The sequence below is a fragment of the Gorilla gorilla genome, chromosome 8, assembly GCF_029281585.2.
Source record: "Gorilla gorilla gorilla isolate KB3781 chromosome 8, NHGRI_mGorGor1-v2.1_pri, whole genome shotgun sequence".
Lineage (NCBI taxonomy): Eukaryota > Metazoa > Chordata > Mammalia > Primates > Hominidae > Gorilla > Gorilla gorilla.
The window spans coordinates 10,015,001-11,015,000 of record NC_073232.2 but is presented as its reverse complement, the minus strand read 5'-3'; the positions used below and the strand labels follow the sequence as shown (position 1 = coordinate 11,015,000).

General features: G+C 45.2%; 3 protein-coding genes and 2 long non-coding RNA genes across 17 annotated transcripts in view; 3 read left to right on the top strand and 2 right to left on the bottom strand.

Annotated features, from left to right (window-relative positions):
• The first annotated feature begins 345,362 nt into the window (after nt 1-345,362).
• On the top strand, nt 345,363-893,349 carry ADARB2 (adenosine deaminase RNA specific B2 (inactive)). 2 transcript variants are annotated; one of them, XM_004048984.5, is made up of 10 exons: nt 345,364-345,921; nt 698,819-698,905; nt 714,009-714,898; nt 805,007-805,121; nt 832,299-832,467; nt 836,439-836,590; nt 853,207-853,375; nt 870,207-870,388; nt 885,432-885,610; nt 887,102-893,349. In XM_004048984.5, the coding sequence occupies exons 1-10, from the start codon at nt 345,822-345,824 to the stop codon at nt 887,276-887,278; spliced, it is 2,220 nt and encodes a 739-aa protein (XP_004049032.5). In that variant the 5' UTR covers nt 345,364-345,821; the 3' UTR covers nt 887,279-893,349. The 2 variants fall into 2 exon arrangements, with proteins under 2 accessions (XP_055209729.2, XP_004049032.5); XM_055353754.2 differs by lacking the exon at nt 698,819-698,905 and having other exon boundaries at nt 345,363-345,921.
• LOC101132591 (uncharacterized) lies at nt 519,183-532,880 on the bottom strand. 3 transcript variants are annotated; one of them, XR_002007569.4, is made up of 3 exons: nt 532,693-532,880; nt 531,055-531,178; nt 519,183-522,646 (listed from the first exon to the last, which is right to left on the bottom strand). It is a non-coding gene; the product is annotated as an uncharacterized lncRNA (long non-coding RNA). The 3 variants fall into 3 exon arrangements; XR_008669182.2 differs by having other exon boundaries at nt 531,055-531,149; XR_008669183.2 differs by having other exon boundaries at nt 532,737-532,880.
• LOC134759188 (uncharacterized) lies at nt 561,078-567,094 on the top strand. The gene is given in 4 exon segments (XM_072844523.1): nt 561,078-561,186; nt 564,828-564,928; nt 565,046-565,268; nt 565,271-567,094. Coding segments are annotated over 4 exon segments (720 nt in total). The 3' UTR covers nt 565,558-567,094.
• LOC129525110 (uncharacterized) lies at nt 753,172-756,429 on the top strand. The gene is made up of 3 exons (XR_008669185.2): nt 753,172-753,422; nt 755,543-755,723; nt 756,347-756,429. It is a non-coding gene; the product is annotated as an uncharacterized lncRNA (long non-coding RNA).
• A 25,173-nt stretch (nt 893,350-918,522) lies between the features above and the next one.
• WDR37 (WD repeat domain 37) overlaps nt 918,523-1,000,000 on the bottom strand; it is a 100,029-nt gene continuing 18,551 nt past the window's right edge. For 2 of the 10 annotated variants that reach the window (XM_019034565.4, XM_019034564.3), the window contains exons 3-14: nt 996,751-996,847; nt 994,629-994,724; nt 994,264-994,328; nt 990,196-990,331; nt 988,376-988,447; nt 981,547-981,591; nt 979,141-979,217; nt 971,131-971,368; nt 969,700-969,841; nt 950,242-950,376; nt 949,591-949,705; nt 942,452-945,399 (exon numbers count right to left, since the gene is read on the bottom strand). In XM_019034565.4, the coding sequence (XP_018890110.1) occupies nt 945,268-945,399; nt 949,591-949,705; nt 950,242-950,376; nt 969,700-969,841; nt 971,131-971,368; nt 979,141-979,217; nt 981,547-981,591; nt 988,376-988,447; nt 990,196-990,331; nt 994,264-994,328; nt 994,629-994,724; nt 996,751-996,847 (1,350 nt within the window). In that variant the 3' untranslated portion in view covers nt 942,452-945,267. Of the gene's footprint in view, nt 920,269-942,451; nt 945,400-949,579; nt 949,706-950,241; nt 950,377-969,699; nt 969,842-971,130; nt 971,369-979,140; nt 979,218-981,546; nt 981,592-988,375; nt 988,448-990,195; nt 990,332-994,263; nt 994,329-994,628; nt 994,725-996,750; nt 996,848-1,000,000 lie in introns of those variants that run through there. The other 8 variants (XM_063709842.1, XM_019034566.4, XM_055353748.2 and 5 more) reach the window with 5 other exon arrangements.

Below are 1,000,000 nucleotides of genomic sequence, written 5' to 3'. Positions count from 1 at the left end.
TGAATTGAACTTTTTAATAGAAATAGTTGTTTGTTTCATGACTCAAATTTAAAACTAAAAATAATAAAATGTTATTGTCATAATGACACCAACTTAACACACATTTTAGAATGTAAAATTTCACATTGGGACAAGAAATAGATTAAATAAATATACAAAATTCCATAATGGAGCGATTTTTTACACATTCTTAAATTACTCTAAAGATAGTATGAAATCATTAATTTCATAATTATGAAGAACAAAATCTTCATATTTCATAATCTTTACACAACTTGCTCAAATTATACTTTGTATATAAATGTATAAATTGTGTTTTATATTTCTCCCCTTTTATTTGCTACATACAAATTGTACAGGTGGGTTTTAAAAAGGTTTAATTCACTAATTAACCAACATTTACAAATACATAGAAACTGATTTTATTTAGTCATTGTGCTACACATCCACACACACACACACGATGGCTTATGAAACCACTTGTAAATCCCCGCAAAAAGTTCCTGTGTTTCAAAATAGAAAAATTATAATGCACTTGCAATTTTCCTGTTATTAATTGACTAATGCAGCATTCAAATAATTTTCACTTTTTGTTCTATGAATATTTAGGTCTCTGCATCAGCTATTTTGCTCTGTTCCCCAGGCCAGGCTCAGGCATACACCCTTGTCCAGCTGCTTGTCATCTGCACGAGTGTTCTAGAATGACCTGCTCTGAGCTGATCCAGCTGGGCTGCCTGTGGTCTCTCCTGCGGCCCACTAACCAGAAGGAAGGGTTATCAGCAGAAGCAAGGCCCACAAGACAGCAAATGAAACCTGCAAGACAGCAAGCAGAAGAGAACGACCTCCAGGGGCCAGGCGGGGAAGTGACACAGAGACACTCAACCATTCTGTTGTCAAAGCAAGTTCAAGCCTGATTCACAGGTGAGAAAATAGAATCCCCCTTGGGACTGGAGGAGATGCTCCCATTGAAAAGGGTTCATCGATTATGGCTGTCAATGCGATTGATCCACTGTCACTCACCTCTGGCTTTAACTATTCAGTTTCTGTGTTGTAATCATATGCTTCCAAGACCTTCAAAAGTCCCATTTAATGACCATATCAGGATGAAGCTTCAAGATCCTACCATCACCATCAGCCACCTCTCTGGGTGACAGAACAAGCTGATCTTAGCAGTGGGTGATCTCTGTGGTGTAGTCACCTTGAACGTACAATGGTGAGACAGAATAACCACAATAAGGACCTCCACAGAAAGAAACACTAGCAAGGATGGAGCACAGAAGCACAGAGCAGTCACTGGTCTTTAGTATTTCTGAAATCCACAGGGCAAATGCTGGCACCTCCAGGAGAGAGCATTGCACTTTGATATGGGCCTCATTGACCCCCAGAGTCATTCCTCAGTCCACTGGTCTGCATGGTTCCTGGGTTCACACTCTGAGATGTCCTTTCTTCTCCATCACCTTATGTGGCATCTGGATTTCTGAAGAAAGGAGCCATGTCAGTGGCTGGGTATATTTCTCAGTCTGCCCCTACCCCAAGATAATCTGGAAGCCTGCAGATCTCTTTGTGTTTGGGGTAATTTCAGTGCCTTTTAGCCCATGCTGTTGTCCTTGGAGCCTGTGCAACTCCCATGAAAATCCTGCAGACTTCTTTGTATTTGATTCCATTTCAATCCACCAGAAAAAAGACAAACTCATAATTCATTTCTAGACAGACTTCTCTCTCTAGTCTTATCTGTGCTCCTTTGGCTGTGTCAGGCTTCTGGGGACTTCTCTTTGAAGTTTTTTTTGTGTGTGTAGCTGAAAGTGTCTATTAGGCACAGCCTCAAACCTGACAGAGCCCCTCACCAAGGGTCATGCTGCCACACCATTGATTCTGTCCATGCCCCCAGGCTATAGATTATTTTGAGAGTCTTTTGCTGGCTGGAGAGAGATGAAAGATCAGAAACGGCTTTATTTTCCATTCCCACGAGACCAGGCTCTCTCTATCCCCTCTAAATTCTCGTACAGACTGGGCAATGTTTTATTTCACTCATCTTTTTTACTTTTGAAAGCTTCCAATAAACAGCCGAGATCAGGTAGCTGGCACTTTCAATATTTTGGCTGGAGATCCCGTTGGTCACATCTGAAAGTTCATCAGGTACTTTGCAGGTGAGAGAATTGTGATCATTTCTCAGTCACCTCACGTGGTTCACATTTTTTTGGCCTCCAGGGACAATTTTCTCAGTATTTTTCCTCAACAATTTTCAATGATTTGTGCACAATTTTCTCACATCCCCATCTCCAGTCCAAAGGCCAGTGCTACACAGAAAAGGGTCTTGTTATGTCAGATCTAGGTTCTTTAGATCCAACCTCTGTATCCCTTTACTAAGGTCATGAGCCACAAGCCCTCACTAGCATAAACAATAAACATCCATGTTGTCTCACAAGTGTAGGAGTTGGGCTTTGTGACTCTGTCCCTCTGGGCTGGGAACAGCTGATATTAAAGGTCGTGTTTTACTTGTGAGCTTCAAAGAGCTTGAGACTTTGGACTCTGACTTCAGGTAATCAATCACCAAGAAATGCCACAGTGTCCCAGGTGAGCCGTGTCCACCTCCTCCCCCTCCTGCCTTTGCAACAAAGCAGCTTTGATTTTGCAGTCCGGGTGTTCAGGACTCCAGATGTTCCCTCTAACTATAGACCTCTCTCTGTTGTGTTTTCGTTGTTCACAAACACTCAATAGCCTTTGGTGAAACAGTACATTTTCTGAAGCAGTAAGCACATGGTAGAAATGAGTGAGTGATTAGGTACTAGCAGTAGTTAATTGTTAATGAATGAGGTAGGCTGACTGACAGCTGGTGGAAATGGATGATCACAAGATGAATTTGGGGACCTGGAGTCACTCTGATTATGGACTGAACTGTGAACTACAAAAATTCATCTTGAAGTCTTAACCCCTGTACTTCATAATGAGCCTGTATTTGGAGTTAGGGTCTTTATTTAAAAAAGTAATTATGTTAAAATGAGGTCATATGGGTGGGCCCTAATCCAATAGGACTTGTATTCTTGCAATAAAATGAGATTAGGACACAGACACACACAGAGGAAAGACCTCATGAAGACACAGAAGGAAGGGGGCCATGTGTAAGCCATGGAGAGAGGCCTCAGGAGGAACCGACTGTGCCCGAACCTCGACCCTGGATGTCCAGCCTCCAGAGTTGTGAGGACACACATTTCTGTTGTTGAAGGCTTATGGTAGGCTCATACGGCAACCCTAGAAAACTAATACACCCATGATGCTTAAGAAACATGAAGACAGAATATGTCGCTTGTCAGAGAAAATTTATGGCTAAAGTATTAAGCATATTTACATACTAAAATATGTAAATAAGTTACATGTGTGAACAGTTTACATGTTAAAATAAAATAGTATGGGCATGCTGGCTCATGCATGTAATCCCAGCACTTTGGGAGGCCAAGGCAGGAGGACTGCTTGAGGCCAGGAGTTTCAGACCAGCCTGGGGAACACAGCAAGACCCTGTCTGTACTAAATAAATAAATAAATAATAGACTTTGTAATCTCAACTGTGCTGTTGATTTTATAGAAATATCTGATGCTGATTAAATTATACAGTTTAAATATGTATAGTATAATGGCTTCAATTAGACTTCAATAATAGAGAAATAAAATGCATTTTATTTTGTATCGAAAACTAGTGATATAAAAACATATTTGTAAATTTTACATTTTTGCCTTTGAAACACACATTATGAAATAATATCACATCCTTATATAATATGCTTTCTTATGTTATAAATCTTCCTATTCCTTTATTTTCATATTTTTCACTCATATCATTTTTAGATTAGCTCTTGTTCACAACGTGTTCTATATTTTTCTTTTAATCATTTCTTTTGTTTTCGTTATTCTTTCCCTTTCTCTGAGTTGTAAAATTTCTCCATAAATGTTTTCTACTTTTTCAATGTTTCTACTGGCTGTTTCCATTTATGAGAAAAACATAATTAAACATGATTCAAGAAGTATGTAATAATTCAGACCAGCATCCTAACCCATCACGAGACTTTCAACAACATTTTAGCTTTTATTCTCCTATACCCACGACTCTATTAAACTTATGCAGACTTTTAGCTCTAAGTCATTGCTAATTTGTAATAAAATATTTGTTACAAAATTTAAGACTACATTCTTAATACTTTCTTTAGATTTAAATTATCATTTTCAATCTTTTCTAAATCTGGCACCAGAAGATACTCTTATCATTCGCATGGACATTCTTTATCCCGTCACTTTAGCCCGACTCTTCCACTTATATTCCCGATTCAGATTTTAATTTGACAGATTTCAGATGCTTATTTCACAAGTGTCTACTGTTCTGAAAGTGTTTCTTATTCCACACTTGTTTGAAAATGTCCTTTGTCCTGTGAAAACTATGAAGAATACTTTAACCTATTCTAAAATTCTAAGAGTACAATTCTGCAATCTCATAGTGGTACAAAAATGAGTTTACTCCCCGTAGCAATAACTATGTTCAATAATAATAAACACAAAATGTATATAGGACCTTATGTTTGCAAGTCATTGAACTAAAATCTTTACACTGATTCAACCTTCACAAGACTGTGGGGTTGATGTTGTTGTTATCAAAGTTAGTGTGTCTGATGCTAATGTCGTCATTTCCTGGCAGACAATTTATTTTCTCTATTTGGAAACTTTGGAAACTTATTGAATTCTTCATTTTTTAACTTAAGATCTTTACTAGCACGTGTGTATCTTTTTACTTTTTGAATCTCCCCTAGACTCAGTGATCCCTTTCGAGATGGAAAACTGAGTGTATTTTTATTTCAGGAGAATGTTCTTTTGTGACGTCTTTGATCACTCCCTCTTTATTATTCCTTTCTCATCTGGACTTCCTATGGAGAGTGGACAAGTGCTGGTTCTATTTTCTTTCATGGCTCGTAGGTTTTCTCTCATAATACTCATTTTATTAAAAAATTTTCTCTATGTCATAGACTAGTTTCCCAGCACAACCTCCTGAGTCACTGCATAAAGTCTCACTAGGGTCCTGTGTGAGTCAAAATATTCAGAGACTTGATATAGTTACTGTCGTCTTTGTTTCCAGTTATTCATGTTTCAGAGTTCTCCATTTTTTCAAAGTAGCTTCTTATAGTTTTAACAGTACCAATCCTTTTTATGCAATGGAAAATATGCATTCAAGGTTCTTCTTTATGGTTCATGTCAGTGGAGAAGACAAAATCGTTTGATCTCTCTCTCTCTAGATCTTCATTGACTTAAACATCCACTGGCTTTTCCCATGTGCTGGGACTCACAACAGAGACAGAGCAGGTGAGTCTGTGCCATGAGCAGGTGCGGGCCCATTCAACTGTGTGTGTCCCTCACTTGAGGGGCACTTGGGCAGAGGTCGGCCTGCGATCATAACCAGGAAGAGACGATTCTTCCTTGGGTTGGATGAGTAATAAACGAACCTGCAGGCCTGCTCTTTTGATGAAATAGACGGCCACTATGTTCACCATTTTCTCCTTGATATGGCAAGTGACTGAAGTCAGCTCTCTCTAGGAAATACGGTGGCGGCACCTGCGGGGCTGGCTACTCAGTGACTGCGGTACAGAGGACAGTGGCCCAGGCTGCAGAGCAAGCCGAGTCCCGGGAAGATCAGGGTGTCCCTGCTGCTCAGACTGTTGCGGGTGTCGTTTTCATTCCGGGACAATGGGGGCAGTGGAGACTGTTATGCTTCTCACTGCTCTTGACAACACCATCTCCAAAGCTCCAGGCACCTGGGAAGGTGGAAGTCCTATGTCATTGCTGGGGTGCCCTGGGGCCTGGCACATGGAGCTGGACATCCTAGAAGTCTGTCCCTCATACTGGATGCCGAGGGTTTTCCCTGCACAATGTTTTCCGCAGACTGTGTTCTCTCTCATTAGTGCAAGGAGCCCTGAGTGGAGGGTTTTGGGGGCTATTTGGTGGAGGACGGAAGCAATAAACAAGGTGCAAAAGGAACACTCATTTCTTCCTCTTCACAATTTTCCAATGATTCATCTTCTCCATTTGAACATCCTTGACAAAGCCGGAAGCACGGATTCTCATGAGCCAAGAACGTTTTCACTGATCATTGTTTCTTCAGGCCAGGTCACAGACACGCAAGCCCCCTCCAAAGTAGCCCTTAGCTGTTCCGGCTTCCCGAGTTCTAAACTCGAACACCTGGGGTTGCCTTCAAGGCCCGAGGCCAGGTGCCCTTGTCAGCCCGTTCAGAGTCCTGAGTCCTGGACCCACTAGGGAGATGCACAGCATTGGGCACAATTTCGGCAGGGCACAGAGGAAAACGTTCCCCTTGGGTAATTTCAAGGAAGAAGTTCAGCGGCAGGAATTGGGGGTGCAGGGTGGGGGCTGGTGCAGGGATGGGCTCTGCCACTGCTCCTCATCACACTGCACCTTAGCTGCTGCCTGGAAGTCACTTACTAACGAGAGGATGGTTCCATTCAGATATGCTTGCTGCTGCTGAAATGAATATATTTCATCTTTGGCTTGCATTACATAGAGTAGTTCTTAAATTATAGCACTAAACAAGGTGCTTCAACTTATTTCCATGAGTATTGAAATAGACGCTAAACATGGCAACTCATTGTGCATACTGTACAAACCTATTTTTATTTAATGTGGCAGTTTGTTAATATCACAGCTCCTGTAACTGCTAAGCACACAACCTAGAATTTCTCAAGCTTCAAGAACAATGGCGAGAATGGTACCAAGGATCTGTTTGCCCTCCTTTAAAGCAGGATTCTCTATGTTTTAGCCTGATCAACTTTCATACTTTCTCTGCAGAATTAGATAGTGCAAGACATTTGGAGATATCAGAAACCTAGGAGAAAATGTGCTTCAAACATAGATAGTAATATGATCGAGCTAGAAATTAGGAGTCCTGGTCTGCTGTATGTTGAGAAGCATGAGGCGAGACGCATGAAGCTGGCAGAAACAGCATGATTTCAAAATGTATGCTAAATACTAATTTGTGTCATGGATATTTTATCTCTTCTTTCTCTCCCTCCCCTTAATCTTTTCTCACAGCATGCTCAGGCAGAAGAAGATAATAATTAAGCCCATCTGCATTGCCTTTCACTGTCTTCGGGAATTTATGAAATGAGACAGAAGAATAAGCATCCAAAAAGCTCCATTCTGAACGTGGTATGATATTTACATCTTGTGAATATAAATAAAATTCACACTGCTGACCCTACTGCCCCAGTGCAGAGCTGTTAGTTTGCAATATCACACTGAGGTTGCACTGTGTCCGGGTGGCAGGATGGAGCTGGATGGGCGGTTCTGCTCAATGGAGCTGGATGGGCTATTCTGCTCAGTTGCAGGAATGTAACTCCCAGAGCTGGTGGTGCCCACTTTTATACAACAGAAAGAGGTACAGTTTCTATCTATCTCAGGGTATTGCCAGAGAGGCTGTGAAGATAAGAGGTTAGGAACTGTGAAAGTTTGGGTATCTCCATAGTATGTATGATCATTATGATTTGAATAATTCTAACCCTCTGAAATTAAAGACACCCAATGCTAGGCCTGGTGGCTGAAGCCTATAATCCCAGAACTCTGAGAAGTCAACCAGGAAGGATTGCTTAAGGCCAAGAGGTTGAGACTAGCCTGGGCAACATAGCAGGACCCTGTCTCTGCAAAACAAAACAAACAAACAAAAAATCATACATTTTTTAAAAATCACATTTTATGCAAGCTGCATATATCTTCCTTGATAAGTTATTTCTGTATAACAATTCAGTGTCAGGAAGGGGAATATCACACTCTGGGGACTGTTGTGGGGTGGAGGGAGGGGGGAGGGATAGCAATGGGAGATATACCTAATGCTAGATGATGAGTTAGTGGGTGCAGCGCACCAGCATGGCACATGTATACATATGTAACTAACCTGCACAATGTGCACATGTACCCTAAAACTTAAAGTATAATTTAAAAAAGACAAAAAAAACAATTCAGTGTCTACAAATGGAAATTTGCTTAATGACCTAAGTCTTACTAAATTGTCTTTGTCAGTGAAATAAAGGGAAAATATTAGGCGATGGACACACTGACCAAGGTTAGGCTTAGCTTTGAAATGTGAGCAAGAGCAACATAAACAGAAAACATTCATTAAGATTCAGGATATAGGATACCTGATACAGGAAACCCAAGTTCAGAATACAGGATTGGATTGTTGTTGCCATGATAGGTTTTGTTTGTTTGATTGTTTGTTTGTTTTTTCACAGTCCCTACTGGCCTTAGGCAGTAAACACACAACAGGTCAAAAACAACAATTTATCATATGTATTTAATTCTATTGTTTCCCAAATTTGACTGGAATAAACATAAAGAACACCAAAGGGATGCAATGATTGTGGTTTTAAGAGTAGGAATATGGGCTCTGGTAGACGAGCTATTTTGGCAAATTTGTATAAGATAGAAAATAGATAAGGTTTATCTAATAGATACATCAGAGAAGAAAGGACTCGTCTCAAACACAAATTCAAAGTGAGAGGAAGATATTCCTGGCAAAGCTCCCAATTTATTGTTTGGCGTTTAGAGAGGGCAGATGTGGGTATGGAGTCAAGGTGGTTACTTAATTAATTAATTAATGGCTATTTGCAGATGACCTGTAAGGTCCTCATGCAATTTCTTTCCTCAAGTTCAAGCCCAAGTTCCTGCACAAAGACAAATGATATCCCAAATCTTCCAGTTGATCTGCTGTGCTGGGCGATGTTTCCAGGGGGGAATGCAGCTGAGTGTGGCACCTGAGGGAGTCTCAACCAATTCAACAGCCCACTGTGCAGCCATGTTGAACTGAAGCTTAGCTATTCACTTCCCAGCCCATCTGCAAAGTGCTTCCCCAACGCTGCCCTATAGATTATAAACGTCTGATTTACCAGACTGTGGGTAGAAAAGGAAAATAAATATATCACCATTTTATATTAACCAAAAAAATTTGATTTTGACGTACAAATACACATCAATGAACATACATATGAGGCCCTATGAAAGAAAGTCATGAATAGGAACAATCACAACAGAAGCTGCTGGCCATCAGTACAGACAGTGGAGAACTGAAGAGCACAAAATCTACAAAATTCGCACATTTAATTTTCATTAAACACCTTATAGAACACTCGAGGGAAGCCAATTACAATACAAGAATAGGCTGTTCTAATAAAGGAACTATGCAGAGATTTTAAAAATCAGTCTTGTCATTTGAAGTATAATAATAAATTAGCCAGGCGTGGTGGCACACGCTTGTAGTCCCAGCTAATCAGGAGGCTGAGGCAGTAGAATTGCTTGAACCTGGGGGGCAGAGGTTGCAGTGAGCCAAGATCACGACACTGCACTCCAGCCTGGGTGACAGAGCGAAGCTCCATCTCAAAAAACAAAACAAAACAAGTCATTTGAAATATAATTATTACAATGTGAAAAAACCAATAGGATATTTATAGTACAAATCTAAAAACACTCAGAGAATTAGAATACAACAACAAATCTAGAAAAAAGGTGAGCAAGACAATTCATTCAGGCAAAGCCAATGATTCAAGACTGGTAATGTTCACTTTATAGGAGGGGCAGAAAGAAAGAGTGGAGACCATGCCACAGAGGATAAACTTTTATTTCAAATAAAAGCTGCACTGTTACAAGCTGAAGAAGGATGACTTTTCGTGCAGAAGGGTGCACAGAGCAACACAACCAGAATGGATGAGCTACCATGGAACGCAGTGATAGAGGGATGCTCTCAAGAGCTGCCCAGGAAGAAATGAAGAGCGGGTTCCCTTCAAAAGCCTCAGAAGTAGACCAGCCTTGGCCACTTTCGTTCTTAAAGGCAATGGAGTGTCATATCAATTTCAAAGGAAGGTACTTTTTAAGATCAAATCCCATATCAAACCAAATTATTGCTCAATAATAAACACAGTTTCAGACAAAGAAAAAGTGTCTTTCTAACCATCTTTCAAGAAAAAATAAATTCAGGGTGGTCCTTGGCAGAACTGAAACTCAATCTAATCAGGATGAAGATGTGAGGTTTAGGGGCAGGGGAGGGGAACATTCTTCCGGTGAGTGTGCCAACAATACTCAAACGCCAGTTACAAGTGCAGGTGAAAACCACATCTATAAAATAAAAACATGGCACAAAAGTGAGAGATTAAACGTGGACAATTGGATCCAATAAAAGAGTGTAATGAACACAAATATTTTTAACTTTGACAAGAAATTTTCTTTCATTTTAGCGTCACGAGAATTTGTTACGTATGTGACAAATAACATTCAGATAACTATAATACTGTTAATATTGCTTATTCAATTTTCGTGTTTAGAATCATCATACACATACATTGAATGGTTGGAACTTGCCTGTATGCCGCCATTTTGGGTAACAAAAGCAATGATGTGATTAAGTCTAACACGAAGCATAGAGAGGGAAATTAAAAAGTTGATTATGAAAGAGCATTTATGATTAAAGAGGTAACAAAGATAAAACTAAAAATAAGAAAATAACAAAAACATTTGGGAAAGAGAAAGTAAGACAGAGAAAAAATGATACATTGATCTTCTAGTCACAGCTGACTAAACAATCACGGTTGTGTAACAATGATGAAAACAATCACCATTTAGGGGATTGCTCCCGGGGGTGAGGAAATCAGCCTGAGGACTGAAAGGGAAAGACACAGCCCACGGCTTTCGATTTTCATTTAGAATCCAATTTTATTTAAAGAAGTAATTATGGCCAGGTGCAGCGGCTCATATCTGTAATCCCAGCGCTTTGGGAGGCTGAGGTGGGCGCATCAAGAGGTCAGGAGATCGAGACCATCCTGGCTAACATGGTGAAACCCCGTCTCTACTAAAAATACAAAAAAATTAGCCGGGCGTGGTGGCGGGTGCCTGTAGTCCCAGCTACTCAGGAAGCTGAGGCAGGAGAATGGCGTGAACCCGGGAGGCGCAGCTTTCAGTGAACCGAGATCGCGCCACTGCACTCCAGCGAGACTCCATCTCAAAAAAAAAAAAAAAAAAAAAAAAAGAAGCAATTACGAAAATAAGAAAACAACCCCCTGCCCACAGAGCCATAACCATGTGATTCTTCATATTCAAACTTCCTCTAGTATCTTCTATATCTAGAAAGTTTCCAAGACTTAAAAGGAGGGTTGATTTAAAAAAATAGTATCTGGGAACTTCTCTGAAAATCGTAATAAAACTGCACAGCCCTCCACTCTTCCTAACAATCAACAGCGGTCATATTAGGAAAAGTGATTTGAGGACCGTGAACCCACTTCCCAGAGAAACAAACCATGACTGGTAAAAGGAATTTTAAAAAAGTGTGCTTTAAAGTCTTTGGAAACATCCTACAGGAATATAGCAACTGAAAAGTGTCTCCTCAAGAAAGTCTGCCAGGTCTCTGTAGAGCTAAGAAGGGCGTGTGGCCCTCCCAGCCCTGCTCAGCAGGACACAGGTCCTCTCTGGGCGGCCGCAGGGTCAGGAGGAGGCTCCCTCTCCTCATAGTCTTTCGGGTCCTGGTGATTTTCTGGGAGGAGCAGGGCACCAGCTTCCTTACTCCCCTTGGCTGGATGTCCCTGAGCTAAGTCCCAGGCGACTTCCATCGCAGGATGCAGCTCTTTCCCTCAGCCAGCCCCGCTTTGTAGGGCAGAAGCTCCTCCCAGGCTGAGGGCTGAGCTTCCTAGGCAGGTGGCCCTGACCCAGCTTGCTGGTGGGTTTCACACTGATAGCAGCAAGCCCAGAAGACCAGAGATGGCTTTGACACCAGGCACCCAGCTTTTGAGGCAGGGCACCCCTGAGAGACAGTCCCCCTTGTCTTCACCCCATCCCAGATCCAAGTCAGTGGTTCAGATTTTGCCCAGGGAGAGGCAGGCAGTAAGAACCGAGGCTCCAGAACTCTCTGGGAGAGCTGACTGTATTTAGAACAGACAGTTGGAACGTTCAGGCCGGGCAGCATTCCCCATCACAATGGAGATGGTGGTGGCGAGCAATTAGGAGGGCACAGAGAACTCTGTGACAGCAGCAATGTCACCTTCAGGCCAGTTAATTCGCAAGGAGAACACGGTAAGGGGCTGAGCAGGGCTTTCCTGAGGTCAGAACACGTTCCAAGATCTGCCTCTGAGTGGGGTATCTTTGTGCTTATCCCACTTGGAGACTAGCAAGCTTCTTGGATGTGTGGATTAATGTTTGTCACCAAAGTTTGGAAGTGCACAGCCATTATTTCTGTGACTACTTTCTCCTATTTATTAATATTCTCAATAAAGAATATATATATTTATTAAGACACATATACCATATACATATATATTAATATATAGACAGAGACAAAAAAATTATCCAGAAAGAAACTAAGCCCATACTTCTTTTCAAACCATATCCTTTGTGAAATGTGTACCTTTATGTAAACCAGAATAAAGCATAAAATCTAAGAAAGTTTTAACAGCATCTAAGGAAATATGAGAAATAAGAATTCACCAGTATCATTTTGAGACAAACATCAATGCTTGTTAAACTTTTCTCAATTCAAGAATGAGAGAAGACAGCCATAATAAAGAGAATTCCAAAACTATTAAGTATAAAGTATTACGAGATAATACACCAAAAACAGCATCATGAAATACACCAAATCTGTTGCTCCGTGTTTACCCTGAGAACATTTTGACCACATCTCTTTACACTCTCAGAAGTAAGAAAGGTATTGTGGGCTTTTTTAAATAGGAAAGGATAAGTTAGCTACAAGAAACAGGTAGAGATGAAAAGAGAGTTGATTGTGTTAAGAAAAGAATGAGGAAAAAACGATAGAGCGTAAATCAAAATGACAATAGAAACTGAAAGGAGATTAATCCCTACTGCAGAAGCTCATATCAGTGTGATGTGAATAATGACAGTCATAACTTTTTTCTTTTACTAGAATGAAGCAAAGAAGGAATTTTAGAAATAAAACGTACATAATGAAAGAAAGCAAAAAACCCTAAAAAACAGACCTCCTTCTGAATGGTGGAGACTACATTCATAGGAAAGTTGGCCTCTCCCCAAGGCAAAATAAACGAGGAAGAAGAATGTGTGGACACACACACAAACACTCCATTAAATTGTGAAGATTATGTTTTATAAAGAAGTTTTCAACCAAAAAAATTGTTCTGTAAAAATGATGGTTTCATTGGTAAAATTGGGGTTAATTCTAGCAAATTTAAGATTCACAAAGTTATTTTGCACTGCAAGAATTTCTACTAAAAATGATTTGGAGCTAATAACCTTGGCATTACTGCAGAAGCTCTGTCTTTCCACACAGCAAGGCTTAGCTCATGTTGCACCTCCTCGATTCTCCTCACTACCGGATCACCAAAACGGTGCTTTTTAATATTTTCTTTAAAAATGTTGCACCCTTTATTAGGACACAGCACAAATCCACTCAAACCTAGCAGCTGTCCAGCATGCTGCAGCTTTTGTTCCATGCTAATTGGGGCTAGTTCCAGATGGGAGTATTAATTACTGATTTCAATTGCAGTCTTACTAATAGCAGTTCACATGATACAAATCTCATTCCCTAATTAAGTGACAGACCACAATATATTCAGTCCATGTTATGAAATTTTACTGTCTCCAGTAGAAGCCTGTATTACCAAACCAAAAGAGATACCTTTTCTTTACCTCTACTAATTAAAGACTTTGAGATAATTATCAAATCTCTAAAATTGGGCGGGGGTGGGGGCACTGTTTGGCTTAAAGATTTTCTACATTACTGCATGACAAGATACAGAATAAGATCTGCAGAATTACAAGGAAAATAATTTTGACCCCTAAATTATATAAGCAACTACATATGAGCAATGACATAACTCATAGCCTGATTTAAAATAACATAACGTCATACCCAAAATACCCTGACTTAATCCTTACATATTCTATGCATGTAACAGAATACCACATGTACCTCATAAATATGTATTATGTATATATAAAACAGAAGCAGTCCAGAAAAAATAACATTAATTCAGATATTCTAGGGCTTAACATGTGTGCTAAGCCTAGACTCACTCTGACCATTTAATCTGAAGTCATACTCTCGCTACACGAGGTATAAATTGGAAGACTATTGTTGTTCTTAATGTTTCTTTGTGAGTTGATTAGTTGATTTTCAGTGGCATTATTACATTAAATTATTGGTGGTGAACACTGTGAGAAATTTCTATGTAAGTTTAATAATAATTCTTATTGGCTGGGATCCGTTGCTGACGCCTGTAATCCCAGCACTTTGGGAGGCTGAGGCGGGCGGGTCATGAGGTCAGGAGATCGAGACCATCCTGGCTAACACAGTGAAACCCTGCCTCTACTAAAAATACAAAAAATTAGCCGGGTGTGGTGGCAGGTGCCTGTAGTCCCAAGCTACTCGGGAGGCTGAGGCAGGAGAATGGCGTGAACCTGGGAGGTGGAGGTTGTAGTGAGCCTAGATCACGCCACTGCACTCCAGCCTGGGAGACAGAGTGAGACTCCATCTCAAAATAAATAAATAAATAAATAAATAAATAAATAAATAAATAAATAAAATTATCATCAACCTCTTTGGAGGATCTGCTGTGATCAAATTGTGATGGAAAGCATTTGATGAAGATTAACTCATTTACTCTTCAAACCAACTCAATATGACCATATACATGCTTTCAAAAAAATTTTAAATTTACATGCATAATATCACTATCAATTTCACACTAAAGCAATGGAGGGAAATCACATATCTGCAGGCAGTAGATATTAGGAAGTATTAATATGAAAGTCTCTTAATAATTTTTAGAAAACAACTGCAATTTTATTTCTTACATTGAAAATTACAGCCATATAAATGTTAACAGATATCTATGATATTTAAATGCTGAGATATTACACTTGCAAAATGACTGGAGGAAAACAATAGTACAAAGAAAGACAATATGTCAGGTAAAAAATAAGCAAAATAGGAAGATATTAAAATATGAAATAAGTTTACAAATTATAGCCAGATATTTTTAGTATTACAATAAATGTAAACGAGATAAATAGACTTATTGAAGAATAAACACTCTAAAGTTATTTCTAAAAATTACATCCAACTAAATGGAGTATTGCATTTCTATATACTGCTAGCAATGAGCAAGTGGGAACTGAATTTAAAAACACACTGCAGTTACAATCACACAAAAATAAAATATCTAGGTATCAATCTAACAAAAGATAGAAACAGTTTATATGGGTTTGTACAGGTCAGCTGTCAAACGCAAAGGTAGATAGGGAAGCCAGAAGGGCAACAAAATTATCAGACACATATAGTGTATCCTTTCCCTTCCTTTCACTCAATATAAAGACCATACAATATTCCTCTTGGATTCGTTCTGATAATATGAAATTACTGAGTTTAAATCTATCATGCTAGTATTTTCTTTCTTTCTTTCTTCTTTCTTCTTTCTTTCTTTCTTTTTCTTTCTTTTTTTTTTTTTAACAGAGTTTCACTCATGTTGCCCAGGCTGGAGTGTAGTGGTGCAATCTTGGCTCACTGCAACCTCCACCTCCAGGGTTCAAGAAGCTCTTGCTTCAGTCTCCTGAGTAGCTGGGACTATAGGCACACACCACCACACCCAGCTAATATTTGTATTTTTAGTAGAGATGGGGTTTCACCACATTGATCAGGCTGGTCTCGAACTCCTGACCCCCTGTGATCCACCCTTCTTGGCCTCCCAAAGTGCTGGGATTACAGGCGTGAGCCACTGCACCCAGCCTGTATTTTCTTTCTATTGACATCATATTGTCAGTATTTCCTTTTCTTTTATTCCTTCCATTTTTGGATTAATTATTGTATTAATTTTAATTTTCTTCTCTCTATTGGCTTATTTGGTATATTTTGACTTTTTTTAGTGGTTACCTTGGCTATTACAATACATATTCTTGCTTCAGTAAAATCTAATGAAAAAAGTAGTATTCTTGCTGATACCAGAATAATTCAGTGACCACAGTACATTTCAACTACGTTTATTCTCTTCCTGGTTTTTGAACTATGGTGTTCATGTATTTTACTATATATGTTTATAACCCACAAAACATTATATTGTTGTTTTAAGTGGTCAATAGGTAAATATCCAATTCCATTAATTCACACATTTTCTTTTTCATAGATTTTTTATATTTTTCCATATATTCATGCATCCTCTTCTTGCTATCCAAGAACATTTTAGAGCTCTTGGAATAATGCACTAATGTGTTTTGTTTTGAGTAACTAATAAATTGAGTAACAATTTTTTCTATTTTACTTGCTTGCTTGCTTGCTTGAGGATGTTGTAATTTAGTCTTCAGTTTGAAAAATGTACCTACTTAGCAGCTATTTTCTTTTAGCTCCATACAGTTAAATTCTATAGTCTGGCTTCCACTTTTTTTGGCTTTTTTGTTTATTTGTTTGTTTCTATTTTTATTTTTTGAGACAGGATCTTTCTCTGTTACCCAGATTAGAGGGCAGTGGCATGATCGTAGCTCACTGAAGCCTCAACCTTCCCAGCTCTATCAATCCTCTTGCCTCAGCCTTCTGAGTAGCTGGGACTATAGGTGCACACCACCGTGCCTGGCTAATTTTCATTTGTTGTTATTGTTGCTTTTGGTAGAGATGGGGTTTTGCCACATTGTCCACCCTTTTGGTAAGAAGTAAGCTACCAGTCTTATTATACTGCTTTGAAAATGTAATGTATCTTTTCTCTGGTTACCTGATTTGGTTTGGCTGTGTCCCCACCCAAATCTCATCTTAAATTCCCATGTGCTGTGGGAAAGAACTAGTGCGAGGTAAATGAATCATGTGGGCAGGTCTTTCCCATGCTGTTCTTGTGATAGTGAATAAGTCTCATGAGATCTGATGGTATTGTAAGGGGGAGTTTGCCTACACAAGCTCTCTTTGCCTGCTGCCATCCATGTAAGACGTGACTTGCTCATCCTTGTCTTCCACCATGATTGTGAGGCCTCCCTAGCCACATGGAACTGTAAGTCCATTAAACCTCCTTATTGTGTAAATTGCCCAATCTCAGGTATGTCTTTATCAGCAGTCTGAAAATGAACTAATACAGTAAATTGGTACCAGTAGAGTGGGGTGCTGCTGAAAAGATACCTGAAAATGTGAAGGCAAATTTGGAACTGGATAACAGGCAGAGATTGGAACAGTTTGGGGGGTTCAGAAGAAGATACGAAAATGTGGGAAAGTTTGGAACTCCCTAGAGACAAGTTGAATGCTTTGACCAAAATGCTGATAATGATATGGACAATGAAATCCAGGCTGAGGTGATCTCAGATGGAGAATGAGGAACTTGTTGGGAACTGGAGCAAAGGTGACTCTTATTATGTTTTAGCAGAGACTGGCAGTGTTTGGCCCTTGCCCTAGGGATTTGTGGAACTTTGAAGTAAGAGGAATGATTTAGGTTATATGGTGGAAGAAATTTCTAAGCAGCAAAGCATTCAAGAGGTGACTTGGGTGCTGGTAAAGGCGTGCAGTTTTAAAAGAGAAACAGAACATAAAAGTTTGGAAACTTTACAGTCTGACAATGCAATAGAAAAGGAAATCCAATTTTCTGAGGAGAAATTCAAGCCAACTGCAGAAATTTGCATAAGTAACTAGGAGCCAAATATTAATCCCCAAGACAATGGGGAAATGTCTCCAGGGTATGTCAGAGACCTTTGGGACAGCCCCTTCCATTACAGGCCTGGAGGTTTACGAAGAAAAAATGGTTTTGTGGGCCAGGGAGTCCCTCTGCCATGTGCAGTCTAGGGACGAGATGATGCCCTGCCACCCAGCCACTCTAGCTGTGACTAAAGGGGGCCAAGGTACAGCTTATGATGTTGCTTCAGAGGGTGGAAGCCCCAAACCTTGGCAGCTTCTACAATGTGTTGAGCCTTCAGCTTCACAGAAGTCAAGAATTTAGGTTTGGGAACATTCACCTAGATTTCAGACGATGTATGGAAGTTTGCTGCAGGGGTGGGGGCCTCATGGGGAACAATTGCTAGGGCAGTGCAGAAGGGAAATGTGTGGTTGGAGCCCCCAAACAGAGTCCCTACTGGGGCACTGCCTACTGGAGCTGTGAGAAGAGGGCCACCATCCTCCAGAACCCAGAATGATAGATCCACTGACAGCTTGCTCCATGCATCTGGAAAAGCCACAGACACTCAAAGCCTGCCTGTAAAAGCAGCCAGGAGGGGATGCAAACCCCCTCCCTGAAAACCCTGCATACCCACAGGGGCAGAGCTGCCCAAGGCCATGGGAGCCCACCTCTTGCCTCAGCATGACCCAAATGTGAGACATGCAGTCAAAGGAGATCATTTTGGAGCTATAAGATTTGACTGCTCCACTGCATTTCAGACTTGCATGGTGCCTGTAGCCCCTTTGTTTTGGCCAATTTCTCCCATTTGGAACAGCTGTATTTACGGACATTGACCTGTACTCTTATTTTATCTAGGAAGTAACTAACGTGCTTTTGATTTTACAGGCTTATAGGCAGAAGGGACTTACCTCGTCTTGGATGAGACTTTGCACTTTGGACTGTGGACTTTTGAGTTAATGCTGAAATGAGTTAAGACTTTAGGAGACTGTTCGGAAGGCATAATTTGTTTTGAAATGTGAGGACATGAGATTTGGGAGGGGCAAGCATGGAATAATATGGTTTGGCCGTGTCCCCATCCAAATCTCATCTTGAATTCCAATGTGTTCTGGGAGGGACCCAGTGGGAGGTAATTGAATCGTGGTGGCAGGACTTCCCTGTGCTGTTCTAATGATAGTGAATAAGTCTCATGAGATCTGATGGTACCGTAAGGGAAAGTTTCTCTGCACAATCCCTCTGTTTTCCTTCTGCCATCCACGTAAGATGTGACTTGCTCCTCCTTGCCTTCCACCATGATTGTGAGGCCTCCTCAGCCACGTGGAACTGTAAGTCCATTAACTTTCTCTTGTAAATTGTCCAGTCTCCTCAGGTATGTCTTTATCAGCAGCATGAAAATGGACTAATAAATCACCTAAAGTTGTTTTATTTTTTATTTGCTTTTCAACAGTTTTACTACATATCTTCGTTCTCCCTCTCTCTTTCTCTCTCTCTCTCTCCCCATTTCTCTACTAGTGTAGTATATACACACAATATGAAGATTGAAAATTACAAAATTTATATTGTATTATTAATATTTTAGTCCTTAGTAAGCTAAGAGAAAAACTGCATTACTATAATTGTATGTAACAGTGCCATGAGAATATAATAAATTATAATATAATTGAGATAGTCCATCAAAGTCAGAACAAGGCAAGGATATGCACTCTTTTCAAAATATTGTGGAATAAGTCCTAGCCAAAAAATCACATAATGATAATTGTATGTATGCCTATTTTAAAGGAGAGATTATTTTTATTATTATAAAATACATTGATTTTCATTGATATTGTATTTGTTTCTCTTTTTTTTTCTTGTTGTTGTTGAGACAGAGTCTCACTCTGTCTCCACGCTTTTTATTATTAGAAAATACATTGGTTTTCATTGATATTGTATTTGTTTCTCTTTTTTCTTTCTTGTTGTTGAGACAGAGTCTCACTCTGTCTCCATGCAGTGGTTCTATCTTGGCTCACTGCAACCTCTGCCTCCTGGGTTTAAGCAATTCTCCTACCTCAGCCTCCAGGCTAGCTGGGACTACAGTCGTGCACCACCATGCCCAGCTAATGTTTTCCTATTTCAGTAGAGATGGGGTTTCACCATGTTGGCCAGGCTGCTCTCAAACTCCTGAGCTCAGGCAATCTGCCCACCTTGGCCTCCCAAAGTGCTGGGATTGCAGATGTGAGCCACCACGCTCAGCCGATTTTCATTGTTATTTTATTTCTGTTGTTCTGCAGTAATGTCAAGGTTGTCAGCTACAAATCATTTTCAGTATAAATTCCTGCAATGCAAAATAACTTTGTGAATCTTAAATTTGCTAGAATTATCCCCAAATAGCACCAGCTTCATGGTGCCTCCTCTTTAGAAGTCCGAGACCCGTCCCTGTGGAGTCCTCATCTGACCCCGTAAGATGCCCACTGGCCCTTTGCAGGTGTCTGGCCCCAGTCTTGGGAAAACACCTTAGACTTTCTACATTCTAATCATCCCAGCTTTTCCCCTTTCCTTTCACTCCCCTCGGACTCCTCTCTGAAGTCACTGTCTCTGTTTTAGCACAGTGTTTTAGTTTTGTCTTTTCAATCCCCAATACCCATGTATTCAATTGCCTAAATTGATTTTCTCAGTTAAAACATTTCTTCCTTGAGGAACAGCAATATAAAATGCCTAGTATGTTTCTGTTTGAATTATTCCTTCTACTGCTATGAAAGCTACTTTTTCCCTAACAATTTCGAATTGAGTATTTGTGAAATTTCTAAAACTTTTATTGCTTTTTTATTTTGCAAATTAATAATTATTCAATATTAATATTAAATCTAGTATTTTTTCAATTGATGTACTTGGATATTGTAAGCAGAAAATCAATTGTTCTTTAATAATAAAATAAAAATAATCTCTTATCTAAAATAGGCATGCATATAATTATTATTATTATTATTATTCAGAGATTTTTTGGCTAGGACTTCCTCCACAATATTTATTAAAAAAGGGTGCATATATTTGCCTTGCCCTGACTTTAATGGACTATCTCAATTATTTTATACTTAATAATATTTTCATGGCTCTGTTTCATATAATCAAGTTAATGTAGTTCTTCTCTTAGCTTACTAAGAATTAGAATTTATTTTATTATTAGGTTTCCAAATGTTGACCCATTTTTCCCTTCCTGGCACATGTTCTTATGTGTATGGTGATTTATTTGGCTATTATTTTACTTTGGATACTCCATGTTTTATTAGAACGTTACACATCCACACACACCACACACACACACGCACACATTTATTCACATCTGGGGGCACAGCATCCAATATGGGTATTAGAGCTTGGTAAACCAATTTTAAAAACCTGCAATGTTTCCCTCTCTGCATATTCTGCACAGGTATAAATAATTTAAGAATTATTTTTCCTTGAAATTGAGTACAATTTCTACATAAAATAATCTCAATTAAGGGTCAATTTGGGTTACAAGGTTTTAATACTTTTCAAATATTTTGATAATTTTTGATTTATCCAACATTTATAATTATATGTGAAGTAATATGGAAATGTTTTGAAAAAATGGTGTTCATTTTATTTAGATTTTCCAATATACTAATGTAATTTGTTCATAGGCACCTCTTCCAGTTTGAATTTTAAAATTTGTGGTTGTATCCCCCACTACATTACTATTAATATGTATTTATATTTTTGTATATTTCAAAATTGATTTCCAGAAAATTGTACATTTTTTCAAAGAAGAACATTATCTAAGTTCTTGTGTCAGATCCTTTTCTTATTTTAAGTATTTCTTATCTGTCATTTCTAAGTCTCTGTATTTTTCTTATATATAAAGGTTTCTAAAAATACTGTTATTAAAATAAAATCAGAGTATTGTTTGTTTTATTGCTTTTTTTTTCTTTTTTTTGAGACAGAGTCTCACTCTGTGGCCCAAGCTGGAGTGCAGTGGCATGATCTTAGCTCCACTGTGACCTCCATCTTTGAGGCTCAAGTGATTCCTGTGCCTCAGCCTCCCACGTAGCTGGCACTACAGGCACCCGCCACCATGCCTGGCTAATGTTTTGTATTTTAGTAGAGACGGGGTTTCACCATGTTGCCTAGGGTGGTCTTGAATTCCTGAGCTCAGGCAATCTGCCTGCCTCGGCCTCCCAAAGTGCTGGAATTGCAGGCATGAGCCACCACATCCAGCCTTTGTTCTTAATATATAATTAATTTAACCATGAGCAATGTGACTAGAGTTTTATTTTATACTTTCTTACTGGCCTAGTATTTAGCATATGTATAAAATTAAAATTGTCTTTTATTACTATGTAAAGTGTTTTGACCTTCAACATCATCAGTAATCCTTTTGTGTTTTGACATATACCATCCATACAATAAAAAAAACAAGGGGAAATGTTATAAAATCTATTGAGTTTATACATTAGAAAATCAATTTGTCTACATATAATAATGACTGTACTTCAACCCTACTAATATTTACTACTTTATTTTATTTTGTCTCCCATTTGCATTGTCCAGTATTTTCAAATCGAAGTTAAAATTTGTACTATAGAAAACATTTTGAAAAATTATATTTCCTGATTGTAATGGAAATGCTTCTAGCACAGTACTTTCAAACATTATTTCTTAAATCTCTGGTCCCTAGAGATGCTGCTTAAGAAAATATTCAGTGGTAAATACATATGGACTATTTCACACCGCCTTGTTTATTCTTTCTTTGATGTTTTCTTCTCTTTACTGATACCTGTCATTTTCCCTAGGGATTAGACTAATATACATTCAGTTTTCCCTAACTCCAATTCCACATCTCAAATGTTGATTCCTTTATCATTTGCATGAATGACTTATTCAATGCTTTGGATTTTCGATTTCTTGATCGGTTCATTTCTCCTGAAATTTTCCTTTTTATGTTGAGATATTATGCTGCAGAGTCTGCTGCTGTAACTCCGTAACGGCAGTTCAGCCATGAACGGCCTAAGAGCTGTCAATGTTTGTCGTTAAAGTGGAGGAATTCAGGGCAGGACCTGTCTCTGTTTCTTTCCTCTTATTGCCCCTCTCTTTGATTGAAATCCCTTCCCTACCCTCTCTGCTTTTGTTCTAAGGCCATAGTTTATCCTGGTTTTCAAACCTGGTTTCTCACTGGTGCAGCTCTGTCAATCACACTGCGTAAGCTCTGCCCTGCGTCCTGTTTTCTGAGTATTAGAGCCACCGCAGGACCACTCAATTCCTGGTGCTGCTGTGATTTGCAACCACACGGAGCCTGTTGACATCCTCCACATCCTCTCCTTTCTCAGCTTAGGAGGGTCTCTCTCTGGGTCTTCTGAACTCAATGTGACGAATGAGGACTATAAAATGGAAGGAACGGGGGCAATAATCTCATGGTATGTACGTGTATCTGTTTTTATAGGCCATGCTTTACAGTAGCTTTAAAAAATAAGTAGATCATTTTATCTAAAATATTACGGGCATGTTTATAATATTTAACCTCCTGTTTTTCAGAAAGTTATCATCGGGAATCCGAGTGCTGTTATGAGATGGTACAAGTGGCCAAACTTCACAGTAAAATATTCCTGTTCTTGAAAATAAATGTTAAGGAGTCTGCTTGAAATACTAATTATATTACTAAATCAACAGTCTTTTAAATAATTTGATGTTAAATATAGTTGACAAATTTTTTTTCAGCAATGGTGTCAAGTAGGTGCAACTCATCCTGAACCAAACTACTCTTAATTTACTAGGACTTGAAGCTTCAGTCCTACAGGGGGAAAGAAAAGTAAAACCAATGGTTTAGATGTGAAAGTTTAAATTCTAACTTGATTTTGGCTTCTTACTTACCTGATGGATTTTAAACTGTTTGGGAGATTCTGAGGTCTTCTAATATAAGTGCTTCAACTTATAGTTGGGACCTCACATCTATGTGTTATTTGTAACTTTTATTCGTTTGTTTATTTTGGCTGATATTTGTTTATTTATTGCTGCTATTAATTTATTTGTTCATTTTTGGTCTGGAATGAGTTTATCCATTGGGTATATTTTAAGTTACACAATAAATCAACTTTATTCCCATAGAAAAAAAAATCAACTGTGTAGGACAGAAATACCTGCTTGAGATTAACTACTATTTACCGTAATTCAAGCTCGTGGTCTCCTGCCAATCTTAGACCTCTCTCCGCTCCATCCCTGCGGCACTTTTTTGTTTTCCTACATGGCTTCGAGTTCTTATCTAGTTTATATATTTCCAAAATGCGGTCTTCTGATCAACAACGTGACGTGATTTGGGGTGTTTTAAAAGGTGAAGGTATATTTACCATAAAATTTCTTCTCCAAAGCTACCTTTTGGATCAAGGAGTAAAAAAAATCTACATATTAACAACTTCTCAGGTGGTGGTTACTTGCTTCATTTAATCACAAGTCCAGACCCTAATTAAACATTTGAACAAAATAAATAATTGAAAGTCTTCAGGATTTTCTAATTCATTTTCACTTAGGTTAGTTTATGCAGTTTTCAATACAGTCTCTTGATACCAATAGACTCGATGAGGTACAGATATTAGTAATAGTTTCTGCAGATAAGAAAACAAGGCCATATAGATGAATAGAATTGTCTAAGACCTCTCCACTACAGTCCTTTAAGATAAAGGCACACATATTCTTCAAACAAAAGTGTTGCATCTTTCCACCGTGAGGCAGTGCAGGAAATCAATGACCAAATGCAACTGAGGGGAAAACGTAGGTGGAGCCTCCTGTTCTGCTCCGCAGCTACCATCAGCACCTGCATAACTGCCTCTGCTGACACCCCAGGGGCTCCCTGCACCACGTTCACTGCTGGAGTCTGTGCATCTTCCCTGCGCAATGGATGTTAGCCCATTTTAAGATAATGAGAGGGAAGATTGGAGAAGAGGAGGAAATGGTTTGAGAATATATATGTAGCAAAGAACAGAGATGGTATCTAACCCTGGGATTGTTTGACTCCACAGTTCTTGCTCTCGACATTTATGTTTAAACTATAGAGATTCCTAAGTCGATAGTGTTCCAGTTCCTGCGGCTCACACATTAGGCAGCTGCACTCTCTGCCTAAAGTGTGTGGGGCTTTCCCTAGGCACTGACAAAAAAGCTCACAGGGTCACAGGGTGAAGACCCACAATAGTCTGTGTGCAAGCTGAGGAGCAAGGAAGCCAGTAGGTGGATCAGTCCAAGTCCCAAAACCCCAAAATTAGGGAAGCCAACAGTGCAGCCTTGTCTGTGGCTGAAGGCCCGAGAGCCCCTGGCAAATCACTAGCGTGAGTCCGAGAGTCCAAAAGCCGAAGAACTTGGAGCATGATGTTCTATAGCAGGAAGCATCCAGCACGGGAGAAAGATGAACGCCAGAAGACTCAGCAAGTCTGCTCTTCCATCTTCTCCTGCCTGCTTTATTCTAGCTGCACTGGCAGCTAGATGATACCCACCCAGATTGAGGTGGGTCTGCCTCTCCCAGTCCACTGACTCAAATGTTAATCTCCTTTGGACACACCCTCACAGACACACCCACCGTCAATACTTTGCATCCTTCAATCCAATCAAGTTGACACTCAGTGTTAACCACCACAAATGTAATAGTAATTGCAAAAGTAAGATGACGGCACAATTGTATAACCACGCCTGATCATAATCTGTAACCAATCAACTCGCTGTTTAGAGGTAGAGAAATTTAAGCTGAAGGTGTTGGGAAGAGCCATCCAGATTACCAAGATAAATCAATGGAAGTCATCAACGGCTCATTTAAGACATTTTATCATGTACAAAGCCACAAATTCTTCTATTTCAATGTTTCCAAGTTTTATGATTAAGATTGTATTTGTGTGTTTCCCAGCATTACAAAGGTGCAATTATCACTAATTTATATTGTATCTCTTTAAGGTGCATATCACGCTGCTTTGATACACAGGTACATTGTGAAATGATTGCTACAGTTACCTTTTACACGTGTCATAAAAACACCTAAAATCTACTCTCAGCAAATGTCCAGACCACAATATTATTAACTGTAGTCCTCACGCTGTACATTATGTTCCTAAAACATATTCATCCTACATAGTTTACATTTTCTATGCTTTGACATAGATCTGTGCTCAAACCCCAGCCCCAGCCCCTGGTAAGCACCATTCTACTCCCTGTTTCTACATATCTAAGTTTTATCTTTTGTTTTAGATTTCACACGTAAGTAAAATCATGCAGTACTTTTCCTTCTGTGTTGCTTTTTTTATTTAGAATACTGCCTTCCTTTGGTCTACCCAAAAATCACTACTTTGATAATAAGATATAATAATAATAATAAATATATCTGCACCTTCATTTTCATTGCAGCATTATTCGTAATAGGCAAGACGTGGTGCTTACCAAAGTGTCTGTTGGCAGATGAATGGATAAATAAATTGTGATATATATACATATACACACATATGTTTGCATAGCACACACACACACACAAACAATGGAATATAATTTAGCCCTAAAAACATCACTCTTGATAGTATTTTTACCCATATCATATGAGATGATACTATAAGAGACTAAATGAATTACCACATCACTGGTTCTACACTATCAAAGAGAGAGATTTTCCCTGAAATCAAAATATTAAACAGAATGTCAACTAACCAATATAATTGGGTACAAATGTTCCTGAAATCAGAGGGAATTCGGAACACAGATTTTTTGTTCTCCGACATTCTGAAATGGACAGGCATGATCCAGCATACAGCTGAGTTGACTCAAAAATAAAATCTGGGACAGAATAAAAAGGACTAAGATAAAACTCTACAGTGATTTGATTGTTTACAGAGATTTAAATTCTGAGAAGAGCCCAGTTCCTTCTAAAAGCAGATGTGATTTTAATCTAAATTCTTCTGTGCCCACAGAAGTGCTGTTTTCTTTCTTTTTTAAAAAATAATATATTTTATTTACCTAGCATGTCAAAAATAGTACCATTTTCATATGTGATCTAAGTATAAGTTTTCATGGACATAAGGAGGGGAACATCACACACCAGGGCCTGTCGGGGGGTGGGGGGCTAGGGGAGGGATAACATTAGGAGAAATATCTAATGTGGGTGACCTGTTCATAGGTGCAGCAAACCACCATGGCACGTGTATACCTATGTAACATACCTACACGTTCTGCACATGTACCTCAGAACTTAAAGTATAATCTTTTTTTTAAAAAAAGAAGTGCTGGCCGGGCGCGGTGGCTCACGCCTGTAATCCCAGCACTTTGGGAGGCCGAGGCGGGTGGATCACGAGGTCAGGAGATCGAGACCATCCTGGCTAACACGGTGAAACCCCGTCTCTACTAAAAATACTAAAAATTAGCCAGGCGTGGTGGCGTGCGCCTGTAGTCCCAGCTACTCGGGAGGCTGAGGCAGGAGAATGGCGTGAACCCAGGAGGCGGAGCTTGCAGTGAGCCGAGATCGCGCCACTGCACTCCAGCCTGGGCGACAGAGCGAGACTCCGTCTCAAAAATAAAAAATAAAAATAAAAAAAAATAAAAAAATAAAAAAAAGAAGTGCTGTTTTCTAATCTAATATTTTTTACTCTCTTCACAGAAAAAAAAAATAGAAGTAAAGTCCCTATATATTTCTTCATCAAATTAATTACATGGGCACGTGTTTTGGCTCCAAATGACTATAATTTTCTCTGCAATTTCTCTGAGTTTCTAAACTCTAATGGGAAGCAGTCTTTGTACTAGAGAAAAACTTCAAATTCCATAAATCGAGATGGAATAGCAGAATTGTTTGCTTTTGTATGGGTTTGTATATTTAATGAAGCTCTAGATAAGATAATGGGATTCACTTCTGATGCCCATTCAAAGATATTTCTGGGCCTTCCACCATCAGCCTGTTATGATTAATATACCTAAAGTCGACAGAGACACACACGTATAAAATAGTAAATGCTTAAACAAAAAATGTTATGTATAGCCATATAATTTAAATGTTCTGTTTTTGTCACCAAGAAAGAGGTCTAGGAGAATCTTCTGTGGCTAAATATTGGACAGAAGGCTTCTGAAAAATCCAGGGATTGCTGTCGGAAAGCAATTAAGCTGGTGAAATTACATTAGAGGGGAGCAGATGCCATATTCAAGCCAGTTCCCTATTTTTCATGCAGTTGGGGCTCGTGGGTCTTTTTTTTCCTAATAAACAAAAGATTGACAAACACCTGTCCTTTCCCTCAGCAGGTAAGGTGTTTATTAGAGGAGTAAAGGCAACATCATGAACAAGTGAGCTCTCCTCTTCATATTGTAAGTTAAGAGTAAAAAGAAAATCGAAGAATTTAGAATGTTTATCCCCTTTTAGATTGAACTTCACCAACAGCCTAGTGCGACTTTTACATGGTCTTTTAAAGTCCATTGTCCTTACAGAGGGGCGCCCACGTTGGCAACAAACCTTGTCTAGTGGCAACGACCGAGTTTTCTTATCTATTTGTGCTGTCTGTCAATCAAGCGAGCTATTTTTTTTTCTTCTTTGAGGCGATCAAAACATGACCAAAACACTATGCATAATTAGACAGAACCGTGGTTTAAATCATCACAGAAATCATATTTCTCTAATTTTCTCATGCGCTAAATCCACGGAGGTCAAAAGTTAAGTACTTTTTTAAATTTCAAATTTTATCATCAGCAGGGTCTTGAACTGTGTGTGCGTGTGTGCTTTTTACCTTGCCATATTTTAGCTTTTCAGATTTTTTTGCTCTTGTGCTTTATAGAAATGTGTCGATGACTTTACCTCCTCTTTGACAATTTAAAAATGTCTTTCTGTTTTCAATTTAAGGATTCATTTCACCATATGGTCTGTTTAGCCTGATAAACCCTCCTGCCCATTATGAAATAATTGTAGCTGTAGAGAACCCTCCGTATCTCTGTAGGTGAGATTATGCCAGTGTTTTCATGTGCACTGACCTCTTCTGCTACTCCAGGAATTTATCACCGAGCAGTCAATTTATTTTAAATCTGCAACCTGGTGTATAGGAACTACTTGTCATGATGTATGTAGCCCAACAGATCATTTTTGTTCAGAAATGTGACTGTCGTACTCAAATCCATTCTTCTGGGAAGCTGGAATCAGGCAAACGTCTATGTTCCTTATGGATGGTGTCGCAAATCAATGCAACGGCGTTCTCTCAGATTAACACAGAATTAAGCATAAACTATTTTTCAAGAGTCATATAGACCTTCAGAGCAACAATGCAGAAGGCAGATTTTAATGTTGGTGATGCGTAGTAACATTGTCGCACGCCACGATATTTTATTTTGGTGTGTGTTTAATTTCTAATAAAATTATTATGCCTCCCACATTACTAAATTTGAAATTCTCGTTGGATTTTGCTATCACTCATGTTCATTTCAATTTGGGCCATAAACATATGCCACCTAAAAAGTTGTAAAATGTTGCACATAGTGAGAAAAAAAAGCAATGAAAGGGCTTTTGGAAATGCTCTATTCCGCCAGCTACCTCACTCTGATCATCCAGGGATACCTTGTCTTCTTCTCTTCTCTCCCAGAAACGCACACGCCTTTCTCACCCTGCCATACACCATCTTTGTTCTGCCACCTGGCATAGCTCCACCATCCTGTCGACCAATCCTACCTGTTTCTTAGGGCCCAACTTTCTGATGGAGATAAATAGATCCATGAATTATAATTAGCCATTTGCTCATTTGCTTATTGAATACATATATCTCATCTCATGCACGGCAAAGCTTTCTCTAGGGGATGGGGTTCCTCAGCGATCACATGTTCTAATGTTTGGGAAAGAAGAAAATCTAAAAATAATGCATAAATAATATTTTATCTAAAATATTTTCTATTTTTACATCATTAAACAAAGTGATGAAACATAAATCAATATTTTCCAACTGACATAAAGGTTGGAAGATGACGAACAAGATGTTCTATCCCAGTTGGAGAAATAGCAACATCCTGTCTATGTTCTGGCCATTCTTGCCATGACTGTGATTTCTAATTAGTTGATTTATTGTTTGTTGTGGCATTTTTTAACTTAAACTTTAATACATCAATGGTTTCTGAGATTTGACCCAGAAACTCAAAATGTGCATTAAAAGGAAGCCATATTTTGCTGAGTATTTAGAATAAACATTACTGTACTTTAGTAGTAAACAAATACGTGGGATTAAAAAATTCATGTCTCCAAATCTGACTATTCTCAAGAAACCACAGGTATAGGAGGGGCACTTATGTTGATGTCTGAATGCATACATTCTTTGGTGGTTAACCAACCTCACTCACCATCCAGGGTCTGCATTCTGGTGAGACCCCCGCCACCCCAGGCCATGTCACATGCATATTTACGCCTACTGGATAAACAACATCCTGCTGTTTGTGTAAAAGAAAATGGCACAAAGAACTCAACCTCTAGTGAGGGTGACAGAGGCAAAGACAATATCAAAGATTTTAAGCAGCTGGTTGTCCTGTGCCCAAAAAGAGAGATGTTCCATAAATAAAATAATCAAATGTCAAATGACTCAGTACTGAATAGAGGTTAGTACGCTATATCCTTGCAGGACAAAGAAAAATGAGTACACAAAATGGTTACTTTTTATGATTAAAAATAAAGAGTCATGCAAAAAACAAGACCCTTTTGAAAGTGGAAAAGGCAGTTGAATGTGGGTTGCGAATCCATCAGAGAAACTGAGTAACAGATGGAGACGCGGCCAGGGCAAACCAGAAGCATATGCAGAATTTTCCTGTGATAAACTGCTTAAAAAAGAGCCACAAGCAATTATTGGTTGTTTGGAAATGGCAAGAAACACGTCTCTCCCTAAAGAATGCCTGTAACAATAGTAATAATAATTGTAACAATGTTAATAGCATGGGTAATAAGTGTAATAGTTGTCATGTGCCAGCCACTGTTCCAAGCTCTTCACAGAGAAAAATTCATTAAATAGTTCATGATTAGGAAAAGAGTTATAATTGTTTTTGCAGCTCTAAACATCCAGAAAAATTATAATTTTAATATATGCTGCTACCATCTGGCTGCAACCACCAATAGTACCGGACATCACAGCTACTCTTTGCTGACCTAGCCCATGTCAGGCACTGCGATTGTCTTTCTGTATGTCTTTCTTCACCAAATTCTTATGGCAGCACAATCTGATACAAACTGCACAGGAAATGATGTAGTATATTGTTGAACAATTACAGTAGAAAGGTATATTGGACATTTATAAATAATTCATACAATTAAGTCTTTATAAAATAATTGTGTATACAGACTACTTGCCACAAAGTCAAGTGCCCTGTTGATAATTTTCATAACACTCTCTGCATCTCCATAGTTCTTATCTGAATTGCAATCACTTAACTTTTCTTTGTTCAATTTATCTCCTACTCCATCTTTCTATGGACGCCGTATAAAAAGGGAGCATGTTTTCCTTGTCATCTTTGTATCACTAAAATCGAGCAGAGGCACGACACACTTTATACCATCTTAACCGTTCTTAAGTGCACAGATCAGCAGGGCACAGTACATTCCCCTCTCTGCACAGCAGAGCTTCAGATTCTTTTCATCCTGCACAACCAAAACTTGGCTTGCAGTAAACCATAATTCCCCCTATTTCCCCCAGGCCTTGGCAACCACCTCACTGCTTTCCATTTCTATGATTTTGACGACTTTAGGTGGTTTGTAGAGTGGGACCATATGCTATTTGCTCTTTTGTGGCTGGCTTTACTGCACTCAGCACAATATCCACCCATGTTGAAGTACATGACCAGATTGTTCTATTTTTTTGAGACTGAAAAATATTTCACTGTTAGGAGGCAGAGCTGGAAATATCAGCAATTCACTTAGGACTAACTATCATGGAGGGACCAGTCAGGAAATTAAGAGAAATCAGTTGGATATATGAACCTTGAGTACAGGGAAGAATCCAGGATGAACATATAATTTGGAGACTTATCAGCATTACACACTATTTATGATAGTAGGTGACTCCTCAAAAGAATGGGAGGAAAGAAAGAAGACAAGGAGTCTTGGGGCTGGATTTTGGCACAGTTTACCATTGAGAGGATGACGAGGAATTAATAAATCAGATTGAAAGGAGAAACCCGAGATGAAGGAGAGATAAACGAGAAGTGTGTAGTATCCTAGAATGTATATAGTTCCTAATACTTTGATATGGCGCACAGGCTTTGGGTAATTTACTATTTTTTAACTTATGTAAATATGTCAGTAGGATAACTTGCTATACTAAATTTGTTCAATCAAGAGTGTGTGTTATTAGGGTACCTGCCAAAATGTCCTATAAAGAGGGCACCATTTATAACCCCACTAATGATGGAAGAGAACGCATGTGTCCCTACCTGTGGAAAACACGATACAAAATAAAATGTTTTGATCTTGGCAAACTGGATTGTAAAAACAGGCAATATTTTCAGTTTATGTGTTTTAGAGACATTTTCTTTTTTTCTTCTTTAAGATTTTTAAGCTTCTCATTCATTCCTCTGTAGTGAGTTGAGTTATGCGCACAGTTGAATATATTGCCATGGAAGAACCTTCTATCTGTTAAGGAAACGAATCTTCTTTCTCTGAAGAATATTACAAATGTTTCTCTATAAGGTGTCACTTGTTTTTCCCTCTCTATGTGCACATATGTGTGTTTCTATGTTGAAATTCCAAATTTGTGTGCAGGCACATTTCACTGCCTTACCATTTATAGATTGTTTTTATCACATTAATATTAGGAAAAGGATTATTCTGCTTTTTACTTCCACTAAATGTATCGGGCCTTTTTTTTTTTTTACACCTTTCATCATCTTTGAACTTATTTTGGTATAAAGTATAAGTCTGAAATGTAAAATTTTACTTAATTTTGCCTTTAGCCACCAAATTGTACCAAATATTTACTGCATGATATTTTACCTGCTGATCTGCAGTGTTACTTTGACAAATCTACTCAGTTCCCTCCTTTATTTCATATTATATTAACACTTCCGGGACTTCCCTACGCATGGAGTCTACACATCTGGGTTTCCTTGCAGTTAGGTCCTGGTTGATAAGTTATGAACAGAAGTGATGTGTGTGATTTCTGGGATGAATCACTAAACTAAAGGATCACATTCCTATAACAATGGGTCAGATCTCTATATGATTCTGAGTCATATCCCTATATGATTCTGTCATAGTGCTATAACAATGGGTCATATCCCCATATGATTCTGAGTCATATCCCTATAGCAATGGGCTATATCCCTATATGATTCTGAGTCATATCCCTATATGATTCTGTCATAGCCCTATAACAATGGGTCATATCCCCATATGATTCTGAGTCATATCGCTATAGCAATGGGCTATATCCCTGTATGATTCTGAGTCATATCCCTATAACAATGGGCTATATCCCTATATGATTCTGGGCCATATCCCTATAACAATGGGCTATATCCCTATATGATTCTGGGCCATATCCCTATAACAATGGGCTATATCCCTATATGATTCTGAGTCATATCCCTATAACAATGGGCTATATCCCTATATGATTCTGAGTCATATCCCTATAACAATGGGCTATATCCCTGTAGGATTGTGAGTCATATCCCTATAACAATGGGCTATATCCCTATATGATTCTGAGTCATATCCCTATAACAATGGGCTATATCCCTGTATGATTGTGGGTCATATCCCTATAACAATGGGCTATATCCCTATATGATTCTGAGTCATATCCCTATAATAATGGGCTATATCCCTGTAGGATTCTGAGTCATATCCCTATAGCAATGGGCTATATCCCTATATGATTCTGAGTCATATCCCTATAACAATGGGCTATATCCCTGTAGGATTCTGAGTCATATCCCTATAGCAATGGGCTATATCCCTATATGATTCTGAGTCATATCCCTATAACAATGGGTCATATCCCTATATGATTCTGGGTCATATCTCTATAAGAAACAGTCACATCCCTATATGATTCTCGGTCATAACCCTACACGAATGGGTCATATTCCTATATGATTCTGGGTCATAACCCTACAAAAATAGGTCTTATCCCTAAAACAATCAGACATATTCCTATGTAATTCTGGGTAATAACCTTCTAATAATGGGGCATATCCCTATGACAATGGGTAATATCACTATAATAAAGGGGTATATGCCCATACAACAATGGGCCATATCCTTATGTTATTCTAGGCCATATTCCTATAACAATGGTTCGTATCTCTATACGATTCTGGGTCATATCTCTAAAACAATCAGTCATATCTCTATGTAATTCTGGGTAACAGCCTTATAATAATGGGTACTATCACTGTAATAAAGGTTCACATGCCTATATAATTCATGGTCATATCCCAATAACAATGGGTTGTCCCTATAAAAATGGGTGATATCCCCACATAATTATGGATCATATCCCTATAACAATGGGCTGTATCACTATATAATTCTGGGTTATATCCCTATAACAATGGTTTATATCCCTATAAGAATGGGCCATATCCCTATAACAATGTGCATACCTGTAACAATGGGTCATATCTCTGTAACAATGTATCCTATCACTGTATCAACATGTTGCATCCCTATAACCATGGGTTATATCCTTATAACAATGTGTATACCTGTAACAATGGGTCATATCTCTATAACAATGTATCCTATTCCTGTAACAACGTGTTGCCTCCCTATAACCATGGGTCATATCATTATAACATTGTGTATACCTGTAACACTGGGTCATATCTCCATAATAATGTATCCTATCCCTGTTACAGCATGTTGCATCTCTATAACCATGGGTCGTATCCCTATAACAATGTGCATACCTGTAACAGTGGGTCATATCTCTATAACAATGTATCCTATTCCTGTAACAACGTGTTGCATCCCTATAACCATGGGTCATATCCTTATAACGATGTGTCATATCCTTGTAACAATGTGTCATTTCCTTGTAACAATGTGTCATGTCCCTATAACAATGGGTCATATCCCTATATGATTTGGGGTCTTATCCTTATATCAGTGACTCATAGCCCTATACTATTCTGAGTCTATTTCCTACAACAAAGCTGCTTGCCCTCCTCTGGCCTCTCACCCCTTGGAAAACATACATGGTGACCATGCTCACTTTAAACAGAGGACAAAAGTCATTCATTAAGAGATGGCAAGGGAGTATGACAGAAGACCCTGGGCCAGATTACATCGGGGGATCAGAGATGGTGCCTGCTCTGAATGGCCCTTCTTCTGGGCTCTGAAGGGAAAAACGAAGTAAATGTATAGTGTTGAGGATTGAGGGATTTTGTATCCATATAATATGAGTATATATGCATATATATTAGCCTATACATAATGCATAAATCGGTATCTGAAAGTGTGGCATTGACATTACAAAACTTAAAATACATGTCATGTTAAGCCAGAATAGACAAAACTTTTACTCTAGAAAATTGATTATAATGGTTATGCCATATGAAACTTTTTTGTTTGTTTTTTTGTTTTGTTTCGTTTTTTGTTTTCTAATTGTAGCCTGCAAACCCTTGGAAGGCAGAATTCTTCTCTATTGAGCCTGCAGCACTGAGGGAGAGAGCAGAAAAATCAATCTACATTTTTGTTTTCACTGTCTGTGGCTGCTTAGCAATAAAATAGGTCAAGATTAACGCAAGAACTGCCCAGCAGGAAAACAGAGATGGAGTGGATTACTGTTTAGCAAAGGAATTTCTCTTAGCCCATGTCAGAAAATGAAAGCGAAGATTCTATACACCTAACGATTGTAACAAGGCCTTATACTTACTGTATTTCTAAGGAAGCACTTTTTAAAAAAATAGTTAGAATTATTTTATTTTATGGAAATAGGATTTATTGAATTTTTTGGATATTCAGCTTTTTATTTAAGTGTAGGGGTCATCTATTTTTCATTTATTCAAACCTCTCTGGTTTTTCTCTTTCTGATAATAGGAACTTTTTTTTTCCAATATAAAGTATAATGGTAGTTTGCACAGATTGAACTTCTTACATAAGCATGGAAATATGTATTTCTTTACATATTGTGTAAATTTTTGAACATATCAACATAAAATTGTTTATATAATATAATCTTATGTACAGCATCTGTAATACTATCATTTAAGGCTTACTTGTTTTTTCCTCTTGTTTTTTTTACTTAATCCATATAACTAGGAGCTCAAGAAAGTATATTATATTTTTGATATTTTTCTTCTCTTCTTGATGTGTTATTGATTCATCTCAATACATTAGTTATCTATGTTTATTGCTGGCAAAAATTGAGAAACATCAAATTAGAAAAAAAAAACCTCGCCTCTACACAGGACATCAGGAAGTAAAAACTGTTAACATATTTAGGTGTAAAAACGAGTAAGTGTTTATGTATGTAAAAAGATTTCATTACCACTAAATATATTGTATTGCCTAAATCTAAATTTAATAGCCACATAACATTTCATCTTATAAACATGTGAATTATTTAAACCTAACTTGGAGCAAAAGTTGTTAATAATGATTTTAAATAATGTCATGAAGAACAATCTCATAAAAAATATAGGTGAAATTAAAATTATTTTGCCGGGTTCCCAAAAATAATCCCATTTGAATTTGAATTGAAATGACATTTAAACTATAGTATAAAACTGAAAAGTATTCCCACACTTGCAGCATTAAATTTTCCCATCCTGAAGCATGGTACCTCTCTTTTATTAGAAATTTCTTTTATGTAGAACTCCTCAGTGCTTCATGTCAGCAAATTTCTTTTATTTCTTTTCTTTTACTAGAATTTAAGTAATTATTCTATTTATTTTACTGGCCAACATCATCAGTGTTGTTGATGGTAAGCTCCAGTCTCCCTTTCTCTCTCTCTCTCTCTCCATTCAATGACTATTCTTAGGAGCACCGTTAGTGAGCTCAGAAATAATTACAAGCTATATTATACTTTTTCCCCTAAATTTTAATGATATTACATCAATAGATACTGTAAGAGTATCTCTATGGCAATATTGTTGAAAGCGAAAATAATAAATGTCTTTAAAATTCATATATATGACTATATTTTTCTTTTTTAACCTTTTGTATTATTAGGAATTATATATAATATTGACCTATCTTTTAATTCCTGGTACTCTTGGTGTAAGAGTCACATATTCAAGGGTGTCGTGTAAATGTTTATAGGTGGATTTGGTTTTCCCAGACTTTATTTGGCAAATGATTCCCTGGATAATGGTTGAACAGTGCTGTAACAGAATAGGATCATCTCTGCATGTAACATGACAGGAAGTCACTAATTGATGACTTCCTGTCTAGTAGGAGTCTCTTAGATAATTATACATATGTAAATAATTATATTTGGGAAGTTCTACGAGAAAGAAGTGTGTGCAATGTGAGAAAAGAGCTTGGCCTTGGGCCGGGCGTGGCAGTTCACGCCTGTAATCCCAGCACTTTGGGAGGCCGAGGTGGGTGGATCACCTGAGGTCAGGAGTTTGGACCAGCTTGGCCAACATGGTGGAACCCTGTCTCTACTAAAAATACAAAAATTAGCTGCTGGTGGTGGCACGCGCCTGTAATCCCAGCTACTCGGGAGACTGAGGCAGGAGAATCACTTGAACCTGGGAGACAGGTTGCAGTGAGCCGAGATCGTGCCACTGCACTCCAGCCTGGGCAACTTGACTAGTTACTCTTCTTTCCTTACTGAGTTGATGTAATTTTAACTTGTTATTGATACTGAAGATTCTGGCTACGTATGATATCCTTCAACTTTGTTCCTGTTGTCTGTTATCAATTAACTAGTTTTGACAGGGATAAGTTATTACTCTTTCCTTCATTACTTATGCTTTTGTATCTTTGTCTAGAAATTCTTTTCAACTCTATGCCATAAATATATTTTTCTGAATTTCTTTAATATTCTTAAATTTTTGTAATTCTCATTATGTCTTCAATGCTGCTATAAAATGCATATAAATACATGAATAAATAATTTTTCTGCAACTCTCGAGATGTTCATATGATTATACTTATTTACTGTGACAATGTGGATTATCTCAATTGATTTTTAATTAATAAACCGATCTTGCACTTATGATCCAACTTGTCATGATGAGTTATCCTCTTTCCTGTGGTCGTATTACGTGTGTGAATTCTGCGCATGTTTTTGCATCTCTTTCATGAGTGAGATAAATTTCCTTTCCTCTGCTCCTCTTCAGAGGATCCAGCACGAGGAAGGAACCGGCCTTGTTAAAATCTGTCCAGACACCTCACCTGCTTTTTGTTTATTCACTCAGTGTATTTGTCTGAGATGGACTTTTTCCCCCACTGAAGTATTTGGTTCCATTGCCTGGTGAAGCCATCTGCACTTGGAAATTTTTGTGGAATTTCCCCCTCCCTTCTCATGAGCTAACTTTAAATTGCGGATTTAATTTTGTAAGTTGTTTTGCAATTTTCTAGTTTTTCTGATGTTAATTTTGCTAAGTCATACTTTGAAATGCCTTTTGAATAGAAATTGTTTTTAATGCACTTGCATCTAGTTTTTCAAATGTTCCATCTGTCGTCTTTTTAAAGACTCCACGTTTGGGTATTCTTTTCCCTTCTTGACATGGTGACCTTAGGCCTTCTCTATTTATGTTACCACTTTCTTTAAGCTTAATTCTATTTGAAAATCATTGTCTCTTCTCTTAGCAATCCAATATTACGTTGAAATCTTTATTACATTGAAAATAAATTTTATACCAAGTTTAAAGATTTTTTCAAATGTTGCAATGTTATAAAACTTTGTTTCTCTACTACAATCTCCCACACTGCTTATTATCTAAACCAGAGCTGCTCAGTAGCAATTTTCAGGATTATAGATTATTCTATAGATGCGCTGAACCCTGAAGTAGGAACTGGCCTCATATGACCATTGAGCCCTGGAAGTGGGGTAGGTGTCATTATTTTTTGAATTATTTCATTTTAATTTATTTACACAACTTTAAATAACCACAAGTAGCTAATGACCACTGTACTGAACTTTGGAGAATTCTCAAAAATCAAACATGTAAATAAAACATAATCAAACTAATTAACCAAAAGTTATTCATTTTGAATTTTAGACTATTGAGGTGACTCTTGAATTAGAATAATAAAATAAATTGCATAATACAAATATGTTTAGTTAGCATGGATAGAGAGACAAGTGTATGCTATTGTTTTCTAATATGTTAAACATTAATAATTTAAAAACCACCGACATAAAATTTTTGTTTCAATTCATTATTACATGAAGTGATATATCTTATTTATCAGGTAGAAACATATGTCTGAAGTAGAGACTTGCAGCTTGAAAAAAATATTTATCTGAGTCTTTTTGAAATTAAAATTTCTCAATCATTTTAATGAAAGTCTTTATCTCAAGTCCTGTCAATGTGAGAAAGGCTTTCATAAGACAAGTGGCGACGTGTGAATGGAGGTACACAGCCGTTGGCCTGTGAGACGCCACTTAAATCTCAGGTGTCCAAGGTGTTCTCTGGGCTCACCTGTGGACCACCTGCAGCCACCTTGCTTGGTGCCTGGAGGATGAGAGGCTGCTGCGTCTTCCCGCAGGCCCAGCCTCACCCTGGTGATCCATGAGGTGCCCTGCTCACACCACTGCCACCAACACCAAGCAGATCGTGCCACTGGGAAGAGGAATCTAGGTCATTAGAGGACAGTGTCAAGGGGGAAGGAGACCCCTTGAAGAGTGCTGGCTCTCACACCTCGCTGGTGAAGTGCAGTTGCCCTGGCAAGGGTCTTCGTCAAGTTACCGCATGAGCCAGATAACGTCTGCAGGAGAGGGAGGGCAGGGGCAGGACCCCCATGTGGAGCGCCCCAGCAAGGAGAGGCCAGGGCTGGTTCAGTTCCCTGGGGCCTCTCTGCTTCCCACATTAATAATATGAAGTTTGAGTTACTTAGTTTCTATAAAATCACATAATCAGCATAGAATGACCATTTTTTCTCTCTCTTCCTTTCAAATCGCTTCATAGCTGATCATGGGGCTTCTGTGTTCATGGCAAGCAACGCTCTCAAAGGATCGCCAGGTCAAGCTAAAACACAAACCATGGATTTTGGTTTCTTGCTTTTCTTCTTCAAATCTGTTGCTTTCCCCCTTATCCTTGTGTCTTGTGTTGCTTTAAAAATTATTTAGGATTTTGCAAATATAAAATAATTCAATAGTTTTTCTACACAGAGAAAATAAATTGCCTAAAGTAAAACGCATGAGAACCCATTTACAAAAGAAGCAAAATAAGGACCTCAGCTTGAATAATCTCACTGAACTATGCAAATGAACTGTGGAAAATATCATAAAATGTGGCTTTACTGGAATTTTTAAAATAATACTCAAGTGTCATGCAATGATTTAGTTCAGAAAGAGCAATTATTTTTAAGAGGACAATTCTCTCGAATTATATGTATTTTAAAAACAAGGACTTGTCCTGACAAGGCAAAGTAAAACAAGAAAACAAGGGAAAAAAAAACCCTAAAATAATATCGTTCTAAAACATGCATAAATAAATTGAATACAAATTATTTTAATATGTACAATCTCATCATTGTTGTTCTGTAGTGACTCACCTTCTGTATAAAACTTATCTTAAGCAGATTCTGCATTGTATATATAAAAGGAAACAGCACAAAACAGGACAGGACTTGAATTATTTAATAAATGTGACTAGAATATTATTTTTATGAAAAAATATGTACTAACACTATTCATCATATAATTCTAGGTGGGTTAAAGAGATAAAGGAAAAATCAAACCATAAAAAGAGAAGGAAATGTTGATTAATATTTATCTGATTTCTAGATGTGGAGAGCCTGCTGAGCTTAAATAAATGAAACCTGATTTCAACCATAGATTATTTCCCGTGACTGTCAGCTGCTCCGTAAAAACCCAGCTTGGAAACAGGGTGGCGGTGGGGGATCCCACCAGGAAGGAAAGGCTTGAGCAGCTCAGTTATTTCCATGTGAGGTCACAGCCCTGTCTCCTTTGTGATTTTAAAAAAAACAAGTAAAATAAAACTTCCATTAGGTACTATTTTAGCAAAGATTGGTTTTAAAAGATAGACAATTCAGTGAAAATAAGATTTTAGTATAAATTTTCCTAAATAAATATTGGCAAATATAATGGTGAAATCCCGTCAAGGGTTTCGAAACTGGCCAGGCGCAATGGCTCACGCCTGTAATCCCAGCAGTTTGGGAGGCTGAGGTAGGTGGATACCTGAGGTCAGGAGTTCGAGACCAGCTTGGCCAACATGGTGAAATCCTGTCTCTACTAAAAATACAAAAATGAGCTGGGCATGGTGGCACGTGCCTGTAGTCCCAGCTACTCAGGAGGCTGAGGCAGGAGAACCACTTGAACCCAGGAGGCGGAGGTTTAAATGAGCTGAGATCACGCCACTGCACTCCAGCTTGGGTGACACAGCAACACTCTGTCTCAAAAAGAAAAAAAAAAAAAAAGAGTTTCAAAACTCAATCGGCTTCTTTGTGGGATTTAGAGAGGTCTTCCTGGATCTAATAAACTACTTGAGCTAAATATGCTCATCTTGGGGCAGGACGTTCTCCTTCTGTAAGTCTCTAGAGGCCTTATATAGAATCCTTCAATATTTCTGAAAGTAACAGATGAGAGGTCAAATACACAGCAACTTCCTTTGCACTGAAGTTGCCACGGTAACTTTCTACCATGGGAAATTTGAGGAAGATTATTTTATTTGATGTCTTACTGTACATAATAAGCAAATACCAAAACAATGGTATTTAAATATCTTTTCTTTGGAGGGATAACATAAAGAATAAATGCCTCTTTTTCTTGAATTTCATAAAACAATGTCTACCACACTGGATATGGGTAGAGAAATGAAAAATGAAGAAAGAACTCACAGAACCTGAGCCGTGGAACTAGAAGAGGTGGTACCCTCCTGTCCCATGCTAGAATTTTGGCGCAAGGGTCCCTAAACCACACCTCTATGTGAGTACCAAGAGTGATCCTGAACAGTGTGAGCTGCTGGTTTAATTCAGCCCTCGTGACACCTTGTATCTCAACCTCTCCCTTTTCAGATGAAGAAGAAAGGCTGAGAGTCTGTCTTACCTTTGTTGCCAAGTGGGCTCCTGACTCTCAGAGCTCACAGGTGAGCCCACACCTGTCGAATTCCATAGCCCCAGCCCTGCCCCTCACCGCACAGCCATCCACTGCATGCTTTTCCTCCTAGGCTAGACAGGTGGGAACCACTGCCCGGACAGTCAACTGTTCCCCCTCCTGCTTTCCAGACAGTGCCCAGCCTTGGTTCGGCCGGCCACTGTCCCCTGTGGACACCATGCCAGCCTTCATCTCTTCACCTCTCCTTGAGTTGATGCAAGACCCTGAGTAGCTTCTCACTCTCTTCAGTCTCCATATAACTGTGCCCATCTACCTCATCAGCCAGTGCCCAGGTGGCATGAACTTGGATGACTTGTGTACGTATCATTAATGACTGGATTGTCTTACATCATCCCTAAATTATTCCAAGGAGCTTCTATTTGTCTTTCCATTAAGAAAATGACTGACCTGATGCCTATTTAGAGTTATTTTGTATACCTAACACAATGCCAAGCAAACTCTCACTGGGCACGTTTTCAAAGTGGATGTCATTGATCTTTGATGGTTGTGTCTTCCTCTGCCTTCCATCCACACATGCAGTGCCTCTGACTTCTCATGGCCTGGTTTGGCCCTGTTCTACCCTACAGAGTTTATTTCTGCTAAGTCTAAGGGTCCAGGGTCTCCTGAATTCTTGTACTACTCAAGCATAACCCTGGGCAGCTTCTGAGTCAAAAACACACTTTTCCCAACCTCCTTGTAGATAATCTAATTTCCTCATTCCATAGGTAATATCCCTTCTTTTCCCCTATTCCTTTTTAACTGTCGTCAACTGCAAAGGGTTTTCTGCATCTTTATTATCTACAAGATCTCACATTTGTGATGAGGAAAAGACTCACATTTTGCATCAGGTAATGTTTTTCGATTAATGTGCTCCTGCCTCCCTGAAGCTTCTGAGGCTTCAGCCCATTCCCGAATTCTAGCTGAAGAAGCATTTTGGTGCTCCATTTTGGTTTTAAAGCAATTCATTGCCTGCTCTAAAGCGCTATAAAATGTTAGTGGCATGAATTTGGTAACAGTGACCCAGGCAGCACGGCGAAGAATGGTGATGGAATTTGGGTAACACTGAATAAGAAAACAAAACTGATGTAACTTTAAAGTATTTAACATATCCTTGATACTCAATGAATATTTTATCTTTTCCTTGGGTGAAACTAATGAGGATAGTTACGCATGCTACCTGAGAACAAATATGTAACACATGTCTCCCTAACAAACATTTCCATTTAGAACTTTTAAGTATATGCACCGTGTGGTGCTAACCATAACTTTGCAGGAAATATTTACCGGTGATGCTATTTTTGAAAAAAATAATTGACATTATACTGGAAAACTTAAATAAAACAATTCAAATCTTATGTCATATATTAATTTCTAGCTCTGACTTTACTTCCTGTATTCAGTGGTATACTCTGAAATCTACAAATAAAATGCTTATGCTGTTTCTTTTTGACCTTCAGATATCTTTGCATAGAAGATACAGCCAAAACTCCTAAACATGAAATTCATAGTCACCATGGTAAATAATTTTTATAATTGCTTAGAATAACATAACTGTACAATAAATAAATAACTTAAGATTCAGCCAATTTTCAATGTAAATGAAATAACAGTTACTACAGGAATATTACACATTAGTGAGTTTGCAATTGTCTATACCCCTTGCCATTAATAATTATTATTACATTTATAGTATGCCCAAAAAGATACTGTTTATTAATGCAAAATATTAAAAATGAAAGAGGTTAAAGTTAGTCTGTTATATTAGATTTGATCATTTCAACCATAGTATTTTTCCCCAAATATTAAATCTACATCATATAATCTAGGCATCAACATGAACTTTACAAGAAATCTACTTACTCTTGTAAAGGTATATCACATATAATTGATTTTCACATTTAAGGATATATATTTAGTATATTTTAATATAAGCTATGTATATGGGTTCTGCGTTTGTGTATATACTGTTACCCTTCTGTATCCATGAGGAATTGGTTCCATGACACCCTGTGGATACAAAAATTCTCTAATGCTCAAGTCTCTGATATATAATGGTGTGGCGTTTGCATAAAACCTATGCACAGCCTCTCCTATACTTTAATTCACCTCTAGATTACTCATAATACCCAGGTAAAGAAGACTCAGGGTATCCCTGCTGTGATACTAATTTAAAATGCTGCATTGACCATTTGGGGCTCACCCAGTGTCTTCTGCAACTGCACAGCGTTATGGAGTCACATTCTCTGGACTCCTATTAGCTTTTCAAGATGCTGGAAAGTGTTGGGTTAGGAGCAGACAGAAGATTACACTGAGCATAAACTTGACTATCCTCTCTGCACAAGATAACATCCCCCAAGAATGCTGACCTTTCCAGAATCACTGTCCTCTCCTATAACTTGTTTGTAGTTGAATTATTTTTAAGAAAAATAAATTTATTGAACTGATACTCTGCTTTGAGCTCTCTCAGCTGTTTTAGACATGGCAGTCATCAAATAAATGTCATGGAACTCCGAGGCTGGCACTTAACAGAACAGACAAGGTGGCTGGCATTTACTTAAACATTTCCAATGGTACAAAGTGGGACTTTAGTGAGGCCATGAAAAGTCAAGTAACAATGGGAATGCTTAACTGAGTACAAAAAGCAAAGACACACATAGCTATATGACACAATTCTAATATTTAAGCATTTAAAATGATATTTAGAACATAAATAAATGATACATTTAATTCCAAGCCTTCTATAAAGACAAATTTAATTTGTACTCACTTGTTATTCTAATATTAAAACTCATCTAAAGAATGAAAAGTTGTAATAATACAGTTTACCATTATGCGATTAAAATCATAGTGCAAATAATTTGGAGTGCTATTTTACTGAAAGAGCCCCAGAGATGATTATAGGTTCCTCAGTCAATACAGTGACCATCTCAAACTGCATGACACTAACATATTAGCCAAAGTGCATTTATTACAGCTTTTTACCAACCCATGCAACTCTGATTTAAAGTCATGCATTCTAATGTGTTTTGACAAGTAAATTGCTTGCCTTTTTTCCATGATAGCCAACCATATAAATAATGCATGCGTGGTAATAGCTGGAGCAATAATGTAAAAGTCAACCATGAAGCACATGCAGCATGTTAATGATCAAGATGCCTTGGCCTCGTAAAAGTGAGCCACAGCCCAAAGAAAACCACACACCTGAGGCCGCACATCTTTCCACACTATGACTAAGCTCATAGCTTTACTTTTTTCTCTCTCCTCCACACCTCCCCAATTTAAGACCTGAATGCTTTTTCTTAAGAAATATCAAGATTCATGATACTGTTCTGACTTTTATGTAACACTTGATATTACTTGGAATTGTTTTCTGAATAACATTCAGAAACAGAAACCATGCAGAAACAACTTCAGTTGTTTCTAAAGCACGGAAAACCTTCTTGAAAATGATAATTAAGGTAATTGTACAGGAGATAATTTTATCTTAAGGGTTTTTTTTTAATTTTCCCTAGCAAATCTCCCACAGTGAGCATCTTCCTAGATACCAAACCAAAAAATGAAGCAAAATGGAAATTGTCAATAATTATTCTTCTAGAGATCCTGTTGGATAATTTATGGTGCATGTTTTTTCTTCCTTATAGACTCTACTTTTGTCTTCAGTTTCACATTCTGGGTCAAATATGAATTAAAATAACAACACACATATACATTCATGCTAACCATAGTGATTATCATCATCACCACCATCATCATTACCATTATCATCATCATCTTCATCACTATCACCATCATCACCACCATCATCACTGTCACCATCACCATCATTACCATCATCATCACCATCATCACTGTCACCATCACCCTCATCATCCTCATCACCATCAACATCATCATTGTCATCATCATCACCATGACTATCATCATAATCACATCACCATAATATCATCACCATCATCATTCTCATCATCACATAACCATCATTCACTATCATCCTCATCACCATCATCATCATCAACACCATCGTCATCACCCTCATCATCACTATCCCCATCAATATCATGTCACCATCATCATCAATACCATCATCATCACCACCATAATTATGATGATACACCCTCATTATCCTTATCTTCACAATCACCACCACCAGCATCATCATCATCATCATTATTGCTGGTACAAAAGGCAAATCTGTACAGACAGTCCCACACCTTTATTGCTACTCCCCTGTTTTGTAATAACTCTAGCCCCAATGAAAAATTATATTGCATTTGTCAAATCATTGTGGTCTCCCCTCTTCCCTTATTATTTATTAATCTTAGAATAGTCATGTAGAAATATTAATATCACCAAATTTTTCAGTATGCACAGTTAAGCAAGACCACATGTTTGAACTGCTCTTAGAGCAGAAAAGATGAGTGTCATTCCTAAGATAAAGGCATCCAGTGCACAGTCTGGCTCTTCTTCCATAGTTACAGCATACCCTAGTGTTATCTATTTTGATCTCTGAGACAAAAATGGGCATAGTCTGAATTCTGAGTTACAGTTTAGAAAGGCATTACTGAGGAGAACCACTGGACCTACAGGAGATTTTGTGTGAGTGAATAGTAAACTCAAACGTATTAAACTTGCAAGAGAAAAGTGTTTGTGTGCCCACATCCAAACTTCTTAAGTAAATTATGAGTAATCTTGTCACTTATGTCCCTATTAGTCAAGCATTATTTTACCTGTAGCAAAAGCCATCTTGACCTTGCTTTCAGAGGAGAGGCCACTCATTATTACAAGTAGTAGTTTATTTGGGAAAACCTAATTATTCCCATTTAATTTTTTATTCATAATTTCCTTTCTGTTATTGCAATTATCACAATCATTATTATTTTTTACTCTATCCCAAATAATATCTCAAACAAATCTATTAAGTATTTATTTGAAAGAAAGGGAAACTGAGATGCAATTATTTTGAATGACTAAGCAAATATCTTGCAGAAAGTTACATATAAAATGACATCTCCTGAGTTTTATTCATTTTTCAGAGCTCCTTGTCTACCATCTATGCTACCCAAACAATATGTTTGTCATGCTTTCCAGCATTTTAGACATCTGATTTTCATGTGTGGAAAAGAAAACCAGGAGACTTCTGGGTTCCCTTCCAGCATGTGAGGAAATGGGAAGTCATCCCTCCCATCCTCACAGCAAGAAAAGAGCCAGACAAGCTGAAAATTAATAACTCTTCTTAGATCTGTCAGAGAACTGAGGTCACAGTGCAAATGGCTGCCCCCACAATTGGAGAAAGAGACAGGTAGATACAGGGAATCCAAAGTTATTGGAGCAGAAGTCCAAGAGCAGAAACCTCCATGGGGCTTAGGGAGGAACGTTTAAACTGTAACTGATAAATTGCTGGAAGCTTAGTGGGGACAGATCTAAAAGGAAAAAAAAAAGAAAGAAATCAAACTTCAGAAAAAGAAGGGAGCCTGCACTTCCGTGAATTTGTTTTCCAGGAGTTCTACCGTGTTCAGGTTGAAGTTTGGAAAAAAAATTCCCTCATGTTTCTAGCAGGGATAGGGGAAAGTAGCCATTTTGGAATAAGCCAGAGCAGCTTCTTAACATGGTCGCCCCCAGGATAAACTATTTTAGCCTGGCCTATTGGGATTCTACGAAAGCCTTATCACCTGGGCAGAGGGCCACTCCTTACTCCGTTCCCCCAACCCTTCCTATCACACCTTAGGGTGAGGGGGAGAGGAAGCCTCTGTAAAGATCCCATCTCAGGGGCACCAGCTCACTGAAAGACTAAAACCTAATCATGGGTCCATTGAGCTCTTCTGTCTCAACACTCACACTTCACTACCATGTCACTAAGCCCCTGCAGCACTTTCTTTTATGCAGTCCACCATATCCAGCTTTCAACAAAAAATTACAAGGCATACTAAAAGGCAAAAAGCATAGTTAGAAGAAAGAGCACGAGTGTCAGAACCAATCTCAGATGTGGCAGGAATGGTGGAATTATCAGACTGGGAATTTAAAATGATTAAAATGCTGAAATTTCTAATGGAAAAAGTAGACGCAATGTGAGAACAGATGGTCAATGTAGGCACACAGATGGAAATTATAAGAAAAAGTAAAAGATGCAATGTTAGAAAGAAAAACATGGCAATAGAAATGAAGAATATCTTTTATGGGCTCAGTAGTAGATTAGACATGACTGAGAATAGAATCAGTGACTTGATGAAATGTCAATACAAACTTCCAAAACTGAAAAGCAGAGAAAAAACGACTGAAAAAATGGGTGAAATATGTGAGAATAAACTCTGATAGAACCTCAAGGAGAAATAGATGGATCCACAATTTTAGTTGAAGAATTCAACATCTATCTATCAGTAATAGATACATCAATTCAGGGGGCCAAAAATTAGTAATGACATACTTAAGCTGAACAGCATGATCAATCAACTTGATCTACTTGACATTTACAGAATATTTCACCCAATAAGAACAGAATACACATTGTTCTCAGGTTCACATGGATCATTTACCAAGATTAATCACCTTTTAGGTTATACAACACTCCTCAAAATTTCAAATCAATAGAAAATATAAAATGTATTCTCTCAAAAACCAAACTATTAAATGAGAAATCTATCATAGAAACCTGGAAAATCCCCTAACACTTGGAGATTAAAAAACAAAGTCCTAGGCCAGCACAGTGGCTCAGGCTCATAATCCCAACAATTTGGGAGGCCGAGGCAGGCAGATCATTTGAGGTCAGGAGTTCAATATCAGCCTGGCCAACATGGTGAAACCCCATCTCTACTAAAAATACAAAAATTAGCCTGATGTGGCGGTGCATGCTTGTAATCTCAGCTACTTGGGAGGCTGAGGCAGGAGAATTGTTTGAACCCAGGAGGTGGAGGTTGCAGTGAGCTGAGATCATACCACTGCACTCCAGCCTGGGCAACAGAGTGAGAGTCTTCCTTAAAAAAAAGAGAAAGGAAAGAATTAAAGAAAAACCCCAAAAACAAAAACCAAAGAAGTTGTAAATAACACACAGATTAAACAGGAAGTCTCAAAAGAAACTAAAAATATTTGGACTAAATGAAAATGAAGATAAAACCTATCAAAATATGTAAGATGCAGCAAAAGTAATGCTTAAAGAGAAATGTATAGTATTAAATGCATGTATTGGAAAAAATATCTAAAATTAGTCTAAACTTCCACTTTAAAAAACATAAAAAGTAGAGCAATTTAAATACAGAATAAGAAGAAAATAATAAAAATGAAATTAAAAATCAATGATATTGAAAGCATTAAGCAAATCAACAAAACCAAAATTTGTCTTTGAAATGATAAACAAAATTGATTAATCTCTAGCTAGGTTATCTTTAAAAAAGGAGAGAAGATACAAATTACTAATATCATAAATTAAATATGTACCAATATACTATTCCCATCATTATTAAATATATCATAAAGGAATATTTTTTTAAAAACTCTATGCACACAAATTTGATAACTTCGATAAAATTTGGACCAACTGATTGAAAGACATAATCTTCTAAAACTCACACAAGAAAAAAATGGACAATCTAAATATACTAAACACAATCTAAATAGTATCTGTTAAAGAGATTGACACAATAATGAGCATCCTACCAAAAAGGAAAGCTTCAGGCCCAGACGGGTTCATGGTGAATTCTACTAAACATTTAAAGAACAAATTATTCCAATTCTGTACAATGTTCTTTAGAGGCTAGAAGCAGAGGAAGTACATTTTAACTCATTCTGTGAGGACAGCATTAGTCTAATACAAAAAGTGGACAAAGACGTCACAAAAAAAGAAAACTACTGACAAATATCTCTTATGAGCATAGATGTAAAAATTCTTAACAGGATATTAACAAATGAGCATAAAACACTAAATTTTATATTAGTATAAAGACAATTACACACAACAACTAAATGGAGTTTATTGTAGGTATGCAATTCATCCTCAATATTCAAAAACTAACCTAATCCATCACATCAACAGGTTAAAAAAGAAAAATTAGGTGGTCATATCAATAGGTCAAAAAACCCATTTGATAAAACCCAATATCCATTCATGAAAAAAAAGTGCAGTTAATGAAAAGCAGAGAAAAACTTCCTAAATGTGATAAAGAATATCTGCAAAAAACCTGTAACTAACTCACACATAACGGTGACAAACTAGACATTTTTTCTGTAAAGCTCAGTAACAAGGCAAAGATGCTCTCTTTCATCATTTTTTCTACATTATTTAGGAAGTCCTAATGCGGCAAAACAAAAGAAAAAAACAGAAAAACAAACAAACAAACAAAAAAAGCAAAAAGAAATGAAAGGTATCCCAGATTGAGAAGGAAAAAATGAAACTGCCTTTTTTCACAAATGACATAATTGCCCACGTAGAAAATCACAAAGAATTAAGAATAAAACATCATGGAACAAACAAAGCTGCAAGATACAGGTTAATATACAAAAGCCAATCATTTTCCTATATATGTGCAATGAACAAGCAGAATGTAAAATTAAAAACACAATGCTATTTATATTAACACCTCCCAAAATGAAATACTTAGGTATAAATCCAACAAAATATGTCTAAGATCTATATAAGGAAAATTATAAAACTGTGACAAAAATCAAAAAGTACTAAATGAATGGAAGGGGTGTTTTAGGTGCATGGATAGGAAGACTCAATATTGTTAAGATGTTAGTTCCTCCTATCTTGGTCTATAGATTCAATGCAATCCCAATCAAAATCTAAGAAACTGGATGTCAACAAGCTAATTCTAAAGTTTACATGGAGGAGCAAAGATCCAGAATTGGCAACACAATATTGAAAAAGAGGAACAAAGTCAGAGAACTGATACCATTAAACTTCAAGGCAAACTCTAAAGCTTCAGCAATCAAGATGGTGCTATACTGGCAAAAGAAGAGATGGATAAAACCGTAGAACAGAATAGAGAGCCCGCAAATCAATTCACACAAATGTAGTCAATGAATATTGAAGAGACAGCAAGAAAATTCAAGAGAGCAAGGGTAGTCTTTTCAACAAATGGTGCCAGGAAAAGTGAGCATCAACATTCAAAAATATGAATCGAGACATAGATTTAATACCACCACATAAATTAAGTCAAAACAGATTGTAAGTCTAAATGTAAAAAAAAAAATGTAAAACTCCTAGAAGATAATATAAGAGAAAATCCAAATGACTTTGGGTTTGGTGACTTTCTTTTTTTTTTTTTTTTTTTGAGACGGAGTCTCGCTCTGTTGCGCAGGCTGGAGTGCAGTGGCATAATCTAGGCTCACTGCAACCTCCACCTCCTGGGTTCAAGCAATTCTTTGTCTCAGCCTCCCAAGTAGCTGGGATTATATGTGGCCACCACCACGCCCAGCTAATTTTTTGTATTTTTAGTAGAGATGGGGTTTTACCATCTTGGCCAGGCTGGTCTTGAACTCCTGACCTTGTGATCCACCCACCTCAGCCTCTCAAAGTGTTGGGATTACAGGCATGAGCCACCGTGCCCGGCCAGGTGATGACTTTTCTAATAGAACAACACTAAAGGAACATTCAGGAAGGAAAAAAAGTCGCATAAACTGGATTTAATTGAAATTAAAAACCTCTGATTTGAGAAAGGCACTGTCTAGAGAATGAGAAGAGGAGCCACAAATTGAGAGAAGGTGTTTGCAAATCACATATCTGATATAAAGACTTATCCAAACTATAAACAGAACCTTAAATCTCAACAATAAGAAAATGAACACCCAATTTTAAAATGGGCAAAACATCTCAACAGACCCTGCAGCACATGTGATATACAAATGACCAGCATACGTTAAGATGCTCCACATCTAAGTCATGAGGGAATTGCAGATTAAAATGAGACATCATTATGTGTATATTAGAATGAGGAAAGCCCAAAATACTGACAAAACCAAATGCTGACAAGGATGTGGTATAACAAGAACTGTCATTCATTGTTGCTGGAAATGAAAAATAGTATAGCCACTGAGGAAGACAGTTCAGCAGTTTCCTGCAAAACTAAACATACTCTAACCATGCATTCCATACACTCTTCACTATTTGTCAAAATGAGTTGAAAACTTATAATTTACAGAAAAACCTGTACAAAAGATGCTTATAACAGCTTTATTTGTCATTGCCAAAGGCTGTTATCAAGTAGGAGATGCTTCACTTGGTAAATGGCTGAACAAGCTGTGCTGTGTCCGTACAATGAGCTATGGAATCTGGGCTAAAAAGAAAGGAGTTATGAAGCCCTGAGAAGAGATGAAGGAATCTTAAATGCACATTGCTAAGTGAAAGAAGCCAGTCTCACCAAAAAGAAAGGAGTTATGAAGCCCTGAGAAGAGATGGAGGAAACTTAAATGCACATTGCTAAGTGAAAGAAGCCAGTCTGGATGGCTGCAAATTGTGTGATTCCAACTCTAAGACATTCTGGAAAAGGCAAAACTATAGAGACAAGAGAAAAGTCAGTGGTTGCCCGAGGCTGAGGGAGGGAGGAATGCATAGGTGGAATATAGGATTTTTCAGGGCAGTGAAACAACTTTTTATGATACTGCAAAGACAAATACATGTCATTATACATTTGTTCAAACCCATAGAATATACAACACCAGGATTAAACCCTGACGTAAACTATGGACTTTAGGTGATGACGCTGCATCATTATTGTTTCAAGGATTGTCACAACTGTACCTTTCTGGAGGGAGATGTTGATGGTAAGGGTGTGTGTGTGTGTATAGCTGGGAAGGGTGTATGTCAGAGCTCCCTGTACTTTCAATTATTCTGTGAACCTAACACTGCTGTAAAAAATTGAGGCTATTTTAAAAACAGAAGCTGAAGTACAAAGCTTCAGTAAGTCTAGCTGCTTTTTTGAACAATGAGCAAAACACACATTTATAATCATAATTAGACTATATTGATCTGATAGGAAAGCAATGCGTTTTGATAACAGCTGTTTTTCAGGACTAAAATCCCAATTTGATAAGTATCTGACTTTGATTTTTTTCTTGTTTTTCTTGCCTTTCTAGCATGAGTTATGTGTTAAAAGATCTAGCTTATGAGAGTGTAGTTTCTATCACTCTCACAGCATGCTATGCTACGTTACATAATGATACTGAGGCTAAATCTAGCTACAATCTGTTGTTTCAATAATAACAAAATGCATTAAGCAAATGGACTAAAATGGAATTATAGCTGCAGATGCTCAATTCTCATTTCTTTTTATTTTGCATCTTATTACAATATCAGGCTTCAGTGTTGGCCTCTGATCAGGTTGATCAACTAGTAATTATAAGTCTGTATTTAAATGTTAATATCTTTCTGCAAAGCAGTAAATGTCTAAGTTTCTCTATTTGACTCTTTGAAACATTCAGTAAGTAAACTAATTCATTACCTTATCAGCAAAATTCCCTACTGAATGATACTGTGTTTGGACTTACAAAATTATTCAAGTGCAAATTCACTTAAAAGAGATCTCTCATCTAATTTATTCAGCTAAAAATGTGGGCCATTTGTGCTTTATTCACACTGATACCCAGACATATGATGATGTATTTGTCTTTGGTAAATTGTTCCAAATAAAGTTAATATATGTTATCTGACATCCATCAGCTCAAAAGATATACAATGGCTCATACTCTGACTTGGGAGTATACGTCGTAGAATCAAGACACGGTGGTCAGGAGTAAAAATAGAATATGCCTTTCAATAGATTTTTGAGTAAATACCAAAAGGGATGAGATATCAAGTTTTGTTAAATAATTGTTGTTAAGTTTATTATATCAGATAATATTGAGAATTACAATAAAATTTTAAGTACATTACTGAATGGTTTAATCTTTAATTCATTGCTATTCTTTTTATTATTTTCTCAATATTTTGTAATATGAAAGTAACAGGTATAATAGAAATACAGTAGAAAAAATAAAATAAATTTATCATTTTAATGCACAGATATTTGATGAATATTACCCCATACTCATTTAAAGGTATAACAAAAATTGCATTTTATAAAAATAGAGCTACATTCTTTCATCACATAATTCGAAAGTATTAAATTTTAACTAGAAAATTTGCAATTCTTGGACAATGATACTGCCTCTCTTTTCGGTCTATTGTGAATAATGATGACTTTGTCAGCCCTGAATATGTCTCTCTACCTTCCTGGTTATTTCTGTAGGATAAATATCTAATTTAGACTCCAGGGAGTCCATTGAGCAGGTGTAGTTTATATATATATATATATATTTTTTTTTTTTATTTTAGTTCTAGGGTACATGTGCACATTGTGCAGGTTTGTTACATATGTATGCATGTGTCATGTTGGTGTGCTGCACCCATTAACTCATCATTTACTTTAGGTATATCTCCTAAGGCTATCCCTCCCCCACCCCGCCACCCCACAACAGGCCCCGGTGTGTGATGTTCCCCTTCCTGTGTCCAAGTGTTATCATTGTTCAATTCCCACCTATGAGTGAGAACATGCTGTGTTTGGTTTTTTGTCCTTGTGATAGTTTGCTGAGAATGATGGTTTCCAGCTTCATCCATGTCCCTACAAAGGACACGAACTCATCATTTTTTATGGCTGCATAGTATTCCATGGTGTATATGTGCCACATTTTCTTAATCCAGTCTATCATTGTTGGACATTTGGGTTGATTCCAAGTCTTTGCTTTTGTGAATAGTGCCACAATAAACATATGTGTGCATGTGTCTTTATAGCAGCATGATTTATAATCCTTTGGGTATATACCCAGTAATGGGATGGCTGGGTCAAATGGTATTTCTAGTTCTACATCCCTGGGGAATCACCACACTGACTTCCACAATGGTTGAATGGTTGGTGGTTACAGTCCCACCAACAGTGTAAAAGTGTTCCTATTTCTCCACATCCTCTCCAGAACCTGTTGTTTCCTGACTTTTTAATGATGACCATTCTGACTGGTGTGAGATGGTATCTCATTGTGCTTTTGATTTGCATTTCTCTGATGGTCAGTGATGATGAGCATTTTTTCATGTGTCTGTTGGCTGCACAAATGTCTTCTTTTGAGAAGTGTCTGCTCATATCCTTTGCCCACTTTTCGATGGGGTTGTTTGTTTGTTTTCTTGTAAATTTGTTTGAGTTCTTTGTAGGTTCTGGATATTAGCCCTTTGTCAGATGAGTAGATTGCAAAATTTTTTCCCATTCTGTAGGTTGCCTGTTCACCCTGATGGTAGTTTCTTTTGCTGTGCAGAAGCTCTTTAGTTTAATTAGATCCCATTTGTCAATTTTGGCTTTTGATGCCATTGCTTTTGGTGTTTTAGACATGAAGTCCTTGCCCATGCCTATGTTCTGAATGGTATTGCCTAGGTTTTCTTCTAGGGTTTTTATGGTTTTAGGTCTAACATGTAAGTCTTTAATCCATCTTGAATTAATTTTTGTATAAGGTGTAAGGAAGGGATCCAGTTTCAGCTTTCTGCATATGGCTAGCCAATTTTCCCAGCACCGTTTTTAACACTTCAATGTACATTGTTAAGTTGTTGCGGTGATTTTGTGGTGTATTAACCAGAACGGGCAATCGGGTCTCCTGGAACCCTTTCCCTGTGGGATTCTGGTTTAGGACGGGCCGCAGCAGAGGTGAAGGCATCTCCGGCAGCTACCGTGATGGGAGTCTGTAAGAGATGAACACAGAGCTCTGGTCGGTCTAGGGTCCGCTCTGCTCAGCCCTCAGCTCTTTTCTGAACTCGAGACCAGTTTACCAACAACCAGCCATAGGCTCCGTTCTCTCCACTGCCTGCACCCCACGTAGCCGTGGCCTGGCTTCCCGGATTTTCACAAGCTCCAAATGAACCCTGCATGCCTGTCCGTGGCTCAGGAAGACTGACGGGTGAGTCTCCTTTGACCTATGATGTCTATAGCCAAACCTTGTTTCCCCAAGCCCTCCCACCATCATCTGAGGTCTAATTGCTGTAATAATCCTGCACTTTCCAACACTCATGACTGTTCTGCACCCCCCATCAGTGGGTGTCAGACAGAGTAGCTGCAGCAACAAACACCTTACCTGTCCCTTGAGCCTGGGTTTGGGGCTAGGCAGAGTTCTGAAGGGGTAGAAACAAGAGTGCTAGAAGATTCAGGAAGAGCAGCCAGAAGGGGTCCTGAGAAGGTGGAGAGAGCCAACCCCAGCTGCCAGCATGCTCACATGTGGCCATGGGGAAGACAGAGCTGACTTAAGGGCCCCTGGATTGTGCCAAGGAGACATCCAGGCCAAATGTTGAAAGTGACAGCTGGTTCCTCTTAGCTTCTTAGGAGGAAGCACAAGAGGAGAAAATGTCTCAAAGATGCTACAGTTCACTTTCCAGGCAGAATTAGAGAAAAACAGTTTCAATACAAGACTTCTGGGCATAAAAACTATTTTTTTTTTCTCATTTCCATTCTTCTTAGCTTGTATGAAGCTCTCAATGTTAGAAATAACGTGAAGGCAAAGATCAAATCCAGAACTCCCCCACGGCATATGGCCTTGGTATTTAGACAGAGATCCCAGAACAGCTCTAAGGCCTTTGTGACAACCTTAACAAGGTGAAAGCTGGGTGGGGCTCTGTGTTCCATGCCAGTAATCCCAGCACTTTGGGAGGCCGAGGCGGGCAGATCACCTGAGATCAGGAGTTTGAGACCAACCTGGCCAACGTGGTGAAACCCCATCTCTACTAAAAATACAAAAATTAGCCAGGCATGATGGCACGTGCCTGTAATCCCAGCTACTTGGGAGGCTTAGGAGGGAGAATCACTTGAACCCAGGAGGAAGAGGTTGCAGTGAGCTGAGATCGTGCCACTGCACTCCAGCCTGGGTGACAGAGCAGGACTCCATCTCAAAAAAAAAAAAAGAAAGGTGAAAGCGGGGACTGTGTGCCCTCTCTCCTGGACAAAGGGTCTTGTAGGAATCTTTAGCAGAGAGAAAATTGCTATCTTAAAGAGAGGGATGCACCTGGTCTAAGAAAAAGCCAGTTTAAAATGAAAGGAGGAGTCTCGCCTCAACCTTCTATAGGCTGAGGAAGCCTCCAAGCTGCAAGAGACCCTTTCCTTCGAAAAAGGAAGAACGATGCAGACAATGGCTCCATTGACTGGTTTATTTCCTTAATAAGCAATTCGCTCTGATCTCACTCTTCATTCCACGCTGTGTACAGGGTGTGAGAATACAAAAATCCATATATTTACAATGCTTAGTAGCATAATGTACAGAGCACATATGTAGGCTAAGAAAAAATAGGATGCCACTTGGAAGAATAAAGTTGATTTCAAGTAAGAAAAAGAGTAATGTTGATTCCAAGTAACAATCAAAACTCACAGAAATCTTCTAGCTCACTTTTAAAATGCCCAAACTATTTTTGGAATGTGTATTTTCTGAGCTTTGGAACATTTATCACACCTCCTACACATCTGGGGTGAGCGATTAGTTTGAGATGAGTAGCAATGTACACTCACATAAATAGAGGTCCTCAAGCTTCGTTTTTAAAAGTGCTACTGTAATTTACAATGACATCATTCCAATTTTGACATCTTAATACGTCTCCATAGGTTTGCTTTGACAATGTTTTGTTATGTTTTGACACTGTTTGTAGTTTTATTCTAAAGCCTCGGAATTTTAATTCTTTGTTTCACATCAGAGGCACAATGGAAATCAATTAAAATTTCTCCTGCTTTTGGAATGGAGAGAAGTACCCTGAGACTTGACTGATGATTTTTACTTTACTGCCATGTGAGATAAGTATAATTCACATATATAACTCGAACAGATGTTTAGGGTTTTTAAAATTCCATTTACAAGTAACTAAAAGTTAAAGAAAATAATATTGCAATTTGGTTTCACTTCATGATTTAGGCTTGGAACAGGGAACTCTCAGAAGTTGGAACTTGGTGAATAATGATTTCTCTAATCATCCAAATATGTGTAAATGAACTCCCACTAATGGTCAAAGTACATTTTCACATGTGTTTAAAATTATCGTGTGCTCCACATAGAGTACTCAACATTGACCTAATCTTAGAAGCAGGTCGTCCAGCGCGATGGTGGCCACAGCCTTGAGACCACTGGCGGAGCAATGAAGATCCCTTTGTATGCAGTTACGTTTAAGATGCTTCAAATGGGCATCTTTCAGGGTTAAAACGGATTGAAAGAGTAATGACCAACTCCATGTGTCCTGATGACTAAGTCAATCCTTAAATCCAATCTACAAGGACCTTCCATCTCTGCAAAGTTTTCAAAGGGCCACACCTCACATTTGGAGTATGCTGTGTGTATTCAAAGGGCCACACCTCACATTTAGAGTATGCTGTGTGTATTCAAAGGGCCACACCTCACATTTGAAGTATGCTGTGTGTATTCAAAGGGCCACACCTCACATTTAGAGTATGCTGTGTGTATTCAACAGCTTTTCATGCTGTGGGCTTATATGTGCTGACTATAGGGTACCCTGCTCCTGTGAAACCATGGAAATAAAATCTATTGATAACTCACGATGTAGTCCATGTATTGTAGCTGTTCTGGCATCCACACCTTCTCTTATCTGGGCAAAATAATCCACACACATTTTTTTTTCAGTTCTCAGTGTGATGTGTGCATGTATGGGATGCCCTGGGGTCTCCTGCCTTTCCTAATGGATCTTCTCTGGACATGCCTTTACACCATCACATTTTAATGTTTAAAAATATCTCGTTATGATGGTTGATTGTATGTGTCAAGTTGATTGAGCTAAGAGACACCAAGATAGCTGGTGACTCATTGTTCTGGGTGTGTCTGTGCAGGTGTCTCCAGATGAATGAGATGAGAATTTGAACCCATAGGCTAGGTAGAGAGCATTTGTCTCCAGATGAGATGAGCGTTTGAACTCGTAGGCTGGGTAGAGAGCGGGTGCCTCCAAATGAGATGAGTGTTTGAACTCGTAGGCTGGGTAGAGAGCGGGTGCCTCCAGACGAGATGAGTGTTTGAACTCGTAGGCTGGGTAGAGAGCAGCTGTCTCCAGATGAGATGAGTATTTGAACCCGCAGGCTGGGTAGAGAGCAGGTGCCTGCAGATGAGATGAGCACTGGAACCCATAGTCTGGGTATAAATCAGCTGTCTCCAGATGAGATGAGCATTTGAACCCTTAGGCTGGGTAGACAGCAGCTGTCTCCAGATGAGATGAGCATCTGAACCCGTAGGCTGGGTAGAGCAGATCCACCCAGCAGGTGGGCAGCATCCAATCCACTGAGGGCCTGAGTCAAACAAACATGTGGAAAAGGGGAATTCTGTCTCTCCTCTGGAGCTGACGCACCTTCTCCTGCCCTGGGACACCTAAGCTCCCAGTCCTCAGGCCTCGGGAGTAGGACTGGGAGTCATGCCATGAGCTCTCCTGGCTCTCAGGCATCTGGACAGAGGCTGGATGACAGTTTGGCTTTCCTGGGCCTCCGGCTTGCAGAAGGCATACTGGGGGACTTTTCCATTTCCAAAACTGCTTGTGTCAACTCACATAAGACATCTCCTGTTACATATCTATTTATATCCTATTGGCTCTGTTTCTCTAGGGAACTCTGACTAATAATGTTATTAATAATTCTTTCTAGAAAATATTAAATATACTATTGACTCAACTCATGGTCCTGGACTGTCAAACCCATTATGAACACTTATTCTGCCAAATATCATGTGCACTATTTAAAAAAATATATGCTGTTTTACACAGGTTAAATCAACAGGACCTCCATTCTTCACACATCTGAAACATGGTTAAAGAGAAGGGGACCAGGCATGGTGGCTCTGCAGCATCTCAGGCTGCTGTGCTGGCCCCAGATGGACCTCGTCCTGCAGGGCCATTGCTCAGCAGCTGCCAAGCCACTGTAAGGAGTGGCCCCATCACCTGCAGTGCTCTATTTCACACCAAGTCTTTTCTCCACCATTTCTGAATAATGAGGCTTTTTCTTGTCTTTGGCTTTCATAGTACTGAATAGTTTAACTCACACACACATACACACACACACACACGATGTTAGAAACATCTGAAAAACTAAGTCTCAGCTGGGTAGGGTGGCTCACACCTGTAATCCCAGCACTTTGGGAGGCCGAGGTGCATGGATCACTTGAGGTCAGCAGTTCAAGACCAGCCTGGTCAACATGGTGAAACCCTGTTTCTACTGAAAATACAAAAATTAGCCAGGCATGGTGGTGCATGCCTGTAGTCCCAGCTACTCAGGAGGCTGAGGCAGGAGAATTGCTTGAACTCAGGAGGTGGAGGTTGCCGTGAGCTGAGATCTGGCCACTGCATTCTACTCTGGTGACAAACGAGACTTTGTCTCAAAAAATTAAATTAAATTAAATTTAAAAACTATGTTGCCCCTCCAAGCAGGAGGACATGGATACGTCCTAGATGCTACGGTCAAAATAAGTCCATGATGGCCATGTAAGGCCCGAGCATATTACATAGCATTTCTCTATCTCCTGAAGCCTCACACCATGCCTTCCACAAGTGAGACAGGGTCCCAAAGACATGTGGGTGAGCCCCACTGCAGGCTTTGCATAGCAGGTTCACTTACTGATTTTAATTATAAAGGTAACACACTATGGTTCCCCACCAGAGAACAATAAAAGAAATCCCAACACAGGAAGGTAATGTGGTCCCCGCATACCCACTCTGCCCCTTTAGAAGGAAGCCTGCCGACCGGGAGATTGTTTCTCCATCTGTTCATTTCCACGCATTCACACTTCTGTGTAATCATATGCGACCATGTAGTTTTCTCATGGAAGTAGATTTCAAGGCCTGTCTATGTCACACTTCTGTGTGATCATATGCGCTCTTGTAGTTTCTTTATGAATGTGAATTTCAAGGCTTGCCTATGTCACACTTCTTTTGTGATGAGGGGAGTGGTCGTTTTATATGTTTAAAAATAAGGGGTTCCCTGCTTGAAGGACTTTTTGGCAGCCAGGAGGCAGAAGTGTGACTGCAAAGTCAAATATGGTTATGCAATCCAAGATACTATTTTTAAAGGAATATATACTACTTAAGATATTTAAAAATTGAAGAAATTAATACTAATTTAAACTGGTTTATAGTCTTCCCTGGGTAAGCACAAAAAATGAATTTTGATTTCTAATTTTATGCTGTACTTCCATGTATTTGATTTCATAAAGCCACACCCTCATTAGAGATCTTGATACAAGTGCACCCCTAAGAACTTTCTCAAGTCAGATTACTGTTTGTATATACATGTGTTTGTGAATTTGTTTTATTCCAGATATTTGAATAATAGTTATTCATTTTCCCCGATCTACGTGTTTCTTCAGAACACATTTATGGGATATCCGGACTAAAGCAAGCCAAGTGCTAACCCTGTATTTTCTGAGCAGAAATATTTCCTACACCAAAAGAGATGTATCGTGACGATGTAAATTGTTCCTATTTGGAAAACACCAATCTGTGAAGGCACCATAAAAAATGTGGCTCCCTAGTTCTCACTTAATAAAGATGATACACACATATGTTGTTCAAGATGCGCCGATTGAAAAAGGGACCATTTCTGAAGCATTTAGACATATGGTTTCCTTTTTTTGTTGTTGTTGTTTCAAGAATAAATAATAATATTTAAGCTGGCAGACAGAGATACACTTCAGTTAGCCAATTGACCTGGAAACATAATCGGTAGTTGTGAAGTAGGTCTGAGGCTGGTGGTTGGAGGAATCCCTAGAGTAAGTTTTCAAACATACATTTTTCTGCCTCTGCGTTGGGCAGCTCTCAACATCACTTAACCCCTCACGAAAGAGGGAGACGTGAGCACCTGGAGAAGCACACAGAGGGAGGAAAGGGCGTAGAAAGACAGAGACAGGTGACACGATACCAGGTGGAAGTGACACTGGTGTTTTGCAGAAAAGACTGTATTGGAACCCCCTAGTTCTGTGCTCCCGGGGTTGACACTGGTTTTCCACTAAATTGCTACCAGTTTGAGGCAACAGCGATATTTTATTACCCAACTAAATATTTATTAATTGTTGACCTGAGCTCTATTTTTGCATTTTCCATGCTTCTAATTAGGTTTTGTATGTTTGTTTGTTTTCTCATGGAATGTCCTACATGCCTAGATTACAGTTCTGAGATAACAATATTTTATTTACAACTTTCTGAAGTAAGAGGAGAAGCAGTACTGTTTGTTTGCTGGGGCTTCCAGCACAAAATAGCACAGACCAGCGACTTAGAAAACAGACACTTATTCATTCACAGTCCTGGAGGCTGGAAGTGGGAGATGACGGTGTGGTCAGGGTGGTTCCTCCTGAGGCTTCTCTTCGTGGCCTGCAGCTGGGCCTCTTCCTCTCTGTGTCCTCACAGGGTCATCCCTCCATGCATGTCTGTGTTCTAATACTTCTGCTTATGGGGACACCAGGCAGAATGGATTAGAGCCACTATAATAGTCTCATTTAATTTGATTATCTCTTTAAAGGCTTTGTTTCCGTATAGAGTGACGTTTTGCAATATTGAACATTAGCACTTTGACGTGAATTTGGGGGTCACTCAACTAAGCCCACAGGAGCAACATATTTGGCATAGTAGCTTTGAGCGACTTCATCGTTCAACATCGACAGCAACCATTTCTTCCATCCCAGCTTCTTCAACAATGAGACCTTGCCCCTTTCCATGAAAGGTGGTTCCCTCCTTGAGTCCAGGTAGGCCTGGGACCTTTCCTCCCATAGCACATAGCAGAAGCAACGCGATGTGACTTTTGATGCTGGGTCACAAGAAGAATAGCAACGCTAGCTGACCTGAGCTACCGTCCGGGAAGTCCCTACACTTGTTGCCTGCCGCAAGGTGTGCAGAGCAGGCCAGGACATGAACAACCCCGGGGGATGTCCTGATGGATGGTGATGGGAGGAGCCCTGGGTGAACTTCCTGTTGGACGGTGATGGGAGGAGCCCCGGGGGACTTCCTGATGGACGGTGAGGGGAGGAGCCCTGGGGGACATCCCGATGGACAGTGATGGGAGGAGCCCTGGGTGAACGTCCTGATGGATGGTGATGGGAGGAGCCCCCTGTGAACATCCTGATGGATGGTGATGGGAGGAGCCCCGCATGGACATCTGATGGTTTGTGACAGGAGGAGCCCCTGGGGACATCCTGTTGGATGGTGACAGGAGGAGCCTTGGGGGACGTCCTGGTGACCCATAGTCTTGCTTCACCATGGCCAGGCTCCAGAAGTGTAAGTGAAAAGGAAAACTCACGTAATTCCAGCCCCCAAACCTTAGACAGAAGGCTTTGGCTTGGTCCCAGGTGGGGCAGAGCTAGAAGGGCCATGCGTGGGTGTTAATGAGAACCAGGGGGCCAGGGGATCCCCAAAGGCTCCAGCAAGGCCCTGGGGCTCCTTGCAAGGCTGGTGGCGAAGGCGGTGCTGGTGCTGGAGGAGGCTGACTCTCCTGGGGCCACATCAGGACACTGGCAGCGGCCCTCAGAGGGTACAGGGGCAATGATGATCAGGTTAGGAGACCGGGGCCGAGTGACAAGGGGCCACCGTGAGCTAAATAATGATCTATTCCATTTTCAGGCAGAATTTTCTAGAAATACAAATGAGCCAGGGTTTGCTTTGTCTAAAAATCAAACTATTTCTCATCCCCAGTCTCTGCCTCAAGGGAAAAAACTACCAGGGTGCACAGAACAAATCCTGGAAAATGGGGCCTCAGGTGAAGATGTGGGGAGGGTGTTCCTGGAAATCTACCCACATTCTCCCTCATGGATGCTTCTAGACAAGATCAGAGCCAGACAAGAGGCTGCATGTGCCTCCAACCCCTCCTCTAAAATTCAGGGCTTGCGGGAGTGTTGGGGTGCAGTGGCTCAGCTGTCCCCAGGAAGAAGGGAAGAGCTTGTCTGGAAGAGCCCAGCTCTGGATTTTGCCCACGGCAGCCCCTCGCTGTTCTACAAGACAAAGTTTTCAGGGAATCAGGGAAATGTGCCAGCATGGACAAACATGAACAGATGTTGTAAAAACCATAACTTCTTATAGGAGGAGGCAGCTGACAGGCAGAGCCATAAACCAGGCATTTCTCTCTCCCTTCCTTCCTTCCTTCCTTCCTTCCTTCCTTCCTTCCTTCCTTCCTTCCTTTCTTCCTTCTTCCTCCCTCCCTCCCTCCCTGTCTCTCTCTTTCTTTCCTTCTTTCTTTCTTTCTACTAAAAAAAAAAGAATGCCGTCCATGTGCAGAACATGCCCAGGACCAGATGGATTCACAGCTGAATTCTACCAGAAATAAAAAGAGGAGCTGGTACCATTCCTTCTGAAACTATTCCAAACCTTTGAAAAGGAAGAACTCTTCCCTAACTCATTTTATGAAGCCAGCATCATCCTGATACCAAAACCGGTAAGAGACACAACCAAAAAAGAAAACTTTAGGCCAATAACCCTAATGAACATCTATGTGAAAATCCTCAATAAAATACTGGCAAACTGAATCCAGCAGCACATCAAAAACTTATCGACCACGATCAAGTCAGCTTCATCCCTGGGATGCAAGGCTGGTTCAACATATGCAAATCAACAAGCATAATCTATGACATAAACAGAACTAACAGAAAAACCATAGAATTATGTCAACAGATGCAGAAAAGACCTTTGATAAAATTCAACATCCCTTCATGTTAAAAACCCTGAATAAACTAGGTATTGATGGAACATATCTCAAAATAATAAGAGCTATTTATGACAAATCCACAGCCAATATCATATTGAATGGGCAAAAGCTGGAAGCATCCCCTTTGAAAACCGTTACAAGACCAGGATGCCCTCTCTCATCACTCCTGTTCAACGTAGTATTGGCAGTTCTGGTTGGGCAATCAGACAAGAGAAAGAAATAAAAGGTATTCAAATAGGAAGAGAGGAAGTCAGATTGTCTCTATTTGCAGATGACATGATTTTATATTTAGAAAACCCCATCAACTCAGCCTAAAAACTCTTTAAACTGATAAGCAACTTCAACAAAGTGTCAGGATACAAAATCAATGTGCAAAAATCACAAGCATTCCTTTACACCAACAATAGACAAGCGGAGAGCCAAATCATGAATGAACTCCCATTCAAAATCGCCAAAAAGAGAATACAATGCCTAGGAATACAGCTAACAAGGGATATAAAGGACCTTTTCAAGGAGAACTAGAAACTACTTCTCAAGGAAATAAGAGAAGACACAAACAAATGGAAAAACATTCCATCCTCATGGATAAGAAAAATCAATATCATGAAAATAGTTATACTGCCCAAAGTAATTTATAGATTCAGTGTTATTGCCATCAAACTACCATTGACATTCTTCACAGAGTTAGAAAAAACTATTTTAAATTTCATAAGGAATCAAAGAGGACCCCATATAGCCAAAGAAATCCTAAGCAAAAAATACAAAGCTGGAGGCATCATACTACCTGACTTCAGGCATTTCTTAAGGAGGAGGAATGGGCCCTTGGAGGGTATCATCGGGTGTTGAGAATGGCTGTTTAGTCCAGTAAGTCTGAGGATGATCTGTAAGACATCAGCAACAATCAGATTGCAGCCGCTGTTTTCTTGGTCATAATTTTATGCAAATGGGTGCAAGCGACTCCCCAATCTCGCCCTGTTCTCCAGGTGAAAAGCCCAGGCACCTGCCTCAGAGGATGTTCAGGAGGTCAGCCCCAGAGCCGCTGGCTGCAAGGAAGGAGATGTTTACAGTCAGGCTCACCTATGAATATTCACCCCATGGGGCACTCCATCACACACAAGCCCCTACACATACATAGCACGCACAGCACACACATAAACACACAAACATATACAAAGATACACATACATGCACACAGACTCACATTCATATGCATACACACACCATACCACCCACACACACTAGACTACACATACACACACCACACTGCAAACACAACACATGCATATGTACACAGAAACTCACACACGTAAACATGCACATACATATACAAACACCCTACCAAATACACCACATACAGACAAATATAGACATATGCACACGTGCACACACAAACATACACTTGTATACAGATAACACATGCATACACACAGTGACAGAGGTTGCAGGAAGAAATGCAAAAAAATAAAAATAAAAGAAGAAAACACTTGGCTTTTTAAACAGATCAATAGCAGAACATTTCTGCATTCACAGCCTTCTGCCGATATTTCTGTCATGTCTGCTAAATATTTTGCATGAATGAATGAATGATTGTATTTTAAAAAAATTATCATGAGCTTTTTCAGATTCTACACAGCACAATCTCTTTGGGACCTGTAAAATGCAATTTGCATAGAAAAACAGTTTTTAATGTAAACATGATCTTCAGTGTTTCTTAAATTATATGTTTGAATATATTTTTCATGTTAAATTACACTTTATTCTGTTTTGAGGTTTCAGCACTGTGTTGGCCTTGTTAACTTGGCCGCTCTATGAGGTGTGAGTGCCTGTGAGGTGTACAGTGGCTGCTTTGCCCATGACAGGCTCCGCGTATGACAGAAACTCAAAGCATGTCAACACCAGCCTGCTTGTGTCCTGGTTCTGTGACGGGATTATCTTTTTTGTGTCCAAGAAGATGTGCAAATAATAATTCAGCAGTTTTAATGGTTTAGTATGACAATGCAATTATCCAGAGGCACAATTCAGCACAAGTCCATATTATTATCTATTTCGGTGTAATCGGTCAGCAAAACTTGACAGTTAGAATTACTGAGGGAAGTTGTGATAACTAGAATAATAATTCTTCAACATTATGCATCTTGGCATTGGTTTTGATATGTGCACCTGCCAACAATTACTTTTCAGCCTAGAGAAAAGCTTCACTCTAATTATATGATCTATGGTTTAGAGAGGGCTTTTTGCCATCCCTTCATCCCCTGTTAGACCAAACTGTTCTCAGATTCACAGGCAAAGGTCCATGCATCTGTATTTGCTTATAAGTTCAACTACAATTGACAGTTTGCAGAGCAAACTAACGCACACTAGGTACTCAAGACAGAATTACTAAACTGATTATTTAATTCCATTTTTATCCACTGTATTCTCGCCCTGCTCAACAATGTGCTTAGTTTATTATAATGCGGGGGAAATTATTTCAATACAAAACAACTCAACGTTGTTATAAAACCCTTGCTTTGGATTTCAGAATTTATTTTGTTCTCAGTCTCTGCATCTCTCCTCTGCACGTCATGGAGTGAACTCTGATTCCATCAGAACATACATCATTTTCCCAGTTCAGGAGGGTTATAAACAATCCTTCTATTACTAACCACTGAAAGTATCGGTGCTGTGTTTTCAGATGTTAGCCCAGGTGTTATTGCTGCCATGGTGTGTGGCGGTGGCGTCCTTTGAAGTAAGTACATCCTTCCTTTTTTTCAGCAGTTATTTTCTATCCTGATCCCATTAAATTTGCACGTATAATTTGTTAGACTATACTGGAAAGGAAAATCAACTACTATCTTCAATAGAACCCATTTCTACCATCAATGATCTCTGTATCTCAGAATATTCCAGGGACCTAGAGAGAGGCTAATGCCTACCAGCAGAGAATGCCATAGAAGTATATAAAACTTAAAGAGATCACTTAATTCTTAGCAGATAAAAGCAAGCATTTTGGTTGTTGGTTTTGGTATCAATCTAATTTTCTCTACACAGCAAATAGACGATCAGCTTCAGTGATCCCCTCCAGCCTTCACAATGTGACCCAACGAAGAGCAGGATCATAGGAGCACTTGCCGTGTGGGCCGGGTGCGGGGGCTTACGCCTGTAATCCCAGCACTTTGGAAGGCCGAGGTGCGTGGATCACTTGAGGTCAGGAGTTCAAGACCAGCCTGGCCAACGTGGAGAAACCCTGTCTCTACTAAAAATGCAACAATTATCTGTGCGTGGTGGCTGGTGCCTGTAATCCCAACACCTTGGGAGGCTGAAGCAGGAGAATCGCTTGAAACCGGGAGGCACAGATTGCAGTGAGACGAGATCCTGCCACGAGTGTACTCCAGCCTGGGCCACGGAGCAAGACCTGAGAAAGAAAGAAAGAGGGAAAGAAAGGAAAGAAGAAAGAGAAAGAAAGAAAGAAAGAAAGAAAGAAAGAAAGAAAGAAAGAAAGAAAGAAAGAAAGAAAGAGAGAGAGAGAGAGAGAAAGAGAGAGAAACAGAGAAAAGAAAGAAGGAAAAAGAAGAATGAGAGAGAGGGAGAGAAAGAAAGAAAGAAAAAAGAAAAGAAAAGAAAGAAGAAAGAAAGAAAGAGAAAGAAAGAAAAAGACTCGCTGCATAGAACCTGCCTCCCAGTGGAGATGCAGAGAAAGAAGGAACATTCGCTGGGTGGAGGCACCTTAAGAGAGGCTTCCTGAGTTCTTTCTTGAGGTAGAGAAGCGCTCTGGGGAGAAAGCATGCACTCACTAGTGCGCCGAGCAGAACCTCACCTGAATATGTAAAACATTGAAGAAGGAGAGCTTTAACAGGGCTATCGAAGCGTGAGTTAGGTGGATCTGAGAGACTAACGACTGGACCTTACTGGAAATACCGCTGGAAGCAGGGTCAGGACGGAGCCTGCAGGAAACGCGCCTGTATGGATGGGCTGAGTCACGATTTTCCCGCCTAGCATATATGCTCTTATATTTGCTCACTGGTTTAGAGTGAGTCTATTTGTAACAACAACAAAAACACTTTAAATAAACAGGACTCCTTTATTTATGAAGGACAGCTCTTTATTTACGAAGGACAGCTTTACTCAGAACATCTTGAATGATAAAATCCACAGGCAGTATGATTTCGTTTGGTAGTTAATGCTATTTTCTTTTACAACAAAATAGCTTGCCGGACTTTCTAAACAGCACGGTGTAAGAGGCATTTTGTCTCTGCCTCTCGTCATAATGATCACGGGGCACATGGCTGTAGGAAGGGCCATGCCCTGAAGACACAGGCAAAGTGCCTGTAAATAAACCCTGAGTGGGCAACATGAATGGCCGCAGACCAGACAAAATGAGAATCCAGTTAAACAAGTGCATGAAATATGCCCCTTAGTCCACCCAGCCTGCAACACAAAAGCGCAGAACAGGAAGCTTCTAAACCACAGACATTGACTTCCTTCCGTTCTGGAGGCCGGAAGTCTAAGATGGAGGGTCCCACAGATTCCGTGTCTGATAAGAACTGCTGTCTGGTTCACAGACGGTGCCTTCCTGCTGTGTCCTCATATGGTGGAAGGGCCAGGGAGTTCGGCAGGGCCTCCTATATGCAGACAGGAATTCCATTCACAGGGGATCTGCCTTCAGAGCCTAATCACCTTCCAAAGGCCCACCTCCTAATACACTGGTGTTGGGGGTGAGGACTTCAACATGGGAATTTGGGGGAGCACACACACTCAGATCACAGTAGGCCCCAACGATAAGAGAGTGTTCACCTGAGTTTAAACTGGGTTTATTAAAATTAAAAACCCAAAAGTCCTTTAAACCGGAGGCTGAACTACTAAACAAACACAAATAAGGTCTTACGCCGCTCCCATGCATTTCATACCAATAGAGACATCTGCCCATGACTCTTTCAAGAAATCCCTTATTTAGTGAGATATGAACTGGACTCCTGCGATTTTACAGAGCTTAACATGATCAAAATTAGCCCCATGGACTAAAATTGCATTTGCACTTTAAGGAACTCTCTGTTCATATGACTATACCGAAATATTACAAGCTACCATTTCCTGCTGTGCATTGATTTTGAAAAATCATTTTACTGTGCTAAAAATATACCTAATACGTATGTTCTAAAAAGGTCTTTTTCTACAGAAACATTGGCAAAATCATCTTCATTGTTCATGGATTGTTGCAGCAGATCCAACTGAAGGATACACCAACCACTTTAATCAGACACAAAGGAACAGGCTGTCCTCACCTGACCACGACCCACAACGACCAAACTTTAATCAGACACAAAGGAACAGGCTGTCACCTGACCACCACCCACAACGACCGAAGGGCAGGGTGAGTCCATTTAGAGTCTCGAGAATTTTAGACGTGCATTCACTTTAAATGTGAGATTATATTAATAGCAAAGTTTAAAAGTCACATTATACACAAAATTAATGAAATCATTAAATACCATAAATCTATTTTGAAAAATATTGCCTTATAAAGTAATTCTTATAGTTTTAATGAAAAATTATATAGCACTCTATTATTCATAAAGAACAATAAATATTATTTTTCCAGCAGAAATACAACTTAAAAATGGAATTCACACTTTTAAAACAGACCTTTAAATTCCATTTTACTTCGAGCCTACCAGTGTTTTCTGAAATGTGTCTAGAGTGCACCAGAAGTGTGATTTGAAGAGGACAAATGGTTTTCTAACTCCAGAGTGGTTAAAATATAATCTGGGTAAGTAAGGAGAAATGGAAGTGCCTAACGAATCCAACGTGTGAGAAAAGCTGGTGAAGACAATTCATGGGGGATTCGATGCTCTGTGTAAAACAGAGAAGGAAGAAAGCCATTTAGTCGTGAAGGAGGCCCTTCCCAAATACCAGCAAAGGCAGCCCAGGACAGGGACGCTGGCCAACCTCTGCTAGAATCACGTTGCTGCTAGATAATGCAATGCACAAATAAAGTAACAGATCCAATAATGCAAATTTTAAAAGGGAGAAATTATGTTTATTTGCAAGTAATATGAAGTGAGGGGGGAGCTATTGCTTAGAATAAGCCCATATTTCCAGCAGGGCTCAGGACCATGACCCCAGGCTGAGGACTGAGGTTAAAGTGCCACTTGCCACATGGGGCCTCCGGGGGGAGTCGGGAAGAAACCTGCACAAGGATGAGACCGTCCCCCAGCAGGACTCCAGGACTCCATCCCCAGGGCCATGGCCACCCCAGGGCCATGCATGCCCAGAAACACCCTCCATTCCCTGCAGGCAGGAACAGCAGGTGCAGCTCCTCTGCCTGCCAGCTTTGGGACCTCTAGGACTGACTGCTTCCTGTCTGGACACCAGTCCTGTAATGCTTTCATCCTTGCTGTCTGAGCCTGGCCAGTTCCTACTGCCATCTCAGACGGCCTGTGGTCTGGTCCTCAGCAAACCCCTCTGGGCCAACTTCTTCCCTCCTTGTATCCTCACAGGCACCCATTGCTGCCCCTGGCTGCCCCCTGCAGCCATGCTGTCTTCTCTTTCACATCCTCGGCCACTGGCCTGGGGTGAGACTGGGTCCTTTCTCCTCATGCTCGGCCTAGAAGCTTCTCCCTCTTTCCTGCCTGGAGCCTTGCTTTAAACCCATGTCAGCAGGTGACAGTGGTAGCTGCCTCTCTTGGGGTAAACAGACCTGACACGAGGTCAGGAGTGTCTGCAGCTTCTTTGGGAGCAGGAAAAACTTGGGCAGGGAGCAGAGAATGAAGACAGAAGTGGGACAGCAGATAGGAGCTCACAGGTGCGTTATCAAGTCACCTCCACTGTGTAGGGAGGAGATGCGTCCTCCAGGAAACTGAAACTGCAGGCTTCTTTCCTTTCAGGGACAGCTGTCACCTGAGTCCTGGTAGTGGTTACTGGAGGGCTGGGGGGAGATGGGGGACATGGCATGGTGTGTGTTGGGGGGTTCATTTCCTGCATTTCTGTCCAGGCTGAGATGCCCAAAAGTTCCCTGTGTTCTTGTACTGAGCATTCAGAAGAGTGGCCATTCCAACTTAAAAATAAAAGCATAAAACAGACAGTGACGACAAAACAGCCACCTGCGACTGCCATCCATCTGAAAGCCGCACTGAGCTCGAGTGGCCTCATTTCTGCTGACCCAAGGTGTTGCAAGGTCGGGGAGCTGGTTCTCCTCCTCCAGGGGTCTGAGCCCAGGCTGCCCTGCTTTTCCCCCAACCACCAGCTGTTATCAAAGGAAACAAAGCGAGGAGAGCAGGCGGAGAATCCCCCAGCTCACACACAGTGGAGGGCCCGCCTGAGAGTCCTGGTCAGCACCTGACAGTGGACAGCACCATCCAGGCTGCTCTGCTCAGCACCCATGCCCAGCCACAGGGGCCACGCTGCGCCTGCTCCAGCCCACTTGAGGGCCACCCCACGCACCTGGCTGTTCAGGGCCCTGGCCATGGTAGACACCCAGGCAGGGACACCGAGCCCCACCTGTGCTCACTCCGCAGTTCCATCTGTTTGCTTCTTAACCAGAACCTATTGTCCCTGGTCTTACAAAGCTTATCTTACCAGGCCCCTGACAGCCAGTGGAACCCTTCACTGCTGACAAGAGCCCAGGCCTCATGTCGGCACAGGGAACGTTCCGTCCACACCAAGTCAGGGAATGGGAGAGTCTTCACAGCTCTCTGCTTGGGGCCAGGAGCCTTCCCACTTCTGCCATTCGGGGCCACATTGTCATCACAGCCACCCGAATTTGGCCTCCCCAAAAATGTGTCCACACCATGATTTTTAAAAAGTAAAAATGTAGGATGATTTGGGCAAAGGGACAAGTGTGCAATCAGAAAGATCAATTCAGAGCTTTGTAAACAGCTGAGGAGAAAGATGGTCCCAGAATGTCTTTCTGGTTTATCTCAAGAAAACCATGTAAAAATTCCCAGTGGCAGGTTGCAGTTGTCGTAACCTCTTAATAAATCATATGATTACCTACCTCATTTTGCTTTGGTAACCACATGATTAAGTGTGCTAAAATTAAATGTTACCTTCCTTCTAATGCTGAAGTACTTCTGATTATTCTAATAATATGCAAATTGCATCTTTAGAACTCAAACTACATAATCACCTGAGTATTCCAGTAAGAATTCAACTTATTAATTATATTAAAATATATTCAATTAATTAAAGCCAGCTCATTGCAATTATAAACCTGCAAATAAAAAAAAACATAAACTTTCCTCAGAAAAATAAGTGATTGAAAAGAGAGACACTTTGGTTGCTTTTAAGTGTATTTATGAAGTCATTAAAATTCACAGATTGTTTCATACAGTGTCTCCCATGACCTCTTATTATGGACTGATTTGAATCAATTGGTAATGAAATGACTCGAACTTGTAATAGCAATTAAGAAATAGGGCTGAGCACGGTGGCTCATGCCTATAATCCCAGCTGTTTGAGAGGCCGAGGCAGGCAGATCACAAGGTCAAGAGATTGAGACCATGCTGGCCAACATGGTGAAATTCCATCTCTACTAAAAATACAAAAATTAGCTTGGTGTGGTGGCACATGCCTGTAGTCCCAGCTACTCGGGAGGTGGAGGCAGGAGAATGGCTTGAACCTGGGAGGCAGAGGTTGCAGTGAGCTAAGATTGTGCCATTGCACTCCAGCCTGGTGACAGAGTGTGAGACTCCGTCTCAAAAAAAAAAGAGAGAAAGAAATAGAACTTCCACCCACAATGCTTTCACACTGGTCGTCATCTTACGTCTGGGTCAGATGGGTGAAAGGATAAAAATCACCACTCAGCATCCAGAGCAGGGCATCTGATAGGTACTCCCACCAGGAAGAAGCAGGGCTCAGGAATTGGCTGGGTCACACTCAGAGGAACAGGCAGTCCTGGGAGGGCCTGGGAGAAACTTTGACACAACTTTTTGTAGTGTGTCAATATGTATCTGATATGGTTTGGCTGTGTCTCCACCAAAATCTCATCTTGAATTCCCATGTGTTATGGGAGAGACCCCAAGGGAGATGATTGAATCATGGGGGCAGGTCTTTCCCATGCTGTTCTCAGGGTAGTGAAGAAGTCTCATGAGATCTGATGGTTTTATAAAGAGGAGTTCCCTGCGCAATCTCTCTCTGTTTGCCTGCTGCCATCCATGTAAGACATGACTTGCTCCTTCTGGCCTTCCACCATGATTGTGAGGCCTCCCCAGCCATGTGGAACTGTGAGTCCATTAAGTCTCTTTCTTTTGTAAATTGCCCAGTCTTGGGTACGTCTTTGTCAGCAGCGTGAGAACAGACTAATACAGCACTTATTAGGAAGAAGCTCAAAGGTGTTCCAGTCTAGGAGGAACACAGGAACCCAGCAAGGGGTGTGCCTGGTTAGAGAACAAGCAAGTTCATCTAAATATAATAATTTAATGATTATTTTTCATTATCTGATCTAAACTTAGATAACCCCAAGTGTAACAGTGGAATGTGGTGGTTCTCTTCAAGGCCACTGTTCTAACTGTAAGAGAAGCAACAGCAGAAACAGCAGCTAATTATTATAGAGTACTTTAAAGCTTATAGCTGAGGATTCAATAGAAAAGAATTTATCAGTAGTTATATAAGTTAAATTTACTTGAAATAAAGCCTATAAGTTTTGCCTGTAGATGCAGATATTTAGAAAAGAGGCTCAGAAGCCTGCGCACTTCCTGAAGACCACCATCAGTTCAATAACAATATGGAGAAACCCAGATCATGCCAAGTCTGGTTTGGAAACAGAGGTGATTGTATAGCAGTAAAACACAGCCTACCTCAGAGGGTGCTCTTGTGAATGATAGAGAAACAAAAATGCGTGTTCCAAGGGGAAATGAAGCCGCTTGAGCTGTAGCAAAGCCCTTGCTCCTTGGAGCCATCTGTGGGGGTTAGGGTCACTCGAGTCTCCTCTCTGTGCTATTAGTTTATGTGTCCTGTGTAACTAGTGGAGAAGTGCTGTGCACTGGCCGACTGAAGGGAGGGTTAAGGGCAAGACATGAGCTATGCTAACAGAAGAGGACAGAGGACAATTGGCAACACTGGGCCATGGTCTTCTTCTGTATTGCTTCATATTTTGAATTTTTGGAGCACCTGATTTGGAAACTGTTGAGATAGTTTTTCCTTTGCTCCTAGAATTCCTAGTACAATAAAAGGCTAGACACTAGGTGAAGTATTTCAAATGTTTGAAGAAACTCTTAAAATAGCCATGTGACTTAAGCAGTCTCTCCATATCCACTTTACATTTGATGAAAATGAGGTTTAGAAAGATTAACTAAGTTGCCTAAATTAGCATCCCTAGAAAGTTGCAGAATCATAGTCCATGCCCACGTGTCTGCCCCTGAGAGCCCACACATTTCCCAGGGCTGCCATCAAGAAGCGCTGCAAGGTGGAGGGCTTGCACTCCCAGAAATTGATTTTCTCTGTGTTTTGGAGACTCAAAGTCCAAGATTGAGGTGTTTGGGAGCCAAGCTCCCTCCAAAGCCTCCAAGGGATGAGCCTCCTTGCCTCTTCCACACTCTGCTGTCCCTGGTATTCCTGGCTTGTGGTTGCACCCGTCCCGCCCAATGTCTGCCCTCATCTTTAGGTTGTGTTCCTTGTGTTCCTTCTGTTCCCCTGTGTGTCTTCACGTCTTCTTTCCTCCATGTGGTCTTTGTGTCTAAATTTCCCGTTTTCATAAGGACACCAGTCATATTGAATTACAGCCACCGTAACGAACCTGTTTTAACCTGATTTACCATGTAAATGCTCTATTTCCAAGTGAGGTCACACTCTGAGGTGCAGCGGTTAGGACTTCAAAATACTATTTTGGGGGATTCAATTCAATGCATAACACACCCACCAACTCATGCCCTTCCCATGTGAGAAACACACCTGCCCCTCCCAACATCCCCAAGATCTTCCTCATTCCAGTGTCTACTCAAAGTCTCAATCTTATTATTTAAATTATCCAAAGTGGTTATGAATGAGTGGCAGGGTATGATCTGTGCTGGGGCAAATATTTTTCCCATCTGTGAACCTGTGAAACCAGATGTCACATATTGGTTTCTGGGTCACTGGTGGGGCAGTGCAGGACAGGTCCCCACTCCAAAAAGAGGCATCAGAAGGAGAAAAGGGCCACAGGTTCCAAACACATCTGAAACGCAGCAGAGAAAAGCCCCTGAGATTTTAAGACTTGAGAACAACCCTCACTGTCCTGATGCTCTTGATGCGCTACCCTGAGCCTGCACAGGCTGGAAGCACAGCCTCCTGAAGCAGAGGAGGGAGTGGGTTCAACCCCGGTCCACACCCTCTGGGCCTGAAGTGGAGGCAGCAGCTTCGCCAGCCTCTGAACCACCCTTGAGGTCTTCCCTTTTCGTGAAGCATAGCATATGTTTGCAGCAAATTGCTCCATGAGCCCTGCCTAGGGAATCTTGACAATTGTCCAGCCACAATCTTGGTTTTCTCTCCAGAGTATATTTTCTGAGTTTTTGCAGGATGGGTAAACTGAGAATTTTCCAAATCTTCAAGTTCTGTTTTTGTTTTTGTTTTTTCTTTTTACAGAGTCTTGTTCTGTCACCAGGCTGATCTCGGCTCACCGCAACCTCCGCCTCCCAGGTTCAAGTAATTCTCCTGCCTCAGCCTCCCCAGTAGCTGGGACTACAGGCATGTGCCACCATGTCCAGCTAATTTTTGTATTTTTAGTAGAGATGGGGTTTCACCACGTTGGCCAGGATGGTCTTGATCTCTTGACCTTGTGATCCACCTGCCCCAGCCTCCCAAAGTTCTGGGATTACAGGCGTGAGCCACCGTGCCTGGCCCTGGTTTCCTTTTCCTTAGCAATCTTTTCTTCAATGTACTTTTTCCAACTCTCACATTTTGCTATGAGCAGCAAGAAGAAACCAGGCTCTTCCTTCAACATTTTGCTTAGAGATCTCCTCAGCTAAATATCCAAGTTTGTCCCCTACAGGTTATACTTTCCACACGACAAGACACAATTGCACCAACTTCTCTACCATGTTGTGACAAAGATCATCTCCTGCGTTTTCCAATAGCATGTTCCTATTTCCATCTGAGCCCTCCCCAGAATCACCTTTAACATCCATATGTCTACCAACTGTATCTTCAGAACAATTGAGTCTTCTTCTGACATAAATCTTAAAACTCTCTCTGCCTCTAACCGTTACCCAGTTCCAAAGCCACCCCGGCATTGTCAGGTATTGGTCACAGCACTTCCTTTCTCAGAACCAAAATCTCTCTTAGCCTGCTCAGGCTTCCAGAGCACAGGAACACACACCAGGGGACTTAAAGCCACAGAAACCCACTGTCGTAGAGTTGCGAGGTCTAGAAGTCCAAAATCAGAGTGTTGTCAGGGCCAACCTACACCTCGTGCTGTAAAGGGGGCCCTCCCTTGCCTCTTCCTCCTCCTGGTCACCCCAGGCATTCCTCACCCTGTTGACGGGTCCTAATCTCTGCCTCTGACTTCACGTGGATTCTTCCTGTGTGTGCATCTGTCTCCAAATGTCCCCATTTCATAAGGGCACTTCTTTAGGCATTTCATTAGGGCTCACCCTAGTGATTTCACTTTGAATTGTTTGCTTAAGATCACATTTTGAGGTAGTGGGGGTTAGGCTTTCTACATATCTGTTTTAGATAAAAATTCCAAATTCAGACAAAATTCAACCTATGACAAAGTCATGCTATTACTTGCTATTACATACTCGACCTATAACGAAGTTACACTATTAACTCACTACTACATACTCAGTATAACAAAGTCATGCTAATACTCACTACTACATACTCAGTATAACAAAGTCATGGTAATACTCACTACTACATACTTGGTATAACAAAGTCACGCTAATACTAACTACTACATACTCGGTATAACAAAGTCATGCTAATACTCACTACTACATACTTGACCTATGACAAAGTCACACTATTACCACTGCCCAACCAACCTATAACGCAGTCACACTATTACTCACTGCTACACACTCGACCTGTAAGAAAGTCATGGTATTACCGCTGCATATCCGACCTACAACAAAGTCACCCTATTACTCACTGCTGCATACTCAACCCCAGATTTACAATCGGAAGCCTCTGCTGGTGAAAATATGGAAGTCAATACTGAACATCCCTTTCTTTGCCATAAAACTGCCATCACACAGAAGAGAGAACTTACCAAGCAATACCAACATATTCATTCTCAATAAAAGTTTTATTTTTAATTTTTTTCAAACTATCTCAGCACCATTTGAAGTTTTATACTTTCACATCAGAAAAAGTCCTTAAATGCTTAAAGTCAGAATCATATTAGGTGACAACCTAACCTAACAGCATAATTGGAACTAAGTAAAACATCGTGATGCTCTAAACGTCATCAACCTATCAATACGCCATGCTCCTTTTGAGTAGTTCATACCCTGCAAGGATCTGGTGGGATGTTTTCTCAAGGAAGGAAATGTATCTGTCAGTTACAGATTCTCATTCGATGCAATAACCTTCTTTCTCAGGAACTTTCCTATGTTAATACAAGTGACATCACCATAGCGGTATTTCCCATTTCATTCTGAAATCAAAATAACTAGTACTATCGGTTTGAGCCAAAACATTAAGATTTTAACATCATGTCATCAAGAAACATGGATGGCGTCTATTTCCAGGCTGTTCTATTTGTTTAAGCCCTGTCATTTTGGTTTCCTTATTTTTTGTATGAACAAGAATCATTTTAATAGATCTGTTTTTCAAACTGAGCTGCTAGTTTCTGACTCCAGCAGCCATTCGTTTGTCATTTTCGAGTTCTGCCCTTATTCCACAGCCGCCCAGGCCCTGAGCAGTCAGTGCCAAGGGCCTGCTAAGACCTGCTTCAGTCTCTGTCCATTCTCCTGCCTGAAGTGAAATATGTAATGCATCTGCAGATTTTCTCTTCAGCTCCAGAGCACTCATTTACCATTTCACATCTTTTGTTAAATTTAGCAGTTAACAATAGCTGGGACATGGGCTAGTCTCATGGGAACATTCATTCCACAACTTCTGGAAATGTTGCTGAGACAGCTTTGGGCTGGACCCTTCGCCTCCCCTCGGCTGAGGAGAGCCAGCTCCCCGTCATGCCCACTCCCTGGGCAGCCCCTATGCCGACTCCCCCATGTGGGCCACATGCCCAGGTCTCCTCTCCTCAGAGGAAGACTTTGAGTTCCACGCCAGCTTGAGAGCTCCTCGAAGGAGGGTCTGGGCCTTTCTTGAGACTCCATCACTGTTCAGCTTCTCCCTCTACCCAATCCTGCTCCCTCGACTTCCCCGAAGACGTCCATCTTGAAGACGCTCCCAATAAACTCCTGGCAGGCAAACCCAAGTCTCAGGCCGGCCTCCCCAAAACTGTTTGGCGACGGTGCTTCTAAATCCTGGAAGTTTGGGTATGAGAGTGGAGGTGAATTAGCGATTGTGCGTGGCTTATTTTACAGATGAGGAATGAAAGTTACCATTTGGAGCATATGTCAGTCCTTTTAGCACTATTGATCTTGGCGAAATTAATTCTTGCTGCAATAACGATGGATGAGAAACTCCCATATAAGGAGCAAATAAAGCTACCTCTCATAAAACGAAGGGCATGCTGTTGGGAATAGTTGTATTAAGATAGAGATTGTCTAACAAAAGATGATGCGACCTCCTCACCCTCCAAATGCCTGCCTGCTTCTTCCATATATAAGAAGCCATGAATGCTGAGGTCTCATGGAATCCCTCACAGCCCTGCCATTGCAGGCAGCATCTTTTCAAATAGAATGAATTGTCAAACAGAACGCATTGACATGTTCAGCAGAGATAAAGATTTTCACTTAGTCATCGTGCTGCCACAAGTTCCTTTGAGTTTTCCTGGTTTATTGTTTTGTTATTTTGTTTTCTGTTTTGCATTGTTTTTTACAACACCAAAAAAGCAGGGTGTTCCCTTCCTCCATCTCATCAAATACAGGTGCTGTTACTGAAATTTTCTGCAGCATGTTTGTCAAATTCAGTATTGAATGAAAATGATTAAGAACAAGAAGAATAAAACATAAAATCTCACGTAGGATGAAAATCCATGGGAAAGAATTTTGCAGCAATAGTGTTGTAGCAAAGTTTTTATTTTTTAATTCAATGCACATTGTCATAAAGATTTGCATATGAGCAACAGGACAACCTTAGCTACGGAAGACGTGAGGCTTTGGTGCTGTGGCTGGGGGTGGTGAGCTTCCCCCTTGGGCTCCTCACATTCAGAATGTGGGTGCTGGGGTTGAGTATGGGTAGAAATTCTCCCCTATATTTACAGCCATCATTTATACAGACAGTGGTATCATTTGGGGCTATACTGCCCATATAAATGGCTATTGAAATTTAAGTTTATTTATTAATTATTTTTATTTATTTATTTATGTTTTTAAGATGGGGTCTCGCTCTGTCACCCAGGCTGGAGTGTAAGGGCACAGTCTTAGCTCACTGCAGCCTCTGCCTCCTGGGTTCAAGCAATTCTCCTGCCTCAGCTTCCCGAGTAGCTGGGATTACAGGTGCACGCTGCCACGCCTAGCTATTTTTTTTTTTTTTTTTTGTATTTTTAGTAGAGACAGGGTTTCGCCATGTTGGCCAGGTTGGTCTTGAACTCCTGACCTCAGGCGATCCACCTGCCTCGGCCTCCCAAAGTGCCGGGATTACAGACTTGTGCCACTGTGCTCAGCTGATTTTTGTATTTTTAGTAGAGACTGTTTTTCTACATGTTGGCCAGCGTGGTCTCGAACTCCTGACCTCAAGCGATCTGCCCACCCCCTTGGCTTCTCAAAGTGCTGGATTACAGGCGTGAGCCACCACATCCAGCCCAGTTATCTTCTTTCTATGCCCTCATTAGACCCCAATAAGACACAGTGCTGACTCATACAAAAATATAACATTTATACTTTCTTTAAATGATATTCAGAACAGCACATACATTTATCATATATGAACTATTAATATCAGAGAATCAAATACACCAGGATTAATACTCTAAGATGCACACATCCTTATATGCTAAATTGGTGAATTACTTTAAAAAAATTATATGTGTAGACAAGTTTATCAGCCTTTATATTTTTACCATTCTACTTCAAATCAGTGTGGAAAAGGGATTATTTATTAAATAACATTGAAACTTGTAAGTTGGGATATTGAAAATAAATATGAATTGGCATACCTTAGGGTAAGATAATTATCATAAACAACCTCCAAATCTCAGGATGTAACACAACAAGCAGGAGATATGAGCACGCTGGATCCACAGAGTCACTCAGGGATGGAGCCTGTTGGAGGCCCACCAAGTTAGGCCCCCAACAGCCCTGGAAGAACACATCAAGCCAGGAGGCTGGGAAGATGGGATTCTGCAGGAAATGTGGGACTCAAATCTGGAATTCTGACAGGTTGTCTTGTCTGTCTTCCTTTGAGGAGGCCTCAAACTCATGGCCCCAGTTTTACCCAGGGGCGACTAGCAAAGGCTGTTTGGTTCAGTAATGAGAAGCAAAATGCATTTAGGGTGCTGTGGATGTTAACACTTTTTCTGCTATGTGAGGGAAATATCTCACACCTGATATCAAATTACTTCCAGATGGAAGACAGGATTCCTGTAAAGTCATTAACATTACACTGCATTGATATTAGAAATTTTTAAACTAATATGAAGTTAGAAAAGAATGTTTGAAGACTGACAAAATATCCAGAAAGCAAGAAAGAATACTGAAAAATTCAACTACATAAAACTCAAATATTTTCACCTAGAAAAAAAGAAAAACACTTCAAGCAAAGTCGAAAAACAAATGGCAGCCTGAGATAAACAATTTGCAATGTACCCCTAGAGTAAGGATCAGGGGTGCAGAACTTGAAGAAGACTTTGAAGTCTAAAGTAGAGTTAATTTGATTTGCTAAGTTGTAGGTAAGAGTAACTTATGTCATATAAGAATCGTTAGCTCAAGTTATGATACAAATATTTAGATGTATGCTGTGTAGATTTTCATCTGTACTGCTGTGCTGAGCCTCATAAGCATGAGAACAGCAACACAAACTTTCAATAAAATGAACTTTATTGAGGGTTTGGGGAAGGATTATTGAATTAAAAATAAAAGTTTTTTTTTTTTTAAAGAAATGGTTCAGTGCAAAAGTAATTGCGGATTTTGCCATCACTCAATAGCAAAAACCACAATTACTTTTGCACCAATCTAATTTTTTTATATGGATGCAATTTTAATTACATTTAAAGTCTCTACCTACAGCTTGAAAAAGCTAAATATTTTATCTTAGCCATATTTTACCTAGAGCTGATGATTAGATGATTCTGCAAACTGAAATAGAAAAATTAAACTGAAACTGAATATTAAGCTTCAAATTGCACTCTAATTTTTAACCTCTAGTATGTTTGATACCTACATGAATAATACATCTCACCTCTATATTTTTATATGCATATAGTAATATGCATATTTTGGGCACACCATTCCCTCCTCCCTGATTGGAAAGGGAAAAAAAGTAAAATCTGTCAAAATCAAAATTTTCATACACTTTTAATAAATGTAGATCAAGATAACATTTTCTTCTATTGTTAAGACTTTTTATTTGCATTATATGTATATTAGTATCTAGAGATAAATAATTTTTAAAAAATCCATGCTTGTTTATCCCATTTCACAACCCTAGTTAGAAACCTGTGGTCCATGTCTTTATTTCAGCAAGTAGATGGTGAGAATTAGAGAGAATAGATCTCTGCTGATACTCTGTAATCTTTATGTTTATCTAAAAATTGTGAAGCCAAAGTCCTTAACCAGCATAGAATAACCTCTGACATTTTAAAGAGGGTTACATAAATATTGACAACCTCTTATGGCTTGTAACTAGAGTAATAAACTATTTCAGACATCACCAGCACCACCTGTACCTTGCTAATCCTTTTACTCCTTGTCTTGTACTATCTTTGGGGTTTTAGTTTGCTCTCTGATTGGTTTGTTCTGCTTCCATTCTTAAACTCCCAAAATCTTCTGTTAAAACAGGTCTTTGGTGAACCAATCTATGGAAATTCTTTACACTAAGTTTACTTCTTGATAATGTTCAATGCTCGCAGTTTCTGCAAAGCCCTGCTCCAGAGAAACAAGTTCAATGTTACTACGACGTATGCCAGACAGATTCCAGCACAGGGCTCTGCTTTAATATTCTGTGGGCCCTGTTTGAGAAAGGATGAGAAAGGAGGAATGTGATGACTCCAGTTTCTTATAGAAAGTTTTGAGGCTTGAAAATATGAATTATTTCTGGTCTGACTAGATCAGCTAGTGAAAACACATTTCTGGTCTCTTAGGACCAACTAGCCCATGTCCCAGGTATTGTTAACTGCTAAATTTAACAAAAGATGTGAAATGGTAAATGAATAAAATATTGATCAACAGCTTCCAGAGAAGACGCTTAATGATGTTTCACAGAGAATGCCAGAAAAATGCATGAGCACTCCCACTTAAAGGAGTGCTTGAAAGTCTGACTCTCATAGAAAAGCACTGTTATAATAACAAGGAAAAAATATCATCTTCTTTAGCACTATAGACTATGCAGAAGGCAAAAGACAGGGTGTTGGTCACTAGGGCAGTGAATGAGAAAAAAATCATTTAGGTCAAAGAGCGACAAAGCACCATGATAATTGCCCACTGCAATTTGGAAGGAAGATGCTGTATTTTGGGTTTAGTGAGAGAGGAAGAAAAAGAGTTTTAAATTTTCAGGCTGAGGCACTATTCACAATAGCTGAGATTTGGATGTCAACCAAGTGGCCATCAACAGATGAATGGATAAAGAAAATGGGGTACCTATACACAATGGAGTACTATTACTATGGTACCATGGTAATAGTACAGTATCGTACTCTAGTATTTACTGTAAAAAAGAATGAGATCCAGTCATTTGCAGCAACAACATGGAAACAACTGGAGATCATTATGTTAAGTGAAATAAGCCAGGCGCAGAAAGAGACACAGCACATGTTCTCACTTATTTGTGGAATCTAGAAATCAAAACCGTTGAACTCATGGACATAGAGAGTGGAAGGATGGTTACCAGAGGCTCGGAAGGGCAGTAGAGGACTTGGGAGGGGGGCGGGGTTGGGGGGCAGGTGGGGATGGTTAATTGGTACAAAAAAAATAGAAAAAATAAATAAGACTCACTATTGGCTGGCACAAAAGAGTGACTATAGCCAATAACAAGTTAGTTGTACCCACATTTTTAAATAACCTAAAAAGCATAATTGGATTGTTTGTAACTCAAAGGATAAATGCTTGGGGATGGACACCCCATTCTGTATGACATGATTATTCTGCCTGCACGCCTGCATCAAAGCATCCCATGTACCCCAGAAATATAGACACCTATTATGTACCCACAACAGTTTTAAGATTTTCTAAAATTAAAAAATAAATAAATTTGAGCCTAAGATTAAATGTGCTAATAATCAAATTTTGACTGAAATTTATTATAGTTGAACACTGACATGAAAATGTGTGCAAACAAATGCTGAAAAAAAGTAATACTACTTCAATGCCAATTGTTGAGTCCCTACAGCAGCTAAAATCATAACTTAGGGACCCATAACAAGCCTAAAGAATCTTAACAACACTTGAGTGAGGTGAAATAAAGAGAAATCATCAGGACCCTCGAAAATCCTATGGATTCCTTCAGACTTCCGCTTTCTATCAAGTGCTTGCAGTTCCATTTTGACATCTGTTTCATCACAAATATCAGTAAAATGCAAGAGCAGATGCTGGAAATTCCTGGGATTACTTTTCCCTGCAGCTGCTTCTCACATGGGGCACTCTACGTAAAATACTATGTTGTACAGAGTACAATAAAAATAGTATGAAGAGACTCTCTGCTGAAGTTGGAGTTTATTAAAACTGTTCTAAGTATCATAATTATCAAAACTTCAATCATAGTTTTCAATTGTTACCATTAGGTTGTAGTTAACAATGATAATAAATAATATTTATTTAATATAACAATATTTATATAATCATATTATATAAATAATAATATTTAATAAAATTAAATAATGAGCCCCAATAACCTAAGGTGACATAGCAAAAACTGATATATCCAATAAATCCCAAATAATTTTCATACTCTTAAAATTATACTTTCAACAACTGTGGTTTATAATTGCTAAGACTAAATATTACTTAACTTTTAGAGTTATGTTTAAAGCAAATTTTGATGTATACAAATATACTTTGCCCTCTGGGCAAAAAGCTACCTCTTTAAAGTAAAACATTTCTAATATTTTTAGGAATGTAGGGGTTCAAATGTTTCTGTGTTAGAAAGAAGTATATTCATATCCCATAGCAGACAATGCAGTTGAAACTACAAATAAAATTTAGCTAATAAGGAAGGCAAAACTATATTGAACGCAATTCTCTTTCTCCTGAATGTGTCACTCAATGGTGAAATATCATATTGAATTTTATAGGTCAACAAGCCAACCCTTCACTACTCAAACTTTTTCATGTAATTTAACAAAATGCATTTCAACCTGTCATAATTAAATGTTTTGTAATTAGCGCTACAAATAAGATGTCATTCTAAAGTGCACTTCTGTTAGCAAGATAATTACATTGCTATCAATAATAGTTTGGTGAACTAAGTTTTTGTTATTTTTTTTCTGACAGTGATTTGGGAGATTATTTTGATAGAAGTTTCCAGTGAAGGAAATAATATGTATTTTTTTCTAACATGACTTGTGTGTGCATGAGGTAAGTACCGGGCACTCAGGCTGAAAATAAATTTGCGTATCTCAAAAACATGCTTTGGATGTGTATCCAAAAATCATATATAGAAAAGATTTCTAAAACCAGGGCATGCTTGTCATTATTTGAGATGTGGGATCATCACATATCCTATTTCCAATATTTCAACTTCCTAGAGAGAAAGCATTTAAAATTTGCCACTGATCACTTGGAGCATTCAGTTCCATCACTGCAGATGCTCCTGATCTCTAAAACATCCCTCATTCCTGGACTCTGCAGCCCAGCCTGCTCACTCAATCGCTGCTCCCTGCAGGAAGAACAGTGTGCAGACGGCTCTCCTCACGATCATGCATAAGCACAGTTCCCCCAGGATGCCAGTGGCAGGGAAGAGCACTCACCACCTGGAGGACTGAGCCAGGCAGCCTGAACTGTGAGCCCCCGAGTGCGCTAGGCTGGGTGGGGTGTGAGAGCCTCCAGCTTCCAAAGCCTGGCCGGATCTCACCTGGGACAGGAGCAAGACCATCACCCTTCATCCGTGCAGTGTCCGTGAAGACCAGAGGGGACCTGAGAAAGCCCCTGGGCACCTCCAGCCTCGGAGCTCTTGGCATGTTTTCTGAGAATGCACCCTTCCTGTTTAATGCAGTCATCATTTTCTTTGACAAGATTTGCTTTTTTTTTTTTTTTTTTTGAGATTGATTCTCACTCTCTTGCCCAGGCTGGAGGGCAGTGGTGCAATCTCAGCTCACTGCAACCTCACCTCCCGGGTTCAAGTGATTCTCCTGTCTCAGCCTCCTGAGTAGCTGGAATTACAGGCGCCCACCACCACCGCACACCCAACTAATTTTTGTATTTTTAGTAGAAACAGGGTTTCACCATGTTGGGCAGGCTGGTTTCGAACTCCTGATCTCAAGTGATCCGTCTGCCTTGACCTCCCAAAGTGCTGCGATTACAGATGTGAGCCACCATGCCCGGTCTCTTTGAAAAGATTTCTATGTGAGCATCCTTCTGGTCTTCTAAGATACTACCTCACACACATAGTGAATCAAGTATGTGCTCAATAAATATTTGACAAATAGAAGAATCAGCAAAATTTCTCTTGAAGACTACTCTGATCTCAGAGTTGAGCTAAGCTTTGTGACAGTTTTAATGGCTTTAAATGTGATACCCTCAAGGAGTTAACAACGTATTTAAGAAGATGATTATAATACATGACACAAATGTGAATATAAGACAGCATGTAATTGAGTGCTAAATTGTGTGGAACATAGTCCATGTACTGTCAAAGTTGGAAGGAGACAAATTAGTGAGAACTGAAATAGTTGGGAAAGGCAATGCACAGAAGGAATTGAGCTATGTCTTTAAAAATAGGGTTTGGACAAATACTGTCAGAGGAAGATACCCTTAGCCCAGAAACAAAGAGGAAAACAAGAAAAGTTCACTCTTCCCACAAACTGATAAAGGGACTACTCTGCAGAAAATGCTGGTTCAGCCCCCAGGGGAAATTCAATGATAAGTCAAGAGAACTAAAAATAACTATCATGCACTGGCTGGTGGCTCAGAGTAAGACATGCTTTTAAGTGATTCACTAAGTTTATTTCATTCAGTTCTCACAAAACCACCTGAAGTAGGCACCATTATTATCTCATTTTAGAGACAGGAACTAAAGCATGATGACATCAAATTACTCAACATCATTGTGTTAGTCCATTTTCACACTGCTATGAAGAACTACCTAAGACTAGGTAATTTATAAAGGAAAGAGGTTTAATTGGCTCACAGTTTCACATGGCTGGGGAGGCCTCAGGAAACTTATAATCATGGTGGAAGGGGAAGCAAGGCACATCTTACGTGGCAGCAGGAGTGAGGGAGGAACTGCCAAACACTACTAAAGCATCAAACCTTGTGAGAACTCATTCACTATTACAAGAACAGCATCGGGGGAGACCACCTTCAAGATCCAATCACCTCCCACCAGGTCCCTCCCTCAACACACCTGGATTACAATTCGGGATGACATTTGGATGGGGACACAGAGTCAACCTGATCAGTCATTTAGCTAGGAGACTGTGGGGATGGATGTGAGTCCACACAAAAGCACAGGGTACATAAGGAGGAGGTTAGGGGCAGAGTCAAAGCAGAGGCCTAGAGTAAAAGTTTAGGGCAAAGGAGGAACGGGGGTGAATCCTGATGGGCGTTAGCAGAGGCTTCATGGATATGAACAGGGTCTCTTATGGATAAAGTTGCAGATCTCTAAACAGTTGAGAAAATCACTTAAGCAAATACTCATACAAAGAAAAGTACAGAATAAAAGAGCAATATACAATATATTTAACAAGCCTACATAGTATAATGTATAATAAAATATAACATATTACTATATAATTTTACTAACATAAGTATCTTAAAATAATGTAACGTGTAATGTAACAAGTCTATATGATATATAATATGCAATGTTCTATAATTATAGTGATATCAATTATATTAAATAAAATGCAATATGTGGATAATATAACTATATATGATCTATATTGTTATATGTTAAATAAGATATATAATCTAACAAGTCTATATAATTTATGATGTAATTTTCTATAATTATAGTGATATCAATTATATTAAATACAATGCAATATGTGAATAATATCACTACTCTATATAGGATCTACATCATTACATAATGATATTAAATAAGATATATAATCTAACAAGTCTACTGCCATGAAAACGATTCCTTGGTATTAAGTTCCTTTCAAATGCCAACATTTATGCTCATTTGCTGCATAACTGCGAGTGATTTGGCTTTGCATATTAGGTGAGAAATTACACAATTACAAAGATAATAGTCATGCCCTGGGATCCCAGCAAGCCAATGGCCCAGAGGACAACATGAAGCCCGGGCAGATAGCTGGCAAGTATTCCGGAGTTGGTTGTTAGCAGCTCACAGTTATGCTCTTCTGAAAATCACCACGGCCTAATGGGGGCCGTCTTGTTGGGGGAGTGCAGGAGACTGCACGCTCCTGGGGTGCCCACCGGTGGCTGCCAGAATATGGTATACAAGCCCAGGCTCCTGCTCCAAGGGGAAACAACCCACTCCTCCATGGCCAGAGATCCCACCCATCTCCCTGAAGAGTGCTCTGCTGCTCCCCGGCCCAGCCCCTGCCCCTCACTCCCATTCAGGCTCATCTAAGCATCCTCCCTCAACAAATCACCTGCACAAAAATAGCCCCCATCCGGCTCTGCTTCTAGGAAATCCATGCTAAGATCAAAGGACACTCAGGTAAGTGAGATAAACAAATAGCAAAGCTGCTCAACCCAGCACACACTCAAAACATGCATCACAGACCAGAAATGCCAAGGATTCAGGAAAAGAAGGAAATGGATTCACCTGTGATTTCTATGAGCAGAGCAATGACCAGAAGTGGGCTTTGAAATGTGCGAAGAGCTAGTGTAAGTGTGGAAAGGCCAGGAAGCGACTCCAGGAGCTTAGATGAATTGTGAACACCTGAACATGGCTTGAGGTCTCTCCTGGTCCAGCTGCAGTGACCATGTGTCTTCCCTGCTGGCTCTTGCTCTCCTCTGCGCCCAGAAGACCCACTTTAGATTCTGAACTGAGTTCACCTTCCTTTTTCCACAGTGCATTTGAGCACGCTCTGCTGCCTGGAACTCTGACCCCCATCTCAACTCAAACTGAAGACTCTGTGTGTGTGTGTGTGTGTGTGTGTGTGTGTGTGTGTGTGTGTGTGTGTATACATGCACCCATGTTTAATGCCTATATCCTGAGTTCCAAAGAGTCCAGGGTTATCCTTACACAGCAGCTACTACTTTTTGGAAGAAAAGACGGAAGTAAAAAAAAAAAGGGAGGATGGAAAATAGATTTATATGGAAGGGTAATCGGAGCAATATGAGGGAAGGATTAGATACGTAGACATTAAAGCAAGGAAGAGTAGACAGAGACTCCGTATAGAAATGTAGGAGGGACAGATGGCACTGGGACTGGATGGACACACATTGGCATTTATGTGAAACCCAGGCATTGGTTGGTTTGCACTTGCATTACTCAGGTATAATGAAGAAACTGTTAGACATCTACAGGCCACGAAGGCTCTGGGTTTGAAGAAACAAGGACAACTTACAAGCATTTCTTGCTGCAGTGCGTTGCTGCTGGTTTGTTTGCAGGCACACCAGTGGAGATCCTTTCTTCCCTGGAGGAATCTGTGGTCCCACAACTGCATGGTGGATGGAAATGCAGCCTATCTCTATTTATCTATCTATCTATCTATCTGTCTGTCTATCTATCTATCTATCTATCTATCTATCTATCTATCATCTATCTATCTATCTCTATCATCTGTGTGGAGGACTGTGTGGGGGTTGGTTCTGCTTTGTTTTTGTTTGTTTGTTTTGTTTTGTTTTGTTTTCATATTACTGAGCAATGCCAGTGGCATTTAGGACAAGAAACAGGGATCTAATGTCCCTCAGGGTGTGGGACCATCCCTCAAGATGAAGGGCCATCCAGCGAAAATGCCCATAGTCTTTCTTCCCACCTCAAGAAATATTGGGGTGGTGTCAGATATCAGGGCAGTTCTCCAGAATAAAGCAGCATCTCTGCAACAAAACAAGTCATTAAAAATGAAGAAGAACAGTCAATTTGTTGATAATAATTAAATCTGAATATGATTTTTCTTTATCTTTGCTGTTCTTGTAATACACTCTGCGGTGTTTATGAGCGGATGCAATGCTCTGCTCCACCGTGCCAGACACTAGGACACCCCTCCCGCGGCTGCCTACTGGCTGCGCCCTGTCGCTTAATGAGGACAAACTCTTCTGTTTTGATTTGAAGGCCGTGCATCTTATGCAACAGACAGACGAAGAAGTGATCATTTCAGATCTCTTAAATATGCCCCTTTAGGTTTTTGTTCAGCTGTTCAAGGGAACCATTAAGGATAATGACTGCTAAACCAGCAATTCTGAAATGGAATAATGACGTGTTTCATTTGTTTCTAAACAGTTTCGCTGTTTTTCCACTTTTTAGAAAGCTACGGCTCATCATGTCCCAACAATGACAAGACATTTTCCGAGTTATACATTCCGATGCTTCCCCTGCACAACCCCAGAAATGATTCTCATAAAGTGTGTGATAATCCCCACCGCAGACAGGCCTTTTGGAGGGAGTCAAGCTGCTGTGGGGCAACATGTTACAGATGAGTTCATGAGAAACACCCATGCATATGCGCTGAGCACACCGTGTCTCTTCATGCTATTACGCGCTCGTATTACAGGCTCGCCGTTCACAACTAAGCATATTTGGAAACAGCATGAATATGAAAGCTAGTTTGGAATTTTATTTTTTATTTACTTATTTATTTAATTTGAGACAAGGTCTCACTCTGTCTCCCAGGCTAGAGTGCAGTGGTGTGCGATCATAGCTCACTGCAGCCTCCACCTCTTGGGCTCAAGAGATCCTCCCACCTCAGTCTCCTTAGTAGCTGGGACAGAAGGCGTATACCACCATGTCTGGCTAATTTTTAAAATTTTTTGTAAAGATGGGAATTTCACTGTGTTGCCAAGGCTGGTCTCAAACTCCTGGCCACAAGTGATCCTCCCGTCTTAACCTCCCAAAGCACTGGGATTACAGGTGTGAGACACTGCGTGCTGTTTCAAATATTTGTATTTCTAATATCTGTAGCCTTTGAACTATGAGCTATTATTAAATATTACCTTATTATATAGCACTTAGCTTAGGATTCTTTTAGGCATATATATGTTTATCATCTCCATCATCTATCTATCTATCATCTATCTATTTTTCTATCTAGCTATCACTCTTTACCTATCATCTATCTCTATCATCTGTCTACCCATCTATCACTGTTTACCTATCATCTATCTAGCTATCACTATTTCCCTATCATATCTATTTATCTATCTATATCTATCTATTTATCTATCATCTATCTGTCTTATCCATCTATCATCTAGCTAGCTATCTCTGTTTACCTATCATATATCTCTATCATCTATCAACCTATCTTTATCTATAATCTATCACTATTTGCCTATGATCTATCTCTATCATCTAATCTATCACTACTTACCTATTATTCATATCTATCTATCATCACTAGTTACCTATCATCTATGTCTATCAATTATCTATCTATCATCTATCTATCACTGTTTACCTATCATCTATCACTATCATGTATCTAGCAAAGTAGCTATGACTATTTAGCTATCATCTATCTATCTATCTTTATTATCTCTCTCCTATCTATCTCTATCATCTGTCTATCACAATTTACCTATCATCTATCTATCTCTGTCATCTAGCTATGTATCTATCTATCTATCTATCACTGTTTACCTATCACCTATCCCTATCATCTGTCTATCTATGTAGCTATCTATGAATCTATCTATCACTATTTACCTATCCTCTATCATCATCATCTAGCAAGCTAGCTATTACTATTTAGCTATCAGCTATCTAATCTCTATCTATCTATCTATCATCTATAAGCCCTACATATTTCTTCTTTACATTACCTCCCCCTGCTTAGCAATGGAGCTCGAGATATGGCCCAGTCTAAATCTCTAAAAATAAACTAAAATAATTGGAACTATTACCCAGAAAATTTAGAACCTCAGTTTTCTAGTTTGTTTTGACTCTGTAAACTCAACTTGCAAATGTAATACTACTACATACTGTATGTAATACTACAGTGAAAAGCAGATTTATTTACCCCCCATAGTCTGCTACAATGGTTTTGTCCAGAGATGAGTGGCTGAAAGAGCTATTGAGAAAAAGTTTAAAGTATGTTCTGATAAGATCAAAATTCCACTGGGTGGTTTGTAAATCCTTTCTTCTAGTGCCATGCACAACGACCGCATTTAGATGCCTCTATGGCTGCCTATATTTAAATTCCTACTTCATATTCTTACTCAAAATGAAATTCTCTAAATCTTTGGGTACATTCATCAAAACATACATTATTGTTGTGGACTTTCCTTCAGAATATTCTTATGTTCTCATCTTAAGAACCTAAAATATTTTTGGTTTATGTAACAGGCACACTTTAAAATATAATTTATTATTTAAACAATATTAATGATAATTTTATAATTTTCAGCAGGACAATGTACTTCCCTAGGTGAGGAGAAAGAGTAGAGCCAACAGTAGTTATCTACTCTGCCTCTGAGCACACCTTGGAAATAAACCACCCATGAGAAGAAGTCCCCCTTCTGATGTGGGGGGTTTGGAAGAGACGCAGGGACAGTGTTCACAGTGGATGGAGAGAAGTAACTGCACCACGCAGTGGATGGGGCAAAGTAACTGCACCACGCCGGGAAGGAAGGAACTGCTGTGGACATGTTCTTCCTGTTGGGATGAGCCACCGCCAACTTGAACATTCATCGTCTATGGTGAAAGTAGACATTAATCATCAATAACTTGCCAAGTTCTCCCTCCAAATATATTCCAGACCCCAGTTGCCATAAACACCTTGTGGCCTCCTTCCTACACACAATGAGAATCCTGTATCTTGTTCCACATTTAGCCTTGGCCACCTACAGACACAGAAGCATACTGTTAGTTCAAATTTATTGTCTGTGGGCCAAGGCACCATGCACGTAATTAAATCAGTTTTTTAATACCTTAAAATCAAAAGGTAAGATATTTCAGACACTCAGTTATGAAATAGACTTTCTTAGAAAAAGGACATAATTCTCTTGAAATCTGCCCTTAGGTTTTCAGATATTAAATTGGAAGCTGGAATGAGAACACTCATTTGCAGGATTTCATGCAGGGATAATGAACTAACCCCCATCCTCTTATTCTTCTCTGTGCTGTTAGACAAACAGTTAATTTTTAAAAATCATATCCCCACCTTGCATTGGATTTTATCTTTCTCATTTCCTCATAAAAAACCTCCACATTTTGTTAATAATACCAGAAAGTCACTACTAATCAATTCCCAGAAATCTCCAGTGAGATTTGCCTGTTTCTACTCAATTTCTGAATTCTGCAATGCCCAGCCTGTCTCTCTAGAGAGTCTGACCTGGGCTTTCCTGGCCTTACGCAAGTGATGGAGCTCATGACTCCAGCCATGAACCCCTTCCCTGGACTCCTGTCTGATTTCTTCCACTTTATCTTGTTCAAAGGATGCAGTAGGCAAAGAGGCTAAAATGGACACTTTGTAACAGACACACTGGAATTCCAGTGACTGTCCTGCTCCTTCCCTCTTCAGCCCCCTTGAGAAACTTAGTTAACCTCTTTAAAAAACCAATTTCCTCAAATGGCAAAATAGGATGATGATAGTGACAGACACATAGATATTTCCTTCTGAGTTTATTTATTCCTGTTGTTTCCTAAGTGTGGATTTTCCTTAAGATTCAGTCTGATCCTTCCTGAACCTACCTTTCAGAACCTTCTGGAGAGCTTTGTAAATGCAAGCATCTTGGGGTTTTCAGCCATTACTGAATCAGAATCCCTCCAGATGGGGCTGAGATCCATGTTTGAAACCCGTTGCTTTAGCTGACGTGTCTCCTATTCATCCTTCCCGTCCCAGGGCTGTGACCGCTACCTCCATGGTGTGGCTCTGCACATTGGGGGTCCCACACACTGGGGGTCCCGCTCTCTCTGCCCCTGAACCAAATGCATCCTCAGGTCACACAGACCCTGCCTGTCTGCAGACTATTAGCACATATTTTCCTTTTCTGTCACATTTTATGTCAATTTGTTTAGCATAATATAATTCTATGCAATGTAATCTTCCAAGCATCCTGAAATAAAACCATGCCTCCCATATGCCTTCTAATTCTGGTAATAAAATTAATAGGAAGAATATGTTGATAAAACACACTTGCTTTTGTTAGAACCCAATCTATTTCTTTTTAATTGAGACAGGCCTTTACAACTTTAGCCTAGTTAGTGGGAAAGGCAGTAAAATAAATATAATATAGTGTCTAGTGGTAGTTTTAAACATGCTATCCATATCTGTACCTATCTATAAATGAAGCAAATTTTGATTCAGCCACTAGCTAAAAAACTGACTTTCATATGATTCTCTACAAATACCAAGACAGTCTCATAGCACCTTACTCTTTCTTGAGGGGTATTGATTTGTAGTCTCTTTGTCTATGTAATGAACTACTTCTGTCTGACCTCCAGAAATTCCTTTCAGTAACAGGAAAAGAGAACCTCATGAAAATAAAACAAAATAAAATGTTAAAAATGAACAACTCTACTAAACGATAATTTATTTTAAAGCAAAGATTAACTTTATCACTATTTATATACCCACATTTTCTGTGCTTAATACCTATGCAAATAACTGATAAGATGAATGAATGTGTAAATATTATTTCTAAATGAAACCCAAAGAACAAGTTTTATGTGACTATAATATCTTTATTAGCAAATTCATAGAAGTTGAGCACCATTATTCTTTTACTGTTTAGTAGAATGAAAGAACATATGTATTTCAATGATGTGGCTTCACCAGGTGAATCGAGGTATTTTGCCAAGTGCCTAATTTACAAGGAGTCAACAAGGGGAAAATAAGGTTGATGAAGAAACTGCGGTGGATTTATTAGAGCCAAGTCGGTGTACAACACGGTTGAGCGCAGGCTCTGGAGCCGGACTGAGTGGGTTCAAATCCCAATTCTGGTTTTCACTAGATGTAAGAGCTTGAACTAAATTCTTACCTTCCGCTTCTCGATTTTCTCATCCACAAAAAGGGAAAATGGGTCCTACCTCATGGGGCTGTTGAGAAGCTAAACACACGTCTGAAGCCCCTAGGTTGTTCTGGCATGAAGTCAGTGCTCTAGCCATTATTACCGATGTCGTCACCATCGTTGCATAAATGGTATTCCAGGGAATCCCAAAGCATAATAATACAGTATGACACCCAACAGGTGAGGTATAATTATTGGAGAGTACTCATGTGTTGTGATGCAGCCTCAATTACCACAGCCAAGTTTTACAAGTATTTCTTAAAAAAAAAAAAAAACTAAGGGAAGACATGTCCCCATTGTGAAAACTTATAAACAAACCTTATTTATTCCTTTCATGACAGCATAGACAGAAGAGGCCTTGCAATGAACAGATTCAAAATATCCCGTCAGTAAAGCCTCAGCTCCACCTCAGCGCCCTTGTCCCCACTGTGTCTTTGCCGTGCTGAACTTGACAGGGGTGGGTATCTAGGGCGTTCATTCATGAGAGGTCCCTCGCTTGACAGGGGTGGGCATCCAGGGCGTTCATTCATGAGAGGTCCCTCACTCTGTGTGCCGCATGGCTGTGAGAATCAGGGCCTCATGGAGCCATGTGGACCAAGTACCAGGGAATCTGATGTCAATGGCTACAAGAAGATGTTAAAAAAAAGAGTGTATGGGTTTTGAGGTGAGGAAGACATTCTTTTTTTCTCCCCAGAGCATTTCAGTGGAGCTGTAAGAACTAAATAAAGAGTGATCAGCATGGTTTCAGGTAAGTCTGGTGGTGGATGTGGACTCCATGAAGTGGGGAAGGTAAATGTAAGTACATAAGCTTGTAGAACTCATGATAGGTAAGCTTTACCCAAGATGGTAGAGGCATTAAAACTGTTTATAGTGCCGGATGCAGTGGCTCACGCCTGTAATCCCAGCACTTTGGGAGGTCGAGCCTCATGGATCACGAGGTCAGGAGTTCAAGACCATCCGTTTCTACTAAAAATACAAAAAATCAGCCAGGAATGGTGGTGGGCCCCTGTACTCCCAGCTACTCAGGAGGCTGAGACAAGAGAATGGCGTGAACCCGGGAGGCGGAGCTTGCAGTGAGCCGAGATCGCGCCACTGCACTCCAGCCTGGGCGACAGAGCGAGACTCTGTCTCAAAAAAAAAAAAAAAAAAAAAAAGCAAAAATAAACTGTTTATAGTCCTTGAAAAGTTAGTCCAAAAATTATAAAATAGAGGAAAAGAACCACAAGACTAACTGACTTCCAAGAGAAATAGCACAATGGATGAGTGAAGAACACTCCAGCCTGGGAGATAGAGTGGGACTCCGTTAAAAAAAAAAACTTTTATTGTAGTAAAATATACATAGCATAAAATTTACCATAGGTACTTTAAAAAATATTTTTATTGTAGTAAAATACACACAGCACAAAATTTGCCATTTTGACCAGCATAAGTGTACACTTCAGTGGCCTTAATTTCATTCACTATAGGCGCGGCCAACACCACCATCTATTTCCAAAATATTTTTATTGCCCCAGATGGAAATTCTGTTCCCACTAATCATTCATCTTCTGGCTGACTTTATTTCTCTGCGAACTTGTCTATTCCAGATATTTCATGGCAGTGTCTCATCTGTCCTTTTGTGTCCAGCTTATTTCACGTAGCATAATGTTTCCAAGCTTCACCATGCTGTGGTGTGTGTTAGAATGCCATCTCTTTCATGACTGAATAATATTCCATGGAGTATCCAGGCCACATTTTCTTTATCCATTCATCCATTGATGGACGTTTGGGTTCTATGCACCTTTTGGTTGTTGTGAATCATGCTGCAGTGTACTTTCACGTACAAGTATCTTTTTGAGTCTTGGTTGCCATTATTTTGGGGAATATGCCTAGTAATGAAACTCTTGTGTGATATGGTAGTTCTATGTTTAAATTTTTGAAACTTCTAAACTGTTTTCCGCAGCAGCTGTGCCATTTTACCTTCCCACCAGCAATCCATGGCCACAAATATTTCAGTAAGATTCCAGAAACAATGAAGAAAAACCATGAAGGAGAAACAGTAAAGGAAAAAGAAAAAAAGAAGATCATCATTTTCCACTTATCCTTCATCTATTTGTTTTTCCCTTGAGGTGTAAGAATTCTTCTTTGGAGTTGACAGATATAATCTAGAATCAGCTTTGTACCAGGAAACACAAACTTAGGGTGTTCACCTTCAGCATCTGTTCTTCTCTGTCTGATTCTATGTATACATACATGAACTCCATACAACATCATTTGAACACGCTACGGAGAGACACTTGGTTTTGTTCCAAGTTTCCTTCTCTATAAAGTGCAAATAATGCCTCCATTATTTCTCACAGGTATTATCAAGATTCTTATCCAGTCTTCCCTCAAACACACGATTTTCTTATCATTCCAACATCAAAGTGACTCTCAGAATCACATCAAGTTTTCTTAATTCCTTTCAGTTTCTTAGGCTACAAATATTTTAGTAAGAGTCTATAAACAGATGAGGTAAAAGGAAATAATCTCACACACTTTCTACTTGTCGTTGCTATCTGTCTTATGGGGTTAAGCTTTACTTTTGCATTGCATTTAATTCACGTACGCATTTCAACACACCCACCTCTCAGATCTGTCTAACTGTAAAATTCAGAAGGAAAACATAAGAAACCAGACTTCCATAGTCTTAGGAAGTAATTTATAAAGAGTATAGAAATAACATATGTGAAGTGAGTAATGTTGTCACAGGCACTAAGAAATAGGAATAATTATTTTTATTTTTTTCTTAGCTTGAATTTGTTAAATGACTGCTGCTACCTTATAGTGTTTATGCATTAATGTAGAGAAATACTTCCAACATGAACGGACTCAATCTCTGGGGCTTAACCTGTCCACATTTACAACTATAATATTGCCATGGATAATTGACATTTTATTGATGTAATTATTTATCATTGAAATATTTATATTGTTTAATTTCTGTAACAATTTAATAAAGTACTCTCTTTTTATCCTTGAGAAAACTGAGGCCCAGTTTGATCAATTTTGGATCAACTTCCCCAGCTTACATCATCTCTAGCATGTGACAAAACGTAGCCTGGAGCCCAGGGCTGGGGATTGGAATAGTTCCAGTGCACACATCCACGTATCTCTATGGAAGCTAGGAGATCACACATGGAAAACATAGCCTTGATCCCAGGGCTGGGGACTGGAGTTCCAGTGCACACATCCATGTGTCTCTATGGAAGCTAGGAGATCACACATGCAAAACATAGCCTGGATCCCAGGGCTGGGGACTGGAGTTCCAGTGCACATATCCATGTGTCTCTCTAGAAGGTTGGAGATTACACATGCAAAACACATTTCAAAGATTTTTGATTGAAAGGATATATTGTTGTAATGTATTGCTATTATTGTGAAAAACAAAAGAATGTCATTAAGATTCCTTTTTCCCCATTATATTAAGCCTTCATTAGAAACATTGTCAATCTTCAAAAGATAGTGTGGTGATTCCTCAAGGATCTAGAACTAGAAATACCATTTGACCCAGCAATCCCATTACTGGGTATATACCCAAAGGATTATAAATTATTCTACTATAAAGACACATGCACACGTATGTTTATTGTGGCACTGTTCACAATAGCAAAGACTTGGAACCAACCCAAATGCCCATCAATGATAGACTGGATATATACACCATGGAATACTATGCAGCTGTATAAAAGGATGAGTTCATGTCCTTTGCAGGGACATGGATGAAGCTGGAAACCATAATTCTCAGCAAACTAACACAAGAACAGAAAAAGCAAACACCTTGTGTTCTCACTCATAAATGGGAGTTGAACAATGAGAACACATGGACACAGGGAAAGGAACATCACACAATGAGGCCCATTGTGGGATGGGGGACTAGGGGAAGGGATAGAATTAGGAGAAATACCTAATGTAGATGACAGGTTGATGGGTGCAGCAAACCACCATGTCACGTGTATACCTATGTAACAAACCTGCACGTTCTGCACATGTATCCCAGAACTTAAAGTATAATAAAAAATGTATTTACCAATCAGTTGATGGATAGAGATTCTAAATTTGATCTTGATCACTACTTCTCAAAATACAGCTATTAGGTTGCTGCAAAAGTAATTGCAGTTTTTACCATTAAATAATTAAATAATGACAAAAAACACAATTATTTTTGCACTAGGCTAATAACCTTCTTTTGGGCAGAGCTTATCGGGATCATCGTTGATAAAGATAGAATTTTTCTTTCAAAATGGAAACGAAAATAGACACAAAAAATAAACTGGTGATATTCCACCACCTAGGAGTTCTGACCTTGTTCTTCGGCAACTACTGGCTAACTTAATTACAATTTTAAGATAAGAAAAACATTGAAGATATATATTTACTCTAAGACTAGAATAGATAAATTGGATGGCTTGTAAAGTGTCTCAAAAAAGGCAATGTTTACATTACATAATATAAAACGTAAATTAGATAAAATTTATGGTACTCTCTTCTTTATTAAATGAATTCTATTGTGCAGAATTTACTAATAATTGGTTTAAAGCAATATAATAATTGTAAAGTCGATGATAGTTTATGCTGTTAATAATGACTGTGAAGGTCTAGAAAGTGTTTGAAGTATACCTAGAATCATAAATAATTAGATTGAATTTGTGGAGAGAAGTGGAAGACCTTAGAGATTAAAGACCTGTGTTCTAATCTTTATTTTTCCACTTAACTGGAGGAATTATTATTCTGAATGAATTATTGATCTTATAAAGACCATTTTCTCATCTGTAAAATTAGAATGCCATGTAATTCTCCTGTGGAAATTAAATACTTTAATAACTGTAATACACTTAGCACAATGCCTGGCCATATACTTAGAACTCAGCACCTGCTGAAAGTTAAGTACTTATGAAGGGATGGCACACATTTCTTCCTGTATTTGCTAGTGCTCTCCTTTTCATTCTAACAGGCTAGAAAATCCATCCCATGAATTTTCCATAAAACAAAAATTTTTCATTAAAATAGGAGTATTCAGTGATAGATAAGTAAGTTAAGAGCTAATTGATTGACTTAATTTTTAGCCAGATGGACTGATGTTGTGTAGAAGTACCTTCCCATGTATCCACCCACAACACATTCTATCAAAATCCAGTATGACAAAGTACACCTTCTTCTTAACAGGCAATAAAACAGGAAGTAGGTGTTCTGGCTTATTCTTAAAGTTGTGGATTTGTAGCATCCAAAGAATCTTTAAAGTTCTGCAATTGGAAATGCATACCTCTCAACAATTAACCAGAATGCGCATGTTGTATCTAATTTTATGTCTCTCTCATGAATATGGATGAACCGTGAAGGATCACCAGCCATTGGAGGCAAACTTCCAGCAAGAAACGCAGAGATCCAAATAAAGAAGCAGAAAATAGCAGAACTAAGAGTAAAGGGAATGAATGTAGATGACAGAATAACACTTCAAAACTCTAATCCCCGCAGAATCAGAATACTTTGATAAAGGAAGCCAGAGAACAAACAAAAGGTCTTGGAAGTTAAAAATATGTTAGTGGGAATTTAAAGAAACAAATAAAGATTTGGAAGGTAGAGTTGGGGCCATATCCCAAAATCGAAGAAAACATTAAAGATGTAGCAAGGAGATGTTAAAACTATTTTAAAGAACTGAAAAGATCTATTTAATTAGTCTGGAAAATATAACTAATAATATTGGAGAAAGAAATAATAAAGAGAGGAAAGGGAATCACCAATGATATCAGATGAAAAATAATTAAAAAGATGGAGTCTATGGATTTTCAGATTTAATGTATTAAGGCAAATGCATTTAAAAACTACTTACACCAAGGGCATTATCATTATACCCAAATACTAGGGATTAAGCTGATAGAGAGTGAAAAGAAAAACAAAAACAAGACTTAATAAGCAAAAAAATTTGGAATAAGAATGACATCCAATTTCTTAACAATACTGTAATCTAGAAAGAAAATGCAAAAGGGGGTTCACAATTCTCAGGGCAGGTTATTCTCAAGTTAAAATTTTATGTCAGCAAACTAGTAACAAATTATTAAGTTAATATCTGTAATTAGAACCATGCCTGACATGAAACAAGGACTTTTTAGTGTTTGATAAATTAACAGAATTGACAAGTAAAGGAAGACTTCTTTATACATGAAAGGTATCAATAATTATCTTCCATTTCTTCTTCCACCAGAAGCAAATGTGGATCACAGAACGGAGGAGCAAATCAATAAGACGAAAGACATTGGATCCTGCAAGTGTTGGAGCTTACACAGAGACAAAAAGCATCCCAGGAAGACACAGAGGGCTGCAGGAAGTTCTGTGCCTCGGGACCAGAGAACGCTAGCAAACTGGAGCCAGGGGGTTCGCGTTCCCAGGAGTGTCTTCTCCTGAATGAGAGACTGGGAACTAACAGATTACCTTATCGTTTTCATCGTATTGAAAAACATTTAAAAATATAGATTCGTCTAAAATGCTGAGGTTTAATGGCAGATTTGTCTCATACACAAAATATGAGATAAAAGGAAAAAAAAGAAGCAATTAAAATATGCCAGGGAAAAAGGGGATCGACAATGCATAGTGGTACACAGTCACACTAATGTGAACGTCACGAAGGATTTAACCAAAACTTATGACACGGCTAACTTGGGAATATGGGAAAAGAAGTGATTGAAGTGTGTATGTTTAGGCAGGAGGAGGAATTCCAAGTGCTTCTGTCTTCTTCCACAGAATGGATTCTATAGCTGTGGTCTATGAGTGCCTCAGTACCTGACAGTATAAGCAAACCACTGAGAAATCTGGAAGTGTGTTTTGTGCCAAAAAAAGCACAAGTAAGACTTTTGAACGGCTTTGACTCTGGAGATCAGAGCAGGGTGTGGGAGTGACACGGAGGCAGCATGAGACAGCTTGCATCTGCAATAATAGTTCACTTTCAAAACTGTATTATGTTAACAGCCATATCATTTTTCTGTTTTTCAAAAATATTTTAAATATGCGTGGATAAAATTGTGTACAATAGTCAAACCTATGAGACACATGATTTTTGTATAATTCTCATCAAAATTCAATAAAATAAGTATTTAAATGCTTCACAGATGAGAAAATAGAATCCTGATTTCTAAATTATTTTCCCTGGGTCATTGACTTATAGCAAAAGTGGACCTTATATTGAGGTTTTAAAATATAAGAGACCCTGATATCTACGGAATGCTCAGTAACAATTAATGCATTTTTAAAAATACAAATACTTGTGTTTGTCAATTGTGTGAAGGACTTGGTTTAAGTCTTCAGCGTCTTTGCACATGATCTCTGAATCCATTACCACATCTGTAAAGTTAAGGTAATATAAAACTGCACTATCAACTGCAGAAGGATGGGCAGAGTGTAAAACGAGATTACCTATTTTTAAGCTAGTGCAAAAATTGAAACGTCATGTTCTGCCCTTGCCTGTGTGGTCATCCCATCCCCTCAAAGGTAGATGGGAAACTCGCTGCCATGCCCAAAACCTCCTTAAGGCAGTGGAAAGAGGCTTAAAAACCACAGACACATGTGAGGTTTCTATTTTCATCCATTTGGTCATGTATTGAATCAGCACTTGTTAAGTGTCTGAACACTGCTGGTGTGGCATCTCTACTGCCAGCACTGACAACTTTCCCAGGTCCCTCGGAAAACCTCTGAAATGAAGGCAGTAATGATTCTGTTTGGCATGTAGATATTTCTTCACCAGGTAAAACCCAGGAGCTCTGATGCTGGGCATTTACTGAGTAACAAATCTACAGCATTAGCAGTGTGCATTTCCTCCTGCATCCTGAAGTATCTTTGCTTATGAAAATCTGAAGACAAGAGGTATGGGTGCTTCTGACAGCAATCCCCTTTGCAGGCAAGTGAAGAATCCTGCACCTGCATGAACCCCATCTGCCTGCCTCTGCTCCAAAGCACCCGCTTCCCCCCATCCGCCTGGGCTCTGCTCCGAAGCTCCCACTTCTTCCCATCCACCTGGCCTCTGCTCCAAAGTGCCCGAGTCTTGTGAATTTACATTTAACATCCTTAGGAAGGATTTTCTCACATCTTGATGCATAATCCTGATCACAGGTCATTCACTTTTAAATTTTATTGTGCCAGGAACTTTTCTGAGCAATTTACTCATTTATCTTAACAACAATTTATCTTCACAATGATACTCTAAGGCAAACATTATATTATCATAAAGAAGAGAAAATTAAGACAAAACACAGATTAAGTAATAAACCCAAAGCAAGCTAGCTAGTAACTGGGGGAGGTAAGATTCAAATGCAAGTATCATAGCTCCAGACCCTGTGTTTCTGGATTGTATGCCTTAGAAATAAAGAATAGTTAAAAATGAGAGATTGGACAGCCTGTAAATATAAAGTTAAAAACATGCATTTATTATGCTGGAATTTGTGTGGGTCAGAAATCCAGGCACAGCTGAGATGGACCCAGGGTTCTTCACAGCTGTGGTAAGATGTAGACCAGGGCTGAGGTCTCATCTGAAGGTTTGCCTGGGGATGGACCTGTGGATAAGCAGATTGGTTGTTGGCAGGATGCAGCTGCTGCAGGCTGGGAACTGAGGGCCTTAATTCCTAGCGGCTCTTGGCTGGAGGCCATCCCCAGAGAGGATGTAAGGTGAGAAGGCAATAAAGAGGGTTGCTAGCAGCATGGAAACTGCAATTTTATGTGTTGCAATCTTACATAAACCATCACCTTTGCCATACTTGTCAGGAGCAGGCACAGATCCGACTTGAAGGGAGGGGTTGCAGAAGGGCATGAATTCCAGAGTGAGGCATCATCAAGGCCATGCAGAGGCCTTGCTGCCCAGCCCAAGCACCTCGTTTTGAGGATAATATGCTGAGGACTAATAAGTGAAGCCTAAAAAGATGCAGTTAGCTAATCTCAAATAGCCAAAGGTCTATGTCTCCTATTTATTTCAGAGTTGATTTTTTTTCTAATAGTTTAATGGGTTCCTCTTTCCAACTCTGCAAACTCTTGTGGGTGATCAAATGTTTTATGTGAAAGTAGCAAAACTAAGGTGGTAGTAGACATGTGAGTTTAAAAATAATAGGCTGGAGAAAACTTTCCTATAGCCCTCAGGGATTTCTCACACTCACACATGTAGACAGGACAGACATGTGATCCTGCCCTTGTGTACCAGGGTTTTTGTCGTTGTTGCTTGTTTTTTCTTTTTTCCCCATTGCAGCAGCTTTTTATAGGTGTCAGCCTCAAAGAGAGTTATTATATCTTCACTTGCTGGCCAGGCAAAATCATTTCAGTTACACCTCACAGTGTCTGCCTTACCTAAAACTTACTATATCTATGAGCTCATATAAGTGCACTTGCTGTAGAAGCACAGCTTGTACTCTTCAGCCCCACAAAAATGCAATCATGGCTTCAGGAAATAGATAGTTCTATGCATGTCAGCCTCTCCTTATATAATACTCGACCCCAGCAGGATTATTTCAAATACACACACAGAAACATTTATATGAAGAATTAGATGGGCTTGTTTCAACAATAAAATCTTTAATATGACAAGCAATTGATTACAGACGCATCCATTTAACTGTGCTCCATAATATTTGTCCTGAGGAAGGAGTGTGTGAATTCACCAAAAAGACAGAGCACAGCTGCCAGGAGTCTCCCAGAGATGTGATATGTCAGCCACCCTCCAGAACAGAAGGGCTACGCTTGTTGTTTTTATTAATGATCTTGTTACTTGAAATGAAACAAAATCACAAATACATAGACTTTCTAGGCTTAAAACAGGGCTGTGAGATTAGAGTATTATGGATTAATGTGCCCCTCTGGCTTATAAGAGCACAAGACCAAATCCAGTTAAAAAAGAGATAAGAGCAATCGTCCTCTGCTTGGGATAAACAAATCTGCTTCATCCATCTGGTGGGGCTCATATTAACACAAATCCCACCCAATGGGATTGGCCAATTTATTTCCAGTGATAAGAACAGCCCCACCTGATAGAAACCTGCTGGAAAAACATGCTGTCTTTTAGCCATATTCCTTCCACAAAGGAGCAGTACAGGGCATACAGTATAAAGACGGAAATGTTTAAAAGGGAAGAGGATGTTTAGAAACTCACCCAGTGCAGGAGAGGAGGGGAGGGTCATTTCAAAAGACGTCCTATAAATTTCAGATGTTTTTCTCACTCTGGGGTAAGTGATCGGAGATTGAATTGCTTCCTAGAGAGAAAATTCCGCTCTGAGCTTACTTCTCTTTTCATCTGCATTTATATTTATAAGAGGCATCAGAGTGCTGGGAAGAACTGAAGCATGGCTGAAAAGTTGAACAGATACTGTCTCCATATCACGGTTTAATACACTGATAAACCAACTATTGAATTCAGTCTCCATTCATAAGAAGAAGCTTGAGGAAGTGAGCACCTCGAACCTGCCCTGATTTTAGCATAACACACACTTAGGAGACTCCAGAAAGATGGCAGAGGAACTGCAGCCTCAGGAAGCCAACCAACCCCTGCTCATGAAATTTAACTACCTTCAAAGATGATCAAGCCTTGGCTGGGCAAGGTGGCTCACGCCTGTAATCCCAGCACTTTGGAAGGGCCAGGTGGGTGAATCACAAGGTCAGGAGTTCAAGACCAGCCTGGCCAACATGGTGAAACTCTATCTTTACTAAAAATACAAAATTAGCCTGGCATGATGGCGGGCACCTGTAATCCCAGCTATTCAGGAGGCTGAGGCAGGAGAATCGCTTGAACCTGGGAAGCGGAGGCTGCAGTGAGCCGAAATCATGCCACTGCACTCCAGCCTGGGTAATAGAGCAAGACTTCACCTCAAAAAAAAAAAAAAAAGATTATCAAGTCTCACGAAGCATAAAAATGGCATTAATACATGTATAATATGTTACTATATTGAATTAGGAATATTATTAGATTAATATGTACAAAAAGTGAAATGCAACTAATTTGACCCCTAAATTGTAGGATATTATTTTTTGATTAAAAAAATACCACCATGATCTACCTGATTCGTAAAATAATTTGTATTTTATTTTACTATAATTATTGTTTGCCTCCCCAATCACATCCAGAAACTGGCAAGAAGAAATGGTTTGTTCTTCATAATAGATAAAGATATATAATAATAATCGATTAATTGATTTATTAATGTATAGCATTTAGTGAATACCTATTGTTTGCCAATCACTGGTTTGACAATAGGCTTCAAATTCAGCAAGAGAAATCGAGTCTCTGATTTCATCCTGTTTATAGTAAAATATGGGCAGTGAAAAATAAACTAGAAATTAGAGTATAAACTCTACTGCAAGGAGTGTGTGTGTGCACACGTGTGCATGTGTGTGTGAGTGTATGTGTGTCTCTGCTTGCACATCTTTGAGTAGACTGAATTTGTTATATACGTGTGTGTGATTCTCTATTCAAATATTTGTGCACTTAATGAGATTATTTGACCATTAAGAACTAAGAACTTATTATTGTAATGTAGTAACTACAGAGATGTGAAATGATTTTTAAATGCATATGTCTTTCAAGTTACAAACTCAAGTATGCAAAACATAATTTTTATGCTGAATGTAATGTGTACATTAACTCCCATTCCCCTGATCTTGCAGATTTTAATCTTAATTAATTCAGAAATGTCTGAATCAATTTGTGGTTTTCCTAGTTTGGAATTACCATCCCAACTCACTTTTCCTCAGGCATACTACATTTTCCTCTAAAATTTATTTCTTTTTTCTAATCAACTCCTAATTAATTCAGCCCTAGGATGGAAAAAACTGATGGTCAGCTATATCAGGCATTTGACCCAAACTTTTGTGTTTTTTTGTTTGTTTGTTTGTTTATGACAAAAACTGTGATAGTGATAATTAAAAAACTAAGATTTTGAGGTTTTGAGACTCAATGGTCCTTTTTATCTCCAGCTCTCCTGAGAACTTCAAAATACAACTCTGAATCTCAAAAGATTACAAAGAATTCTTCATTTTGTTGTTCTGTGGCCGATTTCCTTCCTGCACCTGTGTATGGAAATAGGGCCAACTCGGAGAGCTGCACAGAATCACAATGACCAATGCAAACACGCTGGCCAACAACCCAAACGTGGTCCTTTCACCAACTCCATTTAAAGCAGTTGCCTACAAGTCCCAGAGAAGGAAGATAATGAATGAATCATGACATAAACAGAAAAGGGGATGCTTCTCCATTCGTAAAGTTGTGGAAGATTATTTGGTGGGTTTAGCGATGCTCATTACACATCACTCATTAGGAAGGCAATTGTGCAACTGGAGGAGCCAATGTATTATGATAGCTGGGGAGGCCGGGAATGGTGTCCCCTGCCTGTAACCTCAGCTACGTGGGATGCTGAGGTGAGAGGATTGCTTGAGCCTGGGAGATGGAGGCTGCACTGAGCCATGGTTGCACCACTGCACTGCAGCCTGGGTAACCCACTGAGGCCCTGTCTCAGAAAAGAAAAAATAAATAAACAACTGGAGTAAGTACTCTGTCCCCAGCAACACTTGCCTCTAGGTTTTGTGAGGCAGACTATCTGGAATTTCTTTTTTGACTGTTTCGGTATTTTCCAAGCTACGTATAGTCATTTTATAATACTTAGCCATTAAATATATCAAACATCGTTTCTTCCCTATCATCTTATGCTACAGAGTTAACATTACCTACTGAAACGACTTGGCTCTGTGTTTCCACCCAAATCTCATCTCAAATTGTAATCCCCCTATGCCTCAGAGGCACCTGGAGGGAGGTGATTAGATTATGGCACAGTTTCCCCGATGCTATTCTTATGATAGTGAGTGAGTTCTCAGGAGAACTAATGGTTTTAAAGTGTGGCACTCTCACTTCCACCATAGAAGACATGCCTTGCTTTCCCTTTGCCTTCCACCATGATTGGAAGTTTCCTGAGGCCTCCCAAGACATGTGGAACTGTGAGTCAGTTAAACCTCCCTTCTTTATACATTACTCAGAGAGTACATTTACAGCAGTGTGAGAACAAACTCATAAGCCTACTATCCTACTGCAATGCCTGGATTATTCTTCATCATGACCCCTTTTCATAAAAAAAAAACAGTTTTTGGAGGATCTAAGAAAATCCACAGGAAAGCAAAGTGATGAAGGTTTCACGCTGATGTAAAAGACAGTTCACATTTTATCTGACTTATTTTAGATGTATCTTTTTTTTAGCTAAACATTTGTGCACATCATCAGTTCTACATTTAGTTTAACCATGTAATTATAAAATATATCTCCACATAGAAAGCATTCACTCTGATTTGTCATGCTTTGTAATATGGGACATTTTAAATTGCATGTCTCCGTTGCTACCTTTTCCATTGCTTTACCTAGAATTAGTCACATGGTTAGCACACTAAAGCAGCATACCTTTCAGTAGCATATGTACTGGAAATAACCTTATTAATACTTGCATACAGGGTTTACATTAACCTCCAAGATAAAGACAAATACAGCAAATATGGGACATCAGACCTTATTCTAATGCCCAGACAAAGGTCCACCAGCTGGACAATTCACCTCTTAGTGGCTCCACATGTTTCTTAAACCAGATGCCAATTATCTTCTTAGTACTGGGCAGTGGGCAAGAAACATGGAAAAGGATGATTTTTTTTTAAAAAGTAACAATTGACTGACCCACTGATTTTACGTGATAGTCTACAAAAGAAACTTATTTAAAAAATAAATATAGAAAACATATAAAAGCACAATCTTGTGCATATGTTGTGTGTATGCCAGAGAGCAAGTTTTTACTAAATTTGTTCACACTGTATGCACTATTACATCACTGCAAGGTTTTCTGTTGGCACATTTTTCTTTTTCTTTTTGTTTTTTTTTCTTTGTAACCACAGAACATTCTACTATATAAACAGGGTTTTATTTTTGTTCCCTATTGGAGAATATTTTGTTCTTTCCCATACTGTAATGAATATTTTTTGTTTCTGTTTTCTGCTGCCTGAATCTCATCCCCAGAACTTTTATGAGATCTCGTTCTCAGATCTTACACCTGGCCGCCTTTTCGTCTCGTCTAGTCACCTTGAGCTGACCTCAGAGGTGCATTCTCATGAAAGTCCTTGCTGACCACCTAGCCTCTTAATCTCCAGTTCCCTGTTAGGTTTTTCTTCATAGCAATTTTCCTTATGAAAAATCACTGATGTTCATTTTTATAATGCTTTCCTAACTGGAATGGAGGCTTTATGGTTTTCTTATCATTACTCAATAAATGTTGTTTGGGTTTATGAAGAGCCTACCTGTGTACGGTTTAGGGCTGAGGGGCAGTGGTCTTAAAGCCGAAGTCACTAACAGCTACAGCTCTCTTCTAGGGTCCAAAAGCATTCATAATACTCAGTTCCAAAATGAGGCAAAGGTAGGCAATAGCATCAATAGTAGCTGATAATTCCTGAGGACTCACTGAGCCCAAGTCCTGGGCACAGAATCCTCACAGCAACAAATCAGCATGTATCTGCCATTATTCTTCCCCCACAGCAGACTGTACTCTACACATACAATGAAACTCATTTTCTAACCCACATTCTCATGTGTAATATGATCTTTCTAGACATCCGTCAAGATTTAGAGTTCGTTTTTTTTAATCTCCTTTAGCCTGTGGGAGTCCTACACTGATTTGGTGACTTAGAAGATGGTAGAAGTAACTTTGCCACTAAACTTCTAGAAGCCCCTGCCTCTTGGAAAGATTGGTCTAGGAATAATTCCTTTTGGAAGCCAGAAGCCATGGTGTGAGAAGAACAAGCTCTTCCAGGAGGCTGTGCTTTGAGTGATGGCTCGGATCACTTGTCTGAGAGAAGCTGTCGTGGATGCAAAACCAGTTAGGTCATCAGGTTGCTCCACCTCCAGCTGCCATCTGACTGCAACCACCGGAGCCCTCAGCAAAAACCACCCTGCTGAGCCCAGTCCACCCAAAGAACCACTGGTGGTAACAATAAACAGCTGTTTTAAACCACTGGGTTTTGGAGTGGCTTGTGGGTAACAATAGATAAGTGGAAAATAATTTGGTATTTTCAATGGGTGCTGTGAAAATGAAAACCAAGAACACGTGACACTGGCCTTAATTCCAGCAGGCAGGCAAGAAAGGGAAGACTTTGCAGAGGTTGGTGGTGGAGGTCTGCAGGACATGGGTGAAGTGGCTGTACGAGGCTGGAGAAGAAAGGGTTCAGAGTTCTCTGAAAGAGCAATTAGCAAACCTATATGTGGGCTGCAGTAATAACCGATAACAAGGGTATGCAATGAACATTCAAACCTGGCTAAGCTGCATCCAGGCAGAAGGTAGCGAGCATCACTAGGAGCATCACCAGAGTCTTCTCATGTCCCAAGACGCAATACAAAAAGTGGAAGCTTTGTGATGCACTGGTAAATATGCAGAACATCTCTATTTACAGGTGAGGAAACCAAGACTCAAACAGAAAACTGAACAGGTATTGATCATCCCCAATGTTAGGTTCTTGGCCAGGCATTTTTTCTCATTTAACTGCCTGGAGCAGCATGTAATTTTGTCCCCATGTAACACATGAAGAGCCATGTATGCCACAAGAAAGCGGAAGAACAAGGTCCACACATCCAGGTCCTTGGATTCAACCTGGTCTCACCGACTCCAAAACTGACATCATGATAAACTGTTGGGGGAGTGGGGAACCATAACCAGATCCTCTGCTGCTGAACACTGTTTCAGCCAGTGGGCTACTTTCCTGCAAATGCCAAGCAGACGCCTATACCTGCCTCTGCTGACTGTTGGAGTAGTGTACATATCACAATGGACCATGCAGTTCCTCAACCATTAACACCACACCACTTCTCAATGCAGAAATGCCAGCTAAAACCACCACACAGCCATTTCTCTGTGATTATAAGCAAAATTCTTGCAAAGTTTCCTATATATAAAATGTGTTTTACCATGGAGCTAGAATCCCATGTATAGGGAAAGGACTTTACTTTTCCCACCAGTTTCCTTTTATAGTGGAGAGGAGGAGGGTCTTATGCAGCAAATACCCTCTAAACCTCTTGCTCTGCCAAATACACTTCCTGGCCACTTGTTATATGAGACAGGTGTGCCTCCCTTCCAAGACCCCTGGCTCAGAGGACAAATGCGGTCACCCAGGGGGCAGGGTGGATGAGGTAATACCAGGTTGCGACAGGTCCACACGACTAGCTCGGTCAACGAGGCCACCTGCTGAAATGCAATCTGTGTATGACACTGTGCAATGTGCAGAAGGAACTTCCATGACTTCGTGGGCCTTAAGGAATGGAGCCATCGGAGGAAACCAACCGAACAAAGTGCTTGAACAATTCAGGTGATTAACAAATGCACTCGTTGAATATTTCTTGCACTCATGTATTCAAAAATATAGAGCGGGCACCTTGGACATATTTTTTTCTAAGTACTGAACTTAGCAAGGTAAGAGTCATATTTGACATGGGCAGAAGAGTTTCCAGGGAAAAGAGGTGCCTGGCCGGAACAGTTTCAAGAGGAAAATGGAGAAGAGAAACAAGAGATGGGAAGATGGGACAAAGTCTTTCAAGGAGTTTTGCTGTTAAGAAGGACAAAAGCCCGGGCAGTGCTGGAAGGTAATGTGAGGACAAGACGTTTCCATTGTAAAATGGTCAAAATTACAGCATGTGTGTACAGAGGAGAATGTGGGAGTGACAAGGAAGAAATGATGGGATAAGTCCTGGTCATGTCGTTGAGCAGGTGAGGCAACACAGGCTCTAGCACACCCAGAGGAGCTGGGTTTCTTAGGACACCGATTGTCCCAGGCCTCACAAAGTCAGTCAGAGACAGACGCAGGTGCAGTCAGATGGCAGATGTGTGTTGGGTGTTAGACATTATCTTGTAACAACTGGCCAGGAAAGAGGAGAGTGGGAGGCTGGGGCTGGTGACGGGAGACAGTGACAGCAGAACAATGTTGCTTATGCCCAGTCTACTCCATAATCTCATTTTGGTGGCTGTCGCTGCAGAAAATCCTGCTTCACAAAGACAGGATGTTGGAAATGGAAGGGTATGCGACGGTTTCTGGGAGTTAGGAGGTCAGACCAGGCAGAGGGGTAGTCTTGCAGGACAGCCCCAGGAAGCCGCATGCAATGTCGGGGAGGAGGAAAGAGGCGTTCTCGGCCCCCCTGGAGCATACACGGGAACGAGGCTTGGAGCTCAGTTAGGATGTTTGTAACTGGACTTGCACACCCCACCTGCCCCTTCTGGAAATCTGAGGCATAAAGACTCTCACAATACCCAGAGAGGTATGGACAGTTCTGTGCTATATCGGACATGCTATGTTGTCGGGGTAAAAATAAAATGGAGACAACATTTGTGCCCGTCGCTGGCATGCTGGACGATGAATTATGGCACAGCTAGGAAATCTCATGCAGGGCAGCCTTAAATGCATATGACCCAAATCTCATGCAGGGCAGCCTGATCATGATCAGGCAGCTCAGGACATCATAATAGGAAATGATAACCAAGGTTCATTACCATGTAAAGCAAAACAAAATACAAGGTGTCATAAATGTGTCTAGTATCTGACCAAATGTTTAAAGAGAAAGACACACACACACACACACACGTACACACACATAGATATACATAAAACATCCCCAGAATTACAGGTAAAAACTGATCAGAGTTGTTGCCTCTGAGATGGAAACTGAGGGACGTTAAGTAAGTGTGAGATGTTCCTCTACAGATAATGACAAAAAATAGGCATATTACTAGTCAAGTAAATTAAACATAAGAACTTAAGGTTTTATTTTGTTCTCTTTTTTTTCAAATGTCAAGTTGTCCTGGGCTGTGTCTGCAGACCCATGGGGTGTGATTGACACTCTAGACTTGCCATGATGGAACAGCTGAACCGCCATTGTAGACTGGCACCATGGAAGGCTCATTTCCACATTTGTGGAAATATCTTCCCCCACAGAATTGTAAACCCTTGGAGGAAAAATATAATACCTCTAAGATCCTCTGCCGGAAGTCGTTACCTTAATCTGCCTCTATGATCACAAAGGTTGATTACACAGAGCCTGACACCCTTGTGAGAGTTAACGTTCTGATTCCGTGTTCCTTTCCACTCCTTAAGCCCTCACATCATCAACATGCCGTAACAGTAAAAGTAAAAAACAATGCTTTTCATATAAGACCCAAAGAACTAGTGTGTCTTCAACTAGTCCATTACTTTTAGTTGTAGAAATTAAGCGACACAAGTTGAATAACACCTATTGAGTCCTGTTTTACTTACCTAATCACCACATCAGCTCGAATGGGTATTTACGCAATGGGGTTCACAGCACGGTGAGAATTGCTCACCTGTTATGTCCCTTACACGTCTGACCCCCTGCAGCCGACATACTAAGACATGGGCTGACGCTGAGCTGGCTCTGCATGTTTTCCTACCAAGTGTGATTCAAGATGCGATCGCATGCCAAGTGGACTGCTTCCAACTGAGCCAGCTAACACCGAGAGATGTGTTAAATTACTCTCATCCCTTGCCATCAATGGCTCTCAGGAAGTAGAAAGGACCTTGGGGATGACTCTTGGCAACTGTTTTAATAACTCTCCTATAGCTCCACTGATGTGTGGTCATTACAATTTTTATAGGAAGTGATTAAAGTGGAAGTGGGTTTTCTGAATAGATATGGGACTTATAAAATGCTGTCTTTTCTGAAAAGATACTTTGAAAACCTTTGCAAAATAATAATTTGACCCACAGGACATAGAAAAAGTGGCCAAGCTTCCCTCTGTACCGCCAAGAAAAGGGATGGGAAAGGAAGGAAGAGCTAGTGAGAATCTGAGATGGACTTCCTTTCTCTGAGGCTCTGGGATAACCCAGTGTTCCTTTAGGAAACAGAAGTGTCAACAGAAGAAATTGAAGCAGGAAAATTATGAACACAATGTCCAATAAATATGTAAATAAACACTGGGGATTGGGTTGAGAAATAGTCAGCTACTCAGCAATAGGTTTTTCAGAATTGGGGGTAGGACTTTCATTAGTAGCGCTTTAGAAACAATGCAAGTAGGTCTGAGGCAGAGATGGTAGCTTTTCTCGTCTTTGCTTTAAAAAAAGCTACTAGACCTTGGGCAGCTCTTCAGTACCTTTGGACACAGGTAGTGACCTGGGGAGAGGGAGTGGCTTGCGTTGATTGAAGCTCCGGCCTCGGATCTGAGCTCCCTGTCCGTATTCCTGCTCAGGCCACCTCCCATCTCACAAGTGAATTCATCTCTTGATGCTTCCCCTTTCTCCATTTATAAAATGAGAGTAATGGAAATACCTACTTCACAAGGCTGTCTTACGGTCGGAATAAACTAACATTTCCAAATATTAGTAAATGTGCTGGAAAATAGTAAATGCTATGCAAAAATGGCTTGTCAGTCTTGCTATTAATTGTGATACATACAATTATTTCCCTATAAAAGGGAAGGATAGCTGAGGTCTCTAGGTACAATGCAATTCAGAAATGTTACAATACTGAGCAGCCAATAAATGTTACATAGCAAATCTTCTGGAAATGCCAAATTATGAGAGAAATGATGTATACTGTTCCGCATGGCAGAGTAACTAGTCACTAAATATCAAACATTACTCTCCTTGAAACAAACCGTTACCCTAGTCCAAATGGAACCTCAGGCCCTGTTCTGAAATCCGCACATCTTTTGGTATCCATTAAGGAATCTATACTGCAACTGCTTAGTGGATTTTTGCATATTTATATAGTCTTATCAGTTCATAGATGCCTGGTGTAGCTTTTGACTCAGCATAATGCCAAGTTCAGGCTACAGTGGCTTACTGCAAAATTTTCAATGAGCTAAATATCCCCATGCATAAAACAATTAGATTTTGCATTGTTTAGAATGTACAACTCTTTGTATCTTTTGTCCAAATAAATCTGATACTATTTTGGTATATGATTCTTATCTTTAGTAAACCATTTAAAGGACATTTGGACATCCTTGTTTCTCCTGATTCATAGCACAGAAGCAGAATGTGCTGTTCTCCATAAACATGGAGAAAATTTATTCCCCACTGACCTGTCCACCGAAATCATGTCCTCGACGCAGCTGCACGCGGTTAGAATTGGATCCTCCCACCTCCCCCAAGAACACCCATCTCTTCTCATATTGTGGACATGGATTTATTTTCTTATGGAGTTGCATTAGAAAGAGATTTAATTATGAACATCTAAAAATGCACATTGTGAAATGCAGCTGAACGATCCCCAAAGACTTAAAGCAGGTGAAGTCCATGGACAACGTTGAAGAGTATGTCCCAGGGGATCCACTCCCCTGCTCCTTCCCATGCGGATGACATGCCTTGGCCACGTGAAAAGCACAACCCACATACCCCAGAGTTCCAGCTGAGAACAATGATTCAGACATCAGGGCATGACGAGCTTTTCGATAAAATCAGCTTACGGAGTTAAAAGACTGGCTTCTGACTGATCTCCTTAGGATATATTTAATCCAAAAGGAAAAGTCACCGGAGAGTGCCAGCAAACTACTTGGATAATAAGGAAGTTTTAAAAATAGAAAGGTGAGATCATATAGGGTAACAATCAGAGTTAGAGCTGGTCTAGTTTATGAGTTATTGCATATTCTTAATTCAGAAAGCCACAGACATATGGTTAAAGATAATGTGAATTTTCATGTGGGCCACCATCTTTCTTAATTTAGTAAAATCTCTGGTCACTCCCAGATTGAAGATAATAAAATACAACCTTATCTAAAAATGAAGCCGACTCCTTAAAATGAAAACATGTTCAGACAAGTTATTATACTTACAATTTCCCTGACTTCCCCCTGTAGCCAAAGGGATTTTACAACTTCTCTTTCAAATACATCTTTCCTGTATGACCTTCTGTCTTTCAAAAGTCACTTTCCTTTACAAACATATGTTCATCCATTTCTATCCTTCCTTCTTTTCCTCTTCTCTTCTTTAAATATTTTCCAATTTTCTTCAAACTATTCAGATTTTTTTGTGCATTTCATAATTCCTGCACTTCCCTAGGAACAAGGGTCTCTGAGATGTACTCAGTGATGTGTGTGTTTTCTGACATCTTCATTCGTACAGTAATTGGATGGACCCAATGGTGATCTGCAGGTTAACTTTGATGATTCTCCAAACCTTCTTTCAATGGCTCTGTATCCTTTTCTGTCCCACTCGTATTAATTTTGTTCTAATAATTTTTATAACAAAGAACTGACAGAATAGCAAACTGACCTTTTTTTTTTTTTTTTTTTTTTTTTTTTTTTTTTTTTTTTTTTGCTCTGCTCTATCTAGGCCTAGAAGAAAAAAAAATACAGCAGCTCTCAAATCCTCTTTTCCTATATCAAAGCTAATTTCCTTGCATTCCATTTTCCCAGACATCTGCTTCTCACTATATGACAACAGGAGAGAATAACCACTATTTTGGGGGGAATGTTTCTAAATGAAACGCTGAAAGAGGCAACTGGATTTTAGCTCTGTTCTTCACTGTGAGCCCTTGCTACTTAAGGTCGTCACTTTAACTCCTCTCTGCTGACCTAGAAGTGAGATTCCTCTGCTCTCAGCACCTCACAGATCCCTGGGAACAGCGCCAGGGGCTCCGACCCTGAGTAAAGTGAGTTTCTTCGCTGCGCTGCGTCCTCCACCATGCGCCCCAGCACCTTTGCTCAGGAGCTGTTAGAAGGAGCATCAACAACCCTCAAGCCAATGATAAGGGAGCTGAATGTCTTCCAAAATACCAACATCCTTGATTGACCTCTTCCAGAGAATTATCCCCAAAACCGTTCAGATTCATCCAGGAAGCAGGCAGAATGAGTCCTGTCTCCTATACTGTGCCCAAATTTCAAAGAATTTCTCCAAGCTTCATATCCATGCTGTGTTCACTAAGTGCACACATATGTACACACGTATGCACACACACGCACACATATGCACACACGTATGCACACAGACATACATACACACTCACTCTTTCCATTTACCCCACGGGCATTCTGAAGCCTCCTGCATTCCTCTCTGTGCTGTTTTAGGTTTCTTCTTGATGGACCTTCCATCCTGTGTTTTTACAGCTTTGGAAACCCTAAAAATTCCTACAATTTTTTTTTTTAACAAAATATTTTCTCTATTTTGCTCCTTAACTTGAAATCTTTCCCCCGGAGTATACACACGTCTTCCCCCAAAGCGCATTTCAGTTGTCATGCTTGCTGTCTCCCAGGCCTACATCCGTGGACCTTAGAGGGAGGAGAGTGCTTCCTTGGCTCCCAACACCACCTGTGAGTTCTTTGCAGATCTCCCGCTGAGATGCAGGCCCTGCAGCTCTAACGAACCCAGCATTCCCCACCGCATGTCCAGCGCTCATTAAAGATCTACTCCCCTGAACCCATCTTTCTGTTCGGTGGGTGCCCTCTTCATCCTTAAGGAGCCTTAGACTTTGCTGCACTTCAGGAGCTGGCCCTGGACCAGTGGCCACTCCACACCGAGCCGTCACCCTCGGCTCCTCTCCAGCAGCAGCCACGTCCTGCTCGCCAGGTTCCGACAGCAGCCTCTCGCGCGGCTGGGTTTTCCTTTACTTGTTTTATTTCTGTCATTCATCCATTGTCTCCGCAGTCATCTAGCAAAAACCGAAGTGGTTATTCCAGGCTGGGCATGGCCCCTCGGAGGCTTCCAAGCCCCACGCAGCGCGCGGCTGGGTCTCCTCGGGTGTCCTGGGGGCTTCGTCCTGCACGGCCCTCCTTTCAGGCGTTTTCTGGGTCTCCAGTCCGCCCCGCGTTGATACTGAATTATCTGCATTTTAAAAACCCACCTAACTTTTTCCTGTGGCCATTTACGCTGTCATCCTATATTCGAGCTTCATTTGTTAAATGAAGACGTGAGTGAATGGAGAGAAAGGAAATATCCCCAAACAATTCCAAAAAGCGCTGAAGAAATCTGTAAGTACGCAAAAAATAAGAAAAATGAAGAAAACTCTACTGGGGTTTGATTGACATTCCTGTAAAATGGACAGCGAAGCAAAATCTGTTCCACATGAAGATTATTTTTAAAGAAGAAATAACATAATTTATTCAAATATCTGTCCATTTGTTAGGTTAAAAAAGGGATCTTCTGTTTCAAATTACCACTTGTTAATGAGGTTGTATATATTTTACTTGCTTAAAGATCATTTTTACTTGCTCTAGGTGAATTATCTCCTTTATGCATTATGCCTATTATTTTAAAGTGAATTAAAAACTTTTATATAAATTTATATGCTCCAAAATCACTTATAAACGCCAGAAAATTACCTGCTCCTGGTAATTTCGTAATAGTCATCCCACAAATCTCCCTGAGTCTTGAAACTGAGCAAATCAATTCTTGGTTTGTCCATTCATTCAAGAACTGTCTGGCAGATACTACTTAAAGTTCTAAGCTTAGAGTATTTAAAAAAACACAGAGCAAATAACAATAAAAATGAATACAAGTCCTTTCCCTCACGGGGCTTACATTCCACGGTGGACAACCCTGTCTGTCGCATGTGGGGTTACGGGTGCCCTCATGTCACATCACGCGTGGAGAGCCGTGCTGCGGAGAAAACACACAGGCCAGGCCAGGGTAGACGCAGATGTTTCCCGAGTGTAGTCATGAAAGGCCGATCTATATGATGATGTCTAAGCAGACCCCTCACATGCAGGAGTAGGACATGGTGGCCCGGCAGAGAGCGCGGAGGGAGGAAACCCGGGAAGACAGGTCAGGAAACGCGGGGGCCCAAGGAGTCCCGTGAACTCAGCTGGGCTCGAGTGAGGTGGCAAGAAAGGAAAACTCAGTCACGTGTGCTTCGAGACGTGAGTGCGAGATGTCATGGGCATGAGTGGGGACCTGCCTTTCACAGGGGGGCGCGGAAAATAGCTTGTTTTCGTTTCTCCCTCAGTCATTCCTGTGACATTCAATATGTTAAGTCAGAACTTTCAGTTGGTCATTTTCTTAAAAAAATTACCCAACTGCTATTTTTTTCCAAATTCATTAGGAGAGTACACAGTATTTTATACTGATAAAAACACACACACAGCTCTCAAATGAAAACAAACAAGATATCCTTCCACAAGTAAATGGATAAACTATCCACAGCCCTTGCACAAAAAAGAATGCTCATCAGCAAAAAAATATGAACTATTGATTCATGCAGCATCATAGATAAAACAAGTGCGTTTTGCTGAGCAAAAGAAGTCATCGCCAAAAGCTACACACTCGCTTCCGCTGGTGAAATCTAAATGAGACAAATGGAGAAGGGGTTTGTTGCAAAGGTCAGCATGATAAAATTTTTAAACGATGGAATTTTTCCATTTCTCGATTATAGTGGGAAATTCGTGACTTTATATAATTATCAATACCCATAGAACTATATTCCAAGGTGAATAAATTTTACTGTATATAATATGATCAAAACTCAACAAGGCTATGAGGAATTCCAACATTGAATTAAAACTATAATGAATGAATTACCGGTGAAAAGCAGAACCAACTCTCGAGGTAGAAAAGAAAGAATGCAATGTTGGAAAACAATATTTTGACTGAATACTAAAGACAAAAAGCTAAAGACTAAAATAATTGAAGCAAAAAAGCTAAAGACAAAAAGAATGAAGCTAAATACAAAAGGAAATATGTGCAAACACTATTTGCTAATCAGTAAAATTAGTTTTGAAACTACTCTAGCATAAACTTGGGTTGAGCAGGTGAGTAACAATGGAAGTCACCAAGCTTAGAGTCAATTCACAGAGAGGAAGATGATCCCTAGATGAATCCTGTGGTTTTGGATTGAAATAGGAGAAATCAGTACAAACTCATAGTTAAAAATTATATATTACATATAATAATACACCTTACATATTATATGTAAATAATGTATTTTACCTATAAGCCTCAGCAAATATATGTATGTCAATATTTATATGTCCACATATGTTTATGCATATATATTTATTTTGGCTATTTAAAGACAGAAATACCTGTGCACCTGTGTGTCTATGTGGAGTCGCATGCACACTTTTGCTCTCTAACTCCACCCACTGGAATGGCCTGGAATCATGGCAGACGAGCAACAATGAGCACACCTCTTTCCAAGATCCTGGCTTTTTGCCTCTATTGGTTTCTTCAATAAGGGGACTCAGAATGCCTGGAGAAAGGGTGGAATTCAGGGCTGCACTGGAGAAACTAAAAGTGAACTTGGGTCATGCTGTCATGCCAAGAATAAGCTGTAAAAATGGCGGAGGATTTCTGCTCTCAGCTCTGACATGGACTGGAAGGCTGTCACTCCTATCCTGAACCCAAGAGAAAAACTAAACCTATTGAACATTGTTGCCCATTCCAGGACCCCCAAAAGGACAGGGGGCTACCCTGGATCTGGAGGGACAGGCCACGGCAGCTGACCTGAAGCCAGAGCCACAGAGCCACAAATTTGCCAGAATGCGTGGATGTTTTATGACAAATTTCTTGAGGTGGGTCATGGACTGACACAAAGATGAGGAGCGCGTGGGGCTGCAGTCTTAGAAGGACCCCACACTTCTGTGTGTTTGCACCCTGGAACCCCACTAGATTTTCATAGCGGACAGTCAAACAAATCACCTCACGTCTCTGCAAGGAGGAAGAAAAAAGCCTCTGTATTGAACACAGACCTGCTCCCCAGAGGAAATGCTTGGCCAGTGCCTTCCTGCCCAGACGGAAGGGCAGTTCTCCTCCTCCAGCAGCCAATTCCCAGCCCCTCCTCCAGCGTCCCTCTCTTACCTAAGAAAGCCAGGAGACACCTGAGCAGGTAACAGCTGGGGACACAGGCCCACTATAGACTTGGATTTGATCATAAGAGGATAGAACACATCATCTCCCCACCATCCTTGCCACCCCACTAGGTTCTGGTGAAATAACAGCAGGTCACAACTGAAACAGCTGCACAGCTCAAACTCTATTTGAGAAGGAGTTTGTAGGGAAACACAAAGACAGTAAGAGAGACAGAAACCTGTACACTAGAGAGGAGTTGGAAGCCCTGAAACCTACAGCTACAGAAAACATTAAGCACAGCCCAGTTTGCAGTAGATCCACATCACACTTCACACTGAAGCTTAGTTTCTATTACGTAACCCCATGTTGCCCAGATATGAACAATAAACCATGAGGCATCCTGAAGGCAAGGATCCTCCATAATCTGAAGAGACAAAACAAGCCTCACATCCAGACTCAGATAGGACACAGATTTGGGAATTATGAGACTGGACACTTAAAATAACTGTGATTGGTACATTATGGGCTCAAATGGAAGAAGTAAATGTCATGTAAGAACTTGTGTGTCATGTAAGCAGAGAGACAAAAGTTCTAAAAAGGGATCAAAATAAAATGCTAGAAATGAAAACACCAAAACAGAAATACAGAATGCCTTTTACGGGCTTATAATTAACTAGACATGACCAAGACAAAGATCAACAAGCTTGGAGAAACATCAATAGAAACTTCTGAAACAAAAAGAGGAAAATAAAACAGAACAAAATTTTCAAAAACTGTAGGGCGATCTCAAAAGACACAATATATGGATATTTAAAATACTAGAAGGAAGATAAAAAAATAAGAGAGAGGAGTAGAAGAAATATCTGCAGTAAAATGAGCAAGAATTTTTTAAAAATCTATGACAGACACCAAAACAGAGATTCAGTAAGTTTAGAGGACACCAAGCCAGATGAAAAACAAACAAAAAAGGCTACAGGTGGGCATAAAGTATTCAAGTCACCCCAAAACTACAGCCCAAGAGAAAAATCTGGAAAGTAGCCAAAGAAAAAAAGAAAAAAAAATGCCTCATCCATAAACGAAAAGAATAACAATCCCACCAGATGTCTTCACAGATTCCATGTAAGCTAGAAGAGTTAAATGAAGTATTTAAGTGTTGAAAGAAGGACACCACCGACCCAGAGTTCTATATCCAGAGAAATTGTCCTTCAGAATTGGAAGAGAACTGAAGACCTTTTCAGACAAAAAGTAAGGATATTAGCTGCAAGAAGCCCAGCCCTGTGAGAAATGCTGAAAAGTTCTTCAGAGCTAAAGAAAGTGATCAAGGCATGAAACTAAATGTATATAATTCTTACTTTATCTACTATTTAATTTTTTGTTCACAGTAATAAGAGTAACAATGTATTGTTTGATTACAGCATACAGATAAGTGAATTAAATCACAGCAAATTTATAAAGAAACAGAAGCAAGAGTTGGAAATATTCCCTTTTAAGGAGCCATCTGAAAGTGGACCCAGATTCCTATAAATGTATATTACAAACTTTAAGATAATCGATATTTTCTTCCTTAGAAAGAGGAGTTTATTTCTTAAGAGAAGAAATAATATTAAATTGTATGCAAAATTTAAATCAGAGAATGAAAAAATGAAGAGGAAGAAAAAATGAGTAAGTGCAATAAATACAAAATAATAAAATCATGATTGATATTAATATTAATGCAGTGCCATAAATATTTGCTTTAAATGTAAATGTTCTAACTATAGCAATTAAAGGCAATGATTTTTTTTTAAATTTTATTATTATTATACTTTAAGTTTTAGGGTACACGTGCACAATGTGCAGGTTAGTTACATATGTATACGTGTGCCATGTTGGTGTGCTGCACCCATTAACTCGTCATTTAACATTAAGTATATCTCCTAACGCTGTCCCTCCCCCCTCCCCTCACCCCACAACAGTTCCCAGTGTGTGATGTTCCCCTTCCTGTGTCCATGTGTTCTCATTGTTTGATTCCCACCTATGAGTGAGAACATGCAGTGTTTGGCTTTTTTGTCCTTGCGATAGTTTGCTGAGAATGATGGTTTCCAGTTTCATCCATGTCCCTACAAAGGAAAATGGATTTTAAACAACAACAAAAGGATAGTTTTCTATAGGAAACTCAATTTAAACATAAAGACACTAACACACTAAAATTAAAGGGATGAAGAAAGATATATCAATGCTAACAATAATCAAAACAAAGCTCAAACAACTTTAGTAATTCCATTCAAAACAGACTTCAGAGCAAGGAAAATTATCAGGGACAAAGATGGACATTACAGAGTAATAAAGTGGTTAATTCTCCAAGAAGTTATAACAATCTTTAACAAGCATGTCTTTAACAACAAAGTATCATAAAACAGGCAACCTAGTAGAACTGCAAGGAGAAACGAAAAATAACCAGTTACAGCTGGAGACTTCAACGCCTGCCTTTCAGGACTTGGTGGATCTAACAAGCAGAACATTAATAGAAATATAGTAATCTGAACAACAATGGGGATTAACTTGACCTATATGACACTTCTAGGCAGAAGATAGAACACTCCACTCAACAAATAGCAGAAAATACATTCTTCTTAAGGTCACCGGGAACATTTACCAAGACTGTGCACATTTTGGGCGATGAGACACACCTTAGCAAACTTGCAGAAAGAAAACAGACAAAATGCATTCTCAGACCACAATGAAATTACGCTATAAATCAATAACAACAAGATACTTGAACCACCCCCACAAATTCAAAATTAAAAAGCATATTTCTCACTGATGCATGTATCAAAAAAAAAGTCTGAAGAAAGTTTTAAAAACATTTTGAACTAAATAAAAGTCAAAACACAACTTTGTAATCAAATTTTATGGGATAAGGTAAAGTGATACCTACAAAGAAATACATGTATTAGAAAAGCATGATTAGAAACAAAAAGATCTGAAATCTAAGCTTGCACTTCAAGAAACTAGAGAAAAAACAATTAAAGCTTAAAATAACGAGAAGAAAAGAAAAAAATAAAAATCAGATTAGAAATCAATGAAACTGAAGCCAGGAAATTAATAGCAAAAATTAAGAAAACCAAAAGCAGGTTCTCTGAAATGATTTTTAAAATGATATACTTCTAACCTGGCTAACCAAGTAAAAGAAAAAAAATACTCAAATTACAAATGCCAGAATGAAAGAAGGGACATTACTACGAATGAACGATAAAAGGAAATAAAGGAATATTATGAATCGCCGTATGCCCACAAATTTAGCAACAAATAAAATGGATCAATTCCTAAAAAAAGGCAAACTGCCAAAACTCACACGAGGAGAACTGAATAAAATGAATGAGACTATATCTATTTCAGAAATTGAATCAATAAGCAATAACTTTCCAAAACAGAACACTACCACATATTTAAGAAAAAATGATACCAATTCTCTATGATATGTTCTGAAAAATAGGAACTGAAGAACACGTCCTAACTAATTTCATGAGTCCAGCATTACTCAAAAGTGAAAACCAGGTAAAGAGGTTGAAAGTGAGGAAAAATACAAACCAAAATCTATTATGAACATAGGTACGAAAGTCCTCAAACACAGTGACAGCAAATAAAACCCAACAATAAATAAAATGAATTACAAACCACAACCAAGTGAGACTCTTTTCCACATATGCAGGCACATTCCACACTTAAGACTCACTTAATGTGGCTTGCACAGTGGCTCACACCTGCAATCCCAGCACTTTGGGAGGCCAAGGCAGGAGGATCGCTTGAGGCCAGGAGTACAAGGCCAGCCTGGGCAACATGGTGAAACCCAGTCTCCAGAAAAAAAAAAAAAAATAGCTGGGTGCTGTGGTATGTGTCTGTAGCCCTAGTTACTCTGGAGGCTGATGTGGGAAGGTCGATGTGGGAGAATCGCTTGGGCCCAGGGGGCAGAAGTTGCAGTGAGCTGAGATCACACCACTGCACTCCAGCCTAGGAGACAGAGTAAGACTCTGGCTCAAAAACAAACAAACAATGAAACAAAAAACCTCACTTATTGTAATCCACCACATCAACAGGCTAAATAAGAAAAACTATACAATCATACCAATAAATGCAGAAAAAGCATTTGACAAAATTCAACACCCTGAATGAAATAACTCTGAGCAAACTAGAAACAGAGGGATACTTCATCAACTTGATGAAGAACAGCTACAAACACCTACAGCCAGCATTGCATCAGGAGCTGAGAAATGGACCATCTTCCCCTTATGACGGGGACCCAGGCAAAGGGGTTTCTTCATGTGGTTATTACTCAACATCCTACTGAACGTCCTGTCTAGGGCCGCAAGAAAAGAAAGCCATACACACTGTAAAAAAGAAATTAAACTGTATTTGTTCACAGATTATATGATGGTTTATGTAGGAACTCCCAAAGAACTGACCAAAACAATAACAATTCCTGGTCTAATAAATAATATAATAATGTTATAGGATACAAGGTTAACATACATAAGTCACTTGCTTTTCCATCTATCATCAATATGAGCAGTTGCAGTTTGAAATTAAAACCACAATATCAATTACAATAGCAGAAAAATGAGATAGACATGTATAAATCGAATGGATTATGTACAAGATCTGTATCTAAAAACTATAAAACTCTGATAGAAAACAATAAAGAAAATCTAAATAAATGGAGAGATACTCTATTTTCATGGACAGGAAGATTTTTTGTTAAGATGTCAGTTCTTCCATATTTGATGGATAGATTCAGTGCAATCTCAATCAAAGTCCAAGTGAGGTATTTTTTGGATATCATCAAACTGATTCTGAAGTTCACATAGAAAATCAAAAGGCCCATAATCGTGAACAGAATATTGAAGGAAAAGAACAAAGTCAGAGAAACAACACCACGCAACCAACTTTAAGACTTACAGTAAACCTGCAGTAATCAAGACAGCTTGGCATTGGTGAAAGAACAGACAAATTGACCAACAGAACAGAACTCAGAGCCCAGAAGTAAATCACGCTAACACAGTTAACAGCTCTTTGACAAAAGAGCAAAGAGCACAGGTAATTCAACAGAGAATGGTTCATCTTTCAACAAAATGGTCCTGGGAAAATTGAATGTTCATATGAGAAAAATGCAAAACTAGAACATTCATATTTCAAAATAATATCAAAATGTATTGTAGGCCTAAAAATAAAATACAGAACAATAAAACATTCAAAAGAAAACTTAACAGGGTATCCATAAGATCTTGCTTTGGTCATGAGTTTCTAGATCCAACACCAAAGGCGTGATCCACAAAAGAAAAAAAATGACAAACTGTCCTTTTCTAAAATCGTAAACTTCTGCTCAGTAAAAACACTGCCAAGAGAATGAAAAGACAAGCCACTGACTGGAAAAATATTTGTAAAACACATATCTGATAAAGGACTGGAATCCACACGATACAAACAGCAATCCAAACTGAGCAATAAGAAGACAAACAACTCAATTAAAAATGGGCAAAAGTTCTGAACAAACACCTCACTGGGGAGGATAAACAGATGGCAAATGAGCACAGAAAATGCAATCCACAGTATTTGTTTTCATGTCATTTCAAATTAAAATAAAAAAAACTCCATACCTACCGTCAGCTAAATCCAAAAACCTGTCAATAGGAAGTGATGGTTTCGGAACAGCAGGATACATTAGATTTCTTCTTTCAACTCCAAAAGTGGTGGTTTCTGTTTCACGGAATCATCCACTGGCTGCTCCTGTGTAGATCATATAAATTGGAGCTGCTGACCCAAGTCAGAATTGCCCTAAAGTTATGTATTTCTTTTTTTTTTTTTTATGAGATGGAGTTTTGCTCTTGTTGCCCAGGCTGTAGTGCAATGGCGCTATCTCAGGTCGTTGCAACCTCTGCCTCCAGGGTTCAAGCAATTCTCCTGTCTCAGCCTCCTGAGTAGCTGGTATTACAGGCGCACGCCCCCACTCCTGGCTAATTTTTGCATTTTTAGTAGAGACGGGGTTTCATCACACTGGTCAGGCTGGTCTCAAACTCCTGACCTGAGGTGATCCACCCACCTCGGCCTCCCAAAGTGCTGGGATTACAGGCGTGAGCCACCACGCCCAGCATAAAGTTATGTATTCATATAACAAACATGCCTTGCAGATTATCTTCCTAATGAATGTAATATTGGTAGAATATCACTATGTTAATTTCAAAACTTTATGAAAAAAATTCCTCTTAATAAATTATTTTGGCCTGTTTTATAGAAAAAATATATTTACATCTCCTAAACTCAGTACATTACTAACATGATGAAATGTGAGAAATATCTTGAGTTATATTAAAAATAAAATTGGCCGAACATTGCAATCATGCTTATACATTTGGAGAAGCTAGTTAAATGTCCACCAAGGATTATGTCTCTTGAATTTTGGTGATGCTGAGAGACCATGTTCTTGCACAACAAGCAACTGTTTGTTAGCAAAATATATGTTTTAAATGATTAAGAAGATATTTTAAGCATCTTAGCTCCTAACATAATTGCTGGTTATGTATGGCTGGTTTATTGAATTTCATTTATACCGTACGTCAGTCATTAGGGGTTTAGGTTTATATGCAATGTATCATAATTTCACATTTAAAATGATAGGAAAAAGCCCCTGAACATATTCATGCAGAATCTCACCTTTTCAGGAATAAATATTGGCTCTATAACAAAAAATACACTTTATGAGGACATAGCTGTACTATTGCTATCACTACTAATTTTTCACAGCTTGCAAAGGACAACTTATTTCTTTTCAGGTTCATTTTGTCTCAACACTGATTATTTCTAGTTGATCTTTTCAGTAAGGATATAAATATTCTGAATGTCCCAGATTAAAGTAAGAATCGTGGATTCACTTCCTCCCTCCCTGCCCAGTTCAAGTCAGGCCCACAGCTTAGCATTCCTTTCTCCTCCATATCAGATGTCTCGAATGCCTGTAATAAACATTTACCCTCTGGCAATGCCAGCTTCCGATTTCATTTCTTGCTCCAATTTTAGATGACGTTTATTGAGTTGCGTTATCTACAGAAAGGAGTAACTGTAGCAGGTATTCTTTTCAGAATATTTGCCCTGCCTTATTTCTAGAAATGGAAATCTTTCCTAATTGCTTTAAAAACCAACATAGCAGTTTCATTAACTTGAGTTTCACCTTCCCCTCTGTGATAATCCCACTTCAACACTCTGCATCAGACAGTGAATGCCCTCTCATTCTTATTCTCCAGTAAGATTCCAATTCAAAGCTGTTGGTTAAAAATGCCAACATATTTGGCTAGGGCTAGGAATTTAAAATTCAGACATCATCTCCTATTAGCATCATAGCTGGTCTGGGTAGCTCATCTCACCCCTCACATTCAGGCTGCACCGAGGCTTCTCGCCTACTCCTATCTTTGGCTGGGACACCTCTTCCTTCAGTGGCTCTTGTGTTCCAGCAACTCAGCCGCCCCCATGTACACCAGGACTCAACATTGTCCATCTAAAATTTATTTTTAATAACTCACCAGATTCCAAATTCATTGTACAAAATTATGATTGTCAGGTGATGTTTCTTTCAGGAGAATAAATGATAAAATTCAATAAATATGTATTAAGCAACAGTTCTGTTAATGTTCTGTTAATTGCCCTGAACACTAGAAAATAATTTCAGGGCGAGCTTTGCCCTTGAAGAGCTGACAGATTTAAAGGATCATTTTAGCGCATCATTTATATGCAGTTCTTAATAGAAACTAAAAAACACATTTGGAATCAGTCATTTTCAATGATGGCCAACCAGATGATTGAGAGAGTGTGCGAGCAGGATTGTTCTGAAAATGAAATCACCTGGGATGACCCAGACCGCATCCTCCTCTCCTCCCAGCAGCTCTGGTTTCTCCAGCACGTCGTCCTGCGACGCGCCATCTTATTCATCACCGTTTCACCCCAACTTTTTTTTTTTTTTTGAGAAGGAGTCTCACTCTGTCTCCCAGGCTGGAGTGCAGTGGTGTGATTTCAGCTCACTGCAACCTCCGCTTCCCAGGTTCAAGCAATTCTCCTGCCTCAGCCTCCCGAGTAGCTGGGATTACAGGCACATGCCGCCATGCCTAACTAATTTTGTATTTTTAGTAGAGAAGGGGTTTCACCATCTTGGCCAGGCTGGTCTTGATCTCCTGACCTCGAGATCCACCCGCCACGGCCTCCCAAAGTGCTGGGAGTACAGGCATGGGCCACTGAGCCCGGCCTCTCCCTTTCTTCCACTCGTTTACAGCAGTACAAAATGCGATTATTTTCCCAAAGTCTCGAACTCACTTCGCCCACTAACTAGGACCCTGGTTTTTGCTGTGCTGTGCAGGACGCCTCTCAGGGCCACCTGCACCTACTGTCTGCGGTTGGTCTCCCGAGTCACACTCCGTGAGCGTCATCTCCACCTAGCCCCTCTGCTGAGGTCACTCAGGCCTCCGCATCGCCATGTCCAAGGGGACATCCCGACCCTGACCTCCCTTGTCAGGGGGAATTTTACAGACAGTCCTTACGTCCTTCAGCGCTTCCTTCCTCCGTGTTCCAAGAGGCCACACGCGGCCCCTGCAGCCATCGCCTTGGCGGAGCCCACTCTCCTCCCGAGCCCCTTGACGTGGCCTAACCCGAGTGCCCGGGCTCCAGCCCCTTCTTTCCTCTGAACACGCCCTGCTTTCGTAACCGCATCCAGTCTCGAGGCTTTAAACAAACGCCAGGTGTCAGGGCCGCTGAGTAAGACAACAGGCCGCAAGGACGCAGCAGAGGACCCTCCGTCGATTTGCGATGGAGTGAGCCAGCGGTGAGGCCTGAAGGCCCCTGTTTTATTTTCCCCTCAGAGCAGAGGCAGGGGAGGGTGCTGGGTGTCAGCACAGAGCAGAGGGCCGGTCATGGAACTGGGGACGGAGCCCTAAGGACGGGGCCTGATTTTATGGCTCTGGGAGTCCCAGGGAGGGAGAGGAGACGTGCTGGGAAAGGACCCCCTGAGGAGGCCTCGGAGTGGAGGTGTTGGGCCAGGGGTGCAGATAGGGGGTGCGGATAAGGGGTGAAGATAGGAGTGCGGATGGGGGTGCGGATAAGGGGTGAAGGTAGGAGTGCGGATGGGGGTGCGGATAAGGGGTGCAGATAAGGGGTGAAGATAGGAGTGCGGATGGGGGTGCGGATAAGGGGTGCAGATAAGGGGTGAAGATAGGATTGCGGATGGGGGTGCGGATAAGGGGTGCAGATAAGGGGTGAAGATAGGAGTGCGGATGGGGGTGCAGATAAGGGGTGAAGATAGGAGTGCGGATGGGGGTGCGGATAAGGGGTGCAGATAAGGGGTGGAGATAGGATTGCGGATGGGGGTGCAGATAAGGGGTGCAGATAAGGGGTGAAGATAGGAGTGCGGATAGGGGGTGCGGATAAGCGGTGCAGATAAGAGGTGCGGATAACGGGTGTGGATAAGGGGTGCGGATAAGGGGTGCGGATAAGGCGCGAGGATAAGGCGCACGGATAAGGGGTGTGGTAAGGGGTGTGGACAAGGGGTGCGGATAGGAGGGCGGCTGCCAGCGGGCCTGATCCTTACCTGCCGGCTCCATCCGCGGTGGACCCGAGGGCTTGGCTGTGCCCCGAGTCTGTTGTGGGGACGGTAGCATCTCCAAGAAGTCTTCCAGGAAAAGCTTTGTCATCACACGGGGTTAGGGCTGAAAACCACACATAGGTTTTTAACCAACAGCCAGGCTTTTCATCCAGATATTGAAAGACTTCCCAGTCCATCCTTATATATCCAGGGGCCTGCTTGGTTCTTCATTCTGATGTGTCCTAGATACTCCAAGCTGAATGTGCTCAAAAATGAGACCCTGCTGCTCGAATCGGGTGCCCCTACCCTCCTCCCCATTCCAGTTGTTGATACGCCCATTCTTCCAATTGTTCAAGCCAACATCTTTGATGGCTTCAGAAAATTCATGAATTTTCTCTTGTTCCCTTAAGCATTCTCAATCCATCAGGACATCCTAGTTATTCAATATTTAAGCCTTTCCCATGATCATCTCAGTCCTCACCAACTGCACGGGTCCCCGATGCAGGTCACCACCTTCTTTTTATAAAAACTTCCAACACACATTGAAAACTTCTTAAACATGAGTCAAAGGAAATCTTTCAAACAGCCATAATTTAAAAATCATGTATGCAAAACTTATTCAGAGAAAAAGGTGGTACATTAAACTAATGTGTATAGCGATCCCTGACTGGCATAGGGCACGTTTTGCAATTGTGTAGTCGTTTGATTTCTTTTGCTATCTTGTTTTTTAAGCCTCGCCTAGATCATAAGTATTCCACATCTGTGCTTTCTCCAGAGGCTTTTTATTTGTACGTTGTACAAGCATTCTAATTTTTCCCCTCATCTTGAATAGCATGCTACCGTGGCTAACCGACTCATCAAGGTTAACCATTCTTCTTGCCACCTTCAAAAATTACATTCGTAGAGGAGCTGCACAACCAAGTCAGACACTGTGGGCAAATTTAATTAACTAAATGTCAGAGACCATAGTTGTTACAAATGACATAAAGGGAAAAAAACAGGCTAGGGCATAACCTTGAGAGACTTGTTATTGTTGCTGAGTGTTTTTAAAGGACTGTTCACTTGGGCATAATACTTTCAGTCCCAAGAGCGGTGAATAAAACCATGAATATTTCTATAAATAACAAATCACCTCAATTCTCCTATAATTATCTCATGTTGAGACAACATGAAAGGTTAACAAAAATGAGTGGGAAGCTTTCATTCTTTTTTTCTGCCTCTGATTTTGTCTGGAATGTGAAGTTGTGCATTTAGCTGATCCCATCTTCGGTGAGGTTGCTGGATCAGCTGCAGGCTAATCAGTGGCCACATCTGGAGGGCCTGCACACAGAGCAGCTGCTCTTGAAAGAGCTACAAATCGTTTTCACCTTCCTCGTCCAACAGAGCCATAGAGAGCTGGATTGCTCCCTGAGCTAGGAGGATATAAATATTTCCAACATCTTCCTCAATTGCCAAGCTCACCTTGACCTTGGTACTAAATATCTATGTGTGTTCCCATCTTGCTTTTGTGCTATGGCCACACCACGTGTTTCTCAACCATCCACAGGTTCTAGGCAGCATTGCCTATTGGATATAGCACAGGTCTCATGTCCATCTGCTACTACCCCAGCTCTAATAAAGAATATTTGCTGGAGGGTGTGAGCACTCCGTTCCAACTCCTACTCTAATTGTGTTGGATTACACCAGTCATATGAGACTTCCTCCTGGCCTTCCAAACTCTTGACCCACTCCAAACATCCAGATCTGTCTGCATCCTTCAACCTGGTCGAACAACAGAGCTTCAGTCAGGACTCCGGCTTATGGAATGAACACTTCTGGGTTATCGAACCTGAATTTCTTTCCTTATGGGTGGATGTCAACTATTATAAACTCAACCTTACCACATTTCCAGCATGGGACTTTATTATTTCAACTCTATTTCGACCAAAATAATACTTTAGAAATGCTGCAAAGTATAAGGTTTTGTCAAATTGTCACCATTTTATTTTTACATTTGCCTGCTGTTTTTACCACAACAACACTGCAACAAACACGAATGCTTTTAACTAAAAATATTTAGATTGTGCATTTCTTTCCGGGTTTTTACACACAACAATCCAATCAACATATGTCAACAGAAATCTATCATCATCTCTGTTATTTCTGACAGACTTCATGCCAGTGAAAGAGCACTGTGTAAAATGAAATGTTTAAAAAAACTCAGAGAATCCAACCTACTGCCTTCTACAACTGGGGAAGAGCTGTTCTTATTTAAGGAATTCATTGACTTCAGAAATATGCAACTAACATCTTAAGTTCCTCTTGTTCAGATGACTTCACCCATTCTTTATCAGCCAAGGTGAACAGAATCTAGGAATGGGGTGTTTCTTTCTGTCGGCTACACTCTAACATGACTCAGTGACAGCAAATACTAATATCTAACAATTTTGTGGCAGTGTTTTCCATGATATATTGTATCCTGACTGAATTCTCATGAAAGCCTCATGAATCCACATGTCTGCAGCCTCATTTTCAGAGCAGGGAGCTGAGGCACGGAGGTTGGGTGCCTGGCTGAAAGTCCTTCCATGAGTAAATGGTAGAACTAGGATTCCAGCCCCATCCTCTTGGCTCCAGAGCCACCTTCTCAGCCGTCACAACACACCTGTGCCAGACATGAGGCAGCCACGCTCTAGCAAAAGTTTAGATGTGCAACAAATAGAAAACAACACTGCTTCCTGTGGAACATCACTTACTTGGTCATAAGCAACAAGGAATGCCCCTTGCAAATCTTCCTGAGTTGTGTCATCTGCAAATATCAGGAAATCATCACTACAGCCGACGGAAGCAAAAAATGAGTCCATTTAGTTCAATTCAATAAGGCAGGGAATCGGGACAGATATTTAAGGACTAGCATTTACCTGATAATTTAATCACAAGGGAGCAAAAAAAATAATAAATTGGGATTTTCAAATAATAAAAGACACAGCTCTCTAATTATAAACATTTTTTAATATTAGTTGAAAAATTAAGGTTAATATTAGTTGAAAAATTAATATTGGTTGAAAAATTAATTAATTTTAATATTAGTTGAAAAATTAAATTAGTTGAAAAGTTAAGGTTTCTGAGCTAAATATTTACCAGAGAATATTAAAAGAGATTGAATTGTTTTAATCACAGAAGTGTCATATCTTCTTTGTAATAAATATAGAAAACTACAAAAACCAAATGGACTCTGTGTCTGCCTGCATATAGCACACAGTTTAGTGAATGCTTTTTAAATATTCCCAAGATAAACTCATCTATATAAATTTCATAACCTGTAAGTTCTTATTCTCCATCCTCAAATTTTTCTTGGAAAGGGTGAAGAACTTTCTATTGAAAAAGCAGAACTGGCATTCCTTAATGTGAACTACTCTAAGAATTCTAAGCTATTGCTTAAAAAATAACAGTGATAACTCTTATAACAATGTCTTCACTAACAAGTATCTGATTAAAACAAATAAAAAAAGAAGTAAAAGAGGGAAGGAAGGAAAACAGGAAGGATGAAGAAAGAAGAAAGAAAGGCAAAAAAGAAGTAATTGAAATTGCTTTTCAACTTGACTTTGGGAAAAGTAAATTTAGGAGAAAATAATCTAATAAGAAATAGCCAAACAACATTGTCTTTGGAAGTACAAAGTAGCCCCATGTCCCAAACCATTTTATAAACCATAATTTATATCTATTAGTGCAGAAATGTATAGAAAAAAATGCTATTAAAATGTGAACTCTAACTCCATTCAAATATCTAAAATATGCTTTATTTCAAATGTAAATGGATAAATAATTTTTGAATGATTTGTCAAAATATTGTATGGGACAAAACAGGTTTGAAGTTCAAGTAATAGAGAAATAGTCATAGTCAAAACATATATTTAATGCAGGAGTCTTGTTAATGACTCTTGCAAAAAAAACTAATCTATTTCTTCTACTTCACCACCTGTCATGGGGTAAATTGCATCCCTCCAAAGATGATATTGAGAAGTTCCAGCTCCCAGCACCTCAGGTGTGACCTTATTTGGAAACAGAGTCTTGGTAGTTGTGATGGGTTAAGTTGAGTTCATGTTGGAGCAGGGTGGGCCCCAAGCCAAGGTGCCTGGTGTCTCATAGAAAGACAGCCACAGAGGCTGGGTGTGGTGGCTCACGCCTGTAATCCCAGCACTTTGGGAGGCCGAGGTGGGTGGATCACAAGGTCAGGAGATCAAGACCATCCTGGCTAACATGGTGAAACCTCGTCTCTACTAAAAATACAAAAAATTAGCCAGGCATGGTGGCGGGCACCTGTAATCACAGCAACTCGGGAGGCTGAAGCAGGAGAATGGCGTGAACATGGGAGGCGGAGCTTGCAGTGAGCTGAGATCACACCACTGCACTCCAGCCTGGGTGACAGAGCAAGACTCTATCTCAAAAAAAAAAAAAAAAAGAGAAAAGAAAGAAAGACAGCCACAGAAAGTCAGAGACAGATGGGAAAGCCCCAGGTGACAATAAAACTCAGGTTGAAATTATACAACTGCAAACCAAGGAACTTCAAAGATGGCAAGAAAACCACCAGAACCTTGGGAGAGGCAAGGAAGGATTTCCCCAGCGTTTCAAAGGAAGGATGTCCCTGTGGACCCTTTGATGCTGGGCTTCTGCCTCAGAACTGGGACATGATACATTTCTGTGGTTTCAAGCCACCCAGTTTGTGATACTTTGTTACAGAGTCCTGATGTATCAGGATGTATCATCATGCAAATGAAGAAAAAGAGGAAAAGGGATTAATATTGATTAATTCTTTGGAGTGGACAAGGTTTCTTTATTGTTAGTTAATTAGTCTTGAAGACATTGCCTTCTACTTTGAAGCCATCTCTTTCTAATTCAGTCAGCTTACTTTTGTGATATATCTCTCTAGCAAAGGGGGAGCACCGGACAAAAATGTACTCTGCAAATTGTGCCTTCTTCACTGGTCTCATTTACTCCAGCTTCCTTCATTCCACCTGCCTAAGATAAGAACATTACGCAGAAATTCACCTGCTTTTGTAATGTCAACAGAGCAACTTATCGAAGAAGACACATCCTTGGAGAATTTTTCTCTCATTGACATGGGGGACTCCTCCACTTTCTTCTCAATTCCCAGATCTAATTGGTTCTTTCCATTTTTCTTCCCTGACCTCCTTCTTATCTAACCTTTGTCAATATTTTATCTATTTTAATGGAATCCTACTCTGCTAAGAGGTGGATTTCCCTGTTTCTGCTATCATGTGCCTCGGGATAGAAGAGGATAATTCCTATCCAGTCAGCAATGTATCGCCTAATAGAAGTCCATCCAGAAAATACGAATCCATGATGAAGGGAATTTAGAGAGAACAGCAGACAGGATTAAGGTTCCTGTGAGGTTGATTTATGAGACAATGATAGAGCAAACTAAACATTCACAGAAGGCTATCTTTTTAGACCAGTACACAATAAGTTAATAGAAATATGCTTTCATATAAAGTATGAAGGCTCTCTTAGTTCAGGTTCACCCCGAAAGTGGACACCCAGACAAAGATATGAGGTACGGCTTTTATTGGGAAGTGACCCTGGGACATCCTGGTAAAAGTTAGGGAGTTACTCAGGAAAGTAGAGACAGCCAGTATTGGCTTCAGTCCAAAGCCAGTATCCACTGTGAGTAAGTGGACCTCAGTCCAGGCTGGAGATCCACAGACTTCAGTTTGGACCCCTTGGCTGGGATCTGCCCACTCCGGGGCGTGTGGGAGCTGGGAGCATTATGCACCAGCTCCCTTCGGGTTAGGCTGTTAATTCTCAAGGGCTTCTGGCTTCTGCGCTGCACCTGGGCCCTGGCAGGTCAGGCTGCTGTACACTGTAACCATCGCTGAGGGGCCCAGGGTCTTCGGCGAGCACCCCACAGCCTGCTCCAAGAGCGCCAGCTCCTGAACCCTTTGTTGAGCAGAATTATCCTATAAAGCTTAATTGTCAAAGCCATTGTTTAAAAATAAGTCAGGGCACACAAGCATTACTCGTTAAAAGGTAGGTTAAACCGTTTTGAAATGTGTGAAATCCCTAAAGAGGCAACTCTGGGCAATTCCCACCAGGAAAACATGGAAAAACCCTGCAGTCCAAAACGTCCGTTAATTCAGAGCTTGACCTGGGATTGCTCATTTTATAAGTTGCTTCTCTTGGATCCCAAATCCTGGAAGCTGGCACTGGAAAAGCACCTGGGATTGATGTTTTTGCGTTTGTTTTATTGTCTCACTTGTTGTTCATCACTATTATACCCATAGTCAGTATTAAAGATTGTTTATTTATTTATTTACTTACTTATTTTTGAGATGGAGTCTCGCTGCAACACCCAGGCTGGAGTGCAGTGGCACAATCTTGGCTCATGGGAACCTCTACCTCCTAGGTTCAAGCGATTCTCCTGCCTCAGCCTCCTAAGTAGCTGGGATTGCAGGCATGTGCAATTTTTTTTTTTTTTTGTATTTTTTAGTAGAGACGGGGTTTCACCATATTGTACAGTCTGGTCTCAAATTCCTGACCTCAACTGATCCGCCTGCCTCGGCCTCTCAGAGTGCTGAGATTGCAGGCGTGAGCCACCGCGCCTGGCTTAAAGGTTGTTTATAAACGTCTTTACTTTGTAACCATTGAATCCACTTCCACTCCTCCTCTTCATGCCTCAGCTTCTGTGACTGACAGTCACCTGCACGCATCTGGATCCTGGGCCCTAGAAACATAACAGGTGGGCTTTGTTTTGGCCCACAGAGAATCCATAGATGTCTAGAGCTCCCCAATTTGTTTGGTGCTTAGAGCAAAGTAGGCTGCACTCTAATCTCTGTCCCTTGGGACTAAGCCCCACCCCCTTCTTACCTGCTCTCATTCCCTGGGGGCCGATTTCCTCCACATTCACCAAAAATAGCTAAGTGTTCCGTGAAACTGTGTCTACATTTTGGAGTTCTAAAGAAAAAAAAAAAAAAGGAAGCATGTATCCCTTGACAATCCCTATAGAGTAGATTTGAGAAAAGTCTGTGATCCTGGACACATACCCAGAAAACACACAGTCATCTGTCTATAGCTTACATTCTTCCCCCTTGACAGGCTTAGATGTTGAGTTCTTGCTCACTTAGCACAGTGGCTGGTGCAGAAAAAGTGATCAATAAGTATTGATTGATTGATTAATAAATGAACAAATAAGTGAATGAATGAATTCCCAACCAGCCAATAGGAAAATTTTAAAAGGCAAAAACGGAGAGGTTAGATGTGTCCAATTTTACTACTTTCCAACAATAGTAAATATGTGGTCAATTTGTTAATGATTCAAGAAAGGAGGAATAAAGAATGGCAGAAAAATCATACGTTTTTAGTACAGAAAGGATATGTGCTGGGTGAGGTACTGCTGAGAAGAAGGGGCAAGACAAGGATCACCGGGTGTGGGAGTGCTCCCCGGACAGAAGGCGTCAGGACAAGACAAGGAGCACCGGGTGTGGGAGTGCTCCCCCGACAGAAGGCGTCAGGGCAAGGCAAGGAGCACCGCGTGTGGGAGGGCTCCCGAGACAGAAGTCATCAAGACAAGGAGCACCGGGTATGGGAGTGCTCCCGCGACAGAAGGCGTCAGGCATAAGAACGGAATCACGGGCCAGTTGCAGTGGCTCACCGCTGTAATCCCAACACTTTGGGAGGCATAGGCAGGCAGATCACGAGGTCAGGAGTTCGAGACCAGCCTGGCCAACATGGTGAAACCCCGTCTCTACTAAAAATACAAAAATTAGCCAGGCATGGTGGCACATGCCTGTAGTCCCACCTACTTGGGAGGCTGAGGCAGGAGAATCGCCTGAACCTGGGAGGTGGAGGTTGTGGTCAGCCAAGATCCTACCACTGCACTCCAGCCTGGGTGACAGAGTGAGACTCCATCACACACACAGAAAAATAAAATAAAATAAATAAATAAACAAACAGAATCATATTGTTCTGTGGTGACTGAGACGAAGAGAGAGTTTTGTAAGCTGCTTGGGGAGGGGACTTCTGAATTAAAGGGGGGACCTGCAGGGAGCAAAGGGAGAAAAAGAGTAAATTATATGGCTAAAAACCACGGAAGTGGAGTTAAGCCCTTGTTTTGAAGGATTCCCTAACTTTCCCCTGGTCTCTTCCCTAGAGATATGATGTCTGTGGGGTTGGCCAAGCAGCCACTGGAAGCTGTAGTTTGGATGGTGGCTGTAGCGACCCTTGCAGAAAGGGCACAGACACAGGTTGACTCTGGCTGGGTTCATGCGTCACGTGCCTGAAATCTCCACCTTCTATGTCCTGACTACAGCCGCAGAATCCCCAGCCCCATCCCTCGGGAGACCACTAGGTTATCTTCACACGTAATGGGAAAACGGTGTGAGGTTTACCTAAGACAACAACAACAAAAACCTGGAATAAAGAAACAAATTCTGCCTTTTGAAAACATGCTTTACCATCTCGTCACACAAATACTTTACCCATAAATTATGGATATTGTTTTTCCTACACTCTCTTCACACAAGATGTATGAACATTTTAGAGCTATGTTAAAATGTGTTTGGATTTCCCAGGAAAAGTATGATTATTTACTTTTTCTCGTCTAATAATGTCTTCAATTTGTCAGTAGCATGTAGAGCAGCCAAGAAGAGGTACTTAAGTGTGTCAGCAAAGCAGAGTACATTTACACCCATTTAAAAACCTTTCGAGATACTAGCTCATGAAACAAAAGCAGCAGCAGGATTAAAGAATTAATTAAACTTTACAAATAGAGCTCCAAGTAGATGTGGAATGGCTGTGAGCATGAAAAACAGTATCTTCAGTACTCACTGGTTTCTAAGAAAAGTGAATTAACTACTTGAAGTGAAGAAGAAGGAATAATCTTGAAATGGGTGAAGAACAAAGAACTACGAGCTCTAAAAAGAAATGGGTAATTGCTACCGTGAGGTACTACACGTTTGAATATACAACACAAACGTAATTGCTACACAGAGTCAACATTGGCTGAAGCCAGAACTGTCCGTGTCCATCTTGTTTTGCATTTCTTTCCACCTTTTTGTGTATGATATTAATCTCTGCCTTCGTTAAACTTGGGGGAGTTCAATGATACCGAGTGTCCCCAGCTTTCCCTGAGGCAGTAGTTTGACCATGTGTTATTTTTGGTGACATAATGGCCGTGTTAATGACACGTGTGGAAAAGCCATTGGTCAGCAGACAGGAGTCGTCAGTGCCTCCAAGACTCACTGCTGCACAAGGCAGCGAATAAATATTTAATGAGACCCTTTTCCATTAAAAAAATAATGGATTACACTCAACTCTAAAGATCAACTTGAATTACTTCAGCAAAAGTCATCAACATTAGTCACAAGAGAAATGGACTCCTCGTCAGTGGTATAATAAACTTACGGTATTTGGAGATGAACATCCTTGTAACTTTGAGTCTGCTCATCTCCTACTATTCAGAAGGTTCAGCTAAAAATGGAACTTTTCCCGTGAGGCCTCCTGCTCCCCAGAGCCCATGTCCCAGGGAGAACTCGGAAAATCAACACGATGGACCCCTGGAGGGGGTCCGAGTGGACGATGTTGGGATGATCTTAACTATGCTTTGGTTAGTTGCTCATCACCTCTGATTAAATAAAATCAAAGTTTTCCTACATTCTGTTTTGCCACAGGTACAGGTACAGAGCAAACCTAAGCTGGTGTTGACCATAAATAGCATAAGCTGCCTCCATGCACTGCTAATGGGACACTCGACTGAATTCTTTGGAGCCTGGGAAGCTCTGGAGGCTGAGGCAGCGCTCACCATCGGGGCCTCGGCCTGCGTGAGGTGCCTACCTCCGAAGGTTCTAACTTTATGTGGATACGTCCAACCTTAAGGATCTGCCATGGGTGTCTTCTTGTTGGGGGAGGCATCTTGCCTCCTCTCTTGCACTCTCCAATCTCTGTGATCTAAAGGACACATCCTCAGTGGAGCCCTTCTGTCAACTGATAATTAATGCTACAGAGAAAGTGTTCACTGCTGGCCAAAAGGAACCAAATGCTATCGATTCACAAGCAGGAAAGTCAAAGATCCCGAACACCAACGTGTTAGGACTGGATGGGAAGAAAAGCTTGGCCTTCCTTATTTTTAGGCCTAAAGTCATAGCCATAAGGATCGTCATTCACTTACCAATCTCAATTTGCCTCCCCTCATTTTCTCTGCATGAAAGATGTTACTCTGGGGTTGGGGAGGAGAGCAGGGAGAAGCTGGTGCCGCGGAAGCCCTGGGAGAAACCGAGGAAAGCGCTGGGCGAGTCTCTCACCACGCTTTGTGCCTGTATTCCTACTGCGTTTACCAGCTACCTTTCCGCTCTTTGCAGAAGTGGCCATTTCACTTCAGAAGTGCATTTCAGGTTTTTCGGCTCCGCCACCGAGAGACATTTATTTATGTTGCCGTCGGCCCTTTTATGATGTGTGCTAGCACCTGGCAGGTGCTCGGCCTTCCGGAGGACGCGATGTTATGCTCCGATGTTACTCACTGCTATGACGGCTGTCATCAAGTGGGCGGTGGGGCTGACGCGAATATTTTTGAGGAAATGATTACTTCGAAGGTCTGTGCCTGAATCCTTCCCGTGGAGGGGGAAGAGAAGCTCCCAGGAGTGGGTGTTATGATGGGCCCTGAGTGTGCTGTGCACCCTGTGTTGTAAAGTAGACACCACAGGAAAAAATAAACTGGGCGAGAAACAGAAGGGGACTCAAGATTCAAACGCATACTTTCAGTTCTGTCCTCATTTGTATTGCTTTAAGCCAAAACATTAGATTTGTGTCATAAATGTACTAATAAAAAGATACCTGAATGCAGAAAGCAAAAATATGCCTGAATTCCAGAAGACTGGAATATGACTTGCAATTTTCTGAACTTACCAGTAAGCTTAGAGTTCCAAAACTGACAATACAACGGCCTTAGGACTGGCTTTAAAATGATCTAGTGATGGAACTTCGAACTCGATCCCTTACGAAGCCAGTTTTCTCCAGGTTCTTTGGGAAATGCCTGAATGGATTCAACATTCTAACAAAATTATTTGGGTTCATTGTGCAATTTACTTTCTAAGGAATGACTCTCAAAGCAAAATATTAGTATGAAGTTTATAAAAAATGAAGCTGTTCCTTTCTGCGGTTTTTCTGGAAGCAGGCCTCACTCACAGAAAATGACAGCATTCTCCGCGGAATTGATATTTACTGCCACTGTGTTCCGGGTCGCGTGGGGGTTTCCTGCCATCTGCCCACATAACTTGGCACCAGTCCCTTCGTTAACTTCATTTTTCAGTTACCCAATTTTATAAACAACTGTTTCCTGCTTGGGCCTCGATTGTCATACATGAGAAGACGGAGCCAACAGTGTAACGTATCATGATGCTGAGCCCCACAAACAAGTCTTTGTATTTTCTTGAATAAAAATGAACAAAATTATTACCCAAAGAATAATTTAAAATTGTAGATATTCAACCGAGTTTTTCTATTTCAAATTTTCCCTGTACCATGTATAATCACTGAGTTTTGGAAGCATAAAAATGAAAAATAATAAAACTATGTTTGACAGTTTTATTATTTTTCATTTTTATGCTTCCAAAACTCAATGCGTATAAATAGTATACAAATATGTTTATGTGACATGTTAAACAGAACAATAAGAAATAAAACTAATTATAGAATTAACATTTCAAACAGATTTAAAAATTTTTAGGAATTCAGGTGATTTTATTAAATCACCATTTCATGTGTGTGTTTCTATGGAATCTGCATTGAATAAATTAGGCAGTAATGATTATAATGGAATGCTATCAAGTCATTCTTTTAAGTATCACATTGTACTCACTGTAGACATTGGGTCAAAATGCAGAAGATTGTCTGAGTTTAGTTTTGTTTTCAGGCATTTAATCAATTTATCAATCCTATGTTGGTCATTAAATTATATGACTCTCAAACCACCAATTAAAAAAAGAAGATTGTTAGCTATATGAGGAGCTTGTTCACAGACACAATGATCGATAATGGATTCAAATGACTTAAATTTTTTGGAAAGCCATAATAAACTCAGGCTATTAATAGAAGAGCTCAAATGCAAAATGTGATGGGGCCCAACTCTGCTTCCCCTCCTTCTATCCAGGGGTTTCTGCTTGTATCATGTGTACCCTCATGATCCTGCAACAGATTTACCCTCTCTTTTCATCACTTATTTGTGTAGTATGTACAATCCGTAGTCATAGACAAATGCAGTTATTATTTATTATTATTATTTTTTGAGACAAGGGCTCACTCTGTTGCCCAGGCTAGAGTGCAGTGGTGTTGTCTTGGCTCACTGCAGCCTCACCCTCCCCATGCTCAGGTGATCCTCCCACCTCAGCCTCCCGAGTAGCTGGGACCACTGGTGTGTGCCACCATGCCTGGCTAATTTTTGTATTTTTTTGTAGAGATGGGGTCTTGCTATGTTGCCCAGGCTAGTCTTGGACTCCTGGGCTCAAGAGATCTGCCCACCTCAGCCTCCCAAAGTGCTGGGATTACAGGTGTGACCCACCACACCCTGCCAAATGCAATAATTTTATCAGGTGCTTTGGTATTCGTCTTGATTTTTCAGGGTCCAAATTTTGTTGCTTATCATTGCTGTGTGTTTTGAATAACCACCTTCTTAATGTCAGCGGATCCAGCCTATCCCATGATTACACATGGAGGTGGGGTCCATGAACACAGGAGGGGCTCCTCAAAGCAAAGACTATTCATTTAAAAAATAAGTACGGGGCAGACTTAGTGGCCCATGCTTTATAATCCCAGCACTTCGGGAGACTAAAGTGGATGGATCATTTGAGTCCAAGAATTTAAGACCAGCCTGGACAGCATGGTGAAACCCCATCTCTACTAAAAGTATATATATGTACAAAAATAAAATAAGTTTTAGAAAAGGGCAAATGGGTCTTGGGAAATTAGAATCCTTGCTTCTGTGTTTCTTCTTTACACATATCTGTTCTAATGGCTGCACCCCTATTGTGTTATTACCACCCTGACGAGTTCAAGTTATCATAATAGATACACAAAGATTATTTTACCTGTATTAATATTTGAATAAATAAATATGCATTTATGGGGCAAATTCAGATACTGTTTGCTTACAACACAAATATTTGACATGACTAGGAAATAAAACATTAAAGGCAATATATTCTAAATAGAAGATGATAATTATCATCTCTCTCTCTCTCCACACACACGTACATGCGCGCACACACACACACATGAAAAATCAAGAAGAATAAAAAAGAACATCCATGGGCACTGCTGGAGTTCTGCCCTGGGGGGATTTCCCTTGTCCGTTGTCCTTTGGGGACACCTCACAGGGGCTTGGTGCTGCCAGCATCCACTCCTGTGTGCTGCCTGCATGCCATGCAGAACCATCTGTAACTCAGGCCCAGGTCTTCTCTTCCTCTGTCAACGGATCCTAGGGATCTCCCCATGAGGCCACAGGTGCAGGCTTGGGGAAAGAAGGCAGTGCGGCCGCAGTGGGGCCCATGGGCTCTTCGGCCACTGCCTCGTGTGACTTACTTGTGTCTCCAGGACCTGCTCAGCACTGGTCACGCTCTGTTGCTTCTGTTTGAGGATGGAGGGTAGCTGTGCACACCCAGCGTTGTGGAGTGGCGGGTCAGCGTCCCCAGCTTATGCTGGGCAGCTCAGGTCACACAGCAACTAGGTGGTCCACGGTCAGGCGGCCAGCTTCTATTAAAACCCAGTAACAGGCCAACACTGAGCTGTCTCTCAACAGGAGAGTAGTCATCTGGGATGATGGCAAGGCCTTCCTCCAAAATCCTAAAGGCCTTCACTACAATTCAGCAAAGGCCCCATGCAGCATCCCTCTCTGCCACAGACACTTCAGGCTCCATTGGGTCTGCTGGATCACGTGGCCTAAGCAGCAGATCAAGCAGCAGATCAGCTTGCACGAAGCTGGATTTGCTACAGACTTTCTGATTGTTCTGGGCCCCAGAACGTACACACGCATGCACACACACACACACACACACGAAGAGAGGTCTAGGGAGACAAAGTCCTTCCTTCCCAGGAGAGCTCAGTCTGCACTCAAGAACTGCAGCTATTTAGAGAAGGGCACATTGTGAAGAATAATCTGCTTTGCTTGAAGTCCATGGATGCAAGTGTCAATCATATCACAAAATGTCTTCAAGGCCACGTCTAGACTGTTGTTGGACCAAATGGCTGGACACCATAGCTCAGCCCAGTTGATATATAAAATTAGCTGTCACACAAATCTAATTCAGAAATGCCAAAATTGGCCAGGCACAGTGGTTCATGCCTATAATCCCAGCACTTTGAGAGGCCAAGGTAGGCGGATCACTTGAGCTCCGGAGTTTGAGAGCAGCCTGGGCCATCTCTACAAAAAAGAAAAAAAAAATTGGAAATGGCTGTAGTGCATGCCTGTAGTCCCAGCTACATGGGAGGCTGAGGTGGGAGGATTACTTGAACCCAAGAGGTCGAGGCTTCACTGAACCATGATTGCACCACTGCACTCCAGCCTGGGCAACAGAGTGGGACCGTGTCTCAAAAATAAAGAAAGAAAGAAATGTAAAAATTAAGAGCAATGCATCAAATCCAGCTTAGAATTACTGTAGCGATGCAATGATGATTCAAGCTAAAAAGTGATTTTGTTACATTTCAATTAACAAACTAGAAATAAAATGACATAGTCACATCTTTAGATCAATAGATGCAGAGAAGAAAATGAGACACAAGTGGCATAGTCTAGTCTCCTCTGCCATATTTCAGCTGACCCACAAGCAGGTGCTGGAGCGCCTGAGGCCCGTCCAGCCTCAACCGCTGACCCTCCGCCTGGCACGCTGGGTAAGCTCTCGTTCTCTCAAGTCACTGGGCTTCAGTGCGGCTCCCTGTGCAGCACTATTTTAGTAGTAAATGATGGACACGTGGTGCTGTACGGAAAGAAGAGTCTCTTCACCTCTGACACAAAACGTAACAGAAAAATAAGTAACAGGCGGTCTTTAAATCTACCTGTGGATGTTAATAAAGTTAACAAAATAAAATATGTCCATGACATCAGGGTAGGTACAATTTATAAACAGAAGCCAAGGCATTAAGCATTTCCATTTATCAAAAGACAGTATTAAGAAAGTCAAATGTCAAGCCATAGCCTAGAAGATTTTTCAACACTTAGAATCAACAATGAATAGCATTCAAAATAGACAAAGTATTTTTACAGAGCAATACAAAGATAAATAACCCATTATAATGTAGGGGAAATTCATAAAGAGTACTGCACAAAAGACTGTTTTCAAGTGGCCAGTAAGTGTATATAAAAGTACTCAAACACACTATCCCTCAAAAAATGCAAATTAAATCTGCAGAGACATAACCAGCACACACCTGCCTCAGTGGATGAAAATGTAAGAACTGTAATATTAAACGTTGCCTGGAGATAAGTGCAGTGAAAGTTTCCTACTCACAAGAACACACAGCACTTACACGGTGAAAGATCACAAGAATACTCAGCACTCACACAGTGAAAGATGCTTTAATCTGGAAAAAAGAAGATGCATTTTTCAGCTGCATATATTTGCATTCTCATCCAATATTGCAGACTTGAACAAATCCATTTGGATAATTCTATTATCTCCTTCTTTCAGGCCCATCCCATTTTCAAGTCATTGGCCTCTAAACATATAATCCCAAATGAAGACAGATCAGAAATCAATGTTATTATACTTTTTTTTTTTTTTTTGAGATGAAGTTTCACTCTTGTTGCCCAGGCTTGAGCACAATGGTGCGATCTTGGCTCACTGCAACCTCCGCCTCCTGGGTTCCAGCAACTCTCCTGCCTCAGCCTCTGGAGTAGCTGGGATCACAGGCACGCGCCACCAAGCCCAGCTAATTTTTGTATTTTTAGTAAAGACGGGGTTTCACCGTGTTGACCAGGCTGGTCTTGAACTTCTGACCTCAGGTGATCCACTCACCTCGGCCTCCCAAAGTGCTGGGATTATAGGCGTGAGCCACCGTACCTGTCCCTATACTATGTTCCAAGTGTGAAAACAGGAGTGCAATATCGTGTCTTGTTTCTGAACTAAGCGTAGGGACGCAGCCTGGAAAAAGAAATAAAATTTAGTGGGTGGTCTGGAGAAATACACATAAAATAAAATAAAATCCGCTGCATATGGCTGTAGTGGTGGTTGGTGCCAGTAGCTGATTCATCTCCGTGGGCGCTCACGACCTGTTGAAGTGCGGCTCCGAGCTGGCTGCTTAATGAATATGTAAACCCCCGACCACGCACGCCTCGAAGCGGCAATAAAGAGGCCTCGGACAATCCGTGGACTAGAGCTCCAGCCCGCACTGGGTCTCAGGAAAACATATTTGCTGAGGTGCGTTAATCTCCCTACATAACTCCCCACAGTTTATAATTAGTACTGCCCTTGTATTCCACCTTACTGAGTGTTTTTGAAAGGCTTTTGAATTTAGGTTATGAGTTTTATGACGGGCATAATATTAAATGTGAACTACTGATACCCAGAGCTTCATGTGCATCACTGTCAGGGGATTTCACTCCTGTCTGCCTGGCGGGGCATTTTGCTGCCTGTAATAGAAGAGTTTTTGAAGAGATGCAAGTCTGCTGCAAAGTAACACTTCCTTTCTCTGTAATTAAAAATGGAGGGAATGCACAGCCATTTACTGCATCGGTGAGAACCCCCCCAGGCCCCAGTGGATCTGCGCAGTCGCCAGAAGTTCCGGGTGCACTCAGGGCCGCCATCCCTAGCTCATCATTTCACCCAGTACCCCCTCTCTGCACTCACTACAGCCCCAGCCCATCTTCCCCCTTAGCTGCGGTGTTCCTGCTTCCCTTTGGAGCAGTCAGATGAGACATCGCCCAGACCAGCAGCACTTCCAGGCCGCAGCCTTCCCCAGCACCCCGAGTTCCACCTTCCCAGGCAGCAGGGAGGGGCTGGCCCTGCTTCTCCGGAAAAACCCTTAGTCTTCTAGAGGGCGTTACCCGGCGGGCCTCTGGTTCCCCTACCCCACCAACTCTTCTAATATTATTCAGTTTCATTTTCCAGGTTTAATTCCATCCACTTTAAAAATGTTGCTATTCTTCCCTTCTTTAAAAACAAATGTGATTTCATTTCCCTGGTTAATTTTTACTTCTCCTATTCTCCTTCTTCTTCCCTCCCCCTGTTTCCCCCACTCTCCCTAGCTCCTTCTCTCTCTCCCTCTCTATGTGTCTCTCCTTCCCTCCCTCCTCCTCTCTCTACCCTCTCTTGCTCTCTCCCTCCCTCTTTCTCTCTCTTTCTCTCCTTTCTCTCTCTCTCTTCCACTCCTCCTCCCTCTCTCTTCTCCCCCTCTCCCTCCCTCCTTCTCTCCTTCTTTGTGCCCCAATCTCTCTCTCTCTCCTCCCTCTCTCCTCTTTGTCTCTCTCTTTCTCCTCCTCCCTCCCTGTCTACAGATAGCCATTCTATCCACCAGGCTTTCTGGGATCAAGGGGCAGTGAGGGAAGACAATTGCACTGTTAAAATTACTGAAATGAGGCCAGGCGCGGTGTCTCACACCTGTAATCCCACCCCTTTGGGAGGCCGAGGCAGACTGATCACTTGACGCCAGAAGTTCAATACCAGCCTGCCTAACAGGGTAAAACCCCATCTGCACCAAAAATACAAGAATTAGCTGGGCGTGGTGGCACATGCCTCTAATCCCAGCTACTTGGGAAGCTGAGGCACAGAGTCACCTGAACCTAGGAGGAAGAGGTTGCAGTGAACCAAGATTGCACCACTGCACTCCAGCCTGGGCGACAGAGCAAGACCCTGTCTCAAAAATAAATAAATAAATAAATAAATAGCTAAATAAATAAATAAATTTCCTTGAATGGATATTGGTATTTCATATACTATATACGTCACATGGTTGCTAACAGACTGGGTATTTTAATAAAAGAAGTAGTTAGCTTTTTTTTTCTCTTTAAATACATAGAGACTAACAGCGGGGACATTAACTATGGCAGTCTTCAAAGTCTTTCTTTTTTCTCATTACTACTTGCCATCTCATGTTACCGTTTTCTTAATATATCATTCATGTTCTGTTTTCCTATAATCCCCAAGACTACAGCCACATTTAAATAGTATATTTATATGTTGAACAGTATAGTAATACTGTTTAGACTAATCTTAAGAACTTTTTAAGTCTAAAAAAAGATCTTATTGAAAGCAGTTTAAGCCTCTCTGATGGCAATGTGTCTTTAAAGAACAGTTGAAAAGATGCCAAATATACAATATGCTGATAAGTAGGAAAGCTATAGTCACAAAAAGGCATATCTACTGGAAATATAAAGCATTTTACTGTAACAAAGAAAACTCATCTGGAAAATTATGCAGCAAACGACAGCAGTGATTACCTGTTGCTAAGGTGGAAAGCGGGTACAGACACCTTCAACCATCTCTGTGATCATTGTATGTTTATTAAAAAATGTGTAACTTTTATATTGACAAAAGGAGTAGAGATGATAAAACATTTAATTTATGTACATATAATGAACAGATATCTCAATCTTTCTCCTCTTCACCTTAAACACTCATGTTATTTTATTATTATTATTATTTGAGATGGAGTCTCGCTTTTCCACCCAGGCTGGAGTGCAGTGGCACGGTCTTGGCTCACTGGAACCTCTGCCTCCCAGGATTCAAGAGATTCTCCTGCCTCAGCCTCCCAATTAGCTGGGATTACAGGCATCCACCACCACGCCTGGCTAATTTTTGTATTTTTAGTAGAGAGGGGGCTTCACCATGTTGGCCAGGCTGGTCTCAAACTCTTGACCTCAAGAGATCCACCTGCCTTGGCCGCCCAAAGTACTGGGATTACAGGCGTGAGCCACCACACCTGGCCTGATTTTTAAAAAAATATATTTTTGTACTAAAAGAATGTCTATTATACTTTAAATAATATAAAGCAATTTATTTATACTTCATCATCTTATCACCAATCTTCAGTTCTATGTATAAAAATTTATGATTAGAAACTGTAGAAGCAGAAGTTTGAAGTATGTGACACAGGACAAAAGAAGGTGACACAGGACCTCACAGTTCACACATTTATGGCCTTTGCCCTCTTCTGAAAATTGTACATTTTCCAAAGATATTCAGAAAAAAAAATCTACATATAAACCACATATTACTGAATTATTTTCCCCATCAGTACTAATTTATGTGTATTATGCTGTCTGTTAGAATAAGAAATAGTGATTAATTATGACATCTCTCAGATTTAAATTCTTGCAAAATTTTCTACATGTTAGATGGTAATCAAACAAACAATTCTTTTAGAATTTAATGAAAATTTCCCCTCTTTCACATGGGTTTTTTTATTAGAAAGCAATACAGTGGAAGATTTCCACTTCAATACAGTGGAAGCTTACAATTATTTTATAGAGAAAATTGCATGCAGACTTGATTACTATAAGTCACAATACTTCAATATTTTAACAATTGAGTCCCAGAGTCAGGTAAACACCTTATGATATGGTAAAGGCACTTCTTTTCAAATAAAATCAGTGGTTGCCAGGAGACGCTGTGCTTGCTTAAAAAGAAACTCTAATCATATCTTCATTTTCATTAGGAATAAATGTTGTTAGTAGTTTCGTTAGTCATTCAAACAACCTCAAACCTGCGTTCAAATATTTCCTGGGCTTCTCCTTTCCTCCCCGCAGGGATGGCACTTCAAGTGCATATGCAGGACTTTTATTAGGTATTTAAAATGAGTAGCAGACTCTTATCCAGAGCCCATTTTTCCTTCATTCTAACAGGAAAGGAAAAAATAATAACTCTCAGTTCTAAGCAAGCAGCAAATGGCATAGTTCTTTCTCAGTGGGAACCATCCCCACTCCACGTGTGAAGGAAGTCGTGTGGGACTCTCCTCACCCTCTTTAGCCCAACCTCTGGACAATATCAATGTCGGCTTGGGTTGAACATTGTTTTCCCAGAATATGAGTCTGAGAGAATCACCAGCCTTCCTGGAAACTTGCACCTCACAACCTCCTTTACTGTATTTTGGGGCAAAGAGCATGAGACCAAGACAGGCTGTCCAGCCCTTTCTTCTCCACTAGCCAGATGTGGGGCAAAGCTGCCTTGCATTATAAGATTCAATGTTCGTATCTACAAATTAAAAATCACACCTCCACTACCGTGTTTGTTTAACTTGTAAATTGAATTATTTTGGAAATAATAGATAGTTGCCAAATCAAATTGTTATGGGATTACTGATTAAACAGACTTTTGTTTACTCCACAACCCTGAATCTCCCCATCCCCAGTAGATCCCAAAACACCAGTTTCAAAATGTTTAACATTTATACACCTTTCTGTTTTAAGTTGTTCTGGAAGTTGCCTCCATATATGGCAGTAAAGAGGAGAAACAAGTGGCTACTTTATGATTATCTGTTCAGTATTACAGGTGGTGGTTCCGTTAGTTCACACTGCCCACCACCTGTCTGCCTGTCTACCTTCTCGGTGCAATTCAACACCTGTCCATTAACTGGGTGATTTTTAAGGATCTATAGTTAAACTACTTTTGATTTTTCATCAGATTTGGAGTCCATATTTAGATTCTGCACTTTGTACAATAAGGATGTGAATGTGCCCCCACCTGTGTTTACCTCGTCTCTCTTTGTTGACTATATTTTTCAATGTTCGGTTTAGTAACATTTCCATTACACTCTTAAACATCACTCTCTCCTATTTTATCTGCCCGTTGATTCTAATTGACAATACAGGGCTTCATGGCATTATGTGTAAGTGTTGCTACAGACTAAGATAATGATTCAACAGTTTCCTAGGAGGAAATTTCTTTTCTTCGACAACTTCCTTAAATGCTTCTTGGCGTTCACATTGACATGATTTTAAAGAATGTCCTTGAATTCTCTGCTTTCGTCATATGACTGATTTCTTCCAACATTTCGTCACACTGTCTAGCCTCGAGAATTCTCCCTACACAGAGCTCTCCTTCCTGGGCCCTCCTCCGTTTGCTCTAATGGAAAGTACTGGGTCTGTGCCCACAGCTGTCAGCCTGCAATGTGCCCAGATCACTCCTCCATGCGGGATCCTCTTCTCCTCCCGTCCCAGGTTCCCTTTCTCTTGGCCTGGGCTTAGTGCCGCTTCCCAGGAGAATGACCTCAAACAATGCTTCCAGAGTATCTGCATGGGAGGATCAACCCGCCAGTGCTTGAATGTTTCCCAGTCTAGCCTGCCTTGGTAGACTCTGCTCTTCATATTTTAGATGAGGATATAAAAGTATCATAAGCATTTCCTGAAAACACTTTGATGAAGTTGTCTCATTTTATATAATAGTCCAATTTAACTTGTAGACGTGGAATACCAACGAGCACAATCTTCATTTCCAATGAAGAAATTAATGAGAAATGAGGATTTCCACCATCTTTACCTTATCATTTTAGTTCTACAAGCTCACAGTGTTGGGTAGATGGGTGTATTTTTAAAACACGCTGTTTAACACTTAGTAAGGCTTCCTCTTAGAACACGCATGCCTTTTATCACTAAGAGATCCCTTCTCCAATTTATTTGTTAATTTTCTCTCCTTCACTTTCTCTGTGTTCTCTTTCTTGAAATCCTATTAGTCAGATGTTGGACCCCTCACTTGGGTTCCTCTCTCTTAATGTTTTTCTCACATACTCTGAACCTTGTAATTTAGTTTCATATTTTGTGAGACTTCCATGGCCTTACTTTCCAAGCTTTTTTTTCTCAATTTCAGCAAACAGAATTGTCTTCTAAAAAAATCTTTACATTTTCTAATTATTTCTTATCCATAAAATCCAGTTCTTCTTTTATGGATAAAACATCTTCTTGAATTCTTCTAAGTTTAATTCTTCTAATTTAAGTCTAATTCTTCTAAGGTTTTCTTCCTTTGTTTCATTTAGAAATAGTTTTCTGTTTAACTGGAATTTTAAATTCAATGTTAAAGATTTTCCTTGCATGTACGTTTCTACTCGATCTTGCATTTATGTCTTATAACAGGAAGGTTTGTGATGAATGTGTGCATGCGGGTAAGTCATTTGGGAGCAGACCGTTTGGAGGAGGTGACACCACACTCCAGCTTGCAGCATAGTTCTAAGAGGTCAACGACTCCCATTAGCTTTCCTCCATGATTTGTTCTGGATACTTCTGTCCATATTTAAATAAATGTGCCTCCACTGTGTTGCTGAGGTGGGAATGATGGCTGTGAACGCTTTGTGGGTAGCCACATTATTTATGAATTTAGAACAGGGATGTAGACAGAAAGTCATATTGATATACGTTTAAATAACCCTTCTATTTTCACCCCGCGTCTCATTCCGCTGACAGTTTCAGAGCTCAGGGCCTCTGTGTCTTTGTTCTGCTGGAGGTCAGCTCCCATGTGCACGCCCTCTAGGCCTATATTTACCTGTAGTTTACTCCACTGTGCTATTCAAGGCGGGCACATTAACTTTCTTCAATTCAGAAATCTGTTGAAAAATTCTATATGCTGATGGTACCATGAGAGTTTGCAGGGTCGCAGTGAGTTTACCATGCCATTTCCTTTATAATTCATGTGGTATAATTTAAGTGGAATCAAAAGGAAACGAGGATATAAAGTTAGACGCTCTTACATTCTTTCCTGAATGGATATCCATGACCGAGTTTAGCAATCTGCTTCAGTGGTTAATCCAAATGAGAGGTTTCATAAGTAATGAAACCTCTTGAAAATGAAAGAAAATGAAAAATTTTCTTCCAAATAACAAATTGTTATTGAAAATATGTTCTGACACATGTTAAATCTTCTCTTTTGAGCCATTAGAAAAAACCCCTCCCCCCATTTATTTCTTGAGACAATTTCTTGCTCTGTCACCTACACTGGAGTGCAATGGTGCAATCGTGGCTCACTGTAGCCTCGGCCTCCTGGGCTCAAGCGATCCTCCCACCTCATTCTTCTGAGTGGCTGGGACCTCAGGTAAGCACCATCCCCAGCTGATTTTGAAAATTTTTGTAGAGATAGGGTCTACCTATATTTCCCAGGCTAATCTGGCACTCCTGAGCTCAAGTGATCCTCCAGGCTGGGCCTCCCAAAGTGCTGGGATTACAGGCGTGAGCCACTGCACCCATTCATAATACCTCTTTTAATATATCTAGAAATAAGCAAGAAAGGTGAACTGAGTTATACCATTTGAAGAAAAAGCCTGCTAATGAGACTGAAATGATAAAATTTAACTTTTAACATTTGTGTGTATACATATACACAAAACCGTGTATATAGCCAAATCACATATAGCTGTTCTGATTTCAATACAAGTGTTTTTGCTTATCACAATTGGTTTAGTCATTTATTCATGTTTCAAACATGAATTAAACTCATTATTTTTATCAACTGTACTAGGAGAATGGCATTCAAAGATGAACAAGAAACTCAGATTCTAGTTAACTTGGTTAATGTTTCTTCTTTTTTATAAATAGCCTTAAACAAACATCAGTTGCACAAGTATTTAATTTAAATCAATCAAACATAAGCATTCTGTTGTGCAACACAGTTTCTTCCATAGATTTATATAGGGTTGACTTTACTAGACTCTGAAAGCCCATGAGCACATTCTGTTACAGATTTATTCTTTCATTTATTTATTCATTTAATTTGCAATGCTTTGAACTTAATAAAAGCTCAATTATTGTGTGTTAGCTGAAAACACGGGGTTGGAAGGAGTATAAGACTTCATAATATAATTATATAACTCTTTATAATATTGCAGGCGATTCTTTAAAAATATTCTGCTTCTAAGGTTGTTCTTAATGTCCTCATGATCAAGTTGGTCTCTAGTTTGAGATTGGAATAGCAAATTAAAATAAAAAGTCTCACCTGGCAGAAAAGAAAAAAAAGAAGTAAAATATAGCATTCTGGTAGCATAAGAGGTCAGATTAATTATAAGATTGGCTAAACATCTAAAGTAGATTACGCCCCTGACAAGGACAAAAAAAAAAAAAAAAAAAAGAGGCAAGGAAGTGTATGCAGGCCAGGAAATTTCCAGAATGTAGGGCTCTGGCCCAGAAATTGCGCTGAGAGATTTTGAGCAGCCACGGTGGAGTGGAGAGAGTGCACCTTCACAGGGAGGATCATTTTCTGAAACGGAATATTTTGTACCATCTAAAAGTGTGCATCTCTTTATTCCCTAGAGAATATTATCGTGGCTCTAAGTAAATTGTTCGAGTTAGATGATAATTAAATATATTTTAGTTAATCTTGATTCAACATAAATGTTGGTAAGAAAGTTACTTTTTTTTCCTAAACAGCTTTTTATACAAAAAATTAAGTCCCTGCAAAGCTATTGTGTATGAAGCTCTCTGTAATGCACAATGAGTATCAAAGATCAAGACAAGGAAATGTCTCAGTAAATTTAATGTCTCAATAAATTTAATGTCCAGATACATATAAATTTGTTATACACAGATAAGGCTACAACTAAAGTAGTTGATTCTTAACTCAGCAAATTTGAACTTATAGATTTATAAAATTGGGCGTTTTATTTTTTATATTAAATAGACTTACATTAAAAATGATAACATTTACTACACGAAAATACCCAATCTCCATTACTCATTTGACTTAATAGCAAATAGTTTTAAATAGAAAATTGTTAACATAATCCTTGCCCATTTATATTTCTACTGTTTCCTTACAATTCTCTTTAACTTCCTTTTCAATTAGACAATATTTTTATCCTGGAAACTAATGAAGATTGCTTCAAGTTTTTATAAATATGAACGTGACCACCTTGGGACAGACACTCTAATGACTGAAACAAAGCAATACAAATGTGAATCTTCAGATTTCAAACTGAAACAAACCAAAACATTACTGAATTAAGAAAAAATATATATCAGGGGAATTTTAGAGGAACCCCATCAGTAAATAGAAGACAAAGCAAACACTGCTTCCAACTAAGACTGGTGGGCATGCATTCCCGAAGTTAGTATACAGAGTTTCAGGGAACCAAGCTCCAGAAAAACAACCACACTAGTAAAAATTATTTAATTATTATTATTTTTTTTTTTCTGAGACAGATTCTTGCTCTGTCACCCAGGCTGGAGTGCAATGGCGCAATGTCAGCTCACTGCAACCTCTTCCTCAAGCAATTCTCCTGCCTCAGCCTCCCAAGTAGCTAGAATTACAGGCAGGCACCACTGCGCCAAGCTAATTTTTGTATTTTTAATAGAGACAGGGTTTCACCATGTTGCCCAGGCTGGTCTTGAACTCTTGACCTCAGGTGATCCACCCGCCTCAGCCTCCCAAAGAGCTAAGATTACAGGAGTGAGCCACCGCGCCCGGCCTTAAAAAATTCTTAGGTGTCCAGAAATTATCCGAGTGTATGGCTAATAAAGAAACATCTATTGATGAAATTGGCTGCAGTTTGCAACAGCAGCAAGAATATGCTTCACTCTTCCCTGCAGCCCTCAGCTCAGTGAGGTGAGCCCCTCCTTGGGACTGCGCGCAGAGTAGATGGGACAGAACACACCCTGCAGAGCCTAAACAAGGGTCTGGTGCCTCCGTGGGAGGTTAGGTCTCCAGCCTTTCTCATCCCCCACAGCTCCGTGATGCAGAGGACAAGTTCCTCGAGAGTTTGGGGCTGCCTTGTCCCCCCAGGGCCCTCTCAGAGGACAGAGGCTCGACTCCAGGGAAGACAAGCCAGGAACATCGGAACTCAGGTCCCCTGCACCCTGGTGGGCCTGGATGATGGAGGTTGCACACAGAAATCCAAATTAGAAAACTGGAAGCTGCTTCACCTGGCCCATGCTCCGCCCGTAAAGCAGGTGTCACCTTGAGAGAAGCAGCCACCGTCCCTGCACCAGCTTGGGAGAAGTGGCTCAGAGATTTTGCCAGAAGCAGAGGCAGGCGGTGAGAACAGACAGACCCACAGCTCTCCCCAGAGGAACCAACGTTATTTGAAACGGGGTGTAGGGATTTCTCTCTGCAGGAAGTCAATTCAGACTCCTCGACAAAGCAGAGATTTTGTTTGTCATTGCAAGCCTATTTAGTAGTGTTTTTAAGAGATGAAATATATTAATTCCCAAGGGGAACCAACCATTTTGGCAAGTGCTACAAATAAAAACACATAAGAAAGTCTCAGCCCTCCAGCAATTTTTTAAACCTGACTGAAAGAACCATATCCATTAGAAAATAAATACAATGAAAAGAAGGCATGTATGTGATTGCTTCTATGCATTCATTGAGAAATACGGTGGGCGTCAGGAAGGGTGTCGGCCTGCACCCAGAGAGTAAGGGCATTTTAAACCTCAGAGCAGGGCAGGGCACAGGGAGTGTGGCAAGGGAGAGAGCAGACGGCCTAGAAGCCAATGAGGAATTTACACAAAGGACTCAGCCCAGTTCAGCCTGGTTTCTCACCAGCCAGCATCAGCCTTTTAAGGAGAAAGTAGTTATTTGCATGGAGATGTTAGAGAAAGAATTTAAATCTCAAGAGACAAAAAGGTATATACAACCAGTCAATTACATAATCTTGCTGCAATTTGTAATTTGAAGTTCAGAACTATACATATAAATAGGTCTTATTTTATGGTGCCCTCTGATTAAATATGAAAATAAAATATTCACTAACTGACCAATTGCTGTACTTAATTCTGAAAACTTGCCATCTTTGTTTTCGTGAGGTAGATGAGTCTTTTGTATACATGCATGGATTTTATTATACTCATAAATATGTTTCATGCATGTCTATGTAAAGGTGAGAAGAAAGATTTTATTAAATTCCTGTCTTAGCATAATCAGCTTGGTTGTTCAGTCTATATAGTGTTTTTTATACCTTAAAGTGATAACTTAATGCTTCTTCTATCACTGCGCTGGTCTCTGATAGATGAACAGGAAGACTGTGGTTCCCAACTATAGTAAATTTATGTTAGCAATGGAGCAGCAACATGTTGATCAAATGGAAAGCTGATTCAATCGTGTGTCTTGTGGGACTGGGAATAGGGGAAAATGCACTTTGACAACCAAAGCACATTTGTAAAAATCACTATGTTCATGTATAATTTTATTAAACAACAATGTCAAGCTGCTGAATTAAGAAGAGCTAACAGGTCATTGTCTGTAAAAACGCAGTTAGCAACCAGTGGCATTTAATAAGGTTGATTCTGCAGGTTATCTATCAGAGTCATAATTTTTTTTGTATAATTAGGGTAGGTCACATTTTATTCACTGTGTTAAAAATGACACTAACGTTGCCAAGTTGATGAATTTTGATGAAAGTGTTCAATGTACATGTGACTCATCAGTCTGAAGGCAAATCATTAAAATGTCATGCTCCCTAACATGAATTTTCCTTCAGGCAGTAACAAATTGGGGAAAGGGTGAGAATATGAGCTAGGTAACAGCTTTCACACACTGTCTTACTTTTCGTTTTAATTGTATAGCATTTATTGTGACTGATCAAATTATTTTGTTATCTCCTTAAACATGACAACTTTATGCAACTTCAATTTTGAAAACCGCATCGACACTGAGTTCCACGATGATGTAGTCTAAGAATTTGAATATATTCATTTGGTCTTAAAATTTGAACCTTGACATTTTCCTCAGTATTGGCAGCTCCCACGGTGTGTCTCTTTAATTAGTTCAATGCTTTGCTTGTACCAAAACACAGGACCAGGGCGTTCACCCAACTGTAATTACCCCTTGCAAATTGTCTTCCATAGAACCTGATGGAGAGTCTTTGCAAAATAATTTTTAGAAATGCATTTTTGTCATCTTCTTTACTATCCATCAATATAATTCATAGCTGTCATTTTAAAGCTTTAATTTCCTGGTGGGCATTGCATTATTGCACATCCAGGATAAAGGATTAGAAAAGGCTACATCCATTAACGGGAATGTTCTGGCAGATGCAAGTTTGCTTTTCAGTGCTTTGCTCACTAAGCTGATCTTGTTCAATCCCATGCCATCCAAAAGCTAATTTCCACACCCTCTTTCTCATGCCCATCCAGAAAGAGATGCAAGTGCTTAAAACAAGGAAATCATCTTAAGTGAATTTCCACATCATTTAACTTTTGACTGCTTCACTGTACTTGCAGTTTTCTCAAAATTGACAGGTAAAGAACTCAAAAAAAATAAAAACATATACCTAATGTATACATAACACATACAATCTCAATGTGCCTTTGGAGTTTTTTATAGCCCACTTTTCCTGACAGATTTATTTTCAAGTAGTGGAACCATTCTTATTTTTTTCCAAAAATTTCAAAAACATGCAACACAAAATTACACTGAGATTTGTGACAATATCTGAGGTCCCTATATAGAGGAAATAAAAAAAATTGAGAGAATAAGCACACACTTGTTTGGGAAGACGCTGTAGGGAGAAAGTTGTGGATGGAGCCCACTCGACTGCTTCTTACCCAGTTATTTATTCACTCCCATTTTCTGACTGCATCCAGGCAGTCTCTTGCCCTTATTTATGTAATATATACATAGACCCCAACCCCAGTCGTGATAGAAGAAGAGTCCCATATGCCTATAGATGGAGACCCACAGCAGGGATTTCACGATATTGAATGTAAAACATGCAGGAAAATGTTTTTTTAAAGTTGTGTGAGCTAGAAGAACAGCTGGATAAATCTAAAGGCTTGTCATGGTGCCTGTGTGTGGACTCCAAACACACAATGAGCAGCTGGCACGCACTAAGAGTGCCGGTGAGAAGCACGGGAGAAGGTCAGTGGAACTTATCAAGAAATATGATTAGGGAAAAAGATCAAAATGTGTTCAGCAGTCAAAAAAATTTCAAACAACGTAAGTCCACACAAGTCGAGAATAAATAAATGCCAAACTATATGCTGACAACTATATTATCAAAAGAAGTATGGTTTTAGGTGGAGAAAGGCAAATTTTGGTGAAAAACATTATAGAAAACATTTTGAAGGAAGTGACATTTGGGCTAGGGCTTAAAATGGATAGGAAGCACTTTATTTTTAATATATCACAAGCATATACTTACTAATGTAAATTTGGACTTTGCATTCTCAGCTTTTCTCCTTTTCAGAAATAATTGGAGTCATGTAACACTAAAAGACACATAAAACTAAGAAAGTTTAAAATTGTTCTCAGTTTCTACCCAATATTATAAACAATAACAGAGTTAGAAATATTGTTAAGGTATTGTCAAAACTAAAATTGCATTTATGATATTTTACGACATTCAGAGCTAAATAAATTGTATTTATTTGTTACAATGTGGATTAACCTAGGCACATTATGTTAAATGAAATAAGCCAGGCACAGAAGGACAAATACCCTCCTGCATGTGGATCTACAAAAGAACTCATAGAAGCAGAGAGCAGGGGTGGAGAATGGGGAGTTGTTGGTGGACGAGCACAAGCTTTCACTTCTGAGATGAATAAGTTCTGGGAATCTAACATACGGCATGGTGACTGTAGCTAACAACTCTGAATTATGTACTTGAAATTCACTTAAATGTCTTAACCACAAGGCAAGGCAAGGCAAAACAAAAAGGTAACCGGGTAAGGTGACAGTTGTGTTATTAACTACATTGATGATGGTGATCTTTTCACTATATCCATTACCATATATACACATAAAATCATGTCATAGATCTTAAAATCCTATAATTTTATTTCTCAATTATACCTCAATCAGTTTGGACTTTTTTTAGTTAAGAAAACTAATGGAGGTATAAAAGTTTAAAAGTAATCTTTATATTTCTAATTATATTCCAATAACTGATATATTTTACTTGGTTTATTCCTCTTACTGTGTATATTAGTTTTTTTATTTGTAATGGTTTCTCTTCATGTTGTAAAGATGACATTTGAGTATTAATAATGTGGTGTTACTCAAACAATCTGTATAATAAAAAGTACACAGAACATATTACCTTCTCCCACTATACCAGAATATCCATTAGGACTAAGACCATGTCCATACTTCACTTACCACCACATTCCATGTAACGAGCACAGGGCCTGTGCCCACAATTATACAGTCACCTGCTGGAGTGAAGTATTCTGAAAAGTTCTATGAAATTATGATAATCAAATTGTTCAACAAGTTGGAGAGTTACAGCAAATGAAACAGATAAAAATGTGGAGAACTGCTCCAGGGAATTGGAATCTAAAAATAAAAGTCAAATGTTAGAACTAAAAGTACAATAACAAAAATAAAGGCCCTGGTAATAATGTATTCAACAGTAGATGAGACAATGGTGAAAGGAAATTTGGGACAACAGAACATATTAGAGCTAAACACAGGAAATAAAGAATGGGTAAGAAGAAAGGAACAATAAAGATACATGGACATAATTGAAAAAGATCTAACATACATGCAAGTATCATACACAAGAAGAAAAACAAGTAAATGAGGCAGAAGTACTATTTGAAAAAAAATAGCTGGCGACTTTACAAAACCAAGGAACTTGATAGATTCTGCAATGCACAGTGTTCTGCAAATCTCCAATAGGATCAGTGCAAGGGAAACACGTGGGTGTAAAATAGATTGATGGAAAAAAAGCAGCAGCCAGAAAAAAAAGGAATAATAAAAAATGAATTTTAAGGGAGTATCATTAAAACTAAAACTTAATACTGAACAAAAATTTTGGAATCCAGAAGAAAATGAAAAGGCGTCTCAATGTCCTGAAAGAAAGTAATTACCAAACCAGAATCAATAACACCTTTCAAGAGTGAAAATGGAATAATGATTTTATGATGAAGAAAAACTCAGAATTTTTTTACCAGCAAACCTACACTAAGAGAAATACTAAAAGTAGATCTTCAAGCAGAAACAAAATGAGCTAAGAATTAAGATAAAATTATAGGAAAGAACAAAGATCAACAGTGAGGGTTATTATGTAACTACATAAAATTGACCACTGGCTAAATATTGACCTGCAAAATTAATATTATTAGTGGTCCTATGGTGTTTCAGTGCAGGGCAAAAAAAATGCAAAAGGTACAGGGTGGTAAGTTGAGATAAAGAATCACCATCTTCAGAAATGTTAAGAATATAAAATGAGATTCTGTATGAATCTAAATGTAAGATTCTGTAAGGTGAGATTCCATGTTAAAATTTTTGCTAAAATAGTAGAGTGAGTCCATAAGTAAAAAATTAATGAGAGAAAATAAATATTTGACTAAAATATACGAAAGATACAAATGCTCCCAGTATTATGAAATAAATATTTTGGTGGAAAAAACTATTTTAAAATTTTGCTCTGTAGAAATACCATTTGACCCAGCCATCCCATTACTGGGTATATACCCAAAGGACTATAAATCATGCTGCTATAAAGACACATGCACACGTATGTTTATTGCGGCATTATTCACAATAGCAAAGACTTGGAACCAACCCAAATGTCCAACAATGATAGACTGGATTAAGAAAATGTGGCACATATACACCATGGAACACTATGCAGCCATAAAAAATGATGAGTTCATGTCCTTTGTAGGGACATGGATTAAATTGGAAACCATCATTCTCAGTAAACTATCGCAAGAACAAAAAACCAAACACCGCATATTCTCACTCATAGGTGGGAATTGAACAATGAGATCACATGGACACAGGAAGGGGAATATCACACTCTGGGGACTGTTGTGGGGTGGGGGGAGGGGGGAGGGATAGCATTGGGAGATATACCTAATGCTAGATGACGAGTTAGTGGGTGCAGCGCACCAGCATGGCACATGTATACATATGTAACTAACCTGCACAATGTGCACATGTACCCTAAAACTTAAAAGTATAATAAAAAAAAAGAAAACAACAACAAAAAAAAATTTTGCTGAATTAAGTATTCTAACTAAGAATCAAGAGAGATCAAGAAAAGAAGAATAATGTTGCACATTATAAGACACAAAACTTAAATATAGGAGTTGGTAATGTTGACAGTAAAAACATAAGAAAAGGTATACCACAAAAACACTAACAAAAGAAATCTAGGTTACTTGTATGAACAGCATATAAAGAATAGTTCAATTAAAGAAGGATTACCTAAAACAAAAAGGGACACTTTATGATTAGTAGATGATTCACCAGGAGCTGTTATAACTTTAAATCTATATGTAGCCAATAACAAGGCTTCAAATATATACAGCAAAAATTGACAGAATTGAGAGGAGATATAAGCAAGTACACGATCATAGTAAGAGATTTTAACACTCATAATTCTAATAAAATAGGCAGGTGAATGTATCAGGGAGTATTCAGAAGTCACAAACAACTGAGACATACATTATTATGAGGTATATCTGAGCTATTTCTTAGAATTGACCATATCTTCAGTCATCAAACAATCAGAAAATCTCAGAAGATCGAAATTGTCAAGAATATATTGGACTAAAATGGAATTAAGGTGGATATTAATAACAGAAAGATAACTAGAAAATACTCAAGTGTATGGAAATAAAGACTACACTATTAAATAATTCATGAGCCACAAAAGAACATTACAGCAGAAAGAAGAAAATATTTAACTGAATAGTCATAAGTATAAGAAGAAATCAAAACATATGGGTTGCAGCTAAAAAGAAAGTTGAGGAGATTTTTCTTGAAAGCCTATTTTCCAAAATATACAAAAAAAAACTGAAAATCAAACTTCCAAATGATAAGGCTGTTAAAAAAAAAAAGAAAGAAAGAAAAACTAACAGAGTTAGAGGAAGAGAATAAAAATATCAGGGAAGGTTATTCTAATTTTGACAGTTATCCCAATGTTTAAGAAACAAACATTATCTCAAAGAGTTCATATAACAAAGTTAGATGACAGATTGTTGGGATTGTTTACCTGGGATATCAATGGATTCAACAGTGAATGATTTCGAGGAGGGAGTCATGGAAATGACAGATCATGCCATGATTTGTTTTCAGCCAGTAAGCACTGGTATGGCTTTTGTTTAACGTATTTCTGTACCACTTGGTAAATAGTTACTGAGGTCAGTGGTAAAATCATGAGCATATCTTCTGATCTATTTGATCTGAGATCACATAGACAGAATGATTGAACTACACATTCTTTGTAATATGTTCTAAACTGTAGTATTATTAGAATTATCAGTTTTATTATACTCATATTATTTAGTTGTTTCTACTACTCCTGGATAAAATATCTTTTTCATTGCTTTTAATATCCACATGGACAGCACTTGTGTAAGTACTCACTATGCAATGCATATATTTATAAATTGGAGAATCTTTAATAAAACATTAAGAAAAAATTTAGATCTTTAAAATGGCTTGGGGGAAAAGCAATGATATTAGTAACAAAAATAGTCTGGAAAATTTATGACATCATAGAAATCAGAATAGGCAGGACTATATTTTGTCTATAAGAATCAGTAAAATTGAACAAATATATTTCAAAACAATATGTCAGTGAAGTTGTACTGCTGGTGACATAATGTTGAAGGCAAATGGTGCTCAAAAGTTATATCAATAAAACCTAAAAGTGCTGATACTTAGATATTTCATCGGAATAGAATTGTATTTGATTTAAGGTACAGATTTTAATGGGCAAAATGTGCAATCATTAATGAAGAAATGATGTAAACAAATTAAATTTTTAATTAAAACACTATGCTTAAAAGCAAATTATTTTTTCAAGAGTGTTAAAAAAGCAAACAAATAACACAGAAACTAAGATGACAATTTTTAACCATATGTACTTAATAGTTAAAAATAACCATGCACTTTCAGACACTTATGATTTACTAAGTCGTGAAATCAATATTAATAGATATATATATGCTTTACCTGCTTTAAAAATAGGTATCTATTTTCATGAGAAAATTTACTTTTAAAAATCAACAATTAAGATAATGCATTTTCAATAATAATCTATGAATATTTACTTCTTATAAATAAATGTGCTTAAATAATTTCCTTAAAATGTAAAATTCAGACCTTAAGACAATTTCATTTTTTAATCTCATGGAACCAGAAGCATCAGCATATGAAATTATGTATCAAAGGTTTATTTGTGCTTTAAAGTTTCCATCTGGTAAAAAACTATCAGTGAAAAATTATTGGATTTTAGTAGACATCATATTATTAAATTTATAGAAAAAATATATGGTTTTAGTCAAAATCTTGGAAAAGTTTCTGAAGGTTTTATTTTGGCACTGATTTGCCACATGAAATTTTCTCTGACTGATACTATAAAAAATAAAATATTTTAAATGTTTTCTACTATATGCCAAATAATTTTCAGAAAAAATTAAACACCAAGGATTGAAACAATGAACAATGGAAGGAAATTTAAACAATGTACTGTGGAAGAAAATTTAAACTTTGTTGGTTAGCCTTGAGTCCAGAGGATATGAAACGGTTTGAAATTCTTATGGAATCTTATAAATTTACTCTGATGAAAGTTAGTGAACAAATAATAATCATTTTAAAATGTATTTACTAGAGTTATTTGGTTTTCATAAAATGCATCCTACCAGACACACCAATTTTGTTTCAAAAGAAATAGTTCAGTTGTTAAACCATGATTATTGATTTGTTGAAGATTCTATTTAATTAAATGAAGGAAACTGGCAAAGATATAGAAATCACAGAGAAATTAAGTCATATGATATAAAATAAAACAGAACATTTATTCTTTTCACAATTTATGAAATATGGAGACATTGACAAATGACATTAACAATGTTCTATGGATAAAAACTAAACAGAAATTAATAATAAGCTAACTATTTAAATTTTAAGATCTCCCATTAAATAGAAGAAGTAAGATCTAGAGTCTGGTAGCACAGTAAGGCAACTATAGTTAACAATAATTTATTACATTATCTCAAAATGACTAGACTAGAATATATGGGGAATGTTCCTAGCATAAAGAAATGACAAATGTTTGAGGTAATAGATGTTCGACTACCCAGATCTGATTGGTATACATTATATGTTTGTATCAAAATATCACATGTACCCCAATAAATATGTACAACTATAATGTATCCATAAAAATAAAAATAAAAAAATAAAAATATCTCATCATTGAATTTTTAAAAAATTGATCCATGACACAAACAGGTTTTATAATGTCAATGTTATTAGAAATACGAGGAAAATGTAATGTGATTTCTCTTAGATTCTCATAAGCTAAAACAGAATTCAACTCACACGTAATGCCTTGGACGTTGAACTACGTGGAAAGTAATGGAAAAGTTTGAAGTCACTACTCACGGCAGACCATGTGTCAGAAAGAATAGTTCAGCTAAAGATAACCAACCCAAATGCAATTTACAGGCAAAATTTGCTATTTTTCTTAAAAATATGCTAATTTTCTCAATAAATAGCAAATAACTGGAAATTATTAGAATGACTTGATCAAAAATTTTTTTTCTGAGACAGAGTCTCGATCTGTTGCCCAGGCTGGAGTGCAGTGGCAGGATCTCAGCTCACGGCAACCTCCGTCCCCCGGGTTCAAGTGATTCTCCTGATTCAGCCTCCCTAGTAGCTGGAATTATAGGCATTCACCACCACGCCTGGTTAATTTTTATATTTTTAGTAGTGATGGGGTTTCGTCATGTTGGCCAGGATGGTCTCAAACTCCTGGCGTCAAGCCAGCCTTGACCTCCCAAAGTGCTGTGATTACAGGTGTAAGCCACAGCGCCCAGCCTTGATCAATATTTTTAATACTACCACTTTTAAAATTCAGTAAACAGTTTTACTAATGATATAGATAGATGATAGATAAATATGTGGATAAACGGATAGATAGATGATAGATAGATAGATAGATAGATAGATAGATAGATAGATAATAGATAGACAGATAGATAGATAGATAGATAGATAGATAAAGAATAATTTTGGAAAAAGGAAATATCAGTTTTTGAAATGACTTTTTCTCAAAAAAATAAAGCCAAAGAGAAAAATAGATGAAGGTTAAGGGTAAGAATTATGTATTTGAAAAATAGTCCAGGGAAGCTATTAATACTAAAAGTATATCTTTTGATGTATTGATTACTTTGACAATGTTTACTTCTTTAAATTCTACCTGTGCTCCAAAGCTTTTATGGCCGCTAGAAAATAAATGGTATTTAGAAACACATATGTGAGCCTTTATAGGTTACACTGTGGCTGGCTAAATGGAAGTTAAATAATTATATGATGAATGTACCTTTAAAAATTATGTGGTCTGGAGGAAACAAAATGATGTCATGGCATGATAAATGGGCACTATCTGGAAAAGTTGGGGACAATTTCCTTGAAGACGTGAGACTGAAGCCCTTTCTTTCGTAAAAGTTAAAAAAGAAAAATACCTTTCATTTGTCATATTTTAGCATAAAATTATAAAAGCATATTAATTCATTGGAAAAAAAAACCCTTTCAGGCAAGGATTCAGAGGAAATGTTTTTAAACACGCATTTGTCTCCACCTGAGCGTGATTGATCAATGAAGTAGATGACGTTCTCAACTTGTTTCCTTACTCAACTGAACTCAGAAAGGGCGAGATGCCAGGGGCTATGTTTCAAGGCAGAGTGTGGTATCGAAAAGACCTGATCTAATTAAAAGTGGGGAAACCTGAAAATAAATAAATAGCCCAAATTTGAGCAATCTCATGTGGCTTTTGACATGAGCCCTGTAAAATGCAATGCACAAGACCAAAACAGATTCTCGTAGGAAGAAGCACATGCCTCAGCTACCCAGTAGGTAAGGTAAGATAAATCATTATTAATATGATCAAAGTACTTGTATTGACTAATCAAAGTGTTAGCCTTTTAATAAATCAAAACTAAATGTGACCATCTTTCAATTGTATGTCACCATTGAATTCCAAAGGGTCTCATGGCATCATGTGTGATTGTCTAGTAAACAGACTAAATGTTTGAGCATTAGTGAATCCAAGTCTAAGAGCTGCATTTCCCTGGGCACCTTCATTCAAGGAGCATCTCTCAGAGAACGTCGAAGCCAATAGGGAGGGAATTATGGGAAGATCATCGGGAGAAACTGGGGAGGGGATTATGGGAAGGTCATCCTGAGAAACTGTTCCCCCTGAATCCACCTGAGTCCAGTGGAGAGTGGGTTGGGAAGAATTTACCCCAGTTATAGGGTTCTTTCCCATGAGGAAATATATTCAAACACAATTTTAATAAAAGAAATAAAAATTAATTATCCTATAAAACAGCATAGATTCTCCAGAGTTTTGTACTTAAATATAATTAAGTATCCCAACTGAAAATAGCTCCGACTTATCTCAATTTTGAAGACTAATCTAGTTCACTATTCTGTGTCTCTGGATAGCTGTTAATTATGTTATTATTACTCTCATTAATATTAGCAGTGTTCGTATTATTTGAGTTTCCTCTTACCTTTTGTAAGAAGATGCATTTGTGTATTTTTTCTAGATAACAATAAAAGGATTTGTAGAAAATGACTTGTATAACACGACTCCTTCGGTATCCACAGCACATCATTCATTGGTGGTAACACACAGAGAAGGTCCATCCCCACTAAGTCTTACTGGGCCATCCTCATATCCTACTTTGGAAGCGAAAAATAGAATCTCATGATTGAAATGGTAGATCTGTCACATTTTGTAACATTCATGTATGTCCACTGTGAACCAGGGGCACAGTTTTCTCTTACTGTTGTTGTTTTACTAAACATCATCAAATATTCACAAATGTGAGAGAGAGGAAAGAGAGGGTGGGATATAGTATGATATATATAAAATATATATGACATTATATATATATATATGATAATGTGCCGATAAGTATGATATATGTTACATACCATGTATACATGCGACAATGCACTGCAGGTCTCCAGGAATTACCATGTGCAATATTCCTCAGGAGGCACCAGTCTCATAGTTCATATAAACAGCAACACCAGAGTTTATGCAATCTCCAGCTATATGGTTGCATGAAATTGTCCCAGTAATATGTAATGTAACATATAACATATGACTTATATAATGAAAAATACAAGGACCTCACCCTGAGGTGTACATGTGTTCATGAAAAGCTGCACCTCCTATTTGAGGAGGCAAAAAATTTCACCAGCTTTAAAAATCTTAATAACTTTAGCTAATCCAGTGCTGTTCTTTCACAAATTTATCAGCAGAAGACCTATCTCTATAGCAAATGCTATTCCTGCATCTCATGTGTGGTGAGTGGTGCTTGTTATGTGGTGAGTGGTGCTTGTTGTCTGATTTTTATAGCTCTATTATGATCAGTTTGAAATGTAGTTGTAGTTCTCAGGCCTTACAAATGCATGCAACTTGTAGTCAAAGAAAGAGTGATTTGAGGCATTGGGATATTACCCTGACCCACCCTTTATTAGATCATCTGATTTATATTCTGTTCCTGACTGTCATTGTTTTCTTCTACACAGAAAAAAAATAGGTTTTTATCCTGCTGCTCGAGCTTGTGAAGCAGGGTAAGTCAGCAAACAAAGTAAAATAAGCAAATGTGATAAACGACCCAAGGCTATGGAGAAAATCTTTTATTAGAGGCAGAGCTCACTCCCCACTCTCCAGTAGAGGCCACTGGTCCTCCTGAATTAATACCTGATAATATCCTCAGATTCATGGGTGAGGCCCCCAGGGCATGACAGAGCAAGATATATACTCTTAAAATACTTTCCACAGGACTTTTTCGAATCTGCTAAGTTACTAGGTTTTGGGTTTTACCTGAATATTCAGAGCTAACTATCTCCTGAGAACACTTGGAATACAAATGTCATGTGGACTAAAGAGAAAGAAACCAGGCCACGGGCAACTGAGGAGTGACTTGGGGACAATTGCAGAGATGTTTAAACAGAAAATGACTCAAGATCACCATGTCTTGTGCAAGGCATTCTTTGCTTCCAGTTTCCCATGAAGTATTCATTAAAATCTCCATACTCATACATGCATAGCAAATGTTCATGTATTTTGGGAGTTGTGGCAAAGTACTGAATATATTCTCACTAAATAAGGGCCCAAGGATTCCAGTTAATTAGCTGAGATTTGCTCCAATTAATTTGAATCTGTTCATTATCCCCTTTTACCATATAATCACGTCTCTTCTGATCTTTGCAAAACTCTCAGACAAAATTTCAAAAACAACAATGAAAACCAGAGACCATTGTCTTCCACCTCTATTATCAGAAAGTCGTTTCCATATCCATCCTTGTCCACCATGTGCAATGTCTGCCTACTGCCCTCTAAGAATCACTCCAATTCCTGTTGTCCACTCCTGGGTAAGGCATCCACCCATGACTAAGAGTAAAACTGTATACTCAGTAAAGAGACTGCATCTGGATACCAGAGTGAGGCCATCTCAAACTACCAGCATTTCACTTTCTTTTCTTTTTTTATGCTTCTCACATTTATTTTTTGTTTTATTTTATTTTATTATTATTATACTTTAAGTTTTAGGGTACATGTGCACAATGTGCAGGTTTGTTACATATGTATGTATACATGTGCCATGCTGGTGTGCTGCACCCATTAACTCATCATTTAGCATTAGGTATATCTCCTAATGCTATCCCTCCCCCCTCCCCCCACCCCACAACAGTCCCCGGTGTGTGATGAAGACACATGCACACATATGTTTATTGCGGCACTATTCACAATAGCAAAGACTTGGAACCAACCTAAATGTCCAACAACGATAGACTGGATTAAGAAAATGTGGCACATATACACCATGGAATACTGTGCAGCCATAAAAAAGGATGAATTCATGTCCTTTGTAGGGACATGGATGAAGGTAGAAACCATCATTCTCAGCAAACTATCACAAGGACTAAAAACCAAACACCGCATGTTCTCACTCATAGGTGGGAATTGAACAATGAGAACACATGGGCACAGGAAGGGGAACAGCATTTCACTTTCTTTCTGCATATCGTTTTAAACTCCATCAACTTCAGAGTTGTTGTAAGATTAATAGAAAATCAGGCAAATGGCCTGAGTGAGCTTGTCACTATACATTAAGTATGCAGTAACTAAGAAGTTCAATGATGGTGAGAATAATTATGATCACTGAGACATTCATGCTGATGGGGAGAATCACAAATGCTACCATATTTGAAAATTTCAGCATGATGTTTGTATTTAATGACAATTTCAAATACTAAAATTCTTTGACATTCAAAGAATGTTGCCAAAGGACAGAATAACAAGTGATTAGGCACCATTTGGAATAGGTCGATGAATAAATCTACGTTTCTTATTACATTGGGTAATGACTTTCTTTTCAGCCTTATGGGGAGAGACCAATAATATCAAGACTGATCTGAAAAACATGTGGGGTTAGATTTACTTCTGGTAGAATCATAAGGAAAATATCCTGGATCCTATACAAATCCAGATATTTGTATTTCTTCTCATAAAGAACAATTGCATTTGCAAAGCTTGAATTTGATTTTACCTTTTCTAATTATAGGAAAATCTTTGCTATCCTTGGACTTTATTTTTCCACTTGTCTAATGTAACCTGATGTCATCTGATTCTTAATAGTTCTTCCTCTGGTTTTTAAATTTGTTTTTCTAGAATGAGGAAGTACACTGGGCCTTTTAATGTGTTAATATTTCTTGTATTTCTGTTCTTAGAAATGTAAAGCCAACAAAATTTAGTACTTTTTTTTTTACATTGATGAGATATTTTATTTTTCTATTTTGCAATAAGGGCAGAATAGAAAGACACCGTTTTAAAATTATGCCTTGTTTAAAGTTTATTAATTTCTGTTGTGCAGCGGGGTGTTATCTGTCTCTGTGACTTTCAACATTTACTATTGGGGGGACATAGTGTGTTCAATAATGTGTTCGATTGAATTAGTTTTCTAGGCTTCAGGAATGTTTCCTTCTCTGTATTATATATTATTATATACGTATTATATATGTATAATATATATATTAACCTGTTAATCTTTCATTCCAGCAGTTAGGTTTTTGTATCACATTGGTTATAATGTGTTAAAGAAAGTGTGAGTAAAAAAAACTAAATTTTATTTTTAATGATATGTAGAAATGAGGAAAAGTGTTTCACCAAGTATTTTCCACGGCTCTCTCATGCAGGATAGACAGAGGTGGCGAGACTAGAATCTCATCTCCCAGTGCCCACTTTCCCTCTGTTATTTTCCTTCCTCTGCCTCCTTGGAGTCCTGAACTGTGGGATTCATGATCACTATCTGTCAAATTGCCTGTCGTTTCACATTTTCATCCCTGCCTCTTTAGTGCTCAGAATGGGCCAAGAACGGCCTGCTGCCAGCCACATTTTTCTAGGTGATTTATCAGGAATGGAGAGATCGGTGTTTACTTTGACATAACAAAACTTAATCAAAACATAAAAGAGTGTGTTCTGTGCACGCTGTGCACCATTTCCCACACTTTTTAGAAGCAGAAGATACCGGATCTACTCGGAAGACATGACCTACGTCCCCACAACGAATCACAAATGCTTCAGCCTTGCTTGAACATATACACTTTACCTACAGAAAAACATTAGATGTCAGCCGCGGAGAAAATGTATGTACATCCCACAGGAAATTCCATACTTAGCCAAACTGTAGCCATATTTTACTTTACCTCTCTTACTATGATTTTGTTAGACTTTTAATTATTTAACCATGTTTTTACTTGTTTATTCCCTGTTTCTCTAATATCCATAAACTTTTAGATGTCATAAATGTATTTTTTCTGATGGTTTGTTTTGGGGTTTGGGGGGTTTTGTTTGTTTTTTTGAGACAGGGTCTCTGTCACTTAGGCTAGACTGCCCACTGCAGCCTCAACCTCCCCGGGGCTGACGCCATCCTCCCGCCTCAGTCTCCCAAGTAACTGGGACTATAGGCGTGCGCCACCACATCTGCTAATTTTTATTTATTTACTTTTTTTTTTTGTAGAGACACGGTCTCACTACGTTGCCAGTTGCTTTCACACTCCTGGATCTAAGTGATCCTCCTGCTCCAGCCTCCCAAAGTTCTGGGATTACAGGCATGAGCCACCCTGCCTGGACAGACACCAGAGATGTATTTTTCATATGTTTACTTCGCAATATTTATTCCTTAAATTTTTAACAAATAAATAATCTACGAAATTGTTACTAGAGCTTTCTGGTTTCAATAATGCCATACAAGGCCCAACACACTGCAAAGGTTTAAAGCCATACAAAGGGTACGCTCTTCATCCTGCAAATCTCAAACAATACTTCTACAGCATCCATATTAATTTGGAAATTGAGGACAATACATCTCACATGCCCATATGATAAAGAATAATCTGTGATAAAAGATATTAGAAAAAATTCAGAACTAAAAATTTACTTACTATAAATTTTGATATGGAATTTTAAAAATAATTTATTGTTCTTTTTAGACTTAATGAGATGGATGCTTGCATAATTTACTTTTTAGAAGAAAGCACAAAGGATCAAATATTAGCAATAATAGTAGAAATCAAAGGAACAGCAAACAACATATAAATATGCTCTAGACAGGTCAACAAAACCTAGAATTAGCTTTTTAAAAAAATGTGTAATGTTGATAAGCCCCTGAGAACATCGATGGAGAAAAAAAGGCAGTGAAAATAACCAATATTAGAAATAACAAATATATATCATTACCACTTTCAAAGTTTTTAATGGAGAAATGTATATATATATAATGAGTATAGTGTAACTATATAATAATATAGAGTAAATATATAAATATATATTTCTATATAATATAAATATATAAATATATATTTCTATATAATATAAATATATAAATATATATTTCTATATAATATAAATATATAAATATAAATTTCTATATAATATAAATATATAAATATATATTTCTGTATAATATAAATATATAAATATATATTTCTGTATAATATAAATATATAAATATATATTTCTGTATAATATAAATATATAAATATATATTTCTGTATAATATAAATATATAAATATATATTTCTATATGATAGAAATATGTAAGGGAAAATATAATGCCCATGATTTTGAAGTACATATTAAATAGATTAATCCTCAAAAAACATACTTCACAAAGCCTGACCAAATAGATACAGAAATTTAAATCATCATAAAATTTGTAAATAAAATGAAACTATTATGAAAACTGCAGACCATAGAAACTATATTAGTGAATTTTACCAAATATTTAATGAGGGAATAATACCAATTTTTTACAAAATTTTTCAGACAACAGAGAATTATTAAATACACTCTAACCAATTTAACATGCCAGAAAAAAAAACTGACGCCAGATCTTGACAGAGAAGTGATAATAATAAAATACAGACCAAACTCATTCATGAATATAGATTCAAATATCCTTAAACAATGAAATTGATATAGTTAAAAAGTCATTCATAATTAATTTTAAAATAGCATTCTAAAAATCTAATTAAATACCCTTCATCTTAAGGAAAGGGTATATAGAAAATAATGGAATCATGATATTTGTTGGAGAAATGTTGAAATCTTTCTCACTGAATGAAGATGAGGATGCCTTCTCTGCTCACATTTATTCTGTACATTACTGAAGTGCTAACCCATTTAATAAAGGAAGAAAAAAATAATGAAGTCTATAAGCTTTTGCAAAAAGGAATAACACCCTCATTATCCAGTGCATATAATTCTGTATTAAAAGTCCAATAGAAGATACAGAAATGTTATTAAAAGTTTAATATGAAAATTATGAAATTTAAATACTATTACTAAAGAGAAACAAACGTTATAATAGATATTTGTCGGTTCTAACAGTTTTTTGGTGGAGTCTTTCGGGTTTTCTATATATTAGATCATGTCATCAGAAAACAGACAATTTAACTACTTCTTTTGGTCTTTGGATGCCTTTTATTTCCTTTTCTTGCCTGATTGCTCTGGCTAGCCCTTCCACTTTGATGCTGAATAGAAGTGTGTGTTTGGTGGAGGGCACCCTACCCTTGCTCTCGATGTTAGAGGGAAAGCTCTCAGCCCTTCACTATTGAGTGTGATCTGGCTGTGGGTCTGCCATGTGTCCCTCTGTGCCACATGTGTGCTGGGACATCGTGCTATACTGATGCTGAGAGATTGATCATGGAAGGTGCCGAGCAGAGGCCTCCAGGGTGCCCACCTCCTTCTTTCTTCCTTTCAGGGACTCCCCATGCTTCTGAGATGCTGCGATGTTTTAGCTGTAATTGGGAGGGCCCGGGAGGTACAGGGCCACACTGTCTTGGATTAACCGTGGGTGTGCCCAGCTCTGCCTTGTCTTAGAGAGAGTAAACCCTCTCAGACTCCACTGTTGCCTGAAATCAGCCTCAGGTCATGTGACAGAAGGGTCCAGAGCCCCTTCAGATGCTGCCAGGTCGGAAATGGGCCCTGGAATCTTCATGGCACCAAACTCAAGGGACCTGTGGTAAAGCCCTGGGAAACGGGAGTAAGGACTAAGCAGGGCCCCAGATCTCGCCTTGAAAAAAGCAAGACAGTCCGGGATTTAAGAAATGCTGGGACTGCTGTGGCCACTGTGCCCTCAATCTGGAAGGAAATCAAGATCCAAGAGAGAGGTTGGGTAGACCCGATCCTGGGGCGCACAAGCTGTGTCCAAAGCAGTGATGCTGCTCTGAGGCACCTTCCGCAGTGTCACCTTACAGACAGGAAGGTCATGGCTGGGGCGCAGCTCAGAGTCCAGTGGAGACCCGTCCATGTTAGTGCATAGGATTGATGACAGGCGCTTTCATCACTGGGAATGATCCATAAATATTGCTGGATAGCCAACTGGAAAGTAATCATTTGAATCATTACTTTATAACTTAAACCAAAGTAATTTTGATTTGAATAAGAAAGTATAACATAAATCAATAAAAATCATAAAAGAACTAGCATAAAATGTGATGGAATCTCAAAGTAGGAAATGTCTTCCTAAAGCTATGTCATAGTTGAGAAGAAATAAGTGAAAAGCTAGATCACACTCATGCATACACACACACACACACACACACACACCTTTACAACCAAAAAAAAAAAAAAGACACCAAATGAGTTCAAAGATCAATTACGAATTAGGAAAAAAAATGTAACTTTTATTATATCAAGAATTGTAGCTGTTGATCTATTGTAACATATATTGAAGTCCTAAAAATTAGTTGATACTCAAATTGTGTGTGTATATAAAAAACAGTGTTACACTATACATATTTTATAGAAAAGAAAACTCATTGTTTTTAAGCATATGAAAAGATGTCCAAATTCTCTTTTAATAATAGGAATAAAAATGAAAAGCCAATAGAGACACAATTTTTCACCTATTTGAGTGATAAAGATGACAGACAGACATATAGGCAGATAGATAGATGATAGATAGATAGATAGATAGATAGATAGATAGATAGATAGACAGATGAGTAGCTCAATAGGTTGATAGATCAATAGATTGATAAATAGAGATATCTAACTTAGGCAGAGAAAAACAGATTGTTTCATATATTGTCCATAAAGGATGTCAGAAGAACCCATTGGGAAGTAATTTGACAATATCTAGAAATGCATATATGCCAACAACTTTGATTCACTGATTTTATCCTTAGCGTTTTTCTATAGACACTCTCTACCTGTGTGAATAGGGTACTCACAATGGCATTGCAGCATTATTTTTGCTACCCCATGTAAAATAAGTACAAATTAAGTAAGCATCAAATAAATAAGTAGCTGTACAGACTTCTTCAGCTTCAGCTTCTTCAGCCTCCTACAAAATAAAAAATAAATCCAATCAGAGTCTTCATCATCATTATGCAATTTTTCTATCCAAAGGTGGTGGGGGGTGTTGAGCTCCGCATCTCTTTGCTGTTTCTTGTGAATGGACTATAATTGCATTCAAATTGACACCTTCAGAGTAAACATTTTTTTGCATGATTTAACTGTCTTTACTATCTGCGCAAAGTGTCTACACCCCAAAACAAAGTTCTGTGATTTTAAAAACGATTCATTATCCACAAGTTGTTGCTTAGGAAAAGAATCATTTGGAGGAAATTGCAGGTGTGCAGATTTGAATGGATGATCGCTCTGTTTTTGAATTAGTTCCTCTGTATGTGTGTGCACCTGTGCATGCGTGTGTGCACATGTGTGTGTCCGTGTGTGCATGTGTGTATGTGCATGTGCACATGCCTGTGCCTGTGTGCATGTGTGTGGTGCTTGTGTGCATGTGCCTGTGTGCGTGCCTGTGTGTGTGTGTGTATACACCCATATTCTTTAGTGCTTCAGCTTCCTCCTTCCCTTTTTGTGTGTCTACAGTATGGATATCAATGGTAGGCTTATTTCTCTGTCTTCTGGCAGTGGTCATAAGATTTAGATGGAGTGTCATGATTGTGGATAAAACTATACTGGCCTGACTCTGAATCCTTCTGTTGAAAACAGATCATCTTGGGTTATTATTTTTGAATTATACAGTGTGGAGTAGAGGAACTGAGTAGGAATGGCATTAGCTCACCCTTCGAAGTGTATGTAGAATGAGTTTGGAACGAGAAGTTGACTGGAGGAGAAATATCCATGAAGGCTTGTTTGCAATGCATCACTAGACATGTTGACACCTGAGGAAGCAAGGATTTTGGGGCCATCTGGAGTGCCATGTTTCCCTCCAGTACAGAGAGTCCTTCTTCTACCCCCAAAAGATGCTTTCTGATTCAAGAGATGCTTAAGTGGCTCAAGTGGTTGAATCATTTCCAAAATGTGAACATACACAAAAGAAATTGTTTGGATTGATTTTCTCAAGAGGCATGGGATTTTCACCCTAGTGCTCATGGACCACAGATGCCAATAACAGAAGGAATTGTCAATCATCGATCCAGTAAATAGTCATCAACTTCAAAATTTCAAATCATAAATCCCAACACATACCCATTTTTTACACACAGCTTTAATTAATTCAGAATTATTGTGTGAATGATGGTTTCAGATTTTCTACTTGAAATTCAGAGACATTGTTTAGAATCGGGAGAAAATAGAAGAAGAATAAGAGCTACCCATGGGCCATACTTAAGGGTCAATGCTATCCTCTATCAACTAGGAAAGATTTCTCTAGGAAAATCTCATCTTGCTGTCTGGCCATCTCTAGCCCATGCAGCTAACAGAGGCATGGTTTCCTTTGAGCAGAGCCTGGAGAGATCATGGGGAACTATTTCCACCAAAATCAACTTTTATCAGCCTTCTCCTATGCCAGAATATCTGCAAAAGCAAGCATTCCAGCTGTGTATGAAAGTCAGTTAAAATAGGAGTTTGATAGAGAATTCCATGCAGAACAGAAGTCCCCCCAACTGCATGTTAGTTTTCCACAGGTTCAGTTACCAGTGGTCAACTGTGGTTCTAAAATAGGTGAGTACAGTACAGGAAGATATTTTGAGAAAGAGAGAGAACACATTCATATCACTTTTGTAACAGTATATTCAGTATATTGCTATGATTGTTATGTTTTATTATTAGTTATTCTTGTTAATTTCTTACTGTGCTGAATTCATAAAATGAACATCATCATAGGTATGTATGGGTAGGAAAACACAGAACTAGTATTACTCAACTTTGAGACTTTTTATAAGGATACATTAATCTAGACCATGCAGTGCTGGTAAAGACTAGACAAATAGATCAGTGTGGTAGGATAGAGACCCCAGAAATGGGATCACATGAATATAGTCACCTGATCATTGACAAAGAAGCAAAGGCAACTCATTGGAGAAAAGAATCTTTTTGACAAATGGTGCTGGAACAACTGGACATCCACATGCCAAAAAAAAAAAAATGAACTGTAACATTTACCTTATATACGTTCACAAAAATTAACGCAGAATGGATACTAGAACTGAGTGTAAAATGCAAAAGTATGAATCCCCAAGAAGATAACATATGAAAATCTAAGTGACCCTGGATTTAGCAATGACTTTTTAGATACAACACTGAAAGTATGACCCATGAAAAAAAATAGTAAGCTGGACTTGGTTAAAATAAAAAATTTCTGTTCTGCAAAAGATACTGTTAAGGTAATGAAAAAATAAGCCACAGACTGAGAAAAAAATATTTTCAAGAGACATATCTCATGAAGGATTGGTATTCAAAATATACAAAGACCTTAAAATTCAACAATAAGAAAACAAACAATCCAATTAAGAAATGGGCAAAAGATATGAACAGACACTTCACCAAAGAAGATATAAAGATGAAAAGTAGGGCCATGAAAAAATGGAAAAACCCTATGTTACTAGGAATTGGCAAGTTCACAGTGAACTGCTACTATATACCTATTAGCATGAACAAAATGCAAAACGCTGACACCACCAAATGCTGGTGAGGATGTGGAGCAACAGGAATTCTCATTCATTGCTCGTGGAAATGGTGCAAAATGCAAAATGGTGCTGCCAGTGTGGAAGACAGTTTGACAGTTTCTTTAAAAACTAAACATACTCTTACCACGGAATTCAGCAGTTGTGTTTCTTGCTATTTATTCAAAAGAGTTAAAAACTTTTGTCTACACAAAAGCCTGCACACAGAAGTATATAACAGCTTTATTCATAATTGCCAAACTTTGGAAGAAACTAAGATGCCCTTCAGTGAGTGAATGGATAAATCAACTGTGCTCCATCCAGACAGTGGAATGTCATTCAACACTTAAAATAAATGAGCTATGAAGCCATGAAAAGACATGGAAGAAACTTAAATGTATGTTACTAAGAGAAAGAAGTCAATCTGAAAAGGCTACATCCTGTATAAACCCATCTATGTGACATTCTGAAACATGAAAAACAATGGAGATGGTGAAAAGATCAGTGGTTGAGGAAGGGAGGGAGGAACAGGGCATAGGGGATGTTTAGGGGAGTGAAACTACCCTGTATGATACTGTAATGGTGGACACATGTCATTACACATTTGTCTAAACGCATGTAATTTATAACACCAGGAGGAAATCCCAGCACAAATTATGGGTTTTGCATGATAATTATGTATCAGTGTAGTTTCATCAATTGTAACAAATGTACTGTTAAGATGTCTATGCTGCCTGGTGTACAATCAGTTACAGAGTTGCACTGCCATTGATCAAGCTATGGTGGAATAACAAAATTGTAGCATGCACAGCAACCCGTGGGGGAGATGCTGTTAATGAGGTCGCTTTTGCCTTGTGTTAGGAAGGGGTACATGCGAACGCTCTGTACTTCCCACTACGTTTTGCTGTAAACTTAACATTGTTGTAATAGAATCTGTATTAATCATAAAATGAGGATGTAAGAAAATATTTCTGGTTTAATTATAAATGGGTCAAATATTTTTAAATAATTATTTGTAATATGGATCAAAAATTTTAAATATCATTTCTTTCAGACTGCTCATTTTCTTTCTAGTCTGTTATCCAAAGCAAACAATCATGTATAGCAACATTTTTATAAATAAGAAAATATATTTTTAAAAATCCTTCAGTATTTAATAATTTATATCAATTAAATGATTATTACCTCCACACAGTGGAATATTATGTAGCTATAAAAATGCATTTTAGAAATAATTCAAACATTATAGGATGCTGTCACAATATAATATGAAGAGGAAAAAATACTATAAAACAGTTTGTATAATACAGAATTGTATGAATAACCATACGCAAATCATGTGCATTTATAATATATTTGAATGTATTTGTAATATATTTGAATGAATATATGGAATCAATCAGTTTTAAACTCCATATGCTTATTAATAAGGGGCATTGTCACGAGTAGTGACTATCTGTGATCAGTGTGACTCAGGCAGTAAAAAGAACTTAGCAAGACAGTTGTAGGTAAAGAAATGCAGATTTATTAGAGAAAGTAGGAAAATATGTTGCAAGAAAGCAATGGGCAAGTCAGCAAGAGAGGAGCTGGCTGCCAGGGGACAGAGACTTGCTGGGGATTTTATAGGATGGTGCTTGTGCTGGAGAGAGCCACGTGCAGTACTAATAACACCAAGGTTGCAGTGAGCTAACTGGCATTTTTCTATCAGCACAGGGTCTGGGGATAGCTGGGCCCAGGAAGATTGTGAGTTATTTGCATAGGAGGGCTGTGTGTCCTACACCGTGAAGAAAGGCAGGCTTACAGCATATCTGCTTCTGCTTTTTGCTTTCCCCATCTCCCCCCAGCCTGGCTCCTGTTCCCTTATTAGGACTCCACAGTCATGGCTGTTATTGATCTGCCATTTCTAACCATTGTATTGAGACCCTGATTCTTCTGCCCTGGTTTCTGGACTTTCCTTCCTTCCCCTCTGCCTTTGGCATCATTTGAGACTGGATTAAATGCTAGCTGTGCTTCCTCCCTTGCATGCACACCCAGAAGTTAACCAGCGGAGTGTCTTGGCTGACCTTCTCTCCCCATTTCTCCTCTGCATAATCCCGGGAGATCCTTCAGTGTTTCCCAAGTTCCCTGCATGTCAGTGGGCCACATAACTCACCTGCTGACCAGAAATATTTTGGGTGGCTTTGTCTCTTATATTTTTCTCTTGCAAGAAACTTCAAACACACTGACCATGTTTTGGCAAAATCCATTTGTATCACAGTTGACCATAATACAAATTTGTTTTCTTTGAATACTTCCTTATTGGGATGTATTCTGCAGTAATGCCAGAAAAAAAATGCATCAAATATTCTAGGATGCTCTGAGCTGTTTCCACTTCTTCAGCTACCATGGGTTATTTTATGTGCTTGTCATCCCTTGACTCTGCTACTGTTCACGAGCCCCACCTGTTCTTCAACTCACCAAAGCCTCAATATCTAAGACATAACTCTATTTGTTTGCTTTGTTTTTCTGCCTGATTAAAGTCATGTTTTACTTCCTCTGGTTCAAATTCCTCTGAGACATTACTTGATCACCCTCTGTTACTTTTTGTTCTTTGGGGATTTTTTGTTTGTTTGTTTTGTTTGTTTGTTTGTTTTTGAGATAGAGTTTCCGCTCTTGTCACCCAGGCTGGAGTGCAGTGGTGTGACCTCGGCTCACCATAACCTCTGCCTCCCGGGTTCAAGTGATTCTCCTGCCTCAGCCTCCTGAGTAGCTGAGATCACAGGCATGCACCACCACACCCAGCTAATTTTTCATATATTTAGTAGAGACCTGTCTCTACTCCCAACCTCAGGTGATCCACCCGCCTCGGCCTCCCAAAGTGCTGGGATTACAGGCATGAGCCACCATGCCTGGCCCGGGTTTTTTTAATTAGATCTACTTACTTTTTTTTATTATTATTATTTTTGGGGGTTTTTTTTCTTCTTTCATTAAGTCCAGGAAATGTGTTTTCACTCTCTCAACTACTCTCTCTTCATTTAAAAAAATCCCAATAAGATATATGCATTCCCTTTGCAGCTAATCCAAGGCATCTAATTTAAAATGCATTACTCTCAATTTGATATTGCATGTTTTTTAAATATAGAAATTACTTTTCAGGCTGGGTGCAGTGGCTCATGCCTGTAATCCCAGAACTTTGCAAGGCCAAACTGAGAGGATTCCTTGAGCCCAGGAGTTCCAGAGCAGCCTGGGTAACATAAGGAGACCCTGCCTCTACAAGAAAATATAATTAAATTTAAAAATTAATTAGCTGGGTGTGGTGGTGTGTGCCTGTGGTCCCAGCTACTTGAGAGGCTGAGGCAGGAGAATCACTTGGGCTTGAGAGGTCAAGGCTGCAGTGAGCTGTGATTGCACCACCGCACTGACAGAGGGTGAAACCGTCTCAAGAACAATTATTTTTCATAAAAATAGAGTTGATATGTAATCCCAGCACTTTGGGAGGCCAAGGCTGGTGGATCATGAGGTCAACAATTCGACACCAGCCTGGCCAATATGGTGAAACCCCATCTCTACTAAGAATACGAAAATTAGCCAGAGGTAGTGGCACGCACCTGTAGTCCCAGCTACTATGTAGGCTGAGGCAGAAAAATTGCTTGAACCCAGGAGGCAGAGGTTGCAGTGAGCCAAGATCGCCGCCACTGAACTCCAGCCTCGGTGACAGAGCCAGACGCTGTCTGAAAAAAAAAAAAAAAATAGAGTTCTTATGTTTCACATTTATCTCAAAAAAAAGTGACTATATCTTTAAGTGAGAACAATAGAACCAAAAATATGGACGTACACAACCATAAAGAAAAACACATTTTAATTGAAGGAGCAGACACCAGAAAAACAAAAGAAACTTACGCAAACTAGTTAGTGGGATAGCCTGACTGTTGATCTCTATCATTTCCTAAGCCCCCTACCCACGGAATGTTTGCTGCATGTTTAATAGACTGAATTATATAGAAAGACATCTTGAACTTTGATTACTATGAGAGCTGAAGGAAGTACCTACGATACAGTATCTTCTATTTTGACATGTCTATTACGGGGGCCTGGGACAGGGAAAGAGCTCACAATACTCTTTAAATACTCTCAGGCTTATTTCACTCATCATGGTGAGTATTAAATAAGATCACATTTAATTAAATAAAAAAGTGCTTGGTATGTGTGAAATGTACAATAAAACATGGATTAAATCATAAGCAAACCAATGCTGATGAGACTGAGAAACCCCATCTCTACTAAAAATACAAAAAATTAGCCGGGCGTGGTGGTGGGCACCTGTAGTCCCAGCTACTCAGAGGCTGAGGCAGGAGAATGGCGTGAACCCCGGATGGGGAGGTTGCAGTGAGCCGAGATCGCGCCACTGCACTCCAGCCTGGGAGACAGAGCGAGACTCAGTCTCAAAAAAAAAAAAAAAAAAAAAAAAAGACTGAGACTCTGCATAGATAAAAGGCTGGCAACGGAGACTTCCTGGAAGAAGCAGTGAACTCACACTTCCTCACCGATGTTGCTCTGTGAACAGCGTGCGGTCCTGGGGCTTGTTTCTGCCCCCACCATGTCGCTGCTTCGGATGCTGGGATTCCGTTATTCCACCATAACTTGATCAATGGCACTGCAGCTCTGTAACTGATTGTACATCAGACAGCATAGATATCTTTGATTAATCTCCTCCTGGTAGGTTTAAAAGACGAAAAAGCCCCTGAGGATTCCCGTTTGCTCTCCTTCTTTGCACAGATCAGAGACAAATAGTTCTTTCCTATGCTATTCTTGTCTTGTGTAAAGACGGTTTGTACAAGAAAGCCCCTGGTGTAAACAGTACTGAAACATTGTTCTAAAAGATTAAAGCCCCTCTAATGATCTGACCCCTGGAGGGTGTCTTCTTGCAGGCTGCATTGATGTAACTGTGCTGAGGCGGCGGGAAGTGATATCAGCACATGGAATGGAAAGTAAATAAAAAAGTAAAAACTGAGACAATCATAAAATCAGGTTTGCTCCAATCTTTTAATATAAATACAAAAGAATTATAGACAATTATAGACAATATATTAGAATCTATGCACATATATCTATATGTGTATATATACACATATTTACACACGTGTATATACACGTATAGATATACTTCTACATGCATGCATTCTAATTTTAGTTGATACATTAGGTATATGTAATTTATCAACTAAAATTAGAGATAAAATGCATAGGGTGTTTTTATTGGCTCTGAGGGCATATTGAGCTAGGTAAATGGGATATTACAAATAGGAAAAGCTAAAAGAAAAATAAATCAAAATATAGGTACAACGAAATAACAACACTGAAATTTGAAAACACTTCCCAGTTTATCACTTTAGGACTTGTAGGAACAGGATTATTTTCCCTGCTGCATCAGAAAGTTGTTCAATGTCAGCTTTTATTCCCCAGAAGGAAAATTTAGTCTGACTGTCACAATAATCTCTTTGGACCAGTGAATCATTTACAACTTAATTTAGCAAAGCGCTGCTTTTATTTCCCACCCAAGGTTGGTAAAGCAGACACATGTCTGAATCAGGCTGTGACCCCCTGAGCTGCCTTTGAATGCACTCACAATGATCCAAAGATTACAAATAAATCGAAAGATTACAAACAAATCGCTGCCCAAGACTGCACACTTCCGTCCAGCTGCTCTGCCTTGGAGTGGACAGGAGCCAGGGACAGTCAGTGACCACTTTGCAGATGTCTGTTCTATCATAAGAAGGGGTGCTCAGCTGACCTTTCAAATTAGTCTTTCTCATGGGAAAGTTAGAGTGGAGGAGGGTTCATATGAATAATCTTTTTAAAAATGTCCTTGCAGAATTTACTGAATCCTTGACAGAGTCCAACTCACTTAGTACAGCTTAACCCAAACTTGAGAATACTGCGAGGAGAAAACCACTCATTGCCACTCCTTGGCCCTGTTTGAAGGGCTGCATTTTTTTTCCGTAAATAAGCACACCATAAACCAGCATACCTTAAAGTGTTTTCCATTTTAAAATGCCGTTTGAAATGGGGTCCTGTGGACTGAAAAAAAAAGCAGGAAGCTTTGGATTTAACAAGGTATGAGAGATTTCTTCACCCCAGGGATTCCAGGATCCTGTAATATACTAATGAGCCTTACGATCTGCAGAACGGATAAATTAATGTGTGTGTGCTATAAACGGTTCAAGTGCTGCCTTTGGCTACTTCACGAGAGTCTTACGTGCTCAAAGTGGATTTAATTTGGATGTCAAATATTCAACTGTTATCCAAAACATAGTATTCGATCACTGGATATCTCATGGCCGGGTTCAAAGGCATTGACTTACTAGCAAGCCTTCGAATGCATCACGATCACCACCGGTTTGGATCAGTGTCTCCAACAACCCGGGGTGGGGATGATTTTCTTCCTCATTTTCTTCACTGTCACACTCACCACTGCATGGGTCATTACATTCCATGTGTCCTGTAAGTTCCTCTAGCTGGTCTGTCAAATCATTAGGATTTATCCCTAATATAGATCACCTTACAGATTTCCACCAAAATGTCAGGATGGGTTTTTAAATTTCTAGAACACATCCTGCTAAGGATGGTGGATACTATGGTGGATGCTATGGTGTATACTATGGTGTATAGTATGGTGTAAACTATGGTGTATACTATGGTGTATATTGTGGTGTATACTACCGTGCATACTATGGTGTATACTATGGTGTATACTACTGTGTATACTATGGTGTATACTATGGTGAGTACTATGTTGTCTACTACGGTGCATACTATGGTGTATACTATGGTGTATACTACGGTGTATACTACGGTGTGTACTACTGTGTATACTATGGTGTGTACTATGGTGTATACTATGGTGTATACTGTGATGTATACTGTATTGCATACTATGGTGTGTACTATGGTGTGTACTACAGTATATACTACTGTGTATACTATGGTGTACACTATGGTGAATACCATGGTATATACTATGATGTATACTGTGGTGTATACTACAGTGTATACTATGGTGTATTCTAGGGTGTGTACTACGGTGTATACTGTGGTGTATATTGTGGTGTATACTATGGTGTATACTACAGTGTATACTACGGTGTATACTATGGTGATTTTTTGTTTGTTTTTGATTTTTGCCACTTAGCAATAACTCCTATCAGTAAAAAGTCACAAAGATCAAGGAGCAATTTTTTTTTCAGATTTGCCTATAGTAGGATTAAATAGGAGAATTTTAAAGTACCACTTTTTGATTCTAGAGAGATCTTTGTCTTCACTCAGTTTCATAAACTATAGGGATAGCATCATTGTTTTTGACTGGTATTTTTATTTCACTTTTGCTGCTTGTGTTTATGTTTTAATCTTCCCATGTGTCATATATTGGGAGTTGATGGCAACATGGCCAGAACAGTAACTTTTAATCCCCAAGCCCATATCAGCCGTGCTTCCTACGACTGGCTAACGAAGATTGGTGAAACCATAGACTTTCCCGGTCACAGGATTCCTCCAGCCATGGAGGCTGTGGCCCTCTGAACAGCTTATCTGCTGTATGTTTCAAAATGCTTATTTTTTAATATTATTAATTAAATTAAGTATTAATTTTTTATTAAGTATATTGAAACATACAGCAGATAAGCTGTTCAGAGCTGCATCATTATAACAATGTCTTTCTTTTCTATATCCCCCAGCCTCCTGTATGCAAAGTCAAGAGAAAATACTAAGAGAAATGAAGAGAAAATAATAAAATTCAGTTTGAAAAAATCTCCATTGCGACTGCTGTAGCTGCACTTTGATTTCTGTTGCCATCGGCTCTGTCACGAGCCTCCAGCTCCATGACCTCCCTTGTCCTCACTCGTGTCCTCCAACATTAATTATTTTGCACTTTGTGAATGGTTCCTGCTGCCTCGGAGCCCAGGAGTTAATCATGGCACGAGGGAACTTGTGTTCACTCAGAGACTTTATATTACAGCACTAATTGTACAATTAGTCTGAGGTCAGGTGGGCAGAGGCGTCCCATGCAACCTCGTGCTGGGGAGAGGACATCCATCTCAGCCGGGCCAGGTGCCTCGCTGGCAGCCGCTCAGGGAGGGCACTAAACACGGCAAGCACAGCGAAAATAAGACCTGGATTGAAATCTCCATCTGCGATCTCTGGATGGGATGGGCAAAACATTGGTAAGGTGGGCACTTGCTGAGTGTTCAAGGGTAGGATTTAATAAAATATAAAATTCCAGAGGAATGTGGAGGAGAGGCACTGTAGGCTGCAGTCTTGAATCGTTACATGCAACGCGGTAAGTCAGGGAAGACGTGAAAAACATGTCCCTGTGTTTCTCCGAAAATTGTAAATATATGCAATTATGTTTCAGAAGATCTTGGAGCCCACAGGACAACATATATTGTATGTATAAATGGGATACACATGCATACACAGATACATATATGTATGTATATACACACATATATATAAAATTAACATTTCATATAAAATTAAGTTTAAAACAGGGAGTGGAATGCTACATTTAGATTAACTTTTAACATAAAAGAGTTCTAATTCTTTTGATATTTGGTGTGATTCTCTCAACATTATCTAGCCACTGGGGGCAGCCTTTCATAACCATCTAGGATAGTTGTGGTTCAGTGAGAATTCCAAGAGAAATGACTTAATAGGTACAATATACGTTATTTGGATGATGGATATCGTAAACGCCCTGACATCACCACTGTGCAATCTGTGCTTGCAACAAAATTGTACCTGTACCCCCTAAAATTATACAAACAACAATTTTAAAAAGATTTGTAAGGCATTCTAATCTATTCTATATCCACAAACATCATCATCATGTCTGAATATCCTGCATTGAGGACATGTGTACATAGAGATATGAGAAAATAGATCAAAAAGTGTAAGTATATTAATGAAAGCCACACTAGTACATTTTAAATGTAACAACTTCGAGGTAGTCTTACTTTCTAAGCCTCTGGTAAGGTCATTTCTGTGTTGGAGAGATATTTTGTTTAGGCTACAGCTGTATTTCATAGAACAGAAAGAAGCAATTCTGCATAATTAATGGATTAGAATAGAGAATTCTTGGGGGAAAGTCACAGGAGGGAGAGTGTTGGCAGTGAAGCTGAGTGCTGCACATGGGGACAGGAGGCCAATGATGGGCAAAGCAAGTCCTCCAAGGACAGCAGCACGCCTGAAGGAGCCTCCGTTGCCTGTGCAGCATCCTTTATAAAGCGCCTGCTCTGGTCCTCAGGTAATGTTGATATTCTATCCAAAAACCCTGCGTGTGTGGATCTACTTTTCTGGAGAAATGTGGGGAGGCGGAGTTCAAGAGGAGGGTGAGATAGCAACTCATGTCATACTCAAATGTGGCATTCCACCTAAGACTGCAATAAGCTGCAGAGCACCCTGGAACCAAGAGACGGGCTCGTCCCTATGGTGGTGACCAAAATGCAAGAAGAGAGAGGTCGAAGAGTAGCGATCAGAGAGTAGGTGCCAGGGACAGGCCAGCTGCTCTTCGATGTAAGTTCTAGCTGGGCACTCTGGCTCACTCCTGTAATCCCAGCACTTTGGGAGGCTGAGGGGGGTGGATCGCCTAAGGTCAGGAGTTCAAGACCAGCCTGGCCAACATGGTGAAACCCCGTCTCTACAAAAATACAAAAATTAGCTGGGTGTGGTGGCACATGCTTGTAATCGCAGCTACTTGGGAGGCTGAGGCAGGAGAATCTCTTGAACTCAGGAGGCAGAGGTTGCAGTGAGCCCAGATTGTGCCACTGCACTCCAGCCTGGATGACAGAGTGAGACTCCATCTCAAAAAAAAAGTTTCTACACTTACCTGCTATTTAAAACTCAAGAGGGGTACTTGACAGTGACATATTATTGGTAGACATGTGGCTAGTTGTTATTGGTTATTCCCTTTTTATTTAATAATTCTTTACAAATGTATTAAATTCTTTATTTCTGCTCAAGACACAGAAAGTTGAAATAAAGCATCACATTGCCATGACAACAGACACCACTCAAAGACCCTCCAGAGTGAGAAGGCCTCGATGCCCATCGGAGAGTGGAGGAGGCAGAGAAACCCAATGGGCCGGGAAGATGAGTCTCCTCCTTGGAAGAGGAGATGCTCAGCGACTTTTATCTTCACCGGAATCACAGATCAGGGAGGGAGCTGCCCTCCGTGGGGAAGGGGCAGGTAAGAACATGGCACCAGAATTTCCATGGACTTTAGGGCCAAGTACCTGCCAGAATGGTGGGTGAAAGCTGCGAGGAACCCCATGAAGGGTTGGCTTTCACCTGCCTGTCCTTATCGATGGGTCTCACCTTTATGCTCATAAAAAGCTTCAGGCAGAGCAGGGGGGCAGAGGACCCCAGGGCTGGTCCTGCTCAAGTCTGGGGGAAAGACTAAGACATTGAGAAGAACAAACAAAGACTCCTAGGCACTCACCTCCTCAAAAACTCTTCTCACACTGCTCTCAAATTATTAGCACCTCAGAGTGAATTGATTCTAGTTAGGAAAAATAAATCCCAGATTGAACTCAGCCACAGAGTAGATTGACCCAAGGCCCAGATTGGCCTCCTGACGCAAGAGGCATGGAGTTTTCTGGGTGTAAAAATGATGCATGTAATTACCTTCTGGATGTTTTACACAATATACCTGAAATCCAATAAAAAATTAGTTGATACTTGAAGAAGCAAGGAAATTTGACATCTACCAAGACAGGACTGAGCAAAACCCAGAGAAAGGCAAATGCAGGAATTCTAGATTGGGACTTAAATCAAAAACAACAAAAACCTATGGAAAATTATTCTAGTAAATGAGTACAAGAACTGCACAATAAATATAAACAGATTGGAAATTTAAGAATAGAAAGGGAAGTACAACAGGAAGGAAGGAAGGAAGGAAAGAAGGAAATGAGAGGAAACAGTATCCTTGAATGGGTTGTTGGGAAAATCTGATGTCAAAGGTCAAGCAGCAGAAGCAGAGGTAGTCATGGAGCTCTAACTGGGGTTGGATGTGTCTGTTACAGTAAATATTAAGCTTTATCCCCTATTCTTCCCCAGAGATTATATAATACATTTTTGAAATGGCAAATATTTCGAGAAACATACAAAATGTGGAGGAAAATATTATCTTTTTAAGAGATGAAAAAATGTAGAAAAAGATAAGATTTTGCAGAGAATATCTATCATTCAGCCCACCGTCATACAAACATTAAAATCCCACAACCTGAGAATAGAGGAAGAGGAGCGGAATCCACTGAGGGAGAGTGAGCAGGCTGAGAGCTGTGCTGAGGAGGGCGAGGAGAACCACAGCCCCTCCTGGGTGGGCAAGGGAGGATTGGGGAGCTGTCCGAGGAAAAGCTGTCAAATGACTGTTCATCTGCGTGATTGTTTCACCTCTTTTGTCAGTTCTTTGGGGAGAGAGTAAGTCATTCTGGGACAAAACTTAATCCTCAACAGGGAAAATATCATCTAATGAGCATTACAATGAAAGATGTACTAGGATAAATGTTGTATCCAACACCAAAAGGAAGGTCGATTACTGGCTATGGAAAGGTCAATATGGAAAGATCCTGAGGTGGGCTGGTTAGATGTAAACCCAGGCACACAGCCAGCCAATGGCAGCAGGGAAAATACAAGAAAAGTACACCCCATTATCCTTTATTCGATGCGTTCCTAGTAAACCATCCACCAAAAAAAAAAAAAGTGAGCTACTGATATGACTGATTTTAATCGATAAATTTTGATGAAATGGATTCAATTGAATAGATTATTTTATTATATAAAAATATATTGCATAAAATATAAAATGCACTCTGAGGGAATTAATCTGAGGGATTAATTCACAATCCCTGGTGTTTTTGATCTTTCAACATTTTAGGCCTACAAGTCAGTCCTGTAGTCAATCGGGAAATGAACAAGCTGATGGCCAGAGCATTCTTACTTAGTGACCACGGGAGGCCCTTCCCGCCTCCTCCCGGGCATATTATGCTATTCTGGCGTTTGTTTTGAGCCTTGTAAGGTAAGAAGTTAACTTGCTGGCCAGTAGCAGTGGCTCACGCCTGTAATCCCAGCACTTTGGGAGGTTAAGGTGGGCAGGTCACAAGGTCGGGAGATCAAGACCATCCTGGCTAACACGGTGAAACCCCGTCTCTACTAAAAATACAAAAAATTAGCTGGGCGTGGTGGCGGGCGACTGTAGTCCCAGCTAGTCAGGAGGCTGAGGCAGGAGAATGGCGTGAACCCGGGAGGCGGAGGTTGCAGTGAGCCGAGATTGCACCACTGCACTCTGGCCTGGGCGACAGAGCGAGACTCCGTCTCAAAAAAAAAAAAAAAAAAAAAAAAAAAGTTAACTTGCTAATAGAAAACCAAAAGAGGTCAGATTTGGACATTAATTAAATTAGCTTTAAGGTCGTATTGCTTTTTGTGCTAAAATTTACTCCTTTTTCTTATCCCATGCTATCCAAAACTATTCACTAGGGATGATTGTAAATAGCTCAAGATTCTAGCTTAAAAAACCCCACAAATATTAAAATGAAACCATATTTGATAGATATTGAAATGATAGCTTATTGCTTTATATTTACATATAATACAAGTTTAAGTCACAATTACCCATCTCAATGAATTTCTACATGTGTGTATACCAACGTAGGTACCGCCCTGATAGATTCAGAATATTTTTATCATCATTGCATTTTCTCTCATGCCTCTTTCTATCTATATATTCTCACACTCAATTCAAAGATCGGTTTTGCCTGTTCAAAAACTTTAAGTCTGTGAAATAATACAGGATAGACTCTTTTCCATCTGACTTCTTTTGCTTGGCATCCACTTTTCATGTCCTCTGTGTTGTATCAGAAGGTTGTTCTGCTCTATTGCAGATAGTACCCCATCATATGAATAAGACCATAATTTGGTTATTCATTCTCCTGCATTAGCAAGCCACATGTAGGGGAATGAAACTGGATCCTCATCTCTACCTTATACAAAAATTAACTCAAGGACCTAAATCTGAGACCTGAAACTATAAAAATTCTAGAAGATAACATTGGAAACTCCCTCCCAGACATTGGCTTAGGCAAGGATTTCATAACCAAGCACCCAAAAGCAAATGCAATAAAAGCAAAGATAAATATTTGGGACCTAATTAAACTAAAGAGCTTTTGCATGGCAAAAGGAATAGTCAGAAGAGTGAACAGACAACCCACAGAGTGGGAGAAAATCTTCACAATCTACACATCTGATGAAGGACTAATATACAGAATCTATAACAAACTCAAACAAATTAGCAAGATAAAGACGAGCAATCTTATCAAAAATTGAGCTAAGGACATGCAAAGACAATTCTCAAAAGAAGATATATAAGTGGCCAACAAACATATGAAAAAATGCTCAACATTACTAATGATCAGGGAAATGCAAATCAAAACTGCAATGCGATACCACCTTACTCCCACAAGAATGGCCATAATCAAAAAATCAGAAAATAATAGATGTTGGCATGGATGCAGTGAAAAGGGAACACTTCTACACTGCTGGTGGGAATGTAAAGTAGCACAGCCACTATGGAAAACAGTATGGATATTCCTTAAAGAACTAAAAGTAGAACTACCATTTGATCCAGCAATCCCATTCCTGGGTATCTACCCAGAGGAAAAGAAGTCATTATTTGAAAAAGATACTTGCACACACATGTTTATAGCAGCACAATTCTCAATTGCAAAAATGTGGAACCAACCCAACTGCCCATCAATCAACAAATGGATAAAGAAACTGTGTTATATATACACAATGGAATACTACTTAGCCATAAAAAGGAATGAATTAATCGCATTAACAGCAACCTAGATGGGATTGGAGAATATTATCCTAAGCAAAGTAATTCAGGAAGGGAAAACCAAATATTGTATGTTCTCACTCATGAGTAGGAGCTAAGCTATGAATATGCAAAGGCATAAGAATGATACAATGGATTTTAAGGACTTGGGGGGAAAGGGTAAGAAAGGAGTGAGGGATAAAAGACTACAAATTGGGTTCAATGCATACTGTTCAGGTGACAGGTGCACCAAAATCTCAAAAATCACCACTAAAGAACTTACTCATGTAACCAAACACCACCTGTTCCCCAAAAACCTGTAAAAATTAAAATTTGTTTACAAGTTTTTGTTTTTTATTTTAATTTTGTTTTTTTGATATTAATAAAAACATGCCTAGAGAATTCTTATAGTTTTTTTCATTTCTTTTCCCCCTGTAAGTAGGTAGTCTGGTAAGCAGGTACCTGGTAAGGTAAAGATTTTTTTTTATTACAGTTAGAAAAGAAATGAACATATTTTTTCATTGGGTCTCATGAACATATATGTTTAACTTTATTAGAAATTTATAGACAGTTTTCCAACAAAGTTGTATCATTTTACTCTTCAGGTAGCAATATTTGTAAGTTCCAGTTGATCTACATTTTTGCCAAGATTTATTATTAGTATTTTCAATCATTTTAATGTCACTCTGTAGTATAAAAATGGGAATATCTCATTGTGGTTTTAACTTGCAATTTTCTGATGACTAATGGTGTTGAGCACCTTTTATTTGCTTATTAGCCATTTATATGTCTATTTATGGGAGGTAACTTATTAAGTCTTTTCTCTATTTCCTATTTATTTGGTTATCTTTTAATTTATGTTTAAAGGGAATTCTTATTAAAGGGATTTCTTGGTTTTATTTTGAGATGGAGTTTTGCTCTTGAGGGATTTCTTTATATATATTATAGATGAAAGTCTTTTGACAGATATATACATATATAAAATATGTGTGGCTTCTCTTTCCAGTTCTTACAGTTTCTTTTGATAAGCAGGAATGTTCATTTGTGATGAAGCTCAATTTATCTTTCTTGCTATATGTTGCATGCTTTTCTTCTGTGCTGTTCATTCAAAAACTTGTGCCAATCTAAAACCTGTGAAAATACTATTTAGTGTTGTCTTCTACAATATTTATACTGTTAAATGTCTTAATTCCAATTTAAATTACTTATCTATGTGGTAGCAGTCAAAGTTAATTTTATTTGAAATCATATCTTTTCAGCAACAATTGATTGTGAGAACTTCCATTTGTTACTAAATTATGGCGGAGTCTTTGTTGGTAATCAAATGGCCAAATGAGCATGAATACATTTTTGGACTCCTCATTTGCTATATTGGTCTAATTTTCTAATGGTATACAAACAAGATACTCTATTATTGACTACAAATTTATGGTAAGTCATGAAATAAGACCGAGTGAGTCCTCCCATTCTTTTATTTTTACCTAAGCTTCTCTTGGCTATTCTGAGTGCTTTGAATTTCCATATAAAATTATAGACTCTGCTTGTCAATTTCTACGAAATAAAGCATCCTGGGACTTTTGTTTGGATTGCATGAAACCTGCAGATTAATTGGTAGAGAATAACAGCAATGCTGGGTCTTCCAATTCATGAACATTATATAACACTCAAATCTTTAAGATCTTTTAAATTTCCCTTTAGCTTTATTTTGCAGTCTTTTGTGTAATATATTTTAGTTGTTATTAAAGAGTTTTGAAAGTATTTAGTGTCTTTATGCTACTATAAATGCTTTTCTAAAAGACATTTTTCATTATTCATTGTTAATATGAGAAAATGCAATTGGTGTTTGTATCGTAAATTGATATCCTGAAACTTTGCTAAATTCACATTAATTCCAGTAGATTGCATTTTTTTGCATATCCAACTAAGCATCATGCAAATAGAAATTTTAATATTTATGATCTTTATTTATTTTTCTTGCCATATTGCATGGGCTAGAAACTTTTATCCCATACTGAAGCAAAGTAGTGAGAATGGACACTCATGCCCTATACCATAACTTGCAAGAAATTTAACTCTATCAAATCTTAGCTATAGATAACTCATGGATGTCACTTATCATATTGAAAAAGTAAGCTTCTCTTCCTTGTTTGTTGGTAGGTTTTATCTAAACAAATTTTGATTTTCTCAAGTGCCCTTTTTGCATCTATTGAGAACATCGTGCAGCTCTTATTTAAAAGTCCGTTAATATACAGGTTGAGGAATTTTCAAATGTTAAATTAAAATTACATTCTTTAGATAAACTTGCTCATAATGTGTAATTTTTAATATAGCTGGATTTGCTGATCTAAATTTTTATTAAGGATTATTGTATCTATGTTCATGAAAATATTGGCATGAACTTTGCTTTTATTGTTACATGTGTTTGTGATTTTTGGGTAATACCGGCCTCATTAAATGGATTGACTACTTCTTAAGTCTTCTATTTTCTGGAAAAGAATATGTAAAATGGTATTACATATCCTTTATTTATTCGACACTAATCATCAGTAAAGCCACTGGGACTAGAATATTCTTTAAGAAAATGATTTTAGTGATGACTGTAATTTATGATTTTATTTATTTACTAGATCTAGAACAAGTCATACTCCTTTTTTTTTTTTGACGGAGTCTTGATCTTGTCACCCAGGCTGGAGTGCAATGGCATGATCTCAGCTCACTGTAAACTCTACCTCCTGGGTTCAAGTGATTCTTCTGCCTCAGCCTCCTGAGTAGCTGGGGTTACATGTGCCCACCACCACACCCAGTAAATTTTTGTATTTTTAGTAGAGATAGGGTCTCACCATGTCGGCCAGGCTGGTCTCAAACTCCTGACCTCATGATCTGCCTGCCTCGGCCTCCCAAAGTGCATCATATTCCTTTTTTAAGTAATCTTTGGTGGTTTATTTTCTTGACAAAGCACTCCACCTACTAATTGGTAAGCTTACTATATAACTGATGTACTGTAAAAATATCTAAGTTTAAATCTACTATCTTGCTCTGAGCTTCCCTTTTGTCTCACGTGACCATTGCTTATTTTTCCCTATCTGCATAGGAATTAGTGGAAGGATTTTAAGATTCAATCTGACCTCCAAGATGGCGTAACAGGTGTATCTCTTTATTTTTCAGTGGTAGCACTTGGGTCTGCAGCATATCACTGTAACCGATCTCAGCGAACCTTCATGTGCAGTGTAGGTACATGTAAACACCATAGTTCCACTCCCCTACTACCATTTGGTTTTTGTTTTGCTGTCATGCACTTTAAATCTAGATTTGTTATAAATCCAACAATACATTTCTGTCATTTTTTACTAAAGAGTCAAAGATCGGTTAAAAACTTAAACAAGTGAGAAAATACGTCTTTGATACGTCTGCCTGTATTTACAATTTCTGGTGCTCTTCATTTCTTTCTGTTATACAAGTTTCCATCTGGTGTGATTTTTCTTCTGCATGAATAACTTATTTTAACATTTCTTGCAGAGCAGGGCTGCTGGCAACGTTTTCTCTCAGCTTCTGTTTGTCTGACAAAGACTATTTCTATTCACGTTTATAGCAGCTTTATTGAGGCATGATATATTTTAATAAAATTCTTCAAGTTTATAAATTGAGGTTGGGCACCATGTCCAGTCTTGTAATCGCCAGCACAGTCATAGCATAAGTGTTTGTCACCCCCAAATTTTCCTACCACTCCTTTGCAGTTAATCTCTCCCATGCTACCTGGTCTAAGCAATGACTTATTTGCTTTTTACCACTTTAGTGCTGCATTGTATGAAATTTAAGACTTTATGGACCTAAATTATACAAGATGTAATCTTTTATGTCTTGTCCTTTCACTCAGCATCACGCGTTTGAGAATCTCCCAGGTTGTTGCATGGATTAGCCGTCTGTGTCTCTTTTTGGCTGAATAGTATTCTGTTATGTAGATAAAACTGCAATGTATTCATCTCTATTGCTTTGATGGACTTTGGGTTTCTCTGCAAATGTTGACTATTTAAATAAAGCTTTTTATGAATATACAGATACAAGACTTTTGTCAAGGTACATTTTGATTTCTCTTGTTTTCATTTACTAATTGACCCATACAGTAAAAGTATGTTTAAGCTGAAAAGAAACTGCCAAATTATGTTCCAAAATGGCTCTACTACTTTGCCTTCAAAATAACAATCCACGTGATTTCCACTGCTGCTGCACACGTTCTGCCTGGAACTGTGTGCCCCGCTCTGCACAGTGCCTTCTCCTCTGGGCTGAGCGACACAGATAGAAGACCCACAGCTGCCAGGCTCTGAGCCCTGCCTCGTCCTCCGCTCTGTGGGGTCACTGCACTCCACTGAGCTCCAGAGTTTGCCTTGAGGTAGAAAACTGTCCCCAGACCAAGAACCAGCATGAATGTGGAACTCACCTCATTAGCCTCCTTTTTCTACAATAAATACCGTCCATCAAGTGATGACAGCATGGTACTGTCTTTGTCCAAAGTCTGAAAACAATCACTCCTTACATTTTTTTTTCCATTTTCCTGGTTGTTATGGGAGGAGCTCGTCTTGCAGCAGTCATTTCTTCATAGCTGGAAGCAGAAGTAGAAAGCCCCCTTGCATGCCTTTTAAAGTATTTAAAGTACAGGGGTGCATTCATAAGAGAGAGGCTGTTTTCTCCCAGTATGCATGGTGCTTCTGTATTAAGTGGTAAAACACACACACAAATACGACCAACACACACATCCCTTGCAGTGCAGCTTTCACAGCTCATGTGGAGAAGACTCCCAGGATCGTCTGTTCCAAGGGGCACAAGGGGCGCCACCCCACTGCTCTGACAGCTTGAGGGGGGCCAGTGTCAGCCACTGTAGCCTGGGAACATCTAAAATTATACATTTCAGGGATATCTACAGCTAGTAATGTCAGCAACATATACTGCCCTGTTTCAAAAATGACAGTAATAACACCAGAATGATAGCATTCAAAGGACAAGCCACGGAGAGGCTGAGGAAAAGTGAGTCCGTGTGGAAGGGGTTGTTGATAGACAGGTGAGATTCCCATTGTCAATGCTCTAAGTCAGGGTTTGCAGAATCTGGGAGTCAGACCTACTTAAACAAACAAACAAGCAAACAAGCAAACTTAGTTGTAAATATCTGCTCATACTTACAGTTACACTAGCAATAAACAGGTCATACCAGCAATAAACAGCAGACTTTATCCAACCATATTGATCTTATCTTTATGTAGATAAAGGTAGAAAAATATTGCATCATCAGTAAGAACTGGAACAAAATTAAAGTACCTGTTCATCACAAACGCTGAGCCTAACCTTACGAGTAAAACAATGAACACAGGCTCTGATGGGAATTCTGCCCAAGGAGAACTAGTATACTCATTTGTCAAATTCTGTATCTTGCATATCATCTATGTCAAAGGCATATTTATCCAAACAAATTCTAGAATTAAAGAAAAGAAATGCATTTCTCACCACATTACAAATTGAAAATATGACACATTTATTTCTGAGCAATAAGCTGTAAAAAAAGTAGCCTAAGAATGGGAATCGTGAGGTGACCCAGACCATTTTACTCTAAAGTTCTGTCTCTGACACAGGATATATTTTGCTGGTGGCAATGAAGTAGCATTTACGAGTCTGCACAGCCTCTGTCACATGTGTGCACGTTGGCTGGCGGTCAGCAGGGACAGTGGAGGCCCCAGCCCACAGGTTGTTTGTAATCAATCAGGCTGCCAGGTGGCTGCACTCCGGCACAGGCGTGAGCAAGCCCTGTGGGGCGAGCACCGTGCACGGCTGGGTTGAAACCACAAGGGCTCTTGTCTCATCAGCCGAAGCAAGCCGGAGGCCTGAGCCCTACCACAGGCGGGTTACTCTGAGATTGGTGTGATCCATGTGGGACCACACTGCGTCGATCGATTATCAACAGTTCACTCTCTGGCGTGACTAAGCTGCACCCCTCCCACATGCCCAGGGCTGTCACCCTACCCACAGCCCCCCGATGCCTCATCCTGCCATAGAATCCAGCCCAAAGTCCATTATCTCCTCATTCACATCATGTCCAGACATGACTCCTCAAAGTCAACCCCTAGTGATCCAGAAACCTTTGAGTGAGAATGTCAGTTTCTGTCTTTCACACACACAAAACACGCTGGTGTTCTGGGGACAGCATACGTGTGACAGGTGCGGCCACTGGGGACAGCATACGTGTGACAGGTGCGGCCACTGGGACCGTGAAGGAAGGCAAGGGGTGATGTAGTTCCTGTTCCGAAACACCTCTGAGATTCTGCCCAGGCAGCTGCCGTTTCCCTGTTAGCGGCGCTGGCCGTGCCCACATCAGGTCTCAGCTCTGCCCCTCGGGAGCCTCCCTTCAGACCGTCCTCTCTCAGAAGCCCTGGCGCTTCGGTCCTGCCGTGCCCTGCAAGGGGCTCCCTTCTCTGTTGCTCACTCCAGCTCTTGGTTTCACCCACTGGGCTCTTATCATCCTCCTCCAAGACACTCTTCCTTTTCCACAGAAACCTCTGGCTTTGCAGATAGGGCCTCCCTCACCTTGCTTCCTGCCTGTGGAAAACCGGAGGCCTCTTTGCCCTTTCATCCATCTCAGGCCCTCCTAGCACAACTTCATGTTACATTTTCATGCACAGCACTCTGAAAAGTGTCGTGAGCTTTTCATATATTGCAAGCTAGCCCTCTACGGTCAACCAAAGCCACACCCTCAAATGTTTTTCAGACATGTTTCTTTCTCAACCTCGCTTCCAGATACTTTGTGATTAAGCTTCTAAGAGGTGGCACTCCTTGATTCTTAGAAGCCCTTCCTTAGAGCTGAAGGGTCTTCTCTCTGTAGCACTTTAATCGTATCAGAAGTCCTAACAAACAGTCCTACCACCCCCTAGATGTAACCTTTGGCTCCGGGCCTCATGGCACATTGAGGACCTTTTACCAGCTGTGGATCCCATGGAGGAGAAGCAGGTTTGTTTTTCAAACTAGCAAGACCTGCCTACTGTAGATTCCTGCAAAATACTGCATCCAAGCTGAACAATCATTTCTTGAGTTCGCCTCCCTTTTTTTATGTCCTCTCGTAAATAGCAAAAAGGAACCAACTTACACTTTCAACATTTTGCCTGGAAATCACCTCCACAAGGTCCACACATTGATAGGACCCATTTTCTCTCACCCGAGAGACCGCTGAAGACATGCCAATTCTCTGGCTTCAACATAACATGGGCCAGCATTTTTCCAGTTTTTTGTGTAGTTTTCTAAACAACCTCCACTGAAAACCTGCTCATCCTTTTTCCAGTTCTTTTCCCCAGCCTCTGCTCTCTACCTCATCCCAAAGCCGACGTCACATGTTTTAGTTTGTTGTGTTGTTATTGCTGTTGTTTTCAGCCTTCCTCTTCCAGGTAGTGATTTTTCCATCCACGAGCTTCTAAGTAACAAACCACTTCCAAACTTCGTGGTTTAAAACAACAACCAGGTGTTCAATTGGGCTTGAGATGAGCTGGACAGTTTTTCTCAACAGGGATCATAAAGTGTCTGTGGTCACACTACAAAGTCTGTCAGGGCCCAGCCGGCCAAGGGAAATGTCACCAGGGACTGGGCAGCTCCTCTCCACCTAGTGTCTCTCTCCTCAGCAAGGCTGTCCCATCTTTCCCACAGGCTGGCAGAGATCCATGGACAACAGAATAAACTGTTAGAACTCCTGAGAACAAGACCCAGAGCCTCCAACAACGCCTCCACCACAATCAATTGGCAGAGGCAAGTCAAAGTCAAGCCCAGGTTCAAGGACTGGAGAAACTCCCAGTTCTTGCTGCTGGAGGTTGCAAAGCACCTGTCCATGTCTGTAGTCTGCACCCTTCTCCCACAACAAGTCCCTGAGCACAGGACTTGGGTTGGACGGGTTATGTATGAATAAGAAACAAAGATGTTGACAGAAATGGGAAAGAATGGCCTGTTTTGAGTTCCTTGTAGAAACCCCTTTGAATAGATGCTCGCAGATCTCTCCACATCTCTCTCACCACTTAGATTTTCTCCCTTCTTTCTTCCCACTCCCTCTTCTTGCAACACCACAGGTGGAAAACTTTTGAGGAATTGGCATAATCAACGTGGTAGAGCAAGAATACAAGTTTATAGGCATCTTGATTCTCACACTTGAATCCCTAAGAAAATCTCAACTGTGCCATCTATAGAAGAGTATCAGCCAGGTGTGGTGGCTCATGTCTGTAATTCCAACACTTTGGGATGCCAAGGCAGGAGGATCACTTGAGCTCAGGAGTTCGAGACCAGCCTGGGCAACATGGCTAAACCCCATCTCTACAAAAAAAAAAAAAAAAAAAAAAATACACATATATAGAAAATTAGCTGAGCATGGTGGTGTGTGCCTGTGGTCCCAGCTACTCGAGGCTGCAGTGAGTCATGATTGCATCACCACACTCCAGCCTGGACAACAAAGCCAGACCCAGTCTTGATAAATAAAAAAGAAAAAAAAAGAGTATTATGACTCAGGGCACAAGCGCATTTATTTTAAAATGGCATCTGTCCAAATACTGAAATGCTTTAAAATGTCATAGAACTTAAAGCAACACATCCTTCACTTGAAAATCAAAATGTATCTTCTTGTCCTAAGCAAATCCCTGCATGATGCTGGTGATTTTCCCCGAGTCAACTTCTATGAGATACTAAAACTTGACATTCTCGCCTCTGTTTGAATGAAGAGATTAAGGAAAGTGTTGCCTGGTAACAGAGTTAGCATGTTTAATGATGGCGTTGGAGACGTTCACACCTTGATATATTTATAGGAGGTATCCTGAATCAGGTGAAAGTATTAATTTGATGTTAAGATGGTTTTGTTTTCAATGGCTGTCAAAATTATAATGACAAACTTTACATGTTAGCTCACAAATAATAATGGCCTTTGGGACAAGCGAAGCTTCCAGGAATATTTTGGGCAGTTCAGTTGACAAGTGGGTAGCTCAGGATACAGGATAGCTGCTGACACATTCACATGAGCTGCGTGCTTCGTTTCTTCTTGTCTGTTTTTCCAGTGTTCATCATATATACATAGATATAGATATTGATATCTGTGTACATACATGTGTATAAAGACAGAGATATGTATGTGTGTATATAACTCTCTCTTTTGTTTCTACAACAACATCCTCTTCAACTCAGACTTTTTGGACAAAAATGATGTTTGACTTGAGTGCATTTCCAGCTTCCCACTGACATCACCAAGAGAAATGAACATCCATTATTGGCAACAGGGAGGAGCAAGCCCTAAGTATAGCCCCCAGTCTTTCCCCTCACACTCTTCTCTGATTTACAGTCCACAGTCATACTAATTTTTGTCACTGATCAGGTTGCAAAATGGTCTGGCTTTTACACATGCAACACTTTAAAAACTTGGACAGCTGAAGCCTTAAAAATACAGTGTAGCAATATGGCTTTTTTTTTTTTTTGTCAGGTCTCACTGTCTGCCAGGCTGGAGTGTAGTGGTGCAATCACAGCTGACTGCAGCCTCGATCTCCCAGACTCAAGTGATCCTCCTACCTCAGCCTCCCGAGTAACTGGGACTACAGGCATGGGCCACCATGTCCGCCTAATTTTTTTTCTTTTTTGTATTTTTCGTAGAGACAGATTTCACCATGTTTCCCAGGCTGGTCTTGAACTCCTGGGCTCAAGCAATCCTCCCACCTCAGCCTTTCAAAGTGCTGGGATTACAGGCATGAGTCACCGTGCCCTGATTTTTCTTTTTTTAGTTCACAGCATCAAAAATGCACCAGTTTGGTGACATAAAAAGGAAAAATGTAGAATGATTACATTAAATGTGACAGAAAATAAAAAGTAAAACTTCTCCCGTACATTTTACTGAATTATTTCTGCCTGGTCTTGCCAGGCTTATTAATCATTTGATTTTATGTAGCAAATGACTCAATGTTTAAATGGCAACGAATGCTTACTGGCATCTCACGATATGTCTGAAAACACCAAATTAACTAAATCGATGACAATAAAATGAAGAAAAGGAAGAGAAATAAGCCAGGCACAGAAAGACAAATGTTGTCTGATCTCAGTTATGTTTAGAACCTACAAAAGAGGAACTCACAGAAGCAGAGTAGAATTCCCATGACCAGGGCCAGGGCTGGGGTCTGCAGGGCAGGGTGAGACCTTGGTCCAAGGGTGCAAAGTTTCAGTTATACAGGAGGAATAGGTTTAGCGATTGATTGCACAGAATGGTGACTATCATTAATAATAATGCATTGTATATTTCAAAATTACTAAAACAGTAGATGTTAAATGTTTTTACCACAAAAAAATGATAAGTATTTGCGGTGATGTATTTGCTAAATAACTTGATTTAATTATTCTACAATGTAAACACATCGAAACATCGCATCTTATCCCATAAATATACTACAAACAATTAGCATCTACCAATTAAAAATTAAATTAAATTTAAATTTAAAAAATGATTCTAAAAGCCATATTTAAAAAATAAAAAAGAAGAGGATGCAATAATATTAAGATAAGGTAGAACGCTGAATCCCACGTTTATGTGAGTTTTACTTTGGAGAATTCATGCTTTATTCTATCTACATACAGTGCTGCTTCTGTTTCAATTCACAAAGTCTTGTGCTCTGAACCTGCCACCCCCCTCCCATGGCCCAGTGGGGTTTGCCGAGATTACTCCAGGCACGCCCACAGTTTTCCTCTGACCATCAACCTTGCAAGATAGCTGGTCATGCCTTGAGAGAGACTGTGTTGGAGGCACTGAGTGTATCTACCCTGGCCTCATAGGTCCTGGGTCATGACCTTAGTCTCATGACCTCCATGCCCCAAGCTGCTAACCTCAGTAACCACGGCATAACATAACACAATCATCCAGATCATTCCATCTTTAAATTCCAATTACATATAAATTACTTCCACTAAAAGATAACTGTTGCTATAATCTCCTTGCAGGTCTCTTAGAAAATAGATTTTAAAAATTTTTTTGTTGTTATCAGCAGCCCTTTATTTTGAAAGTGGATTATTTATTTTCTTTATAAAAGACCCTTTAGCATTGGCGTGCTCTCAGTGACAGTTAAATGTCTGTACCTTACTTCTGTACAGAAAATACAGAATCTCATTCAATATAACACAATGCTATATTTTTCCAGGAATGAAAAGGTATTTCTTAGACAATCATAGTTTCAGTTGATAATTTTTCCCATTAAAAGCTCCTCTTGTATGTATCTCAAACATTCTCTGCAGAAAAATAAATGGGTGCTTAAGAATGACAATCAACTGATAGTACAAATCATGTGATTTCAGAATTAACTTCAAACATTAGTTTGATATATTTCAGAAGCTAAAATAACCCTGAAGTAGTCAAGTTTAAAATAATTGTATAGAATTCATGGAGGGAATTTGAAATTCTAAAATATACAATTTCAGTTATAAGCCTTACATTTACTTCTTTATAAATTTTTTAATAGGCAGCAATTCGGTATTCACAAGGTGTCAGTTTTTCCCGGATTGATGGATAGATTTGGTGCAATCTCCATTAAAATTTCAGCAAGTTATTTTATTGACAACAATTCTGATTCTAAAGTTTATCTATAAATTTAAAAGATCCAGAAAAAACAAGCACAATACTGAAGGGAAAGAGCAAAGTCAGAGGACAGACGCTACCCAGCATGGAGGCTTACTATGAAGCGACAGGAATCAAGGCAGGGTGGCATTAGCAAGAGAGGGGGCACAAAGATGAATGGAGCAGAACAGAGAGCCCAGAAATAGACCCACACAAATATAGTCCATTGAACTCTGACAAAGGATCAACGGAATTCAGAGGAGGGCAGATGGTGTCTTCAACCAACGGTGCCGGAACACATAGCTATCCACCTGCAGAAATGAATTCTAGACTCAGACTATAGGTAATTTCACAAAAATTAACTCAAAGTATATCACGGAGCTATATGTAAAACACAAAACTCTAAAACTCCTAGAAGATAACATCGGAGAAGATCTAGGTAACCTTGGATTTGGGAATGACTTTTTAGACACAACACTAAAAATATATTCCATGAAAAAAATGATAACTTAGACTTTATTCAAATTTAAAAACTTATTCTGCAAAAGACACTAGTAAGATAACAAAAAGATAACTCAGAGACTGGGAGAAAGTATTTCCAAATTTAAAAACTGACAAATGACTGAGAACTCTTAAAACTTATCCATGAGGAAACAAAGTAACTCAATTAAAAAATGGGCAAAATATCTGAACAGACATCTAGTACCAAAAAATATATATAAATGGCATATAGGCATACAAAAAGATACTCCACATCATATGTCATCAAGGGAAATGCAAATTAAATGGCAATGAGATCCCACTGCATCCCTACTAGCATGGCCCAAATCCAAAACATTGACAACACCAAATGCTGACAAGGATGTGGAGCAACAGGAACTCTCAGTCGTTCTTAGTGAGAATGCAAAATGGGGCTGCTGCTTTGGAAGACAAATTGGCAGTTTCTTTAAAAACTTTTTGAAAAGTTGTGTTTTGCAAAACTTGTACCATATGATCCAGCCATCACTCTCCTTGGTATTTACTCAAATAAGTTACAAACGTATGTCCACACAGAAACCTGCACATGCCTGTTTACAGCAGCTTTATTCACAATTGCCCAAACTTGGAAGCAACCAAGGTGTCCTTCAGTGGGTGAAGGGACAAGCCGTGGAGCGTCCGGGCAATGCAGTGTTATTCGGTGCTAAAAAATGAGCTATCAAGCAATAAAAAGGCACAGAAAAATCTTAAATGCATATCACTAAGGGAAAGGATCCAATCTGAAAAGGCTACAGACATCACGATTCCGACTGTGGGACATTCTAGAAAAGGCAAAACTATGGAGACAGTAAAAAGATCAGGAGTTGGGGAAGAGGGATGAACAGGTGGAGTGCAGAGGATTTTTAGGGCAGGGAAATGACTCTGTGTGATGCCACAGTAGCGGGTACCTGTTATCCATTTGCCGAAACCCATAGAATGTACAACACTAGGTGCAAACCTCAATGGAACCATGGACTTTGGTGAACAATACTGTGTATTATCATTGCCCAATCAACAGAAACAAATGTACCACACTGAGGCAAGATGTTAGTAAGGGGAGAATGTTGGGAAGCGTTCATATGGGAACTTTCTACATATTTCTCTCAACTTTTCTGAAAACCAAAACTGCTATTTTTAAAAGGACAATAGATTAAAAGGAAAACAAAAAACTCAAATTGACAGCATCAATTTTTCATCTGAGCAGCTTCTGCCTATGAATTCTCAGGCTTCTTAACGTCCAAGTTCCCCACACTGCTCCCTCGCCACCAAGAGCATGGGCCCTTGGGAGGAGCCTCCGGGGGAGGAGGTGGGGAGCCCCTCTTTGGGGCTGCTGGGGCCCCCCAGAGCTGATGGTGGTGTCAGGCGGCCCTCTTTCCTCCATCCACTACCTCTGCTGCTGCATCTGAGACCAGCAGGTGGGTTGAGGGTTTCCCCAAAACATATTTTGGTTTGAGTCACACTTGTGTTGGGATCAGTGATTATTTAATTTCTTTGTTATTTCATCTTCTTCATGCCATTGAAGTTCCATTCATCATGAAATTTTCATCCAACTAAAGAGTGAGGGACTTTCACTTTGTCCTTAGCCCCATGAGCAAAGAAAGAGTTTATTAAATACCTTTGTACAGCTCTTATTTCATATTTCTACTATGTTTGCCTTCCTGGGAAAGGAAAGAGTCAGTGTTTGGTTTTAACCTGTTAAAATGTCTGTAAGTACGAGGGTCCTCAGATAAACCAAAGGCGGGCCAGAGGGGCTGGATCCAGAGGGCTTGAAGGGGGCTCCCTGCACCTGGCCCTACACTCAGCTCCCTCCTGTGTCTTCAAGTTACTTCTATTTCATAAATATAGACTGAGAAGAGGTGAGAAAAAAGACCAACAAACCCAACCACTCAAAGTTTGCTGAAAAAAAAAAAAGGTTCAACAGAAGTGTCCCTCTAAGGAGATGTCACAGCTGCTTGGACTTTAGCACCTGACTAATTGCTGTCTGGGTCCTGCTACCTCCTCTGTCCCCACCCCATGGGAGGCACCAACATGAAAGCACCGTGTGGGCGGGGAAGGGGACCGAGTCCATGAATAAGGAGCATGTTGCATTGGCTCTTTCAATGTCCTCTTTAACAGTCTTGACTGCAGCGACAACCGAAGTTAAAGGTTGTTATGGCTCGACACTATTTCCTCCCTAGTGGAAGTGCTGGTGACCTTCCACTGCTATAGCTCTGCTCAGCGTGGAATGGCCCAAGCTTATTCTGTGCCTGAAAAAACGCACCTCATCCATCACTAACCCATCACTGCTTCTGGGAGGAGCAAGTGCTGTTGCCTCAGAGTGTGCAAAGCAACTGGACACAGCTCCTGGAGAAGAGCAGTAAAAACAAGGTTTTTTTTGTCTGTATATTTTTTTAAAGAGGTGGCCTTTTTTCTTTTGAGTAATGTGTTTTTGGTCCTTTGTTTTATTCACAATGAGTGGTCACTTTTCAACTTTAAACATGTTAAGGATTTAGTTGTCTTCCTAAGAATTCCAAATGTAGTTGTCCTCCTGGGGATTTCAAATCGAGACCTCAGTTTACAGCTCTACTAAGAAACAGGTCACTCTTCTGTAAATCCAAATAAAAAGCATTTATGTTTTTCCTAGAATGCAAATTTTTATGTTTATAATTACTCCACAATTTCTAAAGAAAATGTATTTTGAAAAAGAAAGTTCTTAGCTACAAATTAGAGAACACAAAACGATGAACTTGGAACAGAAACACATGAATCCATCTTACGGCTCTGCCCACCCAGGCTCCATTCACCCGTGCTCACCATTCCTTGCAGGGCCTCACTGAGAAGATCTCCGCTCCTCTGCAGACAATCAGACTAGGAAGTTTGATACTATTATTGAAAATGTTCTGGCCGGGCACAGTGGCTGATGCCTGTAATCCCAGCACTTTGAGAGGCCAAGGCGGGCCTCCCAATCACGAGGGAATAGTGACCTCCTGATCACGAGGCCAGGAGTTCAAGACCAGCCTGACCAACATGGTGAAATCCGTCTCTACTAAAAATACAAAAGTTAGCCAGGTGTGGTGGCAGGCTCCTCTAATCCCAGCTACTCGGGAGGCTGAGGCAGGAGAACTGCTTGAACCCAAGCAGTGGAGGTTGCAGTGAGCTGAGATCATGCCACTGCACTCCAGCCTGGGCAACAGAGCAAGACTCTATCTCAAAAAGTAAAATAACATAATAAGATGTTCCTTTTGACAATTGTGCCCACAGAGGGGGCCTCCCTTAGAAACATTTTTGGGAGAGAACCGCTTTTTTCACCAGTCTAACAGCACCCCAGCACCGCATCTCCTGTGTCTACAGGGATCAGCCATCCAAACACAACTTCCTGTGAACCCACTCCTTTCTCCCAGAAGAAACGTCAGAGAGGGGCTTCAGCTCACACAGCCCGGACTGACAGAATCCCTCCTGTTCTGTCCTGGGTTTGTTTTCTCACCTGGACGCTGAGCTCCAAGGGGACAGAAGACTTCCCATTGATCCTAACATCCCACAGCCCTTTGGTCATTTCTAGGCTGATCCTGGCAGCCCCACAAAGGGCAGCCCGCTGGGGACGCCCCCTGCATGAGTGCAGAAACGTCACCTCAGCACGCACAGCACACGCCAGTTACCCACCTCACAGCTACAGCTTTTAGTTTCTTTCTGGGTGAGAGACTTAAGTGAACATTTTCCAGTACGTGTGTGTTTCAATGGATGTGGGAATCACTTCGCTTTTGTCACTGTGATCCAAAAAACGCAAATCAAAGTGTGGGTGGGTTTCATAATTTGCCAGTCAACATATGTTGAGTGGGCAAGTTAGTTGGAGTATTTGAAAACTTCAAATGAATATGCTTTCTTCTTCCTTCACCGTGTCCTTATCTATCTCTCCCTTCCTGACCCCTAACCCCTTTCTCTCTCCCTTTCCCTCTGTTTCTCCTTCTCTCTTTATCTTTCATTCTTTTTCTCTCCGCTCTCATCCCTCCCTCGTCTTTCCCTCCCTTTCTGTGTCTCATCCCTCCATGCCCTTATGTGCAGATCTAATTATTATAAATTGAGGAATACAGGTCCTCCTTTTAGGATCCCAGCTCCTGGAACCGCTTTCTCTCCCTCTCCCTCTCTTTCTCTTTCTCTCTCCCTCTCCCTCTCTTTCTCTTTCTCTCTTTTCCTCTTCCTCCCTTTCCTCTATCTTGCCCCTCTCTTCTCTCTCTCACATCACTCCATGCCCCATGTGCATATCTAATTAGTATAGACTGAGCAACACAGGTCCTGTTTTAGGATCCCAGCTCCTGGAGCCTTCCCTCTCTCTCTCTCTTTCTCTTTCTCTCTTTTCCTCTTCCTCCCTCTCCTCTCTCTTGCCCCTCTCTTCTCTCTCTCACATCACTCCATGCCCCATGTGCATATCTAATTAGTATAGACTGAGCAACACAGGTCCTGTTTTAGGATCCCAGCTCCTGGAGCCTTCCCTCTCTCTCTCTCTTTTCCTCTTCCTCCCTCTCCTCTCTCTTGCCCCTCTCTTCTCTCTCTCATCACTTGCACCCTATGTGCAGATCTAATTACTACAGACCGAGCAATTCAGATCCTGTTCTAGCAGCCCAGCTCCTGGATCCCACCATCGCTCAGCATGATAGCATGCAGGCTAGGGTGCCCACTGCCTTGAGCAGCCCAGCCCATCCATTATTTACCCTGGTTATCAACTGCAGACTCTAAAGTACTCTTGGCTTCTGAGCTGTAAATCATGAAGTGGAATAATATCTAGGCTGAAGGGGAAAAACAAATTGAGATCAATCCTACAAAGAGTACAAACTAATAACACTCGTTGTCTCTTTGGAGAATTGGAATGAGATGTTATCACAGGAGGTTGTTGACAACGTTATGACAACGCAATTTCCACCCTAACCTGGGGGCACTGTTCCCATGGGACAGAACTGAAGTTTCTTTCATTTACATGTGGGTCAAACACTCAATTGATTTTTAACTGTCCTTTTTATTGTTTTTCAATATAAAAGAAAACATCCAATTTTAGGGGATTGGTTCCCACAGGCAAGCTCTTCAGAGCATAAAATCACAGGGTTCAGCCCCAGTGGTGTGTTTCCTGCCTGCCCGTGCATCGGACTCTGCTAACATGTGGGCTGTGAGCAGGTGGTACAGGCCAGTGGGCGAAGATGCTGGGGGGAGCCCAGGACAGGGGTCAGCCAGGACCACTGAGGCTCTGCTATGAGCCTATCCCACGTGGACTCTCTCTGCCGCTTTCCCTGTCTTCTTTCCTGTGGAAAAGGCCCATTTGTTCACTCTCTGAGGTCAGGAGTGTGACGACTTTTCACAAGTCATCAGCCATTTGTACTGGAGTGAGAACTGTGTTTATCAGAATCACCCAGCTTGGGTGGGGTATTCTGGCTGGGGCCGAGGGAATAAGAAAGCATCCCTTGAGCAGTGGTCCTCAGCGATCCCCCCATGGCCCAGGGCGACCTGGAGATGCTTGTGACAGCCACAGATCCCTGGAGCAGATCCCTTGAGCAGTGGTCCTCAATGATCTCCCCACTGCTCAGGGCCACCTGGAGTTGCTCATGACAGCCACAGAGTCCTGGAGTAGTCACGGATCCCTTGAGCAGAGGCCCTCAATGATCTCCCCACTGCTCAGGGCCACCTGGAGATGCTCATGACAGCCACAGAGTCCTGGAGTAGTCACAGATCCCTTGAGCAGAGGCCCTCAATGATCTCCCCACTGCTCAGGGCCACCTGGAGTTGCTCATGACAGCCACAGAGTCCTGGAGTAGTCACGGATCCCTTGAGCAGAGGCCCTCAATGATCTCCCCACTGCTCAGGGCCACCTGGAGATGCTCATGACAGCCACAGAGTCCTGGAGTAGTCACGGATCCCTTGAGCAGAGGCCCTCAATGATCTCCCCACTGCTCAGGGCCACCTGGAGTTGCTCATGACAGCCACAGAGTCCTGGAGTAGTCACGGATCCCTTGAGCAGAGGCCCTCAATGATCTCCCCACTGCTCAGGGCCACCTGGAGTTGCTCATGACAGCCACAGAGCCCTGGAGTAGTCACGGATCCCTTGAGCAGAGGCCCTCAATGATCTCCCCACTGCTCAGGGCCACCTGGAGATGCTTATGACAGCCACAGAGTCCTGGAGTAGTCACGGATCCCTTGAGCAGTGGTCCTCAGTGATCCCCCCATGGCCCAGGACAACCTGGAGATGCTCATGACAGCCACAGATCCCTGGAGTAGTCACGGATCCCTTGAGCAGAGGTTCTGAACGATCCCCTCACTGTCCAGAGCCACCTGGAGACACTTGTTACATCCACAGAGTCCTGGGCTTCACGCCAGGAACTGTATCCATGAGCAAGATCTGATGGACTTAAAATACCCCCGAACGTCTTATTATTGATCCAAGATACTGTGTTCCCTTAAGTCATCAAAACCTAGTGGGGCCTTGTGCAGAAGCACGAGGAGATATCCACAGCACAGCCTGAAGTGGGAGGCACCCAGACCGAGGCAGAGGAATAGGGCTCAGGAAGCACAGCCACCGTGGGCCCCAGGATGATGGCCCACGCTCAACATCCACATCTCACATGGATGCAGGATCCACTCCGAATGGCGCTGAGATCTAGCACATGAGGACGAATGCAAGAATTCTTGGCATCATCAAAGCTGGAGATCAGGCATATCTGGGCTCTGGTGCTAGGCACGCTCTGCTGTCCACATTTGCTTCTCAGGCACTCCATACACCAGCCAGAGACTGGAGGAAAAGGGTCTCTGGGAAGGGCTGGTGAGTATTTGACAAACCCAGTTCCAGACACAAGCCCAGTGTCGACTCAGGTGCCCCAAATCGAGGATAGGGCAGACTAGAGACCGGAACCCCTCGGGGACTTTCAGAAGAGGATTGCAACATGGTAGTCCTGCGGGTGCACATGCTCACGGTGGGGATGACTGTTCGGATGGGAAGACTTCTTTTCTCTGACTTCTACCCGTTAAGAGCTGTATTCCTGGGGTGGCCTCTTCATTTTACCAGGATTAACTCGGGAAGGAATTTGACCTAAGTGCCTGCTCCTTGGTGACTGGGAGGAGGTGAGCCTGGGCCCCTGAGTCCTCTCTGCAGGTTGATTCTCACCATTAGTCCATAGAACGTTACTGTTTAATCTCATTTTCTTCTGCTGCCTTAACCAATCACCACCAACTTGTCAGCTTCAAACCGCAGAGCTTTATCGTCTCTCACTGTTCTATAGATTGGAAGTCAGTGTGGGCTCCGCTGTGTCCTCGGCACAGGATCTCATGGGCTGAGCTCAAGTCTCCTGCAGGGCTGCATTATTTACCAGAGATGCCAGGGAAGGAGGCGCTCCCCAGGGTGCTGGCTGAATTCAGTTCTTGTAGCAGTGGGACTGAGTCCCTGCCTCCTCTGGTCCATCCCATCCTCTGATTTGGGTATCCGTCTTCTCCTCCGTGTCCTCAGCCGGGTACTGCTCTCTCCAGTGTGTCCTGTCCTCTGATATGGGCACCATTTCCTCAGCCAGGACTGGTCTTTTCCTCTAGAGGCCCCCACATTCCCCACAAGTTTCCACGTGGCCCCTGCTGCAATGTCAGGTCAAGAGCCTCTCCCATGTGGACTCTCTGTGCCCCTTTCCCTGCCTTTGGCCCAGGGAAACTGTCTGCTTTCAAAGGCCCCTGTGGTTAAATAGGGCCCACCTGAATAACCCAAGACAATCTATTTTCAGGTTCCATAATCCTAAGGACAGCTGCAAAGACCCTTTTGCCACACAAGGCGACAGCACGTGCAGGTCGCAGGGACTGGGGTGATGTCGTCGGGCCTCCCACTTCCCACACCCTGCGGTGATGGACATGTCACTGCATGAGCCATACCTCCATCTCAGGAAGCATCTGTGGTTGGGCTGCAAGAGAGAAACATGCCCTGGTCTTTGAGAGGCCATCAGAGGATGGAGTCCAGGAATCTGGACAGTTGGCCTATGTGTCCGTGGATTCTACAAGAGCCATTGTCCATATTTCGACACGAACGGCATTAAAATATCTTGGGAGAAGTGGGTGCCTTGTGGAAATACTTGGAAATAATTGAGGAGGTGCAGATTGAGGTAGAAAAATTTTATGCCATCTGATTAAAGATGAATGCACCAAGAGGGACTTTGTTCTCCCAAGGATTGGGGACAGCCTGAGTTAAATTCCTGAAAATGTAAGTCGCATGTCCACTGTCAACAACAGTGGGTGTCTCTGCTGCTCCTGGTGAACAAAAATAAGGTGGCAAGGAGGAGCATTTTGGGTGGTCAGGTGGCACCTTGGTTGGCATTGGGATGAATTTCTATGAAAAGAAGAAAAGGTCATGTTCATTTACCAAAACTGATTTTTAATAGGAAAGGTAAAAATAAACTTATGTTTTCATTAGCATCTATCTTAAATGTCAAATGTCTCAAAAATCATCCCCTGACAAGAATACATTAGTGATACATAATAACTTAATGCATTCTAGAAACTCAGGACAAAGACCTTTGAGGAGAGACATTTCTGAGGATTTTGGTCTTGTTTTTATCACATTTGCTAAAAGTCTAGGATAAGAAGCTTGAGCTGACTAAATGCAAAAAGACCTCTCAGTATAGCAGGGAAAAGTAAAATGTAAATTGTGTAATTGCATATAGGGGATGAACTTTAAATGAATGGAAATTTTACCATGCTATGGTGTAGTATTTATGTACAGTGAAGTATTTATGTGCATGGTAATATTGATGCAGTATTCATGTACATTGTAGTATTTACATAGTAAGTACATTGTAATATTGATGGAGCATTTATGTAGTATTTATGTACATTGTAGCATTTATGTACATTGCAGTATTTATGTAGTATTTATGCACATTGCAGTATTTATGTGGTATTTATGTACATTGCAGTATTTATGTAGTATTCATGTACATTGCAGTATTTATTTAGTATTTATGTACACTGTACTATTTATGTACATTGCAGTATTTATGTAGTATTTACATACATTGCACTGTTTATGTAGTATTTATGTACACTGTAGTATTTATGTGCACTGCAGTATTTATGTACATTTTAGTATTTATTTATGTACATTGACAAAGGCTCTCTCCTCTACCAAACTTTAGTCTGGATCCTCTGTGTTCTTTTCTCCATGTGACCTTGACCTTGGACCTTCTTGTGTGTCCTTACTGAGCCCAGTTTTGGCAACAATTCTGCTAGGTCTGTGTAGGGAGAATCACCCTATTCTGGAAGCCTCCTCTTGATAATTTTTCATGCCCAGAGCCCACACTCTGCTTCTTGACTGTAAATCCCCACTTGTTCTTAGTGTGTTTGGAATTTAGTTTGATATTTTTCCCATTGCAATAGTCTACAATAAAGTCTTCCTTACCATTTTAACAACTGCCAGAGCTTTTTTTTTTTCATTTAAAAGCATTATATGGTGTGGATTTACATGCATATATTGCAGTTGGAATATTTCTTTATAAATAAAATGAAGTAGGCTGATTACAATGAATATTTTTTTCATTAAGCTGCTTTTAACTGCTTGTCCTTCACTAGAGAACTTTCAGAATTACAGGAGGTTATTAAATAATAGCCATGTTTGGACTTGATGTCATATAAGTCAAATCAATCTCATCTCACTTTTAGGAACAACCATTAAACTGAAAAGGAAACATTTATCTTTGCAAAAAGTCAAGCACCACATCCCATTCACTTTATGATACAGACACTGAATAAAGAGAGAAGTCAAAAAGTATTCTCTGAAATTATAGGTATATAATTTATGTAAGTGCATAATTATATATATATATGTTTATGTGCATGCATACATATTATATTTAGTTAGTTATATTGGTATTTCCCTATATCCACTGTTGAGGAATTTCAAACAAGAAATTTGGAAAGAGATGATACAAGAGAGGAAAAAATACTTTCTCATGAAACATTTTATTTTATTTACACATTTTTTGTTTGTAAAAATTTATGGGCTACATGTGCAATTTGGTTATATTGATGGATTATGTAGTGGATGGATTATTAAATAAACTAATCAATCTTCTACTAGAGTCCTAGCTAAAAGTAAAAATAGAAAAAAGCACTGGCACTTCCTACCACTTCATGGATGCAGAATGGCTCAGAGCATGAGTAACTCTTCAGCAAGCTACCCAGGCATCCTGGGGAGAGGAAGACCTGAGGAAGCCCCAAAGCAGACAGAAAAAAACAACAAAAACCTCAGAGAAAGAAGTGTATTTCCACATTCAACTGGCTTTGCATGCATCCAGGCAAGTGTGGATGTATTTTGGGAAGGGTTACTGTTAAAATTAGCTGGGTGAAATTGAAAAAATGCCAAAGGCGGAGTGGAAATTGGAGTTGAAAGTCTAACTAGTTCCTGAATCCACTGGACAAATGCGGGCAAGTTCCTGAAGTGTTCTGGGCTTGGTTCCTTATTTTCAAACCAGAGAAGATGAAGCCGCCTTCATATGGCCATCCTGGGAATTAAATGAAGTTGCGTGTGGAGAAACTCATCATGCACAGGGCTTGGATATAAAACGCTAAATAAACATCAGTGATTCAGTCTCTAAATCTTTACTTCCCTCTTCATTACCTGTCCGTATCATTGCACAGTCGTCCCACAATATCCATGAAGAACTGGTTCCAGGACCTCCCACAGATACCAAAACCCTCGGATGCTCAAGTCCCTTATTGAACATTATGGAGTATTTGCAGATAACCTACAAACATCCTCCCACATACTGTAAATCATTTCTAGATTATCTACGATATTGAATACAATGTAAGAGCTATGTAAAAAGTTGTCATATCATATAGTTTAGGAAATCATGACCAAAAACACATCTGTACATGTTCAGTACAGACTCAGTTTTTTTTTCCCAAACATTTTTGATTTGTGGTTAGTTGAAGCCACAGATATGGAGCCCATGAATATTGAAGGTCGACTGTACACAGACGAACCTCAGAGATATGATGGGTTTGGTTCCAGAACATCACAAGAAAGCAAACATCACAACAAAGCAGTCACATAATTTTTTTGGATTTCTTATGCATCTAAAAGTTATGTTTACACCATACCATAGTCTATTAAGTATGCAAGAACATTATGTCTAGAAAAAGTACATATCTTCACTAAAAAATACTTTATTGCCCCCAAAATGCTAAGGATCATCTGAGCCTTCACGAGCCATGATCACTCACTGGTGAAGGGTCCTGCCTCTACGGTGATGACAGCTGACTGAACAGGGTGGCAGTTACGAAGGGTGGTGTGGCTGTGGCAATTTCTTAAAATAAGACAGTGAAGTTAGGGGCATCAACTGACTCTTCCTTTCATGAGACATTTCCTGTGGCATGTGATGCTGTTGATATCCTTTTACCCACAGTAGGACTTCTTTCAAAATTGCAGTTGATCCTCTCTATCTCTGCTGCTTCTTTATCAACTAAGGGTATGTAATATTCTCAATCCTTTGTTCTCATTTCAACAATGTTTACAGCATCTTCACCAGGGGTACATTCCTACTCAAAAAACCACTTTCTTTCCTCATCCTTAAGAAGCAATTCTGTGTCCATTCAAGTTTCCTCATGAGATTGCAATTCAGTCCCATCTTCAGGCTCCACTTCTAATTCCAGTTCTCTTGCTATTTCCACCACTTCTGCAGTTATTCCCTCCACCAAAGTGTTCAATCCCTCACACTCATGTACGAGGGTTGAAAATTAGCTTCTTCAAAACTTCTGGTAATGTTGATATTTGGACCTTGTTCTATAAATAACTAGTGTTACTAATGGCACCTAGGAGAATTAGTCCTTTCCAGAAAGTTTTCAATTTACTTTGCCCAGATCCATCAGAGGACTCACTGTCTATGGCTACTATAGCCTTTTGAAATGTATTCCCCCCGCTTTTTTTTTTTTTTGAGACAGTCTCACTCTGTCTCCCAGGCTAGAGTGCAGTGGCGCAGTCTCAGCTCACTGCAACCTCCACTCCCGTATTCAAGCAATTCTCCTGCCTCAGTTGCCTGAGTAGCTGGAATTGCAGGTGCCCACCACCACGCCTGTCTAATTTTTGTATTGTTAGTAGAGATGGGGTTTCAACATATTGGTCAAGCTGGTCTTGAACTCCTGACCTCAGGTGATCCACCCACCTTGGCATCCCAATGTGCTGGGATTACATACATGAGCCACCACGCCCAGCCTGAAATGTATTTCTTAAATCATAAGACTTGAAAGTCAAAATGACCCCTTGATCCCTGGGCTGCAGAATGGAAGTTGTGTTACCAGGCACATGAATGCAAACAGCATTATCTCCTTGCATATCTCCATCAGGGCTCCTGGGTGACCAGGTGCCTTGTCAATGAGCAGTAACAATTTGAATGGAAGCTTTTTTCTGAGCAGTAGGTCTCAACAGTGGGCTTAAAATATTGGGTAAACCATGCTGTAAACAGATGTGCTGTCATCCAAACTTTGTTGTTCCATTTCTAGAGCACAGGCAGAGTAGATTTAGCATAATTCTTAAGGGCCCTATGACTTTCGGAGTCGTAAATAAATATTGGCTTCAAGTTAAAGTCACCAGCTATATTAGCCCCTAACAAGAGGGTCAGCCTGTCCTTTGAAGTTTTGAAGCAAGACATTGACTTCTCATCTCTAGCTCTGAAAGTTCGAGATGGCATTTTCTTTCCAATAGAAGGCTATTTCACCTACATTTAAAACCTGTTGTTTAGAGTAGCCAGTTTTATCAATGATCTTAGCTAGATCTTCTGGAGGACTTGCTGCAGCTTCTCCATCAGCCCATGCGGCTTCTGTTTGCACTTTTACATTACACTGTGGCTTCTTTCCTTCAACCTCACAGCTTCAAACTTCTCTTCTGCAGTTTCCTCACCTTTCTCAGCCTTTGCAGAATCGAAGAGAGTTACGGCCTTGCTCTGAATTAGGCTTCCACTTAAGGGAATGCTGTGGCTGGTTTGATCTTGTATCAGATCTCCATCTCAGCAATGAGGTTGTTTCACTTCTTATCATCTGTGTGTTCGCTGGTATAGTACTTCTAACTTCTTCAAGAACTTGTTCTTTGCATTGGCTGCTTGGCTGTTTGGCACAAGAGGCCTAGCTCTTGCTCTGTCTCAATTTTCAACATGCCTTCCTCACTAAGATTTATCATTTCTAGCTTTGCATTTAAAGGAAGAGAAGTGTAAATTTTTCTTTTACTTGTGCAGTTAGAGTTCATTGTAGGGTTACTGACTGGGGCCGACTTTTAATATTGTTGTATTTCAGGGAATAAGGAGGTCTGAAGAGACAGAGGAAGACGGGAGAACGGCGGTTCAGTGGAGCAGTCAGAAGACACATCTATCCATGGAGTTTGCCGCCTTCTATGGACATGGTCTGTGGTGCCCCAAAACAATTACAGCAGTGGCATCAAACATCACTGACCACAGAGCACTAAACCAGATATAATAATAATGAAAAACTTCAGAACATTGGGAGAATTATCAAAACGTGACATGGAGACCCGAAGTGAGCACACACTGTGCGAAAATGCCACTGATAAACTTGCACAACGCAGGGTTGCCATGAACCTTCAATTTGTAAGAAACACATGATCTGTGAAGTGCCGTGAAGTGAAGCCCCATAAATCAGGGTGTGTCCGTACTTGTCACATCGTCCTGATTGTCCAACCTTTTGCTGAATTCACCTCCTCAACATGAACGTTCATTTATGAGACAAAGACCACAACAGGGTCTTTCTCTGATATGAAACATCAAGGTCTTTATCCAGATTGAAAGACTTTGCTGGCATCACGGTGGGTGGAGGACCTGGGAAACTCCCCATCCAGATGGGATAGTGAGAGGCAGGGGATCTCTGGGGCCTCTGTGCTCCTGACAGCAACGATGTCCTTGGTGTGTCACTGCGGGGAAAAGCCTCAGCTGTTGGGTGGAGGGATCTGGGCCAATCCCAGCTTCTCTATTTAGTTTAATCTGGCCTTGGTCAAATTCCTGCACAGCTTCAAATCATCAGGTGTCTTCAAACTTTAGTTTCCTCATTTGTAAAATGGAGTTTATACAATTATTTGTCAGTATAAACATTAAATAGTGTAATTCAAGTCAAACTCCCTACACAATCAAAATTGTCAGTACAATGCATTAACTACGAGCAGAGCTATTGACTGATGATCTTGTGTAGACTGCCTTATGCCAGGTGCTTTCCACTATCTCACTGAGTTCCGACCATTCTTGAGACGGGCATTATCATCTCCATTGTAAAGGATGAAGAAAATGGAATACAGGACAATTAAGGCAAAAAAAAAATATCCCAATTTGCACAGCAGGAAATCACCTTGGATCCAATCCTGCCTCATCCCTGGTGCTGCTTGTTAAGTATTCTAGCTCTCTTAGGCCGGGCGCGGTGGCTCACGCCTGTAATCCCAGCACTTTGGGAGGCCGAGACGGGAGGATCATGAGGTCAGGAGATCAAGACCAGCCTGACTAACACAGCAAAACCCCGTCTCTACTAAAAACACACACACACAAAAAAAAAAAATTAGCCGGGCGCAGTGGCGGGTGCCTGTAGTCCCAGCTAACTTGGGAGGCTGAGGCAGGAGAATGGCGTGAACCCAGGAGGCGGAGCTTGCAGTGAGCCGAGATTGCGCCACTGTAGTCCAGCCTAGGGGACAGTGCGAGACTCCGTCTCAAAAAAAAAAAAAAAAAAAAGTATTCTAGCTCTCTGAACTTTGAGACGGTTGTATCAAAGCTCCTCACCATGTCTCAGTGCTTCCACCTATGAAATATGAGTAGACATGGGTTCTGTGCAGGCTGTGCCTCTGTCGAACTGTTTCCCAGGGTAAGGACAGGCAGGGAAGACATGGGCCAATGTGACCAGGACCTATTGAGCAGGTGGGGCTGCGCATTTCTGTGGCATCACAGGTGCAGTCCAGGAGTCCATGCTCCTCTTGCATAATACTCTGCCCTTGATCGAAGATGGACCACGTTGTTGTCTTTATTATTTACACCAATAAATGATGATCAATTATGCCCAGTTACTAATAATATACTGCTTATTTTGCAAACCTCTCTATGCTTAGTAATTAGTGGTTTAGAAGGAGTGAAGTTTCTACATAACATAAATAGTTTTTGTATTCCTAAAATAGTGTCTGTAGATTGTTCCTCCTTAGAAAGTGATTGGTGGCTGAAACTAAAATTTGATTATTTGAAGTAGATGTGATTTCTCAGGGCAGAGTTCTTTAGATTTAACTTCAGAAACCCTAGTAATTTGTTTTTATGAGTGCACCTCTGTTATAAATTTAGTCTTGAATTGTTTGTTCTAAAAAGCCAAATTCAGAAATGAAATTGAGCCTGCATGAGTCAGTTACAGGTAAATTGCAGTTTTCATGTAACTGAATCGTAATGCAATGAAACTCAGTAAAGGCATTAAACAGTTACAGGATAAACTAATCAGATAACTAATCCAATCATCCTAGCAAGGATTCAACAGTTAATATGATGGAGACACCTTATGTCATGATTAAATGTAGCAGGCCAAAAGAAAGTTATTAAATAGAAAACAACTAATTGCATGCAAAACAACCACCATTCCTGCTATGTTTAGAATATGTATTAATTTGTTAACTATTGATTAATACACACACAGACACACACAAAACTTTTTTACTTCTCCTTGTAAATCAAATGATTCAGACACCAATTGCATTACCTACAAAAAAAGCAAGAAGGCCTCATATTTTCGTGTGTACTTTGGTTTATCTTGCATAATTTATGTGTTCCTGGACAAGAACCATGAAGTATTCCTGCTGCTATGTGGGGGGAACAAGAAGCAACCACGTGAAAACAGAAGACGAAGCAAAGAGAAAGCCTCTTCTTTTGTTCAGCAACACTAAACATGAAACTATGGAGCTGTGCAAAAGTAGAGGCTACGGAATCAATGGAAACCAAGAGTGTACAGGATTCTGAAGTATACATGCCAAAGATCCAAATGAATCTTTTCACAGATAGCAATAGCCGTGCAGTCATGGCTTGTGCAATGCTGTCAAATATAACTCACTTTAAGTTGGTATTAAAGAAATGGATTCTGTACTGAAGAGGGAAGCAGGAGGGAAGCTGATATTCCAAGATCTTCCCAGCTGCTCACAGAGGTGTGTGAAACTATTACGCATCCTTTGAAGTGGAGGAGATTAAGGGAACGGCTCACTGTGGGGAAGAAATTTCTACTTGGAACAGAGGGCACAGAAGGACCCGCGAAGCTATTTGAGATAAGAAGGAAGGGAGTGGCAAAGGAACCTAAGACCCTCTATCTTTAAAAATAAAATTTTGTGGAATTTTTATTGTCCCATGGACTATATGTAAATACTATTTCTGAGAACTTTCTGATTCAATAATTGAATAAAATGACTCTGGCACCATGTGTCATCTGCCTCATGTTAATTCCAGTTATCTGCCATCCCCTCTTGGCTCAATCCACAATATTTATTGAACAACCCTCATCTGCATGGGACTGTGAAGGTGCCGTGCAGGGTGGAGATGAAGTGGCAAGGTGCCTCTCCTCTCAGTGAATTTCCATAATAACTGGAATGCCCTCTGCCACTCTCCAGCCAGGATCAGAAACAAGCGTGCAGTGCCTGCCTCTGAATAGAAATGGCAGGAAGCCAAACCCTCCCAGGGGGAGGTGACTGGGACGCTAGACCACATTTTTACAGGGCTTTTGGCTTCCCACAACCCTGTTTCCATACACACCGTTGTCTAAAAAGCAACAGTTAAGAAATGAAGAGTGCCATTGCTCAGTGTTTGCTGTTGACAAGGGATGGGATACGCAGCTGAAGCAGGCCAGGCTCATCACTAACCAGCTCATTAAACACTTTCTGGATGTGATACAATTCCACATGTTCTGCTGGGCAGGGGTGACATTTTACAAAGTCTGAGGTGTTTTGATTTGGAACATCTCAGCAGCCAAGTCAGGTGTTCTTCCCTGATTCAAGTTATCTCAATACAGCCAATAAATATGAGCCACAGTTGAGAGACAGGTAGGTCAATGGATATATATATGATAAAGAGATGAAGGATAGAGGCATAGATTGATACATAGATAGATAGACGATATCTAAATAGTAGACAGATAGATACATAGAGAGATGAAATAGATAGGTGTTAGGTAGATGGATAGACATTAGATTGCTTAGATGACACAGATGATAGATAAATAGATCATAGATAGCTACATAGATACATAGATGAGATAGATAAATAGATGTTAAGTAGATGGAAAGATGATAGATTAGATGGATGACAGATGAATAGATAGAAAATGATGGATAGATAGATGTTAGACTAGATAGATAGATAAATAGAAATGATAGATAATAGATGATTGATAGATTATAGATATATGGATAGAGATGATAGATAGATAGATGATAGGCGATAGATAGATAGATATGATAGACTTATAGGTTACAGATTAGAGAGAAGACAGATAAATGTGACATCCATAGCTTACATGTAGATCAGAGATTAGAATGATTCTTTCTTGTTTTTGAGGGTGAACTATCACTATACTGAAGATTCTAATTTTATCTGTAATATTTTACTTATTTTATTAAAATTGTAAGGCCAATATGACATAATATTAATAATTGTGGTTTCGGGGAGGGAGGCATTTGGCTGTTTATGGCATTATCTCTTTTTCTCCCCTTTTACAATTGTAGTTACCTACCATTTTACAATTTTTAAACAAATTTAATGATTTTCCCAATTTAACTTTTCACATCTGCTAGTGGTTAAGGTAGTTTCTTCTGCTGTACATAAAGGAAGAGCTTTTCCAGGAAGGACATTTGTAGAGAGCTTTCCTTCCCAGCCATATGAGTTTTCCACCAGAAAGCTCCCCGCTTCAAGCACTTTAGGAGGAAAAGTCTCCACGGCAGTGAGGGGTGTGGGAAAGGATAAAGAGGAAGCTCGGTTTCAGAGAAGCCACGGCCTCCACGTGTCTAGCATCTGATTGAAGTCTGGTCTGAGGCTGAGAGCACACCCATATAAATTCCTTAATTCTGTCTTGGAGGAAGGAGAGACCCCGAGAGGTGCCCGGCGCTGTCCTCTGGCCACTGGCTCATCAGCTTGTGGCATCGCCCGAGACCCCAGCCCGCCCCTCTGTGCCCTGACTGCACAGCTGTCTCTGCTGTGACCCTGCCCAAGAGACTGAGCAATAAACCAACTTGGACCTAGAAAGACGGTGCAGGAAATGGGCTTCAATTCACTAGAGTGCTTCAGAGCTTCCTGGATTTTACTGTTTTGAAAACGTTTGTTTAACATTGGCCCAGGGTACTAAGGCTGCAGGTGTCAATTTTATGAATCAGATAAATTCTCACTTGTTCACTGCAGTTGTAGACATTTTCCCCCACAGACGCTGCAGCTCTCAGCTTCATTAGTAAACACCAAACATTGGAGAATCAGGTTCTGCAGGAGGGTGGCCGAGTGCTTTCCCAACCGCAAGCCTCACACATGCACAGACACATTCATTATTGATGACACCAACCACCCTGGAATATGCAACGTGGCCTTTCTGTTTGATTGATTGTTTCATTTTGTTCAGATATGTGGCTGTTTCTAGGTGGCAGGGGATACTTCCATCAGAAAGGCAGAGCAATTGGGGTTCTGGAGTCAGACATGGCATCTGGAGTCACACTTGAAAAATAGGTGCCTCTGGCAACTAGCTTATGCCTCCCAGCCTCAGTTTTCTCACCTGCAAAATGAGTAGGGTAATATTCTCCACCACGCATGGTTATGTTCTCCTGCAAGTCCTTAGCATGGTGCCTGACATGTAGTAATAAAAATCCAATATGTGTTAACGTTTGGGCATCGCAGCAGCAAAAATGGTTGTGTAAGCAGTGGTCATGGCAGTGTTCTTTCTGTGTGTAACCGGGAGAACAAAATCACAAGGGAAGGAGCCTCTGGAGGGGCAGAGGGGAAGAGCTCCCAGGGGAAAACGCAGCATCATGCGAATGCTCTGTTCAGGCCGGGCAGCAGGGGGACTTGGACAGCAGGAAGCTGGGAGCTGGGGTCAAGCCCTGTGATAAACGAGTGTATTTACTCTTTTTGTTCACACACTAAACCACATATTTCCCGCTCAGATTGAGGCTTTCAAATGTGGCAACTCATTTCCCCTTAATAGGAAGGATAGAACACTATATTCAAGAAGTTAACGTTTCATCTTAAACCCTCAGATATTTCACAAACCTTTTCATTTCTTTTCTTTTCTGTTTTCAGACAGGGTCTCATTCTCTCCCCAAGGCTGGAGTGCAGTGGTGGGATCACAGCTCACTGCAGCCTCTAACTCCTGGGCTCAAGCCATCCTCCCACCTTAACCTCCCTAATAGCTGAGACTACAGATGTGTGCCACCACATCTGGCTAATTTTCATTTTTATTTTTTGTAGAGACAGGTCTTTCTATGTTGCCCAGGCTGCTCTTGAACTCCAGACCTCAAGCAATCCTGCCACCTTGGCCTCCCAATATTTTGGGATTACAGGCATGAGCCACTGCACCCAACCCCTTTCCTATTCATATCTCCTGGTGATCGGGGGGTTCCTACAGCATCAGCTTGTGTGTGGAAGCTTCCCATTGTAATATGATCAGCAAATGGACAGGAAGGAGGAAAGCCTCTATTTTGTGACTAAGCAGACATAATGAGGAATTCAAAACAGCAAGTTCTGAATTCATGGCAATGACTGGACAATCCCCCAACAAAATATGCTGTTGAGTTTCAGGGTCCACCTCTTTTCTCCTCCAAAACTGCTGTCTGTCTTACCTAAGCATTAAGATTTCAAAATGAGAAAGCACCTTTGGAAATGGCGGGAAAGCAAGCCACAGCCTGAGTGTGGGCTCACAGGCATTATGGTATAGGGGTGTGGGAAAGGATTTTGTTTTCCCACAACCTTTTGAAAAGAGGAGCGATAGTGACCTGGAATGCTTCCAGAATATGACACAACAGCTCAGTCTCTGAATGCAAGACCACATGAGATGAACAATATGAAAAAAAAATTAGAAATGTCAGGTGGAACATGACTCTTGATGTGACATATTCGAAAGACAGTCATGGAAATGGGAAACCAGCCCTGGTCTATGTGGCCGTGGAGCAGACTTGACCTGCACCCATGACGAAGACTCAGTCTGGCGTCTTCCTGGCTTGTGCTTTTTACTAAAATCCTGCTCGGCAGCTACACACAAGCATATTTGCCTATGCAGTGGCCCGAGAGACTGAGTTAATATGAAGAGACTGCACAGCCACAGCTATGCACTTTTAGAGAATAAGAGGACGAGAGGAGGCAGCTTATGTTAAAGCTTGCTGACTCTGAAAGGAAAATAAAAGTCCTCCTCACTCTTCTCTGCCTCTGATGGGGACAGCTGTCCTGTCTGTGCCCCTGGGAAGTTCGCTCACCTGGTGATGAATCTTACGCCACATCATTTCGTCTGAGGGAGAAAAGACTTGAGCCAGAATAATCCTTTCCTTCAATACAGAATATTAAGAATGGGGCAAGTAGAAGAACTTTTGAGTGAAGATGCCTCCTCTCTGAGACTGCAGAATTCTGGGGAGGGGGTTGAATAGAAAAACAAAGTGGCGCTGGGTACGAGCGTTCGGCTTGTAGAGCTCAGATGTGTCCACACACCTGTGTTTATAGGAATCTCTAGGAAGATGAACCACAGGCCTCATAAATATCTGTTCCATGGCGAACCAGCTATTCAGAGGAAGGTGTCATTAGGAGCAAGTTGCTAAACAGTGCTTGCATATGGTTAAGGCTGGGAAGCAGGATATGCCCTTTTTGTTACAAAGTAACTATTCCAAATGAAACAGCCACAGCCCTCTAAGACCCCACTGTCCTAGGTTAAATCATCAAAAATTCATTCAGTTTTCTCTTTTCCTTTTTTCCTAAAGGATTGTCGTATTCCACACTTACACAGAGGCCTTCCTTGGCCTGGTGTGCCGCCAATTTTTTTTTTCTTTTTTTAACAGTTAGCAGGGAGGTCATCCTTGTGGTGCCAACGATGGCATCCAGGGCTGTAATTTTTCCAAATTACTGGTTTTGTTTAGCAGAATGGAGTTGGCTATCCATAGCAATCCCTGACAGCATCGTGCGGTATGTTTAGACCTGCAAAGCAGTTAGGAGAATCTCAGAGGACACCCCACGCAGAGCTGATTTTCCTGTGAAAGCCAAGCCGGTATCTCAGAGCCATGCAATGGAGAAGAGCTTTCCAGCCTTCAGCTTTAAAACTCACTGGCATGTGTTTTTTTAGTTCACCTTGGAGGGCCGGGCTGTCCTCCCACCACAGGCACCTTGAGTGGGTCCTGAGCCGCTTGCCCCGTTGGCCCTGAAGCTCAGCTCTCTGGACAGGGGCACGCTGGCACCCACTCCCCCGGTGCTGTCAGGCCCTGGTGGACGTGAATGGCATTCACCTGCCACAGGCTGCCTCCTCTTCACAGACCAACTCGTCTTCACTCGTCAAATTCCTGCTAACACTTCGGGATCCAATTCAAATATTACCTATGTGATAAACTGATCCAAATTTTACCAAAGAAAAAGTCAATTGCTTATTTCCATTATATTTGATAAACATATCCCCATTAGCACATCCTTTTCTCGGGGTATTTATTTACGTTTCTGACTACGCTGTTTAGATGGTTGTTCCTCCAGCACAATTGCAAACTTTTACATCTGCCGCCGCCTGCCCTAAAGCTCCACACAATGCCTACATTTCAGGGTACAGGAAAGGTTTATAGTAAATTTTTGGATGCACCCCCTGGCTTAAATTGACTTTATGTCTGCGACGTTTTCAATGTGCCTGTGGTATCTTCTTTGAAATTAGGAATGGCATCTATGTCACGCATGTAGATTATACTCACATAGAAAATGCAACTGATGAAAATAATGTGAATTTCCTTGTTTTCCAAGAAGATGAACTCTGACAGGAAGGGCTTCCTTCAATTTATTTATTTATTTATTTATTTATTTATTTATCTATCTATCTAACTATCTATCTATTTTGGGAGACAGAGTCTCGCTCTGTCACCCAGGCTGGAGTGCAATGGCGCAATCTTGGCTCCTGAGTTCCTGCAACTCCACCTCCTGAGTTCAAGCAATTCTACTGCCTCAGCCTCCAAAGCAGTTGGGACTACAGGCACATGTCACCATGCCCGGCTGATTTTTTGTATTTAGTAGAGATGGGGTTTCACCATTTTGCCCAGGCTGGTCTCGATTTCCTCAGCTCAGGCAATCTGCCCACCTCAGCCTCCCAAAGTGCTAGGATTATAGGCATGAGCCACTGTGCTGGGCCCCTTCAAATTATTCATCTGTTTTTTATTTTTTTTTTCCTTGACTGAGGGCTGAAAATCTGCAGCATGCTAGCTGTGGGCATGTTCAGATATTCCACACACAAAAGTATATAAAAATTCATCAAGTGGAAGAGAGGACGTTTGGTCATGCTACCTAGGTGTGATTTCTTTCCTTTTTTCTTTTTTTAAATTTTACTTTAAATTCTGGGATACATGTGCAGAAAGTGCAGGTTTGTTACATGGTTTCTGATTGACATGCAGGGTCATTTTCACTCTTAGCACAAGGAATGGAATGGGCCAGGTTTCCACCCTGATTTTACCACATGCAGAAGTGACGGCAAGGGTTTAAAGGGACACGGCTTCCATTTGCTGATTACATTACAGCGGGAAGCTTCCATACCCAAGCTGATGCCATCAGAGCCCGCCACCAGGGAATATTAATAGAAGAAGGGGTGAGTGCGGGGGCTCATGCCTGTACTCCCAGAACATAGCACCTGGAACGTGGGTTCTGTGTTGTTGCCTCCTCAGCTCTGAGCAGCTCTGTCCAAATGAGAAGAAGGAAGAAAGGAGAAGTCACTCCAGTCTCCCACAAAGAATAGCAAGGGTAGGCTGAGCATTTATTTTGTTTTATTTTTCAAAGTTGCTGACATTAAAAAGGAGCACAGAAACATTTTTAAAACAAAAACCTAAGACAATTTCCTTGTGACTTTTTATTCTAACTCGCTTTCGGAAACATCTCTTGGTCAAGGTTCAGCCCCATTCTTGAAATCCTGTAATGTCTCTTTCAATACAGAGACTCACCGTCTCCGATATCTTCCTAGCTTATAACACAATCTCCTTCATAGAAGAAACCAACCAGCACTTGATACAAGAACAGAGAACGGTTCTGAGTACCGCAGTCATCATGGCTGGAGTTCCCCGTACTCATGTCCCGTCTAGTCCATAGCACATGAGAGGGCCACGGAGAGGGACGTCATTGTCACAGCACACCTGAGACGTGCCCAGTAAACATTCATCAGATTATGGAACTAATACATAAACTTGAATACCTGAGCAAAATCTACGTGACCCTTTTGATGCCACCCCTACCCAAACAAAGAAAAATGAGGAATTGTCCAGTAGAATTCTCCCCTCAAAAACTTCATTGCCGTTTTTCTTATCGTTCCATTGTTTGGGACAAAATAAAGGGCATTTACACAAATGTTATTCCAAAAGGTCCAATACAATAATGCCAGAAACAGCCATTACTCACTCAGTATCTTGTACGTGTGAGCCAGTGGCCAGGAACTTCAGGAATACTTCCTGGAACCTTCACAACAGCCTTTTACAGCAATCACTGGTGTGCTCCATCTCATAGCAGAGCAGGCTGGGGTCATCCGTCAGGTGAGGAGCTGAAATCCAAATCTGCCTATTGGTTTCAGTTTCTTGGACGCGTCCCAGGGAGTAAGGCTACCTGCAAGGCAGGCAGGCGGCACACTGGGAGACTGAAGGAGCGGTGTACCCCTGGGCCTCACATAGGCACTCTGCTGATGTCGCCCTGGGGCGGGGACGGCACTCACAGGGCTCACGGCCCCTGTGGCTTCACCGTCAGACAAAGTACGAATGGAGAGATACCTTTACAAAGGAGAGAGAGAGAGTGTGTGTGTGTGTGTGCGTGCGTGAGAGTTTTAATATAAGAAACACATTTTTGCGAGGTGGGGTGGTGGGGGGCAGCCCTTCTCTGATGCTGCCCAAGTTACAGTAACCATAATTGGTACACAAGGAAAACGCAGCACTCAAGTGTCAGGCCTGGCATCCTTAGCCACCATCTCTCTGACTGAACTGTGATCGCTGGCTCATTAAAAGCACTGTGTTTTACTTAGAGAGATTTGAGGTTATTCATAAATAATTCAGTGCTCCTGGGAGGGCAAAAACAATTGTGAGAACATTAAATTTCCATTAAACATACTAAATGCAAGCAGGCTCTCCAGTGATCTCTAGGGCACAGGATCCAGTACAGCATTCAGTTAGGTAACAAGAGAAAGCCCCCCGTACAGTGCATGCTAAATTGTTGTTTAAGATAAAAGTGAAAAATCAAAGAGTCCAAGACAGTTGAAAATGAATAAATCACAAACTTTGGTAAAAGACAATAGCTCGTGGAGAATATTTTATGCCAAAGGAATGTGAATAAATGTGAATAAAATTGAGTCAAGAGTGAAAGTCGAGTTACTCTTACTGGAATGTATGAGTAAAGCCTCTTATTTATTTATTTATTTTTTATTTTTATTTTTATTTTTTTGAGACGGAGTCTCGCTCTGTCACCCAGGCTGGAGTGCAGTGGCGCGATCTTGGCTCACTGCAATCTCTGCCTCCCGGGTTCAAGCGATTTTTCTTCCTCAGCCTCCCCAGTAGCTGGGACTACAGGCACCTGCCACCACGCCTGCCTAATTTTTGTATTTTTAGTAGAGAGGAGGTTTCACCATGTTGGCCAGAATGGTCTCAATCTCTTGACCTGCTGATCCACCCTCCTCAGCCTCCCAAAGTGCTGGGATTACAGATGTGAGCCACCGTGCCTGGTCAAGTCACTGTTTAAAATCCTATTCCGAAGGTATCTAAAATCCCAGGGAGCAGGAGGAGGTCAGCCCATCTATTCCTTTGCCCCTGCAGACAGTGCCAGCATCAGCCCAGGAAAATTTTTATCTATAAAATTAGAGAAGAGAGGTCTTACGGCCTCCCAGGGCGAGCACTGCTGTTATTAGCAGGGAGCAGAACCTGCAGCCCCATGTTCAGCTGCTCTTAATAGAATGATTCGTTCAGGCGTGGGAGGAGACAGAACAACGATCTTGCTTAAGCGGAGATAATATTGTACAGCTCATCTTACTAAAATATGACATTGGTAAAATATTTGAGGGTTGTCACTAAGTGCATATGACAATAACTGATATTTATTGAGTGCCAGAGAGTGTCACAACGGTATTGCGTGGCTCAACTCATTTCATCAAACTAGACGGCAAAGTGATTCTAGACAGTCGTGGCACCAGGCGACCTCACTGACTCCCACTGCAGGGATTCCTACTTGTTTTGCAATCCATTTACCACAGTAAGCTGAGAATTTTTATTTTCTCTCTAATCACCTTGTTAGATGAGTAATTGGCAAATGGTAAAATTCACCCAGGCTGGAATGCAATGGCACAATCTCAGCTCACTGCAACCTCCGCCCCCCCACCCCCCAGCCCCGGGTTCAAGCAATTCTCCTGCCTTAACCTCCCGAGTAGCTGGGATTACAGGAACCCACCACCACACCCAGCTAATTTTTTGTATTTTTAGTAGAGACGGGATTTCGCCATGTTGGCCAGGCTGGTCTCAAACGCCTGACCTCAAATGACCCACCCGCCTTAGCCTCCCAAAGTGCTAGGATCACAGGCGTGAGCCACCACACCCAGCTGGTAGTAGTTTTCAGCAAAGAATTTTTACACATATATTTTAGTTTTATCCCTAACAATTCCAAAGTTTTTATGTCATTGCTATTGTATTTTGTTAATTTTAATTTCCTAAAGTGCTAGGATTACAAGCACCCACCATGATGCCCGGCTAATTTTTGAATTTCTAGTAGAGATGGGGATTTTACCATGTTGCCCAGGCTGGTCTTGAACTGCTAACCCCAAGTGATCCACCTGTTTTGGCCTCCCGAAGAGCTGGTATTACAGATGTGAGCCACCACTCCTGGGCCCTTGTTTAACATATTGATATTGGGAACTACACTTACTTGTTTTCAAATGTCAAAACAGCCTTACATTCCTGGGATGAATTTCAATGAGTCATCCTACATTTTCTCATTTTGCTGGATTTCACTTCTCAAAATTGTGTTAGCTATTTTATTTGTCCCTGTGTATGTGGAGTATTGTTCTGTAGTATGTTTTTCCTGTAATGTCTTTGTATGGTTTTGCTTTCACAGTAGTTCTAGTCTCATCAAATAAGTTGGGAATGTGATCTGTCCTCTTTTATTTTTTGAAAGACATTGTGCTGAATTATGAGTATTTTTTTCATAAGTTATTTTGTAAATTTTATCAGGAAAAATATACAGGCCTGTAATTTTATTTCTTTAGTGAATTAATTATGATTTTGTTGATCTACTTCTTGGTTGAGATTGGAAACTTTCTTTTTAATCCCTCAAATATATTGCCTTACTTTTATTTTAATATCTCTTATGCTTTTATTACCACTAGAGTTTCTAATAAATCATTAATTTCATTCCTAATATTGGAAATTTGTGTATTTCATTTTTTTTCCTTAATCACACTAGTTAGAGTTTGAGAAATCTTATTCATCTTTTCAAAGGATTAGTTTTGGTGTCACTGATTTTCTCTACATTTTTCTGTTTTCTATTTTTTTTTATCTTTATCATTTTCCTTTCCACCTTCTTTGCATTTAATTAGCTTTTCTTTTTTTAGTTTCATAATCCTGGAACTTATATCATGGAATTGAAACTTTCTTTTCTTTTCTAATATAAACATTTTAAGGCTATAAAGTCTCCTCTAGGTACTGCTTTAGCTGCATCTTACCCAATTTTATGAATTCTACTACATTTTTATTCAATTATAATAAAGTATAAATTTTCTGGTATTTCTTCTTTGACCATTGTATGTAAAATACTGTTGTTTAATTTTCAAATAGCTGAATATTGTCAAGATACCTTTGTGTTCCTCAATTTTAATTTTAAATTAATTCTGGTGTGTTCAGAGAACACACTTAGTATTATTTCAGTGACTTTATACCTGTTAATATGTGTTTTATGGCCAGGAGTACAGTCTTGATCACTACTGTATGTGCACTAGAACATTATCCATACCCCTCTGCAGTTGGGTGCAGTAATCAGCAAATGTCAATAAGCTCAAGTTGGGGTGGCAGGGCTGTTCAGGGCTTCCGGACTCTCATTTCACTGTGTCTAATAATTCCATCAATTGATAAGAGAGGGGTGTTAAACACTCCAAAAACAAGTAGATGAATCCAACAATTTTGGATTTATCTATTTCCTTTTTCAGTTCTGTCAGATTTACCTTGAATCTTTGTTATTAGTTGCATAGACATTTAAGAATAACATTTTTTTCTACACGAATTAACTTCTTCAATATTATATGTGTCTCTTTATACCTGGTAATACTTCTCCTTAGGCAGTCTAATTTGATATTAATTAGCTACTTAAGCTTACTTTGGGATAGTGTTTGCTTAGCATTCTTTGAATTTGTCTTATAATTTTACGTCTTTATACTTAAAGAGGGTTTAAATAGACATCCTTTCACATCTTGCTTTTTATCTAAAGTGAGAATCTCTGTTAATATCATTTACATTTAATATAATTATTAACGTGGTTGTGTTAAATGCAGTAGTTCGTTAGTTGTTTTCCATTTCTCCATCTGTTCTTTATTCATTTTATCCTCTTTCTATGTATTGCCTTCTGTTAAATGAGTATTATTATTATTCCATTTTATTTTACTATTGGCTTATCAGCTGTGCTTTAAAATGTTTAATCTATTTATTTATTTATGTTATTTTATTTTTCTGAGACAAGGTCTTGCTCTGTCACCCAGGCTGGAGTGCAGTGGCATGATCACAGCTCACTACAGTCCCGACCTCCTGGGCTCAAGTCATCCTCTTGTCACTGCCTCCTGAGTAGCTGAGATCACAGGTGTGCACCACACCCAGCCAATTTTAGTCTAGTCTAGTCTAGTCTGTAGAGATGGGGTCTCAGTGTGTTGCCCAGAGTGGTCTCAAACTCCTGGGCTCAAGCGATCCTCCTGTCTCAGCCTCCCAAAGTGCTGGAATTACAGGTGTGAGCCACTGTGCCTGGCCTGAAATTTTTAATTTTTTCTAATATCTGCATGTGCACATTTGATTTAATTTATCAGAACATATCTGTGATTGTCATTAGACAAGTCAATTATCCCCATCACCTTCCCTGACATGCACGGTTATTTCAGTGCTCTATCACAGCCCCTAAGTGCTCCATGGGCCCCCTCTCAAGGCTGTTGTCACAGTTGCTATCTTATATACTTTTTTCTAAATGATGACTTGATGAATGCACCTTCTATGCTCCAAGAAGACAGGAGACAGATCTGTGCTATTCTATTTCCACATGCAGCATCAGGCACATGACAGTGTGTTAAGGCACTAGAGAGTAAATACTTACTGAATCAGAAAATAAGTCCATGAATAAATAAATAACTGGATTTTTCTCCAAATGTTTCATTCTACTTTGGGAACATATCCTTTCCACCACAAACCCTCCTCTGTTCCCTCTGTTGTCTAAACATCAATTAGAATCTTTGATCATCTACTTGGTACTAGGCCTATATTTCACTTCATCTCTTTTTTCTTTCTCTCCTCTTTTTTTTACATAAACACCACGTACACACACACATCCTTACACACTTACACATATCTTATCTAAGCTTTTAAAAATTAGTTCTTAATTTTAATAGTCTTCACATGCATAAGTACGTGACATATAATACAAATATATATGCAAACACGTAAATTTAATGTAATTTTCAAGCCCTTTCTGACATGAATATAAAACTGACAAGTGTGACTCAAGTGAGGGCTATATCAAAGTTCACATTTAGATGAAATACGCCTCTGCTTGGCTCCTCTTAACAAGTGTTTTAGCTTCTCGTGCCCAAATCAGGTCATGTATCAACAAAGAAAAATGGTTTCTGCCCTATAGTTATTTGAGAAATTGATTAGGAAAGTTAAAAGTCAGATTGGCGGTGCTAGACCTGAAAAGAGGTAGGAATTAATTAGCAGAGGGTCAAAGAAATCTGAATCCTGAAAATGCCCGTGGGATTAGGGCACCCGATTCGATTGTTATTTAGTCGACTTGAATATTAATTAGGAAATGTCCTTACATTTATGCTCCCTGTGAAACTTAGAAAACTGCCTTCTTTTCCGTCAGAAGATGAATTCGAAATTTATATTTCCTTTTCCTTTAACGATATTGACGTTCTTCTTGACTCTTATGTCGTCCCATTCCAGGGATTAAGGGGTGCAGCTCTCTCGACCCCTGCGAAGGGAAGCACGCCAATCTCCCGTTATGGACAGGGTGGGGCTGGATGCTCCTTCACCCCCGCCCCAGGCTCTGCTGCACGCTGTCCGTCCACGCAGCCCAGCCTGCTGAGGCCTCAGTGCTGCCGTTTTCCCGGTGCTTACTCTCGGGCACAGCAATCGATTTGGACAGTGAAGTGAGTCCCGTTGCAGGCATGGCTCGAGGGTTTCTAATAAAGGACCATAATGGAAACTATCCCCCTGGCTTGTCACCTGGGAAGTTAATAGGCCACCACCGCCCTGGCGGAGCCCCTTCCTTCACCGCTGGGGCCCATCTCCGCACGGTCCCTCGGGCCTGCAGGGGCCGCTATGCAGGTGCATGGCGATGTGTCGGCGCAGGGTGGGGAAGCAGGAACTTGGCCATTGAGCCAGAGAGAAATGGGAAAGGCGAGGACACGTGAGGGAGCGAGATATTAATACTTGAGAAGAAGGAGAATAAAGCCCAGGTGGCTCATGGGTTTGCCCACGGTTCCCTGTCTAACCCAACCTGACTCTTACCAGTGCCTGCCTGCAGGTGGGTGGCCTCAAAGGACAGGGCCCCCACCTGGACAGCGCGTCCAATGAGAGGACCTCATGGAAGACCCCTCTGCCTCCCTCTTCCAATGCTTAAATCCTTCCCACAACACTGGACTCTGCGGATGCCCGGCCTCTGCCTGTCCCCTGCACCCACAACTCAAAAAACCAAAGTACTGGAGATCAGCAGCTTCTTCTTATTGAGCCCAAAGCTGCCTCCTTTAAATTTCATACATTGGATTTAGCTGAATCCAGAGGTCACCCTTCATATTCCCCTTCATATTCCTGGAAAACTTGTTGTGCCTCTGACTCTCCGCCTCCCCAGGCTAGAATTTCAACAGTTACTCCAAGGACGTCCTATCATCCTCGCCACTGTTTTTTTTAAAAACCCCACTTCCCCTATGCCGTTATTAACGTGTGAGGTTCAAAACTACACAAACGTCTTCATATATTGTCCAAAAAGTCAGAATAAAGGGGAATATGCTTCTTCTCAAACCATGCTCTCAGAATTGCAGCTTTCGCCTTTACCTGGGGGCTCAGGTCGCGGCATCACGTCACACCCGGCAAGAAACAGGGTTGAATCTTCCTGTCTTTCCAAAAGAAAGCCAGAGACAAAGTTTTCATGTTTCCGGAAGCTTATGCTCAAAGGAGAGGAAGAAAATACCCCAAAATGAGAAGAACATTTTATTTTTATACTCATGTATTTGACTTTTTAAAAAAAGAAAGTTTCTTCAATTCTTAAAAGAACTAGATAACAAAATAATTCTTCAGAACTTCTTGGCCTAAATGCTATGATCAGGTTGTCTTTTCACTTTGGAAAGGATTTTTTTAAGCTGCATATCCAAATGCACATCTTGAGAAGTGACTTTTTTTTCTGTTGCTCATACATATTAATAGGAACTTCCATGGAATGCCACCGAACTATATCTTCGTTAAATCTGAGAAACAGAGAAATCCAAATTCTTGAATAGGTCATCATTTCAGGAAACATGAGTGGTGTCACATTTTGATGATTTAAATCATATGGGCTGGTAAAATCAATGTTCTTCCATTTCTCTGCATAATGTGCCCTCTACCACCCACCCAGCAATTGTATCAAGATGCAAACAGCCGTGATCGCTGAGTGACAGCCAGAGAGATTTTGCCTAGCGTAAGTTCTGGCATCACACACAATTGGCTGAGAATTGCAGCTCCACCACTTACAGGGAGTGTGAAATTGGGAAAATTACTTAACCACCCTAAGATGAGTTATCGTATGCAGCAGACACGGGTCATGGAAAGGGTGGTGGTGAGGATGCTGAGAGGTACCAGGGACCATCTCCTTCCCCGTGAGCAGCTACTCCTGTTTCCTGTCATGAAGACTATGGGTGGCATTCTCATGCTTCTCATCCAGAAAATAAGTTAGGAAAACCTGGGAAGTACGGAGGATGGTTTGTTAATTCCTGCGCTCCTCGATTTATACGCATAAGGCTATTGCCCATTCCTGCATGATTACCTTCGTTAAAAACACCTTCCTCTTGCTCTAATGAGACTCTAATTTGGGGAAAACAATCTAGAAGTAGAAGCCAGTGGAGCAAACACAGAGTGCAGCCTCTGCTCCACCTTGGCCACCAACCACGCAGCTCGGTGACCCAGAGCATCAGCCTTGCCTAGAGCTTGTCAGATGTTCTGATTCTCCAGCTCCAATGCAGACCCCCATGTTGAAATCCACAGTTTAACACGTTTCCCCAAGGAGTCACAGGCTCTGAGGAGCCCCGCTCGAGACCACCACAAGGCAAATGAGAAAGAGGATGAACACAGGCACCGTGTGGACTCACAGAACACAGGGCGACGTGAGTGAGACCCTGCTGAACCCCATAATTGCACACAGGAGGAATTCATCAAAACACAGAAGTTATTTTCTACAAATTCTAATTGTGGTGAGTCAGAACTGGATCTCAATATTGCATTATATTCATAATATCATTCTGTGTACCTTTCGAGCCACATGGAAAAAAGATCATAGAACCAAAACTAGAGGATAAGTAATTTTATTCACATCACTGTTGTTGAGTCGGATGGGACTTGCACCTGCCTTGTATGCCACAGTCTCTGTGCTGACACTCAGGATGTGTATAGAGAATGGTGCTGAGTGAATGAGGGAACCAGAGCTAAGTCACAGGAAATAAAGGAACGTTGTTACATGTGCAGATGAAATATTAGATTGTTTTCAGCTCATATGAATGATCTGGGGAAGACTTTGCTGGTAGCAAGAACATCGAGAGATTTTTTTGCAAACTGATTAATTGAACATTTAACAGCTTGTTTTCATGTACAGTTTACCCAATTTATATAAGCAATTACTGAATTTGCATGTACAAATGGATGCAGCTGCAAAGCCTAAGGTATTTTTTTATTAGATCTACTAAATTTGAATCAGAACATAGGTTTAAAAGTCTCATTTGACATAGCTGTTTCTGCTAATGACAAACAGAGACCAGCATCCTGTATTTGAAAAAAGGTTATTGAGAAGGTCAATTTTACCAAATGAACTAATAGGATTTGAAATGCATGAAATCTTGTTTTACAGTTAAAAGGCAACAATCACATCCTACCTTGATCAAGTTCTAACTCCTCAACTGTTTTAAGTTGGTTATTTAGAAACAAACCGGTGGAGTACAGGTAACCTACAGCAAAATGTGCTCACAGCAATGATGTTAATGCCTATTTCCGTTTATTACATCACATGGATGCCACTTTGTTTATCAAGCATTTTCCTCTTGATTTCTCAATGGAATATGAAGGATGGGTAAGACACTTCAGTGTGGTAGACAATTTTGTCAAAATTTGGCATGGTACATACCGAAATTTTTTTAGATTCTGTCTTCCCAATTTGCCTGCTTTCTTGTCTCTGGTACCTGTATTCTGAACCAAATAAATGTGGTTTCATATATAAATAAGGAAAGGTGTTATTTTAATTTCTGATTAATTTTAAGCAAAGAGAATTTCATGGTACATCTGTGTAGATACCTTCAAATTCTTGACAATATACTGAATATATCGGAGGGTTATTAGTAAATTCATGTTCCTGGGAGTTTTCTTCATGCTTTATATAGTAAATTAATTCGAGAAGAATCTGCTAGATGATGTTTAAAATCACTTGTACACAAAAGTTACTATTGTGATATTCATTTCAAGCTTTTCAAATCAGACAGAAGTGCTTGAACATTCCTATATTTTAAATTATGTTGGTGCACAGTAAGCTAAATAACTTGCAACTCCCTGGTTATACATCCAACAGGGTCTTTCAATCTCAGATATTTCCAACCTTTTTATCTTCATTAACCTAAATCAAAAAGAGTCGAGGTGACAATGAGAGATTGTTCAACCCATAAAACAAATCCAATAAATTTCAACTTGTTTGAGGCATTGCCACAGAACCTAAAATACCCTTATGAGAATTTATAACTATGATTTGTTCCCTCAAGCCTTCATGGATGTTCCATTTTATTGTTTCTCTTGATTTATAAACCACCTTGGACATTTTTGGCCATGGAGTCCTATTACCTTCCCTTTAGTGCTTCGTGAGTTTCAAGTTTTTCTGGGATGAAAGCATTTTATATTTAGTGGAATTCAGTGGGAATTTGTATAAATGGACTGATGAAACATCTCCAGACGGTATCAGTCTAAATGGTACAATACACTCAAGGCTAAATTGACTTAATTATGAAACCACATATATGTGTGCTTGTATCCCAGCTATTTACTCAGGTGTCAGGCATTAATGCAAGTTTCTCATTGACTACTGTTATTTTCCATAACAACAGATAAAAGGAGGTATGCCAGGTACTGTGCAAGTGGGTTTATGTGTGTTCCATTCACATAGCTTGCAACACAACCCTGTGATGTAGGTGTTATTGTTATCCCGACTCTGTAAATAAGAAGACGGTGGGGCCCAGGAGAAAGGACAAAACCTGTTCCAGCTCCCACATCCAGTCAATGGTTAATTGAAGATCTAATGAACAGGTTCCAGTAAATGGCATTGCAACCAATTTGCCTTGGATATGTAGCTGAAAACACTCAGAGATTACAGTCAGGAGAGCAGGGTTTGAGTCCAAATACTATCACTAACAAGGTTTTTGGGCTTGACTTCTGGTACTTACAGTTTCTCATACATTACTGTAAAAGTTGGGCTTTTTAACTGCTAAGCTATGCTCCCACCAAAACATTGTAGAGTCTAATGAAAACCATTAAATGTATTTTTCAAAGTTTCTTTGTGGCCTTTAGATTATCGTCCTGAATTTCAAATTCCAGTTTTAAACTATTTGGATTAAAATATGTAAGAGATCTGAAGCCCTCCGATTCCTCTGAAAATTGAGCTCCCTTCAAAATGTACACTCTAGATTTTATTTTTTGTAATCGAAATTTCCTCAGGTTCATTATTCACAGTTAAAACGCTCAATTGTGTTTGAAAGCACCATTACGGTACCTGGACCCAGGCCATTCACTTTAAAGCCTTCGCTTGCCCTCCCCACACCCCTGGGCAATAAATGCCCTCCCCACACCCCTGGGCACTAAGCACCGCATCCCCAGGCCCCAAGTGGCAGCGGTCAGCTGCTCAGGAGGGAGGACGCAAAACTGACCTCTTGACCCCTTAGGGGTAGCTCCTGGTCTTCTGCCGGCATGTTTCTGGGAACCACATCTCAACGTGTGTCTTTACGTCTTTCTAGCATGATTGCTTTCATCTGTTCATACCTGGTTTGGCATCACTGTTACTTTTTATAAAAGCAGGATTGTATTATTCTTAAATATTACTTTGTAATAGGGAATACATACAAGGGGAACTCACTTCAAAAGTGGAAATAAGCATCATAACCCACTGAAGCTGGAGTTTTTAATATATTGTATACCACTGTAGAGGTATCCTGTGTACACAGTGTGTGTACATATGTGTATCCATGTGTGCACATGTGTATGCATGTGTATGTGAGCACATGTGTGTGCATGTATGTGGGTCTTTGCAGGTGTATGCATGTATGTGGGTTTCTTATTATACTTTAAGTTCTAGGGTACATGTGCACAACGTGCAGGTTTGTTACATATGTATACATGTGCCATGTTGGTGTGCTGTACCCATTAACCCATCATTTACATTAGGTATATCTCCTTTGTGAGCATGTGTGTGCACACGTGTGTGCATATATGTGGGTCTTTGTGTGCATGTATGTGCCTGTCTGTATGTGCATGTGTGGGGGTCCTTGTATGGATGTGTGTGCACATGTGTGCATGTATGTGGGTCTTTGCATGTGTTTCATGTCTGTGTGTGCACACATGTGTGCATGTGTGGGGTCCTTGTGTGGATGTGTGTGCACGTGAGTGTGCTTGTGTGTGCCCATGTATGTGTACATGTATGCACATATGTATGCATGTGTGGGGATCCTTTTGTTGATGTGTTCCATTCTCAGCACTCTCCTTCTTGATTCTTTCCACTTATCCACATATTTTGCAAATTGTTTTATGCCAGTACCTGTAGACTTTCTGTATTCTTAATGGCTATATGGTAGTTACTTATTTTAGAAAAGCTTATTTAAAGTACAGAAATTCAAACGTGTGAAAATCATAAGTGCACACTAAGTTGACTTTACAAAGTGAACCTCTATCATCAGCTCCCAGGTCATAGCCAGTGCCCCCAGGCCCCTTTCTGTGGCTGCTTCTGCTCACTGACCCTAACAGAAACTAGCCACCCCATGGCTAACAGCACGGATTGTGGTTGCCTTTAAAACAGCTTTATACAAACGGACATATCCAGTATGCGTCCTCTCGAACTGGCTTCTCTTGCTCAGTGTTGTGGCTTTGAGGTTCACGCCAGGGAGTGCATGGCAGGACTTTGTTCATGCTGTCTGCGCACAGTGTGCATTGTGGAAAACGTGATACCTTTCCTGTTTGACGGACACTTAAATTCCTTTTAATGTTAAAATCTCATGACCATAAGAGAAAGTATCTTTCTTTTCCCGCTTGTACTTTGGGAAAATCTAAGAAAATGAATTTATTATTTTACTTTCATTTTTTATTTTTGAGATGAAGTTTCACTCTTGTTGCCCAGACTGGAGTGCAATGGCGCAATCTCTGCTTACTACAGCCTCCGCCTCCCAGGTTCAAGCAATTCTCCTGCCTCAGTCTCCCTAGTAGGTGGAATTATAGGCACACACCACCAAGCCCAGCTAATTTTTTTGTTGTTATTGTATTTTTAGTACAGACAGGGTTTCACCATGTTGGCCAGGCTACTCTTGAACTCCTAATCTCAGGTGATCTGCGTGCCTCCACCTCCCAAAGTGCTGGGGTTACAGGCATGAGCCACCATGTCTGGCCAGAAAATGAATTAGACCACACCTGGATCAAATCCCCACCCTCACACTACCATCTGTGGCTATGGTGAAGGGGTTCCCAAATGATGGTAGCTCCCATTTAAGCCAGATGGCCAAAGCAAACACTCACTTCCCTGAAGGAAGAGTAGCTGGCCCTTAAAGAAGAAAGACGTGATAGGTTGAAGAGCAATCTTAAATGTTCATTAAACATTTTATTTTACTGTTGACAATACTGTGTCACAGATATTTAAGGACAATTGCCTGGGTTTATTTTGGTCATTGGTTGAAAAGCTAAGATTAGAGTCCAGAGGTCTCCATGCTCCAGGACAAATGCATGTCTTCTTGAGGAAAATATTTCTAAGGGTTCTGATTTCCATGTGAGAAAATAAAATGTGTCTGATGCTTGGTGATTATATGTCACCTCAACTTCATCATCTCCTCACTTTGTAGAGCTGCATTAAAGAGACATATTAAAGTACCAAGTTCTTCACTTATTGACGACAGGACGCTCCTTGACATTTAATCATCTGAAACATTCATATTAAATGGAGTCATTGCTCTATCAGTTCATCTCTTTCATAAAATTATCAGTAGGAAACAGTTAATCAGTTTAATTCTGGATTCCGGTTGGCCAGCTTATAATTTTGTGAACATCTGTAGACCTTTTTGAAACATGAGAGCTCTTTTTTAACCACAAAACATTTTGTAATCCAACACATGAACTTCCCCTGATCATTCTTCAGCTAATAAGCCTGTGATTATCTGTTCTTTGTGTGAAGAGAACAGGAATGCAAAAACTCCTAGTGAAAAATGTGTCCTTTTGATGGGTTGACTCATGTCATGATCTTATTTTTAATGAGAGTATTTTTAAGAAGCTAAAAAAAGTCCCTAAATTTAGTACTATACCTCATATACATGAACATATCCATCTGGTTTATATGCAACCCTTGTCTTTGAAATGATCATTATTGGTTTTAAAACGCAGTTGAAGAGAAATATACAAAAAGCATCCTCATATATGAGATCTAGCTGCAAAACTCAAGAACCTAAATGTCTTAAAGGATGTATATAAAGACATGCTTGTGCAGAATTGCTTGAGGGAAAGCAGGGTGGGAAACAGCTCCTTTTGCACCTGAGTGTTCCAGTCCATCTATTTTATTCTGTCTTTTCTGTCCTATAACAATTAGATGCTCTGATCTAATGCTCCCTAATGTTCAGCCTTGCACCAAAGCCTGGTTTACAGATAGACTGTGACGTATATCTGCCAATCTAAATCTGTGTATCTATATATCTAAATCCAGATGTAGATAGATATAGATATATAGATACATAGATATAGATATATAGATATCAATATCCATTATGTATCTATAGATGTATCAATGTATCAATATCTATAGATATCTATATAGATATATCTAGATATGCCACATCTAAATATAGATATATAGATATCTATGTCCGCTATGCATCTATAGATGTATCAATGTATCAGTATCTATAGATATCTATATAGATATATCTACATATGTAGACGTATCTAGATATAGAGATAGATAGATGGATGATTGATCGATACATCGATACATACACACATACATACATACACAGATATATAGATACATAGATGTATAGATGGTGTAAATTTAGGTGTTCATGATAATTCCTTGATACCATCCGCATCTCCTACAATCTTTGGGAAATTAATTGATATCTCCCTTCTCCAATTTCCCCTCCCTGGAAAGCAGGAACGCAGCACTCTGCACTCAGGTTAAGGATGGAAATCATGAGACCTGCGGCAAAAAGTACATGATACATATTTAAAATATATCTTGTACTTGTGCTTGATACACGGATGCAGAAAAGGAATACTGGACTAGAAATTCCTAGTATTTTTCCTGGTATTTTTCCAGTGTACTCTGAATAATAAACACATTCTTCATGTTCTTCACTATGTACTTCAGATGCCAACCTCAAAAAAGGGAAAACAGGCCTGAAATGTACAATACTTAGAACCACTCAGCCTTCGGTGTGCATCAGACTTTGAACTGGGCATTGTTTCAAAACTAACCAAAATCTTACCAAGTATTGTGAAAAGTGGGATTGATCTATAAAAATTCACTGATATTGATCATTTTCATTGCAATTGAGTTTGATAATACCATTCCAAATCTTTTACGGAAGTCACTGTAAGAATGTTGCATGTCAACCACACGATAAATCATTTTCACAAACCCTCCTTTTCCTGTTGATTGGTTTTTCTCTCTCTGAAATATTCCATCAGAACTTTGTGTGCAGCACCTGGATCCTTTCAGCCTGGGCTGCAGCCATCTGGCTCCTGGAGGAAGCATCGCTGAAGACCCATGATGGCTTCAGGAGCTCCTAAAGGAGCCACTTTGGTTCATACTGAAGCCCAAAGCCCTTTATTAAACGTCCCCACCCCCATATCCTACTGTGTACCATATAACAATAAATAGTCCAACCCATCAAAGAATAGCTGGCCAGTATTTACCAGAGTGTGTTGGAACCCACTCATTCGAGCATTTCTTGTACCTACAGTGAGAAAAGCAAGGACTCATCAACACAATCAGAAACTCACAATTTCCTTCTGTTTAATAGTTTTGCAACCCTATTAGCATTATTTACTTTTTTAAAAAATTGTAAATCTTTGTTTTAATTTCTAAGTTGTAGTTCTACAGTGTAGCCTGTGGGCTTTAATAAGACAAGTAATTAACAACTGCAGGCCTTTTGTGTTCATATAGATATAAAAACATCTTCCACGCTGAGCGACATGAGAAGGAATCTGAAAGTCTTTGTTGATTCTAAAAGACCCTTCCCTGGTGAGAAATTCCCAGGTTCTTTGTTTTTCATTTTTATAACTGACACATAAAAATTGTCTATATTCAATCCATCATGTACAACGTTTCGAAATTTGTCTGCCTTGTGAAATGACTAAATTGAGCTAATTAACATATGTCACCTCATATTCTTATATGGTGAGAACACTTAAAATTACTCTTTTAGCAATTTTCAAACATATATTATATTGTTATTTTATTAGGGTTCTCTAGAGGGACAGAACTAATAGGATAGATGTATATATGGAAGGCAGCTTATTAAGAAGAGTTGACTCACAGGATCACTAGGTGAAGTCCCACAATAGTCTGTCTGCAAGTTGAGGAGCAAGGAGGCCAGTGATGGATCAGTCCAAGTCCCAAAACCTTTCCTGCACTAGGGAAGCCGACAGTGCAGCCGAGAGTCTGTGACCAAAGACCCGAGAGCCCCTGGTAAACCACTGATGTAAATTCAAGGTCCAAAAGCCGAAGAACTTGGAGTCTGAGGTTCTACAGCAGGAAGCATCCAGCACAGGAGAAAGATGCAGGCTGGAGACTCGCAAGTCTGCTCATTCCACCTTCTCCTGCCTGCTTTATTCTAGCCATGCTGGCAGCTGATTAGATGGTGCCCACCCAAATTAAAGGTGGGTCTGCGTCTCCCAGTCCACTGACTCAAATGTTAATCTCCTTTGGCAGCTCCCTCACAGACACATCCAGGATCAATACTTTGCATCCTTCAACCTAATCAAGTTGACACTTAATATTAACCATCACAGTTATCCACTAAGTCACCACGTTGTCCGATAGATCTTGAACCTGGAGGACATTGTGTTCTGTGCAGTAAGCCAGGCACAGAAAGATGAATATGCTGCACAGACTCACTTGTATGTGGAGGCTGAAGATGTTGAAGCTGTAGAAGTAGAGAAAGGAATGATTACCACCAGGGGCTGGGGCTGTGCGGTGGGGACATGTCGGTCAAGGGATACAAAATGTCAGTTAGATGGGAAGAGTACGTTATCAAATCTTTCTATACCTTCATTTCCTGGTCTCTAAAATTCATGGCACAGAATCCTGCCACGTGGCCAGCACATCTCAGGTGTTGGATGGACGTGGGCACCTCCATTGGCCAGTTCCTCTCTTCAGGTCCCTGGCCCTTGTCCCACAGCCTCAGGTGACAGCTGGTTCCATAACAGAGGTGCAGGTGGGAGAGGGGGCGGCAGGCGGGAAGCTGAGCTTCTCGCACCCCAGCCTGCCCTGTGGGGCCTCGGGATGGGTGCCCAGTTCTGGGGCTCGGTTGGCGTGGCCTCCTCCCTCTGCCGTGAGCCTGGGCAGGCAGGTCCGGGTAACCTCCACATCCTGTCTGCTTCGTCAGCCTCTTCCATCACCTGCGTAACCGAGGCTCTGCTGAGTCCTCCCAGACTGAGGGACGCAGAGTTGTTCTCCTCCCTTGCCCTCCTCCCCCATCCACCCACAGCACTCTGTCCAGTATTGAGCCATTTAAGCAGTGTTTAGAGAAGGCCCCAGATCCCTGGCCTCACCCAGGCTCGAGTCTCCACTGCCACTGCCTCCCAGGAGCCTCCAACCTCCTGACTCTCCTCCAGCCCTTGCTCCTGCCTCCCCTTCTCCACACCACTTCTTTGACATCCAGTTTCACACTGTCCATCTCTGTCTTTTAGTTCTTTCGTTTATTTTTGTCTTACTTATCAAAAGAGTTCCTAGAGGGTACAATTGCATCTTACATTATTTTTCAAAACTGCAACCCACACCTGAGTATAATATCACTGCTGACCAATATTTCAATATCCAGCAGCTTCTATTCTAATTGCTTTGTATCTTAGTAATAGCAACTATAGTGCCACACAGAGAAATGGCAGGGAAAGCATATGAGATCTTCCAGCTGTAAGAGACACTATAGATAATACTATTTAATTTTTTAAAGATGTGTATATAGAAAAATAGAAGTCAAGAGATGCCACTGGATTTATCTGACACAAAAGCTTAGGGGCAGCTTTCCAGCTTTCCAGCCCAGTAAGAATTTCAGTAAAAGAGGAATGCACCTAAGAATTTTATGACAAAGGTAGCCATTCAAAAGTAATTACGTTCAGTTACTTGTTTTTATTTTAAAAATATGTTATCTGTTGTTTAAATTACAGAAAAAACAGGCTTATAGGGTATTAAAATCAACTTAAAATTATATATTATTTCAAAATACCTGAATATCACACAAGCTTGGATAAATTATTCAGAAATAACTAGACAAATGTTGAGATAAGTGATGGTGTGACCTCTCTTCTGTTATTATTTTTAATTATCATCTTTTCAAGACAGAGATCCTGCTGTAGAGCATATATCTGGTTAATATGCTCCCATTCTCTTTGAAATGGTAATTACTGGGGGAAAGTTTTATAAAGAGAAATCAGAAAAACACAAAAACAGAATGATCTTCCCTCCTCGGGGCCCCGGCTGTGCGTGGCTTCAAGAGCACCCTCTGAGCCAAGGGAACGACTCCAGTTACACTGTGACCGACCAACTGGGCTGAATAGATCCAGTGCGCATTTCCAAGGTGATTCTGCAATTACAAGGTCCCCAGACCGAAGGGAGATTCTGGCATTTTTGAAGTTACAGTGGTCTCGGAAATACTGTTGAGGGTTTGTTCATTTGACATGCAGGTCAGTAAGATTCACTGTGTGCCAGGCACTGCCCTAGGCTCAGGAGAACTGTCCTAGAGGAACAGACGGGGAGAAGCGAGCAGGTTCCCTGGGACAGGGGCTGATCACCATGCCAGGCAGCCAGGCAGGGGCATGTTACACCCAGGTGTGCGCAGGTGGCCTCTTCCTCACGAAGGAGACCAAAGCAGCTTCAAGCGCGTGTCCTCCGCTGGCCAGAATCCTGTGCACGAAGAACAGCCCCTCTGGAGAAGCAAGGATTCACCCCAGGGATGTGTTTCTGCTTCAGATCCCAGAGTAAACAAAGGTGGGCTCTGGCCCCTCGGAACGCCTCCTCCAGCCCATCACTGGTGCAGCCACAAGGGTCAGCGTACACAGAAACCCACTGAATTGTTTAAAAAAAGAAAAAATAGAAAAGAAAAGGAGGCAGTTCCAGTCATATGGCTTCAAGTCAACAAACAAACACACGGACAGCCCCATCCCGGGCAGCGGGAAGCCCACCAGGCACCACCCTCTTCCCTCGGCTCAGTGACCATCCAGACCCTGACAGACATGTACATGTACTTATCAGGGGTGTTTCTTCCCTAGGCTAGAAATGAGGTCTGTCCCTCATGTTGCATTTTAGGATAAATGTCGAAAATATTAACTCGACAACAAGGAAAATGAGAGACAAGAGAAAACCCACCATGAATCAAGTCATTTAATTTCTATTCAGGACACCAAAGACCATGTAGCAGTGTGATGTGTATAAGACATGTTTAAATGTGGATAGAGGAAACCAGGATTCAGGCATTTGTGACATCCAGATATTATCACTCTGGTAGCTATGGGTCTCACTTCTTTATCAGCTGTTGCAATGAGAGCTCAGTGGAAACAATTATTGTCGGTGCTCAAAACAGACTTAACAGTTTGCAGATGATAGAATGCCAGCACACCAGGGTGTGATATAAACAATAAAAGGAATTTCCAGAAAATGCAAGGTAAACAGAAAAGTAAAAAAATATATTTCGGCCAGGCTTGGTGGCTCATGCCTGTAACCCCAGCACTTTGGGAGGCCGAAGTGGGCAGAGGTCGGGAGTTCGAGACCAGCCTGACCTGCATGGAGAAACCCCATCTCTACTAAAAATACAAACTTAGCCTGTTATGGTGGTGCGTGCCTGTCATCCCAGCTATTTGGGAGGCTGAGACAGGAGAACCACTTGAATCCGGGAGGCAGAGGTTGCGGTGAGCCGGGATCGCGCCATTGCACTCTAGCCTGGGCAACAAAAGCGAAGCTCTGTCTCAATCAATCAATCAATAATTTCATCCATACAGTTTGTAGGTCTACTTTACAGAAACGCTACAAAGGAAAGCCCTAGGAAAAAGAGCTAATGGAGAATATGAACTTAAACATTTTAAGGCATGGATACTGAGCAAATTGGACATACTAAAACCCATCACATGCCTCAGTTACACAATACACGTAAAGAAAGTAAGACACATATCGCGCCTCATATAATCGAGTGCAGCTAACAACTGGTTCTAGATTGTTCTGGTCACCATCTCCACACAGCTACCAAGGATGTGTTAAAAGCATCAGTCTTCCTTCCTTTCTCCTTGTACCACATCTTATTCAGAATCAAAACAAAAGGCCAAGGTCCCAATCCCCTTTCAGCAATTCTGAGTTCCTCAAGACCAAATAGTCAGAGTTGAAAGCTGAAACTTCCAGTATAACAGAAGGTGTTCTGGTCTGAAATGAGAGCTGCCTCTCACCTTTGTTCTTTTCACCTTTTCTCTGCTGTTCTGCACCCATAAACGATCACAGGGCAATGCCCAGACCCCGCGGGAGACTGTGTGTTCATGGTAATATGCAGAAAATTACGTGTTGTTGTTTTTTTTTTAGACAGGGTTTCCGGGCTTTTTTTTTTTTTTTTTAGACGGAGTTTCTTGTTGCCCAAGCTAGAGTGCAACAGCGCGATCTCAGCTCACCACCACCTCTGCCTCCCACGTTCAAGCAATTTTCCTGCCTCAGCCTCCCAAGTAACTGGGATTACAGGCATGCGCCATCACGCCAGGCTAATTTTGTATTTTTAGTAGAGATGTGGTCTCTCCATGTTGGGCAGGCTGATCTCAAACCCCTGACCTCATGTGATCCGCCCACCTCAGCCTCCCAAAGTGCTGGGATTAGAGAAGTGAGCCTTTTTTTTTTTTTTTTTTTTTTTTTTTTTTTTTTTTTGAGAGGGAGTTTCACTCTGTCGCCCAGGCTGAAGTGCAGTGGTACAATCTCGGCTCACCGCAACCTCCACCTCCCAGGTTTAAGTGATTCTACTGCCTCAGCCTCCCAAGTAGCTGGGATTACAGACACCCACCACCATGCCTGGATAATTTTTGTATTTTAGTAGAGACGGGGTTTCACCATGTTGGTCAGGCCAGTCTTGAACTCCTGACCTCAAATGATCTCCCCGCCTCAGCCTTCCAAAGTGCTGGGATTACAGGTGTGAGCCACCAGGCCCGGCCTTTTAAATGTATTTCTGAACATGATTTCTAGTTAGAAAACTTTGATTTCTAATTACCTTTCTGAAAGTCTGGGTAAGTTCAAGTTCTGAAACACACTTGGCCCCCTCTAGGTTTGGAAAGACCTGCCATTCCACTGGCCAGCCAAGCCCTGCAGAGGGGACCCCACCTCACTCCTGCGGAAGTCAGCTCTCACCACATTGGCACCTGGTCCCTCCAGCACCACAGCGTCCCTGCCCCAGGGTCTTTGCACTGCCCCATCCCTCTACTTGACAATGCCTCTCACTAGATCTCTGCATTAGATCGCTTCCTTGCCGTTTTCTGGACAACACTGAAATCTGCCTTTTCTAGGAAGGCCTCCCAGGACCATATTGCTGCAAACAGCAGGTCCTGCATGCCTGGCCTGCTTACCCACTTGCTTGTTTTCTCTTTCTCAAGAGTACTCATGGCTCCTTCTTCACACAATGGCTTTTTTGCTAATATTTTACTTATTTTGTCTTAGAGTAAATAGAAACTCCATGAGAAAAGGAGTTCTATGATGTCTGACCAATAGAAAAATTTAATAAACACCTGAATAAATTTCTGTGTGGAATATCTGTGTGTGTGTTCTCCTTGAATTTCTGGCAAATATTACATATGAGTACCAATTTCAGGTATTCTCAACTGAACTTTAAAGAAAAATGTGTTATTTTATGATTTGGATGAGCTAGCTAATGATGTTTCTTGCTAACTTTTACCTTTAGAGGTGAAAATTTGATTATCACTTCAGATATTTACTTGCCATAAAACGGAAAGCTGTAAAATTCCTACGGCTTTCATCTTTTGATTTTCTTTGAGGTGTTGTGTATTTTAAGCTGTAAAAGGCCTTTCATTCCTTTTAGGATTAAGAACTTTCTTTTGTTTCAACTTTTTTGAAATATACCTGACAAATAAAAGTCGCATATGTTGAAGGTACACTACTCAATGTGTTGCTATACTTTGTGAAACAGTCACTACGATCAAGTTAATTACCATTACTCACATAGTTACTGCGTGTGTGTGTGTGCGTGTGTGTGTGTGTGGTGAGAACAATTTCAACAGGTTATTTCTCTGTTGAATCTTTCAAATCTAATCCTTTGGAATTTTATTGACACATGAACAGAAAAATGTTTGCACGGTTCTTATTAAATATTTTAACTCCCCTCCCTTTTTAGCACAATTTGACAAATGTTTGCTGAACACTGCACTCAGGGGTGGAGATAAGGCAGGAGCGAATTTTACCTGTCTTCAAAGAACTTGCAGTCAAATGAGTGAGAAAATAAAAATATAGAATCACAACTTCTTATAGAAGTCAACAAAGAAAAATAAACTTCTTATAAAAATCACGAAGGCCATTAAGATCAAGAATTCTGGGTGTGTGGCTGGGGCCAGGAGCAGGGGGACGTTCCAGGATGAGAAGAAACCTACCTGCACTTGGCCCCTACCCAGCCTGGAGGTCAGAGACCACCCCTCCAAGGTGAGCCATGGCAAGAGCATCTCTCTAAATCCCACACCTGTATTCCTGCTGAGTTCTTTCTTGCCTAAGCTTTGGTTTTGAGGACCCTCAGGTATTTAGATGCCTTCATAGTGAAACCTGTTTTCTTGACCAAACTCCTGTGGAATTTAAGGAGGTCCCTGAAGCTGCAGGACAGGTGGGGTGCTGGGTGTGGATTATCTGGTTGCTGGTCTATCAGTTTGATACCCACATGTTTCTCCACCATGGTGTTGTCCACTGGGCTGGTGACATTAGGTTTGGGATCTCCCTGCCCATATCTGCAAGCTGGCTGCCACCAGTCCAGTGTCACCATTTCACAAGCACTGAGGTCTATTGATGGCATTTCTAGGGCCTCTGTCCCTCCGAAAATGGTGAGTAATTTTCTTATTCCAAGTGTCCCAATCCAGCCTCTTATGAAAAGCCAAAGCTCCACTTTTCACCCGTGGTGAAGCCAGTGGTTAAACCTCTGGCTCATCCAAGAGTCGCACATGTTGTTGAGCAAAGACGGTGCCAGCCAAGACAGTACCAACCTGTGTGCACCCTTTTGTAAGGCCGTGACACACTACAAATACTTCAAGCTTGTGTAAGTAACTATGACTATGCTTTGCATATGGTCTCCTCTATTCACACCAGAGGCAGACTTCTGTATCCCTTGCCTCGTGATTAGCTGGTTGAAAAGGTGCAGATCACACTGTACTTGCATGTGCATGTGTATGTGTGTATATGTGCAGCTGTTCATGAGTGCACTTGTGTGTGAGTTGTGTATTGCGCTTGTGTGCATGCATGTGCACATGTGCACATATGTGTGTTTATTTACTCACCGTATCTACTAACTTATGAGCTACTTGAAGCCTGGAGGAGACTTTTATATAAGGACCCCTTATATCTCTACACCAATACATGTTCATCAGGGACTATATCTGCCATTCAAGTAGTCCATGTTTGAAGCCATGGAAATCTCAACTCTGAGAATGGAAAGGAGGAAACTATAGCTGCAAGAAGGTTTATGAAGGAAACATCGAGTTGAGAAAATGTCATGTGGACCTTTGGTGAATAACTCAGGGATAAGAAATACTCAACGGGTAAAAAAATCCCACATTAACTAGTAAAAAATAGCCAAGGTAAGAAAAAATCAGTGAGAACACTGAGTAATGAAGGATCATTACAGAATTCAGTTCTCTGTGACCTTCTCAATATCCTAATTTTGGTGTCAGACATTAAAAATGATAGGGAAATGAGAAGTATCATGTATTTCTAAGACCATGAGATGATGATTGTGAGAGAATGCTAATAGTTAGGTCTAAAGTAATACAGTTCCATTTCTTGCAGCATGTCTTTTCTCTTGTAAACACTTACAGGTGGTGATTATCCTGCACCCTGGCTGTGCGGGCTGTAATTACCATGCCAACAGAGCACGTTATAGTAACGCACAGCACATCAGTCATGAAAGGAAGCCGTCGCTCCTCTCAAGTGCTCAAAATACCCTCTTGGAAAGCAAGAGAGTTTCCAGAAAATTGTTGACACCTATGCATATCAATTTTAACACATTTTCAGTTTTTTTAGATTTCAAATTCTTATCACCAATTGCAAAGTCAATTTTTACATATTAATCACAACTTTCAGTTAATTCATTGTACTCTTGTGATGTGTTTAAAGAAAAAAAAACTATTTTTATGGTATAAACAAAATTGTAACATAACTCCATTTAAAGTCCCTGGCACCCAGTTAGTGCCCTAATTATAATGCTTTTTATCCAAATATGAAAAAATTGTCTTATCTTTTATAGCAAACTAGAGACATCACTTTCTATTCTCTATTGAATTAATAGTACATTTGTTTCCTAAGAAATGTCTTCTTGTTTTCTTATGAGATTTCCAGTGGAAATCAAATCATCCCAATTTAATTTAAGATGGCACAAATTTACTTATTTCAAAGCTTTTCATTAAATGTTAATTGTCCAGGGATTATACAATGAAATGTGCCAGTTAGTATAGACACACTTAGATGTATGTCATATATAGCTCAGGATTATTTTCACTAAAAGAATATTTTGAATAATCTTTTTCACAACAGTTGTTTAGAGTAGGCAGGTCTGAGCTACTGTTTCTCAAATTTCCTTTTATCAGCCAAGACCAGGTTCGGAAAGCCCAATCCATGAGATGTGTGATCTCATACAGGAAAGATCCATTTCTTTTGCTCTAACCTTCATTTGTTCAAAAGGAGATTTCTATGCTAACTTTAAATCAGTTATGAATTTAATGACATAACAAAGGGTCTATTAAAGTATATGATGTGAACAACCGGGAAACATATTTATAAATAATTATTATTAATGACATTAATGATAAACTAATGCAATAGTCTAAATTACGTTAAAAATAATTTTTGTAAAACTGGAAGAAAACACACATAAAGTTAATAGTGATTAGAATAGTCTTACACTTAATTATTTTTTGTATATTCTTTTATTTCCCAGATATTTTAAATTAAACATGTTGGTTTTACAAAAAGAAAAACATAATAAACTGAACTGTGCCTGAGAAATATTCATTTTTTCTACTTTTTTTTAATCATAGAGCAACAGAAAAAGCAAAAGGCCTTATTTAGAGTGTGAATAATGAAGCTACAAAGATTCTTGCACATGTATTTCCGTGAACATGTTTTTAATAGAAAATTCGTTGATGTATCATTCACTTAGAATAAAATGCTCTCATTTAAAGTCCCAATCTATTGATTTTCAGAGGTGTGTGCTCCTGTGGAGTGGGCATCATGATTAATAAACAGATCTTCCGCATCACCCCCAAAGTTTTCTTACCGTCATTTGAAGTAGGTCCCTCCCTGCATCTTCAATCTCCAAGAACCATCTGGCCGTCCACCGTAGGAATATAACACAGTTTCAAGAACCATCTGGCCGTCCACTGTAGGAATATAACAGTTTTCTCACCCATTCATTCCCCAGTTGATAGGTGTATGTATTTGTTCCAATTTGGGGCTATTACGAATAAAATTTGTATGAACATGCATGTACAGGTTTTTGTATAAGCTTTTAAAAATTTTATTTTGCATAAATACCCATGAGTTGAATTGCTGGTTTTTTGTAAGTAGATGTTTAACTTTTTTATTTTCATGTGAAAATATTTTCCAGAGTGGCTGAATAGTGAGGGTTTCAGTTGCTCTATGCCCCCCCAACACTGCCATTGTCACCATTTTGATTTTACTTCTCCTAATGAGTGCATAGTGGTGTCTCACTGTGATTTTAATCTGCAATTCCAGAATGATTTCTGATTTGGGGAATTTTTAAGTGCTTTTTGACCATTCGTAGACCTTTCTTTTCTCTTGTTTAACTTTTATTTTAAGTTCGGGGGTACGTTTGCAGGTTTGTTACATGGGTAAATTGAGTGTCACTGGGGTTTGGTGTACAAATGGTTTTATCACCAAGGTAGTCAGCACGGGAACCTATAAGCAGTTTTCAAAGGATTTTATCGCCCAGGTAGTCAGCACAGGAACCAATAAGCAGTTTTCAAATAATTTTATTGCCCAGGTAGCCAGCATGGGAACCGATAAGCAGTTTTTCTAGCCTTGCCTTCCACCCTCCCTCCACCCTCAAGTATGCTCCGGCATCTATTTTTCCCTCTTTGTTTCTATGTGTACTCGATATTTAGCTCCCACTTCTAAGTAAGAATGTGTAGGATTTGGTTTTCTGTTCCTGCATTAATACACTTAGAATAATGACCTCTAGCTGCATCAGTATTGTTGCAAAAGATGTGATTTTGTTCTTTCTTATGGCTGTGTAGTATTCCATGGTATACATGTAGCACATTTCTTTATCCAGTCTACTACTGATGGCTGTGTAGTATTCCATGGTATACATGTACCACATTTCTTTATCCAGTCTACTACTGATGGGTATCTAGGTTAATTCCATGTCTTTGCTATTGCAAATAGTGTGAAGTGTCTTGTGTAGAATTTAGGGAAATTATGACAACATTTATTTTGCTCATTAATCATCAAATCAGTTAATTCTTAGCAGGGAGAGGTTATCTCAGCTGCCTGACACCACTGGAGTGGAACAGGCTGTGGACTGGGATCTTCTTGAGGCTCATTGTTTGGTGTTTGTGGTAGTTGAGGCTGGTGGTAGCTTCAAGCTCTTAGTGGGAACTGTTGGCTCTGATGCCTCCACACATGGCCTGAGCTTCCTCCCAACATGGAGGCTGGGTACAAAGGGCAGCTGTCCTGAGAGAGGAAGACCTGGCAGAGACATTTTGCTGTCTATGACTCAGTCTCACTTCTACCACCTTCTATCAGTCAAGGCAGCCAAAAAAGGACAGCCACTTTTCTATGAAAAGGGCAAGAGAATCAGCCTCTTGGTGGGGGAGCAGCACGATTCTGGAAGAGGACTGGAAGTATTGCTGTGGCCACATTAGAAAACACAATCCACCCCAGATGTTGCGGGAAGTCAGGGACCCCGAACAGAGGGACCTGCTGAAGGTGTGACAGAATATAAACTGTGAAGATTTCATGGACATTTGCTAGTTCTCTAAATTAATACTTTTATAATTTCTTACACCTGTCTTTACTGCAATCTCTGAACATAAATTGTGGTGTTGCCAGAAGTCAGAGACCCTGAATGGAGGGACCTGCTGAAGCCGTGACACCCAGGGATGTCCAAATCTGTTGCTCATTTTCACTGACTCGTTCTGTGGACATGTTTTTATCTGTGGTAGGAAATAGGAGTGAAATTATCAAGCAATTGGATTGATTTAACTGTATAAGAATTTGTCAAATTGCTTTCAAATAGTTTTGCCGTTTTTCAGTCCCCCAAGCAATGGACAGAGTTCCACTTTCTGAAAACATTGCCAGCGCTTGATGTGGGCAGTCTTTCCATTTCAGCCAGTCTAATGGATGTAAAGTGGTGTCTCCTGGTGGTTTTAATTCACAGTTTTCAGATAAACAGTGCTTAGGAGTGTCAAAGATTATTGCTCGTGTGACTGTCACATGTCACAGATACATTGTCTAAATGTAAACTCTGATGGAGTATGAGAAGTATACTTTTTAAGGGATCAACAACAGTGAAAGGAATGTGGAGAAAGTGAGTTAAGCAGAGGGAGAAGTTGAATTGAGGTGCAGGCTTGACAAGGTCTCAGTGGACCTAGCAGGGACTTCCAAAGTAAACATGGACAATAAGCTGTGTCCCCTTGAGCCTTGGATGGCCATGGCCTCAGGCAGGGCAGCTCCTCGCAGCTTGGCAAACCCGATGCCCAGGGGCTGCCCGCTAACCACTCTCCTAGAAAGTGGTGGCACGTCCTTCCTCAGGGAGTCCACACCAGTGTCTCCACATGGGCCGTGCCCCTGTCTCCATCACTCATGGCCATGCCAAGACCCTCTCTTGTAAATTTACATCTGCTGCCCAATGTCATTGGGTTGTTTGAATTTTCATCCCTCCCATGGGAATTCTTCATATATTCTGGATACAAATCCTGTATCAAATGTGTGTTTTACAAATATGTTCTCTGAATCTGTGATTTGACTTTTCATATTCTTATTATTATCTATTGAAAAAGGGATATTTTAAATATTTATTTCTTTTTTGTTTATTGCTTTTTGTGTAATATATAAGAAATAGTTGACCTCAAAGTCTCAAAAATATTCAATTTTTTATATACACTTTACATTTTCAGCTTTTACATTTAGGTCTGTTATCTGGTGGTGGGCAGAATAATGACCCCCAAAGATATCCACATCTTCATCTCCAGAACTCGTGAAGATATTACATTATCTTATGTGGCAAAAGGGACTTTGCAGGTGTCATTAAGTTAGGGCCTTGAGGTGGGAGGTGTTCCTGGATTTTCTAGGTGACTCCTCTGCAATCATGAGAGTCCTTGGGAGGGAAAGAGGAAGGCAGGGGCTCAGTCAGAGAGATGCGAGGAAGGAAGGATGTGGAGGTGGGAGTAACGTGACTGCTGGCTTTAGAAGAACCTGTCTGTTCCCATCAATTTGTTGATCATTAGATTACCTTGTAACCCTTTTAATGTTATAGAATCTGTTGTGATGCTCTCCATCTGTTTGAGGGGCAGCAAGGAAGTCAAGGCTTCTAGAGAAGATCATTGAAGAGAGAAGTCCCCAAGAAGCACCACTGGAGATAATGAAGACTGGCCTGTGTCAGGCCTGGGGCCCTGAGGGACTATGGCTTTCACTTCGGGTGTATTTGAGCAGAAAGTGGCATGTTCCTACATTAACTGGATCATGCTGATGGCTGTGGAGAGAAGAAAGCTGGGGGGGTGCAGGGTGATAAAAAGAGGAAGTAAATCTGAAACCAGCAGCTGCCATCAACCCAGGGAGGGATGCTTTGCCTCCGCCTAGACTGAACACAGGGTGAATAAGCAGCCGTTGAATACTGCAGGTTTGGAGGGCAAATTCAACAGCATATGCTAGCAGTTGAGCATGGGAACTAAGAAAAAGAGAAAAATCAAGAGTATGTGGGAGTTTTTGCTCAAAAAGTTGGAAGAACCAAATTGCCGTTTACAGACATGAAGAATTTGCAAGATCAAGCTTAGGTCTGTGGGTGGAGGAAAGATGAAGATGGATTTGGTGGTGGACGTCTTCAGTTCAGGAGGCCACTGATGAACCGAGTTGTACAGGTGTCAGGAGAATGGATGGAATCATCACAGAGCCGAGTGAGGAGAGAAATCCACGGAGGCTAGAAGACTGAGTGCTTATCAGAAGATGGAGAGGACGAGGACCCAGACTGGGAGAAAATGAGCACCAGTGGCGTGGAAGGGAAACCGAGAGAAGGAGGCTCCTGGAGTTCAGTGAAGAATGCCGTTGGGGGAGGGCCGTCAGTTCTGTCAAAGCTGCTGACCACTAAGCAAGTGGAGGGTCCCAGGCAGGAACACTGGGTTTACAAACATGGCAGATAACGGTGTTACTACTTGGGGGAAATATGTAAGCCACGTTACATATTTTGTTACCTTCAAATTTACTGTAATTTTGAAGTCTTGTAATAGTCATGGAGCATCCCTGTGGTTTTTTGAGTCATCAACCAAAGAGGAATCCTGTCTTCTCCATGGTAGAGTCCCCATTCCCTCCTCACTGTCAAGGCCTGGAAGCCCTAAGCCTGGATCATGTCCCGGAACGACGCATAACAGCTCTGGAATCTCCAGTGTTCCAGAATGACCTAGAAAAGATGAAAACCAAGCCAATCTCGAGTCACTAGGAGAACTTTCATATCTTAATAAAATCAACATGCTTCACAGGGAATAGTAAAAGAACATTTAACAGAGACGTGGAAGAAACCGTTTTGCACTAGAAATCGGGATCTGAGAAATTTGTTCTCAGCATGCTGAAGAGGGAATGCCTGCTCTCCATCACAGGTCCTAAGCTGTATTTTCTCTTTTGTATTCACAGGAGAAAGTCTTCTGGACATCAACACTCAAGATTTCTGGAACCGAGCCTACATATTGAAGATTCCAGGTTGTGTAACTATCATTATTCAGTGATGCTTTCACAACAGGACCAGGAGGTTGGCTTGATTTAAAATATCATATCTGCAGATGCATGGGCATTCTAATCATTATCACTAGATTAAAGATGAGAATCTCTAAAACTCTTCCACTTGCAGAAAAGTTGATCCCACCCTATTTTAATGTTAAGTCTCTATCAATGTAATGTTTATGAATGTAGATTGTTAAAGATCTTGTCTAGCTGACTTCCCTGGTCCAGCTTGTCTGCCTTTCCTCTCTGAGTACCTTGGTTGCCATTCAAATCTTAACTCAAATGCCACCTCTTCCACTTCTTGCTCCAGTCACCTGAGCAAGCTGTGGTTCTGACTTTAATCTCCACTCCCAGGGCAACAGCATCACCAACATGGTAATCATCATGTTTTGTTGGGTGATAAAACTGTTTGTATTCATGTATACAAATGCATATCTTAACTTCTGTGGTGCACAACAAACTGCTTCTGAGCAAAAATAAGTCTGACTTATTGATAGCTACTTCACAACTCTGGGCAATGTGCCTTGCATATAGGTGTTCCATAAAGTTATGCAAATTCCCTGGCCAGAAATATTATAGATATTACTAATTGCCAGCATCACAACTGAAGGTGAAGCTCAAGTTTGCTTATGAAAGGGAGAGAGAGATTGAAAACAAGAGAGAGAGATAGAGAGAGAGAGACTTGATGGTTATATTTAGCTGATGATGTGACAAAATAACAATTTCAGCTGGAATAGAGAAATTGACACAAAGCATTAAACAAAAGTGAAGATGAAATGATATGGAAGATGATGCTGATGAGAATAAAGTAAGAGATTCATTGCTGAAAGAGGCACCCTTTCAACTCAATTGATGGTTGGTGAGATCTAGATCGTAAGCATGAACAAATACCCTGCATGCAATAAAGAATTGGAGTTAGCAAGCCAGTACACTAACAAGCAGAGAAAAATTATGTGCAATGCTTGAGGGGATAATAGGATTCGAAAAGAGAAACTTATAAAGAGAAAGTGAATGAGGCGGTGAAGAGCTGTATAAAAATTTTATCTGGAATAGTTTAAGAGATAACTTTTGTATTTATGCAAGACAAAAAAATACTGCACTGTTAAGATGAAAAGTTATAAATAATGGCAAGGATTTGGTTTAAACTTTCAAAAGCACATTCATCTATCAAAATGTCTCTTTGGATTTGCATTTTGGGATCGGCATACTCTGACAGGGATGAGAGAAGAAACGGCTAAGTAAGAGGTGTGTGTCCTATTTAAGTCATCTCTTTAAGCCATCTCTTCCTGGAAAGAGGACAGAGACACACAGGGTCAGGGTTCTAGGGCAATAATAGACAATGGTGCTAAGATAGTTGTGCTAAAAGAAGACCAGAGATTACCAATTTCCCTTGGAGTCTGGACATTCCTTGATGTTTTTGGACTTTTAGTTGCTGGGAATTTCCACATCGCCCGGGACACCTAAGAGCGTGTAGAGCTCCCCTCCTTCTCCCCATGTCCCTCCCCTGCTGCACTGCCTGGCCAGTTGTCCACGGGAAACTGACACCCTCATCCTGTGTCATATTCTGGACATGCACAGTTTCACCCCCTTGGAACTAAAGCCAAGATTATTCTTTGCCACGTTGTTCCTTTTGTTTTTCAAGTTCTGATTCACCTTACATACACACCTGTCTGTCATTTGGAACCCCCCCCCCATGGGACATAGAAACTGATTGCATTATTTTCTCTTTAATGTGTTAAGAATCACCTCGAGATCACCTTTTTCCTATACCTGCTCCCTAGTGGAGCCAGTTCTGCACACAGATGTCAGCTTTTTCTGGGTTCGGGACAGGTGCAGCCCATTCCTGCTCAGGGCTCTAAGAAGCCTCAGCTGGTTAGATGTATCTATGGTGATGGCAGAAGATGGTCCTCTGCCATTCAGGACCATAAAGTTCAGAACCAGCTTGCTCCTTCTTAACAGGCATTTACTTTCGTGTTTATTGTGAGTTTTACACATGGCAAGTCTGTTTATAAGGGGTCTGATATGGTTTGGCTGTGTCCCCACCCAAATCTCATCTCAAATTGTAGCTGCCATAATCCCCACATGTCATGGAAGGGACATGGTGGGAGGTAATTGAATCATGGAGGTGGTTACCCTTATACTGTTCTCGTGACAGTGAGTTCTCATGAGATCTGATGGTTTTATAAGGGGCTTTTCCTCCCTTTCCTCTCATTCTTCTTTCTCTTTCTGCCATATGAAGAAGGACATGTTTGCTTCCCCTTACACCAAGATCATATGTTTCCTGAGGCCTCCCCAGCTGTGCAAAACTGAGTCAATTAAACATCTTTCTTTTATAAATTACCCAGCCTCAGGTATGTCCTTATAGCAGTGTGAGAACAAATGAATACAGGATCCATACGAATGTTGCATTTTATTTATCCAGAAAAGCGTATACAAATTCTTCTGTGTGTGAGACTGATTAGGTGATGGGGTAGGATGGGAAGACAGACACCTGTCACTCTGTCTTACACAGAGGAGCCTTCCATACGACATCTGGAGGATGATGGGCAGCCCCAAAATGTACTTGCTCCTTTTTTTCCTCAATTACATTCAATGGTGGTTTTTCTGTGTTGTTATTTTTACTGAGAGCCAGGATTTTTAGTTATTAATTTGGCCTAATTGTTTTTCTCTATTTTATCAATTCTTGCTCACATCTTCATTATATCCTTTCTTGTACCGTTTCATGAATGACACTCTACTCCAATTGAGTCCAGTCCATTCAATAAATTGGTCCTACCATGTGTTAGTTTCTTGCCACTGTGGCAAAAAGGTATGAAATGGGAGGCTTCAAACAAGAAATCTGTTCTCATCACAGCCCTGGAGGCCAGAAGTCCGAAGTTGAGGTTTCAGCACAGGTGCACTCACTCCGAAGGCCCCAAGATGGAAGTCTTCCTGTCTCTTCCAGCTTTTAGTGACTGCCGGCACTCCTTGGCTTGTGGCCACATGTCTCCAGTCTCTGTGGACACACATCTTCTCCTGTGTGTCTGCCCAAGCTCCCTCTGCCCTTGTCTTACAAGAATGCTTGTGAGGGTGTTCAGATAATCCAGGATGATGGCATCTCAAGATACTTCATTTTATTACATATGCAAAGACCCTTCTTTGTAAGTAAGGTAATATTTTAATGTTACATGAATTAGAAAGTGAAGATGGATAAATTCATCCCTTGGTATCCACAAGGGAATGGTTCCAGGATCCCCTATTGATATCAAAATTCACAGATGCTCAAGTGTCAGATATAAATGGTGCAATATTTGCATATAACCTATACATATCCTTGCATAAACTTTAAATAATCTATAGGTTACTTATAACACCTAATACAATGTAAATGATATGTAAATACTTGCTATGCTTTATCTTTATTTGTATTTTTATTGTTGATTTATTATTTTTATTGTTTTTAAAATATTTTCAACTAGCAACAGGTTGAATGTGTGGATGTGGAACTCAGGGATACTCAAGGATATAATTTGGAGGAGGTGATGGGGCATATCTTTTTTTAGTCTCCCACACAGACTATGTTTATGTAATTCCCTCTCTTGTTTACCAATATCTTTACTCATCTTCATTTTTGGAATCCTAGACCCATCATGTAGAGTTTATTTTTCTTGAAAAATATCCTCTGTTAGATGTTTTTATGTAAGTGGTTACTTCCATCAGATGGAAACATCCTTATTTTCCCATGCTATTGAGTAACAACCTCTCTGGGGATAGAGCTCCGGTGCCTTTTATCATCTATTTTTGTTTTCAGTCTTAGAACATCATTGTTTGGTATTGAGAAGTTGTAATACATGGTCTCAGTGTAATTTATTTTTATATGTCCTGTTTTGAGTTCCTTGTTAATCTAAAATTTGAAGAATGTATTTGTTCACACTTTCTGGAAAATGAATCATCTCTCCTCTTCCATCTTATCAACTTCCCTCTTCTGATACTTTTAATGGAAATTGGAGTCTATCATTGCATCCTTCACAATTCTTCATTTCTATTTGATATTTTCTATTTTGTCATCTCTAATCAATTCTGATAAATTTATAAAGCTCAATCACCCATTTAGTTCATTAATTCCTTCTTAAGATATATCAAATAATTGGATTTAATTGCCATATCTATGCTTTTAAATTTATAGATGCTCCACTTAATTTACAGAAATATCAATTTTCCCATTCTTCATACATCACAGCTTCTATTATTTGGTCGGTTTTAATCAACTCAACCGTATTTTTAGAATTGATCTTAATATTACTACTCTCTTACGTTTAGTTCTTGAGTGTCTAATTCCACTTTTTCTTGTGTTTTTTGACTTTGATTATCGTGTTGTCCCCACAAAAATCTATTTTCCAGTTTTATAATAAAAATAGAAAGCACAGTGTTTTCCTGTGTTTTCTATTTTTATTATAAGCACTTTTATGTTGATTTGTTTTTATTTAAAATCCCTTAAGTTTAGTTATTTTTTCAGCTTGTGTTATTTGCACACAAAGTTTGCTGTTTAAATTCCCACCCCAAACCAATGTGATATAAAAGTTCTAAATTCTGAATTATCATTTTAGGTTTTTTCTTCCACTTACAGCCCAAACAAAAACAGGCAGCTATCACTGATGTTCATATGTTTTTCAAGAGGTGTTCATATGGATGATGTAACATTTTTCTACTGTTCCTTTCCATAGGGGAAACTCATTTTATGATTTTTGTTTAATGCCATACACTCATTTCCAGCACTAATCTTCATGAAGATATTCAAACAAAAACTTACTAGGTTATCAAGACCGTTAATACATTTCCCCCAAGATGACCAGTGCATTTGCTCATGCAAAAGATATACCTGAATAAATAATGTCACGGAAATTTTCCAAATTATTTATAGACACCAAAGCGTAGATTCAGATTTAAGAATTACAATGAACAGCAATCAAAATTGATAAGTATCCACACACACTCACACAAATTAAACCTAGCAATACAAATTGTGAAAGGATATCTAGAACAAAATGGACTTCCTTTCATGTAGGTGCAAGTGTAAATTGGGAAATATATTTAAGAAAACAATTTGACATTAGCTAGTAGTGTTGAAGATGTACATATCTATGAGTCTGTGATTTAACTCATTGGTATTAGAGTACACCCTAAAGAGAGTCTTGAGCACGGGCCCAAAGAAACACGTATAAGAATGTTCAAATATCAGTGTTTGTAATAAAACTGAGGAAAATGACTATCAATAGAATAATAAATACATAAATGTTGATATATTCACACAATGGAATATTTTCTCACAATTAAAAATAAATGACATAACTATATGTGAAAACTAAACAAATAATTAGAAATATTATTAAAGAACAATAGTGAGTTTTTTAAAATTATTTTGCACATGTCCTAAACAAGTAAAACTATAAAACTTTGCTTCGTTGCACACACACACACACATACATACACACCTTTTAAGAGCAAGTAAATAGAAAATTGTGAAGTACGCAACTCCAAATTCTGTTTTTTTCATAAAAGCTGTGAAAACCTGGCAAAATTGTTAGATTCAACATTTTTAGAACTCAGGAAATGAACCAAAGGCTTGCAGCACCCTGGGGGACACTTTTTTAAGAAAAAAGAGCTTATTCTCAGAAGGAACAGCAAACTCCAGAGAGATTTGACTTACCCCAGTACCATTTCTCCCTCCCCAGTGTAATGGTAGTCATAAAAGTTAACAGCTCACATTCGCTGGAATTTGTATGTTGAAATCCTAACCACCAGTATTTCAGTGTGTAATCTTGAGGAGGAGCATCTTTACAGAGATAACCAAGTTAAAATGAGGTAACTGAGTGGATTTTAATCCAATATGACTGGCGTATTAGGAACATTTGGACACATAGGCATGTATACAGGAATGGAGACATGAGGCCATGTAGGAAGAAGACAGCCAGCTGCAAGCCAAGGAGAGAGGACTGGAGCAGATCCTGCCTTCAGAGCCCTAAGAAGGAACTAATGCTTCTGACACAGAGGTTTTGAACTTATGGTCTCCAGAGCTGTGTGACAATACATTTCTGTTGTTTAAACCATCCACTTTGTGGCACTTTGTTATAGTAGCCCTGGAAACCTACTAGAGAGGAGTTAAAAGAATCAAATGAAAATTCTCCAATTGGGAAGTACTGTAGCTGAAGTGAAAAATACACTACAGTATTTTTCTCAGTAGAAGATTTGCACAGGCAGAAGAAAGAATCCGTAAGCTTGAGGGTAGGTCAACTGAGATGACACAGTCTGAGGAATAAAAAGAAAAAATAGTTTTTTAAAATGTAGAGTTGTGTAGACCTGCAAGAGACCACGAATGTACAAGCATACACAAAATGGGCCTCAGAAAAAGAACAGAGAGAGAAAGAGGCACAGGTAATATTCAAAAAAATAATAACCACACTTTCCCTAATGTGAAGAAAAGTTTTAATCTACACATAAAAATGTTCAACGAACCTCAATCAGGATAAAATCAGGAGATCCAAACTAAGATATCTTAAAACTGAATTGTTGGAAGTCAAAGACAATCTTGAAAACAGTAGGAGGAAAACAACTTATAACACACAAGGGATGCTTGGCAAAATTAACAACACATTTCCCATCAGAAACAATTAAGTTCAGAAAGCAATGGGATGATATATTTAGTGTTGAAGAAAACACTGTCAACCAAGAATATTATTTCCAGAAAAGCTATGCCTTTAAAAATGAAAGAAAAATTAAGACGTTACCAGATAAACAAAAGCTCAGAATCTGTTGTTGTTAGTGCTAACTTACAAGGAATGCTAAAGGGAGTCCTTAAGGCTGAAACAGAAGGACAATCAACAATATCTCAAATCCACCTGAAATAATGAAGGACTCAGGGGGTGATAACCTTATAAGTAAAAATAAAAACAGTATAAGTGAGTTGTTTTGTTTACAACTCCTTCTTTATCTTATTTTTTAAAAATGATTGCATAAGACAATAATTATAAATCTAGGTTGATGGTAAAACACTATATAAAGAAGCTATTGTGAAAATCACAGCAAAAAGTATGGAGCAGAACTAGATATAAGCAAAATTTTTAATATTTTTGAGACTAAATTGGCATTAATTTAAACTGGATTGGTATAATTTAAGATATTTATTGTACTCTGCAGGACACCCACTATGAAAATAACTCAAAAAATATAGTAAAGGAAATGTTAAAGGAATTGAAATTGTACACTAGAAAATATTTATTTAATGCAAAAGAAAGCAATGATGGAGACAGTGAGGAAAAAAGGTATAAAACATATATAAAATAAATAGTTAAATGGCAGAAATCCTTACTTAACAGAAATTTCATTTAATGTAATTGACTAACTTCTACATGATAAAAGGCAGAGATTGTCAGAACATATTTTAAAAATTATCATACTATATGTTATATATAAGAGACTTATGTTAAATTCAAGGACACAAATGGATTGAAAGTAAAAGGATGTAATTTATGCAAATAGTAACCAAAAGAGAGCTGGGGTGGCTATACAAATATCAGTCAAAATAGACTTTAAATTAAGAATTGTTATAAAGGACAAAGAAGGACATTATATGTTTATAAAAGGGTTAATTCATCAAAAATATGTAACAATTATAAATCTGTATTCACCTAAAAAAAAGTACCAAACTGATGAAGCAAAAATTAACTTAATAACTTAAGTAAAAATTAAGCAACGATTAACTTGCTTCATCAGTTTGGTACATTATTTTCAGGTGAATAAGTATTTGTAATTGTTACATATTTTTAATGGATCAACCCTTTTATAAATATAATTTGAAAGAAGAAATACACATTTTACAAAAATAGAGATTTTAATAGTCCACTTTCAGTAATTGCTGGAGCTACTAGAGTGAAGATCAGTAAGAAAACAAGACTTGAATTATATACCAACTGGACATGGCATCTATAGAACACCCCATCTAACAATGGCAGAATACAAAATTTTTTCAAGAGTATATGGAACATTCTCCAGGGTAGGCCACATGTTAGTCCATAAAATATGTCTTAATAAGTTAAAAATGTAAAAATCAACATATGTTCTCTGACTTTAAAGGATCAAAATTAGAAAAAAATGGAATTCACAGATATCTGAAAACTAAATAACTTTTTATAAAACCAATAAAAATGGAGAATCACAAGAAAATAAGAAAATACATTAATATGAATGAAAATGAAAACAAAATATGCTACAATTTATGAGATATAATGAAAGCAGTGCTCAGATCAACATTTTTAACTGGAAATGTGAGCACTATGAAAGAAGAAAGATTGTTGATGTATAAACTAATCTTCCATTTTAAGGGGATAAAAAATAGAAGAGCAAACTAAACCCAAAGAAATAGGAAGGAAAGGAATAATAAATATTATCAGGACATAAAAGAATTAGACAATAGATAAAACAAGAGAGAAAAATCAATGAACCTCAATTTTGGTTCTTTAAAAATATAAACAAAATTGACAACACATTGGAATATTGACCAAGAATAAAAGACAAAAAGGTCAAATTACTAAATTAGAAGTGAAAGAAGATACATTACAATCAACCTTAAGGAAATAAAAAGGATTAATAGAACTACTATAAACAACCAATTGCCAACAAATTAGATAACTTAGATGAAATAAAAGGACTACCAAAACTGACACAAGAAGAAATGGAAAATCAGATTAGACCTACAACCCCTAATATATTAAATTAGTAATAAAAAAATCTACCCACAAAGAAAAATCCGTTTACAGTAGGTTTCTCTGATAAATTTTACTACATGCTTAATAATGAATTAATAGTAATTCTCTTCAAATTCTTCCAAAAAAGAGAAGAACTATTGTCCTTTGAAGAACAATAGTTTTTAATTTTGATTAAATTCAATTTATCATCTTCTGTTTCATTGCTTATGCTTTTGATGTCTAAGAAACTCTTGCCTAATTCAAATGCACAACAATTTACTCCTACAATTCTTGTAAGAGTTTAATAGCTTTATGTCATGTATTTAGCTCTTTGATTAATTTTATATTTGGTGTGAATCAGAGATCAAATTCATTCTCTTGCATATGGATATTCAGTTCCCAGAAACATGTGTTGAAAAGACAATTGCTTCCCCATAGGGTGGTCTTGACACCCTTTATTTCCATACTCTCCTTGCTGTCCCATTGGTCCATATATCTATCTTCATGTCAGTTCCACATTGTCCTGATTCCTATAGCTTTGTTGTAAGGTTTGAAATCAGGAAGCATAAATCCTTCAACTTTGTCTTCTCCTTCAAAAAGGTTTGGTTCATATTGGGCCATTGGAATTTTCATGCAAATTTAGTATCAGTTTGTCAATTTCTGTGCCAAAGACATCTGGGATCTTGATAGGATTATATTCAATCTGTAGATCAATTGGAATAGTATCCTACATTACCAACATTAAGATGTCCATTTCATGAATATGATATATCTTTTTATTTATCTAGATCTTTTTGAATTTCTTTCAACAATTTATCATTGTTTTAAGAGCATAAACATTCCATTTCTTTTGCTATAACTATTCCTAATTCAGTGCTATCGTAAGTAATTTTTTTCTTAATTTTAACTTTGAATTGTTCATGTCTAGTGCACAGAAATAGAAGTAATTTTTATATATTAATTTTGCATACTGCAACATTTCTGAAGTCGTTTAGCAGTTTTAATTATTTTAATAGATTTGTTAGAATTTACTATACACAATTATGTCATCTTCAGCTACATATGGTTTCACCTCTTCCTTTCCAATCTGGATGCCTGGTATTTCTTTTGCTTCCCTACTTGTCCCGGCCACATCTTCCAGTTTAATATTGAAAAGAAGTGAAAAGAGTGGAATCCTGCCTTGTTCCTTATTTTATTGAGACAACATTCAGCCTTTACCACTGAGTATGACATTGGCATTGAGAGTTTTATAGGTGACTTTTATCAGGTCCAGGAAGACCCCTTCCATTTTTATTTTGTTAACAATTTTTATCATGGAGAATGTTGGATTTAATTAAATGCTCTTTTTTATCTATTGAGATGATTATGTTTTGTTTATCCTTTATTCTATTGATATGGTATAGTTCATTAATTGATTTTAGGATGCTAATCCCATCTTTCTTTTATAGGTAAATCCCCCTTGGTCATGTTATATACTCCTTTTATAGGTAATGGTTGTTTTGTTTGCTACTACTTTGTGAAGAATTTTCTTATCTATGTTTTTAAGATATATTCATCTGTGGTTTGATTTTCTCACCATGTCTTTTGTCTGGATTTTGCTATTAGAGTAATATCAGCCTCATGGAATAAGTTGCAAAGTGTTTTCTATTTTTTTAAGTGTTTGAGAAAAATTGATGTTGATTATTAAGTGTTTGGTAAAATTTAACAATAAAGCTAACTAGGTCTTGGTTTGTTTTGGTGGGTAGTTTTGGGATTGCTCATTTAATCCTTTAATCTGTTTACTAGGCCCATTCAGATTATCTATTTCCTCTTGAGTAGTTTGAATAGTTTCTGTCTTGCTGGATGCTTGTCCGTCTCATCTAAGCCATCTAATGTGCTGTCATGCAGTTGTTCTTGGGTCAATGAACTTCCAACTTTTACACAGCTAGCCAATTATATACCTTATAACAATTATCTTACAATAATTTTTATTTCTATAGTATTGTCAGTAAGTCCCTCTTTCTTTTTTCCTTTGGGAAATGATTCTTCTTCCCTTTCTCTTTGGTCAGTCTAGCTAAAAATCCGTCAATTTTCTTCTTTTCAAATAACCAACTTTCAGTTTCATTGGCTTTCTCTGTGGCTTTTCTATTCTGTATTTCATTTAATTCTGCTCTAATATTTGTTATTTCCTTTCTTCTCATGGCTTTGTGTTTAGCTTGCTCTTCATTGACCTGATACCTTATTTTGAGATTAGATTGTCAATTAAAGATCTATCTGGCTTTCTTTATGTGTATATTTTCAGCCATAAATTTGTCTTTAAACACTGCGTTAGCTGCACCCCCATAATCTTTGTCATGTTGTGTCCTCATTTCATTAATTTTGAAGTATTTTAAAATGTATCTTGCAATTTCTTTTTTACTCGTTGGTTATTTAGGACTGTGTTAATATCCACATACATGTGAATTTTTCAAATTCCTTTCCATTGTTGATTTCTAATTTAACCCCTTTATGGTTAGAAAACATTATGTTTAAATTTTTTTAATTTTTTAAATGTATTAAGGCTTTTTTATGGTATATTATGGTCCAGGTGGTAAAATGCCCTATAGGCACTGGAGGATAATACCTATTCTCTATTGTTGGGTGGAATGTTCTATAGGTAGCTGTTAGGCGTAGTTCACAAGCAGTACGTTATTACAACTAATTAATCATTAAGGTCTTATATGTCCTGGGGGATATAATGGTTAAGGCTGACCCCAAAGTTTAAGGAATGAATAATCTAACTGGAGAAGTACACATGAGAAATTGATGTTCAATAAAATATAATATTTATGCTATAAATTATGGGTATAGAAAATAATTATTCTGAAGTGTCTGATACATTGAGAAATAGGATATTTGGAGCAGGGAAGATTCTAGGAGGAGTGGGGCTTGAGTCTTGGGCATGAAAGATGGGTAGGATTTGTCTGACATATAATCAAGGAAAGGACTAGGAATAAGCCATTCAAAATGACAGGGCTTAGAAACCATGTGGTTAGTATAAATCAAATTTGAGACATACAGACTAAAAGAGTCGACAACTCAATGGGAATAAAACATAAAATAATGAAGGAAGGGCAAGCAGATAATTTGGAAATCAGATGAGAATTATGTGAGAGTGATTGCTAATTCAATAATTTAATGAATCTGCACATCTAGTTACCACCTTTTGCTTTGTGGTACCAAATTTGTGTTCATATCTTTATTCTCATGCATTCATTTACATCTATTTGAATAATGCTCAATTTATTGCTTAAAACCTCTAAGGACAAATATTACCTACCTGACCTCCAAAGTTATCTGCTTTCAAGTAAAGCTATTATGAAACCCAAATCCCAATTTTTAGTCTGAGTGAATATCTATGTATTTTCTCATATTCCCTTAAATTCACTGACCCTGATTGTTAAATGGCTTTTTATGTTGAATCCTGGAAAACCACAAATAATCGATGCTTTTTGATGTGCATGCACTTTAATTTCATGTGGTTCAAATGATTAGCATATCCCTTTCCAGAAAATTCCAAAGCAGAAAGCCCAGAAATGTGTGGCTTTGCTAGGCACTGACATGGTCTCACACTATGTCAGTGACCCACTGGACAGGAGCTTGTGGAACCATTACCCAAGTGGACTGAGCCATTTCATTCTATAAAGGAAATAAAGCCCACGGAATCTCAAGCTTTCCTTTTCGTCTGCATGCCTTAATTTACATAACAAATTTGTTCCAAATTGTTCCTGTTTTGTCTCCTAACACAGCAGGCCCCTTATGGAGGCCTAATGAACACATTTAATGAACCCATAGTAATCCATTTTTAAAGGACAAACTGGATTGTAACTTAAAGAATCATTCCAAATATTTATTTACAAAATTAGATATGCATAGGTCCATGGTTGAATATATAGGTCTTATCTGTTTTGGACACATTCAATGTCTCTGAATAAAAATTAAAGTATTATTTTTCCCTTGATCTTGAATTTTTTACACTTGAAGTAAAGAAGGAAATCTGTTTTTTAAATGTTAGATTTATTACATTGTATCTGCACACATCTCTGTATGTATGTATAGATACATATAATTTTATAATGTCTTAGACTTCCTCCTATAGAATATAGCAAGAAATTTTCAATCTATAAATTTAAATGTGTGTGCACGGTGGTATTTCAATAAATATGTCATCAAAAATGGAACACTGAGATGAAAATACGGTGTTTTAATAAATGTTACAAACTCTTTTTTAAATGACAAGTTGGACAATTCACTGGGCCTATTCTTAATTTTCTATGTAGTGAAACTGATAATACCTTTCTAACATGCAGAATGATTATGATTATACTAGTATTAAAGACAAAACCTGAAAATCAGATTGTAAGTCATGCAAACCAGAGAAAAATGACTGTCTGCATATTTCCTCAAGGTTGTCTCATAACTAGAGACTGTTTTGTGTTTTTATTGTGGATATAGTTTGGTTGCAATTTCTTTTGCCACTCTAATTTCCATGACAATCTAAATATTTGTTTTGGAGTATTTTTGTAATTTAGGACCTCTAACTTTGAAAGGTTAACAGACTTCCAACTTTTACACTTCTTGTCAATAATAGAGCTGTGTCTAGAATTTAAGGGCCGTTTTCAAAGCCTCCCTCTTTTTTCTCCTCTCTTCTCTGCCTCTCTATCCCTCTCTGTGTGTTTCTCTCTCTGTCCCTCCCCTTCTATATAGAAATATAACTAATAGCATTAATTCATTTTATGTGTCAACTTGGCTGGGCGTGGCATGCCCAGATATTTAACCATGATTTTGGGGGTATCTGCGTGAAGGCTTCTGGACATGATTAACACTGGAATCCGCAGAGTGAGAAAATAAATTGCCCTGGCTAAGGTGGATGGTTCTCACCAAACCACTGAAGTCCTGCAGAGTAGAGAAAGTCTGCGTGATAAAGAACTCTCTCTCGGGCGGGCGCAGTGGCTCACACCTGTAATCCCAGCACTTTGGGAGGCCGAGGCGGGCAGATCACAAGGTCAGGAGATCGAGACCATCCTGGCTAACACGGTGAAACCTTGTCTCTACTAAAAATACAAAAAATTAGCCGGGCGTGGTGGCGGGCACCTGTAGTCCCAGCTCCTCGGGAGGCTGAGTCAGGAGAATGGCGTGAACCCGGGAGGCGGAGGTTGCGGTGAGCCGAGATCGCACCACTGCAGTCCAGCCTGGGGGACAGCGAGACTCCGTCTCAAAAAAAGAAAAAAAACTCTCTCTGCCTGAGTGTCTGAGCTGGGACACAGATCCACCTTGGCCTCAGACTGGACCTCACCGCAGTGGCTGTCCTGGGTCTCCAGCTCAGCCTCCAGCACACTGTGAGTCCGGTTCCTATCAAAAATCTCCTATTGCTTCTACTCCCTGGAACATCCAGACTAATATGCACATGTGTGTATATATTACCAACATACACATCTGAATATTCACATCACACCCCCCCACACACACACATACGCACACCACAGAGATTCTGGGAGTGGTTTCCGACAGCACCCTCCACTCCTTGCTGGCGTGAGAACCGTCTCTTGACGGCTGCTGTCTGTCAAGGGAGATCTGGGATGACTAAATGGGATGTGAAATTGTGTCACCCACGCCTAGAACATGAGACACGATGTTGGCTGGTTTCAGCTCTGCACCTTACACAGCATACATAGCTTGGAAATTAATCTTATACGTTTTCTTAAAAGGAAACCAGCAGTTGTGACACTCAGCTCTGCAGCAGTCTCCCCTCACGGCTGGCATACACCCTGCTTCGCGGCCTGATCCTGTCTCCGCACCGTGTTGCTAGGTGATTCTCAACACCGCTGGGTTTAGGGAAACATGTGGACACGCGCACGCACACACAGGCCTGCACGCGGCAGCACCTGGCCCAGGCTGGCACCTCACGCAGAAGTGAAGCCATGTGGACGCTCCACACTGTCCCCGCTAGTAACTCTGAAATATCTGCAGGAGTTATTTTAAGGGATTACATATAGAAACAGCAATAAGTTCAAATTGTCTTAATGAGAAAATATTTATTTCTATTAAAAATTGGAATTTTGAGGATACTTATTGCTTTATCATATTCCAAAAAACGTTTAATGCTGAATCTTTTAAAAATTTTCTTTACTTATTTTCTATAAACCTGATGCTTTTTCTTTTCCGTTGTCATCTACTTATTTTACTCATACTTCATAAGAAAAAATTTCTTATAGTGAATGATATTTAGTGTCCTTGAACATTAGAATTGATTTTTTAAAAATATTTACTAAAAGCATCTGTAAAATTCCTGTGCCAGACATAGTGAATGATATTTAGTGTCCTTGAACATTAGAATCGATTTTTTAAAAATATTTACTAAAAGCATCTGTAAAATTCCTGTGCCAGACATAGAGAATACGGTGAGAGAGAAGCCATCGTTCTTCCTGTCCAGAAAATTACAAATCTTTTCTTATTATGAATACTCATTCTTTGTCCACAATGAACGGGGCTTCATTTTATCTGATTTTTTGTAATTATATAATAACATATACTTACTGTAAAAAGTAGCAATAATAATAATAAAACGGTATGTCCCTTGTATCCATGGAAGATTCGTTCCAAGACCCCTGCGGATGCCTGAGATGGCAGCTTGCACCAAGACTTGTATGTATTATGTTTCCCTGTACTTACATATCTATGATAAAGTGTTGTCTATAAATTAAGCACAGTAAGAGATTAACAACGATAACTAATAAAAATAGATCAATGATAACAATATACTCCAATAAAAGTTATGTGAATGTGGTCTCTCTCTTTCAAAATATTTTATTGTGCCATAGTTTGGGTAGCCCACGGATAACTGAGTAACTGTGCATAAGAGGGATTACACTAGTAATAGGATAAAGTAAAACAACCTAACCCAAATGTCCAACAATGATAGACTGGATTAAGAAAATGTGGCACATATACACCATGGAATACTATGCAGCCATAAAAAATGATGAGTTCATGTCCTTTGTAGGGACATGGATGAAATTGGAAATCATCATTCTCAGTAAACTATCGCAAGAACAAAAAACCAAACACCGCATATTCTCACTCATAGGTAGGAATTGAACAATGAGATCACATGGACACAGGAAGGGGAACATCACACTCTGGGGACTGTTGTGGGGTGGGGGGAGGGGGGAGGGATAGCATTGGGAGATATACCTAATGCTAGATGACGAGTTAGTGGGTGCAGTGCACCAGCATGGCACATGTATACATATGTAACTAACCTGCACAATGTGCACATGTACCCTAAAACTTAAAGTATAATTTAAAAAAAGAAAGAAAGAAAATATTCATCTATAAATATCCCAGCTCTGCTGTGTTGGAGGCAATTCTGTGGCTCATGCCTGGCGCCCACACAGGGATGGGCAGTGGCATCGTTGGGTTCCCAGGACACTCACGGTTCTCTGGCGCGCGCTCCCGTCGCCCTGGCCTCCCCTAGCTGCTCTGACCTGTGTGCCTAGACGCCAATGCTGCGGCATGGGTCCCCCAAACCTTCCCCCGGAGCACCACGGAGAAACACACGCCAGGCGGACACGAGGCGCGGAGCGCACCGTTCATGTTTCAAACGTGATTGGAAATTTTTCACGTCACCTCCTACACAGCGAACTCTAATTTTAATGAGTAGAAATAACGCACCGGCTTGTTTGTTTTTATGATATGCATTCCCAGGAGTAGAATTGCTGGGTAAGAAAAGAGGTGTGCTCTTCACTCTCAAACTCTTTGCACAGTTTTCCTCTGTGCCTGGCTGTGGTTGCAGTGGCCCGGTGTGTGCTGCTGAACGTCCCTTTTGGTCCCTTTTACCAAGAACCACCATATCTGGAAATTCAAAATGTTCCCTTTCGTGGCTCTCTGATGCCTTTCCGGTCATCTTTTTGTGTGTTTCTTCTTTTCTTTGCCATCTTTCCTTCTCCCTTTGCCTCTGCTCCCAGCTTCTGGGGTAACCTTAGCAAGGGCAGACTTCCTTCCCAGAGGGGGTCACTGCCACATCCCTCATCTGCCACAGAGGGGGTCACTGCTGCACCTGTTATCTGCAGAGGCAGCTGGGAGGAGACAGAGACCCAGCCATGCTCCCTGTGCCATCTCTGTTGCTGGAGACCTCCAAGCTTGCCACCTCTCTCTGGCTACAGGGGCCCCCAGGCCAGCCCACCCACCTGTCCAGGCACAGGGCTCCTGGCCAACGCACCCAGGTTTCCATCTGAGCTGGCATTGGGTGTACCCAGCCTGGAGAGCCCCCCGCTGCCAGCCTGGGCCGTGCTCTGCTCGGGAAAGCTCATGGTGGGCGGCACGAGCTGAGAGAGAGTCCAAGGGTGGCACATGTGCAGGCCTGGGTCCTCCCCCATGAAGGCCACGCCCTGGCACTGTTACCTGTGGGACCCAGACCTGCACCTGCAGGATAGATTTTCTTCCTCTCTCTCACACTGAGGTCTGTGATAGAGGAGGTTCATTCTCCTGAGCCCCTGCCATCTGACATTGCCATCTGGCACTGCCATCTGACACTGTCGTCATCTCTGCCTGGGGTGAGGGTTAGAATTATTATTATTATTATTATTATTATTATTATGAGACAGGGTCTCACTCTACTGCCCATGCAGGAGTGCAGTGGCACCATCTCGGCTCACTGCAACCTCTGCCTCCTGAGTTCAAGCGATTCTCCTGCCTCAGCCTCCCAAGTAGCTGGGACTACAGGCGCCCGCCACCATGCCTGGCTGATTTTCTATTTTTAGTAGAGATGGGGTTTCACCATATTGGCCAGGATGGTCTCGAATTCCTGACCTCATGATCCGCCCGCCTCAGCCTCCCAAAGTGCTGGCATTACAGGTGTGAGCCACCGCGCCCGGCCAGAACTCTGTCTTAACTGCTGCCAAGATCTGGCTTTGGTGGCAGATATCTTATCTGTCAGAGAGGATTGCTTAGACCCTGGAAATATCCCATCAGCAACAATCTCATATGTGTCCAAATGAGGCAAGTAGCATGGAGAGAAAAGGCAAGTTCTGAAAAGGACGGGTGGCCACGTCACGCTATGTCATCACCTACCTGCGTCTCTGTGCTGCATTTGTAAGGAGTCCATCATCAACAGTTAATCCTTGAAACACCACTGAGACCAGGAAGAACCCTCAGAGGCAGTAAACCACATGAGCATCCCACTCTCCAAAACAACACTTGCAGGCAGAGGCTGGGCAGACTATTCTAATGACGGTGGAGGTGACAGGCTGTACCTCTCAGGGCTCACTTCAACTCTGCGTGGAGGGCAGGGCAAGTCAGGGCCCCGCAGGTTTCTTCTGGTCTCTGATTGTGAATCAAGGTAAGGATGTATCATAGAAACTAAGAACTGATATTTTTCAGGGTTTGCAGGTTCCAGAGTGCTTTCCTGTGAATTCACGTGATGTAGAAACGCAGCCGCTCTTGGAAGCCGGAACACTGAGTGTTGGAACCCACACCTGCAGCCACAGGGAAACTGAGTCCCGGATGCTGCAGCAGGGCTGGAGTAGGCCCAGTTCCCTCTCCGGGGGTCTTGATGGCCTGGCCTGTTTCTGGCTTAACTTGCCTTTGTCGTCTTGTGGCAGACAGAGCTTGACACATGGTGACCCTTGATGAGTGTGACGAAGGAGGAATGAAGGAGGGAAGAATTGAGTGAATGGACACGATAGGATAAACATCCACATGTGCGAGATTTTCATTCTCAGCGTCTCTACCCGGCCTGTCACCACGCCCTCTAGTCTCTCCCCAGAGGCAGAGCAGGCAGAGAGGTGTAAAATCACTGCATTCCTGACTTTCCTACACATGGATGGGGTCAAGGTAAAGATGCCAAGAGCTGTGCTGTGCCCTGGTTCTCCCAGTGCAACCAAAACACACTTCATCACAAACACGTGTGTTTTAACATCCCTTGAAGGGTGTGAGAACAACCTACTTATTGTCACTAAACCCCGAGGAAAACGATGGAAAGGGACTGGCTGTGGCAGCTGCCCATGATGGTGAATGTCTCCGACCCCTTCAAGTCAGTGTGTTTGTTCAGGTGGAAGTAGCAAGTCCATGACAGGGATTGTGTGATGACATCCTACTGAAAAGTAGATCTGTCTGGGGCCAGAAAGAGTTCCCTAAACTCCAAAGAGAAAATGCTATACCACACTGAAGCGGAGTAACAGAGGGCCTCAGGAAAACAGGTGAATGTTGGAAGAGGAGAGGCCCTTTTTAAAATTTAATCACAAATTGAAGTCATTCTTTTTTTTTTTTTTTTTTTTTTGGCTCTTGGGTTTGTTGTTTCCAAAAACGAAGTGCTCAACACACTTAGGAAGAAATGATGGGATATTTCCCACCTCATATTTTATGCAGATCTTCATCATTCCATATGTTGTTTGGCTTGTTTATGAAGTTTAAGAGTAACTATTTAGAAAAGTCCATGCCTAATGGGGCCTGAGGAAGCTGATGATGTTAGAGAGAAGTCCATATGTTTCTGCTCACAGATACATTATTCCAAGATATAGACGCTCCCTGTGTGTCACCTGCTCCTCCATAAATTAATTTCCTTATGCACCTCGGCCTTGGTTTTATATTAAAAATGGAAGATATTTGATCTCCTAAAAACGATAATTTATATTGAATATTACATTTGGTGATTCCATCCCATTTGAGGTTTGTTGCAAGAAAACGCTTATTTTTACCAATGTTTATCATTTGTAGACTAACCTAAGATATGATTTTTACAAGAAAATCCTGCTTGTTACATATTGACATAATTTCAAAAATATCTGTCTTGCTGTCTTTGTGCTTACCCCACACCAACAGTGCTCCTAAGGATGGTTAAATAAGCTAGGACTTCCTCTTCCTCCAGAGGCTCCTACATTTTAGAGTTGACAGCCTGGATACATGCTGAAGAAATGAAGGAAAGACCCATTTGTTCAGATTCATCATAAACAAGCCCGTGAGGCTGTGGGGGTGTCAGCTACCTCACCAGGGCCAGGCTGGGCTGAAGTCGTGGCCCGTTCAAAGGCATCACAGTGGAGCCCTGTTGTTTCTGTGGCTACAGAAGCAGGTCCTTTACAGGCTGAACTGTGACCTCCAAATTCACAGGCGAGGTGGTGCAGGAACGAACAGGTACAGCCTGGTGCCATGAGGGCCTGCGGTTTTAAAGGAAACAGAAGTGGCCCGGCCTGGATGCGCCAGTGAGGATCAAGGTGGGCCCACATGGCACATGGGATGCTGGGCAGGAGGATGGGGGAGAGGAAAACAGCCCCTGGAGAGGCGGGCAGCCAAGATCGCTGTGCCCTGAGGCTCTGGTCAGCCTGAGGGAAGAGGTGAAAGGCAGGGCTGAGAATGGGAGACGGTGCTGACAACGGGCTCACAGGTCTGGAAGCCCATATAGCAGGACCTCAAGAACTGAGGAGAATGGCCAGGCGTAGTGGCTCATGCGCGTAATCCCAACCAAAACTTCGGGCAACTGAGGCAGGCGGATCACCTGCGGTCAGGAGTTCGAGACCAGCCTGGCCAACATGGTGAAACCCTGCCTCTACTAAAAATACAAAAATTAGCTGGGTGTGGTAGAGCACACCTATAATCCCAGCTGAACCCAGAAGGCTGAGGTGGGAGAATCGCTTGAACCAAGGAGGTGGAGGTTGCAGTGAGCCGAGATCGCGCCATTGCACTCCAGCTTGGGTGACACAGCAAGACTCCGTCTCAAAAATAAAAAATAAAAAAAATGAGGAGAAATGTGAATGGAAAAAAGTGGTGGAGAGATGGGGGCATGGAGAGAAGACCCCGCTGCAGGGCCCTGGGCATGTAGCCTGAAGGACCTCTGATGACAGGGTGCTTGCTGAGAGTTGGTCAACATCGTTGTGTATTGCATCTCTGTGGTGTGTCTGTTGCAGAACTCTCATTGCTTTGTCTATATCCCTTCTCACCAGAAATCGAAGCCCTTTCCTTCTTTTATTTTCACCTTCTGCAAAGACATGTCCACTCTCCCTCGCTAAAGGGGCCCCTCTCCCGTGTGCCTGCCACCCTCCTTCCCTCTTTACCTCTCATCCCCTCTGCTGCCTCCCCTCCTCCCTGCGTGTGGGTCTATTCTGAGGGTTGGCATGCTTCAGGGAGCGCGCCACAGTGCACTTTCTATAGGAAGTGTTCCTTCGGGTGATCGAAGCCTCATGACCAGACTTGTCGCTTATTTACTTATTATTTTTGAGGCAGGGTCTCACTCTGTTACCCAGGCTGGAGTACTGCTTTTGTTCACAAATGACATTTCTCTATGTAGGAAGATGTTCTAGTTAATAATGTGTTTATTGTGGGTGTGCAGGTTAAAAATTCTGGTACTGCTATCCATTCCCCTGGAATTGAACAGCTAAGTAAATGGATGTTGGTGGCTGAGTAATAAATAGGTATAAATAAATAGCACGATCACAGCTCACCACAGTCTTTGCTTCCTGGTGCTCAAGTGATCCTCCCACCTCAAGCCTCCTGAGTAGCTGGGACCACAGGTGCACACCGCCTCACCCGGCTAATATTTGTGTTTTTTGTGTAGAGAGAGGTTTCACCAAGTTGCCCAGGCTGGTCCCGGGCTCAGGCAATCCACCCTCTTCAGCCTCCCAAAGTGTTGAGATTACAGGCATGAGCCCCCACGCCCAGCCTTGTCACATATTTAAGTGCTGGTAACATCTTTATTATTCTGTGGTCCTTTCAGTTGCCACAAAAAACACAACTTGAATTTAGCTTGTCCCTTGCCATCTAAATAATGGCCTCCCGATTACTCCTTTCTAGGGCAGTGGAAACCAAGCCTTAAAGCCCCACAGCCCCAGTCCCTACTTCTGAACACTCTCTCCAAGGTTCCCGGTAGCCCAGCTATGCCTGGCACTGATCACAGAGCCCAGAAGCACCTGCCTTGCAGTCACCCTTCCCTTCCAGACATCCCTGCTTTCCAAAGCTCATGTTGCCCACTTGGCATTCTCTCTCTTTGCCTTCTCTTGAGCAATGTGACATCACCCATGTTCCTTCTGGCCTCCTTATTTAACCTCACCATCTCTCTCTGTTGCTCTTTTCTTCTTCCTCTCTGTACAGCAATAAGTACATGCAACTTGTTTTATCATGCAAAGAAACATCCCTTTTCTCTGACACCTTGGGAGTCACCAATACCCAGGGTCTTACCTTGATCAGTGCTAAGGGTAGAAAATATTTTTCCAGTCATGATTTTATCTCCCTAAAATGTATTCTGATGCCTGTTGTGGAGCAAAACAATGTAGCCTCCCCATCACAAATAAGTGTGCAAGAGGGAGGCCAGTAAATAATGGCAAACATTCTTCATAGATCTCATTTTAAAATGCAATATGATTCTTAGTATTTGAATGGTGTCTACACTAAGCAAAAATAATGAAATTGAAAAACTCATTCTCTCAGATTTTCTGCACTCAAAATTCCAAACAATTAACTTGCATGCTCGCATGATTTCTTTACAGAATTGGTAGAATTACAACAGTTGCTCAGGTATCATATAGAGACACCATAAGACATTCATCTTGATTTCCTTTTTCCCTCAGGTACCATTTCCAAATAAATATATGCACTCTATAAAATCTCTGTCATAAATATAGACAGCTGACTCATAATGCTAACTAACAGGATTTCAGCTTTTTCTCCAAAAAATGTGCAAAGCAATTCGGTTCCAATCCAAGTGGAAAAAAAAAATCTGTAAAACTTGTATTTTTAGCAAGCATCTTATTGCACTATATAAGAATGCTGAGAAAAAGTGTAAACCCACACCTGTCATTGTAAATCAGAGGGCATGACACTGTCCTTTTCTTCTGCTGGGCACCATGGCTGTGATCATTCTACGCAAAGAATTCCTAAAATATCAGTTACTACCAATGAATCCATAAGCAATTACTGAGAATCTGCTCTCTACAAAGACATGCACTTGATACCCTGTGACAAAAAATGAGATACAAAGGATGGCTTTCACACAAAATCAAATAATGCATTGCAGTCCTGGGACTGCCACAGACAAACCCTCACTGGGGCTCTGAGGTTGTAAGTGGTGTGTAGCAGAGCTCCTTACAGAAACTCAGAGAAGAAAACTGAGATTTGGGTTCGTGGAGGAGGGAGAGTGTGTGTGTGCATGTACATGCAAGTGTGTGCGTGCATGCATATGTATGTTTGTGTAGATGTATACACACAGGTGTGTGTTCTGTATATGTATGTATGGATGTGTACATGCATGCATTTGTTCTGCATCTATGTGTATGTGTGTGCAGATGTGTACATGCATGTGTGAATGTGTGTGCACATGTGTACATGTGTGCGTGTTCTGCAGGCATGTGTATTTACAGATGTGTGTATGTGTATGCAGATGTGTACATACATGTGTATGCATGCATGCTTGTGCATGTGTGTGCAGATGTGTACATGCATGTGTGTGTATGTGGGTGTGTGTGTGCGGATGTGTACGTGTGTGTGTTCTGCAGGCACGTGTATGTGTGTGTGCATGCATGCTTGTGCATGTGTGTGCTGATGTGTACATGCATGTGTGTGTATGTGTGTATGTGTGTGCACATGTGTACATGTTTGTGTGTTCTGCAGGCATGTGTATTTACAGATGTGTGTATGTGTATGCAGATGTCTACATACATGTGTATGCATGCATGCTTATGCATGTGTGTGCAGATGTGTACATGCATGTGTGTGTTCTGCAGGCACATGTATGTGTGTGTGCATGCATGCTTGTGCATGTGTGTGCTGATGTGTACATGCATTTGTGTGTTCTGCATGCATGCTAGGACCAAATGTCTTTGAGAGAGAAATAATGCAAAATATGCACATTAGACAGGAAGCTGATAAAATGACATTTTACAAGGCAAGGTGTTTAAGGGGAATTTTACTTTACTTCTACCAGATGAGTGAGCTGTAAGAGTGATGTGGAATCGTTCTGTTTTAATATGTAGGGACCTCTGGCAAGGACCACAGCTGACATGCATAAGTCTGGTGGCCTGGCCTTGTGTCACCAGGTGAATGCCGCAGAATCAAGACAGGGCCATTGCTTGCTGTCCTGGAAGCGATTCGTCAGAGACTTTGTCTTTTCTTGATTGTTCACTCACAGTCCCCACGGCTCAACATGTGTCTGCCTCCATTCTTCTTTTGGAAGGCCAGTCTTCCTGGGGTCTTGATTCCTAATTCCGTGTGCTCCTAGGTGTGTGGCATTGGGGTCTTAGGTGTTTGGCTTCTCCTCATCTTCTTGTTCACATACTTGGTCTCTCTCAGGTCATCTCAGACACACATACACACACCTGCATCTCTGTATGGGGTGGCATTATAGTAGCCGCACCATCCTCTTCCTCCCTTCCTCCCTTCCTCCTTCCTCCCTTCCTCCCTCACATGACCCATGTGAAGAGACCCATGCCCGTCTCCTCACCCTTCCCTCACTCCCTTCTCAATGGGACCTTCCACTGTGAACCTTCCCAGGAGAAGGTTCCCAGTGACAACATGGACACTGCCCCTGCAGGTCCTCCCGCTTTCCAGTGACCACCCTGGATGTGCCCTGGAAGCCACAGGCCCCTCCTCCAGAACCTCCTCCCTTGGCCTCTCCAACACCAACTCTCCTCTCCGGCCTGTCCCTGGCCCTCCAGCACCTCCTTAGTCTCATTACAGACTTCATGTTCTCTTCCGTCTCTACATACTGACGTTTTCAAGGATTCTGTCATTTGAATCTTCCTGTCTCTGCCCAGTGGGATCTTACATAACAGACACTTAACCTCTCTGGGCCACAGTTTCCTCTTCTTTAAAACATATATGCTAATGGTATCTATCTCATAGTAAATATGATGATTAAATTGGTGAATGCTTATAAAGCACTTGCAGGTGTGTTTGACATCAGGAAATGCTAAGTTAATCTGTCTAACAGTATATCATACGCTACCCTGAAGGATCTCATCCCCTCATACTGATTGTTCCCAAAGCCTTATTTTCTCTAAATTCTAGATTACCTATTGGATAACTTCATTCCCTGTAAGCATATAAATAATAACACCAAAACTGAGCGAAGTAACACACACACGTACACAAACATACTTCCACCCTGTTTAATGCATCACTTTTTCACATTTCCCATCTTAAAGAAAAGCAATGTCACTCACCTAGTGCCACTCACTAAAAGAAATGTCTATTAATTCTAGTCTGAAGGAGTAAGTGTGATATCAAAGAAGGTAAGGAGTTTTCGGTAGATATAAAAGACAGTGGGGAAAACTGCCATAACTGGTGAAGAGTCAGCGATGGGGAGGGGCAAGGAGACGCCCAACAGAGAAACACACTCCCTGGTGGAATGTCACAATGTCCCCAAACCTCAGAGCTGAGAACGAGGACTGCCGTGGAGCAAGCTGGCTCACAAGGAATGAGTCCTAGTGAAGCGGTGACCGAGTCACTCCTCAGTGGACTTCGCTTAGTTGGTCTTGCTCTATGCAGCCTCTGCCATGGTAGGCCCTTTCCTGAGAGAATCAATTTGGGGGCATCAACAGACAAAGTAAAAATATAATAAAAATAATGAAAACAATATCTAACCAGAAACAGCTTGCTTATAACAAGATGTGTTTCCCTATGTTGCTCCCACAACTTCAGCCCCTTCCCGTTGAAATCTGCACACCTGCCTTCCCCCAAACTGACCACCAGAAGATAGAAGGAGCTGAGACCAGGCACCAGGGAGCGGGTCTGAGGGGTGGGGCTTCCCCAGGGCTGTGCTTGGGAAAGCTGCCCTCAAGCTGGCCACATCCTGAGTGCCCTGGCACCTGCCGCCTGCTGTGTCCCGTGTGAACGTTTCTGCAGAGAACTCTGGGGGGAACAGAGAAGGGCCGCAAAGCCTCACCTCTCCCCAAGGGGCTCTCCTCTGTGGTTGATTCCCTGCCTATACTTCGGATAGAAAATCTCTGTTTCCCGGGAAAACACCTAATTGTGCATTGCAGGTGAGAGGGGCCCTCCGTGGAACTGAAAGGCACCAGAGAGGGCCCATAGGAAAACCATATAATGGTCTCAATTGTTAACTTACTGGATACTTAATAGCTATGTTAGACATGGACCTATGAATGTAATTAGGTAACAGAAAAATCAGCAGCTCAAAAAATGAGAATCAAGTTTACTAAATGTATATGAAGCTGAAGCTCTATAATATAGTAATAGGATTCTGACACCATAGCTACAATACATGCTTAGGTTCATATGTTAGTTAAACAAATAAGCAAAGCACAAGAACAAGAATCACTGAAAAGAAGAAAATATAAAGTACAAGGAACTGCGATAAGCATTAACTCCAATACAATTCAGAATACAGGTCAAAGTAAGTGTTGGTGATGTGGTATATAAATGTCAATGCAGTGGTTTAAAACAGTCTTAAAATTAAAGATACTTGATGCAAAGTTAGAGATACTTAATTTCAAAACACAAAACTAAAATTAAAATAAACCTAAAATTAAAGGTCATTAAAAATAAATTTCTGCTATCTGTGGGCAGTGAGAGTAGAAGTAGCAGAGATATGGAAGGATGTTTATATCACTGCAAGCCAGAGAAATTATTCAATAAAAGGGAGGCTGATAAAGACATTAAGGTTTAAATGCATATATACAAACTTTAGAGGAATCCACTAGTACTATTCGTAATATGATATGGAAATCAATAATATTTCATCAATCAGTATTAGCACACAATCAAAAGAACAACAAAATGTGTAATAAAAAGAAAATGTAATGTATTGTGGCTAAAGTAATTTAGAGTATTTATGTTTTGACAAAAATTGTAAATGGATTATATTCTCCTGCTAAAAGAATCAGATTGATTTTTAAAACATCTTTCATTCACATACTTTTTCTGGCATGCATACATTTAAAACAACACAGTGTTGTTGAAAATAATGGAAAAGCTATGCTTTACTGGATTACTTTAAAAAATAAAAATAAAACTGTAATAAGAATATTGATAACTAAATTACAAAGAGGTGTGTGAATATGGGGGAGAGATTGAGGTATGTCAAAGGTAAGTCATAACAGAACAAAAAAAGTAGAGAAAAGAAACCATTTACCAGTAAATCTAATAATAAATAAGAAACTACTAATTATCAAAGCTTACATTCAATGAGTATATTTGAGTGTATATAGCAAGCAAGAATGAAACCAAGCTTGAAAAATCACTTCATGAAATCTTTAGCACATTTCTATGTTTTAGCTAAGATATGCACTACCAATTTTTCTATCTCAAAACAGAAAACTTGATCTCACAACAAACTACATTTAAATAATTATTTTCACCATAGGCAAAATGGAATTCAAGTGATCTATCTTTACCAAAAAACTTTCATTGTATGCTAGAAAAGAGTGATAGAGAAATGTTTAATTATAATTAATAATATTTAATTACATTTAATTATAAAGAGTTAGCACTTCATCTCTGACTTCAAGTATACAAATCTAAATATTTTCATTTTATTCACAGTAGATATAAAACCCACATATATCCAGTGTTGATACTGTAGGGTTTCATGTCACTGTGCAATTGGAGAAAACCAACATTAGGAATGGTTTCCAGGATGCCTCTTATAATTACATTGGGAACCTAACGCTGTATCCTGAGTGAAGAAATTATAATAACAAGATGTCATTAGAGAAACTCTTACCCCTATTTAATCAGGCAAGAAGCTTTCTCTGACTTGCCTCTCCTCACTGTCCACATGCAAGTTTCCCTCCACACATTGCTTCTTTCTTGTCTTTATTTCCTTGTTACCACCTGCATCTTTTTATTCTCTCTGCTCTCCTGTTCTTCTTCAGGTCAGATGAGCTCCCATTCCTACTGCCTTCTAAGGGATATGGCTTTCACGCTAGCCTTGGATTCTACTGATACCTACATCAGGTACTTGAGACTCTCAACATATTTTCAGTTTTAAAATGAATGCAAATAGTAAAAAACAACTCAAAGCTGGTGAGACATACCTTGGGGAAAATAACATTGGCCAGTTCCAAGAGAATGTTCCAGGGATTAAAAAGAACCAGGCCTGAGAAAATATCTTAAAAAGCCAACCCAGTGAGATAATTAGTTGCTGAGAAACTGGGCTAACTCACCCAGAATCCACTATTTGATATTTGATCATAATTATATCCAAATAAGATGTGGACCCAAGGAGATTTTGATGGAAACAAAAATAACCTATTTATAATTAAACGGGATTCTCGGTGATTCAGCAGTCAAAGGGCTAAGAAAGCCTGTGTTTTCTATTTGAATCATTTGAAAAGCTAATTGTGACTAATAATTCTGTAAGATCCCATCTGCATCACCGCCGCGTTGTGTAGGTGATGTGGCCACTGGGCCGCACCCCGACGTCTCCCACAGGACTGGAGGACCTATTCCCCCAGCTGGGGGTGCTCTGAGGGTCCTCAGCTGTCCACCACACCCCACAGGATCCCCCACATGGCACGACTCAGGACAAGTCTGAAGGCCGTTTGGGGGCACGGCTCCCGCTGCCCACCTTCTCCCTCTGCTCTCTCTCCTGCTTTCTTCTCTCCCTTCTCATTGACCTAATAACAATCTACCAGCTCTCCATTTTCAGACTCTGCTTTTCAGGGAACCTGCCAGCAAGAGTCATTCCTAGTGCAACACTTCGAAGTTGAGGATATTGAAAACTAACAACATTAAGAGATTTTTCTCAAGATCTCAGGGAAAAATATGGCAGAACTGCAGTTGAAACATTTATTGTTTGGGACTCCGTAAAACCGGTTCACTTCACACATACTCCATGTTGTGGGGACTGGTCTGGGCAGGAGTGAGCAGACGCCCCTGCACCCATGAGTGTGCATGTTTGTGTAGGGGAAGCCCAGATACTGCCTGTGCGTTGCTGATTGGAATTGCTCAGCCAGGATCCCTCTGCAAGGCCACACCAGGGCAATATGAGGAAAATGATGTCTTTCCGTGGGTTCTCCGTGCTTCTCCTCCTCCATTCTGTGATACTTCATTCTCCCTCCAAATATACTGTTTCCCAAGATCTGTGCGAGCCATGTCTTCTCTCTCATCTCTCACCAAGCTTCATCTATTTTCTGTCATTTCTGTCATAATTGACCACAGCTATGGTCTTATTGTTGGCTTATGGTATTTGGTTAACCAAATATCATAACTAAGTGGCTTATAAACAATGGAGACTTATTTTTCACAGTTGAGAAGGGTGGAACTCTGAGATCAGGGTGCCTGTAAGGTGAGGTTCTGGTGAGGGCTGTCTTCCAGCCTGCCTATGGCCAGTTTCTCACTGTGTCCTCACATGGTGGAGAAGAGCAAGAGAGCTCTCTCGTATAGGACACTTATTTATGAGCTCCCATATAAGGGATTGGATAAGGGAACTAATCCCATTCATGAGACTCCACCCTTGTGACCTGACCACTTCCTAAAGGCCCACCTCCTAATACTATCCATTGGAGGCTGGATTTCAACATACACATTTTGAGGGAACACAAACATGTGCTCCATAACAGTGACCATAGCTGGAGCCAATGCTAAATCCAACTAAAGTGGAAATATCCTTCGATGAATGTGTCACCCTATAGAGAGATGAATGTTGGGCAGTCATCCTGAAGATCTGACAGGTGAATATCAAGCAGTGTGAACAGGAAGTAGCTGGGAGAGACGACCCCTTTCCACCCTGTAGCAATGGGAGCTAAATGACACCACCCTTTGCCTTATCTAAAACACCATGTCTATAAGATCTCTGGGCTGGTCACCTTGGGATTGTAGCACCAGACGCACCCTCCACCCTTCCTCACTCTGTTTTCTGTCCAGGGCAGCTCAGTGTGTGAACAGCATCCAAGGCTCTCTGGCCATCTGCTTCTAATTGGGTTTGGTCACTGCAAAGACAAGCAGATAATTGGAAAAAGGAAGGGACGAAGTTTGGATATGGCTATGTCTAGCTTTCTTGGGTATCAAAGACTGGCTCTGTGCCTTAACAAACAGTCAGGGATCCGACGGGGGCAAGGGGGTGGGTAGGCCTCTCCATACAGTTCCCTGTCCCCAGATTCTGGTGGGCTCTCCTTCCTTCATCGTCATGCTGAGGATCAATTTGCCCTGTTCCCAGCCCCAGGTCACGGCAAGCACATGGCGGCTTCCCCACTCTACCACACTTATGTGAATTGCCTCTTGAGAATATTCTTCACATCATCTGAATGTGTCATTCTGCTTTCTGCCAGCTTCTTAAATACTACAGTCCACTACATGCTTTCAACCAGACAAAGGTTACTTCTCTGCAAAAAAAAGAAAACAAACAAAAAAAAAAACCACATGTAATGTTTTAGGCATCACTATTCTAAGAAAATGCATTTGCATTTGATTTTATCATTTGTATAGACAGACATTTGAAGTGAACAGTTTATGAGGTGCTTGCTGGCAGTGTGATTACATATCGTTATGTGACTTTTTAATTTGGGGATGAAGTTGAGCCAACTCTAAGCAGGTATCTATCTTTAGAAAGTAAGTTGACATTTAATTGTTAAATAGGAATTTTTCTCCCCAGGGTGCTCTTGTTAAAATACCAGTATCTTATTTTACAACATTACTAATGTTACTAAATTTAGCTTATCGTATTCTATGTGTTGGTTTTATTTTCCCAACCTCTAAATTAAAATGCAATTTTTTACTATATTTTGAATATTTAAAATATTGAGTGTTTCATAAAGGCTTCCTATCATTAAGAAGGAAGATGGGCTTCTGTCCTTTCATCATAAAAAAATAGTCTCACTGAGATCAGGAAGAAGACAAAGCTGTATCCTGTCACTTCTTTTATTTCAACGCTTACTAGAAATCTTAGCTAATACAGTAAGACAAAAAAGGAAGGAGATGCACACAAATTGGGAAGAAAAAATAAAACTTTGTTCACAGATTACATAATTTTAATGTGGGAAATCCCAAAGAATCAACAAAAATTGTAGCAAATAATTAAACTAATAATTGTAGCAAAAAATTGAACTAATAAGTTATTGGAGAATTTAAGGTCAATATACAAAAGCCAATCGCTTTTGTTTATACCAGCAATGAACAATTGGATTTGATTCAAAAAACACAATAGCGCTTACTCAGCACTTCAACAATGAAATACTTAAGTACAAATGTAGCAAAATTGTGTACAGTATCTGTATGAGGAAAACTAAATTTTGAAAACCCTGATTAAAAGAATCAAAGAAAAATCGAATAAATCGAGAGATATTCCATGTGCATAGAGAGAAAGCCTCAATATTATCAAGATATCAGTTCTTCCCCCATTTGATCAACACAATTCCCATCAAAATTTTAGCAAGTTATTTTGTGAATATGAACAAACTGAATATAATGTCTGTATGAAGAGGCCAAAACCCCAGGAGAGCCAGCACAATTTTGAAAGAGATAAAACAAAATTAGAGAACTAACACTACCTGACATCAAAGCTTACTATAAAGCTACAATACGCAAAACTGTGTTGTATTGGTTGACCTATACAAACATAGTCTTGACAAAGCATAAAGGCAACACAATGGGGACAAGATAGCATTTTCAGCAAACGATGCGAGAATAGCTGGACATTGACATGCAAAAACAAAAAAAAAAAAAAGAAAAGAAAAGAATCTAGACACATACCTACACCCTTCACAAAAATCAACTCAAAATTATTCATAGACCTAGATGCAAACTACAAAATTATAAAACTCCTAGAAGATAACATAGCAGAAAATTTAGATGGACTTGAATTTGGCTATAACTTTTTAGATACGACACCAAAGGCACAATCCATGAAAGAAATAATTGATTAGATGGACTTCATTGAAAATCACAATGTACAAAATACATCATTAAGAGAATAAGAAGACAAACCAGACTAGTAGAAAACCTTTGTGAAGCATATATTTGATAAAGAACTGGTATCTGAAATATATGGAGACTCTTAAAACTCTACGAGAAGAAAACAAACAAATCATTTAAAAATTGAGCAGATCCCTCACCAAATAAGATGTATGGAAGAAAGTAAGCATATGAAAAGATGTTCAATAGCATATGCCATTAGGAAATTACAAAGGAAAACCACAATTAGGTACCTCTAGACACCCAGAATGACCAAATTCCAAAGCACCAGCAAAATCAATTGCTGTTGAGGATGTGGAGAGGCAGAAACTCTCATTCTTTGTGTGTGGAAATGCAAAATGATACAGCCACTTTGGAAAACAATTTGGTGGTTTCTTAAATAATTAAACATGCACTTTCCATATGATCCAGTTACTGAGGATTAAAAGATAAAGGAGCATTATAAGCCAATATCACTCATTTAAAAAGGTAACAAAATACTAAAATATTGATAAAGTAAACTATCCTAATATTTTATGTGTGAATGTAATATTATATATAATACTTCATTACCAAATATGTATGTATGTGTGTATATATTCATATATACACATCATGTATATATACATCATACATATGTATACTTCACATATATAGTACATCATTATCAAATTATGTTTATACCAGGAATGCAAAGTTAGTTTGACATTGTCTGGGCTAAATACCATGCAATTTCTAATCCTTTCACTATATAGAATTTATTTCTCAACATGAAAAAAGTCTCAATTGATGTTTTTGTGAAAATATATTTACCTGGCGGGGTGCGGTGGCTCACGCCTGTAATCCCAGCACTTTGGGAGGCCGAGGTGTGTAGATCACAAGGTCAGGAGTTCGAGACCAGCCTGGCCAACATGGTGAAACCCCATCTCTACTAAAAATACAAAAATTAGCCGGGCGTGGTGGCACGCACCTGTAATCCCAGCTACTCCCGAAGCTGAGTCAGGAGAATCGCTTGAACCCAGGAGGTGGAGGTTACAGTGAGCTGAGATTGTGCCACTGCACTCCAGCCTGGGCAACAGAGAAAGACTCCATATCAAAATAATAATAACAATAATTTTATGTAAATATATATATACATGTATATATATTTACCTTCCCAGTTTCAATGCAGCCTTTTAATAATGTGTAGGAAGTGTATTTAATCATATTTTAAATAAATATGCAGAGAATCACAGCTATTGTAAATTTTCTGAAAATCTTACTGAGTGCCTATGAAGGGGCTGTGAGCTCATATGGTTTTCTTACTAAAAGAGGCATTTTGCATTCTGCTGAGAGCTCTCCACTCTGCCACTTATCCTGAAGGTGTTTCCATATTGTCTTTCATATTCATTATTTTTCCTTTGAATTGCATGAGTTCCAAGAACATGGAAAAGATGCTGAAGAAAAAGCTTGCCGCTCCCGGGCTGAGTGATCACCTCTCTACTCTGCAGCTGCCACAGGAGGTGGTGGTGGCTGCAGGGAAAGAGCAGCACATTCCCTGTCCTCAGCCCCCTGGCGCACCCCTGTCTATTCCTCCCTAACAGCTTTTTGGTGAGAAAACTTGTATGATGTGCTCTCTGTTGATCAGTCAGTTTGGCCTCAGCAGCTTGTCCTGCCTGAGGTTTATTGGGCAGGATGGCATTCCCATCTCTGTGGCGTGCATCAGTCACGATAAGGATAAGAGCTGCCCCTCTCAGGCAAGCAGGGTCTGCGGTCTGTTGCATAGCGTGGCACCCAAGGTGATGCACCCAGAACCCAGCACTGGACTCTGCTGCTGGAATGTTGGACATTCAGCAGTGGTAGGAGAGAGCCCATACTTTCAGAGCCACACACAGACTTCATCCCTTCACAGTGGTCAAAAGAGCCACTGTGTTTACTGGTCCACTGTGCAAGGGCTGGGAGCAGCTGTAGGAGAAGCAGGTGGCCATCCAGGACAGAGATCACTGTTTCCAGCTTAGGCATTGATGACCCTTCACGAGTTGGCATATATTCCTGAGTATCTCCCTACAAATAAAATGGAAAACCAAATGTACTGCTCAACTCGCCACCTGGAGGGCTTCCCTGCACCCGTGTTCTTTAGGGGCAATGCTGAGAGGGGCTGCAGTGCAGCTAAAGTCCACATCGGTCTAGGAGCAACGTATTGTATGAATTCTGTGAGTGTCACTCAAGTCCCTTTATGCTCTGCTGGCTGATGCTGGAAGCCTCCCATGAGGCCAGGTAGGAGCTGAGGATGAGGCGCATCAGGGCCAAAGAAGCAGGTGGCATGGGCATCTGGTCTACCTGATGATGTAACCAACTCTTTCCTTCCTGCCTGGTTCCCAAATGTGTCATGATCATCATCAAATGATGACGCATTATTGCTGCCTCCAGGAGCCGTAGGACATGAAGAGCCTCTAATACTGAGATCACAATTAATTCACATCTGTGTGGCCAGTTACGGATGCGGACCCGGTAGCAGCCAGTGGGCAGTGCTTTGTAAACAGAAAGTGTTCTCTGCCACTGAGGATAGTCCAGGCTCTGGGCATGTGCCTCTTCCTGGAACAGGGCTCGTGCTTTCCTCATCACGGGGTGCTAATAACTGAGGCAGTGGAGGTCATTCCCTCCAAATGACCAGTCTACAAATCTGCCTTGTAAAGTAACCCACAGCAGCAGTTTTCTTAATTCCCTCTGCTCCCTAGAAAACAGAGAATCAGGCAAAATGTGTGTGCTGAGATTTTTATCAAGTGCAATTCCAGCACAGTAAGACTAAGGGAAAGAAAGGAAGTGGGTCAAGAAAGAAAAAGAAAAAATATCTAAGATGCTAAAGGACAGAAGTAGAAGCACTCGGTAGTAACGGCCGGCGGCTCAGCCTTGCAGGCTGTCTTCAGACAGGTCTTGCTGGCCTCCCCAGCTCAGAACAGACCCTGGAGGGAGAAGTGGAGGGGATTTTTCTGCCACTCCCTTTTTGTTGCTCCTTGGTCAAAGGACACCACACAGGGTCCTAAGTCCCAGATTCTATTACACGGCTGCTCTCATTAACTGTAGGATGGTCAAATCCACCTGCCATGCCATGCTGAAGGAAGACGAGGATGAGGGAGCTAAATGACCACGGTTGCAGCTGAGCTGGGCTGGGTGGAGCTCACAGTGAATACCACTGCCGCCATGCCAAAGACTGTTCCGCATCCCCAGGAGGCTGAAACAGCCTGCAGTGTAGACATATGAGGCCACAGCGATGGCACCTCCATTAAACAAATGCCCAAGGTGCATGCCGCAGTTGGGAACAAGCTGTGAAAAGGATTAGGATTTGGATGCAGTAAAAATCATAACAATTTTATGAACATTATAAACCATTTTGAACCAATGTTCACTAGATACAGTTAATTCCACTAAGTAAATAAATCCCTTTCAACATTCCACCATATCGATTTGTATCTGGAATCCTATGAACAGAAAATAAAGGCAGAAGGATTTTAAAAACAAAAAGAACAAAGAGGGGAGGGATAAGCAATGAGTTTGCCATTGTGTGTCTACCATGTACAGTTATGGAGAGAATAGGACATTTCACATACCTTACCTCATTTTATTCTCATGTTAACTTCTGTGTTAGCATCACTGCGGGCATCATGAATGAAGAAGTTAGTGTTGATGAGATGAAGCCATATTCCCGAGGGGAGTTCCGCAGCTGCAGCAGAAACCATGCTCCTGGCTGCAGAGTCTGTCTGCCCTTGGATTGAGCCAACCAATTCTCTGAAATTTCAACACTCCGTCAGTCCTACCTAGCGTCGCTCCCCAAAGTAGTTTATTGTATACTACGTATAAGCATGGTACCATACTAAGTGATGTCTTTTTAAATCATTTCAAAATGGTATAAACTTGTCTAGTTTTAAAAAAGAAAAAGCACAGCCCTCTCATTGGCCAGACTTGGAGGAGACGTAGATAAAGCCAACTGCAGGTTTTGAGGAAGAGCTTCCTCTGGGGTGACGCAGCAGCTGTGAAATGTCATCGCAACCCCCTCTTTGAGTGGTAATTGCTTTCTTTCTAATAACACCCTAGAACTGCTTTGCTATTTCCACCTAGAAATTGGATACCTGATTGCTAAACTGCCTTTAACTCATGGCAACACCTAATCCCGAATTAATCCTCACTTCCGCTAATCCCCCCAAAGAGCAGCCAATTCAGAACGGATCCCTGGCTCCCCTAGGCCCGCAACTCATTTCCAGCTTATAACAGGTTCTTCCCCTCACCGTTTAGGCTCATGTGCTCTTCCCCCCGAGCTCCCCTTAGCTGCACCAGATCAAAAAATCAAACTACAGATTTTTCCTAGAGTTCACAGGGAAGTGAATGTGTATGTTTCATGCTTAAAACAGATGTTCATAGAGCCTAAAACAGGCCCAGGACTAACACACGTGGTCAAAAAATATTTGTTCAATTATCTTATCTCAATAGAAATTCTCATATCATTTTAAACCAAGCATACGATTTGATTTAAGCTGACCACCTGAGGCAGTTCTTTTGCATACACAGCGAACCCCTTTGTGACAAGAGTGCAATGGCTGCTGGACTTAAAATGCTACCACCTGGCTGCTTCTCAAAATTGCTGACTTCCAAGAAAAAAGTACTACAAAAGAAATGTGGTTACCAACAGTAATTCTTTCATATTTATTATCTTCTTTCTAACTCTATTATATGTACCTAAATAACTATATTGCATGGACTTAAATACAATTTGCATTAAAACTATACAACACTTTGCAAATTCTTTGAATCCTACATGCAAAGGAAAATCTGATCATTTCACAATAGCAAGGGATTCAAGAGAACGCATGGCCCAAACGCCCTCGTTATACAGGTAACATCAAAGAGACTCAGAATGGCTAAGCTGACAGGACAACCAGAACCAGGGCTACATACTATGCACCTGACCGCCAGTCAAGGGCCCTTTCTATTAATATATCCTAATATCTGACATTTAAAGATATAAAATGGTCATAAAGGTTGTTTCAGAATTTCATAAAAGGTAAAATCATATTATCTTGTTGACCATAGATTTTGAATTTAAAACTATGAGCATGTAGTTACTAATCATGATTTATCAAGAGCAGCATGTTTGATTAAGTTCTACACTGACAATATGTAGCTTCTGTTAAATAATTATCAAGAAGCATAATAAAAACATACGAATGATAGAAAATATTTTTTACTCTTGTTAATTGGAACTTTTCTTGCAATCAACCTATATATTGCATTGCCTGTAATTTTTTAGTGCAAGATTTTTATAACATATCTATTCTACAAGTATAATGAAATCACAACTGTAAAAACTGGTACGAAATAACAATAAAAGGTCATTTTAATTTTTGTTATTATTAGATTGCAAAACATATGTCTGCTTTCAGTGTAATCACTATGCAAAAAAAGGCTATTCATCTATTCAACTGCTATCTTGTTGAACCCAATTATGACTTAGTGAGGAGCTTTGTCATTTTTCAAGATATAAATTAATTTTTGAGCACAGATTAAATATTTTTAAAAATGAAAACTTGAAACAGATTGTGAAAGCTTATCATATAAAAGAATCTCAGTAGTACATCCCTGGCTATTCACAAAACATATTAATTTATATTTTATCTGCTGAGGATTTTTCTAAGGCTTAAGAGTGAAAACTGGTGCGTGAATTTCTCTATAACTTCCAAAAGGCAGCTTCATTTTTTAAATTCACCCTATTCAACACTTCATTTTGCCAAGCGCCTCTGTGAATGTGCTTCCCTCTAGATGTGTGCGTAGTCATTTCTTCGTCTTCTACTTTAAACTGCCCTCCTACGAGTGCGAAGCCGACAACCTCTGAAAGGAGGCTTCCTAGTCTCTGTGTGGCAAATCCACCCCACCTCTCCAGACTTACTTCCTTACAGTTCTCTTTAGCGCTAAACACACTGCACACATGCACATAAGCACATACACACGTGCACATGGAAACAAATATGAGTGCGTTGGCCAAGGTGCTCACACGGGTGCAAACACACACATGCAGAAACACGTGCGGACACATACATGGCTGCAAGCGCGTGTGTGTGTCCACAGGCATGGACACATACACACACCTGCATGTACGTGCACTCACACAGAGCCTGTCTTCACACTTATCAACACACAGCCCCCGGGCACCTGCCCGTGACTATCCCAGCTTCCTCTGCATCTGCACTGACCACGCAACCATCGTCTCCTTATGTTTAGCGCCGAAGTTGGCTCCTCCATTAAATGTGTTCCAACCCCTCAAATATCAAAAAAAGTGGCTCTCTGTTCTGGGTTCTAAGTCATTTTTTTAGATTCCTGTAATGTTTATGGGATAGATCTCAGCTCTTCCAGGGGAGGAATGACCATGCTGGAACAATATCAAGTGCAAGTCTATATCAAATATTAATTGTAAAAAGTATTATGTGATAGGTAGTTCCTCATATCTCCATTTTAAGTAAAGAAACTGGAACTTTGGAACATTTAAAAACCTTTTTTGTGCATTCATTGATAGGATTCATAGCCAAATGCACCCAAGTTCACCCCAGTGATTACAAAATACAGTTTGTTTTTGTATCTAAATAGTAGCCCCTTCAGAATATATTATCAGTTATTTCTGAAAGTTATTGGTGTTCTTACATGTGCCCATCACAAGGTGCCAACCACTGGTCAGTGCCCTCTGACCCTGAATTTTTGGAAACAAACCTCACCTCTGTCACAATTGTTTAAAAATAGGCAAACAGTCATTCAAGTGCAGAGTGTCCCCTGAATGATCCCAAGCCTGGCACCCTCCAGTGACAGGGCAGGGCTCATTCAGAGGAAGGACAGCAGGGGTCTCATAAACTGCAGAGCACACTGTGGTGGTCATTGCAAACTCCTATCGTCCACTATCAAGCTCAGCCGGAAGGATCCCAAAGTTGGCACTCTCCAGTGACAGGGCAGAGTTCATTCAGAAGGAGGAGAGCAGGGGTGTCATCAACTGCAGAGCACACTGTGGTGGTCTTTGCAAACTCCTGTCATCCACGCTCAAGCTCAGCAGGTGCACAGAGGCTGACAGGCAAACGTAAGAGCCACACGGGTTTTTCCATCCCCCCCGCAGCCCTCCTCCAGCTTAGGGCCTGAGCAGACTCAGGGAGGAGGGCAGGGGCCTCATCAACTGCAGAGCACACTGTGGTGGTCATCACAAACTCCTGTCATCCACGCTCAAGCTCAGCAGGTGCACAGAGGCTGACGGGCAAACACAAGATTCTTCCATCCCCCCCACCCCGCCCTCCTTTAGCTTAGGGCCCGAGCAGACTCACCTGCTCCATTAGTCATGGTGAGGCAATTGTGTTGGCCAGGGTTCTCCAGAGAAACAGAGCACCCTGTTAGACACACACACATGCACACGCACACACACAGACACACACACATCTGTGTAGGAACCGATTCACATGATCATGGGAGCTGGCAAATCCAAAACTGCAGAGCCAGCATCCCAGCAAAAAGGCTGCCAAGCAGGAGATGCTCTGACCTGGGGGAGGCCAGCCTTATTCCATGCAAACCTTCACCATCCAATGAGTCTCACTCGCGTTTGGGAGAGGGACCTGCTCTCCTCAACCTATTGATCCGAATGTTAATCTCACCCCAAAACACCCCCACAGAAACACCCAGAAGGACATCTGACCCAATATTTGGGCACCCTGTGGCCCAGTAATGCTGCACATAAAATGAACCCTCACAACACCCAATGCCCCGCCATCAGCACATGCTAAGGGCCAGATTGGTGCAGGGGTGCCCGTGAGGGCAGCATTGCAACAGACGGACTTCCAGCCTAAAATGCCCTTTTATAAAAGAAAGAAATTGCCACAAATGAAGAGACAAAACAAGCTCAAATGAGAAAAATATCACACTACAAATCCAAACCTCAGGCATTTCATTATATTCTGATCCGACATAACATTGTGCGGCTAAGGTTTTAAGTGTTAGGGTCTCACTGTTTAAAAAGCACTTCTAAAATGGCCATGCTGCCCAAAGTAAGTTATAGATTCAATGCTTTCCCTATCAAGCTACCACTGACTTTCTTCACAGAATTGGGAAAAAACTACTTTAAACTTTATATGGAACCAAAAAAGGGCCCGCATAGCCAAGACAATCCTATGCAAGAAAAAAAAAAAAAAAAGAAGCCGGAGGCATCATGCTACCTGATTTCAAACTATACTACAAGGCTACAGTAACAAAGACAGCATGATACTCGTACCAAAACAGATATATAGACCAATGGAACAGAACAGAGGCCTCAGAAATAACACCACACATCTACAACAATCTGATCTTTGACAAACCTGACACAAACAAGCAATGGGGAAAAATTTCCCTATTTAATAAATGGTGTTGGGAAAGCTGGCTGGCCATATGCAGAAAACTGAAACTGGACCCCTTCCTTATACCTCATACAAAAATCAACTCAAGATGGAGTAAAGACTTAAACGTAAGATCTAAAACCATAAAAATCCCAGAAGAAAACGTGGGCAATATCATTCAGGACACAGGCATAGGCAAAGACTTTATGTCTAAAACACCAAAAGCAATGGTAACAAAAGCCAAAATTGACAAATGGGGTCTAATTAAACTAAAGAGCTTCTGCACAGCAAAGGAAACTATCATCAGAGTGAATAGGCAACCTAGAGAATGGGAGAAAATTTTTGCAATCTATCCATCTGACAAAGGGCTAATATCCAGAATCTACAAATAAACAAATTCACAAGAGAAAAAACAAAACCATCAAAAAGTGGGCAAAGGATACGAACAGACAATTCTCAAAAGGAGAAATTTATGTAGCCAACAAACATATGAAAAAATGCTCATCATCACTGGTCATTAGAGAAATGCAAATCAAAACCACAATGAGATACCATCTCATGCCAGTTAGAATGGTGATCATTAAAAAGTCAGGAAACAACAGATACTGGAGAGGATGTGGAAAAATAGGAATGCTTTTACACTGTTGGTGGGAGTGTAAATTAGTTCAACCATTGTGGAAGACAGTGTGGCAATTCCTCAAGGATCTAGAACTAGAAATATCATTTGACCCAGCAATCCCATTACTGGGTATATACCCAAGGGATTATAAATTATTCTACTATAAAGACACATGCACACGTATGTTTATTGTGGCACTATTTACAATAACAAAGACTTGGAACCAACCCAAATGTCCATCAATGATAGAGTGGATAAAGAAAATGTGGCACATATACACCATGGAATACTACGCAGCCATAAAAAAGGATGAGTTCATGTCCTTTGCAGGAACATGGATGAAGCTGGAAACCTTCATTCTCAGCAAACTATCACAAGAACAGAAAACCAAACACTGCATATTCTCACTCATAAGTGGGAGTAGAACCACGAGAACACATAGACAGAGGGAGGGGAACATCACACACCAGGGTCTGTTGGGGGATGGGGAGCTAGGGGAGGGATAATATTAGGAGAAATACCTAATGTAGGTGACAGGTTGATGGGTGCAGCAAACCACCATGGCATGTGTATACCTATGTAACAAAACTGCACGTTCTGCACATGTATCCCAGAACTTAAAGGATAATAATTAAAAAAACACCTCTTCTTTGAACTGCTCATATAGGTCTTCTCAGCCTCTGCTCCCAACCTTAGATTCCCTTCAAAGAAAAACTTCTCTGAATCTTTATTTCTGACTTGCTTTATGTTTATTTTTTGCCTTTCTGGACATCGCAATTACCTGGGAAGTCAAGGACCTCCATGGCGCATGATGACACACACTTGTGCCCTGAGCCCCTGCATCCTGGGCAACTTGCTCTGAGAGCACAGGACCTCCTTAGCCCATGTGCCTTCCACAGCCGGCGTGGCCTGCTGGGATTACTCAGACAGGAGCACAGGTGCCTCCTGGAGAAGGAGCAGAATGAGCAGGTGTCGACATGATCTCACAGGTTTACAAAGTTCTGGTTAAATAAATAGATCTTGGTGACACAATGTTCCCTTCCTAAATATCTCTTTGGTAGATGCAATTTATAAACTGATTTTGTCGGTGAATCATTCTACACATTCAAAAATGGAATTGATGCTAACTTTTCCTTTTTGTAGCATGAAGAAAAATACCTACAGTGAGTCTTTGAATAAACTGTTAGATACAGGTAACCACTATCAAAGTGTTATTTTACATGTAGCCATTTACAGCCCTTAATTAAACAGCCAACATCCAAAGAACAAACTGAAATATTGGGTAAATATGGCAATATTATCCACTCTGAATAAATACACTTAAAACAGGCCCAATTGACCTCAATCTTAGTATAATTCTGCTAGGCAACTAAGCAAAGTAAGGCAAATTACATTGCCTTCTCCCTCCTCTCCCTCCTCTCTCTCTCTCTCTCTTTCTCTCTCTCCTTCTGTCTCTCTGTCATCCCACCAGCCACATCTCTCAGAAACAACCTCAATTAACCCAGAAAATTATTAGCTTCAAGAATTATAAAGAGTTAATAATCTTAATACAAAAGGGCTCACAAATAAAAAATAAAATATGAACACAAAATAGAAATAAATTAAAATATCTAAAGAAGAAAAAACTCAATAAATACATTAAGATGTGAACAATATCATGAATAAGCAATAAAATGCAAAAATATACCAGATACCAAAATTTATGTACCAAAAAGCATAAGCTATGTCTAATAAGAATGCTAAATCTTTTCAAAAGAATAGTGAAAAGAGAGTTATCACGCATTGCCTATGGGAATACAGGTGTTAGAATACCATAAATTCCCTTGCAATTGCCTATCAACATTTCTTTAAAATTCAGGTCCTTTTACTCAACATTTCTGTGATAAGAATCAATTTCGCCTTTACCTCCATAATCTGAAAGATTCAGGTGAAAGACATGTGTGCAAGTGTGTTCATGATGCCATCATTTATGAGGATGCAAATTAGAAACTGCCTACATGGCCAGGCGTGGAGGCTCACGCCTGTGATCCCAGCTACTTGGGAGGTTCAGGCACACGATCGCGACACTGCACCCCAGCCTGGGCAACAGAACAAGGCTCTGTCTAAAAAAAAAAAGAGAAGAAAATAAAATATAAGTCTGGCACAGTGGCTCACGCCTGTAATCCCAGCACTTTGGAAGGCCAAGGCGGGCGGATCACCTGAGATCAGAAGTTCCAGACTAGCCTGACAACACGGTGAAACCCCATTTCTATTAAAAATACAAAAATTAACCGGGCATGGTTGCACATGCCTGTAACTCCAGCTATTCGGGAGACTGAGGCAGGAGAATCGCTTGAACCCGGGAGGCGGAGATTGCAGTGAGCCGAGATTGCACCACTGCACTCCAGCCTGGGCGACAGAGCGAAACTCTGTCTCAAAAAAAAAAAAAAGAAAAAAGAAAAGAAAAGAAAAAAACCGCCTGCTTATGCAGCAGCAGAAGGGCACTGACCACAGTGGGAGGCATCCTTAGAACAGACGCTCTGGGACAGGCTTCTCACATTTGTCTCAGATGCCCTGATGTGCATCATGAATTTTCTTTTTTCTGAGAAGCAGATGAAATCGACTGTGACAGTCGTCTATACGTTTTGTTTCACCAAGATCTCTGCATCATTTCACCAACATACAGATTAGACTGTGGAAAGAAACACCAATGCTTCCTCCTGGCTTAAAGTCAGTCTGTCTGAAGACTATGTATGCTTTATATTTACCTTGCTGGTTAAGAGCTTTAAATTTTTTCACTAAAGTTTTGATATCATGGTGAAGATAGAGGTAGCGGGATAGACTAGAAAAATAAATCAGAATCTTAAAAGAGTCTTCTACATACCCCTTGAACCAATGATAAAAGAATTAGTATATTTTGTTATTTTTTCTTATTATAAAGCAAAAACAATATTTATGAATTATCTTTAATGTTTAAAGAATTTTTTTAAAAATGAAATGTCTTCCTCTAGTTTTCATTAAAAATAAGCACACAGCACTGCAGCTGCTGGCTTGCACATTGGTGATGAATTAATTAATAAACCTATATAACGTTGAGGAAAATAAGCTCTTCCTCTGAAATACTAATATTAATGTTGAAAACAAGTTTTCCCCTGCTAGCTAGCTTAAATATCTTTCCTTATCCCATTTGAAATATTTAGGAGAATCTCAAAGTGTTTGTGAATGGGCACAAACTACAAAATTTCATTTCTTAATTTATCTTCTCTATTTGGGGATAATTTTAAGCTCCTCATTTCCCCAACGTTCCACTGCTCAATCTCATCTCAGTGCCTTAAGGGAGCTGCATCTATACATGGCATCAGCAGGATATGTGCAGATGAGAAGGAGCCCATGTTGTTGGGACAATTTAAATTCAGAGGGACCGTCTCCATCACGGGGACCGTCCTGGTCCTGGAACTGTGATGTCCAAGGAACACCTGCCCACCTGGCTGTTCGGAGCCTCCTCTGGAGTCCATGTCTTCCGGGGCATACACCTGCCCACCTGGCTGTTCGGAGCCTCCTCTGGAGTCCATGTCTTCCGGGGCATACACCTGCCCACCTGACTGTTCTGAGTCTCCTCTGGAGTCAATATCTTCCTGGGGCATACACCTGCCCACCTGACTGTTCGGAGCCTCCTCTGGAGTCCATGTCTTCCGGGACATACACCTGCCCACCTGACTGTTCGGAGCCTCCTCTGGAGGCCATGTCTTCCGGGACATACGCCTGCCCACCTGACTGTTCAGAGCCTCCTCTGGAGTCTATGTCTTCCTGGGGCATACACCTGCCCATCTGGCTGTTTGGAGCCTCCTCTGGAGTCCATGTCTTCCTGGGCACCTGGCTGTTCGGAGCCTCCTCTGGAGTCCATGTCTTCCGGGGCATACACCTGCCCACCTGACTGTTCGGAGCCTCCTCTGGAGTCCATGTCTTCCGGGGCATTCACGTGGAATTTCAAGGTCATCGTACTTTGTGGCCAGGGCCATAGGTCCACCCGGAGGCTTTTTCTGGATATGTCCTTGTACCAGATCATGCAGTTTGTTCTGGAAGGAGTCTGTTGGCCAATCACTGGCAGTTTGTGTGTCCTCCTGCCGCAGGGCAGCACTCCCACCTTTCCCGCTGGACAAGCAAGCGTGCTGCACGGGGCCGGGGTTTGTGCCTGTGGTCCAGATCCACTCTGCCCTGCTCTGTGCCTCTGTTCTTCTCAATGTTCAGCCACTTGTGTTTCTGCCCACTATGGTTTTAGGTTTTTATGTGCACAGGATGGGAAGGGTCATGGCAGTCCAGAGTGGGCTTGGAAAATGCAACGTTCAGGTGCAAAAACAGGAGTACCTGTTCTCACTTAGGTCCATGGGCACAGGCCGGAGGATGCAGGCTTCACCAGGGACCTTGCCCTTCTCTATGCAGCACTTCCCTGCCCCCGTCACATCTCCCTAAAAGGGTTAAAACCAAACTGTGCCCGGACGACTTTGGGCAAATGTTCTCAATGTCTCCTGAGGGCTGCATCACGGGCCATGGTCACTCATATTTGGCTCAGAATAAATCTTTTCATATGTTTTAAAGAGTTTGACTCTCGCGTCCACACTAATATGCACTTTTTGCCAGTTTATATTAAAGGTGTTTTGTGATTTGAAGCTGTTGTAGGTATTGGTTATCTTTCCCTCTATTAGAATTCTTATTTATATAAAAGTGAAGAAAACAGTGAGATAAATCTCATAGGTCTATGACCCAGCGTCAACAAGGAGCAGCCATTCTGCCACCGCTGTGCAGTGGAGTCACTGTCAGCGGCATCATAAAGAGCTGTGGGTGTGGCTGGGTGCAGTAGCTTGCACCTGTAATCTCAGCACTTTGGGAAGCCAAGGCCGGCAAATCATTTGAGGTCGGGAGTTTGAGACCAGCCCGGCCACCCTGGTGAAATCCCCGTCTTTGCTAAAAATACAAAAATTAGGCAGGCGTGGTGACATGCACCTGTAGTCCCAGCTACTCGGCAGGCTGAGGCAAGAGAATCACTGGAACCCAGGAGTCAGAGGTTTCAGTGAGCCAAGATTGCACCACTGTACTCCAGCCTGAGCGACAGAGCGAGACAAAAAAATAAATACAAAATTAAAAAGTCGTAGGCCAGCTTCCCTCTGGTTATTCTTCCATCCCCTGTGTGTTCCTTGCTTTGCTTTCTCTTTGTGGCTCAGTCAATGACGCAACTGTGGTCACTGGACACAGACCTCGACCACATCTTGAATCCCCTGGTAAACTTTTGCATGAGGAAGAACATCAGACCGGGATGCAGAAGAGGATTCCTTCTAATGGCCCGTGGGCACTAGGAAGCCCATGCCTTCCTTGTTATTTAATTGTCTCCCTGCCTGGGGAGAGCCAGCACACAGCGAGACCCACTGGTGCTGCACGCGGATGGCACTGAAACGGAGCTTGCTCTTTTCTCTGACACGCAGCTCCCAGTAACATCACGATGGATCTGGCCTGATTAACCACTTACGAGATGTTGGAAAAATCACCCAACACATTTTTTTGTGCAAGATTCCTCTATTTGAACACTCTCAACTTCCCATTACCATGGAAACCATAAAGATTCAACTGTGAATTACAGTTTGAGATTTTTTCCTTGGCTGGTTGTGTATAATTAACTTTTGTCATATCATGTATTTTGATACTCCAGAGAGGGCTGCTGTAATACTAACAAGCCCAACTATACTCTATTTTAAAAGGTGGAAACCCCACAGTGGTGTCTAGGAGACATGGATTCTTGTTCTAACTTGACTACAGCTGCATGGATCAGAAAAGGGGAACGTTTGTTGGCCTAGCCATCCTCAGTCTCAGTGGTGGCTGCAGAGAAGTGGTTCAAGAATTATCTGAAGTCTGGCTGGGCACAGTGGATCATGCCTGTAATCCCAGCACTTTGGGAGGCCAAGGCAAGCAGATCACTTGAGGTCAGGAGTTTGAGACCAGCCTGGCAAACAATGGTGAAACTCCGTCTCTGCTAAAAATACAAAAATTAGCCAGGCCTGGTGGCACATGCCTGCAATCCCAGCTTGGGAGGCTGAGGCAGGAGAATGACTTGAACCTGGGAGATGGAGGTTGCAGCGAGCCAGGATTGTGCCACTGCACTCCAGCCTGGGCAACCAGCAAGACTTCGTCTCAAAAAAAAAAAAAGAAAGAAAGGAAACAAAATTATCTGAAGTTCTTTCCAACACAAAAATCCTGTGAATCAATAATTGCTGTAATTGTCTTCTCTCTCAGATTAAAAACACAAGCAATAGTAATGTCTGAGCACTTTGAAGTCAATGATTCCATCTCAAAAGCCTAAACACTCCTCTCAATCAGATTGGTAGACATTCTAGGGAACACTAAAGAAGCTTTAAAGCTTGGACCAGTAGGCAAGTGGAAGTCAATGGCATTCAACCTATTAGTAAGCAAGATACTAGCAATAATAATAATGATAATGATAAAAATTTCTACTCCTTAAGTGACTGCATGTGCCAGGCACTGAGCTAGGTTATTATAGTATTTGATGGAAACGACTTTGGACAGGTCACTATTAACATCTGTTCTCATAAGGAAAATTAGTTTCAAAAAATTAAATGGCCAGTCCACGACCTCTGAGTAAGTGGCAGATGGGTGTGAAATCCTCCTGCCTTTCACAGCCTTTGCCCTGCTATTTCCCTATCTCAGCCTGCCTTTTCCACTAGGGGAGCCCCTTGTTTCTGAGAGCCACACTTTACTTCCACTGACCTTTTCTTAAATTATTGTCCCTCAATTTTCTGATAACTACTACTAAGTTCAGCAATTTATATTCTGATGAAAAAATAACAAATGATATTGAAAGCTCATATTTGCAACATTTCCGTTCATTGTGCATGGCAAAAAAATAATAATCCAAAGCAGGTTGTCTCCTTCCAAAAATAATTTTAAAATATCAAGAACTGCCTGTGAAATATGGCACTAAAACAAAGTGTCAAAGGGTCCAAGAGTATACCAGTAAAATAGCTCTGTCCCCAACAGCAAATCCAAACAGGTCTGCAGCAAACTCACTCCTTGCCATCTCCCTCAGAGGAGGTAAGAATTCAGCCGAGGGGCAGAAGTGGGTTTAAGGCAGAGGGAGAGACAAGCAAGTTTTAGAGCAGAATTGAGAGTTTATTAAAAAGTTTTAGAGTGGCCGGGCATGGTGGCTCATGCCTGTAACCCCAGCACTTTGGGAGGCCGAGGTGGGCGGATCAGGAGGTCAGGAGATCGAGACCGTCCTGGCTAACACAGTGAAACCCCACCTCCACTAAAAATACCAAAAAAAAAAAAAAATACAAAATTAGCTAGGCGTGGTGGCTGGTGCCTGCAGTCCCAGCTACTCGGGACGCTGACGCAGGAGAATGGTGTGAACCCGGGAGGCGGAGCTTGCAGTGAGCAGAGATCGAGCCACTGCACTCCAGCCTGGGCAACAGAGCAAGGCTCCCTCTCCAAAAAAAAAAAAAAAAGTTTTGGAGCAGGAACAAAAGGAGGTAAAGTACACTCGGAAGAGGGCCAAGCAGGCGATGTGAGAGGTCTCAGTGCTCCATCCACCCTTGACTTGGGGTTTTTTGTGTTGGCATGGCTCTGGGGTTTGCATTTCTTCTCCCTTGGTTCTTCCCTTGGGGTGTGCCGTCCGCGTGCACAGCAGCCTGCTAGTGCTCAGGAGGGCCGCAGGCATGGTGTTTACTGGAGTTGTGCGCATGCTCACTTGAGGCATTCTTCCCTTAGCAGTTGGGCGTCCTAGAAGAAGGTCATATACTGGTTAAACTCCGCCATTTTGCCTCTTAGTGCACAAGCTTGAGTTTGCTCGTCCAACTGCTGATGTCTTATCGGGAAGCTGCTGATCATCAGCTTCAGGTGTTTTCTATGGAGAGGCTGCCTTTCCCTGGCAGCAGCTGCAACCAATTATTATTTTGGAGAGACAGTTTAATAACTGCCTGACCATCACCTGAGGGTCACCTGACATTCCTGGATGGGGGGCCCTCTCCTGCCCTGCTCATGTCACTGAGCTCCCTACTCTAATAGATCGTTCCATGTACATGTGTGGGCCCATGTACACATGCATAAATACATGTGTATTCAGAGGTTTGTTTTGATCTCCTTCTTCATTATCTATCGGTGCAGAAAATTTTTATTGCAATGTTTCAGATTGTTAATGCTTTTGTGCTGATTAAGACCTAATACTACTGGACAATTCAGTCAATGGAGAGTCCTGTGTTCTGAATGCCACAGAAATAATAGCCAGAGATGGGAAGCCACTGGAACTTTAAATATCCACACACATAACCCAGCAGAAAAACCGTAAGCTTCAATTTTAGTTTGAAAGATAATCACATAGGACTTAGTTTTCCTTTCTCTTATACTTTCTGTCATTTTTAAATGTAGCTGAATGCCCACTGGAACCACTCTGTCCTTAAAGATGTGAATAAAATTGGACCAATGCTCCTGTCCAGGATGATTGTGGTAACAGCCTAAGAGTTCTGAAAACCCCTCTTGCTCTAACTTTTATCCCTTCTCTCTCCCATCTTACTCCCTGCAGCAGTCCTCTTTCCTTTCCCAAATTTCCTTGGGAAAATTTCCTATTTACTCTGGCCCTGGCCTGCTGAGCTGACAGTTTTTTCTTAGGGCATTGAGTATTAGGTTGGTGCAAAAGTAATTGCAGTTTTGGACCATGAATTTTAAGTCATTATAACTAGGCTCGAACACATCATTTTTTATTTTTTATTATTTATTTTTATTTTTTATTTTTATTTTTTTTTTTTTTTTGAGACAGAGTCTGACTCTGTCACCCAGGCTGGAGTGCAGTGGCATGATCTCGGCTCACTGCAACCTCCAATTCCGTGGAGGGTTCAGAGACCATGAAACCAGCTCCCCACTTCCATCTTTACAGGCTATTTCTGCAATTGCATCCTGTATTTCAAACCCCCAAATCCAGAAGTAGAGTTTCTTAAGCACCTGAAATTGGGAACAAGGAATTGCAACCTGCCTGCTCCTACCCCAAAGCCACTCAGAGCTGGAGCCACCTCCTGCATTCCTGGCCCCACCTCTCTCTGCTCTCAAATGGCCAGATGCTCTTCTCTGCCTCCTGTCTGCACACTTCCTCAATCTGCTTCCTTAAGTCCTATCGTTTTTTTATTATCACCTCCATTTATTTGACAAAGAGCTGTGGGTGTCTCTCTTCCTGTCCTTCCCTGATAAGCGTTCTGCTAAATGAAACACAATGCAGCTATCGGTGCAAATTACCGAAAAGATAACGTTGCCTGACATGGGGTCAATGGTGTTGTTAGCAATGGAAAGGTAGTTACATTTACACAAAAGATCGTTCGAATTAAAGAGCCTGCAAGTAACCTGCTGGGTACGAAGGGCAGAATTATAAATATGCTAATATGCCTCGTTATCATATGACTTTGTTGCTAATAAAATATTGAAAAATTATAATTATATTAAATATAGTAGACACGGTGCTTTTCACATTCATATCTGATATTTAAACTTTTATCTTGACGGCCACAAATTAAAGAAAGAAATACATTCCACAAGCAAGATGGGTTTTGCCATCAGCTCTTTTTGATTACAAAATGCCTCTTTTAAAATTTGGGATCTTTAAAAAAAAATTTTTTTTAATTGAATTCATGATAACAATCATTCTTGGGTAAGCATCAGTTTTTTTCTGGGTTCCCCTCCCCCCCCCCCCCCCCCCACTTGATTTTGACTCTAGGATGTACATCTCACTTACAAAGAGGGAAAACTCCCTATTTGGGGGTTATTCACAGGCCACTGTGAGGTCGATTACAAACGCCCAGGGAGAAGCTCATGATGGCCACAATCTAGTCCAGGGATACTATTTACACGGTAACCTTTCTTGGTTGGATACGATGGCTGTTCTTAAAGTTAAAATGACACATATTTCTGCTACATGTTGAAAATTCATAGCATCCCAGATTTATCCCTTTACAAATCACTTTATTTACTTTTTCTCATCAGATAAAATATCGAGAGTCTGAGATTTAAGTGCCAGGAGTAATCACTGCCCTGTTGTGCCCTCACTTATCCGGGAAGGAGGGAGAGGCATGAGCCAGGCCAGTTACAGCATAGAATAAAGCCCAGCTGCAGCCATACCCGCAGTCGGAATTACTTCCTCACAGACCATTAGCAGAGGTGAATATGTATGAGTCTGCAGCAACTCAATTCTTACCTCTTCAAAAGAAAGAATTTGGCCAAGGGGCATAAGGCAGAGTGTGAGATTAAGATGAGTTTTAGAGCAGGAGTGAGCGTTTATTAAAGTTTTAGAGCAGCAACAAAAAGAAGTAAAGGACACTCGGAAGAGGGCTAAGCAGGCGATGTGAGAGGTCTCAGTGCTCCATCCACCCTTGACTTGGGGTTTTTTGTGTTGGCATGGCTCTGGGGTTTGCATTTCTTCTCCTCTGCTTCTTCCCTTGGGGTGTGCCGTCCGCAGGCCCGGTGTTTATTGGAGTTGTGCGCATGCTCACTTGAGGCGTACGGGCTGCAGGCCCGGTGTTTATTGGAGCTGTGCGCATGCTCACTTGAGGCGGGCGGGCTGCAGGCCCGGTGTTTATTGGAGCTGTGCGCATGCTCACTTGAGGCGTTCTTCCCTTAGCAGCTGAGCTTCCTAGAAGGTCATACACTGGTTAAACTCCGCCACCTTGCCTCTTAGTGCGTATGCTTGAGCCTGCTCGCCCAGCTCCGGAGGTCTTATCAGGAAGCTGCTGATCACCAGCTTCAGGTGTTTTCTATCTATGCGGAGACTGCCTTTCCCTGGCACTGACTGTGATCAATTACTATTTTAGAGAGAAAGTTTAACAACTGCCTGACCATCACCTGATGGTCACGTGGCAGTCCTGGGACGGGGCCTCTGCTTCCCTGCTCATGTCTGCTGAGCTCCCTACTCTTAACAAGACCACCAGGGCGTTTCCGTGGAGGGTCAGTGTGGATAGAGGAGTAGGATACGGAGATGTTAGATTGAAGCATATACCTCTCAGTATGAAGAACAGGTAAGAATTAGACGCGAGACAGGCATCCAGGTAAGGAGGAGACCTGGATAACAATGGTGATCACTGACCCCCTTTCTCTCCAGGGCACCCAGCACAGGCAGACTCCTTACCACACACATCAACTCTTTCAGGGCTCACCATGCTTAGATTCCCAGCCCAAATCCCAGGACACTCTTGCTCAGTGTCACAGACTACCAATGTCACATGAACTTGCCAGGGCTGGGACCTGAGCCCAGGTCTGATTCCAAAGCCCTTCCTGGGAATAGAAAAAGGAGGAAAAGCAGACCCGGGAGAGGGTCTGGAGCATGAACTGCATGAACTGCACATTTTATTGCCTTGTAAACATTTCTACTGCAGGTGTCCCGATGGCCCAGCAGCATCTCATCAGTAAAGTTCACCTGGCCAGGCACAGTGGCTCACGCCTGTCATCCCAGCACTTTGCGAGGCTGAGGCAGGCAGATCACAATGTCAAGAGATCAAGACCATCCTGGCCAGCATGGTGAAACTTCATCTCTACTAACAATACAAAAATTAGCTGGGCACGGTCGCACACGCCTGTAGTCCCAGCTACTCGGGAGGCTGAGGCAGGAGAATCGCTTGAACCCAGGAGGTGGAGGTTGCAGTGAGCCGAGATCACACCACTGCACTCCAGTCTGTGTGACAGAGCGAGACTCCATCTCAAAAAAAAAACGAAACAACAAAAACAGCAACAACAACAACAAAAACCCACCTCACCTCTGCTGCTACCTCTCATGCACAGAGCCAACTCGCACGGTATTTCTGATGGAGAGTCATCCAGTCTGTGGAAAGTTTTCACGTCCTGCCGAGAAACCCTCTTCACTGAGACCTGGCCCTCTTCATTAAGAAATTCCTGCTTTGTATAACAAATGGGTTTTTTTTCAATGCTCAGACACTCATCATCGTCCAATCTCCTGGAGCCATGTGGAGGAAAGCACTCCACCTCCCTCAGAACAGAGTTTCAATAACCGAGGACAGCTTCGACGACTCTCAGCGTCTTCTTCAGGCCAAGCCAGAGCAAACTGGCTCTGCCGTCCTCCGCAGACTGAGCAGTGTCTCCCAACAGCACTCACGGTGAGAGTTATCTAGTGATTGATAATCCAGGTGATCTTGATTACTCTTCTCTCGGTAAATTACAGATTATCAGTGTCGTCTCCCTCTCATGCCCCAGACCATACTTCCTATTTCACTCTTTCTAGCTCTGAATCCGTCCGCGGAACTCACACTGTTGGCTCATTATAAGCTTATTGCCAACTAAAACTCCCAGCTCCATGCCTGGCTGTCTGGGCCCAGCAGGCCCTCCAAATCTATACTTCAGCAGCTGATGTTTTGGTTGTTTCTTCTAAAGGTGAGACTTCACAGATGGCCCTGTTAAATTTGCTTTTCTTGGCCTTGGTCCAGCATTGTACCTGGTCAAGGTGACTGAGATAGGCGAAGAAAGGAAGATGACAGTACAAACTATAAGGATGACTATAAGTCCAAAATGAAATAAATGCAAAATAAAGAGGTCTCAACATAATCAGGAAGAATAATAAACTTCAGGGGCAGGGCCAAGGGTATAAGTCACATAATACTAGACAATGGTTAGGGCACGGGGTGCCATTTCCTTCCACCTCTGTCCAGATGTAAGGGGAGCCGCATTCACGTGGAAATGTGCCTGGTGAAAAGCTAAATACCCCTCATCAGAAACGCGTGCTGTGAAAAGCAGGACGCCTCTCAGCAAAGCATTTTTCTCTGTCCTGTCTCCAATATGGATTTTCAGTAGCTTTAGAGATGCCGGTCAAGTAGATGGGAACATAAAAATAACCTGACTTAACTGTGTTCCCTGTCCCATATCAAACACTAAAACTGAATTATGTTTCCACATATTCCCAGCTGTCCTATCATCACCTTTATTTATGACATGCATCTGGTAACAGAGGGCAAAGTACATAAAATTCCTTAAAAGAATTAAATGGACTAAAAATTATTAGATTTTTTTGTGTGTGTGTGAATCTGATTTATTTTTTTTTCTTTATTTTTTATTTTATTTTTTATTATACTTTAAGTTTTAGGGTACATGTGCACAATGTGCAGGTCAGTTACATATGTATACATGTGCCATGCTGGTGTGCTGCACCCATTAACTCGTCATTTAGCATTAGGTATATCTCCCAATGCTATCCCTCCCCCCTTCCCCCACCCCACCACAGTCCCCAGAGGGTGATATTCCCCTTCCTGTGTCCATGTGATCTCATTGTTCAATTCCCACCTATGAGTAAGAATATGCGGTGTTTGGTTTTTTGTTCTTGCGATAGTTTACTGAGAATGATGATTTCCAACTTCATCCATGTCCCTACAAAGGACATGAACTCATCATTTTTTATGGCTGCATAGTATTCCATGGTGTATATGTGCCATATTTTCTTAATCCAGTCTATCATTGTTGGACATTTGGGTTGGTTCCAAGTCTTTGCTATTGTGAATAATGCCGCAGTAAACATACGTGTGCATGTGTCTTTATAGCAGCATGATTTGTAGTCCTTTGGGTATATACCCAGTAATGGGATGGCTGGGTCAAATGGTATTTCTAGTTCTAGATCCCTGAGGAATCGCCACACTGACTTCCACAATGGTTGAACTAGTTTACAGTCCCACCAACAGTGTAAAAGTGTTCCTATTTCTCCACATCCTCTCCAGCACCTGTTGTTTCCTGACTTTTTAATGATTGCCATTCTAACTGGTGTGAGATGGTATCTCATTGTGGTTTTGATTTGCATTTCTCTGATGGCCAGTGATGGTGAGCATTTTTTCATGTGTTTTTTGGCTGCATAAATGTCTTCTTTTGAGAAGTGTCTGTTCATGTCCTTCGCCCACTTTTTGATGGGGTTGTTTGTTTTTTTCTTGTAAATTTGTTTGAGTTCATTGTAGATTCTGGATATTAGCCCTTTGTCAGATGAGTAGGTTGCAAAAATTTTCTCCCATTTTGTAGGTTGCCTGTTCACTCTGATGGTAGTTTCTTTTGCTGTGCTGAAGCTCTTTAGTTTAGTGAGATCCCATTTGTCAATTTTGTCTTTTGTTGCCATTGCTTTTGGTGTTTTAGACATGAAGTCCTTGCCCATGCCTATGTCCTGAATGGTAATGCCTAGGTTTTCTTCTAGGGTTTTTATGGTTTTAGGTCTAATGTTTAAGTCTTTAATCCATCTTGAATTGATTTTTGTATAAGGTGTAAGGAAGGGATCCAGTTTCAGCTTTCTGCATATGGCTAGCCAGTTTTCCCAGCACCATTTATTAAATAGGGAATCCTTTCCCCATTGCTTGTTTCTGTCAGGTTTGTCAAAGATCAGATAGTTGTAGATAGGCAGCATTATTTCTGAGGGCTCTGTTCTGTTCCATTGATCTATATCTCTGTTTTGGTACCAGTACCATGCTGTTTTGGTTACTGTAGCCTTGTAGTATAGTTTGAAGCCAGGTAGCGTGATGCCTCCAGCTTTGTTCTTTTGGCTTAGGATTGCCTTGGCGATGCGGGCTCTTTTTTGGTTCCATATGAACTTTAAAGTAGTTTTGGCAAATTGGATAAAGAGTCAAGACCCATCAGTGTGCTGTATTCAGGGAAGCCATCTCATGTGCAGAGACACACATAGGCTCAAAATAAAAGGATGGAGGAAGACCTACCAAGCAAATGGAAAACAAAAAAAGGCAGGGGTTGAAATCCTAGTCTCTGATAAAACAGACTTTATACCAACAAAGATCAAAAGAGACAAAGAAGGCCATTACATAATGGTAAAGGGATCAATTCAACAAGAAGAGCTAACTATCCTAAATATATATGCACCCAATACAGGAGCACCCAGATTCATAAAGCAAGTCCTGAGTGACCTACAAAGAGACTTAGACTCCCACACATTAATAATGGGAGACTTTAACACCCCACTGTCAACATTAGACAGATCAACGAGACAGAAAGTCAACAAGGATACCCAGGAATTGAACTCAGCTCTGCACCAAGCGGACCTAATAGACATCTACAGAACTCTCCACCCCAAATCAACAGAATATACATTTTTTTCAGCACCACACCACACCTATTCCAAAATTGACCACATACTTGGAAGTAAAGCTCTCCTCAGCAAATGTAAAAGAGCAGAGATTATAACAAACTATCTCTCAGACCACAGTGCAATCAAACTAGAACTCAGGATGAAGAATCTCACTCAAAACCCCTCAACTACATGGAAACTGAACAACCTGCTCCTGAATGACTACTGGGTACATAACGAAATGAAGGCAGAAATAAAGATGTTCTTTGAAACCAACGAGAACAAAGACACAACATACCAGAATCTCTGGGACACATTCAAAGCAGTGTGTAGAGGGAAATTTATAGCACTAAATGCCCACAAGAGAAAGCAGGAAAGATCCAAAATTGACACCCTAACGTCACAATTAAAAGAACTAGAAAAGCAAGAGCAAACACATTCAAAAGCTAGCAGAAGACAAGAAATAACGAAAATCAGAGCAGAACTGAAGGAAATAGAGACACAAAAAACCCTTCAAAAAATTAATGAATCCAGGAGCTGGTTTTTTGAAAGGATCAACAAAATTGATAGACCGCTAGCAAGACTAATAAAGAAAAAAAGAGAGAAGAATCAAATAGATGCAATAAAAAATGATAAAGGGGATATCACCACCGATCCCACAGAAATACAAACTACCATCAGAAAATACTACAAACACCTCTATGCAAATAAACTAGAAAATCTAGAAGAAATGGATAAATTCCTCGACACATACACTCTCCCAAGACTAAACCAGGAAGAAGTTGATTCTCTGAATAGACCAATAACAGGAGCTGAAATTCTGGCAATAATCAATAGTTTACCAACCAAAAAGAGTCCAGGACCAGATGGATTCACAGCCGAATTCTACCAGAGGTACAAGGAGGAACTGGTACCATTCCTTCTGAAACTATTCCAATCAATAGAAAAAGAGGGAATCCTCCCTAACTCATTTTATGAGGCCAGCATCATTCTGATACCAAAGCCAGGCAGAGACACAACCAAAAAAGAGAATTTTAGACCAATATCCTTGATGAACATTGATGCAAAAATCCTCAATAAAATACTGGCAAACCGAATCCAGCAGCACATCAAAAAGCTTATCCACCATGATCAAGTGGGCTTCATCCCTGGGATGCAAGGCTGGTTCAATATACACAAATCAATAAATGTAATCCAGCATATAAACAGAACCAAAGACAAAAACCACATGACTATCTCCATAGATGCAGAAAAGGCCTTTGACAAAATTCAACAACGCTTCATGCTAAAAACTCTCAATAAATTAGGTATTGATGGGACATATCTCAAAATAATAAGAGCTATCTATGACAAACCCACAGCCAATATCATACTGAATGGGCAAAAACTGGAAGCATTCCCTTTGAAAACTGGCACAAGACAGGGATGCCGTTTCTCACCACTCCTATTCAACATAGTGTTGGAAGTTCTGGCCAGGGCAATTAGGCAGGAGAAGGAAATAAAGGGTATTCAATTAGGAAAAGAGGAAGTCAAATTGTCCCTGTTTGCAGATGACATGATTGTATATCTAGAAAACCCCATTGTCTCAGCCCAAAATCTCCTGAAGCTGATAAGCAACTTCAGCAAAGTCTCAGGATACAAAATCAATGTACAAAAATCACAAGCATTCTTATACACCAACAAAAGACAAACAGAGAGCCAAATCATGAGTGAACTCCTATTCACAATTGCTTCAAAGAGAATAAAATACCTAGGAATCCAACTTACAAGGGATGTGAAGGACCTCTTCAAGGAGAACTACAAACCACCGCTCAAGGGAATAAAAGAGGATACAAACAAATGGAAGAACATTCCATGCTCATGGGTAGGAAGAATCAATATCGTGAAAATGGCCATACTGCCCAAGGTAATTTACAGATTCAATGCCATCCCCATCAAGCTACCAATGACTTTCTTCACAGAATTGGAAAATTATTAGATTTACAGCATTATTATTACTATAAATTTTTCTATTTTTAAATTTCATATAAGCCTAAGGGAATTTTACATTTAATTAATATCCCTGTCTAATAAAAGTCACAGGATAAATGCCATCATTCCAAGACCTGAGAGAGCCTTCCTTCCAAGAACGATGAGCATAAACTGTGGAATGTCAGTACACTAAAACCTATCGACACCAGGCCAGCCCCAGCATGGAGAGAAATAGCCCATGCTCAGTTACTACAAACCAAAACAGGGTTTGGGCTTGTGTTTCTTCATTGTTCATCTGCTTCTCTTCTTTGTTCATTCATTTGATTTCTTTTTAAGTGTAATTTTATCTTATATTCCAAATTGTCCCCAAATAGAAGAAAGTGAAGGAGTAGATAATTTCTAGCATTCTCTTGTTTTGTCTTAATCTGACAGTAGCAGAGATCGTCCCTGAACTAACTGGGTACTGAAAGCTATTATACACACATCCTAACACATCAGCGTCCAAAATTACTTCATCTTTCATTATAAGTCAAATGTCAATGCACTTAGCAGAGTCCCTTCTAAACACAGTGTTCCAAGACGTTATGATTTATTTATGAGCAGAATGTGTTTATTTATGGAGACAATTCTAAGTTCTACGCGATTTGGATCACAATGATTGAAAAAACACCAACACTTATTTCCAGTTAATAAACATATTGCATGGATCAATATGATTTTGACATTCATACATTTGAATAAAAACAGATGTTTAAATAAAAACTACATTAAATATTCTCTCATGGCCAGGCATGATGGCTCACGCCTGTAATCCCAGCACTTTGGGAGGCTGAGGCAGGCGGATCACCTGAAGTCGGGAGTTTGAGACCAGCCTGACCAACATGGAGAAACCCTGTCTCTACTAAAAATACAAAATTAGCCAGGCGTAGTGGTGCATGCGTGTAATCCCAGCTACTTGGGAAGGCTGAGGCAGGAGAATTGTTTGAATCCAGAAGGCAGAGGTTGCAGTGAGCTGAGATCATGGCATTGTACTCCAGCCTGGGTGACACAGCGAAACTCCATCTCAAAAAAAAAAAAAAATTCATTTTCTTCCTTATATGTCATTAAGCAGAAGAATTTAAAATTCTATTTCCTCGGGAAAGGTATTTCTGTTTAGGTCTAGAACTGGCTCTCATTCAACCTTGCGTATGAAAACACGCAGAGCTTGAGAAGATCAGTGCTTATCTAGAAGAAACATTCTGGGTAACCTTATGTGCCATATTCCAGTGAGAAGATGGGGCAGCTCATGCCAGCCCGAGGAGAAGCCAGGGAGGAGCTGCTCAGAGAGCCCAGCATGTATCTGCAAAGGACGAGACCCATTTGGACTTGCCGGAGTGCAGAGGCCTAGGGAGAGCTCCGACCAGTTGTCACCTCCACGGCTGTCCATGCGGGAGGACTGGCCGGGAGTGCAGAGGCCACAGGAGAGCTCCGACCAGTGGTCGGCCACCCCACAGTTGTGCATGCAGGAGAGCTGGCCAGAGTGCAGACACAACAGGAGAGCTCCAACCAGTGGTCACCTCCACGGCTGTCCATGCAGGAGGACTGGCCAGGAGTGCAGAGGCCTCGGGAGAGCTCCAACCAGTGGTCACTCCCAGGGCTGGCCATGCAGGAGGACTGGCTGGAGTGCAGAGGCCGCAGGAGAACTCCGACCAGTGGTCACTCCCAGGACCTCTCTTTATAAGGCCACCAGTTCCACTCCCATTATTACCCATTAATCTATTAACCCATTAATTTATTGATCCATGAGTCCACCAATAGATTAATCTATTCATGAAGTCAGAGCCTTCATGATCCAATCACCTCGTAAAGGCCCCAACTTTCAATATGACCAAACTGGGGATTAAGTCTCCAACACATGAAATTTGGGGGACACACTTAAACCACAGCAAACATCAGGAGTTCAGGCCAGGTTTTCAGAGGTAGAAAGTGTTTTGTTTGGTTTTGCTTTGTTTTGTTTTGTTTTGTTTTTCCATCAACATTTTTGAAAAGGGAAGCGGGAGAGGCAAAAATGTGAGTGGTTTCTGATTCACCCCAACACACATACTGCTTACTAAAGAGGCCAGAATGCATAGATATGTATTCGTATACATATATACACAATGTAATATAGTGTACGTGACATATGTATATGTTTAAATATACATCATGTAATGTAATACAGGCATCTGCATGCGTATATACAATGTAATATAATGAACTAATGTGTATAAATGTATACATACACATGTATTCACTATTTTTTCCCGTGGGACTACTCCAGCGAATAGTGTGTGTGCTTGAGTACCATGAGCCCTGAATGCCCCCAAAGCTGACACTGTCAAACCATAGTTGATGCCTTGGAAATCACCTAGGCCCTGGGGTCAGGATCTCTGTCTTCCCTCAGGAGCGTGAGACTGAGAATGGAAAGCAGCGTGAAGGGAGAACTGGGGGCTCTGGAGTGAGGCAGACCGATTTCTGATCACGGCTCTGGGATTTGAGCTGCGTGGCTTGGGTGGCCCATCCGCCCATTTCCTCACCTGTACAACCATGGCAATGCATCTCCTCATTCTGGCTGGGTGAAGGTGAAGGCTCAACGGGGTAATGTGTGTGTGTCATGTTCTGCCCAGAGAAGCTCCCCGAAGATGGTTCTCATTGAAATAAGCCGGGTGCTCTCCATAGCCTCACCCTCCTAGTCTTTAAAGTGGCGGGAGGGGCCAGCTTCCCCTTCCTGCCTTAACGTACCCTGAAGACTCACTGAATACATGTAAGAGACAGAAGCCTGATCATTTTTCAGTGCCTTGTTAGAGACAAGAGAAAAAAGAATAATTGCAATTGGTCCCACTGGGGAAGGGGTATTGAGACAAACACAGCTATCTTTTTTCTCCAGTTAAGAAATGGTATTTATTCCAGGTACTCACCAAATAAAAATCACTCAATAATAATTATTAATTAAAGTCTGGGCCTGGCGCTGTGGCTCACGTCTGTAATCCCAGCACTTTGGGAGGCTGAGGCAGGCAGATCACGAGGTCAGGAGATCGAGACCATCCTGACTAACACGGTGAAACCCCGTCTCTACTAAAAATAGAAAAAATTAGCCGGACGCATTGGTGGGGGCCTGTAGTCCCAGTTACTCAGAGGCTGAGGCAGGAGAATGGCGTGAACCCGGGAGGCGGAGCTTGCAGTGAGCCGAGATCGCGCCACTGCACTGCAGCCTGGGCGACAGAGCGAGACTCCGTCTCAAAAAAAAATAAAAAATAAATAAATAAAAAAGTCTGTAACAGGTTACTGCTATACCAAAAATAAGCATGTCTTAAGACAGTCCCTGGGAATGCCGTCTAGGGAGACTTAGTCATATCAGCGAATTTAGAAGGGGAGACACATTTAAAAATCGGGGCACACATCGTTCCCCAAGTTAGAATTTACTTTTTTTTTTTTCAGGCCATGAGTTAGACTTCGATCTTGACAGATTTAAGGGGTAATTTTTTACAGTATAAGCTGGCATGAAATGTATTTATTGACATTTCAAATTACAGCATTTTCAGTGAGAAAGATGTCTAATTTTGAGCCACTAAAGCAGCATGCCGTAGTCATATATTTCTTGCTGAATAGTAATCATTCAGATACAGGGTTCTTATTTATAGCAGGTATCTAAGATGGGAGTGCCACGTACAAAAACTGTTGTTAAATAGACAAAAAGTTATCATTGTGATTATTCACATGCTTCACTCGATTTCAAAATGCTGAAGAATTCTATGATATTTCTGCATTTAACAACCATGCCAGCTCAATACAAAATATGAAATCATTATTTCCTGACATTAATGAAGTCAACTTTTCCAGCACAATTTGAATAGGCAATTGAACAGCGAGACTCAAAAATGCATTAAAACCGGGTCAGCTGCTTCCTGCTTCCAACAATATGTCCACAATTCCATGAAGGGTAATCTTAAACCATTTTTTAGAGCAGCCTGTACATCTTTATCTTAAAATTCCAAATGCTTCAACAATAGACAATTGTTAAGAACTAGACAATTATTTTTCGGCACCCATTGATTAATGACTTAGTCCATATTGCATGGAAACTGCAGAACAAAGGGGTCCGTTATAATAATGCACAGGCATTAAACCATCTTCATTAACAGGATTTTCTGAATTCAGTTTAGCATAAAACCAAATATGCCATCAAGAAAGTGGAGAGGTGAGAATTTTAAATATATTTTGAAAACTCACTTGATAAAAAGAAGATTAAATAATGGTACTGCCCTCTATTAAAATTCCCTCTCTCACTCACTCTCTCTCTCTCGCACACACACACACACAGGGTTAACCCAGTTAAAACTGTCATAAAACTGCATTTTTAACAGCACAATAAATTAATAATACTTATACATTCATATATCCTCAGTCATTATTAGCATTCGGGAGAATGTACAGTATTTTATGTAATTACAATCTGTTAAACATAAAATGCGATAAAATAACAGAGTATGAGAGTGGCCGTCCCACGTCAGTAACCTTGCTATGCAATCACAGCAAGGAAGACATGGTTTTAGAAAACAAGATGGTTTTTTAAAAAGTTGTCTTGGGGCTAAACTTTGTCAATGAAAGTCCTGTTCATGACAGAACTGTTGCAAATCCAAGGCATACTTGTGAAACTTCATCCATTTGTTCATCAGAAGGATTCACGAGGCTTCCATAAAGGGACAGGAAGCATAGAAAGTTCTGCTCTGCAGCAGTTGTTCCTCTCTACTTAGACATCTTACCCCTCTACAGACCAATCAGTAGAAGTAAGTCAGGCCATTTCCTTTGGGATTGAAATTGGCATAAGCGCTCACAGACCTGGACATGACCAGTCCTCACGGGTAATTAGCCCGTAACAGGACTCTATTACCAAAGCAACACAGGAAACCCCACTTCCACGGCAAATGACCACATTACTGCAGGCTCTGAGGGCAACCAATCGGGCTCAAATTTTATACAAAGAATTGGCCATTGGGGGGTTTTGTGTTATAATTTAATGGACTTTTACAAATGTTTGTAACATACTATTATCCCACAAAACAACAACAACAACAAAACAACAAGCAACATCAATAATGACAGCAAAAGAATCTCGTCATGGCAGTAGATTGAACTTCTGAAAGTAACTTTATGCGTGCAAAGGATGGAAATGTATGTGTGTGAGTGTGTGTGAGTGTGTGAACAAAAACAGACGAAGAGATTTCTGAATGAATCAGACTGCTGGACTATTGTTTTAAAGCCCCGAGGATTGGGACATTCATGCTTTAAGTTTTTGCCTTCGTATCCAGGACTTTCTCACCCTTTTCAATCTTTCCAGCATCAGCTTTTAATCGAGGTGACCTAATCCGACCTGGAGGTTAATGACACAGAGTGTGCAATTAATCCGTGAGGCTTTCTGGGCACTTAAGCCTGAACGGCATCTGGCTGCCGGTGCTGATCTGCTTAAGATGATGATCAGCTGCTGGTTTTCTTGGAAGGGAGGAATTAAGACTTCAGGACAGCCTTGCAAAAGGAGAGCCCTTCACTCTCTCCTGTAAGATAGAGACAACGGGATTCAAAGGACAGGACGATGGAGCTGAAAGTTGGGGAGGGCTGTGGAGTGAGAGACTGGGGGAATTAAGTAAATATCACCAAGGGTTTCAACCAAAAAGCTGTCTACTTTACCCAGGAGGGGCAGCCATGACCTGCGTGAAAGAGTGATCTGCAGCAAGAGGCTTTCTTTCTCAGCCTGGAGTCGCTCATCTTTAGATGTGGAGAGGGACCACCTCCAATACCCTGCAGCATCAGGGCATTCTATGAACAAAGGCTTCAGACAAGGTACTGCTTCTTTGGCCTCAGGGCTTTTTCAGTAAAACCTTCCCCTTCTTTGGGGGTACTCTTTGCACCCCACATTCGTATTCACTCAGTCGCAATCACTCAGCAGGTCTCATCTCAGTTGTCGCTTTTTTAGTGGAAACCTTAAAAAGAAAAAAAAAACTTCTATTTTAGGCTCCAGGGTACATGTGCAGCTTTGTAATCTAGGTAAACTCATGTCCCTAGTTAGGAGGTGTGTTGTACAGATTATTTAGTCACCCAGGTACTGAGCCTGGGACCCAGGAGTTATTCTTCCTGGTGCTCTCCCTCCTCCCACCTTCCCGAGAGAGCAATGGCCAGGTCGGTGCTCCCGGAGCCTGTGGGCCTGTCTTGGGAACGGACCCCTCAGCTGGGGAACCACCTGGTTGATTGTGTTATGTCGGTCTTCACTGTAAAGAAGGCAAGAAAAGGGCTGTGTCTGCCCCGGGTCCTGACTATAATCCATCATCCAGCACAGGGATAGGCATGAAAAAGGGCCTGGAAGGGAATAAGTGAACCAAGAGTACTGTGCAGATTTAAACACAGATTCTCATGTTCTCTGAAGTCAACTTGACCCTGAATCAGCCTCAACCATTGCTCCCCTGGAAAACACAAGGTTAGGTTCCTGAAAGCCGCTGGTCACACATTTTCGTCAAATAGTCAATAGCTAACCTTGTTGGGTGTGTGCTTCTGTTTAAAGATGCCGTGTTTAATAACCATTGTGGACTCATTGACATTGGACCTGAGGCCTACACCCCATAACCCAGGCCTGACCAAAACTTCTCTAACACAGAGGTTTCAACGTGGATTTCTCTGAACACAAGTGATGTTGGACATTCTTTTATCTCCTTATTGACCATTCACATGTATTCTTGTAAAGTGGTTGTTCAAGCCTTTTTCTTGCTTTTTATTGTTGTTTAGTTGCAGGGATTCTTTTTATAGTCTCAATATATATCCCCTGACAGATACATATTTTGGAAATATTTTTCCCAATCATTGTTTTGCTCATTCACAAACTTTAATAGTGCATTTTGATGAGAAGTTTTATTAACTTTTATGAAGTCTAATATACTTCTTTTTTAATGACTGTGATTTCTGGGTCCTGTGTAAGAAATGTTTATCCTTGGGTTTGTGAAAATATCCTCTTATATTTTCTGCTATAAGTTTTATGTTTTCATTTTCATTGTTAAATATAAGATCCACCTTGAATTAAGTTTTGTGTACCGTGTGACTTGAGGGTTGTGTTTTCTATTTTAACATATGATGTGGGGTAGTGCTCAGGGTGGTTTTGTTTTTTTGTATTTATTAAGGAGACTTCATTTAACCATTTAATTGCTTTGACGTTGCATTTAAAAGTTAGTTTGCCAGCCGAGAGCAGTGGCTCACGCCTGTAATCCCAGCACTTTGGGAGGCTAAGGCAGGTGGATCACTGAGGTCAGGAGTTCGGGACCAGCCTGGCCAACATGGGGAAACCCTGTCTCTACTAAAAATACAAAACAATTAGATGGGCATGGTGGTACGCCACTGTAATCCCGGGTACTCTGGAGGCTGGGGCAGGAGAATTGCTTGAACCTGGGAGGCGGAGGTTGCGGTGAGCCGAGATTGCACTACTGCACTCCAGCCTGTGTGACAAGGGTGAAATTCCATCTTAAAAGAAAAGAAAATCAGTTTGCCATCATGAATGGTAAGCTCTAGGGCCTGTCATTTTGTGTCCCCATCTCAATGTGTCTCTCCCAAGGCCACCCTGCAGCCCGCAGAAGCTGCCCTGTGCGATGGCTATGAGGAGGTGGGAGGCAGGTGCTGGTCGGAGGCTCCCGAGGGCAGCTTGGCTGTGACAAGCACCCTGCTATCTCCTGCTGCTTTGCCAGTACCACCCACCTCTTCACCTGTGTGGCTGGGCTGACCCTGCCTTCAAGGAACACTTGGCTGAGCTCATCCCTGACTTGAACATGGACTTTGCATGCTTCTACACTTTGACCACCAGCCTGACAGTAGCAAGAGAGGAAGATTAAGGCCCAGGCAGAGGTTTGGGGACCGCTGGCTTCTTGTGCACCACCAGCACCATTCGTAAGTAGATCGTTAAGTGGTGGGAACTAAACATTCCATTGACAGCATTAGTGTTGATCTATGTGTAGAACTATGAGGATTCACTTTTCCTATCTATAGACCAATATTCGGTTTCTTGATTGCTGCAGCTTTAGGTCTTGGTGTTAGGTATTACAGGTCCTCCAGCCTTGTACTTAATTTTCAAGATCAATTTGACTATTCTAGATCCTTCGCAAGTCCATAAGTTTAAGAGTTGACTATCAGTTTTCACCAAAAGCCACTTACATTATTATTGGGTTAGCAGAGAATGTAGAATAGTTTGGGAACAGTTTACATTTTAACGATTTTGATTTTTTAAATCCATATGCTTAACATGTCTATTTATTCAGGACTTCCTTAATTTCCTTCAAGAATGTTTTGTAGTTTTTAGAGAATATTTGTACTAGTCTGTTTACATGCTGCTGATAAAAGCATACCCAAGGCTGGACAATTTACAAAAGAAAAGAGGTTTAATGGACTTATAGCTCCACCTGGCTGGGGAGGCCTCACAATCATGGCAGAAGGCAAGGAGGAGCAAGTTACATCTTATATGGATGGCAGCAGGCAAAAAGAGAGTTTGTGCAGGGGAACTCCCATTTTTAAAACCATTAAATCTCATGAGACTCATTGACTATCACAAGAACAGCACAGGAAAGACCCACCCCCATAACTCAATCACCTCCCACCGGGTTCCTCCCACAACATGTGGGAATTGTGGGAGTTAAAGTTCAAGATGTGATTTGGGTGAGGACACAATCAAACCATATCAATAGTTCTTACGCTTCTTTGATAAATTTGTTTCTCAAAGTTGTATGTGTTCTAATGGTTATTGAAGATGGAATTATTTAATTGCCTTTCCATAGTTTGCTGCTAGCATATAAAATTCAGTGGATTTTTATATGTTAACTTAGTGTCCTTTGTACTAAATTCATTACTAGTTCCAGTAGAATTCTTTATTGTAAATTACTTAGGATTTTTCTACACTTGTGTTGTGAATAAGCACAGTTTAACCTCTCTCTCATATCTATACCTTGATTTCTTTTTCATGCCTTATTGCACTAGCTAGGAATTCAAGTACAAAGTTTAATAGAAATAACAAGAGTGGATACACTTGCCATGTTCCTGGCCTTGTGGAAAATGTTCAGTATTATACTCTTAACTGTGATGTTTGCTATTGACTTTTCCATAGGTTCACATCCTTGAATCAAGCAGGTAGCCTTGAATTCTCAGTTTGCTGCATTTTAGTATCAGCAATATGCTATCTTTATAAATTGAGTGAGAAAATGTTCTTTTCCCCTCTATTTTCTGAAGGATTTGGGGGTAAGATTGGAATTATTTATTTTGTCAATGTTACACAAAATTTAGTGTGACTGAGTGTCAAGAATTTCTTTTTTTAATGAAGATTTTTTATAACAAATTAGAATTACTTAATAAATGTCATACTCAGATTTCATATTTCATTTCCATCCATATTGGCAAATTGTGTTTTGAGGAAGTTGTCCATTTAATCTAGCTATCTATTTTATTGGTATGAAGTTGATTCATAATATTTCCTTATTGCCTTTCTGATATTATCAGGATGTGTGGTGATTTTTTTTTTCATTACTGCTATTGGAAGTGTGTATTTTTCTCTTTTTTCTTGATGGGTTCTTTTAGGAGCTTATCAACTTAATTACTGTTTTTCAAAGAACCAGCTTGCAGGAGAAGCAGGTGTGATTGAACCGCCACACTTCTCGTTTTTTATTTTCTCCTTTCTCCTTCTTCATGGAGGCTTTATTTTCTCAAGTCTATTTTCTTTGACTTACCAGCTGCCATGGCTTCCATGGGCTCTGACACCACATATTTCCAGGTTCCTAACAGAGAGAGGCTCTTCCCTCCTCACACCCTCTTCCACTGCTCAAGCCAAAAGTAAAAAGAAGATAAAGAAAACACTTGGGGAAAGATTCTCAGTCCTTTCCTTTGGGTGTCCATGGGTCATGTGGACACGTGTGAATGAACATGCATCACTGCACTCCACTCCCATGATTCCAGCCCTTTCCCACGATGGGCTCATCTGCCTCATCCCGTCGACTCCAGGCTGCCCATGTTACTTGCTTTGGTCAATGAGAGGAGACTGGAAGTGATGTTGATCATGGCTGAGCAGGAGCTTTGAAAGCCATCTCATGGTTCAGCCACTGTTCTTTTCCTTCTACTTTGAGCACAGCAAAGCCCTAGATGAAGGTTGTCATCACCCTGGATTTGAGGATGAGGAGGACCTTGTGGAGCAAGGCCACAGCTGACAGGCAATGGTATTGGAAATCAGCCTTTGCTGTTGTAAGCCTTTCAGATGCCAGGAGTATTTGTTACTGCAGCAGCACCTGGCAGGTAATGACTAATACAGTTGGTTATGGGCCTGGGCCAAGTGTATATGCTTCAAACCCTCATGGCTCCTAAGAATTTTTCATTCAGGGGGCAAATCACAATTAGAAAAATTGGAGGTGGGAAGGAATATATTCCCTAGCATAGAAGGAGTACAAGAAAAGCATTTTGAGGTGGATCTTGTCTTTGTGTTGATATCAGCCAACCACTCTTCTACTGAAACATTTTCTATGGCTTCTGTACAAAATAAAATTCAAATCTCCATGCTTCCATTAAAAGCCTTTCAATAACTCCCCCAGAATGACTTCCTCAGAACCCCTGAAACAAAGTAGACTATTCCCTTCCTTCTGCCTTTCAGCCTGAAATCTCTCTCCTGCCTCCAAACATACAAATCAGCAACATGAAGCAAAGCCATTTTTCTATTTCAAGGTTATTACATACTCAAAAATTGTTTACTGGATTACTGAAAACTCACCTGCTAAATGAAGAATTCTCAGAATGCCCCAGCCTTATCTGCTCTTAATTCATATTTATATATATATATGTATACACATACACATATACATATACACATATATACGCATTTTCTATATATATGAAAATATATGTGCATTTTCATATACATATATGTAAATGCATGTATATGTATGTGTGTGTATGTATATATCAAAATTAGCAGAACCTGTTATAAGACTATATGAATTACCAGTTAACTTTTCATACCTTGGCATCTATTCCTTTGATACTACACAGTTGAAGAATTATGATGTACACATTTCCTGCAGAATATCTTGTGTGTGCCTTATCTGTGGCAGGTATTCAGATATTTTTTGATCGACTATGATTCTTTCCTGTACTCATTCAGATTTACATGATTGATAACTCAACCTTGGTAACTGAAAATTCTCAGAAATCTTTTTCACTTTTCTAGCCCAAAGTGAATTTTTTTGTGTCTTATTTTAAAACTTTATTTCCACGAACATGTGTGTATGCACTTAGAGTTTTTTAAACTACCTCAGCAATTTACTTACTAAAATATAGGTAGATATACTTATCAAAGTGCTGAATGAACTCTAACCATTCATTCCGATACAGCAGGTTACACCAAAAAAAAAAAAATATTTTCCTTTACACTTTCTATTTTAGATTCAGCATTTCAATTTTCAATTTATTTTTGCCAGGTAAAGCACAGTAATTATTATGTTTTTCAAACATATTCTCTAAACATGACTGTGTTCCTTCTGTTCATTTGTGTGGACTTTTTCTCTTCTGTTTTTAATAATTAATTATCTTAGCATATCATAAAATTTTCTTTTCTAAATTATTCTAAGGCCAGTTTTGCTGGCACGGTTCCACAGGTCTATTCTGGGAGTTCAGCACCTGGGCATCTGGCTGCCCGCTGACTGTCCCACAGCAGCCTTTGCAGGGGGCTGTCTTCACAAACCAGTTGACTCATCTGAACACCGCATCCCCTTTTATTCAATACTTAGCAATAGATTTTTTTTCCTACATTTTCTTGCTCCATTTTTTTATGAAGCAAAGCAAGGTTGTTTCTGACGACTTAGAGGATGCTTTTGCTGATAAAAGAAAGGCAGGAGGAAGACCTCCCTGAGCCTGCAAGACCAGACCGGCGCTCTCCAGCGACCCCCTGTGGCCACACGGGACAAAGTCTGTCTCTCTGGCGTCATTTGTTACAGTTACTGGTGTGCGTGTGTGTGTGTGTGTGTGTGTGTGTGTGTGTGTGTGTGTGTGTGTGTGTGTGTGTGTGTGTGTGTGTGTTCGGGAGAAAACAGGGTTCTGGTTAGTTGCATTCGCCTGAAAATACGGCGGCACTTGAAGCATTGATAAGCATTGATAGTACTGCACCTTCCTACAACCCAGCAATAGAGACCTGCAGGCGTGAGTCTCAGGATGGCCTTAGAGTCGAGGGTGTGGCCAGCAGGCTCCGTCTTATGTGAGTGAGGCCGTGAGCTCTACTGGGGAAGCACATTTGTGACCAAGAGAAGAAAGAACTCCCTGGTATTATTCCAAGAACAAAGGAGAGGAAAGTATGTTTTACATAATGAGAACTAATTTATTACGAAATGCTGGTAAAAAGACAAAGCCTATTACAGGTAGCCACAGGCCTGGAGCTGCAGAGGTGATTTCTCTACATTCCAGTGGGACCTTTGGCTCCGGTGTTTCCCAGTCGTGTTGTTTTCAGCTGTGGGGTTTGTTTTGCTCCCTCCCTCTCCTCACACACTGGCATCTGAGCAAACAGGAGGCCTGCAGCGTCCTCGCCCCATGCCAGGTTCTCCCAATCAGGGCAGCACCTGTGAGAAGCAACCCAGTGTAACGGCCCTTCCCCAGAGGCCCAGCGCTGAAGAGTGTGGGGTAAGGGAAAGAGAGGGCAGGAAGAGCTACAGAGAGAGGGGCCTTTGCTTCTCTCCAGCTACTCAGGGCTTCCAGAGAAATCTGTTTCAGAGGTAAAAGATGGATTCATCTCCCTCTTCCAAGAGTGAGGAGAAGTGGGAACTCAGAGAGTGGGGCAGCTTCTGTGCAAGGTGTCTCCACCCCAAGCCCCCCAGGTGACCCAAAGTGTGCTATGCGGCTGCCCAAGGCCGTCCCTCACTTTCCAGCCGGTGCTGACAGCTCAGCCGCTTGGCCTGAGCGGCTGGCTGGAGCTCAGCACAGACAAGCAGGACTTGAATGATTGCTCTCTGGCCGCACAACAATCCTATTGTTCTGAGCCCCGTGTCTCGCAAAATGCGGTGGAGCCGTAATTGCCGCTGCTTCCCGCACCCTGCAGCACAGCGAGCGGGGGTCAGCATCAGCCACACGGCCTTCGCCGGGCGCTCAAAGAGCTCCTGTCTCCTCTCGTGCTCAGCTGATAAAATGTTAAATAGCATCAATGCTGACCATGCTTCTGCGACACAGAAAAGACTAAATCGCTTTACACTGAGACTTTGTTCCTCACAGGGAAGTGGAGCTGAGATGGATCACCCTGCACGCGCTCTCCCAACAAACAGAGACGTTTAAAATATCACAAAATCATTTATCTTCTGTAAAAGAGCCCGAGTCCTGCCAATTTACCTTATGATTCATTTCAAGAGACACAGATGATACAAGAAATCACAACAAAAAAAAACTTCAGTCACCATTCTTATGAGGGGAAATAATTGGAAACTATATCAGAATACGTTGACTTTGACACATGTAGAAATGTACATAGACGGGCCTTTTGGGTTTGATCTTAGTTTGTTGCAGCCTTCATGACCGAGATAGGCAAAATCCTTGTATAACAAGAGGTCTCTAGCCGGACATCTGAATTTCATTTTTAACATTTTTGTTTTCTAGAGAACATTTTGATAACTGGCAAGGAAAACTAAAACAACAGAAACAAATTAGAAAAAATATATAAACCTAAAGTAATTACTTATGAAACCCAGAGCAAAATTTGTTGAAATTTCTTAAGCTTGAAAATTTGAATTTGTATTAAACCTAGAGAGATGTGAAAATTCTCTTTCATTTATTTTTTTCCATGTGCACCAAAAAACTTTTAAAGACAACGTAGATCAAAACAAAGGCATAACATACATACGAAAAAAAAACACTTGGGTTTTGAGCACATGTACTAATAGAGCTTCAAAAATAAGCCATTTCCTTTGAGGCGTGAGGATGATGAAAATTTCTGTCTTGAGTTGTAGAGAAGAGTATGTAGAACAATGTCTGTAATATCCACACCCAGATACAGTGGGTAGCAAACCCCAGGTGAGTGTTTCTCATGATTGTAGAAACTGTAATCTATAACACTCTTAGCAGGAAGTGTTTAGACTTACAGAGGTGTGGATTTACTGTTTTTTCTCATAGCCATTTTCAGAAAGCTGCCTCCTTCCTGGGTCCTCTGAGACATCAGGTTGAGCAGTATTGTGGCTGTCATCATGAACCTTGCCATCAGGGACAGGCTCCAATGTGTTTGAAATCACAGCCAGGAGACAGATTCAAGCCACCTGCGGAGGAGGGTGAGCCTCTCTTTTTAACCATCTATGTCCCAAGGGGAAGCTTGATGACACCATATCTTCCCAAGTTTGCTTGATGGACAATCTAAATAAATACAGTTGTTTCTCTTTTTTATCAATAATTTGGACATCCCCCCATGCCTCCAAACACACAAATACTTTGCAGCCCAGTTGCACAGACAGGGTGTACAGAAAGAACTTATCCCTCCCACCCTACCCTGCCTACTTCTGTGGACCATGGACAGCACTGCTCGCACTTAACACATTCCCACAGGTGCCTTCACTCCTCACTTTGTCTTGAAGGCCATTGCCACAAGTCAATCATTTCTTACCAATTTCCGCAATGCTTTAGAGAATACCTAGCTCTAAGGCTTGCTAACTACAGATCTGGCCAATGAATGAGTGCGTGAATGAGTGAGTAATCCTATGGGAGGAAGACCACGACGGCAGTTTTTCTGCCATGGTCACTATTATTGCCCATATTTGAAAGGATAATTTCTGCTATTCCTTGTGTTCACATCATAACTCTTAGATGAGACCCTCATTAGGAGTGTGGTCAATTCCAAAAAGCTTAAATAATGAGAATGTACTTGCAATTGTTATCCTAGCTATTTAATAAGCAATTGAGGTTGAAGAATAGCATTGTTAGGGTATTTCAGCTCATTGCAAGAGAAAATAACATTAAACTGCTAGTCAGCTTTCCTGCATGAGTATGCTCAATTCCTAGTGCACTTCCCTTTCTTACTTGATAAGTACGTGCCCTTCAGCTCCTGTTGAGAAATAAATTGCCCTACCTAGCTAGAGCAAAATGCTCTGCTAAACCTTCCAACGTAGATGGTGCAGAACACTGGTCCCCATCATTCCTGTGTGTGTGGAGCAGAGTAGTGTCCCCATCCTTCGTGTGTGGATGGTGCAGAGTGGTGTTCCCAAACTTCCAGTGTGATGGAGCAAAGCAGTGTCCCCAGCCTTCCTGTGTGAATGGTGCAGAGCTGTGTCCCCAACCTTCCTGTGTGATGGAGCAGAGCAGGGGTCCCCAACATTTCTGCATACATGGAGCAGAGCTGTGTCCCCAGCCTTCCTGTGTGATGGAGCAGAGTGGTGTCTCCACCCTTACTCTGTGTGTGGAGCAGAGTAGTGTCCCCAGCCTTCCTCTTTGCATGGAGCAGAGCAGTGGTGATTTAACTTGGCTGTGGGTTCATGTTGCCTGTGGAGCTTTAAAAGGTGCTAATATTTGGATTCCAATCTCAGAGGCAGTTGGGAGTCCTTGGATTGCTTTTCAATGTCTCGACTTTCCCCAAACTTTTCTAATAAATAAAGTTGAGAATCACTGATGATAAGATGGAATTGACTCTGTACTGACCCTATGAAATTCTCTCAAACATTTTTATTTTAGTATATTTGGTACCTATTTTTTGTCATTTTTTTGTGGGTTCTCATAGCTAAGTACTGAAAATTGTTGTATCTAGCTGAAGGGCATTTTGTTTTGAGCTCCTTTAAAATGAAATTGAGATGGAATAAATCAATGAAATTGAGATGGAATAAATCAATGAACTGTATTAAGCTGTACCAGGCATCTATTTTTGAGTAGCTCATGTAATCTACCAGCAATCAAGATAATTAGTATTACATAATTTATCAAAATATGTGCCTAATTTAGCAATACTTTACCATTCAAAGAGACTCTGTGTCCAGTAATATAAAATAATATGCCTCGCCTAAGCAGAACGATTCTCATTATAAGGAAAGCTTAGAGAATTTTGTCCCTTGTCGTAAAACATGAGCATGTGGTAAACTATCCATTTCCACTGATATATCTATGGATCCTTATACTTTTTGCACATATTTTTCCTTCTCTCTAATACCTCTAAAACCACAGATCTTTTGTCTAAATTTTTAATTTTGTAATTAGTAGCTTTTTATTAATCTCCACCACTCAGTTTTTCTGTAAACCAAATTCTTGCTAAATCAATTCTTTCTTCCTCACTTTCCTGTTAATATCTTGAATGAATATGGTGCATTTTCAATTGACAAACCTACATTGGGACATCATTATCACCCAGAGCCTATAGATGACATTAGGGTTTACTCTTGCTATACATTTTATGGGTTTTGACAAATCTATAACAAGACATATCCACATTATTAGAGCATCACACAGAGCAGTTTCCCTGCCCTAAAAATCTTCTGTGCTCCTCCTGTTCATCCCTTCCTCTTCCAAGCCCTGACAGCCACTGATCTTTTTACTGCCTCTATAGTTTTTCCTTTTCCAGAATGTCATAGAGTTGGAATTGTACAGTATGCACCTTTCTTGGATTGGCTTCTTTCACTTAAGATGCAGTTAAGATTCCTTCCTCCATATCTTTTCTTGGTCTGATATATTATTTTTAATCACTGGATGGTATTTCACTTATGGATGTACCTGTTTGGTTATCCATTCACCTAGTGAAAAATATCTTGGTTATATCCAAGTTTTGGCAACTATGAATAAAGTTCCTGTAAATACTTGTGTGCAGGTTTTGTGTAGACTTATGTTTTGACTAATTTTGGTAAATATCAAGGAGCATGATTGCTTCATGTTATATTAAGAGTATGTTTAGTTTTGCATGAAACTGCCAAATTGGCTTCCACAGTGGCTGTGCTATTTTGCATTTCCATCAGCAGTGAATGAGAGTTCCTGTTGCTCCACATTCTCACCAACATCTGATGATGTCAGTGTTTTGGATTTTGATCATTCTAATAAGTGTGTAGTAATATCTTATTATTGTTTTAATTTGTAATTTCCTAATGACATATGATGCTGAATATCTTTACATGTCTTTACTTGCTATCTGTATATCATGTTTGTTAGGTGCCTCTTCAGATATTTTGCACACTTTTTAATATAGGCTTTTTTATAATTGTGGAATTTTAAGAGTGCTTTGTATGTGTATTTTAGATACCAGTCCTTTATAAGATATGTCTTTTGTAAATATTTTATCTCAGTCACAGGCTTGTCTTCTTCACTTTTGAAGGATGATTTTGCTGGACACAGAATTTTTCATTTGTATTTCTTTTTTTTTTCTTGTAATACTTTAAATATTTCACTCCACTCTCTTCTTGCTTGCATGGTTTCTGAAGAGAAGTCTAACATAATTCTTATCCTGGTTCCTCTAGAGGTAAGGTGTTTCTTTTCCACCCCCTCTCTCTTTTAAAGGACTTCTTTTAAAACTCCCTTTCCTTTGATCTTCTACAGTCTAAACATGACAGGCTTAGGTGTAGATTTTTTTGGTATTTATCCTTCCTGGTGTTCTCTGAGCTTCTGGGATCTATGGTTTGATATCTATCATTAGTTGTGGAATAATTTTCAGTCATTTTTACTACAAATACTTCTTTTTATCTACTTTCTTTCTGGCATTTCTCATTACAGTTTTTATAATTGTCCCACAGGTCTTGCATTGGCTGGTGTGTCTTTTTTCCTTCCTCTTTCTCTCCGCATTTCACTTCCAGATGTTTCTCTTAACATTTCTTTGGGCTTACTAATTCTTTCCTCAGCCCTGTCTGGTTTACTGAATGGCCCATAAATTCATTTTTGTTACAGTTTTTGTTTCCAGCATTTCCTTTTTATTCTTTCTTAGTGTTTTCATCTCTTTGCTTACATTACCCATCTGTCCTTGTAGGTTATCTACTTTTTCCATTAAAGCCCTTGCACATTCATCATAGCTGTTCTAAGTTCCCAGTCTCATAACTCCAACATCTCTGCCATACCTGAGTATGGTTGTGATTCTGATTCTGCCTCTTCCAATTATGTTTTATTGACTTTAGGGTGCCTTGTAATTTTGTGTTGAAAGTCAGATATGATGTGCTGGGTAAAAGGGATAGCAGCAAATAGACCTTCAGTGTGAGGTCTGATATTTGTCTAGCTACGAGTTAGGTCACATTTCCTGCTTGCCATAGCTAGCTGATGTCCTGTGTTTTTGTTTCTCTTGTTGTCTTTGGGTTTCCCTGGAGACATCTTCTTAAATAGGTCTGAGACAAACAGTTCTGTCAGTCTTTTTCTTCTGCTGTTATACAAGAGACTTGTTGAAGTGGTGGTGAGGAGTTAGGAGGGGGACAAATTCCAGAGTCCTACGATTAGGTCTTGGTCTTTAGTGAGCCTGTGTCCCCTGGCCTGTGACCTTCACAGATGTGTTTGCATTGTTTGATTTTTATTTGTTTTACTCGCCCTTGGATCAGCCATGTTCAAACCTTTGAATGCAATGACTTTTTTTGCCTATCTGTGGTGGCAGATATCATGAAAATTATGCATTGACTTTTATTTAAGCTCATCAGCTGTCACTAGTGTATTTTGTGTGGCCCAAGAAAACAAGCCTTAGATGGTTCAGAAAGGTCAGTGTGGAGATTTGGCATTTCCCCTCTCCTAGGTGGGTTAGACCCAGATAAAACCCCAGTAGGTTGGACTTTGATAAAACCACTTCTCTCAAGAGCAGGCTTTTCTAAGGTGAAATAAATGCTCTAGCCTATTTCAAAAAGACCCACTTTCACCTTCTCCTCCCACTGCCAGAGGCAGGAGAAGCCTTTTCTCTGACCTTCTGTGTGAGAACTGGTTGAGTTACTGGAGGTAACACTTGGAAATGTATGCCCTCCCCGCTGTCCATGACTGAGTCCTCCAGAGCTTTTGTGGCGCTGACTCCTCTGCACTGAGCGTGCAGCCACTCCTCAATCGCAGCTTAAGTTTTGTGCTGGCACTTGTTCCCACAGAAGTGTCTCCTCCTGGACAGCTGCTCTGCTAAGTTGGTTCTCTATCCACACACCTGCCTCCACAACTTTTAGGGTACTAGTTTTCCCTGAGACCTCACTTCTCAGAAGAATCTAGGAAGAGTTGTTGACTTTCAGGGATTTTTTAAAGTTTTTCCTAAGGAAGAGGGAAAGACTTTCAAGACCCTTATACACTGAGCTGAAAATCAAAAGTCCTATCATTCAAACAGAAAATCAATATTGTTTGCTCTGTTACCAGGGATCCAATCCTAATTCTAATTTCTGAAAACAAAGGGGTTTTAAAATAATAACCACCTATGATTTTTCTGTTTCACATGGGCGGAGAGAGCAGAAAACCCTGTGATCAACAAATGAAGCAAGACGTCCACTGCCCATGACTGAAACAAGCTGAAGCCACCTGGTTGGAAAGGAAATGAAATGAAGCTTGGTAAAAGAGGTTTCACTTTAATTTTGATAGAAAACTGGATAAAACATTTCTAAACAAGATTATCAGATAGAGCTTCTTAAATGACTTGCTTAGTGTTAGATGAGAAATGCTTCATGGCCCCAGAGGCCATGAACAGCAAGGGGTTCCCACTCTGCTTCCTATACAGTGGCTCAGCCGCAGAGAATTAAGTCATCAACCTTCAACATGCACATTCATTTGAAGAGGAGCCTCTGCGGCTATGAAAGCTTTGGAAATTCATTATTACAGTTGATCATTCAAGGCTTCCTTTCATCCTATAAAATCCATGCAATGCTATGAGGAAGATCAAATTATTTAGAGAAAAGTGAGAGAAACAAAAGCTCACTTAAGAGTCTAAATCCAAGTTCCCTTTAGAATTGTGTCCGAGGTAGGCTGTGCTGATAAATCTGGGTGGTCCTTTCCCCAACTCTGGGTGGCTTTACCTGAACTTACTCACCTGGATGAACCAGAAAATCCTTTTGAGTCCTTCCTCAGGAAACTGGGGCTGACTCAGGCAGCTGGCCCCATGTGGGCACCTGGAGGACACGCCCATCCCTCACCACCTTACCCTCCAGAGTTCAGATCCTGCAGCTTTGCAGGGCAAAATAACACGTGAGCCGGAGGTGGAAGCACTCACATACATGTCACGTGATTCATATGACACTCGTGTACACATCACGCAATCCATGTGACACTCGCATACACATCACGCGATCCATGTGACACTCGCATACACATCACGCGATCCATGTGACACATACACATCAGGCGATCCATGTGACAGTCACGTACACGTCACGCAATCCATGTGACACGTACACATCAGGCGATTCATGTGACACTCGCATACACATCACGTGATTCATGTGACACTTGCGTACACGTCAGGTGATTCATGTGACACTCGTGTACATGTCAGGCGATTCATGTGACACTCGCATACATGTCACGTGATTCATGTGACACTTGACCTGGACCTCCTGGGCTCAAGTGATCCTCCTGCCTTAGCTTCCTGAGAAGCTGGGACTACAAGTTTGCACCACCAGGCCCACCTAATTTTTTTTTTTCATTTCTTGTAGAGGTGGGGTTTCACTATGTTGCCTAGGGTTGTCTTGACTCCTGGGCTCTAGCAATCCTCCTGCCTCAGCCTCCCAAAGTGCCCAGCTAGAAAATATTCTTTTAAGAAAATTGAAATACATTTACAAATGATACAAATCATGAAAACTTACACATCAAAATTATTAAAATCCAACACTAAAATTACTGAAATATTATTGTACATGTAGGTTGCAGATATAAGATTAGATTTTTTCAAATGGCATCTTTCAATTTTCCCTTTTTTAAAAGAAAGATCATATTAGCATATTTCCTTTATTTATCAGAAACTGTTTCCTGGATACCAAAGAAATTGAAAACATTTTAATAATAGCCCAAACTGATTTTTCCCTTCCCATCGTTTTGTAGGAGAGCCTGGGATTAACTATTGCTTTAATGACCAGTCTCTTGACTCCCGGCCAAGAGGAGGAGTGTCTTCAGGGCTGTCAGATCCGCCGGGAGGTGGTCACTGACACTGTGGGTCAGCTGGTGACACCCAGAACAGATTGCAGTGCAGAGCAGATGCGGGCTGCATGCTTGCCCTCCGCGCCCAGCGGGCCCCACTGCCACCAGCAATTATGGAGGACAACAGCACAGACCCGCCCCAGAGGCTACACAGACACCCACACACTGCTGCCCTGCCATGCCCTCCACTGCCATCTGTGAGCACTCACACAGCCCCACCTTCACAGGCACCCACCCAGCACACTGCTGCCCTGCCATGCCTCCCACCATTACCTGTGAGCTCTCACACTCCCACCTTCCCAGGCACCCACACACTGCTGCCCTGCCATGCCCTCCACTGCCATCTGTGAGCATTCACACAGCCCCACCTTCACAGGCACCCACCCAGCACACCGCTGCCCCGCCATGCCCTGCACTGCCATCTGAGTGCTCACACAGCCCCACCTTCACTAGGTCCAGCACTGACCATGTGTCACATCCATTGATTGCACTTGAACTGCAATCTACATGGATCACTGCCACTGTCCTGGAAATCGGATCTCCCTCTGATGTGTTGGCAGCTGTGGAGGACCAGGATGAAAACCAAGGTGACTTTCCACAGCCCTGCGTCCCTTTCACCCACAGCCAGGCTGCTCCAGGCTTCATGGACGCCTCGGTGCCATGACTCTGGGATGCCACCTCAGACAGTTGGATTCCAGCAAAGCTTTGAAGCATCAGTGTGGAAACTGCTGTGTGCAGTGATCATATTAACCTAAGTATTGCAGGGAAACCAATGTCCCAGTCCGACAGGCTATCAGTGACACTCTACTGATGTTTGTGTGTGCCTGGGAACATGGCATTTCACATAAGCAACCTCGCCTGATCCTCACAACACCGTGAGATGAATATTTATGTGGACACCCCACAGATGAGGACAGCACAGCTGTCATGTAGGTAACAGGTGACTCAACTAAGCTTGGGCTGAGGTATGCTTGGCTCCAAACCCACTCCCTCCCTGTTGTCATTGTCTACACACCGCTGCATGCAAGACTCAGGTGATTCAACTGAGACTTGGGCTGAGGCCTGCTCGGCCCCAAACCCACTCCCTCCCTGTGGTCAGTGTCTACACACCCCTGCGTGCACGGCTCAGAGGGACCCACTCTCCTATTCCACCTGCTTCATGTTTTCCTTGTACTTATTCATTTCTCTTGGAATGTGTTTTAGTCTCCATCTTTCTGCATTCTTTCTTCTTCAAAGACTGCAATGGTCTCTCCCATGACTTTTCCCAAATATATTTTAACAATATTTTGTGGTGAACCAAAGATCTATGAAAATAGAGACCTGCACTAAGAAAGTTAGTTGTATTCTCTAAGGCCCCACCCCATCCCAGTGTAAAATCTAACAAAATAAAATATGTCCATTTAGTTAATATCTGTAGTTAGACAGTATAAGGAGAAAACCCACCCACAGGCACATGTATAATACATTCCCAAGGTGCACTCCAGGTGTGAAAATAGACCCTCGACACTGCTGTCTAAAGCAATGGCGTGAGTTCCCTGCATTTTTTTATTTTTCTGCCATGATATAACAAATATCTGCACAGCACTCTGTGTGCCCAGCAGTGTTCTGAGCCTCACAAATGCTGACATTCTTCAACCACATAACAACCCGGTGCCTTCTGCAGATCGGGGACGTGAAGCCACAGCCCATGTGGCCGGTAGGGCCAAAACTTGGAGTCCACCGGCTCTGCCCTCTGGGCAATGACAGCGGTGCTGGGACCCTTCCTGGGGCTGAAGGGCATGAGCCCGTCTGCTGCCTGCGGACATGAAGGGTGCTCTGCAAGACAACAGCTGGCTCGAGTTATTTTCCTGTACCTGCACTCACAGATTTCCACTGATCCGATAACTCTTACAAGTGTTAACTGGTTTAATCTTCACCAAAATGCCTGGAGGAAGTACTGCTTCCCCTGGCACAGGCCAGGCCAGGGTTGGAGCCCATCAGTGGGAGCTTTCCCCAGGGACAGAGTTTCGAAGTCATGGATGGCCGTATAAATAATTTTTCTGAGCACTGGAAATATGAAAAAGGAAGCATGGAAGTGGAAAACTGGCTTCATTTTCAGAAAATGTTAGTGGAACCCCAATGTCTCTAGGACAATTATCAAGATGAAAACCCAGAATTATGACCAAAATTGCTTGGGTGAGGCTGAGAAGAGCAGCTTCGCGGGAAGGAGACATGGATGAATTTCATTTCCCTCTTTTCCTCCCCGCCAGGAGCAAGACCCCGTGAATGTATCTGCCATGGCTGCAGGGGTGCCTCTGCTTTGCCATCCACCCTGGGAACACAGCTGATGGACTCTGCTCTCGGCCACTGTCCTGGAGGGACCCCTTCCTCTGCCTCCTGTTCAGGTTCCTTATTTCTTTCACAATTGTGGCAGAAGGTGCTGCTGTTTTTCACAGACATGAGTGGGACAGGGTTTCTCTCCTAATATTTATTTGCCCTCAGAGCAAGGGCTGTTCTGCACGGACCCAGGATTTTGAGGAATAAGAGGATGTCACTGCGTTTTGGGGGATTTGGCTGTCTGGCCAGCCTTTGAGTACCGAGTGGATACAATAGTAGCAAAGTGAGGTCCTTCATCACCTGCTGTTTGCACACATCCATTCTAGTTCAGCAACATTTTCTGCTCGTGTGAGCAGTTACCTTTCATGAAGCCCACGCTCATTCTGTTAAGGGATAATATTACGTGGTTTTGACCCTCAGGGTAGCCACACATCCCCTCTGCGATTGTCCATTTTACTCATTTGTTGACTCGAAAAAATGAGACAGGTGGCAGGGCCTGCATCGGGGACTTCTCGGTGACCCTCACCTGGATCCCAGTCAGGCCGGGGTCTCAGGGAAGCAGAAACCCAAGGCTGCCCAGCTCCCCAAGCTTCATCCTTGGAACCCAATAAGAGTTTCCCTTGCTTTTCCTCTCCCTGCTGGAACCAAATGTACGGAATTAAAATCCAGGGTTTTTAAATTAATGCTATCAATGGCCAGAGATGCCAGTTCAAGCATCAAAACCACGTGACAAGCAGCCGTCCACTCAGGCCTCTGCATGTGGTCCCCGAAGGCCAAGACCAGGGTGAGAGCCGGAAAATGAAGAATTGGAGTCTCACAGATGGGCACCACCTGCGCCTCAGATATCGAGAGAACGGAGGAAGCCGGAGGAGGAAATGAAGTGTTTAGACTTTAAACATCAGAGTGGAAAATTGAAATAAATTCATTACATCAGCCTACCCTAGTTTAAATAACAGAAATGTATTCTCGACAAGGTTTCATCCTTTCCTTTCAATTTATTACATCGATTAACACCCCAAACCATTAATTCCATCTGTGTTTTGTTTTCCTCCTCTCTTCCTGCTGTCACACAGTGCTCTGGGGATATGACATCGTTCGTTTTGAAAATCACTGGTTCAAAGAGAAGATTTGGAAAGTGTGAAAAAAAATAACTCTTTGAATCATACTCGTTTAAGACACAAAGAAACACCGAGGGTAGGCCGTGCATTAATGTAGCTTTAAATAATGGTAATTTTTATGATTCCATAAAATATTAAGGTTTCCCATTTCAGAAACTAGCAACCAAGGGCATTGTCAATGTAAATGTAAATAATTGAACCTATCTAGGATATTGAAGAAGATTATTTCAGGCCATTATTTCTCATATCCTGCACAAATATTTAGTAGTAAAATACCGTACTTTACTCTATCCAAAGGCCACAGATATCATAAAACAACTGATCAGCACATTCTCCCTGCAGCTGGTAGAGCCATCTCACAAACGACCTGGACCTTCAGGAAGAAATGGAATCAGCTGTTACAATTAGCCCTGAGGAAAGACTGATGACTTGAGGTCACCTGCGCTGCATAATAAATGGACCTGGGAGTCTCCTGGGCTTGTGGGATGGAAGCCTCCATCCCTGAGTTCCCTTGATCTTAAAGACGATCTTGATTTTCAGTGCTTTCACCTGGGCACAGGTACGTTCGTGATTAAAATCAACTGTGTTAAAAGAAGACACTAAACATCTTACGTGACCTTGGCATTTCAGGATCATTCACAAAGAAATTTGCATCCTTTTTCTTCATCTTCATAACAGTTCTGTGCCATCGTTTTCCCTCCTTTTACAGATGATGTTCAGAAAGGGTTATGTCTCCCCCAGTGTATTAGACCCAAAGCACCAACAGAAGCAGAATTTGGAGTCTGTTCTTGTGATTATGCGTGTAGGATTTTTTTTTCACTTGTATTTTCCAAGTACTATCTTTTTATTTTATTTTATTTTATTTTATTGAGATGGAGTCTCACTGTGTCACCCAGGCTGGAGTGCAGTGGTGCAATCTTGGCTCTCTGCAATGTCTGCCTCCTGGGTTCAAGTGATTCTCGTGCCTCAGCCTCCCCAGTAGCTGAGACTACAGGTGTGCACCACCACACCTCGCTAATTTTTGTATTTTTAGGAGTGACGGGGTTTCATCATGTTGGCCAGGATGGTCTCGAACTCCTGACCTCAGGTGATCCACCCGCCTGCTCTACACCAAGTTCATTCAGGAAATTGCTAAGTGTGCATTTGCTCTTCTCAAACCATAAGCATGCCTCCAAGAAAAAGAATGAACAAAGGGAAAAACTACTGTGGTAAAAGTGTAGGATAAAGAGCATTTCATATTCAAGATGCTCCTCTGCATCCTGGGACTTCTCTGCTGCCCCCTCCCCTTCACCAGCCTCCTTCCATGCCCTTTGAAGAGAATGTGAATACACGTGCATGTGGCATAGCAGGTATATTGCACAATATTGTTTGGAAATACTTTCAGGTCTCATGCCCAAGTTCTTTGATGTGTGTTATTTAAACTTCAGAGCAACGGCTGAAGATGAAAGAGTAAAAAAGTCCCCTTGTGCTATTTCTTGTAAAAAGTCATAATTGTGTGTCATATGTGATGATAAAGTGAGTCAGCAAACACAAATATCTCCAGAGAATCCTTTATTCTGCTATTTTCCACCTAGTGAAATTGTCTGTTGGAGGGAAGGGGATATTAACTAGAATTCTGATTCTAAAGAAATCATGTTTGTTTGTCAGTGTTATTTGTTTTGGGAAACCAATAAGAAATCAAGTCAGCCAATCCTTTAACTATCTGGAAAGACATTGCAATGCATTAAGAACTAAAGTATTGTAAGTCAGTATTGACCATCAGGACTTTGAAGCAAAGAATAGTTGTCCATGTCTTCAGACAGGTCAAGGAGTTGAGAGGAAAACATTAGGGAGTGGGCACAAGGTGATCTGAATATGGGTTAAAAGATGCAAGCTGTGTGGTCAGCTGCAGGAAGGATGCCTTAGGTGTCTCTTTTGCAGAAATAAAAGATCAGGGCAGTTATGTGAATCTATGAAATTTCTCACGGCTGTTATTTCGGGAATGTATTGGAACCTTACATTTGGGTCATGGCTCTGCTGCTATCTGGCAACATGACACGAATCCAGACTTCACACTTCACCTTCGTAACCTCAGGGGAAAAATGAGGATGATAAGGTCTTTCTGTCCACGTTGTATGTTCATTCTGAGGAAAGAAAAATTCTGATTTGTTTATATATGTGTATATTATGCACACACATAGGCTTACTGAAGCTTTGAGTCACTATTTAATGTATTTTTTGCTTATCTCAAGAAGGCTTGTAGAAGTTCACAAAATCTACCAATTTCAGGCTGCAGGATAAAATACCAGCAGGGCGTAGTGGTAACAACCCCAGACTGTAAAGTTAGGATGTGCTGAATGTGAATCCTGACTAGTAACCCGTGTGACTTGTAGCAAGTTACCTAAGTTGTCTGAGCCTCTATTTCCTCATCTCTGAAATGAGTATTGTTTCAGTCCTGCCGCCATCGAGGTCTTGTGCATTAAATGAGAGTCACTATAACATTTAAGCTCAGAACCATACCTTGAGCAGAGCAAGCACTGCCCCAGTGGTAAACATCAGCATCTGCCATGCAAGGACACTTGTGTCCCAGGTCAGTGCCTGCACAGCAGCAAAGCCACAGAGAGACGTGGTTTTGCCTGTTGTGGTGCTTGTGATCTATGGAGAGACAGACATTGAAGAAACAAGCAAAATATCACACAGGAGACCTGTAACATTGTAGGACTGATGAGAGCAACAGTGAGTTGGGGGAGCTTTAAGCAACTCCAACAGGAGGACCCTTTCTGGCCTTGATTGAGAAAACTCCTCCTCCTGGCACACACATGCCACTTGGGTGTGGGGACTCACTGCGGAGGCAGCACTGCCCCTTCCATCCAGCCAAGGGCTCCTTTCTATGCCTCACCCATCTCCCCCCGACCCCTATAGGTTCATGCCAGGCTGCAGTTGGCTTTGTAGCTGCCTGTTCCTTCTTGCAACCTCTCTGCTGGTGCTTTGTTTTGTGGGAAGAGCAGGGACTGAGCATGAAGTAGCCGGGGACACCACAGCGACATCTCCTGATGGGCACCGGGCGAGATTGGCTCCTGCTCCTGAAGCCTCTTCCAACTGCTGCTCATCCCACCACGTTGCCAAGCTGCGCTGAGGCGCTGTGGGGAACAGGCAGGAGGTGAGGAGGCTCATCGGGGAATGGCAGCTTACCAGCACTGCTCACTCGCAGCCCTGCTTGCAACAGCAGAGTGAGACGTGCTGGAAACCACGCTGGAGTTAACGCACTTGTCGCTGCGAGCCTCTTCTTTAAAGCCCCTCTGTGATGAGAAACAAAGGCTTTCTCGCCCAGCCATCGCCCTAGCATCATCTATTATGCATCGTCTTATACAAAATAAATAAAATACAGAAAACAGCAAGTATCTGTGAAAACAGCATTTTCATAAATTATACAAAAATGAACAAATTGGAGGAACTTCAAGAAAAAGGTTTGCCAAAATTTTGATCGTAACTTTCAAATTAGGGTCTAAATGAAGTGTTCAAAGACAGTTTTCAGTTCTGTTTCCCCACTCCACCAACATCAGAAGAACATTTAACAGGCACGTTACTTTCTGGCCACCATACCTGCCATTGGAGTGAAACAAGGGTTCATGTATACGAGTCTCCCAGACAGCACGGTTGCTCCGTGTGATGATGGAGCTATTGGGGCCATTAATAAATGCTGACCACCTTGTGGGGGCTGTGTGTGTGTGTGAAGCTCTTCTGAAGCACCTTCCTTCGGTGACTCCACCCCCTGATGGGTTTTCTGCAGATACAGAAATAGGGCAACTCTGGATTAGTGCAGCACATTGTGTGAAGCTCAGAAGTTTCACAGGCAGAGTCCTAGAGCTGTGTTTCTCGATATAGTTTAAGCACTCAAATATCTCGGGTATTGCAGAGAGGAAGTGAGACAGCTATGTGCCTTCTCAACCCTGGCTGGGAATTATCAGCAGAGCTGAGCTGTGCTGTCATGGGAACAGGGTTGTTGAAGCCAGCCCTGAAGAGGGATGTTGGTTTGATGGTGGTCCTCAGTCTGACTTGGACTAGAAGGTTCAACATTCTAAAAGGAAAACGCAGAAGCCCTGTCTTTCTGAGGCTTGTCTGTAACATACGCTCATTCCTTCCAAATTATTTGCTGGAAAAAATTTAATAAATAATCATAGAGTAATTAACATGTTCCAGTTCCTGTCTATACTGGTTGATACTGATTCAACGAGTATGAATGAACTTATGAGGTGGGTGATGTTGTTACCCCCAGTTTACAGATGAGGAAACTGAGGCACGGTCTAACTTACCCAAGGTCATAGCAGTAGAGTTAAGATTTGAAATCAAATGTCTTACTCTCTCTCATCAATGAAAACTGAGCTACGATCTATCAGCTCAGCACATAACAACACAGGATCATCCTAATTATTTCCAATGTTCCCCAGAGTGATTACTTTTTCTTATGATAAAAATTATCTGGAAATTTCTAGGCACATAAGCAGCTGAAAAGGTTGCATGTGAGGCAATGAATAGCAGAAATATTTGTGTGCCATTTTTATATCAACATGTTAATGTGTGCTAATGAATTTTAGAGTGGATTTTTTTAAAAACACGACTATTGTAATTAAAAGCTTATGTGATTTAAATACAAGATGCAATGATGATTACCAGATTCTATTCCTCTTTATATTTTACATAAGACTTCCAGGGTTCCATAAGTATAATCTTGAAACATAGGACATTCCTGGAAAAAAAAAAATTGCTTAAAACTATTTCAGTGTGCAATCCACCTCTTTGTAAATGTTACTTTCTTCCATCCAAATATTACATTTGGCAACAAAACTCTCCGCTGAGAGCCTTCTCTTCCTTTTCTGTCATTGTTCCCTAAATAAAGCAACACATGAAATTCCTGATGGCAAAAATCAGACTCAGATCCCAAAAACCTCTGTCTTTATGCAAGATTTATCTTTTGCATTGGAAACGGCCAAGGAATATGAAGAGGGGAAAGAAGAGGCAAACAGACAAGCAAACAGACAAGCAAGCAGGCTCTGAGGAATAAATACCCCCTCAGGACGCTGTCTCCTGGGGAATTGCAAACCTCAGTCCGTTTCTGAGGAAGTGCGGTCTCTGCATTTCTGAAAGAGGTATTTCCCCCCCTTGACACAAGGAGCATGGTAATGAATTGACTAGTTAAAAACTGTTGGTTGGAAAAACCCGTCCCTGTGTCTTTCTGAGCAGGGCGAGCTGAGCTGTCCGCGTGGCTGCGGCAGGAGGCCTCGTCCTCCCGGGCAGGGTCCCTCCTGGAGGCTCCCCCGGTCTCTCCCAGACGCACCGGCGCCGCGTCCTTGTTCCCCGGGAGCAGCCTCCCTCCAGCCGCCGGTCCTGGGAGCTTCACCGTCCAAACGGGAGCTGAGTTTGCAAGCGACCAGGCGGCGGTGCGGCTGGTGCTGCTGCTGATGTCAGAGCCAGAAAGCAGTTGTGATTGGATCTAATTAGACGCTGCTGCAGCAAATAGACAAGCTCCCTGCGTGATTGGCTTCAAAGTGGCTGGTGCCAAACAACTAGCAGAGGCGCAAAAGTAGCCTCCCTGCGCTGGGAGCCCAGAACAGGAGGCAGAGCCCGCGGGAAGCTCGGAGCACTCAGGACGCCGCGCGCCCTTCCCCGCCCTCCCTGACCAGGGAGCAGCTCGCTCCAGGCGCCCAGCCGAGGCCCCCAGCCCAGTGGGAGCAAGTCATAGAGAACAATTCGAGAGACAGAGAGAGACGGAGCGCGCTTTCCTGCTCAGTCCTGAAAAGTGAGCGGCTCCCGGGTTTGCAACCTCAAGCTTCGCAGCAGCGGCGGCGGCGGCGGCTGCTGCCGGGAAGGAGGCAGGTGCAGGTGCAGGAGGGAGGCGGCTCTGGGCTCCGCGCCTGGGTCTCGGCCATGGCCTCGGTCCTGGGGAGCGGCAGAGGGTCTGGAGGGCTGAGCAGTCAACTCAAATGCAAGTCCAAGAGGAGGAGGAGGCGGAGGTCCAAGCGGAAAGGTAAGGACCGCGTGGCGCGCCGGCCCCTGCCCCCCCTCACCCCCGGCTTCTCCACCCCGGCCTCTCATGGGGTCTCCGGGCTTGTCCGTTGTGAGCAGCTTCACTTTAGGGTGCTGGCGGGATGGCTGCTCCGTGCAGGGCGCTCGGGAGTTCAGATCCCGTGGAAATGTCTGGGGCCTCCTCTTGCCCAGAGGGGACAGTGAGCAGTCACGCTGCGACATGTTTGAGGGACCCGGACGAAGTGGGGCGAGGGCGGCGAGGAGCTCCCCGGGGACCCCGCGCGTCCCCGGGCCCCGCAGTCCCCAGTGGCCGGCCGGGCTGGCACTGCCTTCCACCCTCCGGAGGCCATCTCGTCTCCCGGTGCCAAAGGAATTACCCAAAAACGGGGGAACAAGCCCTCGCGCCAGCTACTCCCATCCAAACTGTCCCGGAGGAAGGGATAGGCTAAGCCCTGCGATCGCCTCTCCAAATTGGCTGGCAGTTTTTACTCAATGTGGTGCCCGTCGATTTGTAAACATTGGGTCGTAAAGAGAACACAGGGCTCGTCCTTGGAGAAATAAGCAGAAATGAATACAGGAAAACAGAAAGAAGCATCATATTTTGTTAGTGGTAGAAAAAAACCGCAAACCAGGAAAGCAGGAAAAGCAGCCGGCTGACAGCGGCCACTGACAAACTCAGCTGTGCCTTGTTACTGATATTCCTGGGGCTGGGCCGCACTGAAGTTAGCGCTACAGCAAGCGAGGGCTTTCACACTGGGGATTGTGCAAAATTAGCAATCGCTCCAATATGAGAGCAATGCCCCCAGTGCCATCGTAGCCTGCGTGCATGCCAGAAAGAATTAAAAGATTCTTCTCATGCCGACCTTTCTCTCCTAGAGGAACCTGTGTTATTGTCAGTTCCTAGTGAACCTGCAGGAGAAAGTTCAGTTCTAATCATGATTTGAAATGTGCTGATTTTTTTTTAAGTGAGGTAGAAGTACAAAGAACGGTTGGAAAAACACAGCTAGAATTGATCAGCTTTGCCAGTTGTTTGAAAGCAGGAGGCAACGTTAGGTGTGTTTGGGGTTGTCCATCTTTCCTGGAGAATTTTCATCTTTGCATTGGCCTAAGATAAGTTTCTACCAGACCGTTTCCTGTGTGCCCTCGAACCGTCACCAGGTCCTTTATTGCTTCTTCCAATAATAGAAATTATCCAGTCAGCAGGCATAAATGTCAATAGCAAACAGTCATTCATTATGACCGAACGTCAGGACCACTGGGAGGGATTGGCCCCCACAACTTCCTCAAAAGGTTTTGGAGCCTTTGGTTTCAGAAGGGGGGGGGGGTGATGTTGTGGTTCTCATTTACCTCTCAGCTGCTAAGTGTGCGCTTGCGATTCACTCTGTTGTTTGAAATTATCATTTTGAAACAGACCTGTTAGTGTCTTCCAAAGATAATGCCAACACCAAGTGGCATTGATATTGAGAAAGTCACCGGATTGAATAATGAATATGACTTTTAAAAGAGGAAAAAGGAAGCATCATCTTTACACTTGAAGAGTTCACATTTCCCAATATTTTTTGATTAGTCTATTTAAATATTTAGAGTTGAAGAATGTGGAGTAATAGTTCGCAATAATGCATTTTATAAATATAAACAGGAGGAAAGCGTTGCCTTTCTCCAAATTCACTTGCCTTACCAGGAAGCGTCAGTCATGCTAGCTTAGAAAGTATTCAATTTAGGGGGAAAAAGGAAATCTGGGGAAAGACTTCATTTGCTATAAACTTAACTTTAGCAATTCAAAATAAAACTCCTATAGCAAATATTTCCATACCTTGGTTATTTTGAATATGTCAAGTCCCTTAATTTTCATAGCCAAAAATTGAAGCGGGAAAGGGCATTCAGGTTTTGTACACTGATTTCTGTTACGAAGAGATTTCTGGCGTGCGGGAGAATTTCCCAGGGCAGCTGCCGGCAGCTATCTTGATAGGAAAGTCAAATCAAACTGCTAAATATTCAATTTGGGGGGAAACGTTAACCATGTAGATGTACCTGATCAAATTAAAAGGTAACATAACCAGCTAAGAGACACATTAAATAATTATTTGCATTTTCCTGGGAATTGATTACTTCATCTATGATACCTAGTTATTACAGATGCTGATATTTTTTATTTTATAAAAACAATGGTGAGTTTAAATTATGTTCTAATTGTCATGAATCTTAACAACCATAAATGAATAGAATAACCTCAATTTTAAGCTTATCTGATATTAAAACTCTATACTTGCCACAATTTAAAATCCACGTGTGTATGAGAGACTGTTAAGGAATTCTAGTGTGGCTCTATTGGGTGCTAACTGAAGACACTGACAGAAGCACAAGGTAAGGGCTGTTCTTATGGGGGAATAAAGACAATTAAGATACATGCTGACCCTGTTGCCTGTGAGATGCGTATTTCCACCTAGTCTAAGGGACAAGAATCATTTTTGAAGATGCATGATAACTTTAATTTCCCAGTGTGGTGACATCTGGCTCCTTTTCTATGTGTGACTCTGAGAGTGACTTTGGCATGATATGCTTCTTACCAAAATGATCTGTGAGCTCAGAAATAAAGCATACCGGGGCTACCGCTGAAGTGTGGTCAGGACACAATACTTTCATTAAGTATAATCCATAGTCTTGGAAATGATATTTTTTTCTGTGGAAGGTATATTTTAGTTACTGTGCCACAAAGGCAGCTGTATGTATCTTTAAAAAAAAAAAAAAAACACCTTCGTCACAGAATATGACTTTCAGGTATTATTTGGCAGGAACCTGTATTTCTCTCTCAGATAAACTTTAAAGAAGATTCTCAGAATATGTCTCCCCACACATCAATCCTACTTCTGTTATTTTACTGGGACCTAGTGTTGTACAATTTTGCATTTTCTGTGTTATTTTTCAGCAGGGACTTTTAGAAATTATTCATAAATGGTTTAAATTTTTTATGTAAATGAAAAATGCCAAAATTTGACTCTCATATGAGAGAAAAACAAGCTGCTGAAAAAAAAAAAAGAACTGTGAGAAGGACAGGGAAAACCTTTCTCATTTTTACATCATGGCAAAGCAACGTTCATATCCCATGACAGATGCCAGACACGTCAGTGTGTCCCGTGCCTGCCTCACTCAGAGGCGTTCGGAAAATAGTAGCACTTGGAGGTTATGGAGACTGTTACCTGCCATCACTAAATACCCCTGGAGTTCATTTCTCACACAGTACCAGGAGATTGCACTTTATTTTATAGTTCTTGGTAATTATGTACAACAAAATCCATATTATGTGGTTATATAGAGTAATATCTGCCTGTATTAGAAAATAGCTCAATGTGTAAGTATTAAAAAAGGATACATTTTAACCAAAAAATAATAAAGAAAAAGGTTTTTTTTTTGTTAACATCCATTCAACCAGGTAGAGTAAGAGGCAGAACTCATCAAAACAGTATAGTATATAAAAATAAATCACTTTAAAATATGCCAATAATTCTCTGAACCCTGGAATAACTTCAGGGTAATATGTATGAGGAATTTCTTAAATGTTTTTAGTTGTTAAAACAGTGCATATATTCTGTTTTGTCTATCTGTTTTTCTCTTTTTTGTGAATGTATTTTTTTCTAAAAGAAGCTATGCATTGGCATGAAAGGCATTTTGCAAATGAAATATTTTTAATCTTCTACCCATTACTGTGTATAATGTGTAAAATGACTGAAGTTTCCAGAATTTTTCTTTGAAAAAGGCTGTTTCAAGGCAAACATATTTGGAAATAGATTGAGGGCCAATCCAAAATCAGCTGATTTCACAAGGTACATTGGAGGCTGGGGTTTTACAAGCGGCGTGTCAATCTTCATAGAGTGGAAAGGGGAAGGGGCTTCAGGGGTGACTGGCCATGCAGGATCCGCAATCATCTGGGGCCGGTCGGGTTGCATTTGAGCTTTGGCACAGGACACCTCTTTGAGGCATTTGACAGCAAAATAAGTTATCTTGAAATTTAGGTATTGTTCTAGAGTGGTTGGTTATACAGAATTTTAGAAACTTGAAAATGCATTTTGAGCACGAGGTAGCTCTATAAAAGTAAAGCCATGACTCATGGGAAGGTGTGGAGAACGGGCAGGTTGCTGAATGTTGTGAAATGCAAATAAAAAGTTGGCAAAAGGAACAAAATAAATCGAGCAGATGGATGGCAGACGCCGGCTTGCTGTGAAATGAAAATCCATGAAAAATTAATGAAATAGAAAGATTGTGCTGAGGATGAGGGCAGAGCGGCCGTGGGCTCCGCAGCCCCTGCAATGCTACAGTCGTCCCCGCCGGTGTCACCCTGGCTGGCCAGGGACACAGTCCTGCACCGCCGGCCGGAGCCCCACATCCTCCGCTTATCTCGCTCACTGACAGCTCAAGAGGAAGGGCTGGATTTACTGATAAAATCAAATTGATTCAACCGTTAACCAGCATCTAATTGTGTGGTGCTTTTTTTCCCCCTTTCTCTTTTTAAAAATTTTGTATCAGTGCCTCTGGTTTCTAGTGACCCGTGTAATAACAGTAATTGGAGATTGCTTCAAGGGCATTAGATATGATGTGCGAGTTTGAATGTAGAATAAAAATATGGGATTCGTGTATCCATATCTAAACAGGGGTGACTTGGTTCCTGCAGAAGAACCACCTCAGAAGAGCATTACGTAAGGAAACATAGAAAAGGAAATTGTTTGTTTTTTTTTTTTTGAGGCATGAAAAGATAACTTATGCCCTAAAAGCATTTAATGTTCAATTTTAAAACTATACATCTATATAGTATGATATATATACACACATACATATTATATATATACATGTATATTACTATGTATGTATGTATATGTATATACACGGTAAAAGCAGCTGAAACATTTGAGCAATTTTTATACCCCCTACTTCTTTTTCCAAAACAGTAGAAAATGAATGTCAGTATTTTTGCAATATGAACAATTTTGAACAACTCCTAAAACCAAAATTATTGCAACACTCTGCTTCTCATCATTTAAAAATATTATATCGAAATAGATATTGCAGTTTTAAATTTGGTTCTTAATTACTAGCTCACAAGATTTCTAAAAGGATAATTTTCCACATTGTAAGCAAGGCTTTAAAAGCCCTTATTGCCATTTTGAAACCGAATATACGAATAAAGGTGAATGAATGCCAAGTGAACTATGAAAAGCCTGGCTGCCCTTCACAGAATATTCAAACTACTGTGTGTTGACGCCGTCTCTGTGGTTAGGATAGCTCAAGAAAAGCAGCAGGGGCTGCACCCTGCCTGGTGTGTGGCCGAGAACCTGACTCGTGTTGCTAAGTATTTGCGAATAGAATGAAACTAAATTAACCTCTATCTGTACAATTAAAAGTTTTTTCTCCACTCAGAGAAACAGAGGCTGCTTAATACTTGCTTTTTCAAAGGCGATTGTTTATTCCTAGCTTTTGATATAACTCAATTAAGAACATACCAATATCAAATAGAGACATTACATTCAAAAAGAGAAGAAACAATGCTTATAAAATTTTTGGTTCACAGGGACAGCTAACGTGCTCTGGTGAGACTTTAGAAAACAGGAAGGGAAGGGAACATTGAGAAATTTAGGACCTTGGAGCCAGAAGTCCTCTCTGCTTGCATATGTTACTGTCTTAGTATCAAGACATCCCTGCTCAGCAATTAAAATTGGGCTTTTATTTACTCGTTTATTTGATTTAAAAGGAATGGAGGACGGGGCTATTTTATCTGATTGCTTGCCTGACATTGTTTAAGCAACGCCCTAGCAAACAGGGCTCGTAGGCCCTGAATCTCCATCTGCAAATTTATGAGTGAATCCATTTTCCCGGAAACCACATCCAAATATTAGCAACTTAGAAACTGACATGTTTGCTTTTCAAGAGATCCACAATCTCCCTCCAGCCCCTAAAATTTGGTCATTTGCAAAGATAGCAGACTTTTCTGAAGAACGATCTATATTTGGAAATAAAGAGTTAATCTGAATTTCCCAGGCCCTCCATATGCACTGTGGATATTTAATCACCTTTTATTCTAGTCATAGGTATTGAGTAGGAAGAGCAGCAAAATAATTACATTGTATGATTTTATTGACGGCGAATGAATACAGTTAGTATCTAGTTTCTGGCAGGAAAATGTCTGGTAAGTCCTCTTTGGGTTATAAAATACATATATATTGGAATTTAGTATCATCTGTTTTAAATTACAAAAATGATCAATAGTTAACGTTCAGTTTTTTAATCTCAAAACATAGCAGACAGATCATCTAAATTCCATATTTATATTAAGGAGGGGATTTTATACTTAAGAAATAGTGTCCAATAAATCATGCATTCCTATAAACAAAGAAGAGTAACATGTGTGCTTAAGTTCGAAGAGAAATATGATATAAATGCTCAAGTGACTTAGATTTTAAGGAAATTTATTTCAACTCTCTAAGAGGTGAAATTTTTGAAAGTTTTTTCAGCTGTGTACACTTAAAATTGTGGAATTCAGGTGGCTTCGTTGAGCTGCTTCCAAGGCAGAGGGCAACTAGGACCCTCGTGTTTGTGTAACTGAACAGCTAATTCAGTTCTGATGCAAATAGTGACACCAGCTGAAGACTCACGCGGAAGAGGGCCACACTGTGTACAAGCAAAATCTCCCACGGATCAGAAAGAGAAACCCAGCAGTGGGGATGCAAAGGTGAAAGAGGGCAGTTATTATTTTTGGTATTAAGTACCGTCTCACTCCTACGGATCTCTAACTCAAATCTGGCCACGTTCATCACTGCACGTCTTTTTAACGGTGCCAACAACAGATCACTCATTTGCAAAACAGATCCAGGTTTCTCTCTGTGGCTGTTGTTTTGCCATTTGGATCATAAATAAAATGAACATTGCTCAGAATCTATTTGTAAACCCACTTCTCTAGGGCCTCTAATAGATGGAGTGAATCTTACGCCCAAATGATAGCTCAACACCTTCAGGTGATTTGCACATAATGGAAAGAATTCCTTTAAACCCCTTAACCAGGATGTGCTTTGGAGAATTTATCGATTTAATTAATCTGTGCTGCTCCATTTATTTGAGATGAAGTCTTTGATTCTTGTTTCCCACTGCCGACAGACAGAAGCTCTGCCTCATCATTTCCTAATGTCTGATGTGATTTCTTAAATACGTCTTCTCAAAGGTGGTATTAAAATAGGATGGGGAGCTCAGTTCTCAGAAACTGGAGCCTCCTCCTACCTGAAAATGCTAACCCAAGTCAAATCTCTTCTTATGGCTAAAAACAAACAAGAGTAGAGGGTCCTTACTGTTGCTAAGAAGCAGGACTTGAGACCCATAGCAGGAGAGCTCAAAGCATATACCTAGGGCACTGATAATGATTAAACAAAAAGCAGGTTTTATTAGTTTAAGTCCACCGGAAGTACAAAATTGTCCTCTCTCTAAAATAATTGCAATATTTCCTAAAAGTGTAATTGCATTTGGGAAAAAAATGCAATTTAATAAACATGACAGAAACATCAGCAGAATAGATTCTGACCTCCTCCAAACCCCAAGTCTGGCTGGGTTCACTCATCCCTGTCTGGAGCAGATGCTGTGCTTGCATTGGGCTTATAGCTGTGAAAATAGCCACATTCTTAAAGGAAGTACCTGCCCTCTTTGTGTTAGACTGTGTTCAGGACTGAGGACAGAAATGTAAAATATATACAAGCTCAGACACTATCTGATGTGTACAATTAAAAAGGACATCGTTTTTATAAATTTGGGGATCTACAAATGATTTGTTTTATTAAAAAACAATACCTTTTACTATTCCTTAGATAAAGAAAAACATAGGTAGCCTAATTTAACCACAGACAAAAAGATATTTTATTCATGCTTCAATTCTAAATGTTACTACTACAGATAACCTTTTTAAAGGACTATCCAGATTCTCAAAGAATTCTAACAGAGAGTTTTCAATCCAAAATATATGGCTCAAGGAGAAATCTTGAAAATTCTCAGAATTCTATGCCAGTTTTTTCTGAAGAAGAAATAATTTTGAGATAAACATCATTGTTGGAGTTCTAGGAAAAGTACTAGGATAAGCAGTAGCTTTTGAAAAAACTCCAAGACAGTAGCATGAGGAATGTAGAAACTTTGACAGCCCTGAGTGATACCGAACTGAGAGCAAAAGCTGTTGCCTCTAGAAGTATAATAGCTTAGATGTGTAGCAAAGCATTATTCCAACATCCTTATACTGTTTCACGCTCAGGAACTAAAGATGGGTATATATTCAGCACTGACTGACATGCAGGGAAATATTTATTAGCCATTTAGGAAGTTAAGGTTCTTTGTTTTTAAGTATGACAAATGTGAGAGTTCATATAATTTTATGTAATTACCTGAGTTTTTAATCAAATTTTTGCTTCAGGGAAGTTAAATCATGACAGGGGCTCTTGTATGTGGGTAATGAATAGAAGGCATGCCGTTAACATGTGCACTTGTGTGTTTGTGCAGATGTCTAATATATGCACACGACATAGAGGGATGACAGACTCAAGAGGTAAAGCACAAAAGCGTTTATTCAAATAGAGAAAGTTGAAATATTAAAAGACTCCCCAGCTCTAGAACAGCAGCAGTCTAATATAAACATTACAAAAATCATGTAGAGAAAGAAATCTTCACTAAACCTCTGAGAGCACAAATTCTTTGGGAGGCAATGAAAAAGAATGTTGGTTTGTGACTGTGTTTTAGAGTATGGAGAGAAACACTGATTGCTTAATTGTAAAAATTGCAAAACATCATTGTTTAAAGTCTCCCTTTGTGCATATTTTACACCAAGTGAAATAAATCTTTTTGTCATTGCCACTAATAAAAAAAAAATCTATCTTCTTACATCATAGAAGAGAAACCACCACCACATTGGTGTGAAGGAAGGGATTTTAATGGAGAGAGAGACAAAGAATAACTTCCAAGTCTCTTCTTGTGCCTGATTAAAGTTCATCCTTCTTGCATTTTGTTTTATGTAGCTACCAATACGGAAAGAACGCTTGATTTTAAAGTATGGTGCGTGCTATCCAATTCTGCTCTGATTGCAATTTTGCCTTAAACATTATATGTGTCTTTAGACAAAAACTGTATTGGGCATGAGTCTTATTTATTTATTTATTCATGTGTCAATCTATCTCCAGTGCCTACTGTGAGACAGGCAAAGAGTTAGGCATCACAATGACATGAGCAAAAGGAGTGGACGTGGCCCTTCCTCCTGAGCTTCTATTGTTTATGAGATACAGAGGCACACACATGAAATCCGAACAGGGAACAAAAATAACCTTCCGTGATCTCAACACTATATATATATATAAATTATCATCAGATGGGCTTACAAAAAATAGATTTCTATTGTATTTCCTTTATTATATCAAGTGAAAGTTCTTTGTAAAACTAAACCGTTAAAATATAAACCCCTTTAAGTTTGAACATTTCTATTCTTTCTACAATATCTAAACATAATAGCTACTCAATTAAAACCCACTGAGAAAACTGATTGCGTTTTTATAATAAGAATTTCTTAATCGGAACTCTCTGGGAGAGGGGAACATTTTCGGGGGAGGCTGTGGAGAGATGGGCTGAGCTGTCGTCTTTTACACAGGGCAGCGCTCAGCGTGGAGTAGGGTTTGGAGGTGGCTTCCATGACCACCTTTGGGATGACGAGACGAGCAGAGAAGATATCTTCCTTGGTTTTGCTCTGCGGGGCTCCCCGCAGGTGTGGGTGCTGGTGGTGCTTCCTCCTTTGTTGGGATTTCTCAAGAATGGGGGCCAAAATCCACATCTCTGGGCTCCCAGAAACCAGCATAGAGACTGTCTCGCCGCATACCACGAATACATGCTTGTTGTAGAATTTATTATCAGATTTACATTGTACATTTACAAAGCGCCCTGTCGGGTTTATTTTTAAGCCACAGTTATGTAAATTGGAGTCTGTCCATTCAGCAAACATTTACTGAACACCTTTCGTTGTCAGTCACTGTGCTACATGGTAGAGATTAAGCAGGAACAGAAGCTCTAGAACATGTTCTAAAAACGCCAGAGAGCAAGTCTGAATGTGGCCTTCTCCGTGGTCTCTGTTGAAGATGGGCGCCCTTGCTGTCCTTCCCCGGGCCCTCTCCCTGGCCCCTCTGCTGTGCTTCCAGCGTGAGCCCCTGAGGTCTCACTGGGATGCACACACTCCTCCCCACACTCCTCCCTCCTGAATGCACAGCTGCTCTCCAGTCTCCCTCACCTGCAAGCAGGTCCCCAGCTCCCCATCTACGGAGAGCCAGGCACTGCGCAGGGCCCAGGAACCTCTGGCTTCTCGCAGCTCAGGGCAAGTGCTGCCTGCCTATCTCATGAAAAAGCCAGGCAGCCAAGGAAACCGAGGACTCTGACTCTCAACAGAGCATGGCCTCGTTCGTGACCAAGGACGGCATCTCTTTGCCTGGAGGTCGGTCATGTGAAGCAGGATACACACTCATCTGTCTCACACGATTTACAGAGTCATCCATAGAGTCACAGAAGGTGCTGGCAGCACTACGTCCACGCGATACTGTGGATATCGGATAGGGAACAGAAAAGGCGACAGTCACCGAGAGTGAATGGTCCCTTGTTTCTGTGTAGACAGCATGTCTCTTGGTCTTATCTTATTAGATAACTTTGGAATCATATCAATCACCCATCATCCAACTATCTACCATCTACCTTACTGATCTGTCATCTATCATCTAGAATCTAAACAATCTATCGTCTGTTCCTTTTCTCTCATACACACTAACTAAGCAGGAGACATATGTAGAGGCTACACCCAACCACACCGTAGAGAATAAATAAAATTCTGTCATATGTGCTACCTGCCCAGGCTCTGCTCATTTTTGGCCACAGGAATATTGGCTGCAGCAGCTGGGCAGAGATCCTTACCCGTTAGAGTATTTAGTAATACTTCAAAACTTGAACATCAGGGAAACTAACAATGCAAGTTGCTAAAATGGAAATCAGTCAATAGATTGAATGCTGTATACTGTTTGTACATATTTATGCGTAATCGCTGATAAACACAGTAGAATTCTGGGGTTAGCCCCTGTACTGTTTCCTGTGAAAACATTTCATCCGTAGTCCAGTGTGGCTGAGGAAATGGCCTTCACGCCTCTCTCCCTGGGACTTCTCTCCTTCCTTCCGTTCGGGCTGAGCTGATTCCTTAGTGTTTCCCAGGACAGCTTCACCCGCACCTCTAGAAAGGTTAGTGTCTTGTGTCAGCGTTCTTGTCACTCATAACAAAAAAACGCATCTGCGGCTGAGGACATTCAAACTTCAGATACGAGTGCGGCGGCATGGCCTTCTGTCCTGGAAGTGAACGTCTTTGCTCCTGGCTCTCTCGGGTGTCGCCCTGGGTGGGTGGGTGGGGGGGCAATTCCCCCGCTGCGGGGTCCTGGGCGTCTCTTCTGTGGGGTGGGGTGTTCCCCCGCTACAGGGTCCTGGGCGTCTCTTCTGGCGGGGGTGTTCCCCCGTTACAGGGTCCTGGGCGTCTCTTCTGGCGGGGGTGTTCCCCCGCTACAGGGTCCTGGGCATCTCCTCTTGGGGGGGTGTTCCCCCACTACAGGGTCCTGGGCGTCTCTTCCTCTGGGCTGCAGGACTCACTTGCGAGTGTTTTTCATGTGACTCTGAAGCGGTGACATGTGATTTATTCTGATGTATTTTTGCAAGAAGGAATGACATTCTAGTCTGGGCTCATGTCAGAAAGAGGCCCCCCCACCCTTGATAGAGAAGAAATAAATAGAACCGCGTGTGTGCCAAAGCCATGTGACATCGCGAGACCACTCTGGTTCAGGAGTCAGGGACGTGGCCCTTTACTCACATCCAAGGCAAAAGCATATTCACTAAAAATTCATGAGATTGGATGTATCTATTTTACAGCACGTTAACGCGGCCCCTGAGGTTAGAACGATGCAGAGAGGACGTGTCCTGGCAGGTTCATCTGGTTGGGACTCTCCTTCTCTGCAGGGTCCATGCGCTCAGTCAGGTGTGAATCAGTGCAGTGCGTCTGTTTAACTGATTGTCCGTTTGGCCCTTAGGCAATAGGAACTAAAGATTAATAACTAATATTTACTGAGCCCTTATCCTGTCCTAACAGCTTCATGTGCATTGCCTCATTTAATCCTCCCAACAACACTACAAGGCGGTGACATTTATTGTCTTCATTTTACAACGTTGGCATGGAGAGGTTACAGCAAGTACCTGTGGCCCCTCATCAGGCATTGTGGCTGTCCACATTCTCCCTACGACACCCCTGCTTATTAAAGTTCTGTGGCCCCCTCCCTAGGTTACATCCTCTCTCCCACAAAGGATAGACGTGGCTAGGGTCCCCCATTTTGAATATGGAGCTTCCGGACCAATTTATTCTTTCCTCTGGTTCTTCTTTTATTGCTCTATGGGACCTGAAGCTCTTCCAGGACCCTGCCAGGCTGTGGCTCACTGAGGCAGAGAGCACAGTGGGACCCTGGCCACCTGGCCATGGAAATGAGGAGCATCATCACTTTCTGTCGGGGACCCAGGATGACAGGCAGGCCCTCCTGCTGCTGCACACACAAGGAGCCTCCGAGGCTGCTGGGGTTTGGGGGACTGGCTCTGATGGAGATGCTTTTGGGGGCTTGGTGCATCTGGCCCTTGGGAACGAAGATAAACCAGGCAGGCGATGTGCCCTGACCTCTCAGGGAGAAGAGTGCTTTCACCTGATCCTGTGAGAGTGTCCTTCGACACCACCAGGGCACAGATAACAGCTCTTTACAGTTAGAATAATTAGCCAGGCAAGAATTGTGCACCTCCTGGTTCTCCATGGGCCAGATGCAGAGATGGGTGCAGCTGAAAAGCCAGCAGCAGAAAAAGCCCCAGTCCTGAGGACACACAGGCACATGCACGCGCTTTTAATCTTGGCTGCACGCTTTTCAGCTGTATGTTTTCAGCTTCATTTTACCTTGCACACCTCTTTAAAGACCCCATCTTCAAATATGGTCACACTGTGAGGCACCACAGGTCAGGACTTAAATGCATAAATTTTGGGGGAATACCATTCAGCCCATGACAGAGAGAAAACCACAGAAATTCACCTTCGGAAACATTTTCTGAAAACTAAAGCTTACGGTTAGGGTATCAGCGCCCTTTTCCCAGAAACATTATCTCTACCTCAATAAGGGCCAGAAAATTCATAAATCCCATCTTCATCCCTGTAGCATCACTGCTAGAGAAAGCATCATGTCTCCAGGGTGAGAAATACTTTTGGAAGTGAACTAACCTCTGATTAGGTTCCCCTTGATTTCTTTGCCATGCAGTGCCCTCTAACAGGGTGGTTAGAAGCTAAGTGGTTTTATTTCATTCCACCTTTTGATTTCTCCCTTCCTGGCCCTTTGGAAGGTGCCCATTTCTCATTAAAGGTGGAGAGAACAGTGGTGATTCTAAGAAGGGCCGCTGTCCCCTGTGCAGGTGGCAAGCGGACCGTTCTCACTTCTCGCTGAGGGTTCTTTTCCCAGGTTTGATAAGGTCTGCTTCATAACTCTCTTATGGGGAGGTAAAAAGGACCTAAGACACCATCAACTAAACTGTGTCTCTGTCTCGTGGATGAGGGAAGTGAGGCCCAAAGAATGCAAGTGGCTACCGAAGAAAGCGAGATGGTGAGAGCAAGCCTGAATCAGAGCCTGGTCCCTCCGGCCCCACCGGCTATTCTTTGCTTAAGAAGGGACCAAGGCCCTGGAGCAGGATTGAACGGGTGGGTTCCGAAAGGCCACAGGGAGAGCTCAGGTCCCCAGAGGACAGGAGCACAAAACTCAGGAGCAGATGTTCTCTGGGCAATGTAGAGTGAATCGCCACTTAGAAAAGACACTGCTGGAAGCTCTTCCATGTTGCTGTTAAAACAGAAGTCTCAGAAACAGTGTGTTAGCAGTGGCCGTAAAAGCTCCATCATAGGACCATGACACACTAGGGCCTTCTGAGAAGGGGCATGCACTCCCGTTTCCAGGGAGATACCGAATAGCGTGCAGCCCAGCTCACACCTTAGTGACATGTGTTGTCCACACCTGTGTGTGCATGTGCGTGTATGTGCATGTGTACACATGAATATGAATACAGGACACCTTAGGGTGTATGTGCACACCTGTGTGTGCGTGTGCATGTATGTGTATACATGTATATGAATATAGGTAAATATACACGTATGTATAGGCACACTCCACTGTGCTTTTGCTTGCTTAAGTAATACACCTTTTTGATTTGAGGGTTAAAGGAAACTGCAGAGGTCGTTGAACTAAATTCAGATAGGCAAACATCTTCATTTTTCAGATATCTATATAATAAGTACATTGAATTCCAAAATAATTATTAATCACAGCACAAGGTAAAAATCTTTAAGGAATGCAATGAATTAAGACGAGGGGTGAGGGAATTTTTATTCTATTTCCCAAAAGAAGAATAGAAAAAATAGGAAGTTGATGTGCTATCAAGAAATGCAATGAAATACAGCACATTATTCATTCAGTAAAACCCGGAACTAAATTTGAAAATTACAAAGTGTGCTCATCAGGTTGATATTCACGCTTTGGGTTACCGGGCATGTAGATTTACAATGAGGACCTACTGCATTCCCTTGTGTGTCCCTGTGTGTGTGTGTAGAGGATACTTTCATCCACTTGTCTGCATAAACAAGAAGTCACTTCTTAGATTAACTGATTCAGAGTCAATGCTGGTAAAACAAAGTGGAATTGAAGCCACAGGTAAATGTGCATGTTCTATTTTAACCTCAGTGAGTCAGTGAATGAAAAGTAGATTACAGAAATAAATCTGCATGCACAATAATAGCCAGGACATTTGAACTCACTCTAAGTGACCAGTGCCCCAAATGTCAATTTAAAGGTTAAATAAGTGCGACCCTCCCAAGAAAACATGTTGTAACGTTGTAGCACCCCCACAATGTAACAAAGGGTTTACAGTGAAATAGAGTCTACACAATTTCATGACACACCAACTGACTAAAATAGCTCTTCCCATCTGTTCCCAATCTTACTTATAAAGTCATTTTACATAAACACTCACAGGTAGGACTTCTGAGATTTAAACATTTTAAACATTAAAATATAGTAAACAAATCCCCGATTCTTGGTGGCATTTTATTAGCAATGAGCCAGTAAGTATCAATCTCTGATCACCAGGAATGAGGGGTCCTCTCATGCCGCTGAACTTCGACAAGGGTGCAGATGGAGACAATTTCTCTGGACCCCTCTCCAGTCAGTTCTGTGGACCCCAGGAGCCCTGACCAAGGGCTGGGATGAGGCCAAGGCTGAGGGTAGATGAAAGCACAAATGCTGTGTCCCTGAGATCCAGAGCTCAGTCCAGAACAGACACATCATTGAGATAATATTGTATGTTACACTGAGGCTACACAAGGCCCTCTGTACATCTGGCTTAAATGGGCTTTTGTGAGCTTTGCTGCTGTTGCAATAATGCATAAAATTCTTTATGTGTAAAATACCTTCCTATGCAAAGTCCCAACTGACTTCCAACGGAAATCACTTGCAATCTGTGTACCTAAGACTAATGTGTCCAGCGTGTGTGTGTGTCTTTGCATGCCCTGTGATGTGTGTGCACACAGCAAGCTCACCTAATTCAGTATAAATAGAATCCCACTAGGTGAAAGCTACTTGGGAAAATATAGAAAACACGCCGACAGTAAGCTGGTGCTTTTAAAGTCTGTGTTTGATACTTGTTCTTTCTGAATTATTTTATGTCAACATCAACATGCATTTGGTCTTATCTGAACACATACAGCAAAATGTCACCTCTTGCAATATTTTGGTTTGTATTCTTCTCTTTATAGCTTTATTTTTAAAAAGTGACTTGAATTATTTACATAATTTTGATGATGATGAATTAACTTCTCTGCTGGGGCCAGGGCCCTTCTTTCTGCTGACACCCCCTCAAGCAGAGGAAGGCCAAACTTGAGCTGGAGATGCAGGTTTGTCAAATTAATCTCTTCCTGCATTTCCTTCAAGCGAGTGCTGGCCTTGCTTTCAGTTATGTTAACTGTATTCTTCCTCATAAAGTTCCACAATTGAATTCCCATTTTTGAAATCATCTTCATCCGAGCAATGGGAAGATACACATTCAAAGCGGCTTTGTGCAGGGAGAGGAGGTGGGTGCCTTTGCTTTCTGAAAACCTTCCAGACAGAAGCACTGCAGCGAGCCAGTGGCGCCAGGACATCGGGCACACACACGTTAATAAACGTCTTTTATACCAGCTCCTCTTCTTTTGCCATATGATATTAGTTGCTGCCCCCAAATTTGCCTTGAGTGAGCTTCCTGCTCCTCCAAATGTTTTGCCACAGGGTTTCCATGTGTCCAGGTTGCCCAGAGGCCCCCACATGCTCCTGCAGTGTGGGCCAAAGTAGAAATAATGTCCCATTTCACCCCATCATCCATGAGACAATACTGATTACTCTGCTAAATATTCAAATAAAGACTGCCCCTAGATTTCTCTTTTGGCAATTTCTTTTGCCATCTACAAGTTAACCTATCTTTTTCTACTTTTATTTTAGATTCAGGGGATACTCAACTTTTATTTCAGATTCAGTTAACATGTGTGAGTTTGTTCCCTGAATAAATTGGGTGTCGCTGAGGTTTGGTATAGGATCTTCTCAGCCAGGTATAGGATCTCAGCCAGGATCTTCTCAGCATAGTACCTGGCAGTTTTTCAATCCTTGTTCTTCTCCGGCCCCTTCTAATGTTCCCAGTGTGTGTTGTTCCCATACCTGTGTCCATGAATACTCAGTGTTTACCTCCCACTTATAAGTGAGAACATGTGGTATTTGGTTTTCTGTTCCTCTGTTAATTTTCTCAGGGTAACAGCCTCTAGCTGCATCCATGTTGCTGCAAAGAACATGATTTTATTCTTTTTCATGGCTGCATTATATTCCACAGTGTATGTGGACCTCATTTTCTTTATCCAATCTACCATCGATAGGCACTAGATTGATTCCATGCCTTTGTTATTGTGAATAGTGCTGCGATGAACATATAAGTGCATGTGTCTTTTAAGCAGAACAATTTATTTGGTGGGGGGTGGGTATACACCCAGGAATGTGACTGCTGGGTTGAATGGTAGTTCTGTTTTAGGTCTTTGGAAAAGTTGGCTGAGCTAATTTACATTCCCACCAACAGTGTATAAGCATTCTCTTTTTTCCATAGCTTTGCCAGCATCTGTTATCTTCTGACTTTTTGTCATAGCTATTCTGACTGGTATGAGATGGTATTGCATGGTGATTTTGATTTGCATTTCACTAATGATTAGTCACGTTCAATGTTTTTCATATGCTTGTGGATCGCATGTTTGTCTTCTTTAGAGAAAGTGTTTGATCATGTCGTTTGCCCATTTTTTAATAGGGTTATTTGTTTTTTGCTTGTTGATTTATTTAGGTTCCTTATAGATTCTGAACCTTTGTCGGATACATGGTTTGCAAATATTTTCTCCCAATCCGTAGGTTGTCTGTTGCTCTGTTGATGGCTTATTTTGCTGCGCAGAAGCTCTTTAGTTTAATTAGGTCCCATTTGCCAATTTTTGGTTTTGTTTCTTTTAGCAATTTTTTATCAAAAGGCCACTGTATAAAATGCTTCTGATTCAATGGAGCTAGGGAACAAATTAGTTTATTCTATAGATATTATATATTCAATTTAGAAGGCATTGTTTTTTCTGAAATCCAAAGATTTGAAATGTTGCACTTCATGAGAGAAGAATCAGTGGTGTAAAATGATGGGATCCCAATTTGGAGAGCAAGAGAATAGAGGAGTGTGTGAGACTATAGTGCCCTGGGCATTGTAGAAGGTAAAGGTGGGCCAGGCATGGTGGCTCACACCTGTAATCCCAGCACTTTGGGAGGCTGAGGTGAGCCAATCACCTGAGGTCAGGAGTTCAAGACCAGCCTGGCCAACATGGTGAAACCCTGTTTCTACTAAAAATACAAAAACTAGCCAGGTATGGTAACACACACCTGTAATCCCAGCTACTACTTGGGAGGCTGAGGTGGGAGAATTGCTTGAACTTGGGAGGCAGAGGTTGCAGCGAGCCGACATCACGCCACTGCACTCCAGCCATCTCAAACAACAACAACAACAACAAAAAGAAGGTAAAGGTAAACTTTTAGGCAGATTATACAGCTAAGAAAAATAGGAAAATCTGACCACTACGATCGAGGTAAATTTCCAAAGTTCCTTAATTCACAATCAATTGAGATGGAAAGGCAAAGTCTCTCATCTTGCCAAGAGGCTCAGGGACAGTCCCGGCCACAAGAACCTGTCTGGGAGCTGGAAGCCAGAGCCTGAGCCCCCTCCTGGGAGGGCAGAGTCAGAAACACAACCAGGGGGCCTGGCCTCTGCCTGTCAACTGGGTCGTGCTGCCCCCTTAGGTAAAGCAGCTGTGAAGACCCTGGCCCCTGCCTTAGGGATGCTCAGAGCCGTGTTGCCAGCTGCAATCTCTAAACGCCGCTCCCTGTCTCATTCCTCCCACAGGGGCAATGCTCAGACATGGAGGCGGGGCAGGAGGTACAGGACAGCCCAGCATTTGCAGAGAGACTCGATTGTGGACTCACACGGAGGCATGCACACACACAAAAGGGCAAGGATGACATTTCGGGTCAGCCCTGGGGGCTAGCATGTTCATTCCCCACCGGTTCCCAGGGCAGTGGGGCCACAGGTGCCCAAGAACACTGGGAGGAAGCCCCCTCCCTACCAGCAGGAGCCCGACCGTCCATGCGTGTGGGTGGGACCACGTTCTGGATGATTCCTCCAAGTCACAGGCAAGGAACATGGAGAGTGGGAAGAGCTAAGCTCCAGAATCAAAAAAGTGCGACCAAATATAAGTTTCCCCCAGTTGTAGTTATTTGAATTCCATATTTTCAGTTTCTGCCCCAGCCATCACCTTCCTATGATGCATGTTAGGTTTTCTCAGCATGATGGAAACAGGGACTTTCTATTGCTGCTGTGTTTGTGCCTGTTGGTTTCCTCCTCCTCCCTCCCTCCTTCCCTCCCTTCCTTTCTTCCTTTGTTAGCATTTTTCTAACTATATTATTCATAGGCTTGTGGGTTTGATGTGCCTGCATTATAGTGTTCTAATTTCCATTAAAATATAAGATGGCATTTAATACATGTTTAAAAGTTTTTCGCATGCCACCCAAAATCAGCTTGCAAGCCACCCTTAGCCTTACATATTGAAAGACTGGTGTCTGGGTGTGGGGGCTTACACCTATAATCCCAGCACTTTGGGAGGCCCAAGCAGGTGGATCACTTAAGGTCAAGAGTTCAAGACCAGCCTAGCCTACATGACGAAACCCCATCTCTACTAAAAATACAAAAATTAGTCCGGCGTGGTGGTGTGTGCCTGTAGTCCCAGCTACTCGGGAGGCTGGGGCAGGAGAATCTCCTGAACCCGGGAGGAGGAGGTTGCAGTGGGCTGAGATCACGCCATTGCACTCCAGCCTTGGTGACAGAACAAGACTGTCTCAAAAAAAGAAGAAAGGAAGAAGGAAGGAAAGAAAAAGGAAGGAAGGAAAAAGGAAAGGAAGGAAGGAAAGAAAGGAAAGAGAGAGAGAGAAAGAAAGGAAAGGAAGGAAGGAAGAAAAAAAGAACAAAAAAGAAAAGAAAGAAAGAGAGTGGAGTCCCTTCTCGCGCAGGGTCTGAGAGTGAGGACCCGTCTGAGGAGTGGGTGCAGAGGGAGGTTCAGACCTGCGGCTCTGTCAGGATGGACTTGTCACTGACACAGGCCCAGCTGCCCCGGGGTCCCCAGGGCTTCCCCGACTCAGATCCCTGCGTAACCAAATACACAGGGCCCTGGACAATGTTTCTGCCCCAAAATTGCTTTGAGAAATAAATGGGCCAATCTGTGTCTGCAAATGGGAAGAGCTCAGAGATTTAAAAACAAAAAGCCAAAGGAAAAAAAAAAAAAAAAGCACACTACAAACCCAAGCAGAGACAGAGGGGCCGCTTCCCATCTTGGTTGTGAAACACGTGATCAGAATAACATGTGATCAGAATAACATGTGATCAGAATAACGTGATCAGAATAACATGTGATCAGAATAATGTGATCAGAACAACATGAATGTGTGCAATGAAGCATGCTCTCTAATGCTCTCTAGGAATTTTAGGAGTGCCTTTAGCCCTTCCAATCCCAGTGAATTCAAAAGGCCTGCATGTGGTTTATTGTTATTCAAGGTATATGTAAACTTTACGGTTATTTTGTAGACTTTTTTCTTGTAGATCTTCTCTACAGTATAGCTCCTTGATAGTCATAAGGGATATATACTCAGAGATCTCAGAATCCTAAATCTGCCAAAGCATCCATGGCATGCCACTTCGACTGTGGAATGGAGTAAAGTAAAATTTCCAAATCAACTTTCAGGTAATATATATTTATTTTTTAAAGTTTGGGGTATTTTGCTTTATATAAATGTATCAGGTTGTTTTGCTGTAAGACTTCTTAGAGGTAACGCACATTGAGAACCCCCAAGGAAAAGAGACACATGCCATGTTTTCTAAACTTATCTCAACTTTAAACAACTGTTTTGGAGGGAATGATACATTAATGCCTCACTTAATATTAGCAATCAATGCAATAAAATTAGGAAATGCTCAAATGATTAATTCACAATATCAAGAACTTTCACTGGCTGCTTCATAATGGAGCTGTCTACCAAGTAATCTACAATTTTTACTTTGTCTGAAATGTCTATTGTCTTTCCAAGGATCATACTCTTTTTAGATCTTTCACACCTTCTTCCTGACTGTCTCCAGCTGTATTGGACAAATGTTTATCATTTTCTGGCTCTTCAGAGTCTAAAGCACCTTTCTGCCTGGGGCAATTACAGAGGCTGCCCAGTGTGTTTTTGGAGCTTAGCAGGTGTGCATGAGTCGTGATGGAATGTACAGGGAGAACTGAGTAAGCAGTCGGGCGAGGAGTGTGCACAGCAGGTGTGCATGAGTCATTGTGGAACGCGCAGGGTGCACCCAGTTAGCAATCAGGAGAGGAGTGTGCACAGGAGGTGTGCATGAGTCGTGATGGAACGCGCAGGGCACACTGACTCAGCGGGCGGGAGGGGAGTGTGCATACAGCAGCTGGGCGCGAGTTGTGGAACGAACAGGGTGCACCAAGTTAGCAGTCGGGCGAGAAGTGTGCACAGCACCACCTGCAGGCAGCATTCCCTGCAGCCCTGCTGCTGTTCGGAAGGGTGTGCAGAGCTTGCACCAGCCGCTGAGGCAGAGGGGTGAGCAGCGGTGTTGGAGGCTATTGCCTAACAGTGCTGCAAGGCAGCTCTGGAAACTTCCGGAGCCTCCTGACTTCCTCAGCGGCACCAGCTGGTCTCTCCAGGAGTGCTCTGTGTACTTCTAATCCCTGTTTTTGTTTTTTGCATAAAATTAATGGGTTTAGTTTCAACTGCTTGAAAATAAGAACTAGCATATGATTTTCTTCTCAGGACCTTTGTAAGATGGTAGAAGAAGGCCAGATGTGGAAACACTGGTGAGAAGCAGATGTGGAGCCACTGGCTGGGTTTCTGCTTCAGGATACTTAAGCTTTCCTACATTTCCTAGATTTGGGGGTCAATTTTCATCTACAATTTTTTTAAATCACATTTAATATTAAACAACCTTGAAAGTTTCTCAATTAATCAAAATCTATTTGTACAGTAAAAAACAAATATTAAAAACACACTTAGTGACTTTTATTTCATTTTCAAACCCTACTTATTTCCAAAAAGAATTTCACAGGATTGCCATAAAAGGCATAGATAAAGTTCTGCCAATGGAAATACACTTCCACATAGACTGGAAAAATCTGGGGGTAATAAGACTATTGCAACTGAGCATTGAATGAAATGCTGGGCTTCCTGGCAGTCAAGGCAAAAAGGGAAACAGAATGATTTAGAGACTTCTTGCTTTCTAATAAAAGCAACCAAACCAGGATGTCACACCACAGAGAGAAAAGAATTAGGTTATTTGACTTAGGAAAGAGTGAGAGCAGATATCACTAATTGGCTATGATGATGATAAAAGCCCCTGTTGGGAACATCACACACCGGGGACTGTTGTGGGGTGGGGGGAGGGGGGAGGGATAGCATTAGGAGATATACCTAATGCTAAATGATGGGTTAATGGGTGCAGCACACCAACATGGCACATGTATACATATGTAACAAACCTGCACGTTGTGCACATGTACCCTAAAACTTAAAGTATAATAATTTTTTAAAAAAGCCCCTTGTTAAGGCTTCACTGAAGCATCTGGCTTTTAAGTAGCTGGTTCCAATGGGCTGTCCAGTGAGAATCAGCTATAAAATGCACCCCTGGGTAAACGAAAGCCCTCACAGGCTTCGTGGAGCCACTTTCTAAGGTTCAGATGGGCACGGATATGTCAGGTCTGCAAAGGCAGGTATTGATCTTCCTGCCTTCTGTGGGAGGAGGGTATGTATCTAAAAGAATGAAAGACAAGTAAAGTTACTTAAATAAGAAACATAAGAAGGAAGTTAGGACCCAGGCGTAGCTTTTACCACTTCAGGCTGAATACAGAGAAGACTGTTTCCACATTCTGAAAGAGTGCACAGATTCAAAAAGGCATTAAACGGGCGTTGGCTGGTTCAGATGCGTGCCTAGAGGCAGCTTTGACCAATGAATTAAAGGCTTCAGGCAGATTAGACATGCTCATTAAGTGAATTATTTTAGCTTTGGTTTTTAATAAATGAAAGAGAGATTGGCAATTAGCCTTAAAAAATACATGGTGCCTAAATTCCGTTTGGTCCTCATGCCGGTTCTAGATAGCGACACTCACACGTCATTTACGGAGGTGCTTCACAATGCCAGCTGCGAACGCAATCTAAATTGTCCAACCTTCCTCCACCCAGTGCAAAATTCATGTGGAACACTGACTGTAATATTTCAAATCCTGGCGTCAATTTTTAAATAGAAACTGCTGAAATGTCCATTGGTTTTTGTTTGGTTGGTTTTAGTACCAATCCAGTCCAAGGAGTACCTTCCTCTCAAATTTTCTAGACACGTTTTCCCATCAGATGTTTTTTGAAGCAATGAAACATCTTTTAAGTGAAATCACACACAGAGTCTCTTTATGCAAAACAAGGAACTAAGCTTTGCCCTCAGAGCTCCAGGAAGCACGTTCAGTAGACCACTGGGTCCCCAGGCATCTGACCCTGACCCACGCTTGTATGGCAGATATCATTTTATGTACGTCTGTAACCGGAGTCCTCCAACTTGGTGCTCTCTGTGTCCTCAAGGAAGTGAGGACATGCAATACATTGACAATTTGCTTTAAAGTGTCAAGGGTGACTTTGATCTTTCCATGTTCCCCACGGGACCGGAGCATGGCACTTCACCCATGGAGGTATCCAGGTACTGCAGCAGGAGGAATTCTGGCCATGGCGCTTGTTTAACAGGCTTCTGCAGCCCAGGTGCTGAGGTTCACTACACTCTCTTCCCATTGCTTTTTGGCCAAATAGGAGAGTATTGTGGCTTTGCCAATGCTCTTTGAACCCCCTGGAACCCACGTGAGAAAGTCTTGCAGCACCGTCCTGCTGTGGCCATTTACACCCACGGAGCGATGGCAGCTCTGTTTGTATTTATCAAGAGTGCACTCGGCTCCTTTCCCACCTCCTTCACCAAGCTCCGCCCCCTGCCTATCCTACTGTAATATGCTGGGAGCAGCACTGCCCGGATTAATGTTCTAATGTTCTTCTCTAACTCTCCACATGGCGAGACAGTTCTGTGGTAAGGTGGTTGGGTGCCGGTCCGGGGAAGAGAGAATTTCATCCCAAGTGCTGTAGGATCCACTTAAGCTTTCTTGAAACAGATCAACTGAATGGGACTTTGCAGGTTCCGCCTTCGCCTCCCATCACCCGCACCTCCCCAGGGGTGTGCGGTCCCCTCGCCGGCACCCAGGTGTGAGCGGTACCCTCCAGGCACCCCATGTCTGCAGCCTCCATCGCCTGACTCCTAACAACTATGCTTTTTTTCTCAAACTGGCCACTATTAAAATCTGATGTCAGCTAGTTGACAAGTGGAAATGATTTGATAGACTATTTCACAGGGAAGTACACATGACTGATGAAAACCATGCTGTCGGGACTAAGGAGCTTCGTGTTAGTAGGAAAAATCATTTTTGACCAATGCAGTGAAAGTAATGGTGGTGGCCGGGTGCTGTGGCTCACGCCTGTAATCCCAGCACTTTGGGAGGCCAAGACAGGCAGATCACGAGGTCAGGAGATTAAGACCATCCTGGCTAACATGGTGAAACCCTGTCTCTACTAAAAATACAAAAAATTAGTTGGGCGTCGTGGTGGGAGCCTGTAGTCCCAGCTACTCGGGAGGCTGAGGCAGGAGAATGGCGTGAACCCGGGAGGCAGAGCTTGCAGTGAGCCGAGATCATGCCACTGCACTCCTGCCTGGGCGACAGAGCGAGACTCTGTCTCAAAAAAAAAAAAAGTAATGGTGGTTTCAGTAACTGGAAGAGCTTTCTGGGTAGGATAAGGGGGGCTTTCCCAATCCTCCCGGGTTGCTCCCCACAGACCACAGCCAGTCCAGCTTTGAGAACACACAGTGTGCCTGCCCCTGTGCTTCCACACAGCCTCTGCTCATGCAGAAGGCACGCAAAGAAAAAAAAAACAGCATATTCTGCAATACACCTCGTAACTTCTTACCTTTGTATAAAACTGAGGCCATCAAACCAGGTAATTTTTGCCTGCTAGAGCTGTGTGAAATCTTTCAAAAAATATTAATTTTTACATAATAAACTGTTGGCATTTCTGCTAGGCTAGGTTGTATAAAACGTATTTTGAGCAATTACTGTGTGTCAGGAGATAAGCAAATATTGAGTCATAAAAAGAAAATAGTCATTGTCACTGAGGTCTTTGTCCTGGAGGAAGTTTCATGCACGAATTTGAGAACATCTGTTTTAAATACAGCTTCGAACATTATCAACTGTTGTATTTTCTTAATGCATCTTACAAATTTATAATTTGTAAATGTATTTTTACTGGGTGTATTTTGAGTAACTAAAATTATGAGCATTTGGAGAAGGCTGGAAAATCCAAAGTCAACATCCATCTAACATTAAATGAATAAGCTACCCAGAGAATTTGTCTAGGTTTTAATTTCTTATCAGGATGCTTTGGGGGGCATGATAGCATGGTTCAGAGTTGTATGAAATTCTAGGCAGCTATGAGAATTCTAGTAGAACGTGGAATAGCCTGGAAATGTCAGAGCCTCTTCTTATCCTAGTCCTTATAAAGGAGGAAGCTGTACATGTAAATCTATAACAGCCTGGGCAGGAGGGAAACTCTTTCATTACTTATTTTCATGGGAAAGAGAAATAAGTCTTTAGCCTTGAGAGCTTTGGCAATGCCTGTAACTCCTATTTGTTGGAAGCTATCATACAAGACACAACTGTGTTCCTGAGAAATGAGGAATTGCCTCAGATCACACAGCTGGAAATCAGCTCTAAAGGTCTCCAGCTCTCTTGTTATTCTCACGTTTTCTTCTTTGTCAAGTGGAGGAAAACACCTTAGTAAGGAATCCTCTATGAGACTATGTTCTATATCAAAGAGCAGAAGAACAAAATCAGTGCCAATTATCAACATTCTCAGTGCTCCCATCAGCTATGGTGGTGTTCCTAGGATCCATGCTGGTCTCCGCCAGGGGTAGGAGTTTCCCAGGTGCGTCCTTCAGAGCGGGGGCCTCAGCATGGCACCGGGTGTCCAGCGGGTTCCCCTCCAGATAGGAGACCTTGAGTTCATTCTCACAGATAGGAGACCTTGAGTTTGTTCTCAGCTTCTCATGTTGTAAGTGTAAGTCAGCTCCCCACTGGCCAAACAGGAAGGACTAACACCTGAGATCCAGCCCTGAGCTTCCAGATGGGGCTGCCTGGCATCCCAGATGATGCTGAGGTTAGGTACTCGTGTCCCTGGCCATTGTGAGCCTATTTTGGGGCCTGGCAAGCTCGGGGTGGGCCAGGCCTCAGAGTAACACACATCACTGGCTGATGGTGCCCTGACAGTTTGCAAGAACTGACTTTCAAACATGGAAATGCAGAACACAGGGGGTTGGGCCAAAAATTAGATCCTCTAGGTTGGTTACATTTGACCCTGCAGGGCCACCGGACAGGCCTGGGAAGCATCTGTGGAGGTATCAAAGCTGTCCTCCTCCTCACACTGGCCTGAACAAGCTGAGAAATGAGACAAGGAGTGAAGGTGAAGCCCCAGGGTGGTCTTTCTGGCCAGTAAAGACGAAGCTGAAGGTAGGAGCATGGTGTGAAAGCTGAGAGGCTGCAAAAGCCTGAGAGTCTGCAGGAGCTCACAGTCAGGTGCCCAACGGCATTCCTCGTGCCTCTCTGCAGTGCACGCTGATGGTAATGTGGTGTGAACGCAGATAAACTGATCAGCACACCAGATTTACCAGCCAGCCTCATCTATCCCCTGCCCTGTGAGTGCCGTGAATAAGTGGCAAGGACAGTGGGAAGGAGGGGAAGGTGCCCCCAGCACCCAAGTGCAGGCTGGATTCCCAGGCATCTCATCCTTATCCCTCCAGCTTATCTTCTGGGTGCATGTGTCCCAGTGGCAGGATCAACTCAAACCCAGGGAGTTTTGGCAATTGTTTTTGCTTATCTATTATATTTCTCCTAAATAGTAACTTTTTTGGAGAAAGGATGGTAATTATCAATGTCACACAAGGCCCCAGCCTCTGATTTAGTGCTGCAGGGCCCTGAGGACAGTTCCAGTGCTTGGGATCCATTATTAAGACTCAGAGATGATGAGGGGGAAACCACAGCCAGGTTAGAAATTAAATATACTCTTCTGGGCTGAGAATAAAGGAATAGCTACTGCTGGCCTGTGAGAAGCTGTAATAACTAGTATAAATCATTAACAATGAGGACATAGAATCCCCCAAAGCCACCCTTTCCGCTCAACTGTCAACCTTCCCGGGTTTCAGGCGCGGAAGTTTAGGACAAACCGTCCTCCACTGAGCACTTTGCAGAGAAGGTTATTAGCCCTGCGAAGGGACTGTGCTCTCAGGAGAGCTGCACGTAAAATGACCAGGAAGGAAATAGCAGCAACTTCTCAAATTAGCATAATTAGTAATTATCTCTTAATAGCCCCACTTGGCTTTAGAGACTTGGCACTTGAAATTCTGCTTAAAGTTCAGTGAGGAAAAACAAATTTCATGCTGAAATGTCTCAGTAACACAGCTGAGCTGCTAAGGTAGTTGTCTGGTTGAGGTAAGGGAAGGAGAGGGGTGTGTTGACGTGCCAAGGGCTTCCTGTAAGAAGAGCTAGGCATGGGGTCATCTATACAGAGAGAAAGCACGGGAAGCATCATTGGAACTCTCCCACTCGTACTCTTTGAAGATACTTTCAGAATGTTCCCCCCTTGGAAGCTCAAGTCACCACCTGTGCTTAGGGTCACTCTTTCTAATGACACATAATTCAGCTTCCTTCAGATCAAAAGTCTCTCCAAAGTAAAGACAATATGAAAAGGAAAAATGGAAAAGAAAGCCCGGCTTCCATATCATAGTCAGCAGCTAACAAACATTGCACAAACCTTGCTGTTTGCTCATTGGAATTCAAATCCAAATAAGATTCACAAAGAAATTAGAGTCCGTGGCAAGAAAACAGATGGATTCTTTCTAATTTTTATGAAGACATGCTTGGCAGGACGTAGAGAAGACATAACTACAGTTTTACAAGACTAAACAACATCCCTCTTTAGGCAAGAAACACTTTCCCCCTCATCAGAGGGAACTTGTGTTATTAATTAGCTGTGTACATTGTAGCAATTTGCAGAAAGTCTAAACCATCCCCTTAAGAGACTTAGCATAAACACTGTACTAGCTTTATTATAAAAGGCAACATAAGTAGGTCTCCACTTAGCGACTTCCATAGACAGACTCATTCAGCACTAGAGCAGGAAATACCTATGAAACAGTCATTCTTAGTTTAGATCAATGGGGTCAGCATGGAGGCTGAGAAGGTTTCTCAGGACCCGACGTGACCTCCCCTCCTCCATCCATATTTAAAATGTTCCCTGCGTGGCCTCCTCCTTTCCTTACCTCAGGTGTGTCTTGCGTCCACCACCACAGTCCTCTCCTATGGATTTCCACCCATGCCCTCAGCCCTCTGCTCACATACAGCAAGGGTTGCATGTTCACGGGTGTGGCTTGCAGGCTGGAGGATGGATTCTGCAGTGGCTGTAGAAAGAAGGAAAAAGGATTTCATATGTGATGGTGACGTGGTGTGTGCCAAGTGCTTCTGTGTGTACATCCTTGCCAAATCCTCACTGTGACCCCAGGAGGGAGATGCTACTATTCCCATTTTACAGAAAAGGAAAATCTTGCCCTAAAATGATATTGAATTTAGCAAAACTAGGACTTGAACCTGAATGTCTCCCAGGACCCCGGCTGCCCCCAAAGCCCATGCCTCTCCTCGAACGTTCTTCTTCTTGTAGCTTTTCCTGCAAGTTCTTGATTGGCATCTTGACTAAAAGGCCTTGTGTCTTGTTGTCCGCCAGCACAGTCCCTGGCTGAAAGATTCTGACCAGGAAGGAGGCAAACATTCATACTTCCCTTTCCATTGAAAATTAATACATATTTAGTCAGGGCAGATTTTCCCAAGTAAATGCATTCTTTCCTTTGAGGAACAGATTGGGCTTCTCAGACCAAGGCTTGGTGTGGGGTCTGCCCTGGTTAAACTGCAAGTAGGCACCCTGGCTTTGGGAGCCCAAGGTCCCTTTTCATCGTACCCTTTGATCTTCTCACCTCTCCTGCAACATAGAAAACTCCCCTGAGTTCCTATAATCTTCCACTTTGAACAGGCATCAAAAGATACGAGTTAAACTAGAATCTCTGCTATGGAGAAACTGGAAACCCAAGGGACAGAAGGCAGCCCGCACGGAGCAGAGCCCCCGACAGAGCTGCGGCTTGCCTCTGCCTTCCAGCATTGCATACCTGTCATTTCCACCCTCATGTGAGCACAAGCTACCGTGTCATTTTCCTGAAGGGACCTGGGTCTTAGGCTTTAACACATTGTAGAATGTTAACAACTCTGAATACAGTATTTTTCATGATGAGGAAAAATGGAGGCCAGAAACTCTTTTTAGAGCCCCTGCAACCTCTCCCACTGACCAGTGCTGACTCTGCTGTGTGTGGACCGGGCTGGTCCCCCAACAAGCAGAGGACCAATCAGACAAAGGTCTGAATTCTGTGCTGCCTGCAGGAAACAGCTTTAACCAAGCTTCATCTTCACAGTCTTCTGAGCCAAATGTCTAGTTTATAAACAAAGGAGATGAAATATATACATATATATATTTGGAGAAGTCTAACTATGCCGAACCAAGCCCAGGAAGGCATCCCTGTATAGTGGTTAACCCACACTCTCCAGACAGCCCGAGTCTGCCCGTCCTCAGGTGAGGCACAGTTCTGCAAAGGAACCACTCTCCACCTAACAGACCAGGCCACGGGATCGATTTTCAAACACCATCTTCATCAAGTAACAAGATTAATTTTCCGCATCAGGACGTCTCAAAGGCTACATTAGGAAACCGGATTCAAAAGACAATGTGGAGAAAATGCCTGCTTGTGAGAAGACCACTGGCCAAAGAAGCTGCAAATCAAGATTAAGATGAGCTCTCACTGGGGCAGACAAACGTTCACAGAAAATTCTGGGAAACGGGATGCATGAGGATTTGAAGCCCCGTGGGACACACCCCTCTCTTCCTCCTTCGGAGTCTTCCCTCTGCCTCCTCTGACGAGGTGGATCTGAGGTGGAATCAGTGAAAGGAGACGCCTATGGGCAGGTCCTGGGCAGATCGGGGCCGCGGTGCTGAGCTGTGCGCCGGTGCAGGAATCCGGGACACCGCGTGAAGGAAGCACCTGTAAAGGAATCCAGGGCAAAAGGGCATCTTTTCTGGAAACAATGTTTGTTATGATGGAAATAATTTTGATATCCATTTGATGAAATAAAAATCCTAAACTTTTTCTGTGGGGTGTATCTCCCTCTTCACTCTGGACCAGGTACCTGAAGAGAGGAACGCATGAAGCCATGTCAGGAGGCCCGGGGAAACCCTTTGCCCAAAGAAAATCCCACTTCCTGCCCAATGAAACCCTACTTCCTGCCCAACAAAAACCCCACTTCCTGCCGTTCACCACTGTGGTGTCCCTGGAGAGGTTGTCCTCAGTGGAGGGTGTGATTCTTTTGTTCCCCATCAGACTCCTCCTGTTATAAGGCCAGTGTTGTCTTTCTGATTAGCACGTCAATGTGTGTTTATTTAATGGAGTAAGATTTTTGACTTCACACACAGGCAGAAGATAAAAATACCTGAGAAACCAGGCTTCTGATTCTCAATTACTGCAGAAAGCAACATCATCCTGCAGATTCTAGTCTAGCGCCAGGCCCTCTGTTGAAAAGTAGGACTGTTTTCCTTTGAAATAAAAATACTTGGAGGAATCAAAAGGTACCGAAAATACTCTCCTGGAACACCATTTGGATTTGTTGCCTTGAGAAGAAGAAATCACTGCAGCACAAAATGTGTTACCTGAATATGTAAATACCTGTGGCTGGCCTTCTGGCTTCTGGGACAAAGGCCAACCCACAGGAAAAGCAGCAAAGGAGAGGAGATTTTTGAAGCCTAGGGGTGCTCACCTCTTCTACTCCCAAGCTGTTCCTATTCCCCAGTTCTCTTTGTACCCATTTCTCACCAGAACATGCATGGAATGTTCTGCTTCTGAAAGGCAAGAAACATGGTCAGCCATGTCGATAAGTATGGCCTTGACCCTAGTCAAGCTCTACTTAGGAGAGAAAAAGCATCACCTATGCTTCCAGGGTAGGGAGCGAAAACACTAGCGTTTTAGCAAAGTGAATTTGAGCGCACAGCTGATTCTGTACATTCTCTGCTCTCTGATAAAAGCGGGTCAACATTTGATGCTGCTCACATTACCGTCATTCACTGCAGCTCCACTAATCACAGCTAATGGCTGGTAAAGCATTCATGTGTACTAGAACCTCAACTAAAGAACAAAAAACAAGAAGATAAAATGGTAAACATAAATTTAAAATAATTCACCGTGAAGTGTTTTGTCACTTTCTGGTCCTAGAATAGCTAGAGAAGAAATACTTAAGAGAAAAAAAAATCAATCAAAGCAAAATTTGATCTCCAAATTCAAATAACTTCCCAAGTATACCTCTCATTGTCCCTGTGAGTCATTATCCACAGAGGCAGACGGCAGCTATCCCTGGAACCCTCAGAGCAGCACAATATTGAGAGGCCTCATACGCTTCTTTGTAAGAACAGCTTTAGGTGGAGACAGTAAAATCATCTGATGGTGAATGATGGGAATAAATAGATTGCTTCACCTTAATTGCCGCACCCTGCATTTCAGGACGGTTATGTCTGAAATTTTCAGATTAAGCTTGTTCTCTACAAAACTGTCTGTAAACAATCTCCATTGCATTCTGTTCATTAACCCCCGCTCAGCTGCCTGCCCAACATCCTGAGAACCTACCTGGCCTTGCAGCCCTTCTCACCCCATCTGCCGCCTCTCCTCCTGCTGCTGCCCTGGGGCTCCGGTGACACTGTGACCAAGTGACCCAGTCCGTCCTCTCCGGTCCCCCAGGACCCCCGGTGCCATCCACGTCGGCTGCCTTGTCCATCATACTGGCCACTCTTCCAGACCACACTACCCTCCCCAGCCACAAAACCTGCATAGAGTGGGCAGAGGCACCATGTAGAATGCAGCCTCTGCTCCCCTGCAAAGCACGGCCGCCTTGGCCCATCCACCGGTGTCCTCAAAGTGTCAAAGTGGTTTCGTCACTGCATCAAGAGGACTTTAGGGTCTAAGCCATTCTGAGGCTACAGAGGTTTGGAAAATGTGAAGAAATGCCACTTTAATTAAATAATAGAAAAAATCAACCTACATTTGTTTCTTTATTTTTTTAATGAAATCATGGGATTTCAGCTGCAATTTTTTTCACACATATTGAAAAGCTTTGAAAGGACTTCTCCCAGGGCTTTGCCTGTGGGTCTGTGCTCGTGGGGTTATTGCCTCTGAGACTCATGGCTGGGTGGTGCCCACGCCCTCGTGGTCTCCCCTGCACCCTTTTCCTGCTCAAACGATAAACTGCTGGGCTCCTCAGTGAGAGAGTGGAGGCTCAGGCTGGCATATGCAAGCTCACCATTCTCAATACTCCCCACCCCTTTAACATCTTGACCCACACTAGCTTTTTTATCATTCTGTGCTTCCAGGCTCTCTGAGACCCTATCAGATTTATTCTTTGTAATAATATCAATAATCCCACATTATTCCAAACCACTTTATATGTACCCCTCACAAAACCCCAGAGTTAGATACTTTAACTCAGACGTCTCCAGCCCCCGGGCCAAGGACTGGTACTAGTCCAGGGCCTGTTAGGAGCTGGGCTGCACAGCAGGAGGTGAGTGAGCAAGGCTTCATCTATATTTACAGCCACTCTCTGCCACTCACATTATGTCTGAGCTCTGCCTTCTGTCAGGTCACAGTGGCATTAGATTCCTATAGGAGTCGGAATCCTATTGCTAACTGTGCTTGTAAGGGATCCAGGTTGCAGACTCCTTATGAAAATCTAATGCCTGATGATCTGTCACTGTCTCCCATCATCCCCAGATGGGACCATCTAGTTGCAGGAAAACAAGCTCAGGACTCCCACTGATTCTACATTATGCTGAGTTATATAATTATTTCATTATATATTACAATGTAATACTAATAGAAATAAAGTGCACAATAAATATAATGTGTTTGAATCATCCTGAAACCATCCCTGCAGCCCACAGTCCATGGAAAAATTGTCTTCCACAAAACCAGCCATCCCTGGTGCCAGAAAGGTTGGGGACAGGACCGCTGTCTCACAGCAAGAGTGAGGCTGCTCCTGGATTCCCGACCCACAGGAAGTTAGATATAGTGTTTGTTCTTTTAAGATACTAACTCTTGAGGTAACTTGTCACAAAGCAATAGATAGCTAATGTAGCATCCAATAAACAAACTAAAATCAATCACGGCTTGCTAGGTCTTCCCCCTGGCTGGACACCACCTCTTAGGAGTGAGTCCCCTGTGAAAGTCGCAAGGTCACTCATTCCCGTGGTTGACCGCATTTAACAAAAGGTGAATCCAGTTGAAAGCCAGTGTATAGTGAACAGTGGTCAAAAGATTTGGTGGAGTTAATATGGCCAAACGCTACTTTCAAAAAACACCTTGCTTTCAAAGAAATGCTCCCAGACACAATGACCATCGGGTTCTCTTACCTAAAAAGCACACAAGGCTGCAAGATGAAAAATTCATCTGAGGATTCAGGCAAAATCATCAATTAATCATTTTAAGATTATTATGCTAAACAGCTAATAATCTGTTTTATCCTATTAATTTGATGCAAAATCTCCCCATTCTATTTTTAAGGCAGATGCGACTCCACATACCTCACTTTCCAGTTCTTCCATCGTCTCCTGCACCATCAACTCTCCCCTCTCTGCTGCATCATCCCTGCCTACTCAAACACACACTACTATTTCTCTTGTCTTAAAAAAGTCTCCTCCCACCCCTCGGCCGCCTCACTGCTCACCAGCATCCAGGCTCCAGGCCTTTGCACCTGCTGTGCCTCAGGGTGGAGCTCCACTCCTCCAGGTCCCCACAGGCCCCATTCTCTATTCCCTTAGAAGTACACTCAAATGTCACCCTCCTCATCAGGTGTTCCCTGGATGCCCCTTCAACCTGCAGCCCCCACCCCCTTGCTAATCATGCGCATGCCCTCCACCCATGAAAATGCTCAGTTCCACTAGGACTGAAGCCCTCGTCCTTTTTTCCTTTTAATTGCTGTATCTGGAGAACTCAGATGAGCCCCTGGTGTAGCACGTGCTTAATAAACATGTGCAGTGAATCAGTGAACGGGTCTGCTTCTCCATGCAACTCACTATCCCACACTCACAATCACTCTGTATTCATTGTGTTTGTTCTTTTTTCTGATAATACAGTTACTGAAGATTCATTGCAGAAACTTCTGAAAATACTGAAAAGTGTTAGTAAGACAATGAAAATGAGTCCCTACCATCTGAAGATAACAGTAGCTAATTCTTTACTGCTTATAACTGTAGCAAGTGGCTCATACCTTGAATCTTGCATTGCAATCTGCTTTTAAAAATAACCCACACTCCTCATCGCATGTGGTGAAACATTCCTCTAAAGGAGGGCCAGTCTGAGATCTTGTCTGAACTTGTGGGAGGAAACCAGTGAGAGCACTGCCAGTGAGGCGTTCATTCCCAAATGCGGGGCACAGAGAGGCCGGCAGGAGCATGTACCCTGGGGAATGGGGGCAGAAGGTCTTACAGTGCTCAAGCAAACAGGGTCACTGGAGTTCAGTGAGTCTGAGAATAGAGGGGTGACCTTTGTGGATTAGCAGCCATCGCTTGGACAATCTGGATTTTAATCAAGACAGATGGAGAGAAAAGGGAAGAGAGTGATGGACATGGAGGAAAATCCCAGATTTTCGGGATTCCGTACCTGCCCAGGTGCTGGGACAGAGAGACCTCAAGAGAGAGGAAGAGTCAAGGGCCCCAGACCCTCACCCTCTTCCTTCATCTTCCCGCCTCAGCCTTTGTATTCAAGAGGGGTTTGAGGGTCGTCTCTAAAACATGGTGACTGCATGATAATTCCATCTAATGAATAGGTTATGGTTATCCACTACTGTCAAAATTGAGTTTAATTCACAAATTGTGCTTTTATACAGAGTGCTACCATGATGAGTTGTTCTCATACTTAAGTCTGCGTATTTGCCTTATGCATTTGAAGGTGGATGAACAATTCCATTATCAGTCATTGGTAGATTTACCCTGTGAGATGCAGCATTCCCTGTCCTGGTCACATACAGAAAGCAGCCTCCACCTCATCTTCAGGGAATGGCCAATCAGGGCTTCTCCATCAGCGGGTGAACTCTGAGCATGACTCTCTCTCCCACTTCTTTCTCTTTGTCTTTCTTTAACTTTCACAGTCTTTCTTCATTTCCCTCAAGCCAAGCATACACACTCCTCTATACCATGGAATGTATTGAAGAGTGCCTGGTCTCCTGGTGGAGTGGGATTGAGTGTATTGGCGAGCGCCTGGTCTCCCAGTGGAGTGGGATTGCGTGTACTGGTGAGTGCCTGGTCTCCCGGTGGAGTGGGATTGCGTGTACTGGTGAGTGCCTGGTCTCCCGGTGGAGTGGGATTGAGTGTATTGGCGAGCGCATGGTCTGCCGGTGGCGTGGGATTGCGTGTACTGGTGAGTGCCTGGTCTCCCGGTGGAGTGGGATTGCAGTATGCTGCAGCTGGCAGTGGATGCATCTTTAATTTGATAATGCTTAAAATCACTGCAGTGTCAGCCTTGACCAAATGAGGTTGAAAAAAAGTCATTTGCATCCAGGCATGGTGGCTCATGCCTGTAATCCCAGCACTTTGGGAGGCCGAGGTGGATGTATAAGTTGAGGTCAGGAGCTGGAGACCAGCCTGGCCAACATGGCGAAACCCAATCTCTACTAAAAATACAAAAGTTAGCTCAGCCTGGTGGTGGGTGCCTGTAATCCCAGCTACTCAGGAGGCTGAGGCAGGGAGAATTGCTTGAATCTGGGAGGCAGAGGTTGCAGTGACCCAAGATAATGCCATGGCATTCCAGCCTGAGCGACAGAGCAAGATGCCATCTAAAAAAATACATTTTTTAAAAGTCATTTGCCCCTTCAACTCTTTCTACCTTCACTGTTTTTATTATAATTAAGTCTATTTTTGAATGTTCTGCTCCACCTTTAACTACCCTTTTACACAACACACAGATGTGCCTTTTTCCAACATTAGAAGTTGCTTTTTCCATCAAGTTTTTACTCCTATGCGTCTCTCATACCCAGCTGCAGTGTCAGCCCAGGGATGTTCTGGGAATTAGGGATGAGGATGTTCGAATTTTTTCTTCCATGAGCAACGTATTGTTATTCCAACAAGAAAGGGGATCTTCAGCTGTCTGGAAGGCAGGAAGAGGAAGCGTATGTCTCTCCCCCATGCTCTGTGCATGACATCGGAGGTCGCAGAGTCCCCTCCAGTGGCTGTGGAGACCGCCTTTCTTGAAGGTGGCTCTCAAAGGTCAGAGTGGCCTCCAAGCTCTATTCCTCATTCCACGGGGGCCAATGTTCCGTGTCCCGCACCTGCTAATGGGTGGCATCTTCAGTGTAGGGGAAAACTTGATTAAGGCTGTTCATAATAAAGAGAAAGAATAAACAGCTACAATTTTAAAAGAAAAGGAGTTTTAAGTCTTTACCATCTGATTAAACATGTTGGTACGTGGGACAGGGAGCATGTGAGTAACTACTAAAGAGGGAAGCCAGAGAGGGCAGTGGGAGAGGTAGAGATGTTGATTTATTAATATGTAACCATCGGAAACCCATCATTCTAACAAAGGTGTGTAGTTTTTCTGACAGGTGGAAGTCGCGTATTATTGTTTAATGTTTAGAGAACTGCATAAGAAACTATCCATTCCCAACCGCTCCTCACAGCCCAGTAACTTGACTTCTGCCTCGCTGTACTTCTTGAGAGGAACCTTCAAATAGGGATGAATTCGTGGTTACAGAGTAAGCAAGTCGAAAGAGAAGTTGCAGGGAGTCGGGGCATTTGGGGGACGACAGGATCCACTGAAGAATTCCATCAGGGCTTCAATACACCGTGCTCAGGTCACGGGCCCCAACTGGTTCCGGGCTTTTCCGTGAGCCCGCCGGGGACTCACACTGCAGCACATCCTGGGAGCATGCAGAGGGAGCCTGTGGGGTTTCTCTTCCCACCCACCCTTGTCTGGGGTTCAGGATGGACACACAAAGCAGCGAATTTCTCATTAGAAAAGACAGCATTTCAGTATCAACGGTGGGGCTTCTTTTGGAGTTTTGCTGATCTGTGTAGATGAATCTTTTCTCACTTTCTCAATGTCTTCCTAGTTTTTCTTTCTCACCAAGTTTCTTCTCGCCGTCTTGTGCATCGATGCCCCCAGCGATGGGGCAGGTTTGAGCCACATGTTCTCTGTGTCTGTCTCGCTCAGTGTTCAGTCAATGTTCACGCTACTGACTTGCTGGCATCTGAAAACTGAGCAACAAGGAAGACGAGAGGGGAGCAGACCTGGAACATGTTGCTTTCAAGGAAATCTCATCAGTTTCCCTGGATTTTGTTTGATTTTCCTTTCGGAAGAGAGGCTGACCCTCTCGCCACAGGGCTGTGGGGAATGTGTGTGTTTAGGTGTGTGGGTGGGTAAATAACCAGACCCACAGCTGTGTTCGCACACAGAGGCCCGGGCAGCCCCCACCCAGATGAGCAGGGAGGTGGATTCAAGAGAAGAAACAGAAATGAAAACCTTTAGATCAGGGGTGTCCAATCTTTTGGCTTCCCTGGGCCACATCAGAAGAAGAAGAACTGTCTTAGGCCACACATAAAATAGACTAACATTAACGATAGCTAATAAGCTAAAAAAAAAAAATCATAAAATAATCTTCTCATGGTTTAAGAAAGCTTACAAATTTGTGTTGGGCATTCAAAGCCGTCATGGGCTGCATGTGGCCCATAGGCTGCAGGTTGGACAAACTTGCTCTAGAAGCTGGTGGAGGCTGGGACCAAGGGAGGGAGTACAGGGTCAGGAGTGCCGAGGGTCACCTGCATCCACCTTGTCACAGCCTCTAGCCTCTTTGCAGTTCAGCCCCAGGTCCCAGTTCCTGAGCAGAATGCCCTACAGGAGGAGGCTGCCACCCATGCTCCAGACCCTGGGCAGGCCTGAGAAGCATCCATCTCTCAGCGGAGACACGGCCTGTCCAGTTGGGCAGATCCGCTGGACACTGGAAGTTCAACAGGATGCAGCTGCCAGGCCTAAATGTCTACCACCTCTGATAACATACCCTCAGAGGACAAAGCAATTGGAAAGGGCCTTTAATCACAATGTTAGGAACGGGGGTTGAAATAAAAGGCTGCTTAAAGCATAAATATTATCACTACCAAAGTAAAAAAACAGGAGAAATCATATATAATTTCCACCATTTTAAAAGACATAAATATGTGTGTATTTCCATATAAAATCTGTCACGACCTCACTCACTGCCTCTACACATGCACACACAATGCACATGAATGCAAAACACACGTGCACACATACAAACACAAAGCACAACACACGTGCACACACACAAACACAGGCACATACACAATGCACATGTGCACACATACAAACATGCACATATGCACATATACACAGGCATATAAATGTGATACACATACATGCATGTGTGCATACACAGACACATGCAAACACATACATACACACAATATGCATGTGTGATACTACATGCAAACATGGACATGTGTGTGCATATATGCACACAGACATGCATGGATGCACATATACACAATGCATGTGTGTGCATGTATATGTGCATGCACACATACACACGCAGGCATACACACAGGCACACCCCAGACACATGCACACACATATTCTCTCACATACACATGCACATCCCACACACAGGCATACACATATGCACACTTTCACAATCACATCTGTACGTGTGTGCCCTCATGCATGTGTGTGTCCTCATGCATGTGTGTGTACATGGATGCACACATGTACACACACATGCATGCACTCTCACAAACACATGTACATATATACACATATGCACCCATGTGTATGCACAGACACACAATGCATGTATGTTTCCATGTATACATACACGAGCATGTTCTCACATACATGTATGTTTGCATACATGCACACACATTCATGTTTCTTGCATACATGCACATACGCTCTCACATGCATGCATGTTTATGTGTATACATGCACACACTCTCACAAACATGCATGTTTCTGTGTATACATGCACACACAGACCTACACATGGATCTTTGCTCCTGCCCTTTGCCTCTGCCTCTTTATCTCCATAGCACTCTCACCATCTATATATGAGATTGTTTAATAAGCTCTTAATGAATAAATGAGTGACTGAATCAATGGTAACAACCCCTAAAGTGGATAGCTTGAGGTAAAAGGAAGGAAACCGTCACTACTGAGCGTCTGATGTGAGCTCTGCTCCTTGCTGTGTGACCCTGTTAATGCTGAGAACAGCTGAGGCTCGGGGGTCACTCTGTCTGCTCTGAGCTTCACCGCTGGTGAGGGGGTGCTCAAAGTACACGGTGGGCCTGGTCGGTTCTGCAGAGCCCATTCTTGCCAGGAAGAAGAGTACCCTCACTTCACCATGCAGGGCAGCTGGTGTCTGTTTTTGTGGGTCCAGAATCAGAGGTTCCAAGAAGTGACCTGACCATCTGAGGCTGCTGGTGGTGAGTGAACCGTCTGCTGAGCAGATGCGCTGTTTTCAGGCTTCCGTTCTCCTCGCTGCACAAAACCCAGGAGGAGTCATATCTGGCACGGGGGGCCCATGACCCACACATCCCTGTTCATCCCGCTGCCCCTGAGAACCATGGCGAGTCGCAAGGTCTCCCTCCCGGTGCAGGCGTGGAGCTGTGTAACCTTCCATGCAGAGGCTTCAAGTGAAAAGGAGCCCCAGGATGCACGTGGCTCAGGTGCCCCCTCTGCTTCCCACCCACAGGCCTCACCTTTGCTGTGAGTCATGAAAACCCCACTCCCGGACATCTGCTCATCCTAACCCCATAACCCTCCCTCCCTCGGCTCTGAGCCTGTCCAGCTCCTGCTGCTTCCAAAACCTGGACTGAAAAAACGTAAATGTGCTTGTCCTATTTCTCTAATTGTCCAAATGTACCTTACTTTTAGTTTAATTTCAAAATCTCTTCAATAGGATTGATCGATTTGAGTGTTGATTGTTAATTATTCTAGGGACTGACCAAGAATAAGGTGAGTCAGACCCCACCGTTCCCCTGAATGGGGCCATTGCATTTGTTTCCCACACACTTCACTCAGACACATTGTTAGTGGAAGGAAGTGCAACCGGTTGTGGGTCATGCATGTACAGTTTAAAAGCCCTGATTTGTGTTCAATTAAGACTAAGTAAGAGTGAAAAATCAGCGTCCAGCTCATAGAATAGGCGTACACATTGTATACACACCAGTGACCCTCAGAAGAGATTGTCTTCTACCTGACAGTTTGCAAGGCAATGGATTAGCTAAATAGCACATTACTCCAATTAATATATGAAACAATTTGCTATTTTAAGCATGAATTTCAAAAACTTTGAATTTCACAGCAAGATATGATGCTTAATATTTCCGTGTAGAGAATGCATGTAGTAAAACTGTACAGAATATGGTTTGAGAAATACTCTTTGGAATTAAATCTGAACAAAATAATAACTGCTCTAATAATAATCAAAAGAACCAGAAAAATTACATGATGAAAACCCAAACAAGATACATAGCATCAGATTAAAATATTAAAGGCTCCAAGAAGTCGATTACTAGAGAAAGATTTAAGTTTTACTGAGGCTTTTTGGCTAAAGAATCATTTCTCTGTGCAATGTCCCCTGCCATTCCAAGGAACTACTGTTCCATGGTACACACTTTGGGAAACCCTGTGGGGTGGACCAGGATTCCTGTATGACCAGCCTGCCTGTCTGCAAGAGACACTATACAATGCCCTAATTGATTATTCAAAGGAAATTTCAATAAATCATTATTTTTCTTATGTTTCCTCAATATAACTACCATAGAAATTTGAAGTAATTTTTCTTTTAATTTAACCTTTTCTCTAGTTTGCTTCTGCAGTGACAGTCTTAGGTTAGTATTATAAACAAGGCAATATCACTATATTGAAGCTGACACATTTGTAGCCATGGTTGGAAGAGTCAAATATATTAAAGAATGAATGAATTTCATATCCTTTATAAGAATTTTATCATCTGTGAGTTTGCCATTAACTTCTTTTGGAAAACAATATCACAGGTCGTTTTGAAAAGAAGTAATTCTAAATTATATCCAATAGGAAAAATAATTTATTTTGTATCTCAGATTATTATTTTGAGTTATATTTTTATCCTTTTACTATATGAGGACGATGACAAAAACGAGAGAAGAGAAGATGACAGCGCTCCAGGTGGTGGTTTGGGGTCCTGTTTTGCAGTCTCCAGGTCTTCTTACCCACCTTGACCATCACACAACAGCCAAGTGGTTTGCCCTTAAGGCTAGACATGGCGGCCTTGACAAGCCCTAATCTCCCCAGACTCAGATTGTTCATGTGGAAAATGAAGCGCTGAGTAGGGATTGTTGCCAAGGCCCCTTGCAGGTCAGAAACCCCAGGCTTTTACTCTCCCCGGAGCCCTCACAGCCTTCAACAGTAGACAAAGCCATTTGTTCCATAATTAGAGATAAAAGGCTTAGAAACACCTGAGGGAGTTGGCTCACGGGTGCTGATGAGTTCCACCACGTATAAGTGATGACATCAAATCCTTCCTTCTGTAGAGGGAAGAGACTTCCAAAAACTCAAGGCTTCAGGACTAGCACCTGGAGGGTGGGGAGGTCCAATATGGGAGAGAGGCTGGAAGAGGAACAGGAGTTATGAAAGCCAGCTCTGTGAGCCCAGAAGTTTGTGGATGAATAACTCTGCAAGTCTTACCAAACATGCTAACTAAAATAGTCTAACATAGAACTTTGAGATCAAAAGACTTCAGTTCTGTCCTGGCTGCACCTTAGCACGTATTTTGACCGTTCTTATTCTGAGAGTCCACTGTTTTGTTATCCATGGCATTCATTCATTCATTAATGTATTTATTTATTGTTTTTAGAAAAAAATGTTTGTAGCCCTTCAGGAGCCAAGCAGAGAAGGTGTTTACTTTAGACAGACCTTGTTAGCAGTCCAGTTAATTAGGAACGTATAAAGCATCTGACAGGTGGATTGGACCTCCAATTCCTCCCCTTCACTGGCTGTCACTACAGAATGAGGAAACACTGCTGCTCGGTAGTCTGCCAGCCTTTTCCTAACATTCTATGCCTTGAGCAAAAACTATCCCTGCTGAGTTTGGGACAATGGACTCAATCCTATGGAAACCCCTGCTTGTCCACAAAGGCTGAATCTAAAAGTGGCCCAAGAACAGATGACTCCATGGACACAGGCTCCCGGTGACGGCCTCCCCAGCTAACCCTGTCTGCATCCCCTTCAAACCACTTCCTGCTTTCCGAGCTTCTGGGGGCATTTAAACAAATACAAGGAGGAAACTCCTGCACAAATTAAACCAATGTCACAGGTTTAGGAAAGCTTCATTAGAAGCAAAAAATGCTCTACTGAGAATTTTAAATGTCCATGTGATGCTTTTAGGTGATAGCTCTGAATTCTAACCTCTAATCCTCAGACACTTGCTGTTGCTCCCGATGACAGAAATGTTCACTGCAGTTTTACTACTGAACACACAATGGGATTCAGACCCGTTCAGTAAGAAAATTCTGTTTATTGAGCCCTAAATGTATGCCAGGCACTGTGCTGTGCATCAAGAGACAGCAGCGAGCGGTGCAGACACACTTTCCTTTGAAACTTAATGTTTTTTAAAATGGTGGACGTGAATCCAGTAGTCAGATACATGCATGCGTGCACACACACACACACACATTTAGTAATGACCTGGAGGCTGAGAGAGCACAGGTAACTGAGATCAGGCCGCAGCAGCAGCTCCCGTATCTGGAGGGGACAGAAGTGGAATCAGGGCTAATATCTGAGCAAGACAGAGGGATGATTATGGCTCTGAGTGGGATGTGGTGCGAGGTGGTGCAGGACGAACCAGAGCAAGCAGATGACCCAGCCCCAGTGAGCACACGGGGAGCCATGTGTGGCCTGAAATGATTCTAGGAGCCACAGTGAAAAGGAAAAGTACGTGAAGTTGGTGTGAACAGTACATTCTATTTAGCCCAGTAAACAGTAGATGCAAATGTTACCCCTTCAACATGTAGTCAGCATTAAACATCACAGGTGAGATGTGCTGTGCATGTCATGGAGTGTGTCCTAGCCTGTAGCCAGCAGTCTCTGCTTGGATGGCATAGGGCCAAGTGCAGAGAAGAAGGACATAGACTCTGAGACACAAGAAATGAGTTCCAGGAGTAAAAAACCATCGTATTCATTTTCTGGGGCTGTCATAACAAAAGACCACAGACCAGGCAGCTTAACCAATGCAAATGCATTTTCTCACAGTCCTGGAGGCTGGAAGTCCAAGGTCAAAATGTCATCAGGGTTGGTTTCTCCTGAGGCCTCTCTCCTTGGCTTGTAGAGGGCATGTTCTCCCTGTGTCCTCACAGGATCATCCCTCTGTGCATGTCTATGCCCCAATCTCCTCTTCTTGTCAGGACCCTAGTCCTATTGGATGAAGCCCCACCTCAGCCACCTCAGTTTAACTTAATTGCCTCTTTGAAGGTGGTATGTCCAAATACAGTCCCTTCTGAGGTCCTGGGGATTAGGGATTCAGCACGGGAATTTGGGGGGACACCATTCAGCCCATAATAGCAGAGGGGTTGGGTCACCCGCACCCAGAAGGAAAGGGGCACAGCGTGGGGTTGAGAGGCAGGCAGGGGCAAACCTGCCTGGCGTCATCAGAGTGCCGGGCACAGGGATAGATGTGCGTTTTGAGGAGACCCGCGGTGGTCCCCGGAGAAAGGACTGTCAAGGTTCAAGAGTAGGGAGGAGGATCGGGGAGACCCGGCCAAGCCGAATGACAGTGTGCATGCAGGCTGGGGAGGGGGTGACAGGAAGGGCCGGCCCAGAGGGATCGGATCATGGAAGACATCCAGGGGGTGCAGTCAGCAGGCCTTGGGCTTCCTCGACGTGGGGTGTGCAAAGCAGGGCAGTGCTCCACTGAGCATGGGGACAGGAAGGAGCAAGGAGGAGAGCAGGGGCTGCCTTCCTTTCCCTCCTATCTGCCTTTCTCTCCTTCCAGTTATTTTTCACCAGCCCTCAAGAACCCCTTGCACTGTAGAAGGACTGGCAACGAATAATCACCTCTGGAATTCTGATGCCTGTCACTGCATCATTACAAGTATTCAGAGCTCCACGGCTCTCTGCTTGGGACCCCACACTCACCACCCTGTCTGACCAAATGCAGAGTTTTTATTTCTTGACACAAAAGCTTTGGGTCAGCAATTCTACACCCACACACGACAACTTGTATTTAATATCTGGAAGCAGATATGTCATAAGTTGCTAACATCCAAAACGGCTTGTTCACATTTAATTAGGTATCAAAACAATGCTTTCTGGTACTGTGTCTTGTGCAAGAAAATATCATTAAACTTCAGCTGAGCATGTGCTCCTACGAGCTGAGAAACAAGCTGCACAGCCCTGTGGCATTAGCTGCAAATTCGCAATGGAAATTAATCTCTCCTTTCACTTGGCTTTTTTATAGTGGCTTTTGACCAAGAATAGCTATCACCTTAATGTGCAATGTTTTGTTTTCTTCCCATAGCAATTTATTGATGTTAGCAAAGACTTTGGTGAGCAGTCTTGGCAAAAACAAACAAAAACAAACAAAAAACAAAACCAAAAAACCCCACATTTCTTTCTTTCTGAAATCATTGTTTCTTTAATAGTGGAGTCATCAATTGTATGATTTTTTAAATTTCTCAGAGATGAAAATAGAGACACCTACCTAATTGTAGAGGGGACTGTTACTTGGTGAGCAATCTAACATTATCAAAATCTGAAATCCATGTATCTCTAGCCCAACAAGTCCATCTTAGCAAACGGCTCATATATTTGCACACATATGCGTATAGGCAGCAAATTAGATTTTGAATAAGGATGTTTATTGCAGCATTTCTTGAGAGCAAAAGCCTGCTGTGGACAGCTGAACACCCATCAAGTTAGGTGAACTTCAGGGCACCATCACAATGGAATATTTTATGTCCACACAAAACAATAGGCAGGTCTATGAGGTGGGATGCTCTCTAGGAAGTGTTGTTGAGGGTATTGTGGTGATGTCTGTTTATTCAAATATCACATGAATACAGATGCCCCTATGTGTGTAAAGAACCCCAGAGAGGGACACACAGACATTATTGATCTTGGGTCTGGGTGAAGGGGTACTGTGGAGTCCTAATTAGGGAAAACAAGTCAGGTTGGCAGGACCAAGGAAAAGAAACAGAGGAAGCAGATAAGCTCTAAGTCTGCCTCTCTTCATGGTCCAGGGCACGTAGCCCTCCTGTGCAGGTAACTCACCTACAATCTTCCTGTGCCTAATTTATCATCAAACAATTCAATGTATCATCAAATGCCTCAGATGAGAGAAAAATGCAAGTTAGCGCACTGCAACCTGGGTATTATCAGTACTGCCCTCTCCAGCACAAGCACCATCCTATAAAATCCCCAGCAAGCCTTCATCTCCTGGCAGCCAGTTCCTCTCTTGCTGCCCTGCCCATTGCTTTCTTGCAGCATATTTTCCTACTTTCTCTAACAAATCTGCCTTTCTTTACTGGCACCTGTCTGGGGAAATTCTTCTTACCCCTGCATCACCAGCCTCAGATAGTCACTGATCACCTGCAAAATGTACTGAGGAAGTAACATGACTTATTTTCCAATATATATAATTGCATTCTTTGTGAAAATGTTTTTTGGTTTGTAATCATTACTACTTTTTTACCTTAAAATGTTTGGAAAGAGCTCTCTGTCTCTCAGCTTAGGTAACAGAAGTAGAAAAACCAAGAAGGTGTATAAAAAGGCGTTGTGATGTCAGTGATGAGACAGGGTTAGGGTTGAGTCAGCGCTAACGTAAGTCACCATTCCCCTCTCAAACTGAGCCAGTACAGTAGGAGTTCCCTTTACGTTTAATGAGCAATCACCCTCAGTTATCTTTTTATTTTTTGCAGGAGGGGGTTGGATGAGATGTTGAGTGTGTGTGACATGACAGTCAGAAGGGCAGGCAGGGGGTGGGGAGGGACCCCACTGGGCTGCTGCTTTCCTGCCACAGTGATGTTTTCAAGCCACCAATGTACCTTCCATTTCCATTGGTGCAGATCTCAGTGAGAAATGCACCTGCCCTCGGAGCCATCCCTGAGTGTTGTCCGGGGGAATATGGCAGCTCAGGGTCTCCAACCCTTCACTGCCCATCCCAAGGTCTGGAGCTTGGAGTGGGACCCACATGAACCGGGTCAGGGAACAGCAGGGGAGGTCAGGGCAGCAACGAGGATGTCCCCAACTCTGCCCACCCATGCCCAAGGCTGCAGCTCCCACTGGGGTCCCAGCCCTGGCCAAGGGCGCAGCCAGGCTGAGTGCACCATGAGGTGTGAGGCTGACGGTGGGACAGGGTGGTCAGAAGAGCCCACAGGCTTCGCTGGGACTCAACACCCCAGGTCCCCACTGGCTGTTTATGTCCAAAAATCCGAATCAGCACAGTCACTCCCTCACATCCTGCTGCCCAGACAATGGGACAACACGAAGGCTTCTTTTTGGTTATATTGTTTTACTTAAAATAATTGTGTTTTGAGGCATTCCTTTACCCTATATTTGAGGAGAAATGATATTATAAGCAAAGTGCCATCTGCTCAGAGCCTTTAAAAGTAGGCTGTGAATCCAACGGCATATGTGACAAGCAAACATTTCAACTGCTCCGTTTAGAACTGTCACTGTATACGCACTGGCAACTTTAATATTTTCCTCTTCAAGCTTCGTTAATCTGGAAAGGAGTGGAGGCACATGGTGGGTGGCTTCCCCACCCCCCGGCAAGGGTGTGACTCCTGTGGCACCTGAGCCCCCTCCTGCCCAGCCCTGAGTCCTCATCACAATTCATGGCTGAGCTGTCCCCAGCCTTGGACCCCGGGGTCTTTATACTCTTGGCAGGAAAATCCTTGTCCTCAATTTTTTTTTTGCAGAAAAAAATATGATTATTTAAATAATTTAATGCATTTGCACTATTAAAAATTTATTTTTGAGTCTAATGCATAACTTTAATCTCTTATAAAATCAATCAAAGAGAATAATGAGGCTGTCTTGGTGGTGCCAAAGTTTAAATCTGACAATTTTGGATCGCAGCTTTATTATTATGTTAGCTTTGAGATCCAATCAAGTCCCAAAGATAGCTGTGTAAGAATATGCAAATAGTGGCCATATTTACGAGACGACTCACAATTCAGGAAACTCTTCCTTAGGCAGGGAGGAGAAGCCACCTCTGGAGTCCCTATGACAGAAATGTCACGGCTGGGCGTGGTGGCTCACAGCTGTAATCCCAGCACTTTGGGAGGCCGAGGTGGGTGGATCACTTGAGTTCAGGAGTTTGAGACCAGCCTGGACAACATGGTGAAACCCTGTCTCTGCTAAAAATACAAAAATCAGCTAGGTGTGTTGGCACATACCTGAATCCCAGCTACTAGGGAGGCTGAGGCAGGAGAATCGCTTGAACCCAGGAGGCAGAGGTTGCAATGAGAGGAGATCATGCCACTGCACTCCAGCCTGGGTGACAGAGCGAGACTTGTCAAAAAAAAAAAAAAAAAAGAAAAAAAAGGCAATGTCATGACCCATGGGAGGCAAGAGGGACTCAGGCTCTCAGTGTGCTGACTGCAGCTGGGAAGTAGGCCATAGGATACAAATTACGTGTTAAAAAAAATGTAATTTCTTCATTTTAGGCTTTGATCACAATTAGCTGAAACTTTCACGTGTCGAAGTTCAACATATTTATTGTTTGGAATGATCATTTGCTAGAGAAATCAACAATAAACATTTGTTAATGTTAATATGATACTTATAATAGTATCCTTAATTAACATAAGTGATATCATATTATTCTTGTGCCCACCACATAAAACAGTCTAAGACAGAGCCTTTGACCTTAAAGTGTCTACAACTTAATTAGCAAAATAATGCTTGCAGAGAGAGACAAGCCGGGGTGCACCATGGCATCAGCTAATTGTGTGCCGGAAGCCCAGCGGGTTCACAGTCCTGTACCTTTCCTTACTCATGTGACGAGGGAACGTTCGGCTACTCCTGGAAGATTGATGGGCTCCATCAGCAACCCACAGCCTTGTTTCTTATCACGCAACCACCATTAGACCTTCCCCTACTTTCACACAAATTAACTGCTCATCAGTTTCATGATTGCAAGAGCTTGCGGCAGCTGTAGTTTTCAAGGTATGCTTCCTTCAAACCTATTTGGTTCTCACTCTCCCAGCACATGATCCTGTCCTTGTTCGACTCAATTGATTCATTCCAACCAGTTTATGACCGAGCCATTCATTTCATTTAACCGCCAGCCCAGGCCACAGAGAACCCCCGCCTTGGCCCATCCCCTGCTATCTGCCATCGATAGCAGATCGATGGCCCAGCTATCAGCACCGCCCTGAAATTAAAGTGCTGCTTCCCCTAACCAGCCTCCATGGGTTTCTGTTTTTGTTTTTGTAGAGACTTTTTGAAGAAGCAGGTGAAAAGCCTAATAGCCCTCAAATACCAAGATTTATTTCACTTGGAAGTGTTTATCCTCTCAGGCCTGATTCAATTTAAAAGGAAAAGAATGGGAAACAGATTAACAGAAGCCATTCCGAGAAGGCTGAGCCACTGGAGTGGGTGTGGGAGTGTCCAAGCCAGGCAGAGTCCACACTGCAGCCCATCCGTCCCGGGCAGAGGCCACCCAGCCACGTCCGCCCTGCACATACTCAGCCTCCCCCACTGGAGGGCTGAAGTCCTTGTTCCCCCAGCCCAGCCCCATGGGGCACAAGTGCTGGCTGCATTTTCCATGATGATCCCCATCAGGACCTTGATTCCAGCCAGGAGAGGTCTGGGCAGGACCCTTGGAGTGTCTTCATTTCTTTAAAGACGTGCTGAGAAACATCTGAGTCCCTCCTGCGTCGCCTCCCTTTTCTCTGTTGACTTTGTGCTGTATGCAAAGTGAGAAAGGTCAGTCCACATTTTAATGTAGCAAGCAAAAACCTAACGATGGCTTTGAGTTATTTCTTACATTCCATTTTATGAGGGAATGAGAATTTATAGAATTTTGTTCCAGAGAAAATTCTAAATTTTCCCAAGGATTCAGCACCTTTACAAATATATTATTTCACTCTGTGATGGGTTCGGTACCTGCCTGTTATTTAGAATTCCATGTGTCAGGTACAAGGCACAGGAAAGAGAAGAAGGGGGAAAGGTGAAGCTGCACCCATGAAATCGCATGTATGGAGTCATTCGTGTTGCTCGGTGCTGAGGATTGACTTTGTCACCCAGGGAGTCAAGTTGATCTTGGTGTGCTCATTCAGGTGGCCGCTGTGTCTCTGTCCTTCTTTCTCTGTCTCTATCTTCCTCACAGGCACACATTCACACAAACTCACACACACACTCATGCACTCACCAACACACATGCTCACACAGCTCACACCCCGGGCTGCTGGCTGGCAGACAAGCCCCGCTCATAGAAAGAGAATCTGGCTTCATTCCTTAAACTGCATTACTGCTGGCCCTCCAGACTCGACATGATCCTGTCCGGTCTTCTCCCTCCTCCTCATCCCACAGTCCCCACCCACCCATGAGCAAGGACGACAACCCACACTCAGAACTCACACTATCCTTGGCTTCTGGGTCCACTCTGACCACCCACTCATGAGCATGGATGAGGCCCCCACTCAGAACTTGCACTATCCTTGGCTTCCAGGTCCTCTCTGACTCCCCACCTGTGAGCACAGACAAGGATAAGAACCCACACTCAGAACTCACGCATTCCTGAGCTTCTGGGTTTGCTCTGCTGCCCATTTATGAAGCATTTCCATCGCAACTTTTCAAACTGCAAAATCTTTTGGTGAAATCAGCTTTTCCTATTTGCCAGAATCTGACCTGTCTCAGCACCATTTAATAATTAAAAATAAAACAACAGTTTGGGGTTTACAAAATAATCAAAATGAATGGCTCAGAGTAGCTAAAAAGTGGTTAAAACACTATTGCCATTTGGTGAGACGTATAAACCTTTAGTTAAGGGACAAGAGAGAAAGGAAATCTAGAACTTTTTACAATCCAGTTAGACAGAAATATCTTAAGAAAAGTGCCCCATTCATTCTTTGTGTTTGAAAAGTTCCAGGGACTATTATTATGTTATTCCAGATATAGAGAATATATATGTGTGTGTGTACATACAGAAATACATTTTTCACCACTAAGTTTTAACTTTGAATCTTATAACAAACACTTCACATTCTATGTTTCTCTCAGTTCTGAAAAAAAAATGTTTTCAGGTTTTCGTACAGGCCCTGGAAGTGTGAATGCATTAAGAAAATATTTAGTAGCTAAGAAAGATGTCTTTAGTTTTTCCACCATCTTCTCAGAAAACTTCTCTAAGAAAGAAGTCTGTTTTTCTGTCATGGATTTCAGAGGAACGTTATTTTGGACTTAACACCTTGGAGTCTATAGATGGAGTTTTCTTCTGTGCTTTGAAGGATCACTCCATAGTTTGCTTCTCCTATTTAAATTCGTTAAGATGTGCTTTTGAAACGCACTTCACTCCCTGAAGAGGGTCTTGTCATTGTCTCATTGTGATCACAGCGCACAGGCATCCACACTAGTGTGGGATCCTGGCTCTTTGGCGGTGGTCTTTCACGCACACCGGAGCCACCCTTTGCACAGTCCTTTTGAGAGGGCACCGTTCAGTGCAGTCTCCTCTGACTCAGGGAGGCTGCGTTTACAGAATCCGCCCCTCACATCCGACCTCGGACTCGGCCCCACCGCCTTCTTATGTGATTCTTTTCCTTGCCTGCATTTCTCTGCTCATCCAAACCAAGCTATCATTTCCAAGCTACAGTTTCTTCAGAAACAGTCATGATGTCTTTTTCTCTCCTTTCTATCCATCTTGGTATCTCAAAATAAGATCTGTGTATAAGGCTGACCCACTAAACATTTGCCATGACCCGCTCTGACTCGGCGACAGTTATCTGGTGAGTCTGGTACAAAAACACCAAGTGTTTCTCCACCAGCATCCATTCTGGGCACAAAGACCCCACTCCCTGCTTCGGACCCCTTGACCCTGTGCATTGCAGCCTTCAAGGAGTTCGCCCAGAAACTGGGAGTTTCTGAACTTTTCATCACTGCAAAATCTTTCGAGCTCACTCCTTCTTCTGCCTTTCGAATAAATTTAGAAGTTTTTCATGTGAGTTTGTTTGGTTTTCTTCTTTCCATACCTCACTTCATCCTTCTAGAGTCATGTTCCCCGAAATGTGCTCAATCAGGTCAGTTGGATTCCTTATGAAGCACAATTTTAAAGTTCTCAGAAATAAGATTTAATTTAGAACCAAGAGATGCCCAAATCCTCGGAAAAGTGAATTGCATCTGGGGTCAAACCTATCTCAGTAGGAATGCTAGCGCTATTTGTTTCTCCCTGTGTGAACTCACACAAATATCCCACTGTTCTCCTCTGTGAATGAGGAATCATGTCTATCCCATAAGTAAAGCATGAAAAGCACACAAAACATTGTCTGCAGCAGCATAGTCATCTCTGCTTCCACGCAAATGAAGCTGTGATGAATGACAGCGTTCGATAACCACGTGCTTCTTAGCCCACTTCCGCGGTGCTGTGTTGCCCCCAGCATTCGGGCTGTGTTTAAAGAGCTGTATCAGGTGTTGCCTCATGGGCTTTGCAGCCTCTCACTCTATCTGCAGCCCTTGCCACAACGGTACTGAATGCCATGAGAACCCATCTGCCCCTGGCCGTCTGCATTACGTACTGATTTAAATATTATTCTGTTTCTGTAAATACGTGCAATTTAAATTTCTTACAGTCACCGTAATGTTCTCAACCCCTTCCCAGGACACGCCTGGCCATGGTGTTGGGGGACCCCTCTGCTCTCTGGTCTTGCTAACGGAGGCTGTGAGTGACACAATGCGTTTGAACCCTGAGAAGAAGTTGAGTGACGCTAACTGCAGTTGGAGATGCAGTTGGCATTCGGAAATTACACCCTGAACCTGGCTTAATCCCGGGTTGCACAGAAAAGAATGGCCAACCGAGGGGATGAAGCAAAGAGACTACCCAATACCCATGGTCCTTTCGGGTCTCTGGTTTGGGGTCATTTTTGCTTGGTTGGTTGGTTTCTAAGACCGACTTTCAGGGGTTAGTGGTTTCCTTAAAGTGCAAATGGCTTCCCAGGCAGCTTTCTTCGTTTGGCAGATTATCCGGCTGCCATTCTTCTAGGCGAGACCCTCAGTGGCTCTGCAGAAGCACGGGAGGAAACCCGGGAGGGGCACAGACACTGGTCCTTCCTTTGCATCTGAGCTTGTGCATGAGCTGCTGGCTTCGTGCTGAGGCCTCTGGGTCTTCGACGCCCAGTGCTCTCTTATTCCTCCATGTTCTTCCATCTTTGTGGAGCTCTCATCCATGTTTTTTGCGCCTGACTGACTGCAACTCTCCCTTCATGAGGCAGGTTAAGTGATTCTGTTTAAGAAAATAGATTTCAAAGCAATTTTAAATATCTCTGTGTGCCAGCACCCAGGGTCTGCATGGCACATAAATATGCGTCTGTTAAGGAAAGAATGTTGTATTCTGGCTGACAGCACCGAAGCTCGGGAATTTCATTTTGCCATGCCCTGCTGTTGCCCCACCTGTCCACACTCAGGTGCCCTCACTCCCTGCATAGATGCGCCCTCACACCCTTGAGTCTCTGCAGAGTCTGCTGCACTTTCACCTACGACTCTGTGGCTGGGAGGATTGCTCGCAGGGAGCCACACCAAACACCCGGGCCTCACTGGGTGACGGTATTTGATTGCATGTAAAATGCATGTTATCAGGCCCCATTGTGAAGTTGGACTGGGCTGCTTGAGAGTAGCAGTAGCGCAGTGTGCAGCCACGGGGTCTCTGAGAGCTCTGCTCACTGGAGGATTGCAGAATAGTGGAGCTCTTAGAAACCACAGGACCATGCCCTGCGATCACCTCATTTTACAGGTGGGAAAACCATGACCCTGAGGCCAAACAATTTGCCAGAGTCACATGGATAATTCATTGCAGAGCCAGGACCAGAATCTAGGTGGCCTAATTCCTGGTTTAGGGTTTTTTTTTTTTTAATATTTTTTAAGCAATATTAGTTTGCCTCTTTAAGTTCTGGACTTTCTCGTCACAGGAAGAAATGGAGTCATAACAGGCATAACAATATTTTCTTTGAGAATTTTCTTCCACAAGTTGTTGGGAAAAAGGACATTAAGAACCATACTACATGTGTTCTGGTTTAGAATAGACTGCTTCAAGGAAATGAATTTGAGAGAAATGCATTCTGCTCTGCATTGCTTGGACGTAAAAATTATTTCATTGCTACTACAAGGTAAACTTTTTCTCCCTGAGCAAAATAAATCAGCTAAAAACAAGTTGGAGGTGTGTCTGCAAGCGGAGGTAGCTTCTGTAACGAGAAGACTACACTTCATTCCTGAGATGAGGCTGCTGCGTCCTTACATTATTCCTGTCCAGGGGCTGCCTCCAAACCTGACGCTTCCCACTTCTCTCAGGCCCATTTAAGTCGTGACTCCAGGGGGGTCCCTAACCCCTTGTTTATAGACACACACCCGTCACTATTGGCGTGAGAATGCTGTGTTCTACTACGGAGTTGCCCATTTCTGGCCAGAACAATTAAGATTATTATGGGATCTGATGAGGATGCAGTCCCCTGCTGCAGCCTTCGTAGACTATAAAAGGAGAGTTTTTATTTTTCAAGTGTATGTGTGTGTCCTGAAAACTCACCCCAGGGTCTGGCATGACCCAAACATGCCTGTTACATTGAGTTACCTCTAGCCAGAAGCCAGCATCAGACATTTTCCCCAAGCACACTCACAGTGAATTATTAAAGCAAAACTGTCCTGAAGATTTGGGAGGAGGTAATAAATGACAGATGAGCCTTTCTCTAATAAAGCTGTAAATATCTTCACTCGCTCCTTCAGTCCCTCAGTGGATGCCCTGTTCTTGGGACTCTTTGGTGGAGAACACTGTGGGAAAATACCGTAGGCTCTGTCTCCACTTCCAAAAGCGCCCACACACACAGATAATGCAACCTGTGGGAAGTGCATGGCCCGGGAGTCCTGGCAGGTGATGGGGACCAGCCCTGGCTAAGACGATCAGCAGTCTTTATGGAGGACACTGTACTGCCCCCTGTATGTATGTGGGTGGAGAAGGGTGTTGATGGGCAAAGATGGAAGCAGATGAGGGAGGACCCAAAGGTTATTTCAAGCAGGAGAGGAAAAGGAGGAGCTCAGGAACAGAGTATGGACGATGCAAGAATGCTTCAGAAGTGGCCAGAACACCAAGCAGTTTGTATGAGTGGCAGATTACACAGGAAAGAATATGTAGGGCAGTTTGTATGAGTGGCGGATTACACAGGAAAGAATATGCAGGGAAATGGGTGCCAAGCAAACAGGCTGGGGAGGCCTGGGGGAGTGGGGTTGCTGGCCACGGCACTGGAGCACTGCCTGGCAGGTTAAGTGGCTAAGGCTGCTCTGGGCCTGCTGTTGACTGGAGTCTGTGGGAAGGGAGCTTCCTGCCTTTGAACATTTCTAAGTGGGAGAAAGTGCAGCGTGCCAAAGGAATGTCAACAATGTTAAGAGTGACAACCCACAGACTAAGGAGGAACGGGCTTGTCCAGTCGTCCAGGCAGCAGGCATCCCCTGCACTCAGTTTCCGTGCTGAGCCCAAGTGATCCAGTCGTTGGAACATCTCCTCATTCAACGACAGATCATGGCACAGTGGCTTAGATGCCGCGTGTGTGTCAGAACCGTCTGCAGCTGTACACTCTGGAAACTGGAGTGCTCCTGGGGGACAGTGCTCTTCATCCTGTAACCGGAGCTCTTCCCACCATGGCCATAATGAGGCATTAACATAAAAACACCTCAATTAGCCAGGTCACATGAAATGAGATTTTAAGGGCCCAGGAGTTGCATCGAGTGGCACCCAATCACCTTGACTGAAATCAGCCATTCGGTCCAGGACAGATTTCAAGACAAAATAATAGCACAAGGGTAAATCTCTCATTACTAATTCCATTTATGCAAAATTCTAATTAGCTCTGCTTGGAAAGATATGTGTCTGAGGAGACAATTCAGGGAGGGAAATAGAGACTCCTTGGCTATTGTGGCGGCTGGCACAGATCTCCTCTAAACAGGGTGCCCACATTATTTATCACCCAAACCAGGACACTCTGAAAAGTGAGAGAGGGCGCTGTTAATAATGAGGCCAGGATAGTCCCCAGCTGCTGGAATGTGTGGTCGCCCCTCCAAGGATGAAGGAGAGGGCAACTCCTCGATGCCTTTTCTCTCTCCACGGCTGGGTTATCTTCGGAAAGATGAAACACCAACTGCCCCATATTTGCTGTTTAAAGCTGCTTCTCTGGAAATGGAGCCCAGGGCCTGCACTTCTTATTGTGAGAATTGCCCCAAATCGTGACTGATGGAAGCTGATGGGAAAGGACAGGAGAACTCACTCGCTCATGTCTGCACCCAGTGGGCATTGGCCTGAATGCCTGTGAGGGAACCAGCATCACCTCTAGCCACGTGGGCACCTGTACTCTCCCCTCCTCTGTGCTAGGACATGCCCTACCCGGTGGGTAAGACAACCCCAGGCAGCAGGGTCCAGGAGGGACATTAGACACAGGACACTAGCAAGTGGCCACGGGAAAGTGGGGAGCAAGTGCCTGGGAGAGGGGGCTTGGTGGAGAAACAAAAGCAGCTTCTTGGTGTTGGAACAGCCGAGATGTGGAAGGGAAGGGGCCACACTTACTGCCCAGCTGCACTTCGGGCAAACTCCACAGTGGAGTTACCTGCAAGCAAAGGTGCTCTCCTAAAAAGAACTGGGCCCCTGGCTGTGAACTACGGCAGCTTGCTAACCATACCAGACCCGTAAAAGGGACTCCAGAGAGGGTAAAGCACCCCCAAGTCTTTTCAAGCTCTGAGCTTTCAAGATATTGTAGAGGATAAAAAGCGACTTGAAGAGAGCCAGCACGTGAGAGGGAGATGCAAGCCCAGGCAGCCCCCCTGCATGCCCCAAAGTTCTCGGTGACCTTGAGTGTGACCCTGTGTTCGTTACTGTCCTGAGTGCTGAAAGGGAAGGTGCGCAGACGCTCACCCCAAGCACACTCACCCCGAGGTCGCTCACCCCGAGGTCGCTCACCCCGAGGTCGCTCACCCCGAGGACACTCACTCCGAGGATGTTCACCCTGAGGACGCTCACCCCGAGGACGCTCACCCCAAGCACACTCACCCCGAGGTCGCTCACCCCGAGGTCGCTCACCCCGAGGACACTCACTCCGAGGATGTTCACCCTGAGGACGCTCACCCCGAAGACACTCACCCTGAGGTCACTCACCCTGAGGCCACTCACCCTGAGGTCCTGTGGTATTGCCCTGGGCATTTGCTGGGTGACCGACCCCTCAGCCAAGCCCCTGCCATCTGCACTCACCCATTCCTTTGGAATTTGAAGCCACAGAAATTGGCCTTTAAAACCACTAGGCCTGTGGTGTAGTTCCAATTATCCAGTTTGTTCCCTTGGTGTCTCCTGGATGTCGGAATCCAAGTTTACAGGGAAGAATTGGAGGAAAAAGCATGCTTGTAACCATGTGGTCGTTCTCTGCTATCTATGAAAAGACATAAAACCTTATTTACTGAATACAAAATACATGCTAAAAGAGCATCTGACCTGGCTTCCTAGGGAGAGTGAGGGAAGTCTGGCCTGCCGGCTGTCCCTCAGCAGGAGGTGGAACACAGCCTGGATCTGCAGAATCAAAGCAGCCTTGCCGAGTTCAGCCTGTGTGTGCTGCGTCCAGGGCAGGTGCAGGAGCCATGGGCACAGCTGCTCCCCTCTGTGACAGCCAAAGCTGAGTTATGCAAATACATAGCTGTAGTGAGGGTCTAAAAGGTGAAAAGTGAATCCAACAACAGGTAGACAGCCGCCTTCTTGAGCTCCAAATCCATGACGCACCAGCAGGCCGGGAGGAGCTCCACCTGGCAGGAATGTGGCTTTGGGTCCTGGCTAGGACACTCCTGCCTTCTTCCTAGCAGGTCCCATTGTTGCCCCTCCCCAGGGCTCCTGTCATCTGGGACCCCCTTCAGTGTGGCTGACAGCCCTGCACACCCCTTCCTGGGCAGATGTTCACCTCCTCCCAACCAGGCAGCACCAGCCCAGCCCCATCCAGTACCAGCATGTTCTATCATTTAGGGGAGGCTCCCTTTAAACAAACCTTTTGCACCTGTTTCCATCTTGCAAGCCTAAAACAAGTCCTGCTGCTGAAGCATAGAGCGGTCCGAGTCGGCAGCTTCAGTTTAAGGACTCTAGTGAGAAATTCCTCCAGAGGCACCAAACAAACACAGCTACAAACAGGAATTGAGCCTTCAGAAGGAAACAGTTATTTTGATCTGAACCTTCATGTGCAGGTTTTCCACTCCAAGCCTGCTCCTTTATTTATTATTCTTTAAATTAAAACTAAGCATGTTGATGAAATGGCCTCAGGCCCTGAGCCTTGCTCCTTAGTGCTGGGGTGAAGCGGATGTGTCAGCTGCCTGATAAGTGTGAAGGGTCCTTGTTTTCCAGAACAGGCAGGTCAGGGGGGCACCTCCCCAGATAGAGGGTCTCCCTGGAAACAGGATTGATGCTGAAGAAATGTGCAGGCCCTCCACTCCACAGTGACCCGTGAGGTCTGAGTTTCTGACACTCACTGGGCCTCACCCACCTTCTCTCCATCCTCTTCATGCTTCCCCTGTGACCATCACTTCACTTCCTTGAAACACTCTTTCCATCTTAAAAAAAATTAAAACGAATAGGAGTGTCCGTGGAAGTAGGGTCTTTGGAAGTTTTTAAACAATCACCTAAATGTTTCTAAGACCCTCTTCTTTCGTTGCCATTAAACTTCTAAACAATTGAGATAAAAATGACAGGGAAGCCAGGCATGGTGGTGCCTGTAGTCCCAGCTACTCCAGAGGCCGAGGTAGGAGGATTGCTTGAGCCCAGAGGTCCCCAGCCTGGAGAATATTGCAAGATCCTATCTCAAAAATAAAAACAAATGGGGAAAATTCCATTTAAAAGATAATATGGTTATGCTTATGTCATTCTCAGGTGCACCGTTAAAGCTATTTTTCTTTAAAAGGAATGTCTAAATATGCTTCAAACATCGTGCCTTAATATATTCATAAACTTTAAATAATGTATAAAATGTCTAAGTCTATACAAGTCAATGGTTCACAAGCCAGGACTATCTAAGGAAGCCTTGACCATTCACTCAGCGGTTCTGGGTGGGGGCGTCTAGAGGCCCTTGGGTTTGTGAGCTGCACTCACAGAAAGTTTTGGACAGATCTGAGAAAACAGGGACTCTTATTTTCTTCTGCAGGAGAAGTAGGACTTTGAGCCCCTCTAATAATTTCCCAACTACCGATTAACTCACTTAATTTGATATTGCACATTTGCCAAGACCCAAAATGGCAATTTTGTACTAACATGCCTGCAAACCTTCAGGGATGGATCCTGGAACCCAGAAGCACCTAGGCACAGGGGCTCAGGTCAAGAGTTAGAAACCCGCCGACTCACAGCCTCTTACCAAAGTCGGGGGTGGGTGGGATGCAGCCCTTACCCCACATCTTCATCTAACTGGGCTCCAAGTCTGAGCAGGTTCAACTCTGACCCCCACGGACCTCTGCAGCCCCTTCCTCTGAGCTGCCACTCAGCGCTGAGGCTGTCCTCTGCCCTCCTGCAGGGATCAGACACACGGCTTCCCTTCACTCCCTGCAAAGGCCTCCCTTGTTATCTCACCTGTTACAGATGAGACACCACCAGCTCAGAGACTGAGTAACTAACCCTGGGTCTCCAGGCTCTCACCCAGAACATCCATGCATCCCTGAACCCAAACCTCCAGAACATTCACACATCCCTGAACCCAAACCTCCAGAACATCCATGTACCCCCCAACCCAAACCTCCTGAACATCCACGCATCCCCAAACCCAAACCTCCAGAATATCCATGCACCCCCCAACCCAAACCTCCAGAACATCCACGCATCCCTGAACCCAAACTTCCAGAACATCCATGTACCCCCAACCCAAACCTCCAGAACATCCATGCATCCCTGAACCCAAACCTCCAGAACATCCACGCATCCCTGAACCCAAACCTCCAGAACATCCATGAATCCCTGAACCCAAACCTCCAGAACATCCATGCACCCCCCAACCCAAACCTCCAGAACATCCACGCATCCCCAAACCCAAACTTCCAGAACATCCATGCACCCCCCAACCCAAACCTCCAGAACATCCACGCATCCCTGAACCCAAACCTCCAGAACATCCATGCATCCCCGACCCCAAACCTCCAGAACATCCACGCATCCCCGGACCTAAACCTCCAGAACATCCAGGTACCCCCCAACCCAAACCTCCAGAACATCCATGCATCCCTGAACCCAAACCTCCAGAACATCCATGCATCCCTGAACCCAAACCTCCAGAACATCCACGCATCCCTGAACCCAAACCTCCAGAACATCCATGTACCCCCCAAACCCAAACCTCCGGAATATCCATGTACCCCCAAACCCACACCTCCAGAACATCCATGCATCCCCAAACCCAAACTTCCAGAACATCCATGTACCCCCCAACCCAAACCTCGAGAACATCCATGCGTCCCCAAACCCAAACTTCCAGAACATCCACGCATCCCTGAACCCAAAACTCCAGAACATCCATGCATCCTTGAACCCAAACCTCCTGAACCAAGGCTCTTTGCTTCTGAAATCTTGCAGACAGCAGAAAAGGTCTTCGGGGGCTTTCCGACCTGAATGACTTAAACTTTCCCCAGTTTTTTTATTTTAAGTTTTGGACTTCCCCATGATGATTTTCGCCGCTTTTACTCACTTACAGTTGATGAGTGAGTGGAAGGTGACTCCGGGACAGGTCAAGTAGAGGAGATGCATCACACGGTGATCTAAAGGCTAGAAATCAAAACCGGGACAGACTCCATGACCTCCCAACCGCAAGACAACCAAAGGGCTTGACAGGAATAACTTGAGGTTTTTGGCCAACGATATTTGCACAGCTTATCAAATCAGGATTGTGACTACTTCATGCTAGGCTGTATACGCTTTTTATTCTGACTTTTTACTACAAGCCAGATCAATATTGGTCAAGCCCATATTATAACAAATAGCTCCTATTGAAAATCTCAGTGCCACCCAAAGCTTCCAAAATGCCGACCAAGGAAGTCCAGGAAGCCAAGTGCAGCCAGTGCCGACATATGCAGCCATTCCTTGAAATCCAGCAGGAAACTCCCTCTCAAGTCACACCCGTAGGACTGGTAAATTTGAGGCTGCGGGGGCCCCACAGTTGCCAATTTTCTCACAAGGGGGTTGGAGGCTTTAAAAAATGGATCTTTCAAAGAATATTTTTTTCTGAAGTAGAGAAGTTGCACACATTACGGAATGCACTCTGCGCAGGGCTGATTCCTGGGCCCCTGGCCGACAGGGCCGTTCCCAGCGGCCTCCTTGCAGCCCTCAGGTCTGACATCGACTTCAGGGGATTGCAGCAGCTAAACATTCTCCTGTAGAACCTCTCTCTGATTATTAACACATTATTTGGTTGGTATTCTCAGTTTTGCACATTTAACACATTTATGTTGGCTGTTCTAACATCCGCCCAATAACCTTTCTTTAATATGAAGCAGATATGATTGTTGCTTTTATTTTATGAATGAGAGGACGAAGGCAGGGAGAAGTCAGTAACTGGCCTAGGATCCCATCCTGGAAGTGGCTGAGTGGGCACACAGCCCAGCTGCCCCTCCTGGTATGCCCAGCAAGGCCTGCCTGGCAGTGAGCGGTGGCAGTGGCTGCACGGCCTCAGTCCCGAAGGCTCCTGTTCCCCGTCCTGAGCCCTGTCCATGCAGCAGACTCCATTGGAGGGATTCGCCCTTTCCTTCGTCATCTTTATGACCCGACGTTCCCGTAGTGCTCAGTGTTCATTTTTCACACTCTCATCCTGCCATGTGTCTTTCCTGGAATAATCAAGTGTCTCCCACGCAGCTACTTCAATAAGGTCTAAGCGGCGTGTTTCTTTGTTTCTGTGACTACTACTAGAAAGTAAAGAAATCATTTTGCAAGATTTATCATTACAAACTTCTTGTTTCAACGAGTGGGCTTCATCAATATTTCCCTTAAAAAAAATTATGAACGTTCATTTAGGATATTTTAAGTCCCAGACTTTGACCATAAGTTGCCCACTTACAAAGTGCCTCTAAATACACACACACACACACACACACACACACACATAAAATGAAATCCTACAAATCACTTGTTACGCATCTGAAATATATATGATCTATTATACATATACATGTATATTCACTGAACAATATTTACTTTTTATTATAATAAAATTCATGTTTTTACAATGTGCGTTGGAAGTCTTCCCAATGCCAGAATAACAGACTTTTCAAGTTATCCATCAACTGTCAGGTCAGTATTGCTGGCCCTGGGAGAGGCTACACCAAAAGGAATGAGGTGAAGCCCATGTGGTCCAGCCGACAACTGTGTGTCTGAGGCAGAAACAGACGCCTCAGTTCATCCCCCTGGTCCCCTCTGGGCTGTTGGTGTCTCTGGAAACTAAGTGCGGTGGCATTTGACAAGCCCTGGATGAAACCCGTAGGTTAAAAGTGTGTTTCCCTCCTGTGGATTTGTGCAGTACCCTGAGTAATTACTCTCCATTTCTAGCTCTTAGTTGTCTCATTTGTAAAATGATTTGTCCTCAGTAACTTACTCCATCAGGAAAACCAGACGTGGAGGTTGCTGGATATGTGTTAGCGGGAGGGAGGAAGGGGAAGTGTGTGCGTGGAGGGAGGGAGGCAGGAGACTTTCCATGCGTGGAGGAGGCAGGAGCCTTGCGGTGCGTGGAGGAGGCAGGAGCCTTGCGGTGCGTGGAGGAGGCAGGCGCGGGGCCTGGACGGAGGAGGGGGAAGCGCGTGCGTGGAGGGAGGCAGAAGCCTTGAGGGGCCTGCAAGGAGGAGGGGAAAGTGTGTCCATGGAGGGAGGCAGGCGCGGAGCTTGGAGGGAGGCAGGCGCGGAGCTTGGAGGGAGGAAGGGGAAGCGCGTGCATGGAGGGAGGCAGGAGCCTTGCGGGGCCTGCAGAGAGGAAAGGGCGGGCTCTTGGAGAAGTGCGGCCTGGAGGCTGCATCCGTCAGAGGCGGACCTTCCTGGCGGAGGGGTTTTGTTTTCCTTCTCAGTATGCCCGCTCGCGGGTATGTCTGTAGTTCAACCGCAGATTGTTGGTAATGTCGAGGGAATCAGCAGCGTTCCTTCAAGAAGGATTAATTACGAGCCCGCGTGGTGTTTAAGTTTAGGATGGCCAAGGTGCTCGACACCCCAGCGCCCTTCCCAGGAACCCACAGGACATCCCTGGGCAGCCCACAGTCCACAGGAGCCCCAAGCTGCAAAGGAGGTTGAAAGGCGGCGTGTTGGCAGTGCCCGTGGAGACAGAGAGAGAGGAAAACGATGGCAGGCTGTCCACACCCGCTGTCCACACCCACCCCGCATACTGACTCTCGGGGATGGGGTACGGCTCTGCTTGACGCCCACCTCACACACTGACTCTCAGGGATGGGGTAGGGCTCTGCCCCTCCGCCCCCCGAAGTGTGCATGAACAGGGGCATGTGAATCAAGGGCAAGTATGTTGCCGAAAGACAGCCAGTGAGAAAGGGCTTTTAGGTACAGACACCCCACTCCCCCCAGTGCAAGTGAGAAGGGAAAAGGGAAGCAGTGACGTCTCCTTAACTCCTGATTTCCAGGTTCCTGGGCATCTCGGTGCGACGTGGTGTCAGTGTCTGTGGCAGATTCGCTGCATGTTCCTCAATTTGACGCAGCGTATGGAGCGTCTCTTATTGCAGGTCACTGGATGTGGTACACAGGGTACACTGTCGCAGCTGGAAAGGTGGCACCGATGCTCTGGGAATGCAATGTTATAGGCACAGAACGAGGAGATGAATTGTCAGCCCATTCCCAGGACTGGAACAGGTGACAGAATCCAGAGAAGCACGAGGGAGATGCCACCTCCATGGGCAAGTTGGCCCTGTCCCGATTCTACCTCACACCTCCTGCCACGTGCCCTGAGCCTGCAGGCAAATGCATGTTACCAGAAGCAGCAAGGCAGGTGTGATGGGTGGTGATGGCTGTCTCCCTCCGAACATCTCCAGGTTTATAGCAGACTTAACCTCTGCAACATCCGGGCTGGACTTAACCCATATGATCAGTTTTGTAAACAAAAAAAAAAGCACAGCAAAACCACACATGCATCCTTTTCTGGGGCAACCGTGGTGAGGTGCTCTGCTGGGATGTAATGAATAGAAAGTTCTGAGGAGGAAGAGGAGCAGAGCACAGACCTCTTGGGGCCCAAGGCGGGTGGGGGCGAGATCATGAGAGCAGACGCTGTGGCTTGCCGGCGCCCAGCACCCTCTCCCCGTCTGGGTCCCTGGGAAGAGGAGAAGTAACCGGGAGGTGTGAGAACAGGCAGCAAGCTGGAACATTGTATTTGAAATGTGCATGCGCGGCACGGAGATGAAATTACCTGTATTTGACCTTTCCTTTTCTTTTCATAGAAAGAATTTGGAATTCCATTTAAAAATCAGAATCAGGAAAAGGCTTGAGGTGTGCAGCTGACTCACTCAATAGATGTGTAATAAGCCTGATTCACATTTGTCTGTGGCGCTGACGTTCTGCCCCCATCCCTTCCAGACGTCTGAGTTTCCCATTGTCTGGAAGCGTTTTTTGCCACGGCTCCTGCGCAGAAGCCCTAATCACCTGCTCCTGCTCCTGCTCTTACAGAACCAGGCAGGGCCGCGTTGAGAAGCAGAAACCTGCTGGACAGCTCAGGAAGCCTTAGTGTTGGCCCCACTGTGTGCCCGGCCTCCGTGACGTGTTTAAGTCACACCCTTTCTGAGCCTCGAGGCCCTGAGCGACAGTAAGCGTTGAGCTTCAGTGGCACTGCACACTCAGGTGTCCAGGCACCAGGTTCCTTCCAGGAATGAGTCAAGTGTGGCAGGGCTGCTGGTATGTGTGGCAGGGCTGGGGCCACTGGGAGAGGGGTGGCTGCCGGTTAGCATCTGACAACTGCTCCCAGCGGTGACTCAGTTTCAAGGAAGCAGGAGCGCCTGGTGTTTCAAGGGAAGCCAATAGCCAAAATCTTACTGGAACAAATCACAGTTTATAAGCTGATGAATCATTTGAATGTTTTGAAATAATGTGCCCTAAGTAAAATCCATCTGCTGCTGGGTTCAGTCCTCTAAGGACCCCTGTTCAAACTTTGGGAAATGTAATAAATGTTATTTCTGAAATTCCATGTGCTAGGAAGGAAATCTTGATGCAAAACCTTCCAAATACTACCTCTTTAACTTACTATGACACAAACTAGTATGAAAATTATACCCAAACATATTGGCTGCTAACAGAAGCAAAGTGAAGGTTTGATATTGGCTGGATTATAAAGATATCTTTCCAAATATTCAAAATGTTTAGTGTAGGGTTCCACAGAGGCTATGTCTTCCCCCTAGGAACCTGGGAGGCTTCATGAAGGCCTGAGGCTCCAGACTGGAGACACGGTCAAGTGTGAGACTCACAGACACCCTGTACCCACACGTGAATGGTTTCTTCCCGTGGGCAAGTCTGCATGTGTCTGTGTGTCTGCATGTGTCTTTGTGTGTGTCTGTGTGCATCTCTCTATGAGTGTGTCTGTGTTTGTCTCGGTGAGTGTGTCTGTATGTATTTGTGTCTGTGTGTCTCTATGAGTGTGTCTGTGTTTGTGTGTCTGTGTGTCTATGAGTGTGTCTGTGTTTGTCTCTGTGACTGTGTCTGTGTGTTTGTGTCTGTGTGTGTCTCTCTATGAGTGTGTCTGTGTTTGTCTCTGTGAGTGTGTCTGTGTGTGTCTAGGTGTGTCTCCCTGTGGGTGTGTGTGTCTGCATGTGTCTGTGTGTGTTTGTGTCTCCCTGTGTATCTGCATGTGTCTGTGTGTGTTTGTGTCTGTGTGTCTCTGTGTGAGTGTGTCTGTGTTTGTGAGTGTGTCTGTGTGTTTGTGTCTGTGTGTGTCTCTCTGAGTGTGCCTGCGTTTTTCTCTGTGTGTCTGTGTGTGTCTAGCTGTGTGTCCCTGTGAGTGTGTGTGTGTCTGTGTCTGTGTGTTTGCGTCTCCCTGTGTGTGTGTCTGCATGTGTCTGTGCGTGTGTCTGTGTGTGTCTCTATGTGTTATGTGTGTGTGCTGCTTTCACACAAGGCGGGTGGGTGGTGGTAGCTTCCAGGGAGCCTGACTTTCAAGTCCTCGGGATCGGCTGACTCTGAGACCTCTGTTCCCTTCTAGGGGTTGATGTCAACCCCCCCGGGAGACACGCGTGGTATCATCTCCTCAGGCCTCACTAGCCCTGCACAGCTCTTTGTGGAGCTGAGGGATCCTGGTGAAGCCCTGATGAGGACTCTCACCTGTAGGACACCTGGGAGGTACCACCTCACCCTGCAGACCTGGGCTCTTCATCTCACTGTGACATTAGGCAGGCAGCAGGCTAGGGCTTGGCTTGCTGCATAAAATGTCCTCTCCATTTGTAATTCTCCAGTGTTGTCCTCAGGCCAGCCCCAGGGGCCAAGGCGAGACAGTCACGGCCAACCAGCCCAAGGTGAAAATAAACTAGCTACTGCACTGGTCCTTCCTACAGGGCCGGTGCCACCTAACCAGGCTCTGTCACACATAATAAGACCTTTGCCACCAGGAGCTCGCAGAAGATGGTCCTCCTGGCTGTAACAGAAGCAGCCTGTGAGCAGCACAACGGGAGGACTGTTTTATTTAGAAAGAAAGCTCTCGAACAGATTAGAATGCCCTTCTCCTTCCATTAATTAATACGTGAAACATAAATCAATCTTTCCTTGGGGACCAGGGCTTATCATTATGAAAATTGGTTCTCATAAAGTGCCGCAGAACAGTGCACACGGGGCCTCTTGAGATGGTGACAGTGTTGGTCCCTTCAGTGTTCAGCCCTAATTGCTATTTGCTGTTTGAGTTCTTCACCTGAACGTGGGTGATTCACACCACTTTTCCTGACCTCCAGTGAGCCGATCAGCCCCACCACTGCTTCTAATTGGCTCATTTGCATGCCCTGGGACTTGGAAAACCACACAGGAATCCAAGCTTTGTAGATGCCTATCTAGAATATTGGTAAACTGTCTCTGAATTCATATCTGAGGGGTTTTCCACTGCACTAACAGCACACATGTCAGTGCCTAAAGTTTGAGAAGTGTATTTTGACTGTTCCAATGTCCTTTGTGCCTCATTCCTAGAGGGAGCAGTGTGTCACATGACTGGGTTCTAATGAGTTGTAACACATGCAAAGGAAAAATTGTATGACACCAGTTAAGCAAAGAAGGAAGACTTCACTCAAAACTATTGCAACCGGAGAGAGAGACTGAACCCAAGTCCAAATGCACCAGCGGCCAGTGGGGATGACAGCCGAGTGGTGGGGCGAGGGCCTGGAGAGAAAATCACAGAGGCCCTCGGTTAATATCATTAAGGGTGAGGGTGAGCGTCCAGCCCACTGTCTCAGTGGGATTCCTGCTAGCGCCTCATCCAGGGAGGGCTCACCAGACCCAACCAGCCTTTAGCCAAGGAGGGAGTCCTTGTCAGAGAGAAGCGACCTAATGTTCTCACCCAACATATTCCCAACAAGGCCTCACAGGCGATGCCCCACCTGATCCATTTTCTTGTGTTTCAGGTTAATATCTACAGTTATGATTTTTTTTTCAGAAAGGTTATTAAACTTGAAAGATAGTTCTTTTAAAGTTCGCAAAGAGAATTAATACAAATGGAAATCAGAATTTTACCACTGCATTCAGAAATCACTATGAGTAACCCAAAATACCTCTAATTTGTGGCTTTTTAGGACAATTGAGCAGCATTCTTGCTTGTTTATCTAAGGGCTTGCAACAAATAATTCAGGACCTATTTTGAAGCCTGCTAAGTGTGGGCTGCATAAAGTGTCAAGCATCCTCCAATTATGGTAAACACCCCTTTGAATATTCAGCTGTGAAAACAAGGACCTCTCAGTTCCACTGGAGATGGAAAAATTGCCTAGTCCACATCTTTTAAGCAACTGCTGTTTGTAAATGGATGATTTATCTTCCTGGTATGATCTATGAAATTAAAATATTCTCATTAGCAAAGATATTTACAGAGAACCCCATTTGCAATTTTGTATGCAATTTTACATATCCTATATGTGAGTTCAACTTAAATACACCAAATTTGAGTGTCTCTACAGTCCTTAAAAAATAGCTAAATCAGAGGTTTGCATGTTTTATAGGCCTCATAAAACATATGATTCAGTCCTCATGCCTAAAGAAGAGACAGAGAATCAGAAAGATCCTAGTTGTAAGCTCGCAATATCTGACTAATTATCATGTGACATTTAACTTAATGTTTGATTCATCATTCTCAGCTTTTCATGAGCAAGATCATAAAATCTATGCTTTTAAATTAAATTCTATTTGGGACAATTTACGCAAATAATTTCTCACACAAATGTACTTACTATAAGTGCAAAGACATTTCCTTAAGTCAACTGCCATTACAGATGTTAATTACATAACAATAACTTAAAAACCCTCTATGGTTTTAGTAGATTACATCAGGGGTCTTTTCAGAGTCTACACAAATTCTGAAAGTACGTAAACAGACATGTTTGTCAAAAGTTCTTATGTTACCCTGAGCAAATGGGTCTACAAAACCCTTGGTCAACTTTGATGGGTTGAACACATCATGTCAAATAATTGCAACTGTGCTGGTCAAAGCTGATGCCGTTAAACATTGGCCATCTCGAGTCTCAGAGTCTTTCAGATATGAGTTAATCATGTCAGAGCCTATGGGTGGATGAGCTGCATGTGGGTTCCCGCATTTCCAATGCCCAGATGCCCTCGCCCCTCAAAAAAATGAAGCTAAAAATCAGGATTGGAACCAATGTTAGGAAACTGAATGTTGATGAGACGGTTTCTAGCAAAACATTCAGAATTCCCCCTCGGCTGCAGGAGGACGCTGGATACCCCAGATGCGGCAGACCATGGGAAGCAGGGAGAGCTAATGGGCTGGCAGCGGCGTGTGCATGACAAAAACCCTCGGGCAGCTTTCCTGCGGGAACACGATTGGGGGAACACAGTCTGAGCTGTCTTGTAGCAAAGCTGCGTCTGGTCATGAGGATCACCTGGGCGAGAGAGGCTGGGACATGTGCTACTGGCCCCCTTTCGGAGGCTCTGACTCGCAGATGAGCTGCAGCCCAGGAGAATGTGGATTCAGATGCTCGCCCTGGCGGGGCAGGCAGGGCAGGTGGCCCTCAGTGCCCTGCCGACCCTCGGGGCTGTGCTATCTCAGAAAGGCCTCTGGCTCTGTCACCCTGGCACTTGCTCCAGCGGGGTCTTCCTCTCCCTCCCGGTTCTACGCAGCCCTGAACCCTCATGCGCACCTCTCATGGGATTTTATAGCGGTGCCATCCCCTCTACTCCTGGGTTCTTGGTACCTAAGTAATCCCTGCCCACCCTATCCAATGCTGGTCTCAGCCTGGAGCCTCCATGCCCGGTCCTTCCACCTGGCAGGACTGTGGCTGGGCCCCAGCTCCCTGCAGGCCACTCTGTTGGTCCCTGAATGTCGGGCTAAGCCCTTGGAGTGCTTCGTTGCTGTGCTATCCTTGTCCGTCCTCTGACGCCCCCGTGCCGCACCTTCATTTACTGTGGGCCTGGAGGCCTCTGGTGAGCCCTGAGATGCTGCAAACCCAAGGAGCCTTCGGAGCATCCATGCCACTGGCCTGAGGCCTTCTCTGGGGGACACAAGGCCCCCAGGGAAGTGTTGTCTCCAGGGACTTCCCAGAGAAATGCCCCTCCCTTCCCCCGGACCCCGGCCTGTGCCATCACTCCTTTTTCTCTTGGTGTCCTCAGGACCGAGGAGTTGGATTTCCCTGAGCTGCCTCGGAATGGCTGACATTTCCCCTCCCAGTGGACAATTGCTTCTTGGCATTTGGCACAGGCCGCAGCCCTGGGCTGGACCCCGGCATGCAGGGCCTAGCACTGTCTATGCACCGCCTGGGTGGGGTGCCCGGGGATTCCCTCTCTGGGCCTCGGGTGCCCCACATGCAGAAGGCATTCGTGCAGGTCCTCTCAGGGGTGGGCCCAGTGCTCCTGCGTTGGCAGTGGAGGCAGATGTGTGCCAGTCCCTGGGTGGATGCGAGTTCCCCACGTCGGGGTGCGTCCTCTGTTTCTGTGGCATCTCCCCCAGCCACGCTCAGTGTCTGCGTACAACGCCCACTCACCTGCATTTCCAATGAGCTGGAAACGGCGGTGAAGCCTTTATATTAATTGTTATATGAAGTATTAAATATTAAGGAAAGATCTAGGGCAATAAGCCAGGGAGCCAGGGGAAATAACTAAAATTAAAGATGTTGAAGTTGGAAGTTAGCAGTGACCTAAGCTTTTTTTTCCTTTAATTATGATTCCAGTACTTCCTGTGGGAAAAGTGAAACTTAATACAAGAAGTTCTGGCAACTCTAGAGATTTTAATGACAAAATACGGGGGCTCCTTCCCCCTTGCCCCTGGTCAAGGTGTCCACATGACTCACCTTGAATCTCATGGGTCCCTGGTGTTCTTTCTTTCAGTTCTGTGGCCTCCCAAATGCCATCTGTTTTCTTGATTTCCCTTCTCAACATTTCTTCTGCCATCTCATTCTAAGCAATTAAGCCCACACAACTCAGTGGGGCACAGAAGAACTCTGGCAGTCTTGAGGAGCCATTTGGCTACAGAGCGATGAGGACGCAGCACACAGCGCCCTAGGCTGGGGACGGCAGGGCCCCCAGAGTCAGCCGCATGGGAGTCCCACGTTCCCCTTGCCGTCTGCTGACTGTGATCTTTGAGAAGTTACTTCATCTCCCCAGTCTTCAGCTACTTGTCAGAAATTGAGGGAGGCTAGTGCACTCCTACCAGACCACCAAGATGATGAAATGAGATGATGAACACGAGAGATGCCCAGCACACAGCCTGCTCGCCGTAATCAGCAACTCTTCTTACCAACTGCTAAAGGCCATTCGTGAAATGCAGTTCTCTGGACCGTGAAGCCTCTTAGAAAGAAGCCGTGACAGCAGCGTTTCTGGGTCGTTAGGTCAGGTCTTTGAAGGATGTGGAGCAACAGAAACCCTCATTCATTGCTGGTGGGAGTGCAGGATGGTGCAGCCACTGTGGAGGGTGGTCTGGAAGTTTCCTGCAAAGCTGAACACACTCTGTTCATACGATTCAGCAAGTGCATACCTTGATACTGACCCACAGGCATGGAAACACAGGCACACAGAAACCCACACACTGACCAGCAGGCATGGAAACACGGGCACACAGAAACCCACACACTGACCAACAGGCATGGAAACACGGGCACACAGAAACCCACACACTGACCCACAGGCATGGAAACGCGGACACACACAAACCCGCACACTGACCCACAGGCGTGAAAACACGGGCACACACAAACCCGCACACTGACCCACAGGCGTGAAAACACGGGCACACACAAACCCGCACACTGACCCACAGGCATGGAAACGCGGACACACACAAACCCGCACACTGACCCACAGGCGTGAAAACACGGGCACACAGAAACTGCACAGAAACAGCTGTTTACAGCCACACTATTCATCATTGCTGAAACTCGGCAGCAGCCAGATGTCCTTCAGTGGGTGAATGGATAAACAGTAGCACATCCGGACCAGGGAATGATATTTCATGCTAAAAAGAAATGACCTGGCCAGGCGTGGTGGCTCACACCTGCAATCCCAGCACTTTGGGAGGCCGAGGCAGGCAGATCACCTGAAGCCAGGAGTTCCAGACCAGCCTGGTCAAGATGGCGAAACCCTGTCTACTAAAAATACAAAAATTAACCAGGCATGGTAGCATGTGCCTGTAATCCCAGCTACTTGGGAGGCTGAAGCAGAAGAATCACTTGAACCCAGAAGGCAGAGATTGCAGTGAGCCGAGATCACATCACTGCACTCTAGCCTGGGTGACAGAGCGAGACTCTGTCTCAAAGAAAAAAAAAATTCATTTGTCAAGCCATGAAGACACATAGAGAAAGCTTAAATGCACATTATTAAGTGAAAGAAGCCCATCTGCAAAGGTTACAAACTGTGTGATTTCAACTCTATGATGTTCTGAAAAGAGCAAAACTACGGAGACAGTAAAAAGATTCATGGTTGCCAGGGGTGGCAGGGAGGGAGGGATGAGCAGGCGGAGCACAGAGGGCGTTTCGGGAGTGGCAGTGCTCTGTAGGAGCCACGGCAGGGAGATGCACTTGTCGAAATCCTCAGAGCCGCACCACGCAGAGTAACCCAGATGTAAATATAGCCAATACTAATGCATCAATACTGCTTCATCAATCGTAATCAACGCACACATGGATGCAAGATGTTAATAGTAGGACAAACTGTGTACAAGGAGGCGGCATGTATGGGAAGTCTCTGTACTTTCTGCTCAACTTTTCTGTAAACCGAAAACTGCTCTAAAATAGTTGATCACTTTTAAAATACTTTAATTGCACACTATAAAATATATTGAATTTATAAAATTTATTAACTGAGTTTACCAAATAATTCAATTGAACATTGCAGCTAATCACATCCACTGGACTTAAATTTAGCTTTGTCCTGTGTCTCCCTGGTGACATCGTGTTCTGCGTCTGGTTGATTGGCAGTTTTCTGGGTCACACCCTGGCGTTCTGCTGATGCTCCTAGGCCGCATGTGTACAAATGTCTGGTCCATAGAAACCAGAGCAGAGGTGGCCGCTGCCCGTCAGGAGCCAGTGCTTCTTCCCCTAGAGGGGCACTGCTGGGAGACGTCGCCCCAACTTCCTGCCCAGCACCCTGGGCATCCGGCGTGGTCACAGCAGGAGCAGAAATGATGTGAATTGTTGCAACCGGAGCCTGCAGACTCCTCCCTGCTGTCCTCTGTCTCTGGCCTGCTGGAAGCCATGGGTTTCGAGGGGCCGTAGTTCACTGCAGACCCTAGCCTCACCCAGATTTGACAGTTCTGGAACAGGAAATAAACTCGCTCTAGTTTTTAATAGCTGTGGTAAAATTACCACAAACTAAGCAGCATAAAACCACGCCATTTGTTACCTCATGGTTCCGTGAGTCAGAAGTCTGGGCCCACGTGGCTGCACCGAGTCCTCTGAACAAAGCTTTGCAAGGCCAGAGCCAAGAGCAGGCAGGTCAGGCTCTCGGTGGGGGGAGGGGTCCATGGGGAAGCTCTGCAGGGGGCTCCAAGGGCCCTGCCCCAGTTCAATCAGGGTGCTGGCTGAATTCAGTTCCTGAGGCCGAGGATGGAGGCCCATCTCCTCTCCGCTGGGGCCAGCCTGGGCTCCTGGAGGCTGCCTGGATGAATTCCTCCTCAAACCTGTGGACCAGGCTCCCCTCACCTCCAAACCTCTCTGATTTTAGTGGGAGAAAGTTCTCTGCTTTGAAGGGTTATTGGATTGGGCTAATAACCCTTCCAAGAATAGTCTGGGACATCCTCCCACTGCAGGGTCAGTAACCTCAACCACATCCTTAAAGCACCTTCAACGCTGAAAAGTAACATGTCTGGGTCCTGGGCTTAGGGTGTGGACCTCCTTGGGGACTCCTGGGCTCAATGCACATGCCCTGAGAGGAGCAGCTGCAGTGCAGGTTCATCTGTCAGAGCGTCTGCCGCTGCCTCAGTGCCTGCATTTCCCTTTCTTCAGCCTGATTTATAGCTCCCAGCCCCTTTCCCTCCCCAGCAGCAGTGCGGTTCCGTGGAGGGAAGATGGTGAAGCTGCCCAGAGACTTGAGTGCCTGATTCTCCCCATCCCTTTGCACTTGGGAAATTTAGGGCAAGTGTGTGAAAGTCAGTGCCTGAAGTATCTGTCTGTGCAATGGGAGTGATTGTGACATTATCTGAGGCAGGTTTGGAAGAGGATCCTGGGCACTGTGACTGCTGGTTCCTGTCTGCTCGGTGAATGCCCACCCTCACATGGCGCCCTCCCTCTGTCTCTGCTCTGGGCTGGTTCTGTACTCCCCACCCTGGCTCTGCTTCCCTGGCTAAAGCCCACCCTCTGCTTAACTTGTCTGCACTCTAGGTGCTTGCCGGGGCCCTCCCCCAACCCTAGCTGCTTCTTCAGACAGACAACTTCCAAGGCATCCCGTAAAATAAAGACCATGAAGGAAAGAAACCTGGCCCAAGGCAGTGAAGCTTTCTAATTCTCTTTCTCCTCTATAGGGAGATGAGATGAGAGGATGTTTGGGTGGGGAAGAAAGGGATAACCTATGAGACATAAGCCATCTGTGACTCAGGAAACCGTGGAAACCCACCCTCCCTCTAGCTAAGGTACACAAAACCACGGGAAATGTACCCAATTATGACCCAGAGAAAGTGACGGGGACAGGGCCTGGGGAATGTATAAGAGTTAAAGAAAGAAGAAAGGAAACATGAAAAGTGGCTTCACAGTCAAAGACAGGTTTATTTTGGAAAATAAACCTGAGAGGGGCTTCTGGCTGATTTCAGTCAGGAGCACTCTCTTACAGACTAAGGGTATTTAAGGGTTTACGGAGGGGAGATTATCACAGGCTTGGAATGTTTCTTTGTGAGGGAAAGTTTATTGCAGGGTTGGAATGCCTCTGTTTGGAGACGAGGTTATCTCAGGGTTGGCATGTTTCTGGTCAGAGGGGGGGTTTATCTCAGTGTTGGAATGTTTCTGGTCATGCTGACATTAGCCATTAGGCTGATGTTTTGGGGCTGGATTTAGGTGGTTTTTAATCAAGGAGAACTTAAAATGGTGGCGTTTGTCCAAGATGGTGATGCTCCTGCTCTATCAGAATGTGGTTAAACATGCAGTGGAATAAAGGCAAGGCCAGACGTGTACTGACACAGTGCGGATCAAAAGTTCAGAGACTTTGGGGCCAAGGTGCAGGGCTGGGGATGGGCAGGTGTCCACGGATACCCTGACACTGCATCCAACTCTGCTCCTGCTCACCTGATACACGGGGTCCCAACAGGAAACATCAGAGGGGCACAATTATAAGACAAAGCCACCCTTTTTCTGGGGTCTTGGGCCGTACATGTTCTGGTTGACAGGGCAAAATTCCAGGGGCTCTGGAGCCCCAGATACTGGAGCTATTCGTTCATTCTTTACCCCTCATTACATGCAGTTACCTGTGGCTGACATGACTGGCCACCATTCCACCCCAGTTTACTCCAACATACATAGTCACGCTCATCTGTAAACTTCCCAAAGGTGGGACCTTACGACCGACTTTGCTTCCCTCATCTGAATATATTAATAATTAATAATTCCTGACACAGAGTGAAATGCTCAATAAATGTTTGTTGAACCAAACTAAACAACACCCAAGTGCTGTTAGTGCACCTGCAGAAGGGGATTGATGATTATCCTCCAGGAAGTAGCCAGTGCTTTGTGAGCACAGGCTTGGTCACAGGGAGCTTCTATTCTGCATCCTCCACTCCCCAGGCTGGAAGTGGGCGATGGAGGAGGAGGGTGGACACAGGATACTGGAGGAGAGCAAGGAAGGCAGGCAGATGAACCAGGAAGCTGCATGATGGGTCGCCCAGGCAGGACAGACAATGGAGGAGGAGGATGGTGACAGCCCCTGCCCCGGAGTCTCACAGGACACTGGAGGAGAGGAGGGAAGGCAGGCGGAGGAACCCGGAAGCAGCATGATGGGTCGCCCAGGCAGGGTAGGCAATGGAGGAAGAGGGTGGAGACAGCCCCTGCCCCGGAGTCTCACAGGACACTGGAGGAGAGGAGGGAAGGCAGGCGGAGGAACCCGGAAGCAGAATGATGGGTTGCCCAGATGGGGCAGGGCCCAGCAGGAGCTACCCCTGCAGATGTGGGCATAGGCGAGTTCACCAGGCTCTGAAAGTTGGGCTGGGATTGCCCGGATCTTAGAGACAAAGGCGTTGTATTCCAGCCTCATCGTTCCGCAGCTGGAGACGCGCTGAGAATTCAGACTAAAGTGACCAGGGCCGGCAGTGGGGCTCCAGGCTCCTTCCAGGGAAGAGGGATCACCCCGTTCCCACTGTCTGAATTGTGTTTCTGTGCATGTTTTAGTCAGTTTGGTTTTTTCGTTTTTTAGATGTCACATGGGGACCCCCATTTTCTGTCCCTGTGCCTGGCTCCAGCCTTCCCCCAGCTCATAGACAGGACGGGGATATGAGCAGCAGAGGAGCCCGGGGCAGGCCAGGAAGGACTCCCATCCCCGTTTATTTAGCAGGTGTGGAATGATTCGGTCTTTTCATTGTAATGCAGATTTACAGTGCAATAGGCAATCTATTTTTCAATTTGGTATACTACCGCTGATAAATTAACAGATGTCGATTGACTTTTTCCCTCCAGTCCCCTGTTTACACCTGACAGGCCTACTTTATAGCTGAGCAGTTATTTGAAGTTATAAACATTATAATTAGCAATTTTTTAATTAGGCTGACAATTAACAGGAGATTTGCAAAGCTGCTAATTTGACATGTCATACTCTCCGTAGTGCTTATGTTAACCACAACTTGAGTGAATTCAGTTGAACAGAACCACAGTGTCTGGGAAAAAATCAATCTCAGAAGAACCCTTTCTCCCCACTTGGCTGGCTTCATGGCACTTGGACAGAGAAGTGGAAACTCAGAGATTTTGCAGGATAACAATACTGACAGCTGAACCCCAAACAATAGCAGCCTCCGCGAGACTAGCTCAGAGAACACAACACAAAGGCACGTCCTGCTAATTGCATCTGAGGCTCTTGCTTCAAAGTCTGGACGACCTAAGGCAGGTTGGAGGCTCTGTTCTGATGCCAGTTGCTCCTTAGACCTCATCGCCAAGGAGACCTCCTGATGCAGACACCAGCAAGGGCTGTCGTGACAGAGGCTTGTCCTGTATGGCTGGGAGCTTCCCCTGCACCACTGGGTCCTGTGCTGATGCCAGTGGAGTGGGAGAGAGATAGAAAGAGAGACAGAGAGAATCAGAGACAGAGAGAGACGCGAATCAGACAGAATCAGATAGAGACAGAATCAGACAGAGACAGAGAGAGAAAAGAGATACACAGAGAGAAAAACAGAGAGAATCAGACAGAGACAGTATCAGATAGAGACAGAGAAAGACAAGAGATACACAGAGAGACAGAAAAACAGAGAGAATCAGACAGAGAATCAGATAGAGACAGAGAGAGACAGAATCAGATAGAGACAGAAGAGCTACATAGAGAGAGAGACAGAGAAAAACAGAGAGAATCAGACAGAGACATAGAGAGAATCAGATAGAGACAGAGAGACACAGAAAAAGACAATCAGATAGAGACAGAAGGACACAGAGAGAGACAGGGAGAATAAGATACAGAGAGAGAGAGACAGAGAGCATCAGACAGAATCAGAGACAGAGAGAGAGAATCAGACAGAGAGACAGAGAGACAGCTAGAGACAGAAGAGATACGCAGACACACACAGAGAGAATCAGATAAGAGACAGAGAGACACAGAAAGAGAGAGACTGAGATAGAGAGAGACTGAGGCGGACACATACAGACAGAGAATCAGATAAAGAGAGACACAGAGACGGGGAGAAACAGAACCAGAGAGAAACTGAGAGCAGAGAGAGAGAGAATCAGAGACAGAGATAGGGAGAGACAGGAGAGAAAGACCGGGAGGGAGGCTGCCTCCACCTCCAGGGCGTTCATCCCATCCGTGCCTGCCAGCAAAGGAAGCTCTCACCATGGCCCCTGGCTCTCGGATTCCAGCACCCTGCGCTCGGCTTACAGGACATACTGCATTTACATCCTTGGACTTTGGAAGGCTTCTGAGGTCTGTTACTTGGTAACCGCCTGCAGCACAGGAGATGCTGCCTTCTGTTAGAGGCCTCGAGAGACTCCAGAAATGGGAGACCTTCAGGAAACCGTGGCTTCAGAGGGGAGAGAGATGGTGAGTGCATTATCCCCATAATCTGTCTGATGCCAAGAGAGGAGGAAAGACAAAATTATTTGAAAATTTCCAGTAAGAGGAAGAGAAAGTGTTACATTTTCACCGCTTTTAAAAAGAAGGAATTTTAAACATAAAAAAATATGATTTATCAAATTCCTTGAGTTACTCGTTGCTTTCTTTTCCCTAGGCTAAATCTCACTTCCTGTGTGCAATGAGCAAGCCATTAATTAGAATTTGCAGTACTACCAGAAGCAACGTACTGAAGTTGAGCTGTGCCATTGAGCTTTGATTAATAACTTTTTGCTGCTTTCATACTTTTTTGAAAATCTAGATCAGAAGAAATTGGCCACCTGGAGACTCTGAATCTGAAGACCTCTGTTTGAACTTTTCACAAGGCTGCATGCTTTCTATGGTGTACGTTGTGGAAAAAAAAAATAGAATTTGGCATCACTGAGTTAGTCAGAAACCCTAAGCTTCATGAGAACTTTTGTTAACACACACACACACACACACACACACACACACACACAAACACTAGATGGGTACCACTGCTTTAGGAAGAGAGAGTTCCTTGATTTTTCAACTTAAAGTATCTTATCTTTGAAGGAATTTGCTTTTTTTTTTCTGGCCCATCCTAATGCCTCTACTTCATGGCATGGAAAAAAAATCCACAGCATTCTCTGGGCAACAGGATAAATAAGCCTTGAAGATAATTTTAATTTTAAGATAATCTTCCCATATATAATAGGCACATTAAAAAAAGATTAATTACCATTATTATCTTTGATTTGATACCAGTGAGCACATTGGCCTAAAGAAGTCGGTTCTAGTCACAGAGTCAAAGCTGGCACATCCCACATGAAGACAAGTGAGAGTCCAAAATCTCAAGTCATAGCCAACACCCCAATATGAAGAGAAAGGCCTTTTATGCAACAAGGGTGCGTCATTCACAAGACCACGCACTAGAGGAATAGAGTTGTATATTATTAGCAGCTCTCTCTCTCTCTCTCTCTCTTTTTCTCTCTTTCCCTCTCTCTCTTTCCCCCAACCTCTCAACCAGTATGAAAGTGAAACTATCTAATACCACCCCAAAAATATCAGATGTTGTAAAATTAGCACAATATGAGATTGCAAAGAAGTGTTTGTCTTTGGGCTAGGAGTCATGGCAGAAGAGAAAAGTAGAATTACACGTGGACCCTGGGAGGCTGGCAGGGATTCCTGGTGGAGGAGACGCCATGAGTCCCTAGGTCCGACGTCATCTGAGGCCCCAGAGGAGCATACATTGTTCTACTAACACAAGGGGGATTATTTCAAAGTTACTTTCCAGGGTTTTAATTGATGCCCATTTTGGCGATGTAGTACCTTTAAAAGGTTACGTTATGATGTAGTTTCTGTTTCCAAAAGCAGGGGGAGTAAGAAAAATATCCCAGAAGTGCATTAATAAAAGTGCTTACAATTTTATAAAGACTTTACTCTTAGACAGCTTTATTTCAGTTATCTGAAAAATTAAATGTGAGCACTGTTTTGTCTGGATGAAGCTAGATAAACGAGATATATAAGTGTGTGGGCACACCTCACACCTCAAACAAAACCCACAGCTTACTTCAATACAACTTTTAGTGAAACCCACTAATTTATAAGCTCTTTTGTAATGTAAACATGAAAATAGATATTCTTCGTCCTTCCAAGAGGTGGTTTGATATCCACAAGATTAACTTTGAACAAAGATGCTACCGAAAATACTCAAAACCTCGCTTGTTCCAGTACTGACACATCGAAAGGGACCCTCCATGAACTTACTCCTGAAAGCCAGCCATGACCTTGAGGCCATTTTCTAATAAAAATGCATTTCCAGTTTTCTTTTTTTTTTAATTCCACTTTTTTTAATGAGGTTTTCCATCTCCTCTTTAGAGTCAATAAAAATGCAGAACTTTGACCTAGAGCATAGAATGTTTGAAAATGCAGAAGGTGCCAGCACTCCTTTATTTTGATAGTTAAACACACAGGACAGTTTTACAGTGGTTCTGTTAGAATAAATGGTTAATCAATAGCAAATTAGGTATAATTAAGTGTGCGTTGCAGTTTTTACCTCTGATGGACCCGACAAGCCTTGCAGAAAACTCAGCCCGGAAAAGATGCCTGGATGGCAATGTGGGAACCTGGTGGTTTCTCCCTTCTCTTCTGCATTAGGGCCAGTCTGGGAGTGAAACCTGCCAGGTCCCCTTAGACCCTGGGGTGTTGAGTGGGCACCCGCTTTCCACAGCATGGAGCTTGGCTTAATTATCAACACCCCCTCTGTTCTAGTGCCTTATTGTCCAGGACAACGAACTGTCATAGCACAGGCAGGTTCAGCAGCCGAGGGGTGTGGCCTCAGGGCTCAGGGGACACCCTACAGAGAAACCTCAAGGAAAGGCCCCATGCAGGGCTAACCCTGCCCCTGCTGGAACCTCACCTCCCAGTCCTCGCCCTGTGTCCCCTGCATCTCTCCCAAGGGTCTGCAGGGGAAGTGAGATTCCTCCCGACCGCGTCCTCACCCTCACGCCTGCCTGCTGTGATGATGGCTCCACCTTGTAACCGAGTGTGACTCTGGCATTCCAGCTCTCATGGGCTGGCCAGCACCTTCACACAACTGAGCATTTCATCACAGGTGCCTGGCATGGCCCAGCATGCATCACCTTGGGCCTGGCGTGTGGCTGGGAAGGGGCTGCGGTGATCAGCAGCCATGAGCCAGGCTCACCTGCAGCACACAGAAGCATGCAGGTCCAACCTGGTAGAGTCGTCAGGGAGAGGTGACATTGCTGCCATTACCAAATAGCCTGCATAGATGCCCACTCCACCCTCTGAGGGACTACACTTCGGGATCGGTCCATGCTGGGATCTGACAGAACCAAAGGAAACAGGAAAGCCCCGCCCTGGCAGAACCTCTGTCTAGAGGGGTAGGTGGGCAGTAAGTGGGAAGCCAGGGAGTGAGCCCTGAACTGCCACCCTGCGGGGAAGCTGGGGCACACTGCACAGGCGGGAAGAGGGGTTCTGGTGGGGGTGCACAGGGGAGGCACCGCCACGCGGGAAGGGGATTTCAGAGCTTAGACAGAAGCAGGTGACATTGGAGGGTCTAGGTGGTCTCCAGGAACAGGCCTGTCTCAGCACCCCTGGGGTAGCCAGTGCCATGGGGTGGCCCCCAGGAAATGTGGCCCTCACACTGCAGCCCTGGGTGAGCTAAGACCCTTGGGGGAGGCGTGCACTTCCTGTCCCCATGGCCACTGGAACCTGTTGAAGCTGAGCCTGAAATGCAAGCCTCAGGCAACCAGAAAACTACATAATCACCTCAGATTGCTACTGACTGATTCAGGTATTGGTAGATTCATTTCACCGCATTTCAAGTGGATTTGAGGTGGCTTACAACACCTGCAATGGCCACAGAGAACAGGGTGATGGCGAAGGAGCAGGTGTGGAGAGGAGACCCAGATGCAGGCAGGAGCATCGGATTCTGAAGGCACCTTTGCTCCTCTACCTCCACAGAGCCAGCCCCCAGGACCCCTGGGGCAGCTGTGGGGCATCTCCCTGCGATTTTATGCTCATTCTGTTACTCCCCTCCCCCAGCCACACGGAGCCTCCCTCCTGGGGGTCCTGACTTACTTGGTTGTCCCCTGGGGCAAGGCGGCCTTTCAATCGCAAGCTGCTGAAAACCCCATTAATAAAAACCCTGCTAGGGAGGGTTAACAGGAAAAAAAATCAGTTCTTCACCATCAATTTGATTACTCATTTATTGAGGGTCTACTGTGTCCATGGCATTGGGCCTGGTCCTAAATTCAGGGAAATTTAACAGGATTTGGGAGGAGATGAGACCGAACATGTGGTGCCGCAAAACCCAGACCCTGCGGCCCTGCAGGCACACGAGGCGTCGGGTGGAGACTGCGGCTCCGCAGGCACACGAGGCGTCAGGTGGAGACTGCGGCTCCGCAGGCACACGAGGCGTCGGGTGGAGACTGCGGCTCCGCAGGCACACGAGGCGTCGGGTGGAGACTGCGGCTCCGCAGGCACAGAAGGCGTCGGGTGGAGACTGCGGCTCCGCAGGCACAGAAGGCGTGGGGTGGAGACTGCGGCTCTGCAGGCACAGAAGGCGTGGGGTGGAGACTGCGGCTCTGCAGGCACAGAAGGCGTGGGGTGGAGACTGCGGCTCTGCAGGCACACGAGGCGTCGGGTGGAGACTGCGGCTCTGCAGGCACAGAAGGCGTCGGGTGGAGACTGCGGCTCTGCAGGCACACGAGGCGTCGGGTGGAGACTGCGGCTCTGCAGGCACAGAAGGCATAGGGTGGAGACTGCGGCTCTGCAGGCACAGAAGGCATAGGGTGGAGAGCACTGACCAAGATTGAATGTGGGCACGTTCCTGGGCCCCCCAACATTCCTGGAACCCCACAGAGCCTACAGCAGCCTCGAACCCCAGCCTCCTCACACCCCTGGACTGTCATCAACACCCTCTGCCAGACACCAGCAAGGGAGGTTCTTTCTGTGTCTCAGGAGCAGCTCTGAGCAGGGATTCCTGTTCCCTGCTGTCTCCCCAAGTCCTTCTGCCATGACTGGGACCCCAGGCAAGCCAGTGCCTGGGCACCGGTCTCCCTCCTTGCCATCTCCTGTCTGTCTCTAGGCTCTGGCAGCAGCCCCATATTTCCCCTGGACACTGACCCCCTCATGCAAGTCACCTCCGCAGGAAGGTGGCCCTTGGAGACAACAACAGCCTCACATTGGGATCAGCCACCCTTTCGCAGGGAAGCTCTAAGTGGCCGTTTCCAAGCATTCTGTGATTGGGTGCCTGAGATGGTTGTCATCAGGATCCCAGGGGGAGGAGGCCTCCATCGTCTGAGGGGCTTGGCATCTCAGGGAGGACACTGGCCTTGGCAGAAGAGGAGTACAGCAGAGAAAGCGTGCATTCCCCCCAACTCTGCACACACGCACCCTTCCATCACTGTCATGGATCGGCTGGTTTGTTTATCAGTCCTAGGCCAAGACCTTAGTCTTGGGGGGTGGTAAGAGGGCAAATCTTGGAGTGAAAGCACACAGTCAAGTTCAGCACCGTCTAACTGCATTAAAAATGGGTAATGAGCCTTCCTTGCTGATGCTGACCTGTGCCAAGAAGGCCTGCCTCAGGACGGCTTGCTTTCATGAGGATTGAAAAGGTCAACACAAACCAAGAACAACAATATGCTACCCAGTAGCAAAAGGAAATTAATGAATAAGGAAAAATCATAGCAACAATTCTAGCAAGCAACGACTTTCTTTTGCACACCGCACAAATTAGCTATTTCTTATTTGCCCCCTGAGGAAGTTTCTCTTCCTCTCCTAAGAGCAGATGTCAGTGGTAGGAGGACAGAATCCAAAAGGTGAGCCCCGAGCTCTGGAAAGGAAATGGGGTGCTCCCGGGAGGAGCACAGATGGCTTGGTCTTCCCGGGAGCTGGCAGCAGCCTGAGATTACACGGAATGAATTAAACCCAGTAGGGGCCTTGGCAGTCCTGGTCACTGCTATGTCCCTAGCGGGGCCGGTGCACAGTGGGTGTTCAGGAGCATTTGCAGAACAGATGCCCCAGTTAAAAGCTGAAACTGGGCAGCCATGCTGAGCTGTCACTGGCCAGGGCTGTGCTGCAGGGCGTGAGGTGGCCCCTCCCAATGGAAGCAAGCAGGGGACAGACCCGCTTTGCTTTTTGTAGTGTGTGACCTCCTAGAACATCAAAGATATTGGATGCCTAATCAGAGTTCACCCAAATTACTGGAATACAGTGACCATAATCACAAAGAGAAAGGTGTAGCCCCGTCCCCAAGGATCTCAGCAGGGCTGATGGAGCCCAGCTCTCTGTATTGAAAACCATTTTATTTATAGTGTCGTTTTTCTCAAGAACTGATGCTTTTCAATGGATCTTTGTGTAAGCTGGACCAGTGGAGACAGCATCCTCTCCTGGGCAGGCTCTGCTCCCACTGGGAACCAACCCTGGGTCGTGTGGGGTCAGAAGAGCCCTGAGGGGCCCTGGGCTTGTGCGATGGTCACCTTCACGGGCAGAGAGAAAGCAGCACCCATAGGCAGGCAGCCCCCGCTCCCCCCAAGAGTCACGCCCACCACACTCAGGCAGCAAGGCCCCGCTTCGCTGTCTGCTGTCTTCATTTATTCTGCACGAAATGTGCCCCTTGCTTGGCAGTAATTACAAATGATGAACAGCCAAACAGCGCGGGCCTGAAATTTCTCTATGTGGGAAAGACAGCTGGCAAGGGACTAGTGTGCTGAGGTCAGGGGCTGGTTCTGGAAGTTCCATCCAGTCAGGCAGTGTGGTTGTCTAGGTGTGCACAAGCAAATGGGTGCAGCTGGTGGAGAACGTGGCCCTGGCCATGGCAGGTGGGGGTGCTGCCCACTCTCTCACATCACCCACTGCGGTGTGGCTTGCAGGACCCTGAGAACCAGGGAGGGCAGCCTGCCCCAGTCACCCCAGCACCCCCTGGGCTTGCCAGGGCCAACCTTGGAGACCTTGCCCAGATGGGGCCTTCGCCGAGCCAGGGCTCAATGGAGAGACTATTTATTCTGAGCTGTTTATTTAAGCACAGGGGGGTTCCTAATGGAGCCGTCAGACCTTGCTCATTGGCTAATAGTTTAATTGGGCCCATCTGGAGGACGCTGTGGCGAGAACTGTCCCTGCTCTGATATTGGCAGGGAGGCAATTTGTCATTCTGTGGCCAGTGACTGGCACTCCCATCCCCAAAGCCACACAGAAGCCGGGCCGTCTGTCTCACGAGGGGAGAGCGGAACATCTGAAGTGTTGTGTGTTCACCTTGGCACAGAAGGAGAAACACAGCTTTCTGGTGTCCTTCAGATAACCTCAGCTTGGGAGACCAAGCTGCTAAAGTCAGCCTGGTGCTGTGTGGCTGGCCAGCCCTCACATGAGCCGGGAAAAGCTGCTCCACCATCTCGGACACACGGGGTTTTGGTGACCGTGCTACATCCACGTCAGCATTTGCCAGTGGCCCTCGACCCTCTGCTAGGGGCAAATGTCCCACTGCTGAGAAACTCCAGGCATGCACATCTTCCTCAAGTGTCATTAAATGTCAGGTCTTCTTACTCCCCTATCCGAGACTGCAGTGGGCGGACAGAGAATTAAAGCTTCTCTCCAGGAAAGACCTTGTGGACGGTCAGTGGAGTCATGTGCCCGTTTAATTTAAGATAGTAAGGGACAGATCAAATTAGACCTTTCGCGGACTGATAGCAAGGACTTCTGATGCAGTTAGATCAGTATCTGACACTTTTGTATGGGAAGGTGCTGTGAAGTTCACGAAGACTGGCGGAGGTGCGTTTCCCTGCACTGTGGTCAGGTCTGGGCTGCAGCCTACCAGCCCCACATTATTTATGAGCCACCTCCATTCTCCACCCCCTTCAGTATCACAGCCCCTCGAGTACTTAGCTTGTCAAAGGTCCTAGCAAAGTGTCTTTACCATCTGGTAATGTGGATGCTGACCTGCTCAAAACACCAGCAGGCTCCCCTTGCAAACCCAGAACTTTCCTCTCCTTTAAGTGACATCAGCCAAGGTTAAGTAGCTTCTAGAAACACTGAAGAATTTCTTACCCCCAAAAAACATAAACTAGGCTATAAATCTCACTCTTTGTAGAGCTGCCACTTAATCTATGCTTCAGAAAATCATGTGAGAGCAGTCATGAACGTAGCCAGTCTTGCAGACACCACCACCATATTTATGGCAAGCGTCCACCATGGGTAACAACAGCAAGAGCAAATACAGTCTAATTGTTCTTGGATATTTCACCTTGGGAAGACCTTCAGGGAGGGTTTGTAGTTATGAAAAGGTATGACACGCAGCCCAGCCAGTGACAGAAGCAGGACCTCCAGGTCCTCCCGGGTTTGTGTAATCATCACTCCTCAGGAAGCCACTCCCTCATGATTTCAGAAATCGTCTCAGGTAATTTTAGGAGTAATTACCTGTGCATCACAGATCTAAGATCTCTAGTGGAGCTGGAGAGACCATCTCCTCTGCCTGAATAGATACAGCACTCTTTTACTGATGATACAGCTGAAACCCAGAAAGTCAGCAGCTCCGTGAACTCAGGACTGGGGTGTCCAGCACCGCATCTTGTGGCTGTCTGGCTGAGATACACCCTGGCTGGCCCAGGGGCACATCCTGCCGACTGGAGCACACTCTGGCCCATCTGGCAATCTGGCCCAGGTTATAGGGTCATTTCTGGCAAAGCGATCAACCAATTAGAATTTCACATATGTGCCTAAACATTTGAGACACCCATACCTTGTGTAAAGAAGCTAGCTGTTAAAACAGAAAAGTGGACACAGGTTACCTGTCAAATAAGCCACAGAGAAAATTAAAGGGAGACGTTATCATAGGACAGAATGGTCAGGAAAGATGAACTGTGGCTGAAGGGCAGGACAGGGGCCCAGATCATGATAGAAAAGTGTATCCCCTGTGGAAAATTGGGGAATACTCGATGCTGAAGATTGCACATGAAGAGTCATAAGGGACTTTGAAAATTCCCTTCAAATTCCCTGATTCCAATTTATGATACGATTTCAAACCAAGTACAAGTACATGACTAAGGACATTTCAAAGGCTGTAAAAATAAATCATCCTTTTTTTTCTGAATTTCATTCCATACAAGCAAATTAGGCTGATCCAACCAAACATAAATGGAAAGATGGGCATGAATGTGTTGAGTTTGCGCCTGAGGTCCGTGCCTGTGCACCCCGGGTACCCCACACAGCCTCTCTGAGCTTCACCGGAGCATCCACTTTTTCAAGATTTCTATACCAAGTGTGGTAGCATCCTCTGTAAAGTGCCTTATTATCACCGCAAACTATGGAGGGGCAGCCCGCCTGGTGCTGAGTAGGTCCAGCGCCACCTACTCGCCTGCAGCTGACATTGCACCAGTTGTTGAATGTCAGCGTCAGTTTCCCTTGTAAGATGAGGAGCTAGAGACTGCCCCTTGAGAACAGTGGTGCTGACTCCATGGCCTACCCCATGGAAGATACTTTGTAATGCAGATGGCGTCTAAAACACGCTCAGTTAACCATCACTTCTGCTGCTAAGACACCGCTATCGCTATGACTAGACTTCATTAGTCAGCGTAATGGTAGATTCATCTTCTGAACATGCCTTAAAATAGGCAGCTCAAAGAGTACCAGAGCTGGATTGCCTGAAAACATGTTTCCCCGGGGGCCAGGGTCTCTTGATCGCATATACGTATGGACCAATGCTTACCCACATGTTTATTTTCTAAGTGAACAGTTCTCGAGCGTAGGCAGGGACGATTCCAAGCACAACGTGATTTATTTTGTAAAACTGTGGGGGAGATGGCAGAACAAGTATTTCCTAAAAAACACACTTTTAAAACAAGCAGTTGAGCCAGCTCGAGTTCATTCCGTTTATGAAGGGTCCTGGGGATGCTTGAGGAGGAGGCTGGAAATCAAGCTCACGGCGCTTCCTGTGTCCCAGCTTCAAGGTAAAGAACGTGACTTTGTGCCTGGTTGTGTGTGAAAGGGTTGGAGATAAATCCTGCTTTGAAGAGACTGTTACTATGGAGGATGAATTATTTTAGGAAGCAAAGGGGAAAGTGCAGCACAGATACAGTGTAAACTTCATGTAATCACCTGCAGAAGTTCAGAAGCCAGAGAAATGTTACACTTCAGAAAAAAGAAAACAGAAGCTTTTTAAAACTATAAAAATGTGTTTTCAGTTTCCTAAACTTTCTGCTAACATGTCTATGTGGCTTTAAACTGCAGTCTTCTTGGATTTCCCTAAATTATCCCTCTCAGAGAAGACATGTATCCACTCAATTAGAATTTCTCACACCAGTTTAATGGCATTTCAGGCTCATAAATTGGAGCCTCCAGTTCGAGATATACCCTAAATTTAAAAATTGTATGTATAATACATACACTCACACATACACACATACATATATACACACACCACACATACACACACATACACATATACACACATGCATATATACACATATACACACATGCATACACACACATATATACACATACATACACATATACATATATACACACACCACACATATACACAACATATACACATACATATATACACATATACATGCACATACATGCATATACACATATATGCACACATACACACGTGTATACACACATATATACACATATATACTCATATACCCCACACACATATATATCCACACACATATAAATACATATCCCCACACAGACATATATACACACACTATACACACACATACATGCAGATATATATATACACATGTATACTCACATAAACACACATACACGCATATATGCAGGCATATATATACACATGTATATACACAAGTATACACACGTACATATACACATATTTAAATGTATATACACAGGTATACACATATGTATACACATATATGCACACACATGTACACACATGTATATGCATACATATATAGACACGTGTGCACACACATGTATACATGCACACATATATGCACACACACTTTTTTTCATAAGGAGCCAATGGTAGAAGAAATCACAGCTAACAGAAAATAGTGACTCATGCAATCTTGCTATTGTCTATGTTTCTACAAAGAACTCTAAAGCACTTTCTTCTTTCTGACGTTCCTGGAAAAAGACTTTGAAGTGAAAGAGCCTCAGAGTACTGACTTATCTTGGGGAGGGTCTCTGCAGTAATGCATCTTTTTCAATTATGCCTCCAGAGCAGCAGGCACTGTAATGAATAACATCGGCAGTGAGGACGGAACTCGTGCGAGTGTCGGTGGCAACACGGCACGCAGTTTTCTCCTCTGGATTTTATCCTCCCAAAAATGGTGAGGCCTTTCCATTTTCTCACTGGCCTCCCTCACTGACAGCCACCTTATTTCTAGGATCCAGATGAACTCTTTGGTGCTGGTCACAGGCACGCAGGCACTGGCAAGACTGCACCAAGGGTGCATGCTCAGTTGCTGGTGTCTTGTGGTGAGCACACAGCAATCACACTCAGTGTATCTCCAGGGTCTTTGATGAGTTCATCAGCACCTCAAATAGCACATCACACACCCCCTCCCACATGTGAAAACAAATGAACAAAAAGGGAGAGAGTTGTCTGAGAGATAGCAAACTGGTGAAGAGCAGAGAATTTAGGACTAGAAGGGACTGTTGCAAGTTCGGATTTGAATCCAGAGCCCTGCTGTCATCTTGATGGAAAGATTAGCATTTTGCTGCCAGTGGGGTCAACCTGACTGTCTTCTGTGACTGCATTGGCAGCAGTGTGAGTTCACCATGCAGCAACGCCCACCAGCAGCTAAAGCCACTGCCCTTCCCAATAGTCATCAAGACCCACACACCATTAGTTTTTCTTTCAATGTCTGATTTGCTCTCTTCCTATTCAATGAGACCACTGTTCATTGTTTGTGGATTCAAAGGATGCCAAGAACATGCAGAGAGAGAGAGCGTGGGATAGAAAATAGTCCCTCAAGATGCACACGGTCTGGGTGTGCATGGGGGCTTGAGCTCTTGTGCCATTTTGCTGCTTGACAAAGCCCAGCATGGCTAAGACGGCAGCAGTAAAGGGAACTGTCATGAGCTAGGCTGGACCCCAGGACACATCGTTTTCAGAGCACTTGGGCCATGTGGATAGACCTGGGTGTGTCCTAATGGAAATCCCTCAGGGGTTTTAAGCTGCCCCTAACTCACCTGTGTGCACCTTGTAGAGTCCACATGGGGATCTTCCCTCTGGGAGCCTTTCCTGGACCTCTCTGCATCAGACTGGGTGCCGTCCTCGTGTGTCCCTGGGACACCCCTCCTAACACCACTCTGGTTGTGATTTGTCATTATCTGTCTCATGTCTGCGGGATGGTGAGCTCCACCAGGCAGGGACAGACAGCACCTCACAGCGCACCTTCCCTGTGCTGGAATGACTGATTGAGTTTATGAATGAATAAACCTGATGAATGAAGAAGAGTGAGGGATGAAAAAGGGATGTCTTGAGCAAAAGAAGAGATCCCAAGCATTGGGGTGTAGGCGTTAAAGTGAACTCCAGAGAGGAGAGGCAGAGGGGGCAGCTCAACATTGAAGAGTTTCGTGATGGAGATGAGGTGTAGAAGGCAGGGAGGTGGGAGGCAGTCAAGTGCCAGGGATGGACTCAGAGCTGGGTTAGATGTGACGGAGTCTCCAACCGGTCTGAGGAGTGCTTTGATGTACGTTTAAATACACTGCCGGTGTCAGTTTTGGTTTTGTGTGACTGAGGCATCCTTAGACCAGGTGAGGAAGCTGTCACAATCAGAGTTGGACTTTAAGTGGATGCTGTCTTCTTGCAAACTTCAAGAACTCAAGTTAGAGGCTTTATGTGGAAGTAACAAAGTGATTGCATCCCCCTTACTTCTGCTAGGCAATGGCACTGCAGGGGCAGTGGGAGTTCCATAGCTGTGCAGACTCCAGGTCAATGGGCTGGCATGCATCTCTACCCTGGTCCATCTAACCTCCCAGTAGGGACATATAGAATCAGTCTTTGTGGATTCTGCCACACCTAAGGCTTTAGAGCCCATCCAGTGGGCTGTACCATAGCCATGCATGTGTAAGCAATGCAACAATGAGCACGGAGCGAATCGTGCTATTGGCTAATCTGACTGAAGCGTCTTAAGTGCTCAGAACCTTGGTCCCTGTGTCATCCCACATCGCCTGCAAAGGGGACCAGATCCCCTGCCAGAATCCCAGGACCCACTGATTCTCCTCTCTGAAGCCAGTTTTCCATGCGTTGGCATTTTTGCCGAATAACATTCCTTTTATATACACTGACCACATAAACACCCTCCTTAGCCAAACGCTGGCATTCTACAGTCTACCTCGACCTCTTTTTCGTGTGTCTGTGTAGACGTGACACGCACTCTTAAAACTGCTTGCGAAAATTAGTGTGACAAAGTCACACTGGAAGAGCCCCTAGCCATCACTATTTGAGAATGAAATCTCGAGTCATAAATTTAAACATTAACAAAACAAAGCGAAAATCCAGAACCTCAAGAAGAGGAATTCAGTGCCAATGCAATCTCTCATTCGGTCAGAAAAGTCATTTGAAAGGCTTCCCACCCTCCTTACAAGTGTGAGAGGCATCAGCAGCAGGAGACTCCATGGAGCCTTTCTTGTACAGACAAGAAAAATTGCTTGTGCTCTGCCAGCATCATTGACTGTCCACTCCGCGCAGGCGCCTGGCAGGACAAGACAAAGCTCATGTGACAGCAATGGGAACAGCCTGCACATTTCTCTGTCACCACCGATGATAACCTGTGTCACCACCAGCATGTGCACGTTTTGCTTTTTTAAAGAACATTTGAGAATTCCCCTATCCTTTGTCCTTCTTCTTCTCCCTGCTCCCCCGACCGAGCCTGGATAGCAAAGGGAGGTGATAGATGTAGGCAGCTAAAAATAGTTTGTTTAGCATGTAACATACAAGCAAGTGAATAATTTTCTTCTGTAAGCAAGACGCCCGGGGACAGGGAGAGCTTGGTGGCAATGGCAGCTCGGGGACATTGATGGAGTGCTGTTCCCAGTGCCGTAAATCAGTAGTGGCATAGCTTGGCACACTCGCAAATGCGGCTGCAGCCTGGAGAAAGAAAATACAAAAGCCCTGGAGGAATGCTTCCTGCATTTAAAAATTATCCTTGAGCTCTTTGTGGTTGACAGAGGGAATTTGATCATTTATCCTCAGCTCGTGTAAATGACATAATGAATGCCCCATCTCCCCGCATTAGCTGCTTCCACTCCTGCCTTTGAGATAACCTGGAGTTTTATTTACCTTGGGCTGAGTGGGGCCGGGAGACAGCCGTGTGGGCTGTGTGCGATTCGGTAATGAAGCTCTCCATGAGGAAGCCTGGGGAGAGGAGATCACACCGCCCTACTTTCACATTACTGACCTAATGTAGCATCCACTTCTCTAGGGACCAGCCTAATCCACCAGGCACCTTGTCACTGTCACTCCCCAGGCTCCAAATCGTTCTCAGGATTGGAATTAGAGATTTGGGATTGGGTTTCTGCAGAGACAGCAAATTAGCCCCAATGCCTCTGTACAGAAAAAAAGAAAAAAACTTGATTTTGGAGCTGCATGCGGAGGCTGGAAGGGACCTTTGTGGTCATGAAGCCCAGGCGCCCTAAGGGGTAGGGAACCGGGAGCTGTCCGTGGTCCTGAGGCGCGTCGCAGCAGGACTTGAGTTCTTCCTGGCCTCTCCCAGGTCATGGCAGCTCCCTCTTCCACCTTATTCACCCACTTCCCCATACTGGTGAAGCTGACGTCACTGTTGCTTTTGTTTTTTGGGGGATGAAATCATGAAGTAACCCTAGCCCCCCATCATCAGCCACCCTCCAGGTGACCCTGACCTAAGAGTGGCCTCTAGCCCTCCAGTCTGGGAAAACGTAACACGTCAAGTGTAACTGGCAGTTGCCTCATCTGGTATGAAAGTGAGTGCGGGGAAAAATGAGTCATTCACCTTCCATCTGCAGGTGGCTAAGTTTATAGGCGCAGAGACTTTGTACTGAAAACGCTGCAAAAGGGAAATTCCAGCCCTTTCATGTAAAACATCATTAACACCCTTTAGGCAGAAATCTGTTTTTTCTGTGTTTGATGGCATGTCTTATTTAATGTAGCACCGTAAATAGGGAAGGCAGAGTAGAGTCCATTAGAGATGAGTTTTAAATTCCAGCTTTGCTGCTTACCAGTCCCATGGCCTTTGGGTGTCTGTGCCTCAGTTTCCCCAGGTGTAAAGTGGAGAGGTGTGCCTACCTCCTGTTTATTAGGTGCATTACCTGAATAAACACCCAGGCCTCTTGGCCCTGCGCTTGCACACAGTGGGAATCCGTTCATGCTGATGTCATTGCTAATTAGGAGGGGGCCGCAGGGTGGAGGTTTCCTAGACTTAGAGGGGTCAGTGTGGAGGCCGTCTGCCTCTCCCACTTCACCCAGAACATGCCTGCCTGCGGTTCACAGCCATGGGGCGAGTGTGTGTGAGTGCGAGTATGGATGTGTGTCTGAATACTGAGTGTGAGTGGGTGTGTGAGTGTGTGTGCATGTGAGTGTGGATGTGAGTTTGTGGGTAAATGTGTGAGTGTGAGTGTGTGAGTGTGTGAGTGTCTATGGTGAGATGGCCTTGAGCTAATTCGCTATTTTGAAAGCCCTGTGGTGAGTGATACTTACTGGTAGCAGGTCAACTCTAGTAGCTGCTTCTTTATCTTGCTTTTATTTTATATAAATTATATCAATGTGGTGGTTTTTTCTGATCAAATGATCTGATTGGCTATAATATGTTATTTGAGCCATAACAACTGGGAAATACTTAATTGTAATAAATACTGACATAAATTTTCCAAAACGTGCATGTGGCTGCCTCTGCTGTTGACGATGTTTACTAATACTTAACTCATCCCAGGAAGATAGGGGAACTGAAGTGCCTGCATCCCTTTCTGCAGGGCCAAGTTCACGGGTTTCAGGAAGATTTGAAGTTAAAGGATTTGGGTGGATTGTTCATTCAACAAGTAATCATTGAGCACCGACAATGTGGCAAGCAATGCTTTGAGTATTTTTGATATAAGGTAGACAAAATCCGTGTGCTTTTGAAGTTTATGACCTCACACAAGTTCTGGTTTTGATTTCTGAGCTTTTGGGTCAAATTTTCAAAAGAAGTCATTAATGGCACAAATACACAGAATGAGACTTTTTGGTCTAAAAAATAAAAATAAATCATAATAAATGTCAAATATTTGCACTGAGGTAAAATGTAAATTAGTTATAACAGGAACACTTTTTTTTTTTTTAATGGAGTCTCGCTCTGTAGCCCAGGCTGGAGTGCAGTGGCACCATCTCGGCTCACTTCAACCTCCACCTCCTGGTTTCAAGTGATTCTCCTGCCTCAGCCTCCCGAGTAGCTGGGATTACAGGCGCCCGCCACCACACCTGGCTAATTTTTGTATTTTTAGTAGAGACGGGGTTTCATCGTGTTGGCCAGGCTGGTCTCAAACTCCTGACCTCAGGTGATCCACCCACCTTGGCCTCCTAAAGTGCTGGGATGACAGGTGTGAGCCGCCACACCCAGCCAGGAACACATTTTTTAAAAAAGATTTATAAGGAAATAATCGTAACGGACTAACTTGGAAAGCAGAACGCTAGCAGATGCTGGCAAGACGTGCAGATGGAGGAGGGGCCAGAGTCTCCCAGCCACACCCTCGCAGCAAAAACGCAGTGAAACAGGTGCTCCCTAAGTCCTTAAAGAATCAGCTTTCTGCTGCTCTTTTAACTACAGATGAGTTTTTGGCTAAAACCACAGTAGCTTCTGTGTTCTAGAAATAAATACAGACCTTTTATTTCCTTCAAAAAATGCTGTGGTTTAAACAACAGCCTATGTGGTTTTTAGACCTGATTTTGGGTTGTTCACATAATTTGTTTTTATGAAATTATAATAAAGCAGCTGACTTCAGTTATGCTAGGTCAGCACGTGGCAGGTCAAAGTGGAAACACACCGCTTCGTGCTGTTGCTTTGATTGGAGCTTATCAGCTTTTAGACCCTTTTGGAGCTAATCCCTGCTTTGTCAATGCTAGATTCAGATTTAAATGCCCAGAGACTTTTTGTTGAATTATTTTATATCGGGTGCTAAATAATATAACGAGATCCACCCTTGGTAACACATGGTGTTCGTATCCATTACAGATATTTTTAATATATATTTGTAGTTTATGAAAACGTTTTTTAGATTTAGCTAACCTTTCCTTTTAGCAAAGATAACTAAGAATGAAGACAAAACGATGAATACTTTTTTGCTAGAATCTAAGATTTTCACGGGTTCGCTGACGTTAGCTAAGAGTGAATTTGGGATCTTGCAATTGTAGCCAGGTGAGACCACAGGGCAGCTTTGTCCAGCCGGGATGGGTTACATTCACCTCACCATCTCACCCCAAGCTTTCTTCTTATATCCTTTACTTTCTGTTACTAAAATTCACCATTTACCATTGGTCTCCTTTTGAGACGTCTATCTTCTCACTAATATATTTTTCAAATGATATACAAAACAAACAAAATACTTCATAGTTTAATAGTGTTTCAGAAGATTGTCCATAAAAACATTTATAGGTATAGACATTTATGTGTGTGCATGTTTTTGTGTCTGTGTGTGTGTTTTTGTGTGTGTGTGTGTCTCCCAGGCAACAACAGGATTCACCTACGTAGTTTGTTATCTGGAAAATGCTTAAGATGTTCAGCTTAACTTGTGGGTTTAGTTTAGAGCATCCGCCATTTTTATGATTTCTGTCTCAATTGTGTTTTCCTCGTATTTCATGTCAAAATGTAAATGGGCCCCTGGAGCCCCTCTAATGGCAGCAAACTGCAAGCTCTGACACTTGCTTTTAACCTGCTTTAAAAAAGGTAGAATTGGTTCTGTTTATTTGTCACTTTCTTTCAACAACACTAGTGATTCTCATACTGGACAGGAACCATGATATCTACCCCTCCCTCCCTAGTGTGTCCCTATTAAAGAAGCAGGCGTTTAGAAGGAGAGCTTGAACTTAACCCCTTCCACATAAGGAGTAAGACTATAATTGTCCAACGAAAATGAGACTTCTAAACTGAATTTTACAAAGGTACAATCTCTAACAAACTGGCTAAGGATGGAGTAAATTTCCTTGGGAGAAACAGAAAAACACCCTCAGGAGATAGTGAGTTCCCCATCACTAGAGGTATGTAAGTATAGCCGCCATGCTCCCTCATCGATGGCATCCAGCGTTTACGGGCTGTGGGATTAAAACACACTTCAGATCTTCCTGCCAACACCCCATTAAGGCCTGAAGTTTTTTTCTGAGTGGTTCCACAAAGAACCACTGTGCCTGTTAGAAGGGCAGGTCATGGCTTTGCGGCTTGGCCTGAGCCCTCTTCATGTTTTTGTTTGTTTGTTTGTTTTGTTTTGCTTTGTTTTGTTTTGTTTTGAGACAGAGGAGTCTCACTCTGTCACCCAGGCTGGAGTGCAGTGGCATGATCTCCGCTCGCTGCAACCTCCGCCTCCTGGGTTCAAGTGATTCCCCTGCCTCAGCCTCCTGAGTAGCTGGGACTACAGGCGCCCGCCACCACACCCAGCTAATTTTTTGTATTTTAGTAGAGACGGGTTTCACCATGTTGGTCAGGATGGTCTCGAACTCCTGACCTCATGATCCTCTCGCCTTGGCCTCCCAAAGTGCTGGGATGACAGGCATGAGCCACCGCGCCCGGCCCTCTTTGTGTTTTATGAGAACGGGAAGTCATGTTGGAGCCCAAAGCTTTCTTAGGGCAAGGATCAGCTGTGATCATCAGGCTGCTCGTGAGTGGTCTGGGATTGTGGGCCAGCCAGGGAGAAACACCCAGATAAAGCTCACCCAGTTCCAAAGCTGGTGGCGTTTCTTGGTCTTCTCTGATTCCAAGACCCCGGGATATTCCTGAAGGCTCTGGGGACTTCTCTTCCAGGGCCACATGACTGCCCACAGCGCAGGCTCTAAGCCCTGCTCTAGGAAGAACCATGCAGTCAGCCTCCTGGATGCGGTCAACCTCCTGGATGCGGTCAGCCTCCTGGATGCGGTCAGCTTCCTGGATGCAGTCAGCCTCCTGGCTCAGTTCCAGGACAGGCTTGGCAGGCAGCAGGAGAGCACTCATGCCCATGGGACCATGGCCCTCCCATTCTCCTGAAGTGCTCCGGCTTTAGGAGATGGCCACAGCATGTCTGCTCCCTGCTGTTTCCACCCTGACTGCACAAACCCTTGTACCATGATGAGGGGATGGCCCTGATGATCTCAAACCAAGACACTTGCCAAGACGGCTTCTTCCCCACTGGAAGTCCGTGTGAGTGCAGGCAAGGCAGCCTCTCCACCTCCTTTAAGAAAAAGACCTGTGTGACTTATGTCATCTGCATGGAGGGAGCACGGATGAGAAGTATGTGAGCCCCCGACACACCACTTTAAGCAAATAGAAGATGAGTGACGAGTGGTGACTCTGCCTTTTCTCCCAGCTCGTCGGGTCCAGCTGTGTCATCTCGCAGGCACGGGGAGAACTGGCTGCAGTGGGAACCACCATTTATTAGATGAGCAACCTTACAAAAAAACACTTAATCCTAAATCTCATTCTACTCACCTGGAAAATGATGGTGATAAAATTATCTGCCTCATCGGCTTGTTGTAAGAAACTGTGTAATGCACACGAGGCTCAGAGAGCGATGTTTGGCCAGCAGTCAGCACTCAATAAATGTTCACCTGAAATATGTATCCTTCGCTATGATTGGCCTGACCAAAAAAAAAAAACCTCATGAAAGTGGAACAATAGACCAAAGCTTTATAAGGTCTCAGTTGAGTCAAACTGTTTAAGAAAGCTTGCCTTGAGCTACATGCATTATGGCTTTTATAAATGCCATTTCTGTATTAATGCTAAGAGATTTATGTGACATCAAGTTAGTCAAATATATGTACTTTTAGCATTTAAATTAACTTCTTGTCCCAAACTCTAAATGGGGAAATATGTCATCTTTTTTCAACAATCAAAGCTCATTGTTAATTCACGAGTTAATGACATTTTGAGACTACTTCCATATATTGAAGTGTAATATCTGCATCTGTCCTCCATCTCTCCTGGAATGATTAAAAGTTGCTTCATTTATATTGGGTATTGAATTTGACAGGGTAATTCAGGAAATACAGAGGCAACTAATGAGAGCTAGAAAAGGAACTTTCATTATTGCCAAGTTTCCTCCATGTGGAAAACAGCCTGGAGCATCTCCTCCCAGCCACCCAAGACCCATTTTCCCCCAAACCTCTCTTTTCTGTCTTCTGGTGGAAGCAGCTCCAACTGTTCATTCTCACATAAAAATATTGGCTGTTTTTTTCAATGCCAGACAAAGAAATTTTCCATTTTAATTTCTACTTTTCCATTCAGCACCCCTGATACCAGTGTCTGTAGGGAAATCGCAGAAGTGGCGTTAGGAGGCAGCCCGGAGCAGTAGGAGGTTTGCTTTGCTCATAAACAGGAGCCACGCAGACGCATTAACTTGGTGAGGAGGCAAATTATTGCGAGCAATTAATACATCATCGTATGAAACTGCAGTTTAAGAGTGGCAACACATTTAAGTTATTGATATTTTATAGGGATGGGATAGAAATCTAATCAGAAGAATCATACTGTTAGAGGATAAGAATTCACCTTACAGTATTTTCCCTACACGTTGCCATGGATTGTAACTTCTTAGGATCAAGGAACAAATACATTATTTTATGGAAAATTATTTGAAAACTTCAACACCCTGAAATTCTGCATTGAGGGTAATCACTTAAGAAAAAAACCTTTGCCATCTTCTAAAAGAAAGTGTATTTGCTTTTCAAGAGTATAATGGGTTTCATTAGACTTGCATTTTCCACCAGTAATCAAGATTTGGGGATTGCTATGTGATTATAGCTCTAATCAAGGAAGAATGCCATAATTAAAGAGTGAAGCTGGTGACAGGCAACGCTGCTCCTTCCTTCCCACTCCGAGCTGGCAAGGTGTGGAATTTAAAGGATTCTGTGGAAACAGGATTTACATCATTACGGCAGAAATATAAACTGCCAAGTATCTGATGTTAGCCAGAGCAGAGCCACTTGTGGTAAAAGAAATCTCAGTAATTTAAAATAAAATGGCTCAGGCAGAAGTATTCCTTCAGTGTATCTACCTCTGTTGTGTTGCGGACACCTTTAATTCCGTAAGATTTAAGCAACAGCCTTTCAATTATGAATGAGTATTAAATCATGAGGGCACTTTTCAGAAAAAAAAGAAAGACTGTTATTTTAAGTGCCAAAAGTTAAACAAAGGTGACCCAAAAGTGTTGGTTGGAAATTTTATATATAGAGAAAGATATTATATATATTCTACATAGAAATAGATATATATCAATATTATATATATTACATATCAATATTATATGTTTTATAATTTGTGATATATGTTATATATGACATATAATATAACAATATTATATATGTCATATAATATTGATATATTTCATATATTGTATATTGATATGATGTATATTATACATCATATCGGTATATATCAAATATCTATATATTGATATATGTAGATAGATAGATATCTATCTACATATATATAAAAATTAAATAAGTACAAGATTTATATCAACAAAGTGTTCTTACCAACATTCTTGTTGGCGTTACTGGTGGCATGAACTGTGGTATCTCTTGCAACTGCTGGTCTGTGCAGAGCCTCCCCCCACATTACATAGGCACCATTTCTTTTGGTTTTTTACAGGGTTTCTCACTGTCCCCCAGGCTAGAGTGCAATGGTGCAATCACAGCTCACTGCAGCCTCAACCTCTGAGGCTCAAACAATCCTCCTGCCTCAGCCTCCTGAGTAGCTGGGGCTACAGGCTCACACTACCATGTCTGGTTAATTTTTATATTTTTTATAGAGATGGGACTTTTCTTTGTAGCCCAGGCTGGTCTCAAACTCCTGGGCTCAAGTGATCCGCCTGCTTCAGCCTCCCAAAGTATTGGGATTACAGGTGTGAGCCACTGCACCTGGCTCTTTAGTACTTTTTAAGAAAGTCAGTCTGCCTAGACCAGTTTTGGTTTTTCTCCCAGCCTTGCTTTATGTCTTGCACCCCCCTCAACTCGCTCCCTTGAGCTATTTCTCATCTTCTGTGTACTGGAAACCAGTACCCGGTATAAAGTCAGCTTTAACAAAGGAGCAGCCGACCTCCAAAAACGTGCCTCAGAGCCACACCTGGGAGCCCTGCACTGATGTCCCGTGTGGACTTCATCAAGGTTGGGTCTACCTATCCAGTGGCCTTTATGTGTCTTCGTTTCTTTGTTAGTTTGTTTTAACATCAGGTTTTCTGCACAGTGTTCCAGAGAGCCCTGTTGCTAGACAAGAGGCCTCTGGGTCAGTGGAGGGGCTTTGACAGCCACGCCAGTAACTCTCCAGGGATAGAGTGAGGAGGTGTCCAGAGATAGCCAAAGCCTATTGCAAGGAACGAAATGAGTGAAGATAAAAGGGACCAGAATCGCTCAACATGTGTCTGAGATAAATGAAGAGTAACCGAGTAATGATTTAAAATTCTCTAAGAGAAATGTGGCCAGCCAGTTCCGTTCACAGGGAGGGAAGGGAGATGAAGACAGTGGTAGAGCTTTGAACCCAATCCGACGTGAGGCTGTCCCGACGGAGGGAAGCTCAGAGTGGGCGGGGCAATCACCCACAAAGCAGGGAGGTTTCATCATCCAGAGATTTCAACACAGCACTAGGCAGAGCCACATCTCGAGGGGACCTGTTGGGTTTGGTCTTCTCCAAGGGAAAATTTGACACTAATGCTTTCAGCAAGCACAGCGCTGTGGTCTCAAGGCTCATACCGTCTTAGATGAAGATCCTGCAGACATATTCTAAGTTACATAGGACGTGCACCTGCCAGGACTGCTCAGCCTGCCGAGTTCACCACTCCAGGCCCAGCACTTTGCACAGAGCTTGACTCCAAAAACTCTATTGAATAAATTAACATGGGAACATTTCACTCTAGAAATGATCTAAATAATGAAGGAAGGTGATCATTCTCAAGGTAACCTATTAAAATTGTGTGTGTTTTTAAACTGTGGCACCCATGGTTGATATTTTTTAAAGGCACTCCTCTATGTAAGATACATTTGGAATTGTAAAAATGCCATAGACTCTTTCAGTGTACATTATAATCTTTTCAATTTCACAAATACACTTACTTTAGTTAATATGTATTGGATCCAGAGAAATATTTAAGTTTATGCCAGCTTTCCAGGGTTGAAATGAAAACCAGCTTTTACAAATACAGATTGGTTTGCTTAACCACATCCAGCTGTGACCGAGAATCGACTAGAATGAGAATAGATCAGAAAAATTAAAAAATGTTTGTTCTGGAAAGTAACTACTGGTTTTATGAAAAGCTTATTAGAGCTTGTTAAAAATGGACTATTAATGAATATTTGCACTTTTATATTGCTTTCAGTTAACCAGTGTTGGTTGTTCTGGTAATGAATTGAATTCAATTAAAATATTTTTATTACACATACATATAACTCTTTAGAGTGTATCAACCGGAAAGATTATATGGATATTGTGTTGCTTCTCAAGTTTTGAGGTCATGCGACATATTATAATAAACATGAATTCACTGCAGGAATCTTGCCAAGTATATGACAATACTTGGCAGGTTCATTTCCAAACACTTGTACACCTGGAGTGACCCTAACCTGCAAACTCCAGAAGAAACACATCCTTCCAGGTAGGAAGGAGTGCCTGGAGGAAGGAGCCTCCAGAGCCCAGGGCCAGCTGGCTGCCCCTCCTCTCAGCTCAGATGGTCCCTGGCGGTCCACGTTTCCAAGGAGCAGCGTTGAGAACAGCCAGTTCTGAGGTCACCTTGCCCTTGCCTAGGCTGGACACCTGGAGAGTCCTGGGAAAACACCCGCTGTGGTTTTCTTTAGGAAACATCACCTCTGTGTGCTGTGTCTGTGGCCTGATTGCAAAATACAAATGCCCATGTCCAGTGTTCTCACAGATGGGTTAGGTCTTGGGCCATTGAGTGCACTTTCGGCTGAAGGACCTGCTTACTTGAATCTGACTCTGGAGCGGGTGTGGCCCCAGGGGCCTCCCGGTGTTGAGGGAGAGGAAACACAGCCGTGGGGACAGGCGCAGAGGGCAGGTGGGAGCAGGTGAGGGTGGGAGAGGGGGCCCAGGAGCCACAGCACAGCCGGCAGCAGAAATGTGCAGATCAAGGGAGGTGTGAAGAGAGGGTGGAGACGAGGAGCTGTGTGTCCCTCTGTGCTGGCAAGGAGCTCCATGGGGCTCGTGAGGTGCCATGTAGGATGGCAGGTCGCCTGGACATGCGGGTTCACATGGTGCTGGCACAGGACACTCCCTCGGGCTTCAGGCTGCTCCACACTAGAGGAGGGGTCAGAGTCGGGGGCCTGGACTGAGTCCCTGGGCCTGCTCAAACCCTCAGGGAGAGCCCAGGACAGCCTGTCCCCTGAACACCAGCTCGGAGAGTCAACTGACAAAACTTCATGTGAAAATATTTTGGAAACTACTCAGCATTATTCAATATAAGATAGTGTGTGCACTAGCCAGGGTTCTCCAGAGAAACAGAACCAGTATGATAGATGGATGGATAGATAGATTACATAGAGAGATAGATTATAGATAGATAGATGATAGATAGATAGATAGATAGATAGATAGATAGATAGATAGATGATAGATAGACAGACAGACAGACAGACTCACTCACTGAGTATCCCTTACCTGAGATGCTCACTTGGGATTTGGGTTTTTTCAGATTTTGGAATATTTTCAATACACTCATCAGTTCAGCGTCCACACTCTGAAAATCCAAGATCTGAAATATTCTGGTGAGCATTTCCTTTGAAATTCCTGTTGGCACTGAAAAAGTTTTGAACTTTGGAACATTTCGGATTTTGGATTTTTTGATTAGGGACACTCAACCTGTGTATGGGGAGGTTTATTACGGGAACTGGCTCATGTGATCATGGAGGCTAAGACGTCCCTCAATCCCTGCTTGGGCACTGGTGAACCAGGAAATCAGTGACATAGTTCAGTCCAAGCCCAAAGGGCTCAGAACTAGGGGAGCCAACAGTGTAGCCCCAGCCTGAGTCCAGAGGCAGAAGAAGCAGGAGAAGCAGGAGGAGAAGCAGGAAAAGCAGGAGAGGAAGCAGGAGCACGGGAATCTGAGGCCCTGGGGAGAGGGAGGCCCACTCCAGCAGAGGCGATGCACCCTGCCCCCAGCTTCCATTCCATTTGGCCCTCTGTGGACTGGATGCACCCACCTACATGGACAAGGGCAGAGCTTCTTGACTCAGTTTACCATTTCAAATGCTGGTCTCTTCCAGAAACATCCTCCCAGATACACCCAGAAATAACAGTTGACCAGCCCCCTGGGCAGCCCCGAGCCCAGTCAGGTTGCCACATAAGATGAGCCTTAACAGCATGTCACGCTAACCTGGAACGAGTGTGCAGATGGGAGTGGTTCTTTGTGACTGCTGGGCTGTGAGGTCTCTTTCCATTCAATGCCACTTCATGCAGTCCCACAGTGAGTGGGAGGAGGACACTGGTGTGAGGATCTGCCATCAGTCCTTGACTTCTCAGGGCTTTAGGGCAGTTATTTCCCCTCTAGTCTCATCAGACTTGGAGAACCGTCATGGACACTGCCTCTGGGGTGAGGGCCACAACTCAGCCCACAGCCTCTCCATAGGCCCAGCCACATGGGCAGGTGCATGGTCACAAGGCTAGTGCTGTGAGTATCCAGTGTGTGTGCATGTGTGTGCACATGTGTAGTGTGCATGTGTGTGCAAGCACTTGTGTGCACGAGTAGTGTGTGCAGAGGCATCGTGTATGCATGTGTGTGCAAACACTTGTGTGCCCATGTATAGTGTGTATGCAGATGCATATTGTGCATGCTTGTGTTTGCAAGCCTGTGTGAGTATACGTGTACTATGTGTGCATGTGTGTGCACATGAGTATTGTGTGCCTGTGTGTGTGCGCATGTGTGTAGTGTGTGCATATGTGTGTGTAGTGTATGCATGCATGTGGCATGTGTGTGTAATGTGCACATGTGTGCACATGCCTGCACAAGTGTGTTTATGAAGTTGGATGTTTAAGATCTATGTTGTTTTTCTTCGTGAGATATTTAGTATAATGATGAGTTTATCCAGTTTAGATTATTTTATGGCCCTAGGAACAGCTTAAATATTAGCTAAAAACAAGGATGTTTCTAAGATGTATACCTTTGAAAATCAACAGCATTTTATTAAAATGTCTCAGTCCCCCCACTGCCATGTTGTTTTTCCCTGTGAAGAGCGGACACATTCTCCTAAGGCAGTGCATGGCAAGCTCCTCTCTAAGATCACGCTTATCCACACCTCTGGGTAGCAGTTTCAGAAGAAAAAGTTGAGAATTTTAACAGAGAGAAAAGTTGTTGTTTAGAATTTCTATGACACTATACATTTCCAGAATAACTACAATACTCTGATAAAATTCTCACATTGTTTTTACAAATTACCATTTAAAAAATACATATTTTCCTTCCTAACTGTGAACCGAGCCACATTTTCCTAGATCTGGCAGCAGGAGGAGAATAGAAGCTTGGTCCTGCACTGCAGCCCACACAGCGTCGTCCTTTACCCAAGATCTCCAGTAGACAGACACCATCAAATCACCAGACCCATTCATCTGCCAGCCACCTCACTGCAACTGTAACTGACGTTCAAAGGGTGACCTAGCACTTCCTGGATGTAGAAGTCCTTCCTAGGCATCAAAGAGTGACGGAAGCACTGCTGTTCATTCGGGTTTCCTGTTAAGCATATTTTTTGCGCTCTGACGTCGGGCATGGGAAGGTGATACGCCCTGGCATGACACCAGCTGGCCCTGAGCCCGAGCCTGCCCAGTCACCAGGAACGGGACCTCACAGTGGAACTCGAGGCAGCCTTTGTCAGGTCCCCGCTGGCTGAAGCTGGGTGAGCTGTTCCCTGCCGCGTCCAGCCTGTCTCGGTGCCAGGTAGTGCTGGGTGCTCTACAGGCCTCACTGAATGGAATGGAGGAAGGAAGAAAGCAAAGAAGGAAGACAGGGTAGAAAGGGTGGAGGTGGACGTTCACGGATGGCGTCGGGACCCCACGTGGAGGCACCTGGCACATCGAACGTGTTGCACACCCTTTTTTCTTGTTCCAGGGAAGCTAGGAACTCACTGTTGGGGCACTGGTTCACAGGCCACTCTCTTCACACACTTCACCATGGGTGGTGGCTCTACTGAGAAATACGTATTTCCTTCATAATTCTTTTCTTTTTTTCTTTCTTTCATTTATTTGTTTGTTTGTTTATTTATTTATTTATTTTTGAGAAGGAGTCTGGCTTTGTCACCCAGGCTGGAGTGCAATGGCATGATCTCGGCTCACTGCAACCTCCATCTCCTGGGTTCAAGTGATTCCCCTGCCTCAGCCTCCTGAGTATCTGGGACTACAGGCGCCCACCACCACACCTGGCTAATTTTGGTACTTTTAGTAGAGACGGGGTTCCACCATGTTGACCAGGCTGGTCTCAATCTCTTGACCTCATGATCTGCCCACCTCGGCCTCCCAAAGTGTTCCTTCATATTTCTGTAATCCAGAAATCTAAAATGCACATAGACCTTTAATAAACCACCCTGTGGAAAAACGCACTGAGGCATTCATAGAGTCACCATTTCTCTGCCTGAAACTTCAGCCTCTGGATTCAGCACACACCCCCTCTGCCCTGCCCAGAGTCACTGTCACCATGGGAGACCCAAGAGCTGAGCGAGGGTAGAGACTGAAATGTAAATGACTCGTGGCTTCTGATAGAGAGTTTACTGTAACCAGGGCACAGGGTAAGCCACTTTCCTCCACCCCCTCCCTGAGAATAGGCTGGTACCCAGGGAAGGGTATCACCGCTGGGTAGGAAGCCCTCCCCACCCCTTTATGCCCTGCCTTGCTTCTGTACAGTGTTGATCACCATCTGAAATTATCCTGTTACCTGTACGAGTGTCATCTGCTCCCATCCTCATGAGAACATAAGTGTCGGGAGGGCCAAGCTCTAGTCTGTCCCATTCATGGACCCAGAATGGTCTCTGGCCACGGTGGATCCTTCATGAATGTTTGCTAAATGTGTAAAGAAATAATTATCTCCTATTTCTAAGATGAAACACTCAAAGCCAAAGGACCTGGTGCCATTGCTGGGTTATCTCATAAATCAACTGCAGCTCTAGCAAGCAAGGCTAGAGGCTCCTGTCTAGGTGGCCATGAAATGCCAAGTGGGTGTGGCTGGGTGACTGCCGGGGTGAACAAGGGCTCGGCAGATGGTGTTGGGCAAGTGGATGAAGGAATGACGGGGGTTGGTTTTGTCAGGTTCCTCCCTCCTCACGCTCCCTTCCCCCGCATTCTCTGTGTCTCACTCCCTGTCTTTGTGTCCAGGTCACTTTGTGTTAATGCTGTTTTACTTATCGGCCATTCTCGGAACGGCATGTGCAAGGCTGTTGTGTAACCCCTAGAGGCCACGCCAGGGTCACAGGCAAATTGTGTGTCTCAGGTTACAAGCTGTAGGGGTTTAGCAAAGAGAGACAACGTGTCGTGTCAGGGATGGCAGTTTGGGGGAGTTTGTGAAGGGCGGGGGGTGAGCTGGACTTGCAGGATATGCAGGTGCCCAGGCGATGGGGACAGACCCAGAGCGGAAACACCCGGCCTTTGTGACGACCTGAGGGGCTTGAGTGCTGGGGGGGTTGGGCTCTGTGGGGGCTTGAGTGCTGGTGGGGTTGGGCGCTGGGGGGGTTTGAGTGCTGGGGGGTTGGGCGCTGGGGGGGTTTGAGTGCTGGGGGGGTTGGGCGCTGGGGGGGTTTGAGTGCTGGGGGGTTGGGCGCTGGGGGGGGTTTGAGTGCTGGGGGGACTTGGGCGCTGGGAGGGTTTGAGTGCTGGGGGGACTTGGGCGCTGGGAGGGTTTGAGTGCTGGGGGGGTTGGGCGCTGGGGGGGTTTGAGTGCTGGGGGGGTTGGGCGCTGGAGGGGTTTGAGTGCTGGGGGGGTTGGGCGCTGGGGGGGTTTGAGTGCTGGGGGGGTTGGGCGCTGGGGGGGTTTGAGTGCTGGGGGGTTGGGCGCTGGGGGGGGTTTGAGTGCTGGGGGGTTGGGCGCTGGGGGGGTTTGAGTGCTGGGGGGTTGGGCGCTGGAGGGGTTTGAGTGCTGGGGGGGTTGGGCGCTGGGGGGGTTTGAGTGCTGGGGGGTTTGAGTGCTGGGGGGGTTTGAGTGCTGGGGGGTTGGGCGCTGGGGGGGGTTGAGTGCTGGGTGGACTTGGGCGCTGGAGGGGTTTGAGTGCTGGGGGGACTTGGGCGCTGGGGGTTGTTGGGCACAGTGGGGAGGTTGGGCGCAGGGCGGGGGTTGGGCGCTGGCGGGGGGCTTCAGCGCTGAGGCTTTAGCTCCATGGGAGCAGGAGGTAACGGGGGAAGTGAATTAGAATGTCACTGTGAAATCCTGACCATCACGATGAGGAGGTCTCCACCAATCCCAGGGGACAGCATGGCTAGGAGTAAACCCACACTTGTCTCAGAAACAGATTTTTACCAACTGCAAACTGGCAGGTAGAAACTGTGCCCTGGCTCATCACTCACCAGGGAGTCCAATTCCCTGGGCCTTAGTTTTCTTGTCTAAACAAAGGAGAAAGAGTAAATCAAGTAACCACAAATCTCTCAAAATTAAAAAATAATAATCTAAACTTCCAAGGAACATGTTACTCGTGGACTCTGTGTTTCTAGGGGACACTCTGGCGAACAGCTTGAGCCAGTTTCACGCCTGTCCTCACTGAGGGTCTCAGCACTCCCCTCTCTCTGTCTTCTCGTCAATGTCTCCAAGCCCCTCATGAGGCAAATGAAACCCGGCCAGCTGCCCAGCCCTCACAGGAGCTACAGGGAAGCACAGACCAATCTTGAGTCAGAACCCAACAGACACCAGGGAGGCCCCTCCAGTGGTCACGACACTGGGCAGCCGTGATTCGCTGGCCTGGAAGTAGGACCAGGGCCTGGCGGGAGGCAGCCGTGAGCAAACGGCGGGGACTGGTTTCATTTTTCTCCATGGTTTCCAGAAGAGATGGACACACCAGGAAAGTCTTTGTATTTCTCCCAGTTCGCCGAAAAGAAGGATTTCATTTAAAATGTAGAAATCCATGCTAAAATAGCTCAGGATTCGAATTCTTTTCCTTGAAACTGACTTACTTCCACACCCATGGAGGTTTCTTGTACAGAATGAAACAGGGACCCTAGACAGCTGAGTCTCTACTGACATTCGGCCAACTGTCAGAAACACATTTTTATCAGCCATAGCTGTGGAAGAAAAGGCCGTGATTAAACTATTTTCATTGTTTTAATATCTGTGTCATTCCCATGTAGAATCTTGGCTTATTAAGTTCCTCCCAGTGCCTTCACAGTAACAAAATTCTAAAATGTTTTGAAAGCATCGCTTAGAGCCGCACAACAACAATTAACAGCCTAGCAAGCGCTGAACAGTGAGTGCTGATCGTAATGCAGCCTAACGTCAGTAGAAAGCAAGTAATCACAGGCACTACCCACGGCTAGCAGGGTTGTGTGCCGTTATCATAAAGCACTGATGAGGCCCCCTCGCTCCTTGACGATGTGCACAGAAGCGACTTTTCCCCCTAAGCATGCCAGGGAGGCCAGAGGAGGCTGCAGGCAATGCACCGCCGCCCGTTTGCTCTCAGCCCCTCAGGCACCTGCTGCCAGGGTGCTCCAGGGTGGATGTGTCTTTCCTGCCTCTGATCTCCCCACACGTGGACAAGGGCAGAGCTCAAGCCAGTCACAGAGGGATGGGCGAAAGCCCACATCAGCCGGCTGTTTTCCAGGATGGAGGGTCAGGCTGATTTCAGATGGGGCAGACGTGTCTGCAGTGTGAGTGGAGGAGGGGTGATGCTGGGGGGAGTCGCACCTTCTCCATGGCTGATGCCCTCCAGCTCCACCTCTTCAAGTGCTGGCACCTTGAGGACAAACATGACCAAAGAGACAGGTGATCTCTACGAGGCTGTGTCTCGGTTTTATTTGATTTTGTATATTAGAGAATGGGTGATCGATTAAAAGGAAAGAAATCACTCTGGGAGAGAGCAGTACAGACAGCTGCCGTAGAGAGAGAAAAGCCAGAGAAAACCCCTATGTCTCTTTCTAGTGTAATCTGTAAAACAGCCAGTGCTTCTGCATCTCCGTTTCTTATGACAAACCAGTAGAAGTTAATTCCATTAGAAATATAGGAACGTTAGATGTCATAGCCATGGCTGTGTAGCTGTGGGCAAACTTCTACATGAAGTTTTTGCAGCTTATGGTTTCCTACTTTGATTACGGGGTCTGTGCAAGGATGGAGATTTAAGTTTAAAGCCAAAGTTCACCTGATAGACATTGAACTGTGCCCTTTAACCTGCAACAGATGTAAGAAGGTGATGAGAGAGAGAGAAAAAAAAATAAGATAGAAAGGCAATCAAGAGAAAGAATGGAGGAGAATTTCTCTTCTTTGTGGGAGGCAATCTTGGATGCACAGATGGGCCCTGCTCTCCGAACGGAGTCAAGTGTCCGTGATCACCACAGCCCTTCTCATGTCTCAAATTCTACCACACAGTCTTCCAGGAGTCTAATCTTCAGTTGCTTTGGCTAGAAAAGCAACCTCTAAATCAATAAATCAATCCGAGGCTCGTCAAGCCCCTTCTTGTGCACGTCCCAAGTTATTAAAATGTATAAGTCTCAGTCTCGGTGCTCGAGGAGCTAATGATTCACCCGAGGGCCCGGCTCCAGTTCGAGTGGGTGACTGATGCGTGAGCCTGTGGGGAGAGAGAGGCGTCCAGGCCAGGGTGGGCAGAAAGCCGTGCTAGCGGGTGCGCCGGGGCCCGGGGAAAAGGTGGGACCTGAGTGCGTCAGGCAAGGAGAGGGCAGCAGGACCCCACAGAGAGGGATTCTTAGGAGGAAGGCACAGGGTGGGTGCTGATGAGGGAAGGCAGGAGATGCATAACCATGGCAGAAACCGATACGTGTTTATATTAGGTTGGTGCAAAAGTAACTGTGGTTTTTGCATTTTTTAAATATATAGTAAACTATATATAATACAACATGTAACAATCGGGCCACTTCCGACCATGCGGGTTGCTTTGTGCATGGCTGTTAACAGGTGGTACAGGTGGTGAACGACACGCTGGGAGGTGTGTAGCCACCTTCCCTCTGCCCATGGCCCTGGCAAGTCGTTCACGTTCTTCCCTGTCGAGTGTAGGGGCAGCCCGGAAATATCACTGAGGACAGGCCGTCGTGGGAGTTTGAGAGGAGCCAGTCTGCCTCACGGTTGGCCTGGGAGCTCCCATGACACGTGCAGGGGAGTTCACAGCCACGGGAGGAGGGCCAGGCAGCACCTGCGGAAAAGACCTCGGCTGCTGAGCAGAGGAAGCCCTGGAGTTCAGGAGGTGCCTGAGGCGCGGGCAGACGTGGGGTTAGCGTCCGAGGTCCAGTGGAGGCCTGTGTCCATGCTGGAGCGAGCGTGGGCAGACGTGGGGTTAGCGTCCGAGGTCTAGTGGAGGCCTGTGTCCATGCTGGAGCGAGCGTGGGCAGACGTGGGGTTAGCGTCCGAGGTCCAGTGGAGGCCTGTGTCCATGCAGGAGAGAGCGCAGGGTCAGGCAGGGGCGTGAGAAGCGGGGCGGCCAGGCAGGTGCACACAGAGGGCAGGAGCAGGAGGCATGGCTGTGCTGGGTGATGAGGACATGGGAAGGCCACAGCTCAGCAGGAGGAGGGTGGGAGGGGTCGGGCAGGCCTCGCTGGGGACACTTAGCAACCTGGGGCTGGGTCCCACGGGCTGGATCTGTGGAGGCTGTCATTCCAGGGCATGTCTGCTGTCTGATGGCCAGTGGACATGTGTCAATTCTGTATTAATGTGATGACACTTGGACACTCATCATGCCTTCCCTGGTCTTCACAAAGCCAGTGGGGACTCCCGAGAAAGCTGTTCTGTGGCCTCCACCTGTGGAGCTTAGACTCCAAAACCAAGCCCTGCACCTCCAGAGGCCTGTTTTTCCCTCCGAGGAACATTCCCTGCCGTCTGTTCACTGGGATCAGAGCATTGTTTCCATTCAGGGCTCTAAACACCCCACCAGCGCCAAGGTGCAAACCTCAGTCCCTGTAAGCTGCCCCTGATGGGCCAGCCCTCAGCACTGCAACCAGCATTGGGATTGCAACCCACGTCGACTGTCTGTCTCCCAGTTGCCCCTGGAAAAAGGGGTATTTTCCCTTAAAGGAGTGTAAAGACGGCGAGTTCAGCCTCAGGCTCCGCACAGGCCTGGACTCAGCACATGAGCTGAGAGCAGCCTCTGCTCCCGCACACCACGCTCCTTTCTGCACCGCAGAAAACAGGCTGGAAAAATGTCTCTTGGGGTTTAGCTCTCAGGACTCGTCAATAATTCTGAACAACTTGTGGAGGTGTTTGGCCGATTCTGAACAGATGCAGATAAATTCACATTTCCCCAGACAGTTAAAAGAAAAATCTTTAGCTAAGGCAACAGTAGGAGAAACCTGTGTTAGAATGCCTTCTACATATATATATGTTTAATTTATTTTTATTGAGATATACAAGTGGTTTTCATGATTCACCTGCTTCAATAAATGCAGCATAACATCATCTGTAATTTAACCTTTAGTTTTTTTTAATTCCAAGTCAAGAAGAATCTCAAGCACTCACAAAAGCCATCTTCTCTTTCTAGTTTACTTCCTTTCAAGTACTTTTTTACCTTTAAAGACTCTGAAGATAAAATTAGAAGTCATTTTGTTCCTGCATATTGGTAATGAGTAATTATGCTGTCACGTAGTACATAACTATTAATTACATGACTGCCTTTTTATTTCAAGGAGTTATTTAATTTTTTTTTAATAAAGAGTTATATGTGTCAGTCTCTTAAAAACATATCCATCAATGTTATTTTCAGAGGTGGGGAATTGTCATAACCTCGTGAGTTTCGCTCAGTTTGTGATTATAGACTTCACAGATGTGTGTGTTCTGTTGTCGCAGGAAATGACAGTAGCATCTGGAAGCGCACACCGTGGCCCCCAGCCGGTGAGGAGGCAAGGTGGGAGGGCGTGCTCGGCTCCCAGCTGTGGGGCTGTGCTCGGAGTCACAGGTAGGAGACCAGGCAGGACGGCATGCTCGCTGGAGCCTGGAGTTGCATCAGATAATACAAGGAGAACCCCAAATCGTCTTTAGTGGTTTAAAATGGAGGCAGTCTGGATTCTTATTCTGTTTCTTTTTTTCTTTGGTTTTTGTTGGTTTTTGTTTTGTTTTGTTGTTTTCCGAGACAGGATTTCACTCTGTTACCCAGGCAGGAGTGGAATGATGCCTTCAAAGCCCACTGGGGTCTCAGCCTCCTGGGCTCAGGTGATCCCCCCACCTCAGCCTCCCAAATAGCTGGGACTACAGGTGCATGCCACCATGCCAGGCTAATTTTTTATGTTTTTAGTAGAGATGGGGTTTTGCCATGTTGCCCAGGCTGGTCTCAAACTCTTGGGCTTAAGTGATCGATCCGCCTCAGCCTCCCAAATCGCTAGATCATAGGTGTGAGCCACTGCACCGGCCTTGATTCTTACCCTGAATCTCTTTCACCAGCTGAGCTACCTTGGCCAAATCATTTCATCTTGCTGTGCCTCAGTGGCCCCATGAACAAATGATGATAATAATAGTGCCTACTGAAGGGGCTGTTTGAAGATTAAATGCTGTGGGTCTCTAATAAGCTCTACGAACATTAACTATTTGACTGCAACGCTCAGCCCTGGTACTGGGCATTCCTGAGGGTGAAGGCCCCTGGTCCTGTAGGTGGCAGGGAGGTCTCCAGTGTCTTCAATAAGGCAGGGAATCCATGCGTGTGCAATCGCACTGATGACAGAGAAGGTGATGACGGTGCAACGGGACAGGCAAGGAGTTCAAAGCAGTGACGGCTTACGGTGGACCACGCCTGGGGAGGTGGCTGGAGGCGGGTGTAGGCGCTGACAATGGAATTCTATGGGTAGTGACAAAAATTCTATGGGCTGTGTGAAATCTAGTTTTCTAACAAACATTTTCCCAAAACAACAGTTTATATTCTTACTCAAGTGTAATCAAGTAAGTGCCATTCTAGCTATACAGTAGAAACTACTGTAGTCTGCAGTTCACGTATTTGTTGCAGCATTACTGACATGTTTCCATTCCATAGACTTTGCCCATGTTTCGTGCACAATTCAATCATTTTCACACATCTACAGTGTTGAGCTGCATGACCACCTGGGATGCCCCTCACGTCCTCTTGAGAATGTGGGCTTCATGGATGTGTGTGCAGAAGGAAGCTTATTTTTTCATTTATTTAATGATGTTTTTGCAACAATCCAATCCCACCCCCAGCCCTGGGCAACCACTAATGGACGCCCCATCTCTAAATATTTTCCTCTTTTGGAGATTTTGTATAAATAGAATCATGCCATACGTCATGTCTTCCTTCCAACTCCTGCTCAGCACAATGTTTTTGAGGCTCATCTGTGTTGCGGCGCGTGTCTGTAGTTTGCACCTTTGGCCTACAGAATGGTATTCTAAGGTTTGGATAGAGTTCCTGTCATTTCTCCCCCTCTCTGTTGATGGACGTTTGTGGTGTCATCAGCTCTTGCTTGTTATGAATGAAGCCACGTGAGCCTTCCCTGACATGCCTTTGCATGGATGTGTTTTCATTCCTCCGGGGTGGGTGCCTAGGTGCTGAAGTACTCTGTTATATGGTGGGTATACATTTAGCTATTTAGGAAACAAACAATTCTCCAAAGTAGCTGTTGCATTCTAAATGCCAAGCAGCCACGCATGAGGAATCGCCTCTTTCCATAGTTATCCAACACTTGGTATTTTCTGTCTTTTTAATTAGAGCTATTCTAGAGGGTATATAGCTGTATCTCGTGGTTTCATTTGCATTTCCCTAATTACTAATGATGGTATGCATCTTTTTAAGTTTTTGTTTTCTATATGTCCTCTTTAGTGGCATGACTGTTCAAAATTTTACTCCTTTTTACTGGATTCTTGTCATTACTGAGTTGTAGGATTCTTTATATATATTCTAGATAAAAGTTCTTTATCAGATATATAACTTGTAAATATTTTCAACCTGTATAAGATTTATTTTTTCATTAAAGATGTGTTTTGAAGCTCAAAGTTTTAAAAGTTGATGAATTCCAACTTTTTGATATTTCCTTAATGAATTGTGCTTTTTATGTTGTGTCTAGGAATTATTTGCCAAATTCAAGCTAATAAAGATTTTTTCCTGTTTTCTTCTAGGAGTTTTAAAATTTTAGCTAGGGTCTTTAGGTCTGTGGTTCATTGTGCATTAATTTTTGTGTATAGTGTAAGGTAATGGTCTGTATTCATTTCTTTGAATGTGAGTATACAGTAGTACCAGAACAATTTCTTGAAAAGAGTATCCTTTCCCCACTGAAATTTCTTGGTACCTTTGGAGGAATTAGTTGCCCATGGATGTAAGCATTAATTCATGAACCCTCAACTCTGTTCAATTTATCTAGATTACCTTACCTTGGTAGTAAATTTTGAAATCAGCTAGTATAAGTTTTCCAACCTTTTTCTTTCTTTCTTTATTTTTTTGCAAAATTGTTTTACTATTAGATCCTTTGCATTTTATTTTCATACATATTTTAGGAGGAGCTTGTCATTTTCTACAAAAAAAATCCTAGGATTTGAGATTTGGCAGAGATTGCATTGAATCCATGGATAATTTGGGGTGAATTGTTATCTTGACATCTTGACATTACTGAGTCTTTAAATCCAGAAACATGGAATTTCTCCCTATTTACTTAGGTCTCCTTTCATTTCTTTCAGTAATGTTTTGTAGTTTTCAGTACACAAGTCTTGCATTTCACTGTTGTTGTTGTTGTTGTTGTTGTTAAGTGTATTCCTAACATGGTGAAAACTCATCTCTACAAGTAATACAAAAACTAGCTGGATGTGGTGGCATGTGCCTGCTGTCCCAGCAATTCCAGAGGCTGAGGCAGGAGAACCACTTGAGCCTGGGAGGCCGAGGCTGCGGTGAGCTGTGATCATGCCACTGCTCTCCAGCCCAAGTGGCAGAGTGAGACCCTGTCTCAAAAAAAAAAAAAAGAAAGAAAAAAGAAAAAGAAGAAAAGAAACTATTCCTAGTTATTTATTTTTGAGGCTCTTGTAAATGTAACAATGTTCTTGTTTTTCTTTTCAGATTGTTAGTAATATATAAAAAGACAATTGATATGTTTATACTAATCATATGTCCTGCAATCTTGCTAAAATACCTACTAGTTCTAATATATTTTTTGTTGATTCTATCAGATTTTCTACATAGATGTTCATGTCATCTACAAATGAATACATTTTAATATTTCCTATGCTGGATGCCTTGAATGATTGGCATGTTTGTTTATTTTGTTTGTTTGTTTTGTTCTCATACTTGCAAGGACCAGCAGTATACTGTTGAATTCAACTGTGAAAGTAGACATCCTTCCCTTGTCCCTGATCTATGGGAAAGCACTCAGCCACTCATGACTAAGGATGGAGCTGGGCATGAGTGATTCATATATGCCCTTTTATAGCTTGCAGAAGTTCCATTGTACTCAGAGTTGTTAAGGGAGTTTGTCATGAATGAGTATTGGATTTTTCCAATACTTTTTTCTGCATGTATTGTGATAATCAGGTGTCTGATCTTTATTTGATTAATATAGTATATTACACTAGGTGATTTTTACATTTGAGGCCAACTTTTCACTGTAGGTGTAAATCTAACTTGGTCTTTACATACACCCTTTTCATATGGTGCTTGATTCAGTTAGGTGATGTTGTGTTAATAGTTTCACATCCATATTCATAAGAAATCTTGGGCTATACTTTTTGTGATATTTTTGTGCTTGCTATCAATATAATATTAGAACAACTGAATGAATGGAGAGTCGTCTCCCCTTCTGCATTTTCTAGAACAGTTTGTAAAAGATTGTTAGTATTTTTTCTTTATTTAACAAATTCACCAGTGACACCATTTGGGCCTGGGCCTTTTTTTTGTGTAAAGGGATCTCTAATTGTTAGTTTAATTTTCTTAATTGTTATTTTTGTAGTTTTTTTATTTCCTCTTTAGTCATTTTTGGAAATCTGCACATTTCCAGTAATTTCCCCCATCTCGTCTAAGTTGCCTCATTTGGGCCATAGAAGTTGCCCATAACATGTGCTTATGACCCCTTTAATTTTTGTAGATTGGTGATAATGTTTCTTCTTTCATTTCTAATTTTCATAATTTGTGTCTTCTGTCTTTTATTACTGGTCGGTCAATCTAAATATGTCAATTTGTTGATTTTTTTTGGTTTTCTATTTCATGGATTTTTGCTCTAATCTTTATTATGTCTTACTTTGATTTTAGTTTGCTCTTATTTTTCTACTATATTCACATAGAAGCTTAGAATATTGATTTGAGATCTTCCTTTCTTTCTGATATAGGTGTTTAAAGCTATAAATTTCCCTCTACTGTCTTAGTTGCACCCCATAAATTTTAATATAATTTTGTTTTAGTGCAGTTAAATTTTTTTCTTATTTTTCTTGTTTTTCCTTTATTGATCCATGGGTTACTTAGAAGTATATTGTTTAATTTCTAAATATTTGCAGATTTTCCAGATTTCTTTCTGTTGTTCATTTCTGATTTACTTTCATTGTGGTCAAAAACATCATTATATGATGCCAGTTCTATTAAATGTATTGATTTTTTTTCTAATCTAGCATATTATCTATTCGTAAAATGTTTCTTGTCCTTAAAAACAATATGTGGGCTGGGCATGGTGGCTCATGCCTGTAATCCCAGCACTTTGGGAGGCCAATATGGGCAGATCTCTAAGTCAAGATATTGAGACCCTCCTGGCCAACATGGTGAAATCCCATCTCTACTAAAAATATAAAAATTAGCTGGGCATGGTGGCACACCCCTGTAATCCCAGCTACTTGGGAGGCTGAGACAGGAGAATTGCTTGAACCTGGGAGGTGGAGGTTGCAGTGAGCCAAGATCGCACCACTGCACTCCAGCCTGGTGACAGAGCGAGACTCCGAAAAAACAAAAATACATGTTCTGCAGTTATTACATGAAGTGTCTATTTTTGTTAAATAGATTGAGTTGATTAATACTGTCATTTAATTTTCCACCTAATTGTTCTATCAATAAATAATACAGCAAATGTAGTTTTTTTAGAGTCATTGTATGGTGCGTATTTTTTCTTTTTTTTTTTTTTTTTTTTTTACTTTCAACGTATTTGTGTCTTTGATTCTAAAATGTATCTTGTAGACAGCATGTAGCTAAATCTTACTTATTTATCTAATCTGATGATCTCTGCTCTTTTTATTTGGGTGTTTAGACCATTCATATTTAATGCAACTATTGATATGGCTGGATTTACATTTACCATTTTGCAATTTATTTTCCACATGTGTCTCGCCTTCTCAATCTCTTCCTGAATAACTGAGTGTATCACTTTAACTCCTCTGTTGATTATTTTACACCATTCATTGCTCCAAGCCAGGTGATCCATTAATTGCAGCCAAGAAGCTACAGTTCCTTCGCAGCCTGCCTTAATCTGACGGAACTTCTACAAGCTGCAGGGGGCAGGGGTTTCAGCTGTATAGTTGCTTTTGGAGGAGAGGGTTTAATTTTCTCTTCAAATGGCCATTGCTGGAAATCTCGCCTGTGATTTGTTTTTAGTGGCTTTAATTTTTTTATTGTTGAGCCTGCCACAATGATCTCTCCAACAAAACAATACTCTTTTATTTCTATTTAATTCATTGAGAAACTGTCGATTACCATGTCACAGATTTTTAACTACCTCAAACTTGCTAGGTGGCACCACTTAAGATCTGACTTTTGGGAGGCTGAGGGGGAAGCATCACCTGAGCCCCAGGGATGGAGGTTGCAGTCAGCCAAGATTGGGCCACTGCACTCCAGCATGTGTGAAGTGCAAGACCCTCTCTCAAAAAGAAATCTGATTTTTAAACCTAGTGACACTGTACTTGAACAAAAAAAAATGACTTGTTGAAAGTAAAAATTACTTTTGCAAATTATTATGAAGTGTCTTATGGTTGAATAATCAGAATTTTCTATAGGTATGTGAGTTTTCAGGGTTGGTAGAATCTTCTCATTCCTCTTAAGTTTGAAGCATTATTGGACTTATTAAAAAGGTGATAAGCTATACATACTTTTACAATATCCACTAAACAATTATAATTTGGGGTTGTTGAATGGCAGTAAAGAGGTTATAGTCATGGTGGTGGATTTTTTAAAAATAAAGCTGGACCCATAGGATCTTAAATAAGAAAAGTTCATAAACAAGCCTGCTCTTCTAATTTACAGAGCAATTCTATGACTCACCTAAAGGCATTCTGTTAGAGTAAAGGCTGGAACTTAGGTACACCTGTTTGGGCAGGCAGCAGATGGCACACTCAGAGGGTTAAGTAAGAAATTTAATAAAGGAAGTCGTCTTAAAGGTGCAGAGAATGTCACAGAAAGTAAAGGGCATGATGAGGCTCCCGGGCAGATGCAGCCTTAGGGGAAAAAAGTGGAGAGCAATTCACTGAACTAGGGGAAATCTGTAGTTGGAGGGGAAGAGCCGTCCAACAAAAGTTTTGAGCTTAGAAGAAACACAGCAACTGTCAAACAGACTGGAAGGAAAACTAATCCTAGAGCCTCCCTCCCTATCACTGAAACCAACAGAGTGCAAAACCCTCTGAGGCCAGTTCCCAGGATGCAGAGCTCAGCAGGGCGGTGTGCAGTGTGTCTGGACGGGCACACAAACATCTAGCAACAGAATGCAACCCTCCAAGGTCAGTTTCCAGGAGGCAGAGCATAGCAGGGTGGTGCGGAGTGTGTCTGGATGGGCACACAAACATCTAGCAACAGAATGCAACCCTCTGAGGTCAGTTCCCAGGATGCAGAGCACAGCAGGGCGGTGTGCAGTGTGTCTGGACGGGCACACAAACATCTAGCGACAGAATGCAACCCTCTGAGGCCAGTTCCCAGGATGCAGATCTCAGCAGGGTGGGGTAGAGTGTGTCTGGAGGGGCACACAAACATCTAGCACTACTTGCTGGTTCTGATCCTCGTTTTTCTTTTTTTTCTGGATGAAACATTGAAGTTCCCAACAGAAGAGAAATACAAAGTTCTCCTAGCAGCAGTAGTTTTGAATGATGATTTCAATTCAGTTACACTCCCACTGGGATCCTCTATAGAAATGCGAGCCACCATCAATGCCCTTCCTATGTGGTGGCAAGAAAAATGGGAGAAAAAGTATAATTAGTCAACATAAAACACAGCTGCCATATTCCTCACTTCTGAAGGAGGGCACAAAGCCTAAATGTAGAATTCCAGCCTCCCCCTGCCACCAGCATTGTAAAATGGATGATCCACTTTGCCATCTCCTCTGCTGGTTTGACAGGTGGGGTGATCTGAACCTGCATTCCAGTAGAATCCAATTTTCAGTGGCTTTCTCCTTATTTAGGGGTCACAGTTTCCCATTGACAAACGCAATGAACATCAGAGGCTGCTGAATTCAGCGTGTTTACAACACAGTGTTGCTGCCCCACTGGGTAGGAGCACCCCCTTTCCGAAGGGAGGGACTGTGGTATTCAGGACAACAGCCCCTGCCCTGCCAAGTGGTGTCAACACTGGAGAGGTGAAAGTGTCCTGGGAACAGCCTCAGCCTCCTTCTTACAGAAGCATGGCCATCTTCTCCAGTAGAGGAACACCTCCTTTGCTCACTACATCTCCAAATCCAGCATACCCAAGTCCTGGGGGTGGAAGAAACACATCCTTCCAGTGAGGGTGTCAGTGGGAAAGCCCAATTCCCATTCGAGTCTGTGCGTTCTGTGCCTTCTGACTGAGGGAAATGGCATGGTTCGGACTTGGTGTAAGACACACTCTCCCGGGTGGACAATGCCCCACCCAGACAGCTGTGCACCCTGACACATCCACCATACCGCGCATCCTGGGCCTCTGGGTGGTGGGTACCTGGCGATGGCAGTGAGTCCTGGGCCACATCCAGGGCTGTGCTGCCTCCCCAGCATGGGCTGGAGGGGATGCCCAGCTTCTCTGGGGAGGGGCAGGCACACTTCAATCTGGAAGGCTGCTGTGAGCACAGCATGGCAGGGCGGGAAGGCAAGGCCATGGCATTGGCTCCAAGGTGGGGCAGGCAGTGGAGAGTGAACCTGGAGGCAGACAGACCACTAAGCAGTGCACCTGCTGACAATTCTAGAACTTTCCTTCATACCCTGTTCTCACTATTGTAATTTTTGTCATTATTTTCTAATAGCAAAAAAATAAAAATTTAAAAATTCAGGCCTCAGACAGAAGTAACTTTGTTTGCTGTTTTTTACCAATCCAACACATACACTTCTCAGTAGACCGAGGTGTAGCCAGGGCCCATGAGCTCCTCCCCAACAACGAGAAGAAAGAGCCATAAACCCCTGAGACCAGTTTATGTTCCTAAACCCAAAGCAAAAAGGGCATTTTATTATTTTTTTTTTTGAGGCAGAGTCTCGCTCTGTCGCCCAGGCTGGAGTGCAGTGGCGCGATCTCAGCTCACTGCAAGCTCCACCTCCCAGGTTCACGCCATTCTCCTGCCTCAGCCTCCCGAGTAGCTGGGACTACAGGTGCCCGCCACCACGCCCAGCTAATTTTTTGTATCTTTAGTAGAGACAGGGTTTCACCGTGTTAGCCAGGCTGGTCTCAATCTCCTGACCTCGTGATCTGCCCGCCTCGGCCTCCCAAAGTGCTGGGATGACAGGCGTAAGCCACCGCACCCAGCCAAAAAGGGCATTTTTTCTAAAATTCTTACTAAGTCCTGAAACAGACACACCCCCTCTCTGCTAATACACATTGAGGGAACCTATTTTTCTGTATGGGATGGGAACTCATCAACAAAATCTGCTTTTTATTTCACTCGTTATAAACCCTGAGAGCAACATCTCCCATGTTTGGTGAACTTTCAGAAATTGATCCTTAATTTAGATAAATAAAATCATTGCTTTTTCTGTATTCTGTAAAATTCAAATTAAAACCCAGGCTGATGTAGCCAAATGTTTTTGCTTTGCCTAGTTTAAAAGTTCCGATGAGAAAACAATGGTTTAAGGAGAGAACCGTATCTATTTTGCTTTTTAAAGCTGTAATAAACATTGTTTTGATATTCTGTTAATGTGATCAATTTTTTTAACTTTTGTATTGAAACAATAGATTTACCTTTTACCATGTTAAGTTGATGACATCTGTACAAAAATATAAATTTTTCCTTTGAGAAAATGGAAATGCTGCATTCTTCTCTTTAACAGCCTCGGTGGTTTTCAGGCTGTCTGTGTGAGGTATCAGTGATGGACATTTAGACTTCAAGGTATAATTTCCAGTAAAGAAAAGTCATTTTATTTCCATCTGAATAAGCACTCTATCACACTAACCAAGTCAAACAAAGTTATTATCTGGCTTTTTGCCAAGGTATAAAAAAATACAAAGGTCATATTTTTAATAGCTTTGTACTCTATCGTAATCAAATTGGAAAGCCTGGAGAAATAAACTCCTTGAATTTCCCCGTGCTCCCCGCGCACATTTAACCACTGGCTTGCTGCTCTCAGGTGCAGAGCTGCGGGCTCTCGGCTCACCATCCAGCCTTATCTCCGTTATTAGCTTTGTACATGAAGGCATCGTGTTCTAATCATAAAGTAGCAGAAACCAGCTAATAAGAAACATGTCTATTCAACTCCACCTTTGAAGACTCTACCAAAAGATAACTTCCAGGCAAATCCCAGCTCATGGGTGAACACGATTACAGCGTGTAAACCTGGATATACTGACGTGTTAATAGATTACTCAGCTCTGCATTCACGAAAATGAGCATCTGCTGTATACTCCTTTTGTTTTGGGTGGCTGCATGAGTTGCCGGGAACTCTGCACAGTTACCCCACCCTGCTGCTGGGGTGGATTTTCAAAATCGCTTTGAAATCACAGGTAATCCTGAGGACTGAAGAATGTCTCATGGATGTTGTCCTCGAAATAGTAACGACAAGAAGTAGTAGAAAAAATTATAAAGACGTTCCATTGAAGAATCATGATATTTATATTTTTGCTTAAAAAAAAATCTTTTCATGGAATGGGTTTGAAGACATTCAACTGACCACACAAGACACACATTTCAGGCATGGCTAATTCTTGTTTTGCCCCAAAGGCATTCTGAGAACCATGTTGCTTCCTGTAAGTAAACGCCTTTCTTTGTACATTTCTCCTTCCACAGATCTTACTCTGGAGACGTTAGGGTAACAGTAAAGTTTATTTTTATCTCTGTCAGGCACATGCCGGGGAGCTGTCCATCAGAGCCTTTACAATTCTGAAGCTCTGTTAGGCCCACTAGAAGTCATTCAATTCATGTGGGCTGTAACTCTAGAAGTAAACGAAAGTGTTAACTTGTTCACAACCCATTATCAGCAGCTTTCATCAAAACTTCAGACACTATAATTTAAAGCAACATTTATTTCAGCTACTAATCACTACAACCCAATAGTTTAAGATAGGGCTCTGCACACTTATCCTTAAGATCAGATAGTGAGTAGCTTAGGTTTTGCAGAGCAAGAGGCAAAACGAGGATATTATGCACCTGCTTATACAATGTAGCCCTTATAAATAAAAACCATTGTTACCTCATGGATGCCAAATAAATAAATAAATAACAAGATATGCAGGCTGCCGGCTGGATCCAGCTCAAGGGCCATAGTTTGCTGACTTCTGGTTCAAGAGAAGAGCCTCAGGCAACACACAGGGCTGCGATATTGGCTCTATCACTGGCAGGTGATTTGGACACGTTATTTAATGACTTTCAACCCTAATTTTCTCACCTATAAACAAGGACAATAATAGAGGCTGCCTCAGAGTTGGGAAGATGAGTAATATTAGGAATGTGTAACATCTACGGAACAGCTGCTAGCCCTGTCTCAGCCTCTGTTTCAACAACATTTCATGACCACCTGCTGCTCTTTAATAGGCTTGACCCACCGGCGTTGTGACCGCCTCCTTATGTCCAGCCCCTCGCTCTGGAGCTCAGGGCTCGGGTCCTGGCTGGGGAGGGCGGCCATGGCTGCTCTGCTCTTCGGTCCTGGCTTCCAGTGTTCCATTTGAGGAACATGCCCATTCCCTCCTGCAGGGCAGATTCGTGTTTGGTGCAGAAGTACAAAGATGCAGCCCCTCCTCACAATTCAGAAAAAGACGAGGACCCCAGCCTTTTCTGAATTTCTTTTAATGGCTAATGAGCTGTGGGAGAGGCGGCCCCCTCGGCTCAGCCCTGGGGAGGAACCGAGTCACAGGAGCTGCCAGCTGGAAAGATCCACTCCAATCTCCCTGGTCGGCCTGAACCAACCTCATCGTGCCCCCCAGTGCTGGGAGATGAATTCTGCCTAATTCCTTGTGATTCTGAAGACAGGTCTTCTTGCTCACACGGGGTGAAACAGAAAGAAACAGACAAGGGCAGGTGGGGGCGGGAAGAGGCCCCAGCTGCACCCCTAGGCACCACGCATCCGGGGTGCATGGTCTAGGGTTGCCCAGGGCTCTGTCTGTCCATTTTTTTCACTGCTGCAAGAGTTTCCTTCAGAAGGAGACGGGTGGATAAGAGAGACACAAAAAAAATCTCATCGCTGGGACGATATATCAAGTCACCTTGAGCTAAGGTCGTGTGAAATGAATCCGCTACTTCTGGGCTGAAAGTACACGAAAGGCAAAAATGTTTTTTCCTCCTTTCCTTCAGCCTAATGTATGTGTCATATTCCCGTATTAGGAACATCAATGGGGGGACCGTGCCCTGTTCCCAAGGGGGGAGGAAGAGGCCAGGATGCATTAAGGATGTGAGTGGAGGGGGAGAGCCGAGTTCTCATCCCACGAGACCCCCCACCTCCCCAGCATTTGGGGAATGGGGAGCTCCAGCAAGTGAAGCAGCAAGAGGGAGAAAATCAACTATTGGAGACAGAATTTCATCCAGGCAGGTGCTTTCCAACGAAATGAGAGTGAATTTCCCCCTTGGATCAGATATACTGCCACTGTCTTAGTGTCTTAAATTATTTGTTCTGAGAGTAAGTTGAGAGAGGAACTGAGTATTACAGATTCCGGCAGCACACGCTGATTTATGGGCCTTGGGCACACTGAAGGTCCAGGAGAAGAAGAAAGATCGGCCGCTGGAAGATGCATTCACTCCGCGCCTCCAAAACGGGCCTGAGAGTCCCCAGCCCCCAGCCTGTGACACTCCTCAGCCTTTCTGGGGAAAGCCGGGTCCACGGGGAAGGTTTCCTCGCCCTCCCTTGCCCTTTGTGTGTTTGGGGAGGTTTAGGACTACTTGCACACACGCGGCACCAGTGACTGGAAAGTAAAGGCTTGTAACGTTGATGTCGTCGTATGGACCATATGTAATTCCTACCACTAATGTACAATTTGATGGACATTTTATGGGCTGAATAGGTCCCCAAAATTCATGAGTTAAAGCCCCCACCTCATGTGTGTGTGTGAGTCTGTGTGTGTGCATTTACATGTGTATGTGTGTATGTGTGTTTGTATGTGTATGTATGGGTGTGTCTGCGAGTCTTTGTGCATGTCTGTGTCTGTATGTGTCTGTCTGTATGTGTGTGTGTGCCTGTGCACATGTGTGTCTGTGCATGTGTGTGTGTGTGTGTGTGTGTGTGTGTGCGCCTGCCCATCTCCATGAACAGTCCTGCTTAAAGCATTCTTGCTTGGCCTTATGACCTTGTGAAATGCCGGGACACAAACTAAAAGACCCCGGATGGAGAGGCATCTGTGGCCCAGCAAGTCCCTAGACGAGGGCTCTGATGAGGAAGCCCCTTCTGCCTGGCTCAGCAGCTGGTGCTGGATGAGGACCCCGGCAGGCACCTGTCCCGACCCCACATCAATGACAGGTTTACAGGCCCCAGTGCCTAGTGCTTTTCTTTCTGTCCACTTGTTTTACCCAGAAAAGTAGTGCTAGTTACTGAAATTTATCCCTTTTTCCGTCTTTGCAAAGAATAGATTCAATGTTCATCACTGAGTGTGGGGACAGAGGGGAGCAAAGCCTGTTTCTGGCCCTTAACTTGGGGTCTGGGCTGGGAGAAAGGGGCCTGTGGACATATCGTATCGTTGAGACTGCGCCTGGGTTCCCAGCCAGCACCTTGTGCAGAGGCTGGAGCTGAGCAGCAGAACTGCCCGTGTAGGGGCCCTGGGGCTGGAGGGAGACAGGGAGCCCACGGTGATTCTGGAAGGATCCTGAGAACAGGCTGGAGGGGGCCTAGGAGCATTTATCACTGTGCAATTTAACATCTCTGACCTATTGGGCCTCTCATAATAAAACAATCTTAAAAAGGAAAACAGGCAGTAATAATAAAAAAAAATGCAGCAATCCAATTCAGCTGGTGGCTGCCCAAGCTTGAAGGTCTCTGGGCACCTTTGCTTAAATAGCTGAAAACAAAATTATGCTAAACAGAAGCATCTGAAGTCAGCCTGCTGCAATCCTAATGAAGAGGGCAGACTGGGACTGCCAGCGCCCTGCTATTCATCACCTGCCCTCCGATGCTGGAGAAGGGTGTTTAAACCAGACACCTGGAGAGGCGATTTGCTAACGCTACGTGTGGTCATGACCACAGACACATGGCGACACACTCTTTGCAGCCACACAGCTCACCCGGGCCCAGTAGAGCCCAGTGTGGGGGTTAAAGCCCCGCCCATGTGCTCCCTGTGTTGATAAAAGAGTGTCCCCAAGGGAAGCGTCTTCCTAAGGTGTTCTTTCAGGATTACAGACACACAGTTAAGAGAGCACGCAGTCCCTCATGTGAAATGTGAATATTGAAACACCCTCTGTGCAACCAGTCAGCTGATGCCCTGGCTTAGGACCGAAGGTTTCTCATAAGGGAAGAGATGGCAGCTGTTGGATGCATGCAGGAGAGCAGATCTGTTGGTCCTCGGGCCAGGAGGCTTCTTGGCCCTGAGAACCTGAAAGCAGGAGACGGGGGCAGACAGGGCTGGCAGGTGGGGGTGCCGCCTCCCCAGGCACGCAGCCTCCTGGCACCAGGGCAGCAAAGAGTTAATCAGGGAGACAAACCCGCTGTGACCAGCGGGTCTCTGTGCAATCATCAGGAGAACTAGCTATTATAGCCCGTTTAATAGCTTGAAAATGAACTCATTAGTGGTCTTTTATCAGTGGAAAAAAGTCTATTAAACCCGGACGTGTGAGGCAGCAGCCCTGCGGCATAGTCCCATCCCGCCTGTGACCTGAGCGAATCCGAGAAGCGTCTCTGGGAGCAGGGTCAGGCTCCCTGCAAGGGGACCAAAGGCCAGCGATGCCGGGCACCGGGCACATCGCTCCTGAGATCTTCGCCTTAATTTATAGTTTGGTGGGCGTTTCGGGTCCTTCTTTCTAGCCTTCTGCATTAGCTGTGCAATCCGCAGGGGCAGCCTCAAGAGGATGCCACGGTTTAATGTGGTGTTGCTGCAAGAGGGACGCACAATAGGGCATGGCCATCCGGCACCCTGCAGGGGCTCAAGACAGACGGCCGGAAATGTGGAGGGAAACGCTGTCCCTACCCCCATCTCCCCTCCCTCCCAGCCTTCCTTCTCTCCTTCCTTCCTCCTCCCTCCCTTGCTTTTCTTTCTTTCTTTCTTTCTTTCCTTCCTTCCTTCTTTCTTCTTTCTTTTCTTTCTTTTTCTCTTTCTTTCTTCCTTTTTTCTTTCCTTCCTTCCTTTTTCTTTCTTACTTTTTCCTCCTCCTTCCATTTTTTCTTCCTTCTTGTCCTCCCTCCTTCCCTCCCTCCCTTCATTTCTCCTTTTTCTTCCTTTCTTCCTTCCTCATTCCTTTCTTCCTTCCTCTCTCCTTCCCTCCTTCTGTCTTTCTCTTCCTTCCCACTTTCCTTCCTCCATTCTCCTTCCTTCTCTTTCTCCCTTCTTTTCCCCTTTTCTTCCTTTTTTCCTTCCCTCCCTCCTCTCACCCCCTTCCTTCCTCCCGTCTGTCAATGGTCCCCGAAGATAGAGTGGTAGAGTTCTTTCATGCACTGCACACTCACTGTTTCCTGCCGCTGGTGACGATTTAAATTCTCTTGGACAAACATCTCAGCAGCAGCACAGGCACGCTGCGTCTCCATGACCTCTGGGACTGAGGGACCCGGTTAGCATAAATCCAGGAAATAAACCGTGAGGCAAATGCAAAAGGTCTTCTCAAAATACCTTTTCCTCCTTTAATATCTTATGGACTTTCCAAACCCCGCTCCAGATGTTGGCACAGACTTTTATACTATGTCAAATCACTTTCCATTTGCATGGATCTTGTTTCATGAACAAGATGATAAATACATGACGCCAGAAGTTGTGTTTTACCCTTCTTTCAGAATCCCCCTGAAACCTACGTCAGTTTCCAGTGGATGCTGTGGTCTTGGCCCCCCATGGGACAGGGCTATATTGCATTGCCCTTGCACACTGTTGTGTGGGGTGTGATGGGTAGACAGCAGTCTCTGAAATTATCAAGCTGGGAGCCATGTTAAAAACAACCACTACTTACCTATTAGAAGCCACTTTTCCACTTAAAGTTCATGCGAGGCCTGGAGGACCATGCCCTAAGCCCACAGAGGTCAGCCGCGTGATGTCCAGTGTGGGTGATGGCTGGAGCCCCAGGCAGGTCCAGAGGCACTGGGCAGATGCTCCCTGGAGTCAGAAGTCAGCCGTGTGACGTCCCCTGCCTGGAGTCACGATTCTATGCATGTCGCTGTGGGCAGGGTCCCTAGGGTTCCCATCGTGTCAGCATCAACGAGCTCTTGTACTTTACTGGAGGAGTGAATGGCACTGATGCAGAGCTCCTGGGTCAGGGCGTCCCTCCAGGTCTGCAGGTGAATAGGGCTTCGGTAACTGGTGCCTGGTGTCTGGGATGTGGTCATCATCATTTCTCAAGCAGGACAGCAGCCTGTGGCTCAAATGTGTGTCTCAGCTGCAGATCACAGCATTAGGTGATGAGAAACTTCAGAGCCGAGGTTAGGTCTTGGGACACAGAGCGTGGACTATATTTCTGTGACTCCAGAGTTTCAGGGTCCTTCAGACCTCTGTCCCAGCCTAAATGGCCTAGCATTACTAACAAGTGACAGAGAACCGGGTCCTCTCTAACCTCTGATGGACGTGGTGAATCGTCCATGAATGGAGGAAGAGGGGCAGCTCAGCCCTCGGAGACCTCGGCCAGGGGAAGCCCAACTTCTGCCCACCAGAGTTAGGGATCAGCCACTTGCGAGAAGAAAATTAAAAGTTTCATTTTATTTATCAAAGTTAAAAGGCCCAACTGAAATGAATTACATTTCATATTTGTTGTTGAATTATAGACATTTCACAACGTGTATATTGTTACCTGTCCAGATTAGACATTATATTTTTTGCTTTGTTTTTGTTGTTGTTAAAAATCCTCACTCCTTTTGGCAGTTTAAGTAGATGGTGGAATTCTTCATTCTTTGCCTGAATTACTGGTCTATTTGCCCCACATTCTGTCATGGATGGACAAAATCAGTACAAAATGGCACAACAGCACAGGCCGTTTCACTGGGGTAATGTGAACCTCAGGTTTAGTTTGCCTGACACACACTTGTTGTTGACTCAATGGGCCCTGGCTTCAATGGCTTCTGTTCCCCATGCAGGAAGCAGGTACCAGCCCAGTGTGTCTCCTGTTCAGTCTGTGCAGGAGCCTGTCAGCTCTCCAAGTGCCCCAACCCACACTCCCATAGAGTCCCTTCTATTACCGCTAAACCTGCTGGATTAGAGAAAGAACTTCTGGCCAGAAAGAAATCACCCCTTCCCTGCACCTTTTCTTCCCTCTTGACCACCTGTGGGACTCTAGCTGGCTCTCTCGTGGTCTCCTTCGGACTTGGGATGGACACAGGCTTGGTGGATTCATCCCATTGCATGTTTTGCCAATCAGCCTCTGTCTGAAAGGCATATTGTCTCTTGCAGGCCCTAAACCTTTCCCACGTCCCTTCCTTGGGCTGTGAAGCAGGGCTGTCACCTGCTTGCGTAGAGAGCATTCTTTGGCACTCCTCACCAGGTGTGTCCAGGGTTACCTGGGGGCTTGCCAGGCACAGCCAGGCCGCTCCCCGCCCAGGTTTCCAGCTCAGAGAGTCTGGGCTGGGGCTTGACTTTGCACTTCTAAGCCCCAGGTGAGGAGAACTTCGAGAACTAGTGCCATAGGGTGAAGACTGTAGGCCCCCAGAAAGGTGCTGGGACACCAGTTGCACGCCCAAACTTGGGCAACAGGAAAGGAAGGAGCGAGGGAAGAGACATGGAGAACCTGAAGCCCAGCCCAGGAATCACCAGCGGGAATGATCTTGAATTGCGTGTAATTTTCACGTGAAAGAAATATACATATTGTAAATGTCATCCTTTAAACTAAATCACTAACAAATTGATTGGTAAACATCGTGATCACTAGACTGTTTGAATGTTTAAATTCCAGAACTGTGCAGCTGTTCACCCAAACTGATTGTTCTATGGACATTTTGTCACGAAAATCAATATTTTATTTCATTCTAATCATTGACTTTAGACATTCATTTGCCAGATAATGGGCTGCTAGTCCTCTTAACGTTCTCTAAGTTGTCCATAAATTCATATTCTAAGCCAATATACATTGAAGCCCTTTTGCATCACTCTTCCTGTTATTGAGACATCTAAAGCAGAAATTTCATTTCTTTTCAAAGGTAAGGGCCCTCTTTATATATCCAAAATGTTTTGCCTCCTCAGGCCATAGTAGCTGTAGGTTGGGTACTTACTTTTTAAGAAAATAGTTACAAAAGCAACTTACTAGGACTTGAATAAGTAAGTGCATTTTCCTTATCCCAATAGAAACTACATATATTAAAAATAAGTTACAAGTAGAATTATAAGTGCAAGTGCAGTAGGAAATGGTTACCCTGGACTTTTTACTGAATCCTAAATCCAGGCTTCTCAGAGGAGACCATTCACACCCATTCAATCCAGAATCAGAGATTGGCAAGGAAAGAAGGGCACCAGTGGTCTCCGGGCCCACCTCGCTCCCTGGGCAATGCCTCTGAGAGACGGGAAGGTGACATCGTCACAGTAAGAGTTGCGTGGAATCACAAGAACCTGATTGCATCAGTGACCAGCAAACCCTCAGGGGTTCCCTGTAAACCCCAGGCTGAAGGAACGAGGCGCTCAGGGACCCACTGAGGCCACAAAGAGAACGCATGGCTTGCCAGCCAGAAGAAGAGAAGGAAGGGAGGACTCACCTGAACCATGGATTCTGCCCCGAGGGTCTGTTAGAAAACAGCTTTTTGGTCTGGCTTTATGTAGATGACATTTTCATCACCCCTACGAAAAATTGAATATACCATTTATGACTATAACTGCATTAGATAAATGGGCTTATTCTGCTGTTACAAAAATAATTGCATGGAAAATGTGCCCTTTGAGTTCTCTGACCATAAGAGTTTGCCCTTTTTATCTCTTTTCTGAGTTTTGGCTATAGTATACATCTTCGTCATAGCAGAAATGATAAAATTGGGAGACACTTGTAGTATTGCTCAGAGCTTCCTGCACACAGACGTCCTCACCAAACTTACCACAGGAAGTGGTTGGGTGCCCTTTGAATCTAGAACCAAATAAAATACACCAGACACTATAGTTGATGCATGAACTCATTGTAACATTCTCATGCGTTGAGGAGGAACAGGCTTAGAGGAGACAAGGACCGGTTACAGGTAATAGATTCACAGCAGCTCTTTCCTTTTGGTGTTAACAGTAAAGAGAATATACGGCAGATGTAAGATTCAAAACACTACAAAACCAGGCTCTTTGTATTTTACCCCTAAATTGTGCTACAGTGTTTCTGATTGTGGTGTGAAGACGTAAACTGTGGCAGTGCAAACAAAACAGTGCCTGGCCTCTCCCTGGAGTAATTCTCCATCCACTCCCTCTCCCTTTCCAGGAAGGGCTGACCCAGGGCTCTAGGGATCTGGGTGGAATCTTCCTGCCTGTTCCCAGCCTGGAGATCACAGGGAAGCCACACCCACGCCTTCAACATCAGTTTCTTCTAGAAACAGTCAATGTCGGGTCGACATCAAATAATTCTTGTAAAGATTAAAATGAGATAATGCAAAAAAGGCTCTGATATTTACTAACTTCTGGAGAAAATACTGTTTATTGTTGACACTTTATAAGGCCATTCCTTGAGAGCTAGAATTTATCTGGGTTCTGCAGCTGAAACAAATATATTTTTCTGAAAAATTCATAGTAAATGCTGATTGATGACTGAGTATTGACTAGATAGATAGATAGATAGATAGATAGATAGATAGATATAAAATATTGGCCAGAGGCAGTGGCTCATGCCTGTAATCCCAGCACTTTGGGAGGCTGAGGTGGGTGGATCACTTGAGGTCAGGAGTTTGAGACCAGCCTGGCCAACATAGTGAAACCCCATCTTTACCAAAAATACTAAAATTAGTCAGGCGTGGTGGTGTGCACCTGTAATCCCAGCTACTCAGGAGGCTGAGGCAGGAGAATCACTTGAACCCAGGAGGCAGAGAGGTTGTGGTGAGCTGAGATCACACCACTGCACTCCAGCCTGGAGACAGAGTAAAACTCTGTCTCAAAATAAATAAATAAAATATATATGACTGTATATTGATACTACAGTTTGTGACTAAGCAAATTATCAAATTTTTAGGACTCCATTTTTTACGATAAGATTTGAAAATGGTAAAAAAAAAAAAAAGATCACAGCTCTAAAATTGTATGCGACTACGACTTATGACCACTGTACATACCGTGAGCTGTCACATAAATCACAAAAGTGCAAGTGGCAGCGTAGAGAGAACCCTCCATGGCACTGGGCACCTCGTGCTCTCTCGGTGACACTCAGGCCTTCCTTCGGCCAAGGAAATCGTTCTAATCAGGGTGATTTCAGACGCTATGGGTAGGAGGTTAGGGGACATCCTTTTCACAAGCAGAAATCTTCAGTCCTGTGATCCTCATCTCTGTCCAGGTAGCAGGGCTGGCCCTACTCAGGACCTCGAGGTGCAAAGCTCCTTAGAGCAGAGCGACTGCCAGGGTCGGGCTCCAAGCCGGTGCTGCTTCCTGGCCCTTGTCAATGCGGCACCAGGAAGAGCCACAGCCATGGCCGTCCCTGACACAGCCCTGCTGTCATCAGGGGGTGCTGCCTACCAATTGTCCGAAGAATCCATCTTCCTCATCCCAGCTCCACCCCGGCCACATGTGTGAATGTGTGTACAGGTGTGTGTGTGTTAATGTGTGTACAGGTGTGTGTGTGTTTATGTGTGTACAAGTGTGTGTATAGGTGTATGTGTTGATGTGTGTATGTGTGTACAGGTGTCTGTGTTGTGTGTGTGTATGTACAGGTGTGTGTGCGTGTGTGTGTATATTGATGTGTGTATGTGTGTATGTATAGGTGTGTGTGCATGTGTGTGTGTTGATATGTGTATGTGTGTGTACAGTTGTGTGTGTTGGTATGTGTGCGCGTGTTGATGTGTGTATGTGTGTGCATGTGTGTACACGTGTGTACATGATGTGCATCTGTGTATATACAGGTGTGTGTTCATATGTGTATGTACAAGTGTGTGTGTTGATATGTGTATGTGTGTATGTACAGGTGTGTGTGTATGTACAGGTGTGCATATGTGTGTGGATGTGTGTGGATGTACAGGTGTGTGTGCATATGTGTGTGGATGTATGTGGATGTGTGTGTATGTACAGTTGTGTGTGTTGTGTGTCTGTATGTACAGGTGTGTGTGCATATGTGTGTAGATGTGTGTGTATGTACAGGTGTGTGTGTATGTGTGTGGATGTGTATGTACAGGTGCGTGTGCATATGTGTGTGGATGTGTGTGTGTATCTGCACAGCCACCATCAAGGTTCATTCTTGAGGAAATAGCCAGGATAGCCTCTCTCTGGCTGTGCAATGTGGAGTCAGTTTCTCCAATGACAAAAGAGGCCGTGCCCTCCTCATTTATCATGGAGAGTCGATGGATGCCGGAGGGATGAGGAAAGGAGAAAAATCACACTTCCCCTCCTCCATTCCTTGGGAGGCCTGTCATCGGGAGCCGTTCTTCCCTCAGCGTGGTGTGAGGAATTGCTGATGTGGGGAGGGAGACGCTGGGAAAACACAACGAGCTCAAAAGTGGCATTGAAAGCAGAGTGGACCTGGCTCTCAGGCATCTGCAGGCACAGAAGGAACCTCGGGGAGCGACTCCTCCACCCAACTGGCCTGACCGCCCGTGGTGTGCATTCAGTAGGTGCCAGTTAGAAAGTCCACATCAGGGTCTCTGGGAGTCAGTCCCCCGTGTGGAGTCAGCAGACCCCACCGCAGGACAGCCAGCCATCGCTGGGTGGTAGGGTAGCGACTTCCCCGCCGGCTTCAGGCCCTCTGAGCCTGTCCCTGCTCCGTGTGCACACAGCACCCAACACGCACCGGTTCCCATGAGCCCTCCTGCCAGTGGCTTCCAAGAGTCCATCTCTGAGGGAGAACTTGCTGTAGTGATGGTTGACTCTGCTAAGAACGTCCATGACTGCTGCTGAGTCCTGGGTTTCCACAAAGGGAATGGGACCCCCTCACATTCAATGCTTTTGCTTTTGTTTTGTTTTATCTGTGGCTTAGTTTTCTATTGAAACTGAACTTTTCTCACTGTGACCCACAAGGATTGCAGTGACAACTGTTCCTAAAAATTTCTTTGAAAGAGGCATGGAAGTACCCCAGAGCACAGACCGCAGCGGCTGATGCTGGCGTTCGGGGTAGCAGGTGGCTGTCGTCAGGAGCACATCATCTCTCCCACCAACGTTCCTTGGACACCGATCAGCTTTGTGGTTCTTTTTGGTGAGCTGCTCATTAGCTCAGCACATGTTTCTAACGTGTGTACAGCATGCCAAGTTTCATGCAAAAGGAACAGACATGAGCCTTTTTCCTGTGAGGCCAGCTCTCTGGCTAAGACACAATAGCTAAGATCAGTGTTTATTTTTTAAAGTAGGCTTTAAATCATGTTGTTACAGGAAAATTGAATGCATTTGGCAAGGCTGAGATGTGGAGATTCCTTCAGGGCACAGGAAACCGTTTACTGTGAGAAGGGCATGCTGGCAAGAAAACTGGACAAAAGTTAACTCAGACCCACACTGCAGAGCCGAACCTGGATTCTGTCCGATGGCCACCGGTGGGGGCCCACCTGGCCTATCTTCCACTTGGTCATTGACGCCTGGGCTCCAGTGACCACTCACAGGCTTCACAAAAACCTAGGGAAGCTCCCACTGAGTCTCTGAGCCACACATGGTGTCTCTATGACTTTAGGAGTTGGGTGTTCCAAAGAGGATGGGAACAGGCAAACTGGCTTTCTGTTCTGAGCAGCCAGTCTGTGGCCAATGCAAACCTGTCTGAACTTGTGTCTGAGTACTGCAGGCTCTTCACACTCAGAGCTCACTTCCTCTCATGAATTAGACGTAGCATCAGCCTCTGAGACTGAGCAAGGCCCTGCTGCAAGAGTCACTGCTTCTGCGGCCGCCATCATCATCGCTCCCACCAGCTAATCTGCCTTGAGGAGCTGCGTGCTGGCTGCTTCCTCTCCACCATAGAATGCCATTTTCACATGCACCTGGGAGGAGGGATTTAGCATCACCATGGAACAGGGGCCTCAGAGAATCATAGATTTGCCCAAACATGTGCTGTTGTTAAGTTCCCTGCCAAATAGGAAGAATGGGAGAGTGGAAATCAATGGGACTCCTTCTAGTCGGAGCAGCTATTACATAATAAATTAGTGTCCTTTCTGGTAACATTGAATCTTTTTTTTTTTTTTTTTTGAGACAGAGTCTTACTCTGTTGCCCAGGCTGGGGTGCAGTGATGCAATTTCGGCTCATTGCAGCCTCCGCTTCCTGCGTTCAAGTGATTCTCATGACTCGGACTTCGGAGTAGCTGGGATTACAGGCGCGCACCACCACGCCCAGCTACTTTTTCTATTTTTAGTAGAGACGGGGTTTTCGCCATGTTGACCAGGCTGGTCTCAAACTCCTGACCTCAGATGATCCCCCTACCTCAGCTTCCCAAAGTGTTGGGATTATAGGCGTGAGCCACTGTGCCCGGCCTCCTGCTTGAATCTTAATATCCATCCTCTATCAGGTGTTAACAATAGGATTAGACCTGGGCAATGAAGGCCAGCAGTTTCTGGGATAAGGTATTGCCAATGCCAGTTTCCCTAAGTGTAGCCAGGCCTCAGCACCCCATCCCAGGCAAACACCTAATGGGCCCATCTGAGGCTGCAGCTTCTCCCTGCCAGCAGATTTGCTTTTCCCACCACTCCCATTTCTGCACTATTTATACCATGTGTGGCCTACCCTCAGGTGAACCTGGCATTGTCACGTGGAGTCCTCATGACTTTTTAAAAAGTAGAAGTAATTGTTGTCATCAAATTATTTCACAGGCCGGGCACAGTGGCTCATGTCTGTAATCCCAGCACTTTGGGAGGCCTAGGTGCTCAGATCTCTGGAGCCCAAGTGTTTGAGACCAGCCTGGGCAACATGGTGAAACTCCATTTCTAGAAAAAAAAATACAAAAATTAGGTGTGGTGATGCATGCCTGGAGTCCTAGCTACTTGGGAGGCTGAGGTAGGAGAATCACTTGAGCCTAGGGAGGCAGAGGTTCCAGTGAGCTGTGATAGCACCACTGTACTCTACTCCAGCCTCGGCAACAGAGCAGCACCCTGTCTCAAAAAAAGAAAAAAAAAAGTTTCACAAAGGCTTCCAGACAGAGGAAGGGATACTTAAGAGGCCAGATGCGAATTTTTTCCTAAACCCCCTCACTGACCTACTTCACAATCTGTCTTTCTGTTGTGATTTAAAGTCCAACTGGGAGGGTTGCATCTTCCACATAAATTTAGTGTCCTTTCTGGTACCATGAATGTGTATTAAAATATTAATTAAAGGCTGTTCAGGACTACCCCCTCCCCAAACCCATATTTCCAATACCTGCTTCCCTGTACACAGGATCATAATGTGAGGTGGTCGTGGAAATGATGATAGTGATGACAGTGGCAGTATTCACAGCTACCGGTCGTCACTGCATGCTTGCAGGTCAACGTGACACACACTTTACATGTTTCTCACTTAATCTGTACAGTTCTTGTATGAATTTCACCCGTCATCATCCTCATTTTGCAGCTCAGCAAACAGAAGCCTGTGGGTCAGTCCCTGGTCATAGAACAGTGAGATTCTCCATGGCCTTTCCATCTTTGTTTCCACCCCCTCAGCCCCTGAAACTCTTTGTCAAGCGAGTCAACGCTGCAGGGAGGATGGCCCGTGACAATCATAAACTGGGAAGCTGGAATTTTATGTCTGAGATACATTGGTAGCTCACAAAACACATACACACTTTCTCAATTTATCAATTAAGATTTCTTTTGAGTCCTCCCGTTAACATGGCACTCTTGGTTGTGAGCTACAATAGTGGGCTGCATGCTAACAGCTGAGGGCCTGGGGCCACCACACACCGGCAGCTGCGCCTCTGTCCAGCCACACAGCAGGTGCGCACCGCGGCCCTGGGCTTCCGGTTGGGAACCTCATGGGCATCCGCTCCCTCCCCTGGGCTTCACTCCTTCCTGCCTGGGTGCCGCAGGCTGTGAGATCCCTGCCTGGGAGATCCCTTCGCTTCTGTCTGAGGATTCCAGTCTGCCTCCTGACCAGAGGGCCAGGACTCTCCCTGGCTTGCTTAAGCTTTGACCCAGAGCTCCCCAGACAGCCAGCTCCTTCGTGTCCCCACGCCGGCTCTCCTGGGGCCTTCTGCATCTTCTGTGGGCTCCTCCTGCCCAGGGACACTTCCTCCTCTCCTCTCAGGGGCTTGCTGTCAGGATCTTCTGGAATTGTGTGTAGCTCAGCATCAGGACTCCAAGCAATGGGCCACATCCCCCAACCGTTTCGGTCCAAGCAATGGGCCACATCGCCACCCGTTTCTCCACGGATCTTTGTCTACTGTGGGCATCTGAGCAAGGCTGGGTGGTGGGGACTTGCTTTTGTTATTTTAAGTTATGATCTTCATTTATTTTATTTCTATAGATTTGGGGGCTATAGCTGCAGATTTCTTCCATCCATATATTGGATAGTGGTGGAGTCTGGGTTTAGTGCACCCACCTCTGGAATTGTGAGCAGGGCACCCAGCAGGAGATGTCTCAGTGCACCCACCTCTGGAATTGTGAGCAGGGCACCCAGCAGGGGATGTCCCAGTGCACCCACCTCTGGAATTGTGAGCAGGGCACCCAGCAGGGGATGTCTCAGTGCACCCACCACCGGAATTGTAAACAGGGCACCCAGCAGGTGACATTTCAGCTCATGCCCCCACCTCTGCCCTCTGCCTTGTGGAGCCTCCAGTGTCTACTTTTCCACTCAGTGTATCCATGGGTACTCACTGTTTAGCTCCTACTTACAAGTCAGAATATGTGGCATTTGATACATGCTCTGAGTTATTTTTCTTAGGACAATGGTCTCCAGCTCTATCCATGTTGCTGTAAAAGATATGACTTCTTTCTTTTTCATGGCTGCATAGTATTCCACAGTGTATATGTACCACATTGTCTTTATTCAGTGCATCGCTGGTGGACACTTAGGTTGATTCCATGCTCTGCTATTATGAGTAGTGCTGCAATAAACAAAGGAAGGCAAGCATCTTTTTTATACAATGATTTCTTTCCCTTTGGGTAGATATCCAGTAGTGGGATTGCTGGACTGAATGGTAGTTCTATTTTTAGTTCTTTGCAAAATCTCCAAGCTGTTTTCAATAGAAGCTATACTAATTTACATTCTCACCAAGAGCGTAGTAGCATTCCCTTTGCTTCACAAGCTCACCAGCATCTGTTGTTCATTGACTTTTTAATAACAGCCATTCTGACTGGTGTGAGAAGATGTCCCATTGTGGCTTTAATTTGCATTTCTCTGATGGTTAGTGACGATGGTTAAGCATTTTTTCATATGTTTCTTGGCCCCTCATATGTCTCTTTTTGAAAATGTCTGCTCATGTCCTGTGCCCACTTTTTAATGAGGTTTTTTTTTTCTGTTGAGTTGTTTGAGCTCCTTGTAGATTCTGGGTATTGACCCTATGTCAGATGCAAAGTTTGCAAATATTTCTCCTATTCTGTAGGTTGTCTGTTTACTCTGTCAATTGGGAATTGTCTTAAAGATGATAAAAATCATAGTCACCTAAATATCTGCTTCATTTTTGCTATATACACATATCCCCCTCCCCCAAAAGAGAAAAGAAAAACACCCAGAGGGCTTCACTTGAAAGGCTTTATTTTCATTTCATTACTGTCATTTGCAAGATTTTAATGAAGGCTTACAACTCTTCAAAAGAAAGGCACCATCAGCATAATGTATAATTATTCCATACTCTGTGCCTGTATAATCATAATTCCTTAACACTGTGGTCGGTAGTTCTAGTGAACTTTCTTGAGTCTCGTGGCTCCTGGGCAGGAGGCTCACTTTCCCTTTAACAATCACACACTGCCACCCACCGTGGAGAGAAGTCGGCGATGAAGCCCCCCCATTCCCTTTTGCCCAAGAAGACTCTGGGCACCAGTGACGGGAAATGGAATAAAAGACTAAACCCTCCAGGTGCCAGTAAATCCTGGCTTGCTCCCACTCTCCCTCCTGCTGCGGGACACCCTTGCTTTGCTACTTCGTCAACATTGCCATCTTCCCCACTGAGACCCCACAGACCCCACAGGCCTTCCCGGAGGTGCTTCTGTCCAGTTGTGCTCTGTGTCCCGGGGCTCATGGCCGGGTGACACCGACTCCCTCATCCTATTCTGAGCAGTGCTCCCCTGGTCTCAGCCACTCAGCCAGCGGGTCCGTCCTCGGCACCTCCCCAGCCCCTGCAGGGATCAGGGCCTGTCCCAGGAAGCATCTCTCCTGCAAGCCTCTGTCCTGATGGGGCCTCTCCAGGAGGCTTCACTCAGCTCTTAGCACAGGGGGTTGCACGTGAATATTTGTTAAGTGACATTTCTCTCCTGGTGCCGGACTTTATTCTCCTAGCTGCTGATGGTCATTATTAGTGTTATTAAATCATTTATAGAGCAGTAATGCTTACAGGGAGGCCAAAAGGATCCCTCTTCATGGAAGATCTTCTTTATACTTGAGCCATTTTACTCCTAAACAAGATAAACTTGTTGTTGGTTTTTCCCCACAAGTAAATGGGATATAAGAAAAACAATCATGATGTTCCAACTGATGCCCATCACTGTTTTCCTTGTCTAAAAATGTCATTGCCATTGAGTACCACTTCAAACTATGTTATTGTCATTTTTGAATATGAGTTCTTAGAAGACAGTCATCCTGAAGATATATGCAACCCAGCAGTCCACAAAATCCAGTCATCCAGCTCTTGCACCTGGCTGGTTACCAGCATGAAGAGAGCCCCCTTCACTCTTTCTGTGAACAAGTCATGAAGGGGTGTCCATGAGACCTGGCCGCAAGTGGAAACAGACCACAAAGCCGTAGGCAGAGCAGCCTGTCTGTGAAGCACACACCTGGAGAGTGCAGAAGGCATGAGCGAGGCCAGCGGGCCGTGGAACACAGGACATTTACTTTCCTGGAAGTGAGCTCATTCTCCCCATAGGCTCCAACATGTAGATGTCCAAAGCTGCTGGGCCTAGGGCTGCTCTGATCTCTGTGGATCCCCACAAACCAACTTTGAAGTCCATTATGACCGGCACCAAATGTTTTCAAAATGATTCACCTGGGAGGATTTTGTCTCTCGGCTGAATTGTAGAAATTGGGACAGGCACCATGCAGAATACTTCTCTCTGGTCTCTCTGGGGTCTGTGCAGAACAAGCAGTGCCTGCATGGGGCTCCAGGGAAAAGGCATTGGACTGGGAGGACAGGGAAGAATCCCAGGGCCTGGCCTCATGGTGACAGCTGAGCCTCGGCCCTCAGCCTCTGACCCTGACAGCAGCCATGGTTCCGACCAGCAGATGCCCCTGCCACATCCGCCCTCCACACTATTTTTTCTAATACAAATCTGATTGTATTGATGTGTTGATCCTTCTGAACGTTCTTAGCCAGTGCCCTGGGGTGAAGCCCAGCCTCCATACCATACTGTCTGATGCCACTGCCGGGTGCTCGGTTGGTCTTTCTGGTCTCCCTGTTGCTGTACTCTGAGACCCTCTGTTCTCAACACAGGAATTCCATGCAGGCAAGCTGTTCTTGAGCGCATTTCTTGAATTTAAACAGCATCTGTTCTCTGAGGGCAAAGTTTTTATCTTTTTCTGTGCCTTGCAAATGTTTACTTATTTTCCAAAAGCCAGCTCAAAGATTATCCACGCGGAGGAACCTCGGCTATGTTATAAGTGCACCGTTCCCAAGCCTCAGCTTCCGTGTGACATTCAGGCCACGCCCCAGATGCCACCTGGCTCCCTGCATTGTCTGTGCTGGGCAGGCAGGCCTAGGAATGAGTCACCAAGCCCCTGAGGAAAGACCGCTTCCTGCACTTCCTCAGATCCTGCAGCACAGCCCTGGTCCCCAGCAGAGATGGGGGAGGCGGTGGGCACTCAGCGGCTGTGTGCTGGATGCGTGGATGGCACCCCACCACAGGTATGCCACACATCTTCAAGCCTTGCTCTGCCGCGATACAACGAAGTGGTGGGAGGAAGGGAGCCCTGATTATGCAATTCTGCGAGTCTCCACTTACAGGACCTGATATCACGCCACTGGCTGAAAACTGGAGGCTCTTTAAGCGTCCTCCAGCACAGGCTCTTGATCTTGCTCCAGCAGCCTAAGCTGCTTTAACTGTTAATTCTGAAAAGGAGCCCCTTGCTTAGCCAAGAAAACGAGGAGTGGGCGTTTCTCTCAGTGCTAAGGCCACTGTGAAGGGTCTGTCTGAGGCCCTGTGCTGGAGCCAGGGTGTTCGCTCAGCCCACTCAGAGAGATTGGGCCGCTTGATGGCGAGTTAGCAATGTCCGCTCACGGCAAACACCCACGCCAAAATCCTTTCCAACAGACTGGGTGGAAAGGCCCTGCTCTTGGAGACTTGAGGTGAAAATGGCCCCACCACAGAAGACCTGAGGAGAAAAATGAAGAGAGAAACCTATGGCTATGTGGACAAGAGGCATGCTACCTCGCCCCGGGAAGCAGTCACGCAGACGTGGTTTTTGTTGTTGTTGTTGTTTTGTTTGTTTTTTGATTTTCTTTTGAGATGGAGTCTTGCTCTATCACCCAGGCTGGAGTGCAGTGGCACGATCTCAGGTCCCTGCAACCTCCGCCTCCTGGATTTTAAGCGATTCTCCTGCCTCAGCCTCCCGAGTAGCTGGGATTACAGGCGCCCGCCACCATGCCTGGCTAATTTTTGTATTTTTAGTAGAGACAGGGTTTCACCATGTTGGCCAGGCTGGTCCTGAACTCCTGACCTCGCGATCCGCCCGCCTCGGACTCCCAAAGTGCTGGGATTACAAGCGTGAGCCACTGCACCCGGCCTCACAGACTTGTTTTTAAGTCCGTACATCAGGAGGACAAGCCGCAGCTGACTGGATGGCTCTTACGGGTCCTGCAGCTCTCCGAGTCCCATGAGATGGGCCGGGCATAAGATGTCATGTAGAAGCACTTCACATATCACCAAATTCTACTCTCAAGGGCTCATTCTCATAAAATTCCCCCAAACCATTCTACCAAGCACTGTATTAGGAAAAAAGAGAGAGAAAGGTAAAAGTCAAATAAACTTGGAAAAAGTTGCCCATCATCAACCTTGTCCATGCAGTCACGTTAGAAGTAATATTGCTGAGGAGCCTCAGTTATAAGCAAAAACAAACCAAATCGTAAATTAATTCATTCAAAGAAGCCTTTTCTAAACTCTTGAGACTACAGAACTCTCTGCTTCTTTAAGCCCTCACTTACTACTACTTCGCAGAAATGGTGTACAATGGAACATACTTGAGGAATTTAAATTTTAAAAAATTGTCATTGCTTGTATTTCTAATTACCAGTCACCTAAAGGATGTTTAATATGATTTAAATAAACTCAAGAGTACTGGGCACTCATGGTCCCCTGACACTGTTGAACCAGAGAGGCGACCTATGGAGCATGGCTAGGGCAAGGGGAGTTGGGTGACAGAGGGGACCGTGCCAGAGAGGAGACCTATGGAGGGTGGCTTGGGTGAAGGGAGCTGGGTGACAGAGGGGACCATGCCAGAGAGGAGACCTATGGAGGGTGGCTTGGGCGAGGGGAGCTGGGTGACAGAGGGGACCATGCCAGAGAGGAGACCTATGGAGGGTGGCTTGGGCGAGGGGAGTTGGGTGACAGAGGGGACCGTGCCAGAGAGGAGACCTATGGAGGGTGGCTTGGGCGAGGGGAGCTGGGTGACAGAGGGGACCATGCCAGAGAGGAGACCTATGGAGGGTGGCTAGGGCAAGGGGAGCTGGGTGACAGAGGGGATCATGTGGCACGGAGGAGGAGCTGGGCTTTGTTATACTTGCCAGGGCATCTGAGCTTATTATTGTCATCAAAAGGATTTTATCCCGTCCTGGGTGTCTGGTGCTCTCAGCATCTTCTTCCAAACCTTCCTAAACAAGATCTTGAATTCACTGTAAAGGGATCCCACCCTGACAGGAGAATCCAGGGAAAACCAGGGGTGTAAAAAGCCCATGTACCAGGGTCAGCCGTAGAGCAGGAACCCCTGCCCAGGAGGGCCTGAGAGCCGCTGTCCACAGGGTGGTGGGTGAGGTGAAGGATGCCGGCCGGAGGTCGATCTTGTGTTTTCCAAGATGAACTGGCAAGAAGATTTTCTTTCATTATAATAATTTATCACTTACAAGATACGAGCGCTACACAGAGATTGCTGAATAATAGATGAAATTGTGCTGAACCAAGTCCCTGCCCTAAGGAGTTTTCCATGTGAGGCATAAGTGGAATCATGTCAGACAAGCATAACACAATCTGCCGCCTCGTCCAACAAGACGGTGGCGGGTGGGGGGTCCTGGTGAGTGCGTGCGTGTGTGTGTGTGTGTGTGTGTGTGTCTGTGCACGCCTCTGTGTGTGAGAGAGATTCAGAGACAGGGAAACTAGAGATCCATTTAATGTGGAGGGAAGTGGCACCCAGAGAGCACTTTCTGAATTGCACAGACACTGAAGACAGGGAGCAGCCCCCCAACCCCCAAAAGGGCACAGAATGAACTCAGGGGCTTCCATGAAGACCCCTGCCCCCAAATGCAGCCCCACTGTCTCGATGCCTTTGGGTCCAGGCATTCGCCAATAATGCAGCTGTAGACCCTCAGCAGCGAACCCTTTAACAGTGCTTAGTGGGAATGAGCTGTCGGTGGGGGTACAAAGGGGCATTTTTGAGAGGGAGGAAAGAAGGAAGGGGATGGCACGCCCTCACAGAACCTCCGAGCAGCCCTGCGGTGTGGCCGAGGCAGGGACAGCAGCAGCCCTGCCTCTGGTGTTGCGTCTGGATTCAGGGTGGCTTCTCCCACCCACACCCGTCAAACTCAGGCGGAGTCCATAACCCGGGGACCAGGCTCCCTGTGAAGCCCCAGCCCAGGCAAGGTTGAGGAATCCTCTTCTGAGGAACCACAAAGGATGAATTAAAAAGGCTTCGGACACAGATTCTTAGAACAGTTTCACTGAGGTATAATCGACACATAGAAATTGCACCTGTTTGCGGAGCCCAGCGTGGCATTAGATGGACACCTACATTGTGAAACGATTTCCACTTTTACTGAGTAACCTGAGCACCCTGGAGCCTCTCTCATCACAGCTCCTGCAGCAGACGATGCACGGTTACTGACTGCATTTCCCACGCTGAGCATCGGGTCTCCAGAAGGCACTCCTCCCATCCCTGAAACCGTCCACCGTCCACCTCACACCAGCAACCCCCTGCACCACTCTCCGGCTCTGGCAACCACCCTTCTGCTCTCTGTTTCTATGAGTTTGACTATGCTACCAACTTTTACAACCTCTACATGAAAAGACTGCTGCAAATCTCCAAGCCTGACAAAAGCACATGGTTTTTTCCGGTCAGCATTGCAGAGCCTCTCGTCTAACGGCCAGAGGGGAACCACGATGACAGACACAGGTGCTGCCTCCACGAGGAACCAGGTCCAGAGAAAATGCCTCTGGGCAGGAGGGGGAACTGCTGCCTTATTTTTATGTGTTTTCCACTTTTTATTTAACCATGTGGATATATTATTCATAAAAATGAAATTTAGAATAAAAATCAGTGAGAACCCATTCACATTAGAAGCAGCAATGTTATGGAATGAACTTCGTCATAGGGAGCTATTATCTTGAGCCTGATTCTCCCATGCTTAATTAAAACCTGCATTCGTGGTATTAATGGCTGATCCCAGTCCGGCCAAGCAACCTGAGGCTCCTAATGGGCTGGGTGCCAAAACCAAAATGTGAAAATGAGCACAGATGGAAGTCACCAAGGCCACTGTCCTGTGCAGGCTCGGCGCCACTATGCCTCGCGACGATACCACACGGGCACCCAAGACATGGAGGTGCTAGGAGCAAGTATGGAGGTGATGCTGCCAGCAAGCCAGGCCAACCTCACACAGCCCACAGGGGCCTGGACACTCTCTCAGGCCCATTCCCCAAATCCAGCAAGGCCAGCCCACAGCTCACAGCCTGGCTCCCAGAGGAGCACCTGCTGAAGCCAGAAGGACCATTTAAAAACCACTTGACACTTTGGGAGGCCAAGGTGGGTGCATCACCTGAGGTCAGGAGTTTGAGACCAGCCTGGCCAATATGGTGAAATCCTGTCTCCTACAAACAAAAAAATTAGCCGGGTATGGTGGCAGGCACCTGTAATCCCAGCTACTCAGGAGGCTGAGACTGGAGAATTGCTCGAACTCAGGAAGCAGAGGTTGTGGTGAGCCGAGATCATGCCATTGCACTCCAGACTGGGCGACAGAGCGAGACTCCATCTCATACATGAAAAATAAAAATAAAAACCTCCTGAAACATGGGATGGGGGACAAGCAGCCGAGGACAGAAGCCAGCAGGCTTCTAACTCAGGGGTGGCCATGGACGAGCATAGGCCAAAGAGGCAGAGCCCATGGTTCTGACGGAGCTGGAAGCCCAGACTGTGGACACCTGGACCGTGGATGCCCCGACCGTGGATGCCCCAACATGGATGCCCCACTGTGGACACCCCGACCATGGACACCCCGACCATGGATGCCCCGACCGCAGACGCCCCTCCGTGGATGCCTTGACCATGGATGCCCCAACAGTGGACACCCTACCATGGACGCCCCGATCGTGGATGCCCCGACCATGGATGCCCTGACCGTGGCAGGGTCCACACCTTTCCACCATATGTTCTCCCCTGGAGGCTGGCGGTCAGGCTGAAGGTGGGTAGGTTCCCATATGGAAGTATCAGTCCTAAAAATGCCCACCATCTGTTCGCCACAAATGTGGCAGAATTCAGAACCAGGGGCTTTCCGATGTGAAAGGAAGGAATTCAGTGCACATAAATAATAACCAGTGGATTGATGGAGCCATGCCAGTAACTTGTGCATGAGAACACAGGAATATTCAGAGGAAGAGGGGTACACAAGAAGACAAAGAGCCTTGGGTCGCTTCAGGTTACGTCTCCCAGCCACAGGGTTTTAGATTTGGGAGCTTTTTAAAATGTGGATGAGGGTGCTGTGCTGTGGTTCTGGGCTGGATAGGCCTGATCAGAACAAAGCCAGCCAGGCCTCAAGCCAACTCCTCCAAGCATCGGAGGCCATGCTGCCTCTGTCAGGAGCTCTGTCTTGATCTGTATCGATCTTGTCATCTGCGAAGCTCTCCACATCTTTTTCTCATGAATTTGTGTCAAAGCAGATCCCACACCCCATCGCCTCCATAATTGAGTGTGAACCCCAAGGCAGGGGCTGGCGTCCATCCAGGATCGGGCTGTCTTCCCGCCTTTGTTCCCTGACTTCTGGCTGTCGAACCCACTTTCTCCTCCTTAGGCCAAAATTCCGAGCTCAGTATCAGGCATAGAAAGGTTTTCTCTGCCTTCATCCAGGTGATGTTCCAGCCGCAGAGGGGTGACTCTTGGTGCCGTCTTTCTGTGTTTGATTGTTCACCAGCAAATCCTCCCAACAGCAGCACCGTCTGGCCTACCTTCCTCTGTCTACCAAGGGGGAATCTGTTTAAGACAATCTGCACATTAAATTCCCATCATTTGGCCTATCAAGTTCCTTATATTGGTTGCTGATGCTCCAAAAACCCAAGGAAGGGCTTCGTTGATCACCAAATCCAGGCTTATTGGACCCGCTGCAGATAAAAAACCACCTTGACATAGCATCCGGGGTATCTCAAAATGGGAATAGAGGAAGATAAGTTCAGGGTTTCAGGCCTGGGCTGGGCAGCTTTAAGGTGGCTCTTTCAGGGCAGCAACTGGAGGGATTGGGGAGAGGGTGTGACCTGTGAGCTTAGAACTGCTTGTCCTGCAAGGTGGGTCTTGAAGTGAGCCTTGAGCCAGGATGGCCTCGGTGTGTAGCCTGTGATTGAGTCAAACAAAGATTTACTGGAACCAAGTCATTTTCCCCTTGTCATAGTATTGTTGCATTAGTCCGCTTTCAGCTGCTGATAAAGACACAACCGAGACTGGGTAATTTATAAAGAAAAAGACACTTAATGGACTCACAGTTCCATGAGGCTAGGGAGGCCTCACAATCATGGCAGAGGATGAAAGGCACATCTTACATGGCGGCAGTCAAGAGAGAATGAGAGCCAAGAGAAAGGGGAAACCCCTTATAAAATCATTAGATCTCATAAAGCTCACTACCGTGAGAATAGTACGGGGGGAACCGCCCCCATGATTCAATTACCTCCCACCAGGTCGCTCCCACAACACGTGGGAATTATGGGAGCTACAATTCAAGATGAGATTTGGGTGGGGACACAACAAACCATATCAATTGTTTAGCACAGAAAAAAATAAAATGCTTGGTTTCAAATTGTTCAGCTGAGGCACAAGAAAGAGATCAGTATTATTTCTCACGGGAACCCATGCTATCTCTCCACACTTACCTATATTGCTTTGTATGTGCTTATGAAAAAAAAAATCAAAACAACAAATAGACCAAATGCATAACCATATTCACACAGAACCACCTTCTTCTGCCTGAAACCGAACCCACACCGTGATCATACACCCTGCTGAAGGAGTGATTTTCAAACATTTTTTCATTTTTCAAGGGAAGCAAGAAAGTCCTATATTTAAAACAAAGCTGAGTTCTTCTGTCTGGATGAGGACTGGAACCTCAGCCGTTCCCCTTTGCTGGAGGAACCCCTGAGGGTCTCTAAAGGGCCCCTGGACTCCCAGAACCCGACTTACATCCCTGGAGCCTTCATGTCAGAAATCATTGTTCTTTTTGTTTCGTTTTGTTTTGTTTTTGAGGTCAAAATCATTGTTTAGGGACAAATTAATTTTACTGTCAAACTATGTGTACTCAAGAAAGGAGATAAGCACCTTTGGTAAAGGAAATGAGTATACAAGCAGTTATAATCATTTTAGCCATTAATGAAAAAAAAATCTTTTGAATGCCAGAAGACAGAAAATTTGCAATTCCCCGGTGTAATTGAGTGCACGTTTATAGACTTCATTTTAGTTTTGGAAATAAATTCTTGCACAATGGAGATACCCTGGTTAATTTAAGTTATAATTAAAAACAACCCTAACTTATATATTGATTTCATTACATTGTATTTCATTTCTGTTTATTGTTTCATATTTTAACGAGTTAATAAAGGAGGCGTTTTATATATTTCTTTATGCTACTTACAAACCCACACTACGTCCTGAATAGAAATCACACTTGTGCAACACATTTTTTTCTTCCCAGCTACAGTAATGAGAATGTCGTCCCACTGACATTAAATAATCGCAGAGAAGCCAGGAAGCCATTCTCTGTGTAGGAAGGAGTCGGTTTTCCTTGTTTTCTGGGCAAAGCAACTTGAGATTTACTTGAAAGAAAAAGGTGTTGAGAAAGATCTAACCATCACCTGATTGAGTAAGGTGAGCAGATCCCCTCGGGGCAGAGATGCAGGTAATCACTTAGGAAAGTGAGATCCTGACCTTGGCACCATGTTGAAATGCCAGCCTGCATTGATCTTCCCGCAAGAAAGGCTTCACTCTATTCCTGAAGTGAAATCAAATGCATCTGAAAATGTGGGCTGAGCCGTTCCCGACCGTCCCGCCAGCTGCTCTCAGGTGCCTCATCTTCTGGATTTGGTGGCTTTCAGATCAAGCACCCGGGGTCCTTCAGCCAGTGCCCTTTGCTGCCTCATAATTCTTGTAGTTGCTGCAGGAGTAGAAAGCCAAAGACTGGGGGCAGAAGAACTGGGTTGGACTTTTTGTGGCTGTTTGTTGTTAATAGACTTTAATAATTTGGGGGTTGTGAACAGAAAATACCTGAGACAGGTCTCAATCAATTTAGAAAATTTATTTTGCCAAGGTTAAGGATGCACCCATGACACAGCCTCAGGAGGTCCTGATGACGTCTGCCCGAGGTGGTCAGGTCACAGTTTGGTTTTGGGGTGTTTTTTGTTTTTTGTTCGTTTGTTTGTTTGAGATGGAGTCTCGCTCTGTCACCCAGGCTGGAGTGCAGTGGCGCTATCTTGGCTCACTGCAAGCTCTGCCTCCCAGGTTCACACCATTCTCCTGCCTCAGCCTCCCAAGTAGCTGGGACTACAGGTGCCCGCCACCACACCTGGCCAGTTTTTTGTATTTTTAGTAGAGACGGGGTTTCACCGTGTTAGCCATGATGGTCTCGATCTCCTGACCTCGTGATCTGCCCACCTTGGCCTCCCAAAGTGCTGAGATTACAGGTGTGAGCCACCGCACCCAGACACAGTTTGGTTTTATAGATTTCAGGGAGACCTGAGACATCAATCAATATCAGTCTGCGTAAAATGTACATCAGTTGGTCTAGAAAGGTAGGACAACTTGAGGTCAGCAGGGGCTTCCAGGTCATGGGTAGCTTTTCACCGAATACACAATTCCCATGTGAGAGGAGGGTAGAGCAGGAATCGTCACATAAGCCTTGGTCTGGCTCAGTGACTCTGCATTGTTACATAAGCAACAGGGCAGAGGAAGCAATTAGATATACGTTTGTCTCAGGTGCACAGGGGGATGACTTTGAGTTCTGTCTGTCCTTTGTCCACAGGGAATTTCCTTGTGGGCAAATCACGAGGGAAGCATGTAGCTTTTTTTTATCTTTGTAGCGATCTTATTTAGGAACCAAATGGAAAACAGGTTTGTCCGATGCAGTTCCCAACTCGACTTTTCCCTTTGGCTTAGCGATTTGGGGGTCCTGAGATTTATTTTCCTTTCATGGGGTTCACAGCATAATTGAGTGGTGAGTACAGAGTTGCCCCATGCCCCTGTCCCCAATACAGTCGCAGCCTCCCCCACTGTCCGCACTGCACATCAAAGGGGGTTTTTGTTGTAGTCGATGAACCTACATTGACAATCACCACCACCCACCCAGAGTTCACAGTTTACGTTAGGGTTCACCATAGCAGAATGTATTGTACATTCTGTGGGTGTAGACAAATGTACAATGGCATGTATCCACCATTACAGTATACAGCACCATACAGGGTGATTTTTCTGTCCCAAATCCCATGTACTCCACTTGTTTACCTCCCCATCCTCCAAACCCTGGCAACCCCTAATCTTTTCACTGTCTGCAAAGTTTCACCTTTTCCAGAATGTCCTAGAGATGGACTCCTACAGGATGTAGCCTTTTAAGATGGTCTTTCTTCTTTCAGTTAGCAATATGCACTTAGATTTCCCCCGTGTCTTTTTGTGGCTTTGTAGCTCATTTCTTTCAAGCACTGAATAGCTGGATAATATGCCATGATCTGGATGAACCACAGACGATGTATCCATTCACCCACTGAAGGGCCTCTTGGTCGCTCCAAGTTTGGGCAGTTATGGATAAAGCTCCTACAACCATCCAAGTGCAGGTTTTTGCGTGGACATAAGTTTTAAACTCCTTTGAGTAAATGCCAAGAAGCACGATTGCTGGATCATATGACCAAACAATGTTTACTTTTGTTAGAAACCATGGAACTGTCATCCACAGAAGCTGTGCTATTTTGCATTCCCACCAGCAATGATGGGAGTTCCTGCTGCTCCACATCCTCACCAGCATCCGGGGTGTCCATGTTCTGGATTTTGGCCATGCTATTAGGGATGTAGTGGCATCTCATTGGTGTTTTTATCTGCGTTCTCTAGTGACATATGATACGGGGCGACTTTTCATAGGTTGATTTGCCATCTGTATCTCTTCTTTGGTGTGGTATCAGTTAAGGTCTTAGGTGCATTTTTTAATTGGGTTGTTTGTTTTTCTGTTGTTGAGTTTTAAGTGTCCTTTATATATTTTCTCCTAATCTATGGTATGCTTTCTCTTTTTCTTGATGTTGGCTTCTACCGTGCACAAGTTTTTAAATTAAGTCCCATTTATTGATTTTGTTTTTATGGATTGTTTCTTGGGTGTCGTATCTAAAAAGTCATCACCATACCTAAGGTCATCTACATTTTCTCCTATGTCATCTTGTAGGAGTTTTATAGCTTTGCATTTTACATTTAGGTCTGTGATTCATTTTGAATTAATTTTTACAAAAGCTGTTACATTTGTGTCTGGACTCATTTTTTGGCTTGCGGATGTCTAATTATTATAGCACCTTTGCTGCTCTGTCAACAATCAACCCTTAACCCTAACCCTGTATTTGTGTGGGTCTATTTCTGCGTTCTCTATTCTGTTCCACTGATCTATTTGTCCTTTCTTTCACCAGTTGGTGCTTCTCCTTCAGCATTGTGTTGGCTACTCTGGGCCTTTTGCCTCTCCACATAAACTTTAGAATGAGTTTGGTGATATCCACAACATCACTCGCTCAGATTTTGATTGAGAATATATTGAATCTACAAATCAAGTGAGGAAGAACTGACATCTTAAAAATGCTGAGTCTTCCTATCCATGAACATGGAATTTCTCTCATTTGGTTCTTGAATTTCTTTCTTTCAAGTTTCGTAGTTTTCCTCATATCTTGTACATGATTCGTTAGATTTATACCTAAGCATCTGACTGGGGGGCGGGCTGAGTTCTTTGTTGACCTAATTATCTATTTTAGTAAGCCATTCATCTCCTTTAGGCCTGCATCACTTCATCTTAAAAATTCTGCTTTATACACTGCACAGGGCTGTTGCAAAGACCAAATGATAAATCACACTTGAAAGCTATCTGTAAAATGCAAAGCTCTGTAGATTCTCAAGATCATATTTGCATTAAGGGCCCTGTCAGTATATAAAATTCTACAACTGTATTTATGACAGTGACCCCTTGCCATCCTCTTATCATGTGGCATTTTTTACTTTTCTCTGGGAAGGTGAAATTTTGAAACACTGCATGTTGAAACGTGACCTCCGTGGAGGCAGAATAGGTCAAGTGTTGATCTATGGCATGAAGTCCCAATGGCTGAAATCCTGAAAAATTGTTCGCCCTTAATCCAACAATTACTTTGTGATGATAGATGAAATCGCAGTCACCAGGAGAAAGAGCAATATTGGTGACAACAAATACCAAGTGGATGCATCTGGGAATACAGAGACACAAGTGGCTCAGCCCATGCACCAGGGAGGCCTTTCAAAGACAGGCCCATGACTGCTCTGTAGTGTCATTAACACGCTCGTCAGAGCTGGGGGCTCTTAAAGCCCCTGGGTCTGAGCAGAGGCACCATGATTATGAAATCAGTGCTGAAGGGCATTACAAGGAGGGTGCTGAATGGGGCCTGGCTGACATTGATCTTCCTGACAACCGTGCTTCCCTGTGACATGGAACTCATGGGAATTTATGGAGGGTGAGAGGAGCTTGAGCAGCCTGAGGACAGTAGCATCTGCACTAGGGTTAGGGTTGAGCCACAGACACCAGCAGATGTGGCTTGAGTTCACGCACTGGCACTGACTGTTTGGCTGAGGGTGCTGCTTGGTGCACCCATTGCATTCAAACATGGTGGCAGTTGCAATGGAAGTGGTCATCGTTCTGTAGCTATGACTGTCATTCATCTCCAGTAAAGGTGGAAAATATATCAAGAAAAAAATGCGTGAATTTATTCTTCGAAGGCCATTTCTGGTCTTCTGACACTGCCAGGGAAACCAGGGCAGCACGAGGATGGATTTTGCTTCCTAAGGCATAAAATATGGAGTCAAACGCAGGGATCTACCAGCTGTGGGTCAGTGCTGGGCAGACCCCCAGTGAGGGCTGCTGCTGATAGGAGCCCTGAGACTGAGCATGGGAGACAGCGAGGCCCTCCCTCTGCCACCAGCAGGTAACACAGGGTCACATCACTTCCCACTGCTGCCGAAGTAGCTGGGCCAGAGACAACTCCAACTCCAAATGGTTTCCTGTGTCCCAAAGTGCTCATCTACCACTTAATCCATTTCTGCAACTCATCCATCATGTAAATGAAACGTGGAATGGTCCCAAGTTTCTTCAAGAGGCTGTTAGCCCTTGACAGCAAGTATTTTAGAGCTGATTAGATTAAGAAGGTCTGCTCGGACCTCAAGTGCTGTTTATGCAGCTCGAGTGTCAACCAAGCTCAGTGGACCGCAGTGAGTGGGGAAGTGGCCTCTGGGGGAGGAGACGGTTTCCTGTTCCAGGGCAGAGAAAACAGCCGCTGTGTACTTAGCATGTGTGGGCACCATGCTGAGATCTTGGCCTCTCTGCACACACACACACACACACACACACACAGACACATCTATTTCTAAGTCATCTCTATGCCTATCTGGGTGCATCTGTGTCTCCCTCTATGCACTATGTCTATGTATGTGTAGGTGACTCTGAGTGTGTTCTCTCATCTGTATGTGCTGTGTATACATTCTCTGTCTATATCTAGCTCTATCCAGATGTATGTTCACACACATGTGTGTATATATGTACACACACACACTTAATACTCAAAAATTATCCATGAGGTGAGTACTATCAGATACTCTAGACCTACCCCTGCGGTAGTTACTATTGTTCCATTCTACAGGTTTACGTACAGGCTCATTACCTGGTCACGGTCGCAGCTAACAAGAAGTAGAGCCAGGCTGGGAACTCAGGAGGTGGCTCCAGGGCCCAGGCTCCACTGTTGCGCCTCCTGCTCTGGGAGTGAAGGGGCCACGTGGCCACCCGAGCTCCTGTCCTCGGGGGAGATGGTGACATTTCTCTACCAGCAGAGGCAGCACCTTCCTGGAAACCCGGCTCCAGTGGAACTGGGTGTGTGCTTCCATGTAGCTGTCACAGGGAAAGCTCCCACGAGCGGAACATCTGATGGCTTTAAGCCTCACAACAGTTTCAGGCTTCTTCCCCTCACCTTGAACATCGTTTGAGGACTGCTGGCCCCACAGCAGTCTTCTCCCAGACCAGGTTCTATCCCTGCTTCTAGTCAGTGTATTGGTGAGGATATAGAGGGCCGTAAACATTCTCACCACGTATTCCAGCAGCTCCACGCTGAGTATTTACCCAAAGGAGCTGGAAACATGTCCACACAAAATCCTGCACACAGATGCTTATAGCGGCTTTATTCAGAATAGGAGGCAACCAAGATGCCCTTCAGTGGGTGAGGGAATAAGCACTGGGCTTCATCCGCATGATGGAGCGTGATTCAGCACAGAGAGAAATGAGCGATCAAGCCATGGAAGAACCTGGAGGAATCTTAAATGCACGTTGCTAGGTGAATGAGGCAGTCTGAAACGGTTATAAGGTGTATATTCTGAAAACATAAAGCTATGAAAACAGACCAGTGGTGGCCAGGGCTTGTGGGGAAGGAGGGAGGAACAGAAGGAGCACAGCGGATTTTTAGGGCAGGGGCGCTGCTCTGTGTGATGTACCAATGTGGATCCAAGACACTCTCCACCTGTCCAAGCCCATAGAAGGTTCAACACCAAGCGTAAGCCCCAGCTTAATCTGTGGACTTGATAACGGGGTGGTTGTGCATTTGTGGGGAGGAGGTACAGGGGAGCTCTCTGTACCTTCTTTATTTTGCTGAGAACCTCAAACTGCTCTAAATAAAATGAAATCTTAAAAAAAAAAAAAAGCCTTAAGACAATTTTTCTCATCTCAGAAAGAAAGACCCATGAAGAGATAAGTTACAATGCCAGACCAACATATATACACAATTTTAGAAATATGGCATAGCATTATCCTAAGCGAACTAATGCAGGACAGAAAACCAAACACCACGTTTTCTCACTTATAAGTGGGGGCTAGATGTTGAGACATCATGAACACAAAGAAGGTCCAATACACACCCTGCTTGATGGTGGAGGGCAGGAGGAGGGCAAGGATTGAAAAACCATCTATCAGCCACTCTGCATATGAGCTGGGTGGTGAAATAATCTGTACACCAATGTACCCTGGCAACACGCAATTTACCTGTGCAACAAACACGTACATGCACTCCTGAAACCATGATAAAGGTTTTTTAAAAATAAGAAAGAAATCTGGCACACAGCATAGACAATTCGGGGGCACCGTTCAGCAACTGGTGACTCGCTCGTCTGCCTCGTCCAAGTTGTACATTCCTGGGGGAGTGGAGACTGTTTTCGTGAACAGGGATAACTAATGTTTACTGGGTGAACAGACAAGACTTCAAAAGGGAGCCCTTGAGTCCTGAAAGGTGAGCGGCTGCTAGAGACACCAGGCATGTCTGGGGAGATTCGGGGAGAGAATGCCACCCGGGCATCCATGGCCAGCCTGTGTGGGATGTCTGGACCACTCAGAAGTCAGACCAAGTGTGATGAGGGTTTGGGATGAGAAGTCACCAGCGGTAACCTCAGAGGTGTCAGTTGGGGCCAAGGAATTCGCCTTCTGTTGAGAAGTTCGTCCTTCCTCTTTCTCACATGATAAACTAGCACATTTAAATCAACTAGCTCAGATTTGGAGTCTTTATTTTATTTTTCAGGAAGTATTTCTGCTTCACTTAGAAAAGTGAGGTGCTCTGCGTCTGTGACATGCTGCCTCACTGGAGAGTATTTTAGAGTCCCTTCCACCCCTGTGACTGTCATATCAGAAAGGGATCGCTTTCATTGAGCGCCTGTTTCCTCATGTACTCTTTACAGCTGAGCCACAATCTCTCAAATCATAGTCAACAATTCTCTTGATTCCAACCAACTGATGATTGACTTGCTGTTATGTGCATACTATAATTTCCCCATTTTCATCTTTCTTTAAAAAATGCAGAAATTACATGATTCAGTGGCACACATAACCATGTGGCTGAGTCTAACGCAGGCAATCGTAGGAGGATGTAAATTGTGCCTTCTATTCATTGTGTGGTTTTGCCAGGGCTCTAAGCCTCATGGGAGACAGAGTATTTGCCCTCGAACAGGTGACCGACATTCCCAGATGACAGGTCTGTGACTGCTGAGCATCTTCACCTGCCTGACTCTAAGTACTTGATATAAAGAGGTGTGCTAGGAGGATGCCAGCCTATCAGAGCTGGAAGGCAGGGTAAACTGAGGCGGTATGGGCACCTGGGGCTCTCCCACCTCGTGGTACCCTGATCCATCCTGCTCACTATCCACCTGCCTCCTGCCCTGATGGGCCAGGCTTGCTGGTCCCTGCCCACCTCTGCCCCTGGCTGCGGCATCCTTCCTGTGTGTCCCACCCCAGACCCCAGCGCCCAGCCTCACCAGGCGCATGGGGAAGCTCTCCCAGGGCCCGAGGGAGAATGCATGAGTGTGGGCCTGTGGGTGCTGGTGGTGTTTGTAGGTGTGTGTATATGCGTGTGTGTGCATATATGGGGGGGATATGTCTGTAAATGAGTACCTGTGTGTATAAACATAGGTGTACCTGTGTGCGGCGTGAATGTGTGCCTGAGTCTGTGTGAATGTGCATGAGCATGTGTGTGCACACACTTCTCTGTCTGTGTGTGTGTGTGTGTGTGTGTGTTTGGGGTAACATGGTACACAGTGTGAGCTCATGGAGAACAGTGGTTCAGCCAAGGATTTGGGTACCCGGCCCGACAGCACCCACGGCTGCCAGGAGAGCCTCCAGATCCACGCCAAGGGCCCCAGGAAGCCGAGCACTCACAGGCGGGGCTGCCTTTGCACCAGCACAACTCCCAGCTCACTACTGCCAGTGACTTGTTCAAGCTCAAGTCTGTCCTAGAAATAAAGCCTCATGCAGGTTTCAAAGTCACTTGCAGTGATAAAATGAAACTAAGTTGTTTATATTTTTAATTTAAAAATGTCACAATTAACATGAACTCATTAAAGAAAAATAAGAAAATTTTAGTAACACCATATTTTTAAATGTGTATTCAAAACAGGGATGAGTGCGACTTCATGCTTTGTCACCTGCTCTTTTTTGTTGCCTGGCCCTCCTGCCTCTGCACGTGCCATCCGTTCCGCTGCGGGAAGTGCTGGGAACCCCTAAAGTTCACCTCGTTCACATTTCCAACCTATGGGGTGGTGAAGAGGTGTAAATGATATACAGCACACACCGCCTTGCTTTGCTGGGTCTGCTGAAAGAAACCCCGCAGATGGGGTGGGTGGAGCAACTAACTTTCCTGCTTCCACAGTCCTGGAGGCTGGAGTCTGAGATCAGCGCGTCCACAGGGCTGGCTCTGCCTAAGGCTTCTCTTCATGGCTTGCAGACGCTGTCTTCTCCCTGTGTCCTCACAGGGTTGTCCCTCTGGTTGTGTCTGTGTCCTCGTCTCCTCTTTTTATAAGGACACCAGGCAGATCGGATTTGTGCCCATCCTAATGATCTCATTTTATCTTAATTACCTGTTTGAAGACCCCGATCTCCAGATACAGTCACCGTCTGATGTCCTGGGGGTTAGGGCTTCAGCATGGGACTTTGGGGGACACAGCTCACATGCAGCACATTGGGCTGCTCCCTGTGTGTCGTGTGCGGCAGGGCTGGTGGGGCTGCACATTCGCTCCACCCACCGTCCTTTCCCACTGTCCCCTGGGCACCACCCTCACCAGCCACAGCCACAAGGCCTTCCTACAGCCTGGCACGTTCACAGCTGCCAGCCCTGGTCGGAGGCCCTGGTCTCAATGACGTCAGTGCTAGTCTGGGGACAAGCCCCACTGCTTTTGGGTAGAGTCACCAGACCAAATAAAGGAGACCTGATCAGATTCTAATTTCAATAAACAACATCCACCTTCTGTGTGCATGAGGGTATCACTGCAGTTTCCGGGACAGCTTTGCACCAGGGCGCACCTGGCTTCTTTCCATCCACCTCCTGTGTGCATGAGGGTATCACTGCAGCTTCTGGATGGCCTTGCACCAGGGCGCACCTGGCTTCTTTCCATCCACCTCCTGTGTGCATGAGTGTATCACTGCAGCTTCTGGATGGCCTTACACCAGAGCACACCTGAGCTTCTTTCCATCCACCTTCTGTGTGCATGAGTGTATCACTGCAGCTTCTGGATGGTCTTACACCAGGGTGCACCTGGCTTCTTTCCCTCCACCTCCTGTGTGCATGAGGGTATCACTGCAGCTTCTGGATGGCCTTGCACCAGGGCGCACCTGGCTTCTTTCCCTCCACCTCCTGTGTGCATGAGGGTATCACTGAGCTTCTGGATGGCCTTACACCAGAGCGCACCTGAGCTTCTTTCCTTGCTGTGTCTGAGCCACCCCAGGCCTAGGGCTCTACAAGGTGGAGAAAGCCGGGGGGTCCTTCGTGAGAACTGCAGTGAATCTGTTAAATCAGCCACGGGAACCCAAGGGGACAGCAACCACTGCACCTGCTGAGCCTCCCCGGGCCAGCAACCTACCCAGAGCCTGAGGCCTGCTGTCACCCAGCCCCAGCCCCTTGGAGACACCTCACTGCCTCCAAGACCAGAAGGGGAACTGAGGCTTGGAGAGGGCAAGCAGCTGCTGCCCCAGGGCCACACAGCAGAATGGGGCCTGAATCGCACTTGACAAAGTCCACACGCCCCTCCTCATCCTCCAGCTTCAATATGTGATGCAGCCATTGTCCCCAAGGGCCTTTCCTTGAGAGACCCTGGGGATGTGGGTTTCAGGGCTCAAAGCTTCAGGAAACGCAGCTGCTCCATCTCCACCTGGAGGGTGCACAGCGCCCCTCCGCTCACTACAGACTGATGATCACCTGTCTCCAAACGGGGGTTGCACAGTGCCCCTCACCCACTTGAGACCGAAGATCGCTGGACGGAGACACAGACCTAGCACTGCTTATCCCGGGGGTCCCCACTGCAGTTCACGGGACCCTCAGTCCTCTCGGCTCCTGCCAGCACCACAGAACCATAGCATGAACTGCTGCTACCGTATTTGCAGGACGTCCAGCAGGGAGAGCCCTCCTGCAATGGCCCCTGAGCCCCTCCAGTGACCCTGGACCCCCTCCTGTGACCCTGATCCCCCTCCCGTGACCCTGAGCCACCTCCCATGACCCTGGGCCCCCCTCCCATGACCCTGAGCCCCCTCCTGTGACCCTGGGCCCCCTCCCGTGACCCTGGGCCCCCTCCCATGACCCTGAGCCCCCTCTCGTGACCCTGAGCCCCTCCAGTGATCCTAAGCCACCTCCTGTGACCCTGAGACCTGTCCTGTGACCCTGAACCCCCCCTCCTGTGACCGTGGACCCCCCTCTTGTGACCCTGGTTCCCCCTCCTGTGACCCTGACCCCCCTCCCATGACCCTGGGCCCGCCTCCCGTGACCCTGGGCCCCCTCCCATGACCCTGGGCCCCCTCCTGTGACCCTGATGCCCCTCCTGTGACCGTGACCCCTCCTGTGACCCTGGGCCCCCTCCTGTGACCCTGGGCCCCCTCCCATGACCCTGGGCCCCCTCCTGTGACCCTGATGCCCCTCCTGTGACCCTGACCCCCTCCTGTGACCCTGGGCCCCCTCCTGTGACCCTGACCCCCTCCTGTGACCCTGGGCCCCCTCCTGTGACCCTGGGCCCCCTCCTGTGACCCTGATGCCCCTCCTGTGACCCTGACCCCCTCCTGTGACCCTGACGCCCCCTCCTGTGACCCTGGGCCCCCCTCCTGTGACCCTGAGCCCCCCTCCTGTGACCCTGACGCCCCTCCTGTGACCCTGGGCCCCGCTCCTGTGACCCTGACACCGCCTCCCCCAAGTGGCCCTGGGCCCCCTCCCATGGGTCCTGAACTTCCCTTTAGTGACCATGAGCACCCCTCCGGTGGCCTTGAACCCCCTCCAATAGGCTTATCCTATTGTATAGGGGGCTCTGAGCCCCCTCCCATGGATCCTGAACCCCCTCCCGTGGCCCTGAGCCCCCTCCCATGGCCCCGGAGTACCCCTCCCATGCGCTTTGTGCTCTGCAGCTATAGGTGCCCCTCTCTGACTTGAGGGGCTTCATGGGCTCTCTGACAGGAAGGGTTTCCTGAGCAATGTGCAGTGGAGGAGGGATGCAGGCGGACTGGGTTGAGCTGATTCAGAAACGACCCTGGCACTGCCCCAAGGCCAGAGCCAAACCGCCAGGCTCTCTCGGTCTCTGTGACCCCATCTGGAAACCATGGAGCTTGACCACAGGGGGATCCCACAGAGTCCCCCAGCTGAACCTCCCACCCTCCTCCACCCCAGGGTCAGAGAGGCACAGGAGCAGGTGGGGAGGAGGCTGAGGACTGAGGGAGAGAGAGGGTGGCTGGGCACAGAGCCCCTCAGAGCAGCGTCTGCACGCATGTGTCTCCAGGGTGTGCAAACAGGAAGGGGCTCCAGGGCCCCTCTGACCCGGCAGTGCTGGTGCTGAGTGCTGCATGCCCATCTGCTTACTTTTCTCCCGTGTCTCTGCTATGAAATGTGCTGCTTTGGCATCTTTAAGACCCATTATTCTCCACGATCACCACCTGTGAGTTGCCAGAACGAACATGCATTTCCCTCCCAGAAAAATAATCAGCACTGAGACTACAGAATCCAGCCACTACCTTTTTAATGAGCTGAGCAGCCTGGCTTTTAATTTATAGCAGCTTCTTAGCAGCCAGGGGAATATATTAGTTTTAATTTTTTTTTTTAAGAAACAAAAACAGCAGAATTGCTCTGTTCATAAAATCCAATCACAAGCAAGCCGTTCCATGAGGGGTGAATTAATTAGCACTACTTATTAAGGTTTTACTGCTATTGATTCATTCTGGTCCATCAATAATCTTAATTCACCCACAAAACCAATTCAGCTTAATAACCTGTACAAGGGAGTCAGGAAGTTGAGTTACCTGTTACAGTGTTGCAGCCCTGTTACCTGCTATAATGTTGCAGCCCAGTTACCTGTTACAATGTTTCAGCCCTGTTACCTCTTACAATGTTGCTGCCCGTGGTTTCTCTTTTGACTTCTGTTTTTCTGTCAACTCAGCCCCTGAATCGCTGCCCCTGGATCTCCTGGCAGTGCCACTCAACATCCTGAGATCACCCCTCAAATCCTCTTTCCTCTCCACTCTGCCAACATAGCCCCTCCTGCCTCATGTCAGGTAAATGAAATAGCTGCCTCTTGCAGGCTGTATGTGTCCCCCGAATTCACAGGTTGAAGTCTGACCCCCAGGACCTCAGTTGACTGGGTTTGGAGGTGGGGTCTTTACAGAGATAATTAAGATAAAATGAGGTCTTTAGGGTGGACCCTACTCCAATCTGCATGGTGTCCTTATAAAAGCAGAGATTAGGACACAGACATGCACAGAGGGAGGACCCCGTGAGGACACAGGGAGACAGCAGGGTCTATAAGGACAGGGACCTTAGGAGGAACCAGCCCTGCCGACACCTTGACCTTGGACACCCAGCTTCCAAAACGCTGGGAACAGGAGTGTCTGTTCACCCAGCCTCCAAAACGCTGGGAACAGGAGTGCCTGTTCTCTGTGGTGCTTTCTAGGAAAGTCCAAGAAGACTCGTGCCACTTCTAACCCGTCCTCTGGCTCCCGTCGTCTGCCCAATTCTCTTTCCTAAAACTCCGCCTTTCACCATGTCCCCTCTGCTTTCAGCACCGGTTTCTCAATCTTCAACTCCAAGCCCTTGTCCCAGCCTGACACCTCATCATCTAGGCAGGTTCAACTCATGTCCTCTGAGAAAATGCTCTCAAACAGGCTGTTTCCTTCATGCTGTGCATGTGTAAGAGGCTGTTCGTTCCGTGCTCTCGGCCCACATCACATGTGGCTCCTCCTCCCTCAGCAGACGGTTCAGCTGGGAGGCGGGAGGGAAGGACGCCACCTTCCATGATTTGCAGCTTCAGGATTCCCTGTGTGGGTATCTAATTTTTTTCCTAAAGGTCTTTCAGATATAAGACACTTTGATCTTCAAAAAATGCCAGGGACATCACGGAGGTCTTGTCATTGTTTTAATGTAAGAAACAAAGGCCCCAAAAGGTTAGGAGATGTAGTTCATGACAGATGGAGGGTTAGCAGGACGTGTTTTGTGTCCTGCCCAGCGGCCATCTCACTGGGTGTCACTGACCTCTATGGTCAGTTGAGGAGCTGGCTGCAGCGGGCTCACTGGGCGGCAGGAGGGCCTCACAAGACCCCGTTGAGCTTGCAGCCCAGGGTGCCCCAGTCCTGGCCCCCATCATCGTGCCTTGAGGGGCCGGGAAGAGCAGCACCCTGCTGGGTGCCTGCTGCATGGAGACCGTCATAACGAGAACCCCAGCATTTTCCTCCTCAACCTCCCAAGGACACTGAGCTCTTCCTCAGGCCTAAGCAAGGAGGTGCAGAGAGCGCCTGGGCCTGGGAGGGGAAGGGGGAGGCCGCTGCAGCCAGTGCATGATCCATTTATTCACCTTCTCTAAGAAATGGACATCAGGGGACAGAATGAGAGTGAAGGTGGGGTGTTCAAGGCACTGGCCCAGCTCTCTGCTGATGGCGCCTTTACTTTCTGCTGTGTACTTCGGCCTCACCAGTTTCTGCCCCACACTCAACACATCCCCCAAGGGGAGAAACGGGGGAAGGCCCTTTTATCCCAGGCAGCAGCAGTTGACAGCTGGTGCGCATGGGGTGGGGAGTTGCAACCCGAGCACAGTTGAGTGCCGGTGACAGCCCCACCCGGGCTCATCCAAGCTGTCCTTTCCCAGCTGAGAGCCCTGGTCCCCTGGCTCACTGAGCCCCTCATTCCCATCAGTGACAGGGACAGGCCCACCCCAGAACAGCACATAGAGCCACTGTCTGCCTCCAAGCAAACGTCAGCAGATGCATCCTCTGTTCGTTTACTGGCCTCCCTAACTGAAGCCCAAAGCCCTGTTCTGAGCTCCACCTCTGCTGAGAGCTCGCTGGCCTGCAGGAGCCTGGGCTGCTGAAGCCAACCCTCTCACAGGCTGGGGCCACTCTGGCCATGTAAATGAGCACTGGGGGGCAGCGGATGTGGAGAAAGGTCACCGCTGCAGGAAAAGACCTGCCTACAGTGCTGCAGTAGGGTGTGTGAGTGAGCCAAGCAGGAAAATGCCGTACGTGGGTGCGGAAGAGCACTAGGAGCACTTGGGGCCCAGAAGCACCAGCAGCAAATGTCCACGCAGGGGAAGTCCTGGCTCAGGATGGCCCCTGGGGAGCCCAGGCTGCAGCACCTGCTCTCTGGATCCTCCCACTCAGTGACCTCCTCTTCACTGCCCTTCTTCCCCAGCCCTCTCTCTTAACAAAGCTTTGTGTTTATTTTCTTCTTTATCTACTATTTACTGAGGGCTCAGTATTATGCCAAGTTCTGCCCACATCCTACCCAGTCAGTACTCAGCCCAGCATGGCGCAGGGGTGGTCCTCCCATTTTATAAGTGAGAATGACAAGACTTGGGCACTTGTCTCTTCCATACGAACCAACATGCTACAAAACAAAACAAACACCCTCACCGTCATTCAGATGGACGAGAAAGGGCACCCACCGTCAGTTCCCGAAGAGCCTCCTGCAGCCGTTTTTATCTTCCTTCTTCTATGTCCTGGTGGCCTCGCAGCATAGCTGCCTGATGCCTGCCCGGCTCAGCCCTGTAAAGACCTGAGATAAACAGGTGCCCACTCACCTGCACACACACCTGCAAGCTCACCTGTTCACTCATATTCACACTCACCTGCCTTCTCACCTGCACACTCACCTGCCTACTCACCTTTCCACTCACCAGCACACTCACCTGCCTACTCGCCTGCACACTCATCTGCACACTCACCAGCACACTCACCTGCCTACTCACCTGTCCACTCACCAGCATATCACTTGCCTACTCACCTGTCCACTCACCAGCATATCACCTGCCTACTCACCTTTCCACTCACCTGCACACTCACCAGCACACTCACCTGCCTACTCACCTTTCCACTCACCTGCACACTTACCTGCACACTCACCTTTCCACTCACCAGCACACTCACCTGCCTACTCGCCTGCACACTCATCTGCACACTTGCCTGCACACTCATCTGCACACTCGCCTGCACACTCATCTGCACACTCACCAGCACACTCACCTGTCCACTCACCTGCATACTCACCTGCCTGCTTGCCTGCACTCTCACCTCTGCAACTAAAGGAAAGGGGAGATGAAAGAGGGAGTCCTGATACCCACGTATCTGGCTTCATAGCTCCTCAGGAACTGCAGCTGCCACAATATCCACAATTCTTACTCATCTGCAGCAGAAAAACATTTCAAATCCCAGTGGTGATTTTGCTTTGAACAACTCCACACCATTTATCTGTTTTACTTCCTAAACTTATAATGAGAAAATATCACAGAACACAAACATGATTGAAATAAACTATAGTATCAGTATCAAGCACTATGCAAATATTTTCATGAAATTGTAAACAAAGCCTGTCATACAGGCTCTTTTAAAAAAAAGTAAAAATAGATCAAAAGTTACACTTCTAAAAGTATACAGTATGATCCCAGTTTTGCTCTGCAGGAAAGTGTGTGTCTCCTTTGCTGGATGGCAGATGTTCAAATGCGAGGGCCTTCAAGAAGAGACTTTAGAGTAGGCTTTCCTTTAACTCCGCCTTAATTCTGAGTGCATTAAAAATTATTCTTAGAAATGCTGATTCTTTCACATCACTCGATATTTATTTATTGAAATAAATAAAATGGAATCAATTCAATCCCATGAAACTGGAAGACCCAATAACAGGTTTTGTCTGGGAGGCAGAAGACCCTAAAGCCCAGCAGGTGTTTGCCCTGAGTTCCCCATTGGCCAGACCGTGCTCTCAGATGATTGGAGCAGCAGCCTCTCCCGCACCTGTCACTCAAGTCCTCCGGTTTCCAGGGTGCGGGCTCCCATCCTTCCGTAAGTTTCCAGCATGTGGTGTTCTCTCTGTGTCCCCACTCAGGTCCAGCGCCCCCCTGTCCCTGTGGGTTCCTATCTGCCCCGTCCTCCCAGCCACTACGATAACCAGCCCCCATGCCTTTCCGAAGCACTAGCAGGGCTCACTTTGGTCTTTTGCCTGTCAGAATCCCCATCTTCTCCCATAGTTGTGCCCTCCTGACTCACCCACTGCTGTGACAGGCCAGGGGGCATGAGAGTCTCTGGTGAGAGAAATGATGTAAGACGGCCACATGATCTGAGGCAAAAGGTCTGTGCTTCAGCTGAGGCTTCACCAAGAAATCAGCGAATCCTGAAGCCACCAGGCTTAGAGAAACACTCAGGAGGGAGGCCTTTCCTGCAGTGTGGTGAGCGTGGTGCCCGTCCTGCTTCCCCTCCACTGTCACTGGGCGTTCTACCCAGCACCTCCCAGGTGCAGGCGCTGGGGGACGCAAAGGGGAGAAAGCCGTGGTTAATCAGTCCAGGTAGCAACCGCCGAGGGGGAGAGACAGCAAAGTGAACACACGTGTTTAGTACATCTTAAAAAAAAAGCAGTCTCAAGCTAAATCCTAGTGTATATTCACCATACCGCAAACATTTTTAAATAGTGGCACACTCAACTTCAAAATGTACTGTACAAATCGATATGTCATAAGGGGATGCATTTAACATCTTTTAAATTATACTGAAGTTTTAAGGTAATTTTAATGTATATATATTTATATGTAAATGAGACAACAAATCTTGTTCTCGGTGACAAAAATCAATATATGTCGTTTTCATGACAGGAGGAACTGCTACTTTCAAAATGCAGTTCCCAGCCATGATTTAGTAATTTATTCAAGGAAGAAAACAGTGACCAACAATGTGAATTATTTTGGGTTTCCTTTTTGATTTAAATAATAATTGTCAATGTCCCAAGGCAGTATAAAAATGTAGGGATAATAAGCAGTGCCAAATGCTGCCATTCTTTTAGGACATCGTTTATAAGAGAGTCTTGAGCATAATATCATAGTATTTTGAGCAGCATTACATTTTTTAAAAAAATGATATTTTAGAAAATAATTTCTATGTGTCTAGAGTATGAAGGCAAAAGATGATCAAATTTATGGCCAATTAAACCCTAAACTGATTTTAAGATATGACAAATGGCTGCATTTAATTTCTAAAAAGGAGACAGGTGCAAAGGTAGAAATGCTTACTTCCTAAGGCCTCCTCCTCTGCAGCTCATCAGAATGGAATTTAAGAATAAAATCAGAAGCTGAAAAATAGACGGAGTCGGAACCCAGAGGCAACTTTTGCTGACCTCGTTAGGTGTTGGGTAAACCAGCCACGCTCCCTCTGGGAATGAGAGAGGATTGCTCCCCAGCTGCCCGGCCTCTCTACACGCCTCCTGCTACTCATGTTCTGCAGGCTGTGGGTTCATGACACAGGGTGTGTGTCTGGTGCCACACAACAGGCAAGAAACAGCAAAGAAGCAGCCACTGCTGGAGTTTGTGCAGGCCACTGAGTACATTCTGGATCCAGTTCTCTCTCTCTCCCTGCCCCGCCCCCCCCGACCCCCTCCACCACCTTCTCTTTTGGTCACTGTCTCTCTCTCTTCCTCTGTCTCTGCCTCTCTGTGTCTCTGTCCTCCTTATATATCTCTGTCTCTCTCTCTTTGTCTCTGTCCCTCTCTTTATATCTCTCTGTCTCTCTCTGTCCCTCTGTCTGTCTCTGTCCCTCTTTATATCTCTCTGTCTCTCTCTCTTTCTCTCTGTCTCTCTATCTCTGTCCCACTCTGTCTCTGTCTCTCTCTCTCTGTCTCTCTATCTCTGTCCTACTCTGTCTCTGTCTCTCTGTGTCTCTCTCTCACCATCTCACCTCGCCTTCTAACGGGCGTATCTCCTGTCTCAGATCCTTCCAGGTCATCATAGAAATCGTAACGTATTCATTTGGGGAACTAAACTAGCCACAGAGGCTCAAGACAAATGGGGGATTCTGCCATGTGTGCTTTGTCCATTTAGCTCATATATAGATATATATATATACACAGAAGTTTAGATTCAAAAGTCAGCATTTCAGGAGTTGGGCACAGTGTCACTAAATCAGACCTGCTTGCCTTTCCAAGGGCCTGGTCTCCAAACTCCTTAGGAAATGGTGACATTGTTAACTCCGTGTGAAGACCTCCAGCTTTCCTTCCTCCCTCCCTCCCTCCCTCCCTCCCTCCCTCCTTTCCTCCCTTCCTCCCTTTTTCCTTTCTTTCGTCCTTCTTTTCTTTCTTCCCTCTTTTCTTTCTTCCATCTTTTCTTTCTTTCTTTTCTTCTTTCGTATTTTTGGTATTTTTTTAACTATTTACTTGGCAAATAGCCTTTTACTAAAACCACAGACTTCTGGGTTACACTTCATGTGGGCAGGTTGACTGGTGAGAAGTTCGGTTGTGGGGAGCTGTGTCTGCGGAGACCCCCCCGCCGCTGGACTGCGTGTTCGCTGAGGTCCCCCAGCTGGACCATCGGTGCTGCTTTTCTGTGCTGCTGGTGCAGGAGCCCTTCCTTCCCTCCCTCCTCCCCGCTGAGCGTTTCCTGGCAGCTGTGGTCCCGGGCTCCATCTAGACCGATATAGGACACCAGGGCAGAGTCAGGACCGCGGAGGCCTGGCCAAGCCTCTGTTGAAACTCCTCAGCTATGTCAAGGGTTCCCCAGTGGCGGCTCAGGCCCTGCGAGGTGACACTGTTCCCCGGGTGGTTTGCACTGTGCCGTCTCTCGCTGGTCACTGAGATGATTCAGTATTCTTCAGTCGTGTTTCCTGTGAACCTGTTTAACTTTCCTGTGAGTTAGAGAGAATGGCAGCTGCTGCTGTGTGACACAGGTTCCCAAGAATCGAGCTGCTCCAGATGGGGTGATGCCGTGCCATCAACGGTGTCTCTGAGCTGCTCCTGCAGGCAGGAGGCAAAGGGCACTCCGAGGAGTTGGGATCAGATCCCGGGCCTGTCTGGCCGCTAAACACCTTGGCCTCGAGTGAGGCACATAACCATCCATTCCTCAGTTTCCCATTCCTTCAACAAACGCTCTTTGAGCCCCTGCTGTGCACATGGCAGTGGACGAATCCTTCTGAGGAAGATAGTGGTGAGGAAGAGAGGATAAAAGGTCTGCTTCCGAGACGCTGAGCATCAGCAGCCTCAAAGTCGGCAATGCCCTGGTAGGGCTGTGGGGGCATCTGGGCAGAGCTAAGAGGCACAAGCAAGAAGCCCCCATGCCTGGCCATGTCCTGTGTCCTGGCACGAAGCCCCCTGGCAGGGGCTGACCGTCCTTTCATTTTCAGAGTGGGGGCAGTTTGCTTTGGGCCCTGACAGATGGATGGAAGGATTGTGGCCAGTGAGGGTCCCCTGGCCTGGGAGAGTGGGAGGGACAGACCTGGGACGTGAGCCTTGGGCAGGGTGCAGAGACCCGGAGAGTGGGAGGGACAGACCTGGGACGTGAGCCTTGGGCAGGGTGCAGAGACCCGGAGAGTGGAGGGACAGACCTGGGACGTGAGCCTTGGGCAGGGTGCAGAGACCCAGAGAGTGGGAGGGACAGACCTGGGACGTGAGCCTTGGGCAGGGTGCAGAGACCCACGCTAAAGCCAACACCCACAGGCACATCCAGGCACCACCCACCCCACCGCACTGGGTTCACGCCTCTGAGTTCAAAGCACGTTGGGAGAAAGAGCATCTAGAAAGTACCGGGTCATCTCAGGCTTCTTGGAAAAGGATTTGAAGTGGACGGGCAGGTTTTCAAAAGACCAGACTCCAATCTTCCAAACGCACAGGCATCAGTGTGAGCAGGTCTGCTTCTCGGTGAGGGGAGGACCCACAGACTTCCTCTGAGCATCACAGGGACCCCCAGTCACCCTCAGCCTCACCCACACGGGTGCCCACTGGCCTTCCTACTGTTCGTCCTTCGCTCTCTAAACTTTCACAATTCTAAGTCTGCTCTGAAGTCTAAACTAAAGAGAATACAATTAAGAATTCTTACTTACATTGGATTTCTAAAACCCCGGGGTTTTTATTTTCTTTCCTGACAGGTGTGTTGTATATTTATACTTCTTCATTTCTGATCTTCCTATTAAATTTAAGTCAATTATAGTGACATTATTTTCTGTTCATGAAAATTGCTTTAGCCAGATGTTAGAATTTTAAAGAATGTAGTTATATGGAAGCACACATTTAAGAAAGGAACATATACATGCATGGAATTTTGCAGTTAAAATGGTTATATGTAGATAAACAGAATATATAGAAGAGTTAAACAGGATATGTAAAACTAAACAGTGTATAATTCAGCCTCCAGTTTAGAATGCAATCACCACATCTAACAAAGTGACACAAATTTTTTAACTAATGATTTGAGTTGCAATTTCTCTCATTGAATCTGCCATCTGCTATTAGAAAATATACATCACCGAATCACATACAATTGTTCTACTGAAAAATGAATGCACTTCTTTTTCCCCACAGTAACCACTAAAACTCTGTCCATTATTTCCAAATTACTTTCTCGTGTGCACAGCTATTGAGGGAAAACAATTAGGATTTCATGGTACCTGGTCTTTAGAGTAGCAACTTGGGAAAACAAATTAGACTTGCTAACAAAAGAGAAAAAAGAACAATTTCTTAGTACCGTTCTTTAAAGGAGACACATGTTTAGACTGAAAATATGAATGCTTTTCTAAACCAGGATGCTGTTAAGTGGGCAAGGGGATGCTAGCAGAAATTACATGGTACGGGGACAAAAGCTGGGTCTGTCCCTGGCAAATCCAACAACTGCTAACCCTGGGTATGTGACATGAGAGTGAAAGCTTCATAGGAAGTAAACCATCTTACAAACAATTACAAAATATTCTCAACTAGATACACACACACTCACTGCACACAGGGGACTTTTGTGTTTTTTTTTTTGTTTTTTTGTTTTTTTTTTTTTTATGCTAGACTGAGCTCAACCTAGAGGAGAAGTAACGATGAGAAAAGTATTAAGATCTTTTAACTCTGTCCTTCTGGGACCAGCCTACATGGAGGGCTCTGCAATCCTGGCTTCCTTTGCTTGCAGAGTTAAGCTGAGACAGTGATGGCTGATAGGGTGGGGTGCAGAGTTACAGGCAGGACCAGAGCAGGCAATGCTGCCCGCCGCGGAGAAGCACGTGAACACACCGAACCTCCAAGACAGATGACCGAAATGTCCCTTCTTTCCAGGAATCTTCTTCGGATAAAATACTCATTCCTAATACTTTGATGAAATAAGTGTCTTTGGCATACCACAGATACAGTGTATAGTCAGCCGGGACAAATTGTGGAAAACAGGAGGAAAAAGCTGCTTGCCCTCACTCGACAGAGTAAGGTAAGTTATTCTAGGTGGCCAAATTCTAGTATTCAAATCTCTCTTTTCCTGGGTGGCAGAAATCAGACGCCTTTCAAAAATGCTCCCTAATTGCTTCTAAGGCCCCCAAGAGATTGGCCCCTTTCCCTGCTGCCTCCCCTCAGCCTCTTCTCCTCTTGTGGACACTTTCAGTTCCATTTCAGAAATTCCAAGTATATCCATAGATCTAAAAAGATAGACAGCACCGGAGAAGACAGCGTGCTTAGAGAAGGGGGAGGGAGGCATAACGTTACATGCATACCCACATATTTATAGTGGTTCATGAAGATGCATTCGATCTGTGTTGCAGGCAACAATTTTTCCTGGAATTAGATTAAAACAGAAAAAGACACAAGAAGAGGTTTCTTGTGTCTTTTGTATAAAGAAACCAGAATAATGCGCAGAAATATATCCAGAGTTGTAGACTGAGAGACATACAGATGATCATGGGGCAAATTACAGGCCAGAGTGCAATGAGAGGTCCAGAATCTAAAATGATCTCAAGCATATTTCACAGAAGACCTGGTGCCAGCGTAATCAGAAGGACAGGAATGGTATCATTCCAGGCGAGGAGAGCAGAGAGCCCTGCGCGAGAGGGAGGGGAAGGCACCGGTGCTGCTGCACGTTGGCCCCCAGGCCAGGTGGGATGCAGGTCTACAGCCGAGGCCAGGCCTGAATCGCTGGAGGAGCCATTGCTCAAATGCTCTAGAAATTAGATGAATTGAGATCACGGGAATGTTGAATTCACCCTGCGGCCCACTGACCCTAAGAGCTGTTAAGGCAAAAGGCATTGCTATTATTACAAAGCTCTGGGTTTGTTTTAAAGGCAGAAATAAAAAAAAAAAAAAAACAAAGATAATAAAAGTAAAATCACCTGTTGTTTCCTGACTTTTTAATGATTGCCATTCTAACTGGTGTGAGATGGTGTCTCATTGTGTCTTTGATTTGCATTTCTCTGATGGTCAGTGATGATGAGCATTTTTTCATGTGTTTTTTGGCTGCATAAATGTCTTCTTTTGAGAAGTCTCTGTTCATGACCTTTGCCCACTTTTTGATGGGGTTGTTTGTTTTTTTCTTGTAAATTTGTTTGAGTTTATTGTAGATTCTGGATATTAGCCCTTTGTCAGATGAGTAGGTTGTGAAAATTTTCTCCCATTTTGTAGGTTGCCTGTTCACTCTGATGGTAGTTTCCTTTGCTGTGCAGAAGCTCTTTAGTTTAATTAGATCCCATTTGTCAATTCTGGCTTTTGTTGCCATTGCTTTTGGTGTTTTAGACATGAAGTCCTTGCCCATGCCTATGTCCTGAATGGTAATGCCTAGGTTTTCTTCTAGGGTTTTTATGGTTTTAGGTCTAACGTTGGATGTGGAGAAATAGGAACACTTTTACACTGTTGGTGGGACTGTAAACTAGTTCAACCATTGTGGAAGACAGTGTGGTGATTCCTCAGGGATCTAGAACTAGAAATACCATTTGACCCAGCCATCCCATTACCGGGTATATACCCAATGGACTATAAATCATGCTGCTATAAAGACACATGCACACGTATGTTTATTGCGGCATTATTCACAATAGCAAAGACTTGGAACCAACCCAAATGTCCAACAATGATAGACTGGATTAAGAAAATGTGGCACATACACACCATGGAATACTATGCAGCCATAAAAAATGATGAGTTCATGTCCTTTGTAGGGACATGGATGATATTGGAAACCATCATTCTCAGTAAACTATCACAAGAACAAAAAACCAAACACTGCATATTCTTACTCATAGGTGGGAATTGAACAATGAGAACACATGGACACAGGAAGGGGAATATCACACTCTGGGGACTGTTGTGGGGTGGGGGGAGGGGGGAGGGATAGCACTGGGACATATACCTAATGCTAGATGACGAGTTAGTGGGTGCAGCGCACCAGCATGGCACATGTATACATATGTAACTAACCTGCACAATGTGCACATGTACCCTAAAACTTAAAGTATAATAATAATTTTAAAAAAGTAAAATCAAATGTCCTATAGAGACAGGGAGTGCTCTCTCTTCCTCATGTCAGCATTCTGTTTGTTCCATGAACTGGCGCAATTATAGTAGTGGCCTTATATTCATTCAACAAAATTTCATCAGTGGCCTCTTAATAATTAAGTGGCCAAGGAGGATAAGATGATTAAGCTAAGCTATAGCCAGCAGCAAGCATCTGATGTGGGAGATGGAGGCAGGAGGTCATATGAGGGGGACGCAGGGACATGTGTGAGCACCTTAGAGCAACCACGTTCTCACCATAGGCAGATCTAAAGGGTGTGGGAGATCTTGTGGGGAGGATGCAGGGATACACTTCCGCACCTTAGGGGGACCACGTTCTCACCTTGGACAGCTCTAAAGGGAGCGGGAGGTCACCTGGGGAGTCGCAGGGACACAGGTCAGCACCTTAGGGGGACCACGTTCTCACCTTGGACAGCTCAAAGGGTTCAGGAGGTCACGTGCGGAGGACACAGGGACTCAAGTCAGCACCTTAAGTGAATGACGTTCTCACCACAGACAGTGCCACAGGGTACGGGACCTCAGCATGAGAAGTGCTTCTTTCTGGCTGAGAGATTAAGGAAACATTTGTTGAAGGAGCAATTGAAGAAGAGGAAGAATAGTAATAACAACTTCAATCATATTTCTTGAGTCTCTGCCATGAGGGACACCACTGTTACCTGCATCGTCTCCAGCCCATGCGGTGGCCTCCCCACACCCCTGCAAGGGCAAAGGCCTGATCTTGGCTGTCCTACTGAAGAACGTGAGGCAAAGAAGTGAAGTGGCCTGCCCATCATGGCAGGTTGGTAACTGGCAGAACCATGATTTGAATTCAGGTCTAGCCTAATGCCGAGGGCCAGGCTCCAGGAAGTATTCCAACCAGGGGGGTGTCATTCTCCTTTTTAGGAATATTCACTAGCACCTACTATATGCTAGGCCTTATCACAGGTGCTGGAGATAAATGAGCAATTACAGATCGTAACTGGCATGTACTGAGCCAGTTCCAGGCAGACAGCTCATGAGTGCACCGCATGTACCTGACAGGCTAGATTTTGTTGTCTCACACTTGAGGAGCAGGTTCAGAAATGCTGGGAACCTTTTGTCCCAGTGATGGAGTGAGGCTTGTAACTAGGAGGGTCTGATGGCAGAGCCCCGATCCTAACCTCTGTGTCCTGCGACTTTTTGAGACAGGAAGGTCTCTGCCCTCCCTGCCAGAAAGAAACGGCAGCTGCAAGAGTGATGAGGGCCTCATGTGATGGGGGCTGGGAGGGACATGGATTGGCAGCATGAGCCGAACACGCTCACAGGAGAATGGCCAGATCTAGGGGCCCAGAGGTGAATGCTCAAGGTGAACAAAAGCTGACTGGGCTTGGGAAGGGGTTGGGCTGGGTGAGAGGGGCTGCTCCAGGCAGAAGAACCAAGGGTCCCTGAGAAGAGAGGACACGCGGTGGGGGCCCCTGAGAACCGCAGTGGGAATGGCCAGAGGGAGACGGGCTCCGGCTGAGGCAGGACCACTCCTGGGAGGCGATGAGCTCGGGAGCTGGGGCTGCACCCAGAGGCGACTGCAGTTCACAGAAGCATTTTAGCAGGATCCGATTTGCATATTTCCAGGGCTTCTAGGCATCAGGAGCAAAGACACAATGTGGCAATCCTGGTTGCATGGGCAAGAGTGGGAGAGGGGAAGTGGAGTGAGCATGAAGTGGCTGCCAAGGGAGCAGCGGTGCTGGGGAAAGCAGCTCTGGGCCACATCAGGAGGATCCTGAGTGCCAAGGAGCCCCTGAAGGCCTTCGGGCAGGAGGAACCTCTCAGACCTCCACCTGGGGGAAGTTCTAGGGTACGGTGCATGAGATTGATTTAGGAAGCTCTTATCAGCATCCAGGATCAGGCCCAGCAGCTGCATGGGGGACCAGGTGGAAAGAGGGGCGGACTGGCAGGTTCCGGCAACTCCCCCAAATCTGGGATTAAGAAAAGGCTCCGAAATGATCATATGGTTCTCAGCCTGGGTGAACAGAAAAGGGGTCTAATTTGGTCTTTTGTTAATTTTGTTTTGTCTTGTTAAATCTTCAGTGCTTGAAACAGTGGTGAGCCCATCATAAACCCTCAGGAAACAGTTGTTAAAGAATGTGTTGAATGCTGTATGAAGTCAATTCCAAAAAACTAGGCAGTCAAGGAAATGAGCAAGTTTGGGACTGACGAAAATAAATTCATGTCTCTGTACCTTGCATTTGAAGCACAAGTTGTCTGGGTCTATGACATCCAGTCCCGCAGCCAGGGTACACGTGCCAATTACACACTCAGAGCTGGGCAGGTCTGGAGAGAGAGGGGCTGCCAGTGACCCACACACAACACATTTCAAAGAAAAAATGAATTTCAAGTATCTCCTTGATGTCTTTATATTGATTACAAGTTGATATAATCATGTTTTGGACATACTGGGATGATAAAATTTATTATTAAAATTAGTTTCACTTGTGTTTTTTACTGAGCATCTAGAAAATTTAATGGCACCCCTGTGGCTCACGTTACGTTTCTGTTGGACGGTGAGTGCGGATCTGAAACTCTAGGTCAGGTATTTAGAAACCCAAGTCTGTAATACACGAGGCCCTCACTGGAGAAAGAGAGGCAAGGTTGCCCTGCATTTTGGCAAGACGTATTTGGAAGAGAGGACATTTTCTCTCTGTGTACCTTATTCAAAGGCAAGGGTTTCCTGCAGGTCTTCAAACTCCCTGCAACAGCCAGCTGCCCAGTCTAGGGCTCGGTGTAGACAGATGACCGTCCACAGTCCCTGGGAGGCTGCGTCTGCTCCGACATCCTCGGCTCCTGACCCTGCTCGCCTGCCTGGGCGAGAGCGTGGCTTTTTCTGCCTTTCCCGACTTCCCTGACTGCAGTCTTACAGTTGCCTGGACTTTCCAGGACTGCCAGACTCTCCAGCTTTGCTAGAGGAGAACTCTCCAATCCAACCCGCCCCTCGTGTGTTCACGCATGTGTGACGACCCAGGGTGCCCCCCGTGTGTTCACGCGTGCGTGACGATCCAGGGTGCGCCTCGTGATGACCCAGGGTGCACCAGGGTCGTTGAAAGGCATCCTTCTCGTCTGATTTTCTGCTGCATGTGATGGGTGAAAGAAGTTGTTAAACTTTTGCTGCTCTACTAAAACGATTGTGGTTTTGATCAAATAATGTTTCTAATAATCACTCCTGACCTCTTGGCAGGAACAAGGGAAAAAGCAGATCCCATTCTTTTCAAGGCTCATTTCAGGAACAGGCTTCAGCTGGGGGGTCCAGAAAAACACAAACATTTGGCTCTCTTTTCTTTTCAGGAATTTTTAGAGAAATGCGTTAGGGAGCTGACTAGTCTGGGAATCTAAGGATTTGTTAGATAAGTAATCCAAGTTGGCCTTGGAAGAAGAAAATCTCACATCTTAACCTTTGTCCTAGATATGAAAATAGGTTGTTTACACTGACAGTTTTCACCTGCCGTCCACGCAGTGGGATTCCTCACTTACACAGATCTGATGCGGAGCCCAGGGTCCTTTAACAATCAGAAGCCCGCTGCTCCCCCGAGGGGGGGAGGACACGCCTCTGAGAAGCCGCCCGTCTCTAGCAATGATGAGAATGTCACGGCAGCGTGGGCTCCTCTTTATAAACTGTTTTTCCTTGCTTAGTCCTATCATTTTTACTTCCTGCTGCAACAAGAAAAGACCTGTCAAATCTACAAAAAACCCTATGAAATTTCTTAAAATGTCTAAAATCATCAGTCAACCCAGGGCAGGACTGTGGAGTCGCTGAGCGAGGCATTTGTTTTCCGGTGTGATTCTCGCCCTGTTCCTCCACCGCTGACCTCAGCACCACCCCCCACCGGCCCAGGCTCCTCCTGACCGTCTTGTGTCAAAATCTGAACTAGGATCTGCTTGTCAGCACCCATCCCCTGTCACGGTAGCTTAAGTGCCACATCTCCAGAGGGCATCTGTCCTTTGAGCCAGGCCAGTGGTGGAAGAGAAGTCCCCTATCTCGGGGGCCCAGGCGTCCACCCAGTGGACCAGCCTCTGGAGGACCCTCCCCAGGGAATGTGACCCGTGTCACTTGCAGGATCTTAGAGAGACTCCGACCTCACCACGCACGTTAGCATCTCAGGACCCTTGACACCTTGTCAGGGACAGCTCCAAGAGCCAACGATCACAGCCCTTATCAGCCAAAACCCATATCCACACTGCAACATGATCTGTTCAGCCTTCTTTCCTCCCCCACAGCAATGTGTATTTCCATAAAAGCAGCAGAGTCCTGGGTGGGGAGAAGCACGTATCTGGCATTTATCTTGGAAACCACATCATTCTCTCCTGAGCTTGGATTTGACAGTCCCTGCAGCTGAAGTGCATCAGTGTCTTAAAGCCTCACGTGGATGTGTACGTGGACTGTCTCAGCACTGGGGATGCGATTGAGAGACTTTATCCGCCTTTCCCAAGCCTCAAAAGCAGTGCCAGACACAGACACCAGATGTACATGTGCCAGGCTTTGAGTCCAAACGTGAACAAACCAGCCCAGTGTTGGTTCTCATGGAACATAAACATCCATGCATAAAACAGAAACACATGCACGTTATGCTGGGAAGTGGTCATGGCTCTGAAGAAAAATAAGGCAAGCTGAGCACCCACGGAGGGGGGCAGAGGTGGGATTCGAGTTTAGATGGAGCATGCGGGGGCTGAGCACCCAAAGAAGGGGACAGAGGTGGGATGTGGATTTAGATGGGGTGCGTGGGGGCTGAGCACCCACGGAGGGGGGCAGAGGTGGGATGTGGATTTAGATGGAGCATGCGGGGGCTGAGCACCCACGGAGGGGGGCAGAGGTGGAATGCAGATTTAGATGGGGCACGCAGGGTCTCTCCGGGGAGATGGTGCCCAGGCACAGCCTGGGGATGGGAAGGATGGAGATGTGAGGGTTCCAGAGTCAGGGGGGCCAGGAAGCTCCTTTCTTCTTTGCTCCATGAAAAGCGTGGAAGCCACACTCACTGCTGGGCCTGGGGTGATGCCACTGAGGCTAAGAACTCAGCTGCTTGCAGCTGCTTTAAAAGGAGGGCAGGGAATGTGGCAGCCACAGATGCTGGAAGAACATGGATTTTGTTTTGTTTTGTTTTGTTTTTAGATAGGGTCTCCCTCTGCTGCACAGGCTGGAGTGCAGTGGTGCAATCTCAGCTCACCGCAACCTCAGCCTCCCGGGTTCAAACGATTCTCATGCCTCAGCCTCCAGAGTACCTGGGATTACAGATGCCCACCACTACCCCCAGCTAGTTTTGTGTGTGTGTATTTTGTATTAGAGATGGGGTTTCACCATGTTGGTCAGGCTGGTCTCAAACACGTGGCCTCAGGTGATGCACCCGTCTGGGCCTCCCAAAGTGCTGGGATTACAGGTGTGAGCCACTGCACCCAGCCCGGAAGTTCTTTTGATAAACAAATGTGGGCAACAGCTCGGAATTAGGAAGCTGAAGAACTGTTGGAGGCTTTGTTGAGCCCGGAAATTGCAAAATAGCTGCCTCGGAAAACAGAATTATAAATTAACCAGGAAATGTGCTGGACTGGCAGGAAGCGTGGGGCCTGTTGGAGGACTGTGGCTGTGAATTTTAGGCGACTACAGGTGGCAGGGTTTGCTGTTTCCCTCCAGCCAGGTTTCAAGGGCTCCGGTGCAGCCCTGAGATGGGTTGAGAGTTGGAGCTGCCAGGGTCAAGGTCACTCCAAGGTCACTCCCAGGTCCAGGTGCACTTGACAGAGGAGGGACAGGCAGGAGCCCAGCACCAAGGGGAGGATGGGGCGTCAGACGAGAGGTGGTGGCTGGGCAAAATGGGGGCACCATGGACTGGACACAGCGGCTGGGTAAAGATGGGAGCACAGTGGACTGGACATGGTGACTGGGCAAAGATGGGGGCGCCGTGGACCGGACACCTGAAACTGAGGCAATGGAAGGAAAGAGGTGCCCTCGGACAGTGGGATGCTTAAACTGAGGTTTCCAAGGAGGGACAGGTTTTGGTGATGACCACAGGACTCAAGAAGAAAAGTGAGATGCAGGACAAGATTCCTGGAGGTGAAAATTGTCTGGATTAAAGACCAAGTTATTACCTTCATAAATATTGAGGTCACCAAAAATAGTGATAGGAGTAGAGGTCAAAAGATGCCTCATTCAGGTACCAAACCTTCCCTCCTGAGGAGGGGTTGTGCAGAAAATCTGCAGCAGAGCAAGTGTCTGCAGCATATGCTTCCAGGGACAGGGCTGTGGTCGGGGGCAGGAAGATCTGGGGTCTTCCTGGGGGCCGGCTGGCTCCCACACAACTCTGTTGACATGGGCAGGCAGGGTGGATGTGCCCTCTGGTCCTGTTTGCTGAGCTCTGGTTGCAGCCGGGGTACTTGGAGCGCAATGTGATGTGAGAACAGACATCAGGGCATCCTCGACAGCTGCAAAAGAGACAGAAAAAAGCAAATGCTCAGGCCCTCCCCAGACCATGGAGTCGAAATCTCCACTTAATAAGATCCCAGGTGATTCGAATGCACAGCGAAGTTTGCGAAGCACCAGCAGGGAGTAAGAGGGAAGGGAATATTTAGAGACAAGGAGGAAGACGTAGAGCATTTTTGCTGGCAGGACTCTGGAATCGGCACAGGGTAGAGTTGGGAATTGCTTCACCAAGAAAAGTGGAAACACAAATCCAAGATTTCCTACACAATGCATCTATCCCCTTCCTCTTATAGAACTCCCTCAAGCAAAGGGATTTGTCCCCCAGTAAAGAAATTTAAAAAAAAAAAAAAAAAGACTTGTTGTTTGAGAGGAAGGCTTTCTTTGAAGCTGCTCTTGGTGGGGTGAAGAGGAAAGGAAGCCCTGGAGCCCTGAAGCCGTGTCCTCGTTTCCCAGCCACGGGAAGGTGCCCCCTCATCCTGGGAATTTCATCACTTGAGCGTCATATTAAACAGTGTGAGGAATTGAAGGATTCCAGACCCTAATCTCTAAGAGCTGATAATTCAGAATATATGAAACACAGACAAAGAAAAACACAATTTCTTATTTTCAAATGTTTCCCCATTCTTTCATTAACATGCACAACATATATGTTTTCAGTTTTTTGTTTTGTTTTGTTTTTTGAGACAGATTCTCACTCTGTCACCCAGGCTGGAGTGCAGTGGTGTGATCTCGGCTCACTGCAACCTCCATCTCCCATGTTCAAGCAATTCTCTTGCCTCAGCCTCCCAAGCAGCTGGGGTTACAGGCGCACGCCATCACGCCCGGCTAATTTTTGTATTTTTAGTAGAGACAGGGTTTCACCATGTTGGCCAGGCTGATCTTGAACTCCTGACCTCAGGTGATCCAACCACCTCGGCCTTCCAAAGTGCTGGGATTACACGCATGAGCCACCACGCCCGGCCCATATATGTTTTCATAAGGCCCTCAGCTCTGCCTTGTAGTCTCGCATACCTGACACAGGGACACAGTTTCTTAATGAAGCCCCGGTCCATCCTTCATTTTTGGCAAGAGCACACTCACGGTCCCTGCAGTCAAACTTCTCACACTTCAAGAAACCACAGGACATGAGTTCCCTGAAACTTCATTAGCCCCCACTTCTCTTACGAAAGATGATTGAGCTTCAAATTGTATTTAAGATATATGCCTTTTCAATTATTAAAAAGTCAAAAAATAAGATGCTTGTGAGGTTGCAGAGAAAAGGGAACACTTATTCGCTGTTGGTAGAAATGTAAATTCGCTCAGCCACTGTGGGAAGCAATTTGGAGATTTCTCAAGGAACTTAAGACAACTGCCATTTGAGTCAGCCATCCGATTACTGGGATATATATCCGAAAGAAAGTAAATCATCCTGCCACAAAGATGACATGCACTCCCGTGTTCATTCACAACAGCAAAGATATGGAATCAGCCTAGGTGTCCATGAGCGGCGAACTGGATAAAGAAAATGTGGCACATTGACATCGTGGAACACTATGCAGCCATACAAAAAGAATGAAATCGTGTCCTTTGCCACAACATGGATGCCTCTAGAGGCCATTATCCTAAGAAAATTAATGCAGAAACAGAAAAACAAATAGTGCATGTTCTGACCCGTAAGTGGGAGCTAAACATTGGATACTCGCGGATATAAAGATGGGAGCAATGGACCCTGGGAGGGGGCAGGGGGACAGGGTTGAAAAAGTATTCGGTTCTATGCTCACTACCTGGGGCACAAGATCATTCATATCCCAAACCTCAGCGTCACACATTATACCCCGGTAACAACCTGCACACGTACCTCCTGAACCCACAAGAAGAGTTGAAGTTAAATGTTTAAAAATACCTTTTTAGTAGTGTAAACAAAGCTATCCTAGAAATAAGAGGCAAAACAGGCCCAGGACACACATGTTGCTTGAAATCAGAAAGGACCTACTGACACCCACAATAACTGAAGTACCGTTGGGGGCTGTGGGGAAAGCAGAAGAATGAAGGGAAGCCATCTGTGCCCTGAAGTCACCTCCCCCGGGGAAAGAAAGTTGTGCTTCAGCGTCACCGGCAGAACTTGGGGGGATGCTGGCTGGGGGACAGTGGAGACCGGGGCAGAGGTTCTTGGTGTGTTTTTAAGTGAAGTTTTAATCTCCAGCATACACCAGGGAAGAGACAGCATTCATTGATGGTTCTGTGACAGCCCAACCGTGAGAACAAAATGACTCTGTGCATTTAAACCAGAGGGAATTTAATCCTAGGAGATGATTCCATGGGCCAGGGAAGGACTGGGAGCCCCACGAAAACAGCCAGGGATGAGGAAGCCACAGGCCCACCCCTGCCCCTCGCTGGGTGGATGCTGGAGAGCTGAGTAGCTGAGTAAGAAGCCCAGAGCCTAGGGCACAGGCCACCCGGAGACGGAACCAGGGCCTGCCCTGCAGATGGGTGGGGAAAGAGAAATAGGGCCGCTGAGATGAGCCTGGGGGACCCGGGGTGACTCAGACCCCAGATTCTGTCTCTGCCCTGGGCTGTGGGACCCAGGCCCCCTGAGAGGACGGAGCAGAGCTGAGCGCTGGGGGCAGGTTCCGACCCTGCACAGCCTCCACCAGCCGACTTTCTGGACTCCGGTTTACGGGCCTCCTCTGCTGATTTGTGTAATTTTAGAATTCTACCGGTTCTAAGTGAGCCTGGACTTCCTTTACAGGCCAGAGGCGCAGGGTTTGTGTTTGGGGCGATGGGAAATGCGTTTCCCGTGTGCGGGTGTGGCCTCTGTAGCTCGTTATTCCTGCCACGGTCGCTGTGCTTAGAAGAGCACAAGTGTCTTCTGCCTGGGCTCCAAACGCCTTCTTTATTCTTAACCTGCTCTGGCAGTGCTCTCAAAAGCATGTATTTTTAGGCTTCTGGGTAGAAAGGACTGTGGTTCCTCTGGGAATAACCTGTTGGAAATCAAACAAAGAAGCCGGGATGTTTCTGAACAATGCCAAGACAGAGCCGGCCTCCTCGAGTCCATTAGAGCATCGCGTTCCTTTGATTTCCATTTTCGACGGTGGAAACTGCATCCTTCCTTTGAGACCGGCTAGAATCTTCTCTGATTAAAGGGTCTTCTGGCTTTCCATGGAAGCCTTTTCCTGGGAGCAGGCCAAACATTTTAGTGAGAGGTCGGGTGCCTCTCGCGCTGCTGACGCCGTCAGAATCCGCTGCCTGCCTCGTCCATGCCAGTTCCCAGAAGTCTCCCGGTGCCAGAGAAGTTTGAACTTGATCCAAAATGTGTGCACCATGTAGCTTGGGAAAATTCAGCCATTAAAAGCGCTAAAACTAAGCAATTTATGACTTACAGATGTCAATTTATGACAGAAATCACCGCATATATTGTACCAGCACAGTGACATTTATTTGGTAATTAATGATTAAAACAGTCATTTCCCAATGTTATGAGCCACCTGGTGTCTGGTAGCATTCAGAGATGGCGGTGCTGGCCCGGGCTGCGAGGACGCGGTGCTCCCGGCAATGGGGCAGGGTCTCCAGCAGGGAGCTGCGGGTGACACTGCTCTCCCCCCATGTCCCAGGATGTTCCCACAGTGACTGGGCACAGACCATGGGGGTGACATACAGTTTCTGCCTCAAAAATCCTGACAAACATTTGCTGAATGAGTGACTAAACGAATTAATTAAGGGTTCCGTTCCACAGGAGGTAAAAACCAAAACATACAGAAAATCTAGGCCAATAAAATACCTGCCAAGACCACAAGGATCCATTCCATTTCCACCAGGGGTGAGTGTCCGGCAGGACCAGGCCAGAGGAAGGTGCTCTCTGACTCCAGGGCCATTCTTCACGCCCTTCTCTCCCCTTCCCTCCCTCCTCCTGTCGCCAATAGATGTGTTGATTGACTGTTCCCTCAAGCTGACCTTGGCAGCCCCTCGCTGAGTGCCGGGCAGGACCAGGCCAGAAAAAGGCTCTTCACGCCCTCTTCTGCCCTTCCCTCCCTCCTCCTGTCCCCAATAGATGTGTTGATTGACTGTTCCCTGAAGCTGACCTTGGCAGCCCCTCACTGAGTGCCGGGCAAGACAGCCGCCCATGTTCTCTGGAGCCATTGTGGGGTGAACACACAGATCCTGCTCCCTCCGGCCCCCTGGGGCAAGCACTGGGGCTGTGCCTCCCACTTCTCTTCACCCACTCTCTAAAGGGCATCACCCGTGGGTCTGCAGGCATTTCATGCCCCTAATGCCCCAAGGACAGGGCCCCAAACTAGCCAGAGAGGAGGGAGAGTGCAGTGAAACCCGAGGCTGTATCCACTTACACCGCACGGGCCACAGCTGCCCTGGAGTGCAGTCCACGAGCTGCAAAGGAAAGGCTCCTGGCCCCAGGCCAGCTCCCCCCATGGGCATCCTGGGGGCTGCAGAGCCACCTGCTCGGAGTGGGAGTGGCCAGGAGCAGCCTTTAACCCCTGATTGATAATGACTTGGTGGCAGGATTGGGACTGTATGGTTCCGTGATTGGCTGCGAGGGAGGAGGCTCAGGCCACGTGCGGAAGGAGGGCTTGGCCTCCACGCAGGAGGCCACCTGGAGCCCCTCAGCCTCACTCACCTCACTCCGCCGCCCTGGGGTGGCCACGCTGCCCCTCCTGAGGCCAGGACTCCGTGTCTGCAGTACAAAGGCCAGTCAGTCCCATTCTGTCTGCCTTTCCCAGCACATTCTGACAAGCCCAGCTCAGCCCTCACTTCTCAGAGCACCTGTCTATTTGGTACATTGTGTCCTGGAGACATTCACAGCCAGAAGCCCGGCAGGACCTTCGATTTGGCCATCGCTGGACCTGGGGCCCATCTGCCACCAGAGGGTCAGGAAGGGGATTTTGGAGCCAATCCCAGGCCCCAGTGCCTCAGGTGCTCCCTCTGTTTTCTTGTTTCATTTCTGGGTTACCAGGTGAGATGTCATTGGAAGAAAGACCTTAAAATTATTTTATTTTTGCTTTAAAAATAATAATGGAAGTTTTACCAGTTCTACAATAGAGGGATGGCAGGAAGGGCAGGCAGAGGGACAGCCGCCCAGGAAGGGAAAGTGTGAGGCCTGCTCCTGGCAGTGCAGTCCTGCTCGAGCCTGCCTCTTTTGCATCTTCTGGATCATTGAGAAATTGTCTGGGTGAAGGTGAGAAGGACTTTACTACTGTGGCAGCTGACAACAGGTTTTCCTCTCTTAAGCAAGTGGAGAATAATTTAGCTGGCTCCTATAAGTTTCCTGGGGCTGTCATAAGACCACAGCCCAGGTGGCTTCAATAATAGACATTCACGTTGTCACAGTCATAGAGGCCAGAAACCCGAGATCAAGGTGTCCAGGGGCCTGGTTCCTCCTGAGGCCTCTCCGTGGCTTGCAGATGGCATCTTCTCTCTGTGTCCTCACAGGGTCCTCCTTCTGTGTGTGTCTGTGTCCTCATCTCCTCTTATAAGGACACCAGGCAGGTTGGACCAGGGTCCAGTCATATGACTTCATTTATCTTCATCAGCTCTGTAAGGACACCATCTCCAAACACTGTCACCTTCTGAGGTCCTGGGAGTCAGGGTTTCCACGTGTGAATTTTGACAGGGCCGAATACAACCCAGAACAGCCCCTTTTCTGCCGTCCTTTTTATTTTAAAAGCACAGTGCACCTTTAGTCTCCGAACTCCGCACCATTCATCCTGTTGCGGCACAAACAGGGCTCGCACGGCGGCCTGGGAAGCGCGGGGACCATGAGGCGGAGACTCTGCATTCTAGATCTACCATCTCTTCACCTTCACTCTTGCCAAATGACTAAGCACTCGGGGTTGCGGTTTTCTTGTCTGTACAACGGACGTATCTACTGGTCTCCAAATCCCTTCTAGCTCCCACGACCCTAACAAATTCCAAAATCAGTTCCTTTCGCTCCAAAGCCATGAGACTGCCTTACACTAAAACCTCTCCAGTGTCGGTCTGTGTGGCTGCAACCTCCCTGAAGGGGCCTGAGGTTCATGCCATTTATATCTCCAGTAAATAGTGGTAAATTGGGCCATGTGGGCCATCGGCTTTCATCAACTAGAGAGCGTCATTAGCTGCAAAAATGTGTTGACTCATATTCGTTGGTTTTCAAAGACCTGTGGTGGCTCTGAGGTTTCCAGAGCCAGCACAATCAGTGCAATTACACTGAGACTCTCCAAAGAATGAGCTTTCTCAGAAAATAGCTGCTGTTCACTGTGTCAGGCCAAAGGTACTCTAGGAAGGCATTTTCCGTGGTACTTTGAGGTTAGCACTTCCAGGAAATTCAGGGAGAATAAAGCAACAAGGAGGTGCTTAAAAATTTGATCAGAGGCCCAGAGAGGAAAACAAACAAAATGTAGTTGTGTGTTTGCCGAGTACAGTGGAGCAGGTGGCCGGGCAGCCTGTAGGGGGGGAGGGGTTCCAGGTGTGGGCTGTGGTGTGGGGAGCAGGGACCCCATTTCTCAGAGCTTATTGGAAAGAGGGAAAAATCTCTTTGGCCCTGCTGGGTGTAGGGAAGACTTTGTTTGTCTTTTTGCGTTTACTTTTCAGTCCCTGGTAGCCTCTTATAAACAATATGGTGTGTTGTGTTTTGGAGGGATTCCCTCTATTGTAAGCTTGTATTGCATATTAACAGAAACTCAAGGCTTCCTGGATGGGCACAGAGAGCTCCATCTAATCTCATGCTGCAGACCCAGCACCCAGGAGAGGGGGTGAGAGGCTCTCCTGGCTTCCGTCTCTCTGGGATCGCAGTTGGCTGGAAGGAAGGGTCTGGGGTGGTTCCCACGCTTGAGCAGGGATCGGGTTGTCCCACTGGGCACCCTGTGATATCTCCTGCCTTTCCAGGGCATCATTTTTGGAGTCTAGAGAATGGGGACAGTGGGTTTGGCCAACTCTGTGACAATGAGGAGGAAGACTGCATTGCGTTCTCTCTTACGCAGCTCTCTCAGTGCCGTGCTCTGCATTGCGTTCGCCTCTTATTTAAACTGTTTGACCATGCGTGGGTCTCGGAGGAAGAAAAGGAGGCAGCGTCTTCTCTTAGCACAATCAGGACAAATCCATGCCACTGGGTGGAAACACCAGCCCCGGGCACCCTGCTCACCCCTGCGCCCTCCTCCCATCTCCCTCCTTCCTTCCTGCATTTCTCCCACAAATATACCTTTGGAATAATCAAATAACAAAGATGAATCACAATCCATCCACTCCCAGGGCTTTCAAAAAGAGCGCCTTGTGTCCCTGCTAAACAGAGACAGTCGAATTTTTTTGAGGAAACTTGTTTGCCTGCTGAGTTCCAACTTATACACTCAGCCATGTCTGCTCCATGCCTCACCCCACTCCGCCTTTCAATGAGAGGAGTGGACCCCCCAGCTCCACACCTCACCCCACTCCACCTTTCAGTGAGAGAGGAGGGGACCCCCCAGCTAAAGTGATTCCCCCCTAGTGTTTCAAACTCCGTGTACTGGACGCCAGCCTCTGCTCCCACCCTGTACTGAAACCCGGCTGCAGTTCCCCTCAGACGTCTTCAGATTCTCCCTCTCTTTTAGCATCTTGTAGTTGGCAACTCAGCATGCTTAATTCAAGAACAATGACGAAGCAACGCCTCTCTCCCCCGCCCCTGTGGCCCAGCCAGATCCCCTTAACAGCCCACCCTCATTCCTGCCAGGCCTGCCTTGGCCCCTCACACTCTGGCCACTCACTTGTCCCTTTTAGTAAAACTGTCAGCCCAGCTCACAAAATAACTCTTCCCAGGTTCCTAACTCGCCAGGTGTCCTGGCATCACGTGACACCATTAGCCAACCTCCCTTGAGTGTGGTAGGTTCCATGTAGTTTCTGTCAGCTTTTTCTCTTCCTGTTTCTTTCTGTCAGTGCCAGTTTCTCTTTCTCTCCTTATCCTAGACCTTTACTCCCCCTACACTTACTGGACTGCAATTCACATCTGTGGCTTCAACTGCAACCCATGCATTTGCCAAATCTGACCCTCTGGTGAGACTTTATTCACCCTGCTCCCCTGCCTCCAGGGTATCTTGGCTGGGATATCTCACTGGCCTTCCCAAATTCAAAGTCTGTGAAACTTAGTTTGTCATCACTGTCTCTGGACCTACACAGTGTATTCACCATGTCAGTGAAGGGGTCTTTGGCTATGCCGGGGGTCCCCAAAACCCCCCTCGGGCTCTGTACTCACTGGTACTCACTGGGTAAGGCTGGCGCACCAGCAGCCATTGTTTAACATTGTGAAAGTCCACAAATTGTCACCAGCAAAGGGAGGGGAGCCTGGGTGACAACAAGGAGAATCCAGGCATGTTCCTCCAGACATCCTTACCCAGTGAGTTGCGGGAATGGGCTTAGTTTCCCCAGAAATGATGGTGACAATGTGTGCAATGACACCAGCTGGGAAACTCACCTGAGCCTCCGGGTCCAAGGTTCAGCCGGGAAAGTTCATCTGAGCTTCGGCGTCCAAGGTTTTTATTGAGGGTCAGTCACTTAGGGAGGCAGTGTCTGTGTGACAGACCACGGTGGCTCAGACTCTAGCCTCCCAGAGGGAAAACAGAAATTCTCTATAATTCCATCATTAAAATAAACTATATGGTCAAGCAAGTACCACGTGTCCCGTATCCTCAGGCCCACAAAACACTGTGACCAGGCAAGGCCTTCCCAGGCCTGTCAGGGGCCTCCCAACAGCCCTGCCCTGAGTCTTGGCTCTGGCCTTCAGATCAGTCCTGCAATGACAAACCAATGCCTCTCTCTCCCTCCCCACAGTGTATACACCTGCACAGGCTCTCTCCCTCCCCACAGTGCATACACCAGTGCAGCCACTCCCCCCACCACAGTACGTAGACTTGCACAGCCTCTCTCCCCCTCCCCACAGTGCATATACCTGCACAGGCTCTCCCCCTCCCCACAGTGCATACACCTGCATAGGCTCTCTCCTTCCCCACAGTGTATACACCAGTGCAGCCACTCCCCCCACCACACAGTACATAGACTTGCACAGCCTCTCTCTCCCTCCCCACAGTGTATACACCTGCACAGCCTCTCTCTCCCCCCACACACAGGGCATACACCTGCACAGCCTCTCTCCCTCCCCACAGTGTATACACCCACACAGCCTCTCTCCCCCTCCCCACAGTGCATACACCAGTGCAGCCACTCCCCCCACCACACAGTACATAGACTTGCACAGCCTCTCTCCCCTCCCCACAGTGCATATACCTGCACAGCCTCTCTCCCTCCCCACAGTGTATACACCTGCACAGCCTCTCTCTCCCCCCACACACAGGGCATACACCTGCGCAGCCTCTCTCCCTCTCCACAGTGTATACACCTGCACAGCCTCTCTCTCCCCCTACACACAGGGCATACACCTGCGCAGCCTCTCTCCCCCTCCCCACAGTGCATACACCAGTGCAGCCACTCCCCCCACCACAGTACATAGACTTGCACAGCCTCTCTCTCCCCTCCCCACAGTGCATATACCTGCATAGGCTCTCTCCTTCCCCACAGTGTATACACCAGTGCAGCCACTCCCCCCACCACACAGTACATAGACTTGCACAGCCTCTCTCTCCCTCCCCGCAGTGCATACACCAGTGCAGCCACTCCCCCCACCACACAGTACATAGACTTGCACAGCCTCTCTCTCCCTCCCCACAGTGTATACACCTGCACAGCCTCTCTCTCCCCCCACACACAGGGCATACACCTGCGCAGCCTCTCTCCCTCCCCACAGTGTATACACCTGCACAGCCTCTCTCTCCCCCCACACACAGGGCATACACCTGCACAGCCTCTCTCCCCCTCCCCACAGTGCATACACCCGCACAGCCTCTCTCCCCCTCCCCACAGTGCATACACCAGTGCAGCCACTCCCCCCACCACACAGTACATAGACTTGCACAGCCTCTCTCCCCCTCCCCACAGCATATACACCTGCACAGGCTCTCTCCCTCCCCACAGTGCAAACACCTGCACAGCCTCTCTCTCCCCACACACACAGGGCATACACCCACGCAGCCTCTTTCCCTCCCCACAGTGTATACACCTGCACAGCATCTCTCCCAGTTTCCCCAAAGGTAATGATGTCACCTGCACCGCTATGCACACAGAGTGGTGACCGACAGGCCACAGTATCTTATCTTCAGGTCCTGTGTCTGTGTAGCCAAGGCCTCCCACCCGGGTCCCACTCTCGACGAATGGCTTCTGTCTGCTCCTGCCGGGCTGTGTTTACTGCACCTGTTCGTAACGTGCAGTGCTCACTGGGTTGTTCACTCTTTCCCCAAAACCAGTGAGTGTGTTCGCACTTCACAGACCCTCCCTTCCTGGCAGCCCTGCCTCCAGCCAGCCCTCATCGCATTCCCGCCTTGCCTGGCATTAGCTGATGGATGCAGAGGGCTTATCCAGCTTTGCAGGGAGTCATTTGTCAGGGCCTTCCATCGGAATGGCTATCGGGAGATGGTAATGGGTTCTGCAGCCTTTCGACCTCCCAGCGTTGTTTTCACCCTTCGCCCAGCTGTGATCTCCTAAACATCATTACCATCCTCCGGCCGGGACGTGGCCTTTCTGCAAAGGCTTTAGCATCTGCCTCAAGGGGCAAGAGATGCCTGGTACAGGGTGGCACTCTTGTCTCAGATGAGACCCAGGACATGGAGAGTGGCTGCCCCTTCTCCAGTGACTTGTGGTGGCAGTGTTGTGATTGGAGAGCCACAGTGTCCCCAGGCTGTGTCCCCATCTCCTCACCATTTCTCCTCAAAGTCAGGAGCAGGACAGACAGGCAGACTTTTTCACTACGAGTTGCAGGTGGTAATTTTAGAGCTGGTCAACAGTGGTAACGGAAGCACGGGAGAGCCTTCCCACCCGGTGGAGGCCGGTCTGTAAGTGCAGGAACCTGTTGCCGAAACACCAGGGGTTTGACCTACATCCTGCTGCTCTCTGAACGGAAAGCCAATCACTGAGACAACGAGTACTGCTGATGCAGAGGAGAGGAGAGCTCAGTCTCAAATCCATCTCCTGGACCGACTAAAATCGAGAGTTTACGTAGCAGGGAAGAAATGTAACGATGTGTGGGAAAACAGAAACCAGGGAGAGTTAGGGGGAGCCATCAGTCAACAGGCAGCAGGTGGTCACAAAGGCAGTCAAGGCAGGCAAGGGGCTGGTGTCCTGCTCTTCCAATGCAGTGATCTGGTGAGTTTCAGCTCCTTGGTGCTTTCTCTTTTTTTTAAAGGACTAAGGGTCATTTCCTGAGGAAGAAACTCAGATAAAGCAAATGTAATTTTCAAGCTTTAAGACCAGAAGGGTCCATTTCTCTGTTCATTTCAAAAAGCTATGGGACTGTTGGGTCAGTTTGAAATCTGTGCTCCCTGCAGCCTCCCTCACCCTGCCCACTAGCACCGGCCGTTCTGCTGACTGCTCCCAACACTAGAGAGTGCAGGGCACTGACTGCATGCCCCGTGCACCCTCACTGCGCTTCTGCCTCTGCTGACCTTGGGGTTTCCTTGTTGCTTTTCATGGAGTGCAGCGCAGTCACCATAGGCCCCTTTGCCATCCCTGCCAAGGCTGCCCACACCCACGAACAGGTAATACCCCTTGGCTGCTAAGGCCACAGCATTCCCAGAGCTCCACGAGGTCCCTTCCTGGCTAACCGAGGCCATCTTCCTTAAGGGAAGGGGAGGAAGGGGAGGAAAAAGTCAGGGAAGAGACAAAATTCGCAGTCAAGGTCACTGCCCGCGGGAGCTCACTGAAACTCTCTTCTAACTTTGTGTACAAGGAAATCCGTTCTCATTTCTGTTCTACTTGTTTTCCTTTATCTTATATCCCAGAGAATCTATGGTTTACTGTTACAAACATCCCCCAAATGTTCAGATCACACTGATTTTAATTATTTTGAACTATCTTTAAACATAAGAAAGATAGAAAATGGAAGAAAAGTGCAAAATGTAGCTAGTCTTCCAGAGAAGGATGCTGGTGTGAATTGCACCCACTGTATCTGGTTCTGAAAATATTCCCTAGTGGGATCAATACTCGTTAGGAAGCATGGAGCCATGGCTGCACCGTGCTACACACTCTTCAGAATGAAGTGGCACCGCATGACACAGAGGCTCAGAATGCCAAGGCCAGCAGCTATGAGACAGGTGGAGAGATGGAGCTGGTATTTCAACTCCTGTTACTGGGTGCTCAGCAAAAGTCAGTTCACCAAGGCTACCAGACTTCCCAGGGACCATCCACATTCCTGCTGCAAGGGACATATGTGTGTGTGTGTGTGTATACTTTGCTATTATAGACTTCACATATTATATAGACTTTACCTAATATGTAGACTTTATATATAATGTAGATACTTTGTATTATATAGACCATATGTATTTTGTTTACTTGACATATTACATACTCTTTACTTATCATATACACCCTACATGTTATATAGACTTTATGTGGTATGTACATTTGACATAGCATTTGTACTTTACAAATCATATAAACTTTATTATGTGTACTTTACATGCTACATACATTTCACACTGTATGTACACATTATACATCGCATAGACTATACCCGCCTCCTAGACGTAAGAGCAGGGTCTGTACCTGTGCATCCATTCCCGCCCCTGTACCCCTCCCTGTCCAGGCCCCGGCATTATCCTCCTGCCACCACCTGCTGTGCCCTTCCCCAACAAAGCCTTCTCCAACCCTGCAGACCCTGCCGTGACGACTCTGGCTGGGTCCTCTGGAATCCAGAAGGGTGGTCTCTCAGGCAAGCAGCTAGTCCACGTCCCATGTGAAAAGCCACAGACCCCCAAGCCTGCTCCTGAGAAGCCTGCCCTGGGCCAAGGAGTGGAGCTGCTCATCAGAGCCCCCGAAGGTGGCACACAGCCCAACACTCCACACCCCCGGGGGCTTCATGCTGCTGCCCACCAGGTGGTGACCAACGGGAGGGGCTGTGGCCACTCACCAGCCAATGCCCCTGGAAACTCAGCAGCCCTGGTGCCACCTGCCCCAGGCCAGGCTCATCCCACTGCCCTCCCAGACCCTGGCGTTGCTTTCAATATTCACATAACAACAGCATGGGGTTTCATGACCGTCCTGAGCAGGGCCCAGAGAGTCTGCCTGGGACGGCTCTACTCCACGGTCAGGAAAACACACAGTGAAGTCATCATTGCCCGTTCGTCACGTCCCTGAGATCACCATTTTGTGTGTGTGTTTTTTGTTGTTGTTGTTGTTGTTGTTTTTTGTCACCTGCAATTCTCGCTTTCAGTAAGAGCTATCTGTGGACCATCACAAACACGTTAAGGTCCCATTTTGCAAGAGATAAGTTCTTAAAATACAGACAAAATTGACTTGATGGGATGAACTTGAGATTTCTGGCAAGAGCTGCCTCGCGTCACGGGCAGGCTGTAAACTTAACGCGTCTTTGCTGCTGCGCTAATAAGTGGGGCCCAGCGCTGCCCCTTCACAGGGAAGAAGGAGGAACGCAGGCCCGGCTGCTCAGGAGAGCACAGGCACAGATAATTCCACCACATCATGGTTCGGGTCTATTTTTTATTTCCAAAGCTCCCTTTACCCGTTGAAGAATGAAGTTGGTGACAATTTATCTTTCCTCTGATGGTAGCGTTTCTTTTCCGGTTGAAATCTCTTCATCTGCGAGGGTGTGTGGGAGACGCGAATAGCTCCCAGCCCGAATAAATGCGGCAATGGACGGCAGATCTGCCGTTACTGCGATGTCTAAATTGTCCTTCAATTAAGCTGGAGAGCTTTGTGAGAGCTTTAATTGATCTCTTTTTAGATACATTGAGCTATCAAAAATGGAATACTGAATAACAGGCTTGTTGTCCGCGTCTGCTATTCAAGGGAGGAGGGAGCTATTTAAAATGTGTTCCCAGCATATTAATTGCAGGAGGCCTTGACTGCACTGCAGACCCACCTGGAGGACGCCCTTCACAGGCAACTCTTTGAAGTTGGAAGGACCTGGCGCAGCCCTCCAAATGAGGCCTGGTAGAGGAGGGCAGGCAGGACGCCCGGCTTCTGCTTCTCAGGGTTTCGTTTCTGGCTCTCAACGCCTACATCCTGCACCGTGGGAACGCAGAGAGCAGGGAGAGCAGGGAAGACACCCCACACCGCCCCGGGGGTGGAATCCCATCCGTCCCAACAACCCAGGCAGGGAAGCCGCACCGTCGCTGTAACAGGCCTGAAGCTGCCCAGCGCCGAGTTGCAAGTCGAAAAACACCTGGACAAGAATCTGCTCGGGCGGACGGACGGCTGTGATCCAGGGTCTGAACTGCATCTGAGTGGGGTCTGGGCGGCTGTGATCCAGGGTCTGAACTGCGTCTGAGTGGGGTCTGGGCGGCTGTGATCCAGGGTCTGAACTGCGTCTGAGTGGGGTCTGGGCGGCTGTGATGGAGGGTCTGAACTGCGTCTGAGTGGGGTCTGGGCGGCTGTGATCCAGGGTCTGAACTGCGTCTGAGTGGGGTCTGGGCGGCTGTGATCCAGGGTCTGAACTGCGTCTGAGTGGGGTCTGGGCGGCTGTGATCCAGGGTCTGAACTGCGTCTGAGTGGGGTCTGGGCGGCTGTGATCCAGGGTCTGAACTGCGTCTGAGTGGGGTCTGGGCGGCTGTGATCCAGGGTCTGAACTGCGTCTGAGTGGGGTCTGGGCGGCTGTGATCGAGGGTCTGAACTGCGTCTGAGTGGGGTCTGGGCGGCTGTGATCATGGGGTTCAAATTGCGTCTGAGTGGGGTGCTACCTTCTAAGGCCGCAGGTGAGACTCACATGCCCTGGAACATTCCTTGAGGCAGCTAGGCCAGGAGGGCGGGGGCTGTTGCCTGACGTGCCCTCGGTGGCATAAACTGAGTTTATTTTCATTCTCCTCCTGACCATGTTGGCCACCGAGAAACTCTTCATTTCCTAAATCAGATGTGGACTTGCTCATCTCAGGACCCACGGGCTGCCCTGTAGGGACCAAAACACATGTGTCAGCCAAGAATGAGCAACTGCAAATAAAATCCTGTTTTCTTCTTATATTGTTGAGAATTGGGGCCTTGATTTGGTTCCCAGATTTTAAAAACAAGTCAGAGCTGCCACGATTCAGATAAAATCCAAACTGTCTCTTACACCTCTAATTATCAGCTTGCCTTCTGGGTAAAATGGTACTATTCAATTATTGGTTTTTGTTCACTTGTCAACCACCAAAAGAAAAAAAAAATTATCACTGCTTTCAAACCACTAAAAGAACAGAAATTCTGCAAATTGCTTTCTAAACATAGCTACTTCCGACCCAATACCTCTTTGCAGAGTGTCAAAAATTGTATAATGTTATGTTGCATGCAAATCATATTTAACGGGGGCTGTTTCTAAGATTTTGTTTTACATTATGTAATTTCATTGAAATGAATTCTTTTGTCACCACTTTATGTGTGGCTCATTTTGACACTTTCCACTTATCACATAAAATATACGTTTGATCCAGCCCCTGTAAATAAAAGCGAAATTGTCAAACAGGAGTGTGCTGCTTTAAATTCCCTCTCAAAGTGAAGGCAATAACTAGCTCTCCTGGGCAACTTCAGGGTTCCAAACACCATGGGTGGGCCTCCCTAATTTCCGGTGTACCCTCTACCTTGCCAGTTGTGTTTCGTTTCCTGCTTGAGAGAAATGAGACCACCATAGTTAGCCTAGTCCCGGAGAGGTTACTTGCACTTCAACACCAACAGGCCCAATGTCCCCTTTCTGTAGCCTTGGAAGCCAGGCACACAGCACTGGTCGATGGGTTTGCATCAGGCCAGACCATGGCATGGAGAAAATGGCACCAGCCGCTGTGGAGTGAGTGCCTAACACCTGCAAGGCTTAGGCAGAGAAGGACTCCAGGCCCCTTCCTGCTCACTAGCAAGTGGGTAGCCCACTTGTTGCACTGCTGAACCAAAAAATAAATAAACGAGAGACAAGGCATTCAGGAAATGTTAAGTAAGGTGCATAGTCCCAGAGCAGCTACATCCTAAGGCCGGCTTTGAACCCAGAGTGCTGCCCTTGGAGTTTCTGTTATACCCGCTCTGGCCTTGCCTCCCCTCCGCTACAGTCTCCTAGAGGAAACTCTGGCTGTAGGATGCAGAGACTCGCATCCCAGGGCTGACATGCATGCTGTGTGGAGCCAGGCAGGTCTCTGCCCTCTCTGGCCTGAGACCCCTCACCTGTCGTGAGAATGATGCCTGCACCCTCTGAGACCAGCAGGACTGCAGAGAGGCCTCGGTGAGGGTGGATGGGATGCCGTGCAGTGTGAACTGGGCAGGCAGAGCCTGTCACTCTCCCTCTAGGGGTGGAACTGAGCGTCCACTGCATGCGGCAGCAGCCAGGGTCAGGCGGCATGGGCAGCAGAGGCTTCTCCTGCCCTGATTTCTGCTGAGTTCCTGTCCTCGACTCCCATGGCCCCGACATTGTGACGTCCTCTAGTGGCACTAAAGGACCTCGAGACCCTCGGCGTGCCTGGCCTCGGCCTACTATACCCTCACCCAGGCCGCGTCCATGGGCAGAACGCTCCCCGTCCACCACGTGATACCCATCCTCCAAGTGCCCTGTGGCCTCCATGCCTCTCACTCTTCCCGCAGGTCTGGGTCAGGTGTGCGTCCAGCATGTCCTCTGGGGGCCGCGTGATCCTCTGAGATAACTCACACTGGGCTCTGCCACAGCTGCCCACTTCTCTCTCCTCTACCAGATGCTTGGGGATGTCCTGTCTCACTCCTGGATCCCCTGTGTCTAATGCAAATTGAGGAGAGGGTGAAGGAGGGATCAGAGGAGACCCCTCCGGCTTGTGCTCTGGAAGGGGCTTCGCAGTCTGGCCAGTGCCAGATCAAGACCCCTGTGGGACACCCACCAGCCGGCACAGACCCACGGGCTCCCTCCTTCCCAGAGGCCTGCGACCCCTGCAGCCACAGCCACAAACGCAGGCACTGGAGAGACTGCCAGGCTCCCTGGACACATGCAAGAACACGGCATTGGCCCTGACAGGGAAGGGAAGGGAGGCAGGCAGGTGCTCAGTACATCCAGCCTCTAAAGGAGCTCCCCCAGGCCTCTGTGTCATCCGTGTGTGTCTCAGAAGCACTCCAACTTGAGCCCTTCACCACCTTGCTCTAGGAGGAGCTACTGCTTGCAGTTCTGAACTTTCAATTTTTTTAAAAAAGCAATTCGTTTTCTTTTTCACTTTAAGTTCCAGGATACATGTGTAGAACGTGCAGGTTTGTTACACAGGTATACATGTGCCATGGGGGTTTGCTGCACCTGTCAACCTGTCATCTAGGTTTTAAGACCGGCGTGCATTAGGTATTTGTCCTAATGCTCTCCCTCCCGTCACCCCTCACCCCCTGACAGGTCCCGGTGTGTGATGTTCCCCTCCCTGTGTCCATGTGTTCTCATTGTTCAACTCCCACTTTTGAGTGAGAACATGCTGTGTTTGGTTTTCTGTTCCTGTGTTAGTTTGCTGAGGATGATGGTTTCCAGCTTCATCCATGTCCCTGCAAAGGACATGAGCTACTTCCTTTTTATGGCTGCATAGTATTCCATGCTGTATATATGCCATATTTTCTTTGTTCAGTCTATCATTGATGGGCATTTGGGTTGGTTCTAAGTCTTTGCTATTGTGAACAGTGCTGCAATAAACATACGTGTGCATGTGTCTTTATAGTAGAATAATTTATAATCCTTTGGGTATATACCCAGTAATGGGATGGCTGGGCCAAATGGTATTTGTGGCTCTTGATCCTTGAGGAATTGTTGCACTGTCTTCTGCAACTGTTGAACTAATTTACATTCCCACCAACAGTGTAAAAGTGTTCCAATTTCTCCACAGCCTCACTGGCATTTATTGTTTCTTGACTTTTTAATCATTGCCATTCTGACTGGCATGAGATGGCATCTCAGTGTGGTTTTGATTTGCATTTCTCTAATGACCAGTGATGGTGAGCTTTTTTCATATGTTTGTTGGCCTCATAAATGTCTTCTTTTGAGAAGTGTCTGTTCATATCCTTGGCCGACTTTTTGACGGGGTTGTTTGTTTTTTTCTTGTAAATTTGTTTAAGTTCCTTATAGAGACTGGATATTAGACCTTTGTCAGATGGGTAGCTTGCAAAATTTTTCTCCCATTCTGTAGGCTGTCTGTTCACTCTGAGGATAGTTTCTTTTGCTGTGCAGAGCTCTTTAGTTTAATTCGATCCCGTTTATCAATTTTGGCTTTTGTTGCAATTGCTTTTGGCATTTTCGTCATGAAGTCTTTGCCCATGACTATGTCCTGAATGGCATTGCCTAGGTTTTCTTCTAGGGTTTTTATGGTTTGGGGTTTTACATTTAAGTCTTTAATCCATCTTAAGTTAATTTTTGTGTAAGTAAAAGGAAGTAGTCCAATTTCAGTTTTCTGCTTATGGCTGGCCAGTTTTCCCAGCACCATTTATTAGATAGGGAACAATTTCCCCATTGAAAAAGAGCAATTTTTATTTTCTCATTTTTCTTGGGAACATTTTGCCTGTCTAGAGCCAGAGTCCTAGTTACAACATTCAGAGAATAAACATATAAGCTAGATTCTAGAGCCGTGAGTAATCTGAAAGGAGGCAGCCACCGTCCAGTGCCGGATGCCACATGTGAAGTGGGACGTGGAGACGTAGGTGCAGACCTGCCTTCCCAGTCCGTTGCTGATGGAGAAGCCTCAAGGTTTTTGGGTGACACTGTGCTGGGAGGAAGGTGTCTTAGCCCACTCAGCTGCTATCACAAAATACCATAGATTTGGTGGTTTAGTTTAAACAATAAATGTTTATTTCTCAGTTCTGAAGGCTGGAAACCAAAGACCAAGATCCAGCCCACTAGGATTGCCATGAAGGCCCCTTCCTGGCTTGTAGATGGCGCTTTCTGTGTCCTCGCGTGGCAGAGGGCAAGAGTCCGGTCTCTTTCTCTTCTAATCGCGGGGGCCTCACCCTCAGGACCCCATCTAACCCAAATCACCTCCCCAGGAACCACCTCCTCATGCCAGCTTCTGGAGTTGAGGCTTCAACGCCTGAATCAGGGGCACAACACAGGGTTGGACCCACCCTGCCAGGAGCCTGGGCACTCTCCCGCTGCTGCCCGTGTTTCTGGGGCCTGGTTGATGGGCTGGGATCTCTGTGTTCTCTTTCTATCCTAAAAGGCCAGGATTCCAAGTCATCTGTAAAACCATGGGAGAGAGATTTATTGTCTGCCTCCCTTTCAAATGAAAGGAAAAGACTGGGGTGAGAGAGGGCGGCACTCCCCAGACAGGCCCTGACCACACCCTGGCCCCCACGCCTCAGCAGAACAACTCTGAACCTCTATGGACTCACAGGGGCGAGGTCGGGGCAAGGAGACTCAGGGCCTGCGCTGCTCACCAGGTGAGAAGTCACAGCTGGTTAGGAGGCCGCAGGTAAGCAGAGGTGCGAGCCACCCGGGACGGGGTGAGTTATGTCGACAGAGTCCCCTCAAGGGAACCCAGTGTCTTGGCAGCAGATGAGGCATGCGTCCCTGTCAGCCTCCACACAGGATAAATGGATGGCCCAGAATCTCGCCATCAGCGACATTGCCGTCTGGGGAAAAATGAGAGTTGAGTTTGATGTTATAAATCACCATAATTTGTTACAATTTCCAAAGACAAATATGACAGTGTGGAATTACTTTGCAATGCCGAGGCTGTCATTTGCAGAAGCCATAAAGTGCCCGAGCAAATCTAAGAACGAGATACATTTAATCTGAGGATGCAGAGCTCAGTATCACCTCGGAATATTGTGTTTACCGAGAACTTAGCTGCACCGGCACACGGAGGTACTGCCGAATGCTCATTTCATTCCACTCCGAATCAGACTGACTCTCGTCTGAAGATTTTGTTAGCAGCTGGAATGGATTCTCCTGGACAGCTTACATTTGCTCAGCTGGAGGAGAGAAGAGCTGATGTCTGTGTTGCCCGGGGACGGCATAAAGAGCAGAATCCCGGCACACGCGTGACGTGGGAACCTCCCTCACCATCATGGGTCAGAGCAGGAGCCGCAGGGGTGTTGCGTGTCACCAAAATCCTGTTGAGGACCCATGGGTTGGCGAGGCGTGGCCTGCGTGCTGTTGCCTCGTCCTAGCTCATTCACCTGTGAATAACTCACCCCGTCCCGGGTGGCTTGCACCTCTGCTTACCTGTGGCCTCCTAACCAGCTGCGACTTCTCACCCGGTGAGCAGCGCATGCCCTGAGTCTCCTTGCCCCGACCTCGCCCCTGTGAGTCCATAGAGGTTCAGAGTTGTTCTGCTGAGGCGTGGGGGCCAGGGTGTGGTCAGGGCCTGTCTGGGGAGTGCCGCCCTCTCTCACCCCAGTCTTTTCCTTTCATTTGAAAGGGAGGGAGACATCAAATCTCTCTCCCATGGTTTCACAGATGACTTCATTCACAATGATCTGGACACCTCTCCAGCCACTTCCCTCTCAGTGACGGGGCTGCACGCATGGGCAGGGAGCCATAGAGACAGGCATCGGTAGCAGCATCCGGAAACGAGACCACAGGGTAAAACAGGGAACACCATCAGCTCCGCCAACTAATGCAGGGATCATCTGCTGAGGAGATAGTTTCAGAAGCATCAAGGGAGGAAGTAATGGCGGAATTAAGCAGAAATGACTGCTCAGATGGGAATGGACATCAGAAGGCAAAGGCGGAAACACCGAAAGCCTCCGGGTTCTTCTGGCCTTTGGACTTCAGTGCAAGAGGCCGGGAGCGGTGGCTCATGCCTGTAATCCCAGCACTTTGGGAGGCTAAGTTGGGTGGATCACCTGAGGTCAGGAGGTCAAGACAAGCCTGGCCAACACGGTGAAGCCCCTGTCTCTATTAAAAATACAAAAATTAGCCAGGCATGGTGGTGGGTGCCTATAATCCCAGCTACTTGGGAGGCTGAGGCATGAGAATTCGTTGAACCCGGGAGGCAGAGGTTTCAGTGAGCCGAGATCGTGCCCTTACACTCCAGCCTGGGCGACAAAGTGAAACTCCTTCTCAAAAAAAAAAAACTATTTCAATGCAGGAAAATCGCCTTCTAATCCTTCTTAACCCTAGTGTTTGTCTCCTCAGAAACTAAATCAATCTGTCTCTCTCTCTCTCTCCCTCCCCCATCAAAGTCATCAAAACCCAGTCTCTTCAACCTGCATATCCATTAAATAATTGAAGTCCTGTAATTATGGTTTTGATAATCAGAAAATTATTTACAAAAATACTCCTAAATGATTACGTTAAAAACCACTTCTAGGAATGCGTGTGTGGTGAACGTGGACTAGCCTCCCTTGGGGCCATGAGGGTCCCGTCCGCTGACAGAGGGGGAGGGTGGATGCTTCTCTTCCACACAGGACTTGTCTGGGCATTTCATACGCTGATGTTACTCCGAGGAGGAAATGGAATATGCGTAAGATCTTTCCTAAATTCCTTTCAAACCTCTAACTGTGGTGCTCTTTGGAACATAGTTTAGGAAATATGCTCAGAAATCATTAACTCATCCTGGTATTCCCAAGGGCAGCATCTTTTGTGGCAAAGGCAAGAACCCACTGCTCACCCTTGGGAGGCATCGCAGAGTCAGGACCTGGCATGGCCTTGCGTCCTTAAACAGCCCCACAGTGCTCCCAGCGTAGCCTTGGTTTCCTAGGGGGACTCGCAAGTGGCAATGCCAGGGTCACACCTCTCAGGATCGTGATTAAAAGGTGATGTTTGGTCGGGTGCAGTGTCTCACGCCTGTAATCCCAGGACTTTGGGAGGCCAAGGCAGGCAGATCACGAGGTCAGGAGTTTGAGACCAGCCTGGCCAACATAGTGAAACCCCATCTCTACTAAAAATACAAAAAAAAAAAAAAAAATGAGCCAGGCATGGTGGCGCATGCCTGTAGTCCCAGCTACTCGGGAGGCTGAGTCAGGAGAATCGCTTGAACCAGGGAGGCAGAGGTTGCGGTGAGCCGAGATCGCACCACTGCACTGCAGCCTGGGCAATGGAGCAAGGCTCCATCTCAGAAAAAAAAAAAAAAAAAAAAAAAAAGGTGATGTTTACACTAGAGAGAGTAATCAGCTGGCTCGTTACTCTCCAGGGCCCAGCAGGAACATCAAATGAGAGTTTGCTTCGAGGAGGGTGGAGGCTGGCCCCTGCCCTGTCCTTCCCCAGGAGTAACACACAGGATGCGGTTCCTCCCCTTCATTTCAGGGCAGGGTCATTACAGACACCGCTGGATGCCTGCAGGTGAGGCGAGGCTCCTGGGGCAGCCTGAGGGGTTCAGATGGGCCTCATTATCAAGATTTAAGTTCCTGGAGAAGCGCCCATTCTCCGCCTGGCCTGCGTGCACCTGCACATTCAGGCTCCTGCCTGTGCCCTCACCTGCCCGTGCCCTCACCTGCCCAGAGTGAAGGTGCGATTGACCCACTGGGAGAAGAGTCCCGGCGCCATAGCCAGCGGTCACATCCCCCTAAAGAAATGTTTCATTTCTGATCATCACGGCTGGCACTGAGATGAGAAGAGGCCCGTGATGACCTCTTGGTGTCTCACTGGCCCTGCACGCAGCGGACAGCTGCCCATAACACGCACTGGGGCAGCACCCAATGCCTGACCCCTGAGAGCCACTTCCCAACTCCACAGGGAATCGCACCTTCCCCTGGTCAATGCCAGGGGGTGAATTTCCCAGCTACAGGCCCACAGCAGAAGGACACGGGGATGGGCCACTGAGGCTCCACAAACAGGAGCCCACACTGAAGGCCCCATGAACAGACACGGGGAGCCAGGGGTCATGAAGATCAGAGCGGGAGATCATGGGGGAAAGTTGGTTCCCACGCTTTCAGATGATGAGGGTCAACAGCTGTTTTTGATGCTGGTTTTGTTGGTTTCTTAAAAGAAAGAAAATCAGTGTGGGAATTAGAGATAGACAGTATGTCTTCAAGGGAGAAAGCATCACAGAACGGTCTGTCTTCAGGGAATGGTGCGGGCTGATACAGGAAAACGCCATCCAGAAAGCATCACAGGACAGTCTGTCTTCAGGGAATGGCGCGGGCTGATACAGGAAAACGCCTGCAGACAGCACGCAGTGGGAGCACCAATAATTAACTCTTCGGGGACAGTGCCCAGGTGCCCAGGGATGTTTTGCTCTGATTCAAATCACAGGCATGAAACTATTTGATGTAAGTTTGCAGCCTACAATACCGGATGGTGTTTTTTTTGAAAACAACACACAGAAAATACACAGAATGCCGGAGGAACTTCCAGTGGGGGTGGGAAACAGACACGGGATGCGGACCACATGTGTTGTTAGGAGGAAAGCTGGAATTCTAGGGCACTATTTTTTTTTCTTTTTTTTTTTTTGAGACAAAGTCTCGCTCTGTCACCCAGGCTGGAGTGCAGTGGCGCAATCTCGGCTTACTGCAACCTCCGCCTCCAGGGTTCAAGTGATTCTCCTGCCTCAGCCTCCTGAGTAGCTAGGATTACAGGCATTTGACACCACGCCCAGCTAATTTTTGTATTTTTAGTAGAGACAGGGTTTCATCATGTTGGCCAGGATGGTCTCAAACTCCAAACCTTGTGATCCACCCACTCGGCCTCCCAAAGTGCTAGGATTACAGGCGTGAGCCACCGCGCCCAGCCTCTAGGACACTATTACTGTGTGGCTGTAACAATGATCAGCCTGCACAGTTATCACTGCAATGAGTAAAATGCTTGACTGAGCTGCAGTTGGTGTGGAATATTGTAGATAGGTATCCATTTGGGGGCTGGAAGGAGGATTTTTAATTAAGGAACTGTCAACAGTCAGAGACCCAGAAAGATTTGAATCTTTGGAGAATTGGCCATGCCTCTCGCGAAGGGCTGCCTTGAGGAGGAGCCCTTGGCATGCAGCAGCCTGCACACTCACTTTGTCCTGATGGGATCGACTTGTGAAATGATCCTGCACTCCCAAAAAGGCAAGACCTGTTCGGCCACTCACTAATTTACTAGATCATTCCGTGGTTACTCTGCCCACTGCCTGCGTGGGACATAGTAGAGGGGGAGGCACTCAGCGAACCTATGGGTGGCCCACGGGCAGGACGTCCTGGAGCACATGGTAGGCTGTGGATCACCAGCTATCATGGCTCAGGGCTTGTCCAAAAGCCTCATTCGAGGATCTAACCTAATGGGAGGCAGAAATGCTCAGGGCCGACCTTGCCGAAGAAGCAACGACTGACCTGAGTGCTGAGTGCTGAGACCTGCGTGCTGAGTACTGAGACCTGAGTGCTGGGTGCTGAGTGCTGAGACCTGAGTGCTGAGTGCTGAGACCTGAGTGCTGAGTGCTGAGACCTGAGTGCTGGGTGCTGAGTGCTGAGACCTCAGTGCTGAGTGACAAGTGGGTTTCCAGAGGTGAAGGGGAGCAAGCCTCAAGGCAAAGGCATACATGCGAAACAAGCTCAGTGAGCTGGAGAGAGAACCCAGAGATGCCGTGAGCAGGGAGAGTGTGGGCCATGACTTGAGAGGAGTTTGGAGAGTATGGGGTGCGCACATACTGTTTCTAAATGGATCTTGTTTAGAAACCGACAAGCGGGCAGTGTGCATAGAGGGCTTTGGGCGCAGGGGCGGACGAGGCTGATGAACAGAAAAGCCCACTCAGGCTCCGCATGAAGAGCAGGCCGCAAGGAGTCTTGTCCTGTGGCTCCCACAGAGGCCAGGTGACCCTGGCTGAAGCAGTGGCCGTGCAGAGAGAGAATTCAGTGAGACGCACTCACGAGGACCTGGCAGGCTGGAGAAAGGAGGACGAAGTGACTGTGGCCTGGGTGCTGGGTTTGGAAACTGGATGAGGAAACCCAGGACGCAAGTGTTTCAGGAGGAGGGAATGTTGTGGGTGTGGGAGGCCTTGGGGCAGAGGCCATGCAGGATGAGGTCTGAACAATGTCCCTTCACCTGGGTGCCAGGAGGGAGACCCTCACTGAGCTCTGAGAGGGGCGTTTCGGTCGGGCAACTCGGCTGCATGCTCCACATCCCATAGCAGGGGCAACAGGTGAGCAGAGGAGAAAGGCACGAGGCAGTGGACGGGTGCCCATGGTGGCAGGAGCAGCGTGGTGGGTGCCTGCGGTGGCAGAGGCAGTGGACAGGTACCTGCACTGGCAGAAGCAGTGGATAGGTGCCCATGGTGGCATGAGGTAGTGGACAAGTGCCCACATTGACAGGGACAGTTGACGGGTACCCACATTGGCAGGAGCAGTGGATGGGTGCCCACAGTGGCAGGGGCAGTGGAGGGTGCTTGCAGTGGCAGGAGCAGTGGACAGGTGCCCACAGTGGCAGGGGCAGTGGATGGGTGCCTGCGGTGGCGGGAGCAATGGACGGGTCCCTGCAGTGGCAGGGGTCAGTGGATGGGTGTCCGTGGTGGCAGGGGGCAGTGGACGTGTGCCCGCAGTCACAGGGGAGCAGACAGCGGCTTCCCAGCCATGCACTGGTGGTGGAGATACCCTGTCCTTTGCCCTGTGCGTGCCCCTGAACTCTGCCCTCTATATGCAGCAGCACTGCCTGCAAGTCTCACAACCAATAGTTTCTGCTGACATCATTCTGTCTCCTGGGGAAGCCTCCCCCTCCCGTGGAAGCTACTGAGTTGCAGGGGCAGAGGGGCTCCAACAAGGGCTATTTTTTAAATGGGGGAGATTTGAAAATGTTTAGAATCTGGTGATAAGGGTGTTGGTGAGGGGAAAACTATGGAAGGGGTCACAGGAGAGGTGACCGTGCATCAGAAGAGTGGAAGGGTGTGGGGCCCAGGGCCAAGGATGGCCATAGCCACTGTGCAGGGGCGGATTCAGGCAGATGTCTCGTGGGTGCTGATGACCCCAGGGAGTCAGATTTCTCAGGTCCTCGCCTTCCCTAATCTTCCCCCTCAGTCTGTGGGGGACACGCAGTGTTGGGCATGGTGCATGGACTGATTGGAGGATTTGTGTTGGGGATGGTGCATGGACTGATTGGAGGATTTGTGTTGGGGATGGTGTGTGGACTGATTGGAGGATTGGTGTTGGGCATCGTGCGTGGACTGATTGGAGGATTTGCTGGGGTGGTGCTGCTTGGCTCCTGCAGTCAGACCCACCTCACAAGCAACATCTTGTCCCAAAAACTAGTCCAAAGCAAAGCTACATTGTGGGGAAAGAGAGAACCGTGGGAACCTAGGAAGGGACAGACCACAGGGGCAGGACGAGTCCAGTCTGGAGCTCATAGAGGGCAGATCCCACTCGGGACCACATACCACTGGGTAAATACACTTTCAAAATCCCAATTCCACACATTCTGCTGGTGTCAACAGAATCCACCTCCCTCTCAGGCCATCATTGCCTCATTCTAAAATCTGTGGTTCGGCTTCTGACCAAACATGACAGCATCTAACTGTTTTCACTACAAAGGGCATCACCTGTCCAGGAAAGGGCTTTCTCACTCAACGGGCAAGAGTGCCATCAACCAGCATGACAGGAGGGGTGTGGGTGATGGGAAAACCATGGAGAACTTGAGAGGGCTCACACCGGGCACTGCTGGGATGATCAAAGACCTCAGACAAGTAACGTGAAATTCTGCACCATGGTTTACCTCTATAAAACAGGAGTAAAAGTGTGTTCCTCACACCATTATCATCAGCAGTACTTTGGCACATCCGTAAGTCCTTCCTGAGAGCCTCACATACAGCAGGGACTCAATAAGTAACTGCTCATAGATTCACGTGCACTGTCAGATCAGTTACATAAATATGAAATGTGGCCAGGGGTTCCAAACATCGATACCAACGCAGCTTGAAAGGAACCAGAAATGGAGGAACAGTATTTGATATGTCCCTTTAAAAATCTGGGTAGACCAGCAGTTTAGGAAGTGAACACGGGCACTCATAGGAGGCGCGGAGCTGCTGTATCAAACAGTAACATTAATGCAGTAAGCTCAGGTGTATTGGCCAAAGACACAGTCATTGGCGAGAACGTAGCCCACAGCCGCGGACACGAGCTTGTCGAGAGGCTGCGCATGCATTCGGGTTATTCACGGCCACCTCCAAGAGGGGAGTCCATAAAGTGTGGGGGCTGTTATTGATGGAGGCAGGATTATATGTCTCTTACTGCACAGATGTATCAGCCTGGCATTTTTCTACTTACTCCAGGATTTTTAGAACGTTCAGTTCAATGGCATTCTTGCTTAGTGAATAATTTTAATTTGTGCATCCAGAATGATAGATTTGTGAATGTTGATGACAGCAAAGACCCATCCCTCATCCGCTTCTCCCCGTGCAGCTGGGCCCCTCTCCCCTGTCGTCCATCTGATGTTCTTGCCAACACCCCTTCAAATATCTCACGCTGGATGGCTCTCCTGCTCCTCTGATGAGATGTGTGATCAAACGGAAGAAAATCATTCTAATAGACTATCTGACCCCCGTCTTACCAAACCAAATAGCATCTCACAATATTATATTTTTAACTTTCTAATCATCCTGTTATGTATATCATCCTGTTATGTATATCATCCTGTTATGTATATCAAGTCTTTTTACAACAGAAATAGCATTCTTCTTGCCAGTCATGTTAAGGGCATTGATTTTAATTTAGTTTTTGTGGATTATTGTGTTTGCTTGATTTAAAATGAAAATCAAGGAGGAAGAAGTTTTTAAATATCATCAGGCAGTTTGCTGAGTTACTACTATAAGCAAACCCCGTAAAAATCATCAAAACAGAATCCTAGGCATAGGAAAGAAAACTCCCTCATAACCACCGATCTATGTGGGGATGAGAATGTCTCTATAAGGAACGCTAGACATGTATTTAAAATACTAGCAGAGTCATATCGTAAATGAGGATGCGATAAGTACAAGAAGCAGTTCTCCACAGGAATTGGAAGTGAGATTCTGTGGTGAGCACTGTAGTTTTAAACTGAGGGAAGCGGAGGGAGAAGTTCCTGTAGGAATTCTTTCCCTTTGTCATTCTCCTCAGGCTCCTGACCAGTTTCTGGGTTAAAGAGAAGGGCAGTGCCTCTCTCGTCTGTGGTCACTTGGTTAATATCATCCCCAAATGCGGAAGCTTCCAAAAAGCTGGAGTGGTTTCGTTTGGAAGTCAGAGCTGTGCACAAATAAGTTATTTTCTCTATTTCACATAATTATTAACAAATGCAAATTAAGATGCAGGTGATGTTTCTATGCCAGGACTCACCTGTGGGGAACTGTGGGGCTGATGAGGCAAGCAGCGAAGTGGCTGCCTGTGCCCGCTCACGACCCCTCCACGCACCAAGTGCGTGAGTCAGAGAGGTGCCAGGAGGAGGCGGGAACAGCTGCTTCATGTCATCCGGCTCAGTCCGTGTGTGTTGCTAGAAAGGAACACCCGAGGCTGGGTGATTTATGAGGAAGAAAGGTTTGTGCAGCCATGGCTCTGCAGGCTGTACAGGAAGCGTGGCACCAGCATCTGCATCTGGTGAGGCCTCAGGAAGCTTCACTCGTGGCCGATGGGGAGGGGAGCGGCCTGTGCAGAGATCACGTGGTGGGAGAGGCGGTGGGAGGGGCCAGGCTCTTCCTACCAATCAGCTCTCACTGCAACGCACAGAGCAAGAACTCATTCATGACCAGGAGGACAGCACCAAGATACTCGTGAGGGATCCACCCCTGACCCCAGCATCCCCCACCAGGCCCCACCTCCAACACTGGGGATCACGTTTCAACATGAGATCTGGAGGGGACAAACCTCCAAACCATAGCACTGACTGTGCCACTCTTAAGAGACAGTTGGACAGCTCCTTGCCTCCTCTACAAGACTAGGGATGGGGTTCCAGGCATGCTCGTTAATGACTGCCCCATCTGCCCCACCTGCCCCACCTACCCCACCTGCCCCACCTACCCCACCTGCCCCACCTGCCCCACCTACCCCACCTGCCCCACCTACCCCACCTGCCCCAGGCCATCTCTCCAACTTCCCACCTGTGTCCTTTCCAAATCCCAGGAGCAGCCGCGCAAGTGCGAGACCGCCCTGCTGCCTTAGAACAAGGCTTTCCCCAGGAAGCTGTCTCTACCTAGGACATGCCCTGTCCCTCGCTTCCTGAGCAACACCCCCTCAACACAGATGCACATGCACGCATACACACACACACAAACACGTGCATACATGCACATGCACATATATGCACACAAACACGTGCATACATGCACATGCACATATATGCACACACACACGCACATAAGCATACACTCACACACACCCATACACGCTCACACACAGACACACGTGCACATGAGCATACACGCTCACACACACATGCACATACACGCACATAAACGCACGCAGACATGCGCACACACGCAAGCACATGAACATACACGTGTGCACACGTACATGCTCACACACACACATACACGCACATACACCCACATAAACACACACGCACATGAGCGTACACATACACACCCATACATGCACGCACACGCATGCACACACACTCACACAGGCCAGCTGCCTCGGCTAGCTCTGTGCAAGTGGTGGGCGTCTTCTGCAAGCCGCCCTGCCTTCCCAGGCTGCCTCCCTCTCAGGACGCACATACAACCCCTCCGAGGTAACAGGACACAGATGCAACCCACAGAGCTGACAGGAAAATGTGGACCACCAGCGTCGGGCTGCTGATGTACTTTGAACTGAAAAGGCCCCCTAGATACCCACAGAACTGCACGGCTGAGGCAAAGAGAGACCATGAGAAACAGAGGCACCAATGTTTCAGTCAAGGAAAAAATTAGAGAAGAATGTGGAATAAAAAGAATCATAAAGTGAAATAAATGTTTTCAGATTTTAGATTTCAGATCCACTCTCCCAGATGAAATTGTGAGATTCCTGAAGAAAATAATTGCACCAGTATTTGATCATTTTACAGTTTTGATTATGCTTATTTCCAGTTTTCCAGGAAAGAAATCTTTGTGTAACCTCATATGCACTTGTTACAAGTAGAACCAGAAATTCCTCCTCCCCCAAACATACACAAAGGAAAGCAATTATTTAAGTCAGGTACCTGACTTTTTTTACAGCTATTAGTACAAAAAGTGTTTTCTGGGGTGGTTTCCTGGTGTGAAACCCAAGATTTATAGAATCTCTTCCTGTTTGTGAAGTTATTATTATTTTATTACTAAAGCCCTTAACTAAAGCAAGGATGCTTACTTAAATTGGCAGCTAGCTGTGAAAATGGAAAGGTAAAAAGACATAGCAGTATGTATTTGTGGATATAAATTATCTTTAAATCTGGAGGCTCAGACATAGATTGGACCATCCTGACTATTTTCTGTGTATTTCATTCCAGCCAGACTGCAAGTTCTAGGCTGGAAATATTATTTTCAACATAGAATTACAGGCCTTTGTGTCACTGCTCACTGTAATAGCCAGCAGTTCCTGGACCCCCACAGCACCTGTACACAGCACACATGAACACACGCGCGTGTGCACTCTGACCCTGCCCACCACCTCCCCCTGGGCAGCCACCGGGCTATGCTGTTCTCGTAATCAAAGGTGGAGATGAGGAAAGTGTCTGCCTACAGCAAACACTCAGAAATAGATTCCTGTGAAAACCAAACAAAAAGGCAATAGAAAGGAGAAGTGGGAGATACTACATTTTTCATTAGGGCTGTTGCTGTGGAGGTTTTAGAACTTGGGCTCAGGAAAAGTGCTTCTTGCTGATTGACCCGTTATCCAAGTCTGGTTAGAGGAACTTGTGACGCCAGCAGGTCTGAAAATTGCCCAGAAGATCACAAACATGGATGCCTGCTGGTGGACCAAAGAGATATTAAGGAACTCTAATTATTTTCTTTTATATCTTTCCTACTGAATATTGGACAGGTTAGTCACAAATGGCGACTGAATTAGTGGGACTTATATGTGGTGATTCTATAGGCATCAAAACACCTGTGAGGCTTAGTAGTCATAAAGCCCTGACCCTATTTTTGTTCTATTGCACCAAATACATTCATTGTATTATAAGAAGTTTGTATGTCTCAGACTCTCCTACAAAATTTTGTGTACCTTAAAGATAGTGACAAAGAATTATCTACCTATCATCTGTTCTCTCTCTCTCTAATCCATCTATCTATCTATCTATCTATCTATCTATCTATCTATCTATCTATCTATCTATCTTTATATCCCCAGGATACTGTCTAGAATATAGTAAGTGCTGAATAAATTAATGAAGTGCTTAATTAAAAAATGAATAGGTGAATGAATGAGTAGATGATGGATGGATGGATGGATGCATGGGTGGATATTGAGTAGACAGATCAGGTTGATTAGAGAAAGAAACAAGCTGTTCAATACTGTTTATAATATGCAGGCCATTTATACAGAAAAGAGCATTTATAAAATAGATTAAAAGGATGACAGATTAGAAAATGAAATGTTCAAGATTTGTGCTGATACAATGGTGAAGCTGGGATGTGGAGCATCTGACTAGATTTCAGAGAGAATTTAGCCTCAAGGTAAAACATTTTGATTTTATTTCAGTGATACTCTAAATCATTGCTTGTTTCTGATAAGGCAAGAGTCAGTATTAATTTGGAAGCTGCAAGGTTGGAATAAAGTTATTTTAATGATGAGTGGAGAATCTGAAATGTTGGAACAGGCTCATGGTCAAAATGCAGAAACTCGTGATAGAGATGAATGAGACTGAGGTGCTATTCCAGACGAAGCCTCCGGCAGGTTCTTTAAGCAAATCTAATGTGAGGGGGTGGGATGGCCCAGCAAGCATAGGGGCTTTGTTCTTGGTTTCCCCGGCTCAGGGCTGCGTGACGTGCATGTAACTTAACCCTGTAACCGAGCCACCTCCAACTTCCTGATCTGTAACACAGTGGGGTGGAGACTATGTCCTCTTTGCACTTACACAAAATCTTGGTTCTAATGTTAGGATAAAATATTACTTCCAATGCCTACGTTACATATCTAAGTAGATAACCATTTGTTATCATTATTAATTAATTTGTCATCAGATTAAACAGAAATTCATAGATATTTGCCATACTTGTTTCTCTCTGAAGAAAAACAAAACCTAAAGCTAAGAAATAGCCGTTGTCGATTTTGGATTTGTCACAGTGTTATCGATTTGCTATAGAAACGTGAGTCGGTGCTCTTCTAACAAGAGGATGATGTCACCAAGCAGCGGACTCACACCTGTCTGCTGGGTGTAAGGAGATAACGATTTGAAACTCACCTGAAAGAGAGCTTAAGGGCTTTATAAGCAATAACATCGTGATCCTCGCGCTGGTGAGAGAGAGAAGTCGCTCCTGCCATGGGGACTGGAGTGGCACAAACAAGGTGTCTGGTTAGGAGCCATGGTGAGCTTGGAGCCCAGCATGAAGGGGCCTGGCCTGAGCTGCAGGCACGCTGTCCTCTGAGGACCTCGGAAGTATTCTGAGAAGTAGAAGTGCAACAGTCTTTAGAGGCTACTGAAAAATGGGGCTAAGATCCACGAGTTCAATAACTAACGTATAAACGGGCAAAGGAAGAAGGAGAGGAATGATTGCTGAGAAGAGGGACATGTGTAGGGTTGACATGTGTCTGTAAGAGTCCCTAGTACACACTGGACCACCTGACACACACACTGAGTGACAGAAGGAGCTGGAGCATGCAAAAGTGGAGACGTTGTCCTCGTCCTCATCACAGACAGAAGGTGGCATCTGGGCCTGGACCTTCCTGGGAGTCGGGGTTTACCCCATGGCTAGCTGGGGACACTGGTTTCTGGTTTGCAGGAAAGGCCTTCAGCCACCCTTTGTTTTACTGCCCTCTGACTCTCAGGCATCAGACACCCCACAGCGAATTTTCCTGCCTTCCACCTCCCCCTCTTAGAGGCAGTGTCCTGTGGCTTTTTCTCTCAGATTCCTATAGTTTGTGAGGCCAGAGATCAATTGTCTCTGATCCCTGTCTATCTGGTTATACGAAGACAACCTCTGTTACTAGCAGCTACTTCAAACGTGAGGCTATCTGAGAACCGAGAGGTAGCCATGTATTTTAGCAACTCTGACAATATCACAAAGGCGGGGTCTCAACACTAAAATAATGATTACCATTCACTGAATGTTTCCCTTGCTCCTGACAATTGTGTGGTTATCAGAAATTCCTTTCATTTTTCTCAACAATCTTGTGGAGTAGACATGTTTAACTAAGTGTCAATGAAAAGAGTCCAACTCTGTAAAATATTTGAAGAGATTTATTCCGAGCCAAATATGGGTGACCCGGCCCATGACACAGCCCTCAGGAGATCCTGAGAACATGTGTCCAAGGTGGTTGGGGCGCAGCTTGGTTTTATATATTCTAGGGAGCTATGAGACTTCAATCAAATACATTTAAGAAATACATTGGTTTGGTCCAGAAAGGTGGAAAAACTTAAAGCAGGGAAGGGGTTGGGGGTAGTGGGGGGTGGATGGGGGGGTGCACTTCCAGCTTATAGATAGATTTAAACATTTTCTGTTTGACAATTGGTTGAATTTGTCCAAAGTCCTGGAATCAACAGAAAGAAACATCTGGGTTGCAATAAGAGTTGGTGGAGATCGAAGTTTTATCATGCAGATGAAGCCTCCAGGTAGCAGGCTTCAGAGAGAAGAGGCTGTAAATGTTTCTTATCAGACTTAAGGTCTGTGTTGCTGTTAATGCTGGAGAGGCATCATGAGGCATGTGTGACCCCCACTTCCCAACATTGCCTCAAACAGTCTCTCAGGTTAAATTTTAAAAGAGCCCTGGCTGGGGAGGAAGTGCATTCAGAAGCTTAGGGGACCTTAGAATGTTATTTTTGGTTTATATAGGGAATATGTATATAAAAGACTGAAGCGAGGTTTTAAATGTCTAAGACAGTACAGGTGGTTAGGAGCTGAGTCCGAATCCACACCTGAGTCCGTTGGGCTTCAAAGGCTTGCTTTTAACCACTACATTCTATTGTCATCTGAGACGCCTGGGACCCAATTCATCTATGGTTGGGGGAGTAATGCCATGCCCGTCATAAACAGAACTTGTGGCAGCTTTTAAACATGCAGTTTCTACGACTAATACAGAGTTTCTACAGCCACCTCACCCGACTCCGGGCCGCCTGTACTTGCTGAGCACACGGGAGTATTAATTCCGAGTCCCCGAAGGGCAGCCTCAGGGTCTATTCCAAGTGGTCCTGAACTCAAACAATAAAACTTCAGGATGACAGTGGGGCTGGACCTAGACTAACCCATTTGACGTTTCTGAAATGTATTCTGTCAAATTAAACATTTCTGCGTAAATCGAGGTCTTATTCTCAGAAATGGAAAAGGTCCAGGAACCATCTGAAAATCTTGCATCTCAATGCTATATATGTAGTAAATATTCAAATATCATTTGATATCAACATGTGTAGAAAATAGTGTTCTCTGAGAACCCTCAGTGCCTACCACCCAGGAAATGTGTGAAGTAATTTTTCCATAATTTTCTTATCATAGGAGGTGATATATATTAGCCAAAAATGCACGCAGAATGACCTTAACTCAGATTTTTAGTCTAGTCATTTTGGCCAAAGAGCAGACAAACTAAGCAATGTGGTTCTTGCCACTTTGTATTGAAATGTCAAAAAGTAATGCAAGTTTGGTGATTAGCAAATGTTCCCTACATCTATTAATTAATTGGCCTAAATGATTTAGTTATCATCAGATGTCAGATGGGAAAGTCTGACCCATTGTTCTTTCTTCCCTAAGTTTAGCTTTTCATGTGTGTGTTTTAAAAAATATAAAGTATGGCCATGGTAAAAGTCTAGAGAATTCAGACAGATATTAAAAATGAAAGTGAAAAGTCACTCATAACCCCACCAGCCAGATATAAGTGCTTCTTCAATTTTGGTTTGTGTCCTTCCAGATATATTTTTATACACATACATATATAGACATTTGCAAACTGTAAATATAAATACAGTTTTATTACAAAAACAGGGTCATATGATGCATATGGTTCAGTCAGAAACTGGATTTTTAACCTAACAATGTATTATATGAAAATCTGTAAGCAAATGTGCTACCAAGTTAAAACCGCATATGCTCCTGTGTATGGATACACTTAATTTAGTTTTTGTTGGATATTTATTCTACTTAAACGTTTTGGTTTTATGGAAAACACTAGCAAATATGCCAATGCGAGCTTTTCCCAAGTGCTCAGTAGAGCCTCTTCTAAAGTGGAATTCCCAGGTAGGGACAGCAAGGGACTCATTCTAGAGGAAAGGATTTGCCCAGGGTGTGTGAGCTTCTGAAAAGACATTTCCAGTTGGCAGAAGGCAGCCTACATGGCAATTATTTGAATACTCTATGGTTACTGTTTCAAGGAATCAGAGGGAGGTAAGAGTTACAAGATCCATGCAGGGCAAAGGGAGGTAAGAGTTACAAGATCCATGATGCAGGGTGAAAAACCCTCAGGCCATTGGTTTTGCTAACTGTGCCATGGCCAGTCCCAAACCCTGAGTGACATGACTTTTTCATGTTCTGATAATATGGGCATCACAGCAACAGAGAAGTCAAACGGACCCAAAGTTAGGGCCTGGGGCTGACAGAGAGCACCACACCTCCCTTCCACACCACCTGAACCACAGTAGGGCACCGGGGATGATGGCTCTCTGCTGGCCCAGCTGCAGGGTCCTTCAGGGAGCTCCTCAGACACAAAAGTAGGCCCCTACAATGCAAGCATATGACACCACATGTGGATGTTACACAGAATGCATTCATATGACAATACCAACATACAGACACTACACAAACACATGCATATGACCACACCACCTGCAGATGTTACACAGAATGCATGCGTATGACCACACCATGTACAGACGTTACACGGAATACATGCATATGACAATACCACATGCAGATGTTACATGGAATGCATGTGTATGACCATACCACATGCAGACGTTACATGGAATGCATTCATATGACCACACCACATGCAGACATTACATGGAATATAGGCGTATGACCACACCACATGCAGACGTTACAAGGAATGCATGCGTATGGCAATATCACATGCAGACATTACACGGAATGAAGGCATATGACCATACTGTGTACAGACTTTACACGGAATACATGCATATGACAATACCACGTGCAGACGTTACACGGAATGCAGGCATATGACCACACAACATGCAGACATTACACGGAATGCAGGCGTATGACAACACCACATGCAGATGTTACATGGAAGGCTCCATCTGACACCCCTCGGGGAGGTCCAGGGACGTTATTGTTTCCAGGAGCTTGGAGTACAGAGCTCCGTCCTCACAGGCTACATTTCCGCAGATGAAGCAGACGCATTCCGAGGCAAACAGGTACAGATGTGAAGGGAAATTGGGAGCATTCACCTGGAAACTCTAGAAGTCATCGCTTGTGTGGGAATTGAACAGGTCATCCAGGGGGTTCTGGCGTGAGAACGTGGTAGAGTGGATCAGCTCTGAGTTCACTTTGTCTGACTTCACTGCTTCTACTTAGGGGGCTGAGACCGAAGCTCATGCAGCCAACACAGTATCTTCTGATCTGATCGGGGAGTTTCGGATCCATCGCTCTCGCTGCTGGAGCACTTGCTTTTCTAACGGGTTGGCCTCTCACATACAAAGTAACAAATATCGCCTGTTTTGTCTCCTCTGTCTTTCTATGCTTGAATTCTTTTTACCTTCCCACTAAGAAGGCCTATTTCAGAGTGATGTGGGACTGATAGGGATGTGAATTTGGCCCCCTTTCATTCACTCAAGGAATATTTAGTGAGCGCCTGCCATGCAAAGGCTCTGTCCCGTGCTTTGGGGCTGAGCTGCGGGGAAAGGGTGGCTCGGGAACTCCTTTCCTCACAGAGTGCCTATCCTGGGGATTCACAGGAGGAAGCAGAGACTAGTAAAATTAAGTAACTTCCTGGCTAGCTGATCATACGACCGAAGACAAAATCCCATCTCGTGATTCTCAGGGCAGGCTCTTTTCAGGATTCTTCATGAAAATGGACTCCCATAGTCGTTGGGTCCACCCCACCTTGGGACGGTGTACCAGAAAGCTGCGTGTGCAAGTATTCTGACAAAATCCTCATTATTAAGCGAGGTGACACATGGCATTAGCAAATTCACTTGGTGGGCATTGGTGGGGGCAGACCAGGAAAATAAGAAAAGGAAAGAGGAAATTTAAAAACTTAAGTTCCAATATACGAAAGAGAGCAAGTTTTCCCATCCTTTCCCAGCCATATCAAGAGCTGACTTACTGAACCTCCAAGTGGAATTCTAGGCTTACTACCTAGTAGAGCTTTTTTCCTGATAATTCCAGTTTCCATAATTGCTTTTACCCCAGAGAAGATTACAGCATTCCAGGATGTCTCTACCTTGCTTTGCTTTTAGTGAAAATATAAAGAAGGACAAGAAAAATGTGCTATTGGATATTAATTTGCCTAAATGATCTGAAGGAGAAAAAAATGAATTTGAATCACTTCCTGTCCAATTCACCATTTAAGCACATACGGTAGCGCCCTTTTCCAAAAAAGGAAGGCACGATGCAAGAGTTACTTTCAGGGGCCACGTCCGAGTGACATTATCTCTCACACTCTCCGTGCAGCTGCCTCCAACTTTGAATTTGAAATTTTCTAATGGAAATCCTCCCTCCAGTAAGCAGGCGGCCTGACGCCACGACCGCTGGGATCAAATGTTCCTCCCACAGCAAGTGCTCGGATGAAAAACCAGGAAAGGACTGGCCGGCGTGGGGGAAAAGCCATCCCTTTTCTGCTACTTCAGATGAATAATGACTCCTAAAACCCAGCACGTGAAAGGCTGAGTCACAAACACACGTGTCTAGAATAAACTACCCAGCCAACTTCCATGCGCTGTCATTGCCTGAGACCTTTAAAATACAAACGCTTCAAGTGAGGCCATTTGCAACCTTTTTGTGTCACTTTACCGATTATCCTCATACTTTAACTCATTTTCCCCCATCTCAGTCGCATCACAGTTGGAAGGGTGCACGGGGCCTCCACGGGGAGCTGCACTTTGGGCAATATTCGCATGCAGCTCGAGGAAAATGTTTTCTTTCTAGCCCTTGTTAAGGCATAAAACGAGACGGCATTGCCGCAGGAAATCATGCCAACCTTCATTTTTCCAAGCACAGAGCAGCCCGCACAGCACACAGCAGCCCGCACAGAGCAGCCCACACAAAGCCCACACAGGTGAACAAGCAGACATTTGGTCTGAAGCGTGTATGTCCAGAATGCACGCTGGTCACAAGCAGGTGGGAAGCTCTGAATCCAGCTCCACCTCGGGAAAGGGGGAGGGAAAGGCAGCAGGGAAAGCCGCTTCTGTTGCACCCATGGTTGTTAAACACACCTGTCAGAGCTCACCTGCCGGCCTCCATTGTCCTGGGAAAGGAGAGGGCCTCGGGTCAGGATGGAGGGAAGGTGGTTTATTTGGGGTAAGGGTAAGGGACGCAGCTGCAGGACACGAGGAAGGAAGGTCAGCCCGCAATGAGGCCGGCCTTGAGCCTGCTAGAGGGTCAGAGCACCCCGGTCTGTATCACAGCAGGGCCGTCCTCTGGGAAGAGGGTGTGGTCAGGGCACCCCGGTCTGATTGACAGTAGGGCCGTCCTCTGGGAAGAGGGTGTAGTCAGGGCATCCCTGGTGTGATTGACAGTAGGGCCGTCCTCTGGGCTCTGACTTGAGTTTTGTCCACATCTGGCACTGGCTCAGATCTCCTGCCCACAGATATGGAAGCAAAGCCCAGGCGTGGAAGACATCTTAGCACTGCACACTCCGTGTTGACATGAGCAGACAGCAAGAATTTGGAGAGGTGATAGTGGCACTGTCACATAGGCTTTCCTTAAATCTCACAAAGAAGAATCAAAGAATCAGAAAAGTCTGCTCACAAATCGGCTGAGTGAGAATAGCATCATTGCTGCAGGTGCCAGCCAGGCAATCAGTGGTTGGCCGCTTCCTGCACCTTCCGGGCCTGGAAGAAACACTTTGGGATCTGAAGTTACTTTTTCCTTGGCCACCTGAGTGACTCTGGCTGAGGGGTGGGTGGGCAGGTGTCAGCACAGCTGTGGAAGGCGATGGGGTCCACCCTCTCACTGTGGGGACAAAGGACCAGTGCTCCAAGAACGGGGTCACTCTGGGGCCTGGGGAGCCTCCCAAGGCTGGCGGGTTTTCCCACGCCTTCAGCTTCTCCAGAACTGACCTGGGTCTTGGCTGCAGGATGACCTTGCTGGGATGTCCTTACTCTTCTGCAGTGCGAATGTCCCCCTCATCACCCAGAAAGCTGTAATGGTTGTGATCTCAGATCTACTGGGTCACGGTGGCAGCCAGGCAGAGGGTTTCCCACCTGGAAACAGACGTGCTGTGCTCACCTGGACTCTGTCGGCTCAGGGGGTCAGGGCCCAGTGCACCAGCCAACGGGCACCAGGTTCCCAGCGGGGGATCCAGGCACGAGCCACACCGTGTGCCTGCCTGCCCCTGCTCTGTGCTGCTGTGGCCTCCTTGAGGCTTCTCCTGGCCTCATTGAGGCTGACATTCAGTCTGCTTCCTGGCTATTCCATAGTTTTCCTCTCCAATTTTGTTCTTTTTTTTGTTAATGATGTTGCCCTATCGCTGCTGCAACAGGTCTTCTGCAAAGCCTCCAGCTAAAATTTAAATTGAACTTGGCCGGTAGATTTCGTTTTCAGCTATAAAACAAAGGCCTTCCAGTGTAAACGCCTGTTCACAGCGTGCCTTTCCATTTTACTGTCTCTTTCGCCCCTTTTCTGTGTCCTGTCTCTACTGTGGTCATGACGAGAATTCACAGAGTGCTCAAACCCCACGCTTCACTTCTGGTCTTGCCGTGAGCAGAGAGGGCTCCACTCCATCCTGCAACGTGGCCAAATTGCATAATTTTCCATGTGCTTGGCAAGGTGTAAAAACCTCTTCAGAAAGGATTTCTTGTTCTCACAACATAAAACCCACCCACATTTGAGTGTCCTGGGATTTTAAGCTTCTTGGGTGGCGGTCCAGTGCAGTAGCCATCTGCCACAGGTGACAACTCTAATTCAATCAAAATTAAATACAACTTAAAATTCAGTTCCTCTGTCTCGGCAGCCACATTTCAAGCACTCCAAGGCCATAGGAGGCCAGGGGCCGCTGTGCAGGACATCCCAGATCTGGACACATCTGGAGGGAACCAAGTTCTATCAGACTGTGTGGGGGCAGCCAGAAACGAGCCCCGCTGAGGGAGGAGGTAGGAGGAAGATACATCCCAGATAATGGGCATCAAAAAACATACTCAGTACCACATGGTCACTGAGAAACATTAAAATTCAAAATTCATTTATTGTTCAAATAATTGAAAAGCAGTGGAGAACTGACTGCTGTTACCCTGAAATTGAGGGCCGTGGAAGTGTGTGATTTACTGATTCCCCGACTATTGTCCCAAAGCGTCAGAGCCGTCCTTCTGAACATTCAGGAGTCCTCTGTATCAGCAATATCAGGTATATTTTTATATATTTATGTACTTTTGTTATTTTATATAATATACATATATATATATATTTTGAGACAGCGTCTCACACTGTCACCCAACTCTGGAGTGCAGAGAGCTATCTAGCTCACTGCTGCCTCGATCTCACAGGCTCAAGCGATTTGCCTGGCTAATTTTTTGTTTGTTTTTAGTAGAGACAGGGTCTCGCTATGTTGCCCAGACTGGTCTCTAACTCCTGAGCTCAAATGATCCTCCTGCCTCAGCATCCCACAATGCTGGGATTACAAGCATGAGCCATTGCCCCCGGCTGTATTTTTGTTATTTTGTTTATACACAGCTTCATTTAAAACAAATTTAAGTGTTTTAGATAGAACAGGGTAAACAGAGCTCAGAAAATGGAGAGTTGAACAGTAAGAGGCGCCAGAGAGGTGATAGAACACGAGACAGACAAGCATTCACCGGCTATCACTTCAAGCCAGCATGATTAGCTGGGATCCAACTCTACCGGCCCAGAACTTCTCCTTCTCCAGCAAATCCCTGGTTGTTCCTGACACTGAGTCCCTCCACACAGGCGCTGAGCTTCTGAGCATGCACCTGGGCGGAGGGGTTGCAGAACCCCTGCCCCTCTCCTCAGGGCTGCCCTGGAACCCCAGCACTGCCGTGTGTTTGGATAATTCAACCCCAAAGTAGCCCTTCCCGGCGCGCTCCATCATGAGAGACTCCTGGCTAGAACCATGGTGGGAGCACCGGAGCAAGAGTAGAGCCATGAACTCCGCACAGGTGAGAAGAGGATCCTGAGCCACGGAGGACGGCCGTCATCGCTAGCCACACATTCCGGAGTGCCCTCCTGCCAGGGTCGGCTGCAGGGCGCTGCCGGCTTCAGGAAACAGGCCTGATGGTGGTGATCATCCCGTCATAGCCAGCCTTGTCACTGAGGGTCTTCGAGGAGCGTTTCTAGTTACGTTTTGTCATTAATATATGGGCTATGGGTTTCTGGCAGCTCAAGATTAAAATAGGTTTCTTGGAACTAGTGAACATTCTGGTAATTTTTTTATTTACTGTTATTGTATATATCTAAGGTGTACAACACGATGTTTTGATATACATACAAATAGTAAAATGAACACTACAGTCAAACAAATCAACATGCCCATCACCTTCCAAAGTTACCATTCAGTGTGGATGCGGTAGGAGCACTAGAATCTACTCTCTTGGCAGGTTTTCAGTATGCAGTGTCATCAGCTGTAGTCTTCATTCTTCACGTTTGCTCTCCAGACCTCGTCACTCTCCCTCAGTGTAAATGTGTCAGGTGAACTCTAAAGTAAGCAGCTTGGCAGAGCCCATTGTCTTTATCAAGTCCTTGTTGATTTCCTGCTGTGTGAAAGGCTGGTGGCAGATGTGGGGTGAGCCCAGCACAGACTCCGGATGTGTCCCTGGCATGACAAGATCAGCACACAGCTCCTGCATCTCACTGGGACACGTAAGAGCACCTGCTCCACATCCCTGGGGGACAAACAACTCTTCCAATGTCCACACACCTTGCTTGTGGCTGAAGCTATGACCCCTGAGAAGGTGTTGTCTGGCAATGAGAGCAGAAACTTGGAGGGAAATAATTTGCTTCAGAATCATGTGCTCTTGAATTTGCATCCCAGCTCTTCTCCATGTCATGAGACTTGGATTTATTTGGAAATAGCTTCCACTGTTTGGACTTCAGGCTTCTCATCTAGGAAATGCATATGATGATACTGACCTCATTCTGTTGCTTTGAGGATTAGATGGCCAACGTGAAACACCCATCTTAGTATCCAGTGTAGACAGCATCAAAGTCTTGGTATCCAGCGTAGACTTAATTGATGTATTGGTATCCAGTGTAGCAGCATCAGCATCTTGGTATCCAGTGTAGACAGTATCAGCATCTTGGTATCCAGCATAGCAGCATCAATGTCTTGGTATCCAGTGTAGACAGCATTGACATCTTAGTATCCAGTGTAGAAGCATCAATGTCTTGGTGTCCAGTGTAGACAGCATCAACACCTTGGTATGCAGTGTAGACACCATCCATATGTTGGTATCCAGTGTAGACAGTATCAAAGTCTTGGTGTCTAGTGTGGACAGCATCGATGTCTTGGTGTCCAGTGTAGACAGCATTGACATCTTGGTGTCCAGTGTAGACAGCATCAACATCTTGGTATGCAGTGTAGACAGCATCCATGTCTGATATCCAGTGTAGACAGCATCGACCTCTTGGTATCCAATGTAGACAGCATCCATGTCTTAGTATCCAGTGTAGACAGCATCAAAGTTTTGGTATCTAGTGTAGACAGCATAAACTTCTTGATATCCAGTATAGACAGCATCCATGTCTTGGTATCCAGTATAGACACTATCAAAGTCTTGGTATCTAGTGTGGACAGTATCGACGTCTTGGTGTCCAGTGTAGACACCATCAAGATCTTGGTATCCAGTGTAGACAGCTCCATGTCTTGGTATCCAGTGTAGTGGCATTAATGGCTCATATGTGTGCTCAGCCAATTCTTCTTGGGCTGATTCTTCACTCCTTTCAGACCGGGCTCACAGATGTAGCATCAAATGTTGACACTGCCCCCACCCCCCATTCCACAGGAATCCCTACCTCATTGACTTTGCTTTTCTGTTCTCCATGTAACTTCTCTCCCCTTGGCACATCCCACACATGTCTCCCCTCACTGGAATAGGAGCTACCTGAAGAAAGAGAGTCCCCCTGTTCTGTTTACTGTTGAATTCCAGGCATGAGATCAAAGCCCACCATGGGGTAGGTGTTCAATAAATATGTATTGCTTTAACAAAAAGGCATTCTGATACATAATCTATCCCTTGAACATAGCACTTCACCTTAGCTTTTAACAATATTATAAGTGCATCCACCCGATACGCCCACCCACCCCAGCAGCACACAAATAAATGGATCAAAACAAGCAATAGAACAGGAGCCAGGCGCGGTGGCCACATCTGTAATCCCAGCATTTTAGGAGGCCAAGGCTTGAGCCCAGGAGTTCAAGACCAGCCTGGCCCATATGGCAAAACCCCATCTCTACAAAATAATTTTAAAAATTAGCCAGACATGGTAGCATGCACCTGTAGTCCCAGCTACTCAGGAGGCTGAGGTGGTAGGATCACTCGAGCCAGAAGGTTGAGGCTGCAGTGAGCCATGATCATTCCAGTGCACTCCAGCCTCGGTGACAGCGTCAAGAAAGAAAGAGAGAGAGAGACAGAGAGAGCTTTGGAATTGAGAGTTCCATCTATAATGGTATTTGATGATTACTGGTTTCGTGGCAAAAGCTTTCAGTGTTCTAGCCTGGCTTTAGGCTAGATTCCAGTGAAGAAGGGTCTGTAGGGGGTGGGGGAGTCATTAGTCTGAGATTCACAGTAATCACGATAATTACGATAGAATCACAAAGGACTCTAAGGTGTCATTGATTCTATCCTTCATCTCCAAGGTCTCCAGATAGATATATGCATATGAAATTCAACCAAGAAATGATTCCCACAGTTAGTTTAAGACACCTTTCGAATTTTAGCTTTGGTTTGAAAATAATCATTCGGCAATAGGTGTCCTCAGTGGTTGAAAACAACAGCCAGAAATCACTTCTGGTGCCTGCACAGTGGCTCACCCTTGTCATCCCAACACTTTGGGATGCTGAGGAGGGAGGATTGCTTGAGCTCAGGAGTTCGAGACAAGCCTGGGCAACATAGTGAGACCCCAACTCTAAAGAAATGTCAAAAAATTTGCTGAATATCATGGCACACAGCTGTCATTCCAGCTACTCATGAAGCTGAGACAGGAGAATCACTTGAGCCCAGGAGCTCAAGGCTGCAGTGAGCCGAGATTGTGCCACTGCACTCCAGCCTGGGCAACAGAGCGAGATCTTGTTGAGAGAAAGAGAGAGAGAGAAAGAAAGAAAGAAAGAAAGAAAGAAAGAAAGAAAGAAAGAAAGAAAGAAAGAAAGAAGGAAAGAAAAGAAAAGAAAGAAAGAGAAAGAAAGGGAAGCAAATGGGATTTTAAGACGTCAGAACCTCAGAAGCAATGCAAGCATTAAAGCATAATTTTAAGAAGCTCCCTCCTTGACATAAAGAAAGAAGAAAATAGCCAGGCCCATGGTTTTGTACCACAGACATGGCTTTAGCTGATGCCCCTTTAAGATAAGATCCCTAGCCAGGCTCTCATCTGAATTCCCCTTTCCATTTCACAGCTGTTACAATGTTTTCCAAAAAGGCTCTGGAGCTTCATTTGGATTTGAGCACTTTTGAGCCTGCACGGACCTAATGAGAAACTGCACATCAGCAGTCTGGTGCCACTTACACATCCTTTTCTCAAACAAATAATCTAATACCTCTTCTGTGAGTCAATGAATTTATTAAAGACAAATAGTCAAGCCTATCTGCAAATCCTGCAGAATCCAGCATTTTGACTAAATGACATTTAGCCAAGTTGTAACTCTAATGGCAAAGAAAACAGTAGCAGCTCGGGCTTAAACCTCTGTCCCCGGGTGAATATCATTTCCAATATCCTGTACAAATTCTTTGAAGGATTTGTGCCTGACGAACCCCCGAGGGCTTCTTCAGAATTAGTTAATAGTGAGAAAGCATCGAGCTAAATTTATTGGTTATAGTCCCCATGATTGCATAAAAAATAAAATTAAAAGCAAGCCTCTGAAGAATAGTTTATCAAGCTTGGTAATGGTATCATCTCCGACAGTGAGGTCATAAAAGCATATTAGTGACCCCCCGATGGAACGTGTTTACTGCAGAAGTCAAAGAGATTGATCATTTTACCCAGGAGGTGGCATTCAGTTCAACATACTGTTGCTGTTAGTCTGAAAAACACGCTAATCACCGAGGGCATGGCACGCAGTGAAAGCAGGAAACGAGGCACGATTATCGAGGTTTTTATAGATGGACCGGCTCCTCCCGGATGCTACAAAATAGGATCTATTCATAGACTCCTCTTCAAGAAAGGCACCAAACTCCTCGCTTAGCTCCCCAGCCTTCATGCTGAGGCCCAGGGACCGCTGGGCCAGACGACTTCTCACCTGAAGCCAGAGGAGAAGGAAAGGCCTCCGCAGAGCCTGGGTTCAGGGCTGGGCTTTCAGGAGCTCTGCAGCCTTCCAGTGTCTACTAAAATCAAGGTTGATTTCTTAGGGACTGACAGAATAAGCACGACTTCTTTCCTTCTTTATTTATTTTGAGATGGAGTCTTGCTCTGTCACCCAGGCTGGAGTGCAGTGGTGTGATCTCAGCTATCTCACTGCAACCTCCGCCTCCCGGATTCAAGAGATTCTCCCACCTCAGCCTCCTGAGTAGCTGGAAATACAGGTGCCCACCATCACATCCAGCTAATTTTTGTACTTTCTGTGGAGACGGGTCTCACCATGTTGGCTGGGCTGGTCTCCAACTCCTGACCTCAGACAGTCAGCCGGCCTTGGTCTCCCGAAGTGCTGGGATTACAGGCGTGAGCCACCGCGCCCAGCCAACACGACTTCTTTGGAAGCCAGAGTGAAAACAATAATGCAGGCAAGTGACTCCAAGGGCTTCCTGGGAGTCTCCCAACGACTCTGCCAGGCAGGTTTACTGGGTTCCCCCCATGTTTGAGAGAAGGAAACAAGCTTCATGCTCACACATAGCTTGGCCAAGCCGAGGTCCAGACGCAGCCTCTGACCACAGCGTGTGTCTTCACCAGCTGCGGGGACAGCACTGACGTCCATTGAGGTTCTGCAAGATGCCTGTCCTGGGGATGGATGGAGGTCGGTGACAATGAGGGCTCTCAACCACCAAGGGGCCCTCAAACGCATCCTATTCATCCAACGCCAACACCAGTGTCAAGGGCTCACTGGCCGTGTGCTGCTGGATAATTCACATTCACGCGCGACCTCACTTGACCTTCCTGATGAACGCACCACTCGGGAATTGTGTGATCTCCCTTGTGAGATTTAGAAAGGTGAGGTTTCCCCAAGGTCACACAGTCAGTCAATTGTGGAACCTTGGACCAGATATCCCTAAAATTAAAGAACAGCCCTGACCACGTTACTAGTTCTGAAGGACCCAGAGGCCAGTGGGAGAGCCATCGCTGCCTGTCCCACCCTGGAGAAGACGGCAAGAAGGGCACTGTGGTCAAATCCAGGACTGGGAGGGCTGGCTGCTCCCAGCTCTTCTCCTCCAGTTCTCCCCGTGTACGTGCCAGGAAAGCTGTGTATGCCTAATGAAGTCACTGCACACCCAACATCTGGCACTTAGGACTCACAACAAGCGGGGGAAACCCCTTCAGACAGCACCCTGCCCCTCCACTGAGTCCTGGAAGACATTGGAACTCGGCCTGTCTCCCATCCTGAGCCGGTGCCCGCACAGGAGCTACACTGGTAGATTCCAGTCCCTGCCATTCAAAGCTGCCACCTGGTCGAGGGTAAACATCTCCAGACGGAGCTCACGTTTCCCTCTAGGCAGTCGTCAGATTCACGTAGTGAAGGAAGCACTCAGAAGAGACTGCCATGTGTACTCACGAGGGCCCTTGAAGGGCAGTGTGAGCAGAAGCTGGGGTGCGTGGATAGCAGGGAGCTCTGGATGCAGCCTGGTGAAGGGGGCAGGTGCAGCCTTCCTGTCTGGTGCCAAGGCTCATGCCAGCTTCTCCAGTGGGTCTGGTCTTGCTCCCTCCTGACTCCAGGGCCTCCTGAGATTCCCTCACTTAAAACGAGCTCCTATTCTACAGCCAGCACATCTGAGCCCACTCTGTTTCCTTCCTCTGTAGCAGCGTCAACTCCTGTCTTCCTGGCTTCCGTATTTATTGATCACAGCTCTGCCCTCCTATAGGGAAGTCACTCGACAGCCACTGGAAGAATCAGTGAGTAACACCCTAGGACTCAGAAGTGCTTCTGTCTCGGCCACCGTCTTGGGCAGCCATAGCAGCGGGGCACAGGCTGGGTGGCTTAGGCAGTGGACGTTGGTCCCTGAGTGCCACAGGCTGGGAGCCCACTGTCCAGGCAGCAGATCCGGATTGTGGGGAAGACCTGCCTCCTGACATCCTGGCCTCTGACCTGCAGCCGGCCACCTGCTCACTGCGTCCTCACACGGCAGGGATCAGAGAGGGACGAAACCAGGGCCCTCATGTTTTTCCTTAGAAGGGCACTTATCCCATCACCGGGCCCCACCCCCATGACCCAATCACCTCCCAAAGGCTGCACCTCCTAATACCTTCCCTTTGGGGTTGGGGTACCAACAGAGGAATTTGGGGGACCCCACAGCCAGTCCACAGAGGGTACTTATAGCAAGTTTCTCCCCTACATTTAATTTTCCTCTTTTATGAGATGAACAGTGTAGGAATCTCTATCTCCCAGGGCTGTGTGGACAGCCACATGAGACCCTGCACCGTGGGTCGGCAGGACGCCTGGAGCCCAGATGGTCCTCAGTAAATAGAGCTACCATTCTTAGCATTACTACAGTTTTCTTTCTAGAAGGGCACGCCTAGACAGGCTGTCGCTGAAACTAACAGAAAAGTGTAAAGAAATGTGCTGCAGAGTTTTGCAGGTGTCTGGTGCTTAGGAACATGTAGCGGAGGAATCAGAGTTTTGCTGGTGTCTGGAGCTTGGGAACATGAGCCTCAAATATGCAAATACCGTAGTGGGGGAATTGAACGGCCTGTGGGCTTCCTGCTAGACCTGGGACTTTTATCATCTGGAAGCTTCCATTAGGCATTCTAGCATTTCCCCCCCAGAAATAATAAATATTATGGGCAGAATGTCTCTATTTCAGAAGGGTTGCAGGAGAAGTTGAAATGAGCCGCATGACAAAATTCAAACTTTTATAAACAAATTCAGTTGTCATTAAATTTCTTCCTGACCAATACCATAATATTATTCATTTCTACCTGAAAACCATTCCAAAGGACCATCATGACAGACAGTAAAAAGTCCCATAGGTGACATGCACATCATCTCCCCAAAGACACGGTCACATGCACTGTTTCTCTTAAAATCTGATAATAGATTATCAGATAAAATAATAATCAGATCATAGATGATCAGATTTTAAGAGAAACAACCAGAAACGATTAGATGATTATTAAAGTGTGCTCTGATTTTGATACCAAGAATGGAAAAAGTCAAGGAAAAGGATACATTGAAAGATTATTTATTACTTTTTTGTGAGATGTCACACACTCACACAGAAATAGAACACGATGGAGCTTCTGGTTTGGAGTCCTCCTAATTCAAGAAGATGTCTGGAGTGCAGACGGTGGGGACAGGAGTGGCAGAACCACAGGCATGGGGAGGCGGCTGCCATGGGGGGATGGGAGCGGCAGAACCATGGGCATGGGGAGGTGGCTGCCACGGTGGGGATGGGAGTGGCAGAACCACGGGCATGGGGAGGCGGCTGCCACGGTGGGGATGGGAGTGGCAGAACCACGGGCATGGGGAGGCGGCTGCCACGGTGGGGATGGGAGTGGCAGAACCACGGGCATGGGGAGGTGGCTGCCACGGTGGGGACGGGAGTGGCAGAACCACGGGCATGGGGAGGCGGCTGACGCGCCTGGCTGGGGCATGGTGAGGCTAACTGGCTCAGGGCTAGACACACTGGTTTCAATTCAGGCAGAACGAGTGTTTTCCGAGGGAAGATGTGTGTGGATGTGAGTCAGACGACACCTTAGGGAAATCATTTAGCCTCCCTAAGACAGCTAACTCAACCATAAAACTTCCCTGGAAAGGAAAACTGGCATCTGAGTTATTTGTTGCCAAAAAAAAAAAAAAAAAACCCTCCGATCCCTTGCAGGTGCCGTCTTCCCTCTGTGCTGTCATCTTCCTCAGCGTCATCATCACATACACACTTTCCAACAACGCAGGATGCGGGTTAAATGGGGCAATGCAAGGCACACAGTGAGGTTGATTTGTCGTTGGTGTGTGTGTTTCTGTGTGTACATGTGTGTCTCTGTGTGTGTGTCGGTGCCTGTGTGTTTGTGTGCATGTGTGTTTTGTGTGTATCAGTGTATCTGTATGTGTGCATGTCTATGTCGTGTGTGTCTGTGCATGTGTGTGTGTCCTGTGTGTGTCAGTGTGTGTCTGTATGCATGTGTCTGTGTGTCGTGCATGTGTGGCTGTGTCTGTGTGTTGTGTGTGCATCATGTGTGCATGTGTGTGTGCATGTGTGTGCATTGCATGTGCATGTGTGTCTGTGTCATGTGTGTGTCTCTGTGTATATGTACGTGTGTGTGCGTGCACACACATGTGTGTGCGTTTGCATTCCTAGAACCTGGGTCCCAGATTCAGGGATTTCAGTCCAGAGCAATTTCAAAAAAGAGTGCCAGGCACAGCATGAAGCCGGCAACAACTACCCACTTGTATATTAATAGCAAAAAATGAATAGTAAGAATACTTTTTAAGAATTTTTTAAATATTGAAAAAAATGTAGCTTTATACAAATTTTACTTCAAGGTCACTGTTTTTCTCCTTTTGTCACGGAAACGGTCCTGGACTGCCCCACCTGCAGACTGGCTTTTTGCAGCAACTGACCCGTGTAGTCAGCCAAGCAGTCCACAATATTTCACCACCACGGCAGGAGCTCCATGTGAATGTCCAGGCCCATGCACGTGGGACTCCACGCAGTGCACAGCCAGCCGAGCCAGGGATCTGCAGCAAAACTCCCTAGCAGGGCTGGGCTGGCTACATAATGCCCGCGTACGCACATGTCTGCAATGAGACGTGTACTCAGACACGCTCAGAATTTCCAGAGCCAGATGCATTATTTCCCATTAAAGAGGGGAAAAAGTAAGGGGTGGGCTGAGTGTTGGAAAAATGAAAGTGTTGGCTTCATGGGAGAAAACAGTAGGACTGGCTTGTGGGCTGTGAAGAAAGGTGTGCAGGTGTTGCCTGGGACAGAGCATACCCGCTTGCAGTGTGAGAGCTGCTGCTGGAAGCAATGGGCTCCATGTTGAGGGATTTAAAGGGGGTTGGAGCTGCAGATCCAGGACCTCAGCATGGAAGTGAAGGAGCCAGTTCAAGCGACGGAATCCAAGTTCACTGAACATGCCACTTCCATGTCACTGGCGCCTGCTTCATGAAATACTGGCAGAGTGAAGGATTGGGAAAGAGGCTGAATGATCAAAAACTCCTACTCTCTGGCCTGTATTAAGCCATTCTTGCATTGCTATCAAGAAATACCTGAGATTGGGCCATGTATAAAGAAAAGAGGTTTAAATGGCTCACGGTTCTGCAGGCTGTACAAGAAGCGTGAAGCTGGCATCTGCTTGACTTCTGGGGAGGCCTCAGGAAGCTTCCAATCATGGCAGAAGTTGAAGACAGGGCAGGCATGTCACATGGCAGAGCAGGATCCAGGGGGTGGGGCGTGGGCGGGGCAACACTGTTAGAGACCAGATCTCGCCAGAGCTCACTCACTATCACGACGTCAGCACCAAGAGGATGGTGCTAAACCATTCATGAGAAATCCACCTCCATGATCCAGTCACCTCCCACCAAGCCCCACCTCCAACACTGAGGATTACATTTTAACATGAGATGTGGATGGGGACACAGATCAGAACCATATCGCGGCCCTTTATGGAAAATGTTTGCTGACCAAGATCTATATCGTGCTGTATAAAGGAAATGATACAATGAATGTGAAGGGCTCACAGGTGCTAAAAGCGGGGCTGGAAGGGAATTGACTGCTCTTGTGCTTCCCTGTGACTTATCAAGGTCTTCGGGGGCACAAGGAGGTCTCTGGAGTCCAGAAGTATGAGACCAGCCTGGGCAACATGGCAAAACCCCATCTCTAAAAAAAAAAGAAAAAAAAAAAAGCTGGGTATGGTGGCATGTGCCTGTTTTCCTAGCTACTCAGGAAGCTGAGCCAGGAGGATCGCTTGAGCCTGGGAGGCAGAAGTTGAAGTGAGCTGCACTCCAGCCTGGGCTACAGACTGAACAACAACAACAAAAAATCCCTTCACGAAAGCCTGATATTGCATAATCCATGGTTCTCTTCCTAAAAATTAAATGTGTATGTGTTATTTTGAGGAAAATAATTTACTGAGTAAAGCTCTAAATAGTGGAGATAGCTGCTGTATTCTTTCAGATTTTTCCTTGGATGTGCATATGATACGTGTGTTTAGGGTTAATCTCATTGCTATTCCTTAATGCTTTCTCCAAAAGTTATTTAAAACATAATTAAGATAATATGCTAGATTGCCACAAAAAATAAGGAAATGAATAAGATGGTGACAGAAAATAAATGGCACCATATGCTCATGCTATTACCAAGATCTCTCTGAAATGCAGACATCTTACCAAAATTTATTGAAAAATAATTCTTTCCTGCATGCTTAAAGATTTTTAATGCAATAACCAGACAACATGATCCCGTTTCTTTTTCCATCTAAGTGTTGTGAGAAAACAAATAAAGATTAAAGTAACACAGGTTAGAAAATGGATGTTTTAAACTACACAACCTGGACTTCACCCTGAGGCCCAGCTCATGCACCCGAGTGACACCGACTCAGACTTCCGTCCACAGGCCAGAGGCCCTGACAGAGGCAGAACTGAGGCCCCTGCAAGCGGGTGACAGTTCCTTTATTGCAGCTTAACTCCTCTTCAAACACAAGTAAATTTAGTAGATTTGCTTCTTCCATGGGTTGCCGTGTCACTGATTCAAGCCTGGGAGGGGTGACCCAAAACCTTGCTGGGAATCTCAGGATTTTGAAGGAGGCCTATAGTTTGCAAAAGCACCTTTTATTGCTCTTGAGAGACCAAGGATGTGTGGGTCTGCCTGTGAGCACATGGTCATATACTTCTCCAGAGTACAGAACTAAACCTTCTTTCCTGGTGTGGGTGCACAAAACTTAAAATTAGAAATGCTCCAGGAAGTAAGGGGTCTTCAGCATGACTGGCTGGACAGTTGTGGGAGATGCAGCATCACAGAGCCCCGCTGGGGGCAGCAGGTGCAGGAGGGGCCAGGCCCCCACTGAGGCTAGTGAGCGAGAAGCCTCCTTTCGCTGTGAAAGCAACAGCTATTGTGTCCGTTCTTGATGGCACCCAGGTGGACACTGTGTGGCATCCTTCCTTGCCAGTTTACCTGGTGGTCAGTGATCAGCCTCAATGTTCTGGAAGTTTCCTCACGATTGCAGTTTTTATTTCAGATCTCACCAGGCTATTCCCACAGGTAACATCCATGGGCCTACTTTGGTACCGGGTGCAGTGGTGACCCTTCAGCCAGGCAGAGTTCTTCGAAAGAAGAGAATAAAACCTTAATCCTGTCCTCTGCCCAGTTGATTAATGAATCAAATGGCTTTGTCCTTAGTTGAAACACTGAATTTCTGTCCTCCAGGTTCTTGTCAGTGAAGAAAAAAAGAATTCTGTTTTCTAATCCTCCTGAAATGCCCAGTGGGGAGAAATGATATTTATGGAGGATTGGCTGAAGGACATGAAGTCCATAAATTCCCCTGGCTAGTTTACATTTTACCCTTGGATCAAAACAGGCTACTGGCGAGCAATATATTCGAGCTGTTTTGATCGGGCCCCTCTGTGGAATTGCTTTCTGCAAAATTGATTTTTGCTATTTTTCATTTTAAATTGAATTAAAGATAATGGTAATAAACAGACACATGAATTGGTTTGTGTACATGTTGTAGGGGAAGAGAGAGAAAGAGCCGTTCTAATGCATTCTTGAGTTCCACCTCCAGTGACTCTGATTCATGTAGGGCCCAGTACTCTGCAATTTACCAAGCTCCCTGAGTGCTTCTGATACAACTGGGCTGTGTGGCACATTGAGGAGAATGCTGCCTTTGAGAAACCGGAGAAAGTTCTGGATATTTAACTCTAGAAAAATCATGTACACATGCACACCAAATTCTGTGTACAATTCCAGGAGACTCAAAACTGTTTCCTTACATAGCTAGCAAGTTAAACTCCCCCTTTTACTGCACGAATGTTTAAGCTGCCCAAACACACTACCCATCACTTCTTTAAAAACGTACACTAGAGGCCAGGCGTGGTGACTCACGCCTATAATCCCAGCACTTTGGGAGGCTGAGGCAGGCAGATCACGAGGTCAGAAGTTCAAGACCAGCCTGACCAACATGATGAAACCCCGTCTCTACTAAAAATACAAAAATTAGCTGGGCATGGTGGTGCATGTCTGTAATCCCATCTACTTGGGAGGCTAAGGCAGGAGAATCGCTTGAACCTGGGTGATGGAGGTTGCAGTGAGCACAGATTGGGCTTCTGCACTCCAGCCTGGGAGACAGAGCAAGACTCTTTCTCAAAAATAAAAATAAAGTAAAATTTTAAAAGGTGCACTAGAGAATATGACTCTAGGTTTCAGGGACAGCACAACAGTGCTTTTCCAGAACAAGTGTTTTGTTTTTATCCCATGATTATTGTGAATCTTGCAAAGGTCAGAATAATTTCTTTGCATTGGCAGCTAGGAAGCTCCTCTCTAAATATGCAGCCCACCTGTAAAAGCTGAACAAGATTAAATGTTTTTGCTGTGTATCTATTTTACCTCTCTTTTATTGCCCTAATCAAAATTTTCTTTGCTGCAATTCACCCCAAAATTATTTTTATCCTTTTGTGCTGTAGGTGTTTATGAAGAACTAAAAATATAATTAACTAAATTATTATTTTATGTTAGTAAATAAGTTATCATTTAGAATCAACCTAGAAGTATCAAGATGCATTTGGGAATTGCCACTGTTTTTGTCATGCGGCCCTTTTTTGCAGCTATGAAAACAGAATTTCTACTGGAATAATTGCTTCAAAGTCATGCCGATTCTACCTTCTATAACTTTCCAAAGACAAAGAAAAACACACCAGCACTTTGATTCGTGTAACACTTAGGTTGAATGTCCTTAGAGTTCAGGGAGAAAACTGAAATAACAACAGAGAACAGACAGGTCATTACACATGGGGTGAGACGATAGGTGCCTAAACAAGAACATGGGTGGGATGATGGGAACAGGGCACTTCCGTGCTGGGTTCAGTGGGAGGCACTGCTCAGAAGCAGGGACCCAGGCCTGACAAACAACTCCAACTCTTCAAAGGAACTCTTGAATCTAGCTTTTCTGTGTAGAACTATACAAAAAATTCACAAAGCAAATGATACCTAATAAAATACGTTGTGCAGTTCATATGCAACCTATGGGCTATCATTTTATAGCTGATTAAGGGTTAAAAGATATCAAAATCACTTCTTCATGTAGTCAGAGAGGTTATTGACTGAGTGTTGACTCAGTATATATTGGTGACTGAGTGTTGAGTGAGTGATGAGTAATGAATGAGTGATGAGAGATAAGTGAGTAATGACTAAATGATGAATGATGAGTGAGCAATGAGTAATGAATGAGTGTTAAGTGAGTGAGTGATGTGTGAGTAACAAGGGAATGATGATGAGTGAGTAATGAGTGAGTAACAAGTAATAAGTGAGTGATGAGTGAGCAGTGAGTGATGCGTATGAGTGATGAATGAATTATGAGTGAGTAATGAGTGAATGATGGCTAATGGGTGAGTGACGAGTAATGAGTGAGTGGTGGGTGATGAATGAGTGGTGAGTGGTGAATGATGAGTGAGTGTTGAGTAAAAATGAGTGGTGGGTGATGAATGACGAGTGAGTGATGAGTGATGAGTGAGACATGAGTGAGTGATGAATAAGTTTGAGTGAGTAATGAGTGAGTGACAGGTGAGTAATGAGTGGCTGATCACTGAATGATGAGTAATGAGTGAGCGATTAGTGAGTAATAAGTAATAGAGTGTTGAGTGAGTCATGACTGAGTAATGACTGATACATGGGTAAGTAATAACTGAGTGATTAGTGAGTGATGAGTAATGAGTGAGTAATGACTGAATGGTTAATTCAGTGAGTAATGAATGTGTGATGAGTAATGAATGAATGTTGAGTGATGAGTGAGTGTGAGTGAGCAGTGAGGGAATGACGAATGATGCGTGAGTAATGAGCGAATGATGAGTAACGAATGAGTGTTGAGTAATGATAAGTGATTAGTGATGAGTGAATGATGAATGATGAGTAATAAATGAGTAATGAGTGAGTGATGAGTGATGAATAAGTGTTGAGGGATGAGTGAGTGATGAGTGAGTAATGACTGAATGATTAATGAAGAGTAATGAGTGAATGACGAGTAATGAGTGAATGATGAGTAATGAATGAGTGTTGAGTAATGAGTGAGTATTGAGTGAGTGATTAGTGAGTGATGAATGAACACTGAATGATGGGTAATAAATGAGTAATGAGTGAGTGATGAATGATGGATGAGTGTTGAGTGATGAGTGAGTGTTGAGTGATGAATGAGTAATGACTGAATGATAAATGATGAGTGAGTAACAGGTGAATAATCAGTGAGTGATGAGTGAATAATGAATGAATGATGAGTAAGTGATGAGTCAGTGATGTATTTCTAAACAACATTTTTTGATTTTGGTCATTTCTGAAATTTATGCAAAAGCATATGTCTGTAACTTGTGTTTTACGTCTTTCATTCACCATTGTATTGGTGAAATTCATCCATGTTACTGCATGTGTCATGTTTATTATATTTTGAACACATTAAAATTTTGAACACATAAAATTATTCATTCTAACATAGATGGATGATTTCCACTTTGGGTTTTTATAAACAATAATTTTTTGGTATCCTAGGAGTTTCTCTTGTTTATAAATGTATGAGTGAGATTACCTGGTCATAGGCCATGTGTATTTTCACACATATGAGATCACTCCAAATAGTTTTCTTTTCTTTTCCTTTGTTTTTAAAAAAATTACTTATTTATTTATTTATTTATTTGAGACAGAGTTTCACTCTTGTTGCCCAGGCTGGAGTGTGATGGTGCAATCTTGGCTTACTGCAACCTCTGCCTCCTGGGTTCAAGTGGTTCTCCAGCCTCAGCCTCCCAAAGTAGCTGGGATTACAGGCATCTGCCACCATGCCTGGCCAATTTTTTATATTTTTAGTAAAAATGGGTTTCACCATGTTGGCCAGGTTGGTCTCGAACTCCTGACCCCAGGTGATCCACCTGCCTCAGCCTCCCAAAGTGCTGGGATTGCAAGCGTGAGCCACCATGCCCAGCCCAAACAGTTTTCCAAGGTATCTAGTGACTTATACCACCACAAGCGCTGAATGAGAGTTTCTGCTTTTCCATATACACACAAATATTTGATTTAATGAGATTTTTTATTTTTGCCACCCAGAAATGTTCATTTTCTCTACCTCTAAAACTGAGTTATTCTCTTCCATCCTACCCAGACACATTCTCTTCCATGCCTCAACTTCCATGCCCTCCAGGAAGTCATCTCCACCTCATCAACCAACATTAAACTCCACCCCCCTTCAAATTCTATGGAATTTATACTTTAAAGTGGTTACTTCTGCAGATATCTCAGGAATGTATGTGAGATCCCCTCAATTAACTTATAAATGATTGGAAAATAGAAGTGACATTTATATATAATTTTATTTCCTTAGAACAAGTTCTTTATGAAATATAATTTCAGATTGAAGAGATTTAGGATTAGTGTATAAAAAGCATAACCGATGCTTGTGACTGTGTGTCTGTGTGTACATATATATGCAATTTATAAATAGTTTTGAATCAATTATTTATAAGAGAAAGAAGAACAATAAGTGTTTAATACAACTGAGAGGAACTGATGAATTAGAAAATGGTTTCTAAATTAGCCTTTATTTCAAAAAGCTCTTTCTCTAAAATTTGTCTCAAATGAACATGTGTTTTCTGCATATTTCCACAAACTTATTTAGAAATTTTTGGTGAGTCTCTAAAAATGGAGAGGAACACTATTAAATGTGCAATATTTCATATGATGAAGGCAGTATATACAAGTGGTTTGGGGCAAGAATTCTCTAATCAAAAAGACCCTAGTTCATACTCAGACTCCGTCAGTTAACACCTGTGCTTCCTTGTATACGTTACTTAATCTTCATAGGCTTGGTTTTCTCCTTGCAAAATGAAGATGTAAGTAAGGATATTGTGTGACATTCACAATAACTTCTTAGTCAAGTGTTATTATTATTATCCCATTTCATTGATGTGACAACTTAGGCTTATAGAACTTAAGGGGCATACCTGAGATTCAAAAGCCAGTGACAAGGTCACTGTCACTGTCACAGGTCCAGCTAGAGGCAGGGCTGGACTAAGGTCCTCTGAGTCTGCATTCCAGGTCCTTGCCACTGGGTCATGGTGCTATAAATATGTATCTAAGACCTCTTAATATGTGGTTGTTTCTACTTAATGTCTCAGCCTAAGAAGCCAAAGTACACAGTAATTTCCCTATTGTTCATAGCCCAGTGTGCATTGCTCTCCGTATGAGGAAAGTTAAGTTACATAATGATAATGATGACAATGGTGGTGATGATGATGATGATGGTGATGATGATGCTGGTGATAATGACAATGATGATAACAGTGATTATGTTGATGCTAATTATGGTGATGATGACAATGGTGATGATAATTAAGTTGATAATGATGGTGATTATGATGAATATGATTATGATGATAACCATATGATGATGATGATGATGAAATGATGATAATGGTTGATTGATTAGTATCATCAATGTTGACACTAATGATGGTTATGATGATGACTATGATGATGATGATAGCAATGAAGATCATGGTGATGATGGTGATCATGACAATGATATGGTGATGGTGGTGGTAATGTTGATACTAAATGATGATAAAGATAGGATGATAATGTTGGTAATAATGATGGTGATGATGATGATGATGGTGGTGCTGATGACAGTGATGATAATGGAGGTGACGATGTTGATACTAATGATGATGTTGATACTGATGATGGTGACTATGATGATGATAAAGTTGATGATGATGGTGCTGATGACGATGATGATGGTGATAATGACGATGATGATAGTGATGATGTTGATACTAATTATGGTGATGATGACTATGATGATGATGGTGATGATTATGTTAATAACAATGATGGTGATTATGATGACTAAGATAACGATAATGACGATGATGGTGACGACGATGATGATGGTGATGATGAAGATAATGATGTCAATGATGAGGTTGATACTAATGATGGTGATGATGATAACTATGGTGATGACAATAGCAACGATAATCATGGCAATGATGGTGATGATCACAATAATGATGGTGATGGTGATGACAATGATGATGATGGTGGTGATAATGTTGATACTAATGAAGGTAATTATGATAATAATGATGGTGATGAAGATGATGGTAATGTTGATGACAATGACAATGGTGGTGATGATGACAGTGATGATGATGGTGATGATGTTTATACCAATGATGATGATGATAACAATGATAATGATGATGATGATGGTGATGATGTTGGTAATAATGATGGTGATGATGATGACTATGATGATGGTGATGATTATATTAATAAGTATGATGACAATCATGTTAATAATGATAACCATGATGACTAGAAAAGTTTGTACTTTTCATCATATTCTAACTAATGGCATGGAATATTTCTAAGGCTCCTCTAAAGCTTACCATTTTAAAAACTGGAGGCAGCTCCAAATCTTTTCTAAGACTATGTTCTGCCAAAATGTAGCATTGGGCTGGAATTCTATTTATCAGCCTGGGTATAAATGTTTAAACCCATTGCATAGTAGTGTTGTATTGGATTTATTTTCATTTAGCAAAATAACCTCTATGATATTTTTTATTAAATTCAGAAATTATGAGCTCTCCTTTTGTCCTTAGCACAGCAGAAACCCTCCGAGGAGTTTTGTAAATAAATGTGAATGTGAACTACTTGATATACCTTGCATGTATTTGATATACAACTTGAATGTTTCCTCCAGCATGAATCTTCTAACTGGTTGCTTTTTATTGGCAATTCTCTTAAAGCCATGTGCTTTAATGGAAGAAATATTCTTGCAAGGTTGGTTTTGTAGCAGACTTAAAGGAGTTCAGTTCACCAATTTCTACTAATTATGATAAAAAGCAATTTTCCAATCAGCCAAATCATGTAAACTGTGGTCTAAAAATTATTTTAACCAGAATCAAACTATTTAAAATTAGGAGATAATCCGAGACTTCCTACTAAAACATATATATAAATTATGCCTCTGTTTTGGTTGAGAATTTAAAGTAGAAAAAAAGAGAAAACCTAGAAAAATCTTTAAATCTTTTATGTTTTTAGCAAGAGATAGCTCCAGATTTTCAAAGTAGGACAGACTGTAGTTTGGAGAATGGAAGATGGTTCATCCTGAAGCTGCACTAATCCACCAGGTGTACTTCTACTAGATTATACATTTGTCAAGGGAGGTTTGGAGCACATGGTAAACGTTTGGGAGGTCAAAGACCCCCACAACTCATCCCTGGGCTCCACCTGAATTTTGTATTTCGGAGTCAGACAGTAAGCCTAATTCCATTTATTTGTACAATTATTTAATCACTCTAAAATGACACGTTACTGTTCTCACCTGGATATAGTAAGTTTGCCATACTTCAAAAAAAAGTGGAGCTAAAGGGTACTCAGCAGTTGATGTTCTGCCAAGCTGGAAATAACATTTAACAGGCTTTTAATCTATTGTGTGGGTTATTGTCCCCAAGAGTGCTGTTGTAGTCCACAGATTTGAAAAATTAGAACAAAGGGTCATTTTTGCTTAGCATTCATAGCTGGTGGTGTTATTATTATGGCTTTAGTAATCAAACAGGTTCACCAACAAGTACACCATTTCCATTTACCATCTATGCAAATATTTACATATTTCAAAGTAAATAAAGAACAGAAATCCAGACAGGACACTATTCAATCAAAAGTAATTGATTGACCTCAGACCCAAAGCTGCCTCTCAGGAGACATGGATATTGTCTATGGGCTCATTCCTTCATAATTTTAAAGTCTATTTATAGGAGAAAAAATGGAGGAAAATATACTTAACATTTATTCCTGTGTGTGATTTTGCTAAATTTTCTATTAAATACCTAAAATTAGTGTCCTGAGTAAGAAACCATGCAAATGGATCATTCTGGTCTCTTGTAAACCAGGTACTATACTTGGCATAAGAATGCCATATTATGGGCCAGGTGCGGTGGCTCACATGTAATCCCAGCACTTTGGGAGGCAGAGGCAGGTGGATCACAAGGTCAGGAGTTCAAGACCAGCCTGGACAACATGGAGAAACCCCATCTCTACTAAAAATACAAAAAATAGCCAGGTGTAGTGGCACACGCCTGTAATCCCAGCTCAGGAGGCTGAGGTGGGAGAATCGCTTGAACCCAGGAGGCGGAGGTTGCAGGGAGCTGAGATCATGCCATTGCACTCCAGCCTGGGTGAAAGAGCGAGACTCCATCTCAAAAAAAAAAAAATGCCATATTATGCTGTGCCTAGAACAATAATGCTTGGATTCCATCTCTACTTTGCAGATTAAAGACAGGATCACACCAGTCTTATAGTATGGTCCTCTCAGCACTGAACAACGAACAAACACTTGGTAAATTAACGAAAGAATTAATTAATTGAGGAAATAGGTTCAGAGAGATCAGCAAGAGGACCATGAATCAAGTGTGAACTTGCACTTTCTGATTCCTTAGTTAGTTCATTCTTTGTAGCACACAGAGAAACAGACCAATTTGCCATTATTTTATCCTCTGAATCTTTATGTATTCATTATTGTGACCTGAATCTATCATGGTCTGAAACTAAACTATATCTACTTAATACAAAAATATACCCAAACAAATAAATAAAAAGATGGAACAAAGCTACTGACTGCAAATTAGCACTTAAAAATTAGGAATTTAAATTTTTCTGTAACCTGCACCACCCAATACTTTATAAATAGCATAAATATTTCCATTATCCAATAGCAAAAATAAAATACTATGATAGATACTATGTTGCCAAAAATTGGAATCCTGATTTGATTTCTGAGTCTGGAGCCAATTTCACCTACTTAATCGAAGTGTATATTAGGTGGTGGCTGTTGCATGCTTTAAAAGTTCTGATGAAGCGTTTTTACAACTATTGAATAGCAACAGAAAATGTCATGTTGCAAACTTTAAAAATGTGCTGTGACCTGTCCCTTTTAGGGTTTTAAAGTCACAGTCCTTCTTGGGAGCATTTTGTGTGGCCTTGCTCGGCAAGTGCGTGGGGATTAGATGCTCCCATCAAGGCCTGAGCTCCGTGTCAGCAGCGACCTGTGTTTAAAGCTCTCCCAGGCCTCTCATGGTACTTGGCATGAAGTCCAAGCACATCACCTCCCCCTACAAAGCCCTGCTCTCCCTCCTGGCCTCGTCTCCCACCTCCTTCCCTACCTGCTCCCCTCCAGCTGTCTTGCCCACCTTCTGATTGTGAGGCTCAGAAGGCCAGGGTCCCCCAGCACCCGGGACACTCCCTGACTTGCATCCCTGCCTCCCTCCTTGCTCGAGTCCCAGGTGAAATGCTGCGCCTCTAGACAGGTGTTCTTGGACCACCCATTAGTCTTCTAGGGCTGCCAACACAAAGTCCTGCAAACCTGGGCCCTTAAAGCAACTGAAATCCATCCTCTTATAGTTCTGGAAGCCAGAAGTCCAGAATCAAGGTGTCAGCAGGACCGCACTCCTTCTGAAGGCTGCAGGGGATGATCCTTCCTGCTCCTTCAATCTCTGCCTTAGCGTCACGTGGTACTCTCCTGTGTCCCCTCATGACTCTCTTTGATAAGAATACCAACACACTGGACCATGGACCCACTCTACCACAGTGGGGTCTCCTCTTAATGAGCTAGGACCCAATATCCAAACACAGTCATATCCTGAGGTCCTATGGGTTAGGACACCAACATGTATTTTCTGGGTGGGACACCATTGAACCCATAACAATCCCTATGTCTGAAGCCCCTCCCCCAGCCATTCTCATTCTCATCCCATTACTTAGTTTTACTTCTCTGTGTGGCGCTTATTGTTCACTTATTGATGGTTCACTCTGCCTTCTGCCACTAAACTATATGCTTCCCTGTCTTGCCCGCTACTCAGTTCCCTAAATCAAAAAGCAGAAACTCAATGAAGAGTTATAGAACAAATGAGTGATGCTTATATCACAAAAATGATCTTATCAACAACTATTAAAGGCCAAGAGAGATACGTAACAATAACTCTCATTTTTGTAGCAATTTACAAATTAGAAGTAGCTTTCTGCTGTCTTATCTCCTTTGATTTTTACAACAATCCAGTTAGACAAGCAAGGGAAATTTATCTAATTTTTAACAGCTGAAACTACAACTCAAAGAGGCGAATCACTCAGCCATGAACAGCGGAGACAGAAAGGTCTTTTCACTCTGATTTCTTTTTTTCTGAAATCTTGCTACAGACAAGCTCCTTGCCTTGTTGAGGGGTAGCATGTATACACAAAAAGATAAAGAAAGGTAGGTTATGGCAGGCCCATTGTCAAGTCTAGGGGTAGGATTTTCTCCAGACTGTGGGGCTCATTACATCTGACTTTGTTTATTCCATTTTTAATTTCCACAAAAACAGTGTATGTTGGTTTGGGAGTCCTTATGAATTGGCCCTGCTAATTGTCAGGCAGCACGACTGTGGAGCTGACAAAATGGTGAAACAAAGAATGGGCTTTTTTGAGTTATCAGGATTTCTTAACATTCTGTAGGCACACAAATGCTAGGTGTCAGTAAGATTGTAAAACTCTGGTTAAATAAAAGGATTCAAAATGTTTCCTAAAAAGAAATAATAGGCCAGGCATGGTGGCTCATGCCTGTAATCCTAGCACTTTAGGAGGCCGAGATGGGAGGATTGCTTGAGCCCAGGAGTTCCAGACCAGCCTGGGCAACGTGGCACAACCCTGTCTCTACAAAAAATAAAAACAATTAGCTGGGTGTGGTGGCTTACACCTGTAATCCCAACTACTTGGGAGGCTGAGGTGGGAGGATTGCTTAAGCCTGGTTGAGGCTTGTGTGAGCCATGATCATGCCACTGCCCTTCAACCTGGGCCACAGAGCAAGAGTCTGTCTCTTAAAAAATAATAACAATTAAATAAATACATAAACAAAAAGAAATTATAAAATTGTGAGGACTGCAGAAGGCATTTCCTCTGGCCAGTTACTTTTTCATTGTTCCTAACAGATATGAAGCACCTGCCATGATGTGGACTTCAAGGTCCTCTTCCTTCAGCATGGTAATCCTGTAAGGCTTCGACATGGCATCCTATCTGCTGATGTATGTAGTTCATGAGACAACAGGGGTATGGTCCTTGGAAACAGAGAACCAAGTTCAGCTCTGGATTCTTACTTTCATGTGTATATTGTCTTGGGTGAGCCATTTAACGGCTTATTTAAAAAAACAGTAGCAGGCTGGGTGTCTTGGCTCAGGCGGGTGATTCCAGCACTTTGGGAAGCCAAAGAGAGCAGATCACTTGAGGTCAGGAGTTCAAGACCAGCCTGGACAACATGGAGAAACCCCATCTCTACTAAAAATACAAAAATTAGCTGGGCAGGATGGCACATACCTGTAATCCCAGCTACTGGGGAAGCTGAGGCAGGAGAATCATTTGAACCCAGGAGGCAGAGGTTGCAGTAAGCCGAGATTGTCTCACTGCACTCCAGCCTGGGCCACAGAGCAAGACTCTGTCTCAGAAAAACAAAATTAAATTAAAATAAAAATTAAAAGCAGTAGTAAAAGAAACCTCAGAGGATTTTTTCAGTGGTCATTTGAATTAATATATTGGAACTTACCTTGTAAACAGTTAAGTGCTTACAGATATAAGGTTATCTTATCATTTAACCTACTATTCTTAATTATTATTTCCATATAATCTATAGTATACTATTGCCTGCTATTATCATCCCATTATTGCCTTTCTGAGTGGTGGAATCCTACTCTTCGTCCAGGGCAACTTCCCAAGGCACGTCCTGGGTGAAGCCTTCCACTAAAGGGGCTGGCGTTAGGCTTGCTTCTTCTCCTAGGCCTTTGTTAGTGTTGCTTCTTCTCCTGGGCCTCCTGGTTCTTCATGTATTCTCTGATGACAGCACCTTGCACAGGCTCACTTACCTGACAGCTAATGTGTGCTTCTGTTTATCACAAAATTGTCAGTTAGCTGCAAGGCTGAGGTCTTTGTTGTCCGTGCACCTGTAGCAGCAGCTTGCCTAGACAGGCCCTCGTGATATGAAAGTATGTGGTGTATGGAGACATTTTAATTTAAATATCCCACAGTATTTTGTCCCCCTCTCATTCAGGCTCACCAGATATTTCACCCAAGAGAGACACCCAAGAGTGTTTGATCCTAATATCCTAAACTCACCCAGCGTTTCTTGTATACTATTGTGTTGGAGTCTCTTCTTCCTTACATATTCTTCTTCTAAAGGCTTCAGAAAGTGCTGGTTTGAGAAGTTCAGAGTTCGTCTTACCTAAAGACCAGGCAGGTTGAAATAACCGTGGTGTCTTCTGCCTAAGAATTGTTACTCAAAAGCATCTGCCATCTTTATAGTTTTCCCAGTGGTTTAAAAAACTCTGAGATTGACTTTGTTGTTTTTCTTCTGCTAATGCAAACAGAAAGCTCGAGACTTCTGGATCCGCTACTAATGGGCAACACATTAAGTGGCGGCTGTGAAGGTATTTGTTCCTCTGGACTCACAGGAAAATGTTAGATCAGAGGATACTGAGAACTGTGACCAGACGACTTGGGTAGATCCACTGCCCTGAGTGCAGAAGCTCCCAGAGAGGCACGGTCACACCTTGCTGAAAGGGAAGGTCAGATGCATCCGTGGGCCTCCACAAGTGCATGAGAAGTTGATCAATGTCTTAGAGTTTAAGTATCAGGGAGTAACTTTGGCCAAGAAATGAGCAAATTGAGAGACATTTGGCTGCAATACTTCACACAGCCGCGAGAAATCTGGCAGAAGCAAGCCTCACTGATCCGAGGTGCGCAGTCGCGCTTGCTGGCACCCGGCCAGGAGCCTGTGCCCCCTGAAGCTGCAAAATCCATCTTCACCTTAGTGGAGGATGCCTTCCATTTTCTCTCAAAAAGGAGGGCAAACACTGTATAAGGTCTCCCTGATCAGATCGGAATGTGTTCCCGTCTCATCCTGGTTTGCTTACCAAGAAGAAACCATCTCCTTCTAAAACCTGTCAGACGGTATCGTCAAGGACCGCAGATATGCGAGCGTTTTCCCCCGAGGAAACACAGATACACGTATGCTGTTAGGGAGCATTGCTCTTCTCAGACTCGCGCAGGCCCAGAATTCACAGAGAAGACATGCATGCAGGGAGATGCAGAATATTCCAGCGTGAGGAGCTAACGTGCATTCGCCAAAAAGAAAAGTCCTCCCTTTCACGTCTCCCCAGTGTTAGGCTCTTTCATGGGGTGCAGGGCTCATTGATCATTGATCATTGATCCTGCAGCCTGGCCTATATCCAGCACAGCCCATTCTTTGGTGGGAGAGAGATATCCAAGTTCTCCACCGTCCCACCAGGGCGATTTGGCCACTTGTCTATTTTCACACCAATTCAGTAATGCCCTCCCTGAAGGTCACTCTTTAGGAAAGGCCTTAATTAAGATTTCTGCCTGCAGCAAATTGTAGAAACTGTAATACATCACACCAGCAACCCAGACACAGGTCATTTGCTACTCAGACCTGCTCATGTGATGTGAGCAAATATTACCATTGTCACTTTGCTGTGGATCATTTTTGGATGTGCTTTAAAAGGCAGTGCCAACTGTAGGATGTTTGTAGATCCTTTTTTTTTTTTTTTTGCCAAATCTGAGATAGTGTCTGCATTTTTTCAAAGAAAATGCTTGCCTCAAAAGTCTACACTAGCTTATAAATTGTGAAATAGTCAGATGCTTAAGAGAGATTTTAATACATAAAAAGTAATGGAATGGATTCTTTATATCGAGTGCTTTCGCAAAGCAAACCAAGAAACATATATATCACCTTCTTGGAAATTACCACAATTTATGAAAAATTTGCAGCTGATATATTAACTTTTAAATTAGTACAATGGAAAGACTCCAATTCATTGTAAATTCAACAAATTCCCTTTCATCTGTTTGTTTGTTTGTTTCCTTTTTTCTTCCTCCTCTGTGGAATCATGCCAAGCTCTCCTCACACCTGCGACACGTGTTTTTAACTCCCAGTAGGTGAACAGCTACCACCACACTTTTGTTTTTCTGACCACTCCTGGTTCTTCAGAGCTGTCAATCTGTATTTAGTTCACACCAGCCTGAAAACATAAATTGCAAAACAAACATCTTTTTGCACATTTTGTAATACCTAAAATTTTTCCCTAAACCGTGTCCGTTCCCAAATGTCTATATTCTTTTCTTCCTGCTTTATTCCAACTACACTTTAGGAATAAGTCAGATATCCCAAGTCATGTTCCATGACCTTTATTTACCTCACCTAACCCTTAGCCCAAAATGAAGTGTGAGGCTATAGCTTCGCCCACAGCCCAGGGCCGGGAGCAGGGCAGGGCAGGGCATGGGTGAGCCCACAGGGTCTCCACTCAGCAGCAGGCACCTCCTCTCCTTCCCCTCAAGAGCTATAAAGAAGTCCAGCTCCCAGACCAGCAAGGGCTTATCTTGCCAAATTCTGTTTACGAGAAGTGTGAGTGTGTGTGTGGAGAATGTTTATTTAGTCTTTTTGTTTTCGCTTGTTTTCAATAACTTGCAACTGAAGAGCTCAAGTAATTTAAATGTTACTGGGGTTCCCAACCCTAATGCTGCATCAGAATCACCAGATAACTTGACAACTCTTCACCTGAGTCTCACCCAGTCGTAGATGGATTTGGTTTGACTTTCCAGGTTTGCTATCCAAGGGTTTGGCCAAGGGGAGCAGGGCTGAAAACCGGCCTCCCCAGCATCCGGGCTCCCACGGCACCCACGCATGCAGCTGATGAGCCTCTCTGGTGGGGCCCAGGGCTCCGCGACTTTCTAGAGTTCTTGCAGATAATTCTCACACACAATGAGCGCTGAGAGCACAGAGGTCTGTGTGGGAGGTCTGAGTGGGAGACTTAGAACAGAGATTCGCGTGTTCTCTCTTCTTTCCTCTTCCAACCCTAAACCAGTTACATGTACTTCATCTATCTCAATTCCAGTGACGTTCACTCCTCTTGCATTTTAAATGTGGCACTCTCTTACACCAGTAAATCGAGATTTCTGGCTCCTCCTGAAATATCTGGCAGTCCTGGATACCTTCCCATGTGGTGGCAATGAGCCGTGGTGTCTCTGGTCATTCCCCACCAACCCTGGTCACCCTCAGTTCTGAGGCTGATGCTGATGGCTGGCCGTCGTTACTTTTGCACTGCTGCTTTTTCTTGAGGTCTGTATACCCATATTTCTGTCAAAAATAAGAAAATAAAACACAGTCCAAGGAAAACACAGTAGAATATATTTGTATGAAAGCAGCCCTAACTGCTTAATACACAGCCAAAGCAAATCTGTTATAAACCTAGCTTGGTTAACTCTGGCCAGACACAGCCAGTCCCTAAAGACCTTGGTGTTTTTAATAGCTCCACCTGAAATGTGCAGACTTTGTGTCTATATTGTTCGACTCTCCAGATGATTTACTTAATTATCCATCTAGAGTTACCTCTGTAGAATATATTAATGATCTGGAATTTAGAGAGAATAACGCAATAATTAAGAATTCTATTTATCATCTCCCAAACAGATAAACCTGGAATAGATGCCATCTAGAAAGCATCTCTGAGATGTGCTTAACAACACACACACACACACACACACACACACACAGGCGTCCACACACATGCACATGCACACACACATTTTCATTGTGTTTTTCCTCTAACAGGGTTTACAGTAGAGCTTGAGATAATTGGCCCAACCACAAAACTCAAAGATGAATGAGTAGCCGACGTGGCACCTCTAGGAACTGTGCGTCTCCTCCCTTCAATACAGCCATACATAGGCCAGAAATACAGCACCTCGGAGCTTCTGCCAGCTGAAATAGATTTTAATTCCCTGCCAGGCCTTCACAAACATTCAATTGCTGGAATCCAATGATGCAGTTAGAAGAGAGAGGGAGAGTCATATATTTTATTTCTCATTGGACGTAACTTGAACACTCCAAGCCAAGGCCAATATTTTGTCCATTAGAATCACATTGCAAGTCTGAATTAGAATCATTTCTGGTTTCAAACACTCAAGGTGGGTGAGACAGAGGAATGAACATGGGGGATCAGGGCTGCCTCATTCTCACCCCAAACAATTCTTCAAAGCCTAAGCCTTCGCCATAGACGGAGCGTTATTACTCCATCCCACCGGGGCATGTGTTGTGACAAGGTGACAGGACAGCAATGAACAAGTTAGTGTTTCAGCCTTGTGGATCAGACCAAGAGAGTCATCAACTATGCTGACGAGACCTGGGACACTTGGTGGACTCCTCTGCCCCCACCCACTGCAAGTGGGCAGCAGCCAGAGACTGGCGGGTGAGAGTCGTTGATGCAGGCTGCGTGCGGAGCTGCGTGGTGCCTACATATCCCTCCGCATGCTGCCATAGGTACATGTCTACATGTCTGCCTGCATCTGCACCTATATTCATGCCTCTTAGGTAGAGATCTATCTATTAGTGCACTTACAAATCTACCTACACATCTGTATATGTACACACATGCTCACAAGTGCACCTACATATCTACCTGCATACCTACATAGGTACCTACCTCCAAGTACACCTACAAATCCACCTACATACCTACATAAATACCTACCTGCACACCTACCTCCAAGTACACCTACAGATCCACCTACATACCTACATAGGTATCTACATGCACAGCTACCTACAAATGCACCTACTAATCCACCTACATACCTACATAGGTATCTACATGCATACCTACCTATAAGTGCACACAGAAATCCACCTACGTACCTACATAGGTACCTACCTGCAAGTGCACCTACAAATCCACCTACATACTTATATATGTACCTGTATACATACCTGAATGCCGACATAGGGACATACCTACATGCATACCTACATCTGTACCCATATCCATACCTACCTGCATAGATACCTGCACACCTACTTACAAGTGCACCTACAAATCCACCTACATAGCCACATATGTACCTACATACATATCTACATAGGTGCCTACATACACACCTGCATGCCAACATAGGTGGATGTCTACATGTGTAGCTGCATTTGTACCTACATCCATCCCTACCTGTATATGTACCTACATGCACGCCTACATACACACCTCCACACCCACAGACATATGCACTTACGCATGTGCCTCCTCACCTGCATACATGCATGCACACCTACCTATGCAGAAAGGCAATTAGTGTAGCTGGCAGAGCATTTCCCAGAGGTCCCCATCAAATGAATAGTCTGGAGAATAAACGCCATGTGGTTGCCCAGGTCTATAAGAGGAATGGCTTAAGCTTCTTCCCATTCCTTACGTTCCACTCAGCATTTTCATGGAGAAGTGACTTGGACAGAACAGACTTGGAGCCACAGGAAGGGGCGACAGCGTGGACAGGGCTCTAGCTCTGAGCTTGAGCGGTGGGCGGCAGAGGCACAGGGACGCTCAGCTGTCCGGCAACTTCTCATTCTCAGTTTCTCACACGCGAGTGTTTAACGTGAGGGTGCATCATGAACATGTGAGCATTTAAAGAAAATTGTGTGCCCAAGAAATTTTAGCTCTGACTGTTTCTGCACACCACTTTTCAAACCAATTTTCAAGGATTTTTCTCCTTCTCAGCCAAATGAGAGAAATAAAGTCTGCAGAGGAGAGATAGTATTGTCCTGGGAAATATCGAGAGGATTAATGTATCTTGACTGAAGCTAGCAGGAAATTGTGTTTCAGTTGTGCTTATGGGCTTATTGTGAAGACGTCACATCAAGAACAATTCGTTGAACAAGAAATATAGGGTGTAGAAATAGGAAGGCAAAGTAAATGGGGAGAGACAGATTCAGTAGTGGCTTTGATGTGTATCTGCATTGTTAATAAATGAGATGCTGACACTTTCATTCAGGGGAAGAAAAATCCCCTGGCGCACGGCGGAATAAGAAAGGATGTTTTCATTTAAGTTACTTCCGTGTCATATTTGAAACTGGAGGGATAATTCCGGCACTGTTGATTCGTAAATACTTTGAAAGTTGAAACGGTTATAACAAGCTCAACACTAACTTGATTAAACAACGTCGTATTACAGTCTCTCCTGTAGGTGCTGTCTTTTTAAACCTGTAAATGCTAAATCTCTCGAGAGAGTCATTCGAGGGTGGCCCTGGCCCTGGAACATCAGTGATAAGAGGGGAATCAAGCGTCACCAAAAAATGAAAAATAACACAGCTAGACTTCATCAGTTCCGGGGTGGGGGGGCTTTTGTGGTTATTTTTGTATGTTTGTTTGTTTTCATTAGTTGCTTCGTCATTTTCAAACACTTTTGTTGGCATCACATAATAATCAAACTGACTTTCTGGGTATTATCAGGTAAAGAGCACCACTGAAAGACCAGAAAAATAATACTCTGGGATAGAAAGGACAAAGAGATTTCTGACTTTTCCACAGAGAGCTGTGTTTCTTCTCAAGGAAAAAAATGCTCTTGAAAAGTATTCGCTCTCTAGGGAGCTGAGTATTGTTTTCCGTGAACATTTGCATAGCTAGGACGAAACGACCGTACCATTGCCTTGGAATTACCATCGAACTGTAAAGTTGCTGTTCAGGATTCTGTGACTTCTTACACCGCTAGAACAGTGTGGTTTCAGTAATGGGGTTTCCTAGATCCCAAAAGACCTTGAGCTCACAGTGTTCAGAAAAATGACTAACAAAATAACTACTTTGTTTGAAACAGAAACGTGTTGAAATATGCCATTTTGAAATGTACTATTATTCTCAGCTTTTACTTTTAGCATCATTTGAATCTGTAATTTAAATCTTATGGGACTTTTAGAAAAAAAGGGAAACCAAGGAGAAATAAAAATGTTTACCATAGGTTCAAAGCTCTAGTTATAATAATTAGCACAACACAGTTTACAGGAACACTGAACTCAGTTACTAGGATGCTTTTAGTGTAACTAAACAGGAAATGAAATACAATAAAATCATGTCCAGAAACAGAAAAAATAAAAACATAATTTCACTGGAAAGTTAGAACACATACATGGGCAATTTACAAGTTGAGCTACAAATTTAGCATGGGGCTTCCTTGCAGCCCAAGTATAAAGAAAATTTTGACAGCTTCACAGTTTTGTGAACTTGCTATTCATAGGGAACAATGTCTGTCCATGGCCCCCGAGAAACCTAGAACACAGATGGAAGAAGGGTCCTGCACGAGTGTCCGCATAAGCAGTCCTGACAAGGGATGTCATCCTCACTGCATTCCAATGCAGACAACAAGAATATCGTGAGATAGCTTTGCTGGGTATGTGGGTGTTTCATCTTTTTTGTGCTAAAATACACATAATACAAAATTTGCCACTTTTTAGTGTACAGTTCCATCATGTTAAGCACCTTCTCAGTGTTGTGCCAACACCTCACCATCCACCCGTAGAACCATTTCATCTTCCAAACTGAAACTCTGTCCCCATTAAACACGAACTCCCGCTTCTCCTCCTGGTAACCTCTATTTTGCTTTTGGTCTCTACGAATTTGACAACTCTCAGTCCCTCATGCAAGTGGAATCACACAGGATTTGTCCTTTACTGGCCGGCTCATCTCACTTAGCCTAATGCCTCCGTTATGCACAAACCAGAACTCCAGTCCATTGTATGGATATCCATTGGTGCACTGATGGACACTTGGGTTGTTTCTACCTTTTGGCTGTTGTGAGTAACGCTGTTGTGTACATGGGTATTGAATATCCATTCTAGCCCCACTTTCAATTATTTGGGACATATACCCACAAGTGCAAGTTATGAATCATGCTTATTTTTCCCAAGGAACCACCATACTGTTCTCCCCAGTGGCTGCACCACGTTATATTCACACTGGCAATTTACAAGTTTCAGTTTCTCCACATTCTCAGCAATAATTACATTTCCTGGGGTGTTTTTTAGTAATAGCCATCCTCATGGCTATGAAGTGGTCTCTCATGGTTTTGATTTTTATTTCTCTAATAATTTGTCATGTTTAGCATCTTTTCATATGTTTAGTGGCCATGTGTACATTTTCTTTGGATAAATGTCTCTTCAAATCTTTTGCCAATTTTTAAGTTGGATGGTTTAAGTGTTGTTGACTTGTGTTTCTTTTCTATTCTTTTTTTTTTTTTTTTTTTTTTTTTTTTTTTGAGATGGAGTCTCACTCTGTCGTCCAGGCTGGAGTGCAGTGGCACAATCTCAGCTCACTGCAAACTTCATCTCCTGGGTTCAAGCCATTCTCCTGCCTCAGCCTCCTGAGTAGCTGGGATTACAGGCACCCGCCACCATACCCAGCTAATTTTTGTATTTTTAGTAGAGATGGGGTTTCACCATGTTAGCCAGGCTGGTCTCAAACTCCTGACCTCAAGTGATCCGCACACTTCAGCTGGGATTATGCGTGAGCCACTGTGCCCAGACCATATTTCTTTGTATATTCTGGATATTAATCTCTCATCAAATATATGATTTGCAAATATTTTCTCCCACTCTGTGGGTTTCTATTTCACTCCCTTGATGGTGTCCTTTGAGGAATAAAAGCTTTTAAATGTGAAGTAGAATTTATCTACTTCTTCTTTCATCACCTATGCTTTTGGTGTCATTCCAAGAAATCAGTGCCAAACCCAGTGTCATGAGGCTTTTCCCTGATGAGCTTTTCTACGAGTTCTATAGTTTTAGGTCATATATTTAGGTCTTTGATCCATTTTGAGTTCGTTTTTGCAGCTGGTGTTACTTCACTCTTTTACATGTGAATATTCAGTTTTCCCAGCACCACTTGTTGAAAAGACTATCCTTTCTGCATTGACTGGTTGCAGCACCTTTGTCAAAATTCATTTGACTACATATGCAAAGGTTTATTTCTGAGCCCTCTGTTCTCTTTCATTGGTCTGCGTGTGGTATGCTAACACCACTCTGTTTTGATTTGTAGCTTTGTAGTATGTTTTGAAGTCAGGAAGTGAAGTCAGGATTCTCCAACTTTGTTCTCCTTTTCTTAAAGATTATTTTGACCATTCAAGGCCCTTTGAGATTCCATGAATTTTAGGATGGGTTTTTCTATTTCTGAAAAAAAGTTCTTGGGATGTTGATAGAGATTACATTGAATCTGTGGATTGCATTGGGTAGTGTTATCCACTTAATAATATTAAGCCTTCCAATCATAAGATGTCTTTCCATTTATTTATGTCTTTTATTTCTTTCAACAATGTTTTGTAGTTTTCAGTATCCAAGCCTTTTACCTCCTTGGTTAAGTTTATCCCTAAGTATTTTATTTTTTTAGATGAGACCATAAGTGGAACTTTTTTTTTTTTTTTTTTTTGAGACAGAGTCTCGCTCGCTCTTTCACCCAGGTTGGAGTGCAGGGGCACAATCTCGGCTCACTGCAAGCTCCGCCTCCCGGGTTCACACCATTCTCCTACCTCAGCCTCCCGAGTAGCGGGAACTACAGGTGCCAGCCACCACGGCCAGCTAATTTTTTGTATTTTTAGTAGAGATGGGGTTTCACCATGTTAGCCAGGATGGTCTCGATCTCCTGACCTCGTGACCCGCCCGCCTCGGCCTCCCACAGTGCTGGGATTACAGGCGTGAGCCACCACGCCCGGCCAGAACTTTTTCTTAATTTCCTTTTCAGATTGATCATTGTTTGTACATAGAAATGCAACTAATTTTAAGTGTTGATTTTATATTCTGCAACTTTGTTGAATTCATTTATTAGTTCTAACAATGCTTTTAGTTTTTCTACATATGATATCAGGTCACCTGCAAACAGATAATTTTAATTCTTTTTTTCCAAGTAGGATGCCTTTTACTTCTTTCATCTTGCCTAATTGCTGTGGCCAAAATTTCCAATACTGTATTAAACAAAAGTGGTAAAGTATCTTTCTCTTTGTCCTGTTCTAGAGGAAAAGCTTTCTGTCTTTTACCATTGAGTACAATTTTCGCTGTAGGGTTTTTTTTTTTATATATGGTTTTTATCATATTGAGAGCATTTATTTCTATTTCCAGTTTGTTGAGTTTTTAAAGACAGCTCCTTCCATCTCTTCTGTGTGTCATTTGGGTGCGTAATCCAAAATGCAATGGAGTAAAGCACGTCTATGGAGTAAAGCACGTCTATGGAGGGCCCCAAAGAACCTGGCTTAAGCACGGAGTCCTTCGATGTTTCGTCTTGATATTGAGAGAAGCTAAACCTTCTCTTGACAAATGAATGAAGTGTGTGTCCTTCAAATACACTTCCCTGTAAATCATTGTTCTCAGCTTTGATCAACATAAATCAATAGTAAAATGAATCCCTCAAATAACTAAGTAAATTGACCTCCTGCCTGGTGTCATTGGTGGAAACCAGTTACATGTTGGAGCCGCCACCCCTCTTCAGCCTCTCCCCTCCCTATAGGGCTCTGCCCTCCATACGCCCAAATGCCACCCATGGTTTAGGAGGCAGAACCCAACTCTGGATTTCCTGCTTTCCTCAGCAGGCTGTGCTGGGTTCCTCTCAGAAACAGGTTTTCAATCAAAAGCTAGGCTGTGAGATCCTACCTACTCTACTCCAAGCTGCTCTACCAAAACTCCATCTCCCAGCCTCTGCTGTCCGGGCCCTGAAGCCACACAAACCTGCCGTGTGAGGCCGAGGGTCTGAAAGGAATCTGCTATCCGTAACTTGTCATTCACGTGTCATGGGTGATCTGCTACTGCCTGGGCCCCAGAAAACCTGTCACACATCAGGGCTTCTTCCTGCTCCACGTGGCTGCTGCCTTGCCTGGGTTCTGGTCTGTACCCCTGGTCCTCACTCCAAACAGTCCCTCTGAATGGAGTCCCAGCCTTCAGCCTAACTCCTGCCTTAAGAATTGGACTCTGTACCGCAGCTACTAACTGGGATCCTGGTTGACCCAGAGAGGTCACCCTGTAGCTGAGAGGCTGAGATGCAGCCACACATACACAACCTATGCTGCCCCTGCCCAAGATAGCTGCAGCCCCACTCCCCTCTTGGCTGCTATGTCATAGACTGCTGGCTTACCTTTTGGAAGGGTGCTACCAGCTATTGGATTCGCTGGTGAAGACCCATGTGTTTGCAGGCCCCTCCTCCTCCAAGGGTCCCCATCTTGGTTCTCTCCCATCTGAGGGTCCCCATTTTGGCACTCTCCCATCTGAGGGTCCTTATTTTGGCACTCCTGTCGGAGGGTCCTTATTTTGGTGCTCTCCCGTCCGAAGGTCCTTATTTTGGTGCTCTCCCATCCAAGGGTCCTTATTTTGGCGCTCTCCCATCCGAGGGTCCTTGTTTTGGCGCTCTCCCGTCCGAGGGTCCTTGTTTTGGCGCTCTCCCGTCCGAGGGTTCTTGTTTTGGCGCACTCCCGTCCGAGGGTTCTTGTTTTGGCGCACTCCCGTCTGAGGGTCCTTGTTTTGGTGCACTCCCATCTGAGGGTCCTTGTTTTGGTGCTCTCCCATCTGAGGGTCCTTATTTTGACATTCTCCTGATGGTCAGCAGTTAGTGATGGTGCTCATCATCATTTTGAGAAGCTGAAATCTTTCAAACAACAATGTCTGTGTCTAGAGTTAGGACATTTTCCCCAACAAATTTAAGAGTTGGACCCAGGGTATTAAGTTACTTAAACAGAGATACTAAGAAAGTGTAGAGCAGATGACAGAGGCATTCTCGTGACTCTACTTACATCCAGCCATGGAAACCTCCACGCCGTGTGCCAACGCCAGGTTGAGACACAGAAGACTCACCCCCTCTGATGTCCGTGACACTGTTCCCAGGGCTTCCATCACATCTGTGCAGCTCAGAGTTTTACTGAGACATGAAACAGAATAACATCACGCCTGAATGCTATGTACTTCCTAAGACACTGCACAATGTTCTAGGGCTAGAGAGGCCCAGCAGAGCTCCCATGACTGGAGTCTCTGCCTGTTAGGGCAGCACTGGCGTCTCCTTTGGCTTTGCAGGCCCAGATCCTCACTCACAGCTCAGTAAAGGCTCGGGGAGGTTTGCTGCAGTTGGGTTTTTCACAGGGAGAAAACCCAAGCACAGGCACACAGTGGGACAGTTTACCTGGGCATGAAAGGATCCCACATGGACCCTGTAAGTCCTCCAGCAGAGGGGCTCTTCCCTGGGATGCATGTCAGGGCAGGAGGGAACCTCCCAGTGCACCTGTGAGAAGCGTTCTGGGGAGGCACCTGCCCGCCACAGGATTGTTAAAGACATTTGTGGCCCACTGAAGTCCCAAGTTAGATTTAAACATAGCATGAGATAACATGTGGCTGTGGTCTCTATTTATGTCTAAGGGAAATAGTCACGAAGGCATTCTCTGAAAATTAAGCACCCCGCCTATCATCTGGAAAGAGGCGCACAGGGTGATGCTTCATGTTGGTCCCCATATTTTTATCTATGTATGGATGGCTTTTCATTGCTTCTGGCACATCACCGTGTTGTTGTGGGTGCAATGGCTGGGGCTGGTGTCACGGGTGGTAAAAGAATTTACCAAGACAGTCGTGGGTAAAGAAGGCAGATTTATTAGAGAAAGCACGAAGATACATTGCAAGAAAGCAATGGGCAGCACAGCAGAAAAGGGGCCGTCTGCAAAGAAGCAGGGCTGGAAGGAAGCTGTATAGGGTCATGCTGGAGGGGGCCATGGGCAGATAAGGTCATGCTGCTGGGGCTACCTGTGGAGTGAGGTATTTGGGAACAGCATGTCATGCCAGCAGTTGCCTGTGATTGGCCATCTCTCAGAACAACTGTTCTCCCCAACCTGTAGCGCCTTCCTCAATGTTACTTACTAATCTTATCAGGACTCCACACTTCTGATCAGTGCAGTCACTTCTCCTGTAGGGAAGTGGTGTTAGCCATGGGTCAGAGGAGAAAGCCAGGGTTTGCAGGATCGGGCAACCCAAGTTTCACAGCCATGAGTGAGAGGCAGTGCTGCACAGTGGGAGGGTGCTCTTGCGTGGCCGTGAAGGTGCTCTAGGGGTTGGATCGTAGGCCAGGTGGGGATCTGGGGAGAGTCATCATGATTTGCCACAAGGTCAGCATCCGGAACCCGTGGGCAGCACAGCAGTTGTGTCTCTGATTGTTAAGAAAGGAAGTCCCTGTGAGCCAGGAGTGTTCCCGAGCGTGTGAATGTCATGCGGCCACCCTCACTTGTGGCACCCAGGCTGGGTTCAGAAATTAGAGTTCCCTCCACACCCCAGAGGGCCGTGGCACCTGCAACCTCCCGGCCTTTCCATCCAGCCGGCCTCGGGTGACTCGGATGCACGGGGACGCCTCTGCCTCCCTGGACGCACGGCGGTGCCTGGCACTTGGCAAATCCACCGTGCAAATCAGAGTTCGTGAGGCCGATGGCCTTTCTGATCTGGTTGCCATGGAAACGGCGGTCAGATGGAAGAGGATAAGGTAGGGAAGTTATAAAAAGAAGGCTGTCTTTAAAACCTCACCTCAGCTCCCCCGTCCTGTGTGCGTTTCCATGGAAGCAGAGCAATAACCACCTGGCAGATGCGTTCAGGCCTCAGCTTCTGGGCTGTCAATCAGGCAGCCCAGGGGTCTTCAGGAGCCTGGAATTTATCCCCCAAGAACTGGACTTTTACGAGCACAGTCACCACGCAGGACACTGAAAGCAACCGCCTGAGCCCCAGGTGTGGCCTTCTCCCCACTCAGCCCAGCTCTGCCCTGCAGGGCCTGGGGCTTCTCCCTGCCAAGGGCCCTTGCCAGAGACCCGCAGTCGGGCACCCTGGGCTGGACCTCGACCTCCAGACTGGCCCCCACCTGAGGCAGGCCCCCCTGGCTCCACTCCAGGCTCCTTCCTGCAGCCCTCATCTCTCCCTTTCTCTCTCTGCCTCTCTCTCCCTCCCACTCTCTTTTTCTGTCTCTCCCTCTTCCTTTTTTCTCTCCTTCTCCTTCTCTCACCCCTTCAAAGGATGTTTTACTTCTGCAGAGCTTTCTCTTTAATCACTAGTGACAATTTCCCACCTTCAAAATGCATTTCTTTTGTTAAAAATGCAAAGAGTTTTCACTGTTTTCAAAGCAGCTGAGAATTTTCTCACAGTAACACTTAACTGTCTCCAAGACAAAAGACTGCCCTCTAGACTCAGTGAAACAAAAATGTTCGTGTTTTGTAGTGAAGAAACCATCCTCTGTGGCCTGGAAAATTCACACAATTACCTCCAGTTGTAGGGGCATTTCCCTCCTCATTGACGGTGGCCTTTGCACCCTGAGATAAGGCTCCATGCAAAGGGTAATTGGTTTCCACATTTTCTTTCCATTGGGCAGCCCTATCTCTCTTCAAACTTCAGTTCCATCCAAATTTATGCAAAATATCCATCACACATCAAGCGTTCATAGAATTCTCATAATAAGGTCTGGCTCAAATGGCTGAACTTTAAAAAAATATGCCAGAATGTGCCAGGTGAAAAAACAAGGTGTCACATCTTTTGTTTGTCTTCCTGACGTGTGTCTCCTTCTCTTCCAATTTTCAAATTCCTTTGGGGCAATCCTGAGGGTATTTCAAGGATTTCCCTGTCCACACAGCACAACTCTGGAGACTCCAGGCCCCTCCCCTGCTGTCCCCTCCCCACAGAGGAGGCCGCTGGGGCCCGGGATGGGTAATGTGCTGCTCAGGGACAGAAAGCAAGAGATGAGAGTGAAGGCCCCTGCCTTCCCATCACAGCACCTGAAACAGACTCATCACTAAACCAACCAGGAAGCCCAAGGGGAAGAGGTGCCCAGACACACTGTCAAACCCAGCCTGCGGTAAAGTTTCCTTTCTCCACAGTAGTTATTCAAAACCACCTAAGCCCCTAGAGCAGCAGCAGGAGACCTGCCTCTGGCTTCAGTCTGGGAGGAAGAGGCCCCTCCTGCCCCGGGGGGGCTCCTGAGTGCCGGACCCTCCCCGGGGGTCCTCCTGCTGACTGAGCTTGAAGACACCGCGTTGATTTCTCTTCAACTCTTCCTGAGCGCCTGACCTGCTGGCACCTGCTGCTCTGTAGCAGCAGCCCGTGGGGGTCCCCGTGGGCGTGGCACCATCAGACCAGGATCCCACCCACTGTGCAATAGATTCACAGGCAGCTCTCCCTCCAGGACGACCGACAGCCGCCGCCTCAGTCACTGAGGCCCCGGGCTCAGTCCAGCCACGTGGTGCGTGACCCTCCATGACACGCAGTCCTGCCAGCATCCTTGCCTTTCTGAAGCCGCCTCCTCCCGGAGTCCTGCTCAGCACTCTTATTACATAGGCGTTTCCATCCGGACTTTGCACACGTAAATCTCATCTCCCCAAGGCTTGGATGCCCCACTCAGTCGACCCACCCGCTGCCTGGGGCTCATCCATTCCCACGCATTCTCTCCCCTGTATCCTGGGCGCAGGTGAACTGGGTCTGCCTCCTGGTGGGCGGACAGTCTCACTCAGCAAATGGAGGCTGAGAGCCTCTCCCAGGTGCTTGGGACATGGACGTGGCCTGGGTCATGTTTCCGTGTGTGGACACAGCATCGCCTTGCCCGTCCGCTCTGGCTGTGTCACTCAGTTCACAGTCCTGCTTGGGTGCCACCAGCCTCCTGGGATGCATCCCCCTCCTCCTAGCCCCCAGAAGAGGCCTGTGTGTCCATCAGTCTTTCTGAAGACCCACTGACCGCCAGTGTAGACTGGGCTGCCCCTGCTATGAGCTCCGTGTGTCCCAGACATTTCCATCATGGAAGCTCATCCCCAGACTGCAGCTGGTGACCTCTCACCCTCCCCAGGGCCATCCCCTCCCAGAGGGCCGGGAACGAGTTTTACCCTCGATTTCCCTGGAATTTACACAAGGATGCTGGGAGCTCAGGAGGAAAGAGCAGGGTGTCCATGGAGAAGATGCCTTTTAATTTACAAAAGAGACGTGTACTGTGAGATACACGCGAAGGCCATGCAGGGAATCAAGCCTGAGACGTTCACACAAAGTGGAGAGGATGCCAGCAACTGAAGAGCAGGTGCTCAGTGGGATGGGGGCTCAGCAAGGAAAGGCACGTCTCCTGCGCTAGAAACTACCCGGTCCACCGTCGAGGGCTCCCCCATGATCCGGGGGCTCAGCAAGGAAAGGCGTGTCTCCTGCACTAGAAACTACCCGGTCCCCCGTCGAGGCCTCCCCCATGATCCAGGGGCTCAGCAAGGAAAGGCGTGTCTCCTGCACTAGAAACTACCCGGTCCCCTGCCGAGGCCTCCCCCATGATCCGGGGGCTCAGCAAGGAAAGGCGTGTCTCCTGCACTAGAAACTACCCGGTCCCCCGTCGAGGCCTCCCCCATGATCCGGGGGCTCAGCAAGGAAAGGCGTGTCTCCTGCACTAGAAACTACCCGGCCCCCTGCCAAGGGCTCCTCCGTGATCGGCCACACTTCAGCTCTAGGGTGGAACTTGACACCTGTCCCCACCACAAAGGTTTGTTCTCTTCTTACACTTTCCATCCTGGTGAACACCCCAGAAGCCACCCAAATTGCCCAAAAACCCTTCTCTCCTTATCCCAGATTTCCAGTCCATGAGTCCAATAAATTTCCCTAATGTCTGTAGACCTCTATAGACAGCTGTGCCTTTGGGGACAGAGTGACTCTTTAAAATGCGGATCCGAGGCCAGGTGCAGTAGCTCATGCCTATAATCCCAACACTTTGGGAGGCCAAGGCAGGTGGATAGCTTGAGCCCAGGAATTCAAGAGCAGCCCAGGTAACATGGTGAGACCCCCATCTCTACAAAAAATACCAAAACAATTAGCCAAGAGTGGTGGCATGTCTGTAGTCCCAGCTTCTCAGGAGGCTGAGGCAGGAGAATCCCTTGAGCCCGGGAAGTGAAGGTTTCAGTGAGACATCACACCACTGCACTCCAGCCCGAGCAACAGAGTGAGGCCCTGTCAGGAAAACAAAAAAACAAAACAACAACAACAACAACAACAAAAACATATCCAATTATCCCAGCAGCAAATTTGTATCCATTAGGGTCTGCGGCAGGCAACCTCAATTCTTGCCTCCTCAGAAGAAAGAATTCGCCTGAGGGGCATAAGGCAGAAGAAGAGACCGAGGCAAGTTTTAGAGCAGGAGTGAGAGTTTATTTAAAATCTTCAGAGCAGAAATGAGGGGAAGGAAAGTATATTTGGAGGAGGCCCAAGCCTCTTCCAAAGGACGGGTGCGTGGTTTGACCTGTGACTTGGGGTTTTATCCATTGTCATGCTTCCAGGGCCCCACGTTCCTTCCCCCATGATTCTTCGCTTGGAGTGGGCTGTCCACATGCGCACGCCTGAGCCCGCTAGCCCAGTTCCTGAGATCCTATCGGGAAGCTGCTGATCACCAGTCCCAGGCATTTCTATCCATTGGGAGATGCTTTTTCCTGGTGCCGGCTGTGACCAACTATTACCGTAGAGAGACAGTGTGACGGCTGCCTGACAGCCACCTGATGGCACCCGACACTCCTGCTGTGTGTGGGAGCCCTCTCCTGCCCTGCTCATGCCTCCTCACGTCGGTGTGAGGAGCGTGGCCCTGCCCCACCCTGCAGAGCCCCAGGCAGCGCCCTCCCATCGCTAAAATTACTCAATAAATCACTTATTAATACTTAACACAGGCAAAAAGTGATTGCACAGAGCGATCGAGAGGTTGTGCCGGACCGATTTCCTTTTCAGATGTTTCTAGATTGTGAGACCAGGAGGCTGCTGGGCCATGGCCACCATCTTTCTTGAAGGCATGACATTTCTCTCCTCTAACTGGTCCTTCTCCCGGCATACCTCCAAGTCCCCGGCATGGTGAGGAAGACTCTCCTGGCCCGGTGTCCACTTGGGTACACCTCCACAGTCCAGACCTCCTCACACCTGGCTGACCCCCGAGCCGCGTGGCCCTCGCCCCTATGGCACAGAGCTCGTCACACCTGGCTGACCCCCGAGCCGCGTGGCCCTCGCCCCTATGGCACAGAGCTCGTCACACCTGGCTGACCTCCGAGCCGCGTGGCCCTCGCCCCTATGGCACAGAGCTCGTCACACCTGGCTGACCCCCGAGCCGCGTGGCCCTCGCCCCTATGGCACAGAGCTCGTCACACCTGGCTGACCCCCGAGCCGCGTGGCCCTCGCCCCTATGGCACAGAGCTCGTCACACCTGGCTGACCCCCGAGCCGCGTGGCCCTCGCCCCTATGGCACAGAGCTCGTCACACCTGGCTGACCCCCGAGCCGCGTGGCCCTCGCCCCTATGGCACAGAGCTCGTCACACCTGGCTGACCCCCGAGCCGCGTGGCCCTCGCCCCTATGGCACAGAGCTCGTCACACCTGGCTGACCCCCGAGCCGCGTGGCCCTCGCCCCTGTGGCACAGAGCTCGTCACACCTGGCTGACCCCCGAGCCGCATGGCCCTTGGTCTCTGCTTGGGCATTTCCTCCTGTGGCCACCCTTGTCCCTCATGCATGGTCAGCTGGAGAAAAGGGTTCCCTGGGTGATGCCGCAGCCACAGCACCTCCTCCTGAGACCCTACACACGGCCATTGCGCTTAGCATCAACATGCGTTTGCTGTAAAGAAGCAGCAAGACAAGCCCTTCTCGTGTGGGCGCCACGTCCCTCTCATCTCAGCCGTCTCACTGACGCTCAGTAGAGGCTCAATGTGCTTGTTGAACTCTTAGACTGTAGGGTCTCCTCTGAGGGCAAGATGGTGTAGTGTGGATTGAATTATAGCATAAATAAACTTGATGTGTAAGTAGTTAAATGACCACAACCAAAAATTAAAGTACTTTTTTGGTCAAATGACGGTACCCAGAGACCGCTGTTCACAGGAAGGGGGATGTGGAAGGTGAGATACAAGGTTCTCTCCTTGGTCCTGTGTTATTCAATGTCTAACGTGTACACGGCCATAAATGCATGAAGGCACAGGGACCTGGGAAGCACACATAATGTAGCAAATATCAGAATTAGGATGCAAAAGTATTTCACCAAATTACAATAATGTAAGCAACTAAGCAACATAAAGTTTAACAAGAAATTATACAGGCAGGGCATGGTGGCTCATGCCTATAATCCCAGCACTTTGGGAGGCCAAGGCGGGAGGATCACCTGAGGTCAGGAGTTCAAGACCAGCCTGACCAACATGGAGAAACACTGTCTTTACTATAAATACAAAAAAATTAGCCAGGCATGGTGGCGTATGCCTGTAATCCCAGCCACTCACAAGGCTGAGGCAGGAGAAGCACTTGAACCTGGGAGGCAGAGGTTGCGGTAAGCCGAGACCTCACCATTGCACTCCAGCCTGGGCAACAAGAGCGAAACTCCATCTCAAAAAAAAAAAAAATTGTACAAAGTTCTGCTCTTAGTTTTACTCCCGGCCCCCCACCAAATAAAACTGAAGAAGGGCAATTAGCTGTCGTCCCATAGTGGACGCACGGAGACAGAGTTCTACTCACTCTGTGGAGCTTCAGAAGGAGAACGGTGGGAAGGTTTTACAAGGAGAATGCTGGTACTAACAGAAGAAAACCTCTCTGGAGTGTTCTGCGGAATGAAATCCTTTGTGGAATCTTGAGTTTCCATTCTTTTGAGGTTGAAAAAACCACCCCTGTGGGATCATTCCCAGTAGGTTGCCAGGCTGTTAAGAAATGGGAGGTGTTTTTTTGGGTTTTTTTGTTTTTGTTTTTGTTTTTTTTAGACGGAGTCTCACTCTGTTGCCCAGGCTGGAGTGCAGTGGCACCATCTCAGCTCACTGCAAGCTCCGCCTCCCGGGTTCACGCCATTCTCCTGCCTCAGCCTCCCGAATAGCTGAGACTACAGGCACCTGCCACCATGCCCGGCTAATTTTTGTATTTTTAGTAGAGACGGGGTTTCACCGTGTTAGCCAGGATGGTCTCGATCTCCTGACCTTGTGATCCACCCGCCTCAGCCTCCCAAAGTGCTGGGATTAGCCTCCCAAAGTGCTGGGATTATAGGCGTGAGCCACCGCGCCCGGCCAGGAGGTGTTTTTATAGGTTCTCTTTTCTCTGGTTCTTACAAGAAATTGATGCCATAGATTTTTATCTATTTTTACATCTAATGATCATTTACGCATGTTACACTACATGAGTCATAAAATTTGCTAAAAATTGGTGTTCTTGAGTTAATAAAGACTGAAATTATGCATTTACAGTAAGTCCTGGCTGTGAAAGGGCTCCCAGAATTCCTGCAGTCAGGGGAAGAGCCCTTGTTATTTTGAGTTAGTCATGGTTTTGAGTTGCCAATTTTCATTTTGCTAAGTATAAAGTTCTGTTAATTTGACATTTTCAGCGACCTCGTGGGTTGCCATTGTTAGCCCTACAGGGCCTACAGTGCAGAGTGATGTGTATTTGCATCAGCAGCATCTCAGCGAGGGATATGCTGTGCGTGGATGTGGAAAGACGTGTGTACTGCAGTTGGACTAGGAGTAGGCGATACACATTTTGATAAAGTACATAAGCACATCATGACCTTGAAGGCACTTGTATTGAAAAGTTGTTTTTTAATCTGACTGGTTTTGCTACAGCTGAGCAGAAATGGGTGTGTAAGTGGCTAGGGGAATCATTTGCCCAGGACCATGGCTAGGAAGGTGTGAGACGGGATGGACGCAGCTGGGAGAGGGTCAGGTCAGATGACCTTGGGAGAGGGTCAGGCTGGATGACCTTGGAAGGTCGCTCCAGGGCCGGGAGTCTCCAGTTCTCTGTTGTTCCCTTGACAAAGTCCAGCCTACCCGGGCTCCCAGGCATGCCGGCCTCATGCCCCCTGGAACGACACTTCGCTTCATCCAAACTGAACTCCCATCATTCCCTAGGAGAGCCCTGTTTATTCTTGTCTCCAAGACCTGATTGTTTTTTCCATCTGGTTGGATTCATTCTATGATTTTGAAATCCACTCCTCCCGTGCAATGCACCTGCCATGGAGCCCTTTTACCATCTCTCTAGCGGTTGTCATCCTTTTGTGGATTTTCATAGCACTTTACAGCTTCCTCTCATGTTACCTTTTTCTAGTATCACAGCTCCAGGTGTTACTGGCTCCTCTTAGCCCACAGGTGCCTTGAGGATAAAGCACTGTTTTCTTTTTTGTTCTCTCCTCAGAAGGCACCAGTCATCAATTACAACAACTAACATCAAACCAACCAATTCAATAAACTGATTTCTGGATGGTTGAGACAATTATTCTCCCACCAATCTATTCTAGAGGTTTTCATAATTTGGGACTTCTCAAGAACTTGTGTAAAAGTTTGGTATTAAAAATGTGATAATTATCATCAGCTCCAGTGAAATCTGGAGAATCCAACGGCTTTCAATTTTTTTTTCACTTTTTCAGTACAAATTCTAAGATCAGAATACTGAAAAAGAAAACCAAATAGGGAAGAGAATAAAGACTGTGGACTTAGAGATGTGACTCCTAAGTGTCATCTGCCAGCTTTGTGTTTGCCAGTAAAGGGAAGGCCGTGACCTCCCGGAGCCGTGCACAGACCGCGGCGCTTTGCAGGGGGCACTGGGGAGGTGCTGCTCCGTTAGTTCTGCTGTAGAAACATCCACATTAAACCCAGTCCAACGTTCCCATCTCTAATAGAAACGACTCTTTCAGTGTCTGTGATCAGCACTTTATGTAGAAAGAGAAGAAATGGATGCATCTGGGGGCCGTTTCCAATTCCTAGAGGGCAATCTGAACAGACTGGGTAGCAAGAAAGCGTTGCTGTGTTGGAAAGAACATGCGGTAGCAATCAGGGGACCCCATCAGCCCAGCGGGGCCACTTGGGCAAGACGCCCCGACGTTCTGAGCCGCAGTGTTCTCATGTGCAAAATAACAAAAGTGTTGGTGTGGATCCTGCAGGCTTCTTCAAGCTTTCACATTCAACAATTCAAGAAAGCACAAGCTGTGTCCCACTTGGGCACGGAGGTTTGCCACTCACCATCACCTCCACACCTGTTCCGTGGCAGCTTTGCCATGCACGCCCCGTCGCTTCCGCAGGCGAAAGGGAAAGGTAGCCGGGGGTCTGAGTCAGAAGAAGGAAGGCACCACTTGTCCTCGGACCAGAATGGGTTGGACAGCGCTGCTGCTTGCTGGGGGAGCCCCCGGCCCCGACTGCCGAAACCAGACTTTGGCAGACCTAGAGGCTTCTCCAGCACCAGCCGCTGCCTGCCGCCTTCTCCATTGGAGAGCATTTGGATAGCAGCGCTGGGGGATTCGGATGCCAGAATAACACTGTGACCTGTGAGATATCCACAAAGCTGCACCACACCCGGATCTGTGAGTGGGATGAGTTGGACAAAAGCGCATCTTGGGCCACACTAGGTAGCGTCTCCCCGTTGACGCCACACCACCAGGGAGCAGGAGTGTTTCCCAAAGAGAGAAGGCCACTCTCATCAGGGACCCGGAGTAACAGGCCCAGAGTGTGGAAAGCTCTCTGCTTTCCCAGAAAGCCCCCTTGGTCTCAGGCAGCCAGCAACGCCCCACCCTGGGCCTCCCTCCCAAAGAATCCTTCCATGGCCAACCAAGAGGCAACCGGGCTTGGCTGGGTTTTACATTTTCGGGTATTTTCTTTTCTTTTTAGTCTCACAAATATTTATATGTTTAAGTAATAATATTATTTTAGAGGAGAAACACAGAAAATAAGGACAGTTGATCCTGACAACGTCATATAGATGACATATTAAAAACAACATATTGGCTGAGAAGCCCCTATTATAAATAGCTGGCACAGAAGCTCCACACATTAGCCGGCTAGACTTTTGATTCCACTATAATTATAGGAAGAACGTTTCAATCCCTGCAGTGGGGGAGCATTTAGAATTGCAGCAGAGGTAGTAAATTACGGGTCCTCAATGTCCTCGTCAGACAGACGGCTTTCGTTTCGGGAAGAGGGACACAGCGCTGTGTCAGAGCCAGTCTCCCCTGGTGAGCTTAATGTGCTCGACTCAAAAGCACAGGATGGAATAAGGGAAGTGGTAAGGGATTTTACAATCCACCAGCATCAACATTTATTTTTATTTTCCCAGAGCAGGGCGTGCTGGCCCTGCCTGGGGAATGCTTACATTATTCACTTTGATTCTGCCTTCCACGCCCCCAGGAGCAAAGTCGACCAGTTAATAGTCCGTGTGTGCTGGTTTTGCTGGGCACAGTGTCAGCGGTGGCTTCAGTCCTCGCTCGACAGCAGGTGCCTTTGGATTTGTCACCTTGCCCAGACCCTGAGTCTCCATCCTGAGCCAGATGTGGCTTCATGCATCAACACAGCCCAGAAATAACGCGGTTGGAGCTGCTTTCGGGTTTGCTTTCCAACCTCAGCCTAATCTTGAAGAAACTGAGAAGGAGATGGGGAGGGAGAAGGATTTCGCATGAAGCCGTGCAGTGGCTTAATTAGCTCTTGAAAACCAACTGGGATTTTTCTTGGGTTCTGCCAGAGAGATGTTTGCTTTGAAGATGGGGGCTTGAAGAACGGCGATGCCTTTTCTCACAAATGATCTCCCTGAATCTTGTGCGTTTCTCCAATTGGTAGCGAAGAGCTAAACTGATGAGCAGTTACAGTATTAAAGACAGAAACAGAGTGACTGCCATGCTCACATAGAAAGCATCGCAATGTTTAGACAGTGGCTATAAACCAAGGAGTCTGTCTCCTGCTTTACGAGAATGGATCAAAGTGTGGTAGGAAAGGGGAGAGAAAGCAAGAGAAAGAGAGAGATGCTGTAAATAGACTGGAAACCAGAATATGGAGTCCCCTGCTGAAGGCCGGTCCTTCAGAATGGCGCCCTGAATCCTGTCTCCACCACTCACCACGTTCCTTCCTCTCCGTAGAACTCTCCAACCACCCTGAAGTCAACACGCAGGGCAGTGCCTCACTTTACCTTCCCTGGGTTCCAGTTTACATTAAAGTAGAATCTGTCCCGAAGACCCAGGCGGCTTCTGACAAGCAGTGTCACATCCCATGTCACGGGGAACGTGCTCTGTGGTTCCAGGTGCCACAGTCTTCCACAGAGAAATTCAAACTTGATTTGGGGCTTTCTGGGGATCCAACAACAGAAAAGTCTACTGAATTCCAAGGGTGGGAATTAGTCCCCACGGCAGAGCCTTTGGTCGCAATCAGCCGCCTCCGGTGTTCCTGAGAGTGGTCCCTCCTCTCTCGTAGGGTGAGGCAGGCCTGAATCCACCCTGTGCTGTGTGTCTGCCTAGCCACTAGGTGAGGTTCCCACCCCAGGATTCCCAGAGAAAGAAACGTTTTCATCCCCCACCATGTGTGCGGCCGTCGCAAGGACCTCCGTGTGCTCAGAGAGCTGCCCACATCCTGGAGATACTTGGATGGGGCCCTGTGAAGACCCTCAGTGAGACCATCTCTCTTTGTGCTACTCAAATTTCCGTAACGTGCAAGGGGCCAGGAGGGAGGAGAAGCACCGTCTTTGCCCGGTTTTTCATTCATCAGAAGCCATCAGCAGCCTGTTATCATGAGGAGCCTGAACTTCAGCCGTGGCCAAGGTCCAGGAAACAACAGGGCCAGAGGCCAGGGAAGCCAGAAGATGTGGTGTCCGAGGCCAGCTTCATGTCACCCATGGGCTCTCTGCAGGGAGCTTTGGTGTAAGAACAAGGGCAGAGTTGTGGAGTCAGCAGTGGACTACGGGTTTAACCCGATGGACGGGAGGTCTTGCCTGGGTCGTGTTTAGCTGCTCCCATGGTTGATGGCAACTGAGAGCCTTCGGTTCTTGTCTTCTTCATTTAAAAGAATTTAAAGAGACACACAGCAGTAGAAAGCAGTTAAGAATTTAAAGAGACACACAGCAGTAGAAAGCAGTTTATTGCAACAGAGAAAGAACCCTCTGCAAACTAAATGCAAAAGCAAAAGTACACTCTGAAAGACCAGTCAGCGCGGCTGATGGAGAGTGAGTCAGCCAGGACCGCCCGAGGGAGGCTCCAGCTCTGGGGGCCCCACACCACTCTTTGTGCGGGGGTGGGAGAGGTGTTGCTGGTACGCACATTCTGGGTGGCCCTCTGGGTGCACATGCAGTAGCTGTCCATGCTTGTCCATACATCACGTGCCTCATTAGCATCTTAAACCTCCATCCAAGTTGCGTTTTTCACTATTCTCATGAGCAAAGGTCAGTCTGAGGACAGGTAAAGTCAAAAGGCACACTCTCTACAGGGGAATTGCCCTGCCAGAGGCAGTTTTGCTTGAGTGAGCTGGTCTACAGGGCAATTCTGGGGCTCACTGTGTCGGCACTGCGGTCGTCACGGTCCCCGAGGACACAGTGACGTCCCCGACCCCCTGGTGCCTCGGAGGGGCAGGCAGCTGCAAGCACTCCTTTGATGTTTTCCAACTAAGAGAAGCCCTGGCTGCTTCCTTCACCTTGGCTGAGGTTTCACTGAGGTATCATTAACACACAGGAAAATTTAGTCCTTTGGTGCACGGTGCTGGGTTTTGACAAGCACACATGGCTGAAAAGCACCATCAAATGTAAAATAGCTCCACCACCTGGAACCCTCTCGCACCCTCTGTGGCCCATTCCTGTTCCCACCCCAGCCTCTACAGACCATGGCTTCACCTCCCGACCCTGTAACTTTGCCATTTTGAGAAGGACACATAAACGGAGCCGTCCTCAGTCGCCTGAGCCCGTGCCTGTCACCGAGCAGGACGTGTCTGAGTTTCGCTGTCGGCAGCTCCTTCCTGGGCATGGCAGGGTCGTGTTTCATCCCAGGGAGGAGCCGTGTTAACTCCTCCATTCTCCTGATAGGAAAACATGTCACTGTTTCCAGTTCAGGGTGACGATGAACCAAGCCACTGTGGGCAGTCCCGTGTGGGTCTTGGAGGGGGTGTGAGCGTCCTCACCCTGCAGGAGGTGACTGAGGCTGGTGTCACCGGGGCCTCCGCCGAGTGTGTGTCCACCCTCTTCTCCAGCGCACTGCCCGCTGTGACTGCCCCCAGCGCGTGTGTGGGGGAGTGTGTGTCCACCCTCTTCTCCGGTGCACTGCCCGCTGTGACTGCTCCCCGCGCGTGTGTGGGGGAGTGTGTGTCCACCCTCTTCTCCAGCACGCTGCCTGCTGTGACTGCCCCCAGCGCATGTGTGTGGTGGTCCTGGCCCCTCTACACACTTGTCAGCATTCACTGTCATCAGCTTCTCTGTGGTTGTTTTATTGTAGCCACTCTCGCAGGTGTGTCCAGGCGTCTTATGGGGGTTTGCGTTTGCGCTTTCCTAATGACTGATGGTGCTGGCTGTCCTTTGTGTTCTTGTGTCTCTCATATGTCTTCTTCGGCAAAGTGTCTGCTCAAATCCCTTTACCATTTTTTTGTTGGGTTATTTATCCTCTTAATTTTGAATTTTGAGAGTGCTTTCCCTATTCCGGATACTGGTCCACCATTGGCTGTGTGATTTGCAAATATTTTCTCCCTGTCTGTGGCTTTTCTTTTCATTCTTAGTGCGTTTCAAAGAGCACAAGTTCTTAGTAAGGCCCAAACTATTTAAGTTGAATCTTAAGCTACGTTTGTGCCAGAAATCCTTTCAGTAGCACAAGTTGAGACAGAATCATGTCTGGGTCTATTATGAAAAATAAAATAGAGCTTTTGTTTGTTGTACACACTAGAAAAAATGAGGTATTTTATTTATGAGACGTAAATAGATTCTCATTCTAAGATGAATATGCGCGCTTCTTAAGCCTGGGTTAACCACTTTAGCGGAAGAGCTGACGGCATCAAACCTGCTGCCACTTCTACCCGTGTCTGCATCTGCATCACGGACCAGGACACGCTCCTCTTTGCCAACGACACACGGAGGTTTCTGAGCAGGGACCAGGGACACAGGAGGGCGGGAGGCAGCTTCATCAGCGAGGGCCACACGCAGGGATTCTGTGCGACAACTGCTGGAATAACGGCCTCCACCAAGTGCTGTGAACGCCCCAGAGAGGAAACACTGCTGAACACCACAGGCATCTGCCCCCACACGCCACCCAGGCACCACGGGCTGACTGCCTGTGCCCCCGCTGCAGCCCCCAATCCCACTCATCACCCTGGGTGGAGAGCACGTCCTTCTCAACGGCCCACAAACCCACCATGACCCTGGTTACTATGCTCAGCTCACTCAGGCGTCCCTAAATCGACACACATCCCACCTGCCCCACCAGCTGCGTCCCACCGCCCCCAACCCCGGAAACGTACTTTCCCTACTGCATCCGGAGTGGAGGACGTGTTTCGAGGCTGTTTCTTGTTTTAAATAACATTTCTATTTATCAGTTATTTCCTTCACCATTGTATATAAATGCCTATGCCTACACTCATGCACATACATTCACATACACATGCATACACACATGTACATACACACATGCACACTACACACAGACACACACATGTACATACACAGGCACACACGTGCACACATAAACACATGCACACACACATGCATACATACACACAGGCACATACACACATGCACATACACTCATGCACATACACACAGGCACACACACATGCACACATACACACAGGCACATACAGGCACACTACGCTCATGCACACACCCTAACTGGGCAACTCTCAAGCCCCCAGCCTCATCTCATTCTGAAAGTCACCATCATTGCCTGGCTGTCTTTGGTTAGGACGCAGCCCTGGCGGCAGGTAGAGGCTTGTGTCCAGTACCTTTTGTCACAGGCTGTAATAATTTGCTTTTTGCACTATTTTGCCTCTCCCCTTGAAGCTCTCTTTCACTAAAAGGCTTACTGGGGACACTTGGCCAAGAGAACACACACACAGGTGACATAAGGGCTTCAACAGTGGAGCTGGCAGAGCCCTGAGCTGTGGCCGAGGCAGGCTCTGGCTGAGGGTTGCTACTGGGTGTTCAGGGGGCCTGGGGCTGGTGGGAAGTGGGCAGGGCTGAGGGGGGAATGGCTATATCCTGCCAAGAGGGGCAGAGAAGCTGAACACACACCATGATCATTTTGCTTGGGAAAATAGAACCTGATGGCAAAGTAATTATTAAAACAACTTTTAATAATTAACAACTAAAATTTTTTTTGAGATGGAGTCTCACTGTGTTGCCCAGGCTGGAGTGCAGTGGTGTGATCTCAGCTCATTGCAACCTCCGCCTCCCCGGTTCAAGCGATTCTCCTGCCTCAGCCTCCCCAGTAGCTGAAATCACAGATGCATGCCACCACGCCTGGCTAATTTTTTCATATTTTTAGTAGAGAGGGTGTTTCACCTTGTTGGCCAGGACGGTCTTAAACTCCTGTTCTCAGGTGATGTGCCCGCCTCGGCCTCCCAAAGTGCTGGGATTTCAGGCATGAACCACTGCACCTGGCCTAAAAACTACTTTAAAATCATCTGTGATGCTTCAAGAAAAAAAGAAAAAAAAAACAATTAAGAAACTCACCTGGTAGCTTAATTGGGACAATCATGTAAGGTCTACCAGAGGCCAGGTAATGCACAAGAGATCAATATCATTAAAGAATCCCTCTGGAAAATGTGCTTTTTCTGACCAGGGCAAATTTCTTTAAAAAAAAAAAAATATGCACAGGGAAAGAATTAGATAAATTGCCCTTGAAATTTCTCCATTCTCATTTGGTGAGAAATAAATCATCCAAGTCAATGATAAAAGGATTACGAGTTGGATTCTCATTTCCTCACCCGGGAAGAGCTATAATTACAGCGACCATATTTTCTGAACCAAACATCAGGGCTGCAGGCCTGACAAGTATACATGTTCTGATGAAGAAAATAGGACAAGTTCTCCTAAATGGGAGATGACCTGCAAGAGCCAGAGCTATAATGAGTGACTCTGACACAGAAATAATTCGGTCTGGGGCATTTGTCATGATGTCATTGATATGGCACTTCTTCTGGAGGTTCGAAGTGTCATGTTGTTGCTGAAATGATTTCTTCTGTTGCTGTCCCTGGCGTGCAGCAGATACTGATTTTAAGGAAGTTGATTGCGTTGACTACTTTTCTCATCTTAGTTAAAGACAATCAAAAACAACAGAATATATAATGTCCAAATTAACATTTAAATTTAGCCACAAAACCTGTCACGGTATTGCACATAAAATTGTTTTTTTTAACTTTTAAGTTCAGGGGTCCATGTGCAGGTTTGTTACACAGGTAAACTCAGGTCACAGGCAGGTTTGTTACACAGGTAAACTCAGGTCACAGGCAGGTTCCTAACGCAGGTAAACTCAGGTCACAGGCAGGTTCCTAACGCAGGTAAACTCAGGTCACAGGCAGGTTTGTTACACAGGTAAACTCAGGTCACAGGCAGGTTTGTTACGCAGGTAAACTCAGGTCACAGGCAGGTTCGTAATGCAGGTAAACTCAGGTCACAGGCAGGTTTGTTACGCAGGTAAACTCAGGTCACAGGCAGGTTTGTTACGCAGGTAAACTCAGGTCACAGGCAGGTTCCTAACGCAGGTAAACTCAGGTCACAGGCAGGTTTGTTACACAGGTAAACTCAGGTCACAGGCAGGTTTGCTACGCAGGTAAACTCAGGTCACAGGCAGGTTTGCTACGCAGGTAAACTCAGGTCACAGGCAGGTTCCTAACGCAGGTAAACTCAGGTCACAGGCAGGTTTGCTACGCAGGTAAACTCAGGTCACAGGCAGGTTTGTTACACAGGTAAACTCAGGTCACAGGCAGGTTCGTAACGCAGGTAAACTCAGGTCACAGGCAGGTTTGTTACACAGGTAAACTCAGGTCACAGGGGTTTGCTGCACAGATTATGTCAGCCAGGTGTTAAGCTTCATGCGCACTCATTATTTTTCCTGATCCTCTCCCTCCTCCCGCCTCCACCCTCCAACAACCCCAGTGTGTGTTGTTCCCCTCTCTGAGTCCATGTGGCTTCATAATTTTTTTTTTTTTTTTTGAGACAGAGGTTCAATCTTGTCACCCAGGCTGGAGTATAATGGCCCAATCCGGCTCACTGCAAACTCAGCCTCCTGGATTCAAGTCATTCTCCTGCCTCACCCTCCCGAGTACCTGGGATTACAGGCATGCGCCACACGCCCAGCTAATTTTGTATTTTTAGTAGAGACGGGGTTTGGCCATGTTGGCCAGGCTGGTCTCAAACTCCTGACCTCAGGTGATCCACCCCCCTTGGCCTCCCAAAATGCTGAGATTACAGGCATAAGCCACTGCGCCTGGCCCTTGTGTCCTCATCATTTAGCTCTCACTTGTGAGAACATGAGGTGTTTGGTTTTCTGACCCCATGTTAATTTGCTAAGGAGAATGGCTCCAGCTCCATCCATGTCCCAGCAAAGGACATGATCTCAGTTTTGTTTAGGGCTGCATAGTATGCCATGGTGTATATGTACCACATGTTCCGTATCCAGTCTGTTGTTGATGGACATCTATGTTGATTCCATGTCTTGCTATTGTGAGTAGTGCTGCAGTGAACATACATGTGCATGTGTCTTTATGATAGATGGTTTATACTCCTTTGGGTACACAACTAGTAATGAGATTGCTGGGTCAAATGGTTCTTTCAGGAATTACCACACTGCTTTCCACAATGGTTGAGCTAATTTGCACTCACACCCACAGTGTTTAAATGTTTCTTTTTCTCCACAACCTCACCAGCATCTGTTATTTTTTGACTTTTTAATAATAGCCATTCTGACTTGTGTGAGACGGTACCTCATTACAGTTTTTATTTGCATTTCTCTAATGATCAGTGATGTTGAGCTTTTTTTCATATGATTGTTGCCTGCATAAGTGTCTTCTTTTGAAAAGTACCTTTTTAAATATATTTGTTCCTTTGAGTATTTGTTCTGTCACACTTGAAGCAAATCTAGTGTTAAACTTAAAAATGTACACATGAAGAAAAAACTATTCGCTGCTGGATGGGTCCTCATTTTACAGAAGCCTTCCCCATGAGGTTCATTTAGGTGGCTACTGCCCTCATTATTTAAGAACTAATTGATTTTTAGCTCCCAGAGTGAGGGGCAGGCAGAAAAATGTAAAAGCAAAGAGGCCAGAACAGAGGGCACCGTGGAAGCCATAGCAGCAGACCCCCAAGTGGAGAAGGAAGAAGGGGTCTGCGGGGCCTCCCTCTGCATAGGTGAGCCTCTCCCAGGATAGGGCTAAGAGGGGCATTGTCAGTTCTTGAGCAGGGCTTCTTGACTTTCTTTTTTTCATTGTTTTTAGTGATCAATAAAACTTATAATATACATTAAAATGCAAAGAAGCTTAATTTCATAGAAAAGCCTCGATTGTTTCATCAGAGAAAGAGAAGCCTGTGAGACCCCAAGTTCTCACTCTCAAGTGGGACCTTTCCTTCTTCTCCTGGCAGCTCATTAGGGCCAGGAGATTGACAGCAACTGCAAGCTTCACAAGATCCTATTTTGCAGATGGGAAGTATTCGCAAGAAATTTAAATGTGGGCGCACGCTCTTCTTCCTGTGGAGACCTCCAGAGTTTCAGACAGATGGACACGTGCCTAGAGAGGGTTCACCACAGTGACACCTCCATTGAGAGAGGTTTGTTTGGCCTGAGTGTGACGATGCGTCTGGGAAAAGAACCAAAAGTCACATGAGCATCCATCACCTGCGACTTTTCTAAAGAGCGTTTGGGGAACTTCGATATTTAAAGGGGAAAGAGAGAGCAGGAGAGAAAGAAGGAGGGAGGGTCAGCAATGAGGCAAATGGTTACGTTCTTGGAGGCTTTGATGTGAATCTACATTTTACGTGCAAAGAGAAGGGGTGCAGGAAAAGGCCAATGATGCATTCGCCTCGGGTTGGGTGGAGGGATGATTTTGGGCAGAGGGATGATTTTTGTTCCAGTCTTTGCCCTCTACCTATGAAGACGAGCTGGTCATTGACATTGTCAGGGTGAGATTCCACAGAACTCGGTTTTAGGGCTAGAAATGGGGATATCTATCCTGAAAGGCTGAGGGATTTAGGAGTTCACCAGGAATTTCGTTGTGAGCAGTTTGTGAGGGAGGCCATCAGGGAGCTATGTGGCCTTCTGTCACTGTGGGAACCTGGCTTAGAGATGAGGCTGTGGAATTGTAGCTCCGTGTCCAGGAACAGAAGGAAAGCAGTATTGCGTGGCTCAGCTCTGAAGCGTAACTTTCTTTTTGGCAGAGTGAGTGTGGGGTCCCAAGATTCCATTTTATTTCCCGAGTCATAGCAGAGACTCCTAAGCGGCAGCAATATGCTTTTATGTGTGTGGGTTAATGGGGTGCACCTTCCACCCACAGCTGGGAGAAGCCTGGCCCTGGGAGCATCAGAAGACAAAGACCCTGAGGTAAGAAGCCACCTTAAGGTGAGGATGGCTTGTCCCAGCGAACTCGGAACCCTCCTGGAATCAGGGTTAGAGATGGACACTGGTGTGTCTCAATGGTCGTGTCCAGCGCCCTGGCCAGCCCTCATGCTCACCACTCCTCTGCAGCAAGCTGAGCCTTATGTCTAAATTTATTTCTTATTCCAGTTGTCCAGAAAATTATTCTCTGAAGATTTCCTTTGTAGTTTTGAGTGGTTTAATTTTGTTCAGGCAAAATGTATCGTTGAGGATGAAAACCTGTCCCAGGAGATTGTGCCATGTCATCTCTTTCCGAGAAAAGAAATTGATCTTTCTGCCAGCACAGTGGTTCACACCTGTAATCCCAGCACTTTGGGAGGCCGAGGCGGGCGGATCACGAAGTCAGGAGTTCGAGACCAGCCTGGCCAACATGGTGAAACCCCGTCTCTACTAAAAATACAAAAAATTAGCCAGGTGTGGTGGCGCTTGCCTGTAATCTCAGCTACTCGGGAGGTTGAGGCAGGAGAATCGCTTGAACCTGGGAGGGGGAGGTTGCAGTGAGCCAAGATCGTGCCATTGCACTCCAGCCCCGGCCACAGTGCGAGACTCTGTCTCAAAAGAAAAAAACAAATTGATCTTTCTCGGGCAGTCAGAAGATCCTATTTTCTTACAAAAGTCTCAACTATTTATTTTACCCAAAGTAAAAGAGAAATATGTTTAAGGGGAAAGGGCAAGAAAGGGCCACTAGTGACCCTTTTTACCACGGCCCGTGCGTCTCGAGCACACCTTGATGATTAATTCCATCAATCTTCAAGTCCCCAAAATGGCCACTTGCAGGATCGTTGCTGAGGCAGAGCTGGGTTCACGAGACCCCCTGGAGTGAGGTGGGGGTTGCAGCCTGGCAAGAGCTAAGAGCAGAAAATTAGGGTGGGGTGTTCATAGGTTTTGGGCCGGGAACAGGAGGCATGAGAGCCAAGAACTGGCTTGTATGGAGCAAAGTTAATGAGGAAACTTTAGGTTGGTAGGAAGAGCAGACGTCTTCCAGGCAGGAGCCTCCAGGAGCTGTTGCTGGTGTTGAGAAGGAAGTGACTTGGTTGGTTGGTTCCCAGGTTTAGCTCTCACGGGCAGGTATTTCCTGGAGAAATCAGGGAAGATCCTTTTGCTGGTCCCAGTATTGTTTAACACAGGGACAAGGAATTACAGTGGTTTCCGTTCTTACTAGTACATAACGTCTAAAAAGTTTTCTAAGCTTTTTCCCTCACCGGGTCCCTAGGTGAAACTAGATAAAGAGTGTAAGTTTCATTGATCTTAAATCTTTAATTATGCATGAGATGATGTATTGAGTTTAGCTTAGTTAATGTGCCTGGAAAAGCATACAAATAATTATAGCCATATGATTTATTCTGAATGTGCTATTATAAGTGAAACTTTTCAACCACTCTTCTATGCATGAGTTCGCCAAGTTCTGAACTAGTACAATCCTTTAAGTGACATACATTAAAGAAAAATGAATCCCTTTTGTTTAATATTATGTGTTATTTTGCTTGCGTTCATGGAAGACGTATTTGTGTGGTGATAGGTGAGAAATAGACAGAAGGGGGGAATAGTTTCTAGATATAAAAATCGCTTGCTTTTGGTCAGTTCTTCCCTATAAAAAATAAGTTTGCAGTTCAATGAATCAGAAATGAACCTGTATCCATGAAGAAATTTGGAAATTGACCATCGTAAATGGCTCAGTTCCCTCAAATATAGTAGTAGTAAGAATATTAATTTTTAAAAAAGTAACAATCCCAAAAAGAGTTTTTCTAATGCTATGAAAAAACTGGATCCAACACATTAAACTTTTTTAGAGAAAGAAACAGCAATACCTCCAACTTAGCTCTGGCCAGAGCTTAACTTTCCATAAAGACACATCAAATTGTTTTCTTTTTAATCTGTGCATTATTATTCAATTATTGCTTCTGTTTTCTCTATTTTTTTATTTTTGTTCCTTTAGATCTAGCTGCTTCATCCATGATACATAAGTAATTCAATATTATCATAGTCTGAATAGCCTGGCTCCCTAACTTAGGAAGTCTGTATTTCCTAATTATTTTGCTCATCATAATTCTTTTAAATTAACATTTTAAATTCAGAGAGTGACTATTTTTAAAGACATTTCAAATGATTACGTTTCTTCCAGGTGGTGCTTGATTTGCACCTGGCAAAAGAACAGGGAAGCATCTGGTCCTTAACAAAGCGCCTCCTCTCACCTGCAATCCATCCTCACTAAAGCCAGCTGCCAACTATTCATAAGTGTAAGCAGGACGTGGCGTTGCCTGTAAATAAACTGTACCTGGGAAAATCACGTTGTTCAGCGGCAAGGTATCCACTCTTTCCACTGAGGGGAAAAAGCCCTAAAGGAGTTTGATTCCAGTCTCGTGTTTCGTAAGCAAATTTCTACAACGTGACTAAACTTATTTAGAATTTCCTCTGTTGCTTGTTTGTATTAAACAGCAACCTGGCACCATCTCAATTCATGAAGAATATTTGAAGACAAGGCTGAGTTGCTTGTAAAGCTCAGCAAGGGTCTTCTTTTTTCTGTTCTTTTTTTAAAATTATGGTAAAATATACATAACACAAAATGTACCCTCTGATCCACTTTTGAGTGTATAGGTTCGTGGCACTAAGTACATTCACACAGTTGTGAGCAATCACCACCATCCATCTACAGAAAGTTTCATCTTCCAGAACTGAAACTCTGTCCCCACGAAACACTAAGCCCGTTACCCTCCCCGGCCCCAGCAACCACCCTCTACTTCCTGTCTCTGTGGGTGTGAGGACTCTAGGGACCTCATGCAGGTGACATTGTTCATTGTTTGTCCTTTTGTGACTGGCTTAGTTTCCATTGTAGATGGTCCCTAGGGTTCATCCATGTTGTAACATGTGTCAGAATGTTCTTCCTTTTTCGGCTGAATAGTAGATATTCCACATTTTCTTTGCACATTCATCTGTCAATGGACAGAAGCTTCCAAATTTTGCCCATCATAAATTGTGCTCTCATGAACATGGATGTATAAATTCTCTTCAAGTCCCTGCTTTCAGTTTCACTGGGTCTGTGATATGGTTTGGCTCTGTGTTCCCACCCAAATCTCATCTTGAATTTTAGCCCCCACAATTCCCAGTGTCATAGGAGCAACCCAGCGGGAGGTAACTGAATCGTGGGGGTGGGTCTTTCCCATGCTGTTCTCATGACAGTGAAAATATCTCACGAGATCTGATGGTTTAATAAAGGGCAGTTCCCCTGCACACGCTCTCCTACCTGCCGCCACGTAAGATGTGACTTTGCTCCTCATTCCCCTTCCGCCATGACTGTGAGGCCTCCCAAGCCATGTGGAACTGTGAGTCCATTAAACCTCTTTCCTTTATAAATTACCCAGTCTCAAGTATGTCTTTATTAGCAGCGTGAGAACAGACCAATACACTATGTAACTAGAAGAATTGCTTGACTATATGGCAATTTTATTTTTAATTTTCTGAAAATAGCCATACCATTTTCTAGAGCAGCTGCACCATCTTACGTTCCCACCATCAGTGCACACCGTTCCGTTTTTTCCCACATTCTCACTAACCCTTGCAGTAGCCATTCCAGTGGGTATGAGGCGGTATCTCGCAGTTTTGGTTTGCATTTCCCTAATGATTAGTGACGTTGAGCTTCTTTCCGTGTGCGTACTGGCTGTTTGTTCACCTTCTTTGGAGAAATGTCCAAGTCTTGTGCCTATTTTTTAATTAGATTCTTTGTGTGTATGTTCAGTAGTAGGAATTTTTAATATTGTCTAGAAACCAATTCATATCAGATCTATGATTTGCAAGTATTTTCTCCCATTCTGTGGGTTGCCTTTTGGAAAAGGGTACTGAGACCATTCAGTGGAGAGAGGACAGTGTTCTCAAGAAACAGTGCTAAGAAACCTGGATATTCACATCCAAAGGAATGACGTTAAACCCTTACATTACACCATATACAAAAATCAATTCAACATGGATCAAAGATCTAAATGTAAGAGCTAAAACTTTCTTAGAAGAAAACATAGGGGAAGCGTCATGACATTGGATTTGGCAAATGAATTTCTCGGATGTGACACCAAAAGCTCAAGAAACAAAAGGCAGAAAGAAATTGAACGTCATCACATTAAAAACTTCTTGAGCATCAAAGGGCACAATCAGCAAAGGGAAAAGCCCGTGATTTACTTGGTTTTTCCATGGGGAGACGGGGAAGAGCTGCTTTGTCTAACGTCTTGCTGATACAACTCCTTCAAGGCCATTTTTTGCAGACGTGGGGGAGGGGAGAGAGGCTGTGGAATTAAATTCTAGGTAAGGGACTAGGCGTCACAGACCCAGGGGTCCTCGAGGTGTGGCCCCGATGACAGCAGCAGTGGCACCTGGGACGTGCTGGAAATGCAGATTGTCAGGCCCGGCCCGACCCCACTGAGGCCCAGGCTCTGCGCAACCCACCAGGATGCGTTGTGACAAAGCCTGGTGACTGGCACACACTGATGTGGAGAACCGCTGCTGTCGCCTGTATTTCTTTTTTAAATGAATTTATTAGCTGCATAAGCTCGCTAAAAATACAAAAGGTTTTTTTTTTCATGTCTTCTTTTTTTATTATACTTTAAGTTCTGGGGTACATGTGCAGAACATGCAGATTTGTTACACAGGTATACACGTGCCATGGTGGTTTGCTGCACCCATCAACCTGTCACCTACATAAGGTAGTTCTCCTAGTGCTGTCCCTCCCCTATCCCCCCACCCCCCGACAGGCCCCAGTGTATGATATTCCCCCCGCCACCCCTGTGTCCATGAGTTCTCATTGTTCAGCTCCCGCTTATGAGTGAGAACATGCAGTGTTTGGTTTTCTGTTCTTGTGTTAGTTTGCTGAAAATGATGGTTTCCAGCTTCATCCATGTCTCTGCAAAGGACATGAACTCAACCTTTTTTATGGCCGCATAGTATTCCATGGCATCACTTGTATTTCTAAGAAAGTCTTTGAGCTGAGTAAAAGAACTAGAAAGTCATGGAGAGAGAGAAAACCAAGAAGTTTTTTGATTATTGTTATTATTAGTATTACTATTTTTCCCACACTTATTCAAACCCAAGACACAGAGCTGATTTTTCTGGGCCGTGGACTTAGATTTACATGTGCGACAGTTGACCAGTGCTTTCACATTTGCTGTCTCCCTATGTATGCTGTCATCATGCCACTGAATTTCCCGCAGCTGGAAAGCTGCTGTCTCGGATCAAACTACACCCAGAGGTGTGATGGTGGCAGCAGCTGTAATCCGAAGGGGGTGTGTCGGCCTCCTGGCCGGGCATCTGCTCTGACCAGCAGGGGTGCATGGCAGCAGGCCTCCCCTTAGTTTCCACACTGCCTCCAACTCCACATCCGTGATTCCTAGGTACCGTTCATAAGGCTGTCCTTTAACAAGCCACTGAGATGTCCTGTGACCTCTCTAAAAAAAAAATATCCACTCATTCTCTTCTCTAAGTCTATAAACAAAATGCCAAAACTTCCCATCTGTCTCACATGTGGGCGAGAAGAAAGACCAGATGTCTCTCATGATCTCATGTCCATGGGGCCCTGGCACATGGTGGGGGCTCCCTTCCTCTGCAGGTGTGTTCAGTGTACTTCCTCCTCATACGGGTGTACTTCCTCCTCATACGGGTGTACTTCCTCCTCATACGGGTGTGTCCCTCCTCGTATGGGTGTAATTCCTCCTCATATAGGTGTGTCCCCTGTTATACAGGTGTGTCCCCTTCTCATACAGGTATGTCCCCTTCTCAGGAAGGTGTGTCCCCTCCTTATACAGGTGAGCCCCTCCTCATACAGGTGTGTCCCCTCCTCATACAGGTGTGTCCCCTCTTCAAACAGGTGTGTCCCTTCCTCATACAGGTAAGTCACCTCCTAATACAGGTATGTCCCTCCTCATACAGGTGTGTCCCCTCCTCATACAGGTGTGTCCCCTTCTCTGCAGCTGTGTTCCCTCTTCCTGCACAAGTGGCTGTCATCCTGCTGTCCACCTAGGGATCAGTCCAAGTTGCCTCAGACTCTGAGCCTCACTTGGCCCTATGAGTCCTCAGGTGTCAGGGCAGCACCGCCAGGTGCAATGTTGGTGGCTGAGTGAGGTGCACACTCCATTGTTTGCTCCCTCTGGAGGATAAACACTGCTCCTGTGTCCCTGTTGAATACTCTGCCGTCTTTCCCATACTGGGAGGGCACTTTCACCTGTATCGCTGGTTCACCATTTCATAGTGTGTCCTAGGTGATTCCTAGTTGTCTCCTGAGAAAAAGTGTTTTATGATGAACTATTTCCTGCAAACACTTGTCACACAAAGATGGACAGACCAGGCTTCTTCTTTGCTATAGGACTTCCCAGAGTCCCCAGGCTGTGAGGACATGGTTATTTTCCAGGTTTTGTTGGCACACATATCTCTCTGTGTTTCTGGCTTGCACACAGCAGACACCATCAGCTCCCTCTGCTTTTCTCAAGGCTGCTGTGCCTATTCGCAGGAGCTCCCTGACAGCACATCTGACTGTGTGCTGTGCCCAGCTATGGTGAGGGCCAGTGGGGTCACCCAAAAGTCACCACCTTCCCACCCCTCAGCAGCAGCCTTCAGCTCGTGGAGGGTCAGGTGGCAGATAACACCCCAAATCTTGGGTTTTCAGGCTGGAACAACGCCGAGGCATGCTCCTGCAGCCCCCAAAGCCCCAGGGGCCCCATGCAAGCAGGGGCTTCTGTCTCCCCTCACCTCCCTTCCTCGCCACTCACCCGTGTTTCCTGCCATGACCTTCAGAATAAATCCACCTGCACTCAGATCCTCGTCAAATAGCTTTAGGCATTCTGTTCTTGTTCAGTCCCCTTTGTGATCAGTTTCCCCTGGGGAAGAACCAGACATCCTCAACAAAAGGAGCCAGCAAACGGTAGATGTGAACACAATAAGTGACAGATCCAAGGGGGCAAGGGAGGCATTCACAGGTGCAGGAGGCACCATCCGGGCATCTGACATCAGAGTCCGGTGCTGAATCAGCACCCAAGCCACGAGAGTGGAAGGCAGGGGCGGCTCAGCGTGCCTCCTACAGCAACCAAAATGCAGCCACAGCGGCTAAAGAAAAAGCACCCTTCCAGCCGCAGGAAACGAGGTGGACAGACACACCCATAATGATTTTCCAAAGATTATTAATGTCTTTTATGTAACAAACTATAATTGCATAAAATAAGATGAGTTGTCCTCATTTTCAGAGGGCAGGAAAATAAGCAGGCTTGTAACTGAGGACCAGGGCTATGCAGGAGGAATTCCTCCCTCCCTCTCGACGGGAGCGTGGGGAGCTCCCTCTCGACGGGAGCCTCCACCTGTGCTCTCAGTGTGGAGACTCTCGGGAAGCTCTTCCCAGGAGGGCAGGGTGGCCACCTTCAAGCGTCATACTGGCGGCAGCCTCCTTCCATTCAAGCGTCATGCTGGCCACAGCCTCCTTGCAGCCAGCACCTCCGTCAGGGTCAGTGAGACAAAATTAGCATGCACAGGCACTGTGCAGGCCTCTCCTCCATGCCCTTGACTAATTGAACTCACCCAGATGTTTTCTTTTCTACTCAGTGAAATGATGACATTATTGGAGGTTAATAGTTAAGGGTTTATCTAAATTAGGTATCCGTAAAGTCCTTAATTTAGCCATTGAGTGCCTAACAGAGATTAAATTGGACCTGGAGATACGGCCTATATTTCAATCTGGAGGGAAGCACTTTGCACAAAGCCCTGAGGATGAGCCTCACTGTGTCCCCTCCTTTAAAGGAATACCTTGAATTTCTTCCCATGAGGTCCTGACTCTCAGGGATTTGCATGAGATTTCAGGCATGTTCTCTTCGGCTTCTCCTCTGGGAATTCTCTCTGGATGAGCATCTAATTTCTGCTCCAGGAGACTTTATGAAGCTATCTGATGTGCTAGTGCAGAGGGTCCTGAAAGGAATTAGGGGAGAGGAAGCAGAAGTCACAGGAGACACCTGGGATAAAAGGGGAGAAAACATACAGGACCAATGGATATGGGACTTCTTAAGAACTTTTACCATGGGGATGCGTTGCACACACTCAGCACAGTGGAGGGGGCAGCTGAATGATATAGGCTGATACAGGATGGGTCACGGGGATGTGAAGGGGCACGGGCTCCAGCTGGGAGATCTCACCAGATCCTAATAAAAAAGTAAGGGATACTGGCCAAAGGGCAGCCCTGACCGAGGCAGAGTCTTGGGCAAATGTGGGAAAGTGACAGTTATTGATAATAGCATGTGGGGCTGACTGTTCCTGGCAATAAAGAAAAGGAGGGGGTCACTCGGGTGAGGGGGACCTGGTCTCATCCAGACTCATGGAAAGACCAAGGATGGAGCCAGGACCAGCAGTGACCACAACCATTCATTCTTGAATCCCGGTGTGCAGGACACAATTACCCAGAGCCCTTTTCTCCCCGAACTCGCTTCTCTGGAGTGTATGGGCAGGATCAGGCTGCATGTGTGTCCTGTGGTGCAGTGTGCACAGGGTGGTCATGCTTACGAGATGAGCTGGGGACTCCTGAGATGTCAGTCATGGGGTCGGCAGGCTGAGGCTCTGGCTGTTGGTGGGAAGGCGGTGGCTTCTGGGTGGGTATGGCTCCCTTTGATTTCAAGTTAGTATTACAGTCCAGCAGTGCTAGGTCGACAAAGGAAAGCTGTTGATTTAGACCAAGCACGGTTTCCTTTCCAAGGCCATATAAGGCACAGAGTTCCTGCTTAGCTGCTGGACTGAGGGAAACTTACATATCTGGCCCAACCAGTCTTTCTAGGTTCAATCTGCAGGAAATAAAGATGTTAACATAAGAAGCTATGTGAGATGGGCTTGTCCATGCACCCTATTACCGTGCAAATGATCTGTGAAAACTTTCATAAGAAAGCACCTGAGAGAAGCATGGCAATCTCACAGGCTGGGAAGAAGAGCTTCCTGCCAAGACCAGAAATGGGCACTTCCAAGGAGGAGGGATTTGGGCAGCAGCTCTATGCTGAATAGGTTGGCTAAACATACATATTCAACAGGTGACAGAAGGAGCTGTGGATATTCATGAAGGGAGTCCTGACACATGCATATACATAAAACCCATGTTCACTTTGGAGTAGACACTTAACATTTAAATATCAAAGGGAGCCATACCCTGTGTCTCATTCACATTTGTTTCATGGAGGTAGAGAGAGCCTGTCAGCCCAAAACCTAATCTTCCCCTCACCTCTTCATACATACTGTCTTACATGTTTTCCAACACCACTAACATGTTTGTTTCAAACACCTGTATTACACAAATCAAACACCACCAAGGATATAATTATCTTTCCCCCTTGATAACTAAAGAACATCAATTTAGCCTATAGGTTTGTAATACTGTTTTTCTATACCATAAAGACACATGCATGCATATGTTCATTGCAGCACTATTCACAATAGCAAATACATGGAATCAACCTGAATGCCCATCAGTGGTAGACTGGATACAGAAAATATGCTACATAGATACCATGGAATACTATGCAGCTATAAAAAAGAACAAGATCATGTCTTTTGCAGCAATGTGGGTGAAGCTGGAGGCCATGATCCTAAGCAAACTAACACAGCAACAGAAAACCAAATACCACAAGCTCTCACTTATAAGCAGGAGCCAAATGATGAAAACACAGGGACATGAAAAAGGAAACAATAGACACCAGGGCCTACTTGAGGATGGAAGTGAAAGGAGGATGGAGATCAAAAAACTATCAATCAGGTACTATGCTTATTATCTGGTGCCATTACAATCTGTACAGCAAACCCCTGTGACACAAGTTTACCTGTATAACAAACCTGCACATGTACCCCTGGAGCTGCAATAACATTTTAAAAAGCAACCAAACAAAACAAAACAAAAAAATTACATATGATCTGTCTTCACTCAAAAATGCAGAAGCTGTATGGCTGGACTTCTGTATTCTCTTCCCATTTTGTTCTGCCTGGTGGAATTACAGTGACATCCTTTACAGCCATCTCCTTTCTCCCCACACCTGAGAGCCAGGTTGGTTGTTACCTGCCATGAGCCACAGGGGAAAATAACTTGATCCTTACAATATCTTTTGGAAAGAGATATAAAAATCCCATTTTACAGATGAGAAAACTGAAACCTAAAGAGGTTAAATAATTTTTCCAGGATAATCTCAGATACCTATGGAGCCAGAAGCTGTGTCCTGCTCTCCAAGCTTCTGTTATAAAGCGCTTCTAGCTATGCTGCTCTAAGCCATTCCACGCGTTGCTGTAGGTAGTATCCCACTGACCCGTGCATCCGAAGGCTGCTAATTGAATCCTCATCCTTAAGATGCTTTGAGTAAATCTGGCATATAAAGTTATAATTAAATTATTATCCACAGCTTTAATTAACTAAGAAATTTCATTCGTGTTTTACAATTAAGTGATTAAATAATCAATTTTCAAATATTTCCTAAATGAAGTCATGAGCTTCAAGAACCCAAGCGCTATAATTCAATTAAGAAGAATGAAATAAACCCTTGACAATTGCGTAGGTCGAAACCCTCTGAGGCCATCAACCCTCCCGGGGCCTAAGTCAGGCACTTTGGAAGGAGTATCAATAAGTGAGAAATCGTTGAATATGTTCACAAGAAAGCAAAACTTATCAAAGTCCACTCTGAACCAAGCACTATAATAGGCGAACTTGCATACGTGAACGTTTTAACTGTCACAAGAACACTGTAAGAGAGATGAAAAATTATTCCTTTAAAAAGTATGAAAACTGGCGCACAGAGTTCAAGTGACTGCCCTGAGGGGCACAGCTATTCACTGACGAACAGGAACGGGAGCCCAGGCTTTCTGCCTCCATGCGCGGCGTGTCTCCTGCTTCAGCACCGCCTCCCTGCATGCCTTCGCCCCCGCCTAAGCCCTGACCTCAGCACTCATACTTACCCACTGTGCCACTGAAAATCTCTGCCTCAGTTTGCCCATTTGTTAAGTGGGAAAAATAGTAACACCTATGTCATAAAGTCATTGTGAAGACTGAATAAATAGGTGCATGTAACATAGCTTGTACATTTGTACAAATGTCCAGAAAGCTGGGTTGCTATTTTTCTTACTATGACGATTTGTGTATTGGGGTACCATTTGGGTAGTTCACAGAATTCTTTCCCATCTTCACAATAATCATCTGAGGTAGTCGTAGTCATAAAAATAATAATATTTCCATTCCAGAAATGGAGACGCACAGGTTCAAAAAGACTAAATGACTTGCCCAAAGAATTTTGTCCAGAAAGTGGAAGAACAAAAACACAGCCTTATTTCAGCCTTCTTGTCCTGGTCCATGACAACGCAAAGCATTAACTTAATGACCTCATGTTTCCTTCACCCCTCCCTTCCATTCCTCGTCCTACAGTGTTAAAGATAGAACCTTACTCTAGGGAGTAGCAGCTTTACATGGTGAGAGAGAGTTTATGCAGTCTCACTTTGGACTACAATATCGAAAGAAAAGCTACAGATTTTTCACCTGCTTTTCCTTCCCCTAAAATATTGAATGACCCACTATAGAGTTTTGTCATTTACATTGCATAACTATCTTATCCAAATCATCAACCGTATGTCTCACTCTTAACAAACCTCCTTCCATCACACAGGTCAGATTATTAGCCCATTAGCTCATTCCCTGGCCTCTCCAGTCACCTTTTAACTTTCCTTTTCTTTGACCACTACTGTTCTTATTTGTACCACTGAAAGCGGTACAAATTGCTACTTTACTGGCAATTTTTAATTTTCTCAACTAAAAAATAAGTTTTTAAGAACATGGTTCTATTTTAAATTTCTGATTTCCTCACAGCATGTGATTTACTAGTGAGTACATGCAACATGTAAATAATGGAAGGACAGATGGATGGATGAGTTTAGATGTATGGACAGAAGGATGAGTGGACAGATGGATGGACGGAAGAACGGGTGGATGGATGGTGAATGGATGGGTGGGTGGATGGATGGATAGATGCGTGGATAGATGGAAGGATGGATGGATGTAGATGGATGATGAATGGGCGGATGAATGGATGGATGGAAGGATAAATTGATGTAGAGGGATGAATAATGAATGGACAGATGAAAGGATGGATGTAGGTGGATGGTGAATGAATAGATGGGTGGGTGGGTGGATGGATGGATGGATGGAAGAATGGATGTAGATGGATGGATGGTGAATGAATGGATGGGTGTGTGGATGGATGGATGGGTTGGTGGGTGGATGGATGAATGAAAACATGAATGTAGGTAGATAGATGGTGAGTGAATGGATGGTAAATGGATGGATGGATGGATAGATGGGTGGGTGGGTGGATGGATGAATGGAGGGAAGGATGAATGTAGGTGGATGGATGGTGAATGAGTGAATGGATGGGTGAGTGGATGGATGGATGAATGTAGACAGATGGATTGTGAGTGGATGGATGAGTGGGTGGATGAATGGATGGGTGGGTGGATGGATTGATAGATGGAAGGAGAATGTAGACAGATGGATGGTCAGTGGATGGATGGGTGGGTGGATAGATAGATGGATGGATGTAGATGGATGGTGAATGGATGGATGGGGTGGGTGGGTGGATGGCTGGGTGTATGGAAGAATGAATGAGTGGGTGGATGGATGGATGGATGGATGGAAATGGATGGTGAATGGATGGACGGATGGGTGGATGGATGGATGGATGGATGGATGAGTGGGTGGGTGGATGAATGGATGAATGAGTGAGTGGGTGGATGGATGGATGGATGAATGAGTGAATGGGTGAGTGGATGGATAGACGGATGAATAGATGGATGGGAGAATGGATGTAGATAGAAAGATGGTGAATGGATAGAGTGGTGGGTGGATGGATGGATGGAGGGATGAATGTAGATGGATGGATTGTGAGTGGATGGATGAGTGGGTGGATGAATGGATGTGTGGGTGGATGGATGGTTAGATGGAAGGAGAATGTAGATAGATGGATGATCAATGGATGGATCGGTGGGTGGATGGATAGATGGATGGATGTAGATAGATGGATGGTGAATGGATGGATGGGATGGGTGAGTGGATGGCTGGGTGGATGGAAGGATGAATGAGTGGATGGATGGATGGATGGATGGATGGATGGATGGATGGATTGAAATAGATGGATGGTGAATGGATGGATAGATGGGTGGGCGGATGGATGGATAGATGGATGGATGAGTGGGTGAGTGGATGGATGGATGAATGAGTAAGTGGGTGGGTGGATGGATGGATGAATGAGTGAGTGGGTGGGTAGATGGATAGATGGATGAATAGATAGATAGAAGAATGGATGTAGATGGATGGTGAATGGATAGAGTGGTGCGTGGGTGCATGGATGGATAGATGGATGGATGGATGGGTGGATGGACAGATGGATGAATGAGTGGGTGGATGGATGGATGGATAGATGGACAGACAGATAGATAGATAGGTGGATGGGTGAATAGCACTTGTGTTAACCTGCAATAGTGGTAGATTTGTACTCCCCCATGCTGAATAAGGAAACATTTCTTTACCTTCTTTTTTTCTAATACTCTCCAGAAAAAGATAATCTACTGACTTCAAGTCTTCCTTTTATTTAGTTTTTATCATCTCTTGCAATGACTTTCTCAATATTCTTAGATAACTCTCATTTAATCGAGTTTTACTCTTGAAACTTTTATTCTCACTTAAGTCCAAGCTATTAGGAATTAGCTGTGAAATCAGCTAAACTCATACTGATATCTGAAAAAAGGAGGTTTCTATTAATGTCTTAATAGTCTTAAAACATTAAAATGGTGACTAGAAAGGTGTTGAATTTTTCATTGTCCTCTGGTCCCACACACAGAGGCAATTCCTTCAATAGCTGAAGAACTTGAAAACTGAAGGACATGGTTAAATAAAAACACTAATTCAATTTGCAAGGGGAATCAAAGAAGTTGTTAGGAATGGCAGACCAAAAACTGTATAATATTTAACAAATGGAATATATTATTAACATTAAAGAATTAATTCATCTGCGTAATAGGAAAGGAAACTGAAGACAGTTAGTTTTGAGGGAGCATAAATGGCAAAGAAAGGTCTTCAGCAAGAACCAGATGTAGGTTCCAGGTTTCTCACATTCTCCCACATGAAATGGGGCAAAAGCTCTCCTAAGGAAAAATGAGTCCCAAGCAGAGGACAGAAAAATAAGTTTTGAATTTGGGTGTTTTTCCCCCTTGGCCTATGCCTACTTAGAGGAAAAATTTACATCACTTTGTACTTGGTGTCATCCTAGAAGTTTCAGTTGTTCGTTTGTTTGTTTGTTGTTTTTATTCATTCACTTCTCTCCAGGCCTTCCCAACCCATTGTAGGTGTTATTTCAATTTAGTCTTTTGTGCTGAAGTAGTTTTCATCCCTCTTTGCTCTTGTCCCATCTCATTTACTTTACTGTCTTCTATCAGTTTAAGTACAGTCAACTCGCTTTTCAGACTGGCTCATTGCATTTCCCCATCTTCCTTGTTTTTGTTTTTCCTCTTGTCCATTCAGCTCAGGTGGTCATACCCCTCGAGCATCTCTTGGTCTGTTTATTTTATACTGGGTCAGAATTCTCTGTTTCTCTCCCAAGTTTTCCAAGAAAAAAAATCAAAACGGCAAAGTGTTAAACTGAACTTTTCTATCTTCTGTGCTTTTACCATATACAGTATAACAGGTAGCTTGGTTCTTATTGATCTTTTCATTTAATCTCATAAGAACAGTGTCTCACTCTCAAGAGTACGACTGCTGGTCCTTTCATTTTATAAGAATGTTTATTGTTGGGGTAGCACTTGGGTGAGCCTGGAATAACACTGTCATTATTTGAACTGAGAGAGTAGCTATTAAGTGAAAATGTCTGGTTTTCTATTTTGTGTGTGGATGTTTTTGTTTTTTCAGTTTGGCTTCAAGCACAGCATGGCCATCTCTAGCAGGCCTGTGGTTTGAGCTCCACACTGAAAACATGAAACATTAACATATACTAACACAGAGGAAACTTAAAATTTAGATTAAAATGTGAAGACATGAATTCCACAGGGTGATGCTTAGTGGTGGGGACACAGACAAGACCTAACCAGGGAGAAATTTGACAAAGACATTAGGAAACCACACCTACCAAGGAGGGAAACCTGAGCTGTCTTCTGATCTTCCCCAGAAGGGGTTCTTGGAAAAAGGGAAACTATTTATTGGGCCAGGGTAATAAGGAGATAAGCTGTTGCAGAAATTTTGAATAATCCAGCTCTTACACAGTTATATTGTTTAAATTTTATTAGCCTAATATACCCCATGGGGTATTTAACTTTATAGTTATGGGCAAGTTAGAGAAAGATCCTATTTCAAGGATGTTTTATCATGCATTGGTTAAAAATCAGACTGAAACTGAATTTTGTTTTGTTTTGTTTCTTCATTGTTAATTGGGACCAGGGTGTTGAATATTCACACATTTACTTGGGAATTGACTTGTAATATAAAATCAAATGAATATTTATTTCCACAGTATAAGGAGAGAATTCAGAATAACAGAATTAGCACAAGTTTCTTAATTTCTCTAAGCTCAATTCCCTCATCTGCGTAAAATACAGAGATGAATATCCTATTATCAATGTCAATTTTGAAAATTAAAGGAGATTCTATACATTATTAAGCATGGGAAGCGTCAACATTTCAACAAATTTTAAAATTTCTTTTGATTTTACAACATTAATAGATTGTCACAGAAAAAAAGACAAATATGTCATGAGAATAAGGAAAAATGATTGATTTACTTCCTGTGTGATTTTGTGTAAGTGAAGAGTAATACCTACTTCATAGGAAGGATTGAATGTGAGTTTAATGACATAATATGTCTAAAGGACTTGGAAAATATCTTTAACTGTTATTATTTATTATTGAGTGTCTTCCAAAACAAAGAATCATATGTAAACAATGGATTTTCTGCATCAAATCTTCTTTCCTTTGAGAAGTTGTCTCTTTATTCTGAAAGATTAACCACACTAACTCTTCTTTCTTTCAGATGTTAGAAAGCTTATGTTAAAAACAGTGCATCTGAAGCAAAAACAATAAAAACAGCAGATAGGAATATTGCTTTCCCAAAAAACAATTTTTTTTAGATAAGTTGCAGGTTAAAGATTTTGCTAGACATATTTTTTCTATTTTTTTCCCAAGGAATCTAGGATATTCTTCTCTAAATGCATAATGAAAGGCAATTCAGGAGGCAGATGTTATTAACTACCCAACAGCAAGTGAAACTAGTCGTCTACTGCACAGATGCAAAAGCTGACATCTGGTCTACCTGACAGTCCTACTTAGGGAAATGATTCAGCTGACACTACCAAGTGAGCTGAGAAACTGGTCCACCAGTGAACCTATAAAGTGTAATCACAAAATATCCTGCAGTGTTGTGAATGAATAGTGCTAGCTATTCATTCCTCTAGGTCTAGCAAAGGCCGGAGTGAGGCTTGAACACATGAATTTTCGTTGTCATGTCTGTGAGCACCTTGGCTAAGGCACAAAAATGGCTGTTAAACTCACCTGAAGTTTGTGCTCATGTTCTCTTGAGGACCCCATTTCATTACTTAAAACAATTTCATCTCCTGGCATTTCATGCATTTGTTCTGTTGGACTTTGGAAACACATTAGGAACCACTTTACAGTTAACACTTGGCTCATAGCTTATCTTGGACCAGAGTGTTCATAATCTTGATTAATTTATGTTAGACTTTAGACATTTTTCAGGAAACCGGTACAGACCTGCCCCCAGGACAGGCTACAAATAAATTAGGTTGTGCAAAACTAAGAATTAAAATTGAAAATATTATGTGTAGCTGATGTCATTCATTATCATGACATTGAAATTTTGTCACAATGTGGGGGTATATCGTGGGCTCTGGCTCCAAAAAGCAATCTCTGAGCCAGATGCTACCAGTTTTAAAGATGGTATGAAAAAAAAAAAGGCGTTTGTAGCAAAGGTGTGGAATATTAAGGACTGGAGATATAATATTAGATTTAATATTAGACACGGTCCACACCATGAGGATCAGATTGACTGTCCCACGGTCACCTAGCTCATCAGTGGCCATGTTCAGTTTGGAATCCAGGCTGTCTCGGAGCCCAGGTGCTGCTCAGCTTGTCAGCGCTAATGTGCAGCGGAGACTCAGGAGACCCATAGTGAAGGACCTGCCTCCATCCTGGGGGAGACTCAGAAGCCCCATAGTGAAGGACCTGCCTCTGTCCTGGGGGAGACTCAGGAGCCCCATCATGAGGAGCCTGCCTCCATCTGCTGAGGAGACTCAGGAGCCCCATAGTGAAGAACCTGCCTCCATCTGCTGAGGAGACTCAGGAGCCCCATCATGAAGGACCTGCCTCTCTCCTGGGGGAGACTCAGGAGCCCCATAGTGAAGGACCTGCCTCCGTCCACTGAGGAGACTCAGGAGCCCCATAGTGAAGGACCTGCCTCCATCTGCTGAGGAGACTCAGGAGCCCCATAGTGAAGGACCTGCCTCCGTCCTGGGGGAGACTCAGAAGCCCCATAGTGAAGGACCTGCCTCCATCTGCTGAGGAGACTCAGGACCCCCATAGTGAAGAACCTGCCTCCATCTGCTGAGGAGACTCAGGAGCCCCATCATGAAGGACCTGCCTCTCTCCTGGGGGAGACTCAGGAGCCCCATAGTGAAGGACCTGCCTCCGTCCACTGAGGAGACTCAGGAGCCCCATAGTGAAGGACCTGACTCCATCTGCTGAGGAGACTCAGGAGCCCCATCATGAAGGACCTGCCTCTCTCCTGGGGGAGACTCAGGAGCCCCATAGTGAAGGACCTGCCTCCGTCCACTGAGGAGACTCAGGAGCCCCATAGTGAAGGACCTGACTCCATCTGCTGAGGAGACTCAGGAGCCCCATCATGAGGAGCCTGCCTCCATCTGCTGAGGAGACTCAGGAGCCCCATCATGAGGAGCCTGCCTCCATCCCGGGAGAGACTCAGGAGCCCCATAGTGAAGGACCTGCCTCCATCTGCTGAGGAGACTCAGGAGCCCCATCATGAGGAGCCTGCCTCCGTCCTGGGAGAGACTCAGGAGCCCCATAGTGAAGAACCTGCCTCCATCTGCTGAGGAGACTCAGGAGCCCCATCATGAAGGGCCTGCCTCCATCCTGGGAGAGACTCAGGAGCCCCATAGTGAAGGACCTGCCTCCATCTGCTGAGGAGACTCAGGAGCCCCATAGTGAAGGACCTGCCTCCGTCCTGGGGGAGACTCAGAAGCCCCATAGTGAAGGACCTGCCTCCATCTGCTGAGGAGACTCAGGACCCCCATAGTGAAGAACCTGCCTCCATCTGCTGAGGAGACTCAGGAGCCCCATCATGAAGGACCTGCCTCTCTCCTGGGGGAGACTCAGGAGCCCCATAGTGAAGGACCTGCCTCCGTCCACTGAGGAGACTCAGGAGCCCCATAGTGAAGGACCTGACTCCATCTGCTGAGGAGACTCAGGAGCCCCATCATGAGGAGCCTGCCTCCATCTGCTGAGGAGACTCAGGAGCCCCATCATGAGGAGCCTGCCTCCATCCCGGGAGAGACTCAGGAGCCCCATAGTGAAGGACCTGCCTCCATCTGCTGAGGAGACTCAGGAGCCCCATCATGAGGAGCCTGCCTCCGTCCTGGGAGAGACTCAGGAGCCCCATAGTGAAGAACCTGCCTCCATCTGCTGAGGAGACTCAGGAGCCCCATCATGAAGGGCCTGCCTCCATCCTGGGAGAGACTCAGGAGCCCCATAGTGAAGGACCTGCCTCCATCTGCTGAGGAGACTCAGGAGCCCCATAGTGAAGAACCTGCCTCCATCTGCTGAGGAGACTCAGGAGCCCCATCATGAAGGACCTGCCTCTGTCCTGGGGAGACTCAGGAGCCCCATAGTGAAGAACCTGCTTCTGTCCACCGAGGAGACTCAGGAGCCCCATAGTGAAGGGCCTGCCTCCATCTGCTGAGGAGACTCAGGAGCCCCATGATGAAGGACCTCCCTCCATCTGCTGAGGAGTCTCAGGAGCCCCATCATGAAGGGCCTGCCTCCATCTGCTAAGGAGACTCAGGAGTCCCATGATGAAGGACCTGCCTCTGTCCTGGGGGAGACTCAGGAGCCCCAGAGTGAAGAACCTGCTTCCGTCCACTGAGGAGACTCAGGAGCCCTGTCGTGAAGGGCCTGCCTCCATCCTGGGAGAGACTCAGGAGCCCCATAGTGAAGGACCTGCTCTGTCCACTGAGGGGAAGGAAGGTGCGTCTCACTCCCAAGGCCAGAGCTAGTGTTCTTCAGGGCCTTTGTCTGCCCACCCTGCTTCAGCCACTCTGCCCAAAGGAGAGGAGGGAGTGAGAGGTGGCAGGAAGGGAAGGGGACGAAGCGGTTCTCATGAGTAAACGGGGTCATGCCAGCTGGCATAATGTTCCTAAGAAGTGAGACCCCAGGTGGGGAGCCTCGCGTTGGAGATTAAAGATAGCAGATCTGCTCAGCATAACTGTAGTTATTCTGCTCCTGTTTATTCCATCTGCCCTACGCGTCCCATATCCTCTGCCCATTTTAAGTTTTACTGTTTCCTGCACATTCCGTGTCACTTTTCACCTCCAAAGAAGCTTCGCTCCAGCCTGAAATGCTGGCTTCCTTCCCCACAGGACCCGCTATCGCTGTCCAAACCCCACTCCTGCCCAGGACGCTCTTCCAAGGCCAGGATCCTCATCAGGGCTCAGATGCACTTGGATCCCTCCCTTCTTCCCATATTTCTTGCCTTAATAATTTCCCAATCGGCTCAGGTGAGTCACTCAACTCTCTTAAGGCAGGAGATGCCTTTTAGATCAGCGCAGAGCCAGGCACACAACTGCTGTGCAAATAAGAGACCTGACTCGGGCTCCTAATAAACCCGTGGCTGTGTGTCTGCTGTAAGCATCCTGGCTGGAGTCGCTTCTTAGTCTTTGTACCATAAGCATGTGTGTCCTGTGACTCTATGGATATGTACTATAAATATGTATGAATTGCAACTATACATAGATAGAAACGACATAATAAGCTACAACTAACTTTACGTTCATCCACATATATACATACACACACATATGGAAAGTTAGCTATATATATATGTGCATGTGTGTGTGTATATATGTGTGTGTGTGTATATATATGTGTGTGTGTGTATGTATATATATATATATATACACCAAATTATTTTTGGAAGACAAATTCATATAAAATGTTTTTTCCCATTTACGTCTTTTACAAAGTAATTTCTAAAATTTATTTTAGTGAAGTTTGTACATTTTTTTACTAAAGAACTGAAGAAAACCTTTGCCCTGTTAAAAATGCTTTTTAAATTTCTAAGAGTTCCTTAATGCAACTAACAGCATACATTAGACAGGCTCCTTCAGGTGAACAGAATGTGTTGATTCTTGCAATTGTATTTATCAAAATATGTAACTACTATACTTTTCTGATTTTTTTATCCAAATAGCATGAAAACAGATGTGGTGAGATTAATAGAAAATGCCAAACAGTAAGAAATATAAGAATTCCTGCATAATGTCTTTGAGAAGAATATTCTCCTTGAAAGAGGATATAGTCAATAATAAATCAAGATGCTTCAGGGTTACAAGGAGCAGCTGAATTTTCATCACAGAAAATAAGACTTTTTTATTTAAATGAAATCACTCGTTTAAAGCAAAAATGTAAAACTTGAAATGGCAGTTAAGGTAGCTTCTCCCCGAGGGAAATTGAGATGTATCTGTGTGCATTAACATCTTTTAATGTTCTCTTTCCTAAAAGCTTTGAGAGGTGGGAAATCTTAGAAAACAAAAAATTAAGTGTTCATAATATAAATGCCTTTTTATTATTATAAAGATGGTTACAATACTACAAAGTATCGTATGAAGAATAACCCAGTTCCAATGGTAACATTATTATTTTGGAATATCAGAGTAGCTGCTGGATGAGAAGCCAGGCATAATTACCTTTCAAACTGCAGACATTATCGGCTTTTGCTCACGAGAAGTAAGTGTGATCGTCAAAAATCAGTGAAGACTTTCTTTAAAACAAAAAGAGACCTAGGCTAATTACAAAAAGAATTTTTAAAAAGTAGCTGCTAGGGTAGTATAGGTTTCCCTTGTGATGATTCTCCATATTGTAAAATTCTGGAAAATTAACGGATCAATCCAAGTGGCTTCTGAAGAGCTGCTCTATTTGAATAGAGGTGTTCATTGTACACGCACACACAAGCATGCACACACGCACATGCGAACACATATCACGTACACACACACACAGCCTCGCAAGAGCCACTTCCATTACAAAATGAAGTTATATTACACAAGGTGATGATGGGGGCTCGAGCCTCAAACATCCTCCCAACTTCTCTGGTTCATACATAATTTCATTCAACTCAGCTAACGTTTGTTTAGTTAATAAGACAAACATTGTCAGGAACAGAAAGGTGGTGCTGTCACAAGCAACACGCTCTAGCAAAGCAATTTTATCATAAAGGTTACCCATCCCTTTCTATAAAATCATTTTCCCTTCGAAACGTTTTTACTCATTTTGCTGAATGTCGTATTATGAGTGACATGTGGACTAAAACCTTCCCGGAGGCCACATCCTTCCAGCCTCACGTTGCCTGCTGGGGTGGCCAGCAGGGAGGCAGGTGGCAGCCAGGGACAGGACAGGACCTGTGCTGGACGCAGGCAGGCCTGAGTTTAAATTCTCCCGTGCAGGTTTTTGAACGATGCTGTGAACCCTAAAGTCTCGCCCAGGAAGTGGAAGGAGAGAGAGGGGCCTGGCAGGGCGGCCACAGTTTGGATGAGAGGACACTGCAGGATGGTGCAGAGGCAGGCTCAGTCCAGGGCGGTGAAGGCTCGGCCCTCAAGCAGAAGGAACACAGGCCCCCTGGTTAAGGGTCCTGGTCCAGAGGGAGGCTCAGCCCGGGGCAGCAAAGGCTCTGCCCTCAAGCGGAAGGAACACAGGCCCCCTGAGTTAATGGTCCTGTCTTTTACCACAGCAGAGATTAGAACATCTTTAACAAGCTTTCTCCACCAGGAGTAACACTGAGGGGAGGAAAGCTTCAAACCCTCCCTTGAGATCATTTTATGCAAAAGCATCGGCTTGGAAGCAGGCCTGAGCCCCGCTCTTGTCTCACCAACACCTGTCTGAGCTCCTGCCTTCATCTGCTCCCAGCCCACCAGCCAGCACCAGCCGCCCCACCTTCCCCCTAACCTGGGCATCCACAGCCCGGGGACACCTCTCACTGGAGGCACAGCCGGCCTGGGGCCAGGGTGGGTTCTGTGCCCTCCCTCGTGCTCCACGGCCTCCCAGGGGACCCAGGCCCGTGCTGTGCTTTAATTTTTTGAGGATCTGAATCTTCCCCCAACGAAGCTGTGAGCCCAAGTCCCCTTGTTCCCGGACCAAACTGAGGGTTGGGCTGCTATTTCTCTCTGCCCAATAATGAGATGCAGATGAACTGAGGAGGAAGGAGTTTTTATTTCTGTAACTGGTTACAGGGAGAAGGAGCGGAAAGTATCGCCAGACCAACTCAGAATTACAAAGTTTTCCAGAGCTTCTGTACCTTCTAAGCTCTATGTCTGCGTGTAAGTGTTCATTCCTCTAAAGACATAAGTGATGAACTTCTTCTAGTCTATAACCAAGGTCGAGTCCTGAAGACCTTCCTCTGGAGCCTCAGTGAGTTTACTTCATCTAAATGGTCCAGGTGCCGGGGTGATTACCCTTATCTTGTCTCCTGCTAAATCGTGGAGGTTTGGGGGGTTTCTTCAGACCCCCAGTAAAACTTGTTTAATTCTAAATGGGTCCTGTTAAGAATTCCTTCGTTATTTTGTCATGCTTCAAGGCCCAGGAAAGGCCCGGGCAAAACTCTTGGTGGGCTTTTGTTCTATTCCAGCCTTTGTATAAGGGCACTGGCTTTTAATGTTTAACTTCACCACCCAGTCAATACTGAAACAGTTGTTACGGAGGCCTGTGTTAGTGAGACCTGGCCTGCCACACCCACACATCTGAGGCCCCAGCGGGAGCTGAAACCTGACACAAAGACAACAGGCCTTGGAGAGTGAGGGCCAGACATCTCCGTTTAAAACACAAAAAGCGGTGAGAGGCAAAACATTTTCAAATTACAGTTAATGTGGAATTTCTCATACCGGCCTCTGTGTACATCACCTCTTCATGTTATTTTAAATCTCTCATTATCAGCCTACTCTGAATCTAATAGCTTCACCCAAAACTCAAACCCTTTTTTTAACGTATACTTGAAAATATAGTTGTTTTCTTTCTGATTACAAAAAAATCAGCACCTAAATATTAAAATAGCCTCCATGTTCTATAGTATGTGTTCAGTATGCACCAACTTGTCAAATGATACCATAATTGCACATTCAGTTACATTTACAGTCAACAGCTTAATGGTAATGTCACCATATAGGGTCCACCGAGGTATATCTTAGCGGAAAATTTGATTCATTTTAGACCTATATTTACAAAATTATTAAATTTCTGAAGGAATCATTTAAATTTTTTAGACATTCTATACACATAAGTAGAACTTCTTGCTACTGATCCTTTAAATTATCTCTGTGCTGCATTTCCAACTTCATGTATTCTTCTCCCCACAATTTCCTGTCAGTGGGGCAGGGCAGCAGTCCTCATCTCAACTCAGGGTTGGTGGGAGGTGGGCCTGGGAGAGACACTCAGGCTCAGGGTTGGACAAAGTGGGTCGAATCCCTGCTCCATCCCTCAGTCATCTATGGATGTAATCTTGGCCAAACAACAACCTCAACACCGACAACCTCACCAGCTGAACGTCCGCATCTGGGAAGCCGGACTGGTTCCTTTCGTAAGGAGGTGACGAGGACTGCAGGAGACTTCGACCCAGCAGCTAATCCACACGTTTTAATCCACTTCTCTGGTGACAATACTCTGCCTTTTCCTCTTCTTCCCTGAGATCACTTTAAAATCAGCCACAGAGCAAACCATACGTCCTCCCTGCAGGCTTGTGGGGCAGTGAGAATGACATTGGCCAGTGCAGCACTTCCATGCATGCAAGATGTCCTGGGCACACACGAGAGACCCCAGCCCTCATTTCACACCAGCTGCCACAATTCAGAGAACGCTGTGGTCCTGGCTATCCCACCGTGTTCTTTCTCAAGCTTCGCCTTTCCTTGCATGACTCCTCTTCCTACTCTCTTCACTTCATTTTCTCTTTGATTATGATAATTCCATTCCCAAAGCTTACATCGGAGTTGAAATGGCTTGAATTCTTTCCAGACCAGGATTTTTTTAGAAAATGGGAGATTTTTTTGGCTTGTTAGTTTTTTCTTTTTAAGGATGTATATCAGCCAGGTTCATCTTCACCTGGGATCTCCTTTAAAACTAAGGATCCATTGAACCACGTATTCATCGTTCAGGAGATATTTAGGAAGAGGCTATGGCTGTGCGAGATTCTGGCTTCCAGCTGAGCAGAACCACCCTTGCCCTTGGGGGATGCCTGGGTCAGCCGCAGCCTTCCCTGCCCGAGGTGACCATCTCCCCAAGGACAATAATCAATAACAATGCAAAGCAAAAGAGAAAGTGGAGCCCTGGGGACCTTTGCATTGATTCTTTGAATAAGCTTTGAATAAGCATATTCATATTAAGCATACTCATATAAGCATATTGAAAGGCAATCTGTACCACAGCCAGACAGCAAGGTTATGTTCCCAGACAAAGGAAATAAGTCGTAATTGCAACCTCCATTAAAGAGATTTGGAACTTTTCGACTTGGGACTTTCCACTTAGATAAGTGAACATGCATCCTAGATTAAAATACCCTCATGAAAAAATATTCCTAGCAAAAGTAAAAAGGTAAAGGTCACAGTCACGGGCTGAGACTTCATGAAATGGAAGACAAACTCTATTGTGTAAAACTTCAGAGAATTAGGGGCCTGAGCTTCCTTCATCCCTCTATTTACTTTTTCCTCTAGCCAGCCAGCCCTTGACTGACCTCATGAGCTAATATTTGTCAATGATGAAGACATTGCCAAGCCAAACAAATTCCATCTTAATATTCTAGGGCAATTTCTCAATATATCACAAGTTAAATAAGACACCCTGAGAGCTATGTTTCTGTCATTCAAAGATATCATTCATTCATTCATTCATTCATTCAGTTACTATCTCTGCATTTTCCATGAGGTGTCAGGCTTTATGCTGGAGACATAAAATAAGTAACATAGTCATGGAATTTATAGGATTCTGGGAGAGCGGCTTAATAAGATAATCATATTAATATATTATAATGAACTGTGATGCATGGCATGAAGGAAAAGAACAGGAACTAAAGCAGAAGTGGGTGCCTGACCTAATCTGAAGTGTGGCAGGGAGCTGAACCTGAATATTTCTTTCCTGGGAGATTTTAAATTATGAGTTCACTTAATGGTTATAAGACTATTCAGGTTAGCTATTCCATCTTGGTTGAGTTTTTGTAGTTTATGGTTTTCTACAAGCCATTTCTTCCAAGTGTGGAATTTGTGAACTTAAAATTGTTCATAGTTTTCCCTTATTCTTTTAAAAACTACACGTTCTGTAGTAATAGCACCTATTTCATTCCTAATACCAGAGATTTGTATTTCTCTCTTTGTGTATCTTTCTCAGTCTTGCAAGACATTTTTTAGTTTTATAGATTTTTTGGAAGGACTAGTTTCATTTCACTGATTTTCTATTTTCTTGTTTTCAATTTCATTGATTTCTTCTTTCATCTTTATTCTTTAATTCTGCTTGCTTTGGGTTTATTTTTCTTGTTTTTTTATAGTTTTATAAAATAGAAACTTGCACCATTGATTTGAGACCTTTCTTCATTTCTAATGTAAGCATTCTAGATCAATTATAAATATGTATAAGTGCTAAATGTGCTATGAATTTCCCTCTCAGTACTGCTTTAGCTGTGTCTTAACACTGCAGCTTTTGTATTTTCATTTTCATTTGGTTCAATGCATTTGTATTACCTTTGAGATTTTTTCTCTGATACATGGGTTATTTAGAAGTGTGTTGTTTAATTTCCAAATGTTTGAAGACTTTTCCATTGTCTTTCTATTATTGATTTCTGGTTTAATTCCTTTATGGTCAAGGAACACACTATATGATTTTTATTATTTTAAATTTGTTGAGATTTGTTTAGTAGCTCAGTATATGGTATATATTGATGAGTGTTTCAGAAGAAATTGAAAAATATGTGTATTCTATGTTACTGATGGCAATTCTGTGACATATTCTGTGACAATATTCTAAAATGTCAATTAGATCCTGTTAGTTGATGTTGTTGTTCAAGTCTTCTATATCCTTGCTGACTTTTAGTCTAGCAGTTCTATCAATTACTGACAGTAGGGTGTTGACAGACCCCAAGGTAACTATTGATTTGCCTACTTCTCATTTCAGGTCTATCACTTTTTGCTTTATATATTTTGATGTTTTGTTGTTTGGAACATGCACTAAATTTAGGATAGTTATGTCTTCCCAGTGGATTGATCCTTTTATCATTATATAATTTCCCTCTTGGCCTTCAGTGATTTTCTTGGCTATGAGTCTACTTTATATAATTTCGTATAGACACTCCTGATTTTTTTTTTTTTGAGATGGAGTCTCACTCTGTCACCCAGGTTGGAGTGCAGAGGCATGATCTCAGCTCACTGCAACCTCCACCTCCCAGATTCAAGTGATTCTCCTGCCTCAGCCTCCCAAGTAGCTGTGATTACAGGTGCAAGCCGCCACACCTGGCTACTGATTTTTTAATTATTACTTATACAGTATATCTTTTCCCATCCTTTTAATTTCAATCCATATATGTCATTGTAATTTAAGTGAGTTTTACATAGACAGCATATTGTTGAATCATGTTTTTGTGGGTTTTTTAAAAATCCACTCAGCCAATCTCTGTCTTTAATTAGTGTTATAAGCCATTTACAATTAGCATAATTATTGACATATCAAGGCTTAAATCTTCCATTTTATTGTTTTGTTTGTTCCTCTGCCTCTCATTCTGCTTATTTCCTTTTTGCATTACTGTGGCTTATTTGAATATTCTTAAGGATTCTACCTTGATTTATTCACAATTTTTTAGTATTTGCCTTTTACAGTGTTCTTATCAGTTGCTCTTTGTATCTCAGTATGCAACTACACTGCACCATGGTCTACTGGTATCAGTGCCTTGCCACTGTGAGTAAAGCATAGAAAGTTCACTTTCACTTAGTTCTCTTACACTCCATACTTTCTAAATACAATTGTCGTAAGTATCCTCTATATATAGAGAGCGCCGCATGAGGAAAAGGATACTTAGCACTATTTTTACTCATTTCAATGTTGTTCTTTCCATTTTGAAGCCCCAAGCCTTCTTCTGTTATTATTTCATTTCTGTTTAGAGAAATTCCCTTAGCTGTTATTTAAGAGTGGATTTGCTAGCAACAAGGAAAGGAGATGAGGGGAGGAGAGAGGAGTAAGACAGGGGACGAAAAAGGAGGAGAGAGGAGGGAAAGAGAAGAGGAAAAGCAAAAATAGCAGTTATAGAAAAAAGCAGTAAGATAAGGAAGAGAAAGATTGTATCTAATCTTTAGCAGGATTCCTAAAATCAGGTATTCAAAGTGACTGTCTTAATAAGTATGGTGCAGACCAACCCAGCAGGATTCATATCTAATGCATCTTCATTTAAGCAAACATATCAGCAGACTATAGAAGCTGAATGATGCTTCTTGCAAGGCCTAGAGCCCACAGAGACTGCTTCTCATGAAAAGACAGGCTTCGTGTGTGTACCAGAGACAGCAATAACCTTTGTCCTGCATTCACGTCTGCAGCATCCATGTGGGTTGGGCCCGAATCTATAGGCTGATATTTTACCATATTCTCTTTACAGAGTCTTCTTATTGAGAATGAGAATTTCCATCTGCATACTAAAGGTTTCAGTTTATGTTGTTTGCAGGCTGTTGGGTACACTTTTGAGTGATGAGCGTTTTGTCCTATGGAAGGCAGGTTAATGTAATTTCATCAGCTAAAACAGCACCAGGAGCACCACTGCAGTTCATGATCGTGATTTAAGGTTTTGATTATGAGATTTATGCAAACATAAAACTCATATAACCCTGTAAGCATTTAACAATTTTTAATTAGACTTTTAAGTTTATGGACGCACATGCCATTGTAAGAGGCATTACAGAAGTGCCCACATACCTCGTACCCGGCTTCCCTCCATGAAAACAACTAGCAAAACTAGAGCACACCATCACGACCAGAATACAGACACTGGTGCCCCCACCCACCTGATTCAGACCAGAATATAGACACTGGTGTCCCCACCCACCTGATTCAGACCAGAATATAGACACTGGTGTCCCCCACCCACCTGATTCAGACCAGAATATAGACACTGGTGTCCCCCACCCACCTGATTCAGACCAGAATATAGACACTGGTGCCCCCCACCCACCTGATTCAGACCAGAATATAGACACTGGTGCCCCCCACCCACCTGATTCAGATTTCCTGTTTTACTTGTTTCCTTGTCCGTTTGTGTGTGTGTGTGCGTGTGTGTGCGTGTGTGTGTAAGTGCATGTGTTTAAATCTGTGTAATTTTATCACAGGTGTAGGCTTGTACCTCCACCATCACTGTGAAGAACACAGAACATCCCGTCACCACAAGGTTCCCATGTTGTCCTTTCATAAGCACACCCACCTCCCTCCCATCCCCAGCCCCCAATCTCTAACCCATGACAACCACTAATCTGTTCTCCATTTCCATAGTTTAGTCATTTCAAAAATGTCATATATAAGGAATAAAAGGCTGGGCACAGTGGTTCATGCCTGTAATCCCAGCACTTTAGGAGGCCGAGGTGGGAGGATCACAAGGTCAGGAGATCGAGACCATCCTGGCTAACATGGTGAAACTCCATCTCTACTAAAAATACAAAAAATTAGCTGGGCATGGTGATGGGCACCTGTAGTCCCAGCTACTCTGGAGGCTGAGGCAGGAGAATGGCGTGAACCCTGGAGGCGGAGCTTGCAGTGAGCCGAGATAGCGCCACTGCACTCCAGCCTGGGTGACAAAACAAGACTCTGTCAAAAAAAAAAAAATAGACATAAAAACATTTTGGAGCCAGGTGTGGTGGCTCACGCCTGTAATCCCAGCACTTTGGGAGGCTGAGGCAGGCAGATTTCTTAAGGTTAGGAGTTCGAGACCAGCCTGGCCAATATGGTGAAACCTCATCTCTACTAAAAATACAAAAAAATTAGCCGGGTGTGGTGGTGCACGCCTGTAATCCTAGCTACTCTGGAGGCTAAGGCACAAGAATCACTTGAACCTGGGAGGCAGAGGTTGCAATGAGCCGAGATCAAGATTGCATCACTGCACTCCAGCCTGGGTGACAGAATGAGACTCTGTCTCAAAAAAAAAAAAAAAAAAATGGGACTGGCTTTTTTCATTCAGCATGATTCCCAGGAGATTTATCTAAGTTGTGTATACAGATAGTTCATTTCCTCTTATTGTTGAGCAGTGTGTATGACCATGGTGTGTTTAACCATTCACCACTGATGAACACCTGGTCTGGACTAATTCCAGTGTGGAGCTGTTACAAATAAAGCTGCTATAAATATCCATGTACAGTTTTTTATGCAAACATAAATTTCCATTCCTCCAGGATTAATGCCCAAAAATGTGACCTCTGGGTCATGAGGTAGTTGCATGTTTAGTTTTATAAGAAACTGCCAAACTATTTTCCAGAGTGGCTGTAACATTTTACTTTTCCACCAGCAACGTATGAATGATCCAGTTTCCCTACATCTTCACCAGCATTTGGTGTGGTCACTACTTTTCAATCAAGCCATTCTGCCAGGTATATGGTAACATCTCACTGTAGTTTTAATTTGCATCTCCTTAATGGCTAATGACATTGAACATCTTTTCATATGCCTATTTGCCAACTGTATATCATCTTCAGTGAAACATCTTTTCTTGTCTTTTGCCCATTTCTAATGGTATTGCCGACTTTGTTACTAAGTTTTGAGAGTTCTTTATATTTTTTTAGACATAAGTCCTTTGCCAGACATGTGGTTTGCAAATACTTTATCTTAATCTTGAGCTTCTCATACCCTCTTAACAGAGTCTTCTGCAGAACAGAACAGCTTTTAATTCTGATGAGGTCTGATGTCTGCATTTTCTCTTTTATGAATTGTACTCAGTGTCACATCTGAGAACTCCCACACCATGTTCTAAAAAGGTGACCTGTCCTCCATTGAATTCCTTTTCCACCCTTATCAGAAATCAGTTGGGACTCCATGTGAGTCTACTTATGGAGGATCTAAATTTTATAACTCAGTCTCAGGGATAAGTTAAAAAATCAGGCCCCTGGAGCCCAGCGGAGTACACACGTGCCTGCAGTGGTCTGCCCAAGTGTGAGGCCGACACATAGCTCTGTGGCCTCTTCCGGATGGGCAGGGTTTGGGGACAGGGGTCCTCTGGCTCTTTCACAGCTGCTTTAGGTTCCTGTCCCCACTGTGTTTTGTCCAACACAAAGCTGCCTTCTTAGGAGTCTGCCCCTTGTCTGAAGGGAGAAGCAGGGTATAGAAGGGATGCAGTGGTGGAGTAAGCGCCGTCAGGAGTCAACCAGGGGCAAAGTGTCTGCACACAGCCTTGCCGCCTCTCCTGGGCCAGCCCCTGGGCTCTCTTGCCCAGAATGGCAAGCAGGTTCACTGGTCTCCGAGTCTCAGAAGCTCAGCTCCATCCATTCACGCTCCTCACCTTATCAAATGGAAGAACCTCCTCCTGGCAGCAGACTCGGAGCTGGAGGCTTTTCCTTCCAAGCCCACAACAGGGGAGAGAGGCAGAACTGAGGCCTCACAGGTGTAGGGATGAGACAGGACCATCCTTCCATCATAACTGCACCTGAAGAATGGTGTGTGTGCATGCTGACTGTGTTCTCCAAATCGCCACGCAGAAGAGGGCTTCGGTTTTACAGCAACAATGACAAGGGAACATGAAATTTAAAGGAAAAAGAAAGGATTTAAAAAGGCCAGTGCCCAGGAATAAGGCAGTTCTCTCCTTGTTCTGTTTATACACAGTGAAGACAACAGAACTGTACATTTCAGAGGACCACGCGGGCCGACCTAACGAGGCTGGCGCTGCAGAGCTCATCTGTGTGCTGCATTGCTCGGCCTCACCTCTCACCAGGGAGCCCAAAATACCTCCATATTTTAAACCACAGGCTCTTTTACACATCAGATCTTGATTCCCCTTCTCTATATGAGTTTTGTTGTGTCATTATAGATCAAGCATAAAACATAAACACAACCTTCTGACAAATGCCACAATGCTCAGAATGACTGCCTGAGTCGAGGAAGGAAACTCTAACCTCCTGAAAGAACCTGTTTCCGCATTTTTGAGTAACATCCCTCCGTGAGATTAGCCCTCACCCGCTCAGCTCCATGTCGGGTCATTCTCTGTCCTCCACTTTTGCTCATCCTCCTCTGACCACTGAGTTGCAGTTGGAAGGCTGTGGCTTTCGTGAGGAGTCAATGTTTGCTAATCTATTCCAGCATGCATGCTTCCTGCCCATGATGTCTTCATGGCAATTAAAATAGATCCAGCTCAATCTCCGTCATGCAGTTCAGGCTACAAACTAACCTGCTGACAAGGAAGAGAAGTCAGAGAAAGGCAGGGACTGAAGGGTTACTGAGCCAGGAGCACAGCTGGTTTTTATGGGTTGGCAACTTGAGAGGCTGTAGATGGAAGGTTCTGCTTAGATCCAACCATCTTCTACAAGATCTAAGCAGAGTGAGCGAGCCCAGGCTCCCACACCGCGGTGCTCTACAGAGACCTGCCCAGTGACAGAGGACTGGGAGTATGCAAGCGAATCCCTGGAATCCTGGACAGCAACACATTCAGTATAAAAGATTAGATACTTCAGGTATTGCTTGAAGGATACAAACTTGAATTGATTCAATCAAAGCAACATTTGTTGAGCATCTATTGTGTTCTAGGACAAAGCATAGTCTCTATGCTCCGGGAAGATTAAAATGGATTCAGGAAAACAAAAACCCAAATAAATGAGTGCCATTCAGTGTAAAGTATCCTGAGAAACAGGTGGTATATAGGGCAGGAGAACCATGACCAGATCACAGCATTTGATCAGGAAATCAAATGCAGTAGCACAATGAAATCTCAATTCTTGTTCCTGAAACCCTAGTCCAATTACAGGATAATGCTTGTTACCTTTGACCAGAAAGACTTAAAATACCATGGAGCAAAATAGAGGCTCCAGGCTCATTGAATTCTGACCACCCCCTTCTCTTGCTTTTCCAGCTGTAACAAGGCTTCCACGCACGCACCCCGGGACGTGCGTTAGAAGAGACTCACTTCTGTTACAGTGATTAGCTTTTTTTTCATGCAGCTGCTAAATGCTTTTGGAGACCTTAGGTTGAAATTTCATCTTTACAAAAAAATCACAATTGATGTTACTTAGAACAGCTGGTTGTTTCCACCACTTACTCCCCAGTGGCCACAGTTCCAATTTGTGGGTAGCCTTGTCTTCAAACATCTCGGGGCAACCAAAATGCGACAGGATGACAGATCGTCCTCTCAATGGACACTGACAAACAAATTAGTGCAAAGATGCTTTCCGCAGCAGAGCAGATGTGTTGAGTTCCATCACACGGAACAAGCAATGAGAAGCTGTCCATGCCCCATCTGTGCCTTTTACTTTTTATTTATCTGTCTCTTTTTTTTTGGCAAACTCCTGATGCACCATCATGACACACAAAGCACCAAGCTTCCGTGGGCACTAAATGACCACTTTAGGGGGCTGGACACAATGCCCTGTCCTAAACTTTCTTAGGACATAATCCAGGAAATCAGACCACTCAGCAATAGAACTGTCCAGTGGTAAACGGAAGTCATTTGTAAATATCCGCGAGAATCCACACTTTGCCACGAGTCAGTAAACACGAGGAAGAGGCCTCAGAGCATGCCATCTCGCGTGGTTTTTGGAGCCACGGCTCTGACATGGTTCTCACAGGGGTGTTCAGCCTTTCTTCTTGCTCTCACACAGGCCCACAGAGCATCCATTAGGCCAGAAGGTAGTTAGGTGTGTAGCCCTAAACGCTTCTTACTCCCAAAGCCACAGGAAAAACATTCATATCCTCCTATCCTTCCTCAGATCAATCAGCAAAGTCTTTGCAGACCTACTACATACATAATGGACCTACTGCATACATAGTGGACCTACTGCATACCTAGTGGTCCCACTGTATACGTAGTAGACCCACTGCATATATGTTGGACCTTCTGCATACACAGTGAACCTACTGCATACATAGTGGTCCCACTGCATACATAGTAGACCTACTGCATATGTGTTGGACCTACTGCATACATAGTAGACCTACTGCATACATAATGGTCGTACTGCATACATAGTGGTCCTACTGCATACATAGTGGACCTACTGCATACATGGTTGACCTACTGCATACATAGTAATCTTACTGCATACATAGTGGTCCTGCTGCATACATAGCCGATCTACTGCATACACAGTGGTCTTACTGCATACATAGTGGACCTACTGCATACACATTGATTTTACTGCATACATAGTGGACCTACTGCATACATAGTGGCATGGAACTCACTAGGCCCTAGGAAGGTAGCAAAGACAACTGAAGAGTAGTCCCTGCCTCCCCTAGAACCTTTGAGTCCCCCTAGCACCATGAACATGCAGCAGCCACACTGCCAGGACCAAGCAGTGCTGGGCAAGGTGGCTGCAGGCTCAAGGCCGGGTGCTCAGGAGCCAGGAGGCTGGAGGGGTTTCTAGGAGGCTTGCAGAATCCCTCATTGAGAACAGGGGAGTTGAGCTGAGTTTTAAGGGATAAACAGGACTCAGATTAGAGGGGAAAAGAAGGACAGTGATTTCAGGAAGGGAGGGGGCCAAGGGTGTGAGCAATGGCGTGAAGCTGGGACAAGGGCCCAGGCCAGGACTCCAGCTTAGCGAGGGCTGGGAAGGCAGTGGCAAAGGTGGGAGCTGAGCTGGAACCCAATGGCCATGGCCACCTGTGGAGACTCGGGGACTCGGAGCAGAGAGACTGCTGGCCAAGGGTCCCCTTCAGTGATGTAAGCTCCAGGAGAAATGCACAAGGCAAATGCCTCTCTGAGTCTCCATAAAATGGGAACACAGGCTCACAGAACATCTAGCTGCAGGGCTCTCAGCCATAAGAACCAGACAGGTGGGTGCCGCTGCTCCCAGGATCCAAGCCATTGTTTCTAGAGAGACTCGGTGGGCTCCATCTGCAAAATGGAGTGGAGAGTGATGGGGTAGACCCCAGGCGGAGTTTGTGTGTGGCCATAGGAGGTACGCTAATGCCCTTCATACCTGGGTGCTGCAGGCCGAAAGCCCAGTGGATCCTTACAGTCTGCACACTGTATACAGCCTATGCTTGGTGACACATTGACAGATGAGTGGTCATTGTTACAGCAATTTATCAGAGTTCACTGGTCAGCCTTACCCAAATAACTGAGGCACTGTGTCAATTTTGCACAGATGTGTAGGTATCCATGGTTTCCAGAGTAGATGGCTCCCAGGTAAGGGACATGTGACCTGCAGGCTGGGGTCACCAAGGCCATTGTGACCTGCGGGCTCCTCTCCCTGCCCCAAGACCAGTGCCGTCAGCTCAGCCACAGGGCACTGCCTCTCACTGTGCCTTCCCCTCTGGTGGAGTGTCCAGGTGGGTTGAGGTCCACCTGTGCCCCCACCTGCAGCCCCGGTCTCCAAAGCGTGAGCCGCTGGTCTGGCCTGAAAGTGTTGACAGTACCTCCCTCTCACTCACGAGTCCTTATTCCACCCTAGGACAGCTGTCTCTGTAAATAAATTTACCGAATCAGAGCACTGAAAACTCCTGACCTTATATTAAGTCTTCCAGGATTTGTCAGAAAAGCATAAAGCTGTGAAATATCCTATGTGGCCTCATGGATTCCATATATTTTGAATCTCTCCTTTGATGTACCTTGACATCCCTGTTCCATTCCTCTTGCCAACCTTGGCTTAAAAACTCGTGGAAGTCAAGAGCCAAGTCTGTTGCCAGGGACATGTCCATGGCTTTGATGGGGGATGTTGCCCATTGTTGGGCCTTTTGGTGGGGGCTTCCTTAACTCACAGCAGCTTTCAGATGCAGGCGCCTCAAGCCTGCCACTCTGCCACTAGAGTAGGTGCCTGGGGCTGCTTCTCCTCTGTATTCTCTTCAAATAACCTGAGATGGAAATAGCACATGCAATGGGTACATAGCTCTTCCTCAGCAGACCCATCAAGGAACAAATACAATCATCCAAAATGTGCTTCCTTCTCCCTGTTTCAGTCTAGGAGCTCTCCGAGTGTTCTAACTGGATTTAGATTAGACCACCTCCCTGCCAACATGTTCCCTGCCCTGGGGTTCACTTTAGGAGGCAATGGGGTGAATCTTACAATGGAAAGGACAAAACAGTCAACACTAACAGCGTGGGCTCTCCTGACTTCCACAACGGCAGCCCCATCTGAGCATCGTGAATCTTAACTCTCAGCATGTGCATTTTATAAAGGCAGGATTTTTGTCCACTTTGTTCACTGCTATAGTCCCAGGGCCCAGGATAGTGTCTGGCCCACAGTAGGTATGAATAAACATTTATTCAATGTGAATAAGACTCTGTAATGAAAGAGAATCTAGAGAAGAATAAGTTCAAATTGCTCCCTGACCCCCAACCTCCCACTGCTTTTAGGAGTAAGCCCATTGTTACCCAAAAAGATTTAGTGACTTCTGTGAAATCGCAAGAAGCCAGCCTGGAACCTGACCCTGAGACACTGAGACCCTTTAATCTCCTCACAGCTGAGCGTGGGTGGGGTTAGGTCCCGCAGATCCTGACCAGCCACCTGGCCCACAAACCAAGCAGCAGACAAACACTATGGAACCGACGGGCAGGTGCACAGGCTGTGCTTTGACTGTAACGCTCCAGTGCAGAGGGCCCCTTTGGTCCGGGTTAATCAAGGCAGGTCTGAAGGAGCCCCCGCCATCCTGGGGACCTGACTCACATCAGTGCTCTGATCAGAGGTGAAGGGCGGGAGAGCTTCGAGCTCCCCCCCTGGAGGCGAGTGCTGCGCAGACACACTAGATGGAGAACAGTGTAACACACCACCCTGTGAGAGCAGAGAGAGGAAGGAGAACCGAGCGGCGCAGGGCAGGCAGGAACATTTCGCTTTCATGGGCAAGTGTCCGTCTTCTCTACTTGCCGGTTTGCTCCGGGGTGTGTGCAATGCAAGCTCCTTTGGAAGCATGCCTTACAAGACATAGCACTGCTTCTTTCAGGACGGGGCTCTAATCTGTGGCTAGCCCTGGGCGGGCGTTAATCAATGTGGTCCTCGAGAATTACATCTTCTCCTGCTTCTGTGCCCTGGGTGCAGAGCCTGTGTTCTCAGCGGCAGGCAGCGGCTCCCTCTCTGTCAGCGCTGTGCTCACTCGCTCTCTGTTTCTCAGCCGAGCTATTTCCTTTCCTCTGCCCTTTTTTTTTTTTCCTCTTTCTGGAAGATGAGGACCTGCCATCATTCATCAAGGATTTGATTCTTCATCATGAAAAACCATGGTCCTGAGTCCAGCTTCTTTTTGGTAGATAGAGACAGATCAGCTTCAACTCTAAATTTTATAAACCTCTTATAATAAAATCCCTCAGATGTGAATGTGCTGTCTCAATAATTAGATGAATACACTCAACCACTGGTTACAGCATGATGAAGGATCTGATCATATTATTTTCCGTGGCTGCGCTGGCCTGACAATGCCCCACCACATATCTGTCTGTGCTACTCTTTGTCAGCCTTACACGTAGCTGTCCATGTAAAAATACTTATAAAGTAACTGCTCAAACATGAAAATCACAAGGCAAGAGCTCATTAAACAAAGAAATGGCATGAGCTGTGCTGCATAGTAGATTAGAACTTTAAATATTTCCTGCTAGCAGGTAAGGTATGGGGCCTTTAAATATGTATTATTATTCACATTTAATCATGCACCGAATGTTCCTGCCTAATTGCTAAATGTTTTCTCTTGTGCTTAAATTTCATGCCACAGATTATTAAAAATTGACTTTACAATATTTATTTTACTTATCTTCTCAAGCCAGACTGGGCTTAGCTGATAGATTTGGTAAATTATTAATTTTTAAAGGCAATTTGTGCTACATTTTACACTCGGATGATGTCCAGAGAGACTCTGATTTCTAGTCCAAAACTTACAGAACTGAATCACTTTGATTCATCTTTAATCTAAAGACTCTTAAAGCACATATGCAGAGATGTGAGAGCTAATGAATCCCTCTGATGTGATGTGAAAAGCTAACAAGCGCTTAGTTAACATTTAGATTCATGTGATGAAGGAGGAAAACTATCATTTCCAGTAGGTTATCTGAGCAATAACCTTGGACGATATAATTCATTCTGTTATATAACAAGAACTGCTTAGAGACATCATGAGACTTTAATAAAACCCACAAACATCTCTATAGCAGGCTAATTTACTGCAGCACCAACCTTCTGGGCTTACCGTCCCTCTGGGTACCGGTTCCGCCCAGTGAGGCTGTGCCCTCCATAAAGTGGCCCGTGGTTTTGCTATAGCTCGGTTTACATAGGGGAGCATATGCATGAGCCAAGATAAACTTCTCATATGGATTCTGCTGGATTTTTTTAAAGTGTTTGATAGTAAGTTTCCACTGTCCATACATTAAATTCTAAGCCAAAATTATATATTAAATTGGGAGTAGATTCTTAGACACCAGAAAGATAAAATGATCAATAAAATGAGGTCAGGAGTTCGAGACCAGCCTGACCAACATGGTGAAACCCCATCTGTACTAAAAAAATACAAAAATTAGACAGGTGTGGTGGCAGGTGCCTGTAATCCCAGCTACCTGGGAGGCGAGGCAGGAGAATCACTTGAACCTGGGAGGTGGAGGTTGCAGTGAGCCAAGATCATGCCATTGCGCTCCAGCCTGGGCAACAAGAACAAAACTCCGTCTCAAAAAGAAAAAAGAAAAAGACACGTCACTGTACATTTTTGTGTATATTTAGGCTCCTGCTTTAGTTTCATTTTTCTGAAAACCAGTGTTGTCTAAACATCCCTTTTCTTAACCACACTATGCAACCAAGATCCAGGGTTCCAAGTGAACCCTTTTCTTTCCTCAACCATGCAGCCTACACACCAAAGGGGCGCGGGACACACTTGGCTGGTTTCCGACAGCACGCACGAAACAGAAAAGGGAAATTTTCCAAGACAACTGACAAAAATCAAGACATAGATTTTTTTTTCTCAGTTATCCTGCAGAAACTTTGAAAGGCTTGATGTATTTGCTGAACTTTGGAATGCTCACTGAGTTTAAAATCACTATTGAATCAGTGTTGCTCGGCCTAAAACTAGCTAGGGTGCTGAGGAGGAAATAGTCTGGATAGTCACATAATAATACGGACTACTCTGGCCAGTCTAGAGTCCTGCGTGAAAGATAATAGCGGAAATAATTTCCTCAAGACACCAGAAGCTTCGGACAACTGCTTTTTACTGCAGGCTTTTTCTTCCCCTTGTCAATGCCATTCCAATTATTTTGTTGGTGCCTGGAAGGAAATTAGTTAAGTGACATTCGAGTGTCAGAGCTTCTCCTTGGCACCTTGGGCCTCGTCTGCCTCTAGCCAGAGCCCACGCACAAGGAGGCTGCCCTGTGGCGTCTCGGAGGGGATCTCCCAGAGCAGCCCTGGAGAAAGGAGATGGGACTGCCCGGGACAGAGCAAAGCCACAGGGCAGGTCCCCGCTGCATCTTAAAGATCAAGGCCTGATCCTGAGCCCACAGTGTTTCCCGGGAGCTCCAGGGGTGCTCATAGCCGACTTGAAATTCTAAGGAGACGCTTCCCCACACCAGGACTAGGCTGCTTGGTTTCTGTGGACAGTTTAACAAAACACCATAACACGATGAAGATGATCCTAGATGGGCGACTCCCTTTGGTTTACGGAAACGTCCCTCCACCGACAGAGGAGGTGCAATTGTGAACCTCCTTGCCTGGGCCGTCTGCTCCAAAGTCAAGTCTCCCCAGACATCTCAGCAAAGGATGTGGAATGACCTTCATCGGCTTTTAAATGTACTGCAAGTGGCTTATTCTTTAAAGCTTCTAAACATTGTGATCTGTAAACAAATATGCAGATCTCTGTCCGCCATTTTCCCCGTGCACCCTGGCGTCCGCTCTTCCTGCCTAAACTGCGCAGTGCCTTGGGGCCCACAGCGCGTGGCCTCAACGCACATGGCTGCCACTTGCCATGCAGGCATCTACTGTGAGCCCTGGAGGGGCAGCCATGGCACACCCTAAGAAGCACGCAGAGCCCAGGCCAGGCAGGGCGCTGAGTCCAGAGGAGTGAGGCCCACCCCAGGAGGTGCAACGCCGGCCCATAGCACAGGAGTGAAGAGTGGGGAGGCAAAAACCACCCAGCCACCAATACAGAACCCAGACAAAAGAGAGCACAGACTCCTGTCCGTGTGTCAGGCAAACGGTGCAAACTCCACACCTGCCTGTTTTGATGTGATTTTAGGAATATCACTTACTCCACTGTGTTCGTTCACGTGTAAAATAGGAATGATAATAAAATCCATCCTTCAACAACCCTTCATCCTTCTTTTGAGTCAGTAAGATAATTAATGCAGGGCAATTAGCAGAGTGCCTTAGAAATCGCTCATCAGATCTCTTCCCGACCCTCTGGGCTGCACTCCCTGGTCATCTACCCTGACCAACTTCCTGACCGTCTAGTCTATACTTCCTGACCGACTGTTCTATACTTTCTGACTGTCTGTTCTGCACTTCCTATCTAGTTTGCATATCCTGACCATCTGGTCTATACTTCTTGACTGTCTTGGTCTACACTTCTTGACTGTCTTAATCTACACTTCCTGCCCATCTAGTCAACACTTCCTGGCCATCTGGTCTATACTTCCACACCATCTGGTCTACACTTCCTGGCCATCTGGTCTATACTTCCTGCCCATTTATTATATCCCACACTTTCTGGCCATCTGATCTATGCTTCCTGACTATCTGGTCTACACTGCAGGCCACCATCCACACAGTTTCTCAAACACTCCTGCAGTAACAACTCCTAAGCCGGGGAGTCTGATGCCTCCACATGGAATGTTTCAGGGGGACCCATGCTGCACCCACCTCCCTTCTCAGCTGCGGATGGTCATGCCCCAGGCCGACACCTTCTCTCTCCCACATCAGCAAGCTGGGCGCTGCCAATGTGAAAAGGTTGGCTGCCCTAATGGGGTTTCACCACGTGACTTACTGGCGGGGATCTGGCTCTCATGGAGAGTGAGTGAGTTCATGGGCCCCATTCTCTGGAGTGGAGCACCTGGTTGACTGCCATCGTCCCAGACCCCACAAGGGTGGCGATGGAGCCAGGTGCATGGTACGGACCTGTGTGCATCAGGGCAGCCTGGGTGAGAAACTCCAGGGCCCCTGCCTGTGCAGCCTCGCAAGGGCCTTTCCTGGATCCCAGCCAGTTACCTGCTCTAGCTCTCCCTGCGGCCCATCCACAGGGAGGCTGTGAATCAACACAGGGAGAGAGACCCACAGGGGCCCGCCAATGGCCAGGCACTCACTCCTCTGGGCCTCCTGTGCTGACTTTGGACCCCAGAGTAGGTTAGAGGAGGAACCAGCTATAACCGAAGTGCAATAGAATGATTGGCATCCCCTTAACAAACACCCACAGGCACACTCACCCCAGTTGGGCCTTCATTTAGTTTCATCTCTCAACTTTTGGCAGCATGAGTTGCCCAATAATTCATTTATTCAAAAATATCTATTTGCCAAATCCAGTCTTACATGCAAATGTACATGTGTGTACATATCTGTGTGTGTGTGAATAAGTGTTTATGAATATGAACTGCATATGTTCATGTGATTCACAGACCAGTCCCTCTAAGAACCTGCAGGAGGGAAATAAGACAGGCAATCACAAGAAGTAATGTCTACTTAGATCTTCACGGATGGCACAGTGATGTCATGTGTACTGCTTGTTAAGCCCCATGGCGGGTCTTGAGTTTGGTCCTATTGTTATTTCCCATTTATGGAGTGGGAAACTGAGGTCTAGAGATATTCACCCAGTAGGCTGTGATCACACGGCTGGTGAGTGGTAGAATCAGCCTCATATCCAGGCTCTATAATATGACTACCCTAGGAGTTCCATCAATGCTCAGAGAAGAGAGACACTACTGCTTTAGGGGCAATAAATAGGGCTGCATGGAAGAGGTGGCAATTGAGAAAATGATAATTTTTCACATAAGATGATAATTTTATTTTAACTCTATGATCAATAGAATCAAACAAATAACTTTTCTAATTTAGTTTTAGCCTTAATGTAAATTAAATTATTATTTTTAATTTTAATAAATAGCTAATCTGCTATATTATGGTAGTTTTCTTATTTGCATAGAATTGACTTGATGAAATGACTAAGAAATAGCCAATCAAATTATCATTTCATGACACATACTCAAACAAAAAAGTGATTGAAGTCTTAATTAGAGAGAGTCACCCTATTCCCAAATATTTCTTACCATGTGGAAGAGGTGTTGTGTTTATCTAGTTGTCTGTCATTGACCGCCAACTCATGTATCAATCATCCATTCATCCATCCACTCATCAACTCATCTGTCATCCATTCATCCACCATCTATTCATCCACTCATCTATGCATCTCTCCATATACCCTTTCTTATATCCATCCATCTATCCATGATCCACCCATCCATCCCACCATCCATCCATCCATCCATTTCACCATTTATCTGCCCATTCTATTGTCATATACCCACCCAGCCATCCAGCATCTAAGCACTCATGTACCCTTGTACCCATCTATCTGCCCATCCATCCACCATCTGTTCACCCACCTATCTATACATATACCCATCCTTATATCCATCCACCATACATCCACCCATCTACCCATCATCCCTCTGCCCATCCATTCACCATCCATCCACTGGTCCACCATCCATCCACCCACCCATGATCCATCCAAACATTCCCCAATCCATCCATCCATCTATCATCCATCTATCCATCCATCCATCCATCCATCCACCTTCTATCATCCTATCCATTCACCATATAGCCACCCACCCATCCACCATCCATCCATCCACCTATCTATCCATTCATTCACCATTCGTTTATCCATCTATCTAACCATCCATGAGCCACTCATCCAGCCCCCATCATCCACCTAGCCAGCTGTCTCTCTATCCATCCTTCTGTCCATCTCTGTTGGGGTGATCAGACCCAACACCAGGTCATGGGGGTGACAAAGTCCAGTGGAGTCAAACGATTGAGAAAAAGACAGTTTGAGAAGTAAAGGTGGGACCGGGGGCCATCGTGATCATGGAGGCTGCAAAGGCCCCAAGCTCTGGGAGCACATGCTATTCATTGGTAATCCAACAAAGAAACAGGTGATAAGAATGTGGAGGTTGAAAGGGCATGTTGCATTAAGCACGTGTTTTACAGCTGTGATGGTTTAGCATTTGCTCTGCTAACTGAGATAATGGAGAGCAGGTTCTTTTAACTTAAGATACAATCAATCCTGGGAGAGCAAGGAGCAAGGAGTCAGCAAGTCTAGACACATTCCAGAGCCATGGGCCCTGGATTCTATCCAAGCCACGAGGGATTTTATGCCCTGGGCTGAGATTATGGTATGTCAGGGTAGCCTTCCACCCTTTAGTACAGAGCTTGGTGTTCCAAAGGCCACAAGGGGTTTTAGACCCTGGACCCCAGACATGTTCCAAGACTCTTACGTTATGTCACACCTGCAAGCCCTGCCTCAGCTTCTCCTGACACTCAGCTTTTCCCAATAATCTGCCCATCAGCTAAGTGCTCACTGTATTCCCCCCATCAAGGAAACGAAGCTGGGTGGGGGGTAGGTTGAGCAATTCCAGGACAGTGAGGATAGCTGGCTGGAGGCCATGGCTGTGCAGGGCAGCCCCCTGAGCCGGGCTGGTGAGGAAAGGAGTATCGGGGAGGCTTCCAGGGAGTGGGACCTGAACAGCGTCTGAAGAATGAATAGTGCCCCTGATGTGGGTCTGGCACCCAGCGAGCACACGTTGTTTTTTTGGGCTTCACTGAGAGGACATCACCGTGAGACCCGCAATTGCAAGACAAGGATTTCTTTACCTGCTTAACTGAACTCATCCCCAGTGTTCACTGGGTATCGCAAAACTTTTGTATCCATCATGGCAGAATGGATGCATAATTTACAAATCGGTTTTTACTAAAGATTATTTGGGTTTTGACCAAAAAATTAAAAGGATGAATTTGTCATTGTGCCCGGGAGCATCATCAGCGCTCAGTCTGTAAGATTCTCAAGGTGAGACTAAGAGGTTGCTGGGCAGAACAGAAGGCCCGGCCCCAGGGGCAGGGCCTGAGTGAGAATCTTGACTTCCCTGCCCTAGGGTTCACGGTTGCGCTTCCTGTGTCCAGGTTTCTTCTCTGCAAAACAGGGCCGATAGCAGGACCCTTTCATAAGATGGTTAGACCCGAGCAGGTGCACGACGCAGGCTGTGTGCACTTCAGCTGTAATTTATGGTATTCCAGTTACACAAGCCATTGCTGACATTGGCTGGGTCGCTGTTAGGACCTACATGGTTTTTGTGTGAATTCAAGACCGAAAGCTTGGGCATGATGAAATAGACTTTCCTGCTCTGAAACTCTGCCTCCATTCTGCGAGACCCGGCGCCGTTTCTATCCACAGAGCACCCCCTTCCCCAGTGCTGTGTCAGTGTCGGGATTGGGGCTGGGACATTGGCTGGGGACCCCCTTCCTGCACCATCTTCCACTCATGTTCTCACTGGGACCCCTGCTGCCCTGGCTGGGCCCCGCGCCCTCACCATACAACAACTGCTCAAGTGGTTCCTAGGCTGTCAGCCACCCGGGTGGATTCTAACACCCGTCTCCTGCCTGCAGACCATTCTAGACCATTCTAGAGTATGCATGGCTGGGCTCTGCCAAGCTCCTGTGGCCCCTCTGCTGAGAAGCAGCCATGCCCAAATCCCCATGGAGCCCACAGCCCGAGGGCCCATCCACCCTCCCGCCAGCCCTGAGGCAGTGGGCAAGACCCCTCTCCATTAGGGTGGGCGGCTGGGGACCAGCAGGGAAATGAACCGAGGAAAAGGAACCTACGTTAAAGTCACAAAAACACTGCAGGTGGATTTCCTTATTTGATATTCAAGACAATTCTATGAGGTAGCTGCTATTTTTATAGTAAAGAGGAGAAAATTGAGACGTAGAGAAGCAACGTAGCTTCCCACAGGTGGTCGGGGAGGATGAGCCCCGAAAGCCGTGCCCCCACACCCACCTGCCCCGCCCAGGTCTGAGCAGGGATGCGCCTGGCAACCACAAATTGACTCATTACATGGTCCATTACCCTCGGAAGCCTTCTGTTGCTCCTGAGTTGATTACCTGAATTGCGGTCCGGCCCATCCTCTGGCAGATACGAGGATTATTTTGTGCTTTATGCATTGGCTCAAAGGAAATATTTTCTGCTGTTTTGGACTTTTTTGAATGTATGGATATAATTGCTTTAAAATAAAATAGAGAACTATTTTAAAAGCAAAAATAATAATAATAATAAAGTCACAACCTCACATAGCTAAAGCCCGGGTTTCATTTAAACATGGATTTATAAATTTTTTAAGTGATTTGTTCAAAAAAAAAACACATCTTTTAATCAACTGTTCAGTAAAGACTTCAAGGCCATACAGTAAACAGACAAAAGAAGTCCAGCTCTTTAACAGGGTTTGCGACTTCCTTTTAAAGACGCAAGTGTCTCCTGGGAACTGAGCCATCCTCTAACCAGCCCCGAGGTCTCCGGGCTCGCAGGATGCAGCATGCTCCGAACCCGTCCAGCACTGTCCCGAGCCTCAGCTCAGCGGAGAAAAGGGCCCTTGACAAGGCACAGACATCTTGACCGCATCCTTCCCCAACGCATGCCCTGGAGTCTGAGAATTTCTCGGAAGACAAGCACTCTCCTCAAATTCCTGATAACTTGACCGGGGCAAGAAGGGAATGAACACATCAGGCCTCTCTGCTCCTCTCAGCCTGATGCGTCGTTTCTAAGTCCACTCTGAGTAAAGGTCGTTTTAAATAGCAGTTTTCAGGTCTTTATGTATAGAAGTCTACCCTGCTAGCTGAAAGCAATGTCTTTCAAATTTTGGTTGAAAATGCAGAGAAACAAAATAGCTTTTACTACAGAACTGTGTGTATTTATCAAGCACTGAGGGGCACTTGCTGTCTAAGACCTTCGTAAATGGCATTTCAGGAAGTACCCACAGCAACCTTGCACGGATGATTCGATCCGCTTCTTGCCGGCGGAGCTCACACCCGACACACTGTGGGGTCTCTGTGGTGTTGCTGCAACGTGTCCACTCAGCACGGACCGCCCGTCCCCGCCACCCACCCAGGACCACATCTGGGGTGCCTGTCGCTTTAGTGAAGCTAACCTGGCCCAGGGATACAGTCAGAAAGTCACCTGAGGAGGAAAAAGCTTCAAATTCCCACTTTGGGTTCACAGAATCTTGGGTCCAGCAGTAACTTGGGTAAGAGTTAGGAGAACATTGCTTCTGGAAGCCCTGGTTTCTCCTAAACCTCCCACTGGTGGCCTGGAGAGGACGTGGTGCTGTGGGCTGGTCCCGCCCTGGGCTGGTGGGGACGGGTGGGCTAACGACGGAGCCTCCGGTGCACTTGAAGGAGCAGCACTGTGTTCCCCCGAAGCCAGGGTTGCCCCGCAGCCTCACGGACGCACCTGTGCCTCAGCCACCATGCAGCCTGGAGCAGACAGGTGCAGAAGGCCTGAACCAGGCCCCTGAGATTCTCTAGGCCCACGGAGGCTGGGGAGGCATCTCACCTGCCCACCTGGCCCAGGAGAGACAAGGAAGCTAAGGCCGTGTCTGGATGGCCGTGCCCTGGTCCCATAGGCTGCAGAGAGGAGAGCAGGATGCAGTTTCCCTGCAGGCGCCCTGAGGGAGGAGCGCAGACACCGGCACAGCATGGAGCAGACCAAGGACAGGTCTTCCTGCTCTGCACCAAAGTCCGGGATCTGAGACTCAGCCCTTCGCCTCCAGGAGGACAGGGCGCAGCTCGGGAGAGGGTGAGGCCGTAACTGACTGAACTGCCCTCCATCCGGGCAGCTGAAACAGCTGCTCACCAAGTGATCAGGCGGCACTCACAGACGTCTCAAGGCAGAAGCTCAGTGGAAGAAGGTTCGCTTGTTTACGCAGGTAAAATTGCACCGAAGATTCCTGCTCGTCCCCGTGGTGAATCAAAGCACAGACTGGCTGACCCTGAAAGTGAAGGAGGACAGGTGGTCTTCAAACAGGAAAACCACCGCAGCCGCTGTGGCAGACACCGAGGAGAGGCAGTTGGAGCAGATGCTACACCATCAACAGTTATGTAGACTCCAGTGATCTCCTTTTAACGTCGTAATATTTCTAGAGCAGCAGCCATTTTCTGCTGAATAGGAGCAGGCCTTTAGATTTAATTGACATCTCTGTTGTCTGCCTGCCTGGAGAAGGGAATACATCACTCCTTGTTTTGTTATTTTGCTCTCAGGAAATGAGATTACATTATCTCAGCCTGAGAAGTCCTCTGGCCCAAACCTTTCCATCCCTGATACTGTGCTCGTGGCAGCAGCGAGGAGAATCCTTCCCCATGACCACGGCCAGGCCTCGGCCCCACTGGGAATCCTTCCCCATGACCACGGCCAGGCCTCGGCACCACTGAGAATCCTTCCCCATGACCACGGCCAGGCCTCGGCACCACTGAGAATCCTTCCCCATGACCACGGCCAGGCCTCGGCACCACTGAGAATCCTTCCCCATGACCACGGCCAGGCCTCGGCACCACTGGGAATCCTTCCCCATGACCACGGCCAGGCCTCGGCCCCATGACCACAGCCAGGCCTCGGCCCCATGACCACAGCCAGGCCTCGGCACCACTGGGAATCCTTCCCCATGACCACGGCCAGGCCTCAGCACCACTGTCAATCGTTCCCTATGACCACGACCAGGCCTCAGCACCACTGGGAATCCTTCCCCATGACCACGGCCAGGCCTCGGCACCACTGGGAATCCTTCCCCATGACCACGACCAGGCCTCAGCACCACTGGGAATCCTTCCCCATGACCACGGCCAGGCCTCGGCACCACTGAGAATCCTTCCCCATGACCACGGCCAGGCCTCGGCACCACTGGGAATCCTTCCCCATGACCACGGCCAGGCCTCGGCCCCATGACCACCGCCAGGCCTTGGCACCACTGACAATCATTCCCTATGACCACGGCCAGGCCTCAGCACCATGACCACGGCCAGGCCTCAGCACCACTGTCAATCGTTCCCTATGACCACGACCAGGCCTCAGCACCACTGAGAATCCTTCCCCATGACCACGACCAGGCCTCAGCACCACTGAGAATCCTTCCCCATGACCACGGCCAGGCCTCAGCACCACTGGGAATCCTTCCCCATGACCACAGCCAGGCCTCGGCCCCATGACCACAGCCAGGCCTCGGCACCACTGACAATCATTCCCTATGACCACGGCCAGGCCTCAGCACCATGACCACGGCCAGGCCTCGGCACCACTGTCAATCGTTCCCTATGACCACGACCAGGCCTCAGCACCACTGAGAATCCTTCCCTATGACCACGACCAGGCCTCAGCACCACTGAGAATCCATTGCCACAGCGATGGCCAAGCCACACGCCCCACGCAGATGGGGTTCAGGTGGCCACAGAGATGAAACATCTGAAAAGAGAAAAATTCTCTGTTTAGCTGCAGGTCAAGTCAAGTTTGCAGAATGCACTGACGAAGGTGGGAGCCCGCCGTCAGGCAGGGCAGGGCGAGGAAGGTGGGAGCCCGCCATCAGGCAGGGTGGGGCAAGGAAGGTGGGAGCCCGCCGTCAGGCAGGGCGGGGCGAGGAAGGCAGAGATACCTGCCCCGGGCTGGATGTGGGGGCTTCGTGGGCCAAGCGTGCTTCAGGGGTGTGTGGTGTGAACAGAGCATGTCCAAGGGTGCAGAGTGGACTGAGACATGGGCATCAGCCTGAGGAGTGAGCAGGAGCTCATTAGGTCTCCCCAGAGAGCAGCACAGCAGGCCCAGCCTCCTCTGCAATCACTGACGCCACCACCACAGAGCCAGCAGCTCTGGAACACAACCCGGCCAGCCCAGCTGCAGGCACAGTGGGTGAGGAGCCGCGGCCTCCCTCATGCTCTGAGCCTGCAGCAGGTGTTGGGTCCCAGGCAGACAGAGCAAGACCCAGGCCACTCCCTGTGTGCTTGTGCAGACACAATTCCCAGCTACCAGTGTGTGGCCATGGTCTCTCTCAGTCCACAGAGGCTCGGAGGCAAGTTAAACCGAGAGCCCAGTGAACACAGGATTCACGCAGGCTCACCAAGACACACAACAGCCGAGCCTCCCTGGTTACCAGCAAGGACAGGTCAAAGCCATAGGGTGACTTTCTGGTTTCCGATGGGCAGCAAGCTTTTAAAATTGCACTCACGGCTGGCAAGGGTTGAGTGAGATGGGCATATTCATGCTGGACGGGTGGCCCTGGGACTCGGTGTGACTCTAAAAAAAATTTGATTTTAGAAATCGAGAGCCCGGACATTCTTGACTCCCTTTCGCTCAGCTATTGCATTTCTAAGAGTGTGAACTGAAAGATCATCATAGATGTGGTTCAAGACTCATGTGTAAAGATGTTCAGTGCAGCGTTCTTAATAATACATATGCATATCATATGTGAGCACATATCTACACAATATCTAAAAACACTGATGCTCCCTGTATATCCAGCAATCTGGGAATGGTCGACCATGTCGTGGGATATATTTTCATTGGAATGTGTTATGTAGACATTTTAACTCGTGTTTTAAAGAATATTTTAGATAATGAAAAATGTTCACAATGTAACATTAAATGGGAAAGGGGATTGCCAAACCATGTAAAGCATGATTCAGCTTCATTAAGAAGGATGCATGCACGCATATTTACAAATTAAATCCAATTTCTATTCGTCTAATATCTTGCCTCTCAAGCTAAGACAGTATAAAATATTCTGCAAAATAATTAACAGTGTGAGCCCTTGGAAGGTGGGGTGTGTGACAATGCAATTTCCTTTTTAAATATTATTGTATATTTTTATATTTTCTATAATACTGAGATAATTCATTTTAGAGTCAAAGAAAGCATTGGCCTCCAGCCTCCTCACTTCTCTCTTCTGCTGGGAGGGTTTGGGTCTGTCTGCCCAGTTCCCCCCACAGAACAGTCATGCAGAGAGGAAGGAGGGCCTGGGGATGGAGGCCGGGAGAGAGCAGCCCCCAGGACATGCTCGGGAGAATCTGCCATCCTGGAGGTGGGGGAGGGCACCACCTTGGGAAGCAGGTTGAGCGCTCTCAGAACACCGTCACTCATCTGATGCCAGGATCTTGAATTCTCAGAAGCCCCAGGGAGATCGTCTCTGCCAGTGCTGGGCTAGGACTATGCCCCGAGGAAGGGCAGCCAGGACTCCTGGGCTGAGGCCCCAGGAAGCAATGACTCCCTGCCCCCTACCGTCAACTTCCCCAAGCCTCTGAGTCTCTCTCAACCTGAAACTGTTTTTTAAGGGCAGCCTAGCCCTGCAGAGAAAAAGGCCAGTGGGTCACCAACGGGACCACCGCCAGGGGTTAAGCCAGAGACCCCACCCCGGCCGTTGTACCCTCTTCAGGAGTAGCAGTGGCTCAGAAGGACGCCGGAGACGTCGGACCCGGGACCCCTTCCAATGGCACTTATAGAAGACAAAGGACAGCACAGGAGCTGCAGGTGACTGCAGGTCATCGTCCTGCTTCCCAGGAGTCAGTGGTGCTGCCCGGCTGTTCCTGTCCTGTCCCGAGAACAGCAAATCAATGTGGGGTCCGCTCGGTCTGTGCCAGTCCTGCCACTGTGTCAGGGAACCAGGGAGCCATCAGAGGCTACTCAGTGGACTTTGTAAGCACCTGCATAAAATAACACATTTAATTTAATGCAAGGTCATAAAAATAAGTGGGCTTTATGGATGCCTGCTTTATGCAGCCGCACAGCCAAAGGAGGAGACGCATCCCCCAGGGCCCAGATCACCAGCGTCCCTGGCCATCCCAAGAAGGGCTGCTTCTGGGGATGATGGGGGTGGGCTGCTTCTGGCCAGGGGGTCATAAGCTCCTCCTCTTTTCCTGCAAGCTGTCGCCACGCCCCCCATTCATCATCTGTGAAGTAGGAAAGCTGGCAATCCTCGTCCAGTCCTGGGACGTGCAGGAATCAGGGCCCCAACTGCAGGGCCAGGGGGTTGACGATGGGGGAAAGAGCGTTGGTGTCATCGAACCCGTGGGCAGCCCCAGATCCGCCCTGGCACTCACCCTCACAGCAGTCACAAGGGGTGCCAGGGCTCCCCCACCAAAGCCTTCTTTATTTCAGACAACCTGGGAAAAGGGAACATCCCTAGCCAACACAGCCCAAAATTAAATTGTCTGGGAGTTCCACCAAAGTTTGAAAGACCATCAACCCATAGGAGGGAAAGTCAAGGCCAAGTTTATTTCTAGAGACCAGTGGTCCCCAGGTAGGGAAGCCACAGAGATGAAGAAGAAAGGAGACACTTTAGGAGATGATCATCTGTGGGCTTCAGTGACCCCTCCAGCCTGCCACGAGGTCCCCCAGGCCACTCTCTCCTTCCCGGGTACCAAGCCTACACGGCTTTAGAGCTGGATGGAAAGCAGGTACCTTGGCAAGGTGATCACGGACAGCAAGTGTCCTGAGAGTGAGATGTGTCCTTCAGCTCCCTGCCTGAGCCCCTGGGGAGGGCCCACACACAGAAGGAAGCAGGCCCTGGGCTAACCAGACCTGCAAGGAGAGCAGCTGGGTGAGGACCAGGGTGACATTGCAATCCACAGATCCTTCAGCAAGCTCATTGCAGTGAAAATCCACACCTCCACCATGGCTGGAGATTTTAAAAAGAATAACACCTAGCCCAAGTCTACAGGTGAAAGGTGTAATAAACAGGTGTATCTAGGCAAATGGTTTAATAAATGGGTGTATCTTGGCAAAGGGTTTAATAAATGGGTGTATCTAGGGGAAGGGTTTAATAAACGGGTTTATCTTGGCGAAGGGTTTAATAAATGGGTGTATCTAGGGGAAGGGTTTAATGAACGGGTTTATCTTGGCGAAGGGTTTAATAAACGGGTGTATCTAGGGGAAGGGTTTAATAAATGGGTGTATCTTGGTGAAGGGTTTAATATACGGGTGTATCCAGGGGAAGGGTTTAAGAAATGGGTGTATCTTGGAGAAGGGTTTAATAAACAGGTGTATCTTGGCGAAGGGTTTAATAAATGGGTGTATCTAGGGGAAGGGTTTAATGAACGGGTTTATCTTGGTGAAGGGTTTAATAAATGGGTGTATCTAGGGGAAGGGTTTAATGAATGGGTTTATCTTGGCGAAGGGTTTAATAAACGGGTGTATCTAGGGGAAGGGTTTAATAAAAGGGTGTATCTAGGCAAATGGTTTAATAAATGGGTGTATCTTGGCAAAGGGTTTAATAAACAGGTGTATCTTGGAGAAGGATTTAATAAATGGTTGCATCTTGGTGAAGGGTTTAATAAACAGGTGTATCTAGGGGGTTTAATAAACGGGTGTATCTTGGTGCACAGCTTCTTAGAGGCTTCAACATACATTGTAAAGATGTGGGTGGATTCTGGTACATTTCCCAAGAAACATCTTAAATTTTTTTTTTTTTTTTTTTGAGACTGAATCTCACTCTCTTCCAGCCTGGAGTGCAGTGGTGCGATCTCTGCTCACTGCAACCTCTGCCTCCCAGGTTCAAGTGTTTCTCCTGCCTCAGCCTCCTGAGTAGCTGGGATTACAGGCCCCTACCATCACCTCTGGCTAATTTTTGTTATTTTTAGTAGAGACAGGGTTTCGCCACGTTGGCCAGGCTGGTCCCGAACTCCTGACCACATTGAATCTTGAACCCTTATTCCTGGAGATCTCTCATTTTGTGGAGGCGCTAGAGCCAGCCTGAATTTCAGCAAATTGAAGCTCAAGATTGGAAGGAGAGTAATTTTAGGTAGCTCAGAAGACCCCATGAGCAGTGGTTGAGGGAACATGTCTATATCAATGCTTCATGAGTTTTTGGAACACAGACAAGGTGTGGTAAATGTGAATTCTCCTTAGCACTGAGCCTCTTACTGCATCTGGCAGAGGATCAACATGCAGAATGGGGCCTGGGCAGCGTTACCTCTGCCCCGTTACCTCTGTGGTTTGTCAGCTGGGCCCCGCATGACCCCACAGGCTCTGGGAGCCCTCAGAGCTGGGAGCAGTTTCTGAAGACGCAACGGTCCTCCACGCAGGCGCCGGGAATTGTACGTAGGAGGCTTCAACCTGAGATTTAATTTGCACATAAAGGGACACAGGGTCCTGCTGCTTTAACAAGCTGCGTGTCCTTAAACAATCTAACGAAAAGGACCAATGTAGAAAGCGTGAGCTCCCGGGGAATTCACCCATGTCTCGCTGGGATGGGAAAGATGCTCCTAATATATTCTGTTCCAGCTCCCTTTTGGAGAGTTCAAAACAATTGCCCATCACTTTCCCTCAGGGGTCTGTCCAGGGTCTTTGGGTCCACGAATGTCACTGCTGGCCGGTCAAACGGAAGGAACTTGCCCCGAAGCCGGCGAGCTTACAGGTCTCCGAGCAGCTTTAAGAGACTCGCCAGGCACCAGAGAGGAGAGGTTTTGCTGAATTTGGATTCAGCTCAGCTCAGTGCCTGACACAAGTGGTCACTTTTCTACCCGCAGAGCCCCACATGGTTGTCACTGAGAAAATCAAATGACACAATGACACATTTTTTTCAGGGCACAGGTGGGAGGAGCGGAGCCCACGCTGGTTCTTGCGCCCTCATCACCACGCAGCATCTCCCTGGCGTCTGCTGGATGGCAGCCGGCAAATGGGAAGCATCTCTGCAGAATTATTTGTGCTGGGCACTGAGGGACATCTCAGCACCTGCCAAGGAGAGATGCTTAGCCCTATCAGGTCCCCGATGGTAGGGCCTGCGAGACCAGCCTGGGCATCTCCCGAGGTCCCCCGTGAGCCGCTCCATGCCTTTCCCTGTGTCCTGCTCTCCTCCTGGCCAAGCATAGAGAGCTCCTGGCAGCAGCTTCTCCTGCTCCTTCTGAGCCAAAACGCTTGTTTTAACTAAGTAAGCAGCTTGGCCTCTAGAGCTCATCTTTAGGAAAGCACCGAGGTGGCAGGGGCCCTGCGCTGGGAGCTGTTTCATCTTTGTTGGCCTAGAGCTTTCCAGCTGCGGGGACACAGAAGCCCCTGCACTACAGGAAGCCCCTGACCCTGGCTTGCTGAGAGTGGATGGGGAGTGGCTGGTGACCCTGGGGTGCAATGTCGCTCCCCACATCTACTGGCCTGGTTGATATTCACAGGACAGCGCCCTGCAGACACACCCAGATGACATAGGTGTGCTCTAACTGCCTCCAATCGGGGAGGCAGGAGCAGGGGAGGCTAGGGCGTGGGGACGGTAGGAGCACTACAATGATGAATGAAAGCAGATTTAGGGGCAAGAGGAGACTGGGAGGGACGTGCCTCCAATACTGCATTGCATGAGAAAGCCTGTGGGTTACAGAGGAACTTGTCCTTGCTGCAGGCTGAGTGGGTCCCAGGCTGCAGCTCTGAGAATGACAGCTCGGGGGTCTGCAGATCAGCTACGCCTGGGGCCACGGTGCCCTCCCTCAGAGTGGGCAGCTGCCGGGCCCCTCACATGGAGTGCAAGCTCTGAGCTTGTCGAAGTGGCTTCCCCGTTAGCTCACCCAGAGCTGCTGCCTAAGTTGGTTCATTCTGGCATGAATAAGGCAGGAATAAATGAGAATGGCTCTCACTGACAAAAGTAGCAAAAGCCCTTAAAAAACGTATATATAATTTCAAGGAGCACAGCCCACACCTGACCAGGACCAGGCTTAGCCTTGCTCCTGCATCTGGGGTGTGAGTGACGACCCAGATAGGGCCCCCACAATGACTGAAAGAGACATCGTGATTGTCCCTTTACACATGGGGGACTCCAAGCCCAGAGAAGACGCTTGAGATATTTGGTCACAAGGGTTGTACGAATCAGGACCTCTTTGGTTGCAAGTGTGAGAAGGCACAATCTTGGCTCGTGGAACTGAAAAGTTGAGCAGCGGCTGGGGTCAGCGTCCAGTGTAGGCAGCAGCCGGCCTTTCTCCATCCCCACCTCCGGCTGCTTCCACGAGAGCCGCACACGGCGCCTGCAGGACCCAGCAGAGCTCCAGGCGCCGAGCGCACCTGCCCCAGCAGGAAGACGGACTTCCGCCGCCCTGAGCTGAGTCCTGTGCCCCTCACGGAACAAACACCAGGGAGGAGGGTGGCATCTGGGCGTGGGGCAGGAGCCGGCCCAGTTCCACTTGGAAGGTCCCGGCCTCAGCTTCATGCTCTGCTGGCGCCATCTTGAAATTCTTAGTGATTTTCGAACATTTCTGTTTTACACTGGACACTGCAAATTGTGGAGTCCTTTTTTGCCAGGAGAGTAGGTTTATGCTGATCAGGTTAATCAGAGCCCCCGCTGGAGCTGAGGGGTCAGCCTCATCCACTCAGGAAGCTGCGGGGCAGGAGGGGTGGCCCCAGGGAGGAGGCTTCCTCCGACCAGAAGGAGATGCGAGCTGATGGCGAGGAAGGCAGGATGACTCTCCACTGAAGTGGGGCCGCCTCCGACTCGATGACAGTGTGCGCCATTGGCTGAGCCCCTCCATCAGCCATCTTTGATTGATTCACATATTTGAGAATTCACAGTCTGATGTAAATGACATACTGCACCAGCGCGCATTTCCAGGCCTGTGTGAGCTAAGTGGCTTCCTCTATGCTAACCACGCACCAATTCCACACGGCATTTTTTCTCAGTGAAACTCCCTCTGTGCTATTCTCCCCTGACCCCACCAGGCAAAGCAGAGTGGGCACGTGGCAGGCTCCCCACGTGTGTGTGCAGAATAGCCGTTGATGAGCAAATCGCTCAGAACTAGATTTTAGAATGCGCCCTACCCCTGGCCAGACCGCGCGCACGCGTAAACACTGACTTTGGACCAGAGCAGAATGAGACAGCCTTCCTTCCCTGCCCCTCATCCTGGGGCTCAGCACAGGCTAAATGAGGTCTGTCTGCTGCTTCACTTAGGAAATGTCTGCAGGGCAGTTCCCAAGACATTAGCCAGGCCTCGTGACACCCCAGATGTCAGCACTTCTCCAGTCTGTCTCGTGGAACAGAAGTTCCGTGAGATGCTCATGAAAATCGAGTTCCAAGGTCATGAGAGAGGCTGGGTGTTTACTCCATTTTGGAGATTTTCAAATTGTATCAGCACAATGTGCATTACAAGCCCCGGGAAGCCCTTCCATAAAGAAATCTGCTTAATTCTGTAGAACTCAGCCCTCCACAAGTACACGCTCGTGGAAATGCTCTGGGCACTAGCACCTGTTTGTGTTTGGCAGAACACACTTTGGGAACTGCTCCCCAGGCCTTGTTGCAGTTTTCTAAAGACAAGCAAGAAACTGCTTGCTCAGTGGCTCATTCCCCTCTAGAGAGCGTGAGGTTCACAGAAAAACAGGGACTCTGCAGAACAGAGCCTGGACCCCACTCCCAAACCGCCGTGAAGCCGCCGCTCTTCGGTAGAAATGGGGACACGGGATACACAGTGTAGCCTCCTTGCTGGCGCCGTTTAAAATGCACCGCCGTCTTCACAGCGTGCGAGCTCCCATTGAATCCATGGGGTTCCAAGTGTCAGAGGATTCCAAGGCTGCACCTGGCCTTTGTGGGAAGGGAGCTGGGACCATCACCGGAGGCCCCGAACAGCGCTGGCACCTGCCCTCCATGGTCAGTCCTGGAACCGGGGGTAACCGTGTGCTGTGAAACCCCAGAACCCAGCTGTCTTCTCTGACAGGGAGAGGACCCAGGCTTCCCGCAGCATGACCGAAGGCCGGGGTGTTGCAAAACCCCAGTCCCCGCAGGCCTCCCTGCTGCTTACCATCATCACGCCTCCTTCCCATGGGTTATGCCTTGTGGGAAAGTCTCGACCAGACCACACACACCGGGCCGTCCCCGACCCGGCTGCCTCCACGGTGGGTCCCTCAGCTGCTCCGGAGGCTCCTTCTCATCCGGGAGGTGGGGAGGGTGACACTGGCCCTGACGGTGTCTGTGGCTGCTGGGACACACAATGGGAGGCATGTAATCGTCAGGGTGCCCACCCAGGCTGGGGCCCTGGCGAGGGGTCCTGGGACTCTCTGATACTGCGCTTGCTCTTTCCAATTTTCCAGTCATGGTCAGGGGCCCCAGCGGTTAAGGTTCCGGTGGAGACAGTGATGATTCTAGGCCTTCTTCACTCCTGCCTTGAGGTCGTTCCCGGCCCTCCCTGACTCAGCCGTCGCTGAGGCCTTAGCTGCAAACAGCTGCTTCCTAGAACATTCAGCTGTCCCAGGGCTCCAACTCCGAAGCCATCAGCCCTCCCACTCAGGCAAATTAAAACCATCCACATGCCACACCTTTTTACAAACCGTGTGGAATGCAGAAGAACAGCATGAAAAGGAGGCTTTCAGTGACTAGGTGGGGAGGGGAGCGGTGCCATCTTGTCCCTGGCACCAGCCCCTCAGTGCCATGGAGCACTGCGTCATCCCCACCCAGAGGAGGAGCACGGGGCTGGCAGTAGCTCAGGGTGCTTTACTGCATGGTGTCTTCAGGCCTGGCAACAGGTGGGAAAACACTCCTGAAACTAAATTAACCAGTTTTAGATCTAATTTTACCAGGCTGGAGTGGGCTGCAGATTGATTTTCAGGGCATCTAATAGCACTGCGGCTGCCTTTCTCCCAGAAAATCCATCTCCATGTGCTGCCGTGACTTGCTTTGCTGGTCGCTGGGAGCAGTGAGAGGCCAGCAATTCACCACGATGTGTCTCAATCTGTGCACTTCAGGAAGTTGTGACACGGAGTCCAGACCCTGAGATGTGTTTGCTAAATGCGCCTTTTATGGTAAAACTGCTGCCCGGACTCGGACTCAGACTCCGGGAGGCCCAGGGCTCAGCCCTACGGTGGAATTGGCCTGGGGGAGCCCACGATGCTCTGCGGACCCACGCAGGAGAGACAGACACAGGACAGCTGCAGGTGCTGGCTCCACGTGGCAGGCAGAGCCCTGGAGCCTGTCCCCTCCCTGCCCACGCTCCGTTATCCCCCACAGCGGTGCCTCCAACCCTGCCCACCACACACCCCATTCCATCTGCGGTTCATGCTTTTCCCCTGATCTGAACCTGCTAATTCTCGCTCCTCATGTTTGTCCTCATCCCTCAAAGCCAACCTCCAAAATAAGAGACAGAAATGGAAAGTGTGGCTGCACTGGCACCTCCCAAGCACAGACCGGATGCAGGCTGTGACATCCTAGAATGCACGGCTTCCTTGGGGCAGCCTCCCACCAGGGCCTCCTGTGTGTTCCTCAGGGCACTCTCAAGGGCAGCCCCCTGCCGGGTTTTCTTCCCTTTGTTTCATTATTATTGTTGTTATTATTACTCATAGTCCTAATGGCACAGCACAAATAAACTTCTCTGGTCAGTGGTTCCCTGGCACACTCAGTGACAAGCTGGTGCATCCTTCAAATAATATTACAAAAACCATGAACGTAGGAAAGACCACATTTACGAATCCGTCTCAGGGCGTGATCATCACACAGCAGGACGACCCCCACAGAGCATCTGTCACACTCCCCCTCTTGTATCTCAGCACTCATTAGCCACTTCCCGGGAAGCTGAGAGGCAGAGGGACCCCAGGCATCGGGCCGGTGACCCTGCAAGACCCTGCTAGACCCTGCTAATTGACTGAACTTCAGTTGGAAAGGTGGGAAATGCTGAGTGGTAATGAAAACCAGGAGCCAAAAAAAAAAAAAGATATTATTGGCCAGATTCTTTATAAATGCCATTTGACCAGTGCCCACCTGTCCCATAAAAGGGTCTCATCTGCAAATCTGGGGTGGCGTCACCCATCACGGGCCCAAAACACCATCCCTCTTCATATCATCGCAAAGATTTCTGAGAGAGGAGGAGATCTCCAGAGGTGGTTTCTCCTTGTTACCCATGAACTATAAATATCCTCCTTCAGCCTCTTAGAAAACAGCCAGCACTTCAGCACAGGGGACTGACTGCCATTGGCCCCTGTAGGTGGCCAGGGGGAGTCAGGGTGTTTCCTCTGTGTTTGGAGATGGACAAAATAACCAGTCCCTGCAAATCTTCTCAGTTCATTTTATTTCATGTTTCCTACATCCCATGTCATTCATTTATTCATTCAGTGAACATTTGTTGTGGCCCCGCTGATACCAAAACCTGTGCCAGGCTCTGAGGAGAGATTTCCCAGGGCTGAAGTAAGTGCCCACTCTTAGAAGTCGCTGGAAGGCTCTTCGGTGGTTCTCTGGCAAACCACTCTACCCGTCAAGACCCCAAAGACAGAGCGGTCTGTTTCCCCCAGCAACCTCGTGCAGGCTGCACTGCTGCTGCAGAGGGAGAAAATCTCTTCTTCCCAAATGTGAACCTGGCCTCTCAGGTAAACGGGCACGCCAATCCACGCAGAGCCGAGAGCTCGGTAATTTGAGGGTCAGAGGCACGAAAGTCTCTTCTCCATCTATGCTGATACCTGAAATTCCACCGTTAAAACTTTATTTATATTATCAATTGTTCCTTAGCCTATTACAGATTTCTCAAAGAAAGAAACGGCAAATACACGTTTTTCAGTTGTCTTACCTCCGCATCAGAACTGGGTTCTGACAGTTTTAGGAAAAACAGAAGGTTTATCTGGAACTGGGGTTAGGGGCTCCTGGAGAGGGGTCTTCACTGGAGCTCTACAGGGAGAGGAGGGGCCCTGAAAAACAGGAGCGAGTGAGAGGACCAAGGAAGAAACCCGTATCCCTCCCAACCACGCACAGGTGAAAGGCCAGATGTCCCGAGCAGCACTCATGGTCTTTCACCCCATGTCAGAGCCCCTGCCTGTGCTGGGCAGCTTCCCGCGCCCTGGACAGAATTGCAGGAAGCAGGCGAAGCCCTGCCCCGGGAAGTCTGCAGTCAGGAGGGGAGAGACGGACAGTTCCCCAGGAAGCCTGCACTCGGGAGGGGAGAGAGGAACGGTGACCCAGGAAGCCTGCACTCGGTAGGGGAGAGGAGGACAGTGACCCAGGAAGCCTGCACTCGGTAGGGGAGAGGAGGACGGTGACCCAGGAAGCCTGCACTCGGGAGGGGAGAGGAGGACGGTGACCCAGGAAGCCTGCACTCGGGAGGGAGAGACGGACGGTGACCCAGGAAGCCTGCACTCGGGAGGGAGAGACGGACGGTGACCCAGGAAGCCTGCACTCGGGAGGGAGAGACGGACGGTGACCCAGGAAGCCTGCACTCGGGAGGGAGAGAGGGACGGTGACCCAGGAAGCCTGCACTCGGTAGGGGAGAGGAGGACAGTGACCCAGGAAGTCTGCACACGGGAGGGGAGAGACGGACGGTGACCCAGGAAGCCTGCACTCGGGAGGGAGGGACGGACGGTGACCCAGGAAGCCTGCACTCGGGAGGGAGAGACGGACGGTGACCCAGGAAGCCTGCACTCGGGAGGGAGAGAGGGACGGTGACCCAGGAAGCCTGCACTCGGTAGGGGAGAGGAGGACAGTGACCCAGGAAGTCTGCACTCGGGAGGAGAGAGACGGATGACCCAGGAAGCCTGCACTCGGGAGGGAGAGACGGACGGTGACCCAGGAAGCCACCACTCGGGAAGGGAAAGGAGGATGGTGACCCAGGAAGCCTGCACTCGGGAGGGAGAGACGGACGGTGACCCAGGAAGTCAGCACTCGGGAGAGGAGAGACGGACGGTGACCCAGGAAGCCTGCACTCGGGAGGGGAGAGACGGACGGTGACCCAGGAAGCCTGCACTCGGGAGGGGAGAGAGGGACGGTGACCCAGGAAGCCTGCACTCGGGAGGGGAGAGGAGGACGGTGACCCAGGAAGCCAGCACTCGGGAGGGGAGAGGAGGACGGTGACCCAGGAAGCCTGCACTCGGGAGGGGAGAGACGGACGGTGACCCAGGAAGCCTGCACTCGGGAGGGAGAGACGGACGGTGACCCAGGAAGCCTGCACTCGGGAGGGAGAGACGGACGGTGACCCAGGAAGCCTGCACTCGGGAGGGGAGAGACGCACGGTGACCCAGGAAGCCTGCACTCGGGAGGGGAGAGACGCACGGTGACCCAGGAAGCCTGCAGTCGGGAGGGGAGAGGAGGACGGTGACCCAGGAAGTCTGCACTCGGGAGGGGAGAGGAGGACGGTGACCCAGGAAGCCTGCACTCGGGAGGGGAGAGGAGGACGGTGACCCAGGAAGCCTGCACTCGGGAGGGGAGAGACGGACGGTGACCCAGGAAGCCTGCACTCGGGAGGGGAGAGAGGGACGGTGACCCAGGAAGCCTGCACTCAGGAGGGGAGAGGAGGACGGTGACCCAGGAAGTCTGCACTCGGGAGGGGAGAGACGGATGACCCAGGAAGCCTGCACTCGGGAGGGAGAGACGGACCGTGACCCAGGAAGCCAGCACTCAGGAGGGTAGAGGAGGACGGTGACCCAGGAAGCCTGCACTCGGGAGGGGAGAGACGCACGGTGACCCAGGAAGCCTACACTCGGGAGGGGAGAGACGGACGGTGACCCAGGAAGCCTGCACTCGGGAGGGGAGAGACGGACGGTGACCCAGGAAGCCTGCACTCGGGAGGGAGAGACGGACCGTGACCCAGGAAGCCAGCACTCAGGAGGGTAGAGGAGGACGGTGACCCAGGAAGCCTGCACTCGGGAGGGGAGAGACGCACGGTGACCCAGGAAGCCTACACTCGGGAGGGGAGAGACGGGCGGTGACCCAGGAAGCCTGCACTCGGGAGGGGAGAGACGGACGGTGACCCAGGAAGCCTGCACTCGGGAGGGGAGAGACGCACGGTGACCCAGGAAGCCTGCACTCGGGAGGGGAGAGACGGGCGGTGACCCAGGAAGCCTGCACTCGGGAGGGGAGAGACGGACGGTGACCCAGGAAGCCTGCACTCGGGAGGGGAGAGACGGACGGTGACCCAGGAAGCCTGCACTCGGGAGGGGAGAGACGCACGGTGACCCAGGAAGCCTACACTCGGGAGGGGAGAGACGGGCGGTGACCCAGGAAGCCTGCACTCGGGAGGGGAGAGACGGACGGTGACCCAGGAAGCCTGCACTCGGGAGGGGAGAGACGGAGGGTGACCCAGGAAGCCTGCACTCGGGAGGGGAGAGACGCACGGTGACCCAGGAAGCCTGCACTCGGGAGGGGAGAGACAGACGGTGACCCAGGAAGCCTGCACTCGGGAGGGGAGAGGAGGACGGTGACCCAGGAAGTCTGCACTCGGGAGGGGAATGGAGGACGGTGACCCAGGAAGCCTGCACTCGGGAGGGGAGCGGAGGACGGTGACCCAGGAAGCCTGCACTCGGGAGGGGAGAGACGGACGGTGACCCAGGAAGCCTGCACTCGGGAGGGGAGAGACGGACGGTGACCCAGGAAGCCTGCACTCGGGAGGGGAGAGACGGACGGTGACCCAGGAAGCCTGCACTCGGGAGGGGAGAGACGGACGGTGACCCAGGAAGCCTGCACTCGGGAGGGGAGAGACGGACGGTGACCCAGGAAGCCTGCACTCGGGAGGGGAGAGACGCACGGTGACCCAGGAAGCCTGCACTCGGGAGGGGAGAGACGGACGGTGACCCAGGAAGCCTGCACTCGGGAGGGAGAGACGGACGGTGACCCAGGAAGCCTGCACTTGGGAGGGGAGAGGAGGACGGTGACCCAGGAAGCCTGCACTCGGGAGGGGAGAGGAGGACGGTGACCCAGGAAGCCTGCACTCGGGAGGGGAGAGGCGGGCCGTTAGTAGGCGTCACAGGGACACTGGAGGCGGGGATGGCAGGGAGGAAATGGAGCAGGACAGGAGCTCAGGGCCGGATTCTTCAATCCTGGGACACAGCACGTGCCTGGCAACTTTTTGTTGAACAAATGACTGATGGGAGTAATGAATGACAGGCTTTTCCAGCCTTTGTTCAAATACCCCAAACTCACCAGAGACAGGCGTGAAGGATGTGTCGGCCGAGGCGTGGGCGCCCACCTGTGCAGCTGCGATGGGTCACCAAGGGGGTGGGGACGGGGATGGGAAGTTCAGTCCGGCAGCGCTCTGAAGGCTGGAGAGAGTTGCACGAGGAGAAGAGTCAGGAGGCTCAAAATAATAAAACCCATCCCGTGTACCAGCCAGGAGCTCAGTGCTGAGGAAATAATTAGATTTGGACTTGCAAGCTCAGCTATTAACTCTTTGACCTGCTCTCTAAACAAATTACTTACGCGATCATTGCTCGCTTTCCAGTTAACTAGAATGTCTAATTCGTAGAAAAGGTGAGAAATGGCCCACATTTGGACCAGTGCTGAAGAAACATGGACTCAGAACAGACAATGTGGCTCAGTCCGGTCAGCGGAGGACAGGGCACCCTGCTAGGAGGGTTCACAATGCCGCACTTCCAGTTTCAAAGAAGCTCAGTAGAAAATAAAGCAAAGTGCTGGTCATGACTGGCTTCGGAAGGGCAAGCGTCAGCAAGGCCTGGGGAAGCCGGGGGCGCTGAAGGCAGCCGCTATGAGACGCAGTGAGCCGAGCCTGGCCATCACAGGAGGGCAGCCCCCCACCCTGCTGCACTCCCGGTCCTTGTCTCATTGGATTCCCGCAGCTCCGCAGGACACAGATGGGGATGGTCTGCGTCGCAGGGATGAGGACAAGAGCTATAGGGAGGTCCAGCACTCAGAAGAGTCTCACAGCTCCTGCACTGGAACCTGGAGCCGCCGAGGAGGCAGCCTGGGCCCTCAGGGAGCAGACGCCCCGCTGGGGAGAAGTGCCTGGCAGCCCATCACTGCCCCCTGGGCTCAGCAGTAACAGCAAGTGTGAGGCTGTGGTCGTCAGGGCTGGAGGAGTTAGAGGAGGGCAGGAAGGACCTTGCCATTCTCTTATCAAGGAATTGCCAGGACCTCTGTGAAGCTGAGGCCTTCAGCGAGCTCCTCCCAGGACCTTCGGAGAGTCCCGGGTTGGAGACACGAGGGAGGTGGCCAAGGTCCCTGGCTAACCCACTCACCATGGGGCTTAAAGCCTGACTTCTGCATTAGGCTTCGATTCAAGACGGTGTCATCAGCTGTCGGGCCGGAGCTCTGAGCAGTGAATTCAGAAAGAACAGATTAGGCTTGGAGAATAAAAAATCTTGGCCAGGCATGGTGGCTCACATCTGTAATCCCAACACTTTGGGAGGCCGAGGTCCCAGGCAATATAGCAAGCCCTCAGCTCTAGTGAATATAAAACAATAGCCAGTTATGGTGGCACACATCTGTAGTCCCAGCTACTTGGGAGGCCGAGGCAGGATCAATTGAGCCCAGGAGTTCGAGGCTGCAGGGAGCTGTGATTGTGCCACTGCACTCCAGCCTGGGGACAGAGCAAGATCTTGTCGAAAGAAAGAAAGAAAGAGAGAGAGGAAGGAGGAGGAGGAGGAGGGAGGAAGAAGAAGGAAGAAAAGAAAAGAAAAAATGACCTGTGCACAGCGAGTCCTGGTGTCTGGGGTGCCCCTCTTCCTTAGCAGGGAGAGGAAGCAGCTCCTCCCCTTAGACGCTCCTACCAGGTCTTTGCAGAATGCAAGTCTCATCTCAGGCCCTGGCTTCAGACCCTTTGACATTCCTGAGGCCCCAGGCTGGTTGTCAGTGACTTCATGCAGTGCAGGGAGCCCAGTGGGCCTGACTTGCTCCTCTGTGGCTCGTGACCCACCTTTGACCCCCCAGCACTGGTCACACGAACCTCCGTGAAATTCCACGAGGTCACTCCCTCTCCCCTCCTGGGCCTTTGCACAACGTCCACTCAAGAAAAGTGACTTTGGCAACCAGTTAACAAATAGATGATTGGTGAACATGATAAATAGGAGATTATTGCAAAGCCCAGGTGAGAACCGAAGCGGCAGGAGCAGGCTGTGGAGCAGAGAAACACCAGGAGGGACCCTCTAGAGAAGCTGAGGCACTTAACAGGTGCAGTGAGGACGACAGGTAGGCAGAGGTGACCCGCGGGCCTTGAGGCTGGGCCCCGGGCAGATGGCGTTAAATGGATCAGAGGAACAAGGACACACTGCATCTTCACAGGACATCCTTGTCCAGTTTTGAGTAGATGGACTCAGAAATCCTACAGAACAATCAGATAAGCTTCCAGTAGGACGTGAGGAATTTGGCCTTGGAATCAGAAGCTGATTGGGGATTAGAGTGTGGTTGCCTTCAGGCCACCTGCCTCCCAAAGGAGCTTCTTTCATATGTGGGATGGCGCTGCGCTTTCTCTTCTAAACCTGGAATGAATGAGTGCAGCAAGTGCTATTAATGATTACACCCTAAGGCAGAGTTCACGGAGGACACCACCCTGAAAGGACGAGGATGATGTCAGGCAACTTCTGGAGCCTCCACCCCCAGGAGGAGCACTCATGTCTAGAACTTTGCAAATTTGGCTGAGCCTTGGCTAATCCTTTGGAAAGCTGTGAGTTTCTCCTTGTGAAGTGTGAACACACACATTTAGACTATTTTCCTAATTTAAATATACTTTCTTGCAAGGAGTCACCTTTTCCCATCAATCATTTGAGGGACCACCTGTATCTGTGCCCACCGCTCACATCTGGAAGGGCACACAGAACAATCTGGTGTGTGTCTGTGTTGGCGTTTCAGCTTTTTCCAAGGTTAGCTGGAGCGTGGTGCATAAAGCGTGGCCTGGGTGGTCTTTGAGACTGTGCACAGTACCACAGTCGCTGTGAAAACCGTGCCCTGTCACAGGTCCCAGTGTTGACACGGGAATGTCCCAGTGCCCTGGCTTTGAGGAAAGCTACCTGGGAAGAGAACAAAATGCCTTAGAAATTAAACCATGAGATGGGGAAGGTGGTGATGGCTAATGCGTACCCACAAAAAATAACTGAGAAGAATGAAAAAGACCTAGTTTTTGATAGCAGAACAGGATGAATAGAGCCAATAATAATGTAATTGTACATTTTAAAATAACTGAGTATAATTGGATTATTTGTAACACAAAGGATAAATGCTTGAGGGGATGGATACCACGTTTTCCATGATGTGATTGTTACGCATTGCACGCCTGTATCAAAACATCTCATGTGTCCCATAAATAGATACACCTACTATGTACCCACAAAAATTAAAACTAAAAAATACTAGAAACATTTTAACCAACAGAGAGAAGAAGAAATTAAACCATGAAAAATGGACACATTCCACCAATAGCTCAAATTTGGCTATGCGACTAGTTGCTAGCCCTGCTTTGAGCCCTATGAGTTGGAAGTGATGTTTCTACATGCACAGCTACTAGGAGCTCCTGTCACTGCCAGAGGCTCACTGCCACTTTCACAGAGAGACTACTTCCTACAAATCTGGGGACTTTGAGAAGGAAATTAGGAGTCGTATGTTTTCTTTTAACACAATTACCTCTTTAAAGAAACTCTCCAAATACGGTCACATTCTGAGGGACTGGGGGGTTAGACTTCAGCATGAATTCTTGTAGGATATCATTCAGCCCATGACAGTGAACATGTGGCTGACACCGCAGGCCACCTCCGTTTTAACTGGACGCTTTCAGGACCAAACCTATGAATCCATCTCTGAAATTGCCAGAAAATATTCACCAAAAGAATCAAACCTTCTCGTGTTTTACAAAACACAGTGCAGACCCAGAATCTCTTTAAAAGTTGCCTGAGGTCCCTGTGTTGTTCATAGGACGGGAGCTTGGAGATGGCGTTTTAAAACCCATGTTCCTCCTAAAAACCCGTGAGACGAACTCCTTGCCTTTCATCTGCAATGTTACTCCTTCCTCCTGCCTGCGTGGAGGTTAATCATCCCCTTGCTTCTCAGGGCATCCCACCTGTCCACACTGATTTGCTTTTGTGTTTAGATAGAAGTGCATCCGTTTGAAGACATACCTGTATTCTGTTCGAATATACAGCTATGGAGAAAGTGGGTCAAGCCTGAGGGAGGCCATCTGTCAGAGCGTGTTTTGGCAAAAGGAAAACATGAGAAGGAAACTTGTAACAGAGGCTGAAGTATTGTAGCCTGAGGGCACCAAGAGAGTTCTGTGGACTCCAACTGTCAGCCCCAATCCCAGTTATGTAACTGTTCAGGAGTGCAGAGCTTTGCAAGATGTGGAATGGACGTGGCCCACAAAAGGGAAAGGCAGAAGTGCAAACCTCACTTTCAATTTTTGAAATAAGGACAGACTCAAAGTGCTCGATTTATGTATTTTTAATAGCCTATCCTATGAAATATTTAGTGCTTTTTAGGAGGCAGAGTATTAGATCAAATTCTGGCCAGGCACGGGGGCTCACACCTGTAATCCCAGCACTTTGGGAGGGTGAGGCAGGCAGATTGCTTGAGCTCAGGAGTTTGAGACCAGCTTGGGCAACATGTCAAAACCCCGTCTCTACAAAAAATATAAAAATTAACCAGGCTTGGTGGTGGGCACCAGCTATTCAGGAGGCTGAGGTGGGAGGATCGCTTGAGCCCAGGAGGTTGAGGCTGCAGTGAACCAAGATCACACCACTGCACTCCAGCCTGGGTGACAGAGTGAAACTGTGTCTCAAAAAAAAAAAAAAAAAAAAATCCAATTCTTAGACATCCTGGCAGTTATCATTTTATTATCATTTTTATTGAAACTTCCAGCCAATGTGTTATTTCACATGAATAAGTTTCCAGATAACTGACATATCATCACACACCAAAAGATGTTTTTAAGTTTTCATCATACTTGCTAAAAATTGTTTGATAAACTGTAAATGAAACAGGGTCTCAATCCACAAAGTGGACTCCAAAAACATTGATCTTTTCACAGTCCCTCAAATCATCGTGGGTAAACTGAGGCCTCAGAGACCACCAAGGCATGTGTGGTTGGGCCTGTGAGAAACAAACTCACTCGTCCAAACCAAAAGAATGGACTCAGAGACCCGGAGAACAGCGATAGTGAGACTTTTAGTGATGGTCTTGCAAGATCAGGTGTCTGAATGGGCAGGCACACCTAGCACAGTTTCAACAAGCAATTTATCCCCTAGTGCACAGGTCCCTCCCCCGGTCCCTCATAGGCTGAGCACTATGGGGGTCACAGTCTTCCCAGACATCACCTATTGGTTGTTGGGCAGGAGCTTTAGGCGTTTTCTTTAGGGTCGTCTTACTGCATTTTATTGCAACCCACAATGCATTGCAATCCCAGTCAGCTCAGGGGCTCTTCAGGTATTTGACTTGTGACCTAAGTAGCTGGGCAGGCTGAAAAGAACAGACAAAATGAGCTATTTCGCAGGCTAGTAAACTTTCATCTTAGACTAAACTTCTTTGGTTCAGGTGAGGGCAACTAAGGGGGCAGGGGGTGGGCCAAAAAGCAGGTGTTGGCTATCCGAGCAAGAGCCTAGTATATCCTGTTTTTTCTGTAGTTTGCTGACCTAAGCCGATTTAAGGCACGTTGTCTTGGAAATGGACCACTGAATACAGTATTTCCTTCAGGCCTGAGGCTCACAGTTCTGATCCCAGCCTGCAGCTTTCTGGAGCTCTTGTTTGCCCCTCACTGGTTACTCCCCCTTCGCTTTATGTAGATGCAGAGGCTCTGCAAATCCACAGTTGGCTCTGAAGGACTTTGTCTTTGAGACTGTAATTTTTCTTATTGCAATGTCTAAGGCTTTTTAATATATTTGAGCTTTCACATCTATAAAATAGGGGGAATAAAAAAGAAAACAGAAACCCAAAGTCCTGATAAGTAGAGGCATAAGCAGATATGCTTTCCTAGCAGCGATCTTCATTTAATATCTATCATCCTCAATTTTCTTCTTTATAGATTCAACAATTCTTTGAGGCTTGCTTTACATCATTTATTTTCTTGTCCAGTCATGATTTTTGGTTTTTAATTGTTTTTAATAATGGAAGTATAATTTACATACAGCAAAATGTACAAACCACACACATTACAGTCCAATGACAAATGCAGGCACACATGTAGCACATGCCCCATCTAAATACAGCATCTTTTCATTTCAGCAGCAGAAGCCCACTTCCGCCTCTTCCCCACAATCTACAAGCACCCCTCAGAGACGGCCATGCTCTGCTTTCTCCACGGAGTGCTGAAAGCCTCCTGGAACTTTATGTAAATGGAACCACACTCCATATTCCTTTTTGTGCCCAGACTTTTTTGCTCAGCATAATGCTTTTGAAATCCATCTATATCATAATGTAAAATTTTAATATTTCACTCATTTTGTTTTGTTTTACTGAAGAGTAATTCATTGTATAAATGCACCACAATTAATGTATCCATTCTTCTCTTGATGGGCATTTGGAATGTCTCCTGTTTTAAGCTGTGACGAATAGTTTGAATAAATATCCCTATGTGAGTCTTTTTGTGAACATATACATTTCATTTATCTTGGTTAAATATCTAGAAGTGGAGGTGGTAATTCGTAGGAAAGGTGTATATTTAACAACCAAGACATTTTCCAAAGTTTCTTGAAGTTATTATACCAGGGGATGAGCTCTGATTTTCCACATGGTTACTGACATGTAGACATGTAGCACTGTCAGCCTTTATTTTTTATTTATTTTTTATTTATGTATTTATTTATTTTTGAGTCAGAGTCTCACTCTGTCTGTCACCCAGGCTGGAGTGCGGTGGCACGATCTCAGCTCACTGCAACCTCTGCCTCCCCGGTTCAATCAATTCTTGAACCTTAGCCTCCCAAGTAGCAGGGATTATAGGCACCCACCACCACACCCAGCTAATTTTTGTATTTTTTGTAGAGATGGGGTTTTACCATGTGGCCCAGGCTGGTCTTTTGGAAGTGCTTATTGGCTATTTGTATGTCTTTGTAGTGTCTTCCACAGTGAAGTTTCTGTTCAAGTATGTTGCCCACTTTTTATAAGTGGAGATTTGTTATCCTTTATTATTAAGTTGCAAGAGTTTTTATATTCTGGATACAAAACAGTCATCTTGATTGTAAATATATCATCCCAATTTATCCATTCCTTTTAGCTTAATCAACAGTGTATTTCAACAAGCTGAATTTTTCCAATTTGATGAAAACTAATTTGTCATTTTTTTTCTTTTGTAGTTAGTGCTTTCTATCTCCTAGCTAAGAAATCCTTGCCTAAATGAAAACCATGAAAGTAATCTCCTCAATTTTCTTCTTAAAAATTTATAGTTTTAGCTTCTTCATTTAGGTCTGTGATCCATCTTGTGATCATTTTCACATATGATGTGAGGTAGGGCTCAGAATCATTTTTTTCAATATGTTGTCTAGTTTCTTAGAACTATTTATTAAAAAGACTTTCTTCATCAACTTGCTTTGGTATCTTTGTTGAAAATCAGTTGATCATACAGACTTGATTCTATTCCTAGACTTCCCCTTTTGTTCCGCTGGTGCTTATCTAGCCTTACACCGTTACTACATCGTATTTGTTCTGCAGTATCAATATTGTTTCAACTATTCTGGGTCTTTTGCATTTCCATATAAACTTCAAAATTATCTTTCAATTTCAACAAGGGTACTGATTGAGATCGAATCATATCTATAGAAAAATTAGGGGACAGTTGATATTGTAACAATATTGAACCTTAGATTCTATGAAAATGGCATACGTTTCTGTTTATTTAGGTCTTTTTAAACTTATTTTAGCAATTGTTTGTAAATGTGAGTGTAGAGGTTTGGCATGTCTTTTTTTTTTCTTCAGATTATACCTAAGTATTTTATACCTTTTTGTCCAAAGAGTATTGTTTGTTAATTTAATTTTCCACTTTTTCATTACTGGTACATAGAAACATGTAGACTTTTGTGTATTGGAGTTCTGTCCTGTGACCTTGCTGAATTCATTTATTATTTCTGGTAGTTGTTTTCATCTTTCCTTAGGAATTTCTACATATATGATCATGCCATGAGGATAAAGTCAGTTCTACTTCCTTTCCAATCTCTATGACTTTTATTTTCTGGCCTTATGACACTAACTAAGACCTCTGTCCAATGTTGAATAGAAGTGGTGAAGGCAGACATCCCTGCCTTGTTCCCAGTACCACAAGGAAATCATTCACTCTTTCATCATTAAATATAATACTAGTTATAACTTTTGAATATGTCCTGTATCAATTTGAGGAAATTTTCTTCTAGTCCTTTGTGTGGTGAGAATTTTCATGAAGAATGGGTTTTGTATCTATAGATAAATTAGGAGACAATTGATATTACAACAATATTGAATCTTGAATTCTGTGAAAATGGTGTATCTGTCTATTTATTTATCTTTAACTTATTTTAGCAATAGCTTGTAAATATGAGTGTGGAGGTTTGGCATGTCTTTTTCAAATGTTTTTTCTGCATCTTTTAAGATACTATTATTTTTCCCCCTTTATTATGTTAAGGGTGTGAATTACATTGAATGATTTTCAAACTGTAAACCAATCTTGCATTCCAGGATGAACCACACAGGTTCATGATACATTAACATTTTTATATAGGGATGAACTTGATTTGCTAATATTTTGTTAAAAACTCATCTGCTCGTGAGTACCATGGGTCTGTAGGTTTTTTTTCTTGTAACATCATTGATTGGTTTTGGCTTTAGATTAACATTGGCCTCATCAAATAATTTTGATAGTCCCCCCCTTCCATTTTTCTAGAAAATTTTGCACAGAATTGGTATAATTTCTTCTTTAAATATTTCTTGCAGTTCACCAGAGGGAGCTATCTGAGCCTAGTTTACATGTGAGGTTGTTTTTACTATGAATTAAATTTACTTAATGTATATTGCACTCTTCTGGTTTTCTGCTTCTCCATCAGTGAACTTTGACAGTTTTTGCCTTTCGAAGAATGTTCCCATTGCAAATATGTTTTTCACTGACTAGCATACAATAGTTTACATTATTTCCATATTCTTATTTAATGACTGCAGGAACTATAGTAAGATCCCCTCATTTATTTCTAATTAGAAAACATGGAAGTTTTTTCTCCTTTTTCATGATTAATCTAACTTGAGATTTATCAAACCTATTCAAGGAGCCAATTTTTTTGCTTCATTAGGGTTTTTTCCCTATTTTTTTCCACTTCCTATTTTGACTCCTGCAATTAATTTTAGTATTTTCTTCCTCTAACAACTTTGGTTTGATGTACTCTCTTTTTTTAGCTTCTGACAGTGGAAGCTTAGATAATGTTGGACTTTTCTTTGTTTCTAATATAAGCATAAATTTAGAGCTAAAATATGTCTCTCAGCATTGCTTTAACTGTGTTTCACAAATTGTGTTATGTTATACTTTCATTATCACTGAGAATAAAGAGGCTTTAATTTTCCTGTGATTTCTCTTTTAACTCTTGGGTCACTTACAATGGTAATACTTAATTTCTGAGTGTATACAGATTTCCATATATCTTTTTGTTACATATATTTAACATAACTATATTGTGGCCAGAAAATATACTTTTATGATCTCAAACCTATAAAATTTATTGAGACCTTTTTTATTTTGTAGTGTACAGTCCATCTCAGCAAATACTCTATACAGTGTTCTATAAATGTAAATTAGGTCAAGTTAGCTGTTAGAGTTCTTCTAATTTTTTGTTCTCTACAGCCTTTTTCTCACTACTTGTTCTATCAGTAACTAGGGGAGGAATGTTAAAATCTCAAACTAGCATTATGTATGTTTCTACCCTCCTTCATTTTGCTAGTTTTTTATTCATGTTGTTTGAAACTCTGTTGAGTGCATAAACACCAACAAGTATTATATTATCCTGATGATTTGATCATTGTGATATGTCTTTCTTAATCCCTGGCAATATTTCATATTTTGAAAACTACTGTGTCTATTGTTAACATAGCCATTCCATCTTTCTTAAAATAAGCATTTACATGATGTATCTTTTTCAGTCATTTGACTTTTAACCTATCCATATTTTTATACTTGAAGTAGGTTTTTGTAGCAATCAAAAATATAAGTTTTGTTTTTTAAATACAATTTGAATATCTCTGCATTTTAATTGGAGTACTCAGTCCATTTACATTTAATGTAATTACTGATATATTTGGATTTAAGTGTTTCATATTGCTAATTTTTTTCTGTTTATTCAATTTTTTGTTTCTCTTTCTTTGCCTTTTTCAACAAATCAATCTTTTTTGTATTCTATTTTATCTTCTCTGTTGACTTTTTAGCTATACCTCTTTGTATTATTTTTAGTGACTGATCTAGAGATTAAAGCATGCATGTTTAACTTATCATAGCCAACTACCTCATGATCAAAGGAGGAAACTTGCAACAGAATAATTATATCTACCCCATCCCAAGGTGTGTGCTGCTCTTTTTATATATTTTCTAAATATACAATAAACATTACAGTACACTGTCATTATCTTGTATTTAAAGAGTTAATAGTCTTTTAGCAAATTTTTGATTTGTATTCTGTCATTCTCATTGCAGTTGCTCTGTATGTAAGATGTCCTGTTTCTCTGGCTACTTTGAAAATACTTTCCCTATCTTTTGTTTTCAGGAATCTGGCTGTGCTGATTGGTACAGTCTTCTTCAGATTTATTCTATGTAAGTTTGATTGAGATACCTGGATCTGTGATTTGATGTGTCTAAAAGAATTGAAAACTTTTGAACTATTATTTAAAGTATATTTTCTACCTTAACAGTTTTTCCATTTTTTTCTTGAATTCCAATTATACGTAAGTTAGACTGCTTTATATTGTCCAACAGATCGTTGAGTCTGTCACTTTTTTCACCTTTTCTATTTCTCCCTGTGCTTAGTTTTGATTGTTTCTATTGATCTGCCTTCAAATTTGCTGATATGTTTTGCAAAGTGACATATCTAATGTGAAACCCATCCAGTAAATTTTTTCATTTCAAATGTTATGTTTTTGAGCTTGAGAATTTTTGTTTTATTTATATAGTTTCCATTTCTCTACCAAGATTCCCCATCTATTTACTTATCATATCCCCTTTATTTTTAAATTCTTAAAAATATTTCTAACATCTATTTAACGTCCTTATCTGCTAATTTCAGCATCATTAGATCTTTTTACTTCGACTATATTTTTTTCTGATGATTGGTCATATTCTCCTGCTGCTTCTCACTTCTAGCAATGTCATTACTATTACTCTATCATTATTTGCTGGGCTTTGTGGATACCATGTTGTTCAGAATATGAATTTCACAGTGTTCCTTGAGTTTTCTTCCAGCAGGTAGATTGTTACTGACCAAGGGTAGTTTATTACTGACCAGTTTCTAGTTGAAATGATCAACTAGATGATTTCAAAGCTTGTTTTAAGTCTTTATTAGCACATCTTCACGGCAGTTCTTAATCTAGGACTAGAGTATTCCTAGTCCTAAAACATGACCTTTTTACAATCCCAGCTGAATCCTAGCTCTTCAGTGATCTGTGATTCCACCTGATCAGAATGCCAGACCTTCAGCATTGTGCCACCATCTGAATTTTCATTCAGCTCGCAGGTCCCCAGCCGCTGCTCTCTGTGAAATCTGAGTCTCTCCTTCTCATGTGGGACTGAGTCTCAACCAAATCCAGCAGTGGCCCCACCAGATCTCTGAAGCAGCTTCCTTCTGCCCTCAAATTCTAGTTGTCTCAGCAGCGCAAACTTTGGTTTTTGCCTTCTCAACTTATCAGTGCTGCTGTGTTCTTCTCCAGGTCCACTTTTCTACTGCTGAAAAGAGCTTCCAGGTGGGAAGTTGTGGAGCTGTGGGGTGCACTCTCATGCTTTCCTTCTCTCAGGAACAATGGTCATGCACTGCCTGGCATCCAAACTCTAAAAACGGTTGTTTCATAGACTTTGTCCAGTTCTGCTGTTGTTTACAATGAGACAGCTGGTGAGCTGCAACTCCCTCATCCTGGCCAGAGGCTTGTCCATTCATGGCCAGCAAAGCCTTCCTTCCTGCCCTTTCTAGGACTGTGATGTGGGCTCAAAATCACTTCACACACTCCTGTCTTCTCCAGACTCACTTTGGAGGAGGCTATAATGCACTTACCATTTCCCTTTTTGGTTTCAATAGATCAGAAAGAATTTGGTAAGACAGAACTGAAAACTCACTGTGCCCCACTCTGCTAATGGTGTTGAGTCATGGTCCTTGGACCGGGAAGTGTAGAGAACTGGCTCTCCTTCTTCACAATGAGGGAATGTTCCTCTGCACCGTCTATCCCTGGGGCTTTCAGCCAACCCCAGTAACTTGTTTATGAATACATCGTATGTGATTACTTCTGCAGAGAGGAGAGTCCATCTGATTTTTCTACAAAATATTAACCAGACCCTAAATTTAAATGCTTTTCATACTTGAATTAAAAACTATTTATTGCACTATTCTTCCTTTTGTGGCCCGAGAAACAAAGATGCTGTTCTGATGTTAAAGATAGGACAAATGAAACATAGAAGGTTCAATAAAATTTAACAAAGGCAAGGCAAGGAAGAAAAATCCAGAAAATTCAGCAGCCACTACAAGGATAAACTTTACTCGGGCAGAAAAAGATAGGAAAATGAGGATCTCCTTAAGTAGCCTTTGCTCAGTGTGGAAGGCAACTGCAGACTGGAAGCCTGGGACGTGCTGAGGACCTTATAGATAGTCCTGGGCACATCCGCTAACTTCTCAATGTCTCAGATTCTTTGCAGAATAAATACATCAAGAAAGCTGAGACGTGTCCCAGTGACTATGCAGAGTGACTAATGACCAAGTAACCAGGTATCCTCAGTATGTGCAGTTATTTTGATTTTCAAAGTACACTAACACCTAATACTTCAACCACATGTTCTTAAAGCCTGATAATTCATATCAAGCATTCTGGGGAAGGCCATGAATTCAGGGGACTCATGAATTCCTGATATTGCATGAAAAACTGCTGGCATATCCACATGTGCCTTTCAGGGAAAATAAGCCATCACTTTTTTTTTTTAATCATACTCAAGGAAAATCCTCACCCCAAGATGTTAACAAGAAACAATAAGTAAACTATTAACTCAGGATATTTTGTTTCTAAACAAGATGATTAGGAAATCTGAAAATACCTAAAAATTATTCCAGTGAGTATCTCTTTCCCTCAGCCCTGACAGTGTAGTAATTCTCCCAAACGGTCGTAATATGAAAAACCGGCAATAACCTCAGAACCTCAGTGTTGCAGACGCCAACTGCACTTCATGGCTGCACGTGGTTCCAGACAAGGGCTGCTGTGCCCTCCAGATGTGCACCCAGATGCCCCCTAAAATACATAAAATTGCTTCAGGTAAATGCCATTTATTCCACAGTGAGTAACAAGGTTTATAAAGCAAGTGTCCTGGAACTTTCAAGTCATACATTAAAAACGGCCATCAGACCTTTCCCGAAAATGACTCTTGACTCTTAGACCAGGGCCGGCCCCGGGCCACTGCGTCCCCCAGGTCAGTTTCCAGCTGGTCCATATTCGATGATGGGAGCCCGAGCTCAAGAACCCAGGATGTGAGCAGCTGAGGAGTGGGGAGTGCCCAGCCGACCCCTGACGTTTCTAGAGTAACACCCGGCCAGCCCAGCCCCCTCTTCTAGGCGTTACCCAGAGGGTGGGGAGGCGGCGGTAGCGTGGGGAGCCCTGTGATGCAGCTTCTCCTGGCACACCCCAAAGGTCCAGAATTGAAGCAAAAAAAAAAAAAAAAAAAAGTATGGCATCCTTTTTTCATCAGAAGCTTGAGTAAAACCAGATTTCCAAAAGATGACAATGAGAAACATGCAAAAAATCGAATTCGCTGAATATCAGAGTTCCACTCGTATTGAACTAATAGAATATACATCAGATCCCAAATGGACAATGAGTTCCGAGGAAACCACAAAGAGAGGCCCTGATGCCAAAGAACTTCTGTTGTACTTTTTCTATATTAAAAATGTAATTCTTCACCTCTTTTCTAAGAACACTCTAAAGATGCAGTCTGCCCTTTCTTGGAAATAATTGCTTCTCTCCCAGAGCTTATGTGCCTTCATGGTGATTGCAGATCATAGCTGGAATTTCAGGTGTACTTGTTAGCAATAAATAAGCGTTAGCAATTCTGCTGGCTTTCTGTTTCCTTTGCTTTAGTTTGGTTGCTCAAGCTGTCCCATGAAATCTAAAGTCCACTGCACTCGTGGAAAGAGAAGTTGGTTAGGCATAACTAGGAGTGTCAGAGAAAATACAGGATGCCCAGTTACATTTGATTTTGTTTTGCCATTGTTTTTTATGTGTTTATTTTAATTTTAAAATGTTTATTTGACAAATAAAAGTTGAATATATTCAAGGTGTACAATGCGATGAATTGATATATACATTGGGTAACGATCACCAAAAATTAATTAACACATCTGTCACCAGCCATAGTTACCTTTGTGGGGGATGAGGATGCTTAAAATCCACTCTTTTATCCCATTTCAAGTGGGCAATACATGTTATTAGCCAGAGTCCCCATGCTGCACATTAAGACTCCAAAACTCATTCATCCCATCACTGGAAGTTTGTACCCTAGACCAACACTTCCTCACTCTCTCCTTTCTCCCCTCACCCCATGGACCCTGGCAGCCACCATGCTGCTCTCTGCTTTGGTGAATTCAACTTTTTTAGATTCCACGTGTGAGTGAGATCATGCACTAGTATTTGTCTTTCTATGCCTGACATTTCACTTAGGGTGAGGTCCTCCAGTTTCATGCACGCTGGTTGCAAATGGCAGGATTTCCCTTTTTTTAAAGGCTGCCTAAGCTGTTGCTGGGCTGTACCACATTTCACTTATCCACTCATCCACTGAAGGACACTTGAGTTGCTTCCACCTCTGGGCTCTGGTGCACGATGCTGCCGAGGATATGAGGATACAGATCTCTCCTTGAGTTTCCATTATTTGGGCATTGACCCGCCAGCAGGCAGAACTGCCGGTTCCCGCATTTTACATTCCCGGAGGGCTCTCATTTCCCCATGTCCTTACCAACACATTATCTTCTGGCTTTGCTTTGTTTTTCTAATAAACATCCTAATGGGTGTGAGGAGGTATTTCATTGTGGTTTGGATTTGCATTTCCCTAATGATTAGTGATGTTGATTACATTTCCATGTGCTTATTGACATTAGTACATCTTCCTTGGAGAAATGTCTATTGAAGTCCTTTGCCTTCCACTGAATTTCAGACAAACCATGAATAAGGTTTTTAAGTATATATGTGTGTGTGTGTGTGTGTGTGTGTGTATGCACAAATATATATGTGTGTGTCCCACACAATATTAGAAATGACTATATATGAAAAAATTATCTATTGTTTATCTGAAACTCAATTTTAACTGGATGTCCTGAATTTTTATTTGATAAATCTAACAACATCAGAAAGTAACAACTTTGATGGATCTAAAACAATCCTTAAATATCTTACAATTTTGCTAAAGTAAAGTCTGAAATAGTTTAGTGCATTTTTGTGTTTGCCTGGTAGCCCTACTTTATTAAAAATGTAATTTGATCTTGAGATCCTCCAGACTAAATCATTTCAGCTTCACACTCTTAGTGTAACATTATTGGACTCCCTTAATGAAATTATAACTCAAGCAAGATATTTCATTCTCTGGTAGTAAATTAGCTTGGGCTGCGAGGGTTTAGGAGAGCAAACCCTTCCCTGGTTTATTCTTGTTTGGTAGAACAAAGAAGGTACAGGCATTTTATATTTGAGTTATTTATTGTTCTCTCTGTTGCCCGTCCCTACTGGAAACAACAGCTGTTAACGGGCTCCCGAATGAATTTCAGTGGGAACTCTCCTGGACTCTGGAAATCTTGGCTAAGGAGAAAACAGGCTCAGCCTCAAAAGAAAAAGAGCCAGTTTCAGGCCGGGTCTGGACGCCTGAAGGCCAAGGGCAGATGAAACCAGCAGTTCATGTTTTCTTGAGAAATCACACTGAAGGAGGTATACAGTGCCATGGTGGGGCACATGTGGACAGCCGTCCTTGTTACAGGGTGATGTAAACTCAGTGACCTCCTGGGAAATCCCGTCCACGGGTATCCACAGCTTCCAAAACAGAGGGAAGAATCCTGCGTAGCAAAGTAGCCAATCCCACAGCCAGTGCCCTGGAACTTAGCAGGGATGCTAGGACATGCTTCTGTCGCGCTCTGTACTGTGTTGGATGAGCAACGCTGACATTTCCACCTGGGGCGTCTTAATCAGTGTGGTCCAGGTTCATAATGGCACATGTGAACCGTGCGGGCTGGAGGATGTCTGGGAGCCAGGGGCTCCCTGTGCTGTGTCTCTGTTGGCATCTCCTCTGCAGTGCAGTGAGTTCTGCGTGTGAACCAATACTCCCGAGTGCGGTGGCTTCATTTAGGTGGTGGAAATCTCCAAATTAAGGAGCTTTTCTTTCGGATCCCTTTATTAGTCATTTTTATTTCTCTCAATCATACCTCAAACCCACCATTCCTTAATCTCACTATTGACGAAATACATTGCTGAGACCATGGCAGTAAAAAAGCATACTTTATTGGTGAAGAGTGGCATCTCCTGGTTGGATCTATTTCCACAGCTGTGCTGCACTCACTGTGGTAGGGACCCAGGAGGCAGGACCTGCTTGGCCGTTGCTCACCTGGCCACAGGCTTCAGGCAGAGGCAGTCCCTGGAATTCCAGCCACCGCGTTGAGGACGCTTGGCCGTTTCCGGGAGGACTGTGCATGCTCTGCCCCACACCGCTACCTCCCTCCTCCCCTCCTCTACTTCTGCCAAACACCTGCTAAGTGACAGGTCCTTTATTTTTAATGCATGTCAAGCCCAGAAAGCAAATTCTGCACTAATAGGGAAAGATAGTCTTGGCTTTATTGGCACCATTCTCTTTTAATGGTGAGATTGTTTTACTTCTTTTAGCCCATCTCTGTGAAATGATCTCGACAGAAGGCTCTGCCCTACCCAGGATTTTGTAAACAGATGCAAGGTTGTCGCCCTGGAGATAGCTGCTTAAAGTTTTAAGGGACATGGGCAAGATCAAGGGGGATGCCAAAATAAGAGAAGGAGAAAGAAGGAAATCATAGAGTTTTAAATTGAGTGGAGAGAGGAATTTGATAAAATGCTGTCAGATGTTCAATAAAAGACTGAACCAGAATGAAATGGCTGAAACCAAAGTGACCTCTCCACCTCCCTTGTCCAACCTTCAGTAATAAGAACTTATAAAAGCATTGAGGTTTTCCGAAACTCCATGTCAAAAGTGCATTTCCTGTTCTTTTCTTTCCAGATAAAGTAAGCATATTGTCAACCTTCCTCGCTCCTTTCAAGCACCTGAGTCCTGGCATCACAAACACGGAGGATGACGACACCCTCAGTAAGCAACTTCCCTTCCCCGAAGTACACAAAGGCCCCTGTATCCTTTGTGCAGGGGTCCCCTGCTGTCCCCAAAACCTGAAATAGCTGGGGTCATCTGGGAGGGTCTGTTTGGTCTTACCTGGAGAGACAGTATCTCATTCCTCCACAGAATCCCCATCTTCCCTGCAACCCCACCCACACCTGCAATTCTGTCCTCAGCTGGAATCCTTTTCTTATTTGAGGTCCTGTCCTTACCCAGAATCCTATCTCCACCTACAATCCTGTCTTCATCTGAGGTCCTATCCTTACCTGGAGTCCTACTGTAACCTGCAGTCCCACCCTTGCCTGCAGTCTCATCCTCACCTGTGGTCCCATCCTCACTTTCAGTGTCATCCTCACCTGTGGTCCCACCCGCACCTGGAATCTTACCCACACCTGCAGTCTCATCCTCACCTCTGGTCCCATTCTCATCTTCAGTCCCATCCTCACCTGCAGTTCCATCCTAACCTGGAATCTCATCGTCACCTGGAAATTTACCTGCACCTGCCGTCCCATCCTCACCTGGCATCCCTTCCTTACCTAAAGGGCAGGAAAGTGTCAGTAATGTCTCCTGGACTGAGAAATTATTCCAAGAAATTAACCAGTTTTCTTGGACTATTCTCTCCTCTCCTTCCTTTGTTTTTCCATCAGACCAGAAAGAAAAATGGTCACGGTGTCTTAGAGCGCGGTTTGTACAAGTATTTAACAAGGAAAGGGCTGGGTAGGAGCCCCCCCACCCCCACCCCACCGTGCAAATATTTCTGGCACATGAAACTGGAAAGGGGCCAAGCAGTGTCCTCACGATGGCACCAGGCTGGTTTAGGAAAGGGATCTGAGCGGCGTCTCGGGAGCAGACTGCAGGGGTGAGGATCCAGGAGTGTGTGGCTGCAGGAGCTGGCCTCTGGTTCACAGCAAATTGTCAGGCATTTAACAAAGAAGACAAGACATTCCACACCATGTGAACAGCTCCTCAAATTTTAACACCACCTGTCAAATGGCTCCTTTTTCAACCAGGAAGAGGTCAGCACACGCCTGTTGTCGTGGGTTGGGGAGGAGGCGAGGTGACCCTGGGATTGCTGGTCAGACCAACAAGAGGCAGTGGGAGGGGTCTGCAAGGGGAGCCGTGTACTTTGCCATCAGCGTGGGAAACACAGCCCTTCCCAGACAGCATAATAATTAACTATACTGGAAATGGAGGTTGTTCTGCAAAAGTAGCATCACAGCCGTTGAGTGTCAGGACCAGAGCGAAGGTCAGTGCCCTCTTTTGGACCCCTTCTCTTCTAGACGTGGAAGGAGGGGGTTAGGAGGAGGGTGTGCTGGCACTAGAGAGGGCTGGGCCCAGACTCTGTGCTCCCTCCCCAGCACAGCTTGAGACTCAAGCCAAGCTTTGACACAGGTTGCTTCTGTTCTCTGGTGACCCAAACTGGAAAATTTCCAGATGAGTCCATTTATTGATCACTACTTCTGAAATCTGGGATAGAGAAAGTAAAAAGCACACACCAGGCATGTGCATGTGTGCACACACACCCCAGGAGCACACACAAACACACACACCCCAGGAGCACACACGCACATGCGTGCACACACCCCAGGAGCACACATGCACATACACACACCCCAGGGGCACACACAAACACACACACCCCAGGGGCGCACACAAACACACCCCAGGGGTGCACACAAACACACACACCCCAGGAGCACACACAAATGCACACACCCCGGGGGCGTGCACACACACACCAGGAGCACACACAAACACACCCCAGGGACGCACCACACACACATACCCCAGGGGCGCACACAAACACACACACCCCAGGAGTGCACACACACCTCAGGAGCACACACACACATGCGCACACACACACCCTAGGAGCACACAAACCCCCCCATGCACCCCCCCCCCCCCACCCCGCCAAAGCTGAGCCTGACGTGTGGACCCGGAAACACGTGGGAAGGGGAAGTTCACTGTTTCCTCCTCCTCCATACCTGGAGCTGCTGGGATCCCGGCTGGAGCTGGTCTCCCTCAGGAGAAAAAGAAATGAAGCTTCAGCAAGGGCCAGAGGACATTTGGGGTGCGGAGCGAATGGTTTCAAACTTACAGAGGTGCAGCAGCCGCCTTTCTGTAGCAACTAGAGGCCAAGACCTGGAGAAATAAACCACCTGACTGCATGGGAAAGTTACTGCTCTGCCTGTGAGATTCCTGAGAGAGGGACGTCCCCACCCCACGTAGGAGCTTCTCTTTCCCCCTGCCCTCCCGTAAGAACCCCCACACTGGGCAGTGAGGAGAGGAGAGGGCCTGATGAGGCCAAGACTTTCTGGACTTTCTGGAAGCCTTTCAGGCTCTGTCCTGGCAGCCAAGCTGCCTTGGGCTGTGAACATTATGTAACTCTCAGAGCCTCCATGCTAATGGGTAGAAACTTAGAGCTAACAATAACTTTAAATTATTTATGGTAGTTAAAGTGCTCTTGAAATGCTTGAGAAGTCTCATTTTCAACCAATGAACTAGTTGCTCCCCTTTGTGTAGATGCTGTTTATTTACTTTATTTTCATAGATTGTTCAAAGACAAACCGGCAAATGAATCAGCCCTCCCTTCATAGATCCCTGTGGCATTGCCAGTGCGGCCTTATCCATTTGTAATCCAGATGCACGGGAAGGTAGAAAAAGATGTGCATGTGTGTGTGTGTGTGTCGTGATGTGTGTTCATGCATGTGGTATGTGTGGTGTGTGTGGTACGTGCACGTGTGTGGATTGTGTGAGTTCACGTGCATATGTGTCATATGTGTGTGTGCATGTGTGCGCACATGTGTGCGTGTGTGCATGTGTGTGTGGTGTGTGACTGTGCACGTGTGTGCATGTGTGGTAAGTGTGGTATGTGCACGTGTATGGTGTGGGAGTTCACATGCGTGTCATGTGCATGTGTGTGCATGTGTGTGGTGTGTGCACGTGTATGTGTGCATGTGTGTGGTGAGTCTGCACGTGTGTGCATGTGTGTGGCGTGTGAATCTGTGCACATGTGTGCACGCACATATGTCAGGAGCGAGGGTGGGTGGTAGGAGCACACATGACCTTGCCCTGCCTCCTCGGGTCTCCCGTGTTTCACACCCTGTGAGTCTATGTGTCTAGGGGCTCCAATACGAGGACAGTTCTCATCCCACCTGGCGTGTATTGCACCTTTGGGGAATACCATTTGCTTCCCTGTGGATGCTGGATGCCCACAACCTCACAGGGTCATGGCTTTTGTCTGGGGCTGAGTGCCCCTCATCTAAGGGTGCGGAGCGGGGAACAGGCTCACAGGGCACACACCATGCCTATACCTGCGGGAAGTGGGCCTGGGAGCCGAATCTGGAAGCCCATCACCCACAGGCTGGTCTGGGCTGAGTGGACCGAACAACTCCACGTTTGTAAGGCGTGTCTGCCCTGGGGCAGTTAATCCTGAGGAGTTTTCTCTTCCAACACTGAGCAGCCATGAGTCCCTGCCATCTGGCCACTGTAACCTCTCTGCTGACCACTGCCCAGAGGTTGGGATCCGACCCAGTTCTGCGAGGACCAGCTGAGCCCAAGGCTGCCCGGCACAAAGGCGGCCCTGGACCCTGGAGTTGTGCTGAAAAGAGGTCTCCTGACAGCCGCACCTGCTCCTTCCTGAGTCCCATGCACCACAGGCCCAGCCCCATGGGGTCCTGCGTGACGAGTCTTTGAAGGAGGCCCTTCTGCAGCTGCCCAGCCTGCCAGTGTCCACTCCACAAATGCCAGGAGCCACTGCCTCCCACCCCCGGCCCCAGCCTGCCTCCTGTCGCTTCCAGACCCTCTGCCTTGCCCTGGAGAACCCAGGCACCTGCCTTCCCGTCCCTAAGTGGGGCTTCATGGAGGGAAAGGGCTGCTCGGCAGCAGAATAACCTTCACCAGGAGCAACATTATCTCTTCCAATGTAGCGTGGCGCGCTGCCTGGCTAACTCCCGGGAGCCCGTCTGACCCGCAGACACGCAGCGTCATTATTAGTGATGCATGCAGTCCCAATGATACCGCACAGGGGAAGCCGGGCGTGCAAACGGCCCAGCAGAGGACGGACGGCGGGAGCCAGAGGAGAGGATGCCTGAGTTCTGGAGCAAGCGCAGCCCTGCATACGGCGGGCAGAGGGCGGGCAGACCCACCCGGCCCGGCCCCACCCGCACCTGCTCTCCACCTTTGAACGACAGCAGACTAGGCCGTCCGGCTTTGCACAACCAGAACAGCTTCCGCTTGGAAAGCAAAAGTTTCACCACAGTCATGACAATATAAAACGTTGGCCTTTCTCCCCCAAATGCTATCCTTTAATGCATTAAAACTTTACACTTAGCACCACATTCCGGACACTGTATCAAACAAGGTCACGTGCCTATGAGGCTCTGGAGGGTGCCCGTGGGAGAAGTGGATGGAAATCATTTCATTTTGCATTTTCCCATGCAGATGCCTCCCTGAGTTTTCAAATTGCTCATGATCGTCCTATGACCCTGGCTTGTGGTATTTATCAATAGTTCCAAATTATTTGCCTGCTTTTCTCTAATTTCTACAGTGGAAGGATATGTGCAGCTCTCTGAAAACCTGGTGCCGCCCACAAAGACCTCAGAGAAGCCACAGTTCACAGATGCCTCATTCTAAGAGGTCTCCAGAATGAGGTGCTTGGCTGGGGTGCAGAGGCAGGAGGACATGCCAGGGTGTGGACGGCCAGGATGCCACCCACGGAGTCTCACTAGAAGCGGGTTTCACTAGGAAACGTGCACGGAGTCCACATGGTTTCACTAGGAAAGGTGCGTGGAGTCCACGTGGTTTCACCAGGAAAGGTGCGCAGAGCCCACGTGGTTTCACCAGGAAAGGTGCGCGGAGCCCACGTGGTTTCACCAGGAAAGGTGCGCGGAGCCCAAGTGGTTTCACCAGGAAAGGTGCGCGGAGTCCACGTGGTTTCACCAGGAAAGGTGCGCGGAGTCCACATAGGTTTCATTAGGAAAGGTGTGCGGAGTCCACGTGGTTTCATTAGGAAAGGTGTGCGGAGTCCACGTGGTTTCACTAGGAAAGGTGCGCGGAGTCCACGTGGTTTCACTAGGAAGGGTGCGCGGAGTCCACGTGGTTTCACTAGGAAGGGTGCGCGGAGTCCACGTGGTTTCACTAGGAAGGGTGCGCGGAGTCCACGTGGTTTCATTAGGAAAGGTGTGCGGAGTCCACATGGTTTCACTAGGAAAGGTGCGCGGAGTCCACGTGGTTTCATTAGGAAAGGTGCATGGAGTCCACATCAGGAATTTTCCAGGGAGAAGAAGTGTGGTGTGAGCCCCAGTGAGGGCAAGAGGGCAGGGGAGCTGTGCTGTCTCCCCAGGGCCACCATGCCATCCTGCTTTCTGCCCAGTTCCCCTGCCATTTCCCACCCAGCTGATGTAGGTGTACACACAAATGCACACACACACATCCACACGAAGTATACATAATGCACACACACACGCATGCACACAGTCACACATGCACAATTACATGTGCACACACAGGCACATGCTCGGGCACACACTCGTACACGCACTGGTTATGTTACACACTCAGGCACTGTTTACCAGCTGGAGCCCTCCAGGGGTTGGTAAGAATCAGTTTCCAGTCTGAGTGAGTGACTCTGAGGAGCCTTCACCAACAAGATGTGTGTGTGTTGGGGGGGGGGGGTGTGTGTGTCAGAGATAGAAACAGGGATAGAGACAGAGAGACACAGTGAGACAAAGACCGAGAGAGACACAGAGACAGAGAGAGACACGGAGACAGACAGAGAGTGGTACTCTCCTCCTCTGTTCTTTTTCTCAAGACTGCTTTGTCAAGTCGGGATCTGTTTTGATTCCATATGAACTTTAGGATTGTTTTTTCTAACTCTGTGAAAAATAACTTTGGCAATTTGACAGAGGGATGGCATTGAATCTGCTGAGTGTTTGGGGCAATATGGACATTTTAGTAATATTGATTCTTCTATTCCATGAGCATGGGATGGTTTTCCATTTGTTTGTGTCTCAATTTCTTTTCTCAGTGTTTTGTAGCTCTCCTTGTAGCTATCTTTCCTCTCCTTGGTTAGATGCTAAACCTTTCTAAGAATCCTGATGTGCAGCTAACATAGCAAGTGTTCCCCGTCTGCCCTGGTGTAAGCACATGAGTTTCTTGCAGACCTACTCCCAGCTCTAATATACTATGAGTATGCAATTATGACTGGCAAGAATAATAATTATTTGGGATAATAAATTTCGGAGTGGACTAAAGGAATCACCAATTCTTATATTCTATTTTGAACTGTCTATTTGAATGGTTCCAAGTGCAAATAAATGCATTTTCCAAATCACATCATTTTTATAATGCAGGCCCCTCAAACCCCTTGATCCCAAATCCCTGGCACCACCCTGTGAGGTGGGCCCCACACCTCCCTCTTCATGCCCTCAAAAGGTGTTAGCAGCTTACAGTGTTTTTTGTGGCCACAATTAATGTGTTCTGAGGGCCTGCAACATTTGATAGGTCATGCCAAAACTTTTTTTTCATTTAATTTCATTTTATTTGAGGCTTAGGGATACATGTGCATGTTTGTCCTGTGGGTATACTGCACCCTGGTGGGGATTGGGCTGCTAGTGTACCCATTACCCAAATAGTGAACATTGTACTGATAGCTTATTTTTCAAACCTTACCCATCTCCTACTCTCCCCCCTTCTCAAGTCATCAGTGTCTCTTGTTTCCATCTTTATGTCCATGTGTACCCATCGTTTAGCTCCCACTCATAAGTGAGAACATGCAGTATTTGCTTTTCTGTTTCTGAGTTAGTTCATTTAGGATAATGGCCTCCAGCTCCAATCACATTGCTGCAAAGGACGTGATTTTACTCTTTTTTATGGATACGTGGTATTCCATGGTGTATACATACTACATTTTCTTTATTCATCCACTGTTGATGGACATTTAGGTTGGTTCCGTGCCTTTGCTATTGTCAATAGTGCTGAGGTGAACATACACGTACAGGTCTCTTTTTTATGTAACGATCTTCTTTTCCTTTGGGTAGATGCCCAGCAGTGCAATTGCTGGGTCAAATGGTGGTTCTATTCTTAGTTCCTTGAGAAATCTCTATGCTGTTTTCCATAGAAGTGGAATTAGTTTACATTTCCACCAACAGTGCACAAGCATCCCCTTTTCTCTGCATCCACACAAACATGTTGGATTTTGTTTGACTTTTTAATAATAGCCATTCTGACTGGAGTAAGATGATATCTCAGTGTGATTTCAATTTGCATTTCCCCTATGATGTTGAGCATTTTGTCATATGCTTGTTGGCTGCTTACATTTTTTTCTTTTGAGAAATGTCTGTTCATGCCCTTTGCCCAATTTTTTGTGGAGTTGTTTGGTTTTTTCTTGCTAAGTTATTTGAATTCCATCTAGATTCTGGATATTAGCCATTTGTCAGAGGCATAATTTGCAAATATTTCATCCCATTTTGTAGGTTGTCTGTTTACTTTTTTATTTTACTTTATTTTTTGCTGTGCAGAAGCTTGTTAGTTTAATTAAGTCCACTTTGTCTGTGTCTGGGTTTGTGCATTCCCTTTTGGGGCCTTCATCGTAAATCTTTTGCCTAGGCCAACGTCCAGAAGTTTTTCCTAGGTTTTCTTCTAGGATTTTTATAGTTTCGGGTCCTATGTTTAAGTCTTTAATCCATCGTCGAATTAATTTTTGTATATGGTGAGAGATAGGGGTCCAGTTTCATTCTTCTGCATATGGATAGCCAATTTCCCAGCACCATTTATTGACTAGGATGTCCTTTCCCCGTTGTTTATTTTTGTCGGCTTTGTTGAGGATCAGATGGCTGGAGATGGACCACTTTATTTCCGGGTTCTCTACTCTTCCGTGGGTCTATGTGTCTATCTTCGTACCAATACCATCCTGTTCTTACTATAGATTTGTAGTATAATTTAAAGTCAGGCAATGTGATACATCTGGATCTGTTCTTTTTCCAGGGACTGCTCTAGCTATTCAGGGTCTCTTTTTGGTTTTATATGAACTTTAGGATTGTTTTTTCTAATTCTGTGAAAAATAATGTTGGAATTTGATAGAGATTGCATTGAATCTGCCGATTGCTTTAGGCAATGTGGACATTTTAACAATATTGATTCTTCCAATCCATGAGCATAGGATGGTTTTCCATTTGTTTGTGTCTACAATTTCTTTCGTCAGTGTTTTGTAGCTCTCCTTGTAGCTATCTTCCATCTCCTTGGTTAAATGTATTCCTAGGTATTTTATTTCGTGTGTGTGGCTATTGTAAATGGGATTGAGTTCTTGATTTGTTTCTCAGCTTAAACATTATTGATGTATAGAAATGCTACTAATTTTTGTACATTGATTTTGTATCCTGAAACTTTACTGAAGCCATTTATCAAGTCTAGGAGTCTTTTAGAGGAGTCTTTAGGGTTTCCTAGGTATATACACATTTATGTCATCAGGGAATAGAGATAGTTTCACTTCCTCTTTTCCAATTTGGATGTCTTTTATTTCTTTCTCTTGCCTGATTGCTCTGGTTAGGAGTTCCAATACTATTTTAAGTAGAAGTAGTGAGAGTGGACATCATCTTGTTCCAGTCCTTAGGGAAATGCTTTCAACTTTTCCCCATTAAGTGTGACGTTGGCTGTGGGTTTGTCATAGATGGCTCTTATTATTTTGAGGTATGTGTCTACAATGCCTAGTTTGTTGACAGTTTTTAATCATGAAGGGATGTTGGATTTTATCAAATGCCTTTTATACATCTGTTGAGATGACCCTGTTTTTTGTTTTTAGTTCTGTTTGTGTGGTAAATCACATTTATGGATTTGTAGATGCAGATTCATCCTTGCATCTCTAGAATAAAACCCCCTTGATCATGATGAATCATGTTTTTGATGTGTTGCTGAAATCACGCATTCTGAGTGTCTGCAACACTTGACAGAGCATGCTAAAACTGTTACATGCACTGTCTCCATTGATCTAACAAGGCCCATGTGGTAGGTTCCATTTGTGAACCGCGTGATGGGCCAGGTCACACTGCCAGCACCCAGCCACTGGAATCCACCTCTGTGCCCCAGAGACAATGAGTCCATTCACCAATCTGTGCCGCGAGCTTTGGAGACAGCTTCCCGAGAGAAGACAGGGACAAAGTACAAAAAATGGGAGCCAGGGAAAAGCTCAGTGTGCCTGCTCTGGGGATCAGAGACAGAGGGGATGACTCAGGAGGGGCGTGGCCGTGCCCACCCTCTCGGAGCAAGGGCAGAGCTGCCCATTGGTGGGCTAATCAGGCTTTGTGAGCCTAAGTCAGGCTGACTTTTTAAAATGTATTTTATTGTGTATATTTCAGGTGTACATCATGATGTTTCGTTACACTTACACTTAGTGAAGTAGTTACCACAGTCAAGCAAATGATCACCTGCACCTTCCACTGCCTTTTGTGTGGGTAACAGCCGCTATCACCTTCCCTGCTGGCCAGCGGGAACACCCAGACTTGGGGCGCACAGAGAAAGAGTGAGGGGTTTGGGACACAACCCAGGGGGTAACTTCCACAGGGCAGCATGAAGAGGGGAGGCCGATAGTCCCCCAGGTCCCCTCACCCCCAGGGTGTGGCCTGTTGAGTAGAGACCCTGGTGAGTGCAGGAATTCGGCTCTAAGACCCACCAAGCAGGTGCGTCAACAATGGCTTTCCATCAATAGCTTTCTACTTAGAGGCAGGTGTTTTCCTGGTCTCCTGATGTTTTATCTCTAGGTTTTTATATACGATGACTGAGTGTGAGAAACCTGTTGATTATATGGAGAAAAAAATGAGACCAATTTCCTGGGTCGGGGAGGGGAGTGTAACACATTTAATACCTTCCGTGTGGAAGGAAAAAAAGTTAATTTGTAAAGTTGGCGTTAAAGCTGTGAGTGGTTCACATGCAGTCACTACAGCAAGAGGCCACCAGGGGCAGCACCTGGACGTGAGCTCCTCCATTTTCCAACAGCCTCAGAGCCCAGAGCGCCACTCCCCTAGGACCAGCTCCCACCCTCACCCAGCCCAGCCGCACGACTGTCACAGGACCACAGGGCAAGCTCGGCTCCCACCCTCACCCAGCCCGGCCCCACGACTGCCACAGGGCGGGCTCGGCTCCCACCCTCACCCAGCCCGGCCCCAGGACTGTCACAGGGTCATAGTGTCAAGGCTTCTCCCACTTGGGCCTGAGGGACCAAAGAGGCAAAGCCTGTTTTTCCCTTCGTATGCCTCAGGCACCTGCACTGTTACCTGACTCAGTAGGTTCTGGAAGGTTTTGTGAGAACGAATTCTTGCCTTGCCAACCAGAGAGAGAGAGGAGGCTTTGTTGTGTGTGGAAAAGCTAATGCTGCTCTCGGCCCTTCTGAGGGAGCAAAACACTCTCAAAAACTCCTCTCAAGGAGGGAGACGCGACCCCAGCCACAGCTCGCAACTTGCAGACATGAGGCCCTGGAAACCCTTCTTCCAGGTTCCCTGGAATTCCTGCAAAGTGCATGGAGAAGCTCAGGGAAAAAGATGAGCAGGGAGAGAAGTAGGGCCCGGACAGAGAGAAGCAAGGTGGGCGAGATGCGGGTGAGAGGAGGATGAGAAGAGTCTGCCCCACCATTTCCTTGCTGTGTTTTCAAAATGTGTCCCATGTTCCCCCACGGGCGACTCTCACTCAGCCCATTGATGTGCTGCCTCCGTTTGTCCCTGTAAGAAACTCGTAAGGCAAATATTTTTTAAATCTTCATTTTCTGCCTTAAAAAGTCAGTTGGCCAGACTGAGTGACTTGCCCAGGGTCACGTACCCCTGGACGATGGAGCAGAGCCCGGAGTGTCCCCTGCGCCCCCATTCCCCACAGCTCCATGCAGAGGCCACCACTGTGCTGTGGCCTCTGTGCTGGGCTCCCACATCAGGGAAATGGGAATCAGGGCCTGTGCAGAGGATTCCAAACCCTAACCAGGTGATATCACCCCCAGAGGGCCCAGCTGGTGTGTCCAGGACAGGCCCCTGAAGTATGCTCTTATTATCAATTATTGATTATTATGAAAGAGGCCCTCATACCACAATCTGACATTCATGGTTTATGCCATGGAAAACTTTAATTCTGAGAGTCATAGGACATTGAGTCAGGAAGAGGCATTCAGCGCAGCTAGCGGCAAAGCGTTGCTCTGTGAGTTCTGATCTGAGATCCAGCAAAGGTCATGCAATAACGCCAGCCACTGTAATCACACTGACAGTCTGGTCCATCCCCACCTTGCGAGAAATCAATAAGAAATTACAGAGTACCAAGCAAATCTCTATGCAATCTGGTATGGGGTTGGGGGATTGATCTTGTTGGGTTTTTTGCTCCATCTTTAAGTTCAATTTGGAAAATCCCATGGTTAGTCTCATCTGCTAACCCGTGGCCTGAAACACACTCAACAGTAGAGCAGTGCTATATGTATACCCAAAGTGCATAATGATTAACAAAAGCATTTGCACTCAGCCCTTTCTCCTCAGAAGGTAACTGTTTCTGCCGCCATCAACTGTAAATGAATGTTGTGCACCTATAACTAATCAAGCTCTCAGATCCACATTTTGAACAAAATTACCTCCCCAAACCTAATACTTTTTTAGACATAATTGCCAGAGAAAACAACAGAGCCACCTCACAATTCAAAAAATTCAAATGAGAAATAGAGATTTTAGCAAACAGAGAGCACTTTCAAAGCAGAGCCCAGAGCCTTCGGCAGGAGAACCCAGGTGGTGGTGATAGCTGAGGCCAAGAGCCGGATGTTTTCACCCCGAGCTGAACGGGCAGGCAGCGTGCAACGTGAGAAGAACATTCTCCAATGTCAGGATACCTCGCAAAGGTGCCTGATTTTCAAGGGCATCTTTTGTGCCTATGAAATGTATGTTTTTATTATTCTCCAACAACGATGTCATAAGCTGAGGGGCGGGGAGCGTGGGGCTGGGCCAGCCAGGCCTCATTCCTGCTTGACTTTCGGGCCACATGGCCAGCAGGTGCACGTGTCAACATCCAGCCGCACTCAGCCTCTATTTCTAAGCTGTGGGTTAGCTGTAAAAATTGCCTCAAGTTTCCACTTGCTTAATGAGAAAAAACTCATCCACACCTGGCAGAAGAGCCTGTCCCCACGGACAAAGCCAATGAGTGAGGGGAAACCTGTGTGTTCTTGCCCGGGACAGCTCACCATCCGGTCACACGTGGGGCAGCCTGTGGGCTCAGCTTCATCTTCCTCTTCCAGAGGGCCCAGAAAAGGGTGTTACTGTACATAGGCCAAGACAATGATGGAAGTAATCAGTTTCCATAAAATCACCTTTACAGCAACAACACAGACGAGGGTGATCCGAAGCCTAGGACTGAACTGCACTGCGACCAACTGATAAACTCTGCAACCTCAGTAAAGGAACTTCCCCACTGAGAAAATCGGACATTAATACCCTCCCCAGGGCTGACTGGGGCAATGGGAAGCAGCAAAGTCCAGGTTCTGCATGAGCCAAGCCTCAGGGTGGGGCAAGGGCGCAGCTCACTACCATAATTCTCAGAGTATTTTGTAGTAAACCCTCATGGAGCCTTCCAGAAGCACATTCACCAGTGAGGGCAGTATGGACCCAGCAGGTCGTGGGGCCATCCATGGCTGAGATTCCCTAATGGAACAGCTTTGCCAGAAAACAGTGGCCCAGGATGGTCAGTCCAGAAAAATTAAGTCATCATCAAATGCATTCATCACCCCAGCTGGCAAATGATGATTTTGCTAAATGGACTTCAGAGCATTTTCAGCAAAAGAAATAAAGCACTGAAGTTACACGTGAAGTCACCCCCCAGCCCCTCATTGCACTTCCCTCCTGCACTCTCCAGGGGAGACTGGACTGGATCTTTATTACCCACGCATCAGCAGCCTTGTCACAGACGCATGGCTGCATGAAGAATATAGAACGTCGGTGTTCTTATAATAATAATAATATCCTATCCTATGGGTTACTTTGCAAGTCAATTTTATTATCTGGCATCCTATTTCTTGAGATTCATCTACATTGAAGCATACAGACATAGTCCATTACATGCAACTGCTATATAGTATTCTGTAGTGTGATTATTTCACTGATGACTCACCATTCCTCTAACCATAGAAACTTGGGCATTTTCAAAGTTTTCAGTTTTGTGAAAGCATGCTGCAGTGCACACCATTGTTCAGTTCTGCCTCTGTGTATGAAGGTTTCTCTAGGATGCATCTCCAGTGGCAGAATTGCTGAGTAAGGTGTGTGTTTCTTTATTCTTGCCCGATGCTCCCAAAATGCTTTCCAAAGGAGCTGTGCTTGTGCTCCTGACCACCGACCCATGGTATCTACCTGAAAACACTGGGACATTACAGGTCTTTTTAAAGTGCTTGCCAGTCTGATGAAGGTGGTAAGACTTCCAGGGGCAGAACCCAAGCAAGTGGCCTGGGGTCCTGCAAGGGACCAGATTTTGACCCATCTTGGCCATCATCATGCCTTCTCCCTACATTTGATTTAAAGTGAGAGAGGAGTGACTCTTCCTTTCACTAAACACTTAGGGGCAACTGCAGGGTTATTCAGTGGCCTAATTTCAATATTGGGGCTTCTCAGGGAGGCCTGAGCAGAGGGAGAGAGATGAGGGAACGGCCGGTCCGTGCAGCAGTGGGAACACTCACAACACTTCCTAAGTTTGCCGTCTTAAATGGGTGTGATCCATGACACTCCAAGACAATCACCATAGTAACATCAAAGATCAGGCATCAGAGGGCACCATAACAGATATAATAATGGGAAAGTTTGAAATATTTTGAGAATTACCAAAATGTGGCCAGGCGCGGTGGCTCTCATCCGTAATCCCAGCACTTTGGGAGACGGAGGCAGGCAGATCACCTGAGGTCAGGGGTTCGAGACCAGCCTAGCCAACATGGTGAAATCCCATCTCTACAAAACTACAAAAATTAGCCAGGCGTGGTGGTGGGTGCCTGTAATCCCAGCTACTCGGGAGGCTGAGGCAGAAGAATCGCTTGAATCTGGGAGGCGGAGGTTGCAGTGGGCCAAGATCACGCCACTGCCCTCCAGCCTGGGCAACAGAGTGAGATTCCGTCTCAAAAAAAAAAAAAAATTACCAAAATGTGACACAGAGGCATAAGGTGAGCGCATGGTGTGGGATCAATGGGCTGATAGAGTTGCTCAACTCAGGGTTGCCACAAACCTTGGATTAGTGAATAACACGATACCTGGGAAGCCGAACAAGGAGGCGTGCCTGTACTTTAAATCATCTCTGGATGACGCATACTGCCTAATACAGTGTAAACGCTATGCAAATCATTGTTATACTGTATTGTTTAGGGACTAATAACAAGAAAAATGTCTGTACACGTTCCGTAGTGATTCATCCATTTTTTTCCAAAATACTTTCTCTCCACAGTTAGTTGAATCCATAGATGGGGAACTCAGGAATACAGAGGACCAACCGTATTTACTGAATAGGTGTGCCCCTTCTCCAGGAGAAAGGCCGGGGACTCACCCCAAGGCCGCAGTGCCTCACCTGGGCCAGCTCCTAGGGTTTCCTCCAGGGAGGTCTCAGGAGACACCACCTGTCTGCCTCTGGCTGTGAGTGAGGAAGTAGAGTTTGGGGACTGGACCCCCTGCCCCTCAGTATTGGGGGGGCATTGGGCACCGGGCCTGGAGGTCCCTGTAGCAGGTGGGAAGGGGGACACTAGACCACACCACCCCGGGAAAGGCCTCTCTGACCTTTGACATTGCCCAAAACTTGTACAAAGTCAGGGGCGCTTGTCTGTTTGTGAGACACAGCCGCATTTAAAGCAGGAGCCAGCCCAGAAGAGGACAGCTCCTAGCCACAGGCCCTCAGCAAGGGACCAAGGAGGCTGCTTCCCCGCATGGGCCATAGGCTCCCAGGGGCTCCCTGTCTCCGGCGGCCACAGTCATTTCTCAGGCCTGGCCTGGGGGCGCTGGCGGCGAGGTCGCTGGGACGGGGACCCTCAGGGAGTGCCTGCTGTGCCCATCGACCTGCCGGCGCCCGCCCAGGCTCCTGACTGGTCTGTTCTCCCCTCCAGGTACCAGCAGCGCGGAGGTGAAGGAGAACCGCAACGTGGGCAACCTGGCCGCGCGGCCACCGCCCTCCGGGGACCGGGCCCGGGGCGGCGCGCCCGGCGAGAAGAGGAAGCGGCCGCTGGAGGAGGGGAATGGGGGCCACTTGTGCAAACTGCAGCTGGTCTGGAAGAAGCTGTCGTGGTCGGTGGCGCCCAAGAACGCGCTGGTGCAGCTGCACGAGCTGAGGCCGGGCCTGCAGTACCGGACAGTGTCGCAGACGGGCCCGGTGCATGCCCCGGTCTTCGCGGTAGCGGTGGAGGTGAACGGGCTCACGTTCGAGGGCACAGGCCCCACCAAGAAGAAGGCCAAGATGCGCGCGGCGGAGCTGGCACTCAGGTCCTTCGTGCAGTTCCCCAACGCCTGCCAGGCGCACCTGGCCATGGGCGGGGGCCCGGGCCCCGGCACGGACTTCACCTCCGACCAGGCCGATTTCCCCGACACGCTCTTCCAGGAGTTCGAGCCCCCGGCGCCGCGCCCCGGTCTCGCGGGAGGCCGCCCCGGGGACGCCGCGCTTCTGTCCGCGGCCTACGGGCGACGGCGGCTACTGTGCCGCGCGCTGGACCTGGTGGGCCCGACCCCCGCCACCCCCGCGGCCCCGGGCGAGCGCAACCCCGTGGTGCTGCTGAACCGCCTGCGCGCCGGGCTGCGCTACGTGTGTCTGGCGGAACCGGCCGAGCGGCGCGCGCGGAGCTTCGTGATGGCCGTGAGCGTGGACGGCAGGACGTTCGAGGGCTCGGGGCGCAGCAAGAAGCTGGCCCGGGGTCAGGCCGCGCAGGCCGCCCTGCAGGCGCTCTTCGACATCCAGATGCCCGGCCACGCGCCCGGCAGGGCCAGGAGGACGCCAATGCCGCAGGTGAGGGGCGCGGCGGGTGCAGGGGGAACGGGCGGCGCTGGGGGCGCGGGGGAGACCCCGACCTTTCCCTGTTGGGAGTGGCGTCCAGGCTTCTCGGAGAAGGAGAGGCCGCGTGGAGCGGGAAGGGAAAGAATGTCTCCCGGCCTGGTGAGGTGATGGGAGAACAGGTGCTGCCGGCGGTTTTAAGGGTGACGATGCGGCTGCCCGGGAGGAGACGGCGAGGCCGGGTGGGGAGCGGCCAGGGCGCCTCTGTCTGCAGGGGGAGGGACGGTTCCCCCGTGCCAGGTTTCGTCCGTGACTGGGTCTCCACGCGTAGGGTCGGACGGTCGTGCCGGGTAAAATTGGGGTCAGGTTTTCCACCAGGGAGGCGCCCTGTGCCTGGGAGCAGCCGGACAGGCCGCCAGCCCGGCAGGATCCAGACGGGGTCCCTGGTCCAAGGGAGAATCGCGCTGGGAGGCCGAGGAGGCCGGAGCGAGAGTGGGGAGCTGGGCCTCACTCTGCCCGGCAGGACCCCTCTGGTTCCTTCCTGCGCAGCTGTGGGTCCGCCTTCTAACCTGCGATTACCTTCACTCACTCCAGACATGTTCTCAACTGTCTGGGCGTTACCGGTTGGAGGTGTCCAGGTTCTTGGCGCCTTGAGCAAAGAATTGGACAAAACCCACAAAGCAAGGAAAGAACGAAGCAACAAAAGCAGATATTTATGGGAAATGAAAGCACACTCCACGGGGTGGGAGCGCCTGAGCACAGGGGCCCAAGAGCCGGTTACTGAAGTTTCTGGGGTTTAAATACCCTCTAGAGGTTTCCATTGGTTACTCGGCGTAGGCCCTGTGTAAATGGAGAGGACATTTCCTGTCATCGCTGAAGTATTTCCATTTGATTCAGCTCTAGGAAGTCAGTGTGCACAGGCCTTATGTTCCTGCCTCCAGACCCTATTCTCCTGCCTCCTATCTGTCAGAAACTATTCTGATACCATTTTAAAACAATCTTATCCTGCCAAGTCTTGCAATGGCTGATTTATGCAAATTATCTTTTCTCTTATCATGTTCAGAATTATCTGTGGGCATCACTAATGTAGCAGATACAGAAAATTATCTTTATTCATTTTGGCATCAATCAAGGAAAGAAACATTTCACATAGTTAAAAAGCACTTAGCCCAGTGCGGGACTCGTCGTAAGTATGCAATAATTGTAAGTTATGGCTGTGATCGCTACCATCGTTACATCACAACACCTAGGACAGAATCTGCTATTTTGCCTGGGGAGATGATAAATCTCTTCACGAATGTAGGGTCCCACTCGAACCTCAGACACTGCTCAGGGAGACTGCAGGGTGACACAGACCACATGCGTCGTGGCAGAGCCCTCGTCTTGAATTGTGACTGGGTTCAAGTGCTCACTATTCACTTGTCAACCAATGCTTGTTGAACTCTTGGCCGGCGTGGGGTAGGGCACACCCCTGCCTTCTGCCTCTCAGGAAGCCATTCATTCATTTTCAAGTACTTGTGGAACAGCCGGTGGTCATTTGAGGGGTGGGTTAGAGGGATTCAGACCACAATCTCCATCAGTCTTGCCGTCCAAACTCGCCCTCAAATAAAAACACAATGTAAGTAAAAACAAGGTGGCAGACAGCAAGGACGGCTTCCATGTAAGTCCCTGGGCACTTCCTCACAAGGGCGCTGGGGCCTGGCTTGGTCTTTTCTTACACCTCCTTCTTATTTACTCCCCTCTCTCTTCCTTTTTCACCCTGTTTCTACACTCTCTGTAGCTTAAACTTGCCAGTGACCGTCCTGGAAGCCACTTCACCCCTGCAGCCTGGGGGGGAGGGGGGGAGAGGGGAAGGGGGGGTGGGGAGACTGGGAGGGAGCCCTCCTAATGCTGCCCATGACCTTGGGTGCAACCTTGGCAGGCTCGGGGCTCCTGCCACCTCCTGAGAAGCCTCACCACCCATGGTCTGGGGCGTGTCCCCCGTCGCTGGGATACCTTGCTCACCCAGCTGAGCCTGCCACTCTTCTGTTGAATCTGTTAAGCAGGAAACATCCCTCCACCCTCCCCAGCCCCCCTCCTGCATCCCACTCATGTGAAATGTGAAGAACGTCAGTGAATTCTGGCGGCAGTGCCTTTTTCTTTCATGTTGTCAGCCCTGAGCTCTCACGATGGAGAAACCAGGCAGCACTACTACTTTGTAATAGTCATTTGACCCCAGAATGCAGCACATCAGTTAGAGCCATGGCCGCTAAATTATTTTTCTCTGACAGTCCCTAGCCACCCCGACTGGATGATGAAGGGCGCAGAGCAGCGCGAGGGTTTCGGGCCATTCATCACTGCTCTGCACGCGGCGTCCCAGGGGCCCATTTTACCCTCCCTTGTACCGCTCCCCATGCGCACCCACAGCTGGGCGGGGGCTGGGAGGACACTGGGACTCAGGGCCAGGAACCTTCAGCAGTTTATTAAATTCAAATCCTATTATGGATGTGATTCAGGGGGAAAAAATGAAAAGACTTCAGAAACTGCTGTAAATGTGGCTTTTCCTCCTTGCCCTGCCCCAACCTTCCCCCAAAACCCTGTCTCTACTTCATGGACCCCCGTCTACACAGCTTGCTTCCTGTTCACGCAGACCCCTGGTCCCACCGCACGGTGGCCCTGGAGCTGAAACTCCTAAAAGCCTGAGTCCCTGGCCCTTGTCTGACGGCCCTGTTAGCACCTGTGTCTGGAGGGCAAGCCATGCGTTTTCCTGGGCTGTGTCCCACGCTCGGAAAAGGGCAGGCCCACCTCTGGGGCTGGGGGGAAAGGCCGCCCTCCCGGAGTCCATCCAGGGAGCCTGGAAGCGGCACCTCCTGCTGGGACGATGCAGTCTCTGCACTTGGGTGCCGGCCCCGGTGCTTGAGGTTCTCTGCCCACAGTCCCAGGCTCACCCCATGCAGGGCTGGCTTCCACGTGCAGGACCACAAAACCACGTCTGGATCCATGGTGTTTCGGTGGAAGCCAGCAAAGATGCTGCACGTCTGCTCAGTGCTCTCCGCCAAAGGCTTGCTCCTACGAAGGAAGCTTCAGAACCATCCTGGAGGGAAGTCTTCTCATTAAGTAACAGTCAATGAAAAAGTTTCCAATGTGATGGTGCATAGAATCATCTGAGTGGCGTGTTTAGACACCGCTGAGGAGCCTACTGCAAGAACCCAGTGGGTTCTCAAGGGAGGTCAGTGGTCTGCACTTCCAGCTCGTCGGGTGGTCAGAGACCCACACTGTTGAGAGCCACTGCGGCCGGAGCTTGTCATGGTGCCTCAGCCTGGAATGGCAGGGCCGCGGCGGGAAGAGTCTCTGTCCTGCCGGGATAGCTCGCAGGAAGCAGGGCCTCCCAAAGGCCCTCGGAGACCTGCGTAGTGTCTGTAAGGGTGAGCCTTGCGGTGGTGGTTGGGATTCACAACATCAGCTTCCTTATGAACACGTGAAGTCACCCTCCAGTGTTAAAGATGACGTACGATAGACTTGTGTGTCATCTGAATTTTGAAAGAGGAAGTTCAGAAGCATGATATTTTCATAAAGATTAAAATCACAGGTGTGGCTTCTTCGTATCTGATTTTCACTATTTCCTGCACCCGGGGCTGTTTCTCAGGATCAGACTCATCTAACCCGTCAGCTTCATGGGATCCGAGTCAGCCAGAGTGACAAAAGCAGGCATTTATCAGATTCCTTAGAACTCACACCAGACCTAAACATGTAGGGTTTACAGTACTGGCAGAGGGTTTGCAGGCCAGTCTCCTCTCCATGAGTATCAGCTGATAGGGGCAGTGCCTGCTCAGGTGCACCTGCCTGGCCCATTGCAAATACCTCATGCTCTCCTCATCTGCAGTCCACTCAAGACTCCTCTAGGTTAACTGGGTACTCAGAAGTAAGAACAAGACTGTGTCAGGATATAAATATGTGCTACCTGGAGGCATCATCATAAAAAATGATAAAATCACAAAACCTACATCTCTCTTCAGTTTGCTCCCCACCCCTAGCATGAAAAGAATTCCTAAGCAAAAACGCAACCATAAAGGAATGCTTTTCAGCATTTTCTTTCCGTGAAAACTATTTAGAAAGGAGAATAAAGTACACTATAATGCCAGTAAAAATAAATAAATCAGTAAAAGTCACCTGTGTGCTCAGTAACTCTGAAAAGGAAGTTTATTGACTTGTCTGTGAGTTTATCTTTCACCCTCAAGTACCCCCTTTCTTTGTTTTTTAAAATTTTCATGTCAGGCAAAGACACCCTGTTGTCCACACACCCTCACCCCACACTCTCCCACACTCAGTCCAAACTCCAAAGTAGTGCCTTCAGAAACAGTTCCTTGAATGACTTTCTACAAATGTTAAAAGAATCTTTGTTTTGCTGAAAAAAAAAACTTTCCATTGCCACCCAGCCTTGTAAGAATTATTCCCTGCCAGTGAGAAGTTCTTTATATTTGCATAAAGACTTGGAAAGACTGGGAGGGGTGACACCTGGGGCATCCCTGGGCAGTGGAAAAGGCACTAGAACCAGGTGTTTGAACTGGGAACTGTGGGTTTGGGTCTGAGAATGCAGGTATTAAAGACATAAAAAGTGTCTGTGAAGTCCCTGGGAGAAGCTGCCTAGAGTTTGGGCCTTTTCCTCCTGGGATGGACCGGGCTGCACATTCTCACCAAGCAATCCTCAAGGGCTGAGGGCACAGCAGGTTTCTCTCCTATCCGACATCATAATGGCTTTGTATCCCCAGCTGTTCCCACCAGAGACACCATAGTGAGAGGAAACCCTGAGGGGTTCATCCTCTGTCCCCACACCAAGAAATACGCAGCTGAATCCTTGCAGAAAAATCATGACCAATTATTGGGATTGCTTCAATCAGTTGAGGCAGCAAGTCAAGATGAAGCCACTTCTTTGATGCCCAGAGCTAAGTCCAGGGTGATTTTTTTTCTCCTTCTCTGTCTGTCTGTCTCTCTCTCTCTCTTACTTCCTCTCTCACACACACTATTTGTGCAGGATGCACATGCACATATGTGTGTATATAGATCTACACCAGAGAGAAAGACTTACAGTCAGCAGAGCTTTGTGCAAACGTAGGAAAAACCTGCTTGTCCTGTGTGAGCATTTCAGAGACCTACCAAAAGGTCTTGAATTCAGCAAGTCGCTAACATGTCTGTGGCTCAGTTTTCTCCTCTGCAGAGAGTTTCTCTGGGGCTCGTGTGTCTACAACAATAGAGTAAGCGCTCCACGCTTGTTGGCTGTTATTTGTATTAGCATCATTGTTTTTATGATGCAATTACAGGTTCAATTATTTAAGATACTTCTTCCCACAGCAAAGTATGTTAAAAGCAAACAAAAGGCCTGATGGCTCATGTCGCTCCCATCCTGGGTGAAGGTGTTTTCTAGATTAAGAGAAGACATTTGCTTGGGGTCTGCAGGCTCCTTGCAAGGGGTTACCAGATAAAATACAGTGACAAGCTTACATTTCAAAATTGTAATTATTTATCTGAAATTGAAATTTAACCAGATGTCTTATATTTTATTTGCTAAAAAAACCATGCATCCCTCCTTGCAACTGAAAAGTGAGAAAGGAGGTGAGATTGTGGTGTCAGGGACAGGAGGGTCCCGTGGGAAGAGGGAGACTCCAGCAGCCACCTGTCTGCCGCTGTGCCCACCAACCTCCCTCATTTTTCTCAGAGCACTCAGAGAGGTCACGGATGTGCCAGTGTCCTAGGGTGGGGACACTAACGATTTTTGGGTCTTTTCCTGTCTCCCTCACTCAAATATTGAAGTCCCCTCTGGCTAGAAACCAGCCACTCAGTCTCACTCACTTTGTGAATAAATCGAATGGAGGAGGGATAATCACAAGCGGGCCAGGAGCCAAGCATCTTTGCAGTGTCCTGAGTTCGGTTTCACGTCTCTGCCCTTTTGCTGACAGGAACTCTTTTAACCCCCCGTGCAGACAGTCACTGTTGATTTCACTTATGTGTAAAATTACAAAGGGCTTGCTGTGAGTGGGGGCCTTAGAAGAACCCTCCTGACCATAAAGCCCAGGAATCCAGGGTTAAAACGAACGTCATTTCTGTCATGGCAAAGGTCTCAGTGTGTAACTCAGGGAGAAGACTGAAGAGAGACCAGTTAGGTAGGAATCAGCCCTTCCTTCCTAATGGTTTTCAATAATTCCATAACTTACTTAAGGAGAAAAATTGGGATTTCACAATTGGCTTGTTTGAAGTTAGTACTCGTGTCTTAGAAGTGGTGATGAGTGTGTTGTTGTTGCTTTGCTTGAGAAGGGTGGAGGGAGGTGAGATTGAAGAACAGTGTGTGCCATTTTTCATCATGATGGCTTCCAAAGAATGGGCTTTAAGATGGTGTCACTCCTACATGCAGCTTTTCCTCCAGACTTGGGCCAGCCCTAAGGCTTCCCTGGAAGGCCAGCATGAAAGCCCCAACTCCCCTCCATCATCCCCAGGTCAGCTAAGTGCCCTGGGAGGCTTCAGTCACTGGGGACAAGCAAGGCCTCGTTGAAGCTGAGGTTCTGGGTCCTGGTAATGGATCGTTGGGGCTGTGTGAAGTTCTGTTGTTTTCCACCAGCTCACCCCAGGCAGTTCTGTTCTCTGTGAAGCCCTCCAGGGGGTGGGTCCCCAGGACGCCCTTCCACCCCAGCTGGCTGCCTGTGTCTCTGGGACCATTCTTCCCATGCGCCTGTGGCCACATCACCTGCTTTGAAGCAGGAATGATCCCAGCAGCTTGCTTGCTTTCAGCACCTCACCTTCTGGGTTTTGTGGCCACACACACCATCCTGTGGTCCGTGCAGGAAGGCAAGGTGCTCTTTTAGGGAAGGAAAAACAGTCCTGCAGATCCAGCCATCCCCAAACCTTCTGGCTTTCTTCGTGTCCTGGGTCTGTGAAAGAGGTGCTGACGGCCAGAAAAAGAGCAAGAGGTCACTCATTGTCATTACACATGGGAAAAAAAACTTTCAGAAAATCCTTCCTTAATGAGGCACTAGAGGCTTTGTAGATGCTTAACAATACATTTATGCATTTATACAATGTAAATACAATGTATGATATATATTTATACACTATACGTGTATACAATGTATATACAATGTATGCTATATATTTCTATAACATGTATACAATGTATATACAATTGTGATATGTTTACACAACGTATATACAATGTACAGCATACATTATGCAATGTACATGCAATCACAATGTATGTTTATACAATGTATGCAATGTACAATATACATTTATATAATAGCTTCTGCCACCCTACTTCCTACTAAAACAGGTGAAATTGTAATATGTAACTGATACGTATTTAAGCCTATAGGTTCCCAATACCATGTTCGGAATTTTCAAATATGGTTAATATGACTGTTCATTAGTTAAGCAGGGCCTGTGAGCCAAGCTTCACCGCTTGTCTCTATTTCACAGCCATGATTACTGATGATAACAACAGTGCCATTTGCAGCTAATATTTCCCAGGCACTTAATCTGGGTCACACATTATTCTCAGTGCTTTACATGCACAGTAACGCTCATTTAAAATGTTTGAGGTCTGTTTTACAGAGGAGGACGTTGAGTTTCTGGAGACCTGAGTCCAACGTCCAAAGTCTAGTCGCTGAGGGGTGGAGCAGGGAGGACAGTTACAGACAGCAGAGCTCAGCTTCTGTGGGGCTGGGGCTTATCCTCAAGACTCCAGCCTGCTCCATCCTCCCAGCCCCCAAGGGCTTTAGGCTGATGGAGGACACAGAACACTGTTCATTAAAATAGAGGTCTATGATTTAGCACAGCAAGAGTGACAAAAGAGTGTTTGTTATTAGTTCCAAACAGGGAGAAACCATGGTGGGCTGACTGGCAGGGAAGAGTTGATTGAAAGACTGCGGAGCTCGACTGTGTGGGAGGAGGTGGGCAGCCGGGGGAGGGACGCACACCTGGGCATCATGTCCTGGTGGTTGGAGACTTCTGAACACGTGGGAGCCTCGTGGGAGCCCTCAGGGAGGTGCAAGCTGGAGAGGATCGGGTCACCTGCCTGCAGGGGCTCCACTGCCCTCCTGGGCTGGTGCTGCCTTGGGTACCTCCATGGAGCTCAGAGGCTAGAGGGGCTTGCTCCCCATGGGAAGGTGGTTCTGTAAGCAGAGAGCCTGCAGCCTCCCTGGGGTAGACAATGGCTCCATTAGGATGGCTGAGCCCCCTTCCTTTGGGACTCACCATTACACCAAAAAGGACAGGGTCAGCTAAAGGAGATGGCAACTGGGAAAAGCCAACGTTTAAATGAACCAGAGAAAGGAAAGAGGTGCATCCGAGAGAGGAGAGTGGATGTGGGAGAGCACATGGGGTGCCACCTTCCCCATCCCAAGGATGCCCAGGAGGGCCCTGCTCCCCTGATCCCTCTCCCCTGAGCCCCCTCTCCTTCGCCTATTGTCACATCCCCTGAGGCTCCTCTTTTCATGCACGTACCTGTGAAGGGACCACCAAACAGGCTTTGTGTGAGCAACAAGGCTGTTTATTTCACCTGGGTGCAGGTGGGCTGAGTCCAAAAAGAGAATCAGCGAAGGGAGATAGGGGTGGGGCCGTTTTGTAAGATTTGGGTAGGTAAAGGAAAAAGGGGGGCTGTTCTCTGGTGGGCAGGGGTGGGGGTCACAAGGTGCTCAGCAGGGGAGCTTTTGAGCCAGGATGAGCCAGGAGAAGGAATTTCACAAAGTAATGTCATCAGTGAAGGCAGGAACCGGCCAGCTGGATGTGTACCTGCAGGTCACAGCGAATATGATGGCTTAGCTTGGGCTCAGAGGCCTGACATTCCTGTCTTCTTATATTAATAGGAAAAATAAAACAAAATAGTGGTAAAGTATTGGGGCGGTGAAAATTTTTGGGGGTGGTATGGAGAGATAATGGGCAATGTTTCTCAGAGCTGCTTCAAGCGGGATTAGGGGTAGCGTGGGAACCTAGAGTAGGAGAGATTAAGCTGAAGGATGATTTTGTGGTAAGGGGTGATATTGTGGAATAGTCGTGGAGAATTATTGGTGATGGCCTGGATACGGTTTTGTTCGAGTGTCTACGAGCAACCTCTCACTGTTATTTACGGGGTTGGGTATAAGTAAACAAGAAGAGGGCATGGGAGGAGAGTCTGATGAGCAAGGGGAAGGTAGCCAAGGATGGAGTGAAATACAGGGTGTCTTCCTAGCAATAATTACTGGTTTTTAAGTGTGGCAGTATTGATAGAGGGCTTGTCTGTAATACGGAACTGGAAGGCTCTAATTGTTTCTGTGATGTGTGTAGTTGCATTTGGAGATGAGGAGGAAAGGAACATCGAGAAGGTGAAAGGTTACCCAGGGGAATTCCAGTGGGTCTTTGCTGAGAGATACATAACGGAGTGGCCACAGGAATAGTAGTTTGTGTTGTGACAGCTCCAAATATGGGCGGAGTAGAGTTGATATAACGAGAAGGGTTTTTTAAGTAAGTGCGGAGGAGGGCGGCGGCTTGCTGATGTGAAATGTCTGGGGAGGTCTTGCTGGACCTGTCTAGAAAGTAAATGAGTTCTTCAGGAGGGTAAAGATGAGAGCTGTTAAAGGAGGTTCAGAAGTGTAGGGAGACAGGAGATGTTGCCTAGTCTGCATGTAAGCGGGGACAGCTGAGTAGGCGCTGGAAGAAAGGGAAATGCAAAGCCAGTGGATGTTCGCTAAGGAGGAATTAGAAGCGGCTAGGAGAGAATGGGTAAGGTTGATAGTGTGATGGAGATAGCTGGGGAGAGGCAGAGGGTGCCCTAAGAATGGGAAAGAATAGAACTTCATCAGGGTGAAAGTACTGAAGGTCTTCTGCCAGCAAAGATCATCTATCCACTCTAAGAGGGAGTTAAGAGTTGCCAGTCCTAGGCGGGGGCAAATCCCTGAGCTTGATGTGTAGGGAAGGGAGGGGGCCTGAATAATCCCTGAGGAGTAGTAGAATAGCAGATGGAACACTGAGAGGTGATTTCCTTGAGGATAGATTTCTACAATGGAAAGGAAATGAGAGGTTCTAAGAGGAGGGCTGGTGGCTTGTACTATAGTATAGCCTGCCTTTCCTGGTGTGTGGGGATTAGGCCTGGTGGAACTGCCATCAATAAACCAAGTGTGATCAAGGTGAGGAACAGGAAAGAAGGAAATAGGGGGAAATGGGGTGAATGTCAGGTGGATCAGAGAGATACAGTCATGAGGGTCAGGTGTGGTATCTGGAATAATGTGGGAGGCCGGATCGAAGTCCAGGCCAGGAACAATGGTAATTGTGGGAGACTCAACAAAGAGTAAATATAGCTGAAGAAGCCAGGGAGCAGAAAGTATATGCGTCAGGTATGAGGAAGAAAGTAGATTTTGGAAGTTATGAGAACTGCAGAGAGTGAGTTGAGCATAGTTTGTGATTTTGAGGGCCTCTTAAAAGTATTAAGGCAGTGGCAGCCGCTGCATGCAGACATGAGGGCTGGGCTAAAACAGTAAGGTCAAGTTGTTTGGACAGAAAGGCTACAGGACGCGGTCCTGGCTCTTATGTAAGAATTCCGACTGCACAGCCCTGCACTTCAGCTGTGGGTAATGAAAAGGGTCAGGATGAGTCAGGGAGAGCTAGGGTGGGGGCAGTCTCTAAAGCTGTCTTCAAGGAAGTGGAAGAGGAGTGGGGAAAGGATTTAGGATCTATGGGGTCAGCTAGGTTTCCTTTTGTGAGTCTGTATAACAGTTTTGTTAGGATGGCAAAACCAGGTATCTAAAGTTGAAAGTATCTAACCATGCTTAGGAAGGAAAGGAGTTGTTGTTTTGTAGAAGGTGCTTGGGTTTGAGACATCAGCTGGACATGATTGGCAGGGAGAGCACGTGTGTTTTTATGAGAATTATGCCGAGATAGGTAACAGATGAGGAAGAAATTTGGGCTTGACTGAAGTAATGGGGGCTGTCTGTGAAGCTTTGCAGCAGTACAGCCCAGGTAATTTGCTGAGCTTGATGGGTGTCAGGGTCAGTCCAAGTGAAAGCGAAGAGAGGCTGGGATGAAGGGTGCAAAGGAATAGTAAAGAAACCATGTTTGAGATACAGAACAGAATAATGGGTTGTGGAGGGAGGTGTTGAGGATAGGAGAGTATATGGGTTTGGCACCATGGGGTGGATAGGCAAAACAATTTGGTTGATAAGGCACAGATCCTGAACTAACCTGTAAGCCTTGTCTGGTTTTAGGACAGGTAAAATGGGGGAATTGTAAGGGGAGGTTATAGGCTTTAAAAGGCCATGCTGTAGCAGGTGAGTGATAACAGACTTAATCCTTTTAAAGCATGCTGTGGGATGAGATATTGGCATTGAGTGGGGTAAGCGTGATTAGGTTTTAATGGGATGGTAAGGGGTGCATGATCGGTCACTAAGGAGGGAGTAGAGGTATCTTATACTTGTGGGTGAAGGTGGGGAGATACAAGGGGAGGATGTGAAGGAGGCTTTGAACTGGGGGAAAAGGCGGCAATGAATAGTCAGGGAATAGTCAGGGAAGCAGATAATTTAGTTAAAGTGTCTTGGCCTAATAAGGGAACTGGGCAGGTGGGGATAACTAAAAGGAGTGCTTAAAAGAGTATTGTCTAAGTTAGCACCAGAGTTGGGGAGTTTTAAGAGGTTTAGAAGCCTGGCAGTCAATGCCCACAACAGTTATGGAGGCAAGGGAAACAGGCCCTTGAAAAGAAGGTAATGTGGAGTGGGTAGCCTCCGTATTGATGAAGAAGGGGACGGACTTACCTTCCACTGTGAGTTACCCGAAGCTCAGCATCCGTGATGGTCCAGGAGGCTTCTGAGGTGATCGGGCAGCGTCAGTCTTCAAGCGCTAAGCCGAGAAGATTTGGGAAGGAGTCAGACAGCCTTGGGCCAGAGTTCCAGGGGCTCTGGGAGTGGCAGCCAGGTGAGTTGAACAGTCTGATTTTCAGTGGGGTCCTGCACAGATGGGACACGGCTTAGAAGGAATCCTGGGTTGCGGGCATTCCTTGGCCCGGTGGCCAGATTTCTGGCACTTGTAGCAAGCTCCTCGGGGAAACGGGTCTGGAGGAAACCCTGGCAGCTGCGGTTCATGCGTTTCGAGTTCTTGTGTGCTGGAGATATGGCGGGGGTTTGTCTCACAGTGGAGGCAAGGAATTGCAACTCAGAAATACATTGCTACTTGGCTGCCTCTACTTTATTATTGTACACCTTGAAGGCGAGGTGTACAATTAAGTCCTGCTGTGGGGTTTGAGGGCCGGAATTTAATTTTTGGAGTTTAATGTCGGGGGCGGATTGGGTAATAAAATGTATATTGAGAATAGGATGACCTTTTGACCTTTCAGGGTCTAGGGCTGTAAAGCGTCTCAGGGTTGCTGCCGAACGAGCCATGAACTGGGCTGGGTTTTTATATTTGATGAAAGAGCTTAAACGCTAACTGATTTGGGAGAGGTCGGATAAAGAAAAAGGAGCATTAACCCTGACTATGCCTTTAGCTCTAGCAACTTTTTTAAGAGGAAATTGCTGGGCAGGTGGGGGAGGGCTAGTCACGGAACGAAACTGTAAGCCCCACCAGGTGTGAGGAGGGGAGGTGATAAAAGGATTATTGGGTAGAGGAGCAGAGGCTGATGAAGAATTGGGACCTAGCTCGGTCTGGCGAGGAGCAGCCTGGGGAGGAGCGGAGGGGTCAGATGGGTCTGTGGAAAAGGAAGATTGGAAAGAGGAAAGACTCAGCGACGCTTGGGATTGGGACTGAGGGGAGGGAAAGAAGGAAGATTTGGGATGAGTTGCATTGGGAACAGACTAGGGATGTGTAAAAGAAAGCCTGGACGTCAGGCACTTCAGACCGTTTGCCTATTTTATGACAAGAATTATTTAGATCTTGTAGGATGGAGAAATCGAAAGTGCCGTTTTCTGGTCATTTAGAGCCATTGTCAAGTTTGTACTGTGGCCAAGTGGTGTTGCAGAAGAAAATAAGACGCTTAGATTTTAGATCAGGTGAGAGTTGAAGAGGTTTTAAGTTCTTGAGAACATACACTAAGGGAGAAGAAGGAGGAATGGAGGGTGGAAGGTTGCCCATAGTGAAGGAGGCAAGTTTAAAGGGAAGGGTAGAGGCATGGAGAAGGGGGGTGGGGAGCAGCCCTGGGCTGCAATGTGGGTGAGCAGCCAAGGCAGGCGTCCCCACAATTGACCTGCCACCAAGGGAACGTGGGCGAATGACCAAGGCAGGTGTCCCCGCGGAGATCAGACATCAATGGAACGTGGATGAATAATCAGAGAGGTGTCCCCATAAATGATTAAACACGAAGGGAAGGCTGCCTTCCCAAGTCCGTGACCAGCGCCAGAGTTTTGGGTCAATGGATAAAGTGTGTCTCCTTTGTCTCTACAAGAAATGAAAGGAATTGAAATTAAGAGAAAGGAGAGATTGAAGGGTGGTGCCAAGATTGAAAGGAGAAAAAGGTTGAGGGATAGTGAGGGAGGTTGGAGAAGAGAGTAAGAAGAGGCCGCTTACTGGATTTGAAATTGGTGAGATGTTCCTTGGGCTGGTCGGTCTGAGGACCCGAGGTTGTAGGTGGATCTTTCTCACAGAGCAAAGAGCAGGAGGACAGGGGATTGATCTCCTAAGGGAGGTCCCCTGATCTGAGTCACGGCACCAAATTTCATGCACGTCCGTGTGAAAGGACCACCAAACAGGCTTTGTGGGAGCAACATGGCTGTTTATTTCACCTGGTTGCAGGCGGGCTGAGTCCAAAAAGAGAGTCAGCGAAGGGAGGTAGGGGTGGGGCTGTTTTATAAGATTTGGGTAGGTAAAGGAAGAAGGGGGGTTGTTCTCTGGCAGGCAGGGGTGGGGGTCACAAGGTGCTCAGCAGGGGAGCTTTTGAGCCAGGATGAGCCAGGAGAAGGAAGTTCATAAGGTAATCTCATCATCAGTTAAGGCAGGAACAGGCCATTTTCACTTCTTTTGTGGTGGAATGTCATCAGTTAAGGCAGGAACTGGCCATCTGGATGTGTATCTGCAGGTCACAGGGGATATGATGGCTTAGCTTGGGCTCAGAGGCCTGACACCTCTCCTTCGCTCATTGTCACATCCCCGAGCCCTCTCCCCTGAGCCCTCTCCCCTGAGCCCATTGTCACATCCCCTGAGCCCTCTCCCCTGAGCCCTCTCCCCTGAGCCCATTGTCACATCCCCTGACTCCTCTCCCCTGAGTCAGCTCTCCTTCGCCCATTGTCACATCCCCTGAGCCCTCTCCCCTGAGCCCTCTCTCCTTCCCCCATTGTCACACAGGCCTCTTTCCATCGTTCTCGCAGCACCTGGTGACTTCCTGGGCCGCTGTCGCTTGCATGCCTGCGTGTGCCTCCCATGAGCCCCGGAGCTGAGGTGGATGGGTGCTGGGCTCTCTGAGGGGATAGCCCTGGGGTGCATGGGCACTCAGCTCCCAACGTTGGCCTCAGCAGCAGCCTGGCCATCCTCACACAGTCTCAGGGTGCCCGGATAGAGCCCAAAGCCAGAATTCGGGACCTGGACCCCATCTCGGGGCCTTCACAGCCCTTAATTCTGCTTCTCCCCATGTCAACTCAGGTTCCCTTGGAAACCGACAGCAGACAGAGCAGAGGGGGTGGGAGGAGGAGAGCAGGGCACAAGGGGTAGGGGGCAGAGCTGCAGGGAGGGCCTCAGATGGAGGCAGCCGAGGGAGGCACCTCCCGGCCAAGGGCCCCAGACCACCCACTCCAGACAGAGTCTGGGCCAACGCCGCAGGGAGCAAGCGCTGCTCAGGCTGGCAAGAATCACAGGCTCCAGGGCTCAGGCGTCGCCTGACAGCCCAGGAGTGGCAGCAGCAAGCAGCAAGACCTGCAGGCTCAGAGGCACCGCAGAGGCCCCTCAACCACTCTCCCAGGAAACCCACATCCCAGACTCCCCAGACCCCTTCCTGAATCAGCTTTCCATGAGCGCAGGCAACAGTGGTTTCTTTAGAGACATTAGACAGTTTCCTGAGAGTTTAGAAACAACACGGAAATGTTCCTCCCATGAGAAATGATTTTGTAGCCACTCCCACCCCAGCCCCCAGCAATGCAGGGCACACCCCGTGCTCGGCAAATCACTGCACCACAGGACCGAGATAGCCCTGCAGGGGCCCAGGATTCACATTCCCACTGTCTCTGTTTCGCTCTGTCTCTGTCTCCCTCCTCTGTCTCTGTCTCTCTCGGTCCCTGTCTCTGTTGGTCTCTGTCTCTCTCTCTCAGTATCTCTCTGTCTCTGTCTCTGTCTGTCTGTCTCCACTCCTATCTCTATCTCTGTCTCTGTGTCTGTCTCTGTCTCCGTATCCCTCTCTGTTCCTGTATCTCTCTACCTCCCTCCATCTCTTACTGCCTCTCTCTTCCCATTCATCTCCCAATTACCCTGAGCCTATTCCAGCTCCCTTCTCAGCAATCCTGGTGTCCACTGGGGGTGCCTTCGGTGCACTGCATACGTGGGGTCCAGAGGAGGGCGTCACCTGTGAGCGCTGTCGGGAGGCATTGATGGCTGTGCTCCTTGTGCACCAGCCGGGTCGAGGCACCCGTGGTCTTACTGAGGGTCTCGCAGCCGATGGGCGTGAAGAGCTGAGGTGAGGGCTGAGGCCTCCTGGCTCCTGATCTGTGTGCTCCTCAGTGGTCTCCTGGGCAGGGGACAGGTCACACGGCTGCCATCCACAGCCCTGGAGAAGGTGGTGAGCTTAGTCTCCAGAGCCAGTCTCCTGCATCCGCTTACCAGCTGTGGGACCTAAGCCCTTGAGTGCCAAGTACCCGTGCCCTGGTTTCTCCTCATTCCTAAATGAGATGATACCAAAAGCAGTCGCTCACAGAGTAGCTGGGAGAATGAAACGGGCAGATGCATGAACCATGCTCAGAGTGGCATTTGGCAATCTCATTCTTGTCCCAGGGACGCCGGCTGTGGAGACAAGGCCTCGGTCCTCTGACACGACTCACTGCAACTTTATGATCAGGAAGGCGGGAAAGGGAGAAGGGATTTCAGGGAAAATCCAGACGAGCTCCTCTAATCCCATTTCTGGAGTAACACGTTGAGGGCTGGCGTGCGGGGCTGGGAAGTCAGAGCAGAACCGAAGGGAATGGGCCAGTCCTGGGCCCCTCTGGGCCTGCACTTCCTCATCTTGAAAATGAGGATCTGTGATGGAATGTTCACATGCAGTTCTCACATCCTGAGAAAATAGAACCCATGTAAGATGTCCATATGTCAACGTGATGTATCCAATATGGGCACATATGCTGGGGGCCGCTTTCTTGGTAACATTTGAAGAGCAGCAAACATGCACACGTCCCCATTGACATGCAATCTGCAGCATTTTGCCCAGAACTGGAGCTTATATCTTCTCACTCCTGTAGTATTTTCCATTAAATTCTAGCTTTCCAAACCAGTGGGAAACAGAGGACTCTGGGCAGACGGGAGAAGGCGGCGAGGACCCAGCTGCCCTCGCCTGACATGGGCCTGGCTCCCGGCCCGCTGCCCCAGGTAGTGTCTGGAGCAGGAGACGGGGTGGGGCACCCCTGGCACCTCTGGCACCTCTGCCTCTGATGGCCTTGCTCTTGCCTTTAGTTCCCTAGTACCAAGTGCCTCTGTAAAGGCTGGAGCCTGCAGCATGGCTGGGGGTCAAATCTGTTTAAATATGCCACATCTCGAGGCATTTTATGTCTTCCTCCCCACAAACGCTTCCAGATCATTCTGAAGAGCAAGACTCAGTAACACTGAAAGCCAGTTCATGCCCCTGTCAGCAACAACTGTCTCATATGCTGCATTTTTAAGTAAAGCGCGGTGACAACCTCAGGTCCCCCAGAGTTGGAGGGCACCTGTGTTCACAGCACCCACAAGAGGGGCAGGAACTGAGGGGCTGAGGGGTTCTCGCGGTTGGTGAGAGACGAACTCGTTATTCCCAATCTCAAGCCTCATCTCCTTCACTGCCACATTCTGGCTACTCTCTCACCCATACATCTGAGACCCTGTCGGTGCATGAGGAGTAATAAAGTGGAATGAGAGTTCGTGACAACGGCACCACGATTAAATGTTTTTAAAATGCATTTTTCTAAATTAATGCACACAGTGGAATTGTGAATTCACTCAAGTATTCAAAATTAAAGGCGAACAGAACAAAAGTTACTATACAAACGCTAAGTGTGAATGGGTCTTTAAAAAAATACCGGGCATTTTCCTTCTGATCATGATGATACACACAGTGGTGAAAGGCATCCTCTGCCGGCAGTCTCTCCTTTTGCCTTAACCACGGTTCATTTGTGATGATTTTAGTGAAATGAAAAGTATTTAGTAAAATGGCTCTCAGGTTGCAGGGTTTGGTGTGGAGGCTTTATTCAGTTATCTAAACTGAGAAATCTAAGTGAATATCCTTCCGTCAAGCACACGTGTCGGCCTGCAGCATCCATGCAAAGTTGTTCTGGATTTCAATGCCAAGAAACAGGAATTCAAATGCTAAGAATAGACTGAAAGAGGCAGAGTCATGCGTCCATGTGGCCTCTGTACGTGACCCTACAATTCTTGTCCTGTCCCTCAAAAAAGAAGGGGTGCTGTCCTCACTATCAGAGTCATGGGGGGAAACACAGCAGCAGCCCTTCTGTCCAGCCAGCTCCCCAGATGGGAACCCAGGTCACCAGCAGAGCCGTGTGCACGAGGCTGGGCTGGCTCAGTTCCCAAGGGCAGGAGGACGTGGGGTCAGTTGAGCTGTGACAGCTGGGGTCACAGGAGTGTCCACAGGGTGCCGAAAAGGCCCTGGTGTGTCCATTCTGATGGAACCAAAGGAAAGCCTTCCAGGAAGCTGGAGGATGTGGACTTGAGCCTGGCTCTGCCTCTTGCCAGCTGGGTGTCCGGAGCAACATATGCAGACTCTGAGCTACCTCACCTGCGGAGCAGCCAGGGTTTCCAAAGGAGGGAGCTTCTCTGAGCACCTCTAAGGTCAGAGGGCATTGGCCCATGAAAGAGTCCCTGGACTGTGCAGTCCAGCCCATGCTGACACCATTCTGGGTCTGACGAGGCCTCGTGAGGGGGGACAACCGTGACAGGTGGGTCTGGCATGAGAGTGAAGCATCCTCACCCCCCAGGCTGTGGCGGTTCCCTCCACGTGCCCTCCTGGCTCACCTGCCAGGCTGCGGCGGTTTCCTCCATGTGCCCTTCTGGGCAGCTATGTGTTCCCTGAGGGGGCCGCCTGCCTCTTTGGTGCCACCGAGTCCCAGAGTCTGTTTTATTTCTTGGCCTGGGAGGACACTATGCACGGAGCTCAGAAACACAATGAAGGCCACATGGAGAGAGAGCGGGCACACGGGTGTGGGCCTGGCCCGACCCCCAGCACAGCCAGGCTGAGGGCTCCTCTCCTGCCCATTCATAGAATGTGGGTGCTGACGCCAACCGCCTGGTTTATTTGGGGCCCCACGATACAGTGTGTGTGAGAGTGCCTCGCCGTGCCCTTCCCAGAAGTCACAGCCATGTCCACGGCTTTCGCTCTGACCACCCTCCTAGCACCAGTTGCTGACATTTTGCCTCCTGGGAAACAGTCTGTGAAAGGCATGGGGTCCGTGTGGGACTCCCTGTGGCTGCCAGAAGGGTGCTGGGGTCGGCCTCCTGCAGTGGCCTGGTGGGTCAGGTCACCTGCCCAGGCGTCTCCCCTCTTATACTCAGCGTTCAGCGCCCATTTATGCTTTGTGACAATTCTTGCCTTTTACCTTCCCTCTGTGAGTGTAACTTTAATTCTTTAGTAAAGGCAGGGTTATTCCCAAACAACACCAGGAAAAATATTCTGAGCCCTTCCTTCTCCTGCCATGCAGCTTTAGGCATGCTGAGGCATCACCTTCTCACGAGGTCATTGCCGCGACGGCCACCCAGGCTCCAAGAGTTCACACATGACCTTGACTGAGTCCTCTCGCTGATGAACAAAGGAACCTATTTCTCTGCCTTGTAGCTTGGTCTGATGGTTTGATGAGTAAATCGGATGCCGATAGAATTTTAGAAACATTGACCCAGTCCGTTATCTTACAGAAATGGAACCCAAATCCTGTGAGGCAGGTGGCTTGGGTGAGGACTCGCGGCCACAGGTGGGAGAGCCATGATTAGGAGGACCCAGCCCTGCTCAATCACACAGATGCCTCCTGCACAACCTGAGTTTTTTTAACTCTTATTTTAGGTTCAAGGGTACATGTGCAGGTTTGCTATATGGGTAAATTGTGTGTTGTGGGGGTTTGGTGTACAGATTGTTTTGTTACCCATGTGATTAGCATAGTGCCCGAGAGGTGGATTTTCAGTCCTCACCCTCCTCCCACCCTTCACCCTCAAGTAGTTCCCAGTATCTGTTGCTCCCCCATTTGTGGCCATAGGTGCCCAGTGTTTCGCTCCCACATATAAGTGAGAACATGGATATTTGGCTTTCTCTTCCTGCATTAGTTTGCTTAGGATAAGGGCCTCCAGCTCCATCCATGTTCCTGCAGAAGACATGACCTGGTTCTTCTTTATGGCTGCATAGTATTCCATGGCGTATATGTAGCATATTTTCTGTATCCAGTCCACCATGGATGGGCATTTAGGTTGATTCCATGACTTTGCGATTGTGAATAGTGCTGCGATGGACATGCGCATGCCTGTGTGTCTATGGTAGAACAATTTATATTCCTTTGGGTATATACCCAGTAATGGGGTTGCCGGGTCAGATGGTAGTTCTGTTTTAAGTTCTTTGAGAATTTGCCAAATTGCTTTCCACAATGGCCGAGCTAATTTACATTTCCACTAGCTCATTCCCACTGAGCTAATTTACATTCCATTCTTTTTTCTCGCCAGTATCTGTTATTTTTGGACTTTTTAGGACTAGCCATTCTGACTGCTGTGAGATGGTATCTCATTGTGGTTTTGATTTGCATTTCTCTAATGATCAGTGATGTTGAGCTTTTTTTCATATGCTTATTGACTGCATGGATGTCTTCTTTTGAGAGGTGTCTGTGCATGTCCTTTGCCCACTTTTTTATGGGGTTGTTTGAAAACCTGGTTTTTATGTACAGACTTCCTATGTCAGAAAAACCCTGACTAACTTCATGTCTTGTGTATAGATCTCATTTCTCTTCACCCTAGATCTGTCTTTTATGCTCCGTTCTTTCTCCTTGTGTTGTTGGGAACCAGCAGGTCATGACCATACCCTGTTCTTGTGTCTGCAAAAGCATTTTTTATCATACAAGTCTCTTAAGTTGAAGTTCCAACATTTTTCTCCAACTTTTGTGCATTCCCCAATTTGGAGATCACTTTCTTATGTGATTCACAAACAAGGCTCTTGTTTTTAGGATGCAGGGAGGAGACTTGTGTTCAAAAAAAGGACTAACTAAAAAGACTAATAAATGTGGGAGAGAAGATGAGAACTGATCACAGCAAAAGACCTCTTTTCCTGTGGTCCTCAGCTTGTCACCCCATTGCAATACAGTCAGGTGGACAAAGATGCAGAAAAGGTGGCTGAACCATTGGGGCGGTAGGTTTCCTAACTCAGAGCCAGAGTGCTGCTGATGTCCTCAAGTGCTAGCCCATCACAGGCAGGGCTGGATGAGGCTGAGACTTTCCACCCCCACCGCACCCATGTCTGAGAGCGTCTCAGGGTACTCTCCTCCCGTGGGTCTGCGATCTCCAAGAGGAGGAGAGGGGAAAGACCGGCTTCCCAAAGCTCCTCCTTCTCCCTAGGAATGGCCCACCTGAAGAAGACTGCAGGAGTCAGGAGTCACTGTTCCCTGAATGTTTCTCGATGCTGTGATGTTTAATGTGAGCAGACAACCAAGCGGCGTGCACAGCAGTTGGGCAGAGGCCTCAGAGTCAAGGCCCTGTGGGTGTCAGTACTGGTTCTTTGGGGCCATGTGTGTGTTTGAGGGACTTGCCTCAGCCTTCTCCATGGCGTGGGGAAGCTGAGGAAGGGGGTCCATCACAGGGTGGTTTTAATGATAAAATGGGACATCCAGGCAGAGGGTTAAAAATTCATGAAAAGCTGGATTTGACTCTCACTGTCTTCACCGTAACTGCCCATCTTTGAGAGTGAGCAGGAGGATGGGACACCCCAAGATGTGGGCACTGCCAGCCAACCACACATTCCTGCACAGCTGCAGCATAGTTCTGACTAAATTCCAGACAAAACCTGGCTGAAAGAAAATGTAGCAATACCATGATCAATGAGCCTGGGGTGCACACATCAGAAAGAAGAGTGAGAGGGTGAAAGTGGCTCAGGAAAAAGATATCACAAAAGAACCCCATTCCACCTGAAGGAAATTGCCACTTTGGGGCACGTTGTTCTCTGGTGGATGCTGGTTATTGCCGCTGTGGGGCGCGTGGTTCTCTGGCTGATGCTGATTATCGCCATTGCAGGGAACGTTGTTCTCTGGTGGATGCTGGTTATTGTCGCTGTGGGGCGCGTGGTTCTCTGGTCGGTGTTGGTTCTCGCCACTGCGGGGCAGGTGGTTCTCTGGTGGATGGTGGTTGTTGCCGCTGTGGGGTGCGTCGTTCTCTGGTGGATGCTGATTATCGCCGCTGTGAGGCATGTGGTTCTCTGGTGGGTGCTGATTCAATTCCGGACCCCGTGGCTCTCGGCTGTCTGGGGCCACAGCATACAGGAAAGTTGATAATCATAGGTGTGGCATGTTCCTCTCCACTGCCCACCTCCAGCTGTGAGCCCACCCCTGCCCCTCTGGAGACACCAAGCCAGAATGCAGGAGTGCTGCTGTGAGAGTAACTTCAAAACCGTCGAAACTTCTATCAAAAGCAGTTATTCCAAACCTTCTGCGTCATATTGTTGGGAATGCATTCCTTTTTGAAAGTCTGCACTTGGTCACAGGTGGGCTGGCACCTGCTATCGATGGATGTTTCTTCATCCTCTGAGCTCCCAGAGGGGCTTCAGAGCAGGGGCCAGAGCAGCCCCACACCCGCTCCCTCTGCAGATCGCTGCTGCTCAGCTTTTCATGGCCAGAAAAGCTCTTTTCTAATGGGAGTATTGACTTGGAGAATTTTCAAAGTTTAGCAAGAATCCACTGCAGCCTGGATGGGTTGATATTTATGCTGTGTTTGGTGTTGTTTGATTTTGTTTATCTGTTTTTAATCCCTTCTGTAATCAGAGCAAACGTAGGGATGTGAGAGGCAAGATGAAAGTGAAAACAGTAAAAATACAGCCAGAGTTTGTCTCCACCTCCTCACAACCTATTACATGAATGAAACGAAGGCTCTGAGTGACTCCTCCAGTAAAAGTGCAGTTGGCAGGAATGGGACCCAAAACAAAATGGCTTCTCCTTAGTCCGGTAGACTTGGGGTCAATGCAAGGTGCAGGATGTGCTTAGCCATGTGTGAATCGTGGTCACCATGTTGCCAGCTCTGAAAACTGCAGATTTGACCCACCCTTTCCATGGGGCAGGGTTAACCTGAGAAGAGGCTATGCTGGGCTGTGGGGGTCCATGCTCAGCCACATGCGTGGCAGGAAGACATCTCGGCTCAGCACAGGGCGTGGCCAAGCAACCCGGCTAGTGTGGGGTCCAGGGAGGAGAAACCCAACAGACAGGAAACACTGTCTGAAACTTGGAAAGATACATCCTATCCAACCAAAATGAGGAAAGCCTCTCAAGAGAAGCGATGCTTTGAATCCAGAGTATGAGACCCAGCGGAGGCTGCTGGTGTTGGAATGTGGAGATGAGTTGGTAAGGTCAGCCCTCAAGGTCCGGAGCTGCTGGGAATGAGACAAACGTTGGGTGAGTGAGCTCACAGCCACCCTGCCCTCCAGCCCATGCAAGGAAGCAGACAGCCCACCCACCGCCCTGTTTCCAGAACCTGGAACCTGGTGGCTGGTGGAGAAGAAGGGGCAGATTTGTCTTCTTTCAGGCTAGAAATCCTTCCTCCACCTCTCTATCCACCATGCCAAAATGTCGGGGGTGACCTAAGGCTGGGGCTGTGAGCTGGCCCACTTAGGAGCCACCATTTCCATTCATGTTTTAGATTCATTTATGAAACAGACAGAAATTGCCTAATTGAGAACTAGGTGGTCCATGTTTGAGGCTAACCTAAATAGAGAATTCTTGCTATTTTAAAACCCTGCGTCATTCTAAACAACACCTCACTTGACTAGGTGGCCTGGTTTTCTTGTTTCAGCATTTTGCCTCTACAGGATTGTTTTTGTTTTTGTTTTTGAGGAAATAGTTAAAACTGAGAATTTTATATGATAGGGATCTGAAGAAGAGAAATTGGAAATGGGGAAAAATGGTTTCAAAAATGAAGTTTATCTGCAATGTAGTTATTATGGACCAGACTCAGTGAACTGGGAACAGTCCACTGAAACTGTGTGACCCAAGACAGTTGAGCTTTTGTTTGAATGAATTTAAGCATTTGGGCTGAAGCTCTGAAGCCATGTTCGCTTAAACACTTATCAGTCTGCCAGCATGAATAAAAGGAGAAATGCCTGCCACATTCCTTAAGACACTCCCTATTTTTAACGAACTGTCTGTAGAGTTTGGGCAATGCAGTTCTTCCTCAAAGTTCCTTCCACATGGACTAGCTTCAGTGAATGTTTCTCATGTAAAATAGATGCTTTTATTTTGAGCCATGATTTTCTCCAATGATCCTACCCCATTTTGCAAAGCACCATGACCGTATTAAATGATGCCATGAGAAGCACGTATCAGTCCCAGGTGACAACACAACTTCAGCAGAGCATCCAGCGTGTGTATAGTGTGCACGAGGTGAAGAAGGCTGGGCTGGACCAAGACCTGGGAAGCAAATCCTATGACTTCTCCTCTTTGTGAATTAATGGCACCCCCCCCCTTTTATAGTCTGACCAAATATCTCAAAGATTTTATGACCCAATTCCTTTTTTCCTGGTATTTGAAATGGGAATTCAATGCAATAAAATCAATATAGTAAAATCGTATCAATAATTGGAGTGGCTAAATGAAACAATGGGTATCAGAAATTTTATTCTAATCCCTGCACTCCAGCCCCAGGGTAAAGTTGAGGTGATAATGAGGCCTCAGTGGGAGGGATGGGTAACCCCGGCGCGTGCACCTGCTTACCCTCAGAAGACCACAAAACTTCTCTCCAGAAAAAATTGTACTTTCTAGGTCTGCTGAGGCCTCCCTGTGTCAGGTGAAGTTTTACTGTAGTCCTTACCATGGAAGAATTGTTTGCATGATGTTTCAGCTCATTTCTTGAGCATTTCAATGGCATCACTGACACCAACCACTCAGAAAAGCTGGACTACTCAGTGGGATGCCCAGCATTTGGTGTAGTTGAGCCCAGCCTGCCATCTAAGGTGAGTGTGCACCTTCTCTGATTGCAGTCCATGCAGGTGAGCCATTAGAGCTTGCCGTTAGAGTCTAAATCCTGAGTGAGAATCACTCTGGGTATTTTGTGTTTCCAAATACTTGATTATTTGGCCCAAAAATTTAATATGGAGGCAAGTGCACACATACGCCACATGCTTATAAACATGCACTATCTGGACCACTTTCTATTTTCCCCTAGTAATTAAGTGACCTTTGGAAAAGTTCATTCTTGGTTATATCTAAAACACACACACACACACAGAAATCTTTAAATAAAAAAGGGAAAAATCTTTATTTGGATTAGTTATAAAATAACCCAGTCCATTAGTCTCCTGTCCGTTGATTTTTGGCTATCTGGACTCATTATCTGTGGCAGGGCTGTGTACTCTGTTTAGACGGAAAAGAAGAGAAGAGTCAGGAATAGGAGCAGAGGGGGAGACCACACATGCACTGTAAAGGTTACCACCACTGAGAATCACCAATGACGACGGAAAGAAATGAGCTGAAACATCCTGCAAGCAATTATTTCAATGCTAAGGACAATAATCAAACTTCACCTGACACAGGGAGTCCTCAGTGGACTAAGAAAGTGTAATACTTTCTGCAGAGAAGTTTTGTGGTCTTCTGAGGGTGAGGAGGCTCTAGGAAATGTCTGTTCCTTGAGGAACCCCTCGTAATTCACAAGCAGCTGAACCTAAGTAGAGCTGCAAAGGTCATTCTTATTTTATAATATGAAGAAATATCCAAGGAGTCTTTAAACCCTTCATTTTCCTCCCATGGCTATGCGGTACTCGTACATCATCATCAGGATGATCTGCCTAACTGTAAGGATGTTCATTTCCTAAATATGAGGGGTGGGTTTCCCATGATGCTTCAGAAGTGTTGAGAGATACAGAGATGTGTGAGAATACCCTTTAAATGCCTAAAGCATTGATTAGGAACCAGGTATTTAAGACACTGAGGAAACAAAGATAAACAGGATAACATTTATTAAGAAACAGTGAACCAGAGAAACAGATATGGAAATAGCCACACAATAACAAGATAATTGCTTTAATGGAGGTGCTACTACATTCCTTAAAGAGTCATCCAATTATTGCCACGTGGGTAACATCTTAAATGCATTACAGGATCCCATTGTTTGTAGGCCTCCTGCAGTGAAGCCCAAAGCCAAGAATCACTGTGAGAAGAATAGACGCTGAATTTATGCACTCCATGAATTCGAATGTTTGCATATTAGAGTTTCTCAAAATGGAGGACATGTTTAGAAATCACTGCATTCTACAACCAAATTATTTTTGAATAAGAGCTAATTATGTTTACATTTGTCATGAAGAAATATGAAAACATGCTATGAATGGTCAAATTAACCACCAAAGCCAAATGTGAAGACCCATTTAGCACTATTCAATTCCAAATTCAGTGTGAAGACATGGGGATTGCAGCGGGTCTGTAACGCAGGCATCTCTCTAATTTGCATGTGCCAAGCAGGATAAGCCCGGCAGTGAGCTGGTGCAGAAACAATGAGGTAATCGGGATGTGCACATTCTGCTTTGATGGCTTTTGAAATCAGAGAAAAGTGACAGAGTATTTCCTATTTAGGATGGGACTCACTTATCCTTATTTAAGACATATCAAAATGTTCCTCAGGTTTTAGAAAAGATATAAATGATGGCCCAAGTTTGTTATAGCCCAACCAGTGGCTTGCAGGCAGTCAAGCCTTCCTGCCAGGAGACAGGTTTCCATCCCTCATCCATCTTTCCACCCCTCTCTCCATCATTTCCTCCCTCCAACCCTCCATCCATCCATCCATCTGTCCTTCTACCCTTCCCCCATTCCTTCACCCCCCACCCTCCTTCCCTGTTTACCCATCCCTTCCTCTATTTCTCCCTCCATCCTTCCCTCCATCCCTTCCGTCATCCACCCTCTATCCTTTTCTCCCATCATCCCTCCTTCTCTCCCTTCCTTCATCCCTCCCTTCATCCCTCCTTCCAGCCCTGCATATCTCCCTCCATCCCTTCCTCCATTCTTTCCTCCATCCTTCCCTCCATCCCTCCCACCCTCCATCCCTCCTTCCATCATTCCCTCCCTCCATCCATCCATTCATCTCACAGACATCCTCAATAAGTACTATCTGCCCCAGGCGCAGGTAGCTGGAACACACAGAGACAAATAAGACAAACCCATTGCCCCTGAGAAGACCTCACAGTTTGAATTGTAACACACACACGTAAGACTTGGCTGGGTGTCATGTTTAAAATGTAGCTCCTAGGCACTTAACCCAGAGCTACCAAACCATACTATCTTGGGCTGCACTTTTAACAAGGGCCCCACATGATTTTTAGTCATGATAAAATGTTAGAATTAAGCTCTGGGAAGAGTTTGAAGTGAGGACAAATAATGACAGTTAATCTTCTGGTGCCATTCTGGAGATGCACTGAGGGTTTTGTCAAAGCACTGAGGAACGAGGACCCTTTGCAGCAATGGCACAGCTACACACAGGTGCTTCACAAAGAAGTTACACACCCTTTAAAAAATCAAACATTAAGAGGCTAATTTTAACTCTATACAAATATTGTTGACTTCTTGAAGAAACTTTATTTGTAAAAGGAAAACTTCAAATAACGCAGAAAATAATCGGCCTTGCAATCTTAAAGAGTCATCTATTAAGGTTATAAATCTTGACCAAGGAACCTACATGTGAGTAGCCAGATTTGCAGATACGAATGATAATAAATGCATTTATATATATGTACACATATAAACATGCAATACACTATAAATGTATTTATTATATACAAACACTTGCACATGTGTGTGCACCCACGTGTGGAGAAATATTCCTCCTCTCCGGAAGCATATTTCTCTGTAGGAAGCGCAGTGAGGAGTCCACGAGCCTCACAATGACAGCTTTAGACATCACTGCTCATGGCACTTGACAGTCACAGCAAGCAGGGCATTTGATAAAATATTTTCAAATGTATTTGACCAAAAGCCGTGGCCTGATCTCTTCCATATGAATGTCATTAGTTAACAAATTAATTATTCCACTTTCTGGAGATCACTAAACACTCACCTAGGCCACCCCGCCGCTTCTTCCATGTTTCCCGCCGTACCGCTGCTCCAGGAAACACAAAACAGCCTCCGGCCTCTGCCCATGAGTTTGCATCTTGCCATGGCCCCTGCCTACCTGAGAAGTTAAAGACACACCTTGGCAGAAATAACCTTCATTGTGTGTCCAGTCTAGTTGTTCCGGCCTGTCTGAGTAACCTGCCGTGTGAGCATTTCTATAATGGGGCTACGGGCATTTGTAAAAAGACCACTGGGGTGCTTGATGTCTGTTTTCTTTGAGAGGTTATTATTTCATCAGTCTGGGTAGCAAAGGAAGCAGGAATTGTGTTTTAGGTTTGGGCTGCCTTTTTGTCCCTAGGAATTAGCATCCCTGTGGCATTACAGGTAAGTAGGATGAACCGAGGGCACAGGCAGTCCCACCTGAGACGGCTCCTCTCACCATCAGCCCCACAGATAGTAGCTCATGGGCTGCTGCTTCCTTTTCATTTTATTGGACTTTGAGGTCTGCAGTTGATAAATCATCATCGTCTCTTTCCCCAGCCTCCTTTCTGCATGCTTTTTCTGTACAAAATTTTCTGTTACACAACACACTTTGCCTATTACAAGTATCATGTATTAATATGATGAGAAAAACAATGTGCTGAGGTGTAAGGAAAATTACCTCTAGAGACTAAAAAATACCCTCAAAATTAAGTGGGGCCCATCTGAGCACAGAGAGGCAGTTTCACGTGGTGGTTGAGGTCCTGGACCTGGGAGCCCAACTCAGGATCTGAACCCTGGCTCTCCCTCTGAGGCCTTCTTTCGGCATGTGGCCCACTCTGCTGCAGAAAATTTGGATGCTAAGGGCACCCAGCTCACAGGGCCATGGTAGACAAAGGTACAGGGCCTGGCACACATTGAGACCACAGCTTCTTCCCAGCAAAGCATCACTAGGTGCCTAAAGATTGTGTAACATCAGATGACTCCAAACTAAGCAATTATGGCATCAAAGTTAATCAAAACCAGGAGAAAAGCTAGTAGAAATCGAGTTAACTCAGCCAAGTCTGGGGCACATGAAATGATCTTGGCAATTGAATAAGAAACAGATCAAGCACTTTTCTCTAATGAGCTGAGGGATTTGTGTTCTGAGATGGCCACTTGCAATTGGAGTCAAAATTCAATAGCAGGAGAGGGCTGGAGACCAGAAATCTGGGCTAACAGAGGAAGGTTGTCAGATCGCTGGCTCTGCCACCATCAACACAAGTGTCTCTCCCATTGATTGCGGGGATGGGGAAAAATGGACAACTCAAAATCTAGAGAGAGGGAAAACAGTAACTCTGCTTCCAATGTAATCAGAGAAATTCTTACAACTTAATCAATTAGACAATTTAGTCAAACAAATCACATGAAGCTTTGGGGTTTTTCCTCAAATAAATTGATATATCTTGTCTGAATTAATCAAATTAACCAGTAGTTGTGTCTCTATTGGACAGATGCCATCACAGATCAGAATTACAACTTAGAATGGGAGGGACATTGGAAGTCTCCAGTCCTGCACATGGGGAATTCTCTTTGATGTGTCTCTCCTCTGAGGTCAGGGGGCCAACGTCTTGTGCTTTCTGGAAGACTTTTGAATTCTCAACTCAAAATATCAAAAATATGCCATTCTTTACTGTAATATTTTTAATCAACAAAAGATATTTAACACCTGTTTGATGGCAAAAAAAAAAAAAAGTGATGCTAGTTAGCCAGTCTATCTACTCTTTTATTTTTTATTTATTTATTTTTTTTTCTGAGACAAGGTCTCACTCCATCACCCATACTGGAACACAGTGGTGCAACACCAGCTCACTGCAGCCTCAACCTCCCGGGCTCAAGCAAACCTCCCACTTCAGTCCCTACTTCAGCCCCCCATGTAGCTGGGACTATAGACGTCCACCACCGCACCTGGCTAATTTTTTATTGTTTTGTGGAGATGAGGTCTCATTATGTTGTCCAGGCCACTCTCAAATTCCTGGGCTCAGGCAATCTGCCTGCTTCAGCTTCTCAAAGTGTTGGGATTACAGGCGTGAGCCACCACACCCAGCAAGAGTGTCCATTCTTGCCCGCTTTGCAGATTTAAGACTTTGACTTCTTCAGATGAATATGACTAAAGAAAATGGCAGATGGCACCCTGAGCCCTGTCAACCAAAGCCAAGTGTTGCAGCCAATCTGACAACTGCAGGAGTATCTTTTCTGAAAATTTCCCAAACTGTTCAAATAACCACCACCATACCATGGGGAAGGAAATCTCTGAAAAACCCTAAAAGCTCTCTGAATAATGCCAAATACATGGGTCCAGAATTCACTAGTGTAGTGTGTTAAAGTCTTCAAAGTGTGCGGTATGTAGATGATTCATTGAGGTAAAGGGAAAAAATCTAGAACTTTTACTGATACTTTGATCTCAGCATTTTTATAACAACTTTATTGAGCTATAAATCAGATACCATAAAAATCACCCTTTAAAGTACAATTCAAAGGTCTTTACTATATTCACAGTGTTCTGCAACCATCATTCTTATCTTTGGATAGGAATTTTGGAACATTTTTCTGACCTCCCAACAAACCTGTTAGCATTTTCCCCTCCCCTGGCCCCTAGCAACCACTGATCTTTCTGTCTCTATGATTTGCCTATTCTGGACATTTCATGTAAATAGAATCACACATAAGTGAGCATTTGTGTCTGGCTTCTCTAACTAAGTTTGGTGTCTTTAGGGTGTGGCATACATCAGAACTTCATTTCTTTTTATAGCTGAGTAATATTCCACTGTATGGATGTCCAGAATCTCATTTATCCATTTGTCAGTTGATCCATCCAACATTTGGGTCATTTCTACTTTTTGTCTATTATGAATATTGCCACTGTGAACATTTGAATATGTGGTTTTATGTAGATAGATGTTTTTATTTCTCTTGGGTATATACTTGGCAGTAGGATTGATGAGTTAAAATGTATTTAACATTTTGAGAAATTTCCAAGCTGGTTGCATCATTTTGAATACCATCAGAAATGTATGAGGGTTCCAATTTCTCCACATCCTTGTCAACACTTGTTATTATCTGTCTTTCTGATTGTAGCCATCCTAGTGGGTGTGAAATGGTGTCTCATTGTAGTTTTGATTTTAATTTCTCTAAGTATTAATGATATTGAGCATCTTTTAATGTACCATTTGCCATTTCTATGTCTCCTTTGGAGAAATATGTATTCTAATCCTTGATCTATTTTTATTTGGGCCTACTTAGTGCTGAGTTATAAAATGTTATTATGTATTCGGGTATATCATACCATTATCAGACATAGGAGAATGTCTTATCAGTGCCTCATCAGATTATGACTTACAAATATTTTCTCCCATTCTGTGGGTTGTCTTTTCATTTTCTTAATGGTGTCCTTTAAAGTACCAAACTTTTTTATTCTGATGAAGCCCAATTTATCTATTTTTTCCTTTCATGACTTGTGCTTTTGGTGTCCTAGCTAATGAATCGTTGCCTAAAGCAAGAGCACAAAGATTTACTTCTGTGCTTTCTTCTAAGGGTTTAAGCATTTCATCTGGAACCTTCAGTGCAACGTTGAGTAGAACCATCAGCACTGGTGAGAGCCAACGTCTTTGCCCCAGTTCTGCTCTCAGGGGACAAGCCCAGCATTTCCCCATTTCACGTGGTGTTGACTGTGGGAGTTTTGTAGATGCTGTTTATCAGGTTGAGGAAATTCATCTTTGTTCCTGTCTGAGCATATCTCATCATTTTAAATTTATATTTTTATATATGTTTTACAAATTAATAGAGTGATTTATAGATCATCTATAAATGAGTGAGCATGCAAATGTGGAGAGAATGCTCCAAAGTACTTGGGGTGCATATCATGCAATCGAAGGTCACCAGATCCAAGCATGGTGCCCTGAGGCCATGACCATGGCCAGCCTAAGCCGGGAAAGGCTCACAGCTGCACATCCTCTACCTGCTGCCTCTCAGATGCCTGCCAACACCCTAGGACGGCCCATGGCTGAATCGACCCTGACTGAGCCCTCCTTGTGAAGAAGTCTCTATTACCACCCTTACACACAAAAGAACGTGGGCAAAATTCACTGATTATCCAGGTATTCCCTACTTTCATAGAAATATCCAAAATCATAAAATACCATGCAAGGGAAGAGATAATGCATCATTGAACAGGTCATCCAGCCCTGGAAAACATTCCCGTCCTACCTAAATGTGTTTAAGAGGAAAAAAAAAAAAAAAAAAAAAAAAACAAAGGCACTTCTTCTACCTGGCTTTACTAGTTCTGAGGACCTCATTCACAGCCCCTGGTCTGGAGCCTTCATGAGGACCATCAGCAAATCGGGATAACCACCCCTGCCTGGTCCCGCCCACACTCTTACAAATGCTTCTGTCCAGTCCTATTTCCCAGAACAAACCAAGCCCCCAGGTGGTTCGCAGCTCCAGAATCAGGGACCAGTGCCTGGCAGGGATGTTGTTTGTCCCACACCATCGAATAAACAGATCTTAAAAGCAGCCATCAGGGAGGCGGAGGGATTAATGAACCCTCCAGACCGACGCCCACTAGAGGACCCAGATGGAGCAGCCAAGTGCAGGGGAGCTGATGGGGCGGAAACCACCACCTGAATCCCAGCAAGGGTCAGGAGACCAAGACACTCAGCCTAAAGACGTTTTCTACAGAACCCAGGCGCCCTGGGTGTGGCTCAGGCACCCAGCCAGGTCAGGCCACAGCCTTCCCACATGGACAGTGGGTTCAGAATTTCAAAAGGTCAGGGCATCCTGCTTCCGGTCTGAAAGAGCTTAAACAAGGGATACATTTTTAGAGATTTAGTCATTTAAACTCTTAAGAATCACTGGAACAAATTTAACAGTAGAGGTTTTTCTTATTTTTTTATTCACATGTTCATTACTGTGAATGCCTAGATTTCCATTTCGAAATAGTCTGACAATTTTCACATCTCAACTGGCAGCAGGCACAGAATGCAGACAGCTGCCGAGATGCTCTCTGTCGCGCTGAAATGTAATATCGCAGTGCTTTGTTAAATCCTTTATCTGCATACCTGCCACAGGCTGCCCACACTGGGGTGTGAACTTCATATTTAATCAGAGCAGCGTGTCTGAACCAGATATGTCATAAATTAGCACCGCAACTAACTTCTGCAGTCCTTTTTTTTTTTTTTTTTTTTTTAAGTCAGGGTCTTGTTCTGTCACCCCAGCTGGAGTGCAGTGGTGCAATCATGGCTCACTGCAGCCTTGACTTTCCCACCTGTGTTCAGGTGATTCTCCCACCTCAGCCTCCCAAGTGGCTGGGACTGCAGACACACACCACCATGACCAGTTATTTTTTCTATTTTTGTAGAGTCGGGTGTCTCACTATGTTGCCCAGCCTGGTCTCAAACCCCTGGGCCCAAGTAATCCTCCTGCCTCATACATCTCAAAGTGCTGGGGTTACAGATATGAGCCACTACGCTTGGCCTTGCACTGCTTCTTGGTAAGCAAAATGAAATCGAAGTTTTACATGCCAAGCTCTGGAGGGGGATTTTTACGCTGGCATAATCCCATCCCCTCTGTTCTGTAAACACTCCCAGGAGGCTGTCCCACTCCAGGAATGTCTGCAAAATATGATGATAAGAATAATTGAAGTATGTAATAATGTTTGCACTGTTCAAGAAAAAAAAAAACAGGACATGGGTTTGAATGGAATAACTGAACGTTACGTGGTTGATTTTCAGGTAGTGTCTGCTCATTTCATCACATTGGCATGGTGTCTACCAATTCCCTAACACAACTTCTAAACCCACTTTTCCACCCTTAAGAGCCTTTCTTCGAGGCCAATGCCATTTTGCAGTCCTATCCCTTCCACCCTCCACTGCTGTTAACTGCCAATTTCCTGGATGCTGCCCTTCGTTGACTACAGCCAGGGGTTCCAGAATCCCTCTTTGCCTCCCATAGAGGGGTCCCTGTGCCGCCACAATAGGTCATCTCCACGTCATGGGCGTGGTCCTTCCAACACACACTGACGCCTCTATTTCAACATTTCCGGAGCCTGCGCTGCCTCTCCACGCCTGCTGAGCTGCTTCATGTGGGTCCCACCATTTCCCGACTGGGTTATCGTAAGGCTTCCTCGCGTGTCATTTCCTCCAGTGCAACTTCCCTGCAATCTGTGCCCCCAGAATGTGGAGGCGCCGTGCTGTGGGGAGGCGCTGTGAGGAGGCGCTGAGTACTGGTGAGACGCCGAACTGTGAAGAGGTGCTGTGCCATGAGGAGGTGCTGAACTGTGGGGAGGCGCTGAACTGTGAGGAGGTGCTGAACTGTGGGGAGGCGCTGAACTGTGAGGAGGTGCTGAACTGTGGGGAGGCGCTGTGCCATGGGGAGGCGCTGTGCCGTGAGGAGGCGCTGAACTGTGAGGAGACGCTGTGCCGTGAGGAGGCGCTGAACTGTGGGGAGGCGCTGAACTGTGAGGAGGTGCTGAACTGTGAGGAGACGCTGTGCCGTGAGGAGGCGCTGAGCTGTGAGGAGGTGCTGAACTGTGGGGAGGCGCTGTGCCGTGGGGAGGCGCTGTGAGGAGGCGCTGAGTACTGGTGAGACACCGAACTGTGAAGAGGTGCTGTGCCGTGAGGAGGTGCTGAACTGTGGGGAGGCGCTGAACTGTGAGGAGGCGCTGAGCCGTGGCGAGACGCTGAACTGTGAGGAGGCGCTGTGCCGTGGGGAGGCGCTGAACTGTGAGGAGACGCTGTGCCGTGAGGAGGCGCTGAACTATGAGGAGGCGCTGTGCCACCAGAGGCGCCGTGCCGTCGGGAGGGGCCGTGCCATGGGGAGGCGCTGTGAGGAGGCACTGTGTCGTGGGAAGGAGCTCTATGGGTTTAACATTCTTGTGCTTCCTGTTTTTCTTCTTTTTCTTCTGCTCATTTCCTCCTCCATCTTCCTCGGCTTTTATAAAAATAGTCAAATTTCATGTTGGGATCCAGAGAAAAGTTACTTTCCCAAGTCCATATAAACACTGTGACAGAAACGGTTACTTTTCCGAGTTCATAGAAAGACAGTGACAGAAACGAATTAGCACAGGGTCATCTCCCTCGTGGGGTCTCGCCTTTCCTGCCAGATCACCCTTCTCAGTTTGCCCACGTCACAGAATGGTTCAGATAGTTCAGCAATTACACTTTTGCCCCTCCATGGGTGCCCACCTGGAGTTATTGGATAGTTCTGATGTTTTCCTAGTGAGGGACTCAGTCAGTTACCGAGGCACTTCCCCAGAGCATCATAATTAGTGAGTTAAAATCGGCTCAGCCTTGTGCGCTGCAAAGTTCCTAGCAGCACAGTAAAGCTGAAGATAGTGACTTCCTGTTCTCTGTGTGTGTCACTCTGTGGACAAGACACCAAAATGGGTAAGTTTTACCAAGTATGGGGGGAATGGTCAAATTCACTTGCATTCAGTTTTCCAAGATAAGAGTATCTTACTGTTTACATATCTACTGTTTTAACTTTTTATTGCCTTCTCTCTTCGATTCGAATGGTTTCCTGTGAGAGAGTTGATTAGTAAACTATCTCAGCAAAGCAAGTATTGTAAACTTACAGAAACTATATTCTGAGGCGTTAGGAGTTTAAACAGAAGAATCACTATGTCCCGGGCTTTGGGATGATTAATTCACCTCCAGAATGGACAGCTTGTTCTCAGGTGCGGATATTCTAATGGCAGTCGGTGGCTCTTAGGCATCTGTTTTCAGAAGTGTAGGTGCCCAGTGCTTTCCTCCGTCCCACATGGTCTTCCTTCTCCCAGGACTGAGAAGGAAGCTTGAGTCTCTAGTACAAGAAAGATGTGGGGGGACTTCAGGGGGCTGTCTCACAACCGCCTGGTGAACAGTCTCCATGGAGGAGGAAGGCGGAGCTGGAAAAACAGATGGGGTCCCGGGGTCTTGTCCCGTTTTGAATACTTTTCTTATTTCTTTTCCTGAGTGACAGAAATATTTAAATATGGAGGGAAGTCAGCTTCCAATTCCACTTTACATTTTACCCAAACTGTTTGCAGTGAGTTACATGCGGGAGTGCTACTCAGTCCCTCCCTAGGAAAACATCAGAACTATCCAGTACATGCAGGAGTGCTGCTGGAACGTGAGGATATGAACCCTCGCCCCAAACAGCTAAAACATAGGAGGTGAGAGCATAGAATACACTTGGGGTGCAGGAGCGGAAGCAAAGTGTTAGGCGTGCAGTCGGAAGTCCTCATGAAGAGGTGAAGAGAGGTGTGGCATGAAGTTGTCATGGCCCCAGCGTTCTGGATGTTCTCATGAGGAGGGACCCCCCGGTAGAGGACTCTGTGTCCACGGAGGTTCATGGACACTATCTGTGACATGTCAGGCTGGGTCCTTTGCAGAACCCCTGAGCAGCATGTGGAGCAGACACTGTAGCTTCCCTTCCCAAGAGTACAGATTTGTAGGTTTGGCGTGAGGCCCAGAACTTCATGTGTGAGTGTAAGTGCATGTTTAAGCTTTTAGTTCTGACAACTGTAGATTCACAGCTGTTCTAGGACATAGTACAGAAAGAGCCCATGTACCTGTGCCCAGTGTCCCTCAGTAGTTATACCTTGAAGAGCCAGAGCACAACGCCTCACAGACAGACAGGCATTGACAATCCCCTGGCTCGCTCACATTTCCCCAGTTGTAACTGCACTTGCGTTTGTTTAGCTCCATGTAATTTTATCCCAGGTGTAGGTGTGTGCCCACCTGCACTGTCAGGACACAGATCACCCATCCCACAGGGCCCCTTGATGACCATGCAGCCACCTTCCAACCCCACTCCCCATAACTTTAATATCTGGTGGCCACTGGTCTGTTCTCCATTTCTATAATTTTGATATTTCATAAATATTATATAAATGCAATCATGCCGTATGTATTTGGAATCATGTCTTTTCACTCAGCATAATTCTTTGCACACTCATCCAGGTCTTACATTCATTCATATTTCGTTCCTTTTCATTGCTGAGTAGTATTCCACAATAAGCCACACTGCAATTCGTCTAAGCATTAACCTGTGAAAGAACATCTGGGGGGATTCCAGTTTGGGGCTCATATGAACGCAGCTGCTATAAACATCACTACAAATTTTCTGTGTGAACATAAATTTCCATGCCCTCTGGGGTAAATGCCCAAGAGTTTAATTGGTGGTTTGCATTGTAATCACATGTTTAGTTTAATAATAAACATCCCTCCAGAGTGGCTGCACTGTTCCACCTCTCAGACAAGGCATGAGGGACCCACCCGGGCTCTTCTCAGCCTTTATTGTGGCCACTGCTTTTCACAACAGCCATTCCGTGATGTGTGGACTCATATGGTACCTCGCGTGGTTTTCATTTGCATTTTCTGAACGACTAATATAGTTTAGCATCTTATCATGTGCCTATCCATATATCCATGTATCGTCTTCACTGAAAAGTCTTTGTGTCTTTTGCCCATTTCTAATTTAATTGTTTATTTTTGCTGATAAGTTTTGAGAGTTCTTTGTGTAGTCTAGACACTAGTTCTTTGTCAGGCAAGTGAGTTGCAGATATTTCCTCGCAGTTTATGGCTTGTTGTTCATCCCTTTAAGGCAATCTTCCACAGAATGAAAGCTTTCCATTTTGATGAAATCCATTTCTTCCATTTTTCCTTTTATGGATGGTGCTTTTGGTATCGAGTCTAAGATATCTTCATCTTGCTCTAGATCCCAAAGATTTTCTCCTTTATTTTTTCCTAAAAGTTTTATAGTTTACGTCTGTGGTCTACTTTTAGTTACTTTTGTATAAGATTTTGTATAAGACATGGAGATGTGGGATTTACAGTTTACTTTTCTTTTTTAAGGCTGTGTTTCCTCCACTGAATTACCTTTGTACCTTTACTGGGTTCTCTATTCTGCTCTATGGACCCATGCATCCGTCCATCCACCAACATCACACGATCAATTACTTTAGCTATAGAATAAACCTTAATATTCAGTAGAGTGATTCCTTCCACTTTATTCTCCTTTTTCAAAAAGTTGGCATTTCAGTTATTCTAGGACTTAAACATTTATATACATATTTTAGAATAAGCTTGTCTATGTCAAACAAAATATTTGCTGGTGTTTTGTTAAGAATTGCACCAAACTATAGGTCAATTTTGGAATAATTGACATTTCTTTTATTTCAGTCTTCCAATCTGTGCATACGGCATGTCTCTCTATTAATTTAGGTCTTCTTTGATTTTTTTGTCAGAATTTTGTAATTTTCGTCATACATATCCTAACAGTGTTTTTTTTTTTTTACAATTTCAAAGTATCCCATAGAATCTGTGAAGTATGATGAAGAGGATGATGACAATATTAACTAAAATTTAGATAGCCTTCCTCAGATTCAGACGCAGTTCTGAATGTATTACTGTGTTAATTCATTTCACAAAACAAAAAGGGCTTTCCTCCTTTACTAACGTTCAATACTTTTTGAAATTCTGATATACTTTTTAAAAACTTTCCACTAACCAACCAAAGAAGGGTACTGTTTTCCTGATTCTAACAACACCGTTGTAGTAAGTGTATCAGAGTAGTGTCAGCTTTCTCCTGCTGCCAAATGTGGTACAGAAAGTTGAATCAAATCTGTTCCAAGTATGGGCTACTGATGCCATCTTATTTATGTACATCATGAAAAAGAGAGCAATTACATTAACTTGAATTTTGAAATAATTTAAAATTATACACCTAATGCCAAATGTTTTTTCTTTAAGTAACTTGGGTAGAAATAATTATAAATGCCATACCTTTTCTTCTTGAATAGAATGTATCAAGTATAACATTTTTTTCTAGACCTTCCATTCTTCTGGGCATAGAAGATAATATTGTATTACAGTGGGTGATCTGTCAATGGCTCTTATGATCTGTCAATTTTCTATTTTTCCTTCACTTAATGTCTCCAAATGGCCAAATGGCTTAAATTCCCTTGCCTGTTTTGTGAATATTGTGTTCTCCTTCCTCAGTATTAGCCTCATAGGTATCATCTCTTCTTTTCTCATCATCCTCCAATCTGGTAAATCTCCCTAAACTACCTAGATTAATCGCCACATTGCCTAAACCAAAGACCTCTGTAGTAAGTCGTGAAGAAATCTAACTCAAATACTCAGTTTGGAGAATTAGAAGAAGTACAAGGAGAGAGACAGAAGGTGAGAGCAGCATTTGAATTTAAACTAGAGTCCACCTTGCTCTGAAGCCTGGGCTTTTTCTTCCATCCTATACTGAGTTTTTTGAAAAAGACAAAATAGTTCCCAAGACATGGTTCTTAACAAATGGGCTGAGTCCTTTCTACCAACAGAAAGTGCCCGTCCGAAATTATATCCATCTCTCCCATCACCTCTCACCAGGCTTCAAGGGCTTCATTAAAAACACAGTGAGGAATGTTGAATCCTGCAGTTTCTCTGCCCTGAGTTATTTAGAAATATCACCAGGTACCAACTGGTGTCTCCTGAGTCCAGGGCTGGGTGCTCAGAGGAGGGAGGAGGAGGCAGGATGGAAACAATGCAGAGGGAGCATTTCTGTGTCTTCTGTGGCTCTCATCCCTCACCGAGAACCCAAAGTCCTCCCCAGAGCCTCTCTCCTCCCCTCCTCATTCGTGCTCCCTTCCTCTCTCTTCCCCTTCCCAATCAACTGTGGGACACACATGCCCACAGGCAGGAATGATGTCCATGGAACCTACCTAGCCTCCTTCCTTCTACATTAGAGTACAGGGCTTACCAACCCATGCATTTTCAACCTAGACAAAAGCCCTCATAGCTGGGAAATTCTCCCTGGAACAGAGTATGATGCTTTGTTTAAGAGAAGGAGGATATTAAAATAGTAGCATCAGTAGCATGGTGGCTCACACCTCTAATCCCAACGCTTTGGGAGGCTGAGGTGAGAGGATTGTTTAAGGCAGGGAATTTGAGACCAGCCTGGGCAACATAATGAGACCCCCATCTCTACAAAAAAATTTGAAAATATTAGCAGGGCGCAGTGATGAGCACTTTTAGTCCCAGCTACTCAGGAGGCTGAGGCGGGAGGATCACTTGAGCCCAGGAGTTCAAAGCTGCTGTGAGCTAGGATCGTGTCACTGCACTCCAGCCTGGGAGACAGCAAGACCCTGTCTCTAAAAAATAAAAATTAAAAGTTAGTAGCATACTTCTGTATCTGAGGATGGCAGGCAGTGCAGTCACCTTTGCTCTCAATGGGCTGTTTTCAGGCCGGATAGGCGGGGATCTTCCGGATGAGGACAACATCATGGGCTTGCTCTCTGCAAGAGAGAAGAGGTGATTTCCATGAGGCAAGATTTGGACAGTGCTTCTGCAAAGTGTGCAGGAGGAGAGATCTGTATGACACCATCATATGGGGAGAACTATAAAGAGCCAATGGGATGGATTTGGGTTCCAAATTATTTACATTGGTTTTTAACTACAGAGTCATATGGTACCTCAGTATGACAGATGGAAGTCAGAATGAAACCTGTTGTTTAGGTTGTAGGAACTTTACATTCTAATGTCATTAGAACATTTCACAGTAAAATATGTTCCCACTGAACAATGAATCCCAATGACCCTGTGCTGCCACAGGCTCTGAATCTGGGCCAGTTCAGTTCTGTTTACAATTACAATACGGCACTGCACATCCACAATGCCCCACCTCCAAAATGTTTTATTACAGTGCTTAAAAAACAGGAAGAGGCATTTTATCATTTGCCTGCCAGCCCATTGTATTCTAATATTTTTTTCTTAAGGAATTATTTTATCGTCTGCCTTTTATTTTGTAGCTCACCACATCATCTCTCATTATAGAAAAATAGGACCAACAGACTGACAGCAAATCTCAGCATCGCTGTTCTCTGGCAGAAGGACAGCTATAAAATCAACACCAAAGCTACCAAATAATTCATTGTGGAAAAATTCTCACTTTGCAGATAGTTGTTAAATTGTATATATTATGACTAAGAATTATCTGATACACCATGGTCCAGTGTTTTTCTTAGCCTGAGAGGGGGCACTTTGCCTTCACCAAGGAGATACCCTAAGACGTGAAATTGAGGTCTTGCCTGAGCTCAGATACTGGCCTCCTCAGTAAGCCCAACACCCCTAAAATCAAAGTGACATCTAAATGGTGTGATTTGAAAGATGCTAGATACCAGACCCTAAATCTCGATGATCTATTTGGACAAATCACTGCCTTCACCCTTTTAAAATTCACATACTTTTGGGGAGCCCTACTTTGCTATGTTAAAGACAATGATGTTTATTGAGACTCACTCCATTCTCCATAGCACATCATGGGACACCAGAATGGCAAGAAGCATCCTACCAGCCTCATGGGAGGGACTCAACTTCAATGCATGCTTTCCATTTGAATGGGAGCGGTTGGGCGGCTGGAGGCCACTGTGAGTCTGAGGATGGAGGCAAGATGTGAAGATGCTGGAATGAGAAACGGGAAGGGAGTAGTAAGAGGTGAGCTGAGGCCTGGTCTACATGAGCATAGCCCCAGTGTTGTAGAGGGTGAGGGTAGTGTTATGTGCACACACTGCTGGTGGGCTGCACCTTGCACAAAACAACTTGGCAATGCACACCAATAACTTCAGAAACGTTTATACACATCGGTCCAGTAGTCTCACTGCTGGGAATCCATACAAAGGAAATATTTATATTCATAAGGAAAAGACAACGTGGCGACTCTCTAACTAGCCAGGCATTCAGCTACATCATTACATTTATACTGTCTAATTCCCAGAAGTCATGTTCCAGGAAGTAAGTACAAGAAGCTAAGGTAGGTACTCGGACAGGGCACAGAATGCCTTGGCATTCAAGACAAAGAGGGAAACATGCATTGCATAGTCCCCAACACTCTGTAGAAGGAAAAATGCCAGCTATCCATTCGTCATGGAATAGACTCTTTTCAAGTTCTGATATAAGAAGAATTTGTGCAATGAGTTCTTATCAACCAAGATGTGATTATAATCATTTTGTTTGAGATCCTGCTAATCCACAGTTATTACCTGAATATGTCTTTTATTTTGCTTTTTATTTTGATTATGATGGAGGGTTTTTGATACAGAGAAAATTTTAATTTCCAGGTCATCTATCTGTCAGCTGTATGACTTATCCTTCTGCTTTTATGCTTTGAAAGATCTTCTCCACCCACCCCCAGGAAGTTTGGTAAACATTCATGTTTGCTCTTTTGTGCTATTTTTCTGTTTTATTCTACCTACCTGTAATACATCTTGAGGTATGATCCACAGGCAAGATCATGCTTGCTTGTGGCAGTCGGCCTAGAAACCTTTACTGAACTTACTTCCTCATTGTTTTGGGGTGTCCCTGCTCTTATACTATATGCTGTATCTCTGTGTGTAAGGAAGTCTGTTCCTAAGACACCAGCCCCATCCTATAGATCTGGCCTTATTCTTCACTCTGTTTTCATCACTGTCACAATGTGGCATGGGTCAGCATCTGAGTAGGTCACATGTCCCACTTACTCTGAGCTCCTTGAATCTTTTTTTATCATCTCCAGCCAGGATTTTGGATGGAGTTATAAGCAGATGACAGAAATTTAGGCCGCTGGCCACATTCATAAGCCTTTGGAGCACGGTCCATCTACCCTGGGTCATTTTCTGCTGGAACAGATGCCTGTCTGGAGGCTGGCAGACCCTTTACCCACCACGGGAATTTGTGGGGTGTGATCTGACAGATGCTTTCTCCAGTGGAGATGTGGGAACTAGATTATTCCAGCTGTGGCCAACACAGTAACGAGAGATTCCCACACTCCCCGATATTCCTTCTGACAGGGACAAATTATACTTTGACAACACTTCAGAGGTCACAGAAGGCCTTCCCAAACACAGTCTCAAGCAGCCTTTCTATCAATGCTGAGTTGAATGAGCAAGTATTGTTGCCCCCACTTGTACATGAGGACAGCAATGCCCAGAGAGATCAGGTGGAATCTGAACCCCAGCACTCTGCGATTATGTGTGCACTGAGAAATCCACAAAGGCATGGATGAATAATAAATAAATGAATCCAAGCCACTCCCCACACCAGGAATGCAAATGGTACTGCTTGTTTCTAGCGAATGGTCTGGCTTTCCCACATCCCTCCGGCCCAGCCCATGATCTCTCTCACTCCTGCATGGTTCTCAAATTCTGCAGGGAGCTGTCAGTGTTTGAATTTAAAGGGAGCTTCTAGTATCTTATGGGCTGTAAGAGGTTGCGAAAATAAACAAATGGTACCAAATCGTACCATGATGGGCTTTACCACGTTCCTGTTACAGGATCCATCACCTGTGACTACATGCTTCTCTGCAGGTGGATTTTTTTCTCTTTTGATTGATTGTGTTACTGTGAAACTAATAATAAATAGTAGAAACTGACATAGATTTTACAGTGTCTAACAAAAGTATAGTATATTCTTCACCATCTTAAATTGCCCAGCTATGCAGAATGCAGGTTTATAAGTGGCCAACACTTCACACCCAGTCAGAGGAGACAGGGCCTTCTCCTAATGTTAATGTTTTTATAGATCAGGGTCCAGCAGTTACCTGGCACTCACACCAGGGATTGAGGGAGGGTCGAGTAAAGGGGCACTGGCAGGGAGTAGGCAGGCTTTAGGGAAGGGACGGGATGGGTACCAAGCTCAAGATGGGAAGGCTGGGGTGCAGAGAGGCAGCCATGTGTCCAGCCACCCCTCCAAGCTGGGCCCCCAGTGGAGGGGCGTGGCCGGCCCACAGAGACCAGAGCCACACAAAGTGACCCACTCCCCCAGGCCTACCCCTGCCTGTGCCCCCTGCTGATGGGCTTTTGGGGGACCCAGGGGCACGGAGCCCTCAGTACTGCCCAAGGAGTGAGAGAGGCAGATGGATGCACCAGCAACATCAGGGAATTGGACTTACCCCAAAAACATTTCCAACTCCTGCACCAAACCCAAACCAGAAGACCGCGCCTAAGAAAGGGATGTCTTCCCAGAAGTGATCTTGTTTATATAAAGACTCTCCCGGAGCCATCAAAACTAAATCATGTTCACTTAAATGTTTAATAATTTCCCTTCACCAAAAATTAAAAAATTATGTGAAACCCTCAGTGTTCTAGAAAAATCCGTACAACAACTTACGAAGACAATCGACTATGCCTGTCAGGCTCGTGGAGATTATGGGATGTTTTGTAATTATGCTTGGGATTATGCCTGATTATGTAAGTGATATTCAGTGATTAAGTCTCAGGGAACATTATCTGGTACAAGGTATAGAAGGTACGGCATAATAATAATTTTTAAATTATGTCTGCCTGCCTCCATTCATTTTTTTCTAATATAAGTAAGACTTTAAGCACAAGTGAGGAAACTAAAAAACATAAAAATCGGCTAAAATAAAAAGTGAAGCAGAGCAAGGCTGTCAGCAAAAACATACCGGAAGGGAGGGGCCTACGCCACAGCCTTTCTAAAAATGGAATTATTTTATTTTGCCACGGCAGTGCCCATAAAAATGATTTTTCCTTCCAGCCTGAGCAGTGGCAGCTCAAGAGGAAATGGACCAGATCTTAGACCGGGGGTTTAACTGGGAGAAAAATGTCCAGGCTGCGTTTTGCACACAAGCATGCACAGACACACGCACACAAAACTGCAACCTTGTGCCTCCGGAGTGAAGAGCTAAGCACATCACTCATTCACGGAAAAATGATGGGAAAATCTATCATTTTAGTATTTCCTTCTCAGGGCAAAATTCAATGAAAATCTAGTTAAGTTTTAGCCAAATGGCATTTTCATTAATGCAAAATAAAGACTTTGAAAGCAGCCTTGTCACTTTATAGCCAGGCCAGTGCACATGGAGTGTGGGGAGGGCACAGCAATAGAGGGCCCTGCTTCTGCGAGATTCTCAGGGCTTTGTGCTGTTTTGTGATCTAATAAGTACTGCTCTGAATACATAGGATTTACAGTTGTACCATTTTTTAAACAATCCTATTCCGGGTAGGAGGAAAATCAATGACTCCCAGAATGACTGGGATTATTTTAGATCAAACCAAAAAGGGGACTCTGGAAAATAATGAGGCCAGCACAGGGCGTGCACCGTGGCCGACACTGCCATCAGCACCTTGCACGTTGCCACTCACAGGAGTCCTGCAGCAACCCCACAAGGCAAGGGCTGCGACAAGGCCACGTTATGGGCGAGGAAGCTGGGCGAGGCGAGCCTGGATTCAGGGAAGCCGCCATCGCCACGGCAGAGCAGGGCCCAAGCCCAGCAGCCTGGCACCATCCACTCCCTTCCCTGCTGTGTGATGCCGCCTGTCACAGGGATGTGGGAGCTGACTCGGAAGGGGAAATGAACTCACTTCAAAAATTAAACGGCAAGTGGGAGCATCTCTGCTGCCCCATCTGAGCAAGAAGGAAATTAAGAACTGCAAAGTTCACACTCAGTCTTTAAAAAAATTAAACTTTTAACATTAATTGCTCCTGAACATTTGTGAGTGCCCAAAATCCTGACATAAAAGCTTTAATTTCTATGCAAAGCAGATAGGATGATTGAGTTATAATTAAAATGGTAATTATACCCTTAATGCTCCATATTTGACTTTTCAAAAAACTGTTATGCTCCAAGAAAAGCTATTTAAAGATCAGAGGAAAATGTTTGAAAATGAATGTATTCAAGACATTTTAAATCTTTTAAAATCCAGTTATTGATTTTTACATGCTTTCAAGTGTAGTCTAAAACATTTTCTTCATTTATTTTGGTCGATGGAAATAATAAAAAATCATTGGAACGTGAAAAGCTTAAATGAAGGCAATATTCTGGAGGCTGATATTTAACGTGGTAAATATTTGAGATGCTGGGGCATAGGGAAGGGGCGTCTTCACCTGCATAGGGGCCCCTCAGAGCCCCTCCCTGGAAGGCCAGGGTAGGGCCCACTGTGGGAGCAACCACGGCACCTCCCTGCCTGGCTTCCGAGGAGCCCCTCTGAGCTTGAGCCCTACAAATATGACATTTCCTTTGATCCCTCATTGACTGTTTAGAATTAAAAAAGAACACCTAAAGCTATAAATCAAATGTCAGGTGCAGCAGTCTAGTGGAACCATATCAATATTTCATGATGTATGGCTTGCTGGGAGGCTTGGAAACATCAGCCATGCCAAACGCCGCGCTCAGGACGCTTTGCGCTCACTCAGCTGTGCTGGGTGCCCCAGCAGCAGTCAATGAAGGCGGAAACCGTGGAAGCCATGTGCGCTGGCTGGGGCTGATGCAGAGGCCCAGGAGCCCCTGCAGACCCTCACCCTGTCACCTGCAGCACCTGGTGCCTGGCTCGGCTCTTCCGGAGCTGCCTCCTGATCTCTCCCTGCAAGCCCCCACCCCACTGAGGGGAAGAAGAGTCTGCACCAACGCAAATCTTCCCTGGCCTCCCCTCCTAACCACTTTCCCAAACTCCCAGAGAGACTCGGTGGGGAGAGGAACTCAGGGCTCCCTGCCCAGGACCCCTTAACTGTACCCTACTTCCTCATGTTGGAACCTCCGGGAGGCTTCTCTCCGTGAGAAGGGTGATGATCAGGAAGGGGTGGAAAGTGCAGCTGACACCCTCTGCGTGAACTTCCCTGTTCCCATTAGGATAATAAAATAAATTCTGGGGAATTTTACACCAACAGTGAAATATCTAAGGCCAGAGAGGGCCTTGAGTTCACTCTGAACACCACAGTGTTCAGAGCAGCCCAGGTGCAGGCATCCGAGGCCATGTTCCTCCTGGAGAGCCGCTGAAGCTTTCAGACATCTGGGAGCACTTTTGTTGCTTCTGTTTGGGTCGTGTCTAACAGAGATGCTCTCAGGCGCCCCTCTCCCATCAGGTGGTTGGCAGACTATCATCACATCTTGGGCACCTCAGACTCAGCTCTGCACCTTCGCATGCCGTATTTGAGACCCTCCTGCGAAACCCTAAGCTCAGGTCTGTCACCTGGGTCAGAAGCGGCCGGAAGGCCAGGGCAAGTGTGGGAAGAGGTCTCCCTGGAGGCCGGGCAGCGGGGAGGATGGAGGGGCACTAGCCGTGGAAGGGCCGATGTGGGAAGGAAGAGGTGGACCAGGAGGAGGAGGAGGAGGAGGAAGAAGGACTGGCTGCAGGGACAGACCAGGGAGGGCAGGGCCCGTCTGCTGACTTAGGGCCCCCAGCTATAGTCTGTCTGGCTTTGCTTCTCATAAGGGACTTCCTAGGAGGACGGGGCAAGTAGAGCCCAGCTGTGGGCAGGGCTGGTGACCTGCGAGGGGAGATGTCGTTACTGAAAGGGAGGCGGCTGCAGAGAAACCTTCTCAGCTCTGCTGGGGAGCAGGTGTTGATGGTTGGCAGCTCTCCTCTTGGTGGTTTTCAAAACAATTGTGATGGTTCCTAGAGCAATGGGAAGACAGAGTTCAAAATAAGAATCCAGAATGTCAGATTCCTAAGTGAGTAGGTCCTAAGGCCAAGGCCGATGTCTCCAAGCCTCGGGTCCACAGGGCTCCTGAGCTGTGGCACGGGCTGTGTGGCTTCCACGACTGCCTCTCCTTCCTCAAGAGTGGAGGCTGGAGATTGCCCTGCAGAATGTTCCAAGTGACTGGTTTTCAGACATAGTGAGTTTCAGAACTATTACTAGTTAGCAAAAGACATGGTGTGGGTGTTTGGCATTGCCAGCTGGCTGCAGGAGGACGCTGGGAGGCAGGACCCACAGCCACAGGCATTTGGGAGTCCATACAACCTCAGAAGGAAGGTTGATGCAAGCATGTTTCTGTGAAACCTTTGCACAATGGAAGTTTGCACTGTGCAGGCAAGGCCCCTCGATTAACTTGGATGGGTGTGCAGGTGTCTTCTCTGTGGTGTGTGTGGCCACTGTGGTTCTCCCAGCCTCCCTCTGACCAAGGGCAGGAAACCATCTTGGCTGGGCAGAGGTAACCCTGTGCCCTGTTTTAGTTGTGTTTCCCGTTATCCCAGGAGGTGGTGCCTCACAGTGGCTGGCTCTGCTGTGGAAGCATTGGTGCTTTCTGTGAGCAGGGACTCTTGTCACTACAATTGGCCCACACTTGAAAGGGACAGTCGCTGGTGAATGGCAGAGACACATTTTGGAATGGGCAGTCCCAGTTCCACCGCTTAGTTCCCAGTGCCTGGCACTCAGGCCTCATGAACATTCTGCCATCTGTCGTCCACTGTGGGGACCCCCTGGCAGGCAGCAGGACACCCCTGGCTGTGGAAGGCCCGAGGAGTGGCGTTGGGGGACAGGTGGAAGGGGCATCTTTCAGAAGTTCAGGCCACAGCTCTGAGTCACTTCAGAGACACTCAGGGCCCATCCCCCTTCATCCTTCTCCCCAAAGCTGTCCCCCAATGGGCCCTCCCCCACACAGATAAGACCCTGAGACCCTGAACTCACCTGGGCACACCCACCCTGCTCCACGGCTGGTTCCTGGCTCTCACCAGGCCTTCAGCAGATGCTTGTTGAGGAATGGATGAACGGCCCCAACTGTATCATTGGATGTAAAGGCCGAAGAATTCCAAATGACGTTCTGGCCTCTGGTCAGGTGAAATGGTGAGAAAACCCCAAGATCATATCTTCCCACCCCTCTCCTGCCGCCCTCTTGTGTCCACTCCATCCCCCACCATCTATAAAAAGATGGCAAAAGACACAAAATAGAAGACACAAAAGCTCAGTGCAGCAATGGCTGTGCCCAGCCTCATGGGCAGAGGGGTCACAGGCACAGGTATCTGGAACAGAGCACTGCATGGCAGCTGTGTGCAGCATGGCAGTGACACCTCCGCAGAGGAAAGACAGGCAGGAAAGGAAGGCCAGGTTTGGACCCTGGTTCCCACCTGCCCATGCGGGTTGGGCAGGTGCCTCACCTCCCTGCGTCTTTTTCCTCCTCTCTAAATGGGAAACGTGGCAGCGCCTACCTCAAAGGGTTACTGTGACAGCCAAAGGGAGATGTGCATGCTTATCACCGCACCTGGAGTGAAATTATAAACAACTGGTAAACTTGGCTCTCTTCACAATGACTCCAGAAATGAGAAATCAGGAGAGATGTCCTGGAGACAGGGAACTTCAGGTGGTCTTTGAAATCTGTTCAGTGTTGAAGCCAAAATGTGATGAAGTGAAGAGAAACACACATTCAGGCCACAGCAGAATAACTGAACCTGGCTGCATCAGCCTCAGAGCCAGCCTGGGGCCTGCCAGGGGCTCACTCTGACCTGGAGGTGGCCACAGGGGCTGCTGGAAGAAGGTATGGCTGTTGCCCTTTCTTCCAGAAAGTGCATCCCCCACACCCTGGTGGAAGCTGCATCCCCCACTGCGTCTCTGGTGCAGGCCAGCCAGCACCCACCCAGGTTTGCATGCTCCAAGGAGAGGAAGAAGCAAGAGTCAGTGAAACTTGCCACCTGCAAATCCAGGACACTGCAAGCCAGAAAGTTATTTTTCTGTTCCATTTCACCTCCAAGCTGAATTATTGATTTTAATACTTTATTTTCACATGAGTTTATTTGAGCGACAGATGCTACTCCGGTAGTGCTCGTGAAGCAGAAATGAGACTCTGGTAATTAAGGATTCCATCCTGAGTCCGCAGGTACCAGGAGGATTAGGCTGCTCACTTCAGTGAGTACAGACTCTCAGGGATTAGGACACAGACTCAATCATTCCTTCCACTTTCCTAAATTACACTTACATTCTCAGGGAGGCTTAAGATCCAGCCCATTGGCTCCAGAAAGAGCTTCATTTAACTACGCTTCCATCATCATAGGGTGGAGATGGTAGCTTGGGCGCCAGCTTGAGGAACAAGCATCCAAGTAGCAGTGACAGGGGTCCCAGTGGGAGATAGAAGAAGCAAGGTCTTTGCTGGAACCCAGGGCTGACAGAACTGAGCGGATGGTTGAGGAGCTTTGCAGGCTCTCTCCTCACTCAGGGTCTTCATCTATGTGGTGGGGTCTCTATGGAGCAGGCAGGGGAACACTCTAGGCGCCTTGGCCAGGTCTTCACCTATCCTCTGAGTTCAGAGTATCTGAACATGGAAGATGCAGGTGTACTCAGATATTAAACAACAACGTCAGGTGTCTTTTTTTTTTCATTTCCCGGAAGAACCCACTAAGCATTTATTAGAGATGTTTGGGGAGCATCTGAAGGATCGCACCTGTTACCAAACCAGGAGACGCTTCACATGGGCCCCAGCCATTCCCTGCTCCTGGAAAGCCTTTTGTTAGGCTTTTTCCTCCCCAAAAGCCTAAACAAAACTGACACCAGAAACAGAAGTAATGCCATCAGCAGCAGCGCAAGTGCCTGGTGTGGGCACTCAGTCATGTGTGGCAGGGGACAGGACCGGCACCAGCATGGAGCTGGTGTGCCCACCATTCCCCATGGAAGGAGAAATGAGGTTTGCTTGAGATCACACAACTGTTTAAAGGCAACACTTGGATCTACAGTCAGGTCTCCTGAGTGACCTCCATGAGCACTGGTCTTCACGGCTCCACGCTGCCCAGCTCTGGAGCTACTGAGGCTGTCTCAGTCTTCATTTGCCTATAGCCAGATCTAGATTGTGGCAGACCAGTGGCAACATCATGTGAATAATCGAAATCCACATTTACTCCAAAACACACATTTTAGCTATTAAGTTGAAATATACGTAATTTGCATTCTTGTAGGTCAAAATATTGTCACTAAGTTCAACCTTTAACCTCAACTTATTTTTAATCCAAGTTACTGAAAACTACTCCTTGTCTTTACAATCCTGTCTCCTCTTTCCCTGCCTCTTCCCTGGGGAAATGAGAGTCAGAGTGAAACGGGACAGGAGATTGAGGCGCCAGGGGCCTGGAGAGCCTCCTCCCCTCTCCACTTATCCCCGTCCCAACCACAGAGATCCCCTCCAGAGGTACCGTGAGGACCTAGTCCCGACTGGAGCGCAGCAGCCTCCACTGTCACCCCATCACTACCCCCATGCCTGCAACAGTGCCCAGCACCGAGTGGGCTCTCCAGAAATGTCTGCTCAGTAAATTAGTAAAATAATTTGTGTTTGAGGACTTTCACTTCTGGGGCCTCCAGGGCTTAGAAAGTAGGTTTAGATGGATTCTTGTCTCTTCTTCCTCTGTTTTTCTTTCATCCAAGGAATGTTATTCAGAGTCAATGAAGTTTTTCTCGTTGATTCCAACATCTTCATAGGTTAGCAGGAGTGCTGAGCCTCAGTGCCAGCTGCTTCTCCAGGACTGGTGAATATTTTAACATCTGGGAGTGTCTCTCAGTGCCACGCATGGTGGAAGTCAGAAGTTGTACCTCTGCATAAATGCAAACACCTTCAGACTGCTCACTCAGTGTGACAGCAGCACCTGGCACAGTGCTCGGTCCAAAATAGGCCCCATTCAACATCTGATGAGTGACTTAATAAACAAAGCAGCAGGAAATTATAGAGACTTTGGTGAAATCAAGCACTGAGAAGCAGATGAAATTGGAGAATGAAGGATAGAAGTTAAAGGAAACACATGAAGACCCAGAGAGCATGGAAACAAAGGATGAAATTAAACTGGAATCTCAGGGGTGGAAGACGATGAAGATGGAGATTCCAGGTGGAATGATGCGGCCCCAGGTGTGCCCGCAGGTGGCAGTCCACACAGCTGCAGAGACTGGGAACTGAAGGGAACCTCAGGAATGTCCTGAATTAAAATAGGGGCCGGGAGAGCAGCAAATGGGAAGTGGAGAGGTTGCAGTGCTTCATGAGGGAGATGGGCCACACCCCAGAGAGCACCTCCCTCCCATCAAAATCCGGGGCTGACTTCTCCAGCCCCACCAGCCTGGATTCTAGGATCTGAAGACCAGAGCCTAGTGGCTCATCCTGCCTTGCCAGGCCCTGAACCAGGGAGGCTTGTGCTTAGGGGAAATGTTAACATGTAATTATGCTGAAATTTCTGTTGTTGGAATGATAATAATCCGTCCTGGCACATTTCACAAAACTTTTCAAATATTAAACCTAAGCCAGAAACAAACATCCCAGTGGTAGCCACCGGACCTCCCAGGACCACTCACAGGTCTTGCAGAATCCCCATCCTAGGAGCCAGCCCTGGCCCACTAGACAGGCCTCGTGTATCCCAGGGAGAGCTGCCAGTGCATGCCCAGCTGAAAAGGCACTTTCCACAATGACAAGGCCACAGTCGGCATGGAGGATTTTGGTCTATAGGCATGGGGTGAGATTCAGATCAAAGAGTCAGGATCCGCTGAGAGGCAACCTTGCACTCTCCAGCAATGGCACATTTCTTTCTGGATGAAGTTTGGTGCTCAATACCCAACATGACAGGCAATGTTTATCAGTCACCCTCTGGGTATGGAGTCTTGAACCCCCTAGAGGCAACCTCAGACATGTCCCAAATATCATTCCTTCAAGTGCAAATTCCTACAACCCAACACACAAAAATGTCTGTGTGGTTTGCTGTCAGAGGCATGGACTTCGGTTAGTCTAAATATCCATCAGTTAAAGAACTGAATTTTATAAAAAAAATCATTGCCTTTTTGGGGACTTTTCCCCTGTAGGAAATCTTAGGAATCTGATGGAATTTGATCATTGCCAAAATCAACTTTATAAGAAACTGCATCTGTTTATCCTAGAAAACCACTTCTCCAACACTTTTCCAGCTGAGAAAATAAAGTGCTAGAGAAAAATGTGCATTCCATGCTCTATTTATCCTGTCCTTTCTAAAAAAAAAAAATAGAAATAGAGGTAGTCTGTGTTAAAGAGCTCCCTGACCTGCTAATCATCCACAAAAATAAATTCTATGATGGAAAATTAGCTACCTGGAAATGCAAATTAAAGCAATGCTAAGATACCAGTACGAAAACCCAGAACACGGACACCACCAAATGCCAGTGAGGGTGTGGAGCAACAGGAAATTCAGTCGCTGCTGGTGGGAGTGCAAAATGGTGCAGCCACTGTGGAAGACAGCGTGGCAGTTTCTTATGAAACTAAACATACTCTGACCATATGGTTCAGCAATCACACTCCTGGGTCTTTACCCAGATGAATTGAAAATTTGTGTCCACACAGAAAAAGGCACATGGATGTTTACAGTAGCTTTATCATAGTAGCCAAAACATGAAAGCAACGAAAACGCCCTTCAGTAAGCCAGTGGATACACAAACTCTCATCCATCCAGACAATGGAATATGAGTCAGCATTACAAAGAAGTAAGACAGGGAGGAAACGTAAAAGCATATTGCTGAGTGAAATAAGTCCATCCAGAAAGGATACATGTTGTATGATTCCATCTACAGGACATTCTGGAAAAGGCAAGACCATGGAGACAGTGGAATGATCAGGGGCTACCAGGGGCTGGAGGAAGGAGGGCTGAGTAGGTGGAGCACAGGGGATTTTAGGGCAGGGAAACTGCTCTGTGTGTACTACAGTGGGAGATACTTTTTTTTTTTAATTTATTTATTTTTATTATACTTTAAGTTTTAGGGTACATGTGCACATTTTGCAGGTTAGTTACATATGTATACATGTGCCATGCTGGTGTGCTGCACCCACTAACTCGTCATCTAGCATTAGGTATATCTCCCAGTGCTATCCCTCCCCCCTCCCCCCACCCCACAACAGTCCCCAGAGTGTGATGTTCCCCTTCCTGTGTCCATGTGATCTCATTGTTCAATTCCCACCCATGAGTGAGAATATGCGGTGTTTGGTTTATTCTTGCGATAGTTTACTGAGAATGATGATTTCCAGTTTCATCCATGTCCCTACAAAGGACATGAACTCATCATTTTTTATGGCTGCATAGTATTCCATGGTGTATATGTGCCACATTTTCTTAATCCAGTCTATCATTGTTGGACATTTGGGTTGGTTCCAAGTCTTTGCTATTGTGAATAATGCCGCAATAAACATACGTGTGCAGGTGTCTTTATAGCAGCATGATTTATAGTCCTTTGGGTATATACCCAGTAATGGGATGGCTGGGTCAAATGGTATTTCTAGTTCTAGATCCCTGAGGAATCGCCACACTGACTTCCACAATGGTTGAACTAGTTTACAGTCCCACCAACAGTGTAAAAGTGTTCCTATTTCTCCACATCCTCTCCAGCACCTGTTGTTTCCTGACTTTTTAATGATTGCCATTCTAACTGGTTCACGTGAGATGGTATCTCATTGTGGGTTTGATTTGCATTTCTCTGATGGCCAGTGATGGTGAGCATTTTTTCATGTGGTTTTTGGCTGCATAAATGTCTTCTTTTGAGAAGTGTCTGTTCATGTCCTTCACCCACTTTTTGATGGGGTTGTTTGTTTTTTTCTTGTAAATTTGTTTGAGTTCATTGTAGATTCTGGATATTAGCCCTTTGTCAGATGAGTAGGTTGCAAAAATTTTCTCCCATTTTGTAGGTTGCCTGTTCACTCTGATAGTAGTTTCTTTTGCTGTGCAGAAGCTCTTTAGTTTAATTAGATCCCATTTGTCAATTTTGTCTTTTGTTGCCATTGCTTTTGGTGTTTTAGAGATGAAGTCCTCGCCCATGCTATGTCCTGAATGGTAATGCCTAGGTTTTCTTCTAGGGTTTTTATGGTTTTAGGTCTAACGTTTAAGTCTTTAATCCATCTTGAATTGATTTTTGTATAAGGTGTAAGGAAGGGATCCAGTTTCAGCTTTCTACATATGGCTAGCCAGTTTTCCCAGTACAATTTATTAAATAGGGAATCCTTTCCCCATTGCTTGTTTTTCTCAGGTTTGTCAAAGATCAGATAGTTGTAGATATGTGGCGTTATTTCTGAGGGCTCTGTTCTGTTCCATTGATCTATATCTCTGTTTTGGTACCAGTACCATGCTGTTTTGGTTACTGTAGCCTTGTAGTATAGTTTGAAGTCAGGTAGTGTGATGCCTCCAGCTTTGTTCTTTTGGCTTAGGATTGCCTTGGCGATGCGGGCTCTTTTTTGGTTCCATATGAACTTTAAAGTAGTTTTTTCCAATTCTGTGAAGAAAGGCATTGGTAGCTTGATGGGGATGGCATTGAATCTGTAAATTACCTTGGGCAGTATGGCCATTTTCACGATATTGATTCTTCCTACCCATGAGCATGGAATGTTCTTCCATTTGTTTGTATCCTCTTTTATTTCCTTGAGCAGCGGTTTGTAGTTCTCCTTGAAGAGGTCCTTCACATCCCTTGTAAGTTGGATTCCTAGGTATTTTATTCTCTTTGAAGCAATTGTGAATGGGAGTTCACTCATGATTTGGCTCTCTGTTTGTCTGTTGTTGGTGTATAGGAATGCTTGTGATTTTTGCACATTGATTTTGTATCCTGAGACTGCTGAAGTTGCTTATCAGCTTAAGGAGATTTTGGGCTGAGACAATGGGGTTTTCTAGATATACAATCATGTCATCTGCAAACAGGGACAATTTTACTTCCTCTTTTCCTAATTGAATACCCTTTATTTCCTTCTCCTCCCTAATTGCCCTGGCCAGAACTTCCAACACTATGTTGAATAGGAGTGGTGAGAGAGGGTATCCCTGTCTTGTGCCAGTTTTCAAAGGGAATGCTTCCAGTTTTTGCCCATTCAGTATGATATTGGCTGTGGGTTTGTCATAGATAGCTCTTATTATTTTGAAATATGTCCCATCAATACCTAATTTATTGAGAGTTTTTAGCATGAAGGGTTGTTGAATTTTGTCAAAGGCCTTTTCTGCATCTATTGAGATAATCATGTGGTTTTTGTCTTTGGCTCTGTTTATATGCTGGATTACATTTATTGATTTGCATATATTGAACCAGCCTTGCATCCCAGGGATGAAGCCCACTTGATCATGGTGGATAAGCTTTTTGATGTGCTGCTGGATTCGGTTTGCCAGTATTTTATTGAGGATTTTTGCATCAATGTTCATCAAGGATATTGGTCTAAAATTCTCTTTTTTGGTTGTGTCTCTGCCCGGCTTTGGTATCAGAATGATGCTGGCCTCATAAAATGAGTTAGGGAGGATTCCCTCTTTTTCTATTGATTGGAATAGTTTCAGAAGGAATGGTACCAGTTCCTCCTTGTACCTCTGGTAGAATTCGGCTGTGAATCCATCTGGTCCTGGACTCTTTTTGGTTGGTAAGCTATTGATTATTGCCACAATTTGAGATCCTGTTATTGGTCTATTCAGAGATTCAACTGCTTCCTGGTTTAGTCTTGGGAGAGTGTATTTGTCAAGGAATTTATCCATTTCTTCTAGATTTTCTAGTTTATTTGCATAGAGGTGTTTGTAGTATTCTCTGATGGTAGTTTGTATTTCTGTGGGATTGGTGGTGATATCCCCTTTATCATTTTTTATTGCGTCTATTTGATTCTTCTCTCTTTTTTCTTTATTAGTCTTGCTAGTGGTCTATCAATTTTGTTGATCCTTTCAAAAAACCAGCTCCTGGATTCATTAATTTTTTGAAGGGTTTTTTGTGTCTCTATTTCCTTCAGTTCTGCTCTGATTTTAGTTATTTCTTGCCTTCTGCTAGCTTTTGAATGTGTTTGCTCTTGCTTTTCTAGTTCTTTTTATTGTGATGTTAGGGTGTCAATTTTAGATCTTTCCTGCTTTCTCTTGTGGGCATTTAGTGCTATAAATTTCCCTCTACCCACTGCTTTGAATGCGTCCCAGAGATTCTGGTATGTTGTGTCTTTGTTCTCGTTGGTTTCAAAGAACATCTTTATTTCTGCCTTCATTTCGTTATGTACCCAGTAGTCATTCAGGAGCAGGTTGTTCAGTTTCCATGTAGTTGAGGGGTTTTGAGTGAGATTCTTAATCCTGAGTTCCAGTTTGATTGCACTGTGGTCTGAGAGATAGTTTGTTATAATTTCTGTTCTTTTACATTTGCTGAGGAGTGCTTTACTTCCAAGTATGTGGTCAATTTTGGAATAGGTGTGGTGTGGTGCTAAAAAGAATGTATATTCTGTTGATTTGGGGTTGAGATTTCTGTAGATATCTATTAGGTCCGCTTGGTGCAGAACTTAGTTCAATTCCTGGGTATCCTTGTTGACTTTCCGTCTCGTTGACCTGTCTAATGTTGACAGTGGGGTGTTAAAGTCTCCCATTATTAATGTGTGGGAGTCTAAGTCTCTTTGTAGGTCACTCAGGACTTGCTTTATGAATCTGGGTGCTCCTGTATTGGGTGCATATATATTTAGGATAGTTAGCTCTTCTTGTTGAATTGATCCCTTTACCATTAGGTAATGGCCTTCTTTGTCTCTTTTGATCTTTGTTGGTTTAAAGTCTGTTTTATCAGAGACTAGGATTGCAACCCTTGCCTTTTTTTGTTTTCCATTTGTTTGGTAGATCTTCCTCCATCCCTTTATTTTGAGCCTATGTGTGTCTCTGCATGTGAGATGGGTTTCCTGAATACAGCACACTGATGGGTCTTGACTCTTTATCCAATTTGCCAGTCTGTGTCTTTTAATTGGAGCATTTAGTCCATTTACATTTAAAGTTAATATTGTTATGTGTGAATTTGATCCTGTCATTATGATGTTAGCTGGTTATTTTGCTCGTTAGTTGATGCAGTTTCTTCCTAGTCTCAATGGTCTTTACATTTTGGCATGATTTTGCAGCGGCTGGTACCAGTTGTTCCTTTCCATGTTTAGCGCTTCCTTCAGGAGTTCTTTTAGGGCAGGCCTGGTGGTGACAAAATCTCTCAGCATTTGCTTGTCTGTAAAGTATTTTATTTCTCCTTCACTTATGAAGCTTAGTTTGGCTGGATATGAAATTCTGGGTTGAAAATTCTTTTCTTTAAGAATGTTGAATATTGGTCCCCACTCTCTTCTGGCTTGTAGGGTTTCTGCCGAGAGATCCACTGTTAGTCTGATGGGCTTCCCTTTGAGAGTAACCCGACCTTTCTCTCTGGCTGCCCTTAACATTTTTTCCTTCATTTCAACTTTGGTGAATCTGACAATTATGTGTCTTGGAGTTGCTCTTCTCGAGGAGTATCTTTGTGGCGTTCTCTGTATTTCCTGAATCTGAACGTTGGCCTGCCTTGCTAGATTGGGGAAATTCTCCTGGATAATATCCTGCAGAGTGTTTTCCAACTTGGTTCCATTCTCCCCATCACTTTCAGGTACACCAATCAGACGTAGATTTGGTCTTTTCACATAGTCCCATATTTCTTGGAGGCTTTGCTCATTTCTTTTTATTCTTTTTTCTCTAAACTTTCCTTCTCGCTTCATTTCATTCATTTCATCTTCCATTGCTGATACACTTCCTTCCAGTTGATTGCATCGGCTCCTGAGGCTTCTGCATTCTTCACGTAGTCCTCGAGCCTTGGTTTTCAGCTCCATCAGCTCCTTTAAGCACTTCTCTGTACTGGTTATTCTAGTTATACATTCTTCTAAATTTTTTTCAAAGTTTTCAACTTCTTTGCCTTTGGTTTGAATGTCCTCCCATAGCTCAGAGTAATTTGATCGTCTGAAGCCTTCTTCTCTCAGCTCGTCAAAGTCATTCTCTGTCCAGCTTTGTTCTGTTGCTGGTGAGGAGCTGCATTCGTTTGGAGGAGGAGAGGCGCTCTGATTTTTAGAGTTTCCAGTTTTTCTGTTTTTTTTTTCCCCATCCTTGTGGTGTTATCTACTTTTGGTCTTTGATGATGGTGATGTACAGATGGGTTTTTGGTGTGGATGTCCTTTCTGTTTGTTAGTTTTCCTTCTAACAGACAGGGCCCTCAGCTGCAGGTCTGTCGGAGTACGCTGCAGTGTGAGGTGTCAGTGCGCCCCTGCTGGAGGGTGCCTCCCAGTTAGGCTGCTCGGGGGTCAGGGGTCAGGGACCCACTTGAGGAGGCAGTCTGCCCGTTCTCAGATCTCCAGCTGCGTACTAGGAGAACCCCTGCTCTCTTCAAAGCTTGTCAGACAGGGACATTTAAGTCTGCAGAGGTTACTGCTGTCTTTTTGTTTGTCTGTGCCCTGCCCCCAGAGGTGGAGCCTACAGAGGCAGGCAGGCCTCCTTGAGCTGTGGTGGGCTCCACCCAGTTCGAGCTTCCCGGCTGCTTTGTTTACCTAAGCAAGCCTGGGCAATGGTGGGCGCCCCTCCCCCAGCCTCGCTGCCGCCTTGCAGTTTGATCTCAGACTGCTGTGCTAGCAATCAGCGAGACTCCGTGGGCGTAGGACCCTCCGAGCCAGGTGCGGGATATAATCTTGTGGTGTGCCGTTTTTTAAGCCCATTGGAAAAGCGCAGTATTCGGGTGGGAGTGACCCGATTCTCCGGGTGCCGTCCGTCACCCCTTTCTTTGATTAGGAAAGGGAACTCCCTGACCCCTTGCGCTTCCCAAGTGAGGCAATGCCTCGCCCTGCTTCAGCTCGCGCACGGTGCACGCACCCACTAACCTGCGCCCACTGTCTGGCACTCCCTAGTGAGATGAACCCGGTACCTCAGATGGAAATGCAGAAATCACCCGTCTTCTGCGTCGCTCAGGCTGGGAGCTGTAGACTGGAGCTGTTCCTATTCGGCCATCTTGGCTCCTCCCTAGACGGGAGATACATTTTATACATTTGTCAAACCCATGCAGTGCACAACACCAGAGTGAGCCCTCCTGTGAACCGTGGGCTCCGGGTGGTAGTGATGTGTCACTGTAAGGTCACCAATTGTGGGGACTTTGATAATAGAGGAGCAGGTGCATGTGTGGGGGCAGCAGGTACAGGGAACGTCTCTGTAGCTTCTGCCCAGTTTTGCTTTGAACTTAAAACTGCTTTAAAATATAGTCTATTTGTTAAAAATTAGCTACTTGGCAGGATTATACCAGAGGTGTTAGCACAAAATTCAATGACAGGAAATAAACCACAAGAAATCCATAATGATTTCTCAGGGATGCCTGGTCTTTACTCTAAATCCTAAGCAGTCACCCTAGTATTTAATCAGCCAAATTAATGAACCCTGAAGAGGGAGGGAAGGAGGGAGGAATGGAGGGAGAGAGAGAGACACAGAGAGAAGACAGAAGCATCAAGAAAAGAAAGTTTTCTGTTTAAGGTTGATTTTCTTAACGGTTTTATATTGGGCATTGATTGATATTCAGTATTTTGATGGGTTTCATTTTCAATAATGTATGTAAGCACTTCCATTTATAATCTATTTAGGTTCTAAAATTCGCCTGTTCAAGCCTATCCCCATATCAAAGGCTGCTATCACCCTCTGTTGGTGGTAACCAGAGTTGATGACTTTTGCTTGGCCACTTTATTTTTCTCATCTCTATGAACATTCAGCAGTTAAGTCACTTCTGTATTTTATTTTTAATGGAATTAAGTAAACATTTTATCTTGTTATCTTTAAAATTAGCACGCACAGGGTCCATAACTGTGTGGACCTGTTCAATCCCTGTGCCGTGATTTTATCATCAGTCCCATAACTGAAGAGACAAGAAAGCCTTTCATAATTCCTCAGTATTTTACCAAGAGGAGTGAGCTTTCTGACCAGTGCTTATGTGCCCTGTATTTGGTCAATTCCTCTCAGAACCGGTGGTTTTTAAGTGGGAGATGACACCATGGTCTGGCAGTAGAGTGGACACCAGGGCCAATTCAGCTCCTTGATCACTGATCCCAGAAGCATGTCACAACCCTGACAATCACAGCAGCATCTTACATTGCATATTGCTTTATCTTCTAAGCACCTTGGCCTACATGTCCTCTCTTTTGGCATAGTGACCACATCAAGGTGAAAGAACAAGTGGGATTGTAACATCTCATGGATGAGAAAAACAAGCCTCCAAGAGCAGGGTAAATGATTGCCCACAGCCAGACAGTGCCCGGCAGCAGATTCACATCTGTATGTTTTGATTTTAAATCCAAATCCCTTTTCAGTGAACATTTACTGAGCATCTATGAAGCCCACGAGGAATTTTAAAATGAGGAAGATACAATTGCTATGCTCAGGGAGGCACCTAAAGAAGCATTTTGAACAGGTCTTCCGTAAATATTCATTGAACGAATGAACAAATTATACCGTGTCATAAGTAGCATAGGAAAGATATTTTTAAGTGTTATAGGAGCACACATGGGGGGAATTGATTAGTGGAGGAGGAGGTGTCTGTGTGAACCCAGCAATGTCAGGAGGAGAGGCGTGGGGGTGCCCCAAGGAGAGGTGGTGTGGAGGGCGTGGAGCTGGCATCAGCCTGGCTGTGTGGTATGGTGTGAGAGGCTGGGAGCGGCCGTCACTGTAGGAACAGGAGGGGATGTGGAAGAACCATCCCTGGCTGTGTGGTATGGTGTGAGAGGCTGGGAGCGGCAGTCACTGTAGGAACAGGAGGGGATGTGGAAATACCATCGCTGGCTGTGTGGTGTGGTGTGAGAGGCTGGGAGTGGCCATCACTGTAGGAACAGGAGGGGATGTGGAAGAACCATCCCTGGCTGTGTGGTGTGGTGTGAGAGGCTGGGAGTGGCCGTCACTGTAGGAACAGGAGGGGATGTGGAAGAACCATCCCTGCTGCGAGGGCAGCCTTCAATGGGCATCCATCTGTAGATGCCATTATACCTGCATGTGAGAAAACTTAAGCCACCAGCAAGGCTAAAAGGGTTTGGAAGGAAGACAGATAAGAAGCAGAGAGACTACTTAAGAGGCAACTATGATAGTTTTTATTTTTAAAAATCCCAAAAGCACCAAAAAAGGGAAGGATCTTTAAACAGCTGGAGGGCAGAGTGGGAAAATCTCATCCCTGCGAGATGAGACAAGTGTGGTGGGTACGGCCAGGATGGTGGGGAACCGAGGAAAAGGGCCTCTGCCTCCAGGGTCCTCCACCCGGCCCCCCGGTGAGGTAGGAACCGAGGAAAAGGACCTCTGCCTCCAGGGTCCTCCACCCGGCCCCCCAGTGAGGTAGGAACCGAGGAAAAGGACCTCTGCCTCCAGGGTCCTCCACCCGGCCCCCCCGATGAGGTAGGAACTGAGGAAAAGGACCTCTGCCTCCAGGGTCCTCCAGCCGGCCCCCCAGTGAGGTAGGAACTGAGGAAAAGGACCTCTGCCTCCAGGGTCCTCCACCCAGCCCCCCTGGTGAGGTAGGTCACTCCAGCATGTGGTTGATGGCCATGCGTGAAGTGGCCGTTAGGACAATGAGCCACATTCAAGTAGCAACTGCACTTTATTCACTTGGAGACACAGAGCAGGGAAGAGGCCAGGGTGTCCGCATGGCCCCCGGGAGCACAGGGGACCAGAATGTGGGACCCTCTCTTTGCCCAGGAGCCCAAACCAAAGGCTGCTGCTGCATCATAACCCAGGAGGTCAGGAAGCAGGAGGAGACGAAGCCCAGCGGTAGAAGAGTCCCTAGTCAGATGGATGAAATGTCCTTAGCTCCACGCCCTACAGAAAACTGCTGCACCAAGCCGTGCACCAGTCTGGGATGGGAGGGCAGCTTCCCCATGAGGTCTGCAGGACACAGCCTCGTCCTCCTGTGGTCAAGGCTGAGAATCTCACACAGGTGATCAGCCAGGGCAGAGTTCTCATTTGCATACCGTCCAAACTAGTGGATAACATACTGGGCTGCACACTTGAAATCACCAAAGGAGTCACTGCTTGCGACTTAAAGTGACTCTAGAATTTTCTAATGCCTGGAGTCTGCTAGATCTTCACCACGGGCAGGGGAAGGACACCCCTGCTGACATGTGAGGGGCAGTCCAGGCTGGGGCTGTGGCCACGTCCACATCCCCCAGTGATGCAGGTGCCCCTCACACTCTGCGCGCCCTGGTTCTGCGCTTCCTGGCTTTTGCAGGCAGGCTCCTGATGCCTTCCGGGCTCTGCTTGTGGGTTTCCTCATCTGGGGCCCCTTCATGACTCCCCAGATTAGCTGGGGTCCCTGTGATCTGGTCTCCTAGTCACTTATGCTTTCCTTCTTAACACACAAGACATTTAAGAGCATGTGTCTTCCAGCTGGCTTCACTATCATCATAAGGGAGAATCATTATCCATCATCAAATAAAAATGGCATTGTGGCTGGGCACTGTGGCTCACACCTGTCATCCCAGCACTTTGGGAGGCCAAGGCAGGCGGATCACTTGAGCCCAGAAGTTCAAGACCAACCTGGGCACCATAGTGAAACCCCATCTCTACAAAAAATAAAAATAAAAACTTACCCGGGCATGGTGATGCACGTCAGTGGTCCTAGCTTCTCGGGAAGCTAAAGTGAGAGGATCACTTGAGCCCCAGAGGTGGAGGCTGCAGTGAGCCAAGAGTGTGCCACTGCACTCCAGCCTGGGCAAATCTAAAAAAAAAAAAAAAATTCCCGTCGCACATGGGATAGTCGGCAGCACTACACTGCACTCTGCAGTGGGGCACGTGCCCTTGAGGGGAGCTCCTGCTTGAGCCCAGTATGTGTCTTCTCCATCCACGTGTGTCCTGTTTCTTCCAAAACAGACGCCCTTCCTTGCCTCCGTTTGGGTATTGCCTGTCTCTATGAAGTCTTCTCTGGGCTCCCTCAAGGTGAATTTTGTGCATACCATCCTGCCTAGGTTTTAAGCGCAATAGCATCTCAAACATAGGCTGTAAATTAGGTGAAGGGAAAACCTCACTTTCAATAGACAACAGCTGCTCGGCCCTGGGATGTGCCCCCGGGATCACCCAGAGCAGATTTCACGGAAACCCTTAAGTTCAGCCACTCCAAAAAACCTTCCTTGGCAAAAAACATAAAAACATAGCCGGCTGTTTTCCCCAAGCTGGGTTTACAAAGCCATTGTGAGAAACTTCATTTTGTCTTTATAAACTTGTGTTATTTTTTTCAATAGCATCTACTCCCTACATTTTAGTCTCCCAGAATGACAGATCTCTGTCCGTTTCGTTTGCTGCCTGGCATGTGGGGGGCACAATGGAGACAGTGTGTGTGTTTCTGAAATGAATAAATGACAGAATGGTCCATTTTTTGCTATCTCAAATATGAGGGAGGGAAGTGGAAAGCAAGGCTGTGTTTGTGAGAGCTCCTCGGCCGCTATAGCAAGTGAGCATACCCAGGTGGCTGGAATGACAGAAGTTTATTCTCTCAAAGCTCTGGGGCCAGAGCTGACCTCAAGGTGTGGGCAGGGCTGGTTCCTTCTGATTCTAAGGGGCATCTGTCCCACCCTCTCTCCTGGCCTCCAGCCATGGCTGGGGATCCTCTGCCCCGGGCTGTGGCTGCATCCCTCCGGCCCCTGCCTCCATGGCCGCTGCTGTCCTGGCTGTGCCCGCGTCTCTAGACTGGGGGAGTTTCAGGGCTTACCAAGGAAAAAGCTGTGCCCCCCAGTGGCAGGAGCGCACACAGGCTGTATGACGCTGGCGCTTGGACAGATTTGCATGCAGGGGCATCTGTCACGGCCTAAGACTGTTCCAAGAGGAGAGGAGGGGTTCAGAGGGGGCTCCTTGTCCAGGCGATGCCACGAAGCCACCCTGGGGGTCTCTGGGCCAGAGGGTTCTTCGGGGTCTGAACGGCCTGTGGTCTTATAACCACAAGGCCCCACCTTATCAGTGGGGAACAGCTCTATGGTAAGGTTTCACAGGGAATGCCAAGCAGGTACCCTTTCAATGGCTAAAAATCTGCTTGTTTGGGCTATTTTTAAAATAACTGGATGTGTAAAAACTTGAGTTTGGCTCTGGCAAGCTTTGAGCTAATGGGGCTCAGTTGCAGTGAAGAAACATACCACCTGCGGGTCCATACCCACGGCTGACGGGGGCTACGCCTCCCTCCATACCCACGGCTGACGGGGGCTACGCCTCCCTTTCCCCGTGCGATAAAGACACCAGTCCCTGGATTTAGGGCTTCCTCTAAGGCCAGGATAATTTCGTTTCTAAATCCCTTACTAATCACATCTGCAAACACCCTATTTCCAAATAACATTATGCTCTGAGGTTCTGGGTAGACCTAAATTTGGGGGATACTATTGAATCCAGGATACTTATTTTTGTTTGTGTTTAGATAGGTATTTTGTATAGGAGGAAAAGAAAAGGAAAACACCAAAAATTACACAAATAAAATACTGGAGAGATGGGAGTTAGAAAAGACAGACTGTTACTGCCCTGAAGGCAGCGGGCAGGACAGCACCGAGCATCTTAGCAAGGAGCCAGGCTGGGAGCGGAGAAGGAGTGTATTTTTTCTGGCAGTAAGGAAGGAGAAAGGGATGAGTGAAAAAGGAATTTTGCAGTAGAATTGAGGGTGGCTAAAAACTACTCTCCCATTTTCCAATTCTGTTGTTGAGCTTAGAACACAGACAGCAGGGCCTCCTCCTTTCCACACTTGATTGTGTCCCAGGAGTTTTGGGGTCATTACATATGTTGTGGATAGAAAGATGCTAAATGCAGAGAGTCCCAGGCAAAGCTGCAGACAACCATCCTGACCCCTTCTCCCTGCCCTCCCCCAATGTTTGTGATGGAGCACTCGGCCTTCTGTACCCCCACAGCACCACAGGAAGACCCCCATGCACCAGGCCCGTCCCTCAATTCTCCCCCGCCAGTTAGGCGTCTCAATGTGGCAGTTGTCTGGAAAAGCATAGAATACGTTATGGAAACATCAGTAGCCAATAACCATTTCAATCCTGTCCTCTGATAATGGGGTTAAGCAGCATCTCTACTGTGAAAGAGACCAGCAGTGGGGAAGGAAAACTTTAGTGCAGACTTCCTGGAGCCTTCACATTTTTCTGCAGTCTGCACACACTAAGCTGTTGAGATGGGTTAGATTACAGGTCAGTAAATATTCGCCTTCTCTCCCTCCTCCGTGGAGGGAACATACTTCCCCCTCCCATTCATGTTTGTCTTCCACATGGATCTTGCTTAGGCCAGTGGGACTGGAGGGTCCCAATAAGCAGAGGTTTGAAGTTCACTTGAGCAGCTGGACTTGGACCCTGGCACATCTGCCAGCACCATGACAGGAAGGGGTCTCCAGAGGGGCTGATCCAAAGGGAGTTGCACATGGAGCAGGCCTGACCCCACAGCACAGCTGGAAGCCAAGCTGCACAGGCCAGCCAATATCACCTCACCCCAGTCCAACCACAGGCTCCTGAGTGAGGAGCAAATGCTTGCTGACTGAGCCGTTGCGCTTGGGGATGGTCATTACACAGCAAGAGGTTACTGCTGCACCACACATAGGCCACCTTTTCCTACTACAGTCTGTGAATCAACAGGGTCTTAAAGAAGCTGTACTTCTCCCATATTCAATGATATTAGAGATTATTTTCTGAAAAATATTTTGAAAGAATAAGATAAAACCATTTATCATTATTCTGTATTTTAAATGTATTTTAAACTTAGGTAATTCTAAAAAGCAAAAATTCTTAATGAGACCCTTCATGCATTCTGCTATTTCTGATCTCTAAATAAGTCAGGATTCTAGAGGCAGATCCAAAATCTTATCAAGAGAGGTCACTGAAGAAACAGAGGCGCACACGTCAGCTCAGAGCCCAGACCCCCACCACCAGATAGAGCGGCACTCAGGGTCCTCTCGTCCTCCCTGTCCATTGTACTCTTTCTCCTAAACTGCATCGGACATCTCTGATGTTGTCCCCAACATTTCCTGGTGAAATTGTTATGGTCTATCTGATTATTACCTAAATGACTTAAAGAGGTCAAAAGTGCACAGCAGTCCACTTCAACACATGCCTGGGATGTAAATACCTGTAACCCCAGCATATCTTCCTGCACCGAACTCTCACACTCTTCCCAAGATTTTGCAGCACCTTGAAGGTCATTTCTTGGCTTTTAGCTCCTCTGATGTTTCTCTCCCACATCCCATGTCACATTCACACTCCCCAGGCCCCATCAATCAGCCAACCAACAGCGACAAATGTCATATGTCGAGCTCTGCACCAGACATAACGCCATGACCTCAAACAGAAAGGCCTTGCCCTGGCCTTCCTGGAACACCGGCGTTTCCACACCTGAAGTGAGAGGAACACACGTAATGAAGATATTCAGCATGTTTCACCAGGAAAGGATGTGGGCCGTTCCCGTAGAAGCCAGCTGCTTACCTGCTGCCAGTGACTCCGCACTCCAGCTGCACACAGAAATCTGCTTTGACAAACAGAGACATCCTGGCCCCAGCCCAGGCATCCCATCACAATTGCTCTAGGTCGGGGCCTTGGCAGGGGATGGTTTTTAAATCTCCCCAGGAGAATACAATTTGCAGGCAGGGCTGAGAGCCACCACTCCATGCTGTGGGCACACGGGTTGTCAGAATTGGGTAGCGCTAATTAGGGCTGGCATCAGGGGAGAAGCAATTTTCAACTCAGGGAAGGAGATGGCTTGACTGGAATTCCATCACAGGTATAATAATGAGCTCAGCAAAGCTTTGACGTTGGGGGCAAGATAACAGAAAGGCAAGGCAGTGTGACCCAGCGGTTACCATCGCTGGATGGGGGAAGCGAGACAGTCATGTCAGAGCCGGAGAAGTCCTAGGGTCAACATCACTGGAACCCTCTGCTTGGTTATCAGTCAAACAACGCGAGGGGCTGCCACCTTCTTCGAGAATCAGTTTCCCCAGCTGTAAGGTGGAACGCCATCAGGTGAGTCAAGGGCCCATCAGCACACACTCAGAGTGTGCAGCTGTGGCGGACAGAAATGAGGAATTCGTCCTCACACTGAAGATGCATAAGTGAGGAGCCACGTCACCCCACCAGGTCCCAGGAACACAAGTCTTCCTGGGCCTCTGTTCTTGCACACACGCTGCTCATGTGAGCCTCAGCCATCTGCACATGGCTAGCATCAGACATGGAATTTCTCATAACAGAACTGCAAGCACACCCCGAGGGAGAGATGTGGCCACCACAGAGCTGATTCTATCGGCAGTCACTCATCTTCAATGGTGGAAAAGTTGAATTCCTCCTCATCTCAAATGATCTATTCTCGTACCCACTGCAGCTGATTTTCATCCATCTCCTCCTCACCCTGCAGCCCACCTGATGGAATTCCCATTCATGGGAAGTTCTCTTCTGAGCCTGCTCTAAGTTTTTTCTTTGTTTGCACTTCCAGATGACCAACAGCTCCCCCATGCCCCCGCCCCCCTGCAAGCCACAGATGCTGTCTTTTGTTTTGCATTTCTGCTGTGAGAAAGACATTGCCCTGCTGACACTCCGAGAGGCATCAGTGAGTAAAGTCTGTTTTACAGGCTGCAAAGCCATCTGGACTTTCTGCTGAAAAGGTTGAACATGGTTTTAGGCAAGATTTTTATCACATCTGAGAGGGAAGAAAAGCCTTGAATGCATTACCATCTTCCAAGGTTGGTGTCAGATTTTTTTCCCCTTGTCAGTTGCAAAACAAAACAAAAAGAGATGACATAGAAAGGAGTGGGGAATGAAGATACACATCTGCAGAGGAAGCTTTGTCAAAGGTAGTGGAGGATAAACAAAAAATAAATTAGTTTTGGTTTTATCAGAAACTGGACAGACTTCCACTGGTATAATAGTTTGTCCAGCATGACTGAGCCTTTCCAGCGAGAATGCCCTGAAAATGCAAAAGAAAAATCAAGATGCTCACAACAGAGGCAGAGATTTGCTTTCTAAAACTGATTAATAGCTTTTAAACACACACAAGAAAGGCAGAGGAGGAAGGGGCTAAAACAGACCACATGAAGAGTAAAACTGCTTTGAAATCTCTCTATCTTCCTCCCTTCTTCCCTCCCTTCTCTTTCTCACTCTCTCCCCTCTTTCCCCCACCTCCCTCCCCTCTCTTCCCCCTTCTCTCCCTGCTCTTTCTCTCCCTCCTTCCCTCCCTCCCTCTCCGTCCCTCCCTCCCTCTTTTTTCTATTCCTGTCTTTCTCTCCCCCTCTCCCCCCTTCTTACCCTCCCTCTCCCTCTCTCTTTCCTTCCCTATGTCCCTTTCTCTTTCTCTCTCTCCCCTTCCCTCCTTTCCTCCCTCTTTCTCTCCCTCCTCTCCCCCCTTTCCCTCCCTCCCTCTCCCTCTTCCTGTGTCCCTCTCTCTCTCTCCTTCCCTCCCTCTCCCTCTCTCCATGGAAGGATGTTATGTATCTTAGCAACAAAGGCTTTGGATTTTCCCCTCCAGTTACTGACAAGAAACCAGAATGATTTCTGGTGTCAGAAACCTTCCTCGAACAAGGAGCTTTCTCTGGAGAACAGGCTCTGAGCAGCCACACGCCATTCGACCTCTGTTCCCCGTTGGGGTGTCCTCAGGCCAGGACATCCTGGCAAGTGGGCCGTCAGTGGGCAGTGGCCTCGCAGCCTCAGCCGGGAGACCCAAGTCACTCCTCTCAGAAGCGCGGCACCCGAACCACCTCTGTTCATCACATTTTGTCCCGTGGAGCAGTGACAAGACCCAGCAAGATTTCATGGCGACAGAACTTGAAGGTTTCAGGGCGACGGAACTTGAGAGTGATACAGACATTTTGATTCCTGGTGCAACAGGGTATGAAGAAAGCACATACCTAATTTTATCAGAAAAGATATACTGAGTGTCTATGCGTGCTGTGATTTGAAAGAAAATCACTCAGTAGAGAAGGGCCTCAGGTCACAAGCCTTTTGTCTAAGTGAGGGGGATAAAAAGGCTTCACAGTAGAGTGACAATTACTAATCCTGCGACAGTAATATATGCAACTTTTAAATTTTTTTCTAAACATTTATTTTGTGACTACTCTGTTTCAATGCTCCCTGGGAGTGAAAAACAAGATTCTAGCCACGTGCGGTGGCTCACGCCTGTAATCTCAGCACTGTGGGAGACTGAGGCGGGAGGATGGCTTGAGGCCAGGAGTTCGAGACCAGCCTGGGTCACAGAGTGAGATGCCCTCCCCTACCCACTCCCAGACCATCTGGAAATACCCAGTGCAGACAAGGTCAAGTCAGCTTAACACACGCACACCGACAGTGGTGAACGCTGCTTTCTGAGCCGCTGGCGAGGTCAGTCTTAGGAAAGTTGGTGGCAGACGCGAACACCCCCACTGGAATTGGTAACTTGAAAGGCGCAACTCCACGGACACAGCCATGATATGCCTTCTGCCGCCACACAGCCCCTGACCTGCCGCAGTGCCAGGCATGAAGCCTCTGCCCAGCCAGGCCTCGGGGTCCTCTCTAGGGAAACACAGGCTCCTTCTCCTCTCCTGGCTTTCTCTAGGCCCTCCAGACACCAGATGGAAATCTAATGGAACCCACACACCATGCATTCTGCAGGGCTGAGCTCGGCTTCCTCCAGGACACCACAGGAGCCGTCTTGGTTGCATGTTTGTCCAAATTTAAAACTTCACCCAGCCGAGGTGGGCCATCTGTGGCTTCGTCTGAGATGCTTACTTTTCACAGGATTTTCTTGGAGCTCTGGGACCTGGTGGGGCACTCACTCCATGCAGTTGCTTTCACTCCACCAGGGACATCGGGTATGTAAATAAACAAAATAAAAGTATTGCAGGATTGTGCAGGGAACACAGCATTACAGAGGCGCTGGTGGTTTTGCTGTGAGGAGGGAACACAGACCAGAGGACTGCGTTTTCTACACACACTGAGCTGTGAAGGAGCTCCGACCCCGCTCCTCTGGGAGCCTGCAGGATGTTCAGCGGCACCCAGGCTGCCTCAGGGACCCAGGTGCATTGGGAACAACTTGGCAATTTTCATCCATTGAATTCTGTTCTCCAGATCCTGCTTTCAGGATAGGGAAAGACTCAGGGGCAAAGTCATGGGACAAAGAGGTCTGAGGGCCCCCACCTCTGTGGCATTGGAAGCCTGCGTAACATCAGCCTCCCTGGTGATTTTGCAGAAGAGGGGTTGGCGTTCCTTAGATGCTCACTTAAAGGCTTTTCTTGAATTTAACAGAAGCTGGGAAGTAAATATTACTTTCTTTATGAAACAACTACTTTTTCCAAGGGAATCTCTTTCTCTAGATGGCCTGAAATGATTCTTCTGGTTTTTATCTTTTTAAATCCAGATGAATGCAAATAACCATGAATCAGCCCCAAACGGAGGACTTCATCTGTTTGCACCCTCATGTCAGCACACAAATGAGAATTTAAAGATCCTAATTAAACCCAGGCTCAAAATATCTTCCTGAGTAGACCAGAAAGCACCAGTTTCACAAAAAAAACAGAAATATGCATCTTCCCAATGTGGTTTTTAGTTTATTTTCTGTGTTTTAATGGTATTCAAATTTGAAGTTGATTGCTAAAGCAGTAACTACCGTTAATGTGTGTAAACAGATTTGTGGATATTTAATGATTTAGGAAACTGTGGACGACTACTTTACATAATCAACAGGTAGACAGACAGATGTCAGCACACACAACCCTCAACCCTCAGTTGCTCAACGCTGAATGTGGGATCTCTTATCTCAGGCTTGTTTGAAATCCTCAATTAGTGAAAAGCCCTTGGAAGGCACCTTTAAGATAGTGGTCAGGAGCCCAGATTTTGGAGCTAGAATTTAAACATAGGGATAGGGATTTCATTCCAAGCCTCCCACCAACTGCCTGAGCCTGTGTCAGCGAGCCAGCCCACCTCTCTGTGCTGATTGTCTCATCCGTGCAGTGGGGGTGTGGACACCTGGTCCCGGGGACCCCAGCATCTGGCTTCAATGTCGATGTCCTTCCGCTGACCAGGAGGGAGGCCATTCTCCACTCTGCTGCAGGTGTGGGTCACCTGTGAGTCCCTGCAGGCCTCCGCTCTCTGCTGGAGGTGCCCGTGAGCTGGACAATGGCTGGGGCTGATTCATAAAATAAACAGCAACATGCAGAGGACAGAATCCACTTGTCAGACATGGGGGGAAAGGTAGTCAGCTCCTGACCTTGCAAAGCCTCAGGCACCAAGAGAGACTCAGCTTCATATGACTCAGTCCCTGCTTTTGCTCTATACAGATCCTTCATTTTAAAATGGTATTTTCTTCATTTTCCCTAGATGGATTCTTTACTGTAACTAATTATGTCGGATTAAAACATGCTAACAAGACTGAAACGCATCAATGTCTGTAACCCTGGAAGTTAAAGCTGTACTCAGCCACTAGCCTATGTATGCCGTGTATGTGCCTACGTAGGCCGTGTGTGTGCGCCTACGTAGGCCGTGTGTGTGCCTATGCCGTGCCTGCTGTAACACATCTCCTTGCACACGTGGGAGGGCCTTCCTGCCGCAGGCTGGAGGCTGTTGTTTGGCGAACACCTACCTGCCCCTCCCTGGTGTGGAACACGCCTGCTCCTGCGTGCTGGCTGTGGCACACCCACCGTGGAGTGAAGGTCGGGCGGTCCTCCCAGGGGCTGGATCCTGTGGGCTGTCTTGTCACCCAGCAGCAATGCGTGGTATGAGGCCTGCGTAGACCAAAGGGAGGGGCAGAGAGAACGGGTCCTGGCCACGGAGCCAGTGAGAGGAAGCAGGAGGTGGGCAGTGGGAGGCCCAGGTCTGGTTTTCCACCTCAGAAAGTGGGATGGGTCTGCCCGTCAGGAGCACCCTGGTCTGTCCCACCCAGCAGCCGTGGCAGACTCAGGCTTCCTGACGGTGCCGTGGGCAGAGGTCTCCCCCTCCCTCTTCCAGGTCCCCAACGTGAACCCAAAAGTATCTGAGACAAGCCTCAACCAATTTAGAAAGTTTATTTTGCCGAGGTTAAGGACACACCTGTGACACAGCCTCAGGAGGTCCTGACGCCATGTGCCCAGTGTGGTCGGAGCGCAGCTTGGTTTTATACATTTGAGAGAGAATTGAGGCATCATTCAATACGTGTAGGATTGACATTGGTTCAGTCTGGAAAGACGGGACAACTCAAAGCAGCGGCTTCCAGGTCATAACATTTTTCTGATTGGCAATGGGTTGAAAGAGTTATGATCAGTAGAAAGGAAGGTCTGGGTTAGGATAAGGGGTGTGGAGACCAGGGTTTGACCATGCAGATCTCTGGGTAGCAGGCTTTGGAGGGAACAGATGGTCACTGTTTCTCATCGGACTCGGGTCTTTGTTGATGTTAAGGCTGGTTGGCTTTTCCTGAATTCCACAATGGAGGAAGGTATCATGAGGCATGTCCGACCCCCTCTTCCATCATGTCTGAACCAGTTTTTCAGGTTAACTCTGGAATGCCGTTGGCTGAGAGGAGGGGTCCATTTGGATGGTTGGGGGGCCTTAGAATTTTATTTTTGGCTTACACCAGTGTTTAGACAACCGCGTCACATGTCAGAGTGCCTCGGCATCCTCTGTCAGAGACCCCTATTCAGGGAGTGGGGAAAGGGCTTAAGACCCACAGAAGCACCCCGTGGTCTTGATGCAGGTGGCTGCCTGCCTGCTCCAGGAGGTTGAGGGTCATTTGCTCCCCTAAGCTCCTACCCCAATTCGTCTAAGAGGCAGCATTTGCCATGGCAGGCCTCCTACCTGCAGGCTCATCTCATCTGAGGGTGGGAGCTGTGACCAAGGCATCTCTGCTCTCTCCTCAGCGTCTCAGAGGCAGCACGCACTGTGGGGCCTCATGGAACTAGTGTGACTTCCAGACCCACAACTTACTGCCTGTGTGCTGGGCAAGGAATTTTATTTTCCTCAGCCTTGGCTTGTTCATCTCTAAAACAGGATAATAATCGCAACTGCCTCTTAGGAATGCAATGTAGATGAACAGAAATGACACTCGCTGTTACTTAGAAGAGCACCTGATATGCAGTCAGCCCTTGAGAAATGTCAGCTGCCATTTATCACATGATATTTTGTGTTTCCTGTTTCGTATTCTAGGCTGCTTTATGTAGAGGACCTTGTCTTATTTTGCCCTGTATTTCATCAGTGCCTTGCACAATAAATTCTGATTGATTCTTTTCCCCGAGGGACAGGGATGGGGGTGAAATAAAAGCAGAAATGCTTGAGAACTGGTGTCTGTGACGTTCTGGGCATGGCCGAGCCTGTCTGCAGTCAGGGCTCTGACAGACACCCCCTCAGCTCCTTTCAGGCTTCCCTGTAGGGTAGGGCTTCAGAGACAGCAGTGCACGAGCTGACCCAGAGGCAAGCGTGCTTTGGTGTGGGGGCCCACCATGCGCACTCAGTGGATGTTGTGATTGCAATGAGGAGTGACACTGAGTCCTTGTCCTTGGGCATCCAGTCTGACGAGGACAATGTTTGTGTCAACAGTCACAAAATAACACACCCAAGCTGTGAAATCAGAGAGGAAGGAACGCTTAGATCAGAAAACAATGCTTAGAGGGCCACACAGCCGACAGCATAACTCCAAAGCACACTAACTTAACCTTTGAATGTGCTGTTGCCTCAGACTCTAGCTTCCAATTTAAACAGAAATAAAGGTACATGTAATTAAAGAGTGAGCAGGCAGTTTCACTGATGAGCATTTCCTCACCAAAAATAGACTGATGATTTCACTAAAAGTGACTAAATGGAACAGCTGATATATGTGTAATTTCCTCCTAAGGTTGGCTTTGGGTCCAAAATCTACCCAGCATCTATGTGCATGGCTGCAGAACTCTCACGGAAATGGAGAGGAGAAAGGCAGTTACCAGGGGCTAGGATGTCCGTCAGAGCACACAAGGTTTCAGGTAGACAGAGGTAGACAGGAGGGACAGGTTCTGGGGATCTGTCACACAGCACGGTGACCATAGTTAATGATAATGTATCATGTATTTCAGGACAGACAAAAGAAAAGACTCTAAATGCTCTCATTACAGTAAGTCTTTGAGGTGGTGGATTTGTCAGCCTGATATGATCATCCCACAATGTGTATATGTATCAACACATCACATTGCACCCAATACATATATACAATTATTATTTGTGAATTAAGAATAAAACTCTAAAAGGCTAACTATGTAGCTTTGACTTCCTTATGATTCAACTTGTTATTCAGGTTCTTATAAGGGGACCATCCTGTGAGCACAGTCGTGGGGGACAGGCCTCACCAGCAGCAGCAAAGTCAGAGAGTTAGCCAAGACAGAGGCCAACTTCAACTGAGTCACAGGAAAGGTTACCCCAACATACGCCCCCTCAAAACTGCATGTGCCTGCATACTTAACTGTATCAAAATGTACCCTTTAAACAGGTTACTTTAATTTGAAGGATGAGGCACATGGGGGTGAGTTATTTCTGTATTTTTTGTAAAAAAATGTTATGTTTGCACACAGTTGGATGATAATGGCAATAACAGCAGCAGCTGGTATTCGAGTGCTGGATGCTGAGCTTAACAGTGCCGGGTACCAGGCTAAGCACCTCCATCCACTGTCATCCAACCTCCTAACACCCCTATGACACCAGCACTGTTCCTACTGAAGAGACAAGTGCAGGATGCTGCAGGCGTACATCTCTGTGCCAAGATGCAGAGCCTTGGCCTTGAGGAGTGATGATGATGATGCCTCTTGCAGAGGAGGAACCCGTGGCTCAGAGACCCCAATTGCCCCGTAGTGATCATGCAGCTGGGGGAAGGTGGTGGCAGAACTCAACTCTGGTTCTTCTGATGCCAAGTTTAGGACTTTTCCCACCATACAATGGCTACAATAAGGGATTTTTCCTTTTCATGCCTTCACTCAAATTTGCCATCCGCCTTTAGGTAATTTGAGATTTAGAATAATTGAATAGTCAGATAATTTGAACTATTTGGTTGGACATCGGTTTTTACCAGTCCCTGATTTTGAAATTAATGAAGCTTTATTGTAATTGTCAGAAAACAGGGCTCATTACATGACATAGAGACTGCCTGTTCCACAGAAACACAAAGGGATATGAAGATGGAAGTCAGGGAAGATCATCTTCCATTTTCTCTGATTATCCCGGAGGCTTCGGTTTGTGTTTGGCTGGACTGTCCTGGCAGTGTTTCTCCTACTTCCCGGGTCTAGACGGGGTGGGTTGTTTGAGAGGGGGCTTCGAGGTGTGTCCCACCTCCATGTGGACTCTGGCCCTGCCTCCCTCTGCCATCTGCACTCCCAAGCCCCCTCTTGGCTCTCTCCAGTGAGGCACCACCCGCCCCCGCTGTGAAACAAAGTTCAAAGGGGAAAGGAGCCTGGGGACTCGGGGCAACGGTCCTGGATTCCGCGTTGCCCCACCCACGTGCAAATCTAACCTTTCTGATTTTTCAGCCGTATAAACCCAAAGACAGGATTTCAACAGGAAAATATTTACTAAAGGCTTTCTCCTTTATAATCTATGGATTTTAGTATCCCACCACTTTGGCTGAATGTCAATTTTACCCTGAGGACTACTGCTGCAAATTTGAGCACATTTTATTTATTCATGCCATTCAAAATATTAGTGTTGGAAATGAGTAAAGTTTGAGTCTTGCAACGTTCCCATTTAAAGTTCATTTTCCAATGTGAATAATGCTGGTAATTTGCCATGGTAATCGGAGCCAATAGGCAAAATGTGGGCAACAAAAACTGGGAGCTAACAGAGCAGCCTTTTGCTTTGCTTTTCCGTTAAGCACAGGAATGCACAGCTCATCAAATATGGGGCCAACTCCCCACTTAACCCTGGAGCTGGAAGCACCTGGTTATCACTATTGTGTAACGAGAAACGACACACCCTCTCCTCTGACCATTGCTGGTCCAACGTGCAGCCGGTGCCCATTTGTGCATTCATAGCTTCAAGGCTGGGTATCTTAAACCTCTGCTCTGAGGGTGCCAGGCAAAGCCTCAGGGCATCACCAAGGATTCTCCAGAACCCCCACCCACCCAGTTCCACCTACCACCATCGTCCCCGCGAGAAGCCGAGCTGCTTTGTAAGGGTTCACAGGAGGGCGCGTTTCCCCACGGTGTGAGCTCTTTCCTGGGAGGCATGAAAGACTGGTGCAAGACACATTAACCCTGCCCCGCTGCCAAGAGACCCTTCAGCAGGCATTTTCTAAATGGCTAAATCACCAACAATAATGGGGACAGCTGGATGTCTCTCTTTTTCATATATAAAAAAGAATTTATGCTGCAGATGACTTTTCTGTTGATTATTCAGGCTTTTTTGAACAGGTTTTAGAGTCTCTCTGTGCAGGGCTTTCTATATTGCAAAGCACCATCTCACCTGCCCCCAGTCCAGCCACTCTCGGCCCCTCCCCAGCTGCTCACCTGTCCTCTGCAGGAGCTGGGGCATCTGGACGGCAACCTATGCCTTCCTGACATTGTCTGGAGGGGAAGTCACTGCTAGGACTCTCATTGTGCCTCCCCTCAAGGACTGAAGGTGGACCAGACCATGAGGGTCTCTAAGGCCCACCTTCCTCTCCCACTCAAGGACTGGAGTTGGACCCCACAGATGTGCTGAGTTCTATATCTCGAGGATTTACAGTGTATGGTTGGATTTGTTTTCCGAGACCTTCTGGGAATCCACCTCAAAAGAGCATCAGATAGTGTCCATGAAGATAGGCTGCCACAGCTCAGATTCAGACCTGAAACAACCCCATTTCTGCCTCAACTACTTGCTTGCTTTAGATCTTTGGCCGAGCTACCAAATCTCCCTAAAACTCTTTTGCTACAGTTACAAAATGGGATGGTTCTTCACACAGTTGTTGGGTGGATTAAATAATGTGTTAACAGTTCCCAGCAGGGATCTCAATCGAGAGCCTCGCAGGGTGCTGCCCGTGCTGTGGGTGGAGGCAGCCATCGGTAGTAACAGCTATAGTGCAGGTCCAGTGCAACAGTTTAACCTTCCTAGCCCTGAGAGCATCCTCATAATTCAGCTTACATCTAGGGTGCTTGAAGCAAAGCAAAACAACAAACTGCTGACCTTACCATGACTGAGACGTGCCCTCGGTGCCAGGCCCTGGATCACTGTCCTCACCAAGACATGTGGCCCCTCACACAGCTGCAGACCCAGCCCTGTCACCCTGCCGGTCAGGGTCCCTCAAAGGACATCCATGTGCCTGGGTAACGTCTGAGCTTCACGCGGGAGCGATCTCTGCCTGTTTCTGTGCTGATGTATCCCTGGCAGGTATAATTGTGTCTGACCCTGAGAAGCATTCCATAAATACTTGATGAATTAACAGATGAACTCCTTGGCCTGGAATCAAGACCCTAAACTCTCCTGTAGTGAGTGGCCCTTTCAGTTTAATTTCTCATAACTACTCTGCACAAATTCTTACTCAGGCCAGACTGATCTACTCTTTGTTCTTAACCCAAAAACAAATGTTTCCACCTCTGAACTGCTTTAGGCTATGGCTTCTACTAAGTTTTTATGATCATTTAATCCCTGACAATTTAGATTCTGTGATTCCTTCAAAGCCCAGAAAGAAACTATCTCTTCCAGGGAGGCTTCCCTGACTACCCCACTCCCAGTCCCTACCCAGAAGTGGCCTCTTCCTCCTGCAAGTATCTGTACAAGTCCAGTGAGCCACATGAAGGACACAGGCCATAGGCTGTCTACACTGGTTATTCTCATGATGGACAACACTCCACTGCTCAGGCATGTGTTATAGGCTGTCTACACTAGTTATTCTCATGATTGTCAACACTCCACCAATAAGCCACATGAAGGACACAGGCCATAGGCTGTCTACAGAAGTCATTCTCAAGATCGTCAACACTCCTCTGATGAACCACATGGAGGGCATGTGCCATAGGCTGTCCACACCAGTTATTCTCATGATGGACAACACCCCACCAATGAGCCACTTGTAGGACACGTATCCTAAGCTGTGCACACTACCATTAATTCACAGGATTGTTAACAAAGATAGAGATCATTGCAGCCCCTTAACTATAAAGTGGTTTATGAGGATTAATTGAAAACATGCACCTAAAGCATTTAGAAAGTGTCTGGCAAGTAGCACGATTTCAATGACCTTAGCTAGAACTCCTATTAACCAATAGAAAGTCAGTAGAAACAGTAACCACCTGTCCACAAGGTCTGTGGTATATTGCACATGTATGACATGTACAGGAGAAAGAAAGACAAGCATACAAATTATGCCAGGAAAGGACACAGCTTGAAAGTGCTGTAAGACACCAAGGGTTCCCATGCTGGGAAGCCTTTATAAAGGAGCTGGCATTTGACCTCCACAGAGAAACATAGGTTTGTCTACCTTCTGTGATGCAAGTTCAAGTGGACGGAACTAGTAAGCACATGGTTTTTGAGCACCCTAGGAGCCTCTGTAGAGCTTCTGACGTGGGCACTGAATTGAAAGATACGACGGGAAGGTGCGGATTGGCCATAATACACAATGAGATAACTAAGTTCTCTGGGTTATGGGAAAGTGTCTTCCCTTATTTTAGAAAGGGACCATGCAATATAACTTGGCCCATGTGCTCAGAACACTAAATCTGAATGCATTTATCCATCCTAGGAGATGAAATGAACCCCTTGCAGGCCCATGAGCATATTCTGTAATTTGCATGCAAAAAACTAATCAGGCACAAGCTTATTTTTGAGCACTTTAGCTGCTTCTCCTGTAAACCAAGTGCCAGGTGGGGAAGAAAATCACATTATTGCAAAGTCTGATTAGTTGGGCTTGCAGTAACCAAAGTTGACTGTATATATTATATCCCAAGTGATTAAAACATTAAACATCCCTAGTGTTAAAGAAGTATGTCTCCCTATCTGAATTCTAAGCTGCTGTCTAGCTTCTAACACCCTATGTCATCAATGGCAGTGTCATTTACATACAGTAATTCAACTATGGAAAACTACATAGAGCTGCAATCATGTATGTGATTTAATTAAAAACCAATCACTTAAAATACCTGTGGCACAGTAGACACAGTTCTGTGGAGAGACCCGGAAAGGGCTTCACTGGGGAAATGGAAGGACGCAGTGCAAAAAAGCAAGATCTGTGTTGAAAGCTGTGTTGGTTATCAGTAAGATGGGTTTGTGGCCAAGCACAGAAATATTTCAGGTCTCTGAGCACCACGTAAACACCAAGGTGGTCTCGAAAGGACAGGGAGGGGAGGAAGATCTGCAGTGAGTAAATGGGACCCCAACACAACCCATTCTAACTCCACTTCCTGGAGAAAGAGATTAATTACTCAGGCAGTGAGGTTATCACTGGAGCTGAGCTGTGCCAACCTGTGGGGACCCCAGCCAGGAGGTGAGACTTGCTGAAGCCGTCATGGGAAATCACGCTGGTTAAATATCAAAGAGAGAAAATTTAACCAGCTTACTACAAATCTCTCTACATTTTAATTAGTTCACCACCCAAAGTAAGGAAAGGTTTTTAAATTTTTGCTTTTCTCTTTTTACATTTGCCTTTATAAAATGTTAGTTGAAAAATATGCTTCATATAAATGTCAAGCGCCCCTCAATTTAAAACGTAAAGAATAAAGAGAAAAGGATTATAGAGGAGGAGATGGGGTTGGCTTTTCAAAAGGAAAAAAAAGTTCTCATGGAAGTTTCCTGGGCTTAGGAGTGTAGCGAGAGCAGTCACCCAGGAACCTAGTGCCACATCCTCCCCATGCAGCCCTGCGGTCCCTGAGGGGCAGGATGCTGGGGCACTCTGGGGTGACAGTCTCTGTGCACCCCTCGGTGCTGCTCCTGAGCCCTGCTGGCACCGTGCTGAGAAATCACGCAAATTGTCTTTCACCAAGGCTGGACTTGCAGGAGAGCTGGACAGATTCTCAGAAACAAGTGCTGGAGCTATCCAATCCACATCTTTCCACTGGACCAGGATCGACCAGCACAAAGCATATAAGCGCATGGTGCTTTGCCTGGGCCTCCTATTGCATACCTGAATCCACAAACCACCAACACACAGAAATCTAGCATTCCATAGGTGAGGCCCTAATAATGGCTACTTTCATAACAAAAATGTTTTCTACTGGCCAGCAGAACAGTGAGGAGGAGCTAGTTCCTGAGGCCTGGGGACCCCCCAGCACATGCTCAAGACCTGCCTCCAGGCCTGAAGAGCCCCTAAGTGGAGATGAGGTCATCACCTGGACCCACCAAACGTGTGACATCAGCAATAGACCAACTCATCATGGATCCACCACACATGTCAAATCAATCATGAGTTATGGTGCAGAGACATTTTCTATTTATAAGTTGTAAGATTTCATGCACTATTTGCATAAGTCTTCAATTTGATTGCCACGTTTTCTTTGTCTTTTTCTCATGGATTTCTCTCCTCTATGACTCAGAGTAAATAACGTTGTTGCCGTAACCCACAACCCCCAAAGCCAGTGGTGCACTATAAATAAGCCGTGCGTGCTCAGCTTGTAGCTAATTCCTTCACCCTGGCCCCAACCCTCTCGTGGCTCCATCCTGGGGTTCTCTGAATCCAGCTTGTAGGGAGGGAAGAGAGAAACGGGGGATTGAGAAAGAGGAGGAAAAGAGCCTAGGAGGCAAACACGAAGCATCACTCAGGAATTTCACAGAGCATCACTCAGGAATTTCATGGAGCGTCACTTAGGAATTTCACGGAGCATCACTTAGGAATATCACGGAGCATCACTCAGGAATATCATGGAGCATCACTTAGGAATTTCACGGAGCATCACTTAGGAATATCACAGAGCATCACTCAGGAATATCACGGAGCATCACTTAGGAATTTCACGGGGCATCACTCAGGAGTATCACGGAGCATCACTTAGGAATTTCAGGATCCACACCTAAAAATGGCAAACACAATTTCCTCCAGCACTCAACAGGCAGCCCTGGTCACACAGCCCTCCTAGATGCTGGAAGCAAGGAGATGTCATGTGTCAAGGAAGGAGAGGGACAGTCCACACCTGCATGTCCACATGTTTCTGGATAAAGCCTATGAGGGGCAGAGAGCAAGTGGTGCCTGCCCCTAAGGTGTACCCACCAGGCTAACACATGACATGGGTTCAGAAAGGGAGCTGCTCAGGTGACATCATGTTTTGTTTGATGGAACTAATGTTTGTGTGCCCTGAAATTCATATGTTGAAGCCCTAATTCCCAGTGTGGCTGTATTTGGAGATGGGGCCTCTAAGGAAGTAGTTCAGGTTAAGTGAGGCCATGAGAGTGGGGCCCTGATCTGATGGGATTAGTGTTCTTGTAAGAGGTGACACCGGAGAGTGAGCTCACTCACTCTGAGCCAACAAGGTGATGCTGCCACAGACATTCAGTTGAGAACATCCTGTCCCTGACCTCCCCCAAATTCACATCCTTCTTGCATGGCAAATGCACTCATCCCATCCCAACAGCCCCAGAAGACTTAGCTCATTCCAGCATCAGCGCTAAGGTGTGAAGTCCTGAGCCTCAACAAAACTTCACCTGAATCAGGAATGGGTGGGACTCGGGGTGCAATTTGCCCACCCTGAAGCTGAGCTCTCCCCTCCAGCCGTGAACCACGGAACCCAAACAAGTTCCATGTTCCCAAAATATAACAGTGAGCCAGGCGTGGAGTAGACGTCCCTTTCCAAGAGAGAGAAAGAGGCAACAAGGAAAGGGTGGCAGGGCCCAAGCAAGTCCAAAAGCCTAAGGAAGTACTTACAGCAAAATGAGGTCATGGAGTTGAGGCAGCTTATCCAGTGGATTGGTGTCCTTATTAAAGATGACCCCACAGGCCAGGAACGGTCACTCACAGCACTTTGGGAGGCCAAGGCAGGAGGACTGCTTGAGCCCAGGAGTTTGAGACCAGCCTGAGCAACACACTGAGACCCTGCCTCTACAAAATACTGAAAAATTAGCCAGGTATGGCACCCTGTGTCTGTGGTCCCAACTACTTGGCAGGCTAAGAGGATGACTTGGGCCCTGGAAGTTGAGGCTGCAGTGAGCTATGATCACGCCACTGCGCTCCAGCCTGAGCAACAGAGGGAGACTGTGTCTCAAAATCAAACAGACAAACAAACAAACAAATGATGCCATGGAGGCTGGTCCTGCTCTGTCTTCATGCATACACAAAGGAGAGTTCATGTAGCACGCGACAAGATGGCAGCACCCACGCACCAAGAGAAAAGGCCTCAGAAGGAGACTGACCTGGCCGACACCATGATGTTGGGCTTCAGCTTTCAGAACCATTAAGAACGTTAATTTCCGTTGCTTAAGCTGCCTAGTCTATGGTATTCTTTTACGGCAGCCCCAGCAGATGAAGACAGTGTGAAAAGGTTGGGGAAAAAATGCTGATAATAACTGGTGGGAAAAATAACGAACTTTTTTCTGAAATTTTACTTTTTAGATAATTCATCCTTGAGAGTTTCACTTATCCATACACGCAGTCATTCATTCGAGAGGTTGATGACAGCGATGATCACTCATGGTGCTATGGCAGGACCACGAAAATGCAAACCACCTCCAAGCCATGCTCCCAGCCACAGATGCAGCACTGCATGGGAGTCACACCATAAAACATGAACTGTTAGGTAATCGCACAGGAAAAAACATTAATCGACCCCTACATGAATGTTGCTGGAGTTCTAAAGGCAGTGGGTTGCAGATGAGGGAGAGGACCTCCAAACAGGGGAACAGGAAACGTTTCGGGCCTAGGAAGGAGTTTTAGAGACTGAGGCAGGGCGGGACATAATGGATTGAGAAACAGGCTATGCCATAAAAAAAAAAAAGAACGAAATCATGTTCTTCGCAGCTATATGGATGCAGCTGGAGGCCGTCATCCTAAACGAATTAACAGAAAAAGCCAAATACCGCACGTTCTCACTTTCAAGTGGAAGCTAAACATAAGAGTACTCACAGACATCAAGATGGGAAGAGCAGACACTGGGGAATACTGGGGGGAGGGAGGGGGTTGAGAAACTAACTACCAAGTACTGTGCTCACTACCTGGGTCACTCGTACACCAAACCTCAGCATCACTCAAACCTGCACATGTGCCCACTGAACCCAAAATATAAGCTGAAATTTAAAAAAAGAAAAGAAAAAAAGGACCGGGTGTGGTGGCTCACACCTGTAATCCCAGCACTTTTGGGAGGCCGAGGCGGGAAGATCACCTGAGGTCAGGAGTGCTAGACCAACCTGACCAACATGGCAAAACCCCATCTCTACTAAAAAGTACAAAATAAACTAAAATTAGCCAGGCATAGTGGTGCGCGCCTGTAGTCCCAGCTACTTGGGAGGCTGAGGCACTAGAATTGCTTGAACCTGGGAGGCGGAGGTTGCAGTGAGCCAAGATCATGCCACTGAGGTCCAGCCTGGGTGACAGAACTAGACTCTGTCTCAAAAAGGAAAAAAAGAAAGAAAGAGGGAAGGAAAGAAGGAAGGAAGGAAGGAAGCAGAAAGAAGTCCACTTGATCATGGTGGATAAGCTTTTCGATGTGCTGCTGGATTCGGTTTGCCAGTATTTTATTGAGGATTTTTGCATCAATGTTCATCAGGGATATTGGTCTAAAATTCTCTTTTTTGGTTGTGTCTCTGCCCGGCTTTGGTATCAGAATGATGCTGGCCTCCTAAAATGAGTTAGGGAGGATTCCCTCTTTTTCTATTGATTGGAATAGTTTCAGAAGGAATGGAACCAGCTCCTCCTTCTACCTCTGGTAGAATTCGGCTGTGAATCCATCTGGTTCTGGACTTTTTTTGGTTGGTAAGCTATTAATTATTGCCTCAATTTCAGATCCTGTTTTTGGTGTATTCAGAGATTCAACTTCTTCCTGGTTTAGTCTTGGGAGAGTGTATGTGTCGAGGAATTTATCCATTTCTTCTAGATTTTCTAGTTTATTTGCGTAGAGGTGTTTGTAGTATTCTCTGATGGTAGTTTGTATTTCTGTGGGACTGGTGGTGATATCCCCTTTATCATTTTTTATTGCATCTATTTGATTCTTCTCTTTCTTCTTTATTAGTCTTGCTAGCGGTCTATCAATTTTGTTGATCTTTTCAAAAAACCAGCTCCTGGATTCATTAATTTTTTGAAGGGTTTTTTGTATCTCTATTTCCTTCAGTTCTGCTCTGATCTTAGTTATTTCTTCCCTTCTGCTAGCTTTTGAATGTGTTTGCTCTTGCTTCTCTAGTTCTTTTCATTGTGAAGTTAGGGTGTCAATTTTAGATCTTTCCTGCTTTCTCTTGTGGGCATTTAGTGCTATAAATTGCCCTCTACACACTGCTTTGAATGTGTCCCAGAGATTCTGGTATGTTGTGTCTTTGTTCTCATTGGTTTCAAAGAACATCTTTATTTCTGCCTTCATTTCATTATGTACCCAGTAGTCATTCAGGAGCAGGTTGTTCAGTTTCCATGTAGTTGAGCAGTTTTGAGTGAGTTTCTTAATCCTGAGTTCTAGTTTGATTGCACTGTGGTCTGAAAGACAGTTTGTTATAACTTCTGTTCTTTTACATTTGCTGAGGAGTGCTTTACTTCCAACTAAGTGGTCAATTTTCGAATAAGTGCGGTGTGGTGCTGAGAAGAATGTATATTCTGTTGATTTGTGGTGGAGAGTTCTGTAGATGTCTATTAGGTCCGCTTGGTGCAGAGCTGAGTTCAATTCCTGGATATCCTTGTTAACTTTATGTCTCATTCATCTGTCTAATGTTGACAGTGGGGTGTTAAAGTCTCCCGTTATTATTGTGTGGGAGTCTAAGTCTTTTCGTAGGTCTCTAAGGACTTGCTTTATGAATCTGGGTGCTCCTGTATTGGGTGAATATGGGCAAGGACTTCATGTCTAAAGCAACAAAAGCCAAAATTGACAAATGGGATCTAATTAAACTAAAGAGCTTCTGCACAGCAAAAGAAACTACCATCAGAGTGAACAGGCAACCTACAAAATGGGAGAAAATTTTTGCAATCTACTCATCTGACAAAGGGCTAATATCCAGAATCTACAATGAACTCAAACAAATCTACAAGAAAAAAAACAAACAGCCCCATCAAAAAGTGGGCGAAGGATATGAACAGACACTTCTCAAAAGAAGACATTTATGCAGCCAAAAGACACATGAAAAAATGCTCATCATCACTGGCCATCAGAGAAATGCAAATCAAAACCACAATGAGATACCATCTCACACCAGTTAGAATGGTGATCATTAAAAAGTCAGGAAACAACAGGTGCTGGAGAGGATGTGGAGAAATAGGAACACTTTTACACTGTTGGTGGGACTGTAAACTAGTTCAACCATTGTGGAAGTTGGTGTGGCGATTCCTCAGGGATCTAGAACTAGAAATACCATTTGACCCAGCCATCCCATTACTAGGTATATACCCAAAGGACTATAAATCATGCTGCTATAAAGACACCTGCACACGTATGTTTATTGCGGCACTATTCACAATAGCGAAGACTTGGAACCAAGCCAAATGTCCAACAATGATAGACTGGATTAAGAAAATGTGGCACATATACACCATGGAATACTATGCAGCCATAAAAAATGATGAGTTCATGTCCTTTGTAGGGACATGGTTGAAGCTGGAAACCATCATTCTCAGCAAACTATTGCAAAGTCAAAAGACCAAACACTGCATGTTCTCACTCATAGGTGGGAACTGAACAATGAGAACACATGGACACAGGAAGGGGAACATCACACACCGGGGCCTGTTGTGGGATGGGGGGTGGGGGGAGGGATAGCATTAGGAGATATACCTAACGTTCAATGACGAGTTGATGGGTGCAGCACACCAACATGGCACATGTATACATATGTAACAAACCTGCACAATGTGCACATGTACCCTAAAACTTAAATAAAAAAAAAGAAAAGAAGGAAAGAAAGAAAGACTGGCTGTGGAGTTGGGAATGTGTGGACCTGGGGAGAGGAAGTGCCCTGCCCTTGAGGGCGCCATGGCCGCTGCCTGGAGCCGCCCTGCAGGACTGAATGTGCACACCTGGGTGCCATGGCCTCCTGGCTGTCAGCTGCGCCTCCCACCTCCTCCAGCTGGGGTGGGTGGAACTGTCCGGCCAGCAATATCTCCATTCTGCTCTGTCAGTTCAAGGCCATCTCTACCAGCCAGGGGCCCTTGTCACTCTAGAAGAAAGCTGAGCATCACTCTACACCTGGCGTCTGCTGGCCACGCAAGCCCTCCCCAGTGAGTCAAGGAGGCCTTCAGCTGTGGAAATGCTGAGGCCCAAACCAAATGTCATTCATTCCACCCCAGCTGTTCCTCGAATGACCCCACAAGGGAGCGGCCAGGGCTCAGGCTGCTTGGTTCATAGTGGGAGCCTAGGGCAGGCGTACAGGCCTGCAGGGTGCGGAGAGTGGGTGGCCAGGCTCCACCACGGGCCCCCCTCTAAGGGCCACCGCCTTCTTGGGGTGCCAGCCGCCTTCACCCGTGTTCTGTCCCGGCCGTGGCTGCTCCAGCCTGCACCCAGAGGCAGTGAAGCCTGCGGCCATCCTTGAGTTCAGATCCTGCTTTTCCTCAGAGCAATCTGCTCACCAGTTCAGTGCAAGGGTCAAGGTCAAGGCGGCTGGGGTACGTCCCGTCTCTGCCACCCCCTGCTGTGTGACTGGTTACGTTGCTTCAATAGCTAAAAAGGATAATATTGGCACCTTCCTGGGCAGGTACCGCGCCTGCTCAGAACGAGTCCCTGCTGTCACTGTTTGTGTGTCTTCCCATCTCTAAGGGGACAGAGCACTCCCTAGGTTTCCACAGTGAAATCTATTTTTGCATACACTGTTATGACTCAGTGGTCTGAGACCGTCCTGATGTCCTGTGCTGGAGCCTCTCAAGCAGACACAAAGTGACACAGAGAGGCCTCCTGTGCTGGACAAGCTATCACTTCTTAGACATTTGAAACTTCATCCTAAAAAAACCAAAGAAAGAGCTACACACGTCATTTGGAATAACTCTGGAGCACAGCGTGTGCTGGAATCAGATGCCTGGCACCACAAAAGCTGTTTTAGAAGCAAAAGATGTAGTTCTGTCCTTGAATCAACATTAACACCCATGAATCACCCAGAATCGGATACCAGAGCTGGCAACGACAGTGAACCCCGTGGGACAGATGTGGCCCCCAGGCTGCCACGGCCACTGCCTGGGCTGGGGAAGTGTCCCCGTGGCTGGAGTCCGGGACGCCTGTGCAGCAGTGCTGATCTGTGCTGCCCTCGCCTGCCCATGTGTCATGGGGCGGGCCGGCGGGAGAGCAGTCTGCATTCTGTCACCTGAGAAAGGGAAGCTCTCCTACTCATCCTTCAAGGTTTATCTCAGACATCAGCTTTGGACAAGGCTTTCTAGACCCTCTTCCCACTGGGAAGCCCTTCAGTGCCCTGTCCCCTCTGCAGGGCCGTTGAGGATGAGCACCCCAAGTCAAGGCCCAGCACAAGCCTCCCCACCTCCCAGACCTGCTGGCACCCACGAGCCCCGGGCCTGGCAGAGGTCCCACCCGTCACCCGGTCCCAGAGCCAGGGCTGCCCCATCAACCCTGTGCCCGGATGCTTCCCCTGGGAGATGCGGGAGGTCCTGGCAGGATGGGGCTGGCAGCACACGCCCTGCAGGAGCCTGTGGTGGGGCTGCTTATGTCACCTTCACCGTCTGTCATGGTGCTCAGAAGCTGACTTCTCGAGGCCTGAGGTGATAGCTGAGGCCTGTTGGGGCTCCAGGACTCTGTGGGCCTCTGTCCCCCTGCATCTTCTTCACCCCAGCTCAGAGCTCAGCGTGCAAGGTCGTGGGGGGCACAGGCGGGGCCGGACAACCTCACAGCCAGGCCTGACCTTTAGATGTGGGCAGCCAGCCTTCTAGGTGAGAACCAAGGACCATCACGAAGGCTCCCGCCTGCCACCCAGCTTGTGGACGTCGTTCATGGCAACTGTGTGTGATTTGGGCACCAAGGAAGACCAGGTTATCACAGGGGCCTGGCCCAGTGGCTGGAGCCTGTAATCCTAGCGCTTTGGGAGGCTGAGGTGGGAGGATCATTTGAGCCCAAAAATTCAAGGTTGCAGTGAGCCGTGATGGTGCCACTGCACTCCAGCGTGGGCGGCAGAGAGAGACCCTGTCTCAAAGAAAAATAAAAAAATTAAGAATCACGCTCTCCCTTGACAGCATGCATTGAAAGAGTAAACGAGGGTGCAGCAGGTTGAACAGTAGCCCCAGAAAGACACGTCCAACCCCATGACGGTGACTGAGAAAACGTTCTCTGCAGATATCCTCAAGTTAAGGACTTTGAGATGGCCTCATCCTGGATTGCCCAAGTGGGCCCTAAATTCAATGACAGTTGTCCCTACAAGAGGCAGAAGAGCAGACACAGACACAGAGGAGAAGGCCACGTGGGGATAGAGGCGGAGACTGCAGAGATGCGGCCACCGCCGAGGGACGCCCGGAGGCCTGGAGCCAGGAGAGGCAGGAAGGCTCCCCAGAGCCTCAGGAGGCAGCACCGCCCCTGGACACCTCAGTCTCAGATCTCTGCCTCCAGAGCTTCGGGGGGATGAATCCCTGTTGTTTAAAGACCCCCAGTTAAGGGTATTTTTCCAGCAGCCCCAGGACACAGCACACGGGGTGTCCAGGACACAGGTTTCCCTCTCTGGCCTGATTCCAGACACGAAAGACAGGACAGCTGGGAGCAGCCTGGACTGGGAGCACCCAGGAAGACTCCAGACTCACAGCAGTCCCTGAAAGGTCGGGGTGCCTTTCATCTGCAATCTGTCCTATGTGGGGCTTCCATATTGATTCACGACACAGTGGGAAAAGTAGCTGACATCATTTACAGGCTACAGCGGCTTGGGGCCCTCAAACCCCGGGGTGAGCAGAGGAGACTGCGCCGGGCCCTGCACTTCTGCCCTTTACTGCAGAAGAATTAAGAGGGAGAGGTGCTAGGTTGTTTTGTGGCAGGTTTTTTGCTTCTGGCAGGCAGGGCTGTTTTCACACAAACATGTTTTATTGCCTACAAGTGGGATTTTTAAAAACTGTCTATCTTTCTTATCGTTATTAATCAGAGAGCTGTCCTTATCAGCAGCAATGCCTGCGCAGCATCAGCATCCACACACGCCTGGTGGAAATGTGGAAACCAGGCCCAATGCTGCACAGTATCAACATCAACACATGCCTGGTGGTAATGGGGAAGCCCAGTCCATCAGGAAAAGGGACTGTTTCCTGCCTCATGGATGAGATGATGAATTGATTTGGCTGCTCAGAGGCTCAGGCAATGCCTGTGGTGACTGGGAGAGATGATGATAATGATGAAAATAATAAGAGTAATAGTCACAGCCGTCATCTCTGAGCACTTCCTACCAAGTGTGGGGCACCGTGCTGAGCACTTAAGACACCGTATTACATTTAATCCTTACGAAAACACCATAAGGTGGAAATGAAGATGATTCACTTGTAAATTAGGAAAATGGGCTCCGAGGAGTTAACGACTCACCCAGGCTCCTGAGTGGCAGAACTGAGGGTCCAACCAGGCTTCCCTACTCCAAGGCCTGCAATGGCTATGCCAGCCAAACTGCCCCCAAAGAAAAGCTTGGGGCCCCATGTCAAGGAAAGGGCAGTGCTGCAGCCTTGGGCCCAGAGGAGCCGGGGAAAGGGCGGCCACAGAGCCACAGTGTGTGTGCACCATGTGGAGCCACATGCTACTGTGTGTGCTGTCTTCCCAGAGACCAGGAGTCACCTTATCACTAATCAGATTATGTTAAGGGGTGTGCAGGGGCACACGTGTATGTGTCTGTGTGCCTGTGTGTGTGCATATTCGTGTGTGCACATGTGCCCTAGGTGTGTTGTGTGTTGCACGTGAATGTGTGCATCTGTGTGCATGTGCAGGAAGGTGAGAAGAGGTTGTGGAGAGAGCCACAGCGCCAGCCATTTTGCCAGAAGAGCACCCTGAGACTGCTGGCTGTGTAGACACTGGCTCTGGAATACTCAGAAGACTGCGGTGGCCCATCATCCCCGTAAAAATTCCCTCCTCCCCGAAAGACTCCTCCAGTCACTGCTCTGAGAGGCAGGGAGAGGAAGTGGACACTGTTTCCATGGGGAGGTTGGCAGAGCTCAGGGTTTCTGCTGAGAGCAATGCTGGGGTTAACCACTCATAAGCCACTCAATATGATTCTGAGTTTTGGGGGCACAGCCAGAGAGAGGCCATGTGTGGTCACGTGGGGACAGGGCTGTGAGGAGGGGAGGAGAGCAGGCCCATGTGTGGCCACATGGGGATGAGGCTGTGAGGACGGGGAGGACAGTGCCCCATCATCCTCCACGGCACCTGCTCAGCCCAACGTGGAGGCCTGTGCTTGTGTCTTTCAGGAATTCGCAGACTCCATATCCCAGCTGGTCACACAGAAGTTCCGCGAGGTGACGACGGACCTCACGCCCATGCACGCCCGCCACAAAGTGCTGGCAGGAATCGTCATGACCAAAGGTAGCCACCTCCTCTTTTCCTGTGGGCATTTTCCTCTCTAAAGAAAGGAGCATTAGCATCTACCTGATCTTGGAGGCCAAAAGGCTCTCTCTTCCACAACAAGCTGTGACAAAGAAAGACAAAATATTATAGCATACACAGAGATCAGTGGCCAGAGCATATTAGCAGGAAAAGCCATCCTGACCATGGTGCTGTGATTAGGCTGCCGGGGCCCAGCTCTGCTTGGGCATCCCCCGTCTCTGGGGGGCCTGGCCAGCCCCTTCTGGAGGACCCAAGTCTCCTGAGAGTCCTAAGTCCCTCTCGCTGGGGTGTAACCCACCCCGGAATGCTCTCCTTTCTGCCAAGATTCCCCATCTCAAACTCACAGGGAGGGAATTCCACTCTGAGAAACAACGGTGACCCAGCTGCGAGGGGCATGCTGAGAGCCAAGAAGGCGTCCTCTGCAGTCAGCCAGGATGGGGGAAGATGAATGAGGGCTAAATCTGATCAATCGGCCCTGTGGAAACAACGAGCCACCAACGCATTAATAACAAGCCAGCTGGTTATTTGAATTCAACCATTTCCATTTCCAGAGTTTTTCACGAGTGTGTAATGACCTCCTCGTCACACTCGTTACACTCTCACACACTTGGGAGTCATTACTGTGAAACAGTAACTGACCTCTGGATTAAGTTTCACACGCACGCTTGCTCTGCATGTGCCGGCAAAATCCAAGGCGGAAAAAGACCATCGACCTGACATACAAACATATTTATGTTACAAAATAAAGGACCAGACGACTGGCATGGTTCTCAGCCACGCTGGGCCAGCAGGGTCCTCTCCAATCTTGCTGGGTGTGGGAACCCTGGAACCCAGCGCCATGTCTTGGCCGTGTGATCTTCCCAATGTGGGCCTCCTGGTAAAATGAAAATGAAGCTGCTTTCTCACAATGTAGCTGGGTAAGATCTAGACTATGAGATTCTTTGAAAGGTAAAGTTGCTTTATAAACACATCATCCAGTATATAAATATACCAGCCCCACCCTGGCCACCAGCACCTGGCCCCCTTTCAGACACAGATGACACCTGCCTCTTTGTGGAATTAGGAATGTTCTAAATTGAGGGCTAAGAGTTCACCTCCACTAAGCTCATCCCTGCTGGAGGTGACCATTCCTTCATCCTCCAGCATGCAGCCATCAGTTGGGCACCGCCATACACTGGGCACTGCTCTGCAGGCCCACGGGGCTGTGAGAAAGAGACACAGCCCCCACTCAGGGTACAGCAGTCTCACTGAGGGAGCAGTGAGTTTGGCAGGCCAAGAGCATCATCCTAGCACAGAATCCAGCCCTACCTGCACAGAGCTCTGCGACCCATGACCAGCCACTGAGCCTCGCTGGGACTCTGTTCTCTCACCTTTAAAATGGGGATAACAGCAACACCTACCTGATCAGGTTATGGTGAAGGCTAAACGTGTTCATGTATTCCCAGCTCTTAGAAAGGTACCTAGCCCATGGCAAGTACCATGTAAGTGTTAGTTAATTATTGCTAATGGCACTATTTACAAATTATTTAGTCAGTGCCTGGCATACAAAGTTCTGGGGAATCAGCAGAGAACAAGAGACCAAATGCCTACCCTTGTGGCTCTTATGTTCTAGTAAGGAATGGTTCATACAGAACAATTTAAATCCAATATAAAACAACTACAAAAGAATTACATACACACAGGGTTGCTGGTCCATATAAACAAAACTTTGGTAAATTTTAAAATGTGGAGTGTTACACAGATTTCTGCTACAGATTTCTGAATAACTCAAGTTAAATTAGTGTCTTGGTATGAAAAGGAAAGGAGGAAGGGTAGGGGGAGGGAGTAGAAAGGGGAGGGGAGGGGCACCAGCCACCCTGGCTTCCTTATTGTGCAATGCACTTCCAGCCCCAGAGGCATAAGTCAGCACGACCTGGAAAGTAAGTTTTTAGCATTTCTCAGCCCCGGAACTCAATATCTTTCCATCTTTCTGGGAAACAAATCTGGCAAGTTTTGGAAGCTATTTTCATGTGGAAAATAGTAATGTTTTAGAGGCTTGTGGGGAAATGATACTTCTAAGTTGCCAGTGAATACAGTGCTTTATGTGTAGGCAATTTATCTATATGAATTAAACTTACTATATGAAAATGAGACTTCATAAGGTAGAGCTTCACTAATTAGTGACTTCTGAACGCTGAAGAATAACTTGCTGAAATTTACTTTTCTATTGTAAAGAGACAAACACTGATTTTAAAAAATTAGAAATGTGCAAAATTACTAATACAAACATTTTTAGATACTCATTTACTTAAAGTTGATGTGCCATTTCATCTTAATTCTAGTTCAGTTATTCAAGCAAATACCTGAGAAATTCTCAGAGTAATATGTCCTGTTCTAGTTGCTGTATATGTCACAATGTTTTAAAATTAAACTTATTTTGAAATAAAACACAATTTGATTTGCCCCTCCTGTGGATGGGATGCCAACTCACTCACATTTATTAGCTCCTGAAAGTTCTGTTTATGAATCAGAGACCATTTCTTAGCCATTATGAGAAATATAATCACAGAAATATATACTTATGAACACAAGTTTTTATTTTTATCAAATTAATGCAGTCATATGGTAAAGATTCTAAAGAACTTCTGAATGAAAAGCCGTATTCTCCCACTCCACCCCTCACTCCCCTTCACTCTCAGAAGCTACCTCTAACCATTTCAAATTATTTTATTGTGACTCTAAGTACTATATACTTCTATATTTCTAGATTTTCAGTTCTAGGTAACATCTATTGACTCACGCTATTAACATTTGATACTTTTTTCATTTTCCATTATTATGTTTGTAACGCGCAATTATAGATAAACCTTTATTTCTTATTGCATCAAATCTGGGTGTGGTTTCACTCCCTGTTCTGTGCGTTGAGGGTGGCAGCCCTCAGCCCCTTCCCCACTAGCCAGCCTCTCTCAATTATACGTGTTACATCTTTACACCATCATCACTGGTATTTATATCCTTTCTTATGCCCATAATTAAGTCTTCTCTACTTTGTCTTTTGAGTGATTGTAACAGCTGAACAGCATCTATCTGATGAGAGTGTTGCAGATATTCCCACTACAGAGCCAAGCAGAAGCACCTTCAACCCTCCCGGCACAGTTCCGCCGGGAAGGGAGCCGGGCTGCCTGGCGTCAGGACACGCAGAGGCTCTGCCTCCACCCCCAGCTCCAAGCTGTGTTGTGTTTAAGTTTGATCCACTTGTGTTGCTAGACTTGCTTATATCGCTTTTGAAATATTGTGCGTGTTTTTTTCTGGAATGTCTTTTTTCTCTTACTGAAAAAAAAGAAAGAGGAAGATTGTGCCTTTACCATACGTGCTTAGTCACGAGGCTTCTATGGAAGCATCTCACAGAGGGTACCTGCCTCTCTCCCAGAGAACTCCCAGGCCAGGCCCATCGAGGCACGTGCTCTGCAGACCCCGCGTCCTGCTCTTCCAGCGGGACACCATCTCCGGAATCATTGTCTTCGTCCTTGCTTTGTCTCCCCTCACAGAGAGCTTCCTCAAGAAGCATCATCTAAAACGATGGGAGATCAACTTTGTGAATATTCCCACATCTCAAAATGCCTTGATTTGCTTGTCATCCATCTCAATAGATTCCCAGGGGGGAATTCTAAGCTTTCAGTTATTTTCCCTCAGTATTTTGAAGTAATGTTTCCATTATCTTTTATCCAATATTTCTGACCTGCCCCACATTTTCTCTGCAGTGACCAGCACCCACACCTACCCGGGAGGGGGAAAGGCCTTTCTTTTTAAACTTGGATTTAAGAATATGTTTAGGTGTGAGCCATTCACTTCTCTTGACATATTTAAGCTATTTGTATAGTTTGTCATTTGTTTCATGAATTCCTTCATTTACACGCATTTTTGTTAAATTTTCAATACTCTATTAATTTTCTGCTTTTACTTTTAAAATTTTAGTCTCTTCATTCTTTTACTCGATGTTTTTGGAGATTTCTTAAATTTATCCTACAGCTCATAAACTGCCTTTCCCTCCTAATTTTTGCAACCTATTTTCAAAGTCTTTCCCTTATCCTCCATTCTTCGTTTTTCAAGGGAGCCTCTTGTTCTGTAGCTGTAACTTCTGCTCAACTCCTCTGAGGAGACGCCCTGGCCCGTGTCCCCCAGGCCAGGGGCAGTGGCTTTCTGTTTCGCATGGTCTTTCTCCCGTGTCCTGCTGATGGCTCCCGTCTGAATACACACACTTGTGAACGAGACGTTAGACTGGTATTGTAGGCGTTGGCCTGGTGTCTTCTGCGGTGGTGGCCGGCTGGTCCTTCTCCCACAGGCTCCCGCCCGGATGGGAAGGCGGCCCAGGGCCCATTTCCATCAGCTCAGGTCTCCTTAGGATTTGTGGGCATGGCCTCCCCCCCACCCCCCACCACAGCGCCAATGAGGTGGGGTCCCAGCCGGCCCTGGACCCTTCTCAGGCGGTCCTTTCCTCCCTGTAGGGTGGGACTCCATCTTTCATGCTGAACAAATGCGTCCACCCTCAGACATTCTCCCCGGAGAGCAGGACGCTTGGCCAACTGCCACAGCCATTTATTTAAAATAATCCAGTGGGCCCTATGCCAGGAGCATATGCGCTGTTGCCCCCGGACCTACAGGCACCGAGGCTGGGCCCTCCCAGGCCTGACCGTGAAGACAGCTGCTCTCTCCTCCACTGGGAAGCTTTGTTCTCACTCTCCACTCCTTCTCCGCGCCGACCCACACGCCATCTTCTCAGAGGGCGTGGACCGTGTCTTCCCGGGGAGCCTGGACCCCGCTCAGGCCGTCTCCTGGGAGGGCATGGGCCGTGCTCAGGTCTTCCGGAGGAGCCTCGCCCATGCTCAGGCCGTCTCCCGGGGGAGCGTGGACCTGGCTCAGGCCGTCTTCCGGGGGAGCCTGGGACCGCGCTCAGAGCGTCTTCTGGGAGGGCATGGGTCCCACTCAACCCTTCTCTCCATCACACAGTAGTTCAGCGTTGTTCCCTCCCGAATCCTCTCGTTTCACTGGAAAAAGAGAAGCAAATGTTCTCCCCCATCCTCTTGAACCCCTACAACACTTACTAGCCAAACTGTCAGGGTACCGCTTTATTTAGAAACTCTTGTGTTTCGTGAGCGAATGATTCTTAAAGGGGCCGTTGATAGTGATGCCTTGCATTTAATATGCAGATTTAGAATGTTGACAGCATTTTTACATACACTAATCAGTTTGATTGACATAACCCCGATAAGTGGGGAAGGCAGGAATTCTTATTAACACTTTAGGAAATGCAGACACGAAGATGAAGAGGCCAAGTGGCTTTCCTGATGCCCTGAGGGTGGGGCAGAGCTGAAATGTAGAGTTGATGGTCCTTTATCCTTCCCAGCTCCAGGTTCCTTTTGGAAGCAGGCATCAAGGCCCGGTGGTGACCATGCATTACCTCTTTATGGGAAATTATTTTTCGAGTTTATTAAGTAAATAGCTAGAAAAAAGGAGTTTTCTAGAGTACATTAGGGGCTCATGTTTAAACTTTTGCTAGTCTAGCCTACAAAACATATTCTGAAAATATGGCTTTTATAAATATTCTTTCCCATTTAAACTAAGGTCAAGCTTTATCGCTCCACAATTTTCTTGGACTTACAACTGCCCTGGAAAAATGCACATTTCTTGAAAACAGCCTGGTAGAGTTGAACTTTGTAAAAACAGCCCAGGACAACTAGGAAACCCTTCTGAGGGAAGTGGTCCGGCCTCTCTTATTAGGGAAAATACAAAAGTGCCAATTAATTCCACGATGGAGCATAAGTTTTCCAAGTTTTGAAATGTAGACTACGTTTTGCTGCATATGCTTGGCTTTGAACCTAAAATGAGCACATAAGGTGAAGAAATGTGTCCGCACTGTTTGTGCCACGCTTTCGGCTTGAATAAAGAATTGTGTTATTGTGTTGTACCAGATAAAGCTGGTTATCAAACATGATTTTCCCATTTGCACTTTAGAAACCATGACAGTTTAAATACAGTTAAAACTTCTCTTTCCATCATACAAAGAGCATCTGTGTAAGTTCACCTTCACAAGGACCTAAGAGAAGCAGAGTATAAGGAGTTTATTCCCCCAATTTTTCAAAACCTTTCCTTCCGTTGTCTCCCCTGAATGACTGGCAGTCACTTTGATCTTAAAATTAAAAGCAAGGTCTTTTTATTTGCATCCAGTCGGCCATGAGGAAGATAAGCTGAAACAAATGAACTGGACAAAAAACCCTAAACAGAAACCTCATGCTGCGATGAAAGATGGTGAATTATCATCTGTATTTCAAGGAATTGATCTTAATGATTGCTAAGTGGATAGCGAGAAATGTGAAGCTGATGCTGTGTCTCTGTGCGTCTGTTCAGGCACATTAAGATTCATGGAGGCCGACGGCTGAGTACAATAAGCAGCACTGATGGGCAATTGGTTTTAAATCTTTGGTTTAAACTGTTAGGTTTAAACTATAAAATGCAGGACAGATTTCACTACACCGATGCTGACCCTTGCGTAGTGTGAATGCTGACACATTTCTACTAAACATCCCTCCTCAAAATGGAGAGGAAAAGAAAATCAATGACTGGACATTTGTTCCACCCGAATCCCACTCATGGCTCATTTAAATAGTTTAGCCTGGAATAATTCACAGGGTGCGGATGAAAACCCTCAAGGCTGAATTAACTACGGAGAGGACTGGCAGCCCTGGCCGTGAGTTAAATCCTCACCAAATGCCTTCATTTATCCCAAGTAAGGAAATGGGTAGATGGAAATACATGACAAATGGAGGAGAAAATAAATATTTTTGCTACACTCTCTCAAGGTCTAATACTCCAATCAAAGCTGTTCAAACACTTCTTCACTTTTCTGATTATTAACTCATAACGGAGCATTCAATTCTATCTTCAATCTAATTGTCCAAAAGGCTTCACCAAGAAAAGAAAATCCAACGCTATATTATATCTCAAGGCAACACAACTAAACTCCTTTTATTCTGGTCTCTTTGACTATGAGTCTTTTTTTAATGGAAGCATAACACCTACTTTGTTGGTGAAAAAATAAAGGACACTAGCATCCAGTGTTTACCTGCGTGCCAGGCAATGTTTGGGGTGTGTAAAGCCACATTCTCCTATTATTCAACAAGCTAAAATATTCTTTATTATTATTATTATACTTTAAGTTTTAGGGTACATGTGCACAACGTGCACGTTTGTTACATATGTATACATGTGCCATGTTGGTGTGCTGCACCCATTAACCCATCATTTAGCATTAGGTATATCTCCTAATGCTATCCCTCCCCCCTCCCCCCTCCCCCCACCCCACAACAGTCCCCAGAGTGTGATGTTCCCCTTCCTGTGTCCATGTGATCTCATTGTTCAATTCCCACCTATGAGTGAGAATATGCGGTGTTTGGTTTTTTGTCCTTGTGATAGTTTGCTGAGAATGATGGTTTCCAGTTTCATCCATGTCCCTACAAAGGACATGAACTCATCATTTTTTATGGCTGCATAGTACTCCATGGTGTACATGTGCCACATTTTCTTAATCCAGTCTATCATTGTTGGACATATGGCTTGGTTCCAAGTCTTTGCTGTTGTGAATAGTGCCATGATAAACATACGTGTGCATGTGTCTTTATAGCAGCATGATTTATAGTCCTTTGGGTATATACCCAGTAATGGGATGGCTGGGTCAAATGGTATTTCTAGTTCTAGATCCCTGAGGAATCGCCACACTGACTTCCACAATGGTTGAACTAGTTTACAGTCCCACCAACAGGGTAAAAGTGTTCCTATTTCTCCACATCCTCTCCAGCACCTGTTGTTTCCTGACTTTTTAATGATCACCATTCTAACTGGTGTGAGATGGTATCTGTGGTTTTGATTTGTATTTCTCTGATAGCCAGTGATGATGAGCATTTTTTCATGTGTTTTTTGGCTGCATAAATGTCTTCTTTTGAGAAGTGTCTATTCATATCCTTTGCCCACTTTTTCATGGGGTTGTTTGATTTTTCTTGTAAATTTGTTTGAGTTCATTGTAGATTCTGGATATTAGCCCTTTGTCAGATGAGTGGGTTGCAAAAATTTTCTCCCATTCTGTAGGCTGCCTGTTCACTCTGATGGTAGTTTCTTTTGCTGTGCAGAAGCTCTTTAGCTTAATTAGATCCCATTTGTCAATTTTGTCTTTTGTTGCCATTGCTTTTGGTGTTTTAGACATGAAGTCCTTGCCCATGCCCATGTCATGAATGGTATTGCCTAGGTTTTCTTCTAGGGTTTTTATGGTTTTAGGTCTAACATGTAAGTCTTTAATCCATCTTGAATTAATTTTTGTATAAGGTGTAAGGAAGGGATCCAGTTTCAGCTCTCTACACATGGCTAGCCAGTTTTCCCAGCACCATTTACTAAATAGGGAATCCTTTCCCCATTGCTTGTTTTTGTCAGGTTTGTCAAAGATCAGATAGTTGTAGATATGTGGCATTATTTCTGAGGGCTCTGTTCTGTTCCATTGGTCTATATCTCTGTTTTGGTACCAGTACCATGCTGTTTTGGTTACTGTAGCCTTGTAGTATAGTTTGAAGTCAGGTAGCGTGATGCCTCCAGCTTTGTTCTTTTGGCTTAGGATTGACTTGGCGATGCGGGCTCTTTTTTTGGTTCCATATGAACTTTCAAGTAGTTTTTTCCAATTCTGTGAAGAAAGTCATTGGTAGCTTGATGAGGATGGCATTGAATCTATAAATTACCTTGGGCAGTATGGCCATTATCACAATATTGATTCTTCCTATCCATGAGCATGGAATGTTCTTCCATTTTTTTGTATCCTCTTTTATTTCGTTGAGCAGTGGTTTGTAGTTCTCCTTGAAGAGGTCCTTCACATCCCTTGTAAGTTGGATTCCTAGGTATTTTATTCTCTTTGAAGCAATTGTGAATGGGAGTTCACTCATGATTTGGCTGTTTGTCTGTTATTGGTGTATAAGAATGCTTGTGATTTTTGCACATTGATTTTGTATCCTGAGACTTTGCTGAAGTTACTTATCAGCTTAAGGACATTTTGGGCTGAGACGATGGGGTTTTCTAGATATACACTCATGTCATCTGCAAACAGGGACAATTTGACTTCCTCTTTTCCTAACTGAATGCCCTTTATTTCCTTCTCCTGCCTGATTGCCCTGGCCAAAACTTCCAACACTATGTTGAATAGGAGTGGTGAGAGAGGGCATCCCTGTCTTGTGCCAGTTTTCAAAGGGAATGCTTCCAGTTTTTGTCCATTCAGTATGATATTGGCTGTGGGTTTGTCATAGATAGCTCTTATTATTTTCAGATACGTCCCATCAATAACTAATTTATTGAGATTTTTTTAGCATGAAGGGTTGTTGAATTTTGTCAAAGGCCTTTTCTGCATCTATTGAGATAATCATGTGGTTTTTGCCTGTGGTTCTGTTTATATGCTGGATTACGTTTATTGATTTTCGTATGTTGAACCAGCCTTGCATCCCAGGGATGAAGCCCACTTGATCATTTTTGATGTGTTGCTGGATTCGGTTTGCCCGTATTTTATTGAGGATTTTTGCATCAATGTTCATCAAGGATATTGGTCTAAAATTCTCTTTTTTGGTTGTGTCTCTGCCAGGCTTTGGTATCAGGATGATGCTGGCCTCGTAAAATGAGTTAGGGAGGATTCCCTCTTTTTCTATTGATTGGAATAGTTTCAGAAGGAATGGTACCAGTTCCTCCTTGTACCTCTGGTAGAATTCGGCTGCGAATCCATCTGGTCCTGGACTTTTTTTGGTTGGTAAGCTATTAATTATTGCCTCAATTTCAGAGCCTGTTATTGGTATATTCAGAGATTCAACTTCTTCCTTGGTTTAGTCTTGGGAGAGTGTATGTGTCGAGGAATTTATCCATTTCTTCTAGATTTTCTAGTTTATTTGCGTAGAGGTGTTTATAGTATTTTCTAATGGTAGTTTGTATTTCTGTGGGACTGGTGGTGATATCCCCTTTATCATTTTTTATTGCATCTATTTGATTCTTCTCTCTTTTCTTCTTTATTAGTCTTGTTAGAGGTCTATCAATTTTGTTGATCTTTTCAAAAAACCAGCTCCTGGATTCATTAATTTCTTGAAGGGTTTTTTGTGTCTCTATTTCCTTCAGTTCTGCTCTGATCTTAGTTATTTCTTGCCTTCTGCTAGCTTTTGAATGTGTTTGCTCTTGCTTCTCTAGTTCTTTTCATTGTGATGTTAGGGTGTCAATTTTAGATCTTTCCTGCTTTCTCTTGTGGGCATTTAGCACTATAAATTTCCCTCTACACACTGCTTTGAATGTGTTCCAGAGATTCTGGTATGTTGGGACTTTGTTCTCACTGGTTTCAAATAACATCTTTATTTCTGCCTTCATTTCGTTATTTACCCAGTAGTCATTCAGGAGCAGGTTGTTCAGTTTCCATGTAGTTGAGCAGTTTTGAGTGAGTTTCTTAATCCTGAGTTCCAGTTTGATTGCACTGTGGTCTCAGAGACAGTTTGTTATAATTTCTGTTCTTTTACATTTGCTGAGGACTGCTTTACTTCCAACTATATGGTCAATTTTGGAATAGGTGTGGTGTGATGCTGAAAAGAATGTATATTCTGTTGATTTGTGGTGGAGAGTTCTGTAGATGTCTATTAGGTCCACTTGGTGCAGAGCTGAGTTCAATTCCTGGGTATCCTTGTTGACTTTCTGTCTCCTTAATCTGTCTAATGTTGAAGTGGGGTGTTAAAGTCTCCCATTATTATTGTGTGGGAGTCTAAGTCTCTTTGTAGGTCACTCAGGACTTGCTTTATGAATCTGGGTGCTCCTGTATTGGGTGCATATATATTTAGGATAGTTAGCTCTTCTTGTTGAATTCATCCCTTTACCATTATGTAATGGCCTTCTTTGTCTCTTTTGATCTTTGTTGGTTTAAAGGCTGTTTTATCAGAGACTAGGATTGCAACCCCTGCCTTTTTTTGTTTGCCATTTGCTTGGTAGATCTTCCTCCATCCCTTTGAGCCTATGTGTGTCTCTGCAGGTGAGATGGGTTTCCTGAATATAGCACACTGATGAGTCTTGACTCTTTTTCCAATTTGCCAGTCTTTGTCTTTTAATTGGAGCATTTAGCCCATTTACATTTAAGGTTAGTATTGTTATGTGTGAATTTGATCCTGTCATTATGATGTTAGCTGGTTATTTTGCTCATTAGTTGATGCAGCTTCTTCCTAACAAGCTAAAATATTCTTATGTTTACCCTAACCATGCTATGGTTAAGCACACTTAAGAAAGAGGGCAAGGAAGAAAAAGAGAGAGTTAGCGAGGGAGGGAGAGAGAAAGAGAAAAAGAGAGAGCGAGGAAAGGGAGGGTGAAGGAAGAAAGAAGCTTCAGGAAATGACTGTGCATTATCTGTGAGCAGGAGTTAATCATCGTTGACAGGATCCCCACTGTGTGGATGGAGATATAATAAAGATATTCTAAAGGATTCGGGCTAATTAGTGAACAAATGTGAAACTGAGTGAAGCTGTAACCCTCTGAAGTAAGTGTGGACTTTCAAATGTGTGCACCTGGGGTCATGGTTTACACTCCCTCGTTCCCCAGTAGACCCCCATATTTAAATTTTCAAGATGTGTCCATCTGCATTAGGTGATATTGAAAAGGCTTCCCTGCGGAAACACTGGAGGAACCTGTGGTGCTGTTCCAGACACATCCACGTTGGAACCTGGGGGTAATTCACACCAAGAAACACAGGGTCTCCTGGCTTCCTGCCCTATGCTGTTATAACCAAACTTTCCTCTCCCCGCACCTCTCTTTCCCACACACCCTCACTGCACAGTGTGTCTGTGTCTCCTTCTGCTGCTCCGTTGGACTTTTGAAGTCCTCATGCACAGCGCTCTGGACCCAGCCCCTGCAGCAGCTTCACCACACTGATGACAGGAAGAGGTGTGCATGGAGGCAGCCTCCCAGGTTAGAGAGGGGATGGGCATCTGATCCCTGAGTGCTGACCCTGAAGAGGAAGGGAGGCGGGGTCTCGGGCTGAGGAGGAGCTCCCGATGGAGGAAAGCAGTCTCAGCTTTGGGGCCATCCTGGCAACAGGTGGCTCAGGGAGGAGCCAGTCCATGACAAGGTCAGTGGAGGGCAGAGAAGGGGAGGAGAGTGTAAAGCTACGATCGACAGTGGGTTCAGGGCGGCCTCCCCAACTTCGGTCAGTGCCTCCCGGTGTGGTTGGGTCATTACCCAAGGATGGGCGCTCTAACTAACCAGCCAGATTTGAGCCCAGGGGAACTCACACCTCAGTCAAGAAAAGAACAGAAAGTATTAGAGGTCAGCAGAGAGGGCATGGGGCTCACGGGACCTGAACACAGCTCGCCTCTGAGCTGACTCAAATATGATCTTCTTAGAAACAGAACAAAAACGAGCATACCAAGTGGTTGCTTACAGATGAAGAAAGCACTGTCACTTACAATATTTAGTCCATGAATTATTTATGAGCGCGGGCTTCACGCTCTCATTATTTCTGGTTTTAGTGCCAGTGAGGAGACCTTGTCAGCCATCCTCGGTGGGAGAAGGAAGAGACCGTTCATCGATCAGACCAGGTGTTTCCTATTTGTTCCTTTGATATAAAAGAATGAGTTACTAATGGGGTGAAGAGCTTGCTCAGCCCAATGCAAATGAGGAGATAAATAGACTTTTCAATCTATTAATTGCAAAGCGTTTGTTGTCATTCTACCTCTTCCTTGGGAGTAGGAACAGGGCATTGAATATATTTACTAAATGTGCAATTACCATATTTATATCCAGTGAAACCCTTGCAGTGTTGATGCTGAGGATCGTAACTAATAACCTTCTCATAAGCTCGCCTGGCCCCATCTTTTGATATATGTGGTATCCTACCCCAAATTCTACGCATTTTGAGGTTTTATCCACTGGCTGCAGGAAGTGAGATAGCTGATTAGCAGTGTTGCAAACAAGCACCTTTTTATTGTCTCAGTAACCAACAGTGGCCCACATGCCAGACAGTGGTGGCAGGCGCCATCGAGGCCCCTGTGGTTTCAGGGTCTGTGGCCCCCTGGCCTCTCCTCATCCCGCCCGCTGCTGCAGGTCATGCTCCCAGACCCCATCAGGGCAGGAGGAGGACATGTTCCATCCCACAGACTTCTTTTGGTCAGGATTTTGCTGCTGGCCACTCAGCTGTGCAGGAAGTAGCCAGGAGAGTTGGAAAGGGAGAGTTTTGCATCTCAGTCTCCACAGCAGAGCCAGTGAGGGAGGACAGCTTGGAGCTGGATGTTCAAGAACCAACACTGGTGCAGGCATCCACAGTGCCTGCTCACATCTCCTGGAGCCTCAAGTCCCTCTTCGTTACTGAGCTGTAATACTGGGCAGTACTCCAAGTTGAGCACTGTGCTGGGACGAGTGTGGAGAGGTCTGTGCAGCAGCAAATACTGCTGCATCTGCCTGTCCATTCTCATGCCCCAAAAGTATACTTTGGAAAAGGCAAGTTAATTCAGTAGGAGAATGTGCCAGATGTGCCACTGTCATGTAAACACCGTTAGCTCCCAGGGCTGACATGTGGTTGTCAACGTGCTTGCCTGCCTGGATGCTGCCTGTGTCAGGGCCCAGCTCGTCCTGCCCACTGATGGGGCTATAGTGTGTTTGACCCACGAGTCACAGACACACGTGTGACGTGTTTGGGAGGGATCCCCTCCACTCTCATGAGGTCACACTGTCTAGCGAACCATGCAGCCGGCTCCCTGCCCAAGGCCCACAGAAAGGTCACTGGCATCTCCTGAGTCTCCTCCCTCTTACCTCTAACCTCACCGACAGCCCATCAGGTTTGGAGAAGTTCCATTCCCTGATGGGGAACAGCAAAGAGTGTTGACCAGCTGACATCTGGTCACATCCCTGTCCATGGGCTGACCCTCTTTGGGTTGTAGTGGGGGCCACAGCGCCCGAGGCCATCACAGATGGACAGCAGCCAGCGTCAGCCTGGCGTGGTTTCGGGCTCTCTCAATGCTTTCGTCGTGTTGTATGCTATGTGGAGTGAGCCGCATGTTTGATTAGTGTGTAGACCCAGTGCTCACATGTGCCTGGCACAGAAGGCTTGGTGAGCATCAGCTGCACTGATGAGGAACAAGCTACGTGACGTGGCACCCAGGGCCAGTGACTGCCTCATTTCCTGTCAGAGCAACATGTGAATCTGTGTCGAAAAAGCAAGCCCCAGCCATTTTGGAAGGAAAAAGAATGAGTGTTAAAACAGCAGAGTTATTCATTACTGACATTCCTGGATCCAAGCACTCCCTCATGTTTTGGCCCCATGAGGAGCTCAGAGCATTGGCCCTGCTTGCTCCCTCACTGGGGCTGAGCCCCGGCATGACTGGCAGTCTCAGCACCTGAAAGTGAGGGTGGCATGTCCTCTGGGAGCATTTTATAAGGAAATTAATGAGTATGTGATTCTGTGCTTATCCTGACAACTAAGTGCTGAGGCTGAGAAACCCTGGCTTTCACAGCGTGTTCACACAGTTGGACAGAGTCAGCATTTGGGATTCACTGATCAGTTGCCCACCATTCTTTGAAGCTCAGGTACAGCAAATGGGGACCATGGCATCTGTGGATGCCCACAGAGTGGGTTTTCTTTGTAGATGCCTCCAATCTATTGAGCACCATATGTGTGCAGCGCTCAAGAGAAACTGCCCCTCGATTCAATGGTTTCTCTTTCAAATTGCCAAACCAAAGAATCTGCCTCAGTGAAGAGCACCTATTCCCAAACTGCATCCAATGACATCACACAGCCAGGTGAAAAAGTGAATATTCTGCATCTGCTTTTTTTCACATACTTGTGCTCCCCGAATTCACCTGACCATAAGAATAACCTGAAAACATTGCCTAAAAACAGATTTTCAGGAACCTCACAAGGAGATGCTCATTCAATAGTTTTGGGGTTCTTGATTTGTAGGAGACTGGAGCCACATCTGTGATTTCAACAGTGACCAAAAGATTCCTCTGATCACACAAGTATAAGAAAGAATGGCCAAAACTTGCTTGACATCTTTTATGCAGAGAGCAATTCTCCCAGTTCTGGTGAAGACAACATGGTGAGCAAGGCTTCTACCCATCATCTCCACTCAGGAGTACCTGGGAAGAAGGTAGACAGTTCTGGTGATGTCACCCATACAACAGGAGGCCCTCCAGAAACTATTACTGCCTCACAGGCACTGGAGTTCTACACCAGTAACCACACAGATCCGCCCCATCCTAACCACAGAGCCCACCATGTCCTAACCACGGAATCCACTGCATCCTAACCAGAGTCAACTGCATCCTAACCAGAGACCACGGCATCCTCACCACAGAGCCCACTGCATTCTAACCACGGAATCCACTGCATCCTAACCACAGAGCCCTCTGCATCCTAACCACAGAGCCCACCACATCCTAACCACAGAGCCCACTGCATCCTGACCACAGAGCCCACCATGTCCTAACCACAGAGCCCACTGCATTCTAACCACGGAATCCACTGCATCCTAACCAGAGTCAACTGCATCCTAACCAGAGACCGCGGCATCCTAACCACAGAGCCGACCTCACCCTAACCACCGAGCCCTCTGCATCCTAACCATAGCCCACCGTATCCTAACCTAACCACAGGGCCCACCTCATCCTAACCCAGAGCCCATCGCATCTTAACCAGATCCCACCACATTTTACCCACAGAGCCCACCGCATCCTAACCACAGATGCCACCGCATCCTCACCACAGAGCTCCTTGTTTTCATGCAGGCTGCTCCCACTCTTCAGCTACTCTTCCTCCTTTACGTGGCCAGTGGTTACACACCTTCTAGTCCAGGACACAGGTCTCTTCTTTCTCCCTCTCTTAACACTGGCTTTGATGTCCACGGTTGCCCCATCCTCTGAGAAGGTGTCCCTACAGCTGGTGTAGCCCAACCACAGTCAGTTTCTGCTCTCCTGCCATGCTGCCTTCTCCCTGCCTGTGAGCATGTGCTGTGAAAGGAGCTTTGAGACTGCACAGTTTTTTATCCTCTTTCCCTTGAATAAGGTAGGTGTTTAATGCCCATTGAATGAATGGATGGATAAACAAATGGAAATACATTAAAATATGCCCTTGATACTTTAAAGCAAGCGAGTACTCATCCTGGAATTGTCATTTGGCCCATGGTGCAATGCCATGGTCAGATTTAGTTGAAAGGTGTTCTTGAACATGTCTTGTCTTTAAGCTTTCCCACACCAGCCCTCTTGTTCTCATTGCAAGAACATGTGCTTCATAGTCAGTAGAAGTTAATAATGGAACACATGGTTTTTTGTGTGTTATTCTAGCAAGGGAAGTCACAGAAACATCCTGGTTGCAGATGGAAAAACAAATATGATTACAAGAGAACAGAAATATATGTATCATAATAGCTAAAGATGGCGGCATTTTTGCTGTGTATCAGGCACATGTTAAGAACTTCACATTATTTTCCTTAATCTTTAAAAACTTTTTCCAAACAAGACAACTGAACACAATTAAATTCTTGCCTCAAGTAAGCAGCAGAAACAGGGCTACCTGTGCCCTAGAGCCTGTTAAACTCTGACTACAGTGCTTTGTTATCTGATATTCCCCAGATGTATTGTCATTCATAGAGGAGAGCACAAAACATTTACACATAACTTGTTTTCCTTCCAAAATCAATGCATTTGAAATGTTTAGAGAATAAAAGCCCAGGAGACACTGGTGTCTTCTGATTCCTGAGGAAAGCCATAAATCAAGACCCTAGTGGAAGAAAAATCTCCCCTGTCAAGAGCAAAGCTGTTTCCTTTCAGTCTCAGTCCAATCATGTCCCCAACAGACAAGATGTCCCCAAGCCAGACATTTTAAAATCTACCTGATTTCGAACTAATTAGAGGAAATATAGAGAATGGAAGCAGAAACACCAGAAGATTAAAAAAAAAAAATTGGCTTGCAGGAAAAGATTGAAAATAAAACATAGACTTTGACCAAATAATGACTAGATGTGGGATTGCAGGCCGATCACGATATTCACTGCGAGTATTCAGAGAACACCAACCACAAGGAGACTGGGAGCTTTAAAGATGAAGTCTGGGAAGTGGACTGAAATTGTACAGATCAGTTAGGCTGAACATTGAAGAAGGTTTCCTAACACTGAGCACTGATAAACTGTGGGAGAGTCTTTCTCAAGGCAAGGTGTGGAAACCCTGTTATTGAGTCATTAAATTCAGTGGGCACAGTTCTAGGAAATAGGGAGGCAGAGTTAATTACACATGACACCCTTGGGGCAGTCTACATGTGGAGTAAAAATTATTCCTTTCTCTCTATATCTTCTATAATTTTGAAATGTATTTCTTTGATGCTATTTGGTATATTTTACTTTCAGTTTTCTTCTTAGAAATTTGGTAATCCTTTTCCTCCAAAACCAGATATAGTATAAGAAGTGTACCTTTAAAACATTGGAACAGGCTGAGAATGACTTAGTTCCAAGTAAATAAATAAAAGCCCATTCCCAGACATTGTCTAGAGATGGGTAATGTGCTAGGGAGAAGCCCTGTGTCTGCATCCATTTGTGCTGCTGCAACAAAGTACCTCAGACTGAGCCATTTATAAACAAAAGTTCATTGCTCACAGTTCTGGGGGCTGGGAAGTCCACAATCCAGACGTCAGCAGGCTTGGTGTCGAGAGGGCTGCACTCTGCCTCCAGGATGGTGCCTTGTTGCTACATCGTTTGGAGGGGAGGAACACTGTATCCTCACATGGCAGATGGGATGGACGGCACAAGAGGGCTGGACTCTGTCTGAAGTCTCTTTTATAGGGGTATTAATCCATTCATGAAGGTGGAGCCCTCATGCCGTAATCACCTCCTAAAGGCCCCACCTTCTAATACCACCACAATGAGGATTAAGTTTCAATATAAATTTTGGAGAAAACACCACATTTAAACCATACTACCCACCAAGTTTATACATTATCCCGTATTTTATTTATGACATATGCATCTTTATTTCCTTAATCACCCAAAAACCATTCTTTGTGTTAGGGCTCGCTCCTGGTGTTGGACATTCTATGGGTTTGGACAAATGTATAATGACATGGATCCACCATTGTACCATCAAACAGAGTAGTTTCACTGCCCTAAAAATCCTCTGTTCTCCATCTATTCATCCCTTCCCCGCCTCATCCCCTGGCAACCACTGACCTTTTTACATATCTCCATAGTTTTGCCTTTTCCATTTTCCAGAATGCCCTGTAGTTGAAATCATATAATATGTAGACTTTTCAGATCAGCTTCTTTTACTTAACTTTTATTTAACTTTCCTCCATGTCTTTTCATGGCTTGATAACTGATTTATTTTTAGTGCTGAGTAATATTCCATTGTCTGAATGTACCATGATTTATCCATTCACCTGCTGAAAGATATCTTGCTTGTTTCCAAGTTTTGGCAATTATGGGTAAAGATGCTGTAAACATTCAAATACAGTTCTTCATTTCTTACATCTAAACATTGATCAATTTGGAATTTACTCTGGTACATGGTGTCAGATAAAGATGCAATTTTATTTCTCAGATGACTATGCAGTTGTTAAATACCATTAATTGGATAGTCTCTCTTTGCCTCAGTGGTTTGAGATGTGATTACCTTTGTCCTATACTAAATTCCTGCACGTGTTGGGTCAATTTCTGGACTCCCCACTTTGTTCCACCTCTTTCACTTCACACCCCATCCCCACGGTGACCTGGCATGGAGCCTCTATAACCCGCTTGATGTACACTAGGGCTTGTCTCCAGCATTAGCCTTCTTTTTCAGAATTTTCTGGGTTTCCTTTTAGAATCAGCTTGCCCAGTTAAAAACAAATAACTATCTTAGTTCATTTTGTGTTGCTATAACAGAATACATGAGACTGGATACTTTATAAAAAATAGTGGTTTATCTAGCTCGCGCTTCTGCAGGCTGGGAAGTTTAAGGGTATGGCAGTGGATTCTGGTGAGAGCTTTTTTTCTGCATCATAACATGATGGAGAAGGTCAAGGGGGAAGCAGACACTTGTAAAGAGAAAACCAGAGGGGCACCATGGCTTCATTACAGCCCATGCTCATGGGAACTAATGCATTTCCTTGAAGACTAAGGGGCATCGTGGCTTCATTAGACCTGACTCTCACAGGAACAAACCCATTTCCTTGAAGACTCATCCATCTTGCCAGAGCAAGAACTCACCGCCTTGAGGACAGCACCAAGCCCTTCATAAGGAATCCACCCCATGACCCAAACACCTCCCACTAGGTCCCATCAGCCCCCAACACCGCCACACTGAGGACCAAATCTCAACAGGAGTTTTGGCTGCAAATAAACCATACCCAAGCCATAGCAATGGCAAAGCAAAACAAAATTATACTTTTTAACCAGGTGTCTTGTCCAAAACAAAGCACTATTGCTGTTTCTTTGGGAATCCTGTTAACTTTATAAATCAATTTAGAGAGGATTCATTATGTTAAACCTCCCTATCCAAAAATGTGGCAAGTCTTTCTGTTTGTTTAAATTTTGTTGTGTCCTTCAATAGGATTTTGAAGTTTTATTCACTATAGTCCTTGGTCATTTCTTGTTAAACTTATTCCTATTATCTTGTTTGCTGCCATTATAAATGGAGTCATTTTTCCTTTACAGTGTCTCTCTAGTTGCTGTGTGTCTCTATGAAAGTTATTGACTTCTGTATATTAACTTGGAATGCTTTCACCATATTAAGCTCTCTCATTGTTTCTAGCAGTATGTCAACTGGATTCTCTGGAGGTTTCCAGACACAGAATCATAACATGTTCAGACAGTGCTTGTGTTACCTGCCCCTCTCCAATTACTACAGAGCTAATTTCTTTCTCTTGTTGTGCTCGTCAATGGCTGCAGCAGATGTTCCTGAATGGTCATAAAAATGCCTGGAGTGCTTCCCCATAGAGCATGATACTCGTGTGTGTGTGTGTGTGTGTGTGTGTGTGTGTGTGTGTGTGTGTGTGTGCATAAAATCACATTCAGGAAAAAAATCCCTCTGTTCCACTTGACAGAGTTGAGTTTTGATAAAAACTCAATGTTTTATCAAAAGCATTTGTTGTATTTTGTCAGATGCCTTATCAGTGTCTGTAATTATGCCTATTTTTGTATTGCATATAAATCCATTTTTTTTTTTTTTTTGAGACAGGGTCTTACTCTGTTACCCAGGCTGGAGAGCAGTGGCGCAATCTCAGCTCACTCCAACCTCCGCCTCCAGGGCTCAAGTGATCCTCCCACCTCAGTCTCTCGAGTAGCCGGGACTACAGGCTCACGCCTCCACACCCAGCTACTTTTTGTATTTTTTGTAGACTTGGGGTCTGGCTATGTTGCCCAGGCTGGTCTCAAACTCCTGGCCTTAAGCAATCCACTGTCCTCAGCCTCCCAAAGTGCTGGGATTACAGGTGTGAACCACTGTGTGCCTGGCCTTAATTTTTTAATATAATTGATTATCACATTTCAGAAATAAGCCCACGTTGCAGGGACGTACCGTAGTGCTCTTTTTCTCTGCTACTTGATGGCTAGTATTTTGTCTAACTGAGGGTCCTCTGTTGTCTTCTTTGTTGTGTAGGCTACATCAGTATGGCAATGATTTAGGCATTCCATGATAACACACAACCTGAAGGCTTCTCTTGTCTTTATATGCTCCAGAACACTTAAAATTGCCTTGAAACTATCTGCTACTTAAAGGTTCAGTCGAATTCTACAAAACTCACTGTGCTTGGTGCTTTGGCGGGGGTGCAGGAGCCCTGCTGTTTGGCCAGCTTTTCCACTTATTCTATAGAAATTCGTATATGTATATTTTCTGTGACTACTTCTCATGTTGTCTTACAGAGTAGTAGTTTTACTCTCAATAGCCATTTATAGGAAAAGAGATCACCAATAGCCACTATGTATGGAGTGATGCTTCTATACAAACTTGCGTTCTATTGGCTTAACAGCATCATTGGAAGGATTGGAGTAAATGGTGTTGGCACCACAGCCACCCCATCCTGGGCTTCCTGATCTTCTCCTGGCTCCGAGTACTGGCCAGGAGCAGCTCACAGCTGCAGCCTCCTCCTGAGAATGGCCCTGGCCACCAGAAGCCTGCACACCTGGGAGTGCCCACAGCCCATTACTGACACGTCGCACACCCTTGCCTCACACTCCAGAGCTTCCTGTTTGGTCAGCTGGAGACGGGACCTCAGGAGGACTTCCTAAGTCTTCCTGCACCTCCTGCATGCCTGGGAGCACCCACAGCTCATGGCTGACACATCGCACACCTTTGCCTTACACTCCAGAGCTTCCTGTTGGGTCAGCTGGACATGGGACCTCAGTACAGCCTCCCCTCGCCTGGCGTCTTTGCTGCCCCATCCTGTCTTCCTGACTTAATAAGCCCCTGCTGGAGCATCCCCGACCCAGCCTCTGCTGCAAGGCGGCCTGGCTTTGGGCACATTTTTACACAAAGCATTGCACATTGAGTGCAGAGCATTTTTGGTGTCCATACGGCTTGGCATGGCCTCACCCCCATCCCAGCAATCAAGGATCTCCATGTGGGGAACCAGAGCACCGAAAAAGGAGAATGTTAGACACCTCTGTGTAGGGTTGACACAGCCCCAAATACCACTGGTTTGTACCTGAAGGGTGATGCCCATAAACCAAGGACCCCATTTCTCCCCATAGGTACGAGTGGCCTAGACCTGCCTGTGGCCCCGCCATGGTGGCAGCACCCTCGCGCTGTCCCCTGTGATGGGGGTGTTAAGAAAAGTGTGTTTATCTGAATGCTGGTTGGTGCCGTTTCTGTTTTTGACACGTTTTTGCTCACAGTCTTCAACTGCTACTGAGCTCTGTTCTCCACCTCACTATGCTGCCTGACGCCTCATCACCCTCATGGCACCGAGGGGAGAGATGATGACGCCCGCCCTCTCCTTTCCCCCAAATTAAATCGGTCAGCCCCAAATTTGGCCATTCTTCATTAATGGGACATATCTCAAAATAATAAGAGCTATCTATGACAAACCCACAGCCAATATCATACTGGAAGCATTCCCTTTGAAAACTGGCACGAGACAGGGATGCCCTCTCTCACCACTCCTATTCAACATAGTGTTGGAAGTTCGGGCCAGGGCAATCAGGCAGGAGAAGGAAATAAAGGGTATTCAATTAGGAAAACAGAAAGTCAAATTGTCCCTGTTTGCAGATGACATGATTGTATATCTAGAAAACCCCACTGTCTCAGCCCAAAATCACCTTAAGCTGACAGGCAACTTCAGCAAAGTCTCAGGATACAAAATCAATGTACAAAAATCACAAGCATTCTTATACACCAATAACAGACAAACAGCCAAATCATGAGTGAACTCCCATTCACAATTGCTTCAAAGAGAATAAAATACCTAGGAATCCAACTTACAAGGGATGTGAAGGACCTCTTCAAGGAGAACTACAAACCACTGCTCAATGAAATAAAAGAGGATACAAACAAATGGAAGAACATTCCATGCTCATGGATAGGAAGAATCAATATCGTGATAATGGCCATACTGCCCAAGGTAATTTATAGATTCAATGCCATCATCAAGCTACCAATGACTTTCTTCACAGAATTGGAAAAAACTACTTTAAAATTCATATGGAACCAAAAAGAGCCCACATCGCCAAGTCAATCCTAAGCCAAAAGAACAAAGCTGGAGGCATCATGCTACCTGACTTCAAACTATACTACAAGGCTACAGTAACCAAAACAGCATGGTACTGGTACCAAAACAGAGATATAGACCAATGGAAAAGAAATAATGCCACATATCTACAACTATCTGATCTTTGACAAACCTGACAAAAACAAGCAATGGGGAAAGGATTCCCTATTTAATAAATGGTGCTGGGAAAACTGGCTAGCCATATGTAGAAAGCTGAAACTGGATCCCTTCCTTACACCTTATACAAAAATTAATTCAAGATGGATTAAAGACTTACATGTTAGACCTAAAACCATAAAAACCCTAGAAGAAAACCTAGGCAATACCATTCATGACATGGGCATGGGCAAGGACTTCATGTCTAAAACACCAAAAGCAATGGCAACAAAAGCCAAAATTGACAAATGGGATCTAATTAAACTAAAGAGCTTCTGCACAGCAAAAGAAACTACCATCAGAGTGAACAGGCAACCTATGGAATAGGAGAAAATTTTTGCAATCTACTCATCTGACAAAGGGCGAATATCCAGAATCTACAATGAACTCAAACAAATTTACAAGAAAAATCAAACAACCCCATGAAAAAGTGGGTGAAGGATATGAACAAACACTTCTCAAAAGAAGACATTTATGCAGCCAAAAAACACATGAAAAAATGCTCATCATCACTGGCCATCAGAGAAATGCAAATCAAAACCACAATGAGATACCATCTCACACCAGTTAGAATGGTGATCATTAAAAAGTCAGGAAACAACAGGTGCTGGAGAGGATGTGGAGAAATAGGAACACTTTTACCCTGTTGGTGGGACTGTAAACTATTTCAACCATTGTGGAAGTCAGTATGGTGATTCCTCAGGGATCTAGAACTAGAAATACCATTTGACCCAGCCATCCCATTACTGGGTATATACCCAAAGGATGATAAATCATGCTGCTATAAAGACACATGCACACGTACGTTTATTGTGGCACTATTCACGATAGCAAAGACTTGGAACCAACCCAAATGTCCATCAGTGATAGACTGCTTTAAGAAAATGTGGCACATATACACCATGGAATACTATCCAGCCATAAAAAAGGATGAGTTCATGTCCTTTGTAGGGACATGGATGAAGCTAGAAACCATCATTCTCAGCAAACTATCACAAGGACAAAAAGCCAAACACCGCATGTCCTCACTCATAGGTGGGAATTGAACAATGAGAACACATGGACACAGGAAGGGGAACATCACACACTGGGGCCTGTTGTGGGGTGGGGGGAGGAATAGCATTAGGAGATATACCTAATGTTAAATGACAAGTTAACAGGTGCAGCACACCAACATGGCACATGTATACATATGTAACTAACCTGCACGTTGTGCACATGTACCCTAAAACTTAAAGTATAATAAAAAAGAAAAAACAAAAAATAAGTAAATAAATAAAAATCTTCCTATTTCTCATTTGTAATGTGTGGTACTCAAGCACATTTTCTGGCTTCTTCCTCTCCCTCATCTTCTGTGTAAATTTCCCAAATCCTGTGGATTCGGTCCTTGCTGTGCTCTCTGGGTCCCTCCCACCAATCCACTCCTGAGGGTGCTTCCTAAGTCCTCATGCACCATGTCCAGCCCCAGCCTCCCACCCAGTGTCCTGGCCCCTTCTCTCCTCCTGTGCAACCCAGCACTCACTCATGGGCAACAGTACTGCTGTCCTTCCGGAAAACCCTTTCACAGCTCCCATTGTCTATTGGTGAAGAGCTAGATCTTCAGGGTGGTACTCAAGGCCTCTGTGACTGATTTCCACCCACCTTTGAAGCTTCGCCACTTTCCCACACACATCTCCCATGGGCTCCAACGGCCCGCAGAATACGCAGATTATGCAGAATACACCTGTGCCCTTTCCCATCCGTGCCTCTGGCCACCATGCCCACTCTGCCTAGGACGCCTCCTCCCACCACCTGTGCAGAAGCTCCCTGGGTGTGAGTCTGTCTCTCCCTTTTTCTCCCTCGCTCTCCCTTGCTGTCATGCTGGTGACATTCCATGTACAGCACTTCCGCGACATTTCTCATACGACGTCTCGTGCTGCAGCAGTTTCTGACCGCGTCATCTCCCTCGGTCCAGGCTTCGCGTCTCCTGTGTTGGGAACGTGGTGCTGGCCGTGGGGGTGAGAATCATGAAAACTGAATATGCAAACAGTGCACTTCTTGGGCCACGTAATTGTGCTGAGTGTGGCAGAGTCTGGAGCCAAACGGAGCTGGGAATCAATGAGGGGTAAAGGGAAAGCAGTTGCTTTTTTCTACAGCTCCAATTTCCACAGAATCGAGAGGAGGAGTAGGCCGGGGCCTCACAGGCCACAGCACCTATTCCTGAAGAGTTGTCCGTTTCCACCAGAGACTGCACGTGCACCAGTCGTGAACACGGAAACTTGTTAGGAATCGTTATCAATGTGTTTCCCGTTTCTCTAAATACCTGCTTTAACGAAGCTGGAACCTGAGGGGTGGTTTCTGCATCACGATGTCATCCTTGTGAACCATTTCTCAACAGTCCACATGTCACTGACGGCCTGAGTGAGATGGTGGCTCCCACCCCTGGCAGAGTCAGTAGCAGCTGCCCACCCCGGCTCCCTGTAGCCTTAGATCCTGGTCCCATCTGCTCGTCAACTTCTGGGACCCCCGCTGGGGGGCAGCCCCCGCACCCAGGATGGCTGAGAGAGGAGGCGGCCTGGACCTGGAACCCGGCAGCTGCTCACGAGCTTTCCTGGGGGAGGAACCTCAGGGGGGCTGGTCGTGTCCTGTTCTGATTAAAGTGGCGTGGGGAAGTCTGGTCACCTCCTGAGCTCAGGAGCAGTCCCGTCCCACCAGGGAGGGGGCAGTGGGTAGACAACAGGACCAGGACCATGGAGTTCTCTTCGGGCACAGAAACGGGGGCTGCTGGGAGAAGCTGGGATGAGCGGAGAGAGCAGTGGACATGGGCAGGAGGCGGGGGCTGTGCTAGACCGCTTTGCCTGGAAGGAAGGAGACTGGACAGACCCCAGCTGCAGAGCCATGGGAGCAAGGATGCTGCTGGGCCTCTGCATGGTACTTCCCCAGTGCTCGGTCCCTCCCAGCCCCGAATTCTCCCTGGCTGTCACTGGTAGCTGCTGATACCACCCTTTTATCTCATGAAGAAAGATCCCACGGTGAGGCCCAGAGAGGGCAGATGCCCTCAGGGCTCAAGAACTAAGTTCTCAGGGGAGAAAAAGTCACATCAGAGGAACAAGTGTGTGAGAAGCGAGAAGCGCTCATGACCAGCCAGCACTGTTTGCCGTGGGGAAGTCGATTTTATTTAAGATGGGAGGGAGGCCTGCTTCTGGCGTGACATTAATTTGCGTGTCACCTCTTCCAAGAAATGGTCCGGATGTATATTTACCAGGTAACTCTGTGGACGTGGCCGCAGGCAGCGGCTAACGAGTCTCTGTGCTGCCCTCACTTGGCCTGGGATCCGGGCCCAGCCAGTGGCTGTCACATCCCAAGGCTCCTGGGCGCCCGCAACATTCCTGCCACCTCCAGCCGAAGGGCCTTCATGATGGATTTGTTATTGGATCGGCAACACTGACCCGTCTAATGACACGGACTCCCTAGGGAGCCCTTGCTTGGAGTATTTGGTGGAAATTCTGACTCGTGTCCTCAAGGAATTCACCATCTAAGTGCAGAGAAAATACACATCCACACAGACCTGTTAGAGCAGAGCAAACATTGGCTTGTGTCTTCCAGCTTCTCCTTAAACAAAGTGATGAATATGATACTTTAAGGACATTACGTTGGGGGTTGTTTTTGAGGTTTCTTTGTTTTGTTTGTTTTCAGTCTCTGAAGAGAGTATCATTTTTGTGGATGGGGTTCCTTTGACTATGGTTAAAATGACACATCCAGCCTCCTTTCTGTGTTAGTATGACAGGTTCATCAGCTCCTGTCCTGTGTTTCTGTGTTAGGGTGAAGGGTTCATCAGCTCCTGTCCTGCCCTGATCCCATTGGAGGACAGGAGAAAGCATAAAGGTGGTTAGAGGTTGGGCAGGAAGCCCAGGCCGCAGCTAGCACTGCTCTCATTCACAGGGGACCTGGGACTCAGAGGTGGAGAAAACTGCCCTGGTAGTAAGTTTGACCTCAAAACTCTGCTCCTATGGTGCCTAAGGAGCATTTCGGCAACCTTAAGGATAGCAGAGGCACTCTGAGCGCTGTCTCAGGCCGCCATGGAGTAGATGGGAATTCCTCAGGCGGGCGGTCACCAGTGACAGCCTGGAGCACACAGAAGCCTCGCTTCCCAGCTCTCAAAACGCAGTGTTTCCAAGGTTTCCTAACCCACGGAAACCGCTGTTGTGAGACCCTGAAAAGACCAAGGAGGAGGGAGACGGGGGCCGTGGGCCGCGCTGCTCTGACGCTATCTGTGTCCCCAGGCCTGGATGCTCGGCAGGCGCAGGTCGTGGCCCTGTCCTCGGGGACCAAGTGCATCAGCGGCGAGCACCTCAGTGACCAGGGGCTGGTGGTGAATGACTGCCACGCGGAGGTTGTGGCCCGGCGGGCGTTCCTGCACTTCCTCTACACGCAGCTGGAGCTGCACCTGAGGTGAGCGGCTGGGGACGGGCTCCAGGGAAGGCGGACGCCATGGCTGGGGGCTGCCAGGGAGCAGATAGGGCCCCATGCCTGGCTCAGAACACGCTTCCCTCTATCCTGGCACAGGGTGAGCCAGGAAGCATCTCTTTTTATTCAGACTAGAGACATCCCTGGCACACCAATAAAGCCGCCGTGTGGGCTGGGAAGATGCTAAAATTCCAGGCTTCCTCCTTACTCCACGTTTCCCTCCAGAAAACACCTTTGCAGCCCTCGTCCTTCTGGGCAAGGCCACCCTCTCCTGGCCTCAGTTCCCCATGCCCCCCACATTCCTGCACTGCCCCCTTTTCTGCCGTTGCCCTCAGAGAACGTGAGTGCAGTGCCCAAGGGGTGGCTTGGAGACGCGCTGTCTTCTTGCCTCCTGTGCCAAGTACATGTGAAGAGGCTGCTGAGGCCCTGAGAACTGTGCCCCAGTATTGGGATTCCCGGGGTTCCCTGGCCTGCTCTGGCCATCAGGCATTGGTGGCTGTCATGGGGCAGCCTCCTGTCCCTGAGACACCTTAGAGAGGAGCAAAACCCAGGTGGTTTGCAGCACATGGCCTCTGCGACACACCCCCAGGCTGGGCCGTTCAGTCCCAAGGGCTCACTGTGGGCTCCTTGCCCGAAACGCTCCCTCCTGTGTCTCCTGTCTGCTCTTTCACATCCCTTGAAGCCATCTGCGTTCCTCAAATCTACGAGTAATGGGACCTTGGGGGCCTTTGGCAAGGGTCATCTCCATGCCCATTAGCTGTGCAAAAGCCACACAAAACGAGAAAGGCCCACGTGTAGCCCTGAGCAGACGCTGCTGAAAACAACACCTTAACACACTCAGCTCATTCTTTTTTTTTTTTTTTTTTTGAGATGGAGTCTTGCTCTGTCGCCCAGGCTGGAGTGCAGTGGCGTCATCTTGGCTCACTGCAACCTCTGCCTCCCGGGTTGAAGCAATTCTCCCACCTCAACCTCCTGAGTAGCTGGGTCTACAGGCGTTCACCACCACGCCTGGCTAATTTTTGTATTTTTAGTAGAGACGGGGTTTCATCACGTTGGCTAGACTGCTCTCAAACTCCTGACCTCAAGTGGTCCCCCTGTCTCGGCCTCCCAAAGTGCTGAGGTTACAGGCATGAGCCACTGTGCTCGGCCCACACTCAGCTCATTCTTATCTGAGCCTCTGAGCAGGGAGCCACAGGTTGAACCCATCCCTCAGTTCCCTGAGGCCTGCGGGGTGCGGCAGGAGTTGGATATGGGGGAACAGAAATATCTCAGAATGTAGGGAAGGATTTCTCCTAAATGTCCACCTGCTCAACTGGGACTATCACCAAGATCCCTCGCTCTTGTTTGTGTCAGAGAAGGCAACTGGACCAACATTTACCAGGAGCTGGTTACATGCTTGGTGCTGTGCCACCAGCTGGGGGGGTCCACAGACAGGTGCACCCGACGCCTGCCCTGCATGGGGAACCAGCACAGGGGAGGGGGGGTCCAGGGCAGCCACGTGGCTGACAGGCCCTGTGCCGGGGCCCAGGCTTGGGACACATTTGCCAAGGGTCCTGGGGGAGGCAGCTGGGGCAGTGGGGGACGGTGGCTGTGGGCAGAGTGCAGGCACAGAGGCAGGAAGGCTGCTGGATGCCGCAAGGGCTTCCTGTGGAGAAAATGTCTGTTCTGTTGCCTGTGTGATCTCAGGGCCCCACAAAACACAATCCATCACCCATGGGGCAGAACGTGTGAAAACAGCAAGACCGGCAGAAGGTAGATGGCCAGGAAGCAGGGGAATAAACACCGGGACACAGGGAATAAACATCAGGAGGCAGGGGAATAAACACCGGGAGGCAGGGAATAAACACCGGGAGGCAGGGAATAAACACCGGGAGGCAGGGAATAAACACCGGGAGGCAGGGAGTAAACACCGGGAGGCAGAGGGGAATAAACACCGGGAGGCAGGGAGTAAACACCGGGAAGCAGGGAATAAACACCGGGAGGCAGGGAATAAACACCGGGAGGCAGGGAATAAACACCGGGAGGCAGGGAGTAAACACCGGGAGGCAGGGAATAAACACCGGGAGGCAGGGAGTAAACACCGGGAGGCAGAGGGGAATAAACACCGGGAGGCAGGGAATAAACACCGGGAGGCAGGGAGTAAACACCGGGAGGCAGGGAATAAACACCGGGAAGCAGGGAATAAACACCGGGAGGCAGGGAGTAAACACCGGGAGGCAGGGAGTAAACACCGGGAGGCAGGGAGTAAACACCGGGAGGCAGGGAGTAAACACCGGGAGGCAGGGAATAAACACCGGGAAGCAGGGAATAAACACCGAAGAAGGAAATGCAGGCATGTTCGTTCAGCGCCCACTCCGATGGGGCAGAGGTGGGGCTGCTCAGCTCCAGCTTCACAGCTGGTGGGAGTTTTGCAACAGGCCGAATCATTCACCCTCAGGGAGGCTGGGACCTCTCCTGCCCCACCTGGGTCATGGCTGGATGCAGAAGGAAAGCCGTTTCGCCGCAGCTCTCCACTCCCACCTGTGCTGGTGACGGAGCCCAGGCCTTCCTACAGCTCCTTTCCTCCTTTTAATCACACACAAGCTGCCCACTCAGGCTACGTCAAACCCACAGTCCACTGTGAGGTATGGCCATGAGCAGCACTGGCAAATCCACAGAATCACAGGTGTGTAGACAGACAGATGTGGGCGAACAGCAATGGGAAAAAATGGCTTGGTAAAAGATCATGGTGGGGCCCAGTGTGGTGGCTCTTGCCTGTAATCCCAGCTCTTTGGGGGGCCAAGGCAGGTGGATCACCTGAAGTCAGGAGTTCAAGACCAGCCTGGCCAACATGGCAAAACCGTCTCTACTAAAAATACAAAAATTAGCTGGGTATGGTGGCAGGCACCTGGAATCCCAACTACTCAGGAGGCTGAGGCAGGAGAATCGTTTGAACCCAGGAGGCAGAGGTTGCAGTGAGCCAAGATTGCACCACTGCACTGCAGCCTGGGACAAAGCAAGACTCCGTCACACACACACACACACACACACACACACACACACACACACACACACACAAAGATCATGGTCGCTCGCACCTGTAATCTCAGCACTTTCGGAGCCTGGGGCAAGTGGATCGCTTGAGCTCAGAAGTTCCAGACCACTCGGGGCAACAAAGCAAGACCCTGTCTCTAAAAAAAAGTAAATAAATTAGCCTCGCATGGTGGTGTGCACCTGTAGTCCCAGCTACTCGGGAGGCTGAGGCAGGAGGATCACTTGAGCCCAGGAAGCTGAGGCTACAGTGAGCCGTGATCACGCTACTGCACTCCAGCGTGAGCAGCAACAGAGCAAGACCTTATCTTTAGAAAAGAAGAATAATAACCCTGACAGGTAAATGTCGAGGCGGGGGTAAGAAAGCAGGGTTTCTGCCAGTCATGTTCGCATTCACGTAGTTTCATTGCTGCCTGTTCTAGAAGTGTTGGTACAGGGGAAAGACACACTATGGAGTGTGAAGAAGGAGAAACTTGGGGACCAGGCACAGCGGTTCACACCTGTAATCCCAGCACTTTGGGAGACTGAGGTGGGTGGATCACCTGAGGCTGGGAGTTCAAGACAAACCTGGCCAACATGGTGAAACCCCGTATCTACTAAAAATACAAAAATGAACTAGGCGTGGTGGCGCATGCCTGTAATCCCAGCTACTCGGGAGGCTGAGTATCGCTTGATACTCAAGGCAGAAGAATTGCTTGAACTCAGTGGGTGGAGGTTGCAGTGAGCCAAGATCGCACCATTGCACTCCAGCCTGGGCGACAGAACAAGACTCCGTCTCAGAAAAAAAAAAAAAAGAAAAAAAAAAGGAAAAATATAAAGGAAAACTTGGGGAACAACTCTACAAAACAGGACTCAAGCTTTCACCTGGTTGGAATGTTTCTGGTTTGGTTTGTGATAAATGACCCCAAACCTCTTTGTGACCCTAGCAAGCGGCGCGAGGACTCAGAGCGATCGATATTCGTGCGGTTAAAAGAAGGTGGCTACCGGCTGCAAGAAAACATCCTCTTCCATCTCTACGTGAGCACCTCCCCCTGTGGAGACGCAAGACTCCACTCTCCCTACGAGATCACCACAGACAGTAAGAGACCATGCTTTTACCTTCTGTAGGCCAACAGCCCCCAGCTCCCTCCATCTGGGACTCTGTCCTGGGCTTTCACAGCCCAGTGCGGGGGCGCGGTGTGTGGGGCCCTTGGGTACTGGAAGGGGATTGCATCTACAATTAGTGGGATAACCATGCCTCCAAAATCTTAGTCTGAAATGCTCAAGTGATTGGCAGAAGAGTAGTCTGAGGCCTAAAATTAGCTACCTAATTGCCATAGCTCTCTGCTTTAATAACTCAGACAATCCCTGTGTCCTGGGCTGGGAAAATGGAATGAAGGGAAGACCAGTGAGAGTTACGCAGGCTGGGAGCAAATTCCAACTGGCTCTGCTTGCCTTTGCTCACAGCGTTGGGGAGGAAAAAAGCTCAGCTTTTGCAACCAAGCCAGGGATGAGTGATTCCCTGCAAAGGGGTTTCCCCAGGTGAACTATAAAGTTCCACTGCAAACCCGCCCTGTGAGCATTTATCGGTGGAGGTGAGACAGAACGCACCCACGCAGCCCCCGCCCCTCTGTCCTCTCCATCAGCAAAGGGCAGTGATGCTGCGATTGCCAGGGTCGGAGGGCAGGGCGTGGGGCAGGGTGGGGCTCTCCCTTGAAGCCACCCTTGACATCAGCAACTCCATGATAAAAGAAAAGATGTTTCAGGGAAACTCCTCTTTCATTTTAATGATGAAATCCTATTGCTTAGTGCTATCTGCATATGTCACACACATATATGTATATACCACATACACCACACACACACCACATATACCACACATGTATACCACACACACCACACACATACAACACACCACATACACTACACGCATACCACATATACCACACACACCACACATGCATACCACATATACCACGCACACCACACACATACCACATATAGCACATGCATATCACTACACACAAACCACATACACCACACACATACCATATATACCACACATACCACATACACTACACTCATGTCACATACACTACACACATACCACATACACTGCACACACCACATATACCACACACGTCACAAGCACCACATGCATACCACATATACCATATACCACACACAGACCACATACACCACACACATCATATACCACAAACACATACCATATACCACATGCATACCACACACACCACACATATCACATACACCACACACACACCACATATACCACACACATCACACACATAGCACACATACCATATACACCACATACATATCATGTACACTACACGCATGCCATATATGCCACACATGCATACCACATACATTGCACACACACACCACATATACCACACACATGCCACAAGCACATGCATACCACACACAGACCACATACACCACACATAGCATATACAACACACATGTATACCACATATACCACGTGCATATCACATACATCACACACACATTCACATGCTCCCACACCCTTTCCAGAAGCAGCTCCAGGCAGATCTTTCAATGCAGGCAATGCATGTGGTGTGTGCGGTGTGTGTGCTATGTGTGCGGTGTGTGTGCGGTGTATGTGATATGTGTATGATGAGGGGTCCAGTCCTGATGAGGGAGGAAATCTCTGGTAGACATACATGGACAGCACACAGCTATTAAGGCTTGGCTTTGGCCTGACTCTCCTCCGGTGGAAGGCTACATGGTGTTTTAATTACCAAGGTAAGGAAAATTAAGCATTTTTGTAATGCCCTGCTGTTGTCAGGCTTGTCATGCAGCCTCCACCAAAGGCAAGAAGGTGTGGGGAAAATGGTGTCTTTAATCTCACATGAGCTTAGCCTGATTCTGCAGTCCTCACACAGGATGCTGGCCCAGAACATTCCTCCTCCTTTTTGCGGACTTCCCTCCAGCCCCTCTGCTTTCCCTTTGGGATGGCTGGATACGGTTCTCTGTAAGTGGATCCTCTGGGATGGCTGGATAGGGTTCTCTGTAAGTGAATTTGGGTAGTATTTCCACACCCTTTGGAAATTAAATGAGAGAATCCCGTCAAACTAGGAATGAAGAAAAGGACGCCTGTTCAACATCAGGGACTTTTAAAGGAACTTCCTGCAGTAGGGAGAGAGAGGCAGGGGCGGCCTGAGTACCTGAGAAGTGAATACAGCCCTCCCCAGAGGGAAGGGAACCCAGTGTGGCCCCACAAGATCACACAGGGCACCCCCCACTACCAGGCCAACTCAGGAACAGAGAGACAGAAAAACCACCAGGAGTGGCTTCATTTTCACTGGACATATTCAGCAAGCCAGAGCTACATGATACCAGCTCACCCTATAAAACTGTGAAATCTGGTACACTGCACAGCTATTGGGAATTTTGTGAAATCTGGTCCATTGGACAGCTACTGGGAATTATCTTTCCATTCTTCTTTAAAGGGTTGGCATCGTAAAGACCCACCTAGGAACCCTCAGAATTGAGAGGAAAAGTCCCGCCAAATGCTTAAGGTTGGCGCTAAGTTATCCAGCCTCTTCCTTGGCTAATGTGTCCCTGGTGGGAGTTGGGAGAGGGCTGAATGAGAACAGCAGGAGCCTTGTCCACGCCTGAGACCCCGTGGTCTCCCCAGGAGACAGTTCTAGTCCACTGGGCCTCCCACGTCTCTGTACATCGATCACCAACTGCAGCCTCTCCAGCCAGCCCTCACTTTCTACTGCAGTGTCTGTGCTTTAGAAAAACAAATACGTTCTCCAAGGCACCCTGAGGTTCACTTCCAGACACAGATGTCTTTTATTTCATGGTGCTTTTAAGAAGTGGCAGGTGCTGGTAGGAGAAAAAATAAAGCATTTTTCTCACATTTTTGCAGCAGATATGCCAGGCAAAATTGAGAAACTCCTGCCTGTGCTGTGCCTCTGCATTGGGCTGGTGCCGCTCCTCCGCTCTCCCATCTGGAGAGCGTGGAGAAGGAAGGTACTTGGTGAACTCTCCTATAACAGGCACTCATCTGCCAAAGTCACTCAGTAAAGGCAGGAGAACTCAAGTTCCTGCTGTTCTCTGCTTGGAAGGACCCTTCAGAGTGCTGGCTCTGCATCCTTCGAACTGCCTGAGGAAGGCAGAGACCTTCAGGAACAACTCCTGCCATTTCCCCTGCAGAGAGATGCTTTAAGCTCCTTTACAATAAGAGGCAGGGGTCTCCACGTTGCTAACTCAGGCGGTGTATGTCTTTGTTACCCTTTAAAGAGGGTTCGACCATGGATAAGGGGATGCCAGTGGCCAGGCTTTTGCTGTGAGGGGCTCCTCCAGGGCTAGCCAAGGGCAGTGTCGATGGTGACAAGCCCCCAAAGGAAAGGCTGGCAGCGGGAGCTGGACACATCCAGTTTGCACTGTTCCCAGAGGTCTGCAGCTGGCACTGCCTCCCTCCTATGGATTAACCCTGCAGAAACCCAGCGGCACTGCCCCTCCAATTCAAAGGCCCACATTCCCAAAAGAAGCCCAGGGAACAAAGGAAGCCCTGAGGGCCATGATGTTATTCTCACAAATGCAGAGGCCGCAGAGTGCAGAGAGCTCAGTCCCCTCCACCGAGACCTTTGCTGGGGGCCAGAGGAGCTCATCTGAAACCGAAGGAGACTCTGCACAGAGGTTTCAGTCTTCTCGAGTGCTCTCTGCCTCTGGCCCCTTCTGGACCTGCCATGTCTCCTCTCACCAGCACAGTGCTTGGTCCTGGTCACTTGAGCTCATCCCTTCCTCAGTCTCCCCTCTGGCCTGCATTGAGCTATTGTGCATCTCCACAGTGGCCACGCCTGCTAACCCCTCTCTCAACTGTGCCAGACTTCTCCCTTTCTCACACATATATACCCATACATACACACACACACACAAGCACATGTGCACACACACACAAGCACATGTGCACAAAAACATACATAAGTACATGTACACACATACATAAGCACATGTGCACACATACATAAGCACATGTGCACACACGTACATAATCATGTGCACAAACAAGCACAAGTGCACACACGAACACACATACATAAGCACATATGTGCACACACATATGCACATGTGCACACACAGACATAAGCACATGTGCACGCAAACACATGTACATAAGCACGTGTGCACACACAAGCGTACATAAGCACATCTGCACATACAAACAGATACATAAGCACATGTGCACACACAAACACACATAAGCATATGTGCACATACAAGCACACGACACGTATCTGATGCATCAGATCTATCAATATAACTATGACGTGATTAAGTCAAAAAGAAGTTTGGTGCCCAAGATTGTTCCCCCTTCTTTTAAAAATGAAGGAACACAGGGTAGAGCATAAGAAAAAATTTCTGTAGATAGGTTTAAATAATCATGACAGTAAGTATGATGTAACCAAAGGCCCAGGAGAGAAGCGAGTCTGACTTGGGGTTTCTAGGAGCACACTTCTGACTCTCTGGTGGCTGCTGAGCAGCTGCCTCCTGGCAGCAACCTGCTCCAACAGCTCAGCAGGACCAGGAATTCCCCAAGCCCCAACCACCCGAGGCCCAGGCTCAGGGGCTCCAAGTCTTAGACACAACACGAGGGCCCTGGAGTTGCCATCAAGCCCCACTTTCCTGGGATGCATGTGGCTCGAGAAATTCTAGATGTCCCCATTTTATTTTTCCCCTCAAAAACATTTGTCTAGATCATAAATTCCCCATTCCTGGAGGCCTTAGATATGGTATCAATGCCAATTGGTCTCAGGTATTTTGGGAGCTGTGTCACCTGCTAGCTTCGGAAGGCATTCAAGTTTGTTGTTTCCAGCTCTGGCTTATCTATCAGGGTCCCAGGCCAGTGTTTACCAATGCAGCTCACCCCATGCACTCTGGCCGAGATTCTGATGCATTCGGGGCACAGGGGCATCCAAGACTCTAGTTTTCTGAGCACAGGTCGGGTTTTGAGCCACCAGGTTTGAACTCCTTAAATCACCTCTTCAGACTGGGCATTTGTTTCCTTGCTGGCTTTGTAGAAAGGGCTTGGAGGCATGGACAGCCTCGTAGCCTGTCTGTCTGCAGAGGCCAGGCAGAGCTTATGGCCGGACTCCCCACTCCGTGGCATCACAGGCAGGAATGAAAATTGTTCATGGTGCATCGCATGTGACCGAGGGGAAAGCTGCTTTCGCGACAGAGACCGCGGACTCAGTCTTCAATGTCATGTGACCCAGGGCTACTCCATTCATCTCAGGCGACTCAAAACTGCCACATCTGTGGCTTTCCCCTGGACCTAGAGGGGCCAGGTCAGTTAAGGTAGGGACAAATGCCTGAAAGACATTTATTCCCACACCAGGAGAACATGCTGTGGGTGTCTATGTTAGAGTCAGGATTCCAATGACTGCTGTCAGCACAGACTCACAAGGGCGACGGGTCCTTTAGTGGCCCTGGGAGGCCTGGGATAGAACTCAGGCAGTTCTGAAAGAGCCCAGATGGAGCAGAAGATGAGGATCTCTGTACTTCACTGTGGTTGAGCAGCTCCTCTCCTCCCAACCCACCAATGACCTGCCTGCAAATTCTTCTTTCTTGGCATGGTTTTTAAATAACCTGGTAAACTCAGTTCTTACAGCCATTTTCTGAGAACTTAGCAGCTTAAATTCTCCAGTCTGTGTCCAGAAAATGCCAAGAAAAATAGATTATGTCATATGTTTACCTACAAGTTCATGCTATGAGCCTAGTACGTTTGTTCTAAGCCAATTCCATTCAACGATTAGAAAGGCAGTTGAAGAGATTTAACCAAAATCCCATAGGAAGTCAGGGAATATAAAATACAGTTCCTTAAATTCCTGCTTCAGATTTTCCCACGGAGTTACAGAAATATGCAAAATATGATAATATCCGTGCACTGTAGGATAATGACTTTTAATGGCCTTATAATCCAGCATCATCACTATCATCATCATCATCAATCAAATATGGCAAAGTGCACCCACATGGCCACATGGTAACTACTGTGGATATTATTATTACAATGAATACTAGGTTGCTTCACAGGCAGACTTTCTGGGATGTGCCTTTTGAAGACAGTTTGAAAATCTAAAATTTATTTGGTGTTTAAAAATATTTTCTTCCTTTCTCATGCCTGTGATTTGTTTCATTTTTGGTGCTCTCTCTCCCCCTTGTGATTGTAGCAACCATGCATCGCTTTTTAGATAAATCTTTAGCTCCCCAGGGGACAAACCTCTTGTTGTTTGTCTCCAATTCCTTTTGATTCTCCTCTAAAAATAAAAGATTCACTTGAACAATTTTCTAAAGCACATCCTCATTTAGAAATGAGGATCTAGGGGGAGGAGCCAAGATGGCCGAATAGGAACAGCTCCGGTTTACAGCTCCCAGCGTGAGCGACGCAGAAGACGGGTGATTTCTGCATTTCCAACTGAGGTACCGGGTTCATCTCACTGGGGAGTGCCAGATAGTAGGTGCAGGACAGTGGGTGCAGTGCACCATGCTTGAGCTGAAACAGGGCGAGGCATCGCCTCACCTGGGAAGCGCAAGGGGTCACAGAATTCCCTTTCCTAGTCAAAGAAAGGGGTGACAGACAGCACCTGGAAAATCGGGTCACTCCCACCCTAATTCTACGCTTTTCCAACAGGCTTAAAAAATGGCATACCAGGAGATTATATCCCACACCTGGCTCGGAGGGTCCTACACCCACGGAGTCTCGCTGATTGCTAGCATAGCAGTCCGAAATCAAACTGCAAGGTGGCAGTGAGGCTGGGGGAGGGGCGCCTGCCATTGCCGAGTTAGTTGTTTGATTAGGTAAACAAAGCAGCTGGGAAGCTCAAACTGGGTGGAGCCCACCACAGCTTAAGGAGGCCTGCCTGCCTCTGTAGGCTCCACCTCTGGGGGCAGGGCACAGACAAACAAAAAGACAGCAGTAACCTCTGCAGACTTAAATGTCCCTCTCTGACAGCTTTGAAGAGAGTAGTGGTTCTCTCATCATGCAGTTTGAGAGCTGAGATCAGGCGGACTGCCTCCTCAAGTGGGTCCCTGACCCCCGAGTAGCCTAACTGGGAGGCACACCCCAGTAGAGGCAGACTGACACCTCACACGGCCGGGTACTCCTCTGAGACAAAACTTCCAGAGGAACAATCAGGCAGCAGCATCTGCGGTTCACCAATATCTGCTGTTCTGCAGCCACCGCTGCAGATACCCAGGCATAACAGGGTCTGGAGTGGACCTCTAGCAAACTCCAACAGACCTGCAACTGAGGGTCCTGACTGTTAGAAGGAAAACTAACAAACAGAAAGGACATCCACACCAAAAACCCATCTGTACATCACAATCATCAAAGACCAAAGGTAGATAAAAGCACAAAGATGGGGAAAAAAAAAACAGAGCAGAAAAACTGGAAACTCTTAAAATCAGAGCACCTCTCCTCCTCCAAAGGAATGCAGCGCCTCACCAGCAATGGAACAAAGCTGGATGGAGAATGACTTTGATGAGTTGAGAGAAGAAGGCTTCAGACGATCAAACTACTCTGAGCTACAGGAGGAAATTCGAACCAATGGCAAAGAAGTTAAAAGTTTTGAAAAAAAATTAGACGAATGGATAACTAGAATAACCAATGCAGAGAAGTCCTTAAAGGAACTAATGGAGCTGAAAATCAAGGCACGAGAGCTACATGACAAATGCAGAAGCCTCAGTAGCCGATGCGATCAACTGGAAGAAAGGGTATCAGTGATGGAAGATCAAATGAATGAAATGAATCAAGAAGAGAAGTTTAGAGAAAAAAGAATAAAAAGAAATGAAGAAAGCCTCCAAGAAATATGGGACTATGTGAAAAGACCAAATCTACGTCTGATTGGTGTACCTGAAAGTGATGGGGAGAATGGAACCAAGTTGGAAAACACTCTGCAGGATATTATCCAGGAGAACTTCCCCAATCTAGCAAGGCAGGCCAACATTCAGATTCAGGAAATACAGAGAATGCCACAAAGATACTCCTCGAGAGAAGAGCAGCTCCACGACACATAATTGTCAGATTCACCAACGTTGAAATGAAGGAAAAAATGTTAAGGGCAGCCAGAGAGAAAGGTCGGGTTACCCACAAAGGGAAGCCCATCAGACTAACAGCTGATCTCTCGGCAGAAACCCTATAAGCCAGAAGAGAGTGGGGACCAACATTCGACATTCTTAAAGAAAAGAATTTTAACCCAGAATTTCATATCCAGCCAAACTAAGCTTCATAAGTGAAGGACAAATAAAATACTTTACAGACAAGCAAATGCTGAGAGATTTTGTCACCACCAGGCCTGCCCTACAAGAACTCCTGAAGGAAGCACCAAACATGGAAAGGAATAACCGGTACCAGCCACTGCAAAAACATGCCAAACTGTAAAGACCATCAAGGCTAGGAAGAAACTGCATCAACTAACGAGCAAAATAACCAGCTAACATCATAATGACAGCATCAAATTCACACATAACAATATTAACTTTAAATGTAAATGGGCTAAATGCTCCAATGAAAGGACAGACTGGCAAATTGGATAAAGAGTCAAGACCCATCAATGTGCTGTATTCAGGAAACCCATCTCACGTGCAGGGACACACATAGGCTCAAAATAAAGGGAGGGAGGAAGATCTACCAAGCAAATGGAAAACAAAAAAAGGCAGGGGTTGCAATCCTAGTCTCTAATAAAACAGCCTTTAAACCAACAAAGATCAAAAGAGACAAAGAAGGCCATTACATAATGGTAAAGGGATCAATTCAACAAGAAGAGCTAATTATCCTAAATATATATGCACCCAATACAGGAGCACCCAGATTCATAAAGCAAGTCCTTAGTGACCTACAAAGACACTTAGACTCCCACACAATAATAATGGGAGACTTTAACACCCCACTGTCAACATTAGACAGATCAATGAGACAGAAAGTTAACAAGGATACCCAGGAATTCAACTCAGCTCTGCACCAAGTGGACCTAATAGATATCTACAGAACTCTCCACCCCAAATCAACAGAATATACATTTTTTTCAGCACCACACCACACCTACTCCAAAACTGACCACATAATTGGAAGTAAAGCACTCCTCAGCAAATGTAAAAGAACAGAAATTATAGCAAACTGTCTCTCAGACCACAGTGCAATCAAACTAGAAAGAAACTCACTCAAAACTGCTCAACTACATGGAAACTGAACAACCTGCTCCTGAATGACTACTGGGTAAATAATGAAATGAAGACAGAAATAAAGATGTTCTTTGAAACCAATGAGAACAAAGGCCCAACATACGAGAATCTCTGGGACACATTCAAAGCAGTGTGTAGAGGGAAATTCATAGCACTAAATGCCCACAAGAGAAAGCAGGAAAGATCTAAAATTGACACCCTAACATCATAATTAAAAGAACTAGAAAAGCAAGAGCAAACACATTCAAAAGCTAGCAGAAGGCAAGAAATAACTAAGATCAGAGCAGAACTGAAGGAAATAGAGACACAAAAAACCCTTCAAAAAATTAATGAATCCAGGAGCTGGTTTTTGAAAAGATCAACAAAATGTGATAGACCACTAGCAAGACTAATAAAGAAGAAAAGAGAGAAGAATCAAATAGATGCAATAAAAAATGATAAAGGGGATATCACCACCAATCCCACAGAAATACAAACTACCATCAGAGAATACTACAAACACCTCTATGCAAATAAACTAGAAAATCTAGAAGAAATGGATAAATTCCTTGACACATACATCCTCCCAAGACTAAACCAGGAAGAAGTTGAATCTCTGAATATACCAATAACAGGCTCTGAAATTGAGGCAATGATCAACAGCTTACCAACCAAAAAAAGTCCAGGACCAGATGGGTTCACAGCCAAATTCTACCAGAGGTACAAAGAGGAGCTGGTACCATTCCTTCTGAAACTATTCCAATCAATAGAAAAAGAGGGAATCCTCTCTAACTCATTTTACGAGGCCAGCATCATCCTGATACCAACGCCTTGGCAGAGACACAACAAAAAAAGAGAATTTTAGACCAATATCCCTGATGAACATCGATGCAAAAATCCTCAATAAAATACGGGCAAACTGAATCCAGCAGCACATCAAAAAGCTTATCCACCATGATCAAGTGGGCTTCATCCCTGGGATGCAAGGCTGCTTCAACATACGAAAATCAATAAACGTAATCCAGCATATAAACAGAACCAAAGACAAAAACCACATGATTATCTCAATAGATGCAGAAAAGGCCTTTGACAAAATTCAACAACTCTTCATGCTAAAAACTCTCAATAAATTAGGTATTGATGGGACGTATCTGAAAATAATAAGAACTATCTATGACAAATGCACAGCCAATATCATACTGAATGGGCAAAAACTGGAAGCATTCCCTTTGAAAACTGGCACAAGACAGTGAGAGGGATGCCCTCTCTCACCACTCCTATTCAACATAGTGTTGGAAGTTCTGGCCAGGGCAATCAGGCAGGAGAAGGAAATAAAGGGTATTCAATTAGAAAAAGAGGAAGTCAAATTGTCCCTGTTTGCAGATGACATGATTGTATATCTAGAAAACCCCATCGTCTCAGCCCAAAATTCCCTCAAGCTGATAAGCAACTTCAGCAAAGTCTCAGGATACAAAATCAATGTACAAAAATCACAAGCATTCTTATATACCAATAACGGACAAACAGAGAGCCAAATCATGAGTGAACTCCCATTCACAATTGCTTCAAAGAGAATAAAATACCTAGGAATCCAACTTACAAGGGATGTGAAGGGCCTCTTCAAGGAGAACTACAAACCACAGCTCAATGAAATAAAAGAGGACACAAATCGAAGAACAATACATGCTCATGGGCAGGAAGAATCAGTATCATGAAAATGGCCATATTGCCCAAGGTAATTTATAGACTGAATACCATCCCCATCAAGCTACCAATGACTTTCTTCACAGAATTGGAAAAAACTACTTTAAAATTCATATGGAACCAAAAAGAGCCCACATCGCCAAGTCAATCCTAAGCCAAAAGAACAAAGCTGGAGGCATCATGCTACCTGACTTCAAACTATACTACAAGGCTACAGTAACCAAAACAGCATGGTACTGGTACCAAAACAGAGATATAGACCAATGGAACAGAACAGAGCCCTCAGAAATAATACCACACATCTACAACCATCTGATCTTTGACAAACCTGACAAAAACAAGCAATGGGGAAAGGATTCCCTATTTAATAAATGGTGCTGGGAAAACTGGCTAGCCATATGTAGAAAGCTGAAAATGGATCCCTTCCTTACACCTTATACAAAAATTAATTCAAGATGGATTAAAGCTTACATGTTAGACCTAATACCATAAAAACCCTAGAAGAAAATCTAGGCATTACCATTCAGGACATAGGCATGGGCAAGGACTTCATGTCTAAAACACCAAAAGCAATGGCAACAAAAGCCAAGATTGACAAATGGGATCTAATTAAACTAAAGAGCTTCTGCACAGCAAAAGAAACTAACATCAGAGTGAACAGGCAACCTATAGAATGGGAGAAAATTTTTTGCAACCTACTCATCTGACAAAGGGCTAATATCCAGAATCTACAATGAACTCAAACAAATTTACAAGAAAAAAACAACCCCATTCAAAAAGCGGGTGAAGGATATGAACAAACACTTCTCAAAAGAAGACATTTATGCAGCCAAAACACACATGAAAAAATGCTCATCATCACTGGCCATCAGAGAAATGCAAATCAAAGCCACAATGAGATACCATCTCACACCAGTTAGAATGGCAATCAGTAAAATGTCAGGAAACAACAGGTGCTGGAGAGGATGTGGAGAAATAGGAACACTTTTACACTGTTGGTGGGACTGTAAACTAGTTCAACCATTGTGGAAGTCAGTGTGGTCATTCCTCAGGGATCTAGAACTGGAAATACCATTTGACCCAGCAATCCCATTACTGGGTATATACCCAAAGGATTATAAATCATGCTGCTATAAAGACATATGCACACGTATGTTTATTGTGGCACTATTCACAGTAGCAAAGACTTGGAACCAACCTAAATGTCCAACAATGATAGACTGGATTAAGAAAATGTGGCACATATACACCATGGAATACTATGCAGCCATAAAAAAAAGATGAGTTCATGTCCTTTGTAGGGACATGGATGAAACTGGAAACCATCATTCTCAGCAAACTATCACAAGGACAAAAAACCAAACACCGCATGTTCTCACTCATAGGTGGGAATTGAACAATGAGAACACATGGACACAGGAAGGGGAACATCACACACTGGGGACTGTTGTGCAGTGGGGGGAGGGGGAGGGATAGCATTAGGAGATATACCTAATGCTAAATGATGAGTTACTGGGTGCAGCACACCAACATGGAACATGTATACATATGTAACAAACCTGCACGTTGTGCACATGTACCCTAAAACTTAAAGTATAATAAAATTAAAAAAAAAAAGAAATGAGCATCTAAAAACTATCCTTATTTACCTTGATATTGACCTCAAAAGACAAGGGTTTTATCTAGGGTTTTATATAGGTTAATAAGCACTGTAATGAAGAGTCTGATGACTTGGACTGTCAGAATTGGACCATAATGTTTGGATGGATTTGGGAGCATCTATGTAGACACAGCAGTCAGGAGTTTAAGGTTCTACACTTTCACTGTCTCAGGCACACTCTAAATCCACTACAGATCATTTATGGCCAGCTCCCTGCAATTGCTGGTTGGACTGGCATTTTGTTCAGCCTTAAGTGGCATCTTCAACTCCTTCCCACCTCTCACAATTAGCCAGGAAAGAGCCAGAGGAAATGGGCTCTGCAGGATCACTGACATTCAAGCCACCCTGGGGCTGCTCAAACTCATCAGGGAGCCTGTGGAGAAGGCAGCCCAAGACTGAACACCTCCGAAAATAAACACTCAGGAGCATCTCATGCACCTGGCTCCTCAGGCAAAATTAGTCTAACCTGAAAGCTTTGGGTTAACTCCTAGGAACTAGTTGTTAATTAAAGCAGGGCCTCCCTGTTGTCATGGCATTAACAGGCTATCAAGTGTACTTCATGGAAAGTTAGTTGTGCAGTAGCAACTGGTAAAAATTTAGAAAGGCCTTACAATATAATAGGCAACTTTCAAGATCTTGAAAAAGACCACAATAGTTAAAACGTTGGGAGAATATAAGAATACTATAACAGAAATGGAGGGACAGCAACAACCACATTCCCTGAGAAAATATCCCCCAGATGAAAGAGTAAAGTCCCTAATATTGTGGTAATGTTGTGGAAACTGTTAGGTGTGATGGCTCCTCCATGCTTTCAACGTTGCCTTCCACAGAAAGCTGATGTTCATAAAGACCCCACCTGCAAAAAGTCAGTTTAAACCAAGTGTTTTGGGTCATACGAACTATTTTATGTTCAATTTATCATCACCACCATCATCACCATCACCATCACCATCATCATCACCATCATCACCACCACCATCACCATCATCACCATCATCACCACCATCACCATCATCCATCACCATCATCCATCACCACCACCACCATCACCATTACCACCACCATCACCATCATCACCACCACCATCACCACCACCATCACCATCATCACCACCATCATCACCACCACCATCACCATCATCACCACCACCATCACCATTACCATCATCATCACCATCATCACCACCATCACCATCATCCATCACCACCACCATCACCATCATCACCACCACCATTATCATCATTATCACCATCACCATCATCACCACCACCATTACCATCATCACCATCATCACCACCACCATTACCATCACCATCATCATCACCATTGCCATCATTATCTTCACCATCATCACCATCATCATCACCATCATATCACCATCTCCACCACCACCATCATCACCATTATCTTCACCATCACCATCACCTCCATTATCACCATCACCACCACCATTATCATCACCATCACCATTAAAGCTGCAAAGAAGAGATTTGTGCTTTATCTGGGGAAGAGCTGGGCATTATTTGCTGTGCCTGCCCAGGCTCAATACCTCTCATTCGCTTTTTCCATGAATGACTCAAAGACCGGTCCAAATTTTATCTCATCAAGTATCTAGTTGGTTACAGAGTGAAAAGCCATCTGAAGCCTCTCAAAGGGTTTTTTCTCCAAAGAATGCAGCGATCTTTCTTCCCAAGGCATAGCCTTAGGTACTATGAATGTATAGTGAAAGAATGTCACCTCTTAGAGACAATTAGAAAATACACTGCAAATTACTTGGGATCTTTAGGAGAGAGTTCCTATATAAACCCAAGCATTAGTTACCATTCAGCACTGTATTATTAGTCCATTCTCACATTGCTCTAGAGAAACACCTGAGACTGGGTAATTTACAAAGAAAAGAGGTTTAATTGGCTTGAGGTTCCGCAGGCTGTACAGGAAGCATGATACTGGCGTCTGCTTGGCTTCTGGGGAGGCCTCAGGAAGCTCACAATCATGGCAGAAAGTGACATGGCCAGAGCAGGAGTGAGAGGGCGGGGGAGATGCCACACACTTTTTTTTTTTTTTTTTTTGAGACGGAGTCTTGCTCTGTTGCCCAGGCTGGAGTACAGTGGCACAATCTCGGCTCACTGCAAGCTCCGCCTCCTGGGTTCAGGCCATTCTCCTGCCTCAGCCTCCCGAGTAGCTGGGACTACAGGCACCCGCCACCACGCCCGGCTAATTTTTTTTTTTGTATTTTTAGTAGAGATGGGGTTTCACTGTGTTAGCCAAGATGATCTCAATCTCCTGACCTCGTGATCCGCCCGCCTCTGCCTCCCAAAGTGCTGGGATTATAGGCATGAGCCACCGCGCCCGGCTAATTTTTTTTTTTTGTATTTTTAGTAGAGATGGGGTTTCACCGTGTTAGCCAAGATGATCTCAATCTCCTGACCTCGTGATCCGCCCGCCTCTGCCTCCCAAAGTGCTGGGATTACAGGTGTGAGCCACCGCGCCCGACTGATGCCACACACTTTTAAATGACCAGACCTCATGAGAACAATTCACTGCCACGAGGACAGCACCAAGGGGACGGTAGTAAACTGGGCATGAGAAATCCGCCCCATGATCCAGTCATCTCCCACCAAATTCCACCTCCGACACTGGGGATTACATGTCAACATGGATTTCAGTGGGGACACGGATCCCAGCCATATCAAGCACTGTCAGTGGGGGAAAGTGAGGGGGAAATTCCATTTCCACAGCTTCTAAAACTTCAATAGGAACTTTCTAAAGAAAGCATTTAATATTCACTTATGTTATCATATGTATGTAAATGATATAATCACTATACTATTTTATATATAATTCAAATGCAAAGCAGTGGGCCATTTCCATATTACAATATAATCCAGATTTAACGTACAAGATTTTGGCTGGGTGCAGTGGCTCAGGCCTGTAATCCCAGCACTTTGAGAGGCTGAGGTGGGCGGATCACCTGAGGTCAGGAGTTCGAGACCAGCCTAGCCAACATGGCGAAACCCAATCTCTACTGAAAATACAAAAATTAGCCGGGTGTGGTGATGAGCGCTTGTAATCCCAGCTACTCAGGAGGCTGAGGCAGGAGAATCTCTTGAACCTGGGAGGCGGAGGTTGCAGTGAGCTGAGATTGCGCCACTGCACTCCAGCCTGGGTAAGAGAGCGAGACTCCATCTCAAACAAAACAAAAACATACAAAATTTTTTCAAAGAAAGAGAAACATAAATTTAAGCTTCCTCTTGCTCATGCTAGTTCTCCAAGTAATTGTGGGGAATGTGGTATAGGGGGGCGGGGGGTGTCAAGGGGACCCTAGAAAGGAGAACACAGAACACCTGAGGGAACCACAGAGACCCACCAGAGGCTCCGTCACTTCTGGGCCTGGCGGAGCTCCTGCCCATGGCGACCCTCGGTAATTAGGGGACACAGCAAGAGTGGAGGTGCCCAGGCAACCCCAGCACCTTCACAGGAGCCACCTCGCCGACTCCTCACAGCCTGGGCGGCAAGCACTGCTATTACCCTCGTCATTAGAGGAAGTAACCAGGTCACAGTGACTTTGAGACACTTTCCCAAGGTTACACAGCCAGCTTACCATGGAGCCGGGATTGACACCTGGACCAGGGTAAGAGCTGAGTCCCACTCACCACCTATTTCTGCACAGCCCTCCAGCTAAGCATAAATATTTACATTTTTAATGGCTGAAAAGTGAGAAAAACGGTGTTTCACAAGCTCTGAAAACGACACGTCCAACTGCGTGTTCAAGTCTGCATCTGTAAATGAAGCATTGAGGACGCAGTGGCCCCTTGCTGGCCTGAGCACGGTCCAGGCCGTGGCTGCACTCACGCAACAGAGGCGGGTGTTGGTGAAAAGGGAGTCTGGCCCATGAAGCCTGGGGTTTTTACTCCCTGACCCTTGACTGGGAAGTTGGCCTGGCCCAGGCGGGATGGTGTGGCTCTGGAGCCCACCCCCACATGGCGCTTATTTCTGAAGCCCCTTCCTCGTGCCAAATGTCCAGCCATGGCGAGGGGCCCTTTGACTTCTGTTGCAGTCCTTCCTCTTCTCCCACCTCCCAAAACCAAGGCGGCTTCCCTCTTCTCACCCCTCCCCGCTCTTTTATCTCCTAGTGCACAGCAGCAAACACCTCGTCAGGAAGTTCCGCGGGCACCTGCGCACCAAGATCGAGTCTGGGGAAGGGACGGTCCCCGTGCGTGGCCCCAGCGCAGTGCAGACCTGGGACGGCGTCCTGCTGGGGGAGCAGCTGATCACCATGTCCTGCACGGACAAGATCGCCAGGTGAGGCCCACGGCTTCCTCTCAAGGATGTTGGCTGCGGCCGGTGGGGAGTGCCAAGCCCCAGGCTCCCTGCATCCCACTTCTGGTGAGGTCAGAGATGCTGGGCACATGCGGTCAGGGCCCTGTGCCTGAGCCATGGAACTCCACAGCCGTTCCACGTGTTCAGTCCCACACCCTGAGGCCAAGGCACTCCGAGTCCCTGAGGGAGCAAGGCCCTGCCACCCGAGGCTGCCGCTGCAGAGGCAAACAGCCCTGAGCAAGGTCCGGCAACCCCAAGCTGCGGCTGCATGGGGCAAACACAGCCTGGCCTGAGGCTGCCGGCCAGTTGGGGTGGCCATAGGCTAACGAGAAGCCAGGGCCTCCCTCCCCACTAGGCTTTCCACCAAAACCTGACTAATGTCCAGGGACAGCCACAGGCCTTGAGGTCAGCTGGGTGGAACACCTTTCCCCCACCATCCCCTGAGATATTGTCTTCTTGGACGGAGTTTTCAAAGCCTCCATGTGGAGGTCTCGGGATGAGAGGCCTCGGCTGAGCTCTGTGCAAAGGAGCAGGAAGCTGCAGAATGGGCACCCGCCTCCCTCCCAGCACCTCCAGTCGCTGCCACGCCCCAAGCTCCTGAGTTGCTCTGCCCAAGACCTCCCCCAACCTTGGTCTGACACGTTGAGACCTCCTTGACCTCAGTCTGATGCCCCAAGACCTCCCCCAACCTCAGTCTGATGCCGAGACTTCCCCCAACCTTGGTCTAATGTCCCAAGACCTCCCCGTCCTCGGTCTGACCCCGAGACCTCCCCCACGTTGGTGACACCCCCATGTTGGTGACACCCTGAGACCTCCCCCATGTTGCTCTGAGGCCCCGAGGCCTCCCCCACGTTGCTCTGATGCCCTGAGGCCTCCCCAACGTGGATCTGAGGCCCCGAGGCCTCCCCAACGTGGATCTGAGGCCCCGAGGCCTCCCCAACGTGGATCTGAGGCCCGGAGGCCTCCCCAACATGGATCTGAGGCCCTAAGACCTCCCCAATGTTGATCTGAAGCCCCGAGACCTCCCCCACGTTGGTCTGACGCCCTGAAAGCGCCATCCCCAATGCAGGACATTTCTGTAACTTTGGTTTGGAAAATAGGGGTCACAGGTGTGGGGACAGCATGAGTTTCCCTAAAAGAGCCATGAATTCCCCACAAGCCTGATAAACTAACAACAATGTGGTCACAGGAAGTCTGGGTTGAGGGACCCAGAACACCCTTGGATACCCTGGTCGTCCTGTTCCTCTGTCATCTGCAGCTGGAGTGAAAACAGCGCATTCAGTGCAAATGTGGTCTCCGGGCGCCACCCCCAACTCCCAACGAGGCTGTGGCCCTGGGACCCTCTGTAAGGACGTTTTGTGGTGGAGCCAGGCAGGAGATGCAAAGGTTGGTCCCCAGGATGTGCAGGAAGGAGGCTGAGTGGGGAGGGCCAGGAAGCCCAAGGCCTGAGCAGGACCCGGCGCATCACCTCTGATGCTTGCATGGAGGCTTTTGTGCCCATGGGGTCCTGGGCTCCCTACAGCCACAGCAGGATCTGGGGAGAGAAGGGAGACAAGGGAGAGGGTGGGCCCAGCCAGCCCCCGTAAAATCCTCTTCAAAACGCAGCCACCTGGGAGTTCTAGCACAGACGGATGCCCATGGGGCAGGCAGTGCCTGCACGGGACAGGCACCTGCCATGTGCCCAACAGATAACAGGACGACTGTTTACCCATCCTAAACCCGAGCGCTGGGCCCTGGCCCGTCCACAAAACCCAGGGGCTGGAGGTCAGGGGGGTGACATCAGGGGACACAGAGCCCAGGAGAAAACGGGAGACCCCCGCCGCACCTGCCCCCGCCCCTGCAGGCCCCTACAGCTCTGCTCCCCGGGATCTACACAGACCGGCTTCTGGACTCCAGGCAGATGAAACCCCAACCCTGAAAACAGTGGTTCCACCTTCTCATGGAAATCGTGGGAGAGCTGGGGAAAATGGTGCCCTTTCCTTCCCGGCTCTGGGCGCTCCTGGCTGGGGAGCCACAGGGTCAGCCTAATGACAGTGGACCAAAGCCGTGGTTTCTGCATCAAAGGGAACAGCCCATTGTCGACAAATAGCTCATTTTTCAGAAGAAAATGTACTCTTCCTTTGTAATGTTTTCATCTATTCATGATGAGGAAAAAGCAGTAATTTTCACGTCAACTGAAATTCTCTTGGTGCCCTAAGATAGCATTGGGTTTCTAAATTTACTCTTTGGTGCCCCAGAAAAATGAAGTAAATTAGCACCTACAGAATTGAAACTTGGCCGTCCCTGGGATCTTGAACATCCATAGATGGTGGACTAAACACAGGTGCAAACCCACGCAATGCTGGACACAGGTGCAAACCCATGCGATGCCGGCAGGTCCAGGCACAGGTGCAAACCCACGTGACGCTGGGTACAGGTGCAAACCTACACAACGCCAGAAGGTCCAGGCACAGGGGCAAACCCACGCAACTCCGGGAGTTCCAGGCACAGGTGCAAACCTACACGACGCTGGACACAGGTGCAAACCCACGCGACGCCAGCAGGTCCGGGCACAGGTGCAAACCTACATGACACTGGACACAGGTGCAAACCTACATGACGCTGGACACAGGTGCAAAGCTACACGATGCTGGACAAAGGTGCAAACCTATGTGACACCGGCAGGTCTGGGTACAGGTGCAAACCTACACAACGCTGGACACAGGTGCGAACCCACACAATGCCAGCAGGTCTGGGTGCAGGTGCAAACCCACGCGATGCCAGCAGGTCTGGGCACAGGTGCAAACCCACGCAACACTGGCAGGTCCGGGCACAGGTGCAAACCCACGAGACGCTGGACACAGATGCAAACCCACACAATGCTGGCAGGTCCAAGCACTCAGTGGCCACTCAAGGGGCAGGGTTTTCCCTCTGTAACAAAATCTCCTTGAAAAACAAAGGTCTACACTGCTTCCTGGCCAGGGGCTTTCAGTGTCCGGCATTTGAGGGTGATTCTAGACTCCTTTTGAAAAGAGAATACAAGTTTGTGGAAATTGTCACACCCGTGGCTCTGGGTGGCTAGAGTGAGAATTCCTGAATTTGTCCAGGAATTAATCCTAAGCGCCTGCTGGGTTAGAACAGAGTTGCGTCCTCTCTCTCCATTCACAAGTGCTTCACCCCCCAAGTCTGATGACAGGACAGGGGTGCAGTGGACAGGGGGGTGCCCAGGTGTGGGGGCACAGGCAAGGCTTGAAATGCCCCCAGACACTGGCCCAGGCCCCTCGACGCCCAGCCCACCTTCTGGTTCTGTTACTGGTTCTCTCCTGTCTTAGACTTGGCTTCCCCTTGTCCCCATCATCTCTTCTCCCTCCTCCTCTCGCTCTCGGCCTCTCTCTGTCTCTGCGTCTGTCTCTATGTCTCTCCCTCTGTCTCTCTGTATCTCTCTCCGTCTCTAGCTTTGTCTCTTCATCTCTGTCCTTGTCTCTCTGTCTTTCTCTGTGTGCCCATCTCTGTCTCTCTGTCTTTGTCTTTTTATCTCTGTCCTTGTCTGTTTCTGTCTCTTTCTCTGTCTCTCTCTCTCCATCTCATCCTCCTCCCTGGCTGTGCGTATCTCATCTCTTCATCTCTGCTCCACTCACCCTCCCTCACTGATGAGCTCCCTGAGCTGCTCCTTCTGCCTCCCTCCCTCTTCCCCAAAGCCTTTCCCTCCTCGAGTGCTGCCACGCTGTTCCCTGCATGGAGCCTGCAGGGGTTCAGTTCCAGGTACTGTCTGCTTCTGCGTCTGAGTTCTGACCTCCAAGGGCTCACCGGTGCCGCTTGGCTGCAGGGTGCCTGCCACGGTGGGGTGGACTCAGGGCCGCTTGGCTTCAGGGTGCCTGCCACAGTGAGGTGGACTCAGGGCCTCTCAGCTGCAGGGTGCCTGCCACGGTGGGGTGGACTCAGGGCCGCTTGGCTGCAGAGTGCCTGCCACAGTGAGGTGGACTCAGGGCCACTTGGCTGCAGGGTGCCTGCCATGGTGGGGTGGACTCAGGGCTGCTTGGCTGCAAGGTGCCACGGTGAGGTGGACTCAGGGCCGCTTGGCTGCAAGGTGCCTGCCATGGTGGGGTGGACTCAGGGCCGCTTGGCTGCAAGGTGCCACGGTGAGGTGGACTCAGGGCCACTTGGCTGCAGGGTGCCTGCCACGGTGGGGTGGACTCAGGGCCGCTTGGCTGCAAGGTGCCTGTCACGGTGGGGTGGACTCAGGGCCGCTTGGCTGCAGGGTGCCTGCCACAGTGAGGTGCACTCAGGGCCTCTCAGCTGCAGGGTGCCTGCCATGGTGGGGTGGACTCAGGGCCACTTGGCTGCAGGGTGCCTGCCACTGTGGGGTGCACTCAGTGGCCCTCGGGGGCCCTCAGTCAACAGCCCTTGTTGGTTTAGCAGGAGGGGGAGGAGGGCCAGCCATGGTCCCGACAATGACAGAAGTGGTGCCACCACTCGAAGCCTCTGCTCTGGGCCAGGCACAAGCAGTGACATGGGGACACAGCCTTTGGCAAGAAGGTACTTGTGTATCTGCCAAAATCAGACCTGAGCATAGACCAGGATGTCCCTGCTAAGGCAGGAGCTGTTTCAGAATTGCGCCACACTTGCCGTTTCTGAGCAGCAGCATATGTTATGCTAATGATTCCAGACCATAAGCATCTGGGCCGTGCGTTATTTGTACAGAGAGACCATCTGATAACGTACGTGTTCATCTGTTTTCTATCCTGCACAAAAACAAAAATTAAACCTAGGGCTTAAATAACATTCAACATAAAGGACCCTTCATACACAAATACGGATGAAATATTTTAAGTCAGGGAGTTAATGACAGTCAGGGCTCTGTGGAGAGTGGAGTCTGAGGACATGGAGGTGGAAGTCACCGTCTGTGAAGTGGCAGGAGGACACACGTGGCCGTGGAAATGACCTCACCTGAGGCACCATGCCCGGCGCAGGATGCACAGGAGCCAGCGTCACCCTGAGGGCCATGGTGAGATGTGCAGGCAGTTTCGAAAGGTGGTTGTCAAATAAGTCATTATTAAAAACTAAATTACATAAACTTAGAACTAAATATAGTAAAACAAAGGTAACAGGTACTCAAAACTCACCACTCCAAATTATTTTACTGTTATTTGTGCTCTTGAAATTATTTACACCTCTTGTATCTGTGTGGTGGAAATACCACAAAATCCTGCTGTTTTCCAAACCCCTTCATCGCTGCCCAAACCTGCTCAGTGACCTCACACTGGGGCCTTGAAATTGGCCACAGTGATGGTGCTTACACCATGGAAATTGGAAAGCTACACACACGTGATTGTTTCTTTCTTTCGAGAGCTGATTGTTAGCAGCATACCACGGTCTCGTCCAGAAATAACAGATTTGAGGCTGCTGGGAGTCCACTGTCTGAACCCGGGAGGCCCTCACCCTCCTTAGAATCCATCCTTCCCACCAAACTCTAAGCTTCCAGCAGGTGGGGACCTTGTCTCATTCCACGTCATGCATTCAGTGTCTGGCACGGTGGGTGCGGGAACATAGCAGGCATACATAGATCAATAGATGACAGACAGACAGATGGATAGAGATGACATATAGATGATACAGCACATAGCAGGCATACATAGAGCAATAGATGACAGATAGATAGATGAAGATGACAGATAGATGATACATAGATTATAAATCAGATGATAGTTAATAGATGATAGATGATAATAGATGACAGATAATAGATGATAGATGATAGGTAGATGATAGATGATAATGATAGATGATAGATGAAAATTAGATGATAGATGATAGATTAGATAGATGATAGATTATAGATTAGATGACCGATCGACAGATGATAGAAGATAGATAGGAGGGAGGGAGGGAGGGAGCGATGGGAGGCTGAGCCACAGCAGGAGAGGACAAGGGCTTTGAACCCCTCACAGCGCCATTGGCAACACCTTGGTGGGCTGGCAGGGAGAGTGCCCGGAGCCTCCCTGGCACAGGCTGGCAAGTGCAGCCTCCGCGTTGCCCTGGTGCTAGCTGCAGCAGCCTTCAAGCACCGGCTGACTTGGCTATGATGGCTCCACTGAGACTCGTCCCGAGGAGACGTCTACACCATGGGGAGGCCCCAGCGCAGGAAAGGGCTGCTTCCAACTGTCCCCACCTTTCCATCTGCCTGAGGCCCACCTGCCAGGCTTCCTGCCAGGCTTCTTTACACCCCCACGAGGTGCAAAGTGCTCCACACGGTCAGCATCCAGGAACTGCTCACTGCGCTCATGAACGAAGGAAACCTGCTCTTTTGTCAGAACGGCCACGACGTGAAATAGGAATCGCTGCGACATGATTGATGATGCCCTGGGAACTGGAAGTTGAAAGGACCGCAGGCTTCTGACGTGCCACGCAGACGACTTTACGGAGGCGAAGCACGCGTCTTCTGCTCAGCCACTAACTTTGGCCAGGGCTCCAGAGGTATGTGTGCTGTTCATACATTTTAGGGATGTGCTGAAACCAGTGAAACCTACAGATTTTCTCTCCTAGACAGCACGAGTCTCATCCCACACGAGGCCAGGAACCCGTGGTCATATTTGCTTCTTCGTTTAGAAATTTTTCTGGGAACAGACGCAGTTCTGTTTGAGCAGCCGTGAGATTAATGTCTGGCTGGCTTTTGATCTCTGACTTCGTGCCACTTTCATGTATTAAAATGAGAATAAATGGATAGAATTGTATGTATCATTAAGGTACAGAAAGTGTGTCCGCCAGACAAATAGGTCATTCTCTTTGCAATTTCCCTTTGATATCAACGAAAAATGATCTTTTGTATCAAAAGATCCAAACAAACAACACAGCTACATTACTTCCCACCTACAGATCAAAAGTAATGCACAGGCATCACCTTTAGGATCAATAATACCCATAGTGATATTCTTGGGTGACAGCAGACCTTCTTCTGGGTACAGAATTCCATGAATAATAATAGATTTCACTTCACAATGTCAGTGGTAAGATCAGTTTACAGCAAAATATGAAAGTGTGTGATAGAAATCTTGAAATTTTTCCAGTGGCTTAGAATGAGCCGTAAAACATTGTGGAGAAACCTTTTGTCACATTTCCTTACACATCATCTGATGTCACCTCCATCCTCTGTGTGGGCTTCTGGCCTCCTGCGGCCACAGTCGTTCAGTGCACCAGGGCACGGGAGAGCACTCAAGTTGGGAAAGGGTGTGGATGACAGTGTGGTGTGGGTGTGTGGGTGTGGGCCAAGCTGTAGGTGTGGGCATGGGTGACGGTGTAGGTGTGGGCATGGGTATGGGTGATGGTGTGGGTGTGGATATGGGTGTGGGTGACGGTGTAGGCATGGGTGTGGGTGTGGGTGATGGTGTAGGTGTGGGCGTGGGTGACAGTGTAGGTGTGGGCATGGGTGTGGGTGACAGTGATAGTGCAGCCATCCCCACACGTAAGGGCTGAGGCAGGTCACCCTGTGCTGATGGGGTTGTGATTCCCTCTCAGGCACCCTCAGCGTTGCTCTGGGGATCACTGAATGAGTCGTTTGTCTCCATCCTGTGTGTCTCCTGCAATGCACACCTAATGTTCTCCGCCATCCAGAAGGATCTGGGGATACTGGCAGCCACACGCCCCTCACTGCATCTGAAATCCACCGTGGTCTCTGGGGACCCACGATGAACCACAAGAGGATACCCTGAGCCTGTTGGCTGGGCAGAACCCCCACCCCACCTGCCTCAGTGCCCTGACAGCACCGACCACTCATCAGGCTCCGGGCGCCCCAGCAGAGAAAGCTGTGGGCCAAGCCCCTGCTCAGAAGCCCCTCTTCCTGGGCCAATGGCCTGTGACCATCTTGTCTCCCCCGACAAATCAGGCCCTCCCAGAGGGCAGGAACCAGGCCCTCCCTGTGGCACTTAGAACTGTGTCCTCACGTCTCAGGGGCTCAGCAAACACCACTGACTTGATGATTACATGACCACTTAGAGCCCGTGGGTGCTGCCTGGTAGCTAAGACCAGCCCGGAGGAAATGGCCTGATGTGCAGCCAGGCCCACTGGGGGTCCAGGCCATGAGAGGACGCTCTAGAGTCCCATGCCCCTGAGGCACCTCAGTCCGCCCAGGGCCTCGTGCTGATGCGAAGGGGCTGGGGAAGCAGGGAGGTGAGAGGATGGGAGGCAGGGACAGAGCCCAGCATGCGGCCCGGCTGCCTGCACCTGAGTGCTGGGGCCAGGGACAGACACGCCCAGGTGTCCTTGGCCTCCTCTGTGACCTCAGGGGCCGTGGGTGCTTGGAGGACAGGGACCACGGGGGGTGGCACCAGCCACATGCACCCAGGGGAAGCACGACCCTGCAGACACCTTTTCAGACTCTGGCCTCCAGAACTGGGGGAACATCCCTGTTTCAAGCCACCCCACTGTGGTTGTCCCGCAGCAGCCCTAGGAGGCTGGCACTGGCAGGTGAGAGAAATCACCTATCCGGTCTTCAGGAAATCAGAGAACAGATAAAGTCACAGTAAACTCGATTCCTAAAATCCTACCACCACCATAGCCCTGGGAAGATGGGATGGAACTGCAGAAAGTGGTAGTCACAGGTCAATGAGAATTGACCTGCAAAGCCACAAGGTAAGGTTAAGGAGTGCCCTGGAGACCAAACCCTGCCCCTGTGTGGGATGAGGGTCAGACGCCGCAGGCATAACAGTCCCATCCTGAAGGCCTGCGGACGCGGCCTGTTTTTCCAGCTCTATGGAGCCAGGCTAGACTCTCACCAACAGCCAAACCCCAGGCTCCTAAAAGAATGGGGAAAACTGCAGAGGTGCTTTTAGCTTTTGTCTCTAAGATTAATCAAACATTGAGCGGCATATAAAAAATCTAAATCTCCTGGAACTAATGTTCCTTCAGATATGGTTTCTAATTTTAAGTACCTGAGCTTGATTATTGATCACAATGTGTCTTTAAATGAACAGATTAAAACTTTCTCCATGAAAATGAACCATAAGAAATTACAGCTGCTCTCTGGGGAATACGGCACTGGCTGATTTCTAAACCTAAATTTTAGCCTGTGCAGAGTGCCGTCTCCCCCCACCTAGAGATCAGCTGCTCAATGTTCCCTCAACAACAGCTTCTCGTGCCTCCTCTTGGCCACGCAGCCCACCTGGGAACAATTCTGACGCCTTCCTCCATGATTTGTTGACTCCACTGAGGTCAAAGGAGTGATGTTCACTGTTCTAATCTCAGAGTAGGCCCTTCCTAACAGAACTGCTTTTAAACACCGAACCCCAAGTTCCCCAGTCTGGTTTAAAAATATTTTTACTCCTTTTAAAAGAGTAAAATTGTACAGATTGAGATGAAGTCTTGCTCTTGTCACCCAGGCTGGAGTGCAGTGGCGTGATCCCGGCTCACTGCAGCCTCTGCCTCCCAGGTTCAAGCAATTCTCTGCCTCAGCCTCCCGAGTAGCTGGGATTGCAGGCATACACCACCATTCCCGGCTAATTTTTGTATTTTAATAGAGACTGGGTTTCGCCACGTTGGCCAGGCTGGTTTCAAACTCCTGACCTCAAGTGATCCACCCGCCTCAGCCTCCCAAAGTGCTGGGATGACAGGGGTGAGCCACCGCGCCCGGCCTTAAGTGACATAACACCTCTACTGAGGAAAGAAGCAGTGATCAATTCACTAACACTTATCAAACATAAAAAGTAATAATGAAACAACCAGCAGCCCCGCTGCCTCCGCGGCTCTGCCCTCCTGCACCAGCACCACCGACCTCGGCCACAGCTCCTGAGACCAGAGCCCAGTTCCTGGGGGGACCCCGCCCAGATGCTGTGGAGACGGCAGAGGGTGACAAGCGCAGCATCTGCAAGGTAAGAACTGGAACTCCAGTCAGGGGGACAAGAGAAAACACGAGGCCGGGCTGAGTGGGGACCTGGGATGCTCAGCAACGACGCAGACAGTGTGGACGCCACCAACCCAATACAGAGACGCAGAGACGGAGGCGCAGGGCTGAGGTACCTGAGTCACAAGGCGTCATCTCACGGCCGCCATCTTCACAGAAAGAACCAAAGGTCCCCGGGCTGAGTGAAAAGTGTCCTCTGTCCCCAGAACCAAGAGGCCCACAAGGGGCCACTGCAGTTCTCTCAGACCGCACAGGCACGAGGAGGAGACGCCCCAGTTGGAGGAGACGCCCCAGCTCGAGGAGACCCCACAGTTCTCTCAGACGCACAGGCACGAGGAGGAGACGCCCCAGTTCGAGGAGACGCCCCAGTTCTCTCAGACCGCACAGGCACGAGGAGGAGATGCCGCATGTCCCAGAAACCATCCTCCCAGTGGGGGAGCGTGGCCCCCGCACAGGTAGCCGGCTTAAGGAGGAATCATTAGGACCCAGGAATGGAGAGACGCACCTGGGGATCATCCTCTTCACTCTCGTGCGAAGGAATTTTACATTTTACCAGCGTGTTGCAGGGTAGACTTGGCCAGAGAAATATCAAGAGAAAGGGAGTTTTTGAGATGGGTTTTTCAGAAGAGAAATGAGATATGTGTGGCCTGGAAGTAATTTACTGAAAATAATCGGAAGCGGCTGAATATCCCACCCACCCCACCTGAGCCCAGCTGCCCCGTGCCCCAGCCTGACCCCAGCGGGCTGCCCCGTGACCCCAACTGACCCCAGCGGGCTGCCCCGTGACACCCACCTGACCCCAACGGGCTGCCCCGTGACACCCACCCGACCCCAACGGGCTGCCCCGTGACCCCACCTGACCCCAGCGGGCTGCCCCGTGACACCCACCTGACCCCAACGGGCTGCCCCGTGACCCCACCTGACCCCAGCGGGCTGCCCCGTGACCTCCACCTGACCCCAGCGGGCTGCCCCATGCCCCCAGATGCCTCACGTCCCAAACGTCAGCAGTCAGGATGGCATCCACCCGGTCTCGGTCCATCCTGGCTGCCACGGCGGAACACGCTGGCCCACGACAGGAATCCGCTCCTCTTGGCGCTGGAGGCTGGAAGCCAAGGTCTCTGCTCCAGCAGTTTCCGTGTCTGGTGAGGCTGTGCTTCACAGGTGGTAACGGCACCCTGTGCCGCGTCCTCCCATGGTGGAAGGGGCTGGGGAGTACTCTGGGAGGTGAGGATTCCATGTGAATTTTTGGGAACACAAGCATTCGGACCGTAGAGCCTGGGGGTGTGCACTGTGCTCCCTTCCCCTTGGCCTGACCTGTGTGAGCTCCTGGGGAAGCTGTGGGCAACCCAGAGACCCCTCAGGCTGTGCCACGGGCCCCAGTGAGTTGTCTCCTGCTGTGAAGCAAACCACCCCAAAACCTTAGAGCCACCTAAAACCTGTTGTTTTAGGCAGCCCTAAAATAACAAGGCCCTCGTGTACTCCCAAGCCCTCCCTTTGAGCTCGGGGGTTGGCTCACTTCATCTCCACGTGGCGCCAGCCGAGGCAGCCCCCGGGCAGCAGGGACCCCTTTCCTGGCAGATCAGCTGGGGCGGTTGGAGGCCCTGGATCCACTTCACGGACTCAGGAGTCTCTGTAGAATGGCAGCCGGGACCTAACGGAGCACCCAGGAGGTCAGGGGACCCAGTCCCAGGTGGCATCATCCCAGCACCTCAGGCTGAGGCATCCCAAGCTGCAGAGGCTCAAGGCAGGTGCAGGCCCACCTTGTGGATGTCACAGTCACGTTGAGGAAATGCCTGTTGGGTGGGGTCACTGAGAGCCTAGCTGGTTTGTTTCCACCTTTGAACACAACACAGCTGCTGGCGAAGGGAGGAACTGTCCGTCAGCTTCCTCCTACGCATCAGTCATCTCCATCTGCACACCAGACCCGTGCTCAGCAACGCCAGGAGATTTAAACCACAGGCACCTGAGGACCAGGCAGGGGCAACCCGGCAGGAGGCAGTCACGACGGTGCTGGACACAGGAGGGGACCTTGGAGGGGACAGCGTGAAAGCCCTGTGTTTTTAGAGCAGTCACAAGCGTCCTACACAATGTGACGGGTGAGGCCGGCAGGAGCCAGTGAGGGGCGGAGTGTCCACGCGGCAGAAGGTGCAGGTGGGGCAGCTGTGGCCTCCTGGCCCTGAGGGTGTCCCAGCAAGCCAGGCCCGCTTCAGAGGCACAAGAGCTGTGGGACCCATGGTCAGGCAGGCCAGGGTGTCAATAATGCACCATCATTTATGTAACCAGTTCCCTGTTAAGACGCACTCAGGTGATTTCCCATTTCTGCTTTGCCGTGCTTTGTCTGCTTTGCAATTACAAACAGCCCCTTCAAGACTGGCCCCATCCATACATCAGGCGTTCCACTGAGAATGCAGACGCTGGGTGAATTCCTAGCAGGTGTGTTATTGAGTCAAAAGGCTGTTGGCTTCTATTTCACCTAGAAAGGCCCCCAGAATAGGTCTGAGTGGCCTGGAAATGGGGTGGGGCCTGTATGCAGAGACGTCTCAGACTTATTACCTGTCTTGTCAAAAGGTGGGAGGAAGAAGGTGTGAGACAGGGTTTGGAGGTAGGGTGTAGAAGAAGGGAAATGTCACCCCCAGACTGGTCAGAGATTCAACTGTCCCCTGTGCTCTTCCAATGCCGTGAAAGGTAGACACAGTTACTGTGACCCCAGAACCAACACAGAGACGGTGGTTCTCGAACTGAGCAGCCTCAGAGCCATCTGGAGCCTCCTTAGAACTTGCACTGCCGGGCCTCACCCCAGAGTTCAAGAGCCAGCAGCTCCGGGGTGCAGCCAGGAATCTGCATTTCTATCAACTTCTCAGGTGATGCTCCATGGCTGGCCCAGACATCCCACTTTGAGGTCCACTGAGAAGACAGTCGCTCAGAGCAGCAAGAGAACGGTCAAGGGAGGCCCCACTGACCAGCATCATGACCTAACTGGTACCTGACTGTGTTGGCTCCAAATGTGCCGCTTTGCTGCAGAAGTCCTCAACCCTGGCTCACAGGAGAATCACGTGGGCGGCACCGAGAAAGCTGATGGCCGCACTGACTCCCCAGTCACACCAAAATCCTTGGGGGGAGCCAGGCCTCTGGAGATCCTCAAAGCTCCCAGATGATCCCAGCAGCAGGCCTGACAGCCAGCCCTGCAGAGCTGCAGACGCCGGGCCGGATGGCAGCTGAGGACTTTGCTGCAGGCTTCATGTAACTTTAGCGAGTTACTTCTCCTCACAGGGCTGCGTCACGGCAGAAAACCAAAGCGTCCAAAACAGGCAAGGGCGGTCCTGTTCCCTGCCTGATGCCGGCGCACCTGCAGGGACAGCCTGAGGTGTCGTCAACCCACTGGAGACCTGTCTTTCCTTCCATTGTGGCCTGGAGGCTGCAGCCTGGACTCAGTGAGCAGGTTGCATCTCCTGGCTAAAGAATGGCAGCCTTTTTCCAAGACCTTCCCCACTTATCTGTGGTATTTCAATGACTGACAAAGAGACAAAAATATATTTATTTAGGGATTATCTATATTGAAAACTAGACATGGGTTTTTTTTCTGTCAACATTGCAGTAATATCAGCTGTTTGAACAAAAGGAGAGGCATTTTTCCATTCAATCCTGAATGCTGAAAATTCTCCAGCTCATATTCAGAAAGACATTTGGTTTTATTGATCATGTTAGCAGAGTAAGTTTAATCTCTGGTAGCCAGGCAAGGAGAAGGTTGATTTCCTCTTTATTGTAAAGGTTATTAGGTAGGAACCAGATAGAGAAGTTATTTGTTTTCCGACAGTCCTGCAGCATCACAGCCACTCACATACGTTCCGGAAGTTTTGTTCAAAGCCCGTGCTCTGACGGCCTCTAACACCGAGGCATCTCTTCCAGGAATCCCAATTCTACTTTTTAACTCGTGGCTTATTTCACGAAGGTGCTTTGTTACAGATGGCAGAAATGTACCTTTCCCTGCTTTATAAGACATTTTAAGACGCACTAACAGTCTGAGAATTAACAGGCCCACTGGGACCACAGTACCCGGAGCCCTGGGCCCTGCACGGGGTCCTTTCCTGGGCCTTGTTTTCTGGCATCTCCAAATCTGAGAATGGGCATCTTACATCCTGAGGAGGGCCACGCTGCTGAATTTCCTCCCAGCCTTTGGTCTGTCCTCTGGTCTCAGATTCAAGGGAAGAAGCCAAATCCCTCAACAGCTCCTCAAAAATGTCGGCATTGGCCGGACACGGTGACTCACGCCTGTGGTTCCAGCAGTGTGGGAGGCCGAGGTCAGTGGATGGCTTAAGCCCAGGAGTTCGAGACCAGCCTGGGCAACATAGGAAGACTGCCTCTATGAAAAAATACAAAATAATTAGGCTGCGGCGAGCTATGGTTGCACCACTTGCACCACCATACTCCAGCCTGGGTGACAGAGTGAGACCCTGTCTAAAAAAAAACACACACACACAAAGACCAGCTGCAGTGGCTCACACTTGTAATCCCAGCACTTAAGGAGGCTGAGGTGGGAGGATCACTTGAGCCCAGGAGTTCAAGACCAACCTGGGCAATACAGCAAAACCATGTCTCTATTTAAAAAAAAACAAACAAACAAACAGAAAACACTTCCCATTGTTCCCTGAAGGAAAAGCTCAGTTACAAAAAATCTCCTTTCCCAGGATTTGTTGCCATTCTCTGACTTATCAGTGAACATCAAGGAAAAGATCGACTCTGAAGAGCCACCATCCAAGATCCAGGGAGACACACTGTGGAATCTGTGGAGTGAAGGTCCTCGGTGACAGGCGCTGTGTGTCCTCCCACCATCCGAGATCCAGGCAGACACGCTGTGGAATGAAGGTCCTCGGTCACAGGTGCTGTGTGTCCTCCCACCATCCGAGATCCAGGCAGACATGCTGTGGAATGAAGGTCCTCGGTGACAGGCGCTCCGTGACCTCTGACCATCCGAGATCCAGGCAGACACGCTGTGGAATGAAGGTCCTCGGTGACAGGCGCTGTGTGTCCTCCCACCATCCGAGATCCAGGCAGACACGCTGTGGAATGAAGGTCCTCGGTCACAGGTGCTGTGTGTCCTCCCACCATCCGAGATCCAGGCAGACACGCTGTGGAATGAAGGTCCTCGGTGACAGGCGCTGTGTGTCCTCTGACCATCCGAGATCTAGGCACACATGATGTGGAATGAAGGTCCTCGGTGACAGGCGCTCTGTGACCTCTGACCATCCGAGATCTAGGCACACATGATGTGGAATGAAGGTCCTCGGTGACAGGCGCTGTGTGTCCTCCCACCATCCGAGATCCAGGCAGACATGCTGTGGAATGAAGGTCCTCAGTGACAGGTGCTCTGTGGCCTCTGACCGTCCGAGATCCAGGCAGACACTCTGTGGAATGAAGGTCCTCGGTGACAGGCGCTCTGTGGTCTCCATCTCATCCTACCCTTCAGAGCGCCCCACCTCACCCCTCTGGTAGAAGCTCGCACATCCAGTGGCCAGCCCTTCCCTTGCTTTCTGGGAGAAGCACCGTGACTTGTAGAAATGACCACAATATTTTTTTAAGTGAAGTTATGCAAATCTGATAGACTGAAGTAAATGTTTCATAAAACCAATGACTGTTTAAACTGTAGGACTAAATTGTTTGTATATAAATATTACCTTTTATATTCCATTTGAGTTTTATGTAGATGAGCACATTACTTTAATGACCTGCATTTGCGGAGGGAGAGAAGGAGAGCGGCTCCCCGAAACCCCCACCAGCCAGATGGCTGCCTTTTCTTGCATGAGATTAAAAGATGTTTCTCATTCACGGAGATGCTTCTGAGGCAAATTAATATCGCTGGCTAAATTGCTTGTGTTTTTGGAATAAAATTTAAAGAGAACTTTTTAAAGCAATTGGTGTCACGGGTTCTCAGAGAAGATTACTCTCCAGGTAGATTCGGTAATTAATGGAAAGAATTCTGTGTTAATTGACTGCTTCGGGAAGGGAAATGTAATGACTCCTTATTAATCACGAAAAGAGACGCTGCATGCGGGGATGGCAGTAATTGCTCTAACAGTGGAGAAATGTTAATTAATGAAAAGAACAATGATGTAAGAAATTAGCTACGTAACGCTTGCTGCTGAAGGAGGTAGGATTTTAAGCACATTATTTAGAGTGGAAACCATAGAATGTTGCTTCAAAAAACACACACATGGAACCTCTTGCCACCCAAATTTAAGGGGAAAAAATGTCAGTGCTCTTGGCATTTTTGCTTGAGGAAGCAAAAACATTCACCCAGAGCTATATTTATTTCAAACAAAATGGCCTTGTTGTTCATCTCCAATCTGGGCTTCTGAAACCAAAATCATGCCCAGACCAAAACAAGGTCATTTGTTAATGTAATTTCAACACAATAGGTCATTTTGACTGCTAAGGACAAAGGGAGTACAAAGTATTTTTCCCTAAACTAAAACAAACAAATTCCATTTACAATATTTCCCAGCTAATATAAAGAAAAATTCAGATTCACTTTTGGGACAGAGTATCTTTTTTAAAAAATCTAAGTCCCACAGAGAACATAACAGTTTCCACTCTAACGACTCATTTTCAGAAAAGAGAGCAGCATTTGTTAGCACACACGGGCCTGTGGAGCCCAGTCCCAGGCAACAGTGTCCCCAGAGCCCCAGTGATGGCTGGGTTGGGTCTGGGGCACTCCCAGGGAGCCCCCCAAGGTCCGCATGATGGGAAGACTGACAGGTCCTCAGGACCAGGCCGCAGAGGGGCGGAGGACCAGGCTCCCTGGGCTCCTGGGGAGGGTCCTGCTGACCGCTGGCTCTCCCCTGGGAAGACTGACAGGTCCTCAGGACAAGGCCGCAGAGGGACAGAGAGGACTAGGCTCCCTGGGCTCCTGGGTGGGGCTCCGCTGACTGCTGGCTCTCCCCACAGGTGGAACATCCTGGGGCTGCAGGGCGCGCTCCTGTCCCACTTCGTGGAGCCCGTGTACCTGCAGAGCATCGTGGTGGGCAGCCTGCACCACACGGGTCACCTCGCACGCGTCATGAGCCACCGCATGGAGGGTGTCGGCCAGCTGCCCGCCTCCTACCGGCACAACCGGCCTCTCCTCAGCGGTAAGAACCCCCGTCCCGGGGGCCCTCCACCTCCTTCCCACCACCAGGCCAGACGCAGGTGTGCCCGGCGGTGCGATCCCTCGCAGACTTCATCCATGTTGGCTAGTGGCAATTTAGGATTTAATGGGCAAAGTCCTAAGATTTTAAAAAGAAAAAATGAAAGGTTTCAGCATCTCTCTGCATATAGCAATAGGCCAGGTCCTGATGTGAATTCGTGATTGTGCGATGGTGCTGTTTTCACAGCGGTGTCTGAAGGAGTTCTGAAAACAGAATCACTAGTGTTGGGCTCACCCAAGAGGTCCCACCTGCCCACCTGGCCGCCCACCTGCCCACCTGGCCGCCCACAGGAGGCGATGGTGAGGAAGAGCCAGGTGGGCGAGGAGGGGCGGGGAGGGGGGGGGGGCGCCAAGGTCACGTGGCCAGAGCGGGTCTTCGGAACCCAGGGCCCCAGGCCCTCCACACCCTTCAGAGGCTGCAAGGTGACTCCGCGAGTACTGGGCCGGCTCCGCAGCAGGATTCCCCACAGCCCAGATGTCCTCAGAGACCCGAGCCTCCCCAAGCCTCTACTTCCCCAAGTTACCTGGGGCCTGCCCGGGCTGCCTGGCACACAGCCAGCTGCAAGGATGAAGAGTCCTTTGGCAGCTGTGAGGTGCCCTAGAAAGACCCGGGAGTGGTCTCGGGAGGGTTTTGGGAAGGACACGCTGACAGGAGGCGACTCCTGGCCTTTCACAGGAACAATGGGAAGCGGGTGGGTGGGTTTCCGAGTCACCGCCAGCCTCAGGCTGGGCCTGCAGAACACCAGGTCTTTGAGTCAGCCTCCCTTGCTGGAGTGGGAGAGCTCTCTGAAGGGCCTGCCTGTGGCAGAATCAGGCAGATACGTGGGGGAAACGGAGAAAACCTCTGCCCCAGCAAGGAGAGGATTTTCACCTGTTTGGCAAGTGGCCCCTGCGCTCTTTTTCTGCGCGTTTTCCTTAGGCCATCCCCGTTCTTTGTCCAGCACCTACTGAAGGGCTTATTTAAGCTTGCGCAGCACAAGGAAATATGGAGTACAAATACAACCGCGCCCTCCCCAAGCCACCGTCAACGGAGCAGGTTTTGCCCTCCCTGGGCACTGGCATGTCACCCTCAGCAGCCAGTCTCCCAGTGCTGATTTTCAACCATGTGTCCATCTGGGAACATGTCAACATAAATAAAAACAGGAATTTCCAATCCTAAGTGTGAACACAGTGAATTTTAGAAAACACAATTAGAGAAATTCAGATCCACCTGACATCATTGAGTGGCACAGATAATAGCCAAGCCCAAGAGACACCTGTCTGCTTCTGATCCCAGGTGGCACCTGCCTACTCCTGATCCCAGGTGGCACCTGCCACACCACAGCCAGTGCAGCCTGACTAAATATTTCAGCCTCCATTTACATGCTTATTGGGAATCTGGTTTTCATTATTTTGGAGACGCAAATGAGCCTAAATCTCGGTACCTTGCCTGCATGCAACCCCTAAGCTGTCCCTGCATTGTTCTTGATGGACATTTAAAAACCAATCATGCAAATTTTGAAAAGAAGTCATCAGAATTTCTTGCACCAAAAGAAGGAGAGATCTTGCACAGGGATAATAATAAAAAGCACCCTCAGATAAGCAAATGAAGTTTGCTTGAAGCTTCCCTCAAGGTCAGTTTGCAGAACTGCCTTAGAAGATGAAGATTATGTATTAGCAGAATGAGGCCCAGCAATTTAGATATGGCTAAATTAGCTCTGAGTTAAAAAGAAGCAACCAAGCTGAAAAAGATACCCTTGCTCACACAGTCACGGGATGCATAGTAATGTTCTTGAAGGATATACTTGAAAAATTCTGCACTTTCCAGTCTAAACCTATGGCAAAACTTCAGGACCAGAAGCCCATTTCGAGGCTGTCTCAAACCCTGAATCCTTCAGCAAAAGCTGCATTATTTCCTGAGTACAGATAGCCTAAAGGAGTTTGCCCTTGGTCCTTCTCAGTGAATTCAGTAAGATGAACAAAATGATGGGGATAGTAATTAATAAAAATCTATGCTTTGAATAATCATCCTTTTAGGAAAAAGTGAGATGAAATAGCCACTTTGACAGGCTGTTCCACCAAGCTGAGGATATATGCTTCTCTGAGCTTTCAACATCAAGGCTAAATTTTTATTTCTCTTCATCAAGAAAAAAAAAAATCTGGGTAGGATAAATTCGCTGTTTGTGTTAACGGCATATTAAATAGATATGTTGTCAATGATTAATTTCTTAGTCCGCACTGAAGATAAAACTGTGATTATTTTTACAGCCCACCTTAAGGTCTTGGCAACGAACATGAAATCTGAGAGATGGACCCAGAGAATCGATTGTTAGAACCATGACTTCTTTAAGACTCTCGGTTTATGTTCATGTGATGAACATTGCAGTGCTGGTGATAAAATAGAGGAGAGCACGGGCTGTCTTCCTCCACAGCACACACTTTCCTGGAGTGTGAAAAGGGCCAGCTGGGGCGTCCGAAGCCCTTTCAGGCATCCATGTTTCACAGCAACACCATTTGTCAGAAAGAAGTTAGATACGTACTGAAATGTGAAGTCACATATGTACTGACATGTGTACCAATACTAATAGCTTATGAAATTTCCCAATGCCACCTATTTTTGGCATTCAAAGTCTCTCTCTGTTGCCATTTATGTCCTTTTTTTTATGAGTCCAGATTTTCAAAATGTTGTCACACTAAGTTGAGGAAACTTCTATGGAGTATCAGGCCTCTTTAATTCAGGAGAAATTTCTGAAATTAATGATAATTAAGAGTATTTTGCAAAATAACATAGTGAAGCAGTAGCAAATATTTTATCCAGATGGTAAGTGATTTGCAATATTATTTTTACATTAAAACAGAGGTCTATTTTGGAGTAACCTACAAAATTTTTACAAATGTTTAGTAATAAACACATAAGCATTACAAAAATATTTTAGCGGCCTGCTGTTCCTTACAGTCACTAGAGCTAGAAATTTATCTTCCTATGCCCTTGCAGGAATTTTTGGTGGAAAAAATTATAAATCTTGCTAGAACAATCTAAAAGGCAGTCTTAGCTAAGCGTGGTGGCTCATGCCTGTAATCCGAGCACTTTGGAAGGCTGAGGTGGGAGGATCACTTGAGGCCAGGAGTTTGAGATCAGCCTGGCCAACATAGCCAGATCCCCATGTCTACAGAAAAAAAAAGAAAGAAAGAAAAGAAATCCTAATATCTTTTCATGAAAACTAAAAAAGTTAAATTCAACAAAGAACTATTTAATAAGACATTTTTATAGATTAGCACAGAACTTTCTAGGCAAATTAGATGGCACATAGCTTATGATAAATATAAAATTATTGAAAAACCTTGTTTTCATTTTCTGGAGAATCCTTTTAAAAATATTTTGTATAATAATTAATTTTCATTTAATTTCCACCATGATCTTAAGGAATTGTTTCCCAATAGAATTTAAGCAACGAACTTAATTACATTGCTCCTGAGAATTGTATCATTAACTCCAGGAAAATACTTCCATTGTCAATACATTAAATGTATCCAACATCGAGAAATTGATCAGCATAATCCAGGCATTTGCTTAATCATTCAGCAAATGTGTATTGATGATTTACAAAGTGCCGGGCACAATCCTACATTGAGAATAGAGCAGTGAACAAAATAGTCAAAAATCCATACCTCAGGGTGATTGCATTCCAGTAGGGGAGACGGACAAACAAAATATGAGTGCTTTGTCAAAAAAAAAAAAACAAGGCAAAAGAAGGATTAAAAAGTGACCCTCAGCCCTAATAAAAGGATCAGGAGCACTCTCAGTGTGGCGGTGACACTGCGCAGGTTCCTAGAGGAATGAGGGAATGGAGCTGGAAGAAGGGCTCCCACAGGGTTTTGGGAAACAGGCAGGGTTGGGCTGAGAGTGTGAGGTAAGCGGGCGGGAGAGAGAGGCACTCTGGAAAGGCTGCAGCGGGCTTCCTCTCCCTTCTCACCAAGGGAAGATTCCAGCTGGTTTCAGGCTGCTGTTTGGTTCCCAGACCTGAAACAATCACATGGGCCTTGATTCAGTGGGGTTACGGAGGTGGTCGCAGGGCTAACGGGAAAAGCACAGACTAGGACGGTGCCATAAAAGCCAACTGGCCCCCACCATCATCTTAGGATGCCAGACTCTCCCCCCTGTGCTTTGCTGGCTCGGGGGCTAGAAAGCCTCACCTTGCTGCAGTGAGCCATACCTCCTTCAGAAGCCTCGGGCTAAGAGCACCATCCCTCTTCTTCTGAACCGGGATCAGCCTCTCCATGGATTCAGAAGCCTCAGGCTGATAGCACCATCCCAATTCTTCTGAACCGGGATCAGCCTCTCCATGGACATCCCTCATTGCTCACAGCCACACCCCTGGAGTCAAAACTCTGAGCTTTCTCTGGCATGAAAACCTTTCAACGTCGTCTCTGCCTAGATGTGCTCTCCCACCCAGGCACGCAAAACTCTGCCATTCTGAGAGAGAAATGTTTGCCAGTCATAAAACTTAACAAGGGACTAAAGACCCTTATCTTAAAAAAAAAAAAAAAAAAAACTGTGTACAGCATTGACAGATACTGAATGATGGTTCCCTGAAGATTCTGTAAAGCTGGAGAATCCCACTCCCCATGGGACTGCACCACAAACCCTGAGGATGGCGGGAGATGTTGGCAGGGGCACCTGCAATTCTCCTTGGTGGCACCAAGGAGAGTGCCACAAGAGTGAACAGGAGAGGGAAGAGTTGCCAAGCCAGGACCTGGGGAAGGACAGGGATGGGAGGGGAGATCTTCCCGTAAGAGTCCCTGAGAAGCTGAAGGGCTGAGAGGTGCTTCAGCACCCACGGGAGACTAAGGGGGCAGGTCGGCCTGCCTCCCAGGGCCAAGGTGGGCTCAAGGCAAACAGCCCCTTACAGTGTTTACAGCTTGAAATGGTCTCCACTCCTGATTTAAATTAAGATGGTCCTCTTACTCATTAGATCAAAATAACTCTACAAAAAATTATAAATAGAATATTGCCACACACAAAAAATAAGCAGACACAGGAGATAAAACCCAAATCCAGAAGAAACAACAGGCAGCAGGACAGACGCTCCAGTTGGAGTTTCAGACACAGACCCTAATATGACCACGCTCAGTAGGAGAAAGGACATTTTCTAAAGCAAGATGGAACACTTAGGGGGAGAGATGAAAGCTCAGAAAAAAACAGAACCAAATAGGAATTTCAGAAATACAGAAAATAAAATAATTTGTTTAACAGAGGATGGTTCAATACCAAATAAACACAGCACAAGAGAGAATTAATAAATGGGAGCACAGTTCTGAAGAAAACATCCAGAATGCAGCACAGAAGGCAGAAATGATATATGGAGGATGGATGAATAGATAGATGATAGACAGATAGATGATAGACAGACAGATAGATAGATAGATAGATAGATAGATAGATAGATAGATAGATAGATAGATAATAGATAGATGATAGATGATAGAGATTGATAGATATTTATTTTAAGAAATCAGCTCATGCAATCGTGTAGGCTGGCAAGTCTAAAATGCACAGGGCAGGCCAGCAAGCTGGAAGTTTCAGCAGGAGTGGCAGTGGCACGTCTAGAGTCCACAAGCCATGTGGAGGCAGAATTTATTTCTCTTCACAGAACCTGAGTCTTTGCTCTTCAGGCCTTCAGCAGATTGGACGAGGCCCAGCCATGTTGCAGAGCATAACCTGCTCTATTCAAAGTCAAATGAGTTAAATGTTAATCGCGTTGAATGTGCCTTCCCAGCAATACCTGGGACTGCTGGTTAATCTCGCAGTTAATCTAGCTGGGTGCTACAGCCTAGCCAAGGGGACACATAAAATGAACCATCACACACAGAAAGGACAAAAGAGAGTGAAGAGAGCAGGAAAGTCTGAATGCATGTAATAAGAGTTCCAGAAAAAGAAAGAAAAAGTAATGGAACAGGAGAGATATTTAAAGAGATCATAACTAAGAATTTTCCAAGACAAACAAAAAGCATCCAAATGCAGATTTGAAAAGCACATTATACCCCAAGAATAACTTTTTTTAATTCTCATCTCAGTGGTTAAATTGCTGAAAAACAGAGACCAAAAAAATCTTAAAAGCAGTCAGGAAATGAAAGACAAACTCACTTCAAAGGAGCTAAATCAGACTGGTAACTGATTCTCAGAAGACAAAAAAACAATGAAATGACATCTTTAAAATGCCAATAGAAAAACAATCTCAACTTACGATCTGATATCAAGAAAAAGCATTCTTCAAAAACGAAGGTGAGACAGCGTTTGCAGACAAACACTGACAGAGTCTAACTGGTGGACTCACTCTCCAGAAAACACTCCATGTGTTATCTGGGCTTAAGAAAAACAATCTCAAATGAGTAATGCCGACTGAAGAGCAATGAAAACCAGCCACACTTTTATCCAGTTTGAAACCTGGCATATTACTACATTTTGAGCACTAGGGCACAAAAATACATAATTTGGAACAGCAAAAGACCCCATTCCCCCAAAGTCCCTTTGTCCCATATCTTTTGAAATAATGACAATCCTTACAGAAGCCAAAAGTCATGTCAGTATCAGGCTGAAAAATGAAAAATGCAGATTCTTTCCTCTGCCACGGAAATTTCACATCTTCTGAAGCCTCCTGTGTGCCTCTGCACTTTAACCTCGGGGGAACCTGAGCGGTCGTCCATCCTCCCGACTCCTCAGCGGTCTCTTAGGAATAAAGTTCCTGGAGATCAGTGGAGGCACAAACCCTCCTGAGAGGACACCGCCCAGGCCTTGGCATCCCCGGACATCACTGCCATCCCAGCAGAACTCGCACCCGGGACATTCACAGACGGTGCAGCCAGTGTGGCCCGTTCCACGCCCTGCAGATGCCTGCCTTCCACCCTCAACACCTCCACCTGAAACCAGTCACATGACGGAAGGCGAGGAAAAGCCACCATGGCCTCTGTGTTTTCAACATTCATATTCCCTTCTGGCTTGCAGGAATCCACAGAATTTTCTTTCTTTTCAGACGGAGTCTCGCTCTGTCGCCCAGGCTGGAGTGCAGTGGCGCGATCTCGGCTCACTGCAACCTCTGCCTCCCGGGTTCACGCCATTCTGCTGCCTCAGCCTCCCAAGTAGCTGGGACTACAGGCACCCGCCACCAGGCCAGCTAATTTTTTTTTGTATTTTTAATAGAGATAGGGTTTCACCGTGTTAGCCAGGGTGGTCATGGCTCATGGTCCACCCGCCTTGGCCTCCCAAAGTGCTGGATTACAGGCGTCAGCCACCGTGCCAGGCTGAGCCCACAGAAGTTTTTAGGACTATCTCACAGCAGAAAGAACCAGCTGTCCATCCTCAGTTAACCCCACCATCTCCAGCCTCCATAGTACATTTTATGTTTCTTATAGAATGTGCTGTATCAAAGCAAGACAGCAGCTATAAAATTACTGGCAATTATGAAGACATTCATATCAATGATAATGAATAAAACGGCATTAATACAGCCTTAGAAGTTAGTTACCCCAAATCCATAAGTCCACATTAAATTTACCAGCTCTTCCATTAAGGGTGTGTGGGTGTGTGTGAGAGAGAGAAAGACCCCACAGCGTGTCTGGCCATATAGAAAACTCAGGAGATCTCTCTGATTCCTTTAGCTTTATGAATCTGTGCAGGCCCAGATGGCATGCTATTTCATTCACTCTGCAAAATTAAATGCAGTGCTACCCAGTGACACAGACTTGCCTCACTGCATGTAAAAATTATACTCCTGAAATGTCTTGTGTAAATTTAATTTTGGGAAAGTGAGTTACCTTGTAAATATAGTAGGCTCACTATTTGAAGAAATGCTGTAACGTCTCACTTACACAATGCCTTTTTAAAGAGGTAAATAAGGATTTTCTTCAAGTCAGGCATCTTTTTATAGCTCCGCGAGCCACAGTAGAACTCACTTTCATACATGAGTTGCGGATTCACCACCACTGGTCCTAGTAATGGTGATGTAACAGCAGTGGTTGTGGTGGTCACGGTGGTAGTTGAAGCGGTGCTGGTAGGAGTGGGTAATTCACTTGTCGGAGGCCACACTGCCAGTATGTCACAGAAGTGAGTCCAGCTTTGCTCTGCTGCCAGAGCCCACTGTTAACACGATTGTGTGTGTTTAGCAAAAAGGTCACACAATCTCATCACGCCGATCTCTGTGCACCAGACAGCCTGGCAGAATATTCATGTCAAAGGCTCCGGGAGACCAGCTTATTCCTATACAGATCTACTCTGAAATAAGATCTACTCTGAAATAAGACAGCTCCCTAAAAAATGTTATCAGAGATGAATGGCCCATATGCTGCATGGTATATTTACAAATTAATAAATGCCAACACATCCCTGAGTTACGTACCAGGTTTAACAAGCATCTGTGAGCGTGGTTCCATTACAGATGGCTCAGGGAGAAGCTGCTCAGGTAGCGAGGGCATTATTCCCAAGGCCGCTTGGGAGCAATTACTAAAAAAATGTGGGGCCCGACCCTGCTCACCACCAGGCTACACAGTGTTTCAGGGACACCTTTTTTCTTCACCCTTCCTTGGGCTTCCTACACCAGATTTTCAAATCCAAGGTCCTACCCGATGGAGGCCACCCTCACTCAGCAGGTGCACGTGCTAGGCGCCCCGTGCATCCCCAGGTCACTCTGCACACCCAGCCAGTGGCACAGAACTGCTCTCTGGGCAGCCCCGGCCCCCCACCCTCCTGGACCGTGAGCCCCGCTGGTTCTCATCACACACAGAAGGTCCAGAGGGAAAGAAACAGATGCGGGGAGAAGTAGCCCATGAGCTGCCACCTGCGAACCCCTGTTCTACGCCGTGTGGGGCCCAGAGCGTGCAAACCCCTGTTCTACGCAGTGTGGGGCCCAGAGCGTGCAAACCCCCAGTCTATGCAGTGTGGGGCCCAGAGCATGCAAACCCCTGTTCTACGCAGTGTGGGGCCCAGAGCGTGCAAACCCCTGTTCTATGCAGTGTGGGGCCCAGAGCGTGCAAACCCCCATTCTGCGGAGTGTGGGGCCCAGAGCGTGCAAACTCCTGTTCTGCGGAATGTGGGGCCCAGAGCGTGGGGCTGCCCCTCATCCGGGAAGAGCGCTGCTCACTCTGTCCTTAGACCAGTCCCGAAGTTCACTCCCAGTGGGCTGGATAATGGCCCCCACCGATGCCAAGTCCTAATCCCTGACCTGTAAATTACCTTGTCTGAAAAAAGGGGTCTTTGCAGATGTGAGTAAACTAAAGATCGTGAGACGGAAGATGATCTGAATTATCTCAGTGGGTCCTACCTGCAGCCACCTCTGTCCTTAGAAGAGGGAGGCGGGGGAGATATGGCACATGCAGAGAAGCCGGTGAAGATGCAGGCAGAGACGGAAGTGAAGCCACTACAAGCCAGGGAGCCTGGGATTGAGCAGAGGCTGGGAGAGTCAAGGAGGGGACTCTCCAGAGCCTCTGAAGGAGGTACAGCCCTGCCCGCACCTTCAGACTTCCAGCCTCCAGAGCTACGAAAGGACAGATTTCTGCTCTTTTAAGCCAACACGTGTAGCAATGTGTTACAGCAATCACCTAAATACAGCCTACAAAAGAACAATTTTCTGTGCATGTGGAAACCACATTAGAATACACAGTATCGTTCCTGGGTTGCCATTCACCGAAGGCAGGAGGTGCATCACAGAAGTGTTCCACAGGGTTAATTTGGATTTGTTGTAGCTTCTGGATGCCAGAGGTTCACAGGAATTTTGGCCTCACAGGGCGGCCTGCAGAGTGAGAAGCGTGGGACCCCTGTGCAAGCACGTGTACGTGTTTGTCCACAGCACTGGGGTATCTGTGTGTGATTTCTTGGGAGGACGCGTTTCTCCTCGGAGCTCAGCTGCTGATGCTCATGTTTTCTGAGTTCAGACTCCTGCATGCAATTTCTCAGGAGGACGCATTTCTCCTTGGAGCTCAGCTGGCCTGATGCTCACGTTTTCTGAGTTCAGACAACACAGGCTCCGTCCCTCAATCGCCACAGGTCTGTTGGCACCTTTCACTGCTGGAGATTCCCTGAATCCTCTCCAGGAGACATTTCGTGCTGTGAACTGGGGAAGGAGGTAGTGCCATGTGTTCTAGGGGAAGGAGGTAGCGCCATGTGTTCTGGGGAAGGAGGTAGCGCCATGTGTCCTGGGGAAGGAGGCAGTGCCACGTGTTCTGGGGAAGGAGGTAGTGCCACGTGTTCTGGGGGAAGGAGGTAGTGCCATGTGTTCTGGGGAAGGAGGTAGCGCCGTGTGTTCTGGGGGAAGGAGGTAGTGCCATGTGTTCTGGGTGGACTGGGTCACTAGGTATGTGCTGCTGTGTTATCTTGAGGAACAGGGTGGGACAGGCCTGAGTAGGTGCCCCTGCAGCTGCAGACACCCTCTGTCCTTGGGACTCGAGCTCCATCTTCAATCAGCCGATGCCCACTTCAGGAGGAATGAGCCAGGAGTTAATGCATTTTCACATTTCCAGCCACAGGAGTTAAAATTAAACACAAGCCAGGCTTTCGTTTCTAGGCCTGAGCACATGTGTCTTCACCTTGTCTGGCTCTATCCACAACTACCGCTAGCAATGCAATGCAGCTGAGTTAAAGTTTAGCCCTAACACCCTTCAACCCTTTTGAAACCCACTTCTCCACGGCCAGGAAGGTGCTCGACAGGAACACCGTGAGCAAGCAACTGGACCAGCTCCCAGAAGGCTCTGCATGTCTTCGTACGGCACCTGGGAAACTGGTGGAAAATTATAAAATCAGTGCACCATGAGAGATCATTCATGTATGAGCAGAAGACTCCTGAGAAACCAAGTGGCTCCCCCAGGCCAAAATAAATAAAACAAAGAAAGGAAGAGCCTGGAGTGACCTGATGTCCCAATGCTGGAGTGTCCTCAGGAGACATCCCAGGATGCGGAGTTACCTCCGTGAGGGTGATTCAGGCTGCGGGGAAATGGAAAGAGAGTGAAAGCACACATGAGGCCATGGCCCTTCCACGTCGGTGAGGAAGAGATGGCCCTCCTGGAGCCTGGGCACCTGCTGCGGGAGGGCTGGGCCCCAGCGTGGGAAGAGGGCCTGGCTGCTGGCCGCACTGGAGAAGGAAACTTCTAGTTCCTCAGAGCAAGCAGCCCACTCCTGACTGCACTTCCTCTCACCATGAGGGATCTGTCCCATGGAAAGAGTCATTAACGGCAAACCTAATAGCGAGACTGACATGAGCATCCGTGAGTATCCGTCTCTCTGCACATTAGACTCCAGGGATCTGGGCCGTGGTTCCCGCTCCATGGGCATGATCAGCTGCAGATATTAGTCACAGCGATGTCAGAAACTACTGCCTGTGTGAGTATTCAGGAAACATCCCAACACTCTCTCTCTATGGAAGGTTTATTTAAAAAAAGAAAAGAAAAAAAAAGACAAGAAGGTAGAAGAAAAAAAAAAAAAAGGACTGCTATTCTTCCAGGCTGCCTTGGGAAGTTTTTCTTTTGCCAGCAGAACACAGAGGGGAGCAGACCCTTCCCTAGAAGCTCAAAGCGTAAGCACATGGTCCTGTCCCCTGCAGAGGACAAATAAAGGGAACAGAATGTGTTTTCCGTGAAAGGAACAAGGAACTGACCTTTGCTTGTTGGTCGGTTCCTCCATTCCCTGGACACAATTAGGTGATTGTAACTAAGTCAGAAACATTCCCTGTGATCTAACTAGAAACATTTTTGATCTGTGTGACTTGGAGAGCACGAAACAAACTGCAGTTGGCCTTCAAATCCTCCTTCAGATGAAAACAGAAGCATTCATAGCCTGGGTGCTCCAAAAGTGCTCTTATTTGCCTGGTTTGATCTTCACATCACCTCGTGAAGCAGAGAAGTCACCTGTCACAGAGTAGTAAGTGGAGGATGACCTCGGGCCACAGAACTCAAACCACCTGGAACTCCAGCCACCTGGTTCCTGGTCAGTGGGAGAGGCCCCTGGGGTGCGTTTTCCACCTCCGGGGTCATGGGCAGGCTCGGATATTGAAGATTGCTCCAGGTTTACACCACTTTCTATGTTAAATAGTAGCCTGCGGGGCTGTTGTAGTTAGAACTGAATGATTTACAGTGTGATTTACGTCATCACAGGTGAGCTGAGATGTTATTTACAGCAGACGCTGTCCTCCCTGTGCACACATGGACACATGGGACCACACCCTGGTGAGAAGCCCCCGTGCAAGGCTGGACGACCCTGCAGCCCACCCGCCGGCGCCTCCCTCGCTGCCCCACCAGCTCCTTCCTTCTGTCCCCGGAGTGTGGAGCAATGCACGTGCTGGGTTCACACCCACGTCCTCACAGCTGCCTTCCCGGTAGTGTTTGGGCCTCGTCATGCCTGGCAGCCAGGAGCGTTGGGAGGAAGCCCCGTCAGATGGCAGCTGGCCAAGGGCTAGCAGCAACTTGCCCACATCATCCTCCGCAAAGAGAAAGGAGAGGGGCACAGGCCGGAGCCAGGGCATCCTGACAAGGAACCAGGAGGTCCTGTGTAGACCTCAGGCTCCCAAGGCTTTCCTCTGAGTTCACACTTTGCAGCTTGGCACCTCAGTGGTTGGCCCTGATGGTCATGGAGACCAGAAGGATGGGAGCAGGAGGAGGAGGGGAGGCCACCTGGTGATGGGAGCAGGAGGAGGAGGGGAGGCCGCCTGGTGACGGGAGTGGGAGGAGGAGGGGAGGCTGCCCAGTGCGCGCAGATCAGGGTAGTGACTGCCTCCCCCAGTGCCCGGTCATCCCTGGCCTTGGTGGCTGGCTCCTCCTGCCCAGGCGGCCCCTGCCTAGTAGGACGGCCACAGCGGCCAACGGACCAGATTGTCCCTCCCGGCTCTCGGGGTGGCAGCTGCCACCATGAATCACTTGAAGGAAAAAGAAGAGCTGACATGAACGGGATTCGCTTGGGTGTCCCACATCACCTGTCTGTGGCCAGCAGAAGCTCGCCAGGTGACTTTCGAAGTGGTTGGCAAATGGGCCATGTGCTCAGTCTGTCCACAGAGCTCAGGCTCATGGATGAAGCTGGGAGCAGCAGAGGATCTGGGGTCTGTGGCTGTGCAACTCTGTAGTGAGTGGGTCTTCCCCGAATTTAAATGAAGCCTGCTTCCAGGAAGGTGTTATGAGCTGTGCTACCACGTGACGTGGGGACAGCTTCCTCCCGGGAGTCTGCTATGGTGGGAACCCACTCGCACCAGCTCAGCCCACCAGGTCTTTGCTCTCAGACCAATGCTGACACCTGGGCCTCTCCACCAATAGCCAGTGGCTTCCCAGGGACCTGAGCAGACACTTGGGTGACCTATATGCAATGCCCTGGCCAAGACGCCAAGTTCTTCTCTGCAGGCGCTGCCATCTCACGTGATGCATGACGGGCTCCCGAGAACTCAGGGGCCCCGCTCCCCTCCAAGCACCACAGGACAGCAGGCCAGGAAGGCAGGAAGGGCTGGAGAGGCAGAGCTGATCTGCGAGGAGGCATGAATGAGAGGGAGACACCCGGCCAGCTGGGCTTGGGGAACGCATCGGGTAGAGGCCCTGCAGGTGCCGCGGGAGGTGGGAGATTCAGGAGGCACCAATGGGACAAGGGATCTTGGGTTATAAACCAAGCGTCTCAACACCACTGCTGTGAGCGGGAGCCTGGACTCCCTGCCGACTCACTTTTGTGTGGACCATGCATCTTCCTATGAGACTCTGAGCAGAGACAGGGCCAAACAGCATGTGCCTCCCCCCACCGCCCATGGACGTCTGAGGGCCACGTCCACTATGCTGGGTCCATGAGGAAGCCCTGGGCATGGGAAGAATTGGGCTTTGTCCCCAGGGCGCTGCCTCTGGCGTCCCATAGCCTGTATTCCTCTGATGCCTTCCCCACCCCGAGGGTCACATTGCCAAATGCAGCCTTCAGAAGGGACTGAAAGAGACAATGAATTGGGGAGGCTCAGCTGCACCGGAATCTCATGTGTTGGAATTCTCAGGCCGTCACAGGGCAGGGTCTTGGCAGGTGCCCCCTGGAGTTTCCAGACATTCATGGCAGCATGTCCAGAAGCCCCAATCAGCACAGGAGTACCTCAAGGAGTCAGGGCTGGGGCCACAGTTAGAAGCCAGAAAGTGCACCACGCCCAGCTGCAAAGCAGCTGCCACCCCAGAGTGGAGACCTCCTCATCCACCCTTCTGCACTGTGAGCTGGGCTGCAAGGACTGTGTGGTCCGGGTTAAAAGTCCAAGCACACAAGAGGCAACACTTTTGAAACGAGGGCTTCCCTGAAGATGCCAGCTCTCTCTGGACAGGATCAGCATCGTGGGCGTGCAGCCCTGCAGCTCACACAGGCACCTGAGCTTAGACGAACCCGTGCTTGGTTTAATGCCCCACTGTCGTCTTGAAATTCTTCGTAACTTTCGAACAAAAGGCCCCACATTTCCGCTGTGCACTGAGTCTCAAACACTCTGTAGCCAGTGTGGTTTCGGGATCACATTGCGGATCAATTGATCCTACACTCATTTCTGCCTGGTTTTTATTGTTTTGTTTTGTTTTGTTTTTCTCATCAGCTAAACTGTAAACCCGAGGGAGCCAGGGAGCTGCCTGTTGCTTACTAGCCCCGGTGTTTTGCCTCCAGCAGAGCGGGGCCTGCAGAGGTGCCTGATAAACACACTCTCAGATCACTTCCACGTGGCTCTGTTCATTCATTCACTCAACAAATATTTACAGAGGGGGGGGAATCTGGACGGAGCTATATTATCACCAGACTATTAAAATCTTCGATTAGAAGGTTGACGCAGGTGCAGCGATGCCGTGGACCCGAGGCGGCCACCACGGTCCTGCCCAATTTGCAGCCTCCACCCTGCAGGTGACACGTGAACTGGCCAGTCCTGAGGATGAAAAGGGAGGACCATTCCCACTCACACAGGCTCCGTTTCCCCACAGCTGCCCTTGGGGGAGCCCCGTGTGAGGCCAGGAATATTAACGCCCGCCTTTCCCCATCTCCCCGACAGGCGTGAGTGACGCCGAGGCGCGCCAGCCGGGGAAGTCGCCCCCCTTCAGCATGAACTGGGTCGTGGGCAGCGCGGACCTGGAGATTATCAACGCCACCACTGGGCGGAGGAGCTGTGGGGGCCCGTCCCGGCTCTGCAAGCATGTGCTGTCTGCACGGTGGGCGCGGCTGTATGGCAGGGTAGGTCGCACCCATCCTTGGAGGGAAACTGGACCCAGCCAGACCCTGGCTCCAGCCCTGAGCAAGCTCTCGGGAGAGGCCAACACTTGGTCTGCAGGGAGGGAGATGCACGACACAGCGCCCATCACGTGTCCTTTTCCCAGCTGCCCAGGCCAGCAGCGTTTCCCCTGTAGGCTTGAGACCCTGCTACCCCAGGCACCGCCCCCAGACCAGGCTGGAGCTGCAGAAGCAGGAAAGGAGCTCATTGCTGAACCCCTGACATAGCCGGCACGGTACCACCTGCTTTGTTCGGGGTGTCCCAGGAGCAGCTCCTGGGGACTTTTGAAGTCGATACTATTCCCAGTTTAGATATTAGGAAACCGACACTCAGAAAAATTGTGTAATTTCCCCAAAATTTCACAGGTAATGAATTTCAGAATTCGAATTTCTCCCCAACCCCAAAGCCCAAGCATTTCCACGACATCCACAATTAGGAGCAAGTTTCTCCTTCACAAGTAGGGATAACAGCAATATTTCTGGATTTTAAATCAAAATCTGTATCTGTATGCATTTCCAAAGCATAGACTGTAACCAAAAACAACAAATAACAGAAAAACCAGCCAACACATAAAAAATGCCTCTCTCATTTTTCCATACTTTTTAATCTAAGCAGGAATAATAGTGTTGATTTGTCAACTGGTAGAGCAGGGCAGGCATACTAATGCCAAAAATAAACATTTTAGCCAACTTAGAGTACAGTCAGAATTGCACATATTAGCTCTGAGCTTGGCCGAGACGCCCAGCATCCTGCAGCTCTCAGCCTCTGTCCTGTCCACTTAAGGGCACTGCCCAGGTCTCCCTTCTCCTGGAGACTTGGAAGGTCAGGGAAGCATCGATGCTGTCCTGCTGAGCAAAAGGGCCCTCTCCTCTTGCACATGCTCGAGGTGACCCCCCGGTGAGTGCCTCCCTGGAAGACCCGCTGTGGGATTTGGAGCTCTCCCATGGCCCCATCCTCTTCCCTCCTGGCCTCCCTGCCCCGTGGTGGGGGTATCAGAGCTGCATTTGATCCCTGTCTTGTGTTGCTGCAAAGCTTTGCCTGGCACACCTCAGAAAGCTAACAGAGGAAACGCCCCAGCTCCATCATCCTCCTGCTCAGCCGACAACATGACTCTCACCAGCCTGCTCCCTGCCCACTGTGATGCTGTTTTAGCTCCCACTGTCCCCCTCTGTCCCCAACCCTGCCTGGAGCCCCTGCACAGTGTTCATACTTTTAATAGCAGTCAAGTTTATCGGCTCATTCATCATTCACACCTCAGATGAAGCGGGTTTCCTTGATGACTAGCTTTCCTGTGGAATTGCCAGAGGACCTGGTCACAGTTGCTCTCTGTAATAGTGGGAGAAAGAAAGGCAGAAGGCCAAGGCCAGGAGCTGATGCCTGGCATGTAAAACTCACCTAGCAGAAGCTCCTTTTCTGCTGGTGTCTGATTGGCTCTTTCTCCTTCTTGTCCGCAGCTGAGCACACGGACACCCAGCCCCAGAGACACGCCCTCCATGTACTGTGAGGCCAAGCTGGGGGCGCACACCTACCAGTCTGTGAAACAGCAGCTGTTCAAGGCCTTTCAGAAGGCTGGCCTGGGCACCTGGGTGAGGAAACCACCGGAGCAGCAGCAGTTTCTACTGACTCTCTAGGCTGCGGGCTCCTGGCTGCTGGAGCTGAGCGGGACGTTGGAGGGATGGGACCGTGTCTGGGGGGCAACGTGGCGGGTCGGCCGGTTCCCTGCATTCATTTTACTTTGGTGTTCCAGAAACACGCGAGTGTGCAATGTTTGGACGAGCAACGACACAAATTCAGAACGTGCCTCTTTCCAGATCGCTGGCCCCAGAACCCTGTCCCCCACACCCAAGGGCACACGCACTGTTGAGTTAGCGCCGACTCTTCCTGTGGAGTCTGAGGGAGGGGCTCCATTCAGGCAAAGGGGTTTTAGCTGCAGCCTTGGAAGGAGGCACCGACACGACACCAGGCAGGAGTGAGCCTCAGGCCCCGTCCCTGCACCCCACCCCTGCGTGCACCTCTTGGTGATGTTGGGGTCTCACTAGCTTGAGGGGGCACATGAAGATAAGCCACAAGTGAAGAGAAAAGCCATGCCCACCCCAGCCCCAGAGAAACCAATAAGAATGCTCTATTATTTTCACTATTCATTTAGGTTTTTATACTGCACCTCCTTTCAAAAAAGATTTAAGATGTACGACATTACCGAACACCTAAAATAGAACCAGAGAAACGAAAGCCATTCCCACAAAGTGAAGGAAGTTTCCAAAACTCCTGTGAGGCAGAGTTAAGACCTGTGATGTGGGGAGCCTGGGAACACCCAGCCCACGTGTGCTGCAGATGTGGGGAACACGGAAACACCCGGCCCACGTGTGCTGCAGATGCGGGGAGCCCGGAAACACCCGGCCCACGCGTGCTGCAGATGTGGGGAGTCTGGAAACACCCGGCCCACGTGTGCTGCAGATGCGGGGAGCCCGGAAACACCCGGCCCACGCGTGCTGCAGATGCCGGGAGCCCGGAAACACCCGGCCCACGCATGCTGCAGATGCGGGGAGCCTGGAAACACCCGGCCCACGCGTGCTGTAGATGTGGGGAGTCTGGAAACACCCGGCCCACGCGTGCTGCAGGTGCGGGGAGCCTGGAAACACCCGGCCCACGCGTGCTGTAGATGTGGGGAGTATGGAAACACCCGGCCCACGCGTGCTGCAGATGTGGGGAGCCTGGAAACACCCGGCCCATGCCTGTTCAGTCCGTCATGGTGTTTGGTTTATGGTGGCCGATACTGAGAGCCACTGAGGTTTGGGTTGTGTAAGGGTTAGCTACCACCCTATAACCTCCCTACCAGGTAATAAGGAGACCAAGTCTTTGATCAAATTCTGATTTTTTAACTAAATTTTCATTAGAAAGCAAGCACAAAATAAAATCAAAACAACCTTTACCTTCAGCTTGAGAGGCTACCAGCTCTCTACTCTTTCAGATTCTCCAATCAACACCTTGCAGGACAAGACCCCAAAAAAGTTCAGCTGTCAAAAAATGTAAGAGGCAGGATTCTGTGACCCTCCGAGCAGGCTTCCAACACCAGAGACCTTCAGCTCACAGTGGAGACAGGACATGGGGGCTTTAGCCCACAGCGTCATCCCTGAGAGCCGAGGCGCTGTATTCATACGGGGTCAGGCTCTTTTCCAAGTATCTTTACGTAATCCATGTACCTCGAGCTGCTGTCATCTCACCTCCGAGAACTCATTTCTAACATTCATCATGCTAGATAGCCAGTCTCTCATTTCTCCAACTTAAAAAATCCATCTCTGAAATTCATGACAGTGACGGCAGACGGCAAAGCATGGTGGTGTCCACATCTGGGGTGTGGGCTTCCTGGAAAGAATCCCAGCTGACCACCCCAGAAAGTGCAAGAATAACATCGTGCTGTACATAGTCAAGTGCTATAAATTACAGTTATCATAATGAGAAGGCAGAAATGAAGCTGAGTTGTAGCTATTTGTTACAAGATAATAATAAGTAGAGATATTAGTATGGAAAAAGAAACTTTTCCTGGGATTTAAAATCAGGCCAAATTTATCACTCAAGTTCTTTTAGAAAAGAAAACAGGTACTGGAGTAGACAACTTCTTTCAGATAAAGTTTCAAAAGATACGAGAACATTTTTTCAAATAAAGGATTCACATTAATCTTTTATAAAAATCACAAAAATAAATGAAATCTTAATTCAGTGCAAAAGCTAAGCTCAAACGACCAGTTTCTATTAAGTTCTGGTAACTTGACATCACTAGGATGAAGCTTAGAGAACTTAGAGTCGAGAGGCTATGGGTGGCTCAGACATTCGCAGCCGTCAGAAGTGAGCGCTCCCCTGAATGCGTGGGAGCACGGCCAGCTCCTGGCTGAAGTCTCCCACCCAGGCCTCAAATCACCTTCATCTGAGATGTTGGCTAGAGAAGCATATGATGCTTTGTCCCAGTGGGCTCCAAATCACGCTGTTTCTGCAGCGAGGGGGCCTATGTTGCAAGCAGACTTCACTGTCACAGGGAAGACGCAGGGTCTGATTCACAGGACTTGGAAAGCGCTCGGCCACCCAGTGGCCAGCATCATGAAGCCACAGCTGGAGGGTTGGGATTGGTTTTGTCTCAGGCATTGACCTTCCAGAAACAACTCAGACTTTACTGAAATATCAACATCCACATCTGGAGAAAGCCACACATTAATTCCATGCTACCCATTAGTACAAGTGTATGGATTCGCTTATTAAGTCCACAGGAGACTCCATGGAAGGAAAGATTAAAGCTCTTCAGAGAAGGCTGATAGCGAGAGAAGAGTTTCCAATGCAGCCAGAGTGAGGTTGAGGTGCCGGAGCTTTTCCGTGGAGGGATCTGTCAGAGGGGATGTGGGCTGCAGAGGGGACCTCACGTAAGGAAAGGAGGGTCCCAGGCCATGGGTAGTGAAAGGAGAAGGTAGTCGAGGCAGTCAAGGGTGACCCAACATGCAGGAGGCACGCCACACCAGATCACGCCACACGCAGGCTGCTCCCAACTGGCAGGGCCTGACCCAACCGGCAAGGGCCAGGTCCTAGGATTCCACAGTGCCAGGAGTGCCTGAAGGGGCCAGGTCCCAGGATTCCCACAGCCCCAGGTGTGCCTGGAAGACCCGGGTCCCAGGATTCCCACAGCCCCAGGTGTGCCTGGAAGAGCTGGGTCCCAGGATTCCCACAGCCCCAGGTGTGCCTGGAAGACCCAGGTCCCAGGATTCCCACAGCCCTGGATGTGCCTGGAGGGGCTGTGACACCTCTGCAGAGATGGAAGGGCTGGTGTTGAAGTCTGAAGATTTCACCCTCGGGTCCAGGTCAGAACATCCCAGCACCACTTTCAGGCCAGGTCTGCCCTGCAGTTTTGACCACTGAATTGGTCTTAAGAGTGGCCACCCATTCCCCTCCAAGTGAGGGGGCAAGACACAAGTAGGGGACGGGTCACTTTCTGTCACCCTGAAAATACGCTGGGCACAACACAAGGGGGGCTGATGAAGTCAGGCCCGCCCCTCCAAGTCCACCTTGAAATCACCGCCCGGCTTCCCTGCATTTCCCACCACCTGACACCGCCAAGCCCCTTGCTTCAGATTTTCTGTGGTCTGTATTCATGCCCTTGCTTCAGATTTTCTATAGTCTGTATTCATGCCTGCTTAGGCCCCTACAAAAGTCCTCATAAAACCAACACTACCTTTATCTGCTTCCAAAACACACACCGCTTTCCCATCGGGAAGATCAGCAATGTAGTTCCCGGCCTGGTTCTTAGTCAAAAAGTTAGTGTCTGGTGGTTTCTGGCCTTTTTGCAGGACGGAGCGCAGGGAACGGCTGCGCGGCCAGGCAGCCTCTGCTGTCCACCTCCAGCCCCGGTTTTGCAGCCGTCTGTGATGTCAAGAGATGGAGTTAGGGTTTCTGTGGGTTTTGTTTTTGCTGAGGAAAGGATGTGCGGGTCGATAGCTATTGTTTCCTTTCCATTCCTGCGATTCTCTTTACATCTGTATATATCTATCACACCATGCTGACTTTGTGATGAGTCCTGTTCCTCGGAAACATCAAGCTGGGTTCCTTTTCAAAGAAACACACAGATCATATTTCTCCATCTCATTTTGTTTTCACAGGGAGCTTTTCTTATCAACAAAGTCACATGCTTCTTTTTGGATATAATGTTTATCACGTCTAGAGAGCCATAAACAGTAAATACAGAGGATATCAATGCCCAGAATAGTTAGAGTATTTTGATGAAATCCTATTTTTAGATGATAAATTTCAAGATGTGTCTATAGTATATTGTTTAAAACAAAGACATTTGAGACATACATAGACATTTTTAATTTAGGGAAACTTATATGCCCTTTTTTAAGAAGCCATTCTAATAAAATAATCTGACTAATTAGCCCAAAATACAATAAGTATCACTTTCTAACGGAGACCAAAGGGAAGCTGAGAGCCTTTCTTTTTACGTACTGCCGTTGGATCGCTGCAGCCACCTCTCGTAACACCCGACAGAACCCGGTGAGGCTCTGTGGGCTTTCCGCGGCCCTGAAGGGAGGCTGCAGAGTCCCCTAGTCCACGTCAGGGAGCCGCCATCCCACACACCTCCAAAGCCTGTCCTCGCCTGCGGTTTTTGCAGAGCTCGCGGTTGGAGGTGGAAATTTGGAAGCCCTGTGTTGCAGGAGAGGCCGTAGCAACCCCAGGCAGCTCTTAGCAGGGACAGACCAGCCCCCGCCTCGCTGGTATTTTAGGGTCTTTTGGTATTTTGCCACCGTGTGGGGCTAGGCGGGCGGCTGAAGGACACGGTGTAGGCCTTGCTGCTGTCTGGGTTCCTCGCCACTGCAGGAGCAGGGCTGTTCCTGGAAACACTGGGCTGCTGGTGGCCCATCAAACTTCTCCCACAAATTCTGAATCTGAGAAAGTGAAGGAAGGATGGTGGGGAAGTGAGGAGGCAGGAGCAGAGGCCACAGGGACTGACCAGAGATGTGGTGAAGACAGAGAGCTTCCTTCTCAGGCTGTTCCTGGGAAGCCTGAGAGGCAGCCGGCACCACCCTCCTCCGCTCACTCTCCCCTCAGCCTCTTCACTTCCCTTCTCAACCCTTTCTCTCCTCCCCGCCTCTTCCCTTTCTTGCTGTCTTGTTAGTCCTTGTCCCAAAACTCCTGGCTCCTTTGTTCTGCTGCTATGGCCCCCACCCAGGAGGAGGTCTCAGACACCATCCCCCCAACGAGGGATCCACGCAGCAGGTTCATGCCAGGGCTGAGAGCGCCCTGCTGGGTTCCTACACAACAGGTTCATGCTGGGGCTGGGGGAGCCCCGCTGGGTTCCTGATGCAGCAGGTTCGTGCTGGGGCTGAGGGAGCCCCGCTGGGTTCCTGACGCAGCACGTTCATGCTGGGGCTGGGAAAGCCCTGCTGATGCCTTGTGCACAGGGAGTCGCTGCAGTCATTTTTGGACTCTCCTGAATGTGTCCACATGTTCTGACCTCCCACCAGAAGGAACGCTGGTGGCCACATCTCTAGAGATCTATTTACTTTTTTGAGACCGGCTTATGAGATTGGCTAATTTTTGTATTTTTGGTAGAGATGGGGTCTCACCATGTTGCCCAGGCTAGTCTCGAACTCCTGGCGTCAAGTGGTCTGCCCACCCCGGCCTCCCAGAGTGCTGGGATTACAGGCATGAGCCACCGCGCTGGCCTCTAGAGATTCACACCAAACAATATCACTCCCGCGGGAACCGTAGACAGATCAAACCCTGGTGAGAGGAACACTTTATTTCCCAACTCATCATCCTAAAGCCAAGGTTGGAGGGATGAGCATCCCCTAAACACCAAGGTGAGATCACCTGGGTCCCAGTGCCTCTTTTCACGCAGGCCCTAGATTTCTATCTCTCTGCAGTTTATGCATCGGTAAAAAAAAAATCTCTCCCAGTGTGCCCCATTAGTTTTCAGCATTTTGTAAGCAAAATGAACTTAACACATAGTAATTCTAATTGAAGGTATGTACATAAAAAGCATGATTGAATGGCAATATTGTATCAATGGATGTACATTTGTAATATTTGTAAAAAAAAATCCAAAACCTTAAAATATGAATTTACATATGTTAATTTGCCTCTAAGTTCTATAAATTGCACTTCAGTGATATCTAATAAGTGAATGTTTCTGTTAAGTGAATAAAAATATTCAGTAAAATTGTTCTTTCCTGGGTTGTTGGGCCTTTTTCATCAAGCAAAGTTCTGGGGGTCTCAAGACTATATAATATGTCCACCCACCCCAAAGAAGGGACACAATCAACTCTAAAACCTTTTCCTGGCCAGGTGCGGTGGCTCACGCCTGGAATCCCAGCACTTTGGGAGGCAGAGGCCGGCGGATCACAAGGTCAGGAGATCGAGACCAGCCTGGCCAACACGGTGAAACCCCATCTATACTAAAATACAAAAAATTAGCCCGGCATGGTGGCGCATGCCTGTAATCCCAGCTACTCGGGAAGCTGAGGCAGGGGAATTGCTTGAAACTGGGAGGCGGAGGTTGCAGTGAGCTGAGATCAGGCCACTGCACTCCAGCCTGGTAACAGGGTGAGACTCCGTCTCAAAACACATTTAAACAAACCAACCCTTTTCCTTTTTATAATAGTTACATCAACTAGTGGCCTCTGCCTGAGCAGCAGGTACTAGCCCGACATTAGCCTTACAGATTTACTGTAAATGAACTCATTATAATAGCACAGGGCCGGACGTGAAAAGAGCTCCCTTCAAGCCTTGAGCCCGCTTCTCATTAACTGCATAAAATGAATTCATCACTGCGTGCGTGACTCTGCGCCTCAGTTTTCTCACCAGTGTGTGAACACAGCCTTAGCCTCCTACTTCCCAGGGCTGCTGAGGGAGGCTTGAGGGGTTGAAGGGTTATGAAATCTGAGATGTTCGGAGTCCTCTCCCAGATTTGCTGTAGCTTTGCCATAACACACGGAGCACGGGTGTGGCTGGTAATTTCATGTAGAATACTAAGCCGGGTGGGAACTGGGGTGTAAGGGATTCCTAAACGTCTCGGGGGCTTGCGCCGCAGCTCCACGTCAGTCTGCGTGGACTGAGCACCCCAGAATCCAGTAGAGTGTTTTCCCCGTGACACATCTTGCTGCTTTCCAGGGACCTAACTGCGGGCACAGCAGGCCCAGAAAGGGACATCCATGCACTGGCTGAAGGGACTTTGATTTCTCACTGTCAACCAGGAAATAGACTAGAATTACACCCATGCTGAGTATGGGGCTCCAACGCTGCAGCCGGAGGGGCCAGGATAAGACGTCTTGTTTGGAGGTGTTGCTCCCATCCACCCCGCGTCTCCAGTCCCACCCTACCTCCCTTCAGGCCAGGCCGTGGGTGCCCGCATTTTTTCTTTTTGTGTGTGTGTGTTTCACATTAACCACAGTGATTCTCCACTCAAGGAAGGGTGTGGGGGGGTCTCAGGTGGGGGCAGAGGCGGAGGTGGGGGGGGCTCTGAAAACACCCCAGAAGATTCTGATGCCTCCCCCTCATTCACAGGTGGGGGCCATTCCTCCAGGTGGGGTGTCAGCGCCCTAAAGAGCATCTCATTTCTTGGGCCTTATGATAAATTACCCCATAGACAGCAAAACAAGGGGTCAGGGTTATGGGCAGAGAATGAAGAAGACCTGCAGGTGTAAAGAGGGTTCAAGATGAACCTCAAAGGCATCAGAGTTGAAAGGTGGGTCAGTGGTCCCTGGCCAGAGTCACTGAGCGTGGAGAATCAGAGTGTTGGGAGGGATGGTTGAATGGCCCAGGGACAGAAAGGTCTCCAGCCTCATCTCTTAGTGGCCCAGAAGTGGCTCCTGGGGTTGGTCTTTGCTGTCACTCACAGAGAAGCCCCTCCTACCCAAAAAGGCCCTCATTCTTGCCAGTGGGGGGGTCTGCCTCTTGGTAACCCCTCCAAACATAATGGCTTCACACATCTGCCCAGTCTTTCTTCACGCCTGCCCTCACCCCAGACAGCCTCGTCTCCTATGTCATTTTTCTTTCTTGTTGAGAATTTTTTTAAAGCATGAAACCTGAAGTTGATGATAAATCATCTTAGTGAGAGGTTTCAGCTAAGTGCATGTTCCCAAAGGAAGTAACCACCATCCACTCTGATTCTCAAAATCTGATAGGTGTGCGTGGGGTTGAAGGACAAAGTGGCCACAGCAGTGGTCCTTATGCTCTGTGATTGACACACCGCTCTGCGATTGACACACCACTCTGTGACTGACACGTCTTCGTCTGCTTTGAATCTATTTTTTTTTTTTTTGAGACAGAGTCTCGCTCTGTCGCCCAGGCTGGAGTGCAGTGGTGCGATCTTGGCTCACTGCAAGCTCCGCCTCCCAGGTTCACACCATTCTCCTGCCTCAGCCTCCCGAGTAGCTGAGACTACAGGCGCCACCACCACACCCAGCTAATCTTTTGTATTTTTAGTAGAGACGGGGTTTCACCGTGTAAGCCAGGATGGTCTCAATCTCCTGACCTCATGATCCACCTGCCTCAGCCTCCCAAAGTGCTGGGATTAGAGGCATGAGCCACCGCGCCCGGCCTGCTTTGAATCTATTAAATCCAGTTCCATTAGTTGGGTTAAACTTGATGACGGAAATGCACTCTCCCTGGAGGGTTTCAGAAAGCCACTGCCCTTAAAGGGCCAGCTTTCCCAAAAGAAAGCCTTTCATCAACAGAGATGAAGCCGGGAGGAGACCGAGGAAAATCATGAGCACAAATACAGAGGACCCCAGAGCAGTTGGCCTCCATCTGCTGGCCTGTGAGGATTACACATTGCTTGACGAAACCCTAAACTGAGGTGGCTGAGAACCTCTGCATGTTCCCACTGCTCAGAGCTCAGGACCACAGGAGAATGTGCCCCACACACTGAAGGAAATGACCTCACAAATCTTCATGGATGGAACATTTGGCTCGGTCAAGGAGTGGGCTTGGTATGCAGTGATGGGAAGGGGAAGCTGTGTGGAGTCAGGAGGCTGGAGTAGAGTGGTAGGGAGAGGACCACGAGCACACAGCTCTGTCCTGAGGACATGGCCCCTCCCTAGACCACATTCACCCATCTCTGTCCTGAGGACGTGGCCCCTCCATAGACCACACCCATCTCTGTCCTGATGACGTGGCCCCTCCCTAGACCACATTCACCCATCTCTGTCCTGAGGATGTGGCCCCTCCCTAGACCACACCCATCTCTGTCCTGATGACGTGGCCCCTCCCTAGACCACATTCACCCATCTCTGTCCTGAGGACGTGGCCCCTCCCTAGACCACATTCACCCATCTCTGTCCTGAGGATGTGGCCCCTCCATAGACCACATTGACCCATCTCTGTCCTGAGGACATGGCCCCTCCATAGACCACATTCACCCATCTCTGTCTTGAGGATGTGGCCCCTCCATAGACCACATTCACCCATCTCTGTCCTGAGGATGTGGCCCCTCCCTAGACCACATTCACCCATCTCTGTCCTGAGGACATGGCCCCTCCATAGACCACATTCACCCATCTCTGTCCTGAGGATGTGGCCCCTCCATAGACCACATTCACCCATCTCTGTCCTGAGGACGTGGCCCCTCCCTAGACCACATTCACCCATCTCTGTCCTGAGGATGTGGCCCCTCCATAGACCACATTGACCCATCTCTGTCCTGAGGACGTGGCCCCTCCCTAGACCACATTCACCCATCTCTGCCCTGAGGACGTGGCCCCTCCATAGACCACATACACCCATCTCTGTCCTGAGGACGTGGTCCCTCCATAGACCACATACACCCATCTCTGTCCTGAGGACGTGGTCCCTCCATAGACCACATACACCCATCTCTGTCCTGAGGACGTGGCCCCTCCATAGACCACGTTCACCCATCTCTGTCCTGAGGACGTGGCCCCTCCATAGACCACGTTCACCCATCTCTGTCCTGAGGACGTGGTCCTTCCATAGACCACATACACCCATCTCTGTCCTGAGGACGTGGCCCCTCCCTAGACCACATTGACCCATCTCTGTCCTGAGGACGTGGCCCCTCCATAGACCACATTGACCCATCTCTGTCCTGAGGACGTGGCCCCTCCCTAGACCACATTCACCCATCTCTGTCCTGAGGATGTGGCCCCTCCCTAGACCACACCCATCTCTGTCCTGATGACGTGGCCCCTCCCTAGACCACATTCACCCATCTCTGTCCTGAGGACGTGGCCCCTCCCTAGACCACATTCACCCATCTCTGTCCTGAGGATGTGGCCCCTCCATAGACCACATTGACCCATCTCTGTCCTGAGGACATGGCCCCTCCATAGACCACATTCACCCATCTCTGTCTTGAGGATGTGGCCCCTCCATAGACCACATTCACCCATCTCTGTCCTGAGGATGTGGCCCCTCCCTAGACCACATTCACCCATCTCTGTCCTGAGGACATGGCCCCTCCATAGACCACATTCACCCATCTCTGTCCTGAGGATGTGGCCCCTCCATAGACCACATTCACCCATCTCTGTCCTGAGGACGTGGCCCCTCCCTAGACCACATTCACCCATCTCTGTCCTGAGGATGTGGCCCCTCCATAGACCACATTGACCCATCTCTGTCCTGAGGACGTGGCCCCTCCCTAGACCACATTCACCCATCTCTGCCCTGAGGACGTGGCCCCTCCATAGACCACATACACCCATCTCTGTCCTGAGGATGTGGTCCCTCCATAGACCACATACACTCATCTCTGTCCTGAGGACGTGGTCCCTCCATAGACCACATACACCCATCTCTGTCCTGAGGACGTGGCCCCTCCATAGACCACGTTCACCCATCTCTGTCCTGAGGACGTGGCCCCTCCATAGACCACGTTCACCCATCTCTGTCCTGAGGACGTGGTCCTTCCATAGACCACATACACCCATCTCTGTCCTGAGGACGTGGCCCCTCCCTAGACCACATTGACCCATCTCTATCCTGAGGACGTGGCCCCTCCATAGACCACATTGACCCATCTCTGTCCTGAGGACGTGGCCCCTCCATAGACCACATTGACCCATCTCTGTCCTGAGGACGTGGCCCCTCCATAGACCACGTTCACCCATCTCTGTCCTGAGGACGTGGCCCCTCCATAGACCACATACACCCATCTCTGTCCTGAGGACGTGGCCCCTCCCTAGACCACATTCACCCCTCTCTGTCCTGAGGACGTGGCCCCTCCATAGACCACATACACCCATCTCTGTCCTGAGGACGTGGCCCCTCCCTAGACCACGTTCACCCATCTCTGTCCTGAGGACGTGGTCCCTCCCTAGACCACATTCACCCATCTCTGTCCTGAGGATGTGGTCCCTCCATAGACCACATACACCCATCTCTGCCCTGAGGACGTGGCCCCTCCGTAGACCACATACACCCATCTCTGCCCTGAGGACGTGGCCCCTCCATAGACCACGTTCACCCATCTCTGTCCTGAGGACACGGCTTCTCCATAGACCACGAGCCCACAGCTCTATCCCTGAGGTACGAGATGGTTGCTTGAGAAGCCAAGCACAGGGAAAAGTGATTGTCCACATTCTCATCCACAGCCCCTAAGCATTGCGGGCCCCCAGCACTCCTCTCTGGACAGTGAAAGAGACAGCCTCATGGTCAGCTCGGTAGGAGCTTTTCATCCTTTCAGTATTTAGTCAATATCAAAAATATCAGGGCCTGGGGTGGTGGCTCACACCTGCAATCCCAACACTTTGGGTGGCCAAGGTGGGAGGATCACTTGAGGCCAGGAGTTTGAGGCCAGCCTGAGCAACATAGCAAGACCGCATCTCTACAAAAGAAAACTACAAAAATTAGCCAGGTGTGGTGATAGCAGCCTGTGGTCTCAGCTACTCAGGAGGTTGAGGTGGGAGGATCGCTTGGGCCTGGGAGGTTGAAGCTGCAGTGAGCTGTGATCATGCTGCTGCACTCCAGCCTGGGTAACGGAGTGAGACCTTGAGACCTTGCGTCTCCATAAAACAAACAAACGAACAAACAAACCCCAGCTGTCGTCACACTCTGAACACCACCTGTGCGTGTGCACCGCTGAGGACGGCGGGTGGAGCCCATGCCCTGTTCATGCGCACCTGTGGCTGCTGAGACCCGGGATGCTACCTCCGCCAGTGCTTCATTTCATCTTATTCAGATGAACACAACAGGGACCCACTCACGGGGTGGGAACGGGCTCGATTCTGTGCCTGGACACAAAGTTAGCACCGCAGCAAGCACGTGTTCCAGCCTGCGAGCGGCTCCGGTGCGGTTCTACAGGTGTGCTGCACCCCGGCTGGTCCTGCACATGCTGTTCCAGCGACACGTTCTGTTCTCCAGGCCCCTGCACACAGCCAGTCCATGTCGAAGCTTCTGCGTCCTGCCCCGTGCCCTCTGATGGAGGAGGAATTAAACAGAGCTCGAGGGCACATTGGCATCTAAGAGTCACAGCACCTGGTGCAATGCAACTGCTCCCAGTCGACCTGCCACTCGTGCCCACAGGCTCAGGGCCTGGGACTCAGGGCCCCACGTCACCCTAGGGCTGCCCAGCCCTCCCGATCCCTCCAGCACCTCACACAAACCTCCTGGCCTCCCTCGGCAGCTAACTCCACACCAGATCATTTTTCAAAAGAATGTAAAGTAGATTCAGGAATTCCTTGCCAGGCCTGGCCAAGCATGACCCAGGGTCTCACAGGTGTGGGGGGAGGCCGGAGAGGGAGGCGCAGATATGCACAAGGCTGAAGCTGATCACCAGAGGCCCCGGGAGCTGCTTTTTCTCACTCAACCAACACAAGCCAAATCTCTCATGCAATTTCATGAAGCCAAATACAGGTACTTTATGTAGCTTGAAAGGAGTTTAGTTGAACATCTATTAAGCACCTACTACCTACGAGGCACTGTGCTAGTGGCTGAGGGAACGAAAGGACAAGGCCAGGCTGCCCCGTAGCTCACTCTCTGGTGCAGAAAACAGGCGAGGAGAGCCCAAGAGGCTGGAGGGGAGCTGCTCCCTCTGCCGCTGTGTGCAGTGAGTTCTGTGTTGTTAACAGCTCTTACTGCAGAATGGAGAAAACAGGAGCTGCGCACTGTCACTGAGAGGACACAGCCTGTAAATCAGCGTCCCGAGGGCCTGACGTGTTAGGCTTAGTCATACATATAAAAAAACAACCAACACATCACAAGATGCTAAGATTTTATGGAGTAACCAAGAATAGCGTGACCAATGTCGCCTTATGAGAAGCTGAGGATGATGCTGCAGAAGCCTCTTCCTGAAGACGCACCCTCGTCACAGCAAAACTTCGACTACGTTCTTCCCTGTGAGCATGTTCTGACATTTCAAAATAGTGATCGATTCCCCGAAGGCTACGATTTCTGGGCAGACTTAGTAGCCACAGGCCCCATCTCCTTCACACTCACGTTTCAGAATCCAATGCCCAGATGTCATCCATGTTTGCCTCAAAGGAATCAGCGTGGGACAGGGGAGGGTGGGTGCGGACCGGATCAAAGGACACAGTGTGGGGAAAAGCAAGAGAGATCAGATTGTCACTGTGTCTGTGTAGAAAGAAGTAGACATAGGAGACTCCATTTTGTTATGTACTAAGAAAAATTCTTCTGCCTTGAGAGTCTGTGACCTTACCCCCAACCTCGTGCTCTCTGAAACATGTGCTGTGTCCACTCAGGGTTAAATGGATTAAGGGCGGTGCAAGATGTGCTTTGTTAAACAGATGCTTGAAGGCAGCACGCTCCTTAACAGTCATCACCACTCCCTAACTCAAGTACCCAGGGACACAAAAACTGTGGAAGGCCGCAGGGACCTCTGCCTAGGAAAGCCAGGTATTGTCCAAGGTTTCTCCCCGTGTGATAGTCTGAAATATGGCCTCGTGGGAAGGGAAAGACCTGACCGTCCCCCAGCCCGACACCCATAAAGGGTCTGTGCTGAGGAGGATTAGTATAAGAGGAAGGCATGCCTCTTGTAGTTGAGACAAGAGGAAGGCATCTGTCTCCTGCCTGTCCCTGGGCAATGTATAAAACCCGATTGTATGCTCCATCTACTGAGATAGGGAAAAACCGCCTTAGGGCTGGAGGTGGGACCTGCGGGCAGCAATACTGCTTTGTAAAGCATTGAGATGTTTATGTGTATGCATATCTAAAAGCACAGCACTTAATCCTTTACCTTGTCTATGATGCAAAGACCTTTGTTCATGTGTTTGTCTGCTGACCCTCTCCCCACAATTGTCTTGTGACCCTGACACATCCCCCTCCCGGAGAAACACCCACGAATGATCAATAAATACTAAGGGAACTCAGAGGCTGGCGGGATCCTCCATATGCTGAACGCTGGTTCCCCGGGTCCCCTTATTTCTTTCTCTATACTTTGTCTCTGTGTCTTTTTCTTTTCCAAGTCTCTCGTTCCACCTTACGAGAAACACCCACAGTTGTGAAGGGGCAACCCACCCCTTCAACAGCCCAGAGATGACGGCACTGGGGCTCATTCTGTTCTACTTTGCAGGTGTTTGAACATTTCCATAATGCGACGTTTAAGAAGAAAAGGAAAGAAAAATGACCATTATAACTGTCCCTGAGAAGGAAAAGTAAGTATTTATCCCTTCTTTCTTGTAAAGGGAAGATCCCAGGCAGGCTCTCGCCACTGGTGGGGCAGTCAGCAGCGTGGACACGGATGTCTGGGCCGGGGGACAGCGCATGGCTCCGCATGAGAGGAAAGGGAAGAGACCCCAGAGATGCAACGGTGGGCTGGTGGGTCTCAGACAGAGGGGAGCAGGAGGGCATGAGGGATCCCACAGGGTAGGGGCCACTGCTCTTCTGAAGGCAACAGCCTGGGGTAGAGGAGCTGATGGTATCCTGGGCTAGTGTGGGTTATGTCCTGTCTCTGTGCCCGCCAGGGGCCTCCTTCCAACGCTGCTCCTGCCTGAGCATTTCCAGTCAGAGCTCTGTGGGGACTGTGTACACGAGTGTGCACGTGTGTGCTTTGCACATGTGTACACGCGTTGCATTGTGTGCAGGTGTATGCATGTGTGTGAGCATACGCTGTGTGCATTGGACATGTGTGTGCATGTGTGTGCTTTGCACTCATGGACATGTGCTGTGCATGTGTTCTGTGCATGTGTGTGCTGTGTGCACAGGTATTGTGTGTATGTATATGTGTGTGCTGTGTGCACGTGTGCATGTGTCGTGTTGCACATGTATGCATGTGTACGTCTGTGTGCACGTGTGTGTGTGCTAGATTTAGCACATGAGAGGCTCAGAAGGGAGCAGGGGCAGGAGCTGTGTGATCAGGCATGGGTACCAGCCCCTTCTGTGCCAGCCTCCTGGACATCCCCTGGGCCGGTTGCTCTCCAGGCTCTGAGTGCTCTTTGGTCTTCAGGCCTCTCCTGCCCACTCAGCCCTCCGTGCGCTGGTGATGCCCAGATCTGGGCCTTTCATCAGCTTCCCTGAACCCTTGTCATGGCTTCCTGAGGGCGGCTTGATCACCACTCCTTGATCACCACTCGCGTGTGCTTGCCCATCCCTCCAGGGCCCTCCTAACCCCGGCCTCCATCAGCCCTGGCCCTGCTCGTTTTTCTTGGCGATGCCCCTGAATGGTGTCCCCTACAGCACACAGATATGCACGAGGGGACACACCACCTCACCATGGCTGGTGGCTTCCCACGTTAAGACTTTTATGCTGAGCATGAGTTTTTTGCAAGTGAAGACATTGGTGCCTCCTCCCTGTCTCCTGGAACTCCCAGCCCCGCATGCAGCCAGCTCTGTGTGGAGGGGAGAGGGCTTTGGAACGAAAGAGCTCTGCCACTTTCTGGCTGTCATTTCAGAAAAGCATTAGACTCCCTCAAGTTTGCTAGTTCATCTGTGGATAATGGCAGCCCCAGTGGTGCCTGCCACCTGGACGTGTCGTGAGGCAAGAGACCTCAGGGCCCTGCACTTTTGGGGAAGGAGCGAGCTTGGCCGCCGAGGGAGGAGTGCGGGCATCAAACTCAACTCCTCCTGGGAGTCCCTTGCTGCTGGCTCAGGATGAAACAGAAGATTCGAACTCTGCTGCTGTCTTCTGGAGCTGCCGGAAGCTGCCTGGTTCACGTGGACATTATGTATCATTAAATAAAAGACAGCGAAGATCATGGCTTCTCGTATAAGCCAATAAATTTCGGTGGATAGAATTCCCCAAAATAGAATGTGCACTTGGACACCCTGAGCCAATCTCAGCATTGCTGGTGTGAGCCGTCCTCACACAGCTCAGAGGCCAAGGACAGGGGCATGGCTGCTGCTTATGGGCAGTCAACAACCCACCCTGACCAGCCAAGGGGCAGCTCCAGGGCCCCAGCTCAATTCCAGGTGTCATTGGAGAGTGGGGGTGTAAGAGGGGCAGGAATTCCTCAGCAAAGCACATTTAGCCAAGTGTTCTCTCCCTCTGTTTGGGGAACCATTTCAGCTGCTTTAGCAGACGACGAAACAGCAGTGGCTTAGACAACACAAGAAAACACGACTCCCCCATGGAAACGTCGGACACGTCCCGAGAGCTGTGGGGCGTGCATGGTCTTGGAAGCCCCCTCTTCCCACTCAGGTGCTTACTCAGCCTCCCGAGGTTGTGCTGGGAGTACAGCAGGGCATGGGGCTGTGGTGGTGAAGGCGGGAGAGGGGCATGGGGCTGTGGTGGTGAAGGCGGGAGAGGGGCATGGGGCTGTGGTGGTGAAGGCGGGAGAGGGGCATGGGGCTGTGGTGGTGAAGGCACTGGGAGGGGTGTGGGGTGGCCACTGTAGGGCGTGGCCAGGTACCAAGGGCTGCCCAGCTGCGTCCAGGGAACGCCTCCCCCTGCACCCCACCATGGGTCACTCAAGACTCGAATCTGCACAACTTTCTTTCCCCTGCTGCCCTGGCCCTTCCGAGCCAGGAGATGTGATTTGCCTCGTAAAAAGTAAGCCTTCAAATTCTATTCTTAGGGCTCATGAATGAACGAGGAAAGCACTACAAAGCCAAAAGGAAAGGAAGGTGCATCGGTTCCTCCTGCAACACAAACTTCTAGCCGCCCCATGAGGCTGCTATGGGCTTCAAAGGAAGTCATACCAGGGAGCCCTCGGTAAGCTACCCGGATACAGGCACGGCCCAGCCTGCAGCCCACAGCCCACAGGGGAGGCTGAGGACATGCCAAGGCCACCCTTGCACACCTCCACCCCCGCTGGGACCCTGTGAGCCAGCCCTGTGCCCGGCGGGAACCTAACTCACTGGGTCCTGCCATTGTGGCGCACATAAGCCACGCAGCAGATGAAGATATTTAAAACTACTGGGTGTCAGAACATGCCACACTTTTCTAACCACATCCAATGACACCTCTTATTAGCTTAATTAAAACTGAATGCTTAATTTGGCCATACGGAGACAGAACACGGCAAGTTGTACCTAAAAGCACTCATTAGCGCCTGGACAGTGCGATCCTCTGGGAGGTGCTGCCGGCGGTGGGATTCTTACGGCCGTGTGGAGAAAAGTCGGCCTGGATGTGCAGCCTGGCCCCGCCACCTGGCCAACTAATACATCCAATGTGCTTTCCTGTCTATCACGTAAGAACAGTAGCAGCTCAGGCCGGGTGCAGTGGCTCACACCTGTAATCCCAGAACTTTGGGAGACCGAGACGGGTGGGTCACCTGAGGTCGGGAGTTCGAGAACAGCCTGGCCAACACGGTGCAACCCCGTCTCCACTAAAAATACAAAATTAGCCAGGTGTGGTGGCACCTGTAATCCCAGCTACTTGGGAGACTGAGGCAGGAGAATCGCTTGAACCCAGGAGGTGGAGGTTGCAGTGAGCTGAGATTGCGCCATTTTACTGCAGCCTGGGCAACAAGAGAGAAACTCATTCTCAAAAAAAAAAAAAAAAAATACAGCAGTTCTCATGCAGGGTTTTTGGAAGACTAGAAATAAAGTGTGTGAAATATCTGATATGTAATAGTCACTAATAAATAATGGTTGTTATGATTAGCTAATAAAGTGTCAATAACTTCATTTATAGTGGTGTGGATAAAGGAGAAGCCCTTATTTCAAAGGAATCAAAACACACCACAACACAATTTGATGTAATTTTACACATGGTTATCCCACCTGTAGACAGTGATTTACCTGAAAGCAGGGGAGATATTTGTCTCAGGGATTCAATCCGTAATTTTTGAATCAGTGGGCATACCCTTTGTCTGTATCACCATATTCTATCGTATGCTTCTTGAGTGAAAAGATTTTTTTAATTATCTTTTCTTCTTAAAGGATTAAAAAACCTGAGAATATCAATTGTGCCCTTCCTGGTTCAGCATTATTAATAAGGTAAGGTGTCTATGACAGTAGATTATTATCAACACACCCACCTCACTGTGGTCATCAGACACTTGCAGAGGAAGTACCTGCCTGGAGACACATCTGTGGTCTCGGCCAGGGAGCCAGAGCCCCACCATCAAGAGACTTACGCGCGTGTGCCCCCACCAGGAAATCCTAAGGGACCACATATCTAAAAGCACAGAGTTTCGGAACTAAACTCTAATCTAGTGCTCTAGTGCAACTTCATCGTTGGTTTAATAAGGGGGTGAATTTTTTACTATCAGAAGGAACTTTTCCTTGACCGTTTCATACCATTTTTCTTAGGGTATGTGAATGCATTTAAGACAACATTTTGTTTCCTCTCATGGCAAATATAAACCTTATGTCATGAAGTTTCCTAGTGTATGAAGTGAGGCTTATTTGTGTTTTCAATAGACCAATGACTGCTAGAAAAATTTCTATCCTAAGAAAACAGAAAAACCAATCAAACTCGGGAGAAATCTCTTTGCCCACAGAGATTACAGAGCAATTCTTTTGTGACCCTAAAGAGAAATACATAGCACAGGTGAGGTGCTCAATGACACACAGGCATCGAGGAGTGAGGGGTGAGTGATCACGGTGCATGTCTGAGATGGAATTTCATTTCACGTTGTATCAGAGCCGTTCATGACAGAGGAAAGTGTCAGGCCACGCGGTGCGGTGGGAAAACGGGACGGTGGAATGTACTCCATGGAAAGAAACAGTTATCGGTGTCTCTCTCTGAGTGAGAGGCTTGTGGACGACGTTTCTATAATTAATACATTTCACATTTACAATTAGGAAAAATCATTATTTTCAAAATATCGATGCCAATTGAATTAAGTCACAGGAGTGACGGAGCCTAAAATTCTACTGCGACGCGATGACCAAGAGGCTAGCGCAGACACTTTCTTCAAGATGGAGGGAGTTCTCTTTGAAGATACTTTTTCTCTCCTGCTCAGGGGTCTTTTTAAGCCCCTTTCACTTGGAAGGACAATTATAGTGGAGATAATCCCCAAAGTTGTCCCGGAAATGGCTCCCGCTGCTGCCGTGGGTGCCGGACCTGGTGTGGCCACTTCTGATTCTGGGGTTTGCGGGAGAGGCCTGCCGGGACGTCACCTCTCCAGGCTCCTCCCTGGGTCAAAGCTTCAGATAGAGGGTTTCCCGGTGTTCCAGCCGGCACGGAGCCTCCTGAGCGCTGGCCCAGTGAGCACCTCGACCCCCTGAGGTCAGGGTGGCTGGAGGGCCAGTCCCAGGGGTTTCAGTCAAGTCCCAGCTCAAGGAAGCCACCGGGGGTCATGAGCTGCTGAGCCGGAAGAGAGCAGTCAGCTTAGAGGCTCTCAGGGAAGAGGCCAGGAGCCCTTCCTTAGGTCTGAATTGTCCAGGCGGCCACCCCATCCTTGGCCTCTGGGAGCTCCTGATAGTCAGGGAAACGTGACACGGGAGCCGTGCGTCACATCGAGGGAAGCCAGCCCCAGCCTGAGCCTGACCATCTGGCTCCAGCCGTGACCTCCGACAAGACACTTTCTTGGTTCATCTTTGTCTGAAAATGAGGCCTCTACACCTACAGGTTACATGAAATGTGTGACGTGGGCAGCAAAGTCCTGGCAGGTGGTGAAAAACCCAATAAATACCTGTGAGATAAGCAGCCGCCGTCCCATGGCCCCTGGAGAGAGGAACGCAGCCCCTCAGGAGCCCCCTCAATCTGAGCATCCAGCATGGGGCTCGGCTTCCCACTGTGGCTGCACCATCTCCACAAACTTAGGACCCTTTGAGCCTCTGAAATGGGTCTCCTGGCTGAAGTCAGGGTGGCTGGTGGCCTGCCTCCCCTCCTCTCCTCTCCCAGGACCCGCCATTCCTGCTGTCTTCTCAGCCAGCAAGGTCCTTGCACCCTGCTCTCCCGTGCACCCCCAGTGCTCGTCCTGCACCCCCGGTCCTCCCGCTGCTCCCCTGGTCCTCTCCCTCCTCACCCCTATCCTCCCCCTGCTCCCCCCAGGTGAGCTGTGGGGCTTCTGTTCCAGGCCAATTCTTTCAGTGATGCTCCCTGGGCGGTCCCAGGTTCCTCCCTGTGGACCCTGTAAGTTCTTTGAAGCTGCCAGGTGCCAGGCTCCCAGACAACAGGACCCAGTGCATCATGCTAATATAGAATACATAGTGCCTGCTATTTACAATGTAATCTTAATGTATGGCACACAGCACCTACTACATAATGCATAGTGCTTCCCATATGACCTTGGCATACAATCTTCACAAAACAGACTGAGCACCTACGACATAATCCATAGTGCTTCCTATATGACCTTAGCATCCAATCTTCACAAAAGAGACTGGAGAGGAAAACCAGTTGCGGTCCTAACACTGCCTGTTTCTCACTGTGCCTGCCTTGGTCAAGGCACCCGACCTTCCTGGGCTACAGTTTGCCCTTCTGAAAATGGCATGTGTACTGGAGGACTTATCTCTCACAAACCTGAAGTTCTATAGCTCTCTACAGCCACTCAGGAAAACAGCAGAGAGGTTCCTCAAAAAAACACAAATAGAACTACCATGGGACTCAGCAACCCATTGCCGGGTAAAGACCCAGGTGACAGGAAATCCGTGGGTTGAGGAGACATCGGCACCCCCACACTTATCGCAGCACTGTTCATAATCGCCAAGGTATGGAATCGCCCTTGGTGCCCAACAACGCAGAATGAATAAAGAAAATGTGGTGTAGATACACAATGGAATACCATTCTCCCATGAAAAAAATGATATCCCAGCATCTGTGACAATATGGATGAGCTTGGACACCATGTTAAGCGAAATAAGCCAGGTACAGAGAAACAAGTACTGGGCAATCTCATATGGAGCTCTTGTATGGATTTCTTGTATGTGAAATCCAAAAATAACACAAAATTTAAAGTTGATCTCCTAGAAGCAGAGAGTAAACAGTGGTTATGGAAGCTTGGGAGGGGAGGATGAGGACAGGGGATGAGGAGAGATTGTTCTACTGCACAATAGGCTGACTTTGGTTAACAATAAAATAGCATATACGACAAGATAGCGAGATGAGAGGCTTCTGAGTGTTCTCACCACAAAGAAATGATACACGCATGGGGTGATGCATGATGACACATGCATGATACACAATGATACATGCACAATGATGCATAATGATACATGATAATGGTACATGCATGATACATGCATGAGGTGATACATAACACATGCATGAGGTGATGATACATGCTAAATGATGCCTAATGATGCATGCTGATGGTACATGCACAATACGTGCATGGTGATACATGATAATACACGCATGAGGTGATACATTATAATATATGCATGAGGTGATACATAATGATACAGGCATGATGATGCACAATGATGCATGATGATGGTACATGCACAATACATGCATGGTGATACATGATAATACACGCATGAGGTGATACATTATAATATATGCATGAGGTGATACATAATGATACAGGCATGATGATGCACAATGATGCATGATGATGGTACATGCACAATACATGCATGGTGATACACGATAATACACACATGAGGTGACACATTATAATATATGCATGAGGTGATTAATGATACAGGCATGATGATGCACAATGATGCATGCTGATGGTACATGCATGATACATGATGATGCACGATGATACGCATAATGATCCACCCTTGAGGAAATGGGCACACACACTACCCTGATTGGATCATTACACAACACAGATATGCACAGAAACAACAAATCGTACCCCATAAACACATACAGTGTGTCCATTAAAAGTTAAATACATCAAGTTTTTAAGTCTTCGGCAGCCTAGCTCTGTCTCATCTGTCTTTTAAGCTTTTCATGCACCTGGTACTCTTATTCTGTCATTCATGGCACCCAATGCAGTGCTCTGTGCATAGATGGTTTACCGCATGTAGTAGGAGTAAATGGAAATAAATTTCATGCTTTCTTGCTACTTACCGTACACTAAAAAGTGTCAGGTAACTTGACTATGTACTCGGCACTTGCCACTCACTTTTCATTACTGTTTTTAATCCTCACAACTTTAAGGAATGGGTATTTTTGGCCTCACACAATAAATGAGGAAACAGCATTAAAGAGCTTAAGCAACTTGCCCGATACATCAAAGCTACACGGTTGGAGCTCTCAACCTCCACCCAGATGGCTTTCAGCTGCTCTCCAGAAAACTGAGAATGTGGGGAGACAGGCGGTTTCTCTAACACGAAGCTCTTCTGTTTATCTGGTGAGAATCTATGGTTCTCCCACAAGGGCTCTGACAAAGTTTCTTGGACCCGAAAGATACTAACTGCATTTCCCAGTTCCTGGGAATCTAAGATCTAGAAGTCATAGAAAGAGATGATTTTGGGGCCTCTGGTCAACATCAAGGCACCTGCTGAGGTGTGAAATGTGAGCACTGTGCCCTGACATGGTGGGTACATGTGGTGCACACCCACTTCTGACAGCCGACTGAGGCCACAAGTGGGACCAAGAAAATGGGCGCCTATCTCAACTTTGGTCCTGTGTGTGGAACACACCCCCCCACACACACGCACAGAACCTGTGTATAAAGAACGCATCGTCTTCACAAGATGGTCACCTGGGAGAGGCAGAGCTGAAAAAGACCCCACTCCTCGGAAGCGTGGCTGGTGAAAGTCCGCCCTCACGAGCACAGTCCCTGACATCGCCTAGGGGAGGTCCACGCTCACAAGCACAGTCCCTGATAACGCCTAGCGGAGGTCCGCGCTCACGAGCACAGTCCCTGATAACGCCTAGTGGAGGTCCACGCTCACGAGCACAGTCCCTGATAACGCCTAGCGGAGGTCCACGCTCACGAGCACAGTCCCTGATAACGCCTAGCGGAGGTCCACGCTCACGAGCACAGTCCCTGATAACGCCTAGCGGAGGTCAGCGCTCACGAGCACAGTCCCTGATATCGCCTAGCGGAGGTCCACGCTCACGAGCACAGTCCCTGATATCGCCTAGCGGAGGTCCACGCTCACGAGCACAGTCCCTGATATCGCCTAGCGGAGGTCGGCGCTCACGAGCACAGTCCCTGATATCGCCTAGCGGAGGTCCGCGCTCACGAGCACAGTCCCTGACATCGCCTAGCGGAGGTCCACGCTCACGAGCACAGTCCCTGATAACGCCTAGCGGAGGTCGGCACTCACGAGCACAGTCACTGATATCGCCTAGCAGAGGTCCACGCTCACGAGCACAGTCCCTGATAACGCCTAGCGGAGGTCCGCGCTCACGAGCACAGTCCCTGATAACGCCTAGTGGAGGTCCACGCTCACGAGCACAGTCCCTGATATCGCCTAGTGGAGGTCCACGCTCACGAGCACAGTCCCTGACATCACCTAGTGGAGGTCAGCGCTCATGAGCACAGTCACTGATGACGCCTAGCGGAGGTCTTAGAAGGGCCACGCGTGTGTCATTATCACATACTCACTGTAAGAGTTTGCGGATACTTCCCCGATGGCTTCATTTATCCGACTGTGGAAAGAGCTTACAAGCCAGGTCATGATTGAGAACCCGCGTGGACCCAGCAGCCAGACCGCACGCCCACGTGATGTGCCCTGGAAAGTGCCTGCCGTGGGTCCAGAGGGCAAGAGGTGAGGAAGCGCCACCTGTAATGAGAGCAGCACCAGCACTTGCTGGGGCACGTTCCCTGGGATGGCGCAGCCACACCTGCAGGGCTGGAGCCTACCTTTGCTGCTGGATGCTGCTCAGCACCCACCCCTCCTGCTTTCCTTGGGAGGCTTCCAGGCCCTTGGATGACTTGATGGGACCATTTCTTGCCACAGGAGCCAGAGGGTCCAGACAGGCCCCTCCCCAATGACACAGTGAGAAGGGAGGTGGCATGTGAATGAACCCTGACCTCTGAGATGCTCACTCCTGAAACTGTGACTCTTGAGATAAGGACACAAGGAAATGCCCTGCTAACTGCTTCTGCCCAGCTGTCTCCAGCATAGCAGTCCAGCTCCTCACCTCGGAAAGTGCCTTAGCTCTCTGCTGTCAGCCCACATTGCTGCAGCTCCCAGGCCCTGATATCCTAACAGCACGTTCCCTTTGGTAATTGGCCAGCAGCTTCTGCTGTTTGCATCTAGAAACCCCAAATGACAAAACGGCTCACAGCCTGTTCAAGACGGAGGGCAACGCCACGCCTCTAGGAAGCCTCCCCTCCAGGCGGAAGGTGTTCCATGCAGAGCTGCGTTATATGTGCAGTCTTCTCCCTGTAACAGAATAGACTTTGAAAGTAAGAACCAGTGTGAATGGAATCAATGCTGGACAGCACAGTCGCAGACTGTGGACCCCACAAATCCTCACATGTGGCACGAGACAAACAGCAGTCCCCAAAACTGTGGGGATGCTTTCCTTTCAGAAAAACTGGAACAAGCAAAATCACTCTGGAACAAAATGTCACTGGCACAAAGTACACCCAGAGTCCGTGCAGGACAGCCTCCTCTGTCCACACACATTCTCTCTTTATGTTAGTATCAAAACTGCTAGAAAAATGAATATGGGCTCATTCAAAGCCATTAGCTCCCATACAACACAGATGTCTCAATAGTGAGACTGGTGTGTCCATGTTGAATTTCCCCATGTGTGACTCCATCACCGTTCATCAAAGCAATGTGTCACGGTCCCCGTGCCCTTAAGAAAGCATGTCCCTTCTGTAATGTGTGTTTCTATTTCACCTCTCCAGTCTGCTCAGGGACTGAACTGCCGTGAGAAATGGGAATGCTACTCCTGCTGCACCTGCAAGCACATATTGTCCCACAGAACCCAAAACTCCTCCAGGAAACACAAAACAAAACAAGACTCCCAACTCTTTCCCTCCAGCCACCTCCACCCCCAGAATTCACTGCAGCCAACACAATGCCAGGCTTCAAAATGAGGCTGTGGGATGTTTGTCTAACTGTCTCCGAAATACTCGCATAGAACCAAGGCTCGCGCAGTGGCTCACGCCTGTAATCCCAGCACTTTGGGAGGCCAAGGCGGGTGGATCACGAGGTCAAGAGATCGAGACCATCCTGGCCAACATGGTGAAACCCCGTCTCTACTAAAAATGCAAAAATCAGCCCGGCATGGTGACGGGCGCCTGTAGTCCCAGCTACTCGGGAGGCTGAGGCAGGAGAATCACTTGAATCCAGGAGGTGGAGGTTGCAGTGAGCCGAGATCACACCACTGCACTCCAGCCTGGTGACAGAGTGAGACTCCATCAAAAAAAAAAAAAAAAAAAAGAACCAAAGCTCTAGCATTTTCTAATTTTAGGAACCATGAACCATCAGGTGCTGCCAAAGTCGAGGAGGCGTTTTTCTAAATGCAAATCTTCACAGTTTCTTCTGCCAGAGGCACAGAGAGGGCTCACCGGATTTTCTGTTCTACCTCAAAGCCATTGCATGCTTTTTCTTATTTCTTGTTATTTAATTTTTTTTTAAACAAGCCAACCAACTAAAATAACAAATTGATTTTCATTCAGGCAGCTCCCAGAACATAACTGGCTGGACCCCAGTAATGTCCCACACTGTGGAACATCAGGGCCCTCATCTTTAAAGATGTGGCTTGAGGTTTGCAGGCCTTATCGCTCATTAGCTATCCAGCCAGATGCAATTGCTCTGGAAGCAAGTAGCCCAGATAGACAGGACCTTCTGGAAATGGGCCTTCAGAGGCTGAAAAGCGTCTTGGAAGAGCAGCCCACTCTCCACCCAGCTGGCAACTAAGTGGCTGGTAGTGTTGATTTCATTGTCTGCCTCGGCTTGGGTTCTCTCAGAAAGTCTCTGAGCCAAAGATTTGAGTGCAGGTAATTTATTAGGCACTTGCTCCCAGGCAAAAACGGTCAGGGGTGGGAGGATGAAAGGGAAGAAACCAAAAGTTGCAGAAGCATTGTCTTCGCAGCTAACATGGCCGCGTGCAAACGTGCCAGCCAGCAAGATGTTGGCATCGCCCTCTCAGCTAACATGGCCACCTGTGGAAGTGCCAGCCAGCAGGATGTCGGCATGGCCCTCGCAGCTAACATGGACACGTGCGAACGTGGCAGCCAGCAGTAGTCGGCATGGTGCTCAGCACCCTCCAGGAACCGTCCCTACCTGAAATATGGGTGTAATGTACGGAGCACACGCAGCCACCCTGCAGCATGAGATGACTGTTGAGTACAGGACACGCAAAACGAAGCTGGAAAATGAAAAAAAAAAAAAATCCTGGCTTGCTGACTTCCTGGGGCACATACTGAGTGTTGGGAGATCATTTCCAGACTTAAATATGAGAGAGAAGTAAACCCCCCTTTTATTTCAAAGCGTAGCATGCCTATAAGTCACCTGCAGATCTTGTCAAAATGCAAGTTCTGACCAGAGAGCCCGGGCTTGTGACTTACATTATCTCCTGCTGAAATGCTGATGACACTCCGAATGGCAAGGGTTTTGGCCTCTATTATTTGGGGTTTTCTATCATTCACCATTGAAACTAATCCTAACTAATTAAAACAGTTTCACATTGGGGAGGAAAATAGTTTTTGTCTTCTTTAAACTACTATGACTTAGGGTCTGTCAAAACCTCAAAAACTATATATATATATTTCATTTCACTCGATTTCATTTGGGACACAAACGGAGACCAGAATCACAGGTATCTTTGGAAACTGTTCTCAGCCTTCCTAGCTCAGCTGAAATGTCCTTTTCCAGGGACACTGGGCCCAGTGGGGTGTGGTGGGGTCTGCGCTGGCTCCCCGGGAATTCATACCTTGGAAAGCTGCAGAGCTGACTTCAGGTTGTGCCAATTCCTGTGCTGCGTCATCCCTCATGTACATAAAGCGGGAGGCGCGCAGGCCTGCGCCTGCGCCTGCGCCTGCGCCATCCCTCATGTACGCAAAGCGTGCGACGCTCAGGCCTGCGCCTGCGTCATCCCTCATCTGCATAAAGCGTGCGGCGAGCAGGTCTGTGCGTGGTCATCCCTCATCCGCATAAAGCGTGCGGCGCATAGGCCTGTGCCTGCCTCATGCCTCCTCTGCCTAAAGCCCTGCACGCAGGCCTGTGCTTGCGTCATCTCTCATCTGCATAAAGCGTGCGGCGAGCAGGCCTGTGCTTGCGCCATCCCTCATCTGCATAAAGCCTGTGGCTGGCAGGCCTGTGCTTGCGCCATCCCTCATCTGCATAAAGCCTGTGGCTGGCAGGCCTGTGCTTGCGCCATCCCTCATCTGCATAAAGCATAGGGCGCGCAGGCCAGCGTGTTGGAAAACAACGCTTTGATGTTGTCTCCTGGATTTTCACAGCCTCTCTCTCACGGGAGAACAGGGGTGGACCCCGGCCTTGAGCACATCTGAGCTCTCTCTCTCCTGCCTGTGCTCCTGTTGAAGACATTCAGCCTCCGACTGCCCTCGGGAGGACGGAGATGCCCGGGTGCCGAGGCCAGAGCCCATGCGCAAAGCGAGGGCTGAGACCACGGAGGCCCCTTGTCTCCTCCAGCGGGTTCCTGAAGCCACGTCCCTGCTTGGGGAGGAAGAAAGCCGAACTGCAGCTCAGGGAAAGGTGGGCTTGCTGGCCTCGCTGGCGGCATCCGAATGCCTGTAGCCTCATGGTGGCTTCTGCTATTGCTGCCAGCAGCTGGATGTTTCGAAATTCGCCCGCTTTGGAATGATACAGTGAGACCTTGGCGGCCGCGCTGCCTGAGACGATGCTCTTACGTTTGCAGGGGAGGTTTCAAGGCCTGCTGGAGTCAGCGGCTGCCTTGCCGCCCTGGGAGGTGAGCAGCCCGTCCCCATGCTGGCTTCCTACAGGATGCAACCTGCATTTTCACCCCAGACGGAGGCAGTCTTGGACATCTGCTTGCCAGCATAGAAAATGCGTTGTTTCCCCCAAGTTTATTTTGGTTAATGGATTGAATTGGTTTTTTTAAACTGCATTGCTTTGAAACATCACTGGAGTTTTTCAGTTTTCATGTTACTACATTTTTGATGTATTATCATTGAAATGCTATTTTAATGACGGTCATAGCGGCTCCCAAGCCCTCCTTCACTGGTGAAGCACCAAGGTGCTCAAGTGAGCTCCCAGTGTACATGAGGGTGCTCTCGCTTTTGAAAAAAAGTGAAGGAGGCTGGGCGCGGTGGCTCACACCTGTAATCCCAGCACTTTAGGAGGCTGAGGCAGGCGGATCACGGGGTCAGGAGTTCGAGACCAGCCTGGCCAGCATGGTGAAACCCCATCTCTATTAAAAATACAAAAATTAGCCGGGCATGGTGGCATGCACCTGTAATCCCAGCTACTCAGGAGGCTGAAGTAGGAGAATCGCTTGACCCCAGGAGGTGGAGGTTGCAATGAGCAGAGATCGTGTCATTGCACTCCAGCCTGGGCAATAGAGTGAGACTCCAAGAAAGAAAAGAAGAGAGGGGAGGAGAGGAAGGAAGGAAAAGGAAAGGAAGGGGAGGAAAAGAGAGAAAGGGAGGGAGGGAGATAAGGAAGGAAGGAAAGGAAAAAAAACGTGAAGGAAATGGAACCCTGTGGCTGTGCAGGTCACGTGGCATTGAGCGGGCCACTCTCTGTGTTGCCCCGGTGTGGCCCTCATGCCGCGCCAGCCAAAGGCGACCCTGCTTTCGATGACTGTGGGAGGAAACGTTAGCCACGTCCCACACAGATTGGAAATCTGACATTTGGAAAACTGAACTCAATCATCTTTTTTTTCCCTTTTTCATTGTTCAATTCCTTCTTCCTCGGTTCTCCACTCTCAAAATTTTGCAGTCATCATTGATTCTTTCTCTCCCGAGTTCAGTTCGAGGCCAGGTTCTGCAGAATCCTGAGGTGGCATCACGAGCATCTCCTCAGTCCCTTGGCCATGACAGCTTCTCCTCCACCCTCCATCCTGGATGAGCCGGTGAAGATGGTCCTTCCTCAGAAATAACTGCAACGCACTGGCCCTCCTCTCAAAAGCCTAGGAAGCTCCCCTATGCTTCAAAACCCAAGAGCTCTGCCTGGTTTTCTCCAAGTCTCCCCCCACCCCCAAATGGCCATTTCCTCTCCCCATGATTGCCTGCATATGTTTCAGTGAAAAAATTTTGATTGGTCCCTATACGGGGGCTGTGGCAGGTAAAAAAGAAGGAGTCAGCTGTCAACCTGCAAGTCAACAGTGGCCTCTCCATACAGGGGATCTTCCATTCCTGCCTTTGAGCTTGGTAAGTCATTCACTTCCCACACAGACCCCAGCACCTCTGCTCGCCACCCCGCACATGCCCCCTGACCCTGATCACACCCACCAGCCTCTGCCACATTTAGAGTTAGATGTCTCTCCCTGTCTCTGTCTATCTCTATTTCTTACTGTCCCTGTCTCTCTCTGTGTCTCTCCCTGTCTGTCTCTGCCTCTCTGTCTCTCCCCATCTCTCTCTGTCCCTGTCTCTCCCTGTCTCTCTGTCCTTCCCTACCTGTCTCTCCCTGTCCGTCTCTCTCTCTGTATCTTACTATCTCACTGTCTCTCTGTCTCTTCCTGTCTCTCTCTGTCTCTCCCTATCGCTGTCTCTCCCTGCCTGTCTCTGTCTCTCTCCCTGTCTGTTTCTCTCAGGTGCACACATGCTGCACACACACACACGGGATCACTCGGGAGCCGTTCGCCTCCGTGGTGAGCGTGTCGTGATGTGAAACCCTCTCTCGAGTGTGTTTTGCTGGTAGTGACTGTCAGCGTGCTTTTGGGGTGTGTGCTGATTGCTGTGGCCACTCGAGGGCGGTGATGGGATGGGACCCTCGGCTGGCTCCAGCACCCACGCGGCCTCTTCCACCCAAGGCCGCCCCCACAACAGGGCTGTGAAGATGTGGCTGCACCCCCCAGTGCCCCTGACCTTGAGAGCAAAGTGAGAAGAGAAAGAAAAAGAGGAGCGAGAAGATGACCTCCTAGGACCCCTGCCCCAGGGAAGCCCTGTTCCTCAGATGCGCATCACGGACCCCAGGGGCCTTTTCCTCTAGAAGGTGTCCACACAAACAGCCATGGGGCCCTCAAAAGGTGGCTCCCTTCGCACAGGAGAACACGCAACCACACGGACCCGCTGAGGACACATGTGTGCAGCGTGAGCATTGCCATCAGTGCTGCGTGACAGTCACCTCTTCTCCAGACCCTGCCTGGAGTCCCTGACCCGTCTCACCATCAGGTGATCTCAAGTTTATTGAAGGAAATCAGATGCAGCAGCAAACACGCTTCTCAGGCTCAGAAACAAAACCCTCGCCACTGAGCTGATGAGTCTCTGTGTGCTTCTGAACAGCGTGGAAAAGGTTAACGAATGAGGCTCAGGCAGGCTGCGGGCTCCTTCAATCGAGGCATCGAAAGCCTGAGCAGTTTTAACAGAGGCTGTTGATGGGCATGTTTCAAAGCAAACAGCATCACGGCCCTGACAGGCCAATGACAGCACCGTGCAGTGCTGGGGGGGGTGGGGCTGGGAGGCACAGCCACAGAGCTCAGCCCTGGGGACATGGGGCCTGGGTGGGGGGCACAGCCACAGAGCCCAGCCCTGGGGACACGGGACCGAGGGGCCACAGCCATAGAACCTAGCCTGCACTGGGGATACAGGGCCCAGGGGGCACAGCCACAGAGCCCAGCCTGCACTGGGGATACAGGGCCCAGGGGGCACAGCCACAGAACCCAGCCTGCCCTGGGACATGGGGCGGAGCCTGAGGATGGCTGGGGTCAGGCAGCACTGTCCTCGTCCCCAACACTCCACATCCCCAGCATAGCTGGAGACCCAAGCTGATGACTCGGACGCAGGACAGGAAAGGGCATAACTGACTGACAAGCTCCAGGCCTGTCCTGACAGGATCAGAGGGGAGGCAGGAAGGGCCCTCCATGGCAGGCAGGTGGGGCGCATCTGCAGAAACCATAGCAGGTTACAGAGAAGAACTGTAAAGAGGCCATGCGGCTGGGGGGCAGAGGGAAGGCCCCCGGGAACCAGGGAGGGCCTCCATGAGATGAGGAGGCACTCATCGCGAGAGAGCCAACGGAGAGAGAGGGAGATGCGGACGCTGCTCTGGCCATAAAACCAGGTACGCATCTCAGGGGCCTCAAGATGCTTTCTTTATTGTAGATTTTAAATCTCCAGGTGAAGGGTTGTCCATGGATCTTCCCCTGGGCGCCTTCTAACCCAACAGACAGCTTGTCTGGTTCCCGAATGTCACACTGCGTGGGGATGAGATGGAATCCCACACAGTGCCTCAGGAAGAACTAGAAACTGCGAAACTCCCAAACAACCCGATAACCACGCAGCTGCTACAGCAAAGTATGAACACAGCTGGGTGAAGCCCACTTCCTCCAGCTCCCCGGCCTGCACTGACACCCACTCCAAAGACAGCTCAGGCCTTCCTAGAAAAGGCAGGTCCTGACCTAGGCTAACATTTGTAGGTAAATTCTTGGATATGAACTACACGCCCTTCAACACTGATATTTCTATAAAGAGAAGGTCAAATAAAAATATAAGCAATCTTGCAAAATTTCTCAACATTTGGGGAGATCTCTTATCTCCCCTTAAATATTGCAAATTTCTTTGCAACAGAGACCATATTTTATCACTCTGATGTTTATGACAAATTGGCAGGAAGTCTAAAAATCTCATTTTAGAGACACGGAAATTGAGACCCAGAGAAAGGCTTCTCCTGCTAAACAACTGTTATCTGGTTTGGAGAGGAAAAAAAGAGAGCTAATACAGGCTAGAAAACACATTTTTAGAGAATGGTTGAAGATGAAAGAGTTATTACAAAGCCTAGCAGATGTTAACATGTTATAAGCACATAAAAGAATTTAAAGCTACAGTGATCTTTTCAAACATTATATGATTAGTTTGGTTCATATGCTGGTCATGGAAAGGAATTTATTTCAGTGTAATCTAAGATTTCTACCAGCTGTGGTAGGCAGAGTCATAGTCCCTCAAAAACATCCTCATCCCCATCCCAGGCCCTGCAACTGCGTAACACTCCATGGTGAGGGATTAAAGCTTCAGGGAAAGGAGGTAGCTACCCAGCTGACCTTGAAATAGGGAGGCTGTCCTGGATCATCGGGGTGTACCCCATGTAACCTCAAGGGCCCTTACATGGAAGCTGGCAGAAGAGGCAGAGGGAGACTGGACAAGGGAAGGATGAGGTAGGTGGGGCCATCTGTGGCTGTGCGGATGGGGAGGGACCTCCAAGGGGGTCCCGGAGGCTGGAAGGGAAATGGCGTCTCCCCAGAGCTGCCAGAAGGGGCCTGGCTATCACTGAGTGGACACCGCGTCAGACTCTAACCCACAGACTGTGAAATAACAAACCTGTGTTCAGCCTCTGAGTCTGTGTTCGTGACAGCAGCCCCAGGAAACTCACACAGCAGCTTTTGCCAATAAATAGATTTTCCTGTTTCTCAGAAAATTCTGTAATATCCTGTATAAGTACAGATTTTCCTGTACTGCTCAGGACACTGTCCTGATAAGAAGCTATCGATAGATAGAAAATCAATAGGTAGAAAAAGTTAAAATACTGGCTTTTTAACTAAAGATAATGTCTGGTGAAGGTTTGTTCTTAGAAGTTTGCAAAGTGTTTCGTCCTGGCATCACTGGCGAGCGTCTTTGAAGATCTGCAAAAGCGCATGTTGGGCAGCCCCCTGGGAGCTTCCATTCGCTTTCCCAGGGTTTCACGCCCCTGCCCTGCTCCCTGACGCTGGCAGGAAGGTCATCAGGTGCTCCGTGTGGGATGAATTGTGAGAATCCAGCGAGTGCAGGCAAGGGAGACAAATGAGAGTGACAGAGGCCGGAGGGGGACCTGAAGAGCCAGAGCCCTGGGGAAGAGAAAAGGGGAGCGATTAGAACAACGGGAAACAGAAAAGCACAGAAGAGAGGAAAGACAGAACGAAGTTGTGCAGGAGGACTGAGAAGGCACCTGGAGACGTGGGGAGGGAACGGCTGACTTCTTTCCAGCCAGAACTGAGGCTGGCCCTTGTCTGAGTCAGGCGGGCAGGGCCCGTGGGAGGGACAGAGACACCAGTGGGGTGGGGGTGTGCGGTGGTGTTGCCCTTTCCCATGCCAGGCCCCTACGATGTCGCCCTGCACAGGCTGCGTGGCTGTACTGAGTGTTTCCTTGAAAAACAACACAGTGCAATTTGGACTATCGCAGTTTCACTGGAAGTCTTTGAATACAAACCAAAGCCTACGTGTTTTTTTATACCTAATATGTACATATATTCACAAAACAAAGCAATTCTTTTTTTCCCAGAAAGGCAGGAAGAAAACAAATGATCTCAAATGTGTCTTCTATGAACATTTTTGGTGGAGTTTGAACCATATTTTGTCTAGGCAGGCCTTGCACACCGGAAAGACCTCCGAGAAAACCTGTTTCTTCTCTTTCTCATGTGGTCTCTGGTTTACCAGCTAACAGAAATAACTTCAGGGGAAGAAAGAGACCATTGTCCCTTTACCTCTGGCTTCCTTAGTCAGGAATATGAGGTTTTAGAACTGTATCAAAACTGGACTGCATGATTGATTCTGCACCATTTACCAGCATTAGACTTGCCATGACTGTTAGATGTACTTGAAAGCTGTCCAGCTTCCTAGTCAATCCTTGCAGGCAACAGATGTCGGCCCTCTGGGTACTGCCAGTCAGCACAAATGCCTACTCTCAGAGGTTTGGAGAATCGAACTGGGGTGGTCAGGAGCTCCTGATCCATTCTCTGCCCAAGCCAACGTTTAACGTCTCCAAGTGGGTCTGTGAGCTCAGTCGCTTCTCTGCAAGGCGTCAGTTATCCAGTGCAGAAGCTGTGACTGTCTACCCCTGTGTGCACGCGTGGGAGTGCGCTGATGGTGAGTGCAGGCCGGGCAAGGCTCTTCTTAAGTTGGATTCCAGGAGAGACTGAGTTAGGAAGCTTCTGCCTCTTCCTCATAGTTCTGTCTCAGAGTCATTGCTCTGTGGTTCACTTCGGTGTGCCGTGGGGCACATGTCGTCTGGCTCTGCTGGGCCGTCCAGCGTCTGAACCCCTCGGATCCGGGGAACCCCCTGCCTCCTGTGTGCCGTGGGGCACACATCCTCTCACTCTGCTGGGCCGTCCAGCGTCTGAACCCCTCGGATCTGGGGAACCCCCTGCCTCCTGTGTGCCGTGGGGCACACATCCTCTCGCTCTGCTGGGCCATCCTGCATCTGAACCCCTCGGATCTGGGGAACCCCCTGCCTCTTGTGTGCCGTGGGGCACACATCCTCTCACTCTGCTGGGCCGTCCTGCATCTGAACCCCTCGGATCTGGGGAACGCCCTGCCTCCTGCATGAACATCAGATGCTCGATCCTCAGCTCCCTAAACTGAGGGCTCAGCTCTGCTAACAGCATGCTCATGACTTTTTAATCAGGAGCCATAGCTTTTAAACAATAGCAACCATGGAGAATTCTGTCTGCTTGATAAAGGACACAAAATCATGGAGTTTCTGGGTCAGGCGGCGGCAGGATACGCTGGATGCCTGCTGCTCCTGAGGACCGCTCTTGGCAGGTTCTGTGGTCAGCCGTGGAATATGGACTGAGACTGGAGCTGCTCCCGTGCAGAAGGCTCTCAGAACACTCAACCCCTTTTCTGTTTACATCTCCAGATAAAAGTTTCTGCAATTCCAACGGTGACACCAGACTGACGCATCAAAGCCCATGGTCCACCATCAACTGTGGGTCAGGCCGGGCGCAGTGGCTCACGCCTGTAATCCCAGCACTTTGGGAGGCCCAGGTGGGCAGATCACCTGAGGTCAGGAGTTCAAGACCAGCCTGGCCAACACGGTGAAACTCCGTCTCTACTAAAAATACAAAAATTAGCTGGGCGTGGTGGCAGGCGCCTGTAATCCCAGCTACTCAGGAGGGTGAGGCAGGAGAATCGCTTGAACCCGGGAGGCAGAGGTTGCAGTGAGCTGAGATTGTGCCACTGCACTCCAGCCTGGATGACAGTGAGACTCTGTCTCAAAAAAATAAAATAAAACAAAACAAAAAATAACTGTAGGTCAATGCCGGGTGCAGTCCCGGGCCCTACTCTTACACACGTAGAAGCTGCACAACACCCCCCGCCTGGAAGGCTCTCGTGAACAGCACTGGTACTTGAGTGAATCACCCATCAAATCTTGGAGACAGATGAGACCCAAACAGCCAGGCGCTCTCCAGAGACAGTGGCTGATGTTTCTGGCTTGTGGCTGCTATGGTAGGAAGGGCGTTGAGGTCCATGTTTAGCTGAGAAGGCTGCATGCCACACAGGTTACACACGCTCCTATTCACACTAACCCTCACTAGGTTCCTCTGTTAATGTCTAACGAGGCTGTGAACCAAACTAAAGAATGAAAGAGCCCAGAAAGTCATCTTTTTTCTAGATGAATCAGCTCAACTTGTGATTACCTGTTGAACCAGTTCAAACTAGATCCATCTTTTACTTCACTAAAACTCCTGAACCAAAACATAAGAAATATTTCAGAACCTGAAATCAACTCATTCTCTGAGGCTCTGACTTACAGGACAAGCACTGTTCTTTGCAAACAAGCCACAAGGCTGTGTTCTCCGGACGAGGTGTAAATGGTGCTACCTGATGCATGATGGAGTGGCTGATAAAGGCAGTATTAATTCTTGTCTCCCCACCACACCCCTGCTCATGAGGCTTTTGGGTTCTTGACCACATTCTGGTAGTGTCCAGAGATGGCTCCCTCCATGCCACAGATGGATGTGGGAAGCCCCAGATTTATTGACTCCTCCCAGGGGTTGTGGCCACGCCTGGCTCACCAGGCTCCAGCGCCCGGGAGGAAATGAGGAATCGTGGAGGAGCTCCGTGGACTCAGTCCCTCCGGGTCCAGGCCTTTGTGAATAACTAAGAGAGCCCAATGCTGCTCTCAGGATACAGCCTCACTGCTCTACTGGTGCTTCTCATAGAGAACATTTTGTGAAGGCAGAAAATGATGCTGCACGCCCACCTCGGCCTTCATGGACTCGGCTGCTCCACCCCATCTTCTCCTCTTCTTCCCCATCCTTCCTCACTCTGCCCTCTTCCTCTCTCCTGTGACCATCAGCCTCCATCTCTGACCCTCCCTCTAGGACACCTGGTGCTCCAGGGCCTCTTCTCCAGGGCTCCCTCTTATCTCGTAGACCTTTGCAAATTTCACCACAAAGTGCCCAGGCCCACCTCAGCGCTCCACTTGTCACATGTGGATCCATTGGCCCTCCATGCTCAGCAGCACACGCACCCAGACGTCCGCACGCACACTTGCTCACGCCTGGGTGTCTGTCCGTCACACCCCTCTGCCCTGGGCTGAGGCAGATACTGGATTGACTATTTCCGTGAATCACAACCACACCATCAAAGCGGGGGCAGGGGCTTCTGCAGCTGGAGCAGAGAGCAGGGCCAAGGGTGCCTCTGTCGTGTGTGGGCACGTGTGCACTCACACGTGTGCATGTATGTGTGTGGTGTGTGGATACCTCTGCATGCTCATATGCATGTATATCTGTGGTGTGTGTGCTCACATGTGCACGCTCACATGGGTGTATTGTGTGGTGCATGTGTGCGTATGTGCATTTTGTGTGGTGCATGCATGTGCATGTGTGTCCTCATATGTGTGCTCGTGTGTGCTCGCGTGTGTGCATGTGTACACACGTGTGTGATGGAGGGAAGTCACGAGGGGGCCACCTGTCTGAGGACGGATCAGGAGGGAAGCATCCCTGGGAAGGGAGCCTGAGGACAAAGCCAACCATGATCCAGTGGCCTGTGCCCCCTGTGTGCGCCGCCCAGCAGCTCTCGTCCCAGCTTGTCCGGGGCGCACAGGCTGAGTGGCAAGAAAGCCTCTCCTGTCAGCGGAATCCATGGTGGCAGAAGAGGCAGAGGTTGTTGGAAACTGTCCCTCTCCCTTATCTCTCCCCCTCCATAAAGAGGGACTGTGGAGCCCCTTAATCTAACAGCAGATCAGGTTCCTACCACGCGCTGATTTGCAGAAAGGACTAATGTGCAGATTAAAACGGACACTGCTGAGCGAAGCAATTTCCGCCCTGTGATAGTTGAAAGTGCTGATAACTGCCATAGCAACCCGCTCACCACACTTCAGCTTCCTCTGGCCCCGGTCTTCACAGCTGCTGGCTGTGGCTGCAAGGTTAAGATGACATTAGCTTTCTAAGGCTGGAGAGACTGTGCCTAGGACGCGCCATGGGAATGTAATGGTTCTAACTGTGAGGTTATATGGTGGAAGAGAGGCTACTGACAATGTATAATATGGTGGAAGAGAGGCTACTGACAATGTGTAATATGGTGGAAGAGAGGTTACTGACAATGTATAAGCTGAATAATTGTAGTTGCTGATTTTGTGTATTAAGCTTCTTTTCAAGATATAGAGAAATGTACTGAGGAGATAACTAGCCCCTAATACCCTATGCAGAAAACATAAACGGAGTCAGGGAAAACTGCCTATGCTTTGAGTTAGGATCAAGAGGAAAAGACGGTCTCTGTGGGGAATTGCCATGCTGTGCATAGTTGTAAGGGATGGAGGCCGCTCATCTCCTAGGCCGGTGAGGTGAGAGGGGCGGGAACCTGGGAGATGAGCGTGAGATGCAGAAGCCCAGAAAGGGCGGCAGCTTTAGGCAACACCACCGGGCCAAGTTCCACTCGCTTAAGAACCCGACCTCCTCCAGTCACCCGACAAGCATTTTCTTTTTAACTAAGTCTGAATGGAACACGAGGTCAGCACTTCTTCAGTCAGTGCTGCCACAAGTTAGGTGTCATGCCGGGAGAGAGACATGGTTCCCGATAGGTCCATGGTCTCTGTGATGGTAAAAATATAACAAACGATGACAGTAAAATATTACAGACGCTGCGGTACACATTTGGAGGGAGTGCCAGCATCAGAGGGGTCAAAAAGGTTGATAGTGGCCTGATCTTTAAGCTTAATCTTAATGTGTAAGTCACATTCTCTCCAGAAGGAGGCTGGAGAGAGGGAGAAAGCGTGTCCCAGGCCCATGGTCCACAGAACGGCTGGGGAGAGGGAGACAGCCTGTTCCAGGTGCATGGTCCACAGCCTAATGCATGAAGGACTTCAGGTCAGCATCTAATTGGGTAGAGCCACAGAGACTGCAAGGGTCCAATCATGGGGGTGTCAACTGCTGCACCCAGTTTTATCCTATAGACCAGGGGTCAGCAAACCACAGCCCCTGGGCCAGATCCATCCCACGGCTTTTTTTTTTTTTTTTTTTTTTGAGATGGAGCCTCTCTCTTGCCCCGGCTCAGGTGCAGTGGCCCAATCTCAGCTCACTACAACCTTTGCCTCCTGGGTTCAAGCAAGCAATTCTCCTGCCTCAGCCTCCTGAGTAGCTGAGATCCACCATGCCCGGCTAATTTTTTTGGTATTTTTAGCAGAGACAGGGTTTCGCCATGTTGGCCAGGCTGGTCTTGAACTCCTGACCTCAGGTGATCTGCCCACCTCAGCCTCCCAAAGTGCTAAGATTACAGGTGTAAGCCACCACACCCAGCCCACGGTGTGTTTATCTGAATAAAGTTTTACTGGGACACAGCCACGCCCATCCATTTGCATACTGTCCATGGTGGCTTTCATGCAACCACGCCCATTCATTTGCATACTGTCTATGGTGGTGTTCATGCTACCACAGCACTCAAACAGTTCCAGACAAGATCACATGGCCCGCAAAGCTTGAAATATTCACTATCTGACCCTTTAAGAAAGTTTGACAACCCCTGCACAGGAGACCGAGAGTTGTTAAAGGCTTTTTAAAAAGTTGATTATTTGGATTTCATCAAAATTTAAAACCACTTTTCCTCCTACGACACTGTTAAGATTTAACAACTTCTGATTCTGATGAGACAGCACAGACTCCTCCCTCCCTGCTCCTCCCCACGAGGTGACAATCAAAGGAAGGGTCTGACAGGTGGGAGGGGGAGAGCAGATAGTGGGGAGGCCCTGAGGACTTGAGGAAAGGCAGCATCCCAGTGCTCCCACCCCCACCTGCGGGCAGAAGGCAGCCCAGGCCCAGACCTCCAGCTTACTCAACCCCACCAAGCGGCAGAAACCAGTCCAATCTTTCTTGGATACTTTTCTGCTCTGTCCATGGTGCCTGCAGAGGTCAGCCAGGAGCCTCTGCAGCTGGGTGGTCTGGTGGAGTCTCCACCCAGAGTCCTGGGGTCTACTTGACTCCCGCTGAGCACCAGCAAGTGGCCCTGGGAAGCACCTCTAGCCTCAGCAGCCACGTCAGCTGGGAACAACCAGGAGCCCCTCTGGCATGGGTGGCCCAGAAAGCACTCCCCACCCACAGGCCCAGCGTCCCACCCCACACCCATGGGCACCAGTGGCTCAGGAGAGCACCAGCGGGCAACACCAGCAGGAATCAGGTGACACAGACAGGGACTGAGCAGGACAGCTACAGGCACCAGGCAGCACAGGAAAACCTTTCTGGCCCAGGGCCCACCAGGCAGCGCTGGAAGGACTTTCCACCACAAACCGTGCCCACCCCCAGGGGTGCCAGCAAGGATGAATAGGGCCCATCAACACCAGGTGACCTTGATAAATGTTCTCCCCCTCACAAGCCCAGGGTCTCCCTCCTCCCCCTACACACACCGTGAGCCCTGGGGAAGCACTGTCCACCCTGCAATTCAGGGTTTCTCACCCACCTCCCAAAAACTAAGAAGCGCCAGCAGACTTGAGGAAATGCACTCCACCCTTCTGAGTGGCACTAGCAAACAGTGAGCATTCTGCCAACACCAAGTAGCCTGAGAGGTGCCCTCCTGCAGGACCAGAATCACCCCCCACTCAAAGACAATAACAATTACAAATACTCTTGAACCAAGTGAAAAAGGAGAAAGACTTAGCAAATAAATAGAAGATACAAAAAGAATCAAACAGAAATTGTGGAACCCCAAAATACAACTGAAACAAAAAAAAAAACTCAATGCATGAGCTCAATGGCAGAATAAATATACCAAAGAGAGGATCAGTGAATTTCACAATAGAACAATAGAAACTACACAGTCTGACCAACAGAGAAAAAAAATAGATTTAAAAAAAATGAACTGAGCTTCAAGGACCAATGGAACAATAACAAAAACAAAGTCAAAATTCATGCCATCAGAGTCCCAGAAGGACAGGAGAAAGTGTGTGGGGCTGAGAAAATGATTCAAAGAAATCATAGCTGAAAATTGGCCAAATTTGGCAAAAGACATAAACCTAAAGACTAAAGAATCTTGGTAAGTCCCAAGCAGGATAAACCCAAAGAAATTCATGCCAAGACACATTGTAACTAAACTTCTAAAGACTACAAACTAATAAAAGCATGTTTAAAAGCTGCCAAGCCTGTAATCCCAGCACTCTGGGAGGCCAAGGTGGGTCGATCATGAGGTCAGGAGATCGAGACCATCCTGGCTAACATGGTGAAACCCCATCTCTACTAAAAAAAATACAAAAAATTAGCCGGGCATGGTGGCAGGCGCCTGTAATCCCAGCTACGTGGGAGGCTGAGGCAGGAGAATGATGTGAACCTGGGAGGTGGAGCTTACACTGAGCGAAGATATGCCACTGCACTCCAGCCTGGGCAACACAGCGCGACTCTGTCTCAAAAAAAGAAAAAGAAAAAAAAAGCTGCCAAGAAGAAGCAGCATATTACCAACAGTGGAAAACCTACTCAAATATAGCAGATTTCTAATCTGAAACCATGGAGGCCAATAGAAGGTGGTACAACAGTTTTCAATTGCTAAAAGGATTGTCAACCCTAAATTTTATATCCAGCAAAAATATCCCTCAGGAATGAGGGAGGAATAAAGATGTTTACAGATGAAAATATATAAAGGGATGTGTTGCTAGTAGACCTATGCTTAAAATGTGGCTAAAGGAAGCTCTCCAAACAGAAAGGAAATTAGAGTAAGAGGAGACTTGGGACCTCAGAAAAGAAGGAAGAACATATAAATAGGTAAAAATAGGGATAAATAGGACACATTATTCTTTTCCTCATGAGTTTTTAAAATCATATTTGATGGTTGAAGCAAAAATGAGAAAACCATCCGATGTGGTTGATGTATGCAGAGCAAATACTTGAGACAATTTTATTGTCAGAGCAATACTCATGACACTACTTTAAAAGTAGAAAGAACAAATTGAACTAATTGAAAGTAAGTTTTGTACATTTCACTCAAAGTGCTAAGACAGATACTGATACCAGTAGATTGTGATGTTGTGTATGTATATTGTAATACTTAAAGCAACTAATAGAAATTATATGAAGCAGTATACTCATAAACACTATAAATAAATCAAAATGGAATTGTAAAAAAAAGTCCAAATAACATATAAGGCAAGAAAACAGAAATGATAAAGGAAACAAATAGACAACAGTCTTAAGTCCTAACATATCAATGATTACTTTAAATGTAATTAGTCTAAATACAGCAATAAAAAGTCAGCAATTGGCAGGATGAATTTTTTAAAAACCTGACCCAACTATATGCTGCCTACAAGAAACTCACTTCAGACACCCTTATCTTTTTTCTTAACTTGAAACAAAAAGGATAAGGATGGAAAAAGATATATCATGCAAACATTAATTTAAAAAAGCAAGCCAAGTATGGTGGCACATGCCTGTAGTCCCAGTTACTAGGGAGACTGAGGCAAGAGGTTTGCTTGAGCCAGGGGTTCAAGGCTGTAGTGAGCCATGATCGTACCATTGCACTCCAGCCTGGGTGACAGAGAGAGACACTGTTTCAAAATATAGAATAAAATAAAATAAAATAAATAAAAAATTAAAGCCAGAGTAGCTATATTAATATCAAAAAAATGTAGACTTCAGGGCAAATAAAATTACTAGGGATAAAGTGGGACATTACATGATGATAAAAGGATAAATGAGAAGACATAATGATCCTAAATATGTATGCACCAAATGACAGAGCTTCAAAATACATGAAGCAAAACAAGGTTGAAAGAATAAATAGACAAATCCACAATTATACTGAGAATTTCATCACCCCACTCTCAACAATTTATACTACAAGAAAAATTCATCAAAAGTATAAAAGAAAGCAATATTGACCAATGAGATCTATTGAATTTTACAGAAGACTCCATCCAATGACAGCAGAATACAGATTCTTTGTATGCACTCATCAAACTTGTAACAAAATAGAACACATCCTGGGCCATAAAAGCAAAACTTGGGAAATGTTAAATAATTGAAACCATGCAGTATGTTCTCTGACCACAGTGGAACAAACGAATAGCAGAATTAGAATCAATAGCAGAAAGAACAGGAAAACATCCAAGCGCTTGAAATTAACAACATACTTCTAAATGAACCATAGGTCAAATGGAAAGTTTTAAAAGAAATTTAAAATGCATGGAACTGGATACAAATTAAAATAAACACACCAAAATGTGTGGGATATCACTAAAGCAATTCCAACAGGGAAATTTATAGCACATAACATTTATATTAGAAAAGAAGAAAGAAATCAATCATTTAAGTTCTTACCTCAAGAAATTAGAAAAGGCAAAGTAAATCCAAAACAAGCAGAAAGGGGAAATAACAAAGATTAAAATTGAAATTAATTAAACTTAAAAGGAAAACAAGAGAGAAAACCAATGAGACAAAAAGCTACTTCTCCATCCCCACACCCCCAAAAGGAAATCAATAAAATTGATAGACCTCTAGCTAGGCTGACAAAGATAAACAGAAGGTACAAATCACCAAAATTACAAAATAGAGGATATCACTACAGATCCTGGAGCCAGCCACAGGATAGGAGAAAGTACTTGCAAAAGACACATTTGATAAAGGACTGTTATCCAAAATATACAAAGAACTCTTAAAACTCAATAATAAGCTATTTGGGAGGCTGAGGCAGGAGGACAGCATGAACCTGGGAGGCGGAGCTTGCAGTGAGCCGAGATCGTGCCAGTGCACTCCAGCCTGGGTGACAGAGCGAGACTCTGTCTCAAAAAAAAAAAAAAAAAGAAAGAAAAAGAAAAGAAAATAACCCAACTTAAAAATGGGCCAAAGGTCTGAACAGACACTTCACTAGAGAAGATATACAGATGGCAAGTAAGCACATGAAAAAATACTCATCAACATATGTCATTAAGGAACTGTAAATTAAAACAACAATGCGATAATGAGATACTACCATACACCTATTACAATGGCCAAAATCCAAAATACTGACAATACCAAATGCTGGCAAAGATATGGAGCAACAGGATCCTTCATTTGCTTCTGGTGGGAGAGCAAAATGGTGCAGCTACTTTGAAAGGTAGCTTATTAGTCCATTTTCACACTGCTGATAAAGACATACCCAAGACTGGGAAGAAAAAGAGGTTTAATGGACTTACAGTGCCACAAAGCTGGGGAGACCTCACAATCATAACGGAATGAAGGAGGAGCAAGTCTTACATGGATAGCGGTGGGCAAAGAGAGAGTTTGTGCAGGGGGAACTCCTCTTTTTAAAACCATCAGATCTCTTGAGACTCATTCACTATGATGAGAACAGTGCAGGAAGACCCACCCCCGTAATTCAATCACCTCCCTCCAGGTTCCTCCCACAACACGTGGGAATTGTGGGAGTTACAATTCAAGATGACATTCAGGTAAGGACACAGCCAAACCACATCTGGTAGTTTGGCAATTTCTTAAAAAACTAAACATACTCTTACCATATGATCCAAAAGTTGCTGTTCTTGGTATTTACCCAAAGAAGTTGAAAATGTATGTCTACACAAAGACTTGCACACAGATGTTTATAACATTTTTATTCATAATTGCCAAAACTTGGAAGTAACCAAGATGTCCTTCAGTGGGTGAATGGATAAACTCTGGGACATCCAGACAATGGAATATGATTCAGTAGCAAAAAGAAATGAGTTACCAACCCATGAAAAGACATGCAGGAACCTTAAGTGCATATTGCTAAGTGAAAGAAGCCAATATGAAAAGGCTACATGCTGTAGGATTCCAACTCTGACATTCTGAAGGCAAAACTATAAGTGAAGGTAATTTTTTAAAAAATCAGTGGCTGCCAAGGCTGAGGAGAGGGAGGGATGAATAGGTGGAGCACAGAGGTTTCTTTGGAGCAGCAGCACTACTGTACATGATACTAAAATGATGGATCCATGTCATTATACATTTGTCCAAACCCACAGAATGTCCAAAACCGAGAGTGAACCCTAATGTAAACTGTGGATTTGGGGTGATAATGATGTGACAATGCTGACTCTTCAATTGTAATGAGTGCACCCCCTGGTGGGGGATGCTGACAGTGGAGGAGGCCACGCATGTGTGGGGGCAGAGGGATATGCAACAACTGTGCATTTTCTGCTCAACTTTGCTGTAAGCCTAAAATTGCCCTAAAAACTAACATCTAAAGATAAAATGGTTTGGTAGAGGGATAGAGAATAGATGAATATGTGATAAAACAGGAATGTAAAATGTTAATCACAAAGTTAAGTGGTGGAAATATGGGCTTTCACTGAAAAAAATCTTTCAATTTTTCTGTAGGTTTGAAAATTTTCATAATAAAATGCTGTGGAAAAATAAATGTTGATATCATGAGTTTCTGCCATCCAGGACGTCCATGACATCCAGGTGGCAGAGTCTGGGGATCTGCACAGAAGTTGGCTCAAAGAGAAGATTTAGAAAGTGGCCGGCATGCATTTCATAGGGTGCAAATTCAAATTCCTGCAAGAGTTCCGGCGGTTAAGGATGGTGCTGACCTGGTCCTGGCTCAGGTATCTAGACAGGGTGGCCCCTTTGCAGCTCCACCAGTTGCAATGTGGAGATGCTGGCCCAGTTTTGTCTGGTATTCTAATATTTGCAAAAAAAGTCAAAAATCTGAATTTTAAACCTTTTGCTTCATAAATGTTGGTAACATTTAAATATTAGTTTAAAAAAATACCAGAGACTACGTCTGAAGGCACCCTTGGGAGTGGTCTTTGGGGTCTGGTAAGGCTCTTTCCTTACAAAATCAGCAGGGAGGATCGCCTCACCGGCCACTCATTCAGGAGAGCTGCCCCAGCCCCACCAGTCACTCACTCAGGAGCGCTGCCCAGGCCCCTCTGGTCACCACTCAGGAGAATTGCCACAGTCCCACCAGTCACTCACTCAGGAGAGCTGCCCCGGCCCCTCCGGTCACTCACTCAGAATTGCCCCGGCCCCTCCGGTCGCTCACTCAGGAGAATTGTCCGGGCCTCACCGGTCTCTCACTCAGGAGAGCTGCCCGGGACCCTCCGGTCGCTCAGGAGAGCTGCCCCGGCCCCTCCAGTCACTCAGGAGAATTGCCACAGTCCCACCCCAGTCGCTCACTCACAAGGGCTGCGCTAGTCATGCACTGTTTTCTGACAGCGTTAAACCCACTCTCCAGAGCATCCAGTCATTTACAGAGCTACTGGAAGAGACACCATTTTAAATGGATTCTTCATCCCACAGGCAGTCGTTACTTGGATGGAATATTGTGGGGTTCGTCTTTCCTGGCACATTTGGAAATCTTTGAAATACAGAACATAACCACGAACTAGAAAATTAACAGGAAATACATACTGCTTCCCAAATATATCAAACATGGAGTGAGTTCCTTGCAGTGGATACTGACGATTCCTGGGCAATCTCTATTGCAGGCCTGCTGTGTCGCCCACGGTCGGCATTTCACCCTTTCCTGAAGTAGCCATGCGAGAACTGGAGATACCTTCAGTGCCTGCTGGAGGGGCCTAACCCAGAAAGGGCAACAGTGTGGTCCTCCCTTGTTCAGAGTGGGCTCAAGTCCATATGTGACTTCAAAAGATGCTGCAAAACCATGGAGTGAAGCTAAAAGTAACAACGCAAGCACAAGACTTCAGCTAAAAAATGAAAAGAAAGAAAGCGATGGAAGCACAACGCTGCTTCAGCCTGTTTTAGTTTGGGCAAGGAATATCATTAATCAGTCCCTCAAGACATCTTAGCTGTTGGTAAGAAAATAACACCTTTCATAAACAAACTTATCTACAAGGAGAGAAATGTAAAGCCAGAGGCTGGGAGCGTCGTTAAATGATTCCGTTGCTGAGGACAGCATGTGACCTGGGACAGACAGCCACAGCAGAAAGGCAGGAAAGAGAAGAAAATCTGTCGTGGCTGGGAGGAGAGGTTTGCTAAGAGCCTTGCCACCAGGACACCCTGGCCTCATGGAAAGGTACCAAGCCCCGCACCACCCAGCCCCATTCTCTTTTTTCAAATGGGCTGGAAAAGGGAAGCCTGACTTAGGAGCTGTCTGAGCACCCACGGCTGCATCTGATGGCACTGAATTAGGATAATTAATCATCCCCATGCATTTCCCAAACATAGGCACATTTCAACCACTCCAGATTATGATGTTTTAAATTTAAGTTCAATTTTACATTTGAAAAATACACATTCCATTCTTGAGAAAAAAACAGAAAATAACTGTAAAGTAACTGTACAATGTTTCATAAAGATAAAGGGCTATGAAACATGGTTTCATTCTGGTAAAGATGACTTTTATGTTTTTGTGACTATTTTTCCTAATGTTTTCACTTTAAAAAGATAGCAACAATAACAACAACCAAAAAACAAACAAAAAAACACACAATGTGTCACCTATTTTAAAAGTTCCCATCTATGCAGTTAGATATGGAAATGTAATTTTGAAACTTCGATTTAAATCAAAGATCTCAGCTTCCACCTTAAGTGAAAAAAGAAGAACAAAGTAAACTCAAAAGTATGAGAAGAAAGGAAATAATAAAAATCAGGGCAGAAAACAATAAAATACCAAACGAAATAGAAAAATCAATGAACCAACATTTTGTTCATTAACAGTATCAATCAAATTGATAGACCTTCAGCCAGATTAATCAGGAAACAAAGGAAGACATAATTACCAATATCAGGAATGAGAGAGGTGACATTATTATAGATTCTACAGATATTAAAGGATGAGAATGGAATAATATGAACAACTTTATGCCAATAAATTCAATAGTTTAGGTGAAATGAAGGAATTCCTTGAAAAACATAAGCTGTCAACATTTAACTCAAGTAGAAATCAATAACCTGAATATCCCCATATCTAACACATTTAACTTATAGTTTAAAACCTTTTCACAAAGAAAACTCCATATCCATATTGCTTCACTCATGAATTCTACCAAACATTTAAGGTAAAAATAATACCAATTCTACACAAACTCTTTCAGAAAACTGAAGAATAGGGAAAGGTTTCCAACTCTATGAGGCCTGCATTACGCTGATACTAAAATCAGACAGAGACTTCAGAAGAAAACTGCAGCCCAGTCTCTCTCATGAACATAGACACAAAAATCCTTAACAAAATAATTGTAAATCAAATGCAACAATATAAAAAATAGTACAGTATGACAAAACTGCATTTATCTTCAAAAATGCAAGGTTAACATTCATAAATCCATTAATATAAATCATATTAACAACCTATAAACGAAAAACAACATGGCTATCTCAATAAACACCAAAAAAATCGGAAAAAATATCCTACATCCATTTCTGTTAATAACTCTTCAGCAATCAGTGAAGAGAACTCCTTCAACTTGAACATCTGTGGAAAACATAGAGCTAATATCCTAATTAATGGTGATATACTGAGTGCTTTCTCTTTCAGATCAGGAACAACATGGAGTTCACCTTCCCCACTTTGGTCCCACATTGTAGTAAGGGTTCTCACCATCACAGCACATCAAAGTAAGAAAATAAACCAACTGCTACTATCCCAAGGTAGAAAATCTGACAGAACTTGTACTAAAAGTAATTATAACTAACTGGTAAATTTTTTTCAAACTGCAGGATACAGATAAATGCACATATTTCCTCTGTTTTTGTCTCGGAAACTATTTCTCCCTCACTTTTGCAGGACAATTCTCTGGACACAAAATTCTTTATTGATGGTCGTTTCTTTCCGGACTTTAAACATTTCACTCCATTCTCTTCTTAGCTGCATTGGTTCCTGACATCTGATGTCATTATTATTATCGTTCCTCCATAGATAAAGTATTTTTGCCCTGAATTCTTTCAAGATTTTCTTTTTGTCTTTGGTTTTCTGCAGTTTGAGTATAATGTGCCTAAACTAAGTGTTGACCAAGTCTCTTGGTATTTATCTATTTGGTATTTATTCCCTGAGCTTTCTTGATTTGTAGTCTGGTTTTTCCTATTAATTTTGGAAAGGTTTCAACTATTACTTTATATCTTTCACTTCATCCTTTCTCTTTCTCCTCCTGGTATTCCCAAACACACATATTATATCTTTTGTGATTGTGCCACAAATCTTGGATACCATTCTGCCTTTTTCATTCTTTTTTCACTTTGCTTTTCAGTTTGAGTGGTTTCTATTGACCTGTCTTGAAGTTCACTGATGCTTTTCTCAGCCATGTGTAGTCTGCTAAGAGCCAATCAAAAGCATTCTCCATTTCTATTACAGTGTTTTCTATTTCTAGTATTTTTATTCTTAGGATTTCCATCTATCTGCCTACATTACCCAACTGTTCTTGCTTGTTGTTCACTTTTCCCACTTGAGCCCTTGGCATACTCATCATAGGTGTTTTTAAATTCGTGTCTGCTAATTCTAGTGTCTCTGCCATATCTGAGTCTGGTCTGATATTTTGTCTCTTCAGATTGTGTTTTGACTTTTGGCATGCCTTCTCATCTTCAGCTGAAAGCTAAACATGATGTATTCAGCAGAAGGCACTGAGGTAAGCAGGCCTTTGGTGTGAGGTTTTATGCCTCTGTCTAGGAGGGAGGCTGGGCTCATTGTCTGCTGTAGCTGCAAGTCTCCAATCTCCTCTGGTGTCTTTGCTTTTCTCTCCCGTTGTCTTGATTTCCCTTGAAACTCCTTCTTAAGTAGAGTCAGTTGTGGCCCCCGTGACTGTCCTTATTCAGGAGCTCTGTAGTTGTGAGGCCAGGTGGAAGAGGGGAGGGGAGGGGAGGGAAAGGGAAGGGGAGGGGAAGAGGAGGGGAGGAAAAAGGAAGGCAGGGGAGGGAAAGGGGAGGGGAGGGGTCTGTAGTCCCATGATTTGGTCTCGCGTTTTCAGGGGGCCTGCACACTGTGGCTGTCTGTGGCTGTGACCTTCACAAATGATCCTCAAGGTACTGCCCCCTGAGACAGGAAGGCTAAGAAGCTGGAGCCGAGTGATTTTCCCTCCCCCCAGGTCAGATGTGCTGGTGAAGGCCTTGTCCTTGCAGAGTGGGTCTGTAGGGAGAAAGCTCTAGCTGAATTCAGTCACCTTCCCTCCCCTCACCGCACTGGAGGGGATCCTTCTCCCGTCTTCACCATAGGAACCTGGTGGTGCTCCTGGAAAGAGAACCCATGAAACTGAGGCAGCCAGCAGACCAGACATCTGGGAGCCCTCAGTCCGCAGCCAGCCCCAGCCTCTGTCAATGCCTCCATGGCCCCATGTGGGGTCCCGACCCATTTCTGGCTCCAGCAGCTGCTCTTCCAGAAGCCATCATTCTCTGTATCTGCCTGTTTCTCTGGTTTTGGGTTACCAGTTTGCCCTGTGACCAAAACTCTCTGTTGTGATCTAAGAAAAATCACTGTTTTCTGTTTTTTGCCTTTTTATGGTGAGGGAGAGAGAAACGACTTCCAAGCTCTTTCACATGTTGGAATGGAAACCAGAGGTCTCCAGAATGGTCACACTGGGAAAGGTATGGCAGGCTCTCAAAGTTCAAAATCAGCATTTACAGGAATTCGCCCAGGAGAATGAAAACATGTCACCACAGAGACTTGCACACAAGTGTTCATACCAGCTTTATTTGAAATAGCCAAAAACTGGAAACAATCTAAATGTCCATCGGCAGGTAAACAGATGAATGTGGTTTATCCACACGACAAAATCCTACTCACAATGAGAGGAAATAGATTGGGATATGCAATAAAATTAATCTTTCAAAATAATTTTTCTAAGTGAAAGAAACCAAAAAATACATACTGTATAACTGCATTCATACAAAATTATAGAAAATGCAAATTAATCTCTAGTGACAGAAGGTAGACCAGTGTTTCCCCAACGGTGGAGTGGGGGTGAGGAGGAGCAGTGCAGGGAACACGGAAGGGCCCGGGTGACTTCCTTGGGGGATTGTGCATTATTTCGGTTGTGGGGATGATTTCATGGTAAATGCCTGTCAAAGGAAATCACATTTTATACCTTAAATATGTCTGGTGTGTTGTCTGTTACACCAGAATACCAGAACAAAGCTGTTTCAAAAGAGAGGAAAACTAAAATTAGCTCCTTCGGACAGGGAGTAGTCAGAGAACATATACAATTAATTTTATTACTGAAAAAGAAAGAAAATAAAGTTTATCAGTAGAACATTTTTGTATTATGGAGCTAGAAAACTCCATAATACTTCAGGAGCTAGAAAACTTTTGTAATGCATATGCATTATAGAAAATGATTATATGTTTAGCCAATATTCTAGAACTTATCCACCTATGCAATGAAATGCTGTTTTCCCAAAACACAGACTGAAAATAAAAATTTTTATTCCAATATGTGGCCATTGCTCAATAACCATTTTTGGACTGTCTCCTGGATTTGAAATGATTTTCAGTCCCAGTTTATGAGCAACATTAGAAAACTACTTTTATTGTTTTATGATCACACCTGGCAAATGAAATCCTTATTACATTTCCTACTTTAAAGCTGGGATTTCTAAAATGTATTTGAAAGCAGCCCAGTTTTGACACAGTGTAACACACTGCCTTTCAACAACTTCCTCAGTGACCATTTTCTCAAGGACATTATCTTGGAGCAAAATTGGCTTTGTGTTTCCTCCTATGAAATGTGCACACTGCCTGAATATCAGATAGCTTAGAATAATAAAACTACATATTTATAAATGGAAAAAGTACTAATATGTGAAGTGAATAAAATATGGCTCTTCAATGATGAGTTTAAAACTGATGCTATCAAAAAATATTGGTATAAATCCCCCATCTTATCAGCACTCACTTTATCCATCTTTGGAATAACACACACTTTCTCTTTAGAATTTCTTACTCTTTTAATTATATAATATTAGGTACACTGAAGGAATAGTATAAAAAATTCCTTCTAATTGTAAAGTATTATAAAGTATGAATACTCAGATTGCTTGAGCCCAGGAGTTCAAGACCAGCCTGGGCAACATGGCGAAACCCTGACTCTACAAAAACATACAAAAATTACCCAGGTGTGGTGGCATGCATCTGTAGTCCCAGCTACTAGGGAGGCTGATGTGGGAGGATCAATTGAACCCAGGAGGTCGAGGCTGCAGTGAGCCATGATTGAGCCAGTGCGCTCAAGCCTGGGTGACACAGTGAGACACTGTCTCAAAAAAAAAAAAACATGTTCCCACCATCCAAATTAAGAACCAAACACTGCCAATTCTGAGCTCTTCCCAATCCTACCCTCTGCCCCCCCAAAATATGTGACCACGGATTAGACAGACGGACTGGCGGACATGGTTTGGTTTTGCTTGTTTTTGTACTTTACGAAAATGGTTTCATATGTCTGTGGTCTTCCGTGCCTATGTTTTCATTCCACATTATGTTCCTAAGATCAAGGATTGCGTGTAGCGTGGTGTTCTCCGATTTTACCGCTCTGTGCTAACTCTGTGTAATTCTGCCAGTTTACCCCTGTGGATGTTTGTGTTGTTTCTAGTTTGATGCTATCACCCTGCACAGTCTCCCAACACATGTTCAAGTTCTTTAGAACAGTGGTTCTCAAACCGGACAGCAGAATCCCATGTGAGAGCATGTTTATTATAAAAGGTAGGTCACCATTCCCCAGAGATTCTGAGTCAGTAGCTTCTAGAGACCCAGAGGTCTCCATTTTAACAAACACTCAAGACGATTCTAATGCAAATGCTCTAGACATTACAGCATAATCAACCATATTCTAAACACACACCTAGTGTGCTGGGCACAGAGGTATGCACACAGCCAGACTTCCAAGATAATGTTTCCAAAGTTGCTGTATTACTTTAGGCCCCAACCAACAGGGTGCAAAGTTCCAGTAGTCTATATATGCTCCACAGATTTTCCCTCCAATCTAATGACTGTGAAATAGCATTTCATTTTGGCCTTAATTTTCAAGTTCTCAATTTCTGTATTTTGTTATTGGCTACTCATATTTTCTCTTTTGTTACATACCTATTCAGGTCTGCTGTTCAATTTCCAGTTCTCCTATAGATATATAAAATCTTATTTTGTTCACTATCCTGGATAGCAGTCCTTTGTGAATTATATATGTTGCAACTACCACTTGTGGTTTATCATTTCACCCTAACGGTGTCTTATAATGAACAGAATCTGAACAGAATCTTTTAATTTTAATGTAGCTGAATTCATCCATCTTTTCTAGTATGCTTAATGCATTTTTAAAGAACTTCAATAAATCGAAAGTTATAAAAAAATTTTCAATTTTGATGTTTCTCCTTTAAAATTTAACAGTTAATGCTGGAATTCATTTTTGTTTGGTGTGAGGTATGGATCCAAATAGATTACTTCATTTCATGTGGAAAACAAACAGTACTAGAACCATTAACTAAATAGTCACTGTATTAGTCAGGGTTCTCCAGAGAAACAGAACCAATAGGATGTATATAGATACACAAAGACTTGTGATGAGGGACTGGCTTATGTGATTATGGAGGCTGAGAAGTCCTGTAGTCTGTCATCTGCAAACTACAGGCCCAAGAGAGCTAGTGGTGGTGTTCCAGGCCAAGTCTGAAGGCCTGAGACCCTCCCACCCCAAATCAATCATGCCTAGACAGGGTGTCACATACCAGGGCATGACCACTCCGACAGCATCCATGTGAGAGGCAGACGTGGTGCCCAGGTGAGAGGGAGGCAGAGTCTGTGGAGTGGGGGGGCAAGGTGCTCATCAGCATGGGTGACAGATGAACTTAGCTAAGATAATGATGTCTCCAAGTTGTGACTCACATTTCCTAACTCATCATCAACTCTTTAAGGGGAAAATCCTGATCATATATTTTAGGTTGTCGGTGCTTGAAACATCTTTTGAATACACTAAGAAATGCCTGCACAGTCAATACCTTTCCTAGATGTATTCTGAACTGCAGAATGAAGAACACTTCTTTCCAGCAAGAATTGCCTGTTCTAACCCTTAGATCTCAATCCATCCTCTTTCTCCATCCTACTGACAACAACAGCCCGGGCAACCAACATCCTTCACCTGGATGACTGGGCAGTCTCCCCACTTCTGATCTTCACCCTTTCAGGTGCAGAGGATGAAATCCACACTCTTCCCCAGAGCTTCTGGGTGAGACGGTGCCTGCATGTCACCCCAGCCCCCCGGGGCCACCACATTTCACCTGCACTCTGGTCACACTCTGATCTCAGCACCTGAAGTGTGCCAAGCTCACCTTGTTTTTGCTTATGGCACTCTGCTCACTGGAAACTCTCCCCACCACTTCCTGGTGCCTTGACTAACCTCAGAGAAGCCTCCATGACCAGATACCCAAGGCAGCTCCTCACTATTCTCCACTCGGCCCACAAACCAACAGGCCCCAGGAAACTCTAGCTTGACTTCCACACACAGCTCCTGCATCTCCAAAGACCTGCTTAGTTCATTTTCATTTTGACCAAAAGCTGCTTAATAAAAGATATTCTACTAAAATTAATTTTAAATTACACAAGACTTTTGGCCAGGCGTGGTGGCTCAAGCCTATAATCCTAGCACTTTGGGAGGCAAAGGTGAGCAACTGCTTGAGCTTAGAAGTTCGAGACCAGCCTAGACAACACAGTGAGACCCTGTCTCAAAAAAAATTTTTTTAATTAAAAAAAAAAAAATCACACAAGACTTTTGGCTAATTTCATTTTCAGCTTCTTCCCACTATAAGATGAATTGTATATGTTACATATAATAAATTCAGGTGTTCCCAAATTTTAGCATAGTTTTTTAAATTCTAAGTTATTAGGGAAAAACAGTAAACCTATGGATAGTAAGGGAGACCAGTGCCCTGGCGTTTTGGTGAAATCACAGCAATGTGTAAGCATTTCTATCTGGATTCTTGATACTAATAGAGCGTGAACTTTTAAATTCACTGAAGATGTAACATTATGAAATTTAGACAATAATCGCAGGCTATTTAAGGAGGAAGGTGAGAAAGTTAAGTAACCAGTGGAGAAATGGTCTGCCTTTCTGGGTGTGAAGATACTCCCAGCGCCAATGCAGCTTAGGCAGTGGCCTCGCCAGTGTGAAGGAGCCACTATCTGCTCAAGCAAGAACCCTCCCAGACTCTCCACCTGCTGAGACCACAGCAGCCTCAGCCACAGCCACAGCCTCAGCCACAGCCATAGCCTCAGCCACGACCTCGGCCTCGGCCTCGGCCTCAGCCTCAGCCTCAGCCACCACCACAGCCACAGCCCTGGACTCAGCCTCAGCCACAGCCTCAACCAAAGCCTCCGCCCCAGCCTCAGCCCCAGCCCCAGCCTCAGCCCCAACCTAGGCCTCAGCCTCAGCCACAGCACCAGTCCTGGTCTCAGCCTCGGCCTCAGCTTCAGCCATGGCCTCAGCCACATCCTCCACGTGTGGGTCAGACATGGCCATGCACCAGGAGCCCCCAGGAGCCACTCCCAGTCTGGTCTGCATTCTCCCACAGAAAATGGCACCTACCTTCTGTAACTGTATTTTTTTTAACTTTCAAACAAGCTTACTGCAATGAGAACAGTATGAGCATTTTATTATACTGAGGAACTTTACCAAAAATTATGTCAAACTGTTAACCCTTTTGGAAGTTTTCGGGGTCCTGATGAGGGAAGAAGCAACATAATTATGTATTGTTTAATGTTAGCATAAGAGATAGACACAAAACACAACTGACTTTTTAAGTCTAAAAATTTTTCGAGTGACCAATATTATATTTGTTCAATTTCTAGGTCATCATGATGTTTATATAGTCATTTACAATGTTTCACCAAAGCAAAACATGAAAAACTATAAAAATAATAAGACTCCCAATAACACAAAGCTTTTATAATAGTAATTATGGAACATGGACATTTTAATGAATTTCATATTGCAATGAAGACAGTCAACACTTAGAGACAATTATATCGATACAATAAAAACTGATTCCACGGAACACTTATAAATGCATACATTTTCCTCCAAAGAAACATGTTTTTCACAGATTTAAGTAACAAATGATTTACATAGGATTCTTCGGATTCCAAAATATGTACAGAGTTTTTGTCTCTACAGAAACTGATGAGCAGTGGTTGAAAAAGAGTTGCTTTGCCCAACAGCATGGCTCTTATGAAATTCTGTATCTCACACACTTTTCAGTAACCACACATTTTCCATCTATCATTAAATGAAATTCTGGACACATCAGCATACAGGACAAAACTGTTCCCACTTCCAAACACTGTTTCAGACAAGATCACGTGTGGTTGACAGTATGACCTAATTTAGCCACACACACGTGCACACACACACACACACACACCATCCCCGATCTTGTTTGTGACTCCTGATTACCACGCTGCAGCAGCAGTGGATGAGCTCACATTAGAAGACGACACAGCAGCAAACAGCAAGGTGCCCCAGCTCCTGAGAGCTCTGCCTAAGCACCACAGGGCTGCGCCCCCAAGGACATGCAGGAGTCCAGTTTCTGAGGTCCCTCCAGTTTGCCAGACAAGGTGAGCAGCTGTGGCAGCAAAGGGCACCAGTGTGCCTGGAACTCAGTGGCCACTAGGAATATTGACTTTTAAAAGCTTCAAAAATGTTTCATCTGGCAGAGATCTGGTTCTTAAGTTTGATTTGGCTATTTGCAGCCATTTTTCAATGTTCCTAACCATCATCCTAAGACACCCAGACTTTCAAATTAAACTCCAAGGAACCCAAGCAGGTGGCCTGTGCAGTGGCCCCGGAAGCTGCCCTGGGCTCAGACCTTTGTATGTGCAGTGTGGGAGGCTCTGGCATTGGACCTCCAGCCAAGAGAAAAAGTGAGGCCCCAGCAACATCTGGACACAGCACAGCCCTGCATCAGGCAAGTTTGCTCAGGACAGCAGGAGCTGAAACCTGAGATTCTAATCAACCAGAGGGACCAGGTGGACTCCATTCTCAGAACAGTGCAGTCAGGAAATAATGTCGGACAAAAACACAACACATTTTTTATTTGTAAAATCAAAATGACTGAAATATTTGCTGTTTGTCCCTTAGCCACGTCAGATCCATCTGAGGTGGTTATCGGTTTTTCTTGGGCCCGGGGCTGTCAGTCATTACAGAGTCATTCTAGATGACTTAGATTCGAAGCTCCTTGGACCAGCTCCTGAAGACCCAAGTGGGGAGGTGCCTCTCATCCCTGGCGAGCTGCACCAAAGGACGGGTCCAAAAGTCCCACGTCCTACTGCACCTGCTCTACCGGTCCCCTGATGGGTTCCCTCCTACCTCACCGTAAAACAGGGCAAAACACAAAGACCTGGGGATGTCACATGACAGCTGTAAATATTACCTTCCTGTGTCTCTCCAAGTGGTGAGCCTCCAGGTGGACGTATTGAAAGGACTGAATATACAAGACGCAGGAAATGAGAGCCTCTTTATCAAAACTGTAACTCAGCAAGAAACATTAACATACAGATACCAGGTGAGCAGTAATTTCCAAGAAGGCAAGAACACCAGGCTCCCTCAGCAGTGGCGGGACTGGCACTGAGAGGCGTCCCCACCACAGGACCTGGAAGTGTCTCGTCACCGGGGCCTGCTGGCTGCGGCCGTCAGCTTGTGCGCCTAAGTGGAGAGCCTACACCTTCAGGACACGTCGGTGTGACTGTCTTTCCTGCCTTCTGAACTGAACTCAGTATTCCAGCTATAAACCAAAATGCTCCAGCCAGGCAACAGTGAGACCCAAAGTTTCCCAAAGACCCGTCTCTGAGGTAGTGTTGTTGGCTCTCAAACACCACCACGGGAGTGAGCCCATTCGGAAGCACACAACCGAGGTGCGGAGAATTAACTGGGCTCTGTGTGCAGGCGGCCTCTTATCAAGGTCAAGTGACATTCAGTGGACAAGTCATTTGAAACATCTAAAACCTGTTTATAACCATAGCTATAAATTAAAGTGCTTTACATTTTGCTTAATATTTGAAATCAGTGATTAGAATCCTATTTCAAAATTTGCTAGCATGAGACCTCGGGATACTGAAATGATTTTCTATAAAAAAGCAGAAAACTTTTCTTTCCTAAAGAAACTCCAAATGGTGCAAATCCAACATCCCATGCTTTTTTTTAACTTCTAAACTCCAGGTTACCTTTGCAGAACTGTAACAGAAATTAGAGTAGAAGCTGACTACACGACAGCACGTGCTGAACTTCACGCGAGGTAAACACAAAATCCTGGAGCGATCCTGCTGGTCGCCAGCCAACACAGGCAGCCCGACAGTCTTCCCAGCACAGGCAGATACGTACAGTTACTCCAGGGAACACAGGACTGCCGACACCGCAACGTAATACAGAAGTTCACATTTAATTCACACAAATGTAATGCCCTACTGTTCACCTGTCCAATGTCAACAACTCACAAGCATTTCATGTGCTACATGGGAGGTGAGCTTCGCCTCTACTGCCCAGAGGACCCAATATACATACATATACAAGACAAAAGTAAAAAATACGACCACACATTTCTCTGTACATTTCATGCAAGCTGGGCACTATGTGAAAAGAACATATACAAAGCACCCTTTCCAGGGTCAAACTCTCACAAAAATGGCTGATTAATACGCAGAAAAGCCTGCACCCATCAAAGGTCTGTGCTGGCAAACAGTGAAACTAAGGACTGCCGGTGTCCTTATTTTTCTTGTAGCAATGCAGGGATGTTGATGTTCCAACCAATGGCTTGCCGGTCAAACCCACAGGTGAACAGATTGCACACGGGGTGGTCTTCACTCCATGCCGAGCAGCACACCATTCTCCTGTGGCCCTAGTGATGATCAAACAAACCAAAATCAGTGCATTATTCCCGAAAGTAAGATTTATAAGACCTCAGCGAAATGAATAACCACATCACTCAAAGTACGTAAGTTACAGGAAAACAACATGGTGTGCAGGATCAGTCCCACGGACCACCGAGCACGGACCACCAAGCATGGACCACAGATCATGGACCACTGTGCATGGGCCACAGATCACGGACTGCCGAGCACCAACCGCCGCCGAGCACGGACCACCGAGCACCCCATGGACCATAGAGCATGGACCGCCAAGCATGGACCACTGAGCAGGACCACCGAGCATGGACCGCCGAGCACGGCAGAGCCGCCAGGACGTGCAGCCAGGCCAGGATGAGTGACGCCGAGACACCAGTGAGCACAAGGGTTGGTGGAACCCGCCCCAAAAGCACTGTATGAGTCCTTCTTTAAGAAAATGAGTAAGAGTACAGTCAGACAAAAAAATAAATGATCAATGTGAAATTTTTGAATAGATGAAGCTAGGAGATATTTAGAGGTAAATTAAATGATATTCACTCAAAGACTTCAAGTTGCATTTTAACAAATAACTGGCTTCGGTAATAAAGGAACTAGAAAAATACATTTGGTGTCATATAAAACAAGGATAAATAAATGGCCTTTTAGGTAGATTCCTGCCATCTTCAGCAATTCCAGTTAAATATCAGCATGCTGGAAAAGTTACTGCAAAATATGTGACAGAGCAATAGCATATCGGTGTGTATGTACGTAGCAGATGCAGGCTCTTAGCCAACACTTAGAATATCTGTAAGCAGTGCCTTAGCACCCATCTGCATTTTCTACACTATACAACAGCTCTGATACGTTGCTGTTACAGCATCAGGTGCAAGAGTGAGTCAGTATTAAGTAAAGTCGACAGATTAAGAAACACTCAAAGAATGGCATAAAATTTTCCTGCAAAATATTCACCTATAAATATGCTATTTATACATCTGGAGAGAGAACCACAATAGCTATTTATACATCTGGAGAGAGATCCACAAAAGGCCAGAAAAATAAAATAATTGTAAGAAAGACCACATAACAAAGGGTTACAAAAGGCACAAAAAAGGAAGCAGCAATGCATCCACTAACTGGAGGTAAAACCAAGGCTGTGGGCAAGAGCTCTGCACAGTGAAACTCAAGGCATTCGCTGCAGAAGTGCCAAAGAGCTTCCAGAAGAAAGCCAGCCAGGCTTTCACCTCCGGCAGAGCTCTCATGGGATTTCCACCTCTCATGCGCCCACAGCGTTGCCACCCAGGAAGCAGATGCATCCGGAAGACGCCCCATGCCGTCATGAGCCCCAGTGCACGTGATGTGCTCCAGGACGCTCAGCACGGGGCCCCATGGGCCTCCACTTCACGGGGATCCTTGAGCCCCGTGAGCCTCCACGTCACAGGGACCCTCACACTCCGTGAGCCTCAACGTCACAGAGACCCTCACACAGGGACCCTCACGCCCCGTAAGCCTCCACATCACAGAGACCCTCACGCAGGGACCCTCACGCCCAATGAGCCTGCTCTTCACAGGAACCCTGACCCCGGACCTCCTGACTCTCCACCAAGCTCGCTTTCCCAAAACTCATGCTGGGAAGTGACACCTACTCCAGCACTACAGGGAAATATTTTCAATCAGTCCCTTTCACTCCACTACTTAAAGGCTCAAATAAGTGTTTTGTTTTCTCTTGTTCAAGTCGGTCAGCTGAAGAAGTAAGGACAATATAAGTCAGTGATTTCCAGCAGGGTTCTGTGACACTGAAAACCACATTTATTTATCTGAAGAGGTGTTACAAGTTCTAAATAAAGTTAAATCACATTCATTAATCTTAAAAATAAATCTATTTCACATACCACTTTAGGAGGGAATAAACCCAGGCACAACAGAATCCTACAACATCAACAAAGTTGAATGTTCACAGATAACTGAAAATAAAACTGTCTACACAGAATTAGGGCCAAGAAGAACCATTCAGAATTCCGTTTTTCTGAGGGAAAATACTCTCAAAGTAATAAAGTCATAGTTCACAGTCATAAACAAATAGTTTTCATGAATTTGTGTTTCAAAATGCAAACTTTACATGCTGCACAGAAATTTTAAAATCCGCATGGGCACGCTGAAAAGAGAACGTTCTACTGTGTCTAAGATGCAGCTGAGAGGACACATGAGTGATACTCAGCTGTTCACAAAACATGAAAAGCTTCCCCAGGACAAGCAATTCATGCCTGTGTTAGGGGTTGTGAAGCATATTTTAGTCACTCTAATTTCATGAAATTTTTCTACTCCACTATTTTGATGTGTATCGAGGAGTAAAAACTCAATAATTAACTTCAAACAGTGCACTCTCATGCCAGGAAGGGGACTGAAGAGACACCCGGTCTCAGGGAAGCTCATTTCCAGAAAGTCTGTGCTACCTGAAGAAAAGGTGTTGCTGCGCTGAGAGAACCCCCACTTTCACACGTGCCTCCCTGACCACCCGGCCTGCCTGCAGGTTCTGAGGCTCACACCCCGTGCAGAGCAGCTGTGGCCCACGAGCCATGAGCTGGTGTCCACAGAAGGAGCCACAGAGGCACCGAGGGGGCCACCCAAGCTGCCGGCAGGCGTGTGGCCCTGTGCAGCCACAGGAGGCCTCGGGGAACAAATCCATTTACTCACACAGGTATCCAGACAGTACTCCAACAAAATCAAAAGAAGACAGGAAAGAGGGATCCTCTGTGGCGGCCTCCATTATGCACAAGGCTGGGAAGACGCTGCCTCGACCACGGGGAGTTTTTTTTTTTTTTTGAGACGGAGTCTCGCTCTGTCGCCCAGGCTGGAGTGCAGTGGTGCGATCTCGGCCCACTGCAAGCTCCGCCTCCTGGGTTCACGCCATTCTCTGGCCTCAGCCTCCCAAGTAGCTGGGACTACAGACGCCTGCCACCACGCCTGGCTGATTTTTTTGTATTTTTATTAGAGACAGGGTTTCACCGTGTTAGTCAGGATGGTCTCAATCTCCCGACCTCGTGATCTGCCCGCCTCAGCCTCCCAAAGTGCTACGATTACAGGCGTGAGCCACTGCGACCAGCCACTGACCCCGGGGAGTTTCTGTGCATCGCAGCTGACCCTGTGACCTCCCAGGGGAGAGCCAACATCAAACGCCACCCACATTACAGTGAGGCCCGGCTGCAGAGCACAGCAGAGCCGCCAGGGAATCTGAACACGGGCCCCCAGGCCCCCTGGGCCTCTGCATCTGTGCGGGTGCCATGGAGTCTCGATTCTCTTTGCGCCTTCCAGGCAACCAGGATGGGTGGGCTGAACAGCACATAGTGAGAAACTCCCTCCGCCGTCTTCTGAAGTTAGCAAAGAGCAACCCTTCACTAACAAGAAACTAACATTTAAATATATTTCTTCCTGTCGCAACAGGCTGCCATAGAAACATGTTCTTCTGGCTGGAGGTGGAAGAGGTCCCACCTTAAAGACCCCCCAGCCTACAACCAACCCAGCTTCTGCCTGGCCACAATGCCCACTCAACACTTCCAATCTGCACAGACACAACTGCAGACATCTAAGACGGCTTCCCTACAGAGCCACCACCACTAACACGTGCACCAAAGAGCTCATTCCGCGTGCCTGTGAAACAGAGGAGCTGCATGTTTTCTTTATTTGTAAACTGAAAAGCCGATCATGGTATTAAGAACACTGGGTTGGGCACGGTGGCTCACGCCTGTAATCCTAGAACTTTGGGAGGCGGAGGAGGGCAGATCACCTGAGGTCAGGAGTTCAAGACCAGCCTGACTAACTAACCAGCCTGACTAACAAAATTAGCCAGGCGTGGTGGCGCATGCCTGTAATCTCAGCTACTCGGGAGGCTGAGGCTGAGGCTGAGGCAGAAGAATTGCTTGAACCCGGGAGACAGAGGTTGCCGTGAGATCATGCCACTGCACTCCAGCCTGGGCAACAAGAGCAAAACTGTCTCAAAAAAAAAAAAAAAAACACTGAAGTAGGTGTGGAATAACTTGAGTGTACAACTCTACTTCTTCAATTTTAAATTTTATGAACTCTAAATACACCTCAAGCATTTCCAAGGAAAACTTAGCATGCAAAGACTTAGTAAGAAAATGAGAATGTAAAATATCTCTACCCGTCCTCCTCCACCGTGCCCTGCATATGTTCACCGACCGTGCTGTTACCTGTCGGCTGCTCCGGGGAAGCCGCGCCAGGCGCACTCCTGACATATCAAACAGTCTCACTTGTCGGTTGTCATGGGGGAGGGCTATGATTTTTTGGCCGACACATACATTGATCCTGCAAAGAAGAGGTAAAAGTGGGTTGTGCATGAAACAGTGACACTGTAAGTTTTTGAGTTGACAGATAATGAAGCAGGAGGTTCCATATTATTCACATTTCAAGGCCGACTACATGAACACACTGCGTGTACCACCTGCTTACGGCATTCAAAAGAGACCAAGTTACTCACACGTAGCTACAAGATCACACAGACCCCATGCACATACACACAATACACACACACACACTGCTCAATGGTAGAACCAGACCCACCCAGACACAAGACCAATCCTCGCAAGAAGTCAAGAGAAGCCCTGCATGTCTGCCACAAACGGGTCATTCTCATTCTTACAAATCTCACTGATCCAACCTGGTTTTAGGCTAAGTTAGTTTAAGTTTTCATGGAATACTGAAACTGCATTAGAGGACAAAGGAGCCTAAACCATTGTTCCCGGGGTTCTATCAATTAAACCTCCATGAATAAAACATGAAATCACAATCAATCCTTTCACATCAAACTAAGCCAACTTACTTAACCAACAGTTTGACTTTACCTGTTAATGGCAGAGTCCGTGCGAATAGTTGCAATGGGGGATCTCATATTTTTCAAGTCCCAGACTTTCACCGTGCGGTCATCGCTGCCTGAAACCACGTTGTCTCCCACGGTGAACACGGCAGAAGTCACAGTGCTATGAGCAAAGGGCACAGAGTCAGATGCAACAGCAGGTGCAGGACGCGACACCACACCCCACACACAACCTTGACCAAGTGGGTGGGAAGGAGGTCGGAGAAGTGCAAACTCACAGCTCTCTCCTCTGCAAACTGCTCCTGCCTCCGAAAGCCTCTCCACCAGTGCAAGAAAAGGACAATTGATTTCTTCCCAGTGGATCAGAAACACACAGTCCATTCTACTCTATTCCACATCTCCAGGCAACGGAATGAAGAGAGGTTACAGAAAGTAGGGTTGGACAGAACATGCCCAAATGTCTACACATCTGGGTGTATGGCAGAGAATTTAAAAAATCCATTCCAACAACAACTGTCAATCAATGTAATCATAACATATCTTGGTCTATAGCAGAGAATTTAAAAGAAATCCATTCCAACAACAACTCTCAATCAATGTAATCGTAACACAGGAGTTAAGAGAAAAACACTCTGACAACAATTCAAACACGGACAGAGGACTTGGATCAACATTTTCCCAAAGAAGATATACAAACAGCCAAGAAGCCCCACACACCAGCATTCACAGTAGCATTACTGACAACGGCCAAAGAGGTGCAAACAACCCACATGTCCATCAGCAGATGGATTTAATGTGGCGTGTACACACAATGGAATATTATTCAGTCGTAAAAAAGAAACTCTAACACATGCTATGACATGAATGAACTTTCAAGAATCCCCCTCATCTAAGATCCCTGGACTAGGCAAATTCATAGAAACAGGAAGTAGAACAGAGGTTCTCAGGGTCTGGGGGATGGGCATGAATAGTTTCACAAGTGCAGAGTTTCCATTTGAGATCATGAAAAAGCACAGGAAATAGTGCTGGTGGTTGTACAACAATGTGAATTGATTTAATGCCACTGAAATACACACATAAAAACAGTTAAAATAGTAAGTTTCATATTATGTATATTTAACCACAATCTTTATCTTAAAAAGTTTGAGGAGAAAAATTCAACATCACAACCACTCTTGGAACCTGCTTCTATAAATCCAAAATAATAATTAATAGTTTTCTTTTTAATTGAAATGTGTTGAAATATGTGGCCCTCAGGGAGAGGCTCGAGGAACCGAAGAGGCCCTGAAATGGCTAAGATGGGAGACCCACGCCCTAAAGATGAAAAGTACCATAAAAACAAGAAGAGAGGGGTAAGAAAGGTTTCATCAGTTTATGTTAAACTCTTTCATAAACTTTTCTTTTGAAATGTAAAAAAAAGTGTTTGACATGGTGCTAAGTATATTAAATACTCTTACCAGTGGTAAAATCGGATTGAACATATAAACAAAGGATGTTATCACTTGAATTGCACTGAGAATCACTGAAGAAACCCAGGCAAAATCTGCAGAGGAAACCATGTCCTCACGAGCTGAGGCTGTGCTGGCGGTGGCTGGGGTGACTACCTTAACCAGTAATCAAAGGAAAGTCTCTGGCACTTGCCAGAAGGTATTTAGAACTCAAATAATAAAATGACATTTGAGGAAGAAAATTCAATCACCTCTTTGCTCACTGGCAAAGTTCAGTAAAAAGAATGTGATAAAAACCTTACTTTCCCTGTGAGCTAAGGGCACACAATCCAGGCATGATCCACCGCTGTCTTCAGCAACGGCCAGGGGGCTGCGTGTCCTGCCTGGCTCAGGGCTGGGGTGGGTCCCCATGCTCGCCATGCAACTGGGCATGAGTGACCCACCCAGGAAGACATGGTCTGACTTCAGGGCAGAGTGGGCAGATCCTGAGACGCAGGGGCAGTGCCTTCTCAGAGAGACACAGGCTTGACCCCTACACTGTCTCCCAGGGCACAAAAACTGGGGTCACTCACTCTGTACAGGGGCTCAAAACCCGCCTCACCCCTCACTGAAGCAGCTGAGATACCTACGAGATGATAAGCGTGTGAATTTCCACCTATCCATGAAGGAAGTGTCCTCTTGTCGTCACAAATCACTAATTTAATGTGGACCAAAAGCTTGGTTTCCACATCTACCCTCATCGAGGTCGAGTCCATCAAAATTGCTTGGAACTCTGGAGTCCAGTTAAATGCCAGTTGTCCCAGACACTGAAGCTGTACTGTGACATGGGATTTCATGCTCTATGCGGCCCTGGATGAGAGAAGCACCACGCAGTCACCAAGCCCATTTATGAAAATCCTCCTCATTTAGTGGACACCAGCTGAGTTCTAATTAAGTCTAAGTTCCACTGCACTAAGACAAGGTTTTTAAAAATATAACATCAAAGTACAGCAAAACTACTGAGAATCAAGGTGCGTCAACAACACCTGGCAACACGCTCTGACACCGAGACCCCGGAACACAGTCGGGATGATGTGGCGGCAACCGTTTTCACGTCTGCCTTCTCAAAGGCCTGGTCATGGTGCCCACAGCTGCGGTGTGGATTGCTGACACTTATTCCCCCACTAGGACCTGATGTCTGGTCGGGGCCCTTCCCTGTGGTGCAGCATCCTGGCCTGTGGACGTAGCAGCCGCCCTGCCCAGGCACATTAGAAACTAGAGCAGACCCCTCCCCAGGGGTGACAACAAACACTGTCTCCTGGGGGGAAACTGCCCGACTGGAAACCACGGCATCACACGGGGCAGGACACAAGCAAACGCCCAGCCTGGGTAACGAGAGCAGCATGGGCAGAGAAGAGAGACTGCAAAATCAACCCAGTAACTCCTCCAGAGTCTTCATCTAAAAAAATAAAGAACAACATGAGGGCTTGACTATAAATCAGACGCTGCCACGCTTCAGTGAGAAGGTTACAATGAGGCTTAGAGAACTTCGGCTGCTGGGGGAGCCTGGAAGAGCAAGAGGAGAGGTGCCCCCAACTTCTCTTTGAACTGGAGTCTTCAGGAGGTTTGGCCAAGTTAAGTTTCAATGAACATTCTGCTAAATTAATAGGAAAAAAGGCTCAACAAAAGATCGCCTAACTCCATGTTAACGAAATGCTAAAAGACATTAGGTTTTTAATAAATCACAATCCTGACAAGTATTGTCGGACATCAAAAGAAAAAAGAACTGGCAAAGAGGCAGCAGTTTCCAAGGCACCCTCAGCCCACAGGTCCCACGGGGAGGCTGGCGCGCACGGCCGTGCACTGGAAATGGTTCCGACGCTGCCAAACTCCGGCAAACTCATTTATCTTGTCGTGTGGGGCAGCCGAGCGTGCTCCTCCAGCTGACAGTGCAGCACCTCCTCGCCGCACACCACTGCCTGGTCTGGAACATTCCGCTCCCTCCGCGGGTCTCCATCAGCGGAAACGCCGCGAAGCTGGCATCCTCATTAGGACAAACAGCTGTCTCCCAGTCACACAGAGACACAGAACCGCTTCTGCATAACAATCTGCCGTAATTTCACTGCTAAGGAAAAGAAGACACGATGTGGAAAACACTGGGCCACAAAGCGCTGATGGGAGTGCTTTTCCGGCACGACATCAAACACTGACGATCGTTTCCTTTCCTATTTTTAAAACGCAGCTTCCTCAAGGTAATGTGTTTACATCTGAGGAGCACGCCTGTGTGTCCACAGAGAGCAAGAGTGCGCGAGGGGGAGGCCTGTGGACGGCAGCCCCTTCCTTGGAACCCAGGCTTCTCAGTCAAGGTACCGAGAACAGATCTTTGAAAATGAACAGCTGTGAAACAGGCAGCACTGTGGCTTTATTACTTTATTACTTTGGCATGTCAACTGTTGTATTACAGCGCTGATACAAAAGTACAACACCTGTGTCGCCAACAGTCCTGACTTTAAAACAGTGCCCTGAGTAAGTAACCAAAGGACACCCCAATAAGCCAGCCAGGACCCCCGGGTGCCCCTCGGAGACGGCACTTCATAGCGCAAGGGAAGATATGGGGTAGCTGTGTTGTGTCTGGAGTCATCAGAGCCCTTCCTGCAACTTCCAAGCTATCTGCATGAAATCCAACTCCTAACACATTAAACAGGTCTCTTCACAGCCAGGCAGCCCAAATGCACACTCGGGGTCTCCGAAGCTCCATCCCGGCCTTTCTCATCACCCACACCTTTTGGAATTCAAGAACTCACACAAGCATTCATTTGACGAACTCAGAGGACTGACCAAGAAACGGAGAAGTCACATTCAAATACGACACATTTCTCAATACTCCTTGATGGCTACCTCCCAAAAAAGTGGACCCTTCAGATAAAAACCAATCAAAGCAAAAATCAAGTATGTGTCACATGGGATCCTTTTTCAGAATTTCAAATTCAACTGTTCCCTGGAGAAGTCAGTTCTCCTAATGCATAGTTCTACCTCAATAGTCTCATGGGGCCATGCTACTCTCCAAACCCCTCTCGGCAGAAATAATGAGAGATTTCCCAACTAAGCCACTGATAAGGGCTGCACTACAGAACTGTTCATGCAACAAATATTTATTAAACACTGGCTGTGTGCAGGCCCCGCTCCTCGTCAGACAGTGTGCAGAAGAGGAGGAGGTAAAATCACTCCAGTGACGCCTCCCTCCTCCCAGCGAAGGGGGCAAGTGACTGGCCACTTATAATATTATAAGGTCAGCAGTGTTAGGCGCACAACAGCACCCTAAGGCCTGGAAGTGCTGCCAACAGGCACCACAGCAAAGCTACAAGAAGCCTCCGTAACATCTGTGTTTACCACGGCCCACAGAGAAGGGCTTCTAAAGTGACTTCAGACTATGCTAAAGCCTCCCTAAGATTTGACTAACTGAATTAGTAAGAACCTTTCCACAGACTATTCAAAGAAAACATTTAGTTCAATATAACCTGACCACCTCACCTGGCCAAAAATAAGATTCTAAAGATGAGGTCCATGAGCTATGGGGGCAGAGTGAGAACACTCTTCTGCTAGCTGAAGAGCTTCACCTTGGCTATGACACAAAGAAAGAAGACCCATTACAGAAACACTGACCTGTGGTGGCTGGACTCAGTAACAGCACTCAGCTCTGAGTTCTCTTGCTCTGCTCTGTCTCATGTACTGATCTTATCATCCTAGAACGTCAAGGCTACCAAGGACAGAGACCGTTTCTTACAACCACTGCATCTGCAGGAGCCTGTACAGACGTATTTTCCAAATATATGCTCTTGACTTGTTTTGCAGCACGGCCTTCTGGTATACAGAAGAAATTCCTAACGCCCATGCACTCATGTTTTTTCTTCATAGGAATGGCCCTTAGTCTTTTATTCAGGGTTCATTTTCATTTCTACACTATTAGTTTTAGAATGTTCAGGAGCAGTAAGTAAGAGAAATCAGTGGGATTCAGTGAGAAACAGCATTAGAAACCAGAACAAAAATGGCAAAAAGCAACAGCTGACTTCCAGAGAAGCTGAAACAAAACACTCAACAGAGACAAACAGTAACGCCCAGGCTGCGGGGCCATCAGGGCAGGGAGGCAGCGTGGCCGTGCGCGCACACTCCTCAACAGAGACAAACAGTAACGCCCAGGCTGCGGGGCCGTTAGGGCAGAGAGGCAGCGTGGCAGTGCGTGCACACTCCTAAAGCACTGGTATGTCCCTCTCTTACACACACACACGAAATAGTCTTTTTTTACAAAGTGTTGGTTCTTGAGGGATCATTGGAGAAATCGCTTCTGTGGAACATCGTGCTCTCCAAAGATGGTGTTAAATGAAGTGTTTCTCTGCTCTGCTACTGAGCACCAGAAACCCTGCAGCTCAGATGCCTGCAGGGACTTCATGCAGAGCTGGCTGAGGGTGGCTGAGTGCACGCAGCTCAGATGTGTGCAGGGACTTCAACCAGAGCTGGCTGAGGGTGGCTGAGTGCACGCAGCTCAGATGTGTGCAGGGACTTCAAACAGAGCTGGCTGAGGGTGGCTGAGTGCACGCAGCTCAGATGTGTGCAGGGACTTCAAACAGAGCTGGCTGAGGGTGGCTGAGTGCACGCGGCTCAGATGTGTGCAGGGACTTCAAACAGAGCTGGCTGAGGGTGGCTGAGTGCACGCGGCTCAGATGTGTGCAGGGACTTCAAACAGAGCTGGCTGAGGGTGGCTGAGTGCACGCGGCTCAGATGTATGCAGGGACTTCAAACAGAGCTGGCTGAGGGTGGCTCAGTGCACGCGGCTCAGATGCGTGCAGGGACTTCAAACAGAGCTGGCTGAGGGTGGCTGAGTGCACGCGGCTCAGATGTGTGCAGGGACTTCAAACAGGGCTGGCTGAGGGTGGCTGAGTGCACGCGGCTCAGATGCGTGCAGGGACTTCAAACAGCTGGCTGAGGGTGGCTGAGTGCACGCGGCGCAGATGCTGATAAGAGGCTGCCAGGCGACCCTCACATGCCACCCGGGCCCTGGCTCTGCAGTGGCCATGCACACAGCATGGTCACCACCATCTTTTCCAAACGTCAGCTGACGCTTTAGGCAGCCACCCCTCCCCATGCTGCCCGCTCTGCGTATCATGCTGGTTTCTGCTGACTTGTGGACTCAGACACCCCCACCTGTCTCCGGAGTCTGTCCTGAAGTACCTCACAGTTAGGAAGTTTTGAGTATGTGTCAATAGCCTGATGGCTGTCTTACAGTCATCTCAAAGAAAAGTGACAGAATCTGACAGGCCGAAACAAAGCTGTCGAGTAGAGCGATTCAAACACAATCATTTCCTTAAGTCCTTATTTATGAGTTCCTGAGTAGCTCTTCTTAAATGAGGAACTTTAAAAGGGTAAAACAGAGATACACTAAATCTCCTCTCACTTTTAAAAACAATATTCTAACTTGGAAGCAACTTTAAAATGCATCAATAGGCAGCCAGGCTCAGTGGGTCATGCCTGTAATCCCAGCACTTTGGAGGCTGAGGCAAGAGGATCACTTGCGGCCAAGATTTCGAGAGCAGCCTAAGCAACATGGTGAGACTCCATCTCTACAAAAAATACAAACATTAGCAGGGAGTGGTGGCACAGCCCTGTAGTCCCTGCTACTCAGGAGGGTGAGGTGGGAGGATCACTTGAGCCCAGGAAGTCGAGATTGCAGTGAGCCGTGATCATGCCACTGCAGTCCAGCCTAAGCGAGAGGATGACGCCCTGTCTCAAAAAAATAAACCAATAAAAATTTAAAAACATGCATCAACAAGGGACTGGCTCAGGAAGTTACTGTTAGGTGCATATCACAGGACACTGAGAGGGGAGGATGGAACAGCAGCTCTGCAGGTGGTGGCACGGACAGCGCTGCTCTGCTGGTAAGAGACAAGGATTCTCCTTTGCACAGAAAGAACCACTGGGCCTAGGTGTGCCCAGCTGCGCACTGTATCTGCTAACGTCTCCTTGGCAGTTTCTGTGGTCACAAGACAAAACATTCACTAACTAATACACAGGAAACACCCAAGACCACCCCTGAACACGACTGCTGCAGTGAGGTTCTGTTCCCGCCAACTGCTGCCCACTACAGTTCTCTGGAATCTGCACCATACTCAGGCCAACCAGCAAAGCTCCAAAAAGCTGTCACGGGTGACAGATGGAGTCCTTAGTGACCCTAGCCTGGGTTTTATGATAACCTTGGATATCAGCCAGTTATTATTAAGAGTTGTATTTATATAAATCTATACACTTCCTAAAAATAAAATCACCTTTATTAATTTATGCAGCAACATGGATAGAACTGGGGGCCATTATCTTAAGTGAAACAATGCAAACACTGAAAGACAAAGAGCGTGTGTCCTCACTGGCAAGTGGGAGCAAAACTACGTGCACACAGGGACAGTGGAGGACTGACAGATAGGGTGGAGACCCAGGGTGAGGTGGGTGACGGGAGGACTGAGAGACAGGACAGAGACCCGGGGCGGGGTGGGTGACGGGAGGACTGACAGACAGGGTGGAGACCCAGGGTGAGGTGGGTGACGGGAGGACTGACAGACAGGGTGGAGACCCAGGGTGAGGTGGGTGACGAGAGGACTGAGAGACCAGACAGAGACCCAGGGTGGGGTGGGTGACGGGAGGACTGAGAGACATGGCAGAGACCCGGGGAGGGGTGGGTGACAGGAGGACTGAGAGACAGGGCGGAGACCCAGGGCGGGGTGGGTGACGGGAGGACTGACAGACAGGGCGGAGACCCGGGGCGGGGTGGGTGATGGACAGGGCAGAGATGACCCAGGGCAGGGGGGATGACAGGAGGACTGATGGACAGGGCAGAGACAACCCAGGGTGGGGTGGATACAGGACTGATGGACAGAGTGGAGACCTGGGGCGGGGTGGATGACGGGAGGTTGCCTGGTGCGTGCAACGAGCATCACTCCAATGAGGGGTATGCTGAAGGCCCTGGCCTCACCTGAGTGGAGTACATCAAGGTAGCAAAACTGCACTCACACCCTATGAATACATACAACATTTTGTTAAAGTACTCTAATGTAATCTAATTAAAAAGACAACCACCAAGCTTTCAGGCATATGGGTAGGGGATGTAACACTGAGAGGAGACACAGGTGTGCTTCCAAGGCCCCGCAGTCTGCAGGCCGTCCTCATCTCCATGTCACTTCCGCCCCAGAGGCCCTTCCACAGGGCCCTGCTGTCCGCAAAGTCACCACCTGGTAGACGGCTGGCTCTCCACCTTCCCCACAGACAAGGACTCAAAAGCCATCACCAAAAAGAAAGCAGATCTGAAAGTGGAAAGCAAACTGATTCAGAGACCACATGTGGCCTTTCCAACACCCACCTCCCAGGCGGCCAGCTGGCCATACAGCACCCAGAGGCCCACACCCAAGCTGACGCCTGCATGCTGACTGTGACCAAGCACAAAGTTCAGGTGCAATTAAAACTGCCCATCATCCAGTTAAAAATGTCGATTTCCAAACATCTTTTCCCTTTAAAAGCATAACGAAAACTGTTACCACCATGACACAAGCTGCAAAACTGTGTTTACCTTTCTGAGCCCACGATCTCGAACTCAAGTGTTTAGTACCAAATCTCTCTCCCAGGTGTTTGGAAATAAAAGCACACAAACATGTCATCACTTCAAAGGGATTATTATAATTTCTCAACTGATTTTTTAAAATTTTGTTTGGTTAGATGTGTGTTTTGTTTTCTTTAGAAGAAAGCACCAAAGACCACATTTTGGGAATAAAGTTAAAATCATTTGTAAAGAATTAAAAAGGAAGAAAACAAAAAACTTTGCATCCTCGAATATTGCATCCATGTTGAGATGATCTCCTATTTTTTTCAATGCTAAAGTTTATCCGCATTGCAAACACTGCCAGCCCGGCACAAGGCAGGGCCACCCGCCACCCACAGAGGAGGCTTAATGGCCAGTGACGCCTCGCCTGTCAGCTCCTTTTTATAGCAACCAAAATAACAACAACAAAAAAAACAAACAAAAAAGGGAGATGGGGAGGGGAGGAAAACTCTACGGGACTGGGGTGTGCTGAGGGGGGTCTGAGGGCTGAGGATGAGATCTAAACAGGCAAATGTCATGACAGCAAAAGCCTCTTGCAGGCACGTCTATTCACCCACAGTCTGCACAGTGAGGGCCCACGCTGGACTGGCCTGCGTGTGGGTTCAGCCCCCTGGGTGTGTGCAAGGGAATGCAGCAGCCAGGAGAGGGCCAGGCTTATGGAATTACACTGCCGGGTGAAAAACACACGAACAGAAAAGAACTTAGTTCAGGTGAAAAGCACTGACTTCCAGCTGCAGCTCCTGGTGGTTAGGACAAACACAGGCAATCTCGGAGCTTCTGCGGGTTCCGTTCATTCCAGAACACGCTGTGAGGTGAAGATCGCAGTAAGGCGGATCACAAGAGCTGTCTGGTTTTCCGGTGCATACAGAAGCCATAGCCACACCATCTTGTAGTCTGTTAAGTGAGCAACCGCATTACCTCTAAAAACACAATGTGCATTTCTTAAGTAAGATAAATTTTACCACTAAAAAACACTAACAGTCATCTGAGCCTTTGGTGAGTCATAATCTTTTTGCTGGTGGAGGGTCCTGCCTCGATGCTGATGGCTGCTGACTGATAAGGGTGGTGGCTGCTGAAGGCTGGGGCAATTTCTTAAAATAGGACAGCAATGGAGTCTGCTATAGCAATTGATTTCTCCTTTTACAAAAGATTTCTCTACCGCATGTGATGCTGTTTAAAAGCATTTTACTGGGGCCGGGCATGGTGGCTCACGCCTGTAATCCCAGCACTTTGGGAGGCCAAGGCAGGTGGATCATTTGAGGTTAGCAGTTTGAGACCAGCTTGGCCAACGTGGTGAAACTCTGTCTCTACTAAAAATGTAAAAATTAGCCAGGCATGGTGGCAGGTGCCTGTAATCCCAGCTACTCGGGAGGCTGAGGCAGAAGAATCATTTGAACCTGGGAGGCGGAGGTTGCAGTGAGCCAAGATAGCACCACTGCACTATAGCCTAGGCAACAGGGCGAGACTCCCATCTCAAAAAAAAAAAAAAAAGGCATTTTACCCACAATTGAACCTCAAAACTGGAGTCAGTCCTCTCAAACCCTACCACTGCTTTACCACTGAAGTTTATGGAATATTCAAAATCCTTTGCTGTCATTTAAACAATGTTCACAGCATCTTCACCAAGAGTACATTCCCACTCAAGAAACCACTTTCTTTGCTCATCCATAAGAAGCAGTTCCTCGTCCATTCAAGTTTATCGTGAGATTGTAGCAATTCAGTCCCATCTTCAGGATCCACTTCTAATCCTAGTTATCTTCCTGTTTCCACCACACCTGCAGTGACTTTCTCCATTGAAGCCTTGAACCCCTCAACGTCTCTCAAATTCCTGTGACATTTTGACCTTCTCCCATGAATCACAAGTGTTCTGAATGGCGACCAGAATGATAAATCCTTTCCAGAAGGTGCTGAATTGACGTTGCCAAGGTCCATCAGAGGAATCACTATCTATGGCAGCTATAGCCTTACGAAGTGTATTTTTTAAATAATAAGACTCGAAAGTCAAAATGACTCCTTGAACCATGGGCTGCAGAATGGGGGTTGTGTTACCAGGCATGAAAACACCATTCATCTCCTTGTACATCTCCATCAGAGCCCTTAGGTGCACTGTCAATAAGCAGGACAATTTTGAAAAAAAACCTTTTTCCTGAGCAGTAGCCTCAACAATAGGCTCAAAATATTCAGAAACCATGGTGTAAACAGATGTGCTCTCATCCAGCCTTTGGTGATCCATTTATAGAGCACAGGCAGAGTAGGTTTCACATAATTCTTAAGGGCCCTAGGATTTTCAGAATGGTAAATGAGCACTGGCTTCAACTATAAGTCACCAGCTGTACTAGCCCCTCACAGGAGCATCAGTCTGTCCTTCGAAGCCAGGTAGTGACTTCTCTTCTCTAGCTAGGAGAGTTCTAGATGGCATCTTCTTTAACAGAAGGCTGTTTTGTCTACACTGAAAATCTGTTATTAAACACGGTCATCTTCATCGATGATCCCAGCTGGATCTTCTGGAGAACTTGCTGCAGCTTCTCCATCAGCACTTGCTGTTTCACCTTGCACTCTCATGTTATGGAGACGGCTTCCTTCCTTAAACCTCATAAACCAACCTCTGCCAGCTTCCAGCTTTTCTTCCGCAGCTCCCTCACCTCTCTAAGCCCTCACAGAATTGAAGAGTCAGGGCCCTGCTCTGGATTAGGCTTTGGCTAAAGGGAATGTTGTGGCTGGTTTAATCAATCCAGACCACTTAAACTTCCTTCGTATCAGCATTAGGATTGTGTTCTTATCATTCCTGTGTTCACTGGAGTAGCAGTTTTACTTTCCTTCCGGAACTTTTCCTTTGCATTCAGAACCTGGCTGTCCGGTGCAGGATGCCCAGCTTTCAGCCTCTCTGCCTTCGACACATCTTCCTCACTAAGCTTCGTCATTTCCAGCTTTCAAGTGAGGGACACGCAACTCTTCATTTCAACACTGAGAGGCTGCTATAGGGATGTTAATTGGCCTAATTTCAATAGTGTTGTGTCTCACTCATGAAGTCAGAGGCATTAGGAGAAGGTGAGAGACGAAGGAACAGCCAGTTAGTGGGGCAGTCGGAACACACACGATTTATCGACTAAGTTCACTGTCTTCTATGGGCAAGCTTCCCAGGGCCTCAAAACCAATTATAACAGTTACAGCAAAAGTCACTGACCACCCTCATATAATCACAATGAAAAAGTAAGAAATACTGTGAGAATGACCAAAATGTGAGAGAGAGGCAGGAAGTGAGCATGTGCTGTTGGAAAACTGGCACCAACAGACCTGCTCAGCCAGGGCTGGGGTCCACAGACCTTCATTTGTAAAAAACATCAATCTACGGAGTGCAATCAAACAAGGTATAAGAAATAGCCACCAAGGCACATGCCTGTAGTCCCAGCTACTCGGGAGGCTGAGGCAGGGGAATCGCTTGAACCCAGGAGGTGGAGGTTGCAGTGAGCCGAGATTGCGCCACTGCACTCCAGCCTGGGCAACACAGCGAGACTCCATCTCACAAAAAAAAAAAAAAAGAGAGAGAGATAGCCACCAACAGCTGAATTCCTGTGACACACTGAAATTTTCAAATTAAGCCTTTTTATTATTTCTAAGAACAACACATACTACAACTTCACATTTCTGCTATATGAAGTATCTAAAATTGCTTTTCATATAAATCAGTACACACTGGGTCACTAAAAAACAGTCAAATAAAAACAGCCACACAGTTACGCCAACTAAGTACTATCATGGTAAAATTCCTGCTATAATACAGAGATGCCATAACACAGAGTGAAAAGAAATAAGACACATCAAAAGGAAAAGGTGACTGGTCCTTCTAAACACGTAGGATCAAAGGCTTCAGCAGCTCACAGCACGGAGCTCCATCCCCATCCAGCAAACGTAATGACCACACGTTTCAGGGGACCCATTTCGCTACACTTTTCTTTCTTACAGTGAAGCATTGGAACTCAAACTCCAGTCTTTCAAAAAGGCACAGAATGCAAGTAAAAGTATGGGGATTACAGTAAGAAAAAAAAGAAAGTGGCGAAAAATCTCTCCTGGAAACTGGATCACAAAACTGGGCCAGTTACCCTTAAGCCTTTAGAGCTACTTCTTGCCTTAAGAAAACCCAATATACAGCAATTCACCTTAACTAGACAGTTAATTATTTACATTATAAAAGACATTAGATTCCAACATACTATACTAAAGAATTTACGCTTAGTTCCTACAAGTGAAAATACGCCCTAAGATAAAACTTTGAAAAGCACATTCCACATCATGTTAATATAAATTATGTGAGAAAGGGTATTTTTAGTCACACATGTTGAAGAAATACTGCCTCTGTTTAAGGGGTATCACTAAAAACACCCTGCAAATAACTTTCCAGCCTACATCAACAAGAACAGCAAACTTCCTAAGAACACATGTCTGACTTTTGCTTTCAATGCTCAGGAAAAGAACTAGTGAAAAGAACTCAGGATCACCCTGTAAAACCGGCAGAGCTACTTCCTGGATGAGCAGGCAGTCCTGCAGGCCTCAGGCCCAGCCCTGGGCGAACATTCCCACCTATCAGGGTGCCAGGCCCTGTGGGTCTGGGCGCTAACACGCTGGACACGCATCGGAGGCTCACGGATGTCCTTGGCGATGCCGTGGCCACTGCAGAGAAACCCCTGGCGCAGAGGGTCCCTCAGAATGACATGGTGGCAGGGAAGGCAGGAGACCCAGGGTGTGCTCTTACAACTCATGTTCAGAACGTCCCAGACAAGTGATCAAACGGAACACACACACACAACCTGGCCATTCCTCTTAGGAACTAAACCCGCACTCCGGTAGTCACCCAGGTGTACTGTGGCGCGGATGCACATCTCAGGAACTAAACCCGCACTTCTGCTGTGGCGCGGAAGCACACCTCAGGACCTAAACCAGCACTGCCAGGACCTCACCCAGGTGTGCTGTGGCACGGATGCACAGCTCTACACATTTGTAAGGATCACGCACTCTGTAGGTTTTATTTGTCGTATTGGCTCGAACCTACAAAACCCATGCCGGAGACAAAGGCAAGTGTTACTAAGAAGACACCTCAGATGAAACATTTTTTTTTTTTTTTTTTTTTTTTTTGAGATGGAGTCTCACTCTGTCGCCCAGGCTGGAGTGCAGTGGCGCGATCTCGGCTCACTGCAAGCTCCGCCTCCCGGGTTCACGCCATTCTCCTGCCTCAGCCTCCCGAGTAGCTGGGACTACAGGCGCACGCCACTGCGCCCGGCTAATTTTTTGTATTTTTAGTAGAGATGGGGTTTCACCGTGGTCTCGATCTCCTGACCTCGTGATCCGCCCACCTCGGCCTCCCAAAGTGCTGGGATTACAGGCGTGAGCCACCGCGCCCGGCCCAGATGAAACATTTTTGTAAAATGACTCATTTCCCGCTTTTCTCATTATGAGGCACGTCTAAAGGTTTACAGCTGATCTGATGTCAGGAAGGGTTTGTGTTCAATAAAGGCGTCCACGGCTCCACCTGCTGACCAAGCCCTCATCCTGCATGAGCACAGCTGAGGAAGCGCCAGGCCGGTGAGGGGAAGCTGAATGTCCAACAGCCCAGCGGACTCGCCCCGACACAGCAACAAAATTAGCACCAAAGAGAGATCTTTTCAAAACGTATTTTTGGATGTACACACCAACAAGATACGCTAGTTCATGATAATTTGAGTAAGAAAAAAGAAAGCATAAACGATCTGAGTAAGCATGGCCCGGGCAGGTCTGGTCCACGTTCACCTCACCCCCATGGTTCAGGTGAATGGAAGCATAGCCTACAGCTTGGAAGACCCATGTGGGAGAAAGGGCACACGGGAATTACACACTCCACCTTACACTACCCCCACACCTGATTCCAATAGGAAGACATAAACCCTAGGAAACTGTATTCATAGGTCCACATTAGTAAGAACTTTTTCATAACAGTTACTACATTCTTCATGAGTACAGCTCTCTAAAATACAACCATTGTTTCATGTATCCACTAGCTGCAAAAATGTACCACAAATTAACCAGAATTTTTTTTTTTCTGAGACGGAGTTTGGAGTTTTGCTCATTGCCCAGGCTGGAGTGCAACGGCGTGATCTCGGCTCACCGCAACCTCCACCTCCCGGGTTCAAGCGATTCTCCTGCCTCAGCCTCCCAAGTAGCTGGGATTACAGGCGTGCACCACCACACCTGGCTAATTTTGTATTTTTAGTAAAGACAGAGTTTCTCCATGTTGGTCAAGCTGGTCTCAAACTCCCAACCTCAGGTGATCCCCAAAGTGCTGGGATTACAGGCGTGAGCCACCGCGCCCAGCCTAAGCAGATATTTTAAAGATGCCACCAGCACTGACTACACTTCACAGTCAAATGGCCAAGACCACACGGTTGCAACAGCCTTAGAAGCGAAAACATGCACTTGCAATCAACTCTGGTGACATAAATACAAAAACTTTTCTTTTTACACAAAACAAAAATAAAATCTTCCAATTAAATATGGCAACTGAACAGAGACAATACAGGACTAGAAGGGTCTTAAATAACACAAGAGGCACCTTGAAGGCACCAGGAGGGACTGCTCTGGAATGACCCCCTAGAGCCAAACCCTCAGCAAACCACCTGGCCTCCTCATGCCTCAGTTTCTCTCTCTGCACTGGGGTGATGCCAGGGGCTCCAACAGTGCCTGGCACAAACCAGCAACTCACCAAGCCCTGGCTCCACTGCGTCCTCCTCTGGATGGAATTCTTCGGCCTTTCCATCCTGCCCTCAAAGGGGACAGGCACAGCAGGGCACACTGGCCTATCCCTGCAACCCCCATATTGGAAGCACATAGGAAGCTGCCCTGCTCTCTAGACACAAAACTACCCTCTTCACCCAATTCACAAAGCTCTCACAGATTTTTGTGCTCCATACAGATGACCAGAGTCAATGCAGTGAGAGCTGCTGGGTCGTCCCAGCCTGGGGCAGGGAGCTGTGCCAGGACGGTGGCACTCAGGGCCCTGCAGGTCCCACGGTGGGGTGGGGGAGGCACTCAGGAGCCAAAATCAAAGCAATTACAGGGACCACAACCACCAACACCAACAAAGTGCAGGTGTCTATGCTCGCTATCACTCAAAAAACACAGTGCCAACTAACCAGTGTAGACAGAATTACAAAGATCCCCTTCTGCAGAACTCAGCATAACAATGAGCTGAGGCCCTGGACCGAGGAAAGGTCACTGGGGAATTAACATCCGTGGAATAGTGTCGCTTCGCTATTTGAAACAGGAGAGCACCTCTGGCAGGCAGACCTGCAGACGCCATCTTAACCGCAGGAGCGCTTCAGCACACCAATAGCACAGCAGAGGGGCACTTTAAAGGAAGTCATAAGAAAAATGCAGAATGAGGGGCGTTCTACAAAAGAGCAGGCTTGGATTCTTCACCAAAAAACTCAACATCCTAAAAAGTAACAAAACATGGGGGAAGGACCATTCTAGATTAAAAGAAGCCAAAGGACATAATATCTAAATGTGATGAGAGAATCCTGATTAAATCCTAGCTCTAATAAAAGTATCAAAGACATTTTGGGGAGAACTGAGTAAATTTAAATATGGACCAGATAAAGGATGCCATAGAATTTTTACTAATTTTCTTATTTGAACAATGGTACTGTATCAGAACATCCTTATTCTTAGAAAATGCATGCTGGAGTTTTCCTTTCAAAGGGCTCAGCCAAAGAAAATATACAAGTGTGTGTTATAGACAGAGGTGTGTACACATCTACAGAGACAGCAGTGCTGCAATACAACAGGTGAACCTAGGTGAAGGATAAGTGGGCGTGTCTGTTACAGACAGGTGTGTACACATGTGTAAAGAGAGACAGCAGTGCTGCAATACAACAACAGGCAAACCTAGGTGAAGGGGAAGTGGGCGTGTGTTTCAGAGAGAGGCGTGTACACATGTGTAAAGAGAGATAGTGCTGCAATACAACAGGCGAACCTAGGTGACAGGGTAGTGCGTGTTGTGTGTTACAGACAGCGGTGTGTACACATGTGTAAAGAGAGACAGCGGTGCTGCAATACAACAGGTGAACCTAGGTGAAGGGTTACTGGGCGTATGTTTCAGAGAGAGGTGTGTACACGTGTAAAGAGACAGCAGTACTGCAATATAACAGGCGAACCTAGGTGAAGGGTTTGTGGGTACACTGTACTACTCTGTTGGTTTTTATGTAGGCTTGAGACTTTTCTAAACAAAAAGCTTAGGAAAGCACTGCAGGCGCAGGAGTGAGACCGTCTTGCTCCTCCCGTCCTCTAGGCCTCTGACTGCCCTTCCAGTGAATTCTCATGAGGAACAGCAGGGCAGTCATGCGGCCCCTCTGCCCCGCCCTGCACAGTGTTGCCAGGTGGCAGGCCCAGGTCCAGCCAGGGCTTTGCTGTGGGGCCCCTCTGCATCTGGTGGACGTCGGGGAGCACCACATCCAAGCTAACATGCATGGGAAGCAGCGCTCCCCGAGCCGCAGCATCTTCCTCACCAATGAGCTGGCCTGCAGCGGGGTCAGGCCCATGTGGCAGAGCTCATGGGGGCCCAGCTCAGCACCTGCTGCACCCTGATGCAGCAACAACACAGTGCTGCATTCAGCCACTGACCACCGGGAGGTCTGTATTACTGTGGCTATCGCTGACGGAGCTGGCAGAATAAACGCTGACCTGATGTCAGGACGGAGCAGTTTAATGCGTGTGATGCCCCCAGAACAGACCCAGGCTGCCATAAAAATCTCTACGCATGGTCGTGACTGCTGCCTGCTCCCGTTCCAGCCTCAGAGTCAAGGAATTAGCTTTCCAATCTCAAGCTTCTTTTTAAAAACGTTGTCCTGGCCAGACGCGATGGCTCACACCTATAATCCCAGCACTTTGGTAGGCTGAGGCAGGCGGATCACCTGAGGTTAGGAGTTCAAGACCAGCCCAACCAATATGGTGAAACCCCACCTCTACTAAAAATACAAAAATTAACCAGGCGTGGTGGTGGGCGCCTGTAATCCCAGCTACTAGGGAGGCTGAGGCAGGAGAATCACTTGAGCCCGGGAGGCAGAGGCTGCAGTGAGCCGAGATCATACCACTGCACTCAGCCTGGGCGACAGAAAGAGACTCCGTCTATTAACAAACAAACAAACAAACAAAAAGTCCTATTTTTCTTTCCAACATCTTACTAACATTTTGAACATTAAATCTAAAACTTAGTAACTAACGTTAAACATATAAAACAGATTTTCATATTTGGAGTTCATTTATAAACCTTTCAATGCGCACTGCTTATCCAGACGTCGGGGTGGAGAGCAGCACTGGTGGGAGGTAGGGGGAGCATGGAGGAGCGAGGAGCGGCCGGGAAGATCCCACAGGCATGGCTGGCAGGAGACTTGCCAGTGGACCACAATGGGGCATGATGGGGGAACGGGGAACAGAGATTAAAAGAGAAGAACCAGGGAACACTCTAGGTAGACAGCCCCCGTGACTGGGCAGACGGTCTCATCATTGACTGAGCAGGGCCAGACTGGGGGAAGGAGGCGGTCACGGAAAGAACTGAAGAGTTCTGTTAAGACCTTACACGGCTGGGCACGGTGGCTCACGCCTGTAATCCCCGCACTTTGGGAGGCCGAGACAGGCGGATCACGACGTCAGGAGATCGAGACCATCCTGGCTATCACGGTGAAACCCCATCTCTACTAAAAATACAAAAAACTAGCCAGGCATGGTGGCGGGTGCCTGTAGTCCCACCTACTCGGGAGGCTGAGGCAGGAGAATGGCGTGAACCCGGGAGGCAGAGCTTGCAGTGAGCCGAGATAGCGCCACTGCACTCCAGCCTGGGCGACAGAGCGAGACTCCGTCTCAGAAAAAAAAGACCTTACACTTGAGTTGCCGGAGAGAAACCCAAGCAGAGACGGACACACTGGATTGAGGGTCTATGTCTGTGTTTGCGCGTCTATGTGTGTACCTTCTCCCAGAATATACCACGCAGACACGTGTAATAACAAAAACTAGATGGAAAAGATCCAGGAGACGCCCCGTGGGTGGCAGTAACAGCTCCCGTGGCTCCTATGGTGGCGTGGCCAGCCCCTGTGCTCAGCTACAGGCTCTGGCAGCCCTGCTCTTCTCTAACCCTCTCCACCCACTCCCCCATTCTGTCTGCATTAAACTTCTTGAGAGAACTTCGGCGGGTGCCTTCTCTTAATCTCCTACATCCTTTGAAATAGCCAAAATGGAGCTAAATGTTTAGAAAAAGAATAGCAGAATTTGAAAGGTAGTCGTTTTTTTGAAAGATAGTAGAATCGGAAATATTGAAAATTAAGGCTAGAATTAAGTTTTCATGTCAACCCACAGAACTTTTTCATGACTAAGGACAGATGTCTAAACTACCGCAACTCACTCCGTGTGTCCCTGGAAAACATTCACCGAGTGGATGGAGGGGTCCCTGAAATCCCAGAGGCGGAAAGTCGTGTCACGGGAGGAGGTCACCACGAGCCGCTGGGTGGGGTGTGTGCAGCAGTGCGTCAACTCCTGGTCGTGCCCTGTAACCAAGATGGCAAAACACAAGGTCATCACCTGAGGAGCACTCTGAGAGAGACGCTTTTCAACAGCACAAGAACCCAAGAAGCCGTCTCTCTGAGAATGTGAACCTGACCTAATGGAATCACTCAGCAGCATGTGGGTCACAGTGGGGCAGGTTTTCCCTCAGAAGCTGAAGTCCTTTCAGCCGTCCATGTCAAAGGAACAGAAAACCAAACAGGTGCATAACCCATTTTCTGACCCTAACAGTTAGAAGGTCAGGCAAATTAACAGGTTGAATGTGAGAACCACTTAAATCTTAATTCTTTGCTTAGAATACCTTCTAATGATACAACGCTATGGGTCCTCAGTCGAATACAATCTTTAACGCTCATGCAGGAAATGCACTTAGAGACAGATTCGCAGAAGCAACTGCAGCAGGCAGAATCCCAAGATGGCCCCAAGCCACCCCCACCCCGTGCATGCCTAACACCCTTCCCTTCAGTTAGGGCAGAGCCTGTAAATAGGATGAGATTATCTTTCTGGTAATTATGATACATTATAAGGCAAAAAGGATTTTGCAGATGTAATTAAGGTCCCTAAATGAGTTGACTTTGACTTCATCAAAGGGAACATTGTCCTGGGTGGTCTGGCCTAGCCCTTAAAAAGGGTCCCTGAAGTTGGAGAGTTCAGAGCAGCAGGGGAGCTCCAGCTGCAGAGGAAAGTGGCTGCTGTGTGGGAAAGGCAAGCCCTGTGCAGGGGCCCCGGGGCCAGGCACAGCCTCTGCACGCCCAGAGGAGCCCCGGCTGGCAGCCGGCAAGAAGACAGGGCCTCAAACTCCAGCTGCAAGAAGGAGCTCCTCCAATGACCAGCAGGCTTGGAAGAGGACTGCAGCCTCGGGGAGGTCCTGACCAGGCAGCACCCTCACTTAGGTCTTTGAGGGCCCAGGGAGAAGAGCAGCTACCACGGGCCCAGAATTCCTGACCTGGGAAACCATGAGGCCGTCAATTCCTGTCGTTTTAAGACACTAAGATTGTGGAAATTTGTTACAGAGCAATGGAAAACGAATACAACTACCATATGTCCAATATCTAGATACTACATGCTACAATTTAAAACCCCTGAAGACAAAATAAATTTAGCTACCAATAGTTCTATTATTAATAGAAAGAATCTCCAAAAATTACCACAGAAGAGCCAAGAACACAGAGACTCATTCTGGTCAAGAAGTAACTGGCAAGGTCAGACATAACCCATGGACATAAACTAACATGCACAGCCAGGAGGCGGCGGACTCAGAGAACCCAGGCACCTGTCAGAGAGTGAACGAGCTCGGATGTCTCCACGTCGTACAGGTTTGCCGTCCGGTCCCAGGAGGCAGTCACAGCCTGCTTCCCCCCAACCAGCCAGTCGGCGGCGATGACCACGCCCTGGTGGCTCTTGAGGGATGTCAGTGGGACGCGGATGGTGGGGCAGTCGCTGGACACATCCCCATCGAGGTCGGGCTCGTCCTTGTCAGAGCACTCTACTTCATCTTCCCCAGATATCTGCTGCCAAAGGGAAGGCCAGAAAAGAAAGACATTTCCTGGAAATCTTGAGTTTCTTCTGACATAGCTACAAAATAGATGGTTCTCATTAATCTCTTGAGGACATATCCATCATGATGATCACCACTAGGAGCCCGGTGCCGGCCACTGTGATGAGTATGTCCTCCTCTGCCCCATAACTGCTGCCCGTGAACACCCATCAACTCTACGACCATCTCGTACAGAAAAAAAAAGTGGAATCCACAACATTGTCAACTGAACTACCATTTATTTCCACGCATCAACGGAATGGCAAATAAAATGATTTTCAACATTTAAGCTTTCATCAGTTACTAGTAGAAATGCAATATAAAACTAACCAAATACAAATGAAAGTCAGTAATTTATCACATTACAAAAAGGCATTTTCATTCTCAAGAGCCTATTTAAAATATACTTAGAATTCTATTGCTATAGTCATAAGAGTCTATTTTCCTTTGTAACATCAAGCCCCCTGTCAAAGGCCAAGGCTAAAACAAACACATTACAGCCAGCTCTGTAAGAAAATCTGTATATTCATCCAACAAATATTTATCAGGGGGTGACAGAGTGCCAGTCCCCACCCCCAGCCCAGGTGCTGCTTACACAATGCAGAAGAGGACAGACAGCTTCTGACATGCACACATGCAAAACTATGCTCAATCTAGCAGGTAGGAACTCTGGAGTGAAGACCCCTGGTAAAGCCCCTGCCCTCAGAGAACTTATGTTCTAGCAAAAGAGAGAGACCACACACACAGACACACACACACACACGTTAGTATGGAGAGGTATGTCATATATACACAAGTACTAGTACTGGAACTGATAGTTTGGAAATTTGTCCCAGCCCAAATCTCATGCTGAACTGGAATCCCCTGTGTTGGAGGCGGGGCCTGGTGGGGGTGTCTGGCTCATGGGGGAGGATTCCTCATAGCCTGATGCTGACCTCACAATAGTGGGTGAGCTCTCACCAGATCTGGCTGCTTGGATGTGGGGCACCCCCCGCCCCCGCCTTACTCCTGTTTCCATCACATGACGCCTTCTCCCGCTTCGCCTTCTGCTGTGAGTGAAAGCTCCAAGCTCCCTGAAGCCTCCCCAGAAGCCAAGCAGATGCTGGTGCCACGCTTCCTGTACAGCCTGCAGAATCAGCCAATTAAACCTCTTTTCTTTATAAATTACCCGGTCTCAAGTATTTTTTATAGCAATGCAAGAATGGCCTAACACAGGCACGTCATGAGCACATACACATTACTAGGGAATGCACGTCACAGGGACGCACAGCAGCACGGGAACGCACGTCACATGAACACACAGCAGCACGGGATCGCACGTCGCAGGGACGCACAGCAGCAAAGGAACGCACAGCAGCAAAGGAACGCACGTCGCAGGGACGCACAGCAGCACGGGAACACGTCACATGGACACAGCCGCACAAGAACACGTCACAGGGACGCACAACAGCACGGGTTCCCACGTCACAGGGACGCACAGCAGCACGGGAACACACATCACAGGGACGCACAGCAGCACGGAAACATGTCACATGGACGCACAGCAGCAAGGGAACGCACGTCGCAGGTACGCACAGCAGCAAGAGAACGCACGTCGCATGGACGCACAGCAGCACGGGATCGCACGTCACAGGGACGCACAACTGCACAGGTTCCCACATCACAGGGACGCACGGCAGCACGGGAACGCACGTCACAGGGACGCATGGCAGCAAGGGAAAGCACGCCACAGGGACGCAGGGCAGCACGGGAACGCACGTCACAGGGACGCACGGCAGCACGGGAACGCACGTCGCATGGACGCACAGCAGCACGGGATCGCACGTCACAGGGACGCACAACTGCACAGGTTCCCACGTCACAGGGACGCACGGCAGCACGGGAACGCACGTCACAGGGACGCATGGCAGCAAGGGAAAGCACGCCACAGGGACGCAGCGCAGCACGGGAACGCACGTCACAGGGACGCACGGCAGCACGGGAACGCACGTCACAGGGACGCACGGCAGCACGGGAACGCACGTCACAGGGACGCACGGCAGCACGGGAACGCACGTCACACGGACGCACGGCAGCACGGGAACCCCCGTCACATGGATGCAAGGCAGTACGTAAACACGTCACAGGGACGCAGGGCAGCACGGGAACACATATCACATGGATGCAGAGCAGCATGGGAACACAAGTCAACATGGAGACACAGAGTAAGGTGGTAGTAACTTCTATGAAGTAAAATAAAACAGGACAAGGGGCAGCTGGATGGGGGCTGCTATTTCACACAGAATTACTGAGGAGGGACTCTCTGATGAGGTCGCACGTGAGTCAGATGTGAGGAAAGGAAAGGTTAAGTAAGGCTCGCCCAGGCTGAGGAACAACATTCCCGCCATGTGCGGAACAGCTACGGTAGGCAAAGTCGGGAACAGCTCCTGTAATCCCGGGAGACTGGAAAGGACACCAGGTTTTATTCCGTGATGCAAAATCACCAGACGGCTGTCGGCAGGATGTGATGCCTGGTGTGTGCTGTGTGAACAAACTGCGGAGGGAACAGTGGAAGGGGCTGCTACGGGCAGAACTGTGGACCCAAATTCCTGTGTTGAAGTCCGCACCCCAGGACCTCAGAATGGGGCTGTTTGGAGAAAGGGGCTTTAAAGAGATAATTAAGGTAAAATGAGACCGGGAGAGTGGATCCTATTCCAATAGGACTGACGCCCTTGTAAGAAGAGATGAGGACACTTACACTCCCAGAGGGATGAAGGACCCAGGAGAAGACGCCATCTATGAGCCATGGAAAGACGCCTCAGGAGGAACTAGCCCTGCTCACACCCTCATCTCGGGCTTCCAGCCTCCAGGACTGTGGGAACACGGATCTGTTGTTTAGAAGTCACCCTGCCTGTGGCACTTTGTTATGGCAGCCCCAGAAAACAACGGGGGAGACGGACAGGAGATGAGAGAAGTGCAGGTGAGAGAGGGCGGCCTGGAGCAGGGTGGGAAGAAAGAACTGAAGCGCCCTCTGCTGCAGGAGTGGCTGACAGGGTGATTTCCACAGGCAGTAAGAGAACAATACAGGCGTTCAGACAGTGGAAAGGTGTTTGGTCTAAAGCACTGGGTGACAGGGACGTTTCCTGAGACGGGTGGCACAAGGAAAGGAACACCCAGAGACAGCAAGTTCAGGGTGGCACGTGCAGCTCAGTCGGGACGGGGGGCCCGAGGCTCACAAGGCTGGCAGAGGCCCCCAGACAGGCTGCAGCAGGGGGGTACTCGGGACGTCACCTTGAAGGCAGGGGGTGACGGGTGACAGCACTGCACGCGGCTGGGAAAACGGCTCTGGAGGGAGCACAGCAAAGAGCCAGGAGCAGCCACGGGGTGAACCCCTCAAAGAAGAAAAAGAAGGCTGAGGAAGTTAAACGAGTAACTCAGTGTAACCTAACTCACATGTGACAGTCATTCTGTTGATCTAAATCTGTTTCCACTACGCCACCCAAACGCTTCCTTATCAACACTGTGGATGTCAAGCAAAACTCACAGATGCAAATTTTAAAACACAAGACGTTTGCCCAAAAGCTATAATGATTCAAGATGAACACAGATTTTAACAGATTAGAGTTTGTGTTAAAATTGAAAATTAGAACTGCTAAGCAAATCAGAGTCAACACTGGCCGGCAAAAGCTTCAGAAAACAAAACTGCTTTCCACCTAAGGAGCCTCATTTCATCCAGTAGTGCTGGAAGGAGCCTCCCACGCCATTTCTGCAGGGACCTGGCCGTCCACAGGCTGCATTGCCTCCTCCTTATTAGGGAGGGCCCAACGCAACTGTGTGTGCAGTGCTCCCAGGACAGCTCAAGTCACAGCACATCACAGAGGTTCATCTTTAACTCAGACCCCCCAACACCAGCCCCAAATCTTGAGGTGGCAGCTATCAACATGAGAAGTGCGCTCACCCAACACAAGCAAAGTAGTAAAGAACAAAATAAAATTAAGTGAACATTCTAAGTAAACTATGAGGTGTTTTTAATGTAAGTACTGGACATGAATCTTCCCTCTGACAAAATTAGTGTTTTTCTTATTTTATTTGGAAAACAATCCATACATTAACTCCTCTGAATTTCCTGAGCATCAATGCTCACCCTCCTCACCTCTCCACCATGCCTGCCATTAGTGCACATTTTGAATTTCCTAAGCATCAATGCTCACCCTCCTCACATCTCCACCACACCCACCATCAGTGCACATGCTGAATTTCCTAAACATCAATGCTCACCCTCCTCACCTCTCCAACACGCCCACCATCAGCACACATTTCACTTGTTTCATCACTAAATGTGCGTGTTAGTGGACAGTGTTATGCACTACATAATGAATAGTCTGGCAATTCCACAAAGAGAACAAAACTGTGTTAATACACAATACATGCAGTTAAAAATGAACTATGATAACCTCTATTAGGACTAAAGAAAACTCATTTATCACTGGAATTTATTAACTGCTTAACTATCTCTACATAGAACAGTGTTTAGAATGTTCACAAAGCAGAAAACTCAAGGAATATTCCAAGATGAAAATATCAAAACTAGATTACTTTCATCCTTGCAACAATCACAGCCCAATACAAACTGAAACTTCTAGACGTGTACGTCATTTACACTGTCTTCCTGGCACCGTTCCCACCTGTTCAGGCACTGAACTGGGGGGGCTGAGCATGTGGGAAGATCACACCACTAACATTTATCCTGTCATTGAAACTAGGGAGATAACTGCTCTCAGAGAAACATTCAGGCCTCTTTGTGATCATAAACATAGGGCACTGGGCTACTGCAGAGAGCACAAGGCAAACAGTAAGTGAAGAATTTTATGAATTTATGGTATAAATACATGAATTCATTCTTCTCAATACACATCTTTTGTTACCTACGTTTAAATTTGAACCACACAAAATTGATGTCATACAGGCCATTAGTTGATGTGATGATAAAAGTCCATGAAAGATACACCAGATGTCTAATATTAAACAGATGAAACAGTGAGAAACAGGATCCAAACATAAACTGTAAGAGAGTGGATGGTAAATGTTTACTGTCTGTTGAAAGGAAGGCTGGAGCAGATGCATGCATACAGAGGTGAAGGAGCGTCTTTCTAGGCACTGTCTCATTCAACGCAGGCTGCCAAAACACAAGACTACAGGCCGAAAGGCTTCAACAACAGAAATTAGTTATCTTCCAGTTCTGGAGACTCTAAGTCCATGACCAAGGTGTCAATCAGTGCAGCTTCTGGTGAGTCCCCTCTTCCGGTGTGTGGCACCGCCATCCTGCCGTGTGCCCCTGCCATCCTGCCGCGTGCCCACAGGGGCTCTTCTATTAATATTAGCACAGAGAGGCTGGGCACAGTGGCTCACGCCTGTAATCCCAGCACTTTGGGAGGCCGAGCAGGGCGGATCACGAGGTCAAGAGATTGAGACCGTCGGCCCAACATGGTGAAACCCCGTCTCTACTAAAAATACAAAAATTAGCTGGGTGTGGTGACACGCACCTGTGGTCTCAGCTACTGGGGAGGCTGAGGCAGGAGAATCCCTTGAACCCGGGAGGTGGAGGTTGCAGTAAGCCAAGATCACGCCACTGCACTCCAGCCTGGGCAACAGAGCGAGACTCCATCTCAAAAAAAAAAAAAAAAAAACGGACAGATGGGGAGAGGGGGAGAGAGAGAGCGTGCACACACAAGAGCAGCCATAAGGGTGAGCTGTCTGGTGTCTCTTCTGACAAGGACACACTCATCCTATGGGATCAGGGCATCCCCTCCACTACCTCATTTTGCTTTAACCACTTCCTCAGAGGCCCCATCTCCAAATACAGCCACACTGGGGGTTAGGGCTTCAACACAGATTTCTGGGGGACGGAGACATTCAGTTGAGAACATCCTGTCCCTGGCCTCCCCCAAATTCATGTCCTTCTTGCATGGCAAATACAGTCATCCCATCCCAACAGCCCCAGAAGTCTTATTCCAGCATCAGTGCTAAGGTGTGAAGTCCCAAGTCTCAACAAAACATCACCTGAATCAGGACTGGGTGGGACTCAGAGTGCGATTCACCCACCTTGAAGCTGAGCTCCCCTCCAGCCGTAAACCACGGAACCCAAACAAGTTACATGTTCCCAAAATACAACAGTAGGGCAGGCACTGGACAGATGCTCCCTTTCCAAAAGAGAGAAAGAGGCAACAGGGAAAGGGTGACGGGGCCCAAACAAGTCCAAAACCCCGCAAGGCAAACTCCACGAGCTCTTCAGGCTCCAGAGAGCCCCTCTTGGTCTGGATGCGCCACCCTCCAGGCATGCTGGGGCAGGGGCGTCACCCCCTTGGCTCAGCCTGGCAACCCCACCCCCACAGCACTGGACCATGGGCAACCTGGCCCTGAAACCAAGGAGGCTCCCACACTTCGAAACCAAGGAAGAAACAGGCTCTCGTCCTGGGACTGCAGTGAGAGCTGCAGCCCTGCCAACCTCAGAATCACCTTCAGGGGCATTCTTCCCTCATCTCGAAGGGTGGTAAAGGTTCTCGCCCAAGCAGCTCTGGTTTCCGTGCTGTGGAATCCCAGCAGTCTGATGCCTTCCTTCATTCTGTCCCCACCGTGTCCCCTCTGGTTCGAGCTGGCGGGGTCTCTGGGTATGATCCCATCTCCACTCCTGGATCCTGCTGCGGTGGGTGCTTAAAGCCGTGGCTCCCACCCACACTCGCCTCCCTGTCAACTGACTGTTCAGACAAACCCTGCATGTGCTCTTCGGAACCGGCTTTCTCTTTTTTTTTGTCACAGGCACAGGCTGGGAATTTCCCAAATCTTACAAGTGCTCGTCCCCTTTCCCTTAACAACTGTTTCGGAGTATCTCCGTCCTTTCACACTTTATTATAAGCGAGGAGAGCAGCCGGGCTGCACCTTTAACATTTCATTCACAGGATCTCAGCTCAGCCAAGTCCTCAGCCATTTTGTAATGAGGATCACTTTCTTCCGGTTCCCTGTGACCTGTCCCTCGCCTCCTCTAAACCTCAGCAGAAAGGCCTTCAACATCCACTTTTCCACAACATTCTGTCTATGATACCTGCATTCTCTGAGATGCTAGAAGCTTTCTCTCCAGCTCTACCCTTTCCTCTCTGAGCCTTCACCCGAGTCCCCATCGATGTCCGTATTTCTACCAACAAGCTCTTCACCGCTATGGAGGCTTTCTCCACCAGGTCCCTGCAAATGCCTGCAGCATGTACCCATTCCCGGTCCCGAAGCCAGGTCCACACTGTCGGCATTCCTCCAGCAGCCCCCGCTCTGCGGTGCTGAAATCTGCCTCAGTTTGCTCTGGCTGCCGTAACAAAAGGCCGCAGACCGGGCGACGCATAAAAAACAGACATTTATTTTCTCACAGTTCTGGAGGCTGGAAGTCCAAGATCAAGCCAGTTCAGGTTCTGGTGCAGGCTCATCCTTACAGACGGCCGCCCTCTGGCTCTGCTCTTACGTGACACGGAGAGTGACAGAGAGATTGAGAACACAGGTGAGCTCTCCACTGTCTCCTCTTAATGAGGACCTCACGTAACCTCACTGAACCTTAACTACTACCTTAGAGGCCCAATCTCCAAATTCAACCATACCGGGGGTGAGGCCTTCAACACTGAACTTGGGGGGACACAGACATTCCGTCCATGACAGATTTTATAAATGGATTCTCAGATTCGCAGACATCAGCATCCTACACATTCGCAGGTAAGGAAAGGTGCTTACACTAGTGTCAGCAACAGGCTGGGGTGTCGGCAGCTGCACCGCGTATCTCCAGATATGAGCAGTCTGATCTCCAGAAGCTGAAGAGAGAAATCGGGGAAAATTACCCAAGGCACAGACCATGGTAAAATGCGCTCTTCACCGCCACTATGGCTAAGCAGCAGCAGTCAGACCTTTCCAACTTAGTGACCACTTAGTGAGATGAATGTACTTTTTACTTAAATAACTCTTTTCTGAGACTGCGTAATGCTATTGAAAATAGAGTACATGTCCAAAATTGAGGAAATAATGATTACTTATAAAACTATTTCACCTTTCATTTTAGCATAGAAAGTCCTGGAAGTTCAGAGAAAATGTACAAATAGTAGATTTTCCTCTCCATCTATCTAACCTAAGAAACCCTATCATATCAGAACTTACAGCTGCAATCAACTTTGAGATGTTCGGGAAAGCGACACTCATCTCCATCCATTCAACACACACGCGGCCTTTCAATGGGCCAGGCACCTATCAGCACTACTCATGTGTGCGGCTCCCGTCCCGCTCTGTTTTCAGCAGCCAGTTTGCGAGGAAACGCTTTGACTGAGGATTGGAAAGACAAAAGGACAGCACTGCGGGGCGCAGAACAGGCCTCGGACACCAGCATGGCCACCTCTCACCCACACACGGGCAGGCTGGCTTCCACCTTCTCTTCACTGCCACCCAGCTTCTCTAAAGGAGCTGCTCTGAGCTGATGCAGCACATTTTATGCAAATGAATGTACTGCCCGGACATGCAACTCCTCCTCAAATCAACATCATGCCCAATCCCAGTCTAACTCTCCTCTCTCCATGTCTGTTACCTCATGTTTCCAAGTCTAACCCTCCTGTCTCCATGCTCGTTACCTCACGTTTTCCCTCTAACTCTCCTCTCTCCATGTCCATTACCTCACGTTTCCCAGTCTAACTCTCCTCTCTATACCCATTACCTCATGTTTCCCAATCTAACCCTCCTCACTATCCCCATCACCTCACGTTTCTCAGTCTAACTCTCCCTTCTCTATGCCCATTACCTCCTGTTTCCAAGTCTAACTCTCCTCTCTCCATGTTCATTACCTCATGTTTCCCAGTTTCTCCTCTCTATCCCCATTACCTCATGTTTCCTAGTCTAACTCTCCCCTCTCTATGCTCATTACCTCATGTTTCCAAGTCTTCATCAGTTCCTGGATGTGTCTGGTTCCACCCTCTTTTCCAGCCCTTTGGTTTGAATCTGGACACATCTAATTGCCACCAGTCTCCTTGCCCCCTTTTCAATCATCCCACAAACCGCCAACTTCGTAAGGTGTAAACTCCTTGTCTGCTTTAGTCTTCATACACGTATGAAGGTGAAAGTCAGCTATGTGGTCTGGGCCTGCTCAAAATGACTCTCAGGCTAACCCTCCCACCACATTTCTCTCTCACATAGAAACTCCAACCAAACCGCATGACTCGCTGCATCCCACACACTGGAAATACTTGTCGCTGGGGCTCCTTCTTAAACAACTCCACCTGCATGAAGGGGCCAGTCATCTCAACCTCAGTGTTCTATTCCTGCGTCAGCACAATTTGGCCCATAGGCGAAAGCCAGACAGCCGCCTGCTTTTGTGAGTAAGTGGACACAGCCATGTCCACTCATCAGTGCACTGTCCGCTGCTTTTAGGCTGCAACAGCAGAACTCAGTACTGGCGACAGAGCCTGAATGTCCCGCAAAGATGAAAATATTCACTGCTTACTCCTTTACAGAAAAATCATAAGGACCTCTGGTCTACTGAAAGCCTACACACATCCTTCCAGATCATCACCAATGTCCCTGGGCTATCACGGGGATCTGTGGGGGTCTGACAATCTCACAGGAAAAGTCCTCAGTACTGTAAGGCTACCCTCCAAAAGCGACCAAGGAAGGCATGTTTTTAAAACTACTCTGAAATTATGGCAAATCCAAGCTACCACGGGTTAGATAAATTACCCAGAAAGAAGTAAAAATGCTGACATTGGCAACTTGCCGTGTCTCTGTGCTACTTTTCTCTTTTCCTCCATATCAGATCCCTACAATCTAAGGGAACAGAATGGTAACCACAGGGCCTCAAGGAGCTGCGTCTACAGGAACTGCGGGGGGAACAACAAACATGCTGATGCTGTACGGAAAGGCTTCGAGAAGACCATGAAGCCATCTTCATCTCACAATAAATCCAACTGCTTATCCACTACTGTCTCTAGAAAGTACTGCTCAATGTATTTTCCTTTATCCATTTCTCATTTAATTCATAAAATGTCTATTAAAGATTAACTTTCATAAAAGCCATGGATTATTCTGCTACGATAAGAAAGGAATATTTATAGTTGTTTTAAGACCATCTATCATTTTGTTCAATAAAGAAAAAAATCAACATACCAGTGAGAGCCAACTGCTCTGAGGGATGAAATTTGATAGAATTTACTGCAAAATAAAAATATGATAAAAACAGGTTTAAAGTGACAAAAACATGTTATCAACATTTATTAGCTATAGCGTGTATTTCAAAGTCAACATTAAAAGAACTATGAGTTCAATATTTGATCCTCCACTCAGTTAAATTATAAATAAATGTGTGAATTAGAACACAGGCACAATAAAAACAACTAAGGTATGAACCACCAAATCGCTACAGTTTAGGACCCCAGGAAAAGGATATTCATCATCTAGTTCTTTTTATAGACAAAGATGTCATTTTTAGCTAAAAATAAATCAGGATTAAAGAAAACATAATTATGACAATAGGTGAAGACAAATTATAGTGTGGCAGACACAATTTATTACCATAAGCCCCGCCCCATCCGCCTTCCTTCCCAGCCTAAGGACCCCAATCTGTTCTGTGACTAGTAGAGACGCCAGGACCCCAGAGAGTATAACCTCTGCCAGCCTCAGAGAATGAATCAGGACTGGGTTACACAGGCTATGATGTCCTCCCACTCTCCTTACAAAAGGGGTATTTGGCAGAGGTCTTCTTTTTTTTTTTTTGTGAGATAGGGTCTCACTCTGGTTGCCTAGGCTGGAATGCATTGGCACGATCTCAGCTCACTACAGCTTTGACCTTCAAGACTCAGGTGATCCTCCCACCTTAGCCTCCCAAGTAGCTGGGACATAAGAATGTACCACCACACCTGACTACTTTAGGGTTTCTTTGTAGAGACAGGGTCTTGCCATTTTTAGTAAAGACAAGGTCGGGCCAGACGCAGTGGCTCACGCCTGTAATACCAGCACTTTGGGAGGCCGAGGCGGGCAGATCACGAGGTCAGGAGATCGAGACCACGGTGAAACCCCATCTCTACTAAAAATACAAAAAATTAGCTGGGCACCGTGGCGGGCGCCTGTAGTCCCAGCTACTTGGGAGACTGAGGCAGGAGAATGGCATGAACCCAGGGGGGCGGAGCTTGCAGTGAGCCAAGATCGCGAGCCACTGCACTCCAGCCTGGGCGACAGAGCGAGATTCCGTCTCAAAAAAAAAAGACAGGGTCTTTTGTATTTTTAGTAGAGACACGGTCTTTTGTATTTTTAGTAGAGACAGGGTCTTGCCATGTCGCCCAGGCTGGTCTCAGACTCCTGCCCACCTCGGCCTCCCAAAGTGCTGGGATTACAGGCGTGAGCCACCACACCCAGCCAGAGGTCTGAGGAAGCTATCATTTTCTTGAAAAAGGAGCAGGAGACCCTGGCACTTCACCTTCCCCCTTGCTCCTGTCTTGAATGTAGACAGAATAGCTTGACATGTGGTCAGCAAGACCACAAGCACGCAGATAAATGCCAGCATTGAACACAGAGCCCGGCTCCACAGGCCTGACCTAGTCTGGAGCCCACACTGCCCACCTGGGATCTTCCCGAAGCAAACGACAGGAATTGGGATGGGGTCAGCTACCGTCAGTCAGCACCAGTCAGCAGAGCAAAGAGCTGACTCGTGTCACTCTGGGGACACCAACCCTTATTTCCACCCCTTGTGAAGAAAATGCATGTCTCTAACGTAGAACATATAGGAAATTTTACCAAATCTGAATAGGTTATCTCCTTAACAAAATGTTGGTAGCTATACCATTAGAATTATATTTTTCTAAGTAACTAAATGAAAAATGCTAGAAGATAGCCTCATTATTAATATTAAAATACAGATAACTGTGGGAAAAACTGGTGGAAACCGTGTACACTTATAAGCAATAAACTTAAGCATTCAATGGAGCTAAAACCAAACGATCACTAGAACCACTAACAAATAGTATTAATGCTTCCAATTTCGATGAGAAATTTTGGTAAGATCAATCATCAATTTTCACTTTATTATGTCTATCCCAACCTTCAGCTAATCACAAACGAAGCTGGGCCACTGTGAGGTGTGGGTGGAACGCACCGCACCACAGAAGGAGGGGGAGGACAGGCACATGGTGACGGGAGCTGTGGAGGCAGTTGCTTCGCAGCACTGCTCACCCAGGCAAAATAATGTGAAAACTGACCCCTGATCTTACAAAATCGGCACAGAATCATGTTGGGGTTAGGATGAAAACCACGCCTGTATAACAAGGCCCTCGAGAGAGCTCAATCACCCCCAGTCACCTTCCATAGTGGACGGTCAACAGGCCGGCTGGAGCAGGAAGGCCGGGGCAGCACGTGAGCCATGATTTAAAGGCGCGGCAGCAGAATCCATGGGGCACCTGCCCCAATCCACAGTGGCCACGAGGGGAGCAGAAACGGGGATGCCAGCCACGGCTACCCTTCATCCAGTGTCAAAGGCACTGGCTCTTTCCATCACATGCACATTTAACTGTCATAAAATTTAAGCTGAAATCTAAAGAGAGAAGAACAAAGGGGACAACAACCTCTGCCACCAGTGTCACCTCTGCCTCTGAGAGGCGCAGACACAGTGAAACTGGGACCCTCACCCATTTTCCTCTCCTGGGGGCCAGAGCAGGGAGTCTGCTGTTGGGCATTGTGCTCAGAGGACCCAAGAGGAAAGAGGCAGAGTGTGATTCAGGGTCAAGACCATCTCCTTGTAGAGTTGTACTGATTCAACTCCCACCAGCCCCACCACTCCCTTTAGTTAGGTCAATTTAAGAGATCAAAACATCTCCAGGCTGGGCACGGTGGCTCACACCTGTAATCCCAACACTTTGGGAGGCCGAGGCGGGTGGATCACCTGAGGTCAGGAGTTTAAGACCAGCTTGACCAACATGGTGAAACCCCATGTCTACTAAAAATACAAAACTTAGCCGGGCGTGGTGGCAGTGCCTGTACTCCCAGCTACTCGGGAGGCCGAAGCAGGAGAATCTTTTGAACCAGGGATGCAGAAGTTGCAGTGAGCCGAGATCCTACCACTGCACTCCAGCCTGGTGACAGAGCAAGACTCCATCTCAAAAAATAAATTAATTAAAAATAAATTTTAAAAAAATACAAAATTTAGCCAGGCGTGGTGGCGGGCACCTGTAATCCCAGCTACTCGGGAGGCTGAAGCAGGAGAATCGTTTCAACGTGGGAGGCGGAGGTTGCAGCAAATGGAGATCGCACCACTGCACTTCAGCCTGGGTGACAGAGTGAGACTCCGTCTCAAAAAAAGAAAAATCCCCTAGTGGAAAAACACAAACACAAGTCCCCAGGAGGAAGAGGAGAGACACATGCAACACGACAGCGTGCCAGAAACACAGGCGTCTTCTCCCCTCTCCGACACCTCTCTAAATGCAGGAGGCATCCTGGAAGAAACAGGCACAGACCCACAAAGAAAGAACTAAAGAGACGATGAGCGAAGAGACGACACCAAATACTGGAGGCCAGAAGAGCAGATGGTGATGGTGAGTGGGTGAGCACGGGAAGGCTGAATTGCGGGTGAGCACGGGAAGGTTGAGTTGCGGGTGAGCACGGGAAGGCTGAATTGCGGGTGAGCACGGGAAGGCTGAATTGCGGGTGAGCACGGGAAGGCTGAATTGCGGGTGAGCACGGGAAGGCTGAATTGTGGGTGAGCACGGGAAGGTTGAATTAACCTGCGTGAAGAACGGAAAGCCAATAAAAAACACAAGCCAGGCACAAGAACAGGAAGAGACTTCTTCCTGCTGGGACAAGGCAGCCTCTGTGGATCCACTCAGACCCCCTAGTGGAATTAATTATAAAAGCTGCAGATAAACAGCAAAAAATAAACAAAAGGCTTGAAGTCATCATGGAAGCCCTGAGGCCCCCAGGCCCAGAGGCCCCAGAGGGAAGCACCGGAAGCCCCACTAGCTGACGCACTCCCTCAAGGCACAGAGACCAGCCGGAGCGAGGGTGCAGTCCAGACGTGAGGGGCCGCGACAGGAACTGAGGCTGGATCCCTCAGGAGAGGCAGCCAGGAAGGAGCGGGCCAGCTGCTCGCCTCCCCCAGGCACTGACAGCACCTAAACTGGGCATGAGGGCGGACACCAAGCAGAAAGCAGCCTCTAAGAGCTAACACGGAGAGGACTGTCAGATGTAACTAAAGCTCAGGACCTGTGAAGGCACACCCTTGAAGGACAACTCCCTTAGAACAAGGGAAAGCGAGAGGAACAGCAGAATCCCTAAAGCCTGAAACCCACCAGCCACCAACCCTTAAGTCAATCAAGGCTTGCCGTCCACTCTATCTGCTGGCCAAGGGAAAATTAAATCCCCTCTAGAGAACAGAAATGACTATGCGTGTATGTACACGTCTATGTGTGGATGCAGGCATATCCCGTTTTATTACCCTTCACTTTACTGTGCTTTGTAGGTACTGGATTTTTTACAAATTGAGGGTTTGTGGCAACCCTGCATTGAACACCTAATTGCCACGATTTTCCCAACAGCATGTGTTCACTTCATGTCTCTGTGACACACGCTGGTAATTCTTGCAATATTTCAAACTTTTTCTTTTTTTTTTTTAATTTCTTTTTGCCAGCACCTTGACCTTGGATTTTTGCATTATTATTATATCTGTTAAAAGTGACCTGTGATCTCTGACGCTACCATTGTCATTTTGGGGAGAGGCACAAACTACACCCACATAAGACCACAAACTTACTCAATAAATGTTGTGGGAGTTATGACTGCTCCACCAACCAGCCTTTCTCTCATCTCTCCCTCTGCTCAGGCCTCTCTACTCCGAGACAAAACAATACTAAAATTAGGCCAATTCATAACCCTACAGTGGCCGCTAGGTATTCCAATGCAAGGAAGAGTTGCACATTGCTCCCTTTAAATCAAAAGCTAGAAATGATTAAGCTTAGTGAGGAAGGCAAGTCAAAAGCTGAGACAGGCTGAAAGCTGGGCATCTTACACCAAACAGCCAACTTCTGAATGCAAAGGAAAAGTTCTCGAAGGAAAGTAAGAGCGCTATTCCAGTGAACACACAAATGACAAGAACGCCGATACACAGGAAGTTTGAGTGGTGGGGATTGATTAAACCAGCCACAACATTCCCTTTAGCTGCAGCCTAATTCAGAGCAGGGCCCTGACTCTCTTCAATTCCCTGAGGGCTGTGAGAGGTGAGGGAGCTGCGGAAGAAAAGCTGGAAGCTGGCAGAGAGTTCTTTATGAGGTTTAAGACGCCGTCTCCACAACATAAAAGCACAAGGTGAAACAGCAAGTGCTGATGGAGAAGCTGCAGCAAGTTCTCCAGAAGATCCAGCTGAGCTCATTGGTGAAGATGGTTACTCTAAACAACAGGTTTTGAATGCAAACAAACAGCCTTATATTGGAAGAATATGCCGTCTAGTACTTTCCTAGCTAGAGAGGAGACATCCATGCCTTCGAAACTTCAAGGGACAGGCTGACTCTTGCTAGGGGCGAATGTGGCTGGTGACTTTCAGCTGAAGTCAATGCTCACTTGCCATTCCAAAAATCCCAGGGCCCTTAAGAATTACGCTACATCTCCTCTACCTGTCCTCCATAAATGGAACAACAAAGCATGGATGACAGTACATCTGATGACAGCATTGTTGACTGAGTATTTTAAGCCTACCATTAAGACGTACACCTATCATAATACAACTGGCTCATTGACAATGCACCTGCTCACCCAAGAGCTCTGATGGAGATGTACAAGATGAATGCTGATTTCATGCCTACTAACACAACATCCATTCTGTAGCCCAGGGATCAAGGAGTCATTTCAATTTTCAAGTCTTAAGTTTTTAACCTATGCACATATATTTAATTTTTTTAACGTTTCTGAAGAGGAAATTTGAATGAGGAAACAGAATACAGCACTCGTTCCTGTAACAGCGTTTTGCTCTACATTTGAGCACCAATCACACACACGCCAGGCACTGCTAGAAAACTGCAGGTGACACTGTGGCACCCCAGCCAGTCTGTGGGATGCCAGGGGAGGAAGACAGGTAAGAAGGCAGCACGGAGGAGGAGGTCTAACACGGGAAAGGCGCCAGCCTGTCTACACACTAAGGGGAAATGTCCAGGGCAAGAAAGAGAAGACACGGTGACAGCAGGAATGGCCGAAGGAGAGGAGGTCCTGGGAAAGGGGAGGGGAAGGCTCCACAGCTCATCAGGGCCCTGGGGACGGGCAGATGGGCGCTCAGAGCCACGGGCCCCACCCACACCTGTCCCTCTGTGCACACAGGCGATGCCACCTCTCAGCCTGGCAGCGTGGAGGGTGTGAGGGAGGGCGAGTGAGCAGGTGAAGAGGGCACTGCGGGGGAAGGAACCACACAGCACATGCGAGAGGAAACAGAAACAAACTCTGGTCAGGAAACTGGTACACATACAGCTCTAAGTGAAAAGGCAGAAAAGAGCTACGTGGACAGCGTTAACTAACTACGTGGACAGCGTTAACTACGTGGACAGCATTCACTACGTGGACAGCATTCACTACGGGCATGCGAGCACATTCATGGAGTATCCTTTATTGAATACATCCAAGTTATCACTACATCAAAAGTAAACCTCTAAAACAGATATGTATTTTGTGAAAAATAACGCACACATTTCAGTTACAAAATTTCCTACATATGGGTTATATACAACCTTACATAAAATGCAGACTAAGACGATATGTACATTGTTTAGGGAGTTAAGCTTTTCCCTGTTATTGAGCCCATACAAGCTCAAGACAGAGTTATCCCAGTCTCTGAACAGACCACACTGTCCCCTGACAACCAAAACAGTAAGGCTTCCTACACAGTAGCAGCTGGCTTTATCATGCACGATTTTAAAAACACACTGGAGAAGGCAATGGCCTCTGGCTACAGCACTCCTTAGGCAGTGCTTACCTGAGCCCACGTGGCCTGCGTACTTGACTAGGCACTTCCCTGTCTCTATGCTCCACAGCAAAGCCGTGTGATCTGTAAGATGGAAATGAAGAAGTCAGAACTTAGCTATCATCAGTTTATAGTTTTTCAAATGAAAGAATAAGACAAATACTCTAAAAATGGGAAATTACACGACCACTGATATCTCTTCCACCTTTGATTCTATTACTCTGTATGCTTCAATTGATCAAAGAAAACATTTCCCAAATGGGAGAAGCTGTGATCTGTCTGAGGCCATGAAGTCAGCTAACGGACAACCACAGACTCGATTTCCTACTTTACTATCAGGCTGGCTGCATCATGCTGGAAAATGACAGACAGAGGTCGTTCCCATCACAGTTTCATTATTTTATTAAAGTATTAAAATGTTCCAGAACATCTCCCAGAGTTCAAATTCAAACAGCATCCAAATCCAGTTACAACTGTTGAGATAAGCATGTCTTTGGATCTTTGGGTCTTTCTCTTATAACCATGATTTTTTTAAGTAGATTTAATGGGAAAATCTGAGAAATAAGCACCAATTAGCCAAATGAAATTTCGGAAATATCAGAAAGGACCTTTTAATTCTTTTTTTAAAACTATGATTTCCAAAGCAATCCAAGGCACTCATCCATGAAAACAGTTTCAAAGGAGAAGCAAGAACTTTCCTTGCTTTTCAAGTGGTTTATCACATTCACTTCCGCCTCTAAAAAGCAGAGTCCAGTGAGTGATTAACGTCTCACAAGCTGGGACGGCATTTTCAATGAGCACCATTTGTAATTTGAGCAATTTTTATCTCAAGGGGTATTATGCCACCTTAGATAGCTTTCATAAAATATCTTTTTTCAGAGAAAACAAAGGGTCACTTTCCACACTCTGCCCCTGTGATTCTGTGGGCAAACACCTGCTGGGGGAGGCCATCAGCCTCCACTGCTGGCTACATGCCCAGGTAGTGCTCACTTTCAGTGAGTACCAAACTACTGTCCCTCAACTGCACTCCACTTGTGGGAAAAAAGTCAAATACATCTACAAATCAGAAACACACTTGGCTGTGGATAAGAAAAAGAGGGCCAGGCACGATGGCTCACGCCTGTAATCCCAACACTTCGGGAGCCCAAGGCGGGCGGATCACAAGGTCAGGAGATCAAGACCATCCTGGCTAAACGGTGAAACCCCGCCTCTACTAAAAATACAAAAAAAAAAAAAAAAAAATTAGCCGGGCGTGGTGGCGGGCACCTGTAGTCCCAGCTACTTGGAAGGCTGAGGCAGGAAAATCGCTTGAACCCGGGAGGTGGCAGAGGTTGCAGTGAGCCGAGATTGCGCCACTGCACTCCAGCCTGGGCAACAGAGCGAGACTCCGTCTCAAATAAGAAAAAGAAAACAAATAATTGGAATACTGATTCCTCAACACATTTAAGTTAAATCCATTCCAAACAAGTATTTCTTTCCTCAGATACTTGGTTCACTGTGAGTTGCAACGCCCTACCCACGGGGACCTGGAAAAGACAGGGTGCAGATGCACATCTATTCCTGGGAGCATGGAATGCAGGATGCAGCTGGACACCCACCCACGGGACCACAGAATGCAAGGTGCAGCTGCACACCCTCCCACGAGACCACGGAATGCAGGACTTCAGGCCACAGCACTAAGCATCACCAAGGGCTAATGTGTGGGTTCCACTGACTCCTCCATGACGCTTTTGCATCTAGGGTTCCTCTGCCACAGAAAAGTGAATGTCCCTCACTCAGGGATTAGGCACAGCCATGCTTCCGCAGGCTGGCCAGGTCCGTGTGCGACTCACCGGCTGATGCAGTCCCGAGCACCACTGGCTGTGTCTTGGCCACGCTGACATCCCAGATGCCGTCCCGGTGGCCGATGTACTCCTTCACGAGCTGGCAGGCAGCTCTCGATGTCGTGGTCTTAAAGCTGGAGACAATCTGAAACCGAGATGGGGAGTCTCGTGAAACAATTTACTGAAGTAAATTTTTCTAAGTCAAGAAAGAGAAAACGAAAAAGACGTCTTGGAAAACGCACAAATCACTGACTAGGACAGTTAAAGCATCAAGGAACACAGCGCAAGTGTGAGCTGAAACGCCCTGTGTGGAAAGAGTGGCGGGTTCAGCTCATATCACAGAGAATGCGTGCATCTCTCGCGGCGACCTGTGCAGGCTCCCCCACCTCAGTCTGACAGCCAGGCATGGAAGGTCTCACTGCAGAAGGGTGGATTTAGGTGTTTCAGGTCCTCTCCCGCAAACCCAAACCATGAGACAAAATTTCCAAATTCTTAGAAAAAACAAATCGTTAGCTAGCCACTCAGACACAAAAAAGTCAGGAAGGACATCCCAAACCCTTAACTTTAGCTAATGACACTGATCGCTGTACATGTTCACATTTTGCTGTTTTTGAGAATTTACACCAACCACGTATCATCAAGTGTAAAAAAAGCCTGTGGTGGGGAGGAATCAAAAGACGACACTAATAGGTGTGCCGGTTTGCCCAAGACTTGGCGCTCGCTCAGAACAGGACCAGCTATGAGGATGCAGGGCAGCGCGGCCATGGGCCCCTGGCCTTTTGGACATGCTCAGCCTAGCAGGAGACAACGCGAACACATCACGGACCACAGAAAGGCATCGTCTCGAATGACAACACACACAGCAGACAGTTCTCATGCCCTCCTGTCAGGAAAAATATGAAGTGAGTGAGGAAGAAACTAATTCAACACAACGATTTCTGCAGAGTTTGCTTTTTAAATTTTTCTTCGGTAAGAAAACGGCTGTCCAGCTGTTAAGTAAATCAGAATAATGTAGACTTTTGAGAATAAAACAAAAAAACTAAGTGAAGAACTAAAATCAGTGGCATTACACAACTTGTTTTAAACACTGATTTGGCATAGCCCTGAAAAACACATCTAAATTCATTCTTCCTAAGACCATGAAAGCACAACCCACTGTCACATGGATTTGGGTCCGCACCCTCGAGTTATTCTCCTCGGATACAGTGACATAAAAGGCTGAGGAAGAGGCCAACATTTTCACCAGTAACAGGAAGAACTTCCACTGCAACTGGTCACAGGAATTGCAAAAGCACTTGTTCAACCTCAAACCCATCATTATCCTCTTTTCTTTCTGAACACTAATATCCTATTCAATCCAGGAAAATTATGCCTCCACAACATGGGAGATGCTTTTGCTTACAGAAAGTGTCATTCAGATGTTAAATAATATTGTAACATTTTAGGAGGGAGTGAAATTAAAGGACACACACAACCTCCCACCATAATAAGCTGTGGTAAATTTCACTTTCCAAGTCTCTCACCATTTCTAACATTAATAACCGTATTGCAGTAAATTTCATTTTCCAGGCCTCTCACCATTTCTAACATAAGTAACAGTACTGTAGTAAATTTCATTTTCCAAATCTCTCACCACTTCTAACATTAATAACAGTATTATAAGAAACAAACTACTAGAGTTACATTCTTCACCTGCTCCATTTGCAGGGTAAGAATAGAGTGGCTCCTTCCCAGAGGCTCCGAATGCACTGCTGCTGGAGCTGTGCTGCTGGAGCTGTGCTGCTGGAGCTGTGCAGGGGATCATGTGCCATTTTCAAATATTTTCTCATGTGTTGCTTCCAAAATGCCCACTGCACTTTGACCATCTATTACCTTAACTCTTTTTCCTTAGAAAAGCTGACTTAGTCGTCATTACCAAGAGGCCCAACAAAACAGACTGAATTACTTAGAGGGAATGTTCATAACAGAAAAGCAGCAGAACGAAGCCGCAAACTGACGCTCACGCCCGTAATCCCAGATCGTTTGAACTGCGGCGCAATCTAAAGCACGGTTGTGAAAATGTTTGCAAATATTTTTGAGAAGATAAGTGTCTTTCTTTGTGGAAAAAAGCCCTTTCTGATTTTTATAAGTTTCTTTAAAGTGGGCTGCAGGTTAGACTTCCTCACTTCCCTCCCCCATAGGCATCAGAAATCTCATTAGCCACCCAGGAAGGGGAAAAACCTCTTCTGCGTTCACGTAACACACTTCTGTGTTCCCGCTATCCCACCAGGCACGTTACTTGCTTTTCGTGGCTCTGGGTCAGAAGGAGGGAGAGTAATAAAGCTAGACTGTAGCTTTTCTCTTGCTGCATTCATGCTTAGCTTTGGCACCAAGAATCCACACTGTAGTACCAATCAGAATATATTCTGTTACCAAATTATTTCTTCAATCTTCAGATGTCTTATATTTTCATAGTTATTTTTTACAATGGGTACGGGCAGTGTGCAAAGGCTATAAAGATCATTAGTAATATGCTTCTTATAAATTCAGATGAATTTCTAGTACCTAAAATGACTGGGCTTTAAATATCTCTAATACATTTTTTTAAAGCAAAGCATTACTATACATATCCTTACCCTTGTCCAAATCTTATTTTTTACTGCTCATGGTAAAGGACAACTTTATATAATCATTTCTTCCTCTACTTCGGTAATAATGAGAAAGTTTTGGAATTCCAAGACCATACATTGTATACATACAACTGTACACACCAGAAAAAGCAACATAATCCAAGATAATGTAAAAAGAAATTAAATGAGGAAGAACATAATTTCACACTTCATTATGAAGAAAAAGCTTCAAGTTAATTTATTAAAAAGTTCAAAACTTGTAAGTATAAGCTAGACATTACATGGCCAAAAAAAATCAAATAAATTAGCAACTTACATTCTAGATGTTATCAAAGGAAAGTACAGTAGAAAATACCAACAATTTCAGATTTTCTTTTGAATAACAAAGATTTACCAAAGACTATCAAGTGAGAACAAACGGCAGAAGGACTAAATTTGCTCTATTAATTGCAGTTAATCTTACTATAGATGTCATGCTAAATTAACTTTAAACTCAAGGAAACAAATTGGAAAACTAAAAAGCTAACAAGAACTACTTACACCATCATAGCAAGATCACTGAAAATTTCGATTTATCTTTTGTATCCTTGAAATATGCCAAAGTACAGATGCATACAAAATTACCTCAAAATATCACTTGATAGTAATCCATCACAGACAAATGAATTCCCACAAATTAAACCCTTTCCACTTTAAGAAGGTGAGCGCGAGATACTTTAAGAAAATACAAAACACCATGAACATCCCTATTTGCCTCAGAGACAGATCTTTACTTCCTGATCACACTTAGGAAACTGAGGAAAAGAACATAATGAACTAAAATGTAACTTTAGCTCAGGACATAATTTTCACTAATTTGTACCTACTTATTAGCTTCCTCCAAATTCAGACCCTTTATATTAAGCCAATTAACAACAGAAATTATATATTCCCTCTAAAGACAATATATTTACTAATACATCATATATTAATCCCTGTAGGTACTAAGGTAAGCTACTATGTAAATGCCTGCATAGTGACATTCTTTTTTTTTTTTTTGGAGTCGGAATCTCGCTCTGTTGCCCAGGCTAGAGTGCGGTGGTGTAAGCTCGGCTCACTGCAACCTCCACCTCCCAGGCTTAAGCGATTCTCATGCCTCAGCCTCTCAAGTAGCTGGGATTACAGGCACCCACCACCACGCCCAGCTAATTTTTGTATTTTTAATAGAGACAGGGTTTCACCATGTTGTCCAAGCTGGTCTCAAACTCCTGACCTCAAGTGATCCACCCACCTTAGCCTCCCAAAGTGCTGGGATTACAGGCATGAGCCACCATGCCCAGCCAGGACATTCCTTTAAAAAACTAAATTTCCCTTAAAACCATTTATCTTTTTCTGCTATGCCTTTCTAATTGGAAAATAAACAACTTAAAGTACACATCTGCACACCTTAACCACCACATGATGGCTCAAGAGCCGGTGGCCTGCATACCTTGCTGGTGGAAGCCTTGTAAGTGGTCTTCAGTTTCTGGGAGAGCTGGCTGGTGCTGTGACTGGCTGCAGGGACAGAGAGTGACAATCAAACACAATCACACAATCAAAGACCCACAGCCTCGCAAATGAATCTTATGTCATGCACAGGAAGAAAGGGGGCCCAGAAAGGCTCGTTTGACCCTAGTGACACAGAGCCATGGCAGAACAAGAACCGAGCTCCTTATTCTCCTAGACTCACACCTGAATTAGATAGTTCGAGGTCTGCTGACAGCAAAACGCAAACCAGCCAGCATCCTTCACTAAATTCCAAATTTCCTGCATGTATAATCTGCAGAACAAGACTTTCATGGGAATTCACCTTACCTTTTGTTTTGAGTTGGCCCTTACTCAGCTCTGCTCCATCAATCGCTTGTCCTTCAGCAGCTAAACGTTCATTAAGAGTGTCGATTTCTCTACGTACTGGGAAGAAAAAAGTTTTCAAAAATCTAAAGTATGTTTTTATGTTTAAGTGTACTCACCACTTCCAAAACTCGCACACAGAAAAAATGCTATATATTAGTGTTATATAAACAAAGACATGAATAATATTCTAATAAGCAAGATCACAATTCATAGAGTTCTCAAAAAACTAAAGAAACCATTTGAGGCTGGGTGCGGTGGCTCACGTCTGTAATCCCAGCACTTTGGGGGGCCAAGGCAGGTGGATCACGAGGTCAGGAGTTTGAGACCAGCCTGACCAACAGGGTGAAAAACCCTGTCTCTACTGAAAATACAAAAATTAGCCAGGTGTGGTGGTGCATGCCTGTAATCCCAGCTACTCAGGAGGCTTAGGCAGGAGAATTGCTTGAACCCGGGAGGCAGAGATTGCAGTGAGCCGAGATCGCGCCACAGCACTCCAGCCTGGACAACAGAGTGACACTCCATCTCAAAAAAAAAAAAAGAAAGAAAGAAACCATTCGAGATACCATTCCAAAAGTAAAAGCTCACACACTTGCTACACTGTGGAAGACACTGCTATCAGGCTCTCAAAGACAGCACCTGCATTTCAACATAGTTTCCATAGTGCTTGATTCTGCACGATTAAAAACATTATTCTGGGCTGGGCACAGTATCGCATGCCTGTAATCCCAACAATTTTGGAGGCGGAGGCAGGCAGATCACTTGAGGCCAGGGGTTCAAGACCAGCCTGGCCAACATAGCAAAACCCCTTCTCTACTAAAAATACAAAAATTAGCCAGGCGCGGTGGTGGGTGCCTGTGATCCCAGCTACTTGGGAGGCTGAGGCATGAGAATCGCTTGAACTTGGGAGGCGGAGGTTGCAGTAAGCCCAGATCACGCCACTGCACTCCAGCCTAGGTGACAGAGCAAGATTTTGTCTCAAAAAAAAAAAAAAAAAAAGTTGAAATGATTTTTCCCTCTGAATTGTAAAGGTGGACTCTTTAAAAAGGAGAATCCAGTATTAACATTAAAATTTCCAAAAGCAAAGTTTAAATGACAGAGGATTATATTCTCTTCATTATTCATCCAACCACACCACTTAGTTACAGAGTGAAAAACAGCTTAACAATGGAAATGCTCTTTGTTAGTATTCAACTTTTGGAATCAACCTGTAGATAAAGCATGAAAGACTTGATTATAGTTACATTTGTCTAATACAAATTTTATAGTTTGGGTGTGGTGGCTCACACCTATAATCCCAGCACTTTGGGAGGCCAAGGTGGGAAGACCACTTAAGCCCAGGGGTTTGAGACCAGCCTGGGCAACACAGTGAGACCCTGTCTTTATATATATAAATTTTACAAACACAAACCCTAGAAGGAGAAAAACTGGCAAGTAACAGAGCAGCGCAAAGGACCTGTTTATTTCACTGTGAAGCATTAACACTAAAGCGGATAGATCTAAAACCAGAAGATGATTACTTACACTCACAGGACTAACCACCAAAAGAACCAAAAGCAAAAACATGCAGAAAATGTCTTCCTTTGAAGAGTGCGATGGGCTTGAGGGGTAATGGTAGATTTCTTTTTATACTGTCTGATAAATTTTTAAGCACATATGGCCATTACTTCCAAAAGAAAAAAAAGAAAAATTAAAGCCAAGCTAATTCAAAATTGTTTTGATTTGTCTTTAATAAGTCAGATATAGTATATGCATCAATTTTTAAATGATGGTATATTAATAAAAAAGTAAATCAATGTTTTCTCAATTTATGGTGTACTTGGTGTAGGGAAAATGATAAGATCCATGTATTTTTTATTTTTTATTTTTTATTTTTATTTATTTATTTTTGAGACGGAGTCCTCGTGGGAATTATACCAGACCCACAGAACTGCAAGATGACAAATCTGTGTTAGTTTAAGCCACTAAAATAAGTTTAAGTTTGCTACAGCAGAACAGAAAACTAATTTAGTGATGAATGTCTATTCATAAATTTGACTATGGATAGGTAAAGCTATAAAAGTATATTAAAATAGGAGATACTCACATTCTAAGTTTTCGATATAAAGGTTTTCAAATTCTCTTTCTATTTGACCAAACAGTTCCAGAAGTGTACTGCGAACTGAGGAAGGCAGTTTAGAATCCTGCAGAAGAAGACTTTGTTTAAAATGAATGAATGAATGAAAAACTCTAAGTACAAATATGCTTTTTCCAAAGTGAATTATCTTTTATTCTAAACTCTTATTTTGTATTATTACATATTTTTATATATAAAATGCTTAAAGAGTTTAAAGTTCCAAATTTCTGCCAAGGAGACTATAAATCAAATTGTATAAACGGCTACCTAGTATGATATGGGATTTGAAAACAAACACTCCTTCAAAATAACACAATTTTTCCCTTTACAAGAGAGGACATAAGCCTACCTTATTTTAAAACTTACAAATTTGGAGAGAAAGGCGGCAGCTCCCATAAATGAACTATTATAAACAGCCTCTGAGTGCCATCATACACTATCCTACAAGTATTTTAATCTGCTAGACCCTCACGGAAGAGGCACCTTTGCAGAGTTCCCGCCATACCCACTGCACTTCAAGTAAAAGCACAGTCACTCTTCCCGTCACTCTACGTAACACCTAAAAGAGTGTTGTGAAGAGGAAAAAAAGAAAAATTTCACAAAAAAGAGCCAAATGTCTATTAATTGAGTGAAAACATTAACTTTTAATTTCCCGCCCGGGCCACGCTCTTCATGCCTGTGTGTTTCCCGCACCCCTGGGAAGGCGAAGGGAAGGAGCTACATTGTCAAGTGTGGTCCAGCAAGTAAGCAGGTCCTGAGCACCAAACATATCACAGGCACTCACTGCTTGGACACACCAGTCAACAGGAGCCTGCTAGATACAGCCATGTGCCACTCCAACCTCCCTGAGGGCATGGCCTATGCACTATTTGGTATGTGTCCCCTACTCCCAACACCCAGAGTAATTTTCAAAAAAATCCCCATCAAATATTTCTAAAATAGTGTTTCAATACTTACCTTTTTTTTTTTTTTTTTCGAGACAGAGTCTCACTCTGTCACCCAGGCTGGAGTGCAATGGTGTGGTCTCGGCTCACTGCAAGCTCCGCCTCCCAGGTTCAAGCAATTCTCCTGCCACAGCCTCCCCAGTAGCTGGGACTACAGGCGCATGCCACCACACCCAGCTAAGTTTTGTAGTTCTAGTAAAGACGGGTTTTCACCATGTTGGCCAGGATGCTCTCAATCTCCTGACCTCATGATCCGCCCGCCTCAGCCTCCCAAAGTGCTGGAATTACAGGCGTGAGCCACTGCGCCTGGCTGATACTTAATGGGACTTTTCAAATTTACATATAGCATAAACTTTTTTATTCTGATGAGTTGTAAACTTTTTTTTTTTTTTTGAGATGGAGTCTCGCTCTGTCACCCAGGCTGGAGTGCAGTGGCGCGATCTTGGCTCACTGCAAGCTCCGCCTCCCAGGTTCGTGCCATTCTCCTGCCTCAGCCTCCTGAGTAGCTGGGACTACAGGTGCCCACCACCACACTCAGCTAATTTTCTGTATTTTCAGTTAAGACGTGGTTTCACAGTGTTAGCCAGGATGATCTCAATCTCCTGACCTCATGATCTGCCCACCTCGGTCTCCCAAAGCTCTAGGATTACAGGCGTGAGCCACCGCGCTTGGCCGAGTTGTAAACTTTTAAAAAAGACGCATTATATTTATTAAATCCTTCTGAGATTAACTTAAAAGACAGAAATTTTAGGGAAAAATGACAGCATTTTAGCAATGTGAGTTTTACAGTTATCACAGATTTCTCACAAAAATTTTACAAACCACACACACACACACACACACACACACATATATATATACTACTTTAAATACTGAATCTACTGAATTGGTACTATAGCCTCTAAATATCCTTCTAAAACCAATGAAGAACATGAAAAAAAAAGAAAGGAAAATGTAACTATAAAAATTAAAACTAGGCCATCAAAAAGGACGTCCCAGTCAGGCACAGTGGCTCACGCCTGTAATCCCAGCACTTTGGGAGGCCAAGGTGGGCAGATCACCTGAAGTCAGGAGTTCGAGACCAGCCTGGCCAACATGGTTAAACTCCGTCTCTACTAAAAATAAAAAAATTAACCAGGAGTGGTGGCGGGCACCTGTAATCCCAGCTATTTGGGAGGCTGAGGCATGAGAATCGCTAGAACCCAGGAGGCAGAGGTTGCAGTGAGCCAAGATCACTACCGCACTCTAGCCTGGACAACGGAGCAAGACTCCGTCTCAAAAAAAAAAAAAAAAAGAAGTTCCAATAACTATGAAACATAAGCTTGCACTGAACTGAGAATCACTATTAGTATTTTCCCTGCCCTGTGGCCTCTGCACGCCCCATTCCCTCTCTGTGAACATCCCTCCCCACAAGCATCACCTCCCCAGAAGCCCTTCTGACTCCTATACGAGGCCAATCTCCTCCTACAGAATCAGTTCCTACTCATCTATACCCATCATGATTTAAGGCTCTTATTGTTCAGCAACTAATTACATCATGTCATATATACTTGAATATTAAGTGCATATTAATATAACAGTAGTTGCTAACACATGGACACAAGGAGGGGAACATCACACACCGGGGCCTGTTGGGGCGTTGGGGGGCTGGGGGAAGGATAGCATTAGGAGAAATGCCTTATGTAGGTGACAGGTTGATGGGTGCAGCAAACCACCATGGCACATGTATACCTACGTAACAAACCTGCTCGTTCTGCACATGTACCCCAGAACTGAAAGTATAATTTAAAAAAAAAAAAAAAAGGAATTGCTATGGAAAAGAAAGCTGAGAAGTTAGCATTAACCTCACTTTATAATCAAGAAACTAAATGCACAGAGAAATGAGGACTTGTCCCACTAGAGGGCAACTTGAGCCCAGGAAGAGCACGCTTACAAAATGACTTTCAACCTTTTCCATCAGTTCTCCCTTTCTGTGCCATTCAGTTTCACAGACTCTCAAACGAGTTGTTAAACTTTTGGTACCACTTGAGAAAACTGAAGACACTACTGCCGTGACTCAGCAAAGCTTTTAAATGAATTTGTTCCATCACATCGACACCAACACACACCTGAAAGCACCTGCACGCACGTGCGGGAAGCAGCCAGCTCTTCAGGCCGCAGCCAGCACTGTGTGCACGTGGACGTCGCAGTTCTCGGCAACGACAGACCTCCTGCGCCTGCGCGAACCTGGCTTTCTAAACTACTTCAGATTGGCAAATCTGAGACGTATAAAGTTA

Coding starts and splice junctions, on each gene's coding strand:
- ADARB2 (XM_004048984.5), top strand. CDS start 345,822: ATGGCCTCGGTCCTGGGGAGCGGCAGAGGGTCTGGAGGGCTGAGCAGT. Junction 714,899..805,006: donor GGAGGACGCCAATGCCGCAG/GTGAGGGGCGCG, acceptor TGTGTCTTTCAG/GAATTCGCAGACTCCATATC. Junction 805,122..832,298: donor AGGAATCGTCATGACCAAAG/GTAGCCACCTCC, acceptor CTGTGTCCCCAG/GCCTGGATGCTCGGCAGGCG.